This window comes from Trachypithecus francoisi, unplaced genomic scaffold (genome assembly GCF_009764315.1).
Source record: "Trachypithecus francoisi isolate TF-2019V2 unplaced genomic scaffold, Tfra_2.0 Lachesis_group20, whole genome shotgun sequence".
Classification (NCBI taxonomy): domain Eukaryota; kingdom Metazoa; phylum Chordata; class Mammalia; order Primates; family Cercopithecidae; genus Trachypithecus; species Trachypithecus francoisi.
This window is the reverse complement of record NW_022681466.1, coordinates 26,041,998-27,195,430: the sequence shown is the minus strand read 5'-3', so window position 1 is coordinate 27,195,430 and position 1,153,433 is coordinate 26,041,998. Positions and strand designations below refer to the sequence as shown.

Genomic DNA, 1,153,433 nt, shown 5'->3' with positions numbered 1-1,153,433 from the left:
CACCTGGAAGCTGATGTAAAAGAAGTGGTCCACCATGATAACTTCTGCTCTTAGGATACACAAGATGAGTACTAGAGCTAATCAGTAGTTAGAAAATAATGTCTTAGGAAAGTCGCTGCACACTGGTACTATAAATAAAAGCCCACTGGGAGTACCTTTAAAATAAAATAGGAGCTGAAGAATTAGAGATAGTAGGAACAACACTTTAAACATTTTTTTCTATACAGAGGAGCAAAGAAATGAGTGGTAGGTAGCTGGCAGGGAAATGAAATCAACAGAAAGTTTGTTTGAGTTTTATTTGGAGATTTGTTTTAAGGTGGGAGAGTTAGCAGCATATTTATAAGAGAAATGTCTTTTTCTAGCAGAAAGAGATAATGTGAGATAAATGAAGAGTTCCTAAAATCAAGTTTTTGAGATGTGGTGGGCTAGGTGCTGGTGCACAGGTGGTGAGACCGAAGTTATGTAAGGAAAGTATTACTCATTTTGGATAACAGTCAGGAAGATAGAGTTATGTGACCCCTGGAGAAAAGGTGAAATAGAATGGCAGAGAGTGACAGAGTCATGTGGAGACCTGGAAATAGTAAGGAACTTGGCTGAAGAGCCTGAGGCAGTTTTAAGAAAAATTTCCTAACTGTTACATGAACTGATATTAGGAGTTTAAATATCAGAGTTCTCTGGAGTCTTCAATCTAAAAAACTCTAAAGCCCTTTACTCTAACAGCTTCCAGAATGTTTCTGCTACCTTAAAATCTGAATGATCAGGCTCCATGCTCTACCTCCACTTGGGGTTTTAAAAACATCTACTCTGTACCTTCCAAGAATCCTGACACAGAATCTGAAAACTCTGGAGGATGAGATACTAGGCTCTCAGGTCTTTCCCTCAACATTAATTTGCAAGGTGGAAATGGGGATAGAACCTTCATCCCTGAAGAACCAGTTTTGATATACGTAACAAGATGCACCATGAACTGGAGCAAACCTAGAAGGCACAGCCCAGCTATCAACCAAGGGAGGGCAGCAGAACTCAGTTGCACTATTTAAGATAATGAATAATCCCAGAGTTCACAGCTCTCTCTGATAAAGTATTGGACAAAGATTCAATTACAAATCAGATTTCATAACAAATGGATAAATGATAGCATGGATTCAGAAAGAGTAAGGAGTAAGCAATTTCTATGGAGGCATGAGTTGGAATTCTGCCAGAAGGCTAGTTTTGACAAATAAGAAAGATGTTTCAGAGCTTCTGGGGGTATCATTTGAAGTTCTTTAAGTTTACCAAGCTCAGCAGCATTAATTAAACTTAAGTAAAATTAGCACATTAAAATTTAAATGCTTGCAGTTTGAAGGGCAATTTGGTTTTTTATAAAATTAAATCTCCCTGTACATAATGATCTTCTACTGTAACTTACTCTGAAGAACTCATTTTCTGCAGTTACTGCCATGGTAAATGCTACCGTGAAATAATGCCCATTCAGAATACCTGAATTTATATACATGGCATATTAAGAAATGCTTGACCAATTCAATTTTTAAACAAAAAGAAATGGGAAATAAATAATACATTTAGATCTAAAGACCAGAGTTGGAGTCATAGCTCTGAGATTTATTCAGGCTAAATTTGGAATGAGTAATTACATTTTTCTGTCCCTTAGCTTCTTTATCTGCTGTAAAGATAAAAAGGGATAATAATTCCTGCCTTTACATTGTTATTTTCCAGGATTTAATGATATAAAGTATATGAATCATCCAACCTTGTCTGGAAGGTTATAGATATTTAATAGATATTAGTTGAACCTGAATCTGAGAATGGCAGCATAGAAATACTTCAATGAAAAAGCTTAAAGTGTACTATTGTATAAGACATTGACAAAAAAGAAGGAAAAAATTTCCCTAATTTTATGCATTTAAGTGTTTGAGCTTCTGGATAGTTGTATCCATTCCAGAACCTGATGTTTTCTCAAGAGTGGGTTAAACCGAAACTTCTGAATCCTCTGTCAAAACTTCCCTTATCCAAAACCTCCAGTTATTAAAAAGTCACCATTAAGAGTTGTGTGTGCTTAAGCAGACATGGATTTGGAGTGCGGTTTGTTTAGGAATGCAAGTGAAGAAGGCGTGTGGAGGGAAGGAACAGCCGGTGTTTTATGGTTCCATGCTTGAACTTATCAGCAGGAAAACACTTTTCCTGGGTAGCTGAAATGCTTACTAAAAAATGGGATTGGCTATTGCAGTAGAAACAGCTCAGTTTATCTTTCATGCCACAATATACAAAAATCGTACCATATCTGATCAACTAACAACTCTGACTATATTACCTAAAATAAAACTTGAAGAGAGAGGGAAACATATTGAGAATATTGTTACTCCCAAACGATTACAGATCCACCCAACTGTTAAATCCAAGCCAGTAGTCCATTCTCTTGCTACTCTCATTCCTAGAAATATTGGCATGGGTTTTATAGACACAGCATTTTGCAGTGGACTTTGATGGATAACTCAGAAAGCATTTGGAAAAGTGACCCCAGGGCTTTGTCTGGCTTTTCGCAACTATGTGTTCAAACTCTTAATGGTCAGATTTATTGGTAGGGATTGAGAACTTCAAGCTGACATGGTAAAGTGTGAATACATTTCAGTTCATGCATAATGACCTTGCATATAGTTTACGAGAAGGGTGAAGGATCTACTCCCTCTTTGCCAGAGCAAAGAATAGAAAGATTTGAGGGAGATAGATTTTTACTTGGACTTTGTATTCGAGGCTTCTATACAAATTACCACAAACTGGGTGACTTAAAACAACACAAATGTGTTTTCTCACAGTTGTGGAGGTTAGAAGTCTGAAGTCAAGATGCTAGTGGGACTCCTCTGTGTGCACCAGGGGAGAATTCTCACTTGCCCCTTCCAGCTTCTGGTCACTGTAGCTGTTCCATGGCCTGTGGCAGTACAAGTCATTTCTGCCTCTGTCTTTACAAGCTTCTTCCTTTGCCTTTCTTCTCCTCTGTGTTTTCTGCTTCTGTCTTTTATAAGGACACATTTCATTGGATTTAGGGCCCATCCACTAATTCTAGGATGATCTCATCTCTAGATCTTTAACATAATTACATCTGCAAACCATATACTAGTCTGTTCTTACACTGCTATAACGAACTGCCTGAGACTGGGTAAATTAGAAAGGAAAGAAGTTTAATTGATTCACAGTTCTGCATAGCTGAGGAGGCCTCAGGAAACTTACAATCGTGGTGGAAGGCGAAGGTGAAGCAAGGCACCTTCTTCACAAGACAGTAGGGCGGGGGATAAATTAATGCAGGAGGAAGTACCAAACACTTACAAAACCATCAGATCTCATGAGAACTCACTATCACAAGAACAATATGGGGGAAACCGCCCTCATGATTCAGTTACCTCTACCTGGTCTCTCCCTTGACACGTGGGGATCATGAAGATTATGGGGATTACAAATCAAGATGAAATTTGGGGTGGGAACACAGCCAAACCATATCACCCCATTTCCAAATAAAGTCACATTCACAGTACTGAGGATAAGGATTTGGACAGAACTCTATTGAGCCACTACTCAATCCACTATAGATATTAACATTTTCTTTGGCTGAAATACAACAGAAGTGAATTCAGTCACTGGTAAGAAGAATGAGACAGATTTATGTGTAGGTGCCTTAGAACTAACCACTCCTGACTCCACCCACATGGACAGTTGTTCAGCCAAAAAGCTCTTCCTTCACTCCCTTCAAATACAGCAAAAATCTCATAGCAGCTTGGAAGCAGTTTTTGCCACCTGTTTGTCCCTTTTCTTTTTTCTCTGACATCCAATACAAAATAACACATCTTTCAAATCAATACACCCTTCCTGGCTTCCTTGTCTTCAAATTTGCATCGGTTGTATATTCTCATCATTATATGAGTGACGGTGACATGCCTGTGGCCTAATTCAGGTGAAATAATGTTTCCCCAGATCACCAGATAAATACCCATCTATTTTGAAGCAAAATGTTTTGTGTAATATATCATATAATGCCTGGCTGATAAAAGTTATCACCTAAGTTGAAATCAGAAGCAACTTACAAAAAGCATAGCTCTCTGAATGAAATAAAGAGAAGCAAAGTGTTTTGAAAAGACCATAGAACTGGTGTCAGGCATTTCCGGCTCCAAATCTATTTTTTTTCTACTTATTAGCTGAATAATTCTAGACAGAGTTCACCTTACTGGCCTACCTGATTTTTCATTTATAAAATGGATCCGTTAATACCTACTTCATAGTGTTCTGTGAGGGTTATAAAAATACAATGTCTGGCATATGGCAGGTATGTATAGCTGTAATTATCCTAAATAATTCTTTTGGCAAACTCTATATAACAACTGCTATGGAAATTAGCTTTCTTACCTGAAAATCTGAATTTAAGTTGCTCTCAAAAGTCAACAGAATTACTTTGTAAAACCTCCTTTCCTTCTTGCCATTCTTACAGTTTTGACAATTTTGAGACACATGTACCAGAGAGAATGGCCACCCATCATTTGTCCTTGCTGGCTTTGCATTCTCAGGCCACCATTAAGGATGCTCTAGATGTGAGGAGGTCTCATTACAATATGCTGAAGGTTGGCCGGGCGCGGTGGCTCAAGCCTGTAATCCCAGCACTTTGGGAGGCTGAGACGGGCGGATCACGAGGTCAGGAGATCGAGACCATCCTGGCTAAAACGATGAAACGCCGTCTCTACTAAAAAATACAAAAAACTAGCCGGGCGAGGTGGCGGGCGCCTGTAATCCCAGCTACTTGGGAGGCTGAGGCAGGAGAATGGTGTGAACCCGGTAGGTGGAGCTTGCAGTGAGCTGAGATCTGGCCACTGCACTCCAGCCTGGGCGACAGAGCGAGACTCTGTCTCAAAAAACAAAAAAAAAAAAAAAAAAAAAACCAACCATATGCTGAAGGTTTATTCCAACTCTCAGATTCTAAATTATTCTGATTGCCCAAGGCAAGCGATCTGACCTCCTCAGTGTCTCACACATATTGCCAGTGAAACAATCTTTCCACTAATAATATCTTCTTTTGGTTTTGGTATTGATCAGCATAAACCTCATAATTGTAATTTGTTTTATCCAGATAGATGTCATTTGATCTAATTAGTTTGGAAGGCTTTGATTAGTATCATTATTGATGCCTTAAAACAAATGAAAAAATATTTTGAATGATCAAGCACTTAGTGTCAATGAAGGAATTGGGCCAAAATTTAATAATATGGTTTACTTTGGAAATCATAAATTGTCAATTAGCTTATCTCTGTAGTTATAGGTTTTCCATAATATCCTAAGCAGTCACAGGAGCTAGGCCACAGTTTGCCCTGGGAAGAGCCAAGAACTGGAGATAGATTCAGTAGCAAGGCAGGCAGACCCTTGATTGAACATGAAGAGTCAAAACCAGTGAATCAGGATAAAAGAGAATTGCTTGCCTAGGCAATCCACAAGTGGCTTAGCTCATGATATGACTTGCCATGGAAGGCCTTCTACACTGGAAAGAATATTAGATTATTAATTTGACATGTCCATAGAATAGAACAGGTATCAAAAATTAAAAAGAGAAAAGCTTACTATTGGTAAAGGGAAGACATCTCACCTAAGAAAAATAATTTTCTATTTGCAGACCCTAGAGATGGGCAACAAGAGGCAGCTTAGCCCATGGATGCCTCTGGATACATTATTCGGAGATACTGAGGTCGTGGTAGGCAGGAACATAGATACGGGTATTTTGCACCAACCTAATACACCAAGAAAAATGGAGGATGGAGATGCGTGCCAGCATTTAATACAAGTAAGAATATAGTTTTCAGGAAGTAATTCAATAAGTTAGGAATTCAATGTAACTGTTCAAAATAATTCTGCCATTTATTGAGTTCTTACTATACATCTTAGATGGATGATGCAGAAGCCAGGTTAATCCCTTCAGGCCGGAGAGAGAGGCTGAAAGCTGCTTCCGTGTGCTCAAATATAAGCAAAATGTGAAGTAAGCCTATATCTATCTTCGTTACTTTTTTAGAGGGAGAGGGGAAGGGAGATATCAGGCATCTATAAAAGCACCTCATATATTACATGCCTTTAAGAATACCTGTTGAAAAATAGCATCCTCTGAAATGTACTCGGAAATTTTCCTTAGTGATTTTTAATGTTAAACAAAAATAGATCTCAGGATAAGGTGAGAAAAATAGTATCTAATCTCATAGAGTTAGAAACTGAACTTCAATCATTACAGACCAACAGCCTGTCTTCTAGATTTTGGTCATTTCCTACCTGTAATAACAAATAACCAATGTCAGGTAGCCATAGACATGTCTTCTTTACTCTCCTATAGCCACTTAAAACATCTTTTTCCCATCTTTTTTATTATAGCTAGTTCTATATTGCCTTGCCCCACTTCGTAGAACTAAATGACTAATGTCAGGTGAAAACTGGTTCAAGGATTAGTAGAACAATTTACCAGTAGAAATATGTACAATGATACTTTGTTTGTGTGTGGACCAAAGACAGGACCAAAAAAACTTCTAAGATCTTACAGGAAACATGTAAAGGAAAGTTACCATTCAGATTTGTTTGCCTTTCAGACTTTCTTAAAATAACTTTAGTTCTAAGATGAGAGAAAGTGAAATTTTCAATGGGATAGGCAACACCCAAGACACTATCCAAACAGAGAGGCTGGCAATGTCATCGCCACCTATAGGCATGCAGTGACTTGTCTCTGAATAAGCCTGGGAAACAGAAGATTCTTGCTCCTGCAATAGCTATTTTTGCTACGGGGCAAATTTTCCAAACTCTCTTGGCCTACGTTTCCTAATCTATAAAAGACAAGTCTGAACTAGGTAATCTTTATATTGTTTGCCACAGTGACCCTCTGACACTCAATGAGTGGTTCTTACATGTGTGGTCCTCTCTCTGTTGCACTCTTCATTTTTATTTATTCAACTCTAATCTGAATGTGTTCTACTCTCTTACTATGGGAAGTTTGTCTTTGGAAGGATGATTGTCTTATGTGAATCAACCTGAGGCTGATTTCTGCAGTGAGCATCTGTTGCCACAGGTGAGAGGCTGTGATGAATATCTACCTCTCAGACATGTGTAAGTCTGTGTGTGCCAGGCAGGGGAGAGAAGAGGAGAATCACCTGGAAAGACTGAAATGCCCTTAGGAACAATGGCTAAGGCACGCTGGGCTTAAAACCTAGGTGATGGGTTGGTAGGTGTAGCAAACCACCATGGCACACATTTACCTATGTAACAAACCTGCACATCCTGCACATGTACCCCAGAACTTAAAATAAAAATAAAAAATTTAAAAACGAGAAAAAAAGACTGAAATATTTGAAAAGTTATTAAATATCTGCCAGAATCACTCATACATAGAAAAGCGAAGACACAGACTCAAATACTTGTCAACTGACCAAAATGTGAAAAAGGAGAAAAAAGTCCTTATCTCCATGTTCTTTGTCTCCCCCAGAACCAGCTTGTCAGCTGGAGAAGAGAATCGAGGGGAAGTTTGCACAGGGTTCAGGCTGAGAGGGTGAAGAGAGGGTGCTAGATTCTGTAGTGGGGAAGACAAAGTGATTTTCAAGGGTCAATATAACATTTAGATGACTAATACAGCTTTGTGTAACTTAGAATAAAAAAGTACTTGAGAAAATCAAGAGTTAAGTTTCAAGTAAGCATTGTATGGGGCCTCAGAAAAACTATCAAGGCTGGAATAACATATGACTTCTACAAAATGGAAAAAGAATCAAATAGCAGAAAACCTTCATAAGTGCAGAAAACCTTCATAAGTACAGAAAGCCTTAAAAATCTTAACAATAGTCAGTATGAATGACACTTTTTCAACCACTAAAAATATATTTTTCGTGACTCCTTGTACCAGCCATTGCTTGGTGTTGGGAATATACAGTTTGATGAGGAAGACAGATATTGATGAAAATTTAATTTTACATTAAACTTGGATCAGTGCTAAAAATGGAAAAGACAGAGTACTGTGAGATCATATTATAGAGAAATGTAAACTAGTAAGCACAATTTGGAATTAATTTCTTAAGAAAATAATGATGAATCAAGACCTGAAGAGCAAATAGTAACTTGCGAGGAGAAGAGGAGCAATCAGTGCTCCCTTCAGAAAAAACAGCATAGGTTAAAGCTCTGTTGAGGAGGAATAAGGGGGATTGTTGAAATTGAAGACTAATATACCTGAAATATAACGCAGCTGAAGTGGAGGCATACGGTAGGGGACGAGGAGGAGAGAAGTATTATACAATCAGATTACAGAAGTAGGTGAGGGCAAAACATGAGAGACTCCTGGGCCACCGTGAGGAACTTGGTCCTTGTCCTAAGACTCATAAGAAGTGTTTTTAACTGAAAGTGGAAGGAATAGGGAAGTTTTGTTTGTTTTTGGTTTCTGTTGTGGTGACATGATGAGGTTTACTTTTAAGATAAAATATTTTATTCATAACATGAAATAAAATATATTAAAAAAATCTTCAGTGTGGAGAACAGAAAGAATATGTGAGAATTATTGTAGACGTTACAATTGGGAAGTGGAAGTGGTAAAAATAAAAAGAAATGCTGGAAAAATGATAAAGACAATTTCTGGGAGTGAGAATTGCATAACTAGATGGAATAAGGTACCACTCACTGTGATTTTTTTTTTTTTTAATAAAAGAGGAGGATACATGGGGAAAACAATTGGTTCAGCATGGGCATGCTAATCTTGATGAACTCCTGAAACATTAAAAAGTTTGTCCAAATAGGCTATTGGGAGCTCAGAAGAAATGTCTACCCCAAATATTGTGGTAAAAAATCTGAGGGTGGTAATACGGTTTGGATGTTTGTTCTCTCCAAATCTCATGTTGAAATATAATCCCCACTTTTGGAAGTGGGACCTGGTGGGAGGTGTTTGGATCATGGGAACAGATCCTTCATGAATGGCTTGGTGCTATTTTTGTGGTAATTAGTGAGTTTTCCTTCCATGAGTTCACAGGAAAGCTGGTTTTTAAACAGCCTAGCACCTCCTCCCTCTCTCTGTGACTCATGCTCTTTCCATGTGAGTCACCTGATCCTGCTTCCCCTTCTGCCATGATTGGAAGCTTCCTGAGGCCTCAGCAGAAGCAGATGTTAGCACCTTTCTTCCTGTACAGCCCCCAGAACTGTGCGTTAGCTAAATCTCTTTTCTTTATACATTACCCAGCCTCAGGTGTTTCTTTATACCATTCCAAGACTAGACTAATGCAGGTGGAGAATATCATCTACAGAGAGATCATTGAGTAAGGCAAAAGAGGGCATAAGAGTAAAGCTTGAGGAATTCCATTAATTACTACATAGATGAGGATGAGTCTGCGAAGAAGAATGATAATCATCCAGAGAAGCAGAATAAAAATCATAATCATGAAGCATCATGGAAATCAAAGGAGTGTTTTAATAACACTGTCAGAGCTTCTGAAAGATCACATAATGTAAGTCCTGAAAATTAATGGGGTTAAAGGAGATTAACAGTATGGAAGTCACAAGTGGCAGAATGAGAATGGTTTTTAATGGAATGATGAGGGTAGGTGTCAGGCTACACTGAATTAAGGATAAAATCATAGGTGAAGAATGGGTATAAAATATAATTATAATATACTGTAATAAGAATAAGGGAAATAATATACTGTATTAAGAATAAAGGGAAAATGAGAGAGATGGGGTGGCAATCGAAGGCAAATATGAATTTCAGAGAGAGATTTTTATTTTTTATTTGCTTAATTTTATAATTGTAGAGCTTCAAGGTTATTTATAAGCTGATGTAAAACTTCAGATTATAGAGAGTTATTAAACATATAGGGACATAATTGAAGGGATTTTGTGGCATTAAAAAAATAAGATGAAAGTTGATTATAAGCATAACATGAGATATAACCAGTAAATATCAAAAACAAACCAGGAACATCTTTTAATATAAGGGTGATAGTGGTAGGGACAGGAGGCAGGAAAATTCTGGGCAGAAGAGGGTGGGTCCCTGGCAAGGGCTCCATCCTTGAGCTGACAACCCTGAGACCATGGCCCAAAGTGAGAACTTACATCCTTGTTTTCCCACTTGAATGTTGCTTTTTCCAAAACCACTCATGGCCCCACCCCACCCCATCCTGTGCCTATAAAAACCCCAGACACATCTGGCAGAGAGGAGAAGCAGCTGCACATTGAAGACTGTGGTTGGATACTGGAGAGTAGCAGCTTTACATCAGAGGGACAGCTTGATGGCATAACTTCGGAGAAGAATCCAGCCAGAGATGGTTGGACTTTAGGGGAAGATTACCTTCCCACCCTATCCGCTCTTCAACTCCCCTTCCCACTGAGAGCCACCTCCATCAGCAATAAAATCCCACACATTTACCATCCTTCAATTTGTTCACGTGACCTCATTCCTCCTGGACGCCAGACAAAAACTCAAGAACCACGAGTGTGGATGTAAATGACCCTGTGCCCTTGCTGTCAGAAGGCAGTCACCTCACATGAAAAGGAAGGGTCCACTGAGCTGTTAATGCTTAAAACCATCTGCAGATGGCAGAACAACAAGAGCACTATAACACTGCTTCTGGGGCTTCAGGGGGTTGGAGGCACCTCCCACAAGATGCTGTCACAGGCCCAGCACAGAACTGGCTCTTCTGGTGCCCAAAAGCACTTGCCCCAGCTCCTGCACCTGCTCACCTGCACCCCCTCTCATGAGGGGTGGAACATGAGTCCAAGTGAGAAGAGTTCACTCCTGCCAGTGCTGGAACCACCAGCTCACTGCAGCACTTGTATGCTCCAGTACTCACCTCATTTGCGCACATGCTACCTTCTGCAAGGAGTTGAGAGCTGTGGGCTGAGTAAACAGGGCAACCCCTTTATGAGTCCCATGAAGAGATCAGGGAAATACCTGCTTCAATAGCCTCACTTGCTTTAGAACTGGACAGGTCATCAGTGGCCTGTGGGGTATGGAGAAAGTGTAGTGTAGTGTAGTGTAGTGTAGTGTAGCATAGTGTAGTGTAGTGTAGTGTAGTGTAGTGGTTAGGATACAATCTCCGGACACAAACTGCCTAGTTTAAATCCCAGTTCTGCCACTTACTCAGTATGTGATTCAAGCCAAACATAACCTCTTCATGCCAGAATTACCTTTCCAGAAAAAGGGAAGTTATAATAGCATGTACTATATATAGTCATTTTGAAGCTTAAATATATATATATTATATATATACATATATATGCACATATATACATACATATATATACTTTTTAAAAGTATCCAGTAATATGATAGTAAGCTCAATAAATAAACATTAGAAATTACAATATGAGTAACATTATCCTGAAATTTTCAGTAGGACAATTCTACATGACATAAACTAATGTTTATTTTGGTCTTTTTTTGTTTTTCAACTAGGTTTCTCTTGCCCATATTTGGGAAATGGAGGTAGCTACATATATCATCCACATTCCATACATTAATGCCTCACATAAGAATTTTAAGATCTTCTGAAATCCCACCAAGCACACTACAACAATCCATTTCATTTACTCTGTGCATCTGTACAGATTGCTAGTTTATGCCAGGCATTATACTGATAAAATAAAAATAGACATGACACAGCCTGTTCCTTGAGTTGCAAAATGAGGGAGACATAGACATATTCGGAAAAAAATTTGCAAATTTAAAAAAGAAAAAAGGAGGGCGGAGCAAGATGGCCGAATAGGAACAGCTCCAGTCTCCAACTCCCAGCGCGAGCGACACAAAAGACCGGTGATTTCTGCGTTTTCAACTGAGGTACTGGGGTCATCTCTCTAGGGAGTGCCGGACAATCAGTGCTGGTCAGCTGCTGCAGCCTGACCAGCGTGAGCTGAAGCAGGGCGAGGCATCGCCTCACCTGGAAGCGCAAGGGGGAAGGGAATCCCTTTTCCTAGCCAGGGGAACTGAGACACACAACACCTGGAAAATCGGGTAACTCCCACCCCAATACTGCGCTTTAAGGAAACAGGCACACCAGGAGAATATATCCCACACCTGGCCGGGAGGGTCCCACACCCACGGAACCTCCCTCACTGCTAACACAGCCGTCTGCGGGGATCTATCCGCAAGGCAGCAGCGAGGCTGGGGGAGGGGCGCCCGCCATTGCTGAGGCTTAAGTAGGTAAACAAAGCCGCTGGGAAGCTCGAACTGGGTGGAGCTCACAGCAGCTCAAGGAAGCCTGCCTGTCTCTGTAGACTCTACCTCTGCGGACAGCGCACAGCTGCAGTCCATTAGGGGAAAGAGCGGGGCTGTTGCAGACGCGAAGGACTGTCTGACAGCTTTGGGGAGAGCCGTGGATCTCCTAACGCGGAGGTTGAGATCTGAGAACGGACAGACTGCCTGCTCAGGTGGGTCCCTGACCCCTGAGTAGCCTAGCTGGGATACATCCCCCACTAGGGGCAGTCTGACACCCCACACCTCACAGGGTGGAGTCGCCCCTGAGAGGAAACTTCCAAAGAAAGAATCAGATAGGTACACTCGCTGTTCAGCAATATTCTATCTTCTGCAACCTCTGCTGCTGACACCCAGGAAAACAGGGTCTGGAGTGGACCTCCAGCAATCTCCAATAGACCAACAGACAGTCCTTCTGACTGTCAGACGGAAAACTATCAAACAGGAAGGACACCTATACCAAAACCCCATCAGTAGGTCACCATCATCAAAGACCAGAGACAGATAAAACCACAAAGATGGGGAAGAAGCAGGGCAGAAAAGCTGGAAATTCAAAAAATAAGAGCACATCTCCCCCTGCAAAGGAGCGCAGCCCATCGCCAGCAACGGATCAAAGCTGGTCAGAGAATGACTTTGATGAGATGAGAGAAGAAGGCTTCAGTCCATCAAACCTCTCAGAGCTAAAGGAGGAATTACATACCCAGCGCAAAGAAACTAAAAATCTTGAAAAAAAGTGGAAGAATTGACAGCTAGACTAATTAATGCAGAGAAGATCATAAACGAAATGACAGAGATGAAAACCATGACACGAGAAATACGTGACAAATGCACAAGCTTCAGTAACCGACTCGATCAACTGGAAAAAAGAGTATCAGCGATTGAGGATCAAATGAATGAAATGAAGCGAGAAGAGAAAACCAAAAGAAAAAAGAAGAAAAAGAAATGAACAAAGCCTGCAAGAAGTATGGGATTATGTAAAAAGACCAAATCTACGTCTGATTGGGGTGCCTGAAAGTGAGGGGGAAAATGGAACCAAGTTGGAAAACACTCTTCAGGATATCATCCAGGAGAACTTCCCCAACCTAGTAGGGCAGGCCAACATTCAAATTCAGGAAATACAGAGAACGCCACAAAGATACTCCTCCAGAAGAGCAACTCCAAGACACATAATTGCCAGATTCACCAAAGTTGAAATGAAGGAAAAAATCTTAAGGGCAGCCAGAGAGAAAGGTCGGGTTACCCACAAAGGGAAGCCCATCAGAATAACAGCAGATCTCTTGGCAGAAACTCTACAAGCCAGAAGAGAGTGGGGGCCAATATTCAACGTTCTTAAAGAAAAGAATTTTCAACCGAGAATTTCATATCCAGCCAAACTAAACTTCATCAGTGAAGGAGAAATAAAATCCTTTACAGATAAGCAAATGCTTAGAGATTTTGTCACCACCAGGCCTGCCTTACAAGAGACCCTGAAGGAAGCCCTAAACATGGAAAGGAGCAACCGGTACCAGCCATTGCAAAAACATGCCAAAATGTAAAGACCATCGAGGCTAGGAAGAAACTGCATCAACTAACGAGCAAAATAACCAGTTAATATCATAATGACAGGATCAAGTTCACACATAACAATATTAACCTTAAATGTAAATGGACTAAATGCTCCAATTAAAAGACACAGTCTGGCAAACTGGATAAAGAGTCAAGACCCATCAGTCTGCTGTATTCAGGAGACCCATCTCACATGCAGAGACATACATAGGCTCAAAATAAAGGGATGGAGGAAGATCTACCAAGCAAATGGAGAACAAAAAAAAGCAGGGGTTGCAATCCTAGTCTCTGATAAAACAGACTTTAAACCATCAAAGATCAAAAGAGACAAAGAAGGCCATTACATAATGGTAAAGGGATCAATTCAACAGGAAGAGCTAACTCTCCTAAATATCTATGCACCCAATACAGGAGCACCCAGATTCATAAAGCAAGTCCTTAGAGACCTACAAAGAGACTTAGACTCCCATACAATAATAATGGGAGACTTCAACACTCCACTGTCAACATTAGACAGATCAACGAGACAGAAAGTTAACAAGGATATCCAGGAATTGAACTCATCTCTGCACCAAGCGGACCTAATAGACATCTATAGAACTCTCCACCCCAAATCAACAGAATATACATTCTTCTCAGCACCACATCGCACTTATTCCAAAATTGACCACATAATTGGAAGTAAAGCACTCCTCAGCAAATGTACAAGAACAGAAATTATAACAAACTGTCTCTCAGACCACAGTGCAATCAAACTAGAACTCAGGACTAAGAAACTCAATCAAAACCGCTCAACTACATGGAAACTGAACAACCTGCTCCTGAATGACTACTGGCTACATAACGAAATGAAAGCAGAAATAAAGATGTTCTTTGAAACCAATGAGAACAAAGATACAACATACCAGAATCTCTGGGACACATTTAAAGCAGTGTGTAGAGGGAAATTTATAGCACTAAATGCCCACAAGAGAAAGCAGGAGAGATCTAAAATTGACACTCTAACATCACAATTAAAAGAACTAGAGAGGCAAGAGCAAACACATTCAAAAGCTAGCAGAAGGCAAGAAATAACTAAGATCAGAGCAGAACTGAAGGAGATAGAGACACAAAAAACCCTCCAAAAAATCAATGAATCCAGGAGTTGGTTTTTTGAAAAGATCAACAAAATTGACAGACCGCTAGCAAGACTAATAAAGAAGAAAAGAGAGAGGAATCAAATAGACGCAATAAAAATGATAAAGGGGATATCACCACCGACCCCACAGAAATACAAACAACCATCAGAGAATACTATAAATGCCTCTACGCAAATCAACTAGAAAATCTAGAAGAAATGGATAATTTCCTGGACACTTACACTCTCCCAAGACTAAACCAGGAAGAAGTTGAATCCCTGAATAGACCAATAGCAGGCTCTGAAATTGAGGCAACAATTAATAGCCTACCCACGAAAAAAAGTCCAGGACCAGATGGATTCACAGCTGAATTCTACCAGAGGTACAAGGAGGAGCTGGTACCATTCCTTCTGAAACTATTCCAATCAATAGAAAAAGAGGGAATCCTCCCTAACTCTTTTTATGAGACCAACATCATCCTGATACCAAAGCCTGGCAGAGACACAACAAAAAAAAGAGAATTTTAGACCAATATCCCTGATGAACATCGATGCAAAAATCCTCAATAAAATACTGGCAAACCGGATTCAGCAGCACATCAAAAAGCTTATCCACCATGATCAAGTGGGCTTCATCCCTGGGATGCAAGGCTGGTTCAACATTCGCAAATCAATAAACGTAATCCAGCATATAAACAGAACCAAGGACAAGAACCACATGATTATCTCAATAGATGCAGAAAAGGCTTTTGACAAAATTCAACAGCCCTTTATGCTAAAAACGCTCAATAAATTCGGTATTGATGGAATGTACCTCAAAATAATAAGAGCTATTTATGACAAACCCACAGCTAATATCATACTGAATGGGCAAAAACTGGAAAAATTCCCTTTGAAAACTGGCACAAGACAGGGATGCCCTCTCTCACCACTCCTATTCAACATAGTGTTGGAAGTTCTGGCTAGGGCAATCAGGCAAGAGAAAGAAATCAAGGGTATCCAGTTAGGAAAAGAAGAAGTCAAATTGTCCCTGTTTGCAGATGACATGGTTGTATATTTAGAAAACCCCATTGTCTCAGCCCAAAATCTCCTTAAGCTGATAAGCAACTTCAGCAAAGTCTCAGGATACAAAATTAATGTGCAAAAATCACAAGCATTCTTATACACCAGTAACAGACAAGCAGAGAGCCAAATCAGGAATGAACTTCCATTCACAATTGCTTCAAAGAGAATAAAATACCTAGGAATCCAGCTTACAAGGGATGTAAAGGACCTCTTCAAGGAGAACTACAAACCACTGCTCAGTGAAATCAAAGAGGACACTAACAAATGGAAGAACATACCATGCTCATGGATAGGAAGAATCAATATCGTGAAAATGGCCATACTGCCCAAGGTGATTTATAGATTCAATGCCATCCCCATCAAGCTACCAATGAGTTTCTTCACAGAATTGGAAAAAATGCTTTAAAGTTCATATGGAACCAAAAAAGAGCCCGCATTGCCAAGACAATCCTAAGTCAAAAGGACAAAGCTGGAGGCGTCACGCTACCTGACTTCAAACTATACTACAAGGCTACAGTAACCAAAACAGCATGGTACTGGTACCACAACAGAGATATAGACCAATGGAACAGAACAGAGTCCTCAGAAATAATACCACACATCTACAGCCATCTGATCTTTGACAAACCTGACAAAAACAAGAAATGGGGAAAGGATTCCCTATTTAATAAGTGGTGCTGGGAAAATTGGCTAGCCATAAGTAGAAAGCTGAAACTGGATCCTTTCCTTACCCCTTATACGAAAATTAATTCAAGATGGATTAGAGACTTAAATGTTAGACCTAATACCATAAAAACCCTAGAAGAAAATCTAGGTAGTACCATTCAGGACATAGGCATGGGCAAGGACTTCATGTCTAAAACACCAAAAGCAACGGCAGCAAAAGCAAAAATTGACACATGGGATCTAATTAAACTAAAGAGCTTTTGCACAGCTAAAGAAACTACCATCAGAGTGAACAGGCAACCTACAGAATGGGAGAACATTTTTGCAACCTACTCATCTGACAAAGGGTTAATATCCAGAATCTACAAAGAACTCAAACAAATATACAAGAAAAAAACAAACAACCCCATCAAAAAGTAGGGAAAGGATATGAACAGACATTTCTCAAAAGAAGACATCCATACCGCCAACAGACACATGAAAAAATGCTCATCATCACTGGCCATCAGAGAAATGCAAATCAAAACCACAATGAGATACCATCTCACACCAGTTAGAATGGCAATCATTAAAAAATCAGGAAACAACAGGTGTTGGAGAGGATGTGGAGAAATAGGAACACTTTTACACTGTTAGTGGGATTGTAAACTAGTTCAACCATTATGGAAAACAGTATGGCGATCCTCAAGGATCTAGAACTAGATGTACCATATGACCCAGCCATCCCACTACTGGGTATATACCCAAAGGATTATAAATTACTCTACTACAAAGACACATGCACACGTATGTTTATTGCGGCACTATTCACAATAGCAAAGACTTGGAATCAACCCAAATGTCCATCTGTGACAGACTGGATTAAGAAAATGTGGCACATATACACCATGGAATACTATGCAGCCATAAAAAGGATGAGTTTGCGTCCTTTGTAGGGACATGGATGCAGCTGGAAACCATCATTCTTAGCAAACTATCACAAGAAGAGAAAACCAAACACCGCATGTTCTCACTCATAGGTGGGAACTGAACAATGAGATCACTTGGACTCGGGAAGGGGAACATCACACACTGGGGCCTATCATGGGGAGGGGGGAGGAGGGAGGGATTGCATTGGGGAGTTATACATGATATAAACGTCATGCACATGTACCCTAGAACTTAAAGTATAATAAAAAAATAAAAAATAAAAAAAATAAAAAAAAGAAAAAAAGAAAAAAAGAAAAATAAAAAAATAAAAAATAAAAAAGATTCTGTGGCAACATGATGAGTTGAGGACCCCAAGTGGAGAGACAGTGGCCATCTGCTGTGGTTTCTTTGCTGGACAAGTCAGTTCTGCAGCATAGTACTGCTGATTCTGGCTTAGCTGGATGGGTAACAACTTGTCTGCATGCTGTGAAGCATGGATCCAACAGAGACCTGAAAGTGGTATCAAATGGTGAAGCCAGATAAACTAAAACCAGATCTCTCAGTCCTGACTATGCATTAGAACTATCTGGAGAGCTTTTAAAAAGTATTCATGTTTCAGTCTTCCACCAGAATAATTAAACCAGAATTCCGGGGATGTGAGGTCAGATATCAGTATTTTTCTTTGTCTTTCTTTCTTTCTTTCTTTCTTTTTTTTTTCCAGACAGATTCTCGCTCTGTCACCCAGGCTGGAGTGCAGTGGTGCAATTTCAGCTCACTGCAACCTCCGCTTCCCAGGTTCAAGTGATTCTCCTGCCTCAGTCTCCTGAGTAGCTGAGACTACAGGCATGTGCCACCACGCTTGGCTAATTTTTTGTATTTTTAGTAGAGACAAGGTTTCACCATGTTAGCCAGGATGGCCTCTATCTCCTGACCTCGTGATCTGCCCGCCTCAGCCTCCCAAAGTGCTGGAATTACGCCCGCCTCGGCCTCCCAAAGTGCTGGAATTACAGGCATGAACCACCATGCCCAGCCCAGTGTTTTTTAATACAGTTGGAATTAATGGGTAGCTTGAGTAAAAAACCACTGCTCTAAAGTGTCAAGTCAAAGGAGAAAGGCACAGAGGCAGAAAAAAAGCATGGGCACACCATAGATCCTAGCTACCCAAAGTGTGTTCCATGAACCAACAGTGTCAACGTCATCTTGGAGCTCATAGAATTGCATAATCTCAAGGCTCACCCCACTACGTTCTACAGTTTCACAAGTTTCTCTACAGTTCCTTTGCACATTAAAATTTGAGAAGCTCTGCCATAGATTTTTGATAATTTCAATTACCTCATATCTGTTCTTCCTGCTTCTACCCTTACTGTCTGGAGTTTATATTGGTGAGCTTATATTGCTGAGGACTAAGTATCTGTAATATCTGAGCTTACTTGAATTGCGATAAAAAGAATTGTCTAGATTCCCATTAAAGGAACAAAACTACATACTGCTGAGAACAGATAGCAGGAAGCAGACAATGTTGAACCAGAAATCATGGGTGGAGAAACTGCCCTGTAAATGCTGAACCTAAAAAGATTGCCACATTTCAACAGCCTAAGACCAGGACTTCTTTTTTAAATCACAGCAGCCATCTTGGCAATAAGCACAGTTGTAACTAAAGTTCTATTCTCCTCTTCTGTCTCCAGGCCTTCTTATCAAGATGACAAATTGTAAACCATACTAGGACAATCAGAAATACATCTAATATTCTTTTGACTCATTATTGGATTGGTACTAAAGTACAGTAATGTATGTTTGAAGGGTATGAAGGAAGATCTACTGCAGAAGCATCAGTTTATTTATTAGAGGACCTGATGCTGAAATGAAAGACCTCTTCAGGAACTGGGTTCCTGTCAACCAAATGGGAAAAGAGCTTGAAAATAACTGTCTTTGGAATTGGTGTTTTACACTGATAAAATTTTTCTAACTTTAAGACCATAGCAAATCCATACTTTATTGAGTAATAAACCTGAAGCCAAAAATAGCAGAAATTTCTATTTGCCCTAAATCACAGAATTCAAATACTCACCTATTTCTATCAAAAATTAGAGTAGAGAGTTCAGAAGATTCTAGAATATATCAACTAAAAGCAAGATTTTAAGACACAATGTTTTCTTGTTATTTAGCTCTTAATCATCTACAAAACTTTAAAATGTATTTTCCCATTTAATCCCTACAGTGACCCTATAGAAAATGAGTTACTTATATCAAGTTTTTGCTGGAAAAATAATTTGAGATTCAGAACACACCTGGGATTAAACAGAATCACAAAACAGTTTTCGTTAGATCCGTATCCGTGCTAAATCTATATCAGAACCAAACCATTTGACACCAAATTTTCAAACCCACTCCACATCATTAAATGATCTCTCTAATGCTTTGATTAATCACATTCTTGAGAACTGGGAAACTTTCTCTCATTTCTATTGCCCAAGCAGTTTGAAAAAAAGCACCAGAGGTTCTGATCAACTGGCTCCTATATTTTGCCACTGGCAAAGAGTTCCCAAGTTCATTCTCCCAATTCCCTTAAGAAGGGAAAAAGCAATGTCCTCAAAGCATAATCCCAATTCCATTCAAAGGAAATAGTATTTTGTTTGTTGCTTATTGACAGAGCCCCAGTGCCTTCTCAAATCAAATTGATTTCCAAACAAATCAGAGTAGCTTTTGTTTATAGCAATGAACGCTGTGCAAAGAGAGAGAGAGTCTCTCTTGGTCCTGCGTTAGATTTCAAGCAATTAGTCAGTCACAGTCAGGATTTATGGTACTATTTTAGTCACCAGCTATAAATATAGAAGAGGTCTGTTTTTCTTGTTGTTGTGATTGTTTGTTTGTTTGTTCTTATTTGAATTGAGCACTGATTAGCATAGAAAAATCAGCTCATAAAATGAATGCCAACATTTAAACAACAATTATGGAGATGCAATTAAAACTTAATGTTGGGAGATTTTTGTACCCTACAGGAGAACATCTGCCCAACAGCCAGGTGGGCACACGTGAATGATGTAAAAGCAAGACAGCCTGCTAACCTGATCTTCAGGAGAGAAATCTATACTGCGTGAAGGTCACACTAGAGGGTTGTTTTGTCCTGAAAGGAGAGAGTGAGGCAAAGGCCAAATAATGTGGACATATTTAAATTTTGAATCCATGAAAAGAATTAAAAGCCATCTCTGAGTATAAAAAGGGACAAATTAACGTAATTATTCCATTTCCATGCAGTTAGAGAGCATCTGCACTGTATTTATGTGTGGATTCTTTCCCCACTTCTGGCTAAATCTTGTCAACTCATAGGAGGTATTCAGTCCCTACTCTTGACCTGAGGTTATCTTATTTTTCTTTTCTTTAATTTCTGTCCTTAATGATGTTAACTCATATTCTGTATCTTTACAAACTTCCTCACATTCTTTTTGGGATAGACAGAAAATCAGACAATCATCTTTCTTTTCAAAAAAAAAAAAAAAAATGTTTTCTGACAGACTGACTGTCGTCTCCTTTCTCCCTGTTGCCTAAATCTAAGACTTTGCTATATATTTGTGCTGGTAATAAGTCATGTGGGGACCTAAAAGATCCCAACTCAATTCTGTTGAGAAAATTACCCTAGAGAAGACACTATCCACCCAGAATACGCTTTCTGCTTGAAACATCTGGGGGCAGAAACCTCATCTTCTGTATTTACATATGCCCACCAACTAGCTCAGTGTTTAGTTCAATATAGCTCATTAGAATTTTTTTATTAAATTGAGGAATTGCAGGCAAAATGGTAAAATGTCTACTGCATGGTGCGTGCTCAAATAACCTGTCCTCAGGAAAATTTAAGTGAAAGAGTAACTTTTAGGTTGAGTTTCTGGGCGTCTTGAAACTCTGAAATTAGTGTGAACCGAAACTGTGAGATATGAAACTATTACTAAGGCATTGGTCTTTTTAATAAAAATTTTGGGCAGCAGCAAGGAGTAGGAAATATAATTTCTGATTGCATAGAAGTATTCCACACTGAGCTGGACAGAAATTCTGGCTCCTGCACAGGAGAGTAATTAAATGCACAAGCTGACAGACTCAGGTTTGAAATTGAGTTATACCATTTATTATTGTTGTTACTTTGGGCAAGTCATCGGAACCCTCCAAGATACACTTCCCTCACCTATGAATTGGAAGAAATAATAATACCTATACTATAGAGCTGTGGCTTAAGTGTTATATAGAGAAGAGTTTAGTAGAATGGTTACGCATGATAGGTATGCAGTAAATATTAGTGGTGCTGGTTTTCTCCTTGCTGAGTTTGCTCACAGGCTTAAGTCGCTTCTTGGGTCAGCATGAGTTTATCTTGCAGGACGTTTCTTGCCCACACTCTTTGGCACATCATTTTATCTCTCTACTGCATCATCCTCATTATCACACAAGTAGTCTGTAAAGGCCGGGCGCGGTGGCTCACGCCGGTAATCCCAACACTTTGGGAAGCCGAGGTGGGCAGATCATGAGGTCAGGAGATCGAGACCATCCTGGCTAACACAGTGAAACCCCGTCTCTACTAAAAAATAATAATAACTCTCATTTCTATATCTCTCCTCTAGCACCCTATGACCCCCTCTAGCTACCGTTCTACTTCACAGATGACCTGTATAGTAAACTCCTGGACAGGCTATGTGCTATCATACTGTTCACTTCCATACTTCCCTTTTTCTATTAGCCCACTTCCATTTGGCCTTCATCCCCATCACTCTGCAAAAGCCACGTTTCAAGGTAACTAATGCAACCCTCATCTTCTCAAATCCATTGTTCGATGTTCAGTCCTCATCTTATTTGACCTCTTGGAAACATTTGACACAGCTGGTTATTTCTTCTTTCTTAAACCCTTTAGTCATTAGGTTTCTGGGAAATTCCTTTCTTCTGGTGCTTCTCCTTCCTCATTAGCTGCTTCTCAGTTTTACTTGCTAGGAATTCCTCCTCTTTCCTAAATATAAACTTCATCAGACCCCAGCCCTTTCCCTCTTGTCTCTACATATACTCATTCACAAAATAATTTTACCTGATTTCATAGCTTTAAATACATTTTGTTTGCTGATTCCTTCTGCATTTGTATGGCTATCATTGCCCTCTTCCCTGAGTTGCCACTAATATATTCAAGTGGCTCAGTATCTCTACTTAGGTTTCCAATAGGTATTTCAACCTTATCATGTCTTGGTTTTGCCCTGAAGCTTCACCCAAGTTTTTTCAGTAGAGAGCATCACTTTTCACTCATTTGCTTAGGGAAAGGGAAAAAATAACTTAAAGCACAAACTCTTTATTGTGTTCTCCTTTCTCAGGCATCATCTTATTGATTCAGCACCACCCACATTGACCATCTTGCTGATCCTTAACTTATATAAAATAGTTCATCTCAGGGTCATGATCTTTGATAATGCTTCATCTTTGATGGTCCTTTTGCCTTCCTGAGATGACCTTTTTCTATGTCTTCACAAGTTGTGCTCCTTCAATCATTCTAAATGTCACTTCTTCAGACAGGTCTTTCCTGAACACCTTATCAAATAGGTAATCCACCATCCTTTATTTCCCCTAACCGTCTTACAATTTGTTGCATAGCTTTATTTTATCTTTTTAAAAATTTTTGTTAATTATATGATTAATGTATTCATTTGCTTCTTGAGCATCTCACTCACTGAACTGGAAATGACAAAGCAAAAGTTGCTGCCTAGACACTCAAAGGAGGACACTACACCCAAAAGACTCAAGCCTGTGAACAAAGACATAAGAAGTTGGAGGCATCTCTCCAGTCTAGGACACTGAGCTCCCCCCAACTTTTTTTTTTTTTTTTTTTTTTGGCTGCTTCCTTTGAACAGACGACTCAGGTATTGACTGTGAACTTAAAGCAACCCACACACTAACACACTATTCCCTTATATATATATATATACTGCTAGTTGCCTTGTTCCCTTTCTCTCTGCCCTGCCCCACCTGCCAGCCTCCCTTCCGTCTCTCTCTGTCTGTTTCTCTCTGTCTTTATTTCTCTCTGCCTCTTTACTTCTGCTTCACATGACTCAGGGATGGAGGACTGCTCTTTCCACTTGACTCATTGCACCCTCCCTGCCCAAGATCCACAAGTAATAAACCCTTGAATGTCTTTTATATAGTGTTGGTATTAATTTTGCACCTTCCATCGGAAGAACCAGGGGCTACCTTAAACCAGGTGTCCTCTTGAATGCTGGAGAGAACACAAAGTCAGCCTCCCAGTGCCAGACTGATAGGCAAGTACAAACCGGACATGGGTCAGACAAGAGCCACAAGGATGTTTGCCAGTATAAACAGGTTTCTATGTGAGGGGCCCCTGATCACAGGTGAGACAAGTAGGCATTAATGCCAGGTAGAAGGAGTATTCCATGAAAGGCACACTGTAAACAGCCACCTCCGTCTTCCTATCATTTCCCATTGGAGCAGGTGTTCTAGCTGCTCTGGAACTGGAACCCCGATTTAGTTGGGGGCTCTAAAAACACTCACCTACCAGAATTTAAATTCAATTAGACTAAGACCTTTGTCCATTTCTTCACTGTGTCCCCAGCTCCCTGATTATAAGAATTCTCCAAAAGTAGTTGTTAAATGAGTGAACAGATGCGACTTAAGGAAGAATCTCATTCATACTCAGGCTTTTGAAAGTCATATACAGAAAATGTATATTCTATATATTTAAAACCTTGGTATTTTCATTTGTATCCTCAAAGTTCTCAGACACTGAAACACCCCTGAAAGCAGAAGTGCAAAATTGGTAGCTCTGGCCCTGCATTTACTATTTGAGTCCTGAAGAAAAAGTCACTTAAACGAGCAACTAAATTACTCAAGTTGTAAAATGGCAATGATGACACCTGCCATCACTAACCTAGAGAATTGTCAAATGAGGAAAAAAGCCATCATTGATCGTGCACCTACTATATATCAGGCATTGTATGTCTCTCACACTTGTCTTTTCTGAATTATTACAATGACTTTGTAACTTATTTCATTGACTTCACCCAAGTAATCCATTAAAAATGGCTTTGGAATAATTATAAAAATATAAACCTTATCTTATTACTCCTAACGACCAGGACACTTTCCTGTAGCTCTCCATTGAGTAGGTAATGTAGCCAAAATTCCTTTCAGTTCCAGAGACAACCTTTATGTTCTGGCTCCTGCCTGATTCTCCTTAATTTCCTCCAGCTCAACTTCTATCACCTGAAGTTCTCAAAATGTCACCCACTTGCTGGTCCCTAAATAAAACAAGCTGTTTCTGTCTATTTAATTCTGTATTTTCTGTATCTTCTCCTTGGATTTCCTCTCCATCCTTTGTCTACCTGTCAAACTCCCAGAAGCAGGTAATCACTTGCATGAAGTCTACACTAGAACATCCCCAAACCTCCATAACAGTTAATCACCTTATATTATTTCTAAATCTTTTTATGCAATCATCATCCTTAATACATTGTACTGTTTTTTTGATTGCCATCTCTTCTACTAGTTCCTTGAGGGCTATAAGCAATTCTAGTCATCTTTATATCTTCATATAGTAAGCACACAGTAAATGCTCTATAAACGTTTGTTGGAAGAATTAATTTCCTCATATAATCTTATAACTTTATTAGGTTGGTGTTACTACTCCCATGTTCATCAAAGAACGTTATACAAATGTGTCATTAATATTGTCTAATTTTATAAATATGTAAGATTAATTTAAACTTTATGCATATCTAAGTGTGAGCCTTTGTACTTTTTTATATACAGTAGTATTCAGTGATTTGCCCTTGGGTCAAAATAGTACTCAGTAGGTTTTTCAAACCATGCATATCAGCTTTATGCAATTATAAAAGTGCTAGAAGTGCTTCCCGTATACTAATGATACTAAAATATTAAAATATTCTAGTATAATATTAAAATATTCCAGTATAATATTAAAATATTCTCATTTTGCCTCCCCAGTTCTTCCATAGTCTTTTCTAAAGAATGTCTGGAGTCGGCCGGGCGCGGTGGCTCAAGCCTGTAATCCCAGCACTTTGGGAGGCCGAGACGGGCGGATCACGAGGTCAGGAGATCGAGACCATCCTGGCTAACACGGGGAAACCCCGTCTCTACTAAAAACTACAAAAAACTAGCCGGGCGAGGTGGTGGGCGCCTGTAGTCCCAGCTACTCGGGAGGCTGAGGCAGGAGAATGGCGTAAACCCGGGAGGCAGAGCTTGCAGTGAGCTGAGATCCGGCCACTGCACTTCAGCCTGGGCGACAGAGCGAGACTCCGTCTCAAAAAAAAAAAAAAAAAAAAAAAAAAGAATGTCTGGAGTCTTTTGAAATCACTAGGTCCCACATTCATTTATTGACATTACTTAAGACAAAGAATGAAGATAATTGATTGAAGGCAGTGTAGAAAGAGTGGACAGAGTTTGATGAGTGATAGGAGATATGAGGAGCAATGAGAGAGATGGAGAACAGGATTTGGAATTAGTGACTCTTGAGAATACAAGTGGGAACGGAAATGCTTGAAGAGTATTTGGGGGAAATTTCCCTGTGTTTTATGTCACAAAGTCTTTTATGCTGCTTCTCCAAAGAACACAAAATTGCATTTTATTTCAAGGCTTTAGGAATCAACACGGTAACTTTTAAAACAGTAGACCACAGAGAAACAGACCTGAAAAAGTAGGAACAGAAGACCCAGAATTACTTACTTTATATTGGAAACAGTGAGCCACATGATTTCTCTACTATCAGGCTGTGTGTGTGTGTGTGTGTGTGTGTGTGTGTGTACACATTTATATATAATGTAAAATGTACTTATACTTAATTATAAACAAATATAATATGCATATTATATTTATTTTATTTTAACAAGAAAAGTCCAGTATAGATACATTGAGGTCACAGGACTATATATACTGAAATTGACTATAAAATGCTCTGGTCCAAATATATCACAGCCTATCATTTCTTGCTAATAACTCTTATTTATTCATTTGACCTATATTTATTAAAAATTTAAATCTGCAACAACCCACATGTAGGATAGTGAAAAATCTCCTCCTTCACCCCTCACCCCAAAGCTCAAACCAGTATGCACACACACACACACACACACATGCATTCTCACACATTCCCACTCACACACACATCCAAACACAGGCTTAAGGAGAAAGAGGGTGATGAACAAGTTTTACAATGAAAATTAAATTCTGGAGAACTGAGTGTTGAGAATTCATATGAAAGAATATAATATAGAACCTAATATAGAGGAGAGAAAATTTTGGGGGCAAACCCAGATATCCAGAATGGGAATCAAGGTCTGATATGTGATCTGATAGAAGGCTTGACACAGGAATAACATGGGGAAGAAGAAGGAAGAAAGAAGATGAAAGAGGAAGATGAAAGAGGAAAAGGAAGAAGAAGAGGAGGAGGAGATGGGGAGGAGAAGGAGGAGATTGGGAAGGAGGAAAAAGAAAGAGGAAGAAGAAGAGCCGAGATGAGCGAATCATGAGGTCATGAGATCGAGACCATCCTGGTCAACATAGTGAAACCCCGTCTCTACTGAAATACAAAAAATTAGCCAGATGTGGTTGCACACACCTGTAGTCCCAGCTACTCAGGAGGTTGAGGCAGGGGAATCACTTGAACCCGGGAGGTGGAGGCTGCAGTGAACAGAGGTCACACTCACTGCACTCCAATCTGGGTGACAGAGCAAGACTGCATCTCAAAAAAAAAAAAAAGAAAGAAAGAAGAAGGAGGAGGAGGAGGAGAAAGGGAAAACATACTGGGAACAAGTAGTTGGTGGAAGAAAAGGGGGATACTGAACGACTGCCTCAATGCTCAATGATGCAACAGGAATACAACTATTGGGTGAATTTGGCTGGTTATGAGCAGAGAGTCAACCCAAGTACATGGCTGTTTAATACTAACAAAGAGTCCTCAGTATATTATATTCTAAACTGGAAGATAAAGCAGATTATAATAATCATCATCATTATGCTTTGTAGCTATTACATGCTTATTTATTGTTGCTTCTCAGGAATTTTATCAGATACTTCAGTATGAATTGTCCCACTCAAACTTTATAACAACACTGTGGGTAGTTAATATTATTTTGCCCATTTTCACATAGGGGAACTTCAGAGATGATAAATTAAGTTATTCAAGTCATTCATGTAGTAGATGAGAATCTAGAAAAAAAAAACTGTAATACACGAGCCCCCATTCAAAAACAGCATGAAGTAACCACTACCAAGTACTATAAAGAAAAAAACAAAATGTGGGCAGAGATACTATTATAATTTGAGGTGTCCTGAGATCATTTAGCAGACTGACACTGATCTGGGCTATGAAGAATGAACAATAACAGTCATTCTCATTTCAGTTAATATAAACATTATTATTCTCATTAGTAGCTCTGGACAATTAATTAGAAATTATTTTTGATAACACACTATCTTCCATACCCCACATGTCTTCTGTCAACCCATATTACCTCCTTTATTTTTGAAATATACCCAGATATATCAATTTGCTGCTATAATGGAGGATTATGTAGCAGACTAAGGCTCTCCTCAAGATAAACTAGAAAGTCAAGCTAAAAATTACAAGCAAATCAACACACACATACACACACACACACACAATTGAATGTGATAAGGACATGCCAAGGTAATAAAGACTTGAGAAGTTAAGATCTTTGAAGGAGGAAGGTCACACAGAGGTGGGCTAAGAGTCTGCATACTCATTTTCTTCTTGGGATATTTGCCTATTTGTGGCCATATCAATGTCCTTCATAAATAGAGAAGTCAGCAGAGTTTTTAGCCATATGTTAGGGATTTGAAGATGAGAATTGGAGTCTGGATTTTCAAAGACAGCCAGAACCTGATGGGCTAGTACCCTAGACAGAAAAAAAAAAAAAAAGGAATAAGGAACAAAGGCTAACACTCAGTTCTTTTCCACTTAAGCTCTTTGCCTATTTCTTAGCTATTTAGAGATAAAAGCTAAGAAGTTAAGCAGAAAGCAGCTTAAAAGTAAAGCAAAATTTTAAGCAACCTCCAAGAGCTTAGCAGAGACAAATGAGATACTAGACCTTCCAAGAAATAAGAGCCCTTAAAAATACCAGAGATCATCATTTTAGGGTCCTAGAGAGACACATCCTAGGCAGGAGCAAACTATAGATAGATAGGGGTTTTTTCTCAGTCAAAAATGAATAGCATACCAAAGAAGAGGAAAAAAAGAAAAAAAATACACATTAGAAACAGACCTATGGATGGAATTATCAGAGATTTTAAAATTGTGATTAATCTCAACAATAAAATAGATGACAAGAAGTAGTATTTCACAGAGAACTGGAATCTATAAACATAATCAAATTTACACTCTCAAAATAAAAAAGTAAAATAACTAGAATTAATTAAGAATTGAATTGATGGATTCTTACCACAGATTGAATATAATGAAAGAGACATTTATTGAAGTAAGAGATAGATCAGAGGGAAATATTCATGCTGAAAAACAGGGACCAAACAGAATAGAAAATACCAAAAAGAGAGTATAATAAATTTATGAAATAGCAGTTCCAGAATGGGATGAGGTAGCAAACGCAGGAGATATAATATTTAAATATAATGACCAAAAGTCTTCAAAAACTGATAAGAAGACATTAATATATTGAACACAAGGGCAGCTATAAGTAACAAGCAAAATAAATACAAATAAGTAATTCCTAGTTATAACAGAGTAAAAATACTAAGATATAAAGACCAAATGTAATAAAAGCAAACTACATAAAATAAAAGATATAATACTTTAAGGGATCAATAGTAAGATTTACCACTGATTTCTCACAGAAATATGTAAGCCAGGACACAACAAAATGACGGACTTTAAATATTTAAAATATGACTCTCAATTTATCCTATAATCAGTGAAAATGTCCTGCAAAAGTAATAGTGAAATAGACATTTCCAGAAAAAAAAGAAACTGAGATAATTTGTAGCCATGATACGCACTCTAAGAGAAATACTAAAGTGAGTATATTCAAGCATAAGAAGAAATACTAAAGCAGTAAGAAAATTAAGTCCAGATGGAAATATGAACATGAAGGGAGGACTACATAATGATAGAAAGGGTTAATATCTAAGTAAAGTCAAATAGATATTACTGTCTTAAAGAATAATACTACAAATATTTGTAGAATTAAAATGCATGATGACAGTAACAGAAAAGCAAAAGGAAGATAGAGTTAAAGTGCTCTAAGGTCCTAGAAAATGTTTTCACTTGTATTAAATTATAATGAGTCAAAAGTGATTGCCGTAACATCTCAGATAAGCACAAATTAATAGTAAATTATTTAGTATAAATAGCAATGGGATGTATAAATAACAAGGAGAAATAAAGTGATAAAATATGTAATCCAAGAAAAGGCAGGAGGTGAGATAAAATGAAACATTATACATGTAAGAACATTTTTAAAAAATAGTAAGATAGTAAATATAAAGTCACATATATTAGCACTTATTTTGAAAGTAAATGTCTCACCAAGCGACAATTGACCAAAAAAAGTGGAAAATAATAGTGGGGGGTGAGAATGTGAAAAAACAACTGGAACACTCATACACGGCTGGTGAGAATGTAAAACAGTGCAGCTGTTGTAGAAAAAACGTTTGGCAGTTCCTCAAAAAGTTAACAGAATTACCATCGTCCAGCAATTCACTCCTAGGTGTACTCACCAAATAATTGAAAACAGGTATTCAAACAAATACTTGTATGTCAACGTTCCTAGCAGCGCTACTCAAAATGGCCAAAAGGCAACCCAATTCACAACAGCCAAAACAATACAAATGTATATCAGCTAATGAGTGGATGAATGTGGTATATCTATGCAATGGAATATTATTAAGACATAAAAAAGGAATGGAGTACTGACACCTGCCACATTATAGATTAATCTTGATAATGTGACGCAAAGCAAAAATATATGACACAAAAGGGCATATATCATTTCATTTATATAAAATATCCAGAATTGATAAATTCATAAATATAGAAAGAAGATTTAGTGGTTGCCAGTGTTTCTGGGGACAGAAAAATGGGGAACAAGTGCTTAATGCCTAGGGGGTTTTCTTTGAGGGTGATAAAAATAGAGACTAAATTGTGGTGACAGCTGTACAACTTTGTGAATGTATTAAATGCATTTAACTGTATACTTTAAAATGGTAAATTGTATGTTGTGAATCTCACTCAATAAAATATTTAAGTAAACAGACTATTTCAATTAAGAGAAAAAGATGTTCAGACTAGATAGTAAGCCCCAACTATATGCAGCCTATAATAAACATAATTTAAAAGTCACAATATAGAATGGCTTTAAGTAAAACAATGGAAAAGTGATTCCATCACGTCACTGACAGAAATAAATGCTCAATGGCTTTACTAATACATATACTTAATATATACAGACAATATATATTTAAGGGAAAAAAGCATGTATATAATATAATACTGTATATAATACTTTACTTAAATATATACAGACAATATATATTTAAGGGAAAAAAAGCATAGTGAAGGCATTTCTTAATGATGAAATAATTATTTGGAAAATAGAACAATTCTAGATTTGCTTGTACTAATAACATGCATTCAAAAAATATAAACATTGAGTTCACTAAAAGAAGATACAGGCAAATCCATAACCAGAGAGGGCCCCTGGATTTATTGGGCTTTATTGATGATCCACCCAGACTCTCTTTACCAGGTTGTTAAATGCTTTCTCTAGCTACTATACATGCTGGCTGTTCTCTGTGCCCCTCCTATAGAGTGTCTTTAGCCCAAAGGATGGTTAGTTACCTGGGAAACTAGACTCCCAACCCCTGCAGCAGCCCACAACCAATGGGCTGGTGTTTTGCCTCAAGGTAGTGCTTACTTTATGTCGCAATTCATGCTATTGATCTCCTCATGGGATCAGGGAAAAGGCAGTCTCCTGCTGATATTACACCTTTGCTTGGCTTCTTGCACTTACCATACACTACTTCCCTCATTCTCAACAAATCACTTTCCCAAGAACCCCCATTGTAGACTTGGGATCTACGGAATCTAACTGAAGACAGAGTTTACAGGCTTTTGTCAGTAACTGATAATGATATTTGAAAGACATAGAAAATACAAATAACAAAATTGACTTAATTGATGTTTGTGGAAGAGTGTATCCCACAATAAGAGGATACATTATCTTCAAGCATACATGGAGTATTTATCAAAATTGCCATATAATACGTCAAAAAGTAAACTTCAAAGAAATTTAAAGTATTGAAATTATTAAAATTATATGTTCTGATCACATCAAAATTAAGCTAAAATTAAAAATAACTAGAAAGTATTCAAGTGTTGGTAACTTGAGCAGTGCATGTCTAAATAACTCCAAGCTCAAAGAAAATATCACAGTGCAATTTTGAAACTGCTTTAAACTGAATGATAATGAAAATACACCATACAACTTTTGCAGAATGAAATTTAGAGTGCATATAGAAGAAAATGTCAAAACTTAAATGCATATCTTAGAAAAAATGAAAATTGGTGACTTAACTATCCAGAAGTTAAGAAAAACTCTTACTGCAGAAAACAGAAAAAAAAAGAGAGAAAAACAAAAGAGAAAATATAACCCAAACAAAGTAGAGGAAAGTAAGAATAACAGAAATAACATAAGAAAAAAAATGTTGAATAAAGAAAATTCACGAAGCTAAAAGCTGTTGCTATGAATGGACGAATAAATGTGAAAATCTCCTGCCAAAACTAATGAAAAAAAATAAGAAGAAACAGAAATTATTAAATCAAGAATGAAAAAGAAGATATCATATGGATTTTATGGACACCACTTTACACCATGAAGTTAACAATTTAGATAAACTAGAAAAACAAAATTTTGTATTACTGAAAAATTGAGAAATAGAAAATATAAATAATTTTATATTTATTAAATCAATTGAGACTGTAAATAAAAACCCTCTCATCCTGTAATCATTGCACCTAGAGAAACTGTCTGGTGAATTGTCTGGTGGTCTCTAATAGGTTGACCAAATAATTTATGACACAAACCAGGATATATTGGGGCATGAAAAAGAGACTATTATTATTGTTATTATTATCTTATAAGGCAGAGTCTTATTCTGTCAACCAAGCTGGAATGCAGAGGTCTGATCATTGCTCACTGCAGTAATGACCTCCTGGGCTCAAGGGATCCTTTGACCTCAGCCTCCAGAGTAGCTGGGGCTACAGGCATGTACCACTACATCAGGATAAAAAGGTGCCATTAATAATTTGTTTGGAAAATAGACATAAACCAGGACTGTTGCAAATAACTGGGGCTTTGGCTACTATACCTGAAAGGCCCTACGTAACCTTGTTCTGCTTTTCCTTATAGGAAAAACAGGCACTTCCGCCTGTTTGGCCTCCCTAGTGACCCTGGAGCACACCAAGCATGCTTCTGCCTGGGAGCATTTGCACTGGTATTGCCTCTGCCCTTAACAGCATTTCTGTTAGATATCTTGGTGGCTTGCTCTTTGCTTCTGTCAGGTTTCCTGTTAAATGATACCTTATCAGAGTTGCCTTCCCTGACTACACACTCCAACCCATCTCATTCTCTATCACCTAAACTTTCTTCATTATTCTTATTGCATCTCGTAGATGAAGTAACTTTGAGATCGTAATCCACAGTTCGATTTACAAAGCGTGAACAGTTACCCAGAAAGAGGATGTTGGTACTGGCATAATGAGAACTTTGAAAGCTTCAAAATGGTTTGCATACAATTTGGTCAAAACTGTGGTGCCTCTGACAATTTTTACGAGCAACTGAAATGATGGAAGTGTGCTTTAGGAAGATTAACAAGGTAAACGTGTGTCAGTGGAGCCCTGGGCTCTGAGTACCTAGACCACTTCCTCAAAAATAGAGTTGTGGAATTGTACTCTCACTGTCACACACTTGATTTCAAATATAGTTTGTGCCCTTTCAGTTATCCTGCCTGCTGGTTAGAGAATCTGGATATTAACATTGGTCTCAATATGCCTGAGTCCACCACATCCAATAGCAGTAACTAATAAAGGGCCATAGGATCCATAAGACCCCTTCCAATGAAGCCAGCCCTCTACAGCTGGGCAGATCCTCCAATACAGTTTCTGCTGTTACACCTTCCTCCCCTCTTCCATATTCAACAATATGGTGGTCCCAGAGTGCCTTGCCACTGAACCAGCTTGAATTAAACCAGAAGTAACAGAGCTTGACAACATTTTGAAACGAAAGAACAGGGGAAAGGGGGAATCATGAAGAATATCAAATTTTCAATCCTGAGTAATGGGAAGGGTAATCATTCATTTGTATGAGTGGGAGAACAAGAGAAAAACTGATTATTTCAGTTTAAAGCATACTGATTTTGAGGACATGGCAGAACCTTCAGGAAAAATATCTAGAAGATACCCAGGAATGTGGGGTTCAAAATTAGGAAGTAAGTCTGTATGTGGGACTCAGATTTGGGACCATTTGTATCAATATGATATTTGAAGCTGCGAAAGCAATGGAGATCAGCGGAAAGGAAAAGTAGGAAGGAGTAAGCCATTTTTTGTGAAATGAGAGTGAATTTCATCAGGATGATGAGGAAAACAAGTAAGAGATGAAGTGTTCTAACTAAAAAAAAACTATATGTTTTTAAAGGAGAAGAAGACTTCATTTCTCATAAGGCATTGCTGCCTGCAAGGTGACTATCCTGCAGACTTGGAAGTGTGTCTCGAGACAGGTACTTTGAAGGAGGAGGGGATGGAGTAGGAACTTGATGTTAAATGGGTTGGCTAAACATACATATTCAACAGGTTACAGGAGGAGCTATAAATGTTCATTAAGGTGGTCCCAACACATGCATATAAAACAAACATGCATGTAACATATGGCCCATGTTCACTTTGGGTGGAGACTTAACATTTAAATTTATTACAGTTAGGCCTCATATGTCCAAAGGTCTTTTCAGGACATGGAAGCACACAAGTGCATGACCTCTGTAAACCCGCTACAACCAGACCTTGGTCTCTGGCCTTTTTTTCTTTTTTTGAGATGGAGTTTTGCTCTTGTTGCCCAGGCTAGAGTGCAACAAGAGCAATGTGATCTCACCTCACCGCAACCTCCGGCTCCTGGGTTCAAGCAATTCTCCTGCCTCAGCCTCCCGAGTAGCTGGGATTACAGGCATGCGCCACCATGCACAGCTAATTTTATATTTTTAGTAGAGATGGGGTTTCTCCATGTTGGTCAGGCTGGTCTTGAACTCCTGACCTCAGGTGATCTGCTTGCCTTGGCCTCCCAAAGTGCTGGGATTACAGGTGTGAGCCACGGCACCCAGCCTCTAGTCTTCTTATCTGGAAGGAAGTCACTGAAATCAGTCTCTTGTCCAATAACAGCTACAGTTATGGCTGGTAAAAATGGTTTGGTTAGCACCTGTGAGCTGGAGTTGTAATTGTTTTAAGATTGCTTATTTCAAGACCAGTGCTTGTTTAGCTGCCAGAGAAAAAGAAAAACCATATGGAAATTAGAACACATTATTTAACTATAGGGGTACATGACTTAACCCTTCCCTGGCATGGCCTTAGAACCTGTTCATAATTATTATTATTATTATTATTTTTTGAGATGGAGTGTTGCTCAGTCACCCAGGCTGCAGTATAATGGCACGATCTCCATTCACTGCAATCTCCCCTCACAGGTTCAAGCAATTCTCCTGCCTCAGCTTGCCAAGTAGCTGGGATTACAGGTGCCTTCCACTACACCCAGCTAACTTTTGTATTTTTAGTAGAGACAGGGTTTCTCCGTGTTGACCAGGCTGGTCTCGAACTCCTGACCTCGGCGATCCACCCACCTCGGCCTCCCAAAGTGCTGGGATTACGGGTGTGAGCCACCATGCCCAGCCCGTGTTCATAATTTTGTATTTTATTGCTGCAAAGATTCTGTTATTTCAGTCTTACGATCTCTATTTTAACATTAGTGCTGGTCAGTTGTTGTGTCTAAACCACAAAAGGAAGGGGGTATAATGAGGCATATCTGATCTCCCTTCCCATCATGGTCAGGAACTCAGTTTCAAGATTTTTCTGTGGTCACTTTGGCCAAGTCAGTGGGGGACTTAGAATTTTATTTTAGTGTACAAGAGAAAAGGGCAGGTCATTTTAATAGCATGTGAGTGGTGGATACGCGTACACATTGGAGTAGAATATCTGGAAGAGCTGCTGTAAGGAAAATGAGTAGAATCACAAGAGAATAGCATGATAATCAGCTAAGAGGACCCAGGTGAGATCAATCTATAAGGGAACGAGATGACATGGTTTTATGATTATACTTTGTGTAACTACCTCAGATAGGAGTAGAAAAAGCAAGCAGTGGGAGCTTCTCCAAATTGTCATTTACCCCACAGGCTTAGAATTGATCTGGTATCTGCGGATTGACATAGTCTACATGTGCTGTCAAGATGTAAGGCATTCTAGGGGATGAAGTAGCATTGAGCTGACAGCTCCATTGAGAAGTCCTGCCTTTTGTTCAAGTCCTGAAATAATCACCAAGGTCAATAAAAAATCTAACTATAAACTCAGAGTGAGGAAGTAACAGAATCACAGAGTATCAAAGCTGGCAGAAAGATAACTCTAATCCTTCTATAGATTTATTAAGCTGTTGATCGGATGATTGAATGATTCAACAGGTCTTGAGCACAGACAATGTAGCAGCCACTGTCCTCAGCCCTGGCAATGCAGATGAGAAATGTAAGGTTCAGAGAGGTGAAGCAGCTTAAAGGAAGTCTCACAGGAAATTTGTGACAAAATCATGAGTCTTGCACCTGTTCTTCCACCCTTTGTCCATTTTCTCACATTTCTAAGTGCTAGTTTATTTTTCTCCCAAATACAGACTGATTTCTTTGGAAATAATTGGATATTGTGGCATTTTCTAATTTGTGCTGATTTTATAGCTTGCTTCATTTACTCAAAACCCCTTTCCTCCAAAATAATAGCGTAAATGCAACTTTCTCTTGCTTATACATGATAAGCATGACAGAAATAAAGTCACCTGAGGGTTTTTTTTTTTTAAAGAAAAAAACAACACTATGAAGACAAAGGCAGATATTCCACATTAGAAATAAAATCATCTTCTCTTGCTATCAAATGTTCATTTAAATAGCAGAAAATAGAAAACTGATTTTTTGAAGTTCTATTTTAGAAAGACATTCATTTCTCTCTAGCTGTGTCCTAAAAGGGAGAGTGGAGAACATCATTCTTTACACCTGAAACAAACAGAGAATGGCTGGTTTCATTTCACTAAGAGTCAATTCTTGTGGGTTGGCTCTATGAACAGTAGAGGAAGGAAACCTCCTCATACAAAAACAATAGCAATATTTTCTTACATACAATAGATTCTTTGGGAAGTAGGTGTTCCTTCTCAGTACAATTTAATAAATTTTCTCCACCCTGACAATGCCGCGTTGTTCTATTGACAACTTGGTTACACTGCGAACTGCATTTCCCAGAACGCTTCCCTGTAAGGTTCTGGGTTAGGGACAGACAGAGTCGAATGATTTCTGGGAGGAGGAAGTAAAGCGACAGTCATTATTATGCTGTGAAGTGTATCGTTGTTTAAAGGTAGTGAGAGAAAGACACAGCATGCCGGCAGATTTCAGTTTGACTAGGTTCTTCTCTACTACACATCCAGCTCTTGTCTCAACTGCTATTCCTACAGTGGTAGGCATAATTCTAACACAGATTCAAGGTTTTTGCTCCATGGTATACTCTTCTTGAAAAATGGACTCCTCCTGAGTGTGGGTGGAAACTGTGAATATGATATTCTATATTCACTCTCACAATTAGGCTCCTAATCAGTTGACTCTGAATTAATCAAAAGGAAGCTTATCTGAAGTGCGTCTGACATAATCCTAGGAGCCTTTAAAAGGCCGTGTCAAGAAGTTCACTTCTTACTGGCCCCGAAGACACAGTCTCCATTAGTTCTACAGGGACAATGAAATCAATTCTGCCAAGAATCACCTGAACTTAGAAAAGACCACAAGCCTCAGAAGACACCCCTGGGCCTGGCTGACACCTTGATCATAGCCTTTTAATACCCTAAGGAGAGGAGTGGGCTAACATGTGCCCAGACCCCTGACCCATGGAAACTGTGAGATAACATGTGCTGTTTTAAACTGCTAAAGTTAAGGTAAATTGTAATGTCAAAACAGAAAACGAATATATCTGCTCACTAAAAGAAATCTCAGGCCCACTATCAGATGCCTTGTTGCAAATTCACAGAGGCAGTAGCCGGGAAGAACAAATAACATTTACAAACTTCTTTACCAGTCTCTCTTAAAGATCTTACTCTAACAATCAGATACGCCAGCTTCAATATTCCCTTGAAAGTTCCAGCTTTCCATCTCCTTCCACAATGGTTTAATGTCTAATTACTTGAATAACCTTCTCATTTTATAATAGTCATCATGCTCCTGCTTCCATGAACGAACCTTGACTGATACAGTTATTGGTACCAGAAGTGATACTAGGACAACAGAATCTTTTATTTTTATTTTTTTAAACTTTTATTTTAACTTCAAGCATACATGTTCAGGTTTTTTACATAGGTAAACTTGTTTCATGGGGTTTGTTGTACAGATTATTTCATCACCCAGGTATTGAGCCTAGCTCTCATGAGTTATTTTTCCTGCTCTTCTGCTCCCTCCTCCCACTCTCCACCAGCAATCCCATTACTGGGTATATAATCAAAGAAATATAAATCATTCTATTATAAAGATCCATGCATTCATGTGTTCACTGCAACACTACTCACAACAGCAAAGACATGGAATCAACTTAAATACTCATTAATAAGAGATTGGATAAAGAAAACATGGTACATATTCATCATGGGATATTATCTATCCATAAAAAAAGCATGAAGTCATGTCCTTTTCAGGAACATGGATGGAGCTGGAGGCCATCATCCTCAGCAAACTAACACTAGAACAAAAAACCATATACAACATGTTCCCACTTATAAGTGGGAGCTAAATAATGATAACATATGGACACGGAGAGGGAACAGAATCTTTCGAATGAGATCACTTGGACACAGGAAGGGGAGTATCACACACCGGGTCCTATTGTGGGGAGGGCGTAGGGGGAAGGGATAGCATTAGGAGATACACCTAATGTAAATGATGAGTTAATGGGTGCAGCACACCAACATGGCACATGTATACATTGTATACATATGTAACAAACCTGCACATTGTGCACATGTACCCTAGAACTTAAAGTATATATATATATATATAAAAAGAATGGGTATCTAGAATTGGTTTTATGTCCTTATTAGACTTAAGAACATTAGTGACCTGGTCACTCCTGTTAAAGAGCATATTGATGGTCCAAGGTATTCAGTGACAAAATTATTTATATGTCTATATACATCTGTATTCAAGCATCCATATAAAGCAATTTTGGGGGTGACCAAGTGGTTGCTGCCATAAAAATTTCTAGTTTAAAAAAGGCATTTTAAAGTTAGTTAGTCAATTATAAGTTTATAAGAGTACTCGGAAAAAGAGACTGATGATCTTTTGGCTTTAAATTCTCACTAGAAGGTCCAGTACAAAAAAAAAAAAAAATCATAAAAATCGTATGCTTATCCTAAAAAGAAATCTTATCTCATGTAACCACAGGGACAAGATTTTTGACAATCAAACCAAGTCTAATCCTGTGTATGGCTAAAGTACAATTCAGATTGAATCTATAACCTCATAGGGCTTCTTATGATACGGGATTGAGACATTGACTGGGAAAGAACAAGATCTTGAAACTTTGGATGAAGACCTTTAATGGTTCTAATGAAGCTGAAAACATCACACCATGAAAATTTTGCACAGCCTTCTTTTCTAGTAGAAGCAGACTTTGCCCCCTTGTCTGAGTAGATTAGTCTCTTGATAGCTAAAGAACATGCATTGGATTCCCCGAGATAGTTATCTACAAGGGACTGCCAATCCCCTGTAGGACCCACTCCCACCATTCATTGCTTCCAAATTTATAACTGGATTAAAGTCCTGGTAGGAAGCATGGGGTAAAATGCAAAACATGACCCATGAGAATGTCTCAGACACACCTAAATAAATGCAAGATTCTCCCAGTTTATATTGAATTAAAAACTATCAAATATTATGGAAATGAATCCTAAGGATGTTAGATCAGGATAGAATGAATAATAGTTTGAATCAAACTAAATGCACTGGTATAAGTGCATGTAGCAAAAACTCCAGATTTAGTGTGCTTGCTTGAATGGCCTAGAGTAGCAGTAATAGTATGCCTGACTGGTGAACTAAAACTTAGATCCAAACATAGCCTACAATGAATATAGTTGAAATGCTGGGACTGACTTTTTATATGTAAAGAAAGGTATCCAAGTCTTAGAAATATCAGAGTTATGCACATAAATTTATTATGTAAGTCTCACTGAACTATGCCCTAACTCTCCTAACTCTGCTGTCCAGGAGAGTCTTGGGACTCTCCCTTCAGCAGGGCTTTGAGAAACACACTAGAAAGGGAGCCCACACACATACACTTGAACAGCTCTTTGGTGGCTATTCTCTGCAGGGCAGGAATGATACTAGGGGCTGCTGATATTGATCTGGACTCTCCAAATTCAGAAGGAATGATGTGATTTTACAATGGCAGAAGTAAAGTAGAAGCACTTATATACTGCAAATAATGTGGATATATCAGTTAAAGTTCAATCACAAAAATAGAACCACTAGGTATGACATAGTATCTGAGATTTCTTATAGGAACTTGACCTTATGTGCTTAGAGAAGCTACTCAATTAGTTTAGGTTTAGTTGTTGCTTCTGTATCTCTTGTAGGACCTAGACCAAGAGTAGAGAAGCTAAAGGAAAAGATCAAGTAGAAGCAGAAGGAACATCACTTCTGGCTGCTGCCCCAGAAGACGTACATGCAAAGCCACAAATCAGAGATGAAAAGGAGGAGCTCAAGCCTGAGCCGGAGGAACTGTCATGAACATGAATTGAAAGGTCAGCAAGAGTGTGCATGAGCTGCTACAGCCCCAGGACTGGCCTTCTAAACATACACTACTATGGCTGCTCCCTCTGGTGTGCCTTCCAAATCTCATGCAAAATATTTCTAGAGAACACAAACACAAAACTATTTAAGAAATGGAATTCTGCAGAATAGTTCCTTCTATAACGATCAGAGACAAAGCAGTGTTTTTCACAATAATTGAAACCATTGAGATCTTTGGTCTCGGCTAATTGATTATGTTATCCTTGGGACTAAAGTAGAATGGCAGCAAATCAGAATCTAGCTTTTATCAGTGAGAAAAGCTCCAGGTCAAAGAGAAATCTGTCTTGTCAAAATAGATTTGCAGCCCCGACTGGTTCCCAAACTTGAGCCAGTTTGCTGATCCAGACTTAGTTGAATGAAGATGAAGCCAGTGCCCCATAAGAAAGAATCCTACTACACTGCCAAAATTTATACTTCAAATCTTTCTCCTTGTCTTCCTCAGTATAATGATTAACCATTTGTCAGGATGATTTGAATAGAAGAAGGAATATCCAGACCTTTCAGGAATTATTAGACATTAGCTCTGAAATGGCACTTATTTCTGAAGACCAAAAATATCACTGTGTGTGCTCTACCAGTCAGAGTAGGGGCTTATGGAGGTCATGTGAATATGAAGTTTTGACCTATGTCTATCTCACAATCAGTACTATGGATCTCCACCCCCAACCTATGTTTATCTTCTCTATTCCATAGTGCAAAGTCGGTAGCTCAGAAACTGGCAGTCTCCACACTCGTTCCCAGACACATAAGTCTATTATTACAGGAAAAGTCACACAGAAGCCATTAGAATGGACTCTATTTACCAAAATAGTAAACCAATGCAATCATATTCTTGGAGAAATTAGAAATATCATTGCCACCATAAAGGTGATATGAAACAGTTAAATTTTAGAATGAGTTTTTGAAGACTTAGTGTGCTAGTTAAGTTGCAACACCTTGCAGGGCTGAGTTGATCACCTTCAAGATGTTGTAAATACTCTTTATCTGTGACCATGATGCTATTTTCCTTTGCAACCATATGGTCCTATTTCTCCTTAGCTGGTATTTACAGATGAGGGATTCGGTAGGTGGAAATGAGAATAGCTACACACTAGTGCTCCTAATGATCACCTAGCAAAAATTTTCCCCAAATTCCTAACTTCATGGGTTCTGCAGGTTTTCAAGTCTTCATTCCTAATGGAAGTAGGAGACTTCTACCAGGAGGCATAGCAATTATGTCATTAAACTCGTTGAAATGGCCGCCTTGTCATTTTGGTCTCCCTGAGCTTCTACACAGTGGAAGTGGGGTAAAATCATGTCTAGAATGCAGGAGCTCCTCTGGTGCATCTCTTAATTGTCCCATGTCCTGTGGTCAAATTTAATGGAAAACTACAAGAACTCCATGTAAAAATCAAGGTTTTGGTCATCCTCATGGACAAGAAAACATGACTAGCTGAAGTGCTTGCTGATGGTAAAGGGAATATGGTACAAGTGTTGGAAGAAAGAAGTTATAACTGCCACCTATGATCATGTGAACAGCTGCTGAAAAATGAACTGTGCTATGAAGAGTACTTCTCTCGTTGTGGTGTGCGTATATTTGTATACGGATATTAACTGATTCTTTTTGTTTTCCATCATTTCTCATTTTTCCTTTCTTTTTACGTTCCATAAGTCAACTTTATAACTCACTCTTTAAATAACAGGATACCAAAGGAGCATGTAACTCAACTAAAAGAGAAATAAATATCACTCAAAATATGGTTAAATCGAGACTCTATGTATCTTCTTTGGGGGAGAATATAAGTGTGCTTGAAGGCTTACAAAAAAATAGCTATATCATGTTAGACTGCAGCCTCATTTTGTTATTGTCTTTACATGAAAGTTAAATATAGGTTAAAAAAAAGTGCATATGTATGCCTGTTTGATGAGGTATGTATGTTTGCCTATCCACTGTACTGGATTGCTCTGTTATCAACGTGGTTATGCTGAGAACTAAATTTCCCCAAATTTTCTTTTCTATGTAATTCTGGATAGGAGTTTGCTAAAAATTAAGTTTTATGAGAGAGAAGCAGCAGCCACCATTCTGTTAAGTCAGACATGGTGAGAGATACAAAGGTCCCAGAAGATTGTAGTTAGCCCAGGCTCTGTCTCACTCTGTATCCAGTTTTTCTTCCCAACTGCTGGTCCTGTTGACTAATAGCACCCCAGGCCCATTACCAGATGCCTTGCTGCAAACTCACAGAATTAATAGCCTTGAAGAACCACCAGTCTTCCATTGGCATTCCCTTTCCAGACATGCATAACATCCAGATTTCCCTGCAAGCTCCAACTCATTCATCCACCCCTGGGCTGGTTACCTATGTGTCTTTCTGATCTTAACTTTTTTTTCAGACTTTTAATTCTCCAGTTCCTCTCTCACGTATATAAGGTCTATCTCCAATAATAAGTGTCTTATACAATAATTCTCATAATGATTCTGCTTCCACTCAAACTCTGACTGATACACTGGCCTATAAATAAAGAGCAACCTTCCTTTATTTTGGAAATAAGCATTATTCTCATAATTAATGGAACATAGAATATCCCTAATATCAGAGTCAGTGCTAAAAGCAGAGCAAACCATAACATCCATACCCCACTTCTATAAATTTGCTTACCTGATTGCACAGAGAATTCTCTAAAATCCTCTGCAAAAGTTTCCATTTCTTCCTGGGAGTTTTCAGCAGCAGACTGATGAGATCCTTTTCTTGGGGTAGCAGCTGTCTGGCCAACTCAGCCACTTTGATCAATAGTATTGATTCTATCCAGGAGGCCAGAATGAAGAGTATTAAAATCTATCCCAGCTTATCTGAGTGAGCCTCATTATATGTGCACCTCCTCAGTTATTAAGCTGGGCCAAAGAGGTCCAGAAGACAGAGGCAAAAAACAAGGAATCCGAGCATTGATATCTAGGGAAAAGTTCAAGTGGAATCTGCATGTCTATAACATATAATAGAACTAATTTAACACATAAACTATTAAGATAGTTTACCCTGGCATAGAGCCTTGAAGTAGTTGCCACTGCACTGCAAGTATTCACCAGGCTCTGAGTGAAATGTAATCAGCACACTGAACAACGATGATTCATGGAACAAAATCAGAAAGTCATTTTATTTTATCTGTCACTATCCCTACCCATTTGTTTAGTGAGGCTTATCCTTTTTCTGTTCCTATAGAAAATTCAGGCACACTCTTTTACATGCATGATAATTCTTAATTTACTTTCAATTTAAGAATTGATATGTCCCATTCTACATATGTTCAGTACTCCAAACAGCCTCAAAATTAAGGCATCTGCTGCCTCTCCACTCCCCCACACCTCCCTGCCAGCTCTGAACTATCGTTAGAAGAAGCCTGTAATGAAGGAAGAAGGTACAGGTGGCTTCTTTTCTCCTTACTCACCAGTGTTCCACCTTTTAGCTGCATTTTGTTAATTAGCTTCTGGCCACTCTGGGTTGAAACATGAGAAATAAAGAGGAAAAAAGGATTAAGGAAAGTCTTTACATCAATAATGGCTTTTCTCTGGACCTGGTGAATGTTTAGAGTGATGCTTCCTTTGATGCTCCCACGGAATCTGGAGCCATGCTCAGGAGTGTTCACCTGCAGTTCCTCTGATCTCTGTTCACTGCATTCTCAGGTGCTGAAAAATCAGGCTTTTTGGTTTATCTCTGCAGATATGTCTTCGCCTCTTCAGGCAACCCTCTGGCTCATAGAGAGCTCTATCTTATACCTGGTCCATCACTGGTCCATGAGAAATGATCATGCTTCCTTCCCCATGACTGAATATTGGGTGCACAGTCCTCCTAGTGTAGCCATGTCTAGGCCTCTTTTGTCTGCAGCTACTCAGACGATGTCTTACTCTATTCTCAGGCAGAAATCAGACACTAGTGTGTACATCAACTCTGAGTGGCCCCAGTGAAGTCCTTCTCATAGGCTCAAGGTAAAAAGTAGCCATAGGCCGGGCGCGGTGGCTCAAGCCTGTAATCCCAGCACTTTGGGAGGCCAAGATGGGTGGATCACGAGGTCAGGAGATCGAGACCATCCTGGCTAACACGGTGAAACCCCGTCTCTACTAAAAAATACAAAAAACTAGCCGGGCGAGGTGGCAGGCGTCTGTAGTCCCAGCTACTCGGGAGGCTGAGGCAGGAGAATGGCGTAAACCCAGGAGGCAGAGCTTGCAGTGAGCTGAGATCCGGCCACTGCACTCCAGCCTGGGCGACAGAGCAAGACTCTGTCTCAAAAAAAAAAAAAAAAAAAAAGTAGCCATAAATTCCCTTTTCCCTCGCGATGAGTAGGGGAACTCAATGTACTTCAGTGGCCTTCCCCAAAATCCCCTTTACAACTTCTGCTTTCAGTCTCATCCTTAGCCCATTTATATCTGCTTAATGTGGATAAGAAGTGTAATTGCCTCAAACTGCCTAACCAGTTTTTAGCTACCTTTTTTTTTGAATCCTCCACTAAAAATCATCATGTTCCCTTTGGTTTTTGATACATATTTACTTACATACTAGGAGAAAATTCCACTGTAAAACACCATCTCATAAACCAATTCTTTTCTTGAATCACTAATCCTTATATAACCTGTGCCTCCACTTTTAATCTGTTCCCTCAGATTGCCCAATTACTAATTTTACTTTTTAAGGCATAATTATATTATTTCCTCAACCACTTCAAATAAATGTGTATTTTCCTTCAGATAGTTAATGACATCCTGAATATGATTTCCATGTCTTAGCTTCATTCATTCATTTGAATATTTTCTATCAGATCATACAATGTGCAAGGCACTATGCTAAATATCACAAAATCAAAATTATTCATTATGAAACTATAACTCCTGCCTACAAAGAGATCACAAAATTGTCAGATACGAATTATTAAATGCTTATGTGGAAGATATTCTGCTCACACAGAGAAGAGTCCCTAGAGAAGATGGTGAATGAGTAGAGTCTTCAAAAAGAATAGAAGTCAAAGGGGTAAAAGGCCATTTCAGAGACAACAGGTGGAACATGTGTCAATATAGGGAGGCACGAGAAGGGATAGAATATTGATTAGCCATATGTGTTAGTCTGTTTTCACACTGCTGATAAAGACATACCCAAGACTGGGAAGAAAAAGAGATGCAATTGGACTTGCAGTTCCGCATGGCTGGGGAAGGCCTCAGAATCACGAAAGGAGGTGAAAGGCCCTTCTTACATGGCAGTGGCAAGAGAAAATGAGGAAGAAGCAAAAGCAGAAACCCCTGATAAACCCATCAGATCTCATGAGACTTATTCGCCATGATGAGAATAGCATGGGAAACATTGGCCCCTATGATTCAATTACCCCCACTCCGGGTCCATCCCACAACTCATGGGAATTCTGGGAGAAACAAGTCAAGTTGAGATTTTGGTGGGGACACAGCCAAACCATATCATTCCAACCTTGGCCCCTCCAAATCTCATGTCCCCACATTTCAAAACCAATCATGCTTTGCCAACAGTCCTCCAAAGTCTTAACTCATTTCAGCATTAACTCAAAAGTCCACAGTCCAAAGGCTCATATGAGACAAGGCAAGTCCCTTCCACCTATGAGCCTGTAAAATCAAAAGCAAGCTAGTTGCTTCCTAGATACAATAGGGGTACAGGTAGTGGGTAAATATAGCAGTTCCAAATGGGAGAAATTGGCCAAAGCAAAGGGGTTACAGGGACCATGCAAGTCTGAAATCCAGTGGGACAATTAATTTTAAAGCTCCAAAATGATCTCCTTTGACTCCAGGTCTCACATCCAGGTCACACTGATGCAAGAAGTGGGTTCCCATGTTCTTGGACATCTCCACCTCTGTAGCTTTGCAGGGTACAGTGTCCCTCCTGGCTGCTTTTGTGGGCTGGCATTGAGTGTCCACAGCTTTTCAAGGTGCACAGTGCGGGCTGTCAGTGGATCTACCATTTGGGGTTCTGGAGGATGGTGGCCCTGTTCTCACAGCTCCAGGAGGCAGTGCCCCAGCAGGGACTCTGTGTGGGGGGCTCTGACCCCACATTTCCTTTCCTCACTGCCCTAGGAGAGGTTCTCCATGAGGGCACCGCCCCTACAGCAAACTTTTGCCTCGGCATCCATCCAGGCATTTCCATACATCTTCTGAAATCTTAGCAGAGGTTCCCAAATCTCAATTCTTGACATCTGTGCACCCACAGGCTCAACACCATGTGGAAGCTGCCAAGGCTTAGGGCTTCCACCTTCTGCAGGCACAGCCCAAACTGTACATCGGCCTTTTTTAGCCACGGCTGGAGGAGTTGGGACACAGGACACCTACTCACTAGGCTGCACACAGCACGGGGACCCTGGGCCTGGCTCACAAAACCACTTTTTCCTCCTAGGCAACCAGGCCTGTGATGGGAGGGGCTGCCATGAAGGTAGCTGACATGGTCTAGAGACATTTTCTGTATGGTCTTGGGGGTTAACATTAGGCTCCTTGCTACTTATGCAAATTCCTGCAGCCGGCTAGAGTTTCTCCACAGAAAATGTGTTTTTGCTTTTGTTTTTGTTTTCTATCACATGGTCAGCCTACAAATTTTCCAAACTTTTACCCTCTGTTTCCCTTTTAAAATTGAATGCTTTTAACAGCACCCAAGTTACCTCTTGAATGCTTTGCTGCTTAGAAGTTTTTTCTGCCAAATACCCTAAATCATCTCTCTGAAGTTCAAAGTTGCACATATCTCCAGAGCAGGCGCAAAATGGCACCAGTCTCTTTTCTAAAACATAACAAGAGTCACCTTTGTTCAAGTTCCCAACAAGTTCCTCATCTCCATCTGAGACCATCTCAGCCTGGACTTTGTTCATATCTCTATCAGTATTCTCATGAAAGCCATTCAACAAGTCTCTAGGAAGTTACAAACTTTTCCACATGTTCCTGTCTTCTGAGCCCTCCAAACTGTTCCAATCTCTATCTGTTACCCAGTTCCAAAGTCACTTCCACATTTTTGGGTATCTTTTCAGCAACATCCAACTCCCAGCACCAATTTACTGTATTAGTCCATTTTCATGCTGCTGATAAAGACATAGCTGAGACTGGGAAGAAAAAGAGATGCAATTGGACTTGCAGTTCCACATGGCTGGGGAAGGCCTCAGAATCATGGCGGGAGGTGAAAGGCACTTCTTACATGGTGGGAGCAAGAGAAAATGAGGAAGAAGCAGAAACAGAAATCCCCAATAAACCCATCAGATCTCAGGAGACTTATTCACTGTCACGAGAATAACATGGGAAAGACCGGCCCCCATGATTCAATTATGTCCCCCCAGGTTCCTCCCAGAACATGTGGGAATTCTGGGAGACAAAATTCAAGTTGAGATTTCAGCGGAGACACAGCCAAACCATATCACCATAGATAGTTCAGTATGCATGGAACACATAGGTGTAAGGCAGGCAATGATAACTGATGAACTGAACAAGTACACAGAAGATATATCCTAAAGGAGTTTGCATGCCTGTTAAAGAGTTTAAATTTTATCTTCAGGAAAATTGGAAACATCAAATTGTAAGCAGAGGTGTGTTGTATTAGATTTAAGTTTTAGAAAGATCATTCTAAAGAACTACTAATAATTGGTGGGGAAAATGGTAGTGAAATATGCTATGACAAAGCATTGACATTCTCTAAAAAGATCTCATACACATAAGTAAAAAGATAAACATTGCAAGAGGAGAAAAAAAAAAGAAGGAGCCAATGAAAAAGTACTCATTGTTACATAAAAATCAGGAAAAAGCAAATTAAAAATGAGATACTATTTTTCACATATAAGATAAAAAGCCTTTAATGTCAAATATGATGAGGTTTAGGGGAAGTCATTTTTTGCAGAGTTATGAGAGTGCAAATTGGTGGAGTCACTTTGGAAGGCAATTTGGCAGTATCTATTAATAATAAACAGAAAATGTGCACACCTTATGATTCAGCAGATCCTCTTCTAGATATCTTCATCACAAATACTTATATGTGTGTACAAGAAGGTTGGCATAGCATTTTCAGAACAGCATCGTGTGGAACAATAATAACTTAGAAACAACTGTAAAAAGATGATATAACGTACAAAATGGGAGTTTTTCCTTTTTTCTAGAACTACCTATATTATACAGCTAGGAACAAAGGCATTAAGGGCCTCACATTCTTTAAGTACAGAAAATTGTCCCATATAGGGGGAGAACCCTTTCCCCTGGAGCCTGCCCACAGGCGACATTTCAGTAGAACTAACACATGACCACCACCCTCCTCCGTTCCTACCCCACGGAGTAGAACTGGGAGGAAGATAAAAGTTTCTGGGAGAGATTCTTCCAATTCCCACAGCCAGGAAAGGAAGGGCCAGGAGAACCCCTGTGATATGGTTTGGCTAAGTCCCCACCCAAATCTCAACTTGAACTGTAGTTCCTATAATCTCCATGTGTCATGGAAGGGACAGCTCAAAACTGGAAACAACCTGCATACATAACAATAACAGAATGTTTAAACACATGTAAAAACAACCACATGATAGAATAGAAAAATAAAAAATGTCCTTTATAAAATGGTGTTTTCAAAACACATTGAATTTCACAGGGGAAATTCTTCTGATAGTGTTGTGAGAAAGAGGAATGAAAGACAATTAGAGATGAATTAACAGACTGTCAATTCATCTGTCAATACCAGTGGGAGGTAATTGAATCATAGGCGCTGTTACCTCCATGCTCTTCTTGTGATAGTGAGTGAGTGCTCATGAGATCTGATGGTTTCATAAGGGGAGTTTCACCCTCTTTCACTCTGCACTTCTCTCTTGCCTGCCATCATGTAAGACATCACTTTGCTCCTCATTCACCTTCCACCATGATTGTGAGGCCTCCCCAGCCATGTGGAACTGTATGAGTCAATTAAACCACTTCCCTTCATGAATTACTCAGTCTTGGGTATGTCTTTATTAGCAGCATGAGAACAGACTAATACACCCTAGGAATAGTTCAGAGATATCTAATCAAGAAAAAAAGACTGACATTTTATCTCTGCCTAGATTTTTGCTGAGTCACCAGAGATACCACACTACAGGTCCAAGGGAACAAACATAAAGGAGAGGTGGCTTAGAGGGGCAGCCACGGAGGTTCGGGACATTGACAGTGCCCTCCAGTTCCAAGTTCCCATAGGTATAAAAAATAGATCCTGCCTTGGCCCCCTGACCCAGAGTCAGGAGCCACAGAACATGTGGATACTGGGCTCTCCTGCTGGGTACTGCCACAGTGGGAGACCAGAAGGCTGCTGTTCTGGAGGAACACTGGGAGGTGTCAGTCTGTGGGATGCTGGCCACCACTCTTAGGCAGTGAAATCAGTGAGCTCGGAGAATGCTCATTACCAACCCAGGAGAGGATCTCCAGGTTGGGCTCTTAAAGAGATGATATGTTTTCAGCCCTTTCTCTCTTCTTGGCCAACCCCAGGAGGTAGAAGAAGGGAAAGGAAAAGTGGAAACAAAGTTGGGGATGAGGAGTTAGGAGCAGTCTATTCTGCTTCCCCCATCTAAATCCTTATAAGCCGAAGTGTATTTGGGTGCAGGGATTGGGAGAGAAAGGGAATATTGCTTTGAATCAAATATGAGAAAATAGTGATAAAATAAATGTACATTACTGAATCTTAAAGAACTAAAGTGGTACTGGTTTAATAACAGAAAGTGACTTTCCTGACTCAAATAAGCTATCATTAAGGGATCCCACTACTCAGCAGGAGGCCACCGGAGAGAGTTTGACAGAGCACTGTTGTTCATTATTGGGAAAAATAAAATTTTCTCATATACCCTTAGAGAACTGAAACTCCTTTTAAAATAAATATACAAACTCAATGTACTCGGTGTCCAACAATAAGAGAAAGGATAAACAAATCTGTATGTACAGACACTATGAATCCAGTTAGGAATGAAGGGGCTCAACATTATCAATATGGAATTTCAAAACATGTTGACTAAAGAAGTAAAGATTTGAAGAACCATGCAGACACAAGACTACATCATATACTTTTTGTAGATAAATTTGTATCCATATGTGGGTATGTATGCATAATTTTTAGAAGTTTCCTTCTCAAACTCATGTTAGTTTTTAATATTTGTAGAAGAGGTATAAATAAAAATGGAAGGATCAAATTTGGGACACTCTAGCTTGATGTACAATGTTCCTTTTTATTAAAAAGGGACAGTGTCTTCCTATATTACTTGTATAAAGAACCACCTTACAAACATTTAAAAGACTGAGAGCAATTTTGCCAAAATAAACACAGTGGGTAATTCTATGTGATAAGTATTTGAGTGACTGTCATTTTCTTCTTTTTTTTTTTTAATATTTTTAAACAACTGTACCCTCTAAGAAAGGAATAAAGGAAGATAAAGAAATAGTAAATTAATTCACCAAAAAACAAAAAAGTAAATGTGAAAAATGTTAACCTTATTAGACTTACATAAATTCTAATTAAATAACAATGAGATATTATTTCCCAATATGTTGATTTTTAAAATTCTAATAATCAAGGTGATCATATACGGCAAGTAGGACTATATATTAGCATGTTCCTCTGGGCAACAATTTGGCAAGAAGTATAATGAGCCTTTCAAAGACTTTATGACAATGTATGCATAAAACATTTCTAAAAGATTATATAGCAAAACATTAACTGCATTAATCTTTAAGTCTAAGAATTATGGATATTTGCTTGTCCATATTAATATGCTTTTCTATAACAAGCATTGTTATTCATGTTATATATATACATATGTACAGTCACATATTTAAATATTATACTCTTTTACTTAGTAATTCTACACATAGGAATCTATTGTAAGGAAATAATAGGAGATTTGTTGAAGATTTAGTACCAAAATATCCATGGAAACACTATTCATAACAGCTCAAAACTGGAAACAACCTGCATACATAACAATAATAGAATGTTTAAATACATGTAAAAGCAACCACATGATAGAATAGAAAAATTAAAATGTCCTTTATAAAATAGTGTTTTCAAAACACATTGAATTTCGTAGGGGAAATTCTTCTGATAGAGTGCTGTGAGAAAGAGGAATGGAAGACAATTAGAGATGAATTAACAGATTGTATCAAAGGGTCTAACCAAGTTTAAAATCCATGCATTTGTAAAGGCACCAATCAGGCTGGCACAAGGATTTTTCTCTGATAGTGTTTAATACCCCAGACACAGAAGAACAGAAAACGGGACATCCACTGGAAAGCTAAACCAGTGCCAAATGTAATGAACCCTGTCTTTTCCAGGGCTTTGAGTTGTTGTTTTTAACTACTCTGCCAAAAGCAGCCTAATTCTCAAAAGACCAGTCACCAGTAGGTTCTGAAATCCCACTGCCTTGAAAGCACCTCCACCCACCAAACTTGCCGTCCTGCTGTCACATGTAGAAATGACAAGGCTTTGGTGTCCGCAGCAGGCCAATACCTTTGTTTGTAGGTATCTGGAAGAACTTTGAGATCTCTCTCACTGAACTCCCCAGTGTCTGCGAGGCAGAGTATTTGCAGGATTATGATTATTATTGTCTTTTCTCAAGCAAGATCCAAAACTAAATCTTTCACCTTCTCTGCCATGCCATTGTTCAAGCAGAAACGTTGAAGTCCCTCGCATTTTATTATCTTTGTTGTTCTAGTTGTTGTTTTGATAGCCCTGTGTCTGGACTTACCTCCACACTAAATAGCTATGTGAGACAAATATTTTAGATTAAACTGAGGACTTTCTGGCAACATGACTGAATTCCATTCATCCAAGTGGGTATGCAAACTATAAACTTTAGACTCAAACTTCCTTCTTTCCTTTGAAGATACTGTGGGGTAGTCATAATCGCCAAACAGAATTCAAGCCAGACACAAATGAAGACCTTCAGGTGAATCTTATTTTTTTTAAATTGTACTTTAAGTTCTGGGGTACATGTGCACAACGTGCAGGTTTGTTACATATGTATACATGTACCATGTTGGTGTGCTACACCCATTAACTTGTCATTTACATTAGGCATTTCTCCTAATGCTATCCCTTCCCCATCCCCCCAACCCCATGCCAGGCCCCAGTGTGTGACGTTCCCCACCCTGTGTCCAAGTGTTCTCATTGTTCAATTCCCACCTAAGAGTGCGAACATGCGGTGTTTAGTTTTCTATCCTTGTGATAGTTTGTTCAGATTGATGGTTTCCAGCTGCATCCATGTCCCTGCAAAGGACATGAACTCATCGTTTTTTATGGCTTCATAGTATTCCATGGTGTATATGTGCCACATTTTCTTAATCCAGTCTATCACTGATGGACATTTGGGTTGGTTCCAAGTCTTTGCTGTTGTGAATAGTGCCACAGCAAACATACGTGTGCATGTGTCTTTATAGTAGCATGATATGTAATCCTTTGGGTATATACCCAGTAATGGAATCACTGGGTCAAATGGTATTTCTAGTTCTAGATCCTTAAGGAATTGCCACACTGTCTTCCATAATGGTTGAACTATTTACACCAACAGTGTAAAAGCATTCATGTTTCCCCACATCCTCTCCAGCATCTGCTGTTTCCTGACTTTTTAATGATCACCATTCTAACTGGTGTGAGATGTATCTCATTGTGGTTTTGATTTGCATTTCTCTGACCAGTGATGATGAGCATATTTTCATGTGTCTGTTGGCTGCATGAATGTCTTCTTTTGAGAAGTGTCTGTTCATATCCTTTGCCCACTTTTTGGTGGGGTTGTTTGATTTTTTCTTGTAAATTTGTTTACGTTCTTTGTACATTCTGGATATTAGCCCTTTGTCAGATGGGTAGATTGCAAAAATTTTCTCCCATTCTGCAGGTTGCCTGTTCACTCTGATGGTAGTTTTTTTTGCTGTGCAGAAGCTCTTTAGTTTAATTAGATCCCATTGGTCTGTTTTGGCTTTTGTTGCCATTGCTTTTGGTGTTTTAGTTATGAAGTCCTTGCCCATGCCTATGTCCTGAATGGTATCGCCTAGGTTTTCTTCTAGGGTTTTTATGGTATTAGGTCTAACATTTAAGTCTTTAATCCATCTTGAATTAATTTTTGTATAAAGTATAAGGAAGGGATCCAGTTTCAGCTTTCTACATATGGCTAGCCGGTTTTCCCAGCACAATTTATTAAATAAGGATTCCTTTCCCCATTTCTTGTTTTTGTCAGATTTGTCAAAGATCAGATGGCTGTAGATATGTGGTATTACTTCTGAGGGCTCTGTTCTGTTCCATTGGTCTGTATCTCTGTTTTGGTACCAGTACCATGCTGTTTTGGTTACTGTAGACTTACAGTATAGTTTGAAGTTAGGTAGCATGATGCCTCCAGCTTTTTTCTTTTTGCTTGGGATTGTCTTGGCAATGCAGGCTCTTTTTCGGCTCCATATAAACTTTAAAGTAATTTTTTCCAATTCTGTGAAGAAAGTCATCAGCAGCTTGATGGGGTTGGCATTGAATCTGTAAATTACCTTGGGCAGTATGGCCATTTTCACGATATTGATTCTTCCTATCCATGAGCATGGAATGGTCTTCCATTTGTTTGTGTCCTCTTTTATTTCGCTGAGCAGTGGTTTGTAGTTCTCCTCGAAGAGGTCATTCACATCCCTTGTAACTGGATTCCTAGGTATTTTATTCTCTTTGAAGCAATTGTGAATGGGAGTTTACTCATGGTTTGGCTCTCTGTTTGTCTGTTACTGGTGTATAAGAATGCTTGTGATTCCATCAACAGTGTGTAAGTGTTCCCATTTTCCCACAACCTCACCAGCATCGGTTATTTCTTGATTTTTCAGTAGCTACCCTGATTGATGTAAGATGGTATCTCATAGTGGTTTTGATTTCCATTTCTCTAATAATCAGTGATATTGAGCTTTTTTTCATGTTTCTTGGCCGCATGAATGCCTTCTCTGGAAAAGTGTCTGTTCACATCTTATGCCCAGCTTTTAATGGAGTTGTTTTTTTGTTTGTTTGTTTTTTGTTTTTGTTTTTTTGTAAGTTTAAGTTCTTTATAGATGTTGGATATTAGGCTTTTGTCAGGTGCATAGTTTGCAAATATTTTCTCCTACTCTATAGGTTGTCTGTTTACTCTGTTGATAGTTTCTTTTGCTGTACAGAAGTTCTTTAGTTTAATTAGATCCCACTTGTTAGTTTTTGTTTTTGTTGCGATTGCTTTCAGCTTCTTCATCACGAAGTTTTTTCCTGTTCTTATATCCAGAATGGTATTGCCTGGGTCGTCTTCCAGGGTTTTTATAGTTTGGGGTTTTACATTGAAATCTTAATCCATATTGACTTGATTTTTGTGCTGATGTAAGGAAGGGGTTCAGTTTCAATTTTTTTCATATGGCTAACCAGTTATCCCTGCACCATTTATTGAATAGGGAGTCCTTTTCCCATTGCTTGTTTTTGTCATCTTTGTCAAAGATCAGATGGTTGTAGGTATATGACCTTATTTTTGGGCTGTCTATTCTATTCCATTGGTCTATGTATCTGTTTTTGTACCAGTACCATGCTATTTTGGTTACTGTAGCCCCATAGTATAGTTTGAAGTCAGGTAATGTGATGCCTTCAGCTTTGTTCTTTTAGGATTGGCTTGCTTATTTGGGTTCTTTTTTGGTTCTATGTTAATTTTAAAATAGTTCTAGTTCTGTGAAGAATGTCATTGGTAGTTTGATAGGCATAGTATTGAATCTGCAAGTTGCTTTGGGCAACATGGCCATTTTAATGATATTGAATCTACCTATCCATAAGCATAGAATGTTTTTTCATGTTTCTGTAATCTATTTCTGTAATTTGTTTCTGTAGTCTCTTATTTCCTTGAACAGTGTTTTGTAATTCTCATTATAGTGATTTTTCACCTCCTTGATTGGCTGTATTTCTAGGTATTTTATTCTTTTTATGGCAATTGTGAATGGGATTGTGTTCCTGATTTGGCTCTCAGGTTGGCTGTTGTTGGCGTATAAAAGTGATAATAATTTTAGTACATCAATTTTTTGTCCTGAAACTTTACTGAAGTTGTTTATCAGCTGAAAGAGCTTTTGGTCCAAGACTATGAGGTTTTCTAAATATTGAAGCATGTTGTCTACAAACAGGGATAGTTTGACTTCCTCTCTTCTTATTGGGATGCCTTTTCTTTCTTTCTCTTGCTTGATGCTCTGGCCATGACTTCCAATATTATGTTGAATAGAAGCAGTGAGAGAGGGCATACTTGTCTTGTGCCAGTTTTTAAGGGGAATGCTTCCCGCTTTTGTCCATTCAGTATGGTGTTGGCTGTTTGTCATTGATGGCTCTTACTATTTTGAGGTGTGTTCTTTCAATACCTAGTTTATTGAGAGTTTTTAACATGAAGCGATGTTGAATTTTATCAAAAGCCTTTTCTGAATCTATTGAGGTAATCACTGTTTTTTTGTCTTTAGTTCTGTTTATGTGATGAATCACATTTCAAAGCACGTATTCTCATATTTTTTAATAGTTTCCAGTTTTATATTTAAGTCTTTAATCCATCATGAGTTAGTGATAGGGATCCAGTTTTATTCTTCTGCGTGTGACTATCCAATTTCCCTAGCACTATTTATAGGGTGTCCGTTCCCCCAGTATATGTTTTTGTCTTTGTCAACTTCATTGAAGGTCAGTTGACTTTAGGTATGTGGCTTTATTTCCAGGTTCTCTATTCTGTTCCATTCATTTGTGTGTGTATTTTTACACCAGTACTATGCTGTTTAGGTTACTATAGCCTTGTAAAATTTGAAGTCAAGTAATATAATTTAAAAAAAATTAAAACAATAAAAGCACATATTATGTTCAAGTCTTACCCTTTAGTATACTGATTCAAAATTCTGTGAGGCAAATATTTGTTTCAGTACAGTCGTGTTAATAAAGGCTAATCTAGTTACCTTGCCATATTTCTCCTTCAGAAGAAGATTTATAGCCATATTCTAGGAGATATCCTACTTTCCTTTCAGAGCTGGCCCTAACACTTCGATGTTGGACTGGGGCTCCTAGCTGGGTCCTAGTTTTAGGTGAGCCTATTTAAGGTCTTCTAAGCTTTGGTTTACCTCTCCTACTTCAGAGTTTACACCGCGAATTCGCAGAATCCTTCAAGTGCTGCCACCTCCTTGATGATCACTTCATATTCCATAAGCTCCTCAACATCTTCCCACTGCAGAATAACTGTGGTTTCTGCTCCTACCAAGCCCCCACATAACTAAACCTAATCATCAAGAGCACCCATAGCTCTCAGGAGTTCGGGCCTATCGTGACTCTGTACTTTCGGATACCAAAATTCCAAAACCACTATGAACAGCATGCACTTGGCTCTGCTTACAAAGAAGATTCAAACGCACGCTATTAATTTACACATTCAGTTTTCTGAATATCCATGACTTATTCCCCACTTCTTTCTGTTGATTTCCCAAATTGCCACGCAGCCTGAACTGTCATGTCCATATGAGTCACTTTAGCCGAATACATGTTCCAGTATTACTGAACTCACGTCTTTATCCTTATTGTTGCCATTTTAAGATAATGAGTAATTTGAACACATTTATAGGATAAAGGGAAGAAGTTAGTGGAGGACAAGAGAATGAAGAATCAGAAAATACAGGAAATACTGATGAAACTGAGTTCCTCTTTGTGTGATGGAATTAAACCTGGAGCAAAAGTAGAATTGATATCATGCAGTGTTGGGAATAAAATGTGCTTAGGGAAAGACTGTTGAGCATTGAATTCTGAATCTTCCAATTATGTTCTTGGCTGTTCACTCGACACCAACTCTCTTCATTACACCTCAAGGAAAATTAATGGACAAGAAAAATAAAGGGACCTGGCTTCATTATCATTCCCTCTATTTTCTGATTTTGTATCCTCTCTTCCTCTACTAGTTCCTTCACAATAGTCTAAAATCATGTTCAAGTTATTTATTATCTAACTTGACAACTAGAATCACAGCAAGGGCAAAGATGCGACTTGGGCAAAACACAGGTAAATGCTGTCATTTGATTACTATGAGGCTTTGAGTCAAAAGCTCAGCACAGTAGCCTGTTTGGCTGGACTTGTCCTTGTGTAATATTTTTTGCTTGGCTGAAGATGAGCCTGAAACCTTGAAGCCAAACAGATTGAACCCCCTTTGCTTCTGTCTCTATAAACTCATGCCTGAATTCTGAGCTGCTCTGTCATAAAATTCTGATGAAACGAAAAAGTGGTCCAAGCAGAACCTGTAGCCAGGGAGAAGAGACAAGCAAAAGAATATAAGAGAGTTTACAAATGCCTAGAGCAGCGATGATATAGACTTTATGCCACACAACTTTGTAATAAAAGGGGCGGCTTCCAAAGCTTCAGGGCTCCAGGCTTTGTGGGGAAAATCCGGAGGGAACAAAGAAGAGCACAAGAGAAAGAGAGAAGGATGTCAGAATCTTTATCCAAGGATTTCTGCCAGAGAAGGAAAGACACAAGAGAAACAAAAACCTAAAGCTGAGTCTTCTTTAGAAAGCTCTTGGGCAAAAAACGATACAGACTTATTTACATTCTTCCCAAGACTCTATCCTTTGAAAAAGTATAGTCCAATGAGGTTCGTGGAACTGACAATTTAAGGCATTTTTTTTCTCCTCCAGAGGAGTTGTTGTAAACTGCTACTTGTCTGAGAAGTAGATGTTAACCTTTTCCTCAGACATAATAGGAAAAGAAATAAGTTTAGGTGAGACGTCGGTAAAAGTTGAAGCCAACAGTATAGTTCTTAGAATGAGTTTGGAAACATGTCTTACTCTAAAGGCCATATTACAAGAAAAGTACAAGTGTCTCCAAATTACTTTTTTTGAGGGTTAAGGGATTTATTTTTTAAAATTACAAATAATTGCACTTGATGAAAGCCAAAGCCATCAACTACAGAGACTATGCTTTAACTCTGACTTAGGTTCCTGCTATACAGAGAAGAACCTATCAGGAAATGGAGTGTCAGGTGCAAGTGAAAAAGCAGCTATCATTAAAGTCCAAGGTCTAGGGCAGGATAGGAATTGGGCTCGGAGCAGCCTTAGTCAGAGCTACCCCTGCAGCCACACTGAAGACCCTTGATGACCATTCCCACATGCAGCTTCAAGCCCAGCAAATGAAGTGAGTTCCAGAGTTGGCATCCTGTAACTTTACTATTTGCTTATATATCATAGGCAGCACAGGTCTGCATACCCTTCTCTGTTCCATTTGGCAATCAGAATTTCATCTGCATAGCCTTCTTTTAATGTGGAATTTATCTAGCTATTGACCTGTGACTTTCTGTTTTCAAAAGATGTTGTATATGTTGCAAGTTTTCTGAAGATGAGTTTCTGAAGATGGGCCAGAGGTTTTCACGTTACTCTTTCCTTTATAAGGTTCAGTTTTAGCTTCTTTCATCTTCTAACACCTCCAGTGTCAGCTCAAGAAACTCTTAGCCATCTAGAAGAACTTCCCAGCTTCCTTTTACTTTGAGCATTTTTTTCTCACAAGATGATTTGCTAAGACACTGTGTCATTCAGAAGGTCATATTGTCTCTCTGGTCATTATTCTCCTCATTAGATGTCTATCACCTTCATCTACCATTTCATAATCAAAACTTTTTTTTTAAATTAATTAAAGCACATTCAAGGTTAGCCTTATAATAATCTCCATGTCACCAATTAATAGCTTTCTGGAGTGGAAAAGCAAATAGTAAAGTTACTGTTCTGTTCATAAAAGAGGTTTCCTTCTTATAAAATCAGGAAAGCTGGGACTTTCCCGAGTCTCAAGCCCAGCCCAAGGGAGTGGTTTCTGTATAACATGATCATTATTCGTGTAGCTTGTTATAAAAAAGAATTGATCTGACACAACTGTCAGAAATGTATAAATGAGAACTAGAGAAATAAAGTGATTTACCACATGTCAAGGAGTAAATTAAAGGTAGAAAGGGGATTAGATTCTCAGGAACTCCAGTTTAAGCCATTTCCACTATAAAGCTGTACTATGTAAAAAGTTAACCAAAACATGGGAATGATATAAAGTAGCAAAGTGAAGGGCAAGAGTTGGCTTGTCAAAGCTTGGTTAGAATGGAGAGTTAGAACTTCAAATTTCTCCAGGTCTCCTACCCAAACCCCATAATGACAACTTGTTCCTGTAAACTAAATTGTCTAATACATTTTGGATTCTCAGAATTAGAGAACACTTAATATGTATTCTGAGTAATGAGAAAGAGCTTGTAATTTTTGCTTTGACCTGTCATTCATTTTAATTTGGCTAAGCCACTCTTAACACATAATTCAGATAATGCTGAAATGTCAGTACATTTCCCTATTCAGACAGCTCCTTAATGTGCTGTTCATTCATTCTCTACATTACCATAAGAAAAGCCATTGAATTTACCAAAGGAACAACAACAGGTGGAAGCGCCAGTCTTCCTATAAGTGAGAAAATCATTAGCTTTTCCCACCAAGTAATTATTGCCAATATCTCTAGTGAGTAGCAAATTCCCCTTCACAAAGCTATTATTAGTGTCCTTCTGAGGTCAGAGGCATGAAGATTGAGGAGCAGGAATGACATATTTCAATGTAACCTTTAAAAGTCCCCTTTGAAAGATTTTGTGTAAAAGAAAAACCTCCAAAGACCTGAACTATTGCAACTCAGTAAACAGTCACTAGTCATTCCCTTTGAAGTCTCCCCTTAGGGGCAATTTAATGAGTGAGAAGAAGAGCATTTGTCAGGATTTCCTACTTGATCTTTTGATCTCCTCATAAGCAGATTCATAGCAGATTTGTCTCCAAAACACAGGGTGAAGGAAAAGCCCTGTTACTGGTTATTGCTGTCATAAAATTAAGCAACATTAATAACTGCAGCTTATACTATATGTTTATGAAAAAAAATTAGACAAAGTGTCTCATTTGTTATTGACAACAACCCTGAGAACAAAGCTGGTGCTCTTACTACCATTTATAAATGAAGACTCAGGCAGATAGACTAGGACTGAAAGTAGGTTACATACTGATTATGCATCAAATTCTGTTTGCAGCAATTTCTGGTACTGATGGGCATTCTCCAAACGTAGAATGATATTTCACTATGATAATTACAGCCTACAGCTGGAGGTCACTAATTTTTGCTCATTTATCTTACAAAATAATTTTGAAAACTATTTAATCTATCATACAGTTTTATATTATGACCAAAAATTTCTATCATATCAAATAACTATAAATTACATAATTCCTAGCATATTGTAAACATACATTTTAAAATAATAGTTTGTGTTTTTAATATAGCCAAAGAAATTTAAATAACTGATTCTCTGACACATGTCTTTATCCATTTATATATTAAGTGAAATAGGTCTTCTGTAACATTTAGAAAATTGCATCATTTCATTTCCTTTTGAATACATATACTTCTTTCACTTTCTAAATGAATTTTGCCCTTTTGTAGTATATTTTTCTATACAAAATATTGTTATATTGTCTTTTGATCATACATTTTGTAATGAAAACATATAGCTGCACACTATACTTTTTGAATTTTCTATAATCATAGGAATCATGTTAAATCCATGCCTTTGGATTAAAACATCAACATTTATTAGTAAAACATTGATTTCCTAAACAAAAATAGTATTAACATTAATAAAGAATTTCTAATATAAATAGTAAAATTTTATTTAAAATTCATTCCAGTGAGGTGGAAGTGGGTTATGGTAGACAGTATAAGAACCCATTCACAAATGTTCACGTTCTAATCCCCATAATCTGTAATTATGTTACTTTACATGGTAAAGGGACTTTTCAGATGCAATTAAATTAAAGATCTTGAGATGAAGGGATAATCCTGGATTATCTGGGAGGATCCAGCATAATCACAAGAGCCCTTATAAGAGGGGACAAAAGGGTCAGAGGCAGAAAAAGAAGCTGTGATGACACAGCAGGTATTGGAATGATGCACTTTGAAGAACTGAGATGAGCCAAGGAATGCGGTGACCTCTGGGAGCTGGAAAAGGCAAGGAAAGGGATTCACATCTAGGGTGTTCAGAAGGAACAAAGCCTTGCAGATAACTGGATTTTAGCCTTGTAAGACCCATTTAGATACCTAAGCTGCAGAACTGTAAGATGTTGAGTTTCTGCTGTTTTAAGCAAAGAAGCTTGCAGTAATTTGTTACAGCAGCTATAAGAAACTAATACAGACAATTACATAAAAGTATGTCTGTTTATCTTTGGATGATTATGATTTATTACTAGAATAAGACAGGATTGAGCATTCATTTTATGCCTACTTTTCAATTTATATACATAAATTATATATATTATATATACTCAATTTATATAAAGTATACATACACATACATATATGGAAAGTTGGCATAGAATGGATATACATATATGCCAGAATAAGTCTATTCCTAAAGGTAGACTTTCATTAGAGCAATGATAGTCATTCCTTTGAACCTCTTCTGAGTTACACAACAAAAATTACAAACTGATATAAGATCAAAAGATGTCTTTAATGATCTATCAGTTAACATTTTAATTGTATCATACTGTGGTCAGGGCTAGGGGGAGACAAGCAAAGAGGCAGTCTTTGTCGGGGTCGTACAAGAGCAGGGTGTGCACTTGCATGGCTCTGAAACCGAATGCCTTCTTAAGATTTTCTCTCAAAGTGTCTTGTTTACCTCACCTTGGTCATGAAGTTGGGTCCTACTTGAATTTTATAAGAAACAGAGAACCACAACACAACAACAATACACATCTGAGCTGTGTATCAAAAAAATGTACCAAGACTAATACTATTATGTTTTTTTCTGGTAACTTTTAATTTAAAGACATCTGGCTTAATTTGATAGACTTAGATTATCGGGAAAAAATAAAATAATGTTAATTTTAATGCCTTTTTAAAAATGACATTTTGGATTAAGAGCTTTTATCTTTTCTTGTGCTTGAAATATGCTTTTGAAAATGTTGGAGCTGAACATTTGGTTCATGGGAAATGCCTGCATATAAATTAATTAGCAAAAACAATTAGGCAAATAAGACATATTTTATGTCAGAAAGAATGTCATGTATCTACTTTTAACTTTTTAATTACTCAATTTTTAATTCAGATAAACATATCAATATATATTCCTATGATGACTATTTTACTTCTTGATCCTAAATTAGTCTGGGACAGCAGGCATTGGGGGATCAAGTAGCTGAGATATTTAGTCAGTATAAGGGCAACAACAATTATAAGAATTTAGGAGGAAGATATCTTATTTTTACAGCACTGGAGAACAGGAGAACAGAGCTGGAGAACTTAGATTCTAGTAGTCAATTGCAATTTAAGGCATGCTTTCAAAGCTGGAGTCTCTATGTCAGATTTAAAGAAGACTCATATCCTGTAACTGCAGAAAATATGTAATTTATAGTGCTTATAGAACTGAGATCTAGAGGCAGCTAAGGAGGGTACTAATCACTATGTATAGGGAGAGGGAGAGAGAGAGAGAGAGGGAGAGAGAGAGAAAGAGGGAGAGGGAGAGGGAGACGGTGAGGGAAAGGGAGAGGGAGAGGAAGCAAAAGACTTAAATCAACTGTGACAATCAAAAAAATGTACGGTTTCTTGTTTTTAGGTTGAAGTCAGTTCACGAAGCCAGAACCCACTGATCAAAGTGGAGGATAGTTGCTTTTGAAAAAGACCACAAGTATATGCAATAAATATTCCTGTTCTCATATTCTTCAGTTTCCCAGGTGATTGTGCATTAGAGATGTTTTAAACCATGAGATACTGTGAAATATAATCTCTTAGGTTTACAGTGGGACTTACAGGTCAGGTGATTAGGACTGAGATCAGGGTAAGGTGAATGAGATGCCTAGGAAACAAATGTTAAGAAAGCACTCACTCTCGTGTTATGCATGTGCGGGCTTTGTACTTGCACAGCCCTGAGAATAATTTTCTCCTCAGATTTTGTTCCCTAAGTGATTTGCTTGCCTTACCTAATTCTTGGCCCTGCATGTAGCATGGAATTTTGAACTCAATCTCTCATATTATGTCTAATTCATGTGAACCCACCTTGTGATTATCTTCATGTTTCTTACATGTAAAATTAGGATTGATATACGTAACATCTGGCAGGAACTTATATTGCTTTCTTGACTTGTGGAGTAAGGGCCATCATAAAAGAGTCAAGTGGAAAGCCCTCAACATGCCCTATTTCTCCTGTGCCAAGAAAATAAAGGAAACAGAGCAATTCAGGAAAAACTGAAGATTAGGATCACTAAAAATTAACAAATACAAAATACTTACTATACCCATATTCAATTCATCTCTCTAGTCTCTGGAAAAAAGCAGATGAATTGCAGCAAATGATAGTGAAATTCTATAAACATAACCAAGTGTTGGTTCCAATTTCAGATGCTGTTCAAAATGTGGTCTAGTCTTTACTGTAACAGATTAACACAATTTCTGTTGCATAATTTATAATGACTTTGTGAATGATGGTTTTTCTTGTTCTGCATCATCAGGAAGACTCAAAAATTGTTCACTATTATGCAATAAGGACAACAGTACACTTCTACTGCCTTTTACTATCTTGGCCCAAAGCAATGTAATTTTCTTCTCTTTGTCATAAAGTAGTTCTATGGAACCTTAATCATCCTGAGGTTCTTCACAGAATGAGAATTTGACCCAATGAGTAGAGAATGAATGTGGTAAACTTTTTAAGGCTCCTACATGGTCCAGAAGATACAGAGAGATTCCCTCTGAAGTCAACACAACTGTTACACTTCACATCTCTCGCAGCACGTTATGAGCTTTTTGAAGGAGGAGAGGGGATTTTGGAGACAGCATTCATCATACATAGAAAACTGCTCCAGTCCATGTATTGAATGACCTGGAATCCTTCAAGTGTCAAGTATGGTCAAGAACAAAGGAAATATTTGCAGCATGTCTAGGATACAGTACAATCTGTCCAACCTCAAGTCATAGAATGCATTAGATTCAATAGTGCTAGACCAGTTTCTCAACCTCAGTACTATTCACATTTTGAGCTTGATTATTTTTGTTGTGGTGGAGAAAGAAGTATCCAGTGTATGGTAGGACGTTTAGCAGCATCTCTGGTTTCTACCTACTGGATGCCGGTAGCAATCGCCATTCAAGTTGTGACAACCAAAAACATCTATAGATAGTGACAACTTCCTCCTGGGAGGTAAAATAGCCCCCAGTTGAGAAATACTGTGCTAGAGTGACAGATAAGGATCCTTATCTTGTCAAGCCCCAATAGAAGATATAAAGTACAGATCTCTTGGTTTCTGGAGTAAAATTATGCCCTCCACATCACAAGATTACTTTTGGTTTGAAAAAATATCCTTGGCATGCTACTTGAATCTTACTGAGACTGAGTATTTGAATATGGAATGCCAAATGAATACATGGCCTCAGAAGCCTCTTCTGATGTTAGTGTTATCAGATCCATTTTATCAGATAATATTTGTGGGCACAGCCAAAATTCATTAAGTAAGAGAAGTCATACATTTGGGATCAGGCTTAAGTATATATTGATGATATAATTAAATTACAGAAATAGGCGGTCTATGGCATCTACCTCGGATGCACTGGTACTTCTTGCTTAAAGCAAACCGATTGCACCATAGAATGGGGATTCCCTATGGCCAACTGATGGATACTGACTTGGGCATCATTCAAAAATGTATTGAAGTAATACTTATCAATTGCTGGGAATTGACACCTTCTACATTACAGCCCCATTTAGTGAGGATTGTAGCATTGGGAAATCCTTCTTGTAATCAGGGGTAAGAGTAACACAGTTGACCACCCACTTCATTTGGAGGGAGCTTGGTCTGAGGTTAGAGTGTGCAATGACTTTTGGGAAAAGGCAGCTAGCCTACTGGTGTTCCAGGAGTAATAATACTGAAAAATGAAGGATGAGAAAGCCTTTAGATGTATGTGAGTGAGAATTTTAGAGTAGGACAGCATGCAAAATTTTGTGTTTCATATTAATCACCTAAACGAACTTAGGACTTTCTCAACAGCCAGGCTGACATGATGACATGTCCCGTGGGGATCAGCCAATCTTTCATCTTAACCACCTTAGGGCTGACATAATGGCCTTATGAGCAGACTTAACATGAGGATGAATGGTATGCACAGGACCAAGAGCATCACCTCTTTTTCAACAATGTCACAGCTGCTGTTCAAGCCCCAACTGCTTACAGTAAAGAATGACATTGTGCACTTGATATGGCAGCATCCCTTGAAAACAATAGCTAGTTGCTTTTTTAAGTCTGTTCTCACATGGCAATAAAGAACTACCTGAGACTGGGTAATTTATGAAGAAAAGAGGTTTAATTGACTCGCAGTTCTGCAGGCTGTAGCACAGCTGCTTCTGTTTCTGGGGAGAACCTCGGGAAGCTTCCAATCATGGCAGAAGGCAGAGCGGGGAGCAAGCATCTCCCACGGCAGGAGCAGGAGCAAGAGAGTGTCAGATTTACCTATGGCACAAAAGATTGGCCTAACCAGGTATGCCATTTGCATAGCATCCAAAGAAGTTGGCCACCCCACCCTAACATTTGACTATGAATATGGGTTATCTACCTGGCCAGTGCCATGTTGCCTGGTTCTTTACTGTACACGTGGTGACCAATAAAAGGGAAGATGGAGCCTCCATGTTGAATATACCTGGCTTCCAGGTAGCCCTTCTCAGATTACAGATTAACTTCATTGTATACTCCCTGAGCAAATGCCATGACCCTTTAAAAAATATGCCTCTGATGCTCTTTAAAATGCCTCTGCTTTTATTAATATATTGTAATATTTTACTTGTTGAATGTGCCTTATGACTCAATGTATTTTTTTTTTTTTTTTTTTTTTTTTTTTTTTTGAGACGAAGTCTTGCTCTGTCGCCCAAGCTGGAGTGCAGTGGCCGGATCTCAGCTCACTGCAAGCTCCGCCTCCCAGGTTTTACGCCATTCTCCTGCCTCAGCCTCCCGAGTAGCTGGGACTACAGGCAGCCGCCACCTCACCCGGCTAGTTTTTTTGTATTTTTTGGTAGAGACGGGGTTTCACCGTGTTAGCCAGGATGGTCTCGATCTCCTGACCTTGTGATCCGCCCATCTCGGCCTCCCAAAGTGCTAGGATTACAGGCTTGAGCCACCGCGCCCGGCCGACTCAATGTATCTTAAAAAATACATTGATATTTTCACACACCAACTTTTCTTATGAAGTCAGCCTAATCCTGATAACAAAAGATAAGGAAGTTAAATGAAAAGTATAGATTTCTTCTCTAATGAAATTATGTGCCAAACTTTTGAAAGAAGGAAGAGAAAAGGAAAGAAGACAGAAAGGAGGAAGAACAGAAAAATCAAATACAGTGATATCATAACATGGGAGAGGTAATATACTATGACTAAGTTAACTTCATTGCTTTTAAAGATTCAAAATCAAGTAAGTCACCATATGAACAACCAAAGAAGAAAAACATCTAATCTCAATAGACACGAAAAAATCATTTAATAAAACCAACAATCATTCCTGATGCAATCTCTAAAACTGAGAACAGAAGCATGTTATTAACAAAATATAAAAATCTAGCAAACTTCATTCTGAATGGTGAAATAAAGATCACTTTCCTTCTGAAATTGTGAGGAGATAAAATGCTTGTTTACAGTCACTTCTAGTAAATATTATTTAAAAGGACTTGATGAAATAAAACTGCCCTATTCATAGATGATATTATTATATACATAGAAAATTCAAAAGAATGTACAGAGTAAAACTATTACAAAAAAATACATTTGATGAGGTGCTTGGACAAAAGGGCAATATTTTAAAAAATCAACTGTATTTTTAAATACTAGCAACAAAAAATAGAACATGAGTATTTTAAAGATACATATTATTATATGTATAATAGTATCAAAAATCTAGGAATAAATCTGTGAATTATGTGCAAGACTTATGTAGAACACTAAAACCGTGCATGATTAAGAAAAATTAAAGAAGACCTAAGTTAATTGTGATTTGCCAGGCTCTTCAGTTATAACTCTTATAAAGATTTTAATTTTTACTTCATAGATTTATATACTAAATGCAATCCCAGACTCAGTTTTTATGGTGGAAATAAATAAGTGGACAATAAGATATATGTAAACATACAAAGGGCTAAAACTGGAGGACTTACTCTATTGGATATTGCATTTTTATAATGCTACAGTATTTCAGATAGTACAAAGGCAAACAGACAAATGTAGTGTATTAGTCCATTTTTCACACTTCTGATAAAAACATACCCGAGACTGGGCAATTTACCAAAAAAAGAGATTTAATTAGACTTACAGTTCCATGTGACTTGGAAACCTCATAATCATGGCAGAAGGCAAGGAGGAGCAAGTCATGTTTTACATGGGTGGCATCAGGCAAATAAAAGAGAGCTTGTGCAGGGAGAGTTCCATTTTTGAAACCATCAGATCTCATGAGACTTATTCGCTATCATAAGAACAGCATGGGAAAGACCTGACCTCATGATTCAGTTGCTTCCCACCAGGTTCCTCCCACGACACACGGGAATTGCGGGAGTTTCAATACAAGATGAGATTTGGGTGGGAATACAGCCAAAACACGAGAGTCCAGAAATAGGCCTATAAAAGTGTACCAATATATGACAAAAATAACAATGCAGCACAGTGGCAATATGATAGTCTCTTCAACATAGAGATAGGTCAATTGGACATTCATCAAATAAATATTTACCCTCACTCCTCCAGATTGCCTGGAGAGAAAAATGAGACAGTTAAAATAATAGAGCTTCTAGATAAAATATGCTAGAACATCTTCATTTCTTACACAGAATACAAAAATAAAGCTTATTTGTAGTGTTTTAAAATTAAGAATTAAATAGTCTAACAGTAGTACATGTCAGCAAGGATGTGGTTTAACTGAAACTGCAGTAGGTATGTCAATATTTAGAATGACTCTAAAAAATTGGGTATGTCAGAATGCACTAAAAGCTCAACAAAATTCTAGGTATATATTCAACAGAAATGTATGAATAAACCAAAAGACATACATAAATATGTTTATCTCAGCACCATTAGTAAAAGCCAAATAATGGAAAGAAAGACAAATATATGTCATGAACAAAGCAAAGTAATTAATTGTATTATATTTATATAATAGAATTTATACTATACAAAATGAGAGTGAACTTTTGCAACAAAAAACAACATAGTTGAAACTCATAAACATAACGTTGAGTTAAATAAGCTATATTCTGTTTATATAAATGTCAAAAACAGGCAAAACTAATATATGGTGTTTGAAGTCACCACTGAGCTTGGCCGTCTTCCAGGTTGCCCTAAAGATTTTCAGGGATTTTAAAGTGAACTTTCAATGAATTCTCCTACTACATCATTCTCCAAACCCAAATTTTCTAAGATTGATAAATTTACTCATCTTTCCTTTATAACCTGAAAACTAAAATTTCACTAGAATACATGCAGTCTGGTAAAACATTTTGTGGTATTCTTGTCAGAAGTTCTAGGTTTAATCCTGACCTCACCACTTATTAGCTGAATAATTCTTGTCAATATCTTCGAAATTAAAAAGCCCCAGATCACTCACTTATATGATAGAAACATTAATCTCTGCCTTCTTGTCATTCCACAAATGTGTCAGAATCAGTTTTAGGGCCAGAATGGTCTTTAGAATCTTCTGGCTCACTAGCTTCATCCTACAAACTGGGAACAAGGGTACAAAGATCTGAGTTCAGTTATCCAAATTCACATTACCACAATAGCATAACAAAAATTAGAAGGTAATAGGTGTAACTGGGCTCACCTCCAAGCCACAGTTTGAGTATAGTTCTGCATTACTTGTCTTGCATGCCTTTGAGTCAGCTATCTATACAGGGCCTCTTTGCCTTGTGGTGATGCTGAACTGTAAAAGCCAAGCCCAACCATTTTCATAGCCCAAAGATATCTAGGTATAGGCCTGAGATAGTGACCCGACCATAGTGCCTAAGTCTGAACAGGACAATGATACCTGTGAATATCAGTGGAATGAAAATACATATAATTAGATTACATTTCCTACTCGAGCCTATTTCTATAAGCTTCAAATTTGACATAGGAGTATAGGATGTCCTCATGAAATGCAATCAACACTCACTTCCTCACTTCCTTTTCCTTGTTGAGAGCGAAGCTAAGTTTTGAAATGGGGAACCAGGTAGTTGTGTTTCATTTATATAAATGTAGTGCTAAAGCCAGGGAATGCTGGAAGTTCTGTAACAGGCAATTGACCAGCCAAAAGAGCTGAACACAAATGTATGTCATCAACTCAAGGGTTCAGGTCAGGGATCATGAATAGATTTTGATTCATACACCTACTCTAACTTACTTGAAATGGCTTCTTGGATTTCTGGGTTGAGAAGAATTCTGAGGCTATGCTCAGACTAAGTAAAAATGGAGCCATCATCAATTACAGATAGCAGTTGTGTAGAAGACTGATGTGGCCTAGACAGAGGGCAGGGACTAAAATGGAAATACTACATTTTAGAAAACCAGAATAAGAGACTTCGGTGAATCGGATCAGAATAGGTGAAACAGAAAATATCATCCAACATTGAAAGATGTGGAGCACTGACACATATTATAGCTCTACATGAAGATCTAGTAGTACTGAGGAGTCTTGGTTTAAAAGAATGTGATTTTGTACCAGAACCATGCTGTTCTGGTTACTGTACTCTTGTAGTATAGTTTAAAGTCAGGTAACATATGTCTCCAGTTTTGTTCTTTTTACTTGAAATTGCCTTGGCCATCTGGACTTCTTTTTAGTTCCATATGAATTTTATTTTATTTTTTCTAATTCTGTGAAGAATATCATAGTTTGATAGTCATAGAATTGAACTTGTAGGTTGCTTTGGGCAGTATGGCCATTTAACGACATTGATTCTTCCTATCTGTGAACACAGAATGCCTTTCAATTTGTTTGTGTCATCTCTGGTTTCTTTGAGCAGTATTTTTTAATTCTAGTTGTAGAGATCTTTCACATCCCTGATTAGCTATATTCTTAGGCATTTTTTTTTTCTTTTTGTGACCATTGTAAACGCAATTACATTCTTGATTTGGTCTTAGGCTTGGATGTCATTGGTATATAGAAATGCTACTGATTTTTATACATTGATTTTGTATCCTAAAACTTTGCTGAAGATGTTTATCAGATCTAAGAACTTTGGGGCAGAGACTACAGGGTTTTCTAAGTATAGAATCATGTTTTCTATAAACAAAAATAGGCCAGGCGCGGTGGCTCAAGCCTGTAATCCCAGCACTTTGGGAGGCCGAGACGGGCGGATCACGAGGTCAGGAGATCGAGACCATCTTGGCTAACGTGGTGAAACCCCGTCTCTACTAAAAAAATACACAAAACTAGCCAGGCGTGGTGGTGGGTGCCTGTAGTCCCAGCTACTCGGGAGGCTGAGGCAGGAGAATGGTGTAAAACCCGGGAAGTGGAGCTTGCAGTGAGCTGAGTTCCGGCCACTGCACTCCAGCCTGGGTGACAGAGCGAGACTCCGTCTCACAAAAAAAAAAATAGTTTGACTTCCTCTCTTCCTATTTAGACACATTTTATTTCTTTCTCTTACCTGATTACTCTGGCTAGGCCTTCCAGTACTATGTTGAATAGGAGTGGTGACAGAGGACATCCTTGTCCTGTTCTAGTTTTCAAAGATAATACTTCCAGCTTTTGCCTATTCAGTATGATGTTGCCTATAGGTTTGTCATAGATGTCTCTTATTTTCAAGAATGTTCCTTCAGTGCCTAGTTTTTGTTGAGGGTTTTTAGCATGAAGGGATGTTGAATTTTATCGAAAGCCTTTTCTGTATCTATCAAGATGATCATGTGGGTTTTCTTTTTAGTTCTGTTTATGTGATAAATCACATTTATTGATTTGCATATGTTGACCCAAACTTGCATCCCAGGGATAATGCCTACTTGATTGTGGTGAATTATTTTTTTTATGTGCTGCTGGATTTGGTTTGCTAGTATTTTGTTGAAGATTTTTGCATTGATGCTCATCAACAATTGGCCTGAAGATTTTTGTTGTTGCTGTTTTGTTTCTATCAGGTTTTGGTATCAGGATGATGCTGGCCTCATTGAATGAGTTAGGAATGAATCCCTCCTCCTTAGCATTTTGGAATACTTTCAGAAGGAATAATATCAGTTCTTCTTTATATATCTGCTAGAATTCAGTTGTGATTCTATCTGGTCCTGCAATTTTTCTGTTTGGTAGGTATTGTATGTATTGTATTGTATGTATTGTATTGTATTGTATCTTAGTTCTGGAGTACATGTGTAGGATGTGCAGGTAAGCTTTTTATTACTGATTCAATTTTGCAACTCGTAATGGTCTGCCCAGGGATTCAGTTTATTCCTGGTTCAATAATGTCACACACCTACAACCAAATGATCTTCAACAGAGTTGGAGAAAACAAGCAATGGTGTGAATGGAATTGTTATTCAATAAATGGTGCTGGAATGACTGACTAAGCATATACAGAAGACGGAAACTGGACCCCTTCCTTATACCATATACAAAAATCAACTTCAGATGGATTAAAGACTTAAATGTAAAGCCTAAAAATATAAGAACTCTGGAAGATAACCTAGGAAATACCATTCTGAACATAGGACCTAGAAAAGATTTTATGACAAAGACACCAAAAGCAATTGCAACAAAAACAAAAATTGACAAATAAGACCTAGTTAAACTGAAGAGCTTCTGCACAGCAAAATGAACTGACAACAGAGTAAACACACAACCTACAGAATGGGAGAAAATATTTGCAAACTATGCATCTGAAAAAGGTCTAATATGCAGAATGTATAAGGCGTGTAATCAAATTGACACCAAAAATAAAAAATAAAAAACATTAAAAAGTGAGCAAAGGACATAAACAGACACTTTTTAAAAGAAGACATACATGTGACCATGAAGCATATGAAAGAATGTTCAACATCAGTAATCACTAGAGAAATGAAATTCAAAACCACATTGAAATACCATTTCACCAATCAGAATGAGCATTATTAAAAAGTCTAAAAATAACAGATGCTGCTATGATTGCAGACAAAAGAGAATGCTTATACACTTCTGGTGGGAATGTAAATTGGTTCAGCCATTATGGAAAGCAGTGGGGCACTTTTTCAAAGAATCCAAAACAGAATTACCATTCAACCAAGCAATCCCATTATTGGGTATGAACCCAAAATAATATAAATCCTTCTACCATAAGGATCCATGCATGTGTGTGTCCATGGCCACACTAATCCCAGTAGCAAAGACATGGAATCAACCCACATGCCCATCAACAGTAGACTGGATCAAGAAAATGTGGTAGGTATATACCATGGAATACTACACAGTCATATAAAGAATGAGAGCATGTCCTTTGTAGCAACATGCATGGAGCTAGAGGCCATTATTCTAAGCAAACTAATGCAGGAACAGAAAACCAAACACTACATGTTCTCACTTATAAGAGGGAGCTAATCATCAAGTACAAATGAACACAAAGAGGGAACAACAGACATCAGGACCTACTTGAGCATGAAATATAGGAGGGAGAAGATAGAAAAACTATTGTATACTATGCTTATTACCTGGGGACACCAAACACCTGTGACACACAGTTTACTTATATGCCAGTCTGCACATGTACCCCTGAACCTATAATAAAAGTTAGAAAAAATAGAAAAGAGAAGAAATTTGAGGACTGAGCGTGGAACACTCTAACATTTAAGGGTCAGTAAGATAAAGAAGTTTCAGCCCACAAAGATGAGTGGTAGTTACCAGTGAGATAGGTGGAATACAAGGAGGGTGTTTTTCCTGAAGCCAAGTAAAGAAAGAGTTTCAAGGAGTTTGGAGTAATCAAATCTGCCAACTGCTTCCAAGAAGCTGGGTAAGATGAGGACAAAGAAGGAAACATTTGATGTGGCAATATGGAATCACTGAGGACACTGGCCAAAGCAGTATCAGTGGACTTGTGGGAACAACAACTTGACACAAGGGGTTCAAGAAAGAATGGAAGGTGAGGAAGTGAAGAAAGTTGATATAGATAACTCTGAATTTTTGCTGAAAGAGATACAGGTCAGTGGGTTAACAGAATGTATTTTGTTTAGATGCAAAACAATGCAGCATGTTTTCAAATGAATGATATAACAGAAGGGTAAGTAGATGATGCAAGAGAGGGGACAATTACAGAGTCAAGTCATTGAATAGATAACCTCATAGAGGGTGATCTTTAGGCAGGAACCAGGACAACCTACCTGCTATGACCCAAGAGAAGGCACAACGTATGGGCACCAATGAAGGTATGATGGCACATTTGGTGATAGAAGAGGAAATGATTCTCCTTTGATCACTTTGGCCAACATCCAGCTGATCCACTCATATGCAAGCAAGCCCAGCTAAAATGAGAACTGCACAGCCTAAATCATCAACCTACAGATGATTAAGATAAATACATATTTATTGTGTTAAGTCACTACATTTTGGATAATGTGTAACAAGCCATTCTGGTGGACACAGATAACAGAGGCAAGGAATGTTTCATGTCTATGGATACATGTAAAGCTGCCTCATTTTTTAATAAATGACTACAAATAGCATTGAAAAAAAAAAGAGAAGAATGTGAAACTCTAGCATCTTTTGGCATGTCCAAATAGCCCTGTTTCTGAGACAAAGAAAGAAGGACTAATAAATGAGTCTGACTCCATGCTAGGTTCTGGGAATACAAAATTGAATGACATACTCCATCCCCTTGAAGAGTTGAAGGATTAATGGGATAGTCAGAGATGTGAATAATGATACTCAACCCTCACAGGCACCAGAATCAAATAGGAAAGTTTTTATAAATATAGATGTCAGATACAACTGGCCTAGGCTAGAATCTAGGGACAGCGTTTCTTAAAACCACCTCCAGGGTACTATAATAATTGAGGATAAAGAAGAAGAATGGAAGCCTTGGAAACTTTGGATAAAGCAGAGGAGAGGCAGCCAAGGCAAAGGGAACAGCATGTGTGAGATTATTGAAGTATAAGACAGCTTAATACTTTCAAGAACATACTATAAGTTTTGGTTTGTGTAGCTAGGACAGAGTATGTCTGGAGAAGCAAGGGGTTTGATACCAGGGAAGTGGGGAAGAACCAGATAATGAATAGTGTCCTGCGACAGCAAAGATGTTTGAACTTTTGCCATTCACCTAAGAGAAAAACTGACATCTACAAAGCACTCTACAAAAAGGAAATGCTCGGTTTTTACTGTTAACAGCTAGCAGTAGTCTTCTGAGAGGTTCATGTTTGTATCTGTCTCTCTCTTTTTCTCTCTCCCTCTCTGAAATCTAAAACAACACAAAAAAAGAGATCTGCCTTAAGGAATTGAAGGATAAACCATTTGAAACATACAAAGGAAACTAAACCACAGAGGGACATCTCAGACGCTATCATTTTAAATTTAATTTTACCCATTCTTCACCTCCACAAGGCACTGTTTGCTATGTTTGACTATGTGAAAGGTGACACGGTATAAGAAAGAACAGTCATTACCAGATGTCAAATGCCTTTGGCTTTAGTTTGGCCCAATCACAAAGAAGCTGTATGTCAGACAGGGATGCCCTCTCTCACCACTCTTATTCAACATAGTGTTGGAAGTTCTGGCTAGGGCAATCAGGCAAGAGAAAGAAATCAAGGGTATTCAGTTAGGAAAAGAAGAAGTCAAACTGTCCCTGTTTGCAGATGACATGATTGTATATTTAGAAAACCCCATCATCTCAGCCCAAAATCTCCTTAAGCTGATAAGCAACTTCAGCAAAGTCTCAGGATAAAAAATCAATGTGCAAAAATCACAAGCATTCTTATACACCAGTAACAGACAAACAGCCAAATCATGAATGAACTTCCATTCACAATTGCTTCAAAGAGAATAAAATACCTAGGAATCCAACTTACAAGGGATGTAAAGAACCTCTTCAAGGAGAACTACAAACCACTGGATATGAACAGACGCTTCTCAAAAAAAGACATTTATGTAGCCAACAGACACATTGAAAAATGCTCAGCATCACTGGCCATCAGAGAAATCCAAATCAAAACCACAATGAGATACCATCTCACACGAGTTAGAATGGCAATCATTCAAAAGTCAGGAAACAACACGTGCTGGAGAGGATGTGGAGAAATAGGAACACTTTTACACTGTTGGTGGGACTGTAAACTAGTTCAACCATTATGGAAAACAGTATGGCGATTCCTCAAGGATCTAGAACTAGAAGTACCATATGACCCAGCCATCCCACTACTGGGTATATACCCAAAGGATTATAAATCATGCTGCTATAAAGACACATGCACACGTATGTTTATTGCGGCACTATTCACCATAGCAAAGACTTGGAATCAACCCAAATGTCCATCAGTGACAGATTGGATTAAGAAAATGTGGGACAGCGATTCGGGTGTGACCCGAGCGCCGCCGCTCCTGAAGCGCTCCTGCCGCCCCCGCCGTGCTCCTAGGCAGCCGTTGCTCGGCCGGTTTTGGTAGGCCCGGGCCGCCACCAGGCCTCCGCCGGAGCCCGCACCCGCCATGGACGACTACGCAGATCTTTCAAATACTGAGCTGACCACCTTGCTGCGCCGGTACAACATCCCGCACGGGCCTGTAGTAGGATCAACTCGTAGGCTTTACGAGCAGAAGATCTTCGAGTACGAGACCCAGAGGCGGCGGCTCTCGCCCCTCGGCTCGTCCGCTGCCTCCTCTTATCGCTTCTCTGACTTTAATTCGACGTCAGGGGATTCAGATATGTATGATCTTCCCAGGAAAGAGGACGCCTTACTCTACCAGAGCAAGGGCTACAATGACGACTACTATGAAGAGAGCTACTTCACTACCAGGACTTATGGGGAGCCCGAGTCTGCGGGCCCGTCCAGGGGCTTCCGCCAGTCTGTGACTTCACTCCCAGATGCAGACACTTTCCACCACCAGGTGCGTGATGATCTTTTGTCGTCTTCTGAAGAGGAGTGCAAGGATAGGGAATGCCCCATGTATGGCCGGGACAGTGCCTACCAGAGCATCGTGCACTACCGCCCTGTTTCAGCCTCCAGGAGCTCCCTGGACCTGTCCTATTATCCTACTTCCTCCTCCACCTCTTCTATGTCCTCCTCCTCATCTTCCTCTTCATGGCTCACCCGCCTTGCCATCCGGCCTGAAAACCATGCTCCTGGGGCTGGGCTGGACCAGGATCACCACGTCCCGCTCTGGGGCCAGCTGCTGCTTTTTCTGGTCTTTGTGATCGACCCTTCTTCATGTACTACTTCATGCAGGCTGAGGAAGGCAACCCTTTCCAGAGGGAGCCGTGAGGGTCTGGGCTTCAGAGCCAGGTCTTCTGGGGAAGTCCTGGCTAACTGCCTTAGCAGTGGGGGTGGGGGTAGCGGTAGGGGTGGGGGCAGGGGCAGGGGCTTTTATGTGTTCTTGCTTGGGGGGCGCTGGGCCTAGCCCAGAGTAGTGCTTGCTCCCCCTGCCTTGTCCCACCAGGGAGGCAGCAGACTGAGGCCCTCCATGAGGGCCTGAGTGTGCTTTCCTCCGCAGCGTCCTGGCCCTGCTTGCATGTAACCCTTAGGGTCCAGGAGGGCAAGGCCTCGCTCAGTCAGAGGAGAACATGGTTCATGCATGCCTCCTTTTTGTCATCTTGTTGGGGGGGATTAACCAAAGGCCACCCTTTGTTTTCGTGGACACACAATAAAAACCCCATTTATTAAAAAAAAAAAAAAAAAAAGAAAGAAAGAAAATGTGGCACATATACACCATGGAATACTATGCAGTCATAAAAAAAGGATGAGTTCGTGTCCTTTGTAGGGACATGGATGCAACTGGAAACCATCATTCTCAGCAAACTGTCGCAAGAACAGAAAACCAAACACCGCATGTTCTCACTCATAGGTGGGAATTGAACAATGAGATCACTTGGACTCAGGAAGGGGAGCATCACACACCGGGGCCTATTATGAGGAGGGGGGAGGGGGGAGGGGGGAGGGATTGCATTGGGAGTTATACCTGATGTAAAGGACGAGTTGATGGGTGCTGACGAGTTGATGGGTGCAGCACACCAACATGGCACAAGTATACATATGTAACAAACCTGCACGTTATGCACATGTACCCTAGAACTTAAAGTATAATAATAACAATAATAAAAGAAGCTGTATGTCTCACCTTCCTCATTCATAGAAGAAATTGGTGATATCTACCTAGCTTTTCTAACGTGGCTTTGAGTGATTTAAATTACGCTAACATTTACTGAGCTCATTAGACCTTCTCATGTGAGATAATAAGATAATCTATGGTAAAGTGCATTATAAACTTTAAAGTGCTATACAAATGTTAAGAGATAGTGCATCACTAAGAAATACAGAGATTTACACAAACTGCTCACAATTTAGGTCAAATTACAATACAGACAGACAATGACGAATCATACCATTAGCTATGTGTCAGACAATTTGTTGTTGCAAGTGTTATTCGATTACAAAACTAAACTGCTTATGTCTGTAAAGCATTTTTTGTGTGTTTTGCCCAGATAGCATTTTTGTCTTCTCACAGCTTTAAAAGTTAGGAATGTTATTTCTCTCAGTCCATCTCAGTGAGTGAACAACTTGGTTTTAGCAAATTATGCAGTGAGTCAGTAGTGAAGATGGGCTGTGAGAGGGAATCTCTGAATTTTGAGACTATTACTTAGCACAGTAGGTTCATGTGCCTCTGGGGATCATTGAAACTCTCTAAACTGGGGAGGTAAAGAGACCAACTGTATATTTGATGTCTTACTATTACTAAACTTGGGTAATGAGTAATTTTGAGACATGTCTCCCAACCTCTCTTTCTCCGTAAGCTGTCGCATTTTTTTTTTTTTTTGATTGTGAGATTGTTTCTGGAAAATGTAGGATACTGAATTGTTCATTCTTTCAGGGAATAATGCCTAATTTTGCCTCTGAGAAGTATGTGTTTTTGGAATTCTGTGAGGAAGAGGGAGAATAAACTACTTTTGTTATTTTATCATTTAGGGGGAAATAGGCATGTCCTTTAGCTAGTAGAGGTCAAATGATATATTGATACATGATAAATATGAAAATACTAAAAAGATCTAAAGAAAACACCATTTCTGCTATATAAGGGCAAGTAGTTTCTACCAAGCACATAGTCTATAGTTTCCTAGTTATAATCTTTGACTCTGTACTCAGTCAAACTAGATTTGAACCCTTGGATTTGCCACTTCTTGGGTGTGACATCTAATTCTCCTCTAAACCTTTTTGTTTTTCACCTAGAAAATGAAAATGTTAACAGTGTCCACTACCCAGAGTTGTTTAGAGAATTAAATAATATCATACATTGGAAGTGCATAGCACATAATAAGTTCTCAAGATAGTGTGCTCCTATTATTATCATTGCAGAAGTTATTTCACACTCTAAGCCCCCAAAAGTATTTTAGAGACATAAAGTAGAGTTAGGATTTTTGTTCAGACAATGGCAACCCCTCTTCAAAATAAAAGTGTAATAGAGCAGAAGAAGTATGAAACTTGGAAGTCTAGAGACTTTGGTCTTAGTCTCACTTCTATCATTAGCTGGTTATATGATTTTAAGCATACTGACTCAATTCCTAATCTTCCCACCTTTCCCCCCACATTTTCTTAGAAGTGGTGAATGCACTAAAGAAAGCAACAAAGTCACAATGAGTGAATAACTATAAATGGTATCTAGGCCCTCCTTCCAGTTAAAGTGATTAATGAAATACATCTGTGGGTGAAACCTATGAGGTCCATAGTCAATCCTAATCCCAGAAGTGCTGTTTCAGTAATCCCTGTCTCACCAGCATGGCGGTAGTTGTGTCTCATGAAATTCTCATGATCTTCTACTGACACTTGTTATTTTCTATTGGAAGAGTCGCAATAGAAATTAGACTCTTTATTTCTATTTGCGCAATAGAAATATAGTCGCAAAAGACCTATAGAGAATATATAGGTCATGATATTCTCTGTACATCTTAACAGTTTCCACATAGACCTCAGGACCAACTAGAATATAGTTAGAAGTGGATTTATTAATGACCTTAAATCACAGTGATAATATGTTATTTATGCTTATGACTGCTTTGGGTGGGGATTCTTACTCTGCCCTGTTGACTCGTATGATGGCCTAAATGTTTGTGTCCATATAAAATACATATGTTGTAGCCCTATCTTCCAGTGTGGCTGTATTTGGAGATGAAACTGCTAAGGAAGTAATGAAGGTTAATTGAGGTCATAAGGGTGGGACCGCAGCTCCATAGGATTAATATCCTTTTAAGAAAAGAAACCAGAGAAACCTAGCTCTCTCCCTCCCTTGCTTTCACTCTCTTTCCCTCTTCTCCCCTCCCCTCCCCTCCCCTCCTCTCCTCTCCTCTCTCTCTGTCTCCTTTCCTCCCTCGGTCTCTTTTCCTGCTGGCAACTTGATCTTGGGCTTTCAGTCCCTAGAACTAAGAGGAGATAAATTTATGTTGTTTAGACCACTTAGTCCATGGTATTTTGTTATGGCAGCCTATCTTAATCTGTTGGGGCTTCTATAACAAAATAGCTTAGGTTGGGCAACTTATAAACAACAGAAATTTCTTGTGTATAGCTCTGGAGGCTGGAAGTCCAAGATCAAGGTGACAGCAGCTTCAGTATCTTGTGAATGCCAGCTCTCCGCTTCAAAGATGGCACTTTGTTGTTACATCTTCATGTGGTGGAAGGGGAAGAAGGCTCCCTCAAGCCTCTTCTATGAGGGTACGAATCACATCCATGAGAGTTCCACCCTCATGGACTAAACACTTCCTAAAGACTCCACCTCGTAACACTACGACAATGGGGATTAGGTTTCAACATGAATTTGGAGGAACACAAATATTCGAACTCTGGTACAGCCTGTGGAGACTAAGACAGCTGTCTTGGACTCTGTTGGCACTGGGAATTATCTGAACTATGTGTGAGACTATGGTTCTGTTAGGATGGGGTAAATGTCTAAATTCCACATCCTCCTAAGGGCCAAGTTAAGGATAATCAAATTTAGTCCTCATAGTCCCAATTTTACTCCCTTGCAAGTTTCTTCCCGATCCCAGCTGCCCAGGTGATAACGTGCATTGTTCTTGACATTACCTGGAGCTGGTCAGATCCTGAAGACAATGACTTGCAAATGTGCTAGCTACAAAGATGTAGTCTCTAATTTATTATTAAGAGAATATGTAGAAAAATCAGCTAAATTATGGAATTTGAATAACAAAGTCCTGAATTTCTTCCTCCTAAGATGTAACATCTATCTGCAAATAAGCATTTTGAAGAAGAAAGAAAACAAAGAAATGGCCAAAATTTTGTCTTTTTGCCTACTGGGCATATAAAATTTAATTATTTGTTAAATTGTGGTAAACAAATTTGGGAAGTGTCTGAACTATGTCTGAGACTATGGTTCTGTTAGGATGGGGTAAATGTCTGAATTTCACATCCCCCTAAGGGCCAAGTTAAGGGTAATCAAAATTAGTACTCTTAGTCCCAGTTTTACCCCCTTGCAAGTTCCTTCCTGATCCCAGCTATGTAGGTGTTAAGGTGCATTTTGGTAAACAAATTTTATTTCCAAAAGGATTCCATGAAGAGTGGTAGACTGAAGGAGATCATAAAAAATAAATAAATGAATAAAATAAAAACAGTTTTGTGGAGGGTGGAAGCTGAAGGGTATAGTCTTACACACAGGATTTGTTCTCAAGATACATAACATCACATAACTTCTGTCCTGGTTGGGTCTTTAATTATGTCTGGAAACTCTTTTACAAAATCTCGGTTACCTCCTTTGGCTTTTCACTACATTTCTTCTAAACATTTTTCATTTTATTCAGTCATCAATTCTTCTCTCACCCCTTCCCCCATCCCTTCATCAGAAGACATTGCCTACAATTTCTTTGGGAGAATAACTATAGAACTTAGTTTCTGAATCATATTCCCTCTGGTCTGAAATGTGTGCATTCTCTTAACTTTTGTTTTCTTTTTCTTTTTTGCCTCTCCAAAAGAATATATTGACATTTGCTTTCTAAAATCTCAATGATACCCCCACCTATGTTTGCAACTTTTTCTCCTCTAAAGCATTGCTCCATCAATTATTCTGTCCGTTGGATATTTCAACCCTCCTCCATTGGCTTCTTCCGTTGATCCTACAAACATGCTGAAATATCTACTACCTTAAAAAATTCAAAACAAAATATTTCCTCAACCCTGTTCTCTCCAAAGTCACTGTCTCTCACTCTCCCTTCCTTCTTTTCCGGGTTTCTTGAAAAACTCAATACTTAATTCCTCCAAAGCTGAGATGTTTGGTTGAACTACAGGGGGACATGCTAATTGCTGTTGAAAGACACAGAACTTGTTGAAATAGTAAAGCAGTGATGGAGGGGATGAAAATGAAAGCAATATTTTCTTTTTAAAATGGCAAGAAAGGTTGGGTCATGTTACAAACTCATAAGAAGAATTCTCTCAGGGAAAGAGCAATGCCTAAGGCTTGAATACGGCTAAATGTGATCATTAGAGAAAATATATATTTTGTTATAGCCTGTATTAGGGAGGTGGCATAGAGCAACAATCTGTAAAAGACTGCTAAATCTAAAGGCTGGCTCTGCTAGAACTCCCAGTAGAGCATAAGCTCCATGGTAATACCATCTTGGACTTCACTGGTATTACTCACTGCTATATCTCTGGAGTCTAGAACAGTGCCTACCACATAGCAATTACTCAATGAATACACTTGGGAGTGAACAATATAACTTAGCTATTTAACTTAAATTTAAAGGTGAGTAGGTGACACACTAAGTGAATGAGTTTCTCTGCAGTTCACAGTCTGATCTTGGACAACCGTCTGATAATTTCTAAACCATCTCATACAAGCCACCTCAGCACTAATTTAAGTACCCATTGTGCACCAGGTACTTGAGAGTAGTAATGCAGTGAACAGGACAAAAGTCTGGTTTTCCAGAACCTCACAGTATACACAGGGGAAATAGAGAAGTCAACAAGGCTAGTGAGGTATTAGAAGAATCTACATAGCTAAATGGAAACCGAAAAATGGCCTAGACTTTCTTGCTTGTGGTGCAAGTAAACTTTTAAAAAGACTTACAGAGCAATTGAGAACTCAGATGATAAAAATTACTGCTTTACTTCTGGGTAGCATTTAGTGGTCATGGGATGACAGAAAGAGAAACACATACAACATATAATGACACGAGGTCATGTTGCAACTTTAAGAAAATTTACTTCCATTAACCCAATTTACTTTAGCTGTAAAATAGAAAAATATATATTACCGACCTCAAAGAGCTTGAGGAAGGATTAAGTAAAAACAAATTGTGTATACACACACACACACACACACACACGCACATAGCATGGCTTATCAATATGGAACAAATATTATTTCCTCCCATACTTGCTAAGCACCTACTATATGCAAGAAATTCTGCTTAAAACAGGAACACAATATTGAGGAAAATAGATATGTTCTCTTCCCTGCTTGAACTTATGTAATAGTGTGAAAATGATCATGTTCACCTATATCAAACATGATATAGACTATGCCAGAAGAATATAGTGAACAGAGGGGAAGCAAGCTAGAGACTGACTTCTTCTGGAGGATCAGAGAGGTCTTTCCTGAGAAAGTAGAATTGAAGCCCAGATCTGATGGAGAAGGAGGCATCACCTGGATGAAGAGTGATGCATGAAAGAACGTCCCAGGCAGTGCATAAAGGTCCAGAGGGAGAGGGAAACTTGAGATTTGGGAGGAATAATTGAAGGCCAGAGGGGCTGTAGCACAGAGAACAAAGAGGAAGTAATGAAATGAGGCTGAAGAGGCAGACCTGGCTGGTAAGTTTCTCTGCCATTCCTGATCTGACCTTGGCCAATCTGTTTAATAATTTCTGAACTGTCTTGTACAAGGGATCGCATGTTAACTCCATTGAAACATTCTTACTCTTTGGAATGCTTTATTCCGTTTTGGACGTAGATGCTATTCTTCACTTGCAATGGCTTTCACTACCCTTCTCATACTGAAACTGCTTTCCCTTCAAAACTCAGTTAAGTGCCTTCCCTGATATTTCAGCCTCATTTAAATGCTTGTCTTTGCCCCGTAAGAACCATCCCTATTTTACCTAAAGACTACATCACATTGCACTGAGATTAATAACTGCATTCCCTGTTAGACTCTAAGTTCCTTGAGGAAATATAGTGCTTCCTGTAACTTGTGTTCTCACAAGACCTGGAACAAGGTAGACATTCAGTAAAAGGAGGTTGGATAAATTTAAGAATAGATGAATGTTTTGCCATCTACTTAACTTTATCTTGTGTTAAATACAGAACAGTGTAAATAGGTTCATAAGTGCTTTACAATGAGGAAGGCAGTTTCCAATATCCACTACGACATCAGAATGGTGCCTGTGCTGATTTTGTTCCCTGATTCTAATGCAGAGGAAACAAAAATCATTTGGGAAAATTTCCAACATTTGAATATGGTATAAATAACTACAGAAAATCAAAGAAGTTATTAAAAGTTTGCCTTTTAATTTTCATATTGAAGCCAAGGAACCATAACATAAGCAGATTTTAAATGACCTGTTCAACTCCAGACCACTGACTTGGAATCCTTTATCTGAAGAATTCAAGGGTGGGGCCAGACAACTCCTTGTTTACCTTAGAACCCTTTTGTTCATCGGTCATTTAGAACCAGGTGCTTCACAGTTATGATAATGGCATATTGACAGCTCCAGGCCAGTTCTGTTGCATTACCTCCCACCTTCACACCTGCACAGAAAACTTCACACAAATATTATCTTACTTACAATTATAGTATGCTGATTTTTTTTCTCCACTCTCCTAAGAAGAGAGCCTTTGGAAATCATAATTCCTACTTCATTGAAGCTGGAAATAACATGCTGGGTTTTATAACCTGGGACCATAAAAATTAAAAAAAATAAGAACGTGTACCTATCCTTTGTTAGTTATGATGTGAAGAAATTCCTGTGAAAAATCAAGGCCTGTTTGGAAACAGTGTCAAATACAATGGGATTAATTGGGAACAATTTAAGTATATAACAATAGAGGAAGATACATAAACAAGATACACAGATTGATGAACCTATTCATTGACAGCGATAGCTATAAGGAATTCCTATGGCATATTAAATGAAAAGGATACACACAAAAATATGCACACACACGCAAACATTGGTTCATTCATTCAATAAATCTATATTATATCCTGAGTGCCTTCTCTGTGTTTACGATAGCTGATAGGAATCAGTAGTAAGACCCACAGACATGACCCCTGCAGCATGGTGCTCATGGACCAGAAGCATCAGCATCACCTGAGACCTTGTCAGATGTGCAAAATTTTGGACCCCATCCAAGATCTGTTATGACAGAAATTTTGGAGGTGGGGCAGAGTAATCTATGTTTTAGCCAGCCAGCCTTCCCATGATTTAAAAGCAAGCTCAATTTTGAGAATCACACTGCTCTACTAGAGAAGACAAATATTAAACAAAGTTGTTTATGATAATTACATCAAGTGGCATAACAGAAGGTTGAGAAACTTTAAGAGAGAGTATGAGGATAGGATGTGAAGTCTTTGCCTCTTTGGGGATTCAGAGAAAGTACCCCTGAAGAACTGTTGGAATAAAAGTGGGCCATTAAATAGAAGAATGGATAATAATATAGATGTAATAAAGCAAGCATAATAAAGTGTTAATGGTAGGATCTAGGTGGTAGGTATACATGTAAGAAGATTTTACTGATACAATCTTTCATCCTTTGGAAATTGTCATAATAATATGTCAAGGAAAATAGAGTGGGCTTTGAGGAAGATTAAAAGTGGTTGAAGGGTGAGTGAAGGAGAAAGAGTGAAGGCATTCTTTGTGTGTGTGTGTTTTTGTTTGTCTGTTTTGAGACAAGGTTTCACTTTGTTGTGAAGGCTAGAGTGCAGTGGCACAATCACAGCTCACTGTAGCCTTGACCTGCCGGGCTCCTTGATTAAAATCCTCCCACTTCAGCCTTCTAAGTAACTGGGATTACAGGTGTGTGCCACCATACCTGGCTGAATATTTATTTATTTATTTATTTTTATGGAGACAGGGTCAGGTCTTGCTTTGTTGCCCAGGCTGGTCTTGAACTCCTGGGCTTGAGCATACTCCCACCTCAGCCTCTCAAAGTTCTGGGATTACAGACTTGAGCCACTGCACACAGCCAGCATTCTTGATATAGGGAAGAACATATTTCATGCTACTCAAATTCTCATTCATCTTTCAATCAAGTTTTTTCTTTTAATTTAAATACAGACTTAGGGGATACTAGTGTACTTTTGTTCCACAAATATATTGAGCAGTGGTGAAGTCTGGGCATTTAGCGTAGCCATCACCTGAATAGTGTACATTTCTCATCACTCAACCCCCTCCCACCCTCCCACCCTTCTGAGGCTCCAGTGTCTATTATTCCCCTCTATGACCACCATGTGTACACATTATTTAGCTCCCACTTATAAGTGAAAACATGTAGTATTTGACTTTATTTTTCTAAATTATTTCACTTAAAATAATGGTCTCCAGTTCCATCCATGTTGCTGCAAAACACATGATTTCATTTTTTATGGCTGAGTAATATTTTATTTTGTGTTTATTTTATTGTGTGTGTATGTGTGTGTATATATACATCACATATTCTTTATCCATTCATTGGCTTGTGAACACTTAGATTGGTTCCATGAGTTTGCTATTGTGAATAGTGCTGCAATAAACATAGGAGTCCAGGTGTTTTTCTTGTTTTTTTTTTTTTTTTTTTTTGAGACGGAGTCTCTGTCGCCCAGGCTGGAATGCAATGGCGCAATCTCAGCTCACCGCAACCTCTGCCTTCTGGGTTCAAGCGATTCTCCTGCCTCAGCCTCTCGAGTAGCTGGGATTACAGGCATGCGCCACCACGCCCAGCTAATTTTGTATTTTTAGTAGAGATGGGGTTTCACACCTTGTTGGCCAGGCTGGCCTCAAACTCAAACCTCAGCTGATCCGCTCGCCTTGGCCTCCCAAAGTGCTGGGATTACAGGTGTGAGCCACTGCGCCCAGCCACAGGTGTCTTTTTAAAATAGTGATTTATTTTCCTTCAGATAGGTATCCAGTAGCAGGATTGTTGGATCAAATGGTAATTCTTTGAGAAATCTGGTTCTTTGAGAAATCTCAATACTGCATTACATAGATATTGTACTAATTTACATTCCTACTAACAGTATATAAACTTCCCCTTCTCTCTGCATCCTCAACAATATCTATTATTTTTTGGCATTTTAATAATAACCATTTTGACTGGTGTAAGATGATATTTCCTTGTGATTTTAATTCACATTTCTCTGAATATCATGAGTCTTATGAGTAACCAAAAAGATGTTGGTGCTGGGGCTTAGTGACTAAAGAGGAGACAGGCATAAGAAGGCTAAAACCAGAGGTAAAGTTAAGCAATGTAGAATTGGGTTTTAAAAGGCCATATAAAAACATTTGTTTGTATAATGTATTAGTAGTTACTTTATTTTTATTGCTAAGTAATGTGGAAATACATATATATACCAGCTTGCTTTTTTGTTTATCCTGAGTGGGGGCCACTCTATGCCTGTAATAGCTGATGGGAATCAGCAGTAGGTAAGACAGATGCGATCCCTGCAGCCCGGTACTTGCAATCTGTATCAGTGGTTCTCTACTGTGGTCCATATACCAACAGCATCAGTATCACCTGGAAACTTATCAGAAATGCCCAACTTTGGAGACCCATTTTGAAATTCTGAGTGAAGGCATTGTTGATGCAGGAAATGACATATTCCTGTTGATGTTTCTTACTGTTGGACATTTGCATTGCTTGCAGTCTTTGACAACTGTGAATAAAGATGCTGTGAATATGTGTGCACAAGTCTTTAGCGGACATATGATTTTATCTTCCTTGGAATGGAACTGCTGAGTCATAGAATAAATGTTTTAAAAACAGCTAAGCAGTATAGCAGTTTTCTGAGGCAATTGTGCCATTTTATAGCTACACCAACAATGTGGATATATACTGAGTATATAGTGGGATATTATTGGTTTCAGTTTACATTTTCCTGATGACTACTGGTGTTGAACACTTTTTCAGGTGCCCATTAAACACTGGAACATCTTTCTTTGGGAAGTGTTCTTGAAATCTTGCTATTTTTTTAATCAAGTTGTTTTTTATGAATGAGTTATAGTACTTCTTTATATATCGTGGCTTGAAGTCCTTAGTCAAATATATAAGTTGTGAATATTTTCATCCAGTTGTTTCCTTGCCTATTTGTTTTCTTGATGTGCGGAGGTTTTTAAATTTGAAGTTCAGTTCATCAATATTTTCATGTTGTCTTTTTAAAAAAAAATGAGCCTTTCAAGGTTGTGAAGATATTCTTTGATGTGTTATTTGAAAAGTTTGATAGATTACACTTTCATGAGTATGTATGCATTGCACCTAAAATAAATTTTATTATATGGCATAAAGTAGGTTTTGAGTTTCATTTTATCTTTGGAGACATCCATTTGTTCCTTTGTATCTGATTACTCTGTGTTCATCTCAACCATTTGTTAACACTTTGCATTACTCATTGAATTGCTATGGTACCTTTCTATTTTTACATATATGTGTGAGTTCATTTTTAGACCTTCTACTCTATTCTTTTGGTTTAAATATGTATGGTTTTGACAATCCAATGCCCTTTATTACATTACTGTTATAGAGAATCTTGAAATCAGATAGTATAAAAAATATATTTTTTTTCTTTTCAAGTTTTTTTGAAAAGAGGTCATTTCAGGGTCTTGCATTACCATATAAACTTTGAAAACAAATCTTTAACATTTTCTTTTTTATTATACTTTAAGTTATGGGTTATATGTGCAGAACTTGCAGGTTTGTTACATAGGTATACACGTGCCATGGTGGTTTGTGGCACCCATCAACCTGTCATCTACATCAGGTATTTCTCCTAATGCTATCCCACCCCTTGCCCCTAACCCCCTAACAGGCTCCAGTGTATGATATTCCCCTCCCTGTGCCCATATGTTCTCATTGTTCAACTCCCACTTGTGAGTGAGAACATGCGGTGCCTAGTTTTCTGTTCCTGTGTTAGTCTGCTGAGGATGATGGTTACCAGCTTCATCCATTTTCCTGCAAAGGACATGAACTCATCCTTTTTTATGGCTGCATAGTATTCAGTGGTGTATATGTGCCACATTTTCTTTATTCGATCTAACGTTGATGGGCATTTGGGTTGGTTCCAAGTCTTTGCTATTTTGAATAGTGCTGCAACAAACATACATGTGCAGGTGTCTTTATTATAGAATTATTTATAATCCTTTAATCATTCCAGTAATGGGATTGCTGGGTCAAATGACATTTCTGGTTCTAGATCCTTGAGGAATTGCCACACTCTCTTCCACAATGGTTGAACTAATTTACACTCTCACCAACAGTCTTAGAGCAGTCCTATGTCTCCACATCCTCTCCAGCATCTGTTGTTTCCTGACTTTAATGATCGCCATTCTAACTGGCATGAGATGGTATCTCATTGTGGTTTCGATTTGCATTTCTCTAATGACCAGTGATGAGCTTTTTTTCATATGTTTGTTGACCACATAAATGTCTTCTTTTGAAAAGTGTCTGTTCATATTATTTGCCCACTTTTTGATCGGGTTATTTTGTTTTTTCTTGTAAATTTGTTTAAGTTTCGTGTAGATTCTGGATGTTAGCCCTTTGTCAGATGGATAGATTGCAAAAATTTTCTCCTATTCTGTAGGTTGCCTGTTCATGGTGATGATAGTCTCTTTTACTGTACAGAAGCTCTTTAGTTTAATTAGATCCCAATTATCAATTTTGGCTTTTGTTGCCATTGCTTGTACTTTTTAGACATGAAGTCTTTGCCCATGCCTATGTCCTGAATGGTATTGCCAAGGTTTTCTTCTAGGGTTTTATAATTTTAGGTCTTACATTTAAATATTTAAGTTAAATTAAATTAAATCTTGAGTGAATTTTTGTATAAGGTATAACGAAGGGGCCCAGTTTCAGTTTTCTGCATATGGCTACACAGTTTTCCCAGCACCATTTATTAAATAGGGAATCCATTCCTCATTGCTTGTTTTTGTCAGGTTTGTCAAAGATCAGATGGTTGTAGATGTGTGTTGTTATTTCTGAGGCCTCTGTTCTGTACCATTGGTCTATATATCTGTTTTGGTAACAGTACCATGCTGTTTTGGTTACTGGAGCCTTGTAGTATAGTTTGAAGTCAGGTAGCATAAGATCAGAGCAGAACTGAAGGAGACAGAGACACGAAAAACCCTTCAAAAATCAATGAATCCAGGAGTTGTTTTTGTAAAAAAAAAAAAAAAAAAAAAAAAAAATTAACAATCTAGACAGACTACTAGCCAAACTAATAAAGAAGAAAAGAGAGAAGAATCAAATAGACACAATAAAAAATAAGTGATAAAAATGATTAAAAAATAAATAAATAAGTGAGAAATAAAAAATGATCCCATAGAAATACACACTACCATCAGAAAATACTATAAACACCTCTGTGCAAATAAACTACAAAATCTAGAAGAAACAGATAAATTCCTGGACACATACACCCTCCCAAAACTAGACCAGGAAGAAGTCGAATCCCTGAATAGACCAATAACAAATTCTGAAATTGAGGCAGTAGTTAATAGCCTACCAACCAGAAAAAACTCGGGACCCAATGGATTTACAGTCAAATTCCATCAGAAGTACAAAGAGGAGCTTTTACCATTCCTTCTGAAATGATTCCAAACAATAGAAAAAGAGAGACTCCTCCCTAACCCATTTTATGAGGCTAGCATCATCCTAATACCAAACCTGGCAGAGACACAACAAAAAAAAGAAAATTTCAAGCCAATATCCCTGATGAACATCGATGCAAAAATCCTCAATAAAATATTGGCAAACCAAATCCAGCAGCACATCAAAAAGCTTATCCACCATCATGGAATCAGCTTCATCCCTGGGATGCAAGGCCGGTTCAGTATGCAAATTGATAAACATAATCTGTAACATAAACAGAACCAATGACAAAAACCCCATGGTTATCTCAATAGATGCAGAAAAGGCCTTTAATAAAATTCAACACCCTTCATGTTAAAAACACTCAATAAACTAGGTATTGATTGAACATATCTCAAAATAATAAGACCTATTTATGACAAACCCATAGTCAATATCATACTGAATAAGCAAAAGCTGGAAGCATTCCTTTGAAAATCGGCACAATACAAGAATGCCCTCTCTCATCACTCCTATTCAACATAGTGTTGGAAGTTCTGGCCAGAGCAATCAGGCAAGAGAAGGAAATAAAGCGTATTCAAATAGGAAGACAGGAAGTCAAATTATCTCTGTTTGCAGATGACATGACTGTATATTTAGAAAACCCCATTGTCTCAGCCCCAAAACTGCTTAAACTGATAAGCAACTTCAGCAAAGTCTCAGGATACAAAATCAATGTGAAAAATCACAACCATTCCTACACACCATTAATAAACAACCAACCAAATCATGAGCAAACCTCCATTCACAATTGCTACAAAGATAATAAAATACCAACTTACAAGGGGTGTGAAGGACCTCTTCAAGGAGAGCTACAAACCACTGCTCAAGGAAGTAAGAGAGGACACAAACAAATGGAAAAACATTCCATGCTCACGGATAGGAAGTATCAATATCGTGAAAATGGCCATACTGCTCAAAGTAATTTGTAGATTCCATGCTATTCCCATCAAGCTACCACAGAGTTTCTTCACAGAATTAGAAAAAGCTACTTTAAATTTTATATGGAACCAAAAAAGAGCCCGTATAGCCAAGACAATCCTAAGCAAAAAGAACAAATCTTTGACATTTCTTTGTGAAAAATGTTAAAATTTTAATTCAGTTTCTTAAATAGATATGTTATTCAGGTTTTTAAATTTTTCTTCTAATATCAGTTTTAATAAAGTTGTACTACCCAGGAATTTTTATTCATTTCATCTAAGTTGCTAAACTTATTGACATAAAATTTTTCATATAATAACCCTTCCCCTTATTATTCTTGTAATGTTTGTGGAATCTGTGATGATGTCCTGTCTTTCATTCCTGATATTGGTAGTTTTTTTTTTTTTTCTTAATCAATCTTATTAGGTTTTATCAATCTATTAACATTTCAAAGAAAAATTTTGATTTTTTCAATTTTCTATATTTTTGCCCATTTTCTATTTTTTATTTCCACACATATTTTATTAAATACTTTTTTTCTACTTCTTTTGGGTGTAATTTAGCTTTTCTTCTACCTTTTTAAGGTGAAATCACACATCATTGATTTTTTTCTTCACTCCAGTGCAGTCATTTAACTTTCATATTTTTCTCAGCTGCTTCCTACAGATGTTCCCATATTGTTTTCATTTATATTTACTCAAAATATTTCATAATTTTTCCTGTTTCCTACTTAATCCATGGGTTATCCCCTGGTGAGTTGTCTAATTTTGAATTATTTGAGGATTGTTCAGATGTTGTCCAGTTATTGATTCAAATTTTAATGCCACTTTGGTAAAAGAAAAATCTCTATTTGATTTTGCTATTTTAAAACATATTAAGATTTGTTTCATAGCCCAGCATATAATATAATCTTACCAAACATTTGATGTGCACTTGAGCAAGAAAGTTAAGTTCTCACTCATTTTTTTCACTGGTCATTCAAGGCTCTGTCTCGCATCGCAATCATTCTGAGACCCACTTTGGTAAGGCAGCCCCTTTTTGATGCATTGTTTGTGTCATGTCAGAGGAAAAGTGAAGTAGAGCAAAACATCCACTGGCTATTACAAATTCTACCTAGACATGGCATATAATACATTCATCTACTTTTTATCAGCAAAAAAAGTAACGTGGCTATTTCTGATGTCAATCAGAAAGGGATGTATAATCCTCCAGTAAAAATGAGGAGCAAATAATTTGAACACATATATAGTCTATAACAAAGACATATTAAACTTATATGACATGTTGATATTACCTCCAAGTGTCTCTCTAATCAATCATTTATCTACATTCCCATTGCCCACACTGTTGACCAAATCACTCATAGTCCATCTGGATTGCTCCAGAAAAGCTCTTAATAGATCTGTCTGCATCTACTTTGGCTCCCTGAGAGCAGCTGTTCAACAAAAATCTGACCACACCACATACATTCTCTTCCCACCGTCTTCATTATTATCCACCAGCCCTTGCATTTAAAACCCCTAATGACTTTTCCCTGCACTTAGGTAAAATGCAACTTGTTTATGTGGTCTATAAGGTCTTACATAACTTGGCCTGTCAGACCACTTCAGGCTCACCTCTAACCATTCTGGTCTTCACTCACCAGCCTCATGGTTCTCTTGGTTTCTTGAATGCATCAATCTATTTGCAACATCATGAACTTTGCAAAGGCTATTCATGCTGTCTGGAATGTCCTTTCCTATACTCTTCCTCTGACTCACTTTAACATCTATTTTAGAGCTTCCCTTACCCCTGCCTATTCCTAATCATAGCATCTTTTTTATTTGATTCATACCAGCTATTATGGTTTCTAATTATAGATTTATTTGCATAATTATTTTTCCCCTTTGTGAACCACAGAATGGAGTTAATCATATGAGTCAGTTCAGGAGTACAATTATCTAAGGTCCATGTCAGATAATTTATATGTTTTACTTTTATCTTCCATTAATTTTAGCACTCATTTCTCCCTCTTCACATTAGTTTCTAATTCTAATCCATTTATAGGGTGTCTCTCCATTTTACATTACATATGTCAACTTTACACACACATACAGTGTTTTGTGTGTACTCTGATTCTTGCTTCCCTTATGTAGTATAAAATGTCTAACATCTATCTATGTTGCTGTTGAATATCAAGTTCATTATTTTTGGGTAATCTGCTGGGGTTATTATTACCACTTACATATGAAAAAAACAAAGCTCCGTGAGGCTGAATAGTGTCTTGAGTTTTGTATTAGTTCACTTTCATACTGCTATAAAGAAATGCCTGAGACTAGGTAATTTACAAAGGAAAGAGGTTTGACTCACAGTGGCTGGGGAGACCACAGGAAACTTACAATCTTGGCAGAAGGAGAAGCAGGCACCTTCTTCACAAGGCAGCAGAGACAGCGAATGTGACGGAGTGTGGAGGAACTGTCAAACACTTACAGATCTCCTGAGAACTCACTCTCTATCACAAGAACAGCATGGGGAAACTACCCCCATGATCCATTCCCCTCCCTCCCTCGACATACGGGGATTACAATTCGAGATGAGGTTTGAGTGGGAATGCAAAGCTAAACCATATCTTATGGTTATATATCCATAAGCAGAATCCAGGTTACTGGATTCTCATGGCAGTATTCATCACCACCCTTTCTATCAAGTCATCTTTGCTGTCACTATATTTTTCTTAGAAATACAGAAATTTGATACCAGAAAGGATAGACGATTTCCCCAAATGGTAGCCTTAGACTTAAAATCCATTTTTTTCTCACTATTGTACAGCACTGCCTCATTTCTTGCATGGGTCAGTTATCTCTAAACACACTAATTAAATTCAAGGCCTAATCTGCTGCCCTAATTTTATAATCCAGAGTTCTTTTTCTCTTCCTAAAACCAACTGCAGAAACTTACTGAAAATCCCAAGCCCCATGCCAGCTTTTAGCTTTGTGCAAAGCTTTCCTGTTTGCCCAGCCTCAAACCAGCTATTTGGAATCGGCAAAGCTGTTTACTTTCAAGCCTCCATTGTCAATAGATCAAGTGGAAACATTGATAACTCAATGAAGCTCTGGGCATCCTGCCCATCAGAAGCATCAACACGATACATTTCTATGTACAGGAAGATTTATCTCTGGAAACCAAGCAAACAGGAATTCTGATTCTGATCCAGAATGAATATTAGCATTGCCCACTTCTGCTCTTGCCAGAAAAGTGAGGAAGCTGTGCAAACATCTATCTTGGCTAAAATAGCCTTTTGGACCTTGTAGAATGCCAGTAGGCTTGGGGTTTAATAGGCATGAACAAACAGCTTACAGGGACTGGAGCTGAGATTCTCAAATGATAGGTGAAAGAGGCTACAACTTTCTCTCTCACGACAATTATTTATTGAGGATCTGCTATGTGGCCCAGGATGGAATAAAGTCCCTGTACTCAATGTCATCACAGCCCAGTGAGAAATAAGCAAAGCAAGTAAAGGAAGTAGAGCAATCCTACCAATGCTGTGCAATAATCCCCTCCAATGATTGAGAGATCTAAGTCCTGTCTGACAAGGTAAACCTCACAGTGGTGTAGAGAAGACAACTTCTGCTCCTGATGGCTATTTATGTTTTGAGCACCTTGACAAGCCTGGTGGAGACAGATCATAAAGCTGCAGCAGGCATAAGACTGAGATTTATTGGTGATGCTGTCTGTGTTAGGCATTCTGGAAATTAACTCCCAAGAGGTATCAGAAAACACATTAAAACTTTCATTTCCTATATTTTCTTATTTAAGAAGAGGAACTTGGGTTACTCTATTTGTAACTTGCAAGCCACATGAGATGACTCACCAAGGAGAATTATATAAAACAGATTATATTTATATATTTCATTGTTATTTTGACATCTGGTTTTCCATTAGATGTTCACTGAGTAGTCTTTTTTTTTTTTTTTTGCTTCTATACTCTTCCTGAACACTCAGTGTCACTCTCTGCTGCTCCGCTCTTCCTGCCCTCCTTCTTTATTACTTTTTTAATCACTTACTAAATATAGGAGGTAAAAATTTGAAACTATAAATATTATACAAGCTTTTTTTTACTGAGTGACTGCCACATGTTCACCCAATTTATTTATTTTATAATAGAACATTGTGTTTTAGAAGCATAATATACCTTTCAGATGTTGGGATTTATGCTTCTTTGATTATTGCACTTTAATCACTATTCTCAGGCATTTAAAAATACATAGCTATCTCTTCTAGGAGAAAACAAAACTGTATGTCTAAGCCAAGGTCACTACCTATGGTTACACAGATTACTTCAAGAGGTGAATTTCACATTATGGTCTAGTGAAAGGCACATTACAGTTGTGCAGTGTACAACTCAGGCAGCTATACACGCCAGTCATATCTAGACCTATATATTTAGTGAAACTCTGGTATAAAATTAAGGAATTGAACATGATGATATCTAATGAAGGGATTCAACATGATGATAACTAACATTTCCTCCTATTCTAATGTCTCTGATTCTAGGAATCCTACACATTTGAAAGAAATTGTGAGAAATCTCATGATTTTGTCTTGTATACAGCATTTAATCTGGAAGACAAAATTTGGACTAGGATCCCTAAAAAAGAACTGATTGCAAAACAAGGGCCAGATGTAAGACAGCTGTCCCCAGCGTGCCTAACAGTCTTTAATTATTTAACTAAATTCTGATGTCACCATGCAGACAAGAGGCAAATGCCAGTAAGATAATTGGTTTGGTTTTGGCATTCAGAACCATTAGAGAAGGGGTAAATGGTAAGTAGGATATTCCACTCAGCAGAAGTATTCACAAACTATTGCTATAGTTGGATTACTTTTCTGTCTCTCTCATTAGATTGGCCATATTGAGAACAAAACTTTATACTCCATGCTTTGCTGTCTTTCCTATTGCATAGATATTTATACCCCATGCTTTGCTGTCTTTCCTATTGCATAGATATTTATACCCCATGCTTTGCTGTCTTTCCTATTGCCTAGATCTTCCCTTCAGAAACCTAATCATAAACATTGGCATAGTAAGCATCTGAGAAGACCTACAAATAAATAAACTAGCTTAATTCTGTTTGAGTGACTATTTCCAAACTAATATGACTACAAAATCACTTTTTTTACACCCCAGGTGTTAATCTCACAAAAGTCCCAAGGAATAATCTAGACACCACTACTCCAAGTACTATCTTCCTCTTGGTCTCCCAAATGACATGATATAGCTGAGTTGTCAATCCCTACAATCAGGTTACATTAATGCCCAAGGCATTGTTAGGTATAGAAGTGTAGGTGCTAGAACTTATGTTTTTTCTTAGCGCCATACACTAATACACCAAGTAGCTGTAAAAACTCCAGCCACAGTTAAAGGACTCAGGTCAAAGTTGCAGAAAGTTGTTGGGAACCTCCATGGTTGCTCACTCTTTCTTGCTATTGCATTTTGCATCAGGCTTCATGCAAAAGTCATACCACCCAGGGCTGCACTTATCCCAAATGATAGAATTTGGAGCTGTCCTTCAGGGAGTAAAAGGTAGAATTAGGGGCACGAGATAGTTACACATTTCAATGCATTTTCCTCATTTGGTAACTATTGTTGGACATTTAACCATATTTCCATTTTCTTTACTTCCCTTTGCCTGTTCTTCTATGCCTGGTTAAACTTGAAATATAATACTAGCCTTTCTTACTCTGATTCCTAAGAGTCCTATTTCAGTCCTATTACCAAGCTACTGTTTTCTTCCTCCAGGACTAAGAGTTTTTGCAACCAGTGATATATGTCATTATCTAGTCCCAGGATTTGACCAGTACTTTTTCATACTCTGGACTCTTTTTGCTACTGGATTCTTCTTGAAATCACCAATGTTTTTCATGGAGTTGTGAGAATTTTTTATCCCAAATCAAGACAGTCTGAAAAAAATTTTTTAAGGTGGCATTCTGTGGACCTGGGCATGCCAACGTGCCCAGTAGCATCTTTTTTTTTTTTTTTTTTTTGAGACGGAGTCTCGCTCTGTCGCCCAGGCTGGAGTGCAGTGGCCAGATCTCAGCTCACTGCAAGCTCCGCCTCCCGGGTTTACGCCATTCTCCTGCCCCATCCTCCCCCCTGAGTAGCTGGGACTACAGGCGCCAGCCACCACATCCAGCTAGGTTTTTTTTGTATTTTTTTTTTTTAGTAGAGACGGGGTTTCACCGTGTTAGCCAGGATGGTCTCGATCTCCTGACCTCGTGATCCGCCCGTCTCGGCCTCCCAAAGTGCTGGGATTACAGGCTTGAGCCACTGCACCCGGCCCCAGTAGCATCTTAAAGAAATAAAATCTACTTTTGTCATTCTTTCCTTTAAAATTCTTCAAATGCTCTCTAGGGCATAAAGTATTAATAACAATAGTAATTAGCCTTTATCAGGGATTCACATTGAATGAATCTCTGTTCTAAACTCTTTAATCCTCACAGCAACCTACAAAATGTATGTAATTATTTCCCCCATTTTATGGGTGAATAAACTGAGATTTAGGCTTTCCTACAGATACAAAAATGGTAAGTGATGGAACCAGCATTCAACCTGGGCAGTGCAAATAGTGCTCAGGCTTAATCACTAAGAAATAATGCCTTATCAAGGACTTCATGTCTAAAACACCAAAAGCAATGGCAGCAAAAGCCAAAATAGACAAATAGGATCTAATTAAACTAAAGAGCTTCTGCACAGCAAAAGAAACTACCATCAGAGTGAACAGGCAACCTACAGAATGGGAGAAAATTTTTGCAATCTACTCATCTGACAAAGGGCTAATTTCCAGAATCTACAAAGAACTCAAACAAATTTACAAGAAAAAAAACAAACAACCCCATCAAAAAGTGGGCAAAGGATATGAACAGACACTTCTCAAAAAAAGACATTCATACAGCCAACAGACACATGAAAAAATGCTCATCATCACTCGCCATCAGAGAAATGCAAATCAAAACCACAGTGAGATACCACCTCACACCAGTTAGAATGGCAATCATAAAAAAGTCAGGAAACAACAGGTGCTGGAGAGGATGTGGAGAAATAGGAACACTTTTACACTGTTGGTGGGACTGTAAACTAGTTCACCCATTGTGGAAAACAGTGTGGCGATTCCTCAAGGATCTAGAACTAGAAATACCATTTGACCCAGCCATCCCATTACTGGGTATATATCCAAAGGATTATAAATCATGCTGCTATAAAGACACATGCACATGTATATTTATTGCAACACTATTCACAATAGCAAAGACTTGGAACCAACCCAAATGTCCATCAATGATAGACTGGATTAAGAAAATGTGGCACATATACACCATGGAATACTATGCAGCCATAAAAAAGGATGAGTTCGTGTCCTTTGTAGGGACATGGATGCAGCTGGAAACCATCATTCTCAGCAAACTATTGCAAGAACAGAAAACCAAACACTGCATGTTCTCACTCGTAGTTGGGAACTGAACAATGAGATCACTTGGACTCAGGAAGGGGAACATCACACACTGGGGCCTATTGTGGGGTGGGGGGAGTGGGGAGGGATAGCATTAGGAGATATACCTAATGTAAATGACGAGTTAATGGGTGCAGCACAGCAACATGGCACATGTATACATATGTAACAAACCTGCACGTTGTGCACATGTACCCTAGAACATAAAGTATAATATCACTGAAGTTTCTATGCACTTCCTTTATACCATGAATGTCTAACTGTCTATCTGCCTAGCTATTCCATCCATCTACTTCTCTCCTGGTCTTTTGCTCTTGAATGTAATCGCCTCAAGAACTCTTGAGCCATGTCTTCATAATTTTTCTACTTCCTCGCAGAACATCTGACATTTATAAATACTGTGAAACTAAATTTGCCTGCTATTCTAAAGCCATAAAGAAATACCAGTTGGATGATCTAAATGGTTGTATTTGTAAATAACCTTTAGGCTACATTTTTAAGTGATTTACTCAGTAATTACCCATCATCAAGAGTTTCCCAGTCTAATAAGAAACAATCATAAAAATAAATGAAGAAAACAAACTTTTGTTATGAACTGAATGTTAGTGCCTCCCCTCCCTGCCAAACTGATATGTTGCAATTTTAACCTCCAATGCAATCATATTAGTAGCTGGGAATTTTCGGAGGCAATTAAGTCAAGAGGGTGGAGCTATCATGAATGGGGTTGTAGCCCTTATAAAAGAGGCCCCAGAGAGCTCTCTAGCTCTTTTTCTGCCTCATGAGGACACACAGAGAAAATGGCTCTCCATGAACCAGGATGTGAGACTCCAACAGACACTGAATTTTCCAGCGTCTTAAAATTGGACTTTCCAGATTCCAGAACTATTTAAAAAATATTTGTTGTTAAAGCCACCCAGTCTATGGTATTTGTTATAGCAGCCAGAACTAAATAAAATAGTTATACTTGTGACAATAATGAGGCAGGAATAGTGGTAACACAGAATGGAGGAGAAAGTTATGCAGGCCACCTGAAGGAGTCTGGAAATGCTTCTTTTAGGAAACAATAATTGTGCTAGGACATAGTGAGTAGGTCTTAACTAGGTCGACAGCAAGGTAAGTATCTTTTAGGTACACAAATGTGCAGTCCATGTGAATGTGGTCTATTCAGGGGTCCAGTAAGTGCAAAAGGGTAAGTGCGTAGGTGTTTAGAGGAAAGTGAAAGGAAAGAGAAATAAAGTACTATAAAAAGCCGAATTACAAAGGGTCTGACATGCCATGAAATAGAGTTTTGATTTTTTTTTCTACCAAAGGGAGGTTATGAAAGCAGTTTACATCTAATGTGGAATGATCAGATGTTCAGTTATAAAGATAACTCTGGCGATAATGTAAAGGGTAGAATTTTTGGAGAAGATTGCATTTATCATACAGGAGACTATTATCACCTCTTTCAGCTTTTCACATGCAATTGATTTTAAAAGCCATAGAGCAGCCCCCTGGCTCAAGAAGCTCTAAGTCCCTGGCCCAGTCCCCTGGCTGATACTGTTCCTGGAGCCTCTTGGCCCGAGACACTCTCCTCTTTGCTGTGTGGTCCCCTGACTTGTTTTGCTTCCCAAGGAAATTTCTTTTTTTTCTTGTACATACCCTCTATTTAGGGAAAACCTAATCATCTATAGCTGGGTCCCCAAAGATTTCTAAACTTTCTATTTTCAGAATGCAAAAATATAAATACCCTATTCTAAGACATTCTTTATTCGTTAGGATGAAGATTATTTTGCTTGCAAGTGACAGAAACCCAACTTAAATTAGCGTATGTAAAAAAGTGAATTCATTTGCTTATGTAATCAGAAAGTCTCAGAGGGCTGATTCTGGTCAGGTAAAACTAGACACAGGTTTCAAATTGTCAACAGGACTCTCTTCACTTCCTGGCTGTACTATCCTCTCGGCTTATTTTTACATACACTCTCTTCCTAGGGTAGGAGAAGTGGTGATCAGCTGCTGTTCATTTACATTGTCTGTACAGCCTTAATTCCAGAAGAAAGCAAATGGCCCTTTGCCCACAAACGTCCATACAGATTCCTCAGAAAATTGTTAATCTGTCTTGTCTGGACTTAAGTACCTGATTCTGAACCAATCACTATGTCCAGAAGGATAAAAGGTATCATGATTGGTGTGTTGATGGTGGCTTGATGAAGCAGGCTTATATAAACTTGGCACAGCCAATTTCATGCCCCTCTCCCAAGTCTACATTTAGTGATGTCATGTTATTAGCTTGAAGTCAGTCATGGTGGGAGAGTGGGGGTGTATATACCACAGCGACACTACAGATGCTAGTGCTACAAATTAGGACCTCCTTGTTTGGAGAGGCAGGTTATTAGCATGTCTTTGCCTCTTAGTGTCATGTGTTCCTCATCCTCATCTTACAAACTAACGTGTTTCATGAATGACATCTCCACTAGGATCACCTGGAGTAAGGAAAGTTCCAAAATGGAAAGCATAAAGAACAGATCAAAAAGCAGCTAGCATCTATCACATTTAAAACGTATTTGGCTTTTGGCCACAACAAGCAAAACCTGCCTCTGTGGGAGGATGAAAATATAGTTTCCCATGTCATTTCAAATGCCCATGTCCCAGGGACCTGCCTGTAGTTACTATCTTTAGAAAACAGGGGAAGGATGGAGAGAAGAACAAGACTTACTCTTCTTGCCTTTAGGGCTCTCTCCACTGAGAAGTGATGTACTGGAGAATGTGAAGATCTGTAACAATAGTCTTACCCAATAGAAGCACCACCCAACACATTGTGGAAGTTCAATAAATATTTCTGAAAATACCATGACCAATGGCCATCTCAGTTTTATCAGATGCCTTAGATTAATATTTTTATACTTCATTAGCTGAACCGGAGCTAAATTAGCCACTATATAGACTACAGCGACACCTCCTAAGACACCTTAGAATATCTTAACTTTCAAGAAGTGAGGGAGATAGTGAAGTAGGTACCCAGAAATATCCATTGCTTTGACTGTAACCTAGGAACCAGATGAACAAAAAAGGCAAAACTTATCTGTAATTATAACTACCTCTGCTAAACGGTGTTTCTTTTTCCCTGCACAACTGGAGACACAGATGACTCAGAAAACAAACACTCGCCATTATGAACTGAAAAGACTATCAGTGTAGGGCAGATTCCCTTCCCTGACCTGTATGTTACTATAGAAACATGTTTACTCTCTCACCAGCCCTATTGTCCTAAGTGATTGTTTTCTCTCAGAAGAAAACAACTTTTGCATAAAAACATAATTGCTTCTAAGACCCCATGCAGCTTATCTGTTGACCCCTCAATTAAAAATGAAACAGAAATGGCAGAGTTTGGTGATATAGAGGAGACCTGCAGTAACACAGGCTTCCTAGGGATTGCTTGGGGAATCAGAAGTCCAGGGCAAGAGCAGTAATGAGGAAAGTGGCCTGAGACAGCAGACCAACACTGGGCATATAAGCAGAGGAATCACAGAACACCAGGTAGTAAGATACCCTATGCCCCACCAAACACCAGAAGACTCAATAGAAGAAAGCAGGCTTAACTAGTCACCAAACAGGCTAAGAATATCTAAAAAGCCTTTGGGGTTCTCTACAATATTAATACAGGAAACTTCCTAGAAAGCAAGGACCTTCCTGATAGTCAGTGCGTAAGGACTCAGAACACCTAAATGCTGTTCCTTACTGTAAAATGTGACTACAGTTTTAATTACCAGCTAGTGGAGCCTGTGATATTTAAGTTAAAACCAACTATTGACAAGGTATAAAGATGGTGAAAGTAACAGAGTGATTTCCCATATGATTCTGTTTTCCAGTCATGAAATCTGATGATACAAATTCTCCTGGTTATGCAATTACTTATTAAAAATCCTTCATTAGTTGCTTGTTTCCTGTTAGACAACAGCTCCGTCTAGCCTGTCTTGGCATGACTCTGTCTTGGTATGACACCCTTGTGGTATAACTCCCACAACTTTCTCTAGTCTTACCTCCTTCTTCTCTCTCCTATATATCCTGAAACGTGGTCATGTCAGCCTGAATTTATGTCAAAGAACACATGGTATATATGTTCTGATGCTTTTAAATATGCTGTTCCTTCTCCCTGGGATGCTTCACATGGCTGTATCCTCTCCATTTGGCAACATCTTTCTCATTCTTTAAGAAATAACTGTTTTCAGCTTGTTCCTGACTCCACACTTTCTCCTTGTTCACTCTCTTCTACCTCAGCCCACCCTCAAGTGATACTAGGTCCAACCCCTCTGCTCTCCTCCTAAGTAAACTTGTAAGAGTATTTATCATGGTATTTTGAGTTTATGCACATCTTATTGACTATGTCATGAGTTCCATCAAAGCAGGGATTTCTCTGTGGATCCTTTTCTGCATTTCTTAAGTCTGTCACTCTGTTGGGTACCTAATAAGCACTTACTACACACTAGGTAAATTTAAACAGTCAAAAATGTAATGTTTGAACTTGAAAAATATTAAAACCTCAACCAAAAAATGCTTTTAAACTTGTATTCTTTAAAATAATGATGTATATTCAGATTTTTAACGTTCATATTAAAATTGCTTACAACTCCGTATGTAAGTAGAAATTGTAGAAAAACATACAAGTTGTTTTATAATGTTTACACCACTATTCATCAAGCAGAAAGAATGCCCCGTAGTGGAGTAAAGCACATTACTAAATACAATAATTAATTGATTCTAGATGAAGAAGACATATTGAATTGCTAATTATTATGTTCATGTCAACAGAGCAAGGGCCATTCAGTAGATAAATGAATGGGAAAATATCTATTTAGTTACATGAGAAAAATATGAACAGAGAAATTCCAGCTATACCAGCAATAAATCACAATAATTTGCAAATCATTTTAAATACCAAAGGTGCAATGATTTTTTTTTCCAAGAGTAACAACATTTTTATGTGGAAACTTCCTGTAATGAAGGTAAACATTAAAGCAGAATTAGCTTATTTTCAAAAATGTATATATATATATTCATATATAAACACATATGTGTATATATGTGTTTACTCAAGAATTAAATTTATTTTATGAAAGGTAATTATGAGTCTTGAGTCTGTATTGATTTGACTGACATTTAAAAGCCAGAGTGCTAATTTTCAAAAGTAAGCCAACTGAAATTAGAGGCTTTAAATATTTGTTTGCTATTCTTATTATCCAATAAATTTTGTGGCTAAATATTGAATGTGGGAAGAGCATGAAATACAGTGGATAAATGGTTCACTGAGATGTTGCTTCTGGACATTTCATTAGCACTAATTCATCAGAACCAAAAGCAGATGGAGGCTCAGTAGTCACATCTCATCCCCAAGTGCTAACCCTCTTCAATTTGAATATAGACTTACTTGCTAAATTGAAATTAAATGTTTACCAAGTGCCTGATATGAACAAGGCATTGTGAGGAACTTAACCATAAGATATAGTCCCTTCCCTCAAGTGGCAAGTACTCCCCCCAAAATAAAGAGATGAATACATTTACAAATATATCCTAAGGATCATGCATTAAGCACCTACTGTTTCTAAGGCATTGGTCTAGTATTCACATCAAAGAGGTAAAAATGATCCAGTTACTGACTATATTGCTCTGATCAGAAGAATACCTAAGTTCTAAAATGTACTATATGTTCCCTGGGGTAACATTGACTCCTTAATCTATAATGGTCTTATTTAAGGTACCTAGGAGAAGAATTTTACTTAGAATTGGAAGGTAGAGTCACAGAAGCCAGAACTCATTAAAGACATGGAGGGACTCAGGTAAACAAAAAGAAGTAAATGTTGTAATCAATGCTCTGCATGAGACTTAGTAAGGTCTACTATAATTATCAATGACTACAAGCCTAAGTTACTGGAAACGCCTCGCAGATTGGATATGTCTCATATTAATCTGTTCAAAGTTAAACAGTCAGCAAAGATAGAAAAAGACTCATTTGCATAACAAACTTACTAGAACTGCAAAGCCTAATATGGCAAACCAAGAGGTTAATATGTTACATTAACTATGTTAGTGGGTATAGACTAAGCTGAGCTGTGATAACATTGGCCCTGTAATCTCTGTGGTGTAACACAGTAAAGATGTATTGCATGTTCATGCAAATTCTGATGTGAGTTGGAAGAAGAGATCTCTAGAGAAGCTGTGCTGCTCTAAGTGACTATAATTCAGGCTGTTTTGAACTTGTTAGGCGGTTCTTTATGGGGAAACGAGGTATGATGGGTTGAACACCAACTTTTAAATATTTTATTCAGAAAATGATACATTTTCCCCTTTATATTCCACTGGCCAAAGCAGTTTTATGACATGCCTCACTGCAAGGTTGCTGAGAAATATTCAGGAGTGCATGACTGATAAGCAATAAATGTTTATGCCACATTGACAATTAATGCAAGTCAAGTAAAGAGGACAGTAGCCAGGATGAAATGACAGAGATCTGTTGAAGGCATGCACTGTGTGGAACAAGCAAATACAAGAAGAAATTTGCCCTCAGATGGAGGGAATTTTGCTTCTGCAGGAAAAAAGGATAAAGTTACCAGGAATTAGTCCACGAGATCAGCACATAGAGTAATAGTTGGAATCTCAGATGAACCTCTAAGTCAAGTTAGGAAACACATTTAAAAAAAAAAAAAAAAAAAAAAAAAAGGCCAGACACCGTGGCTCATATCTGTAATCCCAATAATTTGGAAGGCTGTGGCACAAGGATTGTTTGAGGCCAGGAGTTCAAGACCAATGTGGGCAACATAGGGAGACCCTATTTCTAAAATTTTTTTAAAACTTAGCCAGGCCTGGAGGAGTTGGAGGCTGCAGCAAGCCATGATTGTGCTACTGCACTCTAGCCTTGGAGACAGAGTGGGACCTCCAACTCAGAAAAAAGAAAATTGGGCACAGGGATGAGATTAGTACTACTAATAAAACAACATTTCAGAAAATTATTCTCAAACTTTCTTAAAATTTGCTTATTTTAAACCAAGAAGTCTGCAATGAAACAAACCCAGGATAAATATTTTGTAAGCAACCCAGATGATTGCCGTTTGGTGGGTCCATGGATTCTATTTAGAGATACACTGGTTCAAGGGATAAGCGAAGCCAGGATTCATATACAAAAGAAAGCAAAATGATAAGATCACATAATACCAGTTTTATAAAGTGTTGTTTAATTGGTAAAGGAAGTACTCTTTTGGATGAGTGCTCAAGTTAAATAGAAACTAAAGTTACCAAGGATCTAAAGTGGTGATATCACATCAGTTTGTAGAATGAATATATTATACTTTTATAATTTATCTTTTCAAAATATTTTTATTTTAGATTTAGGGAGTATGTGTATTTGTTTGTTACATGGGTATATTGCATTGTAGTGGGACTTGGGCCTCTAGTGTACCTATTGTCCAAATATTGTACCCAATAAGTAATTTTTCAACCCTTATCTCCTTCTCATCCTCCCCACTTTTTGGAGTCTCCATTGTCTATTATCTCCATCTTTAGGTCCATGTGTTCCTATTGTTTAGCTCCCACTCATGAGTGACAACATGCACTATGTTTCTGCTTCTGAGTTAGTTCACTGAGGACAATGGCTTTCAGCTCTATTCATATTGCTGCAAAACACATGATTTCATTCTTTTTATGGCTGCATAGTATTCTGTGGTGTGTGTGTGTGTGTGTGTGTGTGTGTGTATATATATATATATATATATATAATCTCACATTTTCTTTATCCAGTCTACCATTGGTGGACACCTAAGTTGGTTCCTATGGCTCTGCTTTTGTCAGTAGTGCTGCAATAAACATATGAGTGCAGGTGTATTTTTTTGGTAATGATATCATTTCCTTTGGATAGATACCTAGTAGTGGGAATACTAAGTTGAATGGTAATTCTACTTTTAGTTATTTAAGATAGATCCACTCCACAGAGGTTAAACTAATTTGTATTCCTACTAATTGCATATAAGTGTTCCCTTTTCTGCATCCATGCCATTTGTTGTTTTTGACTTTTTAATAATAGCCATTATGATTGGTTCAACATAATATCTCAGTGTAGTTTTAATTCACATTTCTCTGATAAGTGATGTTGAGCATTTTTTCATGTGTTTTTTTGGCCACTTGTATTTCTTCTTTTGAGAAATGCCTGTTCATGTCCTTTGCCCAGTTTTTAATGAGATTGGTTGCTTTTTTTCTTTTTGAGTTGTTCAAGTTCCTTGTAGATTCTGGATATTAATCCTTCGTTGGAGGCATAATTTGCACATATTTTCTCCCATGCTATAGGTTACCTTTTCATTTTATTGATTATTTCTTTTGATGTGCAGAAACTTTTTCATTTAATTAATTTAAACTATTTTTGGCTGGTTAAATTTGCTTTTGGAGTCTTTGTCATAAATTATTGGCTTAGGCTCATGTCCAGAAGAGTTTTTTCTAGATTTTCTTCTAGGATTTTTATAGGATAAGTGCTAGTTTCTTTTCCTTTTTCTTTTTTTCCCCAAAATGCTTGATTTTTCTAATTATTTCTAACTATATTAATATTAGATCTCTGTCTTCTTTTGAGTAGTTATGTTCCATCTTATTTAAGGACTCCATGATTTCATCTTTGAGAAATTGAAGACCTGAGAAAGTCAAAAGGAGGTGTCTCAGTTGAGTGGTACATAGTAACCGTAAGGAAGTAGGGAAAGGTGGGAGCTTTCAGGATGTCAATCAAATAAGTCACCTACAAATATAAATCCAAATAAGAAGGAATCAGTAAAAAGTAAAACCCAAGTAGAAATACAATATTAAGGCTCAAAAAAAATAATAGGGTTAAGACTATGCTATAAGGTTAGAGGTACAGTGTTCTACAGCTTATCTAAATTCAGGCAGCTAGAGGAAACTAGAGGAAGAGTTCACTCCGTGGCTCTCCAAATAGATATAGCAGTTATCACAAATCCACCTAATATTAGAATTGTTTGTCAAAAATGTCAAATATGCATGCACAATATGAGATTGATATTAATTATTAGATTGATATTAGATATTAGATTATTAGTTCTGTTGCTAACTAAAAGTATGTATATATGCCTTGATATTAGGAAAACTGAATATACATATGCAAAGAAAAAAAGAAGTTAGACCCTTACCTTATATCATATACAAAAATTAACTCAAAATTGATTAAAGAACTAAATCTATGACCTTAAACTTTAAAACTTCTAAAGAAAACATAGGAAAAAAGCTTTATGATATTAGATATGGTAACGATTTCTTAGCTATAACATGAAGAACCCAGAAAAGAAGCAAACAAACAAATGGGACAACAAAAAACTTGCAAACTTCTGTGCACAAAAGGGCACAATCAACAGAGTAAAAAAGCAACCTATGGAATAGGAAAAATATTTGCAAATCATATATCTATAAGAAATTAACATCTGGGATAAATAAAGAACTACAACCACTCAACAACAAAAAAAGCAAACTGAGAAATTTAACCCAATTAAAAAATGGCCAAGTGGGATTTATCCCTGGGATGCAAGGATGGTTCAACATTCTAAAATCAATCAATGTAGTGCACCACATTAACAAAAAAAATAAAAAACACATGGTTATCTGAATAGATGCAGAAAACGCATTTGACAAAATTCAATACCCTTTGACGATAAAAACTCTCAACAAACTTCTTATCAAAATATTTACTTCAACAAAATAAAGGTCACACATGAAAAGCTCACAACTACCATCATAGTCAGTGTTCAAAGACTGAAAGCTTTTCCTCTGTGATAAGGAACAAAGCAAGGATGCCTATTCTCACCACTTCTATTCAACATAGTACTGTAATTCCTAGCAAGAGAAAGCAGGCAATAATAAGAAATAAAAGGTATTCAAATCAAAATGGAGGAAGTAAAATTAACTCTGTTAGCAGATTACATGATCTTATATGTAGAAAATAGTAAAAACTACACACACACCCACACACACACATACACACACACAAACTTAGAACTAATAAATTAAAGTTTCAGAATACAAAATTAATATGCAAAAATCAGGTGTGTTTTTATACACTAAAAACTAAACTTTAAAAAATAAATTAAGAAACCAATCCCATCATAACACCAAAAATAATAAAATACTTAGGAATAAACAGCCCAGGAGACCAAAGAGGCTTGTACACTGAAAACCATACAGCATTGTTGAAACACATTTTTTAAAAATATACAAATAGATGAAAAGACATCCCAGGTTTATAAATTGGAAGACAATAATGTTAAGATGTTCGTACTATCCAAAGTGATCTCTAGATCCAATGCAGATTCAAAAAAATTCTAAAAGTAGAATTATCATATGCCCCAGAAATTCCACTTCTGGGTATTTAGCCAAAATAATTAAAATTAGGATCTCAAAGAGATATTGGCACTCCCAGGATCACTGGACTATTATTCAAAGTAGCCAAGATGTGAAAACAACCTAAATGTTCATCAGTGGATACATGGACAAAGAAAATGTACCATACATACATATAGTGGGTTATTAGTAAGCATTGTAAACAGAAGGAAATCTTGTCATATACAGCAACATGAGGGGAACCTTGAGGACATTTACCCTTAGTTAAATAAGCCAGTAACCAAAAGCCAAGTACTATATGATTTCACTTATATGAGGTATCTAATATAGTCAAAATTCATAGAAACACAAAATAAAATGGTCGTTACTCATGGATGGAGAGAGAGAAGGAAGGGGGAGTTGTTTAATAGATACAGAGCTTCACTTCTGCAAGAAAAAAAGCTCTGGAGATCGGCTTCACAACAATGTAAATATACTCAACATAACTGTACACTTACAAATAATTAAGATGGTAAGTGTTATAATATGTGTTTCTTACCGAAGTTTTTTTAAAAAGTCCCATAATCCAAGCTTTGTGATCTTATTCTTATATCAAATAATAAAAGTAACAGTAATTAGAAATAAATTCTGTGCCTCAGTTCCACATCTCCATAGAGAAAAGTTCTTGCCTTGACTAACTCACTGATTGAGGTCAATCAGGTTATATTGTGAGTCTCAAATAAACTGATTTGTTTCAGTATAATTTGAAAATAAATAATACATAATATTCATTATTTTTTTACAAAGCACAGAAACTAGTAATTAGTAATTACAGAGATTTTGTAATTGTTTTAAGGACTCTACGAAATAGTTGTTGGAAGTTTTGAATAGGTACAATTTAAACTATGTAGGAGGTGGGTCTCAACAGGAAATGGTGGTACTGTGAAAAACAAAATCACACCCAAAATAATTTGTAATAAAGAAACCAGGCAATGAGTTATACACAGAGTCAAGAGAATTCACCAAGGGATTATGAGATATCTAGAAATAAGCAACAAGGAAAATTGTCACACACTCACACACACACACATGCACACACACACACAACACCTCCGACCCTGTCTTCACCCCAGCCTGGGGGTAAGAGGAGGGAACACAGTTATTGGAATTCAGTGAAAGCTTAGACCATAGACATGGACAGGGTGCTGTTCAACAGGAACTGTAGCTGTAAAGGAATGCAACCACTGTTTGAACTGCAGCAAGATAGGAAGAAAATGAAGAAGTTAAAGACCGATCTCTCTCTTCTCCTACCTTTTAATATCCATCATTGGCCAAACGCAAACATAAGCCAGAGTACAAGAGAATACAGGTAATACAGTTTACAGCTGTCCGTCCCCTAGGAATAAAAGCAGAGAAGACAAGACCAGGGAATGCTGGCGAGAGTGGGGGAGGCAACTAGATTATAAGCAACAAAAAAACACATGGAAAATAGTAACAGAAAAGCAACTCAAGTGTCAATGTTACTTTAAAAATGTGACAAATGTGTCTGTCTTTCACAGGTCAGGTAGGTCATAGGTTATAGGTAACATATATTTATGACAGCAATGCTGTGAAACAAATGACCACAAAAGCTCAGTAGTGTACAACAGTAACACGATAATAAGAATCTCTTTGGCTCACATGCCTGTGCACTGCCCGGGAGTCAGTGCCTGAGGCTGGGCTTAATCAGAACAGTTCTATTTCTTGTGTCTTTCATCCTTCTCTGGGATGTCAGACAAGCCCACTGATGCCCTTCTCACAACAATAACTGCCAAAAAGAAAAGACCAAGACCAACTATATAAATGTTTTTCAATGTGTTCGTCACATCACTCACATTAACATCCAACTGGCCACAGCAAGTCACAAAGCTATAGCCAAAGTCAAGGGGGCATCTACAGTCCATACTCTATCTCTTTGATGGGCAGAACTGAAAAGTCACATGGCAAAAGAAGCAGTTATGTGGAGAAGTGAAGAATTGGGGCTATGAATGTGTTCTTCTACATGTATGTATTAAAGCCTTTTGTTAAATACTATTATTATCATATCCAGGTGCAGACAGAAAGAATGGATACCTTTTATACATTCTGCATTATCCCCTGAAAAAGACGATTTAGACTTTTAAAGCTGGTTATCACAAAAAACCATGTTCAGAAAGAATTGGAAGCCAATGACCTGGGCCTTTATGACAGCAATGCTGTGAAACAAATGACCTGAGCATTTTTAAGTGTCAATGGGTAACAAAATTACAACTATTAGAGCAATGCTAATTCCTCAGGCCAGCACATTGTGGGATATTAAAAATAATAAAGAAAAAGAAAACAGCAAGCAAGAATGTATGTAGCAAGACTTCACGGTACTAAAGTCTACAATCCAAAGGTCTTGGTTGGTTGTTAAGTTATTGTGTCCCAGAATTCCTTCAGTACCAGAGACCATTTTTATTACCATATGCCCCTTCAGTCTCTTTTTTGAGCTTCCCTTCTGATCCTTTGATTTTTCTCCTTAATAGCCAACATTCTCTGCCTGGTTACCATTTTTGCTTCACACTATTGGCGTCAAAGGGCTTCTTGCATTTGTCATCTTATTCATCTGATAATTTTGTCATTGCATTTCTTAAGAGTTTGCCCTCAAGAAGAATATAGAGACAGGTATTATGATGCAGGACTCATGAACTTGACTGTCAGAGCAGTGTGTCTAATAAAAAACGGCGTGAAGGAGGAGAAAAATCTGACCCCATAGGATGAGATTCTCCTAAGGGAGTTCACCACAATAGCATCTGGCCATTCCACTGACAGATTCTGAAACTTAAATATTATTTTAGAGTTGGTCTTATTTTCTTTTCTTTTTTTTTTTTTTTTTTTTTGAGACGGAGTCTCACTCTGTTGCCCAGGCTGGAGTGCAGTGGCCAGATCTCAGCTCACTGCAAGCTCCGCCTCCCGGGTTTACGCCATTCTCCTGCCTCAGCCTCCCGAGTAGCTGGGACTACAGGCGCCCGCCACCTCGCCCGGCTAGTTTTTTGTATTTTTTAGTAGAGACGGGGTTTCACCGTGTTAGCCAGGATGGTCTCGATCTCCTGACCTCATGATACGCCCGTCTCGGCCTCCCAAAGTGCTGGGATTACAGACTTGAGCCACCGTGCCCGGCCGTTGGTCTTATTTTCATGATGGCACTATACATACTCACAAAAGAGGGAAATACATACACCAGAATTCTAAAATGGAAATTATAATTACATTGTTGTTGTTGGATGGAGACAGGGGTTTCTAAGAAAAACTATGATTTCTGCTGATTGTCTTCCTTGAATGTTCAACCGATAATCAGGAAATCTGGAGTTTCGTTTTCTTTTGCCACATGGGAGATGAACAGGAGGAAGAATTCCATAGAGGCGGCAGGGTTTGGGCTCTGGAGTGGTGGTTTGGTTTTGGAGGATGGGAGATGGCCTAGGACTGAATGTATTTTTTTTTCTTGGCTCTGTGAGACCACAGGTGAATTGTCTCTTCTCACAATCTATCTCAATGGGACATGTTCAGGGCATTTCCTTCCCACTCTCTAGAGACCTACCTAGTTGAAGAGCAAATAGGAAAAACAGGGAAACAGGTGTTTTTAGGTAGTCTCTTCTGTGTCACCACCTCAGTTATCTCTTCACTGTATCTAATCTCTCTCTCCACACACACACACACACACACGTATATATATATACTATATAGCTCATATATAGAAATGTGTATATATGATATATATGTATATATCCATGCATATGTGTGTAACTATATATCACAAAATACAATGCCTTTCCTAAGATCATACAGCTGGTAGGCAGTCAAACTGAAATTTGAACCGAGGTCAGCTGGAGGTTTCTGGCTCATTGTCTTTCCAGTGTGACAGATTGATTAAAAACATTTATGCTTTTTTCCCCAATGTCTTTGGCTAGATTAAGGAACTATAGCTTTTAAAACCACTAAGTCCTTTGAGAAACTCTGAAAGATAGCTTGTGAAGCCCTAAGTTTCATGGAGGACAGTGGGTAATCACTGGTCAAGAGGCTCTGCATATTGAGTTTATAATCCATCTGAGTGCCACTGAGAAAGAGCTCAGAATATCTAGAGAAGTAGACTCCCAACATGTGCTTTTAAAGAATTTTTCCTGAAATAAGATTTATTTTACCCCATGTACACACATGAGATGTAAAACAGATAATTTATGGAAGAAAAAAAAAATGAAGTCAATACCTTAGAGTATTTTCTCTGTGCCAAGCACTGTACAGGTTCCTTCGCACCCACTTCTTCATTCAAGTTTGGGCCATGCTTCCTGGTGAGAACTCGAAGCTCTGCTCTCTAGTGCAATTTACAACCACCTTTAAGAATTTTATTAAGTTTGGCTTTCTATTGTAAATGGTGAGCAGGCTGAGGTGGAAGGCTACCCAAGCATCAGATAAAGAGAGACAGAAAGAATACTTGGAGATATGAACAGCTGCCTTGGATCAGACTGCAGGCCGCACATGCCCCTGCGCATGCTGGTGTGCTGAATTAATGAATTAACTTCCAACAAACATATCTAGAAATATCTTTCAAGGTAAAAATAAAAAACTGAAGAGCATCAGAGAAAAAATTCATGGATTACAGTTGAGGAAGAAAATATTTTTTCCAAATAAACATGTGTAATATGTGTTAGGAAATGAACCTCCCCTTTCAAGTAGGTATGTATTACATGAGTACATGAATTTACTTCAATAGAGCCAGCTCAAGTTTTAAATATAAAATTTGATTCTGCTTTTATAAAATCACTTTTAGAATTCCTCATAACACATTCTCTGGCAACTTTTGGTCATTTAAAGATGGACTGAAACGTGGAGAACAATCACTTTAGCCTAATGGAAATTTTATTGACTTTGGAATTAAACAATTCTGAGTGTGAATTTACACTGAGACACTCACTGGAATGACAACTAAAATCTAGGGATTATCCCCAGGATGACTGTTCCTGCCTTGAATGTAGTTGAAAAATGCAGAGCTCAGGGACTTAACATACTTAACAAAAGCTATTACTGTTTTCATGAAAAATTTAAAAATAACTCACATCGTTGATAAAGTTGGACAATATAATTTGACAACCAAACGTTAGATGCCTTTTTAATTTGTAACTTGTAACTGCCTCTGAAACCATGTGAAGAGAAAAATTCCCAATATTTTGCATAGTGGGAATTAATACAGTAAGTGCATTTACAAGGAAATAGCCTCCAGTAGCATCTGTTTTAAAGGACACCATTATTTTGGATGCTAAGGTGCAGGAATACTTGTTTAAAGAGCCATCTCTGTGCTTCATAGTCACTCCAAGCCCCCAGATGCAGGCTCAATGACAGATAAATTCCATGCAGACCTGCCTCTGAGGATCTTTGTAGATAGTTACAACTTGGCTGGCAGAATGTTGCCTGAGCACAAGACTCTCTATTTACAAGCTTGGTTCTTCCTACAGGCTAAAAGGATCTCTTTGTTTTTATTCTCCTTCCCAGGGACTCAAACATATTTCTGTCTTTTTGAGGAGATTGCAGAAACCTGCCAAAGAGAACTGAGGCCACACCTCTGCGATCACAGCAGAACCTCCCCTGACCCTGGTTTTCTAATTGACTGAGACCCCTCCCATGTGACACGAGGCTGTTTCATAAGCAGTGAGACCATGTTTTCATGCCATTCAGATGCTAAAGGTAGAAGGATTTAAACGGGTAGGGGTGTTAGGAAGGGGAGTGACCCACAGCTGCTCTGGGAATTGTGTGATGTGACAATAAACTTGACAAAAAGCCTCCATGCAGATCACCATAGCTAACAAATAGAAAGTTATAGTCAACTTGCCCCTTTGGGATTGCCCTAGCAGCGCTCAGAGATTGGCTTCAGAGGTTAAAAAAGCAGGAGCTGGAGGTGCAAAGGAAAGGACTGTCCAGATTTGCAACAAACAACAAAAAATAGGTCACATGTATAACATTACAATTCAGTGTATAAAGTTTTCTCTCTGCTCCATCATCCCCCCGGGGCTTTTATTGTACTTTTTAACACTTCTGACAAAGAAACCAAAATCTAGAGAGGTTTGGAGATTTGTCTGAGTTAAACTGGAAACTATTAGGGCAAAGACAGAAACCCAAAGCTCTGGAGGCCAAGGTCTTGGTTTATTCCCCTCTGTCACCTACTTCTGCTTCCCAGGTTGTAGCCACACAACCACGTTGTTTCCCGGTGAGCACTACAGGAAGCTCCCTAGTAATAATAATAATAATTTCTATTAATAATGATCATCTTCATTATTTACTATGTGCTTCCTGTGTGCCAGGCCAAGTGCTCAGAACTTTTCATAAATTATCCCATTAAATCCTTAAAAACAGTGAATGAAGTAGATATGATTATTATCTTCATTTTAGAAACAAAAACTGAATTAGGAGGTTAAGAACTTGACCAAGTCACAGAGTTAAGAGTCCACCCTCATCTGTTTAATTCCAGGGCCCCGAAATGTAAATCTTACATTTCCATAGCTAAGAGACACCATACCCTTCCTGCTGATCCACAAGCCCGGGATTTTTCAACACACCAGAAAGGATCCCGTCTTCAGAGCTTCCCCTTTGAGCTTCTGATTGCCCACAATCCAAATATGTGGGAACTGAAAGGAAAATTGAGGAGCAGGCATTGATCTAGAGACCCAAGGATTTCAGAGTCTCCTCACAAAAGATAATCTTTTTCTTTACTCGCTCCATTCTGCAGCAAATATTTCTTCTCCTTTTATTTCACCCTATTGCTATATACCTGTCTGAGGGATCCATGGGCTTAATAAAATAGCCCCCAAACAATATAAAAAACAGAGCCAAGCCAAAATGAAGTTGTAGGAGAGAAAGTACTGCTGGCTTAGAGGGATACCTTGAGCTGTTTTTCTTACTACCTTTTTTTTTTTTTTTTTTTTTTTTTTTTTTTTTTTTTTGAGGCGGAGTCTCGCTCTGTCGCCCGGACTGGAGTGCAGTGGCCGGATCTCAGCTCACTGCAAGCTCCGCCTCCCGGGTTTACGCCATTCTCCTGCCTCAGCCTCCCGAGTAGCTGGGACTACAGGCGCCCGCCACTTCGCCCGGCTAGTTTTTGTATTTTTAGTAGAGATGGGGTTTCACCGTGTTAGCCAGTATGGTCTCGATCTCCTGACCTCGTGATCCGCCCGTCTCGGCCTCCCAAAGTGCTGGGATTACAGGCTTGAGCCACCGCGCCCGGCCTCTTACTACCTTTAGTACTGATTCCTCTCCGTAAACCTTTAGTCCCCTATGGCCAGCCCAACCAATTATTTTTTTTTTTCAGTGTATCACCAGTGGAGCCAGATATTTTTAGGGCTCTGATGACTTAATGAATCTAATCTGTTGGCTTCTCCAGATACTTTTCTCCTATCCCCTCCCCTTTACTAAAAGGCAGCGCTCAAGGTAAGTCTCAGTATGAACTCTAGTTTCCCTGTATGGTCTAAACATGTGGAGCCCGGACTTTTACTCAGGCAGCAGGCAGCATGGGTTTAAGAAGAGCCAGCTGAGAGTCAGGCAGCAGAGTCATGTGGTCTGGAAGTCAGAGGTTCTGGGTTTTAATCTTTTCCCTGTAAGTATCTCATTTGTTTCATTCAGAAAGCATCTGTGGGTTTGTTTGCCCCTTGCCAGTTACTGTGCTGCTGGCTATGTAAACTGTTCACTTTCACTTTCCTTCTTTTTATCGTGTTCCTTTCAGCTCTAACATTCCTGGCTTGGAGGCTCTTGAAAATGGTAAAAGTTGATGTGAAGTTGCAGGTTTAGATGGGGGGTCTTTATTTGGTGGTATAAGAAGCAAGGGAGGAAAAGTTTGAAAGAATTCCGTAGAGATAAAGAGGCAGACAAAACTCACACCCTATCCCTCCCTTCTCCTACTTTATTTTCTCAGGGTCCTCCATCACTGATGCATTTGTTTTGTCCAAGGGATAGGAGTCATGATCATCATCACATGACATCTGACAATGTAGCCAAGGAGGCATAAGGGTCCCCTTCCTTTACTTAACAGGGGGACTCCACAGCAGTATGCACAGTGGGAGAGCTTAGGCCATTGAATTATCCTTTGCAATGAATCCCTCCTTTTCTCTTCATCTTTCTACTATTAACTTAGCACAAGCTCTTGTCAATGCATACCTTAATTACTATGACAGAGAAGAAAGTTAACTAGTCTTCCAGTCTAAGTTCCTTCTATGGTTGCACTCCTTCTAACTCACGGTGTGTTTCTGCTTTTGTCTTCTAATTCTAAATAAAGCGCTTCACTGGCTCCCAGTTTCCTCTCTCCTTTAGCTGTTCTCCTTTAGCTCCTCACTAGACAGTCCCTTCACTATACACCTTCTGTTTAAAGCTCAAGGGTCATTCCCACCTCCTCCCCTTTTTCTGTCAACTGTCATCTTATCCAGTCCTCAGAGTCTAGCCTGTGTCTCTGCTTCATCATTGGGGATTACTCAGACTATTTTATTTATCTTACTTTTTCCTACGAATAATTGAAATAAGCAAATATTAATTTACTCATCATATGTATTAAAGAAACTCGCAATATGTGTGTGAAAAAGCAAGGTTCTTAGCCCTCCTTCAGTGTGATACAGTAAACTTTAAATTCCTTTAACTTAACCTCAATAAGCTTATAATCACAGCAGAAAGTGAAGCTGGAGCAAGGGGGAGCAAGATGCCGTGGTCTTTTAAAGGACCAGATGTCACACAAACTCAGAGCGAGAACTCACTCATCACTGACGGAATCATGCTAACCCATTAATGAGGGATCCACCCTCATGTTCCAATCACCTCCCACCAGGCCCCACTTCCAACACTGGGAATCATATTTCAACATGAGATTTTCAGGGGACAAACATCCAAACCATATCATTCCACCCCTGGCCCCCTCAAATCTCATGTCCTTCTCATATTGCAAAATGCAATCAACCCTACTCAATAGTTCTCCAAAGTCTTAATTCATTCCAGCATCAACTCAACCAAAAGTCCTAAGTCCCAAGTGCAAAGACTCATCTGCGGATGAGTTCTCTCCACCTATGAGCCTGTGAATTAAAATACATGTTATTTGCATCCAAGATACACTGGTTATACATATATTGGGTAAACGTTACTATTCCAAAAGGGAAAATTGGCCAAAAACGGGCTACAGGCACCATGCAAGTCTGAAACCCAGCAAGGAAGTCATTAAATCTGAATGCTTAAACATAATCTTATGTGCCTCCATGTCTCATGCTAAGGGTACACTCCCAAAGCCTTGAGCAGCTCCTTCCCTATGGCTTCCCTGGGTGCAGCTTACACAGCTGCTCTCACTGGTTGGGGTTGAGTGCCTGCAGTTTTTCCAGGTGCAGGGTACAAGCTGCTGGTGGAGCTATCATTCTGGGGTCTGGAGGGCTGTTGCTTCTTCCCAGAGCTCCATGAGGCAGTGTCCTGGTGGAGACTCTGTGTGGGGGCTCCAGCCCCACATTTCTTGTCAGCACTGCCCTAGTAGAGTATCTCTGTGGGGGCTCTGTCCCCGTGGCAGACTTCTGCCTGGGGACCCAGGCTTTTCCATACATCCTCTGAAATTTAGGTAGAAGCTGCCAAGCCTGCTTCACGTTTGCATTGTGAGCATCTGCCAACTTAACACCACATGGAAGTTACCAACGCTTATGACTTCTGCCCTCCAAAGCTGTGGCCTGAGCTGTACCTTGTCCACTTTGAGCCAAGACTGGAGCCAGAGCAGCCAGGATGCACGGAACAGTGTCCTGAGGGTTCACAGGGAAGTAGGGTCCTGGACCTGGCCCCCTAAACCATTCTTTCCCCCCACGTTTCTGGGTCTACTTCTGATCATAGGTTGTTAGAAGCAGCCACAGCATTTCTTGAATGTTTAGCTGCTTAGAAATTTCTTCTGCTACTCAGTATGTGCTCTGTGAACCAGAAGCACTAACTAATTTGGGAACTTGTTAGAAATGCGGAATCTCAGGTTCCACTCCAGACTTACCAAATCAGAGTTTGCAATTTAACGAGTTATTTTCATGTGCTCATTAAAGTGTGAAAAGGACTGGTGAAAAGAACCACATGCAAAACAAGGTAAGTATTAAAAGGACATATGTTTGGAGAAATGAAAGAACAAGAGGCAAAGCCAAAAGGCTAACTTTGACTGAGCCAGGCAGTATACTAGAATCTTTCACCTAACTCACACATCTATCTCTTAACCCCACGAGTGAGTATGTTATTAAAGAGATATCATTATATTCATTTTTGAGAGGAGAAGACTGAGGCTGAAAAAGATTCAGAGTTTTGGCCCAGGTTATACAATTAATAAAAAAGGAGAGCCACAGACTAGGGAAACATATTTGTAAAACACATGTCCAGTAAAGAATGTGTATCTAAAATATACAAAGAAACTTAAAACTCAACAACAAGAAAACAAACCACTTAATCAAAAAATGGGACCAGGTGCTGTGGCTCACGCCTGTAATCCCAGCACTTTAGGAGACCAAGGTAGGTGAATCACCCAAGGTCAGAAGTTTGAGATCAGTCTGACCAACCATGGCCAACATGGTGAAACCCTGTCTTTACTAAAAATACAAAAATTAGCAGGACATGGTAGTACATGCCTGTAGTACAGCTACTTGGTACATGGTAGTACAGCTACTTGGGAAGCTGAGGCGGGAGAATTGCTCGGGCCTGGGAGGCGAACATTGCAGTGAGCCCTGAGATATGGCACCACTGCACTAGAGCCTGGGTGACAGAGCGAGAGTCTTTCTGAAAAAAAAAAAAAACAAGGAAAAAGCAAAATGGGCCAAAGATCAACAAACAAGATAAACCCAACACACATAACACATAAAAGGATGCTCAGCCTTATGTCTCATTGAGGAATTGCAAATTAAAACAAAAATGAGCCAGCATTACACACCTAATTGAACGGCTAAAACCCAGAATACAACACCACCAAGTACTGAAGAGGATGTGTAGCAACAGATACTCTCATTTATTGCTGATGAGAATGAATAATGAATAATGGTATGCCATGTTAGAAAACACAGTCTCTACAAAAGTAAACATAGTCCTATCATATAATCTAGCAATCATGCTCCCAGGTATTTACCCCAGTGAGTTGAATACTTATGTGCACACACACAAAAACTTACGTTCATACAGATGTTTATAAAAGCTTTATTTATAATTCCCAAAACCTATAAGCAACCAAAATATTCTATAGTAGGTAAAGGAATGAACTTTATATTCCCAGGCAAGGGAATATTATTCAGCAACAAAAATAAACGAGCTATCAAGCCATGGAAAGACATGAAAGAAACTTAAACATCCATTACCATATGAAAGAAGTCAGCCTGAAAGAGCCACATACCGATTCCAACTCCACCACATTCTGTGAAAGGCAAAACTATAGAGACAGCAAAAAGATCAATGGTTGCCAGAGTTTGAGGGGAGAAAGGGTTGGATGAATAGATAGATCCCAGATAAGCTTAGGGCAGTACAACTCCTAATGATACTGTAATGGTCCAATACATGTCATTATACATTTGTTGAAACTCATTGAACTGTACAGCATGAAGAGGGAACCCTAATACCAACTATGGACAAATGGACCATATTAATGCAAAATGTTAATAATAGTAGAAACTGTAGGGGTGAAAAAAGAATGTATGGGAATTCTCTGTACTTTCTGCACAATTCGCACAATTTTATCTGTACATCTAATTTTTTTAAATAAAGTTGATTACAGAAAAATCAGAGGCAAAGTTAGAATTTGAACCCACATCTATCTCATATGAAAGAATATTCCAGGAAGGTGCCAAAAGGGCACTCAAACTTTCGCAAGATGGGAGTAAGCTTCCTTTAGGTGGGAGATGGAGAAAACAGTGAGTGGTTCCATCTTAATCTTTTTTTTTTTTTTATTCACTTAAATATTTATTTATTTATTTATTTATTTTATTATACTTTAAGTTCTAGGGTACATGTGCATAATGTGCAGGTTTGTTACATATGTATACTTGTGCCATGTTGGTGTGCTGCACCCATCAACTCGTCAGCACCCATCAATTCATCATTTATATCATGTATAACTCCCAATGCAATCTCTCCCCCCTCCCCCCTCCCCATGATAGGCCCCAGTGTGTGATGTTCCCCTTCCCGAGTCCAAGTGATCTCATTGTTCAGTTCCCACCTATGAGTGAGAACATGCAGTGTTTGGTTTTCTGTTCTTGTGATAGTTTGCTAAGAATGATGGTTTCCAGCTGCATCCATGTCCCTACAAAGGATGCAAACTCATCCTTTTTTTATGGCTGCATAGTATTCCATGGTGTATATGTGCCACATTTTCTTAATCCAGTCTGTCACAGATGGACATTTGGGTTGATTCCAAGTCTTTGCTATTGTGAATAGTGCCGCAATAAACATACGTGTGCATGTGTCTTTATAGCAGCATGATTTATAATCCTTTGGGTATATACCCAGTAGTGGGATGGCTGGGTCATATAGTACATCTAGTTCTAGATCCTTGAGGAATTGCCATACTGTTTTCCATAATGGTTGAACTACTTTACAATCCCACCAACAGTGTAAAAGTGTTCCTATTTCTCCACATCCTCTCCAACACCTGTTGTTTCCTGACTTTTGAATGATTGCCATTCAAACTGGTGTGAGATGGTATCTCATTGTGGTTTTGATTTGCATTTCTCTGATGGCCAGTGATGATGAGCATTTTTTCATGTGTCTGTTGGCTGTATGAATGTCTTCTTTTCAGAAATGTCTGTTCATATCCTTTGCCCACTTTTTGATGGGGTTGTTTTTTTCTTGTATATTTGTTTGAGTTCTTTGTAGATTCTGGATATTAGCCCTTTGTCAGATGAGTAGATTGCAAAAATTTTCTCCCATTCTGTAGGTTGCCTGTTCACTCTGATGGTAGTTTCTTTTGCTGTGCAGAAGCTCTTTAGTTTAATTAGATCCCATTTGTCAATTTTGGCTTTTGCTGCCGTTGCTTTTGGTGTTTTAGACATGAAGTCCTTGCCCATGCCTATGTCCTGAATGGTACTACCTAGGTTTTCTTCTAGGGTTTTTATGGTATTAGGTCTAACATTTAAGTCTCTAATCCATCTTGAATTAATCTTCGTATAAGGAGTAAGAAAAGGATCCAGTTTCAGCTTTCTACTTATGGCTAGCCAATTTTCCCAGCACCATTTATTAAATAGGGAATCCTTTCCCCATTTCTTGTTTCTCTCAGGTTGTTCAAAGATCAGATGGCTGTAGATGTGTGGTATTATTTCTGAGGACTCTGTTCTGTTCCATTGGTCTATATCTCTGTTTTGGTACCAGTACCATGCTGTTTTGGTTACTGTAGCCTTGTAGTATAGTTTGAAGTCAGGTAGCGTGATGCCTCCAGCCTTGTCCTTTTGACTTAGGATTGTCTTGGCAATGCGGGCTCTTTTTTGGTTCCATATGAACTTTAAAGCAGTTTTTTCCAATTCTGTGAAGAAAGTCATTGGTAGCTTGATGGGGATGGCATTGAATCTATAAATAACCTTGGGCAGTATGGCCGTTTTCACGATATTGATTCTTCCTATCCATGAGCATGGTATGTTCTTCCATTTGTTTGTGTCCTCTTTGATTTCACTGAGCAGTGGTTTGTAGTTCTCCTTGAAGAGGTCCTTTACATCCCTTGTAAGTTGGATTCCTAAGTATTTTATTCTCTTTGAAGCAATTGTGAATGGAAGTTCATTCCTGATTTGGCTCTCTGTTTGTCTGTTACTGATGTATAAGAATGCTTGTGATTTTTGCACATTAATTTTGTATCCTGAGACTTTGCTGAAGTTGCTTATCAGCTTAAGGAGATTTTGGGCTGAGACAATGGGGTTTTCTAAATATACCATCATGTCATCTGCAAACAGGGACAATTTGACTTCTTCTTTTCCTAACTGAATACCCTTGATTTCTTTCTGTTGCCTGATTGCCCTAGCCAGAACTTCCAAGACTATGTTGAATAGGAGTGGTGAAAGAGGGCATCCCTGTCTTGTGCCAGTTTTCAAAGGGAATGTTTCCAGTTTTTGCCCATTCAGTATGATATTAGCTGTGGGTTTGTCATAAATAGCTCTTATTATTTTGAGGTACGTTCCATCAATACCGAATTTATTGAGCGTTTTTAGCATGAAGGGCTGTTGAATTTTGTCAAAAGCCTTTTCTGCATCTATTGAGATAATCATGTGGTTCTTGTCTTTGGTTCTGTTTATATGCTGGATTACGTTTATTGATTTGCGAATGTTGAACCAGCCTTGCATCCCAGGGATGAAGCCCACTTGATCATGGTGGATAAGCTTTTTGATGTGCTGCTGAATCCGGTTTGCCAGTATTTTATTGAGGATTTTTGCGTGGATGTTCATCAGGGATATTGGTCTAAAATTCTCTTTTTTTTGTTGTGTCTTTGCCAGGTTTTGGTATCAGGATGATGTTGGCCTCATAAAATGAGTTAGGGAGGATTCCCTCTTTTTCTATTGATTGGAAAAGTTTCAGAAGGAATGGTACCAGCTCCTCCTTGTACCTCTGGTAGAATTCAGCTGTGAATCCATCTGGTCCTGGACTTTTTTTGGTTGGTAGGCTATTAATTATTGCCTCAATTTCAGAGCCTGCTATTGGTCTATTCAGGGATTCAACTTCTTCCTGGTTTAGTCTTGGAAGAGTATAAGTGTCCAGGAAATGATCCATTTCTTCTAGATTTTCTAGTTGATTTGCATAGAGGTGTTTACAGTATTCTCTGATGGTAGTTTGTATTTCTGTGGGGTCGGTGGTGATATCCCCTTTATCATTTTGTATTGCGTCTGTTTGATTCCTCTCTCTTTTCTTCTTTATTAGTTTTGCTAGCGGTCTGTCAATTTTGTTGATCTGTTCAAAAAACCAACTCCTGGATTCATTGATTTTTTGGAGGGATTTTTGTGTCTCTATCTCCTTCAGTTCTGCTCTGATCTTAGTTATTTCTTGCCTTCTGCTAGCTTTTGAATGTGTTTGCTCTTGCCTCTCTAGTTCTTTTAATTGTGATGCTAGAGTGTCAATTTTAGATCTCTCCAGCTTTCTCTTGTGGGCATTTAGTGCTATACATTTCCCTCTACACACTGCTTTAAATGTGTCCCAGAGATTCTGGTATGTTGTATCTTTGTTCTCATTGGTTTCAAAGAACATCTTTATTTCTGCTTTCATTTCGTTATGTACCCAGTAGTCATTCAGGAGCAGGTTGTTCAGTTTCTATGTAGTTGAGCAGTTTTGATTGAGTTTCTTAGTCCTGAGTTCTAGTTTGATTGCACTGTGGTCTGAGAGACAGTTTGTTATAATTTCTGTTCTTGTACATTTGCTGAGGAGTGCTTTACTTCCAATTATGTGGTCAATTTTGGAATAAGTGCGATGTGGTGCTGAGAAGAATGTATATTCTGTTGATTTGGGGTGGAGAGTTCTATAGATGTCTATTAGGTCCGCTTGGTGCAGAGATGAGTTCAATTCCTGGATATCCTTGTTAACTTTCTGTCTCGTTGATCTGTCTAATGTTGACAGTGGAGTGTTGAAGTCTCCCATTATTATTGTATGGGAGTCTAAGTCTCTTTGTAAGTCTCTAAGGACTTGCTTTATGAATCTGGGTGCTCCTGTATTGGGTGCATATATATTTAGGATAGTTAGCTCTTCCTGTTGAATTGATCCCTTTACCATTACGTAATGGCCTTCTTTGTCTCTTTTGATCTTTGATGGTTTAAAGTCTGTTTTCTCAGAGACTGGGATTGCAACCCCTGCTTTTTTTTGTTCTCCATTTGCTTGGTAGATCTTCTTCCATCCCTTTATTTTGAGCCTATGTATGTCTCTGCATGTGAGGGTCTCCTGAATACAGCAGACTGATGGGTCTTGACTCTTTATCCAGTTTGCCAGTCTGTGTCTTTTAATTGGAGCATTTAGTCCATTTACATTTAAGGTTAATATTGTTATGTGTGAACTTGATCCTGCCATTATGATATTAACTGGTTATTTTGCTCGTTAGTTGATGCAGTTTCTTCCTAGCCTCGATGGTCTTTACATTTTGGCATGTTTTTGCAATGGCTGGTAGCGGTTGTTCCTTTCCATGTTTAGGGCTTCCTTCAGGGTCTCTTGTAAGGCAGGCCTGGTGGTGACAAAATCTCTAAGCATTTGCTTATCTGTAAAGGATTTTATTTCTCCTTCACTTATGAAACTTAGTTTGGCTGGATATGAAATTCTGGGTTGAAAATTCTTTTCTTTAAGAACGTTGAATACTGGCCCCCACTCTCTTCTGGCTTGTAGAGTTTCTGCCGAGAGATGTGCTGTTAGTCTGATGGGCTTCCCTTTGTGAGTAACCCGACCTTTCTCTCTGGCTGCCCTTAAGATTTTTTCCTTCATTTCAACTTTGGTGAATCTGGCAACTATGTGCCTTGGAGTTGCTCTTCTCGAGGAGTATCTTTGTGGCATTCTCTGTATTTCCTGAATTTGAATGTTGGCCTGCTCTACTAGGTTGGGGAAGTTCTCCTGGATGATATCCTGAAGAGTGGTTTCCAACTTGGTTCCATTTTCCCCCTCACTTTCAGGAATCCCAATCAGACGTAGATTTGGTCTTTTTACATAATCCCATACTTCTTGAAGGCTTTGTTCATTTCTTTTTCTTCTTTTTTCTTTTGGTTTCTCTTCTCGCTTCATTTCATTCATTTGATCCTCATTTAATCGCTGATACTCTTTCTTCCAGTTGATCAAGTCGGTTACTGAAGCTTGTGCATTTATCACGTATTTCTTGTGTCGTGGTTTTCATCTCTGTCATTTCGTTTATGACCTTCTCTGCATTAATTAGTCTAGCTGTCAATTCTTCCACTCTTTTTTCAAGATTTTTAGTTTCTTTGTGCTGGGTACGTAATTCCTCCTTTAGCTCTGAGAAGTTTGATGGACTGAAGCCTTCTTCTCTCATCTCGTCAAAGTCATTCTCTGACCAGCTTTGATCCGTTGCTGGTGATGGGCTGCGCTCCTTTGCAGGGGGAGATGCGCTCTTATTTTTTGAATTTCCAGCCTTTCTGCCCTGCTTTTTCCCCATCTTTGTGGTTTTATCTGTCTCTGGTCTTTGATAATGGTGATGTACTGATGGGGTTTTGGTATTGGTGTCCTTCCTGTTTGATAGTTTTCCTTCTGACAGTCAGGACCCTCAGCTGTAGGTCTGTTGGAGATTGCTTGAGGTCCACTCCAGACCCTGTTTGCCTGGGTATCAGCAGCAGAGGTTGCAGAAGATAGAATATTGCTGAACAGCAAGTGTACCTGTCTGATTCTTACTTTGGAAGCTTCCTCTCTGGGGTGTACTCCACCCTGTGAGGTGTGGGGTGTCAGACTGCCCCTAGTGGGGGATGTCTCCCAGTTAGGCTACTCAGGGGTCAGGGACCCACTTGAGCAGGCAGTCTGGCCCTTCTCAGATCTCAACCTCCGTCTTGGGAGATCCACTGCTCTCTTCAAAGCTGTCAGACAGTCGTTTACGTCTGCAGAGGTTCTGCTGCTTTTTTGTTGTTGTTGTTTAGCTGTGCCCTGTCCCCAGTGGTGGAGTCTACAGAGACAGGCAGGTTTCCTTGAGCTGCTGTGAGCTCCATCGAGTTCGAGCTTCCCAGCGGCTTTGTTTACCTACTTAAGCCTCAGCAATGGCGGGCGCCCCTCCCCCAGCATCGCTGCTGCCTTTCGGTTAGATCGCAGACTGCTGTGTTAGCAATGAGGGAGGCTCCGTGGGCGTGGGACCCTCCTGGCCAGGTGTGGGATATATTCTCCTGGTGTGCCCGTTTGCTTAAAGTGCAGTATTGGGGTGGGAGTTACCCGATTTTCCAGGTGTTGTGTGTCTCAGTTCCCCTGGCTAGGAAAAGGGATTCCCTTCCTCCTTGCACGTCCCAGGTGAGGCGATGCCTCACCCTGCTTCAGCTCTCTCTGTTCGGGCTGCAGCAGCTGACCAGCACCGATTGTCCGGCACTCCCTAGTGAGATGACCCCAGTACCTCAGTTGAAAATGCAGAAATCACCGGTCTTCTGTGTCGCTCGCGCTGGGAGTTGCAGACTGGAGCTGTTCCTATTCGGCCATCTTGCCCCGCCCCCCCATCTTAATCTTAAAGTTGCTCCCTTTCATAAAACAAATTCCTTTTGCAGTAACAATGATGTAAACAGTGAGTTTGCATCCATGAATTAAATCCCAAAGAGCAATAGAGAAACTAATTTCATGCAGATCCTTCCAGAAAATAGAAAATACTTCTCAACTTGTGTTACAAGGACAGCATTGCTCTGATTCCCAAATCAAAACCATTATGAGACAAAAAACAGAAAAAATCTTATAATTCAAGTGCGTGTGGCCTCTCCTGCTTTTCTCTACAAATTCTCAGATGCAGCTCAGAAAGACTATCTGACTTAGAATATGTGTGAATTTCCAACAAAATGAATTCAATTATCAACAAAGAAGCGGGGAGAAACAGCAATGATGACAAAACTGATAATACCTGCTAGCCCTCAATTTATGAGAGCAATAGAATATGTGGATAACATAAACCTTTTGTACCCTCTCACCAAAAGTCAATGTCTTTAAAACGCACACCTCCCTGATAGCTTGCTGTAAGGATATTATGAAGACATCTCTGTGGTTAAGCTCTGTGAGTCTAATCAATGACGCCAACACCTGTTATATTTTGGAGCTGGTGCTGTTGTTTCTACATATTTTATTCTAATTCCACTTGCTTATGAAAAAAATGAAGGTAGAAGCTAATGGCAAGTATTTACTTTTCCATAAATTTGGAATCTTCAAAACACTCTCTAACCCATAAGATATAAATCTTTATGACATCATAAGATATTAGTTATTCAATCATAGTAAGAATTTCTTTTAATTTCTCTCCTGGGTTATCTGAAAGGAATCTTTTTTTTTTTTTTTCACTCTACTACATTCAAAGGGAATTTTACTCCCAGTTTAAAGCTTGATGGGAGCCTATACAGACTCCAAGCTGAAAGCTGTCCCAAGCCCTTGGCATAAACTCATATCCTTAGCAAACTCCTCCCCCTGATTTTTCTGACTTAATTAGGGTGATTTCTACTGCTGCTCCCCCAGTGAGTCTTCCAGTCTTTCTGAAAGTCTGTTGCTGATCTCTGTGACAGTATCTGCAGTCTTCTTCACTGAGCACATTAATTGTCAACCAAACACCAGGCAATGTTCTCAGCCCTGCCCATCTGCCATCATGATGTAATGTCTTTCCCATCTACCTTCACTCAGTTCAGTGACACCAGTTCCCTTTTGTCCCACGCTCTACAGCCGTAGAACTTGAACCTCTCCACTATGCAAAGTAGATCAGAGCCCCCTTTGCTCAGTGTCTGACACTGAGGACCCCTCTCACAATTGCCCGCATCCCTGAGGCCCACCAAGACCCATTCTAGGCCAGTAGTTAGTACTCAATGAATACTAACCTGAAGCCTGGAGATTCCTTGAGCTCCTACTTATTTCAGTTCAGTGCTCATTGGGACATCGCAGCTCTGAGTGTATATGCTGCTCTGTCGTAATCTAGAATGTATTTAGCCCTATGAGTGGGGATAAATGTCTGAGGCTTTTAGTGATCATTCTGCATTCTGCACAATCTAAAGGACCAGTAGCCAGCACAGGGAGGCCCAAGTCCAGGGTAAGTCATTTACATGGAAGTCCATGGGAGCGTTCTCCAAGTTTCTGCACACAGCAGCAGCAGTGAGTGGTGCCAAAGACTTGGTCTAGTGTTGCAGTCAAAGGCAATGGCATAATAGTGCCCTCTAGTGGCAACTGAACTGTGTCCTATAAGCTGTGACGTGAGCTCAGCATGGTGAATCCTTTTCTCCTCTGAAAGTGAGATGGTGTAAACAATCTGATGCCTGAGTCATAGGCACCTTGTCAAGAACATGTGCTCCCCTTAATGAGACTCATGCTGGAGTCTTTCAGAGTGTATGAGGTCTCTTCTTTCTCTGCAAAGGCCCCTACTGCCCTTTATTTTTAAACAGCTCTCTTGAGACCTAATTTATATACCATAAAAATTCACCCAATTTACATGAACAACTCGGTATATTTTTTCAGTATATTTACAGGGTTCTGCAACCATTATCACAATCTCATTTTAGAACAGTTCCATCACCCCAAAAAAGAAACCCTGTGCCCACGTGCAGTCCCTCTCCGTTCCTATCCCCAGCCCTCAGCAACTGCTAATCTACTTTCTGTCTCTGAATATTTGCCTGTTCTAGACATTTCATATAAATGGAATCACACAAGCTGTGGTCTTTCGTGTCTGGCTGCTTTCACTTAGCAGAATGTTTTTGAAGTTCACACATATTGTGGCCTGCATCAGTACTTCGTTCCTTTTTGTGGTTGAACAGTGTTTCATTGTATGGATATACTACATTTTATTTTTGAGATTGAGTCTCACTCTGTCACCCAGGCTGGAGTGAAGTGGTACAATCTTGGCTTACCGCAGCCTCCACCTCCTGGGTTCAAGCAATTCTCCTGCCTCAGCCCCCCAAGTAGCTGGGAGTACAGGTGTGCACCACCATGCTTGGCTAATTTTTGTATTTTTAATAGATATGGGGTTTCACCGTGTTGGCCAGGCTGGTCCCGAACTCCTGGCCTCAGGTGATCCACCCACCTTGGCCTCCCAAAGTGTTGAGATGACAGGCGTTGGCCACTGCACCCTGCTGGATATACTACATTTCATGTGTTCATTTGTCCTCTCATGCTCTTTGGGAATAAAAGTGTTTATGAGCTGAGGCTTTAATGCAGTCATCACCTTGACTTTCAGGTTGATTCTGAAAAGTTCCAAAACTAGACTTTCAGAAAATTGAAAAATCTTCATTTTATCCTTTTGTAGTAAGATGATAAGGGTATAAGAGCTTTCCAGACTCACTGCTGTGAAAAGTGGTGATGCCATTTAGCCTCTGCAATATCCCTGTTCCACTACAGTACTTGATAGACAGTACATCCCATGTCCTGTCTCAGGTTATGTGTTACCTTGAGAAATCCTGATGCAGTAATTCTAGATTTTCCCACATATTTTAATACATACCAGAATTTATATTATTCATTTTCATATTTTAACCCCCCTAACAGCCCTAAAACCTAACATAATTGACCATAAGTAATGGAGAATTTTGTATAATCCCTAAAAGCTTCCATAGAACTAAGATGGTTAAGAACTTAGTTCTGTTTTCAGCCCTATACCAGCACATTCTCATAAAGCCCTACCTTACATCAAGACAGGCCTCTTACCCAGCATTACAATTTTTTTTTGTATCCAAGCAAGATCCCAGTTTCCTTGAGAGAGAATACCTACCTTAATTCTTAATACTGTAGCTCCCTAACAATATTGACTACCTGGCCAGTGATGCTAAAATTTTCTGGTCATGGTGAGAATAGAAAATGCGGTGTATTCAAAAGACACAATAGAACCAACTTTCAGTCATAATTCCACCAGAACGTTTATTCTAAAACCATCGAAGCTTATATGAAACAAAAGACTATGCTTTGCAAGAAAATATTTATTGAAAGTTCAAAGACTGGATAATAGGTTTTTTGTTTGTTTTTTGCTTTTTGAGATGGAGTCAGGCTCTGTCGCCCCAGGCTGCAGTGCAGTGGCTCGATCTCAGCTCACTGCAAGCTCTGCCTCCCAGGTTCACGCCATTCTCCTGCCTCAGCCTCCCGAGTAACTGGGACTAAAGGCGCCTACCACCACACCCGGCTAATTTTCTTTTTGTATTTTTAGTAGAGACGGGGTTTCATCGTGTTAGCCAGGATGCTCTCGATTTCCTGACCTCGTGATCCGCCTGCCTTGGCCTCCCAAAGTGCTGGGATTACAGGCATGAGCCACTGCGCCCAGCCAAATAGTTCTTTTCTACTATTGCTATAGCTGTAGTTTGGATCTGAAGCCAAAATATCAAACAGCTATACTTGACTTTTTTCAGAATTCTGAGATTCTCTAGTGTCAAACGAGTAAAGTGGGCTCTAAGAAACAATATTTGAATTGTTGATGTTTCAGGGTGGTTTTTTGTTTTTTGTTTTTTGTTTTTTCATTTTCTAAGGACTGTGTTAAAACAGGAAACTGCCCTTCCAAAACAAGGTTAAGAGTGGCACCGCCATTCATCATGGAGCTAGCTAACGCTCTGTTGTAGCTGTGTAATGCAGTGTAGGTGACACGCTTAAAAGTAAGTTCGGTTGCCTTAACTGGAAAGCGAGGAGGAAAATGTCTGTTTCTGTCATTTTTCCTAGAACTGATGAGAAGAAAGATTGATGAGTACAGTTTTAGGATGGCAAGAGACAGAGATTTCAGACACTGGGTTTTACTCTCAAGTCAAATTAGGCTGGGATGGATGACATTGTTTAAACTCTCACTGTATCTCAGTGAACAGCTTGGGCACTATAATGGAAAACTGCAGGGCAGCCCAGGTGGTACGGATGTTTCTTATGAGGGCAATAGCTATGACTAAAAATCTAATAGCAATCAAAAGTGAGTCCCGAGGGGCAAATTCCCTTCCTTCAATGTTGCTGAACAATAGCAGCAGCACTTTTGATGCTTGAGAGCTGATGAATGACCAAGGTTGCTGCAGTATTGTATAACTTTTCAAAGCCATTTCTGACATCAGAAAAATCGAGACATGTGGTAAGCAAGCCTAAAAACGGCAAAGGCTCTAAAATAGACTCTAAAAAAATAATGAGAAACTTGAGCAGCTGAATCATAATCTAATACTTAAAGAATAGTGAGTCTGCTATCATCATCCAGCTTTGCAAGGCTCTGCAAAAATCTTAACCCTACTTCCCTACCTCTTAAAGGCATACCTCTTTCTCATCTTCCCATCACCTCTACCTCCAAAACCAAAAAGGGTTATAAGGGTCAATCTGCATTCATAGACGGCCAGCTTGTTGCATACTGAGTTCCCTAATGTGATCTAATTAAAAATCTGATTTAATTAAATCATGAATAAACAAAATCTAAAATAAAAATTATATTAACAGGTTTTGAAGGTGACATCTCATTTAATTCTTACTTTTAAAAACTATAAATGTATGTACTATTGGTAGTGATGCAGAATATTTTCTTGATCCCATCACAGGACTCACAGCAGTGGTGCTCTGTTTACTTAACCCACCATGCTCAAACCCTCTTGGGAGGGAGCACATGAGCAAACAAGTGTGAGAATACGCTGGCTGCTTTGGCACTGGCAGGAGCAAGCTCCATTTACTTGGGCACACTGCACTCAACCCCTTGCAAGAGGGAGCACACAGGCAAGTGAGTGTGGGAACTGGCTGGCCACTTTGGCACCAATAGGAGCAAACTCTGTGCAGGCCATGCATGTTACAATGCTCTCTTAGCTCCACCATCCACGGACAGTAGTGTTAATCAGCTCAGTGGGCTCCTTGCCTCATTGCATGGGGCAGCTGCCCTCCACCAGTGAGGGCAAAGGGCCAGTGTGACAGCCTTTTTGGGCACCCCCCCAAAACAGGGGTCCTGAATTCTTGTCTGGTGCCCAAGAAGAATGAGGTCATGCAGACGAATTAAATGATGGTGAATATGGAGAATTGTATTGAGTGATGAAAGCAACTCTCAGTGGAGAAGGGAGCTGGAAAGGGGACAGGAAAGGCAGGTCACTCTTCCCTAAAGTCAAGTCACCTCTCTGCCTCTCTCCACCAAAGTCAAGTTGCCTCTCTCTGACATCCAGCCATTGTCTTTGAAGTTGTTGCCTCTCCCTGATGTCTCCCGCAACATCCAGTTACTTCTCCAAAGTCAAGTTGCCTCTCCCTGATGTCCACCCACTTCTCCTCTCTGCCAGCTAAGTCTGAGGTCTTTATAGGCACAGGATGGGAGGTGGGCCAGGCCACAGGTAGTTTTGGAAAAGGCAACATTCTATTGGTCAAAAGACATTATTCAAAAAGAACCAATCTGGAGAGTGCGGACAAACAGGAATAGAAGTTCTCACTTTGGGCTGTGGGTTTCAGGCTACTTTTGGCTTAAAGGTAAGGTTTCCACCAGAGTCCCACCTCTGTCTGCCCAAAGTTTCTCTGCCTCCTGCCTCTCTCATTAGTACTGTTCTACAAAAGAAGAAATTTGGGGTTCAGAATGATTACATAACTTGCCCAGAGTTATTCAGTTAGTAAAGGACAGAATTATAATTTGAGCCCAAATTTTTGAATCCTTATTTGCTATAGTTGCTGGCAACTCATAGTTTTAAGTGAATTTTGTTAACAAAGCATCTCTGATACACCAACCTCACAGCAGGTGTTCAATAAATGTGTTTCCCGTTTTGCCCCTCTTTGGGGAACTACATTTTCCCCTCTCCGGTATATTCCTTTTGGAGTTCATAGTGCCTTGAAAGTCCCTCTGAAGGAGTTAAACCCAATGTTTGCAAAACAAACTATGGGCCACAGTCATTGGGAACAATTGTTTGCAAAACAAACTGTGGTTCACACCCATAGGGAGCAATTGCTCGCTAATTGTGCCAAAGGGTTTGTGTTGTTTTATCTTACAGAAACTCTGAGACTGAAGAATGGCACCCTTTCTCTTAAAGCCCATGGCACAGTGTTAGGTAGGATGTTGAAAATTTTTTTGAGGAATGTCTTTGTACATAAAATATCTGAACCCTAGAATCCAGCTAAGGAAGGTGGGGAAAAGCCTTTGGAATTTAAAAGATTTCAGTGTCCACTGGTCACCATACAGTCTATTGTTTCTCCAACCTTTAATGATGTTTATTCTTAAAATTGATATAAATTAAATGCTTTTAAAAATCAAATTATATGTCTTTGTTGCCTTATATTTGAATTTCAGAGATGAGACTCAGAAGCAAAAGTGACCATAAGTCACAGTCCAAACTGTATCTGAGGATTTAGCAAATGCCACATTTAAAGGCAAATGGTATGCATGTCCCTGAATAAATATTGATATGCTCGGTGTGCACCTTCAGCAGCACAGACCTGGGCTTAAAGGAGTGGAGCTACATGGAAGACTGACAGCTATCACAGGACAGGTCTCCTGTGTGCATGAGTCCATATACTGATCTCCCAGGTACACAGCCTGAACAGCTTACTTGTAGTCATTTAGCCCCAGGAAACCGGGCTCACACCAATCAAACTCACACAGGATTGATTGGTATTAGAAAGCTACTTTAATAAGTTACAAGAAGAATTCTTGACTGCCAGGATTCCAGCTATCCACAGAAGCCAATCAGTATACTTTCTTCCCAGCGGGGAAACCTGCTTGAGAGACCATCTGCACCACAGGGATTTGCTAGAGAATTTAATCATAAATTGATGGGAAGCCAGTGTCTGCTAAAGGATTATTTAAGACAGCTGATATTGGAAGAGAATGAATCCAATGGACTATGTAAATAATCTATTCTTCTAGAATTTCCAAGTTGCCAAATTATCAGAAAGCAAAGTGCTTGAACTATATTAGCTTTACATTCCCCATCATGGAAGATGTGGTCTGCTGTCTCTTAGATTCCAGTATTCACATTCAATGAATGAATGTTGTGATCAAATAGTCCTCACGTATTGGTGTGCCAAGGAGAAGATAACATTTTGACTCTGAGTTTGAAAACTGCTAATGACTTCTTATGTTTACTTTAGTTAAATTGTACAATAGATATCATTAATCTCCTACTAGGTGTTAGGTGCTCTGCAAGATTCTGAAATTATAAAGTTGAATAAGACACAGTCCCTGTCCTGGGGGAGTTAATAGTCTGTGAGGAAATCACATACTTAAGACAGCTAACATAATTGGGATTGGGCAGGGGCATGAACAAAGGATGGAGTCACTAATTTAGCCAGGAAGCAATAAAGGAAATGGTTCAGGAAGTTTCTACTGAGGAATTCAAAAATAAAATGGCACTTCCTAGATGCATAGAAACATATGGGCATTCCAGGCAAAAGAAAACATGACATGTTTACTGGACAGAGTGCTTCCGAATGAAAGTAGAGTAGATATCCAGTACAAACCAGCTTGGAAAAAATGCATATTGGCTTATAAAACTAGAATCTCTATGAGGGTATACAGTGTTCATGATTCACTTCAGGCATTACTGAAACCAGGCACTCACACTTCAGGCACCACTGGTTTCTGTCTTGTTTCCTGTACTTCCATTTATATTGTCTGCATTTTCACAGAGGCTGTCTCCATGTGATGGGAAAGATAATTAACAATTTCGGGCTTGCATGTCCCTTTGCAGCCTGTGAATCTACAGGATATTAAGGAACATCTTTCTCAACAAAAACCTGCAAAAGTACAGGAGAAATTCTAGGTCTGGCTTGTACAGCATACCTATACCTGAAATAATTGTGATATTCCTTGTGTTGAAATGCTCTTAACTGGTCAGTAAGGTGATGGAGACTGAAGAGGATAATTATGACTTTAGAGTGGGGTATTTCCTACAGAAAGGAAAGCTGGAAAGATATATCCTATGTGTCCACAATGCTACAAAAGCCTAAAAACACATTGTATTTTGGAACTTATAGGTGTGACAAGTGAATACAGTTCAGAAAATAATATAACGTCAGTCAATAAAGTCAGGTTGTTCTAATGAAGATTTCAGAATATTAATTTACCTGACAACATGATCTGTAAATAGTTCACATAAAGAGATTAGTGTTTATTCTAAATGTCACCAGGAATCAGTTGCAATTTGTAATGTAAAACGTGCCTAGTACCTTGTAAAAACTTTCTAGTACAATCATTACAGTGAATTCTTAAAAATTCCTATAAATTATCATTCTCTTCATTTAAAAGATGGAAAAAATAAGCTCAGATTAAGTAATATGCCCACGTCATAGGACCAGTAAGTAGCAGAATCAGTATTCAAGCTCTGACGCAAGTTTAAGGCCCATACTTCTAGTCCCTATGCACACACATATGTTGCAGATGTTTTTGCTCCTTAGTTCAGCTAAATCCAGGTTCTTGTGCCACGACCAGAAAAAGTTAAGCATGCAGACACATTGAAGGATGAGGGAAAAGGAATTCATTGGGCAAAAAGTGGGGCGGGGAGGGGCAAAACTCTCAGCAAAGCGAGAGGGGGTCCTGCTAGCCAGTTTCTGCCTCACAGATTGAATACCAGGTCACCACACAGGAACTGAAGAGGCCAGGCTCCTCCCCTCTGCAAATGTTGGGAACGCCCAGTGGCTCCACCCCGTCTATCCAGCCTGCAGGCCAGTCGGAGATTCTCCTGGGACTCTCCCCCTTATCATTTATCACATCTATGTAGTAATTTAGGTGAGCCTGCTATGATGAAGAAGGGTGGCTTTAAAATGTCAATTTTAAAAAAGGGGAACAGTCTTTACTGAGAAAAAGAAGAGTTGAAAACTCTTTAGCAATGATCCAGGGGTCTGTTCTATGACTATCCGGATGGCGTGACTGGATTCTATTTAGTGAGGAAGTATGATTTAACAATTACCACAGCGCAATTAAAAAAAAAAAAAAAGACATTCCGTAAGAGCAGCCTCTTGCTTCTGATCTACATTTAACGGGTCAGTAGTTCCCAGTACAGGCTGTGCCTGTGGCATCTGGGGTTTAACAAGCTCCACAGGTGACATTGATGCTCGGACACATGTGGGGCCCATAGTACCAACAGTATTCCCATTTCAATGTGCTCCTTTCCCCCGGCCGAGGTACAGTGATTTGTATCCCCAGGACAAAATGTTGAAATGCCTAATAAAAATGTCTGGTATTTTATACAACCTTATGCTTAGGACAGAGGGTAGCTGCCCTCTCATTCACTAGGATTGATAGTCTCTTGGTTCCAAATGAGCAAACCTAATTCCCCTCCTCAGGTATTTGCTGTTTCCAAGTTTATTTGAGAAGGTTTATTTACCCTAGCCATTGTGAATTTGGGAATTGGAGTGGATTCATCTGTTACCACTTTAAATTTCCTTTGACTTTTGAAAAGCCGTGATTACCTCAATATTTCCTCAAGTTTTTATTTTTTCTACTATCTACTCATCTTCAAAGATGTCTCTTCGCTGTTTATCTTTCTTTTAATAAATCAGAACTATTTCATTTTAAATGCTTTATGGTTATATTTGGAACAAACATTTATTTTCTTGTTCTTAGCACTTTCTCAGATAATCATTCTTAGTTTATTTTGTTGTGTGTTTTGAGCTTCACAGATCCAGCAAAAATGTCAGTGAAAAACAAACCATCAGGAATGAATTGGTTAGAAATTAATACTTGAGTCACAGGAGTCTGTCAGAAGCTTCCCTAAAACTGATTTAAAATAACACAAAAGACCGGGCACGGTGACTCACGCCTGTAATCCCAGCACTTTGGGAGGCCGAGGCGAGTGGATCACGAGGTCAGGAGATCGACACCATCTTGGCTAGTGAAACGCCATCTCTACTAAAAATTAAAAAAAAAAAAAAAAAGCCAGGCATGGTGGTACACGCCTGTAGTCCCAGCTAGCTACTCAGGAGGCTGAGGCAGGAGAATGGCTTGAACCCGGGAGGCGGAGCTTGCAGTGAGCCGAGATCGCGCCAAAAAAAAAAGAAATGCGGGAAGCACTATAAATACTACGCGCATCTTACCAGAATGAACACAAAGGGAAGATTTGAGAAAAGAAAGATAAACATTGTCTGTTTCATAGTTTCTTTTAATGTTTCCCTAATTGAGTTCCTTAATTATTCTCAGAAATCTGAACATTTTCTGGAGAGAAGAACATGGAGCTAATGTATTACATGTTTTTATGTGGAACTCTTTTCCAACAGAGGGCAAGTTCAAGAACATCTATTCAGTATTTCCAAAGACCTCTATATAAAAACAAAAGTAAATTAATAGTTTAGAGATCAAAGCACTTAGAAAATGTTGTTTATCATCCCTCTATGAGTAAGTGGAGACTCATCACATACAAGAATATTTAGTAATATGTATTTCATTAAATTCAAATATTAGTGGGAGTTATGTGAGTGTGGAGAAAAAAATAACTGACTTCAGTCTGTAGGAAAAGCAAGCAAATTTTTGGGATGGGAAGGAAAATTAAAGTTAAATTATCAGATTTTTCTTAAAGTTAATTTTCCTTGCCTTTGTCTCATGCAGAAGCTCTATCAGAGACATGATTTATGGGCATCTTATTTTAATTAGCAGTCTGGAGGTAAATGTTCTGTGAAAAGTTGAGTGTGTGTCCTCACTTTGCAAGGCTGCAAGGGGAACACATTGTGAAATATGTCACACAAGCTTACTAATGCCATATGTTATATATTCTGTTTCATTTTGCTTTGTTTTTTAATTGCATAAATGTGACCAGGCATCTGTGAACCATAAAGCTAATAAAATGCAAGTTTCATGGCCCCTACCTTGCACAGATTCTTCCCAAGGTCCCAAGAGGGGCCTTAGCAATGGCATCTGGTCATATGTTTCTGTAAAATTGGTTAAGTAAGATATATTTGCTGCAATCTTTAAGATCAGCTTTCCTCAACCCAAACTGGTATTCCCTAGTGCCATTTGATAGTAATATAGTCATGGCCATTTATGAAATCCACTTAAGGGGAAGAGGAGTTGGGAGATACATCTATTTTGCATTTAGTGAAATACAGTTATGAGCTTCAGAGTCACTTCTGTGTATAGTTAGATTATTGCCAAACACCTCAGTGTTGAAATGACTTCCAGAAATATCTTCCTGCCAACTGTGAAGATTTACTATGTGATATGGTTTGGCTCTGTGTCCCCGCCCAATTCTCATGTCAAATTGTAATCCCCTATGTTGGAGGTGGGACCTGTGGGAGGTGATTGGATCATGGGGATGGATTTCCCTGTTGGTGCTGTACTCATGATAGTGAGTTTTTGTGAGAGGTGGTTGTTTAAGTGTACAGCATCTCCCCCACCCTCTCCCACTCCTACTCCAGCTATGCGATGTGTGTGCTCCCTCTTCACCTTCTTCCATGATTGCACATTTCCTGAGGCCTCCCCAGAAGCCGAGCAGATGCCAGCATCATGTTTCCTGTATAACCTGTGGAACAGTGAGCCAATTGAACCTTTTTCATTTATAAATTACCCAGTCTCAGGTATTTCTTTATAGCAGTGTGAGAACAGACTAATACACTATGCCACGTTGAAAAACTACGAGGCTCAAAGTGGTATTGTAGTCTGCAGGTATGCCTCAAATCTCCATAAGGGTGATATGTGAAAAATTGAAGAGAAATAAGCTTTGAACTTTATGGAGCCATAAGCTAGTCTCTGGAAATTTCTTCCCAATATCACATGTGTAAAATTTTAAGTAGAGGATTTGTTTCTTAATGATGCCTCTTCAAAACAGAAGTTTTCTTGTCATGAATATATGAGATAATGCAGATTATATACTTATAAATGTACCATGCACTTTTTTTGGATATCATGCAAAATAAAATTTGTCAGAATCCTGGTATTTAGAGAGAGTAAAGCTGTAGCAGACATATGAAACAGAGATAATACATGTTTGAGAATTGTCAACTGTTATGAATGCCCAATATATGTAATTGTTACAAAACTACGTTTGTTTATTTATACTAAAGGACTGAATAATTTGTCCAGACTCTATATAGAAAATCTTTTAAAATTGTTGTCCCATAAAGAGATGATTTATTAAAGAGTATGTGGTCAAAAGTTATAAAAACTAAAAGTATTATGGTGACATATGATCAAGTTGTTCATGAATAAAAAAGTTATTTTTCTCGATTCTATGGTATTTATTGTATTTGTCAGCTATATAAAATTTTGTAATTTATTATGGTTTCTTTTCTATTTTAAATATATATTCAATTTTACATAGTTTGTATTCATAATTCTATGAGGTTATTTTTAGAGACAGACTCCAAACTGAATAATCTTTAGGTTCCTATAAACCTGAATTTTCCTGTATAGGCGACTTCTTCCAGGAATGAAGTCTGCAGAAATGGAGCAGATAGCTCCTTACTTGCAGAAGGGGGTCATTCTCCTTCCTAAGGAGTATGAACAAGTAGTGTTTATTCCAGCAATGTCAGAAAGTTTAACTTTAGAAAAATCTGTTAATGTAATTTACCCCCATTTATTGATTAAAGGAGAAAAATTCTGAGATCATTTCAATAAATTCAAAAATATATTAAATAAAATACCCAGGAGAGATAAAATTCATAGCAAACTAAATATGGAAGGAATCATCCTTAACCTGATAATGGTTGCCTACCAAAAGGCTATAGCAATTATTGGACTTAAGGTGAAATAATAGAATCAATCACTTTAAGATCAGGAACAGAATGAAAAATCTCTACTATTACTGCCAACTAAAGCAACAAGACAATAAAAAGCAATTAGAAGTGAAAGTATTGGGAAGGAAAAATAATTTATAATCTACCAATTACATATTTGTGTTCCTCAACTATTAAATACAATCTATAGGAAAAATGCTAGAAATAATAAGCAAGGCAGTTGCATTGAAGATACAAAAGTTAGTTATATCCCTATGCACTAGAAACAGCCATTAAGAAAATATAATTGTTTTCAAAAACATCATTCACATTAGCAATAGAACCTATCATGTAGCCAGAAATAAATCTATCAAAAAAGGTCCAAGACCTATATGGAAAAATGAATAATATCTTTATTGAAGGCATAAAAGTCCCCTAAGTAAATGAAGAGAGATACTTTTGGTCATGGATGGGAAGAATCAATTTCATAAAGGTGTCAATTCCCTCTAAATTAATCTATAAATTTAATGAATTTCTATCATAATCCCATCACAGTTTTTTATAGACTGTGACAAACTAGTCTGAAAATGCATATGGAAAAGTGCATAGCCAAGAATGGTTAATTTCAAAGAATGGGGAGAAGGAATTATCCCTATCAGACTTATACAGTTCTAGTAATTAGGAGAATATTTATTCAGAGATAGATAAATTGATCTTTGAAATGTAATAGAACAACTCTGACACAAGGATGAGGACTTTATGTTTGACAAAGGTAGCAATTTACAATTCAGCAAGATGTTGGACTGCATAATAGGTAGCGCTGAGACAGGATGCAAATGGAAAAAATACAGAATTTTTTATGTCATTTATACCAGTGTTTCTCAATTGGGATGATTTTGGCCCACTGTGGCAATGTTTGGGGTCATTTTTGGGAGTAACAACTGGAAGGGAAGAATATTATTGGTGTCAAGTGGATACAAGTCAAGGATGCTGCTGAATGTTCTACAAAGCCTAGCGCAGTTCCCCACCGTACCCCTCCCAAAAGAGCATTATTCAGCCCCAAATGTCATAGTGTCATCACTGAGAAACCCAGCACTAGCAACAACAGATTTCTTTCAGATAACCAGAAGACTGGGTTGTGGTTATCTGGGAGAAATCTGTCATCCCTTTTCAGATCTGTTCAAATGTCACCTTCTAAATACAACTTATCTGAACCCCATTTATTTACTTATTCTTTCATTCACTTAAATTTCTTCTTTATGGCATTTTTAAAATTTTTAAATTTCAGTTTTTTAGATACAGGGAGTACATGGGCAGATTTTTTTTACATGGGATTACTGCATGATGCTGAGTTTGGAGTACAGATCCCGTTACCTAGGTAGTGAGCATTGTACCTGATAGGTAGTTTTCTTAACCCACTCATCCCCCTGCCATTCTCTCGTAGCCCACAGGGTCTATTGTTCCCCTCTATCTAAAATTAGAACCTCCATTCTTGGCCGTGCGCGGTGGCTCAAGCCTGTAATCCCAGCACTTTGGGAGGCTGAGACGGGCGGATCACGAGGTCAGGAGATGGAGACCATCCTGGCTAACATGGTGAAACCCCGTCTCTACTAAAAATACAAAAACTAGCCGGGCGAGGTGGCGGGCGCCTGTAGTCCCGGCTACTCGGGAGGCTGAGGCAGGAGAATGGCGTAAACCCGGGAGGCGGAGCTCGCAGTGAGCTGAGATCCGGCCACTGCACTCCAGTCCGGGCGACAGAGCGAGACTCCGCCTCAAAAAAAAAAAAAAAAAAAAAAAAGAACCTCCATTCTTCCTTCTATAACATTTCTGATCCCTCTCGAATCTACTCTCCTTTTTCATTATTCTATAGCACTTACATTCTAACATTCAACAAAAAGTACTTGTTTATTATGTCTATTGTTTATTGTCAGTCTGCTAGAATGTCTTGTTTTGTTTATTGAAATATCACAAACACCCAGAATAGTGCTTAGCCTGCAGCATTTAATCAATAAATATTTAATAAATAAATAATCCCAAGTGCTAATTACTACATACAGTGGCAGGATCGTTCATAACCTTCTGGTGGATAGTGTCGTTTTGAAGAGGACTGTGGCATTGTCAATTGTATTTGAAGATGCACACACCAAGAAAGTCAATGTGAAGATGGAGGTCAAAGTTCATCACAGAACTTTTCCCCCCAGCACCTAACCAGATGAGCCAATAAAGTCGACTCCAAGGAAAAGAGTCACCAAGTTATTCTGAGTAAAAACTCAAATGCATAAAATTAATGACATGTAACTAATAAAAGAAGCAGAAGATTAAGAACAAAAGAGAACTGTAGCATGTCAGGGCTCCTAACCCTGACTACCTCCCAATCTGCATGCCATGATCTTTTAAAAACATTTTTATTTTTAGGCAATAAATAGGAACTCATATTTGCCCTTTTTTTCTCATAATTTAAAACAAATTGGCATTTGAAAGTGATTATCCAACAGCACAAATGTAGAATCACATGAGACACACACACATACATGCACATATGTGTGTGTCTGTGCATTTGTGTACGTGCATATAAATATGTACGGATATTTATATCCTGATGCTCAAACTCAGACCTTTTGAAGTGGAATCTCCTGGTATGGACCCAAAAAATGTGTGTGTGTGTTCTGGTTTGTTGTTGCTATTGCTCTTCGGTTGACACTGATGATCAATGAATTTCTACAACTTTCCATCCAGCAGGTTTTCAAATGTGTTCCAAGAAGCCCTAAGTATGTGAGTATCTGTGGAGATATCTGTGGACTCGTATATTTGGTACTCTGGTAAATAAGATGGTTGTATCTCTTTTATATTTTATGTATATTTATGGATTTTATGTAAGATATTTTTTGGAAAAAAATTTAGTTTTAAAGTTAATATTCTATTGATTCAGAGAAACCTGGTAAACTGAATGATGTTTAAAGTATGTGGTAGGTGCTGTGATGGACCACGCAGATCTGCAGGAATGAGGAAATTTTTCTTCCAGTTGTTGAGAGTGCTACCAGAAGATGAACCTCAGCTGCCATCCATCTTTGAAGATTGCTTCAGCTGAAGAAAACGGTCTGGTCCTAGGTCAGCTTCCTTCTAGGAAAGGCACATATCCCATATCCAAAGGTTAACTTTAGAAAAATCTGTTAATGTAATTTACCCCTTATGTGGGTGTAACAGAGTCCTGACTCTCTTGCTTCAACTCAGGACAACTTTGAACAGCGATCCGAGTCTCCAGAACACCCTCTGATGGGGAGCTGAGCCCTTCACTAGGACAGCATCACAGCTGCCTCTGCCCAATCCTGCTCCCTTTCCATCCTCACTGTTAAATTCCCAGAGCTCTCCCTAATAAGCATCCCGCTCATTAACGTGCATCTCAGAGTCTGCTCCTGAGACACCAACTTACAACACCGAGTGAACCTAGATCATGTGAATATATGATGCGCCGCACTGCATCGTTGCGCAAACAAGTGAGCAGACTAAAAGACTGACAGATAAAAGAAGGAAAAATGTACCATATGCCAAAATCACACCGTTCTGCATTCATAACACATGGAAACTAACGGTCTGCCAGTTGCGAGTTAGCAAAACAGGAAGTTTGTAAGGCACACTGGCATGAAATTACATGGATACATATATATAGCATTAACTTCTGCCTTCGCCTGCCTAATTAGAGACACTATTTGGAATATCTACTTGTGACAAAAGTTGGAGAAATATAAGAGCAGGTAATTATTAAAGTCTGAGAAATGAAACTATTGAAGAGAAGTCAAAGAATTTGTTTTAAACATAGCCAGTCCTACCTCTGAGACCAGCGGAAAGAATTAAACGAACTACACCCACCTTCCAATTTGTAAAATAATAATAATAATAATAATGTACGTGCAATAATTGTTTTTTAAAAGATGACATCTTAAATAAGTTAAAATACATATACACTGATGTCAGATAAAAATGTACACCAAAGTCATAGACCAGTTGCAGGGTTCCACTGGTGGTGAAGGAGACCCAGACAACACCATTCTGGGTAAGGACATGAAGCCACTGTGGGAAACATTGCCTCCCAGTTCTTCTGTATCACTTACATCTTCTGAGGCTATGTGCTCTCTGAGTTCTTGTTTTATTTTGCAGATTTATAGTTGCTGCTGTTTTACTCAAATAAATTCCCATCTAGAGAAACTTCAGTTAATGTCATAAGAAAGCATTCCGATGAAGAACCATTGAAAGAGGTGAAAAGATCACTGTTAACAGTGAAAAAGGCAGTCAAGGAGATATTTGACAGTGCTGCCAAGATGAAAGGATGTACTAAGGCTGGAACCACCGCATATGAAGAGGACTCCCTATGCAAGAATATCTGTGACAGATGATATAGGATAAAAGAACTAATACTGTGGCAAATGTATTCTGTGGCTTGCATCAATGTTTCTAACTTTTGTTCTCATAATACAGATTTGTATGCATTCATTGTTTCCAAACCAGTGTATTTGTTGTTCCAATAAGTAAATGAGGCAAAAACAAAATACAACTTCAATATGACATTTTTCAACCTTTTGTACCATTGATTCAGCTTATTTGTTCACTTCTCATTAGAATATGTAGTTTGATTCAAATTTCTTTAACTTATTTCCACTTTCTATAAATCCAACTAATATGTCAATAAAAAGACAAACATGATATTGTAAAAAACCTAGTCAGTATTCTGGAATTCAACATGTTATCTACCCAAACTTTCTCCAATGCCTAAAATGTGTCTCAATACTCCTAGATGAACAATATTGCTTTGAACTCTTAAATATAATCAAAAAGCTTAGATTTACTTCAAACTTGAATAACTGCTACAGATAAAATAAAAATGCTCATCTCTCTTCAATAATTCTGTATTATAATAGGCTATTTAATAAAATAGAGCATGAATTATTTAATTGCCCACCATAAGAAATGAAAAAGGCCTGTGAATTGGTGATGAGATTGAGAAATACAATTAAACTGTAAAATAAAATCTCCACTTTACCTAGATGGGTAATTGAGAAATAATACACATTGTCTAAGAATTTAATTAGACCAGAGTAAGGTTCAAGCTTAGGTTCACAAAAGGAGTCCCACACTAAGCCTATGGGAAAGGAATAGAAAAAGCTAACACTGTGTATAAAAATACCGAAATATTTGTTTTTATGTGTGCAAAGAAAGGGGCCTAGGAGGAAAGATGAGGAGAAACAGAGAGAAAAAGAGAGAGAGATAGGCTAAGCAGATGGCAAGAACTAGGATCAAGGTCTGTAGAAATGGCTACAACATTTTAAGGCTGTTTGTGTGGTTGTATAACTTTCCTTATTCCCAAACTTTCAGTCAAGTATCCTACATCCACACATGCCTTTTATAAGTGGTGTGTGAGTTGTATGTATGTGCATTCATATGTATAACAAACAAAAGGACAGAATTCTACATGTAGACCTCCATGAGAAAAAGGCATATGCATAAGATGGTGAACAGCGGCAGAAACTCGGATCAAGGTGAACTTAAGAAAAGAATCCCCCTGGGAATGTACAGACTTCATAGGGAGAGCCTTAGACTTTGCACAAATCATAGAATGGGTTTAGCTAGTCTTACTTAGGATATTATAAATTCACCCAAGCTGACATTTGCGGTTCAGATCTGAGCACGTCCTGGTACATTCTATAATTTAAAATTCAACAATGCCAGTTCCTGCTAAATATAACTGGTATTCCCTAAGGGCTTGGCTTAACTTCATCATGACGCTCTTCTTAAGGTCAGAAATCTTCTGAGTTATGCTGATGCAAACATCTATTGAAAGCAGTAAAGACAATTTCTCTCTCCACCCCAACCCTCTCCACTGCATCAAGAGGCTGATGTTAACTCTCCAGTTAGATCTTAATTAATGTAGGCTTTCTACACCAGTTTGGAGCCTCAAGACCTGCCGTTCCCATCATTCCATTAAGCAATTTTTGTTCCGATTTTCTACAAATCTCTCTTTCATGACAAACTCACACATTTAAAGAAAGGCACGTGTTATCACCAATACAGGGAGATTCTCTCAAGAGGCCCTCTAACCAAGAATCCCTGTTGAAGACTACTGTCTCTTGTACCGCTCCAGTCTCTTCCTTCTGCTTGGAACATTCATTACTTAATGAAATATTGAACTCCTCTTTGCAAATCTTCTTCAACTTTCAGAGATTTTTAGCATTTTACTTTCTATTGATGTGAACTGGTTCTTTTCCGCCTCCCATTGAACATATTTCCTGTTTAGAAACCTTTTTTAGAAATAAGTTTACAGTTGTTTCATCACAGGGTCAGATTGGTAAAACTGAGAAAAAGATGGTAATTCACCTTCCTCCTCCCTGCAACTCTTCTCAACAAGGAAATGACTATAAAATAGTGGAGAGAAAATACCAAAATTTGGATCATTTTCATTAGCATTGTAATTAACTGTATATCTTCTGTGTCTGTCTGCTGTAAAGCACATACTGTCTGGAACGTACTTTTTGGTTCTTCCACGTTGAAATAGCTGTATGATTGTTTCTTCTTTGCCCGAGTTATATAATATATGTGCATTTTAAGATATAATTGAATATTGATGTAAATAATGAAGAAAGTTAAAATGATCACACATAACTATCATGTCTATACAATTTGTCGTCCAAACTGGGACCTTTTCAGAATGAAAGTGGTGGTAATAATTACTTTGGGAAAAATAGACTGTTCCAGGAGAATCCCGATGCGGTCACTCTAACATCAATTGATGTGTAACTTTCCAGAATTTATTCTATGAATATTTATTCTATGAATATACACACTATAGATTGCTTACCTATTTAGAAAAAATGAAATATGATGCATAGTTGTGTAAGCTTTTTTTTATATAAAATAGACTTATTTATTTCTATATCAATAAGTACAGAGCTACACAATTATTTCAATGGCTAGAGTGACTTGCACTTGTTAAGTGCTACATAAATGTTATTCTTATTAGTTTTAGAAATCTTGTGTTGTTATAGTATGCTTTTGCTTAGTAAATGAAATTAGTTTTACATCCTATTATTTAAGATCCTATTCCATTTTTGCTATTTTAATCAATACTGTGATAAATATTTTTGCCCTTCCTTAAGGTAAATTTTTGCCCTACCTTAAGATAAATGTTTAGAAGATGAATTTTGGAATTTAAAGTATGTAATTTTACATTTGGTGACATGCTCGTATATTGTTTTCTTGAAACCAATTTGTTTTGTATATTTTTAAGAACAAGATAAATTTAAATGTATCAACATACATACCCATTGGAAATGTATGATTGCCAATTTCCCTATAACCCTGAGAACAATAAATGTTGTCAACAATTTTGACCTTTTTCAATTTAACAAATAGAAATGGTTGCATATTTTAATTGCACTCTTTGGATCCAGCTAATTAATATTCACCCTGGAGCTGGGGATACAGTAGATAACTCAATAGAACAGAGCTTATTGTAGAAAATAGGAACAGGGACAGAAAATAGAAGCCACAATGTACCTTACAAAAGCAACCAAATTTTAGAAAATTTTAAGTGGCTAAATAGAGAAAAATTATGTTTTTGTCAGAAATTTATTTTTGTGAAGTTTAACACAGAAATCTAATGTTATTCAAATAGTTTTAATTTTGATGATAAAAATTTGAGTATTTATGTTTATACTTTTTGTTTCCTACTTAAGATATCTTTGTCTAAACCTAATGTTTTAAAATTTTAGCTCGCATAATTTATTGAACTGTCATCCTTTCCACATTCAATTGCCTTAAGTGTTTTTCTGAAAATCAACTTGCTGTATTTGTTTGGGTCCATTAATGGATTTTCTATCCATGTCCATTCATCTTTGTATTTTTGTGCCAATACTGCACATTCTTACCTCGGGTATTTTTTTTAATTGCCTTATTGCACTGTATAGGGCCTAGATGCCCTTTATTAGGTTGAATAACTTTTTCCTACTTCTAGTTTACTGAGAATTTTTGTCATGAATGTATATCTTTTATCAAATGTTTTTCTGTAACTATTGAGATGACCATGTATTGTTTCTTCTTTAGTCTGTTAATATTGTGAATTATATTGATTGATTTTAAGACATTAATTAGTCTTGCATTCCCAAGATAAACTTCACATGGTCATGATGATTCTTTTTTAATGTAATATATATTGCTAAGTTTGAACTGCTAACATTCTGTGGAGGATTTTTGCACTTATCATCAAGAGGACTCTGTAGAGGTGATTTTTGTTGTAAATTATTTGCCTGATCTGGACTCACAAAATGAGTTAATTACAGTTTGTTCCTCTGTTATACTCTGGAAGATTTCATGCAAAACTGGGACTCCTTCTTCCTAAAATACTTGCTAATATTCACCAATAAAGCCACCTGTGTCTGAGATTATCTTGGTAGAAAAGTTTTTAACTACAAAATCAATTTCTCAAATAGATGACCTCCTTCCGGTTATCTAAATCTTCTTTAATGCATTTTGATAATTTTTGTCTTTTACAGAATTCCTAAAGTTGCTCAAAGTTGCTGATTTATTGGCATAAAGTTGTTTATAATAAATCTTTATTATTTTAATGTCTGTAGAGTCTGCAGTTATGGCCATTATTTTATCTTTTATATAGTTAAATTTTACCTGTCTTCTCTTCCTCATCAATCTGCCTGAAGTTCTATCAGTTATGTTGATATTTTTCAAAGAAGCAACATTTGATTCTATTGATTTTCTTTTTCTGGTTTCTATCTTGTTGAACTATGTTATTTATTATTATTACCATTTGTTTCATTTTGCTTAATTTGACTTTCTTTTTTCTAGTTTCTTAAATTGGAAGACTAGTTCAATCACTAATTCAAGACCATTTTTCTTGTCTAATATAAGCATTTGATGCAGTTCTCTAAACACTATTTTAGCTGGATCCCACAAGTTTTTATATATTGTTATCATTTTTAATCAGTTCAAAATATTATCTAAATTTTCGTGTGTGTGTGTGTGCGCGCGCGCGCGCGCATGTGTGTTTATGTGTGTGTTGTCCTATGGCCCATTTAAAACGAAGTTGTTTAAATTTTCAAACATCTGGGACTTTTTGCAGATAACTTTCTATTATTCATTTTTATTTTAATTATATTATGATCAAAGAACATAGTATGCATTATTTCTGTTTTTCGTAATTATTGAGATGTGCTTTATGGCCTTGAATGTGGCCTGTCTTGGTCAGGATTTGGTTAGTAATTGAAAATAATGTATATTATTATTTTCTCTGTTAAATAGAGCATTCTGTAGATATCAACGAGATCGAATTGGTCAATTAGTTATAACTTCTATTTTTAAAATACTTTATCTACTTATTTTATCAATTACTGAGAGAGAAAGATCTTGAAATCCTCAACAACAGTTGTAAATTTTTAAAATCTATGTATTTATTAGCAGAAAATTCTCAAATTCTTGCTCAGTGTCTAGAGTTTAAATAATATGAGCATTATGATATAGTACTTAGTAACAAAGGTTCCTATAAATTAGTACTTCAAGGGGAGAATACTTATACAAAATAGTATCAAAGACAATATTTAAGGCAAACAAGACATAGAGCTCCTCTGATTTCTCACTTCAAATTCAAGTATTATTAGTGTAAATAGTACTATAAGAAAAGGTTTTCTCTCAGCTGACTTCTAATTGTACTTCATTCTTCTAAGTACATGCTTACATGAAAGTCTGCCTAAGCATTTATTACATGAATAATGGGAAGATAGAAACATGATTTTAAAAGATGCTGGTGGAAATTCAGAGTCAGCTGTTTTAAATTTTATGAACGCAGTAGTAATTTAACTTGTGATGGAAAGAATTTTATTCCTATTTCCAAGAATGCTAATGTTCACATTTCAGTTATTAAAATTAATCTGACTCAATTTTGTTCTGTAGGCGTGGGTTCAGCCGTACTGATTGAGAATAGCAACAAACATTAAGTATGGTTTTGTGATCTGTGACACTCTATGGCTGTTAACACCAAATAGGAATGGGTTGATAGAGTGTCCTTTTGACCCAAAATGCAGAATTCATTAGGAATTAATGGTAAATGATATTCCAAAGATAATGTCATTCATTTATTTGACAAATATTTATTGAGTCTTTCCATAAAACCATGCCTAGGGAAGGGAAACTAACATTTACTGGAGACTCCAATATATGCCAATAACTGTTAGGCTTTTTCTAAACGTGACTTAATCCTCATGGCAACAGAATGAAAATAGGTGTTATTATTATGGTTTACAGGTGAAAAAAATATAAACATATCAAGGTTACCTTGCTCAAATTCAAACCAAAGATAAGCGGTGGCACTGTAATTCACATCCATATATTCTGTAATCCCAAATCTCAATTCTTTTTATTATGCCATGTTCCTAGTAACTGGGTGGATTTCAAGAAGCACAAGACATGAATTGTTTCTATTGTCGAAAACTTACAGCCTAATTGTAAAGACATGATATGCAAATGTCCATTCACTCAACAAACACATTTAAGCCACAGCAATACATAATGTTTTATACAGGTGGAGAAAAATTAGTTCCACAGTAGATGCAATTTATATCCCATGCATTGAGAAATTCCTGAATTATTTTTTCTTTTATGAGCAAATAAAATTGTTTATGTTTTTAAAAATCCACTTTATATATCCCATGGAGTGAAGTAAAAATAAATGAATGAAAAATTTAAAAATCTACTTTAATAAAAATGCTTTCTTCTTAACTATAAGGTGAAACATGAAGTTTTCCAAGGAGTAACCACTTTCTGATGCTTGCAAAGTTAATCAGAGCATCATACGTAACTTAAAGCACAAAATTGCTCATAGACATTTCAGTGGAAACTTTAATTCATGAATTTCCTGGCACTGGCTTGGACATGTTTGTACACATATGAGACAATGAAATTTTATTGTCCTTTACATTTGTTTAACTAGCTCAAGTTCTTTTTCATATGTCACTTGGGAATCAATAGTGTATTCATTGTATCCAAAATTAAAGTCCCAGTTTATATCCCCAAATTTGTTCCAATCCCAAGTTTTCCATCTCACTGAATTACAGAACAAAAATATAAAAGTTAATCTCTAACTCTTTCCTTTTGCTATCATTCCATCACCCCTATAATTCATTAATACATTTTTTCATTCTACATGTCCACAATGTATACCAAAAATATATATTTCTCTCCAGTTTTAGTCCTTCTACCATAATCCACCCCATTACCACTTGAAATTTGGTCTACAGCAATAACCACCTAACTCATCACTCTGCTTCTATTCTTGCCCCACCCTATATCTTCTCTACACTATAGCCAAATTGAGCCTTTTTTATTCTTTTAAATATAACTCAAATATTATTTATTCCATATTTCAACACTTAATAAACTTAAATTCATTGATTGATTAATTTCCAAGGCTCTGAAATTCCTTTGACTTTAGAATAAAATCTATGTTTCTCATTCTATAGAAACCACAAAGCTAATGCCTCTTTGCCCTTCATCTGCAAAACATAGGTTAGTACATGATAGCCACTTTCTCCAGTGTTGGAGTTGGTAAACCAAATGCTTAAACCAAGATAATTGCTACTTCGATCAGCATCTTGTTATAGAACCAACAAATTTATATGCCTGCTGCACAGTGAAATACCAATACACTGAGACAGTAGGGTTTGCAGCAGAGAAAAAATTTAATGATCTCAGGGTAGCAAGCAAAGAGACAGGAAGAGGCCCTCAAATCCTTGGCCCTGAAGAGTTCAGAGCTGACATTTTTAAGAGGATTGTGGATGAGGGGCTGGAAAATTGGGATCATTGATTGGTCAGGGTAAAAGGGATTAAATCATCAGGATGTGGAAACTTAATTCTTTAGTGAGTCAGCTCCTTATTGGATACTTCAGACCAGCTGACATCAGTAGTTTTGCTAGTATACAGGACCTGAAAGAATATCTCAGATGGAAGGCATAACATTTCATAATGTTGTTGTCTACAGAGGCGTTAAGGGGAACTATAATCTTGTGACAAGGTCTGCATAATTGGCAGCAAATAACTATGAGAAAGTGAATCAGAGCAAGCTGACCTAATGATTATTTCTGAATATGCTGAATCAGCAATTTATTTTCATTTCTTACCTCTCTTCTTCCCTGGTTAAGTTTATAAAGTTAATAGAAATATTTTCAATCTCATGTCTACATCATGTTCACCAGGTTGTTTTATAGTATTTTATTTTTGTAATTGCTACTCTGGGCAAGCCAATTATATAAGATTTATATATAATCTTTTTAGGGCTAAACTAGTGCTACTCATATGCTTATTATAGATGGAAGACGTTTGGCTTCAGAATGACACTTCCAATAGAATCTGGGTTCTACCACTCCCTTTCTGAACATACTTAGTTATTTCACTTCTCTTTGTCAGTCTCTTAAATTATAAAGTGGGAATAATCAACATATATTTTACAAAAGTGTTGTGTTTGAGTTAAAAGGAAATAAATTGCAAAAGAGAAACTTGGAGTAGAAATTTAGCCAAAGTCAGTTCCTTTTATTCCCCTTACCTTATAACACACAAGCCAAAACTAAACTTTTCTATAGCTTAGTCATAGCCATTTAATTTTATAGCCTAAATTATGCTCAATTGGTTAATTTACCAACCAGCATTGCTTTCTTAAAGTAACCAATTGCTTTAACAACAATCTCAGCTTAAATTTTTTCTTTCACATTTTCAGTTCTGAGGTTTTCTCCTTTTAATATGCTAGAGACAGCTGCATGATATTCCTAGCTGTGGTACAAACACCCTATGACATTGGGCATAGTTGCTTACATCTCCCATTTCATCTCCACTGGGAGCTGGTACAGCAGCAAGAACAGAAGAATTCTCTTTTGATTGTTTTGCAATAAATTGTAGCTGCAACTATATGTACAGCAGCTTTTGGTTTTCTTGGCTTGAATACAATCATTTTCATAGCCTTTGTCCACAGACTAAAATATTCATCAATCCTGGGGGATGGGGTGCGGGGAGAGAGAAGATACACCATACTTTAAGGCAAAATATGCTCCTTAAGAAGAATTTGTAAAACCTTTTATAATAAAATTATGTATTTTTAAAATTTTTGAGACAGAGTTTTACTGTGTCACCTGGGGTGGAATACAGTGGCATGATCGTGGCTCACTGCAGCCTCAACCTCTCAGGCTTAAGTGATCCTCCCACCTCAGCCTTCCACATAGCTGGCCTACAGACATATACCACCACTCCTGGATAACTTTTGTATTTTTTTGTAGAGATGGAGTCTCGCCATGTTGCCCAGGCTGGTCTTGAACTCCTGGGCTCAAGTGATCTGCCATCCTTGGCCTCCCAAATTGTTGGGATTACAGGTGTGATCAACTGCATTTGGCCACAGTTATTTCTTTCGAAATTGAATTACTTCATACCAGAGATAATCAGTTGATCACTGTCAGGTCCACATCTACCTCACTTTGAAGCTCCCAGGTACTCTTTCCTTGGCAGTTCTGCTCAGGGGTCTAGTGCTATGCAACCAAAGTCACATCATGATAATGCTTAGGGGGTAGAGCAGTGCATTAGGATGTTGAAGAATAAATGTATTCAAGAAGGATGAATGTTCCAAAATAATGGGATCAGAATGTGGTGTGGGTACTCTTATAATATTAAGAAGTATTAATCAACATGTAAGCCCCATGATTTTCTCTTCACACCTTTGGAAAGACAGAGACTGACTTGACAACATCAGTTTTACACCCATAATCCACCGGTTTTGCAAACTTCTCATTAGTGAAAAGCAAATGATGTATCAATTTTAATGGACCCTGAGTAAAGAGTTTCATGTTGCAGTTCCATTCCAACATGGCCGAATAGGAACAGCTCCGGTCTGCAGCAACCAGCGTGACAGACACAGAAGACGGTGATTTCTGCATTTCTAACTGAGGTACATGGTTCATCTCATTGGGACTGGTTGGACAATGGGTACAGCCCACAGAGGGAGAGCCGAGGCAGGACAAGGTGTCGCTTCACCCAGGAAGTGCAAGGGGTCTGGGGATTTCCCTTTCCTAGCCAAGGGAAGCCGTGACAGACTGTACCTGGAAAATTGGGACACGGCCTAAATACTGTGCTTTTCCAACTGTCTTAGCAAATGGCACACCAGGAGATTATATCCTACGCCTGGCTCAGTGGGTCCCACACCCATGGAGCCTTGCTCACTGCTAGTGCAGCAGTCTGAGATCAACCTATGAGGCAGCAGCATGGCAGGGGGATGGGCATCTGCCATTGCTGAGGCTTAAGTAGGTAAACAAAGTGGCCAGGGAAGCTTGAACTGGGTGGAGCCCACTGAAGCTCTGCAAGGCCTGCTGCCTCCGTAGACTCCACCTCTGGGGGCAGGGCATAGCTGAACAAAAGGCAACAGAAACTTCAGCAGACTTAAACATCCCTGTCCGACAGCTCTGAAGAGAGCAGTGGTTCTCCCAGTATGATTTTCTCTTCACACCTTTGGAAAGATGTCTTCACACCTTTGCTCTGAGAACAGACAGACTGCCTCCTCAAGTGGCTCCCTGACCCCCGTGTAGCCTAACTAGGAGACGCCTCCCAGTAGGGGCTGACTGACACCTCATACAGGCAGGTGCCCCTCTGGGATGAAGCTTCCAGAGGAAGGATCAGCCAGCAATATTTACTATTCTGCAATATTTGCTGTTCTGCAGCCTCCGCTGGTGATACCCAGGCAAACAGGTCTGGAGTGGAACTCCAGCAAACTCCAACAGACCTGCAGCTGAGGGACCTGACTCTTAGAAGGAAAACTAACAAACAAAAAGAAAGGAATAGCATCAACATCAACAAAAAGGACATCCACAACAAAACCCCATGCGTAGGTCACCAGCATTAAAGACCAAAGGTAGATAAAACCACAAAGATGGGGAGAAACCAAAGCAGAAAAGCTGAAAATTCTAAAAACCAGAGCACTTCTTCTCCTCCAAAGGATGGCAGCTCCTCGCCAGCAATGGAACAAAGCTGAATGGAGAATGACTTTGACGAGCTGACAGAAGTTGGCTTCAAAAGGTCGGTAATAACAAACTTCTCTGAGCTAAAGGAGGAAGTTTGAACCCATTTCAAGGAAGCTAAAAACCTTGAAAAAAGATTAGACAACTGGCTAACCAGAATAAACAGCATAGACAAGATCTTAAATGACACAACAGAGCTGAAAACCATGGCACAAGAACTACATGACGCATGTACGAGCTTCAATAGCTGATTCAGTCAAGTGGAAGAAAAGGTATCAGTGATTGAAGATCAAATTAATGAAATAAAGTGAGAAGAGAAGTTTAGAGAAAAAAGAGTAAAAGGAAATGAACAAAGCCTCCAAGAAATATGGGACTATGTGAAAAGACTAAATCTACGTTTGATTGGTGTACCTGAAAGTGACAGGGAGAATGGAACCAAGCTGGAAAACACTTCAGGATATTATCCAGGAGAACTTCCCCAACCTAGCAAGGCAGGCCAACATTCAAATTCAGGAAATACAGAGAACACCACAAAGATACTCCTTGAGAAGAGAAATCCCAAGACACATAATTGTCAGATTCACCAAGGTTGAAATGAAGGAAAAAAATGTTAAGGGCATCCAGAGAGAAAGGCTGGGTTACCCACAAAGGGAAGCCGATCAGACTAACAGCAGATCTCTCAGCAGAAACTCTACAAGCCAGAAGAGAGTGGGGGCCAATATTCAACATTCTTAAAGAAAAGAATTTTCAACCCAGAATTTCCTATCCAGACAAACTAAGCTTCATAAGTGAAGGAGAAATAAAATCCTTTCCATACAAGCAAATGTTGAGAGATTTTTGTCTCCACCAGGCCTGCCTTACAAGAGCTCCTGAAGGAAGCACTAAACATGGAAAGGAATGATCAGTGCCAGCCACCGCAAAAACATGCCAAATTGTAAAGACCATTGATGCTATAAAAAAACTGCATCAACTAATGGGCAAAATAACCAGCTAACATCACAGTGACAGGATCAAATTCACACATAACAATATTAACCTTAAACATAAATGGGCTAAATGCCCCAATTAAAAGACACAGACTGGCAAACTGGATAAAGAGTCAAGACCCATCAGTCTGCTGTATTCAGGAGACTCATCTCACATGCAGAGACACACATATGCTCAAAATAAAGGGATGGAGGAACATCTACCAAGCAAATGGAAAGCAAAAAAAAAGCAAGGGTTGCAATCCTAGTCTCTGATAAAACAGACTTTAAACCAACAAAGATCAAAAGAGACAAAAAGGCCATTATATAATGGTAAAGGGAATAATTCAACAAGAAGAGCTAACTCTCCTAAATATATATGCATCCAATACAGGAGCACACAGATTCATAAAGCAAGTCCTTAGAGACCTACAAAGAGACTTAGACTCCCACACAGTAATAATGGGCGATTTTAACACTCCACTGTCAATATTAGACAGATCAATGAGACAGAAGGATAACAAGGATATACAGAACTGGAACTCAGCTCTGCACCAAGCAGACCTAATAGACATTTACAGAACTCTCCACCCCAAATCAACAGAATATATAGTCTTCTCAGCACCACATTGCACTTATTCGAAAATTGACCACATAGTTGCAAGTAAAGCACTCCTCAGCAAATATAAAAGAACAGAAATCACAACAAACTGTCTCTCAGACCACAGTGCAATCAAATTAGAACTCAGGATTAAGTAACTCACTCAAAACCACACAACTACATGGAAACTAAACAACCTGCTCCTGAATGACTACTGGGTAAATAACAAAATGAAGGCAGAAATATTGCTTTGAAAGCAATAAGAGCAAAGACATAATGTACCAGAATCTCTGGGACACATTTAAAGCAGTGTGTAGAGGGAAACCGATAACACTAAATGCCCACAAGAGAAAGCAGGAAAGATCTAAAATCAACACCCTAACATCACAATTAAAAGAACTAGAGAAGCAAGAGCAAACACATTCAAAAGCTAGCAGAAGGCAAGAAATAACTAAGATCAGAGCAGAACTGAAGGAGATAGAGACACAAGAAACCCTTCAAAAAATCATTGAATCCAGGAGCTGATTTTTTGAAATGATCAACAAAATTGACAGACTGCGAGAATGACTAATAAAGAAGAAAAGAGAGAAGAATCAAATAGACGCAATAAAAAATGATAAAGGGGCTATCACCACTGATTTCACAGAAATACAAACTACTATCAGAGAATACTATCAACACTTCTATGCAAATAAACTAGAAAATCTAGAAGAAATGGATAAATTCCTGGACACATACCCCCTCCCAAGACTAAACCAGGAAGAAGTTGAATCTCTGAATAGACCAATAACAGGCTCTGAAATTGAGGCAATAATTAGTAGTCTACCAATCAAAAAAAGTCCAGGACCAGATGGATTCACAGCTGAATTCTACCAGAGGTACAAAAGGAAGTGGTACCATTCCTTCTGAAACTATTCCAATCAATAGAAAAACAGGGAATCCTCCATAACTCATTTTATGAGGCCAGAATCATCCTGATACTAAAGCCTGGCAGAGACACAACAAAAAAAGAGAATTTTAGACCAATATCGCTGATGAACATCGATGCAAAAATCCTCAATAAAATACTGGCGATCTGAATCCAGCAGCATATCAAAAGGCTTATCCACCCTGATCAAGTTGGCTTCATCCCTGGGATGCAAGGCTGGTTCAACATACACAAATCAATAAACATAATCCATCACATAAGTGGAACCAATGACAAAAACCACATGATTATCTCAATAGATGCAGAAAAGGCCTTTGACAAAATTCAACAGCACTTCATGCTAAAAACTCTCAATAAACTAGGTATTGATGGAATATATCTCAAAATAATAAGAGCTATTTATGACAAACCTACAGCCAATATAATACTGAATGTGCAAAAACTGGAAGAATTCCCTTTGAAAACTGGCACAAGACAGGGATGCCCTCTCTCACCACTCCTATTCAACATAGTGTTGGAAGTTTGGGCTAGGGCAATCAGGCAAAAGAAAGAAATAAAGGGTATTCAATTAGGAAAAGTGGAAGTCAAATTGTCCCTGTTTGCAGATGACATGATTGTACATTTAGACAACCCCATCATCTCAGCCCAAAATCTCCTTAAGCTGATAAGTAACCTCAGCAAAGTCTCAGGATATGAAATCAATGTACAAAAATCATAAGCATTCTTATACACCAATAACAGAGAAACAGAGAGTCAAATCATGAGTGAGCTCCGATTCTCAATTGCTACAAAGAGAATGAAATACCTAGGAATTCCACTTACAAGGGAAGTAAAGGATTTCTTCAAGGAGAACCACAAACCACTGTTCAACAAAAAAAAGGAGGACACAAACAAATGGAAGAACATTCCATGCTCATGGTTAGGAAGAATCAATATCGTGAAAATGGCCATATTGCCCAAGGTAATTTATAGATTCAATGCCATCCCCATCAAGCTACCGATGACTTTCTTCACAGAATTGGAAAAAACTACTTTAAAGTTCATATGGAACCAGAAAAGAACCCACATTGCCAAGACAATCCTAAGCAAAAAGAACAAAGCTGGAGGCATCACGCTACCTGACCTCAAACTATACTACAAGGCTACAGTAATCAAACAGCCTGGTACTGGTACCAAAACAGAAATATAGACCAATGGAACAGAACAGAGGCCTCAGAAATAACACCACACATCTACAAACATCTGATCTTTGACAAACCTGACAAAAACGAGCAGTGGGGAAAGGATTCCCTATTTAATAAGTGGTGTTATGAAAACTGGCTAGCCATATGTAGAAAGCTGAAACTGGATCCCTTCCTTACACCTTACACAAAAATTAATTCAAGATGGATTAAAGACTTAAATGTTAGATGTAAAACCATAAAAACCCTAGAAGAAAACCTAGGCAATACCATTCAGGACATTTTATTCCATTCTTTATGGTGGTTTTAAGCACAGTATTAAAAGTATGGCTCTGATATAAGGCTGGGCAAACTTTATGTTTTGGCTTTTTAACTTATTAACTATATGACCTCGAGCAACTTATTTAGTTTCCCTGAACCTCAATTTCCTCATAATTAACATTATCCCTCATGTTAATAGTAATAGTCATGTATTGTCCAAAAAGGGATATCAGAATTTTAAATGAGCAAATACATATACATTGTTTAGCAGAGTGCTTGAAAAAATAGGTGTTCAATAAATATTAGTTATTATCCTTTAACAGGTCTTTTGAAGTATAATTAACATAAAATAAACTGCATGTTTTAAAAAGTACAATTTGATTAGCTTTGACATAAGTGTTCATTCATGAAACCATTGTCACAATCAAGACAATGAACGTATACATTATCCTCAAAAGTTTCTTTGTGTCTTTTTGTAATCTTTTCCCCCCTCTCCTGATTAAAATCCCTTCACTGCCCCAACAGTTTCTAGGGAAGTATCAACATTCTTTCTGATACTATAGATCAGGTTTCATTTTCTTGAATATATACATAGAATATTCAGTATGCACACTTTTAAAATCCACCTTCTTTAAATCAGTGTAATCATTGTGAGATCCATCTTTGTGTCAATAGTCCTTCAGTTTTTTGCTGAGTAGTATTTCATTGTATGGATATGCCACTATTCATATATTCAATTGTTCAATTGTTAGATTTATTTTAAGAATATTTAATATTTAATAAAAAATTAAATCTCATGGGGTTTGCTTTAAGCAACAGGATGTATCATTTTCTTCCTTAATAAAGATGTAGGGAACCTGAGTTCCAAAGAGAGGGAAACACACAGTTGGTCAAAGGTGAGCTTGTCTCTGCAACTTGGCTATAGGACCAGGCTTTAGGAGATATTAGCTAGGAGACCACCTTTTACGGGAACGTTAATTTCCAGTTTTACATTTTCTTTTTCTGCATGCTAATAATTTATCCTAAAATCTTTAATAAATGTCATGTTAAATGTTACAGCCTACCAAACCTTTAATGAATGATACCAATTCGACACAGTACTCTTCCAAAAATTTGGCTTCATTTTCAAGGCTAGTTCTACCCTGAAGCTAAAACCAGGAAAAAGGCAAGACATGAAAACAAAGGTATGGACCAATGTCTATCATGAACATGGAGGTAAAAAATTTCAACAAAACATTAGCAAATTAAATCCAGCAATGTATACTATAAAAAGGATAATGCATCATGACTAGGCAGGGTTCATTCCAAGAAGGCAAGGTTATTATAACATTTATCTACCCATTAATGTCAATGTAATTTAATACATTAAAAAAGAGGATAAGGAGGAAAAACTATATGATCATCTCTATGGATTCAAAAAAGCAGTTGGATTTAATAATATACAACATTTATTCATGGTAAAAAAATCTTTCAGGAACGTAAGGGAACTTCTTCAACCTGATTAAGAGAATCTTTTAAAACCTATAGCCAATATCATACTTAATGAGTAAAGATTAAGCTCTTTTATCTAAGATCAGAAACAAGGCAAAAATGTCCACTCCTACTTTTTCTATTGTACTGGGCATCCTAGCCAGTGAAGTAGAGCAAGAAAAGTAAGTCAAAGACTTACTTTTGGAAAGAAAGAAGTGAGATAGTCTTCATTTGCAGATGACATGAAAGTTTACATAGAATAATCTAACAAATATACTTTTAAAATCTACTTATGAAAATCCTGGATGCTGAACATGACATGATATTAAACAATGAAATTAAAGAAGAGCCATATATATATATATATATACACCTTGTATGTGTGTGTGTATGTATATGTGTGTGTGTGTGTTCATGGATTGGATGAATAGATATTGTTAAAGTGTCAGTTCTTCCAAATTGACCTATACATTCAATGCAATCTCAATCAAAAACCTAGCAGGCTTTTTATTTTAGTAGCAATTGACAAGCAGATTCTAAAATTTTTACAGAAATGGAAAGGATCTAAAATAGCCAAAACAATTTTGAAAAAGAAGAACAAAGTTGGAAGACTTACACTATGTGATTTCAAAACTTCCTATGAAGCTACAGTAATTGAGACATATAGGAGTGGATTAAGGATAGCCATATAGCTAAAGACAGTATCATAGAGATAGAAATATAGATGAATGAAACAGAATAGAGAGCCTAGAAACAACCAGTACATATATGATCAATTCATTTCTGAAAAAGGTGTCAAGGTAATTCAATAGGAAAAAAGATAATCTTTTCAACAAATTGTACTGGAACAATGGTATGTCCATACTGAAAAATTTAAAAACCCTCAATCCCTATTTCATATCATATACAAAAATTAATCTAAAATAGATCATCCTAGACCTAAATGTAAAAGCTAGAACTATAAAATGTTTGGAAGAAAACAAAGGATTATAAACACATGCACACGTATCTTTACTGCTGCATTATTCACAATAGCAAAGACTTGCGACCAACCCAAATGTCCATCAATGATAGACTGGATTAAGAAAATGTGGCACATATACACCTTGGAATACTATGAAGCCATAAAAACGGATGAGGTCATCAAGGGACATGGATGAAGCTGGAAACCATCATTCTGAGCAAACTATAGCAAGGACAGAAAACCAAACACTGCATGTGCTCACTCATAGGTGGGAACTGAACAATGAGAACATTTGGACACAGGGCGGGGAACATCACACACGGGGGCCTGTCATGGGGTGGGGGGTAGAGGGAGGGATAGCATTAGGAGAAATACCTAATGTAAATGACGAGTTAATGGGTGCAGCAAACCAACATGGCACATGTATACCCATGTAACAAACCTGCACATTGTGCACATGTGCCCTAGAACTTAAAGTATAAGTTAATAAAAAAAGATTTTCACTTTGCATCCTCAACACCACATGAATTTTTATTAGTGAATGGCTTTATAGCTATTTTGAATATTGAGAACACTCAGGGAGCATTCTTACAGAAGTCATAACAATGCCAGAAATTATGATAGGTATAGAGTTTAAAATAAAATCATCAGAGTAGAAGCAAACAAGTGAGCAAAGGAATAATGTATTGCTACATTTGTCTGTTTACTTGTTTATTTACCTTGAATATTTTGAATACATGAACAGAGGTAAAGATAAAAGTAAGATCAGAAACCAAAACAAGAGAAAAATAATTACAGTCCGGGCGCGGTGGCTATGGCCTGTAATCCCAGCACTTTGGGAAGCTGAGGTGGGCGGATCACAAGGTCAGGAATTCAAGACCAGCTTGGCCAACATAGTGAAACCCTGTATCTACTAAAAATACAAAACTTAGCCAGGCATGGTGGTGCGTGCCTGTAGTCCCAGCTACTCAGGAGGCTGAGGCAGGAGAATTACTTGAACCTGGAAGGTAGAGGTTGCAGTGAGCCAAGATAGTACCACTGCACTCCAGCCTGGGTGACAGAGCTAGACTCCATCTCACGGGAAAAAAAATTATAATATTTGAGCAATATATTGAAGTCCAGGTTTCCAAAGCAAAACAGGAAAGGGGGCTTTACATAATAATGTACACAAGTTTTCCTGTCTGATAAAAGAAAGCTTATAAAACCTTTAGAAGAAAGTTTTGCTGGCACTAAAGACTAAAATTAAATTATCTCATGGAAACATTTTTCCTTTAGCAAGGAATTATCAAGATGTGACAGTGAAGAGCATGAACTTCAGAATACACTTCTTGAGTTCAAAGACTCCAATCTTGCTGTGAGACTCAGTTTTCACATCTGTTATATGGTGGTAACAACATCTATCACATAGAGCCTCTATAAAGATTAAATGGAAATTAGGCCGGGCATAGTGGCTCACACCTGTAATCTCAGCACTTTGGGAGGCCAAGGCAGGTGGATCTTCAGGTTAGGAACTTGAGACCAGTCTGACCAACATGGTGAAACCCCATCTGTACAAAAAATACAAAAAAAAGTTAGCTGGGTGTGGTGGCATGCGCCTATAGTCCCAGCTACTCAGGAGGCTGAGACAGGAGAATCACTTGAACCCGGGAGGCAGAGGTTGCAGTGATCCGAGATTGCACCACTGTATTCCAGCCTGGGCGACAGAGCGAGACTCCATCCGCCCCTCCAAAAAAAAAAAAAAAAAAAAAAAAAAGATTAAATGGAAATTAAATGAATGTAATGCAAAATTTAAGAAAAAATGTAATATAAATATGAAGAGCTTAGAATAGTGCTTGGCACATAATAAGCATTATGAGTGTTATGATGATGATGAAAATGATGATTACTACTATTATTAAAAGAAGACTTATAGTAAAAATCAAGTTTCCTGCCATAAACCTCTCCTGTCCTGTCTAGCTCCCAGGAAATTCCTATATGTTTTAACTACTTTTCATATTGATTGCTTCTGGTTGTTCATTTCAAAGTGCTAAATAACATTCTAATATGAATTTATCAACTTACATACTTTACCCCCACCTTCTTTTCCTCCACTTCTGTGTCACTGTTCTCACTCCTCCACTAGGCAACTTTCCAACTCTAAAAGTTATCTCTCCAAGCATCGGTTACTTATTCATTCAAGCCAGAGGGCATCTCTTGACTCTTAGGTTAACAGTAATAAGTCATGTTAAAGAAACTGTCTTTAATTGTTATACAAAAGCTGAAAAACACAGGTTACCCAGAAATTTTTTTCTATTGACCTCATATAAATAGTAATGGCATATCAAATCACTTTTTTTGTATAATTTCTATGATACCTAAGCAAGCAATATTAAAAATGCTTTACTTTCTGATGATGTGACCTGATAGGAGAATTTTGTGAGAAACCAGAGAAATCAGAGAAATAAGTGAGTTCACTCAAATGTTATTTAGTTTAACCATGCTTTTGACAGGAAACAAACCATGTGCACTTTAAGATTATAGTGTAGATATTACATGCTTGAATACTGAAAAGAAATGTATGTGCTTACATTGCCAAGCTTTCAGATTGAAGTCTTAACATTTTGTATTAAGAAAGGAAAGTCTTTTGTTGCCTACCATGTGATTTATTGCATAGAACTCTAAAAGCACAGGCAACAGAAGCAAAAATATACATATCGGATTGTATCAAACCAAAAAGTGTCTGCATAGTAAATGAAACAAATAACAGGGTGAAGAGACAGACCACCGGTTGGAAGAAAATATTTTCAAACCATGTATCTGATAGGGGATTAATATCACAAATATATAAGAAGCTCACACAACTCAAAGAAAACAACCAAGTTTAATACTGGGAAAATGGTCTGAAAAGACATTTCTCAACAGAAGAGATATGAATGACCAAGAGATATTCAACATCTCCAGTCATCAGAAAAACGCATATTAAGACCATAATATGGTTTGGCTGTGTCCCCACCCAGATCTCATCTTGAATTGTAGCTCCCACAATTCCCACGTTATGGGCGGGACCCAATGTGAGGTAACTGAATCATGGGGGCAGGTCGTTCCCATGCTGTTCTTGTGATAGTGAATAAGTCTCATGAGATTTGATGGCTTTATAAAGCGTAGTACCCCTGCACAAGCTCTTTCTGGCCTGTCGCCATGTAAGACATCCCTTGTTCTTCTACCATGATCGTTAGGCCTCTTCAGCCGTGTGGAACTGTGAGTCAATTAAATTTTTTCCTTTATAAATTACCCAGTGTACGGTAGGTCTTTATTAGCAGCATGAGAACAGACTAATATAGACCATAACAGAATATTATTTTACATCTGTTAGAACAGTTATCATCAAAAAGACAAATGATAAGAAGTGCTGGTGAGGACGTGAAGAAGTTGTTGAGGTGATGGATATATTAATTAGCTTGACTGAATATTTCTACAATGTATACATAGATCAAAACATCACATTGTGCTGCATAAATATACATAATTATTATTTGTTAATTAAAATACATTATTTTTAAAAGAAGGGAAAGGACCTAAAGTGTACTGATATTTGTAACTTGTTTTGAGATGCTTGAAAAGTACGATGGATCAATAGATGGGCAGATGGGAAGATAGAAGGATGAATATGAGACAAAGAAAATGTAACAAAATTTTAACATTTGTAACATTTACATGGTAAGTGTATGGGTGTCCACTATATAATTATTTCAACTTTTCAATATGCTCCACAATTTTTAAGATGATATGTTGAGGAAAAATAATAGAAATTCCTGATTTTCTTCTATCAGCACTGAAAATGCATTGAAATGGTTTGTATGAATGAAGAGCTACATTGTTTTTAGGGAAAAAAAAATTGAAGATTTACCTGTTTAAAATTTAAATGCACAATCTGAGGCTCTTAAAGTCTATATTATAAAGCAAAAATGAAAAAGCTCTGTCTTACATTTACTTAAAATAGATACTAAGCATGAGCAAATTTGATGGCTAAGAAATTCCAGTGCAACTCTCCTAGGCCATATAGTTTTCAATGACATTGTCCTCTAGTAATCTCCTGGCATAATGAGTGAGCATCAAAATTTACCCCCCAAAACTACATGTGTAGACCTATGAGATTTTTTCAAGTTTACCTCTTAAAATGTTAGCTAGTGTCAGTAAATAACAAAATTTAGCTTAGTACTGAAGTATAAATATTTCTTAATCCAGATTGAAAGAAGAGCATTCCAGGAAGAAAGCTCAAAGCAAAGCACAGAAATGTAGAAATATGAGTGTTGGTCAGCAACTGGCAAACAGACAAGTATGGCCAGAGAAGGAGATGAAGGGAGAAATTAATAAATGGGTCTGGAAACGCAGAGTAAGATGGTGGAATAGAAGCCTCCACAGATAGTTCCCCCTCCTCCTGCCCAAGGACACCAATTTAAAAACTATCAACACAAGACAAGGACCTTCATAAGAAATAAAAATCAGGTTAACACTCACAGTCCTGGTATTAACTTCATATCACTGAAACAGGCACTGTAAAGGGAGAAAGACACAATCTTGAATCACCTATGCCACCCCTCATGACCTCCCAGAGTGGCAGCATGGTACGGGGAGAATTTCTGTGGCTGGCAGAGGGAGCACACAGCAATAGTGAAGCATTAAACTCAGTGCTGTCCTGCGATAGCAGAAAGGAAAACCAGACCAAACTCAGCTGACACCCCCCATCCACCTTGCACACAGACAGAGCATTTAAACCAGCCCTAGCCAGAGAGGAAACTGAGATCCCAGTGCTTGGAGTTTGAGTCAGTGCAAACCTCACCACTGTAGGCTAAAGTGCCCTACGGTCCTAATAAATTTGAAAGGCCGTGTAGGACTGCAACCTTTATTTGAGTCCCAGTGCTGAACTGGAGCCAGAAACAGTAGACAGTGGGGAGAAGAGAACATGCAACCTACCCAGACACCAGCCAGGGCAGCTAAGGGGTTGTTGGCATCACCCTTTTCCTAACCCAAGACTATAGCTCACAGCTCCAAAAGAGACCCCTTCCTTCAGCTTGAGGAAGGACGAAGGAAGAGCAGGGAAGACTTTGTCCAGCTTAACCACAGGAGAATAGGGCACCGGGAAGAGTTGCAAGGCCCTCTTTCCAGGTCCTAGCTGCTGATGACACTTCTAGACATGCTCTGGGGCCAAAGGGAACCTGCTGCCTTGAAGGGAAAGACCCAGTCCTGGCAGGATTTGTCACCTGCTAACTGAAGAGCCCTTGGGCCTTGACTAACCAGCAGCAATACCCAGGTACTATGTCAAGGGTCTTAGGTAAGGCTGAGGTTTTCTGGCTTCAGGTACCAGCTTAGCCACAGTGGAGTAGAGCCCCTAGCGGCCTTTAGAGACCCTGATTCTAGAAGTTGACTCTTGGACAGCATTTCTGGATGTGTCCTGGGTCAGAGGGGAGCCCACTGCCCTGAATCATGAATCCCAGGTCAGGTAACATTCACCAAAAATTGACTCAGAACTCTTGGGCCTTAAGGTAAGGTCGGCAGTAGTCTGGCAGTACTCCTTGTGGACCTGTGGTGGCAGTGGCCATGGGGTGGGGCTCCTCTGCCTTTGAAAATGAGAAGCAAAAGTGGGAACCATTGCAGACTGTGGTTTGAGTGCCAGCTCAGCGGTAGTACGGTGGAACACCAGGTAAACTTTTAAAGGTTTTTACTCTAGTCCCTAGCTCTTGGAAGGCACCTCTGGACCCACCAGGGGACAGGGGTAACTTGTTGCCCTGAAGGGAAGAATACAGACCTGGTAGGCTTCTCTGCCAGGTGATTGTAGAGCCCCAGGGCCTTGAGCAAACATAAGCAACAGCCAGGGAGTGGTTACATCAGGCCTTGGGTCAGACCCAGTACTGTGCTGGCTTCAGGTATGACCAGGTACAGTCACAGTGGTGGTGGCCACTGAGGTTACTGTGTCACTCAGCTTCAGTTTCCAGTGGCTTAGAACAGAGAGACTCCATTTGTTTGGAAGAAAGTAAGGGAAGAGAACAAGAGTTTCTGTCTGGTAATCCAGAAAATTCTCCTTGATCTTGTCCAGGATTATCAAAATGGTACCTACACAAGTCTTTTTTTTTTCTTTTTTTTTTTTTTTTGTGACGGAGTCTTGCTCTGTTGCCAAGCTGGAGTGCAGTGTCGCAATCTCAGCTCACTACAACCTCTGCCTCCCGGGTTCAAGCGATTCTCCTTTCTCAGCCTCCTAAGTAGCTGAGACTACAGAAGCATGCCACCACATCAGCTAATTTTTCCATTTTTAGTAGAGGTGGGGTTCCACCATGTTGGCCAGGATGGTCTCGATCTCTTGACCTCGTTATCCACCTGCCTCAGCCTCCCAAAGTGCTGGGATTACAGGCATGAGCCACCGCACCCAGCCCTACACAAGTCTTTAAGAACCACAGTATTATCGGGCTTGGGGTGATCCCTAAAGCAGATACAACTTAGATCTGTAAGGAACATCTCCATCCAAGTCTTTTGGAATATCTGGGAAGCCTTCCCAAAAGGACAGGTACAAACAAGTCGACAGTGATGACTATTCAATGCCCAGACAGAAGCAAACATCTACAAGTGTCAAGACTTCCCTGAAGGGGGGGGGGGGGGGGGGGGGGAGGAAACAAAGACCTTGTAAATGAACTAAATAAGGCACCAAGAACCAATCCTGGAGAAACAGAAATATGTGACCTTTCAGACAGATAATCCAAAATAGTAATATTCAGGAAACTCAAAAGAATTCAAGATAACACAGAGGAATAATTCACAATTCTATCACATAAATTTACCAAAGAGATTGAAATAAGTTTAAAAAATTAGCAGAAATTCTGGAGCTAAAAAGTGCAATTGGCATACTGAATAGAGCATCAAAATATTTTAACAGCAGAATTGATCAAATGAGAAAGAATTAGTAAGCCTGAAGACAACTTGAAAATACACAGAGGAGACAAATGAAAACAGAGTTAAAAGGCCGGGCGCGGTGGCTCAAGCCTGTGATCCCAGCACTTTGGGAGGCCGAGACGGGCGGATCACAAGGTCAGGAGATCGAGACCATCCTGGCCAACACGGTGAAACCCCGTCTCTACTAAAAAAATACAAAAAACTAGCCGGGCGAGGTGGCGGCGCCTGTAGTCCCAGCTACTCGGGAGGCTGAGGCAGGAGAATGGCGTAAACCCGGGAGGCGGAGCTTGCAGTGAGCTGAGATCCGGCCACTGCACTCCAGCCTGGGCGACAGAGCGAGACTCCCTCTCAAAAAAAAAAAAAAGAGTTAAAAAAAAAAAAAAAAAAAAAAGCATGCCTACATCTAGAAAACAGCCTCAGAAGGGCAAATCTAAGAGTTATTGGCCTTAAAGAGGAGATAGAAAAAGAGATGGGGGTAGAAAGCTTATTGAAAGAGATAATAACAAAGAATTTTTCAAACCTAAAGAAAGATATTGATATCCAAATACAAGAAGGTTATAGAATGGCCAGTAGATTTAATCCAAAGACTACCTCAACTCATTTAACAATCAAACTACCAAAGGTCAAGAATAAAGAAAACATCCTAAAAGCAGCAAGAGAAAAGAAACAACATACAATGGAACTCCAGTACTTCTGGCAGAAGACTTTTCAGTGGAAACCTTACAGGCCGAGAGAGAGGCATGACATATTTAAGGTGCAGAAGGAAAAATCTTTTACCCTAGAACTGTATATCCTTCAAACATGAAGGAGAAATAAAGACATTCCTAGATAAAAGCTGAGGAACTTCATCATTACTTGACTTGTGCTACAAGAAATGCTAAAAGGAAAGACACTAAAGAGCAATAAGTAATCACCTGAAGGTAAAACACTCACTGGTAATAGGGAGTGGTTATATTAGGCCTTGGATGAGACCCAGTACTGTGCTGGGTACACAGAAAATCCCAGAATACTATAGCCCTGTAACTGTAGAATGTAAACTACTCTTCTTATAAATAGAAAATCTAAATGATGAATGGATCAAAAATGATATCTACAACAACTTTTTAAGACACACAGTACCATAAAAAATAGAAACAACAAAAAGTTAAAAAGCAAGGGAACAAAGTTAAGACAGAGTTTTTATTGTTTTTTTTGTGTGTATTTGTTTATACAGAAAGTGTTCATTTATTATCAACTTAAAATAATAGATTATAAGATGATACTTGCAAGATTCATAGTAACCTCAAATCAAAAACCATACAAACCAAACAATAAAAAGCAAACTAAATTGTTTCACGAGAGAAAATTGCATTCACTAAAGGAAGACAGAAAAGAAAGAAAGAAGAGGGGACCCCAAAACAACCAGAAAACAAATAACAAAATGGCAAGAGTAAGTCCTTACTTATCAACAATAACATTGAATATAAATGGACTAATCTCTCCAATCAAAAGAAATGGACAGTGAATGGATTAAAAAAACAAGGCCCATTAATCTGTTGTCTACAAGAAACACTTCACATACAAGTACACACATAGACTGAAAACAAAGAAATGGAAAAAATATATTCCGTGGCAACAGAAACCAAATAAGGAGCAGGAGTAGCTATATTTATATCAGACAAAATAGAATATAAGACAAAAACTATAGGAAGAGACAAAGAAAGTCACTATATAATGAAAAATGAGTCAATTAATGAAGATGACATAATAATTTTAAATATATATGCACCCAAAACAGTTGTGCCCAAATAAATAAAGCAACTATTATTAGAGCTAAAGGGAGAGATAGGCCCCAATACAATAATAGTTGGAGACTTCAACACCCCACTTTCAGTACTGGACAGATCTTCCCAACAAAAAATCAACAACAACAAAAAAATCAGATTTAATCTGCACTGTATACCAAATGGATCTACTAGACATTTACAAAGCATTTCATCTAACAACTGCAGAATACACATTCTTTTCCTCAGCACATGAATTATTCTTAAGGATAGGCCATGTGTTAGGTCACAAAACAAGTTTTCAAACAATGAAAAAAACTGAAGTAATATCAAGCACCTTCTCTAACCACAGTGGAATAAAACTCAAAATCAGTAATAAGAGGAATTTTGGAAACTATGTAAATACATGGAAATTAAACAATATGTTCCTGAATGACCAGTGAGTCAATGAAGAAATTAAGAAATTGACCAATTTCTTAAAACAAATGATAAAGGAAACATAACATACCAAAACCTTTGAGACAGAGCAAAAGCAGTAAAGAGCTTCTGTACAGCAAAAGAAACTATCATCAGAGTGAACAGGCAACCTACAGAATGGGAAAAAATTTTTGCAATCTATCCATCAGACAAAGAGCTAATATCCAGAACTTACAAAGAACTTAAACAAATGTACAAGAAAAAAACAAACAAACCCATCAAAAAGTAGGTGAAGGATATGAACACACACCTCTCAAAAGAAGACATTTATGTGGCTAACAAACATGAGAAAAAAAGCCCATCATCACTGGTCATTAGAGAAATGCAAATCAAAACCACAATGAGATACCATCTCACGCCAGTTAGAATGGCGATCATTAAAAAGTCAGGAAATAGCCAAGCATGGTGACTCACGCCTGTAATCCCAGCACTTTGGGAGGCCAAGGCAGGCAGATCACAAGGTCAGGAGATCGAGGCCATCCTGGTTAACACAGTGAAACCCCATCTCTACTAAAAATACAAAAAAATAATTAGCCAGACGTGGTGGCAGGCGCCTGTAGTCCCAGCTACTTGGGTGGCTGAGGCAGGAGAACGACATGAACTCCAGGAGGCGGAGTTTGTAGTGAGCCGAGATCGTGCCGCTGCACTCCAGCCTGGGCGACAAAGCAAGACTCCGTCTCAAAAACAAAAAACAAACAAAAGTCAGGAAAGAACAGATGCTGGAGAAGATGTGGAGAAATAGGAAGGCTTTTACACTGTAGGTGGGAGTGTAAATTAGTTCAACCATTGCAGAAGTGTGGCAATTCCTTAAGGATCTAGAACCACAAATGCCATTTGACCCAGCAATTCCATTACTAGGTATATACCCAAATGATTATAAATCATACTACTATAAAGACACATGCACATGTATGTTTATTGCAGCACTATTCACAATAACAAAGACTTGGAACCAGCACAAATGCCCATTAGTGATAGACTGGATAAAGAAAATGTGGCACATATACACCGTGGAATACTATGCAGCCATAAAAAAGCATAAGTTCATCCTTCTGCATGTCCTTTGCAGGGACATGGATGAAGCTGGAAACCATCATCCTCAGCAAACTAATACAAGAACAGACAATCAAACACTGCATGTTCTTACTCATAAGTGGGAGTTGAACAATGAGAACACATGGACACAGGGAGGGAAACATCACACACCTGGGTGTGTCACGGGGTGGGTGGCTAGGGCAGGGATAGCATTAGGAGAACTACCTAATGTAGATAATAGGTTAATGGGTGCAGCAAACCACCATGGCACAAGTATACATATGTAACAAACCTGCACGTTCTGCACATGCATCCCAGAACTTAAAGTATAAAATAAAATAAAATAATTAAGAAAAAAGAAAGGAATACCTGTAAGTGCCCACATCAAAAAAGAAAAAATCTCAAGTAAACCATCTAATGATGCATCTTGAACTGACCATTAACAAGTAATGAGATTGAAGCCATAATAAAAAGTTCTCCTGTAAAGAAAAGCTTGGGATCCAATGGCTTCATTCCTGAATTCTACCAAACATTTAAATAAGAACTAATGCAAATCTTACTCAAACTATTCCAAAAAATAGAGAAGGAGGGAATACTTCCAAACTAATTCTATGAGGCCATTATTACCCTGATACCAAAATCAAAGACACATCAAAATAAAAAATAAAAAAAGAAAACTACAGGCCAATATCTCTGAAGAATACTGATGCAAAAATCCTCAATACTGAATCCAGCAATACATTTGCTCATTTATCGTGACAAAGTGGGATTTATCCCTGAGATGCAAGGATACTTCAACATATGCAGATCAATCAATGTGATACATTACATCAACAGAATGAAGGACAGAAACCATGTGATCATTTCAATCAATGAAGAAAAAACATTTGGTAAAATTCAATATCCCTTCCTAATAAAAATAGTAAAAAAAAACTGGTTATAGGGGGAGCACACCTCAATATAATAAAAGTCATACATGACAGACCTACAGCTAGTATCATACTGTATAGGGAGGAAATGAAAGCCTTTCCTCTGATATCTGGAACATGCCCACTGTCACCACTCTTATTCAAAATAGTACTTAAAGTCTTAGCTAGAGCAATCAGACAAGAGAAAGAAATAAAGGGCATCCAAATTGGAATAAAAGAAGTCAAATTATCCTTGTGTGCAGATGATATGATCTTATATTTGAAAAATCCTAAAGATTATACAGACAAACTATTAGAACTCAAATTCAGTCAAGCTGCAGGATACAAAATCAACATAAAAAATCAGTAGCATTTCTGTATTAAAAACATAAACAATCCAGAAAAGTAATAAAAAAGTAATCCAATTTGTAATAGCCACAAATTAAATACCAAATAACTTTATCAAAAAAGTGAAAGATCTCTGTAATGAGAACTATAAAACACTCATGAAAGAAATTGAAGAGGACACCAAAAAATTTGAAAATATTCCATATTCATGGATTAGAAGAATCAATGTTGTTAAAATGTTCATATTACACAAAACAATCTATAGATTCTATGTAGTTTCTATCAAAATACCAATGAAATTCTTCACAGAAATACAAAAAGCAATCCTAAAATTTATATGGAACTACAAAAGACCCAGAATAGCCAAAGTTGTACTAAGAAAAAAGAACGAACCTAGAAGAATCATATTACTTGACTTCAAATTATACTACAGGGCTATGGTAACAAAAACAGTATGGTACTGGCAAAAAAACAGACACATACACCAGTGGAACAGAATAGAGAACCGAGAAGCAAATCCACACACCTACAGTGAACTCACTTTGGACAAAGGTAGCATGAACATACACTGGGGATAGGATGGTCTGTTCAATAAATGGTGCTGGGAAAACTGAATATCCATATGCAGATAGACTCCTTTATCTCACCACATACAAAAATCAAACAAAAATGGATTAAATAAGTCTAAGACAACAGACTCTGAAACCCCTACAAGAAAACATTGGACAAAATCTCCAGGATATTTTTCTGGCCAAAAATGTCCTGAGTAATACCCCACAAGCACAGATGACCAAAGTAAAAATGGACAAATTGGATCACATCCAAAACCTTCTGCATGGCAAAGGAAAAAATCAACAAAGTGAAGTGACAATCCATAGAATGAGAGAACATATTTGAAACTACCCATCTGACAAGGGATTAATAGCCAGTATATATAAGGAGCTCAAATAACTCTATAGGAAAAAAATATAATAATCTGATAAAAAATGAGCAAAAGATCTGAATAGACACTTCTCAAAAGAAGACATGCAAATGGCAAACAGACATATTAAGAGGTGCTCAACATCATTGATCATCAGAGTGAATCAAAATTACAGTGAGATATCATCTCATCTCATCTCAGTTAAAATGGTTTACATGCAAAAGATAGGCAATAAGAAAAGTTAGCAAGGATGTGGAGTAAAGGGAAGCCTTGTACATTGTTAGTGGGAATGTAAGCTGCTAGTACAACCACTATGGAGAACAGTTTAAAGGTTCCTCAAAAAAATAAAAATAGAGCTACCATACAATCCAGCAATCCCACTTCCGGGTATATACCCCCAAAAAGGAAATTAGTATATCAGAGACATATGTGCTCTCCTATGTTTGTCCTGCCTTTGAAGTGCTGTTTACAATAGCTAAGATTAGAGGCAACCTAAGTGTCCATCTCCAGATTAATGGATAAAGAAAATGTGGTACATGTACACAATGAAGTACTATTCAGCTATAAAAAAGAATGAGATCCTGTTATTTGCAACAACATGGATGAAACTGGAGATCGTTATGTTAAGTTAAATACACCATGACAAATATCACATGCTCTCATTTATTTGCGGAATCTAAAAATCAAAACAATTGCACATAGAGATCAGAAGGATGGTCACCAGAGGCTGAAAAGGGTAGTTGGGGGGTAGGGAGATGGTGGGGATGGGGATGGTTAATGGGTACTGAGAAAATAGAAAGAATAAGACCTACTATTTTATAGTACAATAGGGTGACTGTAGTCAATGATAATTGTACATTTTTAACTAAAAGAGTATAATTGGATTATTTGTAATATAAAGGATAAGTGCTTGAGTAGATGACTACCCCATTTTCCATTATATGATTATTGTTCATTGCATGCCTATATCAAACATTTCATGGACCCAATAAATATATATATATATCTACTATGTACCCTCAAAAATTAAAAATAAAAAAAATTTTAAAAATAGGTCTGAGAAGGTGGGAAGTGTCCCAGTAAATAAACATGATCAGTTATTTAGACTTCCTTCCACATGTATTAAGAAACTACCAAAGATTCTGTGCAAAAATGTGTGACTAGATTTGTAGTTTTAAAAAAATATTGATCCTGGCATAAAGGAAAATGGAATAGAGAGAGTATAAAATTAAAGTCAGAAGATCAGGTTAGTTAGATGTTATCCTTTTCTCCGTTAGCCTTTCACTATCCCACTTCACCTTCCCTTCGCCCCTTTCTATGTTTTCGGAAAATAAAACACTGGCATCTATTTATTTGTGCAACTATATATGTATCAGGTTGGTGCAAAAGTAATTGTGGTTTTTGCCATTGAAAGTAATGGCAAAACAGCAATTACTTTTGCACCAATTTAATATATATGTGGATGAGTATGTGTGTTCCAATACACTGTCTCAAACATTCATGTGCAACAGAATCGTCTAAGGAGCTTGTTAAGAATGCAGATTTCACAGTTCCACTCAAGATCTAGAAACAAGTGAAACAGCTCATTAATGAGACATTCTGAGCATTACTAAAAAGCATATTACACAAAATAATATACCTATAAATGAACTTTTAGCAAGTGTTCCACTGATCATTTCATAAGGGCAACATCTGTCCTGCCTTTGGCTCAGTGTTTCATTGAATTTTTATGAAAAGTGCAATTTGTTGTCTGTTTTGAGCTATCTCAGAAATTAGTGCTTTAAACAGATTTGCCTGAGGGATTACCACGTAAGAATTAACAATGACTTCATTATCACAGTGAGTTGGCATTTAAAGTCTTATTATAGGAAAGAAAACAAAGTCAGCTGCCATTTCTTGGGAGTCTGCATTGAGAACCTCACACAAGATTTTACATGTTTTACATTAGTAAACTATGAAAATATAAGCAGCTTGAGGACGAGGCGAGGTCTATGTTGACATAGACAAGAGACTTAGTACCTAACACTGTAAATGAATGCCATTCTTGTTAGAAGAGACAGATGTGCATCCCTTCAGCACTGCTTACTCTCATTGATTCATTTACTCATTCATTCAGTCAGTACTCATAATACTTACATCTAGCAAGAGGATTTGATTAAAACAAAAATTATCACATATAAAAACTCAGATGATTAAGACTGGCTGGGCTGAGGCATGTGAGCCTAATTTAGAAGAATCATTTTACTTATCACAACACATAGAACATTTCTTGCTGACAGCCCCAACATAAAGAAGTGAGAGGACCTTTTGCAGTTTTAGGAAATGACACCTGGCTATGTGATTATCAGATACTTCCTAATAAGAGGTTAAATCTCATTCACCATGAGACAAAGGATGAGGTGTGGAAATGAAGGCATCATTCTTCAAAGATAAATGTGCTTCAAAGATACCTCATTTATGGTGAGTAGACATCTAAGCAAAATGGAACGTAATTTCCTATAGGTGAGAGAATCTCAGAAACATGGTGTGGCAAATTAAAGACTGACGCAAATTTCTGGACACTCCTCCCACCTACTGATGTGATCTATGTCTTCTTCTCTTGAATCTGGGCAATTTAGGGGACTGCTCTGACCAATAGAAAGTGATGTTGCCTCAAATTTTAGATTCACACCTTAGGAACATGTTCTACCACCTGTTCTTGGAACCTATTTGGAACCCAGAGCCCTGATTACCTGGAAGCTGCTTCTGCTGTGTGAAAGCCCAATATAGCTATGTAAGGAAGAAGTCAGATAGAGATAGGGAAAAAGAGAAAGACAGAGAGAGAGTCCCAGCCGGGGCCTCCATTGTTCCAACTCCAGCCATTTGAGCCATCTCAGCAGAAGCAAGTTTTGAGGTGGTTCGTTCAACAGTAATAGATAAACCTACATGGAAGTCCGTGATAGTGGCCACTGAGGAAAGGCCTCGAGAGATCAGGCAAACAGTTCCCACGACTGAACTCATGCAGGAGGGAATGGTGCACCGAGGGAGCTTCCTGCCCTCAAGATCACCAGGCCTGGGCAACTGGCAATGGCATTGGTGACCACTATGGCAAAATGTCGTGATCCTATCTCAGGAGTCCTCGTTTTAGCCAAAGAAAGGGAAAGCAACCTTGAAAGATGACTGTTGCTGTACTGCCTGACAACCTTGGGGGAAGGAGAACTGAACTAGGTTTAATCTAAACTAAATTAAAATTTTCACACCTCGCATCTAAGTGTGAGCAAGTCTCACTGGTTAAAAATACATTGAGTTCCTTCTATCCCTTCCTTGAAGAATGAACTTGGGAAAGCCATTGAGACCCTCTGTTCTCCTTCTATAAAATAGAAATAACTCCTACATTACCTAATTTGAAGCGTTATTGTAAAATCAATGAAATACTAGCCATGAAATCATGTTGAGAACTATAAAAAACACCCAGTACAATAAATAAGTAAAACTGTAACCACCTAACCACCATCATTCTATTATGTGTTCAAATATGTTTTGAAACAAAAGAAAAGGTAATCCCTCTGCTTCCTGTATATATGTTTATGTACATACACACACACACACATACACGTGTACTCCTCCTCCTTAGATATCTCTATGCCTGAGCATAAACTTTCATAGATGAATGATGGGCCTAGTTGAAATAATCTCCGAGGACAAGGACAGTGGAGAGGAACAGGAGTCAGTTATTTATTAGCTATCTGCCATGTGCTTTTTATGCATTTATCTTATTAAACCCTCATTAAGTCTAATAATCTAGATGTTATTATTATCATCTTTGTAAAATGCAAAAACCGAGGCACAGGTAGGTTAGTTACTTTGCCAGAGTCACAGACTAGTGAGTAGCAGAAATGGATTTAAACTCCAGTCTGTGTGACTGCCTAATGTGTTTTTTTATGCCTCATTGAATAAAGTAATAATAATAGTAATAGAGAATAATAAAAAGTTTAGCTTTAAGCTTTGCAAGTAGTTTTTCCCTATAGTATGGTCAAGTGCAGGTATCTCAATGGCCCACAATATCACCATGACAACCAATCCAACCCAAGGCTAGCTTTCCTTTATGTGTTCCAAATTACCTCTGTGTCTGGGGCACTCCAGGGCTTGCTGGCCTTGTGAATTAAACAGCGAGTCAGTCAAAGCAATGAGTAAACTAATTTCCACTAAACGTCTGAATTCATCAGTGTATGATGTGCAGATCTGGATTTCCGGGTTCAGCCAAATGCAAGGAAAACCTGACAAGAATTCAGTTGAGGAGTGTGCAAGAAATGAGAGTTGAAAACAGAACAGAAGGCTCAGCATCCTGTTAGACAAGACATGGATTTGCTATGTTCCTGTCTTTTCCCCCCTCATTCTTCCTACCAACAAAGAACCCAAGCTTGGACTTTTGGCTAAGCTGCTCCATACTTGAATTTTGCAAGGTTTAACTCTTTACCTGCTGACTCACCCCTTCTGTGTACATGGGCATCATGGAGAATTAAGCCACGTGATTCAAAGAAAGTTCCCTGTATCAATCCTGCAGGGTGTGTAGAAGTATGAAAGAAAGAATTAAGTCTGTACCAAAAAATGAACTTTCAATTACCTTAGGATGGGGGATCAATGAAACAGCCTATGTTGTTTACTGAGCAACTAGAGTTGACATTGGTTGGGTGAGTTTAATTGGGTATGTTTCAAGGTGAGTGCTGAAGAGAGATGAAAAGCTATGCTTAAAAAGAATAAAATATTGTTGATAATCTTGTCAGGAGAGAGGAAATTAAAGAATTCCCATGGTGTGACTCCTTTCCCATAACCTCCATAATCTTCAGCAAATCTGCTAAACACAAAATGCTACATGTAAATGTACTTCTGATAGAAACTGATGGAATAATTGATTTTTCGTGTCTGGGATGATGTGGAGCAAAACAGAATGTACTTGTACCAACAACAGAGTGGGAAGCATTAGGGACCATGTCTCTAAAGAGATAGAGCCAATAGGATATGGATAGATATAGATGCAGCTATAGATACAGCTACAAATATAGAGATATATATGACATAGATGTAGATATATGAGCAGGGATTCATTAGTAGGCTCACATAATTACGGAGGCTGTGAAGTCCTGTGATAGTCTGCAAGCTGGAGAACCAGGCAAGCCAATAGCGTGGCTCAGTTTCAGTCTACAGGCCTCAGAACCAGGGAAGGCAGTTGTGTAGCTTTCAGTCTGAGGCTGAAGGCCTGAGAACCTGGAGTTCTGATGCCCAAGAGCAGGAGAACATCAGTGGCCTAAATCCAGGAGAGAGAGGGGAGAGAGGGGAGAGGGGAGAGGGGAGAGGGGAGAGGAGGGGAGAGGGAGAGAGGGGAGAGAGGGAAGAGAGGGGAGAGAGGGGAGAGGCAGAGAGGGAGGGAGGGAGGAAGAGAGAGAAAGAGAGAGAAAAGAAAGAAAGGAAAAGAAAAGAAAAGACAGACAGAAAGAAGGAAGGAAGGAAGGAAAGAAAGAGAAAGAAAAGAGAAAGCAAGCAAGAAAGCAAGAAAGAGAAAGAAAACAAACAAACAAACAAACACGAACTGGCCTTTCATTCTGTTGTTTTGTTTTATCTGGACCCTCAGCCGATTTTATTGTATCTGTCTACATTGGGAGAGGACAGATCTTCTTTACTCAGTCCACTGACTCTAGTGCCAATGTTTTCTGGAAACACACTCACAGCCATATCTAGAAATCATGCTTTACCAGCTAAAAGAGTTCCTTAATCTAGTCAAGTTGACATGTAAAATGAATCATTACAGACTGTAAGAGCAGAGGCCCTCAAGAATTATTGTTACTACAGGCAAGGTCTTTAGACTTCTACAGAGCAGGAAGTCTGTAGTTAGATCTGATTTTAACTAGGGAATTTTACAAAAGGGCAAGAAGTCCTCCACATCACATAGGGATTACAGATGAATATACTTGAGATGTCTTATCTATTCATCTTCTCTTTCATTTAACATTCATTCAAACAAGTATTGCAAGCACTGTGCTAGACAAACTGAGTAGAGAAATAAACAATACAGTTCAGTGTTGCTCAAACTTGTTTGCACTAAAATTATCTGATGATTGTTAAAATGCAGATTCTGAGATTTTCTTCAGCCTCTCCACATAATTTCATTTATAAGTTTGGGGTGGAGCTGAAGAAATTTGATTCATGTTGTCTGTGGACTCTACTATAAAAGGACATAGATTTAATCTTTCACTCAAGAAAGGTACAGCCTAGTAGGGAAGACAAATATATAAACAAAGACGATATGGTTAACAATTGTAGGGGTTGTGATTGCTCTATGCTTTGGGACCATAAGAGAACCAAAAGAGGGACTACTCATTTATTTCTTTGGAAAGGACTTACTGGGGAAGATCACACTAACGCTGAGAGTAAGAAATGACTAGAAGTTGATGAACATGGGTGGGAAAGAATTTCTAAAGAGAAACAGCACAAAACAGGTATGAAATCATGAGTTGACAGAACTGCAAGAAGCCGAGAGTGGTTGAGTTCAGGGTCAATAAAGAATCCTACCAAATATATAAGAGATGAGCAAGAGAAAGATGTGAAAGGCTTTGACAGCCATACAAGGAGCTGGACAACAGGGGAGCCACTGGAAGAATTTGCAAAGAGTGGACAGGAGGGTAAAATAGCCCAAATTTCATTTTTTGAGGCTTAATATAATTTCAAAACAAAAGGCTGGCACTGAATTATGGCTGACCTCTGGGAAACAGCCTTGGAAAGCTTCTTCTGTTAAAATCTCAAAGGTGTCAGATTCTCAGGAAGACTACAAGAACTTCTAAGTAGGCAGAAAAGAGCAATAAGAAGGCATCCTCTCCCTCTATGGCTCCAAGAATAGGAACATATTTCTGCTGTGCTGTTGATATCATCTGGAGTAAGGAATAGTGAGTTTCATGAGTGTCTTATGTGGACCACCAAGTAAAGTTATACTTATTAGTTATCCATCTCATCAATAGAAGACTCAGCCCTTCCAGGCTTCTCCAGCATTCCCTGTTCATCATCCAAAGCTTGAATTTCTACATCTGAAGGCTGAAATCCCCAAAGGAGATAGATGGTCTTTTGTTTTGTTTTGTTTTGATTTCTTCTATCCTTTGTACCTTCACCATTCTGTAAATTTGTAACCAGAACTTTATCACATCCTCGCTTTCAATCTGTAGATGTACAAATCTAGTTCAGTATCTGTACAATGTCTAGAAAGTCACAGGTCCTGTAGTCCAAATCCAGTGTTAAATAATGGCTAGACTTGTCTGTATGAGAGACATACAGCACTGGATAAAGTTGGGTATTGTAGTCATTTAGGTGAAAAGGGAGAATCTAAGATAAAGATGACCATTTTTCATTCATTCTTTAATTTGTACTAAATACCAATTGTTGAGTCTTTGTTCAGAATTGAATGGCAGTCCTAATAGCCTGACCAAGTCAACTAGATTTCCAAAACACCCCACTTGTGCTTTCATACCTGGAAATACCTACCCAGGTATGTGCATGCATTTATATCTAAGGGTGGATAATCTGACATCCTGTAGGTATAGATGTTGTAAAACTTTTGAGATTTCTGTCATTCTGAACAAAGTTATAAAATTATCAGTCCTTGTAAACAAATATTAATTCAGGAAATGATTGAACAAAATAATATTAAAGGCACTAAAATAAATATTAGCACCATTCTAAATAATGTAAACAAGGAGCACACTATCATTCATTAGAAAGCAAAGCTTTGGTTAAAACACACACATATGCACACACGCACAACGCCTGGAAACCACCTACTTAACTACAGTGACATCAAACAGTAAAGATTTAAGATTTAAACCAAAGTCAGAAAACCTCTCGTTCTGCCTTTGTTGAGTACAAATTATTTAATAATTATTATTATAGTAATAAGTGCTAACATTTATTTCTTACCCAGGGAGCTTAAGATCCTTGCCCAAGGTCCTACAACAACCCAAAGACAAAGCCAGTCTTCAAAACCAAACCTGTAATATTCTCATGTGCATACACATAGTCATTTGTCTGGTCCTTCTTTAACTTTCCATCTACAATTGATGCCCCTTTGATGTTCCTGCATATTAATTTAATGGAGTATAAATATTGAGACTAAACAGTGAGGTGCATAAGATTTTATCTATAATTTGTCTTCAGACTCTCTATGACTACACCCTCTTCTTTCCTGTACTCGTTGGTCAGACTCTTATTGCCTTAGGATTATTATAAGGAGGTGTTGCATGTTGCTACTCAGAACAGGCAAAAACCTTTAGGAGCAATATTGGATGAGACAATGCTCTCATGCCCTCATGCCAAAATAAGTCTTCCCAACACTTCAAAAAGAGGAATGAGCAGGGAAGGATACTAGCAACTTGCTGATATACCAGCATATTTCTCAGAAAGACTCCTCGGACCTGTACAAAATTGGGTTTGAACCAGAAAAACTGGACTCTTGCCCTTAGTCACCAGTCATCTCTGGCACTTGGTAAAACAAGTTATTTCCTTTGCCTAGAACCTCATTTGCTAATTTCTAAAATGGATTCATTGAGCTAAATGATCTCATGCTTTTTTCTAACTCTTAACTTTCTAGGATCCTAAATAGAAGGAATCTTTAGTGTAACCATTTGCACGAGAATTACTTCGTCCAAGAACCAAAGAATTTTCCCAAGGCACTACAGATTTTCTTGCTTCATTTATTTCTGTATAAACACTAGTAGGGTGCTGATTCAAGACAGTGCCAGTTAGATTCTTTTATCAAGAAATGAAGTGAAAAAAAGTTTTCTTTTTTAAAATGTGTAACTGATTCAAGTGATTGGGGCAGCAAGAAAGAGAGTCACAATTTCTTAGAAACACTATGAAACTTTTTCAAATTGCACTGGCCACCTATTCTTTGACTTCAAGGGTAAGGTGGAGGAGAGTTAACTCTATGTTGGGGAAACTGAAAAAGGATTATTTTAACCAACCGGCTGGGGAAACCAATGGCATAGAGTGGTAATCTCTAGGGAAGAATTGAGCTTCTTTAAGTGAAAAAAAAAAGTCACCTGGAGAAGTTGAGGAAGGCAAAAAGAAAAGGAGCAAGGGGAGAAGGCAACTTTTACCGACTGTCCTGTTAAAAGTACCCCAGATTTGTATAAGCAGCTGACTTAGGGTGTCTCCTTCTGTTTTCAGTAATTCCAGATTTAAATCAGTGGCTCTAATTCATCCTCAGAACTGTTTTTTTCGTGATTCTGCTCGCGTGTGTGTGTATATTATACGTACATATTTTTACATTTATGTTGGGGAATAGGAAGTGTCAGAGTGATGGAGGTAGTTATGAACATAATCTAGAGCTCAGCAAGAACAAATGCCTCTACTCCAGGTAGCTTTGCATACCTCTAGAATCATAGCTTGTGGCTAAATACACTTAGGACAGGCAGATAGTTCTGACAAAAATGGGAACGTGAGGAAGAAGGAGGGAGAGTATAAGGAGAATGACACAGAGTCAGAGAGATGGAGAGAAAGAGGAAGAACAAGGACGAGAAGGAGAAAAGGAGAAGGAAGACGAGGGGAAGAGGGGAAAAATACAAATTATTTACACACAGGATTCAGAAGAATTCTGGCCAAAAATTACTGAAAACTTGGAGGTAGGGAACATTCCTAGAACAATATTTTTATCCTGTTTCAGAATTATTAAAAAAGAATTTGTGATCTAAAGCCTAGGTTCTCTTGCATAAAATTATCTAATAATAACAGTAATAGCTAGATAACAAAATATAGAAAAAATAACAGGTTAAAACCACAGGCTGAAGCATCAGACTTTCTGAGTTCAAACCCTCAATTCACCAATTATATCATCAGGTATCAGTTATACAGTCTAGGGCAAAATATTAAATATCTGTGAGTCTTAGTTGCTTTATCTTTAAAAGGAGGATAATAAGTTTATAAATGAGGATAAGTTTATTTGCCTTGCTAAGTTGTTCTAATGATTAGGTAAAATGACACTTGTAAGCTGCACATTGCTTAACACAAATTGGCCATTAAATGCTAGCTCTGATTACTCATCTTGAATAGAACATCTATCATGTGCTTTGAGCTACATTACAGCTAATCCTTACAAAATTCATTCTCCCATTAGATTGAACACAGTCCTTTTCTCAGAATCATGCAGTAAAAATAGAGATCTCTGACTCCAAAGCCTTCACATCTTCTATATCACTGTCCTCAGAATATGACACTACTATATGATGAAACTGATCAAAAAGAATAAAAAGACACTGCTAATAAAACAACTAGTTAAAAAAAAAAACAAAAGCACAGTGAGGTAACAAAATCTATATGCCTTAGACAAAATAAAGTAGCACTAATTTAGAGTATTCAGATTTTCATAGGATGATTATTTTTCTACTACAATTAAACTTCAAAGGTAATGAAAGAGTAGTTGCTCTCCACTCAGTTTATTAAACATAGGTTATGAACGTAATATTTCTTTTTAAAAAGTTTTTATGAATCAGGAAATAAGAGAAACAGAGAGAATGTACAAAAATCAAATATAGAGATTTTATGTTGGCCGTGAATTTGTCATAGATGGCTTTTATTATATTGAGGTATATTCCTTGTATGCTGATTTTGCTGAGAGTTTTAATCAAAAAGGATCGCTGGATTTCATTGAATGCTTTTTCTGCATCTATTGAGATGATCAGGTGATTTATGTATTTAATTCTGTTTATGTGGTGCATCACATTTACTGACTTTCCTATGTTAAACCATTGCTGCATCCCTGGTATGAAACCCACTTGATCATGGTGGATTATCTTTTTGATATGTTGCTGGATTTGGTTAGCTAGTATTTTGTTAAAGATGTTAGCATCTATGTTCATCAGGCATAGTGGCCTGTAGTTTTTTTTGGTCCTGGTTTTGGTATTAGGGTGATACTGGCTTCACACAATGATTTACAGGGCGGGTTCCCTCTTTGTGTGTCTTGTGGAATAGTGTCATTAGGAATGGTACCAATTCTTCTTTGAATGCCTGGCAGAATTCTGCCATGAATCCATCTGGTACTTGACTTTGTTAGTAATTTTTAAATTACCAATTCAATCTTGCTGCTTATTATTGGTCTGTTCAGGGTATCTAATTCTTCATGATTTAAGCTGGGAGGGTTGTATCTTTCTAGGAATCTATCCATCTCTTCTAGGTTTTCTAGTTTATGCACATAAAGGTGTTCATACTAGCCTTGAATGATCCTTTGTATTTCTGTGATGTCAGTTGTAATATCTCCTGTTTTGTTTTTTATTAAACTTATTTGGATTTTCTCTCTTCTTTTCTTGGTTAATCTTGTTAATGGTCTATCAATTTTATTTATCTTTTCAAAGAACCAGTTTTTTGTTTCATTTATCTTTTGTATTTTTTTTTTTCTCCAATTTCATTTAGTTCTGCTCTTCATGTGGTTTGGCTGTGTCTCCACCCAAATCTCATCTTGAATTCCCATGTGTTGTGGGAGGGACCTGGTAGGAGGCACTTGAATCATGGGGGCAGGTCTTTCCTGTGCTGTTCTCATGTTAGTGAGTAAGTCTCACAAGATCTGATGGTTTTAAACACTGGAGGCTCCCTGCAAAAGGTCTCTTGTCTGCTGCCATATGATATGTGTCTTTCAATTTCCACTATGATTGTGAGGCCTCTCCAGCCACGTGAAACAGTGACTCTATTAAATCTTTTTCTTTTGTAAATTGCCCAGTCTTGGAGATGTCTTTATCGGCAGTGTGAAAATGGACTAATATAGTAAATTGGTAGCAGTAGAGTGAGGTGCTGCTGAAAACATACCAGAAAATGTGGAAGTGACTTTGGAACTGGGTAACAGGCAGAGGTTGGAACAATTTGTAGGGCTCAGAAGAAGACAGGAAAATGTGGGAAAGTTTGGAACTTGCTAGAGACTTGTTGAATGGCTTTGGCCAAAATTCTGATAATGACATGAACAATGAAATCTAGGTTGATGTGGTCTCAGATGGAGATGAGGAACTTGTTGGGAACTGGAACAAAGGTGACTCTTGTTATGTTTTAGCAAAGAGATGGCATTTTAGCAAATGGCAGCATTTTGCCCCTGCCCTAGAGATTTGTGGAACTTTGAACTTGAGAGAGATGATTTAGGGTATCTGGTGAAAGAAATTTCTTTTTTTTTTTTTTTTTTTTTTTTGAGACAGAGTCTTGCTCTGCCACCCAGGCTGGAGTGCAGTGGCCTGATCTCAGCTCACTGCAAGCTCCGCCTCCCGGGTTTACGCCATTCTCCTGCCTCAGCCTCCCGAGTAGCTGGGACTACAGGCGCCCGCCTCGTCGCCCGGCTAGTTTTTTGTATTTTTAAGTAGAGACAGGGTTTCACCGTATTAGCCAGGATGGTCTCGATCTCCTGACCTCGTGATCCGCCCGTCTCGGCCTCCCAAAGTGCTGGGATTACAGGCTTGAGCCACCGCGCCCGGCCTGGTGAAAGAAATTTCTAAGCAGCAAAGAAGACAAGAGGTAACATGGGTGCTTTTAAAGGCATTCTGTTTTAAAAAGGAAAAAGAGCATAAAGGTTTGGAAAATTTGCAGCCTGACAATGTGATAGAAAAGAAAGTCCCCTTTTCAGAGGAGAAATTCAGCTGGCTGAGGAAATTTACATAAGTAAGGAGGAGCCAAATGGTAATCACCAAGACAATGGGGAAAATGTCTCCAGAGCATGTCAGAGACCTTTGCAGCAGCCCCTCCCATCACAGGCCTGGAGGTTTAGCAAGAAGAAATGGTTTGGTGGGCTGGGCCCAAGGTCTCTGGGCTTTGTGCAGCCTAGAGATTTGGTGCCCTGTGTCCCAGCCACTCTAGCCAGGTCTGAAAGGGGCCAACATACAGCTTGGGCCATTGCTTCAGAGGGTGGAAGCCCCAAGCCTTGGCAGCTTCCATGTGGTGTTGAGCCTGCAGGTGCACAGAAGTCAAGAACTGGAGTTTAGGTACTTCCACCTAGATTTCAGAGGATGGAAACACGTGGATGCCCAGGCAGATGTTTGCTGCAGGGGTGGGGCCCTCATGGAGAATCTCTGATAGGGCAGTGCAGAAGGGAAATGTGTGGTTGGAGCCCTACTGGGGCACTGCCTAGTGGAGCTATGAGAAGAGGGCCACCATCCTCCAGAGCCCAGAATGGTAGATCCACTGACAGCCTGCACTGTGTGCCTGGAAAAGCTGCAGATACTCAATGCCAGCCCATAAAAGCAGTCATTATGGGGGCTATATCCTGTAAAGCCACAGGGGTGGAACTGCCCAAGGCTGTGAAAGCCCACCTCTTGCATCAGTGTGACCTGGGTGTGAGACCTGGAGTCAAAAGAGATCATTTTGGAGGTTTAAGATTTGACTGCTCTGCTGGATTTCAGACTTGCATGGCCAATTGTTTTGGCCAATTTTTCCCATTCGGAATGGCTGTATTTACTCAATGCCTGTATTCCCATTGTATATAGGAAGCAACTAACTAGCTTTTAATTTTACAGGCCGATAGGTGGAAGAGACTTGCCTTATCTCTGATGAGACTTTGGACTGTGGACTTTTGAGTTAATGATTAAATGAGTTAAGACTTTTGGGGACTGTTGGGAAGGCATGATTGGTTTTGAAATGTGAGGACAGGAGATTTGGGAGGGGTCAGGAGCAGAATGATACTGTTTGTCTGTATCCCCACCCAAATCTCATCTTGAATTCCCACATGCCATGAAAGGGACTCAGTGGGAGGTAATTTCATCATGGGGGCAGGTCTTTCCCATGCTGTTCTCATCATAATGAGTAAGTCCACAAGATCTGATGGTTTTAAAAATAGGAGTCTCTCTACACAATGTTTCTTCTATTGTCTGCCACTATGTGAGATATGCCTTTCACCTTTAGCCATGATTGTGAGCCCTCCCCAGCCACATGGAAGTGTGAGTCCATTAAATCTCTTTCTGTTATAAATTGACCAGTCTCAGGTGTGTCTTTATCAGCAGCATGAAAACAGACTAATACAGCTCTGATCTTGTTATTTCCTTTCTTCTGCTGGGTTTGGGTTTGGTTTGTTCTTGTTTCTCTAGTTCCTTGAGGTGTGACCTTAGATTGTCTGTTTGTGCTCTTTCAGACTTTTTGACGTAGGTGTTTAGGGCTCTGAACTTTCCTCTTAGCACTGCCTTTGCTGTGTCACAGAGGCTTTGATAAGTTGTGTCACTATTGTCATTCAGTTCAAATAATTTTTTCATTTCCATCTTGATTTTATCCTTGACCCAATGATCATTCAGGAACAGGTAATTTAATTTCCATGTATTTGCATGGTTTTGAAGGTTCCTTCTGGAGTTGATTTCCAGTTTTATTCCACTGTGGTCTGAGAGAGTGCTTGATATAATTTGGAGTTTCATAAATTTATTAAGGCTCATTTTGTGGCCTCTCATATGGTCTATCTTGGAAAAAGTTCCATGAGCTGTTGAAGAGAATGTATGTTCTGCAGCTGTTGGATGGAATGTTCTGTATATATCTAAGTCCATTTGTTCTAGGATATAGTTTAAATCCATTGCTTCTTTGTTGAGTTTTCGTCTTGATGACCTGTCTAGTGCTGTCAGTGGAGTACTGAAGTCCCCCACTATTATCGTGTTGCTGTCTATGTCATTTCTTCGGTGTATTAGTAATTGTTTTATAAATTTGAAAGTTCCAGTGTTAGGTGCATATTTGTTTAAAATTGTGATATTTTCCTTTTGGACAAGGCCTTTTATCATTATATAATGTCTCTCTTTGTCTTTTTTAATTGCTGTTGCTTTAAAGTTTGTTTGCTCTGATGTAAGAATAGCGACTCCTGCTCTCATTTGGTGTCCATTTACATGAGGATGAAAAGCCATACTAATGACACAATGGGCTTGGTGAACTCAGGGGGAAAGGGTAGCAAGGGGGTGAGGGAGAAAATACTATGAATAGGGTGAAGTGTATACTGCCCAGGTGATGGGTGCACCAAAATCTCACAAATAACCACTAAAGAACTTATTGATGTAACCAAACACCACCTGTTCCCCAATAACATATGGAAATAAAAACAAAAACAAAAATCAAATGCAGAGATTTAAGGTAAGAAAATCTAGCTATGGAAAATAGACAATTTCTTAAGGTCAAACAAAATGTCAAACTCTTGAAATCTAACATCATGAAACATTTCAAACACAGGATTTCAGGAATTTTTAAATCTACAGAAAAGTCAGGTATTTATTTTGATTAATAAATGCTGAAAACTAGATAATATAGCCACACTTCACAGTAACTATACAACAATGAATTTCAAATGGCAACGCATTTGCCATAGAGCTCTGGTATGCATTTAATGTTTACTGAAAGAGCTCGTTGTAATTAATGTCACTGCACTGAATGTCAAAGGAATTAATAATGATTAGCCTCTGATTATAAAAAGCTGCCTATCATGGTTATTATGTTAACATTCAAAAACAACTTGCTTTATTAAAGCATTTGTTTTTGAATTGTCAACAGCAATCTGTAAATTAATGAGTTGCGTTTGTCAGGATCAAGGATCTCATATAGGTCGTTGGTTTTCTCACTGGAGCTGTGTTCCGTAACTATGCTTTTAGGCAGATGATCAATCTGAAAAGGGAAGAAAACTGAAACTCCCTAAATTAGATCTTGATATTGCCCATTACCCTGTATGGGGTTGTGTCTATAGTTATCTAAATAAGTTGGAAACTATTTTTACTATTTGAAATGTATAGTGTCATAAGTTACGGTCTAATCTGGAACTAAGAACGTAAATTTTTTTTAAAAAAACTGGCAAATTGGCCTGCATTAAATGTTATAAGATTTGTCCAAATCTATAAAAGATATTTGTGAAAATTAAAGTTGCTGAAGTGCTGAGTGTCATCTTTCTCTTTATCAATGTATAACTTTTAAGACGGTTGAAATTCATAAGCAAAATGCCTTACAAAATAATTGAATTTTTGAAGGGTTAAAATTATTATTTATATATAAATCTGGACACCTGAATGACAAAATAAAAGCTGGTTTCCAGAGGGCAATGGCATATTTAAGTCAAAAGTACCATCGATAACAGTGAATGATGATCAAACCCCAGAGAACAAAAATGTGGGGGGTTTCAGAAAGATAACTGCACTTAGACAATGTGTGAAAAGGAGAAAAACATTGTTTTCCAATATTTATGCAGTCAGCTGCTCACCAAAGATAGTTTACTTCTTTCTTTCAATGCAAGATGATGTATTTAAAATGCACATCAGATTGTGCCTGTACAATAGACTGAACCCTTCAGTCTTCAAGAAGTTCTTAAGAGAGAAATAATGGAGAGGAGCTTTGAGCTTCAGTGCCATATGATTTGAGATCACGAAAGCAGGCAAAAGTTCTCATGGCTCATTTGAACTGGCCATGAGAACTTTTAATATAATAAATAATAATACTATGTACTTACCATGAAAACCAATACTCCTTATTATTTCTTCCTTTCTCCTCTTGCCTAAAAAAAAATTCTTCTTTCTATCCCAGGAGACTCTTGCTGCTTTGACTTCTACTCACATATCACCCAGGAAACTGCTGTTTTAACATCAGTAGGAATCTTTTAAAAATGATAGGAAAGCTAGCCACTGAGATCTATATTTGGTAGGAAAATAAATCATAACAAATTTCCAGCCATTATTAAGCATGCCTTGCTCTCCCAGGCTGCCATTCCTTTGCTATGATAATTTCTGATTCCTAGAATGTGTGAAATTCTGGAATAAAAACCTAATTTCTGGTTTCCCCATTCTTGTCTTCCTTAAGACTCAATTTCAAATGTTTCCTGCCCTGATAAATATTTCTAATCTCTACCTCAGGGATTCCTCGGCACACAAATGTATTCAAGACTTACTATATTATACTAGAACTGTTCATTTATGCTTCTGTATGCCTTCACTTGACACAGGGTTGGAGGCTCTGATCAATTTTCATCTCAATATCCCAGACACATATGGCTTTAGCCCCTTTTCACTGCATGAAATAATTTCTCAAATTTAGAATAGTTTAGTAATAATTCAGCTAATCTAAGGAAGAGCCTGCCCCTCAAATGCCTGATTACAGATTTTTAAATTTGCTTTAATTATCATTGTAGAGTATATAATAAACAAAGTAGTGGCTCTTAAACTTATTTGTGTCAAAAGCACTTTACATTCTTAAAACTATTTGAAGTCCCCAGAAGTTTTTGTTTATGTGGTTTGTGTCTATTGCCATGTAACATATTAGAAATTAAAACTGAGAAGTTGTTAAAACTCAATAAAAACAATACACGTTTCATGGTACATTAGAATGATGGTGCCATCACACACCATGTGGCCTCTGGAAAACTCTACTGTATACTCCTGAGACAATTAGAGTGAAGAGAACAAATATCATCTTTAAATTATTATGGAAATAATTTGGCTTAATTTACCTTTATAAAGAATTTGGGGGTCTCACAGGGTCCCCAGACCATGCCTTTGAAAACCACTACAGTAGGCTAATAAAGCTGATAAATAATAAATAAATTTTCTATCACTTTATAGTTTCAAAGTGCTTTTACAAGTATTATCTTGTGTGATGCTTTTAACAACTCAGAAAAGAAGGATAGCAAACTGGGAAATCAAGGCTTGGGTTAACTCACTTGCTAACATACAATAAGTATCAGAACCAAATTTTAAATAAAGGTTTCTAACTTAAAATCCTCTATCTTTTATATAACATTAAAAGTTGCCTTTCACTGGAGTCTTGGAGAGGTGCTTAGGGGATTAATAACTAGCTTTTGTTATTTTTTAAATTTATTTTCAGTTTCACTTATTTTTTCATTTGGGTTGTAACTCAATATTGCCATTATTCTGTTACTCAAACTGTTTCAGCTTTGGACATTAGGAGATTGTTCAGGATAGTTTTATGTTCTTTTATATGCATCTATATATCTATTTCACATATACACACACACACATATATATATAAAACCTAGTGAATTATATTTCACATCTATGTGTATATAGTTAGTATATCATTTTTAACTTTTGAGCAGTACATGATGCTCCAGGCTCATTCTGTATTTTCCATGCCTTAGCACTAGTGTCAGCCATTTCTTTAAGAAGCTCTAGCTTCTTTGATGGAAAAACTGTGTTTGGAAACTAAGATCCCGGTACTAGGTATGCATGTTTCTATTTAAGTGTCACTACTTCTAGGCCCTCACAGCAGACAGATCTACAAAATATGTGTATATATGCTAATCTATGTTTACACATATATCTATCTATAATTATTTATCTACAAACACAAGTTCATATGAACATATCTGACTATAATCCAGTAACGAAGGGATTATTCTAGCCTTCTCCTCTTTCTTATTTGTAAATCTTTTGACAGTGAAAGCCAAGGTGTTTTTAATCATTATATCCTTCCAATTTATAAATGTCTTCTAAAAATTAACTTTAGAATTTGGGATGCATTTTCTCATAGAAAGAAACAATTGTATGCATACTGCCCTATTTATACATGGGAATTAGGTTTCCAGTCTAGCCTACAGGAACCTGCTAAGCCCTGGTGCAGGATTTAGAATTCACTTCCAAATTCAACAGTCGAATTTACAGTACTCTCAAATCTCAGTGGGTTCTATTGCCCTTAATGCTAAAATTACTACCACATCTCACATTTTAATAAAACTGCTAAATTTACAAAGTGCTTGCACATAAATTATCTCACTCCATCCTCATAAAAACCACAAGAGATGGTGGTGATTATTTATAATTTCTGTCACTTTAGAAATTAGAAATTTGAGAATCATCTTCAAAAATTAATCATTGATTACAGAAAACATTTTATTTACGTTTAATGCATATCTAATTAAGTTAGCCAATATTTGCTGGGTATCATTTGTGTGCAAAATTAAGACAAATAATGCAGTAATACTTTGGAGTAGTACTACTCAAAATATACTCAGCAGCAGCATCACCTGAAAGCTTATGCAAAAATTATATGGCACTCCTGGCATATTGAATCAGAATGGTTGAGATTGGCAGCCAAAAGTTTGTGTTTTAACAAATCTTTCAGGAGATTTTTAAGTTCACTGAAGCTTGAGACATAGATAAACCCACTTAGAAACAGAAATCAGGCTTCATAATGATGGGACTTGAGCGGGACTTTATCAGGGTCAGGAAAAGGATTTTCCTATATTCTAGTAGATACTCAGGTCATTCTTACCATATTTTTTATTTTATTTTCAAGACAAGTCACAAGTAAGCTAATTGTTCTCTTTCTAGCCAGGGTCTGGTAGGAAGATTGTTGGAAACACTCTTGGTGGGCTGGTAAATGTGTGACTTGTATTTGCAAGACTGGTCAATAGTGTGCTTAACATTTCTCAGAAGAAAAGTATTTGGTTCTTATTGTTATGCATATTCACCCTGAGGAATGAACAGTAGGTGTGAAAAAGAATACTTTTGGATGTGGGGTTCAGGAGAAGGAAGGTTTTGGTGGCCATTGAAGCTCATCCTATGAAACATCTAAATCCCCTCATTAGTATTCACTGTACCTGGTAAGCAGTACTTCTGAGCACAGACTTTAAATCAAAAGCTTTGCTCAAAATTCTCATCTCTTTGCAAATCACAATGAATATCAGTGATGAAAAAAAATTACAGCATAGAAGATTGCAAATGGGCCTCAGAAATCATCTGGTCCAGCTCTGTCACTTTGCAAATGAGAAACCTGCGGTGTAGAGAGATTCATTGGCTTGCCCATGGTCACACAAGGAGTCAGTGGCAGAGCTGGGACTGGATTCTTCATTTCCTGCCTCTTTAGATATTTGTGGATATTTAAATCAGACCCCAAAAACAGGGTTTTCCTCAAGTGCCTTTTCCACTTAATCACTCACAGGATAGCAATATTCTTACAGGAAAGGGGCTCTTTTACATGTCCCCACATCATTCTGGGGCTTCATGGATACATGCAGGATAATGCCAGCAACAGAAAAGCGAGAGACCCTACTGAATTAACAGGTGTGGAACAAACTGAAAGAGCAAAGGCAATTGTAACACAATGGTAAGAAGTTGTGTACCTAAATATATCTAAATATAGAAAAGGCACAGTTAAAACACTATTATAATCTTGTGGGACCACCGTCGTATATGTGGTCTGTCATTGACTGAAATGTTACATGGCATATGGCTATACTTAAAATGTGTAAGTGATATTTTAAAAGAAGAATAGGTTGTAACTGTCAAATTTATATAATGATGTGTAAATGTTTGTCTAAAGTATTTCTTTTAAGCTTGAGATATTCAAGAAAAAATAATGAATGACTACTGGATATTGTTAAAGTTAGCTAACTACAGTTTGGGGAGGAAGACGATATAGATTTAAGACTTAATAAGCAGCTTGAGTGGGAATATGTAGAGAAAATAGTGTTTATCAAATTCTGTTTTATTTGTTCCCTCTAGTGTTCATGCAAAGGCTATGAAGGCTACATTTATGAGTCTCCCTCAAAGTTAAGTTGGGATCATGCAGCTAAGTTCTGGCCATCGGAATGTGGTTGGAAAGAATATATGCCATTTTCACGTTTAGGTCACATCTGGATCCCTGAGCCAGTTTGGAAGAGAACAAGTTGCCACACATTGGGTGCAGCATGAGTAGAAATACAACTTTTTTTTATCACTAATTTTTCAGGCTTATTTTTTGTGAAGTAGAACTTGTCCTGTCCTGACTCATATAGATGCACCATCTTGGCAGACATAGACAGTGTTGGCATGTAGATAACCAGATTTATACTTTGAAATTGAGAATTGGAATTTGTCTACCTGGTTGGAATAGTTTAAAAAGCAGCAGTGGGTGAGCTTTCAGAGGGAGTGAATTAACAGAAATAAAAGCATAAAACATGGGGCATGGATGGAAATTCACAGCTAATATGAAAAAGAAGCAGTCAAAGAAGATGACAAAACAAAAATTTCAGAGGAAGTGGTTTAAAGAAGCAATGGCTAATCAACAGCATCTAGTGCTTTAAAACTATTGAGGATAGTGAAGATTACGAAAGGACATTGGGTTTTTCAAGGAATGTGTTCTCAGTGATATTAAAGACCATAGTTTCAGTTGGGGAGGGGGGGTCTCAAGTCACACTCATGGGAATTGGTAAGGGAAAGAAAAAAGAAGTTTGTTTAAACAAGGTAGGGAAACCTGAAAGTTTTGTGTATAGAAAAGAGAAGGGGAAGGACATTTGTGTGATGGGCACAGCATGCACTGTGTTTATATCTGCATCTCACCCTCTAAGCAAGACTGACCTACTCATGTAGGATGCTCCTTTTGCCTCATATGTATGAGATGGTTTCTGAGGTAATCCCCCTATCATTGCTTCATTTTCTTTTGCTTGATTCCATCTCCCCTGGCATTTCAGATCTGGCTTATTAACCTTGATTTTGATTTCATCTGATTTTCAAAGATTTGTTCAACCCAGTATTTGAACTTCCACTTACTTAAATCAAACGATGTGAAACACTCAGGAAACAGCCTGAATCATAGTACACACAGATCAAATCTTAGCAGTAATAATAATTACTGTTATTATTCTTTTAAACTCAGCCTTGTCTTTTTAGTTCTTGTAAACCATCACTATCTTGGGAGGAATTTCTTTTCTGCCCTAGGAATAAGCATGATTACGCAACAGAAGTCTGAGAGACTGAGAAGCTATTATTCCAACATAAAGTAGAGGGTGTAACCTGAGAGCTAAGTGTGAACATGCATTGGGTCTCTGTTGTATCCACAATAACTAGCTTGTGAAATGTTGTTATTAAAAATGACTTGAAAAAAATGAATGCACGCATAAGCGAAAAAAATGAATGAATTAAGTCAAGTTGGCATTACGGTGTCATTGCTGAGAAGTTTGGAGAGTCAGGCACATCTAAGGTTAATCTCAGTTCCCATTTATTTTAAGTAAATGTTAATATTGCCTTAATGCATATCTCCTACAAAAGGTTTATATTATGAGGTTGATTACATTAATGTACATAAAATGTTTGATTTGATATGCAGTACAACATAAGCACTCAATAAATGTTAGCTATCATCATTACCATTAAATAGTAGGATGACATCCGATTCTGGAAGTTTATTAAATTCTAGCTCAGTGTTCACTGAACTACAAAAAATTAATATGTCCACCCTAATCCCTCAAAAAATATCTAACTGCCCAGTTGGAATGATATATATTTGTTACAATGGCTATATAGAAAGCAGCTTACTTTTTTTTTTTCCTTAATTTTTTTTTTTTATTATACTTTAAGTTCCAGGGTACATGTGCATAACGTGCAGGTTTGTTACATATGTATACTTGTGCCATGTTGGTGTGCTGCACCCAACTCGTCAGCACCCATCAATTCGTCATTTATATAAGGTATAACTCCCAATGTAATCCCTCCCCCCTCCCCCCTCCCCATGATAGGCCCCAGTGTGTGATGTTCCCCTTCCCGAGTCCAAGTGATGTCATTGTTCAGTTCCCACCTATGAGTGAGAACATGCAGTGTTTGGTTTTCTGTTCTTGTGATAGTTTGCTAAGAATGATGGTTTCCAGCTGCATCCATGTCCCTACAAAGGAAGCAAACTCATCCTTTTTTATGGCTGCATAATATTCCATGGTGTATATGTGCCACATTTTCTTAATCCAGTCTGTCACAGATGGACATTTGGGTTGATTCCAAGTCTTTGCTATTGTGAATAGTGCCACAATAAACATACGTGTGCATGTGTCTTTATAGCAGCATGATTTATAATCCTTTGGGTATATACCCAGTAGTGGGATGGCTGGGTCATATGGTACATCTAGTTCTAGATCCTTGAGGAATTGCCATACTGTTTTCCATAATGGTTGAACTACTTTACAATCCCACCAACAGTGTAAAAGTGTTCCTATTTCTCCACATCCTCTCCAGCACCTGTTGTTTCCTGACTTTTTAATGATTGCCATTCTAACTGGTGTGAGATGGTATCTCATTGTGGTTTTGATTTGCATTTCTCTGATGGCCAGTGATGATGAGCATTTTTTCATGTGTCTGTTGGCTGTATGAATGTCTTCTTAGAAAGCAGCTTACATTTTAAAGAATTCTGTGAGACAAAGATAAGCCAAGATGCTCTTTTAAAAATTTACTATATGCATTTAAGGTATAAGGTATGATATTTTGATATACATATACATAGTGAAATGATTACTTCAAGCAAGCAGATTAACATATTCATCAACTCACAAAGTTAACTATTATGAGTGTGTATGTGTGTGTTGCGGGGGTGGGGAGGTAAGGGCACCTAAAATCTACCCTCTTGGCAAATTTTCAATTTACAATAAAATATTATTAACTATAGTCTTCATGTTGTACCTTAGATCACTAGACATATTCATTCTACATAACTGCTAGTTTGTACCACTCGACCTGGCTATATCCATTTCCTCATCTTCTTTTGTAACTACCTTTCTACTCTCTGTTCTATATATTTTACTTTTTCAGACTCCATGCAGTATTTTTCTATGTCTGGCTCATTTCACTTGGCATAATGTCCTCTAGGTTCATCCATGTTGTCACAAATGACACAATTCACCTCCTTTTTAAGGCTGAATAATATTCTATCACGAACACACCCACACACATGCCCCACAATTTCCTTATCTTTTCATCTATTGATGATCATTTAAGTTGTTTTTATATCTTAGTTATTGTGAATATGCAGCAATGAACATGGGAGAACAGATACCTCTACAAGATTTTAATTTTATTTCCGTTGAGTATATACTCAGCAGACAGATCTCTGGGTCATATGGTACTTCCATTTTTAGTTTGTTTGGTTCTTTTTTTTTTTTTTTTTTTTTTTTTTTTTTTTGAGAAACCTCCACACTGTTTTCCATAGTGGTTCTACTGATGTACATTCTCACCAACAGAGTACAGAAGTTCCCTTTATTCCACTCCCTTACCAATACTTGCGATCTCTTGTTTCTTGATAATAGCCACCCTAAGAGGTGTGAGGTGATATCTGATTGCAATTTTAATTTGCATTTTCCTGACGATTAGTGATGTTGAACACCTCTTCATATAACTATTGGCAATTTACCTGCCTTCTTTGGGAAAATGTGCATTCAGGTCCTTTGCCTATATTTAGTCAGATTATTATTTTTCTTACTGAGTTGTGTGAGTTCCTTATGCATTATGGGTATTAACCCCCTATCAGATATATGGTTTGCAAATATTTTCTCCAAATCTGTTGGCTGCCTTTTCATGTTGTTGCTACTGCTTTACTCACCTTGATTCTTCCCAATTTAGATTGACCCACATGGTACCTTCTAACTTCCGCTGTCTTCCTGTTATATTTCTTTAGCACACACTACATGAAAATGACTTTGTTGCCTTTTAGTCATTATGTTCTCTCATCTACCCAGGAACAGGTTGGCAGCTTTGTTTTTCATCTTCCAATTTTATCAGTGTGGGAAGATATCTTATGCTTGATGCAGCTAAACAAATCCATTCATTTTAATCCCAGATTTTGCCGCATCTAAGATGTCTTTGAGGGACTTGCTATAATCGTGTCTTTGTTCTTATCATTCTTGTGAAAAGCACATTTCCAGGACTCTGGCCAGCTCTTCAACCTTGTCATAGTCCCTACACTGAATTCTGTCTCTCCTCTCTGCTTTGTTTTAGATAAGGTTCCTATTCCACATATCTGAGGAGAGACTGAAAGCCTAGCGTGTAGGTGGGGGTTTCCAACAGAACAGAAACCTGTTTTCACCTGGATACTCATTTGGTATTTTACTGAATTTTATTGTTCAAGTTCAAGTGAATGTTAATGACTCCCTTGCACATGTATTAAGGATTGCCTCTTATAAATCATTGACATTAAATTTGTTTGAATAATTTTAATGCCTTATAAAATTATATTCATCTTGGACTTAATACAATTCTCACTCTTACTCTATACATTTATTTCTAAATAGTCCTGATATGATTTAATAAACACTGATATATATATATATATATACACACATTAAAATATTTCCATATTTTAGGTAATTTAATTTTTATATTAATCTTTAAATGTTAATTTTATTTACATTTTACTTAAGAATACATCCCTCCAGTAAAATTTTTATACAATGCTTTTGTTTAGTTTGTTTTGAGAGGGTTTTGCTCTTGTCACCCATGCTGGAGTGCAGTGGCACCATCTTGGCTCACTGCAACCTCCACCTCCCACCTCAGCCTACAAAGTAGCTGGGATTACAGGTGTTCAAGCGATTCTCCCACCTCAGCCTGCAAAGTAGCTGGGATTACAGGCATCAGTCACCAAACGTGGCTAATTTTTGTATTTTTAGTAGAGATGGGGTTTTCACCATGTCGGCCAGGCTGGTCTCAAACTCTTGACCTCAGATGATCCACCCACCTCGGCCTCCCAAAGTGTTGGGATTACAGGCACGAGTCACCGTGCCCCATCTACAATGCTTTTAATAGAACACTAGAAGCAAAGTAGTTAAATTGTCAAATCTCAAACTGTTGCAGTCAAAACAAGATATTTACTGATGTTATGGGTAAATAATATGACTATCATGCTTATACTCAATGGAAAATGTTCAATTTCAGTTTAGATTCAAATTGGAAAGTAATTTTTCCCACCAAAATTACTCTGTACCACAGCAGTACAAATAGCACCAGTTTGGGATACCATACGCATTCCATTTGGAAAACAGAGATAGTAAACTGTCCATAGAGAGAGAGAAGCCTTTCCAGGTTAACACACAACTGGCAGTAGCATTCGGTTCCTTAGAAATAACTTTATAAGGGCTATTCTTAAAATTAACTTTGTGTAAATTCAGAAGTAAAAACTGAGGACAAAATCTCAATTATTTTATGAATAAACATTGATTGAACATTTATTAAGCACCAGGAACTTTGTTCAGAGCTTTGTATTTATTATTCCATTTAATATTCACAACAGCCCTAAGGGGTAGTAATCTGAAGATGCAGGTAAAATATGAAGAAATTGATGCATAATTATTTTAAAATTGGAAAAAGTCACACAACCAGTCATGTCAGAGCTGGGATTTCAGCCCAGGTCTGCCCGATTTAGAGCCACTGACTGACTCTTCACCAATATGGACTTCCTGTGTTACACAGAACAGTCTTAGATAGCATAAAAATAGAATGGGATACAGAAAAGAAAATATAGTAGAACAGGAAAGAAGACTTCACATAACATCAAAAAAGAAGCTACGTATGATGGATTAAGGTCAGCCCCAAATTCTTTGCTTCTCCTCCCTTAAGAGGTAGAGTCATTTTTTTCTTCTCTTCAGTCAAGGATGACATATAACTTGCTTTGACTGCAAGAATGTGGCAAAAGTAACAATCTGGGATTTCTGGGCCCCAGTTTTGAGAAGATTAGGGGCTTCCTCTACCACTCTCTGGAAAGCCAGACGCTATGCTTTAAAAGTTAAGGGTTATACCAGTGGTTCCCAGTTGGTGGTAAATTTCCCCCAGGGAACATTTGGAAATATCTGAAGATATTTTTGATTGTCACAATTTGGGGATGAGACAACCACATATCTAGTGGATACAGGCCAAGGATGCTGCTAAACATCCTACAATGCACAAGATAGCCCACTGTTGTCCTATCCTGTAAAGTATTAATCTAGCCTAAAACGTCAATAGTTCAGAAGTTGAGAAACCCTGAATGATGAGAGAATTAAACTATGGAGAGAAAAAGGTCATATAAAGGACCATTGAGAAACCAGACATGTACATTGAAGACTTATTAGACCTTCTGGCCTACATCAGTTGTCAGCTTAATGAAACTGAATGAGTGAACGACCTCAACTGGCACAACTTGGAGCAGGAAAATCACCCAACATAACCCTATCCAAATTCCTATGCTACAACATTGTGAAAAGTAACAAATTTAAGCAATTAGGTTAGGGCTAGTTTGTTGCACTGCAATATATACTTGAAACACTATACTTTTAGCCACATTTGGAAGTACTAATTCATTCATCAAAAAGGATTTACATTGAAATTCAATTGTACAATATCTCCAAATTGTGGCTTATTAATATGCCTAAATTACTAGCATCATTAGAGTACATAGTACTCCCCTGGATTTGGGTTCATTTCTTCCCATCAAAATGTTTGTTTTCTTATAAGGTCCCAAACAAACCATGATATGCTTTGGCTGTGTCCCCACCCAAATCTCAACCCAGATTCTCACAAGTTGTGGGATGGACCTGGGGGAGGCAATTGAATCATGGGGACCGGTCTTTCCTGTGCTATTCTCATGAGATCTGATAGGTTTATCAGGGGTTTCTGCTGTTGCTTCTTCATTTTCTCTTGCTGCCACCATGTAAGACATGCCTTTTGCCTCCTGCCATGATTCTGAGGCCTCTCCAGTCATGTGGAACTGTAAATCAAATTAAACCTCTTTTTCTTCCCAGTCTTAGGTATGTCTTTATCAGCAGCATGAAAAAATGGACTAATACAGTAAATTGGTACCAGTAGAGTGGTACATTGATGAAAAGATACCCAAAAATGTGGAGTGACTTTGGAACCAGGTAACAGGTCAGAGGTTGGAACAGTTTGGAGGGCTCAGAAGAAGACAGGAAAATGTGGGAAAGCTTGGAACTTCCTAGAGATTTGTTGAATGGCTTTGACAAAAATGCTGATAGTAATATGATCAATAAGGTCTCAGCTGAGGTGGTCTCAGATGGAGATGAGGAACTTGTTGAGAACTGGAACAAAGGTGACTGTTGTTATGTTTAAGCAAAAAGAATGGCGGCATTTTGCCCCTGCCCTAGAGATTTGTGGAACTTTGAACGTGAGAGAGAAGATTTAGGGTATCTGGCAGAAGAAATTTCTAAGAAACAAAGCATTCAAAAGGTGACTTGGGTGCTGTTAAAGGCATACAATTTTAAAAGGGAAACAGAGCATAAAAACTCAGAAAGTATGCAGCCTAATGGTGTAGGAGAAAAGAAAAACCCATTTTTTTTTTAGAAGAAACTCAAGCCGGCTGCAGAAATTTGCATAAACAGCAAGGAGCCTAATGTTAATACCCAAGACTATGAGGAAAATGTCTTCAGACCATGGCGGAGACCTTCATGGCAGCCCCCTCCCATCACAGGCCTGGAGGCCCAGGAGGAAAAAGTGGTTTTGTGGGCCTGGCCCAGGGTCCTCGTGCTGTGCGCAACCTAGGGACTTGGTGCCCTGTGTCCCAGCCACTCCAGTTGTGGATGAAAGGGGCCAATGCAGAGCTTGGACTGTGGCTTCAGAGGGTGGGAGCCCCCAGCCTTGGCAGCTTCCACATGGCATTGAGACTGCAGGTGCACAGAAGTCAAGAACTAAGGTTTGGGAACCTCCACCTGGATTTCAGAAGATGTTTGGAAAAGCCTGGATGCCCAGAAAAAAGTTTGCTGTAGAGAACCTCTGCTAGGGCAGTGCATGTCTGGTTTCTCAATGGTCCTTTATAACCTTTTTCTCTCCACATTTAATTACCTCATTCAAGCCAGGGTTTCTCAACTTCTGAACTATTGACATTTTAAGCCAGATTAATTATTTACAGGACAGGACAACCGAGGGCTATCTTGTGCATTGTAGGATGTTTAGCAGCATCCTTGGCCTGTATCCACTAGATATGTGGTTGTCTCATCCCCAAGTTGTGACAATCAAAAAAATATCTTCAGATATTGCCAGATGTTCCCTGAGGGAAATTTACCACCAACTGGGGACCACTCTTGAAGAGATCAGAGTTATAGACAACAGCCAATATCATGGTCTTAGAAATGCTTGTTCCTGTGTCGACATTTTGGGATATGCCACATGGCCAGCACAAATGTAGTGGAAAATTAAGATGAACTGTGAATTTTTCAGGCACAGGTACAGCAATTTGTAGAAATGAAACATGGTGGGGAAGCTTTCGGAAGTCGTCCTCTTGTAAATTGATCTAAAATAAACAAATTAGCACAAAAACCTTAATATGAGCATGTTAGGATGATGTTGCATTGGTAAAACAGCAGGTTTCTGGCATGCTTTAACTAATTATGATTATTTTGGTAATAATGAAACAATTCTATTTAAGGTTGAATCACATATTCTCAATCAACTTATGTAAATTCAATTGTGCTAGCTTGGTCTATAATAAAAAAGGAGGAATAAACAAAGACAACACATGATCTGACCTGATAATCCATTCACTAGTTTGCAGCCAAAAGCAACCTTGACGTGGGAGAGGCAGAGCCATTCTCTTAAGCCCAGGTTCCTTATGTTTCTGATAGCATAGCCTTCTCTTCTCCCAGCGTGTGCTTATGATAGTATATTTTTAGCACAACTTCACCCATAAATGCAAGAAACTATTTTTTATACTTTTATACTACTTTTTAACTGAAAAAAAAAATTATCCCAAGGCAGGTGGGAAGTGCTATATTAAACCTCTTTGAAACTAACTTCCCACAACATGAAGTTTTGCAACAGGATATTCAAGGGCAATTTTAGCTACCTTTCATTATTTTCACTTTAAAATCACTTTATATTTTGACTCTTAAAGTTGCAACCCCACCATGTAGTATATTTGCCACTACTATTGGGGTTCTTTTTTAACTTTTAAGTTCAGGGGCGCACGTGCAGGTTTGTTACGTAGGTAAACTTGTATCACGGGGGTTTGTTGTGTACAGATTATTTCATAACCCAGGTATTAAACCTAGTACCCATTAGTTATTTTTCCTGATACTCTCCCTCCTCCCACCCTCTACCCTCTGGAAGGCTCCAGTGTGTGTTGTTCCCCTCTATAGGTCCAGTGTTCTCATCATTTGGCTCCCACTTATAAGTGAGAACATGTGGTATTTGGTTTTTTTCCTGCTTTAGTTTGCTAATGATAATGGCCTTGATAGTAATTTATTGATTTAAGCAGTGAACCAGCATTTTTTAATATCTCCTATATGATCATTCAGGGGAATAAAGACTTGCAGAAATCATTTTTTATGTGAAATACCACATTGAATGTCAGTGTAATTGATTTGGAGTTTAAGAAGGAGGATTCAAACCCATGCCCTGGGAAGACTAATAAGTAGAGGCTGAAAAGCATTGTTGCTACACATTTTTATGCCATATTAGGCTAAAACTTCCCAAGACATGGACCACACTGCTGTTCTTGTTTGACCATCAGTCATCTCCATTTCTTTCTTCTCTTTGTCTTTCTTTCCTTAAATATCCATAAAGTTCTCAATTATAAATGGGAAATATTTCAAATACATATGTAAGAATGGGAGTAATGTAAAAGACACACATATATTCACCACATAATCTAACATTTTATCATTGTATTATACTTACTTCAATAATATATTTAAAAAGTAACACTTAATGGAAATAATTGGAAGCTCTCTCCTTTAATCTCACCCCCACCCCTTTTCCTGCAGAGTTAAATATCATCTCAAAATTGGTGAGGACTACTGACGCATATAATTTTAAATTAGCACTACATATGTATAAATCTCTAAACTGTATTTTGTGAGCTGTTTTTTACTGGAAAAAAATGCAAACATAGTATGACACTGTTCAATACTCTATTTCATTTTTTGACCATTCAACGTTGTTTTGATGTTTATCTCTTATACATGTTTTTTATCAATTCATTTTAACATTTACATGGAATTTCACTGAATACAAACAGTGTAATTTATATAGTATCCTTCTATTACAATTTATGGGTTTTTTAAAATATTACATATTATAGTCAACTCTGGTGAACATCTTTGTACATGCTTTGAGTATATGGGAAAAGATTTATCCGGAGTTCACACTTGTGTCATAGGTATCCACAGCTTTCACTTGATGTAATGTGTATCTTCCCATATGGTTGCAACCAATTTACCATTCCTCCAACAGTGACAGTTTATCTTTTATCACATCCTCCCCTTCAGTTGATCTTAATATATTTTTAATGTGGGCCTAACTGATGAGTGTGAAGCATTGCCTCATTGTTGTTTAATTTGCATTCTCCTGATTGCTAGTGCTATTGAGCATCTTTTCACAAACTAGTTAGAAATTCAGTTCAGGTTCTCTCCTCTGAATTGCCTGTTCATTTTTTAAGTTCTTTTATCGTATTGATTTGGTGAGGGTTCTTTATATAGCCTGAGTAAAAATTGTATTAGTCATTGTTCTTGTAAGCAGTGCAATATACTGTAGCCAGTTTAAGCAGAAATGTTGTATATTAAAAGCATACTGGACAGATAATATAATAGAATCTCCAGAAGGGGTAAAGAGTCAGAATCAAGGCCCTGTGGTTCTCCCAAATCACACTGCAGGATTGTCCCGGCAAAACCTCACTGCTGTACAGCTGGAGCCAAACACTTCACGTACCACTAACAAACCTGGAGCCTGAAGTGGACACACCTCTTGCAGTCCCCCAAAACCAAGGGCTTTGTTCCAGTTCAAAGTCTTTTCTGCATGCATCAATCACTGAAACCTAGGCCTCTGCCCATGCCCTACCTGGTTTCTGCCTTGAAGAAGCAGAAATCACACAATGGGGAATTCCCTAAATATCAGGAAAAGTGTGCAAAACATGACGGGCATGGTTAATGTCTACCTCACTGTATTAGTCAGAGTGCTCTAGAGGGACAGGACTAATAGAATATATGTATATATACAAAAGGAAGTTTACTAAGGAGAATTGACTCACACAATCACAAGGTGAAGTCCTACAATAGGCCGTCTTCGAGCCGAGGAATGAGGAAGCCAGTCTGAGTCCCAAAACCTAAAAGTAGGGAAGCCGACAGTGCAGCGTTCAGTCTGTGACTGAAGGCCCAGGAGGTCCTGGCAAACCACTGGCGCAAGTCTAAGAGTCCGAAAGCTGAAGAACCTGGAGTCTGATGTTCAAGGGCAGGAAGCATCCAGCACAGGAGAAAGAAGAAGGCCGGAAGACTCAGTAAGTCTGCTCCTTATTCTGCCTTCTTTATCCTATCCATGCTGGCGGCTAATTAGATGGTGCCCACTCAGATTGGGTGTGGGTCTGCCTCTCCCAGTCCACTGACTCAAATGTTCATTTCCTTTGGCAACACCCTCCCAGACACACCTGGAATCAATACTTCGCATCCTTCAATCTGATCAAGTTGACATTCAATATTAACCATCACATTCACTAATCACGTGTTGCCTATAAGTGATGTAAATATGTATTTCTTGGCAGTGATTCATCTTTTAACTCTGTTTCATGATGTCTTTTGGTATATAAAATTTCTGCATTCTGATTGTATTGGATTTTTAAATCTTTTCCTTTGTGTCTTATTTTTTGTGTGAGTTATGAAATCTTTCTCCATGCTCAAGACATAATAAAATCTTCCTATAATTTTTTCAAAAAGTTAGAAGTTTTGCTGTTTATATTTGTGTTTTTACTCTATCTGAAGTTGACTTTCATGTCTTATGAGAGAAAGACATTGAGCCGATTTTCCCACATATTTACCTAATTATCCAGCACCATTTATCACGCAGTCCCTGATATTCATTTATGCAGCTATATGTCTCATATACCAACATCTCCTATCTATGTAGGCCTCTGCTTAGAGTTTCTATTCTGTCCCATTAGTCTGCTTGCCTATTTTTGTACAAGTATCATGTGGTTTTAATTCCTAGAGCTTTATAATATCTCATAGAGTACCACTGTCTCGTTATTTTTCTTGTTTTGGCTCTTCTCATTTCATCCACATGAATGTTTTTAGTTTGACAACCCATAATGTAATTTTGATTGCAATTGTACTGAATGCATTAATTTATAACATTTTATTTCATAAATACTTTACTGTTATTAAATTTTCTAATTGATTTTTCCGTGTGCATCAGAACATCTTTGATTTTGGCATGTTAATTTTGTGTCAGGTAAATTTGCTGTATCCTTTTTATTAATTCTGTTTGTCATTAGATCCTTTTGGATATTTCTCTATATACAATTATATCTCTTCAAATAAAGTCCGTTTTATGTTTTATTTTCACTCTTATACTATTTGTTTATATTGTCTTACTGGGTTGGATATTATCTTACTGGGTTGACCATGACCTTAAGGGTGGCATAGAATAGAAGCTGCAAAAGTGGGTATCCTTTTCTTGTCCTTTCAAGCCAATACTTCTAACATTTCATAATGAAGCACAATGCTTAGTGGAGGTTATTCATAGTAATTCTTTATTAGATTATGTAAACTACTTTCCGTTGTCAAGAATGGGTATTGAAATTTATCCAAAGCTGTTTCTTCCTCCATTTTTAGTATGATCATATATTTCTATATCTTTTTTCTGTTATTGTGGCAAATTATATTAACAGATTCTTGCATTCCTTGTATAAATACTAATTGGTCATGGTATTTGTGTATGTGTATATTTGTGTGTATACTTCTGTGCCTATGTAAACGTAACGAGATAACCCACATTCTATAGAATCCGAAAGGTAAAATCTGGGATCCTTCTTTAAGAAAAGATTCCAAAATCCCAAATCCAAATATGGTAATATGACTTAGAAGGAATCCTGAGACTCTGTCCTTCTAACTGAAGGACCCTGAGGCTTAAATGCCACTATTTTCATGGTAAATTTGCCTCTGCAGGTATATGAACAACAAAATTCTGATTGCTAAATATTTAAGATATTATTTATTTTAGAACATGAAATTGCAAATTTGTTTTACTCACATTTTCCTCTGGTTTTAGTATCAAGGTTATACTACCATCGTAAAATAAGTCGGACAGTTTTTAATTATTTTTGCTTGTTTCTAGAGCTACTTGAGTAAAATAGAAGTTACCTATGCAGTGAAGTTTTCAGTTTGGAGCTGGTGCTTTCATTAATCCAATGTTCACAATAGGGCTAGACTTCAACAAGGTGCAGAGGAGGAACAGGAGAAGGAGGTGAGAGTATTAGGAAGCCCATCGTGTTCTCCACTCTGCTTTAAGAAGTAATAAAACCAAAGTATTTTCTTTTTCTTTGGTAATCTTTTATCTATTTTAAACTGATTCAGGCCTCAGAGAGAACAGGCATAGCATTTATCATCATCTTCACTCCTTAAAACCCTCACACTTAAGTTTCTATTAGCATGATCCACACTTCGCATTCTGAACTATAGGAGCCACTCAAACAACCCACACTGAATACAGGAGTTTCCAAACTTCCATGAGTGGCCAGCCACCCAAAAGTTTACTGAGCACCTACAGAGTGTACAGAAACACTCATGGCAGCTATTGATTCATAGACACTGCCCTGCCCTTGGGAAACAAAGTCAAACCTGAGACTTGCCTCTGCCCCTGGTTTTAGAATAGCATCATGATACTTATGACTCAACACCACCCTACAGTCATTGAGTAACAAATTATTCCCCATAGAAGAACAACCAGATAAACATATAATTCCAAAATCAACACCAAAATTATTCCATAAAATACTTTGATAGGATTATGTCTAGATTGTTTTCTTTACTGCTCTGTTTTCTTATTCAAAGCAATATCTGGAGCATGAATCTTTGTTTCTGGACTCTGTTTGCACATTGCAGTTCTTCGTACATTGCAATTCTTTACAAAGACTTTCTTTACCTAGGTCCTAATTAGCCAACCTTCTGAATAGACAGCAACGGATGACAGTATCTGCCTCTTAAGAGTTTGAAGTCAGCCAGGAAAACGGTGATTGAGTGGACAATGCAAGGCACTGGAGTTGCAAGGTCACACAGACGTAGGGACAGAGTCAGGCTCATGACAAGCCATTGCCTATGCAAGTCACAATTATGAGAGGAAGTAATTAAAATTTCATTGAAGGGCAGAGGTTGCAGTGAGCCGACATGGTGCCACTGCACTCCAGCCTGGGCAACAGAGTGAGACTCCATCTCAAAACAAAACAAAAAAAACAAAACAAAAAAAGCTCACTGAGGAAACAGTTCTGAAACAAAGTTATGACATGTTCAGGAAGAGGCAAATACATATTTTTAATTCCAAAAAAGAACAAGAAAGTAAGACTGCCGGAAGACTTTTCAGTCCTATGAAGTAAAAGTCTTTATTCTGCATTTGGTTCTATGGAATTTTCCTGTATTCTTAAAATATAATGTTTATATTTGGCATTGAGTGAATTTCTTATTTTTACTACCAAATCATCCCTAAATAAGGATTAGTAATATTCATCTGAAATATAAGTAGTGAGCATTATGCTGATGTAAATTAATTTGATCAGTTTATTATAAAATTAAAATTTTCATCTGTTGCCTTTCTTATAATAACTTTGGTACCCACCAGGCCCAAAGATGTACAGTAGTTTTAGCAGGCTGAGTCCAGAATTGAACAAACAAGGAATAGAATGAAAAATATTCGCTCATACCGTGACATTTATTGAGTGCTCATTGTGTTCTGGGCATGGGGAATATAGATAAAATATGCATGACCCCGACATCATGGTTTGTATCATATTGAAAGAGGTAAGATGTATTTTAAACAACTATATGAAAATTATAGAGCAAGTGCTATGAAGGTAAGCTACATGGTGATACGAGAGAGGAAAAGAGGGATAGTGGATCCATATTTGGGGAGGATAAGGATTCTTTCAGAAAGTAGCACATTAGCTGAGACTGAGGTTAGAGGTTAGATGTTGGCCAGATAAGATATCACAGGTGAGCAACACACTCCAGGGACAGGAAATATCCTGTGCAAAAACCTTCATTTGGAAGAGAGGAAGCCAGTCTGTGTGAGAGGAGAGAGACTACAGGCACAATGGCGAAAGAAGAAAAAGTCAGATAATTTAGAATCTTTCAGATCTCATTAAAGGAATCAAAGCGTACTCTGTTAAAGGAAATGGTAAGTCACAAATCCAGTGGCCCACATCTTTAGACTGGATTTTTTTATGAGGTTTGATCTCTCGCAGGTTTTTAATGAACAATTTTAAATATCCATAAGGAGGAAAATGTTGATCCTTTGTCTATGTTCTTCTCACTCCTCACAAACACTCAGAAAGTAAAATAAATGTCATCTGTAAATAAAAATTATCTAAGATACATTATCAGCCTCTAAAGCGTATCTACTCCATGCAAGCCTGCCCCTGTGTATAAAACATCTAATTCTTCCAAGCATTTATTTCTCCACTATATGCCAGATTCACTTACCACCATCGCAGCTAGAGCATGTGATACAAACAACATTGTCAAAAGTGTATGGCACTGAACAAAATGTCAAATTAAAAGTCATTAGATAATACATTAACATAACAAACATCAATCTTATAATCATCCAAATAAATATATAATGGAAACAGTAATGGTATCGAGCATTTCCAACTGGTGTGGGTGACTTTGTGTGGACCGCTTTGCTTGTAATGTTCCAAAGTGTTCAAGAATAAACTGTGCTGAGTTGCAGGCTACAGAGGCTGGTGGTAGGAATAAGAACATTTAAATCAGCCTGGGAAAGAAAGTTTGATGGATTTCAAAACAAAAGCTAAGGCTGCAGAAGGAAGAAATGAAGCTGACATTTAGTGACCAAGCACAGACCAAAGCAAATTTGGTGAAATATCTTTCTTCTCTGACTGACACACTTCAGTGCTGCCATTGCCACATGGGACAGGACCAGGGACAAAAGACAGTGTCCTCTAATGAACCAGTGTCCGAGCAACAGAGTCAAGTACTTGAACAGAACTGACTTGAGAAAGTGTAGGGCTGAATAAACCTAAGAGACCTCCTCTATAACAAAACTTCTTCTCAGCTGTTGGCGTGTGAGAAATGTAAGGTGGGAGAAGATTGATATAATTTTCAAATATAAAAAGTAGAAGAACTGGAATAGATGACCAAAATATCTGCTCAAGTATCTCATTTTATAGGTAGGGAAGTTTGCTCTCTAGTTTATTATCTCTCCACCTTCATCCCAAATGCCAATGCCTATTCCCACCTTTCTAATATCATTCATGACACATATCACTTTCCTTTATAAATGAATTCACAGAATAGAAATATTTATGTATCTCTTATGCAAATTTCATTGTAAATAGAGCTAGTTTGGGGTAAAATTATGAGGTCATTTTGGGTGGAGGGGAGGGGGCCTTTAGGAAAACACTCACAATAAGTAGGAGATGATATTCTCATGTGAGAGTTTCTACTAATCGATCTCGCATGACATCATAGATATTGGAACAATATGTCCCAACTCTATGTTAGGTATTGAATGTGCTTTTACCTGTCTCCCAGGCAGAATGATTTCTGGCAAGTCCTTACTCTTAACTGGCTCAAGTTTACTCAAATATGAAATAAGGGGTAGAGAACAGATCACTGGTTCGCAGGTATTTGTCATGTTGATATTGGATATGTTAGTACAGTCATCCATTTCTTTTAAACAAAGAAGAGGTTAGAGAACTCTGCCCTAGTTTACCCCCTTAATTCCTCATGCGGTATGGGGAACAATTCAGAAATCCTAGGGATCCATGTAATATAACCTTAAATCCTGGAGGAGATGATTCCCATGGGCCTGTTCAGCTATCACACTTTATGGTTTGTGATTAATAGTCAGTCTGTAAGGGAAAACCAATACTGAGATCCAAGTTGGAAAGAAAGCTAACATTGTGGGGCACCCACTGTGTGTTCAGATACTATGTTAGTGCTTATATGGATTATCAAATTTAATACTCAGAACCACCTTGTAGAGGAGGTACTGTACTCCCATTTTACCTACAAAATAATTGCAACTCAGAGGGGTCAGTCATCAGGAATTACATGACTCTTAGTGCCATAGGATTTAGAAGCTGCTAAACTAGGATTTGAACCTAGTTCTTGTTAGCTCCAAAAGCTTCTGCTCTTTCTACTATTACGAGTTTCAGTCATGAGTTAAGAGTTTAGGCTTCGTATTAGATATGTCTTATTTGTTTTAGCTACCCAGAGGTTTTAGCTGCTGTTCCAGTGGGGCAGTAAGATTGAGTTGGCCCTCTGATTTCTCTCAATTTGAAATAAGTCTGAAGTGCTGTACTAAGCTCCTGAGTGATCTTAGCTCCTTATGCATATTTGATTCCACTAAATCCCCATTTCCGAATCAGCGGTTTTTCCTATGCTCACAAAGGACACAGACATATAACACACGCGCTGCCACAATGTTCTTTTTTTGAAGAAGAAATTAAGGCATATTTCTTGAGCACCAACTTCATGTCAGATCTTGGGCTTACATATATGTTCCTGCATTTTACCTTTAACAATGTTTCAATGTAGAAATTAATATGTAGTTTATGGACAAAATAAACAGGAATTTAGCTAAGAGGACACAGCTAAGAACAGGTGAAGCTAGGATTTTAAATCCAGGCCTCCTGGCTCTAAGCCTAATCCTTTTTTCATTTTTCCATACTGCCTCCCTAATGGTTCCCTGTCTGAACTAAATCACAATTCAGCTGCTCTTTCATCCTGCCCTTTTAAAGGTTTGTATGCTTAACCGGATTTCAAAATAGTTGCAATAGTTGTCTGGGTTTTCAAAGAAATGTGTATTTCATTCTGACATCTTTACTCTCTCATTACTTTTAAATGCTGTTAAATTAACTGCCAGTTTACTTTGAAATTCTCATATCATGAGATAATGATCACTGGCACGGGGTTCAAACCCAGTGACAAAGCAGAAAGATTAATGCATGAATGTTAATTATCCAGCATGGAGGATTCCGAGTCCTCGGTCATGTCACTGGAAAAGATAGCTTTATTTTAATAGACAAACCTCTTTCAGGTGAGCTCCATATTACTCACTGGAAAATCATTACTGGGTGATATACAGATGACACAAACCTTGGGATGATTGCCCAGGCCGATTTCCCAAATTCCTGATAATTAGGACAGACTGTGGCTAAAATTGAGTCTATGGCTGAGAAAGGCTTTCTAAATAAGAACCAAGAGCATGAAGCTTTCTGATCTCACATGTGTTCCTCATTCACTCACCACTCATTTATAGTTTCCATCTTTAACCAAATATTTAATTGTGTGCTAAGATGCACAAGCTCTCTGCTCTCAGGAAGCACGCCCTCTAGATGAGAGAACAAACATGTATCTGACCATAATTCCGTGTGACATGAATATCCTTAGTAAATTCAAAGGCATTAAAGGTCTCCTGATGATGCAATAGTTCAGGCAACTTGAGAAATAGAAGGGGTGGATAAGACTCCAGTGGTGAAACTGAACTAAGTGTGAAAGAAGAGAATTATTTAGTCTTGCAGAAAAGAAGGGAAAGGATTGTAAAGCACCGGAAACAACCTATGCAGGAAGGAGCTCAGAAAAACATAACATGATCTGGAAATCATAATGATAATAACATCAGATAACTAGCACATTGGTTTTGAGACAAAAACAATAATAGAAAACAAATCTGAGGTAAGTTGATACTAGATCATGAGGATGCTTGAGTGCCCTGCTAAGGCTGTACATTTATTATATGGATGTTAGGAAGCTAGCTTTCTTACTGATCAGCTGTCCTTGTTATCACCAGTGGGAGGTAGGCAAAGGTCGTAAGGACTCTGGACAGCTGTTTTCAGCTCACACCACTCACACTGTGCGTGAGCCAGCATCATATATTAGAAAAAAAGACACGATGTTCTCTCCATTTCAATTTTCATTTGCACTATAATGGATGGCCTTTTTGCACACTATCAATAATGCCTGTGCTGGAAGAGCTTTTAATAGGACAAGTATTCATCATTTTAAGGTTACTCTTTTCCCAAAAGCATGAGAGCAATCTGTTGGTAAAATAGAAAAACCTTGTACACGAGGCTGCCCTGCTGCCTTATTTTTCCAGGTGGTGTCCACTGATAGGAAAACTGGCAGCAGCTGGGAACAAAAGTAGTAAGAATTTTGCTGAGGATCCCTCCCTTTGATCCGCAAAACAAAAAGAGCTGGGACAAAAGCAGATGACCTGGGCTCTAACTCTAGCTTTCTCACTAAATAATTGTGTCATTTCAGGCAAATGATTTTCACTCCCCAACCTTAAATCTCCTGATCTTTAAAGGAGGATTAGACTATGGATTATCAATTTTCTCCCATAATAGCAAAATCCTATGCTATCTTGATATTAGATTAGATAATGTAAGAACAAAAATAGGTTTTTAAAAAAGCATGAGTTGTTTAAAATTTGTAGTATGTTATCCATAACATCACACAGTTCTCATAATTGATTCCAACATACTAGCTGTATTAGTCTGTTTTCATACTGCTATAAAGAACTGCCTGAGACTGGGTAACGTATAAAGATAAGAGATTTAATTGACTCACAGTTCAGTATGGCTGGGGAGGTCTCAGGAAACTTACACTCACGGCGGAAAGGGAAGCAAGGCATCTTCTTTCAAGGTGGCAGGAAGGAGAAGAGCTCCTTATAAAACCATCAGATCTTGTGAGAACTCACTCACTATCACGAGAACAGCCTGGGGGAAACAACCCTCATGATTCAATTACCTCCACCTGGTCTCTCCCTTGACCTATGGCCATTATAATTCAAGATGAAATCTGGGTGAGGACACAACGCCTAACTATATCACCAGCTGTGTTCTGATAGTCTTATCACTCATATAGAAAACACCCTTTCAACTCTAACATACCCACCACTGGTACCATAATGAATTAGAAATCACTCATTTTAATTTAATAGAAGAATTGCAGATGAGCTGTCAGTCCAAACCAAAAGACCATATATATCTGATGCTCACATATTCTTTACTAATAAAGTTTTAAACTCCTATTGCCAGTTAGTACACTGGGTGGTGACTGTGGCATAGAAAGGTTGCTCTCAGCAGGATCACATAATAGTACACTCGTGCAATAATGGCATTTGGATTTAAATGCAATCAATTTTCACTGCATCTGCATTTAGAGACCTCCTTTTCTATGCTAGACCCTGAGGGAAGTCTTGACAGCCACTGGAAATTAACAGAAGACAAGATCTCTCACTCTAGAGGGGCTAGAGTCTAGTTCTAGAGGACAAACACACAAGAGAAAGAGAAAAAATCCAAAGCATTCTATAAGGGTGCCCAATAGTTCAAGATAATAAAAATCATCAAGTGACAAAGTTGTCCAGGAGCACTTCAACTTAAAGTTACCTCCTTTTTTGAAACATTCCATAGCAACAATTGCTCCTTTTCAATAGCATATCTCATTTCTACCACTGCATCACAGTGATTGGTATCTTATCCTTACTTATTTTAAGCACTCTGAAAACAGGAATTGGACATCCACAACCAAGGTGAATTGACTTGAGTATTGAAGGATATGGAAGTAAGAATCACAGAATACTGGCAGTGAATGGTGAGGGGCACAGAAACAAGGAACCCATTTGGGGGCATGTTGAGAGACAAGTGTATGTAGGAAAGGAAAGGCTTTCAGGTAATCGGTCAAGCTTGAGGAGTTTCCTTTCGATCCAGCAGAGCTAGTAAAAGTTATTGAGGAGAGGAGAGATATGTGATAAAAATCTGTGCTTTAGGAAGATTTATCTCACAGTCTTGTACATGACGACTGAACAAAGAGAGTAGAGGCAGGAAAATCAACCAGGAGGCTATTACCACAGCCCAGAGTTAGAAATATTGGCTTTGATATGTACCTTTTAATCTTTATTAAGACTGAGTATGGGCAGAGCCTTATTTTATCTTGTCCTGGGTACTTCTCTAGCCTCATCTTCTATTATTCTTTTTGCTTTCTCCACTCCAGCCTTGCTATATCTTTAACAGATCAAGCACAACTCTCAAAACAAGACCTTTGCTCATCACTTCTGCCTAGAAGTGGAAAGCTATAGAGGAAAGCTATTCTCCTCTAAGGAATTCTCTTCTCCCAAATCACTAACTGGCTACCCCCAATTCACACAGGCATCCTATCAAATACCACTTTTTGAGAGAGTCTCCCTGACCACTTTACCTCTCCACCCTGGCATTCTCTATCTCTCTAAATTGTTTTGTTGTGGTGGGTTTTTTATATATATAGTCTTTGTTGTCTACCCAGGTAGAATGAAAGCTGTATGATAAAAGACATCAGAGACCTTTTTTCTTCTTAGCTGCACTCCTGGGAACAGTGTCTGGCATATAGCTGGTGCTAAAAAATACTTGCTGAATGGATGAACAAATGAATGGGCAACTCTAAGAAGTGACATGAGCTAAAAAGCACAGTTTCTCTTTTTCCAGGTTAAAATAGACACTTCCACCTACTTACTTCTATTGAAATGAAACCACCTTTTTAAAATTTTATTCTTATGATCACATTAATGCTAAACTGTCATCTTGCCATGCAGTGTAGAAGTCAAACACTGGACTTCAAGTCACATGTCTTGGTTGTAGATGTGGCTCTCTGCATGTTACATGTTGTGGCTCTCAGCTATTACTTTCCCCATCATCTCCTTCCTTAACTACTGAGCTATCATCATAATTATTGTCTCTGCATTCCCCTTGCCTCCACCAAACCAGTCTCCAAAACAGCTGCCAAACTAGTGTTTTAAAAGTCAGTCCCTGGGTCGGGTGTGATAACTCATGCATATAATCCCAGCACTTTGGGAGGCTGAGGTGGCAGGATCTCTTGAGGCCAGGAGTTTGAGACCAGCCTGAGCAACATAGTGAGACCCTGTCTCTAAAAAATAATTAAATTAAAAATTAGCCAGGTGTGGTGGCACAGACCTGAGGGCCCAGCTACTTGGGAGACTGAGGCTGACAAATATCTTGAGCTCAGAGATCAAAGTTCATAGTAAGCTATAAGGCGCCACTGTACTTCAGAATGAGTGACAGAATGAGACCCTATCTCTAAAATACTAGATAAATAATAAGATTAAAAATAAATAAAAGTCAGTTTCCCCTCTACCTAAAACCTGTTGACCTAAGGATTGAGTTCACAATGCTTCATATGTCCGCAAGTCTCTATATGCTTTGGCTACTGATTGTTTCTTCAACTTAATTGCATGTCACTCATGTCTTAGCTGCTAAGCCACAAAGGTTTTCTTCAGTATCTTGATGATATAGGGCTTTTTTCCTATGAAGTTTCTTATATTTGTTGGTCCTACTGCCTGGAATGCTTCCCCCATTTCTATCGCCCTTCCCTGCTTTCTCAATTTGGATTTATAAATTTCTGCTCGCTGGCTTAGTCCCATCTTGAATATTTCCTTAGGAAAACTGCCCCAGGTCCTTTAGCTCGACTACACACCACATGTTTTTCTTAAGAACATCATACTTTTTTTCTTAACATCAATTATTTTAAATTAATTTTATCCTATAAAAATAATAAGAGCAGATGGTTATTTCTAATAATAGTCTTATGTTTCTCTATTATCTATCAGCTTTCTAGTATGAGAAATGAAGAATTCACTCTTTTCCATTGCCATTTCCTCTGCAACTCTTTCATCATCTTAATACAGTTATATTATACTTTTCTGTTACAGAATATGCAGTGTTTATATTCCTATGGCTAGAGTAAAATATTTCAAGCTGAGCATTGTTGGGTACCATGACTAGATTTTCCTTCTTTTTTATTTTTAAAATATGTACTTCTTGTTAATTTTTCCATCACTTTCAATAACCTTTCACTATAATTTTCCATGAACTCAATCCAGACAGAGGCTCTATCAGCTGAGTTTTATTTTTCTTGGAGACATCCCTCAGGTAGACGTTCATTCTTCCATCTGGGCTGGTTGCTCTCCAGGACTGCTGCAGAGCTGTTATCCTAGGTTTTCCTTCTGTTGCTATTCTTGAGTTTCTTTTGTCTGCCTCCTGGGTTTCATTCCCTGTCTCCTGGATTGATTTTTTTGTTGTTGTTCTTTTAGGATTTATTTTATTCATGGAGCACTTTTTCCAGTACATTCCTCAAGTTTAAAAGATAGTACAATGACAGAGAAGACAGTGATGAGAGCCCTCAGCTCTTGAGTCAAGTTCTCTAGACTGGAGTGATCACCCTCTATGCCTGGTTCACAGTTTTCATCTTGAATTCTCTCTGCACTGTCATCCTGAGATGCCTGTTGCAACTCTCCTATATCCAATATCTTTTTCATTATTGTTTATATCCTGTGTGGAAGTCACATTCCAGTAGTTTCCAGGGAAAAGAGTATTGGAAGATTATTTACTAAAATGTTGGAATATGTCATTATTCTACCAATAAATTTAACTGCTATTTTTATTATTATTTTGGCTAAGTAAAATTTTAAGTGTGAAATCATCATTTTGTTTTGTTATGTAACAATTCTTGTACCTTCACATTCTGAAAGCTTGTAGAACTTTCTCTCTGTGCTCACTATTCTAAAATTTTACAGTGCTTTCCCTTCGTGTCGGTACATTTTCCTACATAGTTCTGGGCACTCACTGATCCCTTTCATTCTGGAAATTCCATACTGGAGACTTACTAGAGTTATTATAGTGATCAACTCTATTCCATTTTCTCAGTTATTTCTTCTGAAATGCCTATTATTCAGATAACCTGGAATTTATTTTATATATATCTTTTTGTCCTTCAAATTTCCTCCCATTTTGTTTTTATTTTGCTCTACTTTCTGAGAGACATCTCCAACTTTATCTTCCAACTGTTTCAATTAGATTTTTAATATTTTAAAGCTTCTTTATTGCTCTTGAATCTTTCTATCCATCTATCTATACATGTATATATGTCATGTAATTCTTTTTTTACAGTTTATTTCTCTGAAGATATTATTAATATATATTATTTAAGTTTAATATATATTTTAAGTTTGTTATTCTCTGAATAGTTTCTAGTTTCTCTAATTTATGCCCACCCCCAACCCCCACCATCTCTCTTTTCTTTTTTTTTTTTTTTTTTTTTGAGACGGAGTCTCGCTCTGTCGCCCGGGCTGGAGTGCAGTGGCCGGATCTCAGCTCACTGCAAGCTCCGCCTCCCGGGTTCACGCCATTCTCCTGCCTCAGCCTCCCGAGTAGCTGGGACTACAGGCGCCCGCCACCTCGCCCGGCTAGTTTTTTTTTTGTATATTTTAGTAGAGACGGGGTTTCACCATGTTAGCCAGGATGGTCTCGATCTCCTGACCTTGTGATCCGCCCGTCTCGGCCTCCCAAAGTGCTGGGATTACAGGCTTGAGCCACCGCGCCCAGCCTCTCTTTTCTTAATTTGGTCTCTTCTGTGTTAGAGGCTTTCCTCAGTTGTTTCAGATATCAGTAGATTGTGATTTGTCTAAACATAATTCAGAGTGGGCAAATAAAAACTTGATTGGCATCTCTGAGGATGTGGCTGGGGCTTTTCCAGTTTGAGTTTCCTTAAGGATAATGTGATAGGCTTTTGGCGGTGAGCCCTAGAGGTCGGTGAGCAGGGTGCAGTGTTGCATTGGTGACCTCCAATGCCTTATGCCTCTCAGCATTCATGAATGTTTACACTGACTGTGGTTAATGCCTTATGCCTCTCAGCATTCATGAATGTTTACACTGACTGTGGTTTGGGCTTCTGCTTCATTTAATCAATGAAATAGGGTGGCAGTAATACTGTGCCAGTCCTGGTCCTCCTTTTTGAACTCCTGCCTCTTGAAACATCACTTGGAAGTTAGTCTCCATGATGTAAGGCAGCCCAGGCAGTCATGCAGAGAGAGCCAAAGGGAGAAGAACTGAGACCTTTAACTAACAGCCCCAGCTGAAGCTTCACATGATGCCATCCATCCAGTACCCGAGTCGATGCCAAGAGGGGCTAAATAACTTTTCTGTCCACATACAGAATTATGATAAATCATAAGTTGTTACATTAAGCCCCTGAGTTTTTCAGTGGTTTATTAGACAGCACTAGATCCTTGAGTCAATATCATTAGGTTGGGTTTTTTTTGTTTTTTTGTTTGTTTGTTTTTTCCTTTGGACTTGTCAGGTTTCTCAGAGAGAAGTATTTCAAACCCCTACCTGGAATTCATAGTATGGCAGTCTGCATTCTGAGAACTAGCTGGAAAAAAGTTTTGGAGGACCTAAGTTTTCAGTATGTGTATAGTCATGTAACTTCCCTGCTTTTCAGATGAGACCCATGGTCTCAAATGTGCCAGTCAATCCTGGTGAGAATAAATATTGCCAGAAAATAAATATCCATCATGAAATGAGGGAGAAGATCTAGATTTCTAACTAGTGCTCAAAAATATTTCACCCAATAAAACATAGTTTGGCTTTCTTCCTTACCCTTTCCCCCTACTTCTAGAAATCTCTGGTATTTCCAGAACCCAAGTCTTTTAGGGGCTTTGCAGTATTAATCAGGTTGTTTCCCAGCTGTATTGCTGGCTCAGAATTTGGCTTTCTTTGGTATATTTGGCCCATTTTAACTGGTTTGTCTGCTTTCCAGGTTCAAAAATACCATCAATGTGTTGTGTCTTCTCTCTTGTTTTTTGCTGTACTTTTTAAAAGTCTCAAGGGCAGATAAAAATCTTTCCAGTAGTGACTGCGTGCGGTGGTTCACACCTGTAATCCCAGCACTTTGGGAGGCCGAGGAGGGTAGATCACCTGAGGTCAGGGGTTCAAGACCAGCCTGGCCAATGTGGTGAAACCCCATCTCTATTAAAAATGCAAAAACTAGTGGGGTGTGGTGGCAGGCACCTGTAATCCCAGCTACCCGGGAGGCTGAGGTAGGAGAATTTTTTGAACCAGGAGACAGAGGTTGCAGTGAGCCAAGATTGCGCCACTGCACTCCTGCCAGGATGACAAGAGCAAGACTCTGTCTCAAAAATTAAAAGAAAAAAACTTTCCAGTAGTTTTAATGGTGGCTTTTGGAAGATTAGAAATGAGAAATGTGATGTTATTTGTTCAATTTGTTATTCTAACAAGAAATTCTTATCTTTAATGGTAACACCTTGCATAGCTAGTACAATATCCTGTGCTAAAGAATATTAGGAGTTTGACATGGTACAATCCACAGAATTTATATAGCCCCAGAATTGCACGTTATCATTTGTATGTAAGTATGTGTACATGCATATGTGTGTGTCTGTGTGTAGTTCTGTGTAATTTTATTATGTATGTAGATTCATGTAACTCTTACCACAATCAACACAAAAAATTGTTCCATCATCCCAAGAATTCTTCCCTGTGCTACTCCTTTATAGCTATGCCTACCAAACCCTTACCTGTAATCCTTGGCAATAACTAATCTGTTCCCCAATTCTATATTTCCTTACTTTAAAAATGATACATACTTTGGAGGTCAAGGTGGGAGGATTGCTTGAGCCCAGGAGTTCAAGATTAACTTGGGCAACATAGTGAGACCCTGTCTCTACAAAAAAAATAAATTTAAATTAGCCAGGAATAGTAGTGCATGCCTGTAGTCCCAGCTACTTGGGAGTCTCAGGTGGGCGGATCACTTGAACCTAGCAGATAGACTGAGACTGCAGTGAGCCATGGTTGTGCACTCCAGCCTGGGCAACAGAGCGAGATCCTGTCTCCAAAAAGAGAAAGAGAGAGAGATACAGAGAGAGACATTGGCTTTTCCTTTTATTTCTTATACTTACTCTTTAACTTATTTTTTTAATCTTTTATTATACTTTAAGTTCTGGAATACATGCGCAGAACGTGCAGGTTTGTTACAAAGGTATACACGTGCCATGGTGGTTTGCTGCACCCATCAACCTGTCATCTACATTAGGTATTTCTCCTAATGCTATCCCTCCCCTAGCCCTGCCCCCAACAGGTCCTGGTGTGTGATGTTCCCCTCCCTGTGTTCATGTGTTCTCATTGTTCAACTCCCACTTATGAGTGAGAACATGTGGTGTTTGGTTTTCTGTTCTTGTGTTAGTTGCTGAGAATGACGGTTTCCAGCTTCATCCATGTCCCTGCAAAGGATATGAACTCATCCTTTTTTATGTCTGCATAGTATTCCATGGTGTATGTGGGCCACATTTTCTTTATCCAGTCTATCATTGATGGGCAGTTGGGTTGGTTCCAAGTCTTTGCTATTGTGAATAGTGCTGCAATAAACATATATGTGCATGTGTTTTTATAATAGAATGATTTATAATCCTTTGGGTATATACCCAGTAATGAGATTGCTGGGTCAAATGGTATTTCTGGTTCTAGATCCTTAAGGAATCACCACACTGTCTTCCACAATGTTTGAACTAATTTACACTCCCAACAACAGTGTAAAAGTATTCCTATTTCTCCACATCTTCTCCAGCATCTGTTGTTTCCTGACTTTTTAATGATCGCCATCCCAACTGGCATGAGATGGTATCTCATTGTGGTTTTGATTTACATTTCTCTAATGACCACTTATATATATTCATGGGACACAAGTGCAATTTTGCTATACTGATATTATTGCATTGTGGTGAAGTCAGGTCCTTCATAGAATCTATCAACTGATTATTTTTTTAAAGTCTTGAATCCTCACTAAGCCATAAGCTTTGTGAGGGAGAGATCATATCCATCTTGTGTCCCTGGCACTATTATATTCCTAGCACCAAACATACCAGCTGACACATAGAAGGAAATCAAAATGGTTGGCTAAGTGACTACATAAAGCTCTGGTCCATGATTCTCTTCATTGATTAGGATAATTTTGGCTCCAAGTATCAGGAAAAAAAAAAAAAAAAAACTTAAAAACATTTAAACAACACAGGAATGTTTTATCTTTCACATCAGGGAGTCTGGAGGACAGCGATTCTAGCAGCATGCCAACATTATTATCAAGTACAGAGACTCTGGACTACTCTTCATGGTCCCAGGACAGGCACAAGAATTCTAAGCACTATGTGCAGAGGCTGCAATATCCAACAATAGATACTTCTTCCTATTTATTTCTAAGGAGTACGTCAACCTTTTCCATAAGCTCTTCAGCACACTTCATCTTGCAAATTGTTGACCAGAATTAAGTTTCCTGCTCATATCTAAACCAGTCACTAGCTGGGGGAACAGGACCATTGTTATCAGCTTACACAAATATAGTTCAGTTGTTTCTGAGACACTGGCTAACTTGCTCTGGAAAACAAGAAGGATAGTTACCTAAACAAATTGGGTTCCTATTAGTAAAGAAAAAGAAATAAATTACTATCAGGAGAGCATCAACTATAAAATGGAAGCAATCTTGCAATAGGATAGGAAAAAAATCATTTCCACTTCTGACTTTTGTGATTATTAACTAAAAGTTTCTGTAGAAGTTGGGCGCTGTGGCTCCACGTTCTGGGTTCAAGCAATTCTCCTGCCTCAGCTTCCCTGAGTAGCTGGGACTACAGGCGCCCGCCACCAGGCCAGGCTAATTTTTTTTTTTTTTTTTTTTTTTTGTATTTTCACAAAATACAAAAGAGACAAGGTTTCACCACATTGGCCAGGCTAGTCTCGAACTCTTGACCTCATGTCATCCCGCCTGCCTCGGCCTCCCAAAGTGCTGGGACTATAGGCCTGAGCCACCACGCCTGGCCAAAAGTGAATACTTTCAATTTCATTAAGGATATATTTTCCTTCCACTTTTCCCTTAACCTTTCAATACAAGTTCTCATTGCCCTTTCATTGATCATCGTTTACTCTTCTCCGAAAATGGTGTTGCTATAGCCAAAAGAACTAACGAGATATTCATGAAATGAGGGGAGAGTGAATGGATGAAATACTGCTAATAGAAGCTCAACAGAGACATACAAACCAGTGCCAGCAATCCCAGAGGCTTCTGAGACTGCAGATAGTTTTGCATTTCTACTTCTTAGAACTAATTTTCCCAGTTTTGAAAAGAACAATCATTAGAGGAGTCTGTTCTTCCCATAATGTTCTTTCAGGACCCTTCATTTCAGTCCAGTTGCATTAATATGGTGCTTAAATTTATTGCTCTGGAGTCTAATGTGCATTACTCCTGTCAGCATTAAATTTAATTTACTATGATGGGGCAAAGGGGTTGCTGAAACCAGATTTTAATTCCCAAGCCATTAACATGTGTTGTCCTTGACAAGCAAGATCTTTATTTTATACCGGTACAATGTGTGTGCCTATATAGAGCTATAGCTCTGCAGAATGTGCCTCTTTGGATGGGCTTTTTCTTTTTCTTTTTTAAAATAAGGCTTAGTCTCTTTATTCTGCATATATGAATGTTCCAGAAAGGCTGGGCTATTGAAGCATTTTGTTCTATGATTTTTTTTCAGATGATGAAATAGGAAATCTAACCCCAGCAAGACTACAGAAATCTGCTGTATTCCTGCTGAGGTCTTCTCACCAGTGGATTATAGCCAAAGACACAATGTTGACATTTTTTGTAAGGGCAGATACTGAAGACAGCAGGGATTTCTTTGTTGCCAAAATGAAAATAGATTTTTTTTAATCTTTAAAAATTTTTAAGATCATTTTGTTGTTAAAGTAATACATGCTTGTAAAGAATTCAATCGGTATGAAATGTTACATATTTTCAGCATTTTGTCATCTCTCCTTTGAAATCTTTCCTATCTTTCTTCTTGTCTCTTACTTCCCCTCTGTATGTTTATGTGTGTGTGTACATGTCAGTTACATGTTTGCATATGTACGTTGTACATATATACTAACATTTGCTGCATATTTACTAACCTAACCCATTTCCATGCATAGCACATAGTGAGTATTCAGTAAACGTCTGGAGAATGATGGAATTCCCTAATGTATATATGTTATTCTTTCTCGTTTACTAATTCTACCAATCAGATGGACAATGCTATGTGTAAAAACGAACAAATGAAAACAACCACTAATTGAAAAGAAGCTGTGTTAGCTCACCTGAGAGGCAGTTTGTAGGTAGGATGGACTTCAGGTTGATTTATTGGGAACTCCGTGATGTTTTCAAGGCCCTAGGTTTGTCACGTATCTCCTCCGTCTAGCAGAGGCTTTTTGTTTGTTTTTGTTTTGAGACGGAGTCTCGGAGTCTCGCTCTGCCCGACAGGCAGGAGTGCAGTGGCGCCATCTCGGCTCACTGCAAGCTCCGCCTCCCGGGTTCAGGCCATTCTCCTGCCTCAGCCTCCTGAGTTAGCTGGGGTTACAGGCGCCCGCTACCACGCCCAGCTAAGTTTGTATTTTTTCAGTAGAGATGGGGTTTCACCGTGTTAGCCAGGACAGTCTCGATTTCTTGACCCCGTCATCCGCCCGTCTCGGCCTCCCGAAGTGCTGGGATTACAGGCGTAAGCCACCGCGCCCGGCCTAGCAGAGGCGCTATTCTGAGGGGATTCCCCTATGTCAGTAGCAATTAGAGCTCCATGTTTCCTCATTCACCAGTATTCTTTGGCTCGCTCAAGACGGCAGAAGAACTTGCTCAGAAGTCTGTATTATGCCTCCTTCTGCCATATTGTTAGCCCAAATTAGTTTACATAACTATTCCTCAATCAGTCACTGGCAAGAAGGTGAGAGTTTCATTGGATCCAGCAGGTCAATCTTTAGCTTATTCTGAGAAACAGAACTGTGGGTCTGAGGGGTAAATACTTGAGAAAAAGTTAGTTTCTAATAAGAAGGGAGAATCCTGGGTCTATCACTGACAAAATACATTACGGTAGTATAAGTATTTAAGGTCTTGAATGTTTTAAAAAAATTTTTTGATTGACTCATTGACTTCAAGATGTATTGAGAAAAATACTTTTCCATTTAATTTTCAGTTACTTACTGTTTCTTTTTATGTGTCTTTGGTTTTAAATGTTTGCTTTATGATCTATGTTTCTTTTTTCTGTATTCTGCTTTTCCCCCTTTTTGGTAATTCCAACATTGTGAATTAAAATTAAAGGCTTTCCAATGGCCACCTTTTAATACCTTATAACTTCAAAATAACAAACCTAAATTTGATTTATGAATTTAACGACTTCAACATCTACTGATATTTTGCCCTAAAAATAAAAACATTATTATACTTCCAATGTCTTCTCCTTATAGTCTGTCTTTGATATTGATTAGTTGTAGTAATATGATATTGTCAAATTTTATATCATTTGCATTATATACTATAAACCATTTAATATAGATTTGAATTCTAATTTATGTATTTACATGCATTCAGCGATCTCTACTACTTCTTTTATAGTTTAGTTTCGAAATTTCTGTGTTTTCATTTTGTTTCTTCTTTGACTCTCCTGCTCCTCCTCTTCTATCTCTTCCACATCTTTCTCTTTCTCCTACTTCTGATTGGCTAGATATCAATAAAATATTTATCCAATCCATTTAAGTGCACTTTTTCTCTAAGTTCTGAAGTTACAGACATTACTTTTCTATACATTTTTTAAGAACAGTAACTTAGCTGGGTAGGAAACTTACGTATTCACTTTCTTCTCATAATTCTGAAAATATGGTTCTAATGTACTCTGCTGTTGCAGTATTATTGAGGAGAATTGGGAAATCAATGTTTTTTTTCTCTTTTCATGTATTTCTGTTCTGCCTAGATAACAATATTGTTAATTTTTATATGATGAAATTACAGTAATTTCATCAGGGTAATGTTACATGATACTTCTTTTTCTTAAAAAAAAATTATACTTTAAGTTCTGGGATACATGTGCAGAAAACGCAGGTTTGTTACATAGGTATACACGTGCCATGGTGGTTTCCTGCACCCATCAACCCGTCATCTACATTAGGTATTTCTCCTAATGCTCTCCCTCCCTTAGCCCCACCCCCCCCCGACAGGCCTTGGTGTCTAATGTTCCCCTCCCTGTGTCCATGTGTTCTCATTGTTCAGCTCCCACTTATGAGAGAGAACATGTGGTGGTTGGTTTTCTGTTCCTGTGTTAGTTTGCTGAGAATGATGGTTTCTAGCTTCATCCATGTCCCTGCAAAGGGCATGATACTTCTTCAGCAGTGGTAGATACATTCTTTAGCTGTTTTTCCCTTGTACTCATGCAGTGTTCTTTCAATCTATGTATTTATGGCTTTTTTCATTTTAGGCAAATTTTCTTGTATTATATTTCTATTTTTTCTGTTCCACATGAAATGTATGTGTTGCGTTGTTTCCTTTATTTAATAAGAGGATGCTAATTATGCATATGGTGGATGTATTCTTTGTAGCCTCCAAATACTTCTGCTTCTCTCTAATTGCTGTTATCCTTACCCTGTGATTTGAATAATTTTAACAATCCAGTTCACCATGCCCCTGTGTTCTATTCATATCTACTCAAGTTCCTTCTGCATTATTGTGTGGTTGTCATATATGTACATTTCTGTCTTTTCTGACATTTGTCATCTCACTTTTATTCTCTTTCCAAAGCTATATTAACTTTTCTGTGATTGCTTATAATTTTTGAAATGTTTATATTCCTTTAATTGTTTGGGAGCATAAGAGAGTGGTTATCTAAAATATTCTTTTGTAGCCAGGCATAGTGGCTCACCCCTACAATCCTAGCACTTTGCGAGGCCAAGGCAGGAGACTGGTTGAAGCCAAGAGTTCAAGCCCAGCCTGGTCAACATAGTAAGACATCTTCTCTACAAAATAAATAAATAAATAAGTACAATTAGCTGGGTGTGGTAGCATGCACCTCTAGTCTTAGCCTGGGAGACAGGCAGGAGGATTGCTTGAGCCTGTAAATTTGAAGTTGCAGTGAGCTATGATAATGCCATCACACTTAAGCCTGGGCTGAGTGAGGCCCCATGTCTTAAAAAAATTAAATAAAATATCATTTTATTAATTAAATAATTATTTAAAAAATAACTATTTTTAAATGTACTTTTTTCATTTCTCTTTTACGTTTTAGTATTCATCTTTATGATATTATTTAGCTTTTGTTTGTGTGTTTGTTTTCTCCCATCCAAGAACACTCCCAAGCTGGGATTTTTTGTTTTCTGAATGAGAGTAGTTTATTCATGACCTGCCAGTGTTTCTCCAGAGTAGGGGACACTAAGGTGTATCAGGACAGATAGCCCCTCATTTCTGATTTCTTGTCCTAAAATACTACCCTACCCAAACAAATGCTATCTGTGGTGTGAGCACACTCCCTCTCAGTGTTCAGAGTTCCTTCTTTTGGGGTTATTGTGTCAATCAGGAAAAGGATATTTTAATCATCATATCAGTCAGGGAGGAGATGAATCAGTGAATTTCTGTAGCTCATGAGAATTGGTTTTTTTTTTTCTCCTTGAGATGGAGTCTCACTTTGTCACCCTGGTTGATGTTCTGTGGCACCATCTCGGCTTACTGCAAGCTCCGCCTCCTGGGTTCACGCCATTCTCCTGCCTCAGCCTCCCCAGTAGCTGGGACTACAGGCATCCACCACCATACCTGGTTAATTTTTTTTTTTTGTATTTTTAATAGAGATGGGGTTTCACCGTGTTAGCCAGGATGGTCTCAATCTCCTGACCTCATGATCCGCCTGCCTCGGCCTCCCAAAGTGCTGGGATTACAGGAGTGAGCCACCACACCTAGCCGCTCATGAGAATTTTTAATGGTACAATGCCTATTTACTTCTGCTCAGTTACCACCATTCAGGAGCTACCAATAGTATGGCCATCTCTCACCTCTGATATAAAACAGAGTATAACAAATCCACCTCTGATAAAACAAAGGTGCCATCCTACAAAACCCCTCCTAAAACCCTGCCTCTCCAGCAGTCTGAAATGTGGTTTTAGCCTTCCAAAAGGTATTTCCCACTTCTGATGATGATCTGAGGTTCATATTATGACTATGAGGAACCAGGCTGCCTCAGTAGAACGTGGTTTCACATATGTCCCGTGGACAAGTTGTCTCACTCTGCTGTGCCTCACAGACGTTATTTCACCTATAAAATGTGTTCACTAGTAGTATAAGCCTTACTGGGCTGGACAAGGATTAAATACACTAATATGCAGAAAACACTTAGAACAGTGTCTGGCACACTCTTGAAAATTCATGGGCTGCTTGCACCATACATTATTTCAAGAAGATACTTACCCATTTGACCTCCCAGGAAAGTTTTACTTTCAGAGCTGTATGCATCTTGTTTGAAATCTGGAGAGGTCTGAATACACTTTTGCCATCTTCCTTATTGAAGAGAAAAGTCACTGTATTGCAGGTAGTGTTCATAGCTTAGGACCTCTGGTTTTAGCTGCTTCCTGTTATCACTGCTAATAAACTTTTATTCCTTCATATATTTTCTATCATGTATTTAGTATGCTTTCATGAAGACCAGTAGATAAATGTCTTTTCTATCCTTGAAAAAAATTCTATTTTATTCTTATTCTAGAAATATGTGTATTTCCTTTTAAAAAGGAAGTCAAAATATACTGCAGTAAATCAAAACAGATTACTAGAAATACCACCAATCAGAATTAGCTCCCATCAATAGTTTAGTGAACATCTGTTCAAGCATTTATGTGTACATACATGTGCGTGCACACACACACGCACACACACCTATTGATCTGAAGACTCTTCTGTGTCCCCTTTCTTCCTTCCACAATATGTTACAAAGTTTCTTCTATGTAAAGAAATGCACAATTTTAAGTTGATTCATATTATTCCATTAGATAAAAATAATATCTTGATAGACATTCATTTGCTTCCAGATTTTATGAGACATTTTTTCTATAACGAATAATGTTTTAATGAGCATACTTGTCCAGTGATCTTTTTCATGGTACAGTTCAAATTGTGGAATGAGACAGCAGGTCTGTGCCTCTCTCCATTTAGCCTGTTCTTTGAAATCACACCTTTTGTCCAAGACACTGATAATTCTCGCTCTCTCTCTCCCTAAGAGAGAAGTCATATGCTTTAAAAAAAAATGCTATCCAGTCAAGGCAAAGATGGACTGTGACTTAAACCTGGAAGGAAATATGTTTTCTCCTTTCCCCCCCCTTTTTTTTTCAGAGGAATTCTGAAATATTAAAGGGATAGATGTAGGGTGCTAAGAGAACAGTTATACTCTCTGTTCCCTAAACTGGTATCACCACCAGAGGAAGTTCTAAATATGAAATCGACTTGTTTGGCTAAAGCCTTACTTTGTTCTGTAACATCCAAGCTTGAGGACTGTCAAGAATAGTGAGTCTGATCACTTGTTAAAAGCCCAGAGAAAAGACAGGACTATTGAAATCAGCTAGAAGAGAGAGAAAGGAAACTCTCAGAGGTCTGGTACAGAAATCAAAACTAAAAAAAAAAGAAGTTTAAATGTCTATGCTTTCTTTTGTATTTATATAAAATTCTATTTCTAGACAGTTTGGAAAATTAATGTGCTAGCCTGCAGTGTCTGTATTAATGACTCTTAACTACATAGCAGTGAATCATCTTACATGCTCTATCACATAAATTCTTCACAAAACTCCATTTATACGTTGCATATTCTTTTAGGTACAAATTCAGTAATATTTTTCCTCTTTTCTTTCATTTTTCTCACGCAGAAATATTCACTTTTCCTGGTAGATATTTATCAAACAGACTGTACCATGTTGCAGAGAAAGATTACTCTGCTACCATTTCTCTGCATGTTCAACTGATAGCCCTGAAAGAGTAACTGTGGGTATAAAATGCTTAGAGACATCCTGTATCTACCAAAAAAAAAAAAAATTAATTACCCATATGTGATGGTCTGCACCCATAGTCCCAGCCACTCAGGTCAGGAAGGCTGAAGTGACAGGATTGCATGAGCCTAGGAGTTCAAGGCTGCAGAGAGCTGTGATTGCACCAGTGCACTCCAGCGTGAGCAACAGATCGAGACCCTGTGTCTAAAATATAATATTGATAACAATAATGTTCAGGAAAAGTGCTAAGACAAATATGGTAGTGGATTTATCAACTAATATCATGATTCTTCCCTGTTGATGGACATTATTGTACTCTTTGAAGTATTTTGGCTGATTCCAGTGACACTCAAAGATTCTCTTTTTTTCCAAATCTTTATCAAGAAAAATAGATGTTAAATTATCAAAATAAAGTAAGGCAGATTCATTCAGATTCAAATTGTAATCAGATTTGCCATAACACTTGTTGTGAAAACATGAATTTGTCCCAATGCAATTGATGTATTAGGAAATAATTTAAGCAAACTGAAAATGTTATATTTGCTTATGCATGATTTTATATGGGACAAATATTAAGTGAAGGCAGAAAACTCCACCCGGTTGAACCTAGCCAAGGAAAAATACACAAAACACATACACACAGATCTCAAATATCTACACCTGCTTCAGTTCATCTTGTGTTATGAGCCATATCCATCCACATCTGGTCTTACAACTTTCCGTCTTATTTCAGATAACACTTCTTCCACCACTTCACAATAACTCACGAGCTGCAGCTCTTCTAATGTCCATTTCTGTGGGCAAACTCAGATCTTCTTTAAGGAAAGTACCCTAATTATTATTATTATTATTATTATTTTTGAGATGGAGTCTTGCTGTGTCGCCCAGGCTGGAGTGCAGTGGCGCGATTTCGGCTCACTGCAAGCTCCGCCTCCCGGGTTCACGCCATTCTCCCGCCTCAGCCTCCGAGTAGCTGGGACTACAGGTGCCCGCCACCACGCCCGGCTAGTTTTTTGTATTTTTAGTAGAGACGGGGTTTCACCATGTTAGCCAGGATGGTCTTGATCTCCTGACCTCGTGATCCACCCGCCTCGGCCTCCCAAAGTGCTGGGATTACAGGCTTGAGCCACCGCGCCCAGCCAGTACCCTAATTATTGTAGTATTTATGCGTTTCTTAACAATTTAACATGTGAACAATGATGCTACAACTTGTATTAGTTTCCTAGCTTTTGTTTTCTTGTATCACCTATGAAGTTTTTGGGTGTTGTGCCTCGATTCCATTTTTTCCGCAAGGCCTATGGTTTTTACTATGTGATTTTGTGTATCGTGGTCATTTAAGAAATGCCTATGTCTTATGACAGCAGAACTAACTATACGTAGTCTCACTATGACTACCATTGGTGATATTGCTTATGGTGGTGTCTGCAAGATTTCTTCACTGTAAAATTACTCATTTTCCCTTTCCATACTCTAGTCATAAGAAGAGAGTTGCCATCCTGGCTAACATGGTGAAACCCCATCTCTACCAAAAATACAAAAAATTAGCCAGGCGTGCTGGCGGGTGCCTGTAGTCCCAGCTACTTGGGAGGCTGAGGCAGGAGAATGGCGTGAACCTGGGAGACAGAGCTTGCAGTGAGCCAAGATCACCCCACTGCACTCTAGCCTGGGCAACAGAGTGAGACTCCATCTCAAAAAAAAAAAAAAAGAAGAAGAAGAAGAGAGTCGCCAGTCTAGCCCACCTTTAAAGGTAGGAAAATTACCATTCCCTATAAAAAAAAAAAAGACTATAAATTATCTGTCAGAATATATTAAAACCATCACAGGAATTAATATTTTGGGGCATGTATTAGGCTGTTCCTTGCATTGCTATAAAGAAACATCTTAGACTGGGTAATTTATAAGAGGTTTAATTGGCTTATAGTTCCACAGTTTGTACAGGAGGCATAGCACCAGCATCTGCTTCTGGGGAGGCCTTAGGAAGTTTTTGCTTAAGAAGGCAAAGCAGGAGCTTGCATGTCACATGGCAAACGCAGGAGCAAGACAGAGAGTGGGAGGGAGTGCCACACTTTACAACAACCAGATCTTGTGAGAACTCACTATCTAAGTGAAAATTCACTATCTAAACTCAATAAGGACAGCATCAATCCATGAGGGATCCTCCCACATGACCCAAACTCCTCCCTCCAACATTAGGGATTACAGTGCAATGTCAGATTTTGTGGGGACATAAACTCAAACTATATCAGGGAGATATTTTGAGGCTATGCAAATATCTCTTTTTTCCTTAAAGCTTTGTACACTCATTTTAGCATGTATCAACAGATCTAACATGCAGCAATTATTACTGTAGTTCTAATGGTGATTTGTATTTCTCTCATTCCTTATACATTTATTAATTGGAATTATTCTGTACAGAAGATTTGTCACTTCTTTCCCAGTAGCTTATTCATTTAATCATTTATTTATAAAAGTAAGGACTCATGGATATATATTTACAATGTAACAGGAAAGGTACATCGCCTCCATGATTTTCTTCCCCCCAATCCAAAATCATCAGATAACATGAAAGAAACTCAAACTGAGGGACATTCAGTAAAATATCTGACCATTACTCCAAAAGTGCCAAGATCATGAAAGGCAAGGAAAGACCAAGAGACATTACAAATATAAGACTGAACAGACATGAAAACAAAATGCAATGTGGTATCCTCAGTTGAATCCTGAGACAGAAAAGAACATAAGCATAACAACTAGGAAGATCCAAATAAAGTTTGTACTTTAATTAATAGCATTGTATCAGTGTTAATTTCTTAGTTGTCGTAAATGCATCATTGTTATATAAGATAGTAACATGAGGGAAACTGGGTAAATGGTATGTGAGAATTCTATGTACTCTCTTTTCCACTTTTCTGTAAATGTAAAATTATTTTGAAGTAAAAGGCTTTGAAGAAACATAGGAATGGGCCGGGTACAGTGGCTCATGCCTGTAATCTCAACACTTTGAGAGGCCATCGTGGGCAGATCACGAGATCAGGAGATGGAGACCATCCTGGCAAACATGGTGAAACCTCGTTTCTACTAAAAATACAAAAATTAGCTGGGCGTGGTGGATCATGCCTGTAATACCACTTACTCAGGAGGCTGAGGCAGAAGAATCGCTTGAACCAGGGAGTTGGAGGTTGCAGTGAGCTGAGATCGTGCCACTGTACTCCAGCCTGGTGACAGAGTGAGACTCTGCCTCAAAAAAAAAAAAAGGAAAAAGAAAAAGAAATATAGGAATTTAAAATGGGAATGACAATTTTCCCTTCACAGAGTTTTTTGAAAGGCAAATAAGTTAACATGTAAAGCTCTTAGAAAATTGCCTTTGCCATGGTAAGCACTACGTAATAATTTATTATTATTATTTTGTTGCATACCTAATACAGGTAAAGAGCTTTATATACATCATTTTCTTTATTCTTTGAAGTAATCCTTGAGGTTTTTCTTTTCTCCTATTCTAGAACTAGAAGCTTAGAGAACTTAAGACATTGAAGGTTCCGAAGGCTGATGGCTAGTAAGAGGAGAAGCTAGGTTTTAAATGTGATCCTCTCTGAATCTAAAGAAAGCCTTCTTTTTCCACACACATGCTGTCTTCCTGGAGAATGTGTGAGGCTGTTATGTATTATGGATCAGTTTGTAAAACTTTTCACACTGCTCTAAATAGTTTTGGGAGTCTGATGGAGAAGGAATTTTTAAGCAGTGAGTAAAATTCATATAGTATTGCTTTATGCGTAGGGGATAACGGCAGATTGAGTGATTGCATATATTTGTACTTCTGTAACATTCTTAGATGTGAGCTCCTTAGTTGTCTTTGTATTTAATGGTAAAATAAATGCAAAAGCATTTTATATAAGACACTCAACTAAACAGAACTTGGGAACCAGTTTTTTTTGTGTTTGTTTTTGTTTGTGTTTTTGTTTGAGACAGGGTCTTGCTCTGTCACCCAGGACAGAGTGCAGTGGCATGCTCTTGGCTCACTGCAACCTCTGACTCCTGGGTTCAAGCAATTCTTGTGCCTCAGCCTCCCAAGTAGCTGGAATTACAGGCGTGCACCAACACACCTGGCTAATTTTTGTATTTTTAGTAGAGAAGGGGTTTTTCCATGTTGGTCAGGCTGGTCTCGAACTCCTGACCTCAAGTGTTCCATCTGCCTCAGCCTCCTAAAGTGCTGGGGTTACAGGTATGAGCCACTACACCTGACTGGGAACCAGTTCTTAACAAAAGCATAGCTAAATGACCTCTAGTAATATCTCAGATCTACAGTGAATTCATTTGATCTTCATTATCCTTATCCCCAATGACCTTGTAAAGTATTAAGGAAAAATCCGGAGATTTTTATTACAGTAACCACTGCATTCTAGAATTCACACTTTTATGTTTCTGAAATCATGATGCTTGTTACAGTCAATATGCATATTTCAGAGTTTCCTTTTTCCCTAAAATTATCTGTTATTTTTCAAAATAACAACAAGAATGAATATCAATGACCCCACCAAGTTTGAGGAAAAGATAGTTTGTATTATCATAATTCTTCTTTCTATCATCATCCTTTGTTTCTATCAAAGCTGAATATAAACGATAACTTCACCATCCTATCCTTCTCACATTTTGAAACTCCTAAAGTCCCCATAGCAATCTTCTTTTTCTCCTTCATCCACCAAGTGGTCAGGGTAAAAGCTTCGTCTGTAACTAAAATAGGTGATAGATTTTGATGTCACAATTTCAGTGTCAGGAGGATGGCTCTCCATCCCAAGACCTAACTCTCCCACCTACAGGCTGCTACCTGGAGTTGCATATTTAGAGATTTGAAGTAGCCTGCTGTGGTTCAAGAGCGCAAGCCTGAGTAGGGGGAACTGAGCTTTAAATGCCCGTTGCTCCTCTTACCAGCCATATGGCATCAAGCAAGTTACTTAACTACTTGGAATCTCAATATCCTCATCCACAGAATGAAGATATTTATAAACATCTCTTATAGTGGTTACTAGGACTAAATAAGATAACAAATATGGAATGATTGGTGCAGTGCCTGATATATTGTGAGCACTATGCAACTGTTAATGCCATTTAATTTAGTTGGATGCAATTGAAATGAGCATGTGTATACATATAAAAACATATTTTAAATATGTTAGAAGTTAGCTTTGGAAACAAATTTTGTAACAAAGCTCAAAATTATTTGAACTCTACAGCTAAAGTGGAACAAAACAAAAAAGTTCAAATTATGAATATTGATCCTTGGTGACTTTTAGTATACCTGAATCAATGTGTGTCTTTATTATTCAATTGCATGAATTATTCAGAATATATTGATAGAATAGACTTGAAATAAATACAGATGTCCAGTGAACAATTTCTTGAGGATTTCAAACAAACTGCTTTAATCGGAGGAAAATCCTTTCTCTTAGAATTAAAATCCCAACACAGAGAGGACTACTGACAAGGAGGGAATGTTATTATTTGAAATAAACAATAATGGTATTTACTGTTGCTGTTGGATTTAATAGTAAAAATAATACAGTTACATTTATTCAGAGCCAGGCAGTGTTCTAAGTTATTTGGAATAGTAATTCATTTAATTAATCATATTAACTCTAAGTGACAGATATTACCCCCATTTTAAAGTTGAAAAAAATGAGGAATAGACAGGTTAATAACTTGCCCAAGTTGGAAAGTAGGGTAGAAAAAGTCAAAACCTGGCAGTCCAATTCCAGGGTCCACACCTCAACTATTAGGCTATAAGGAGAAATTGTTAGGTCCTAAATATGTGCAGGAAATGTCCCTTGATAGTTCTGTCCATGATATAGTATATTATATTGTAATATTGAAACAGCAGAACTAAAAGATCATGTCTCAGCAACATGTGTTTTTGAGTGCAAAACTGAAAAAGATTAAGAGACTGAAAATTTCTCCTTGAGACCACAAGAAAGAAGAGAGATCAAGAAGGATTTAATGTCACTAACAGAGAATTAAATTGTATGATGGGGTGGGTAATGTGTAAAAGAGATCTATTGACTCAGTGGTCACTATAGTCATAAATGAATGTCTGAATCCCCATTGATTCACTTTTCCTGGTGGCTGATAGAAATGCACAAACACATACACACACATCCTGGTTAGAGATGGCTAGTCTCTTCTCTTGGTCAATTTTGCAAATTCCTGAATTGCCATTAATTGTGGCATAATCAGTTACTTCCTTGTCTACTGATAGCTGACAAGTGGTGAAACCAAATTTTGAACCCATTTGTGTCTGTCTTCAAAGATATTTTTAGGAACCACTATGTTTTATGAGTTAATTGATTCCCAATCCTAGATCCTCTGAGTAACCGACCCTTTCTAGAAGCTTTAAGTAGACAAAGAAGCAGCTTATGCATTTTATTAAATAGGATAATAAATGCAATAGATATCTTTAATAAGATGAATAATAAGGATGTTTTTAATAAGATAAATAAAATGCAATAGAAGTCATGTATTTTATCTCTTTCCTCCGACTTTTAGTTCCTTTTCTGTAAATTGGAATAATAATATCTATTTCTCAAGTTTATTATCAGGATTAAATATGAAAATCTTTATAAAGCACTTAGTATCTAACATGTTGTAGACAGTGTATTAAAATATGTAGTATTAGTACTGTTTTGTTCCCACTACCATTAGACAGTATTGACATGTATTTGTGTGAAACATGACTTCTTTTCAACTAGCTGGTCACTGCTTTATTTCATAAATAATAGTAACCTGGAACTACCAAATTAAACATTTCTTAAACTTAATCCCCAGGAATTACTCTTGACTTCTCAAAAGAAGCCTTATCTTGACTATTGTATTTACACTGATTTTTAAAAAAAAAAAAAAAAAAAAAAAAGCTCTAAACATCCACTGAGACTGTGGCAGAATGCATACTGTCTTGAACATCATTGGAATTTGTTTGATAGTATTTGGAAGTCATGGTGTATTTGTGGTACAAATATGAAAGGTGGGCAAACTATAACGCATCCTACGGGGGTGAATTAGAAATGGTGACATTAGGCCAGGTGCGGTGGTGGCTCATGCCTGTAATTTCAGCACTTTGGGAGGCCGAAGGGGGCAGATCACCTGAGGTCAGGAGTTCAAGACCAGCCTGGCCAACATGGTGAAACCCTGTCTCTACTAAAAATAAAATATATATATATATATTAGCCAGGTGTGGTGGCACACACCTATAAGCTACTCAAAAACTGAGGCACGAGAATTGCTTGAACCCAGGAGGCAGAGGTTGCAGTGAGACAACATTGCACTATTGCACTACATCCTGGGCAACAGAGTGAGACTCTGTCTTAAAAAAAAAAAAAAAAAAAAGAAATGGCAACATTGGTGTTTGCCCATGATTTTAAATACACAGAGATAGAGAAATACGTGTGTGTAAGTTGCTTATTTATGTATTCTTTACCTTATCCACTGACAGGGCCTAGGAAAAATGATAATTCAATAGCAATGAGTACTCTTAATTCAAGATTGTGGTGTCTTCTCTAAATGGAACAAGAACACCTTGAACAATAGATGATTCCAGCACTGGCATAGAGTAAGTACATGATAAACACAGAATATTGTGTTGTACCAGAAACTCAGGGAAGTGTTTAAGAAGTAATGGGAACATGTCAAAAGGACATGAAGGCCAGATAGAAGGTTCTCCAGCTGGCCTAAGAGAGGATGATGTGAGAATGAATAATGATAGTAATGGATTATATCCAGTTTAATAAAATATGAAATTATAAGTCCATAAATAGTTAATAAGTTGAAAGTCTGATGAAGAACAAGATATTTACATAATTTCATTAAGTGTTTCCCTTAAACTGCTTAGTAATTATAAATTGGAAAAGAGTAAGTTTGCATTGGAGCAGCCCAGAAGGTACTACCTTAATTAACTGATCTAATTTAACATTAACAGTAATAGGACAAACAAAAATTGAACACTACTTTAAAGGGTGCAATGAAAGGAACAAGCCTGCCAAAAATGTGTGAAGTAAATCTAACCATTTGAAACACTGGACAAACCCAAATTAAGGGATATTCTACAAAATAATCTACCTGTAATCTTCAAAACTGTCAGGGTTACAATAATTAAGGAAAGAGTAAGAAAAACTGTTCCAGACTGGAGACTAAAGAGACAATTGAATGCAGTGCCTCATTCTGAACAGGATTCCTCTACCATATGGAACACAGTGGAGATACTTGCCAAATGTGAATGAGGTCTGAGGGTTGGATATAATATAATAATACAATAATGCAATTTTCTGATTCTGATGGGTGGGTTGAGACCCTGTAAGAGAATGACCTTGTTTGCACAAAATGCCTCCCAAAGTATTTAAGAAAAATGGGACATCAAGTTGGCAGCCTATTCTATATTCATTCAGAGAGAATAAAATTCTTTGTACTGTACTTCCGGGTTTTCTGTATATTTATAATTATTACAATACTTAAAAAACCAAAAAGTGATTTCTTAAGTCAATAACATGCTTTTTAAAATAAATAAATTAAAAGAATGGCTGTCTGTGGTTGTTAATTTCATGTATCAACCTGATTAGGTCATGGTACTCATATATTCAGTCAAACATTATCCTAGATATGTCTGTGAAGGCATGTTTTAGATAAGATTAGCATTAAGTCAGTAAAGTTTAAGTTAAGCAGATGACCCTATACTGTAGTTGGGCTTTGTCCAATCTGTTAAGGGCTTTAATAGAGAAAAGACTGACCTACCCAGATGAGGCAGGGAGAATTCTGCCAGTAGACTGCCATCAAACTCAAACTGCAACTCTCTCTCTCTCCTTCCTCCATTCTCTCTTTCTCTCTCTCTCTCTATACTCTCTGTACATATATATATATAATATATATACACATATGTAATATATAGAGAATATATATGAAAATATATTATTCATATATGTATAAAAATTACATGTGTTATATATAAATTATGTGTATATGTGTGTGTATATCTGTATACACACTACCTTAACAAAGTGATCTAATTTATCATTAATAGTAATAGAACAAACAATCAATATATTTTGTTGAATCTGTTTCCCTAATGAACCTCACTAATACATCTGACTTATATACTGCAGTTCTTTTCTGAAATCATATTATTACACAAGAATTCACACTTCATATTGAATGAACTTTAAAATATGCAAGACAAGATAGAAAATTGAAATTTTAACATGAATTAGCTCATTGATTAAATATTGACTCCAATTTTTGTAAAATGTTCTAAGATCCAAACCACACACATTTATGTTTTTAACATCCAGTTTTTAGGATGCCAGTTTGTCTCCTCTGCTCTGTGGCTATCATTCTGAAAGCTTTCCAAGCCTTGGGTGCACCATAGCTGAAGAGTTGGGGAAAAAAGCCTTTGGCCAGGGTTCAGGCATGACACAACTGCTTCACTCTGAGCATTTCTGTTTTGTATGTTTTCTGTATTAGTTTTCTACATAAGATTTCCTTTGACAGAAGAGGTTCAATGCTGAATTTTTAAGAGGTTAGAAAATTACTGCTCTAAAGAACCAGAATTAAACTATTTTAAAATGGCAAAACATCATCACAGAGATGCTCTAAATCATTCTCTCGCTCAGCATCCACCCTCGCAAGTACCACTTTTCATTCTGTCACCATGAAATGTGAGAGTCCCACAGCAGGGCCATCTCCTATCACATAAAGAGAACTTTGTCAAAGCTTTCAGAACCTCTTCTCCTGGGAAGGCTAGAGTCTTGTTGTTTGTATGTGCTAAGATCAAATGAAAATCAAAAATCGTGTAGAGTGACTGGGAATCTCAATTGTGCAATGGTGTCTAGGTGATCTCTCTATCTTTTTCTCTTGATTCCTTCTCCATAATCCTAGTCATGTACCTCACCGGTTACTACTTAGATCCTTTCCATATTCTTAATTTGTTGGAGGGGCAATAAACATGATTTTAAACTATCAGGGTCTAAGAAGTCTTCTTGGTTATAGGGAGGCTTTGGGACATGGATCTGGGGAACATGAGCACGGCAGTATGGCGGTCTCAGGATCCTAAAGGAGGTCAGTACTGAGACATTACATCAAGAGGACAATCCAAAGATCAAGGCAGCCTCATAAATTTGGGAGTCAAGTATCCTGATTAGTGTGTCTTATGAGTGATTTGCCACTTGTGTCAGGATACCGGAAAACATGCTAAGAACATGGAATGCAGAATCTAGCAGTCAGGTGGTAGTTAAGGTGGGCATTAGAATGCCGATCAAGTATTTGGAGGTTATGTTGGGAACCCCGACTCTGGAAAACTGGAAATCGACTCTAGAAAATATGACAGTCTATGGACATAGAGAGATAAAGATCCAGTCGACAGGACTGACCTGACCCAGGAGGTGGGGAATGTGACTGGGTGGGAACCATGTGTGTATTCATGACTTATTCAACTATGCAGTCTGGTCAGGTTGTCAGTAATAGATTCTGGTAAATCATGAGGGAATGGAAAAGCATATGGAATTCAACAGGTAATGATTTTGCCATGAAATCTCTAGAAAGATCAAAGAATTGAAAATGTGACTCTATTCAAGTCCTTACCAAACAGCTCAGTCTGAGCCATCAAGGCTGACAATCTTAATTGACCTTCCAACTCAGTGGAGAAAAAGGGTAGAAAACAAAACAGGAGCTAAGTGAGTAGCCTCTGACAACTACTTTTTCCTATAGCATTAGATGTGCAACTAGTTATTAATACTTTTTAGAGCAAGTCTCATTTCTCCAGAGGGATGGGAAACTCTTCAGCAAGCAGAGACCATTGCCTTTTTCATTATTAGTGCCTATCACTGCAACCCACAACTAGGAGCCTTCCACTTAATCTTTACTCCCTCCCAAGCAGCAGCATGATCCTGTTATTGTTCTAGTTAAAGATATTTAATGGCTCTCAATCAGTGCACATCTCGGTTTCTCATCCTGGCCTCAGCTCTCCCCTCCCCTTGTATCCTACACTTGAGCCATGCAAACTACTTATAGTTTCCCACGTTCAACAGGCCAGCAATAATTATTTTACTTCACAAGCTCAGATACACAAGAAATATCCTTCTTCTTTGTACTCTTTACATTAAAATAAATCTAACTTTGCACCCATGTTGCCAGCTTGAAGGCAAATTCACTCAGTCATTGTGGGCTCTCGTTCCACCCAACTCCTCCTCCTACAGTTCTTTAAAATGTTATGTTAAGCAGAGCATTCAGAGAGACTCCTCTGATGTCCTCCATACTGGTCACTGCTAGTCTCTGTTGATGTGCCCATTGTCCAAGCCAAGGAGGTTTGCAGACCTCCAACTTCCCTGTAGGTTGATTGATGGCTTGATTTATTAGAATTAGAAAAAATTTGTTGTGGGGGGTGGGGTACAAAAAATAAATAAGACATAAATGAATTCCTCAATAAGTTATGCTTCTTTACTCTCAGTATTCTATTAGGGCAATACTCTCCTTTCTTTCTGGTAATTTTTTTCTCTCCTTCAGAGACCAGCTCAAATATCTCCTTTTCAGTGAAACCATCCTAGTTTTTTCTCCCTACTTGAATGCATAGCTCCCTCTTCTGGGCCCTCAGCACTTGATACCAGCCTTTACTATAGCACTTACCCAGCTGTCTTGTGTTTTTATTGTTCACATCTCTATTTTGCCCTACACATTGTTCATTTCCCAAAGGTAGAAATTATGTATTGTTTTTATATCCTAGGTCTCTACTAGAATCCATGGAAAGTGATGAATGTCCAGTAATGAATAAATGGAGTTAAAATAAATTTCTCTACGCTTATTGATTTTATTTATTTATTTATTTATTTATTTATTTTTGAGATGGAGCCTCGCTCTGTTGCCCAGGCTGGAGTGCAGTGGCGCGATCTCTGCTCCTGCAACCTCTGCCTCCTGGGTTCAAGCGATTCTCCTGCCTCAGACTCCTGAGTAGCTGAGACTACAGGCATGCACCACCACACCCAGCTAATTTTTGTATTTTTAGTAGAGATGGGATTTCACCATGTTAGTCAGGATGGTCTCGATCTCCTGACCTCGTGATCCACCTGCCTCGGCCTCCCACAGTGCTGGGATTACAGGTGTGAGCCACCGCGCCCGGCCTGATTTTATTTCATTTGATCATAAGTGTGTGTGTGTGTGTGTGTCTGTGTGTTTGGGGCAACCACATACAATATACAATCTAAATAAATAGTTTTGATTTGTTTTATTTCCAATCTAGGTTAGAGTAGAACCACTATCTAAGAGATAGTCATGAAATACCCGGAAGGACCAGCTCCAACCCAGAGGCAAGCAGCTTCTTCCAAAAGGGCAGAGCAATTTTCATATAGAAGACACAATTCCTTTCTCATGAAGAACATTTTAATTAATGCTTCCTACCAGGCAACCATCTTCAGTTGGATTGCTCAAAAGGAGACCCTGAGATAAGGATCTGTATGCAAGCAATTTATTAAATAAGTTTGAGGAAAAACTAGTAAGTGAGTAAGGAAAGCAAAAAAGCAAAAGGAAGCAAGAGTGCAATTTCAGGCAAAGCTTCCAGAGCTAAAACTCAACCTGATCCAACAGAGAGACCCTGGAAGTACCGAAGTATAAATTATACCTCAGCACTATCGCAACCTAAGCAAAGAGCTGGGCTTTTAAACCTCCTCACCCATAGGTATTTATTTGGCTAAGGATCACCCCTACAAATGAGTGGGGTGAGGTATAAATTCCCAGGCACTGCCCACTTTTTATACTTGAGGGGCAAAGTGGTTCCAGTAGCCTAAGGGTGGCCTCCAAGGTGGAGCCACTGTATAGGTCATTGACGGCAAAAGCCACTGAAGCCAAGAGAGGCACCTGAAACAGTAGGAAAGATCTGTTTGGGGAATAAACATTGAGTGTTCAATCAAGGAGTCTCACTGCCTTTGAGCCACAGTGCTGGACCTCTTTACACAGGCTCTAGAGAGTTTACAGAGACATTTATCCCATATCAGCAATCATCCTCTGCCCACAACAGATTGTGTCATACAAACATAATCATCAAATATCCTAAAGTGGTTATTATTCTTAGACATCAGGATTTGTACAAAGTCAGAACACATGGTACATTGCTTAAGACATATTTGATAGTGGACACACAGATAGAAATCCAAGAGAAAAAAAATCCTCAACATTGTGTTTCTATTTTGCTCATACTTTAAATGGGGAATAATAACATCATTTTGAACTATCATAAGGATTAAAGATATGTAATAATGACCCATGAAAAATACTTGGTAAAACATATGTACTTATTACATGATGGCCCACTGATGGTCTTGTTTTGTTTTGTTTGGTTTGGTTTGGTTTCTGCTTCATTCGCTACAGAAGCAGCATTTAGTGCAGTGATTGTCAGTCTTTTATTAAACAAATGAGTAAAGGAACAAATGAATTAAATGATTAACACCACAGACATTCGCCTATCTTCCAAATACTTAATAAGCACAGATCAATGTACTAGAGAGGATTCAGAATTATATTAAACAGCCCACACTTTGAGGGGCTTATGGTCTAATAAGATGAAATGTTTGGTATTTAGTACAATCACATGATCAAGGAAGAAGTGTCAAATGTGTTAAGAAATTATTATAGAACCAATGAAAGACATGAGAAGACCAGGATAGAGGCTGGAGATGAGAGATGGCTCAATGGAAAATAAAGGACATTTTAACTGGACATGAGGAAGAAGTTCCATAGCCTTCAATATTCAACAATATTTGAGCTGTTGTTCTGTGACAGCAGTACAAAAATAGACATAACTCCTGTTCTTATGGAGCTTTCATCTCAAACAGAGGGCTAGTGACAAAGACGGGATGAACAAATAAGCTACTGACAAATACATACTAATCAAGTGGCGATAACTGCTATGGAGAAAAATAAAATAGAGAAAGGAATGGAAGAGGAGACGGCATTTCTGATACACGAACAGGCCAAGGAGAGAGCAAGTCTTGCAGATATCTAGGAGAAAAGCATTTAAACAAGAGGGAGCAATAACACTGAAGACCTGGGAAGAGGAGCAGGTTGTTAGATTTGAGGATTAACAAAGAGGCTAGGGTGGCTGGAATTGAATGGTAGAAGATGTGGTCAGAAGGATGTTGAGGAGATCATGAGGTTGAAGAAATGGAGAAAATGCATTTTAGGTAAAAAAAAAAAAAAAAAAGTCACAAAGCACCAAAGCACGGCCGCCTGCATTAAATGTAGGACATGAGCAGGAATATCAAGCCAATCTGTCATGTTATACTGCCACCAGCAAGGGCAGTAGGCCCACTTCACGCCATTTAAAATCTCTTGTAGGAGTAAGGGGTTGTATAGGAGAGTCTGGCTTCTCTTCACTAACTTCACTCACTGACAGGCTGTTCTTTCCTAAATCTTTCCTGTCATCTGCATCTTCAGGAAGACTAGCATCCCTGGGCTTGTGACCCAAGTAGGTGGGTATCTTAGATAAGAAAACACATCTAATGGTGACATTACATTGGCAGTACTGCCCTTATCTTCACCACTTAATGCTGTGTCAGATCTGCATTTTCAGAGAAAAAGAGTTGGTAGGGAACATATTGGCCCATGTTATTTTTGGTGGTTCCATTATTCATCATCCCTTAGCTTGCCTCTGCTGACGTGTGTGGCAGCTAAATGGTAGTTTTGAGGGGGTCTTTGTGATGCTCAGGAATGACTTAAAAGCAATGAGGGGACCATGAACTTGGCTATTAGGCTAGACTTATTGCCAGCATATGGTATCCAAAGGTACCCAAGTCCCTTTATGATAGCTGGAAGAATTTTGTGTCAGGACACACTGGATTTTATTGGCACAAATGAATTATGCTAACTGTGCCAGGGGTTTCTGAGTTATGGAGATGGACTGGCTGGCCCCACAATTACTTCCTATATATCCCACTTTGGGAGATGTGAATACTTGTACCCAATAATCACTTTCAAGGGAATATGTTCTCTTGTTCATGAAAAGGACCATCTGATAGGATGATACAGACCTTATAATCTCCCCTGTCATGCCCAACTTGATTTCTCAGGTCTAACGTTGTTTTCAAATCAGAGAGCAAGACATCAAACAAGATAGTTAGGGTAAGAAAAAGGCTCTAGATACCTAGCCCTAGAAATCAGTAAAAGGAAAATAGCCATTAGCACTAACATGTTACATTGGTATAGGGCTTTGTCATTTACAATGTGTGTGTGTGTGTGTGTGTGTGTGTGTGTGTGTCTGTGTGTTAACATTAGCTTTATTCCTCTGATTATCACAGTCACTCATCGGGATACGTGTCGGCCAGAAAGCACTACCATTTTAAAGATAAAAAGCAAACAAATATATAAACCATCAAACGAAAAGAAAATCTGAGGTCTAGTGGTACCATGAGTATTTCACCAAAGGTGAAAACTGGCAAAACCAAGTTCTGTCACTTTAATACCGACCACGAAATGTGCTAGAGAGATTGTCTAGTAATGGCCTGCTCTGCTTATCGGTAAACATATTGAGACACAGAGATGCACCATCTAGTTCCCTTCAGGGAAAAATGTGTTTGCCTGCTGTGGGGAGTCCAGTCAACAGACAGCTTCCACCTGTGAGCACCTCAATGCTCTGCCTGACCTGCAGAAAGCCGTCCTGCCAAGATGCTATTCTTGCTGGGCCAACCCAGCATATCATGACTGAGTGAAGCAAAAGTATAAATGTCAACTCTAGAACTCCTCATTGGGTTTGTTTTTGTCAAGCCCACATTACAGTTTGACTTTTCCCTCTACCAAACCCCACCTTTTCTTTCACAGGTGTTAATCCATAATAATAAGCATTTGCACCCAAAATTCTAGTGGCTGTTTCCTTTGAACCCAACCTATAGTGGTCATTACGATGAGTAACCCCCTAAAATGGCGGTAAGATGGGATTTTGGAGGCAAATTGCTCACACCTGGCGGATAATGAGCCCCCACCCTCCCCATTGCTGGTAGCAGGTAAAGCACAGACAACCTCCAGCACAAAGTGATGGTCCAATTTTTAAGATTTTCACCAGCGCTAAATTGAAATGGTGCATTGGTGGAAGAGTATAATTAGCTGTCATTTAAAAGACATTAAGAAATTAGGAGCTCTAAAAATAACAGTATTGAATACTATTGTGAAACTATTGTGAAGCATGATTGATGTGCTCCAGAAATATAACGAACTGATTATGGCCAATAACAAGCAATTGAAAGTCAGGGGCAAATGCCAGTGGGTCTCTTGGTTTTCATGCAATTAAGCTCTAATCTTCAGTGGGAGTATGGATAAATCTAAGTTAAGACTTGATAAGGCCAGTGTCTGAATTTCAAAGAAAGTTGAACACAATTAAATCAGATCTGTTAAGCCAAGGTCAGGACCTAGATCAGAAAAACCTAAATGAAAATATCTGGGCGGAAGCCTCCAAAAATTGTAACTGCCCAGACTCTTCTGAGCCTTCTGTGTTTGCAGAAGTGCTTCAGCTTTCCCCAATAAGAGTGGGCACTACATCCCTCCAAGTGGGAAGAAAATGCCAGGCATCTCTCTCACAAGGGAATAGATGCATTCCTCTGGACTTTTCCTCTACCTGTAGGCCTGTACCTAAAGGTTGAATCATAGCATAACCAAACTGGAAACATGCTGGGTCTAATATGGCAGGAAAGAGACTATATGCCTAATGAGCTGCACAACCTGCCTTGCAAGTGCTTATGGAACGGGATCCTTAGGATACTTAAACAAAGGTGCTAAGAACATGCAATTTGGTAAGAGAGACTTCATTGATTTTGAAGCATTCTCCTGATATAAAGAATCTGACAGCTGGCAAGGATCCCAAGAAATAGTGCAACATGCATAAACATTTTAAAAATTCTTGGACACAGGATATGTGTTGACACTGAGACTCTGAGACCTAAAACAGCATCATGGCCACAAAATTAAAGTGAAGACAGATAGGACTTGGGTAATAAATGGAGTCCCAGACAGTATCAAGTTTATAGTGGTCATTTCACCAGTTCATGTATGTAAAATTGAAATTAGTATCATTGAAAATTAGCATACTCCCCACAGTGGAATCATGGTCTGTGGGAAAAATATCATGTGGAGGTCTAGTGGAAACCTTGAAACATGCCCATCCCAAGGCAAAATAGTGAACTCAAAGCAATATAGCATCCTGGCAAGCAGAGAATGGCAAAGATTGGTGCCACCATTAAAGATCTGAAGGAGGCAGAGGCAGAGGTAGTTGTCCCCATCATGTCTCCATTTGATTCTCTAGTGTGGACGCTGCAGAAACCAGATGCAATCTCAATGATGATTACAGACTACTGCAAGCTCAATCAATTAGTATCTCCAATCACCGTGACAATGCCAGCTGTGGTATCTTTGTTACAGAAAACACAGTTTTCTTGTTTGTTGGTTGCTGGACACAGGAGCTCAAATTGTCCAGGTAGTAGCTATCGGTTATAATTAAATGGGACTCTTTTTAACAAGCATGTTCACATACCCTATGAAAGAGGCAGAGAAGATTTTATTATTTCACCCATTTGTAAACTAAGACAAGATGCTAAAATTAAGTCTTCTAATTACACATTCATAGTTTTCCCCTCAGTTCCTGAAGCACACAAATTAAACACAATAGGTACTATACCTGCCTACAAAGTCACACAAACACAAAAAAGACCAACAAATATTCTTAATATCATGCTAAATACCCACATTTTTATGCAAATCATAGCAGTATTTTAGATGAAATTTTATTTTTTGACAATATTTAATAATTTTGCTTAAAATAATATGGTTAGACTAATATTTGGTAATGAGATGCATTTTGAAGTTTTTCATTTTGAAGATTTTAAAGTTTTTCATTTAATAAGTCCTTCAGGCTATAGTAATAAGTTATTTGCAAACTTGCAAGTAAATCATTTCTGCCAGCAATTAATGGAGAATAAATAAATACAATCCATTTTTCTGTATTTACACTTTATATTTTTTCATTAAACATGAAAGAATTAGTTGCTTAGATTTTTTAGTGCTAAAAAATGTTAACATTAGATTCTACAGTTTATACTACTTTGAATTTAAAATTTCTCCTATTAAAGAAGTAGAGAGAATATAGTCTAAAAATAGACCCAAGACAAAAGGGGCATTTAGTATACCCCATCTTTTATTAACAATGACATTTCAAATTACTAGAGGAAAAGATAGATTATTTGGCATATGGTGTCAAAGCAAATAGCCACTTAGAAAAACATAAAGCTGGATAATGCTTCTTAGAGAAGAACAAGATAAACCAAAAATTTAAATGTGAAATGAGTCTATTTTTATAATCGAAAGTTTTACTTTACGTGTTTAGAAAATATTAACTTCATTCTGTGACATTGTCCTAAGTGCTGATACTGACATAATGAACAAAAGAAATTTGAGTTTACTAATTTAACATCTAGTGGGAAAGGGAGCAATTAAAAATAACTATACAGGTATTTGTGCAATGATAGATAAACCAATGAGTGAGAATACCAGCTGCAGAAAAAAGACACAAGAAAATAAATAGCAAACATTGTATCAGAACTAAATGAAATAGAAACCAAAATAAAAATAAAAGTAATCAACAAAACAAGAAGTTGGCTGTTTGAAAAGATAAACAAAATTGAAAACCACTAGCTAAAATAACAAGACCCAAGTTAACAAAATCAAAAATAAAAATGGAGACATTGTAACTTACACCACAGAAATACAAAATATCATCAGAGACTCTCATGAATAACTACACACTAACAAAGGAGAAACCTAGAGGAAACAGATAAGTTCCTGGAGACATGCAGCTTCTCATGATTGAAGCAGAAAGAAATGGAAAACCTGAACAGAACAATAATGAGTAGCAAGACTGAATCAGTAATAAAAAATCTCACAACACACACACACCACACACACACACACAAGCCCAGGACCAGATGGATTCACAGCTAAATTCTACAAAACATACAAAAAAGAATTGGCACCAATCCTCCTTAAACACTTTCAAAAATGGAGGAGAGAATCCTTCCTAACTTTTCTTTAAAGCCAGTATCATCCTAACACCAAATTATCACCCTAATACCAGGCAAGGACAAAACAAGAAAAGAAAACTACAGACAAATATCCCTGATGAACATATATACAAAAATCCTCAAAAAAAATTAGCAAACCAAATCCAACACTACATAAAAAGATAATATAACAAAATTGAGTGGGTTTTATCCCAAGGATGCAAGGATGGTTCAAACTATATAAATCAATAAATGTGATTCACCATTTAAACAGAATTAAAAATAAAAACCATATGATCATCTCAACAGAGGGAGAAACCACATGATGATCTCAATAGATACAGAAAAGCATTTGATAAAATTCAGCATCCTTTCATGAAACCCTCAACAAAGTATGTATAGAAGCAACATACCTCAAAACAATAAAAGTCATATATAATAAACCCCCAGCCAACATCATACTGAACAGGGGAAAGCTGAAAGCATTCCCTCCAAGATCTGGAAAAACAGAAAGATATCTACTCACCCCACTCATTCAACATAGTCCTGGAAGTCCTAGTAAGAGCAATCAGGCAAGAGAAAAAAAAAATGGTATCCAAACTGAAAGAGAAGTCAAATCGTCCCTCATTGCTGATTATATGATCTAATACCTAGAACACCCTAAAGAATTATCCAAAAATCTCCTGGATTTGATAAATAAATTCAGTAAAGTTTCAGGATACAATATTAATGTACAAAAGTTAGTAGCATTGTTATACACCAATAACCATCAAGCTGAGAACTAAATCAAGAAGTCAATCCCATTTACGATAGCTACAGAAAATACCTAGGAATAAACTTAACCAAAGAGGTGAACAATCTCTACAAGAAAAAACAAACAAACAAACAAACAAAACCACTTGTGAAATAAATTATAGGAAACACAAACAAATGGGAAAACAACCTATGCTCGTGGATTGGAATAATTAATGTTATTAAAATGACCATACCTCCCAAAGGAATCTACAGATTCAATGCAATTTCCATCAAAATCCCAATGACCTTTTTTCACAGAATTAGCAATTACAATGCAAATATTCATATGGAACCAATAAAAGAGCCTAAATAGCTAAAGCAATCCTATGAAAAAGAGTAAATCTAAAGGCATCGCATTACCTGAATTCTAATTATACTTCAAAACTATAGTAACCAAAATATCATGGTACTGGTATAAAAATAGACACACAGATGCATGGAACAGAATAGAGAACCCAGAAATAAAGGCACATATTTATTGACTACATGGATCTGATCTTTGATAAAGTCGACAAAAACATACACTGAGGAAAGACCTATTCAATAAACGGTGCTGGGAAAATTGGATTGTCATATGCAGAAAAATGAAACTGAATTCCTATCTCTCACCTTATACAAAAGTAACTCAAGATAGATTAAAGATTTAAATGTAAAACCTGAAATTATAAAAATATTAGAAGAAAACCTATACAAACTGGTATGATTAGGCTTTGTAACCACACCCAAATCTCATCTTGGATTGAAATCCCCATAATCCCATAATCCCTACATGTGTCAAGGGAGAGACCAGGTAGAGGTAATTGAATCATGGGGGTGGTTTCCCCCATGATGTTCTCATGATAGTGAGTGAGTTCTCAGGATATGTGATGGTTTTATAAGGGATTTTTCCTCCTTTGCTCAGCACTTCTTCCTACCACCCTGTGAAGAAGGTGCCTTGCTTCCCTTTCACCTTCTGCCATAATTGTAAATTTCCTGAGGCCTCCTCACCCATGCTGAACTTTGAATCAATTAAACCTCTTCCCTTTATAAATTACCCAATGTTAGGCAGTTCTTTGTAGCAGTATGAAAACAGAGTAATACACAAAGTATTATAGATATTGACCTAGGCAAATGATTCATGACTAAGACTTCAAAAGCAAATGCAATAAAAAATAGACAAATGGGACTTAATTAAAGTAAAGATTGTGCACAGCAAAAGAAATAACAGAGTCAATAGACAAAGTACAGAATGAGAGAAAATATTTGCAAACTATGCATCCTTCAAAGGACTAATATCCAGAACCTGCAAGAAACTCAAGCAACTCAACAACAACAACAATAAAGAAACAACCCTATTTAAAAGTAGGCAAAGGGCAGAAACAGATATTTCTTAAAATAATACATACAAATGGCCAACAAGCATATAAAAAATGCTCAACGTCACTAATTCAGAGAAATGAAAATTAAAATGGCAATGTGCTATCACCATTTTAATTACACTAGTTAGAGTGTCTATTTTAAAAAGTCAAAAAATAAGAGTTGTTGGTGAAGATATGGAGAAAAGGGAATGCTCTTAGGCTGTGGATAGGAATTTAAATTGGTACAACATCTATGACAAACAGAATGGAGATTTCTCAAAGAACTAAACATGAAATTAACATTCAACCCAGCAATCTCACTACTGGGTATCTACACAAAGGAAAAGAAATAATTAAGAAATCATTATATCAGAAAGATAGTTGCATTTGTGTGTTTATCACAGCACTATTCACAATAGCAAAACTATGGAATCTTACTCCATTAAGGGATGACTCGACACATATCACAAAACGTGAATGAATAGATATACCAGGGTATGTATACCTAACCCATATTTAAAAAACACTTCTAGATATTGACCTAGGCAAAGAATTAGAAGAAAACCTAAAAAAGCTCTTTTAGATATTGAGTTTTTTTTTTTTTTACAACGGTGTGGATATACCTACAAAATGTCATTTTCTAGAAGAGTTCTTTTAGGTACGTATGTATACACATATATCGTATATTATTTATATTTATATATTATGAAAATATATGACATTATATGTATATATTATATATCATATGCATCATATATAATATGTATTATTATATATAATTATATATAAATATGTTATTTATATATACATCTATATCTTATATGGGTATATAATATATAACATACACATATATACATATTTATATATTACATATACATATTATATATACATTGTATAGTATCTGTTGTATATACATTATAATTATATATACACATATAAAACCTACACATGTAATATTTATTTATGTGCATATATAATGTATATTTAACATATACACATAAATATATCTTTATGTTTATATATTTTATATATATATATATTTTTTTTTTTTTTTGAGACAGAGTCTCACTCTGTCGCCCAGGCTGGAGTGCAGTGGCCGGATTCAGCTCACTGCAAGCTCCACCTCCTGGGTTTACGCCATTCTCCTGCCTCAGACTCCCGAGTAGCTGGGACTACAGGTGCCCGCCACGTCGCCCGGCTAGTTTTTTTTTTTTTTTTTTTTGTATTTTTTAGTAGAGACGGGGTTTCACCATGTTAGCCAGGATGGTCTTGATCTCTTGACCTCGTGATCCGCCCGTCTCGGCCTCCCAAAGTGCTGGGATTACAGGCTTGAGCCACCGCGCCCGGCCTATATATATTTTATATACTTGCTTAATATATAAAATACATATTATAGGTGTATATATATTTTATGTAGTATTCCATGGTATATATATATTTTAGACATATATATCACATGATATGATATGGAGCACGTCTTCTTACCACCCTGTGAAGAGGCTGCCCTGCTTCCCTTTCACCTTCTGCCATAATTGTAAGTTTCCTGAGGCCTCCCCACCCATGCTGAACTGTGAATCAATTGAACCTCGTATATCGGCCGGGCGCGGTGGCTCAAGCCTGTAATCCCAGCACTTTGGGAGGCTGAGTCGGGCGGATCACGAGGTCGGGAGATCGAGACCATCCTGGCTAACACGGTGAAACCTCGTCTCTACTAAAAAATACAAAAAGCTAGCCGGGCGAGGTGGCGGGCGTCTGTAGCCCCAGCTACTCGGGAGGCTGAGGCAGGAGAATGGCGTAAACCTGGGAGGCGGAGCTTGCAGTGAGCTGAGATCCGGCCACTGCACTCCAGCCCGGGCGACAGAGCGAGACTCTGTCTCAAAAAAAAAAAAATGAACCTCGTATATCATATGATATATATGTCTAAAATATATATACACCATGGAATACTAGTCATCCATAGAAAAAAATAAAATCATGTATTTTGCAGCAACATAGGTGGAACTGGAGGCCATTATCTTAAGTGAAACTATTCAGCAACAGTCAAATACCACTGGTTTTCACTTATAACTGAGAGTTAAATAATGTGTATACATGGAGATAGACAGTGGAATAATAGACACTGAAGACTTGGAAGGGTAAGAGAGTGTGGGGTGGTGAGGAATGAGAAATTACTTAATGGGTACAATGTACACTATTCAGGTGTTGGTTACATTAAAAGCTCAGACTTCACCACTACACAATATAGCCATGTAACAAAACTGCACTTATAGCCACTAAATTTTTACAAATAAAATAAATTAATTAATAAAACAATAATTAAAATTAGCAACTTTGGCTGGGCAAAAGACACAGTTCAGAGAATGAGAAGACAAGCCACAGACTAAAAGAAAATATTTGTAAATCCTATTTCTTACAAATAACTTGTATTCTGAATAAAGGACTCTCAAAACTGAAAAATAAAAAATAAAAAAGCCCAAGTTTAAAAATAGGCAAATTTTCTCAATAGAAACTTTACCCAAATATATACACAGGTAGCAAACAATATATGAAAAGATTCTCAAATAATATAGGACAAAATGCTCAATAGTATTAGTCATTAGAGAAAATTAAGTTAAAACATCAGTGACATACCACTGACACCACTTACAATGACTAAAAAAGAAAATGGCAATACCTAGGCAAGGGTACTGGAACTCTCATGCATTACTGGTAGAAATGTAAATTGGTACAGCCTTCTGAAAAAAACATTTGGCAGTTTCTTATAAAGTTAAATACACTCACCAGGTGATCCAGCTAATAAACATGTGAGTATTTGTCCAAAAGAAATGAAAACTTACATTCACACAAAATGTGCACACAAAGGTTTATATTATAGCAGCTCTATTACCAATAGCAAAGGTTGGAAACAATAACCCATGTCCTTCCACTGGTAAATGCATGACCAAATTATGATACAAAGGAGTAGTACTTATTCACTGAAAAATCAAATCTTGTTGATTTACAAAACAACACGAATGAATCTCAAATGCATTTTGATAAGTAAAAGAAGCTAAACCAAAAATGCCACATATTGGCCGGGCGCGGTGGCTCAAGCCTGTAATCCCAGCACTTTGGGAGGCCGAGACGGGCGGATCACGAGGTCAGGAGATCGAGACCATCCTGGCTAATACGGTGAAACCCTGTCTCTACTACAAAATACAAAAAACTAGCCGGGCGACGAGGCGGGCGCCTGTAGTCCCAGCTACTCGGGAGGCTGAGGCAGGAGAATGGCGTGAACCCGGGAGGCGGAGCTTGCAGTGAGCTGAGAGCCGGCCACTGCACTCCAGCCCGGGCGGCAGAGCAAGACTCCGTCTCAAAAAAAAAAAAAAAAAAAATGCTACATATTGTATGATTCCATTTATATGTCAAATCAGTAAGAAAAAGATAAACATAACATTTATTTTATTTTTTTTTCCTTAGAAAGAAACATTTACTGGGGACTTAGGAATAGAAGCCATATCTGTGTCTTGGGCAGCAGCAAGACAAGATGGTGGATCTTCACACCATCACCCCCTCAGACCAGAGACATAGACTGTATGGGAGGGACACAGGTGCTTCAGAGGGAATGGGTATGAATTTGCTCTAAGGGCAAGATTTATGGTAAGTATGTGCTCTTACACAAGGAATAACAGATAATCTGGAAATCTTAGAGGTATTCCCAGAGCTGGGGTTAATCCAAAGCCAATCTGTTGGATTAGCATCCAAGATGGAGTCCCTTTGGCTTCCACACTCCACCTCCACCCACACTCCAATTTGGTTCTTTCAATCGCACATGCCCTCCTCTTCTGTGATGGTCCCTGAGCCCTTAGGAGGGGTGCCTGATATGGTAGAGGTTAAACAACAGTGCACTGGGAATGGAAAACCTATCAGGCCAGTGAAATTCCAAATGCAGTAGATTTACAGGCTGTTGAATCATCTCTAGTCTTCAAAATATCATGACTTTGGTTTTCACAGAGGTAAGACAATGAGAGTCACATAACATGAACAATTTGAATAGCAGGAAAATAATATACACAACGATTACAACCAAAAGAAAATTTGTATGCCAGAACAACAACAACAAAGAACCTATTCCATTAAGGAACCAACTGAAATTATCATGAAGAAAATTAAAACCTGGTTCTTTTTTAAAGACTACCTGTAGCCAAGAAATAATTCAGGGTTAGCCCAAATTGTGGGCAAATAATCAAAACTCAAAACAATGGGCAGAGCTAGATTCTAAATTTTTCTCCCTCAGGTTCCCCATTTCTACCAAGAATAAATCACATAGGACTGATTTATTTGCAAAATAAATTTTAGTCTCATTATAATTTGCCTGATTTTTGTATCAAGTATAGCAAGAATAGTAGTCAGCCATATAGGCTCCTTTTAAGGGAGCTTTATTAGAACTTTTAGAAGGAATTCGAGATTTGACTTTTTAAATGTCTTGAGGCCAGAAGCCAAGCCAAGTATCCACCATTACACTGTGCTTATAACACCCGTACAAATTCCTCTCTTCTCAACGTCCCCAAATATCTTGAAGCTCCAGGGCCTGTTAGAAAGTGATAATCTTTACTTACCACATATGTCAGGAATCTTGAAGGGAACCATTGAGATGATGTACCAGGCCAGTCTTTCCAAGGGGCTTTTTATCAGCTCTATAAAGTCAACCTCAAGTTCTCCACACAATCTGGTCATATCTGAAAATACGTCATTTCAGTCAAAGCCTTGGTAAAATAACCAGTGTCTCCAATTGCACCCTGTAACAAAGGAAAACATATTCTGACTGAGCTTGTGCGAATAACTATATTGATATAAAATAAGAAGACTCACAAATAGTTTCCAAATTTTGGAACTTAGGTAAAGAGAAAGGTAAATTTTGCTCACAAAAATATACTTAACTTAATTTTTGTAAGATATAAATAGCTCAAAATAAAAAGTTTTGTCTTGACTCATCTTCAATCAGAATAGCAGTCTTCCAGACAGAATGTAGTTTGTTCACCTTGGAACTGCCATTTACAAGCCACTCAACTCTTTGTCAGTCAGGTGAGACCTATTTATTGGGCACTACAGGATCTGACAGCTCTTCACAGTTCCAGAATCAGTCCTAGGGAAAAAAGAGGCTTCCTGCCCATAAGTATCACCTCCTTGCATTCCCCAGGTAGCCAAATCCATTATAAACTATTTCCATTTTATCATGGGACTCTTTTGGGCACCCCATTCCATTAGGGTAGCTTCAGTTAACATCACATAGCAAGGCAGTAAATACTTCTGAAGTAGAAATTCTCTTGTCCAAAGTCTCAGTATTTGTCACTGTGAGGTGCTCACAGGCTTTTGCCATAAGCCCCTGTAAATGCTCCATAAAGGTCTACCAAGTGGAGAATTCGTCCTTACCAGCACTCCATCTTCCACTCTATACTATGTGGGCCAGGCAATCTTACCAGTTCCCATTTAGCATGTCCACTTAACATTGTAATATTGCTCAAAGGGTGGATTTACATGTGTTCTGTTTTATAGTACTGTTATAGGAGTTATTAATAAATTATTTTAGGCAGATAGGAAAAGGGGTTTTTGTAATATTTTTTTCCTTTAAAGCAGTTCTAGAAACATTTCTCATCTAGCAGAAAAGCCCCGACTCTTAGAGCCCCGCCAGCACGCTTTAATATGCAAATGCTAGCCATTAGAAACTGGGTCTACCCAAACATGGCCATTCCCCTCATCTTCTTCTTGTCCCCATATGTGCCTGGCAGCATAGCTGCCACCATGTATCCCCAGGTGTGTAGAACATCATGGCGTCCTGCACTTGAATATTCAAAGGCTAGGGTTGTAGCAGGACAAGCCCGCAGACAAAACCCCTTAGACACCGAGTTAAAGAAGGAAGGGCTTTATTTGGCCAGGAGCTTCGGCAAGACTCACATCTCCAACAACCGAGCTCCCCAAGTGAGCAATTCCCGTCCCTTTTAAGGGCTTACAACTCTAAGAGGGTCCACGTGAGAGGGTCATGATCGATTGAGCAAGGAGGGGGTACACGACTGGGAGCTGCATGCACCGGTAATCAGAACAGAACAGAACAGAACAGAACAGAACAGGACAGGGATTTTCACAATGCTTTTCCACACAGTGTCTGGAATCTATAGATAACATAACCGGTTAGGTCCGGGGTTGATCTTTAACCAGGCCCAGGGTGTAGCACTGGGCTGTCTGCCTGTGGATTTCATTTCCGCCTTTTAGTTTTTACTTCTTTCTTTGGAGGCAGAAATTGGGCATAAGATAATATGAGGGATGGTCTCCTCCCTTAGGGTGGGAGGGCCAGTTTTCCTGCGGGCTACTTGAATGACATACCTGGTCAAACCAATCCGTGGGCCCTATGCAAATCAGACACCACCTCCTCCAGTCTCCTCATATAACTGGCTATTTTCCACCACACTGGGGGTTCCCTCTTTCGGCTTGGAGCCCCCCTCCCTCTGTCTCTGTACAGGGGGAGTCTCTTCCTTCTTTCTTGCATATTAAATTCTCCACTCCTTAAAACCACTCCACATGTGTCTTGTGTCATTTTATTCACACCAGCAGGAGAACAAGGACTCTGGTGTTCCTCCAGTCATTAGAGCAAAATCAGTAGTAGGTAGGAGAAATGCTCCCAAATCAGATACAATATTCGTTTTCATAAAACATTTAGGTAAAGGCGTACAAACTATGTTACATAAAGGGTCATAACAATTGTTAAAAAGAAAACTAGGTAAAGGGCATACATGTATGAGGGAATGTCAGTGCCCATAAATATATGAAAAATTGGTCAACCATATTAACTATCAGAAAATACAAACCAAAAGAGAAAAAGGTTGTAATTTGTGTTTATCAGATTGGAAAGGTATTTTAAAAGACTTAAAATGTCCAATGTTGATTACAAAACAGTGTGGAGAAATGGACAGTCTGTGCTGCTAATAAGAGCATACCACTTTTCTGGTGGGCAGTGTGGCAATATGTAGCAACATCTTAAACTGCAAACCTATAGACCTAAAAATGACACTGCCCCAGGAAAAAAAAAAAAAAAGTATCTTAAGGAGATGATCACATGGGTTTGCCAAAATATAAACACATATGTAATCAATACAGTATTATCCATAATGGTGAAAATTCAACAGAAAACAAATATGCACCAACTGGAAACTGTTTAAAGATTTTATTGTATTAAATACATAGCAACAATGGACTATCAGTCATTTCCAGCACTAATACTTCCTAGTTCTGAATTCCAGTAACCTGATTTACATTTGACATTCAATTTTGAAAGCATTACAGGGCCGAGGAGGTACCCATCACTGCACTAAGTGCTCAGGTTACCAAGATGAATAAGGCACAAACCAAAACTTCCAAGATCTCATGATTTAATGGAGCCAGACTCATAAATTAACGACTTAAAAAGCCATAAGTGCATATGATAAAGCAATTTATAAGTTTCTAAGGGAATACAAAGGAGGAACACTTAATTCAGACTCTAATTAAAAGTCATACTTGCCAGAGAGTTGATACATTTCCTATTTTCCACTAATAATTTGCTCAACATAACACAGTAGCAAGTTTATGTGCCAGCATTTGAGCATGTGTCTGCCTGAGGGTAGATCCTTCAGAGTTTTCTGTTACTTCTCCTATGGTTGAGATCAGGGCTATCCACAGAGAAGCTTAAATTCTTGGGGCTATAATAAAGAGTGAGGTCTTTGACCAGCACAACATACTGGCACAGAGCCTTTGAAACGTACATTGAATATAGATTCTCAATGGATGCTTGTTGGTTTGGTGAATTTCTAAAATCTTTCAAAAGAGGTTTGCTGTAAGATATGCCAAAGCGAAGTGTCAAGCCTTTCTCCAGTATTGGCAAAAATAAACTTCCCTTGATGGGTATGTATCAGATTCAGCTATAGAACAATAAAAATTGAAGGTGAAAAGTTTTAAGCCTAATTACCTCTTTGTTAGTATAAATATTGGGCCACACAGGTAACTAGTTTGCTCTCTGGAAAATCTGAACCCCCAAAGACTGTCCGGAGAAAGTTTTGGTATGAATCATACTAATTTATCACTGGCTGCCATACCTAATAAGAACTTTAAATTTGTATCTCACTCTCTCTAGAAAAAAATAAAAAATAAAAAAATGAAAGTAAAAAATTAATAATGAAACTACTTATAGCAGTCAGTTTAAGGATAAATCACTAATTAGACTTTTAGGAAGGCGGGAAGGGAAGAAGCAATTAAAGTATTTTTTCTTCTGTAGAACAATGCATAGGTAATAGCCTATTGTGTGCATGAATTGCAGCCGAGCTGCAAAAATGCTGTATAATTTTAACATTCAACTGGCTTTTCTTAATCAATCTCATTGATGTTCTTTCCAAGGATAAAGAATGGAAGCTTGACTTCTTTAACTTAAAGAAAATATAAGGTCTCATTCTGAGTTTCTCTGTGTCTTTGTTATGATGCTTTAATGCCACCAGTATAATTGATTCTCTCTTTCTCCTCAAGTCGAAGGCTCATTTTTGATTCTAGCATGATAGCATCTGCTTCTCTGAAGCTGTGATGAATGAGGTATATGTACTTCTCTAACTCTTCACTTTTATGTCCAAAAGATGTGCTGCAAGAAGAGAATTGCTGGTTGTCAGAATTAGAGGTGCATCTTTCTACACTGGTGAAATATTTCCTGACCATTTCTGGCACAAATAGAGAACAAGCAAAACAGTCATCATAAAACCCTGAGGGAGAAGGCAAAAATCCCTTGCAGGCTTGCCTAGAAAAATCTATATCAGAATCTAAGAAATGCATCAATTGCAATGGTATAGAGATAAGCATTTTTAAGCAATTTTGTTCAAGTGCCTGTTAGCCACCCCAACTTTCAAAGAATCTTTGAAACTTTGAATTCTCACTATAGCTAAAAAATGTATTAGGCAGATTGCATATATTATTATTAATTGTTACAATATCCTAGAAAATCACTCCATTAATTTCCTTTCCAAATGAGAACAATGGACTCCCACAGTTTAATTAGCAGTTAGTTCCAAGGTCACCAAGGTTGTAGGTATTTAAACTGAGATTTGAACTGAGGTCCATCTGTCTTCAAAGTCCAAGCTCAACCAAACTATCTAATGGACAAAAATGTGGGTGAACCCAAAATATATTCTTTAACACTTAGCTGGGTCTTGAAAACAAAACTATTGTGAACCTCTCTATTCCACTGCCTCTCACACCAATGAAAAAATGCTGTTTTCCTCCTCTCCTCAAGAAAAAAGGCTGGGCACCCAGTTGCTCATGCCTGTAATCCCACCTCTTTGGGAGGCAAAGGCAGGTGGACTGCTTGAGCTCAGGAGTTCAAGACAAGCCTGGGCAACATGGTGAAACACTATCTCTACAAAAAAATAAAAAATTAGTGGCACTTGCCTATAGCCCCAGCTACTTGGGGGACTGAGGTGGGAGGATGGCTTGAGCTCAGGAGGCAGAGATTGCAGTGAGTCGAGATTGCGCCATTGCACTCCAGCCTGGGTGACCGAAGCAAAACCCTGCCTCAAAAAAAAAAAGAAAAGAAAAGAAAAAAGAAAGAAAGACCATAAATAATTATTTTTAGTATTTTTGCTGAACTCTAATGGGATATAAATCACGTAAACATTGTGACACTTAATTTGACCTGGTTTTAAAAGATTTTTTAATAGACTTGGCATGTTGTTAAGGTTATTTTTACCTATTTGCTAATATAATTTAGATTCATTGCTAGCAAGAAAATGATAAGATGACCAGTGGTAAAAATGCATGCTTCCTTATTATTCAAGATAGTGGCTTTCACATCTAACTCTCCACTAAGACAATACTTTATACTTCTAATACTTTGTGTTGATGTTGCATGTTATCAAAAATTAGTTTTCTTTATCTTTCTGTCTCTCCTTGAGTTTGTCAATTTTTTTTTTAACTTTATGTCATTATGGGCCTACCAAGTACCAAGAAATGTTCATATTTTCTCATTTCATCTCCAATAAGAAAGAACTGTTATGTCTAAAACAGTATGGCAATTCCTCAAGGATTTCTACTGCATGTTTAAGATCACATAGACAATATGAGAAGAGCCTAAGATTTAACTCCAAATGTTTCTGACTTAAAAGCCAATGAATTTTCAATAGTACAGTGATGAATCTCTATTATCCTTTCTTGGTCTCATTCCCTTTATTTCTCTGTATAACCCCGTTTAATTGAATATTATTATATTGTTCCTCTGGCCAAAGAAATAACTGTACCTGTATTTCTTACATTTCTATTTCTTTTCACCTCTGTATTCTATATTCTACCTGCACTAAACAACCCTCAGGACCAACTCTCCATGTCTAAAGGTATAGTATTCATTCATTCATTTATTCATCGATTCAATTGATCAACCATTATTCACTTCATTAACAATTCAACAAATATTTGTGAACCATCTATTACGCACCAGGCCCCTTGATGAAAATCACAAATATAAAGAATAAGGTAACATATCCCTTCTATAAAATACTTCGTGGTCAACCAAGCTAAACATGCTGTGATGAAAAATGTAACCAGCTCTAAATATACAAAGCTAAGGAAACATAAAGGCAGGGAATTCTGTCTTATAGATAAAGGGAAGTTTATCTATATTTTTTTTCTAAAAGTGAAAACCATAATTGTATATATTATTTGAATTCTGAAGTTTTAAAAATCTAACTTATGCACATTTTCTTATGAGAGTACATATTATTTATAATATTATTTTAATACCTATGTAATAATTAATGTGTAAGCTTATGGTTTATTTTTCAAATTCTATTATTGTTGATTGTATTGTTTCCCTTTTTATTAAACTAATAATGTTGCAATAATTTATCCACACTTTTTCTTCTACTTGTAAGATAGATACCTAGAAGTGGTATTGAAGAAGAAATTCAGGTACCTTCAATACATTCTGCCAAAGTGCTTTTCAGAAGCATTTCAAGCACACATGCCCAGTAGAAGTCTACAGAGTAGCCACCTCACAGCACTCACCCTAGTATTAATACAAAAATTTAAAAAATTCTATTTAATACATTAAAAACAATACTTTATTGTTACATGTACTTGCATTAATTTAATTACTAGCAAAGTTAAAAATATTCCCATATAGCTATTGGTTATTTAAATTTCTTTAGCTTACTTTTTGTTCAATGAATCATTAATGTTTCTTACACTGATCTATCAAAAATATCTTAATGAAATGTTAATTTTTGTTAGGATTATTTTATTATTTGGCATTGTATATTACATATTATAGAGTATTTTTCATTAAATCAAATATTCGCACAATACTGGTTAAAAGACTACTGGCTCCAGGTGATAGACAGAGCACACAATATTTTTCTCCCTCTCTTGTGAGTTCCCACTAAAATGATGATACAGAAGTAAAAGGGAAAATAAAATCAGAACAAAAAGAACACAAGGGGAGTATTAGCAGAGTAGAGACTTCAGCAGATTTTTAGATATCGAAAAGAGATGGAGGCATATTGATAATTGAAACAAAATGGAGGAAACCAAAGCTGAGAAAAGCAAGAGAGAAGTTAAGCAGAAGATGAATCTCATCTTTCTAGGAGACCTTCAGGAAGGATCCTGAGGAAGAGCTGAATGATGGAAGTGAAGGGGAAGGCTAAGTCTGTTCATGGAACACACCTGACAGCCACCCCAGTCCCTGCTCCATGCCTGTCTACAGTAAAAGACAGTCTGATGCTGACGTACAGGCAAACAAACAAAAACAGAAATAAACCTACTTAAAGAAATTCAGTGTGTTAATTGAGGGACCTGGAGATGCCTAGCTCTGGGTGGAGGAGTGAGCCTCGAGAAGGGGTCTTATAAGCCAGAGTAAAGTGCACATCACTGGTTGGGGATGTAGGGTCAACACCAAAACAGCCAGACCCCACCTACTTGCCCTAAAGTCAGCCCAATAGACTGAGCAAGCACAGGGTGGGGTTGTTTTTTTTTTTTTTTTTTGACATTCAAAAGTTTTTATTTTTATGTAGTGCAACCTATTAATAATCTTTGTGTTGGAGTTGCTTCCATTGGCTTTTATTGTTAAAAAATTCATCCTATCCATGTAATCAATTTAAATATTGCTTATCTTTTCAAAGATATTTTCAGTTTTAAACATTTTAAACCCTGTAATTCCTTGAAAACATATTTTCTAAAATGTCCTACAATCTAACCTAATATTTCAAACAACAACCTTCTGAACATTATTTTTGGTGTTTTAAATGCTTATATAAGTTTTTATATAAACTATTGATTTTTTCAGTTATTTATTATTTTCCATTGAGTTGTCTCTTGGTTAATGTGTCAATTTCACTCTGGTTGAACTTTAAAATAACTCAGTATTTGAAAAGGCAGATTCCCGCATATTTTAATTTTTTCAAAATTATCCTATATATTCCATAGATTAATATCATTTCACTAAAGTCTCCAAACTTCTAACATTTTAATTGATACAGTCTTAAAACTATAAGTAAATTTAAAAATAGATATTTAGTCTTTCTATTCAGGAAGATGATATACTTCTTCATTAATTTGTATATTTTTATTCTTCTCATAAAATGTTGCCATTTTCTTCACATGACAACAACATATTCTTCATGGTTATCTCTAGGTATTTTTGTTTCTGTTGTTACTATGAAGTGGTATTTCTCTTCAATAATTATTTGTCTGTTATTAAATTTGTAATTTTATCAAAATTTAATACACATACAGACAATAAATCATCAAATAGCTCTACAAGGCTTTTACAACTACCAAGAGAAGTCCGTTACCATCACCACCCCGTCTACACTCCCTGATTTCCAGGAGCAAAACCACTTTCAACACTTTGAGCTGATCCTTTCGGTATTTACTCCCACATTTCTAAATAATCTGCTTATATTACTATTCATTGACTTCCATTTTTAAGGATTATCTATTGATTTTTCTCCCGTAGAAAGAACAAACTAAGCTTTACTTTGCAGTCTCCCTATTCATCCTTCCAATATCTTATTTTTAATTTAATCAATATTTACATTATTTTTATGTAAATATTATTGACAGCAAAGGAGTAGTTTAACTTTCCTGATCAACTTTTTATTTTCCCTGACATTGTAATTATCTTGTTTTTATGTATTTGTTTGGGTGGAATTTTGGGAGGGGAAGGAAGCAGGGCGTAGCTTTCTATGTACTAGTCTCTAATTCATCTCCATATTCTTTCCCAGTGGTGCAAAATCCTCTCTAGACATTAAAAAATACTAAGTGTTCTATCACATTCATCTTGTAGGAGGAGTTTTCCATGGAGATGTGTACACTTTAGGTCTACTTTAAGTGGGGTCTCCCTCAATTCAGTTATTCCCTTGAGCTTTCTCTAATGTTGGCAATCTTTCTCTTGTGTTGGATCCATGGTTTACAAGATTCCATTTCTTCCTCTTTCATGCTTCCCTACTGTATTTTGGCAGAGCATGTCTTTCAGTAGCTCCCTTAAAAATAGTGCATCTCTCGGAGTATGTACATTTAAGCAGAAGGAGGCAATTTTTTGTGTGTGTATACCTTGCATGTCTACAAATGCCTTTATTCTGCCCTCACATTTCATTGATAATGTAACTGAGTATAGAATTTTAAGATGAAAATTATTTTCACTCAAAAGTGTAAAGGCACCTCCACAATAGCTTCCAGTTTCCAGTGTCTTTGTTGAGAAACACTTTGCCATTCAGACTCTTGGTCCTTTACATGTACCTGCTTTATTCCCTCTGGAAGGTTTTAGGATGTCCTTTTTCTCTAATGTGTTCTGAAATTTCTCAGCATGGGTGATATGGGTTGACTTTCATCCATTTTGCTGGGCACTCAGTGGGCCCTCCAAATCAGGAAACCTGAGTCCCTCATGAACCTTTTCATTCTGGAATTACTTCATATTATGTCCCTTTATACATTTTCTCTTTCATCTTTTTCTGAAACTCTTCTCTGCCATTGTACTTCTTAGACAATTCCTTCAACATTCTCTTTTTTCTCTTCTATTTTTCATCTCTCTGACATTTGTCAATACTTCTGTTAAATTCTGCTTTACTGAAATTGTAGTTTTCATTTCCTAAGCCTCTATTTTGTCCTTTAAATATCTTATTTTTTCTCCTGTTTTTGACTTTTTAAACAATATCTCTTGGAATTATCTGTTTTTTCAAGGTTTCATTAATGTCTGTTGTGTTGGCCTTGATCTTTCATGTTTTCTCATAATTCAGAAAGAACTAAAAAATTGATTAGAAACCCTGTGTAAAGTAGCGGAACCTGTTGTACAGTAGAATGATCTCACTGAACCATATACTTTGGATGCCTCCCACCCCAACCCCTCCCCACGCCCCACGCACCACCCCCCACCACCGCCCGCCACACACACACACAAATACAGTGTTATAGTATTTAGTCATTTTTCCTGGACTGGTCACATTCACCAGAAAAGGTGTTTAAGATCTCCTGGCTAAAGGGCACAAATGGATTCTAAGCCTTCCAAGAGCCACCAAAAAAGAAGGCTGAGGATCTCAATAGTCAGTGAATAAACATATATTTATTTCCTTCTTTTAGTACTAGCACTCTTAACTGAACCTGGAGGTTCCTACTGTTATCTTCCCCCTAGTATCCTCCAATTTTCTTCTACCACCATAGGAAAAGGCAGTCATTCATGTGGGTGAAGTTGGGGAGAGAATCTAGGAGTCTACATAGGCTTTTTTTTTTTTTTTTGAGATGGAGTCTCACTCTGTTGCTCAGGCTGGAGTGCAGTGGCACAATCTCAGCTTACCGTAACCTCCACCTCCTAGGTTCAAGTGATTCTCCTGCCTCAGCCTCCCGAGTAGCTAGGATTATAGGCATGTGCCACCACGTCCAGCTAATTTTTATATTTTTTAGTAGAGATGGGGCTTCACCATGTTGGCCAGGCTAGTCTCGAACTCCTGACCTCAAGTGAGGGTGGCTGCCTCGGCCTCCCAAAGTGCTGGGATTACAGGTGTGAGCCACTATGCCCTGCCAGGCTATCAATCACTCGCTCTCTTTTAAGCTCCGTAATCACCCACTACTTGACCATCCTCATGTACCTACTGCCACTCGTTCCTGAGCCTTTGATAAGCCTACAGTATATATTAGCTTGCTTATGTTTTTCCCACTGGCAGCTTAGGATCACATTTCTCAGGTTTGGTAATAAGTGAGGTACCAGTCTCTCATCTGCTTATCTATTTCCACAATATTTCACATGGTCTTTTACCTTGTGAGCATGTATTAGGCTATTCTTTCACTCCTATAAAGAAATACCTGAGAGTGTGTAATTGATAAAGAAAAAGGGTTTAATTGGCTCACAGTTCCATAGGCTGTACAGGAAACATGATGCTGGCATCAGCTCAGCTTCTGGGGAGGCCTTGGGAAACTGACAATCACGGCGAAGACAAAGCGGGAGCAGACACCTCACATGGCCGGAGAGAGAGAGAGTGCTGGGGGTGGTAACAGGCACTTTTAAAAAACAGACCTGATGAGAACTCCCTCACTATCATGAGACCAGCACTAAGAGGATTGTACTAAACCATTCGTGAGCAACACTTCCATGACTCAATCACCTCCCACCAGGTCTTACTGTTGACATTGGGGATTATAAGTCAACATGAGATTTGGGTGGGGACACAGATCCAAACCATATCAGGGCATATGCCATTAGCTGGTATTCTTATTACATTTTTTAAACTCCAGTTTCATGAGGGATCATTACTAAAATGTATAGTTATTTGTCCTCTGTAATAAAAAATGTCTATTGATTCTACACATTAATTTGTTAAATTAATGTGTAGAATCTACAGACTTATTCTCATTTTCTCTATATGTAGTACCTGAACTCTTTCACTAATGATGAGTTTATCAATTAGTTTTTTTCATATTTCTAGACTTAGAATTTGCAAAAAATTTTGACATATATTTACTTCATATGTTTATATTATATATACAATGTATATGTGTAAATATACAAGAAAATATATAGATATCATTTATAAAATACATATTTATGTATTATATATATAGAATACTTCATGTATTATTGCATTTACAAGAAATTCCAGCAAAAGGCTGTATAACAATGATTTTAGTTGTTATCATTTTTTTTTTTTTTTTTTTTTTTTTTGAGACGGAGTCTCGCTCTGTCGCCCAGGCTGGAGTGCTGTGGCCGGATCTCGGCTCACTGCAAGCTCCGCCTCCCGGGTTCACGCCATTCTCCTGCCTCAGCCTCCCGAGCAGCTGGGACTACAGGCGCCCACCACCTCGCCCGGCTAGTTTTTTGTATTTTTTAGTAGAGACGGGGTTTCACCGTGTTAGCCAGGATGGTCTCGATCTCCTGACCTCGTGATCCACCCGACTCGGCCTCCCAAAGTGCTGGGATTACAGGCTTGAGCCACCGCGCCCGGCCTGTTATCATTTTTTCATTGCAGTTTCTAATGTTTTACCATTAAGCATTTGCTTTTCCATTAGTTGTGGTAACCCTGTATTTTTTTATTACCTTAATATAATTCATTGCATCTTAGGAAAGTATCAATGCTATATATTTATAGAAGAGATAAGCAACTTTCATATGTTACATTAAATACATATGTATTTTTAAATGATTTACAACTTATATATATATATATTTGTTCAGGACATTATTTTCAGAGCTAACCCACTAAAATAAAAAATCTTCCATCCAAGATTTATAAGAAATATTTATTGAATTTCATTTTACTAAATGCACAACAATTCATTAACCATTCATTCCCCAACACTATTGCATTCCTACTATATGGCAGGCAGCTTGTTAAGCACTGGGCAAGATAAACAAAGTTCTTGTACCCATGACATCAATATCCTAATTACCTTGAAATAAAGGTGTCCAGATATCCAAATTTGGTAGTCAGGAAAGATCTCTCAGAGTATGTACATTTAAGCAGAGGTTTAGGGCTTAAGTACTATGGTGAATGGTGGTGTCATTTAATACAATGGGGAATACTGGAAAGGTAAAGTTTTGGGGGCTGTGAGGGAAGAATTCCAGTGTTTTATTTGGGTATATTAAGTATGAGATATCTATTAGGCAACCTGGTGGAAATGGCAAGTAGTCAGTCTGATATAGGAACCAGGAGCTCAGAGGAGATGCCAGAACTATGGATACAATTTTATAATTTTTCAGGATCAATTATATTTAAAAGTATGAGCCTGGATGATATCATCAAGAGAGTGAGTGTCATGAGACTGGAGGAGAGGAATTAGGACAGCACCCTGAGAAGCTTCAAGAAGCTAAAGGGTAGGAAAGCAACCTGCCAAAGAGTCGGAAAAGAAGCATCCCGTGAAACAGGAGGAAAAACAAGAGTGAAAAATAATGAACACAACACAAACAGCATTTTCAGAGGAAGGAGTGATCAGCTCGGTCAGAGGCTTCTGAGATAACTGGTAAGAAGGGCCAGAAAATTGAGCATCAATTTGGCAAGGATATTATTGACCTTGAAAAGTATGATTTCAAAAGGGCGGCGGGCACACAACCCCTGGTATCTATGTGTATGTGTTTGTCTAGCAAACATTAAGTTGCTGCTTAGGTTCTCACACAGACTAAGTGGAAAGTTGGATTTCACCAGGTTTGGAATTTTCCCAGGCAAGTGCAACAAAAGAGAAAAAGATATAGAGAGAAAGAGAGGTGACTGTAGGAATATGTAATGATGCACCATAAAATATATCATGAGTAAGGATAGAAGAAAATGGTTGATATTGAGAAAATAACAGAGTCCATGGAAGAAACAGCTCCATGATATTTAAGAATGATCCTATTAGTAGTAATGAAATATATAGCTGAAAGGATACAATTTGTGATGAGAGAATTAGATGCCTGAGGTCAAGAGCTCAGAGGCGGTTCAGAAATAGTGATGAGAATTCAAGTAAGTAGTCACTGATGAAGACAGATGAGATGGGGTGAAGGAAAATATTGAGAGACAGACTGTAAAAGACCTGAGAGGACAAGGTTGATGCATCATCCTGATGGTTGATGAAATACTAATATTTTACTGTTAATCATTTGTTTCCCCACTAGTTGTTGGTAACATACTTTTAAAAATTATCTTGTTCTATACTGTGATGAAGGATGGTCACAGAGGCAGGAATTTTAAAAAGCAAAAAGTAAAAACAGTGAGTCAGATGCCCATTAACAACACATGAAGGCAAGTAATTGGCAACCCCTTTACAGCAACCAGAAAAGATAGCAGACTGTAGAAACTGACATTAATACACACTTGGGTGAGTTACGAAGTCGACAAAATATACATTTTAGAAGCAGCAATGGACATCAAAGAAGACATCTACTCCCAAGTTACAGGGTACTCCTTGAGTTTGTGAAGTAAAGGTTAGAAGGAAGAGAGAAAGAAAATCAGTTTGGTATTGCTCACATGCGGAGTTTGTGGTGAAAAGTGATGAGAGGAAATGGGAAAGGTATCCGAGATAATAGACAACATTTTATACCAGGGTAATTAACTTAAAATATGTCCTATGAGTAATGAAGAGTCATGGAAGATATCCAAGTTTGTATAATTATTTTCCTTACAGCTATAAAGCCGTTTTAATGGAAGGGTCAAACACAAAAAGACCACTGCAAAGCAGCATCCTGAGTTGTCAAATGAGACAATTCAGACACTAACTTATGAGATGATTGCTTAACATTCATTCATTCTTCACAAACCTCTTGACGGCTTGCTTCATGAAAAAAATGGTGTTGGGTACTGACACATATGAACAAATCACAAATGGGCTTGTCACAGGATTTTAGCATCAAGTACAATAAAATTGAGGTGAAACATGTTTTAATTGGTTGGCATCTAACAAGAATAATTGAAAATGTGAATATATTTTATTGTATGTGAACTCAACATGATATATATGCTAGATATATACGACCCCTATATATTCAGTATGATTTAACAGTCATCTACTCCACCTATCTCAATTTAAGGACAAGGAACTGAGACCCAGAGAAGTTAACATGAATTCTCAGAAATCACCCAGGTGTTCTTACGCCCATAACTGTTAGGCCCATCACGTTTCCATTCAGGCTTGCACAGCTGTAAAGGAAATCACTTCACAGAAACTTTCCTCAAACTTGGGTGAATACCCTGGGCAACAGAAGCCTAGGGAATCAGGCAGATGGAGAACATATTAAGAATGTATTGACTTGTTACAGCGCAGAAGTTCACAGGTGAATTGTCAAGTAGTAATTGTCTGGAATCTGGAGCACTGCACGTAGGTCCATGGTCCCTTGGAGAGAACTCAGCAGCCTTTCCACTCATTAGACAATGACTCTACATTCTGTGGGGGTTTTTTCTTAGCTATTTGCAATGTAGAAAAATTATTCAACACAGAGATGCCTTCAAAGACAGACTGTTGGGAAGCACTTGCAGATGTGGAAAAGCTGAAAACCATTCTTAGTTTCTTGTTCGCTGAAGGTGTTCTGCATGCCATGTTAATCAGCAAAATCACTCATTTGCCTCCTTCTATCTAAATCACTATTTCTTCTACGTTTATTAGGATTTTGAAGGCATGCTTAAAGACAGAAAAAATGCAAAATCTCAAAATTCAAAAAGAATTTATTGTCAACAGTCCCTTTTTTTAATATTGCAAAACTAAAGAGGGTGCCTGGTATAACAGAAAGAAGGGACTTTGGCATCAACCATACCAATATTTAAATTTAGGTCTCTTACCAAAAGTTTGGAACAAGTAGCTGAACTTTTAAAGTAAATAGAAAGTTTTACTTTCCTCTTATGTAAAATAGGGAAGAATACCTCTGTCTTGGGCTTATTCTATCAACTAAAAATAATATTAATATATATTCAATGAGATGGTAGAAGCAATAATAATTAGAGAACATTGAACCTCCGTACTATACCTGAGTGAAAAAGAAACCACAGTGTATAAGTAGAAATACCACAGGAAGTGTGCAGTGACTTTTACATGGAAAATAATCAACATTAACAGTAACAGTCATATTGACATCTTGCGCCTCCTAAAAGGGCACACTGAGAAGGATACAATACCACTTTTGTGATATTCTTACCAAAAATCTACAACCTGAATATAATCATAACGAAATACTAGACAAACTTCAAACGAGGACAGTCTACCAAATAACTGACCAAATCCTCTTTACAAGTGTCAAGGATAAGAAAGATAAAGAAAGGCTACAGACAAAATATAAAGAAAGGCTAGCGACCCATCTCAGACTAACGGAGACATAAGGAGACATGACAACTAAATGCAGCATATGATCCTGTATTGATCCTGGCCAGAGAAAGGACGTTAGTTGCACAATTGCTAAAAGAGTAGTAAGATATGTAGATGAGAATAGTAGTACTGCATCAATGTTAATTTCCTGATTCTCATAATTGTACTGTGGTTATGTAAAATGTTAGCCTTTGGGAAGTCTTGGTGTGGTTATGTAAAATGTTAGCCTTTGGGATGTCTTGGTGAGGAGTACAAGGGAATGTCTTGCTTGGACTATTTTTGGGATGTATAATGGAAATCAAAAATTGTTTCAAAATAAAAAGTTAAAATGTAAAAGCACTTTAAAACTTGAGTGTTAAGAAAAAGCAAAACACTGGGAAAAAATAAAATCACATTTCTTAAGAGTATTCTAAAATTCAGACAAGCCTTTCAAATCAGTGCTGTTTTGCCCCTGGGCTCCAATTAAAAATCATTGTGGAGAATTTTAACAAGTTTTAAATTAAATAATTAGATGGTTAGAAAATAAGTAGTCCAGGGCTTTCCAACTCAAAATAATATTTACTGAGTATCTACTGCATGCAAATAATAAAGCTACATAATATGGGCGATACAAAATGAAGAAGATACAGTTTCTTTTCTCAGTCAGCTTTCAGTCCAGTGAACCAGGAGGACTTAGATAAAATAAGCAACTATAAATTAAATTGTGAGCAAATAACCACAGATAAACAAGAATAAAGAAATGTCATTATTCGGTGACACTGATAAATGTATCATTCTGATTTACTGGATTGGTTCAAAAGAAGGGGAAATTCCCTGTGGCAGATTGTAGCTCCATCTACCTGGCAACTCCAGCCCACAGCCTTGGGTCATGGGAGTGTTGTGAAAAGCAGCACAGTATAGCACCACCAGAGTTGGAAGAGTAGAAACAATTGACGTATAGATTCAGATGCCTAAGTTCAGATCATGACTCTGTCGTTTATCAGCTGTGTGCCTTTGGACATGTTACTTGACCTCTCCTTGCCCCAATTCTTCATTTCAAAAATGAAGATGGTTAACATATAGAATGGTTAAATCAACCCAATGAATTCCTATATGCAAAAGACTGGCATATAATAAATGCTGTGTAAATATTATTATTCTGCATTCCTTTCTTTCTCTTACCCAGCCCCACCGAACCCACACACATAATCTTTCCAGAAGTTCTTTTGCTATTCCTCAATAAACATTCCCTTAATCAGTCTCCTTTCTTCTATTTCCACTGCTAACTTTTTCAAGTCGGTGCCATCTCTTGCTTGCAGGGCTATAATTGTGTCTCTAACTGGTCTCTCTGCCTCCACTTTTGCCACCTTCCAATCCATCCTCCACACAACAAGAGCATCTTCCTAACATAAAACAGATGCCACACCTCCACTTAAACAACCAGAACCTTCCTATTGCACTTAGAATAAATTCTAATTTTCTTACCATGGCCTGAAGGTCCTCTGTGATCTGGAGAGTGCCTCCTCTCTGAACTGATAATGCCTTCTTCCTCGTTCACTATACTCCAGCACAGGAGCCCCTCCCTGTTATCTGCACACTCATTCCACATCACAGCCATCTGCCCTCAGCCTGTGCTCTGCTTCCATGTCTTCAGATACCTGTCTCCTTATTACCATTTGTTACACATACTATTGGTTATCTCGGCAGCAATATACTCCATTTCCTTCTTCTGTTAGAATTCAATTTTGTTCAGGTTTGTATCCCTCCTTCACATGATCCATAGGATGACTCTAGTACAATCTTCATTTATGCCTATTACTTAAGTATAAATAACAGCATTCCCTTTCACTTTCAAAAGTGTCCTGATTGGTACCAAAAATTATATGGTCCCTCTCTCCATGGGCAAGTCCTAATTAGCAAGCTGAAGATCAGCAAACTGTGGCCTGAGAGTCAAACTGAATGTCTGTTTTTTATAAGTAAAATTTTATTGGACACAGACACACTCATTCATGAGCATATCGTCTATGGCTACTTTTGCATTACAACAACAAAATTAAGTGATTACAACAGAAGCCTTATGGGCCACAACCCTGAAAACATTTACTCTCTTGCTCTTTACAGAAAAAGTGTGCTGCTCCCTGTTCTAAGCCAATCAAGGTTATTCATTCTCCTGTCCTGCCAGTGATTGGTGCAGGAAGGGGTAGAAAACCCAATCCTGGCCAAGAAAATGTGAAAGGACATCCCCCGGGGAAGAACCTGTGAAAAAATTCTTAGCTGGTGAAAGAGACACACGGGGAGAGCTGGTATTCTTTTTCATCCAGATGATCTGGATATATGGATTTACTGTCTGGAATGCTACAGTCTTCTTTAGCCAACCGGAGGATGAAACCAACAAGCAGATATCAGAGCCAAGAGATTTTCAGGAAAGTGGAACTGGATCCCTGAAGTATTAAGCCTGGAAGCTATCATATCTATGTTTATCTTCTCATAGGAGAAGAAAATCTGATTATTGTTTAAGCTACTTGAATGTTAGTGGTTAAAGCTAAAATCATTTCACCTGATGGAAGGTCAGCAACCCATGCTGGGATTTTAGTAGTGGGCTAGTCATCAAGGGAAGGAAAGTAGGAATGGGCTTAATTGGGGCAGGAAATTGATCAAACTGTACGATAGAGTCTTGAAGGCATTGACCAAAAATCTAATGAGAGAGTGCAGAGAGAGTTTTATGTATTTGGACAATATCAATATCCAAGACAGTCTTATGTAGTGTTTAAAGAAGGGTTAACGGGGACTTAGACAGCTATCTACTGATCCAGGTGGTTACAGTTTCTCATTATTTAATGCAGTCTATCTTTCTAGAGTGGGACAGACTATGACAGCAGTTGGGAGTCCAGAGGATAGAAACCTCTCCTGGCCCAGGAGGAGAGGATCTAAAAGAGCTCAGCAAGCAGCCAGTGCTCCAGTTAAACAGGCTGAGGTTTTGAGCAGGGGTCCAGAACAAATATATGGACTAAATATGAATTATAATGGCTGCTCGGGGTGATAAGCTCATGTATTCTTCATTGCCAAGAATGAAGGCAAGGGCCTTGCTAGATCTCAGCTGTAAATCTGCATATTTTTTTTCTGAGGACCCCAAGTTTTAAATGTTGGCAATTCATTTGGATGTTCAAACAGTATTATGCTAATTAACCATGTGAGAGGCAAGAAAAATCTTTTTGGGTCTGAACAAAATAAACATGGTAGTGGTTAGGCTACAGCTGAATGAAATGTGGAAGCCCAACTAACTCTGCAGTTAGTCAAACCCTGAACCTGAGGAAGCAAGATAACACCTGGACTCTACTCACCTATAAACAGAGATGAGGCTCCAGACACTCTCTTTATCCTGGTCAGGACTCATTCAGGAATGGGTCAGCCCTGAACCTGTAGCTCAAGTCTCAGTAAATCCACTTGCTGCAGGCAAAGGAAACTGGGTTTGGTTCAAAGAGAGGGTTTGTGTATTGGGAGAATAAGAGAGAAAGCTAAAGACTAAAGACAATATAGATCCACTTGGTTGCAGAGGACCATTATTCAAGGAATGAGGCTCATAAGGAGAAAGAGATCTCTTTGCCATATTTGGAAGTTCGATGAATGTGCCAGGACCTGGTTTACCTCATAGAAATGTTTGCACACAAATGAGTAAATACACCTATCTTATTAGCAGGCAGCCTGAGACCAAAATGAGCTGGAAAAAAAATTTACATTGCAAATGTTATAACAGTTCAAATTCTCATTTTTTAACATAGATGCGTTGAGCTAGCCCTAGAGCTATGAGGATCAACATTAGGAATGTTTAGAAACAATGCGTCTGCAAAAATGAGAGTTGCAAGTTGATACTCATCTTCCTAAATACCTACATTTATTCTCAAAGCTGTCAAGGAATTATTCAGGAACCACTGTCTCTCCCTACTTGCCCTCCATCTGCCTCATATCAACTTGTTTCTCTAAGAAGAAACAGTGACAATGTTTGAACAGAAAACTGTCTTTGAAACTTGGCCACGTATCTACTAAAGCACAAGAAGAGGAAATGTGTATTCAACCTGTCGTATGTACAGACAAGAGCCTGAAAATGCACAGCATCGGCACAATCGCTCAGCAGAGCCAGTCTCCACTCAGCCTTGGGAGGTAACATAATCTGCTAATGAGAGACCATGGAAAACACTCTGACTAACACTCTGACTACAAACCACTTAGGCCTTTGCTGATTGATTTCAAACCCACAGAAAAAGACCTAGAGCACTGATTCATTTGTAAGAATAATTATGCTATGAAAGCCGAACCTGCCGTACAAGAAATTAAAGGTCTAGCACCAGGTACATTCATATCTCAGGATTTTAAACTACAGCTGGATGCTTTAACTTAGTTGTACAAGTTCTCTCAATCTAATTTGTTTCCAGAAAACAGTAATTTTTCTTTATCAACATCATCATCACCTACCAAATCATAATAGCACTTAATAAATATGCAGCATTCACAACATGCTAGACATTTTGCTAAATATTTTATATAATGTATCTCAATGAATACAACAACCTTATAGGGAAGATACTATTTTTATTCCCCACTTAACAGATGGGAAGAAAAATAAGGCTCAGAATTACTAAGCACTTGAACAAGTTCCCATGGCTAATCATTGATAACACCGGGATTTAAACCTTTTTTTCTCTGAGGCCAGAAACTGCACTCTTAGCCAATATACTGTAAATAATGTGCCTCTTCCACTTGAAGACTACGATGCAATTTCCTAAGAGGCATATTTAGATAATAGGGTTACTTAGGCCTGCAATGATGGCTCACGCCTGTAATCCCAGCACTTTGGGAGGCTGAAACAGGTGGATCACTTGAGCCCAGGAGTTCACAACCAGCCTGGGCAACATGATGAGACCCCCATCTCTACAAAAAAATACCAAAAAATTAGCCAGGTGTAATGGAGAGTGCCTATAGTCCCAGCTACTTGGGAGGCTGAGCTGCAAGGATTGCTTGAGCCCAGGAAGTCAAGGCTGCAGTGAGCCGAGATCACAGCACTGCCCCCCACTCTTGGTGACAGAATGATACCCTGTCTAAAAAAAAAAAAAAAAAAGATAGTAGATAATAGGGTTATTCAAATGTTTAATTTATTATATGTAACATTCGATCTATTCTGTTATTTAAATTAATCGAAGTGTGCAAAAATATAGGCAGTTTATGAGAATTGCATGTCAGATATATAAACTGCCTTTGTCACCAGTTTATATATTGAGACAACCTCTACCTCATCTAGCCCATCAATTACTCTGTTCTCTTTCCTGTCTCTGCATCTCAATTTCTGTTTTTTTTTAATCACCTTTTGACACAGTTTTAGACTTCCCTCTCCAACTCAATGCTACAGTTGACATTTTGACATGCCTAAAGGTTTTGTCCCTTTTTGTCAAATGACACTTGTACCCTTTTTCTCCCAATTGTAGCCCCCAAATGACTCAAACTACCTGGACCTACCCTACCCAGCCTTCCCCCTAGGAAACAGGAAACTGACTATGACCGGTTATGGAATTTCAACTGATTTTACTATAATTTCATACCTTTTTTTTCTTGCTTCAGTGACTGGCAATAATATATGGAGATCCCACACAGCAAATGTCAAAACCTAAAAGACTCTGCCAGCATTTCAGGTCATTTTCAGTCTACAGCTAGGGCAGGCAAAACAGGGAGCCAATTACAATAAGCCAATTATAGGCCCCTGACCAAGGGCTGAGTCTGACTCAGGTTTATGACAGTGTGAAGTAAGAGGTTTAATGAGAAGTAAGAAAAACAGTTTGCTTTCTATTTTCTGGCTTTCCCTGACTGGAGACCTATTGCCTGATTCCATGTGCTCAGCCATTGTAAGGCAGGGCCTGTAATGGGCTGGTTGCCATTCCCCAGGGAAGCACAATTGAGCTGGGTCTGGCATCTGTTTGCAGCTAATAAGGTCAGATTGTGAATGCCCAATCCCACATAGAATAATAATATATCACTCAGAGTGACAGAATTAAATTCCCATAAGTCACACCAATAAATACTACTAATACAGTGTCAGCACCCTCTGGTCTAATAATATATCTGATTCCTTAAACACAGTGAAAAGTAATACACGGCAATGAATGTTTTGGTTCATATTCCTAGTTATTTACCATACCCAGGGCCCTTGGAGGCTCTGTCCAAAGCCGTATACAGAAATTGGAGCCCCTGCCTGATAAAGTTAGTATGTCTATTTGCTTCATTAAAGTAATCTAATTTGGCTTTTTAAAAAAATCCTGATTAACAACATTTCTAATTGATCTTCCCTGCTGTGTTAGTCCCTACTGGCATTTTTTCTTTATATAAATATATGCACAAAGCAGTCTGTGTTCACAATACTGTAGCTCTTGGTTCATTTAAGCTTTCTCTTGTATGTTTCTGCTCTTGGCATATGCTGATACCTCTTCCTGAGACTCCTCCTTCTTTTCTGGCCCTATCAGACTCTTATTTGTACTTCAGTAACCAGTGGGAATGTCACTCATTTGGGAATTCTTCCCCAGATCCTCATGTAAACCTCATCATTTCATGTAGTGAAGACTTCTAGGCATAACCACAGTCATACTGAAAATGACTATTCTGTTTTTTACTTTATGGACAAATCTATCCAAAGTCACATGAGACTATAGTTTTCTTTGACTTTCATCAGTCTTTGATTTCATACATAGAAACCAAAGAACTTAGTATGTGCTGTTTATTACCGACTAGTAATGTTTATTACTGTTTCTTCAAAATCTGTACTCTAATAACTGCCAAAACTAGAAGTGATCCATCGATAGAAGATGGCATTTTTAATACTCTACAAAGACATAGTTTAAACTCCCTTCCCTATTTCAAAGTTTATATTTGTGTTAAAGTGAATTGAGCCCTGTATCTTCTCACCATACTGAACTAAAAGGTTAAATATTCCTCTGTGTATTGAGCTAATATCCACAGGACAAATATTTCTGGTGTAATACCCATCGCTATTGATATACAGGCACACCATTACTTTAAAAAGTAAAGCATTGCCTTTGCAGAATCTCTCTAACATTTAATGAGTCTGTATTGATTAGTAGAATCCTATGCTTGGTATCACCAAGGAGAATGCTGATACTAGACAGGGAGGTCCTCTTAGGCAAGTTTCAGTGTGAAGGGAAACTTCACATTCGCATCACAGCCTGTCTGAGATGATCAGACAACTTCACATTAGGTTGAAAGATAGAAATTCAAAGTACAAATGTATGTTGACAATAAGATCTTAACTTCTTGGTACATGAAATGCTCACATTGCCAGTCTGGCCAGGAGTCAGAATTTGGGGGGTGCTTCACTTAAGCTCTGGGAAAGCCCAAGTAACTGGACTGTTTTGATATTCCAGATTTCATTTTTGGACAAGGTTATATTCATATAAATAATATTAATATCTCTTAACTAAATTTTTTAAGATTATGACCTCTGTCTCACTATCTATTGCTGCGTAACAAACTCTACTAAGACTTCAAGACACAGCGTTCCCTATGTAAATCAGCCAAAACCCAACTCAGTGTAAATAGAAAAACAAAACTTAAGCTTAACCCATCAGAAACTGCCAACCAGTCTCTAACTAGGGACTTTGCCCTGGAATGATCCAAATAAAGCTACTGCTCCACTTTAACCATGCAAGTATTTTCTTTGCCTTGTTTCTGAGTTCACCCTATAAAAGCTTCCCCTTATGCCCTTTGGCAGAGCCCCCAAACTCTCTTTAGTCTGCCTAATTCATAATATGTTACTTACTCAAATATACTCCTTAAAATTTTAATGTATCTCAGTTTATCTTTTAACAGCACCGTGACTTCTATTGCATTTTATCAGCCAAAGGAAATGAAAAGTTTAGTTTATATTCAAGGACTCCTACATTGAAGAGGAGTTGTAAAGTTATACTGCAAAAGTCATGGATGCATGGATGCTTCAACAACAGTATTTTTACAGTTGATCACAACCTCTACCTCTTTTTTGACACTTATTTTTCTTTTGATGTAATATCATTGTTTAAGCTATGGTTGAGTTTCTGCCAGCCTGTTGTCTTAAGAGGCATTCTGGCCCTTATTATTATTATAAACTTTGAGGATACCTTGTATGTACAGTCATTCATTGCTCAGGCATATATTTTTATGGCTGACTCATTGTCATGAATTCTTTGCTCCACTCAGGATTTTTGTGGTCACAGTTAATGAATGGTACAGAGTGCAGCAGAGCAAGGGAACTTTTTCCAAAAAGTTGGAAAGAGAATTGAATAAAAGTGAATTAATAGCTCATATTCAATACCTTAGCATTGTATATATGTAACTACTGAAATGACAGGTCATAAGGGTGACTGCCGTTTCCTGCTAAATTCCTTGCTAAAACTATTCTAGCCTTGGTCTATTATTTGTTTCTTTGGAATATTTTGTAGGGGATTTTGAATGACAACATGCAGTGACTTCAACCACAGTTTCAAGACAGATGAAAAACAGAATCCATGAAACTATAGTTCAGCCAAGTGCTGAAGCATATCTGAAAATTATTTCTCATGAAAATCCTGGTTTGATGGTAGGTCCCTCTGTGCACTGACTCATGGCTTCTCATTCAGGGAAGTACGTATTTTACTTTTCATGCCTTTTTCTATTTTTCTGTTTTTCAAGTTAGTGAGTCTTTCATTAGTCAGCAGTTTAGGATATGCTTCACCTAGAATCTCAATAAACCATTATAAATTTGAAAAATCTGTAATCTAGTGCTTGTCAACAATCTGGGACATTTAAAATTCAGGTTGCAAGAATCCACACTACAATACCACTGGTCTGTAGTTTGCGAATAAACACTTCTTGTTGCATTAGCCTACACGGCATATCAGTACAAAGTACTGAAGAGAGAAAACTCCATGGAAAACACTTCAGAATCAAAGTACAACAATGTAGGATTTTCGGCAACTGGGCAAGAGTAGGAATCAAGCTACATGTCCAAAGTTTTTGTTTGAATAGGTAATTGGGAGTCAGTATATATAAGCACAAAATCTTTGATTCAAATAGATCAAGGTTAAGCTGACCTTGTTGGGAGGATTATAAGAATAATACACAAGTGGAAGAAAGGAGGTACAGCTCATCAAATGTTTTATCTGATTAGCCGGTTCTAATAATAGTGCAACAGAGAGCACCAGGCTAGAGGAAGTGAAGCGAGGGAATCTAAAGGCATTTCTTTTGAAAACTACAGTTTTTCTTCAGGAAAGAAAAGCACTATATATTGTATCCCTATGGTGGAAATATATAAATATATTGAGCACTAGGCTGTAGTTTCAAGGGAGCTGCTGATGAATTTACCCTAGCCAGATGGTTTAAGTGAAAAGAGATGCTGTGCTAGCCTCAAAGATAGTGGAAAGCTCCAAGACCCAAGTCATGGACAGACTGTAGGGTCACTGAAGAAGTAGAGTCAGGCGTTTTGGCCATAAATGATTCAACTCAGAAGAAATGAAGGCAGTGCCCTCCATCTACATTCACACTCTGCATCACCGTATTTGCATAGCACTTTAAATGACATTTTCTGCAGCATTTTCACAACTTGCAGTTTATTTTATCCACACACCTTCCCTTGGAGACAGTTCAGAGCAAGTTTCATAAAATTCACAGTATTTTTAAAGAGAAGACATGAAAACAATAAGAGGTAAAATGATTTGCCCAATGACACCTAAATAATCAGGGACAAATTCAGAAATAGGACAACCATAGGTCTCTGCTTCTCAAAGTCACTATTCCTTTAGGACACCAGTACATATGACAAGCAGATTTAGTAACAGCCCCCAAGGTGAATTCCAAAGTCTTCTTACATGCAGCTGCTCCTACATTATCACTGTCCATCCTCTCCTTCTCTGCATTTGATCTGTGGTGAGCCTCCAACCACTTCCCTTCTCCCCATCCCTCCCTGAGAACAGTTAGTTAACTGACTTGGGGAGATGGGAGACGAACTTTCCTTTAGCATCTGCTTATTCTGTTTTATTAACTCAGTCTAATTCTAAAATTAGATTAGATGGATAATTGAAAAGCAAAGAGGAACAATCAATATTAGATGTGGTCATTTGCTACAATTCCTGGTTATGTGGAGCCTGCGTTCATCAGTGGGTGATGGTCACAGGCAAAGACAGCCCGGTGGGGTAAACACAAGCCTTGGAATCAGCTGGGCCCCATTTCAATCTGGAAAACACTCACTTGTTTATTCCCTGATCATAGACAATTTAACCTCTCTGATCCTCAATTTCTTCAACTACAAAATAGATATAATAAGTCTCATTTCACAAGACTCGGGGGAATATTAAATAATATATAATACCTCCAAAAAAATCTATTAATCTTTTCTTTCTTCATAAAAAAGTCATTTGCCAAACAATATACAGGATTATACACACAGCTAATTCAAACAGAATAAGGGTAAAAAAAATTGTCTGAAATACTTAACATAGTGTCTTAGTCATTTCAGGCTGTTAAAGTACCATAAACTTTGTGGCTTATAAGCAACATAAATTTATTTCTCACAGTTAGGGAGTCTGGAAGTCTGAGATCAGGGTGCCCTCATGGTCGGGTGCTGGTGAGGGCCCTTTCCAAGGTTGTATACTACCATTTTCTTATTGTCCCCTCACATGGCAGAAAAGATAGAGCGAGCTCTCTGGGATCCCTTTTATAAGAGCATTAATTCCATTTATGACAGTTCCACCTCATGACCTAAATACCTTTCAAAAGGCTCAGCTTTTAAATACTATCACATTAGAGGTTAGAAATTCAAAATACGGTTTTGAAAAGACACAAATATTTGGTCCATAAGACAGAGTTGTATCATTTTTAATTATTTAAATATATTCATAAATGTAATGGCTAAATGTTTCCCAACTAGAATCTAGAATATGGATAATTTGTTTTGTTAAACAAAATACTGTGTAATTTGAACATTGCATGTCAATATTAATGAAGTTATGATAGGATTAAGTGGAACAGACATTTCTTTTTAAGTTTATATACTAATTAAATTTCTATGATGGTTTGATGTGTCAACTTAGCTAGACTATAGTCCTTGGTTTTTTAATCAAATGCTAATCTCATGAAGGTATTTTGTAGATGTGATAAAAGTCCACAATCAGTTCACTTTAAGTAAAGGAAAGGATTATCCTAGTTAACCTAGGTGTACTTGATTCGATCAGTTGTAAGAACTTAAAAGCAGATCTGAGACTAACCAAAGAAAGAAGAAATTCTGCCTCTGGACTGCAGCTTTAGCTTGTGTCTGAGAATTCCCGTCTGTGCTTCTTGATGGCCTGTCATATGGAGTTTGGATTTTCTTAGGCAGATATACATATGTGTATGTATAGTAGAATATATATCTTACTAATCATATTTCTTTGGTTGAGCTTGATATACCTTCTTTTTTCCATAACAAAGTATATGCTTTTATTAATTTTGTGTAAAAACATTGTGTGTGTGTATATATATATATATATATGCATACACGCATATGTCTGTGTGTATATATATGTGACTCTGTGTGTGTCGTTCAACTACATGACTCTGCTCTTCTGTAGGTCTAAAAAGATCCTCATGAAAAATATACCAGATTTTCCTGTACCTCTATGTGCTAGAGGGTCTCAGCCTGCTTTATCTAACAAATACTGTGAAATGGAAACACTTAATGAGTCTAGTGATTAACCAGGTCCTGGCCTGCAATCCCCTCACAGCATAACAAACTGGGAATCTCTAAGAATTGTATGTCTTTCTAATAGTACTAGAAACTCCCACCAGCTTTGTGGAAGTGTGCAGCTTGTCTTTGTTCAATTCTCCCCACCCTGCAAATTGTCAGATCTGTTTCATCCCCATTCATATCAAGCCTTCGACAGGGCTTAGAGGCAGCATTTAGGAGAAATTAAGAATTGAAGAGTCCAAATAACCATTTCTTTGTCAACGCAAAGATTTAGAAAAACAAACTCCCAACTAATAGGTTGTGATTGAATTCATTCTCAGACAGACATAATCAATACCACCAGATTTGAGGATATCATCTTTCTTGCATCCCCCCAGTCTTACAGACTCCCCGCGCCCCCCCCCCGCCCCCGCCCTGGAATTATCTCCAGCCTAATACTGCAGTGAAGCTGCAAGTCTGCTTTGAATTGAACCAAAATATTCCTCCTGCTCAGACAGAGCTGGGAAACTTTGCTTTGTACACTTTTCAGCTGATGTGCAGCTTCCTATTGTGTGAGTAAGCCGGCCACCATCCATCTTCCTTTGGAAGGTTGTGACGCTGCTCCACAGCTCCTAATGAACTGGCAAGGTCAATTAAGCACTGCATAGACTATCCGTAGCCAACTAACCCACTGAAGAACAGATAGAACACATTAATACTGTGTCTTTTATATGGAGATTACCAGGAAAAGGGGCTTTTGTGTTATTTTCTAGCTCGGAGGGAAGTGGTTACCCAAATTCACCAGACCAACGTCTTTTTTTCCCTTAGGGACTTCTTGGCCAACTAGATCCAGCTAACATTTACAGAATGTCTAATATACGCCGGGTGCTAAACTAGCACTAGGCAGTTTCATATGTGTAATGTCATTCAGTTATCACAGTAATGACTGGACATAAGGATCACTGTGATGAAAATATTGGCACTCATAAACTTGACAAATCATGCAGCTAAAACAATGGCAAGGCTGGAAGCCACATACAGATTTCTTAACACCAAGTCTGATGTTCTTTTCACAGTTATAGCTTTCATAGAGAGAGCACTTGCATTTATGAGATGGCTAACTTCATGGGATAGATACTTTTTAAGGTAGCTTCCCTAAAATGTCTTCTGTGGAAGCCATTCCTCTTCTTTCTTCTGAGTGCTTACTTTCTCCCACCTCCACTTGAAATCTTTCCATGAATTCTAGAAACAGAGGAGGGGGAAAGTAAGCCTCACCATAGTTGGCTGAAATTGAGACAAAGTAACTTTGGAGGCTGTTAATGGCTAGGTCCTACCACAATTGTTCAATCTCCCAGAAGAAAGATGAGACAAAAGCGTGAAAAAGCATAGTAGCAGCAAGAGAAATGATCATGTTTGATTCTTCTAGGAGCTCTGACCCCTCTCTTCAGTCTGTTGCTGGTGTCAGCCAACTTTTGAATACTTCCCCCAAATACCACTGAATCATCATCTTTTATTTAAAGTAGACAGGCAGTTTTTGTTCCTTGGAATCAAAAGAGCTCTGATACAATAGAGAAGTCACACAACACAAGTTTGTCATTGGAAGCTAACAGGGAACTGTGCTTGGGTTTATAGCAACATCCTTCTTGAAGCACTACTTTGGGGTGACAAGGTGAACTGTACTTATAAGGCAAAGGGAGTATGGGTGGAATTGAGATCAATTTAGGTATTAGCTAAGGCCACTGGTGAAACTGTCAAGGGCTAGGCAGAGAAGAATTGAAGAATTTATACCTTCAGGGAATGCCACATTTATAACATAAGAGGAACAAGATGTGCAAAGAAAAAGAAAGAAGAGTCAGGGTTAAAGAATTAGAAAAAAAAAAAAAACAGGATAGTGCTGAGTCACAGAAATTAATGAGAACATTTCCAGAGGGAAATAAATGTTCAACAGCACCTAACGCAGACAACATGGTGAAGCGCCTCAGTTGACAGGAGGGGACTTAGTTATGACCTATGAGCAAACTTTTTCGTAAAAGACCTAGGAAGACAAGTCAGATTGCAGTGAGTTACAAAACAAGTACATGTGTGATAGGGAAGTCTGTGTACTAAGAGTACATTACTGCTTTTTAGAACTTTGGTCATAAATGAAATGAAAAGGAGGCAGTAGCGTGAGGGTGTAGCAAACTGAAATTATTTATTTAGCACATGGGAAATGTGAATGTCCTATTAGTCAAGGAGAAAGCACACTTATTTCCCTACAATATCAGTCTATTAACCCATGGCAGAAATTGATAACCATCCCACCATATCCATTCTCTCCTTCTTCCTTTAAATAGTAAGTTCCTTCCACAGCTGGATATTACACATCCCAGCCACCCTTACACAGCATCCCGTATACTAATTCTCAACAATGGAGTAGAAATCACGTGGGCTGCTTTCACACTCCTCTTACGTAAAAATCCCCTGCCCTTTCCCCATAACCTGGAAATCATATTTGCTGGTGAACCAACTCAACCAGAACTCTAAGGAGTGGTAGAGAAACAAGAGAGAAGGAATTTGGGCTTCTCACTTGTTTGTGAGAAGTTAAGCTTCTCACAAGTTAGCTTAACTAAGGAGTTAAGCTACCCACTGGTTCCCCTTCTAACAGCCCTTAGACCTCTGGGTTGTTATAAAAGAGAGAGAGAGAAACAAAATAGTAATAAAACCCCATTATGCTTGAGTAAACTATATGCCGGGGTCTATATTTCAGAAGTTTAGCCCATGACTCAACATATACCTGTAGCAATGATAAAAGGTAATTATCCTAGACAATTTTAATGAGATGCAATTATCCTAGGTTATTTTAATAAGAGTCTGTCTTAGTGACCACTGAAAATAACTGCCTACATGGAAACAGTTAGGAAGATGTGTTTAGCAGGTTTAGATCAAGCACTAAAAAAAAAAAAAGTGGCTACTTCTAGATATGAAATAAATCAGATTTGGGACATCCTCCTTCAGATAAAGACAGCTATTAACTTCAGACAAACAAATGGAAGATTAATAAAACTACAGAAGTGCTTTATAAATGAGCAATTGGAAGAATCTTTGCTAAGAATGGCAAAAGATTCCGTTTGGATGCTGTTTATGACAGTTTGGTCTTGCAAATGACAGAACTAAACTCCAGTAAGTTCAGGTAAAAGGAGATCTTTTGGTTCATACACACATAGAAAGGTCAAGGATAAGAAGGCAGCCAAGATAAAGGGAAGGAGAATCGCTTGAACCCAGGAGGCAGAGGTTACAGTGAGCCAAGATCTTGCCACTGCACTCCAGCCTGGTCAACAGAGGGAGAGAGAGGGAGAGTCTGTCTCAAAAAAAAAAAAAAAAAAAAAGGAGGGGAGCTTGAATCACCTCTCTTTCTCTCTCTCTCTCTCTCTCTCTCTCTCTGTCACTCACTCACTCGCTTTCATTGCAGGCCAGTTTCCGTATTTTACAGCAGACTTCTCCACAAGTTGGAGAACTTGAACATGGACAAATTCTTAACCTCTCATAGCTCAACTTCACCTCCCAAGAGTGGCTGGGACTTGCTCTATGCTCCCAAATTCAAAAGGAGCCCACAGACTGGCCTAGCTTGGCTGAGGTCCCCAACTTTGGGTCCACTAATTTATGGCAGAGAACAGGATATCTAAGAAAGTGGTAACTCACATTTAATTATTTATTCAACAAGTTACATTTGAAACAGAGAACATCACTTGTTCCAGAAGACTGACTAGAGCATTTTGGAAAGTTTGATGTTTATTCTGCTTCTTGGAACTCATATTATTAAGAAACATTCTTTTTATTTTCTTATAGATAAAGTTTAGGCTCCTTAAAGGAAGCGTGCTTGGCTGGGGATAACTAATAGGACAATTCTATGCCCTCCTCATCTTTTCTTTGTTTTCTTGAACAAGGACATAAAATAAATTTGTGAAAATCAGGCCTTATTTAATTCAAGTGCTTGATCATAGGATATGAGTGTGAACTTTCTATTAGGAAATAATCACATCCCAGCCTAATGAATACAGGACATAAATGAGTTGAAATCTCTGGAAACAATGGCCAAAGGAATCACGAGGTGGCAGAGAGAAAGGCAACTGTAGGTGATTCTGAGAGGTAAAAGCCTCACCCAACACTAGACTTTGCAGGGTCCTGAAAACAGAAGGATATTATCAACCACAAAGCTCACTACTAGAGCTTTGTGCAAGATTGTGCACCAGAGCCTGAATCAGGTTATTTTATGCCATGATAAGGAGAGGATTCCCCTTCATAACCCCAGGATGAGATCAGGGTCTGGGGCCATCTGTCTCCTTCTTATTTGGTACAGTAGAAGAATTCAAATGGATCTCCCATTGCCATAAAACAACCTAGGTCTGAAGCTAAATCAAGACTCCAGATGCCAGTTTCCCCCATCTCCTCTACCCCAGAGGGAGTGGATATTCTGCCAAACACTCGCCTGCAGAGTTAAATAAGATAAGAAGCTGGAATCTTTTTGAATGCAGACCATAAAACATAATTGGAGAATCTCCACAGACAGTATAAAATATTGTATCCTGTCTCACACAGATGGGATTATTTAGCCTTCACACAACCTTCAAATAATGCGTTGTGCTCCTTTTAATCCATCCATAATTCAAAGAGGACATCGTGTAGCCTCCAGAGGTTTTTCACTATGACAATAGATGTGGGCAGGCTATGGCGAGATATGTTTTATTATGAAAGTCAAAGTCGGCTTGGGCTATAATTTTATACATCTCATTAGTGATTATAGTTTCTTATTTCCAGGTATGATAAAATACCACTTTTACTTTGTAAATGTATCTCAGCCAGGAGGAGGTATCCCAGGGCCTCTCTACCAGGCACCAGGAACAAAGGGTGTGGGAGACTGTGCCAGTGCTGATAATGCTGTCCTTTGCTTACAAGCAGCACAGAATGAAAGGTCAGAGAGCAGAGGAGTCTCTCTCTGAGTCCCCCAGGAAGAGAAAGGCAAGGAGTTTTGTGAATGCCAAAATAAATGACCTTCCTCTGCTTCTCATGCTATGAGGCCTGTGTAAGGCCCAGTGACATATAAATTAGGAATACAAATTTCTTGCAATCACCAACTGCACATGTGCTTGCAGAGGCTGAACTGCAGACTCTTAGAGAGCTTAAGCTGCAGCTGGAGAAACCCCTAGTGGAAGATGGTAAATCTTCCACCATCAATCAGTCAACTAAGCATTTGTACCCATGTGGCCATGAATCTTAGCTGTGATGAGGTAAGAGGCAATTAATACTCATTTGGAAACAATTTTCAAGCATCTATTTCCGGCAAGGCAACAGGCTAGATGTTGAGGAGACAGCGGTGAAAAGATATCTTTCGCATGCTCAGATGAGAGGAAAAGTCAGCTGTGATGGGGTGGATAAGAAAAGTCTGCATAGAAGGTAAGATCTTTGATTTTGTTCTCAAGTATGAGATAAGATTCCCCAGATGGACAAGGACAGAAAAATCAGTGGGAATAGCCAATATGCCAGTGTAATAAAAGAACAGGAAATATGAAGTTGAATTGGTAGAAAGGGAGATTGAAGACTTACACAGGGATCAAATTCTAGAAAGCTATGCTAAGGACTTTAGAGTTTTCTGTTTTGTTTTGTTTTTCCTACAGGCAACGAAGAGACATGGAGGCATTTTAAGCAAGAAAATGGTAAGAACATGTCAGAGGCATTTAAACCAGAGCAACTCCATCTTGAAAAGGAGCTCGGTAAAATAAGGCTGAGACCTGCTGGGCTGCATTTCCAGGAGGTTTGGCATTCTTAGTCACAGGATGAGAGAGGCGATCAATACAAGATACAAGTCACAAAGACCTTGCTTATAAAAGAGGATGTAATAAATAAACCAACCAAAACCCACCAAAAGCAAGATGGTGCTGAAAGTGACCTCTGGTCGTCCTCGCTGCTCATTATACACTAATTATAATGCATGAGCATGCTAAAAGACACCCCCACCAGTGCCATGACAGTTTACAAATACCATGGCAACATCAGGAAGTTACCCTATATGGTCTAAAAAGGGGAGGAAACCTCAGTTCTGAGAACTGCCCACCCTTTTCCAGGAAAACTCATGAACAATCCACCCCTTGTTTAGCATATAATCAAGAAATAACTATACATATACTCAGTGGAGCAGTGAATGCCACTGCTCTTCCTATGGAGTAGCCATTCTCTTATTCCTTCACTTTCTTAAAAACTTGCCTTCACTTTATGGGTTTGCTTCAAGTTCTTTCTTATATGAGATCCAAGAACCCTCTCTTGGGGTCTAGATTGGGACCCCTTTCTTTTTTTTTTTTTTTTTTTTTTTTTTTTTTTTTTGTTGAGACGGAGTTTCGCTCTGTCGCCCAGGCTGGAGTGCAGTGGCCGGATCTCAGCTCACTGCAAGCTCCGCCTCCCGGGTTTACGCCATTCTCCTGCCTCAGCCTCCCGAGTAGCTGGGACTACAGGCGCCCGCCACCTCGCCCGGCTAGTTTTCTGTATTTTTTTTTTTTTAGTAGAGACGGGGTTTCACCGTGTTAGCCAGGGTGGTCTTGATCTCCTGACCTCGTGATCCGCCCGTCTCGGGACCCCTTTCTTGTAACAAAACATATTTGTGCTTTTGGAGTATCATCCAGTGACAGCACAGTAGAGGATAATAAGTCTGAATAAGTGGGAGAGTAATTCTGGCACACAGTAGGCTCAGTAAATATTTGCTAAATAAGTGAATGACACAGACCAGACACGATCAAACATGTACATTTTTTTAAAAGATGGCTCTCCTTTATCTTGCCTTTTCCATGTAAAAGGCATGTAACTGATTACTAACATCAGACTATGCATAAATGAGCCAGAATTCACAAAGTTTTAGCAAAGAACTTTTGCTACATCAGTCCATGGCAAGCAAGAAAACAATATTGAGAGTGTGAGTGAAGCAGTCGATCACGGTGGTAATGAGTTTCATCAATGAATGGAGATGGAATTTTATGAAGTTGCATGTCAATAGCAGGAACAATTTAACTTAGAATGTCAATGGTTTCACTACCTTTTTAAAATGATGTGCTGAAATAATTTAGGTACATTTCAGCAGTAATACTACAGGTTAAGAGTCAGGAGAAAGCAAAAGTACTGCATATTTATCCTCCTCCATATTTTATTGTGAAAACTATGGCATGAGAGATCTTGAAAGAAGATTTCATCTTCATCCCTTGTCATTCTAATTTTTGTGTTTGTTTAGAATTTTGGTTGTATTGTTTAATTGCTATAACCATAAGAGACATAGTCTTACAGAGTCTGGATTCAGTAAACATTCTCCTTACCAGGACAAATATTAAACCCTGAAATTAAACATGTCTCTCTGGGCCTCTGTTGCCTTGTTTACAGAGACCACTCAGATAATCTCCAAGGGTCTTTTTACTTGTAACGTTTTCAGGTTTATAAGAGAATATACAACTTCAAATGCAACAGAGATAATTAAGGGTCAAAACCTTAAATGGTTAATGGAAATAAAAAAGACTCAAAACCCAGTGCTATTAGCTTTTAAATACCAAGTATCTCACATTCTCTTAAATCACTGGTAAGATCACAAGACTTCAGCATAAAACTCTTTAAAATATCCTAGATCATAACCGATCCACCCCACACAAACACTTGAAATACACTGCCTTTTAAAATGTGAGTTGTTAAATCTTCTTCGGCATTTTGTTTATTTTTAGTACAGTAAATTTACCATGGCTACATGTTATCTATAAGACCTGCTAGGGCTTTCTCCTCTCAAGCACATTGTACAGTGTATCTTTTGTTCCAGACACTACCCAGTGTGCATGTCATAATATCTTTTCAATAAAATATGTGAACTTGTGCAGAGGGAGTCGTGGGGGGCAAGAAATTGGAAACTCAAGTCACACACTGTGTGAGCCACAGGGAATCAGGCCTTATGTGTTTTGAATGAAATCCTTTCATCTTTGGAGACGCCTCTGTGGCTCTCTACTTAACTGAATAGGTCTGTTTCCAGGACGTTTTACTCATCATCAGACCTCCTCATACTCCTGCAGGGTGACAATGTCGTAATCACAGAGCCAGAGACTTCTCATTGTTTCTAATATAATTGGTTGCTTTCACTCATTTCCTCATTCTTCTTTATTATTTTTTCTTAATTTCACAGACACCCAGCAGAACTAATGTAAGTGCCCTCACTGCAATCTCTTCTCCAAAAAGAGAAAGGGGGTAGGGGGTGTGGGTCATAAATTTGTTCTGCTTGAGTGTCCCTGTTTTTCTCAGCAGAACAATTGGACTTTTTTTTTTTTTTTTCTGGTGTCTCTCACCAGACCATTTTAGCTTTCCTAAAATAAAAGTGAGGATTTTAAACCCCACTCATCTCTCAGCTCCTGTCTCACTCTCACTCATATGCTAAGGTTTGTAAGGGTCACACGTCTGGATTCCTGAGCACTTTCTTTCCTTTCTTTCTTCTCTAGCTCCTTGTTTCTTATTTGATTCACCAACAGGACATTACCTCTAGTCTCAACTGTTTCTCTAGACCCCAACTAATGGAAACCTAATCGCATTGTCTTTCTTCTCTCCATACTTCCTCAGATTCCTGGTTTTGAGGGCTGGAGGATATGGAAGTGGGTTTCTGTGTACCTGTTCTGTTCTGGCGACATGGACAAAATATATCTTCTGTTTTGTACTCACCTTCCATGTAGTTTGTTCAGAAGAAAGTAGAGACAGCTGGGAAGTGATCCACATGCCAGATGATACCTAAAAAAAAACTAGTAGGATTTTGAGAAACAATTCCAAAAGAAGAGCTTTTAGCTCAGATCCTCAATACATGAAAACCTGAATACCTAGATATCTGAATACCTGAATACTTGATACTCTGTTATCTGAATATCCGGATTCTGAAGAGTGGCAAAATATGCCACCCCCAAATATGCCACTTTAGCATAAAGATTATTTTGAGCTGAAAGTAACTGAGAAGAAGTGGACACAAGAAAAGCTCTCTGCCCTCCCCTTATTTGCCCAAAAGCAGGATCTAAATTTACAAAGGAACCCCTCTCCTCTCTACTTGCGAAGGACAAATTTTTAGGGCCTTTTCAGCACCAGCATAGCAAGCTGTACTGACTAGCCTTTATCACTATTTATTTGCTTTCCCACAATTTGCTGTCCCTAGGAACTCCAAGACCTTTTTCTTTGTCTTGTCAGCTCTCTAAAAATTTGCTCTTGTTTGTGGAAGAAGCTATATTAGCTGAAGTTATAAGCTACCTCTTTGAGATTTACTCATTCCCTAGGTATCTCCCTTGTATATAGGAGATATAAATGTTAACAAACTCCTGTTTGTTTTCTCTCTTCTCAATTTGTCTTTTTTTTTTTTTTTTTTTGAAACAGAGTCTCACTTAGTGGACCAGGCAAGAGTGCAGTGGTGCAGTTTCGGAACCCTCCACCTCCTGGGTTCAAGCGATTCTCCTGCCTCAGCCTCCTGAGTAGTTGGAACTACAGGCACATGCCACCATGCCCAGCTAATTTTTATATTTTTAGTAGAGAAAGGGTTTCCTCATGTTGGCCAGGCTGGTCTCGAACTCCTGACCTCAGGCGATTTGCCTGCCTCGGCCTCCCAAAGTGCTGGGCTTACAGCCGTAAGCCTCCACGCCCGGCCTTCAATCCATCTTTTATTACAGGGGGTCCCAGGTAAAAACTCAGAAGGGTAGAGGGAAATTTTTTTCTCCCCTACAACTCTTCCAAGAATATCTGATAAAGTTCCCTGCCACTAGGTTTATGCCTTTCCAAACCTTCATCACGATCTGCCAGAGTCATCTCTCTGAATGTGAAATCTGATGCATCACAGGGCTATTCATATCTTCCATAAGCCCCTAAGCCTCCAGGATAAGGTCTTGGTCTTTAGCAGGGCACACAAAGCCCTCCAAGACCTCGCCCTTCTGACTCCTACAGCCCTATCACTTTCCTCTCAGCTCCTTCTCCCACCTCAACATGAATCCTATGCTCTATTCACATTCAGTAAACTGCAGATCACTGGACTGCATCCTGCTCAAACATCTCCCTCTGCTCAAACTGTCATTCTTGTCTTCATCCACACACAGAATACCTCTTGAGTTTTTAAAACTAAGCTCATACTATAAATCCTGTTCCTCACAATTATCTTCAGGGAAAATTGAAAACCGTATATATAGAGTCACAAATTTATTTTACACACACATTTCTCAGTACATGAGCAACACTTCTGAGATATTTTTTTTAAAGTTGTCTTTTCCCAGCAAGACTGTAAGTCCTTTAAGGGCAAGGGCATGCCTGTCTTCTTCATTACTGACTCCCCAAGGTCTAGCACAGTGCCTGGTACATAATAGATGCTCAGTAGCTCAGTAAATGTTAAATGGATGAATGGTTGTAGTACATTGTTGCTCAGGCTGGAGTGGTGCAGTGGTGCAATCTCGGCTCACTGCAACCTTCACCTCCTGGGTTCAAGCGACTCTCATGCCTCGGTCTCCCAAGTAGCTGGGATTATAGGCATGTGCCACCACATTCAGCTAAACACACACACACACACACACACACACACAGACAAACACACATATATGTACTTGTAGTAGTGATGGGGTTTCACCATGTTGGCCAGGCCGGTCTCGAACTCCTGGCCTCAAGTGACCAGCCCACCTCAGCCTCTCAAAGTGCTGGGATTACAGGCATGAGCCAATTCACATGACCATTTTCTTAAAATTAGTATGGGTTACAATGGTTATTCATTCTCTTTAAAAATCTACCTCTGAGCACCTGAACTAAAACTTAAACTGGAATCAGTTTATACTTTCTCCCCCACTGATTCTGACCTGCACTTTTCACCCAAATCAGGAAAGGAATCTTCCGCTAATTTTGATCATTTTATCCTAAGGACCACAGGACCCCAGGGGGAATACTAGGTCAACTGTGACATTTAGTATGGTATTTTTTTAATTATGCAAATATCCATCTGTTCAGATACCATTTGGGGGCTCGTTTAATGTGTATAATTTAGGATAAAGGGGATAAAAGTAGAAAAAGTGCATCTCGTTTTGGCTCCATAGAAATCTGAGTGCTACCTGATTCATTTGAAGCTATGAAGGGGCTCTGTTTTAATAGCGCATCTTTTCTCTTTGGTCAGAATTCTAAATCTTTTTAAGTGCAGTTTGAACACCTGTAGCCAAATTTTAAATGTCTTTCTCATTTAAATTCCAAACATTAACATTCCAAACATCTTGATTATGTAAATGGTAAAAGGAAAGGACAGAGTTTTTCTTTAAGATTTTTTTCCCCCACTCCCTCCCACTGCTCCCAATTGTGGTTCTTCTTTAAGCCCCCAGCAAGGTGGCTAGGTTTCCTGGATTACCCCGAAGTTCATTTTTGGAATAGAACAGGAAGGCTAAATCCCAGCAATGTGTTTTTAAGAGACAAAAACAGTAAAAAATAGCCACCATTTGTTCAGCACCTATTATTTGCCAGCCACCACAAGGGCCCTTGAAGCAAATCTGTCATATATATTCAATCTTCATAACAGCCTACAATTTAGTATTATCAAATCCATTTCTCAAGTTAGGAAACTGAGGCTAAGGTACAGAAGCGACCTGTCCCACGTTAGATATCAAGTGACAAGGCTAGGGTTTAGAATAGAAGAGCCTGAGTCTGCGTGATCTCTTTACCACACCACTTCCTTCCAAATGCCTGTTTCTGCCAGGACACATGGGTAGAAAATTTTTAAATAACTAAAATTGACAAAGGAGATTGATAAAATGGACAGAGACACAGAGGAGTATGCTTTAAAAAGAAGACAATATACAGAATGAATAACCATTGTAATCCATACTAATTTTAAGAAAATGGTCATGTGAATTGGCTCATGCCTGTAATCCCAGCACTTTGAGAGGCTGAGGTGGGCTGGTCACTTGAGGCCAGGAGTTCGAGACCAGCCTGGCCAACATGGTGAAACCCCATCACTACTACAAGTACGTGTGTGTGTGTGTGTGTGTGTGTGTGTAGCTGGATGTGGTGGCACATGCCTATAATCCCAGCTACTTGGGAGGCTGAGGCATGAGAGTCACTTGAACCCAGGAGGTGAAGGTTGCAGTGAGCCAAGATTGCACCACCGCACCACTCCAGCTTGAGCAACAAGAATGAGATGAGACAAAAAAAACAAAAGGCCTGGCATACATGCCAGGTTGAGGTGAAGAGGGGACACTATCACAAAGATTCATCTACTGAAGGTCTTAAGGAGCTTGCCTTTCGGTTTGAGACCCACTTCTGTGTTTCCACCTTACTCTGGCTTCCTGTGAGACCTACTTCAGCCCTGCTCCACCTGATTCCTACATGGAATGGTCTTCATCATAGTTTCATAACATGACCCTGCTCTTGGATATTTCTGATCTTTTTTCTAGTACCTCATTTATGTCCCCTAGATTCAAATGTTTGAATCTATTCCTCCATTCCTTGCCAATCTGCCTGCAAGAACTGGCAATGTCTATACCTGAGTATTCTTTATCCTGACCTGTATCCTTTATTTTTTTAACCTCGTTATTACATTTGTGCATCAATGGTCCAAATACTTTGCCTTGCCAGCTTGAAGTATCATGGTATGCTGGAAAGAATCTGCAACAGAGCAATTTTAGGAGTCCTGTCAGGATATGTAAGCTCTTTGGGTGTCATTTTTTCATCTATGAATTGTGAAGATTAAAAAGCTACGGTCCAGATGTACATAAGATTAATGAAAATAATACATGTGAGAATGCCGTGACACAAAGCAAGCACTCTGTGAATCTTATTTGCTCAGCACATATTGATGCTGCGTCTCTCTGAATGCTTGGAATATACTGATGAACATAACAAAGTTGAGTCAGATAGCAAACAACAGATAAATTAACAAAGTTTACTCTATGCGATAAGTGATTTGTGCCATGTTTTAAAAAAGCAGAAAAAAGTATAAACAGGAGAATCAAGAGTGCAAGAGGGGGTGATGGGAGAGGTATAGGTCAGAGTATTAAAGAGGAGGATGAGTGAGAGGGTTAGAAAGTTAGCCAACTGATATCTGGAAAAAGAGAGTTATGGGCAGAAGAAATAGCCACTGCCAGTGGGAAATTCAGGGAACAATAAAGAGGACTGTGCTCTTGGAGTGAGTGATGGAGGAAGAGACTGGTTGGAGATGAGATCAGGGAGGTTAGAGGGATGGGATATGTAGGCCTGAGGACATTGTAAGGGCTCGGATCTTTACTTTGAGTGAGATATTAGTTGACTTATCTTTCCTTTGGAGCCTGGTATGACAGTTGATTTTTCAGAACTTTTCTTTGTTTTTGTGCACACTCTGTGTCTTGATTTTAGCACTAACTACTCAAGGGAAGAAGCATGTCGTATTCATCTTTATAGTGCTAATGCCTAACACGGTGCCTAGAACATAGGCCATACTCAATGAACATCTCTTGAATTGGTAATATTGTTTTAGATGCTTATCCTGGGAATTTTTAAAATATAACATAATGCTTTTACCTGGTTAAAATGTACATGACACTTGAAGGCCACTAGAAAATAAAATCTTATAATAGGCCTTTTTTAGTTTCTCTCAAGTCCCAGCCAGAGATGGATGTGTGCCCTAGCAGCATATTACTTACCCTATATCAGACCATTTAATAAAAAGATACAAGCTTAGAACTCAGACGACCTAGGTTTGACAACCAGAAATACCACTTACTAGTTATATGATCTTAAATAAATTATGTAATTCTTCAAAACCTTTTATGTCAGACTAAATGCCATCCAAATCATGGGATCCAATGAGAAACTAAATATATAATGTGGAGGAAAACATTTTGGTAAACTGCTTTGCAATATATGAATGCTGAATGTTCTTATTATAATTTAAGCATTAGCTAATATTTGACATGAAAATATAAAATTGTCCCTAAAAATCACAAACATACTATTTGGCAGAACCAGAAATTATGTTGTGTTGCTCTGGATGCTCAGTGAGGAAGGACCTGTTTCACCAATGGAATAAATACTTCTGTTGCTCTAATAATTTGCCATACTGTTGAATTTTTTCTCACTCTCCTATGACAACTTTGCTTATGTTAGGATGTTCTTAAAATAGAATTTTCCCAATTAAGAGTCCATTAAAGATACAGAAGGTATTGTGCCTGATCATAACTTCAAACCATTCAATCTATACAAAAACTTGGCTATGAGGTGCTAGATAAACTCAGCTCTCCATCTGTATGCTCTTCATTGATTGCACACCTCTCTGGGCACCTACCAGATCCAGGGGTGGAGGCTCCATGATTCCAAAAGGGTTTGCTGAGTTCATCCCAGCTAGCCTGTTGGGAACAAGTTGGGAGCTTCCCAGTGCCATTAGCAAGGCAGTCACCCAACTGACCCAGAGGAGTCCCACCTCCCAACTTCAGCCAAATTCTTTTCAAAACTGACTCTGTTTGTAGATATACATGCTTTAAGCACTTCCCACAGAAGATTATATAAAACTACAAAGAAAATAGAGAACTGCATTCATTTCCCACGACTGGGTGGGATAACATATTCAGTTTTAATTGACTCTGGAGAATCCAAGTCAATTAGATGAAGGGTATAATAGGAACAAGAAGCTGTATTATTTCACTAGCTTGATTATTTTATAAAAATAGAAAGAAATAAATGTAAAATTTGAATAGTCCCACAGCATTGAGATGTGCCATCTATACCAGGCTGTTTTGAGCCACTTGGGGTACATCTCTTTATTTTAAAACTAGCTGAAAAGTGGATTTGAATATTCAATACTCTGAGTCGTGCACTCTTCTCTAAAACATTAGTTCCGCTCTGGCCAAATGAGCAAGCCACTTCTGGTGGGTGGGTTAAGTACATACGTAAGAGTAGAGCCAGATATCAACATATTTTTTTGAAACGGTGAATTTAAAACTAGGAATTCTGACAGAAAAAAATAATTAAGAATTATTTGACATTAATTACCTACTATGTTCTACACACTGAGCTATGTTCTTTGTATGGAGGGATACATGCATTTCCTGAAGCGATTCTCAATCAAACAGTAGAAATATACAGAAAATCAAGGCAAAACAATTTACTTGCTATGGATTTTTTTTTCTGAGGGGGAACTGAAGAGGAAGTGGTTGAATTTGCACACAAAGAAAGGTGAATTTATGGAAGTTTTCACTAAGTCAGTGAGGTAGGTCTTGCAAGATTAATAGGATCTCAACAGAGAGAGGTGAAAGAGACAGCTATTCTAGGCAAGAACATCACCATGTAGCTCTGAAAGTACATGGAACATATGGGCTTGAGAATAGCTCTGTGGCTAGATCATAAAGAACATATTGGGAGAGAAAGGTAAGAGAAAGTAAAGACTGAGGAAATGGAAAGAAATAAGGCTGGACATGTTGAGTAAGTTTAGATTGTAAAGAGAGTTGTTCTGCTATCGATTTTGAACTTTGTATTATAGGACTTGAAGAGCTACTAAAGATTTAAAAGAAAAGATATGACATATCTAGGTTGGGAAACACACACCAAAAAATATGTTTTAGGTTAAATATCATTAAAAAAAGAAATAGATCTCTGGAAGTACTAAGTTGTCTAAATTCTGTATCAAACTGGTAATATTTTGCCCAGACCTTGCATTAATCACTGATTTTTTTTATAATCATCCTTTTAGTCAACAAATATTAAGTAAAATTCCTGTAGATTTCTGGGACATAATGTTGACTAAGACATTCTAAACCATGCTAGATTTCTGGGACATAATGTTGACTAAGACAAATGTAGTTCTCGTCCTCATGGAGTTTACAATCTACTGGGGAGATAAACATTAAATATATAAAACAGATAAATGCAGGTAATTACTGATCTTTCTACAATAACATGCTGAATAGCCTCAGGAACTCACTGGTACTGAGTTACAAAGATTTCAGATTTAGTTCATCACTATCCTTCTCACCAAATATGTGTGGGAGTTATTTTTTGTTAAGTAACATAACTACATTTTTTTTAACTATGGTATTTGCCAGTGAATTTGAGGTTTAGCGGCCTCAACACAACCCACTGTAGTATCTGCATGATTTTTTGCTATTGCAAACATTTATAAATTACTGGGAATCATTATATTTTGCAAGAGAAAGAAATAGTCAAGCTTTTCTCAGCCTGAATCTTTGAAATGTATGGGTTCACTGGTAAAAAGGACAGATGGCTGAGCTAATGTTAGTAATTGCCAAGAAAAAAGTCCACTGTTGACCTAAAAATGCAATGAAATCTATTCCTTTATAACTTTCCACTGACTGTTTAGCTTAAGTCCTAATTATTACAAAATTGAGAAAGGGTTTCTTAACATCAGAAGATTTCCCTAAGAACATAAGAATATTAGGCCACATCTCTATATGTGCCTGTTAACCCATTTACTTCACAGCTTATTTAACCAATTGTCTTTGGTCTGTGATACATCCAAGAATTTAATTAATCACATGTCATACTACAGGAATGAAGGTGAAAGTTAGTGTTAGTGAAAAAGTAACCCAACAATTTAATATAAAAATATTTTTATGACAGTATCTTTTTATCTAAAAACTTAAATTCTCATTAAGTCATTTTAAAATGTATAACCAATACCCTTTTGCATTTTGATCATAACAGTGTACTAGTTTCCCAAGGCTGATATAACAAAGTATCACAAAATGGGTGTTTTAAAAAACAATTTGTAGCCTTACAGTTCTAGTTGCTAGAAATCTGAGATCAAGGTGTCTAGAAGTTGGTTCCTTCTAAGGACTGTGAAAAAGACTCTGTTCTATGCCTATCATTTACTATATAGTGGTTTGCTGACAATCTTAAGTGTTCCTGGCTTATAAATGCATCACTAGATCTCTGCCTTCATCTTCCTATAGCATTCCACTGTATGCTATGGCTGTTGTCTATCTCCAAATTTCCCCTTCTAATAAGGACACCAGTCATATTGTATCAGGGCCAATCCAAAGTACTTATTTTAAATTGGTTACCTCTGTACAGAACCTGTCTCCAAATAAGGTAATAAGGTCGCATCCTGAGGTACAGGAGGTTAAGACTTCAGCATATAAATTTTGGAGAGACCCAATCGAACCCGCAACCAGTATTTTTTGAGCTGAAAAATAAACTTTCTTTTCAGAAAAAAAAAAAAGAAAGCCTTCAGTATCTTTGCTATAAGCATCAAATTGCTTTATTTCCTTTTTCATACTCAAGGGGTGTGTGTGTGTGTGTGTGTGTGTGTGTGTGTGTAGCTCATTTTTATTTTTCATGCAGCCTGTACTTGGGAATTTTTTAATTTTGAGAATTAATGTTGGAATATGAGGTGTATAGCAGACAATTTTGGTGGTGGCTGCCTAGCTCAAAACAAATATTCCTTCTCTGAGATGGATTCACAGCTGACAGGTTTATGCTCTGGAAGCTTTGCCCTTTCTGTGTGATCCTACCCCACTGACCAGGACAGTTTAATCCAAGGATAGATGCCGGACCCGGAAAGACCCCATGGGATTTTGAAATTTGGAGTAACAACATTTGGAAACTGGGAACAATTAAAGCTGATACGTTGTTACTTGCCCCCCAAAAGGTCCAAAACTTCTCCTGAGGAGGTGTCTATGCTGTCCTTATTCCTTTCCCTAGTGAGGCTCAGTTACTCATTTCTTCCCTCATTTCTGTAAGACACCACATTGTGACTACAATAAAATAATTTTTAGTGTGCCTATGCTTCTCAGGGTTATTTTTGTTGCATATGACCAAGAGAATCTTAACAAATACAAGTGGCTCTGCAGTAATCTATGTCCCATTTGTGCACTTCTGGTTCTTTAACCCATATAATTTTTTCTGGTTCATGATTGCAGATGATACTCCTGGCTCCTGTCAATCCATGTCATTAGCCATAATGGGAACTCAGGGCAGTAGTAAGAGTTTTTGGGCAGAAATCCATCCCTACTCCTAGAAAAGCAATAAAAAGCATGCATTTTATCCATGTTGGGTCTACAATATAATCTTTGTATATACCTAATTGTAAAAACATGTTGAACTACCAAGTTTATTTTTTGATTTCAAAATAATAGAGAATAATCTGAAATAAGTCAAAGTCAGGAGCCCTTATTGAGGAAAAATTGCAATTATAGATCCGTGGAAGTTAATATTTACAGTCCATGATTGTCATTCAGCGACTTCCATCAGAGTTTCTGCTTTTACCTTCCACAGAGGCAAGAGCAATTGCTGTTGCCTCTAAAAGAGAATGTATTAAATATGGGCACTGGCACACAGCAACCTAAGCCCTTCTGTCCCACTCATTCTCACACAAGAGCCCCTTGATGACTAAACATTGCACCCAAGACCTCTTTAGGGTTTTGTTATCATTTGCATAAATAAAGGCCAAAATTATAACTGATTTTTTTTTTTTTTGAGACAGGGTCTTGCTCTGTTGCCCAGGCTGGAGTGTAGTGACACAATCACTGCAACCTCCATCTCCTGGGTTCAAGCAATCCTCCCACCTCAGCCTCCCTAGTAACTGGGACTACAGGTGCACGCCACCACGCCCAGCTAATTTTTGTGTTTTTAGTAGAGATGGGATTTCACCATGTTGGCCAGGATGGTCTCAAACTCCTGTCCTCAGATGATCCGCCTGCCTTGGCCTCCCAAAGTGCTGGGATTGCAGGTGTGAGCCACCACTCCCAGCCTTTTTTTTTTTTTTTCCTTAAAGGAGCTTCTAATTAGTTTATCTACTGCCACTTAAGACATTTGCAAGCCTATCTGTAAAACTCTTTGTATAGTGGAATGAGTAACAGAGGAGAAAGTTAAGGGTTCCTCAACTTTGTACAAGAAATATGCATCAACATCAGACAGAGTGGCAGATTTCCATCAATGACTTTGCATTATTTGATGACTCCCTGCTCCATCAAATCTCCTAGGAAGGAAAGAGTTGTGGCACTGACACTCCACAATAAGTCTCTGAGAACTTAGCTGTGGGTTTACACAGAGAGTTGCAAAGTGTTGTAGCTCAAACGAAATGCAAGTTATATGGCAATACTAATGCTCTGCACAGATTAGCTTCAACCATGATATCTAGATTAATCTTTTCTTTTACCTGCAGATCTCTAGAGAATTCTTAGCTCAAGACAATTTGGTATAAGCAACTATGGAAGCTCATCAGTGAGTGAAAGAAAACAGGTTGGGGTGGAATAAAATCTAGGTGGATGAATTAACTAAATAGAAGACAAGCACTTGATGGCACTAACCCACAGTACAATCACAATATTCAGAAGGATGCGGTGAGGTTGAGTTTATTCTAGTCCTGTGCTCTCCCGCTACAGGAAATAGCAAATCCAGGCAGTGGAAGCATTCTGGTTACAAATGAAACATCCACATGGAACAGGTGCGCAGTCAGCATCAAAGGCTGTAAGTAACAGTGTCTATCTCTAAAACAGATGGGTGTTAAGGTCTTAGTGAGATGTCAGTGTCTCAGCAAAGTGTCCTGGGCTTCACCAGAGGAACCAGCATCTGAATCAAGACACCAATGTAGTAGTTCAGAACCAAAGCTCCACAAACCAATGATTTTTTCTTTGTTTGTTTTGTTTTAGTTTTTGTTTCTTAAAGTGGTGATATGGTTTTGTTGTGTCCCCACTCAAATCTCACCTTGAATTATAATAATCCCCATATGTCGTGGGAGGGGCCCGGTGGGAGGTAATTGAATAATGAGAACCAGGTCTTTCCCATGATGTTCTCATGATAGTGAGTAAGTCTCATGAGATCTGATGGTCTTATAAAGAGGCATTCCCCTGCACACACTCTTTTGCCTGTCACCATGTAAGACATCTGTTTACTCTTCCTTTGTCTTCTGCCATGATTATGAGGCTTCCCTGTCCATGTGGAACTGTGATTCCATTAAACCTCTTTCCTTTATAATTTACCTGGTCTCAGGCATGCCTGTATTAGCAGCATGAGAACAAACTAATACAAGTGGCAAAACCATACAGGTGGAGTTCCCAAGCAAGTTGGCTAGTATACTGCACTACACAGAGAAGAGTTCCAGGCCCCATCAGCTGGAGTGACTGGTTCTGATACTCTGCCCCCTACCTTGCTCAGGTCTGACTAAGAACCTAGGCAAGGTATATATACCTTTAGTTGAAATGCCTTCAACATCTGAGCTGACTCATGTCAAGGGAGGCAGGAACTAACATTGTGGGCATCTAGTATTTACCTACCTAGACTCATTTTTATCAGCCGATTTTCTTTACAATGACACCAGCACAGTACACATTTTTCCAAGTATTTCTGAGTTTATGTAATCCTCACCATCACTTATATAAAAGTTGGGTTTTATGTTACCTGATAAAAGCTACTATTGTTTGAGTACCTACTGTATTCCAGGTACTGCACTAGGTATTTTAAATACAGTACTAATTTTCAAAACAGTGCAAAATAGGTATCCTTATCCTCAGAAGAGGTAGATAACTTTCTCAAGGTTATAACACAGGGCTGAGATATAAACCCCGATACATCTGACTCCCAAGTGTGTGTATCTTGCACTACATTTCCCTGAGAAATGTTCAAATTCATTTTGATGTAAGTTTTCTGTGTGAAGTTTTTAATATAACCAGTTAAACATAAGCTCTTTCCTTCAACTTGAGTTTGATTTCAATGTACGTTCCATCCTTTAAAAACACTTTTCATATTGAAAAGCAGTTTTACCAGAATAAACACTGATCAGAAATGAGATGTGAGATCTCATGCCAGTGAGTCATGTGACCTTGGGAAGTCTTTCACTTATCTAGGAAAATGTTCTTACTTAAAAAAAAAAAAAATGTGGGGGAGTAAAGACTAGTAGTGGAGGAAGGATTAAACTTGAAAAATTAAATTCTGAGAGTCTCTTCTAGCTCTCCCAACTTAAGGGTCTCTCCAATCCTTTAGAATCCATTCTCTTTATATATTTTAAACACTACCTTTTGCAAGGGAGTCATAAGCAAAAAGACAATTTTAAATTTACTTTAAAGAAAAAATTATCCAACTGTCTGCATATCTCAACAAGTTAGTCAACTTTCTTCACTTTTGTGCAACTTATGAGCATGGCAATTATGATATTTGAAGTTGACAACTCAAAGTTATTTGAAGCCTTCTTGACCAATGAAAATGTATAAATACAGATAGCAAATAAATCAAGTTCTTGTCTTCAACTAAAAATGCATTTTCAACATAATTCAGTTTAAGGAACCGGTATCTTAGTTTTAACCATGAAAATATCATTAGATGGTGTATGTGGAAAGAAAAAAAAAGGAGACTAGATATAATCATGTCCTTCACAAAAGAGCTGGCAATTGCAATGTTAGTACTGCAAATAAAAGTGTTTTCAGACCTTAAAATAAAAGTCTGTGGAATGCTTCAGGTACACAGCTATAACAAAATCACCTATCTGACTGCCTTTGTGGTCTAAGCTAAGGACTATATGAAAGAGAGGAAGGATGGAAGGAAGGAAGGAAGGGAGGAAGGAAGGAAGAAGGAAGGAAGGAAGGAAGGAAGGAAGGAAGGAAGGAAGGAAGGAAGGAGGGAAGGGAGGGAAAGGAAGGAAGGAAGGAAGGAAGGAAGGAAGGAAGGAAGGAAGAAGGAAGGAGGGAAGGGAGGGAAAGGAAGGAAGGAAGGAAAGGGAAGGAATGGGAAGACCTAGAAGGAAGCACATAATAGATTGCTTTGACTAGGTAATTTTTCACCTAATATTAAGTGCAGATGGTTAGAATAGTTCGTCGTGATTTTGCAGTCTGGTCTCAGGTTTATTGCTACAGTTAATTTCTACATTTCTGTGAAGGACATTATACATTCCATTCCTATCATTTTAAATAATAAATTAACTTTAGTGCATTTTTGCTCTCACTTGAATGGAAAAGATGAAGACCAATTGATAGGCTCTGAGTTTTTAGAATGCCTTTCAACAAGATTAAAAGCATAAGGCATCCCAAGTCGGCTCTTCTAAAAACAGAAAGTAGCCATCTGCTGGGGCTGCAGAGCTATTATACCCTAGAGTGCTGAGTAGTCCAGCAGAACAGACAAAGCACAAGGTATACTCCTTGACCAGACTGATCCTTAGACAGATTTGTGGCTTTGTGTGCTTTCAATCAACATATTGTTTGAGGTGCCCTCTATTTCTGTGTGACATAACTAATGAAAAGAAAAAAGCTACTTGTAATCATACCAGAACTAGAAAATGAAAATAACCCCAGTGAACTTGCTAGCAATCCTAAAGAATTCCTGGGTTTCCCTATGGTTATTCGAGCTAGCAGGGGGGACTAGGGAGGGAAACTGCATTGCTCTTTATAAATTAAATGCTATGTTGGGACTTGGGTAGAAAGTGGAATGAAATTATTTTACTTTTGTTTGTTCATTTCATTTTTTGCTTTCTTCCAGTACTTCTTTCCTGTTTGTAAATCTTCACTCATCTTTAATCCTTTCTTGCTTGCCTTTCTACAATGTATGATACTGAAAATTGTGCTGGAAAGCCAATTCTCAAGGAAGTCTCTTCTCTTAATTTACTCTCCAATTTCTAATGGGTGCATTTTTCTGAGGTCAAAGCGTAAAGCTTGGGTGAATTTTTTTTCCATTAAAGACAGAACTCCATCATCTTTATTTAAAAATGTGTTGATATCTGATGGAAAGAACAGACACCTGAAGAGACATGCTGACTCTTAATTAGTTTTAATGATTAACCCATGTCCACTGAAAACACCTTTGAGAACACAATACTACACTTTATTGTTCATCAATTGATTGAAAACTGAGATATTTCAAGAAGATATGTGTGGCAAACACTGTTAGCTGGCAAAGCCAACAGCCATCCTCCAGCCAGCCCCTTGTTTCTTGCCTACCTTCATCTATAGGCAGAGAAGGCTAAACACTTGTCCAGTCTCCCATACAGCTCACAATGGCCATGTGAGTTTCAGGCAATGAGAGGGGAGCAGAAGTCTGATGGGGGCTTCTGGAAACGCATGTACTTTCCTAATGAAAAGAACAAGTAAACTGGCATTTCTTCCTTTATCTCCTTTCTTTCTACTTTGGATGCAGATGTAATGTCTGTAACTGTTGCAGCCACCTTTGAGGCAACAAGTATAAAGACAAAAGCCAAGAAGCAAAAGATAATGGAGTAAAACTAGAAGCAGATCCTGAGACCCTGATAACACAATGAGCCAGCTGAACCAACAACTTACCTCCATATTTCTAGTCAATGAAAAAAAAAAAAGCCTCTATTTGTTTAAGCCACTGTTTTTCTGGTTTTGTTTCTTGCCATTGAAACCATTCCAAATGATAGGGCAGTTGTGTTTTCAACATCTAATAAACTACTTCTGTGTGGTGATCATAAAATCTGGCATTTGTTTAGCATTTCCCAATTTATAAAGTTGGGTTTTGCCATATATTATCTCATTTAATCTGTACAATAGGATGGTAAAGCAGGAATTACAAACATAGCTTTAAAGATGAGTCCATTTAAGCACAGAGGGTTTAAAGTAACTTGCTCAAACTCACAGAAAGAGAATATGGCACAATTGAAGACTTGAACTCTTAGCCTCTGACTCCAGTTCCCAGCTGATCATAATTTTCTCACATTGGAAACCAAACCAAACTCTCGTCTTTGCATATTTATTATGTTCTTCATAATCCCTGAAGTACTTCTGTGAATCAGTCTTTAAAAGATAACAGACAGGAATTGGATAGAAATTACTGAACTTATAGCCTGGAATGAACAAAAGCTCTTTGATAAAACCTGAAGTTTTAAAGAGGAATAGTAGGAAATATTCAATTCTAAGGATTTCACAGGCTACTAAAAAAGACAAACATATAAACAAGTTATTCTAAATATGATATAGAGTGGGGGTAACGGATGGATGTTTATTGCAGTACAGAAATCCTAATTCTTCCTTTAGGGGAGTGGAGATGAGGAATGCGTGAAGGTGGAAGCCATGGAAACAAAAACAGGTCATGCCATTAAGCAGTTCTGTATGGCTGTGATATATTTGGAGTGGGGTGATTTATAGGGCTTCAAAGCCAAACATGTCTAGATCATCAAAATTCTTATAGGTACTAGGGTTTTTCTATTTATATGGGTGATTAAGATCAATAAAAATATTTCAAACATGGTCATATTATATATAGAATTATATTTTTGAATACATCTTTGGCATCAGGCAATAAACTGGAAGTAGACAAGACTGGAGACGGGGCGAGTAGGATGCTGGGGCAAGCTTCCCAGCAAGATATAATGAGACCACAAACTCCAGTAATGTCTGTGGGTTGCACAGAAGGAAACAGATTGGAGACATATTCAGATATTATAATCTATGGGCTATAGTAGACAACTGGACACAGTTGGAGGGGTGGTTGGTATGTGAGAGGGAAAATATAGGATTTTACGCAGGTTTCTGGCTTGGGCTACTAAGGAGGTGGTGGTGCCATTTATAATAGAAAATACTGGCGAAGTATAGAGAGGTAGAGAGGCATAAAAAGGAAAATAAATTCCACATTGCATATGTTGAGTCCGGTAGCCTTTTAGAACCTCCAGATAGGGATGTTCACCAAATAATCGGAAATGAAAGATGTAATTCAACAAATATTTCTGGACTGGTGAAATCAATTTCTGAAGTTATGGAAGCAAATAAAATCTCACTGGGAGCATGTGTAGTCAGAGAAGAAGGAAATAGAGCTTTGTAGGAACACAGACATTTAGTGAGGAAAAACATGGGATCCAATAAAGGGAATGAAGTAAGAGAAACCAGAAGGGGAGGAGAAAAGCAAGCAAACAGAGAGAAGTTCTTTCCAGAAAGCTTCCAAATAGGTCTCAAGAAGTTAGTGAGTGGACAATAATAATCTTAGTAATAATAGATTACATTATTGAACACTCACATGCAATATTGCTTTTAATCTCTGTACTGTCAATTATCATGAAGAGGTTAAGTAATATAGGGGCTGAAAATGTACAATTGGATTGTGCCAAAGCGAATCTGAAGAGGTTACGTAATTATGACGATGTTAAGTAATATAGGGGCTGAAAATTTACAACTGGATTTTGCTACAAACCAATCTGACCCTCAAAAAAAAAAAGTGGCATTTCCTTCAAATGGGGAGTGTAGAAGTCACATTGCAATAGGCAGAGAAGTGAGTGGGAGGTGAGGAAGTAGAAGGCAGTAATCGGAGTCTATCCTTTTTAAAAAGCTTTAGTGAAAATAGAAAAAGAACAATAAAAATTTCAGCTATGGGTAAAGGGTGAAAAGAGGTAACTACAAGAGCAAAAGAGAGGGTAGAAGTGATGGAGCAGGGCCCCTGAGAAGATGAAACAGGATGAAATCATAGCCTGGGTGGAGGAAGAACTAGCCATAATGGAAAGAAGCACACTTCTTCCGCTGAGAACAGTAGGAAAGTAATATGTGCGACTGCAGTATTTGATGGCAAATACAAACATAAATATCAAACGGGAACTAGCATACATCCAGCAGTTACTTACAACTGCTCCAGTCATTTTTGACCAATGGCCTGTCTCGATTAGACGCTCATTTTCTGTGCCTAGTCTGTGGGAAGTCAGCTTGTGCGGATTAGTTGCTTTCATATTTGAAGCTGATTTGATAACTGAGGAGAACTCTAACATTTTCTATCGGTCCGTGAGCAAAGCTCAGACTTTAAGAAGAAACATCTTAAATTAGTTGCCCCTGGAAGCAAGACCAGAGATTCAAATTTTAGTGCAAGTAGTTTATTTGGGAGAGGAGCAAGTATGGCAGGGAAGTAAGGAACTGAGACAGAGAACAGAAGAAAGTTAATGCAGGGACCACCATAAGCAGATTCCTGTTGTGGGCAATTGAGGTCCCGTTTCCTTGAAGAACTCCAAGAGATCGTGCCAAACAGACCTCAGAATTGACCCTCTTCCAGTGGAGGGACAGGAATCTGGAATATTTATCTGCCAATAACTGTTAGTCATTAATGAGAGCTGCCCTGGGCTCGTAAACTCTCTGACACTTCCAGCCTGCCCTGCGAGTGCACTAAAGCATGTTCCCATAGCCAAAGAAAGCTCTAGGCGGAGAGGCAACGATGTTAACAGTGAGAAAGCTTAGGAAACAGGAACCAGACACCAACAGTGTCTACTCAAGCTCCTCCTCATGAATGGTACTTCTTAGGATAGCAGTGGAGTCTGAGGGAAGGACAGATACAGTCCCCTCCAGGGTTTAGCCATAAGGGAATACATTCTGAGGAGAGTACTACCAGAAAAAGTTCCTATTCTTTAGTTATGGAATTTTGATTAGAAATTAAAAATAAGCAGCTTTGAAATCATAATAGACACATAAAAATGTACCAGACTTGTAGTTACAAAAATGTAGGTTCAAGTTCCTGGTGCTGCCACTTACTGTGTAAACTTGGGCCAGTTGCTTGGTCTCTGGAACCTTCAGTTTCCTCATCTGTAAACAAGGATTATACTTCCTCTGCTATCTAGAAAATCAAGTTATTGTGAAAATCCAATGACATCATGCACATAAGACTTCTCCAGCCATGAGATTAAGGGGAAGAAGCATTCCAATTAGACTTATGGAAACTACAAAACAGCATGACTGTGTGTAGAAGTAGAGGACAACCACAAATTTAGAAGTAGTTTGGACTTGTTTCTATAGGCAACATGGAGCCATAGAAGTTTCAAGTGGGAGAGCAGGTCTGTGGGCATATATTTTTGAAAGATCACTTTGACAACTATGTGGAGAAGAGTATATATTGCTTTTCAGCAAGAGAGACAGAAACTGGAGAGAGGAAGACCAGTTAAGATGTTATATTAAAAATCCCATCTCTGAAATTTATCTAGTAGTCTCCTTTTGGGTGAGAAGGTGAGGGTTGAGGAACAGGCAGAAAAACTGAGGAAGGAAGTGATATCCAAGAAATAGCCCAAAGGTTGATTAAGTTATTATTTGAGCACTTCCCCAACTCAGTGACCAGAGCTCAATCTACACACAGTAATGAGGACTGAAAATTCAGTTTACAGCTTGAGAAGACATATGTGCAGGGGGACAAAATTACAAGCAGCCTTTGGGGTAAAATGAAGCCTGCACATACGCTTATAAATACACAAGACATCCAAATGCTCTTCCTGATTCAGCTCAAATTAAATACAGTTACTTTTGAAAGGTTAGTGAGTTTGGCTTTTGCTGAAGTGTTCCTTCTCCACACTTTGTTTTAATATTGCACTGACAAATTGCCTTCACTTTGAGGATTTATTTCCCTTCAGATACAGCTCACCAAATAGAAGCTGTACAGTCATAACACCCATTAGTGGTAACGGGTAAAGGGCGGGGGATGGGAGGGTGGGAAGAGGACTATGTGCAGTGCTATTTCGGGAAGAGGAAGCTCCCCCAGAGCCAGCTGAAAACATCTGCCACCCAGGTTTTCAAGGTGTCATTAGCCCTAGAGCTAATCAGCACTCTGGTATGCCACAGAGTGAAATTCTGCACTTGTGACGAAGACCAGGTAATCACACAGCCCAGCGGTCCTCTCTCAGAGCTTGCCCAAGAGCAATCCTCAGAGAGCAACAATTCAGTCAGAGCCTAGAAAGGGGAAGCTGCCTTCTAATTCAGATCTGGGCTTCCAAGGATCTTGTCTTGACAGCCGCCAGGCTCTTGTCACTGAGAAATGAACAAAGCAGTTTCAGTGCAGAGCAGGCAGCCCTCTGGGTAGCCAGACTCCTAGGAAAAAATAGTCTGCCCTATTTTGGTCCTTGCTCATGAACTCCCCTGGCAGCAATGCCTCCAAGGTATTTCTGTACTTGCAGCTGGCACTGGTTTTTCCAATTCATTGAGGAGGAAGCCTGTAAGAAATCAGATGTAAAAGCACAGAGAAAGGGCTGGTTTAGCAAGCCCTTAGCAAGGTGGTGGCATGTCCAAGCCTTTAATAAATCTAAGGTTTTCTTATTTTTCTTCTCCAAAGTTGTTTTTCTAATCTCATCAACTTGATGAAATGCTGACATTACAATTTAGCTTACTATTCTGCCAAACATCTAACCATGTTTAACGGCCTCACTGGGTTTTAATGGATATACAAATACTCTATTTATTGTATAAAGTTTCATGACTTTGGAAATATGCAAACACCTATGGTACCATTGCCACAATCAAAGCAAAAGACATACTCAACGCCTTCCAAAGTGTCCCATTGTTTTTATTTTGTTGTTCTTGTTTTATTTTTTATTTTTTTACTTTTTGTGCTAAGTACATTTAACCTGAGATCTACCCTGTTAACAAATCTTAATATATGTAATATCGTATTAACTGTAAGCACTAAATTGTATAATTAGATCTCTAGAACTTATTCATTTAGCATAATTGAAGCTGTATACCCATTAAACAACAACTTTCCATTTCCCCAACCCCCATCCCCTGGAAACACTCTTATATTCTCTGCTTCTATGAGTTGTGACTATTATATTCAATCCACAAGTTCCATACCCGTGGATTCAACCGACAATAAATCAAAAGTATTTGGAAAAAAATACACATAGATGTTTGGAAAAAAACAGAAAAATAATATTAATAATATAAATTTAAAAGTACACTATAACAACTACATTGTATTAGGTATTATAAATAATCTGGAGATGATTTAAAGTATACAGAGGATATATGCAAGTGATATGTAAATACTATGCTATTTCATATAAAGAAGTTGAGCATCCACAGATTTTGATATACTGTGGGGTCCTGGAACCAATCCCCTAAGCAACAACTGTATAGATAACTCAAATAAGTGGAATCATGCAGTGTCTCTCCTTCTGTAACTGGCCTATTTACTTAATATAATGTGCTCCAGGTTCACCCATGTTGTAGCAAATGGCAGGATTTCCTTCTTATTTAAGGTTGAATAATATTCCATCGTATGCACATACCACATTTTCTTTATCCATTCATCTGCCCGTGTTCATTTGCATTATTTCCATACATTAGCTATCGTGAATAATTGATGCTACAATGAGCATAGCAGTGCAGTTATCTCTTTGAGATCCTAATGTTAATTCTTTTGGATATATACCCAGAAATGGGATTGCTGGATCATATGGTAGTTTTATGTTTAATTATTTTAGAAACTTCTATACTGTTTACCATAGTGGCTACACCCTTTTGCATTTCCACTAATATTGTACAAGGGTTCCAATTTTTCTATATCTTTACCACCACTTGTTACCTTTTGTTTCTGTTTCCCTTGTCAACAACAGCTGTCCTAACACGTGTGGGTGATCTCTCCTTGTAGTTTAGATTTGCATTTCACTGATGATTAGTGATATTGAGTGCCTTTTCATACCTGTTGGCTATTTGCATGATCTCTTTGGAGAAATGTTTGTTCAAGTCCTCTGCCTATTTTTTAACTGGGTTATTATTATTATTATTTGCTATAGAGTTGTAGGAGTTCCTTATATATTTTGGACATTAACCCCTTATCAGATATATGCTTTTTAAATATTGTCTCCCATTCTGTAAGCTGCCTTTTCATTCTGTTGATTTGCAGAAGTCTTTTTTTTTTTTTTTTTTTGTCATATGTAGTACCACTTGTCTATTTTTGCTTTTGTTGCTTGTGCTTTGGAAGTCATCATATCATCAAAACATCATTTCTGAGACCAATATCAAAAAGTGTTTTCTCTATGTATTCTTCTAGCACATTTATAGTTTCAGGTCTTACATTTAAGTTTTTAAACCATTTTGAGTTGATTTTTTGTAAAGCATGTAGATATTTAGTTTTCCCAGTACCATTTATTAAAGACATTCTCCTTTCTCCATAGTGTATTTTTGACACCTTGTCGAAGATCAGTTGAACACATATGTATAGATTTATTTCTAGGTTCTCTATTCTGTTTCATTGGTTTGTATGTCTGTCTTTGTTTTAATGGTAGTATTGTAATATATTTTGAAATCAGGAAGCATGATGCCTCTAACTTTGTTATTCTTTCTCAAAATCATCTGACTATTTGGGGACTTTGTGATACCATATGAAGTTTTAGGATTTTTTTTTTTTCCTATTTCTGTAGAAAAATGCCATCGGATTTTGAAAAGGATGGCACTGAATCTGTATATATACAGATATATACAGATATATATATTCAGTGCCATTTTGGGTAGTGTGGACATTTTAACAATGTTAAGTCGTATTTCTCCTTTAATTTTTTAATTTTTTTTTTTTTTTTTTTTTTTTTTTTTTTTTTTTTGAGGCGGAGTCTCGCTCTGTCGCCCGGACTGGAGTGCAGTGGCTGGATCTCAGCTCACTGCAAGCTCCGTCTCCCAGGTTTACGCCATTCTCCTGCCTCAGCCTCCCGAGTAGCTGGACTACAGGCGCCCGCCACCTCGCCCGGCTAGTTTTTGTATTTTTAGTAGAGACGGGGTTTCACCGTGTTAGCCAGGATGGTCTCGATCTCCTGACCTCGTGATCCGCCCGTCTCGGCCTCCCAAAGTGCTGGGATTACAGGCTTGAGCCACCACGCCCGGCCAATTTTTTAATTTTTTATTTGTTTGTTTTCAGTGTACAAGTCTTTACCTCCTTGTCTAAATATATTTCAAAGTATTTTATTCTTTTTTATGCTATTGTAAATGGGATTGTTTTCTTAATTTCCTTTTTGGATGGTTCATTGTTGCTATATGGAAATGTACTATGTGTTGATGTTGTATCCTAATAGTTTACTGAGTTTATTTATTAGTTCTAGTTATTTTTCTGTAAAATATTTCGTTTTTTTTTTTTTTTTCCTATAGGATCACATCATCTGCAAACTAAGATCATTGTACTTCTTCCTTTCCATTCTGGATGCAAAAATTCTCAACAAAACACTAGCAAACTCATTTCAACAGGACACTGAAAGGATCATACACCATGATCAAGTGGAATTTATCCCTGGGGTACAAGAATAGTTTACCATATGCAAATCAATAAATGTGATACTTTAGGAATAATTTCTAATGCTGATATGGAAGTTAAGAAGAAATTATTTAGGCAGATAATGAGGGTAAGGAAGTCCTTGGTAAGGTTTTCCCTTTAATGAAAAGCAGCCCCCAAATCATTTTGTTTTCTATCAAAGTGCAGCCTGTAAAATCGAGCTGTAGACCTAGATAAGCAAGCAGGAAGCTTGCACAGGTGAATGCCAACAGCTGTGACAATGGAAAAGGGGTTCCCTGGGGGCTAGGCATGTTCAAAATGGCGGCACCATCTTCCCCTTTTCTTGTCAACCACATGCACAGTAAGGAGCAAGCAACATGGCTGTCAGCCAAGTAGAGACCCCACCTGCATAATAAGATTAGGGTGGGGCGGCCAGCTTCCTCACCAGCTATGTAAATATCACACCTGCTCCAAACAATCTTTGGGCCTTATGTAAATCAGACACTGCCTCCTCAAGCCTGTCTATAAAACCCTGTGCTCTCGGCATGGGCCAGAAGTCCCACTCAGGGACACCCCTCTCTCTCTCTCAAGAGAGAGATTCTCCTTTCTCTTTCTTTTGCCTATTAAACCTCTGTTCTTAAAGTCACTCCTTGTGTGTGCCTGTGTCCTTGATTTCCTTGGCATGAGGCAAGGAACCTCAGGTACTACCCCAGACAACTATTCTGCCTCAATATACTATATTAACATAATTAAGGATGAAAATCACATAATCAGTTCAATGGATGTCAATAAAGCTAGACAAAATTCAACACTTTCTTTTTTTTTTTTTTTTTTTTTGAGGCGGAGTCTCACTCTGTCGCCCAGGCTGGAGTGCAGTGGCCGGATCTCAGCTCACTGCAAGCTCCGCCTCCCGGGTTTACGCCATTCTCCTGCCTCAGCCTCCCCAGTAGCTGGGACTACAGGCGCCCGCCATCTCGCCCGGCTAGTTTTTGTATTTTTAGTAGAGACGGGGTTTCACCGTGTTAGCCAGGATGGTCTCGATCTCCTGACCTCGTGATCCGCCCGTCTCGGCCTCCCAAAGTGCTGGGATTACAGGCTTGAGCCACCGCGCCCGGCCAATTCAACACTTTCAAGATAAATATGCTTAATAAACTAGCTATAGAAGAAATGTACCTCAATATAATAAATAAGCCCACAGCTAATACCATACTTAGTTGAAAAATTAAAATATTTTCCTCTGAGATCAGGAACAAGAAGACAAGGGTGTCCATTCTCGTCATTTCTATTTGAACACAGTACTAGAAGCTCTAGACAGAATAATCAGCCAAGGAAAATGTTAGTTTTTGTGAGGGTGGTGGTGACTCCTTCTTAGTCAGTAGAAGGTAGGGTAAATTCAAACCATTACCATAAATACAAAAACCACTAATAGGCAATCATGAGCTCCCAGAGGCTAGAGGTGGAACAAAGATTTCTTCACCTTTCTCATCAAATAATCTATCGGTTCACAGAACAAGATTTCTTATCTCTTTCTTCCTCCTTTCTATCCCTTCCTCTTTTTCTACTCCTCTACTCTCTTGCAATGGTTAGAGCTCCATCTTGGAGAAAGAGAAACAGATCTTCTTTCAAACTTAACACTCCGGATGATGACGGTTAGTCCTTCTTTTAAAGAGGCAATCTTATTCAGCACAAACAAACTCTTCTCTACACTCTGTTGACTTATTCTCAAAGCATCACTTCAATGTATTGTTATACAAACCTTTTTTTTTTTCTTACTGAACACCTCTAGTCATAAAAGGAATAAGAGTAGGCAGAAGAGTATAAATGGAAAAAACAATGTACTACTACAATCTTGTTTCTGCTGCTGATAGTTGTTATTACTGATGTTAACACTTTATCATTATTATATATTAGATAGGAGCTCTCTGCACAGACCCAAACCTCCAGTAATTGAAAATTTTCAGTGTTCTTGTGTAATAAATGTTCAAGTATCCAAAGATTTTCTAGTGAGTAACTCAAAAACTCTTTTGTTATTGCAAAAGAAAGGGCAAGGTATAAAAAGTATACCTTAGTTCAAAAGCCACCATCAGAAAAAGAGTGGTAACAACAACAAGATGAGGAGAATTGGTTTACAATGCATTAAATCCAGGTATTAGAGGAGATGAAAAAGCAAATTAGGAGCCAGATCATTGGGAAGCTGATTCCAACGTTGGGTTAGAACTGGAAGCAATACACACTCAAAGCTGAGCCAAAAAGTAAACGATATGGAGCTCCTTCTAGCGCCTCTGCCTGGAGCCAGGATTGGTTTTGGAGTCCAGACATCCTGGGCTGCAGGCTGGGATTAAAGAGAGATAGCTGGCCCAGTCAGAGGCTACAGGAAGTGAGAGCTGATGTTCCTATCATCTGTTAGTTAGAATTTGTTATTCACATTTGATTTCAAGATGGGAGCATCTTTATCTTTCAAAAACAAGAATAAACTCTTAAATTCTGAATATTGCAACGGTAGTGGTGGTTTTTAAACATGTTTGGATGTACATTATTGTTACTTTACTCTCAATTAAACTTTTAAACCTGCTTGTCAAGCCCCAGCTGGATCCCAGAGAGACAGAAATATGAATTCTCAAACTAGAAAAGAAGTACTTGTGCAAATATATATTCTCTGTTTTCAAATAATAACATATCTGTATACAATTAGATCTAACATAACAGCAGAGAGTTTTCAATTATATTGTCTGGACCTGCTATATTTTTCTTGTTTATCAGAGAACAGTTAATCATTATTGAATTATTTATCTCTGCTCAGTTTACAGTAAAGTTTCAGCCATAAGGCTAGTGAACATTTCTTCTCTCTCCTTCCTGCCTCACGTATAGGTTTAGAGAAAACAGAGCTGGTGGGTGTATTAGTTCATTCTCACACTGCTATGAAGAAATAGCCAATACCCAAGACTGGGTAATTTATAAAGGAAAGAGGTTTAATTGCCTCACAGTTCCACATTGCTGAGGAGGCCTCAGGAAACTTACAATCATAGCAGAAGGCAAAGGAGAAGCAGGCACCTTCTTCACAAGGCAGCAGAATGGAGTGAGTGTAAGCAGGGGAATGCCAGACACTTATAAAACTATCAGATCTCACAAGAGCTCACTCACTATCACGAGAACAGCAGTGGGGAAACCACTCCCATGATCCACTTGCCTCCACCTGGTCCCACCCTTGACACATGGGGAATATGGGGATTATAATTCAAGGTGAGATTTGGGTAGGGACACAGAACTAAACCATATAAGTGGGCATGTTTACACTATTGCTTCTCTCCGTTGTTCCCTTATATACTCTTCTCCACATAGCCAGGGTTATCCTAAAAAACAATTGTTCTCAACTGTGGGTGATTTTGCCTTTAAAAAGACATTTGGCAATGCCAGGGAACATTTTGGATTGTTATAATGGGGGATTGTGGTGGTGCTGGCATCTGAGATGTAGAAGCCATGGATGCTGCTGAACATCCTACAATGCACAGAAATCCCTTCACAACAAAGAATTATATGATCCAAAATGTCAATAGTACTGAAGTTGAGAAATCCTGCTTTAAAACTTTAGTTAGATCGTGCCACTCTTCTGCTAAAATCACTTCAATGGCTTTCCATAAGACTCAGGATGAAATTCAATTCCTTTTTGAAAGTACATGATTATAAATACATAAGTAAAAACATACATAAACAACTTACAAGATATGTTTGCCATCTTCCATTATCTTGTTAAAAAAATTAAACTCAACCAAAAGGGTCTCTGGGATAAGTGTCATATGATTTAGACAGAGCATAAAGGTCACTGGGTGTAATAGACATGTTTGAGATGGAGGAAGGACATTTCATGTAGCAATTAATATAATCAAAGGAGCAAAAGTGAAAAAATTGAAGATTCATGAAAAAGTGCACAGGCTAGCCAAAATAGAGGTATCAGGTATAGGAAGGAGTCATAAGGGAAAGGAACCAAAATTCAAATGCTGCATTTATTGTAGAGAGTCTTGAATGTCAGAAATTGTGTTTTAGTGATATGAAGCCATTAAAGATTTTCAGGTTGGGTAACAACAAATTGAAATCTGTGTTTTAGGTAGACTTTTAGGGTATTACAGTACAATACGAATTATGGAAGAATGAATCAAAATAGGAGATAAAAAACTATAAGAACCATTTGAGTGTGATGTAATTTGTACCTAAACAAAGGTTGTGCAGGTAGTGAGAACAAACAGGACAGCAGCAAAATATTTATAATGTGTCAGGGTTTTAAAATGCATCCAGCAACAATTGCTAAATGCCATGGCCAGAAAAATATTTTGGCACTGAAAATATAAAGAATAATATTAAATTTTCCACCCCAAAAGCTACTCATATAGGACACATCATTCATGTATTTATTATTAAATACTCAGTGACTGTCTATATGTATCAGACAACGCTCTAGAGGCTTGTAATTTATCAAACAACAAAAAAGACAAATGTTTCCCTCATAAAATTTATGTTCTTGTGGAAAAGTTAGACAGTAAACACATATGTAATGAAATAATAAGAGAACACAAATGTTTAATTTTATCATTTTAGCAAGTACTTAGTGAGACCCTAGCCTAACTCAGTATTTTTGGAGGTGAAAACAAAAGCATATGTAAAACTTAAGCTCAAAGTCTCACAGTCTTGCTGGCAAGACAACACTAATGCACACATCACAGAAAACTACATTAGACAGCATAAGATACCACCATACAGTTTACAAAGCTTATGTCCCTTAACATATTTGACCATCACAACAATTATTTCAGGCAAAAATTATGATGTCTCTATTATAAAAGAGGAAACAGAACCTTAGTGATTTATTTACTAATCAAAGGTTCCAGAACTAAAAACTGTCATAAGCCATACTTGCACTCAAATTTTACCATCTAGCCATTGCCTTTTTCATATAACAAGAGGAGACTTATAGTTGTTGCCAGTTGTGAATTCCCAAGGCCAGGTGCATGCACTGATGAGTATTTATTTGCTAATACAGTTATTATTTTAACTAGTAATTCAAGTGTGGTCTAATGATGCAGGTACATACTACATGCAGTATATAATTATGGAGTCTGGTTCCCACAGTATCAGATTATAAAGAGATGATCAATTACCTAGGCTTCTTGGGTAACTTGAGTTGAGTGGGAGGCAGGAGAGTAACCAGCACATGGAGGAGTTGAGACTTACTCATTGCCTCATTCATCATCCCACCATCAGCATCCGTTGGAGGAGCTACCAATTAGGACAAGCTTCCAGAAAGTTATTTTAAAATCACAACTTCCGTTTCAGAAGTGTCATGAATTGGCAGCAAAGTTAAAGTTGTGTGGAATTGCATATGTTGTATAATAAACAGCCTAGAATTTGGAATCAGAGGATCTTTATTCAAGCCAGATTAAATACTTTAGAGAGTGTAACTTCAGGAATCAAGTAACATTTGGTTATCAGCCTCAGAATCTTTGTAAAGTGAGGATTATGACCATTAAATATCACTAATACCATGTAAACAGCACTCAATAAAGGTGTAAAAATGTACTGTTAATTTGGGTTACTTTTGAGAGGTTTTTTTTCCTCACACTCTCTGTTTTATATGGGAAAAATATAAATAGATTTTAAAGTGACTTTTCCAGGTTCTTTTGAGCATAAAATAAGACAAATTTTATCAATTTTAAAGATGTGTATGTGTGAATTGTCATCATCATTGTTATTCTTTGAGAACCATCTCCAAAACATTTCGCCCCATGAAACAATGACAAGACCTGTGAGAATCTGTCTTCCCAAATCTAATGCACTTGTCCAGCACCCAAGAAAGATATCACATGGTGCCTAAGAGCGCAGACTTTAAAGAGAACAGAAATTTTAATTCTGGTTCTGCCCCTTTCCAAGGATTTAAACTAGGGTCAGTTTCTTGAAATGTTATTAAAATTATTTTGAGGTGTTTTTATAATTACCTTTATAAGTATCAAATTCTCATCCTTTGTCTCTCTATCGTCTGATTTACTCATCAATCTTCCTCTTTCAATACACTAATTCTCTCTTCAACTGTGTTTAGTCTATTCTTTGGTCTGTTTACTGAGGTGTTTCTTTGTGTATATGTTTGTTTATAAGTTTTATTATTCATTATTTTTATTTAGTTCTTTTTAAAAATATGCCTGTTTTCATAGTTTTCTATTATTTCTCAAAAATTCTACACCTTATTTTATCTGTCTGAACATTTACATGTAGTTAATTTAACACCTATAACAGAGTGCTCTATTTTCTGAAACTCATTGTGCATGATTTCTGTAATTTGCTCAGTTGCCTATTTCTCATGTCATTGTATTTCCTTGTGTGCTTTGTAATTTTTGCCTGTAGAATGACTTTTATTGGTCCTAAGAAAATAATTCTGAGGAAGTTGCAACTGTTTCTATGTTGTGGAGGGTCTCCTAGGGGTAGTTTTATGATCAGCCTTGTAAGGTCCTAATAGGACTCAGTTTCAGACCAATTTTTACACTAGTGTCTGGCTAAGGGCTTTTGCATATAAAGATAGTGTATGAATTTAAGCTTCATAGGCATATGCGGCTCAATATTTTTTATTCCATTTCCCACATTGACTCTCTGAATTCATGCCTTTGGGGAGATGACTTACTTCTCTGAAGCACACTGGAGGTGATAAATTTATCTAAAAAGACCTCCCTTCCTATCTCCCAGAGTTAACAAGGGACCATAGTTCCTACTTCAACAATGAGAGGTCTAAGGCTTTGAAGCCAGGCTCTGTGAAGGTGTTTATTCCCTAATCCTAAGGCATATATCCCATGTAATTGCCCCATCAACCATGCCATTTCACAAACCTCAGGGATTACTTTTTCCATTCTAGTACAATAGTTGTAAAATACCTTTTAAAACATTTACTTTGGTGCTATATTTATATTATGGTAATGATTACTGTAATCTCACCACTTTCACCAAGCATTTATATGTGTTTGAAATACGAAGCAGGAGACCTATATAATTCATTTGTACATCTTGACTGGAAGATTCCTCCTTTACTGTTTTGGAGGTGGTGTTTTTATTTTCTTCATTATTATTCTAGATTCAATATAATCCTCATTCTTAAGACATCATAAAAATTTGTAAACATAGGATTATCTAAAATGCTACAATTTGAAAGGATAAAGTTCTAGTGCTATAATGAAAAGACAGAAATCAAACCATTGAAGCTGTGAGGGGCGGCAATCTCAACGGACTTCTCCTTGTGATGCTACAAACCAGAATTGCCACCCTTGTTGAAAAGGGAGAGAAATAATGTAAATGAGAACAGATGCTCTCCTGGGAGACACTGGATTCCTAAATACTGGTAGTGTTCAAAGAGAACAAGAACTTCAGCCTTCATAGTAACATAAATCACAGCTGTATTAACTTTTATTCGCTTTTCTTAAGGGACCAAACAAATCATTCAGCAATTATTTTCAAACAGTTTATCATATAGTTTTAAGATATATATTGGGAAAAGAACAAAAATCAGGGTTTATGTAAGAGATTGTCATTTTATAGCCTATATTCTATGGTAGGTTTTTCAGCTTGAGTTATTTGCCCTTAAGGATGGAAAACCAATAAACTTTCTTTTCATGTGAGAACAACTGGAATACATTTGGAGACAGCTAGCCAGATCCCACACTATTCCTGCAGCCAAAATTCAGCCCTCAACACACATGTTTCTGACTTCTACTTCTGCCAAAATAATAGACTGCATAATCAGGAAATGTCCCCACTAAAACACTTAGGAAGTCTACAATAATATGTTGAACAGACTTGAAACTCATAGCTAAAATTGTGAGAAGGGAAATTCTTGGGGACAAGACATAAAAAGAACACTGAAAACTACAAATGTAAATAGGTGAGCAGAAGTTGCAACTTCCCTAGGAGATACTGTCAGCCTCTATGATCTGTATTCGTATTGTTATATTCATTATCACAGGAGTTGAAACCTCAGGCCAGTGGGAAATAGGGATATGGAACTGAAACCTGCATCAAGCTGAGCAACCTTGACAGTGGGATTAGTCAAGTATTTCAAAGATACTTTGTCTGCTTTTGCTTGGTCTTTGCATAGGAAGACAAGCCTACCTTAAACATTCATAATTATCAATTATGTTATATATGGATTTAGTGTCAAATTTATATCATCTGCATAGAGAATGAACTTCTAAACAGAGAAGAGAATATTAAAATTGATCCCAATTTGTAATACCTGAAAGTTCTAGGCAGGAGAAAATTCCAAACCACCTTAGAGAAACACGCTTTTAAGCCAACCAGGATTTTCACAGGGAAAGCCAGTCTAAGGAAACTATCACATCCAAAATCATAAAAGAAGTGAAAAATAGCCAACCATGAGTAAGAGATCGCATGCAGGCATGCGCGTGTGCACACACACACAAACACACACACAAACACACACACGCACTGAATTAGGCTACCAAGAAAATCAGATTGTAGAATAATCTGAAATTATGAAAAATTGTATTTAAAATGAGTACGAATAAGAAGAAAGAATTAGAGTAAGCAAGCAATCTGTGAAAAAAGAACAGATATATTTGAGAAACACGTAACACTTCTGTAATTTTAAATTTTTTTATCGTTTAAATTGAAGGATAACTAATGGGTTAAAGGGCAGATTGCACACAATGTAAGAGAGCTGAAAAATACATAGAAGAAAATTATCCAGGCCAGGCGCGGTGGCTCAAGCCTGTAATCCCAGCACTTTGGGAGGCCGAGACGGGCGGATCACGAGGTCAGGAGATCGAGACCATCCTGGCTAACACGGTGAAACCCCGTCTCTACTAAAAAATACAAAAAACTAGCCGGGCGAAGTGGCGGGCGCCTGTAGTCGCAGCTACTCGGAGGCTCAGGCAGAAGAATGGCGTAAACCCGGGAGGCGGAGCTTGCAGTGAGCTGAGAACCGGCCACTGCACTCCAGCCCGGGCGACAGAGCGAGACTCCATCTCAAAAAAAAAAAAAAAAAAAAAAAAAAAAAGAAGAAGAAGAAGAAAATTATCCATTATGAAACAAAGGAATTAAAGTAAAAAAAAAAAAAACATGAAAAGGAAGTTAATAGGCGAAAGGGAAGGTTCACAATATACCTCAATATATCTGGTAGGATTTCTAGAAAAAGAAAACAGAGTATAGAGAAAATATAATGTTTGAAAAAATAATAGCTGAGAATTTAGTACAACTGATAAAAGACAACAATCCTCAGATTTTCTAAACTCGGAGTCTTACGAATAATTTGAAAAGTTAATGACCAGACATGCAGTAAAATTGCAGCACACCAAAGATGATTAGAAGGTCTAGAAGGCCACTAGTGGAAGGAAGATTACAACAAGAGCAGCCAGAAGACAGTGTTATTTCTACATGTTAGCAATGAAAAATCCAAAAAAGAAATTAATGAAGCAATTCCATTTACAATGGCATTAAAAAGAATAAAATACTCAAGAATAACTTTCTTTAAATGTAAAACTTGCACATTGAAAACTATAAAACATCCTTGAAATAAAAAGCAAAATAAATGGAAACACATCTGTGTTTATGGATTGTTAAGATTGCAACACTCTCCAAATTGATCTATAGATTCAGTGCAATCTCTACCAAAATCTCAGCTCACTCATCTGCTGAAATTGACAAGCTGATCCTAAAATTCATATATAATTGCGGCATTATTCATTGGGGAAATGCACATCAATACCACAGTGAGATACTACTTCTTATCTTCTAGGATAGTTATAATTTAAAAATGGAAAATAACCAGTATTCGTGAGGATTTGAAGAAATTATAACCCTCGCATATTACTGGAGGGAATGTAAAATGGGGTAGCCACTTTGGAAAACTGTTTAGAAGTTGTTCAAAGCTTTAGGCACAGATTTACCATATCATATAGCAATTCCTCCTCTAGGTACATACCCCAAATAATTGAAGACGTGTCCACACAAATATGTGTACACAAATGCTTATTCATTATTCATTCCAGCCAAAAAGTAGAAGTAATTAAAATATTCATCAACTATGAATGGATAAACAAAATGTGATATATCCATATAATGAAACATTATTTATCCATATGAACGAATGAAGTACTGGTTCATGCTGCAACATGGACAAAACCTGAAATCATCCTGCTAAGTAAAAGAAGCCAGAAAAAAAAGGTCACACATATTCTATGATATCATTTATATGAAATGTCCACAATAGAAAAATCCATAAAGATGGAAAATGAGTTCGTGTTTTCCAGGTGCTGGTGGAAGGGAGGACTGAGGAGTGGACTGCTAGTGAACATGGGGTTTATTTTACAGATGATGAAAATGTTCTGAAATTAGATAGCAATGAATTTAATGTTTAATGATTGCACAAGTTGGTGAATACACTAAAAACCACTGAGTTGCACACTTTGAAAGGGTAAATTTTATGGCAGATAAATTATATCTCAACATCTCAATTTAAAAAAAACTAAAAATAAAAATAAAAAAAAGGAAAAGAAAGGTAGGAGCCCATGAAGGCAAGCCACACTGTGCAAACACATCAAGTCTCTGCTCACACAACCTTTATGAATATCCCATTGTCCAAAGCAAGTCCACGTGGTCTAGACCAGAGTGAAGCGACAAGAAAGAACATTTCACCAATGAAAATGCTGAGGAGTGAACATGTACTGAGCAATCATCCAATGGAACATAACTCATAATAATTTATAACTTTGACTGTATAAAATCATGAAGGAATTAAAATACTGGACAAAATCAACATATAAAGTAAATGACTTAAAGCATTTTAATATTATTGTATTGATTAAATGGAGAATACAAATATTACAACCCAAATGTCCATCAGTGACAGACTGGATTAAGAAAATATACATATACACCATGGAATACTATGCAGCCATAAAAAAGGATGAGTTCATGTACTTTGTAGGGACATGGATGCAGCTGGAAACCATCATTCTCAGCAAACTATCGCAAGAACAGAAAACCAAACACCGCATGTTCTCACTCATAGGTGGGAACTGAACAATGAGATCACTTGGACACGGGAATGGGAACATCACACACCGGGGCCTATTGTGGGAAGTGGGGAACGGGGAGGGATAGCATTAGGAGATATACCCAATGTAAATGATGAGTTAATGGGTACAGCACACCAACATGGCACATGTATACATACGTAACAAACCTGCACGTTGTGAACATGTACCCTAAAACTTAAAGTATAATAAAAAAAAAAACTTTTAGACTTAAGAAGCATATTTTATATTTGAGTAACACAAAAATCAAACATTTTATACACATATGTATACACATATGTATTATATATACACATATCCATATTTTCTAAAACAATTGAAAAATAAAAAGGGAATAAAAACTACTTAATTAATTCAAGAAGGTAGAAAAGGAAGGAGAAAAAGAGGTAAAGAGAAGCCTGGTGAATAGAAAGCACAAACTAAGATGGCAGCAATAATCCCAAATACATAATTAGTCATAATGAATGTAAAGTGCTCCAAAACTGTCAGATAGAAGACAAATTTTGAGATTAGAATTTTATTTTATTTTATTTTTTTTTTTTGAGACGGAGTCTCGCTCTGTCGCCCAGGCTGGAGTGCAGTGGCCAGATCTCAGCTCACTGCAAGCTCCGCCTCCCGGGTTCCCGCCATTCTCCTGCCTCAGCCTCCGGAGTAGCTGGGACTACAGGCGCCCGCCACCGCGCCCGGCTAGTTTTTTGTATTTTTTTTTTTTAGTAGAGACGGGGTTTCACCGTATTAGCCAGGATGGTCTCGATCTCCTGACCTCGTGATCCGCCCATCTCGGCCTCCCAAAGTGCTGGGATTACAGGCTTGAGCCACCGCGCCCGGCCGAGATTAGAATTTTAAAACAATAAATGCATTTATATGTTATACACAAATGAGAAGACAGAAGTTTTTTTTTCATTTTTTTGCAAATACAAATACTCCCTTTCCCCTCTTAAAGTCTTAAAGGCTCTAATGAAAACATATTTAATTAGTATTTCAAAATCATATGAGCACTTCACTTCAAATTAAGGACATTTAAACTCTGTACAGGATTTTTCTACATTCACCATCATATCTGCCCCCTATTGTTGGTGGCAAAGAGTAAAAGTCAACTTCTCCAAGTGGAAAAACAGGCAGACCGACAGAAATTTGCAAGTGATCTCCTGAATGCACATTGGGGGAGGCTGGAACATGAAACATTAAATCTCCATGTGATGAAGGAACTGAGATATAGTCTGTGACAAGGAACATATTAAGGGACTCTTTCTCCCCGACCCACTATTTTGAATTGTACAGAAGCTTAGTCAAATACGGAAGCTATTAAGGTGAGGGCTAGAAAAGCGGCAAGAAAACTGTCTGAGGTCAGTTGCTGCAAACCACAATTCCTATATTAGGTTCTGGACTCAAAGACTACAGTTCAGCAACCTATTTGATTTGAAAGAAGCAAATAGACAAATAACCTACTAACCTTTAAGATAATTGTATTAAGAAATAAGGAAACAAAACATAAGCTTATCTAACTGCTATATGATTGATTAACCCAGGGGTCCACAAACCCCAGGCCACTGACCGGCACCATGGTACCATGGCCTGTTAGGAGCTGTGCCACACAGCAGGAGGTGAGTAGCCTCAGCGAGCATTATCACCTGGGCTCTGCCTTCTGTCAGATCACTACTGAAGTATTAGATTCTCATAGGAGTACAACTCTATTGTGAACACGCATGCGAGGGATCGAGATTGCATGCTCCTTATGAGAACCTAACTAATGCCTGAGGATCTGAGGTGGAACAGTTTCATCCTGAAATCATCCCTGTCCCCATCTATGGAAAAATTGTTTCATGAAACTGGTCCCTGGTGCCAAAAAGGTTGGGGGCCACTACCTTCACCCTTAAGAAAATTCCCATGTCCCTGAGCTCACACTGTGTTACATAGACTGCTAAAGAGGTACAACAACCTATACGCAGAAAATGGCCTTCTTCAATCTAGCCACAGAGGGCAATGTAAAAAGAACAATCCGTTAGAGAACACCTGGGCCATCAGATTGACTAACCAAGACTTTCTGCCTTTATCAGAGACGAAAATTCCTACTTTCTGACCTGCAGGATATGCCAACTGCCATGGATATATAACCACTGTATACTACTCACCAATATCTACCTCTTCATAGAGGAGTCTTATACCATCTGTACACCACAGTGTAATGGTTAAGTTAGATGTAGATAGATTTATAATTTAGGCATATATTAAAAAATGAGGAGGAGCAACATCCCAAAATGACCAAGAAAGCTATACATCAATTAAGGAGGAATCCTGGACTTGAACTTTTTCCCTTTGAGTGAGTTTTATCTATGAAAATGTAGGTATGTAGGTATATTTTGAATAGCAAGGAATATACTTTCTTGAACATCTGTTGTCTTCAGCTCATCATCCATTTACCCTCCTTCTGGGGACAAGACCATGAATTTCCTTTGAGAAACTAACTCACTTTCTTTCTCAGCCTGGTGGATTTGGTTGGATTAACCCCATACCTGCTCAGTGGGCCCTAACTAGCTAAAACCAGTAAATGAATCCTAACTCCCTTGGAACAATGAGATGAACTCCATCATGAGAAAGGGGGAGAATAAGGAACTCTTTTTTGTTTGTTTGTTTTTTAATTCTTTGTCGGCAACAGAGTATGTACCTATCTCTATGAAATTACTTGGTAGTGATCATTTTGTTTATTTGGTAGCTGTATGATTTAAATAGATTATTTTGATCAATTTCCTTCTTTCTTTTTTTTTTTTTTTTGACACAGAGTTTCACTCTTGTTGCCCAAGCTGGAGTGTAATGGTGCGATCTTGGCTGCAACCTCTGCCTCCTGGGTTCAAGCAATTCTCCTGCCTTAGCCTCCCCAGTAGCTGGGATTACAGGCACGTTAACACCACGCCCAGCTAAATTTTGTATTTTTTAGTAAAAACGGGGTTTTACCATGCTAGCCAGGCTGGTCTCGAACTCTTGCTCTCAGGTGATCTGCCTGTCTCGGCCTCCCAAAATGCTAGGATTAGAGTCATGAGCCACCGCACCCGGCCTGATCAATTTCTATACAAACACTGACATTAAGCTCAATGTATGGCACTATCTGCAACATTGAAATTACCAGTGGATAAGCAAAGGAAGCCTATTTGTAAAATATATGTTGGGTAGAGGAACAAAATCAGGACATTGGTTAAAAAGAAAACAAAATAAAACCTTGGTTAAGAGGGTAGACTGGTCTGAATAAGTTCTCTTCTGGTTCTGAAAACTACTGAGGGTGTTGAATCAATGTCTTTCAAATAAGGATTTGTATTAGCTTTCTATTCTGCCATAACAAATAACCATAAATTTAATGGCTTAAGACAACACAAATTTATCTTTCAGTTGTGTAGGTCAATCTGACTTTTGGTCTCAGCAGGTTAAAAGCAAGGTGTTGGAAGTGTTGTGTTTCTTCTGGAAGCTCTAGGAAAGATTCCAAGTCCTTATTCATTCAAGTGGTTGGCAAAGTTCATTTCCTTGTGATTATAAAACTGAAGTCTCCATTTCTTTACTGACTCTCAACTGAGAGGCATTCCCAGCTTTTAGAGACTGCCTGCATTCCTTGGTCATGGCTCCCTTCCTCCATTATTAAAGTTAACAATGACAAGTTGAGTCCCTCTCATACTTGGAGTGTCTCCTCTTTCTTCTTCATCTTATCTCTCTGACTAATCCTTCTGCTTTTCTCTCCCACTTTTTTTTTTTGGAAATGGAAGATTGGGCCCACCTTGATCATTAGGATAATCTCATCTCAAAATCTTTCCCCTTAATCACAACTGTAGAGTCCCTTTTACCATGTAAGGTAACTTATTCACAGATTCCAGAGACAAGGGTGTGGACATCTTTGGCAGGCCATTATTCTACCTCCCACCACATTGTTACTATAATTTTAGCAGGATTTCAAGGAAATGTGTTTCAGAAACGGAAAACACAGTGGTGAATGTTTATAAGAAGCAATTCAGTCCAGCTATCTTAAAATCAACTAAGCATGTTGTTTGTAACATTTGCACAAAGTGAAAATGGCCCTCACTACCCAGATTGACTGACAAGTAAAACACATTACTTATCTCTCAATGACAGCTATGGTCCACAGTGTGACATACACAGAAGAGACATCCCAGGTCCTTCCTTCCCTATAAAGCAAGGGTAATAGTTTGGGAATAATGAATTACTTTCACATTGGGCCACTGAGGTACATGATCATAGATTATTCTCCTCTGCCTAACATATCATCATTTCTCCATCTCCAAATTCTGTTTAGCTGGACATGGCAGGTCCAATGTAGCCTGTTAAGATAAATGTAGTAACTATCATCCTCACATTAAGGTGTGTCTTAATTTTATTGTGTCTGTATCAAAGCAAGATGCATTATTCCTTGATTTATTAAAATTCAAATCCATCTACAGAGAGAATAAGAAAAGAGAGAAGCAATAGGGATCAGAGGTGGAGGACTCTAGTCTCTACTCAGTTACAGTAGTGTCCTTGGCCATGCCGCTTCCCTCTATAGATTTTCTCAGTTGCAAAATGTAGAAATGTATTCTTAGGCCATTTGAGTTCTGGAAGTCTACATGATCAACCATGTCAGAAACTGAATCCAAAAAGTTCTTTGAAATCTCATTTTCACTGAGAATCCCAATTTATTTAGGACCCTATGGGATAATACTATTTTAATATTTAAAAACATATATTAATTTATGCTATTAGCTATTGGCAATTGCATTTTCCTTTTTTCAGCTCATCTTTGGAAAGGTTATTTTTCTAAGGTCTTGAAGAATAGAAAATGCATATTGGCAGTAAAGTGTGGTTGTCAAATATACAGGATCTATCTACCCCAGACTACTTGGGCTCAATACCCTGACTCCTACTTAGTAGCTGTATGATTGTCAAAAGATAACTTAATCTCCTTGTGCATCTGTTTCCTCATCTGTAACATAAGAATAAGAATAGTTATTATAAAAGTATATGAGATGGAGTTAATGAGTTAATACTAAGTTCTTATTGCTCAGCCTGACAGACAGCAAATATCTAATAAATATAAGCTATTATTACAAAACTCAAAGGTTCTTTTTTAAAAAATAATAATAATAATAACTGAAGGGCCTCCCTTAAAATAGTCACAAGGCCCATTCTCAAATTTGAATCAGTTCTCAAATGCCTGGAATCCTCCAGCGTATGGCAACATTCAGCTGAAATTAAAGCAGAAAAGAATCCAGGAATGCACATACAATGAGGCTCTCCTTGTAACAGTGGTGATAAAACTTAATTGAGCCAAAGTTATTTTTTTCTGTATGCTTTTAAAGCATGTATATAATTTTAAGCAATGCTTGGATCCATCAGAACAAAGTTATCTCATCCAAAATTAAGGCCTGTGACTCTACACTTAAAAAAAAAAAAAGAGGGGCTGGGGGAGATGGGAGATGGGTGTGAGAGTCACAGTTAAGCAGGCTCTGAAATGTGCCAGGAATCCTTTGACATTAGTGCTAGTGATATTCAGGCTAGAGCTAATGCTTGCAATGTAAACTCTGGAGCATAACTGCAGCTTCTGTGAAGGTATCGTTTTTCCTTGTCTCCAAACATTAGAACTTAATCCTCATTTGTAAGTCTCTAACACCAGCAAACTGACAGTGTGCCTCCTGTCACCCTTTTCTTCAAAGGTGAGTCTCAGCGGCTAGGTCTTCTCTGCAGAAACAGGATAGGAACAGATGTGACAATCAGTTCTATTTGTCGTTTCTTCTGGGTCTTTCCAAAGTAAAGAAAGGTCTCTAAGAAGAAAAACTTGGTAGTAATAGATGAACATAAAGATGATGATGATATTGGTAAGAAGAACACCTTTGAGTTAAGTGTCAGCACTTTATCTAACTAGCACCTCAACAAGTAACAAATTCATGAGATGGGAGTATTTGGGTCATATTCTGTGGAACAGAACCAAGGCACATCCAGGATTAGTAACTGGCCCAAGGTCACTACATTATTTAAACCTCTATTTGAATTCAGTGACCCTCACATTGACCACTGTACTTTATTGCCCCCATAAAAACTGCAGGGAGGGTCCCCCTCCACCCCTTCTCACCTCACCCTGGCACAGTGTCTTTCCCTTGTCTCATTTTTCCTTGGCATCCAGGCTCACAATCAGTATATTTGTTTACTTACGAAGGGCTTTGCTCCAGTGATTAAGGACCTAACGCGGATAATTACCCTGTGATTTGCAAGCAGTGCAGTGGCTGGTATTTCAGGAAGTAGCATTGCCGTAGAAATATTACCTGTGTGCTGTGTCAGCTTATTGCCCACCTTGAGAGCAATCTCCCTGTTAGTTTTATGGCACATTAAGTCCCCTTTTGGAATGAATTGGGTTTGTGTGAGCCGGATTGGTTACATCAGAATAAAAGAGTAAACAGCAGGGATGACTGGAAAGCTATAAAAGAGACGCATTAGAGGAAGGGAAAGATGGTGGGAGGGGAGAGGCATTTAAAGGAGACGTTTAAAATGATAAACTAATAGAAATGGAGTGAGAGTCCAAGATGGTTATACTTGCTGCGGAGAGTCTGACTGTTACAGCAAAGGTGTAGGTCAGAGGATGAAAAACAGGCCGGGCGCGGTGGCTCACGCCTGTAATCCCAGCACTCTGGGAGGCCTAGGTAGGTGGATCACGAGGTCAGGAGATCGAGACCATCCTGGCTAACACGGTGAAACCCCCGTCTCTACTAAAAACACAAAAAAATTAGCCGAGTGTGCTAGCGGGAGCCTGTAGTCCCAGCTACTCGGGAGGCTGAGGCCGGAGAATGGAGTGAACCCGGGAGGCGGAGCTTGCAGTGAGCCGAGATAGCGCGAGATTCAGTTTAAAAAAAAAAATAAATAAAAATAAAATAGGCCGGGCCGGGCGCGGTGGCTCAAGCCTGTAATCCCAGCACTTTGGGAGGCCGAGATGGGCGGATCACGAGGTCAGGAGATCGAGACCATCCTGGCTAACACGGTGAAACCCCATCTCTACTAAAAATACAAAAACGAGCCGGGCGAGGTGGCGGGCGCCTGTAGTCCCAGCTACTCAGGAGGCTGAGGCAGGAGAATGGCGTAAACCCGGGAGGCGGAGCTTGCAGTGAGCTGAGATCTGGCCAGTGCACTCCAGTCCCGGCGACAGAGCGAGACTCCGCCTCAAAAAAAAATAAAAAGAAAAAGAAAAAGAAAGAAAGAAAAAAAAGAAAAACAGCTCCACAGGAAGGAAATTACCTGGGAGGGAGTGGGGAGAAGACAAATACTAATAGGTATTATATGTCTACCTCTGTCTCTTCTTGGACATTTAAGTCAGCTGCAGACATGCACTTACTCACTTTTAGGGACCAAGGTGACACCACGTGCAGTCTTCCATCTTGCCTCCACCTTCACGCCCTTTGCCGTCATCAGGAGAAAGGGACAAAGAGAGACTTCAGCAGCATGTGCCAAGCACTTGTTACATGAACCAAGGTGCTGATGGGTGTTTCCTCTGCTAATATTATAACCATTGAAGCCAGAGAGCATTTTGCATATTGTGATATGCCTGATACTGGCAGGAAGCGCTCAATAAACGTTTGTTCAAAATAAATAAACGAATAAATAAGACGATGTACTGAGCAGCAAAGTCCATCTCTAGAAGTACCAATGAAACTGGATTTCTTGGTATGAGTTTCAGTACAAACCTGGAGCCTCTCAAATGCTGTTTTATTTACTAATTACAGAAGATTAGGGGCCTGGAATTTGGTCAAAGTCCCTAACTTTAAAAAATTTATTAATTTTGACATTGCTTTGTGTAGGAATTTATAATAGTACCAAAAATGCAATAGTTCCTCTATGTACTCCTATGGGGGGGAGCAGTCTCTGTGATGTATAATTAAACAAAACCAAATCAAGGTGAAGAAAAATATTTGGAAAAAGGGATGCAAGGAAGTGTGTGTTTGCTTTGCTTATTTCAAAGAGTCATAGAAAAATTTAAAAAATTAAAATGGTAATCTGTGGGAGGAAGAAAGAAAGAGGATACAGAGGACTGAGATTACAAGTTAGAAATGTCTAAATATATCTTGTTTTATACCTTTGATCTTGGGATAAAATATATTTAACATAATTAGAAAATAAAAATATAAAAGCAGTACCTAAAACTAGAAATCATAATGAAATCAAGGAACCTGTGTATTGAGTTGGTGGTATCGCTATACATAGGAGAATTATTTCACATGCTTTCAAAACATGTTTATTATACTGAATATCTCTAGTAAAATACATGCTAAGGACAGCAGACTATTACATATTTGGAAAACAAATATATCTTTACATTTGTGGCAGTCTTGATAGTTATTGTGAGATTGTGATGAATTTTAGAATTTCAAAAATTAATACTTATGTTGCTGACATTGGGAACAAAGATTTTTGATGAAAGAATGAAGTATAGCTCTAAGCTTAAATAAACTAATTTAGAACTTAGTAGCCCAAGCAAGCTTATTTTGAAGTACCATAAACTTATGTGTTTTATCTTCAAACATAAACATGCACTTATATGTGTTCACAGACACACATGTACATACGTACACACACATACATACATGTATGCATATATTTCCCCTTCTGGGTCTGTGTACTGTAAAGACCTAGAAATTATGGCCAACCTAGGAGCACTGAATACCCCATCATACAGAATATGGTCTCAAATATCAGGACTGTTTGAGAGTTGTTGACAGGAATTGTACCAGATGACCTTGCAGCATTTCATCAGACCAGAAAGCAAGGAAGTTATCAAAGACCATGTTGCTTTTTTACTTACTAACCTATTCTAGAGCAAGTAAAAATGATTTTTATTAGTCATTGTTTTTTTATTTATACTAGTTTCTTCTTCCATTTGGTGTAGTGCACACATAAACACATTTCATGAATTTGTGGTGGATAAATATAAACATGACTACATTGGGAGGAAGGGAAAAGGAAAACCACCAAAAGCCCATTTAGACAATTAGAACCTACTCTTTAACTCTGTCATATAAGCTACTGAGAACTACTCTCTTTAAATCATTGTTATATGCTATTAATTAACTTGAAGTCTTGACTATTCTTTGGCTTTTCCTTTCAGCTTTTGTTTCAAATAAATATTTCAATTTGCTATTGTTTTGCTCACATTCTATGCTTTGCTTTTCAATACAAGTTAAGCACAAGTATTTCTATGTTTTTACTAAAATCAATAAAAGGTTTATGTTATCTTTAATAGAATAAATACAGAAGAAAATGGATGAAATTGGCTGCTAGAGTATTTCAATTACGCAATTTGTAAGGTGTATTAAAATCTCCCACAATTTTAATTTTTTCTATTTTCAAAAGTTACATTTTAAAAATATATTTGACATTTTATTAATTGGTGCATAAATGTTTACAATTGTTATATTTTATTGCAGACTATGCTGTTAGTAGCATAAAATAAGCAGCTTCTGGCCGGGCGTGATGGCTCACGCCTATAATCCTAGCACTCTGGGAGGCCGAGGCGAGTGGATCACGAGGTAAGGAGATCCAGACATCCTGGCTAATACAGTGAAACGCTGTCTACTGAAAATACAAAAAAAAAAAAAATTAAATTACCAGGCATGGAGGCGGGCACCTGTAGTCCCAGGGAGGCTGAGGTAGGAGAATGGCGTGAACCTGGGAGGCAGAGCTTGCAGTGAGCCGAGATTGTGCCACTGCACTCCAGCCTGGGCAACAGAGCAAGACTCCGTCTCAAGAAAGAAAGAAAGAAAAAAAGCAGCTTTTTTTCCACTTAATGTTTCTTGCCTTGAATTATAATTTCACCTATGCCTTCATTGTCCTGGTACATTTGTCAGATTGTACATTGCGTTCAGTCCAGTCAGCAAATTTGATGATGTAATTTCAGAGATAGTTTTCCTCTGTCTATAGAATCTCTGTGGGGATAAATGTCTCTAAACTGTAAAAAGTATCCTTTTCAGCTTAGGTACAATAAAAGAGAAGACCCAGACTACATACTCTATTGCCTCTTAAAAAACGGATAATTAAGTGTGGTCTGTAGACTACCTGCATCAGAATCACCTGGGATGTTTGTTAAAAAGATAAGCTGCAAGACCCCACCTAAGACACATGGAATCCGAGTCTTTGGGGAATAAAGTCCTGGCCTCTGAATGTTCAGCAAACTCCTCAGGTGGTTCCTATGATCCTTACAGCTTGAGAACAACTGAAACTGAAAAAAATAACAACAAAGCATCACTAAAATAAATGCACTTTCTATGTATTTGGATGATTTTACATGGAAAGCTTCCAACTTAACTTTTTCTCTGTGCAGGAAGAGTTAAGTAGTTATTGAGATAAATTGACAATGTTTCTGGAAAGATTATTTCCTATTCCCCCTCTCTTACTAACTCATAATAGCAGAAGAAAAGGAGGTAGCATAGTATTCAATTTGCCCTCTTTCCTGCCCTAGATTTCTCTCTCATTTTGCCCGTTTTCTACCTTTACCCTGTCTTTAGCTATTACTGCTTTCCTATTTATATTTCATGATCCTCACCTATAGGATCTTTTGTATAAACAAACCAAGGCTTTCCTTTAATTTTTGATTTTTTGCAAAAGGAAGCAAAATAACCCCACACATTTGAAATGATAACAATGTGTTAACATGCTCTGATTACATAATCAAGGTTTCCTGTTTTCGTTTTATTCCTATGCAACAGAGTTTCTTTTTTTTTTTTTTTTTTTTTTTTTTTTTTGAGACGGAGTCTCGCTCTGTCACCCAGGCTGGAGTGCAGTGGCCGGATCTCAGCTCACTGCAAGCTCCGCCTCCCGGGTTTACGCCATTCTCCTGCCTCAGCCTCGCGAGTAGCTGGGACTATAAGCGCCCGCCACCGCTCCCGGCTAGATTTTTTTTGTATTTTTTAGTAGAGACGGGGTTTCACCGTGTTCGCCAGGATGGTCTCGATCTCCTGAACTCATGATCCGCCCGTCTCGGCCTCCCAAAGTGCTGGGATTACAGGCTTGAGCCACCGCGCCCGGCCTGCAACAGAGTTTCAATTTACCAGACCAAATATCTCAGTACTTTTGCTGTCAATCAATGAAGCTGTAATATGTAATTCAATCATCATGCATTTCTTTCCCCACTGAACAAACATTTACTGACTTTTTAGATTAATCTTTTGGCTGAAGTAACTGGAAACGTTGTCAAACACATAGCAGTGTATAATAACTAGATTGAGTCCCTTCCCTTTGCCCAGGCATTAGTGAGACAAATTTTTGTTTATTCACTTTGTTTTATTAGGTCAGGTCATCAAAATGGGACTCCTTGTAAACTTTAAATGACATTTCAATTTGTTGAGTACATTCCTAATTGAATTCTATACACTTTCCCCTTGGGAAATATTTGCCTTACAGTCCCCTGTGAAGCAAAGTCCACTGCAATGTCACTAATGAGTTCAAAATATCTATTAGCAAACAAAGGTTTTGTTTGATCCTTAGAGACACAGTACAAATGAAATAAATGAACCTTTAGAGAAAATCTAACTCTTTCATTTTTACATATAAGGAAACTGGAGTACCTAGAGATGGAAAATTTCTTACCCAAGGCAAAATTATAAGTGACAAAGCTCAGAAAACCACCTGAGTTCTAGTCCAGTGCCACAGTGGCTATGCCTGGCTATCAGTGGGATATGTCAGGATATTATTTTTCACATTACAATAAAACTTTTCCTTGGAACTGCTGATTCTCTGCCAGTTTGCAAAACCATTATGTCTTTGTTCCACAATAAAATTTTTAGCTCCTCTTTTTCTTCCATCCCCTATAACTCTCAACACATCCTGTAGACACTACCCTGGAAATAAATTCCAAATTCAACCACTTTCTCTCATCTATGACCCCAATATCTCTTCCCTAGTCTGCAGCTGTAACTTTTCTCAGATGATCTCTCTGCTTCCACTTTCCATGTCCTCCTCTTTGTTGTTACCTGTGTCAATCCTCTACACTGGAGATAAAGCCAGCAATTTTCTCAAAACAATAAAGCCTTTGAAACAAACACTTAGATGACTTCTACAGCCCTGTAGGAATAGAATCCAACATGTTACCATAGCCTACAAGGTTTGACAGCGTTTGATTCCAGCCTACCTCTCTGACCTCACCTCCAACTACCCTTCCTCTTGTTCACAAATCTCTTATGGTTTTTCATACCAAGTTGATTGTCTTCTGGGTCTTTGTGCTTGCTATTAGCTCTGTCAGAAATGCTCTTTGGACTCTGCTACTTTGTCCCTTGCTTTGATCAGGTCCCAACTTGAATGTTACCTCCTTAGCAAAATCTGTTCTTACCACTTGATCTCAAAGAGCTACTTGCTCTCCACCACCCCACCACTCTCTATTACCTTATTCTACTTTAATCTTCTCATTTAGCTATCTGATATATAATTATATAATGATACATTTACTATTCCTCAACTACAATATAAGTTTTATGAGAACAAAAAAGTGTCTATTGTGTTCATCTCCAGTGTTTTACTATCTGTAGTAGTGTCTGTCACATAGTAAAGACCTTAATTTTTACTGAATAAATAAACATCGCTTTCTAGAAAAAGCAAAAGCATATATATACACACTCACTCATACACCCATACACGCACATACCCCATCTGTTCTGGTTAGACCACATGAGAAATACTGCATTTAATTCCACATCGTCTTTAATAGGTTGAATTAATGAGGCTCTTTGTCTTTTAAAAAATGAATAAAAAATTATTTGAAAACCAAAAAAATCACCACCCGAAAAAGGAGTAAATGGAGCATGGGTAGAGCCTGAATAGATGAACATTTTTGGAGTAAAAGTTGCAGGCCGAGCACGGTGGCTCACGCATGCAATGCCAGCACTTTGGGAGACCCAGGCGGGCAGATCACCTGACATCAGGAGTTCGAGACCAGCCAGGCCAATATGGTGAAACCCCGTGTCTACTAAAAATACAAAAATTAGCCAGGCATGGTGCCAGGCGCCTGTAATCCCAGCTACTCAAGTGGCTGAGGCAGGAGAATCACCTGAACCTGGGAGGCGGAGGTTGCAGTTAGCTGAGATCACGCCGTTGAACTCTAGCCTGGGGGACAAGCGTGAGACTTCTTCTCAAAAAAAAAAAAAAAAAAGAAAGAAAAGAAACGGCTTTAATAGCCATAAATAACTAAAAATAGAATGGACATCAATGTGAAATCAAGGGTCTGCAATTATTGAAGATGTCCAGGCATAACCGGGACAACCATTAATGAGCACAGCTGTAGAAAGTAGTTTAACACAAAAATAGACAGCTGCAGGAGGTGGTCTGATTTGTCTGTTCCAATCCCAAGGTACTCTGATACAAAGACTTTACTCACATTAACATTATTCAGAGCATTTATGAAATAGTTTCTTAGAAACTGCTTTCAAAGTCTATGGCTCATTCTTTAGAATATTGTTATTACTGACAAATTCAAGATTGCTGAAGAAAGTGAGTGATAAGGCTTGTTGAAAATACTTTTTTATACTTAAAAAAATCGCTGTGACTCTTACATGGCTACTTCATTTTGACATGACTTTTAAAATTCATTTTTCAAATAGGAATTCCCATATTATTTTGAGAAATGATAAAATTGGAAACATCCTTTTTTGAGGTTCCTCCTTTGAAGAATGAAATTGTTTCAACTTGCAAATTTTGATTTGCATGAATAAAAGAGAAACGTGCTGAAATCATCAGATTAAATTACAATCTCATCTCCTGCATAACATTCATAAGTTTCCTAATATATGCAAAGCGATTAAATGAAATATCTCATTTTAACGCTTTCATAACAATAAACATCGTTAGTGTCTCTATTTTGCTGATATGTAATTGAAGATAAGACACATTAAATTACTTGGCTCATAGTTAATTGAGTGCAGACCAGGTCTCAAACCTTGATTCTAGGTTAGTGGTCATATTATTCACCTCACCCTGATCACTTTGGTCTAGAATGAAGACCTTAACCAATGCTGCAAAATTCCAGACCCCACCAAAGGTACATGGAAAAAATAATTCTGGGAGGTCTACTTTTTATTTTTTCTCAAACTATGCTGTATAGGAAGTTTTCTATTCAACCTCCTCATTGGAATGTTCCGGCTGTAAAGCACAATAAAAATGTCAAAAATTATTCTTTCCTGTAATGTGGGCCTTTTCTTGCCAGCATGTAGAAAGCAATGATGGGTTTTCAATACACTTGATAAATTGTCACACCCTTGTTATTTTGTTTTCCAAAATCTATTTACATTCCATGGCTTTATGTTAAGCTTGGGTTACTAACTCGCACATTTATTCTAAACTTAATTGAATTTTTATTACTCATGATAAAATTGGTGTTTTGCATTTTGCACAATATTTCTCTGCTGTGGACTTTCATAAGGTACAATTATGCAGGAATCAGAGCCTGGAGCAATTAATTATTAATGAATGGAATAAAGATATTAATGTTTATTTGTAACAAATGAGAGGCTACATTTGCTTCCCTCAATTGTCACAGCAGACTCTGGATTTTGATAGCCCTTTCCTTGCCTTAATTAGACAATTCCAGTCCCAGGATTATACTAGCTAGATTGTCTAATATTAAGATACTATCTGAAATAGGTCTTTTATATGTATATGTGTGTATATAGACATGCATATGAACATATATATACATATAAATATGAATTTACACACATATGTACAAACATACACATATACACTCATACACATAGGCACACACATATAAAGTGTTTCCCACTGATATTTTTCATCAGATCAACCACTGAGTAACTCTGTAAGGTAAGGAGACTCAGTATTACTCTTTGTTCCAAAGATGAGGAAACCAAGACTTGGAGATTTTAAGTGACTTACCCAGTATCACACAGCCAATAAGTGGTGAAGCCAAGACTCAAGTCCTTATCTCACTGATTCCAAAGTCCACAAACACTAAATGCTCAGGAGCTGACAATAATGACCCCCATTAGGGTTTGGGGGGTTTATTCTGTACTAGGCACTTTGCATGTAATATCTCATTCATTCTGCTAAACAGCCATGGGTTAGATACTAATTCACCTGTTACAAAGTCAAAAAACAACAACAACAACAAAGACTGAGGCTGGAAAAAGTTAAGTAACTTTCCCAAATAACTTCTAAATTGCAGAGCCGTGACATCAACCCATGTCTTTTGATCCCTTTTACAGTTCTTGGAAACTCATCTTCCTGGTGTTTTTCCTCTCTGATAAGAACAAGAAGAAAGACTTGTTAAGTGAATGCCAAATAAATATTTGCTTAACACAGGAATGTCTGCTTGAATAATAATCTATTAGATTATGTCTAATCTAATAATCTATGAATCTAATAATCTATTAGACATAATAATGTAATAATCTATTAGACATAATCTAAGATTATGGTGCCACACTGGTGAGTGGGGAAGGGATATAGAATAAGATGCATGAGAACCATAACTTGGTATACATTAAACAACTGGTAAATAATGTCTTTTTAAATTCCTGGTTGGTACGTTTCATAAACCACATATTACATTTTCCAATTACAATTTCATATAGAATTAGATGAATTAATTATTATCTATGATGTGTTACATGCTTTTTATTTATACTATTCCATTTCATTGTTTCAATCTATATAAAACATGTTTTTATTCTGCTTTTGCAAAAGAAATTCTGACTCAAGCATTTCAGTGTCTTTTAAAATCCCATAGGTGGAGAATGGCAGACTTCAGATTCAAACGTCAGCCTTCTGATTCAGGGTGCAGTGCCTCTTTATCCACTGTATTCTCCACAGTGCCTGCGGCTGGCACATCTTTAAGTTCAAGGCAACCCATTTCTTTCATCAAAATTTGCCCAAATATATGGTTAATATTGGGCATTCCTCTTCTGGGTTCCTATAATGGTTTCTGAAACTGCAGGTTGGCAGCATTGCTTCTCTAATTCAGGTGACCTCAGGGTCAAGTTTCTGAACCAGAAAACATCTTTTTTATTTTATTTTATCATTAACATTGTCTTCTGGTAGGTTCTAGGGACACGGAAATGAGGCAACAACCTTGGTGTGATCAGCTGTTTGGAGGCTAGTCCCCACTGTGACTGTAAGGAGGGCTCAGCCATTGACTGTGATGGCAGCAAGCCAAAGCTGTGGGATGACACATTTGAAGGTAGAAAAGAGACTGTGGGGTATAGGCTGCTTAGTGTCATAGGGGAGCAAGAGCTTAGCTCAAAAACAGATTTTTTGGAAAGCCAAATACATACGAAATTGTGGGTTAGATATCAGAACTGCTATTGAATGAGGGAGAAGTGCACTGGTTCAACATCAAGCACGGTGAAAAGCTTCTGAGGAGCAGCACTTCATCCTGAAAACCCTGCAGTATAACAACCCATGTAGCTCTACAACATTAGAGGCTAATTTTTCTTTCACTCAAGTCCTGTCATTGTTGGAATTAATGGGTGTGACCGTTATTAGCCTATAATCTTTTTTTTTTTTTTTTTTTTGAGATAGAGTTTCATTCTTGTTGACCAGGCTGGAGTGCAGTGGCACGATCTCAGGTCACTGCAACCCCCGCCTCCCAGGTTCAAGCGATTCTCCTGCCTCAGGCCCCAGAAGTAGCTGGGATTACAGTTACACACCACCATGTCCAGCTATCTTTTTTTTTTTTTTTGTATTTTTAGTAGAGATGGGGTTTCACCATGTTGGCCAGGGTGATCTCGATCCCCTGAACCCAGGTGATCTGCCCGCCTCGGCCTCCCATAGTGCTGGGATTACCGGTGTGAGCCACCACACCCAGCCTAACCTATAATCTTTTCACTCCCAATCCCTCCATATTCTGTGATGCTATTGCTGAGTCTCAACCAAGTACATTTCTCTCTTGTCAACTTGCTCTCTATTAGGTTTTTGCCAACAAGGAGTGCTAGAGGGAGCCTAGAAAACAAGAGGTGCAAAGAAAGGACTTGATTCATTCAGTTTTGCCTACCAGTTTTGCAATTGTCTCCCCAGCAACAGCTCTTCACTTCAGCAAGCAGCAGTTGCTGCCACTTTCCAGTTTCTTCCAGCAGTCTCTGAACCAGCCTCCACTGGGTTTCAGTGTCAGCTGAGATGGAGGCTGTACTCAGAGGTCTGTTACAGCTCCTCCTCTGAGCTCTAAGATGCCAGTCCAATGGAATGCACCCTCTCTTGCGAGGTACAGTTCCTGGATCGTCAGGGACCCTTCCTCTAGGCTTCTAGGTTCTGATCATCCTAACCTCTTTATGTTGTCTGCCTGGTCATAATGGTGATAACCATTTTCCTAGAGTTATTCTCTATGTGTTAACTTGGTGTTTCATGGTGGCTTTTTAGTCCTCCAATGCCTGTTCAACCAATTCTCTACTTTAAATTCTCTCTGAAAAATAACTTGCTGTTTCTGTTCCTGGAAGGACTCTGCTTGGTTTATTGGATCTGCATTATCTAGTTTGGATTTCCACCAGAGTAGACCAAAATGTCTTCCCCTCAGTGTGAATAGTTAGACTGAGGTTCTTAAGTTCCCTTACCCCTAGGTACCTTTATTTTAAATTTGGCCATTGCTTCTCTACATGGACAAAGCATCTCCAGCCTGACTCAAGGTTGCACCCTGCTGGTTGAAAATAGATAGCTGGTAGACAGGAGGTGAAAAGAGGCTATCCTGATAGAGCTCAGCTACCAAACTGTTTGGATAAAATCAGTCCCTGAACCAATAGAGACTCTACTCTTTATACCAATGACCCTTATTCAAACTTTTTATCATTTGATTTTATGACACTTTCATGCCTTATACCTCATTTGTAAATTTATTTTTTATTTGTATTTTATTTTTTTAGAGACAGAGTCTTGCTCTGTCACCCAGGCTGGAATGCAGACACAATTAGCTCGCTGCAATCTCAAACTCCTGGGCTCAAGCAGTCCTCCAACCTCAGCTTCCTGAGTAGCTGGGAATACAGGTACATGGCACTTGGCTAATGTTTTTATTTTTGTAGAAATCGGGTCACACTATGTTGCCCAGGCTGGTCTTGAACTCCTGGTCTCAAGTGATCCTCCTCCCTTAGCCTCTTGAAACTCTGGGATTACAGGCATCAACCACTATGCCCAGCCCCTCTACACTTCCTTAAGAGCCACTGTAATTAGAGTATATTAAAATCAATTTTTCTTTGAAAATTTTATGAAACTTCTAATGGTAAATGAGAAGAATTTTAGAGTAGCACCCACTTTCTACTTGATAGGAAGCCCTATTATTTATCTTTGGTTATTGAGAACTATCCAACAAGCTAACTCAAGTAGTTATTGATTGAGCTGAATCCAATAACTCAAACATTATTATGGCAACATCTCCAAAATTACTACCATCTTCATCTGAAATGTACTTATACAAGAGGAGAAAAATAGAGCTTATCCTGCTCATTTTATTTCCAACAAAAATTGACTGAAGTGAAAAGGGCAAGTTGCCAGTCTGTTTCCCATTTCATGGGAAGGAAAATGAGAAACAGCCACCAGAAATTGCTATTTTATCACAAGAAAAGTTGAGTGAACACAGATGAAAAGAATATAAGTTTTTACTTTAATAGTTGATCGTTTAAAATATATTTAAGATTTCATTCTCATTCATTTAAAAATCTATTTTCCTAAAGAAATAATAATTTATGAAACATGAAAATGGAATATAATCTTATATGTAATATTTATGTTCTTCCACATCCCAAGAGGAAATTCTCAGTATAAGGTATTATTAACTCATACAAGTCTTAAAAGATTCATTAAGAGAAAGCATTTGAATGAATGAGATAAGAACCATTACTTAGTCATATGTTTATGTGACATTTACAGCAACCTTGATATTTTTCAATACCTGACAATGGCATGTTTATATTTTTGTAGGAAAAACTCTACTCTTACAAGCTTCTTTGATCTCAATTGTTGTTAACTCCGTCATAAAATTATGGCTACTCACAATATCTCCTGTCCTGCTGGGCAGGAGGCTCTTTTTGTTTTCATTAGTTTTCTTCTCTATCTAGTAGCAATCAGAGAACAGATTCAGAAATTTGAAGGTTTTCTGCTACGGTAACTCAACTCTGACTTTATTACATTCACACAATAGAATCAATGAGAAAAAAAATCTGTTGTTGAAGCAGGATACAATTCAGGAAATCTCATTTGCAGGAGAAGAAAATTAACTAGATCTCTATAGCAGGGTCTCATCTTCTGTACTGATTTGGAAATGGAATTCCTTTCAGAGCCCTCTAGTTGCAGTATTCCTCCCTTGCTGAACTTCCTCAATGCTCTGATTAAGTGGCATGTTATTTCACACAAGGATTTGATGTTTAATACTGTTAAGGTGTGTGTTCACGGTGGTTGGGTGGGACCAGGAGGATCTCTTTCCCCAAAAGTAGACTGCAATGCTGGTGAGTGCATACCCAGGACTGAACCTGTGGTCAGAGAATGGCCCTTTAAGGAGATGTGTGTAGAAGTATGGTCTTAAGGCACTTGATCTTGAGACATCTCAAACAAACATGGAAGATCCTACATGTGTCCCCTGACCATGAAGACAGTGGCCAGGAGTGGAAAGAGAAGGGGAAAGGGCCATGGGCTTCAGGGAAGGAAGACTCTTGTCCGAGACCTCTGACTTTTCATAGTGGATCTGTCTGCCACACCCATTATTTGTTAATTTTCCTAATAAATAAATAAGACCCATAACTCTATAATCTAGCATGTAGACATTGCTGAGAACTACAAAGAATCTTTCAAGTGCAAAATGAAGCTTAATACTTGTAATTTTAATGCTAATCATTGGAAAGGCAATGTAAAAAATAATCTCAGCAAATAGTTTTGAAACCTAACGTGTTACTTGCTAACTCCAAAATTATGCAAGCTGCGGTGAAAGCAGACTGTTGTGTGAATTAAAGCCTTTCTTTACACCTAAGAATCATTATGAAACTAAAATATTCTATACCGATCTATAACTGCTACCTGATAGTAGGGCAGTTGACTCACAGAGAAGAGCGAAGGGTTCCCATTGGTACAAAACTTCACTGGAAAGTGCTTAATGTAAAATAAACACACACCACCCAATCACACCCACACACATACACACCCACAAATGGTCAGGTAGAGTTGAAAGTGCGTTGGACAGAAAGAGCCAATCCAAGAAAAACATCTCCCACTAAAATGCATGGTTTTGACTAATACATTTGCCATCTATGTTTCAGCTGTTGCACTGTGTTACTTGGTCACAAAAGAAATAATGATGGGCATGGAAGGTTTCTAAAAACTAGTAATTAACTGGGAAGGCTGAAATTCTGACTCTGCCCCTGCTTTTGACTCTGTTTGAACTCGGACACATCACTTGACCTAATCTTAAGCCTCCATCTTTCCACATAAAAAAATAAGGGAGTTGGACTACATTAGGACGGAAAGTGTATTAATGTGTACCTACAATGTATTAGGAAACATTTATCATCAAATTCATTACAAAAAAATGGAAGAAAAAGTAGATTTATTTGAATAAACAAATAAACAAACTTATTCAATTCTTCAGCAATCTTTTACAGAATGCCTGCTATGTACTCATTGCAAATTAATCTTCCATTTTTAAGATCTTGAGTTAAGGAGGCTGGATATTTGAGAGAAATTAACTTAAATAAAAGAAGAAAAGTGTAGCATGGGTTTCACTAACTTTCAAAATGATTCCCAAAGCTTTAGCCCAAGTGCCACAATCTCAATGTGAACTATTTCATCAAATTCATTACCCATTTGCCAAAATACAAATAGCAAATAAGGTATAGCATTTTAATTCTTTGATGTTGGACACAAATTATAGTATGGGTGAGAAGAAAGCCTATTTTTAAAATATAATGAGCACTGGTAGCAATTAAACTATTATCTATTCTGATGTCAAAGAGAGGTAAATAATCTATTTTCTTAATAATGTATGTCATTTCAGCATCCTCACATTCTTTGTACAGAGAAATGAACTGCATCCACTCAAATACCTTAACATCTCCTCTTGATAGACTCATTTATAGAGAACAAGGTCTCATACCAATTCCTCAAATAACTCACGTGAACTCACTATTGAAAAATGTAAGGTACATTACCGTATAGATTGAAAAGCGGCAGCTTTTTTTTTCAATTACTTTATGAGAAGCTCCACTGATCTACACTTGGCTTTCTTCATGTGACCCATATCAATCTGCTTGCGATAGGTAGAATAATGACCTCCTAAAGATGTTAACATCCTAATCCCTGGAGCATGGGAATGTGTTACTTTACATGGCAAAAAAGATTTGACAGATGTTATTAAATTAAAGATCTTGAGATGGGGAGACTATCTTGAAATATCCAGCTGGGTCCAATGTAGTCATAGAATCCTTATAAGGAAAAGAGAGACTCTGGGGAGAAGATGTGAGGATGAAAGCAGAAAGTATAGTAAAATCATTTCTGGAAGACAGCCATGAGCCAAGGAATATAAACAGTATCCAGAAGACAGCAAAGGCAGGGAAAAGGTTCTCCCCTAAAGCCACCACAAAGAATCTGCCCTGCAGATTTGTTTCAGATTTCTGACCTTCAGAAGTCAAAGATACATTTTTGTTGTATCTTCTGGTTGGCGAATGCAACCGTGTGCCGAGAGGGTGGTACTTCCTAACTCCATGGGAGAAGCTCCTGGGCCCAGGGCCCTTCCGGACCTTGTCCTATCTACCTTGGTATCTTTTATGATAAACCAGTAAATTTCAGTATAAATAAATAGCATAATAAATAAATATATTTTGTTATTTTAAGTTACTAAGTATGTACTAATTTATTATAGCAGAAATAAGAAGTTAATACACAGCTTGACACCCCCAGTCTTCACACTGGATAGCAGATTACTAGTCCCCCTTTTGAAGTTCTTTCCTCCCTATTAACTGTTTTTTTTAAATATAATGGCCATACACTTTCTTCAGTGTTTTTATTTCCACCTGACCTTAGTCTACAATGAATATCTTTTAATTTTTTTTTTATTTTTAGTGTTTGTGTATATCTAATGGGTCTATATATTGAAAGAGTATATGAGGTATTTTGACAAAGGCATGCAATGTGTAAAACTCACATCAGAGTAAATGGGGCATAGGGTATCCATTACCTCAAGCATTTAACATTTACAAACATTCCAAGTATACTTTTTAAGTTATTTTTAAAAGTACGATAAATTATTGTTGACTGTAATCGCTCTGCGATGCTATCAAATATTAGATCTTATTTATTCTAAATTTATTGTTGTGCCCGTTAACCATCCCCACTTCCCTCACACCCCCAGTACTCTTCCCAGCCTCTAGCAACTATCATTGTATTCTCTATCTTCATAAGTTCAATTGTCCCAGCACTTTGGGAGGCCGAGACGGGTGGATCACGAGGTCAGGAGATCGAGACCATCCTGGCCAACACGGTGAAACCCCGTCTCTACTAAAAATACAAAAACTAGCCGGGCGAGATGGCGGGCGCCTGTAGTCCCAGCTACTCGGGAGGCCGAGGCAGGAGAAAGGCGTAAACCCGGGAGGCGGAGCTTGCAGTGAGCTGAGATCCGGCCACTGCACTCCAGTCCGGGCAACAGAGCGAGACTCCGCCTCAAAAAAAAAAAAAAAAAAAGTTCAATTGTCTTCAATTTTAGCTCCCACAAATTAGTGAGAACATGTAATATTTGTCTTTCTGTGCCTGACTTATTTCATTTAAAAAAAAAAAACCTATGGTTTTATCTATGTTATGTCAAATGACAAGATATCATATGTTTTATGGCTGAATAGTACTTACTGTATATATGTACCACACCTTCTTTATCCATTCTTATGTTAGGTTGCTTCCAAATCTTCAGTATGGTAAATAGTGTTGCTATAAATATGGGAGTGCAGAAACCTCTTCTATATACTGATTTCCTTTCTTTTGGGTATATTACCTTAAGAGTGGGATTGCTGGATCATAGTTATGTCACTGCAAAAGTAATTGCAGTTTTGCCGTTACTCTCAATGGCAATTACTTGCATAACTAAAAAAATTGTTAATTTTTTGAGGAACCTCCAAACTGTTCTCCATAGTTATTACACCAATTTACATTCCAAACAACAGGATATGAAGTTCTCTCTTCTTCATATCCTCACCAGTACTCGTTATTGCCTGTCTTTTGGATAAAAGCCATTTAACTGGGATGAGATGACATCTCATTGTATTTTTGATTTGCATTTCTCTGATGAACAATAATATTGAACATCTTTTCATATAGCCATTTGCCATTGGTATGTCTTCTTTAAAGAAATATCTATTTAGATCTTATGCCCATTTTAAAATCAGATTATTAAATTTTTTTCCATTGAGTTGTTTGAACTCCTTATATATTTTGGTTATTAATTCCTTGTCAGATAGATAGTTTGGAACCCCTACTAACTCTTGGGGAGTCCCTTCGCGGTTGACTCATCTGGTCATAATCCCTGTTATCACCAGTGTCTTTACCATCCCCCACCTCCGTTCTGCCACAGGTCTACCCTTTGTGTCGCTGTCCCTTCTACTCCGTGATTTGACGTACCACCAAGGTTGGTTTCTGCTTCTCCTACCATCTCCACATTGGTTTCAGAACTGTGGCAATTCCCCTCATCATTTTAGTCCATGTGTTTGCAGGAAATTTTTCCAAAATAAGTTACAATGTTTGTAAATAGTTATCCGAAGAGCTGGTAGAAAGGAATAACATTGAGGCTAACTTGTCACTGGTCACCAGATGTGATTACTCTCAGATCAGAGTTACATTGCCAATTTTATTAGGTCACTTCAGTGTACCTTTCTGTCTTATAAAGCCTTCCTCCCTGCCTAGCTCACAGCCCACAACCCAATGACAGTAGTCAGCTTTCCCAGCACCATTTCACATGTCCGCAAGTGTACATAGACACTTCAACCTATCTTCCTTGCTCAATGAACAAAGCATTTGTTGCTCAGCCACAGTCTAAGGCTCATCTTTTGAGTCTTTATTTCTATCCCAAGATCTGCCTCTCTCCAAGTCTGGCAAACCTGGGTATTTTCCACTGCCTCCAAAGGAAATCTGCCCAGTTAATAACAGGGAATTTTACCCTGTGGTACCAACAGGACAATTACTTTATAATATAATAATCCAATACCTGTAAAGCAGATAAAGATATAGCTACAACATCAGAGCTATTTGTTTTACACCAGAGCTTACAAATCGCAGAGAAATACAACTCTTTTAATATTTCTCAAAGTTTAAGTAATTAATAGTAAGTAACATTTTGTACAGAAAAACAACAGTTTAGTAATGTTGAGTTTTTCTAAGCCTAGTCCAGCCACACTTTTAAAAATATCTATTAATCATTACAGTTTCTGCCTTACATTTTCAAAAAAACTAATTCATTCATTTGGCTGGATTATTATCAGGTATAACTGACCTAAAACAAACTGCATGTGTTTAAAATGTATATTTTGATAATTTCTGACATATGTGTATACCTATAAGCCATCAACATAATTAAGATAATTAATATAGCCATTAACCCAAAAAGTTTCTTATGCTGTTTGCAGTCTCTCCCTCCCATTCCTCCCCATTTTCTGGCCTGCCTCCCCAGGCAACCACTATTCTGCTTTCTGTCAGTAAAGATTAGCCTACATTTTCTAAAATCTCATATAAGTGGAATTATACTATATGCACTCTATTTTATCTAAATTGTTTTACTCAATGTAGTAATTGTGAGATTAACTCATATTGTTCCATGTTACAATAGTTCATTACTTTTGTATTGCTGCATAATTATTTCACAATTCAATTGTCTATTGATTTGTTGATGAGCATATGGGTTGTTTTTAGTTATATCTATTACAAATGAAGAACTACGAACATTTGAGTAAAAGTATTGTATAAACATTAGCTTTTCTTTCTCTAGGATAAATATCTATAAGCAAAATGGCGAGGTCATGTGCTTTATATATATTAATATTTAATTTTTAAGAAACTGCCAGGCCAGGTGCAGTGGCTCACACCTGTAATCCCAGCACTTTGGGAGGCCAAGGCAGGAGGCTCACGAGGTCAGGAGATCGAGACCATCCTGGCTAACACGGTGAAACCCCGTCTCTACTGAAAATACAAAAAAAAAAAAATTAGCCAGGCGCAGTGGCAGGCACCTGTTGTCCCAGCTACTTGGGAGGCTGAGGCAGGAGAATGGCATGAACCCGGGAGGTGGAGCTCGTAGTGAGCCAAGATGCGCCACTGCACTCCACCAGCCTGGGTGACAGAGTGAGACTCTGTCAAAAAAAAAAAAAGAGAGGCCGGGCGCGGTGGCTCAAGCCTGTAACCCCAGCACTTTGGGAGGCCGAGGCGGGCGGATCACAAGGTCAGGAGATCGAGACCATCCTGGCTAACACAGTGAAACCCCGTCTCTACTAAAAAAAAAAAAGTACAAAAAACTAGCCGGGCGAGGTGGTGGGCGCCTGTAGTCCCAGCTACTCGGGAGGCTGAGGCACGAGAATGGCGTGAACCCGGGAGGCGGAGCTTGCAGTGAGCTGAGATCCGGCCACTGCACTCCAGCTTGGGCGACAGAGCGAGACTCCGTCTCAAAAAAAAAAAAAAGAGAGAAACTCCCAAACATTTCTCTAAAGTCGTTGCATAATTTTACCTTTTCACCAGCAATGTACGAGAGTTCCAGTTTCTCCATGTTCTCACCAACACTTGGTATTGTTTTTTATTTTGCTTTGTTTTGTTTTTAGTTTTAGCCAAACTAATAAATGTATACTGCTATCTCATTGGAGTTTTAATTTTTATTTTCCTAATGACTAATAATGTTGAGCATTTTTCTATATTCTTAATTTCCATTACTATATCTTTATAGTAAAGTGTCTATTCAAATCATTTGCCCATTTTGAAATTTTTGTTTTAATAAATTGAGTTTTCAGAATTATTTACCTATTTTGCTTACAAGTCATTTGTGCCACATATAATTTTCCAATATTTTCTCTCAGACTGTGACTTTTAAAAATTATTTAAAATTGTCTTTTGAAGAAGATTAGTTCTTAATTCCAACAAAGTTTAACTAGTCATGATGTTGGTGTCATATATAGAAAATCTGTCTAACCCAAACTACAAAGATTTTCTTTTTTCTTAGTAGTTTTAAAGGCTTAGGTTTTACATTTAGGTTTATAATCCATTTTGAGTTAATCTTTTTTTTATATAGGGTAAGGTGTGGACTGTAGTTCATCTTTATTTTTTCTCAAAAATAGACACCCAAATATTGAAAATGCAATTTTTTAAAAAGACTATTCTTCCTCCAAGGAAATGAGTGTGCACCTTTGTTGAAAATCAACTTAATCAATATATGTCAGTCTATTTTTAGACTCTCTCTGTTGTATTGATTTGTTTATATTGATGCCAGTACTACATTGTCTTGATTACTATAGCTTTACAAGCCTTGAAGTCACATAATTTAAATATTCCAGCTTTGTTTTTCTTTTTCCAAAGTGTTTTGGCTATTTTAGTTCCTTAGTATTTTTATATGGATTTTAGAAACAGCTTGACAATGTCTATTTAAAAATTTGCTGGGATTTTTATTGGGATTATATTGACTCTATAGACCAGTTTGGGGAAAATTGGTATTTTAACAATATTGAGCTTTCTCATTCGTAAATATGGTGTATCTTTCCATTTATTTTGGTAATTTTATCTTTTTGGTAGAAGTTAGGGGTAGCTTCATCACTAACTTCTCTTTCCCTCTGATGTCTAAGCAATTAAAAATAGAAACATTTTCTAAATGAGAATGGGACTGTCCTTAGATAGAGCTTGATGTGTTTCAAAATGGCATTTTCCAACTATTCACCCCAAAATTCAAAACTAGAAAATCACTTGTAAGGATGGTTGGGTCTACAAAGAAGGCTCTAAATATGCTTTCCTAGCTGCATACATGGTTGTGACTGGCCCCGGAAAGCTAAGTACTGCAAGAAAGCAGAGATCTTACTAGCTCTGCTCTTTAAGAGTGGCATAGAAAATAAATATGCATAGGTACACACACTAAAATTGTGAGCTCAGTGTGCCTGAGGGCAGCTTTACCAAGAGAACAGAGAGGTGGGAAAAGTGATAGTTTTCCTTTGTCTTCTAGTACAGTGTGCTTGGCCTCTGATAAATGCACCCTAATGAAAGTCAAACTCTTACCAAGTTTACCGTCAGATGAGTCATCCCTTCTTCTATGGTGTTGGTACAGGAAGAACCCAAAGGAATTTAATATTATCCTCTCTTGGAAAATGGAAATATAATTTCTTGCTTTCTACAGGACAATTGGTATCTCTCACACTTGGGTGGGCTTGGCCAAGACTCTCTTAAATGTGTAAGATACTTGCACTTAATTTGTAGTGCAGAAATGTAGAGGAGTAAGAAAGGAACAAAAGATAAAGGCGGATATGATGTGGAGAGATTCTTTGTAGTTATTTAGATAAACAAATAAGCACATTAAAATACGAAAAGGGCTAAGAATATTTTCTAGCTTCATGGACTTTTTTCCCCACATTTCTTTGGTTTGTTTTGTGGACTAAAAAAACAACAAAAAGGGGAGGCAGAATTTACTTAAATGTAAAGGCTTCTACTTAATGCATTTTTTAATGAGTTATTTTCTGTATTAAGATGGTGAATTTCTCAGAAAAACATATAGCAACCTACTCTAGAAATGTGGTAGCCTAGAAATGACTCAAGAATGTATGGCTCTTTCTTCTAGCAATTGCTAGTACGGAATCAATATGCGGGGGACTCTTGTGTTCATTGCTGTATTCCAAGTGCCAAAACCAGAACTGACATCTAGCAGGGGCCAAAATTCTGTCATTAGAAACACTTTTGATTAATTCTGATTCCCAGTAACCTTTTCCTTCTCCCAACTAATGTAGTCGGGTTCTAAATTGCATTGTCTACCATTAAATTTTCATATCACCTTTGATTACCTTCTAGCTGTCATGTGTGTACTTCTGCTCTCTTTAAGTGCAAAATGACCTCCCCAAGATGATATTTTTCATTTTACAGAGCATATAAAAAAGTGGTGTGACATGATTTCTGAGTTTAGACTTTCCAGCTATGGTCTCTACACTACTGATTAGTAGTTGTGGAACCTTGGGCAAATAACTACCCCGGTATTGTTTTATTGTCAGTAAAATAGAAGTAATAATGACATTTATCTCATGGTCACATTATGATGATTAAATGAGATAATTTATGTAAGGGATTCATAATGCTTCACACATAATCTTCACACATAACAATCAATACATATAATGCTTCACACATAACAATCAATACATTCAAACTTGTTTTTTTAACTAACAAATATTCTCATATGAGTTGTCTTTTTAAAAACTGAAAGCACTTAGTGGCTTCAAAATGGAATTTTCTTTGGGAATGCTGGAGGTGAGTATGCAGACTGAAAGGGTGGAAATAAAGTATTGTTTTACTAGCATTGGCTCTTAAAGCAGAATATAGAAGGATATATGGTCTGCAGATTTTTTGAAAGCAAGGATAATGCATTTTCAATTACAAAGCCCAAGCATCTTGCCACAGTGTTTGACACATATAAGCCACTTAATAGTTGCAGAATTCATTAGTAAATGAGTGGGTAGTGACGTAAAAATTGAGGCACCTTGCTTCTGCTTCCAGAGAGAGCTCTTCTGCCAGCATTGTTTCCCCACCCAAGCACAGACGGTAGGTCGCTGTCCACGGTTCTGAACTCTCTCCAGGATGGAATCTGCTCACCTTTGTCAGACTACTTTTTTTCCTCCCGCTCTCCAAAAAAAAGGAAAGAAAGAAAAAACAATAATAATTAATAATAGTTCTTCATTCTTCATGCAGTCTACTTTCAAGGCACGGAGACAAACGCCCCCATATGTTTCCCAAATGGGCTAATTCTCACTGTCCGGAATTCTTTTAGTGTTCTGAAGTTTCATTCTTTTCCCCGCTGAGCCTGGAAGCTCTCTACGTACGAATGCTGGATTTATTTCATCTGGGCCTAGATTTTTAATGTGTTGATCACCTAGAGTCCTTGGCCTTTGTTTCACAGAACAGATCTCACGGCCACATATCCTTTAAGAGTAGGCAGGTCTGCCGGCGGTTCCTTTTTCGAATCCCTAGAGTCGGTGGGACTGCGTAGCTCTGGCTCCCGCAGCCGCCCGGCCCAGACAGCTCAGAAAGCTGCTGATGTGCTGTGCGCTCTCTCTTGTTCCTCCGTCTTCTCCCCGCCACTCAGCAAAAAGACCCACCAGACTCCTGGGCAGTTGGAGTCCCTTCAAGAATCCTGGGAGCACTGTAATGTAACTCCTTTAGCTCCCACTCCGCACCCTCGGATGCCGCACAGTCTGGGGGCTGGGATCAACACAGGAAGATTCACTAGATTGACTGTGCGGATGAACGGCACCCTTTCCTTCCCCTCCTCCATCTCCACTTATCTACCCTTTGTGCAGTTCTTCGACCGAGGTTTATACTGAAATAGCTTCTAAACATCAAAAATTAAAAGTGGATAAAAAATCCCCGCGGGGTATGTGTGTATTTATGTTTGTTATGTGTGTGTTCATCCGCGTTTGTGCAAAATCTCCTAACGTCACTAGTTCCCAATCGGGACAAGCGCGCCGAGAAATCCTGGATCTTCCCAGGGATTCCCTCTACGCTCCCTCCTCTTCGTCAGTAACCCCAAAGAGGTAGGTTTGAGCTTTCGCAAATCACCACTGCAGCGATGGAAGCGAACAAATCTGTTGAGATTTTGTCTTTCCCCTTTCGTTTCCAGCCCTCCTAGGCAAACAGTCCTGAGCACAGGGTTTTCTTCAATTCTCCCGCATCCACACTGCAACCAGGTGCAAGTCTTTCCTAGGCTATAGACAGCCCGCCTCCCCAAGAGACCTTCTGCGGACTGGCTGCCCCTGGCCTCGGCCTGGGTGGGCGGGTGGTGCTCGCGCCGCCCCTACCTTCCCCTGGGGCCCTGGAGCGCCGCGCGCTGGGTGTGCGTGTGTGCGCGCGCGCGGGTTTGGTGGGGAAATCTCCTTCAGTGGAAGCTGCTGAGTGTCGTTGGCGGAAAGTATCCTGGAGCCCAGCAAAAGCCTCCAAAGCACTAGAGCTTCCCTAAAGAAAAGCAGAATAAAAGAAAGACAAGAAGGGAACCCCGTTCCTCTAAAGCTCGGGTTTCCAATAGTCCCGAATCCTCCTGGAGTTGGGCGAAGGCACAGTTGGCAGCAGCTGCTGCTGGCACCCGGACTTGGAAAGGCGGTGTTCCCCCCTTTCGGGAGGAGGGAGGCAGGGACTTGCAGGCAAGAGTTGCACCTGGTCTAGGGACCTGCAGAGAAAAGAACTCCGGGGTAAGTAGTGTTCTGGCACTGGTGCGGAAAGGGGGAAAGGGTGGGGGGCATGAAAGGGACGAAATGGAGAGGGCAGGCAATGAATTATGCAAAAAAAAAAAAAAAAAAAATCTCCAATATTTCGCAGCGGAGGGAGAGCACAGCACAGCACTCCCAGGATGAGTCCTGCCTGGGTCTCCCGCGCCGAACCCGCAGCACGAAGTTCTTTTTAAGAAGAGAAACTCGAAAATCCTGGAGGGTAACAGGGGCAGCCAGGGCGGTGCGGAGTGCGGAGGCGGCTGCCAGGGACTGGGGCCGAGGCGGCGGCCAAGGTGGCCTGAAGCTGTAACACCCAGCCTCCTCCTCCTCCTCATGGCCGAGCTCAGCCGCACCTCCCCGCCCGGGCCTCCTGCCTCCGCCCCCGGGTGCCGGGCTGCGGAGCTAACGCTGGGACTCCCGGCGGCGGCGGGGACGCTCACCTGGCCGAGCCTCCTTCTCCTCCTCCCGCCCCTACCTGCCCTCCTCCTCTCTGAGTCGGGAAGCGTCGGGATCCGTAGGCGAGGAAATAACGACCCCTGCAGTTGCATTGCGGAAAATCTCGGCAGCGGCGCTAGTTGCGGGCGATGGAAGCCAGGCAACTGGGGGTTCTGGGGAGTCCAGGAAAATAGCAAAGAAGCAGGAAGCGCGCGCGCGACCTGGAGAGTCCGTGGGCCCCCACCGCGCCCCAGTCCCCGGGGCCCAGCCCTTCCCCTTGGCGCCCTGGACGCACGGCCGGAACCCGGCTGAGAGGCGAAAGGCTGCGCGCGGACTTGGGGAGCAGGGAGGGTCGGCGGAGGCTGCCGGCGGCTGGCGGTTTCGGGCAATAATCCCTGCCTCTCTTTCTCTGTGTGTCTGCTCCTTCCCCGCCCCCCCGGAAGCAGGAGAAGAACGGCCCCGGAGCGCAGCAGCCACCCTCCGACCATGCCCCGGTGAGGGGGGCGGACTTCGAGGGCAACTTGCCGCGGACTGCCTGGGCTTAGCCAGCGAGCTACGCGCTCCCGGGAGCCCGGAATTGCACTGCGCGGCCCGGCGGGGGGCTATCGTCTATGTCTTCTTGGGGCGCCAGGCGAATCGGGGTCTCGTTTTTGCTGGAAGAGCCCAGTGTTGGTGGCTTCAGGTGGCTGCCGCCGCCGCCGCCGCCGCCGCCGCGGCTAGTGCGGTTTCCGCTGCTGCTGCGAAGAGAAGAGACACGCAAGCGGGGAGACCTCCGAGGCAGCGAGGCATCGGACATGTGTCAGCACATCTGGGGCGCACATCCGTCGAGCCCGAGGGGAGATTTGCCGGAACAATTCAAACTGCGATATTGATCTTGGGGGTGACTGTCCCTGGCCGGCTGTCGGGTGGGAGTGCGAGTGTGCACTCGCTCGGAAGTGTGTGCGCGTGTGTATGTGTGTGTGCCGTGTCGGGCTCCCCCCTGCCCCCCCTGTTTTCCCGTCGAGTGATGCACTTGGAATGAGAATCAGAGGATGGAAATAGTCTGGGAGGTGCTTTTTCTTCTTCAAGCCAATTTCATCGTCTGCATATCAGGTACGGGACGCGCCGAAGTCACTGGCTGATTTGGGTTATGTTGTGATGTTTGGGGTGTATGGGGTTTTATTGTATGTAGCCACGGGGCGGAGAGGGGGGTGGCGAGACCCTTTCAGTTCTGCGGGTTTGCCGCCTTCAGAATCAAAATCCTTCTCAGCCCAAGGGTGTCTGAACGTGTGTAGGGGGGGTGTAGGGGGACGGGGAGGGTGGTTAGGATCTGTGTGCAGTCCTGGAAGGGTGAAGGAAAAAGTGGTGGGGGATGAGAAAGAAGAGGCAGATGGGTGTTGATTTTCAACTGCTTTCCTGGCTGAGAACTCTGGCGCTGAAATCCGAGCCTTGGCAACCACCACCCCCATCCCCTGGCTTTCAAAGTTCCCAAACTCGGTGGTTCCTGGCTGGCAAAATGGACGCGGGGCCCTGCCCGGGTATCTAAATACTTTCAAGAGACTGCGGGAGGATGCAGGACTGGAGAGTACCAGCAGGGATCAGATATGTCCTCCATGCCTTCCCCAAACACATCAGGACTGATTGCGATGCTTTGAAACCTGCTGGCACACCCTCCTCTACCCCTCAATTTTCTTTTTAAAGCACTACAGTGTCACAAATACATCATGGTGTTTTTTAATTCCCAATAGCAAGGATGTTCTGGCTCAGACCTCTCAGTCTACTTGGGCCTGTCTGTGCTTTTAAGAGCAAACAGGATTTCAGGGTGTTGAGGTGAAGGAGGTAGGGCTTATGGACACCTGTGCCTGAGTGTGTTAGGACGGGTTCTGGTTTTTGAGCAGTGTCTTTGTTGGTGCAGGGAATTGGGGATGGGAGGAAGCTGGGAGGGAAAGGGGAAAGCCCCTGGACCAGCAGTATTCCCCAGTTCAGTGGCTCCTCCCATTGAAGGCACCCACCCCATTTCCCTTCACACCTGCCACTTGATCACCCAAGGAAAAGCCCATTTGTAGTGCTCCCTTCTGCCTGCATTCCTTCTGCAGAACTGAGGACTCGGCCAACTTCCCATGAAGTCATCAGAAGAGGAGAGCAGGATATTGCCCCTTTGAGCAGCCACATTTAAGCAGCATTGGGGTGGAGAGACATGTTTCCTGCCTCTTCCTTCAACCCTGTCAATCCCCTCCCCTTAAGCCAGACCTGATTCTTGATAGGAGAAAACAACCCTAGTTCTGCCCTCGCCCTGGACTCTGTTCCAAATCCCAGTCTCGCTTCCAATTTTCTCCTCATAGGGAAGAAATGGGACTCTGTTATCCGAAACCATTCTGTGTGGGACTTGGCTATCCTATTAAGAAATTTGTCTCTGTGATACATCAGTGAGATGTGTTGTGTACCTGGCAGACAAGAAAATGTGCCCTGGGGTCACCCCAACTCCTCTAGTGGGACTTCTATTATTCCATTCTGCATCTAGGAGTAAAAATTCTCAAGTGACTTGTAAAGGTTTGTATCAGTCATATGTCCAGATATGAACTGGGTGGCATCTCACAAGGCCATATTTTACATCTTTCTCTTCTACATGTCTATTTCAAACTCTCTCTCTTGTTCCAGAATATTTGACTAGTTATAAAATAGCCTTTCCTTACTTCTCCCCAGTATCATTAATAATTTTCAAATCAGACAAGGCATCTGAGTACCTGTAAGATTTATAAAGGGTTAACATTGATTAAGGCTCTGGATTTCCTCCAGCATCCTCTTTGTCCCCAGCCCTTACCCTGAGTTTGGCCAGGCAATCACCGAGGGGAACAGGCTGAGAAAGGGTCTGATTTTAGCCTCCAAAAAAAGCATTAGTGGGATACCTGTCACAGCTATATTTGATTTGGTGTATCAGCAACTAAATTATTCAAATGGAAGCATTAGGAGGGGGGTTATTTCCAACCCAGGAGGAGTGCTATGGAGTACATGGCCTTTCACATGTATTTACTAAATAATCATTATTGCTATGTAATGAGAGGATAAAAGTGTAAGCAAAATTGCTAGTTATTAGCTAAACACAGAAAACTAGGTTAGCGTTCCAAATGCCTAGTTAGGATCTGCATTAATTTGCACTTTATGAAGACATTTAGGCAGGGATGTAACATCATATACTCTTTATTTTACACATCCATAAACAACTTTAAAAGGCCATTTATTCTCCATGGTCAGTGTGGCCTCATCCTCCTTTAAGCAGAGCCACTCATTTAATAATGCCCATGTATGTGAGAATTATTATTAGTAATATGATTGTGACTCACAATTGCTACAGTTTGGGAGACTCAGACTCCATTCTTTTTCCATCTGGCAGCCTTAGGATGTATAGGAAATGCAATGCACTAAGGTTGAATAATTGTGGCTTTGAGAGAGTTTAGTGGATCTTTCTTTTCTGTCTCCATGATTTGCAGTTTTAATTTACTCATGACTGAGCTCTACTGAAATGAACATAACCCTGTGATCATAGAATCTACTAAATCTTAAATTAAAAAAATTAAAAACAAAGCACCTCTTTAGCATCTTGGAATGAATTTTCCTGACCACTAAATGGGTGCCAATCCTTACAGAGTTACCAGACATTGATACTTGAAGCATTGATAGAGTTGGCTCCATTACTGAGAAACACCAGGCTGGAAAAGGCTAGTAGAAGTCTGCAGTCTAAACACTTTACAGAAGGAAAATGTTGGTAGTAGTAGTTTTGTCATATGGAATATATATTGACTGAATTTCATTTGGTGGCATTTGCTTTCAGGAACACACTGGTGCTTTGTAGCTTAGTGTTTTGTTAACCAAAGGTTCCAACACTTCCTCTAACCCACCCCCAAATTTCTCCATGGGCCTATTTGGATATGTTGCTTAAAGTACAGACACCCGGGCTTGGCATGTCTGATGGTTCTGCACTAATAATTTGGTTTTGATGAAACTATTGGAAAATGGGACTGTTTGGCCAGGCTTAGCGAGATGCTGGGTCAGTAGCATGTATGTCTTTTATTTGCGAGATCACATCAGCTTTGGCTACTTAATGCAACACAGCTAGGCTAAAGGGCATGATTTGGGAGTTCTTCTGGCTTTCCATTAAACTCAGATCTCACTTTGCTGAAAATGTAAGGCATCCAGGGTGTATGAAGAGATCAGAGAGTTAAAGAGAGAGAACCAGAATGATTTTTCTGTGTACTGCAAGAGCACCATTCCCTTCCTACCAAAGCAGCGCAGGTCAGCAAGAATGTATGCTTAGCAGCATGAGGAGAGAATTTCCTGGTCAGACAAGAGCTGCCTAATTTAGTTTATACAATGCATCCTACTTCCTCCTTATGTAACTTTACTTCTTTGTCAGTTTATTCATAATAATAACATCAATAACCATTTGAATTATGTGGCATTTTCACACATTTTACATATATTGCACGTATTTAATTCATCTATTCTTAGAATTTGTGGGACAATCTTATAGCTATAACAACCAAAGCCCACAGAGCTTCAGCCTAGAGGTTTCACATCCAGATCTACCTGAGTCAAAATTCAGTATATCATTTATGTTTTGGTTCAAGATTCCTTTCAAATATTTTTATTTAATTTTTTTATATTGATGTCTCTGAAAGAATAAATTGGGTTAAATGAATGTAAGTCTTAGAGAATTTGGTAGTAAAAGTTTAAGATGATTACAGTTTAGAGCTAGAATTAAGGTAGCATTTGAGTTGTACATTACTCTGTCAATCAAACAGATGAGGCTATTACCCAAATGCCTCTAGCATCTTAGGATCAGCAATCTCTATAAGCAAGGAATATTTCCTACATTGTTTTCCTAATCTTAACATTAAAATAGCATAACTTCAGTTTTCTTATGTGTAGAAAAGAGATAATAGTACACATACCACATGTTTGTTCTATCAACTAAATGAGATATTGTGCCCAAGATTTTCACACAGCACAGTTTCTATCACATAGTAAGCATGCAATAATGTCATTATTTCCTACAAATCTGACATTGTATAGGCTTGGTTCATGGTGGAGTAGAGCTTTTACCTTGTTCCATATCAACTTGTTTAAAAGCAAAAAGAAAACCATCATCAGCAAGCACATCTATAACATTGAGCACGAATCTTATTTTCCAGGAAGCCTTGGCTAAACAATTTTGAAAAGTCTCTTAATTTTCTTTCCCATACAAATTAGACTGGTAGCATTAAGCTTTGGTGCAGAGTCATGAGCGTAACTCACTTTATCCCTGTGAGTCCAATATGGAGTTGAGGCTTGGAAAGTTTAGTAAACTACCTGGAAACCGTGTAGTACTTATTACCCAGGGGATTCACAGAATTTTTCTTTCCATTGCATATTATAATGCAGTATATACCCAATTTTAAAGTGCCTCAAAAATGGCAAACTATATATGCTTTAGATATGGCTCGAAATAGAATGTCCCCCAATAAAAAGTCCCACCCTTACAATGACTACTTATCTGATGATCTCCTTAGCAATGTGGCTTCTTTAAATCCAGTTTCCCATGTGATGTCATATAGCCCAGTTACTGACAGACAACCACCATCATAGATAAAACTCTCCAGATAGTGAGTCAAGAAAGTCTTTTGGAGTTGTATAAAATCTCAAGGGCAAAAATAAATGTCAATGTGGACTGCCAGTCCCTTGGCTGGGGAGAGGGGTTTGATTACCATTCCAAGTCAGTAACTAACATCTCAATTTATCACCTTAATTAAGCATTATATACTTGGGCCTAAGGGTTAGGTCAAAAAGAGATCCAAGTATCATAAATGTGTATGATACCGAGTCATTATAGAAAGAGTATGGAAATCAGAAGACTTTTCCTTCAATACAACTCCACCTTCATTACCTTTATAACTTTGGGCAGTTTTCTTGACCTCTCAGAATCTCAGTCCTCAGCCATAAAATAAAAATTATATTTGCTTTGCCCATTTCAAAGCCTTGCTGAGGGAAATTTCAGAGAGTTATTCTTGAATAAACATGTTTTGCATTATGCAAGTGTAAAGCATCTGTTTTACGCTATATATGCTTTACACCATATATGATCCATACTTAAGATACAGTTATAGAAGCAAAGTTGAGATACATACACACAGTTTATAATGATATAATATAATATGAGTAATGTTTATTTGTTAAGATATTATTATAAATGCAAAGTTGTAATGCTAAAATGCATTGTGATATAAAGGAATAAGAAAAATGGCTAATTGTTTAATAATTGGCATAAATTGTATAGAAGGGAGAAGTCTAGACATGAAAGAAAAGGAGTATATTAGATTGATTTTGGAGATTTTGATGAAAGAGACAGAGGGGACCTCATCATCAAAAAGGAGGAATAGAAACAAGAGGATGTACACTAAAGAATGTCCCAGCTGAAACAAAAGATTCACTTTGGGAGATACTGGAAAGCTGGGATGAGCCCACTTAGGGAGCTATTGAATTGAGAGAATATGAAGTATCCTGATATGGTTATTCGCTTTGTGACTTTTGTTTTTTTATTATGGATCTTTGCATCAATTCAATGGATTCTTGGTTAAAATTCGTTTGAAATTCTAACATTTCTTTGGATTTTAAATTTCTGTTGCATGTCTACAACTAGCACTGTACTTTACAGAGTTTGTAGCCTGTTTGAGTTTGTAGACAGTTGAGTTGGAGTTCTTGTGTAGGGGGTGAACTGGAGGGGACTGGAGGTAGGGTCTCAGCTTGCTCATCTGTAAAACAGATACTTACCTCTCAAGGTTGTTGTTCCTATAAGGTAATTATAAGGATAACAAAACACCATTTGTGAAATGGCTAATGTGGTATCTGGAATACAGCAGCCATTAGCCAATGTATACACATCACATGAGAGCAAGCCTGGGTTTTAGAGCCCAGATAGGCAGACATGTGAATTCTAACTTTGGGATTCACTCTCTGAATCTGTGTGGTCTTGGATAAGTAATTTAAGTTCTGTGTGCCTTAAGTCCTCATCTGTAAAATGTGAGGTATAGAAAATGTACAAAAGAATCTGCCATACTGCCTGACATGTATTAATCATTCAGTAAATTGAAGTTGCTCCCATAAAATAATCAATATTATTATTTTTAAATATATTATTATCATTGACATCAATAATAATACTTGCTGACACTTTGGATCAGTTTTTCTAAATGCCAATTAATTATTTAATCATTTATTCTATGTTCAACAAAAATGTATCGACAGCAAACTGTATGCTAGGCACTGGAATCACAGAAATGAACAATACTTGGTCCTTAGTATTTAACAAGAGAGTACATGCTGTAGAATAGAAGTGTGTATAAAGTATAATAGAAGTATAAAGGAAGAGCAATTAACTCTGTTGTGGGTAGATACAAGTGGGGAAGGGAAAAGATTTATAGAAAACATATGAGCTAGACCTAGAAGAATACACGAGATTTCAACAGAACATGGAGAAAGAAGACATATCATGTGGCAAGAATAGTATGTTCATAGACAAGAAGGCATTTAAAAAACAAAATATCAAAGTATGGTGGATTGGGGATAAGGAGTAGATGGGTTGGAATAAATGACTGGATACGGGGGTTACAAAAATAACCTTAGGCCAGTGTGAAGGAGATTGTAAGCCACAATAAGAAGCTTAGACCTTACCTTTTACTTATGAGGAGCTAGCTAATGGGGAGCTAAGGAAAATGACATAATCGGGTTTGTGTGCAACTTAATATTTTTACTTTGATTGTAATAAGATATTACTTAGAAACTCAACTCCTTGTCTTCTTTTCCTGTCAACATTTATTCTTGATCACAAACCCATTTAAAAAATCCTGGCCTGATAGATCAATTAGGCCATTATGGGACATTCTAAGTGATAGACTTTTTTAAAAAATTCAATTTTTATAAATCTCCTGTGGCCCTCATTTATCCTGATCTTTGAGATTTGGTATTTTCAGGTTAAGCAAATACAAATGTCTTCAATTTTGTACTTGAAGAATAATAACAATGTCTTTAGCATTAGATGAAGGCTAAGAGAAATGAATCATCTGTACATGCATTGGTGTCATGAAGATTAATTGTGGGCTAAGCAATAGATACACTATTTGACATAAAACAGATGCTTGAAGCACTACAAAGCATTGTGTAGCAGTTTTATCTTATTACATTCTGTTCAACTCTTATTTCCAATAGAGTACATATTCACTTAACAGAATATACCCCTGGTTAACTAAATGATATATACATTTTACCCACTCTATGGTTCAGTTAGTATAGAATGAGTATAGAGACCTAAATTGAAATGGTTTTCTTTGTCCACTTAATCATTCAACATTTATTGAGGGCACACTATACATCAGGTACTCAGAATCCAACCAGAATAAGTAAGACAGTGACCTTTTCCTCCAAAAATTCTTCATCTAGTAAGAGACTGATTTTTTAAATATTGGTAGTCACAGCAGAATGTGATAGGCATGTAATAAAAAGAGGTATAGAAAGTGTTTGAGGAGAAGAGAGCAGGGACATCTGACTCATCCTGAAAGTAGGAGGGGTAGAGAAGGAGAGTAAGTAGTGTTAGTAGAGGATGCTTAGGGTGAGTCTCCAAGGATGTTAAAGAGTTGTCGTGGAAGATTTTGGCTAATTAACCAAGAGGGATGTGATGAGAGATGGATGAACATATGAAACAGCATTTGCAAAGGAAGGGAGATTAGATAGGACATAGGACATGATTAATTCAGGGGACGGTCAAAAAGTCATCATGGCCACAACTAAAGAGTGTAGTGTGATGGATGAGGTTGAGATGGAAGAGTATATAAGGTATATAATTTCAATAACAGTAATCCCTTGCATATAATATTGTGAGTAAGAATCACCTAGTGCCCCTCTGTGCAAGGAAGGCATCTTTTAAAGGCCCAAGGAAGTATGCAGTTTGCGTCTTTCATTAGGAAGAGACCAGTCAGTATTAAAGCTTTGGCTCTTGTCCAGTTATGCTCCACTTGGCCCAGAACACTGATCATTTTCCAGTGTTGTTCCTGGTTCCAGATGGCTTCCCAGAAGTTTTGGAGTAACCCAGATATAGATTACAGAGTTTGTATCATCTCTTTACTTAGTTTATTGCCATATATTTACACCCTAGGAAAAAAAAGCCAGGACCCTATTGACTGATCGTGAATTTTACAGTATGTCTATTATCATCTTACTCATTGATTAATGAAAGTTTTCTGTAACTTCTTTGCAGTTTTTATTTCATGTAACCTTAAACAGAACTTTAAAGGATTTCCAGCAGTGAGGGGTGGGGGTGGGAAGGTTTGGGTGGTGAGAAATGATCTAGGATCACTTTTATAACAAAGCCACAATTGCTGTTTATTAGCAAGATTGGGCTGGTAACGGGATAGCCAGTGTGGGGTTTGATTATATTTGCATTAGGGGGCCATCAGGATGGGAGTGGAGAGATTATCAATGGTTATGAAGGAGACAGCATACAAATGTCTTTGCCTGCTGATCTGGGAGAGGTGGTACTTTCATCACAGTAAATGAAGAATTAATCTTTAGCTTTGTCCAATACTTCCTGCCTGGTGGCTGAAGGGGCTGTCAGTAGGAAATGAGGCCTGTGACTTTCAGGTGAGTTTTCCAGAGCCAAGTCTTGCTGGCTTTGCAACACATTTGGCAGCAATGCCAGAGTTGGAATAAACACATTTACTGAAGGATGTGAGTCAACATATTCTCTTTCCGCTCCTCTCTCTCTCACTACACACAGAGCTAGCTACCTTTTACCCTCAAGGAAAACAATTCTGATAGCTGCAATTATTGAGGGAGCATAGGCCTGTCCTCCAACACAAGGTTAGAATAATAATAAATACCTCAGAGGATTCTTGAAATAAACAGTAAAGTAATATATATGGAAGATTTTTTTCCCCGTGTTTAATATATTTGTTAATTTATTCCACAACTGCTAATGAATGCCTCCTATGAGGTGGGCACTGGGCCAGGCATAAGATACAATGTAGCAAACAAAACAGCAATGGTCTTTGCCCTATAGAATGTGTATGTAGTGACACACAAATGTGTGTGTGTTTTTTTCCCATTACCCAACCCAGTGCCTGGCATTTAGAAAATGCTCAATAATGAATAACTGAATTAATACATAAATGAATAACAAGGAGCGATTGAGAGTGGCTTTTCCACATTCAGGGGAGACTGGGGGACAAGATCTGAGGCCATGAGGGAGGGGAGATGAAGAAGACACCTCTTTCAGCTGTTGTCTTGCTTCTACTGCATGTAGGTTTTTGAGTGTGCAGAGTCACAAAGAATGGGAACCTTCCCAATGAGCAATGTTTGATAGTTTTCTAGTCCCTGCTCTGACTCATATTTCCATTTGACAAATCATCCTTATATGGGGCACTTATAGTTGTTTAAAATGTATTTTGGCTCTTTTTGTATTTATGACACCATACCAAAGGTTTGAACTAGGACAATCAAAGATCGGTGAATACACTGTCATTCTTTTCTCCATGTCATCTCTGTTCCTTCTTAAGGAGTTTGCTTAGAACATGTATGGTATTTCTTACCAAGTTCCTACTTGGGAGGAAACAACACTTCAGAAAGCTCACTGTTCCCTAGTTAGTGTTGAACTAGAGTGCTTGAGGGAGAATAGCCTACCCCACTTTTTAGTCTTGATGCAGAGCAATACAGGAAATTACTGTGGTCTCTATGGTGTTTTCAGTCTTGTGAAAGAAAACATTACTTCCCCTCTGGCCTTTTGTAACAGAATTGTGGTGTAGTTGACTAGTTCTTACCAGACAAGAGCTGGCAGCCAAGGAATTGAAAGAACAGAGTGGATTTGCTGTCCTTGGCTGTGAATTCACTCTGTAATCACCTGGTTAATCTTTACAACTGTGAGGAAATGGTCAGTTGGATAATGTTGTTGTTTGCTTGTAATCTTAATTACAGAAAAAAATAAAAAGGGGTTATAGGAAAAAAAGGGGCCCTATTGTTAATTTCTCAGTGGATGTTTGGGGATTTTAAAGTGAGACATTGGTGAGTATCAGGTTTCTATTGTATGACCTGGGTGTGAATAGAAATATGTCACTTGATGTCCAAGTCTTATAATGCACCATAATGATACTGGCTCTAAGTTACAGTGACTCAAAGCCCTGTAAAGTGGAATACAAAGTAGTGAAGTCATTATGTTTTATTTCTGTAACAAGTTTCATTCCTGTTTTTCCACTGTGGTGTAGTTCTTTGTGGCTTTTTAGTTTTAGTTTTGTTTTAGCACTGAGTTTTATTGGCTGAATGAGAGCCACGTGCTATTTTAACTGTATAAGTTAGTGCAGGCTTTTTTTTTTTTTTTTAATCTGCTTTCAGAACTGCTGAAATTAGAGCTTGACTAAGCCAGGTAAAGGCATATAATGTGCCACATCCAAAGTAAGACAAGTTGAACAACTTAATGAATGAGAGTTGTGCTTATGCCTTGGTTGTTTAGGCCAATCATGTATTCAATTGAGATGTTCTTTCTTGACCAGTGCTCCTTGCAAGACAGGGACTGTATATGCAGAGTGTTTTAGTGTCACAGATGTGAGTGGAGCCAGGAATCAATGAGTGTATTTTATGCCAAATATGATACAATATTAGAAAAAAAATTTAGGAAAAAAATTATTCCCCATAGACCAAATTTTTGTTTACTAAATTTTCAAACAGTAACTTTTCCAATTTGTACTTTAAAAAGAAACTTTGTATCTTAAATATTTTCCCATGTTGCTTCCTAGTTGTGTCAGTTCAGGATATCCTGAACCCTGACACATACACTCTGCAATCTCAGTGACATAACACAGTGGAGGCTTACTTATTTGCATTAATTGTCCAATAGATGTCAATGTGTGTGTGTGGGCATGTAGGTGCTTGGAGAGAGGAAAGAGATATAAGAAAAAAAATTATGTCATTAGTAGTGACTTGGGAGTCTCAAGGCTGATAGGGGCTCAGCTACCTCCTATGGTTTCCAAAGTTTTCCTGGGCATCAATATCACCAGATGGGAAAAAAAGGTATAGAGAAAGACCACGGGAAGGTTTTTTGTGGGCCAAGAAGGAAAGCTGTGGGCATCCTTTCTGGTCAGTCACATTGCCACATCTTATTTTTATTTTTATTTTTTTACCATGGGGTTTTACCATGTTGGTCAGACTGGTCTCAAACTCCCAACCTCAAGTGATCCTCCTGCCTCTGCCTCCCAAAGTGCTGGGATTACAAGCATGAGCCAAAGTGCCCAACCAGCCACATCTTATTTATTTATTTTATTAGACTTTAAGTTCTAAGGTACGTGTGTACAACATGCAGGTTTTTTACATATGTATACATGTACCATGTTGATGTGCTACACCCATTAACATCTTATTTTAAAGCAGTTGGAGAGTTGTAGGCTAGCCTTGTAGCTAGGAGCAAAGGGAAAATGGTTTGTGAACAATTAGCTAGTATCTGCTACTTTAATATGCATTTTTTTCTTATATTTCCAGAGTAGTTTATTCATCTAAAATAGCATTATTTATATTTAACTTTCCCCTTGTTTTTAAGCATATATGTTGTTTCTAGTTTATGACATTTTTTGGCATTTGTTTTTATCCAAGTAGATATTTATTAAATTATTTTTTTAAAAATCTCAGTATTGTGATTATTGGGTCAAACAGTATGAAGTTCCTTATCGTTTTACTGTGTTATATCCGAAAGTAAAGTATAACCTGTTTATGAGGCTGTAGTAATGTGCTTGAATTCCTTGAGAGAGTAAGCAAGTATGTAGAATAGTGACTAATATTTCAAAGATCCTTTCAGCAATGGTTTACCTCAAAATCTATTAAACAAACCTAAATAGCTATGGGATTCAAGATGTTATTTTGCATAACAAGTTAGATCAGAGATAGGAAACCGTGGCTAAGAATAAAGAAATACCTTTTCTAGGTCTGGAATTGTAAACCTTCTTAAGTATTGTTCCTGGAGCACATTTTTATACATTATAGGAAAGCTAGAATTAGGTGACTTGCTAAAGAGATGACTAGGATGGAAGTTAGGACATGTTGTGTTTAGCGTTAGTTTTGTCACTACTACTTCTGTAGCATGGAGGAATTAATTTTACTATTCTGGGGCCAGTTTTCTCCTTTTAAACAGTTTAAGCATATTGGAGTAAGTAGTTTCTAGGTCCCTTTCCAACTTGGGAACTTTAGTACATTAACAGACTTTTACAGAAAGTTGTTCAAATTTGCTGTTCATGCTAAACTTACCCAGTTTTTGAAATGTTGAGGCAACAAGATGAAAATATGGGAAGATCTTTCACGACTTGAGTGAACAGAAAAGTGGCAAATGACTTTCTAGATGGGCAATCATAAGATAAGACATTATGAGAAAAATAACCCAAATAATATTTGTGGAATGATTACCTTGTCACCCTGTAGTGCAACACTGGGAAAGAGTCTAGGGGTCATCATTGACTGCTACAGATTTATTGAAGAGCATTCATTGAAAACATTATACATTGTCTTACTATTTAACCTCAACTCTGCTGTTTCTTATTGTGTGACTTTAGGAAGTTATTTAACATCTCTAACTGTCACTATCCTCGTTTGTAAATTGGAGGCAATAACACCTATCTTTGAAGTTAAGCGGGCTTGAAATAAAAAAAAAAGTGGAGCCTGGTGTTTGGCACGTAGAGTGCACTTGATAAATGGTGGCTTTTGCTTTTGTTATGGCTGAAGCTAAAAGAATAAAAGATACATTAAGCAAAATTAGGAAGGAATTTGGCAATATCATGTAAAACATGGGGATTAAATGAGCCAATGCATGTGAAAATGTTTAGCACAATGTCTGCACATAGCACATAATCAGTTAAGGTTGGTTGCATCTGATTCACTAGGGGAAACTAGAATGTTTGGGGAATATTTTAAAGGTAATAAAAAGGGAGATAATGATGTCTTTTCATACCATCATCTTCAGAGACAGTTTACTGGGTCTGGCCCATATGTTCCTTTAATAATTTTTTAAAAATTAAGAAATTAATGCCACCTATTTTTGGTTTACAACTGCACTTTAAATTTATCAAAACCTCTAATGTAGGCATGTGGTCTCATATAATCCAATAAATATTCGGCCTTGACAGTAGTGGCATAAATAGAATCCTGGCTCAGGAATTTGCTTATTATTTTTTCCCACTTAATACATTAGTAAATTCTAGGTCATTTGCCAGAGCAGTAAAGAAGTGAGGTATTATTATGGTCTAATCCATTTATGATAAAAGATATACTATTTACCCTGCAATTTTTGAAACTGTCACTCATTTTTACTGAAATTTGGCTACTCTATTTCCTTTTCATTGCTCAGTTTTACCTGTTTCCCCAAGCACTAATTTGTGTTTATGATAACCTTACCCATGTTTTTTTCAACCTATTTGCAACATGAAAACATAGCTTTGATTTATGTTTCATATTCACTTGACAGAAGGATTTTTTTAAACGATAATTTAATGCTGAGCTCTTCCTGGGATTGCGGTATGGTTCCTTTTCAAATATATCTGATCTGAGCATTTCAGCAAAAGGCATAAAAGGAAAACCAACAAGAAATAGGACAGATGATAAATACTGTATTGATGTTAACTAAAGACAAGCAAACTGTGACTTGAGTATGTCTGTCTCTAGGGAGCCTGCTTTAGAGCTTTTCCCAGTGTTTGTTTTTTGTGTGGGATTTTTTTCCTCCAATCTCGTTGGTAGAGGCTGGATTACAACTGAGAATGCAGAGATTAATGGCCTGCTGTGACTAATCCACTAAACCTCTACTCCTGTTTCTCTTAAATTGATTGTACTTAGAGAAGCTGAGTATAGACCCACCCCAGCTAGCCTGATTTTAGGTCCCAGGGATTTAATGAGATCCAGTTGCTTTAGGTACAGGGAACCTTCATGGAACATCATCATGTTTTGCATTTGGGCATTATTTCATTAGTGCTGATTAGTTTCCAATGTATTATTTTTATAACCTCTCTTTTTTTAAAAAGAACATTTTTCACATGATCATATTTTAAACTTTTAACACTAACATAATCCAATTTAAAATCATTTGGAAAAAAGAGAAAAAAAGATCACTTATAATCACATAACCATAATACAACTATTATTAATATTCTGGTTTGTTTCTTTCTAAGCTTTTATTTATATAAGCATTTTTTACTTATTTAAAATTATTATTATTATTTTTTAATTATTATACTTTAAGTTCTAGGGTACATGTGCACAACGTGAAGGTTTGTTACATATGTATACATGTGCCATGTTGGTGTACTGCACCCATTAACTCATCATTTACATTAGGTATATCTCCTAATGCTATCCCTCCCCGCTTCCCCCACCCCACAATAGACCCTGGTGTGTGATATTCCCCTTCCTGTGTCCAAATGATCTCATTGTTCAATTCCCACCTATGAGTGAGAACATGCGGTGTTTGGTTTTCTGTTCTTGCGATAGTTTGCTGAGAATGATGGTTTCCAGCTGCATCCATGTCCCTACAAAGGACATGAACTCATCCTAACTTATTTAAAATTTTGTCACACTATTGTGTTTGGCCAAAAATTCATGTTAGATAAATATATGGTTTGTGTTCATCAAAGCAATATCCTCCTAAAATGTAACCCAAATAATGTGAAAATAATTATATACATAGATGGATAGATATGCCATTGATGGAAATTAAGATTTAATGCTAAATCAGTGCACTGAGTTTGTATGAAACTTGAACAAAATTTAAATTTACAAATATTTTATTATTAATCTGGTGATCTTAAAAAATAATTCATAGGAAGATAAAAAGATGACAAATGTAATTATAGTATTGGGGATTTTTGAGGAGAGGGAACACTGGAGAAACAATTTAGAAATGATGTTAAAAGTGTTTTATTTAACTGTTAAAATGCAGAAATATGTTTAAATCCACTGAGATGCCATATAGCTTGAGTTGAGAATGATTAAGAGCTGCATTTAAACCCACACTCTGCCTCTTACAAGCTGGTTGGCTTTGGGTAAGTTAACTTCTTATGTATCTCAGTTTTCTAATCTGTAAAATGGAGATAAAAATAACCCCATCAGTGATTTCTTATAAGCATTATTAAATGACATATGAAAGTAAAGCATTTAGTACAGTATTATCAGGCAGATAATAATGGCTTAATAAATGTGATCTGGTATTAGCATCATATTCATAACATGTGAGATGCAGCCAATCATAGTCTCTTTGTAAAGGAGGAAGACTATTTGAGTTGGCTGCTTTGTAGGGTATATGGTACTACAAGCTCAGAAACCTTCAGTACCTGTCACTGACTCTTAAAAATAAAAAGTTCACACTGTTGCAAGTGATGTTTTAAAGTCTTCCATGATGTGCCATAGACTGACCTTTCCAACTTTGCTCCAACTTGCCAACTCAGGATTCTATGCAGCACCTTGCAGATACTTCCCTGTGCTTTTGCTCATGCTGTGGTTTTTACCTTGTTTTGACCCACCTGAATCCTACGTGGCTTACTCATAGGTTCTCACATGTTCAAGCAGAGGCTCCTTTGTGAACACTGTTATGAGCAGTCCAGCCAGCAGCGGTATCTCCCCACAATGCCCCATTGGCTCTTCCTGTCCCTGGTGCTGCCCATCCACTGGCTGCCTTTCTACTTTCATCAGGAAAATTCACCATGGCCAGGATTCAACTAGGGTATCCCCGCCCTACTCCTAATGCAACATCCTCATTGGTTGGGTTTTACTCTCCAATCCGTAATGATAGGTTTTTCCACATTCTCACCAGTAGTCTCTGCTGGTTTAGGTTTTTTTTTTCTCTTCCCTAACCGACCTAGTCCCTTCTAGATATAACACAACTCAGACCAGAGCTCAGCAAACAACAGCCTGTGGACTAAATCCAGCCCACAACCTGTTTGTTTACAACTTAGAAAACTAAGTTGTACTGGGACAGGGTCATGCTCATTCATCGATGTATTGTCTGGGACTTGTTTTATTTACATCACAGCAGCAGTGTTGAGTAATTGTAACAGAGACCATACTGCCTGCAAAGCCTAAAACATTTATTATCCGACTTTTTACAAAAAAAAATTTGTGAGAAACAATTGAATCAAATTCTTCCAACAGTTAGGAGGATAAACTGGGTGCCTGGATAATATTGTTTTCTTCATGCTTCCAACAGGTAGGAGAATAAACTGGGTGCGTGGATAATAATTTTTTCTTCAACAAGGGATTGATTGAATTTTACATGTAATAGTCAATTTTTAAAAGCTTTGAAGCTTCAGGAACCTCAGAACTATCTTGACTTTTGTGGATACCTTGGCCATTTTACTACCCCAAAAATGCTTCAAGCACCTTGTACTCTCAGAAACCAAAAACAAGAAACCTCAGTTTGTGCTGGTTTGCATTTATAAAGCTCCCTTTGCTCTCAGAGGAGCTTAGAGTAGCTCTGGACCCATCCAGACAAACATTATGGGGGAAAGCCACCCTCCCCTAAGGCATGGTTTGTGCTAGGATGCCAGTTTGGCAGGGAAGGAGCAAGCTTTCTGAGTACTTTGCTTCTGCCAGCTCTTTGAAAAAATAACCCTTCTCTTTGGGGAACGAAGGTCAGACCATATTCAGAAATAAGAACATCACCTGGAGAACAAGCAATTTTAGGAATGACAACCTGAGAAATCAAACCTTTCCCCCTGATGATTGAGACAGGCCAGACTCATAACCCAGGCCATGATCAGCTTTTGCACATGGATAGAGCATTTTCTCTCAAATAACAAGCTCAATGAGCTTTACCGGGCTCTGAAAGATGACTGTTGTCCTCTCTGCACAGATGGCAAAATTGAAGTCAAGAAGCAGCGGCTTAGGCTGGCCACAGAGGAAGTGGATTCTGGCAAAGACCCTGCAGGGCTCACAGGAGCTGGACTCCCAGCCCTCTTAGACATGGTATTTGTACTAAGTCCCTAAAGCAGATTTCATAACGCTGCCTAACAAAGCCTCTTTGGAACTCTAGAGCAGGGGCTGACAAACAGTGGCCCACCGATCAAATCCAGCCTACTGCCTGTCTTTGTAAGGCCCAGAGTCTAAGAATGGTTGTTAGATTTTCAGATAGTTGGGGGGAAAATCAAAAGAGGAAATAATATATTTCATAACACATGAAAATTATATGAAAACACATTTTGGTTCATGAATTGTGTTTGACTGAAACACAACCACACCCATTCATTTATGAACTGTCTAGTATCTATTTTCGATGGCTACCTTTACACCACAGTGGCAGAGTAGCTGCAACAGAGCCTAAGGTCAGCAAAGCTCAAATTACTTTCTATCTGGCCCTTCCCAGAAAAATGTTCGCTAACCCTTGCTCTAGAATACACATAATATATTAATTAACATAAACTTTTGGCCGGGCGCGGTGGCTCAAGCCTGTAATCCCAGCACTTTGGGAGGCCTAGACGGGCAGATCACAAGATCAGGAGATCGAGACCATCCTGGCTAACGCGGATCACGAGGTCAGGAGATCGAAACCATCCTGGCTAACACGGTGAAACCCCGTTTCTACTAAAAAATACAAAAAAAAAAAAAAACTAGCTGGGTGAGGTGGCGGGCGCCTGTAGTACCAGCTACTCCGGAGGCTGAGGCAGGAGAATGGCATAAACCCGGGAGGTGGAGCTTGCAGTGAGATGAGATCCGGCCACTGCACTCCAGCCCGGGTGACAGAGCGTGACTCCATCCCAAAAAAAAAACAAAAAAACAAAAAAAACATAAACTTGTATTGAAGTGCAATAAACATGAAATGCACTCACTTTAAGTATATGGTTTGATTAGTTTAGGGTAAAAAATATAGTCCTATAACCACCACTGCAACGAAGATGTGGAACATTTCCATCACTCCCTCAAATTTCTTATGTTTCTTTGTAGTCAGTCCCTCTCCAATTCTTGTGCAGGCGAACACAGATCTGATCTCTGTTAGTGGTAACAACCTTTAAACAATTATTTAGAAAGGATTTCAGGTCACTAGAGACCGTGTTGAAGGAAGGTGGTGGTGGGGGGGGATGTTTAAAAACATGAAGTTGATTTTATTATTTCATTTGATAATTCCTTAATTCACTCCAAACACCCACTCCAAACAGCCACTTAACTGTTCATAATATTAGAACCTAACAGGCACTGTGCAAAGTGCTCTCCATTTATTATCTCATTTTATCTCTAACCCTATGAGGGAGTTCTTATCCATCTCTGATTCTATTGAGAGGAGACAGGCACCCAGGTAACACTGGGGAGCACACAGCTGTTAAGATGTAAGCTAAGATTTGAATGTGGACCTGTCTGAATCCAGAGTCTGAGCTCAGCCACCATACCACATACTTATTCAATCTTCACTATGAGTCTGTTTGGGAGTATAATATCAACATTTTGTAGAAGAAGGAAGCTCAGAGAGGTTAAGTAACTAGTTCAAGTCATACTAACTGCTACCGTTAGGATTTGAACCGAGCTCTCCAAACTGCAAGCAGAAGACACTGAACAGAGAGGGATGGAAATGCATTATTTTGGGGAGGAAAAAAAATCACCTTCTCTTACAGATGGATAAAGTAAGAGCCATATGTGAGCAAGTTCTAGATAATGCAGAGGCGAGTGAGGCAGTAGGCAAAAAGCAGTTTTAAGCCAGATATAATTTTGCTTTCTAAACTAATGGATATCCAAGACTATTTAATTTAATATAAACAATTAATGACTGTAAAGTGCTTTGAAAATCACTGAGGGGTGCATCCATGCTGACCAGAATCAGTAATCAAAATCTCTCCTGCTATTCCTTCACAAATAGAATTCTATCTGAATTGGTCTGTTATATTGAGAAGAGATGAAAATCAAAGTCTCAGAACAGACCTCCATAGGAGATTCTCTTTCTCCCCTCCCCCTACACCAGGTGTTATAAAGAACAGCACAATTTACCAACTCCTAGTTTGAATGATTGCATTCCATTTCTTCAGGGTCTTTTTACAAAGTACTTGGCACCTAAATGATGCCCCAAATGATTGTCTGCTGTTCCAATTTTCTAGGAGCACTCTGTCAGCCGTCCTGAAGGCCCTTCTTACAATCTAGCACAGGAGGCGATGTCCATTGGGTTCCTTAGTTATAAATAATAAAACCTTCAGGACTACTATAGGCCGAAAACAATTTTATTAAAGCACTTGAGGTGCTCACAGGGTCTGAAGGTAGGCCAAAAAATAGGAAGTGGAAACTGTACTTACAAGGATATATTATGGCATTGCTCTGAAAAGGGTTCCTGCCACTGCTGTGTAGAAATAGCCAGATCTCATTGCTGGTGTGTACTGAGCTCTATACAACATTGGTATCCAGAAAGCTGGACACTGCTGCTACTAACCTCACCAGAAGATGGATTTGTTATAAAATCTGTTTCCTCATGCTGTTCACTTTAGAACCATAATCTCAGGCATCTGAATGACTAAATTCAGTCACATGCTTCCTGTCCAAAGTAAAGTACAGGATTCTGCCTGGGTGGGACTGGATACAAAAGGCAGGAAATAACTCCAAACATAGTGAGTTGGCTGAAGAATAGCCTCCCAGAGATGTTCGTGTCCTAATTCTAATGCCAGGAACCTGTGAATATGGTTATTTTACATGGTAAAAGGGATTTAGCATTCATGATTAAGGATCTTGAGATTGGGAGATTATCCTAGATTATCTGGGCGGGCCAAATGTGATCACAAAGGTCATTGTAAAAGAGGGGCAGAATGATCAGAATCAGAAAAAGAAGATGTGAGAACAGAAGCTGAGGTTGGATTGATGCACTTGGAAGATGAAGGAAGGGAGTTGCCAGAAATGCAAAAGGTCCCCAGTAGCTGGAAAAGACAAGGAAATTAATTCTTCCCTGGAGCCTCAAGAAAGAACACATGCCTGCTGTTACCTTGATTTTAGCCCCTTAAGATTCATTTCAGATTTCTGAGCTCCAGAACTGTAAGATAATACATTTGTGTTGTTCTAAGCTACTAAATATGTGGTAATTTGTTACAGCAGCAATAGGAAACTGATGCACATAGGATAGGCATTGAGAGTGTGATGACAGTCCAGGAAGCATGACAAATGTCCACCACAGCTGCTGTGAAGGAAAGCTAGAAAAATTATTGATATTTCCCGCATCCAGTGCTCTCCACCTTTTGAGAGCATTCTAATAGAGTCCTAAAGCTAAGTTGGGTGAACAAGCTAAGTAAAATTGCTTGTGACTGTTCAGATTGTTTGCCCACTTTATTCACCCCACGATTTATTCAATAAATGTTCCATTTATTAAATAAATATTTACTGGAGTTGAGTGCCAAGCACTGTGAAAGATATTATGGCTTCAAAGGAGAATAAGAGAGTAAGACTCAAAGCTAACAGTCAAGAAATTCATAGATACCAGACTTATATTGAGCTGATTTTCAGTTGTCTCTTCATATCAAATCCTACCCCAAATGTATGTTGTTCGTTTTGAACAATAGGAGTTAGGATGTCGAGATGATTCACAATTTATGCATAAAAGCATTATACTGAAATGAATATTTTCACTTGAATATCTAACAGTAGTCAATATTTATTGAGTGTTTCCTGTGTGTTACAGATAATAGTAATATTTTATATTATTTATTTCATTTAATTGTCACGTCAACCCTGGGAGAAATGGATAGTTGTTCTCCCCATTTTGCAGATGAGGAAGCTGAGGCTTAGGAAATGTGGCCAAATTCATATTGCTAGGTAAGAGAGCTGGGATTTGAACTTCCAGTTATTTGACTTTTGGGTCCATACACTTTTGCCACCCTTCCTCCCTGCGTGCCAAGCTCTGGCCCAGGGACTCACATGTGTGTGTGAAAAAAAAAATCCCCACATAAGTAAACTTCAAAATTTAATAGGTATTATAAAATGAGCTATACAAATGCAGAAGAAGAATTTATATAGATTTCCAAGTTGACTAATTTTTATAGGGAAAAATTCCTCATTTTAATATTAATTACCAGGTCATTTGGTAAAAGTTCACATTATTTTACAACTGAGGTATTTTCCAAAGCAGCTCTATGTTGCCTTCACTAATCTAGATGCAAAATTTATTCTGTTAGATTATTTCCATTTCAAAATCACATCTCACAAGAAATATACATGAAATATACTCTCCCCTGTCACCTTCTTCCCTCCATCCATAACAGTGTGAATACTTCGGCCAATGATATTGTTCACGTTAATACCTTTTGTAACCTCTTGTGGGAAATTATTAGGCTCAGAAAGGGACAGATGGAACTCTCCAGGACCCTATTTCTAGCTGGATGTCTCCCTTCCGCAAAGCTCACCAAGCATCCACACAAAAAAGCTGAAGCTGGCTGGACTGTGAGCAAGACACACAGATACCACCCTTCACTCCCAGTTTGAGTAGTTAGGGTGCATAGGATTCCTCGACCGTGAAGCTAAGGGCCATGTCTTACACAAATAGCACCCAAGTGTTTTGCTCCTTAAATTCTGGGAACTGCTGTTGGCTGAATTACCTCTCAGCAGTCCTGTTGACAGATGGTGTAACTTGCTCATTAAATCAGGATCCTCCCCATTCCGAGGTCCCCAGGCATATTAGGAGACAGACCTGGTGGTGTTTTCTAATGCTCATGGTCTGCAGCTCCAGAGCGAAGACAAATATTCTACTTTATTGTGCAACCACTAACTTAAGCCTTACTGGGTCTGCTCCCTTCATTTTGACAGAGCACATTTAGAAAAGTGAAATTAAGTGCTTTTAGGCATCCAGTTCCTCCATCAGTCACTTTCTCCTATATTCTGCCAGCCTCGTCTTTTTCTCTGAGACTTGCCTCCACACAGTGCTTTACATCAGTGACATACAATATCCTGAACTAAAAAGAGACCTTACTAGTCCAGAGTTCAGGACTTAACTTTGGTTTTAAGGCAGTATTGTACAAGGCTTATTTATTTGGAGAGCTTTTTGGAAGAAACAACAGCCTATGCAAAGAGGGGGCCTGATATAAAGTCAGTATGGCTCCAGCACAGATAATAAGCATGATTATTAAACAACCATGTTTAACAAGTTGCATGTGTATGCTAAGAGCAATGGGAAGCCAGGAGAGGGTCTTAGGGTGGGGGTTTCACATGATCATAGTTATGCTTTGAGAAGACCCCTCCAGCTACAGAGTGGAGAACTGAGCAGGAATGAGAAGCAGAGAGGGGAGACAAGTATCAGCTGAAGAATGACAAGATTCATACATTTGGGAAAACAGCTTTATTTCTCATAAAGCATTACAGCCTGCAGGGTGCCCATTTCCACAGGCTAGGAAGCATAGCCTCTTGCCAGAAGCTAGAAACAGACACTTCAAGGGAGAGGCAAAGGGAATAGGAGCATGTGCTGAACAGGGTGGCCGAATATACATATTTAATAAGCTATAAGAGGAGTCATGAATATTCATGAAAGGAGAAACATGGTCCTGTGCAATTGAGCTGCATGCTCATTCATGGGTCCCATGTACAAAAAAATGGTAGCATTAGCATGATCCAAGGGTGGAGTTTTAAGCTCTCTGATGTCAAAAGGTGAAGCAGAGGACACAAAAGCCTTTACTGCACATTCTCTGTAGGCTGGCCAGAACCACTGCATGGTCAGTGATCTTATCTCAGGCAAAAAAAGGAGAAGCAGCATCAGGTGGTTGGTTGGTATCAAAAGTGGAGTCTTTCCAAAGAGCTAGTTATGTTCATCCCTTAGGGAGGAAAGCCTAACACGGTTAGCAAGTGAGGGGTATACTGAGGCACGTCTGACCTCTCATTCTGTCATTGCTGAGAACTCAATTTTCAAGATTACTCTGGGGTTCCCTTGGCAAATAGAGGGTCCGTTCAGTTGGAGGGGATTAGGATCCCATTTTTATTTCTCACAGGCGACCTCACGAGGGCAGTCGGGAGGCTCTGGTGGCAGTCTGGGTTGGAGATACAGGTAACTCGTTGAAGGTGATGGCATCAGAAGCTGTTCAGGATGTGGATTAACAGAGCCTGATGAATTGTGTATGATGGGGGTGAGGAAGAATGGTGAGTCAGAAAGAAACCAGGGTTCTGGCTCATGCATGGGGTGGATGGCAGTGACATCCACAGTGCGAGGGCACAGTGGAAGAGGCAGCTGTCATGCGTAACCTGCACTCTGTTTCGAGTCACACAGAGAATTGCAAAATACTGTGAAGGGAAAAGGCAGATGTGCAGTTGTAGGAGGGGAAAGAAAAAGAAATAATAACCCAAGAAAGAGAAGACAATTCTTTCTCCCACAGAGTATACCAGGACATAAGAACAAACAAACTTACTACTATTATTATTGTTAACTAATATTGGCAGCGCCACTATCACTAGCTGCTGGTATTGATTGTTTAGTTCATGTTTGAACTTTACAATAGCCTTCAATTCTTACAAAAATCATGTGGATAGGCATTATTTATCATGCCTATAGAGGTGAACAGATTGAGACTCAGTGATATTAAATAATTTAGTTAAAGACAGAAAGCTTGTGGGTGGATGATCTAGGCTTTGAACCCAAGTTTGACACTAGAAAGTACACTCATAACTCCTAAAGAAAACCACCACCTCCCAAGGGACAAATAAATAGGTACAAGGTTACAATAGCTTAAGAATAAAGTACTGAGGAACAAAGATGGGAGGTTATTTTAGGATTATTTCTTGGAGAAGTTGAGGTTTAGGATTCTTTTCTGGAGAACTTGAAACATTTTGTTTTGAATGAGTCTATATATGTCAAACCTTTGGATGTGAGTACATTAGTTCGAAGTAGGGAAGAAATGAGATTAATAACGTATAGAGTGAAGATGGCACTGGGGGAACAGCTCTTTGAAACATTCTGCTTTACAACCTTTTATTATGCTACCTTGCCGATGGTTGAAAGCTGAAATGCTTAGCTTGGCGCACATCACCAGCATGATATGCTAAGACACCTTTATAAATCTCACTTCCTACCTCCCCTTGCATGCACCCTGTACAGTCATAAAGCATCTTCCCTCCTACGTTCTTTCCTCATTCTTTAATCTTCTATTCATTTAGTGATCATTAATTGAGCATTAGCTAATATGTGCCAGGAATTTTACTAAGGCCTGGGGATATAAGGGTAAATATCCTCAAGAAAATGATGAGTGGCTATAATATCCAGAGTCATAACTCATTGCATAATGTTTTAAAATATGCTGTTACAAACATTGTATCTATTAAAACAGAGGCCAGAAGAGGGTATGGCTTTGTCTAAAGGAGGTGAACTTTGAGCTAGAGTTAAGAACAAGTAAAAATTTGTCAAATGCATAGAGCAGTCGGAAAAATGGAAAATAGTGTTCTGTAAATGTCGATCTGAGACTTGAGCAGTTTCTGATATGCAACTGTTTGTTTGTTTTTTTCTTGTTACTACTTTTTGCTTCACTTTCCCCAAATCCTGAAGCCTCTTCTTCCAGTCTCCCTTTTTCTGTTTCCTTCCACCTCTTCGCTGACTTTCCGGATTAAACTCAGAATTGTGGATCTCTGACAGTTTCTCTCCTGCTTTGCTAAATGGCTATTTAAAAAACAGACATTTAAAAGCCTTCTGTATGTCTCCTGCTATGTTGTGGCTCTCCCGCTGTGTGAATTGAAGCTCCCTGCCCAGAGGATGGATGCCCCACCGCTGGGTGCACTGGAGGCTCCAAGGCTTACCTTAGAGGTTTGCACCATGGGCTGTGATGAATGACAGCTTGGCTTTTGTTCCCCAGGGTCAGTCACCTGTTCCATGCCTGCTTTCACCAAAGGGCATGGTACCAAATTGCTTGCTCACCAAGAAGGTGAGGCCCGGACAGGGCAGTGAAGCAGCTCCATGCAACATGGATTAGGTCCAGCCCGACTCCCAGCTTTTCCTTACCTTCAGAGTCATAAAATCCTTATCTGCATTCTCAGCCTGCCCATGGTCCTCTGGGCAGCTCCTGAGAAGAGGTAGCACTGATTTAAGCCCTATAATTCCACCCCATATATTAGGCTCTGCTCCAAGGTACAGCTGTCTCACTGTGGTCCTGTGCATCAGTTGAGCCACGAGGTGTCACCTGTATCTGGACCAAATCCCCAGTTTGTACCCCAGTCCTGATAAGGGCCCTCTCTTCCGTACCTGGTACATGCATTTCTGTTGTGTTAACCTATACAAGGACCTTGGAATCTCTAGGCTTAGGGCCCCAAATCCTCCCTAAATTTGATTCTAGAACTGCCTAGAGGCTAACTTCACTAAAACGAAGTGTGCTCAGACGACCAGAGCCTGAGGAAAGATGCTGAATTCTGCAAGTTCACTGTGCCTTCATTCCCTGTTGCTGTGCCCCACATATAAGCCAGAAACCCAGAAGTCAGATATTGGTCTTCATTCTAATTATTCAGAATAATATAGCAGTTAACAGGTACAACACACCTGCTTTCTCCTTTACTGTGCTTAGCACTTTAGAAGAATTGACTCACATAGCTCACAACAGTTCCAGGAGTGGCACTCTGTGGCACTGGGATTCCAGTTTAGGCAGTCTTCTTTCAAAGTCCATTTTCTTAGCCCCCCATGTGCTTTACTGTCTGCCTCATCTGGACCATATCCTGCTGTTGTCATGCTCAGTGCCTCTCCAGTCAAACCATCTCTCTTCCAGCATCTTCCTCTGAGTCTGCCTCTCCATTGCTTCCACAGCTCTTGGGTGCAAGTTGTTTTAATTTTTTTAATTTAAAAATAAAAATAGTATATATTTATCATATGTAATATTATGTTTTGATTTATGTATACATTGTGGGATAGGTAAATCAAGCTAATTATGCATATGTATTACCTCACATTCTTATTTTTACAAACACTTAGAATCTACTCTTTCAGCAATTTTCAAGTATACAATACATTGTTATTCACTATAGTCACCATGGTGTACAATAGATCTCTTGAACTTATTCCTGCTGTCTAATTGAAATTTATATCCTTTGGTGGTGTGTGCCTGTTGTCACAGCTACTCAGGAGGCTGAGGTGAAAGGATCACTTGAACCCAAGAGTCTGGCTTTAGTGAACTATGGTAGTACCACGGAACTCCAGACTGGGCAACAGAGCAAGACTCCATCTCAAAAAAAAAAAAAAAGAAAGAAAGAAAGAAAGAAGAAAAAAAGAAATGTATATCCTTTGACCACCATCTCCCCAATCCCCACCATCCAGTCTCTAGTAACCACCATTCTACTCTCTGCTTCTATGAGTTCAACTTGATTATGTTCCACAAATAAGTGAGATAATGTGATATTTGTCTTTTTCTGACTTATTTCAATTAATATAATGTCCTCTAGGTTTATACATGGTGTTGCAAATGACAGAATTTCCTTCTATTTTAAGGCTGGATAGTATTCTATTTGTGTGTATACTACATTTCTTTATTCATTCATCCATTGATGGACATTTAGATGGATTCCATATTTTAGCTACTGTGAACAGTGCTGCAGTAAACATGAGAATGCAGATGTCTCTGCAACCTCGGATTCCATATACTCTGGATATATACCCAGAAGTGGGATTTCTGAGTCATATGGTAGTACTATTTTTAATTTTTTGAGGAATCACCATACTTTTTTCTTAATGGCTTTTCTAATTTGCATTCTCGCCAACAGTGCACAAGGGATCCCCTTTCTCCATACCCTCACCAACACTTGTTATCTTTCATCTTTTTGATAAGAGCCATTCTAACAGGGATAAGGTGATATCTCATTGGGGTTTAAATTTTTATCTCATTTCACTGATGATTAGTGATGTTGAGCATTTTTTCGTATACCTGTTGGCTCTTTATATGCTTTCTTTTGAAAAATATCTATTCAGGTCCTTTGGCTATTTTTAAAGTTAGTTGTTTTATTACTATTGAGTTTCTTGTATATTTTGGATATTAACCCCTTATCAAATGTATGGTTTGCATATATTTTCTTCCATTCCATTGGTGTTCTCTTTATTCTGTTGATTGTTTCCTTTTCTGTGCAGAATTGTCAACAAATCTTGTTTCAGTCTGGCCCATTCCCTGTGTCCAGGCTGATGTTAAGTAATTGAAACATATGCAGTTGAGTCCTGAGATGATGATAGAGAGGACTCAAGGACACCAAAAAGACCATGGACAGAAAACTGTAAATTAGGCATCTAATGAGTACTTACTTTGTACTCATTTATTACTATTTAGTACTATTTATGTTCTCAGCTGTCTTTGGTACTATAAGAGGATCACATGAAAGAAAGTCTCACTGGTTAAACTCTTAGACTCTAGAACCAGGCTGCCAAGATTCAAATACCTGATTCACCACATAGTATATCCATGTGATCTTAAGCAAGTTATTTATCCTCTCTGTGCTCAGTTTTCTCATCTGCATTATGAGGATAGCAATGGCATCTACGTCATAACATTCTTGTGAAGATTAAATGAATTAATTCATGTAAAGCTTTCTGCACTCAATAAGTTAAAAAAAATTTGCAATGGTGAAGAAGACAATGATGAGAAAGGAGAGTATGGCAATATGTTCCCTGCTACAAGAAACTTTTTGCTTAATAAGGGAGATGATGGATCACATAAAACAATATAAGACCATATATAATTAAATGCTAGTTTGGTTGATGAATATCAGAAGTTAATAAGGTTCCTAATAACTGTTGGGGACAGTTGAGGAAGGCAACATAGACTATGGCTTTCAGAATGAGTAGGCTACAAAGAGGTAGAGGAGAAAGTGGTGGCTTAGTCTTCTTGACATGAGGGCCACTTCTTTCAATGGAACACTGTTAGTCCTTGTTACAGTGTTTGTTATACATTATTTCAGTTACCATTCAGATAAACAAGAACTCAAGAGACTGGGTCTAACTGAAATAGTGAGGATTTGCTGTAGTCATGGGTAGTGTATGATTCACCCTTGGGAAGTAGAGCATGAATTGGAAGGTGATTCAAGAGATAGTATCCAGATGTTTAGCTGTCATGGAAGCCAGGCAGTCAAATCAGGATTTCCTTCAGCAGCTGAGTTGGAAGGCAGAATGAAGGCATGCCCAAAAGACTAAAATCTAGAGTTAAATGCCAGAAGAAGAAGTCTGGGAAGGAAAGTTAGAAAACAGAGTTTAGAAGTGAAGGGCTGCAAGATATGACGGTCTCCAATTGATCAATTAAGGCAAATTAATTCTACTTAACATATCAGATAAATTAACTCACATGAAGGCATCAGATCCTGCATCAGTGGTGTCATATGAGAACGGGCCATAAAGCAAATGGTTCTCAGTGGTAGAGATAGGATTAGAAACCATTCCTATCTGGAGGTTCCCATGTGAGAATTACCTCCTGAAAAGATGCCACAGTGGGCAACCCATGAAGGCCATTGTCAGATTCAGCAGGGGGACAATCAGTGATCTTGGATTGTAAGGGAGAACTTTTGTGAAGCTGAGTGGTAAGTATATCTTTCTTTCAAGATATATTTATCAAGTTCCTACTGTGTTTGAGGTACTGTATTTTTTGAAATGGTCTTGGAGACAGAGGTGACTCATCCATGCATTTTTCAGTTGAGAAGCTAACAGCTAAAAAATAAGATACATCCTATTGATGAATAACTAATAAAAGGTAGAAAGCAATGCCTGATGCAAGGGAGGCAGAGATAAACAGCCTTAGGAGAGCAGAGAAGGGAATGATTGCCTGCAGTAGAGCCCAGTGGCTCACAGCCCCAGAACTGGTGTTGAAACCACCCAGCCCAGATCCAGATTTCTGCTCTATGTCTTAATAGCCATTATGTCCCTGGGTAGACTTACATACCTCTTTGACTGTGTACTCATTTGAAAAATGTAGATCAAAGCAATACCTATCTTGCAAAGTTATTTTGAGGATGTATTTTGAGGATGTATTGAGATAGTTTGTTCAAAGTATATGTCAGTTCATCAATGGTAGTTGTTATTAATTCTAAAGAACAATTTTAATGGTCAGCTGAAACACAGGTTCACAGGATATCTGCTGTCAAAGATCTAGCCTTTTAAGTACTGTCTGAATTATTGTAAGCATGTGTTCACATCTTATTTCAGCTGAAAACTGAAATAAGAAAGGACAAAGAAGCATTAAAAAGGAGTTCACTCCAGTGAAATGCAAAGGGGGGAACCATTGCCAGCTGAGCTCCTTTCACCTTGTGGGATTTACCTACTGAATGTATGTTCATAACCCTCAGAGAGCTAGAAGACACCAGCCTCTTCTGCCCAACTGATACCTCCCTAAAATAGCACAGAGATGCTTAACTGGAGTGGATTCTGTTGGTGAAAGTGTACATTGTTACTTTATTGGAGGGCAAGTCTGCAGTGTCTATTTAAATTTAAATGGAGGAAAGGAAGTGAATACTTCTGAAGCCACAATTATACCTCTTAGTGTATACCCTGGAGAAATATGCATGCATGTGTGCTAGGAAGCATATACAGCATAATACATCAGAAACAGCCCAGAAGCCCACCCATCAGAAATGGGGTAGGTAAAGTGTAGTAGTGGATCCATGTAATACGATACTCTGCCACAGTGAAAAAGAATATGCTAGAACTCGATGTCCCCACATGGTAAGGTCTCCAAGACATATGTCAAAAACAAACGTGCTGGACAATATGTATAGCATGCTATTTATGTAAAATCCATATATATGTTTGTGATTACATACTAAAAACTCTAGAAGGATACATACCAAATTGATAACAATAATCACTTCATGACTGGGGTAAGATTATGATAAGGGAGGAGAATAGGTAAGAGGAACCTGAGTCTTTTAAGTACTGTCTGAATTATTGTGAGCATGTGTTCACATCTTATTATATAATTGCAAATAAATATACAAATATATAAGAGGCCAGTGCCCTCCTCCATTTGCTACATTCTCTCCTCACTCCTAGTCAGCTTTCAAAAAGGTTGACATCAAAACATTCTTTAGCAACATGTAATATAGAAAATGCATTGCTTAGTTTATTTTTATGTATTAATCCTTTATAAAGCTACCTAAAGTATGTGCCATTTTTTGAAATTTTGCAAACAGTTGCAAAATTAAATTTGATTCCTAAGTTTCATGGGTAATGATTTAATGTTCTCCCACACATTGCTGGAATTCACATATGCCCCAAATAAAAATAAGCCACATAGAAATATAAATAACATTTATGTGAGATGGACAGTCCTGCTTAGCTTGTTTTTCAAAGTGGGCATGAAAATACCCATTTAAAATTTATGTTTAGACAGGAAAATTACCATTATCTCAATAGTATAAGAAAAAAATAATAATCCTGGAGATTGATGCTTTCAAGGGCACAACAGTAAATGCATGACTTTTCCAACTATGCAGATAGGTTAACCAAACATTCAGATGAAGACCGAAGCTGTCAGCTAGACATTTGCTTATTTTCAAACATCTAAATGACTGATGGATTTTTTTTTTAAATTCATGTGTTGGCTCTTGGAAAGGGCAAATAGACACTGCATTACATCAAAATTAAAATAATAGCAATAAAGGCATATGCTTGATCTGTTTTCAAAAATGCATTCCTATTCTTTCATATGTGAGCCTCACAGCCACCCTTGCTAGTTATTTAAAGCAGAAATTATTAGCACCATTTTATAATGTTATTTTATAACATTGAGTTTCAGAGAGCCTTTAGCAGGTTTGTCCAGGACAGGATGACCAATATCATAGCCATGTTTTCCACATAACACTTACCACTAGTATATATTACATTGCATATGTGATTATCTTTTTTTAATCTGGTCTAACTCCCTTACTGGAAAACCTCATGAGAGCAGAGGCTTTGCTTATTCCCTTTATCACCTAGAATAGTACCTAGCACTTAGGTAGAAAGTGTTCCATAAATAGCTGTTGAAAGAATGAATGAATGAGTGAATGGATAGGACTTGAGCCTGAGCTAGCACCCAATCCAGCATTCTTTCCACCACATCAGTCACTCTCAAACAATAACATTAGTCACCTTCAATCAGTCACTCCCAAACATCAGTCACCCCCAAACAATGGAAGCACTCTATGAAGAATGGAAACTGAAAAGATGGAAGCGAATCTACAATAAGGAAAATCAAGGAGAAACTGATCACAGACTCTTCTGGGAAAGGCAGGAAATACGTTAAAGAAGAAAAAAAAAATATTTAAGGATAACTGTTATGGGAAAAACACCTTCATCCCCAAACTGGGAAGGTGTCAAGAGACCGAAGAACGATTTGGACAAGTGTAGCTTGGCAAGGAGATGAGTTCAATTTACATATAGGGCATTCCTGGATGGTAGGCAACAAGGCACTTCCAGAGATCTGCCCCACTTCCCGTCTCTAAGCTGCTTTTAAGCTAATTCTCCGGCTCTTAGGCCTATTGCGCATGTGTGATGGGACTGTCTTTCTTAATAGGTTCGTGGATATTCTGGGATGTTTGGGTTCTCAGGGACACCTGCTCTTTGGGTGGTCACCGTGACCTCAGCTCACCCACCAGCTGGCTGTCAAGATGCAGGCAGTGGGTATACACCCTTAAGTAACCTGATGGGGGATCCTTCACACTACAGTAACATTGGAAGAGTCAGTCACTAAGTGCTTATCAATGAGACACTGGCAAGGAGGTACCACGATGGCGGAAGCACTCAGGCAGCAGGGGAGACTGACACCAACACTGACTTGGGGCTTCCAGAAGAATGTGACACCTCAGCTAAGACCTCACAAACACCGAGATGAAATTTTCCTAGCAAAAGCGATGAGGGAGGCAGAGGGAGCTGTGTATGCAAAAGCTGTGAGGAGAGACAGACAGTGATGTGTATGTGGAAACCATAAGTAATTCATTATGGACAGAGAATAGCATCAGAGGGCATAAGGGAGAAGATAAGACCAAAGATGTAAGCAGATCCAGATCATGAAGGGCCTTGACTGCCATGTAGAAAGATGCAGACCTTATCCTGAGAGCTGTGGAAACTGCTGAAGTAGCAGTGTTGTGGGCACAGAGGAGAACAAGCCTCACTCAGTGAGAAAGGTTCCTAAGTCACACTTAACAGGTTCTAGAAGGATGAGTTGGAATTTGCTAGGTGAACAGGGTGGGAGAAGCATTGCAGATGAAACAGCATAGGCGAAGGCTTAGAGGCATGAAGGTGGAGGACAAGGGGCCTGCAAGGTTGGCATGGTTTGGGTACTATGGGAATAATGAGGAGTCATGAAAAAAAAAGCAAGAAAGTCAGACAAGCCAAATTATGAATATCTTATATATCATGCTACAGAATTATATTTTTATTCCATAGGCACAGGAAGATATGGCTCTCTAGTATCATCCAAACCTTACATGACTTATGTCACTTCTTATGTCAGGCTTTAAGCAACTGCATGCTGTATACCATGTTGAGGTCCTTGGTAATATAACAAAATCCTGGGGAAAGGAGACCTGGTTCTAAATCCCAGATCTATCACTTACTGAAATCTGAGGTCATCACTCTTAAATTCTCTGACCTTCAGTTTCTCCGTCCATAGAATGGAACCAATAATAAGTTTTGCATTGCCTGCTTCATAGAATTGTGAGGAACCACTCAAAGAGTGTGCAAGAAATTATCCATGCTGGACCCAATTGTGTAGGTGGGAAATGGGATGAAGGAGAGAGGATAAATGCATGACTAGAGAGGGTAAACTGGTGTGTTGGAGTGGCAGGAAGTACAGGATGGAGCACCATAGTGAAAATGAAGAATAAATGAGTGTGGTTAAGGTTGTGTACTATCTTGAACAAGTTACTGGAGAGTTCACGTGGGAGAAATCCAAAAGGAAGCATCTGTGGAACATATCACTGATTTGTTAGCCAACAGGTGTGAATGAATGAGGTGCTTTATAATGTCTCTTCATGATTGTTCTTGACCAGATGCTTTTTAAAAACAGGGTCCCAAGGCTCTGCTCCTATTGGATGCCCATATCTATCTTAATATGGGTTTCTAATCCTCATGCCTTTGAAAGTTTATTCAGATGTTAAAACAATGGTAATAAAAGAAGGAACTCCTCATTCATTTATTCATTCAATAAATATGCATTGAGTCTGTCTGGGGGAAAACACTGCAGGATATTAGGCCACACAGGTGGTTCCTGCAACTCAGAGAGCTTACATTCTAGTAGATAATCTTGAAAAACTTCTGGAAATGTTATTTTCTTAATGAGTTATACCAAGCTTCGGTCAATGGCTTTGGGTCCCTTGGACTGCTTTCCTTCCATGTATTTATAAGCCTTGTATTCATTCATACTTACTTAGAAACTCATTCCTCTACCAGATCTCTTTCAGTCATTTGCCATAGCTGATTTGTTTCAACAAAACAATGGTTCCTACCTAGGAGGTCCTTAGGTCCCCAAAGAACTAGAAAGCTGGTAATGGAGATCTGGATTATTTTTCAACTTTTAAATGAAAACAACACACACACATATACACACACACACACACCCCATACATATATATACACATATATATATATACATGCACATATATATACACACATATATATGTAATCCTGTTATTACTAAACCAAACTTTTTTGCTTATTGCAGTTTTATAAAGCTAGATGAAACATGGTATAACTACCATTTCTTTCATGTCACTCTTTTAAGTTAATATTTCATTATAATTATTTTTGAGAACTCAGTATTTCAAAATACCTAATGAAATTGCAGCATTCTTGATGAAGCTGGGCAGGCTGAATTGTGGGTCAAGTATCTCCGCCTTTGATCACAACTGTGTTGGTTCCCTCTGGCAATCACAGGTGATCTCCCACTGATCAGAAGATATGACTGGCAAATTTAGATATCTTGGTGTATTCAATGGTGGACAGAATTTATGCATAAATTCATTCGTAAATGATGTATTTCAAAACACAAGCCCTGGTTGCAGATGGGGAGAAAAAGAGTCTTTGATGGTATAAAGCCTGGGAATTATTGATCTGAAAGGACCCTGTTTGCGAAACAAAACCCAACATACAGCAGAAATGGAAAAAGTTGATGTTAAATTTGGGACTTTCCAATTACAGTTTATCTTGAATAAAAGCCATAGCATTTGAACCCAAGAGGCATATTTAAGCTGTTTAAGAATGCTTAAGTAGGATCTGCCCTCCATTCCACTTGTACTAATTCCGGGGCCTCTGATTTTTTAAAATAAGATGGGTAGCAATATTATGGAAGGCTATATCAGAAGACAATACCCTTGTTCTTTCTAGTGATACAAGAATTATCAGTAATTTGGAGCAGGGCAGGGATAAGCATGAGATAAGCAAAGAGCTTGCCTTGGGTGCAAATTTAAGAGGGTGCCTCCAAGAAACTCCTAAATCAACATATGTAATATTTTAATAAAATATTTTTAAAAAATCAAACTTCATGCAAAAAAAATCCATGATGAATGAAATATCCACATTTTTAATGAAAACATAATCAGCATTACTGATTTTCTCTTTTGTCTTAGGCTTTAAAATGGCTCATGATGGTACTGCTGAATTTATTATTTAAAACTTTGATATTTTGTTCACAATGAATTTATCTGCATTAACTTCTATTTTAAAAAATGTATTGCATTAGAATATAATTTATCTATCTCAGTCATTGAGCTTTTTAATGCACCTTAAATTTTGCCTTACCTTCCTAACTTCCATTAACGAGCCCCCAGCATCTGTGGGTTCTTGATACAAATTTGACTTTGCAGTTCATTTGTCTGGCTTTAGAACTTTTTCTTACTCTTCTCCCTCTCCAAGCTGTGTTAATGGCTGTTTGGGTAATTCCGATTGAGGTGTGCATAAAAGGATATTTGCTACACAATGAAAGGCAGTAAGAAGTGTATTCATGGATGAGATGTTAGTTTGCTGCTGTTGGTGCTAGGATAATAAATACTACATTCTGAGAGATGCGCCAGAGGCTAGGGATGAGTGAGTAGGTCAAGGCTCCTAATGATCAGCTTCTTGCCTATAGGTTTCTGGAGGCCATTGGATGAGAAGGCAGCACAGGTGTGCAGCAGGGGCAGGATTGTTGTCTGGGAGACGAGCTTGCTTTTGTAACACAATTTTCACTGTGTTCTGAGCTGTGATTGACCTAGTGCCTTCTAGCAGTGATTAGAAGTTAATATTTTGCCCTGGTGTGTGTGTGTGTGTGTGTGTGTGTTTAGAGATAGCTAGAGATTCCCTCATTTTTTTCCAGTTTATGTGATTTCCAGAGGATGTCTACTGAGGGGCTGCAATTCTTTTTTTTGAAATGAAGATCTCTTTCTAATGAAAATTATGGAATGGGTTCACAGCTTCACATACCTCAGCGTTGTAGAATGATTTATGGAAGAACTATTCAGCAACTCTGTTCTGCAGTACATACTAAGTATTAGGCTTTAGTTTGCATGCTAAGCAGAAGTCTTTTTTTTTTCTTTTTGAAGTAATATCCCTTCCAACCTAGGTCTTCTCCCTATTTTAATGCTAATGAGACAGTTTTGCCAATAATAGAAGAATCAAGGAGTTCGGAATGTCACCCTTGTCTTCTCATTTTGTGAAATCAACTAACCAGAGATGAGGCAGAGAAGGTGAATCCTTTAAAAATGCTTGGAAGGAACTCTTAGTGTATTTGCCATAACATTGGCAAGAGAGGAGGTAGTTCAACCTTTTGAGGCTATCTGCTATATGGAAAACTCTGACAACATTTGAGTAGATTAGACACCAAACCACAAATGGCAGAGACATGGAAACCAGTCAGATCATTGGAAGCAGAGGAAGTGATGGGTGAAGATTTCAACAGAACAGTGGAAGGTATCCAGGTTAATATGTAGTCATCTTTTGAGCAGTCCTACCATAGACAAGTTCTCAGAAGGTAATGATACAGGATTTTTCCTCCTTAGTTCAGCTAAAATCCAGGTTATTGTCTCACAACAAGGAAAACTTAGACATGCAGATACATTGCAGGGTAAGGAAGGTGGATTTATCAGGTGAAAAGAAAGCTCTCAGCAAAGAAAGAGTGGGTCCTGCCAACAGGATCCCACCTCACAGATTGAATACCAGGTTACCACACACAAGCTCAAGAGGCCAGCCTCCTCCCCTTGCATGAGGCATGAGTTCCTGGTGGCTCCGCCCCATTGCCCCAGTGCACATGGGCCACCAGTCCCTTGCAGGCATGCCCAAGCAAGACCCTGTGCAGGTTCCCCTATCTGCACAAAGACATCTGGCATAAACACTTGTGGGGCAGGTCAGAGATTCTCCAGGGACCCTTCCTTATCTGCCTCCTGCATCTATCATTCCCCCCACTAAAGAAGTACGTCTAACTGCTCTAAGGCTAAGGCTAAGGATAAGGATAAAGACCAATATTAACTGCTTCCTGCTGACAGGGGGTGCTGTTTTGGGGAATCAGCAATCAGATCTCCCTCACAGACCTATCTAAGGGTCCCTGGTAAAAGGGTTGATCATTGAAGGCTCCAGTGGCAGGACTATTTGGAGTATTTGGAGTCTGATGGCCTGAAGGCCAGAAGAGACAAACTGGGTTATTGGAAAACATGTATCAAAATGAAACAAAAAGGGATGGGTAAGGGCTGCTGCTAGCACGCACAGGTAACTGGTGGCTATAGTTGTGCTTGCTAAGATTTGGGTGCATGGGGCTTGACTTTGGTTAGCTCCCTTGGTCTTATTTTCTCAAAAAGGATACCTCTGGGTGATGGGCACCCTGTTCACTCCTATCACCTGCTAGGATTTGCAAGGTAATTGGCCAGAACTAGAATATTGATCCAGATTTTTACGTTACCCATCTCTTTTGTTTCTTCTGAGCTGCAACTGGAGATCACTGGTTGGTTCACAGGAATAAGCAGAGTTAGTTTATAATGTAGGGAAAAAAACTTAAAACAACTAATGAGTCTAGAATTTAATGGCAAATGTCTAAGTTTTGGAACATAATTTCTGTCTCTCCAGTCCTCATTCTTGTTAAAAACAAATCATGATGGGACTGAGTTGTTTGAAAAATAGACTTTAGTCTTATACTTGGCCTGGTTATTTGCATAAAGTACAGCACAAATAACTATTTTTATATAGGCCTTTCAGATTGGCTTTGATGGAACTCTGTTCCACAAGGAATCTGAGATAGGACTTTTTTTTTTTTTTTTTGAAGATCAGCCCGGCCATGGGTTTGTACCTTCAAATACCTGAGTTGCATGAACTCCTCTCTTCTTGAGGTCCCAAGAACATGGGGTTCCTGGACCTGTTAGAAAGTGACATTTTTTACTTACCACAGGTCAGGAATCCTGTGCAGGCTCCTGACCATACAAGGTATAAGGCCATACTTCCCAAGGGACTTTTACTGGCTCTGCAAGTTGAGCTTGATTCCTTAATGGGACGCATATCCTTCCAGTCAAAGCTTTGATAAAACAACCAGTTTCTCCACGTGCATTCTGTTGCAAAAGAAAATGGATTCTTATTGCACTGACACAAATAACTATATTGCCATAAGTCACGAATACTCATGACTAGTTCCCAAATTCTGGAGAAGCCACTCAAAGAGAAACAAATATGATCCAAATTTTGTTCACAGAATTATACTTTACTCAATTATTAAAGGTCATAAATAGCTCAAAATAAGTTTCCTTGACTCTGAAAAACAAAACAAGGCTCAGCAATGTTCTAAGCAAAAATTTAAAAAGGCTACTTCAGTTTTCTATTAGTTCAGTTCATTCTGTTAACTCTTGTTCTGTTTGATATTCATTAACATTTCAGCTCTTCATGAACCCTGTGCGTTTTTGTTTATTCCAATGTCACAATCTCCAAAATTACCAGAAACCTGCATTTGAGAGCACCTGTCAAGTTCTATAGCTGATTATAAACCATCTTTTGAACAGGATCAAAACAAGACAACAATTGTCTGTGAATAAAAAAATATTCCAGGTAGTTACAGTCAAAAACACCATTAACAAAGAAATTTGGTTATCTCTGTGGTTTACAATAACTTAACATGATATCAACCTTAATCAGGATTGATAGCATATGCCTAGACATTAGAATTTTAGAAATCCCATGCAATTTTAGAACATATATTAATATTATTCCCAAAATTATAACCTGAAGAAGATTAAACATCATTTTAGCAATCCCATGTACCTTAACATGTCAAATAATCCTGTTTAACTCTCTTTTGGATGCTTCAGGGGCCATCTGTAGCATCCAAAATCTGGGGTCAGAAAAGACAACCTGAAGCTGAAATTTGATTCAGGGAAGCCTGTTAAATATGTTAAAAGTTTAAAACACTTGATGTTATGAAATAGAATTTCAGATTACCATAAGTTATTTATTTTGCCAAAATGATGACTTAGGAATTTTAAAACAAGGCAAAAAATCTTTACTCATTAAAAGGGAAGACTTAGTTTTCCAAAAAATGTTCCTCTTGTTTTTTCTTTCTTTTCCTTGGCAGTCTATCCACAAGGTAAATGAAAATGGCTCATTATCCTTTACTAGTACATGAAAATCTTGTACAAGGGAGAGAAAGCCAAATTTTACCCTTATGTTAATAGTAATTTTACTCTTACTATTTATGTCAATCCCAATTTTCTAATGAAATCTTACAGACAATTCTATCTAATCTTAACCAGTTTGACCACCAGGTGAGATCCTTATAATCCTTCTATAACCCTCTACAAATTTTGCTAAAGAGCAGATTAGTGCCTTAAGAAAACCTTGTTGTGCTTTTACTTCAAAGTTCCATTTAATATCCTTTTGAATAAAAACCATATAATATCCTTTTGAATTTAGTCAATGTTCAAACACAGAATTTCTTTTGCAAGATTAATTCTTAGAAACCTTCCACAATATGTTTAAACCTTTAGCTTTATCTTATCTAATTCAAAACAATTATTTAGCCCTAGGCAAAAATTTACATTTCCATGCCTTCTTAAAATCTTTTACTAAAAACACATTTTACTGTTCTTACACATCTTGCATGTAAATCCATTTTCAGTGGTCTCGATTACATGTTATAGTGGCAACTCTTAGCAATTTTTAGCTGTAATATAAAATCTGGTAAGTTGTTTTAATTATGTACTAGGTACCAACACACTTTGACTCATTCCAGCATAGTTAAGGGAGTGGCTAATTCCATATGTCCCCAGGCCTGACGTTTGTGAAGCAGAGAAGTTGAACAGTTCTCAACAGCTAAAGAAGCAGTTTATAACCTTGAAATATTTAGCAAACCTAGTATTTGACCCATATAATTTAGACCACCTATTTACATTTTAACAACATTTGCATTTTACCAATAATCTTTAGAACTCTTTTTATTTCTCAAAGACTAAAGTCATATTAACTAAAAGGCATTATGGCTTTTATCTTTCCTTCAAAAATATTTGATCTAAGTGCTTATTTTTCTTTAAGCCAATTAATTAGAGCTCTTTTTTATAGACATCACACACAACACATATATAACTACACAGACAGAAGAAGATCCAGTAGCTATAAAATTTTTCATTTGCCAATCTCAATTCTCAGGGTGGAGAAAAAAGAAAAAAAAATCCCAATCTCAACAATCCCAACTGGATTTTTCGCCTCAGAATGGAGCCCTTTAAGAGCATGCTGTTTCCAGGGCCCAATAAACAGGTATATCTGGAAGACAAAAACAGATTTTGAGAGGGATTTATCTGCTTCTAATTCCTGGGCTTCCATGAGGAAAACAGAGGTTTCTCCCAAAATGGAATCCATGGTGCCTTTTCTGTCTTTCCCAGGGAGTCCCAGGCCATCAGAAATTATCTTGCGGCCTCCCATGCCTGTGTTAAGAGTGGCAAGGCAAAATGGAGAAAAATAATTCAGTCAACTGAGGAAAAACCTTTTTTCAGCAAAACAAGATTCAAGAAGAGAAAAACATAAGGGCCTTTTAAATACACCTATAACTTGGTTATACACTTCTAATTAAGCTGAGCTCTCTTTAAGAAAATCCTTTTAAATCCCTTATTAGCTCACTTTAGCCATGCCAAGTAGCCGATATATCTAGCTTTTGAACTTTATCAAAAGTAACCTCACCAGTGAAACCAACAAGCCTCAATTAAGACACACAAAGCATGCCAGATTGGCCATAGCTTAAGACCAACCTCAAATCCTTTTTCATTAATCAGAACTTTACAGATAATAGAAACAGTTATTCTTTTCATTCCTTTTACTGGTTTGCACAGGGAGAGGGAGGCCAAAAGTCCGACTGGTAATAAAAAACTTTTACCCTTTTGCCAGCATGTCAGGCTTCTGGGTTCCTTTCCCCTGAGCTCAACCCTAAGCCAACTAGACTGAAGGTGAATGGCTACTCATTTAGAAAGGGTAACAGGCACCCCTAGTTCCTTTCTCTTTTTAGCGAATACCCAGGGCATATAAGTGACAGAAGGAAAAAGCATCCTTTTTCCTTCTTCCGTCTTTTGATTCCTGAATCCCAGTGGCCATGACAGGGTGCTCCCCATGGGTGTCACTGTGGCTTTCACCCATTGTTAACGGGGGGCCTGGGGGAGGGACTATCTGCTTTTACCCATGAACACCATGTCCTGGCTCCTGTCAGTAGCCTTCAAGTTCCAAAGCTTGGAATGGAGTTTGGGACAAAAATGTGTCTCATGGGGTTGCATGGACTCCTTATAAGCTGAATGTTAAGGCAAAGATATGGAACTGAGTCCCCCTCCGAAAAGGGAGAAAAAAGAGTGTCTTGTGAATTGGGGTCCTAGCCTAGTAAAAACACCTTCTAAAAGGAAAAATCTCTCACAAAAGTTAATTCCTGATGGGGTGAAAAAAGAAGAAAATAATAATAGCTTAAGTGCAGGGCTGGAAAGATGCCTGGCGGAATAACCTCTTATTCTTATGTAAATGGGTTTCTCCAACAGGGAGAGAAACTGTTTTGTTTGTTTGTTTGGTGTTGAGACAGAGTCTCGCTCTGTTGCCAGGCTGGGGTGCAGTGGAGCAATCTCAGCTCACTGCAACCTCCCCATCCCGGGTTCAAGTGATTCTCCTGCCTCAGCCTCCCAAGCAGCTGGGACTACAGGTGTGCACCACGACACCCAGCTAATTTTTGTATTTTTAGTAGAGACGGGGTTTCGCCATTTTGGCCAGGATGGTCTCGATCTCTTGACCTTGTGATCCACTTGCCTCAGCCTCCCAAAGTGCTGGGATTACAGGTGTGAGCCACCGTGCCCGGCTGAGAGAAACTTTTAATTGATGTTGGACTGAGCTGGATCCCTTGGCCAGGAGAGGGGAAGACTCCTGGCGCATGGCAGGGAATGCTGGCCAGCTGGCCATGCAGGGCCCTTGGGCCATGTGCCCAGCCCCAACCGAGAGGGGTGGGGTCAGGGAGCTGCTGCTCACCCATCTGTCCTGTGCATTCACCTGTGGCCATTGGGGTAGAGGTGGAACACCCCCAAAATTGTAAAAGAAAAGATAGCTGCCATTACAGTCCTGACAAAAAGAAGGAAATTGACATAGAAAAAACTGGGCTGGACTGAGGCCAACATTCCTGACCCCCAATAGTGATAAGGCGAGTCTCAGCTTTCTCTACCTTTAGAAGAAGTCAGAGGACAAGAAGGCTACAAAACAAAAGGGAAAGAGATGTTCAGGTCCTCATTTTACTCACCCTTCCTCAGGTCCCTGTATGGGTCACCAATATAATGCAGGATTTTTTGCTCCTTAGCTTGGTTAAAATCTAGGTTCTTGTCTCAAGACCAGGAAAAATTAGGCACACAGACACATTGAAGGATGAAGAAAGTGGATGTATTAGGCGAAAAGAAATCTCTCAGCAAAGAATGAAGGGGTCCTGCCAACAGGCTACCACCTCACAGACTAAATACCAGGCCACCACACAGGAGCTGAAGAGTTCAGGCTCCTCCCCTGCATAAGGTGTGAATTCCTGGTGGCTCCATCCCATTCCTTCAGTGCATGTGGGCAGGCCCAGGAAAGACCCTGTGCAGGTTCCCTTATCTGCACAAAAACATCTGGTGTAAAACACTTGTGGGGTGGGTCAGAAATTCTCTGGGGACCCTTGCTTATCTGCCTCCTGCATATATCAGTGGCAGAGCATAACATTAGGGGACCCCAGTCGATGAAGAATGGCTGGGATGCAATGACTTCGTTTTTGGAATCACTGACATCAGTCAACACTAGTAGCTCTTTCCAGAGAAACACAGGTAGTCTGAAGCCAGGACCTGATAGGTAGAAGGAGAATTTTAGAATTAATTATAATATTATAATTAGGTCCTATTAGTGGAAGGAGTGGGGTAAGATACCCACAAGGCCAGAGAGAAGACTACCAGATTGATAAACTCCAACTTGTTATACTCCATTTGTAGGACCAGTGTTGGTCCCAGAGAAGGAGGCAGGTTGCCTCTATAGCTGACATGTTAAGTAATTAAAAGAATTACTAATTCTACTCTCTTACTTAGCAGTGACAGGGTATGCCAGCTTATATTTATAAGGTATTTACTATGGATAGTTCAAAAAACTTCACATGTATTAGCACATTTGGCCCTAATGACAACTCTATGAGTTTAATACTAGTATCCTTCCCATTTACAACTGGGCAAACTGAGGCTCAGTGGATGGATAAGCAATTAGTTCCAGATCACAGCAGTGGGATTGGGATTGGAACCCACGTAGTTTAGTCTGGGAGTCACATTCTTTACCACTATGCTTATGGAGTTTATACAAGCAGATCATCAAGCTCCAAAATAAGAACTCTAGTGGTCCAAAAGGAACAGAAATCTGAGGGTGTAGTTAAATTTGAATTTGGTGCCATATCTGGAAATAAGCCTCTTCCCCAAATATCTAGGAAACAAGGGTGGCTGCAGTGAATTGGTGAATATGATAAAGAAGAATCATTCAGGAGACTCACTTATAAGTGTTTTAGCTTAATCTTTCTAGAACGTTTTAGAATTCAGCCATGCCTGTTCATTCGTACTGACTCTGGGGAAACTACTCTGAATTCAATTGAATTCCAGTTGAATGTTCTGTTAACTTGTGGGCCTTTTGATGCTGTTCAGGACCCCATCCCATCCTCCTGTTTTTGCTGCAGGAGCATGCCTTCTTCTCAAGACTTCACCATTCCAGGTGTCCTGATTTTCATCTGAGTCTTTGGGTCTAACCTACACATTATAACTGAAGTTGTTAGAAAACAAGGTTCGGTGACTGATTAACAAACATTGTTAGCCTGGGATGCTAGTTAATTAATGTTTATTTTAAATGAAAACACCTTAAATTCCTCACTTGAAATGTAAATACATATTTAACTTTAGCGTTCTTTATCTTCCTTCAGTAGGAGGAAGTAGTATGGCCATTTTCTTGTATTTTGGTTAACGAATTTACATCATGTGGATTTTATTTTCCCCTGAAATTTCTATAATATTAACTATCTGAATTTAGCAACTAATTACTTACTGCATGGCAGTATCTTTTCCATTGTTGTCTTGTACTGTCATTGAACTCATTAATTGCTATTTAACTTTTCATGGGCTTGTCTTGTTTTCCCAAGCAGATTATTAACTCCCTAGGATGGGAATTTTACCACATTGATTTTCTCCATGGTGCCCAGGGCAATGCCTTATGCATATGGGAATCAGTATACATGTTTTTAGAACTCAGAACGCTGACCTTTTTATTATTAACCTGGCTGTAAGGAAAAGGTGGAAAGGAAGTGAAAGAGAGAGAGAAAGAAGTGTAATCTGTTTATTGATCTGTATTTCTCAAAAAAGTGGGTTTTCCAAACTTCTACTCATTTTACCCGCACTTTACATTCCTACCTTACAGAGGCTGGGCCCTCTGTTTATCTTGAGCATCTAATCTGGACAAACTTGTAAACTCTCTTAGGAATTCAAGGTTTATATTCTAAGCCAGTCTCTGATCCTACAATCTCTTTGCAACCTCTAATTGATTCTAAAGATGAGAAAACACTGCGAGTTCTGAAAATAAACCAGTTGCTTTACCAGAGTTGTTAGTCTGGCCATTAAATATTTTAGGCAGAGGAAGGAGGTTTGAAATCTCTGCTTGAGCTTTTTACTGAAGCCATCTTCGAAGAACACAGTGAGGAAAAGAAATGGCTTCCCTTCTGCACAGCTGTTACAGAATAGCTAGAACACCTAGAAAGTGTCCGTGTGCATTCAGAATGTTGGCGAGACATTCCAAACTTATCCATGAGAAAGGTCAGAAGGGCCTCTGGGTGGTTCTGTTGCCATGAGAGCCAACCATATATATGGGGAGAAGTTTATTTGTTCTTACTGTTTATAATAATAATGGCTCATAGTTATTAGATCCTGAATACATGCTAGATGCTGGTCTAGGCACTTTGGATATTTAAACTCACTCAATCTTCACATCAACCCTAAGTGGTAGATAGTGTTCGTTTCCTCCTGATGATGATATTAAGAAACTTTCTGAAAGTACCACAGCTGAGAAGTGATAGAGCCAGTATTTAATATCATGGAGTTTGGCTATAGAGCAAGAGTCAGCAAACAGTTTCTATAAAGGGCCAAACAGTAACTATTTTTTGGCATTGTGGCCAGCATGGTCTTTTTCTCACCTATTCAACTCTACTGTTGTTATCCTAAAAGAGGCATAGGCAATATGTAAGTGAATGGGCATGGCTGTGTTGTAATGAAACTTTACTAACAGAAACAGGCAGAAGAGAGGTTTGGTCCTTAGTTTATGGGCTTCTAATCTAGGGCTCAGCTATGTTCCTTTCCAAAATTAAAGTCTGTTTTTGCCATTACAGTGGATGTATTAATACATGTGAGGGCTAACTTTTTGTATTGCCCATACCAAATGGTGAGTTTTGTTTTTTTACTTTTTCTTCTTTTCTCAAATACCTCATGATCCTAATAGAACTAAAATGAAAACTGGTGAATTAGGGTAGTAAATCCACTTGTTTCACACACATGAATCTTCTGAAATTCAACAACTAGTCTTTAGACATTCATTTCCTTGACTTCACGAGGGTGATGATGATGCAGAAAATCCCCATTTCCTTTTTATATGTTATCTATTGGCCACTCACAATTAAGACTCTGGAACCACTTGCCAGGTTTGTTTCTGAATTCAATTTAGTCTCTACCAGTAGAGAGAGTATTACATAAAAGTACAAGAAAAGAGCTGGTTCCGCAACCTATTTAGGCTCCTTTTTATTTGTCCCCAGTCACCTGAACAGATGTGAATCTCTGGAAGGGGCTGATTAATGCAGAAGGAGATGGAGATAGAGCCAGGAGCACTGAACATAAAGTTGATGCTAGAATAATTACTACTAATAATTGACCTTTATAAATCACCTTGTGATTTACAAAAAGCTTTCCTCCGTTCCTACTGGTGATCAACCCAGCTCTTTCTTTCTATCCCTGAGTGTCTGGGATTGTCCTAATGGTGTTTCAGAGTGTAAGGCTGCTGATACAATCTAATCTGAGCAGGTACTGGGACCTACGTACATTACTTATTCATGCATTTGCTGATGGAGATGGAAACCCAAGCATGACATCAGTAGATTCACAAGGCAATCCTTCGCATCTTCTATCTCTTTAAATCTGGGTTCTTGCTTGTCAAGGAGAAGAAAAAGTACATTATTTAAAAGTGCACCTGTCACTTACGTGCTTGGAAACATGTCACAGTGAATGGTGAAACATTATTAATTCCTTTTACCTTCAAAGAACAATTCATGCACTTACAAGTATAATCTGCATCACAATGAAATATTTGGACGTAAGCGTAGGTGTAATTAGCACCAGAAAATCTCTGAAACAAGAGAAGCAAGAAAATTTACAGTTAAGTGAGCTTCATACATAATCAGTGTGCCAAGGAATTTAGGGGCGTGCTACAACCTTGTGTAGTCTTAGCAATTCCGAGGGCCGGTGAAGGGGAGGAATGTGACAACTGTCTCCAAAGATTCTGGACATGTGGATGAGACAAAAGCTATTCATGCTGGCTGTGCGTAGTCTATGCAATTTAGATTCTTTAATTTAGTTCAACTATTTGTTGAGTCCCTGTCATGTCAAAAGCTTGTATTTGGACATAGAATGATACAAATATAATAATAGTGTAGTGGGTGCTTCTGGTGCCTTGCCCAGATCTCCCTTACATGGTTGCTGTGAGTATAGGTTGCTGTCAGCTCACAACTGCCCTATTCTTCATGGAATTGTCCTTGGCCATGGGAGCTGCTTGGACATGGGGGATATGTCCTTCTCTGCCCACACAGGAAGGCAGCCTCTATGCTGGAAAAAGATTACAGATTTCCCAGCCTCTGAGCTGGGAAAAGATTACAACTTTCTACGATGTTTCACACACAGTGTCTCAGTAACCAACGGACATGGAGGGTTTGAATCGGGGGAGGATAGAAATGGCTGGACCCATCCCAAGAGGGAACCAACCTTGTGGTGCAATTTATGCTTCAGACCTCCCTGTGGGATCAGGCTGAAGCTAGAGTTCAGTTTAACTCCTCCCCCGACTCTATCTTACTTCCCTAACTCCTTTCTTTCTGAGACCTCTCCTTCAGGTAAATCACAGACACCCAAATCTCCATCTCAAATATTACCTCTAGAGAGCCCAACCTAAGATACAGTGCTATTATTCATCCTATCAATTGCTAGGGGCAAGCATTGGGTAAGAAATTTACATAAATGTCATTGGATACTTACAATAACTGTTTTCCTATTGCAATTGAGGCTCACAGAGGTTAAGCGCCCAAAACCCTACAGTCAGTAAAGTTGGTCTTCCAGGATAGGTCTGTCAGACTCCAGAGGACTCATTTTATCCTGCTGTCTGAGTTAAGTGAGGCACATGATCATACCTGCTCCCTACCCACAGGAGCTTACAGTTTAACAGGCAGAGAAAGCAAATGAAAAGCTATTATCAGAGAATGCAAGAAAGGTTATGGGGATCCAGGGGAGGGAGAGCTAGCACTCAGTTGAAAAACATGACTGTAGAGATTTTATCACATGCTTATACAGAGACCATGCTGGTCTCTCAATTTTTTCAGTTGGACTCATGCTGGTGTCTAGTCTGGGGTATTTTATGCTTTGTGTTTGCAGAACAGTCATGTGGATGAGATTAGGAGGGTATGAGCATGCACAGTTATATTATATAAGCTCCTCATACACCTGTTGCAGATAAAACTTCTGTGATCATGATACCAGAGGAGGCATGGGATGTGATGCCTCTAGGTTCCAGAGACAATAGGAAGAGGGTTTCAAATTCTTTAATTTAAGTCAGAAAGGAAAATGATTCTTCTTTGATATTGCCTTCTCTGAGATTGACTGCCTGAAAGTCATGAAACATGCTGTTAATGCTCCTGTTCCTATCTTTTGCACCACTGATCTAGGATAGTAATAGTGAAGATGGAGAGAATAATGGAATGTGAGACATATTTTTGAACTAGACCTGATAGAGTTTAAAGACTTGCTCAAAGGATTGAATGTGACTTGCATTAAACTCCCTCTCTATTAATTTCCAGTCCCTAGAAACTAATAACCACTATTTTGTCTACAGTCCTCAGAGAGAACACAATGTAATCTGCCTTAAACTGCAATAGTTTATTCCCCAACCAAGAAAAGAGCTGGGAAAAGATTACAACTTTCTACAATGTTTCACACACAGTGTCTTGTTCTGGAAACTACACTGAATAGAACTCTTGCTTTGGAAAAGTTAGTGCAGAATCACACTCAAACATTTCTTCTCTCTGCTCTGTTGCTTTGGTTTTCCCCTGGAACTATGTGGTTTATTTTGTTTTTTCTCTCTTTGGAAAAGAAGATACACATATATGCACCAATATAGCCCTAGCATCCTTAGAAGGACTTGAATGTTTTCTCAGAAAATCTCTTAGAGCAAAATTTTAGATATCAGAAAATAGTACTTATTATCTGTGGGATTTGGTCTTTGTAGGGAAGGTACATAATCTTCTTAATTATCATTTACAACATGAGCGTAATGCCCCTATGAGTCCCTTCCTAGTATTGGTTTTGTTGTTGTTGTAATAAACTTACAGATTAATTTGGGGAGAATTGACAGCTTTATTATGTTGAGTCCTCCAATCCGTGAACATAGTAGGGATATCTCCATTTATTGAGGTCTCCTTTGATTTCTTTCATCAGCAATTTGTAATTGAATATATAGATCCTGTATTTTTCACATTTTTTTAAAAAAGGTTATACCTAAGTATTTTATTTTTCCATAACTTGTTGGGGTACAGGTGGTATTTGGTTACATGAGTAAGTTCTTTAGTGGTGATTTATGAGATGATTTTGGTGAACCCATCACTGAACAGTATACACTGCACCATATTTATTATCTTTTCTCCCTTCCGCCCCCCACTCTTTCCCCCAAGTCCCCAAAGCTCATCACATCATTTTTTTTTTTTTGAGACGGAGTCTCCCTCTGTCGCCCAGACAGGAAGGCAGTGGCTCCATCTTTGCTCACTGCAACCTCTGCCGCCCATGTTCAGGCGATTCTCCTGCCTCAGCATCCTGAGTAACTGGGATTACAGGCACATGCCAACATGCCCGGCTAATTTTTTTGGTATTTTTAGTAGAGACGGGGTTTCAGCATGTTGGTCAGGCTGGTCTGAAACTCCTGACCTCATGATTCACCTGCCCCGGCCTTCCAAATGCTGGGATTACAGGCATGAGCGACCACGCCTGGCCCATTGCATCATTCTTATTTCTTTGCATCCTCACAGCTTATCTCCCACATATCAGTGAGGACGTACAATGTTTGATTTTCGATTCCTGAGTTACTTTGCTTAGAGAAATAGTCTCCAGTCTCATCCAGGTCATTGCAAATGCTATTAATTCATTTCTTTTATGGCTGAATAGTATTCCACCACACACACACACATATATATTATATATATACACACACACACATATGTGTGTGTATATATATATACCTAATATTGATTTTTAAGAAGCAAATACAATTATTCATTTGAAAGTGCCTGATAGAATAAGTGCCTGGCTTATTCTTTTAATAGAATAAGTGTCTGGCTAATTAAATGCAAGGACGTTTTATTTTTAAAAACAAATTCTGGTCTTGAAACTTGGTAAATCTTCAGTAGGCCAGATTATTGCTAAGTTAATCAATTTTACGTTGTTGTATGTGGCATTTTCTGCTTTTTCTCATGGTAGAAAAGAAGTTCTTCCAGCATTGCCTTGCTCTGACTTTCTTAAATACTCTAAATGTTTGCTGCAAGGATGGAGGATTATACTGTGCTCACCTTGCCGGAGCAAATGTCTTCTTTGAACTGTGACTAGGGACTGGGTAATCCACCAAAACGATGGAAGCAAAAGTTTGCTGATCACATTACAGATCTGCTTTGAGAAGGGAAGTAGTACGGCTTTTAAAAAATGTTTCTGCTTAGGGACTCAGAGCCAACTGTTTCTGCTTAGGGACTTCAAAGCCAACTTGGATTTGAAGGGCCTCATCATTTCATTTTTCCCCCCAACTTATAAGAATCTGCAATAAGTCTCTAGAATCTGGTGTTGGACTTTTTTCTCTCCTATGTTCTAGATAATAAAAATGTTACAGGTTTTTCAAACTGTTCATGTTGAGACAATAGTTGCAGCTACAAGTATGAGGAGCTTTGTAAGGAATAGATTCTATGTTTTCTAGAAAATTTTCATAGGAAAAAAGAAAAAAATAACCTTTTAAAAGGGCTTTAAGAGGACTTATCTTTCTGAAAATTCCTCCCTGTCATTTATATGTGCTCGAGGTTAGTATGACTTGAGTCCTAACATATTGGAATTCAAAGGAACCCTGGAGATTGCATACCCTCCTCATTCACTTTATGGCAAGAGTAAAAGGGAATCAGAACTAAATCTCAAATTAGGACTCGATCGCAGGGCACCTGGCTTCTAACATGGGGTGCAGTCCCTACCACACCAGCTTGAGAGATTAAAAAGGAGCCTTGTGCCTGTCTCGCCTCAACCTTCTCCTTTCACAGATGAGAGGGTAGGCCCATGTGAACTCAGATCTTCTGGCTCCTGGTCATGGTTCTTCTTAAATTACCAAATGTATGGAATCGAAAGATTATTCAGGAAGCAGAATATTCAAAAACAGAGCAGATAATATGGGGTTTTATACACAGGAGTTTATCCACCGTACTCATAATTGACCTTGAAAAAGTGTGTTCGAGCTGAAAAGGCCAATAGTTTCTAAAAATAGCTGTACTTTTTGTAGGACATGGTCAAAAACAGGCATGTACTCCAGCACGTGGCCAGTAGAGGGCGATCAAGTTAATACAATCTGAGCTGTGGGCTTTCAATTAATGCATGGAAGTGAATAAATAAAACAAAGAACCAAGTTAGTCTAAATGTTTTAAAACAAACCCGTTAATCAATATCTGCTAAATGCAGGAAACCAATTTTTCTTTATCTACTGTAGTCATTCACCAAGGAGTATTACAGAGTTATAGCATAGCCTGTTACAGTTCCTTAATTAAGCCCTAGAAATCCAGGCAGCTTGCTCTTCCATCATTGTCAGGGCTCTTGATGGCCGTCAGGTGGAAGACAGGCATGGAACTTGGCATGTGTTTTTGTAGCACTTATAGCAGCATTTTCATATTAACAACAACGAAAAGCTATATTCTTCCAGAGTGAAAGGACCTCTTATCAAATGTGATGGGGAATAGCTCTTAACTCATTCCTCACACCTCCCTTTTCCTCCCTATTCAATTTTCAAGGACTCAGCAATAAACACATCAGTGGTGGAGGATTCTACCTCCCTGGCTCACTCCACCTGCAGCATAAATCAGTTCTGCTCTTGATTAGAGCCATGGGCGGGTTGCAGCATTTGGAAACAGAATGAATGGCCCCATGGTCAGGAAGACTCTCACAATCTTGAGACACAGGCAGAATTAGTGTGGCACATGAAGGCAAGGGGAAATTCCCTAGTAATCCATTGATTTGTGCATTTAGAAAACATTCCTTAAACCCCTGATGCGGGCCAGCCCCTATAGCAAAACCTAAGAAATAAATACAAGAAAGATCTTTGGCTTTACTTAGGAGTCAATCTGGGAGTTTTCTTGGACAGGAAATGTATTAAGAATACTCCAGAATTATCGACTTTTATTGAAAATCGACCATTATGTGCAGTTATAACAGCTGGCATTTACTGAACGTTTACTATGTACTAGGCCTCTGCTAAACACTTTTCATGCAATATTTCATTGAATCCTCATGACATACTTCTTTTATGCTGTTTATAATCTCCTGATACACAAAGGTGTTAGGTAGCCCAAGGTCACAGACCTGGAGATTAGTCACTATGTCTCATATACACACACACATAAAATGTTCATCCACAGTAAGGGAGGGCTTAATAAATGCTTTAACATGCTAATAATAATAAGGTATCATTTCGTGAGACTTGCTGTATGTCACACATTATGCTAAGTGATTTCCATCTTACTTAATCACCATGAACACTTCCGTGGCAGGTACTGTTATTATTGTCATTTTGTAGGTAAAGTAGGTAAAAACTTTGCTCAAAGTAATATGGTAGTGAGTGCAAGAATAAGGATTTGAGGCCAGGTGTGGTGGCTCACGCCTGTAATCCCAGCACTTTGGGAGGCCGAGGCAGGCGGATCACGAGGTCAGGAGATTGATTCCATCCTGGCTAACACGGTGAAACCCCGTCTCTACTAAAAATACAAAAAATTAGCCGGGCGTGGTGGAGAGCGCCTGTAGTCCCAGCTACTCGGGAGGCTGAGGCAGGAGAATGACGTGAACCCGGGAGGCGGAGCTTGCAGTGAGCCGAGATTGTGCCACTGCACTCCAGCCTGGGCGACAGAGCCAAGATTCCATTTCAACAACAACAACAACAAAAAAAAAGAATAAGGATTTGAACCTGGGTCTGATTTCAGAGCTGGAGCGTGTAATAGGAAGCCAGTGGGTTTTTAAGCTTTAATGAGTATAGAAATCATATGGGAGCTTGAATACAGGTTCCTTGAGCCCGGGCCAGTGATTTGACCCTAATCATCTTACAAATCACCTGAGAAGCTTTTTAAAATACCCATGTGGCCCCACCCCAGCCTAATTGAACCAGAATCCCTGGAAGTTGGGGGTCTAGACTTCAGGTGAGTCTAACGTGCAGCTAGGTTGGTGATCTTTCAACAGTCTGGGTGGCTCTCAGGAACCCCTTATTTTTTTTATAAGTACTCCAGCAAGAAAAGTTGCCTAAGCTCTACTGTTAATTAATCTAAGCTTTATCTTACCTACTGAGAGAAGAAAAATGATTGTCATCTGTGCAGAAAATGATGAATCAACGGAAAGCCCTAGCAGAGCCAAGACTAGCGAGAGGCACCCAGGGCCCACAATGCAAGGAGTCAACGCTTAGGACTTGGGAGAGAGTGAGTGCCTCCTTAAGTCAGTACCCTCAGTGCTTCACTTGCTGTGCCACAGAGTCCAGCACCTGGGAAACATGCCAGTAAGGCACAAAGAGAGGAGGAGAAAGAGGTAAGGTTGGAGATTTCAAAGAGGGTTGGATCTAGGGGTGGGAGAATGGATATTTTGACAAAGTTCTCCCAGTAGTTACTGTTGTTTGTGCCCTTGTTTGAGAAAGAAAGATAAGAACAAGGCAGGAGGGCCAGACACAGTGGCTCAAACCTATAATGCCAGCATTTTGGGAAGCTGAGGCAGGCGGGTTGCTTGAGCTCAGGAATTCAAGACCAGCCTGGGCAACATGACGAAACCCAGTCTCTTAAAAAAAAAAAAAAAATTGTGAGAATTAGCTGGGCATGGTGATGCACACCTGTAGTCCCAGCTAGCTACTTGGGAGGCTGAGGTAGGAGGGTTGACTTGAACCCGGGAGGCCAAGGTTGCAGTGAGCAGAGATTGTGCCACTGCACTCCAGCCTAGGTGACGGAGCCGGAACCAGACACTGTCTTAGAGAAGAAAAAAGAAAAGGCAGGAGGTGTGATGAGGGACCCTGCCCTCCTTTGTAAAGGGAGCCAAAGGAGGAATGAGCAGGTGCTGATTGCCTAACGGATGTTCTAATATCATCTTAAGTCCATTAGACTTGTGAGGCAGGTGTTATTTTATTATTATCTTCATTTTATGGATCGCAAATGGAATCTTAGTTAAGCATGGTTATTGGCCTAAGGCCACAGAACTTTAGGTTCTGCAGAGCTAGGGTTTGAACCTAGATCAGTCTGGATCCAAAACCCAAGCTTGCTTCACTACATCAGGCTGCCCATGTGGAAACATCGAAGGTGTGAGGCAGCACCCACGCAAGTGTGAAATGTCATCCAACTAACCACCCCAAGTGCTGGGGGGACTGCCTCATGCAGTAAGGAGAAACTTGGGCTATGAACTTGAAACAAATGAGAGCCTTGGAAGGAGAAATGCGATGAACTACATCCTTCATTTTGTGTATATGAATCACCAACAGTAGTTCCCAGCTTTGTGACTAAAGACAAACGTCAATGCCGAAATCACCCTAGTTTATCCTAGCTGCAGCATCAAACAGTCATGGCCACCTAATCCAGTAGGGAAGCTAGCAAAGGTTGAGTTTCCCTAATTTAAGGGTCAGCAATCTCGGGCACAGGCAGAGACTACTGAGTCGCTCTGATTAGGCAGGAGCTTACCCAGACTCACTCTTGAGCAAGATTGACCAGCTCCCTGTGGGGGAGCAAGAATGAGATTCAGGTGACAACCAATGGTATAAAAACTGAATGTGTGAACAAGCGCAAACCTGCCTCTCTGGCCTTAGAAGTCACTGTGGATTGCGCCGTGGATGACTGGGAGCGTGATTGGCAGGGAGTTGATGCTGGGGCAAATGATAGAGCTTGTGGTCATTGAAAAGCCTTAATTATCTAACCATCGGAGGTGGTGTGCTGGTGCCCAAAGAAGGAAAACAATAACGCTATCCTCCTGTGCTAAATAGTGGGGAAGTCTTACAGCTGTATACAGAAATTACCAGGGAAGATGGTTTTACAAAACACAGGTGCTGGGTATAACCCTCAGACTCTGATTCAAAAGATCTAGTGACGTTCTCAGTAGTTTCAAAATCTCTAGGTTATTCTGATGATTACCTTAGGCTGAGACAGTTCTAAAAGTGTAAACCCAAAAACAACAAAAAGGAGAAGTGCATGCACGTAGCAGGTTTAAAAAAAATCTAATAAATGAAAGCCCTTGAGGATGTCTATTCATGTCAAGAGTAAGTGACTTCCATAGAGGATGAATGATAAATAAGAATATACCTGGGATGACATGAATTTTGGACCTTGTGTAAGGTTTACTCATTAAGAATGATGTCTCTTTCTTAGATCTGTAATGAGGTTGAGGATAATTTTATTTACAGACATTCTTGAGAAGAATACTGGTAAAAGATAAACGGAGGCACAATAAAATTGTATAGAGTTTATCTGAGCAAACAGTGACTCATGAATCAGGCAGCAAGTGGTTCAGGTTTCCACTGAAGAAGCCCAAGGGGAAGGCTTTTATAGTGAACACAGAAGCAAGGCAAGGAAGATACCTGATTGGTTTTGATTATATAGTTGCCTCATTTTGTCTATACTACTGGAAAGTTTCCAGTTGCAAAACTCTGTTGGCAGCTTTTGATTGGTTCAGTTTAAGTTTCATTTTTCTTAATGTTGGCGTTTATAAGTAATAGCTCAAGCTAAGTTCCACTTATGATTGCACATCAAACGAGTTTAAGGTCACTTTCAAGACCTGTCTGCTCTAGAATTTTTCATACCTGGTCTCCATTTTATTTTGTTTTAACAACACTGCATTTGCTTGAGATAATCGCTCAGCAAAATTGTTTACTAAGGAGATGAGAAAAGATAGAGACCTCGGCCGGGCGCGGTGGCTCAAGCCTGTAATCCCAGCACTTTGGGAGGCCGAGACGGGCGGATCACGAGGTCAGGAGATCGAGACCATCCTGGCGAGCACTGGGAAACCCCGTCTCTACTAAAAAATACAAAAAACTAGCCGGGCGAGGTGGCGGGCGTCTGTAGTCCCAGCTACTCGGGAGGCTGAGGCAGGAGAATGGCGTGAACCCGGGAGGCGGAGCTTGCAGTGAGCTGAGATCCGGCCACTGCACTCCAGCCCCGGCGACAGAGCAAGACTCCGTCTCAAAAAAAAAAAAAAAAAAAAAAAAAAAAAAAAAAAAGATAGAGACCTCAAGGATATGTTTAAGTAAACAAAGATGTTCCACAAACAGCCTTCTAAGAGGCCGGCCGGAAATCTCTGGAGGAGTCTCTGTTTTCCTGAGAATTTTGGTGTTTAGGTTGGCAAGTTACGAGCTGAGAGAGTGTTATATTGGGAGTTAGAATACATGGGAAAGTAATTTGAAATTCCACAAGAGGAGGGGACAGGATTCAGGAAAGGAGACCTGCAGGTGTCAGGGTGGCTAAGGAGGGATTTTGGAGAGCAAAATTGTCTGTGGATTTTAAATTTTAGTGGAAACAATATGCCCTCCAAAATATCCTTTACCATGACTCAATCACTCTTCAGTATGGATGACCAAGGAAAAAGTGAACAGAAGAGAAAGAGAAATGGAAGAAAGGAAAGAAAAAAAGGGAGGGAGAAAGAAATTTATTAATTTAGGTATTCATTATTTACCTTTGAATATTTCTATTTAAACCCTATGCTATATATGTTTAAGTTGATTTCATCCATACCCTAGGAACAGCTAACATTTGAAGTGCCCTTGAGAAGAATATACACCCCAGAGGGTAGCATTGAAGAGACACTAATTAGTAGTCAACAGTTCAATGGCAGCCCGACAAGTGATCAACTCTCCATACCTAAATCTCTACCTAGATAATTTGTTGGTTAACATAAGAATATTATATTTTTTTATTGGTGAAATGGATGGTCTTCAAGACATGTGGATTAGTCAAAAGCATCATACAGGAACCACTGCCCTTGAATAAGCCCAATACAGCAAGCCCAAAAGCTGTATGCTCCTTTCTAGTGGTAGCCCTCACTTAGGGATCCGTTTGATAAGTCTTATGTCCTGCCACTTAATAGATAATTTGCTCGGCTGATTTTAACTGGAATACTGGCTGAATTCTGCTGCTGACATGATGTCACATTTGCCTCAAGTAATCTTTTTATATGAGGGTCCTTTTGAAGGTGTCTTAAAGAACAGAGATTGTGCTTCACCATCTCACATGAGGAAAAAAAATTGTGTACATGCTCATGAATAAAAGGATGTATGTGTTGCAGAAATCAGTCAGATACATGTTTTCATTGCAACATCTCACCTAGTGGCTGGGTTGGGAGGAGGGGACTTAGCTCTCACTTGTGTCTGTCTCAATACTGGAGGCCATCAACATGTACCCAAAAAATCCTGCCAGCTGGGAATGGTGGCATCAGTTTACATTATTCTCAGGGTCGTCGAGACTAGAATTCTTGGGGGAATATGTTAAAGTCTGAATTTTGCAACTACGTTGATTTAGAACCAGAAGAGAGTAAGCCTCATTTGGGCAAAGGATTAGCTAATATCTGGACTGTAAGTCAGAGTAGCAAAAAATATTTAGAAGGCATCATAGACAATGAAGATATCATTATTTCCTCCAAAGAGCCTACCAAAGCTGTAATACAGTACAAGAAAGACCTTGCTAAGCATGTTATAAAACTGAGAGAGATCAAAGTAGGGCAAGATCAATGGTGGGTGACATTGATGGATATCAGGAAAGGCTTGATGAGGGTGATATATCTGAGATGTTCCTTGGAGGAGGAGTGAGTCTCAGCATACCAGCATAAGAGACAGGGTATGGGGAGAAGGCTGCCAATGGCACCATTTTAAGTGACAGAAATGGTGTGGGAGAATTGAGACAGGATAAGACGTAGTTACTTACTTTTAAGGCGTTTTTATGCTGTTGAGGATATCGTATTTCCTCTCCCCATTTCTGTTCAGAACTTGCTTGCCTGTTTCTTGCACACTTTCATGTAGAGTTTTGCTTTTGTTTTTGTTTTCACTTGTAGTTTGTGGGGTCCCACTAAGTGTCGGTTTTTCTGTTTTTCTTGAGAGTCCTGTTGCCCTTGAGAATGGGTTGTTTTTTTTTCTCAAACATGGAAGAAAATTGAGGCAGACAGAAACCCCTATACCTTTTTACTGCCCAGCTAAATGATCTGTGTCTCTATCCTGTCTCTTTCAGTCCTGTTTCTATGAAGATGATACCTCTGTGCCTATCAGAAATCAATCCTAATGCTTCAGTCTGGATCCCGGTCATTTTCACTTTCTCAAGGTCTTTGCTTCTGCCATGATATCTTCCTTTATTCCTGAATCATCACGTTATCCCTCTCAACTAGTCCATTTCCATTATTATACAAATACGCTCTTGGATGTCCTGTTAAAAAATTGATCTCTTGCTTCCTTCCAACTACCACTCTCTTCACTCCCTTCACATAAAATCTTGAGCTTATTATCTACAGTCATTATTTTTATGTCCTTTCTGACATTCTCAACCCATCTGATCAGACTTCCCTCCCCACCACTCCACTAGGGCCACTATTATCAAAGTCACCAATAATCTATGTATTGCCAAATCTGGTGGGTTTTTCCTTGTTCTTATCTACCATGACCTTACAGTAGCATCACATATAGTCAGGCCCTGCCTCCTTGAAACAAATCTTTGAGCTCATAAGACTCCATATCTTCAGTCTTCCTCTTTTCATTCTTCCTCTGCCTGAACTGGCCACTTCTCAAATTCCTTTGCTGGTCTTTCCTCCTCTGATCAATCTGTTAGTATGACATTCCCTATGGATATGCCTTAAGAACCAACTGCTGAATATGCCAGGTCTTTTGCTCTTGCCCAACAGCTCATTGATTCTTCAGGACTCTTATTTCCAACAGTCAGCTTGGCACCAACACATGGATGACTGGCAGCCATCTGAAACTTACCATGATCAAATGAAACTCTTGTGTTCTCTCCTCAAACATCACCCATACAACAACTTTCCCCAACCAAGTAAGTGACTCCAACAGCCAACTGATTGCTGAAGCCAAAAACAAGCAGGAAAAGTAGCTACCCAGTAATTCTATCTGAAGCCTTATAGAGTCTACCTCTAAAATCCCAAAACCTCAATGATCACTAAGGCTGCATATCACACTTAGAATAAAATCTATACTTCTGACCCTGACTCACGTAGGTCAGCAGGATCTAACCCCTTTCTACCTTTTCAATGTCAGTGTGTTCTATCCCAACCCCCATTCATTATGCTCCAGGAAGTTTACTGGCCTTCCCAGTCTGTGAGCATATTAAGCTCTTCCCCGCTTCAAATTCTAGTACCATCTATTTTCCTGCCTGCGATGCTTTTTTTCTTATTATCTATACATGGCTTCTTCCTGCTAGTAATTCAGGTCTGAGCTTAAATGATATCATCCTGACCACCCAATCCATAGGAGCCACCCTGCCACCCTTACCTCTTGCTATTATTTTCAGCATAGCACCACCATATGAAATTCTTCTTGTTTATTCATGTATTTTTGGAGCATATCTGACTCCAGCAGAATACAAATTCCGTGAGAGGAAGCACTTTGTCTCAGTACCTAAAGCAATGACCACCAGGTGTGAATGCTCATGCACTATTTGTTGAAGGAATGAATGAAACCTTGTAAAGATGTGTCTTAGAGCCTTAGCTCCCTGGAGGATTTCTTTACTATAGCAGTCGGCCTTTGTACAGCTAAAGAAGCTCAGGTGCATTGTTGGATGCATGCTAGGTATACCTTCTCTATAGGCTGGCCCGGTAGAGGAACAGGTAGGTATGACAAGCCCCTCCCAACATCACTAGCCTCCAAACTAGTGTAGCTGCAAAGATATGTGTATACAAAAACATATCTCCATGAATGGACAATGAAGTAGTATTGACTTTAACTTTTGCCCTTCCTAAAAAGACTTAGAGGACTTGGGTCAGTACGTGTCTATAGTACGACACTGTTGTCAAAGAACTGATTTGACATTGGGCTGGGTCGCTAGTGTTGGGTCAGAATTATGGTGGTGTTGGTTCGTCTACATTTTAAGCTACAAAGACCCTTGCCAGTCAAAATATGGTCCTCAGACTAGCAGCATTGGCATCACCAGGCAAGTTGTCAGAAATACAGAATCTCGGGCCCCAGCCCAGGCCTTCTGCATCATATCTGCAATTTTTAAAAAATGTAGATGTTTCATGCGCACACTGAGGTTTGATAAACACTGTGCTTAGACTATTTTCCCATAAACCTACATATTGTTCTGAGCACTATAATGTATGAAAGATAAAGACAGATCTGAAAGAGAGTGATTGGGATGGTGAGAAGACCTGTAACCAGGACACAAGTGAAAGTAGCTCCTTCCAAATACGACAGTCAAATATGTAACAGCAGTTCTGGGCACCAGCCCATCAGAACAGGACAGCTTCAGCACAGGCATAAGGTACTGATGTACCTCCTACACCCTGCCACCCCCTTAGTTGATATAGAAATATTGGGGGGCCTTCCCTGGAAGAGTGGCCAGGTGATGGGGGAAAGATACACAAGAGGCCTATGGCAGTGGATACTTATTGCAGGCAAGTTTTATAGAAATGTCTATTTTAATAAATGGTGTGGTGAGAGGGTGAATATCTGTTAAACTCATCCTCATTCTGTCCTACCATTGTTTCTTGTGCATACCACTATTACTGGGCTTACCATGTTGTATCATTAGTTAATTTGATGTCTGTCTCCTCTATTAAACTGTATCTCCTTGATGACTTGATCCAGGTTTTATTCCTGACTTTGATGAGTGCTTAATTTGTGTTTGCTGAAATGAATAAATGAGTAAGTATGTGAATGAATGAATAAATGGACAAATGGATATGTAAGGCAGTGATATGAAAGAAAGGTCAGACTTATTCTGTGTCATCCCAGAGTGCAAAACCAGTGTATTGGATAGAAATATCAACAATGCAGATTTGGATTCGATTTTAAAAAAGAAACTTCTGAAAAATTAGAAGTGTGAGAGAAATTGGTTGAGCTTTGCTGGGAGAAGTAAAATTGAACCAGAATTATTCAAACAATCTAATAAACCATTTGATGTACAAAATATATAAACAAGACTGTTTATAGATAAATTCCAACAGCCATAAATGTATGAAAAATTTGTTCAGCCTCACTGGGATTCAGGGGAAATTAAAATTGCAGTAGCATGTCATTACAAACCCACCTATTGACACACATTTAAAAATGTGATTATACAAACTGTGGCCAAAAGATGTGGTGTTTTAAATTGTTATAACCACTTTAGAAAGATCTAATTTATTCCAAGATAGGCATACTCTACAATTGAGCAATTCTGCTTCTCAGCATCCATTCTAGATTTTTTAAATGGGATATCCTAGTTCATAAACAATGAGACCTACACAAGGATACCCATGGCAGCATAATTTAAAATAGCTAAAAATGGCAGAAGTGGGGTGGATCCAGCTATTTATTTGTAAGAGAATGGACAAATCCATGACAATTTATACATTGCAGTTAAAATGAATGAATTGTATCATTGCAGTTAAAATGAATGGATTGTATCTGCATTATGATAAATGAAAAAAGCAAGTTACAAAGGATAGACAGGGCTAGATGTATTTTCTATAACTTTAATGATACCCCATACTATATTATATGAAGACTGTGGATAGAAAACAAAAAGCATATATGCAAATGGCTTTCACTAACCTCAGAAATGAGGTGCCTCAAGGGAGAGGAGAGAAGGAGAAAGCATACAGAGTAGAACTTCATCCCTATCTGTATTTTTTTTTTTTTCAAGAAAGAAATCTTAGTACATGTAGCAAAATATCAATGGCTCTTCCAGAAGGATATTGGAGACATTGGTGTCTATTATGTTATTGCCTGAGCTTCTTGGAATCTGATATGTAGTAATTCTTAAAAACTGAGGGATACCAATTGTCATGGTTGTTGATGGGGGGGGGGGGGGATAAAGATCGTTCACTTTGTCCTCAGAGCCAGTTCTCATCTTCTCTCTCCTGTAATCAGATGTACCAGAGTGTCCAGGAACTTTTTCTCTAAAGATGGGGAAAAGAAGGTAGACCAGTGGTTCAAGTTCCTTGGTCATTATCCAGCCAAGCCTTTTAAGACACTCTTACAGGCTTCTTGTTGAGATTCCTTCTTCCTGACAGTAGACGGTGTGTGTTCATTAGTGAGAACACCCACTAAGTTCCAGAAAGGAAATGTGGGTCAGAGAAAAAGTGACAGATGGAGAGCAATGAGATGCTCAAGCTGTAGTGGACACTCAGGTCTGCTGCTTTTTTGATGTCAGCCCATTTACCCCTACGTTGGCAGCCGGGTGAACCCTGCTACCCATGCTTTCTAGCTCACAGTGCTTTCCCCACATGCATTATCCCAAGAGATATTCACAACACCTGGGAGGTAAATAGGGCTAGCCTGGTTTTTAGAGGTGAGGGGGCAAAGGTTCAACAAATTGAAACCAAGATTTCACTGGTAATACAAGGACATCTAGACTCAAGCTAAAGTTTTCTGACACTGAATATTGCTCTCCTTTTATATCACCTTTCAATTTCTGTTCTAAGCACCTTGTTCATTTAGTACATCATGTCATATCCTTATCTGCATCCAACATGGTTTTGAGGTACTGAACAGCATACATAAAACATTTTCATGAGAATGGAAGTGGGGCTGGAGTTTGGGGAGTGAGGAGCAGAGAGAATGAAAGTAAATATACCAAAACCTAGGCTAAAATGATTAATTTAGTATTGAATTCGTGTGTGCTTCCTGACACAGGTGAGACATGACAGCATATATAGTTTTATTATCTGATAAAGGGAATATTGCCAGAGTGTCAGGAGAGACAAATGTTTTCCTTGGACCTTAATTATGAATATAAAATGGATAGATCATATAAATTCTTATTCAGGAAACTGGTATAGTTACAAGTATATTTCCATTTTCCATGCTCTTCTCACTGACAGAGTGCTGTTTGGTTGATTATTTGCTTTTCAAATTGAGATTAACATAAAATGCACAAATCTTAATTGTACAGATTAATTTTACACATGTATATGCCACATAACTATCACACCAATCAAAATATGGAACATTTTTATCACTCCAGAGGTTCACCCCCACCCCTTCCCAGTCAATTACCAACACCCTTTACCCCCACCCAACAGAGGAAAAAAATATTCTGACCTTTATAACTATGAACTTGTTTTATATGCTTTTAAACTTCATATAAATAACCTCATGCAGAATGTACTCTTTGGGTCTGGCTTCTTTCACTCTACAATCTGAGACTCACCTATGTTGTTCAAGGTAGGAATTGTTCATTCTTTCAATGTGTAGTATGTATGCCATTGTATGAATGTACAAAAATGTATTTCTCCATTCTTGTGTCAGTAGACATGTGGGTTGTTCAGTCTTTGGCTACGATAAATAAAGCTGATGTAAACATTCTTGGACATGTGTTTTAAGTAAACGTGCATGAATTTTTTTGCATAGATACCTACGAGTGAAATTGTTGTCATAGAGTAGACAAAATTTGTAGTTTTTATTAACTTTAGAAGATAAGGACAAACATTTCCAAAGTGGCTGTGCTAATTTATATTACCACCAGCAGTATATGAGAATGCCAGTTTCACCACATTCCTGCCAACACTTGCTATTATCCATTGTGTTAATTTTAGCCATTCTGGTGGTGGTAGTGGTATTTTATTGGGGTTTAAATTTGAGTAATGTTGAGCAAGTTTTTATATGCTTACTGGCCATTTGGATATTCTCCTTTATCAAGGGTCTATCAAGTCTCTTGTCCATAAATGAACAAAAGACTTTGTCTTTTCCCTATTAATTTTTGAAGTATTTCTGGATACTGTATATTTTGGATACGATACAATATATTCTAAATTAAATAATTTTGCCTGGATGTATGTATCTTCTCCCAACTTAAGAACTACATTTTCACTCTTTTAATGATACCTTTAGGTGAACAGAAGTTCTTAATTTTAAAGAAGTCCAATTAATTATTTCCCCTAGTGTCCTGCTAGTGAAGCCTTTGCTTACCCCAGTTTCCTGATGATACATTCCTATGTATTCTTCTAGAAACTTTATTGTTCACTGTGACATAATTTTAAGGACTTTTTTTTTTTTTTGCTTCATACATTTAAGGTTTTTAAATTATACTTTAAGTTCTGGGTTACATGTGCAGAATGTGCAGTGTTGTTACATAAGTATACATGTGCCATGGTGGTTTGCTGCACCCATCAACTCGTCCCCTACATCAGGTATTTCTCCTAATGTTATCCCTCCTCTAGTTCCCCACCCCCTACAGGCTCCACTGTATGATGTTCCTCTCCCTGTGTCCATCTGTTGTCATTGTTCACCTCCCACTTATGAGTAAAAACATGCAGTGTTTGGTTTTCTGATCTTGTGATAGTTTGCTGAGAATGATGGTTTCCAGCTTCATCCATGTCCCTGCAAAGGACATGAACTTATCTTAAGGACATAATCTTTACAGTTGAATCTTACTTTCAGGCCCCAACTTTCCAACTTACCAGATGAATGACGCTGATCAAGTAACTTTGAACTTCCGTGTCCTCATGTGTAAATAAGGTAAAACCTACCTAATAAATTTCTAGTGAGAATGAAACAAGATATACGTGTAAAACATCTAGCACAGAGGAGACTCTCAGAAAATTTAATTATTATCCTCTTTTCCATTCTACCGCATGACAGCTAGCAATACTTAGGAGCACTGGTCTCTTGCACTCAAAATATTAATAAATTAAACATTTATTTGTACTAGCATCTTAGGGGCACAATGAAAACACAAAAGTAAGATTCTCTTAGTTGAAGAGACAATGACAAGAGAGGAGTGAAATGACAACACAAAAGTTAAGTAATGATTAAAAACCCCACAGGGAAGTAAAGGATAAATTGCTAAATAGGTGAACATTGTCATAAACATTTAGAGAGGAAGAGTTTTTTCAATTCACAGCAACACAGGAGATTTTCCATGGGTTGGTGATGGTTTTGGTCAGGATGTAAATAGCATTTGAACAGAGAGGGAACAGCCTCAGATGAGGTCTATGGATGTGAGCATTGCACTCATAGGGGACACTTTTCTAGTTGGCTGGAGTGAAAGATTTGCTTAGATGAAGATGGGGAGATAATTCTATTAGTTAATTCATTAAGTCAACAAATTAATATATTAAGCAGCTAGTATGTGCCCATCTCTATGTTGCTTGGTTTTCCCAACTGTGTGCCCTCATTTACTTCCTTGATACATGTATGTGTACGTATATATCTACATATACATATATGAACAGTAAGTCCTCACTTAACATTACCGGTAGATTCTTGGAAACTGACTTTAAGTGAAAAAACATATAAACAAAACCTTTTTTTTCCTCATCAACATTATAAAAACTACATTGAATGAAATGACATTATTGAAGGGCCTACTATACATTGTTTTGCTTAAAGCTCCAGTTTCCAATAACCTATTAACAGCATTAAGTGAGGACTTACATAGACAAATTATTTTACCTTTTATTTTTTACAGAGAATAAATAGAAATCAAAGGCCATATTATCTTACCAAAGCTAAGGAAAAAGCAGCTTAAGAAGATGAGCTCCATGGTGCTCAATCCTCAGTGAGCAAGTACAGTAAGGACTGGGTGAAGGACATTGGGTCTACAACATTAGAAAACCCTATCAAGGATACATTTATTTTGTCTCAGGAATGAAGATCAGGTCGCAGGAAGTTAAAAAGAGAGCTGGTAGAAAGGAATGGAGGTGGGAAGGATGGAGGGCTGGTTGCTCTGCTGCCTTTATACCTGTGGGTTAGGTCAGTTTACATCTTAGGCCATGGATTTCCCAGCCTATAGATTAGGAAGAATAGCCTTGTATCACAGAGAAGGTACACTCTGCAAGCATGTCCACATACCAAGAAGGGTGTTACTCCAGGGTCCAAGGGGACTCATTACCAAACAGCCATCTTCCATTTTCTGTGAATAGGTGGCCTTTGGACAAAATTCTTCCGTGAGCCTCAGTTTCCTGATTTATAAGAAAAGTTTTTGGTTTTATCTTAAAAAGTTTTTCCTCCTCTTAGGATTGCTGAATGGCTCGAATTAAATAGTGTATACAAAGTAACAAATACTAGTGCCAGAAAAAGTAAATGCTATATTAGTCTCCTTCCCTTCTAAGAAAAAATTCCGTGAGCAAGAAAGAAAGAATGTGGTACAGGGAATAAGACAGAGATAGACCCTGAGAAAAATACCAATAGAGACACTCATAGAAATGCACACAAGGAGCGAGAAACAGACAAAGGAGAGAGTCAGAAGGAGACAGGGACAGATACAGAGACAGACAGGCAGAGAAAGAGAGACAGAGAAAGACAGGGTGTTTTAACTTGTCCCTCCCACAGAAAGATGTATCAGCATGTAAAAGTTTACGTAGTGATTTAGAAGCCCAGGTGTGTGAAAAGCATAGTCAGCATATACCTTTCAAAGGTAACATTTATCCCATTTTACACATGACTTATAAAACCTCATTGGCTATGCAGAAAGCAGGTCTTTCCAGGACACATTTATTTCATGGTGCAGTCCTCTTGTGAAGTCCTCTTAGGAAAACCTGCATCATGGAGCCGGTTTCCTAAAGTGTTTGCAATTTCTTGCTAAATTGAATTCTGGCGTATACAGCGAGGTTCCCCCCACAGCAGAGTTCATTGTCTTGTACAACTGCAAATCAAAGTTGAGTCCAAAGTGTCACCAAGTTCCCTGAGCTTAGAGCTTGAAGTAACACTCCAGGCTGTCCTCATCATTAATCACCCTTAGGGTGGTTTCTCTGATTTAACATGTGTCTCTTATGCATGGGCAAAATGAGTAACTGAGAATGGGGGGACATTATTTAGCCAGCAGCACAGTAGCCAGTGTGCGGGAGTGAGAAATTATGCTCAGAAATGGTCAATGTCCTTTGGGTTTTCTTGCTCCCATCTATAGCACTGAAAATGAAATATTAATGTTGGAAAAACTAATTATTGTTACCGCTGAGAAGATTTTGTTAGGGTCCTCAGTGAAATCGAGGTCACTGGTTCTGGGAAGCTTGGCACACACTGGGAGGTTTTGCCTTTAAAAAAATTTTTATACCATTTTTATCTTAATCATAAAAAATATACATTACAACAAGAAGTTGAAAAATATTAGTTAGAAAATTAACTTCACTTCATCATCATAAGACTTGAAAATAACCTCACTTAACATTTGGTTGTATTTTCTTCCAGATTTCTTTCCCCTTCTCAAAATTATGATCATATTTTATATACTTTTTTATATCCTGATTTTCTGATAGTATTTTTTGGTGAGGATTTTTCTGTCTTTACATAATTTTCAAAAAGCATTATTTAGTATTTCTTAGTGTGAGTGTTCCATAATATATTTAGCTAATGCTGTATTGTTCAAAATCCTGTTATTTGTAAGTTTATTAATAAGAGTATGTAGTCAGCAGCTATTTACATAAATCTTTATCTTCCTTGGCCCATGGCAACTCCCCTGGGGGATCCACTTATCTTTCCTTTAAAGAAGCCCAGATCATCAGATAATCTACATAGATCTGTAACCCAGTTTTACACCATGTTCCAGTTCATCTCACACAGGGGTGTGGGCAGAATTTATTTTAATTTCTCTGAATGTTCTGTGAGAGTTAGGCTGCTGGTCTACCTAGAATGCATAAAAAACCTGTAGGTTTAGGACAAAGAGGAACCTGCATTAACTTAAAGATGCTTTATTTACAGAAAAAAATAGTTATATTCTATTCACCTATTTTAAAATGTTCATTTTACATTTAACTTTTAAATCTATCCAGGATGCATATTGTGACAAATATAACAATTTTTGTTACAGTTAGCCAATTTTCTTAGTAGTTGTTAAACAGCCCACTTCTTTGCCGTAGATTTTGATATTTACACTGTTATATCTTATATAAAAATATGCTAGGGAATATTTCAGCATCATCAATGATATTTCATTGACCTGTCAATTACTTAATACCTCATCATATTAGTTATTACAACTTTATAAAGTTTTGAAATCTCCACAAATGGGTCCCTAGAATTTTCTTTTTTAAAAATCTTGTTTGTTCTTCCATGTAATTTTGGAAACAGTTTAAGTTACTGAAGAATCCCTTAGTGTTACTGAATTAGGGTTTCATTAAAACTATATCTGTCTAAGAATTGATGCCTATTTGGCCTATCACTTTTGAACTATAAAGATTCTCACTGATCTCTACCTTACTGATTTATCTATCTTACTCTTCCCTTCTGAGGTTGTTTTTTTCTAGCTAATTTTTAAAAACACATGTTTAAGGTTATCTAATAACTTGTTTATTTACAACTATACCTGTTTTTCCTTGCCTATTTTAAAATCATGGCTTCTTTTAAGCATACTGGAGAAACTACTGAGAATATGTGAAATACTAATAACCCATCATTCTAAAATAACAAATATTAACATTTTGCCATATTTGCTTCTGATATTTTAAAATAAATAAAATTTGTAGTAATCTGTGTAACCTTTCCCAATTCTATTCCCCATTCTCTCCCTTCCTCTCAAGATAGAGAACCAGTTTCTCAAAGTTAATATGTATCTATGGTTTTATAACTTTACCACATATACATACATGCATAAAATTTATAGTTTTATTTTGAGAGTTTTAAAAGATGCATATTATAAATGTCATAAAATATATATCCAATTCATATTATCAGTGTTCAGGTAAATCTTATTTAATTGTTCTATTGCTTACTTTCTACTGCTGTTAATCTCTTACAGTGCCTAATTTGTAAATCAAACTTTATCATAAGTATGTATGTATAGAGGGGGAAAATCCAGTGTAAATAGTCACAAACTATCTGAGACTTCAGGCATCCAACTGAGGCTCTTGGAACATAATCCCCCGCAGAGAAGGCAAGAATACGGTAACACTAAAGAGAGTTGTGAATTTAATGAGTCAATACATATATAAAATGTTTAGAACAGTGCCTTCCCATAAAAGCTATTTAAATGTTAGCTATTATTCTTTCTTCTCTTGGCTAACTTTTGGCTGCTAAGAACACCTTGGAATCCAACTCAAGTCCAAGACCTAATGCCAGCCCACCCTTGGTCTCTGTGGTGACACTTTCACACATTGTACACTCACCAAGACCGGCATCTTTTCATTGAACACCATAGTACGTGTACACATAGTGACACAAAAACTCAGTTAAGGTCAATACTGGTGTATTTCTTGCACAGTTCTGTAATCTTCCTATCCTATCTTTTTGACCTTGAAAATCAGAGCACAACATTTGCATCGGCAGCATGCGGAACCTTTTCTGTGTCTGGTTTTGCCTACCTTTTGAAATTCATGATTACATGATCCTGCCTGTTCCAACGGAAGTGGAATTGTAGCACTGTAGAGCATTAGCCTAATGACGGAATTGCTTACTTTCTAAACAAAACATAATCTGAGAAACCTGGCTACCATGGTAAAAGTATTTTATTGACAGATTTATGTATCATTTATAGTGTATTTTTCACTTTTGTGCTTGGTGATTTTTTCTTTTCTGAAAGTTAAGGATGCTGTGGCTCTTACTAATGACATCTGCCTCACCCGTGATTTTAAAAAGTGTAAGGGTTTTCTTCTTTTCATTTCTTGCTTTTGTAATCATATGCTGGCATGCAACATTTATAACAAAAATACGGTGTTCTTGGCATTCCCAGAAATTTGAGAAAACCTATTGTTTGAGAGGAAAAAATGTCTATTTTGAAGTACATTTGCCTTTGTTCCTTGAAAGATTAACTTTTAGAGTGGGATCTCAGGGAAAGCAGGTTCCTATTGGTTCTCTCTTTTCATTCGTAATCATCTCTTTGATGTATAAAGTGAGTAGACCTTGAGGGTACGTAGTAGAGTGCTGGAGGTGGATAATGGAAGAACAAAAGGTGCTTACTGTAACTTGTGACCCAGGAACGTGCCAAACTGTTCTTCCACTCAATTTTCCTAGACAGGGTGCCCATCCTCCTCTAGGGTCACTTTTCTATATGCCAACAAGACAGAATCTCATTGTTACACGTTTCTTTGGTAGAATGACTGCATGTGATATTAAAAAACTTTGGAGTTTGCTGACTACTTAACTAATTATCCTAAGTAACTGAATTCAGATGTTCTGTTTAGCTGACAACTAATTCTTCCTTTTACAACTTTTTTAAATTCAAGGGTCCATGTGCAGGTTTGTTACGTAGGTAAACTTGTGTCCTGGGGGCTTGTAGTGCCGATTAGTTCATCACCCAGGTGTTAAGCCTAGAGCCCGTTTGTTGCTTTTCCTGATCCTTTCCCTTTCCCCCACCCTCCATCCTCCAATAGGCCCCAGTGTGTGTTGTTCCCCTCTATGTGTTCATATGCTCTCATCATTTAGCTCCCACTTGTGAAAACATGGTATTTGGTGTTCTGGTCCTGTGTTAGTTTACTAAGGATAATGGCCTTCAGCTCCTTTTAAAATCCTTTTGTATGTAGTTGATAGAGCAGCAATTTGGTCACCAGAAGCCCTCATAGTGTTGGCTCCTACCATGAACTCTTCTGAGTTTTTATTCCTCTAGGACTTTGTTTCCCCATCTGATAAATAAGGGGGGCATAAAACACTGTCTTAAATCTCCCTTTCACATGTATAATTCTATGTTGTATTTTCATTTTTCTACTCATACTGGCTCATATTTAGGAGAAAATAATTTCTGTATAAGATAATTATAACTTATTATATTCAATATTTTGTAATACAACTCATTCCGGCAGCTATTCTCACTGTATAGAACAGAATTGAAGACAGCATAGGGAGTCATGTTGAATATTTGCTGTTGAAGAAAAGTTACTCAGGAAAGAGGGAACCGTTCTCCATACCTTCTACCACTCAGCCTTTAATTCCTCTAATAAGCTTATTTTCTTGACATTTGCCTCTTTTTGTCTAGCATTTAAATACAAGGAAAGGGGCCAGGTGCGGTGGCTCACATCTGTTATCCCAGCACTTTGGGAGGCCAAGGCGGGAGGATCACCTGAGGTGAGGAGTTTGACACCAGTCTGGCCAACATGACAAAACTCTGTCTCTACTAAAAATATGAAAAATTAGCTGGGTGTGGTGGTATATGCCTGTAATCCCAGCTACTCAGGAGTCTGAGGCATGAGAATCACTTGAATCCAGGAGGCAGAGGTTGAAGTGAGATGAGATCACGCCACTGCCCTCAAGCCTGGGCAACAAAGCAAGACTTTGTCTCAAAAATAAATAAATAAATAATTAAATACAAGGAAAGCTATCTGGGTCATCAGGTTTCTAGTAATTGTGTCTTCTGTAGCCAGTTGAGTTGTTTGTATTGACTTATTGGCTGGCAAATGGTGAGTAAGAAAGCAGGTGAAGGAAATAGGTTGTAGGAAGATTGAGAGAAGGTACACATTCTTGATTTCATTAGACAACAAACATACAAGACAAAATATGTGTCAATATGTGGATGATCTGATAGAAACCTAAGTTCCCTATAGGCAGAGTCTTCAAAATGGCTAAAGCTGCATGTGGCAAAGACTGCTAAGTGTAGAGATGTTACATAATTTATCATCTAAACTGGGACATCTTTGAGACCCCATTTTATAATAATATTGGGACAACAAATGCAAATAGAATATTCTAGGCAAATTAGAAGTTATAACCACTCTGGCTGCATGTTCTCCAAAACATATTTACTCCTCTTCTTGGTCCATCTTAAGAGGGTGGAAAACTTTCAAATTCTCTTCAGTATCATTGTCGTGTGTGGGGGATTCTACAAGACTTCCCTCAGTTCTATCCAATCCAACACCACTGTGTAGTCCACAGCTGTACTACATTTCCCTAGCCTCCTTTTACATTTAGTTGTATTGAAGAGGCTAAGTTCTAGTCAATGAAATGTGGGCGTAAGTAGTGAATATTTTTTCTAGGTTTAAGCCAGGAAAACAACTTTTGAGAAATCCTCCCTGCTTTTTTCCATTTTGGCTTGACCTACACAGCATAGTGGCCTTTGAAGTCTCGTATTGCAGATAGCAGAGCCACAGGATAGAAGAAACCTGGGTCCTGACTTGGAGAGCTATATGCAAATCAGGAAAACCAGTCTGGAAATGTATATGTATGAGAAATAAACTTGTACTACGTCATTGAAATTCTAGAGTTTGCCTATTATTTCAGGTAAACTAGCATTGTCAACACTATCATTATCTTCATTTGTATATTGCATACACTTTAACCTAGAATATATTAAAGACATCCCTTTATTTCTCATTGCACTGTAAACCACTCAAAAATAAAGACCTAGAATGAGTATTCAAACATAATGAGTATGTTCTAAATACTAATATTTTCTGGATTTGATTGAATTAAATCGTATCGAATTGGACTGAAATGAAAAGAATTGTATACAATATGGTAAGAAACTTCAGAGATAACAAAGCTTTCTTTTATCTGGAGAAGCCATGGAAGATTTCTGGAAGGTAGTGTTTGAGCAGACACTTGAAATGTTGGTTTGCTTTGGATATACAGTAAAGAATATGATACTCCAGTAAAAGTAAATAGTGTGAGCACATGGCAAACATCACCAAGAGCAGATAGTTCAGTCTGACTAGGATGTAGGGTCAGTCAGTGAGAAACAAATGTCTAAATTTACTTCAGCCCAAATACATTTACAGGGCACCTATTCTGATAGGAGGACAATCTCATAAAGAGGTGATTTAAGAAAAATATATATGTGATAGATAAATAAATGCATATAATAAATGCCATGAAAGCACAGAGAAAAGATGCCCAAAGGAGATAGGATGAGTTTTGGAAAACAGGTAAGTTAACCACACTATACAGTTTGTTGAAAGTTTCATTGGAACACTTGCACATTATTGTGTAACCAATAGGGATTCATTGAAGGGCTTTGTGGAGAGCCTTGAAAGATGATTAATGAGTTTGGACACGACTTTGTAAATAGTTGGTAAATGAGCTTCGTAGGAAGACTCTGTGCATGTTCTTTCACTGCCCCTCAAAAGTGAAAGATGACGTGGACACGGTGTTGCTGTAAACAGGAAATGTAATCATGCAGGAGGTGTGAAGATCACAACAGGGAGTATGGATGGACACAGGACACCAGTTATTAGGCCACTGTAATTGACCATTTAAGTAATTACTGAGGGCCTTTGTCTAGGATCTGTGTCTAGGTGGTAGAAATGTGAAGGAAAGAATGAATTAGAGTTATAGCAGAAGTAGAGGCAATGTTTTCACTCCATGGGTATTGAAGGCAAGTGTGTATCAGCTAGGATTAGTTTCAGCTATGAGTGATGGATAAGTCTAAATAAGATGGAGATTTATTTACATCTTATAAATGTAGATCATGCAGGGATCCCAGCTCTTTCTATCTTGATGTTGAAAATAAGGCATTTGCATGATGGTTCATGATGGCTATTGGAAGTCTAGCTATCATGTCCACATCCCAGCTTGCTGAAAGAGGTGAGGAGAGGCATAGAATTTTCTTTTAGCCCTTTCTGGAACTCTTACACATTTCCTAACATCTCATTGACCAGAACTTAGTCACATGCCCACATCTAGCTACAAAGGAGATAGGGCTACATAGTCTTTATTCTGTGGTGTCTTACCAGACATCATGCAGGAAACATGTGGTCTTTGCTGGGACAAAGCCCAGGGAAAGCCAATGCCCGGTAGGAAAGTAGGCAAAATGACCTATTAAGTCAATTTACCACGGTGGGACATAAAGCCACATGCAAACCATAGAAAAAGGCCAGGGCAGATATATATATATCATAGCTCTATGTATTTTTGTCCTCCATTCCGATTCTGATCTGCACAGCATTTGCTGAGCATGCACTATATGACAGGTGCTGTCACATACTTATAAGTGGTAGAGCCAGTGAATTATGACCTTATCTGGGCTTTCCACACAAGAAAACTTTGGCTTTCCAAACCAGAGTTTTCCTTGTTAAGGAAGAAGGAGAAATAAATATTGGGGGATTTAGTAGCACTATCTTTGCCACAGGCGCAGAAGACAGTTGTGATCATGAGGTCCTGGAAAATAGCAATATTCTAATTAGTAGGCTGCTGAAAAGCTTGCATGGAACTGGAATAAAAAATCCAGGTGGGGAATATAAATTTGAGAATCATTCACATTGAAGTAGTAGCTGAGATAGGGATGGTCCTCAAATACCCTCAGATACAACTATCCAGACAATTCAAGTTCCAAATTTTACTTTGGTCTTGGTTATTTATATAATGTATATAGTTTGGCTTGTGTGGAAAGCCCAGATACGGTCATAATTCACTGGCTCTACCACTTATAAGTATGTGACAGCACCTGTCGTATAGTGCATGCTCAGCAAATGCTGTGTGGATCAGAATCGAAATGAAGGACAAAAATATGTTGAGTTATGAGATATATAAAAAATCTGCCCTTGCCTTTTTCTGTGGTTTGCATGTGGCTTTATGTCCCACCATGACAAATTGACTTAATAGGTCATTTCACCTACTTTTCTACTGGGCATTGGGCTGTCTCTGGGCTTTGTCCCAGCAAAGACCAATGTTTCCTGCATGAGTTCCCTGAATCGGTTGTTCTCCTGCTGCAAGGCTTATGTTCTGTTCCCCAAGTTTCTTCAGTGACTGTACTTTGACTCACAAATGGCATGAATGTCCTCAGAGGCTCCTGAAGTCTTTTTTCAGTCAGGCAGGGCTATCTTTTTTCTTCCACAAGTTGGCTCATACTTTAGAGGAGTTTTCTTGGTAACTAAAAATAGACTACCATTCAATCTAGCAATCACAGTATTGGGTATCTACTCTAAAAAAGAAATCATTACATCAAAAAGATAACTGCATTCATATGTTTATGGCAGTGCTGTTCACAATAGCAAAGATATGGAATCAACCTAAGTCTCTATCAATGGGTAAGTGGATAAAGAAAATGGGGTATATCCATACCATGGAATACTATTCAACCACAAAAAAGAATGCAATCATGTCTTTTGTGGCAACATGGATGGAACTGAAAACCATTAGCTTAAGTGAAATAAATCCGAAACAGAAAGTCAAATATCACGTATAAGTGAGAGCTATAAGCTATAATATGTGTACACATGGAGATAGTGGAATAATGGACCTTGGAGACTTAGAAGGGTGGGAGAGTGAGGGGGATGAGGGATGGGAAATTCCTTAAGGAGTACAGTGTACCCATTATGGTGAGGGTTATACTAAAAGCCTGGACTTCACCACTAAGCAATATATCTGTATTAAAAAAAAAAACTGCATTTGTACTTTTAAAATTTATACAAATATTTTTTTAAAAAGAGAAATAATTTGCCCAAAGTGACACAATTAGTAGTAAATTTGTGATTTAACCACAGGGTGCCACGTATTTTACATCATTTCACACTGCCTCCCAAAACAACAATTCTGCTTGATTCCTTTCTTTTCATTGCATTTAGCCTTGCTGAATTCAAGCTTAAGAGAGATACAAGAAGATTTTAGTCTCATTCAGAGATTTTAGCTGTGATAGAAAGTTTTATGTGACATGAGATTAATCCGACAATTGACTAACCCATTGATTTTAGGAATTACCAATAGTTTCTTTCCAATTGTAGTTTAAAAACGGATTTATTACATCAGTATGCTCCTAGCATTCTGAATACAGCACATACACGTTTTCCTTATGGCTGTGATTTATGGGAGGCTGCATGAACCTGGGCATGGACTTGAACTCTTTTGATCTGAAGTTTCATCCACCTGTTTAAAAATATAAATATACTCTACTACCAAAAGGAGCTACAATATTTACAGAGAATAAATCTGTACCTGATTCCAAACAGATAAATAATAGTAAAATTATAGAATAGATTTCTATGAAATGTCCATCTCATTAGCTCATGACAGAACAGATTCATCCATTAGATAGAGTAGTGATGCTTCTTAAGTTGCCTATTTGTCAGAAGTCAAAATTATATTTAAATGGTTAATGTTATTTTATTATGTATTTGTCCTGAAAGTACCCCCAGAATTTTCCTTTCAGAAATAATAATTTATACTTTTGTGGCAATGCAGATTGTTATAACATTTTTTACAAAGTAACTTGACATATATACTTCTGTCCCTTGACTCTGATTTTGGCTCACTGTGCTAAAGAAAGGTCTAAAAGAGGATGAGCAAGGGAAGCTTTGTACCTGAAAAGGTTAAGTGCAGTATTCAAACAAGTAGATAACCAATAGGGAAGGAATAATTGGTAAATTATGGCATATCTACTAAAAGAACTATTATCTGCACATTAAAAATAATGAAAAAACAAGATGTAATGTTTGGTGAAAGAAGCAAAAAAAAATGATAGCTATCCTCTTAAAGTTACAGAGATTAGAGGTAATCTTTTTGTACCTTTTCTTTTGTGTTCCACTATTATTGTTTGAGTTATACTCTTCTTTGAATTCTAAGGACCTTTTATCATTAAACTTATTCCAAGGAAATAATGGAGGGTAGTCATCAGAGTGAATATTTCTGTAAAACTTGTCAATAACATTTATAAATGGAGGTTCACATGTCATTCTCCCTTTCCTAGATTTATTAAGCAAATATTTGTTAAACACTGTGCCAGTGTACCCCTATGATATGTGTTGCATTATGGAAGACAAAGCACAACATTTTTACCCATGAGACAGTTTTAATTTAGTCAGGGAGAGAGGAGTAATAGCAAAATATACATTAAAAATACACAAAGAAAGTGTTGCAGCCATGAGGAGACTAAAGAGACATGGCAAGTAAATGTAACATGGGATACTGCACGAAGTCCTAGGGCAGAAAAAGGACATCAGGTGAAAAATGTAAGAAATCTGAATAAAGCGTGGACTTTAGTTAATAATAATGTATCAGTATTAGTTCACTAATTGTGACAGACATACCATATTCAGCATAGAATGTTAACAATCAGGGAGCCTGGGTATGAAGTGTATAATGAGAACTCTGTATTATCTTTGTAATTGTTCTATAGATATAAATTTCTATAAAATAAAGAGTGTATATATATAGAGAGAGAGAAAGAGAGAGAGAGGAGAGAGAAAGACAAAAAGATAGAGTGAGAGAGACAGAAACGGCGCTGGGCTGTTTTCTCTTCTTCTTAACTTTAGTGGCCTCTTCCTTTTAGTATCATTTTGCACTTTTATCCTCTATTCAACCTTAAAATATTGAATATCCTGGAGTCTATTCAGTGTCCCTTCTGGTTCCTTTCTTCACAGTTCTCACAGTCTTGGTGACCTCTCTTAGACTCATGGATTTAAATATTATGTATATGTTGAAGAGCTGTAAACATACATCTCATCTTGACTTCTTCTCAGAACTCATTTTATATGCAATGGCCTATTTGACATCTGTCTCCCCATAAATGCTTACTAGCTATCTCTAACAGAACTCTTTACTTTATGCTCCCAAACTACTCCTCCCTTAGTCTCCCTGGTCATCTCAGTAACTGTCAACATCAAGTCACTCAGACTAAAAAAGGGAGTTTTCCTTGGTGTGTGGTCTTCAACTTCCCTCATCCAGTTCATTACCAAGTCCTATCCATGCTTCACCTAAATCTTACGATGTTCTATTTTCACCAGCACTGCCCTAGTTGAAGCCCCCACCATCTTTCTCCTGGGCTGCTATCAACATTGTCCGTTCTCATTTTTAGCCTCTCTCTCTCCCGTATTTACTACTGTCACACCTATTGGCCACTTTTAGTTTTCTTAAAGAAGCCAAACTTATTTCTGCCAACTTTCAGTCTCTGAATCCACCTGAAATACTACCACTGTTGATTTTCATGAAGCCAGATTGTTTTCGTTATTTAAATCTCTGATTATGTGTCATAATTTCAGAGACCATCACTGTCACACAATCTAATATGTTCTTCCAGTCACTTTACTACCTCACCCTCTATGTTACAGAGTACTTTTCTCCAATTTTTCTTATATATTTGAATTCAGTTATTTTCTCTGTCTCCCTCCTGGAGAATGTATTAGATTTATGCAAATGTAATTGTGGTTTTACCATTACTTAACAGCAAAAACCACAATTACTTTTGCACCCACCTAATCACTTCATGGAAAACACGAACTTTGTACCTTCAATGCTTAGAACACTTACTGACAATCATAGGTACTCACTAAATGTTTCTTGAATTAATAAGAATGATAAATGAGAAATAGACACCGAAGTCCTGAAATTCAGGGAAGTAAGGGATTACAGTAGAGTTGGAATGATTAGTACACCTTTCTTGAAAGGAGTGGGAATTGGAGAGGCTTTGAGAATTAAGTAAGACCAGGTCAAGAAAAAGTAGACAAAGAGGGAATTTCAGGGGGGAAAAGTGCAGAGTGAAGGTGTGAAGAGAGTAATAAATGTGGTATACTTGGAGACAGCAGGAAGAATGACTCTTGTAAATATTATGAGAAATGATATTAAATGTGTGGTAAACCCATATTGCAGAAATTCTAGAATACTAGGCTGAGAATTAGCCATAATAGGGACTTTCCTCTTGTTGATTTTAAACTGTAGTTACCTTTGAGCTTCTCTCGCTCTCTTTTTTTTTGGGGGGGGGGGGGTGGTGGGGGTGGGGGAATGGAGTCTCGCTCTGTTGCCCAGGCTGGAGTGCAGTGGTGTGATCTCGGCTCACTGCAAGCTCTGCCTCCCGGGTTCAAGCCATTCTCCTGCCTCAGCCTCCCGAGTAGCTGGGACTACAGGCGCCCACCACCTCACCTGGCTAATGTTCTTGTATTTTTAGTAGAGACGGCGTTTCACCGTGTTAGCCAGGATGGTCTCAATCTCCTGACCTCATGATCCGCCCGCCTTGACCTCCCAAAGTGCTGAGATTAGCGGTGTGAGCCACCGCACCCAGCCTTGAGTTTCTTAACAGTAGTGTATCATGCTAAGCTTTTTAGGTGAAAGTAATACAGGCTACCCACCATCAATATTTTTTTCTTATCTCCCAACACAAGTGTAATTTTGTCAGCTTGCTTAGGTCTGGTCCAACCTGTAAGATGATTCTAGGTCATACCCATCTTCTCTGCTTGGAAATAGTCTCTTTGTCACCCATTAGCCAGTTCAATTCTCGATTCTGAGTGTCCTAAAGTTTTTATGGTAAGTGGGGGTGTCACATAGAGTGGAGAGATAGAAATGAGTTTCATCCTGTCTCAATAATTCAGGAAAAGCAAAGAATGACAGAGATGTAAATAGTTCCAGGTATGACACATTTTCCCCTTTGCTTTTAAATGAAACACATTGTGCTAAATAGAAGTGGGTTTGCTAAGAGGCTTTGATTTCCCTAGGCAGGGTGTCAGCTCCTGGTGCTCTTCCATCTGTCAAGCACGTGTGGGCCTGTCAACCAACTTGAAACCACTTTTGTCCACATTCCCACTGACCACAAATACAGGCGTCACACACACAAGTCTTTGGATATGACTAAAACCACCCAAGGATTGTGTGAGCTGGAGTGCAGGTTGGTATAATATACAACTTCACTACCACATTTATCAGGCATTCACCCAATATTTTTCTGGCACTTATTATGTACTAAACTTTTGCATAATAATGGAATTTTTTTTTTTTTTTTGAGACGGAGTCTCGCTCTGTCACCCAAGCTGGAGTGCAGTGGCGTGAACTCGGCTCACTGCAACCTCTGTCTCCCGGGTTGAAGCAATTCTCCTGACTCAACCTCCCACGTAACTGGGATTACAGGCATGGACTACCACACCCTGCTAATTTTTGTTTTTATTTTTGTTTTTGAGATGGAGTCTTGCTCTGTCACCCAGGCTGGAGTGCAGTGGCATAATCTCAGTTCACTGCAAGCCCCGCCTCCCGCGTTCACGCCATTCTCCTGCCTCAGCCTTCTGTGTAGCTGGAACTACAGGTGCCCGCCACCACGCCCAGCTAATTTTTTATATCTTTAATAGAGATGGGGTTTCACCGTGTTAGTCAGGATGGTCTTGATACCCTGACCTCGTGATCTGCCTACCTCAGCTTCCCAAAGTGCTGGGATTACAGGCGTGAGCCACCGTACCTGGCCAAATAATGGAATTTTAAAATAAAATATATTCTCTGACCTCAGGAAGGTTACGGTTAGGTGGAAAAGAATGATATGGAAACCGATAGTGTGGGGCACTATCTAAATGTTAGAATGTAGGACCACACATAATACAGAGAGTGCACAGAAGAAAAATACCTTCCGGGTGTTGTAAAAGTCAAGCAGTTGAGGAAGGGCATTATCCCCGTTAGTCCAGTGAGTGCCATGCAGCTCAATGGGGCTGTCATTTTTGGTTCTTCTGATGATCCACGCACTTCTCAATGTTCCTGCTTCCCACTTAGAACACAGAGTTGGCCATTCAGGGAAAGATAGTGATGTCATGGATATGCATCCAATGTTAGAAGTACTTTTTTACCTTCCAACTTGTGGTGTTTCCTGGTCAATAGAGTTGGTAACTTCCTCCTTGAATTACCTTCTCCAGTGGAGAAATGCAGTATCTGAGGGAAACAACTGTTCAGGGCTTCTACAATTACATTCAAATGAGGTAACCACAGCAGCGTATGTACCCTAACTGCCTCTCCTCTGTATCTGGCTCCATCTTTGCTAGTTGTAGACCACTTGGCACAGGTATAGCTTGGAAGCTCATTTTTTGCAATGTGTGTGCTTATGGTTTGGTACGTTTTGACTGATGGTGAAGTTTTATTAAGCAATGTCCCTTCCCTGACTGGATCCCTTTGTGAGGGCTCCTCTGTTCCCTGTTGCACCATTTCCTTCCCCACCTCAACTGTGCTGTCTCAGATGTTGCTTTTAAGTCTTGTTTCCCACCAGATCAAGAGACCACTGTAATTTCCAAATGGAGGTATTTTGCAGTTGTGTTTTCTCTGAAGCTAAGTTAGTTAAATTAGTTGACTTGGACCAGTAAGCTCTGTTAATGATAGGGATTTACTTACAGTCCAGATCGCATCATCTTTGGGAAGTTTTAGTCTGGATCCAAAGACTTGTTGGTGTGATGCCTGTATTTGTGGTCAGTGGGAATAGGAACATAATTTTTTTCAGTTGGTTGGCAGGCCCATACTTGCTTGAGAGAGTTTATGGACTTGTGGGGAGAATAAAAGGGGATTAAGATATTGTTCAGGTCTTTATTGACTGGTTTCAAAAATCCAACATGGGGTCAGGCACGGTGGCTCATGCCTGTAATCCCAGCACTTTGGGAGGCCGAGGTAGGAGGATCACGAGGTCAGGAGATCAAGACCATCCTGGCTAACATGGTGAAACTCCATCTCTACTAAAAATACAAAAAAATTAGCTGGGCGTGGTGGCAAGCGTCTGTGGTCCCAGCTACTTGGGAGGCTGAGGCAGGAGAATGGTGTGAACCAGGAGGCAGAGCTTGCAGTGAGCTGAGATCGCACCACTGCACTCCAGCCTGGGTGACAGAGCAAGACTCCGTCTCAAAAAAAAAAAAAAAACCAACATGGGTTGTGGGTCTTGTTATATAAGGCTCCACCAACTTTGGTGGTTTAGCCCAATGGAAATCAGGTGGAGAGAGGGAAATACTCAATTTTATGTAGATGCTGGTGACCAGTTTCAGATCTGGAAAAGATTTAGTATGACACATAGCTTCTACAGTACATATTGATTAGATACCAGGCACATGTACTTAGAAACTCATATATTTCAACATTCTGACTTTTTTGTAAAGTAGCTCACTTCTAAACATTTAAGTAAGAGAGAACTGGATAACAAAAATCTTTTAGATCCAAGACAGGACTGAGCAAACTGTGGCCTACAGATCAAATCCAGCTCTCTGTTTTTGTAAATAAAATTGTACTGGCACACAGCTACACCCCTGCATAGTGTATACGGCTGCTTTTGTGCTACAATGGCAAATTGAGTAGTTGGCACAGAAATAGTATTGGCTTCAAAGCATAAAATATGTATTATGTTGCCCTTTAGAGAAAAAATTTGCTGACCTCAGTTTTGAGATCACAGCCTCTTATAAGTGAGATCCCTTCTCTGTGCAAGAAGGGATCACCAGAAGCCTCTGTTCCATCCAGAAACTTGCAAAACACGTTGCTGTTTCTTCATCACCAAGGATGGCTTCTTCAGCTATCCCATTCATTCTGAAGTAGAATTATGTAAGATAATTCCGCTCATTTGTATAAGAAGCCATTGGAGCAATGAACGTTGTCTCTCAAAATCCTGAGATTCAGAGTTTCCTTTTGAAACTCATCAGTTCTCAAACTGCCACAGTGAAAAATAAACCGAGAATAAAATTGAAATAGATTTTTCCTTGCTATGTATATCTTTCCTCTGGCAGTGATGACAATTTTTATTTTCAACACAATTTTTTTAATTAGACACCTGGATTTTTCCCAGGGGCTGGTTGCACATTAAAAATTCTGATCCATACCTAGGCAAAGAGGAGCAGAGAATGCTGTAAAAGCTCAGGCGGCTCTCTTTCACCTGTTTGCTCTGAGGAATTCTCAATCAGCTCTTCACTCACTTCAAATCACATGTAAACAACAACAAGATGACTACCAAGGATCTGGTGGGAGGCGTTAAAATAGGAATCCTGTATTCCTCTAGGAGCTCCATCTATAATAAACTCCTTGTAGTACTGTGGCAGAACTTTAAATGAGGTACCTTTTTAAATGTGCCATCCTGTCTTTCTAAATTGCCAAACAGTATGAGGCTAGACTGAGCATCCAAGGGCATTTGAAAACATTACATAAAACACCTTTATTTTCTTCAACTCTAGTCTGCAGCCATATTTTGTAATTGACAGACATCAAATGGGCTCTTCTGGCTGACTGATTTTTGGAGGGTGAATTTGGTTCTTCACGAGGCACATCAAAGACAGCTAACAGGAGCTCTGCAGTTCTACTATTACAATAGGTGTTATTCAGATGGTCTGATTGTCTTATTACCTGCTAAAATATTACATAGTTCTACCTCTGAATGGATGGGTTAGCTGAAGAAGCAATGACTGGAGATGAAGAAAGAACAAAGTGTTTTGCAACTTTCTGGATGGAACAGAAGCTTTGGGTGATAATCTTGTCAGTTCCAATACTCCTAGTTACACAGGGGCTTCTTTCTTCTTCCTTCTAGATAGATGTTTCTTAAACTGATATTTCAGTTTGACTGATAGGTTGTTCTTATAGGGGAGTGTAGAAGATGTGCACATGTAAGAGAGATAAAAAGAGGGACTAGGAATGCATCTAAATATCTGAGAACCTAGTCATCGTACTCAGGTTTTATTAGAGTTAGCTTTCCCTTTTTTGCCATCTTGACAACACGCATCTATGCTTTCTCTTTTTTTCCTTACTGCTTTATCTCTTGTAGAAATGAAAGTTTCTTAATGATATGGTCAAATGGCAGGAAAGAGTAGAAAAAATATTTGAACATACAATGCGGTGGCAAATGTATTCGGTAAGACACTGCAATGCAGATATATGGGGAAAGATGTATCTTTTGTCTACTTAGACAAAGCGCTATCCTCTGATTAGTGTTCAACGTGTTTCATTTTATCTTCTTTTAGCACACATAAGTACTATAAATAGCACCTTTACGTCAGTGACTGTCAATAGGGATGTCACTGTTTCTGAGGGAATATTTTGGAAATAGGTGAGGGCACTTGAGATTGTTATAATGAAAGAGTGGCAATTAGCACCAACTAAAGGGGGACAGAGATGCTATGCTCTGCAACATATTAGATAGATAGAAACAATGATAAATTATCCCATGTCCCAACAGACATTCAAGTGAGTGGAAAAACTGTTTTATTTATTTGACCCTCCAGTGAAACTCCATTTTGCATATGCACACAAAGCATGTCTTACGAAGTTTTATTATACCTGGTTCTTTAGCAATGCAAAGACTTAAATCAAGAGAAGGTGGTACTTCATTGTGTTCTCATCTTTGCCAAGAGTTCACTATTTTGGAAAATCACGTACCATTGAGAGCAATGCCACTTGTGGATTCTGGAATCTCCAATAGAATACAAAGTTGTTATTTGTGTCTGTGTCAGTCAAGCATCCAACTTCTTCATTTTCTCTTCTAGTGCACCATGCTTGAGTATTTACGTATTGAAATATATAATATTTTGTTTTACATTATGTTCCTTGTATTCCCCCTTGTATTATAGTTAAAGCACTCTATTGATTATATTGATTGCTTTTCTTTTTGAAATTATGTATGTAAATTAGCACTCAACAAATTTTTTTAGTAAAGAGCCATGGAGGAAACATTTTAGGCTTTGTGGGCCGAATGGTCTCTGTCATAACTATTCCACTCTGCCATTGTAGTGAGAAAGCAACTCTAGAGAATATGTAAATAAATATGTGTGGCTATTTGGCAATAAAACATTATGGACACTGAAATTTGAATGTAATGTAATTTTAACATGTCAAAATATTTTTTTCAACTCATTTTTTTCCAACCATTTAAAAATGTAAATTCATTTTTGGCTCTTGGGCAGTACAGAAATCAGGCAGTGGGCCATATTTGGCTAGCAGGCACTAGTTTTCCAATCTCTGTTCTAGTGTACCATACTCAAGCATTTTCACGTTGAAATATATATTATTACAAATTTCTTGTATTTTTATTTATGTTATAGTTAAAGCACTACATTACATTTTTAAAGTGATGTGTAAATACTGTAAAAACTTTTGTAAAACAATTAGATAAAAAGCTTAACGTAAAACAAAAATTGAGTGCTAAGTGGATATTTATTTGGGGTAATGAAACACATGCAAGAGAATGCAGCTTCCCCAACGACTGTCTCGTAGAATAAAGAGAGAAGGCTGGATTTATGGTTTAAATTGTTTGATGACAGTCAGCAATCCTGATTGGATAAAACTTGGTGTGAGTTTTTATAGAACTCTGAAGTTTTTGCCTGTGATAAGGAAAACCAGTCCTGGCTTATCTCTGATGCAAAGCTGTTACGTGATGTTTACAGTTCAAACTTTCAAGATCTTAGAAATGTGCATTTTTCCCAGGCTTGAGACATTTTACATGTCTAGCAGAGCTAGGCTGAAGTTTAGTGAATTATCAGGGTTGGGGTTTGGTTTTGTTGTTCTTTTTTAGTAGGTTGTATTGTCTGTGAATTTTATTTAATTATACTCAAGGCGAGCATTACAAAGTGGTTGTTTCATTAGAGGGCCATTAGATATCTGATCTCACAGGTTTCCAAGCCTTTGGGATTCTCCCCTGGCTCCTGTGATGACTGTCTAATGAACTGGGGGAGAAGGAGCGTGAGTCAGGCAATACCAAGACTCAGAGGAAGAATCAGAGCCCTTTCTGAACTCTAGAGAAATGTTCTTTGTCTACCCACTTGGGGAATTTTGCAGCCATAGCCAAACCTTGATTTGGCTTCTTGACTTGGTCAGGTCTAAAGACCTCCTGGCTGACTTCAAATCTCCTTGTCTTTCCCTGGTGCTACAAATTCCCAGAGTCTCAATTGAATCTTCTGCCTGACTCCCTGGTTGGACAGAACATTTCCGGCTTCTGCTTTGAGGTCACTTCCTCCTTTGCCTGCTGTCCCAGAGCAGATGCACTGGCTTCCAACTCAGTTGACCTCGGGATCTTCCTCAAGGGTTATGGAAATGTCTGAACTCTATCCGCACCACAGAGGCAATAAGAATACCAGGAAATCCAGTGTAATTTGGTGTGTCCATGCCCGAGATTTGTGCTGGGCAAATTTAAAGGCGTTATTTTTTTTCCAGAATCTTAAATAAGCTCTTTGTCTCTCTTCTATTTGTTTTTAAAGTCCCCTAAGCCCACTGTCAGTTCCAGAAGGAGTGGGCTTCAGTTTCATTCATCCTATGTCAGAAAATCTCCTTCAACCACAAAGATACAAGCCTCAGGGCTCTTAATATCCTAGGAAGAAAAAGTATCTTTGCTATACTGTGAGAAGAGACTTGAAGCTAAACAATACAAGCTTATCTGGAAGCTAGAGACATCTAGTAAATCTTCTCTCTATACAAAGCCTTGCATTCAAACCCATTGTCTTAGACCCATTCTTTCTAACTCAGAATGATGAGTCTTTTCCCTAGAACTTTGAAGAGGAAGGCAGAGAAAAAAAAAAAAAAAAAAAAAAACCCACCAGAATTAAAAAAGGAAAGAAAAAAGTGAAGGTTTAACATTAACTCTATAGTAGCCAAATTACAAATATGATTGATTCACTTATTTTCTTCCAATGTGTCTAGGAATTGAAATATGAATGTGGTTTAATAAAGGGATAAGCAAATTTATGTAGCATGTATACTTTGGGGTTTGCATGCATGTGTAATGGCATTGCCCCAATTCACTTGTCAACTGTCATGATTTCAAGGGTTTCCCTGAGATCATGTCAGCATGACCGTACAGATCTCCACAATATTTTCCAATATCTTGAGCCCTCTGCCCTTGCGCCCTGTGATGTCAAAAACCTTCACCACAGTTATTTATATTCTTGTTTTCATTTTCCTGGGACTTAAGGAAAGCTGGCTGGATATACCTTTCAGCCTTCTACACTGGTTCCTTCAGCAAACTTCAATCTCTCCCAAAACAAGGGTTCCATGGACATACATGGATGGGATATGCCTCCTCTCCTCAATTTCAGCAGGGTGTGTGTGTGTGTGTGTGTGTGTGTGTATGGGGAAGATGATGAGGACAGGTAGCAGGGGACTTAAATACGTAATTACTATCTCTTTAACATCAGTTAAAATATCTGAGTACTTTAAATAAAAATTTTGTTTTATTTACCCGTCAATGATCTATTTGAAAAAAAGAAAAAAGGAAGGGAGAAAGAAGGTTCTGTTGTAGTATGACTTTGGGGTAGAAGAGGATTATTTTATGGTATCCACCCTTGTTGCTTGGACAGCTGGGACACAGTGCTTCTCTACTATCATCTTAGTCTCTCTTCTTTGCTTTTCCTTTAGCTCAACAGAATTCACCAAAAATCCATGAAGGCTGGTGGGCATACAAGGAGGTGGTCCAGGGAAGCTTTGTTCCAGGTAAGTACACATTAATTCTTACTTTTTAAATTGAATTAGAATGAAAGCTAGCATTATTTCCAGGATTTTACATTGCAAAAGGTGAGGCAATCTAATTTATGTGTGCAATGAATACTCCATCAAGACAAAGTTTGTTAAGTAATGGGCAATTAGAGTACTTTTTTTTTTTCCATCTGAGCCTGCAGTCTCAATGTCCTTCAATCTATAGGATGCCCTCAGGGGCAGGGGGATAGATGATTAAGGGCCGAAGCTCTGTCTGCTGACATTTGGTTAAGTGAGGAAGAGCCATTTCTTAACATTAATGAAACAGGAACTATGAAAAGACTAACCATGGCAATGGAGCTTGCTGGAACACATGCTGTCACTTTAGCAGCATCCATGGCCAGGACTTAGCACATCGGGCCAAGTATCAGCTAAAAATACCAGGCAAAGTGGATCCTGTCAGCATGGGGGCAGAGGACAGAAAGCTGAAGACAGATTAAAGCAAGGATTATATTATGACTTTAGTTCAGAAGCAAGGTGGAGGGTCCCTGTGTCTCCTCCCACTACTCTTACCCTCATTATGGTCCTCTTGCTTTTGCTGCTTTAGTAAAGAGAAAAAGCAAGCAAAAGGCAAGGATAGAAGGGAAGGCAGGTGACATATTTCAAAGTATTTTTAACTGCTCAGATGTGAGAATAAGAAATAAAGCTCTCAACAGGAGCCAGTGTGCAATCCCTACTCAGGCACTGAAAACAGAGGGCTGGAGATGTCAGTTGAGGTCTCTGTAGTTGGTGGCAAATAGAAAGACCAGTGTCCCAGGTCACCTCATTGATTCTTGGCTCCTATGTCTTCTTTTCCTGTCCTTCTGTAGAGTCTATTACACCAGCTGTGCAGAACTAAGAAAGTCACAAAACCCCTCTGGGCATCATTTTTCTCATTTGTATGATGGGGCAATTATTAGTACTTGTGAGGCTTTGCAGTAGAAGGAAAGCAGGCATGGTAAGGGAGAGTGGGTGACCCAGGAAAAAGCCAAATGGCTGCCAAATAGCTTCAGAAATGAACATTATTAACTTGATAAATTTACTATGGCACGTCTATTCTATGGCCCAGTGAACACAGAAACTGAACTTGATTAATTCATCTAGAAGTGACCAGGTTTCTTATGATAATGTTATAACAATTTCATTGGCACAAGCTATGTTCATGTGAAATAATATCGACAAATGGCATTCAAGTCTTACAACTGAGGACACCCCTTTTAAAGAAATAGAATGTTTATATACTTTCTCCTAGGAAATCTGTCATATTCAGAATATCTCAGAAGTTACATTTATAATTATATTCTTGTACCTTGTGAGTATGGAATTAGAGAAATAAAGGGTATTCTCTCCAGGTAATAAGAAGTCTTGCTAAATCAGTAGTCCCCTGAAGAGAACATCCTCTGTAGTGATTGACATGTCCATGAGTAGAACTGGGTGGTCACTGCAAAATGTTGTGTGTCTGCCTCATTTTTTTTTATGTTTTCCTCTCTGTTGTCACATTCTTTCTTTAATGTGTTCAGGGCCCTATTTTGAGTTGGTTGTTGCTTCTAAGACAACCACAGGAAATAATTTTTATTGTCCCCTTATGTGTTGATATAAAGGAACTTAACTTTTCCTTACTCTCAAATTTAATTGAGATACTATGTGTAAACCTTTCTACATGGGAAGCAGTGAGGTGTGCAAGTGTGATCATGGCCTCTGAAGTCAGACTGGACGGGACTTGAGTCTGCGTTCTGTGGTTTCTTGTTGGTAGAACTGTCAGCAAGTTACCTACCCATTCTCAGCCCCCTGGGTTCTTCATCTGTAAAGTGGAGATAAGAAATAAATCAGTTGTGTGAAGTTTGCTGAGGATTAAATTACAAAACGGAGGTAAAGTGCATATGGTAACGTCTGGTGCATGTTGAGTCAGTGTATGTCCATTGTTGTTGGTATCTGCTTGAGAAGAGGGAGACAATTACAAACTGGAAAGTGTAATAATGTGTGTAAGGGTTTCTCAAGATGCCTGAAACATGGGGGATGCTTGAATTTATAAGGTCAAGGGTTTCTACACAGTGGATAACTAAAAGATGACTTCCTCATCCTCCGAATGTAACAGTTCTAAAGCCTTTTGTCTTTCTGGTAGAGAAGATTGGTATCTGATGATTCCATGTTCTAAACTTTTGGGAACTCCAACTCTGTTGAAAAGGATAAGAGTCATGAGAATTTGTGAATTAAGTAACTGAACCTGGACTCTAACATCTGACTCCAGATGACCTACTTTATCTGAGTGGGTAGTTGTGGCAAACAATGGACCCCTTACCTCTTATTACTTGACTGTGAAGTTAAGGGTGTTCTTCAGTTTGTTACTGAGATTTTTTTCAGGTTATGGATGTGTGAAACAGGAGAGAACTTGATATGACTGAGCTAGTTTTATCATCCCATAAGTTCCTCACTAAAGTGTCTAGAAAGAATAGTCAGTTGGTATAACAGTTGTGAATCTGTGACTTCAACAAAGCTGTGGTAGATAAAAATATATGAGCTCTATAACAATGGTGAGTACAAGGTTAATTCAGCACACAAATGCCCTACTTTGGTCAGTTCAATAGCATTTATGGAGTACCTATCTTGTGCTGAGCACCAGGTTTGGGCGGTTAATAAACAGGTAACTGACACATGATTCTTACTCAAAGGTGAGCCTACAGTCTAAAGGGGAAGATAAGCCATAAATCCATGACTCAGGATAACAAGGGCTCCAATAGGGTTTATAAATGTAAAGGAGGCAACACAGTATTGGGATTCTGCCTGCCTAAGTGTTTAACAGATGTTGTTTACCTGCTCAAACCTATGCCTTCCTCTGGCCTCACCCACAACTAGAATCTGTCTTGCAGGCAGAGCCCTGACTATGCTTGCACATTCACCCTCTATACCGTTATACTTTCAGGGAAGGTGCCCCTTATCAGCCACAGAGGGTTACTCTTGGCTGAGATTTACACCAACCATGGTGATTCTGGTGTCTTCTTATTGGTTTAGACATTGTGATGGCTAATTTGATGTGTCCATTTGGCTGGGTATGGTACCCAGATATTTGACCAAACATGACTGGATGTTGTTGGGAAGGTACTTTTTAAGACCAGATTAACATTTGCATCAGTAGACTTTGAGTAAAGCAAATTATCTGTATAATATGTGTGGGCCTCATCCAATGAGTTGAAGGCCTTAAGAGAAAAAGACCAAGGTCCCTGAAGAAAAAGGGAAATCTACCTCCAGAAGCCTTAGGCCAGGAGTAGCAATATCAACATTTCCCTAGGCCTCCTGCCTATTGGCTTGCCCTGTATGCATCATCCTTGCCAGCCATCATGTGAGTCAATTCCTTAAAGTAAATAAATCTCTCACTGTCACCCCATTCTGTTGATTCTCTTTCTCAGGAGAACCCAGAGTAATACACTAATATAGACATGCACATGTGATACACAGTTCTATTCATGCCATGTAAGGAGAAGCCTTCTGAATAAACTTGGGTACAAAAGACACACTAAGATGGCAAAATGGAGAGTTGAGAAAAATCCATATCTTCTATGGCTCACTTAAGGGTTGAATTCACTATGGAACTGCCTCACCACTTATTGTGTTAAGTGATGTAACAAACTTCTTACTGCTTGAGCCACTTTGAGTCAGACTTTCTGTCACTTACAGCCTAAAGCAGTCTTCTAGGGCCAGGCATCTCACTACAAGGCTAAAGGAAGAAAAGAAGTTAGAACTGGGTCTTGGCAAGGTTCAGGAATACTCAAATTGGAGAAGGGTGGGAATGTGAGGAATATTTGACAGTATAGGCAAAGAGGGATTGTATTAGTTCATTTTCATACTGCTTTAAAGAACTGCCTGAGACGGGGTAACTTATAAAGGAAAGAAGTTTAATTGACTCACAGTTAAGCATGACTGGGAGGCCTCAGGAAACTTACAATTATGGCAGAAGGCAAAGGGGAAGCAAGATACCTTCTTTACAAGGTTGCAGGACGGAAAATTGTTGAACAAAGGCGGAAGAGCCCCTTACAAAACCATCAGACCTTGTGAGAACTCACTATCATAAGAACAGCATGGGGGAAACCACCCCAAGATCCAATTACCTTCACCTGGTCTCTCCTTTGAAATGTGGGGATTATGGGGATTATAATTCAAAATGAGATTTGGGTGGGGACACAAAGCCTAACCATACCATGCCACTTTGGGTCCCTCCCAATCCTCATGTTTCTGACATTTCAAAACGAATCTTGCCTTCCCAACTGTCCTGCAAAGTCTTAACTCATTTCAGCATTAACTCAAAAGTCCATAGTCCAAAGTCTCATCTGAGACAAGGCCAGCCCCTTCTGCCTATAAGCCTGTAAAATCAGAAGCAAATTAGTTACTTCCTGGATACAATTGGCATTGTATGGTACAGGCATTGGGTAAATATAGCCATTCCAAATGGGAGAAATTGGCCAAAACAAAGGGGCTATACAGACCTCATGCAAGTCCAAAATCCAGTGGGGCTGTCAAATCTTAAAGGTCCATAATGATCTCCTTTGACTCTGTGTATCACATCCAGGTCATGCTGATGCAAGAGGTGGGTAGTTCTGCCCCTGTGGCTTTGCCAGGTACAGTCTGCCTGCCAGCTGCTTTCACAGGCTGGCATTGAGTGTTCACAGCTTTTCCAGGTGCATGGTGCAAGCTGTTGGTGGATCTACCATTCTGGGGTCAGGAGGATCTTGGTCATCTTCTCACAGCTCCACTAGGCAGTGCCCCAGTGGGGACTCTGTGTTGGAGTTTGCACCCTGCATTTCCCTTCCACACTGCCCTAGCAGAGGTTCTCCATGAGGGCTCCCCACTGCAGCAAACTTCTGCCCAGATATTCAGGTATTTCCCTACATCATCCAAAATTTGGGCAGAGGTTCCCAAACTTCAGTTCTTGGCTTCTGTGCACCCACAGGCCCAACACAACATGTAAGCCACCAAGGCCTGGGGCTTGCACCCTTTGAAGCAACAGCATGAGCTATATGTTGGCCCCTTTTGGCCACAGCTGGAACACAGGGCACCAAGTCCAGAGACTGCACAAAGCAGCAAGGCCTTGGGCCCAGCCTAGGAAATTTTTTTTCTCCTAGGCCTCTGGGCATGTGATGGGAGGGCTGCTGTAAAGACCTTTAACATGCCCTGGAGACATTTTCCCCATTGTCTTGGCTATTAAAATTTGGCTCCTTATGCAAATTTCTGCAGCCAGCTTGAATTTCTCCTCAGAAAATTGGTTTTTCTTTTCTATCACATCATCAGGCTGCAAACTTTCCAAACTTTTATACTCTGCTTCCCTTTTAAACATAAGTTCAAATTCAAAACCATCTCTTTGTGAATGCATAAAATTGATTGCTTTTAAGAGTACCCAAGTTACATCCTGAATGGTTTGCTGCTTAGAAATTTCTTCTGCCAGATACCCTTAATCATCTCTCTTAAGTTCAAAGTTCCAAAGGTCTCTGGGGTGGAGCAAAATGCCACCAGTCTCTTTGCTAAAGCATAGCAAGAGTCACCTTTATACCAGTTTCCAACAAGTTTTTTATCTTCTTCTGTGTTAATCTGTTCTCATGCTGCTAATAAGGACATACCCAAGACTGGGTAATTTATACAGGAAAGAGGTTTAATTAACTCACAGTTCCACATGGCTGGGGAGGTCTCACAATCATGCTGGAAGGTGAAGGAGAAGCAAAGTCTTGTTTTACATGGCAGCAGGCAAAAGAGCTTGTGCAGGGGAACTCCCATTTATGAAACCATCAGATCTCATGAGACTCATTCACTACCACAAGAACAGCATGGGGGAAACCACACCCATGATTCAATTATCTCCACTGGCTCTGCCCTTGACGTGTGGAGATTATTACATTTCAAGGTGAGATTTGGGTGGGGACCCAGTCAAACTGTATCACCATCTGAGATCTGAGCCAAACCGTATCACCATCACTGAGATCTGAGCCTAACTGTATCACCACCTTAGCTGCTGTATGTCATCATCCATATTGCTATCAGCATTTTTTATCAAAGCCATTCAACAAGTCTCTAGGAAGTTCCCACATCTTCCTGTCTTCTTCGAAGCCCTCCAAACCATTCCAAGCTCTGCCTGTTACCCAGTTCCAAGTCACTTCCACATTTTTGGGTATCTTTATAGCAGCACCCCACTCTCTGTGATACCAATTTACTGTATTAGTCTGTTTTCATACTGCTATAAAGAACTGCCTGAGACTGGTTAATTTATAAAGATGAGAGGTTTAATTGACTCACAGTTCAGCATGGCTGGGGAGGCCTCATGAAACTTACAATCATGTTGGAAGAGGAAGCAAGGCACCTTCTTCACAGGGCTGCAGGAAGGAGAAGAGGCGAACAAAGGAACCACCACATATGGTGAAAACTCATTCAGTGTCAAGAGAACAGCATGGGAGTAACTGCCCACACGATTCAATTATGTCCCACCAGGTCCCTCCTACAACATATGGGGATTATGGGAACTACAGTTCAAGATGAGATTTGGGTGGGGGCACAGCCAAACCATATCAATGGGCAAAGGCCTGAAAGCTTGGAAGAGAATGTTCACTAGTGCAGGAAGAGCTCTGGTAATTAAGAGCAGCAGGGGCCTAATTATGGAGGGCCATACCAACTGGGAGTTTGGATTTTACCCGAAAGGAACTAGAAGTTTGGATTTTACCCTAAAGAATCAAAGGAGAGGTTGAACTCTTACAGAATCCAAAGTCAGAGAAGAGGGCCATATGAGCTAAGATAGGAGCAGTGAGGGGTCTGGGGAGGGTGCAGCTTCTAGGGTTAGGGACCTTGTCTCTTTCCACCCCCCCCATCCCTCCCGGATATACCTCAGGGCTTCCATGCACCAGGGGCTCAATGTTTGCCAAACAAACTTGGGTCAGAACAGACAGCAATCTTTGTTCCTTAAAGAAAAAGACAAAGGCTTGACTCTGGAGACAGTCAAGGGCTGTTCCTCAACCCTTAAATTGAGTTATAAAATAACAATAACAAATACATCAGTACAATCTTCAGTACATGCTATAAAGGGAAAGTACTCAAGGTTTTGAAAAATCTAGTAGAAATAGTCTGGAAATCAGGGAGAGCCTCCTTGTGTAATCTAGGAGAAGCTTAGCTAAGGAAGGACATTGCTAGTGCAGAGTGGTCTTAGACCAGCTGTTTAAGGCAGAAGCATGAGCCTCAAGCATGGGCATGACATGTATGAGAAATGGAATAAAGGTCACTGTGGCCAGAGTGCAAAGTGGTTGGAGATTGGGGTGGTCAGGAGCCAGCTCATAGAGGGCCTTGTAGGCCACATAAAGTATTTGAATGGAGATCCTGGAAATAAAGGACAATAAATAGTTATAAGCAATTTATTCTTCCTCTGAGATCTGGGAAGCAGGGATTTCTGAGGAATTAGATCACAACTTATTCGGCAGCTTAAAATCGTAATACAGAATTCCTCTGAATGATTAATAGAGGAACTCATTGCTGCCATTTCTGATCAGCATTGGACCCAGCAGGCTACTTTGGCTCAGGACAGCATCATCTGTTGCATTCTATAAATTGGGTACAAATGATTTACCCAGGTCAATAACCCTCCCAATATGCTATTTCCCATCCCTTTCTTTTTGGGTAGTTTTAAAATCTAAAGATTATTGGACAATGAAGGTAATTACACCCAACCATCTACAGGTTATCACTGATGTCTGTTTATCAAAATGTCCATTTTCTTTTTTTTGTTTAAAAAAGTCTCATGGTTAACAGAAGTAAGGAGTGTAAGCTCTTCTTTCTCCACAATACTCCCAGCAAAGAAATCTGGCTGGATGGTGAGGGTTACTTGCTGATCCAGGATGGCCAGCCTGGGGCTGTGTATGCTCTTCATTCCTTAATTCATGGAGTAAGTGGTACCTGCGCTGATTTTTTGGTTGCTACATAAGCATTAGCACTTATTCAGTAGCTTAAAATTACACACATTTATTGTCCCAGTTTCCTTGGGTCAGAAATCTGGACATGGCTCAAGTGGATCCTCTACTGAGTCCCATAATGCTGAAAAAGGTGTCATTCTGGCTGCATTCTCATCTGAAGTCAAGCTCATGGAGGTCCTTGGCAGAATTCAGTTCCAGGCAGTTGTAGGGCTAAGACCCTTGTCTCCTACAGCCTGCCACTGCTGAATAAGCAGTTCACAACACAGTTGTTTGCATCTTCAAGGTTGGCAGGAAAGTGATTCATTTACTTTGAATCTTCACATCCTGAGAAGGCTTGGACTCTCTTCTAAAGGTCAAGCCTACTCCGTATAACATGCCTTTTTATTAACTCAAAGTCAACTGATTAAGAACGTTATTCACATCTGCAAAATCCCTTCATCTTTGCCAGAAACGACAATCTAATCAAGGAAGTGAAATCCCATTATACTCACAAATCCCACTCATACTAGAGGGTGTGTACACTAGGAGGTAGGAATCTTGGGGGCTGTCTTATTCCATTTGTGTTGCCATAAACGAATACCTGAGGCTGGCTAATTCATAAATAATTTTGAGATAAAGAGATTCATTTGGTTCACAATTCTACAGGTTAGCATACAAGAAGCATGGCACCAGCATCTGCATCTGGTGAGGGCCTCAGGCTGTTTCTACTCATAGTGCAAGTGGAAGGGGGGCAGCATCCGCAAAGAGCACATAGTGAGAGAGGAAGCAAGAGATACAGAGAAATTGCCAGGTTCTTTTTAACAACAAGCTCTTACAGGAACCAATAGAGCAAGAACTTACTGATTACTGTAAAGATGGTACCAAGCCATTCATGAGGGATCTGCCTCTATGACCCAAACACCTCTCATTAGACCCCACCTGCAACATTGGGAATCAAATTTCAACATGAGGTTTGAAGGGTCAAATATTCAAACTGTAGCATTCCACCCTTGGCTCTCCATGCCTCACATCCTTCTCACATTGCAAAATACAATCATTCTACCCCAATAGTCCCCAAAGTCTTAACTTGTTCTAGCATCTACTCAGAAGTCCCAAATCCAAAATCTCATCTGAGACTCAAGGCAAGTTCCTTCCACCTATGAGCCTGTGAAATCAAAAGCAATGCATCTACTTCCAATATACAATGGTCGTACAGGCATTAAGTAAGCATTCCCATTCACAAAGACAAAAATTGGTCAAAGAGAGGGGTAGCAGTCTTCATGAAAGTCTAAAACCCAGCAGGGCAGACATTAAATCTTAAAGCTCCAAAATAATCTTCTTTGACTCCGTGTCCTGCATCCTGGGCACACTGATATGAGAAGTGGGCTCCCAAGCCCTTGGAAAGCCCTGTCCCCACAGTTTTATTGGGTGCAGCCCACATGGCTGCTCTTACAGTTTGGAATCTAATACCTGCAACATTTCCATGCTAGTGTGGCTCATTGCCAGTAGCTATATAATTCTGGGGTCTGAAGGGTGGTGCCCCTGTTCCCACAGCTCCCCTGGGTACTGCCCTAGTAGAGACTCTCTGTAGGAGTTCCTCCCCTGCAGAAGGCTTCTGCCTGGACACCCAGGCTTTCCAATACATCCTCTGAAATCTAGAGGCTTGGCAGCTTCCACCACTCTTGCATTCTAGGAGCCTACAGACTTAGCACCAAGTGGATGCTGCTGAGGTTTATGGCTTGCACCCTCTGGAGCAGCAGCTGGAATAGTATGTGGGGCTATTTGTGTCTCACCTGGAGCTGAAACAACTTGAATGCTGAGAAAGCATACCAAAGTGGCTTCGGGGTAACTTGGGCCTGTTCCCTGAAACCATTTTGTCTCCTAGGCCTGCAGGCCTATGATGAGAAGGGGCTACAAAGATTTCTGAAAAACCTTTATCCAATTTTCTTGATTCTTCACACCTGACTCCCTTTTATCCATGCTAATCTCTTTAACAAGTGGTTACCCCTCAGCACCATTGGATTTTTCTCCTGAAAACACTCTTTCCTTTCCTGTCACATTGCTAGACTGTAAATTTTTCATGTTTTTATATTCTGCTTTCCTTTTAATTATAAATTCCACCTTTACATAATTCCTTTGCTGCCACATCTTACTGTAAGCTGTTAAAAGTAGCCACATATTAGCCAGGGATGGTAGCGGGTGCCTGTAATCCTAGGTACTTGGGAGGCTGGGGCATAAGAATCACTTGAACCTGGGAGGCGAATGTTGCTGTGAGCCAAGATTGTGCCACTGCACTCCAGCCTGAGCAACAAAAAAGACTCTATCTCAAAAAAAGAAAAAAAGCTATACCATTTCTTGAAAGCTTTGCTTTGCAGCATATAGTGAATTTCTGAGGCTTTCTCTCCTCAGAGGGAGAGAAAGCCTCAGAAATTCACTATGTGACCACCCCTTCCAAGAGACCCACATTCAGTCTCCCTTTGGTAAGCCAGTAAGCTTATCCTTCAATACATCCGCATTAAGTGATAGTTAAAGTCATTGAATTAGTTTCCTATAGCTCCTTGTACTGGTCCTTTTTCACACTGCTATAACGATACTACTGCTGTAGTGATACAAGACTGGGTAATTTATAAACAAAGGCGGTTTAATGGACTCACAGTTCCACATGCCTGGGGGAGCCTCAAGAAACTCACAATCAATGCAGAAGGTGAAAGGGAAGCAAAGACCCAAGGCAGGAGAGAGAAGAAGCCAGCAAGTGAGGAACCATCGAACACTTATAAAACCATCAGATCTCATGAGAACTCACTATCATGAGAACAACATGTAGGGAAACTGCCCCCGTGATCCAATCACCTCCCTCTACGTCTCTCAACACCTGGGAATTACAATTTAAGATGAGATTTGGGTGGAGACACAAAGGCTAACCATATCACTCTTGTAACAATTGACCCTAAAGTTAGTAGCTAGAAACAACAGATTTATTATCTTACCATTTTAAAGTTGGACACACTAAAATCAAGGTGTCAGTAGGGCAGGCTGCCTTATGGAGGCTCTGAGGAGAAATCAATCCCTTGCCTTTTCCACCTTCTAGAAGCCACCTGCATTACTTAGTTCAGGGTCCCTTCCTTGCATGGCTCCCGCCCATGCTTCTGTTATCACACATCTTTCTCTAACTCTGACCCTTCTGTCTCCCACTTTTCAGAATGTTTGTGATTGCATTTGGCACATCTGGATAATCTAGGATGCTCTCCCCATCGCACAATCCTTGACATAATCATATCTGCAAAGTATATTTTGCCATATAAGGTAACACATTCACAGGTTTGGAGGATTAGAATATGGACATTTAGGGAAGACTGTTATTCTTTTTTTCATACTCACATTGTCTCCAAAGCTAATGGAAGCACAATAACCTATCACATGAGCATTCGATTTTGTAGTTGTCAATGCTTCCTCACTCATGTTACTTCATTCAGCCCTTAAAAAATTTGCACTCATACTCCTCTTTTTCCAGATGAGAAAACAAAGCAAGTTAAGTAAAATTATTGTCCAAATTTCCAGTGCAGATCAACATGGAAGCAGGTTTGTAAATAAGCACATTTCTAATCCAGTGCTCTTTCCACTACAAATATGTATAAATCTGATTAACAAATGATACTTCTTCTTGGATAGACAATAGTACTATTCTGCTTATCTTCTAGAAAAAAATGAACTAGAGGCAAAAATAAAATAAAAGGCTATATATCAGATTAATCCACTGAAAACTCAACAGAAATCTATCTTCTCTCTAGACAAGATTTAGCATTTGGATATCATTTATTACATTTTAGAAAGCCTCTCCAGGTGTCATCTTTCAAAATAAATTTTTTATTTTGGAATGACTTTAGATTTACAGAAAAGTTATACAGGGAGCTTCCATATACTCTTTATCCAAGGTCCCTAATTTAATATCTTACATTAGCATATACATTTGTCAAAACTAAGAAACGAACCTGGATACATTACTGTTAAACTAAACTACAGATTTTTTAAAATATCCAAGTTTTTCCACTAAGGTCCTCTTGCTGTTGCATAATCCAGTTGAGGATACCACATTACATTTAGCCTTCATGTCTCTTTAGTCTCCTCTGGGCTGTGAAAGTTTCTTAATCTTTTGATTTTTTATGACTGGCAGTTTTGAGAAATAGTGGTGAGCTATTTTGTATAAAGTTTCTGAATTTCTGTGTGTTTGATGCTTTGATTAATCTGGGATTGTGAGTTTTGGGGAAAAGTTTCCTGGAGATAGAGTTCCATTTGTATTACATCCTATCAGAGGATACGTGATATCAACATGTGTTTGTCTCATTTGTGACAACTTATAAAAAAAAAAAAAAGACACGTATTTCTATCACCAATCAGTAAATGTGGAATATTCAACAAGGCTAGAGATTGATCTTTAGTTGTAGAACAAATGAATGATGGAGTTGGACCTAGAACCAGATCACCTGTATTAACAGGTAGTACTTCTCAAATTGCACTGTACTCCAAAGCCCCTCCTGATGTCTTACTTTAGGACATCAATTGTTTTGCTACAAAAGTGTATGTAAACCTTTGTGTCTGAGAGTAGAATTTTGTTTCAAGTTATCTTAAGAATAAAACTTGCATTTTAACGAGCCCTGTGGCATACTGAATAACTCTCTCCATTGGAGGTAGTCATATTTCAGCCATTGAATTTTCTTGGGCAGGAAGTGTGTGGGTGAGCACACCATTATTTTGTCTCCCAGACTTTGTTTTTGTTATCAACTGTCTTCCTCCTTTGGATAATAGATGCAGCAACGGGTTTTGGAAAATGCTCAGTGGATTGTGTCTTCCACTGACCGAACATGAGATCTTAGACAAGTCACTTAGTATATCAGGACCTTGTTTTCCTCGTATAGAATTGGGGTATTGAGCTGTATGGTTTTAAAAGAACCGTTCCGGCTCTGATATTTTTTGTGAGCTTGCTAAGATTGGTTTGGAAGCTATAGTTAGCAGCCTAAAGGAATAGAATATTGATTTCATTCACAGGATAATTTTATTATGTTCTCAATATCAGTGTTTGTAAGTGGAAGCAGTGATGCAAGTCTCTCTCTAGATTTCTGATTTTTCATCTTCAGGAGGAAGCAAGCAGAATTTAATGGATATATTCTGTCAATATGAGAGGGTGATGTTACACTGACTCACCCTCAATTAGAAATACTTTGTTATGTTTTTTTTCCCAGAAATTGGGATGTATAGTGTGTAAAATTTACTCAGAGCCTGATGTGCCAGACACTCTACCAAACACTAGGGATACAAATAAGAATAAATGACAACTCCTGATCTTACGAGCTCGCAGTTGAGTTTAGAGACAGACATGCAAATTAAGAGTTACAGTTTAGCCTAATAAGGCATGTGAGACATGAGTGGTGGGATCCACACATGTGGATTGGCTGCAGAAAACAGAAAACAACTAACCCTACCTGTGGGGTCAGAAAAGTCTTTGCAGATGAAGGCTTCTCTTGACATAGGGCTTAAAAGATGAATAGTCATCTGCCAGGTATGCAAGATGGAAAAGATCATTGCTGGTGGATTAAACGTAGTGAAATCTGAACTACTACTAAATAACAGATTGAAAACTTTATGTAAGCAGTAAGCAGTCTTATTTATCATTTCATCTGTGAGAGTCCCTATTATTACCACACATCAGAGCTGCATGGTGGAAAGCCCACTGGACCCAGAAGGTCATGCTTTGGATCTCACTCCATTGTGTTCCAACCATTTGATGAACAGTAATGTTTGAAAATCACCTAATGTCTCAGAGCCTCAGTTTACCCATTTGTAAAATGCAATAAGACCTGTGTCTCAAACATTTTTGTAAAAATAAAATTTTGTATTAGAGCTAGTCCTGCATCATAGACTATGAAAGTATTCAAAGACATTACTATATATATATATATATAATATATATATATATATTTTTTTTTTTTTTTTTTGAGACGGAGTCTCGCTCTGTCGCCCAGGCTGGAGTGCAGTGGCCGGATCTCAGCTCACTGCAAGCTCCGCCTCCCGGGTTTACGCCATTCTCTCGCCTCAGCCTCCCGAGTAGCTGGGACTACAGGTGCCCGCCATCTCGCCCGGCTAATTTTTTGTATATTTTAGTAGAGACGGGGTTTCACCGTGTTAGCCAGGATGGTCTCGATCTCCTGACCTCGTGATCCGCCCGTCTCGGCCTCCCAAAGTGCTGGGATTACAGGCTTGAGCCACCGCGCCCGGCCAACATTACTATTTTTGTTATTATAATTTTGCTTTAGGCTATTTAAAGTTGTATAAAAGCAACCTGATCAGTTGTGCCACTACTGAGTTCCTAACACATCCTTCTGATCCAGGGAGGCACGTGTAAGGCTTTTCAGTATGTGCCAATGACAGTGTATTGTACTTACAGACACCACCACGTGTAAGTATATATAAACCTGCATATATATTTCAGCACTGAGAGGGTTTGGGTCATGTTGCAGCCATCCAGTATGAAGTACTCCTGTTGGGTAGGCTTTTGTACCAATCCTTCTCAGAGGTTCATGGCTTTCCTGGTCACACCAGGAAATTTCTGACCAATCAACACAAGTGGTTCTAGCTAATCAACTTCTTGAGAAGCACTTTGGAAATTCAGGACCTACACAGTCAGAAGTGCACAAAGGAAGGAATGTAGGGAGTCTTCCATGCTGGGTGCAGGCAGTAACAGTGTGCACTGTCTGGAGAGACATTTAATAATAATAATGAAACCCACCGAAAGTTTGACCTGCTTTTTATTATCCCCAGGTGCTGGAAATTGTAAAAATGCCAGTAATAAAATACTGTACTTTGAAAAACCTTTTGTTGGTCTAAGTTTTAAACAATTGCTGTAGTTACTGATTTTTTTTTTTTTTTTTTTTTTTTTTTTTTGAGACGGAGTCTCACTCTGTCACCCAGGCTGGAGCACAGTGGAATGATCTCGGCTCACCACAAGCTCTGTCTCCCGGGTTCACACCATTCTGCTGCCTCAGCCTCCCAAGTAGCTGGGACTACAGGCGCCCACCACTATGCCCGGCTAATTTTTTGTATTTTTAGTAGAGACGGGATTTCACCGTGTTAACCAGGATGGTCTCAATCTCCTGACCTCGTGATCTCCCGCCTCGGCCTCCCAAAGTGCTGGGATTATAGGCATGAGCCACCATGCCCGGCCAGTTACTGTTGAATTTTAACAATACAATTTACCCTTGAGCAATGTGGGGATTGGGGATGCTGACCCCCATGCCACCAAAAATCCTTGTATAATTTTGATTCCCCCAAAACTCAACTATTAAGAGCCTGTGTTTGACCAGAAGCCTTACTGATAACAAATAGTTCATCAACACATATTTTATATGTTATATGTATTATATACTGTAGTCTTACAATAAAGAAAGCTAGAGAAAATAAAATGTTATTAAGAAAGTCATAAGGAAAAGAAAATACATTTACTATTCATTATGTGGAAGTGGATCATCACAAAGATCTTCATCCTTGTCTTCATGTTGAGTAGGCTGAGGGGGAGGGAAAAGAGGAAGGGTTGGTTATGCTGTTTCAGTGGTGGCAGAGGTGGAAGAGGTAGATAGATTGGGGAAGCAGGAGAGGCAGGCACCCTCGGTGTAACTTATTGAAAATAATCTGTGTATAAGTCGACCTATGTATTTCACACCCCGTGTTGTTCAAGGGTCAATTGAACGTTTTTGTTACTAATTCTTTACTAAGCACTGTATTTTACATAAAATTTGATTGGGGAAACTCTCATTATTCAGTTAGCCTCCAACACAGAGGCATTCAGCTACATGACTTTTGTTCCAAGAGAACATTCCAAAGGGTTCCAGATTGGTGGAGCCACTGTAGGACAAGTCGTGTCCCCAATCCCTGTTGTACTACATACTCCTGAATTTCAGCAGTTCATATAAAATAAACAATAGCCGTGTGATTGTAAACACAAAGAACAGAACTGGAATTACATCAACTATGTCATTTTGTGTGACTATTTGGAGCTTTTATTTCTACTTAAAATCAGGTACAGCTTTATTGAAGAGCAGCTTGGTTATCTGTTGATACTTTGTCAGGGTAAGTAGTGCTCATTGTGTTGTTCTATGATAATGGGATTGTTTACAGAATACACAGCAGGATACTTTCACCTCAGGTTATTCCTTTTTGTCAGGTAGAAGAAAATCAAAGACAGCAAGACTATAACCCCCAACCAGGAATTCTACTTCTTATAACTGCAAAAGCATGACAGTGATATGCCTGTGGACACTTACAAAATGTAGTTTCTATAACAGTCTTAAAAAAGACAAACTATACAGCAAAAGCTTTTATGCAGCAAGTATCCAACATGGGATGCTCTTACTTTGAAAATTTCACAACACAAGCAAGCCAGCTCCTCTTTCCCAGCCCAGTCTCAGTTGAAGGACCCGTTTTGATGATCATGGCTGAGGTTAGGGGGCTTCTTTCTCCCCACCAACCCACTTCATGACTTCTTATGAATAGACTACATGGTGACTGATGATTTTTGCATTCCAACTCCAAATTGCCCTGCAAGCTGCCTTCTTCCCTCACTGAACAGAATTGGGTCATCAGTTCCTGTGCCCTTGCCTCCTTTCCAATCACCAACCACCAATGACTCTCATTTTAGACACCTCCTATTCCTTTCTGGAAGAGTGCACATTTCTAGGTTTGAGGGCTCCTTTGCAGCCGGCTGTGCCTCCTCTTCCTTGTGTCACCTCCTAAAAGGTAGATTTCCAGAGCCTCTTCGTCTGCCATCTCTTCTTCTCACACCTTCCATCAGTGGTCACCTGCTTTATGTGAACTACTACAAAATCTCCCACCCTAGTTCCAGTCACTTCCCAGTTACCTCCTCATATTCCAAGAATTTGGTCAGCTTTACCTCTCTATGTGAGCACCTGAACTTCACAGGGTGTAGCTAACATCAATTATGAATGCTATTATGCTTTATTTGAGGCTATCTGCCTTATTCTTGGAGATATGATGGCTTCCCCCAAAGGATCTTTCTAACACTATATCAGTTGCCCAGAATTATGTCTCATTTTAAAGAGTTTTATATTCAGACCATGCCATTCTTACATTTATTTTTACTAGGAAAATATTACCTTTTTATGGGTAATGAGGAGAAAACAACCCTTCATCTCATCAGTCTGAAACTGTATCAGTAATATATTATTATAAGACTTTTTATAATATATCACATAATAATATATCAGTTTCACAATACATTTACACTCTTGATTTTTAATCATGCATTTGGTGTTATGACAACTACTTTTTCTTGAAGACATTATTGGAGCCTCCAACATGTTGTTCTAATGATGGCTTTCTAACCTTGTTTCTCAGATATCACACTAAATTTGTTTTACTGCCTAGATTATTTCTGTTCTTTTTCATATATTGTGATATACATTTAAATTCACTTTATAGTTTTGGAAGCTCCATATTTCAGTTTTGCTTTGCTTTTTTTTTCACAGGAAGGGTATATGAGTGATGAATTTTCTGGGTCTTCAGGTGTCCAATAAAAGGTTTTTCTTCACCCTCACACTTTACTGACAGTTCGTCTGGTAATAAAATTCTAGTGTCAAAATTACCTTCCTTCCTTAAGATATTCCTAGGTGTTACTCTATTGCCAGCTTGAAGAGTCCCAGATAAGCCTGATGCTTTTGTAGATAAATGTTCCCTACCAGACCAGGCCTTACTGGCTTTTAGGATATCATCTTTATTCTTGGAGTTCAAAAATGTCACTGCGATATATCTAAGTGTATATGTTTGTTAATTATTTGTGCAAGGCAGAGATTGTTTTTCCTGTTTTGTTTCCTGATCTATAAATGCTAAGAACAGTGTCTGGCAAAAAGTAAGAGCTCACTAAATCTTACTGACTAAATGAATATTAAAGTAACTTCTTAGAAAAATTTTCTTCTATTATTTCTTTAATTATCTTCTCCCATCTGTTACCCCTACTCTCTCATTCTGGATAGGTTTTGTGACACATGGTTTTTTATGCCTTTCTTTTCTTTCCATTTATAATTTCCATATCGTTTCTTTGCACTCAATTTCTATCTGCCTTTTAATATTAATTTTTAGATTTCCTTTCTTTATCTTCCATATTTCTTCTTTGGCTTTCAACAATGTCCATTCTTTTGTACAGGACTTCTGTTACCTTCTTAAATTTTGACAATTACATCTTAATTTCCAAAAACTTTTAATTTTTCTATTTGTTTATGAGTATTTTCTTATTTTATGGACATATTAGTTTTCTAAATTCTTGCAAGTATATTGATTGAACTTTTTAAAAGTTTTCTTTCATTTTTTATGTTACCTCTCTTTGTTAATCTTGGTTCTTCTCTCTCATGCTGTTGATTTCCCTCAGATGTCTGGTTATGTTTATCTATTTGTTCCTGCTTTAAACAAAGAGCTCAGTTGGTATTGGAAGCTGGTATGATTTCCTCTGCAGTTATACCTGTGCCTATGATAGGCCCCTACATTTAATGAGAAAAAAGGAGACAATGCTGGTTGCACTATCTTCCTTCAAGATACAGGAGCAGAGGATAAAGAGACAAGTTGGTGAAATCTATTTCTAAAGTAAGGAAAACATTAGGAAGTGATATGTATGGTTGCATTTTAGTCCTCTAAAGAATTGTCCTTATTTTTTCATTTCTGTGTCAGCTGTATGATTCTGAAGTTACCTTGGTTTGGTCTACTTCTTTCTGGCCCCAGGCACATAGTAGGAAGCCACCACACACACAAATCACTCATACTCACTCTCTCTCTGTCTCTCACACACACACATACTCACACACACTGTATTGCTTTACTGGAAGGCCCTTTACATGGTTTCAATATGCAGGCAAATGCCATATCCAGTCTTAGCGTTAATATGCAAAGGAGGAGAAGGAAAAGCAGCCAAGGCTTTCTTAGGTTGTACTCTAGTTATTGCTCTATGTAAGCTGCTTCTGCTCCCAGTACTTTTGTCAGCAGGTTTAACCTTTATCTAAGGAGCCAGTGAGAAGTTAGGAAGAAAAGCTATTATACTGCAAGGAGTTTATTCTCAGTCCTAGTTATTTATTTATTATTTTATTAAATCTGATCCTATCCACTTGATATTTTCTGAAAACTCCTCAAAATTCCTGGTCCTACACATACCACTTGTTCATGTTTATTGAAGTTGTTATGTATTCATTTCTTTTCTAATATCTTTTCTGTAATTACATGTGGGGAGCATGCATGGAGGAGAGAGTAAATATGTGTGCCTTGAATGATAATGAGCCAAAACTTAGTGAGTCCTCCTTTCATACCAAACTGGTTTATCCTTCTTAACTCCATTGTTTCAATGCCTTGCCAGATCTGAGAAGCAAGTCAATGGCTACTAGTCAGGGTTGGTGAATGCCTATCTTTAAAAAAAAAAAAAAAGAAAAAGAAAAAGGCTTTAAGTTCAGGGGTACAAATACAGGTTTGTTTGTTACATAGGTAAACTTGTGTCATGGGGGGTTGCTGTTCAGATTATTTCATCATCCACGTATTAAGCCTAGTACCCATTAGTTATTTTTTCTGATCCTCTCCCTTCTCCCACCCTCCACCCTCTGAAAAGCCCTAGTATGTATCGTTACCCTCTATGAGTCCCTGTGTTTTCATCATTTAGCTCCCACTTATAAGTGATAATATGAAGTATGTGATTTTCTGATCCTGTGTTAGTTTGCTAAGGATAATGGCCAGTAGCTCCCTTTATGTCCTTGCAAAGTACATGATCTTATTCTTTTTTATGACTGCTTAATATTCCATGGTGTATATGTACCACGTTTTCTTCATCCAGTCTATCACTGATGGGCATTTAGGTTGATTCCATGTATTTGCTATCATGAATAGTTCTACAGTGAACATATGTATGCATGTGTCTTTATAATAGAATGATTTATATCCTTTTGGATATATACTCAGTAATGGGGCTGCTGAGTTGAATGGTATTTCTCTCTTTAGATCTTTGTGGAATTGCCACCCTGTCTTCCATAATGGTAGAACTAATTTACACTCCCACCAACAGTGTATAGGCGCTCCACAACCTCATCAACACCTGTTATATTTTGACTTTTTCATAGTAGCCATTTTGATTGGTGTGAGATGGTATCACTGTGGTTTTGATTTGCATTTCTTTAATGATCAATGATGTTGAGGTATTTTTTATAGGCTTGTTGGCCGTAGGTATGTCTTCTGTCGAAAATGTGTGTTCATGTCCTTTGCCCACTTCTTGATGGAGTTGTTTTTTCCTTGTGAATTTGTTTAAGTTATCTATAGATGCTGGATATTAGACCTTTGTCAGATGTATAGTTTGCAAAATTTTTCTCCCATTCTGTAGGTTGTCTGGTTACTCTGTTGATAGTTTATTTTGCTGTGCAGAAGTTCTTTAATTAGAACCCATTTGTCAATTTTTGCTTTTGATACAATTGCTTTTGGTGTCTTCATCATGAAATCTTTGCCCATGTCTGTCCTGAATAGTATTGCCTAGGTTGTCTTCCAGGGTTTGTGTGCCTTTGTTTCTTTCCTTCTTTTCTTCTCGCTCTTCATCCCTCCCTCATTTTTTCCTTTCCTTTCCGTCTCTGCCTCCCTCCCTCCCTCCTTTCCTCCCTTCCTTCCTTCCCTTTTTTTTTTTCTTTTCTTTCTTGTCAAAACATACATTTCAACCCAGGCACTAAAAAGGGTTTGGGTGTATAGCAGTGAACAAAACAAATATGGTCTTGTCCTCTCAGCTTATAATTTAGGAGATGAGGCAAATATCAACCAAACAAGCCTATAATAAATACATATTTTCAAAGTATGCACATTCTATGAAGGAAATAAGAGTTGGGGGGCCTTGCTGGGAAGATGCCATTTGAAGGGAGCCCTGAAGGTTAAGTAGAATTTGTTCGGTGAACCAGCAAGGTTAGAAAGTTGCAACAAGGTGGAGCACAAACCTCAGAAGTCCTTGAAGTGATAAAGAGCTTGGCATGTTGGTAGATGATAGAGAAAGCCAAGGAAGGAAATGAAAGACATGAAAAGATAATGAGAAGCTAGGAAGAAGAGGCCTTGTAGGCCATGTGAGAATATTGAAGCTTAAGTCTTTATTCAGTAGTGAGCGATTAAAGAGTGTTAACCAGTGTAGTGGCATGCATGATATACATTATTGACTAATCTGTTTAGCCGTTGTGGGGAGAATCGACTAGAAGAGGGCAAGCATGGAGCTGGAGAAACTGATTAGATGTCAATTACAGAAGTGCTCTGGAAATGTTTTGGAGATAATGTCTATAGAACACACTGATGTATTGAATGGGGGGAAAAAAGCAATGAAGGATGAATCTTAAGTTTGAATTTTCAACACCTCCATGAATGATGGTGCCATTGTCTGAATTGGTAAACTATAGGTGATTCAGGTTTAGGGTGGGGAGAGTCAAATAGTCATGTGTCACTTACCACTGGGGATATGTTCTGAGAAATATGCTAAACTATTTCATTGTCATGTGAACACACCATAGAGTGTACTTAAACAAACCTATGCAACATTGCCTACTGTACACCTAGGCTATGTGGTATAGCCTATTGCTCCTAAGCTACAAACCTACACATTATATCGCTGTCCTGAATACTGTATGCAATTGTGGCATAATAGTGAGTATTTGTGTATCTACACATGTAAACATAGAAAAGGTCCAGTAAAAAATATAGTATTCCAGTATAATCTTATAGGATTATGGTTGTATATGCAGTCCACCATCGACTGAAACGTTCATATGTAGTACATAACTGTATTCTGTTTTAGTCATGTTAATTTTGATGCACTTGTGAAACTTTCAAAAGAAGGCATCTTGTTGGCAAGAGAAGTCTGAGGGGACATACACATTTGTCTCCTGCCAACATACCAAAGATATTTATATCCACTGAGTGAATGAAATTGACTAAAGAGAAAATATAGCTTTCAAACAAAAGATTAAGAATGAAGAAAAGACAACACTTTAGGAGATGGGCAGAGATGCCAAAAGTTTCACCCACTATGGCAACTCACATTAATATAGGACTGTGTGAACATAGCGAGGTTTTGTTTGTTTTAACGAACACTTGTAAAACACTTACTTTGTGCCAGGCATGATTCCAAGCACTTTGCAAATTTTAACTTATTTCTCATAACTTTCACATAAACGAATTATTATGATTGTTGGCCGTGTTTTACGAGAGGAGGCATGTGCAGGTTTAGTAACTTACTCAAGGTCACATAGCTAGTAAGTAGCAGAATCAGGACTCAAACCCAGGCAGTCCAGCTGCAGAATTCACATTGAGTACTCTGCCACGATACTATTCTGAGCATCCCATGGTCACACCTGGATTCAGTGAGATTCTCACAGTCGTAGGTGGATATGTGAGATGGGAATGAAAGTACATCTGCTCCTGTTAGCTTCTTGATCTTGATTGTTCCTTACTCCCGCCACTTGAAGTCAGTATTGCTCAAACTCGTAGCTTTTAACTACAAAATAATTCGTATATATGTCATTTTATTGTATGCCTTCTGCTATCATTGTGGTTTCAGGCTTTCAGAATATTGTGATAAACCCCTACCTTGCTTTTATTTTCTCCAATCATTTTTTAGTCATTACAACAAAATTAATCAAAGCATAACAGCATCCTATTATATCCTTGATCAGAAACCTTCAGTGACCTCCCATTTCTTGTAGGGTAATGTCTACGCTTCTCTCCCGGTAGCCAAAGCCATCTGTAATTTGGCCTCAACTTCGAAGCTCATCAGTCACAATTCCCCCAGCATGTAGCTACTGCTGTCAACCTGGACTAATTAACTCTTCCCTGGGTATGTCCTCAGCATTCTCAGCTCAGCAGCTTTGTCATGCCTCTCAGCATATTCAGATTATTTTCCTACTCTACCCCACCCTGAGGGCTCCTATACCTGTCTGTTGGAATCTGACTCGTTCCACACAAACCAGCTTTAGAGTCCCCCCTTTCACGACTCCTTGATTTTTCAGCTGGAAGTGATCAAATTCTATTCTGAATTCTTAAACTTTCTTTGTACTCTTTACAATAGACATCACATTATAGGAATTTGTGTACAGATTGTCAAGTCCTAGAGGGTGAGTAATTTGTATCTTTCCACCCGCTATACTGCCTGCACGGTGCCTGGCTAACAGTAGGTGCTTAAAGTATTTATGTACTTGATAAACAGATGCAAGAAATCGCTCTCAGCTGCTTCTTTCTATCTGATTAGTACCTGCAGAGCACTGCCCCCTTTGTCTTGCTTTCCAGTGGAATGATTCTGCTTCCCAGAGGCATTTGTATCTTGGAGTGATTTATTACATCTTTTCCTGAAATATATACTAAAACCAGGAATGTTAAGTGACTGACTCCAAAGTTAAGCCTTTTGCAGACAGGGTGAACTCTAAACAAGACGTTTTTTCCCCTAGTTGGGCTCTCAGCAAACTGCCTTTCTGATGCTTCAGCAAAATAAATAAAACCAAAAACAAAGGTTTGTTTTATTTTTTTTATTTTTGTGGGTGTGGGAGATTGGAGGGAGCCATTGGTGTATAGATTAGAAGCAAGTCTTGAAAATTCATTTGTTTTCATCTAAATAAGACCAAATGAAACTTTTTCAGACTTTTATTTTACTAGTATTTTTTCACCATAAAATATATTTTCTAACTGGAATTTTTAAGTTGGAAAGAGTTATTTTGCAATACTTATGGCTTGATATTCTGGGTTTTCATATCAGGAAAATAAACTCCATATATTAAGTTTTAATTTTGTAGTTTTAGTAATAAAAGCAAGATATTAAATCACATATATAGTATGATTAAATTTTTTATATTCTCTCATAACTGTATAAGAAAAACCCTGGAAGGAAAGCTGTAAAAAATAAGTATTTATCTCTGGATGATAGTTACTGTCTTTTTTGTACATTTCTACATTTTCTATCTTTAAAAATAAATTGCATGAATTTTATGTGAAAATTTTGTTAAAATTGAACTTTCATTTTAAAAGACTTACGAAAAAGAGAAATGTTGAGAGTTTATAGTCTAAAATTTAGACTTGCAAAAACCTTATAGTCTTTTAAAAATCTATTTTATTGAGATATGATTTACTTACAGTAAAATTCTTTAATTTCAAATTTATAATTTTATGAGTTTTCACAAGTGTGTACAGTACTGTAAAAGCAGGATATGTAATATTTTTATAATCCCAAAATGTTCCCTTGTGCCCCACTGTAGTAGATGAACTCCTCTGACCCCTTCATCCCTGGAAACCAATATAATTTTACATTTCCTAGAGGTTCATATTAACAGAACCATATGCATATAATCTTTTGTAGCATTTCTTTCCCTTAGCATGGTGCTTTTAAGGTTCATCCATGTTATATTGTTGACTGTATTCACGGTTCATTCCTTTATATTGCTGAATAGTGATTTATTCTATACATACATCACAATCACATATTGATGAACAATTTGTGTTGTTTCTAGATTTTGTCTATCTGAAATAAAACTGGTATCAGCATTCATCTGAAAAGTCCATGTATGAACATATGTTTTCATTTCTCTTGATTAAATACCTAGGAGAGGAATTGCTGCATCTATGGAAATGGCTGTGTGGTCTTTCATTTTTAGTTTGTTAAAGTGGTGAATTAATGATTTGTTTGTGAATGTTGAACCAACCTCGTATTTCTGGGATAAACTGCACTTGACTATGATATATTATTCTTTAATATATTGTTGTATTCCATTTGCTAATACTTTGTTAAGGATTTTTGCACTTATGTTCAAGAGGCAAATTGGTCTAAAAGTTTTTTTTCTATATAATGTGTTTGTCTGGTTTTAGTATCAAGGTGATTCTGTGTCTGGTCTCATGAAATGAGCTGTGAAGTGTTCCATCATCTTCTGTTTTCCAGAAGATTAAATATTTGGTAGAAGGCATCAGTGAAAGCATCTAGGCCTAGACAATTTCTATAAAGATTTCTAACTACTACTTCAATTTCTTGAATTGTTACATGACTATCCAGATTAGTTCTTCTACAATAAGCTGTAGTAGAAAGTATTTTCAAGGAATTTGTCCTTTTCATATAAGTCGTTAAATTTATTAGCATAACATTACTCATTATATCCCTTTAGTATACTTCTAGTGTCTGTAGAATCTTAGTGATAAATTCCTTCCTTCCCTTTGTACTATTGATAATTTGTACCTTTTATATATTATTTTCTTATTAAAAAAATTTTTTTTTAAATAGAAGCTTACCAATTTTATTAATTTCTCAAAAGAACAATTCTTGGTTGGTGTCACTGATTTTCTTTTTTCTTTGTTTTCCATTTCATTGATTTCTCCTCCAAGCTTTATTATATCTTTTTCTTTATTTTGGGTTCAGTTTTCTCTATTCTAGTTTTTAAGCTGAAAGCTAAAAACCTTGCATGCATTATTTTTTCATATAAGAATTTAGTGCTACAAATTTCCCTGTAGGTACTACATTAGCAACATCCCACAAATCTTAGTATGTGTGATTTAATTTTTATTCAATTCAAACTATTTTCTTCTTTCTCTGTAATTTTTGATCCATGAGTTATTTAAAATACACTAGTTAAGGTCCAAATATCTTAAAATTTTCCTAGGTATATTCCTATTACTGACACCTAGTTCATTTCTGTTGTAATTGTCACACGTCTTAACTTTTTAAGACTTGTTTTATGTCTCAGAGTATGATCGAATTGGAAAACATGCCACGTGCACTTGAAATGAATACATATAGTGCTGTTATTTGGTGGAGTTTTAAAATAAATGTCATTTAGGTTCCATTGGTTGAAAGTGTTTTTCAAGTCTTCCATACATTAACTGATTTTTTCATTGTTAGGTAAATTATTTAATAAGGTGTGCTGAAATCTCCAACTATCCTTGTGGATTTCCATATTTCTTCTTTCAGTTCTAGCAATTTCTCTTTATGTATTTTGAAGCTCTCTTATTAATATATGGAAACCTTACAACAGTACACTTCCATTGCCCTCCCCTTGGCTTTGTGGTATGAATGTCATACATTTTATTCCTACTCGTGTTATAAACTGTATTACAATTGTTATTTTCACTTTAAATCAGAAGTTATCTTTTGAAGAAATTAAAAATGAGAAAAATCTTATTTATCCAAATATTTAACTTTTATTATGTTTATTCCCTTGTGTAGATCCAAATTTCCATTTATAGAACTATCATTTTCTATATGATTTTAGTACCTCCTTAAATAGTTCTTTGAAATATTGCAGAGCTCTCGGCAATGAATTTTTTTATATTTTTTTTCCTGAAATGGGCTTTATTTAACCTTTATTTATAACACGTGTTTTTACTAGATAACAAAATCTAAGTAGGTTGGTTGGTTGGTTGGTTTTCTGTATTTGATATTGCATCAATTAGTTTTGTCTCACATAGTTTTAAGTAAATTTGCTAGCATTCTTTGTATCTCTGTATGTAATATATTTTTTAGTTTGCCCACTTCTACGATTTTTTCTTTGTTCTGGTTTTCATTTATTTAGTTATGATGCATCTTATTATGGTTTTATTTATGTTCAATTGTTTACGGTTCATTGAGCTTGAATTTGTAGGTCTTCATAAAATTTGGAAAGATTTGGCCATGATTTCTTCACAGTTGTTACCATCACCCACTTTCCAACCTCGATTCCTTCTGGGATTCTAGTTATACATATCTTAGATTGCTTGATAATGTTTCACAGGTTGAGATTCTGTTCAATTTTCTTCTTTATTTCTCTTTGCACTTAAAGTTTAATAGTTTCTATTGTTGTTTCTTCTAGTTCAAAATCTTTTCTTCTGCAGCAATAATCTGCTACTAATCTCATGAAGTGTATTTTTTTCATTTCATATATTTAAATTTTTTATGTCTAGAAGCTCCCTTTGTGTATTTTGTAAAGCTTCCATTTCTCTAAAGAAATTCCCAGGCTGGGGGCAGTGACTCACACCTGTAATTGCAGCACTTTGGGAGGCTGAGGGAGGTGGAGGGCTTGAGCTCAGGAGTTCGAGACCAGCTTGGGCAACATGAAAAAACCCCATCTCTACAAAAAATGCAAAAATTAGTCAGGTGTGGTGACATGCACCCATAGTCCCAGCTATTTGAGAAGCTGAGGTGGGAAGATTGATTTAGCCTAGGAGGTTGAAGCTGCAGTGAGCAATGATCATGCAACTGTACCCCAGCATAGGCAACAGAGGGAGACCCTGTCTTAAATAAAAATAAAAAATAAATTCCCAGAAACATACAACCTATCAAGACTACCCATGAAGAAACAGAAAATCTGAACAGACCAATAGTGAGAAAAGAGATGAAACCAGTAATCAAAAACCTCTTATCAAAGACAAACCCAGGAGCAGATGGATCATGGGGGAATTCTACCAAACATTTAAAGACGAATTAATACTGGTCCTTGTCAAACACTTTGATAAAGTTGAAGAGGACAGAATTCTTCCAAACCAATTTTCAAGGAGAGCATGACTTTCATATCAAAGCCAGATAAGAACACTAGGAGAACAGAACATCACAGGCCAATATCCCTGCTGAACATAGATGCAAAAATCCTCAACAAAATACTAGCAAATTGAATTCAACAGCACATTAATAGAATCATACACCCTGATCAAGTAGGATTTATCACTGGAAAGCAAGGATGGTTGAACATACAGAAGTCAGCAAACATGATGTACCACATAACAAAATGGATTATGAAAAATATATGATTATCTCAATAGATGGGGGAAAAGCATTCGACAAAATCACCATCTTTTCATAGTAGAAATTCTTTACAAATTAGGTGTAAAAGAAATGTACCTCAACATAATAAAGGCCACATATGACAAGCCCACTGTTAACATTATACACAACAGTGAAAAGCTGAAAACTCTTTCTCTGAGGTCGGAAACAAGATAGGAGTGCCCACTGTCAAAACTTTTATTCAACACAGTACTGGAAGTTCTAGTCAGAGCAATTAGGAAAAAGAAATAAAAGAGTCAAATCAGAAAGGAAGAAGTAAAATGGTCTCTCTCTGCAGATGACATGATCTTATTTATAGACATGTTAAAACTCCACCAAAAAAAACTGTTAGAACCAATAAATTTAGTAAAGTGGCAGTATATAAAATCAACATGCAAAAAATTTTGTTTCTGTACATTAGCAACAAAATATGCAAAAAGGAGATTAAGAAAACAAATTTACAATAGCACCAAAAAGCATAAAATACTTAGGAATAAATTTAAGGAGATAAACGATCTATACAGTGCAAACTATGAGATGCTGATGAAAGAAGATACAAATAAATAGAATGATATTCTTTGTTAATGAATTGGAAGGATTAACATTGTTAAAATGCTTATGCTATGAAAAGTTATCTACAGATTCAACACAATTCCAAAAATTGGATTTTTTTCACAGAAGTAGAAAAAACATCCTAGATTTCACATGCAACCACAAACAGCTCTGAATATCCAATGCAATCTTGAGTTACAATAACAAAACTGGAAGCATCACACTTTCTGATTTCAAACTATATTGCAAAGCTCTGGTAATCAAAACAGTATAGTACTAGAATAAAAACAGACAAACAGACCAATAGAACAGACTAAGAGGTCAGAAATAAACCTGTTTACATCACTCAACTCATCTTTGATAAGGATGTCAAGAATACACAACAGGGAAAGGATAGTTTCTTTAATAAATGATGTTGGGAAAAATAGATATTCACATGCAAAATAATGAAATTAGACCCTTGTTTTACATCATACACATACAAAAACCTTGAAATGGATTAAGACTTAAAGGTAACATTTGAAACTAATACTCCTAGAAGTAAACATAGGGGGAAAGCTCCTTGATATTGGTCTTGCCAATGATTTTTTTGATATGACACCAAAAGCACAGGCAACACAAACAAAAATAAAGAAGTTGGACTACATAAAACTAAAAAGTGTCTGGGCACAGTGGCTCATGCCTATAATCCCAGCACTTTGGGAGGCCGAGGTGGGCAGATTATGAGGTCAGGAGACCATCCTGGCTAACGTAGTGAAAACCCGTCTCTACTAAAAATGCAAAAAATTAGCCAGGCATGATGGCGGGCGCCTGTAGTCCCAGCTACTTGGGAGGCTGAGGCAGGAGAACAGCGTGAACCCGGGAGGCGGAGCTTGCAATGAACCAAGATTGTGCCACTGCACTCCAGCCTGGGCGACAGAGTGAGACTCCATCTCAAAAAAAGAAAAAAAAAAAAAAAGCTTCTGAACAACAAAGAAAAACATCAAGATGAAAAGAAAAACTATAAAATGAGAGAAAATATTTGCAAATTATACATCTGATAAACGGTTAATATCTAAAATATATAAGAAACTTATACAATTCAATAGCAACCAAACCAAACAAAAAAAAACCCTAATTTAAAATTGTGCAAATTATCTAGATAAATTTTTTTTTTTAAAAAAGACATACAGTTGACTAACAGGTACATGAAAAGACCATTATGGAAAACAGTATGGCGATTCCTCAAGGATCTAGAACTAGATGTACCATATGACCCAGCCATCCCACTACTGGGTATATACCCAAAGGATTATAAATTACTCTACTACAAAGACACATGCACACGTATGTTTATTGCGGCACTATTCACAATAGCAAAGACTTGGAATCAACCCAAATGTCCATCTGTGACAGACTGGATTAAGAAAATGTGGCACATATACACCATGGAATACTATGCAGCCAGAAAAAAGGATGAGTTTGCGTCCTTTGTAGGGACATGGATGCAGCTGGAAACCATCATTCTTAGCAAACTATCACAAGAAGAGAAAACCAAACACCGCATGTTCTCACTCATAGGTGGGAACTGAACAATGAGATCACTTGGACTCGGGAAGGGGAACATCACACACTGGGGCCTATCATGGGGAGGGGGGAGGAGGGAGGGATTGCATTGGGGAGTTATACATGATATAAACGTCATGCACATGTACCCTAGAACTTAAAGTATAATAAAAAAAAAAAAAAAAAAAAAAGAAAAAATACCATCAGAAAATGTAAAAAAAAAAAAAAAAAAAAGAAAAGGCATTTAACATCATTAATCATAAAAGAAATGCAAATTAAAACCACAACAAAACATCACTTCATACCTTTTAGGATGGCTATTATGAAAAAGACAAGAGATAACAAATGTTGGTGAAGATGAAAGAAAAGTGAACCCTTATATGCTGTTGATGGAAATGTAAATTGGTACAGCCAGTATGGAAACAGTATGGAGATTCCTCAAAAAACTTTAACATTGAACTACTACATGATCCTGCTGTCTCACTTCTGGGTATATACCCAAAGGAAACGACATCAGTATCTCTAACATGCCTGCAGTGTCATGTTCATTGGAGCACTATTCATTATAGCCAAGAGATGGAAACAAGCTAAGTGTCCATCGATGGATGAATGGATAAAGAAAATGTGATTTTCTCATATATACACACACACAGGAATATTATTCAGATGTAAAAAAGAAAATCCTGTCACTTGCCATGACATGAATGAACCTGGAGGACATTACATAAGATGAAATGAGCCAGGCATAGAAAGACAAGTACTATATGATCTCACTTATATGTGAAATAAAAAAAAAAATTGGAACTCATAGAAGCAGAGGGTAATATGGTGATTGTCAGAGCCTGGAGAAGGGAAAAGAGCAGAGCACAGTGAAAATGGGGAGATGTTCTTCAAAGAGTACAGACTTTCATTATAAGATGAATAAGTACTGAGTATCTAATCTACAGCATGGTGACTATATTTAATATCATATTGTATACTTTAATTCACAAAAGGAGTAGATCTTAAGTGTTCTCACCACACAGTCACACAAAGGGTAATTATGTGAGATAATGCATGTGTTTATCAATTTGATTGTGGTAATCATTTCACAATGTACACATGTATCAAATCATCATGCTGTGTGCCTTAAATGTATACAATTTTTATTTGTCAATTATACCTTAATAAAGTTGAGGAGTAAAAAGCTTCCACTTATCTTCTCATCATACTCATACTTTTGTCTACTTCCTGTACATGTGGAAAATCATGATAATAGCCATCTCAATGTTTCTGTTTGCTAATTGCATCATTTGTGTTATTTCTGCTTTTGTTTCCATTGATTGATTTTTTCTCCTGGGCATAGGTTATCTTTTCTTGCTTCTTTGTATGACTTGATATTTTGAATTGATGGTAGATATTGTGAATTTTACTTTTTGGGTTGCTGGATTTTGTCATATTCCTTTTCTAGTGTTGGATTTTCTTCCAGTATGCAGTTAAGTTACTTGGAATCTCTTGTAGCCTCGGAAGCTTTGCTCCATTAGGGTAGTTCCAGAAATCATTCTAAGGCTAATTTAGCCCCTCTACCAAGACTATGCCCTTTCATGGGTTCTACCTGATGCTATGTGTATTATTTACCTGTGTATTTCCTCTTTACCTGTTGGGAATACAAACTCTTCCCAGCCCTTTGTGACCTTCAGAAATTGTTATGATTACATCTTTTCCGTTTTCTCCGCAGGCTTTGGGTAGTCTTCTCTCAAGCATGCTAACATTCATCTTCAGCCAAAGACTCAAAAAGACCCATCTGCACATTTCTGGCAGTCCATCTTGGTATAGTTCCTTCCTCTTCAGTAACTTGCACCATGATTTCTAGCTGCCTTAGTCTCTCCAAACTCTGAACTCTGTCCCCTCCACTTGGTGAGGCTACTGGATTTGGTGTGGGTTCTCCCTCTCTGTGCTTTGACCTGGAAACATTTTTTTCAGATGATGCTCTGGGCCATTTATAAGGATCATCTTGTTTGTTTCTCTTCTTTCAGGGATCATTGTCCTGCAGAGCCTGCTGTCCAATGTCTGAAAACCACTTTTTATGTATCTATACTAATTATCTAATTGTTTAAGGCATGAGGGTAATCTCATCCCTGTCATTCCATGGTGGTCTGAAATGAAAGTTTCTTTAATCATTCTCTATTTGAAGACCTACATTCAACATCTCTAGAATGCAGAGAAGCCTTTCAAGGAAAAACAGGAAGCAAATTACTATCATAGAAAAGGATATGAGGGCCCCCAGTACTTGTAATAAAAATGATACCACTAGTGGAAAACAAACATGAGCACTCATAAGTAGAACAGATACCTGATATCAGAGTTCCATGTTTACTGATGAAGATGAAAGCCCATGTCTTTCTTCCAGGGGAGATGGTGGTTTTTCTGTTATTGATTTTGAAGGCGACTTGAGAATGACTCCAAAAGAAAAAAAAAAAAAGAGGAAGAAAAAAAGCGGATCTTAATTCTATAAAGAATCTTTGTTACTTCCTAGCTATATCATCTCCAACTAATAGCCATTTGACCTCTCCTTACACACATTGTGTGTCTAGTCAGTGTCAACTTCTGAGAGGACCTGTTCTAACGCAAGATCGCTTGATCCTTTGGAATCTTCTCTGTACCATTTAATCAAATATCTCTTCCTCCCGTTTATCTGCCGTGTCCTCTTGAATAACATAGAATGTATTGTGTTAAACATGAATAATTGACGACCATTATGAGGTCTCTCTTAAATCGTCTTTTATCTGAATTACAATTCTCTGTCGTCTTATAGAGAATATGACTTTCAGACCCTCTTACTGTACTACCCATTATTCTTTGGACAAACTCTGATGTGTTACTTTTACACTTAGCAGATGATTACAAGAAATGAATACTCTAACTTAAATATAGAGTGAATGAGTCAATTACTTCCCATGACAAGGAAATTAGATTTCTATTAATGCAGCTTCAGGTGGTATTAACTTTTTTCAAATGTGTAGAGATTTAATTTCTAGGTCTATCTGGAACTAAATGTAATTTAAAACACAGTTATTTTCTACCCAATTGATACATGGGTAGCAGAGATGATCACAGGGAGCCCATTGGTTCATCCATCTGTCTGGGCTTTGGATAGAGATTCGTGCTGGTTTCAGATCACTTTAAAAAAATCAATGTAACTTTCATTCCCTGAATTAAAGCCAGGGCCTGCTGTTTAAGATGATCACTTCTCCCCTGAAATTTTCTGTCAGCTTCCAGCTGACAAAAGGGGCTGTGTGGAATGGAAGTATGTTTTTAATCCCTGTCAACAGTGAGAATAGGAACTTAATCTAATATTTAGAGGAAAAAGTTACTCATCCTGGATTTCAGTGCTATAATAATAGTACTCATAGACAGAGAAATTTGTCTAATATGTATTTACTTTCTTGGAATCATATCAAGAATAAGAAAATAAAGACACTCTCAGATTCCTAAGAACCAAATTGTCAAGATGGGGGAGAATTAATCTACATTTCCCTTATCACAGGAATTTCAGAAGAGTAAATAATTATAAAATGCATGAGTTGGGAAAATTTTAGAAATGATTTAATTCCATTCTCTCACTTTACAGGTAAAGAAAGAGAGGCCAAGAGAAATAAAATTATTTCCACGTGGTCACATAGTTGGTTTGTGACGGAACAGGCCTTCTGACCCCCAGTCAAAATTTCTATGACACTATTTGAAATATTTCTTGAAATATACCATGTTATTAAATTAATTCAAAACAGGACTCAGAGAAACACCAAGTCTTACTTGCAATCATATGTTGATGCTAAGGCAAAAAGGAAAGGATAAGCAAAAAATTGGCAAGAGAAATGTTTAAAGAGTGTAGAGCAGGGGCTGGGCGTGGTGGCTCAAGTCAGTAATCTCAGCACTTTGGGAAGCCGAGATGGGTGGATCACAAGGTCAGGAGATCGAGACCATCCTGGCTAACACGGTGAAACCTCGTCTCTACTAAAAAATACAAAAAAAAAAAAAAAAAAAAAACTAGCCGGGCGAGGTGGTGGGCGCCTGTAGTCCCAGCTACACGGGAGGCTGAGGCAGGAGAATGGCGTAAACCTGGGAGGCGGAGCTTGCAGTGAGCTGAGATCCGGCCACTGCAGTCCAGCCCGGGCAACAGAGCAAGACTCCGTCTTAAAAAAAAAAAAAAAGAGTGTAGAGCAGGGAGGAAGTCAGGAGTCCTATAATTTATTGTCTCTTAGATACATAGAGTTGTTCCAGTTTTGCAAAATGCCTGCAAAATATATTGTCTTACTTGCTTCTCATCACAGTTGTATGAGGCAAGTAGATGGGACAGATCTGATTTCTCTCCTTTATAAATCCATTTTTTATACATGTATCTCTTCTTGCCTCAGCAGTACAGATGCCATTTACTAGATCAGTTAATGGATGCCAAGTCTCTGTTTGCATCTTGTTTTAATGTTTAATTCAGTTCAATCTTGTGCATTCTAATTCCTAAAAGCAACATGGTATCAGAATACTGAAGTATTGTAAGAATCATATTCAATTGTGTACTGACACAAGCTGCTCAATGTGGGCAACAAATTGGTGCCCTCTCCAAGCTTCTGTGCACTCATTCTTGAAATGGGGATAATAACACTATTTTAAAATGTATGTGATGATGAAATTACTTGTGACAAGTGTGCCTAGTAGGTACCTGGTTACTTTCCTCTTCTTTGTAAGCCGTTCCCACTCCCACATCCTCTCTCTAAACTTCAGTTCTCTGTATCCCACTCAGTTGTTCAGTTTATGTGAATAACTTCTTAATTACTTTTCTTTTGCTTGTCCTGAATTATTTAGAAATGCATTTTAAGCATGACACCTATTTCCTCCATCCTTTCAATACTGCTTATTGAGTACTTTCTGTATGTCAGGCACTTGGATACAATAGAACAATTGGATAGAATACAGACCAACAGAGAGGGAGTAGTTTTTCACCTTGAGGAATTGAGGAGGTAAATAAAAGAAGCATGGGTTGTGAAAAAAAAAATGCTATAAAGAGTGTTGGGCCAGAGGATAGTAGTAGGTGGGCAAGATAACGAGGGTCTGGTATGGAACAAGAATCAAGCTTTAAGGTATGAGAGAATTATTTCCTCATTTTAGGAAAAGTTAAGGAAATTCTTCACTGAAGGAGCAGGATGACCAAAGGCACAGAGGCTGGAAAAGTCATGGTGTGTATTGGAAAAATACAGACTCTGCATGGTTAAGACAATCTTCATAAAAATGTCTGAGGAGGTGAGGCTGGGCTAGTGTTGTCTGGGGATCACAGAGAGCTTGGAATGTCCTTGGGGAGAGGGTGAGAGTAAAGATTTCAAATCTTTATGCTTCTTGAGGTTTTTAGGAGGAGCGTATTTTGTTCATTATGGGGAGAAAAATTGCTCTTTGACTTACTTTCTGCTTATCCCCTTTTACCTTCTTACATGCAAATGTTTATTTCTTTATGAAATGTACACAATGCATTCCACCTAGTATAAAGCAGAGGTCTAAACTGCCTCTGCTGGTTCTAAATCTAGGTGTTACTCACTGATCTTTATCTTGCTTGATCACTGGAGTATTCTATATTGTTGACTGCAACTCCTTCTTAAAATTATTCTCTCTTAGCTACTTGGATGATGTCTCGTGATTCTTCTTTTCTACTTCTCAATGCTGACTTTTTAATCATTGGTGTGAACTCTCTTCTCCCTACATAGTATTGCAGGGTGATATTTCACTTCCATCTATTCAACTGCCAACCCAGGGATTTCGAATTTGGGTAGCCAAGATCTTTCTTTTGAGTTCCAGACATTTCCATTTCGATATCCCATTGATTTCCAAAATTGACATCATCATCTTTTCTTCAAAATCTTATCCCAATTCTTGGGTTACCACATCACTTGTCTTAATCATTCTCTGCTCTTTCAATTATAATGTAGACTTTAGCATGCCACTCTTCTGCCACTCTCTGCTCATTGCCCTCCCTGAGTCAGGCAGGGACTAGAGTCCTTCATTTTCTGGCCTTGCCCGCCTCGGTAGCTCCACCTGCACCTCATATTCTAGTTCATTAATGACTGTGAATGTATCGTGCTCTGATACATCACTGGCTATGATAACAACACTAATAACAATTGCCCATATTTATTAAGGACTAATTGTGTTTCAGGCACTAGGCCAAAACACTATACATTCATTATCTTATGTAATTCACACATCAACCCTAGGTGGTCAGTTCTTTTATTATCCCTACATTTGGAAGAAGACACTGAGGTTTTCAGGTTAAATAACTGACCCAGGCTTGCAGCTAGTAAGTGGCAGAGCCAGAATTCCTACTGTGAAACATAATGCCATGTTGCTTCTCTTATGCCTTACACAATCTGTTCCCCCTACCTGGAATTTCCTCCCCTTACCTGCCTATTTTTCGTGTTCGATGACTATTTATTCTTCAAGATACTCGAGGTGGCCCCTCCTTCAAGAAACCAGGTAATTATCTGGGGTCCCAATGTTTCCTATGCTCCCAGGAATCTTACATACTGTATCATCTATTATCTCATTTCTTCCACTAGACAGCAAGCCTCTAGAAGGCAAGGGCCATGTCACATTTATCTTTATATACCCAGAGTCTAGCACAATACCCAGGATACCGTTGTTACTCTATATGTTATTTTAAAATAAACAAGATTTTGAGTGAAGCCCAAATTCTTTTACTTGCTGTCTGACCTCACTTACAAAATTGGATCAGTTCTATTCACTGATCCAATTAGGCCTCATTCTATTCATGTATAAAATGAGAAAGTTACATTATAACAGTGGACACCCCCACATGTGGTCCCTGGCCCAGCAGCATCGACATCCTCTGGGAACTTGTTGGAAATGCAAATTCTCAGGCTCTACCCCTACAGAATCAGAAAATCTGGGAGTGGGGCCCACCAACCTGTGTTTAGCTCTCCAGGTGATTCTGATGCATGGAATATTTGAGAACTACTAGACAAGGGATTGGCCAACTACAGCCTGAGAGTCCATGAGCCAAATCCTACCCAAGGCCTGTTTTTCTATGGAAAAGTTTTGCCAACTTCTGCATTAAATGCTAGTGAAGCAGGATATTTCCCTGACCCCTTCATGGGACTCACAACACGGGTGCCTCATTTACTTAGCCCGCTGCCCTCAACTCCTCGCAGGAGAGAGTTCATGAGCGAACAAGGCAGGAACTGGAGTGTATCAGTGTTGGAACTGACAGGCCGCCTCTGCACCAGCAGGAGTGAACTCCATGTGGGCCCCACGGTGGCATCCAGGTGGGGGTGCCTGCCACCCCTGAAGCCCCAGAGGATGTGTTACAGTGCTCTTTTAGCACTGCCCTCTGTGGATGGCTTAAATGTTAACAGCTCAGTGAGTCTTTTGTCTTTTTGTGTGAGGCAGCTGCCCTCCGCCAGCGAGGGCAAAGGGCCAGTGCGACAGCTTTTTGTATCTACACTCATGGCTCTCGAGCTCTTGTATAGCATCCAGGAAAAGTGAAGTCACACAACAAATTGAAGAATGGTAAATGCAGGAGATTTGATTGCCGATGAAAGTGGCTCTCATTGGGAAGGGGAGCTGAAAAGGGGACGGATGAGAGGGCAGGTAATCTTCCCTTGAAGTCTAGCCATCTCTGGCCAGATTATTCTCTGAAGTGACTCCATCAAGCCATCCCTCTGAAGTCAAGCTGCTTCTCTCTGATATGCAGCTGCTGCTCCTCTCTGCTGGCTGAATCTGGGGTCTTTATAGGCACAGGATGAGGCGTGGTGGGGCCATAGGTGCTTTATGAAAAGGAAACGTTCAAGTGGAAAAACAGGGATAGAATTTCTCACTTTGGGCTGCTGTTTCAGGCTTTTCAGCTTGAAGGTGGAGCTTCACCAGAGACCCGCCCTTTTTTGGCTAGAGTTTCTCTGCCTCCTGTCCCTATCAGTAGGATCACCAAGGAGCCTTCCAGGTATATAATTCTTTTGTTATGAGCCCAGTGTGATATCTCTGATTGTTTCTACCTTGTAATAAAAGTTAATTCTACCCCCCTAACCTTAGTTTTCTTGTCATGAAAAATGAGATTGAAGTAAGGTTATCATCACCCATCCCAGCTCTCCTGTCCTCTACCTAATTGAGCTGTGCACCACATTGTTTATTTTTATTTCACCATCACTTATATTTATTACTGTAGTCTCTCAGAGCTTTCAAATACTAACTCATTTAGTCATTGTAGCACTGTTATTAGCCATATTTTATAGGTAAGGAGTTGAGACTTGGAGAGGTAAAGTCATTCTCCCAAGGGGTCATGCACTGGTGAAATGGTTGAGCTGGACTGGATTGGACTCAGACAGCTTGGCTGCAGATCCCCACTAATCTCTCCATAAAATAGAGGGGACTCGTATGTAACCATCCCCCAGCTCTATCAGATCTAAAAAGCCTGCCAATTTGTGTCACATTTCCCTCTTCTAAGAAATAAAGATGCGACCGGGCGCAATGGCTCACGCTTGTAATCCCAGCACTTTGGGAGGCCGAGGCAGGCGGATCACGAGGTCAGGAGATCGAGACCATCCTGGCGAACACGGTGAAACTCCGTCTCTACTAAAAATACAAAAAAAAAAAAAAAATTAGCCGGGCATGGTGGCGGGTGTCTGTAGTCCCAGCTACTCGGGAGGCTGAGGCAGGAGAATGGTGTGAACCTGGGAGGCAGAGGTTGCAGTGAGCCGAGATCGCGCCGTTGCACTCCAGCCTGAGCAACAGAGCAAGACTCTGTCTCAAAAAATAATAATAATAATAAAATAAAGTAAAGATGCAACCACAGTTAAAGGCAACTATGTACATCTTAACTGATTCTCTTCTTTGCTTTTCTACCTAGATCAAACCACTGTCCAAGACTCTATATTTGCATTCTCATGCAAGCTTTAAAAAACTTTATTGAGATATGCTTGACATAGGCTTACATATTTAATATATACAACTTCATGAGTTTAGAGATAAACACACACTCATGAAACCATCACCACAATCTATGTCATAAACCTATCACCTCCAGAAGTTTCTTTTTGCTCTTTTTGTCGTTATTTCTAGTATTTTGTGTGAACATTTTACATAAGAGCTACCCTCTTGACAAATATTTAAGTATACAATACAATACTATTAACTATAGGTTATAGATCTATCCTGTACAGTAGATCTCTAGGACTTGTGTATTCCAAGTGTGGATAAAGTGAAATTTGTGCCCTTTGACTAATACCTCCTCACTTACCCCTTCCCGAATTATTAGGAACGACCATTTCACTCTGCTTCTATGAGTTTGACTAGTTTAGATTTCACATATACGTGATATCACACAGTATTTGCATTTTTGTATCTGGCTTATTTCACTTAGCATAATGTCCTCTAGGATCATTCATGTTGTGGCAAATGGCAGGATTTTCTTCTTTTTAAAAGCTGAATAATCTCATAGGAGTGCAAACCCTATTGTATATAATTGATCAAGAAGAGATAGTTTCACTCTCATGTTCATTGCAGCATTATTTACAATAGCCATGCAAGCCTTTTAATGTATATATTAAACAGTTTGTAGGACCATTTCCATGCTGTTAATCTTTATTGGTATGGTATCTTACAGTACATATCTTTCTGTAGCTTGTTGTTTTCTTTTTCCACTTAATATGTTTGTTAAGACTTATTTATTTTGATAGATCCATTGAGTTTTAGTTCATTTAACTGCTGCATAGTACTCTATTAAATGGATTTACTACAATTTATTTTTCCTTTCTGCACTTCATGAAAACTTGTCATTTCTAATTTTTCACTACGATAAACAATATGCAATGAACATTCTTTTGTATTCTTGGATACACATGTGGGTTTATATCAGGAATTTGATTTCTGGATTATAGGGTATGTGCATCTTCAATTTTGTTAGACACTTCTCCAAATTAGTTCTATCTATACATGGAGTATTAATCTATATCTTTATCAGTACTTGGCATTGTCAGTCTTTTGTATTTTTTCAGTGTGAAGGGGAAAAATGAAATCTTCTAATTGTTTTCTCTGGGTTCAAATTGGTATTAGCCACAGCATCCAATTGTACTACTCCATATCTTTGTCCTTGCTGTTTCATTTTGTATGAAACATTCTTCTGATTCTCCACTTAACAGCATCTATTTTTCCTTCATGATCCAATGCAAAAATTTTTCTGAAACCTCTGGTGGCCCACCTTTCTCCAAATCCATGGTTGGAGTTGGAGTCATTGCCAACCACTTAATAATCCAAATATCTTAGTTCTCTTCACTAATGCCTTGATGTATACCTCAATTAGGGTTCTCCTTTATGTTTCAAGACATTTAGATCCTAATTAGGATAATGTTTATGTCAGTTGTCCTTGCAGAATTATTGACACTGCCCCCTTTCATTCTCAAATGTCACCCTGTTTGGATAATGAATCAATGTTGACCCTTATGCTAACTCTATTATGGACTTTATTGGAGTACATTGACATCCCATGTTGGCCCATTTTTCTCTCTGGCAAATCTGAGATCTCTTAGACTACTGATATTTTCAAAGTGCCTGACTTCCAATATTTGCTCAATAAATGTTTGCTTCTAGCCAGCCACTCCTTTGTCATCCAGAAGGAAGGGTTCCAGTCACATTTTATTATCTTTTCATGGGACCTGATTTGGCCCAAACCCAACTTTTCCTTGCCAGAGAGAAGTGTAAAGAACCCTTTCTCTACAAAGTCCATTTTCTTATGAGCAACTGGCCAAAAGGAAGGTACCATGAAGACAGTAACTAAAGGAAAAGAAAAAGACTCCTTTCTAATTTTACTTCAAGCTTTATTTAAGAGTTGAGTTTCATGAGATAATTAGATTAAGTCAGCGTGTTTCCAGCATGCAAAAAGAGGTACAAAGCCTTATCGATTACAATTATTCAGAAAGCTATCAAGCAGACCAATGCATAAAAGGAATTGCTCTTCAAGGAAGGTTCTTTGCAGAATGAAAATAATAATAATAATAAAGTGATATTGATATCCTTTGATTGCCTTGGAAATACTAGTTTATCGGCTCCTATAAGGTATTGTGGTTCATCCCACTATATTAGGTTTAATAGAAAATCACATAACCAGCTATATTTTTAACCATGTCTAGGATTTAAACCATTCACTGGGTTGTAGCAGTAGGGGGTAAGCACAGAACATTTTAGTTTGTGCATTGATATGACCTCTCTGTTGGGTTGAGAGGGCAGAAAAGCCAGTGCTTTTAACTTACTCGATTTTTATTTGTGTGTATTAGAGATGTTTACTGTGTTTGTGGCAGCTCTTGTATTTTTTGAGTGCTTTCAATTTCAAATTTCTGTCCCTCTGTTAAAATTCTGTATTGCCCTAAATATGTGATCATGGTAACTGTATCTCAAAAATTTCAGGGAAGCCAGACATTCTCAATTTCTAATTTTTATCATCTGTATCTTTTTTCCATCATTTGATTTATAGATTGAGCAAGTTATTGCAAAAGGGAAATTCGGGGGAATGGGAGAAGATATTAGCATTAATTAAACACATGGTATCACCAAAGAACTGTGTAAAAAACTCTTTACTTATTATTGTCTTTAATCCTTGAAATGTTAGAAACCCTTGATATTAAAAAAAATGTTTTGGGAAACTCTACTAGAAAATGATAGAGCTTTATATGAATCCTTTACATGAACAGTCACAGAATCCCACATTATTCCTATTACACAGCGGTGAATCGGTGAACACTACCTATATTTTAAAAGTGTCAAGATTTACAAGATTGGGTACAGTTAAGTAAATGTGTTTGTGCTTTACCTGTTGGAGAGTTGGAGTCACAGCCAGGCATGGTGGCTCACACCTGTACTCCCAGCACTTTGGGAGGCTGAGGTGGGTGGATCCCTTGAGGTCAGGCGTTTAAGACCAGCCTGGCTAACAAGGCAAAATCCCGTCTCTACTAAAAATACAAAAATTCACCAGGCATGGTGGTGCGTGCCTGTAGTCCCAGCAACTTGGGAGGCTGAGGCATGAGAATCACTTGAACCCAGGAGGCGGAGGTTGCAGTGAGCTGAGATCATGCCAGTGCACTCCACCCTGGGCGAGAGTGAGACTCCATCTCAGGAAAAAAAAAAAAGTTGAAGTCATTGCCAACCAATTAATACGCCAAATATCTTATTTCTCTTGACTTATGCCTTGATATATACCTCTATTAGGGTTCTCCAGAGAGACAGAATCAATAAAATATGTATGGATAAATGAGAAGAAATTTATTAAAAGCATTGGCTCATGTGATTATCAAAGCTTAGAAGTCCCATGACATCCTCAAGCTGGAGACCCTGGGATGCCAGTAGTGTGGCTCAGTCCAAGTCCGAAGGCCTCAGAACTAAGGAAGCTTATGACAATTCCCATTCCGTGACCAAAGACCTGAGAGCCTCAGGTGGGGAAAGGGGTTGCTGGTATAAATTCTGGAGCTCAAAGGCTGGGAGCCTGAAGGTTTCGTCCAAGAACAAGAGAGGAAGAGTGTATCCCGGTTTGAGCAGATAGATTGACACATTCACCTTTTCTGGACTCGGAAGAATGAATGGTGCCTTCTCATATCGAAGGCAGATCTTCCCCACCTATTCTACTCAGACCCACATGCTAATCTCCTCGGAAAACCCCCTCACAGACACCTAAAAATAATGCTTTACCAAGTTTCTAGGTATTCCTTATTCCAGTCAAGTTGAAACCTAAAATTAACCATCCCAGTACCCAAAGCCTGCATATTTAGAGCAGAGATGGAAATGGAATCCCATTTGTACCTCCTGTGCTTCCATTTACGTGGGATTCTTCAATTCCCACAGGACTAAAGCAAGTTTCCTTTGCCAGCCTGAACATCCCTGTCCCACCTCCTCCTCTCCATGAGTGCTGCTTCTGGGTACACACTCTTTCTCCCTTTCGTCCATTGATGTTATCCCACTGTTTTGCAACTCATCGTGAAGCGAGAAAGGTCAACAGGCCCTACGGCATGATCTTTAAAAGGCTGATAATGTCAAGATAAATGCATCCTCTTAAATCTGTTTTTAAAGGCCAGAACCATTCATGCATTTCTAGGAGAGGATAATGACATCAAAATTATTACCAGGAGCCAGTCCCTGTGATCATCAGGGGCACCAGGATTTACTGCTCAGCTGGACAGAAGCCTTTGCTACTACAAGCCTGTGTTTCATCCCTGGTGGACTCAATTTTAGGGAATGAAGAGCAAAGTCATTCTCTCTGCACTCTGCAGCAAAGCAGTATGTGCTCAATACAAATGAGCAGATGCCCTCACTTGACAAAAAGTCTTATAAAAGTCTTTCTCTCTTAAAGTATAAATACATAGTGTGTGAGATGTATACATATGTATTATAATACAATAAATTATAGAGTAGATCCACTTTTTAGTTCAGTTACATAGCTTTTTTCATATTTAGATTTGAAATGAAACATGGCTAAGGAGTTATAAGTTTCTTAGAATATTTGTGATCAAGGTTCAGTGGCTCATATACTTCTTAATTTCTTTACTTTTCTTGAGACAGTCAAGCTCAAGGTGACTGTGAAAGTCACTGAATGACTGAATCAGGTACCACTATTGGCCAAACATCCTGGCCGGTGCTTTATGTCTTGCTGATCTCCCACAACAGTGATGGGGATGGCAATCTTTGGTATTTTACAGATGAGAAACAGCAGAAGCCTTGAGAGGTTGAGCAACCTTCCTAAGCCTGTTGTAGGGTGGTGAGGGGCCGGGGGTGGGTATGATTTAACTCCAAGAGCTGTGCTCTATTAATAACACCCCTGCTTCAATCTCAACAGGATTATTCAAGGTTCAGAAACATGGTGCTCTATCTAAATCAGTGTGTTTGCTCTAGAATCAGGAAGAGCACTCAAAAGTTGTGGGAATATGATTGGGCTTGTTGACCAAAGCATGTTTTGATACCATCTCTTGAAAACCTAAATGTGAGATGATAACTGTTCATCTCCTATGACGATCTACCTAAATTAGGCAAGAGGGGGTCCAGGAGATCTAGGTGGGTTCCTTCTTGGGTTATAGAGAAGTTATGAGAGAAGGCAAGATCTAAGAGGAACTTCAGCAATGAATAAACATAAATGGGCTCAAGTAAGTTATAGAATTAACTTATAATTTAAAACTGAAGATGTTCAATGTTTACTAGTGAAAAACCTTAGACCTTGACATATTTGGGCTATGATAGCACCCTCAAAGGAATTATCCAGTCATTTTAAATAAGATTATTGAACAGGGTTGAGGGACAGGAATAATGTTGGAAAGGGAATGTAATGCCAGAAAAATACATTCTCCAGGCCACAAGCTGGGAAGAGTTTTAGTGTAAGCTATGTGGGAAAAGGGAAAAATTGAAATGTAAGAGTTAGTGTTAGCTTCTTCATGGCCCTAAAAGTCCTATCACCACAGCAGAAGCTTTGTGGGCACTTTAAGAGTCCATAATTTTGTGGGTTTGCGTTAGAGAAGTGGACAGTATGTCTAAATCAAGATGATGGCCCCACTGCTCTTGACCAACACCGGCCCTTTGCAATACACTGGCTCATAGCTAAATGTGGCTCCCTACTTATTTTGTCCACACCCAGGTATTATTTTTAGTTGCTTTTCCAGAGCAGCAGCCTCCAATATTTGCATGTGATGCAACTGGCTGGTAGAATCTTCTCTTGGGAGGGCTCCACTGCCAAAATCTCAAATGGTTGTCTAGAAACTTCAGTCATATCTCACTTCATGCCAGATCTGTACCTTTAGAAGGTTTTCAGGAAATCATTATTTTACAATTCCAATTTCACTGAAATGCCACAAAGCATGAAATATTTTGAAGTTTTTTTAATAAGGAAAACTAGAATAGTTTTGTGAAAGATAGCTATACGTATGGATCCTTGATGCTTTTTCTATTGATTGTATTTGCATAGAATAGGTTTGTTTAAAAATGAGAACTCACTTGTAGTCAGTTTCACTATTGGAAAATACTGATTTCATATCTATATCTCCTTGCTAAAAAATTGAGAGGTATAAGAATTTGGCCAAATGTAACTCTGCAGCCTCTGCATTTTGTTGATAACATCATAGTACCTCATGGGGTTTTTAACACTGTCATTAAGAGGAGCTCATTTGGTTCTCACCTTTATTATCTCATTTATCTTACTATCCCTGGGAGGCATGGACTCAGATATTGCTGCTTGTATTTACAGAGAGGAAACTCTGAGAGGTCAGCCAATATAAAGTGATGGTCAGCAAGATGGCTTTAGAGAGAACTCACATCAGCCAAAAGCAGTCCAGCCTCCCAGTGTTGAAAGTAGGATCCCAGAAGCTCTTGACACAAGGGTTCAAGGGAAGGGAGATTCTGTCAAATGACTGTCTCTGTCTCCTACTTGTTTCTCTCTACCACTTATTAGATACACTGTGTCACTGTGGACAGATTACTCAACTCTGACTCACAGTTTTCTCATCTGAAAAATGCAAAGCATTGTATCTACCTCACTTCTGGAAAGAGATTCTTTCCTAAGAAAAATGAGCTCTGATTCTGAGTAGGGGTGAGGGGAAAAAAGTGAATGAGGGTCTGCGAAAGGGAATGAAGTCGCCTGAACATAGCTTCTGTAAGAAGAGTGGCATAGTCACTGCTTCAGCCTCAGGGCTCCCTTCCTTCCTACACTACATAGATTTTTAAAATATAACTTCTCCTATGTGCATGTCGTCTTTCCCCAATTTTAGATCCTAGACTCCCAGAGTACCCAGCTGGGGCAGACTTCAGATAATTATAGTTCAAACCCCTCTTATTATAGATGAGAAAACCGAGAACCATTGAGGGGATTCCAAGAAGAAAGCCAGTCTGTTGCATTTCCTTTCCTCTAGAAGAGGGGTCTCCAACACCCCCACCCTCTACCCCCATACCAGTCCGAGGCCTGTTAGGAACTGGGTCACACAGCAGGAGGTGAGCAGCAACAGGTGAGGGAAGCTTCATCTGCATTTACAACCACTCCCCATGACTCACATGACCACCTGAGCTCTGGCTCCAGTTGATCAGTAGCTGCATTAGATTCTCATAGGAGGGCAAACTCACATGTGAGGGATCTAGGTTGTGTGCTTCTTATGAGAATCTAACGCCTGACGATCTGTCACTGTCTCCCATCACCCCTGGATGGGACCACCTAGTTCCAGGAAAACAAACTCAGGACTCCCATTGATTCTACATTATGGTGAGGTTGTATAATTCTTTAAATATTTCCATGTAATAACAGAAATCAAACACACAATAAATGTGATGTGCTTGAATCATCCTGAAACCTTTGCCCCAACCTCCAACCCAGGTCCATGGAAAGAATGTCTTCCACAAAACTGGTTCCTCATTCCATAAAGGTTGATGATATGGTTTGGCTGTGTTCCCCACCCAAATCTCATATTGAATTATAGTTCCCATAATCCCCATATGTTGTGGGAAGCAGCCCATGAGAGGTAATTGAATCATGGAGGTGGTTACCCCCGTGCTGCTGTTCTCGTAATAGTGAGCTCTCTCAAGATCTGAGGGTTTTATAAAAGGCTTTTCCTCCTCTTGTTTGACACTTCTCCTTGTTGCCACCATGTGTAGAAGGATCTGTTTGCTTCCCCTTCCACCATGATTGTTAGTTTTCTGAGGCCTCCCCAGCCATGCTGAACTATGACTCAGTGAAACCTGTTTCCTTTATAAATTACCTAGTCCTGGGTATGTCTTTATTAGCAGCAGGTGAACAGACCAATACAGTCGGAGACTGCTGCTCTAGGAGGTTTTCTCTCATCACCTGCCTCTGTTTTTGAAAACTCTAGGTCTCTGGGAGGATTAAGCTAGAGAAAAAGGGACATCGTAGGTGCTGTTGAGTAGAGAACCGTGGGAGTAGTATGAGAGAGGAAAGTGAGATTCCTCAAATCTAGAAAGACAGTGGTGGTTCAGAGGAGACTTTGAGGCTTATGTAATTTTACTCTAGTGCACATTTATTCCACAAGTCACTTTGATGAAGAATCTTCAGCTGCATGGGGCCCTTAACTCATGTCACTGTGTTCCACCTCAGTGGAAGACCCTTTGGCTTTCTTAGACAATTTCCTCTTTCTTCACTGGGACAAGTTTACTTATGAATGGGAGCCCATATTTGCTAGAATCTTAACCTTAGCCAGATTAGAGGAAAACTGTTATTCTTCCCTCAATTTAAAAGGTATTTTCCTTCTGTGTGTACGTGCATGTGTACACACACACACACACACACGTATGTAATATACACATATATACTATGTGTGTGTATATATATATATATATTTCTATGTGTGTATATTTCTTTGTACATAAAAAAGCATAAAAGTACATCCTGGCCAAGTTTATTTCCTCAGCCTTTCCCGTATGGGTTCCATCTCTTCCCTGTCACCATCAATTCTGTCTTTATCTACAGCTTGAAAAGCAAACATCAAGTCCATTTGTATCAACAAAGTTGCCTATCACATGCTGAAAAGGCTGGTATTTTATGCATGTTTTACTTCTCTACAATCAAAAATATCTTAAGTTAAATGAAGACAGGAAAGGCATTCATGAATAGAAATGGCAGTGTCCTGATTTTATCATTTTCTATCTAGGTGCCTTACCCATTTGGTTTAAGTGGCAGTTAGATTTTTTAAAATTATCCTCTTCTAAAAATGCAGTGAATTTGAAGCAAAAAAATCCATCTAGTCCTATGTGAATGAGCCTTGGGAAAATTGCTTTCTATTATTGATATTTTCCAGCAAGAGCCACAGTGAGGACTGTGTCTCTTCTGAAGTATGTGCTGTTTCTCCTTGGAACCTTGCTTAGTAATCATCCCAAAACTCTGAGCTATATAAACGAGTATGAAGTCCTTCTTCAAACTCTACGACAATGAGGAAGCTTTATTCTCTCCTTGACATTACTGGCATGAGGGAAAATGGAGTAGAACCCAGGTGGAGGCATGTCCTATGTCACAGAGACCCTGTTTAGGACACTGGTGCCCTGATTAGAACTCAGCAAGTTCAATCAGATAGAGGCTCAGAAGCATGACCACTTTACAGTAGAAAACATGTTTTAAAAGCAGCAAATATTGGACTCCCCTTTTTACCTTGACCTTAATATACAGTATATGTGTATATTTAAGACATTTTTTTCCATGGACCAGGGGTTGGCAGGGAAGGTTTTGGGATGATTCAAGCATACATACTTACTGTATATTAAGATCAAGGTAAAAGCAGAAGTCTAGCATTCTGTCATAGCTGACTTTTTGGGAGACTGTATATATACATATACTGTATATATGATATCCTCTTTCTTCCTGGTAGTGATGATCATTTTTACTTTATGACTGTCATCACAATCGTCAATATCTTAAACACAATAATCATTCTCACTATCACCATTATCATAGCTCTGGCTTATTAAGCAATTACCATGAATGAGACACTATTCTAAGCACTTTGCATCTTTGTTATTTACAGTCACTACCAGCTTGTAATATAATTATTTATGATTATCATCTTAAGAAATCTGAAGCTTAGAGACAAAAAGTTATCTGCTTATAGAGGGAGGCCTGGGCATCATCTGTGGATGAGGAAGTAGCCTGTGAGGGCCCCAAAGTGCTTCTGGATATCTTCCAAGACACAGTATACCATGCTGCTACTTCCTTTACCTGGCTCCCTTCCTCTGCTTCCCTTTGGCTTGGGATTTCTGGCAGTAACTTTACCCCCTCCCACCCCCCACTGACTCCAGCTTGTGATTTGGCAGCCCCTCAAGCATGCATGGGTTTATAGTGAGGTCACATTGCCCTAGTACTCTCACTTAGGGCAACTGGTGACTAGGACTGCAGATCTTACTGTTACTTAATAGGCTCAACATTATTATCTTCTTACATAACTTAAATTTGGCTCACATTTCACATATGTGACTACGTCTAAGTAAAAATAAGTATATTATGTGTTCAGTCTGTGGCTAGAATTATGACAGTATAAGAAGTATCACCTCAAAAGGGGATGTTCTCCTTCTGGCTATGGAGGATTAGCTTAGATCAGATTGATCCTTTCGCAGAGAACTAGATAATGTGCATAAAATGATTTAAAAATATCCCAGAAGGGATTTTAGAGTAACTGAGGTTACCAAGCCCTAAGCAGCCAAGAGCCCAGATAGAAGGGAAGTGCCGAATAAGGTAGGAGCCATGTTTGCTGAGATAATGGTTGAGAATTTTCTAAAACTGATAAACACTAACCCACAGAGACAATAAACTTGACAAACCCCAACAAGAATAAAATAAAATAAAACTACACATAGGTAAAACATAGTAAAACTGTTAAAAAAAAAAGTGAAAATTTTAAATAGAGACAGAAGAAAAAGAGACATATAACTTTTAAAGAAAAAGAAATAAAATGCAGACTTCATTCAACACAAATTATATCTGTTGCCCACTTTTTCATGGGGTCGTTTTTTGCTTGTTGAATTGTTTAAGTTCCATTTACATTCTGGTTAGTATAGTAAGCCTTTGTTGCATGCATACTTTGCAATTTTTTTTTTTTTTTTTTTTTTGCCATTCTGTAAGCTGTGTGTTTACTTTGTTGATAGTTTCTTTTGCTGTGCAGAAACTCATTAGTTGAATCACGTCCCATCTGTAAATGTTGGAGGTTTTTATGTTGCAATTGTTCTTGAGGACTTAGTCAAAATTCTTTGCTAAGGCCATGTCCATTAGGGTATTTCCTAGGTTTTCTTCTAGGATTTTTATAGTTTTAGGTCTCACATTTAAGTCTTTAATCTATCTTGAGTTAATTTTTGTTTACAGTAAAGATAGAGGTTTAGTTTCATTCTGCACATGCACAGCCAGTTATCCCGGCACCAATTATTGAATAGGAAGTCCTTTCCCCATTGCTTATTTTTGTTGACTTTGTCAAAGATCAGTTGGTTGGTTGTAGGGAAATGGCTTTATTTCTGGGCTCTCTATTTTGTTCCATTGGTGTATGAGCCTGTTTTTGTGCTAGTGTCATTGCTGTTTTGGTTACTGTAGCCTTGTTATATAGTTTGAAGTTGGGTAATGTGATAAAGTCTGACTTTTATTTTTGCTTAGGATTGTTTAGCCATTTTCGCCATTTGGGCTCTTTTCAAGTTCCATATGAATTTTAGGATTGATATTTCCAATTCTGTGAAAAAAGACATTGGCAGTTTGCTAGGAATAATATCAAATCTGTAGATTGCTTTGGGCAGTATACTCATTTTAATGATATTGATTCTTCCAGTTTGTGAGCATGGAATGTTTCTCCATTTGTTTGTGTTATCTGTGATTTCTTTCAGCAGTGTTTGGTAGTTCTCCTTGCAGAAAATTTTCACCCCCTTTGCTAGATGTACTCCAAGGTATTTTATTTTTGTTGCTGTTGTAAATAGGATTATGTTCTTGATTTGGCTCTCAGCTTGAATATTATCGGTGTTTAGAAATGATACTGATTTTTGTACATTTATTTTGTATCTTGAAACTTTATTGAAGTTGTTTATCAGTTTCAGGAGCCTTTTAGTGGAGTCTTTAGGGTTGTCTAGATATAAAATCATGCCATCAGCAAAAAAAGATAATTTGACTTTTTTTCCTATTTGGATGCATTTTATTTCTTTCTCTTGCCTGACTTGTCTGGCTAGGAGTTCCAGTACTCAGTTGAATAGGAGTGGTTAGAATGGCATCCTTGTCTTGTTCTAGTTATTAAGGGGAATTGTTCTAGCTTTCACCCATTCAATATAATGTTGGCTGTGGGTTTGTCACAGATGGTGCCAATAATTTTGAGATATGTTCCTTCAATGCCTACTTTGTTGAGGGTTTTTATCATGAAGGGATTTTACTGAAATCTTTCTGTGTCTATCAAGATGATCATATGATTTATGTTTTTGATTCTGTTCATGTCCTGAATCACATTTACTGATTTGCGGATGTTGAACCAACCTTGCATCCCGGGAATAACACCTGCTTGATTGTGGTGAATTGACACTTTGATGTGATGCTGAATTCAGCTTGCTAGTATTTTGTTGAGGATTTTCATATCTGTGTTTGTCAGGGAGAGTAATTTGTAGTTTTCTTTTTTTCGTCGTCTTTGCTGGGCTTTAATGTTGAGCTGACGCTGACTTCATCGAATGAATTAGGGAGGAGTCTCTCCTCCTTGATTTTCACTTGATCTTAGCCAAAAGGCTGAGAAGCAGTCTTCCTCCTTGATTTTCTAGAATAGTTTCAGTAAGGATTGGTACCAGCTGTTCTTCGTATGTCTGGTAGAATTTGGCTGTGAATCCATCTGGTCCTGGGCCTTTTTTGGTTGGTAGTCTTTTAATGACTGATTCAATTCTGGCACATGTTATTGTTCTGTTCAGGGTTTCAATTTCTTCCTGATTCAATCTTTGAAGGTTGTGCATTCCTGGGAATTTATCCATTTTCTCTAGATTTTCTGTTTGTGTGCATAGAGGTGTTCATATTAATCTCTGAGTAACTTTTGTGTTTCTATGGGATTGGTTGTAATGTCACCTTTGTTGTTTCTGATAGTGCTTATTTGGATCTTCTCCCTTTTTTCCTTTGTTAATCTAGCTAGGGGTCTATTGATCTTTTTTATTCTAACAAAAAATAAACTTTGGTTTTCTTAATCTTTTGTATAGATTTTTATTTTATTCAGTTCTGAAAAGAAGACATACAACATTACTAATTATCAGAGAAATGCAAATCAAAGTTACAATGAGATATCATCTCAAGTCAGTCAGAATGGCTATTAAAAATAGAAAAATAACAGATATTGGTAAGGCTGCAGAGATAAGGGAATGCTTATACACTGTTGGTGGGAATATAAATTAGTTCACCTACTGTGGAAAGCAGTTTGAAGATTTCTCAAAGGACTAAAGATAGAACTACTATTCAACCCAGCAATTCCATTGCTTGGTATATCTCCAAATCATTCTCCAAAATAAATCATTCTGCCAAAAAGAAACATGTACTCATATGTTCATTGGAGTGGTATTCACAATGACAAAGACATGGAATCAACCTCAATCCCCATGACTGGTGTAGAATTTCAAAATTTCTGTGATTTGCTTTAATTCTTAAAAAATGTCATTCCATTTATTCTGCCTTCCATAACTTTTATTCAACTTTTATTTTAGATTCAGGGGGCACATGAATAGGTTTGTTACATGGAATCAACCTTGATACCCATCAATGGTAGACGGGATAAATAAAACGTGGTACATACAAACTATGTAAAACTACACGGCAATAAAAAAAGAACAAAATCATGTCTTTTGCAAGTAACAGTGAGTGATGCTGGTGGCCGTTATACTAAATAAACTAACACAAAAGCAGAAACCCAAATACTACATGTATGCATACATGGTGGCTAAACATTAGGTACACATGGACATAAAGGTGGCAACAATAGAACTAGGGACTACTAGAGGGGGTAAAGAAGAATGAGGCAAGCGTTGAGAAACTATTTATTGGGTACTATGTTTACTACCTGGATGATGGAATCAATCATGCCCCAAACTTCAGCATCATACGATGTACCCATGTAACAAACTTACTCATATGTCCCCTGAATCTAAAATAGAAGTTGAATAAAAGTTACGGAAGGGAATAAAATGGAATGACATTTTTTAAGAATTAAAGCAAATCACAAGAATTTTGAAATTCTATACCAAGTAAAATTATCCTTTCAGTGTAAAGAGAAAATAAAGACGTTTTTAGACAAAAACTGACAAATTTGTAGAAAACAAAATACAAGAGAATTCTTTAGGCAGAAGAAAAATGATCTTAGATTGAAGCAAGAAAATTCAGAAGATAATGAGGAAAAAGTAGACATGTAAATTAATACTGACCCTATAAAGTGATATTAAAATATAATGCTACTAATATTGTTTTGAGTTTAAAATTTATGCAGAATTAAAATACCGCCCCCCCAAAACAATGACATAAAATATGGAAAGGGCATCATTGGATTTGAAGCTTCTAAGAAACTTGTATTGTTCAGGAAGTGCCAAAAATATCTGAAAATACATCATCCAAATTGTTTAATATGAGGTAATGTAGATTTAAGGCAAAAAATGTTACTAGTGGTAAACAGGGCATTGTATAATGATAAAAGGGTCAATCCACTAAAAAGATATAACAGTTCAAAATTTGTACTCACCTTAAATCATAGACTTGATTTTAATAAAGCAAAAATTGACAAAACTAAATGAAGAATAGAGCAATCTATAATTACAATAGGAGACTGTAGCAATTCTCAACAACTGATATAACAAACTTTTTTTTTTAAATCCAGAAAACACACAGCAGATTTTATATGTATATATTCTCTTCACAGTGATATTACGTTGTAAGTAAATAACAGGAATATAACTAGAAAATTCCCAAATGTTATTCCCAAATGTTGGAAAATTAGGCAACATATTTCTAAATAACCCATGGATCAAAGAAGCAATTACATTGGAAATTACAAAATATTTCTTGCATATGCCTACTTTGATCTGGGGCTTCTGGGATGCTGGTAATGCTCTATATTTTAGTGTAGGACCTAGATTTTCAGTGGCAAACATATAGATGTATTCACTTTGTAGAAATGAATTGGATTATATGCTTATCTGTGCACTTTTCTGCATGTGTTGTATACATCAATTTAAACATAGTAAAAAAATTGTAAAGTGTATGCTTGGATTGTTTCATGTAAGAAAATATCCAAATACCTTCTATCTGCTGAAAACTGCTTGTGGGATTGACAAATTAAAACCAAACCAAAATAACCCTTCTCTCCCAGTATTCAGAGAGGGTGAATCAGTCAAACATAACCTTTGTGGTATAAGAGACAATGCAGAGAAACATTAACATATTTACAATGTACAAATTAACATAAGTGGCTACACTAAATTTCATTAAAATATATAATTTCACAACTAACATTTTGTTCATTAAAGAGAATAATGGCAATAAGAATCTTGACCCTAATTTTAAATCACTGAAATGTCTGAATCTTGGTGTTTGCGAAAAGAATCTAGAATTATGTGTGTCTGTTTTGTGCTGCTATAAAGGAACACCTGGAATTTTGTAATTTATAAAGAAAAGAGGTTTATTTGTCTCGTAGTTCTGCTGGGTGTACAGGAAACACGGCATCAGAATCTTCTTGTGGTGGCAGCCTCTGGAAGCTTCCAATCATGGTGGAAGGAAAGTGGGAGCAAACATGTCACATGGTAAGAGAGGGAGCAAGAGATAGAGGAAGGAGTGTCAGTCTCTTTTAAACAACCAGATATGTGAACTCACAGAGTGAGAACTCACTCATTATCATGGGGACAGCACCAAGCCATTCATGAGGGATCTACCTCCATGACCCAAACACCTTGCACTAGGTCCACCTCCAACACTGGAGGTCACATTTGAACATAAGATTTGGAGATGGCAAAACATCCATACCATATTATTTCTTCCCTGGTCCAAATTTCATGTTCATCTCACATTCCAAAATACAATCATCCCTTCCCAATAGTCCTCCAAAATCTTAACTCATTCCAGCATCACTCAAAAGTCTAAAGTATCATCTGAGACTAAAGGTAAGTTTCTTCTACCTATGAGATCTTCAAATCAAAAATAAGTTATTTATTTCCTATACAACAATGGTGGTACAGGCATTGAGTAAACATTTCTATTTTCAAAGGGAGAAATTGGCCAAAACAGAGGAGTAACAAGCCCCATGCAAGTCTGAAACACAACAGAGCAGACATTAAATCTTAAATCTCCACAATAATTTCCTTTGACTCTGTTTCTTGCATCCTGGGAACATGGGTACTAGGGATGGCCTCCTAAGGCATTGGACTGGCCTGTCCCTATGGCTTTGCAGGGTACAGCCCACATGGCTGCTCTCACAGGTTGGAGTCTGTTGCCTGTGGCTTTTTCAGACTGAGGATATAAGCTGTCAGCGACTCTACCATTATTTGATCTGGAGGGCAGCATGACCCTCCCTATAGCTCCACTAGTCAGTGTGCTGGTGGGGACTTTGTATGGGGGCTGCAATCCCACACTCCCCCTCTGTACTGCCCTAGCAGAGGCTCTCTCTGAGGGCTCATCCTCCGAAGCAGGCTTCTGTCTGCTTTCCCATACATCCTCTGAAATCTGGGTGGAAGCTGCCAAGCCTCCATTACTCTTGGGCTCTGGGGGCCTGAAGACTTTGCACTATGTGGAAGCTGAAAAGGCTTACAGCTTGTGCTATCTGAAGCGGGGGACTGGAGTTGTACCTGGGACTCTTTGAGCTGCAGCCAGGAAGTGGAGAGCAATGTCCTGAGTCTGTACAGGGAAGCCATGCCCCAGGTCTGACTCATGAAACCATTCTTCCTTTCCAGGCCTCTGGGCCTGTGGTGGGAGGCCTGCCTCAGAAACTTGTGAAATGCCTTTGAGGACTTTATCCCATTGTCTTGGCTGTGAGTGCTTGGCTACCATTTAGTCATGTGAATGTCTCTAGCAAGTGGTTTCTCCACAGCCCGCTTGGACTATTCCCCTGAAAATGGTCTTTCCTTCTCTACTATGTGGCCAGGCTGTAAATTTTCCAGATTTTTGCACCTTGCATTCCTTTTCATTATAAATTCAAACTTTAAGTCATTCCTTTGCATGTACATCTAATTAACTGTAGACTGTTAGAAGCAGCCATGCCACGTCTTGAATACTACTGTTAGGTATTTTCTTTCACCACATACCCTCTTAAGTTCATCTTAAGTTCATCCCTCTTAAGTTCAAACTTCCACAGATCCCTAGGACATGGACACAGTACACCTAAGTTCTTTGCTAGCTTGTAACATGGGTAAAGTTTACTCCAGATCCCAATAACTTCCTCATTTTCATATGAGATTTCATTAGCCTGGACTTCACTGCCAATGTTTCTATCAGCATTTTGGTCACAACTACTTAACAAGTCTCTAAGAATTTCCAAACTTTCCTTCATCTTCCTGCCTTCCTCTGAGACCTCCAAACTCTTCCAACATTTGTCAGTTACCAAGTCCCAAATCTGCTTTCACATTTTCAAGTATCTTTATAGCAGTGCTCCATGCCACAGTACCAATTTTCTGTGGTAGTCTGCGTGGCATGGCTGTAAAGGAATATTTGAAATTGGGTAATTTATAAAGAAAAGAGGTTTATTTTGCTCACAGTTCTGCAGAATGTACAGAAAGCATCTCACCAGCATCTGCTTCTAGTAAGAGCCTCAAGAATCTCCCAATCATGTTGGAAGACAAAAGGGAAGCAGGTCAAATGGTGAGAAAGGGAGCAAGAGAGCAAGAAAGAAAGTGCCAGCCTATTTTATTTTAATTAATTAATTAATTAATTAATTTTGAGATGGAGCTTCATTCTGTCACCTAGGCTGGAGGGCACTGGCACAGTGTTGGCTCACTGCAACCTCAACCTGCTGGTTTCAAGCAATTCTCCCACCTCAGCCTCTTGAGTAGCTGGGATTGCAGGCATGTGCCACCATGCCTGGATAATTTTTGAATTTTTAGTGGAGACAGGGTTTCACTATGTTGGCCAGGCTAGTCTTGAACCTCTGAACTAAAGTGATCTATCCACCTCAGTCTCCCAAAGTTCTGAGATTACAAGTTTGAGCCACCACATCTGGCCCCAGGCTCTTTTAAACAGTGAGGTCTCACATGAACTCAAGAGTGAAAACTCACTCTGTTACCTTGAGGACAGCTCCAAGACATTTATGAGGATCCACCCCCATGACCCAAACACCTTCCTCTAGACCCCAACATTGGAGGCCACGTTTCAACATGAGATTTGGAGTAGGTGAAACATCCAAAGCAAATCAAATTAGCTTTTTGCAATCAATGCAATGAATACATTTACTGAGTGGTCATTGAAATTCCCAGCAATCTGGAATGCACTGGAAATAGAGTTAATGAAATGGTGGAAGTGGTCCTTCCTTAAAAAGATAATCTCTGTCCTGTAGTTGTAAGGTTTTTCTTTGTTTCTTCTAATTTCTTAAGACAAATTGTGCAATTAAGAACAGAAAGATTGCCTGTATTATGGGAAAGGCTGGCTACAAAGCACTCTGGATGCTTTGCATGGAGATGCTCTGAGCTGCTTTGAATCCTGATGTCTGAAAGCCCCAGCCTGTTAAAGTTCTCAGTTCAAGCTATGAACTGAGATACTCCAATGCCTCTCCCAAAGGATTCTCTTTCTCCATCCATCCCAACCCTTCTCCAGTGTCTACTCCAAGGTGAGCGGAAGTAGACAAGGTGAGCGGAATGTCTACCTCTACTCACCTGGAACTCTGATGTCTACTTCCACTGAACTGGAAACTACCTTCTCTGAGGAGCTTCCATTCTAAAAATGATCCTCCCCACATCCAACGTGGTTGACCTGAAAGAATATCCGATTTGTTTAAATAAAAAGCAGCATTCACAATTAGATCCTATGCCAACAACATGTAGCCTAGGACTGGTCCACAGAAATTCTTAACAGTGGATGTTCTTAGGTAAGGTTTCAGATCTTAGGCTTCAGAAATTATATGCAAATTTTGCATATATGTGCTCATTTCTTGAAGAAATGGTGAAATGGAGACTTTATGCTTCCTTCAGACTCTCAAGGAAGTCTCTGACACAAAGAATTTTATGTACCACAGGCTTAGAAGAAATAACTGGAGACCTGTGGCTTATAAATCCTTACTTCTCATCAGTCACTTGAGCCTCTGGCAATTACCTTCCTCCTTAAGCCTTAGTTTTCAATTTGGATAACTTTCTCTCCAGTTCATTCAAGATCTAGCTATTAAGTTTATTAGGATTTGTTCATTTCTTCAGTGTTCTCCTCATCATGCTCCTTGTTGACAACTCACATTTTATGAACTGTATCAGTCATTGAAAATATACTGTTTGGGACAAATTCCCTGTTTGCTTTTAAGGAGCTAAAAGGCAATTGAAGAGGAAACTAACAACATCTGTGCAACTTACATCAAGTCATCAGCTTCATGACCCAACCCCAGCAGGATGTCAGTTCCAAAGACAAATGGCAGCAACAAAAAGTAATCAAGTATTGTCTCAGAGGTTTTGTTCTTAGAAAAAATGTCATTATACATTTATATACTTCTTCATTCCAGTTTGTTGTTTGTTTTTTGTGTTCTGTGTTTTCTTGGTTACTAGAAGGGATCACTACACTGAAGTTAGTACATCACCTTTTATTCTCGGTACATATATGTGTTGTGTTCATAATTATTGCACATACTATATGTGTCCTTTGCAACCTACCTTTTAAATTATATTTTGAAATATATTCATGTTCATATATGTAGGTATAGTTTATTTATTTGATCTTGAGGATTACATTGTATAAATGTACCACAATTATTTATCCATTTTCTTCTCTGACATGTTTGCCCAATTAATTGCAAGATTTTGCTGATGTGAATAAATATCTTTGTTTTTCAAATATGCATTTCTCTGAATTACAAGTGAAAATGAGCATCTAGTTACTTGCTTGGGTATCTTCTGTGAGTTTTTAGTTTATATTATTTGCCTATTTTTTTATCAATGTGTCAGAGTTCTGGATACTAACATTATATCACTTATGTGCCCAGCAAATATCTTCTGTCAGTCTCAGGCATTTAACTTTGTTTATACAATTTAAATGACAATTTAAAATGTTAATATGACACATTTATCTACTTAACTAACTTTTCCTTGATAGTTGATAGGTTTTGTACCTTATTTCATTAATCCTTCCCTATGCTAAGATTATAGAAATACTATATTTCTCTCTAAATTTTATAATTTTTCTTTTCACATTTTGGTATTTTATCTGTATGAAATTCTTGAATTGTATTAATATGAAGTAGGGATCCAATTATTTCCCACAGCCAGTTGAATCACTAAAATTTGTTAAATAGTCTATCCTTAAGTCCGTATTGATATTAATGCCACATTCTTTATATTCCACCTTCCCACATAATGCATGTGATTCTGGGTTTTCTCTTCTGCCACCAGTCTAGTTGTCTACAACTTTTACTTGTATAGGTCCTGATATCATCTGGCATAATTAGTCATCATTCCTTATATTTCTAGACTTGTGTTGGTGCTTTCCTTTTTCATATGAATTTATAATTTTTCATTCATAAATTAATTCATATGAATTTATAATGTTTCATTATAAGGTTGAGTTATTTTTAAACGGTACCTGATGTTATCTTTTAATATGGAACTTTAATTCCAATTTTCATCCTGATTACTGGTATATTTGGTCAAACTTCTGCCCCTTTCTATCATATTTTTGTTTGTCATGATTTATCTTTGCTTCCTCTAGTTTCCTAGAGTTCTATTTATATTCACTTAATAAATGGTTAAACTTGTACAATGCTTACATGAATGAACAGAATTGAAATTTGATCAGTGTAGCACAGTAAGTGAATGTGGAAACTATGGCTATGGAGGGTCAACTATACTATGTTATTTTATATAAAGGACTTGAGCAACTACAGCTTTTAGTATCAGAGTGGGGTTCTGAAACCAGTCCCCTGTGGATACTGTGGGATGACTGTAATATACTTCTGAATATGTAAGTAATTCAGACATCACAAAAACAAAACAGGAAGTCAGTTAAATACTGTCATCGAAGACATAAGGGAAGACTAACAAGGCACAAGTATATAATTAAACAAGTTGTTTCTTGGAAGTTAATCTATTTCTTTCCATGTTCCTTATCTCTTCATCTGTCTTTTAAATCTTTCTATACATTTCTCTCTATATGCTGAATTCTATGTGGCTTCTTCACTTCTGTTTTTCAATTCTCTAATGCCCTCTTTAGCTAATCATAGCTGTTGTTTAATACACCCAGTGCATTTTAATTTTATTCTTATAATTTTTATTTGTATCAGTCAGTCTATTCTGGTTTCTTTTTAAATCTAATTTTTCTTTTTCCCATGGGGGTCTCGTTCTTTCATTATGATTGTGATTTCTATCTCTTCTGTTACATTTTTTGTTATAGATATGTTGTCTTTTTCAAGGGTATATATTATTTTTGATTCTTACAGCATACATTATCAGTTTAATTTTAGCTTCTGACTATTCCTGTGTTGATTTATTTACTCCTGTTGTTTCTAATTTTGATTAGGAATCTTTTATTCAATGGATATGCCTTTTTCTGTGGAAGTTCCTAGTGAGGATGGTTGTAAAAGTGTTTCTATAGAATAATTTTGTTTTTGCTTTTCCAGGTTCCCAGAGAATGATTGTGTTGTCAATTTAGGAGTTTCTTATACTCATTGCAGGATTTAAGTTAAAATTTCTTAAGTTTCTTATTGATGTCTATATAGACACCTTGGCCAGCAAGTAAGCTACATTAGTATTTTCATTTTTAGATAAATAGGAATAGTTTTCCTAACTCCCTATCTACAGCAGAGGAAGCCCTCTCAGGGTCAAACCTGAGCCAGGAAAAAAAAAAAAAAACAACGCTAACAGCCACCTAACTTTAAAATAGGACTTTTTTTTATAATTAACACATTTCCATTTCCTTTTTTACGTTCAAACTTACCATTCTCCAGTTTTCTACTTTTATAAAGAGAATTATTTGATATTGAAAAATTGTAGACAATTAATTAGAAAATGTTAAATTTGGTATCACAAAATTACACATGTAGGTGGGGCACAATCATCTTCTGTGTGTATGATTCCATTCTTTATATTAAAAATTGTCGAACATAGTGAACATAGTTTAACTTCGAACCATTTACATTTCCTGGAGTATGTCCTCATGTATAAAGTAAGTGTATTGGAATAAAAGATATCTAAAGGCCCTTTCACCTCTAAAATTCTATAAACTTTGATCTTTGCATATAATAGATATTTCATAACCAGGTGACCTAGACTCGGCTTCTGTCATTTCAGATAGTAGGAGATAGTGTGTTATCCCAAGTCCTTATATATGCATGTATGTGATTCTGTGTTTTCTCACAGATCCATACTCAAATTTCGATTTTTCTACCTATCATCTGTGTGGCCATTGTTAAGTGACTCAGTGTCTCCAAGTTTTAGTTTCTTACCTGAAAATAAGGTTAATAATGCTGAACTAAGGTTGTTGTAAGAATTAGGGATTTCAAAAGAATCGGCAAAGGTTAACATCTTTTTACCCCTCAGTTTCTTCGTCTGTAATATCAAGATAATAACCATCACAAAATCATTATAAAGATTATGAGATATTGTAATAAATTGTTTAGTATTAATATTAAATCTAATAAATGGCAAGCTACCATAACCAACTCAGTTCATGGCATATTGGGGATCCCAGGTGGAAGGTCTCCTTGGATAATCCCTCCCTCATTCATCCCAGATCTGTGAACCCTGTTTGGCTTCACAGACTATTCTGCCACTTTTTCTGTGGATTGCATTAAAACGCAACTGTGTTCACCACCATACCCTTGAGACTGGTTACCTGGGAAAAACAATTCTCATTTCTGAGTTTTTACTTATTTCTTCTATGATGCTGAAGTCATTTCTCCATTAGCATGTATTCTGGTCTCTGCCTTCTTTATGACTCTCTCTTCCCCGCCAATTCAAAGACCCTTGTTTGTATCATGATCTCCTGTAGTTCCTCCTGGGTCACTTAACATACATGCAGTCCTTGTGTTGCATGTGTATTTCACACACATTTTTATTATAAAATGGGAAATAGCTCTCCCGTGTTACAGACCACTGATGTATAGTAAAGAAAAAAATCCCAATGTTCTTTTGGCAAAGTAGATTTTTTTTCTCATTTGCTTTAATAAAGCATCTCATGTTTTATGTATTGGCTAATAGAACAAAATTATTTGGCTATAACTTCTTCTTATGATGGACTATTCCACTTTATTATGATTATTTATATAAAAGGTTAATGCCCAAACCATTGAGAGTGTAATTTTTTAAATTGCCCTAATTATTTGCACCAGAGCATACTGTCATGATCATGACCCTGAGGACAAACTTCACTTACCTGATCGAAGCAGAAACTCAAGTTCTCATTTACAAGTCTGACCATAGGGCTGTGAAGCCCACGATTGCTGACTTTGTGGAAAATGTTCATCATCATCCTCATAATCATAAATGATTATGATAAAGGATCATTAATTGTAACATAAATGATAGGCTCCATATATGGTATTAGGAGCATATGTACATACATTTTAGTGTTCTTAACAAACATTCTCCAGAGCCACAATTACAATTCCCAGTTTTTAGGCATAGAAAGTAAGGCTCAGAAGGGCTAAGTAACTTCCCCATGTTGGTCATTAGCTGACTCAGGACAGGATCCCGTCTCTGTGCCCCCTCTCCCCCCGCCAACTGCTTGTGTGTTTGTAGCATTCCACTTTGCACACTTCTTCTCACCATTTTCTACAGTAAATTTGCTGAAACTTGACTTCATTCCCTGATCATTGAATTTAAACCTTAATGATACATCTACTGATAGAGTGGGTTTAAGTTTTTGATTTGATTACATCAGCTTTTCTGAGTCTAATTGAAATAGCACTGACACACATTTTTCTAAAATAAAATATATTAATAAGTCCACATTGAATAAAACATAAAAATATCCCAGGCATTCTTTAAGTTATTTAGTGGTGATTTCTGGGATTTTTGTGCACCCATCACACAAGTAGTGTAAACTATACCCGATGTGCAGTCTTTTATCCCTCGCCATCCCCCACCTTTTCCCCCAGCGCCCAAAGTCCAATGTATCTTCTATGCCTTTGTGTCCTCATAGCTAAGCTCCCACATATGAGTGAGAACATACGACGTTTGGTTTTCCTTTCCTAGGTTACTTCACTTAGATTGACAATCTCCACTTCCATCCAGGTTGCTGTGAATGCCATTATTTAATTCTTGTTTTATGGTTGAATAGTATTCCATGGTATATGTGTATATACATACACATATACACACACAGCACATTTTCTTTATCCACTCATTGATTGATGGGCATTTGGGTTAGTTCCATATTTTTGCAATTGCAAATTGTGCTGCTATAAATATGCATGTGCAAATATCTTTTTTGTGTAATAACTTTTTTTCCTCTAGGTAGATACCGAGAAGTGGGATTGATGAATTAAATGGTAGATTTACTTTTAGTTCTTTAAGGAATCGCTACACTGTTTTCCACAGTGGTTGTACAAGTTTACATTCCCACCAACAGTGTAAAAATATTCCCTTTTCATGGCATCCATGCCAACATCTATTATTTTTTTGTTATGGCCATTCTTGCAGGAGTGGGGAGGTATTGCATTGTGGTTTTGATTTGTATTTCCCTCATAATTAGTGATGTGGAGCATTTTTCTATATGCTTGTTGCCCGTTTGTGTATCTTATTTTGAGAATAGTCTATTCATGTCCTTAGCCCACTTTTTGTTAGGATTGCTTTTTTTTTTTTTCTTGTTGATTTGAGTTCTTCACGGATTTTGGATACTAGTCCTTTGTTGGATATATAGATTGTGAAGATTTTCTCCCACTCTGTGGGTTGTCTGTTAACTCAGCTGATTTATTTCTTTTGCTGTGATTCTGCCTTTTAGTTTAATTAAGTCCCATCTATTTATCTTTATTTTTGTTGAATTTGCTCATTCTGATTTAAAATGTGAATTTTGAATCATAATTTTTTATCACTCTAAAATTAAATATCTCAGAATTATAAATTTAAAAGAGAAATTATCCAACAAATTATAATTGACCTTTGCTTTAGAGGTACTCTGGAAGCCTGGTAATTTTATGTAGCCTTGCTACGAAGCCAGTGTTGAGGGGTTGATTCTTGTTAAAAGGAAGGAAGGCAACATTTCATGCCCTTAGGACATCTGCCCTCCAGGTGACATATCAGCACCATAGTTCAGCAATCTTCATACTGGCCTGGTGAACAAAATGATTAATTAAAAGGCAAACAGGTGAAAAATCCAAACAGGATCATTTCCTTTATGTTATAAACTATTCATCAAATATTTATAAATTGTTTTGCTTTGTATAGAACAAAAATTAGATGAATCCTGGTCTTAGAGAGTTTACAGTCCTATAGAAAAGAAAGTCTATGTCCATAAATCTCTGTCTTATGGTATAGAAAACAACAAGTGGCATAAAAGAGACATGTTTTTTTTTTTTTTTTTTTTTTTTTTTTTTTTTTTTTGAGGCAGAGTCTCGCTCTGTCGCCCGGGCTGGAGTGCAGTGGCGCAATCTCGGCTCACTGCAAGCTCCGCCTCCGGGTTCACGCCATTCTCCTGCCTCAGCCTCCCGAGTAGCTGGGACTACAGGCGCCCGCCACCTCGCCCGGCTAGTTTTTTGTATTTTTAGTAGAGACGGGGTTTCACCATGTTAGCCAGGATGGTCTCGATCTCCTGACCTCGTGATCCGCCCGTCTCGGCCTCCCAAAGTGCTGGGATTACAGGCTTGAGCCACCGTGCCCGGCCAAAAGAGACATGTTAAAAAAATTCAAAATTAAAAGAAATTATTTCCAGTTGTTTCTATAAAGAAAAGCTTTACAATAGAGGGAGAATGACTGTTGAAGGAGTGAGATTTAGACTTGTAGTGTCTTTAAGGGCTATGTTCATATTTGTAGAGATGAGATAGACTAAGATAAATGGCAAAAGGACTCACTTGTAACTATTAGAGAAATATCTGTTGAGTACTCTGTGCCAGGCACTGTAGTAGGCACCAAAGTCAAAACGATAAGAAGCACTTCCCATCCTCTAAGAGCTCATGGTCTAGTGTTTAGGTGAGGAACTGAGGGAAAGGTGAAACGTTAAACAAAGGAAAGCAGAAAAATGCCAAGCCTTCAAGAGCAGCATCTGCTCTTCTGTTTGCTAAGAGGGAAAGGTATTCAAAAGCAGGATCAAAAAATAAGCTCAGATAGGAAGCCCAATACATTCTTGTTTCAATTCCATTTTTTTTTTTTACTTGAGCAAGTTAAAGAACTTGACGTATTTAAGATCTACATGACACTTGAGACTGAGGTTATCTTTCAAAATTTCCTTAAGTGAAAGAAAGATACTGGAGGATCTGTAACTTACAATATGTAAGTTGTCAAGATGACGTTGCTTCTTCTGATTCAAACACATAGCAGTAATAGAAAAAAATAAAAAATTGAAATGAGAAAGCCTCTAGAGTACTCCATTAAATTATTAACATACTTAACCAATGTGTGAATTATTTAGTTTCTCTATGCTGGTCCCTCCAAAAGACAATCATACATTAAATACCTTATGCACCCTGTTCCCTAGTAATTGTTGTCTAACACCTTATCTTCTCAATAAAAATAGTTCTTATGTTTTTATCTAGTCATGTATTCTGAACCATCTCATTTAAAATTTACTTTGTTTCCTCTATGATTTTTATTCCATTTGGAATATAATCAAATCTTAATCACTGATTTTATCAACTTTCTTTGTAATAGTTTTCCTCAAATGGTTTAGAACTTTGTTTGCAAAAGAATCCCCTGGAAAGAAGCAATAATGAATAGAAAACAAACAAGAGATGATCAATACAAGTAAAACTGGCCCTTTGAAAAATAAAACTGATTGTATTAAAGAATAAATAAGCAAGACTGATTAAGAATAAAGAGACTGAATGAGTAATGAAAAAATAATGCAACTGTAGATGCAGTGGAATGATAAACCTATGGTACTATTTTGATCAGTTATTTTATTACAGCAAATATTTAAAATGTTGAGATGGATAATTTTCTTAACAAATTATTAAACTTGCTTGAAAAATTAGTTTGAAACCAAAATGAACCAGTAGCTATTATAAAATGTCTTCCTTAGAAAACTATAGATATAAATGGATTTATGAGTAAATGATAGTATGTATATAGTCCAAACTGTTTCAAAGAATAGAAAAATAAAGGATGCTACCCAATTCATTTTATAAGGCCAATATAGTCTTAACATCAAGAGGAGATAAAAACAGAAGAGGAAAAAAAAAGTATAAGCTCATGTGTGATCATATATACAAAATTGTAAATAAAACACCAGCAAATTAAATCCAACAGAGTATTAAAAATACATTGAACTATTTTTAAAAAGACTTTTTCTTCCAGGAATATGACAGTCGGCCACTATCATAAAAATTCATAAAAATCTCTCTGTATTTCTGTACATTGATTAAAGAAAATAATCACACAATGACTTCAATAGAAATAGGAAAAAATATTTCCAAATGTTAGCATTATGCATAATGAAAATTCTTATCGACCTAAGGTTCAAATACACTTAATCTATTGAAGAGTATCCACCAACATTCTCTAGCAAACACCTTACTTATGGATGAAATGTAATAAATCTTTCCATTAAAGACAGGTATTTAGTAAGATATAAGATATTCAGGGCTACTGCTAGCACTTAAATTTGTTACTGGAAAGAAAAGAGAAGAAAATAAATATAGGTTGATGGGAAAAAAGAAAAAAAATTGTCACTACTTGAATATGATATGATTATATAGATATTTGAAAATGAATTTCCAACCAAACTGTTAGAAGACTGTTTAAAAGGTTTATTGCACATCGGATTAATATAAAAACTTGAGAGTGTTTTTATACATCAGCCATAACAAAATAGAGAATATAATAGGAAAAAAATTGCCATTGATAATAATGACTACAAGGAACCTGTAACTGTGTACATAATATGTGTGAAAAGCCTTTAACAGCAATCGAAAAACTGTAACGTGCAATTGAAGGATCTAAAAGATTGGATGAAAGAGAAAGAATCACATGTGCATGACTGGCAAAAGTTAATATAATGAAGACATTAATCTCAGATTAATCAATTTAGTAATATTCTAATTAAAATTCCAAGAGGGTCCAAGAATCACAATGATACTTTTTAGAAAATGTATTTGTAAAGAAATATATTCTTGAACTTGAATGAGCTAGATTTTTCCATTTCAGCACTGAAAAATCTCAACCAATCTTGTGTGAAAAAGCAAATTGCAGCATAAATACTATATGATTACATTTATGTAAAACTTTTAAAAGCTCAAATGCTATGTGTTATGCAGAGATGCAGATAGGTGATAAAAATATATGAATAACAATCTGAAAGGATATAAAACAGCTTTGGGACCTTGATTACCTCTAGGGAAAGAGGGAAAAAAATGCTTAAAAGTGACAAAAATTTATCTTCCACTACATTTGCATTTTTCTCACAAAGAGAGATTTGTTGAAAGAATGGTAAGTGTTAACATTTGCTAAATCTGAGTAGAAGCGCATGGCATTAGCATTTTTATATTATATTCCAAATTTTATGAAATTTTTATTGTGATATTTTATAATTTTAGCCCCAAATTTAGCCCCAATTTTATTGTGATATTTTATAATTTTCTGCCCCATTTTCTTTTTCAGTATAGCTAGTTGGGAACAAAGGGACAGAATAGAGTAATTTGCCCATCATGAGTTCATCCTTTCTTCTGTAGGAACTGCTAGCGTAATGCTGGAGCAGTCAATAGAAATAATATCGGGTGCTACTTCCTTGTACAGACACAGAGACCAAAATCTCTGATCTCTGTCGATCAGCGATTTTATAGTATGTACCTTCAGCATCACCTTCTCTTTGGCCATCTCATTGCCTTACCGATTACATGGGATAAAAGTTGCAACATGACATTACCCCTAAAACCAAAGGAAGTTCTGTGTGGGATGGAAATTTTTATACATAAACACAGTCTTTTTTCATCTTCTTTTTGCTTTGAACCTTTAAATCAGCTCACCCTCACCTTTCTTACCTCTTCAAGTGTCACTCTTCTCCTTCCATGTCCAGATGTTGAAAGTAAATCTGATTTATGGCCCACCATTCTCCAGACCCTGGTTGTTTATCATATGACCAATTAGTATGAGTCAATAGAGCCAAGAGATGAATACATTTTAGAGAAAGTTCTCTGAAACGGAATTTGTGAGAATAAGAAAGGATCTTTTTGAAAAGTTTATCGTTACATCAACATAGCAGACAAAACCCCAGTAGCTCCCCACTACTGCTACCCTGGACCATGGAAGTCTGGTAAAGAATTGTCAATCCATGAAATGGTTTTGATAGCTATTCTCCAAACCAGTTAAAGGGAGCTCTTCCAGGCAGCATGGAACACTCATAGTGCTTCCTATTGACAAAGTACCCTAAAGAGTCATAATGTGTGATGAGTATAATACCACTGAGGCATAGACTGGAAACACACAGTGTGATCTGGCCAATCTCTTTGGCCAGGGAGTAGCCCAGGTGGACTCCCCACCTTCCTCATCTCAATAAGCTTTGGAAGTTATCTATTATTCATTGTTTAGAGATCAATAGTTAATGGAGATTAAATGTTTCTTTTAAGATTCCAGTAACTTCACAATAGTGTCACAACAGTAATGTGGAAGCATAATGAGGTGTTGTGTTTATTTGGGAAGCAGTATTTATTTTTATGGATTATTAAACGATTTTATTAATGTATTTGTAGAATTATTAAGGTCCTAAAGGGTTCACTGAATTATTATTTTGTACTTTACTACGTTTTATGGGATAAATGATGTGCTATGGAGATATTCACAACTTGAGATTTATGGAGATCCAGGATCTTGGTTATATGCTTCAGAATAACTTGCTAATATAACATTGAAGTTCAAAAGCACTTTAGTACTTGAGGGTCTTATTTCTTAAGTCTTCGTTTTACTTTATTTTAGACAAGTTTATGACTTGAGGGGGAAAAAGGGTCTCGTTCTTGACCTAGCTTTGGATGTCTGAGAACAATTAGCGAATTTCTTCAGAGGCTAAAAATAATTGGGGATTTTAATAATTTTATACTAAAAATAGAGAGTTTTGCATTAGAGGATGTGATTGGTCTGTCATCTTATAAAACAAGACTTGTTTTATCATTTAGCGTTTATCACTATCTCATTCGTATTTTTGAGGCATTCTCTGAACTTCTCCACACCTTACTTTCTCTAAAAGATTGAAAAAGTACATATTAATTATTAAAACACTTAGAGCATTTTGTAGAAATGATGTGAAAATAGGGTAAGATAGTGTCATGTGTACTAATAATGCAAAAGACGTAAATTCCAGATCTCCAATGTTACGTCATTTTATTAATTCTCTTGTTAATGTCTAAGGCATAGAATGGCCGTACTAAGAATCTCTACTGTGAACTTCTAAGAAAACACATACATGTGTCTTTTCCACAGTGTTGGTTATAAATTACAGTTTTGGTGGAATGAGCAAGATGTTATACTTATTTTAGAAATATGCAGCTGACTTTCTTATTGACTGGGTAATTTTGTTGTTCTGATTCCTAAATAGGTTGGGTACTTCTCTCTATGTCTTTTGGTTTGGGTTCCAGTTAAGAAATTATGAAGTGAGAAATTTGTTTCATTAACTTTTCATATGCATGTGTGTATATAAAATGCATTGATTGCAACTGACTGCTAAAGGGTAACATAGGGAAATCATTACTTATCATGGGGATTTATTCTGGTGCTGAAAAACAAGATATTAAATTATACTATAAGAAGAAGCATAATTCAATGAATTTTTATGATCTGTAAAGCTGGGCAAATTGCACTGCAAATGATAGATGGATTTTCAGCATCAACATCTACAAATAAATCATCATAAGTAGATATTTTGATGTATTAATGTAACTAGGAAGCAGCCCTTTGGGATGTGCATGTTATTTTTGGTGGTCATCCTCATAGAGACAGATACTTATTAGGTGTTGTGTTAAGTTTTTATTGTTGTTGTTGTTTTTAGATTTTTACTGTAAATATTCTGGATATTTTTAGGAAATGTTTTAACCCCTTAGAAATAAGCTTTTTTGCACATGGAAGTGGGAATAGATACTAATATGATTAGCTCAGTATCAAAACATAGTAAAAGCTGATAAAAGTCAACAGGACAGTTGGGAAGTCTCTTTCTCTGTCTTTTCCTTAAAGAAAGCCATTGCAGCTAAATGTATCCATTTCCCTTTTGTGTGAACTTTTGTTTTCTACCTGAGTTGCAAGTTCCTATCAAATCCCTCTATCTGAAGCTTCTTCTACTCCAATATCATTGGATAAATAACAAAATAATGAACATTCCTGTTTGTCTTTCCTTGATCTATTCAAAATTGTAGCCTAAAAATTATTAAAAAGGAAAACCAAGGTTTCATCTACTCATTCTTTTAACGAATACTAGCTGACCACTGGTAATCAGGGACCATGCTGGAGCCCGGGGAAACAGTGAGCACAGCCCTTGCCTTCAAAGAATTTATAGTAAAATAAAAGAAATACATATGCAATCTGGCTCTTACAATGTACTGTGGTATTTGCTTGATAGGGAGATGGTAAAGTATTATGGGAACCCATGGGACAGGCATCTTTATAAACTGGAGGGCATCCTTGGAGAGCCATGATGGTGTCACAGGAAAAAGGGGTGAGGGAAGACTTCCAGGAGGAGCTGATGGTCAAGTTTGACTTGAAAAATGTAAATAACAGGTCAGGTTATCTGTGGCAAGGGGAACAGCATGTACAGTGGTCCACAAGTTAATGGGACTATATTCAGGGATCAATAAGGAGATCGTTCTGTTGACAGGTCGGTCGTATAACCTGAGGAAAAAAGTGGAAGCAGCTTGATATCTATAAAGAACAAGAAACTTGGAGACAGCAAACCTCATTCCTGTACAAACCTTTCTTTCCTTATTTCTGAAGGTAGGATAATCCTACATAGAGAAGGAAGAGTTGTATAATGGAAAGAGGTCAAGGTTATAGCCAGTCATAGAGCTCAAATTCCAACTTTAGAACTTGCTGCTTGTGTGGGATCTTGACTAAACTTCTCAGTCACAAATTTTTCATATGTTAAAAGACAACAATAACATCTAAATACACGGTAATAAGCACACTGACTTCTTGCGATGCTTCCATAAGGTAATGTGGAAATGTCTATGGAGTGCCTGAATGTTCATCAGAGGGGTTTAATGGATATGTTTCCTTTACCTTTTTGAAACTTTTTTAATTTCTGAAATGGAGAACTTGATTCTTTCTCCCTACATGAATTTTAAGAATAAAATAAAATAAAATTATGCATTGAAAATAATCCATAAATAAGTGTAGATATAGTGCATGCTCGTTATTTATTTTTGTGTGGGCATACATTTAAAGAACCCCCTGAAGTCTCACCATTTGTTTAGATACTGGGCTCTCTTTGTTTGACTCCATAACTGTCCATCTTCCCTCCTCTACATTCTCTGTTCAAATGACCCCAATGTAGTCCCAGAGGCACCTGGGCTTTTTAATGGCCCTGTATGAATTTGTAGGCTTGGCTTACACGCCTCTGGCCTCCCCTCTCTCCTTGATAGAGATCACTGCTTATCTTTCTCACACACCTTACCTCTGCAGTGGGCCAACCAAGAAGCATTTCCAGGGGATTAATGTGTTTTTTTTTTTTTTTCATTTATAACTTTTCTTTTTTTATTATTATACTTTAAGTTCTAGGGTACATGTGCACAATGTGCAGGTTTGTTACATATGTTTATATGTGCCATTAATTGAAGTTTCATGGAAGTCTTGGAAGCACTTGTTTGCTTTAATATCTGTGGATTCTTTACTCTCTTCCTAACATATTTTCGGTAAAACCAGGATAAATCTCAGAGTGGCTATCAGGTTATCTGTCTTACATGCTTCTTGCCCCTCCTTATTTGTGACCTAGAAAGGAGGCTAGTAGCCTTGAACCTCAGGGTAACTGTTGCCTTCAGGGTCAGCCAAATGAAGGCTGCCCCGAGCTCTCCAGCACAGTGACTTGGCTGTAACACTTTTGTGTGTATTTTTCATGAAGATAAATACTGTCTCCCAAACACACATTTTTATCATAGAAAGATGTGAATGGTACAAACTTAAAATCTGCTTCAGGCAGGATAGTTTTGAGAAGATACATATATAACTCTAATAAAGTTGGGCTGCCTTATGGCCCATTTCTATACAGTGCACACCCTAAAGAAAACGCAAATCCACTTTCAAAAAGTTATAATAATGTTTACTAGAATGTCTTCTAAAAATGGTAAGAGATTACATGGCATGACAGGGAGCAATATCCCCTATAAAAAACAAACACACACTTCCCTATAGTTACTTATCCTTTAATTGCTTACAGAAAGGTGTGACAGCAAAGGCAGAGAATATCTAGTATCTCATTTATTCTTATTCACTTCACTGAAAAACACCAAACACAGTTTTCTTCTACTTCTTTCATTCACTCCTCTATCTTCCAAGATCTATTCGCTCTCTAGGTTGAACTTTGCCTTTTTAGACTAAATCAATATAGACTTTCTGGCTCTTTTAGTTCTGCATTACAAGGTTGAAAAAACAGCATGGGGCCGGGCGCGGTGGCTCAAGCCTGTAATCCCAGCACTTTGGGAGGCCGAGACGGGCGGATCACGAGGTCAGGAGATCGAGACCATCCTGGCTAACATGGTGAAACCCCGTCTCTACTAAAAATACAAAAAAAAACTAGCCGGGCGAGGTGGCGGGCGCCTGTAGTCCCAGCTACTCGGGAGGCTGAGACAGGAGAATGGCGTAAACCCGGGAGGCGGAGCTTGCAGTGAGCTGAGATCCGGCCACTGCACTCCAGTCCGGGCGACAGAGCGAGACTCCGCCTCAAAAAAAAAAAAAAAAAAAAAAAAAAAAAAAAAACAGCATGGATAGTCTATGGTTTGGCAAACTTTTTCCATAAAAGGCCAGATAGTGAAGATTTTTGGGTTTGCAAGCCACACAGGCCTCTGTTGCATATTCTTCTTTGCTTTTTACAATCCTTTGAAAATGTAAAAACATTCTTACCTCATAGGCCACACAGAAGCAGGCCTCAGGCTGGATTTGACCCATGGAACTTAGTGAACTAATCCCTGGTATATGCAGTAAAGGCACCAGGTCTTCTTAGACTAAGCCCTCAGGAGTGAGACAATTAACAACAAAAAGAGCGCTCAGTACATGTCAGGCATGGTATCAGCAGCTTACTTATCTTAGTTTGGTTACTCCTCAGAAAAACAGTTTGAGATAAGTACTGTACTGTTTCATTATTAATAAGCTGAGGCTTAGAACATCATACCCACCCCCAACCCCCAGCCAGTTGATCATCTGTAGTTGAGATTTTAATCCTCATTACCATTTAACTTGATACAACATAAAGAGATAACTTAACCTCTCTTAATATTTGAACCTCAGTTCCCTAATCTATAAAAAAGGGATACTATTACTATCTTCATAGGCTTATTTTTGAGGATTAAATAAACTGATATGCATAGGCAATGTCTGACACATGCTTATACGTTCCATACTTCTCAGCTCTGTCGTCATTATTTCAGTGAATTAGATTACTGGTCCTTGTTCTACCACTTGCCAGCCATATGACCTTCAAGCAAGTCATTTTTATACTCTGTGCTTATTTCCTCTTAAGGAAAGTGGGTGTTAACAGCATTTCAAGATTGCTCTGAAGATCCATTGAAGAGAGCTAGCAAAAGTCACAGAAACATACAAAAGTAAAACATGGTAATTACCATTAATTCACGACTGTGTGCCTAGCTTCATCTTGAGGTCTCCAGATCCATTATCAATGTGTTTCTCACAGCAACTTTATAAGGCAAGCGTTTTGACAGGTGTGGCCACTAGCTGTGAAAGCACTTGAAATAAACAAGGTGTTGAACTCATGTGTGGATTTATTGCTTTCACTACACCTGCATGAAACCAGGACATTCAGCAACCATAGGTCTTGCTCTCAACCTTCGTCTTCATCACAGGCTTCTTCACATCACTGGCCCAGGGCTTGAGGACTTCCTTGAAATGTTGCTCACATCATGAAGTCCAAAACATAATTCCCAATGGTGATTCTTACCTTCACAACAGCATCACCTATTAATTTAGCTTATGATTATTTAAAATGCAAATTGCCTATTTTGTGAACTATCTGTGAACAGAAAGAAAAAAACCTTTAGCACAATTCTATGTCATGCTTCATTTTCACCACAGAGCCAGAGGAATTAATTATTAAGAAACAGTTACATGAGGAATGATTTCCTAGGATTGCTCATTGTCAGAGTTTGATCAGAGAAGCAGACCTGATGGGGCCATAAATAGTAAAGAATTATAACAAGGATTGGATGTTATGCAATTGTGGGTGCTGGATAAACAGTCTACATGAAGCTACTGCTTCTGTGTCTTGGTGCTAGAGCCTGAAGCCCACATGTAAAGCAGTAGAGAAGAAAAACGGGTTGTGAAGTTGAGGAAACAGGGACAAAATGGACAGGCTGGGACCTATGAGGACAGATGAAACATACATTAGTCTCTCCCCATACCCAGCTTTCAACTTCGATGATGGAATGATCTGCAAGAAGAGCTGGCACCCTTCTTCAGAGATATGAACACACAGAGGATATCCAGCAGGAACTGAAGGTGCTGCAGACCCAGTCACTGCCTCACACTAACAACTCAGGCTGGCAGAAAAGTGACAAGGCTTGTGCACTGCAGCAGTGCCTCATACTCAGCACCAACCTTGCCCACATAAAAAGAACATGGCTGACACCTTACTTCTGCCTTCCAGTCCCACACAAAATATCTCTTGTGGCCCACACTAACTCAGAACTGCAGCAAAAGAACTTTTCAAAAACAAAATTCCAACTTAGCTACATTGCCACAACACATATCCTCCATTTTCAACACATGTGTGATGATCTAGAACTGTTTTCCCTAGCTCTTAGCCCAGAGATTTTCCCACAATCCTCTGCTTCTCTGAACTTCCTACTCCATAAACTAGATGAATTCCTTCCTCATGGAGTGGTTGCACAAGACAATGTTTACAAAGTACTCCAAACAGTGCTGGCTTGGCATTCTAAAATGTACTATCTTCTTTTTCTTGATGTCTACTTAGAGATCAAGAAAACATCATTAATAAGAAATATAAATCTTTTGGAGGGAAAAAGCATGTATTGTGTTACTGAAGACAAGTATCATTAATTCAGAGACACCCATGATTTTAGATTTTTCACTCCATTAATTCCCATTACAAGTCAGTAATAGAGAGTCAGTTCCAGTTTCACCAGACCAGTTTGGAACTTGCTTTAGCTCCAGTTTATGTGAAGTGGAAGAAATGTGCTATTCTATATGGAAGAGAGAGAGAAGAGGTGGAGAGACTCATTTGGTTACTCTTAGCTGATGGCCTACCTGACACCCCTGGATTATTACTGAGAGTTATTCTGTGATCAAAATAAGGTGATTAAAACCAGAGTCCTAGCATTGAAGTGAAATTAAACTACACAGTGTGATTTTGATACTAGACTCTTTCCCTGTGGTGTGTTGCATAATAGAAACCAATTGAAAATAATAGGTATTAGGACAAATAAATATAAATAAGTTGATATACTGCCAAAAGTGGGCCAGGGGAGCCCACAGTGAGAGGGGGTACTGCCAGAGTTTAGAGCATTATCTTTTAATTCATAAAAGGAAAATGAGAAGAGAAATCCACTCAAAGAAGAAAGGATGGTGCTCTAATTTTATAAGGTTGGTGTTTTATGGGATAAGAAATTCCCAGGGACAGGCATTAAAAGAAAGTAAAGTTAAATTTATTCTTGGCTGACTACACTCAATGAAGAACTGCAGAAGAGCAAATACTTCTATCCCATTTTTTCTGGATGGCCATTCTCTTGTCTCTAGTTATCTATAGCACCTGCAGTCTGAATGTGTAATTGAGCACAAAATTATTATACTACTTTCATTGTTCCTTCATTTTCTCCCATGAGGAGTCATTTTTATCCTTGTTGCCCAGTATGTAGCAGTCTAGGGTGGATGAACAAAGGACGTGGCTCTGTAAAGAACATAGGCTTTGACCTGGGTCCCCACCTAGTGGAACAACTTAGCATCCCAATACTTTCTCCGTCTGTCTGCACGGGGCTGGGTCCAGGGAGACCTATCTTTTACCTCGGCAGATACTACAGTTAATATGCTGCTCTCCAGTTTGCCACTTGATAGCCATAATACCCACCTGTTTCTGTCTCTGTGGTTCCCACTAGGAAAGTGACCTTAGGGTTGTCACAGGAGGCTGGCATTGTTACAACAGCTCATGTTGAGTTTCTTCCATTACTCTGAGTGCTTCTTTCACTGGGACTCTGGTGGGATGTTTACTCAGTGGTGGCAGTTTTCTTTGATGATCCCTGAAAGTATTGCCCTGTTTTTTTAAGTTTTAGACCAAGCTATTTTAAATATGATTTCTCCCAGTTTGAGTCAGATAATATTTTTCTCAACATTCTGTTACATCTAAAATTATTTTCCCCTCACACACACACACAAATCGACATGTTTCATGAAAGAATCGTGGACAGTTTAACTCTCTTCTACCACCAGATGAGTTTTTCCATCCCCTGGAGAGTGTGAGAGGAACTTTGCTGAGCATGATTGCAAATTTCAAAGTACTTTTTTCCCTCTTTGTCTCAAGGTATCCATAGGTTCCTCATACAGTCAAAACTGTTGGAAACCATTTAGCTACCCTGATAGAAGTAGATTTTCATCAATAATTGATTTATCCATGGACCAAACTAAGAACATGCCATCTACTATTTTTTTATACTTTTATGTCACCTGGCATGATGCAAAATGGAATTATGTTTATTCCACACATACTTATTGAGACTTACTCTGTGCCAGGCTAGGGCTAGGTGTGCATGGATAAACAAAACAGTGCTAGGTGTGGATGGATGAACAAATCATTACAAAGCTTATGAACAAGTGCAGAAAAATACAGCAAACAAATAATAAATCTACAATGGTAAATTAGGGTAAGTACTATTAAGGAAAAGAACCAGATTCTATGAGAAAGATGATAGCAGGGATCAATCTGGGCTGAACATCTAGAAAGATCTCTTGAGGAAGTTGAACATAAGCCAAAACTTAAAGGGTCAGCAGGGACCAACCAGACAGAGGGATTGAAAGTCACGAAGCTTAAGGTATAATCTAGTCTCTGTCACCTGGAATCTCTGAACCCCTAGCCTACACCTGTTGGCTGTGAGAAAGTTAGATATTTTCAGAAATTCATTAACATCTTTAGATCAAGGGGAAATAGTTGTGCATATTACAGAAGTTCTCTTGGTGACATTTTTACCACCTGTGATTGTTTTATGTTTGGCTGGCCTGGGGTCCTCAGCTGTTATTTACAAGATAAGTTTTTGTTCTCATTTGGAGTAACCTGCTGTGGTTGGGTGTAGCCATCTGTTAGCCCTTTACAAGGTGGGTGTCAAAAAGGCCAAGTGGGCGTGATTTTTGATCTACTGAATAAGCATTTTTATGAAGAAGATGGAGTCAGGAAGAAATTCTTACCAAGTAGAGAAAAGTACATGCTGTAAGCTACAGACAATTTGAAGAAGAGGGCATGTTTAGGGAATTAAGAAAAGTTTTGTGTATCCTGAAATATGAGATAGGAAATTAGGCTGGAGAAATATAAGAGGATCACACTGGGAAGAGTTAAACCATGGGTCATGTCGAGGAGATTGAACTGTTTTTGTGAATAAGTCAGACCTGATGTAAATTTTTGAACCAGTGCTGCTTAAAAATAATAATAATTTAAGGAAGGAAGATACTAGTGGCAAAGCGATTATTGTAATTGTCCAGGCAAGACATGTGGAGGACCTAGTTCATTGACGGTAAGAAGAGATACGAGCTATTTCTGAAGGAGAAAATACCATTTAATATGAAAAGGTGAAAGAGGAGAGGGATATGATTGTGAAGTGTGGAGGACGGGGTGGATGATGACACCATGAATAGGGAATGTGGGAGAGTCAGTATTTGAATGAGCTGCTTCCTCATTGATGCTCTTCCTCTGACACGAATAACTACTTACGTATTTGCTTCTCTTGGTTTACTGGGAGCCCCTCAAGGACAAAAATGTTTTATTTATTACTGAATCCACAGTACAGGTGACAAGGCACATCTGAGGAGTTCAGTAAGTAGTAACTACTATTATCATTAAGCTTTCAATAGTCGTGTTTGAGTGAATGCATGGATGGCATGCTTTTGACAGGATAATAGTGAGTTCTGAAGACTCCAGAGAGAATGATGGGAAGTTGATTGAGAGAAATTCTCTTTAGATGAATTTATTTCAAGGAGGAGAAAAGTGACAGCTCCTCAGGGAAGAAGAAATGTAATATGTGAGGGGACACAAAAGCTGACCCAGTTTGGTTCCACTGCTAAAAGTCAGCCACTGAGAAGGTTTGAAAGCAAGAATAACACAGGAAATTAGTTCTGAAAATCCAACCATCTCAGTTGAGTCATCCTTAGGCCTGGATAGTCAGAGAACCTTTGCACAAAGAACACATAACTTTCTCAGATATTACATAAAATTTTGGAATTAACCTTGGCTATACTTTTCTAAGTTTGCATCCTCTTTTTGTTAGACCCAATTCCCCTTATTTAGGGAATGTCACCAAATGTAAGGATTTAATATAACTTTCATGAAAATGTTAAAGTGGCCTGATGAGGTTTTTAAAATTTTCTCAATGGTTGAATGATATCTTCCCTTAATGACTGAATTTCAATTATTTAGTTAAATCATTATTTGCATATCTTTTTTTAAAAAAAACCATGCTAACACATATAAACAAAATTCTTAGTTGAAAATTCAGCATTTGTGTTTCAAGCATCTTATTCCTTATTTTTTAAACTTATTTGTAGTAAGTGAAGCACAACATAAAAGCAATTAACAATTTTAATTAAAGAATGACATTTTTCTAATAATCCAAATGCTGGGTGTTGGGTTTTATTTCTCTTGGTTGTTTTATTTGTACCAAACATTTTATAACTTGAGATTCTGAGCAATAAACCATATTACATGGTTTTACTCCTCTGTGATAACTTTGTTTATCAACCATAATCTTGATATTTCATCAGTTTTATTCTCTTTCTTCTTATATGGCTATGCCTATTTGTTGATTTCTGGGTGCCATCACATTCAATTCCATTCAAGCATCTTTTGTAGTAAACTATAGGAAAGAAAAAAAGACCTATAGAAAAGGAAAATTGGTGAGTGGTAAAAGTCTAGAAGAAAAGAAAGTCTGAGAGGTGATTCTTTAACACTGTTTTTAGAAAAGTGTTTCTGGTCTATTTTATTAAAACCATTCCCCTTGACAGACAAAACTCGACCATGGATATGGATATAATGAGGTAGGTGCTTTTAGGATCTAATATCATAAAATATTTAAATCATTCAATTCTTTTTGCTGGAAGTCCATACTTAAGTAGCTTTTGATTAAAATGTGTATTTCCCTATAATTTTTAATAAATTTTAGGGCAAGCTGACAAGAATATTTACTATAAATCAATAAATTGATCTATATTTATATAGCTTATTCTAAATTTAGTCTGTGTAGATCAGATACTCAAGTCTAGATCTCTGTAGCATTGATGAGAAGTTTCTGGACTTCCAAAATTAGAAACCAGATACTGAACTACAGTAAATTCACCTAGGTAGCCTTCCAACCTACCTCTCCTAAAGACAAACCAATCTCATTTCCTACTGTCTCTCAGGACTTCTGCAAACCTTCCGTCAGATGTGTCCTGCCCAAAGCTCCTTATATTAGAGTTGAAAAAAATTAAAGCCTAGACAAGAAATGGGACTTGACTAAGGTCACATGCAAATTTGGTCTCTTGCCAGATCTATGTTCCTTCCATTGTACCATATAGGGTCTTAGTACATCATTATCCTTGGAAGTCTAAGGAAACAATATTATCCAAGTCATAGGGGGAAACAAAACTCTTGGGTTATGGATCAACCTAATCCTTACTCTTGTACCTCATTGGGCAATGGGGCTACATGCAATTGAATACATCATGTGCTTTTTTTCTTTCTGATGGAGTTGAAACCTAGACAATGCCTATTCACTCTTTAAGATTCACCATTTGTTGCCTCCAGTTTCAAAGTTTTTCCCATTTCACCAAGTAGGGTTAGTCATTCTCTCTTCGCCCATGTGCATCTCTGTTACGTGCCATATAGTATATGCCACATGATATTAAATATGTACCTATTTTATTGCCTATTAAGATGTGAACTACTCTAAAAGAGTAACTACTGGTTCCTTATCTCTGCATGCCAGCCCCCGTTACAGCATCTGACACTTAGTAATTTCTCGATAAAAGAAGAGAGGGAACAAAGGAAGGAGGGAGGTATAAGAGAGAGAAGAAACTTGAGTGCATCTTCCCCTGGGAGAGACAAGAAGAGGAGGTGTATAAATTTAGGCAAAACCACGTATACGGCTCAAAATAATACTTATTTTTAAGGCTGATTTGGAAGACCTTGAGTTATTTTCTCTTCCTATCACGTTAAGGAGAATACAATGATAGATTATTAGAATTTTTCTTCACATTCCATGGTGAATTTAAATAATAATGCCCTTAGAACACCTGAGGCACTGGGGAGAATTTCTGTTCATGGTTACACAGATGCTAATAAATAACTGTGTCAGTTCTCCAAAGTGACCTCATGTCAGACCTGAAGGATAGTTGGTTCCAGTGGCAACTGAGATGCTGCATCAGTTGAACAGATGGGAAAGCATCAAAGTGTATGCTTGAGAAGAGATCCTTATAACATTCAGTGTCAGAGACAACAGTAGATGTTAATCCAGCAGAGCTAATTCTGTAGTGGGAAGTGAAATATTATTTAATCAGCAGCGCTTCATACATAATTCAATTAACTGCCTTCACTCATCAGTATTAACGAGAACAGGAGCTTGGATTAATGTGCAAGAGCCTCATAAAAAAGCTCCCAGCCTACATAAGTGCTGCCAAAACTTAATAAAGTCCTGCCAATCAAATCCTGGTATCTGGACCCAATGCATCAGTGCACCGATGTTACAAATTATCCCAAGCACTTCTTATTGTTTCCTAATTCTTTAATTATGCTGGTATCTGCACTAAAATGTTTAATTAGTGTATGGGGGAAAACGGGTAAGATTGCCTGCCACTTCCTTGACTATCAGTATTTAGCATCAAGTAAACAAAATCGAATTTTATTGCAAATAATGTTTAAAGGCAAGTTCAGCTTTTTTTATTCTGTAAATCTTGATGATTGAAAAGGAAACAGCAAGTTGGGTTATAACAATCTAAAAGGCTGAGAAGATATTGAGGATGCCAGAAGATTGAGTGCTCATCTATCCATTATCTTTCAGTGCAGGCTCTGGACTTTGGGAACTTTAGTCTTGTCCTAGTTGTTTTTGTTTTTCTGGTGTCAGGTATTGGAGATGCATATGTGATACTAACCATCAGGCGATCAGGGCCCCTTGAAAGAATAAAGAGATCTTCATTACTCTGGATTTTTGAGGATGAATGGATATTAGCCTGCATATTCTGGTCAAGTTACTATTTTGGAGAACTGGTAAATATGCCTAATGTGCTTTAAGACTATGCCTGAAATCAGAGAATGGAAGGCAATCAGTCTAGTCTTTACAGCCTTTATTTACTTTGCAAGTTTTGTGTACTTCCTGTGTATCAGGAACTGGGCTAAGCTATAGGCATATAGAGAAAATATATAGTTCCAGATCTCAGAAAAGCAAAGACTTACTGCAGGAGACATATGAATGTGCAGAGAAACATAATAAGGTCAAGGTGATGATAACAATGATGGTGATGATAAGGATGACAGAGACAACTATTGTTTTAACTATTTGTCAGTCACAGTACAAATTTTATTTTACTTAAGCCTCATAACCCTTTAAGAGGGGTATTGTAACTCCTTTTGTATAGTAAAGCAAAAATGAAACTTACAGACACAACAGGACAGTGGTTGCCTCCAAGGAGGGAGGAAGAGAATAGGATTGGAAGGTTCACAGTTATATCAGAAACATTTAAAGATCTTTAAAAACCAGAACCAAACTAATATAACAAATGTCAACGTTCATGAAAAAGTGAGTGGTAGAGTAAATCATGGATGTTTTACTTCTCTGTATGTTTGAAATGCTTTATAATAAAAAGCAAAGGAACAGTGCCCAATTTGCAGTTAAGTGAATAAGGTCCGTGATGGAGAGTCCCAGAGTAAGATGACAGCGCAGAGCTGCAGTGGGCAGAGGCGGGGGTGGTTATGGAAAGTTTTCCAAAGACTGTAGGCATGCCTAGCATCAACAAAAGGCATTTATTTATTTATTTTGAGATGGAGTTTCGCTCTTGTTGCCCAGGCTGGAATGCAATGGCATGATCTCGGCTCACTGCAACCTCAGTCTCCCAGGTTCAAGCGATTCTCCTGCCTCAGCCTCCCAAGTAGCTGGGATTACTGGCATGTGCCACCATACCTGGCTAATTTTGTATTTTTAGTAGAGACGGGGATTTTCCATGTTGGTCAGGCTGGTCTCAAACTCCCGACCTCAGGTGATCAGCCCACCCCAGCCTCCCAAAGTGCTGGGATTGCAGGTGTGAGCCACTACGCCCGGCTTAACAAAAGGCATTTACTAAGCACTCTTTTATTCCTGGCATTGTAGTAAATGCCCAAGAAGGGAAATAGAGCTAACCTAGACCCTGTCCTAGGATGTTGATGATGCAGTTGTAAGTAAATACAGGGGTCATTGCATACAAAGATTATTCAGCAACAAATACATCTGAAATACATCTAAAGGACAAATACGTTTTGGAGGGAGTTGACATGGACATGTTTGCAGTTGGCCATTAGAAAAGTTTTAATATAGGGATAATATCAAGTTGAGGCCTCAAAATTCCTGTGGTTCAGTAGGAAATGTATTGAAGGAAAATGCTAATGGATTATCATTTGTCAGGTGCTGGACTCTGCACTCTATTTTCCATCATTTTTCTCATTACTGTTGGAAACCCTAGGTGATAGGTTAAAATGCCAAATTACAGACGAAACCTGCGATTCATAGTGGTTATCTAGTTCATGTTGACACAGTTAAAAACATAAGGTTCAGAGAGCATGAGTAACTTGCCAGAGGGCATACAGCTCTTAAGTGGTGAAGGTATATGCACACTATGGTCGTCTTTATACCTCTCTAAAAAGGACAGATTCTTCTCCTTGTTTCTAGTATCTGCTTTATTTGAGGCAAAGACTGGGGCCATCTATGATACAAGTGTTTTTTCTGACCTGACAACACCTCCTGGGAAAAGCAACTAGATGTTGACAGCCAAAGTGTGCATCCACCTAAGGGCACAAAGAGCTTCCCTATCCATACCTCTCAAGAACATCCCAGCCACTTTATTGCAGTGAAGTGAGAAATAGAGAGCGAAAAGTTCCAAAGGAAGAAGAATTAGACCCTTTCCAAAAAGCAGGCATGTTAACTGAGAAAATGTAAATGAAATTAGATTGATTAGAATAAAAAGCAAGAGAATCTGGATCCCGGGGGGGCGGAGCAAGATGGCCGAATAGGAACAGCTCCAGTCTCCAACTCCCAGCGCGAGCGACACAGAAGACCGGTGATTTCTGCATTTTCAACTGAGGTACTGGGGTCATCTCTCTAGGGAGTGCCGGACAATCGGTGCGGGTCAGCTGCTGCAGCCTGACCAGCGTGAGCTGAAGCAGGGCGAGGCATCGCCTCACCTGGAAGCGCAAGGGGGAAGGAAATCCCTTTTCCTAGCCAGGGGAACTGAGACACACAACACCTGGAAAATCGGGTAACTCCCACCCCAATACTGCGCTTTAAGGAAACAGGCACACCAGGAGAATATATCCCACACCTGGCCGGGAGGGTCCCACGCCCACGGAGCCTCCCTCACTGCTAACACAGCCATCTGCAGCGATCTATCCGCAAGGCAGCAGCGAGGCTGGGGGAGGGGCGCCCGCCATTGCTGAGGCTTAAGTAGGTAAACAAAGCCGCTGGGAAGCTCGAACTGGGTGGAGCTCACAGCAGCTCAAGGAAGCCTGCCTGTCTCTGTAGACTCTACCTCTGCGGACAGCGCACAGCTGCAGTCCATTAGGGGAAAGAGCGGGGCTGCTGCAGACCCGAACGACTCTGTCTGACAGCTTTGGGGAGAGCCGTGGATCTCCTAACGCGGAGGTTGAGATCTGAGAACGGACAGACTGCCTGCTCAGGTGGGTCCCTGACCCCTGAGTAGCCTAGCTGGGAGACATCCCCCACTAGGGGCAGTCTGACACCCCACACCTCACAGGGTGGCATCACCCCTGAGAGGAAACTTCCAAAGAAAGAATCAGACAGGTACACTCGCTGTTCAGCAATATTCTATCTTCGGCAACCTCTGCTGCTGATACCCAGGCAAACAGGGTCTGGAGTGGACCTCAAGCAATCTCTAACAGACCAACAGACACTCCTTCTGACTGTCAGACGGAAAACTATCAAACAGGAAGGACACCTATACCAAAACCCCATCAGTACGTCACCATCATCAAAGTCCAGAGACAGATAAAACCACAAAGATGGGGAAGAAGCAGGGCAGAAAAGCTGGAAATTCAAAAAATAAGAGCGCATCTCCCCCTGCAAAGGAGCGCAGCCCATCGCCAGCAACGGATCAAAGCTGGTCAGAGAATGACTTTCACGAGATGAGAGAAGAAGGCTTCAGTCCATCAAACCTCTCAGAGCTAAAGGAGGAATTACGTACCCAGCGCAAAGAAACTAAAAATCTTGAAAAAAAAGTGGAAGAATTGACAGCTAGACTAATTAATGCAGAGAAGATCATAAACGAAATGAGAGATGAAAACCATGACACGAGAAATACGTGACAAATGCACAAGCTTCGGTAACCGACTCGATCAACTGGAAGAAAGAGTATCAGCGATTGAGGATCAAATGAATGAAATGAAGCGAGAAGAGAAAACCAAAAGAAAAAAGAAGAAAAAGAAATGAACAAAGCCTGCAAGAAGTATGGGATTATGTAAAAAGACCAAATCTACGTCTGATTGGGGTGCCTGAAAGTGAGGGGAAAAATGGAACCAAGTTGGAAAACACTCTTCAGGATATCATCCAGGAGAACTTCCCCAACCTAGTAGGGCAGGCCAACATTCAAATTCAGGAAATACAGAGAACACCACAAAGATACTCCTCCAGAAGAGCAACTCCAAGACACATAATTGCCAGATTCACCAAAGTTGAAATGAAAGAAAAAATCTTAAGGGCAGCCAGAGAGAAAGTTCGGGTTACCCACAAAGGGAAGCCCATCAGAATAACAGCAGACCTCTCGGCAGAAACTCTACAAGCCAGAAGAGAGTGGGGGCCAATATTCAACGTTCTTAAAGAAAAGAATTTTCAACCCAGAATTTCATATCCAGCCAAACTAAGCTTCATCAGTGAAGGAGAAATAAAATTCTTTACAGATAAGCAAATGCTTAGAGATTTTGTCACCACCAGGCCTGCCTTACAAGAGACCCTGAAGGAAGCCCTAAACATGGAAAGGAACAACCGGTACCAGCCATTGCAAAAACATGCCAAAATGTAAAGACCATCGAAGCTAGGAAGAAACTGCATCAACTAACGAGCAAAATAACCAGTTAATATCATAATGACAGGATCAAGTTCACACATAACAATATTAACCTTAAATGTCAATGGACTAAATGCTCCAATTAAAAGACACAGACTGGCAAACTGGATAAAGAGTCAAGACCCATCAGTCTGCTGTATTCAGGAGACCCATCTCACATGCAGAGACATACATAGGCTCAAAATAAAGGGATGGAGGAAGATCTACCAAGCAAATGGAGAACAAAAAAAAGCAGGGGTTGCAATCCTAGTCTCTGATAAAACAGACTTTAAACCATCAAAGATCAAAAGAGACAAAGAAGGCCATTACATAATGGTAAAGGGATCAATTCAACAGGAAGAGCTAACTCTCCTAAATATCTATGCACCCAATACAGGAGCACCCAGATTCATAAAGCAAGTCCTTAGAGACCTACAAAGAGACTTAGACTCCCATACAATAATAATGGGAGACTTCAACACTCCACTGTCAACATTAGACAGATCAACGAGACAGAAAGTTAACAAGGATATCCAGGAATTGAACTCATCTCTGCACCAAGCGGACCTAATAGACATCTATAGAACTCTCCACCCCAAATCAACAGAATATACATTCTTCTCAGCACCACATCGCACTTATTCCAAAATTGACCACATAATTGGAAGTAAAGCACTCCTCAGCAAATGTACAAGAACTGAAATTATAACAAACTGTCTCTCAGACCACAGTGCAATCAAACTAGAACTCAGGACTAAGAAACTCAATCAAAACCGCTCAACTACATGGAAACTGAACAACCTGCTCCTGAATGACTACTGGGTACATAACGAAATGAAAGCAGAAATAAAGATGTTCTTTGAAACCAATGAGAACAAAGATACAACATACCAGAATCTCTGGGACACATTTAAAGCAGTGTGTAGAGGGAAATTTATAGCACTAAATGCCCACAAGAGAAAGCAGGAGAGATCTAAAATTGACACTCTAACATCACAATTAAAAGAACTAGAGAGGCAAGAGCAAACACATTCAAAAGCTAGCAGAAGGCAAGAAATAACTAAGATCAGAGCAGAACTGAAGGAGATAGAGACACAAAAAACCCTCCAAAAAATCAATGAATCCAGGAGTTGGTTTTTTGAAAAGATCAACAAAATTGACAGACCGCTAGCTAGACTAATAAAGAAGAAAAGAGAGAAGAATCAAATAGACGCAATAAAAAATGATAAAGGGGATATCACCACCGACCCCACAGAAATACAAACAACCATCAGAGAATACTATAAATGCCTCTACGCAAATCAACTAGAAAATCTAGAAGAAATGGATAATTTCCTGGACACTTACACTCTCCCAAGACTAAACCAGGAAGAAATTGAATCCCTGAATAGACCAATAGCAGGCTCTGAAATTGAGGCAACAATTAATAGCCTACCCACCAAAAAAAGTCCAGGACCAGATGGATTCACAGCTGAATTCTACCAGAGGTACAAGGAGGAGCTGGTACCATTCCTTCTGAAACTATTTCAATCAATAGAAAAAGAGGGAATCCTCCCTAACTCATTTTATGAGGCCAACATCATCCTGATACCAAAGCCTGGCAGAGACACAACAAAAAAAGAGAATTTTAGACCAATATCCCTGATGAACATCGATGCAAAAATCCTCAATAAAATACTGGCAAACTGGATTCAGCAGCACATCAAAAAGCTTATCCACCATGATCAAGTGGGCTTCATCCCTGGGATGCAAGGCTGGTTCAACATTCGCAAATCAGTAAACGTACTCCAGCATATAAACAGAACCAAAGACAAGAACCACATAATTATCTCAATAGATGCAGAAAAGGCTTTTGACAAAATTCAACAGCCCTTTATGCTAAAAACGCTCAATAAATTTGGTATTGATGGAACGTACCTCAAAATAATAAGAGCTATTTATGACAAACCCACAGCTAATATCATACTGAATGGGCAAAAACTGGAAAAATTCCCTTTGAAAACTGGCACAAGACAGGGATGCCCTCTCTCACCACTCCTATTCAACATAGTGTTGGAAGTTCTGGCTAGGGCAATCAGGCAAGAGAAAGAAATCAAGGGTATCCAGTTAGGAAAAGAAGAGGTCAAATTGTCCCTGTTTGCAGATGACATGATTGTATATTTAGAAAACCCCATCATCTCAGCCCAAAATCTCCTTAAGCTGATAAGCAACTTCAGCAAAGTCTCAGGATACAAAATTAATGTGCAAAAATCACAAGCATTCTTATACACCAGTAACAGAGAAGCAGAGAGCCAAATCAGGAATGAACTTCCATTCACAATTGCTTCAAAGAGAATAAAATACCTAGGAATCCAGCTTACAAGGGATGTAAAGGACCTCTTCAAGGAGAACTACAAACCACTGCTCAGTGAAATCAAAGAGGACACAAACAAATGGAAGAACATACCATGCTCATGGATAGGAAGAATCAATATCGTGAAAATGGCCATACTGCCCAAGGTGATTTATAGATTCAATGCCATCCCCATCAAGCTACCAATGACTTTCTTCACAGAATTGGAAAAAACTGCTTTAAAGTTCATATGGAACCAAAAAAGAGCCCGCATTGCCAAGACAATCCTAAGTCAAAAGGACAAAGCTGGAGGCGTCACGCTACCTGACTTCAAACTATACTACAAGGCTACAGTAACCAAAACAGCATGGTACTGGTACCACAACAGAGATATAGACCAATGGAACAGAACAGAGTCCTCAGAAATAATACCACACATCTACAGCCATCTGATCTTTGACAAACCTGAGAGAAACAAGAAATGGGGAAAGGATTCCCTATTTAATAAATGGTGCTGGGAAAATTGGCTAGCCATAAGTAGAAAGCTGAAACTGGATCCTTTCCTTACCCCTTATACGAAAATTAATTCAAGATGGATTAGAGACTTAAATGTTAGACCTAATACCATAAAAACCCTAGAAGAAAATCTAGGTAGTACCATTCAGGACATAGGCATGGGCAAGGACTTCATGTCTAAAACACCAAAAGCAACGGCAGCAAAAGCAAAAATTGACACATGGGATCTAATTAAACTAAAGAGCTTTTGCACAGCTAAAGAAACTACCATCAGAGTGAACAGGCAACCTACAGAATGGGAGAAAATTTTTGCAACCTACTCATCTGACAAAGGGCTAATATCCAGAATCTACAAAGAACTCAAACAAATATACAAGAAAAAAACAAACAACCCCATCAAAAAGTGGGCAAAGGATATGAACAGACATTTCTCAAAAGAAGACATCCATACAGCCAACAGACACATGAAAAAATGCTCATCATCACTGGCCATCAGAGAAATGCAAATCAAAACCACAATGAGATACCATCTCACACCAGTTAGAATGGCAATCATTAACAAGTCAGGAAACAACAGGTGTTGGAGAGGATGTGGAGAAATAGGAACACTTTTACACTGTTGGTGGGATTGTAAACTAGTTCAACCATTATGGAAAACAGTATGGCGATTCCTCAAGGATCTAGAACTAGATGTACCATATGACCCAGCCATCCCACTACTGGGTATATACCCAAAGGATTATAAATTACTCTACTACAAAGACACATGCACATGTATGTTTATTGCGGCACTATTCACAATAGCAAAGACTTGGAATCAACCCAAATGTCCATCTGTGACAGACTGGATTAAGAAAATGTGGCACATATACACCATGGAATACTATGCAGCCATCAAAAAGGATGAGTTTGCATCCTTTGTAGGGACATGGATGCAGCTGGAAACCATCATTCTTAGCAAACTATCACAAGAAGAGAAAACCAAACACCGCATGTTCTCACTCATAGGTGGGAACTGAACAATGAGATCACTTGGACTCGGGAAGGGGAACATCACACACTGGGGCCTATCATGGGGAGGGGGGAGGAGGGAGGGATTGCATTGGGGAGTTATACATGATATAAACATCATGCACATGTACCCTAGAACTTAAAGTATAATAAAAAAAAAAAAAAAAAAAAAAAGCAAGAGAATCTGAAAAGAGGATCACTAATTGATGTGCAATAAAATTTATCACCTAGATACCAAGAAAGTGGTTGTTTGGATTTAGAATTATCTCAGCTTTGTACTTTCTCCCCTCCTACTTCCTTTATGGGCATTTCACTGGTTAGCACAACTTCTACTTGTAAAACTCAGATCTGTTAGGTTATCAATTAGATTACATTTTTTAAAATTAGGAAAACATTTTAGCAAAAATTCTGTTTGGATATTATACAATTTCATAAATATTTTCTTAATATTAATGTGAAATGATAGACACAGAGATAGCACCTGGCAGGTGTTTTGACCATGACTGCCACACAATAGTATGTCTACTAGCACCTATAAAACAGGGATCTTGAGTACTGGAAATTCTGGGGCAATTGGACCTGGAAGGGCAGTCATAGCAGGAAACCACAAATGAAGCCATCCCTCCCTCCTTTCTTTACAAACATATTTACTGTATTAAATAGTTGTTGTAGAGAAAAGATGTATAAGATATATATCTTTGAAGAGCTAGATGTATCTTAAGTAGAAGAGACAGATATATCAACAAACAATGGTAGGTTAAGACACTGGATTCTGGAAGCAGGCTACTTGGTTTCAAATCCCAACTCCACTAATGACTAGCTGGGTGATATTGAGCAAGTTACGTAATCAATTAATGCCTGTTTTCTCTTATGTAAAATGTGGATGATAGACCTTGTAAAGCATTAGCACGCAGTAACCAGCACGTAATAATTGCTTTTTGGAGGAATGGTAGATATGAAGAGAGAATTGCAGCAGAAAATAGGTTAAGGAACTGCTGAAGAGCTTCTAGAAAGTGTTTGAGCTGGATATAGGTAGTCTTGCTACTCAAAGTGTGGTCTGTGAACCCAATAGCAACAGTATCATTTGAGTGCCTGTTAGAAACAGACTCTGTTCCTGTGTTAGTTTGCTAAGGGTAATGGCCTCCAGCTCCATCCATGTCCCTGCAAAGGACATGATCTCATTCTTTTTTACAGCTGCATAGTATTCCATCGTGTATATGTACCACATTTTCTTTATCCAGTCTTTCATTGATGGACATTTAGGTTGATTTCATGTCTCTGCTATCGTGAATAGTGCTGCAATGAACATACTCATGCATGTGTCTTTATAATAGAATGATCTCTATTCCTTTGAGGCCATTATCTTTGGCAAACTAACACAAGAACAGAAAGCCAAATACCGCATATTCTCTCTTATAAGTGGAAGCTAAATGGTGAGAACACATGGACACTTAGAGAGGAACAACACATACTGGGGCCTTTCAGAGAGTGGACCATGGGAGAAGGGAGAGGATCAGGAAAAATAGCTAATGGGTTGTAGGCTTAATACCTGGGTGATGAAATAATCTGTACAACAAACCCCCATGATGCAAGTTTACCTATGTAACAAACCTGTACTTGTACCCCTGAACTTAAAAGTTAAAAAAACAAAACAAAACAAAAAAACAGAGATTCTGATATAGTAGCTCCAGGATAAGGACTAAGATTCTGCATTTATTACAATTTTCTGGGTGAAGCCAATGCAGCTGATCTGTGAACCATATTTTGAAGAGCGAGGATCTAGAACACACTGTCCAATATGATAGGTACTAGCCACATGTAATTGTCAAGCACTTGAAACAACTATGAATTGAGATGTGCTGTAAGTGTGAAGTACACACAGGATTTCAAAGAAAGATATCCAAAAAAAGGTGAAATAGCTCATTAGTATTTTTATATTGGTTATATTGTTGAAACTATAATACATTGAATATAGTAAGTTAATAAAATATTAATTTCACATTTTTTCAATGTACATACTAGAAAATTTAAAGTTATATATGCATCTCCTATTGTATATCTATTGAATAGTGCTGCCCTAGGACATTTTTACCAACAGATTTCCCTATAATATTGCATCTCTAAGTATTGTACTTAGAAGCTGACACTAGTAGAAAGGTAAAAATATAGAATGTTTATTCTTGGGTAGGAGTAAAGAACCCGATACTTTAAAAATGATTTTTATTTTATTTCTTACTACCACAGTGTTGCATATTTACTGCATGACAGTTTTAAAAGGTAGAAACAGAATGGAAAAAAATTAAATTACCCACAAAAACCACCACACTGAAACAACTACTGTTTAAATTCTGTTTTATAGGTACTCAACATCTAATAATATACTTTTAAATATACTTTTTAACCTCCTTTTATGAGAATCTTTCTTCATGGGCATTCTGGAAACCATCCTCTCTTGGTTTTTCTCCTGTCTTACTGCTATGTTTCATTTTCTTACCTTATTTCTCTTCATCTTCCCCACCAACTATACTTGCATATTTAATAAGTTTCTCAAAGTTTGTGTCTAAAACCCAACTCAATTTCTGTCTCTTAACCAGACTTTTTCTTTTTCTTTTTTAACTTAGTGGTTGCCCTGGGGTTTGCAAAATACATTTACAACGAATCCAAGTTCACTTTCAAATACAACTATGCAACTTCACAGGTAGTGCAAGTTTCTTAAAGTATTCCCAATTCTTCCCTCATTTCCTTATGACATTACTATTATTCATTTCACCCATCCATAAATTATAGTCACAAGATACATTATTATTTTGAACAAACTTATCTATTAGAATATTGAAGAATAAGAAGCAGAAAAGATTTTATTTTACTTTCATTTATTCTTTCTATAACATTCTTCTTTTCTTATATAGAACTGAGTTTCTGACCTATATTATTTACCTTCTTCTGATGAATTATTTTAACATTTCTTACATGGCAGGTCTGCTGATGACAAATTCCCTCAAATTTTGTTTTTCTTTTGAATTTCAATTTTCATGTATTTGTACTGTACCCCTCTCTTAATTGCCTTGGTGAATAGTTGCTCTATTTTGAGTTGTTATTTATTGTTGTTACTTTTTTCCATAGAACAAAATATCAGATTTAGTGGTCAGATCTGCAGTTTTTCTGTCTTTCGTTTATTTTCTGCTTTTATCTGGCACACAGAATATTATGAATAAATATTTGTTGAATGGATTATTAAGTAAATATTTCCTCATCCTTTTCTTATCTTTTCTACATTTATTATTTTTTAAATTTTATTTCCATAAGTTATTGGGGAACAACTGGTGTTTGCTTATATCAGTAAGTTCTCTGGTGGTGATTTGTGAGATTTTGGTGCACCCATCACCCGAGCAGTATACACTGCACCCTATTTGTAGTCTTTTATCCCTTGCCCTCTTCCCACCCTTTCCCCCAAGTCCTCAAAGTCCACTATGTCATTCTTATGCCTTTGCATCCTCATAGCTTAGCTCCCATTGATAAGTGAGAATATATGATGTTTGGTTTTCCATTCCTGAGTTGCTTCACTTAGAATAATAGTCTCCAATCTCATCCAGGTTGCTATGAATACCATTAACTCATTCCTTTTTCTGGCTAAGTAGTATTCCATCATATACATATGTGTATCACAGTTTCTTTATCCACTTGTTGATTGATGGGCATTTGGGTTGGTTCCACATTCCTCCAATTGCTAATTGTGCTGCTATAAACATGCATGTGCAAGTATCTTTTTCCGTATAATGACTTCTTTTCCTCTGGGTAGATATCCCGTAGTGAAATTGCTGGAGCAAATGGTAGTTGTATTTTTAGTTCTTTAAGGAATCTCCACAGTTTTCCATAGTGGTTGTAGTAGTTGACATTCCCACCAGCAGTGTAGAAGCATTCCCTGTTTAGCACATCCATGCCGACATCTACTGTTTTTTTATTTTTCGATTACGGCCGTTCTTGCAGGAGTAAGGTGGTATTGCATTGTGGTTCTGATTTGCATTTCCCTGATCATTGGTCATGTTAAGTATTTTTTTGTATGTTCATTGGCCATTTGTCTATCATCTTTGGAGAACTGTCTATTCATGTCCTTAGCCCACTTTGTGATGGGATTGTTTATTTCTTGCTAATTTATTGAAGTTCGTTGTAGATTCTGGATATTGTTCTTTTGTCAAATGTATACATTGTGAAAAATTTCTCCCACTCTGTAGGTTGTCTGTTTGCTCTGCTAACTGTTCCCTTTGCCATTCAAAAGCTCTTTAGTTTGCTTACGTCTCAGCTATTTATCATTGTTTTTTTCTTTTCTTGCATTTGCTTTTGGGTTCTTGGTCATGAAATCCCTGCCTAAGCCAACATCTACAAGAGTTTTTCTGATGTTATCTTCTAGAATTTTTACAGTTTCAGGTCTCAGATTTAAGTCCTTTATCCTTCTTGAGTTTATTTTTGTATAAGGTGAGAGATGAGGATCCAGTTTCATTCTCTTACGTGGGGCTTGCCAAATGTCTCAGCACCATTTGTTGAATAGGGTGTCCTTTCTCCACTTTGTTTTTGTTTGCTTTGCCAAAGATCAGTTGGCTTTAAGTATTTGGGTTTATTTTTGCGTTCTCTATTCTGTTCTATTGGTCTATGTGCCTATTTTTATATCAGTACCACATTGTTTTGGTGACTGTGGCCTTATAGTATAGTTTGAAATCAGGTGTGATGCCTGCCTCCATATTTGTTCTTTTTGCTTAGTCTTGCTTTGGCTATGTGGGCTCTTTTTTGCTTCCGTATGAGTTTGGGAATTGTTTTTTCTAGTTCTGTAAAGAATGATGGTGGTACTTTGATGGTAATTGCATTGAATTTATGGATTGCTTTTGGCAGTATGGTCATTTTCACAATATTCTACCCATCCATGAGCATGGGATATGTTTTCATTTGTTTGAGTCATCTGTGACTTCTTTCAGCAGTGTTTTGTAGTTTTCCTTGTAGAGGTCTTTCACCTCCTTGGTTAGGTATATTCCTAAGTATTTTTGTTTTTTTATGGCTATTGTAAAGGGATTGAGTTCTTGATTTGATTCTCAGCTTGATTGCTATTGGTGTATAGGACAGCTACTGATTTGTGTACATTAATTTTGTATCTGGAAATATGCTGAATTCATCAGGTCTAGGAGCTTTTTGGAGGAGTCTTTAGGGTTTTCTAGGTATACAATCATATCAGTAAACAGTGACAGTTTGACTTCCTCTTTACCAATTTGGATACCCTTTTTTTTTTATCTTGTCTGATTTTTCTGGCTAGGACTTTCAGTGCTATGTTGAAGAGGAGTGGTGAGAGTGGGCATCCTTGGCTTGTTCCAGTTCTCAGAGGGAATCCTTTCAACTTTTCGTCATTCAGTATTATGTTGGTTGTGGGTTTGTCGTAGATGACTTTTATTACATTAAGGTGTGTCCCCTGTATGCTGATTTTGCTGAGAGTTTTAATCATAATGCAATGCTGGATTGCATCAAATGCTTTTTCTGGATCTATTAAGATAATCATGTGATCTTTGTTTTTAATTATATATATGTGGTATATCACATTTATTGGCTTGCATTTATCAAACCATCCCTACATCCCTGGTATGAAACCCATTTGATCATGGTGGATTGTCTTTTTGATATGTTGTTGGATTCAGTTAGCTAGTATTTGGTTAAGGATTTTAGCATGTATGTTCATCAAGGATATCAGTCCACGGTTTTCTTTTTTGGTTGTGTCCTTTCCTGGTTTGGGTATTAGGTTGATGCTGGCTTCATAGAATGAATTAGGGGGAGTTCCTTCTTTCTCTTGTACAATAGTGTCAAAAGAATTGATACCAATTCTCCTTTGAATGTCTTAGAATTCTTAGAATTCTGTTGTGAATCCATGTGGTCCTGGACTTTTTGTTGGTAATTTTTAAATTACCACTTCAATCTTGCTGCTTGTTATTGGTCTGTTCAGGGTATCTAATTCTTCCTGATTTAAGCAGGAAGGGTTATATTTTTCCAGGAACTTATTCATCTCATCTAGGTTTTCTAGTTTATGTGCATAAAGGTGTTTGTAGTAGCCTTGAATGATCTTTTGTATTTCAGTGATGTCAGTTGTAATATCTGCTGTTTTGTTTCTTAGTGAGGTTATTTGGATTTTCTCTCTTCTTTTCTTGGTTAATCTTGCTAATGGTCTGTCAATTTTATTTATTTTTTCAAAGAACCAGCTTTTTGTTTCATTTATCTTTTGTATTTTTTGTCTGTCTGTTTGTGTGTTGTTTAGTTCTGCTGTGATCTTGGTTATTTCCTTTTTTCTGCTGGGTTTGGGTTTGATTTGTTCTTGTTTCTCTAGTTTTTTGAGATGTGACCTTAGAATGTCAGTTTGAACTCTCTCAGTCTTTTCAATGTAGGCATTTAGGGCTATGAACTTTCCTCTTAGCACCGCCTTTGCTGTATTACAGAAGTTTTGGTAGGTTGTGTCATTATTGTTGTTCAAAGAATGTTTTAATTTCCATCTTGCTTTCATTTTTGGCCCAAAAGGAGCAGGTTACTTAATTTCCATGTATTTGCATGGTTTCTTCTTATTTGCATTTGTTTTGTATCACTTTTCCTATCGTACTATTCTGTGAGATTGTATAGAAAATTATAGATGGGTAGATGTACATTTCTTGGTGAAAGGGTAGAGCGCTTTCATTACATTAGTAGTCTAATAGAATCAGAATTCATTAAAAGTTGAAAAATACCAGATTAAGAATAATTTGGGGAGACTAATCAAAATATAATAGCCATGATAGTTATACTATTCAAAATCAACTCTTGCATAGAGACTTCATGTTGGAAATATTTACCAAAAAGAACAGAAATCAAGGTGCTCTTACCAAAATAGTTGAAAAGGTCTTCCACCTTTTAATATGGCAAACTTCACCTGCCACCCAAGCAGTGACACTACTGTTCTTGATTTGCTGGTATAGGATTTTAAAAATTTTATCTGCAATCATGAAAGTGTGAGGGACTAACAAAGTCATTGACTTTCATTATTGTTGTCCAGGAACTAGACCACCTTGTTGCTGGTTGTTTGCTGAAGCTTTATTTAATTATAGTGTTCTTTTTATGCTTGATATACAGCCAGAGACAATGTCTTATTTTGTTTTGCTTTTATATCTGACTTTAAATCAATAAAAAGTATACAAATAAAAGGTGAAATGCACATGCAGTCATCTGGAAAAAAAAAACACCTTTTTTATTTTTTTGTAAACTGGGATTCACAAAAATAAGGCCTGCCATCCATTCTCAGAGTTATTTAAGTAGAGTATATTATTGCATTCAAGAGACAGAGAAGAGGTACTCTAGCTACAGATAATTTATTGAGATTTCCATGGTACTTTTGATATTGCATATCATACTGGAATAAATCAGCCAGACAAATCAGAAAGCCTTATGTGAGAGAGATTGTGTACAATAATCCCCAATTTATTTTCAGTAAAGAAAGAAAAGTTATTCATGATGACAGAAAGCACTCTCTGTTATGAATGCCCTAGATAGGAATATAGCTTGAAAAGTGTTCAGGTTTGCTGATGTGCACAAAGCTGACAGGGAACATTAAATGGTGAGTAATCTGGACAGAGTTAGTTTCATGGTGGATAAATGGCACACTCTATTAAGGGTGACCAAATGTAAAACACAAAAGAGTTTGAAATGAAGGAAACAGAAAAAAAATACATCATTTCCTATAACAAAATTGAAAGTAGACTCAAAGATGTGAAAATAGATTAGGCTTGAGATAAAAAGCAATATTACTGTAGAGGAAAACTCAAGAAAAATAATCTAAAACATAACTGAATATCTTAAGCTGAAATTATCTTTATAAAGTTGGCACCTAATCTAATTTTAGGAGTGATGGTATTTCAAAATTTCTCTTCCTATAGGTCATTGGTCCCTCATCAAACAGTTATTTGACACTTACTATGAACCAGACCCCAGAGACAAAGATTAATATTACAAAGTACCTGCCGTCAATGAGCTCCTAGTCTTGTAGAAAAGAGACATGAGCAAATATATTTAAAATATCTAAAGTTGATGGTATAGTTTATTGGGAAAAGGTTGTGGTATTTGTCAGTCTTGAGTGAACAGAAGGGCAGAGTAGGGCTTTAACCATCAGGGGAAAGGAGGGAGAACATTTCAAATAGAGAAAGAGACATAATGGAGTCTGGACCACCAGACGTAGTTTGGAATGGCCTCTGCAGTTGCAGATTAGTTCAACCAAAGTTTGAACATGTGAAACTGGGATGTTCTTGACTTAATGCTATGTTTTTGAAGGCTGGAATGAGTCAGGGCATTGCATTTCCGTCCCTGGACACCTTTAACTTGTGAACACGAAAGACTCCATCGTATATGACAGAATATAGCTGCATGTCTGGATAGACCCTGATTGCACAATTTAAGTCAACCAAGAAGCTGAACACAATGTGGTTGTTGACAGTAGTGATGAGAATCTTCCTAACTTCACTGCCTTTATTGCCACCAGAGCTAAATCCCCAGGGGGAAGTTTGCACACAGTAGACACACTAGCAAGTGTTAAATACCAGGAAAAACACTCTGTGAAAGCACAGTGCCTGTATTATTTATGCATAATTTCTCCTTGATGTTTACCTAGTTCCTATAGTTCTACATGTTTGAAGAGGGAGGAAAGGTTTCAAATAATTTGTACAGTCTGACAGTATAAGTTAAAATTTCATGATTAAGAATGTAGTTCCACATCTGGTATTTGTTTAATCTATAAGCCTGAATGGCAATTTTCCAAGTGTGCCTTAAGTTGTTGATACCCTCATATATTATGTTGGGCTTACCTGTAGAAAATATTAGGGGGAAAAAGATAATAAATAAATTCAGCTGGTTTTCTGAATTCAGCCCATTTCTTATCATTTAAGTGAGTTCTTTTGTCTTATGCAGTATCTTCCCAGTCTTCAGACCAATTTCAGTACTGTCAAAATCTGCTATTTTGATTATCATTTGTTGTACATCCCAGTAACGGGAGAGAAAAGAAATTAAATGGCTGTCCTAGAGCAGGCAGAAGCAAGTATCAAGTTTTATCACTAATCACATGGGTAGTCTTGTAGAAATGAAAATATAATGTATTTACAGTGAAATGCATATGCTGTAACTGTAAAATTCAGTGAATTTTGACAAGTGTAAACATTTGTTTAATACACCTCCACCAAGATGTAACACTTTCATGACCCCAAGGAATTTCCTTGGGTCCTTTCTCAATCAACCACCCTCTCAAGTGAAAATCAATGCTCTGATTTCTTTCACCATAGGTCAGTTTTGCCTATCTGAGAACTTAGTATAATATAATCCTTTAATATGTATTCTTTTTCTGTTTGACATTTCTGCTCAACATAATGTTTTTGAGATTCACCCATGTTGCATGTGTCAATCGATCTTTGCTTTTTACTTCCAGACAGCATTTCACTGTATAACTCTATTACAGTTTATCTATTTTCCTTTTGATTTTTGAGGACCACTTGGGGTGTTTCAGTTTGGGGTTATGATCAATAAAGATGCTATGAATATTTGTGTGCAAGTCTTTATGTCAACATAGATTTTAATATTTATTGGGTAAATATTTAATAGTGAAAAGGCTGAATCCTATGGTAGGTATATTTGTAACCTTTTAAAAAACTATTAGAACTTCCAAAATGGCTGTACCATTTTATTCTTGCAACAGCAGTGCATGAGTATTGGAGTTGTTTCACCTTCTCATGAGCATTTGGTGTCACCAGTGTTCTCATTTTATCTATTCCATTGGGTGTGTAATGATAATTGTGTTTTTAATGTGCATTTTCCCTGATGGCTAATGATGTTGAATAATTTTTCATGTGCATGTTGTCCAGTTGTAAATAACAGTTTGTGAAGTAACTGGTCAATGGAACAGAAAAGAAAGTCCAGAAATGAGGTTGCACACCTACAACCATCTGATCTTCAACAAAGCTGACAAAAACAAGCAATGGGGAAAGGACTCCCTATTCAATAAACGGTGCTGGGAAAACTGGCTAGCTGTGTGCAGAAGATTGAAGTTGGGCTCCTTCCTTATACCATAGACAAAAATGAACTCAAGGTAGATTAAAGACTTAAATTTAAAATCTAAAACTGTGAAAACCCTGGAAGACAACCTAGGCAATACCATCCTAGACATAGGAAAAGGCAAAGATTTTGTGACAAAGACACAGAAATCAATTGCAACAAAAGCAAAATTGACAAATGGGATCTAATTAAACTTAAGAGCTTCTGCACAGCAAAAGAAACTCTCAGTGAATAGACAACCTACAGCATAGAGGAAAATATTTGCAAACTATGCATCTGGCAAAGGTTTAATACCCAATATATATAAGGAACTTAAATGTATAAAAGAAAAGCAATCCCGTTAAAAAGTGGGCAAAAGACATGAAGGGACACTTTTCAAAAGAAGACACACATACAGTCAACAATTATATGAATAAAAGATCAACATTACTGATCACTAGATAAATTCAAATGAAAACCACAGTAAAATACTATCTCACACCAGTCAGAATGGCTATTATTAAAAAGTCAAAAAATAACAGATGCTGGCGAGGGTGGAGAAAAGGAAACACTTATACACTGTTGGTGGGGATGTAAATTAGTTCAACCATTGTGGAAAGCAGTATGACGATCCCTCAAAGAGCTAAAAGCAGAATTAGAATTCAACCCAGCAATCTCATTACTGGGTATATACCCAGAAGAATATAGATCATTCTAACATAAAGACATGTGCATGTGAACTTGCATTGCAGCACTATTCACAATAGCAAAGAAGCAAAGACTTGGAATCAATTTAAATGCCCATCAATGACAGATTGGATAAAGAAAATGTGGCACAAATATACCATGGGATACTATGCAGCCATAAAAAATAGGACCATGTCTTTTGCAGGATCACGGATGGAGCTGGGTACTCATCTCTGGGTACTAATCCCTAACAAACAATAGCAGTAACAGCAAATGTAGCTCCTGCATTTCATGGAATCCGTGAAAACAAATAAGGCCTGCCGTCCATTCTCAGTTATTTAAGTAGAATATATTATTGCATTCAGGAGACAGAGAAGGGGTATTCTACATATAGATGATTTATTGAGATGTCCATGAGATTTCTGTTTTCATTCCTATGAAATGCAGGAATAGAAAACCAAATACCACATGTTCTAACTTATAAATGGGAGCTAAATGATGAGAAGTCATGAACACAAACTAGAAAACAACAGGCACTGGGGTCTACTTGATGCGGGGAGAGAAGGGAGAGGAGCAGAAAAGATAACTATTGGGTACTGGGTTTAATACATGGGTGATGAAATAATCTGTACAACAAACCCCAGTGACACAAATTTACCTATGTAATAAACATTCACATGTACCCCCAAATCTAAAACAAAAGTTTAAAAAAAATTAAGATGTTTATTTTGTATTACTAAGATATTTGTTCTGGGTACAGGTTATTTGTCAGATATATGTTTTGCAAATTTTTTTTCAATCTGTTACAGGCCTGTTTCTCAATAAGGCTGTGTCATAAGTGGGGGAGCAAATACCCCTTGTGGGGTCTTTAAGGTTCATTCCAGTATGGTCATGGAAATTATACCTGGAGAGGCATAAGAAATTAAAAGATTTATTATACCCATAGTTCCTAGAGAAGGAGACACCACATGCTCAGAGAGCCATGCAAAGTTACCCAAAAGCCAAACGCTTATGGCAGGCAGAGAGGAAACAGAATAAGGACCTCTAGGCAAGTGGCTTTACTGAGGGTCGTGGGTAAAGTAGCTGTGGCATGCAGGAAGCCTTCTTGTGGGTAATCTGAATGTAACTGAGTTACTGTGGAGGGGAAAGAAGGAGTAAAATGATGAAGTCATCATGAGACTTACTGCTTGAAAATACACATATTAGGGATGAGTACCCAGAGATGGGCCATGACTAGGTAAAATTTCAAAATAAGTGGGGTGGGTGCTGGCATTCAGGCAGCTATGGAGACGACAAATAGCTTTACATTGCAAAGGCCTTTTAATGAGGAGAAGATTTTTCATTTTGATGAAATATAATTTATTCATTTTTCAATTAATGGTTAATGCCTATTGTGTTCTGCCTCAGATATTATTGCCTACCTTAAGACCAAAAGGCTCTTTTTGTACATTTTTGTATAATTTTTATAGTTTTAGTTATCCTGGTTCATTGAAAACGATATGATATGAAGTAGAGGCTAAAGTTTGCTAATTTTTTCCTATATGAATATCTAGTTGCAGCAGCACCATTTGTTGAAAAGAGTTTATTTGCTCCATTGTATTGCTTTGGTACTTTTGCGCATGCATGCACACACACACACACGCACACACACACACACACACACAGAGACACACACAAAAATCAATTGAGTATGTAAGCATGGATCTATTTCTGGGCTCTTAATTATGGTCCATTGATCTATTTGCTTATATTAATGTCAATACCTCACTATTTTGATTATTGAAGCTTTACAGTAAGTTTTTAAGTTATCCAACTTTGTTCTTTAGATTGTTCTGGCTATTTTAGATTATTTGAATTATTATATAAACTTTAGAGTCCATTTGTTTCTGTTAAAAATACAAGGCTGCTGAGACTTTGATAAGAATTGCATTGAATTTTTAGATCTATTTAAAGATAAAAGACTTTTATTAATACTGAGCCTTCCAAACCCTAAGCATGGTATATCATTCCATTTATTTAGACTTTCTTCAAGTTCTCTCAGCAATATTTTAATTGTGTCAGCAGAGCATTCTTACACAGCACCCATTAAATTTAACACTAAATGTTTTATGATTTGAATGATATTTTGAATGATTTTTTGTTTTTATATTTCAAATGTTTATTGCTGGTATATAGAATACCAATGTCTTTCTAGATTGGATTGTATTCTGCAATATTAGTGAATTCACTTTAGTTTCACAGGAACTTTTCTTCTGTGTATTTCTTAGAACTGTATATGTTCACAATCATGGTGTCTACAAACAATGATGGCTTTACCTCTTTACAATCTCTATGCCATTTATTTTTATTACTTTATTGATCTGTCTGGGACCTCTAGTAAAATATTAAATGAAATGCTGTCAATATACATCTGTGTCTTTTTCTAGATCTCAGAAGTGTTGAATATTTTATAATAATGTATGACATTAGCTATAAGCTTTTAGCAGATACATTTTATTAGTTTGAAGACTTCCCCCCATTTCTAGTTTGCTCAGAATTTTTCCATGATTGGCTGTTTAATTTTTTAAAAATAGATTTTTTGAGCCAATCTAAATGATTATGTGCTTTTTCTCTTTAATATTTCAATGGAGTAAATTCCATTAATTTTGTACATTTAGCCAACCATGAATTCCTGTACTAAATTCATTCAGTCATTATATAGAACCTTTTTAAAAATGTGTTACTGGGTTTTGTTTACTAATATTTTGTTAATAATTTTTGTGTCTGGGTTCATGAGAGGTATGGGTTAGGATTTTGAGGGTTTTTTCCCCTTTTATCTGGATTTGGTATAAAAGATATGCTATTTTCATAAAATAAAATGTAAAGTTTTCCATCTCCTCTATTCTCTGAAAAAGTATATGAGAAATGGATATTGTACAGTTCTTTTTTTTTTTTTTGAGACGGAGTCTTGCTCTGCCACCCAGGCTGGAGTGCAGTGGCCGGATCTCAGCTCACTGCAAGCTCCGTCTCCCGGGTTTATGCCATTCTCCTGCCTCAGCCTCCCGAGTAGCTGGGACTACAGGCGCCCGCCTCGTCGCCCGGCTAGTTTTTTGCATTTTTTAAGTAGAGACAGGGTTTCACCGTATCAGCCAGGATGGTCTCGATCTCCCGACCTCGTGATCCGCCCGTCTCGGGCTCCCAAAGTGCTGGGATCACAGGCTTGAGCCACCGTGCCCGGCCTGTACAGTTCTTAAATATTTGATAGTATCACCAGTGAAGGGTTGGAAAGTATGACCAACTCTGTACACACTTTCCATTTCTTTTTTTTTTTTTTCTAGGGTACATGTGCATAACGTGCACGTTTGTTACATATGTATACTTGTGCCATGTTGGTGTGCTGCACCCATCAACTCGTCAGCACCCATTAATTCATCATTTATATCAGGTATAACTCCCAATGCAATCCCTTCCCCCTCCCCTCTCCCCATGATAGGCCCCGGGGTGTGATGTTCCCCTTCCCGAGTCCAAGTGATCTCATTGTTCAGTTCCCACCTATGAGTGAGAACATGCGGTGTTTGGTTTTCTGTTCTTGTGATAGTTTGCTAAGAATGATGGTTTCCAGCTGCATCCATGTCCCTACAAAGGACGCAAACTCATCCTTTTTTATGGCTGCATAGTATTCCATGGTGTATATGTGCCACATTTTCTTAATCCAGTCTGTCACAGATGGACATTTGGGTTGATTCCAAGTCTTTGCTATTGTGAATAGTGCCGCAATAAACATACGTGTGCATATGTCTTTATAGCAGCATGATTTATAATCCTTTGGGTATATACCCAGTAGTGGGATGGCTGGGTAATATGGTACATCTAGTTCTAGATCCTTGAGGAATCGCCATACTGTTTTCCATAATGGTTGAACTACTTTACAATCCCACCAACAGTGTAAAAGTGTTCCTATTTCTCCACATCCTCTCCAGCACCTGTTGTTTCCTGACTTTTGAATGATTGCCAATCTAACTGGTGTGAGATGGTATCTCATTGTGGTTTTGATTTGCATTTCTCTGATGGCCAGTGATGATGAGCATTTTTTCATGTGTCTGTTGGCTATATGAATGTCTTCGTTTGAGAAATGTCTATTCATATCCTTTGCCCACTTTTTGATGGGGTTGTTTGTTTTTTTCTTGTAAATTTGTTTGAGTTCTTTGTAGTTCTGGATATCAGCCCTTTGTCAGATGAGTAGATTGCAAAAATGTTCTCCCATTCTGTAGGTTGCCTGTTCACTCTGATGGTAGTTTCTTTTGCTGTGCAGAAGCTCTTTAGTTTAATGAGATCCCATTTGTCAATTTTGGCTTTTGCTGCCGTTGCTTTTGGTGTTTTAGACATGAAGTCCTTGCCCATGCCTATGTCCTGAATGGTACTACCTAGATTTTCTTCTAGGGTTTTTATGGTATTAGTCTAACATTTAAGTCTCTAATCCATCTTGAATTAATTTTCGTATAAGGGTAAGGAAAGGATCCAGTTTCAGCTTTCTACTTGTGGCTAGCCAATTTTCCCAGCACCATTTATTAAATAGGGAATCCTTTCCCCATTTCTTGTTTTTGTCAGGTTTGTCAAAGATCAGATGGCTGTAGATGTGTGGTATTATTTCTGAGGACTCTGTTCTGTTCCACTGGTCTATTTCTCTGTTGTGGTACCAGTACCATGCTGTTTTGGTTACTGTAGCCTTGTAGTATAGTTTGAAGTCAGGTAGCGTGACGCCTCCAGCTTTGTCCTTTTGACCTAGGATTGTCTTGGCAATGCGGGCTCTTTTTTGGTTCCATATGAACTTTAAAGCAGTTTTTTCCAATTCTGTGAAGAAAGTCATTGGTAGCTTGATGGGGATGGCATTGAATCTATAAATAACCTTGGGCAGTATGGCCGTTTTCACGATATTGATTCTTCCTATCCATGAGCATGGTATGTTCTTCCATTTGTTTGTGTCCTCTTTTATTTCACTGAGCAGTGGTTTGTAGTTCTCCTTGAAGAGGTCCTTGACATCCCTTGTAAGTTGGATTCCTAGGTATTTTATTCTCTTTGAAGCAATTGTGAATGGAAGTTCATTCCTGATTTGGCTCTCTCTTTGTCTGTTACTGATGTATAAGAATGCTTGTGATTTTTGCACATTAATTTTGTATCCTGAGACTTTGCTGAAGTTGCTTATCAGCTTAAGGAGATTTTGGGCTGAGACAATGGGGTTTTCTAAATATACAATCATGTCATCTGCAAACAGGGGTAATTTGACTTCTTCTTTTCCTAACTGAATACCCTTTATTTCTTTCTCTTGCCTGATTGCCCTAGCCAGAACTTCCAACACTATGTTGAATAGGAGTGGTGAGAGAGGGCATCCCTGTCTTGTGCCAGTTTTCAAAGGGAATTTTTCCAGTTTTTGCCCATTCAGTATGATATTAGCTGTGGGTTTGTCATAAATAGCTCTTATTATTTTGAGGTACGTTCCATCAATACCGAATTTATTGAGCGTTTTTAGCATGAAGGGCTGTTGAATTTTGTCAAAAGCCTTTTCTGCATCTATTGAGATAATCATGTGCTTCTTGTCTTTGGTTCTGTTTATATGCTGGATTACATTTATTGATTTGCGAATGTCGAACCAGCCTTGCATCCCAGGGATGAAGCCCACTTGATCATGGTGGATAAGCTTTTTGATGTGCTGCTGAATCCGGTTTGCCAGTATTTTATTGAGGATTTTTGCATCGATGTTCATCAGGGATATTGGTCTAAAATTCTCTTTTTTTGTTGTGTCTCTGCCAGGCTTTGGTATCAGGATGATGTTGGCCTCATAAAATGAGTTAGGGAGGATTCCCTCTTTCTCTATTGATTGGAATAGTTTCATAAGGAATGGTACCAGCTCCTTCTTGTACCTCTGGTAGAATTCAGCTGTGAATCCATCTGGTCCTGGACTTTTTTTGGTTGGTAGGCTATTAACTATTGCCTCAATTTCAGAGCCTGCTATTGGTCTATTCAGGGATTCAACTTCTTCCTGGTTTAGTCTTGGAAGAGTGTAAGTGTCCAGGAAATTATCCGTTTCTTCTAGATTTTCTAGTTGATTTGCGTAGAGGTGTTTATAGTATTCTTTGATGGTAGTTTGTATTTCTGTGGGGTCGGTGGTGATATCCACTTTATCATTTTTTATTGCATCTATTTGATTCCTCTCTCTTTTCTTCTTTATTAGTCTTGCTAGCGGTCTGTCAATTTTGTTGATCTGTTCAAAAAACCAACTCCTGGATTCATTGATTTTTTGGAGGGATTTTTGTGTCTCTATCTCCTTCAGTTCTGCTCTGATCTTAGTTATTTCTTGCCTTCTGCTAGCTTTTGAATGTGTTTGCTCTTGCCTCTCTAGTTCTTTTAATTGTGATGTTAGAGTGTCAATTTTAGATCTTTCCTGCTTTCTCTTGTGGGCATTTAGTGCTATAAATTTCCCTCTACACACAGCTTTAAATGTGTCCCAGAGATTCTGGTATGTTGTATCTTTGTTCTCATTGGTTTCAAAGACCATCTTTATTTCTGCCTTCATTTCGTTATGTACCCAGTAGTCATTCAGGAGCAGTTGTTCAGTTTCCATGTAGTTGAGCGGTTTTGATTGAGTTTCTTAGTCCTGAGTTCTACTTTGATTGCACTGTGGTCTGAGAGACAGTTTGTTATAATTTCTGTTCTTGTACATTTGCTGAGGAGTGCTTTACTTCCAATTATGTGGTCAATTTTGGAATAAGTGCGATGTGGTGCTGAGAAGAATGTATATTCTGTTGATTTGGGGTGGAGAGTTCTATAGATGTCTATTAGGTCCGCTTGGTGCAGAGATGAGTTCAATTCCTGGATATCCTTGTTAACTTTCTGTCTCGTTGATCTGTCTAATGTTGACAGTGGAGTGTTGAAGTCTCCCATTATTATTGTATGGGAGTCTAAGTCTCTTTGTAAGTCTCTAAGGACTTGCTTTATGAATCTGGGTGCTCCTGTATTGGGTGCATATATATTTAGGAGAGTTAGCTCTTCCTGTTGAATTGATATCTTTACCATTATGTAATGGCCTTCTTTGTCTCTTTTGATCTTTGATGGTTTAAAGTCTGTTTTATCAGAGACTAGGATTGCAACCCCTGCTTTTTTTTGTTCTCCATTTGCTTGGTCGATCTTCCTCCATCCCTTTATTTTGAGCCTATGTATGTCTCTGCATGTGAGATGGGTCTCCTGAATACAGCAGACTGATGGGTCTTGACTCTTTATCCAGTTTGCCAGTCTGTGTCTTTTAATTGGGGCAGTTAGTCCATTTACATTTAAGGTTAATATTGTTATGTGTGAACTTGATCCTGCCATTATGATATTAACTGGTTATTTTGCTCGTTAGTTGATGCAGTTTCTTCCTAGCCTCGATGGTCTTTACATTTTGGCATGTTTTTGCAATGGCTGGTACCGGTTGTTCCTTTCCATGTTTAGGGCTTCCTTCAGGGTCTCTTGTAAGGCAGGCCTGGTGGTGACAAAATCTCTAAGCATTTGCTTATCTGTAAAGGATTTTATTTCTCCTTCACTGATGAAACTTAGTTTGGCTGGATATGAAATTCTGAGTTTAAAATTCTTTTCTTTAAGAATGTTGAATATTGGCCCCCACTCTCTTCTGGCTTGTAGAGTTTCTGCCGAGAGATCTGCTGTTAGTCTGATGGGCTCCCTTTGTGGGTAACCCGACCTTTCTCTCTGGCTGCCCTTAAGATTCTTTCCTTCATTTCAACTTTGGTGAATCTGGCAATTATGTGTCTTGGAGTTGCTCTTCTCGAGGAGTATCTTTGTGGTGTTCTCTGTATTTCCTGAATTTGAATGTTGGCCTGCCCTACTAGGTTGGGGAAGTTCTCCTGGATGATATCCTGAAGAGTGTTTTCCAACTTGGTTCCATTTTCCCCCTCACTTTCAGGCACCCCAATCAGACGTAGATTTGGTCTTTTTACATAATCCCATACTTCTTGCAGGCTTTGTTCATTTCTTTTTCTTTTGGTTTCTCTTCTCGCTTCATTTCATTCATTTGATCCTCCATCGCTGATACTCTTTCTTCCAGTTGATCGAGTCGGTTACTGAAGCTTGTGCATTTGTCACGTATTTCTCGTGTCATGGTTTTCATCTCTGTCATTTCGTTTATGACCTTCTCTGCATTAATTAGTCTAGCTGTCAATTCTTCCACTCTTTTTTCAAGATTTTTAGTTTCTTTGCGCTGGGTACGTAATTCCTCCTTTAGCTCTGAGAAGTTTGATGGACTGAAGCCTTCTCTCATCTCGTCAAAGTCATTCTCTGACCAGCTTTGATCCATTGCTGGCGATGGGCTGCGCTCCTTTGCAGGGGGAGATGCACTCTTATTTTTTGAATTTCCAGCTTTTCTGCCCTGCTTTTTCCCCATCTTTGTTGTTTTATCTGCCTCTGGTCTTTGATGATGGTGACATACTGATGGGGTTTTGGTATAGGTGTCCTTCCTGTTTGATAGTTTTCCTTCTAACAGTGAGGACCGTCAGCTGTAGGTCTGTTGGAGATTGCTTGAGGTCCACTCCAGACCCTGTTTGCCTGGGTATCAGCAGCAGAGGTTGCCGAAGATAGAATATTGCTGAACAGCGAGTGTACCTGTCTGATTCTTCCTTTGGAAGCTTCCTCTCAGGGGTGTACTCCACCCTGTGAGGTGTGGGGTGTCAGACTGCCCCTAGTGGGGGATGTCTCCCAGTTAGGCTACTCAGGGGTCAGGGACCCACTTGAGCAGGCAGTCTGTCCCTTCTCAGATCTCAACCTCCATATTGGGAGATCCACTGCTCTCTTCAAAGCTGTCAGACAGAGTCGTTTGCTTCTGCAGAAGTTCCTGCTGCTTTTGTTGTTGTTGTTAACTGTGCCCTGTCCCCAGTGGTGGAGTCTACAGAGACAGGCAGGTTTCCTTGAGCTGCTGGTGAGCTCCACCCAGTTCGAGCTTCCCAGCAGCTTTGTTTACCTACTTAAGCCTCAGTAATGGCGGGCGCCCCTCCTCCAGCCTTGCTGCTGCCTTGCGGTTAGATCACAGACTGCTGTGTTAGCAATGAGGGAGGCTCCGTGGGCGTGGGACCCTCCCGGCCAGGTGTGGGATATATTCTCCTGGTGTGCCCATTTGCTTAAAGCGCAGTATTGGGGTGGGAGTCACCCGGTTTTCCAGGTGTTGTGTGTCTCAGTTCCCCTGGCTAGGAAAAGGGATTCCCTTCCCCCTTGCGCTTCCCAGGTGAGGAATGCCTCACCCTGCTTCAGCTCTCGCTGGTCGGGCTGCAGCAGCTGACCAGCACTGATTGTCCGACACTCCCTAGTGAGATGACCCCAGTACCTCAGTTGAAAATGCAGAAATCACCGGTCTTCTGTGTCGCTCGTGCTGGGAGTTGGAGACTGGAGCTATTCCTATTCAGCCATCTTGCTCCGCCGCCCCCCATTTCTTGTTCTATTAGTTTTGCTAAGTTTTGTTTCATGGAAACTGCCCATTTAATCTATATTGTAAAACTAATTAGCGGAAATTATATATAATCTTTAGTGTCTTTAGAATGTTTATAGAAAAGTCCCTTCTTTTGCTTCTGATACTGCTGATTCTCGTTTTTCCTTTTTATCTTGATCAGTTTTATTAATTTTACTAAACCTTTTCTTCAAATTTTGATCTTGTTGATTTCCTTTATTCTTTTTTTCCACTCTCATTTTTAACATTCCCTTTCATTTACTTTCATTTTAATTTGTTCTTTATTTTATCTTCTTAAGATGAAATCTTAGACCATTGCTTTTATAGCTTTTATTTTCCTTTCTAATGTAGACATGTAGCACTGTAAATTTCCCCCAGAAGAACTGCTTTAACTGCATTCTACAAATTTTAATATATAGTGTTTGTATTTTCCTTATGTTCAATAATTTTTAAAAATTTCCATCGGGTTTCCTTGTCTGACACATAAGTATTTTAGAACTGTGTTGCTTAATTTCTAAATATGTGTTTATTTTCTTAAAATAATGATTAACTTTTAATGTGTGACAGTGGCCAGAGAACACAATCTATATGATTATTGATAGTCTGAAATAAACTGGTAGACTATCTATCTTGAAAAGAATATGTATCCTGCAGTTCTTATGTGTAATGTTTTAATTAGGTCAAGATGATTTATAGTGTTATTCAAAACTTCTGTATCTTACAGACTTTTGTTCATTTCTTCCAACAATTACTGAAAGATGTGTTATTGTTTTTAACTATGATTGTGAATGAATCTAATTCTCCCGTTCGTTCCAAAACTTTGAGAGTTTGAGAGATTTTCTATGAAATGAATGCATTTAAGATTTATATCTTCTTGATGAGTTGTCACTTTCAACATTATAAAATATGTGTCATTATCCATGATAATACATTACTTGGTGAAGTCTAATTTGTAAGATATTTATATAACTATATTGGCTTCTACATGATTAACATCTCCATGATGTTTTCTCCATCCCTTTTCTTTTGACCTGTGTCTTTGTGTTTAAAGAATATTCCTTATAAACTGCATATAGTTGACTCTAGCTCTTTTTTTTTTTGGAGACAGAGTCTTGCTCTGTCACCCAGGCTGGGGTGCAGTGGCACAATCTCAGCTCACTGCAAGTTCCACCTCCTGGGTTCTAACGATCTAGCGATTTTACTGCCTCAGCCTCCTCAGTAGCTGGGACTATGGGCATGCCCCACCAAACCCAGCTAATTTTTATATTTTTATATTTATTTATTCATTTGTCTTTGAGACAGTCTCGCAATGTCACCCAGGCTGGAGTGCAGTGAGGTGATCTCGCCTCATTGCAACCTCTGCCTCCGGGTTCAAACAATTCTCCTGCCTCAGTCTCTCGAGTAGCTGAAATTACAGGCATGTGCCACCATGCCTGGCTAAGATTTTGAGAGACGGGGTTTTGCCATGTTGGCCAGGCTGGTCTTGAACTCCTGGCCTCAGGTGATCCGCCTGCCTTGGTCTCCCAGAGTGCTGAGATTATAGGTGTGAGTCATTTCACCCAGCCAGACGCTTGCTTTTTAAGTATAATCTGACAGTCTTTGCCTTTTAAGTGGGCCATTTAGTCTGTTGACACTTAATATAATTATTTACAGTTAGATTAAACACACTATGATTATATTTTCTACTTTTCTATATTTTCTCTTTGTTATTTCATTTTTGCTTTCTATTTGTTCTGTTTGCTCTGTTACTTCAACTTCTCCTTTTCTACCTCCTTTTAGGTGAACTGAATAATCTTTAGTGTTCTATTTCCTCTCCTATATTGACATTTTTGCCATGCCTTTTTGGGTTACTACTTATTACTGTAGAGATTATAATGTGCATGTTTAACTTATTGCAGTCTATCTTCAAAATATTAACTCTTCAAGAAACACAAGTTCTATTTACCTACACATTTTACCATTTCTTGTGCAATTTATTCTTTCAACTAGATATGTGTTCCATTATCCTTTAACATAAAAATCTTATGACATTTCTGCCTTTCAAATTCTCCTCATTTTAGTTTTTTACTGAAATGTCTTTATTTTACCTTTATATTTGAAAGATATTTTGTCGGGTATAGAAGTCTGGACTGTGAACTTTTTTTTTTTCAGCCCTATAATGTGTCCCCTTTTCTTCTTACTTACCTTGTTTCTGATAAGAGGTCAGCAACAATTCTTATCATTTTTCTCTTGTATGTAATGTGCCTTTTCTGACAGCTTTTAAAATTTTATTTTCAGTAAAATAGTAAAATAAGTTTTCAGCAGCTGGACCATTAATTCTTCAAATAATATTTTTGCCAAATTTCTCTCTCTCTTCTCCTTCTAGCACTTCAATTACACATTAGACTATTTGGACTATTTGACATTGTCTCACAGGTCATTTAAGCTCTTTTCTTTCTTTTTTTCCTTTTATCCTTTTCTGCGAGTTTACTAGTACTACTTTGGCATTGTTCATCTACTGATAAAGCTATACAATTTCTTTTCTTTTTTTTTTCTTTTTTTAATGAGATGAAGTCAAACTCTGTTACCAGGCTGGAGTGCAGTGATATGATCTCCGCTCACTGCAACCTCCACCTCACGGGTTCAAGGGATTCTCCTGCCTCAGCCTCCCAAGTAGCTGGGATTACAGGCTCCCACTACCATGCCCAGTTAATTTTTGTATTTTTAGTAGAGACAGGGTTTCACTGTATTGGCTAGGATGGTTTCAATCTCCTGACCTCATGATCCACTTGCCTCCACCTCCCAAAGTGCTGGGGTTACAGGTGTGAACCACCACACCCAGCCTACAATTTCTTTAAAAATTTCTGTTGTAGTTTTCAGTTGTAGAATTTCTGCTCTTTTTTGTAGCTTTTCTTTGATGAGATTCTCTATATAATCTCATCAAGGTAATAAGTATATGCTTACTTTCTCTTTTTGAAGAAAGAAATTGAACATATTTATGATAGCTAATTTTGCAATCTTTTTCTGCTAATTACAACACGAGTCTTACCCACATCTATTGACGTTATACTTCCCAATTATGTGTCATATTTTCCTGCTTCACATTCTAGTAATTATTTTATTTTCTGATGTACATTATGGTCACTTCATATGTAGAGCCTAAATATTACTGTCTTTCTTTAAAAAGCAATGTCTCTTTTTAACAGAGGATAGTTAATTTTCTGGAGAATCAGATTTATGCTGTGGAGACTTGGATTTGGCTTTGTTAGAATGGGTCTAAAGACTACTTTAAGGCTCGTGTATTCTTATTCTTCATTTGCAATTTTTATGAAATTTCAGCTGAATGCTTGAGGCATTAGGAAAGTCTCTCCACTCTGAATGTCAGAAGTACGGTATTTCTCCATATTATGCAGGCTTCAGAAACTCTATTCAGCTCACAGTTCCCCGGAAGTTATTCTCTGCTAGACCTCACAAAGTCTAGCCTTGCTTATGTACACTGTAATAGTCACTACAGTCTAGGAGACTCGTAAGCAGATTTCTGGAGCTCCTTATCTGCAGAGCGTCCTCCTGTCCTCTTCCCTGCTGGAAGATTCCTGCCCCTCACAATCCCTGTAGTCCAATGCGTTTCCTTCATCCAGTTGAGAACGCTCCTCTTTGCATGGGCTCCACTCCATATGTCAAGATTTGAAATGTGCCTTCTGGCAACAATTCAGGATCAATGTGGATCTCACTCGGTATGTTTTTCTTTCACAGATCACAGCCTTGTCTTCTCTCTTATCCATGTCTGAAAATAGTAACTTCTAGTCATATAGTTGTTTACGGCAGGACGTTTGGTCTGGTATTCATTACTCTGTTATATCAGGAACTGAAAATGGTGATGCTAATTAGCATTTAATACTAAATTAGATTGAGACCCTATAGAATGCTGCCTCATCAATTGGCTAGTACTCTGCAGACCCATTTTCCAGTGTTTCGTAATCAATTTGACCACATCAGCCTGAAGTGATATGAGTAAAATTCTGTCCTTGTGATTCTCAATAGCCATGCTTGCCTTTTTCCTCATTTTTATTTAGGTAGCATTTGGATGGTCTCTTGATAAGCTGGCCTTCATGTTTTGACATGTTCTTTTAGTACTGCTTACTAAGGTTTTGGTTTTTTTCTTTATCATTTCTCGCCTTTACTTACTAATTTAATCTTTTCTATTGTCTTCAGAGGTGGAAAGATTAGCATGCTATGCTAGATATTTCACTTTTTGTTTTCAGACATGGTTTTCAGAAACGTGTGATATTTTCAAACAACCTCTTTTTGATCACCCAGTACATTGTGCTATTACAGTATATTAGATTTATATGTTCCTGAATCCCCTTCCTTTAATGGATGAACCTCCTCTAAGACCAGGAGTCTTACAAATCTCTATATCAATGGTTTTATCCACCTCTATATCAATTCTTATTAATCTCTGTATCTACAGCAGTAATGAAGATCACAACTGTTGTTTTCAGATAACTTAGATGTTCAGAAAAGTGCATTATACAAAACTTAGTTTAGAATACCATTGATAATCTTGAGTATTAACTTCAGATATGGAATCTAAAAATAAAGATTGAGGACTTTATTAGTCCTCAATATTAGTGAAGATACAAATATTAGAATTATTTCTAATATTTCTAATATTAGAAATATTCGAATTAGAATATTAGTGAAGACATGAAGTAAAATGGCAAATTATGACCATCGCGTGGTTTTTCAGCTGGTCTCCAAAAAATTTTCAGTGTTCAGTGTGAACCTTTCCATGACCAGAAAAAAGAAAGGAGAACTGAGTAATCTCACATTTCTTCTGTAATCTTGTTCTTTTTTTGATTCCCCAAATGGCATGCTTCCCTTATATAACTCACATATCACATTTTCTATAATTTCTGGTTCTATTTTGTTATGTAATTACATATGCCCATATCTTTTTCTTCCTCCAAGCCTGCAAGATATTTGAAATTAAAAAATTGTGCTTATTTTTTAATCCCCCTCTAGTGTGATCAAATGACTACTCTGACAAATCAATAGAAACTAAATAAATGTTGGTTGGTAGAATACAGGAATAATAATTCTAAATTGAAAGGAAATCTTAATGAAATTTTCAATTTTAATTTTTATAATTTCTAAGAAAAATATTTAAAATTATTTTAACTAGGTTATACTAGCTTAGGCTAATAAAATGATGTCTAGTATCTTTAGTCTATGTGTAAACAAGTAAAATAGCTTTTTATTAACATAGGACACTATGAAACAAGAGTTCTTTTTAAAATGGTAGAAATGTAAAGCTCAAAAATGCATTAGTATTTTTAAACATTTCCAATATCTTGTTAAAATTCTGGTTGGCCTACTAATAAAAATCAGTAAATAAGATTAACTTTCACTCCTACATTAATGTTATCTGAAATAGCACAAGTCCTGATTAAGCAAGTGATAATTTTCTATAGTGGTTGCTCTCTAGCTAGATCATCCCCAAAAAATGTTAACTAAGCTTTATCCTTCAACAAGAAAAGCCTAGACTTTCTGCAGATTTTCTTTATAATACAGGATCCATATCTCATACGCAGATGTATTTTTGATTTATCATGCCCAAGGACAGGCTTAAACAAAATCTCACTAAGTATTTTCTGCTTCTTAGGAGAGAAATTGTTGGGTAGAAGTTTCATATGATTTTTCCGCTCTTAATCCTATGAAAATAGTAAGCATAATGTTGCCTTTTACAGATAAGAAACTGTAAGCTCGGAGTTGCCTATAAAAATGAATGTGTTATATTCTAGATTCATTTCTAGGCAGTCCTCATGGAAATGTAGAGCGGTTTGAGACTTTCCAAAAATGTTGGTCTGAGATTAATGAACAATTCTAGGTCTTTAGTTTATGGAAATATTCCAATGAAGTCAAAAGTCTGATCTGGAATTTATTTTATAGTGTGTTTTGAAATCCGTATTTAGATCATACCCACTAATGAATGAACACCAGTTACATATAGTACCTACCCAAATATGCAATGATCAGGGCAATATTTCCCATGCAAGTCCATTGTGTAATCAAGTAAATTTTCATCACTGTTTGCCCACTTTCTCTACTGCTTTTCTTTCCAGTCTCAAAACCACTTATTATTGCTGATTCTTCTTGGTTCCTCTGTGTAGGTATTTTACCTTACAATATAAATGTTACTTTATTTTTAAAAGGAAATAGTAAGAAAGCAAATGAAACTTCTCTGTGATTTGTGATAAACAGAATAAACAAAACACTGAATATTTTCAGGATAAAAGAATAAAGAATCTTTGAAGAATATGCTTTAGTAACTTGGAAAGACTGATGGATTAGATCACAAAAGGATTAATGTATATCATGCTTATCTCATGCGAGCTAATGGTTCAAATAATTCTGAATGAGCCAGATAGTCATTTCAGCATTAGATTAGCAACACATCTATGCTCTGCTATAAAAAATTATGCGGGGTGATAACAGAATCGCTTTTCCTCTCTGAAAGCTGTACAGGGTAAAATTTAAAATAAGCGGCAGTAGTAGCTTTTAATTCCGATTTTTAGACTTTCTGTTCTCTTTTTATTCCTCATGTGTAAGAAGAACAAAAAATAATAAAACTAAAATATTCCTTTTACTTTGTGGAGGACATTTTTTTCTTTCCTGAAGGAAATGCCTTTTTGGATAATTCCTTCTGTTTTTCATATATATATTTAATCCACAGTCTCATAAAATTAAATGGAAGAATAAGACTTTCTAGATGTCATAAAAGGATATTTGAGAAGAGTGTGCTTTAATAGGATTTAAATGAAGTAAAGACTTAGCTTGGGTAGCTCAGAATTGGACAAGCTTTTGCCCAGCCTTGCATTGTATCTTTTTAATTAAAGAGCCTATGGAAATTCTATTTGGAGTAAAAGTTTACATTGGCCTGAGGTGTGTGTTCCATCTCTCCCCTTTCCACTCCTAGAGCTAGCTGCTCTGTGAGCTTATATTCCTCTACAAACAGCCCACTCAGTAGCTCCATATGCCTTGGTCGTTTCACTGCAGTTAGAGTATCCAATTCCCACTGTCAGACAGCTGTGAAAAGAAGCAAAGAGCATTTAAGGGGCAGAAAGGGTGCTTTCTCAGAGCATAATTTTTATTTTTATTTTTCCATTTCTTTGTTAATACTGTTTCCCTCTGCCTGGAGTGGACTTTTATGCTTATTTCCAACTCCTAAGATCCCCACAAAAATTTCTTCTGGTTTATTTCTTTTATACAATTTTTGATCTAAACTCCATTGCTTAACACAGTCCCTTGCACACAGGGGGTACTCAATAAATATCCATCTGCGTGGAAATATGACTATGTAGCTGAGTTGAGATAAGAACTGGGCTGTTTCTTATGGTTCCAATCTATTCTTTTATTCAACATAGCAGATTAGGGAAGACATTCTAGAGGGGACACTGTTCTCCTCTAAGACAGTCAGTTTGCTAGAAATAAAGTGAAAAAAGGCATCACATTTGAAGAACTATGAAGGGAAAATAACAAAGCTATGAGTGTAGTGTAGTAGTAATAGAAAGGACGTAGTCATCTGGACTCAGACGCACTGTGAAATTACAGCTCTGTCCACTTACCAGGTATGTGAACTTGGGCAAGTGTTTAACCTAGATGAGTGTGTTTTCTCATCTGTAAAATAGGGACCATTATTTTACCTGGACATATGGTGGCATATGTAAAGCATCTAGCAAAGTGTCTGTCACAGAGAAGATGGTAAAGAATTTGTAATAACCATATTATTGTTGTTAATTAGTTCATTGTGGTGGGAGTGTTGAGTGGAGAACTAGGCAGGAGGTGAAGCTCAAAAAGCATGCTTATTTAGGTTTTGAAGACATTTTACATGATATTTGGAACAGATTGCTGCCCTTTATCCAAATATATGTGGGCTTTTGTTTTCTTTCTTACCAAAGCTGGCCGGAGAGAAAAAAAAAAAATCCATGCTTCGATGATTCTTTAAGACCTGAACAATGTCTATTAGATGAAGGCAGCTTAGAAAAAAGATATTCAATGTAGTTCAAGTTAAAAACAAAAGAAAACTAATATTTAATAGGGTTAAAAATGAGATTGTATTCACCTTATAGGTTTGTTTTCAAGGTGAATATTTAAACTGAGTAAATCATTTTTTGCTAAAACTTGGTGAGTGTTATCATGCCCTTCATTGCCACACAAATACAAATTTGAATTTAAAATCTTAGATTACAATGTAGAAGCTAATCAAAGCAGTTCATCATTTTTATTTTTTATTTATGTACAATAAAATTCACTCTTTTGTGGTGTATAGTTCTGAGTCATGTAACCACTACCAGAATCAGGATACAGAACAGTTCACTCACCCCTCCCTCAAGATCCCCTAGTATTACCCCTCTGTGGTCAATATTAATCCCCATTTCCTAACCTTTGGCCACTACCTGTCTGTCTCTATAGTGTCTGTTTCTTTCGAAAGTCATATAAATGGAAAGGTACAATAGGCAACCTTTGAATCAGTTTTTTGTTTTGAATCTGTTTTGTTTTTGCTCAGTGCAATGTATTTGAGATTCATTCATGGTGTTACATGTATCAGCGGTTCATTCCTTTTTATTACTGAGTAGTATTTCATCTATAACACGGAATACTTCTCAGCAACCAAACCACAGTTTCTTTATCCACTCACTAGTTGAAGGACATTTAGGGTATTTCTAGTTTGGGGTGATAATGAAGAATGCTGCTATAAATATCTGCTGCTATAAATATCTGCATACAGGTTTTGATTGAATATAGTGTTCATTTCTCTAGGGTACTGGTGTGCTGTGGCCTAGGTGGGTTATAAAAGATGTATGTTTAAGTTTATAACAAATTATCAAACTGTTTACTAGAGTTGCTGTACTATCTTATGTTTCCTCCAGCAATGTTAGAGTTTCTCTTGCTCCATATCCTCACCACACTTGGAATATCTCTGACTTTCCTCTCTGTTCTCAGCTGGAGACAACGCTATGCTTTTAAATGGATCATGTGATTAGATTACTTATACCTCAATAATCTCCCTTTTCAATATAGGGTAACACACAGGAATGATAGCTCATCATACCCACAGTTCCAGGCATTAAGCTGGAAAATACTGGGAGGTCATTTTTCGTATTCTACCTCCCTATTTTTTTTTTTATATAATTTCAACTTTTATTTTAGATTCAGGGGTACGTGTACAGGTTCATTACATGGGTATACTTTGTGATGCTGAGGTTCAGAATGTAAATGATTCTGTCACCAAGGTAGGACCTGACAGTTTTTCAACTCTTTGTCCCCTTCTCTCACTTTCCCCTGTAGTAGTCCTCCATGTCTATTGTTCCCATCTTTATGTCCATAAATACCCAAGGTTTAGGCCCCACTTATAAGTGAGAATATGCAGTATTTCGATTGCTGTTTCTGAATTAATTTGCTTAGGATAATAGCCTCCAGCTGCATCTGTGTTACTGCAGAGGACATGATTTCACTCATGTTTGTAGCTGCATAGTAATAGTATTCCATACTATAGATGTACCGCATTTTCTTTATCCAGTCCACCATTGAGGAACACTTAGGTTGATTTCATGTCTTTGCTATTGTGAATAGTGCTACGATGAACATACAAGTATATGTGTCTTTTTGGTAGAATTATTTATATTCATATATATCTCCATATCCAGTAATGGAATTGTTGACCGAATTGTAGTTCTAAGATTCTTCAAGAAATTTCCAAACTGCTTTCCACAGCGGCTAAACTAATTTACATTTCTACCAACAGTATTCTCTTTTCTCTGCAGCCTCACCAGTATCTGTTGTTTTTTGACTTTTTCATAATAGCCATTCTGACATATCAGATGGTATCTCTGTGGTTTTGGTTTGAATTTCTCTAATGATTAGTGATGCTGAGAATTTTTTCATGTGTCTGTTGTCTTCTTTGAGAAGTGGCTGTTCATGTCTTTTGCCTGCTTTTTAATAGGGTTGGTTTTTGACTTGTTGAGTTGTTTAAGTTTCTTATAGGTTCTAGATATTAGACTTTGTCAGATGTGTAGTTTCTGAATATTTTCTCTCATTCTGTAGGTTTAGTCTGTTGATAGTTTATTTTGCTGTGTAGAAGCTCTTTAATTTAATTAGGTCCTGCTTGCCAATTTTTGTTTCTGTTGCAGTTGCTTTTGAGGACTTATTCATAAGTTCTGTCCCAAGGCCAATGTCCAGAATGGTATTTCCTAGGTTTTCTTCTGGGATTCTTACAGTTGGAGGTCTTACCTTTAAATCTTTAATTCATTCTGAATTAATGTTTGTATGTGGTGAAATGTAGGGGTCCGGCTTCATTCTTCTGCATACAGCTAACCAGCTATCCCAGCACTATTTATTGAATAGGGAGTCCTTTCCCATTGCTTGTTTTTCTTGACTCTGTTGAAGATGAGATAATCATAGGTATGTGGCTTATATCTGGGTTCTCTATTTTGTTCTGTTGATCAATATGTTGGTTTTTATACCAGTACCATGTATTTTGGTTACTGTAGATTTGTAGTATAGTTTGAAGTCAGGTAATGTGATACCTCTGGCTGCTTCTTTTTGCATAGAATTGCTTTGGCTAGTCAGGCTCTTTTTGAGTTTCATATAAATTTTAGAATTGTTTTTCCAGTTCTATGAAAAATGACATTAGTAGTATAATAGGAATAAAATTGAATCCATAGATTGCATTGGGCAGTATGGCCATTTTAATAATATTGATCCTTCCAATTCATGAGTGTGGAATGTTCTTTCATCTGTGTCATGTATGATTTCATTGAGCAGTGTTTTGAAGTTCTCCTTGTAAAGATCTCTCACCTTCTTGGTTAGATAAATTTTGGGGTATTTTTCCTATGGCTATTGCAAATTAGATTACATTTTTGATTTGGCTCTCAGCTTGAATGTTATTGGTCTATAGAAATGGTACTGATTTTTGTATGTTGACTTTATATCATGAAACTTTACTGAAGTTTTTTTGTCAGTTCCAGGAGGCTTTTGACAGACTCTTCAGGGTTTTGTAGGTATAGAATCATATCAGCAGTGAAGACAAAGAGTTTTACTTCCTCTCTTCCTATTTGGATGCTTTTTATTTTTTTCTCTTGCCTGAGTGTTCTGGCTAGGACTTGTAGTATGTTGAATAGGAGTGGTGAGAGTGGGCATCCTTGTTTTATCCAAGTTCTAAGGAACAGTTGCAAATGCTTTCAGCTTTTGCCTGTTTGTTATTATGTTGGCTGTGGGTTTGTGATAGATGGCTCTAATTATTTTGGAGTATGTTCCTTTGATGCTTAGTCTCTTGAGGGTTTTTATTATGAAGAGATGTTGGATTTTATAAAAGGCTTTTTCTGCATCTGTTGAGATAATTGTATGATTTTTTGTTTTAATTATGTTTATGTGGTGAATTACATGTATTGATTTGTGTATGTTGAACCAACCTTGCATCCCAGAAATGAAGCCTACTTGATCATGGTGAATTAACTTTTTGGTGTGCTGCTGGATTCGATTTGCTGGTATTTTGTGAAGGTTTTTTGTGTCTATGGCCTGCAGTTTTTTGGGGTTTTTTTTATTTTTTTTTAATTTTGAGACGGAGTCTCGCTCTGCCGCCCAGGCTGGAGTGCTGTGGCCGGATCTCAGCTCACTGCAAGCTCCGCCTCCCAGGTTCACGCCATTCTCCTGCCTCAGCCTCCCGAGTAGCTGGGACTACAGGCGCCTGCCACCTCGCCCGGCTAATTTTTTTTTTGTATTTTTTAGTAGAGACGGGGTTTCACCGTGTTAGCCAGGATGGTCTCGATCTCCTGACCTCGTGATCCGCCCGTCTCGGCCTCCCAAAGTGCTGGGATTACAGGCTTGAGCCACCGCGCCCGGCCATGGCCTGCAGTTTTTAAAAAATTGTCTTTACCAGGTTTTAGTATCAGGTTGATGCTGGTTTCATAGAATGAGTCAGGGAAGAGTCCTTCCGCCTTGATTTGTTGAAATAGTTTCAGTAAAATTGATAGTAGCTTTTCTTTGTCTGGTAGAATTTAGCTGTGAATCTATCTGGTTTAGGGCTTTTTTATGTGACCGATTCAATTTCAGAACTCATTGTTGGTTTGTTCAGGGTTTCAGTTTCTTCCTGATTCAATCTTGGGAGGTCGTACATTTCCAGGAATTTATCCATTTCCTCTAGGTTTTCTAGTTTGCATGCAAAGAGGTGTTCATTATACTGTCTGAGGATCTTTTTTATTTTATGGGATTGGTTATAATGCCATTTTTGTTGTTTCTGATTGTGCTTATTTGGACCTCTGTTTAATTTTTAATCTAAGCAGTGGTCTATTGATATTGTTTATCCTTTCAAACAATGAACCTTTTGTTAATCCTTTGTATGGATTTAGGAGTCTCGATATCTTTCAGTTCTGGTCTGATTTTAGTTATTTCTTTTCTATTGCTAGCTTTGGGGTCAGTTTGTTCTTGTTTTTCAGGTTCTTCTAGGTACAATGATGGATCACTAATTTGAGATCTAAGTTTTTGAGGTAGGGATTTAGTGCTTTAAACTTTCCTTTTAGCACTGTTTTTGCTGCATCCCAGAGACTTTCATATATGGAATCTCTATTTTCATTTATTTCAAAGATTTTTTTTTTTATTTCTGCATTAAAATTTTTTTTTTTTTACCCAAAAGACATTCAGGAGCAAGTTGTTACATTTCCATGTGATTGTGTTGTTGAGGGCAGGGGATTTTCTTGGTGTGGATTTCTATTTTTATTCCATTGTGATCTGAGAGTATGGTTGATGTAATTTCAAATCCTTTTTTGAAATTATTGAGACTTGCTTTGTGGCCAAGCATGTGGTCAATCTTGGTGTATGTTCCATGTGCAGTTGAGAAGAATGTATATTCTGTGGTTTCTGTGTGGAGTGTTATATACATGTCCATTAGGTCTAACTGGTCAAAAAGTCTAATTTAAGTTCAGAATTTGTTTTAGTTTTCTGCCTTGATCCATCTAATGCTGTCACTGGGGTACTGAAGTCCCCCATAATTACTATGTGGCTGTGTAAGTTTTTTCTATAGTTCTAGAAGTTGTTTTATTTATCTGTGTGCTCAATGTTAGATGCATATATATTTAGGATAGTCAAGGATTCTTGTTGAATTGAACCTTTTTTCATTATTTGATGCCCCTCTTTGTCCTTTTTTTAATGTTGGTGGTTTAAAGTCTATTTTACCCAATTTAAGAATACTGACCACTGCTCTTTTTTGTTTTCTATTTGTGTTAAAGAACCTTCTCCAGCCCTTTGCTTTGAACCTATGAACGTGATTATGTTTGAGATGGGTCTTTTGAAGACAGCAGATGGATGAGTCTTGTTTTTTATCCAACTAGCAACTCTATGCCTTTTAAGTGGGGTGTTTAGACCATTTACATTGAAGGTTAGTATTGATATGCAAGACTTTTATCCTATTTGAAGTTGTTAGCTGGTTGCTTTATCGTTTCTATTTTTTGGTTGCTTTGTAGGGCCTGTGGGATATGCACTTAGGTGTATTTTTATGGTAGCAGGTATCATTAATTTGTCTCCATGTTTATAATTCCCTTAAGGGTCTCTTGTAAGGCTGTTCTAATAGTAACAAATTCCTTCACACTTGATTATCTTTAAAATATTTTATCTCCTTCACTTAGAAAGCTTAATTTTGCAGGTTGTGAATTCTTGGTTGGAATTTCTTTTCTTTAAAAATGCTAAAAATAGGCCCCAGCCACTCCTGACTTGTCAGGTTTGTGCTGAGAAGTCCTCTGTTAGCCTTAGTGGTTCCCTTTGTACATGATCTGATCTTTTTCTCTAGCTACCTCTAAGATTTTTTCTTAGTGCTGATCTTGGACAGTCTGGTGGGTAATTGCTTTGGTGATGTTCATTCTGCATAGGATACTGCAGGTGTTCTCTGGATTTCTTATATCTAGATGTCTACTTCTCTAGCAAGATTAGGGAAGTTTTCCTGAATTAGCCCCTCAAATATGTTTCCCACATTGCTTATGTTTTCTTCTTCTCTCTCAGGAATGCCAATAATTTGTTGGTTTGTTCATTTTACATAGTTCATATTTCTCAAAGACTTTTTTCATTTTTATAATTTATTTTCTTAATTTTTGTCTGACTGGGTTAGTTCAAAAGACTAGTCTTCAAGCTTTGAAATTATTTCTTCTTTCTAGTCCAGTCTATTGTTGAAGCTTTCAATTATATTTTGAAATTCCTTAAGTGAATTTTTCAATTCTAGAAGCTCTGATTGATTTAAGGTGTTTGTCTCTTTCTTCATTCCATTGATTTATATAGAAGTTTATTTGTGTTAACTTTTAACCTTGTCTTAGATCTTATTGAGCTTCCTCTCAATACATGCTTTGGATTCTTTGTCATTTCTGAATTTCCGTTCTGGTTGGAGACCATTGTTGGAGAACTGCTGTGATCCTTTGGTGGCATCACTACATTCAGATTTTTCATGATGCCAGAATTTTTGCACCATTTTTTTCTCATCCAGAGATGATAGGACTTCTAATTTTTATAATTATTTAATTATGTGTAGGATTTTTCCCTGTTTTCTTTATTTCCCTATAATATCATTAGTGGATTTTTTCTTTCCCTTTCTCTTTCCCCTCCCTCCCTATGGGGTGTAACCATAGAGAATGTTGACTATGGCTTTTGTTTTGCTTCTATAGCCATATGCACTTCCTTTTGGTAAATTTTATATTGAGTTGTGTGGTTTGACTTACAAGCCAGTAGATGGTACTTATGAGTAAGAGCTGACTGTGGCCAACATGCCTGGGTATATATTTTATTCCTGTTTACCAATAGAAGCTCTCTGTTACCTTAGCAATGGGCTCATCTGTGGAGCCCACAGTGGTCTGAGCTGTCTGCTCAGTCCTGAGGAGTTTGGGGGCCAGATGGGTGAGGTCAGACTGGACAGGCCCATGTACAGGTCCTCCAGTGTCAGCCACATGCATCAGCACCAAGGGAGAAACCAGTGAAGGGCCACCAAGCCCCCAAAGGTGTGACTAGGCAAGGGCCTGGGAAACTTTTTTGCTCCAAGTTCTCTGCACAAGCGGCAAGGTCAGCCTAAACTTCTGATCCAGGAAAGTGTGTGCTCCAGATGCCTGGTCATCTGCCTGGTCATAGAGTGTAGAGGAACCCACTGCACCACAATTTCTGCACAGAAAGTGGGAGGGCAGTTTAGGCTTATAATCCAGGCAAATGTGTGTTCTGACTGCCTGGAGATTTGCCTTGGCATGGGGCAGAGAGGCCCTGCTTCACCACAGTCTCTGCACAGGAGGAGTTGGGTGGCTCAGTCTGCTGATCCAGGTGACTTGGTGCTTTGACTGCCTGGAGATCTGCTTGGGCATGAAGTGGAGAGGGCCTGGATGCACTATGATTTCTGTGCAGGAAGGGCGAGGCAGCTTAGGTTGTCAATCTGAGTGAGCTGGTACTTTGAATGCCTAGAGATCTGCTTGAGTGCGAAGCAGAGAGGGCATCCCTGCACCAGAATCTATGCACAGGAAGGGATGATTGCCTCAGACTGCTGATCCAGGTGACCACTACCTCCCCATTTCTTGTGAGTTTTGGTAGTTTTTATCTTTCAATAAATTGATTCATTTAATCTGAGTTGTCAAATGTGGGGGAATAGAGTTGTCTATAATTTTTTCTTAATATCATTTTAATGTCTGTGTGGTCTGTAGTGTTATATCTTCCTTCATTTCTAATAGCAATTTTCTACTTCTCTCTTTGGTCAGTCTTCTTAGAGGTTTATCAAATTTTATTGACCTTTTCAACAAACCACCTTTTGATTTCATTGACTCTATCTGTTATTTTCTATTTTAAATTTCATTTTTTTTCTTTTGTCTTTAACATTTCTCTTTCTCTGCCTGGTTTTGGCTTAATTTGGTTTTTATTTCCTAATATTTTAATATGGAAGCTTAGGTTATTGATTTGAATTTTTCACTTAAAATTTAGTATTTAGTGCTGTAACTTTTCAGTAATGTACGACTTTTTTCTCTAAAGCTTTAAATGCATTACAGAAATTTTAATAAGAAGTAGATCAGTCAGTTTCCACGAAAGAAGCTGTGTGTGTGTGTGTGTGTGTGTGTGTGTGTGTGTAGGTAGAGAGAGAGTAGGGGCAAGAAATTGGCTTATGCAATTGTGGGTTCTGGCTAGACAAGTTCAAAATTCATAGGGAAGCCATTAGAAGCTGGAACTCCTGGTAAGTTGGAGCTGAAGCTGCAATCTATAGTTAGAATGTCTACTTTTGCTCCAGGGACACCTCAGTTCTGCTCTTAAGGCCTTTCAACTAATAATCTTGCTTAAAGCAAAATAATTATACAGTAATCATGTCTACAAAATACCTCATAGCAATACCTAGACTCATGTTTCATTAAATAAGAAGGACTACCACTTAGCCAAGTTGAAAATACAGAACTTACCATCACTTGTGGTATTTTCATTTTCACTTAGTTCAGAATATATTCTAATGTTTCTTTTGACTTCCTCTTTCATATTTGGATTATTTGAAAGTGAGTTATTTTCCAACATTTAGAGGTTTTTAAATATCTGTTTTTGATTTCTAGTTTAACTTCACTATGATCAGAAGGTCTTTATTTCACTTTTTCTGAAGGATATTTTTGGTTAATATAGAATTTAGAATTAATGGTTCACTGTCAACACTTTAAATAGATTATAATGCTGCCTTCTAGCTTCTGTGATTTTCACTAAAATACATTGTCATATGAGTTATTTTTTTCTATATGTAAAGTGTTCATTTTACTTGTTGCTTTCAATATTTTTTCTTTATCTTTGGATTTTAGTGGTTTAGGTGTGAGAGTGCATGAAATTTTTTTGGGGAGGGTGGTTTCTCAGCCTCCTAAATCTGTAAATTTATGGCTATCCACAGATTTAAGAAGTTTCTAGCTATACTTTTTTCTGCACCAATCTCTTACCTGTCTCCCTCTGGGATTCTAGTAACACAAATGTAAGACATGTCCCACAGGTCCCTGAGACTCTGCTCATATTTTTTTTATTTGTGTTTTCTCTCTTATTTATTAAGGATTATTTCTATTGATCTACTTTTCAAATTCAGTGACTCTTTTTTTTTTCTGGCATCTCCGTTCTGCTATTGCATTCATCCAGTACATTTTTTAGTTATTTTTTATTTTTAAAATATTTACTTCTTCTTTCTATTTTCTATTTTTTTTTACAACATTTCTTTCCATCCATTTTAAAAGAATTTTTTTCTTTTCATGGAGGATGGTTACAATAACTACTTTAAAATCTTTGTCCAATAATTTCAACATATGGGTCACCTTGGGGATTAATGTCAGTTGATTGACTTTTGAGATGCTCTTTTCTATTTTCAGCAATTTGGGATTGTCTTATGGTCTTTTGAGTATTGTATATTAGACTCTGGTCCTGTTAAAATCCTCTAGAGAAGATTTTTCTTTTTTTTTTTTTTTTTTTGTCTTAGCAGGTAATCAATCTCCCATGGTTCTTGTCATAAGTCTAACCTCAACCCGCTTTATGTAGACTTTGATTTCTATGTTAGTTTAGTTTTCAGATCCTTTGTAGAGCTAGTTTGTCTGCTCCCCACACACATACCAACCACCCAGGGGTCAATCTGAGCTTCGTTCTATATCATAGTTTAATTATTAAAGTGGTTGTTATGCTGCCTTGGTTAATTTCAACACGTGTGCCAATTAGTGGTGAGCCTGAGACTTCACACACAAAATTAGGTGTACTTTTTCTCTACCACTTTCTCCTCCATGGTTTCTCTTCACTCGCTAGTCCCCAGGGGCTTACTTCTCTGGTCTTCTGTCATAAAAGGCAGGGTTTTAGGTTCCCTGTGCTATTTCACACTCCCCATGATGACTTGCTTTCCTTGAGGGCAAAACAACCAGAGACTAGAAAGAGAAAATTAATGAGGATTCATACACACACACACACACACAGAGAGAGAGAGAGAGAGAGGAGAGAGAGAGAGAGAGAGAGAGAGAGAGAATTACAAGAACCCAGTTTTCCAGTTCCTCTGCTCATAAAAAAAAAAGAATATCTTTCAGAGTTTGAGATGTATGCATAGCTGCTGCTTTCACTACGCTAAGGCTTTGTGACTGGGGCCTTTCTAGGATAGAGACAGGTGCATATGTTTCCCTTGAAGCATTTCCTGTCTGTGCTTGATGTGCAGTTCTGGGACTTGGGCTGTCCTGGGGTCCAAGCTGGAAGATTAAGAAGAAAACTGAAAATACCATTAAACTTACTACCATATTGATTCCATTTTCATTTTGTTCCACAATTCACCTGTTATTATTTACTTTTCTGAATTTTCAGATAGACTCCTTATATGTATTTATTTGTAATCAATGGAAATGGAGGGTGATATATGCTTATTCACAGCCAGAACTGGAACCAAACCAAATTATTATTTTTTCTTCTATCGGTATTCTCATGTTTTCTTCTTGTTTTGTTTTTGCTTATCTATCTGTTTGTTTTGTTTGCATTATGTTTACATCATGAATATATTAGCCTAATATGTTTGAGTTTTAAAATAATTTTTCTTAGCCTATCTTGCTAAGGTATATTTCTCTTTTCTTGTAAATTATCTAGAGAAAAGAGCCCAGATATTACTTGGGGAAAAGCCATTCACAACTGTTTCAAAAATATAATGAACTGTAATATTGAGGGAAAAATAATATAGTTTTATATTCCCTGTCTAGTGTTTTTCTTCTTGCCTTTAAGTTTTCCTCCCTGAGCACAATTTTGAGCTATTTATTTACTTTAATAAAAGCAAACATTTCACCATGTGCTATCTAGGAAAGGTAACGAATCCAGCAGCAAATGGCCTGCTTTGAACATAATTTCTAAATGAGATTCATGTGGAATACCCTCACTTACCCACTCAAATGTACACAATTTGGTTTCTTGCCCAGGGAATTGAACCTAAGATCTCTTGGTAGAGCCAAAGGAATGAATGCCAATAAAAAAAAAAAAAAAAAAAAAAAAAAAAACTCAGTTATTTTCAGTAGAATCATACTTACATGGAATTTGAGGCAATTATACTACCACTATCTGTTGACTACTCTAATTCCTAATACTACACATTTTTTTTCTTTTCAGCTACACACGTCATTTAATGAACTTCACATTGAACACTTACTATATGTTAGTACTGTGCCACAGATTGAAGGCACGACAAAGATGAATTAGATGAGTCCCTGCCTTCTGAGAGTAAAGGACACAGAGGCATGCACAATTTACGAGACTATTTGTCAGACTGTGCCGAGTGCTGTATTTTACAGAGGCAGAAACAGCCTTCTCTGGGAATACACACAAGGGAGGGATGATTCACCCCTCTCGGGGGGAGTGAGGAAGGTTTCCTAGAAAGACAATGCTTAAAATTAGCTTTAAGGTTGCATTACACAGTGGATAAGTACAGAATACAGGGAATGTCATTCAAAGCAAGGAGTATCAGCAAAGGCTTGGAGGCTTGCAAATGCATGGCACTCTAGGAGAGCAGAAAATAGTTCAATATAGCTGGTGTGTGGCACACTCCATTTTGTTTTTATTCTCTTGAACTAAGTTGTATTATTTTTCTTACGTCGTGGTTTGGGCAGTGATGGAATTGAGCAAACTATGAAAACCAGGTCTTGGACTCTAAGTACATGTGCTATTGCAAGTGCTCCTTGGAGGCAGTAATAGATTGTTATAACTTGGCCTTCACTTGCATCCACCCTCTATGTGGAATGTGCTTCCTATGTGACTCTCCAGAACTACTCAATCTCCTGCCTTCATCAGTGAACCATGTCATCACTCTCTCTTTACAAAAAAAGGTTTTCATATATTCAGGGAGTAGCAAGTAACTTATTAAGAGCAGACATCATCTTATTCACCCCAATGTTCTACCACCATGCCTATGAAATTAGATGCTCTCATAATAAACAGAAGGAAAGAAGTGATAAATGTAAATGTTTCAGTAGAACCAGTGGGAAGTGAGATGGTACAAGGTCTGCCTTGAACACCTTGGAATAACATTTCTTGCTTTTCTTTCCATTTGTATAAAATCGTTAAGAAATAAATCCAAGTTCTACTTTAATTAACTCGTAAAATACTTGAGCTCATCTATTACCCTCTATTCTGTAGAATATAGGCATATTGTAAAACTGAGGAAAAACAATCATATTTTTTGTAAAAGAGCTTACTATTTCAAGAGAAAATAAAAGCAATCTGGGCCAGTGCTGAATACAGAAAACTGGGATTTAAAGAGGTAAGACTGTAGGTGCCATTTGGACTTAATTCTACCATTCTGTATAATAGCATGAACAAAATCTCCTACCTCTGTTCTTGAGACTTAGAAGAGCTTGGCAGAGGCTAAAGGGTCCCCGTATCATGTGTAGCTCCTTTAAAAATGCTGACTGATTTCTGTCTGCTTTGGGTGTGGGTCAAAAAAAAAGCCTCTGCTTTTTTGTAGGTCTAAAGAATAAAAAGTTTTTTGCTGAACCAAAAGGAATAGGAAACCTCTCACCACTGCCAAATGTATCATTTTGATTTCCCCATAATTTCTTTTCTACCCTAAAGGCTTAAATGGTGTTTAAGGATGGGTAAGATTCATAGTTAATGGATCAATCCAGATCCACTTCCTGTTTTTGCTAATACAAGCAGTGCTGCAACGTGCACTGTTGTATGTTTCTCTTACTCTACATTAAAAAACAATTGAGAAGCTAAAATTTCTATCCGTTGAAGAGAATTATTTTTGTGTATTCACACAATAAAATACTATACAGAACATTCAATAAGTGAACTACATCTACAAAAATCACAAATGTATTGCTGAGTGAAAATCAACATATATACAGCTGACTTATACATAGAATGATGTCATATGTGTCCAATAACATATGAGACAATCAAATATGACTGCTGGGATACATACATGTGCAGTGAATATTTAAAATCATGCCAATTAACTATAAATGCTAAATCAGGAGAGTGATTAATTCTGAGTAGGAAGAATTAGAATCAAGTCTCCTTAGAATCAAGGAGATTTTTACGGAGAACCAAGTATTGTTTTATATCTTTAAAAAAAATCTGAATCAAATGGCAAAATATTAAGATTTGATAAAGATGGAAAATGAGTATACAGTGTTTTTAATATCATTATTATACTTTTCTATAAAATGTTTCTTCTAAAAATTATTAGGTGGGAACTATCTATACTATATCTGCAACATTTTTGAAAATCTAAAATTAGTCCAAATAAATTTGTTATTTTAAGTTCTGGGATACATGTGCAGAATTTGCAGGTTTGTTACATAGATATACATGTGCCATGGTGGTTTGCTGCACCTATCAACCCATCACCCAGGTTTTAAGCCCTGCATGCATTAGGTATTTGTCCTAATGCTCTCCATCCCCTTTTCCCCCACCCCCGATAGGCCCCAGTGTGTGATGTTCCCCTCCCTGTGTCCATGTATTCTCATTGTTCAACTCCCACTTATAAGTGAGAACAAAAGTTGTCAGAGCTGTCATCGGTTTACAAATGACTTTGTCTTTAGGTCTAATCAAAAGAACCAGAACTTAGAGTAGAAGACTTTGAGACCAGAGAAAAAGCTTAGGTGGAGGACTCATTTCATTTTGGCTGGAAGGTTTCTCACAAACAGGAGCCTCTGATCTGAGCTTTGATTCTTAGGGAGAATATTGATTGATGAAGGAAAGAGGGGAAAAAAAGCATGCCCAAGAGAGTGGACAGCCAGTGGCATGTTTGAGGAGTGGCAAGTTGTCACTGTGGCCAAAACATGAGTTACCTGGAGAAATGGAGCAGAAAATGAGGTTGGAGTGGAAGCTGAATTTCCAAAAAGCACCTGGTTTGCTATGCTGAGGATTGCGGACTTTGCAATGTGGACATAACAAAGGTTTCTATGAGTGGTGACAAAATGCAACCTGTTTAGCAGTGTGAAGGATGGTAGAGATGAGTTGAGGCCATCAGGAAAGCCACTCAGAGGTAATGAGGCTCTGAGATCAAAGAGGTGACCACTTTGAGATCCAGAAAGATGAAGGAGCAGTAGGAAACCAGTTTCTCTCTTCTTTTTTGCCTCTTGCTTTCCTCTTTCTCTTTTTCACTCTTTATTCTTTTCAGTACTTCTCCCAAAGTTTTCAGTTCCTTTATGAAGGCCATCAAATACTCCACCCAAGAGCTGGGCTATTTTTAAAAATGAGGTGCAGTGTATTCTGTGGGAAGGTCACCAGTAATAGAGCCTTAAACTTCCTATCTCTTTTGTGAATCTTGACAGCCTGAAAAGAAGCATACATTATCTGTTACACAGACTCCCTGGAAGGAGCTGATGTTCTTTCCTCTGGAGCTGTAATGGGGTCTCTATAGAAAGAAGCCTCATCCCTCGACATGCAACCTCTTTTCATTTCCTTACAGAGGAGCTGCTTTGTGCCTGCAAAGGGCACCAGGGCTTCCAATTTAATAATTCTGAATATCACTGTTGCACAGTATTGTACTCATTTGCAGTCTCTCCTGTGCATCTTTGATGACCTTTCTTGGCTTCAGAGAAAGCAGAATAAAAGCAATCTGATCAGGACTTTATTCCAGCTGGTCACTCTCTGATTAAATCAGTACCAGATTTTACAAGCATCAGATCACTGGGTTGGGAGTGAGGATATCTGGGTTTTTTACTTGCTCTAGGACCTAGTGCCTTAGCTTTTTTATTTATAAACCAGAGAGCATTATTTAGAAATCCTCTAAGCCCATTCAAATCCTAAGCTTACGTGACTCTGTGATTCCCCAGAGTCTACAGATGAACTGTCATCATTTGTTTATATTTTATGACCATCTGCTGAGTAAAGAAGTGGATGCCTCAAGTGCTTGGAAATGCTTAGAGAGAGCTGGTTGGCTTGTGCTAAATTTACATTTCAAGGGAGGCATAAAAATGGAAGTAAATGAAATTTTTTAATGTTTAGTTTAATTTTGCTCTAAACAATAAAAATTTAGGAAAGGGAGCATTGGAATTTGAGACTGAAATTATAATAGCATACAAGTTTTGTCAAACTGGCTTGTAACACTTTAGTTTAAAAAGTCACTTATCTTTGAACCTCAGTGTTCCTTTCTGTCAAATGAGAATAATGTTTGTTTCTCAGACTTTGCAGAAAACAATTGATAATGGATTTGAAAATATTTTATGGTGGAAGCTCTAATCACAACCGAGTAATACTTATCACTATTAAAGTTGGTTTTATTTATTGGTTTAACTTTGTTGGAGCACTGAGCAATTGCCAGGTACAGTGTCTGGCACTGAAGTTTTATTATTCAGTATTGAAACCTTGCTTTCCCTTTTTATTTTTGATATTTGTACTTTTATATGTCTAAGAGCAACAAGTTAAAAAGTTGTAATGGAAGAAAAGATGCCATCACAATAACCAAAATGATAAAATATTTGTAATAAAATTAATATGCAAGATATATATGAATTTAAATGCTATTGGTATATTATATCAAATATTTTATGCACTATAAATATATACAGTGTTCCTTTTGTGAATTAAAAAATGTTTGGCTGGGCACGGTGGCTCAAGCCTGTAATCCCAGCACTTTGGGAGGCCAAGACGGGCGGATCACAAGGTCAGGAGATCGAGACCATCCTGGCTAACATGGTGAAACCCCGTCTCTACTAAAAAAATACAAAAAATTAGCTGGGTGTAGTGGCGGGCGCCTGTAGTCCCAGCTACTCGGAAGGCTGAGGCAGGAGAATGGCATAAACTAGGGAGGCGGAGCTTGCAGTGAGCTGAGATCCGGCCACTGCTCTCCAGCCTGGGCGACAGAGCCAGACTCCGTCTCAAAAAAAAAAAAAAAAAAAAAAAAAAGTTCCATACTATTGAGAAACACCAAAAGAGACTTGAATAAAAAGTGGCTAGTTCTTGAGAAGACTCAGATGTCAATTATCCCTGATCTATAAACGTAATGCAATTCCCAATAAAACTTCCAACAGGAAAACTAGACATTCTGATAACAAAGTTCAAATAAAAAACAACAACAACAAAAATATCCAGGGACTATTCCTATCAGATATTAATATTAAACAGGTATTCAAACAATGTGATAGTGGAGATGGAAAAGACAGAGTGTAATGGAATACAATTTAAAGTCCAGAAATAAACCCAAATACATGTGGGAATTGAGTATATAATAAAGATGGTATTTAAAATGAGTTAGGACAAAAGTTTTTTAATAAATGTTTGGATCAACCAGATAGCCATCTGTGAAAAATAAAGTTAGATCCATACTCACAGCTTATACCAAGATAAATTCCTGATGGAGCAAATATTTAAATGTGAAAACAAACTGGTACTAGAACAGACTGTATCAGTCTGAGTCCAATCAGGAGGCAAACCACACAGTGATTTAAACAAGGAAAGTTTGTATAAGACTTTGAATCTAGGCTGCATGCAGTGACTTACACCTATAATTCTAATACTTTAGGAGACTGAGACAGGAGTATCTCTTGAGGCCAGGAGTTCAAGACCAGCCTAGTCCTTTTTTAATTCTCCTATTTTGAATGACCTCCACAAAGCAAGTTGCTGTAGATATGTCACATAAATCTTTGGATGGGTTTTTCACATAGGATGAGTCACTGCTGCTACTTCCCCTCCACAAATGCGTGTGAGTCTCAGCTTTGGGAAGAATGAAATAAAGGCAGTGTGTGCTTTGGAAAGCAGCAGAGCAGAGCCATGTGCCTTGTGCTCTGAGTCTCTCATATGTCGCTATTGCTGACAGGTAACCCTGGATAAGTCACTTTCCCTTTCTATTTATCACTAAAAAACAAAAGAGCTGGACAAGGTGTCTCTTAGTATCTTCTTAAGACCTAACTTTTTAAAAAATTTTTACCATTTGTTATGGTTAAATTATGTTCCCCCAAATTTATTGTTCTTCTTTTATTTTTTTTGGTTTTGTTTTGTTTTGTTTTTTTTTTTTTTTTTTTTTTTTTTTTGAGACGGAGTCTTGCTCTGTCTCCCAGGCTGGAGTACGGTAGCCGGATCTCAGCTCACTGCAAGCTCCGCCTCCCAGGTTTACGCCATTCTCCTGCCTCAGCCTCCCGAGTAGCTGGGACTACAGGCGCCCGCCACCTCGCCCGGCTAGTTTTTTTTTGTATTTTTTAGTAGAGACGGGGTTTCACCGTGTTAGCCAGGATGGTCTCGATCTCCTGACCTCGTGATCCGCCCGTCTCGGCCTCCCAAAGTGCTGGGATTACAGGCTTGAGCCACTGCGCCCGGCCTCTTCTTTTAGTTTTAATTTTTTTTTTTTTTTTTGAGACAGGGTCCCTCTCTGTCACCCAGGCTGGAATGCAGTGGCATGATCCTGGCTTATTGCACCCTTGAACTCTTGAACTCCTGGGCTCAAGTGATTTTCCCACCTCAGCCTCTCAAATAGCTGAGCATAAGCCAGTGTGCAGTTACATCCCCTTCCCCAAGTGTACAAGTTGAAGTCCTAACCCCCAGTACCTCACAATGTAACCTTACTTGGAAAAAGGGTTGTTGCAGATGTAATTATTCAAGTTAAATGAGAACTCTCTCCAGAACTGTGAGACAGTAAAGGTCTGTTGTTTCACCACCCAGTGTGTGATACTTGTTATAGCAGCTTTGGCAAACTAATACAACATTGGAGAGTCACACCACTGCTGGCAGAGGCAAATACAACTGCTGTTCAAGTGAAAGAAAATTACATCTTATTTTGCACTTACCTGTTCGAGCAAGCTGTTCTATTCTGGTTCTAATAGAAAGTAGAGTTCCATTTTAATAATTTTGGCAGTTAATTTTCTCTTCTTCCCAAAGACTGTTTGAACATCACAGTGTTTTGATTTATAGCTCAAGAAACTCAAAACCACATGAGAAAACTCTTACTCATGCCACTATATATAGCCAGAGATGAGCACAGCATTAAAAAATGTAGCCACATGCACATAGAAGTTATTGTGTGTACAGAATGTTTCCTCCTGGATGCAGGATTCAGCAGTTTCTCCCCACTTAGGTTCTCCCTCCCAAGGCAACCTCAGCAGGTTCCACGAGGTTGTCTTGAAGATCAGATTTTGTTCAGTATGGTAGCAACTCTTAGAGTATAGCTGCAGTTATTGATTAGTGCAAAGGAAGGAAACTCAGGCATGTGAAAAATAATCTGCTTTATCCAATAGTAAAGTAATGGGCATGTTTAATAGTCATAAAGCAATTCATAAAAAACCCATCACCCAAATTTTCACATGGAGGACAAAAAGGTATTTGTATATGTTTCTCATTAAAAAAAAAAAAAAAATCATTTTCTTTTGAGTTAGCTCTTTGCTGTAAGGCATGTTGTTACCAAAGACAATTGTTAAGTCTAATTTGGGCAACTAAGCCCTAGGAGTTATAAGTTAAGTAATGAAGCATCATATGCAAATTAAGTAACTAAGCCGGGGAGCAGGATTTTGACTGATTTTTCTCCTGTTGCAAGTAGGGACAAAGTGAATGAGCCAAGGCTTTGCTTCCTTGGGCAGTTTTTATGGTCCTTATTGAAAGAAAAGAAGAAATGTCCTTAAAACAGAAACCAGGAGGGAGAAAGAAAATCTGTTAAAGACAACTTGTAAAGGTGAACTAATAAGGTCCTTCTCATGATTGGCTCAATATCTGTTGGAGTTTTCATTATAAGAATCTTGGAGGAGGAAAGTGAGAACTTTCAGGAGAGTTTGCTGCTACATTACATTTCATGTGCTTTGAAAATAATCAGGGATATGTATCATGTAGGAATTAAGCTAAGTTAGTCTGACACTTAGAAAAGCCGGCAAAGAATGATACATATTTGTCCCTTAAGTTGGTGATCTCCAAAATGGAATGTACAAGACAATCCGTTGGGACCTAGGAGGAAAGTATTATTCATCTATGTATTTGGCAGGTACCTCGGTGCCTACTAAGTGCTGTGCACTATCCTAGGAGCTAAGCACATAGCAGAAAACAACAGGTGAAAACTCTCTGCGTTCAGCTATTTTCCATTCAAATGGGAGGAATCAGACTATCAATATAAATATATGCTATGTTTATTGGTGATAAGTGCTGTATCATTCAGGGTCTTGGGAAGAAAAAGGTGGCATGCTCAAAGTAAATGTCTGAGGAGAGTGCATGAAAAGCTATTATAGAAAGCTAGGCAGAGTTTAAGAGAAACTAACAAGGAATGGTGAAGTCATCTAGGGGCTTCTAATAATAGAGAACTATCTCCTCCAGGGGAAGGAGCAGTGGCCTAAATGAAGAGGGATCAGTGATTGGTGGTAGGAGAAGGACATCCAATAGGAGGTGTGACCTTGGAAGAGGAAAACAGCCACTTCCCATTCAGAGCCCTGCAAAGGTGGTTGCTGATGGAATAAATGTCCAGGCATCTCTCCTCTCACCCTCCAGTTCCCTGCAAGTGCCTCCTATTGGCCAAACCCAAAGAGAAGCCATAATTCAGGGGAGCCCAGTTGAATGTAATCCATGCAAATCAGCCTCCTAGGGCACAGAAAAGGACAAAGAAAGGGAAAGCAGTGTCTGCAAGGTAAACAGAGAAACCCAGCACAAGTGTTCTAGAGTAAGAGGAGAAGGAGGGTCAGAGGTAACATGGGAGGTCAGAGAAGGCCTTCTGAGATTGACCTTTGAGCAGTCCTGAAGTAGTTGAGAATATGAACCAAGTGACTAGTGGACAGAGAGGCATCCAGTGCAGGGATGGTGAGACAGGGCATGTTTGGCAAGGCTAATGATCAGTAAGAAAGTCATTGTGACTACAACTTAATGAGAGAGTGCTGGCTGATATTCAGTGTCTTGGAGGGTACCCAATACTAATTGTTCCTAATTGTACTAATAGTATAACAGCATCCGTATGTAATTTATGAATAAATCTTCGTATGGTGGCATTGCACACTACATTTTTTCCCCCAATAGGGATATAATATCCAACATTTTTTACAACTACTGCCTTGGACTGAGTTGCTTTAAAACATTGCTGTTAAGTGATCTTGTATAATGGTAGGCTGCACAGGGGCCACAAAGCTCTACAGTCCAACGTCCATCTTCACAGATGAAGATTAGCTCAGGGTTCCTCTATAGAACATCACCCTCAAGTCTAACCTTCTGTAGTTCCTGCTCAATGTTTGCTTCCATACATCATACTCTCTTCCTGCTTTATAAGACACTGAGGGCCAACTGTCTTAATAAGGGGTTCTACGTTGGCTTACACGCTAAATGAACATTCTTTGGCTGTGGAATCTTGGCCACAAGAAGAGACTAACCTCCTTGCCTGTGCCTTAGAGCCTCACCCACGCAGCTCTAAGTGGAAATTTTGACAAAGGAATCAAAGTGTAGAAATTTCCAACGTATGTGCAGATATTCAAACACTGTCATTCTCTGACAGGTACTTATGGCTTGATTGAAGGCAAAGGCACAGAGTTAAAATTAATTCATGAATGAGTTTGAAAATAGAAGTGTAAATGAGACCATAATTAAAGTTTTTACTAATTCTTCTTCCCAGCTGTAGACTTTTCTGTGAGTTGGTTTTAGTTATATTTAGTTAAAAAGTTAAATTTTAGATGCAGTAGCATGTGTGCCTTTGAATTACACATATTATATAAATGTTTTGGGTTTCAAACTGTGACAAAGACATAAATTGCATCTTAATTGTTTGATAGTTATTGCAATCCCAACTAAATATTGGGCAGAAGAAAAATCCTGCTGCCCCAATTACGTATGTTAAAGATATTCTAAGAGTTATTTAAATAGGGATAACAAAATATTCTCATAGAGATCATAGTATCCTGTTATTTTTTACTTCTTAACAATTTCATTTATTTTTCTTTAATTATGAAACAAATGCTTACTACTAAAAAATCACTGCTGTTATCACTCAGTATATTATGGACATCTTTCAGGACAGTAATATTGATCTATCATGTTCTTTTTAATAGACACAGATTAATCACACATTGTTAGCATGTAATTATACCTTCCAAAATATATGATATCAGCAATTTAGCACAAATCTGTGTAACTCTGTTACAAGTAATAAGTTATGTCAATTAGGGCCCAGTGAAGAAAATAGAAACCATGCAATTATCTCAACTGTGATAATTTAATATAAAATAATTGTTTAATTGGATATTAGAGGGCGGGAAAGGCACACAGAAAAAAGACCCTGGTGCACCACAAAGTCATAATAAAAGGAACCAACTACCACTTCAGGGAGGGCAGAACAAGGAAAAGGGGCTGGGATAAGAATTTAGAAGCGGAGCATTGGAGACCACAGAACTGGAGACTCAGAGCAGGGCTTTCCCCACCTCCTGTTGAGGACTCTGGAGCTTGGAGGAGGCCCTTGCAGAACTGGAACCCAGTCCTCTAGGAGTATTGCAGCTGATCGGTGCTGGTGTCTCCAAGGAGTTATGTTGAGTCTGGCTCTAGGAATATGGGAGGGTAAATCTGAAGAGTGGAGCCAAGTGCCAGGGCAATGACCCATCACTGCAATGATGCCAACAGGAACAGGAGGCAAACAGGAAGAGCTCCAGCCTTCCGGTGTCCCTCTAGATTTCCTGTGGGCAGAGCCTGCAGGAATGAGCTGACAAAGCAGAAATATGGCTTATCGAGCCCCAGCCCCAGCAACACAGGTGGAGTGTAGAAAAGTGGATTGAAAATGGAGAGAACCTGACAGGGCTGGTAATCTTGTTGCCAAGTCCCAGCAGTAAAATAAATGCCACTGTGTCTAAACTTGAGCTCAGTTTCCTTGGCCTCCCTTAATTGAAGTCCTAAAGGATAATTAACCTTGACAACAACTAGCAGGTTGAAGATAGACCTCTTTGTTGTATGCCAAAGTCCCCAAGAATGAATCTAGATATGTGGGTTTGGTCTACCCCAACTACTTTTTTCTTTTTCCTTGAATTTCTTGAGCCTTGCTAATATCTCTAGGATAGACATGTTTCATATTCTCCTAAGAGGGGAACCTCACAACTGGATATAAGTTGCTGCATGTTATTCTGTGGGGATTTGCAGGCAGAAGTGTTTGAAAATGCTCAGAGAGGCTGATAAATAACCTCACAGCCAGCTCCTGCATCATCTCAGGATTGTCAAGGTGTGCTAAGTGCACCGTGGCCCCTGCACATAACGCTACAAGAGGGGCTTGAAAGAAGGAGCAGAAAGTTTTAGTCAGAAAGAGGTAATGACTTAATCGATGCTACAAAGTGCTACATTGTTAAAACTTTGCATGTGTATAGTTTTACCCTAACTCCAACAGGACCCCTGTCTCACATTAAGAATTCAGATTATAGTGTTATATTAAAGTGAAGTTAAACATCTGTCTGTTTGCTGGGAGAATAATTTCGCTGAGTATAATGTGCCTTTACAATTGAGTAGAAATATTTGCACAGCACTAATATAGTCTGCAAAGAGACCGGCAAGGTCACGTCTACACTGACAAGAACATGTGCTCTGTTTACAAACCCCAGGTATGTGAACCTTTGTCAGATTTTATGAGGCTCTCCCATTCACTGTAGCCATTTGGGCTGCTCCTACCAGTCTTTTACAGCACACAAGTAAAGGTGACTCAGAAAGTCTAAACAAGGTCTTTGGCCTTTTTTTTTTTTTTTGCACATGAAGATGCATCCTAAAATCAAGATGTCGCATTGTAAAACAGGGCCTCAAAAGAACAAGGTGGATTCTACATATGGAAATAAATAATTACATTATAAAGACCAAGTGGAAAAATGTCTGTCATTTCCGACACAATAGAAGCATTCATCATATTTTTGTTTTTACTGTTTTTCTCTCTACTTATCAATATTTTATTTTTCAATTTAGATACTTAAATTGTGCTCACTGACAGAAATGTGCAAATATATGAGAGCCAGAGCAAGTAAACAAGCATAAGAGAAAGGTCCATCTGTGTGGTGTAGTAGCATTCACTCAGAATTTGTGCTCAGGGTACCTCAAAAATTCACTTCTCATTCATTCATCAAACAATGTTTATTTCATTATCATACTGTAAGCTACAAGGAATATTAAGATGCAAAAACATGGTTTCTGCTATTGTTATAAGACATATCACAAATGGTATAAGAGAGACATTGGATACAACAGAATTTTAGAGGAAGAAGAAAGTACCACTTAATGTAAGGAGCATTGAGGAAAATCCTCAAATGAAGCAATACTTGAGTCCAGCCTTGGAAAATGAGTAGGATTTGAATGAGAGTAGGCATGCCAGGTGAGGGACATGGTGTGATGGAGAAAGGAAAGCACTAAGACACACTGGAAATGTCAGACTCTCATCCAGTCAGAGGCCAAGATGAGGAGCCACAGAAGACAAGTCTCACGGGGTGGATTGCTGCCAGACCACAAAGGGCACCGAAAGCCAGACTAAAGGGGGCTCAATGCACTGGGGCAATGAGGAGCCATTGACTGTTCTTAATCCCCAGAGATACTGCAAGCATCTGAATAGTAGATTGAAGTAGTTAAACTAAATCAAGTTAATGAACATATGTCTTACCTCACACATTTAGTTTTTTGTGGTGAAAACACTTAAAATCTGTTCTTAGCAATTTCCAAGTAGACAATACATTGTTTTTAACTATAATTACCGTGTTAATACAATAGATTTCTGGAACTTATTCCACCTAACTGAAATTTTATATCCTTTGACCAACATCTCCCCAGTTGCTCCTCTTGTCCCAGCACCTGGTAACTACCATTCTGTTCTCTGATTCTGTGAGTTCAACTATTTTAGAATCCACATGTGAGTGAGATAATGCAGTATTTGTTTTCTGTGCCTGGCTTACTTTAGTTAATAGTTAATACGCCACCCCCTAGGTTCATCCATGTTGTGATAAATGACAAGATTTCCTGTGATCTTTTTAGGATGGTTTGGTCATAGCCCTCATCTGGCCTGAATTTCTTATCTAACACAAATTTCAATCATCATCCCCACCTTTCCTAAGTGTGTTTTTGCTTATATCTGATCGTAAGTACCAATCAGCAGTTCAGGCTGTGTGACTGTGAGAGGTGTAATCTTGTATGGGGAGAAGGAGAGATAGACTGAAAGGGAGTGAGAAATGGAAATAGACTACCTGATAAGGGAATCAAGCGGAAGGAGGCTTAAAAGGCAGGTGAAAAGGTATGGAAGACCAATTTAGCCCACTTCAACATTTTGCAGAAGGCTAGCTCTACTAAGTGGTTTTATTCTGATACTTTGATGACAGTCCCAAGAAATAAGGTTGCTAATCCCCCTGTTAAGTGGTAGAACTGACTGATGTGGGAAAAGAAAGAGCAAACTCAGCTGACATGGGCTTACCTGGCACCTTCAGAAGGCCCACATAATGCAAGAGCCTCAGCTCCACAGAGTCTTCTGTCCCTACCCCAGAATGAGTCTGTATTGATTTAATCTGAATTTAGCATTAGATGACAAAATTGAATGTATGCCATCGTTTTCAGTTTTTCTTCAACGAGACAGGAAAGCCTGTGGTGTCCCAGCAGGGATATTTACCCCACCTTTGATGGAGCCCCCAGTCTCCAGGAAGGCTAATACTCTGAGCTTCAGCACCTCAGACCTCCTGACACATGAAATGCAGTCTCTAAAACATCAATCAGCAGCTGAGCCCTCCTGTTACTTGTTTCCTCCTCTGCAGTTTTTCTTGAGATTGGAATGGATTCATCAGCCAATTAGGAAGAAAACTAGCCAATTAACTAAATCCCTATTAGCTTCTCCTGTCCAAGGGCAGGGATGAAAAGGAGGAATTCTTGCTCGGTATAGAGAGGTCTCCCGGGTCTACTTTTTGACAATTGCTAAGTGTGACTGCCCTTTCTCTCCTTTCCTAAAAGGGGAGGGCGTACCACCTGCATTTTATTCCCAGGTCTCCCCAGATCATCCCAGTTGACCCAGAAATTCAGAAAGAGGGTGCAGGGAAGTAGAGTCTATCGTTTCCTTGCTAATGAAAAGAGATGTGATAAGAAAGTTAATTGGTTTAACAGAACATAGTTCTCCGTAGTGTTAAAATTTGACCCAAATAAGCAGTCTTATTTTTCAAATGTTTTAATTGTGAAAGTACTACCTGCTCATTGTAAATAGCTTGGAATATACATATATGTTAATATTCACCTGTAATTTCACTATCCAGAGATAACGTCTATCCACATTTTGGTTATCTTTTTGTCCCTCCAGTGCACATTGTTTTATATATTTGAGACTATATATAAAAATTTGCTGTATTGTTAAAATTTATGTTAATGATGGCACCAATATTCTTTATGTAAGTATACCTAATTTACTAAACTGTTCCCCTATTATTGTTTCACGTTTAGATTGTTTGCAGTGTTTCATTGCTCTGAATTATGTTCTGGTTAATGTGTTTGTGCATACATCATTTTTGGTTTTTAAATGCAGCTTATTGTTTCTAATGTGATGATGAGTTGCAGACTCCCTTCCCGTAAGGTGGGGGTAGCCTGCAGAGGTAGACCATTGAGAGGCAGGGTCAGGTTGCTGGCAGTGCCTGTTGGGGGCCACGTACTGGTTAAAACTTTATGGCCGCATATCTGATAAACAGATTCTTAATTCCAGAAACAGGATAGTCCTGGTATATTCACTGATTAGGACCTTAGAGCTGACTGGTGATCATTAAAATAGCACAGGATGATGAATAAACCATTATGACAGTTCATTTTATAATGTGGGAATTGGGAAATCCCCTTTCTATAACAGAACTATTCATGTCTGCCATCTAAGACATTCTTTTTCTTTCTTGGGATTAGAACACTCGGTAACCTTTATCCAAAGGTTGTTTGGTGGACGAAGAATTAGAACAAAAGGAGGACAAAATTGAGAGCAATGGTGGGTCCCAGTGAAATTTTGCTAACCCCACCAAGAGATACTGTTCTGTACCTCTCTCAAGGGGCAGGGCAGGAGGCAAAATTTGAATGTTTGTTTCTCTGTTCCGTATTTCGTTATCGACCCTTTAGTCTTTATATTTTTCCTTTTAGGCCTGTCATTGTTAAGGTCATGTTGCTGACCTTGTAAAGCCAAGAAAAACCTGCTTTCTTCCGATAAATGTTAATTTCATCTGCTGGTTTCTCCTATTATCATGACCTATGGACAACTGCATGGGAAGCACCTGGGCTGCTTGTTAAATAGTGCAACTCTCCGGTTCCCACCATAGGCTTATTTAATCAGTCTCTGGTTTGAGTCCCAGATTGCGCTTGCAACAAGCACTCCATTCAATTGTTGTGTATCCTAAAAATCACAAATTAAAATAATATAGGATCACATAGTAGTTAAGGTGTATAGGCTCTGGAGTCGGACTGCCTTGCTTTAAATACTTTCTAGCTGTAATACTTTGGAAATTTGCTTCAAATCTCCTTGTGTCTCAGTTTTCTCAACTCTAAAATGGGGATGGTAACTATACCTACATTCTAGGAGTGTTGTTATGATTAAAAGAGTTAATACATATGTCAAACACTTAGAATGGGGCCTAGAATGGGTTTAGTATTTAATAAACATTAACCATTTAACCATAGCACTAGACTAACTCTCTGTTTATGGCATCCTGCAAAGACTTTTGATCCTTTAACCATTATTCCTTGTTTCCCTTTCTTTGTAAACATTAGTCTATTCCCTTATTTCCTCGCTGAACTAGTATTAGCCAATGCCTCTTATGCTCATAGTCTTGCTAAGCCCTGAAATTAGTGCTTTATCACTACACTAAGCCTTCATTAGTATATATTTACAGTTATCAGTAATGCATCACTTCTGATTGCTTCTAGATTTGGATTTTGCTTCCTGTTCTTTAGAACAAAAAGAAATTTTAAAAGTTGCCTCCTTCTGAGAAAAGAAGGTACACAATCTCGTTTGGTGACTTGGACTTTATACAAGGGGCTTTTGTTGAACTGCCAAATGAAATCATGCACTACTGTATAAGGTAGTAGTGAAACCTTTATGTTTTGAGAACCTGCTTTATAAACTATAAAGTAATACAAAAATTAGAGCTCTGCTGATTCAGCCAGATTTCTCAATGCAAAAATAAATAATAAATAAATAAACAAATAGAAAAGAGCAGTAAGGGTAGTCTTATGATGAATCTGGAGCTAACGCTTAGGCTGCTTACAGAGGAAACTTCTTAGAATGTGTTCACTGCTGATCTCATTTCTGAGCAGTCCTTGTGACTGTCTTAGGCATCATGGCCTTTAAAACTCAAATGTTCTTTTCATGTCTTGTCACCATGAACTGGTGTTTCCTCAGGGCAGTTTGAGTTCTCAGTGAAAACCAGAGCACCACTTCCAGCTGTACTGAGAAAACTTCATACTCTCACTGTTTCACACATAACACACAAAAATGTTGAACTTTAATATCTGGAGCCATTGATTTGAGAGAGTTTTCTATGCTTGATTAGTTTCTTTTAAAAAGTTTAGCTTAGATCAGCATGAATTTCTTTTGCTGGATTATTGGGGATCTCCTAGGGAGGCTTCAGGTTGGAGTAGGGTTTGTTAAGCACCTTGGGGAGCAACAGTAAAGGAAAAAGCCAATATTTAGGCCATATATTTAAGTAAGTATGACAACATAAATACGTTCCTTGTGTTTTAGCACATTAACTTGAGCTGTGGTCCTATCTAGGCAGCAAAATTGTACTGAAATACAGAGACCCAACTGACCAAGAGAGTGCTGCTCATTTGTATGCATATTGCAATGTAAATATGAATAATTAGAAACCAAAAATGTATAACAATTGACAAAGCACATCTACATTCATCATTGAATCTTTGTACAGTAGTCTATGGAAATGAGAAGCATCTTTAAAAATGAAACCTAAGGACAGGTGTGCATTCTTTTATGTTCTAAAGTCATATTGACCAGTGTCAAGGTCTCTTGAGGTGGTACCATTTTACTGCTTCTTCTTCCAACTTGATTATTGGACACAGTCTTAAACCTGTTTTTCATGATTGGTGCAAGGATGGATCAAATGCTTGCCATAGGGCTATACTTCTGAAAGCTCGGAGCATCCCATGCCCGTGAACTTAGAAATGAATAAAATGCTTCTCTGTTTATAGTCTAACTCATAAACTTCTTCTATTCCCTTTCCCACTGACCACTGCAAATCTCCTTACTAATCTACTTTCTTTCTTTAGTTTTGCATCTTGGATCACTCTTTTTTTACCTGTTCAATTTGGTATCCCAACTTTGGACTTCTGCCTTACCAAGAATGTGGTCACATCCCCACTGTATCTGGTATTCATACTTTACAACATGGATAAACAACACCATGCTTCTGGAATCAGGCCTTATCTACCACTTCATCTGGGGAGGGTTACAGGATCATAAATAGTCATCCTGAGTAAATGCCTGGCACTGGGCCTATCACAAGTACATGCCCAGTAAAATGACTGCCCTCCCCATTCCCATCATTTGCCTCATCTTCCACTAGTATATATCAGGTTTTTACTAACTTTTAGCTCTCTTTTTGTTTTTATTTAAACACCATTGCCTGTGGATCTACCAATACTGGACACTTGTCTTTGGAATGATGAGAGATGGAAGTCTCTGTTTTCAAGAAATGTTTATCCTAGTTGAGGAGGCAGGCATGTATAAACTTACAACATAGTGAGTATTAGAGAAATGCCCAAAGATCACAAGGGCATATGACTCCACTGGAAAGAGTCCGGAATAGAGGGAATGGAAGATGGGAAAACCTGCTTAGAGGAGTCATTGACCTGCACCTTGAAGAATGAAAATATACTCTATGCATAGGAAAGTAAGGAAGGATGCTCCAGGCAATGCAGCCACTGCAGGCAAAGGCTTGTTAGTGGAACTGCCAGGAGCCCTGAAAGGCTGGGCATATGTTTGGGTATAGGGTGGTGAGGAGTGCCAGAAAGTCACTAAATCTATTTTTCTGCTAGCGTTATTTTGAATACAAGAGATTTTCTTTAAAAACCCTTTAGAGATATTTACTTTTGGTCAGTCACCTTTTATAGGCCCAGGCCCTGTAATTAGGTCTTGTGCCATATCAGAGTTCCTGATCTTGAAGAACTTGCATCTACTTAGGAAATGCATTTTTAAAACAATGAACAACATAACCATGCATAATTAAGTAGGAATCCTCTAGCACCTAACCAGCTTCTCTAGAAATCCAGAGTGATGATTTCAATAGTAAAGGATGATGTAATGCAGGGATTGGGATTTAAATTAGGGATGCTAAGAGGTATAGAATTTGACTAGGGGCTGTAGAAAGTGGAAAAAATAATTAAAGCAAATGCACAAAAGTAAGCATGAGCATATTGTGTTGTTGGGGGTATTGAAGTAGAGTAATTCTCCACTCATTCTACAAATTGTATTGTAAGATCGTAGTATGACAAGGACGGGAGGGAAAATGGTGTGCAAAGCAGACACTTGGTCCTGCCCTCTCTCATGCATCCATCGATTCATCCATCCACCCATTCAATAAGTAGTTATTGCGTATCTACATTGTGTCAAGTATTGGAATGGAAACTGGCAACATCACGGTGGCATCAGATCAGAACTCCAGGGCTGCAAGGGGACACAGGTCTAGAGTAACCTCATCCTTATATTGCTGTGCACTAAATTCTGTTGTGGACCATGGACCTAGCCCAGTTGTTAGTCCTGGTTCTTCCTTGTCTGCCAAGCTCTCATGTCATTTGCGAAAGGGAACTTTAGTAAGATACTGTAGCAAAAACTAAGGTACCTGGCAGTGGGAACCTGCATTAGGCTACTAGTAGCTAGGTTCAACATTCAAAGCATTCAAACCTGTCACCCAGATTTGATCACTGATAAGATTTGGGAGATGACAGATATATATATATATATATGCCTGCAAGATTTCCTTCCTGGCTAATAGGAAGTGTGATTATACAAAAGTCTAACAGGAAAGTTAAGAGGACAAGTGAAATGTGTTGGTCAAGACACTATATCATAGAAGCAAAATCTAGCACCTCAATAAAAAATACATCGCACATTTATTGGACAATGAATCCCAGTGCAAAATCATTAAAACACCAACAGATCATATATGTGGTTTCGTGCCATCTTTGGTGACCAATTGTGTTGTGTTTGGGCTGCAAGACTCGGTGGCAGCATGAAGGTTATTTCTCCTGATGTCTCATGAAGAAAACTAAGCCCTGTTATTTGTGTAAATAATAAAGAAAATACCCTACATCCACATAAACCTCAAGACAGCCGAACAGTTGGAGGTTTCTGTAGAATTACACAAATGTGAAGACAATGAGAAATTGCAAAACCTGAGGTATCCACTGTTGCAATGGGCTCTAAGGCTAAGTTCAACTGACCTCCATATACAGTTATTAATAGGTGGTAGCGTTTGCGATTCTACTGTACCCTTCATTATTCACCTACTTTTGACATGTGTGTAAGGGTATAATTTTGCATTTGCATACAGAGTGAGTGAGTGTTAAAGGGATAGAGGGACAGTGAGATGTTTACATACTAAAATAGATAAAGGACAGTGTATTCCAAGATATCCAGATGTTTTGCAGGATTTTAGAAGTGCTTCACCAGATGTTTGAATTTGTAGGAAAACATCACCCGATCCTGTTTTGGTGAACTTTCAGAATGTACAAAGGCTGAAGAAGATCACCTATTTTCAGTGGTCATATTATTTTATCTGGCATTTAATTCTCATGTCCCTGCTGGTTTCGACATTACTGGTACTTGCTTCTGAAAGTCAAGAAGATTCAGCTTTTGTAGAAACATCAAGTAGGTCATGTGATTATCCAGAGGCATCAGCCTGGTCGTTTTCTTCAGAGTTGAGTAGGTAGAAATAATTAATGGACTGGTTTATTGTCATACATTGAGACTTTGTGGTTTTAATTCCCAGCTTCAATCAACTAATTTCAGATTTTATCTGAAGCACCCATCATTACAGGGGGCAAGAAAAATTGCCAGCCAATGTTACCTGATAATGCTTAATACAACTGTTAGACTAAATCTTAAACAGGCACACAAGAGCTTCATGCCTACATGAACCAGACTGTCTTTTATGCCTTCCCCTGGGTTCTCACAAGAACAAGTCACCTGATTCAGGAGCCTTAATTCTCAGAAAGCAAAATATTGAGGAGGAAACAATGATGGCAGCTTCATTCATCTTAATTCTGTGCTGGGTCTGAGGAATGAACGAGAGCAGAATGAGAACAGGAATTTTAGACCTGGATTCAAATCATCAGCTCAGCTGTGCACTGGCTGAATATCCTTGGATAAATTACTCAACTTGTTGAGCCTCAGTTTCCTATCTATAAAACGGGAAAACTAGTACCCATCTTTGGGGACTGCAATTATGTAGAATTTGATGTAAATCTACCTTCTTTCTGGTTTCCCACCAATGGCATACTCCATGACTTGGTGAGTAAATAGAATTGGCTATGATGGCCATTGCTAATTTTGTTGTTTTGATTTTTCACTATCACTTTGGTGGACAAAGATATTCAGCAAAGTGTGTCCTCTTATGACCCTGATTTTACAAAAGAGGAGACTGAGGCTCAAGAGAAAACATGTTTGGCTTAAGTCAGGGCACCAGGTTAGGAAGGAAGTATAGCACAGGAGTTATAAGAACACGGAATCTGGAGCCAGAATAACCTGAATTTTGAATTTTGACCTCACCACTTACCAGGGTGTTTTTTTGTTTATCTTGAACAAGTTAGTTTGACATCTCTATGTCTCAGATTCCTATAAGACTGGTAAGAATCAGGGCGATAGTAAGGTCTACCTCCAAGGTGATTAAAAGAGTAAATGTCCCTTTGAGGGCTTTTTGAGGAAAGGGGCAGGCACTCTCCTCTATCAAGTATGACTCAAGTACATAACTACCTGAAGACATGAGGAGAAGCCAGATAACCTCTGACAGTCTTGTGCCCCCAAGAATGCTCCAACAGCATAAGGGTTCCTAGGATCACTAGTCCTAACTCCAGATTTCCCTGGAGCTTGGGTGTTTATGGTCCCATAGTGGTAGCAGGGGAAGAGCAGCGTCTTTTTGATCAGGAAGCTTTGTCATATAAATTACCATAAATGTTACTACACTCAAAACAGCATGACACTTACACAAGAATACACAAATAGGTGAAACGATCTAGAAGGACCAGAAGCAAATCCAGTGCATATGGAAACTTAATCTGTGATCAAAGGGGCATTCAGTTTGATGGTGAAAGATGGTTTGTTTAATAAATAATGCTGGCACTATTTACTTTTTACCTGGGAAAAATGTTAGACCCCTATCTCATAGCATATACAGATATTAATCACTGATATATTTTTAAATCAAATTGTAAAAAATATAACAATAAAAATATTTTATAAAAATTTAGGGAAAACATATATATAACCTGTAGTTGGAAAGGCCATCTTAAATGAGAGAGAAAACTCAGAAACCTTATAAAGAAAATTATCAACAAATCCAAGCATACAAAATGGTAAAAATCCTTATATAGCAAAATACCAAAAAAACAAAGTTTAGAAGCTAGATAAGAAGCTAGGAGAAAATATTTATACCATATCACAAAAGGTTAATATCTCCATAATTCACATGACAGCTAAAGTTGAAATGAAAAACATAAATAACCCAGAGAAAAATATGTGAAGAATATGATCAGAAGATAAATGCAAATAATCAATGAGCATATAAGAATATGCTAGAAATATTTCTAGTAACTAGAAAATGCAAATTCAATCAGTGAGATACCATTTTTTCCTGTAGATTGCTAAAAATAAATAATAAATAACATCCAATACTATGGAGATTGAGAGGAAATGGACGCATCACACATTGCCGATAGGAGAGTAAATATTCGTCACCGTCACTACCGGTATCTCTGAAACTAATTTGACAGCATCTATTAAAATGAAGCATGTGCATACCTCGACTGAACAATACTACCTTTAGGAATCTTTCCTACTGAAATGAAAGCACCAGTATGAAAAAGAATATCTCTGAGGCCATTTATTGCGGCATTGATTTTCATGGTGAGGTAAGATGGAAATCACTTGAATGTCTTTCATCTAGGGAAAGATTGAGAAAACTGAAGTGCATTCACACTGTAGAAGTTCTGTAGCTTTACACAAGAAAGAGTAGCTTTATTAGTATGGACGTGGAGGGACATCCATGGCATAATGTTATTTTTTATAAAAATACTTCTTTTTTAGAAATGAATCTCTCAAAAATATATATATATATTTGTATGTGTGTTTGTAGGAGCATACTAAAAGATATTGAATGATGCCTAATACACTTTCATACTGCTTTCCTCAGGGCCTCACTGGAAGGAGGAAGAGATGATTACCTCTTGCTTTATATACCTGTGGATCGTTTGACATGTTACCATATGTGCATTACTTTGTGTGGTTTTTTTGTTTGTTTGTTTTAAAGAAATAAACGGATCTCAAATTCTAGTTCCCTAACCTACTTGGCCAGGTGACCTTAGAAAGTCATCTGACGTCTTTGGGTATTATTTTCCTCACCTGTAAAACAACAATATTGAGGAGGATTGAGCAAGATAAGATGTGTCAAGTTCCTAGCACAGATTGAGCAAGATAAGATGTGTCAAGTTCCTAGCACAGAGCTTGTTAAACGGGGTGATCAGCAAAAGAGAATTCCCTCCTCTTCCTTTCTCTTTACCTTCAGTGATGTGTTTTCTGGGATCAAGCCAGTCACCACTTGGAACCAAGCACAAACAGGAAGAAGGATGAAGCTGCTGCTGCACAAATAAATAATCTGACAACTTCCAAAAGCTACATTAAAATCATTTTCATTTGGAGTTAAAAACCCTCTTGGATGACCCATATCGCTGCTCACTGCCTCCATTTATCCAGACATTGAGAGCTATGGATTCAAGAAATAAATGCACATGGCTGATTGAAAGTACGGAATTAAGCAACTAATCCTCTGACCTAGACTCCCATCAGAGCGCCCTGTTCTGAAACCAGGCTGGGTTGGGTGGGCATCTGAAAGTTGCCTCCCTGTACCCTTCTGCCTGGATCCTTCACCCTCATCTGTCTCTGCCCTGAGAATGCCACAGTGTTGGAATCACAGTGTGGTTCATGCTGTTCCCCCTCCTCACTCAACCCCTTCTCTAATGTTTTAAATCCTTATTATAGAGCCAACATTATGCTAGACCATTTATAAATACATTCTCACAATCTTCCTAACAACTCTGTGAAGTAGCTGTCATCCCCGTTTTTACAGATAGAGAATGAAGCCACCTAGTAATTTAGCCACCTTCTTTTGATTCTGTGGTAAGGACAAGGTGCTAATGATCTTTCCCCCACAGAATAATAGCTGTATGGGAGAAATATTGGAGAAGTCAGAAGATGCAGTGGCTTAAATTTTCCCTGTATAATAGTTTGTATTCTGGTGATAATCCATCTTAGTTGTTAGGACTAGTATATCTCTGTTTGAGGAAATGCTTCAATGTTTTAACTAGTTACAAGATTAAAAATACATCCAAAGCAATGGGATTAAAACAACGCACTCTCTACTAGTAAAGCTTGCCTTAGCACTTGAGAAAAGGGCCGGGTCAGCTTGCTTCTTGGTCTGAATTAATTTAAGCCTTAATGTACACATACCTTTATTATAACACTTATCATATTTTGTTATAACTATTTGTTAGCTTGCCTATCTTCCCACCATACTGAGTGTCCTGAAGAGTGGGAACATTTTGATTTATCTCTGTATCCCTGGTTCATTAGATACAGTCCATTAATTTTTTAGATGAATGCACAAATTAATGATTATGGGTTAAATAGAATATATGCAATTCCTTAGAGGTCCCCAAGTGACAGCCCTAGTTCTCAATGGGAGAAATTACCTTTAACAATGGGCAGCCCTAGTTAAGGACCCTCCATGTGCTATGAGTCGGAGGCCCTGCAATGGAGGAAGAATTCATCAGCAAAGGGGTTAACTTTAAGGCCAATTCCATCTATGAAATAAATCTGAAATCAGAAAGGGACCAAAAACCTGCAGCACTGGATATTTTAAACTTGCTCATTAATAATGGCTCAAAGTGGAGATTTATTACTGTTGAGAAGAGAGGAAGAGACAGTAAATCAGGATTGGTGAGGAAAAGAGCAAGGGAAAGATATGAGTTCTTATTTAAAATGTATTCATATGCTTTATAACCCCAAAGTAGAGATTGCTATATCAAAGTGGAAGGCTTTATTTGTAGGACTGAATTCACTGTAGATATGTTTTATGCCAGTGTTCATTTTCCCAACTTTCATTTGCTTTTCCTTGACCGAAAAGTAGGGGACTTAGTTTATAGCTTGAAAACGAGAAAAGATTGCTTTAGCTGAGTGTCTTCATGAAAATATTCCTTGCTTCAAAGAATGGTTTGTAAAGCACTAGTTGGATCCTAGGAAAACACGATTTTATTGGCACATATTTTGAAGAGAATAATTTTTAAAACATTCAATTAGTTCTGCCTTTGAGATACAATTTAAACACACCCAAAGCAATAGGATTAAATTCATGTAAAAACCTATGTCCCCAGCTGTTGCTTGGGAACAAATTCTTTTCCCATTCAAACTACTCCAAGGATAGTCAAGCTTGCTGTTGGCTGTGTTCCACCTGAGGCAGATACCTGCCTTTAATTCAAAAATCAGACCATGGTACTTCCCTGCTAAACTCTCAGTGGCTTTCTATTAATTTGGAGTAAAACGCAAACTCCTTAGTGTGGCCTGCAGAGCCCTGAACCATCTGTTCCTGGTCTACCCAGCCAGCACCATCTCATTTCGCTCTTCTCCTCATCTGGTCCATCAGGCTTAAGTCAACTGACTTCCTTTCAGTTCCTGAACGATCCAGCTCTTCTCTGCCAAGACTGCTCTCTTGTGCTTTGCCTTGGACATCCTTTCTCCTGCCTCTGTATAAAAGCAACTTTTTCAGTCCTTCCAGAGTCTACCAGCTGACCTTTCTAGAGAGACCTCCCTTGACCGTGCTACCTAGGTTTTCTCTCCCATACATGCTTTAAGCTATGATCCATTACCATCTTGTCTCCCACAACATGCTTACTAAAAACTTTACACAGATAGACATATAGAAACTTGTTTGTCTCCCATATTTCCCACTAGCCTGCAAGATTCATGAGAATAGGAACCATATCTCTCATTCATAATTGACTTCCCAGAACTGATGGCAGTGCCTGACACATAGTAGGTCCTCAGTAAAGATTTGTTGCATCAACTTTCAGTGCCAATCCTAATGCCTGGCACATCAGAGGCTGTCAGTAAATGCTTTTGAATTGAATTTATCTTGTTGCCATAGGACTTAGCAAATTCACATAGCCTGTGTAAATTAATTCCAAGTGCCTAACATCCTGCCCACAACAGCAAATTCTGCTGACTCAGGACAAATGCATAAGGAAGATGCCTAAAAGCTCAATCTAACTTTGGAACGCCTTCTCTAGGACAAAGATGTCATCGAGGCCAGTTTTAACTCCCTTATCAGACTTGATTCCTCTGGTTCCTAGCTTTTCTGACCTATTTGTTTTTGGTGAAAACTTTGTTGTTTTTATCTGGACATTGCCAAGATGTGTTATTAAACAGCTGGAGCTTTTTTATTTCATGGGTCTGAACAAGCAGCTGAGAAGTTTTGCTTTGGGTTTGCCAAGGCTCATGATTTAAGCAGTTGAAATCACAGAGTCACTGAGCATCTTTCATAACTCACTGGACCCAGAGCCAAGAGAACGTTTGGGATTTGTAATTTATGATAAGAATGGCAGTAGTGCCATTGGGAAATATTTTGGCAAGATAACACATCGCTGTGATGCAGCAGTTAAGTTCCATGGTTTAGGCTGTATGAAAATTAATTTGCAAAAATATTCAGGTCTGTTTTGTGTTCTAGTTTATATGTAAATTAGAAGATTGTACAACAAGGATGCCAGGGATGATGGAATTCAAACATCATCAGACTGGTTGTCCATTAATTAGAGTGATTCTTTATTTTGCTTTATTTACATTTTCTGTCAACAATAAATTGTACTGATCAAGTAAACAAAAGACACGGCATTAGCTAATAAGCCGTAATAATGGACGCTTTAAAAATAAAAGTTTAAAAATCTGATTTGGGAGGATAGCCATGGAAACTAAGAGAAAGAATTCAACAATATTTCTCTTAGCTTGGAAATGAAGCAGTGCCTGCCACAGCATTATATAAGCCACTTTTACTCCTGAAGGATAACACTATGAAGGGTAGTGAAGTATCAGAACCTTGGATATAACCGAGAGTTCTGTGCAAACCCACAGGGTGAGTTTCTCACTCTAAATACTGAAGCCTTCATTCATACACCCATTCTTGCTCTGCATGTAAAGTGAGCCATCTGACTCCTATGCCCCAATAGACATGGGCACTTCATGCCCTCCTGTTTTCACAGCCTTCATTCTAAACCATTTCCTGAGGATCTAGATTACACCACATTTGCAGACCTAGTCTGGTCTATTTGGCACTTGAGTTCCCTGGACTAGCTTCAATACCTTAATTACTGTCCCAATACTTAACACTGCTTCTAACAGCAAAGACTTCTCATTTTTATCTGCACTAAAACCTTACCCGGTGCAGCTGACCCCAGAAACTATCCCTGGAGCAGCTCTTTGTGTGCAATCGTCCCCATCAGGTCTCCTCAGAGGCCTGCAGATGGGACCCAAACACATCGCCTGAATTGAAGTATTTTCACACCCAGGCCATTCTGTGTATATTACCCCATGGTTGTATGGCTACTTTAAAATCCTAAGTGTATTCAGAATAGTTGACTTTCAAAGCAGTTTGATTCCAACCTTTGCACTTGAAATTTATTTTAACTGGAAAATTGGCACTAATGTTACTCTTGACTTACCAAAAGAGAAATGATGGCAAAAGTCTTACAGGGGTCTTGGCAACAATTAACTGAAATTTCCTGCAATGATCTGCTCATGTATACAGCCTGCTGGAGAAGAAGGGGTTTAGAGCAGCAGAGGCTCAGTAGCACTGGAAATCTTGAGTTCTGTTCTTTACTCTGTCCTTCCTCGCCTCTACCTGGCTGTGTGACCTAGAGTGGAGGACTTTACTCCTTACCTGTATGGCCTTAAATCCATGTAATGAATTTAAGTCAGACAAACTCTAAGGTGGCTTCTATTTCTGGAAAGCTCTTAATTCACAGCTGATTTAAAATCGGCAATCCAGGGGTAAATAAACTTAGATACTTGTTCAGGACGAGAGCCAACGAGAGACACAGCTGGGCAGGGGAGCGTGTTTCTCAGTTGTTCCTCGATTGGCTGAGCAGGTGATTAGCATCAGAGACACAGGCTTTGATCGTGAAGTGGGGATATAAAACCCTGAAACTGTTTGTCATAAAGAATTCCATGCCCAATAAAAGAGAAGGCAGATGTTCGCATAAAGTTTTTGCTGTTTGTGTTTTTGTGGGGGTACTTTTTGGGCATGACGTTTATTAGTGAAGTACAGCAGCAGCTGCCCACCCATGTTGCCACATAATAGCCGTCTTACAATCCATTTATGGGCTTGGAATTATTTTTGTTAATGCTTTTCATGGGAGTAGATGAAATGCAATGTGCACCAGCTGTAACTACTTTAATCATGCAGCTGCCTTCTAGGGAGAGCCCTGCAAGCATCATAGATGTCTTCATTGTCAAAGAGGTTATTGTCTCACAGAGTTTTAAAGGTAAAGGGGTGCTGTATTACTTTTCTATTAGTGCTATAACAAATTATCACAACTGCACAGCATAAAACGGCAGACATTTATCTTCTGTTTCTAGAGGTCAAAAGTATATATATATGTATGTATGTATATATATGCATATATATATATTCTCAAGGGGTTAAACATCATGGTATCAGCAGGCCTGTATTCCTTACAGCAGGAGGCTCTAGGTGGAGAATCCATTGTCTTGCCTTTTCCAGCTTCTAGAGGCTACCTGCATTCCTTGGTTCATGTCCTCTTCCTGTATCTTCAAAGTCAGCAGAGTATTATCTTCTCTCCTGGCTGGTCTCTGTTTCCATCCATATATCTTTACTCTATATCTCTGACCCTCCTACCTTTCTCTTATAAGGACTTTTGTGATTACATTGGGCCCACCCAGATAATCCTAGATAATCTCTCCATCCCAAGACCCTTAACTTAATTACATCTGCAAAATACCCTTTACCATCTAAGAGAGCATATTCACAGGTCCTGAGTATTAGGATGTACACATCATTGGTGGGGAGCCATTATTCGGCCTACCACAGGAACCATGAAGAATGAGTCAGGTCCAAGGGACACATGACTTACCAAGGGCCACTCAGTTCACTTGTGGACGTGCCATGACTGTATCCCTGGCACGCTCACACTTGCCACTTGTGTGTGGGTTACTGAGAAAGACTGCTAGGAAGATGCCCTAATGAAGGTTTTATTTTCATAATTTGAGATGATTGAGGGCTAAATAAGTACAAGATCAAGTCAGTGTTCTTTTAAAAGAGTAGTTTAGAAAAGACAAGTTTATATTTATAATGTAAGTGCATTCATAATGCAAGAACTTTCTTAAATATTGTAGTCTTTCTAGGACATGGTACCTTCTAAAGGTGAAGTAGCTTGTAATGATAACATATTTTAAGCAATGATAAGAAACGACAGTGCCGAGGAAGCTCATGCACGTGTGTCAATATTTCTCCTCTTCCTCCTCCTTCTCTTTCTCCCTCTGTAACTCAGGCCATTGCTACCATTTTGAGAGTCATTAATGACTGAAAAGCCAATTCAAACTCCTTAAACTAAAGGAAATGGTCTGCCAGAGGCTTATGGGCATGGATGAAACCAAATTAGATATTTGTCATATTTTAAAATGAGACCCATCTTATTTTGATGTTGAAGTGTTTGTCTAGGCCAAGGAACTTATTTTTAGTTCTCCTCCCATGTCTGTTACAGTTGCCTATAACAAATAAGAGAGTCACAGAATTTGAGTATCTTTGGCAAGTGTCTGCCAAACTCCTCTTTTGCCTTGGTTTTCTCCATCTATGCTATAGGCAAGAATGATGGCTACTGTAAGTTAAAGGCTTTATTCAATTTGAGTTTAATTAAACTTGAGTTTCTGAGAGGACAGATTCATTTAAGAAAGCTAATGTGATTGTTAGTATCATCTTCTCCAGGAGTCACTCCCTGCCTCCCCTCTACCATGGCAGGGTTGGCTTCCCCTCATCCAGAGTCTCTTAACATACTCAACCTCACACTAGTGAACCTCCCTGGTGTGTTAGTTGTTCTTGCGCTTACCTGCCTTCCTTGAGATTCAGCCTAACCCAGGGCATGATGCAAAATAGGAGTTCACTGCACGTACTATGGGTGGATGAATGAATGGTCATATAATCTCAGGGGAATTTGAAGGACACATGGATCCAGAGACTCAGTGGAAGTACTGAGAGGGGCAGGGAAAGGCTGAAAGTATAGTTTTGATCTTCACTGATATAAAATTAGTAGACTGGCTTCCCACCCTTGCCCTGAAAACTTTCTTAAATAGAAATAGAACTGGAAACTGCTACAGAAATTTATTCTAATAGATGTTTTAATGTGACACTGAAAATGAGTGGATGGTTTCCTTTGGGTATTTGTGCTTAGCTCTCGATGTCATTTTTCTACCTATCAAATGAACACCAATTCTTTATCTACAGGTACATTAGGTTGATGACACAGTGTTGAATTAACAAAGATGAAGTCAAGTTGCTAAGCTCTTGTCTGACACTGATTAGAGAGCTCATAAAATAAGTCACTCCCTCAGTTTAGTCTTGACAATCCAAAGAAAAACTGTGTATACTGTATGACACTTTCCTTGAAAAACTTCTGAATAGGATAAGGTTGATTTTCACATCATTCTTGCCAGATAGGAAAAGCAGAGCATCAACTCAAGGGAATTGCTGAATATTTGTACTACCTCAGGCATATTGCAAAGATGATGTGACCTGAACAACGATGTTAGCATTAAAGTGGTAATGGTGACTTCACTCAATACAGAAACTGCAGGATGAGTGGGCCTCAAACAAGAAAATCTGATGACAAGAGATCATGAAGTTAGGACTTAGAGAAGTGGACCAAGATTCAGGCCAGGAAAATACCGTAGCAACCCCCAAGTATCTCCATGGGTAGGAAGATTTGGTAGTTCTCTTCCATTTTACCACTTTTGTACATAGCTCTGTTTGTTTATCTTGTTTCCCCAACCTGCTACTCAGCCTAATTCTACAATTTCTTTTTGTTTCTAGTTCCTTCTTTCTGGGGATTGGTGAACTCAGCTTGGAATCTTTGCTCTGTGGGGAAACGGCAGTCGCCAGTCAACATAGAGACCAGTCACATGATCTTCGACCCCTTTCTGACACCCCTTCGCATCAACACGGGGGGCAGGAAGGTAAGCCACCATATTGCTTCCATGGTTAACCTGAAGATGGGGCCATCTTGATTCTGAAGGCTGAGCCTCAGAATCAGAGCCTCAGTCTCTGTGATGAGTTTGTCCTCCCACCTAGGAATACCACAGACTTCAGACCTGCCGCCATTAGAAAAATGTCTACATTGTGCTTTTTCTCCCTAGTCAAACTTTTGTGCTTCTAATTACCCTGTACTTCTGGAGGTTGCCTTAAGTCTTATCAGACAACCTCAGTACCCCCATAAAGGACAGAAAGATAGTGACCACCCCTGCCTGTCATGCTGGGAAAATCTTTTCTCTAAGAAACTGCTTTACTAGGCCTTCTTTTAACCTCAGTGAAGTGGGAAAACCAATTAACAAAAATAAAATCAGACGTTTATCATCTTGGGAGGAAAAAAAACAAAAAACACCTTAGATGATTTATATAAAAATCAATAATTAATCTTCCTAGGGGCATCTTGCTTGCTAAGAATCCTAGCTCCTGCACAGAAATGCTGAGCTGGGCTTTGTGATTCTCACACCTAAATCCCTCCTTCACTCTCCTCCCCCATAATGAGCTCCTCCTTAATATGTGGAAGGGCACAGGTGCCCATTGGGTCTTCTCATCACTGGAATCTTAGCATTTCTCTTGCTGGTTCATGTCTACTTGGCTATCTTTTACTGTTGAGTACGTGTTAAAGGTAAAAAAGAAATGCACATGCAGAAAGATGTGTTCAAAGGTAATTTAGCTGTTAACTCAAGAGAAATGGAAAATAATTTGTGTGCAAAAAATTGAGGTTAAAATTATTGACAACCTTTGTTAATACCAGCAGCTGATACTTCAGGGTTTGGGCTCATTGGGCTCTGTTCTGTCTTCCTTTGCACAGTCTGTTCAGTATAAATACCATGAAGTTTGTACGTTAATTTTTCCCCTTCTAATATTGAAATATATTTTCTTGTACCATGTAACTGTCACAGACACACACATCCTTAATGACTCATCCAAAAGCTGTAAGTGACTTTGACTCAGGTCACAAGTCAGGTTTTAAAAGACACTGCATGTGGCCAACACCATTTAGTTATGCAGTGTTTGTGTACTGTTTTAAATATGACTTGAGAATCACTTTTGTGGAAAGGTCATATATAGGTCATTTGGTTTATTCCTCCTATTCCATATAAAACTATGTTATCCTAATTATTGTTCCATTTACAGTTTTATTTTTATAAATCCTGCAAGGAACTTGTCATAGCTTCTAAGTACATTTCTCTTTTAAAAGGTGAATGATTTATTTAAAGTCATGAACACGTGTGAGTTCGCTGGTCAGTATTTAAGAAGGAAACGTTGCAGTTATGAATAAATATTCAGTCATCCTTCCTTGCTTGGAGAGGGTGATGTAGGGGATAATTGCATTCTAGGCAAAAGGAAAAGCAGGGAGGAAAAAGCCCAAAATTCAGAATGGGGTTTGGTGCCTGAGTTCCAGAATTCACCTGAAAGGTAGCCAGCAAGGCTGAACACAGAGAGCGAAGAGGGGCTTGCAAGGTGGTAGACTGGAGAGGACAGCAGAAGGCAGGTCCTGAGGCAGTGTTCAGGAGCCGAATCCTTTGCCTAAGAGTTATGGCAAGCATTTGAAGGGTTTTTAGATAAAGTATAGATTGGGATTGAGATGGAAAATGTGTCAAACTAACACAAACGATGGATATATAATTTTTACTTTCCATCAGAATGTCTTAAAGGAAAAATGTTGATGTGAAAGAAACAAAAAAAAAAGTCAACACAGCTTTTCCCTAAAATGTATTGGGAAAGAAGAGATTGGGAGATAGTCTAGTGGTAAAAATCACTCACATGTTATGATTTGGGTTTTTTTTTTTAGAGTTTTTTTAAACAGATGATTTGGTATCTTTCCAATTCAGTAAAGTATACCTGATCCAAACCAATTTTCAGATGCATTGGAGTTTGGAATCTTGGCAACATTTACTTTTCACGATGTAAATATTTATATCTGGCACAATTTTTGTTGTCAGTGGTTTGAAGAGCTGAGAACTGTCTGATGGTTCCTTTTGCACTTGTGAAAGGTAGAAAATAAAATATAGTTGGTTGTGATCAACTAATTGGTAATGAAATGCGTTAATTTGATAGACAATAAGTAAATCATGTTTGCATCACGTTTTTGAAGGTGATGTTTAATGAGTTGGAAACTTGTTTTGAAAGTGAGAATTCAAATCACTGTTCTGAATTTTGTTTTCCCTTAAAGAAAAACCCAACTTAATCGATCTGAAAATCACCTGTAAGACTGGGAAGTTTTGTAGAATTTGGGCAAGATGTCACATTTCGAAGTCTGAGCCCAGCTGGGTGTCAGTAGGTGAAATGCAGCCCAGTAACTATGTGTTTTGTGTTGCATTTTTATCCACAAGCATTATTCTTTCTGGTGTTCCAGTGTATCTTATGCACAAAACTGTGATGCAGCTCTCTGGAAGCCCCTGACTTGTGTCAGTATGTTTATTTTAATGTATTTGACCTGACATTGGGCTCAAATGAAGGAAAAAGGGCTTTTCTTACCATAGTTTAAGGCTAAAATTCAACCTCAGTACAAGAATAACAAAGAATAATAGTTATTCCTTATTCTGCAGTAATCTTCTCATTCTATGCACTGTGCTTTGAATGTAATAGAAAGTATTCATTTTTACTTAAAAATGAGACTTATTTCACCTTTTAGCCTCATGTGACCAGGTTGCAGTCAAAATGTAGTTCAAACTGTGTTTCATGCAAAAAGTTATTTAAAATATTGTATATAATTACCTTCAGGCTATGTACATAAGACATAATGTATATAAAGCATACATGAACTTTTTTGTTTCGACTTGGGTTCCATCCCCAATAAATCTCATTATATATATATGAAAATATCCAAAATTAATAAAATTTGAAACACTTATGATCCCAAACACTTTGCATAATGGATATTAAATTTGTAATTGTATTTTTACAAATGACACGACCTTAAGGCTGGGTTGTATGTGAATATAAGACTCCTACCTTGGAACCAATCCCCAGCCTTTGACCCCATTAAATTTAATGTCCAATTGCTACATTGTTTGGAGCTAATTAATCCATTCTAGTTAAAGCTACTAAATTAACTCAAGAATCAAAAAGGAGGAGGATGGGGAGATAATTCTTTGTAGTTTCAGGTTGTTTAAAGTCTCCATATATGAAGAAGTTTGATTATGATATAAATGATGTTTTACACTGAGTTAAGCCTCACTGACTGTTTTAAAGATCGAGACGCTTGTTAGCCATTGAACTTGTAAAATTTCACAGAAGTTTCACCTTTCATGTCTTTTTGCTCAGACCAAAGTGAGTGTAAGCAGTGTGTTTGTGTTTTAATTTTAGTGTACTGGGCACATAAGTGAGAATCTTGGTAATTTGAAAATGAAATACAGGATGGGAAGGTTACCACAGAGTAAATATGGGTAACTTCAATCAATTATTTTGGAATATAGATATTTGCTTTGAGCATTTGATATAGGTGGGCATTGAAAGGTTGTGAGTTTAGCTTTCAGGAAGGAAATATGGCACATAGAAACCTATCTGCTGATCTAAAATACCTAAAAGGAGAAAAAACATATTAAAACTGAGACTAAAATCCATTCGCCGATTCTACCGTTTTAACCAAAAATTAGTCCCGCCAACTTTTCTCATCTTTTAACTCATTTAGTAGAATAGACACCTCAGTAGTTAATGACATGACAGTTCCTTATTGTATGTTAAGTATAAGAGGTAGGATCTATCATATGTTAAGTATAAAAGGTAAGATCTAAACATACTTATCATATGTTAAGTATAAAAGGTAGGATCATATGTTAAGTATAAAACGTAGGATCTGAGTATAAAAGGTAGTTAATGACATGACACTTCCTTATCATATGTAAAGTATAAAAGGTAGGATCTAAAAAAGAGACTGGGATGAAGGATAATATTGTTTTATTTTTTCTTTTCTAATGTTTCTAGATTTGCTAAAACAGACTTGCATTAATTTGGTAATCTGAAAAATACTTATGTTCTAACCTCTCTTTCCATTTCATTTCAAAGTATATTTGGAATTGTTAAATGTGGTAGATAGAATAATGTCCCCTCCCAAAAATGTCCACATCTTAATCCACAGGACTTCTAAGTGTGTCACTTTACATAACAGAAGATATCCTGAAGATATGATTAAATAGAGGATTTTAAAACTGGAAGGTTACCCTGGACTATCCAGGTAAACCCCTTGTAATCACAGAGTCCTTAAAAGGAAAAGACAGAGGCAGGAGAGTCCAAATCAGAGAACAGAGACGTGAGGATGGAAGCAAAGGTTGGAGTGATGCAGGGCCCGGAGCCACGGAGGCCTCTAGAAGCTGCAAAGCACAAAGAAACAGATTCTTCCTTGGAACTTCCAGAAGGAATACAGCCCTACTGACACCTTAATTTTAGCCCAGCAAAACTGATTTCAGATTTCTAACTCCCCAAATATAAGATAATAAATTTGAGTTAACTTGAGCCACTAATTATGGGGTAATTTGTTGCAGTACCAAAAAAAAAAAAAACTAAAATAATGGATGTGAACATAAACATTGTACTGGTTTACTAACCACAAATCAACAAATTATTTTTAAAACATTTTGGCATTTTTGTAAAATTATAATCAGAAAGAGCCTTTTTCCTGTACAACGGGGAAACAATGAAAATGAATCTAATCACAGATTCAGAGCAGCTTAGATTTGTGACAGCACCTTTGGAAGCCAACTCCTGACACTTCCAGTCCAGTGCTGGAGTCTAAGTTCCTCTCCATCCTCAGTATCATCTCATTGTTTCTAGGAGTTCTAAACTACCGGTAGTTCTTCATATGGGTCCTGTGTTTGGTCTCTGCTGCAGAATATTTGACAACCATTTTTTCTTTTACTATTTTAAAGTGGATGGTTCAGTGACATTGAGTACATTCAGGCTATTGTGCAGTCATCACAACTATGCATTTTTGTCACTTTTTTGTCATCCCAACTTGAAACTCTGTACCCAGTAAACAAGAATTCCCCATCTTCCATCCCCCTAGCCCCTGGTAACCTCTGTCCTATGTTCTGTTTCTATGAATTTGCTGCCTCTAAGTACCTCATAGATGTAGAATTACGTAATATTTATCTTTTTAATGTCTGGCTTATTTCACTGAGCATAATGTTTTCAAGGTCCATCCATGTTGGAGCATGTATCAGAGTTTAATTCAATTTTAAGGCTCAATAATACTCCATTGTATGTATACACCACATTTTGTTTGTCTCTTCTTCTGTCGATAGACATTTGGGTTGCATCCAGCTTTTGATTTTTGTGAATAATGCTGCAGTGAAAATTGGTATACAATGAACTGTTTGAGTCCCCTGCTTCCAGTTTTTCTGGGTGTATAGCAAGGAGTGGACTTACTGGGTCACATCTATGTTTAACTTTTTGAGGATTGTCACCCTTTTTTCCACAGTGGCTAAACAATTTTACATTCCCATCAGCAATACACAAGTATTCCAATCTTTCCATATCCTCACAGAAACTTGATGGGGTTTTTTTTTTTTTTTTTTGGTTATTTATTTTGAAATAGCCATCCTAATGGTTGTGAAGCGATCTCTCATTATGATTTTGATTTACATTTCCCTAATGAATTGACAGACTTTCACGGACATCCAGTACAAGTTTTTGGAATACAACCTGTTCCTGATACAGAGTGTAGAAGATCTTGAAACCTCTAGGGGGGAGACAGGTGATAGAAATAATTGACCTTAGCCTAATGGCACAGTCAGGAATATAAGAAGTCAAAAGAAGCAGGGTGCAGTGGCTTGCACCTGCAATCCCAGCTACTCAAGAGGCTAAAGCGAGAGGATCACTTGAAGCCAGGAGTTCAAGACCAGGCTGAGCAACATAATAAGACCCCGTCTTTAAAAAGAGAGACAGAGAAAGAGAGAGAAGCAGAAAAGAGAAGAAACTGACCATCAGCAGACTGTGGACCTACATAGGTTATCTCAAAGAAGCAACCTTTCCCCCATATGTTCAGGTTTCTTGTTTGAAATTTTGCCCAGTAGAGGCTAAAACTACTGTTGTCGCCAACTTCCTTTTGATTTCTGGATACCTAAGGCTTATATCAGGGAGAGTCTCAGCAGGAGACATGGAACATGGTGAGTCATGAGGATCCCTCCTAGAGGGATCATTTGTAACCACCCCAGATCTGGAAGGGGTGAGGAGAGGGAGTGAGGACCAGAACCTGGAGACCAAATGAACCAACCATGGAGAGGAACACCTGACCTTCAGTGAGGGAAGCAACCAGCTCGGGGCAACCCCTAAGGATGGAGCTGGGGAACAAGGCCCTGACTGTACTCCTTTCCTGCCCTCTTATGGAAAGAAGGCAGAAGCCAAAGGAGCTTATCGAATCAGTCCATGCAAGCCAGCCTCCAAGCCCCTAAGCAAGGTAAAGATGGATCCAAATGGACAATCAGAAGACATCCAACTCAAAGCTATGGGTGTATCTACATGGAAGTTTCCATATTTCCCATGAAATAAATATAAGCTAATAAAACTCATAATTGCTTATAAATCAGGTATAAATGCTTCAGCCTGGCATTCACAGCCCTTTACAGCACCACTTCTCCTTTCCAGAGACATTTACATTGTACTTTGTACACACCTTTTGTTCCCAGCGAGAGTGTAAACTTTAAAAAACAAACAAACAACCTGAATGCATCTCACCTTTTCCTGGGATCTGTGCTTTGGCCACAATATACCCTTCACCCCACTTGCCTAAGAAGTCCCAACCCCTGCTTTTAACCTCTGTGGCTCCAATACTATCTCTTTCATTAAATTCCTCTTGATCTCTTCAGCTAACTGTGAAATCTCTCTTTATTTGGCTTCTTAAGCACCTTACTTATATTTATTTTAGGATCTAAACCTTGCCTGTGTTATTAATATTGCTTTCCTTGTAGGGAATAGTAAGACAAATATACTATAGATATTAGCCCTTAGATTAAGAGCTCCTTATGATAAATATGCTTTTGTATTTTCATTTTATATCCTTGGGGTCATCCATGACAGTGCTGGCTGATTTGAATTGAACCAAGGGTACTCTTGCTTACCAAGAAATGTGTTTAGGTGGAATTCACCAAAAGTTGCTATGATACAAGTTAGGGGGAATGTAAGAAGGCCCATGATGAAAAATAACCTTGCTATCCAAAGAATCTGTTACTAAAACTAATTTTCAGTTATGTTTTTATGACCATTAAAATAAGTTGAAATAATAAGAAATGTGAATTGGCTCAGTTTTTAAAATCTTATCACTTCTCTATTTTAAAATTTTCCTGTGAACCTGATCGCAAAATTTAGTTGACTTTATTTAATCATTGCTATTCACAGCATGTCCACATTGCTATGTTCTGAAACCTTTTATGTTTGAGGCTTTAATGTTCCTTCAAAAAATTTACGATATATTTGGGAGAAAATATAGATACACAGAAGTTAAATGGCAGTAACTGATTTAAATAACTATTTGAGATAATAATGGAATCGATGTTAAGAAATGATTAATTAGCAAATCAATCATCTTGGCATTAATGTTTTAATGAGAGTAAGAAGTTGGGTTGGTCAAACAAGACTTTATGGAAGTGGTAGGATATGAGCTAGCATGAAAAGAGAGGTAGAAAGAAATGTAACTTACAGGAGGATCTTAAATGTCAGATGATCTTACTCCATATGTAGAAGGTGGAAAGAAAAGAAAAAGGTAGATTGATTTCGTCATCTAAATGTGTTGCCATGGTGCTGATTTTTATTGGATAACTGATGTTAAATTTTCCTGGACAAGTACCTTACTCATTTAGAATCACTAGCTGTCTTTAAGCACCAAAGGTCTTTTTACACTGAAACTCTGATATGAAAATGGTATATATAATTGTATGTATATTTGTGGGATAGAGCAGATCTTTAAGAGCTGCTGAAGAAGTGGATGCAATTCTTACTCATCTGTATTTTGTGGTTAGACAAATTCCTTTATTGGCATATCAATTATATCCCTTCCAGGAGAAAGTGATAGGGGTCTGTTTATTTAAATTTAATTCTAACCAACAAGGAAAGGCTTAGTAATGTGGAAAGGACAGTAACTCTAGGAAAAAAAGTAGGTGTATTATCTTAGAAACAATGGTAGCAGGGTTAAAAAAAAAAAAGAAAAAATCTAGGCTAGGCATTGTCCGACATGGATATGAAAACTTCAAAAGGCAGATTTTTAAATATCATGATTAAAATTGATGTGATCTCATTGCCTCATGGAAGATAGCTCTAGTGGATTGGGAAGCTCTTAAAAATAAGATTATGGTAATATAATTACAAATGATAGTACCAATAAAGGAACTGGTAGGGGCTAGAGATATCGATGTGGCTGCACGGGGAATTTTATGAGAAATAATATTGTTAAATGGCATGTAAGAGATGTAGGAGAAAGGGCTTACAGCCAAGGAGGACCAGAAGATAAGTCATTTGTAAATGGTTTCACAGAGAATAAAGCCCAGGACAAGTTGAAGTTTCCAGAAAATGAGGAGAACTTTAAAAAGTTGTGGTTAGAGGAAAGTAGGATAAACAAGACAATGTATACCTCCATTTGGGAGAGAATACATGGCCGTGGATGACCAGATGTGAGAACTGAGTTTGAATTTTAGATTGCCACTGTCTAGCCAGCACTATCGTAGATAAATGTGAGAAAGTACTGGCTGGTTCAGAATGAACCAAGCTTATCTCTGATTGCTAAACAAAGGGTTTATTTGGCTTACTTCTCTAAGTTTCAGTTTCCTCACTTGTAAAAGGAGCATTCACCATTCTACCTTCCTCGCAGGGTGGTGGTGGGGAGAATTATATGAAAAAATGCACTTATTAGGCAGGTTATAATGCAAGTTATCAAGCCAGTGACTGGCAGAGAAGAACATGTTGTTAGCTACCATCACGGGTGTTTTTGTTGTCAGCAAGAAAACATAACTCCCAGTTGAATTTGTCAAAGAAACTAATGTTTGCATTAGAATTCATAGCATACGTACCAAGAGGTGAAGTGATTTCAACTCTTTGAAAGACAGAAGAAGAATTCAGAGCCCCTTTGCTAGTACCCCAAACCCAAAAGGCATAAAGATAAAACTTTTCTCCCAAACATATATTTACGTAAAATGTCACAAATTCAGGCTGGGCAACATATTCTGTAAGAACACTACATGTGAAAAAGTAAAGGAAGTTAATGGATAATCTGCTCAGTTGAGTAAATAGCACAGGGACAATACCAAGAGATGAATTCAGCCTAATTACACAATACATGAGGTTCTACATCCATGAAAACTGAGACCATTGTCATGCAATACCCTTCACTGAGAAGACAGTATCTGGAATGCTGGCATCAGTTCCCCTAGTGCCGACAGTAAGATTAACTAATAGAAAAGACATTGACACAGTAAAGTACAGAAGAAGAGGAAGAAAGTAATTAAAAATGAAAGTGTTTTATATTCAGTTTTCTCTTTCTTTTTTTCTTTTCTTTTTTTTTTTTTTTTTTGAGAGAGAGTCTCACTCTGTCACCCAGGCTGGAGTGCAGTGGCCGGATCTCAGCTCACTGCAAGCTCCGCCTCCCGGGTTCATGCCATTCTCCTGCCTCAGCCTCCCGAGTAGCTGGGACTACAGGCGCCCACCACCTCGCCCGGCTAGTTTTTTGTATTTTTTAGTAGAGACGGGGTTTCACAGTGTTAGCCAGGATGGTCTCGATCTCCTGACCTCGTGATCTGCCCGTCTCGGCCTCCCAAAGTGCTGGGATTACAGGCTTGAGCCACCGCGCCCGGCCAGTTTTCTCTTTCTATGCAACTATTGGACAGGAAAATATTTTAAGAAGTCATTACAGCTGACTTTTAAATGTACCTTTTCTGTGCAGGCTCAGACATAGAACTAGCTCTGCTGTTTGAGAGTAGCTTTGGCCAGACTTCAATTCGAAATAGGAATTCAAGCTATGTGAAAATTGAACGACCTTCTGTTTCATTGAGACCTGTGGCACAAAAAGAGTTCTGATGGGCACTGAGGGGTACTTGAAATTGTAGAACACAATGAAGCATCAGATAAGAGCTTTTGACTTGACCTGTGAGTCCCCTTCCAACTTTGATGTACTTTGATTCTGTATGAGCAGTGGTTAGATAGGATGTGTAGAATATATTTGCTTGCAGCCACCCTGGAATGAGGATTTAACTAGGATGTAAATCCTCCTAAAGGAAAGTACCCTATAAAGCACTAGCATTGGAAGAAACTTGCATTGCTTTTCAACCACTATCAAAATTATTCCTGAAAGTTTTGGATACAGGCTCTCTCCTTTGGTATATTGTACTCTGAGTAGCTGGAATGAAGGATTCAGAGCAAAATGAATGTTATAAAAGAGGACTTTGATTACAGATTTTAAAAATGAGACCAAGGTAATTGTGTTTGTACTCAGAGCAGAGCTTTTTGCAGAGAGTGAAAGATTTCAGTGCGTAGCAGTGAAAAGTGATGAAAGATAAGCAAAATGTGAAAGACTATGATGCTGTATTTTAAGTTGGGAAATGGATTCAGCGCAGAGTCATTCTGTTTTGGGTATCAGGTTCTCATGCACCACTGCTGAGCTTAGATCTTGGCTGAGGATTGCCGCTCACTGTCTTGGCGGTTCCTTGTAATGTTTACCTCTTGACATCATCCAGAAAATCAATGCAGAGTCATTAAGCAAATCTCCCAAGGAAACACCTGCTTGTTGGCTTTAGTATTTCATAAGTCTCTGTAATTCTCTCTCATTCTTTACTCCTCCGGTGAGTATTAGAAAGGACTTTGCTCTTCTTTCTTGCATCATGTTCCTTTATTTCTCTATACTTCTTCTCAATTTTTTCTCCATTTTTCATCTCTTTTACTCTCTTAGCCTTTTCTTTTCTCTCCAGTCTTTATCTCCAACCTCCTCTCTCCCTTTCATCATTTCCCTGTGTCTCTTTCCCTGTCCTTTCATTTCCTCCCTCTTTTCTCCTGGTTCTGTGTGCATATGACCAAGGAAACTGTGCCTTCTCTTTTCTGTATGAGTGAAATTGGTTCTCCATTTTCATAGAACACTTTAAACACGGAGAGATTGACAGTTGTACAGTTTTAGTGACAGTACTTAAATGAGAGAAAATTCAAGTTATCCCAGAACTGAGTATAATTTTTATTAAAAAATTATGAAAGGACTAGAGATGTTTAATTAATTATAGGCAGATGAATTCCTAGAAGAGAGAATGTTCTCCAGGAATCTCGTGAGTTCAATATCCATCACTTCATACCACTTTAGTTTTCTGGTTACATAATCCTACAGGTAAAACTAACAGGCATTTGGCTAGGAGCGGAGGCTCACGCCTGTAATCCCAGCACTTTAGGAGGCCAAGGCAGGCAGATCATGAAGTCAGGAGTTCACGACCAGCCTGGCCAATATGGTGAAACCCCGTCTCTACTAAAAAAAAAAAAAATTAGCCAGGCATGGTGGTGCACACCTGTAGTCCCAGCTACTCAGGAGGCTGAGGCAGGAGAATTGCTTGAACCAGGGAGGCGGAGGTTGCAGTGAGCAGAGATCGTGCCACTGCATTCCAGCCTGGGTGACAAAGTGAGACTCCATCTCAAAACCAACCAACCAAACAAACAAACAAAACAACTAACAGGCATTTTACAAAACAACCAGCCTCTTAAACATAGGCAACAAAATGTGTTATTCACATAATACTGCTTGCAGCCCAGCTCTCTTACCATCCATCTAAACATGGAAGAGAAAAGAAAAAAACATGACCTAATTTTTAGACTTCTTTCCAGCTAACTTCACCTGTGAAGCAGCCTAAGACAAATGGTTTTACATTAGTTAAAAAGATAAGACTTGTAGATCTCCTGGACAGTGAAAGAAACAGCCACACACACCCAAGATAAGCTTTTGATGCCGATCTTAAAAAGCTGGTATCAGTTGTACATTCTCTCCAAGAAGGCTCTAAAATTGGTTGATCTACTCCTTGTAAGCCTGACCATTTGAATAAACTCACAAAGTTGTTCTATGTAAACCTCCGACACTTTGAATCCTATTAAAGGAATATTATTGCCTATAAACCAGGTATCTTTGGTTGGAAAATAAAAATAAAAATAAATAATAATGTATCCACTACCTCAGAAAAGAAATATAGTAGATTCTGTTTGAAAGGCTTAAGAAAATGCTCATTTTCTTCTAAGCCTGGTTTCTGAAACAACTAAATTAAAACTGAAAAACTGGAATAAATAATGCAATTTGAGTGGTCTATGCAGCGTAAACAGTTGAACATCTGAGCAGCTCTCAGACTTAATTTTTCTGATGAAGATTTAATATCATATAGATACAACTTTATTAATGTTGCATGAAAGATTAAGAATAGCTAAAATAATCAATCTCTTTCCAGTATCTCATATTTTTAATGTTTTAAAAAGTTAGATGTTTTAGTTCCTTACTCTGTAGTATGCTAGGGCCAAGATCCAAACTGCAAATAATGTTAAAATAAGCCATTCAGCCTAATACCTGTTTTTCTCATAGAGCAAACCCAGTGGCTATTCATTAAGGCAAGAGTTTTATTTTGTTAATGTTATCTTTGCCCAGCTCATGTTCTGAACAGATTAGTGTTCTGTTTCTAGTCAGATCTTCATCCGATGTGACACTTGATATGATATTAGTCCATCCTGGCCCTTAGCTCTGAAACATGCATGTGCTAACCCACATGAAACATTTACATACAATATAAGATGAAGGTACATGATTTCATTTTTACCAATGGGTGAAAATGTATATACCCACACAGTTTGGTATGTTATATCTAATAGAAACCTATCAAACTAGCAGCATCTCACCTGCCTAAAAATATTTTCTGCCACCTTCATATCAAGAATATTTTTCACGTCTCATCTAAGGAGCAGAGATTTTTCTCAATTTGCATTTTCCTCTGAAATATTCAGAAACTATTTTTTTTTTAAGTTAAGGAAAAGCCACTCTTGCATCCCTTTAAGCCAAGTAGCTATTTTCACTATTCTCAATATAAGCAAAATGCATTACTTGCACTATGATGAAGAAAATGAATACACATTATGCTTAGTATGTTGCTGTTTAATGCATTGTTGCTAGGTAGGTTTGAATACAGAAATCAATTCAGAGTTTGTTGACTCTCACGTCATTTATTCTGAGCTTGTCAAATTCAAATAGAATAAGATTTTCACAAAATTATCTGTTCAAAATAAGGGTTGTGTCACCCTTCCAGAGTCTGATGCTCTCTAAGCATAGGTTTAGAGCTTGAGATGAGGATTCTCAAGCAAATAATTTTCTGAAGAAGATTCTCAGGTGAAAGCTGCAAGGGAATGGGGGAAGTAGGCCTGGGGAGAAGTTCAGCAAAGATAATAGTTTAACTGGAGTCCCACCATAGCCTGATCCCATGGTAGTATAGTTTGGACATTGTACCCTCCAAATCTCATGATGAATTTTTATCCCCAATATTGAAAGTAGGGCCTGGCAGGAGGTAATTGGACCATGGGGGTGGATTTCTCGTGAATAGTTGAGCGCTATCCTCTTGGTGCTGTCCTTGTGAGTGAGTTCATATTAGATCCGGTTGTTTAAAAATGCGTGGCATCTTCCTTGCTGGCTCTTGTTTCTGCTTTTGCCATGTGACTTGCCTGCTGACACTTTTTCTGCCATGAGTAAAAACTCCCTGAGGCTTCCCCAGAAGCTAAGCAGATGCCAGTGCCATGCTTGTACAGCCTACAGAACTCTAAGCCACTTAAACCTCTTTTCATTATAAATTACCCAGCCTTGGCTATTTCTGTATAATAATGCAAGAACAGCTTAACATACACAGGGACCTCCTAAGCATGAATAACACCAAAGTGCTCTCATCCTGCCATGCACTCCTAGGGCTTAGGGAGGCAGCCTTCGGTACCTTCTAAAAGGCACATCTCTTCCCTGGTATTCCCAGGTAAGGTGTCTCCTGTACAGTGGTGTCCTTAAGGAGCTGGCTTATCCTGCCTTTCAGAGCCCATCGTGTGTATCTATCCCCACCTCCACATTGGGTGCTATCAAGGTGGTGACTTGAAATCTACCATGGTAGGGGTGTTAACACCACAGAAATCTGCAAATGCTACATAGAAGCTCCCCCCTTTTTTTTTCTGGAGAGCTGGATGATAGAGATTTATCAGCACATCACTGTTCTTCTAGGTCAAGGGCAATTCCCAGAAGAAAGGTGAGTTGATTGCAGCCAAAATTAATAGAAGCTGGGGGACATGTCCAGTGGCCTCAAAAAGTGAACCGAGGTAGATCACCAACTATTGCAGCTGGTGTTGGAAAGAAAGCCTCAGATTCGTTACAAATACTCATATTCGAAAGGACTCTAGTGGCCATGGTTTGGCCTCCTGAAGAATGATTCCAACAGAACTGCCTGTGCCCTGTATTTCAGGTCCCCCAGGCCCCGTTGCCACTATCTCCTTCACAAAGGTGAGGGGCAGGGGGAGAGCATAGGCCTGATTATGTGGAGCTATGACTTTTCTTAGTTTCATCTTAATTCCTCTTTTAATACATCTTTGTGTTAGTCTGTTTTCACACTGCTGATAAAGACGTACCCAAGGCTGGGTAATTTATAAGGGAAAAGAGGTTTAATGGACTCACAGTTCCACATGGCTGGGGAGGCCTCACAATCATGGTGGAAGGTCAAAGGCGTGTCTCACATGGCAGCAGACAAGAGAATTTGTGCAGGAAAATTCCCCTTTATAGCAGATCTTATGAAACTTACTGTCACAAGAATACCAAGGGAAGACCCACCCCTGTGATTCAATTACCTTCCACCAGGTCCATCCCACAACACGTAGGAATTGTGGGAGCTACAATTGCAGGTGAGATTTGGGTGGGGACACAGCCAAACCATATCAATATTCTTTCTTTGCTTGCCTCCTCCAAGACCACAGTTCTTCTAGTGGCACCTTTGCAATGATAAGGTTGGCATATAGGTATGGCTTTTGCCCAGTGCCTTGGCAGTCACAATGTTCTCACCTTCTTTACCAGTTTAAGCTTCTACCTATCCAGAGCCTGGGAAGTCCTGGGCTATTTCACAACCCAGGTGCCAATCAGCTTCTGGCCAATGACACTGTGTTTCCAGCACCATAGCATGCAACACTGTAAATGCATGCTGGAAATGTGTTCAAAATCTAAACAGAGGAAATGGGGGGAGCTTTTAGGCTTTTTCAAGCATGTGATCTTTATTCTACACATTGCCTTTTAATGATTCACAGTTTCTGAATATAAAAGTTAAGGTTGTTTTTTGGGGTTTTTTTTTTTAACCAAAGTCTTAATAGCAGTGAGGAAATAGGCCTATGCCAAGCAGTTTTGAGTTCATGCTGTTCAATCAATTCAACGTATTACTAGCATTTTCCTCAAGAGTGTAATATATGACAACTGCCAAGCTTTCCTTTTGCGATTACGAAAAGGACAGATACTGGAGTGAGCCATATTTCTGCACTGCAGGGATATAAAAAATGAACTGCTAAAAACGGCCCGGGAGGAATGAATAGCAATAAGACATCAATGTCATCTGTATACTGATTTGTGATGAATTTCCAAAAGGCTTAATGGTATGATGCTATGATATATCGGGGCCTCCTGAAAGTTAATAACTGTAAGTTATCCACTTGGAGGAATGTAATGGGGGAAAGCGAGTGGTCACAGATAATATATAAATAAGTAACTTTATTAATATAGTCAAACTGTTCTGTGTTGTTGGCCTCTGTGATTAGAAATATAAAATTAAAAGAATTGTGAAGACATGGGAAAGCTGGATGTTACACAGACTCCCAGGATGACACACTTGGTGAGGACTTTAATTTGACTTTTAATAGATTGGAATCAATCTGCTAAAGGGAAGAATGTAAGAGTTTGTCAATCACCTTTCAGAGGTGAAGTAGTAGCAGAGACTTTGAAGGGAGGCATTCAAGTGGGAGCGACAAAATCTGTTTCTATGAACAAATTGTCCTTGCCAATTACCATGAGATCTGGTATTTCCTACATGGATGGTGTAACGTGGTGTAATATCCATATAGGATGGTTGAAACGTCAACAGATATGAGGCATAAGATCTGCATAAAGATGACCCATTTCAATCTACAGTCTGGGTTCCTTTTGGCCCACTAATTTTTATAGCTGTGTCAGATAGCATCTGGTTAGCAGCAAGGTATGTAATATGTGGAAAGCAGTCAATAAATGTTTATTGAATGAAATAACACATAGATGAACTCTACAATGCCCCAGATCCTGGAATTACCAAATAGATGAAAAAGGGGAAAGGAACTAAGTATATTGAATACTTTCTACTGCCATTTATACATACATATTTTATCTCATTTAATTCCCCAAATGACCTGACATGGCCAGTTTTACAAACCAGGAAACCGGAATGTGCAGTTGTTAAATAATTTACCCAGAGTTACAGAGATGACAAGAAACAGAACTGAGTTTTAATCTTAGATTGTCTGACTCCAAAACTGGTTTCCTTTCCAGAACGTTGCACGGAAACTGAAGACAGGGGAGAAATAGAGTCCATCTGTATCAGGGGCTTAGGAAGAAGGCAGCATGGGTCAGAAGAGTCCTGACCTTCAGCCAATTTCCTTCTCTTTGCCATGTTTTGAGAGCATAAGGGAAGGTGGGTGCTCTGATATCACCATATTTCAGCCTATTAATTGCATCTCTGCAGCCTGTTTGTTTTGGCTCTAGCACTATACATATTTTATCGTTAGGAGTGGTGTTACATGTCTGCTTTGTTTTCTGACCATTGCTCTCTTCCCTGGCAAGGTGGCAAATCACATACTGAATGTCGTTTCTGAATGGGTAATTTTTTTACACCCTTCATCAAAAAAATGGCACATAAAATACCCAAGATAGTTATCATCACTGCAGCAGTTCTGGCAGCTATAGGGTCAGGGGAAAACACATAGTTTTAATTTCTAGGTCACGATATGTATGTTTTCTCTGTAAAAAAATGGCAGTGGTGCTCTCTCTGTCTCCTCTGCAGTCTGTCTTCTTGGCTCTGTCTCTTACTTTGAAATGAGGACAGACCTTAGTATTTTGCAGCTGGGATGTTCACCCCAAAAGCATGATTGTACTTTGGAAACCATAATAGGCACATTTCCAAGTTCTTCCGGGCTCAGAGTGGATCAGGAATAACTTGTAAAGTCATGAGCCTCAAAGGACTAGCCAGTGTAAATGGCCTGTCTCTGTTTCTCCTAGGCAGTCATCCTTTAAGTCATTTCATATGATGTGCATAATTTAACAGGGGCAAAGCTGACACATCCCTGCCATTCATTTCTCAGGCTGCCCTCAGTTCTCTGTGGATAATAATAATGATAATAGATGCAAATTTAAGATTTGTGCATCTCCTAGTTCAGGGTTAAGACTGAAAGGAATTCAAGGGTGACCCTCAGTTCCCAAGTCACACCAGGAAGAGGATAATCAAAGGCTTTGATTGCCATGGTATTTGGCTCAGCATCCCCACCAAACACTATTGCTGCCAGCCTACCCCAGCCTCCCACGGTCATCCCTTCTGCACAGTCCTGGGAGACATATGTTTCTTTGGAGGCTGGTGCTTGGGGAGGTGCGGTCATTTGGACTTCTCTAACCCAACAGCATTCTACTCCACTCTTGCAAGCACTGTTGAAACATGACACAGCTACTCTCATCATGACAGTGGTATTTCTCCAAAGAAATAAAGAAATTGTTCCCAAGCCTGAAAGGTCTGACCTTGAAGGGACTTGAGTCTTTCGAGTTTCCCAGAAGATGGCATGGCTTTCCCAAATTTCACAAAAATCTCAAAACAGTTTAAAACAGGATCCCTGGAGACTTGCTAGGATGCCATTTGAGTGAACTGCACCAGGTGAGACTCAGAGACTGAGTCACCAACACAAGGACGTCTCTGCTAGGCACATACGTCTTTAGACTCACCCTGCCTTCCATTCTTCAATTGCCAAAGATTGCTGCAGTTCCTCTCCCCTGCTTTTCTGGGGACTCTCACTGCCAGTTCCCAAGTTTCCTTTGCTATTTCCTGAGAGTGTCCTGAAAGCTTTATGTAAATGTGTCTTAGAGGCTAGAGTCAATACCCTTGTGATTCTAGAGAGATATGCAAATTCAGCTCCTACTTAACTCCCTGTGCACAGGAAAGAAATTCCTCCTACTATCCTGCCATTCAAGAGGAAGCCTTAGTTAATGGATGCCCTCCACTCTGCCCCTTAGCTTCCACCTCTTCCCCAGCTATAAAGAGTAGGTAAAGCCATTGGGTTGAGCTTTTCCTCCTGTAACTGAAGGATAGATTTTTAGCACAGACAAGTGAACTGCCTGAAGAAGGCTATGAGGTTTTTTGAATGCTACTAATGTGAATGCAGCATTATTAGAATGTACTTTGAGTTTTAGATGGATATTTTATCCTTTTGTTACCAAGGCTTTTCAAAAGATAAAATATACATTATACTGCATGGAGTATATGAAAGTTCAGTAAAATATGATAATGTTGCTTCACACGCTGTTCTCTTGGGTATGATATCAGGAAAATGTTTTCCTCTGACAGCCTCTTACAATGGATGAAAATATTCCCTTTCATTGCACACACAGTGCAAGGTTTGAGGCATATTATTGGAGTCAGGTAATCTGCCTCCGAAATACTGGTATTTGAAAAGCAAATGTAAGGCTTAGGACGTTTCAGCTTTATGATCATTGACACTGATGTTAGTAAACTCTTTCACTGGCTGTGAAGAAGAGAAAGAGCAGGCAAGTTGTTTCCTTTTTTTTCTATTTCATTGCCATTTGCTTTGTAGTGACTGCACCATATGGAGCACAGTAAATAAACTAGGAAGGTGGCAGGATGCCTGAAAACAAGGAATACACCTGGACACCAGAGGTCCCTAGCAAGTTACTTTACTTGTAGTAAAGTACAAGTACTTTACTGACTTGTAGACTGGAGCTAATATTTAAACACAGTGGTGAGGACTACAGTTGACTGGAATGCCTCCATTATTGTACCTAGCACACAGTGTTTCCACGATTTAATTTTAATTGTACAGCGAAATAGCTGACCCTGGAAATCATGTCAATAGAGGCTACTCACGTAATATCCTTGTGATTTGAAATCGGTGTTATTTATTCCATCAAGTTTACTATACTACTTAGTCCACAAAAGAAGTAATGGTGCTACATATAATGTGGTGAAATAGATGCTAGATTTGTGGGCTTTATAGAATGTGGTATCTGTACTTGTTAGTCTTCATGAAGTGTAGTAATTTACATATATTACTCATGTAATCGCTCATGTAATTATAATGTGTCATATATTTAACCATGTCGAATGGTCTGTTTGCTTATCTCTGAGGCTACAAATTATTTGGCACATAGTAGGTGCCCAATTAATATGCACCGAAATTGTTGGTCAGTGCTTGATAAATGCTTATTATATTTATTTGGACTAAGATGACCAAACTAGGTTAAGAATATCCAGAAATTTGAATGATTTCATTATCACTTCTATGATGTTCCCCAGAAAATGACAAGTAGATAATTCAGAATTCTACAGATTCTGAAGAGGTGTCTCCATCATGTCAGATAATTAGTGCCTAACTATAGACCAACCAGACTTCCATTTTGGTTTTCAAACTCCTTTTGTAGCTCATTACTATTCTATCTCATTCTTTTGCACTTCTCAATTGTCCTTTTCATATCATTCCAACCAGAAATCTCAACTCAGCCTTTCTTTCCTGCTTGGCAGATCAAATATACACAGGGCCTATTGCAATACAGAACCATCCATATAACATGTCAACTAATGGATCTGGTAATGCTATGTAGAATGAACGATTTTCTCTAACTCTTCATTTGCTCATTCTCTTTGGATATGCAAATAATATCCAAGATCATTCTCTCACTTAGTCTGCACAACTTCATGAAGTCGTCAAGGCAGAGTGTTAGTTATTGCTGCAATAATGCTCTCTAACCACCATAAAAATCTCAGTGGTATAAAACATCAGCATGTATTTCTTGCTCATGAGTCTTCAGGTCTGCTGGGGAAGGTCTGATTCAAGCTTCAAGTCAAGGTCAGATGTATACTATGGCCCAGGGTGAAGAGGCAGCAGCTACCTGGAGCTTGTCCTCTTGACTGAGATTAAAAGCTCCTGGAGGGGCAAGTGGAACCACACAATGCCACATAATGCCTTAGGTTCAGAATTGGTCCACAGCCATCTCCACTTTTATTCGACTGGCCAAGGTGCATGATCACCTGTGTATCCCACCCACATTCTTTTCACTGCAGAGACTGGCTTTTACTTGAAAATGTAACAGAACAGTTCAGAGTTGACAAAAGTGATAAATTGAAAGGTGGTAACTTACAGACCAAATGTGTCCCCTCCCTGCAATGACAACCATCTTTAAGATTCATTTTGCTTTACAAAGCTTAATTTTATGAGCAGTTTGGGGGAATTGCTATTGGCATTTTGTAAAGGACATTGTGTCATTGGGTCTTCCAGAAGGAAGCTCCAGATTAGAAATTTCTTTAACCCTAAGTGCTAGGAAAAACCTCGCTTCCTTTGAACAATCGATGTGTGTGTGTGTGTTTTGCTTTGTTTTCCTCTCTATAAGAACGGTGTAACGATGCTGTCCATTTCCCTTTGAGTGTCAAGGACTTCAGAGCCAAATTTTCACTTGTAATAAAGTTAGAGGAACTTTATAAACTCTTGAATTACTCTGGATCCTGCCATTCTGTCTGAATTTGTCTTTAATCTGCTTTGATTTTTGTTGTTGTTTTTGTTGTTACATGTAATGTTAGACACAGTATGTTTTTCTTATCCTGTAAGCCATAACAAGTCTTTTGTGGAATGAGGCAGGGTAGAAGGAAGAACGAAACAATTAAATGAAGCTGTGCACCGTCAGGAACAGCTGATTCAGAAGAGGGAAATCAGCTGGTGTGTTTCCCTGCTCTTTAGTTGTTATCAATTACCATTGGTAGAAGGATATTTTGTTTATAATCAAAATTAAACTAAATCTTTGGAGATTAAGTTTTCTGAAAGAGCTTAAGGGCAGGATCAAGGGGGATTGAGCACATTGTCTCTAATGCTGCCCTCTCACCATGCCCCTCTCTAAGCCTCTCCTCCCCCCACCTTCCAGGATGAACCCACAAAAGGACATGAGCCTCCCCTTCTGTTATTAATTCCTATCACCCTGCTTCTCATGGTGCTTCTGGTTTAAACAGCTTCAGTCACCAGGATATGAAAAGAAAAGATGACGATAAGAAGAGGAGCAGATAGATTAAGCAAGCAGTGCAGGGCAACATTTTATTACATGTCCATAATTTTTTAAATTGAAGTGAAAAATATTTCCAATTACACAGTAGAAGAACTTGCAGTAGTTTAAAAGAGCCAGTGCAGTGAAAATGGTGAAGGGGCTGTGGGATGGCGGGCAGGCTGTTGAATAAAGGGGTCTTTCTCGACATTCTTGTTACTTTCTGCAGTTAACATCGATGAGATGCGAACATTGAACAAGAGTGAATACTACAAATCTCAGAGGTACTAAATGATCTAAGAGAATAGCATGCTTTTTCTGGGAAAGTAAATTATACAAAGCTGAGCCTCCAGTTGACTATTAAATAAAAAGCTATCAAAAGAACATCTGCAGAAGATTCCCTGAAATGGGGTCTTTGTCCTCTGAATAGATGATTGGAAATTGACAGGTTCCGTTCCATCTCAACACTGTAATTTTGCTCTTATAAAGGGTTGCTTTTTATTTATAATACTTGCCATGTTCCTCTTTAGTGTCTTCCCATGTCTCAAAATAGCTCAATAAAAAGAGCAGAGGACGCTGAGCTTCCCCCTTTCAAATTTACAGCGTTTGCCTCTGAATTTCACCTGACTTGTGTGGCTTTCAATTCCTTGAAATCATGGTAACAAGCTGGATTCTTGGTCTTCAGATAAATAGTGACTAATTCTGCAAGCCTGACCTACAGTTCCAAAGAACTCTGAGCTCCCCCTCAGTGTTATTCTACAGAACCAGGGATGACATCCAGTCTTCTTTGGTATTGCTTTAGCTGGAAAAAAAAATCAGTTTTTATCTTTAACAGAGGCCAGGAAAGAGATATCTCAGTACACCTTTCACCTTCTGTCTCACCTGTGATGAGGAAGTGCCTGCGCATTTATAGTGACTATGGGAAAGACAGCACGGCTGCTTTGAAATATCATGTGCGCTGGAGCATGCGTTCACTGGAGGTACAGTCTTCCCTGAAATGTAAAAAGCTGTATCTCTGGGTTTTGCAGAAAACCAGATGAAGTCAAAAAATCAGTTATGAAAGCCAAGGACATTTTATTCAGTGAGAGTGGCCTATTTTACTAATGTCTTCGTGTCGATATAAGATTAGCATAATCAGAGTTTGATTCTCTCTGCGTTTGGACAGATGTTACAGTCCATGGCTTTCCTAGTGATTTGGTAAAGTAGGGTACTAAATACATCACTGGAATATAAGTGGTGACACTGTGGGTTTTAATCCAGTGAATGCGACAGGAGTCATTTGGAAGATATAGCATCATTCCTTATCTGAACTGGCTTTTTATTTAGTAACTGGATTTGTGTTTCCCCAGTAGTCAGGAATGAATGTGGTCAGTATACTTAGCTATTCCTATTGGCTGCCTCCCATTTTATTTTGGTATAGAGCTAGCTAATAGCAAAAGTGTCTCAAGTGGAAGTCCAGAACAAGAAGATATGGAGTTGAATGCTGTCAGAGGAAATGCAGCTTCTTAACAAAATCAAATCCAGCAGGCAGGAACTGCCAACATGATAAATATTCTAGTCTTTAATATCAGTGTACATACCGGGGCAGAAGAAAAGGAGAAATTATTCACACAAAATTTGTTAAAATTATGTCATTTGACTTTGAGGGAGAGAGGCCTAAGGAAATACAAAGTTCGGATGGAAACCTCGGGCTGAGCCTGACTCTGGGCTCTCCAGGGACCTTCTGATGTGTCAGTGTGACCAAAGTAATGACACTGCCATGCATGAGCTCTCCCAGGTTCACCATTTGTGGGAATGAGTTCTTTCAATTAATCTGTGTGCCTTAGCAACTGCAAGTTTCATCTGGTACCAGGTGCATGCAGAAGCAAGGGCAGAATTTCAAATGGAACTGAATTTCTAATTGTAAGTTGGAATTGCCTGGATGGTAGTGTTTGCGGGGCAGAGAACACAGTGCCTTTGAGATCATACAGTACTGGGTCTGATCCCAGCCCTTCTACTTTATTCATTAATTTACTCGCTATTTATTGAACACCTGCTATTTGCCAGGCGCTGTTTTAGGCTCTGGGAAGATAACTGAAAATCAGACAGATGAGGTTTAAGCACTGGTAAAACTTACGTTTTCATGAAGGTTTTACATGTCAGGTTCCCCAGGAAACAGCCTCTGACGTGGACATTCTGCACAGGAAGTTCATTGGAAAGGGCTCTCAGGTTTAATTCCTGCAGCAAAAAGGAATTAAGGAGGACTGGACCATGAGACAGGCTCAATAAAGGCTGCAGCTGACCCCATGGAAAGCTCTGAAGCTGGGATGACCCTTCAAAATGGTCCCCCATTGTGCCGAGGGAACCCTCATCTTTAGACAGGTGTATAGGTCAGTCATTGACTGTGGACTTACCGGGAATGAGGTGCAATCTTGGACAGGGGCTCTTATCAGCTAAAGACAATCCTGGGAAAGAGATGGCCATTGAGGACTCCCGGCAGTTGGGGGAATAAGTCCTTCAGCCCTGAAGAGGGATCTGGTCAGGAACAGATATTACCAATAAAGTACATAAATATATATACACACACGTATACGTATATGTTTAAAATATTTTTAATGTGGTAAGTTAATAAAATAAAACAGAATGAAAAAAGGCCAGGGTTGCTATTTTAGATGGGGCAGCCGGGAAGGCCCCACTGAAGGAAGAGGTGACATTTGAGCCACCCTAAGTGGAGTAAGCAAGTGAACACCAGGAAGTTGATTATTGAGCCAAAGAGAACAGCTGCTCAAAGACCATCAGGTGGTACGGATTTGGCACATTCAATAAACAGGAAGAAGGTTACTATGAACAGAGGACAGTGAGCAGAGGGTGAATTCAGGTTACAGAAAAACGGCCAAAAATCTGATTGTCAAGAGCCACATAGGCTATGGAAAGGAGTTTGGTTCTAATGCTGATGTTATAGGAAACCACTGGAAAGCTTTCGATAGAGATTGGAAAGACTTGGTGTGCTGTGTGTGAAGTTGACTGTACAAGGTAAGGTTGGAAACAAAACACTAGGAAGCCACTGTCATCTGGAAGAGACATAAGACATAGTGATGCAAGGTGCAGATAAGTGATGTAGTGCAATATCTGTCTCAAAGGTAGGGCAAGCAGGACATGCAGGTGGACTGACATTGGTTGTGAGACAAAGAGAGCAGTCATTGAGTGAATGGCCCTTTGATATATTGAGATAGAGAAGACGGAGGGAGGAGTGGGTTTTGGCAGGGATGGGAGATCAGGAATTCTAATCTAGAGTTACTGAGTTTGAGGTGCCTTTTAAACATGCAAATAGAAATGTCAAATAGGCAAAATACATGTCAGGAAACTATGAGAGAGAGTGGGGCTGAAGATATAAATTTGTTGGTCCATGGCATATAACAAATATTTAAAGCCAGGGGCCTAGGTTAGACTATCTAGGGAGTGAGTGTAGTTAGAAAACAAGGCTGAGGCGGGAGAATGGCGGGAACCCGGGAGGCGGAGCTTGCAGTGAGCCGAGATCGCGCCACTGCACTCCAGCCTGGGCGACACAGCGAAACTCCGTCACAAAAAAAAAAAAAGAAAAGAAAAGAAAACAAGGCTAAGAATTGAGTCCTATGGTATCCCGACGTTTAGAGATTGGCAGGCAAGGGAGGCACCAGCAATGGAGACTGAGACGGCACATCCAGTGAGAAAGGGAAATCCAGAGAGTGTGGTGCCATAAAAGCCAAATGAACAAAGTTTTTCCTGTAGAGAGCAATTAGCTGATCATTTGATTTAGCAAGACAGAAGTCATTGATGGGAGCAGTTTCAGTGGAATAGTGGGGGAAAAAAGCTGCTTGGAAAGTTGATAAATGAATATAGAATGAGATAGTGAAGACAGTATAAAAACCATTAAAAATTAGGCCGGGCGCGGTGGCTCAAGCCTGTAATCCCAGCACTTTGGGAGGCCGAGACGGGCGGATCATGAGGTCAGGAGATCGAGACCCTCCTGGCTAATACAGTGAAACCCCGTCTCTACTAAAAATACAAAAACTAGCCGGGCGAGGTGGCGGGCGCCTGTAGTCCCAGCTACTCGGGAGGCTGAGGCAGGAGAATGGCGTAAACCCGGGAGGCGGAGCTTGCAGTGAGCTGAGATCCGGCCACTGCACTCCAGCCTGGGCGACAGAGCGAGACTCCGCCTCAAAAAAAAAAAAAAAAAAAATTTTTTTGACATAAAAGGGAGCACAAAATGGGGTAGGCTAGCTAGAGAGAAATAGGGATCAAAATAAGGATAGATTTTCATCCAGGAAATATTAGGATATACTCATGCTGATGGGAATAATCCAATTCACTGGTGATGCTAAGGAAAGACAGATTCTCTGTAGGTGTCGAGTCCTCCTCCATGCAAGAGAATGTGGGATCCTATCCAAGAAAAGAGGTGCAGGCCATCAGTATGTGAAGGGACAGCTCACCCCCATAACTGGAGGGACAGAGGAGGGTTTCTGTGTGAGTGCAGCTGGGGAAGTAGGTTTGGTTGTGGGAAGATAAAGTAGCTCTGCTTTATGTTCTCAAATGAGAATCAAGGTCATCAACTGAGAGTGAGGAGTGGTAATTGGAAATTTGGGTAATGGGGAAGGCAGATAATAAAATAGCTAGCCCTGAATGTGGGAGCGTGAGTTGATTAGGGCAATGTGGGAGAATTGTGAAACACACTTGAGATTTATGGTTACAGATGAAATGATAACTGTATGTCTTTATCCAGATTCACTAAATAGCTTGGGGATAAGAACAGAGAAGACAGAGAGCTAGGTCCAACCAGCTATTAAGGAATGACATGTGAGTTTGATGAAAGAGAGCAGCAAAGGGTTGAGTTGTTAAAAAAAAAAAGAAAAGGACTGATAGGGATGATGGGCCATGAACTCTAAGCAGGTAAGGAGGAGAGCCAGAAAATGATAGAAATACCACTTACTAGCATGTGGCACTTCTGTGCCTTGTGCCAAGAGGAGAAAAGAAGTGTGCCCAACTTAACCAACAGTCAAGAGCTTACCCTGTGTCATACACTTTTAGATCACTTCTCAACTAATCTTTACAACAGGCCCAGAAGGCTGGGGAAATTAACTCCACCTGAGACTCAGTGCAAACCATTTACCCAAAGCCTCCTGTCTCCAAGCCTAAGCCCCATTTTCCACCTCAACGGCTGTCTTAGTACCACAGGGAAGCGTCAACTGCAATTTATGGAGCACTGATGGATAAACTTTTTGATTTGCAATCTTAGGGCAAATATTCAACCACTTATTTTGTCATCATGAAGAGAATATAGAGAATTTACTTACATCTTTGATGGTTGAAATTCTTGTATGCCTTACAGTTATCTATCATGCTGAACGTGAGAGCAAACCAAGCAGCCACCTTAGGAGGTTGGGAACATGTAAATAGTATTTTTTAATGTTTCTAGATCTCTGTGAAAATGTAACAAGTGAACTGAGATTTAGAGGATTAAATAATTCATCTAAGTATACTGAACTAAAAAGTGGCAGAGCAAGGACCTTAAACCAGCTCTGAACAAGCTGGAGAGGTCCTAATTCCATAGGGTTTGTATTACATGCACTGCCTCGGATGGGCATGAGAAGCAGAAACAGCCTAGGATAGAGGCTCCCTCACCGAGCCTGCAAATAATACAGGTAAAGGGGGCTTAGGGATAGATTAGAGGAGGCAATGACCCTCTTCGGTATGAACTTAATACATAAGCAAACTGAGCTAGAACTTGCTCCTTGGGCATATAAAATTTCCAAATGCATATTTTTATTGTGAGGTTTTTTTTTTTTTTGTCCTTTTTATGACTTAAAAGTTTATCATGTGACTTTTTTTCTGCACTCTGGTGAAAAATGCCTAGAAAATACAAAAGGAGCTCTGGGCCTTCTTCATGGATAAAGGGTGGATGAAGCTGGGGTACTTTCTCTCACTGCAGTGGCTAATTGAGTATTCAGCCCCAAAGCTGTGAGCATGGCCATTAAAAGGCAAGGAGCTGGGCCAGAGGAAAAGAAAAATGGTGGGAGAAGGGTAAGGGGTTCGGATGGATGAGCCAGTTTAGGAATTACAAAGATCTCTGATATTCCTATAAGCAGGTAGCCTCATTCCTCCACATTGGTCAAAGGAGACAACAAAGGCGACAGCACTATACTGGTCAACATGACCTTCTAAACATATAAAAAGAGGTTTTTGTTTTGTTTTGTTTTGTTTTTAAAGAGCCATACACTATATACATCAAGGGTTATCTCAGATTGTCTGGGGCTTTCCCAGTTTTAACACTGAAATTCTTGCATCCCAGAAAGCCCCTCCATCCTAAGCAAACAGGGTCGATTGGTCGCCCTGGGATGCATACCAGATAAACAGAGACTGTACTTATTTCAAATATGCTTGCTTCTAGTCCCACACACATACACACCAGACCACACATTTTCCACATACATGTCAGGTCATAGATTTTTCCAGTTTTGTATAGAAGATATGGCAACCCTGCTTCATCCAGGGAACCCAGAAAATTTTCTCCCATTTCTAATTATCCAAGAAAGAATTAAGACCTTGATAATGGAAAATAGCTTACTACCTTATTCTCTTTCCTTTGTGTTCTAAGAATTCTCTGCCTGCCAGAATATTTTGGAGCTCTCTTCTCTTGTTCTTGAAAGCGTAGTTTTTGACATAATGTAGATGGGGTACAAGTGTTGGCTAATTAAGTTTTGACACATCACCATATTCTGTGAGGTGGCTACAGCATCCTTCATGTAGGAGGGGAAAAAATTAGAAAGAGTATAATCAGGTTTGCATTACTTCTAACATAGGCACCCTGATGCCATCTGTTACCCTCAGCAGAGGATGCTTCAGGTTGGGAGTTAATGCTTTACTATGAACACTGTGGATATGATTGCAGTTTTCTCTCCATTAGTGTGTGCCTGGCTCATTGGGCAAAGAGGAACAGTCCAACATTACACTTCATATATAAACTGAGAACAGGAAGATTAGCATCTACTATATGCAGGGCTGTAAAGGAGGAAAAGGAAGCAGCAGCGTGGTAAGAAATAGCCTATCAGATTATTACAATAAAGGATATAAGCAGTATTAAGTAAGCCACTTCCAATCAGCACCTGCAAACTCTCCTTTGAACAGCCAAGCCTTGGAGGAAATACAAAACTTCTCATGTTCTAGTAGAGGGCTGCAAAGAAACTCACCCTTGATTCAAAAGGATAGATCACATGCTGCTTACACCACTAACTATCCTTTGCCATATTTATCACTTCTGATTTAATGTAGGTCTATATAATCATTTGGTCAATCTTACATTTCCCACTAGATGATAATCCTTGAGGATAAATATGTTGTGTCTATATTAACTGTGCATTCCCAGAATTCAACGCAAAGCATGGCAACAAGAAGGCAGTTTTTATTTGTTGAATGAATAAGTTAATGGATGATGAGCAACGTGTCCCTTTTCTGAGAGCCCACGACACTTCATGATGTCTCTTTCACGTTACTGATTCTGTTGTGTTATACTTCTAGATTTAATTAACTCCCTCCCCACTACAAGCTACCTGAAGACAAGCATCAGTGAATGCCCAGCACTTTCATAGTTCTCTGCATGCGATCAATGAGTGTTGCATGAATGGCAGAGTAAAAGGTGGGATACAACTGATACTCCTTTGATTTTGCTGAGAGTTGTAGTAAACTGAATTTACAGCAGACATTACACAGAACCTTCATCCATAAATATCTTAGATAGCTGATATATTGATAGGCTTGTCTTTCCTGCCAAGAGGAATCAGGGCTCACAGATAAGCTGTTGTTATGGAAGAAAGCACTGAGTTAAGAGTTAAGATTGTGTTCTGTGTTCAGGTTTTTACTAGCTCATTGTGTGGCCTTGGCAGGTAACTATGCTCACTGTCCCTCATTTTCTGTAACATGGGCATTGACAATGCCTGGTGTCCTAGTCTCCCAGGGCTCTTGTAAGGCACAAATGGGGGGAAAAAAAAGATAAAAATAAATTTACTGAGAAAAGTATACATCATCATGACACCTGAGGTGACATTTCTTTACGTTTCATCAGACACCTTTCCCTTTCTGAGCAATCTGTAACCATGTTTCTCTTTTAGTGAATTCTGTAGTGGTGCCTCCAAGAGACAATGGTAGGAAATACATTTTTACCTGATGAATAGCAAAATCTAACCTAGGTTTCCTCGAGGCCCCAAAAGATCCTTTGAGAAAAAACATTGCCTAGTCATCTCCAGAAAAGAAATTGCACATCGTCTGTTTATTTTAAATACATTTTCTTGTGTTTTCCCATTGTAACAAGGATTTATAAGAGAAAAATAAGGCGGAAAAGAAGAAAGGAAAAACTACACATAGTTTTACCTTTGAGAACCAACAACTATTAATATTATACTGTATTTCTGTCCAGGTTTTTCGGTAAGTTGTTTTTCCCTTATAAAAGATAACATTTTATGTCTTGCTTTTTCCATTTCTCCACTTTATTTTAAACTCTTGGTAACATTATCTTGTACTAACTTTATAACTTAGCTTTGTAAGATTGTTCTGAGGACAAAATGAGAGGGTGAATCTGTTCCTAATGATACCTAATGAGGAATCAATAAATGTTAGCTGCTGCTATCATCAACAACAACATTGTCATCATTATTAAAATTACCATGGTGTACCTAATGTTTTCTTTTGAGACGGAGTCTCACTCTGTCACCTAGACTAGAGTGCAGTGGCACAATCTCGGCTCACTGCAACCTCCGCCTCCTGGGTTCAAGCAACTCTCATGCCTCAGCCTCCTGAGTAGGTAGGACTACAGACATGCACCACCATGCCCAGCTAATTTTTGTATTTTTAGTAGAAACAGGGTTTCACCATGTTGGCCAGGCTGGTCTCGAACTCCTGATTTCAGATGATCTGTCCACCTCAGCCTCCCAAAGTGCTGGGACCTGATGTTTTCTTGTGTTAGACATGTAGTGTTTCTGAAGTTCAGATATTAGAAATAAAACCTGCTACACTGCTAACTCCTTTTTAAATGAAATGTTTAAGGAATTATTTCACTGTTGCCTTGTCATAATCAAACCCTCTCAAAATGCAAGGAACATAAAAAATTGTAAAATTACATAACATTAATAATGTTTCCCCCTTTAGCCTTCCTACACTGGACTCACAAGTAATGTACATGAGTGATATAGCTAGGATATTAGGAACGCCCGTGAGAACGTATCAAGTTCCTGGCACTCATATTCATAGCTCTGTTTGCCAGCATGTGTAGCTTAGAGCATTTAAGCTTTCAGTAGACTGTTGCCTTCTTGTCATCATCACTAAATAGAAGCAATACTCCATAGAAGCTGACACTAACCTGGACCCTTTTGCACATGCAGAACTATATCTAGATGATTTCTGCCTCCTGGGTCCTGTCCTGCAGGACTAGAATGGGCCCATAGGAGAGGATTTGAAGGCCTGGAGTAAAGAAGAAAGGGTATTCATAGAAGCAGCACACCAGTGATTAAGCACTGGGGCTCTGGGTTCAAATCCCATTCTGTTATTTTTTAGCTGTGTGATCTTGAGTAAGTCACTTACCCTTTCAGAGATTCATTTGTTGACATATGTGACGGGGATAATAATAATAGTACTTCCCTCACTGGGAAGGATTGTAGGGACTTGTAGCCGTACGTGAAGTGCTCAGCACAGTGCCTGCTGAAGAGACGCACCCAAGAAGTGTTAGCGCCTATTGTTGTCATTGTCAGTATCGTTTATTTTCCTCCTCCTTCCCCGCCTCTTCCACATCCTCCTTCTCAAAGTGACCTGAAGTGTGGAGTTTCTGAGACAGAACATCAATTATAATCAAGAGGAAGAGCTAAAATTATAGCCTGGAAAGTGGTACCAAGTGAAATGTTAAGGGTAAAATAAGATGAATAAATAAGAACAGGAGGCCGGGCGCGGTGGCTCAAGCCTGTAATCCCAGCACTTTGGGAGGCCGAGACGGGTGGATCGCGAGGTCAGGAGATCGAGACCATCCTGGCTAACACGGCGAAACCCCGTCTCTACTAAAAAATACAAAAAACTAGCCGGGCGAGGTGGCGGGCGCCTGTAGTCCCAGCTACTCGGGAGGCTGAGGCAGGAGAATGGCGTAAACCCGGGAGGCGGAGCTTGCAGTGAGCTGAGATCCGGCCACTGCACTCCAGCCTGGGCGACTGCGAGACTCCGTCTCAAAAAAAAAAAAAAAAAAGGAACAGGAGTAAAAAAATATCTGCCACAGAAGATAAAGAGGAGGTTAGATTAGGGAGAGAAGTTTAGACCAAGTTTATGAAAAGTGTGGGAGGTTTACATCAAAGATGGTTTCATCTGGCTCTTCTTTGGCCTCTGCCCAAATGATCCACTATTCACTGGGGACTGTTCATTTTTGACTTAAAAATAGATGAGAGAGAGAGATCAGTCTTAGAATTGGCAAAATGCAAAGTATTACACCTAACATAAGTAGACAGTGATATCATTGCATGATTCATGTATAAGTGAGGGCTAATTTTATCTTAGATTTATATTCTTTTTACTTTCATGCATGATCCAGCCAGGTGTATCATATGCAGAATATCACAGTATAATATAGAATATATATGAGCTATCAAGTGGAGACATCTGGTATGATGGACCGAGACAGCAATATGAAACACTAAAGGAAAACTCACCAATAGTGTCTCCATTTTTTTTAAAATTTTTAGATAATTTTAATTTTTAGATAAGGAACATAAAATTTTTAGATAAGGAACATAAACTGTAGTTTGGGCTTCTCTCTGTATATTAGACCCATAAAGCCCATATCTTTTCCAACCATATAGCAAGCCAATTTGATTTTAACTAGAGTTACTTAGAAAAAAACACATTAAAAAATCCCTTGCATTCCATTAAGTACAGACTTTTAAAATATTTATTAAGGCAGGGCACAATGACTCACACCTGTAGTCCCAGCACTTTGGGAGGCCGAGGTGGGCGGATCACTTGAGGTCAGGGATTCAAGACCAGTCCAGTAAACATGGCGAAGCCCTGTCTGTATTAAGCAAAAATTAGCTGGGCATGGTGGCCTGCACTTGTGGTCCCAGTTGCTCAGGAGGCTGAGGCAGGAGAATCACTTGAACCTGGGAGACAGAGGTTGCAGTGAGCCAAGAGTTCGCGCCACTGCACTCCAACTTGAGTGATAGAGTGAGACCCTGTTCAAACAAACAAACAAAGAAGCAGAAGAACCCTTATGAAGCAGGTTCAAAATCAATTAAGATTCAAATAGATGGATAAAGTCCCCATCATAGTCAGAAGAAGGGAATCACGTTTTGCTAAGAACACAGTCTAGGCTTGATTTCATGAGAATGATTTGCCATGTGAGAATGTCAATACTTCCTCCTATATACCTCCAGGAATCCATCCACTTCTCTGTGTACTCCCAACTCCATCCTAATCCAGATCATCCTCCCTTTCCAGGGCAACTTAATAATCTTCTCATTGATATGGTCTTCCTTTATGTTCCAATTCATATTCCATTCTCTTTATCCAGAGGTTTTGAAATTAGAATCTCATCACTTCCTACATTAGCACTGTTTAAAGCCTTTCAGAAGTTTTTCAAGTGTTCATCTGATCTCAGAAGCTAAGCAGGGTCAGCCCTGGTTAGTACTTGGATGGGAGAACTTTTCCAAGTGTTTACGATAAAGACAAAATTCCTCACCATAACCTCAGAATAAACTCTCATTGAACCTTTTACTATTCCTTTGTAGCAGTTATGACCATTATAATTTTACTTTCGCTTGTGTAATGATTTAAATTCTACCTGCCTTCTCCACTGTACCACAAGCTCCACTGGGGCAGAAACCACATAATTTTACCCAGCACACTACTTAGCAAATAGCAACTGTGAAAATGAAAATGTATTCAATAAATGAATGCCATTTTGCCCTCACTTGCCATTGAATCTGGGCAAGGGACACCAGAAGTAAATACTTATAATTAGGAAGCTGGGTTCCGAATTTTTGGACTCCGAATTTTTCCTCTATGCCAAACGACATGACCACACATTTCATGCTTTCTGTGACTATTTCTGCTAGTGTGGAAGAATGGAGAGGACACGGCTTTGATTTAAATCTCAACTTTGTACTTAATAACTCTGAGACTTAAAGAAATTTCTGAACCTCTCACTCTTAGTCCATCTGGGGTCCTGGACCCAGTGGCTTGTGAACAACAGCCACTGATTTCTCACAGTGCTAGAGGCTGGAAGTCTGAGATGAGGGTGCCAGCATGGTCAGGTTCAGGTGAGGGCCCCCTTTTGGGTTGCAGACTCCCAATTCCTTGTATCCTTATGTGGCAGAAAGAGGGCAAGAGAGCTCTCTGGGGTCTCTTTTATAGGGGCATTAATCCCATTTATAAAGGGATTTATCCTCATGGCCTAATTGCTCCCAAAGGCTCCACCACCTAATACTGCCACATTGAGGGTTAGAATTTCAACATGTGAATTCCGGGGGAACACAAACACTCGATCCATTGTACACACTAAGCCACAATTTTGTCACCTGTGTGAAGCAAGGAGGCTATGAAGATTGAATAAAATAATGCTAGTGAAGCACTCAACAAAATGCCTAGCAAATAATAAGCACCCACGAAAGGTGAAAGGGTAGCAATTATTTTTGTTATAGTATTACAATAATTACTATCACTAATACTTCTGTTATTTTTAATATTACTCTGTCCAGAACTTTGTGATCTGATTACAAAAGGTCTTATGATTACTAAAAGTATAAGCGCTTAGAGGATGACTTAAAGTGTTTTTCACCATAATAAAGGTGACAGTGCTATAAGTGGTTCCAATCGTTTCAAGGATGTAGTAAATGTCTGGCGGGTGGGGCGCGGGTTGGGATTCCAAATTTTTGAAATGTTTCTACTTACTTAGATTTGGAAATACTCATGACATCAGTTCTATCACCTCTTATGGTATAAACAAACAAGGCTATTCTTAGTAACTAAAGGTGATGGGGGCAGGGGCAGGGAGTGATAGTGTTTCCTTATTAGGGTGATAATTGCTCACAGTTTATTCAACATTATTAGTAAATTAGTATTGAAAAGCTAATTTCGTGCTTCATGAAGTGGCAAGTTCAATTCATATGCTAGGAAGGCATAAGAACAAATATGACATTGACCTGGATAATTATGTCCCGCCCTAAAACAAGGCAAGGTAAACCTTTCACGTGACTTTGGAATCAATGACCTTTTCCTTACCATATTCTTACTAAGTAAGGACAGGACATCATAATGGAAGTCCCTTTGTTCGAATTTATTACTGAATTGTCAACAATGAACTTCCCTAGATAGTGATCCTTGGGACTTAACTTGATACTATGGTATTTAATCTTGAACTTGTAACATTACTTTTACAATTAACAAAAATAGACAAATTGATGACGGTAAAAGCAAGATAAGGTTAGGATAGTAAGAGGACACTGGGGGTACATGAGTCCACAGAAATTCAGGCAATCTTTGATATGAAGCCCAAGGAGAAATTTTGGTTAGACCAGAGTACCTAGAAAAATGGTATCACTGGAGACTATGGCCACTGTTTTGCGAGGTTATGATGGTTTCTGGGATTATTATACTGGATATGTTTTCCTTCTTGCTTTGACCACTGGAATGCTCAGTACTGGATTTATCACTCAACTCTATTAAATCCCTGAATTTCTGTGAACTCATTGTTGACACTTCAGCATTGTATATCCTTTTAGACATTTCCCTAAACATAGTCAAATACCTAACATATGTACATATATACATACCTACATCTGTATGCGTAAACAGGTGCATGTGTGTGCACATGCTTTTCTTTACTTACCAATATATGGACATTCTTCCACGGCAGTACATAAAGTTCTACTACATTTTTTTTTAAATTGCTTAGTATTCCATGGTATGGCAGGTCTTTATTTTGTCTAGCCATTCTGTTGTCAAAATTGAAATCAACTTTTCTCTCTTCAAATAATCATGCACTGAGTATCTTGCAGTATACATTCCTAGAGGTAGTCTATATAGAAAAATCTATATTTTAAAATTTCTAAGGGGTACTCCTAAATTACCTTACATGAGACTGTACCAATGTAAACACTAACCAATAAGGTATAAAAATGCTTGTCACTTGAGGTCAGGAGTTTGAGAACAGTCTGGGCAACATGGCGAAACCCCATCCCCACTAAAAATACAAAAATTTGCTGGGTGTGGTGGTACTCACCTGTAATCCCAGCTACTTGGGAGACTGAGGCACAAGAATTGCCTGAACCCAGGAGGCAGAGGTTGCAGTGAGCCGAGATCATGCCACTGCACACCAGCCTGGGCGACAGAGCGATAATTTGTCTCAAAAAAAAAAAAAAAAAAAGAATGTTTCTTTCTATACACTCTACTAAAATTTTAAAAATGTTTTCCAATCTTTTTGACAAAAAATGCATCTTGTTTTAATTTCCATTTCTCTCATCACCAACGTGAACGTTTGTTGCTGTTTGTTAAACATTTCTATTTCTTCCTGGATCAGTTTCTAGTTTATATCATTTACCCATTTCTCTTCTGACCTGTTAAATTTTTCTCCTTAATTTGTAGATTCTCTTTGTATGTTATTGGTGCTAAGCATTTATTAAATAGACTGTAACAGTTTTTTCTCTTTCATATTTTATTCCGTTTGTAAGTATTGCCACATAAAATGTTCAATTTTTTTGCTTTCCAAACTGCTGTTCTTTATGACATGTATGTCTCAACTTTATATCCTAGTCTTAATTTTTCTCATCTCTAAGGAGTCTGGATGGTCACTTTTGACATTCTCTTTACCTAAAATGTTATGTACATGAGTGTTTAAAAATGTCCAAGAATTTTGATATTCCTATTTTTTTTTTTTTACTTTTCTATTATAACTTTGCTTTTACATCCAACTTTATTGCAGAGAATGTGAGTTGTAGGATTTGAATCTTTGCATATTTACTGAGATTATCTTTGTGGTCAACTGTAGGATCAATTTTTGTAAGTATTTTATAGGCATATAAAAGGAATGTACAATCTCAGTATGTCTGGAACAAAATTCAATGTTTCCTATTCCTTAACTCCTTTCTTCCTTCCTTCTTCCCTCCCTTCATTTCCCCTTTTTCTCTCTCATTCTTTCTGGATTGTTAATTATGTTATTGAAATTCTCCATATCCTTAATTTGGTATCTACAAAACTTTTCATTCTCCCCATATATATTTTATTAAAATTATTCTTTTATTCTTTTTTCTTTTATGTATTCTCAGTATTATTCACGACTATTATAACATTGTAAGAACATATACTTTTATCAATGTGAATTATGCTCTGTTTTGTGTATAACGTTTTCTGTCTTGAGTTCTACTCTGATTATAACTCTTAGGTCGTTGTTGTACTGTCACTGGCTTAATAAATCTTTGTCCTTTTTTTTTTAATTTGCAACTTCCTTGTGTGGTTTTGTCATAGGTATTCCTCCTTAAGCAAATATAGTGGTGGTGGTTTGTGTGTTCATTTGTTTGTTGTTTTTCTCACCCTAGACTGAGAGTTCTTTAAATTAAAAAATTCAGACTAGTGCCCCAACCCTGCCACACCACTGCCACTGCCAGTGCAAGCACATGCAGGAACACTGACACCCCACTCCCACTGGTACCTCTCTTTAGCCAACACGTGTGCCCCATGATGCTGCTGCAGTTGCGAGCACGTGTGAGTGAGCACAGGTCCCATGGCCACTGCCCCAACAAAACACTTTGGCTGGCACCCCCCCATTGGAGTATTGTGGCTAGGAAACACCTCAACCCCTCTTGTACAGCAGATTTCTAACCTCAAGGGACTAGAGAACAGAGCTGGGGGCTGGGTACCAGGCCCCCAGAGTTAGTGCATATAGCCCAGGAGTACTGAGCTGAGCCTTTGCCCCCTAAATATTCCAGAAATGAAGCCAGTTGACTGAATCCACTTTATACCACAATCAAACACTCACAGGCATCAAAGGGGTGGGGAAGCAATAAAACCCATCCAAAGGGCAGTACATCAAATATAAAAAGGAACATCATCCCATACAGATAAGAAAAAACCAACATAAGAACTCTGGCAACTCAAAAAGCCAAGATGTCTTCTTATCTCCAAACAACTGCACTGGTTCTCCAGCAACGGTTTTTAACCAGGCTGAAATGGCTGAAATGACAGACATAAAATTCAGAATATGGATAGGAATAAAGATCGTTGAGATACAGGAGAAAGCTGAGACCCAATCCAAGGAATCTAAGGAATATAATAAAATGATACAGGAGCTGAAAGACAAAATGAACATTTTAGGAAATAACCAAATTGATCTGATAGAGCTGAAAAACGACTTCAAGAATTTTATAATATAATTGCAAGTATTAACAGCAGAATTGACCAAGCTGAGGAAAGAATTGCAGAGCTTGAACACCGTTTTTCCAAAATAACTTAGACAAAAATAAAGAAAAAAATAAACAAAACCACCAAGAAATATAGGATTATGTAAAGAAATAAAATCTACTACTCACTGGCATCCCTGAAAGAGAGAGAAAGCAAGGAACTTGGAAAATATACTTGAAGATATGGTTCATGAAAATTTCTGCTACATTGTTAGGCCAACATTCAAATTTGAGAAATACAGAGAACCTCTGTGAGATACTATATAAGACGACCATCCCCAAGACAAATAGTCATCTGATTCTCCAAGGTTGAAATGAAAGAAACAAATGTTAAAGTCAGCTAGAGAGAAGGGGCAGGTCACCTACAAAGAGAACCCCATCAGGCTAACAGCAGACCTGTCAGCAAAAACCCTAGCCCTGAAAGAGATTGGGGGACTGTATTCAGCATTCTTAAAGATAAGAAATTCTAACCAAGAATTTAATATCCTGCCAAACTAAGCTTCATAAACAAAGGAAACATAATCTTTTTAGACAAGTAAATGCTAAGGGAATTTATTACTTCCAGACGTGCCTTATAAGAGGTCCTTAAGGGAGTGCTAAATATGGAAAGGAAAGACTATTATGGCCACCACAGAAACACAGAAATGTATAGACCATTGACACTATAAAACAACTGTACAGTCAAGTCTGCATAACAACTAGCTGCATAACAACTAGTGACACGAAGCCAGGATCAAATCTTCACGTATCAAAATTGAATGTAAATAGGCTAAATGTCCCAATTAAAAGGCACTGAGTGGCAAGTTGGATAAAGAAGTAAAACCCAACTGTATACTATCTTCAAGAGACCCATCTCACATGCAGTGACACCCATAGGCTCAAAGCAAAGGAATGTAGAAAAATCTACCAAGCAAATGGAAAACAAAGCAGGGGTTGCTATTAATTTCAGACAAAATAGACTTAAACCAACAACAATCAAAAAAAGAAAAACAAGGGCATTATATCATGGCTAAGGTTATTCAATTCAACAAGAAGACTTTACCTGAATATATATGCACCCAACACAGAAGGACCCAGATTCATAAAACAAGCTCTTAGAGACCCACAAAGAGACTTAGATAACCATACAATAATAGTAGGAGACTTCAACACTCCACTGACAGTATTAGACAGATCACTGAGGCAGAAAACTAACAAATATGTTTGGGAACTGAGCTAGACACTTCACCAAATGGGCATAATAGAGACCTACAGAACACTCCACCCAAACACAGCAGCATAGACAATCTTCTTATCTACACATGGCACTCTAAAATCAACCACATAATTGACCATAAAAAATTCTCATCAAATTAAAAAAATATGTATTACCAACCACATTCTCATACCCTGGTGCAGTCAAATAAGAATTAATGCTAAGAAGGTTACATAAAACCATATAATTACATGGAAATTAAACAACCTGTTTCTGAATGAATGACTTTTGTTAAACAACAAAATCAAGGTAAAAAAGATTCTTTGAAAATTTTCTTTGAACTAATGAGAGCAAAGATACACCATACCAAAATCTCTGGAACACAGCTAAAGCAGTTCCAACTTAAGAAAAAAGTTCATAGTGCTAAATGCCCACATCAAAACATTAGAAAGGTCTCAAATTAACAACCTAACATCGTAACTAGAGGAACAAGAAAAACAAGAGCCAGCCAACCCCAAACCTAGCAGAAGACAAGAAATAACCAAAATCAGAGCTAAACTAAATGAAATTAAGATGGGAAAACCATACAAAAGATAAATCCAGGAGGTTTTTTTTAAAGAACAAATAAGATTGACTGCTAGCTAGACTAATAAAGAAAAAAAAGAAGATCTAAATAAACACAACCAGAAATGGCAAAAGGGATGTTACTACCACTGACCCCACAGAAATATTAAAAAAAAAAAGAAACCTCAGAGACTACTATGAATACCTCTATGTGCACATACTAGAAAACCTAGAAGAAATTGGTATGTTTCTGGAAATGTACAACCTCCTAAGATTGAACCAGAAGGAAACTGAATACCTAAACAGGCCAAGAATGACTTCTGAAATTGAATCAATAATAAAAAGCCTACCAACCAGACAAAGCCCAGGACCAGATGAATTCACAGCCAAATTCTACCAGATGTGTTAAAGAGCTGGCACCATTCCTACTGAAACTTTTCCAAAAAGCTGAGGAGAAGGGACTCGTCTCTAACTCATTCTACGAGGCAAGCATCATTCTGACCAAAAAAACAGGCAGAGACACAACAAAAAAGGAAAACCTCAGGTCACTCTCCTTGAAGAAAATAGATGCAAAAATCCTCAACAAAATACTGGCAAACCAAACCCAGCAGCACGTCAAAAAGCTAATTCATCATGATAAAGTAGTATTTACCCCTGGGATGCAAGTTTGGTTCAACATAGGCAAATCAATAAATGTTATTTATCACATAGGCAGAACTAAAAACCTACATGATCATCTCAATAGATTCAGAAAAGGCTTTCAACAAAATTCAACATCATTTTTTAAAAAAAACCCAACAAACTAGGCATTGAGAAAACATATCTTAAAATAATAAGAGCCATCTATGACAAACCCACAGCCAACATCATACTGAAAATGCAAAAGCTGGAAGAATTACCCTTGAGAAGCAGAACAAGACGAAGATGTCCAGTCTCACCACTCCTATTCACCATAGTACTGGAAGTCCCAGCTAGAGCAATCAGGCATGAGAAAGAAATAAAAGACCCCCAAATAAGGAAGAGTGTAAGTCAAACTATCTCTGTTTGCAGACAATTTTATTCTATACCTAGAAAACCCCATAGACTTTGCCCAGAAGTTCCTAGATCTGATAAACAACTTCAGCAAAGTTTCATAATACAAAATCAATGTACAAAAATCAATAGTATTTCTATACATCAAAAACATCCAAGCTGAGAGTCAAATCTAGAACATGATCTTATTCACAATAGCCACAAAAAAGAACAAAATACCTAGGAATACAGCTAACCAGGGAGGTAAAAGATCTATACAATGAGAATTACAAAACACTTCTCAAGGAAATCAGAGATGACAAAAACAAATGGAAACACATTATATGCTCATGCATAGATGAATCCATCTTGTTAAAATGGCCACACTGCCCAGAGCAATTTATAGATTCAATGCTACTCCTATCAAATTACCAGTGACATTCTTCCCAGAATTAGAAAAACTATTTTAAAATTAATATGTAACCAATAAAGAGCCTGAATATCCAAAGAAATCATAACCAAAAAGAACAAAGCTGGAGACATTACATTACCTGACTTCAAATTATACTACAAGGCTACAGTAACCAAAACAGCATGGTGCTAGTTCAAAAGCAGGCACACAGAACAATGGAACAGAATAGACAACTAAAAATAAAGCTGCATACCTACAACCATCTGATCTCCTACAAAGTTGAGAAAAACAATGGAGAAAAGGACTCTCTAGTCAATAAATGGTATTGGGATAACTGGCTAGCCATATGCAGAAGATTGAAATTGGGCCCCTCACTTATACCATATACAAAAATCAAATCAACTCAAGATGGATTAAAGAATTAAATGTAAAACCTAAAACCACAAAATTCCTAGAAGATAACCTAGGAAATACCATTCTGACATAGGTTCTGGCAAAGATTTCATGATGAAAACACTAAAAGTAATGGCAACAGCAACAAAATTGACAAGTCAGACATAATTAAACTAAAGGGCTTCTAAAGAGCCAAAGAAACTATCAACAGGGTAAACAGAGAATCTACAGAATAGGAGAAAATATTTGCAAACTATGCATCTGACAAAGGTCTAATTCCCAGCATCTACAAGCAACTTAAACAAATTTACAAAAAAAAATTAAAAACTGGGCAAAGGACATGGACAGACACTTTTCAAATGAAGACATACACATGGCCAACAAGCATATGAAAAAATGTTCAACATCACTAATCATTAGAGAAATGCAAATCAAAACCACAATGAGATACCATATCATATCAGTCAGAATGGCTATTATTAAAAAGTCAAAAAGTAACATGCTGGGGAGGTTACAGAGAAAAGGGAATGCTTATACATTCCTGGTGGGAGTGTAAATTAGTTCAGCCACTATGGAAACAGTTTGACAGTTTCTCAAGGAACTTAAAACGGAACTACCATTTGACCCAGCAATCCCATTATTGGGTATATACTCAAAGATATATAAACCATGCTACCATAAAGACACATGCATACGTATTTTCATCACAGCACTGTTCACAATAGCAAAGACATGGAATCAACCTAAATGTCCCTCAACATTAGACTGGAGAAAGAAAATGTGGTACTTATACACCTTAGTTTGCAGCCATAAAAGGAATGAGGTCATGTCCTTTGCAGTAACATGGATAGAGCTGGAACTCATTATCCTCAGTAAACTAATGCAGGCATAGAAAACGAAATACCATATGTTTTCACTGATGAGTGACAGCTAAACATTGAGTACATGTGGACACAAAGAAGGGAACAACAGACACTGGGGCCTCCTTGAGGGTAGAGGGTAGAGGGAGGCAGGAAGGTGAGGACCGGAAAACTACCTACTGGGTACTGTGTTTATTATCTAGGTGATTACACAATTTGTACAGCAAACCCCTATGACATTTACCTATATACCAAACCTGCACATGTACCCCTGAACCCAATATAAAAGTTTAGAATAAATTAATAAAAATATGTGCATATTATTGTATGCAAATAATACCTTGATGAAGCTGAATTTTTTTGAAAAAAAGATAGCATGGAACATTGCATATTTCTAGAATAGTTTAGAAAAATTCAACTGATAGTCATTCACTATATTGTCTCATATATTCTTATTTTATGTTTTTTATTCTTCATTGTCTTGTTTTTTATTTACGGTTTACCTCATAGTAGTTTAAAATTTTCACCTTACATTTTTGTTCTGCTAGTGAACATCCTTAAACTTGTCACAATGAGAAACTGTTTTCATGTCCAAATAAAAATACAGCAGTGTCTACAACAACCTCACTTAAATGAAATACAGGTGGTATCATTGATATTTTAGAACTTCTCTTTATTTCTTCCTTACTACCTCTTTGATATTATTAAAAATTATCTTGAATTTTGGTTCCAGATTGTTAATTTTTTACTTTGTGCCTCTTCCGTTTTATGACTAACTACTTAACAATTCCATTAAATTTCACTGCCATATTTTCAACCATTACTTAGTATTAGCCAGAAGTTTTACTGATATCCTTGCACATTTTATTGGTATGTTATGTATTTCTGTTTTTCAGCTTTATCATGCTGAAGTACAACCTGAAGTTTTTTGTTGTTGCTTTGTTTTCAGAAAAGGTTATGTGGGTGGTAAGCTTTCTATGTTCTTATATGTCTAAAAATGCCATTCCCCTCTACCCCATACTTTAATGATAGGACTTGAGCTTGAAAACGTACTTCTTTAGCTTTTTACAGGCACTGGTCCGTTGTTTTCCTGTTTTCTGTATTGTAAATGAGAAGTTTGATGCTAGCAATTAATGTAGTGGTCTTCAGAAACCCATGTTTCTGGACTGGACTTTTAATTCCATTTCTACCACTTACTAACTGTAGAACTGCATAATCTCAGGGATCCTCTTTTTCCATATCCACATACAAATAGATAAGAGTGTGGTATAGGGTGCTAGTGTGGTGAAGATTAAAGTAAAATACTTAGCTCAAATAAATAATGGGCTCAGGGATGAGAATAATAATTCATTTATACGAACCTTACACTTTTTTATGGGAGCTTGTAAGATTTTTCTTTATCCTTAGGGATTCCAATTTTTTACAATTTTGCCATAAGGGACTCAGTTGGCCTTTTCTTCTCTGAAAACTCAAGTCCCTTTCCAGCTTCGAGTCAGTCTTTCTATTATTTATTTGATTGCATCATACCCTCCATCTATATCTCTTTCTTTCCTTGTGATTTCTCACTACAGAGTTATTGGGTCTATTGAGTCTGTTCTCCGTGTGTATTAGTTTCCTGTTGCTGCTGTAACAAAGTACCACAAACTTGGTGACTAAAAACAACACAAATTCATTATTTTAATTTTTTAAAGGTCAGAATCTGAAATGGATTTCATTGGTCTAAAATCAAGATATCAACAGGGTGGCATTCCTTTGGAGGAATAAAATTCCTTATTTACATTTATGAATCAGGATCTAAGAAAACAGAATTGGTTCCTGAAATGTAATCCTCCTTACATGAAAAAATTATTGTGTCTCCAACAATGGGTGTAAATTATTAAGACAGAAGCCCTGGCTCCTTTCAGGGGTTGGGGCACTGGGAAGTCTTTTCTTTAGTAGGTATGAGAATTTATCCTTTAGTAGCCCATTATGGTAATCAAAATTCCTTGGGAGTTCAGTGCTACAATTTTTTTTGATGCTAGTGCCCACTCTGGGACCCTCTCACAGATGATTCACCAGTTTATTCAGGGAGCTATTCTTTCAGCTTTGCTTGGGGGACAAACGTGGTGTCAGCCTTTTGAATGGGCTAGCTCTTTCAGGTCTCTTTATTCAGTCACCCCTCACCTTTCTCTGCCCCCTGATCTTGGAGTCCCCCAGAATTTTGCTGGGAAAGCCCCTTCTTTCTTCCATTTTGTGTTATGAAGTATTTAGCTTTTTGATATTCTCAGACAATATGTTACTATCTGCCTTACACCTTTCAGAAATTCCTCAATATTCTCATCTGCCAAATGCAGCCTCCCTATACTTTTCTAATGATGTTAAAATTTTGTCCTCTTTGTGAATATCTTGTGTCATCTAATGGGACATGAGGTTGGAAACATGCATAGTCAAATTTCTTGAATTCTAAATTCTTTTTTCTATTGCTTATTCTATTGCCATATATGTGTTTCTATAAATTATAACAAATATTTCTCAAAAATGTATACTTGAATATAAATTATATAGACAATAGATAAGTAGTTAAAAATTTTGATCTATTGACCTCGCAAACACAGGATCTCTGATTTTGTCTGAATAACCGTATTATTTACTGGGTCAATTGCTTGTTTGGCAAGCATATCTAGGCCTGGGCTATGTTGCTCACTGGAGTTACTTTTTAAAAATAAACCTTTTAATTCTTCATGGTGTCTGTTGTTTGTACGATTCAATTTTGTACTTTAGTTTCATTCTGAACATTTAGCATACATTATAGATTATCAATTTATCTCGTTCAGTAGTTAGAGAAGTCTGAAGGTCAGAGAATTCATTTCCATGGACCTTAGCTTTTCCTATTTCTAAATTCTTTACCAGAAACCAGACTCTCTTTGGTAGTTTGACTACTTTCTATTCCCATGGACACTGAACACTGTATTTAAGTCAAAGAGACAAAATCCCTCTTCTACAGTCTGAACACTAATTTTACAGTCATCACTCAAAATACCCCAGTAGAAATGCTTCCCTCCCCACATCCCCTGCCATGGTTGCTGTGTTTCTGCATCTGGACAGAGAGCCCTTTACTATAACCCTGGCTTCGGGCTTAGAGTGTGGATTTTCCCAACATCTGTACAGACAATTTCCACCCATGTAGAACCAACGTGGTTTTATGTTACTCTCAATCCTTCATGGTGACTTTATTTTCATTTTTTCATGAGGATATCACATATTTGTTTATGTATTTTGATTATAGTCTTTTTACCTATAAGTTAGTCTATAACTTGATGTTATACAACTTATAAAAACAATAACAATACTGATGATGACAAGAATAATAATAAACATCACTTACTGAGTATAAAGTAGGTACCAAGTACTTTTATAAACTATCAATTTTAAGTGTTTTTAACTGGAAGTAATGAAAAATAAAGCCATAGTGTCTAATACAAGTAGTTTATTTTTGTCACATAATGAGAAGTTTGAGGATTTGCAGCTGCTAGTGTTGGTCCAGTTGTTCAATGTTATTCATAATGAAGCCTCTAGTACTCATATGGTCTTTTCCCCATTGTGCTAAAATGACTGCATCAACTCCAGCCATCATGCCCACAAGCAGGAAGAAAGGAGTATAAAAGGGAGGAACCTGTATCAGAAAAGTAAAAGTATCATTGAGACTGTAGCTGATCCCATCTATGTCTGATTGGCCAGAATAGTAACACACCAACTGCCTTAGCTGGAACTGGCTAGGGAAAATAAATGTGGAATGGAGGTTGGGCCAACTAACCCATATTGGCTATATATTTGCCATAACAAGATTATCTCATTTTATAGATTTCTGCCATTGTTATTCCTCTAAGGATATCGAAAGCCAGAGAATTTATGTGACTCATGCAAAATCACACCATTGGCAAGAGAAATGGCTGGATTTGAACCTATCTCTACCTTTCTCTGAATTCTCATTATTTCCTTTTATTACACTGTCTCCCAGGATTGTTTACAACACAACAGTATATATAATTAAAGCAGAATTGAAGGAATAAATGAATTAATGGCTTTCTAGCATTGTTTATGCAGATGGCTCCATATAAGAGATCATTCTGTTAAAGGTCTTACTGAGTCAGCTTTGAGAGATAGGTGGGAAAAGGCCGGAAACAACTTGCCTGGATTCAAATCCCAGTTCCACCACTGACTCATATAGGACCATGAATCCAGCACTTCATGTCTCTGCATCTTGAGTTCTCATCTTTCTCTTTGTAACTGTTCTCTTCAAGTCCAGTTATGTATTACAACCAAATTAATCATCAAGCAGTGTTTTATTCCCCTGCTCGAAAACCATAATAGTTCTATGGTGAATGCCATGAACTAGCTACTCAAAAGGGACTCATAGTTAACCTTTTCCCTGAGCTTTCTTTGCCAAAGACTCAGAAAATAGAAAATACTCAATTTCTCAGCCTCCCATGTGGGTATGGATGGCATGATACATTCCTAGCCAGTGAGATGTAGGTGACAGTCTTGGGAGGGGATTGGCCAGTATGTCCCTTTACTCTTAAACCTTCTTCATGCTTATAGTGCAGACATGGGGCTGGAGGAGAGCAGTCATATTCCCATCATGAGAGTGAAAGCCACCTGCGCAGAATGACAGGGCGGGGCAAAAGGAAAGAGCCTGAATCTTCCATGGCCTCCTGAGCCACCATACCAACCCTCACCTGCTTGCCTCCTAACTTCTTGTTCCATAGAATAAACCAACTGCTTTTCATGTAAACCACTGTCTGTTATATTTTTCCATCAATTGTAACTGACTGTATTCTTACCTGACAACACTTTCCAGATAAAATGTAAGCCCTTTACACCAATCTTGAAGATGCTCTAGAGTCTGGCCTCAACCTTCTTCCCAGACTTTTCTTCCACTTCTTCCATTCACAAACTCTATTATTCATCCAAACCAAATCGCTAACTGTTACCACCTCTGTTTCAAGGCCAGGCTGAAGTCTGACCTCCACATTCAGCAGGTCTTCCTCATGTTGCCTGACTGGTGCTATTTCTCATTCCTTAGAACTTTAGTCTTCTTTAATACTTAGTACTTTGTCTCTTGAATTACATTTATTTGGATATCTATCTCATCCCTTCCTTTCTGCGTTACTAAAAGTCTTATTTTCACTACCAACAACCCCTCCCCAATCACACGTACCACTTCAACCCCCACATGGCACCTTGCCCAGTGAATCCATAGTGTCTCCATGGTAATGAATGGGTAGTAGTAGCTGTGATTGTTTTGGGCTATTTCCTTTTGTTTTAAATACCACTGATAATCATTGGAATCTCTTATTTGTCTCTACTGTCTTTTGCATCTTTTTCAATCAAAATTATTTTCTTAGATCTGGAATTCCATCTTTCCTGGGCTATTGTTGACCTACTTATAAAAACCTGTAAAGGAGGAGAAATGGCCTTGTTTGCAGTGTTTGGTTCATAAGACTCTTTCCGGGCTGTCTGCTGTGCACTGAGCAGAAACAAGTTTTTAATTCTCTCCTTGACAGGCAGGCAGACTGGTCTGTTCTCCTGGCATAACTGTCAACTAGCTCCAAATTCAGTAACCTCTGGATAAGTAGAATAAAAGCAGCTTTGCATACAGGGACCAAATTTGAATTCAGTCCTCTACAGAGCCTAGCACAGTACACTGTATGTACTAGTGACCCAATAAATGTTTTTATGGGTTTGAAACTATGGTTTGAGTCCAAATTTTCAAACAGGCTTACTTTGCTTTAATATTCTGTTCACTCATTTTTTTATTTATGTGTATTATTCATACCCTGACTACTTCTCAAAGAGATGTGTGGTAACTAAAAGCTACAGGTACACCATAACTAGTAAATCATTCAAGCGAAGTTAAAAAGGCAAAAATCAAACAACAAAATAGCCCAGTAGTAGGGAGACCTAGGGTAGGGTCTTAAAGTTCAGCTCCTTTGTTCCTTCCAACAAAATTACGGGTTTGGTATTTTTTACAAATGAGGAAGCCAAGGATCAGAAATACTGAGCAAATGGCAACAGGTCTTATACTCGTGAACTTAAGAACCCACAACTCAAGTCCAATATCTGCAGATGCCATGGTCTAAAGTCTTCACTCAGTTTCATGTTGTGACGGAATAAGATTCTAAATACCTAGCCTACTCTATCCCCATGAATGAACCAAAACACAGACAAGAGAGAGATTATTAAGTAAAAATGCATTACAACAACCAGAAGTTAACTGCAGTGTTCTATTCTGTGAAGTTCCCTGCAAAACACTAAGCCACTGGCACATTATTGGAATATCAGGAGAGAATTGCCCCTAAAATTCATCCAGTGTTGCTACCCCCTTTTCTTCAAATGAAGAAAACTAAGTGAATTGAGCTGCCTAAGATAATCAATGTAAAGGGTTCATAGGTGCCAACCTACTTCCCCAGGACTGCTTGGAAACTGGGAGATACCAACTCTCTTTCTGTCTAGAGATTGAGGTGAGAAAGTCTCAAAGCATGATGTCTCCAGTGGGTGTTCAGCTAATGAAAAAGCTTTCACAAAGCTTTCTTTGGCAAAGACATATTTGGTCATATGTTTTGTTACCTTTGATAGAAATCTTGTTTTCATACATGCAGGTGAAACTTCCATTTGAAATTTGTAGTTAAATGGTAAGTGATCCCACTATTGATCTGGCAAAGATAGAAAAGCTCCTATGGGTAGGGAAGTTCAATTATAATGTAGGCAAGCCCAGCAGCTAGTCTCCAAAGATGGCTCCCAATTACCCACACTTCCCAGTAGTCATGTCCTCGTGTACTCAAGTATTTGTGCACTGGATTCTTTTTTATTTTATTTTATTTTATTTTATTTTATTTTGAGACAGGGCCTCACTGTCATCTAGGCTGGAGCACAGTGGCGCAATCATGGTTCACTTCAGCTTCAACCTCCCAGGTTTAGGTGATCCTTCCACCTCAGCCTCCTGGGTAGCTGGGACTATGGGTGTGCACCACAACACCTAGCTAATTTTTTTGTATTTTTTGTAGAGACAGGATTTCACCACATTGCCCAGGCTAGTGTTGAGCTCCTAGCCTCAAGCAATCTGCCTTCTCCAGCCACCATACCTGCCCACCTGCTTGATTCTTGACTACCCCTGTATAATCAATAGAATGTGGTAGAGGTGACACTGCATGACTTCCACATCCAGGTCATAAAAAGCCTTGCAATCTCCTCCTGGGTCTCTTGAAATGCCCACTCATGGGACTCTCCCTCACAGAATTCAGCCACCATGCCCAAGAAGCCAAAGTCTAGAGAGGCCATGTGTTGTTATTCTGATTGGCAGTTCCAGCTGAGCTCCAGGCCAACTTCTAAGAGCAACTGTCAGCCTTGCAAGTGAGCCATCTTAGACAACCATGCCAGAGAACCTTCAAATAATGTATCTCCAGACTACAATCATATTAAAGACCCCCAAGTGAGAGTTACCCAAACGATCTCAGTAAATCCATGGAACCGTGAGTTATAATAATAAATAACCATTTTAAGGCACTGAATTTTGTAGATGATGTGTTATGTAGCAATAGGTAATGGGAACAGCAGAACACACTAAAAAGATTATTTTTATCTCCAGTTTCAACAAACTCAGTGGCAAAACATTATCAGTATCTACCAAGATCTAGAAGATGGTCAAACTGGAATTTATTTAAACTCCTCTCCCATCCTACCAGAGATTATGTCATTTCCAAATAAAGTATTTGTTTCATTCGTAAGCAAGAGACACAAGGGATAGAAGGATCTTGAAAGAGGAATGCAATTTAAAAATATCTATTGAGATAGGTATTATGACATTTGAAGGAAGAAAAGACAATTTAGGATGCTTTAAGAGCTTTCCAATGTTTACCTTCAGATTATTTCATGCTCAGCTATAGAAAGTAATCCTTATTCTACTATTTAATTACTATTTTTATTTAGTTTGGAGCAATCTACAATGGCATGGTGTACCATTTAAAGATTTTAATGTAAATGTTCAGTAAAAGATGGTATTTGCAGGTAGGTTATTTTATCTGCCAAACTCTGAAGCAAGCTAATTTTCTTCTATTTATGTATCTTTTCTTTTTTCTATTTCCTTTTCCTTCCTTCTTTTGTTACTTCCTCTCTCCCTTCCTTTCCTTTCTTCTCCCTTTTTTTTTTTTTTTCAAATCAATACCGCCTTCTGATTATCTCTTACTGAAGACAAAGAAAAGAAATCTAGAAGATGTCATATTTCAGGGACTTCCCAAGTTTCAACTATCATGTGAAGTGATCACACGCAGTTTTGTTTTTGTTTTTGTCTTTTCTTGAGATGGAGTCTCGCTCTGTTTCCCAGACTGGAGTGCAGTGGCATGATCTCGGCTCACTGCAGCCTCTGCCTACTGGGTTCAAACAATTCTTTGCCTCAGCCTTCTGAGTAGCTGGGATTACAGGTGCCTGCCACCATGCCCAGCTAATTTTTTTTCTTTCCTTTTTTTTTTTTTTTTTTTTTTTTTTTTTTTTTGCATTTTTAGTAGAGAAGGGGTTTCACCATCTCGGCCAGGCTGGTCTTGAACTGCTGACCTCGTGATCCACCTGCCTTAGCCTCCCAAAGTGCTGGGATTACAAGCATGAGCCACCACGCCCAGCCAACACACACTTTTATTGAATCTTCACAATAGGCCAGCCAAGTGGTGACGTTGTTCCCATTGTGTAGATGCGGAAACTGAGGCTGAGATGAATAACTTACCAAGATTCACTGAACCAAAAGTAATTGACAGAGCAAGGATCCCAAATATGTTATTTGTTAGTCCAAAGACTTTGCTGTTCCCATCATATAACTCTGTACCTGAAGTCTACATTTAGTTCTGGGTTGCTGAAAAGTATACAGAATGGCTGCCCAGAGTTTCTAGTCATTTCAGAGTCCCCGCCTGCCTTCAGGTTTGATTGCTCACAAGCTCTCAAGAACTGCTGCTCTCCTCCATTCTGTGTTTCAGCCTTGTAGGCCTGCCTGCCTCAGCCTACAAGCTGCTTTCTGGGTATCTAGTCTCTAAGGGCAGTTCTATTGGAGGAGGTGAGTATTTAAGAAGACCCTAACTTGAAGACAAATAAATCTATACAAAGACTTGTGTGTGGTTTTTTTTTTTTCATGTTTTTTTCTTTCCAGCTTTTCAAGAATAGGATTGTATTAGTCAGAGTTCTCTACTAAAACAGACTTATGGGATATACATATGAGGAGGTTTATTATAGGAATTGGTTTACATGGTTAGGGATGCCAGGAATTTTCATGATCTGCTATCTATAAGCTGGAGAACCTGAAAAGCCAGTGGTGTGATTTGATCCCAAGTCCAAAGGCATGAGAATGGAGCAAGGTGCACACAGGGAGTCAATGGCATAAGTCCAGGTTCTAGTTTGAAGGTCCAAGAACAAAAAGTACCAAAATCCCAGGGCAGGAACAGATGAATATCCAAGCTCAAGCAGACAGCAAATTCACTCTTCCTTTGCCTTTTTGTTCTATTTGAGCTTTCAACAGATTGGATAATTCTGGCCCATTCCGTGAGGACTATTTTCCTTACAGTTCTACTGATTCAAATGCTAATCTCTTCCAGAAACACCTACACAGACACACCCAAAAATAATGTTTTACCCGTTATCTGGGCATCTGTTAGTGCAGTCATGTTGACACATAAAATTAACCATCACAATGGCTGATCACAATAAAGCATATACACGGATTTAGGGATGGGTTTCCTTCATGTAGGAATCCTTAAATATTAGTATTCTCATATTTTCCTGGGAGCTTATTGCCAGTGCACATTCTAGTACACTACTGCAAAGATCTGATTCCAGGGCATCTTAGATGAAACCCAGGAATTAGGTTTTTTAAAAGCAGTCAAGTTATTCTAACAGAATGACTCTAAGATTTTGTAGAACACTGTTTAAAGATAAGATCAATTGCACTTTTCAGTTACATTGTGAGAGGGAATTGTTACTCCAGGAAGTTTTTTTTTTTTTTTTTGAGACGGAGTCTGGCTCTGTCGCCCAGGCTGGAGTGCGGTGGCCGGATCTCAGCTCACTGCAAGCTCCGCCTCCCAGGTTCACGCCATTCTCCTGCCTCCGCCTCCCAAGTAGCTGGGACTACAGGCGCCCGCCTCGTCGCCCGGCTAGTTTTTTGTATTCTTTAGTAGAGACGGGGTTTCACCGTATTAGCCAGGATGGTCTCGATCTCCTGACCTTGTGATCCGCCCGTCTCGGCCTCCCAAAGTGCTGGGATTACAGGCTTGAGCCACCGCGCCCGGCTACTCCAGGAAGTTTTTATAGTTGGAAGGTACAGTTTTTATAGCCACTCCGTCTCATCTATATCTAAGACCACACTGCCACATTCACCCACAATGCTCAAAATACCTCTAAAAATAGCTCTAAGGATGGTCTTTAGAAAACAGTGCAAGTGGCTATGGGCGGATTCTTCCCTTGACTTACTGGATGGGCATTAGCTGTTAGACAGCTTAAGTCCATTTTCTGTCCTCCTGAATAGTCTGTTTTATGTGCTCCTATGCTAATCTCTCTGCACTCTCTGACCATGACTAAGGCCTTTCCTCGAAGGCACTTGTTTATAGTAACTTCCAAATGCCTTAGTTAGAAACCTCATCTTTCCCACCTACTTATTGGCTAACTCTGTAGTACATACATCCTGGAGCCCAGTGACCTAAATTATATTTGCTATTACTTCAAATCTTAAGAAGGCAAATCTACCCTACTTCTTTCATTTGGTCAAAGGTGTTTAGCATGCAGCTGTTACAGTGCAAGCACTGGATAGATGCTGGGGGTTGGACCGAAGGAAAAATGAAGAGATAAGGCATTGGCCCCTCTCTGAAAGATCTTCCAGTTGAATGGAGAAGATCTGGGTTGTCATGATTCTCCACCAATGCATTCATGTGCTAAGATGATAAAATTTCTAATGAGAAAAGGGATAACTGAAAGGGACCCAGAAAAAGAGGTTGTTAACTGTTCATATGGAAGGTTTCAGAGTGAGAACTGAGCTGGTCTTAGGAGAATGGGTAAGATTTTAACAGAGAAATATGTGTCATAAAGGAAAAGAGGAGTAGATGGGGGTGAAGGGGAGAGAAAGAGCAAATAAGGGGAGTTATGAATGTGTTTGTTTGAGGAAGATCCAGGAGTTCCTCTTAGTAGAAAGGGGAGATACTGAGGGAAGTGATGAAAGCTAAGAGTGAAAACTTCAGTGAGGACCAGTTTGTCTAAGAGCATGAATGCTATATCCAGTGTTTGAACATTTGTCCTCTTAGTCATGAGGAGCTAGCAGGGGGATTTAGTCATTCAACAAGTCTTTATGGGTTGCATCCCACCCAGGTATAGCAGTGAAAAGAAAATCGACAAAACTCTGTGCTTTCTTAGAGCTTGCATTCTTGTATAAAGAGAAAGACAAAAAACTTAAGTAAAAATATTTGTATGTCATATGGTGCTAGGGGTTGAATTGTCTCCCCCAATAATATATGTTGAACCCCTAATCCCTGATACTTGTGAATGTGATTTCATTTGGAAATAGTCTGCAGATGTAGTGAAACTAAGAGGAGGTCTTACTGGATTAGGGTGGGCATTAAATTCAGTGATTGGTATCCTCATAGAGAAAGGTCATGGGAAGATACAGGAACACAGACAAATAAGGAAGAAAGCTGTGTGATAATGGAGAAAGTGATTGGAATGATGTGTCTACAAACAAAGGAACTCCTAGGATTGCTGGTGACTACCATAAGGTAGGACAGAAGCACAGCACAGATTCTCCCTCAGAACCTCCAGAAAGAAACAGCTGTGCCAGCACCTTGATTTCAGAGTTTGTGGAGCAATACTTTTCTGTTGTGCTAAGCCTCCTGGTTTGTGCTAATTTGTTACAGCAACACTAGGGCACTAATCATTTTGTACTAAGTGCTATGAAGAAGAAAATGCTGAAAAGGTTAGGAAATACAGAGAAGGTAGGAGAAGCTGTGTGCTATTTTAAATACCATAGTCATTGGAAAGCCTCAATGAGAATAGAACATAAAAACCTGGATGAGTTAAATTTGCAAGCCATTGGATGTTTGCAGGGGAGAGTGGCCCAAGAAGGGAGAACGACAGATGCAAAGATCCCAAGATACCTGTTCTAGAGAAAGCTTGGAGGCTGGAGAGGGAGAGTGGAGGAGTAGAGGGCAATGAGGTGAGAGGGAGCGCAAGGATTTTGCTTTCAATTTGAGCACACTGAGGAACTTATGTAGGGCTGCGAGCAAAGTGGCCATATGTTTTAGAGTTTTACAGCATCACTCTGTGTTGAAAATTACTGAAGTTTCTCAAAGACTGAGTCCAGGTGTCCAGTGAAAAGACCATTGCAACAATCCAGGGAAAGGGTGGCTGTGTCTTGACCCAAGGAGGCAACAGAAGAGCTAGTGAGAAGTATTCAGAATCTGGATATAATTTGAAGGTAGAGTCCACAAATTTTGCTGATAGGTTAAATGTGGAATGCGAAGAAAAAAGAAGGGTCAAGGATGACTACAAGGTTTTCTCTTGAGCAATTGAAGGGATTGAAGTTATCCTTTATCATTTTGCAGAAGAATATAAGAAAAGCAGATTTGGGAGAGAATCTCATGAGATGAGCCAGTTTTGAGTATGCCTAGTTTGACATATTTGTCAAACATCCAAGTGGAGACCTTAAATAGGAGGTAGAGTGTATAAACCTAGATTCTTGGACAGGGTTAGGCTAAAAGAAGAATTTTGAGGTGTATTTGACATAGACGATATTTAAAGCCATGGCTAATGAAATCATGCTAGACAAAAGGCTTAAGGACTGAGCCCTGGAGCACCTAACATTAAGATGGGGAGGAGTTGAGGTGGAATCAGGAAGGGAAATGAAGATGGAGCTGCCAGGGAGGGAGCCAGAAAACTAGAAAAGTGTGGTATCCTGGAAGACAAAAGAAGAAAGGGTTCTAAGGCAGAAGGAGCTGTTCATGGGTCAAGTATGATAAAGACTGAAAATGACCACGGAGTCAACAATATGGAGGCCATTCATTAGTGGCCTTAACAAGAGCAGTAGAAGTGAGTGGGAAGAGGGATCATTAGCATATATTCATGAGAAAATGGGAGGAAAGGATTTACAAATGAATATGGATAACTCTTGAGGACTTTTAATGTAAAAAGCTCAGAGAAATGGGGTAATAATAGCACAAGTGGGAAGAGTGATCAGGAGGGGATGTTTTTTTAAGTTGGGAAGAATAGCAGAGCATTGAGTATACACTGAGAAGAATGATCCAACAGAAAAGGAAAAATTAGAGGAGAGAAAGAATTATTATTGTATTATTTTTAAGTTGATGTGCATGTGTTTGTGTATGTGTGTGTATGTCCAAGTTTGTTAACCCTCTCAAAATGAAATCAAACCAAAGTTTACTCCAAAGTGCTAAGGAGTAAATGTGACTGACAGTAGTTATTTAGTTTCACTCCCATTACTGCCCCCCTTCCCAAAAGGAGATGACTCACCACTAATAGTTTAGTGTGAATTCTTCTAGACCTGCACTGTGCACATAAAATCGATCCTATGAACAAAATTTTCCACCAGTACCTTACCCAAGATGTACCCAGCCAGGATTATATCTGTTGGGAGCACAACTTTTTTCAAGAGAAGTGTCAAACTATTACTCTATTCTGAGAAAGGAGAACAAACAGCAACTTCTGAGATTTTAAAAAGAAAACCTTCCTTGACCTCTTTGTAGGCTCCCTGGAGAGGGAAGGAGGATGGCAAGATTAGGTCTCTAAGCTGACAAATTCCAGTCTTGACTCAGGCTCTGGCTGGCAGGGACCCTTGAAGTTGTTTTTGTAGGAACAAGAGAGCTGACCACAGAGAGCCACACTCGCAACTGAACTCAGCCCAAAAACCATAGGGAGCATCACCCTACGAGTACCAAGTACTTGACATCCCAAATCAGGAGGCATCATCACAGTCAAGTGTTACCATCATAGACTTGACTATGCCAGGTTGATGTAGTCAGGTGACACCTGGAGAAAGCCAGCCCCATTTAGTTCCATCTTTTGAGTCTGGAAGATGGATTGCCATCCTCCCCCAACACCCATACACACACACACAATTTACAATTGGCATTCATGAGGTGCTGAGGTGTTGGGGCAATTCTGGGGATAGGCAATCTCAAGTGGGAGATCCTGGATTTTCTTGTACTAAGGCTTATGGGAATTCAAATGACCACCTGGGAAAAATGAAAAAGAATATGATGATATAACACGATAATATAAAACAGTTTTTCATCAGTTACTTATATTTTGTATATATAAATAGATAGCTATCATATAAAATATTTTTATAAACATATATGTAGTGAATACTGTACATGTTATATCATTTTGCAAGTTTTCTTTCTTTTTAGCCAACAATGTAACATATGCATCTATTTTAGAGTCAGGCCGTGTAACTCTGTTCTTTTTTGTTGTTGTTGTTTTTGTTTGTTTGTTTTTTTTAGCCACTGCCAAGTTTTCTACAGTATTCAATCATGTCTATTGATGAACCATTAGCATTCTTTCACTTTTCTACTATTACAAATAGTATTGCATCTAACATTTTGCACGTGTCTTTATGCATGTGAGCCAGCATGCCAATAGGATATGTATCTAGAAGTGAAACTGCCAAGCCAAAAACTCACAAACTTGCAGTGTGGATGAGTTCTGCCCACTCGCCTTCTCCAAAACTGCCTTCCTTACATTAACAGTGAAAGATGCTCCCGTTCCTACCCACCTCCCACACAGCTTTGCCAAACCTGGATATTACCAGTCTTTGTAATTTTTGACAATTTAATATAGGAAAAATGCCATCTCATTATTGATTGAATTTGCATCTCCTTGCTAGCGAGGTTCATCACCTTTTCATATGTTTTCCCTTTGTATGTAAATTGCCTATTCATATCCCTGTTCTTTTTTTCTATCAGATAGGCTGTGTTTTTCGTATTGATCTTTGTTTTTTATACATTATGAATATTAACCATTCTTATGTTTTAGGTGTTGCGAAATTTTTTCTTTTTTATCATTTGTCTTTTTCAATGTGTTTATAGTGACTTTTGCTGGTGTACAAAAGCTTCCATTTTTAAAATTTACATCAATCGTTGTGAATTCTGGGTTTCATCCTTTTCTTGGTAAAGCCTTCTTTAGTGTAAGATTATAAAAATGTTATGCTATTAATTATGGTTTTTTATATTTATGTCTATAATCCATCTCAAAATTTTTAGTTCATTGTATGATAAAAAGATAAAGCTTTTTCTAATTACCCAACATATTAAATAAACTGTCTAATCACCACTAATTTGAAATACAACTAAATTTCTACATGTATATATAGAAATATGTTCTGTGCTGCCTCTTTTAGTTTCTTTCTTCATCTATCCATGCACTATGAACATTATCAGTTTTTCATGCTTCCACATAAGTCTTTCATTACTTATTTTTTATTACTGAAACTTACTGGATATGCCAGTAAACAAGGTTTCCTATAGGAGATTGGCAGGGAGTCAACAGTTAAGTTGGGAACACCAGATGCACCACAGTAAGGAAGACTTGCGTTCTAAAATATGGTGCATGTATTAAAAATGTGAGGTACGGTGAGCCAACAGATCAGGAAATAATTGCCACTGAAAAGACATTTTGTGGCAGGGCACAATGTGTCACACCTATACTCCCAGCACTTTGGAAGGCTGAGGCAGGAGGATCGCTTGAGCCCAGGAGTTCGAGACAAGCCTGGGCAACATGGCGAGACACCATCTCTACAAAAATCACAAAAATTAGCTGGGTGCATTGGCACACGCTGTCCCAAATGCTTGTTAGGCTGAGGAGAAAGGGTCGCTTGAGCCCTGGAAATGGAGGTTGCAGTGAGGCAAGATCATGCCACTGCACTCCACGTGGGTGACAGAGCAAGACCCTGCCTCAAAAAACAAACAAACAAACAACAACAACAACAACAAAAACATTTTGTTGCTGACAGTTCCCAAGAGGAAGGGTCATGCCGATCTACTCAGTACCACACAGGAACATACCAGGATTGGTCAGGAGGAATAAAGGGAGGAGGGAACTATGGGGAAGAGCCTTTCTTATGGCTTCTGCTGGAAGAGGCAAGGCAAGGAAAGCAGGGTTAGGATTGGCTAATTTGGTAATTTCAGTAGATTCTGGGGTGATTAGAGCAGGTGGTTAGTGGCCTGGAGTATGAGAGCCCTATAAAGAAGATAGTTGAGGTGTGGATTCTGGATTGGCCAGTTTGCATATGAAAGGCATGCTTAGAGGCAAATTGTTCATTATGTCTAGGAATTGGCTAACACCGGGAGGGGCACTTCCTCCTGAGTCACCAAGGCCCCAGATATCAAAGCATACAGAAAATAGAAGACATGATTAATACACCTTCACTCAAGGAGCGCCATTGGTCAGTGAAATTCACTCATGGACACATGTCACTTCCTTTTCTTTTTAAAAGAATTCTTCTCTCTAATATGGATAAGAATAATTTAATAGGGAACTTTTTTGCATTTCATTCCTGCTCCTCAGGCTCAGTTTCTCCAGGATTCTGTTGGGAGCAATGACCTCTCTGCAGTGAGCTTTTCATTGGTCAACTTTGGGACGCTCTGTTCTCTGGTCTTCACGTCCAGCCAAGCCTATCTTACTTGCTCTTTGTCATTCAGAAGTTTCTCAAAGTTTCTATCTATTCCTGTTTTCTAGAGTTTTCGTTGATTTAGTTCTTTATTTTAGACCTTTTTGTTCATCTTAATAATATTGAGAAGTTTGGAGTTGTTAGATAAGTGTGCTCAGCTCCACCATCTTGAATAGGGATCCCATAGTAGATTTAATGAAGTAGAATAGAGAGAGGGTAGAATCACTGGGTTAGATAGATTATCTTGGGAGTAGTAAGGAAGATGAGTAGAAGAAGAAAATAATTAAAATAGGACATTTTAAAGGCTTATGCAGCTATTTGTAGTATTTGTCTCCTCAGTAATTCCAATTCTGGTAGTTTATGTTAAAGAAATAGAACTACACATAAAAAAATTCACTGTAACACCATGTTCAGTGGAAAATAATTAGAAGCCACCTGAAATATCTGACAGTAGATAAATGGCTACATACGTGTGATAACCAACTGATAAGATACTAGTCAGTGGTTTAAGTTCCATTTTGAATAAACTGAATCATAGGGAAATTCTCATGTTATAATGGAAAATAAAAAGGGAAGTTACAAAGCTATATAGTCTATGTTTTTATTTAAAAATGAAAACAATAATCTAAAATACCAAAAGTGGTTATTTTGAGATTTGGGAATTATAGAATTTTATTGTTATATTCATTCTCTCTCTCTCTCTCTCTCTCTCTCTATATATATATATATATACACACACACACATATATATATATACACACACACACATATACACACACACACATACACACCCACACACACACACACATATATAAAAATGTGAAAAAGTTGAACTGATGAGTTCCTTGGAAGAGCACCCTGTTTGTCAGTGAATGAATAGTTATAAGTTTGAAAAACATTTCTTTGGCTCCTATTATGTATTAAAATCCTGGAAAATGTAGAAAATTCCTCAACACATGCAATCATCTAATTGAGTAATTAAAATGAATACCTGGATCACAGAAGATAATCGACCAAAGATTCTTATAGGTGGAAGTCCAACTCACACATTTTGCAGGTATGAACCCTGGTGCCTACAGAGTTGAGTTCTCTTCCTCAGGTCTATCTGCCAGTTAGATCACAGCCAGGGATACATTTCAATCTTGAACAATAATGTGAAAAATATCCTATGACAGATTGTGATTCTGCCAGGTAGGTAGTATAAACTGTTCACATCTCTAAATAGCTGGGGTAATTGCAGGAGTTTTTCTGAGTCTTGTCAAGTTTCTTAGGGTCATACTTCCTACCCTTCTACAACTAATGCAGGGGCTTCTGAACTTGTCTACTCATCAGAATTATATGGAGAACTTTTAAAAATATGTTAAGTCTTAGGCCTCAGTGTGGTTAAATCTTAGAAACAAATTTCCAACTTTCTGAAAGTAATTCAGATGTACTGTCAGCTTTGAGAATCATTGTGTTTTTCTTTCTTTTTTTTTTTTTTTTTGAGATGGAGTCATGCTCTGTCACCCAGGCTGGAGTGCAGTGGTGTAATCTTGGCTCACTGCGACCTCTGCTTCCTGGTTCAAGCAATTCTCCTGCCTCAGTCTCCCGAGTAGCTGGGACTACAGGCACATACCACCAAGCACGGCTAATTTTTTGTATTTTTAGTAGAATTGGGGTTTCACTGTGTTAGCCAGAATGGTCTCAATGCCCTGACCTTGTCATCCGCCCGCCTCAGCCTCCCAGAGTGCTGGGATTACAGGTGTGAGTCACCGCGCCTGTCCGAGAATCATTGTGTTTTTATACCTCTTTACCTCTCTTTACATTCTTAGGAAATGGACAAGCAGACAAAAAATGTGGAAAAGTTGCTGGTTAATGAAAGACCTTCTATATACTGACCTATAGAAGACAGATTTTAAAATGTCTTCGTAATACTGATTGTCATTTAGAAGAAGATGTTTGCACCAACACAGTGATGCTACCTCCTTGAACCTTAGATGGTGTACCAGCACACCTGATGGTCAGGTGGTCAATTAAATGGGTACTTACTTTACTTCATATCTTTGAATTTGATTTATTGTCAAGGTGCATTGAAGAAGCTAAAGTAGTTCTGCTAATCCTTTACAGAGAGTAAAAGTTGTGAGTTTATCAAAGGGAGAATCATCATGATGCGGGATGGTCAGAGAAGGATAAATAGTTATAATAGTAGCAATCATTCATTCCGAACTTCTTTTGAACCAAGAACTGTGTTAAATACATTACCCACATTTGTCACATAAATGCTCACAATAAGTCTATCACACAGGAATTTGATTTAGTCAAAATAAGCTAGCAAACAATCTGAAAATACCAGTGGATTTAAACACAAGTTCATTTCTCACGCATACCTAGTGTCCATTTGAGGTTTGGCAGGGGACTCTCTTCCATGTCATTTCTACTCAGCAACATTGGCTGATGACATCTCCACCATCTGGACTGTAGGTGGTTGCTAAAGCTTGGGGGAGGGAAAATGGAGCAGTGTGCAACAGCTCCTACGCATGTCCACCGTGAAGTGACCCACCCCACTTTCACTCTGGCCAAGCCAATTCACATAGTCACATGCAACCTAAAAGGAGCAAGAAATGAAACTTTCTCAAGTGAGGAGAATTGCAGAACAAGATATATTAGTGAGCTGCATGCACTAATATCTGCCATAGTGTCATTATCCCTGATTTTAAAATCAAGAAACTACCTAATTATAGAATGGCAAAAAAATTTAAGACACCTCCTGATATCAAGTACTGACAAAGATACAGAACAATTGGAGCTCTCAGGTGTAGCTGGGGGGAATACAAAATTGTACAGATGCCCTGAAAAATAGCTTGGCAGCTTCATGTAAAGTGAAACATATACTTACCATATGAACCAGGATCTTGTTTATGAGTTTTTACCTTAGAGCACTGAGTCCTCACTGAAGTCAATTTTGCCCCCCAACATTTGGTAATGTGAGGAGACATTTTGGCTTTCACAACTGGCTCAGACGTTCTTACGGGTACCTAATGGGTAGATCCAAGGATGCTGCCAAACATCCTGCAATGCACAGGACATTCCCCACAACAAAGGGTTATTCTACTTTAAATTCAAGGTGGAGACATTTTGCCCTGAAGAAATAAAAACTGCCAGGTACGCTGACTCATGCCTGTAATCCCAACACTCTGAGAGGCCAAGGCAGGAGGATCAGTTGACTTTAAGAGTTTGAGATCAGCCTGGGCAACACAGAGAGACCTCATCTCTACAAAAAAAAAAAAAAATTAAAAAAAAAGATGAAAAAAAGTAGCTGTGTGTGGTGGCATGCACCTGTAGTCCCAGCTACTCAAGAGGCTGAGGTGGGAGGATTGCTTGAGCCTGAGAGGTCCAGGCTGCAGTGAGCTGAGATCATGCCACTGTACTCCAGCCTGGGCGACAGGGTGAGACCTTGTTCCAAAAAAAAAAACAGAGAAGAAATAAAATTTTATCTTCACATAAAACCTATACATGAATGTTTATAGCTGCATTATCCATATCACCGAAAGCTGGAAACAACTCTCATGTCTTTCCATAGTTAAATAGATAAACCATGGTCCCCCATACAATAGAATGCTACTCAGCAATAAAAAGAAATGAACTATTGATAAATGCAATATGAATCTCAAAGGCATTGTGCTGAGTCAAGGAAACTGACTCCAAAAAGTTTTATGTTATTCCACTTATAGAACATTCTGGAAAAAAGAAATAGGAATAGATAGCAATCAGTGGTTTCTGGGAGTAAGAAGTGTCAGAGAGTGGTGAAGGGGAGTTGAGGTAAAAGGAACTGCTTGAGGGAAATGTTGGGGATGTTGGAATTGTTCTGTATTCTGATTTTGGCAGTGGCTACACGAATCCACATGTACTAAAATTCGTTGAACTATATACCCCACCCCCCCACCAAAAAAAATAAACTTTAGTAATATAAATAAATTTTTAAGTTGAAAAATTTAAAAATAAGTAAAAACACAAAAGAACAGGGATGAGAGACTTGTCTGTGTCCCAGAGATTGGGGTGCAGAATAAAGAATAGAACCCAGATTAGAATGACTGCAGAGACAGCCTTCTTCCCCATTGCATAAAGCTGCCTCCACATGAAGAAGGACTGTGAGCTGTAAACAGAGCTTAAGTGACTTTTTTTTTTTTTTAATTATTATACTTTAAGTTCTAGGGTACATGTGCATAACGTGCAGGTTTGTTACATATGTATACTTGTGCCATGTTGGTGTGCTGCACCCATCAACTCATCAGCACCCATCAATTCGTCATTTATATCAGGTATAACTCCCAATGCAATCCCTCCCCCCTCCCCCCTCCCCATGATAGCCCCGGTGTGTGATGTTTCCCTTCCCGGGTCCAAGTGATCTCATTGTTCCCCACAAAGGATGCAAACTCCTCCTTTTTTATGGCTGCATAGTATTCCATGGTGTATATGTGCCACATTTTCTTAATCCAGCCTGTCACAGATGAACATTTGGGTTGATTCCAAGTCTTTGCTATGGTGAATAGTGCCGCAATAAACGTACGTGTGCATGTGTCTTTATAGCAGCATGATTTATAATCCTTTGGGTATATACCCAGTAGTGGGATGGCTGGGTCATATGGTACATCTAGTTCTAGATCCTTGAGGAATTGCCATACTGTTTTCCATAATGGTTGAACTAGTTTACAGTCCCACCAACAGTGTAAAAGTGTTCCTATTTCTCCACATCCTCTCCAGCACCTGTTGTTTCCTTTTTCAATGATTGCCATTCTAACTGGTGTGAGATGGTATCTCATTGTGGTTTTGATTTGCATTTCTCTGATGGCCAGTGATGATGAGCATTTTTTCATGTGTCTGTTGGCTATATGAATGTCTTCGTTTGAGAAATGTCTATTCATATCCTTTGCCCACTTTTTGATGGGGTTGTTTGTTTTTTTCTTGTAAATTTGTTTGAGTTCTTTGTAGGTTCTGGATATCAGCCCTTTGTCAGATGAGTAGATTGCAAAAATGTTCTCCCATTCTGTAGGTTGCCTGTTCACTCTGATGGTAGTTTCTTTTGCTGTGCAGAAGCTCTTTAGTTTAATGAGATCCCATTTGTCAATTTTTGCTTTTGCTGCCATTGCTTTTGGTGTTTTAGACATGAAGTCCTTGCCCATGCCTATGTCCTGAATGGTACTACCTAGGTTTTCTTCTAGGGTTTTTATGGTATTAGGTCTAACATTTAAGTCTCTAATCCATCTTGAATTAATCTTCGTATAAGGAGTAAGGAAAGGATCCAGTTTCAGCTTTCTACTTATGGCTAGCCAATTTTCCCAGCACCATTTATTAAATAGGGAATCCTTTCCCCATTTCTTGTTTCTCTCAGGTTTGTCAAAGATCAGATGACTGTAGATGTGTGGTATTATTTCTGAGGACTCTGTTCTGTTCCATTGGTCTATATCTCTGTTTTGGTGCCAGTACCATGCAGTTTTGGTTACTGTAGCCTTGTAGTATAGCTTGAAGTCAGGTAGCGTGATGCCTCCAGCTTTGTTCTTTTGACTTAGGATTGTCTTGGCAATGCGGGCTCTTTTTTGGTTCCATATGAACTTCAAAATCTCCTTAAGCTGATAAGCAACTTCAGCAAAGTCTCAGGATACAAAATTAATGTGCAAAAATCACAAGCATTCTTATACACCAGTAACAGACAAACAGAGAGCCAAATCATGAATGAACTTCCATTCACAATTGCCTCAAAGAGAATAAAATACCTAGGAGTCCAACTTACAAGGGATGTAAAGGACCTCTTCAAGGAGAACTACAAACCACTGCTCAGTGAAATAAAAGAGGATACAAACAAATGGAAGAACATACCATGCTCATGGACAGGAAGAATCAATATCGTGAAAATGGCCATACTGCCCAAGGTTATTTATAGATTCAATGCCATCCCCATCAAGCTACCAATGAGTTTCTTCACAGAATTGGAAAAAACTGCTTTAAGTGACTTTTAAGTTCAAAAGTATTTGTTGTTCCATTGTGTTGACTCTTGAAAGTGTTAAGTGTATCATGGTGACTTGGTAACCTTGTAATAATACCATGGTTCTCCATCAGTCTAAGAACACAGATCTAGATCCAGGTCAAAACTATGTTTCTAGGCTGGGCACAGTGGCTCATACCCTTAATCCCAGCACTTTGGAAGGCCAGGATGGGAGGATTGCTGGAGTCCAGGAGTTCAAGACTAACTTGGGCAATATGAGGAGTAGAAGCAGCTCTCTTGGTTCCTGGCAAATATAGGGAGACCCTATCTCTAAAAAACATTTAGAAGTTAGCTGGAAGTGGTGGCTTACAACTGTAGTCCCAGCTACTTGGGAGGCTGAGGTGGGAGTATGGCTTGAGCACAGGAGGTCAAGCCTGCAGTGAACCATGATCACACCACTCCAACCTGGGCAACAAAGAAAGACCCTAAGAAAAAAAGAAAAAAAGAGAAAAGAAAAAAAAAAAAAAAAAAAACAGAAGAAAACAACTACCTTCCTTACTCACTACCCCTCACCCTACCCTATACAGGATGTCCAAGGGTAAGCATGGAGACATATCAACTGGAGGAAAGACCCAGTTTAAGATGCAATAGCCTTGGGTAAAACTGACACTCTATAGGAGCAATAGAAGCAGATTCTGAATTTGGTGTTAGAGTTATTTCAACTCAAATCTACACTTCATTTTTCCAGACCTTCATTTTGTAATAATCTTGCAATGGTTAATTCTAATAGTGAGCCATTGCTTGAGGTATCAGAAACAAAACCTGGAAGAGCTGAGTATCAATGTTTTCAGTACATGTTACATGTGGAACAAGGTTAATGTAATAGACCACGTTAATAATGAGGTCACCTGGTGCTCTCTCATATGGCTTTCCTGGTGCATGTGGTCAGAGGCTTTTCTAATCAGCTCTGGCCACCTTCTGACATTTTAATCACTCAAACAATTACTATTGCCTGGGAAACAAATTTGAAAATGAATAAAAGAGCAGATAAAGGGGAGCTGAGTTTTCAATTTTTGTTTTTGTTTTTTTTTTTTTTTTAATAATTACTCCAAGAGTAGATGCTCAGATGAGAAATTTTTTAAGGGAATTAATAAGATAATGTTAGGGGTTGGACACAACCTCCACTAAGAATGGACATAAATGAACCCAAACCTGATTCTTAAATCTCAAGGAAAATACACCACATAGTCCTGGCCATGAAAGCCACAGTCTTGTAATATTGTTTGGTATCCTTCAAGTATTTATATGTACAAAAATGGACTTAGAGCATTGGTCTAGATTCTTCAGGAAACAAATATATACATTTCCCCTACACTCTACACAGAAGGTTCATAAAACAAACCATGCTGATTACAAGCCGTAGTTAACTGGGTCTTTTTCTTTCATTGAGAAAGGAGGATTGGCAAGTCTGGGAAGAAAAGGAACTCAAATTTATTAAGAACACACAACAGTAGCCAGGCACAATCATAAGTGTTGCAGGTGCAGTGCACTATCCTATGTGCCTGTGTAATCCTCCCAGACACTGCTTATCAATCAGGGTTTAGTTGCAGAACACAAACACGTTTTTGGTCGTTTTAGGCAGTGAACTGTGTGTTTATATCATTGAGAGGGCGGAAGAAAAACACTAGGCTGGACACTCAGGAGTGACTCCCAGAACAGCACTGTGGAAACCAGGAGAGTTGCTTCTACTGTCACAGTCAAAAGGAGTGGAACCAAAGCCTGCCCCCTCCCCCCCCACCCCCAGCCAGCACAATTGCCTCTCGGCACCCCCACAGCCATCATGGACACTAGAATTGTGCTGCAGTGAAGCCCAACATCTCCACAGCCATGCTTGCCAATAAAGCCAAAAAGCAAAAAAATGGCCTCTCTTGCATCTGCATTTCAAACAAGTACATCACATTGGTGGAACCTAATTCTCTTATGAATGCTAACTCCAAGGGAGTGTGGGAAATGTAGTTTTTAGCCTCCCAGGTCCTGTAATACTGAGATCAGGATGGTAGAACGATTGCTGAGTGCCAACTACCTAATACACTGCACCCTGTGAAGGAGTTTATGTTTTTTCCAATTCTTTATAGGAAAAATACCGAGGCTCAGAGAAGTGAAATAAGTTTAACAAGATGGTATAAACTGAAAAGTAGCAGTGCCAGCATTTGAACCTAGTTGTCTATCCTCATTGTCATCATTTATTGGGTACTTACTCTGTTCTGTACATTGCTCTAAGTACCTTCAAATATTATTTTATTTAATCTTTGCTGTAACTCTGTTACATAAGTATTATGGTCCCCACTTTGCAGGTGAGAAAAAAAAATAAAAACAACGCAGAGACTTAAATAACTTTCTTCAAATCCCAGTTAGTAAAGATTAGAGCCAGCACACTTAGAAACTACACTCCAGCACTTCTCTTCTTTTCCTACAGCACATTGAACTCTTGACAGTGGGTGTTTGATCAGCACTATTGTTGATATATATCTCTCAACACTCCTTGAGACACCAACATTCCATGCACATGGAGTAAGATGGTAATCCTCTGAAAGTCACTTAGGTGCTTTTGGCTAACTGGTGTGGAAAGTTTGAGGGCTCTTTAGAGCTAAATACTTGGTGCAGTGCTGGCAAGAATCGAACAATAAGCTCCCTGAAAATAAGAGTCCTAATTTGTAGCCTTTACCAGTCTCTGCGATATAAATACTCCAACCATGGCCAATTTCAAGCTACCAGTATGGTATCAACCAGTTTGCAAAATTCCTGAAAATTTAACAATTGGCTCTTGCAAGCTAGTATGAGCCAGCTCCAGACGGCTCCGTAAATGGTTTCTATTTGCTCAGGGTCTAGGATACCCTTACAAGGAAACTTGAATCCTTTCTACATTTGGAATTCTGACATGTATTAAGATGTCTAAACACTGAAAATCTCTTGACAGAAGGCAGATAGCAGAGAGAGACAAAGAGGTCTCTGAAGGGGGAAGAACACCGTAGGTTTATCATAAATCTGGTGGGATGGGCTTGATAATTTCTGAAGAAACAATGGTTTGGGGTGCTACTCTTGAACTTGCTTGGTCTCTGACCCCTGTGTTAACTATGAGCCCTGGAAAGGAGAGACATAGTTTTAGTGATTCAAGACACTTTGCTGGGGGAGGCCCTTATCACAGGTAGGTGAGTAATAAAGCTGAAAAAACACCATGACTAAGGTTCCAAGTCATTCTGTGGAATAACTCCTATTCTTTGTGCTATCAAAAGAAAGGAAAGGTATTTCCATTCTAACCAGAGACTTACAGGAGCACCAGCACTGCAGAAATTCTCCATAGAAAAGACCAAGTGTAGCAACTGCCTTTCTGCTGTCTTTAACGTGCTGTTTCTTACCTGGGTATGCTTTTCCCATTTCTTTACCAATAAAAACTCCTATTCCTCAGTCAAAATTTAAATGCTATCTTGTATAGGACACTGGGACCCTTTTGCAAAATCTCTACAGTTGGGGTTAGTAATTCTTTCCTTTGTTTATATTATCTTTCAAGGTACATATTTCATTCTTGTTGGTATCAGCATTAATTGCCTACACATGAGTCTCTGAGGGTACATGATGAACTCTCAAGGTAGTGGTGGTAGCTCATTTGTGTCTGTGGTTCTGTTCTCTGGTACATAGATAAGGACTGTCCCATATGCATGCTCAGTAAGTAATGCTGACATTGCTTATATAGCAGGCAGAGAAGCAACTGGTATTAGAGTGCACTCAAAAAAAAAAAAAAAAAGAGGTTAAAGAAGAAGGAAGGGCTGGCATGGTGGCTCACGCCTGTAATCCCAGCACTTTGGGAGACTGAGGCAGGTGGATCACCTGAGGTCAGGAGTTCAAGTCCAGCCTGACAAACATAGCAAAACCCCATCTCAACTAAAAATACAAAAATTAGCCAGGTGTGGCTGGGCACGATGGCTCATGCCTGTAACCCCAACATTTTGGGAGGCTGAGGCAGGTGGATCACCTGAGGTCAGGAGATCATGATCAATCTGGCCAAGGTGGTGAAACCCCATCTCTACTAAAACAAAACAAAACAAAAATTAGCCAGATGTGGTGGCGGGCACCTGTAATCCCAGCTATTCGGGAGGCTGAGGCAGGAGAATCGCTTGAACCCGGGAGGCACAGGTTGCAGTGAGCTGAGATCATGCCATTCCACTCCAGCCTGGGCAACAAGAGCAAAACTCCAACTCAAATAAATAAATAAGCCGTGCATGGTTGGGCACACCTGTAGTCCCAGCTACTCAGGAGGCTAAGACAGGAGAATTGCTTGAAGCCAGGAGGCTGAGGTTGCAGTGAGCCAAGATTTTGCCACACCACTCCACCCTGGGTAACAAAGCAAGACTCTGTCTCAAAAAAAAAAAAAAAGAAAAAAAAAGGAAGTAAGAAAGAAAGTAAAGAGAGAAGGAGGGATGGAAAAAGAAAAGAAATCTCTACCATTCAATGTTTTGTCTAAAGGGTGAGGGTACATTTTTCCCCATTATCTGATATTAAAAACATGTTTTTAGAGAAAAGCAAAGAATCTCTTTAGAATATCTTAGAGCTAGCTGCCTGAGTCATGGCATAAGAATAATCCCCCCACCCCCTGTATTTCTTATTTGTGATTCATCCTTTCTAGGGATACACATGTTCCCCACAAGAAGTGTTCACCAGTGAAGTTATCCTTGGCAAAGCCATTGATCAGAGGGCAATTCAGTCCATGTGCCAATGCTTCCTTGATGGCGGTTGCTTCCACAAAGCAAACACCTTATTCACTTTGTTTTCTCTAGCATGTCAATAAGTGCTCATATATAATAAATGTGTGCTCACAGCATATATAATATATATGGATGTATGTGGTGTTTTGTATTCCATGCCTGAAAGAACAGCTGATTTATTTCATAGCTTTTATGGACTGTTTTATTATTCTCAACAACATCACATCCATTCTCTTTGCATGCATATTTTATAGTACCTTGATGGACTTACTTGATTTGACCCAGTGTTTTGATGACAGCACAGCCATAGGAGGTTCACATTAGCTTACACAAATCATTTGCTCAAGTCACTTTAGAGTGTGATCCTGCCCTCAGGTGATTTGTGGACTGCCAGCTCTTTCGTGATGGGCAAAATAGCATAGCATGCCCTATAAAGCTATGGCTCAAGAAAAGCTCTTGGTGATTCTTGGATCAGCAGGGCAATCTCCTAGGAGGGTCTGTTAACTGTATAATTACAGTCAGTCATCGACAGAATTCTATCACTGGCTTTGATTCAATGTGATTCTTCCGGCTGCCAACATCCTTATAGGGAGAGGCTAAGACGGAGCATCATAACTGTATGTCAGGTTCTTGAATCCTAAAAGTTCATGCAGCGATAGATTGGTCTTGGTAAATACTAATTAAAGAGTGGTTTAGGCAGGAAGGTCTGAGGATTGGCTGCGATGACTTGGACAAGCACTAAAACTTGAGAAGCCCTGCTTTAAGAAGCTCGTGATCTTGCCAGGGATGTTAACATGCTCTCTAATAGACATCTTTATACAGTGCTTTAGGAGCACAAAGAATGTAGTAAGAAACTCCATTTTGGGTAGTTGAGGCCAGTCTTCCCAAAAATTGACGTTCAGACGTTCTCTCATCCTTTGATTTTTTTTCCTACTCTGGCAGACAAACTGCTTTTTTATATCATTATTTTTTGTAGAGACAGGGGGTTTGCTCTATTGCCCAGGCTAGTCTCAAGCTCCTGACCTCAAGTGATCCTCTCCCCTCAGCCTCCCAAAGTTCTGGGATCGCAAGCATGAGCCACTATACCCAGCCTAAACAGCTTTCACTCCGAGTCTCATGGGTCAAAATGGCTCTGTCCAGGGTTCTGAAACTTGCCTTATGAATGTCCTTCATGTAAAATCAGTTCAAGGATCTGACAGGGAGTCTCCTGTTAAGTTTACTGCTGTGTTTTATATTGTTTCCTGGTGATCCCATATTAAACATACCTGGAAGGCCACAGGAGTAAACTTTCACATCAGAAAACTGAATCTAGAAGAGGCCTAGCAACTCAGCCCCCAACACAAAGCAAGTTGATGTCAGGACCAAGAAGACCAGCTCTTAGACTTTCTGACCTTTAAGCAGCTACTCTTTCCATGACATTGGGGTCTTTTCCCGGTCCATTTGAAATGGGTTGTGATTGGATCTGTGGCCATAAGTTAGTGTTCAAGGCTGAAATTTTCGTAACATCAACGGAGATGAACTTCTTATTTTCTTCTTGTATGTGTAGCCTTAGTTTGTGGCAGTAGTCCTTTTTCTATTGGAGTTTGACTTTTCCCCTTGATAATTTATATATAAAAATTATTATGAGCATCAAAATCTTTATATACCAATATATTTTGAATGGCATTAGAGGTGTATAAATCTTTTTTAAAGTAATATGTTTTCATCAAAAGTAATTAGCATAACTTAAATTAGACATTATCTTGACTTTCCATTTTTTAATACGTGTGTGTGCATGTAACCTTTTATAACATCCTTTGTAAAAATCAAAAAAAAACTTTTGGGTTCAGGGCTAACTTGGAATTTCTTTCTTAAAAGATTTGAGAATGGGCCGGGCGCGGTGGCTCAAGTCTGTAATCCCAGCACTTTGGGAGGCCGAGATGGGCGGATCACGAGGTCAGGAGATTGAGACCATCCTGGCGAACACGGTGAAACCCCGTCTCTACTAAAAAATACAAAAAAAAAACTAGCCGGGCGAGGTGGCGGACGCCTGTAGTCCCAGCTACTCCGGAGACTGAGGCAGGAGAATGGCGGGAACCTGGGAGGCGGAGCTTGCAGTGAGCTGAGATCCGGCCACTGCACTCCAGCCTGGGCGACAGAGCGAGACTCCGTCTCAAAAAAAAAAAAAAACCAAAACAAAACAAAAAAAGATTTGAGAATGATCGTGAGTGTTCTATATCAACACTCTTGGGCAAGAATCAAGGAGAGCTGGTGACCATAAACACTGAGTGGTGTCCAACAGAGCTGCCCAAAAGTGTTATTTGTAAAGGAAGGTCATAAGGCCAAGCAGGAGATGTCAGAATATCAAGTGGTTAGTCTGAGCAGTGCTGGACTAGGAAGAGAAAAAACAGGAATAAAATCTTTCAGCTAGAGATGCAGCTAAATCAAGGCCACAACTCGGTGAAATTTATTAAAAGGGAGGCCAGAAGATCAGGAGACGTATCAACAAAAGTCAGGCAGAGATTGGGCAGGGTTCATAGTGTAAAATAAGGTCAGTTCAGGAATAAATCTTGTAATTTTAACCACTGAGTGCCTTTTACTGGGAACTTGACACCCTCATACTGGGTGAGGCAGGAGACAGCATGCTTAAAGCAGTAAGCACCTTCTGAGCAATAGGTCAGTTTCTCTCAGAAGCCGTACCACAAACATGCATTTATAACCCATGGCAGTAAAAATAATTTGAGCATTATGAGAAGGAGTGGAATAGATTCTGGTGCTTTATGTAAAAACCTTTAAATTCCCATTTCATTAAAAATTCTTCTCTGCAGCTGGTAGCAGAGATTACCATGGTTCACCATCTGTGCGGATTAATGTTTGCTTAAAAAGAGAGAGGGAGAGTGAGCAGCAGATAAGATGAATGATTTCCAGATACAAGAGAAAGCCAAAGTAGAATATCTTTGTGTGTGTGTGTGTGTGTGTGTGTGTGTGTGTGTGTGTCTTACACCTGCTTTATTTGAATTCAGTGATAGAATTGTTTAAAGAAAACCCAGGTTTATTTATTTTTAAAGACTAAATAATGTAGAAACAGTCGATCATCATCAAACTGTTTAGATTTACATTTTATACAGAATTCATTTTGAGAGGATTTTAGAATCTGTTAGAAATAATTTGGCATGTTTGGAAATTTCTTTTTACATTTCCCATTCTGGGAAGATTTTTCCTGATACTTACAGATTGAGTTCATGAGGCAGAACCCCAGATTCTATCCTGAGGGGACCAGATTACCAATTCCCTCTAGGTCTGAATCTAATCAATTACAGACATGCATCTCATCCGTAGACTGAATTAGCTTCAGTAGATCACTGACTGGTTGCCTTCCAGGAACTGGAATTGCTGGTGAACTAGGAAAACAATAGAGGTAGTTTTTTGCTTGGGGTCGGTTGGTTGGTTTGTCTGTTTGTTTTAGCACTGGCTGTGTGACAAGTGCAGTCTGTGCAGCGTCTCTTTAATTCTCACAACCACCTAGAAAATAAACACGGTGAGCATCTCTTCTCATTATAGAGGAGACTGAGACTTAAAGAATTTAAAGAACTTGCTGCATTTCAAAGCTAATACAAGTTAAAACAGATATTTGAATTCAGATCTGTCTTCCTCGAAAGACCATGCTCTTAACCATTACACTCTACAGTCTCATTCAATAGTTAGGCTATTTCCAATTCTATTTAGGCAGTTTTAGACCCCATCTTAATATTGAGAATCTCATTTCCTTGAAAATAACGCTTTTTCCTTTCAATATGCCACAAGTCATCACTACCAGGAGCAGAAAGCATCTTACTTACTCCAATTACACTTGCTAATCAATTCTGCATCACTGCCCAGTGTTATAAATGTGTAGTTACCTATATTCTATTGACATGTGGCCTCATTTCTTACTGAAATGGGCAGTAGTCTTAATTTAGAGACTCTTTTTTTAAAATAGCACAGGAGAGCCAAGGAAATATGTCAATCTCATTGCCAATCCAACAGAAATAAACCATTGTGGTCATTCTTCATACCTGGGATCCGTCAGCTCAGTGTGATCCAGGTACTTCTGAGTCTTAACTTCTGAATTAAGGAGACTATTCCGAGAAACTGTTCTTCTTACCATTATTTTCAAATTTCCCTTTAAATTTTGTATTGATAATTATCTAACTTGCATTAAAATATTCAGTATTATTTTATAGGGTTTAAAAACCACTATATGGAGCTACATTTCTGCTAAGCTTTACAAAATAAAACATCATAAACCATGTGACTATGTTAGAAGAAATCAGGATTGATTCAGTGGTTGACTAGCCAACCACCCTAAAAGCGGTGTAATGGAGGGTGAGGAAGCCCTGTCACTTTCAAAGAAGGAGCCAGGAATTATAAAGTCGAGCAGGTATCTTGAGTGTTAGTTCAATGAAGGTCAGCAATGATGTCCAGGGTGCAGAAGGAGCAAGGGCAATTAAGAGGCAGAGGTCTTAGCATCAGCTAGTTGCTTATGCTCTAGATACAGAGCAAGCTGTCATGGCTGAGGAGTCACTGGAAGCATGGTCCGCTTTTGGGGAAACACTGATAAGAGTGAGATGAGAAGAACACAGGAAAGAAAGGAGTAAAACCTAGCTGCCAAGAAAAATAGCTATGAAGTGGCAATGAGGTTTAGGGGGAGTGCAGAGGGCATGGTTACTTAAAGAAGCTGTTATGTGAACTCCAGTCCACCTTTAAGCAAGGCATGGAGACAATATACTATTTTCAGAGTCTTCTTCCTACTCAAGGGATGGAATGGTTCCTAATCTAGTGCCTCCCTGGGGCATTGTTGGCTCAGACATGGGGAGCGGTAGTCCTTAACCAGAATAAGTCATATTAAGATTAGTGACAGTTGAAATGGTCTTAGTGACACAGTCAGGAACTAGCAGGACATGACAGAGGCTTTTAAAACATTGCCTTTGTTTATTTGGCAATAGCCATTTGTTTCCTCATTTGATATCTCTTCAGAGTAAGTCACCAGGGCACAGTTAACAGGGAGATGAGGGAAGCCAATGGCTCATTCACTGCATCATTTTTATATCTGCCCTGTTCAGCCTTCTTTGAATGGTGCAAAGGGGTGCATGGTCTCATCTAACAGAATCAACGTGGTTTCCTCTGTGAATATTTGTCTAGCTTAGTGCTTCTAGTGGAGCAAATGCATCTTGCTTATTTTTCACACTCACCAGGATATGATATAGATGCAGACTAACATCATAGATGAGGAAAGCATGAACCATGGCATCTCTCAGACATGGATTTAAAGCTTAGCTCTAGCACTGATGAGCTGTGGGGCTATAGGCAAGCTATTTCACCACCCATCTCCTCATTTCTGAAATTAGAAGAATAACTTGTATCTCACAGGGATACAGCAAGGGTTGAATGAGACAACACATATTATATTATCTGGTTTTGACTGCATATTGGTTCCCTTCTCTCCTCCCTGAGGCCTTGGACACTGCCCTGTGGCCTGGCAGCCTAAGGAACATGTCCAGCCCACTCTGGAGGATCATTGCACTATAAACATCTTTTCAAATTTTTCACTAGCCAAGAGGAGTCTTAGACATTTGGTCAGCAGGAGGAACCCCCTATTTAATAGATTCATTCATTAATTCAACAAATTTTTATTGAATACCTACCATGATCCAAACACAGAAGTAAAAACTAGACATACAGCTGTGAATGACTAGATAAAAACACTTGCCTTCATGGAGCTTACATGCTAGCTGGGGAAGAGACAAGCGAATAAACCAATAGGCGAATTATGTAGTGTGTCAGAGGTTGGTGAGTACCATAGAGAAAAATAAAGCAGGAAAGAGAGATGAGGAGTGTCAGGGTGCAGCAGAATCAATGCAATGTGATATGTACCAGCCACACTTCTGAGGGTAAAGAAGAGACCCTGAAGAATTATTTTTAATTAAAGGACCTCAGAGGGAAGGTCCATTCTGCCTGTTCCCATCCCCACTGTCCCTAAGACACTGGGTTCCTCAGGAAGATGCTTCCCCTTCTTAGTCCTGGTATTCTTGGCACCCAGCACAACATCTGACACATACAAGGCACTCAGTAATTGTTTGTTGAACCAAACTGCACTCCTCAAACTGTTCAGGAGCCAGTGTGCCCTTTGACACCTGAAATATCAGTTTGCATTAACAGCTCCACCTGCATGCCTCAGTTTGACAGGCAGCGAGCTGTGGACCTGCATGTTGTTTATTGATTTGACTAATAATAAGTAATGGAGTGGCCACTCAAGTGACATTAATGTGGAAGGAAATGAACACCATAATTGAAATGCTTTCCTGTGTCGAGGCACCTCTGTTACTGAGAGAAGAATTTGATTTTCTTACACAGTGTTTTCTGTTTCACTTCCTCAGCTCTCAGAACTGTAAAATCCCATTGAAAAGGTGTGAAAGGCAAAAGCAGGGTTTTAAGTAGAAATTCAAAGTCTGTTTCACAGTAGTAAGAAATGGTGATAGTGGGATGAACTCAATGAAAATAGGGCAAAGCAGAGAAGGAAATAGAACAAGAGATGGCTTTGAATGCCAGAAGTAAATCTATCCAGAAAAATAAAGATAATTGGCCAACTCTCCTTCCATAAAGTTAAAACAATGGCCTTGTCTTGACTTTTATTATTCACTCTGTTATTCATTTAGCAAATATTTACGGACCACTTACCTTATTTTGGGTTACTCTACTAAGCAACTTACGGTGCATAATCATTATCCCTATGTAATAAAAGAATTGGCTTTCCTTTTTCCCTGGTTCCTGGGAGGTAACCACTAAACTTTTGGAATTTCCCAAGTGATAGAAATGTCTCTGTTATCCATGGTGGACCTCTTGGAACATATACCTGATAGTTTTTGCTAATGAGGTGACTCATGGTGGGCTCCCACATAGATTATGCTAATAAAATGAGTCAAGGTGGGAGCTGGGTGCATTAGAAAGACTAACTGTATGATTAGAAGGCTGGGGTTTTGAGCTGCCTAATATTAACCCAACCCTGGAGAAAGGAAAGGGACTGGTTATTGATGGCCAATGAATCATGGCCAATGATTCAGTCAATCAGTGGACGTAATGAAGCCTCAATAAAAACTCTAGACACCAAAGCTTGAGTGAGCTTTCCTGGTTGGCAGTCCTGTAAGTATTGTCATATATTGATGTGCCAAGAGGGTAAGACATCCTTGAGGATGGTGGGAGATTCACATTTAGAATCCTCCCAGACTTCTTTCTATACATCTCTTCTTTTGGTTGGTCTCTGTTTGTATTCTCATCACAAATATAGCATGTTCCTGAGTTCTGGGAGGTGTTCTATTGAATTACCAAACCTGAGGGTGTCCATGGGGACCAGTGAATTTGTATCCAGTTCATCAAAAGTGACAGTGGCCCAAGAGACCTCCAAACTTGTGACTGGCATCTTAAGTGAGAGGAGTGTGTGGAAAACTATGCCCTTAAATGTGAAGCTTGGACTAACTCCAGCTAGTTCTTCAAGTATCTCAGAGTCTAGCTAGCAAAATCAAGGAAAAAAAATCACATTCACCGAGCAATGGGAAGGCTATTTGCACACAAATACATCCTAGTATGTCATGAAAGAGCAAGGTCCATGCCATCTAACTCATGGGGATAATCACAGGTGGCCTTCTAGACAGAGTAAAACTTGAGCTGGATTTAAGTATAACTAGTAATAAGCAAAGCAAGGCAGGGACTAGGTAATGGAGACAGAAAGAGCAGCATATGGAATAACTTCCAGATTCATCCTTGTGCCATCTGAATCGGTGATGATAACAACAACAGTAGTAGTGGCTACATTTCCTTGGACTATTTTTATGTGAAATGTGCTTACTGTTTGTTGACTTATACAATACCCCAGAACCTCATCAAGAAGTTATTGTTGTTCGTATCTTCCAGTGAAGTATATGAGATTTAGAGGGTGTATACAATTTACCCAAAGTCATCCAACTAGTGAGTTGCCACACCTTTGCTTCACACTTCAGTTTATGTTATGGACTGAATATTTGTGCCTCCCCTCCACATTCATATATTGGAACCTTAATATCTAGAGTATTGATATTTGGATATGGGGCTTTTGGTGGGTAATTAGGGTTAGATGAGGTTGTGAGAGTAGGACCCTCATGATGGGATTAGTGCCCTTTTAAGAAGACACATCAGATAGCTTGCTCTCTCCTCTCCCCAACTCCCCCCCATCCCCCCCCACACACAAACACACAGAAAAAAAGGCCATGTGAACAGATGAAAAGGGCCCTCACCAGAACCCAACCACAATGGCACCCTAATCTTGAACTTCCAGACTCCATAACTGTACAGAAATAAATTTCTGTTGTTTAAACCACTCAGTCTGTGGTATTTTGTTATGGCAATCCAAGCAAAGATAGTTGCTGAACCCAGAACTCTTATACATGATTATTGCACTGTATTTCATTTGGGAAAAGCAACTTAGCCTCTGGAAAATATGTTTACTGTAAGGTACCCTATCTCCTCTAGAGTATAATGCACACCTTGAGGTGGGAGAAGGTGCTAAGGTTGAAACCCCAAAAAAGACTCCAGTTAAAGGCTGGTTCTGTCTCAAATCCTCTCTTATCTAAATGAATAGAGCTGTAAATTTCTGTGGTAACATATTCTTGTTACTGGCTGCTAAAGAATCCTAAGAATCTCAGTGCAGAAGGGACTCCCCCATCTGATTCTAAATTCAAGCAGTCCTCCAACTTGAGCTTCACTAATACTAGTTGGAGCAAATTAACTACCTCCCTAGGTAGCTGATGCCTTCATCATACAGATGAGATCATTAGAAAGTTTCTTCAAGGGGTTGAAATTTACCACTGTGTGTTTTCCACTAATTGGTCCTGACATTATCTGTGAGAGAATTAAGGCAAAAATTAACGGCATTAGCAAGAGGGTGGGTGTTGTATCTGGTTCTATCTATAAGAGAATTAAGGCAGAAATTAATGGCAGTAGCAAGCAGGTGGCTGTTGTATATGGTGGACCATACGAGAAGTCTTACAGTTCTGTTTTGAACCTTTTCTAGCCTTACAGAATCCATTATAGTTCATTTTAAGAAAATCATGGGTCTGGAGTGCTTTTCAGATATAGCCTTTGGTGATTCATCTTTCACTATAAGCCTTTGAAGTGTCTAGTCAAATACTTAAGTAATCTTTTATTCAACTCTTATTTTCTGTGTATGCATTCATTGTTCACATTAGACTTATTTTATGTAAATCAAGTCCCTCCATATGAGGGAAACAAAGCAAAGCCAGATTAATTGGCTAATTTTCAAAGACTCATTGCAGCTTTTTTTTCCCATGAAATTTTTATTATGCTCTCTCTTTGCTATGTGGAGTCTCCTTTGAAACAACAAAATGTAAAGTTGGTATACAGAAAGTCGACCCAAATCATCTCATTTAAACACACACACACACACACCTGCAATTGTGACCTAGTTCTCATTTTATCAAACTCAGCAGGTTTAAAATATAATAGGGGGAAAAGAGTTTTTCACAGGTAAAGCTTTTCCTAATGCCTTTCTAATCCTATAATTTGTGTATGTACATCTGGTTTTTATCTCTCTCTCATTCTTATTTTTCCATTTTTGCCATTTTAACTCATGCATTTAGAAAATTTCCACAACGAGGCTGGTTCTGCAATGTTGGAGAAACTGCAAACTGAATTAGATTTCTGTTAGAGGGAGGAACTGCTGCTGCCAGAATAAAAAAGCAAGGCCAGCAACACTTTGCTAGGAGCAAATACTAAGCAGACACTACTAAGGGTGTCAGATCTCTCCCGTGTCCTCTGGCTTCGCAGTCTCCTTTAGCACCCCCTACTGGCAGAACCTAACAAGGATCAGCTGGCAAAGCAGAAATGCGATTTCCTAGTCCTTAGTCCCAGCACCTCAAAGCAAAGTACGGAAAGTTAGATGTGAAGCTGAGGGACAGTGGCTTCATAAATGGCATGGAAGGTATTTTATGTTAAGATTTCAGAGAGTACAGTTTCTGTCCTTGGCTTAATAGGAGGTCAGCATAATACAGCCCACAAGTTGTGGGGAGTAGGATTAAGTCAAATACTTAGTGTAATATCTTTGTCCCATTCTCACTCTATTTTTGTTTGCTTCCCCAAATCTTAGTCTATCAAGATGGCTGCTGGAGGGGCGTCTATTCTGAATACCCCTAAAGGTATTTTAGTGGGAGAGATAAACCAATAACTGCTATGTTGTGTTTATATATTCATATAGCAGAGCAACTATTGATACATGGCCGTATCATCTCTCTACATATAAAAATATGATATATATTACTGGCATATATAAATATATCATTAAAAGTCTATAGCCTGTTTCTGTGATATAGGTAAAAGCCTAGGAGGAGGAGAAAACCTAACTTAGGGAAAAAGCATCCATCCTCCAAGACTCTATAGGAAAAGTGAATGTGGACAGGGTCCAACCGTGCCCCACCAGTTGGTTCTTTCCTTCAGTTATTCTTGCATATCTGCAGCATGGAATGTCAGGCCTGCCTCCTCCATATTCAGAAACATCACATATTTGGCCACTATCCTAACCATTGTTTGCAGTCAGACTTCCAGCCATTCAGTTTCCTGGGTTTTTGGAGAAAGAAAACAAGAGAATGCTGAAAATAAAGCCTTAAGACTGCTGAGGCAAAGAGAATTGCAAATCTGGTTGTGCTTGAGTCTCTACATAATTGGGTGGTTCTAAATAGGAAGGGCTAATTTTGTGGGGTCAGCACTGGATCCTGTAAAAGCATATGCCATTTAAAAATTAATGCTTGATGAGTGCTAAGTCCAAAGTGTCTCAAGAGACTAGGGGAGAAAGGGTTTCCGGGAATGAAATTTGGAAAGAACATAAGGATGAAATGGGATATGTCTGTAAGGAAGGAAGAAACGTGAAGAAATTCAGTTCTAATAAATTAGGAGTAAGTAAATCTTGCTCTGTCTTTGCACGCTTCCTTTTCTGCATCTCTGTAGCCTGACACAGCCCTGTACAAACAGCCCCTCACCTCTCACCATTGTACCCTATCCTTATCCAATCTCACCACTCTGGCCTTTAAATAAGAAATATAACGTTTATTCTTATGTGTATCATGGCAATCTTCAGCCACACAAACCCTCAGAATTCTTAATATAAGCAACTGATCCAAGCATGATGATCCTGTTTACCAAAAGTTATATTAACATCTATGTGGCTCTTTATACTTTACAATGCCCTTTTGTATCACATCTTTTAGTCTTCACAAAAAACCTGTGAAACAAATAATATTATCCCCATTCTTCATTTTTCATATGAGAAAACAGAGGCTTGGAGTTCATGTAATGTGCCCAAAATCACATCATCAATAGCCGATAGATCCAGGACCTGGACTCAGCTCTCCTGATGTCAATATTGACAGCCCTTCAGTGGCCTGTGTGAAACGTGGCACAAAGAACCATGTACCACATAGCCTCACTGTGTGACTGGGTATCCCAAGGTGGTTTCAAAACCCAGTCACAAGTATATTCTTGGCAGCTCTCCTGAGCCAAGTAATTCCAGCATGAGGGAAGAGGGTAACAAACATGGCCACGGCAGAGACATTAACATACTAGTTTGGGACGCTGACAGTTGTTTACCTGCTGTCACTCACTCACAGACATGGCCAGGCAGGAGTGTCGATCTTGCTGTGGGCTGGAACCCCTTGGTGAAGGAGGCGGGATCTCGGCTCACTGCAAGCTCCGCCTCCCGGGTTCACGCCATTCTTCTGCCTCAGCCTCCCGAGTAACTGGGACTACAGGCTTTCAATACTCTTAAGAAAGTGATTACAACACTTTCTTGTATGAATTTGGTCATGAAATTTCACTCTGCCACAGATTGAAGAACTCTGCCCTGATATAGAAGAGAAAAAGATATCAATCCAATAATTAACTAGCATTTAATGTTAATTATTAACATTTATGTTAATTATTAATTAATAATTTATTGATATTAACTAACATTGGGCACTTACTAGATGCTTTGTATATCTCATTTAATTCCCACCACATCCTATATATGGAGGTACCCTTGTTGTTCCCATTTTGCAGGTAGGAACACCGAGACTTTGATAGGCTAAATGACCTGCTCCCACAGGGATTAAGAGGCAGCTCTAGGATTCAAGCTTAGTCCCTCTGACTCTAGCACCTTTCCTCTTAATCACTGCGTCATATGACCTAGACGTTAAGGTTGTCCTTAACTACTCTTCACTAGCCACTGAAATTATTTCCGTATGATGTTTCTCTCAGTAGGTTTGCACAAATGTGCTAGCCATAACAATTTACAATGTTCCAGAAGAGGCAAGGACCAGGACACATAGGAGCCAAGTGTTTTAATAACTTCCTGTGCTAGCAGTTATAAAAATGTAATTGTTTCTGCAGGTTCAAAGAATTAAAATATGGCAAGGTAGAAGGAGCTATTAAAGCCAGCTTTCAGAACTACGGCTTTGCCCTTGTAAACAACTTTTATATACCCCTTTTGGAGTGTGTATAATGAAATGACTAACATTTTCAGCTGTAACTGGAGCTATTACCCAGCAGCTGACTGTTTTGTTGCTTGAAATCTGTTCAGGAAAACACTGAAAATTGGTGGAAAGGGTAGACTATGGGGACTCCTTGTCTCTGCACGGGAACATTTTCCTCGTCGTCCCAGTGAAAATGGCCTGCAGGTGAATTGCACCCATGCCTTCTCAGTATAAAATGAGGCTCTCATCTGCCTGTTTTGCTTCTGCTTTTAATACCGATGTCCCTTTACTCTTGCTCACTAAAGTGGAACATATGGTTTTCTTTATTTTTAATCTTCTCCAAAGAAAACTACAAGTGGAAGATTCCAGGTGCCCACCTAGAATTCTGAAACTTACATGATTTACATTTTTGGTGGAAGTTCCAAGAGAGATATATAATGAGTCACTTCTCTCCTCTTCTGTTTCTCAATTTACATAATAATATAGTTATAGTTGCATGTCACAGTTATAAATATTAAGAAAAAGTTAATAGGAAGTTAACTGAGCCTGTTTCCCCCTGATTTTCAGACAGTGGGCCTCTGTAGACTGAACAACTGAGGCTAGGGAGAAACCCCTGAACTTCTCATCCAATTTCAACCCTGACTGTGCTAAAAATGAGTGTTTTCTAAGGACAGATGCTATCACAGAATCAGAGAGGTTGTTGTTTTACTTGCTCCTGCAGACTAGACAGGAATCATAAAATTATGAAAGCAGAATATTGTGCTTGTGTCATCCACTGTCTCTTATGTCATTCAGATCATAAAGATAGACTCTGTTCTATTTTCAATGCTTTCCTATGAGAATGGCTGTGGGAATAGAACATTAGGACTGTTGCTCTTCCCCCAAATCCAATAATAGTTTTTTGCTAACAGTTTGTTGCAATAGTAATTTGATGCATGAAGCCATGTGTGTCTCAGTCATATCGTGACAGATAAATTGGGCCAGCTTCATTATCTGAACCAGATTATTGTATAGTGCTGCATGGTGTGGTGATTAGGATTCCTAAGAGTGACCTTGAGGAGCTATGCTAATGACGGTTCTTTTCATCTCTGGCTTTTCCTGGTAAAATACAGAGTCATGCTCTTTGCTGCCAAAATCAGTAGCATGTGGTGGAAGGCGTACACTGCAGGTGGGAGTAAAGCAGCCTTTCGAATCTGATAGCCTTTTCTTTAGTCTTCGCTCTGCCATGATATGCAGAGTATGTCATTTCTCAGACCCTCGGTGTCCTCATCTGTAAAATGGGATAATAATACATACTGAGGAGGGTTTTGGCCAAGACATCACAGTTGTAAAACGCCTGGAGATGTTAGACACTTCGTAAATGACATGTAATATTATGGAGTACGTGGTTTGGTAAATAAAAACAATGGTTTCCATTTGTTTGGAGGATAATAATGTTTTGAATCCTTGATTTATGTAATTGTGGTATCACTTTCCTCCTCAAAACAAATGAATTGCTCTGCACGGCATGTAAGATCAACCTCCCTGTCTCTGTCTCCTGTAACATATGTACACACAAACACCTGTAAAATCCGTAATTCAGCCACCATTCACTCTGGACTATTATCCTGAGCCATGGACTTTATGTTCTTTCAGTCATTTAGAATGCCAGTTACTTCTTTCTCTGCATGTAGAACCATTTCATCAGCCTGTTGAGCCCCATCTGGCCTCCCCCTCTTTGGAGCCTTTCATAAGTCCCCTGATTCAACTTGGGGTTCCTCAGATCTCCAGGTAACCTTTCATCATACCTCCATCCTAGGACTCTGCACAAGCAGCTTGTAGTAAAGGCATCTTGAAGCTGTCTTTCTGCCTCATGAGAATGTGAGAATCGACTGGGAATGGGAATTGTGGCATATTCAGCTTTGTATTCCTCCTAGTTGTGGACCAAATAAATCAGTAAAGGCTGGTTTGTGCAGACGTTCGGTGTTTATGCTACTCCTATCACTGCTGTGAATTTTCTACTTGTTTATCTGTGATTTGCGTGCCTTGTCATTATTTTTATGCTCCTTGGCAGCCACTTACTTTACAACTATCTGCCCTTTTATATTAAGTGTTTCTAGACTCCTTGTGGTCTCATGTAAAGCATTTGGGGACCAGGAGAGCTGTTGTTGTTGATGTTGTTTTACTGAAATGTCTCCCTCACCAGTTTTCATGTGGTTGACCCCTTAAAAAACCAGAATTAACCTCGGGAAACAAACTATGAGTTTGCAATGCAGAGTTTCTGCCAGAGCTATTGCACAGAAGGAAAGAAAGATCTAATACGTTAGGTTTGGATATGCCTTAGACATTTTAATCAAGCATGTCAGTCCTTCTGCAAATAGAAAGCACTGGCAGCAAAGAGCCAGGATTGTCCAGGGGACAGGTCGGGGATGCTAAAAACATTAGAAAGTTCACTATCCTAGTATCCTCTTCAGCTTAACCCTTGCACATTTGCCCTGGGCACAGGTGCAGGCCTGCTCAGAGCTGAAAGAACCTTACTGTTTGCTCCTTCAGCCTCCCGTAGATAGATAAGGTAATTGAGTCCAAAGGTGAATCAGCCAGTCCACGTCCTGTTGGCAATTAGGGAGGAAAGCAAAGACCATGACAAAAGTCTTCAGGCTCCAAGTCCCCCGCTCTTTCCTCCTCTATACCTTGCGGCCACTTTCTGTACACTGATTACTCGTGTAGTTCAACGTTTGACATTTTAAGGATTCATTTAAGGAATTAATTGCTACTTTCATCATTATCACTTTTTACTTTGAGGCAGCACCAGATTTCAACATTATTAAACTCTGCAGCTCCATGAATGTTGAAGAAACCAGCCAGCACCTAATTGCCTTCATGCATTACCTACCAGCAGAAAGCTGGCCTGGATGAACATCTGTGTGTAGCTTTTCATTTTCTTTATGGTCCAGGCACTGTGCTCCTCAAGAAACTGGTTCTGTCTTTGTTTCTTTGCATTTCTTTCCTTTCTTGCTGGAGTTGGGGTGGAAGGGGATCTCAAATGCTTTTTGAGTTGTTTGCACCTAGGTCAACTATACTATATTTTGCATTTAGCATCATTAAAGTTGAGATGGGTCTTATAGTCAATGGTGTGTGATAGTTTAATTTTCAACTTTATTTCTTAAAAGGATGGTGCATATTACAATCTTGCTATTGTGAATTTTAAAGGTCTATTATAGTTCACATTTTACAAAGTGCTTTTCTGTGTAGTCATAAGAACTAACATATATCAAATGCTTATTGTGGACCAGGCACTGTGGGCTTGGTGGGAGACAGTAACTATTTTACCTCTTCCTCATAATTCTTCAAGCTGGCATTATCCTCCATTTTATAGGTAAGAAAACCAAAGTAAAGTAATTTTGCCAGTGTAACAAAGCAATAAGACACAGAGTTATAGCCACGCCCAGTGTGATTTTAATCCAAAACTGGTGCTCTTTCCACCTCTCTTCCTATCAGGTTTTGCACTCAGCCTCCCCCAGAACCAAATGGGTGGTAAGAGGGACAGCAGAACACGGACTCTGCAGTTATCTGGAGCCAGTTACTCAATCTCCCTGTGCCTCCATTTTCTCCTCTGTGAAATGGGGGTAAAAAGAGCATAAGGTACCTGTGAGGTTTAAGTGAGCTGAGCTGGATAAAGCACTGGGACCCTAACTCAACACACACCAAATGCTAAGGGAAGATGAGTGATCACATTATCCCCTGGTTTGCTTAATACCCTGTGGGCACCACAGTAAGCTTTGAATATGCTCCAGTTCCTTCTGTTAGGTCATAAGCTATGTGGCCAGAAGCCTTTAGAGTGCCTTGTACCATACACCCTCTTCTAGGAGAGAGAAAGGGGAACCACAGACTTGATGCCTCTGCCTTCCAGGGACCCTCCACAGTCCTGGAATGATGACTTGAGCAGAACTCACCTTCCTTAGATGCTGCTGTCATTAGGAAGTGACTCCTCAGCCATCTCATCTCTTCATGCATGTTTCCCAGGCTAAAGGGGAGCTGCCCACAAAACTAGTCCTTGAAAACTACTCCTGCCACTAGTAATAAAGCCAAGAGGTTGAGTGCATCCTGTTCATTTACAAATTGCGTGGACATGCATTTCACTCTCCTCTGGAGAAGCATTTCCCGGCCACAGCTCTGCCTTTCCTTCCCAATGCCTGGTCCTAATCCTAGGTCTCCTGCATGACCAAAGACTGACCTCACTGAACATTAACAATGTCCAGCAGGGCTGAAACTGCTGCTACCCCTGACCTGTGAACCCATTTACTTGGCCCCAGTTTCTCACCAGGGACCACTCGTTGGTCAGAGTAATCTCCTGAGGAGAGTGGAGAAAGAAAACTGTTGAGCAAGCCAACTGGCTGAACATTCCCTGAGAATCTTGGCAAGGAGAAGGTGCCTCTCATCCATGGCCAAGTGTAGGACCAGAAGGTAAACATCTGAAGTGTATCTGAGAGCAGGTGCAGAGACTGAGTCATAAAGCATGCCTGTATAACAGGTCACCAAGGCCAGATGTATTCGTTTGTTTTCACACTGCTATAAAGAACTTCCCTGAGACTGGATAATTTATAAAGGAAAGAGGTTTAATTGACTCACAGTTCCACATGGCTGGGGAGGCCTCAGGAAACTTACAATCATGTCAGAAGGGGAAGCAGATGCCTTCTTCACAAGGCAGCAGGAGAGCAAGCATGTGAAGGAGGAACTGTCAAACACTTATAAAACCATCAGATCTCATGAGAACTCACTCACTATCACAAAAACAGCATGGGGGAAACCGCCCCCATGATCCATTCATCTCCCTCCCTCGACACGTGGAGATTACGATTTGAGAGGAGATTTGGGTGGGCACACAGAGCCAAACCACATCACCAGGGCATCCTACAGTGGACAAAAAGAGTAAATGCACCAAGAGGTGACTTGGGCTAAATCCAACATCATGGGCAAGTGCCTCTGTTGGGGTTTGGGGCACTTCCTATATGGGCAGGCCATATCTGCTTAAAGGAATCACTGGGACAGACATTCTAAGTACCCAGAATTCCCTGCACACGGAGCAAGGCCCCTGATCAGCGCAGGGACAGCGAACAAGCTCCAGGCCGTGCCCCACAGACTAGCCTTTGTCCAGCCTTATGTAGAACAGCCTGAGGAGCAGGGACACCAGGTGGCAATGCCAAGACTTTCAGCATTAGATCGCTGCAGTATTTTGTCACCCCACTCCCAATTAGCAGTTTCCGTGGGGTTTATTATGCAGTTAAATATCATCATTGGGACTTTAAAAATATTCTGGCTTTTATTAAACAACAAATATATTAGCATTCAGTTTACTGTCTCTCGGTAGACTCAAGCTCTATTTAGCTATCCACTTGTCCCCTTTCAATTTTTCCAAGGACATAGGATAAAGCCCCCCTATTTCTAAATAGAGTGCATCTTCATTTAAATAAAACAGCTTAGACGAATTAGGGTTTCTAAATTAAACATTTGTAAAGCCATTGTTCTCTTAAGAATTAAGAGAATGGGAGAGATCTGAATTATGTAAGTAGCATGATGGAGGAGTAATACATTTAAAAAGTAGTAATAAATAATCTGAACTTGATTAATTGTTTACTTTGTGGCAAACATTGTGCTGAGACACTCAGGTGCCAAATCTCACTTAACCTTGACAACAACACTATAAGATGAGTGGAGTTCTTATTCTCTTTTTACCACGTGGTAGAAATGATATTGGTAAAGTTGAATAGGTTCCCCCAAACAATACAGCTCCTAAGAGGCAGATTTAGAATTTACATCAAGATCCTTCTGATTCCAGGGCCCAAGTGTTTAACTCAGCATAGGGCATTTAGATTCAGACCTGGATTTAAATTTCAGTGTGTGACTTTGGGAAAATTACTTTGCCTCTCTGAGTCTGTGATTTGAAGGTTCATCATCCCTACCTTAACTGCCATGATGACTGAATTTAGCATATAAGCAAGTGCCTACTAGTACTATAATAGTACTATATGTGATGCATATTTACTGCTTAAGAATTATTACCCAAATTCCTAAGTATTTCAGAAAATTAATGGAGGCTTTTTTTTGCCTGTGGTTTCTCTGGCAACTTACCATGGCAGGCTTTTTTGCCTGCAGTTTCTCACCTCCACTTACCGTTATAGTGTGGAGAACACAGACAAACCTGATCTCCTCGCCTCTGACTCGGCGCAGCTGAAATCTGTTTGAATGGAACTGGGCTGCGATCATGGTTGAGTGTCCATCCACCCTGATACTGTCTTGTAAACATGGACAAATGAATGTTGCAAGTGACAAACCCAGTGCTACTGCCCTGATTCTAACACTGGCCCTGAAAGGTTTAAAGGCTGCATGATGCTGGCTGGGTCCTGGGTAGAAAGTGTCGCCTTTAAATTTCTTCTACTTAATTGTATGACCCAAAGGAGAAGAGCAGCAGATTTTGTAAAGCCATTTCAAATAGAAGTCTTTATTATGTGTGGACTTCTGGCTAACAGCCAGATAGAGAGCTTTTCCTTAATTTCTTTCAAAATACGAGGATTTATGGAACTGAAAGTGGGGAAAGAAAGTTTAGCCAAATCTGAAGTTCAGGGAAATCTAAACCTTTTAACTAAAATAAGTTAAGTGTTTGGCTCAAATTTCCCAATGTTTGAAGCAGGAAAAAGTAATTCATGAGGAAACATGGCTAAAGAGACTAGGGATTTTATTTGACAAAAGCTGGTTCAGATTAGTTCAACAAATATTTACCAGGAACCCAGTATTTGCCAATCACTAGACAAAGGGTGATATGTGGATAAGTGGATACACCCCTTGACTTCCAGAAGCTTCCAGTCTGTTCAGGAAAAGACCCTAAAATAAGTTGCTTCAATATAGAATTTTTAAAAATAGTAAAATTATATCATAAATTTAAAATAACCATAAAATATTTGTCATTCACTTGCTACATGCCTTCCAAATGCTTTGCATGTATTAATTAATTTCATCCTCAAAACAACCCATGAGGTACACATTTCTTTTATTCCCACTTACAGGTGAGGAAACTGAGGCAAGATGGCACAGCTTGAGAATGGCAGAGCTGAGGTTTGAACACAGGTTTGGCTGGCTCTGTTTGTGCCTTCTTTCTGCTGTGTACCCGTGTCCTCATCCAGGGGCAGGACCACAGTGTTGAACAACTTCAGGGGCCACTGTTTGCATCATAGCTTACAGGCTGTGGAGTTGGGCACTATCTAGCCTATGAAGCTTGTCCAGCCTAGAAGATAGTAAGATGGGCATTAATGTACTCATTTCATAGGGTTAGGTGATACCTCCAAAGTCACACAGCTAATAAGTGATAGTGCTGAGGCTTGGAACTGGATCTGCTGCCCCCATGCATCTTGGTCTTTCTAGACTGCATGCTGCCTCCCCTTTGCTCCTCAGAAGCAACTATGTGAGCACAGGGAGAATTCAGTATGGCAGTGTGGTCTGCAGGAATGGTCAGGGCAGGCACTGGGAAGAAGGGGCAGCTTGCCCTTTAAACTGTGATTTCCCAAAGGGTCTCCATAACCTGCCCTGTCAGAGGCTGCAGCTCACCCTGCACTCACATGAATCTGCTCTCCTGCACAAATAAGCTGCTTCATTCCTGTCATCACTGCAAAGATTCTATGGGAAGAAACCAGACAAAAAGTCAGCTGAATTCAGGTTTGCCAACTTCACTCACTTGCTCAACACATGCACCGAGAACTTACTAAGTGCTGGGCGCTGTTCGAAGAGCTGAGGACACAGTGGTGTGCAAGGCCCTTGCTTTCATGAGGCTTCTATTTCAGTGCAGTATCTGCCGCCTATGTGTCCTTCCAAATGTAACTCAACCTCTTGCCTGTCGGTTCTCCCATCCATGAAATGGAGACAGTAGTACCTGCCTCATAAAGTTATGAGGAGGTTGAAGTGAGAGAATGAATGTAATGTGCTTATCAGAGACCTCACCTATTACAGAGACCTCACCCATTGCAAGTGGTCAAGAAATCTCAGTCTGTTCTCCACCCACTTGCCACCCTACAAAATGCATGCAGACAGACCTGCCTTTGCTGCTGGCATTCCTTTAGGTGGTGAGTGTACTTGTTTGATGCTGCATAAGTTCTGTGGATTATTCCAAGACCTTTTGACTAGCATGGGTTAAAGCAATAAACTGGATCTCTGTGTTCCTCTACTTTATATACATTATGATTCTGTATATGAAACCATAAAACTCAGGACAGATTTATACATGTGCCATGCTGCATATTTTCATAGAAATGCTTTTCCAGGCACCTGTAATACACTGATATATGTGAGCAGTTTCCTAAAGTTTATTTCTCATAGATCTCTCTTAAACTGCATGTAAAGTGACGTTTTATGGTTTAACTTTTGTTTTCATGACACAGCCCCAATTTGCATCTCTGCCATAGCATTCAGGACTTCCCTGCTTACAGCATGTGTATTTCCCTGTCCTTGAAGCATTTCTTCGGGAAGCTGTTTCTAAAGACCCCAGTTTGGCATCTTTCCTGAAGAAGTCAATCCTTCTGTGACTGTCTTGTGGAAATGGACTTGAATTATTCACATCCCATATCCAACTTGCTTATGGGGTATTCATGCAAAAAAACAGAGTGGTCTCATTCTTGGTGTGGTCAGAGCCTTTGGCATGACAGCAGCTATGAAATCTCGTTGCCTGTTTCCCAAGTGGTTTTCTTTGCCTGGGGTTGACTCAGCCTTTCTGACCTGTACTTTCTTCCATCAAGTTCTGAAACAAAATAGAAAAGAAAGAAATGCACATCCACCAAGTTCCTTCTATGAGGCAGACTCTTTATGAAGCACTTTGCAGATCTATAATCTCACTAAAGACCTGCACATTTGGTAGTATTGACCTTATTAAAAGAAATAGTTGCAGAAAGATTAAATACATTGACCAAGGTCGTATGGCTAATGAATGGTGAAGCCAGGTTTCAAGTTCAGATCTACTGACCACAGATCTTTCTGTTGCATCAAGCCGTCCAGCATCCAGGGCACTCAAAGGGATTCTAGGTGGGCAGAGTGTAACCTCGTCATCTCCATCTTACTTATAGGAAGCCATTTATTTGAACAGTCATTCAACAAACATTCTATGAAGTGTATCTTATGTGCTAGACACTGTGGTAGGTGATGCATGTGAGCTAGCCACAACTGCATATATTTAAAGGTATATTTAAAGGGACTCCAAAAAACTTAGTTTTATATGTGTGTGGATGGATGGATGGATGGATAGATAGATAGATAGATAGATAGATAGATAGATAGATATTGAGAGAGACAGTCAGTCAGTCAGTCAGTCTCATTCTGTCACCCAGGTTGGAATTCAGTGGTACAAACACAGCTCACTGCAGCCTCGGCCTCCTGGGCTCAAGAAATCCCCCTGCCTCAGTCTCCTGAGTAGCTGAGGCCACAGGCATGCACCACCATATCTAGCTATTTTTATTATTATTTTGGAAACAGGTTCTCACCATTTTGCCGCAGCTGGTCAAGAACTCCTGGACTCAAGTGATTCTCCTGCCTTGACCTCCCAAAGTACAGGGATTGCAGGCATGAGCCACCATGCCCTGCCCACAGCAATGTTTTTAGTTCCAAAAGGATTTCTCACGACTGCCTCCTGCCACTATAAATGTTTTGTAAGGAAATACTGACTCACATAGTGACTATTTTCTTCCTGTGACTCCAGTTGTCCCAGGCTCATATTGGGCACACTCAGAGGAGGTGCTTCCTGAACATTTTGGAATGAATCAATGAATACATGCATTCACGACAGCCCTAAAGAATATATGGCACATGTTTGTTTGCTTATGTGCATTCTCCACAGGCCAGTGCTGTGTCCACTGCCTGCCACAGCACCTGGGACAGATTGGAGGCTTGCTGAATGAGTGTGAGTCAACAGATAGTTAATATCAGACCAATTTAGGCACAATTAGAAACAATCATCAGATGCATCAGAAATGTCACCAGAGTCAAGATGAGTGTGAGGGGAGTGAGGCACAAGCCTCAGGTGCAAAATTTGAGGGGACACCAAAAAAACGTAGTAATCAAGATAAGTAGTATTTTAATGCAATATTTTAAATATTCAGGACAGGATCTGAAAGGACTGAGACCAGGACAAGTCAATGAGATGCATCAACAGAATGAAGAGCTGGATCCTGCCTCTGTTTAAAATTTTTATTTTTTCTTCCTTTCTTGCATTAATTTTGGTTTTTAAAAATATTGCATGAAAATATTATTTATGTCAATCACTGAGATTTTGGCACCTCTTAAATTTTGTGCCCAAGGTCAATGCCTCAATTGCCTTAACCTAGCCTTGGCTCTGTAAAGCCAATAGAAGTAACTGAAATTCCATGTCAGATTCTATGAAAAGTACTTTGTGTACATAAAGTTGTAGAAGGTCCCCAAAAGGTCTTGTCTGGAAAGTGCTGTTCTGATCTCTGTTTTACAGATAGGGTGGCTCAGACTCAGGGAGACAAGTCTCAGGACACACAACTGAGGCGTCACAGATGAATCACAGATGCACTTGAGAGATTGAGCTTCTCAGTCCCCAAGGAGTGCTGGCTAGAAACTTTGGTTACAGAGACCCCTGGATGGCTGCCTCCAACCAGATGAAGCCTAATGCATTTACCCCCACATGCTGCACACATACCATATCCCACTGATTCCAGCCATTGTAGGAAGCAGGATGATTTTATGTACCATGTTCCTGCTGCCAAGATGACAGCAATTGTAAGGTGCTCACAATTGTAAAATATATCCCAACTTAAGAGATTTTATCATGCAAAAAAGTGCATTTTGGAATTAGGTGAAATGCGTTATTATCATATCCCAAGTGACCATGATATTGAAAAAAGCTGGGGAGACTGTACTCAAGGGTACACTGCAATAACAGACGTAAAAGGACTTTGGCATTCTCTAAATATCCAGAAGTCCATTCACCACCCCCAGGCTGTCAAAAGCTGATGTGATTCCTGCAATGAGACAAACTTTAACAGAAAAGCAGAGGATGCTTAAAAAGGAGACTACTTCATTTGCCTCCTGGAGTGATTTCCCTGAGAGAGGAAAGATTGCAGTATTAGTTGTCTGATGATATTCTTCTTGGGTGGGTTCAGAATTTTAGCTACTTACAAAATTATTTGGAGCCACAGATTAAGGAGAGAGGGCTGATGCAGTACAGCTGATGTGAGACTCAGACTCTCTTTTAGTTACCAGCCTCTATTTAAAGTAAATCTATGTTGAGCTCCAGAGATTCCCTAGCTGTCATCCAGGGCGTCATAGGATGGTTTTGGGTTTATTATATAACACTAAACTATCCATATTATTCCACATTGTACTGATCTGCCTACACCACTAGGCAACTATCAGCACACCTAATTAATTTCATTCCAAAATATTACATTAAAATTTATTTAGACTTATTCACAGTGCTACTTTGATCCATGTCAGCCACTGGCTTCCTGACTATTTTAGGGCATGATCACAAAATAGCTGAGTCTGCCTCCCATCGTGTGCTTTTCTAAAACATATCTACCCAGCACAGACCCAAACCAGCCCACAGTGGTAGAGCAAGCTCAACAGCATTAGACTTGCATGATTTGCTTAAAAGGCTTGAAATTCTGCCTCGTGTCATTTTTATCAAAATTCCAAATCAGATGTAGCAAAGAGTAAAGTCTTTACTACATCTTTTTGCTGGTGTTCAAAAGACTATGGAGAGATTCATATGGAGGGGCATGGCCTGAGGCCAGACTGCCCAGCTGTAAACTCACCTGTGCCTCTTACTATGCCTCAGTGTCTTTATTTGTGAAATGAGGATAATAACAGTACCTACCTGTTAAGGTTGTTATGGGGATTTCCAGGGCTAATATCTGTAAAGCTCTTAGATCATTGTGCAACAATGGGCACATAAGATTGGCTGGCATTTCTGACCATAGGCGGCCCCAGCTCAGGGTTTCCACACTCAGTCATCAGAGCTTGTCTATTCATCCAAGGGGTGTGAGCCTACAGTTCTGAGGCTGCTGTATAGGTGGATTTGCTTCTCCTCTCCTGCTCTGACCTTTCCTTCTTCAACATTGGATGGATGCAGTTATCACCTGAAAAGTGGTTCCTGATTCATAATGATGGGTCTTTAATGTATTGTGCCCAGTGCATGACAGGCACTTGATAAATTTGGGTGAAATCGGGCAAAAGACCAATGCCCCCTCTGTAGACCTGTGGTATGTCCGTAAGTGGTTCCATTTTCTCTGCTCCATGGTGAGGTATCCTCTCCCTTCCTCACTGGAAAAACTGTTGAAGCAGCAAACTGCCCTCACTGAACTCTTGAGGGATCAGGGAGACCAGAGACCAGCTGTTTACATAGATACGTGAATTCCCTTGAATGTCCTCTAAAGCTTACTGGATAGAATGCCAATGTTGGCATTCATGCCCATGAGCATTTTTCAAGGGAATATGAGAAACTTCAGATCATTTTTGAAACATCTAAGGTAATAAAATGAATAAATCACATTCACAGAAGGCAGTCGCCCTTTATTTAGAATCTTCACATGTCAGAGATGATGAGCCTATATGACAGAGCGTTCTGTGCAAGAAAGAAGCCCACTTTTTATCCTGTCAAGAAAAGAGGTGGACAAGGAGTAGAAATAAAGTTATGAAAAGTTATCAGAGCCTTGGGAGATGAAGGATCTGTTCAATGCTGAGTGCATTTTGAGTATACTTTTGAGTTGGGGAAATTGGATCTGAGGGAACAAAAGGGACTATATTAGTTGTTTATTGCTGCATAAAAATTATGCCAGTGCTCTGTGGTTTAAAACAATATTTAGTTTAACACAGTCTCTGTGGATCAGGAATTTGGAAGTCGCTTCACTGGGGTTCTGGCTCAGGGTTCCTCAAAAGTAAGGTCTACTTTCAAGACAGCTCACTCACATGGCCATGGCAGGAGGCTCAGTTTCTCACCACAGGGCCTCTCTGCAGGCTGCTTGAGTAACTTCAAGATTTGACAGCCAACTTCCACTGGAGTGAAAGATCCAAGAGAGAGTGAGCACGGAGGAAGCCTCAGCGCCTTTGTATCACAGTCTTTGAAGTTATCTCCCGTGCTGATGTTCTAGGGCAGCCATAGCAAAGTGCCACAAACTGGTGGCTTAAAACAATAAAAAAATTATTCCCTCTCACATCTGGAGGTAAAACATTCAAAATCAAGATGTCAGCAGAGCTATGTTCCCCCTGAAGGTTCTAGGGGAGGAATCCTTCCTTGCATCCTCCTCATTCCTGGTGGCCACCATCAACCCTTGGCATTCCTTGACTTGTAGATGCATCATTCCAATATCTGCCTCTGTCTTCACATGGCTGTCTTCTGTCGGTGTATCTGTTTGTCTAAGAGCACCAGTCATTGGATTAGGGCCAGCCATAATGACCTCATCTTAACTAATTATATCTGCAAAGACCCTATTTCCTAATAAGGTCATATTCCGAGGTTCTGGATGGACATCAAATTTGTGGGGTGGATAGGGGTGTTTCTATGCAGTCCACTCCACCCACCATCATTTCTGTTTTGTTTCATTAATTACCACTGAGTCATAAGTCCAGGCTACACTCAAGAAGAGGGGAATTAAGCTCTGCCTCTTGAAGAGAGAAGTATCAAAAATTTTGTGGACACATTTTGGAACTACCTCAAGCACAGAAGCACAGTGTCACATTTCCATTCCAGATACCTGTTATGCTGGGACTTTCTGGTCTCATGAGGTTGTGTGGCTCTGTGAAAAGAGATAAGAATATTTACAGACATTCCATGTTATTTAATGACAATGGATACCTAGAAAAGGCTATTTTAAGTGAGTTATCTTAAAATGAAAACCAAAATTCATTTAAAGATGAGTGAAAATATTTTGACTTGCACTTTACATTGAGAATGTATTTAAAAATTAGTATATTTTACTTAAATTTGAAAAATATTTCAGGTAATAAACATAACTATTCACTAATTCTTGAAGGATAAATTGTCATGTTTTGTTTCAACTTTTGGTGCAACTTTTCTGATAAAAATTACATTATTTCACAACATATTCTTTACTTAAAGTTTGACTTTCTCAACATTATAAAAAGGGTTATTTTGCAAATTTCAGGTATTTTAGCAATATTCCCCAGTTCTATTGGGATTCATGGCATTCTTTTCTAAAAGGTTAAACTATCATTATCCTTAAAAATTCCTCTTCTTTAAATAAGCTCGAGTAATGTTTCTGTCACATCATCATATCAATAATTCTGCATGTGATTCCAGCAGCTCTTCAATATCACCTTTTTAAACTTCATGAATCTCCCATTTCTGGGGGAAATTTAAAAATTTGTCTCATGATCAATTTACAGAGCATTTTTATAAGACTATTTTATAAAAGTTGGTGAGAGATCAGTTATGATGTTGACTAAGATTCCAGTGTTAAGTCGAGACTGATTTTGAATGGGGACTGACTTTATAAGTGGTCAATTCAGTGGCGACTATTTTCATGCTATTGTGAATTTACTTTTCTGTAAAAGTTTGCAACAGTGGAGACTCCTGTCATGAAAACCAGGCAATAAGAACTCCCTGAATTTTTCTCTTCTTTCTACAGCTATGCTTCTATCCTCCTAAAGATATCATTAAAATCTTCTATCTTCTCTAATGCGATACCATAAAAAGTAATAATATTAGAATTACTTTGAAGGGAAGTATATTGCTGTAGGGAAAGGTTGGCATACATAATTAGACACTATTACTAGGATCTAATTGCATCATGAACTTCTTTACTAAAGATGAGCACACATCATTTCAGATAACCAAGAGAAGATCTGGTACCCTGATTCCAAGGGAGACTTCACATGGAGGAAAAAAATCGACCCCAACTGGATTATTCCATTTCATTTTAACCTGCCCTGTAGCAGAGGTCTAAAATTTGTTCTTCAAAAGTCCCATGAAGTCTTAAACCAGTGTGCAAGGCAAAAACCAGTGTAACAAAAATAAATGACAGGACGTCTTTTCTGACAAATGTCATGGTTTATTCAAAGGCTGTGTAGTTATGGAGTCGTCAATTTAGTAAGGTTTTTGAGCCAAACATTAGAGGCCCAGTCATGAGAAGCTGTCTGCCTTTCTTTAGAGAATGGCTCCTTCCCACAGCAACCGACTCCAGTCCCACTTTACCCACTTGGAATGTGCTAGATGCCTGGAGTTCCTTGCTGTCTTCAAGAACAGATTGCCTCCACTGATGGAGATGTCTCCATGGTTTGTTTCTTCTGCAGCTGTTTTTCTTTAACCTTCACTTTAGCTTGTTTCTGGGTGAATTTTGGCCATCACTTCAGTATCTCTATCAATGCCAGCTTCAACACATTCACAATGGATTTTTAGCAGTGGAGATGGTCAGTGTACTTACCATTTGCAAGTAACTTAATAAGCCTGCATATATGCATTCTGCTTGTTCAACTTTTGGAAATAACCCATTCGTAGCTCCCATTCTGCACATTTTTCTGCAACAGAAATGAATTTTTGGTTGTCTCTCAGAAGTTAATTTATAAAAACTTAAAGCCAGCTGAAGATATGGGGTCAGGTTGTGTGGTTCCATACCATATACTGTTAACTTTCTCAGACTAAGTGTTTCCATTTTCATTGGTATGACTCTTACTAAAAGCAAAAAAAAAAAAAAAGGTTTAATATGAATGAAAAACAAATGATCAGTTATACATATTTCTCTGTGTAAGTGTATATGTGAAAGAGTTTCATGCCAACGATAACGATGGCTTATCTTTTACAAGGATATGTTTCCAACAAGTAAACCTAGTGACCGTGACTTTTTAAAACTGCACATGATGTAACATATAGTGACTGCTCACTCTAAAACTGCACACATTGTGATAGTGAACACAGAGTTATCTGACATGGCGCAGTGCTCAATCTCAGTAGTGTTTAATGGATAAACAGGAGATATTTTTACATTTCTGCAGCTGTTGCTCACAGGCAGCCAGTTCTTTAGATCTTCAGATTTTCTCTGTAATTGTGTCACGTGGTCCATAAGCAGAGTTCCTTGTCCCAGAATCAGTGTATCTTCTTGAGCCTGGTCCTATTCTAATAGCATCCTTTGTGATTGTTTTTGTTTTTTCTCTTTAAAAAAAACAAAAAGTATTATATGTAGAGAGTAACTGTAGCAGATGCGGTTGGCTATACACTTAAAATCTGACCTTCTCTTCTTCATTGATGGAGTAGTCATTTTGTTCAGGTAGGCCCTCTCAGAAAACATGACTCTATCCCCCCTTGGGGGACAAATTCCCAATAGTCTAAGACTATCATAGGAATCCCATACTGCTTATAAGTGACTAGGTTTAGAGCTATGCACACAGACCTTGTTCAGACCAGTGAAATGAAAAAGTGTCAGTGCATTTATGAGAAATATTTATTTGGTCTTAAAAAGAGGCAGAAGGAAAAGACAGCCCCTTCTCTTCCTCTTGTCATTGGCATGCCTGGATATGATGCCTGGAACTGCTGATGAAGCAAAACTTGGAAAGGAAGACAGGGTCACAGTGAAGTGGGGTCAGTGTCCTAACGTACCCTCTCTGGAGCTTTCCTGACCTGTGGACACCTTGCTCTGGGAAATAATAAATCTTAAATTTAAGCTGGTGAAGTCCGGGTTTTCTGCTCCTTTTGCCAAAGCGATTTGAAAAAGTAGCCAAAATAATAAATGAACCCATACTGTAGGCTTTGCTTGGAGGGAGCTTCTGCCCATGTTTACTTGGTGATTTTGAAGACTAGCCAAGGTTTCTCTGAAGTGCAATGAACTCTAGTCCAATTTCTCATGAAACCTTGTGCTTACATCCTGCTATTTATCCTATTTATTGGAGTTCATTTGTAGGTTTGTCTTCCCACGCTCACACTGGGAAGTCCCCTTTGGAAGAGCCAGATGTGCACCAGAAACACTACCATAAGCACCAGTCAGTAAAATGTCACTAACAAAGAAGATGCACTCTTTTTGCACACTGGTTTACTGGGGAAGACTCTGCCAGAGTTAGAGACAATACTAGTGTCATAGCTGTGTGTGGAGGCCATGAAACCAGGAAAGGGAGCTATGAAAATTAACTATCAGTATGTATCTACACACAGTCACATAAGATGGCAACTATGAATGACATGCGGACTGAAGATGGCAACTATGAATAACATGCGGACTGAAGGCTTAAGGTTGGTGTGGGAGGGTGAAGTCTGGACATGCTGCTATAGGAAAGGGAATGGAAGGAACCAAAAGAACTAGTCTGTCTTATGGGCAAACAAAAGGGACTTGGCATATCAGAAACTGGTTCTCTCCAGGAAAGCAGGATCCTGACTACCTGGTTGAAAAAACTGAAGGTCATTACCATCTCTCTCTACTTCTGTCACTTAGCCTTCAAGAATATTACTTCAGCTCTGCTTCTGAGCAACCACATGGGTCTCATGAAAAGGACTCAGCTCTGGTTTGCTTTCTGTTTCTTAAATGATAAACTGTGAGTTTATTCTCCCTGAGGTCTGCCTCTGTTGCTGCTTTGGTTTCAGTGCTGGTCTGTAGTCATAGCCACAGCCACACTTCTTTTTGGCTGTGGTTTTGATATTGTATTTTCATACTCAAAGCTTCTTGGCCTCCTATCTCATAGTCAGTTTCCTATAGATGATAGCTTCTCTGTTTGTACTTTCCTCTGTACTTGTATGATCCATGGGAATCTCAGACCCAATATATTCAAAACTGCAATCATCATCCTTCCCATCCTCAATTTAAGACCTACTCTCCAAAGTCAAAAACACAGGAAAGAGTCTTAATTTCTCCCTCCCTTTATCTGTCACCTACCAACTCTGTGTTATTATAGATATAAGAAACTATATTATGTGTGTATGTGTGTGTGTGTGTGTGTCTGTGTATTAAAGGTTGGGATTGGGTTCAGAGTTCAAGTACGTTACAAAAAATCTATTGTCAGGACAGAAATGCCCTAATAATGCAATCAGAAGAACTGCATTCTGCCTTTTTGTCCACATCAGACATCTAATGAATGCATGTCAGTTATCCAGTTTGCCCAGAAAGGCAACAAACTCAGTAAAAACAGCAGGAGCTCTGTGATAAAGCCTGAGTGTGAAACCCTATCTTGATCCTTGCTAGTGGTGTGCTCTCAAACTGAAGAAATAGTCAGCACTTAGTGGGGTCTGTATTAAATACTCTACCTGCCTCACCAGTGAGGCCACTTTCCCAGGTGAAAATCCTGAGGCTTAACATGATTTGCCCAAGGTCACACAGTTCAGTTATGGACCCAATATTCAAATCTAGTTCTGCCTGACTCCAAAACGGGTATATTTAACCACTATACTCTATTTACTTTATGCACATGATCCTGTGGTTTTTTTTTTTTTTTTTTTTTTTGAGGCAGAGTCTCGCTCTGTCGCCCGGACTGGAGTGCAGTGGCCAGATCTCAGCTCACTGCAAGCTCCGCCTCCCGGGTTTACGCCATTCTCCTGCCTCAGCCTCCCGAGTAGCTGGGACTACAGGCGCCCGCCACCTCGCCTGGCTAGTTTTTTTGTATTTTTAGTAGAGACGGGGTTTCACCGTGTTAGCCAGGATGGTCTCGATCTCCTGACCTCGTGATCCGCCCGTCTCGGCCTCCCAAAGTGCTGGGATTACAGGCTTGAGCCACCGCGCCCGGCGCTCCTGTGTTTTATCTGTAAAGGGAGTCGGCTGTTTACTTTCCAGGGTAAGCATAAGGAATCAATGATACAATAGAAGGAAGAAACTTGCAACAGTGTCTGACCCCGAGTAACACTTTATCTAAATGTTAAGAGACCTATTGCTCGTTGACTAGCTGTGCATTGCTGATTCCTGGAATTGATTTTCCTGTGGATTCCTTTGCCAGAGCTATATTTGCCTCTCTTCCAAAGTTTTCTAATTTTATATTTCAGTCTTCTTCCCATTTAGGACTTTGGTTTATTTTAGTTAGTTGATTATAGGCCAATCTCTTTCTACCAAGCTACAAGCCCCTCCAGGGTCCCCTGTCATTATATGTCTAGTTATCAGCTCATACCTGGAGCAGAATGAGTACTTACCTAATATCTGAGGAATAAGTCAATGAATTTTTTACATCATTTCTGTTTTTAACTGCCTCTTTTACAAGGTAATGCCTTTTTCTTTTTTTTTTTTCTGAGACGGAGTCTTGCTCTGTCACCCAGACTGGAGTGCAGTGGCACGTTCGCGGCTCATTGCAAGCTCCGCCTCCCAGGTTCACGCCATTCTCCTGACTCAGCCTCCCCCAGCAGCTGGGACTACAGGCGCCCGCCACCACGCCCGGCTAATTTTTTTGTATTTTTAGTAGAAACGAGGTTTCACTGTGTTAGCCAGGATGGTCTCGATCTCCTGACCTTGTGATCCACCCGCCTGGGCCTCCGAAAGTGCTGGGATTACAGGCGTGAGCCACCGCGCCCGGCCAAGGTGGTGCCTTTTTAATCACAACATTCTGCACATGGTAGGGAAGCACTGGATGTGTTCAAAGCCTGTTGCTTCTTTTGCTTAACAATGAATATGTAATTAACTAAGGATGGAAACCATGATTGTAGGCATTTGTGTCTCTTCCAACAAACATTTTGTAGTGCCTGCCTTGTGCTAGGTACTGTGTTAGACATCAAGACTACAAATGAAAATAAAACAAATCAATCTCTGACTTTGGTGGTAAGCACACCATTTTGTAGGAAAGAAAATAAAAAATGAAAACAAAATAGCTTTATTATTCATGGAGGTCTATAAAGGGCACGATGATGGTAGATGAGTAGGAGTGATTCAATCTTTGATGGGAGAAGTGGAGATGAGAAGGGCAGGAGCAGGGTCATGGAAGGTGCTGGAGAACTAATCTGCAGCCTCCCTTGAGCATAACTGTGTGTTTTCCAACCATCTTCTTTGTGTTTGAGAAGTACAGAGTATGTATATAGAGATATTTGCTATGTAAAGGGGAAGGGCTCTTGCTTACTATGCAATGTCTCATTGAATTTCTATGGAAGTTTTGATAATGCATGAAGTAGTTCCACAAAATAATTGTCAGTCTTCAAAGAAACCAAGAAACAAGGCTCTTTTCCTCTGAGTGTTGACTGCATTCGGCGCCTCATGGCAATTAAGCAGTCCCATCCCCTGTAATTGAGTTAGTGCACAAGCCACTTCATACATTTATTTCTCAGGACTGCTGAAGCTACAGCAGTCCTAAGAGCCACATTTTCTTGGAGGTGGGGGGTTGGAGGCAAATAGGTGTTGATTTAGATGCTACTGGTTCCATCAGGATCTTGTCTACAATAGAAATATTAAATATGCCAGGACATTAAGATATCAAGGGTATATATACAAAAGGCATAGGTTATTACTGAGACTCAGGCAAGATGGTTTAGTAGAAATGCCCTAAGTTTGGAACGCAGAGCCAGGAATCTTGATTTCAGTCTGTCATTTGCTTCTTCTGTTGACTTAGAGGTAAATCAACCATCTCCCTGGGGCTTAGATTTTTTAAATCTGTTAATGTATATTTGTAAAATGAATGAATTAGTGGAAGAATGTAAGATGAGGATCATAATACCTGCACCACCTACTTCATAAGAGTTTTAAACAAGGTAATTAATTATGTGTTGGAAAGATAAAATGCTTCAAGACACTTGCCCTCCAATTTTTAAATCAGTGGTGATAAATATCACTGTCAGGATTTCAGAGTCTGAGAATGTACAAATGCTTTCATCATCCAAATTTGCCCTTGACCAGGAGAAAAGAAATGTTAACTTGAAGAGCAGATGTTATATTGCATTTTTATTAGATAATTAACTGATTTGAAGCTCTAAATATCTAGCCTCCCATGGACCTGACTCAAAAATAAAATTTAAAAGTTAAAAATAATGGAAAGTTTTCAATAGCACTGAAATAATGACAAATAACTATAATAATCCCTCATATAGGTGTACCTGACATATATAAAATATTTTACATTTTCACATTTGATCATACACAAACAAAAGGCACTCTGCTGAAGCAGTGGTTCCAGCTAATGCTTTCAGGGAAACATTGCATAGTGGGAAAGACAAATGCTTTGGAATAAAGGAGGCCTGGGTGCCAATCCTGACTTGTACCACCGATGTCACTTCAGATAATTATTTCATAACTCTAAGCCACAATTTCCAGACATCAGTGAAATGGATCTAGCCTTTCATACCCAACATTGTAATTTGGTCATGAGAGTCAAATGAAATTTTATATACTTATATCAATCTATCCATTTAATCTGTCAAAGGGTAGACCCTCAGAAACGTCAGTCCTCATGTCATCCCCACTGTAATTGGTAGAAGAAGGTCCTACTTTTATAACAGGTGCCAGGATAATGCTAAAAGAGGAGGTTCATATTTTCTGGACACTGGACTTGCAAAGGAAAGCTGTGCAAAGGCCTGCTAAACTCTGTTTTGCCTTCCGGACCTCTTCCTTGGAGAATCTTCCCGAAGACTTGGAGCTTACATAGCACTAACCTCGGTCTTTTTCACTGACCTTCCCAAGTTGTGTGTGTGTGTGTGTGTGTGTGTGTGGTCTGAACTCAAACAAATGTATACGTACTGCTTCTTATGGTATTATAAATGCTCATACAATATTTCATTCCCACGTCCTTCCTTCTCCCCAGCCTCACACCCACTTTCCCTCCTTCCTTACTCCTTTATGCCCAGCCAAGTAAAACCTTCCAGTGGAAGGAACTAAGTATATATACTAAGAATGAAGTTGCATAGCGAGCTCCTTTCTCTCTCATATACTCAAGTATGTTCATCTTTGGGGAGTATTTGCTGTACCCACACCCTCCCTGTCAAACCCCACTCCATCAATTGCCTCCCTCCTTTGTGCCATCACAGTTATCTAACATTCAGCGTGTTATACACAATTATTTTTTTACAAGTCTCTTTTCCTCATACACTGAGAGATCCATAACAAAGGTGTCCAAAGCACTTGGCCTGGGCACTTCACAAATGTTAAATATTGGCAAATGAATGAACCTATGTCTTTTTCTTCTCTCAGAGCCTTTACTACCTGGTGGGGAAGGGTGGGGGCTCCCGACAGGCGAGTAGGGGGAAGACCTGGGTTACCCAAGTGCCCCGTGCATGTGCTGTGGTACCTCTGCCCTTAGACAGCTTGGACATGGCTGCCTCCATCCTGTGAGCTCTGACTGCAAAGGAGGAACCTGACTTCTTTGCCAGACTGATTTTGCCTATATGTTGGGTCCTGCTACCTTTTTCAAAGTGCTTTTACATAGAGCATCTCACCAAATTTACAAAGGATTCATGGGGTCTTGGGAAGAAAGATCACAAGGGGAGTAATGACAGTTTTCCTTAGCAGTGTGTTTACCTAAAATGGCAGTGAGAAATGGAGCACCAACCTTTAGCTTATAGACAGGATGCCTTGCTTTTTGGCCAAGTCAACAAAGGCTGTTGTAGTCCTATTTGTGTTTGCTTCTCACAGTCCCTTCCCGGTGCATGAATGAAAAGTGTATGGAAGCATAAACCTGCGCTGAGACGTATATTGATGATGACTGAGAGTATAAATCTGTTACATGCTATTTCATTTTTTTTCTGCTCCTCCTCTTTTCTCTCCTTGTCCTTGGGTCTTAATCACCATCATCATCAACACCATCATCATGCCTTTATTCACGTTCCTCCTTCCATTCCTCTTCTATGTGGCTAAGTCTTACCATTCTAACTCAAATGTCACCTTCTCTGACCTTCCTTGCAACCCTTCTCTGCTGCAGTACCATTCTGTCTATTACACTCTTATGGCACTGAGCACTAGCCCTGCCTATTAGGTTGTTTAAGTAGCTGACTTCCCACTTAAATCAGAGGCAGGTGTTATATGTTATTTTTTTATAAAACACATAAAGTACTTCGAGCACTGCCTGGAGGCAGTAAAACTCAATAACTATTAGGAATTACTGTTGTTGGTATTAATGCCCCCCTCCCATTTCTCCATTTCTTGGCACCAAGGAAGTATAATGTGAATGTTTATTTTGTTGAATCCAAAGATAACAACACCTTTCTTAGAAACCTAATTTCATTTTGCCTTCTGCTAGTTTGCTTTCAGTGCCTATACTGAACTCACCATGTAGCAGAGGAGGGAAGCCTGATTGATGAATGGGAGTGGCAAGCCATAGAGAGCTGGGATATTTAAGAAGTACAGCTGTGTTGTCAGCAGGCCACAGTTCCACCTCTGAAGTGCCACAAAGTAAATCTTGACTCATAAAATATATGGGTCAAGGGAAAGTGGTCTCTCTTCTCAACTGTATACTCCAAGGCATAGCCTCCAGTAAAATGCCAACCTTGCTGCCTGCTGCTGAAAGCATCTGCCCCATCTTGTGTACCCAGCATGTATCACTCTCTGTGGTTAACTCTTAACTCTTCCAGTGGGAGGGGCTTAGACTACCTGCAAATGGGGGCTGACCTCAGTCTAGGAATAAATGCCTTCCTGAGAAGCTGAAGTCCAGCTGCAAGATGTTTACCTACAACAACCTTGAGCAGCCGGGGCACAAGGTCAGATTGCTTTTACTGCTTTTTTGAGAATTCTCTTATATTCTTCCTATATAAAGCGAGAGTAGCAGGGATGGGTTGGTCCCATTCCCAGAGCACAACCTCACACTATGTCTGGCCAACTCAGCTCCTGGGAACCGCTCTCTGTCAGAGGACCAAATAGAATTGTCGTACTGATCCTCTACCCATACATTTGCCCAATAAAGTCTGCTTTTGCATGACACTGGGATGGTTGCCATTACTTCTAGTCCCCACTAATGAGTATCTTTAATTCCCTTGACAACCATATGAAGTAAGTTTAATTGGCACCTTTTAGCAGTTGAGGAATCTGGAGCTCAACTAATTTCAGCAGTGTGCTCAAGGACTCACAGTAAGTGGAGAAGCATGGGTTCAAAGTCATGTTTGTGTGACACCAAAGCCTTATTACTTTGTCACCTGCCTCATGTGGAAGCTCCTGCTCCTCATGGAGAAGGGAGACCCTGTGCTACATGATCCTCAGAGCTCCTTGCCAGCCCAGATGCATGGAGTCTGCTGGCGTCTCTGAACCTGCAGTTAAAGAGAAAGTGGAATGTTAGTGGCTTGATTTTATTATGATCATTTGGACAGCAAGCAACTTCCCTTTCTTCTAAGTAATTGCCATTGTACAGATGATGTCTTTCAGGGGCATGAACAGAGAATCTGAGGAAGGAGGTAGGTCCATGAAGAGTATCCATTCTCTTCCTGTTTTCCCATGAAATCCCAGGAAGTGCTACATGCAGTTACTTTATAAACTGAAGTCTGGGAAAAATCTCTAAATTCTTCTCATGCATGCATCATGTGTTGCTTTTCAAAGGGAAAGAATATGCATTAAAAAGATATGTTCAGTCTTAAACCTGCCTTTGAGCATCCAAGATCAATTTGAAGGCTGATTAAGTTGTGCTCTATAGATTTCTATAGACAAGTTCATCAAGGCATCCATTCCTCTTCCCCTAATGATGCTGAACCCCAAGTTCTTCTCTGAAGTGCTTTAATTTTCACTTGGCCGTTGCAAAAAGACAGTGACTTAATGAACTGCAAATAGAAAAAGAAAGTTACATAAATCATCTTCGCATCCTTTTCCGTGGTCATACCATGACTATTCTTTCCTCATTACAGTGCCTCCAGTGGCTTCTCTGTACTTGGCAGTGGAAATTAAATTATAAACCACATTTTCAGCAATGTGATACACCAATAAAAACATAAAATCATCAGGATAAATAACAAAGATTAATTTATTCAACACAGTACAATATTATTTTACCCTGTGTTACCATAATTTTCTCCCAGTTGATTCTTTAGATCTTTTAGAAGATGGTTGCCTGCTATTATATATATATACATATTTCAGAACTACTGTCTATCAGTGAAAATTTTACAAAACTGACTTCCAGGAAAAGACTACTACACAGTACCCTTTTCTTATTCTCTGACAGACAGTCCTGCCTTTCAAAATGATAAGATAATGAGTTTGTGGTTTGAACACAGCTCTGTGTTTTAAACGTAGCATTGAAAATTAAAGTGAAGTATTAATTAAAGATTAATCAAAAGTGCTAGACCCCTAGTAAGTTCAGTGCTTTTTGCTTAATTCTGAATGGCCCACTTTGAAAGAGCATTTCAACTGAGCTAGAATTTTAATCAGCTGGCTAGAAGTTGGGAGAATAAGAGAAAGAAAGGGAAATAATCCTGAGGGTAAACGTTTAAAAATGCATCAAAGGCTGTTGGAAAATAAGTTCTTAATCTGTGTTGTGTTGGAGGGAAAGAATGTTGACAAGAGGACAGGATGCATTGGTTTCTTCTGGCCTCCAGGGTGGTGACATTCCTGAGATCCATCAGTGAGAATGGCCAGCCGGCTTCCCTTTCAGAACAAGCTACCCTTACTAATGCTCAAGGGAGAAGCCTGGATACCTGGAGGACTTCATAGTCATTCTCCCAGCAGAGGCACTAAGGGAAGAGCGGAGGAGTCTATGCCTGTGTTTGGCTCCAGAGGGTCTCTTTAAATTCAGCACCCCTCTCAGCTGGAAGGGCCTCTCCATCCATTCCAGAAACTCCTGTGTGGCTGGTGTTGCCCTGCCCCTAGCTCTCACGGAATTTTGGATCTCAGAACTGAAAAAGTCCTCAGAAGCATCCACCCTTTCTTCCTTGCCTCCATTTGAAGCATGAATCACCTCTATAGGTGATGTGCTGCTTGCTTACCCCTAGTGACAGGAAACCCGCTTCTCCCCAGGGTCACTCATTTCATTGTTGCCTAGCTTATACCCCCATGTCCTTTCTTCTGTTGTTCAAAATTTCTCTCCAGTAATATGATCCTTATCTTCAATCTCTGGAGACTAAACATATATGTGAAATTGCTGCTGCACAAACCAGTGCTGCTGATACTTAAAGAAAATCACCTTAAAGCTCCTGGTTTTTCTCCAGGAAAATCCTCAATGGTCATCAGGCAATCTGCTACTGACATTCCTGTTCAGTTTCCAGGTACTGAGTTTGAATGCAAAGAGCCCGGGTAGACTGGATGAGTGATTTTGCCCAACACTTACCAGATGCTTCCTTCAGATCCATCATGAGCATCTTTAAGCCTTTGAGTCATCACCTGTATAAAGGTGTTGTATGAGATTAAATAAGCTGATGCACATAACATTGTTCTGCAACACACCTGTAAGCGCATATCTGTGGAAACCCTCACCTTACATGTGGAATCAACTACCTCTTTTCTAAAATTACCGGGTTATATACATGTGTTGTCAGTCACCCTCCCTAGAAGGACTATGTGTCAGAACACTCCACACTACTCCTCCTCCTCCTAAAATAGTTATTGCTTATCATGTTCAGGAATTGAGTGTTACTATAGCATTCAGTCTTCACAACAACCCATGAGGCAGCACTATTGCTATCCCCACATTACAGATGAAGAAAGAGAAGTGAGGAAACCCTTGCCCAGGTTGCACTGGGGGTGTGGAAGAGCCAGATTCAAACCCAGGTCTCTGACCATGGGTCCAACTGAAGGCCCTGAAGCACCTAGAAGTTGGCCTGGGGAAAAAAGGAATGGGAATCTTCTAGGAAAGCTCTGTCTTCTAGGAGCATAGTCCCATTGCCAGATCTTGTCAAAGAGGGAGCAAGCTTGGAGTGGGACTTTGGTAGGAATCAGTTGCCTACCCAGCAACTCCTCCCCTCCCTTCTTTCTTAATAGTAGAATCTGAATGTCTTAGCCCCTGTCTAAGCTTACCATGGCTATCACATTCTTCCTTGTCAGATCCTTTTGCAACTAGTGGTGACCTTATAACCCTGTCCAGTCAGTGAAAAATAAGGTGGAAGGAAGGTCTTTTTCTGCTGCTGCTTTTTCTTTTCTCCTTGGAACAATATATTTTGATGATATCTTCCTCTTTTTTGTTTTCCTTTTCCTCTTGGAAAAACAAATTGAGAAGATGTGCTACTTGGAGCCATTGACAGTCTTCTTGGTCATTGACAGTGACCATTAGACAACCAACCTTAAGATAAAAAGTAAACTCACAAAACATGGGAAGATAGAGGCTGAATCCTTACTGATACTTTGAGCCACCACAGCAACCCTGAAATAACCTATTCCTGCCCCATACTTCTTGTCACTTGACAAGAATCTGAATTGCAAACAACAGCATCCACTGTGGTCAGGAATCTAAATTGCAAACAGCATCCACTGTGGCTAGTTCAAATTTTAAAAAACAATAATTTTAAAAAGTTGTTAGGGAACTTGCAGACTCTCCACGAGGGCCAGAGAGAGCCAGGCTTTAAAACTACAGAGACAAGAACAATGTCCAACCACGCCTTGGGAACTGTTTTAATGAAAGCATCACCATCATAGCTATTGCTCTCAGCTTCAGTTCTGCACATGCTGGAATGCTAGAAGTTCTGCTTGGCTCCTTGGAAGAAGTAGCAGCCTCTACCATGATGAATCTCGGCATAGTGAGTACCCACATGTGGCCACCCCCTCACATTGCTCACTCATGAATCCAAGTCTTACATGGGTATATTCGATTGGTATAGGTTGGTGAAAAGTAACTGCAGTTTTTGCCATTACTTTCAATGGCGAAAATAGGACGCAAGTTCAGGCCTGTAGTCTAGCTGCGAAGAGGTCTGGAAATACCAGTTTTCTAGTCTCCTATTTTTGAGCTGGGAGGACTTGTAATGTTAGATTTTAACTAAAATATGGGCAAGATGTGGAACAGCCACAAATGGCAAATATCTACTAGAGCGACACAAACACATCATCATTCCTTAAGCCAGTGTCAGTCAAGTATTCTGTTTCATGGCTCTCTCCCCTCTGTCAGGTGTGAAATAAGCAGAGAGGCTGCATGATGGCCTCTTTGCTGAAGCAGAAATGTCAGCTTTCTATCCCTGGAACACTTGGGCCCTGACCCTGCAAGTTCAGGGTTGTGACAGAGCCATTTAATGAGGTGAATTCCTAAAGTCATTCAAGAGTTGCAACTTTTTGGCATCAACTGATCATAAACCCTTCATGAATAAAAACAACAGAAACTACAAAACATGGAAACATAGAATTGTAAGGCTGGAATAGATCTCAGAATTTTTTTCTTTTAAGAACAATACTTTTTCTAAATCAGGTACATCTGAGAGAGAGAGAGAGAGAGAGAAGAAAAAGACATCCTTGGTCTACTGTGCAGGAATCTCATCCATTCCTACATTCACAGAGTTTTCTGGGATCCCAGCGCACTCTTCATGTTCAGTCACCTATGTCCTATGTGTAAATACTTTCAATACTTTCTTGACTTTTTTTTTTTTTTTTTTTTTTTTGGAGACAGAGTCTTTCTCTGTTGCCAGGCTGGAGTGCAGTGGCGCAACCTCCGCCTCCCGGGTTCAAGCGATTCTCCTGCATTAACCTCCTGAGTAGCTAGGATCACAGGCATGTGCCAACACAGCTGGCTAATTTTTGTATTTTTAGTAGAGATGGGGTTTCACCATATTGGCCAGAATGGTCTCGATCTCTTGACCTCATGATCTGCCTGCCTCAGCCTCCCAAAATGCTAGGATTACAGATGTGAGCCACCGCACCTCTTGAGCTCTTTATGTCTATATTGACTCCTTTCTTTCTGTGGGTTGGGCTACTTCTAAACGTCATAACAAAGTTTCAAGCACCTTATGTTCTAGGAAAGAACAAGGGCTTATAAATCAACCTAACCTGGACTCCAATCCTGTCTGAATGAGTCCTTGATTGAGCAGGCCACTTGCCTCTCTGAACTAGAGTTTCCTTGTTTGAAAAATTGGAATGATAATTATAAGCACCTCACTGGACTGGTATGAGAGTTAAAATGCTGCCATGCTAAAGAAGGCATCTAGCACAATGCCTGGCATATACTAGGTACCTAAATAAATGCTACTTTCCCTTCTTTTTCCCTTTGTGGTCTTTCTGCTTAGGGGGGTGCATTGATTGTCAATTGTATTCCTCCTTTACGACTCTTTTTCCTAAGTATTAGCATGAAGCTTTTCTTTTTTTGAGACGGAGTCTGGCTCTGTCACCCAGGCTGGAGTGCGGTGGCTGGATCTGAGCTCACTGCAAGCTCCGGCTCCCGGGTTTACGCCATTCTCCTGCCTCCGCCTCCCAAGTAGCTGGGACTACAGGCGCCCGCCTCCTCGCCCGGTTAGTTTTTTGTATTCTTTAGATCTGAGCTCACTGCAAGCTCCGGCTCCCGGGTTTACGCCATTCTCCTGCCTCCGCCTCCCAAGTAGCTGGGACTACAGGCACCCGCCTCGTCGCCCGGCTAGTTTTTTGTATTCTTTAGTAGAGACGGGATTTCACCGTATTAGCCAGGATGGTCTCGATCTCCTGACCTTGTGATCCGCCGTCTCGGCCTGCCAAAGTGCTGGGATTACAGGCTTGAGCCACCGCGCCCGGCCAGCATGAAGCTTTTCAATGTAGCTCCTCAAGGCTGCCTTCATTTGCATAGCACTGTCTTTGCAAGATGTCACGGGGTAATCTTTTGAACCCCCATGGAACACAGCCTCAGCGCCTCACTGCTCTGTTTCTGTAATAGCTTGGACAATCCAGACGTATAATGAGTCTTTATAGCCACCAAAGCTACGGACTTGGTAAAGATTTCAAACACTTTAAAAATTAAAGGAGGAAACTGCAGGGAAGCGGCAATGGGCTGCTTAGAGGATTCCAAACACATTCATGGAGGCAGTCTTTGAGCTGTTATCCTTAGGCAAGGATTGGCAAACCTTTTTCTCTAAACAACCAAGCAAGACTTATTTTAGGCATGCTCTTTTTTTGCTCTTCTTTGTTTTTTTGTTTTATCCCTTAAAAATATGACAACCATTCGCAGCATGCAGGGCCATGCAAACATAGGCTCTAAGCTGGAACTGACCTTGGGGGGTGGTTTACTGACTTAAGTAACAACCAGACATCTTAATAAAATCAAGGAATGAAACTCTTCACCTATGAAATAATGAAAATAGCTAACATTTAGTGGGCACTTGCTATGAGCCATGCACTATTTTAACATAACTCTTCATAGCAACTAGGGATTTTTATTATTCACATATTACAAATGAGAAAAGGGAGACAAAAAGATTAAGCAACTCAACATAAATGTTAACCAGTAAATCTTGGAAAGATTTATTCTGTGAACAAAACGCATTTAGCTATGACACCACCGTATTGGAAAGTTTGAGCATAAAAGTTGTTTTGTTTTCCATGTTTGTTGTTCTCGAAGCTTTGATTCCTCCTGGAGTGTCTTGAGTTACTTTTCATATTTGTTTCAATGGTGGAATTTACTGGGAGGTAGTCTAGATATGTGGGGAAGTAAAAGTTTGGGATGCCTTATTTTGGCTATAGTAAGTCCTAGGAATTCATTCATTCAGTAAATTTTTTTTTAGTATCTACCCAATGCCAAGCCCCACATAAAGCCTTAAGAGGAGGGACAATAATACATTAAGGTCTCTGACCCCATGAAACTCATGGTCAGAGGAGAAACATCAACATGGATGCAGAGAAATGAAATGCAATTTAACAAATGCTTGCAAAAGCATTTGTTACGTGCACAGGAGCAGGTACAATGGGCAAGGGAATAGCCAGATGAGCTGGGACATGTGGGAGACTTCAGAGAGAAGAAGGCTGGATGCAGAGGGATGTTCTGAGTTTGAAGAGGCCAAGGCTGTCTATATCTCCAGGAAAACCACTGTCTGCAGTGCCCAGCCATAGGCCACCCCCTTAGACCTCCTAACTCCCTAGTCACAAGAGGCTGCATTGGTTTGTACAACACCAGACACAGTCACAGATGAATTCTACAATCTCAGTGAGTTTGTACAGTAGAAATGTATTTATTGCTCACTCTAAGTCCAAACAGTGGCAATGGGAAGAGGGGTGTAGAGGAAGTTCATGTCTTCCGAGATGGAAGCTGAAGAAGTCGCTGCCATCTTCAATGCGAGGTTTCCAAGTTTGTGCCGGGTATTGAGATCCTGCCAGCATATGAAAGAAGGGAACAAAAAGGGGAGAGTTTTATGGGCCCGGCTTGAAGGTGGTCCACATTATTTCTGACTACATTCTGTTAGCCTCCGAACTCACATGGCCACACCTAAGTTTAAGGAAAGCTGGGAAATGCAGTTCATTTTGTGCACAGGAGGAAACAGAACCAGGCTCAGTAAAGAGCTAGCCAGCCTGTGCCACAGAGCCCACTCAACCACCAAGTACTCACAGAGCCCATAGTATGTGTTAACTCTATGTCTAAAGATGGGACTAGTAACGATTACCTGTCAGCAAGAGATGAATTATCTATAGCTATTTTATTTAATGCAATCATGAAAGAAATATATAGATACTATGAATGCTGTTAGCTGGTAAAAGGTATAAGAGTTTGCCAAAATATGTCCCTAAAGCTCTATTTCTCTGAGATTTTCTTTCTAAAAAGGGTTCAAGTAAGAAAACTTGTAATGTCTATGTATTATATTCCATCAATTCTAAGACCAACATTTTTCACATTTTAACATCTTTAGTGATACATTTTATAATAGACTTCTTACAGTTTAATGTGTGTGTGTGTGTGTGTGTGTGTGTGTGTGTGTGTGTCTTAGTGGTGCATAGTATGCACGAAAGCAAGTGAAATGCTCTGAGAAGTCCTACAGATTGAAAATAAACGGGGGTGGTAGTGATATAGTCTGTTTAACTTTGTGTCTTCCAAAGGTATTAGAAAGTAATTTTTATGTCACTAGTATCTATTAGATTGAATGTTCCATGGTATTCACTTTGCCAAAACTGCGAAAAACGGTGAGAGCTTTGAGTTCAGCAGCAGGTGGAGCAGCTGTCTGCTAGGTCCAGGCTTGCTAGGAAGGCCTCATAAAGAAAGTAAAACCTTGACCAGATGAATCATGAGGGTCCCAGCAGAAATAATAGCACTTATTAGGAGAACTTGAGGAGAGTTTGGTAGAGGGACTGTTTGCAAAGCTGTGTGCAGAGTGTAGAGAAACCACAGGGAGAATGCATTGCCCAGCACTGGCTGTCACTGCCTTTAGCTATTTGAATGAGAGGGCCAGGTAGAGAGGGCTGCCTTGAGGGCAGCAGTGACCTCAGTTGAGGGACATAGCCAGACCAATGAGACCCTGAGTAGGGAGAGGACAATAGAATAAATACCCTGGCTTCTTGTTCCTTCCTCACTCCAGTCTACTGCCAGGGCCCCTCACTGGCCAAACCCAACCAGAAGCCAGAGAATAAAGGAGCCGCTGCTGACCCTAAAGGCCAGCCTCCCAGAGCAGAAACAGGTGGGAAAGAGTGGAGGCAGGAGCTAGGGGTAACTCTGAATATCCACACAAGCAAGGCTCTGAAGGATGCATAGAAAATAGACTAAGCATGATTAAATTCACCCAGGGAAAAATGTGATCACTTTCCAACTGCCTCATTGCTTCATAGCTCATGAAGTCCTTTCATATCATCTTTCATTTGCTGTCACAACAGCCCGTGAGGTACACTGAGCAGGAGTAATTATCCATATTTTACACATGAAGAACTTGCCTTCCTCACGTTGGAGCTGGAAAGGTCACGTTGGAACCTGAAGGCAGAATTTCCCGGAACCAACCTGGTGCAATTTCCACCATGTCAATGATGCACTTTGCTGACGGTGTCCCAGAAGGGTCATCTCCATGAAAGGACATTATCATTAGTCACCTGCTGCTTTACTTTCCAGTAGATAGTACACTTCAGTTCTTCCACGTGTATATAGCACTTTATACTTTCCATCCACAGTATAAAAAGGTCATGGAAAATCCACAAAAACCTGAGGCCTCACAGGAGCTGAGAGGCCGTTCCTACTGGGCAGGCCCCATTCCCCTGTACCCCCTTCAGCAAGTACTTATTACCATGCTATTTTGCACAATGCAAAGATGAAATACACACAATGGATTAAGAGAGATTATAAGTGCCTAGAGTGAAAGAACAATAAAGTATGTCCAGAAATTGAGAAATTAAGTGCTATGGGCATTCTAGGAATGAGAGAGAAGTCCTATCTTGGAGTATCAGGGAAGACAACTGGTTCAGTCTGTCAGAGCCACCATCTATACTGCCTGTTGTGCAACGTTCGAATCATTTCGGTACATTTCCTTTATTATGGAAGAGGTAGATTTTATCTGAGCCTTAGAAAAGGCAAGAGTTAGGATGAGCAAAAATGGGAGAGGGGCATAGGCAAGACACTATGTTTGTATGTAATGAGTATGCAATTGAAAACAAAAATAAACGTGCAAAAGTGAAATATGTGAAGTCCAGTTGATGTACATGTTGTGTAACAGGTTTGGTGTCCTGGTTCAAAAGATGGAATTCTGAAGTCAGCCTAACTGGGTTAAGTCCATGCTCTGATGCTCACTAGCTGTGTGACCTTGGGCAAGTTACTTAACCTCTCTGTGCCTGCCTTTTCATCTATAATAGGCAGCACATATAAAACAGACAAGGTTCACACCCCATAGGGTTCTTAGAAGGATTACATAAGTTAATTCATGCGCAGTGCTGAGAAGCGGGCCTGGTACAGAGTATATTCTACATTAATAATTTTAATAATGTTACAAAGATGGTCCCAGAAGAGTTAAAAGAGGAGGAAAAAAGCATCAAAGCTTAATTTAACTTCAGCTTTTGACACAATCTTCGATAATATACCTTCAACAGTTTTATGCATTCTTTAATCCTGTTCTTTTCTTACACATGTGGACACAGTCAACAGGCAAATGCAGCGAGGCTCTGATTGAACTGAGAAAGCATTGCTTTTGACATGCCTAATGATTTCCATTTTTGTTCCTATTAGATTAGATTAGCAGACGTACGCTTCCTCTTGCTAGATTCAGCTCTTTCGTTTTTCTGTTTTCCACTCATGATCACAAAATAATAAAGAAAATGCAACAAAATGATCCGAAAGTTAAACAGCAGGCAGTACAGACAGTGGTACTGACACACCAAACGAGCGGCTAGCCAGCACCGCTGCCAAGACCACGCCTGCAAATGGCCATTGGTTAGTAAAGTGAGGAAGTCAGAATTTGTGAAGCAACAGTGAGAGATATCACACAGTGGTATATGATCAGTCCACCATAGTTTAAGAATATAGATAAAACACACAAACATGCACATATTTCAAGAGACCGATATCCCCAAAGTCTAGGAGCAGTTGCCCAAAGGCCTGGAAGGAAGAAATGCCCAAAGAATAAAAGATTCAACATATAACTATGATTAGAGTGCAGGGCAGGGGTCAGAGTGTTATTAAGGATGGGATCAGTGCTGGTCTGAGCCATATTGAAGTCTGAGGCAAAAGGAAAAATAATACCACTGATCTTGCCTTTATTTAAACTGTTAAAGTTTTGTTCATCCTAGGGTTTTTAGCATTAAAATTTCTGAGTTTTTAAGGTACATTACAAGTTATTTTAAGCACATTGCAAGTTATTTATTTTAAGTATATTACAATGTTATTTATTTTGATTATTGAACGTTGGTGCCTTCTTAAATTGTGCAGGGAGACGGGTGCCTCTCTTCCCCTCACCAACCAATCCCTGGCCCTGCTAGAGTGTAAACTACCTGAAGGGATGTATTAAATGAGATGTCTTTGAACTCATCTGGCATAAGCTTAAATCCTGGCTCAGATCTGATCCCAGCCACATCCTGAATATGCTACCATGGGTAATTTATCTCCTCTTTAAACGTTTGGTCTATTTCTCAGTGAAAGAGCCATAAAACCTAACTCATATGTTCATTCATCTACCAATATTTATTGAGCACCCATTATGTTATTGAGGCATAGGGACTATAAGTTAACAAAACAAAACATCTCTATTCTTAGGATGTTTTCATTTTAGTTTGAGAGAGCAATAATCAGTAAAAAATAATAAGAAATGTCATGTAGCCTAGTTATGGTAAATGCTTAGAAGAAAAATAAACCAGGGTGGAGTGACAGTGAAGGCAGCAGAGAGGGGTAAGAAAGAAGGACGAGCTTAGAGAAAGGTTATAAAGAGGAATCGTGGTGCAGTTATGTCTAACGTGTGTGTCACAATGCCTAACACAGCTTAATGACTTCATAAATGATTTATGTTGCCCTAGCTAGAAAAAAGGTAAGTTTGGGATGACAAGTTGGGACCCATAGACATGGCTATGCTGCCACCTATGAAGCTGAAACTCCAGAACTCTGGGCAGTTCTAACAATTCTACCACTAAGAGCATTAAGCGCACAGACACAGTGTTCAAGTCTTAAGAGCTGTCCTCATCCACTGGTTCAGCTCTGGGAGCACGGAAGTCTCTGGCTCTGAGACCTGGAAAATGGAGTAATCAGAAAAGTTCCACCCTGTTCTCCCTCCATAGTGAGCACACCTAGGCTTCATCCAATTACAGAGAAAACAGAGGAGAACCCAGATATGCAGAAGAGAGTAAAAATGCGGGCAGAACTGGAAAGCAGCCCCTTGGCAATTGGTATCCAAAGTGAACATGGTTCCTTTCCAAAGCAGCATCCAACCATGAGTAGAGAACACCGGCAAGGCCGTCGCCCTTGGCTGGAACCAGAGGGGCTGCTCTTTACTCTGAACTGCAGCGACTTGAGTGCATACACCCACCATGGCTTCCTGGAGTCAGCTGATCTGTCCTGGCCCAGTCATGTGGCCCTTTGCCAAGGTTCTGGTGTGACCGCCTGGGCATTTCACTAACTCCTTTCTTGGCTGTTGGCTTCCAGCACAGCTCTTCTTCATCTGGACTTTCAATGTCTGTTAAAAATCAAAGAAAACACAAGAAGGGAAAACAAAAGTAAAAAAAACAAATAAATAAAGTGCTGCCCAGGTTAGAAAAGGCAGGGCTTGTGGAAATGTTTAAACTCTCTCCGTTGATAAAACCTCTAGTGGATTATTAAGCAGCAAAAGTGGGTGGGGGGAGGGCAGTCGAATAAGGCTATGTCTCCTCCTTAGGCCATTGTAGAAGAATTCTGGCTGTCATTCCATCTAGAAGCACCAAAAATTTCACAAATGAGTCATGGTCTTTCATTCCTTTGAATCTTCTCACATGATAGTTGGACCCCCCATCAAATACCTTCTTCCCTCCTTTTCTGCCTGCCTAACACCTTCCAGTCCTTCAAAACTTAGAGCAGATTTCCAAGAAGGACTTATGACCAAGTCCAGTTAGATGCCCCCTTTTTTGTGTATCTAGTGCACCACGCTATGCATTATTTCTACTTACATTTATTGAGTACCTACTATGTGCCAGACACTGTTAACAGTTACTAGAAATACTTCACTGAACCAAACCAGCTTTCATTCTAATGGAGTGAAGAACAGTAAACACCTAAATAATTTATATATGTCCAGAAAAGTTAAGCAGGAGAGTAGTAATAATGGGAGAATGCAGGTAGTAATAATGAGCGAGTGTGGTCAAAGATGGATTTTTTTTGTTTTGTTTTTTGGTTTGTTTGTTTGTTTGAGACAAAGCCTTGCTGTGTCACCCAGGCTGGAATGCAGTGGTGGATTCCGGCTCATTACAACCTCTCCCTCTCAGTTCAAGCTATTCTCGCGTCTCAGCCTCCTGAGTAGCTGGGATTACAGGCGCATGCCACCATGCCCGGATAATTTTTGTATTCTTAGTAGAGACAGAGTTTTCCATGTTGGCCAGGCTGCTTGTGGTGACTTCAGGTGTTCCACCTGCCTTAGCCTCCCAAACTGCTGGGATTACAGGCGTAAGCCACCACACCTGGCCAAGGATGGCGTTTTTAATATGAGATATGAGCAGAGGCCTAAAGAAAATGAGGGATGATCTACGTGCGTATCTGCAGAAAGGATAGTCTAGGCCAGGATTGGTGTCAAAGTCTCTGTAAAAACTCTCAGGTGAGCATGTGCTGGAAGTCATCAGGGCCAAGCAAGGAGGCTGATGTGTGTGAGCTGGGCTGGAAAGGGGTGACCACAGGTGAGAGCAGAGAGTGTCCAGAACCAGATTATCCAGAATCTTGTGAGGAGTTCAGATTTTACACTGAGTGAAATGAGAAGCCACTGAGGAGCTCTGAGCAGAGGAGTGACATGTTCTGACTTAGGTTTTTACAAGTTCTTCCTGACCCCTGGATATAGATTAGACTGGATGGGAGTGAAGGTAAAAGCGGGCAAACCAATTAGGACGCCATTCAAATTAGTTCTGCGGAGAGATGGTAATCATTTGGACCAAGGGAGCAGCTGTGGGGAGACAGCAATGATCAGATTCATGATGTATTTGAGAGTAAAGCTGGCATGATTTGCAGATAGATGGACTGCAAGATACAAGAGAAACTGAGGAGTCAGTGACGATTCCAAGGTTTAGTGGATATTCATTCACTATTGACTTTCCCTCTTTCCACCTGTCCATGGCATTTGACCTACTTTAAGGTGGTTAGGGATTCACCTGTCTCTATTTCCTTTTTAACTGTGGGCTCCCATGAAGGGAAGGAGCCTTTTCATTTGGTTTCATCTACCCAGCATCTAGCACCTGAATATCCAGCACTTAGCACCTAGTACCTGGCATGCATTATGTGCACAACAAATATTGGGAAGAAGGGAGGGAGGGAGGGAAGGAAGGAAGGCAGGCAGGCAGGCAGGCAGGGAGGAAGGAAGGGAGGGAGGGAGGATGGATCTTTGAAGAAATCAATCAGCTACAGCTCTTCTACTAAGGAGTTCCACCTAGGGTAACAATCCTCAAGGTATCTACTGGATTTGCTATGCAAACTAAATCACTGCTCAGTTATTCTACCAAAAAGAAACACTTCTGCATCCAGTTTGTGGTCAGTAAGAATAATAACTGATGTACAGGTTAGATGCAATGTATTATCTTACATAACCCTCACACTAATTCCAGGAAGTGGTCTCAATGAGTAGGTGCTAGTATGCCCATTTTACAAATGAGAAACTTGAAGCTCAAGAATCTTGAGCCAATTGCCAAAGGTCACAGCCAATAGGTAACAGAACTGGGAGTCAAACTTAGGTCTTGTGACTCTAAGCTCCTTACTTTTCTGCCCTATTAAAGTAGCTTGGTGTTAAGTAGTCTTCAGGTATAGGTGGAAATTTTCAAATATGATTCAGACTACAGGAAATGAGTTTGTGTGTCAGAAATTTCATCTAGACATGAGAAAGAACTTTCTCAATAAAAAGACTATCTGATATTCAGAAGAATGTAACAGGTTCAAACTATAAGGTCAACTTTGCACAAGAAAATCAGAGCAGGGGGAGGGGAGTCCCCAGGTTTATAAAACAAAATCATTGCCTTCAAAAGATTATACCCCATGAGTCATCCAACAAACACTGACTGAATGCGCACCGTGTGTCAGTTGGGGAGGTTCACATACATGCACAAGATAAGAACACTTTGGAGTGGGACATTGTGTAGGTGCAAACAACATTCTAATAACTCACAGCTGAAGGGGGTATTACCGGGGGCGGGGAGAGTCTCAGGTTCATGTTCTGGAGTCAGACTTCTTGGGTTCAAATTCTGGCAACTTGCAAGCTGTGGAACTTGGGACAAGTCATTTAACCTCTCTGTGCCTCATCTACATTACAGGAACAATGGCAGTAACAGCCTCATCAGGTTCTTATAATGATCAAGTGAGAAAATGTATATGGGAACTCAGCACAGAGTAAATCCTCAAACACGGACAGACAGAGAGGGGGATAAACAAAGAGCAACAGGCAGACAGAGACAGAGAAACCAAGAAACAGAGGGAGAAAAAGACAGAGATGGGGAGCATACATTTCCCAGTAGGGAGCAGGATTTGAATAGAGCTCTGGAGGCTGAGTCTGGAGGCAACAGGAAGAGAGGGGAGAGTTATTCACTGGACCGGAAGCTGGGAAGAGAATCCCACCTGCACTACTTCCTCTTAGAAGAAATATGAGCACAGGCTTTGGGGCCTTGGGAAACTGCTGGAAAGTTACTTTATTTTTAGGCTGCAAATCTGCTAAGTGACTTCAGAAGGTGACCACATTTCAGTTCCATTAGCTCATCAGCAGTTTCTTAATGAGACTAATTAGCCCCAAACAGCTCCCATCCCTGCAGGGTTCTGCCGAGAGCTTGGTTGTGTGTGAGCCAGCAAGCCTGTGACCTCTGTCAGTGGCTAAGAGGCCTGTTTCCTGGGCATCAACTTCACCCAAACTTAATGCTTCAAGACATCTCAGAGTAAGGGTTTGTGGTGCCATGGATCTCCGGAGCCACCAAGGTGAGGATCAACCCTATGGCCATGAAGGAGGCTGCCCCAGGTGCAGATTAAATCAAGTGGCCAATACCAACTCTTGACCAGAAAGAAGGCATCCACAGGAGATCTAACTCAGGAAGTTTAAAGTATATATGGTAGTTTCCTCAGTACCCACACTTGCTGACACCAGAACACAAAATAAATACATATTTAAATTCACATTTAGTGATTCCAAGCAAGAGACCTAAACTAACAGTGATTTTCTAAGATGCTGTTTTTCTCAATTATAAAACTGGGCAGATAGCCATGGCTGCTTATGACTTGTTTTTTTAGCATCCTTTTTATGGACCTCAGGATGATACATCACAGCCTCTTTCCTGCCCCATGAGTAAATTGTACAAAGGAGGCTTTTGATGTAGGAGCCTTATGTTGGGCAGCTAAAACAGTAACTATGATAACAGCTGCATTTATAGTCTTACTACATGCCAGGGACTTTATTACATGCTTTATCCACATCATCTTATTTAACCTCTTGACACCCTGTGAGGTAAGGGCTATTATAATTCTTGTTTTACACATGGAGAAGCCAAGAATCCACAGGAGGGAAATAAAAGAGCCCAAGATCCCATGGTTTGTCAGTGGCAGAGACACCATTGAAACCCAGGTCTTTCTGAAGCCAAAGCCGGTGAATTTAATGTTACACATCTACCCTGAAAGAAAAGGGACACATTAGGTGCGACTTCTGCACTCAGAGAACCATCATCACAAAAGTGATCCCTCCTTCAGGAGTCAGTGACGTAGTGTGGAGAACACAGGGCCCTAGGAACCAAGGACCAGAGTTCTAGTTTCAGCTCATACTTCCCAGGAAACACAAAGCAAATCCTTTTGCCTCCCTGGATGCTTGTTTCTTCAACAACTAAAAGAAGGGTTGGTTTAGAAAGATGTGTACATGCCCTTCCAACACTGGCATTACATCATTCTACAATGTACTGCGGTAATAGAAGCAAATAAGATATAATAAAAGAAAAAGAGATGCTAATTTTGGCAGCTGTCAGTTTTGTATTTCTAAGAAAATTAACTCTTCTTTTAGTGCAGAGACTTCAAAAAGAAAGATTCACCCAGCTAACTTATTTCCTTTCTTATTTAAATGAGTTTACAATTACTCAGTGAGGTAGGATAAAGATTATGATTCTGTTCTGACAGTTGAATGAAGTGAGGCTCAGAGAGGTTAAGTGGCTTACTTAGGATCACACAGCAATTCAACATCAGAGACAAACAAGAGTTGACTTGTATCACTTGAAAGACCATTCTGGCAGTAGTCTTGTCACAGTTACACTTGGCAGACACATACATTGCACAAAGGCAGTCAGATGATACTAATGGCAGTAAAAATGATGGAGAAAGCAATGTTGGGCTGTATAGACCGCTGGGCATGGAATCAAGCTAGGTTACAATCCCCACTCTGCCACTTACTAATTACACCACGGTGGGCAAATTCATTGACTAAACTTGTCTTTATATGGTAGTTTCCTTCTCATATCTTCTTAACCCTTCTGTGACTCAGTTTCCTCATCTGTAGACTGGGCGTGAGCATATCTTCTGCACTGCTACATACCGGTATGAAGGGATGTACCACTAGAAAGATATGGGACAAACCAGCTTTGGTCTTCTGCCCCATGCATGCCTTCCAGATCTGAGGATGTCGGCCTACCTCATCAAAGGAAACCCATGTATACATCAATACAGTTAACTAATTCAAGCAAATGACAAAGGGGGCTACAGGTTCTGGCTTTAAATTCAGTTGGCCCAACATCCATAGGTGGCAGGCATGCTGTGTGTTCCCTTGTGCCCAGGTTCAGGCATCCCATTGAGCCTGAGGAGGGTAGCATCCTCCCAGGATGCTATGAGTGGGAAATACTATGTCCCCTACTTAGAAAAAAGGGCAAGGCAAATTAAAGACTCTGATAAGTCCTGCAGTAAGGAAACCTGCTGAATTTTGTTTAAATATGTTTGCTAAAACATATAATCACAAAAGAGAAACTGCCTTCTATCAATATTTTGTAAAACTGGGTTTCTTTGTGCTCCTGTTCTGTGGAACCTTTAGCATAATCAAGACTAATTTGATCAAGGTCAAATAAGTTAATAACTTAAATAAGTTTTCCTTTTTTTTTTTTTTTTTTTTTTTGAGACGGAGTCTCGCTCTGTCGCCCAGGCTGGAGTGCAGTGGCCGGATCTCAGCTCACTGCAAGCTCCACCTCCTGGGTTCATGCCATTCTCCTGCCTCAGCCTCCCGAGTAGCTGGTGCCCGCCACCTCGCCCGACTAGTTTTTTTGTATTTTTTTTTAAGTAGAGACGGGATTTCACCATGTTAGCCAGGATGGTCTCGATCTCCTGACCTCGTGATCCGCCCGTCTCGGCCTCCCAAAGTGCTGGGATTACAAGCTTGAGCCACCGCGCCCAGCCAATAAGTTTTTCAAGAGGCCATTTTCCCCCCTCTCAAATTCCAGCATCCACTGACCTCTTGGGGATCTAGGGACCTAAGTTTAAGAACTCCTGATTCGTTATCTCAGTCAGATTTCAGAATACTCCCCTGGATTCTCTGCTACTGGCAGATGGTAAAAAGGAGCACGGATGAAGGTCTCATGGATGGCTTAGGGGCCTGATCATTTCACTAGCAGCTCACTGCCAGGCACTAAGTGACAGGACTCTACCAATCCATGGTAAGAGGCAGGGAGGAGCTCACTGTGTGAATTTTATCTGTACCAGGAAGTAGAGGAGAACTATATGACAGTGAGCCCCAGAAGTCTTTCTCACACTGGTGCAAGCAGGACTTGAACACTGACTTTCAGGCAACCGAGCAATGCTGTCTTCAGTAATCCAAGCTGCCTCAGTAATTGGACACGCAACCCAAACCATCCCACTTCCTTTAGTCCAGGGTTTCTCCACATCAGCACTTTTGATATTTGTGCAGGATAATTCTTTGTTGTGGAAGGCTTTCCTTTGTATCATAGAGTATTCAGCATCATCCCTGGCCTCTGCTCACTAGATGCCAGTAGCGCCCACCTGGGGTGACAGCCAAAAATGTCCCCAGATACTTTCAAATGTCCCCAGGCAGGAGGCATGGGGCGGAGCTGCTTCTAGCTGAGCATTGCCGTTTTAGTCTCTTTACCTAATTGTTGGTGTTTAGTACTATCTCTGGAATGTTCAACACAACTCAGAAAGAAAAGCCAATAAGACACCAGAAGTTTCACTATACCTTTCCCTGAACTCCCACCCCTGAACCTTTGGCCGGATGTTTAAGAGAGACGAGAGAATCTGGGTCAGCTACACAGTGATGTGAAATTTGCTCAGTACAGGTAACTTAGCATTTCATTGGCAACAAGTGGAATTTAACGGGGGTTGGAGTGGTTGCCCAGCTCCATTGAGCCAAAAGAGCTAGGAAACCGAACAAAAAAGGTTATTACATTTGTTATGGACAGAGGGCTGTAAGATGTTTCTGCTATTACTGCGAGTCAGCTGCATATTGACTCAGAAACAGAAGAACTGGTTTTGCCAGATACAAGACCTTGATCAAATTAGTCTTGATTATGCTAAAGGTTCCACAGAACAGGAGCACAAAGAAACCCAGTTTTACAAAATATTGATAGAAGGCAGTTTCTCTTTCGTGATTATATGTTTTAGCAAACATATTTAAACAAAATTCAGCAGGTTTCCTTACTGCAGGACTTATCAGAGTCTTTAATTTGCCTTGCCCTTTTTTCTAAGTAGGGGACATAGTATTTCCCACTCATACATTTCTTCATAGAGTATTGAGGGACTTCATAGAGTATCTTGAGGGACTAATATTTTCCCAAAACACATTTTATATAAAATGCCTCTGGAGTCTCTAGGCCTCCATTTCTTCACACTCACACTGGCGTAGTAACACCTGCCTTAGCAACCTTCCAGAGCTATTGGGAGAAGAGATAAGAAGACACTCGAGAAAGTGCTTTGTAAACTCTGAAGAGTTATAAAAGTTTAAGAGGTCATTATTAATGCATATTTATTAATAATTTACTACTAATAAAATTTTGCCTGTCATTTCTTCAATGTTGAGTTAATGAATGTGACAATTGAAGTAACTGAGGCCCCAAGAGGTTAAGGTCTTGCCCAAGGTCATGTAGCTAGAAATGAAGTCACAGAACAGATTAATTAAAATGACAAATACCGAAGCACTCTGAGCTCTGGAAAAGCACTCTCTGCAATGTCAGTGGCTTCTGTCATTGGTGTGGTTATGATTTTGACTGTAGTAGGAAACGAGGCAGTAGAAAATCAAACAGTGGCATAAGCCACCCGAGAGCTTGGAAACACTGAGGAAAGAGTGCTAGATTTAGGGTCAGAGCTAGGCTTGAGCCCTCTGCATTTGACTTGACCTTTTGAGCCTTTATTCCCCTATCTAGAAAGTAGGAATTTTTGTATAATACCTGCTTCCCAAGAGTGGTTGGAAAAGCCGGCATATTCGATGGGACCTCAGGATTCTAGTTTGGGAGTGGAGCCATTCGGAGGCGAAAGCTTTTACTCTCACTGCGCAATTGCACACGGCTTTATGGAGAACCCACTAAAGCTGCAACTCTCTTTGATGGGCAGGTCCCTTCACAGAAAGCAAGAGAAGCAGGTGGAATGATCCTAGACCTTCAGGGGAAACATGCAAACAACCATGCAAAATAACATTGAACTTAGGGTCACCCGAGAGTGAGCTACTGGAGTTCTGAACGGGGCCTGATCATCTGAAAGCGCTCCATGGGGGAGGAGAGGCATAGGCTGACCACCTCTTATTTCACATGTAAGCACAGGCATGGCCCCTTACAGCAGCCTGGGAGAATGGGGCAGGCCAGTGCCTGATGGAAGCCAATGGATTTATGCCAAGACTGCAGCAATTTAAAAACCTGCACTGTAGGTGTGCAGTACTGAAGCTCCACGTTCTGATATAATGGCACAATTATGTCTCAGCATTGATGCAGTGCTTTATGCTTTTGAAGTGTTTTACAACCATTAATTACCTGGACTATTAATGTGCCAGATACCATCACTGGAGGAAGCTGCTTCCTGCAGAGCACAGTGCTCTTGTTCCTCTCCCGGTGGCATAATTTTTAATCTGTTATCTATGACCCTCTTTTCTATTCACCCTGTGCTTTTTCTATTCACTCTGTGCTTTTTCTATTATCCGATTTAGTTCAAGTGAAATTTTAATGCCAATTGAACTTTTTAAAGTAAATAAATAACCTGGGCATGTTTATTTCTAAACAGACCCTGACATAAAAGGAAGGCTGCCTATTGTGACTGTTCCCTTAGTTGAAAATGGGGAGCTCTTTGGGAGATGGTTAAGCAGGTCCCCCCATCCTGATGGCTCTCATCAGTACTCCAAGAGTGCTGTCAGCAATCCTCCCCTGAGCTATTCCTTGCTTTTTCTTGTACTCAAGCCATAGACAAGCAATCGGCCTGAGAGCAGGTGGGACTCAGGACAGCATTACAAAAGGATATCTTAGTGCCCAAAGATAGGACTCCTTAGACAAAGAAAATCTGATGCTTATACTTTTTATACCAGAGGTCAGGAAAAGAGTTTAGATAATTAATTTCCTTCTCTATTATTTATCTTATCACCTAAACAGTTCTTGAATCCATCCACAGAGCTCCAGCTTTGCTCTCAATGCCTCGTGCAAGGCCTCAGCATCCGTGGATTAGTGTAGCCAGTGGGGCGCTAGTAAATGTTTAGCAATCAATTGGAGAAAGCAGAGCAGACGCCTTGGTTTGCAGTGTTTTCCAGTTTCAATGGTGTAAATATTTTCACTATGGCAAATTTTGTAGCACTATGATGACACTAAGCATGGGATTGGAAAGAGATGCACAGTAGGACACCATTTTATGCTCTCTCTACCATATAGATACAACCAATGCTAATGTACTCCAGAAAAAACATGAAAGTATGAAAAGAATTAGGAAGTGATGAGTTTTGAGAATGTATTACCGTTGTTTTTAATATCTTTAAATGTATTCAATTATAAGTTTATATAACTTAATTTGTAGTAGTGCTATGTTTAATACTTGGCTTGCAAAATTCCTAAAAATTTGGCAATCAGCTGACATGAGCTGGTACAGGTGGGCTCCCACATGTTAGTGACTACAGCAACCTTTTAGCAGTGCCATTGCCTTCCAGACAAAGACAGGAACACATCTGCAGTTGAACAGATTGAGGGTATTGCTGTTTCTAATGAGGGACAATGCATAATGTGAGATATCATGAGGCATATCAGCAAGAGGTACTAGGAGGGACTTACAGGATTCAGATTTAGATACTTTGGAGGACAGTTCAAGGAAGCAGGGCTTCACTCTGGACTGTGTGCTGTCAGGAAATGGGGCTAGTTATAAGATTGTGTATCCTAGTAAATCTTATCTACGCAGCTGGAGGAATGCAGCAGGGCTAAAACTGTAATTAGTAAACCATTACTAATAAATCATAATAAATACTACTATAAAGACACATGCACAAATATGTTTATTGCGGCACTACGCACAATAGCAAAGACTTGGAACCAACCCAAATGTCCATCAATGATAGACTGGATTAAGAAAATGTGGCACATATACTACACCAGTAATACTATGCAGCCATAAAAAAGGATGAGTTCATGTCCTTTGCAGGGACATGGATGAAGCTGGAAACCATCATTCTCAGCAAACTATCGCAAGGAAAGAAAACTAAACACCACATGTTCTCACTCATAGGTGGGAACTGAACAATGAGATCACTTGGACACAGGGTGGGGAACATCACACACTGGGACCTGTCGGGGGGTGGGGGCTGGGAGAGGGATAGCATTAGGAGAAATACCTAATGTAGATGATGAGTTGATGGGTGCAGCAAACCAACATAGCACATGTATACCTATGTATCAAATCTGCACGTTGTGCAAATGTACCCTAGAACGTAAAGTGTAATAAAAATCAGCCACTCATATTAGCCAAGAAAGGGGAATATTTCGTCATTTTTATAGTTTGGACAATGTTCATGCTTTTTGTTTGCATTCAGAATTTTTTTTTTTTTTTTTTTTTTTTTTTTTCGAGAGATGGAGTCTCTCTCTGTCATGCAGGCCGGAGTGCAGTGGCACAACCTTGGCTCCACCTCCTGGGTTCAAGCAATTATCCCACCTCAGCCTCCCAAGTAGCTGGGATTACAGGCATCCGCCACCATGTCTAGATAATTTTTGTATTTTTAGTAGAGACAGGGTTTCGCCATGTTGGCCAGGCTGGTCTCAAACTCCTGACCTCAGGTAATCCGCCCCCCTCGGCCTGCCAAAGTGCCCAAAGTGCTGGGATTTACAGGCATAAGCCACTGTGACCAACCTGTGTTTTTTGACTTGACCCATTGGAATTACAGTGGCCTTGTCTGGTGTGGTTGGAGAAAATGTTTATGTTGATCAAGCAAGCATCAAGTCCTGGCTGATAGTCCCAGCCCAGCTCCTGGAGGGTCAGGCGCCACTTTTTCTCAACAGGGGTCCTCACCCCCAATCTTGTGTCACCCAAATGTGTCTTTCCATACTGCTGAATTTTTTAAAATGCTGATTTGATCACGTCATATCCTAATTACAAACTCTCCAATGGATCTCCTTTATCCTTCAAATAAAATGGAAGCTTCTGGGGCTTCTTCTTGAGCTTCATGTAGGCAAGTCCTGCCTGACACTTCCCAGCTCCTCTGCATACCACGTTTCACCACCATTGCCTGCGTGTGCTGTTCTCATGCCTTGCAATGCCCTTCCTCCCTTCCCTCAGCCCTCTCTCTCTTGCCCTGATTCCGTGGAGAACCAGTTCATCATTTAAGACCTATCTCACTGCCACCTTCTGCAGGAAGCCTTCCCTGACATCCACCCCCCATTCCTGTCCAGATTAGAAACCCTTCTTAGTGCTCCAAAAAAATAATTAACTCAATACCTATTGAGCGAATGTTTTCTTTTTCAAGCTTTGTTTGAGCATCTAAGAATTCAGCTAGAAATCAGACAGACATGGTTCCTGCTCTCTTGGATTTTAATTCTAATGAAAAGAGATAAGCAATCATATTTGTTTAAAAATGACAAACTGAGAAATGTAACCAATGTTGATCAATATTTTGTATAGATTTAAGATTGAGGTCTATGGGAAATGAATGGATGACTACTACAGACCACACCTTTCTGCAGAGGTGACAATTTGAGGCTGGAAGCTAAATGACAACATTCTGTCCCATGTTTTGTCCTCATGATCTGATTATGGACCCATTTCCTTTCCAAGACTCAGGGAGGCTGGACGATGGCTTATCTATCACTTCATTCCTAGCCCCCAAACAAATATAGATGTTTAATGAATATCTGAGGAATCAAAGGCCAGCTCTTTGTCATTCCTTATTGTGGTCACTGCATTATATTTGACATAATTCACTTGACTCAATTGTGATTCACTGAAGGAAAATCACCCCCAACCTCAACCCAGCACATCCTCCCCTTCTGCACCCCAACACCATGATCATGGGGTCATTCTCACCTGCCTGCCTTTCTGAGATGCTGTAAATATCTTCCCCAGTATGTCCACATATCCGAATCTTACCCACTATACAGCACCGTGAGGTCCTCCATTGTTCAGGAAAGCTTTGCCAGCTACTGAGGAGTTTGTCAGTCCTACAGCATCTGTCATCTGTATCACATGATGGTCCTTGATACCAGGATGTTGTAGAGAAGCCACTAGATGTGCTACAAAGAGCATGTTAGTAAAGCCCAAGAGATATTAATTTAAATCCTGGCTCTAGCACTGTCTTTCTGTGGGACAATAGACAAGTCATTTAACCTTTCTGAACTTGCTTTTTGCATCTCTTCAGGGGGTAAGCTTCCTTGAGATAAAGAGCTATACTTTTCTTAGGTATAATAATTTTGGTATAATTTACATACAGCCATAATGTTGGTATCTTACTTATCTTTGTAACCCCAGTATTGAACACACTGCCTGACACATAATAGGTGTTTAGAAATGTTTGTGGAATAAATGAATGGGAATGATCATACTTACCTTCATCAGAGAGTGTTTATGAGAAAACTGATTTCAAGGGTCTAACAAGCAATAGGTCAAAATAAACTGTTTTCATTCTTACATTAGCCTCTATTTTTTCCCTATCACTTTTGTTCCTTTTATTTGCATCGTTGTATTTTGTTTTTGTTTTTATTTTTGTTTTTTTAGCCCGCATAGTGCTATGAGAAGTTCTAGATGCCAACTCAGGGCTTAATAAACTTCAATTTACTGATTTAAAACTATAATGTTATTAGTAATATGAGAAACTCAATAGCTTTGAAAAATAGAATACATTTAGAAAGGAAGCCTTAAAGATATTGAAAGTGAATTTTGTTTGTCTTCAAAGATGTCATTTTTGAAATTATAAATATAGTGCATATTCTTTAAAGAAAATTTGGGAAATATAGAAAAGTAGGAAAAGAACAATATACTCTAGTTCTCCTACCTAAACATAATCACTGTTGACATTTAGTATATTTTATTTTTATACATGTGTAATTTTGCTTAGTCGAGACATGCTATATGGACAATTTTGCTCGCTTTTTCCACTTACCATATTATAAGCACTTTCCAAGCTATTGTTGGATTTTAATAGCTGCATTATATTCCATCTAGCAGATGCATTATGGTTCACTTAAGCCTTTCCTGTCATCGGTCATTTATTTGCTTTCTATTAGTTTCTATTGTAAATAATAGCAGTAAGCTGTTCTATGGAACAAGAGTCTTCCACTAAAACAAAACAACATCAAAAGTTCAAGAAACAGAGATGCAGATGTACATCTGAAATTGCCTGTAGAACTTTTGGATGGGTAAAAAAGAAAAAGGAAAAAAAGCTATACATACTGCTAAAAGAAAAATAAAATTCCTTAAATCCAATCTGCATTGGTATAGGTTGAAAAGTCAAAGAAAGAGGATTTCAGAAGTTAATTAGGAAATAACAAGCAAGTTGAGTAAATTGCCTAATCTAAACCCATTAGATAAACATTTATTGCAATACAAAATCTTGATGACTATAATTAACATATTTATAAACTCTCTAAGAAACTTAAAAACCTTCTTCAATTGACTGAAAACCAGCAGCTTTTTCAAGCAGAGCTTATGGCTGGGCTGACATGTTCCCTGGGCTGTGAGATTGGTCAGCAGATTCCCTAAGCCTAACATTCTTAAACCTGGTCTTACCTCTCAGAACTGTAGTGAGAACTACGGGATATGACAGTAGAAACTTTATTTTTCATTCATTACAGCTATTGACGTATAACTTGCATTCAGAAATGCACACAGATCTTAAGAGAACATCCTGGCAAATTTTTATCCACGTTGATACCCCTATGTTACCTCTACCAGATCCAGACACAGAACATTCCCAGCACCCTGCAAGGTTCCACTAGTGTTCCCCATCAGCCATAGCTGCTGGCACTATTAAGACTTCAATCACTATTTTGCCTGTTCTTGGATTTCATGTAAGTAAAATCATGCAGTCAGGATTCTTTTTTTGTCTGATTTCTTTTGCACATCGTTGTGTCTGTTAAGATTTACCCATGTTTGTTTTGTGAAGTGGTAGTTCATTCTTTTTCACTGCTATGTAATATTCCGTGTTGTCACCATACCACAGTGTATACACTCATTCTACCACTGAGGAATGTTTTTGTTATTTCTATTTTGGGCTATTATTTAAAAAGGTGGCATGAACATTTTTATGTCTTTTAGTGGACAACAGATATAAGCATTTAGGTATTCTACAAATTAGTGGTGAGAAAACAGATCCAAGAGCTAGAGGACCTGATTTCTTGTTGGAGTTCTGCCATTTCCTAGTTGTATGATTTTAGACAAATCATCTCATGTCACTGGTTCTAAATTTCCTTAACAATAAAATGAATAAGGGCTTTTCACTCTGAGAATGCATGGCCTTCTGACTGAATACCTATGTAACCTGAAAGAACGTCCTTTCATTTCTGTGGGCCTCAGTTTCATTATGTATAAAATAAAGCAACTGAAGTAAATGCTCTCCAGGGTCTCCTCCAGCTGCAAATTCCATGTTTCAAAAGAGTTCACCACGGTGTGCCTCCTAGAGACAATCATTGCTTTCTACAGGGAAACACCCAAGTGTCCCAGATGTGGCATTTCTTTCCAAGAGCCACTAGCCAGCAAAGGAGCTTGGAAGCAGAAGGCATAGGTTTGCATCTCAACTAATACCTTAGACATGTACTTTAATCTGCCTTGGTTTTCTCATCTGTAAAATGGAGATAATGAAATGTGACTTCCCCCGCCTCAAGCCTGTTACATGATCCCCTGCTCCTTAGCTTCCTTCAACAAGACCACAGTCCCTCTCAAGGGGGCTTTTACTATCTTGTTAAACCAGGTACTAGCCAGCACCACATAACACAATGCCTGTTATCTTATAGGTGCTCAGCAACAGTTTCCCCAGTGAAGGAAAGTGCTTTGAATACTATACATTATTATCACACATTATATTCCTTGTGCTGATGGAATTCAATCTCAAGGTAGATTCATGTATGCAACATGAAATTATGCATTGCCTATTTTGTACATTAAATTATGCTTCTTGTTGTGGAGATTCAAAACATGAAGCATGGTCTTGATCCTTGAAGAGATGCATCATTCAATTCAACATTTATTTCCTGAACACCTGTTACTGTACCAGGCTTAGTGCCAAGCGCTAGAAATAGAAGGAAAAACAACATATAATTCTTTTTTCTTTCTCATTTTTATTTGCTTATTGAATTTACCATTAATTTACTTGTTCAGTGAGATGTTTTTCCCCATGCAATCCACCAAATGAGTTGATAGCCTGATAGACATGTAAACAGATTATTAATGATTGCATATAATTGTTTGTTTAATGAAAGTGTAAATTGAACTCCATGGAAGCAAAAGCAGAAATACCGAGAAAGTCTCCCAAAATGGGTCACATTTAATTAGGCCTTAAAGAATGAGTTGAATTCAGTCATATAGAACTAGCCTTCTAACTGACCTTTCTGCTTCCCTCTTTTGCCTTCCTCTAAAATAGTCTCTACAAAACTGGTCAGAATTTTTTAAATGAGGATTGAAGTATGTCACACTGCTATGTAAAACCCCTTAGTGATCTCGCAATGCTCCCGGAAAAAACTCAAGCTCCTCACCATAACACAAAGCTCTGAAGGTTCTGGACCCTGACTCTCGCTCTGCTCTCACCCTTGCTCATTAAGTGCAGCGGCCTCCTTTCTGCTCCTAGGCTAATCCCTTTCCTTCCTCCCAGCCTTAGCCTTTGCTATGCCCTCTGCCAGAGGGCACTTCTACACACTGCTTGCACAGCTGGTTTGTTTTCATCCTTCAGATTTAACTTCACCACTCTCTTCCTCATTTGCTCAGTCATAAAGGTCCTCAATCCAGACTACACCAAAAACTCCCTGGGGAATGAATTGTCTAGAAAAGGCAAATCTATAGAAAGCAGATCAGTGGTTGCCTAGGGGTGGGTGTGGGGAATTACTGTAAATGGGCAGGAGGAAGCTTTTTGGGTGATGGAAATGTTCTAAAACTGAACTATGGAGATGGTTGCACAATTCTCTAATTTACTAAAAACTATCAAATTGAACACTTACTGTGGGTGAATTTTATGATACGTAAATTATTCTTCAATAAGGCTGTTTTTAAAATTTTCTTGGGGAGCTTTAAAGAATATTAGAACTTGGACCTCATTCCCAGAAATTCTGATTTAATTGATCTGAGAATGGGGCCCAGGTACCCATAGTTTGGAAGTTCTCCAAAGGATTCTGATGTATAGCCACAACTGAGAACCACTGCCTTATCTTATCACCCTGGTTATTGCCTTCACAGCACTGTAATTGTCTTAGTTACTCAATTGTTTACTCCGTATTTGTCCTTCTCAGGAATTATAATGAAATATCCCTTAAGGGAGAGACTTTTACTCAATCACCTTTGAATCCACAGTCGCTAGCACATAGTAGCTGCATAATATGTTTATTAAGTAAATGAATACAATAGTGGAAGATGGAGGGAAAGCACTCACTAAGGCACAGAAACATGAAAGAATGTGGCATGTTAACATGGCGTGCTTGCCAAACAACTGCCCAGAGTGGCAAATGTAGCTGGAACTAAGATTTTTCTGTGAAAATCATGCAGACAGTGCTGAAACGGACCACTGAGACCAGGAGTCCTAGCAAGACGGTCACATAACCCTGCAAAGCAATGTGGAAAGACTTCAGACACAGGAAATGCAGGTGCTCCACAGAGGAGCCCAGCAATATGGAATGGAAAGTTCAGGAAAATTACTGTCTCTCCCTTCCCTAGTTCTCCACCCTCAAAGGGGGAAAATTAGCAATTGAGAAACTTAAGACCTTCTGGCAAAAAGAGTGTTAAAGAAAGTGCTGTAAACCTATACAACCCCTTATGGTTGATTTTGCATTCACTAAGATAATAAAACAAAGACAAGTTACTAAACAGTAACATATAAATAGCATTACATGCATATTTAATTAGTAAAAATGAGCTAGAAAGTTTTCAGGCCCTCTCCCCCGTTTTCAGTGAGATGTGTGTAACTTTATTTCTCCTGGAAAAGTACATTCATTTGTTCTCTTTGGTGCTCTATTCAAGCTGCAAGAGTGAAAATGGAAACTAAGGCAGAGTCTTGGTGAAGACTGGGAGTCTATATTAATAGAGACATTTCAATAAGGGGAAACCAAAATGTCCGACCTGAAGTCAAGAGTTGACCATGAATGCGATACAGGGAGCAGTTTCAAAAGAGAAGACCCAATAAATAAAAAGAGAGTCTAGGCTGGGAGGATCTTGTGGGGAGAGCAAGGTAAGCAAGATGGGATGGCACTTGCTCAGAGCTCAGTAAGCGAGCAGCTTTCTGTGAAGAGGATGAATGAATGATTGGCTAATTTTGTGTGGCAGATGTTATCAATGACTTTCCGTTCTTGTTCTCTTTTTCTCCAGATTCATTTATAGAAATTCGTATTTTTTAATAGGCTTGACACTGGAGGAGATAAGTTTAGAAAGCACAAAGATTGTTTAAAAATCATCATAGATAGGACTAATTTGACATTTAAATATGTGCCAGGCACCATTTTAAAAATTGCATAATAACTAATTTATTATTCACAATGACTCTGTGAGCTGGACACTAATTAATATGAAGAAACTGGGGGATAGAAAGGTTTAGTAACTTGGTCAAGATCACACAGCCAGTGAGTATCCAAGTCATACCATGAACCAAACAGCTCAGCTCCTGAGCCTATGCACTTGACTACAACACAATTCATACAAAATACAATGTGGAAGAAAGTCTCTGATTATCATGGCTTTGTCTGCTTTTTCTTCTCTGACAAAAGGAAAGATGCTCGATTCCTTGCAGTTCAGTAACTTACAGGTTCACTGCAGTGAAAGTGAAAAACATTGAAAAGTAAATTTAATTAGTTCGCTGGTAATTATTGTCTGACTAAATTATACTTTAAAATTTAATATTCCAGTCACCACTTAATTAGCAAACTGAGTTGTTGAGGATAGCCTTATGCTCCTAAACTGACTAAAGCTGGAACTTAAAAATCAGCATTGTACACATTTCTCCTTTTCCTAAAATGTAGTATTTCTTTGCTTATTCCTTCACACCACCCAAAAAAGGTAGAAATAAACCAACAGTTTTCCATGATTTCAAAAGAGGCAGAAATTTTTTTGGTTACTATATTAGATTGTAAGGCCAGGGGAGAGACCGAGAAACCAGGATTTGGAGAGAAGAGGCAGTAAGGAGAAAGTGTAGTCTCCAGCTGAGGCCTGGAATGTAGGAATGCAGGAGTGGGAGATGCTGTGGGGGAGCTGTCCCGTTCCTGCTGCCATTTGGGACAGTGAAGACTCGGAAAAGGAGGCCCCATCCCATCACAGGAGGATGGAAGGCAGGGCCACTTCTGCTACAGTAATCACTAGGCAGAAACCCCCATCCTTATCAGCTTCTCAGGGCACAAACCCCAGACCTATCTTCCTGAACAGCCTTCCTGCAAGATTATCCTAGTTGCCCACAAATCAGAGAGTTAAAAACTATCTGTTTTCTGGGAGGTGTCAAGTGATGTCAGGGAAAATAAGGAAAAAACTGGTTTGCACTGTGTTAGCGTAATCCCCCCATTTAAACCAGGAGTAGCATGTTAATTCTGTAGCCAGAAGGCAGAGTCCTGAGATTTTGGAATATGAGTCTTGCTGTCTGCTACTCTGCACTTAATGTCAACGAGATGGCTGTTTTATCACTATTGGGAAAGGAATGGGGCACTTAAATACCGGCAGATTCAGCAGAGCCTGGAAGCAGATAGAGCTTGACTCTTTGGAAGTAGGTACAGGTTGCAGAGCTATTGGCTGTTAGATGTCATGGCTTAATGAGCATGGCATGGACATGGCAAGGTCCTTCCTCACCACAGCTGTCAGTGTCATCTGCACACGAACTGCAGGTGGGGACACTCTGGGGACACCCCTAGCTATCTGCCCCTCAGGCTGAATCCAGACTCAGCAATCTCCCTCTCACTTCAAGATGAATTCCCAGATGTCTTTTTTCTCAAATGTAGGGAGTGCTTCTGGGTTGATTTTTGTTTGTTTGTTTGTTTGTTTTGGGGTTTTTTTGTTTGTTTTTTTTCAGACTTCAGGCACAAATGATCCAAGCAGAGCCTGCAGATTACATTAGACTTGGTCTGAAGGCACTAGCCTGAGGGGAAAGAGTTTTCTCAAGTGAAAAGTATCTTACTTCTACAGATTCCAGGTACTGATTCTGCTAGGCATTTGTGAAGATCACATGAGTCAAATAGACAAAGCCCTTTTGGACAGTGCATGGCAAAGTGAGCTCTGTGTTAGAGATCACTTGTGATCATTCTTCTGAGTTGGCAAATGAGAAAATGGAAGTTCAAGGAGATTCAATAAGTTGCCCCACTATCATGTGATAAAAAACAGAACAGGATGGAAACCAGGTGTACCTGAATCCAAATCATTCCCTGCTGGGATACTGTCTCCCTAAGAGGAAATTAATGAGACGTAGTGTAACAGGCAGAACTCAACTCTTCCACGAGCCCTAGCTAAATCCATAGATAGGCATGATCAGTAATAGTTGGCTTTCCACCTGAAGTTCTAAAGCAGCCTCAGAATCCTTCACAAGGTATGCCAAGCAGTCACTTTCCACCATTTGGAATCCAGATGAAGAATGATGCTATTTGCCATCTCTGAGTCGTAATACCCAACTGTAAGCATCTAGACCACACCCTGCACCTCCTTCCCAGGAAGCTTCATCAGTTGTGGTCTATCGGTAATTGTTCTCTGAGCAGTGTCTTCAGTAAGGCTGAAATTGAAACTTCAAAAAGAAAATCTCACATGTGCTTAATACAAGAACCGCTATGGGAATTACACACCATGATCAAAGACTTCCTGGTGTCACTGGGTTAGATCCCTATCATAAAACGTGGGTTGTCTGGCACTAGAATTCCTTCTTACCGCACTATAATTTTCATGAAGTTCTGCTCTAAACCTGGAATCATTCAGAACAAAATGCCAGCCGAAGAGAACTGTAGTGATGTAGACGCAGCATCTACCACACTGCTTACTCTTCTCTTTCTAGATTTTGTTTCTGAGAAAGGTATCTGGTCACACTTTTTTTTCATTGTCTGTCCCCACAGAACAATTCTGCAGCTCATATAAAGTTCACATATATGGAAGACAGAACTGAAAAGCCTATTTTTTTAAATTTTTTCCTCTAGTGTGAAAATTAGAAAGCACACACTCATGCTGTTAAGAAAGTACATGACAGCCTGCCAACAAGGAAGCTATTATCTTATGTTTCCTAGATGAGACTTGAAAATTACAAGAGGGAGAAACTAATTCTCCCCAGTCCCCAAGGGAGACTGGAGATTTACTGATGACCACAAGGTAGATGAGTGAATCTTTCATGTACCCTATTGTCTATTAGTCAACAGCTCTGACTATGCCTCACCCAAACAACAGCGAACATGTGTGTGGTTTTACACTCTCTTCTCCATGGAAGCTGCTACGGGGACCAGATGTCTCTTGCCATGACAAAGCACTCTCCTTGTTTATCCTAGTCACATCCCATTATAGGAGAGAGAGAAGATACTTGAAGGGTGTGGGAGGCAGAAGTGACCTCCAGTCCCTGAGGGAAAGGCAGGTCCATTCCACACTCAGAGATCCACGCCTACAAAAACACAAGAGATTCTCAGGCAGACCGGACACTCCTACAATAGAGCTGTAAAGGGAATGACAGAGCAGCAAGTAGGACCAGAGAGGGCAAGTACTTCTGGGCATACCTGCTGAATTTGATGAAGGCTGGGAGTCAAAGATGGGTACTCCCAAAATCCATTAATCTAGGAAAGATATCTGAGCCTAAAAATGGAATCTGAAGACAGAAAGATCTACTTAGTTGAATAGATTTAACTTTAGATGCTGTTTCTTCAACATGTGCCATAATTCATTGATTCTAATATGCATTTTCCATATGTTAACATCTTCAAAATTAAGATACGTCTTATAATTGATGATCTGTCGTAGTTCACTTGGTAATGTTTTTTCTTGGTGTATATTAAATAATGATGTCTCTTACAATCTATAGCATCATAGATTTTATGAAGCATCGTTAACTTAGCCAAGGTCATAAGGTACTGTGCTGAGTAACTTTAAAGGAGTTGTCTCATTTGGTTCTTTTTTTGTAGAAGGTTTATTGAGATACCATAAAATTCTTCCATTTCAGGTGTATAATTTAATGGTTCTTTTGTACATCCACAGAGTTGTGCAACTACCACCATGATCAATTTTCAAACATCTTTATCACTCCATTAAGAAATGCAATGCAAGTCACCCCCATTTCCCTCTGACCCACCCAGACTTAGACAACCACTAATCTACTTTCTAGCTCTATAGATTGCCTATTCTAGACATTTTCTATAAATGGTATCATAGCATATGTAGCCCTTTGTGTCTGTTTTCCTTCATTTAACATAATGTTTTAAAGGTTCATTCATGTTGTAGCGTGTACCTGGTACTTCATTCCTTTTTGTGTCTGAATACTATTTCCTTATATGGGTCCACTACATTCTGTTTATCTACTAGTCAGTTGATGAACATCCAGGTTGTTTTCCCCTTTGGCTGTTATGACTAATGATGTTATGAACATTTCTGTGGACATACATTTTTATTTTTCTTGGGCATATACCTAGGAGTGGAAGTGTTGTATCAAAAGGTAACACTGTTTAACTTTTTGAGGAACTTCCAAACTGTTTTCTAAAGTGGCTGCACCAACATACATTCTACCAAGCAGTCTATGAGTTTCACCGCATCCTCATTGACACTTGTAATTATCTGACTTTTTTATTTTAACCACCCTAGTGGGAATGAAATGGCATCTCACTGTGGGTTTAACTTGCTTTACCCTGATCATTATTGATGTGACTATTCTTTTTATGTGCCTATGAGACATTTGTATATCTTCTTTGGATAATCTACTCAGTTTTTGCAATAAACTTTTACTGAGCCTTTACCCTATTCTAGTCATGTAAGAGACTTATTGCATTAATGGCCCTAATTATTTACTGTCTTCTATTTTCATACTCTTTGCCACATAATTTGGTAGCACTTTCTCCTTTTGACTCTGAACTTAGCCACATGACTTGCTGTGGCCAATGAAATGTTAGGATATTGTACCCAAGGGAGTCTGTTGGAGGAGATTCATGGTGGAGAGCCAAGTTGTCCCATCATCCCAACTAAGACCATGCTAGATCAGCCAATAGCCAGCAAATCCCCAGATAGATGAGCAAACAAAGCAAGTTTAGCAGAGCTGCCTAGATGACTTGCAGATAACCACAGAAACATGAGCAAATCCAGCTAAAATCATCAAAACCTCAAAGACTTATAAACTAAATAAATTGTTATCTGCCACTGAGGGTTTGTGGTTATTTATTTTGCAGCATTTTTAAGGAACTAAATAACTGATATAAGACAATGTCTTAAATACTGAGGCTAAAAAGATGAAAGAAGTGATTCATGCCTTCCAAGAACCATATTGAATTGGGGAAAGCAGAAAAGTACCAGCAAGTGGTACTTTACTGTGCTGCAAAAGACATTTGGACACTCCTTTGACCAAGTAGCTATGACTGCCCATTTTTCAGAAGGAAGCTTTCAGAGTTTGTGGAACAAAGCTTCCTAGCTACTCCCCACTATTTCCCCACCTTGTGCGTTTGACTGGCTCCCTTGATGTTCACTGCAATGTATCCTGTACCCACATCATGTTCTTCCTGGAGCCATTAAAAATGTTTGGTGATGCGCAGAGTTGGCATAAAATTTTAATTATGAACCTTGGTTGTACTAGCATAACTTTAATTAAAAGTTACTGCTTTATATTCCTCTCAAGTCCTGCCCTGATAAAATGTTTTATTATCCTTCCAAGTCTGTGTCTTAAGCCTTCTCTGGCTTCTCTTGCCTTTTCCTTGAGGCATTTTGGGTTGGCCATACTTGTGCTTCCCACTAGTGACAATGCAACTTTAAGCCAATAAAACAATTCTCAGACTGCATTAGCTTTTATGATCATGTTTTCTATGTTGACATTTTATCAATCATTTTCACTATGCCTGGCACAGCTAGATGTGCCAAAAAGTAGTAACTTAAGCTGCGCCTCTCAAGTAAAATTATTTTTGTATTTTTTTTAAGCTCTAAACCATCTCCTCCAAAACAATAGCCTCTCATTAGGGATATTGTAAACCAGAAGTTTTAGCCATTTTAAGGATATAGATAAATACCATTGGGCATGTATGAAAGCTACAACATTTCTTGCCTAAAACAGACACAGATGCACCTACACAACAGTATTCATACATTTTCAGAGACTGATCTCTAAAAGCTTTAGGGTCTTCCTAAAGCCTTGAGGTGCCCACCTAAACAACAGAGAAGGAACCTGAGCTTCCATAAGGGAGGAGGATTACATATTTTTGATCAATAAATGTGCTTACCCAGCCAAATGTCCATGTATTGTATTATGAATATAGAAAAATAGGAAGGAAGCTGTGGCCATGATTAAGGGACAGGGCATGTGCATTGTGAGAAGGAGCAAAACAAAAGAGGTGAGTACATTTATTTCTAGTCTTATAGTCCCATTTCTGTCAGGGCTTTGCTTAAGGCAAGTCACTTCCTCTCCCAGGGCCATTGTGTCCTCTTGTCCTCTTCAATAACAATTGCAGGGAGGGGTGGATATTTGAACTGTGATCAGTAGCCCCTACATGCTAGTCCATGGATGTGTGGCAGATTAGCTACATCCAAATGATTTGGAAATCTTGCCAAATATAGATTTCTTTCTCTCTCTCTCTCTTTTTTTTTTTTTTGACGTGGAGTCTTGCTCTGTCGCCCAGGCAGGAGTGCAGTGGAGCAATCTCCGCTCACTGCAACCTCCACCTCCTAGGTTCAAGCAATTCTCCTGCCTCAGCCTGAGTAGCTGGGATTACAGGCACATGCCACCATGCCCGGCTAACTTTTGTATTTTTAGTAGAGACGGGATTTCACCATGTTGGTCAGGCTGGTCTCAAACTCCTGACCTCATGATCCGCCCACCTCAGCTTCCCAAAGTGCTGGGATTACAGGCATGAGCCACTGTGCCTGGCCTCTTTCTTTCTTTTTAAGGGAGCGGAGGGGTTTACCTGTTAATAGCTCTGATTCAGTATGCCAGGGGTGGTGGGGCCTGGGAGTCTGTGATTTCTAAATGCCCCTCAGATGGTCAGCAGGCATAGTCAAGTTTAAGAACGACTAGATTAAATGATCTTCAGGTCAGGTCACTTCATGAGTCAGTGAGGTTGTGTGTGTGTCTGTGTGTGTGTGTGTGTGTGTGTGTGTGTGCACGCGCACGTGCGCACGCGCACGTGCATGCTATGATTTAGAACAGGATAGGGTTTGAAGCCTGACCGTGGGAAGTCCACAGAAACAGCAGCACACTGCACTGTGTGGACAACTGGATATCCTTTTTCGTGCTGCTTTAACGTCCTCAGCGCCTATTCCATATCCAAGTTGGCTGTGTCATCCACCAACAGCTGGGGCTGCCCATGACAAGGCTGCCTGCCTCTCTGATGCTGGAGATGCACTCTGGAGCTGTGCAGAAACTCTCTTGGTCCATCTTCCTTCTGATGGGCAGCTGTTCTGGCAGAAACAGCTGGCAGATGGTCTGTGGCTAGAAATCTAAATGTGTATGAGATGCTTCTGGGAGTAAAAAGGAGGCCTTTAAAGATGACAGTAATGACTGAATAATTGTTAGGGAGGTCACCATCCTCATCTTTAAAGATACCTATTGTATAGTTTATAGAAGAAAGTGCCAAGCTCTCTGATAGCTGTGGGAACTGGCTTTGCTGTGACCTCTCCAGGCCTTGTGGATGACTGGTGTGAAAGTAGAGGGCTCCCTGCGTGGATGCAAGCAGGCTTAGCAATGGACAAGACTTCAGGGAGTTGGAGAGGAAGAGGATGAAATGACAGATGTTACATTAAAGTTAGGAGAATGGCTGCCCTCATTTGAAGAGTTCCAGGCACTCTAACTGTAGATAGAGTAAAAGCCCAGAGCAATACAATTTTATGACTATTGTTGTGAACTTACATTTAACCCAAAGCTAGAGTGCTCCAGGATTCATGAATTTTATTCAAATTGCCTAAAAAATACTAAGACTAAGGAGTAATACGTCTACTAGTCTGTTTTGTTGATTCAATCTCCTCCCTATCTCCCCCACCCCACAGAATATAGATTTCTCTGCACAGTGCCCTAGAATGGCCTCAGGACAGTGCAGACGGGACACCTGAACTTGCAATCCCTGGGGGTGAGGGGAGCACACTGGCCCTCTTTGAAGCCTTTGCACACTGCAGTGGAAATGGCACTGGGTCTGTGATAGGGCAGGTGATCTTGATCAGGCTTTCTCATTAACTTCCATGAGATCGCAGACAAGGCACTTTCCCTTTTCTGGGCCTCAGTGGTCACCTCTAAAAAAAAACGGGATTGGAACACAGACTCTGTACGATGCTTTCCATCGATAACATCTAACTCCATGTTAGGGGTCCTTGGGTGGCCTTAGGAAAGAAGGTCAAGGGCCAGGTCATCACAGAGATGTCAGCAAAAACACTGGATGAAAAATCAGCACCCCCAGGTTCCAGTCTCACTGCTGCTATTTACTAGAAACCTCTGTCTCATTCCAGTCTGCAAGTCCCATTCTATAAAATAAAGCTCCTGATCAATAGCTCTGCTTTCTGTGACTTTTTTGTGCCATGATTTTCTTGTGCTTTGAATTCTCTCCCACTTCAATCTACCCACAAAATCTATTTTTGGAAAGCAGGGAGATCTGACACATTTGGAAGCATTCATATGTGGACACTCACACCTATTCCTTCCTACAACTGCCCAGGACACTTATGCCCTGTGAGGATGAGGGCCATGCAGAAGTCACCTTGTGCCTCCCTGGGGTCAGCCCTGAGCGCTGTCAGCACTGGACAGATCTGAGAGAGACTATTTTTAGTAAGGGCACTTGGGTCCTTTACCTCCTGGAGGAAGTGATGCCAAGAAACACAGACCTGCGCCAAAGGCACTTTTGTTATGTTAATACAAAACAAAACCTCAGTCACCCACAATTCTTGTAGCCACTGTATTCGGAGTCATTAAATCTGGTTGATCATGTGGCAAATACTTTTTCCTTTTCTCTGGCTAAAAAGCCCTTCCAAAATGTGTGACGCCATTGCTTTTCTTTGGTAATTGGAACACATTGGTGAGAACAGAATTGTGTTTAGATGGCTACTGCGTTCCTGGGGCCTCACTGCCATCATTTCAAATGTTCATCCTCACTGTTTTATCTTATGGTGTAGATGGCACCAGAGACAGGTGTGTATGGATCAAGCCCAGGAAAGTCCTCAGAAAGTGCATTTTTAGAAATGAGAAAGAAAATATGCATCTACTAAGCAGAGGCTGTATGTCAGACTCTGGGCCGGGTACTCTACGTGCATTGTATCCTCCCACCCACACAACGAAGCCTCACATTGGCCCTTTTCAGTAAATGAAACTGACCCATAGAGAAGTTAAGACTTATGGAAAATCTGGAACTGAACCTAGACTCTTTCCTCATGCCATCCTGCATTCCTTGTGGTCTCTCTCTCCCAAAGCAGAACTAGCAAAAACAGTTCTGATTAACTGAGAGTCCCAGATAATTCCCTCTAGTTAACTAAGATTTTACAATAAACCCTATTTAAAGCGAGGATTTCGCATTTTGAAAAGCCTCAAGTATCTTGCCTTATAGACGTGGGAATGCCTTTGGTTAAGCTGCAATTGCTACATTTCCTGGGTTGTACTCTCTACTTTTTAATTTCTCAACTTTTTCACTCCACTGTAGATTTATTGTATTTACCTTTGAAACTCTGACAATCTCTATTCCAGTGCTCTGCACAGAGGCCCTAAATAAATGTTTGTTGAAAGAATAAGGAAATTGATGATGTTACATGTTATATGTAGTGTATATAGAGATATATAACACATACTTATATGGTTTTATATCTTTGGTGTCATTTAGTAAATATCATATGATTAAATTTTAAATGAAAATAGAACCCTCGTTGACTAGGAGGGGAAGTCTTACAGCCCAATACAGAGAAATTAAAATTAATACAATATAGTGGGATGACACCTGCCATCCCAGGAGTAAAAGGACATAGTCTCCACATCCACCTCAACCACAGTTAGCTATATGACCTTGAACCAAGCATGTAGCCTCTCTGACCTCAGTTTTCTACTGGTAGAATGAAGAAGGGGCACTTCCAGCAGCTCTCTTTCCAGTTCTTACACCCCTGTCTATACATGGGGGAGTGCAGGCAGCATAATGCCCTGTTGACAGGCTTATTTTTGTTGTTAACAATGGAACCAGAAACAAACTGAAAACACACCTTTCCCTCTTGTGATATTCAAGAAATTCAAGGTGACTGGTGTAATTAACTTCTCTCCATGGGCCTTTCGAGACCCAACAAAAACCCTGGCAGGAAAGCAGTTGTTTTAATTTGCAAATATCTGTCCTGCCTAGTTCAATTCAGCTTTTTTCCAAACAACTACCTGGCATCTGTTGACTTTGCAAAGGTGGGTCCCACAGTCACCATTTGCTGTTTGACGTGTTGTGTACAAAGAGAAAAGGACTCTGAAAAGCAAATCCCCGTCAGACTGCATTGGATGTCCAGAATCTGAGCATGCTCAGGCATTGGAAGGCAGATGGAGGCACAGCAGGTAGATAAATGATAACCCCACACTGAATGCACAATTGACAAAGAAAGGTCAGAAATGAGATGGTAAGGAAAGAAAGCACAAGGAACACCAAACATCTGTCTGAAAGACACAAGGGAAAAGAAATTGTCTCTCCCCTACAGATACCATGTGGGTCTGTGTACTAATTTACCAATCAACAGCTGTTCAGCGATTCCACTGTCCATTGTGCTGGAGACAAGTTTATTACCAAGCTACAGCAAATGTCTCTACACTCAACCTCTAACCAAATAAACCTTTTGTTTTATCCTTCTGTCTGAGCCAACAGTTTCCACACAGGACAAAACCTGGTTTCTGTGGGGTATCCAGCCTCTCGGGTGATAATGTAATAAGTTTTTAGCAAATTAAAGATTGTCAGGGATTATCATTCCAGTCTTGATTCAGTTTGTTGCAGTCGGTGTTCTTTCCTCCTTTTCAACCATGTGGCTAACTGATAGGGGCAAGCAAATAACCCTAATCCCACTCCCATCACATGAAACCGCAACCACACGGTTTCCATAACATCTTACTTTTTGTTTCCTTGATTTTTTCCCCCAAATGGCCATTGATACAAAGGAAGTTGTCAGGACATTCAGGCAATGCAAGAAGTTCATAGCCCAGCATCCTCCCAATTCCCCTCCACCCCAAGTTTATGTTAAACCATAAAGCAAAATTTTCTATTTCTTGAGTTCACATGCAAGGCATGCTGGGTCCTCTGCATTGGCCATAGAGAGAGAAGAAAGATGGAACAGCATAGACAGGGATAATGTGACTGGAGTAATCAACTTTTCTCCATGGACTTCACCACAACCATCAAAATTATTGGAAGAAAAGCAGTTCCTTGAGGGTCTGCAATCTCTTCTTTCCTCTTCCATTAACTATGGCCATCCTTGGGCAAGTTGCTTACACCCTTGAACCTCTGCTTCCTCTCCAGTGAAATGGAGGCGATAATATATACCATATAGTCTTTTTGAGAATACAGATTTATGCAGATTTGAGATAATGTTAAGATGAAAAAGAGGTGTATAAACAAACAATATTGCTCTATTGCTACATAGTTGTCATAGAGTTAAACAAGACATTGATCATCTCTAAAGTTTACTCACACATGATTTATGACTCCTCACTGTATAATGCAGACCAGCCTCTCCACTGGTTGTGTTGATCTTGGTGCTTATTTTCCTTTCTTTTCTTTTTCAGATGTATGAAAGCATAATTAATAGCTACCAGTTCATTTATTTTTTAAAACAATTAACAGCATGCTAGGATGATTGTTTTGCACAAATCTAGCAACTAGGGCTAGGCTTCTACATGCAGCTTAACTCATTAATTCTGTCTTTGCCTTCTATCTAAGTGAATTGCCTTTTCATAATGTAGTTATTCAGACAAACATATGCTGCTACCAGTCTTCTATTGCTCAAGTACTTTGAAGCTGTTAAATGATTTGATTACGCTTAGCTATGATCACATACCTCCTATTTGCAAGTGAGTTTATCAGGTCTTGTTTCAACACTTGCTAAGCCTCTGTCTTGTGCAAAACATTGAGCTGGAGATGGAAAAGCAAAAGGGATTTTGAAACTAAACAGAGTTGGTCTTTATTTCTAGCTCCACCATTTGCTGTCTTCGTTGCTTGGAGGAAGTTGCTTCACCTCTGTATGTCTGTTTTCTCTTTGGTAAAACTGAGAAAGTAATATCCTTCTCTTCCATGAGAATTACCTGTGATAGCTCTAAAGCATCTGACATAATACCTGAACTCAGATTAGATACAATATAGCATCTCTTTGTTTATTTCTCTCTCACTCGTTCTCTCTTTCCTTCCCAGCCCCACCCATCATGCACGTTTCTCTGTGCAAAGATTATATAAGTGTCTATTGTCAAGAGCTTAACATCTAATAGAACAGAAATACACATAAAGAATTTTAATACAAATCAGAATTACATAGGTTCTAAAATAAAGGTTCAAGCAAAGTTCCATGGAATCACAGTGAAAGTGGATTAATCCCAAAAATTTGAATAGATTTACAGGGTCTTCAAAAGCTATTAAAAGAAAGAATTCTGTTAATAGTAAGTGGGAAAGATAGAACATTCACTTAGATAGTTAACTCAAAACAGCTGATTCTACCACAGCACCATGAGAAATTCATTTGGGTCTGGTCATCCGAGTTGGTGGCACCACAGTGAACATGATTCCTCAGACGTGGGGATTCATCTCCTTATGGACCACAGTGAGTTTCCTTAGGGTCTTCATCATTGACAGTTTCCCTAAAGTGGACCAGAAAGAATGGGATTGATTCAGGCAATCAAAAAAAAAATATGTTCATATTCTCCTGTTATAATCAGTTACCAACTCTAGCACTTGCAAGGGGAGGAGAATTCACAGGGCATTTTATTTAACAAACATTAGTTGAACACCCACTGTGCACCAGGCACTCTGCATTCCAATCAAAATGAATATACAGATGGAATATTAATTTTAACCTTGTAAATGAAGATAGAAATATGAGAATTCTTTGTTATGTTGTCATTTGATTATATGAATGGGTTTTGAATAGAAATTTAAAATGGGGAACTGTTCTATTAGGCAATAGTAAACTGGTACAATAGACAAGTCATGAAATTTGGAATGCCTAGACCTTAGTCTAGCTCTTCTATTTACTAGGAGGTATGTGACAAGAATACCATTACCATTACCATGCACAGAGAACAAACTGTATCGTGGGTGCTTACATAAATTCACTTATCTTTCCAAAAGTGTTTTGAGGTATGTATCTTGGTTCTCATTTTACAAATGCAGAAACTAAGGCTAAACAAAGTCAAGCAACTTGTCCAAAGTCACATGTCATGTAGTTGGTGAAGCCTGGAATTAAACCTCAGTCTGTCTCACTTCAAAGTGCATCCTCTTAAGCAGCATACTGTGCTGCTTCCATGCCAGTTGGCTCCTGAATAAGTTTCCACGCCCCCAAAACAGAGATAATATATATGAAAGTGGTGATGTACTGCAAAACACTATACAGATGTTGGTCATTACTTTAAAGTGGCATTTAGTGCATTGTTAACAAATGTTAATATGAATGAGATGCACAGATGGTAGAACCTTTAAAATTGATCCACCTACTCATCTTACCTTGTCATGGTAACAGAAGGAATTTGTGACTAAGTTTATCTGGACACACATTTAAGGCAACCAATATTTTTTTTATTCCATTGTTTTTCCCAGTGTAAAGATGAGTAGACAGAATCTCTGCCCTCAAGGTACTCACAGCTGCTTGCATTTGCAGTCAAATAAATTGCAGTTTGTTTTTGGTGAATTCGTGAAAAGAAATGTGTTCAAGGTAGACAAATAGCAGAGAGGAAAGAATGCTCCCTAGAACTGGGAAGGTGACAGGTCAAGAGGGTGAATCATTATGGATTTGCCAAATACAAGAGGTATAATCCCAACCACGTATCCATTAAGCCAGAGATTTATTAACTGCAACTCAGAGGACAGTTGCTACAACAGGCATGTCATCCTGTTTCACACAGGAGCCAGGTTCTAGCAGCAGGCACGTTAGATCTGCTGAATTCCCTTCTCTTCGCATCATTGAGGCAAGTTATCATGGGCCCAGCTGAACAAGGGAAATCAGAGGCTGGGGCTCCAGCAAAGCAGCACATTAAGCAAGGGCTCCTGGCTCTGGAAACTCTAGTTTTTGCAGATTTAGAAAGCTACTACTCAGAGTGAGTCCTGGCTCCCCACTTGGTTAGTCCAAGCATCTGATGCACGATGGCTCCCGTTTCCGGAAACCAAGGAGGCCACTAAGTTAGATGCTGACCCAGCTTCACCCAGTAGAGCAAGACTGGAACTGGCTGCTGCTAGGACAATGTGTGGACTCCCAGGAGGGCCCTTTGGGTAATGGGAATATAAGATAATATGACTCATACAGAGAAGAGGTCTGGGGCATCACTGATCTTCATCCCTTAGTCATCTCCACAATATCTCCTAAGGCTAAGAGCCAGAGTCATTTCCTGGGTTTCACAAGCCCCTTACGAGGGTAAAAGGTGAGGTGGACCTACTCTCCTAGGCATGGAAAATGGAAAATGGGTCTCTAAGTGTGAGTGTCCTGAGCACCTGTGTGTGAGCACTTGGCATGTGAAACAGGCTTAGGGAGCCATTACAAGATGAGGTCAGAGAAGGCTTCCCCAAGGAAGGAAAAATATGTTAGTCAGGTGGAGTGGAGGCAAGAGTGGGCAGAGAAACAGACTTCAAAACTGAGGGAGTACCATGAGCACACCCTCAGAGGTAGCAGGTGGTGAGCTCAGGAAGCTGTAAACCATGCAGCATGTGCTGGAGTATTGCATGCAAAGGAGGTGGCCTTGGAGAAGAAGCTACTTGCCAGGATTTGTTGATGGAACATAGAAGAAACTCATGATGAAATACTAAACTTGCTTCTGTAAGTTGCAGGCTGTAATCTGTTAATATACAATAAATTACAAATAAATATAGCATCAAAGCATTACCATCATGTAAATATCTCTTATTAGAAAACTGTAATTGGGCTGGGCACGGTGGCTGACACCTGTAATCCCAGCAGTTTGGGAGGCCAAGGTGGGTGGATCTCGTGAGGTCAGGAGTTCGAGACCAGCCTGACCAACATGGTGAAACCCCCCCCCTACTAAAAATACAAAAATTAGCCAGGTGTGGTGGTACATACCTGTAGTTTCAGCTACTCAGAAGGCTGAGGCAGGAGAATTGCTTGAACCCAGGAGGCAGAGGTTGCAGTGAGACAAGCCAAGATCGTGCCACTGCACTCCAGCCTGGGTGATTGAGCAAGACTCTATCTCAAAAAAAGAAAGAAAGAAAACTGTAATTGAAAATTAAATTGTATGACAAACACTATACATGCCATTGAATGTTAGAGGAAAGGAAGAAAGAGTGGATTTATTTAGTTATTCTGTAGTTGTACATTCTATCTAGAGGTATTGAGGTAGGTTTTTTAATCCCAGTCCTTCGGGGAGGAAACTGAGGCTCTTGGGGGGCAGAAGTGTACATTACTTTGCCTAGAATTACAGATAATTAGCAACAGAACCAGGACTTTAATCTGTGTCGATTCACTTCCAAAGTTGCTGCTCTTGCCTTCTAAGAACCATTGAAGCGTTCAAGGGAAATCATCCTAAAGAAGGAGATATGGGGTTCTGTTGAAATGCTCTATAGCAAGTTGCTTTGTTTGTTTTTTAAAAATTATTTTTACTGATACATAATAATTGTACATATTTATGGGGTATGTGTGATATTTTGATACATGCATCCAATGTGTAATGATCAAATCAGGGTAATTAGGATATCCATCCCCTCAAACATTTAGTTGGAGGTCATCATGTTAACCGAAATAAGCTAGGCACAGAAAGACAAATATGGTAGATATTTACAGAACATTTCACCCAATGGCTGCAGAATACACATTTGTTTCTTCAGTACTTGGACCATCGTCAATGATAGACCATATGTTAGGACACAAAACAAGTCTTAAAACATTCAAAAAACTTGAAATACTATTGAGCATTTTCTCTGATCATAAGAGAATAAAACTAGAGATCAATAACGAGGAATTTCAGAAACTAAACAAATACATGGAAATTCAACAATCTGCTTCTGAATGACCAGAGGATCAATAAAGAAATTCAGAAGGAAATTGAAAAAAAATATTGGAACAAATGATAATGGAAACACAACATACCAAAAAGCAACAAAAGCAGTACTAACAGGGAAGTTTATTGCTCCAAGTGCCTGCATCAAAAAAAAAGAAAAATTTCAAATAAGCAACCCAACCATGTATCTTAAAGAACTAGAAAAGCAAGAGCAAACCAACCCTAAAATTAGTAGAAAAATTCTTTTCTTCTCTCCTTTTCTTTTCTCTCTTTCTTTTCAGTTCTTTTTTTTTTTTTTTTTTCTTCTCCTTCATTCTTCTCCTTGCCTGCCTCAGTATAGGGAATAGAAAAAGGCTAGATTGGAGTTAGGTGGTCCTTACTGAGAATTCCAACTCCAACATTAATCAGCAAAAATGGGAAAGCAACTTGACCTTGCTAGGGTTTGGTTTCTTTATGTGTATAATGTAGACAGTGGTAGCTTGTTTGTGTATTTGTTGTGAAGACTAAATGTGAATATCTGAGTTTTTATCTAGCCATTAATAAGTACTATTTAATTAATCCATTAATCAGAGTACCCAGTGTGTGTGAAACACTGTTCTACATTTTGAGAATAGAGCAATGAGCAAAAGCAACATGAGCTTTCATACTTCTCTAATGGGCCATTCAATAAGTATTCATTTTCAATGTAGTTCCTGCTTTGAGGGCATTGTCCTGCTTATCATTGTCCCTGAAATATGGGAAGGAAAGAAAGAAAAAAAAAATCATTTCTCTTCAGCCAGTAAAACAACTCCAGGGAAAAGAGATGACTATTTAGACAATAGTTGGGTGATTGTTGATAAAAAGTCTACATTCCATATTATGTCACTCAGGATTCATGGTTGCAAGCAACAGAAATCAATCTGGCTGTCTTATGCAAAATGGAGATTTTTCCGGAAGGAGATTGGTGGGAAATTAGAAGAGCTGACTTGGAGCAAGAGAGGCCAAGCACCAGAGACAACCACATGCTGATCAGGGGCTGTCAGTAACACTGACACGTCACTGCTGCCGTCACTGCTCTACCACTGCTGGGTCAAGCTGATGTCTGCCAAGCCACCATTTGCTATCACATACTCAAGATGCGACATCCTGCCTCCCTGGTGAACCAGAAATATTGAAAGGATCTAAGCCCCAAGTTTCCAGAGTGGAGGACAGCATTGAGAATTGCTTTCCTGCCAAGACCATACACACTGGAGGAGAGACAGAGTCCCTCTTGGTCAAGGGGGTTGGATGCTGGACAATCAGAAGATGAACACACATCTATCATACTTTGCTTTCTGTTTTCCTGGCTCCATGGAGAATGAAGAGATGAAAGAAGCAAGCTCGGCCTTTTCTTATCAGAAAGGAATGAACCAGTGCTGGATATCATCTGCCATTGTTAAAAGGAAGATTCTAGTCCAGTGGGCCTTGATTTCATTTTGATGGAGAAAATGTTTTCTCCATGAAGATCCCTAATATCAAACCTGTTCTGCAAAGAGACTGCACTGATGAGCTGGTTTGTCATCTGTGATTACAGCATCCAGGTGCTTGTGTGATAGATGGGAAGCCTAGATTTTCAGGCAGCTGTTATAATGCTGCTTAGCATATAAACAGAGAAAAATATTTTCATTTTTCCCATATGTCAAAAGAGTGGTGATTCCCAAAGGTGAGAACAAGTTAGTAGTACATTCTTTGGAGTAATCAGATGACTATGAGGCAAAGGTCTTTTCAAATTAAGTCTCTGAGTATTTAATAAATGTCTGCTTTTCCACATTAGGTTGGGTACTGAGAGAAAGAAAATATTCAGCAAACAGTCTGGTTGGGGAAAGAGAGTAACGTACATGGAATGAATTAGAACATCGGAAGACAGTGCACAAACTCAGGCCTGAGAGTCAGATAAGTCAAATCCCAGTCCTGCCACTTACTGGCTGTTAAGATTTGGAGCAAATCTTCTGAGCCCTGTTTCCTCATCTACAAAATAGGAATAATAACAATACCTCTCTCATTGTTATCTAATACCTACCTCATTATATAAGATATAAAATGGTATACATACATTGTTAAGGATTATGCCTAGCACATAGTAAGAATTCAAAAACTGTTACATGTCATGATCTAAGAGCAAAGTCTATATGGCATAGGGATAAAGGTGTGACTTAAAGGGGAAAAGAAAAGGAAGGTGTCACATGCAGACAGAGAAACAGACACAAAGGCATCCTTGTTAGCCATTCATTGAGTCCTATTGTGTTTCTGGTTCTGTGGATGACAAATGAATTGGTCCACTTTCAAGGAATTCGAAGGTCCAGTGGATGAAATGAACAAGTGGATTTTCATTATTAATGCAAGTGAGTTCAGATAATAAGCGGCCATTTGATCTAGAGCCTTCATTGCAGACTTCCCCTCTGGACTCATGGCCAAATAGCATCTCTCCTTATTTAACCTGCTGGAAAAAACAAAGCACTTTGCTTCTAGGGCCTATGTCCAAACCTATGACAATCCCACATCTCCATTTTCAAATGCATCCCATTTATGGAGAAAGTGCCATGAATAGCAGCCAACATTTTACAATACCCACTAAATGTCAAGAACTGTGCTGGATTTATCTCAGATATTATAATAATATCCACAACAGTCTTTCTCAGGAATTACTTCTATTCCCATTTTACAGATGAGAAAGATAAGGCTCAGAGATGATAAATCACTTGTCACAGCATGTCTTTACCATTTGAGTCCCTTCTTCATCTCGTCTTTACCAAGCTGATCAGATTCATCTTTTGTCACACCTTCCCTCCCAGTTCTTCCTCCCCAAGCTCTACACTTCAACCATCCTGAACTACTTATGATAGACACATATTTAGAAGAGTATCAACAAACTGCAGCCCACTGGCCAAATCTGGCTCTCTGCCTGATTTTGTAAACAGTTTTATTAGCCCACTGCCATGCCCATTTACTTACATGTTGTCGTGCTACCACAACAGAGTTGAAGCCATATGATCCACAAATCTTAAGATCTTTGCTTCTTTGCTCTTCACAGAAAATGTTTGCTGACACTTGCTTTAGAATTCGAAACTGCCAGGCTCTTGCTCACACTGGTCTTTCTGCCAGGTGTGCCATTTCTTTCATCGGGACACAACAAGATTTGACTTTTGACTCGATACCCTCTGAGAAGACATCCCTAATTTTTTGAGGAGTTAGTCACTTTCTCTCTTGAGTTGCCGCTGCTCTGTGTGTGCTTCTGCTCTTGCATTTGTCACATTTTATTGCAGTTGTTCATTTAGGTGTCCATGTGACCTTGTATCCTTACGCCTCATCATGCCACTCAATTCCTTGAATATATTGGGCTCTCACTTAATATGTATGAAAAGAAAATGAAGTCCTTGCTGATTTCCCTGCTTCTTAGAATATTGTAGTCAAATAATGAGGGGATCTCAGAAACGATGTGGTGGCCAGAAAGAGCCACTGGGAGCTGGAAGCCAAGACTCAGAAAATGTAGCATCTCATCTTTAGTTCTCTCATCTTATCTCCCAAGTAGCACTGAGCAAGTCCCTCCACCTTGCTGAGTCTGCATGCCTTCATCTGCACCATGAAAGGATTGAACTAAATTATCTCAAATGTCCCTCCCTGCCCTAAAAATTCTATGAGACTCTGATATCTATGACTGAAGTTTAGCACAGTCAGGAAGACATCTAAGTCACAAACTCTCTTTTGTTGTCAAAGGAGGTTTTGCTAGAAAGAAGCCCAAGAATGTTCTAGAAGTCCAGGTTGAGCATCTATGATTACACTCTAGAATCTATTTAAAGGTTTTTTTTCTATAAAAAAGTATTAATTGCCAAATTGTGATGTTCCTTCCTGTTTTCATGTGTGTTGGATTAGAACACTTCTCACTCAGCATCCACAGGGAGAGATACAGCCTCTGGATACTACATATGCCAAAGCTAAGTCAGAAAGAGGTGGCTGATGTCACTGTGGTGCCCACCATCATCCAACCACAGGCAGCACTTCCCAGCCCCAGTCGGTTCCAGCCTTCTCCTGAGGTACATTCCCTAACTTGTCTATGACAAGAGGCACACAAATTACTTTCCAAGGTACAGAGTTTCAGCTTCCTCACCTAAATCCATGAATCTGAATTACCTAGAGTGGGGCCAAGGAAGCTGTGTGTTTCACGAACAGCCTCAGTGGTTCAACAGGCAAGCCTGGGAATCCTGACATAGAAGTCCGACTCCAAACGTGAAGTTCTACTGGATCCTAAGCCAAAGAGGTTCAGTGTCACTGTTTGGTTGAAATGGCAATCCATTTGTCACCCAAACAAAGGGTAATTCCAGAAAAGCATTTGCTGGAGGGGATGCATTTTTCAAGACCTGCTGCAGCACCTTCAGATTAGGCTCATTTGCACATCTGCATATTTTCCCCCAATTTTCCAGCATAACCCTCTGTGAATCATTGCAGTTTTGCTAATTGAATCTGAGAGCACCTGTTTCTTAATATTAATGCATCACATGGACACAGAATTCGTAATGAATCATTCTAGGGGGAAGAATGATGAAATTCAAAACAGAAAAGTAAAGTGTTCACTGTTCATCTGCAACCTGATAACTTGTGGCCAGAATTGCATCTGGAAAGATGTAGGGCAGAGCAGGGGTAGCAGACAGGGAGCCTCGAGACACCAAGCCCCTCCACAGGGCTCTCACTCAGGGCACTTACCTTTCTCCCATTTTTGGAAAGGGAAAACAGTGCCTATAACCTGCCAACTCCCAAACACCTGTTCTGTTGCACCCTGGAAGTCCCCCTCCCTGGCTCTGAGGTCTTCAGTATTATTATAGCTTTCTGTTCCTTCTCAGTCCCCAGGCTCTGCACTTCCTATCACAAACTCTCTCTTGATCTTGCTGTAGATAAAATGGTGCTAATCCAGCTGGCTGATGGAGGTCAGGGCCTTCCAGGAGGTAGAAGCCTGAGTTCCTGGGTCCAACTTTGACCCAAGAACATGAGGTTCCAGTGTTTCCATTTCCTCAGCAGTTTCCGCTAAGCAGTTTATTTCTCCAGGAAACACTTACGCCTCTCCTCCTCCTGAGCAGCCTGAGCTATAGGCCCCATTTCTGGGATGCCCTCCATCTAGGGCATGCTCTCCTCTGATTGTCTCGGGAACAGAAACTGCCCTCCTCACCTCTGAGTCCCATACCTCGCACAAGGCCTGGGAAAATGTAGGCACTTTACCACTTTGAGTTGAACAAATGATTGGCACTGAATTATTTCCACTGTGTAAAGGTGTTACATGTGATGTTACAGCCATCGGGACTATTACCATGTGGTCAAGGTGTGTTTTCTGCAATCCCATCTAAGTTGATGGAACAAAACCTACTAGCAAAGTGTGAAATCCCGTAAGACTTCATCATCTGGATCACCCGTTCCGTAGCCTTATACTTAGAAAGCTATCTGAAGAGTACTCATACAGCGATCCATGCCCCTGAACAAACTTACAGGCAAGGCCAGCTGGCCAAGCTTGACTTCCACAGAGCGCTGAGTCTGAAGGGCTGTGAGCCGTGCCTCTGTGCTCCTCCAGTCCATCAGTTGAGTCTGGGGAGAGCTTTTCATGTGCCCAATAGTGGCTTTGTCCCATGAAACAGGACCTTCAGAGTTGGTGGGTCCCAAAAAGACTAACCCAAGGTAAACAAACACCCAGAAGAGGCAGCATAAACTGAAGGCGCTATTATTTAGAATGAGCGTGCACTTTCTGAAGACTATGTCCTTTACCCAAGACAGCTCTCTTTACTAATCAATTGTCAACAAAAGGTGCTTGGACTCAGAGGGCAAAAGGGAATAAACATTCCTGAAGGATCTTTTCTATCTAAACTGAGGGGAGCACTGTGAGCCAATCCTGCCTCATAACAGATGAGGCTTCATCAATAACCACATTATATATATATAATATATATATATATATATATAATATATAAGTATATATAAGTATATATAAGTATATATGTTATATACAATACATATGTTATATAATAAATGTATTATATATAATATATTTTATATATATAAGTATATTATATATAGTATATATGATGTATTATATATTACATATAATACATTATATATAATTATATAATGTATTATAATGTATATTATATATTACATATAATGTATTATATACAATATATATATGGACAGTGACAGGGTCTTGCTCTGTTGCCCAGGCTAGAGTGCAGTGGCACAATTATGACTCACTACAGCTTCAACCTCCCAGTCTCAAGCAATCCTCCCACCTCCTCCTCCAGAGTAGCAGGGACCACAGTTGCATACCACCACGCCTGGCTACATATTTTTGTTTTTTCTAAAAACAAGATCTTGCCATGTTGCCCAAGCTGGTCTTGAGCTCCCAGGCTCAAGCAGTCCACCCAAAGTGCCGGGATTACAGGCATGAGCCCCCATGCCTGGCCTATAAATATTAATATCTGCAATTTGGCCATTGTTTCATCTTGTGCCCAGCCTGGGAGCTATTCTATAATATTTCAGATGACTTTGCACATATCTGATCATTCTCTTTGTAGTTGTCCCTCAGTATACACAGGGTATTGGTTCCAGGACTTCTAAGTCTACCCAAATCCGCTCATACTCAAGTCCTGTAGTGGGCTCAGCAGAACTCTTGTACAAAAAAATTGGCCCTGCATATACATGGGTTTTATATCCCTCAAAACTGTATTTTTGATCTGCATTTGGTAAAGAAAATCTGTATATAAGTGAAATATGTTATTTTTATTAGTCAAGCTCTAAACTGTCCTGAAATCTTTCCTGATCTCTCAGCTGGTCCATCTCAAAGCCAACTCAACATCGCCACTTGGATCTTTCACAGGAACTCCAAACTCAAATGTCCAGAATCAAACCAATGGTCTTATTTCCAAACCAAGGCCTCCTCCCATCTTTCCTATCCAGCAAATGCTACTACTGTTCACACAATTGTAAGCCAGAAACCTACAAATCATATTTGATTTCTCTCTCTTTTTGCCTCTCATGTTGTTCAGTCTATAAATTGTTTCTAACATTAATTCTCTGGCAGTGGATTCAGCCCTGCCCTATGCCCCTGGGGTTTTATTTTCATCAGGGTTCATGGCCACCTAACTACCAACTGCCTCTGGCTTCCTCTGGCTGTGAGAGTCTGCTCTGCCCAATCACAGGCAGGCCTAGAGTGCCAGGAACAGTTCTTGGCCACTGACTACAGTTGGTGTATGAAAAACCTGACTCCCATGCCCCATTACACAGATGAGATTCTCCAGGACTGAACTGTCCAATACATGTAGGTACTAGCCACATGTGACTACTGAGGTCTTGAAATGGAGCTAGTGCAAACAACTGACATTTTAACTTTACTTAATGTGGACTAATTTAAATTGAAAAATGGATACTCAGTTCAGTTACTGGAAAGCTTTCAAATTTGTTAGTATGATCTAAGTGTATGAATATTTTTTTCAACTACAAGTTTTATGAAATTTAAGCATAGATCAAGTACTTATAAGAAAATCTGGTACTCAAGTTGAGATGTGCTGGATTTTGAAGACTTCATATTAAAAATGCATGTAAAATATTTATAATTTTTATTTTGACTACCTGTTGAAATGATCATCTTTGGGATAGGTTGAGCTTAATGGTCTATATTCTTAAAACTGATTTTACCTGTTTTTTTTTTTTCTTTTGTTAATGTGGCGGCTATAAAATTTTATTTTTTATATTTATTATTTTTTTTTTAGATGGAGTCTCGCTTTGTTGCTGAGACTGGGGTGCAGTGGCGCATTCTCGACCCACTGCAACCTCCACCTCCCAGGTTCAAGTGATTCTCCTGCCTCAGCCTCCCGTACTATAAAATTTTAAACAATGTACATGATCCCACATTGTTTCTACTGGTCAGAGCTGCTCTAAGGCCTGTGTCCCAGTGAGATCAAACTCCAGTTGCCCTCACTACAGTAACTTGATTATTCATGATTTATTGACTTCCTCCTCTTCCCTTTCTCACTATCAACTTCTGCTATTGCTGTTTCCTGAAAACACTTCCCAGATAAATTACTGTATTTGGGTCTCAACCCAGACTAAGACACCTAAACCATCTCCATTGCAGCAAGGTGAGTTTCTGTCTCTATGTCACATTTGGATTATAGTAATGGCTTCCTAGGTAGGTTCCTAGCTTCTGCTCTTGCCCTATCTTTTTTTTTTTTTTTTTTAAGACCGAATCTTACCCTGTCACCCAGGCTGGAGTGCAATGGCACAATCTTGGCTCACTGCAACCTTCACCTCCCAGGTTCAAGCGATTCTCCTGCCTCAGCCTCCCGAGTAGCTGGGACTACAGGTGCACGCCACCATGCCCAGCTAATTTTTGTATTTTTAGTAGAGATGGGCTTTTGCCACGTTCTTCAGGCTGGTATCAAACTTCTGACCTCAGGTGATCTGCCTGCCTTGGCTCTAATCCGTTCTTTATACTACAGCTAGGGTGACCTTTGTGAAAGCCAAATCTCAGCATATCTCACCCTTGCTTTAAGGCCTTCAATGGCTTCCCATTTCTAAGATCTTCTCTAGATCTTAGAAAACACTTAGAGTATCCTAAATCTGACCCACAAGATCCTGCACAATTGGCCTACCTTGCCAGCTGCATCTTGCTGTATGTCCCATTCCCCTTCTGTTTCTGTTTCAGCCACACCCATTCCCCTTCTGTTTCTGTTTCAGCCTCCCTTCAGCTTCCCAAGTACCATGTGGGGAGATCATCCCTCATTCTTTCTCACATACATACTTTGCTTGCCCTCTTCCTGCTAATCCCTCAGAGTCCTGTTTAAATGTCACTTGCTCAGAGAAAACAACCTTCAACTTCCAGACAAGACTGTGTCGTGCTCCCTGTTAGACATTCTCCCAGCATCCTGCGCTTCTTTGCTTTGTCCTTATTGCCGTGTAATTGTGCATTTAATTGTTAAATGCCTTCCTCCACCACTAAAATACATACTTGATGAGGACTCTTTATTTAAAACCTGTGCCCTGACACATAGTAGATACCCAATAAATATGTGTGGAATAAATAAAAGAACAGCTTTGCTATTTACAATAGATTCTTATTTATGTTGGAGATGGCTAGTAAATAACATTCCCTACCCACCCCCTTGTACCCTGCATGGTTTAATTAAGTAAGAAAAAGACCCAGGAGTCAGGTGAAGGCCAAAATATTAGCTTTATGGATGATGAAAACTGTATTAGGGGATCCAGCTAACTTATACTGCAAAGTGAATTTGAGAGCATTGCCTACACCATCACCCCAAATTAAACTTACCCTAAACCATCAGGCTGACCTCAGAGAGGACAAGTCTTTACCACTGAAGTCCCAGCACAGCCAAGAGAGTAAACCAGACGGTGCCCGCTCTGTGAGCAGGCCTTTCAGAGCAGAGAGCGTGGCGCTGAGCTTCACAGGCCCCGTCCTTTCACTCAAGTCACCAGTCAGAGAAGCGAACCCCTCCCCCTTTAGTGGAGTGAGAGGTAGGCAGAGAGTCCAGAAGTGTTTCCCTGGGAAGAGTCCCTTCTCATGAGTCAGGAGGCATGGGGAACAAGGGTCCCCCAAGGCCTGGGAACCTGCTTACCCATCTGTAAGAGGATGGGAATAAACAGCACTGTTGGGAGGGTCAGGCGAGTTGGGGTACATGTAAGTGCCCCTAAATGGTATATAACTATAGGATGTATGTATTAAAAACCTCTGCATGCACCGTGGCTGGCTGGTGTCCTGCTTTCTGTCCTCATCTTTCTTTTAATAAAAATAAAAATTACTTATGGTCTGAAAAAACTGGTTTCTGGCCCATGGCCTTGAGCCTAGATGATGACCTTGAATGAGCCGGGCGCGGTAGCTCACGCCTGTAATCCCAGTACTTTGGGAGGCCAAGGCAGGCGGATTCCCTGATCTCAGGAGTTTGAGACCAGCCTAGGCAACACGGTGAAACCCTGTCTCTACTAAAAATAAAAACAAATTAAAAAATTAGCTGGTGGTGTGCGCCTATAGTCCCAGCTACTCGGGAGGCTGAGGCAGGAGAATTGCTTGAACCTGGGAGGCAGGGGTTGCAGTGAGCTGAGATTGCGCCATTGCATTCCAGCCTGAGCAACAGAGCGAGACTCTATCTCAAAAAAAAAAAAAAAAAAAAAAAAAAAAAAAAAAGATGACCTAAATGAAGCAAGGTTTCCACTCACCCCTCCCACCAATCTAGCATTATATTGCCACCCCACTCACAGAATATAATAGCCAAACAGATTGTTTTGCAGGCTTGCGGGCAGGGGGAGAAGCTAATTAAAAATGTGCTAAAGTCCTTTGAAAATTCATAAGTAAGAGCTAAGGTTCTAGTTTGGTGCTTACATTCTGACAGCCTGACAGCTTCATGGGTTGAACTCTTTTGAAAAAGTAACTTTAAAACTTGCATAAATTGCACCTTTTGTATTTTAAGTCACACAGGCATGACAACATGATTATTCATGACTTTGGAGAATGTTCTTGACAACAAGAGGACATTAATATCCCCAGCCCTATACCAAATTAATAAGAAGCCCTGAGAATCAAAGAGAACAAAGAAGCAGAGGCCCTTCTCCATAGGAGGAGAGAAGAGTCTGTGCTTTGAAATGTGCTGGGACCTGGGGTGCCACTTATAAAAAGACAGGTGTGTGTTTCTGGCTAGTAGCTGATAAATATGCTCAGGCAGATACCGCTGAAGAGACAGGTCTGTCTACCAGCAACCAAGCAAACTTTCATTTGCTTTGTGTTGTAAGTAGCAATTGGACTTCTGAGGGTTCTGAAAGCAGGAAGGAAAAAGTATCCAAGATGCCAGAAACATTCAGATGGAAAGCACAAAACAATCAAATGGAGGCACAACCTTAAAATGATAGCTTCGATGAAGATGACAGTTCACTGAAGTTGTATTATGCATCCAGCACTGTGCTGAAGCACATGACATGGGACCTGAGGAAGGCATTATCACCTTTATTTCACAGAGGGGCAAACTGAGGCCTGGGCTGGTTAAACAGTTTTCCCATGGTCACACTGACTATAAGGAGCAAAACCAAGATTTGGACCTGAGCAGTCTGGTTCCAAAGACCCAGTGAGATCCTTTCCATGATGATAATCCTGCAGAAATCTAGCAACTTCTCTACCAGGCTCTGAGAGTGTCTTCCTACTGAATGTCTACTTCATCCTTCTCTCCGCTTCTCAGACAGGAGATAACCAGCCCACAACACCTCAGTTTACATCCCCTGTCTCTAAGAGACCACCCCAGATGTCATCTCCCTAGTCCTAGTCCCAAATTAGAAAGACAATTATCTGAGCAGCTCAGCTTCAGTAAAGGATCCATACTTGAGTCAATCTTCTATGACCAGGGATGGGAATGTATCACTCCAACCTGGCTTCCAGAATGTTCTCCACACTGAGGAACCTTTGATTATGAAAGTTTTGCATTCTCCTCTGTCTTTTATATCATAGAATTTCTCCTCTCTACTAGGTTACTCAACAGATACTTACCATGTAGAGGACAATATGTTAGGTAGGAAACAGGAAAGTGACTAAGGTGCTGACTCTGTCTTCAAGCAGCTTATGGCCTGGTGGTAGGGATCACTTGCTGGTGTGCACATAAAGCAATGCATGCCGTGTGTGAGTGTTGTGTGCATGAATTACAGAGATGCTAAGTGCTCTAAGAGTTCAGAGAAGGGAGACGCCAAAAGGTGCTCTCCTGGGGTGCTCCCCAGAGGCTTCTGTTGGTGGTAGAGAGGTAGAGAAAGCATGGGTTTTAGAGTAAATGTCTGTTAAAATTCCGTTTCATTTTGTGACTTCAACAAGGTACTTGAACTTGAGTCTCAATTTCCACATTTGTAAATTAAGTCTAATACCATGTATCTCACATGACAGTTATGACAATTAAGTTACATAACTGTGTTAGCTGGCCTAGTTAAAAAAAAAAAAAAAAATACTTCTCTCTTTTCCCTCTCCTTGTCTTCTCTGTTCCCATGGCAATTGTAGGCCTTACCTCATTTTAACCTGGTGGCCTGTCTCTGTATCTGCCTTTCCATCTTTGCCATTTGGAAATTCCTCCAGGATTTAGTCAATATTTTAGTTCTCTTCGTGGCCTTAATTACTGAAACATGAAATGTTAGAGAGATATATATATCAAAAACAGCCAAGTTTAGGAAATCTTATTTTATACCACTTTTTTTGCTCCGTATCATTCAACAGTTTCATTCATTGTAAAATAATAAGCAAGTACTTATACTGATTTGCATTTATTTGCATATATCTTTATAATTGTTACTTGTGTGAGCATCATAGTATTAGCAGTAATAATAATACTAGTAATTATTAATAGTAACTAACTACGAGTACCTAATGTTTGTTAAGTAATTATTATGTGTTATGTACTTTTTAAACTATCTTTACATGTATTACCTTATTTAATCTTCACAACAAAATAGTAGCCACTGTTGTTCTCCCCGTGTACAAATGAGGAAAGTGAGGCACAAAGAGGTTCACTTGTGTATGAGAATGAAATAGAGGAAAGTAAGTAGGAGGAGACAAAGGACTCCAGCAGCAACGCAGAGCGCTCCACCAGGCATCACAGGGATGGTAACTGAACCCTGATTCTGCACAGCGTGTGGCCACAGATGAGGCATATACACTCTGTGAGAGGCTTCGTCCTCACTTGTGGGATACCTGCTCCTACTTCAGAGATTCCTGTCTGGGAACCATAGGAGAATGGATGTGTGAACACTCTCTGTAAATGGTAAGGAGCCATATTGATGTTAGCCAGCTTGGCATTGGTCAAGCCTCGCCTCGCTGGTCTCCTCCCCTGCTACCCTACTCCATCACTCAGAACCTAGGAAACCATTGGTCCAAGTACAAGTTCAATCAGTCTTGCTAAGTCAACAGGAAAGAGGGCTGGCTAACATTCACTTTCTCAAATTTAGGATGAAGTGGCCAGGCTGAGACACAGTGGGACTGCCACCCATGCCAAAAGGGGGAAAGGCAGAACTTGAGATTTCCAAGTGTATGACTACTGAGTTTCATGGAAAATTGGAGTCTCCAGATCCACCGCAGCCATTACAGAGAGTAGGCAATGCCGGGCGTGGCATGGGAAAACTCCGTTTTCTTACTTCTGGGAGGTGATATAATAGGGAGAAGTCTTTGCGATGGGCAAGCCTAGCTTGGTGACCTAATTTTGTCACCTCCTAGCTCTGTGATTTTGGACAGGTCAATCATGCTCTCTGAGCCTCACTTTTCACCTCTATAAGACAAGTGTAATATTAGTGATATAGTTTGGATATTTGTCCCAGTCCAAATCTCACGCTGAAATATATCCCCAGTATTGGAGATGGAGCCTAGTGGGAGGTGTTTGGCTCGTGCGGGTGGATCCCTCATGAATGGCCTGGTGATGAGTGAGCTCTTACTCTGCGTTCATAGGAGATCTGATCTTTTTTTTTTTTTTTTTTTTGAGACGGAGTCTCACTCTGTCACCAGGCTGGAGAGCAGTGGTATGATCTCGGCTCACTGCAACTTCCGCCTCCTGGATTCAAGCAATTCTCCTGCCTCAGCCTTCTGAGTAGCTGGGACTACAGGCATGTGCCACCACGCCCAGCTAATTTTTGTATTTTTAGTAGAGACAGGGTTTGGGAGGCTGAGACGGGTGGATCACGAGGTCAGGAGATCGAGACCATCCTAGCTAACACGGTGAAACCCCGTCTCTACTAAAAAAAAAAAATACAAAAAACTAGCCGGGCGAGGTGGCGGGTGCCTGTAGTCCCAGCTATTTGGGAGGCTGAGGCAGGAGAATGGCATAAACCCGGGAGGCTGAGCTTGCAGTGAGCTGAGATCCCGCCACTGCAGTCCAGCCTGGGCGACAGAGCAAGACTCCAGCTCAAAAAAAAACAAAAAACAAAAAAAGAAAAAAAAAAAAGAAACAGGGTTTCACCATGTTGGCCAGGATGGTCTCAATCTCTTGACCTTGTGATCTGCCCACCTCAGCCTCCCAAAGTGCTGTGAACACAGGTGTGAGCCACTGCGCCCGGCCGAGATCTGGTCTTTTTAAAAGTGCGTGGCACCTCCCCCACCAGCCTCTCTGTCGTGCTCCCACCTGGCCATATGAGATGCCTGCTCCCTCTTTGCCCTCTGCCAAAAATAAAGGATCCCTGAGGCCTCCCCAAAAGCCAAGTTGATGACGGTGCCATACTTCCCCTGCAGGCTGCAGAACCATGGGCCAACTACACCTCTTTTTTTTTTTTATTAGTTACCCAACCTCAGGTATTTGTGTATAGCAACGGAAGAACAGCCTAATACAATCAGTACCAGAGCTCATAGGGTTACTGTGATGATTCAGTGAGATACTGTGCTCAGCACAGTATCTTGCACATAGGAAACCGTTGAGCAAATTTGCACAATACAGTTTAGCAAATATTAGTACTAATGGTGGTATTTTGTGCCCCTCTAAGCCTAGGGTTTGCGGGGAGGGTTTGTGTCTCCTTAGTTTTCATTGTTTAGGGGTTCTTTGTTTCTCCATAGCATATGGAGAAAACACAGGATATTATAGCCATACTTGGTAACTTGCTGCTCACCACAGATAACTATGATTTACAGCATAACGTAGAAGTCATGCCTGGAAAACTTTTTACTTCTGGGGGAGCGGGGAGGGTGTCAGGAATGCGTTTTACAATGTGCAGCTACTGTGCATTCTTATGAGTTAAAAACAGACAGACACTCCCAAACAGCTCTAGGGGAAAAAAAAAAAAAAACAACTACAGAGACTATTTTTAAAAGGTTAAAAGGTTTAACCTTAGTCCTATAAAAGAGCAACAGAGATATAGAATCTTAGATTCAGGAGGAAGCCTCCTAGATCTCCTGTCTAGCCTTTCTACACCAGATCCTCCAGCAACTGGCCTAAAAAAGACTCATAGTAGCAACCTTATGGCCTCAGAGTAACAGAAGATACACCCATTTCTTAAGCACAAATGGACCGCCATATTTACACACTTCCCCACATTGCTATTTGATCATTGCCTGTGGCTGAATTGCGACTGTCCTCCCATCATCAACCACACTGGCTTCTCTTATATCCCCTCTTTACGTGGTCTGGGGCTGAACAATCAATTCATGTTGATCAACTGTTTTCGGATGCACTGGTGAGTGCCTAGGAAGTAGTGTTTAACTCACTAGCTATATTGAATATGCTTTTTCTCTGGTTCAGTTCAAACAGAAGGATGACTGAATATATACCTTTGATGTACTGTGCTGGTCTCCTAGGATTTATGTGAGCCTGAATCCACCCCCTTTTACGTATGGCTGATGTCTACCCATTCTGCTAGACTGATGTCAGGTTTTATTTCCTTCCCAGAAATGTTTCTGAGTACCCTTTAACCCACTCCCCATCACCCCCAAATACACACACACAGTGTGAGTCATTAAATTCCTCTACATGTTTCACTAGCACCCTTTGCAAACCTCTGTCTTAGCACTTGCCATTTTGTATAGAATTGTATATTTACTACTCAGTCCCCACCAGAGAGATGACTCTCTTTTTTATCTTTCTATTATATCTCTATATCTCTAGTTCTAGCACACTGCCTGGCACCTTGTGATTGCTTAAGAAATGCTGGGTGAGTGACCCAATGTGCCCAGTGGTAGCAAAAACTGCACCTTTAGCTCTCCCACCCCACTAGCTTGCCGTGGATCCTGGGGTGTCATCTCAAGGAAATCTGTCCATCCATTTTAAAAACTATGAGCAGGCTAAATATTAGTCATCCAAACGCTGTTTTCTCATTGAGTTGCCTTAACAAATGGCAAGAACAGATGGCATTCAAGACATGTTGTCATTATAAAAGTATAAAAATGTTATTTGTTTTTAAATTAAAAAAAAAAATACCTGCACATCACTGCACACAATTTCACGAGCAGCCCTGGAAAAACCGGTGTGGTGAAGAAATACTGTGCTTTTTTCTACTCAGTGTTGCCGTGTCATCAGTTTTCATCATTGGCCCTTTCCTTTCTGAAAATGAGATGAACTCTCAAAATTGAGTTCTGAGACAAGTTTGATTTTCCTTTGTCCTAGCTGGAAAGAGAGCTTTAACAGAGATCACATACCCACTATGTGCCAAGTACTAGCTTACATGACTTGCAGCATAGACTCACAGGGTTTGTGCCACATTGTTTAATAAGCATTAGCAAAATTTTACCATAAAGTTAAAGCAGCAACGATGGAGAGAAGGTAACTATCATCACTGTGGACTTGATGTAGTGCCAGGAACTGAAATTTAAAGTCAGGGACCCTGGCCTCATAAATGTCTCTCCCCATGTAAGCAGATGACATCCTCATTGCAGAAAAAGTACCAGCCAGCAACTCTTGCTGGCTTGCCTTATTGAAAGTTGAGCACTAAGATCAATAGAGCAATATTTTATGAAATTCAATTTATCAGAAGATTTGACGTCTTAAAGATGATGGAATGTCTTATTTATTGGCAATCGTGGAAACTTCAGGAATGTTTGGCACACTGAATGCTAAAGCCCAAAGTTGATTTGAAATTTCCTGTCCTTGAAAGAAGACAGTGATGGAGAGTCACTCTTGAAAGCTGAATCTCAATCCCAAACCTTCGCAGCTATTGTACAAGCAGGCCAAGATCCCAGGCCGAAATGAAAGTGGCGTGTGCCATGAGTTTTAAGAACTGCTGCTACCAGAAGTAAAATAAAAACTAAACAAGAAAAAAAAAAGAAAAAAAGAAACAGAACATCTTTACCTGGATCTAGGCTACAAAAAATGTTAGCTTTTATCCCTACCCCAACCTTTTCCCAAATGAAGTTGTGGCAAATAATCAGATGACAACTGAGAGTCACTAAATGCAATGTAGTATCCCAGCTTGGATTCTGGAATAGAAACCAGACACAAGTGAAAAAACTGGTAAAATCTAAATAAAGTCTGTAGCTTAATTCAGGGGTCCCCAACCCCCAGGCCATGGACCACTCCCCATTGCTCACATTACTGCCTGAGCTCCACCTCCTGCCAGATCAGTGGCAGCATTAGATTCTCTTAAGAGCATGAACCCTATTATGAACTGTGCATGTGAGGGATTTAAGTTGTGTCCACCTTACGACAATCTAATGACTGATGATCTGTCACTGTCTCCCATCACCCCCGGATGGGACCATCTAGTTTCAAAAACAAGCTCGGGGCTCCCACTGATTTTACATTATGGTGAGTTGTGTAATTATTTCATTATATGTTACAATGTAATAATAATAGAAATAAAGTGCACAATAAATGTAATGTGCTTGGATCAGCCCAAAGCCGTCCCCCCACCCCTAGGCCCCCGGAAAAATAGTCTTCCACGAAACCAGACCCTGATGCCAAAAATGTTTGGGACCACTGGTTTAGTTGATAGTGGTGAAACAATGTTTATTTATTAGTTGTAACAAATGTACAATGATTACATAAGATGTCAACATTAGGGGAAGCTGGGTGAGGGATATATGGAAATCTGTGTACTATCTTTGCAACTTTTCTGCAGACCTACTGAAATTATTCCAAAATAATACAAGTTTAAGGGGTTCAAATCCAGAGGAGGATGAAGGAGGATCCTTCACTGAGGATGAAGTACTAAAAAGAATGTGAGATATGGAATTCACCCAAGGATGAATGAAGTATGAGTATGAAATTCCCCTCTTCTTCTATTAGTAGCTAACTATATGATTAAGCTAAACTCCCTGAGTCTCAGTTTTCTCACCTCTAAATACAGGCATAATTAAACCCTCCTCATGCAATTATTATAAAGATCAAATGAGAGAACATTTAAAATGAACTTGCAGTTAGTAAATGTTCAGTGCACAGTCGTTGGATTTAGTCAAAGGCCAAGACAAGGTAGAAAAGTCAAAAGTTAGAGATTTTTTAAAATAACAACTAATCTCTGCCAAGGCACCTCCCAAAACTTCTGGACAATGAGTTTTATTTCAAGGATGGAGCAAGCTAATGGGCTTTGCCAGCCATTGCCTATCAAGGACCTCTGGCAGAATGTTGAACTTAGCACAATCCACTTCTCACCTTAAATAAACACTTCCTAATTAACACATTATAATTTTGAGCCCCCTGAATCATAGAAAATTTTTCTTTTCACAAGTTATTTTCACAAGTTACTTGAGTTAACAGCAACCTTACTTTCCTGGCTAAAGTCCATTTTAGATAAGAATTGCTTCAAGGGAAAGAATACTGATTCTGTTTATAACTTATTTTTTCTTATCTTTGGTGTTGGAGAAATAAAAATAAGCAAAAATAAGCAAACTGACATATTCATTTATCTCCCCCACTTCCCTGCAAATAGATAGATCGCCCAGCAAATTAAATGTCAGTTAAGGAAACCACAGCTCAGAGAAGTTAAGCAACCTGCCCAACACCATGAAGCTAAGAGCAAAGGAGCCAGAACTTGAACCTGACCCCAAGAGCTGTCCTTTCTCCTGCTATGTTGCCTGTCTACTCCACTGGAACCAAGATGAAAAATGCTAGTGAAACCAGTATTTCCCACCTGGTTCTCCCCGCCAGATCAGAGCCTCCCGGCGTGGTTAGATAGCATGCTGGAGATTCATCAGCTCCCACGTGGAGACTTATGGAATTCATTTTCATCCACTTCTAACTTTAAAACCAAATAAGTACCTTATTGTGGGGTGCAGATTATGGCGTCAAGCAGTTCCAGCAAGCCTGAACATGGAGTCCTTGCTCTTAGAGGGTCTATCTTGGGCTGGAGCCTTTTAAAGAGACACCATTGGCTAGGGCTGCCCTTGGCTTCACCATCATCAAGTGCCTGGTTTTTCCTCATACCTTGTAGGCAACCCTGAATTAGGATGAGTTTCCAGCACCATTGCTTACTTTCGAGCGTTCCTGAACCCTTTTGTTGCCCAGCATTCCTGTTTTTGAATTGCATCTGTTTGTTTCACCTTCAGGACCACCTGCTTTCTCAGGCTGAATTTCACACTTGGCACTGCTTACCTCGTAGTGATCTCAGCTTCTCTTTTCAGTTGTAATTTACTCTTGGCTCTCAGACTACTTACCCCTGACGTTTCCAGATATTCATCTGTCTGTCTGGCTGGAGCCATCTCAGCCTGATACTCTTCTAGTTCTGGACTCTCCCCTGGTACCCTTCTAGTTCTTGACATTTCTGCTGGATTGTCTACAACCAACACCCCCTACACACATGCACGCATGTGCACACGCACTCACACACACACACACACACACACACACACACACACACAGGGAGCTGCCTGCCTTGCAAGCTCTCATTAGCGTTAAATGCCAAGTTTCAGGAATAATCAGCCTTCTTGGTTACAAGTAAAATGGAGATCGCTGCATTAATGCAGTAATGGAAATATAATGGAGGAATTTATTGTCCCTGAAAGACAATGTCTGCCACACAAACCCCATGGGATATCTCCAGACAGTAAGTAAAGCTCTACGCTTCTAATTCCTCTGGCCCATAATTATCTTGGGAAGACCGTGACCCTGCAGTTCTCTCTATTAAGAGTATATTTCCTTACAAAATGAACTGTGCTGTATTGAGTAGCATCATTTTGATCACTAGAAATTGACATATTGGGCTCATTAGCCAGGAAGTTGGATAGTTAATTTATGAGGTTTCTCAGAGCCTGTCCCAGTCCACTCATTGAGGGAGCTAAACAGCCCACGATGAGATAGAAGAAAGTTACTCCAGCAGAGTGGATTTATTTTTCTATCATTACAGAGATAATGAACAGAAAACTTCCCTGGTACAGATATTGCTTTCCATCCCTTCTCCCCCAACCCCAAAATGACTTTGCCTTATTGCAGCCAGATACCATTTGATGGGCGAACAGTCTTATTCTGCTCATTAGCACCATTTCTCATCTAAAATCTTCAACTGCTGAGATAAAAAGATGATCTAAGTCTTTGCCTTTATCTTTAATATTTAAAACTGTTCACACAACCTTTTAAAAATCAAATATTGATGCTGCTACCTGTTGTTTTTCAAAGTGGAGCAATTATATTGCAGGCCCTTCACAGTAAGTCTGCTTTTATTAGAAATGAGAATGGGGATGTTAAGGAGACATTTATTTCCCTGTCTGTGGCCTTTGCCCCCATCCCCATAGGGTGGAGAGCTAGGAAGAGCATTTGGCTCTTAATCAAGAAATGTGCTGAGGCAGCCACTTGAAAGTGCCTAGTGGGCAGGCTGGCAAGAAATACAGAGATGCTAGGAGCATCCTCAGGGTCGATTCTGCAGAATGGTACTGGGCCCTTGGAGTCATGTACCCTCCTAGGCTCTCAGCCATTTTGCCCACAGGAGGCCAGCTTCCTACAACCTCTGCAGCCTGGATTCTTGGGGAACCGCAGTTCTGGGCAATGGGATGGTTCCACACTGCCCTCTAGTGACTAGGCTCAGAAGCTACATGTATCACACAGTCCTTTGCATTCAGCAAATCACGGAGGACCTGCCCTGTCCTCTGTCAGGGACTGGGGATGTGGAGGTAAAGGAGACACATAGCCTGTTCTCCAAGCACTTCTCATAGTGGAACATGGGGGCAGATAATTACAAAGCAACGTTTATGTGTTATTACACTTAAGTTAAGGGTGTCAATGGAACTCAGGGAAGCGTCATCACCAAGCCTGTGGAGTTTCAAAGGACTTTGAGGAGGTGGTCTTGACAAATGAGAAGGGGCTTTGCAAGCCTAGGAAAAGGAGATGCAGCTCAAGGCCTGACTGTGAAAGGCCTGTTATGCCACTACAAGATTGTGGGCATGAGCAGTCAGGAGACAAAGGAATTTCGTAGAGGTACTGTGTATTGTCCATTTAAGATGCACATTTTTTTTCATGTTTCAGCATCTCTTTAGGAGGCCTCCCACAAACAGTGGCATATTTTATTTTATTTGTAGGTTTTTCTTTTTACTTTCATGGTGGTTCATAAAATCAGGATATATTTCACAACCTATGGCATATTTCAGGAAATATGGTAAAATAAGGGCTAAAATTGGGCCGTGTCTAGGGGGCAGAGAGGAGGGGTCAGAATAAGATGAGGGAGTGAATAAGATACATTAGCAGAGACAGAGAGAATGGGCAGATTACAGAGGGTTTTTAGGACGTGGAATTTATTTAAATTGTTGAATGAGTATATGTCAGAGGTGAAAAAGGAGAAGAAGAAAAGGCTCGTCTGCTAAGTGTGTGTGTGTGTGTGTGTATAAACAACTGGAAGGAACTCGTGAAAATAGGTTTTGCCATGAGCATTCAAGTTCATTGACAGCAAAAGAGGTAGGGGGATTGCATAGCAGAAATGCACCAGGAAATCACCTCATTGAGTGGAAATCTGAGAGGCTTTTCAGTGGACTAGAATGGTGAAAGTGGGACAGAAAGGGTGTTAAAATGGATCAGATGATTTCATTTGGACCCTCTGGGTTTGTGATTGTCTTCTGTTTATAGAAAACAGGAGCACAGAATTGCATTTAATTATCTCTAATTCATCTGGTGAACATGCTTTCCTGATATTAGCTGGATCAATTGTACAAATAACTTCAGAGCCACTCAATGCTTTTGTCATGGATGAGACTGAAGGGTTCCGTTTGCTTTCCCGTGCTAGATAACCAGAGAGCTGATTTTAGGGTCATTAGATGGCAATAAAGACTCCCCACCCCCACAGCACATACTCCACTGACTTCCCTCAGTAGGCATTTCACTATATTAAAGACACAAATTGGCTGATATAAGCGTTGCTTTGAAGCCATGAAATGGAATGTCAGTTACATAAACTGAGCCACATATTTCTGAGATATTGATTATTGCAGTATAAATCTTCTCACCCCTAAGGTAAAATCCTAGCTGGTGCTGTCAGCTACTTGATAATCATGCCATTGGGCTTTTCTTGGTTGTTGATTTTTATATTTTATTCCTATTAGGCAAAGACCAGGCAAGAGGGAGAAGACCGTTGAAAGAGGTGCGGCGGGAGTGGAGGTGGGGGTGCACATCACAGAGGAGACACCGAGAGTGGGGGCTTGCCTCGATATAGAAATGTAGCAAATCTGGAGAATTGGTGTAGGAGGGCAGAGCATAAAAATGGGACATTATTTCCTAGGAAAAGTGTCTTTTTGAAACATGATTTATTTCAATTTGTAGTGGGAAAGGGTTGGACAGATGTGCATTCAAATTCTCCCTCCTTTTCTTGCTAGCATATGGCCTAGGCAAGTTATTTAACCCCTCAGAGCCTGGTGTTTCTTCTTTGTGACTCGGATATAGTAATAGTTCCTACCATACAGATTTTGGTGGAAAGTAAATAGAACTATGTGAAGCCCTAGCAAAGAATCTGTCACACAGTGGGTGTTTGGCACCTACTGTCACAGATCCTCTGTGCAGACCCTTCCCAGCAGCTGCTCCTGTTCCAATCACTCCGGGAACACTGGACTCGTCACTATTGCCATTCCCTTTGCATGCCTTATATTTGCCCATTCCCAAGCTTTCACTGATTTTATTCCCTATTCTAGGTATCTCCAGATGACTACATCCTACCCGTGCTCCAAGATCCATTTCAAATGCCCACTCCTCTGGGAAATGCCTGTTGTACCCATGGACACAAATCATCTCTCCTCCTTAGAGCCAACAACACATGCTCTAAGACCCATTTCAAATAGCCAGTCCTCTGGGAAATGCCCCGGTACCCATGGACAAAAATCATCTCTCCTCCTTACAGCCAATACAGCAGCTCAGCAGGCAGTCAGCATGGGCTCTTTCATAAGTATTATCCCTTACACTTATAGATCTGCGGCCTTTTTACCCTCACTGAGCCTCAGTTTCTTCATCAAATGGTGATAATAAAAATATTCACTTCATGGGGTAGTGACAAGTATCAAGTTGCTAATGCATGCATAGTTGCAGCCGTATAGAGCTCCATAGACGGTAGTGATATTGATGGATGATTATTAGTAGTATATCTAGATTTGACCTCTAGTTAGAAAATGTAATCTCCTTGGTTGTCTGCTTCTAGAAAGGATGCATTCAGTTTCTAGAAATTTCCGTGGTCACACCTCACTTGTTAAGGGCTTCAGTAGTAGATAGCATCAGTGGTGAATCCAATAATAAGTGCATGAAGGGTAGAGACCTGTTTGGATTTTGGTTGTGGGTGATGTTTATTTATCAGTTTAGGACCCAACGCCTTGATTCCATGGCACAGAAAATGTTCATTACACTTGCAGAGCCACTGAGAAATGCAAATACGTGAAAACTGGACAGCAATGTGAAATATCAAATGCACAGTCATTAACTGACAAGACCAGGAGCTTTGATGAATAGAATAAATGATTGACCTTCAAGATGGGAGCAGAGATTATGCAATCTTGGGAGGAGTAAGAAGCAGTGAAATGAAAGCCCCTGAAAATTCTTCTATCATCCCCCACCAAATATACCTGTGAACAAAAGGTTTCCCACTTTTATGTCATTTATCTTTTCAGGTTTTTTTTTAATGATGTTCAGATTCAACCAAATTCTTAGGAGAGATATTAAGAGGCTTATAATTTAGATAATGGGACACATTATGTATTCCTAGTAAATAGCACTAAGCTATGCATTACTGAGTTTCAACATCAATAGATTCTAACTGCCAACCCAGGCGACTGTCACTTGGCTGCTCCCAGGGTGGTTGGCCCATAAAACTTGCAATGTGAATCACACACACAAAAAGAAAGAAACCTCAACAGATAGAGGGCTATCTGTCTATTTTGGGGATAGGAAACAAATATCAGTTACTGGCATTAGATGCCTAATTTATTCATAGATTGTTTAAGCCTCCTCAGAGCCTGGTATCCTCAGCAGCTGCCCCGCTGGCCACTCCTTAATATAGCTGTGTTTGCATGAGGGAGGGCAGCCTGGGAAGGAAGACTGACCAGGCTGTACTTCCAGTATGGCAGCCACTAGCCACATGCTGCGATTGAGTCCCTGAAATGTGGTGAGTTCAAATCGTAATGTGTTTTGAGTACAAAATACATATTACATTTCCAAGATTTATGAAAAATGAATGTAAAACACCTCATTCATAATTATTATATCTATTATATGTTGAAATAATATTTTGAATATATTGGGTTACATGAAATATACTCCTAATGTTAATCTCACTGTTTTGTTTCATGAATGTGGCTACTAGAAAATTTAAAGATTGCAGATGTAGCTTGCCTTCTGTTTCAGTTGGATAGCTGCTGTATTGTACAGGACTCTTGTAACAGCCCAGGTTATACCAGCAGATGTGGTTGTCTACAGAGTATTTCATTTCATTTTAAAAATCATTCTGTTTATGTTCAAAATTCAAACAATATGAAAGAGCACAAAATGAAAAATGAGTCTTGCATCCTATCCCCTCCTTTTCCCGCATTTCTTTCTGTCCCTCCTCCAGAGGCCAGCTCCCAATGTCCTGAATACTGCCCCAAAGATATCCGACAGACAAGAGAGATGATGCTCCTCCATACTGCCACCTTCTCCACCACTCCCTGCTGTCACACACCTGGCCTGTCTCACTGATTTACACTGCCTGCTGACCACTGTGGCTATCTGAGTGCGTCCTAGAGCACAGCACTCACAGTGAGCGAGAGCCTATAGGGGCAAAGGCACCATGGGAAATAAATATTACATCTTTAACTTGCATACAATGAAATGAGGAATGAGCAAAGAGACTTACTATCTAATTATCCCCCAAGCATTTGCTATTTCTACTTTCTTTGAAAAACTGGCATCAAGGATGTTAACATCTGACCAGTGACGACCACACGGGGAATGTTAAGAAAATGATCTATGGACCCTGCCAGTGTCCTGTGCACCACTGTGTCCCACAGGCACCCCTTAAAAGGCATTTTCCTCTTTGGAGATAAAATAACTGGAGATCGGGAGTTATTTGCCTAAAGCCCTGTGAATCAGGGATTGAATTAAATGACATTAAACTAGAAATAAGCTTTCTACGGCAAGTTTTCATATGTTAATTAAAGCAGCCTAACCTTGAATGTTCGTAGTTTAGGGGAAAACGGTGGCCTGAAGATGAATCAATGTATAACCCACTACATATATTTAGAAAGAGCTTTAGTGCTATATCTTTATAATTATCAAAAGAATTCCTTAAGGCATGAAGGGAGGATGGAGAAAGGATATACTATGCCCCTTCCCCTGCACTGAAGAACTGTCAGACTCAGTTCAAATGAACATCAAAGGAAGCCCAGAAGAGGAAGACATCAGATTCCCGAGTCCTACCTCAGACCTACTGAGGCAGAATGGGGGGTGGAGCTTGGACCAGGTACCCAGATGATGCTCAAAGCAAAACCTTATCCATTTTCATTCAACAAATGGAAACTAAACATTTTTCAGGAATCAAGAAAGATAAATAGACATCCAGTCATGCCTATATTATCCTTACAAAAAATTAAATATATTAAATCTAGATTATTATATAATAAAATATATATTAAATATTTTATATATTACATGTTTACATATAATATATTAAATATATTTGATAAAGCATATTTTAAGCACACAGAGCAAAGAAGTGTACTCAACCCAATCTTGATTTGGGCTGGCATTGACAGCTAAGGTGGGTCCCCACCTCATGAAAAGAGCAGCAGCACAAGCAATTCCATTGGGGACATACTGCTAATCAATCAGCTGGTGCCATCTTGGTTCCAGTAACTTTATCCAGTTGGCATAAGACTCCAGCCACTCACTAAGTAAGAAGTTAAAAAAAAAAAAAAAATTGGATCCAGACAACCAACAATGAAGGGCTTGACAAGAACTCTCCAGGCTCTCCACATGCTAGTGGGCTAAGGTTTAAAGCAGAGTTTTAACCCAGGTAAAGGAATTGGAGAACTAAACCAAAAACCCAGACTGAACTGGGGTCATTGGGACTAGGCCTGCTTGTTGACGGTTAAGAGAAGCACGGTGAAGCATAAGGAGACTGGCTTTGAGATCGAACACTCTTGCATTCACAGTCTGGCTCTTGAACCCACAGGCCGTATGAGCTAGCACGTGGCACCACCCTCCTACTGGAAAATGGGAAGCTCATGCAGACCTCGCAGGTTTTGTGTCAGGATTTTAAATGTTCATAAGGCATCTGAGCAGACACAGAAGACAAATTATCAAATTTAAATTTTACTTATAATATGAAATTATTAAAATAACAATATTAAACTAATAAAACCAATGGTTGGCAGTGGTGGTTCAGTAAGAAAGAAATACATGGGACTCGCCCCCGGAAACCCACATACCAGGATTGTGAGGGAAAAACTCATTCCAGGCACCACTCTCTGAAGTGTGACTTCCTGGTCAGAGGCTGGGCAGCCTGAAATAGGTGAAGGGCTTCAGTGCCAATGACTACGTGTGGCAAGAACATGTTCGGCCTAATGCCAGTCATGAGCCCATGGCATCCTTGGATTGGATGGAGGAAAGGGAGCATTCTCTTGACTTAGCCCATGCCTTAGTGAACCAGGCAATATCATTCACACCTGTTCTCTGTGTCTTCTGTCGTTACCACCATCAAACAAGTTGAAGAGATGCTTCACTGCAATAGTGCCACCTAGCATCCCTGTAGAGTGTGCAAATAAATCATCTGTTATTTGAAGAGTCAATATTATCAAAAACAGATTCAATGTTTTTAATAGTAATAGCATTAATAAGCAGCACATGTGATCATTTCATCTAGTTTTTCAGTGTAGATGCCAAAATCCTATTATTTTTACAGAGGAAACACAGGCTGATTCAAATGGGTGGGTAAGAGAAAGATCAAAGTAAATTTAGCATTACTAAGGAAAAAAACCACTATTTTCCCTGCAGGGTTAAGAGTAGTGGTTGAAATCTTAGAAGTACGTCAATTCCTGTACCCAGTCCCACCAATGGTAACTCAAAGCAGATCACTCCATTCTGGTTCCATTTTCTTATGTACCTACATCTAAGCCACTCTCTTCCTAACAGCCCCAGCCTATGAGCTCCAAATATTTTCCTTCTTTCTTTCAAAGATGCATTGCAAAAAAAAAAAATGCATGCCTACTCCTAAAGCTCCACACCCTCTGCCACCAAGCTCTCATCTAGCCTCTAATGTTTTCCATTTGTAATCAATACTATGAAATCTACATAGCATAAAACATCTGGACAAACACTGAGAAGAGCCCAGTATCTAGATACATAGTGTCATGTAAATGGCAGGTCCAGATGTCAACTTGAATTGTTTCTATTTTTCTGTAGGCTGTAGTAGTTGTATATACACACACTTATTATAGTACTCTAGCATTTCTAACTTTGAGTCAGTATTCTTAGGTACCCTCAGCATAAGATAATTTAAAGGAAAAGCAAGAGAATAAGAGGAGGGGGAAGTGTGCTACACAAAGCAAGAAACAGTCAGTGGGTTGATTTCTAATCTTGGGTTTGCTGCTTGTTTGCATAATCCTGGACAGCTCACTCAACCACTCTGTGTCTCAGTTTCCTGGTTTATTGAATAAGAGGTTGGGCTTGATGATCTCTGAAGTCCTTTAGCTTTAGAATCCACACACCCCTAAGTTTGCTAATCTGTGTGTCTGTTATGCTGCACTGAAGCCAATGATTTGACTCCAGTTTTTGGCACTAATTTTTTTTCTTGCATTGATGCTTCCAGAGTTCCCATGTAAGCAAGCAGCACACTGGCTTTTTGTATTCACTCTGTACAAATCAACCCTTTGATCTCTTGAGCTACTTTGCAGAAAACTAGACTAAGTGGTGTTCTTAAATCTCAGACTCACTAATTACATTGCAAAGAAGGCCTATTACACACCTCAGCAGAGTGGCCAGAGACATATAACAGGACACTTCTGTTGCAAAGAAAGGTCACCTAATTCATGACATGGCTATTGGACCTTCTTCACTGAGTGGCCTTCCAACATTATGGGCTCAGCCATCCAGTTGCTCAGCACTAGGAGAGGCAGGTATGACCCATCTCTCAACTCCCAGCAAGCGGGGATTGGAACTGCCCTGCCACCCTGGGTCTAGACCAGGTCTGGACAAATTAAACCCAATCTGGCATAACCATGCAGGCATCGTATTTTAATTAAGAATTGATTCCTAACCCCAGAAGCTTTTTAAAACCTTACCTCATCTCCCCAACACTCTTCCTACCAACTCTGACTTCTCTTTCAAAGAGCTACAGAATGTGCAGTCAAATAGGCCTGGGCTAGAATTCTGGGACTGCCAATTTCTAACTGTGGTGCTTTAGGTAAAATTCTTTAACCCCTTTGAGCTTCTGTCTCCTCATACGTAGAATATGGATAATGCCTTCCTCACCTGGGCAGCATAAGGATGAAATGAGATGATGTATAGAAAGGGCCTGAATACACAGCCCAGAGTACACCACAGTCAAGCCACTGTTGTAGATGTTGTGATCCATCACCACCCGGTGTGTTTATAGTTACGTGTTTTATAGTTATAGTAAAAGAAAAATCTGTTGATTCAAGCTCATTCTTGTTGGTTAAAAAAAAAAAAAAAAAATCTGCTGAATAAGACTGTATCCCAAATCCCAAAGGCAGGAATGCCAACTCTCCTATGTTATCAGTGAACAGGGCCCAGGTGCCAATTCCATATAGAATAGTAAATAAATAAAAAGGACGTTATTACATTTCTGAAATGTACATGGTCACTGAGAAATGGGAGTGCACCCTCTCTACAGTGACTTAGAAGCTGCTCTTTGAAACCCTGGGAAGAGCATGAGCTTTGGGTCATGAGGATTTGAATTCTAGTCCCCTCACTTATTCCTTTTGTATTTTTGAGTAGAACTCTTAGCCTACCTGTACCTGGTTTTCTAATCTAAAAAGTGGTACAACACCTGACACATAGTACCATCCTCCAGATTAGTAGGTGGCCTCCACCCTTCCTTTCCTAACTAACTGGGTTAAGAATGCAAGTAGCTCCTGTACACGTCAGATGGGCCATCTCTTCCTTCTACACGACTGAAATTCTATTTCCTCTCAGCTACTCCATGTGTAGTGTTATATTTCCGTTTAAGCTGTAGAGAATTATTTTTTACTATATTAGAGGAGATCTGCGTCAGACTGCCTTGAGAGAGAACGTATCGGAAACCTCACATAATCTTTGTGTCACATCAAGCAAGTAGCTACTTATTGAATCTTTTGGAATTTCTGAAGGTAAGATTTCCCCTAGCTTAGCTTTCTGCAATAAACATCCACCCTGCAAGTGCTATCTCCGTTAAACCAAAAGACCTTTGACATGTGTATTTTGTGAATTGGTCTTTGTAAAAGATATACCTCCTCTTCCTTTTTATTTCAAAATATGAGTTTATACAACATCTAAGACCAAAAACAATAAGGGATTTACATCAAAATAATCTCCACGGTCCCATCTATACTCAAGGATAAACCTGCCTTGTTCTTTAACAAGAAAAGTTAAATTATTTCTTTAAAATTGTTCTATCATTCAGATGTGCATTTTTTCAAACTGGTTGTCCTTCCATGTGACTGGCATTTGGAAGACAGTCTTTGTATAGCTGACTTTTAAAATTATGTGATGTAGGAAATATATAGATAAAATGCATATGTGTTTGTATTATATATAATATACATATATGTATATATAATATATACAGATATAGATAAGGTAGCTATATAATATATGCATGTATATATATACACATGCATATTTGTATAATATATATAACTCTTTATGTGTGGTATCAGAACAACTGCTTGGTTAAGAGCTATTTGAACAGATGTAATAAAGAAGGCAAATAGAATTTGAAAATAAGTGTAGTGATTAATTGATGTGTTAACTTGGCTGGGACGTGGCACTCAATATTTGGTCAAACATTAATTGGGATATTTCTGTGAGAGTGTCTATGGATGAGATAAACATTTAAATCAGTGGAATTTGAGTAAAGCAGATGGCCCTGCATAAGGCTGATGGGCCTCATCCAATCAGTGGAAGGCCTCAAGAGATCAAAAACACTGCACTCCCTGAATAAGAAGGAATTCTGCAGCAGGGGACCTTCAGAGGTAAAACGCAGCATCAGCTCTTGTCTCCAGCCTGCAGGCCCACCCTGCCAATGTCCATTATTAGATGAGACAATTTCTTAAAATCTCTTTATTTTACGTGTGTGTGTGTGCGCGCACACGTGTTGTCTATTTTACCTATATATATGTATACACACACACCATTTTACCTATATATATTATACACACACACACACACTATTCTGTTTCTCTAGAGAACCCTGAGTAAACAGTAAGTAATCCTAAACATCCTGAACTCCAAAATACTGTGAGGCTCCTACACTCTCAACCCACCTCTTGAAGAAAATGCCGTAATATTACGTTGTTAAATAACCATCTTTGGCTGGGTGTGGTGGCTCACGCCTGTAATCCCAGCACTTTGGGAGGCCGAGGCAGGTGGATCACCTAAGGTCAGGAGTTCGAGACCAGCCTGGCCAACATGGTGAAACCCCATCTCTACTAAAAATACAAAATTTAGCCGGGCATGATGGCAGGTGCCTATAATCCCAGCTATTCGGGAGGCTGTGGTGGGAGAGTCGCTTGAACGCAGGAGGCGGAGGTTGCAGTGAGCCGAGATCACGCCACTACACTCCAGCCTGGGTGACAGAGTGAGACTCTGGCTCAAAAAAGAAAAAGCTGCACAACTTAACACTTTCCAGTGGTTAAAAGCATAGGCTTTAGAGCCAAAGATAGCTGAGGTCAAGTTCTGACCCCCGACTGATGGCAGTTTGCTTCTATGGAAAGTGCCATAGAAACCAGGTAAGACAGGTATGCCCTGTGGGAGGCCTTCCCTCCACATGTGGATTTAGCCTAATATCTTCCCACTGAGAATAAGCAAATGGTAGGGTGTCAAGTACCACACCATGTTTGGTGCTGGGTTTGGTGAGGGAGAAATTGTGATGATTAACAGAGAAAGTTCAGGTTCAGAATTTACCACCACCCGCTGTGACACCCTGTAAAGGTTCTAACCAAGATGCCATCTGTTATGAACAGGATCGTAGATGACTTTCAAAGAAGGAAAATTTTTCTTACCTTAAAAATGCATTGACTGGCTGGGCGCGGTGGCTCACGCCTGTAGTCCCAGCACTTTGGGAGGCTGAGGCGGGCGGATCACAAGGTCAGGAGATCGAGACCATCCTGGCTAACACAGTGAAACCCCATCTCTACTAAAAATATAAAAAATTAGCCAGGTGTGGTGGCGGGCGCCTGTAGTCCCAGCTACTCGGGAGGCTGAGGAAGGAGAATGGTGTGAACCCAGGAGGCGGAGCTTGCAGGGAGCCGAGATGGCGCCACTGCACTCCAGCTTGGGTGACAGAGTGAGACTCCATCTCAAAAAAAAAAAAAAAAAAAAAATACGTTGACCAAATTTATTTCCCTCTAACATGATGGTGTCACCAGAATGAAAACAGATGACCCCATTTATTAGAGGCCCTGAATCACAGACAGCTTCAAATCACTGTGTTTGCTGTGCAAGGATATCTAATTTTGCAAAATAAATACACCAGGCTAAAATTTTTGCTTTGCAAAAGAATATATTACTTCTAGATGGTTTCAAGTTATCAAGATAATATTGATTGACATAAAACCTGGACAGGCATATCTGTGGAGGACCTATTACCTGCTTCCCTCAATATATGTAGCTCCAGTCTCAAACCAGTATGAATTCTGCAGGTGAGGAAATTGAGGGACTTCCTTAACCTTCAGGTTTCTTGAAGCCTCCTCCTGGGATGAACTTCAGCAGCCTAGTGTCCAATTATAGTCCTCTCTTTTCCTGAAAAAGATCCCACTTTTTCTGGAACTACCTAAGATCTGCAAATACAGACTGGAGAAGAAATGAAAATCCCCAACATATTTTTTATTTACTTATTTTTAATTTTAATTTTAATTTTTTTTATTTATTTGTTTTTGAGATGGAGTCTCACTCTGTCACCCAGGCTGTAGTGGTGCGATCTCAGCTACTGCAACATCCACCTCCTGGGTTCAAGCAATTCTCCTGCCTCAGCCTTCCGAGTAGCTGGGATTACAGGCACACACCACCACACCCAGCTAATTGTATTTTTAGTAGAGACGGGGTTTCTCCATGTTGGCCAGGCTGGTCTCAAGCCCCTGACCTCAGGTGATCCGCCTGCTTCGACCTCCCAAAATGCTAGGATTACAGGCATGAGCCAATGTGCCTGGCCCCCCAACGTATTTTTTTTTTGTTTTTATCTGAAATGAGCAAGGACACTCGCGTTTGCTTACATCGAGATCATTAGTCTTGGAATCAGAAGACCTGGGTTTGCCACCTGCCACTGTGTGATTCTGGATAAGTCACTGAACCTTCACCAACCCCCACTTCCTTTGCTGTTAAAATGGATAGCACACACATCTCACACCTTATTTTGCAGTGAATTAAGATAAAACAAAAAGAACTGTGAGGCAGCCAGAGGCAACCTGGACATCCCTTGCAGCTTCAACTTCTCCATTCTGTTTTGTTTCCTGGTCTGTATAATACAACTTTTTTCAACATGCTGTGCACCAAAGTAGTTCATTGAAAACACGGTAATTAGCATTCGAGATAAAATGACACTACTGCAATGTTAATTACTACAGTGCAGATGTACCCTTAGATATCATACATAATGTTGTCAAGCCTTTATTTTTAAATTAAAGTGCAACAAACCATACCCTGGCTACACAGCTTTTCTTTTGATTAATACAAATTAATGTTATTTTGGTGTCTAGAGAAAGAGTGGGGATAAGGGGGTGTTGCATCTCATTGTAAGAACACGTAGGAATATGATAGCAGTTATGGATTGCCCATAACTTTGTGCCCCCATTCAGGTCTCTCCATAATGGAGTGTGAGCTCCGTGATGGCAGGGAGAGGGACTGGCTTTGCTCACAGTCATACTGTCCCCAGCTCCTAGCACACAGTTAGGTGCACTGAATGTTTTGTTCTGAGTAAATGGCCAAATGAATGAATGAATGAAGACAGAGCCATGTATACAGAAGGGGTCTGGAAGTGGGATCGAAGAACTAGAAGGCACTCTGGTGTATTCCTGCTTCTGGTTTGGGATTTGCTTCGTGGCCTTCAAGATGATCTTGCATTCTCCTCATGTCTAGTGCCTTAAAATCCAAAATGAGAGGCCAGTGAATCCTCCCAAGGCAGAAGTTAGCTCCAGTTCTTCAGGATGACATTTAACAAGCAACATTATATTCCACCAGGCTCTGGGAATTTGGGAAGACATGGGGAAGAAAGATCAACGAGAAACCTTCAATATCACCTAGGCACCCATGCCATAATAGCCAAGAGTAAGGGAAGGAAGAGAATGAACATTTGTGACTATTGCATATATTAACTAATTATCACAACCTCGTGAGGGCAATTTTTACAAACTTTTTATTGTTGTAAAATACATATAACATAAAATTTACCATCTTAACCATTTTTAGTGTACAATTCAGTGGTGTTAAGTACATTCATATTGTTGTACAACCATTACCACCATCTGTTTCCAGAACTCTTTTTATTTTGTGAAACTGAAACTTTATACTCATTAAATACTAACGCTCTCTTCCTCCTTCAGTCTCTGGCAATCACGATTCTACTTTCTGTTTCTATGATTTTGGCTACTTTAGATACAGCATACAAGTGGAATCCATTTACATTTAAAGTAATTACTGATGAGAAGGGACTTTGTCATTTTGCTATTTGTTTTCAATATGCCTTATAGCTTTTTTGTCTGTCATTTTCATGGAGGAAATTCTGTTATCTCTATGGTTAAGAAAACTGAAACTTCAAGAAATTTAGTAAACTACCCTAGGTCACATGGCTAATAAGAGGCAGACTGAGAATCTTTTGACTCCAGGGCCCCTGATTTTTCCACCCGCTGGTGCCAATGTGTTTCCCAAGTACTGAGAAAATTCAGGCAAGCAATAAAATGTAGTCAGTGCCTTGATTCAATGGGCAAGAATTTTCTTGGGAACATTAGACAGACATAGATGAAAGGATTTCTAGAAGTGTCAGGAAGCCCAAGATACTTGCCCAATTACACAAAGCAGGCATGTCATAGGAACTTGGAGCAATGTTTTTTGTTGCCTTTTATACCACAGAATGTCACTGGATTGAATCCCATGGTTCTGTGCTTAATGACATTTGAAGGGAATTACAGAGATCCAGCCCTGCTGTGTGGGATCTACTCCCCATAGCAGATGGATGCAGCAATACATAGTAAATGCTGTAATAATGTGCACACTGTTTGACCTGAAATTTGCATAATGAAATATCTCTGGATTAGTGAAAAGATTGATCTGTAAGGATGTTTATTTCAGATTTTTTTTTACAATAATGAAAAAGTGAAAGGACTGTAAAGATTCAACACTCAGCTATGTATTTTTACATGGAAATATGATGTAGACATTTCAAAGTGATATTGCTAAAGAATAGTTAATGACATGGAAATATCTATATGTTAGCGAGAATAACATATAAAGTCATATACATACAAGTGAAAAGCTATATATTTATAATGCACATATATAAAATGATCTCATTAAAATATGGGTGTATAGGTATGAGTGTGAAAATTATATGCCAAAATATTAGTGGTGATTACTATTTAATTGTGAAATTGTGGTCTATTTGCTGTCCCATATCTTTCAAACCATATAATAATGCCTATGTATTATCTTAATAATTAGGAAAAATAGGTTATATTTAGAGATGGAAGTCATGTCAAACACAAATCTGTCTTGAGCTATTGCACTGAAAGGAAGTTATGGGAAATAAAAAGAAGACAACTTCTGGTTATCTCACACTAACTAAACAGACATTTATTTGAGCCTGGAGAATGGGAGTGAAGTCATTGGCATGGATCATTTTGTTGCAAGGAATAGATAACTTGAGGTTAAAAAATGTGTTGGTAAGGCATAGAATATTACAAAGTACAGTTCAGGCCTCTAGAAGGAACTAGATCAAAGAGACACAAAGACATCTGAAGCTAAGTAGTTATTCTCCCCATTCCCTCCCCTCTTCCCCAGTGTGTGGTCTCCTCTGTCAATGTTGGGACATCTGCCTCAGTCCCCTCTCTCTGATCTGACTTTCTCTGCTTAACAGTATGGTTGGGACCAGGTGACCTTGCAGTTCAGGAACTCAATAGTTTCTGTTGATAGTTCCAGATTTCATAGGAGAAAGAAGACGACTGACTTAGTGTATATCGGCTCCCTTTTGCTGCATAACAAACCACCCCAAACTTTAGAGACTTAAATAATTTTTTAGCTCCAAGCCTATGGTCAGTGGGCATTTCTGATCTGGGCCAGGCTAAGCTGATCTCAGCTGGGCCAGTCAGCTAGTGGATCAGCCACAGAATAACCAGTCTAGACAGCCTCTCCTGGGATGGCTCTCCTCACTATGGTCCCATCCTCCAGCGGGCTAGCCCAGGCTCATTTGCATGGTAGAGGCCGAGGCTGACATGAGCTCCATGCAGTCACTGCACCACATTGCCATTTCCATATTTCCATATAATGTCGATGTACCAGGGGAAGGTGAGTCTAGGGAATCCACTATTTCAACCTGGAAGTGACACTTGTCATGACCCCTCCCAGCTCATGGCCCCCACCAGTCACATGGGCTCCATTCTACAGTAAGGTAGCAGGAAACAAAATGAGTCACTGGAGTATTTGGTGAGCATTATGGTCTCTGCCACGGTGAACAACCCAAGAGCTACTCATTCACAACACCAGTGTCAGAAAGGTGGAAAGGGGGCAGGCAAATGATAGTGCTATAGAGCATATATATGAAAACCACATCTAATGAAGGTATCAGAAGTTACAGGAAGCCCTTCAGGAATCACTAGGGCTGAAGGCTTGGCCCAAAGAAGTCAGAGTAAGTAGGAAGAAAATCCGAGTAGTTCAGCCTCCTGTAACCCAGAAACACGCCTTCCAGACTCATTCAACGTCTCCCCTAAGCTCTAGATCCTACTCTCAAAGCTAAGCCAACCCAAGAGAGTAGGAAAGTAGAGTTTCAGGTGGGAACGAGTGTTCTAGAATCAATTGTTGTTGAGAAGTGCTAAGGTCACAGTCAGGAAAATGAACCTGAACATCAAATCCCAACAAGAAAAGAAAGAAGGAAAAGGAATGCCCAGCAGTCATGTTAGCAGTTTGGAGGGGCTGGAGCAAGATGGAATCAGGAATAAGGAATAAGTCTAGGAATCTGTGAAACTGGAAGCTTGAGTGAATCCCTTCGGTTTAACACTTGAGGCCCACAAGCTATGAAGATTCTGTGCAATGTCTGGTTGCAGGGCAGGAAAAGGACCTAACCAAGACACACCATATAGGATGCTTGAGAATTCAGACCTAGGTTTTCCATCTCCCACGAGTGTCTGCTTCTGTTCACTCATTTTCTCTTCCCTGTCTCATTTGGCCTTCTTAGTATCTCACCCCTTGCTAACTGCTTTCTCCAATTTCTCAGCTGAGATTTAGAACTCTTGCAGTATCTTTCCATTCCAAACACAGTAAGAAGGACAAGTTCATTTTTTATAAGATGCAATGCACAAAATATTAGTCACAATTGGTGAAGTCTCCTGTGAGTTCTTACCTCAAATTCCTAAGCCATCATGTGGTTTATGCCTCACAGAAATTACCATAGATCCCACATATACCCTCTAGGGCAGCTGCCACTCCCTACTCCACATGTGGATTTAGCCCATCTTCCCATCAAGAGGAAGCAAAAGGCGTTGATCCAAGCACCATGCTGGGTTTGGGGAGGCATAGAAGAAGGAGGGCCTTGCTTGACCTGTTGCTAATTGCCTTGCAGGTCAGTGGGACCATGTACAACACTGGAAGACATGTATCCCTTCGCCTGGACAAGGAGCACTTGGTCAACATATCTGGAGGGCCCATGACATACAGCCACCGGCTGGAGGAGATCCGACTACACTTTGGGAGTGAGGACAGCCAAGGGTCGGAGCACCTCCTCAATGGACAGGCCTTCTCTGGGGAGGTATGTTAGTCTGTCAAAGTACTAAGGTTAAATGTCAACATACAAGATTGGGTGCCTGTTTATGTCCAAGATGGGATAACATAACAAAGAGATTTTCCCTAATCTATGAAATGAGAAGGCCCATGCCTTCTTTCTCCATCTGTCTTTTGCAGATTGGCATCAAAGTCAATAACAAGCTTCTAGTATTTTCCAGGGAAGGCTACAATGAAACTAGCTCTTTCCTTCTCAGACACTGGTGTGGCTCTCTTGAGACTCATGCCCAGTGATATTTCTAGAGCATTATTTCAACCCTAAACCCTCACCTTATATATATAATACGTCTTTACTTACACCTATCTGGGTGATCAGCCTCTCATGTGTCACATGTGATAGCACAGATTCCATAACTTTTCTTTTGAATATAATGAGTCATATTTGCATAAAACTATAATATACCGTAAAATAAGTGTCAGGCAACTCAATAGGTTTCCTGAGTTTCTGCAAAATGGAAATGTCACTGTGTGCCACCATCAACCCAGACAGAACTCAAGCCACAGCAGAGAGCCCAACCACAGTTTCATTTATAGGACAAAAGCTATGGTTTAAACAGTTGTCATCTGTGGTGTGACACTTCACAAGCAGAGTGTAGGTAATTTGATCTCTTTTACCCCCGTTATACTGGAGGGTGTTTATGAACTAGAGATCAGGGGTCCTTAGACCCTAAATGCCCTGTAACTAGGTTTCTGTTTAAGAGTCCTCAATAACTGATGTCAGGAAGGCTTTGAAATTACAAAAATATGTATCGCATGTGGTCTTTTCATTTTTTTAAAGATCATGTATAAATCTGGCCTTGTTTTTAGTGTATTAAGGCCAAGCACTAGGAAACAGACCCACAATCTTAATGAGTCCAGCAGCCAGATTTTAATGTGCATTCAAAATGCATCAATAAGAGCCTGCCTAGGCACTCATCTAGTTACCAGGGATACAGAGATTGAAAAAAAGAAAGGCTCCTACCACAGAGGAACTCAAAGAGTGCTATATTCAAGTCATTAAAGTATAATGTCATGCTGTAATGGGGATGTACAAAGGCCCTGGCAAACTCAAAGGAAGAAGTGACAAATTTTGCTCGACGGGATCAGGAGAAGCTTCACAGAGAAGGTGCCCTTTGAACTGGGCTGTAAAGAGAGGCAATGAAGAACAATTTTAAGACTATCAGCTTTGGAGTCCAGTGACCTGAGTTTTGTAGTCTTGCTTTGATACGCACTGTGTGATCTTGGGATGTTACTTGAGCCTTCTAAGGCACAGTTTAGATACCTCTAGAGGTTATTTTAAAAATTAAGTGGGATTCCAGATGTAAGAACACTGAGAGTACTCAATGATTGATAAACAACAATGATAAAGCAGGAAATGAGGGCTAGTGTGAGCAAAAGCCCCAAGGCATGTCAGGGCAGTGTGTGCTGGAGAAGCTGCATGAAGATTTCATCTAGCATTTTATCTGTGATCTATTAATAATGACTGTATAGACAATAGGGTTGAGCTGTAGTATGGATCTCCCTCCTGGATCTGTAGGGAAAAAAATGCTAGGATTGATTAGGGATGTCTGCCAAAGGCATTGTAATGCCAGGCTCCCAAGTTGCAGATTCTGAACTAGAGTACAACAAGAAATACAGTGAAAGCAGGACAGAAACTCAGAATTTGAGCATAACTGGGTACTTCCAGTCTGAATTAGAGAATATTCAAAATTAGATGAATTCTTGCTCTTAAGTTATTTTAAGGTTTGTAATTATTTTATCCGTTGGCTTACTTGCTCATTTTTTTCTTTTCTGTTATTTCTTTTTCTCCCCCATATCCTGTCATATTCCAGCACCTATCACAGCACTGCCTCAGAGTAGAAATAATTTTTAAACGAATAATTGATAAAATGTAGACGTTCACTAGGCTAAAATCTTTACATTGTATTATTCGTTAGTGACACTTGTTTCTTCAGTATATGGTAAGGGTGCTTTGTAACTTATACATGAACCACAATTTTAGAGTAAATGAGTGCTTCCAAAATCCCTAAGGGAAACATATAGTAATTTGATCTCTTAGTGTATGAATTTTCCTAGACCTACCCCAGACCACAGGTATCAGGTACACCAAAGAATCTGCATTTCAAAAGTTCCCAGGAGAGTCTGATGATTAGGTTTGTGAAGCATTTCCACAATGGTACATTATTATGTGTTCCCAGTGAAGAAAGCAATGAGTGAAGAAAACATGTAAGCAGGGTTGCAAATCACAATGAACTGGGAAGCCTTGTCAAAATAATTTCCTCTCAGTCCTTCCCAAAACCAACTGAATCAGAGTCTCAGGATATAGGGTCCAGGTTTGTACATTTGTAAAACTTTCCCCAAGAAATTTTGTTTAGCGACCGCTATGCCAATTTTAGGTGAAACTCCGCCTGAATTATCCCAGTTTTCTAAACAAAGGGGACTTAATCAACAAAATCACACTGCATAAAAGGGGGGGGAAGGAGCACACTCTGGTAATTGTCCCCTGGAAATGGCAAGGCTGGGTGCTGTCTAGACTGATGAGACTTGGAAAACAGCTTCCCAAGTAGGGTGGTCACACACACACATCCACTGCTTCAATGTAGGCTTGAGCACTGGCCTCATCATAGGTATAATTATACCTTGCCCCGGATAGATGCATTCATCGAATCACATTTCTTTCCAAACCTCTCAATGTCAGGGGTCTATGGACGAACTGGTATGGGTTTAGGTGCAAGAGACCAGAATTTCAGAGTCCCCAAAACAATGTTATATGCAAAGTAGTGCGATAAGCAGTTGACCTTTGAGATCCCATTTAAGGATTTCAGCGAGCAACAAGAGTTTGGCATCTTCTATGTAGCCTAAGGGAAGACACCTATGGCCAATGGGTGGAAGCTACATAAAGATGGAATTCAGCTACATATGTGTTCTAATGATGAAAACGATACACTGATGAAATGAGTTTGCCTCTGAAAATTGTGACTTCCTATTACTGGAATTATTTTATTTATGTATTTAGTTATTATTTATTTATTTTGAGAGAAAGAGTCTTACTCTATTACACAGGCTGAAGTACAGTGGTAGCACCATTACAGTTTACTGTAACTTCTAACTCCTGGGCTCAAGCAATTCTTTTGTCTTGGCCTCCCAAAGTGCTAGGATTATAGGTGTGATCCACTGCACCCAGCCCCATTACTGGAGTTATTAAACACTGAACAGAATTTGGTGACTCCATAAAAGTGACTCACATGCGAATGAGCAGGGGAAACTGTCAATTTTAATGTATCTTCTGATGCTGAAATTTTATACAATCCGTAATTTTTTTTTTTTGAGATGGAGTCTCGCTCTGTCACCAGGCTGAAGTGCAGTGCCATGATCTCGGTTTACTGTAACCTCTGCCTCCTGGGTTCAAGCGATTCTCCTGCCTCAGCCTCTCTAGTAGCTGGGATTACAGGTGTACACCACCATGCCTGGTTAATTTTTTTTTTTTTTTTTTTTTTTTAAGTAGAGGTGGGGTTTCACTATTGGCCAGGCTGGTCTTGAACTCCTGACCTCAAGTGATACACCCACCTCAGCCTCCCAAAGTGCTGAGATTACAGGTGTGAGCCACCACGCCGATCCACGATTTTCTTATAGAAATTTCCTTCAATTGTATTCTACTGAGGATTAGCCTCAGTAAAAGTCAATATATCTCACCCTGAAGGTTAACTTTTTAAAAAACGAATTTCAACTTTTATTATAGATTAGAGTGTACACGTGCAGGTTTGTTATGTGGGTAGATTGTGCGAATCTGGTTAACTTAATTTTTATTTTGTGCTACCTTCAAAGCCACCTTTGGCCTCTTTTTGGCTATCCTTTGAGAGGACCCAGGTAGACACTTCTAGCAAGAAAGCATGTGTTTATTTTGTTGACAGTGAATAATCACATTGCCATCTGCCCTATCTATCATTGCTGATCGTGATAAGTCAATTAATGCCAGGCATTTTCCTTGGCACAGTGCAACAGTCGTTATCTGAAGAGCTGTAGATTAATTGCAGTCTTGTCTAGTGAGGTTATTGTAATTGATGGTAATCATTTGCTTTGTTTTATAAAGCTGCATGGATGTATGACACAGTCAGCAACTGCATTTTTATGAAAATTACTCATGTCCTACACAGAGAACTCCTGGATTCCTTGTTGGGGGTTGGTGATAAATGAGCATATTCAGGGATTCAAATGTCTCAATTTCTTTAAGAAGGAGAAATTAACTTTTTAATAAGTAAGACCCTTAGCTTGCTAATCATGTCTAAATGGTTAATGTCCAGTATAAAGTAGGGTATTTATGAAAAGAAGAAAATACATTAGCCAGGCAAAAAACAATATTTGAAAAGAATCATGGCTTGGATTCCATTGCAGTAGTGGGGCTAGACAAGAAGAATCTTCCTAATTTGGGATACATTGGACAAGGTCCTTTAAAACTCCTTCCTTTAGTTCTTCTTTTCAAGGGGGCAGAGCGGTACACTGAGAATTGTACCAGCCACTTCATGCAAGATCTACAGCCAATTCCTCCTATTAATTTCATCCACTCTTCACACGCTCTTGTGCTTCCGCCATGTGGTAGGCTCCGAGCTAGGCATGGGCCAGAGTGTAGCTTCTGCCCACAGATGTGTAAAGTCTATTGAGGGATATGTATATTGATAATACCACATAATATGGATTATATCTGAAGCTTATTCCAGAAGGGGATTATGAAATAGCTCTCTCTGGATAGCATAAGGGAAGAAGGGGTGAACAGCTGTGCAACCTGACCCACTTGCTGCTCCCTCTGAAAGCAAGGTAGAAATACCTTGACCTTGCTAGATCTCAGCCTCTGGAATCTCTGATCCTGCTCAAAACACATCTGAGAGAGGGAAGAGTCCATAGCTGTTGCTATGGTGATATAGATAGGATGTGTTTAATTAAAAGGGGAGAATTGAAGTCATATGTAAAATATGGGGCTTTCTCTCGCTTTCTCTCTCTCTCTCTCTCTCTCTCCTCTCTCTCTCTCTCTTTCTCTCTCTCTCTCTCTCTCTCCCCCTCCTCCCCCTCTCTCTCTCAGTGGCTCTGAATCAGAAAAGAGAAAACAATTATCTCAGAACCAACAACTGAAACTAAACAACAGAAAATGCAGGCCTTGTCCTCTTCCAGGAATCAATTATTTGCATCCTTGAGAGGCTGGTTTCACTAAAGCAACACAAATTTGTAGGAATAAGCAACTAACATCAAATTGTCCTGAAGTGTGCTAGGGTATGAAAAGTGCTGAGGAGAACATCCTTGAGAGCCAGGGCCCCATTAGGTATTGAATGGCTTGTGAGGAGTGCTCAGGCAATGTGATTAGCACTTTCCTGCTCTGCCACGACCTCCTGGTAGAGATGCTCCATTGACACAATTGGAGATTGAGAGGGAATGAGGACTGGGATGTTTAAGAACAGGTACATGGACAATACATGTGGAAGCGCTACTTATATGCCACGGTAAAGCTGCTCTCTCTACTCTGAATGCCAGCCCCATCTCCCTTCCCCCATCCACCAGTCCCCCATCATAGCTTCCCAAGCCACTTACTCTCCTCCCAGACAGGAAGGTGCTGCCTCCTTTTGACTTCCAGAGGATCCTGTGTATTCATCTATTATAGGGGTTTACAAACCATACCCTGTGGGCCAAGTCCAGCCTAGGAGCTAAGAATGGTTTACATTTTTAAAGGATGCTATTAAAAAGAGAGAAACTGACTGACCATATGCAGCTTGCAGAAGCCAAAATATTTACTACCTGGCCTTTTTAGCTGACCCCAATCTATTACATTGCCCATCACTGTGGGTCTTGTAACTGTTTAATCTCACTTCTATTGGAACCATAGTCATTCACTGATGGGAATTTTATACTGATTATTGCTGTGTTCCCAGCATGTCACACATTGTCTGAACATGAGGATAGTCAATAAATATTTGCTGAATGAGGGAATAAATACCTTGGTAAACCTCTTAATGACAAGATCTATTCATCTTTGCATGCCATGCACCTAGCACAGGGCCTGACATACAGTCAGTCAGTGCTTAAGTGGTGTTTGTGCAGTCAACAATTCAGTCAACCATTTGTGTCCCAGGAACAAAAATCTTATAGGCCTTTTTTTTTTTCCCTGAAATTCTGATGTTGCATCCATTGACTATACAGGAAATATACAGCCCCATTTAACTTGAAGATGGAGCATTTAAATGAAGGCTACCCAAAGCATTAAATTCCATTAGAAACAGTAAAAGAGGAAGAGTGGTTCAGTTTGCAGTTACTACTAAGACGTGTTCTGGAATTTCTCTGGTAAAGAAATCTGCTTTGAGAAATTCAAAATGTATTTAGAAGGCACCCACCTAGCCCTATCCTAAATGTGGTAAAGGACACAAAATGATTGAACAATTAAGTGCTACCCTGGAGCTATTTAAGAGCCATTGGAAGTACAGGGCATAGACTTGAATGAATTACTGTGTAGCACAATCTAGAACTCACCCAGTTGTGCCCATAGGTGGCTGCAGAATCTCACTGCCAACACTTGGCCACTGTTCATGCTTTGTGGCTTACCTTCATTCATTCATCCAGTTAACAAATATTGATTGAGTGTCTATTATGTGCTACAGTGAATAAAGCAAATAAAAATGTCTACCTGTAAGGTGCTTATAGTCTAGCAGGGGAAGACAGATAATAAATAATAACATAATAAATGAGTAAATGTACATGTCAATTTAGAATATTATAAATGCTACAGAGACAGAACTAAAGCAAAACAAGAGAGATCAGAGAATGAGGAGTGGAAGGAGTGAGCTACAAGTTTAAACAGCATGGCCAGTATAGGCCTCAATGAGAAGATGACATTTGTGAGGTTTCCAGGGAGATGTCTGGGGAAGGAAATTCCAGGCAGAGGCAATCGCAAGTACCATGGTTTTGAAGTGGGAGGGAGCTGTGAGCATGCAAGGAAGAGCAGAAGCAGCGTGGGCACACGTGTGAGTGATGCGGAAGGAGGTCAGAGAGGTCAGAGCATGGCCAGAGGCTGCTGCAGACCACGCAGGCCCTCTCTACAGGCACTTTATATGGACTTTGGCTTTTACTCTGGATAAATTCCAAAGCACAGGGACAGAAATTCTCCCATTCGATCATAAACCTCAAGGAGGTTGCTCTTAATGTTACTACCTTCTTGGGGAAACAAAGGCCCAAGACCATGCAGGCAATAAATAACCAAGATTGGACTTAACTCAGGTCTTCTGATTTGTAACACTACCTAATGTAGCCCACAGTTTATCCATAAACCCAGTATGAGTGATTACTCATCTGTGCTGGGCCCTAGCTTGGTAGGGAAATTCAAAGACTGATAGGCCATAGTGCCTGCCTGTAAGGAGCCTACAGTATAGTAGAGGATCCTGTCTTTCCAATCAGACTGTTAACTCCCTACAGTCACAGAGTATGTTGTACTTTTTAAATATCTCCCCATACACATAATGGGCACCGGGTACACATTGCTGAGTAGAGATTAAATGTGTAAATGAAGATAATTTAAGAATGTAGCTTTCAACGTATCCAAATTATGCCCAATATATCATGAATTAAATTGTGTAGTCAGAATGTCAAACCTAATAAAGTTGTCAATACTAACAGAGGTTCTAGAATTTTTTATGTTAAATTATTCCCAAGTACAAGGAAAGTAAATTCGGAGTACCTGGGAGAAATAATGGAACAATTGAGAGTCTGTGTACCAGAAACATTCATTTAGATTCTTCATTTCAGCCCTGGAACTATGCCTAGGATCAGACTAAGGAGCTTTGCCAATGCTAGACATCAAATTTCTAGATTCCAAGAGCCAGTCCCATCAGAGTGAGCAAACTGGCCTTGGAGAAGCAAAGCAAACAGAGGCAGAAGCTCAGATGGTGGTAGGGCACATTACAGCGATATCAGCAAGCAGATGATGACTCTGATCTAAGGAGAGGAAGTTCTCCCTCTGGACATTTTTATAATTACTTCTGGGAAAGCACAGCCCAATCAAGTCAGCAGTTCCTGAATTGCCAGTTTTAGACCACTAGTGCAGCCTGAGAGAGAGGGCATTGCATTAGAAGACAGCCTCCTGCAGTCAACTCATTATCCCATTGACTCCAGCCTAATCTGCATCATAACTCTGGCCTGGACCCCCAGGATGGCATATGACAGCCACCATCCTCCTCCACTTGACTCTGATCTCCCTGCTGATGTTTCATCAGAAGCAAGGAGGGAGGTGTTACATTACAAAAGACAATATTAAAGACAGGCATTAACTGGAATTTGATCAGGGTTCTGCCTCAGACCTGTCACCATAGAGACCATGGCTATCATTTTACAAGTGTTGAATGAGGCCTTCGTTTATTTAGTAACCAATGACACTGCAGTTACAGGCATGAGTACTGTTCACCACGCTTCCATGAACTAACTGTGTTTTTTAACTCATTTCCAACGCCACAGGAATAAAATCAATTGGAAAAGGAGGTGTTAAATAAGAATGACCTATATTCATTGGGACTCTGATACTATCAATGGCCAATGAAAATTTGTAGAGGTTCTGTGAAAGGTCACATCTCTCATTTCCAGATAGACCTGGACTTGGAAAGGACAAGCCTACTCCAAGTGTCCACCTAAAGTGACAGTGTCAGAGGGAGGAACTTTTGAGGCCATCTCTTCCAGCGCACCCCCTGTAGGTACAAGGGAAAAATCAAATGGCAGAAAGGGCAAGAGACCTGCCCAAGGTCATGGAGATTGAGCGGTAGAATTAGGACCAGAACCCAAGTTTCCTGACTCTTAATTGGGGATTTTTAATTTTTTAAATAAAATTTAGAATTCTGTCAAATTCCAAGATTCAAAAAGCCTTTTTAGGTCACCTGGTTTAGTCACCTCACAGAGCAAATAGAGCCTGAGAATCAGATTTCCTGCATTTGTGAGCACAGCCCCATCACAAGGGCATTTTATAGAGTCAGCCTCAAAATGGCAAAGACATTGGCAGATTATTTTACAAAACATAAGCCATGATGAGCATCCATGCGGAAATGGATCTAGAAATCACCAAATCATCCCTGAGAAAAGACCACCAATGTGAGAGCAAGCCATAATAGTGCCTGATTGAGATAAATGTGAGAATTAAAGATTGGAAAATGAAAATACACTATCTTAAAGATTCTTCCTTGGTCTCAATATGAAAAGGCAATCATACTACGGCATTAAGAACCTAAGAACAGAAGCAATGCTTTTGTGCAGTTTAAATCTCCCCCGCCCGTGTTCCCCAATAACCCTCCAGAACAGTTCAGTGATATTAAATGTAAGTAATCTAGATAATAATATTGCTAAATTAAATCATTCGATGTCTAGCTGCTCCATGGATGTGCTGCTCTACAATTCAAAATAAAGCCATTTAAAACCCCCGGATTCATTTGCACTGACATATCGATAAACTTTTGCTGAAACAAAGCTAATCATTTCAATAGTGCCAACTTAATTGCTCGCCAGTTGACAGATAATAAACAGACCTGAGGATTAAAATATGAACTAATTACCGTACTCACTTCCATTTACTTGATTTCATGTTCCATTAATTTTTTCGCATCATTTCTGGTGGAAGCCTTAGATTTATGGTTGCCCCAAATGAATTATGCCAGTTTGTTGCCTGTGCCATGCTTGTGTTCAGAATTGGTTGGAAAGGGCAGAATTCTGGGCAGTAAATATTTAGCCGAAGCATCCTAGGATATAGTAAGTGAAGGTAATTATCGATTCCCAAATACCAGCCAGAGTCAGTTCTATAAATCTATCCCCATCTCTGCAGTAAAAAGGGCAACAGTAGGGTTACTCTCATGGTTATTCATTGGATCTGCTGGTGAGAGACAGACTCCAAGAGCAATGGTTGGCTTGGCCTGGAAGGGGGGCTGTAGGGAAGCAGGGACAAACACACTAAGGGGAAGAACACTGGCCTGAGAGTTGGACACTTGGGCCACCGGACAGGGGGCAACATTTTGACTTAGAAGATCTGACTTCAACACTGCTCTCTGCCACTTACTAGCAGTGTGATCTTGGAAAAGGCAGAATTCAGTAAACCACTTTGCCTTTTTGAGTCTTTTAAACCGGGAGATGGGGCTAATCATGCTGGTTCTATATATATATATTACCCTTATATATATATAAAATCAATTGGAAAAGGAGGTGTTAAATAAGAATGACCTATATTCATTGGGACTCTGATACTATCAATGGCCGATGAAAATTTGTAGAGGTTCTGTGAAAGGTCACATCTCTCATTTCCAGACATAGACCTGGACTTGGAAAGGACAAGTCTACTCCAAGTGTCCACCTAAAGTGACAGCGTCAGAGGGAGGAACTTTTGAGGCCATCTCTTCCAGCGCACCCCCTGTAGGTACAAAGGAAAAATCAAATGCCAGAAAGGACAAGAGACCTGCCCAAGGTTATGGAGATTGAGCGGTAGAATTAGGACCAGAACCCAAGTTTCCTGACTCTTAATTGGTGATTTTTAATTTTTTAAATAAAATTTAGAATTCTGTCAAATCCCAAGATTCAAAAAGTGAACCATATATATTATATATAGCCATATATATAATATATATAGCCATATGATACTATATATAATATATATAATAAATATATATATATATAAAATAGGGTAATTGTGCAATGCAAAGCAAACTCTTCTGTGATAGGGCTTTTTAAACCATAAAGTGCTGTACAAGTCAGTTATTGGCTAGCCAATGACTAAGTTCTAAGGTTCACCTTAGAACTCATCTAGTCCAAACCAAAGATAAGATATATTAGCATACTCACAGTGAACTAAAACGACTTCTTACCATCAGCTGTAACTTATTGAGCAAGTACTTTGTTTCAGGCATTGTGCTTAGCGCCTTATCACACCCGGTCCTCACAATAAGCTTGTGAGCTAGCACTCATTAGCACCATTTTATATTCAAGGAACAGAAACCTCGAGAGGTTAAAGAACCTGCTTTCAGTTGCATGGTTGGTCCAGGGAAGAGAACCGGGTCTCTGACTCCAGCTATGCACTGAGTGACCTTAGACAGTCACCTTACCTCTCTGGCTCTGCCACTAAGTAGCTGCTTGATCCTAGGTTAAGTCCATTCTTCTAATCATAAGTGCCTAATTCTGTTACCTGAGATGATCTTCCAGTTCCTCTCAGTTCTGCATCAGCCTTAAGAACAGTTTGCACTGTTTCTAGCTGTAAAGTGAGACAGGAGCCTATTTCTCCAAGTAGTACAGCAGCAGTGTGAAATATGACACAGCATCATTCTGTGTTCCTGCGGAGGACCGTGGCTTCATTCACCTTCCCCTCCCAGACAGACAGCTACTGGGAAGTTACACACTGATGTACAGTTATATTTTTTCTGTCTTCTTTATAACAAGCAAGGCATTGTATATCTGTAAATTTGTATATAAACACATCTATTTGCCTCTGCAGAGCACAAGAAACCGTATTCCTTAATCTCAGAGGTAGCTTGGGTGAATTCATTATCTCGCTTTGGATCTATTTGCTGAGCTAGAAATTTCTGGACTCAGCCTTGGAAATGAATCCTGCCGGAGCTATTTGGCAAAATGAGCTTAGCCAGGAGGTTTTAAATCACACTCTCAGCCAGGAAAACGGGGAAGGCCCAGGAGCCACTAGATATCTGCATCAGAACTTAGCATCCCGGCACTCGTTTTTCAAATCAAATAATTGTGTCTGCTTTGGGAAAGACTAATTGTGTGTGGACTCAAATGGCCACCCCAGAACAGCTGCTATTTCTGTAAGGTCCTCTGTGGGGGTCAAGCATTTCCTGCCTGTTGCAGCTGCCTCTTTAGGGCTAATGTGTTCCCATGACCCAGGTTAAGGGCCATGACCTACTTGCATGAGCAGCTGTTAATTGTGAAAGTGAAAATTGGTGGAGTTATTCATTCCTGTGTTTGAATCCTGGCTCTATCAGCTGTGACCCTAGGCAATTTATTCAACCTCCTTGTGCCTCAATTTCCTTATTAATGAGACAAATATGAGTGATGTCCATTCTACAGGGTGTTTTTTCCCCAGCTTTGTCGAGGTATAGTTTGCAAAAAGAAAAATTCAAGAATTTAAACTGTACAATATGATGCTTTTTCACAAATACATAATTGTGTAACCATGACCACAATGGTCTAGAACATTTCTATCCACTCAAAAAGTTTCTGTGTTCTTCTGCAGTCCTTCCCTCCTACCCTAGCCCCTGGCAATCACTGATCTGCAATCACTCGAGTTTTGCCTTTCCTGAATTTCAATCCGTGGACTTATACAGTATATAGTCTTTTTTTTTCTTTGTTTTTTTAAGTTATACAGTAGAATTAACTTTTTTATTTTGGCATAAAATTCTCTGAAGTTTAACAGGTATGTAGATTTGGATGACCATCAGCACAATCAGGAGACAGAACAGTTTCACTTCATAGAGTAGTTGTATGGATTAAGGGGATCAATGTATAAAAAGTGTTCACAATAGTTCCTTGCACAGAATGAGTGCTCAAAAATTGTTATTTTTATTAGCAATGACATGCTTCCTCAAGCTGCATCACCTGTGGTTCACTTTTTTTTTTTAATAATTTCAACTTTTATTTTAGACTTGGGGTGGGGGTACATGGTCAGGTTTGTTGCTTGGGTATATCTCGTGATGCTGAGGTTTGGGATACAAATGATCCCATCACCCGGGTACTGAGCATAGTACCCACCAGTCAGTTCTTCAACTCTTGCTTCCCTCTCTCCCTACCCCTCCAGTAGTCCTCAGTGTCTGTTGGTGCCATTGAGTATCCAAGGTTTAGCTCCTACTTATGAGTGAGAACATGAAGTATTTGATTCTCTGTTCCTACATTAATTCACTTAGGGTAATGGCCTCCAGCTGCATCCATGTTACTGCAAAAGACATGATTCTGTTCTTTTTTATGGCTGTGTAATATTCCATGCTGTATCTATATAGGGTCAGCATTTCTATCCTCCATCTGCATCTAACAAGAATCCAGAGTAGCACCCATGCAGAAAGTGAAATTCTGAAAAATTACATGAGCAGTTGTGAGTTGGTTCCTGACACCCTTATTCCAAAAAGATGAGTCAAGGGCCCTTCTGAGTACTGTTTTCTTATCAGTGTCAAGGCTCCCTGCTGTAGGGCTACCAGGAGAAAAAGGCTCCTCCTTCTTTCCCTTCTGCCTTCCGCCATGGGATGACACAGCATTCCTCCCCTCCGGAGAATGCAGCCTCCACCAGAGAACTGAGCCTGCTGGTGTGTTGATCTTGGACTCCCCAGCCTTCAGAACGGTGAAAAATAAATTTCTACTCTTTTTCACTTACCCCATCTCAGATATTCTGATAAATGAACTAAGACACTCACTCAGGCCTGCAGAAGACAGTCAAGCCCCTGCTAACCACACTGAATTGTGGAGAAAACCCATCAGCTAGAGGTCCTGCAAGGAAACGCCCTCCCATTCCTGGCCTCCAGGTGGTGTCCTTCCCCGCCCCCAGCTGGCAGTTTATTCTTGCAAAGACTCGCAAATAGAATATTCCTCATTCCTTGTGAGTTTGAAGCAAAGCCCTGAGCTGTCTAGACAGGATGATCACCTGCCCTGCCTTGCCTGAACAGTCCAGTTTGACACCAGTTAAGTCCTGGTATCACTGTAATACTACAGTACCTCCTTTCACCTTCAAAAGTGCTCCAGTTTGCACAATGAATCATATATGCTCACCCTAGGACTAGGTGACCTTTGGCAAGCCACTTAATCTCTCTAGATCTCTTTCCTTTCATCCAGAAATGAAAGGACTAGAGTAGCTCTTCCAGCACCAAGAGGCCTATGGAAGTAAAATATCCTTGCATAAGTTTGTCATCATATATAAACCATTCATTAAGGAGTCATGGTACTATCTTGAGAGTCAGAAACATTGCTGTGTAATAAATTATTTGTGTTACATTGGAGCCCTGCCCCCCACTGCCAAAGATTGAGTAGACACTTTGTAACCACCTTCATACCTCCTTTAAGGTAAAATCTTGGGAAATTAAGTCATTTGATGTAACATCAAAAATTAAAAATTAACATCAAAAATTCTGCTCACTTGGATGTGTGACCTTTTCTTGTTATGATGCTGGAAATATTAAAGCTCCTGCTCCTGCCACTACCATACTAGTAGCTTGCACACACTCACACACACAGAGAGACACGCCGTCACACCTCAGTCATTTTGCACCTCCCAGGTAAAATGCCCCTGTGGTTAATAAGGTATTTTACTAGAAACTCTAGGTTCCCCTTGAACCATTTTGCTTTGTATAATTAATTACAAGTTAAATGATTTCTCTGCATTGATCACCCCTAGGAAGCAACCCCAGGAATTATCAGCATCATCCACTTAGGCTTTGTTTCAATTCTGGTCTTTAGAGAGCCGAAACAGCAAGAAGATTCTGTCACCTCCAACTCCTCCACGAATCCTACTGGTGTCGGCATTTAGCCTCCTTTGCCATCAGACAAAAGGGAGAGTGTTTCTGCTCCAAAAAGCAGTTGCAGGCTTTGCTTTTAAAACCTCAGGGGCATCCAAACACTCAATCCTACAAAGCTCTAGTGCCGCTTCTGGAGTATTCATTTAGCTTGATTTACATTATTTTAATTTTGTTAGGGGTGCCTTTACTAGCTGGAGGGTGATATTTCCCCCTTAATTAAAGAACAAGTTGATTCCAAAGCACTCAAACCAAAACAAGCCCCATTCAAACCCTGTCTCGCTTGTCACTTTCTCCTGCTGTTCCCTGTCTTCTGAGTGCTTTTCAGCTTCCCAGCCTCCCTGCCTTCTCAAACTGGGAACGAGACAGAACAACAGCGAGAGGCAAAGCGCGGCTTTCAATGGAACCAGCCAGCCCTTCGTTTCAATTCATTTAATTTCCTGGAGCAGATGGCAATTTGGGGAGGACCAGGTAGTGTTATCTCTATCTCATAGATAGAAAAACTATATCAAGTTAGTAAAATTCAACAAAAATTCATATCACTAAGCCAGGAACTGTGCTAGCTCTGGACTGCCCCCAAGAACAAATCCTGCCACTGTCCTCTGGGGGCTCTAGTTCCTGACGGCATCTTAGGTAAAGTGCTTTGAGGTGCGAGTAACAGAAACGCACTCAAATGGGGTTAAGTTAAAAGGGAGATTTCCTAGAAGACCTTTGGATATGTCATAGAACTCAAGGGTAACTGGGCAAATGAAGGAATTGGAAGCCAAAACTGAAACAAGGTCATGAGCCGGGGACTCACTCCTCCTCCACTGCTCATCTCTGCATGATGGCCTTATTCTCAGTTCTCCCCAGGAGCTGTCTTTTATTATTATTATTATTCTCTGTGTATATAGAGGGTAGAAATGGTCCCACTTCAGCTCCCAAGTTTATGTTCCTTTGGCGCAAGACCTTCTTGTATTGACTAGCTGGCTTACTCTTTCTCCCAATTCCAAATTCTCCAAAGAATAAATTTGATTTTCCCAGACAGTATCTGATGTCCTCTCCGACCCAATCAGCTATCCATCTGGGATGAGGTCATGCAGATAAATAGGTCTTGGTTACCTGCCTATATGGTGGGGAGAACAGTTATCTGGAGAAGGCAGACACTGTCAGTTATGCAGACACCCTAAAAGATGTCTGCCACGGTGGGGAAGATAGACATTTCTATTCAGATCAGCCTGACAAAATTCACAAGCTCAAGTGCTGTTGACACATCCGACTCAAATCAGGGGGATGGAGAAGGCTTTCTGACATAAGCAGGATCTTGAAAGAGAAGCATGAACATAGCTGAAATGGTATAAAAGCATCCCAGATAAACAGGAGTATCACCCATTAATAGAAAGAATAACTATAAGCAATCCATAATGTACACTCAAAGAATTTAGCATCTTGTAATTGAGTGTCACAACAATCTCACTCATGACAGGGACATCAGTGGCACATCACAGCCATGTGACTCATCTTCCTGGCTGCTAACATTGTTCTCCCTCTCCTTCCTTTCTGCCAGTCAATGCAAAAATCACAGGGTGGGCTCAGATGAGTTGCTCAGGCGTTACCATTAGCTTCAAGCAAACACATTTGAATGACAGCTCTGCCACCTACTATGTGCCATCTAATAAATTATCTAGGCTCTTCCCAAGTGAGAAGAATGGTAACAATAATAATAATAAATAATAATAACAATAATGTCAACCTCAAAGGGCTGCTGTTGGGATAAAATGAGTTAGTATGAGATAAAGAACCTAAGCACTGGATCTGGCACAGAGTGCTAGCACTTTGGGAGGCTGAGGCAGGTAAATCACTTGAGGCCAGGAGTTCGAGACCAGCCTGGTCAACGTGGTGAAACCCTATCTCTACTGAAAACCCAGCCCGGTGTGGTGGTGGATGTCTGTAATCCCAGCTACTCGGGAGGCTGAGGCACAAGAATCGCTTGAACCCGAGAGGCGGAGGTTGTAATGAGCCAAGATCTTGCCACCACACTCCAGCCTGGGCGACAGTGTGAGACCCTGTCTCAAAAAAAAAAAAAAAAAAATTCCAGCCCCTTCCCTCTCTGTCTTTTCCAGTACTAGGCTGATGAGATGTCATAGACTTTAAAAATGCAGACTTTAGGTATGTGGTCTAACATAGGGACAGAATAGTTAAAACAAGGACTACCCCCACCACCAAAGAAGGAAGTTTTCTAACATAATGGTCCTTCAGATATGTCGTCATCTCTTGTCTCCCTGTCAGTTTCTAGAACTCAAAGCAAAAAGAATCATTTATATTGTTCCAGATTACTCATTGACCAGGATCCATTTCCCTTTTTTTCTTGAGACGGAGTCTTGCCCTGTCACCAGGCTGGAGTGCAGTGGCGCAATCTCTGCTCACTACAGTCTCTGCCTCTCGGGTTCAAGTGATGCCCCTGCCTCAGCCTCCAGAGTAGCTGAGACTAGGCACGTGCCACCATGCCCAGCTAATTTTTGTATTTTTAGTAGAGATGGGGTTTCACCATGTTGGCCACGATGGTCTCCATCTCTTGACCTCATCATCTACCCGCCTTGGACTCCCAAAGTGCTGGGATTACAGGCGTGAGCCACTGTGCCCAACCCCATTTCCCTTTGTTGATGTGGAGCCTGTTAGGTGTGCACCGTCCTGTGCAGCCAATCTTCCTAGCTCCCTGTTGTCCATGCCCAGTCATGGACCATCTTATCTGGGCAGAGGAGATTGGTCTATAACAGCTGTATTTAGTATTGGTCCCTTCCACGGTACTAAAACAACCCAAGCACTTTTTTTTTAATCCCTGTGTTGATTTATCTTTTTAAGAGTCCCAGATGTAGGACACTTTCCAAAAACCTTTTGAATATTTAAGTCCAAGATATCCCCACTGGGATAGTTTTCCCATTATTAATGTTTTGAAAAATGTCAACAGGTTAGAAACACACAGCTTTCTTGGGCAGAGGTTAAGCTTGATCAACATAGCAGGTTATATTATTTAATTTTTGTGCTTGTTGTAATTAAAAGTTTAGTTACAGTGGACCTTTAATATGGAAGATGCTTTTTTTTCATACTGGCATGCATTTGATTTCTTTTCTAAAGGAAAAAGAATGTTTGCTTGAGTTCGGAGCTGGATCAGGGTTAAATTTACAAAACCACTACTTTCTTAGCTGCATGCAGTATGACTCGCTTTATTGCAAATACACGTTAATTCCTTTAACTTCCCTTAAATCCCTGTTGATTTTCTGACCGGGATTTTTGGGTATTATTTCAGTGAGGAAATAATACCCAAAAAGTGCAGAAAAGGAACCCAACTCAGGAAAATAGATTCCTACATTACAGTCTGACCAGTGTCCCTGATGCCTTCCTCATCAAGGAAACAGAAGAATGACTAATCCAAAATAATGAATAATCCAAAACTCTGTATAATGAATAATATTTATTCCTCACAGATACTTGAGTTCCTACTGTGTGAATTATTTTGCCAATCTCTAGGTTCAGTTAGGAGTAATTCATAATTCTTGCCCTCGGGGAACTTCCATTCTAGTAAGGAGATATTTATAGTCTCTCTTTGCTCATGTTGTGCTAGGAGAAGGCACTGTCTGCAATAGGAGTCCTCCACACTAAGCCACTGCCAGGGGATTATGGCATATCCAGATTGCTTGGACTTGACTCTTGGCTCTGCTCCTGGTACTAGCCTTAGGAAAGTTATTTACCACTCCCTGCCTCAGTTTACTCATCTGTAAAATGAGAATTAGAGTGGTACTAACTTACACCTCACTGATTTATTTTCTGTGCTGATTCATTGGCCATTTAGGAGAGTTTCCTATTCAAGACTTATATCCCTTTATCTGACCATGTGGATTGACTTGCCTTTTATTTTCTCTGAAAAGAAATGCGACCTCAATATCCACATCCACATCATTAGAGAACACAGAGATTTATGAGGTTTAGTAGAAACTATATGATATCATACAACTCATGCCAGCTGGTATAAGGCATGATGCATGTGCCTCTTTAGTCACCAGCAAATGAAGAGGGAGCAGCAGAATTTGCTAATACCTGAAATTTAGGCAGTGTCTAAAGCATGGAGCAAAGCAATTGATTGTTTGTCAACTTGGCAGTGATAACTGTCAGAAAAAAAAAAAAAAACCTTAAGGAGATGGATGCTAAAGAGTCACAGTTGCCTGCTGGCTTTTCAAGCAGGGCCAGTAAGCTTAAGAAAGTTTCCAAGCCCGTATGAAAAGTCCATATACAATGGGCTTCCCTCTAACCCACGTGCCAGTACTTCTAGGGGCTGGGGCACCTACTCACTCACTGTGTGTTTGTGTGTGTGCATGCGTGTGTGTGTGTGTGTGGTGATACAGAAAAAAAAAAAAAAGATTAAGCATCTGAAAAGATGACTTTGAATAAAACCTTAGAGAAGTGAGGGAGATGACCATGAGGGTAAATAGGAGAACAGTTTCTCCATAAGGAGCTGCCAGCGCCAAGGCCTAAGTGTGGAGTGTGCTTGGTATGTTTGAGGAATAGCAAGGTGTTCAGTGGAGCCAGAGGTGGAATGGGGGACAGACTGTGCAGATTGTGTGGGCCAGTGTTGGGACTGTGGCTTTCCCTCTGGTGGAATGGGAGTCACTGGAGGGTTTTGAACAGGGGAGAGGCACAGCCTGATCATGCCAAGTTTGCTCCTGCACTGGAAGCTGTTCCTTCTCTCTAGCACGCTCCTCCCCCTGGTCTTTTCATGGCCAACTCCTTATTATTTGGGACAGCTGAAACTGTCCCTAACCACCCAGTCACTCACAATCACATCACTTCGTTTTGATTCTCTGCTCAAAACTGATCATTCATCGATAATTTTTTGTGCTTATTTACTTCATTATTCTCTATCTCCTTTCACTAAACAGCAAGCTCTGCTAATTCCCCTCCTCTTTAGTGTGGTAGGCAGGACTTCATAACTTGCTTCCAAAGAAAAGCAAATGGAAAGTGAAAATAATATCTTCACAGAGAAGGAATCTGGCAGACACTACCTGGGGCAAGTGATCAAAGCCAACTGCACCAGGGGCATCATGTGGATATTGGGTACCTCTGATGCGATGAGAAGGGCACTTTCCCTCTGTGATATGTATCCAAAAATCCATAAGCAGAATAATTGTAAGAGAGCATCAGACAAACATGAACTGAGGGACATTCTACAAAATATCTGGTAAGTACCCATCAAAAGTGTGAAGATCATGAAAAGCAAGGAAAGACTGAGGATCTATCACAGATTGGAGGAGACTGAATAGAGATGACAGCTAATTGTATGTGAGATCCTGGATTGGATCCTGCAACAGAAAAGGGACAGTAGCAGAAAAAGTAGTAGAATCTGAATATAGTCTCTAATTTAATTCAGAGTGTTGTGCCAATGTTAACGTCTTTGTTTCAATAATAAAAAAATTAAGGGAAGATGGATGAAAGTTATATGCAAACTTATTGTACTATCTTAACTCTTCTACATATCAAACTTATTTCAAAATAAAAAGTATTTAAAGACCCAGCACCGTGGCTCACACCTATTATCCCAGAAATTTTGAAGGCTAAGGCAGGGATCACTTGACCCCAGGAGTTCAAGGCCAGCCTGGGTAACATAGCAAGATCTTGTCTCTACCAAACAACAACAACAAAAAATTAGCTGGGTGTGGTGACATGCACCTGTAGTCTCAGCTACTCAAGGGACTGAGGTGGGAAGATTGCTTGAGCCCAAGTGTTCAAGGCTGCAGTGAACTATGATCATGCCACTGCACTCCAGCCTAGGAGAGAGTGAGACCCTGTCATTAAAAAAAAAAAAAAAATTAAGTCTTTTTTTTTTTTAAGTCTACGAAAGTCTTTTATTTTTAAAAAAGAAAGTTCTGCAATAACAGGGGCATTGTCTGTCTTTTTTCACTGCTGTGTTCCTAATGTTTAGAATGGTAATAGGCACTCAATAAATATTTGATAAATAAATAGGATGGACATGAAATAAAATCAGAGATGGCATCTTTGAAAAAATAAATGAAGCATTTAAAGTGCTTTATCAAGCTCAAAGTACTTTGCAAGTCACTATTTACAAATAAAAGGAAATATCATTATTATCCTATTTTGATTTTTAGAATAGGAGGACTGCCCACTTCCTGAGGCATAGTTGTAAAAAGTGACAGCTTAGCCAGGACCCATGTGAACCACTGTATGTGATCAAGGCATTTCTGGGCATCACTGACATGTAGCCGTCTCTGTTCATAAAGATCTTCTTAATCAAAGGCTCTGAAACAAAAGAAACTTCATCTTAAAGTAAAAAAAAAAAAAAATCATCTTGGTGACATCTCATTAATCTGGGTTCATTAAAAATGTGTGGGATGGGAGGCCGAGACGGGTGGATCACGAGGTCAGGAGATCGAGACCATCCTGGCCTACACGGTGAAACCCCATCTCTACTAAAAAATACAAAAAACTAGCCGGGCGAGATGGCGGGCGCCTGTAGTCCCAGCTACTCGGGAGGCTGAGGCAGGAGAATGGCGTAAACCCGGGAGGCAGAGCTTGCAGTGAGCCGAGATTGCTCCACTGCACTCCAGCCTGGGCAACAGAGCGAGACTCCGTCTCAAAAAAAAAAAAAAAAAAAAAAAAAATGTGTGGGATACCCCTCCTACTCCACAGGTGATTATTACTCTGAAAACACTCATCAGAGATGGGGGGAAGACCCTCCTGAAGAATTAAAAATGAAAGCAGGAATTACATCCTCTCCACTCCCTTCCTCCCCACCCCCCACAAATGCCAACTGCTCTGTGAAAGGTGTCCTCAGAAGGCTCTGGTAGGAGATAGTCCATTGTTGAGGTATCTCCACTTTTGGAAATACAAACTCGCCTCCCCCAAGATAGTGTGGAGGCAACAGGGAGAGAGATGAAAGAGGTTTAGCAAATAGCTGAAGAGTGGGTGGCATTGAGACAAGGCTGCAATTGACATGCATCACACACCCATGATATCCATCTATCCACCTGCCCACAACAAACAGGGAAGCAGCTGATGAAACCAGCAGGCCACTACCTGAGAATCAGAAGACCTAAGTTCTGATCCTACCTGTGCCACCAAATGAATTCATTAAAGTTCATTTCCCCTTTCTGAGCCTCTTATTTGTCAAATGAGGGCAGTTCTCTGAAAAATCTCTGAAGTCTTTTTCTGGCTCATTCTAGATACATGTTAAATATTTTTAAGTACTCCGTTCTATGCTTGTCATAGTAGGGAAACAGAATATATATAGAATATGCTCTGTGCTTTCCAAGGGCTACTGGTATAGTTAGGGGGAAAAAATAGATATCCATTGGAGAGTTAAGTAACAACACAAGGCCTAGTTGATTAAGTGTAGACAGATAATGCTACCGACTTTTTTTTTACATTAAAAAAATTTCAACTGGCAAATTTAAAATGTATTTATTTTTGGTGTATAACATGTTTTGAAATATGTGTATTTTGTGGATGGGTTAAATCAGGCTAATTAACACATACATCATCTTGCATACTTATCGTTTTCTTGTGGTGAGAATACTTAGAAATCTAATCTCTCAGCAATTTTGAAGTATACAATGCAGTATGTTGTTAACTACAGTCACTGTGTTGTACAATAGATCTCTTGAACTTATTCCTCCTGAATTTCAAAGGATTCAAAAATTGAATCCTTTGAAATTTTGAATCCTTTGACCAACATCAGGATTATTTTAAAAGGAGAGCAAGGTGTTACCTGAAGTAGTGTAGATCCGCCTCTCAGAGAAAGTGGGACTTGTGCTGGACTTAAAGGAGGCATCACATTTACATAAACAAAGAATGAGTATTTCCCAGTTTCTTCTCTGAAAACCACATGTTTCTCCAGGCCTTTGCATAGGCATTCGTCTGCCCTGAACACTCCATCCTGCTGCCCTGTTTGCCTATCAAATCCTACTTCTCTTTCAAGATTCAGTTTAAATGTGCACCTGAGCTATGAAGACTTCTACCCCACCAGTATCACCACTTTCACTCCCCGACAGGGTGAATGACTCTTTGGGGCTCTCGCAGAATGTGTAAATGTGTTCTCATTACACTTCACATTTTTTTGTACCTAGAGGGTCTTCCCACCCCCAAGATGGTTCAGGGTTCCTGTCCTGCTTAGAACACAATGTCCAGCATAGAGTTGGCACTCTATAAATAATGAATGCACAAGTGCACACATATATGAATAAAGAACAAGCCCAGAGCCCATTGCAGCTGGCTGTGAGTATCTGCCTTCACTCAAGCCTGAGAAACAGGCATGCAGGATAGGTGCAGAGAAACGGCAGAGAAATCTCAAGAGAAAAAAGGGTCTCTCTCAGTGAGCTGACGCACCGCCCTGGATGCTGGAGAAGAAGAGTGAAACCAAAAATCATTCTTTATCAATCAGCCAGCAAGTGGCCACTGCGTACCTCCCTTTGCCCACTCCCACTTCCTAGGGACGTGTGGAGACCTCCAGGAGGGCTGCACTGCTGGTCCTGCCACAGAGAGGGTTACTGGGAAAGCTTTCCTTGCCTTGTTGATATGCTGGGCAGTGGTGCACCCTTCCCTCCCTGAAAAGTGTGGCTCACGCTCATGAAACCTTGACATTTAGTGAAACTAAAAAAGAGGAAGATGTGCATTCTATTAAAGTTCAAGCCTACAGCAATGAGAAAACCAAGAAACCAAGCCAACTTACTGGTCCTTTCTCTTATAGGTTATTCAAAAGCTATTTTCAAAGGAGCGCCGGCCCACTCATCAATCTTTGGCTGTCCAGGTGCAAATAGGAGCACCCCAGCTGGTCACAGCAACGTGTGTCCTGTCCTATGCAGAAGCCACTGAAATCTCTGCATGGAGCAGGGTCTTTGGAATCAGATTCCAGTCCTGCCATTTACTGATTATGTGGCCTTAGACTTCGCCTTTTTGAATCTCAGGCTGACCATTTGTGAAATGGGATATAATTTCTTTTTTGCTGGCTCATTATGAGGAATGCATATGGTGACTATTGAGGACCATAAAACCCTCCCACCAGAGCTGGCTCCTAGTAGGCACTCAACAGTGAAAACTGTTATCGCTAGATTAGCTATTACTGTGCTCTTTATCTTCAAGTATTTACTGAGCGGCCAGTAGACTCACACCAATGTGCTGCGCCCTGGGTAAGCACAAGGATATTTAAGAGGGGAATTTCATGGAAGGAATGGAATTTTCCCTGGGTCTTCAGGGATAGGCATGGTTTAGTTTCATTCTCAAGTCAGGAAGGGAAATATTCTCTTTTACATTATATTTTCAATTGCAAACCTTCATCTCTTTAGAGAGCAGGTAATTGTTTTTCCACATTGTACAGATATCATAATGATATTCTGAGAAAACAAAATTTAAAAAAAGGAAAAAATTTACCCACAGTTCTCCACCCCAACAAATCAAAACTGCTTTTGATTTCCAAAGTTCAGAGTGAGGGCAGTTTTATTAGGTAAAGACAGAGTGAGGAATGACGTTTCATTCAGAAGTGGTTGGGCCTCTTTTACCTCATCCAAAGCATGGAAATTCTAGCCCATCTTATACTTTTGTTGGCAACTGCTGGTGTTTATAGTGAGCCCATTCTGAACATGCAGGTTATTTAAAAGTGCATATCCCAGCTAGACCCTCCAAATCACATATATGGAAAAGTTTCCTTAAGTAGAAAATAAGCAGGCAGAACCAAATAGCCTCAATACATCTGCCAACCAAGGAAAGTCACTTATTTTGGCAATATTCTTTCATATTCCATCTATTACAGAGTTCATGAGAATGGGTGTGTCTGCCACTCTGCAAGGACAGTAATATAAACTGCACTTGCTGGAAGTTCTTTCTTTCATTTAAAATAACTGTTTACAGAATCTCACACTTTCTAATTCTATCCAAAACCTCATTCCTCTCCAGCCCCCTCAAAATTCCAAACTCCCAGCCCCCCTCATCATCCTGATTACTATTTGTCAGGCCTGTTCATCTGCCCTGCAGCACTGTTGGGAGCCAGGACTCAGGGCAAGGCATGTCAGAGCCCTTGGTTTCTCTCGCAGGTACCCAGGGCAATGCCAGGCGCCCCATAGGCACCCAGTAAACATGGGCGGGCTGGCTGCAGTGGTGCCCCAGCTAATGAGTGCCAGGCTTTTAATCTGTACTCAGAAATGTGAGGACAGATGGAAAAGAGGGCAGAGGGGAAAATCAGTTTCACACTGAAGCCCAGATAGCATTGCACCAGCACATGCGTCAGACATGAAGGATTCTGATTTCAGCAAAGATAAAAGGGTCAGCAAGCACCCTCTCTGAATGACAAGTAGGCTAAAAAAGATTTCAGTCTAATTCTGCCTCTTCCACATCAAAGGAAAGATGAACTGAGTTTCAAAAAGCTTCCCCAGAGACCATATGTATGTAATTCCTTGATATTATAGGATGTTATTTCCCTAAAGCGTGCGTCTTTCCCATAGATGATATCTGCAGGAGCACTCAGTAGATGCCCTGTCTTGTCCTGCGTGGTACCCATCATCACATCCCAGGCACCAATCCTGGGCACCAGTAGCACTTACCGGGTGTTCACATCTTAGGTTCTGAACCACGTTCCTCATACTGAATCCATCCTTTTCTTGAACCTTTTGGCTTCAACTTCATGATTCATTCTCCAGTTTCATCCCTAGCCTCACCTTTTGAACTTGACATTCAGCACTAATTTTTAGCTGTAACCTTGATCCTCCCTGTCACAGTTCAAGTTCTCCCACCAACTACATGTGCTAGGCTAGCTTGAGTAAGTACATGCCCAGGTTTGACTCATCCCTCACATTCTCCTTCCCTTAGGGTCTTATTGGGCAACTGTCCCATTTGGTCCAGTCCCACATGTAGGAACCAGGCAGCATCTTGAAGGACTCATTAATAGGGCTGAGTGTTATTAGTCTAATTACACTTTTCCAATCTTTGTCTCAACAGGAGGGGAACTAACTTGAGGAGGAGTCTATGTTTTACAGGCAGTGGTATTGGCAGGGAGGGGGAAGGTAAACCCTAGATTTACTATAAAGAAAATCTGCACTGGGGGTCTAAATGATATAACCAAATGAGAAAGTACCAAACTAAGAAGACAAATGGGTTTTGAACCCAGCTCTACCAGTGACCTTGTGGCTTTGGGCAAATCACTTCCTGATCCAGGCTTCATTTTCCTTTCACAAAAAGAAGGGATTTTGCCACATGATTTCCAAGATGCCCTCTGGGTTTCATATACTTTGATTCTTTTATTGTAAGTCTGAGATTCCATGCTCTCATTTGGAAAATAGTGATAATATGTCTAGTTTAAACGTCCTCCCAAGGCTAGTATGAGTATCAAGTAAGAAACTGTATGAAAGTCCATGGCACACTGTTAATTTTGGTAAAGGAGCAGGGGATTGGGGACCCTGAGGCCATTGCACAACCTACTGTTTAGTGGAGTTACTTACATGAGCTATGACTGCAAAAATGCATCCCTCTTTCTCATTTCTTCAATTAAAGAAAACTTAGAAAACACACAAAATGGAACCAGATTACAGGATACCCAAATCAGTCCTGTTGAAAAGATGCTTCTTAGGGGTAAAATGTCACACACACCAACAAATTTGCAATGGACCTTAATGTTGGAGCAAGGAGTTGGGCCACTGGAATTAGGCCAGATCATTGAAGTGGCTAGGGAGGCATGAGGGAGGATAAGCATTCATACAGTGCTATTGCCTTCTAGTCACTCTGGGTGCATTAGACAATTCAGCTGTCTCTGAAATAATGCTGTAAAAGCATAATTCATTATTATTATATGTTTTTTAACACCAACAAATTCTCCAGTTCTCCAAACACCAGCTGACTGTTCTACAATTTAATTCAATTCTAAGACTTATCTACCTAAAGTTAACATCAGATCCCAAGAGTTAAAGTGTTTCGTTTCATCAGACTCCTCCTACTTCAGAGGCCAATCATAAATCTAGGCCTCAAACTGACTAAGCAACTGTAAATCCTACAACCCCTCTTCATGTTTGATAATTTGCTAGAATGACTCACAGAACTCAAGGAAACATAATAACTCTGGTTTACTATAAAGGATACAACTCAGGAACAGCCACACTGGATAGGTACACAGTGTAAGGTTGCCACAGGACTAGGGCAGGGACGAGGAATATGCAGACTATGCACGAAGCTTCTAGGCCTTTTTTGGGTGCACCACCGTCCCAGCACTTCAATACGTTCACCAGCTGGGAAGCTTATCAAATCTTTTGAGGACTTTTTTTTTTTAAGTATGACCCCTCACCTGATGGATAGGATTTTTTTTTTTTAATTCATACATCTTAAAGTTTATTTTTAACTGGCCAGACGCGGTGGCTCATGCCTGTAATCCTAATACTTTGGGAGGCCAAAGTGGGCAGATCACTTGAGCTCAGGAGTTTGAGACCAGCCTGGCCAGCAAGTGAAACCCATCTCTACTAAAAATAGAAAAATTAGCTGGGTGTGGTGGCAGGCGCCTGTGTAATCCCAGTTACTTGGGAGGCTGAGGCAGGAGAATCACCTGAACCTAGGAAGTAGAGGTTGCAGTGAGCTGAGATCACGTCACTGCACTCTAGCCTGAGTGACAGAACAAGACACTGTCTCAAAAATAAATAAAGTTTGTTTTTTTTTGAGATGAGGTCTCACTCTGACCCCTAGGCTGCAGTGCAATGGCATGATCTCAGTTCACCGCAACCTCCGCCTCCCAGGTTCCAGTGATTCTCTGGCCTCAGCCTCCCCAGGAGCTGGGATCACAGGCTCATGGCACCACGCCCAGCTAACTTTTTTTGTATTTTTAGTAGAGACAGGGTTTCGCCATGTTGACCAGGCTGGTCTCAAACTCCTGACCTCAGGTGATCTGTCCACCTTGGCCTCCCAAAGTGCTGGGATTACAGGCGTGAGCCACCACGCCTGGCCTAATAAAGTTTATTTTTAACTGACAAATAATAATTTTGTATATATATGAGATACAATGTGATGTTTTGATCTAGGTATACATTGTAGAAAGAGCAAATCAAGCTAATTAACCTCACATCATTTTTTTGTGGTGAGAATGTTAATCTATTAGCAATTTTGAAATATACATTATTGTTAACTTTGATCACCATAGAGCAGAGCGTAATAGATCACTAAAACTTATTCCTCCAGTCTACCTGAAATTTTCTACCCTTTCTCCTTCCCTCTCTCCACCAACCTCTGGTAACTACCTTTCTACTCTGTTTCTGTGACATTGACTTTTTTAGATTGTACATATAGGTGAGATCAGTTGGTAGTCGTCATTCTGTGCCTGGCTTATTTCAGTTAGCATAATGTCCTCCAGTTCCATCCATGTTGTTGCAAGTCATAAAATTTCCTTCCTTTTTAAGGCTGTATAGTATTTCATTGTGTATATATACCATATTTTCTTTATCCATTGATGGACACTTGTTGTTCAAGACTTTTTATAGAGCTTGTATCTCCAGCTTTCAGATTGGTGGATGGGACTGAACTTTCAACCCTCTAATGAGTTGGTTCTGGTGACTAGCCTCTTCCTGAGGCTATCTAGGGTCCCCACCTTAAGTCACCTCATTAGCATAAACTCAGATATGATTAAAAGGGCTCATTATGAATAACAAAATATACTCTTATAATTCAGGCATGTCCACTGCTTCCAGTGTACAATACTGTGCTATAAAAGGAAGTGCAGAAGACTTCCTCGCTGTACTAGGTTTCCAAAGATGGCAGGAACATATTGCATAGATTACTCAAGCAATAGAATAATTCATTGTAGATGTCCCGTCTTACTTAAGATTCCTCCTATCTACATATTCCAAGCCAGAAATTCCAAGTGTTTTGGAAATTCTGTGGCAGGAACCACAGACAAAAACCAAATAATATTTCTTATTATACCACAATTATTATTACTCTTATTATTATCATCCTTTCAGTGCTGGAAAACCAGGGTTCAGAGTTTTTATGCCTATTATGTTCTAGAGTTGAGAACCAAACTCCAGCCTATCTGGATCAAAGCCCACTTCACTGCCTTCTTAAAAGGCTGCAAAAGTTTTGTTTTTTTGTTTTTTTGCTTTTTTGGTTTTTTTTTCTTTTTTTTTTTTTTGGTGGCAGGGCCTGGCTCTGCCACCCAAACTGCAGTGGTGGGATTACAGCTCACTTCAGCCGCGAACTCCTGGCCTTGTGATACCCCCTGACCCCAACTTCCTGAGTAGCTGGGATTACAGGCTCATGCCACCATGCCTGGCTATTTTTTTTTTTTTTGTAAAGACAGGATCTCACTATGCTGTCCAGGCTTGTCTTGAACTCCTGGCCTCAAGTAATCCTCCCACCTCAGCCTCTGAAAGTGCTGGGATTTCAAGCATAAGCCACCACACCTGGCCAATACTTAACCTTTTAAATCACCCCAACATAGGACTGGGATATCATGAATGAAAGACATCTGATGGGTCTTAACTTCTCTTGAACAGAGGCAGCTCTTTTTCCTATTTGTAAACATGCCAAAAACATTTTCTGAGACCTGCTGTGTCCCAAACTCATATTAGATGCTGGGCAACAGGGGTAAAGACACCGTGGATCTTTCCTTCAATTCCCCAGTGACTCAACTTTCTAGTCTACTTTTCAACAACAGGCGAATTCCAGGTGTCACCTAGGTTCAGTGGTGAGAGGTGTAGCTATTGCACAAGTTTTGTGAGGACAAGTTGAAAAGAACAAGGAGGTGCCATCTGGGAGTTTAAAATTTCATGCCTTCATGCCTCAATTTGCAGGCAATGTCATGCATCATTTATGTGGGGGTTCTTGTGGCATTTATTTTATTCAAAGCCCATTTATCCTGGACTTTTTCCAGTGCTGTGTGAGATTTTATGATTCATCAAATCCTTCTTCTCCATAATGTAGTTTTGCACACATGCTGATGTGTGCTATGCTCAGATGAGCTCTCAGAAGGGAATAAAGAACTGGAGTGAGGTCAGAGGAAAGTGTGACCATTTTTGGACCTGGCCACGCTTCCCATGTGTGATGCTGTGCTATAAATAGAGGTATAGAAGACACCCTCAGGGCAGTAGTATGAGATATGGAGAAAAGAAAAAACAAAGTGTTTTTTTTTCTATCCTCTCATTCAACAATCAACACTTCTGTGACCTCTGGTGGCCAAAACACATAAGGATTTCTTCCCACGGTCAACCAAGCAATCAATTCTGCAGCAGACACCAGCTGGGTGTTCTCTTATTCAATTCAATGCTGATGCTATCTACTTAGAGATAGCAACAGATCCCACAGATGGAGGGCTTAGTCCCCCCTGCCCCCACTTCAGAGGCCAATAATAAGCACAGGTTGTGACGCGTGTTCCCATGACCACCTTCTTGGATTCAATTAATTTCCTAGAGTGGCTCACAGAGATCAGAGAAACACTTACCAGTTTACTACAAAGGGTATCACAAAAGATACAAATGAACAGCTGGGGGAATAACTGTATAGGACAAGCTATGGGGAAGGGTTGAGGAGCTTCTGTGCCCTCTCCAGGCCTACTGCCTTCCAGGAACCTCTAGAACTCGGTGCTTTTGAGTGTTTATGGAGGCTTCCTTACCTAGGAACAATTGATTAAGTCATTGGTCATTGGTGATTAGCTCAACCTTCGGCCTTTGTCTTCTTCCTGGAAGCTGAGGTGGAGCTGAAAGTTCCAATACTTTATTTTTATTTATCTATCTATTTTCACTGTAAGCTGCTTTGGCTTTTATTTTTAATCTTTTTTTAATACGTTATTGGGGTACAGGTGGTATCTGGTTACATGAGTAAGTTCCTTAGTGGTGATTTGTGAGATTTTGGTGCACCCATCACCCGAGCAGTATACACTGCACCATATTTGTATGTCTTTTGTCCCTCGCCCCCATCCTACTCTTCCCCTCAAGTCCCCAAAGTCTATTGTATCATTATTATGCCTTTACATCTTCAAAGCTTAGCTCCCACATATCCGTGAGAACACACAATGTTTGATTTTCCATTCCTGAGTTACCTCACTTAAAGTAATAGTCTCTAATCTCATCCAAGTGGGCAAATCCTGTTAATTCATTCCTTTTTATGGCTGAGAAGTATTCTATCCTATATATATATATACCAGTTTCTTTATCCACTCGTTGATTGATGGGCATTTGGGTTGATTCCACGATTTTGCAATTGTGAACGGTGCGGCTATAAACATGTGTGCACAAGTATCTTTTTTGAATAATGACTTCTTTTCCTCTGGATTGCTGGATCAAATAGTAGTACTACTTTTAATCACATGGTTCATTTTCCTGGCAACCAGGCCCATGTTGGGCTAGCCAGGTGCCCACCAAGAGTCATCTCATTAGAACAAAAGAGGCTCCTATCACCCAGGAAATTCCAAGGGATTTAGGAGCTCTGTGTCAGAAAATGCGGGTCAAGGACCAAATGTTAAAAAATTCTAGCAACCCTGTCTACAAGGGCATTAGGAGCTCTGTCTCAGAAACTTAAGCAGAAGCCAAGCATTAGAACAACAACAAAAAAAATTATCCTAGCACTCCTATCACTCAGGAAATTACAAGGGTTTTAGGAGCTCTGTGCCAGGGACTGGGGACAGAGACCAATATGTATATTTCTTATTATTTCTCAAGTGACAGTTCCAAAGATGGCAGCAACCTATTGCACAGATTACTCAAGTAGCACTGTCATTCATTTCTCTGTGTCTCATCCTAGTTAAGATCTCCCTGCCAACATATTCAAAGCTCAGAAGACTATAAACTTGATGAAGAAATGCTGGACCTACCATGACCTTGGCCAACCTGGGGCTTTCTGTTGAATGAAAAACCAATTTCATATCATTCTTCAGTAATAGGTCTTCAGATTGAAGGGTACATAAAGGAAAGGATTTTATACCTAATTCAACATTTATTGAGGCCAGTGATTCAGTAGGGTACACAGCACATGCTTAAACAATTCCTCTACAAAATGCTATGGAGGGAACTGTAGCTTAATGAACCCCAAGTGCATACATTGGTAAGTGGTGAGACAGTATTTGCACCATGTCACTGACATCACCTTAGAGGCAGCCCTGCTACCCACTCCAATGAGAGCCCAACCCTGGGGGGCTGGCAAGGACCAGGAGGGGACAGAGAAGTAGCCAATGGGTGGACTTATTGCCATTTTTTTCTCTCTCTTTTTTTTTTCTCTGATAAATATCACTTTTCAAAGCCAAAAAAAAAAGTGGGGGGAACCATGAACATTTTAGACATCCTTTTATTTGGGGGTGTGCTTCTCCCAAAAATACGGATCCAGTTCCCTCAGATTAGTCACGTCCAGGCCCAGGGCTCTTCCATCCCAACCCAATTCCCCTGAAAATGATTAAAGAGTCTATAATATATCACTCAATCTCATTTGCTGGATCAAATCTACAGAGAGAATTGCTGAGTAAGGTGACCCAGGGGACCGTCCCCAGGTGGGGAGCAAAAGAAAGAAAGTAGAAGCCATTTTCACGGTGTGTTGTGTAGTATTTATTGATTTAGGAAAACAAACACAAAATTCTGAATCAAATTACTTGGAGGATGATTACCAGAGTCTGGGAAAGGTAGTAGGGGCTGGAGGGGAGGTGGGAATTATTAATGGATTCAAAAAATAATAATTAGAAAGGATGAGGACCAGGCGCATGGCTCATGCCTGTAATCCCAATACTTTGGGAGGCCGAGGTGGGTGGATCACCTGAGGTCAGGAGTTCAAGACCAGCCTGGCCAACATGGTGAAACCCTGTCTCTACTAAAAATACAAAAGTTAGCCAGGCGTGGTGGTACGTGCCTGTAATCCCAGCTACTTGGAGGCTGTGGCAGGAGAATCGCTTGAGCCTAGGAGGCAGAGGTTGCAGTGAGCTGAGATTGAATCAGTGAACTCCAGCCTGAGTAATAGAGCGAGACTCTGTCTGAAAAAAAAAAAAAAAAAAAAAGAATGAGTGAACAAGACTACCATCTGATCACACAACAGGATGACAATAGTCAATAATAAATTGTACATTTTAAAATAACTTAATTGTACATTTTAAAATAACCAAAAGAGTGTAATTGTATTGTTTGTAACACAAAGGGTAAATACTTGAGGGGATGGATACCTCATTCCCCATTTTGTGATTTCACATTGCATGCCTGTATCAACACATCTCATGTACCCCAAAAATATATACAAGCATTAAGTACCCACAACAATTTTTAAAAAGGAAAATTTTTAAAATTACTTGGAAACTTTTCCCCAAAAATGTTTTAACCCTCCCATATTTTGTTCTTTTCACCACAGTAAACTTAGAACGTGAGAACATGAAGCTATAAGAACTATGATTATTGAAAAGCTAGAACTCTTATAAAGTACTGATTATTTGAGAAAAGGGCTCTTGTGTTACCAGGCTCTGCTATTTTTTTCATTCTCTGAATAATGAGCACCTATTTAGCCAGAATCACAAATGTGAAGGAAGAGCCGTGATTTTTAATTCCTCCCTGCCCACTATCTCCTTAGGAAACAAACTGAAATCATCACACATAGGTGTAGATTTAAAAATTGGAGTTCTGCAGATTTCTTGTATCTGTGATTCCTTCTTCTCTCTCCGTCTGAGCACATCCTTACTTACATCTCAACTAAGCTTCTCCCATCACCATTGAAGTCCATTGTCTTAGCAAGAGCAATCATCGCCTTCTCAGTCATATCTCCCATGTTTGAAACCACAGTGTGTCTCTACCTACCCACCTGAATGTGGCCGCATCAGGTATCTGGAGAAGGTCCAACCCTGTAAAATAACCACAGTGATGAGGACCCTAGCCCACCTCCCAAAGAGCTCCAGAGGGAGGAAGGATATTATTTTTCTAGTGCAAGTCACAATACTTGGCCCTTTTTATACATTGCCTTAAATCTCTCAAACCCCTGTGAGAAGATAGGTATTAGTGTACCCATTTTACAGGTGACAAAGGTGAAAGGATACAGAATTTGCCCAAGATTACACAAATTGAAAATGTTGGAACTGGCAGTCAAACTCAATTTTTTATGGATTGCAAAATCTATGCTTGTTCCCCTATGAGACTGTACCTCTTTAAGAAAGAGATGGATGGTCACATATAATATCACACCCTGCCTCTCAAATTGAAAAGGGGCCTAAAGTACCTTTTGTAGAGACCTCAGGAACTGGTGTCAGTGCTTATACCAGCACAAATGCACACATATACAGACAGAGCAAGAGAAAGAGAGACTGGCCTTTCTCTCCTTAGGGGCATCATGGCCCCTTACACTGGAGCACTCAGTGTTCTTTGACTATAAGAAGCAGAAAGCCACTCTAGTTAATTTAAGGATTAGTTTATTTGAGAGAATACTAGGTAACTCATAGAATCAAGGACCACAAAAGGCCAGGAACATCAGGTCAGTACCAGGGATCTCCGATTCATTCTTTCTGAGCACTGCCATCAAACTGACTTGTCTTCATTCACCTTCCATTCATATTTCACTCCACTTATAATTCAGATTCCTGGGAGACTGAGTCTGGCCAACCTGTAAGGTCATGGACACACCCAGGAGCAGGGTGCTGGGATTGATGTCCCCCAGGGCCATATGGAAATGCAGGAGGCACAGTTCTCCAAACGAAAGGAAGGATGCTGTTACCAAGGGAAGAGGGATAAATAGATGCTGGGCAAGATAACAACAGATGCCTGTACCCGCATTCTACTCTTTCTTTGCTCTAATAAGTAAGCCTAGTGATTAGGGAAGCTAGTGTTTGGTCCTAGGCTTAAGTGACAACTAGGGAGTGATATTTTTCAAAAGATATCGAGCCAAAATTTGTGTTTTTTTCAGGCCCTATTTTTCTCAAATGACTTACCATCACCATTGTCCTTAGGTCCTCCCGTTGTCCCCACTAGACATCATTGACGGGTTCAGAAATGCATATTTCTAATAGTAACCTCACACTGCCTGTTAAACATCTATGCCCTTGCTGTGGTCATGACCCAGCCAAGAAATGGCCAATCATAGGCTCCTTTCTCCTTCTGACCATGCCTGAAGTCCAGCCATTGATCCAGTCCCTTAATCAATGATAAGAATGACGCTCAAACCATTCAGTGTGTAAGATCATCTTGAGTAGCAGCTCCCAGTCCTTCCGGATCTCTAACGTAGGAAAACACTTTCTTGGGAAGTGACTCGATTGAACAAATGAAGTCTTCATGGTCCTGGTGAAAACCTCACCTCCAATTTACTATTTGGCTGAGTTTTTGTGATGATCTTCTGCTCTAGACCCACAGATAGCTGCCCAGCAGGGGCAAGCAAAGAGGAACTGTGGAGGACACAACAGATCATCAGACAGCGGGAACACCAAGTCACAGAGCTCCTGCAGCTCTGTGTCCTGTGCAGACAAAGCCACTCACCCTCCTCCTGCCTTTATGGAAGGAAGGCAATGTTACTTTGTTTTTGGCGAATCCCCACAAAGAGAAATCATTCCACATAGTCTGAGAGGGAGTGTAGTAAGTGTTGTGCATAGAGACCTCGTTAATGGCCAACACCTGTTTTATTTGCAACTCACAATCTTTCTAGTTAAGAAGAGTTCAGAGCCTGACCTGCAGACTATATTGGGAGATAAAACAATGAGATGCTCACTCTCAATGTGCCTGGCTTTATGGAGCAGCTTCATTCCTACAAGTGTATTCTGTAGATCAATATCAATCCCTGGTGCCTATTGACTTTACCGCACAGTTCCAGTATTGCTTTATCTTTACAGAGTAAATTTTTATTATTAGAGGCTTCTAATCCTTTAGCTTTAAATGTCTCTATTCCTGCACTTCAGCCTTCCTGCCAAAGAAAAACATTTCATGAGAAAAAGCTAAATTACTAAGTATATTCATGTGCCATTTCTCCTAATCCTAACAAAAGCCCTGTCATGTTGTGATTTTTCCCTATTTTAAAGATTGGACAACTGAGGTACAAGACCTCATTCCTAATGAAAAAATACACAGGGGCTCAACCCATGTCTTCTGATGGGACTGAACCTCAAGTCGCAGTTATTGCTTCATCTTCAGTGGGTATTTGTGAAATGTGTAGAAAGGGCATGGAAGCTGCATCATGTTCAGTGGACACTGCAAGCGATCTGTTTGCCATTCACTTAACACACATTTGTTGATGACTCATTATATTCAGAGGTGAACAAGATAGTGTCTGGAGCCTGGGGCAGCTCTCACCTTAGAATAGGCTTGTTTATCAAAGACAACTTTCATCTTGCCTAAGATCACTCAACAATCTCTATGAGGCAGAAGTTCTTTGGTCCAGTCATGTAGACTTCCTGCCCAGATCCCATCCGGTAGCCACTGTCCCTCTCCCCCAGCAGCTGTGACTTTGATCACACCTCAGAGCCACCACTTTTCCTGGGGGATTGCCCTCTGCTAATTGCTCAACAGGCTACACTCCCACATTCCCACCTCACCCCCAGCAGAAGCCCACAGCCCATGACTAATAGATATGTGTCAAGGGGCATCAGAGGCTGATCTTCTTGCCTCAGGTGGAACTAATTTTGTTGTGAGATTCATACTCCAGCGCCTTCCTATGGGCTCAGACTGAAGCAATCTGCAGGCAAGTCAAAAGCTTTGCTTAGATATTTGTTTCAACTCTGTCCCACTTTCCTCCTTCCCCTTTTCCGGGGACCATATCATCAGGAAAGTACTTGAACTAGTCTCTCCATCACAGGCTGTGTCTAAAGGAACCCAACACAAGACATCTAGATTGACTTCATTTTGCAGCAGAAGAGTTACAAATTTTTAGTGTCTGAAAAAAATCTGTATTTCATGTTTTCATTCATTCAGATTGGGCCTTCTCCTAAAATTAAATAAAACCAGCAAGATCTGTCTTTGCAGGATTTTGTTTGTACTGAGGGTAAGGAAACAGTCCTCTCTTAAAATATTCAGGACTACTAAAATACAACAGGTGCATTGCCAGTTTCCTAATAGTATATCTCGAAACCAGTTTTTTTGTGAGAACGTCACACCCGCTGATAGGAGTCATGAGTTTTTGCTTTTGAGTAGTGATATGAACCTAAGTGTGAGTTGCATTGAAAATTAATGTACTGCCTGCCTGATCATTTTCGCAGAGCCTTTGGTGAGGTTGATGTTGAGCTTGTTGGATAATTATCTGTTTGTTAAAAATCTAAGCATCCTTTTATACATCGTGTTTTCTGTTTGCAAGTTTCGCTTCAAGTTTACTGAACCGTTTAATTAACTTAAGTGTTTAAACTTCTAGAGGTGTTGATTGATTCTAATCAGTATTTTCTGCTATTCTAATTGAAGGCTTCCTCTCTTGGACTATTGTCAGTGAAGCAAAAAAAAAAAAAACAAAATGTTGTTCAGTGTTTGGCACAATCTAACACAAATTTAGTTGGCCCCATGATTGCGTGAACTTCAGGGGGCCAAAAGAGAGCCAATTTCTCTATGTTCTTGAAATCGCAGAGCCAGCCCCAGGAAGAGAGACTGTGCTGCAGGCACAGGGAGGAGGGAGGACTTGCAACCTCTGGCTGGGACTTAAGACTCCAAGCCAAACCACTTTCAGCTTTGGCAGTTTTCACTCTTCCTGGAAACTCAGTCGGGGGATGTTTTGCAGGGACCCTTACCACCCAGAGGAAATGATTTGCTCCTTTAACCACTCTTCTTTTCTCAGAAAAACAAAAAATTACCCCCAAACTCCCACCTTCTGTGGTAACACCCCAGGCAAAGGCAAATTTAGTCCCTAGAATAAGAGCTGCCCAATATCGAGTAGATCTTTCTGCTGGTGGTGAGAAGTCAGGCTTCTAAACTCTAGGTATTCAGACAACCTGGGTGTTGTGTTTATCTGGCCTTTAGAATTGCTCTGGAGAGAGCGAGAGGGGAGTCCCTGTCAAAACAGCTCAGGGAGCTCCTCCAGCCAGCAGGCGTGGCCCCTCGACCATTCCCCAACTTCAGCTTTTGAAGACCAAGTTTTCTGCTGCCTTCAAAAATATTTTCTGGCAAGCTGACTTTGGTCCCTCTTGAGACACTTCTGTTCTAGTTGACTTCTGTTCAGCACAAAATAATGTATTATGGATATTGCATTTTTCTGCTAAGAAAACGTCGGCTGCTAAACTAGATCAAACCACCCTCCAGTTCCTCAGTGCTGACTCATTTTAATTATTGAACTTTTCTCCCTGGAAAGTACACTCCGTGCTGTTTGTCGAGAAACTGGCAGTTTTAACACAATTTGGAAACTTTTCATAGATTGATCACCCCAGGAAAACGGGCGGCTGCTCACCAGAGAAATTCTGCATTTCAGATTAGTTTGCTGGGTGATGACACTGAAGAAGTGAAATGTGTGGGGTTTCTCCCTACCACCCATTCCAACTCCCTGGCTCCTCACAAGACAGTGCCACTGCATGCAGCAAGGAGCTCTTGTTTTCTGTGTACTTCTGTGGGGTCTAGCTCTAGATCTGTGACATGCTCACCAGCTCACCTAAGTGAATATAATCCCTGACTCTCTCCAAATTTGTTTCTTACCTCCATCTAATTCAGTCATTCCCATCCAGCCATACATACCTTCTCTCTCCCTTGGAAACACTCCAAGCCATTCCCTACCTTAGGACACTTGCATGTGCTATTCTGTCTAGTAAGTTCCGCTTCTAGTCTAGGTTGGTTTGCAACCCTGGCTGCACGTTAGAATAATTTTAAGCCTTATCTTGAGGTCAATTAAATTTCAACCTCTGGAGGTGGGGTCCACTATCTATTTTTAAAAACTCCCAGGTGATATGAATGCACTTCAAAGGTTATGAGTCATCACTTTTAATCTTCATGTGGCTGGGTCCTCCCATTGTTGAGGTCTCAGCACCAAGATCTCTTCCCAGAGAAGCCTTCCTAATCATCCTATCTGAAGGAGCCTGAACTCTAACTCCTGGAGCTCTACATCACTCACTGATTTTATTATCTCTATAGTACTCATCACTCTCTAAAGTTATCTTTTCTATTTTTTATTTATTGTTTGTCTTTCCTACTGTTATTCAAGCTTCAAGAGAGGGATTTGTTCATCTTGTTGACTTCTGTAGCAGGACATCTGCCCAATACATAGCAAGTGCTCAAAATATATTTGCTAGATGAGCAAGTAAATGAATAGATGGATATATGAATGAATAGATGAATGAATGAGTTTCTGCTCTTAGAGTCTGTAGTAGTCAGGGTTCTCTGAAGGGACAGAACTAATAGGATAGGTGTATATATGAAGGAGAGTTTATTAAGGAGTATTGACTCACACAATCACAAGGTGAAGTCCCACAATAGGCTGTCTGCAAGCTGAGGAGCAAGGAAGCCAGTCCCAGTCCCAAAACCTCAAAAGCTAGTAAGCTTACAGAGTGCAGCTTTCAGTCTGTGGCTGAAGGCTGAAGAGTCCTGGCAAACCACTGGTGTAAGTCAAAGAGTCCAAAAGCTGAAGAACTGAAGGTCCAATGTTCAAGGGCAGGAAGCATCTAGCCCGGGAGAAGGATGCGGGCCAGAAGATTCAGCAAGTCTAGTCCTTCCATGTTCTTCTGCCTGCTTTATTCTACCTGTGCTAGAAGCTGATTGGTTGGTGTCCACTCAGATTAAGGGTGAGTCTGCCTCTCCTAGTCCCCTGGCTCAAATGTTAATCTCCTTTGGCAACACCCTCACAGCCATGCCCAGGAGAAGTACTTTGCATCCTTCAGTGCAATCAAGTTGACACTCAACATTAACCATCACAGAGTCCAAGTTAGTATTTTTGATAGTATACTTCACTTGATAAGAGCTGCCACTCAGCACACCTGGGGAAAAGTATACTTGCTCTACAGACATTATTTTCTACTTTGAGTTCCTCAACATGAGGATTCAAAAAGTTTTAATAAACAACAACAAATTTATTTAACTACAGCCTATCACAAGTTGCATATTGATACTGAAAATTCTGTGAAAGTCTAAGTGTTCAATGCCTCCCCTTCCATGTGTCCCTTCAGCATGGCCATCAGAGCAGCAAGTCAATGCTTAGCCATCCAGCACTTGTGCCTTCCCCACCCATTGCCAAGGCATGGTGGAGGCATGAGAGCTCTTTTCTTTCCCTCTCTATTCACTCTCCCACCTTTCGAAGCTCCTGAGAGAAGTATTTAAATAATACGCTGGTCTTCAATAGAATCCGCTTGGAAGGACTGCTGGAGACCACTTGTAATCATTGAAGCAGCAAGGAGAGATCACGTCTTTCATGATTTTCTTCCACTTTTAGTGCCATCTTCCACTCACTCCTACTTCCAGATCCTTCCTGGGTTGGTGTCCTGCCTTAAATGTCTCCATGAGTGTCTTATCCGCTCAAGTGTCTTCATCATGAATCGCCGGCAGCTCATCCTTTGACCAACACATGTCCCAACTTAGAGAAGCCTGATGAGTTCTGGGAGTCACCACCACCGTGTTTCTCTTACTCAGAGCTGCCTCCAGTTTTTCTGTAAAAACCAAACCACTATTCTCTAAAACAGAAAAAAGGTACAACTTCAAATTTGGCCATGAAGTATTCCAGAAGGGATTCCATTTTCCTGATTCAGGATAGGAACATGAGAGAAACACATACACACACGCACACACATACTCATCCCCTTTCCTTCCCTGCACACCTGCTCAGTAGGCACAATGCCTGTGTTAATTCATACTTATATAATAAATGTATCCTCTTTCCTTCCCTGGAAAGTGAATGAATAATGGCAGACCCTGCCATTTCCTATCATTTTGGCTATTAATGCACGTCAGCAAGTGTGTTTTGACTTCAGAGGACACAGATATTTCTGGTAACCTATGAGAGCTAATTCACCTTCAGGAGGTGAGTAGCCAAATATTTATATCTTATCAGTCTGACTCATTCTCCACCATTGCAAATATGTGTCACAGTGCCTAAAGCTTAAGCTGGGTATCAGGGACATCTAAGGTCCCAGACTGACTCTGCAGTCCAGAGGATTCAGAAATTTGATTTTAGCAGAATCTCTATAAAGAGAATGCTCGCGGAGCCTGGCCCACGCTAACCTTGTAAGCCAGGACAGTTTCTGAGCACACAAATAAGGCTTCACCCCAAGAAGTGGACTGACCATTCATTCACATAATAAATATTTATTAAGCACCTAGCATGTTGCTTCTATGAGAATCTAAGCACCAAGGAACAACAGGGAACAAAAAAAGAACAAAACCTCTTTTGTAATGGAACTTAGTGGGAGAGACAGACAACAGACAAATACGTAAAATATACAAGGATCAAATAGTGACAAGTGCTGTGAGTAAAATAAAGTAGGAGATGAGTTATGGGAAAAGGCGTCCAGTGTAGGGTGGTGATTGCAGTGTTAAATGAGGCAGTCAGGGAAGGCCACAACTAGAATGTGACATGCGAACAAAGACCTAAAGGAGATGGAAAGGCCAGCTTGCAAGTTTCTAGGTAGAGAGGTTTCTGGTCCTCAGGCAGGAGAGTGCCTGGTGTATGGCAGGACCACTGTAGCTTGAACCTATGTGTTAGGAGAGTGCATAGGATCAAAAAAGTTGGCTGATGTGGAATCCTGAAGGTTTCGGGGGACTGGATCTGGATATGGGTTTTCTTCTAAGTGTGATAGGGGCCATCAGAGGTCTTCAAGCAGGGGAGTGGCATGATCTGATTTAGCTTTTAGCAGATTTTTTTCTGGCTGTTAGCCAAGAGGAGACCATAGAGGGTAAAGGCCCCAGCAGGCAGGCCTATTAAGAGGCCACTACAGTCATCTAGGAAAGAGATACTGACAGCTTGAACCAGGGCAGTAGCAGCAAAAGGAGAGAGAAGCAACTGGATTCGGCATGCATTTTGAAAGGAGAGCCAATGCAAGTTGCTGCTATATTTGGTATGCTATGGAGGAAAAGAGAGAAGTCAAGGTTTAGAGCCACAGAAAGGAACAGGTTCCATGAGAACCCATTTCTGGCAAATGGGTTTACTCAGGAATCAAATGCAGACCAGATGGACAGTTAGGTGAGCACAGAATTATGACAAAGTAATTCATCTCACTGGCAACAGCTTTTACTTAAGAGCCCTGAGTGTAGGCCAGGCCCTGTGTTAAGCATGAGCTTACATACTCCATTTCCTCTTCCAAGAGCCCAATGGTAAACATACCGTTATCCCCATAAATGAGGAAATTGAGGCTCAGAGCACAGTGACTTGCACAGCACTGCACAGCTACTCAGTGCTGGAACCATGACTTCAACCAGGCCTGTCTGACATGCCCTCAACCACTGTGCTACACAGATTCCTACTCAAAATGCTTTTTAACCACATTCAAGAACAATTATGGATTGTTCTTTTTCCTCTAGGGCTTTTTCAACTATTTAACCAATATTCTAGACTGAAAAACTACCCCTACCTTGCACAGTGGCAGAGACCCCTGGTCAAATTCTCTCTGGCCTTTGGTTTTCTCCATCTCTACCTGTCACCTATACCCTCCGTCAACAGCTCAGCAGTGGCTTCACAGCTATTGTTACATCCATTTTGGTTCAAAAGTGTCCTCCCCCTTAGGTTTGAGAGACACCCTGGGCTACCTAATGGGGTTGAGAAAGCACCTTGCTCTTATGTGCAGTGAATTTGCAACATATAGGTGACTTTCTTTTGAGGCATTTTTTTTTCAAGTGAATTACCCTAATAAGGATGCTAGTTCCCTGTCCTCATCTCCAGGTGTGAAGAATTCATATTTGTCAGCCTAGGGCACTCACCATATTCCCCATGTTTGTTCAGAAAAATGCTTGCTGAGGGCCCTCTATGTGCCAAGCGCTGTTTTAGGGAGTGCAGTAGTGAGCAAACTAGATCCAGTTCCTTCTCCCATGAGGCTGGTAGGCTGGTGGGGCAGCGAGATGTTAACTAAGGATCCCTCTGCTAGGGTTAAGGGTTGAGGTTTGTGCTCTAAAAGGAAGAAACATTGATCTATGTGTATATATAGGAGCCAGGCCTCACCTGGGAGGTGAGAGAAAGTGTCCCTGAAGAAATGGTGAGTAGGCTGCTATCTGAAGGATGAGCAGTTCTCCCAGGATAGAAGATGGGGAAAGGTACAAGTGGTCCACATGGAAGCCTTGTAATAAGAGGGAACATAGCAAGTTTAAGGAGCAAAGAAAGCAAGTCAAGGCTTAATACAAAATGAGCTGTTTTTGTATTGGGAAGACTTGGGTAAGGAAGGATGTCCTGTAGGGTCACATTGATGCTGTGGCCCAAGAGTGGTTGCCATGACTCAAGAAACGTTATGAAGTATGGGAAGAGCTGCAAAGACCTTCCTTAAGGATGTTGATCTTTAGCCAAAGAGGAATAGAATCCACCACTACAGGGATGAATGAAAAGAAAGATGTGACAGATTTTCGTTTTTTTTTTTTTTTTTTTTTTTTTGAGACGGAGTCACTCTGTCACCCAGGCTAGAGTGGAAGGATGTGATCCTGGCTCACTGCAACCTCCACCTCCACCTCCACCTCCCAGGTTCAAGCGATTCTCCTGCCTCAGCCTCCCTGATAGCTGGGATTACAGGTGCATGCCATCACACCAGGCTAATTTTTGTATTTTTAGCAGAGAATGGGGTTTTGCCATTTTGGCCAGGCTGGTCTTGAACTCCTGACCTCAGATGATCCACCACTGTAGCCTCCCAAAGTGCTGGGATTACAGGTATGAGCCACCACACCCAGCTGTGATAGATTTTCTTTTGAAAAGGTGATTCTGCCTACACTGTAGAAGATAGAAGATAGAGTGGATGGGCAAGGTGGACAGAGGAAGATAGAAGATAAAGTGGATGGGCAAGGTGGACAGAGGAGACCACTGACTAGACTATTGCACTGTCTGCACTCACATGATGATCTCATCTTGCACTGAATTTGCTTGCACAGAGAATCTTAGCATATCTGACCATGAAGAGATCATAGAGAACATTCCTTGAGTTCAGCTACATTATTTTATGGATGAAAAATATGGCCTAGAAACCCAAGACCACAGGGCTGCTTAAATTACAAAGTCAACTCTCAAACCAAGGTCTTTGGACTTCACGCCTTGTGTTTGTAACCATTGTTTCAGTTATGTGCATTTACATGAAGCCTGGGCTCTTTCAAAGTATTGATTGTGTCATATTTAGTATAGAATCCCTAGTGTTTGGTGGGAGTAGCAACTCAGTATGTGTTAGATGGATGAATACAGAGATGGGTGAATAAATGGCTGGAAGAATAGGTGAATAGATGGCTGGATGATGGCTGGATGATGGATGAATGAATGAATGATAGATGCATGCATGCATTGATGGATGGATGAATGGATGGATGGATCGATGGTTAGGTACATGGATGGGTGGATTTGAAAGCATACTTTTTTATAACCCACAAGCTTCCATAGAACAATCGAAATAGATCATTTTTCCTTTAATGAAAACCATACTTCATAACCTTTCTCGAGTCATGGCAACCACTCTTGGGCCACAGCATCAGTGTGACCCCACAGGACATCCTTCCTTATCCAAGTCTGTGCCTGGGAACCTCAGTCCCTGAAAGAAGGTGATAAACTTACTGCAGTTGTTTGGAATGGCAAGCAGCCCGGGACTGGTTAGGTCATGCACTGACTCCTTATTTTTCCTGGAAAGGAGCCTAGCTTGCTCACTGTCCAAATTGAATTTTAAAAACTTTAATTAGGTCACCACAAAGGTTTGTCTCCTTTAATGGCAGAAAGCCCAGTTTCCTAAGTGTTTCCTCAGGAGCCCATCCTTTGCCACCCCACGACTCTTGTACATCGCACACCTCATTAAGGGAGGACCCTGAATGGAATGCTGATGAAATATTATCTTGAGTGTCAACAGTATGGAGGTGCTTAGAAAATGGCTCAGAGACTATTGCCAAAATACACCCTTGACACACATCCTCTCATTTTATTCTCAAAACAATATGGGATGGGGTGGGGTGGGGTGGGGAGAGAATGAGGCCTTATCTCAATTTTGTAAACAAAGAGAATGAGACCATAGAGTCTAAGGGGCTTGCCCACCCCAGGGCCAATACACAGACTCAGATCTGCTAGGGACACTCCCAGTCTGGAATATCATTATCTTTCCATGGAAAGATATTATCATGGCAAGATAATGATATTCCAAATGTGCTGACTTCCTTGTTGGAGTTATTTAGAATGTAATCACTATACTAATGAACAAATAAAACATGTTTGTCATCAGCCAACATTTATTGATTACCTATTACATACAGTACATTTTACCAGAGGCTTATCTCAGGCCAATTGGACATTCCTCTTTTCCCTCAGAGCATGAAACTAGGGACCTCATTCAAGTCCCCAGTCAGCCACTTTCTCCACAATACAACCTAGAGAAAGACACTTAGCCTCCCTGAGCTTCAGTCTCCTTCTCTGCTAAATGGGCACAGTGATTTGTATACAACAACCTCCCAGCAGGATACATACAGAACACTCCAAATTGAATTATTTGAGGAGAATATATTACAAAAAGGCCATTCCCAAAGGCCTGGGTAAGGGAGCCACCAGAGATAATGTACTAACCCGGAGATAGAAAGAGCCTGGCTGTTACTACTCCAAGGTCTAAAGAGACAAAAGGAAGGAGAGGTTATAGGAACTGGAAGGGGAGAGATTCTTGTAGAGTTGGCATCCCTGAGAGAACCAGGAACCTTTGGGACACAGCCAGCCTGAGACAATTTCACAGAGCAGGAACCAGGGTAGAAGGGCCCTGATGTCCCTGTCTACCTCCCTCTGGTTTCCTTCCACGGTGGCCATGGCAGGAACCTTTGATAGCCAGAGGTATGGGAGCCAGTGAGTGCCATGCACATGGTAGGACTCCAGGCAGAGTAGAGAAAGGAGAAGAGGGAGTCTGGGGTGCAGGTGGAAGCCACCATCACACAGCACCTGCTCTGCCTTCATGAACGTGATCTTATAAAGGTAAAGATACTCTGTAAAAGAGAAAATGTCAACTAGTATGCAAAATTTTCTACAAGCCTGAGAGTAAGAATGACCTGTCATCAGCCATCTATTGGCTATCTAGTGTGCCACCAAGGATGATAGTGATTGAAAAGCAGAGGCCCAGTAGTTCAAGGCAAGGTCATGGAAAGGGCTCCAGATCCAGGCAATGCTGGATCTGAATCTGGATCTACTGCCTGCTAGCTGAATAGTCACAGCAAGTCTCTCAACTGCTCTTGGCCTCTGTGCTCTCATCTGGAATGCCGAGACCATAATATCTATCTTGCACAGTGCTGTGAGGTTCAAAGGGAACAGAATAGGAAACTCACAATGCCTGGCACATAATAGGTGCTCAAGAAATATATTGTAAAGTGAATAAAGGAATGATTTTTAGGACCCCTTCTGACTCTCACATGGTAGGGGTCAGATTCTCCAGTCTGGTTGGCTGATTCTGAGAAGCACTTGTGAAATCTGGGTAAGGTGCCAAGCTGAGGTCAAGACCCAGGGCAGGATGGGGTGGCCAGAGGTACACATGGTGACTACAAGGTCCACAGAAGGAGGTTCTGAGTGGAGACAATGTGTCTCAGAACTCTGTCTCTAGTCATAAAACCTTTTGTAGAACTGTGGCAGCCTCTAGGTAAATGGAATGTGAATGCAAGCTAGAAACTTTGGTAGAATGTCTGATTTGTCAAAATAGGATTTTTCTGGCAATACGGTACAAATGACTGTGAAATTGCTTTCTTGGCCAGTTACCAAACATGGGTGAGTAACTGAGAATTAACTATTATGAGACTTTCATTTGGGGATATAAATAATATTTAAAGGGGATTAAGAACTTGAGGGAAGGAAGCTGCCATTTCTGAGTATCACGGGATCCTACCAGCTCATATATTGAAGGACCTAATCTTTGCAGTTTACTGAGCAGAGGTAAACAAACGAGAAACATAATAAAAATAAATAAGAGTGTTACGGGTTGAATCGAGTCCTCCAAAAAGATATGTTGCAGTCCTAACCCCTAGAACCTCTGAACGTGACCTTATTTGGAATAAGGTCCAGGGTCTTTGCAGATGTACTCAATCAAGTTAAGATGAAGTCATACTGAATTAAGGTGGGCCCTGATCCAATAAATGGTGTCCTTATGGGAAGAGGGAAATTTGGAGACAGACAGAAGACAACCATGTGAGAACAGAGGCAGAGGCTGGAGTGATAGTGTCACCAGCCGAGGAATGCCAAGGACTGCCAGCAACCACCAGAAGCTAGGAGACAGCACAGAACAGGTCCCCCTCCCAGCCTCCAGAAGGAACCAACCCGGCCAGCACCTTGATGTCAGACTTTTGAAAAAAAAAAAAAAATTCTGTTTTTTTTAAAATGTTAAGTTCTGGGATACGTGTGCAGGGCATAGAGGGTTGTTTCATAGGTATACATGTTCCATGATGGTTTGCCGCACCTATCCATCCATCCATTACCTGGGTATTAAGCCCCGCATGTCTTAGCTTAATCCTGATGCTGTCCCACCCTACTCCCTCCACTCCTGCCCCCATAGGCTCCGGGGTGTGTGGTTTCCCTCCCTGTGTCCATGTGTTCTCATTGTTCAGCTCCCACTTATGACTGAGAACATGCAGTGTTTGCTTTTCTCTTCCTGTGTTAGTTTGCTAAGGATAATGGCTTCCAGCTCCATCCATGTCCCTCAGTTTGTGGTGTTCTGGTAGCCCCAGGAACACGACCACTTATGGGATGTTAGGCGATGGTAAGTGCTGTCAAGAAAAGCAATCCAGAGAACAGGTGACAAGGATTAGGAAGGAGAGGCTAGGCAGGCAAGGGAAGCATAGAGTAGTTAGGACAGGCTTCATGGAGAAGGTGAGCAGATGGAAGGCCGTGAGGGGGTGAGCCAAGCACAGGTGGAGAAGAATGTGGCAGCAGAGGAAGCAGGTGCCATTGAGGCTCATGGAACTGTGCCATGTTCAAGGAGCACCAAGGAGGCCAATGTGGCCAGAGTGTGAGCAAACGGAGGTGGGAGAAGCGGCCAGAGAAGACGTCAGACAAAACCCAGGGGTCTTGTCATCCATTGCCAGGATTCTGCTCTTACTCTGAGTGGGGTGGGGAGCTTTGGGAGGGTCTGTGAACAGTGCAGTGATATGATCTGAAGTATGACTTAAAACACTCCCTCTGGCTGCTGCATTGAGGACAGATGGAAGCAAGACAAGGCCAGCAGGGAGACCTGTTAGGCGGCCACTGCAGCAACCCGGCTAAGACCACTTCACTGACCGGGACATTCACCAGTTTTCCAAGGATGCTCTCCTGTTTCAAAGGCAGAGCTGGGATTCCAAGTCTGGTTCTCTCCGCAGCATCATGCGGCCTACCACCTGATGGCCAGGCCTCTAGCCACAACCATGATGCAAACTTATTCTAACATCTTGAAAAGAAGGAATGAAAGTACTTTGCATACCTTCCCCCATCCTTTACCCTCATTTCTGATGTCTACGCCTTGGGGATGTTGTAAGAATCAAATAAAGGAACAGCTGTGGAAACATTTTTGAAAAAGCATGAAGCACTAAATGCAAGAGATTATAATTAATACTAATAGCAGTCACCTCTCTCTCTTTATCCTACAACTGTCTGCTTATAAATACCACCAAAACAATGTCTCATAAAGAGACTGATACCCACATGGGGATGAAGCTGGTATACACATCTGCTGGGGAGAATTTTTCATTTAATAGATTTCATTGTAACAAGATCAGCAATGCCCCGTTACCATGGGCCATCTGTCGGGACATGCAAGTAGACTTGTCATGCAGAACTGGACCGTCAAAGGGAACAGCAGTCTACCAACATGCAATCAAGCAATAGATTTTTTTCTGTATTTTTAAAAATGATGACTGTTTTTCGTTATGCTCTGGAGAAATGTCTTCGCTGAAGCTAAGCAAAAAGTGGGCATGAGAGACCAGTGGACACCTGCTGGCAAACAAGCATTTGCAGGAATTAGTAGGCCTTGGGGCTGTGTGTGTCTCTGGTTGCAAGAAAAGGAGGAGGTTAGTTCAAAGAAAACTAGAAAGCACTATGGAGGCTCCTCAAAAAATTAAAAATAAAACTACCTTACTATCCAGCAACCCCACTTCTGGGTATGTACCCAAAGGAAATAATTTTTTTTTAATTTTTTTTTGAGACGGAATTTCACTCTTGTCACCCAGGCTGGAATGCAATGGCACGATCTCAGCTCACTGCAAGCTTCACCTCCTGGTTTCAAGCGATTCTCCTGCCTCAGACTCCCGAGTAGCTGGGGTTACAAGCGCCCACCACCACACCTAGCTAATTTTTTTGTATTTTTAGTAGAGACAGGGTTTTACCATGTTGCCCAGGCTGGTCTCGAACACCTGACCTCAGGTGATCCACCCACTTTGGCCTCCCAAAGTGCTGGGATTACAGGCGTGAGTCACCACGCTCAGCCCAGGAAATAAACTATTTGTATCCTGAACAGATATTTGCATTCCCGTGTTCACTGCAGCCTTATTCATAATAGCCAAGATATGGAAACAACATAATGTTCATGAACAGATGAATGTGTAGTGAAAATGGAATATTATCCAGCCTTAAAAATGAAGGAAATCCTGCCATTTGCAACATGGATGAACCTGGAAGACATTAGGTTAAGTGATATAAGCCAGGCACAGAAAAGCAAATACTATGTGATGTCTTATATATGGAATCTAAAATAGTCAAGCTCACAGAAACAGAGAGTAGGTGGTGGTTACCAGGGGTTGGAAGGAGGGGCAAATTAATTAGGAGATTAGGGCAAAGGGTACAGTATCAGTATGCAAAATTAATAAACTCTGGAGATTTAATGCACTGTAATGTGACAACAGTTAACGATACTGTATTGTGTATTTGAAATTTGTATGAGGGTAGATCTTAAGTGTTCCTACCAAAGAAAAAAGACAGAATGTAACTATGTGAGGTGATGGATATGTTAATTAACTTGACTGATTATTTCACAGTATCTACAAATATTAAAAAGTCATTCTGTAGACCTTAAATATACACAAATGCCTTTTATCAATTATACCTCAGTAAAACAGGAAGAAAAACAGAAGGGAGACAAGAAAATTAAGGGCACGATGGTGTCTCTTTGTCAGATACTGGTCCTAAGTGAAAACTGAAGAAGACTTGTTTTGACCAGTGACCTTGAAAGGCTTGGAGCACACACTGCTTCACTTCAGGGTCCAGATGAGCCAGCCAGATGGAGGGTGAGGGAGCGGAGCATTTTCTGAGTTTCTAGGGAGAGCCTAGCAACAGCAGTCAGAAAGGATGGGAAGCAGCAACAGTAGCAGCAGCAGCATCTGCTGTGTCTGGCAAGGTGATGAGGAAGCAGCAGGAGCCAGCAGGGAGGCAGGAAAGCAGTATCCCACAGAGGGCAGCAGCTGCTGGACAGAGAGGGGCCACCCCCACAGGACTCCAAGTACCTAATGCCACCACAAGTCCAGAGCTAAAGAACAAAATCAGATGGCCACCTGGCCCCAATTATAAATGACTGGAGGAGACATCACGGTGGTGGTCGAAAAGGAGGGTGACATCCTGCAGGTGTGCAGGTTTGGCAAGTAGTGAAATGGGGCATTAAAATTATTCACAGCTCCAGGATGAAGTAGCCTGGGGGAATCCAGGTAACAATAATAATAGCTACATTCCTTAGATGTGTACAATATGCCAGGCACCGTACCGAGTGATTTCATTCATGCAATCATTTGTTTATTCATTCATTCAGTGAATATTTATGGGGTGCCTTCTATGTGCCAGACTATGTTCTAATTGCTGGGGATACATCAGTGTAAAACACAAAGACCCTGACCCTCATATGGCTTACATTCTAGCAGTTGGAGATAGATAGATACTAATTAATAAATAAATACAATGTCTCATCTACAAGGAGATGTTAACTGCTATGGAAAGAAGAAAAAGCAAAGCAAAGGGTCTTGACAGTGGCAGGAGGAGGATACAGAACTAATCAGAGGAGTCAGGACAAGCCTCATGGAGGAGGTGACATGACAGCCAAGACTTGATGTGGTGAGCCATTTGGGGATCTGAGAAGAAAATGAGCAAAGGGAAGAGCTGATACAAAGGCCGTGAGGCAGGCACTTGTCCAGTGAATTTGAGGAATGACTAAGAAACTAAGGCAATTGGAGAGAAATGTGCTTTGGGGAGATAAGCTCAGAGATGAATGGGAAGCCCAAGTCAGGTAGAGCTTTATGTATGTTTAATCCTCACCATGAAGCTAAAATACATGTTACTCTTCCCATTTTACTGATAGGAAGGTAAAGGTACAGAGAGTTTAAGTAATTTGCCCACATGGAGATAATACATAGGTGATGGTACTGGTACAGTCCAGCTCTAAGACGATGCTTTTTTTTTCCCATTACATTGCATTATTCTCTCTTAAGAGGCCCCTGGGAGATACCTACCCATGTGCATAAATTAAAATCAAAGTCCTGTGGTTTACTAATTTCCCAAAGCCAAAACACGTAGGCACAGATATATACACATATCAATCTATAGGATGTCTCTTCCCTCTATTGTTTTCTTTGCTATGCAGAAGAATATAGTTGCATCAAACTTGTTTTAGTTTGATGCAAGTATATGTTTGTTTTTTGCTGCCTATGCTTTTGTGGTTCTATTCAAGAAGTCCAACAGTTCATTGAAATAAATAAAAACAGAGACACAACATGCCAAAATCTCTGGGATATAGCAAAAGCCATGTTAAGGGGAAAGTTTATAGTGCTCAACACCAGCCTGAAAAAGTTAGAAAGATCTCAGATTAACAATCTAACATCACACCTAGAGGAACTAGAAAAACAACAGCGAACTAACCTCAAAGCTAGCAAAAGAAAAGAAATAACTAAAATTGAGCAGAACTGAATAAATTGGCAATCCAAAAATCCATGCAAAGAATAAAAAAATCCAGAAGGTGGCTTTTTAAAAAGATAAACAAGATCAATAGACCACTAGCTATATTACCAAAGGAAAAGAGAGAAGATCCAAGTAAGCACAATCAGAAACTGTGAAGGTAACATTACAACAATCCCACAGAAATAAATAAATTTCTGAATATATGCAACCTCCCAAGATTAAATGGAAACCCAGACCAATATTAAGTTCCAAAATTGGATCAGTAATTTAAAAGCTACCAGCCAAAAAAAAAAAGGCCAAATCAGGTGGATTCACAGCCAAATTCTACCATATAAACAAAGGAGAGCTGGTACCTACTCTACTGAAACTATTCCAAAAAATCAAGGAGGCGGGATTCCTCCCTAACTCTTTCTATGAAGCCAGCATCACCCTGACACCAAAACCTGGCAAAGACACAACAACAAAAAAGAAAACTAAAGGTCAATATCCTTGATGAACATAGATGTAAAAATCTGCAATGAAAAACTAGCAAACCGAATCCAGCAGCACATTAAAAAGTTAATTCACCGTGATCAAATAGGCTTCCTTCCTGGGATGCACGGTTGGTTCAATATATACGAATCAATAGATGTGATTCACCACATAAACAGAATTACAAACAAAAACCGTGGTACATGTATACATATGTAACAAACCTGCACGTTGTGCACATGTACCCTAGAACATAAAACATAATAAAAAATAAATATAAAAAAAACAAAAACCATATAATTATCTCAATAGATACAGAAAAAGATTTTAATAAAATCCAACATCCCTAAGTAATAAAAACCCTCAAGGAACAAGGCATCAAAGAAACAAACTCAAAATAATAGGAGCCATCTATGACAAAACCACAGCCAACATTATACTGAATAGGCAAAAGCTGGAAGCATTCCCCTTGAGAACCGGAAAAAGCGAAGGATGCTCACTCTCACTACTTCCATTCAACACAGTACTGGAAGTCCTTGCCAGAGCAATCTGGCAAGAAAAAGAAATAAAAGGCATCCAAATAGGGAAAGAATAAGTCAAACTATCTCTCTTTGCTGATGATATGATACCTAGAAAACCCTAAGGACTCTGTCAAAAAGCTGCTGGCACTGATAAAATTACTTCAGTAAAGTTTCAGGATACAAAAATCTAGCATTTCTATACACCAATAACATTCAAGCTGAGAGTCAAATCAAGAACACAATCTCACTTACAATAGCCCCCCATACACACACACATACTGCAGTACATCTAAACGAGGAGGAGAAAGATCGCTACAAAGAGAATTACAAAAACAAACAAACAAAAAAACTGTGAAAGAAATCATAGAAGACACAAACAAATGGAAAAATATTCCATGCTCATGGACTGGAAGAATCAATATTGTTAAAATGGCCATACTGCCCAAAGCAATCTACAGATTCAATGCTATTCTTAGCAAGCTACCATCATTTTTCACAAAAATAGAAAAAACTATTCTAAAATTCATATGGAACCAAAAAAGAACATGATTAGCCAAAGCAATCCTAAGCAAAAAGAACAAAGCTGGAGGAATCATATTACCTAACTTCAAACTAACTATAAGGCCACAGTAACCAAAACAGTATGATACTGGTACAAAAACAGACACATAGAACAATGGGACAGAATACAGAACTTAGAAATAAGCCATACACCCACAGCTATCTGATATGCAACAAAGTGGGAATAAATAAGCAATGGGAAAAGGACTTCCTGTTCTGTAAATGGTGCTGTAATAGCCAGCTAGCCATATGCAGAAGAATGAAACTGGACCCCTACCTTTCACCTATACAAAAGGCAACTCAAGATATATTAATGATGTAATGTAAGAATCCTACAAGAATCCTAGAAACTACAAGAATCCTAGAAAAAAACCTAGGAAACACCATTCTGGATGTTGGCCTTGGGAGATAGTTTATGAATAAATCCTCAAAAGCAATTGCAACAAAAACAAAAATTGACAAGTGGGACCTAATTAAACTAAAGATCTTCTACACAGCAAAAGAAACTATCAACAGAGTAAACAGACAACCCACAGAATTAGAGAAAATATTCACAAACTATGCATCCAACAAAGCTCTGATATCCAGAACCTACAAGAAATTTAAACAACCGAAGAAGCAAAATAATAATAATAATCCCATTAAAAAGGGGGCAAAAGACAGGAACAGCCACTTCTCAAAAGAAAGCATACAAGTGAACAACAACAAAATGTTCCATGTCACTAATCATCAGAGAAATGCAAATCAAAACCACAAAGAGAAACCATCTCATACGAGTCAGAATGGCTATTATTAAAAAGTCAAAAAACAACAGATACTGGCAAGGCTGTGGAGAAAAAGGAAACACTTATGCATTATTGGTGGGAATATAAATTAGTTCTGCCACTTGGAAAGCAATTTGGAGCCTTTTTTATTTTTATTTCATTTTTTATTTTTTTGAGACAGAGTTTCGCACTTGTTGCCCTGGCTGGAGTGCAATCATGCAATCTCGGCTCACCGCAACCTCTGCCTCCCAGATTCAAGTGATTCTCCTGCCTCAGCCTCCCAAGTACCTGGGATTACAGGCATGCGCCACCATGCCCAGCTAATTTTGTATTTTCAATAGAGACAGGGTTTCTCCATGTTGGTCAGGCTGGTCTCAAACTCCCAACCTCAGGTTATCCACCCACCTCAGTCTCCCAAAGTGCTGGAATTACAGGTGTGAGCCACCATGCCCAGCCAGGGGTGGATTTCTTAAAGAACTTAGAAAAGAACTACCATTCAACCTCACAATCCCATTATGTGGTATAGATCCAAAAGAAAATAAATTGTTCTACCAAAAAGACACATGCACTCCTCTGTTCATCACAGTAATATTTACAATAGCAAAGACATGGATCAGCTTTGGTGCTCCCCATTAACAGTCAACTGAATAAAGAAAATGTGGTAAATATACACCATGACATGCTACACAGACATAAAAAAAGAATGAAATCATGATTTTTGCAGTAACATGGATGCAGCTGGAGGCCATTATCCTAAGCAAATTAATGTAGAAACAGAAAATCAAATACTGCATGTTCTCACTTATAAATAGGAGGTAAACATTGGGTACTCATGGACATAAAGATGTCAAACACAAACACTGGGGACTACTAGATGATTGGGGGGTGGATAGGGGGTCAAAAGCTGAAAAACCATTGGGTGCTATAGTATAGTACACCTTGGTGATGGGGGCAATCATATCCCAAACTCAGCATCATGCAATATACCCAGGTAACCTGCACATATAACCCAAGTCAAAAATGTTGAAATTATTTTTTTAAAAGAAAAATATATAATTGCCCAGAGGAGCCTAAACTGTTCTAAACCAGTCAAAACCAGCTAAAACTGGCTGCCACTGCTTTAAACTAGTTGAAGCCAGCTGAAACTAGTCAAAACAGTGGCTGAAGCCAGCTAAAACTGGTCAAAGCTGGATGAAACCAGCCAACATTGGCTGAAGCTGGCTAAAACCAGTCAAAACCAACAGAAACTGGTCAAAACCAGCTGGAACCAGTTGAGCCCTACTGAAACTAGTCAAAACTGGCTAAAACTAGTAAAAATCTGTTATAACCAGTGGAAATTAGCAGAAGCTAGTTGAAACAAGTCAAAAGCAAATGAAACCAGCTGAAGCTAGCTGAAACTGGCTGAAACCAATTAAGACCTGTTGAAACTGGCCAACACCAGCCAAGACCATTCAAAACTGGTGGAAACCAGTTGAAACTGGTCATGGACACCCAAAACCAGTGATGGCTGCTCTAAACCAGTCAAAGTCAGTCACAGCCAGTTGAAACTGGTCAATTCATAATAACACTCCTTGGTGTTCATTTAAATTAATAAAAAAACTTATTTCCACATGAAAACCTGCACACAAATACTTATAGGAGCTTTATTCGTAACTGTGAAAACTTAGAAACACCAACATGTCCTTCAATAGGCCAATAATTAATGGATTAACCATGGTGCATCTACACAATGAAATACTTTTCAGTGATAAACAGAAATGAGAGCTGAAACAAGACAAGGATGTTCATTTTCACTGCATTTATGCAACATAGTACTGGAGGGGTCATGAGCAATTAAGCAAGAGAAAGAAATAATGGGTATCCAAGTTGGAAAGGAAGAAATCAAATTATCCTTGTTTGCAAATGAGATAATCTTAGGTTAAAAAAAAAAACTATCATTCCCATGGTTAATGGTAAAAAATATAGCTAGCTAGCTATCTAGATAGATAGATAGGTAGGTAGGTAGGTAGGTAGGTAGATAGACAGAAAACAAACCGTAGCATTTATATATGTTGTTAACAGTGATCAATCTGAAAAAGGAATCAAGAAATCAATCCCATTTACAATAGCTAACAAAAAAAGCCCTAAGAATAAATTAACCAAAGAAGTAAAAATTGTCTTCAAGGAAGCCTATAAAACACTAAGAAAAGAAATTGAAGAGGACACCAAAAAAATGTAGTCGGATATCCCATGCTCATGACCTGGAAGAATTAATATTGTTAAAACATCTGTAGTACCCAGGATGGTCTAGAGATTCAAGCAATCCATATCAAAATACCAATGACATTGTTCATAGAAATAGAAAAAAATCCTAAAATTCATATGGAATCACAACACATGTCAATTAGCTAAAGCACTTTTAAATCAAGTGTTAGGAGCCATGTTTTATTTGTAAGTATCCTATGGGTTGGGATGTTTTTTCTCAGCAACATCTGAAATTGACTCAGGCCAATATGATAACAAGGGTAACAAAGGTATCAAGAACACACAGTGGGGAAAGGACAGTCTCTTCAATAAATGGTGTTGGGAAAACTGGATAGTCACATGTAGAAGAATGAAATTCGACCCTTAACTCACACCATGCACCACAAAAGCCAACTAAAAATGGATTAAAGACTTAAATGCAAGACCTGAAACTATGAAACTACTAGAAGAAAACATAAGGGAACATTGGTCTATCACATTAGTCTAGGCAATGATTTTTTTTATATGAACACAAAAGCACAGGCAACAAAAGCCAAAATAGACAAATGGGACTACATAAAACTGAAAACCTTTTATGCGGCCAAGGAAATAATAAAAAGAGCGTAGAGACAACCTACAGAAGGAGAGAACGTATTAATATTTGTAAACCATATACCTGATAAGAAGTTGACATCCAAGATATATAAGGCGTTCAAGCAACTCAATAGTAGTAAAAACAACTTGATTTTAAAATGGGCAAAGGATTGGAACAGACAGTTCTCAAAATGACATACCAATGACAAATAGGTATGTGAAAAAATGTTCAACATCACTAATCATCAGACAAATGCAAATGAAAATCACAGTGAGATATCACCTCACAACTTAGAATATCTATTACTAAAAAGATGAAACATAACAAGTGTTAGAGAATATGTGCCAAGGATGTGAAGAAAAGGGAACCCTGGAACACTGTTGATGGGAATGCAAATTAGTATAGCCATTACAGAAACAGTATGAAGATTCCTCAAAAAAGTAAAACTACCATATGATCCAGAAATCCCAGTCCTGCTATATGCCGAAAGGATATGGAATCAGTATATTGAAATGATATCTGCATACCATGTTTGTTGCAGCATTATTTGCAATAGCTAAGATATGAAATCAACCTAAGTGTAATGGTAAAGAAAATGTGGTGGATATACACAATGGAATACTACTCAGCCTTAAAAAGAAAAAAAAAAAAAAAGAAATTCTGTCATTTGAGACAACCTAGATGAATCTGGAAGATATTATGCTAAGTGAAATAAGCCAGGCACAAATACCACAAGATCTAACTTACATGTTGTATTAGTCCATTTTCATACTGCTATGAAGAAATACCCAAGACTGGGTAATTTATAAAGATAAAGAGGTTTAATGGTCTCACAGTTCCACATGACTGGGAAGGCCTCACAATCATGGTGGAAGGTGAAAGAGAAGCAAAGGCATGTCTTACATGGTAGCAGGCAAGAGAGCATGTGCAGGGGAACTGCGCTTTATAAAACCATCACCTCTCACGAGACTTACTATCACAAGAACAGCATGGGAATACCCATCCCATGATTCAGGTACCTCCCACCAGGTCTCTCCCACAACACATGGGGATTAGAGGAGCGATAATTCAGATGAGATTTGGGTGGGGACATAGCCAAACCATATCACACATGGAATCTTAAACTCATAGAAGTCAAGAGAAGAATGTTGGTTACTGAGGCTGGAGGAAAGTTGAGAGATTAGAGAGATGTCAGTCAAAGTATACAAAATTGTAGTTAGAATAAGTTCAATAGCCCTACTGCACAACATGATGACTATAGTTAATAGCAATCCCTATCAAAATATTGTGGTATTAAAAATTGCTAAGAGAGCGGCTGGGTGTGGTGGCTCACAGCTGTAATCTCGGCACTTTAGGAGGCCATTACCTGAGGTCGAATTACCTCAAATTAGGAGGCGAATTACCTGCGGTCATGAGTTCAAGATCAGCCTGGCCAACATGGTGAAACCCTGTGTCTACTAGAAATACAAGAATTAGTTGGGTGTGTTGGCATACGCCTGTAATCCCAGCTACTTGGGAGACTGAGGTAGGAGAATCGCTTGAACCTGGGAGGTGGAGCTTGCAGTGAGCCAAGATCACGCCACTGCACTCCAGCCTGCTTGAAAGAGTGAGACTCCATCTCAAAAAAAAAAAAAAATTGCTAAGAGTAGATTGTAAGTGTTCTCTCCACAAACAAACAAGTATATGAAGTAATGCATATGTTAATTAGCTATATTTAGTCAATCCACAATATATATTTATTTCAAAACAACACATTGCACACAATAAATATATTTAATTTTCATTTGTCAGTTAAAAATATAAATTTTAAAATGCTAAAGGAACGAAGAAAGGGAGGGAAAAAAGAGAAAAGGCATGTTGTCTGCACCACAGGGCACGCAGAGGCTGGGGACAGCTCAAATTGTAAAGGATGTCAGTCTCTATACTGGAAGTTGTCACTGGCAATCAGCAGGTCACATAAAATAGAATGTTATCCAGCACAAAGTCAATATTCTTCTTACTGTGGCATCATTTCCTTATATCTCAATAACCCCATTATTATTTCAAATTATATTTATCTCAAAGTAGAAATAAGTACACGTGGATCATTCAACTTTCTCCTTTGCCAATTTATGACAAATGATATTCCATTACATATTCATGTAATCATTCATTCATTCATTCAAAATGATTGGGAGTGTATGATGCCATGAAAAAAGAATGGCCCTTGGAATCAAATGGCCCTGGGCTGGAATCCTGACTGCTGTGCCACTCTTAGGAGCCTTACTTACCCCAAGTTATTTAGCCTTGCTAGGCCTTAGGGTTCTCATTTGTAAATGGCAATTTTTTAAAATCCCTGCTTTGTAAAGTGCTCAGCATAGTATTTTATATAGCAGATAATAATTGCTGTTATTTTTATTACAAGCTTCCCACATTCCAAAAACTCTAGTGGGTACTAAGGACGCCAACATAAGTGAGCCAGGGTCTCTGTCCATAGGGTGCTCCTTTTCTCTGAGGGATGATATGGTTGAGAGCACCACATTGGGAGCTGAAATGCCCAGGTTTTAATCCTGGCTCTACTGCATGCTTAAATCTCTCTGTGCCTCTGTTTCCCCTTATATAAAATAGAGATAAAAATAGGACTTGCCTCATAGGGTTATTGTAAAAATTACATGAGTCAATATATACAAGTGTTAGGACAGCACCTGGCCTGTTGTAACAGTCAAATAAGTGCTTGGTAGGATTGTATATGGTAGAAGAGATGGACATGTCAGTAGCTAATTGTAATACACAGTGATAAGTGCTATAATAGAGAAAAGAATACAGGGACAAAGGAGGAAAGGATCAGTTCTTTTGAGGTCAAGAAGGGCATCCTAGAAGATAGATACTTGTACTAGGTCTGGAATAAAGAGTAATTCTGTAGGCAGATGGGGAAAGGGATGCAATTCAGGCATAAAAGATGGTACTGCAAAGTAATTTAGGCATGAAATAGTCCGCAATAATATAAAACAAGAATAATGATAACATTTAATAATATTAGTTCCAAACACAGTCATCTCATTTAATCCTCACAGCAACGTAAGAAGTAGGGATGAATACTATTTCTATGTTATAGATAAGAAAGCTAAAGCTTAGGGATGTTTAGTGGTTAAACTAGCCGGTCATGCAAACCATGATTCAAAAAGATTACAGCAATGCCGAGGTCTCCAGATTCTTGGAATTTTATTAATCAGTGTATTAGTTATCCATTGCTGCATAATTCATTATCCCAAAATTTAATGACTTTAAAAACATTACTTCACACAGTTTCAGGAATCTGGGAATGGCTTAGCTGGGTAGTTCTGGCTAGGGGTCTTCGAGAAGTTGCAGTCTGATGTCACCCAAAGATGCAGTCATCTGAAGGCTTGACTGGGGTAGAAGATTCTCTTCCAAGGTGGCTTACTCATATGGGTGGTGAATCAGTGCTGGATGATGGCTGGAGGCCTCAGTTCCTCATCACACACATTTCCCATAGGGCTGCTTAAGTGTTCACATGACATTGCAGCCATCTCTCCCCAAAGCAGGTTATCCAAAGGAGCATAAGAAGGAAGCTGTGATGTTTTATGATGTGGCCTTGGAAGTCGCACACTGTCATTTACTCAATATCCTGTTGGTTTTACAAGTCAACTCTATGCAGCATGAGAGGGAACCACACAGGAGCATGACTATCAGGGGGCAAGAATCATTAAGGAGTATTCTTGGAGGCTGGATACCACAATCATAACTTTTTTAGAAAACTAGAAACTTTATTGGGTTATCACAGTTTTTATTTTGTTGAGGAAGTTAAAATAAACTCCCAAATAACTTGTCATATATTATCAATAGCATTTTATAAGAGCAAGGACATTTTAATACCAAAAAAGCAAGAAGTAAATAATCTCAAAATATAAGCAAGTTGTTTCCATTTGATAGAAACACAGTGATGTATTTGTTCTCATTTCACTTTGGATTAACAAAAAAATGACCTGGAAACCACTGGTATAAACCATAGAGCATGGCCACTACAAGCCATAAAATCAAGCTAGTTTCTCTGGGCCTTGCTTTCTTTCACTGATTGATAGAATTCATTCATTCATTCATTCAACATGTATTTATTGAGCACCTATTATGTGCCAGGCTCTATATTAGGCATTGAGAATTTAGCAGTGAACAAAATAGACTAGGTCCCTGCTTCATGGAATTTACATTCTAGTGAGGCCTTGTAGGTAACAAGAAAATACTACATGGTGATAAATGACTAATTGATATTGAATGACTAAGACTGATCTAAGAAGGAGACATTTTTATGGTGTCATCTAAAAGACAAGACCCAATGAGCCCTGTGAAGATCAAAGGAAGTACATTTTACACAAATGAAATGGTGCAAAATTTCAAACATGGGAATGAGCCTGATGGATAAAGGATGAATGATACAAAATGAGATCAGAAAAGTAAGATGCAGAAAGTCATTGAGGGCTTCAAAAGTCAGGACAATGAGCTTGGAGTTTATACTACATGGGGTAGAAGTCATTGGAGGTTTTTAAGCAGGGGTGTGACATGACCTGGTTTTAATTCTATGATTACTTTGGATACAAGAAGGATAAGTGAGTAGAGAAGAGCCAAATGTAAGCAAAGACTAATTAAAACTTGCAGTGGTACAGGTAGGACTTCACGGTAGAATGATATTGGATGTTTTCAAGTTGGAACTGAAGAATTTGCTGGTGGAGTAGCTGTAGGTAGGGAGAAAAAAAAAAACTAGAATCAAGCTTACGTTTGGGGCTTGAGAGATCAGTGGATGGGGAAGTGGGGGGAAGCTTCCCCATCCACTGACCAAGTGTGAGATGATCAAGTGTGAAATAAGGATAATAATGAAGTTTGTTTGGTCATATTATATTTGAGACACTATTTCTATATCCAAGTGGAGAGATTAAGTGGGCAACTGGATATAGAAGTCTAGAGCAGTGGTTCTCAAACTTGACTGCACATTGGAATTACCTGTAGAGTTAAAACTAATGCCTGGGTCCCACTCCTAAAAAAAATTTTAGATATTAAGATTTTTTTAAATATCCTCAAGGTGATTGTAATACATAGAAAACTTTGAGACCCCCTGACTCAGAGATCTAAGCTAGGGAGTGGTCAATTGAAGGTATAACTTTGAGTATCTTCAGGGTATAGATGATTCCTAAAAGACACAGGACTGATTGAGATTCTTTGGTGAGATAGTGAAGCTGAAGAAGAGAAAGCCAAGCCCCAAGTCCTAGGGCACCTGTATTAGTCTGTTCTTATGCTGCTAATAAAGATGTACCTATAACTGGGTAATTTATAAAGGAAAGATGTTTAATTGATTCACAGGTTCACATAGCTGGGAAGGCCTCACAATCATGGCAGAAGGTGAATGAGGAGCCAAGTCATGTCTTACATGGCAACAAGCAAGAGAGCCTATGCAGGGGTATTCCTATTTATAAAATCATCAGATCTCATGAGACTTACTACCACAAGAACAGTATGGGGGAAACAGGACCCCCCACCATCATTCAATTATCTCCACCTGGCCCTGCCCTTGACCCATGGGGATTATTACAATGCAAGGTGAGATTTGGGTAGGGACACAGCCAAACTGTGTTAGCAACCAAACCCCGGGGCACCCCAGGTTTGGAGGTTCAGCAGAGGAGCTGGCAAGGAGCTTAAGAAGCAACAGCTAGCATTGAACTCAGAATGGGTGTCAGGCCATTTGTATTCCTCTTTGTGGAGTATCAGGTGCCTGTAAGGCAGGAGTTAACTTGATCATTCTCCGACTTTTCTGGGGTTATTTTTCTACAACAGGGACCGGCCTCTTCAGCCTTCATCTCTGTCAATTGTTTGGCTGCCGCTCAGGTCCATTTCTATTCCCTGGTCAGTGTAATGCAAACCAATTCATTTAGCAGCTGGTCCTCCTTCTGATTGTTTGTTCCAAGACATATTATTTTACATTTGTCCGCATTAAACTGCATTTTATCATTCATTATCCCAAGTCCTTCAGTGATCTGGGGTCCTCTGCATTTGATTGCAAGGCTCAGTGATTTGTGGTGCCTGCAAAAGCCATCATTTGCAGATTTGAAATCCTTTGCAGGGCCATTACATGGGTCATTAGCATCAATAACTCAGAGCAGTTGTACCTGGCAGCTTTGCAGAGGTAGGAGGAGACACAAGGGGCTGGAGATGGGTTTGTTTTCTTTACCAGAAGACACAACAACACTCTAGCCCTCCCATCTCCCACTCCCAGCATCTGGGACTTCTCTTCTAGTTCTGATGACACTGAGAGAGAGTCTCAAGTAATTACAGACTCCAAATCTGAGTCTTCATGTCATCTTCCCCATCATCCATAGCCTCCAGAAATCTCAATAATAAACTGTTCACAGCAGCATGCCTCTGGCTATCTCTAAGCTGGGTGTATTTTTCAGCCATCCCTAGCCTAATTGTAAGGGATATTTCTGGAGATCAAACATATATTTGTATTTTTAGCATGAGAGCCTCAGATGGCTATATCGGGTAAACCATATGACCCTCCTAACATCCTATGATTTGCCTTTGACCCACATGTGAGACCTAAGAAGGTGTTCAAGTGGGTAATGCCTGTCTAATTTTTGCAGTCAGGAATTCAAGGCCAAAGGTGGAGCTAAGAAACCCCCACCAGGCATCTAGGTATCTCTTTCTCTGCTCCTTTTAATGACATTTGATTTCATTATTTTCAGCTTACACTTTTTAATATTTTAAAGCATCATAAATTCTTTTTGGATGAGTGAGAAATAAAGAATCCATTTATTTTCTTCACAATCACTTTCAGAGCACCAACTCTGGGCCAGGTGGTGGATCCAGATGTACAGAGGTCATGTAGGCATAAAGAAGTTTCCAATATCATAGTGAGCAAATTAATATTAAAGAGAACCATTAAGCTTTAAATGTATTTTTTAAATTCTGCTTTTCTGAAGCGCATTCCCACCGGTTTAGTCCCCAGATATGTCAGTGATGTAAGCTGTGCCTTTCAACTAGGGCATGGCACATTTTGGGTAGTTAAAATGATTTGGGAGGCTGGCATTTAGTACTTACCAGATGCTAAGTGCCCTGCTATGCTAGGAACCAGCCTCCACTACTCATATGACAACAGCACCCCACTGATAAACACTGGGAAAGGTGGGGGTGCACTGGTTTCCTATGGCTACCCTAACACTACCACAAACATAGTGGCTCAAAACCAAACACATTTATTATCTTATAGTTCTGGAGGTCAGAAGCACAAAGTGGGTTTCACTGAGCTAAGATCAAGGTGTTGGTAGGGCTTCATTCCTTCTGGAGGCTGTAGGGCAGAATCTCTCTTCAAAGCCAGCAATGGCCAGTTGAGACCTTCTCACGCTCATCACAGTCCAACCTCTGGTCCCACATCCCATCGCCTCTGCTCTCCTCCCTCCCCTGTTCACTTGGAAGGATCCTTGTGTTTATGTTGCGCTCACTTGGATAATTCAGCATAATCTCCCCCATTTTCTCAAGACCCTTAACTTAATCACATCTGCAAGGTTATTTTTTCCATGTAAGACAACATTTTCACAGGCTCCAGGGATTAGAACATGAACATCTTTAAGGACTTATTTATTCAGCCTGCCGCAGGATGGGACCAGGCTTAGGAGTCTGAAGGTTCCCTGACAGTCTCAGCCACTAGAGAGTGATCTAGGTAACCCCCAATTATCCGTCCTAAAGTGGCAGTCCTATTAATATTCATTTATTCACATTAATCCAGTGGCGCACTGGCTGTCACATATCAGGAGTTTCAGAGAACACATGTGCACGTGCCTTCAGAGGGTGGCTTGTCCTGGGGTTTCTTGCATCGAGTAGCAGCCTTTGCCAGAGAGCACTTTTCATACTTTACTTTATTTCATCTGTCAATAAATGCAAATTCCTTGTTTTCACATCATCCGCGCTATGTGAAGTCACCCAAAAGTGAGAGAAGTCCAAAGCTTTATATATTGCACAAAAAGGAAACTGGTTACACAGATAATCAACTCCATCAGGACTGGATAAAATTAAGACCTCACAGGCAGCTTTACCATTTGCAAAGCGTTTTCCTGTGCATTATCTCACTTGGTCCACACAATGGATCTGGAGGCAGTCGGAGCAAGTGTGAATTTTTTTTAATCACCATTTTACAGATGAAAAAACTGTGACCAGGAGAGCTTTACTAACTTGCCCAAGGTCACAGAGCTACTAAACTGCACAGCTGTAACTCAGTCCTTGGACTCCAGTTACAGCGGTCATGTCCTCTCCACCACACTGACTCTCAAAGCTCTAAGGAACTGATATGCAAAGCAGATACAAATTTTAAGCCCATCTTGTCTGAGTCTTAATTGGACCTGTCATTTCTAAGGAGGCAGCATGAAGCCATGAAAAGGGTTTAGAATTAAGGGTCAGGCAGAGCTACTTTCCACAGCTATATAACTTGGGGATGATTAATTACAGTCTAATGAAGTGTTTTCCAATCTAGTCTGATCATTAGAAACCCCTGACATGATGGTTAAAAATACAGATTTTCATGTTTCCCCAGAGAGTAGGATTCAGTAGGTCCAAGGGAGGGACAAAGACCTCTGGATTTATAGTGTGCCTGATGGTTCTTACAAGCAGGCAAATTTGGGAAAGAACCACCCACAGGATTTTTTGTGTGAATTAAATGGAATGATGTATGTATCAAGCACCCATCACTATGCCTGCCACAGAGGAGCCCTTCATCAGCGTCAGGTTTCCCTTCTTTGCCCCACCTTTATCAGGGCGTGTTGCATCTTTCCATTTCCTTACATTTGGTTATTAACGGTAAGGGAACAAGCTTCTGTTTCCAATTTATATACAAAATTCCAGAATGTTCTCATAGAATATATGGCCATGGGTAGGTAGGGTAAATGGGACGAAGCCTTTGGGTGGTGGCAGTAAATGGTTGCTTAAAGAATCCACTGGTTTTACTGAATTCTCTTCATTTTCTGTTACCGGTAATTCACCATCCCCTTTCACCTTTATCCAGGGAGCAGGAGTATCTAGCCCAACGCATTTATTTTACTTACCTGCCGATTTATAAAACCCAACTTCTGCCTTGAGCCCTGAGTATATTACACTCATATAAACAATAAACCCCATATAATCAGTCTTGTCAACCAAACCACATCCCCTGAGATAAATTCAACCTCCTCACAGTGGCAAGGGGAACTTTCATTTTGCCAGCGGGTTCAGCTTGTACCTTGGCCCAACTCTCAGAATAAACACCCACATAAATCCACCTGGCCTGCCATCTTATCAGTGTGACTGCCCAACCACGTTTTTTAGAAACCCGATGGCAGACTTGGCCCGGAAAACGAATGGCCTCTTGATGGCCAGAGTTTCAAGAGTCTTCTTCCCCAGGCGGGGCTCTGCAAAAAAAAAAAAAGTTTGTCCCTACCTAGAGAACAGGAGCCATGTCTTATTGCTATCTGTCCCCAGGATCGAATGCCGTGCCTGGCATTAGAGGAAAACATGGTATGTTGAATTTACAGACCATAGAGCTTGGAGATTTATGGTCAGATTTTTTGCTAAGACAAAAATCAAAGCAATCCTGCATTTCTCCCTTCATCCCAAACAGCCACAAATCAGAAAATCAAATACCCCATGTTCCCACATCTAAGTGAAGCTTAATGATACATACCAGTGGACCTAGACTATGGCCTTATAGACACTGGAGACACAGAAGGGTGGTGGTGGGTGGGGGGCAGGATGAGAAATTATCTGATGGCTGCAATGTATGCTATTTGGGTGATGGTTACACTAAAAGCCCACACATCACTACTACACAATATATCCATGTGACAAAACTGCAATTGTACCCCTCACATTTATACAAAAGACTATAGTCTTTTTCCCAAGCATTTAAAAATGTATAACCACACTTGATTCATGGGCCATACAAAAATAGGATGTGGCCTGCAGGCTGTTTGCTGAATCTGCTGTGTGGCATCCATGTGACCATCCCACTGCAAATCCTTTAGCCTTCTTGACTCCTGGGGAGTAAATTTCAGGAGACGTCCCCTAATTATTATGACAACCCAAAACAGATGTTTCCAAACACTCCCCGGGGAACAGGGTGTGGGAGTGTCACTCCCCAACTTTGAGAACAACTAGGTTCCAAATGCTCACCCAGAAATCCACTGTTGTACCTGGCCTTCAGTATTGCTCACAGATACACATGTAGTCCACCATACACTTGCCCAATTGGTTTATCTTCCAGAGCTGGGAACCAGAGTGTCTATGTCAGAGCATTTATCTTACCCATTCAGAGGGAAGCTGGCAGTCTGGACAGCAACCTAGCTTAAGGCTTTCGATACTGAGATCTGCAGTCATACCACCCGCTTTCCTTATTTCCAAGCATACACATTTACTAGATTTCCTTCCTCCTCAAAGGCTGCCACTCAGATCCTACCCACTGGCCAAGTCACTCATATGCTCTTCCTTCATGAAGTCTCCCCTGATGAAAATAGCTGGAAATGATCCTTCCCTCCCTCTTGAAATCCCCTATTACTTTATACCAGGGATAGACAATTTTATTTTCCTGTGAAGGACCCAATAGTAAACATGTTATGCTTTGTGGGCCATATGGTCTCAGTTGCAACTACTGAACTCTGCCTTTGTAGTGGGAAAGCAATCATAGACAATATGCAAATAGGGGTGACTGTTCCAATGAAACACTGTTTACAGATGCTGAAATTTGAATTTTATATCATTGTCAGTTGTCATGAAATAGCCTTCTTCAATGGTTTTGGTTTAAGTTTTTTCCCAACCATTTAAAAATGTACAACCATCCTTAGTTCATGGGCTATACAAAAATAGGAAGTGGCCTGCAGGCTGTTTGCTGAATCTGCTGTGTGGCATCACCTTTTATTGTGGTTTTCACACTCTAGCCCCTCAGACCAGGAACACAGGCTTCACCTCCGTGCTCTTAGAAATAGAGAGTCTCCATTCGGTAGGCTGACACAGGAGAATCGCTTCAACCCAGGAGGCGGAGGTTGCAGTGAGCCGCGATCACGCCACTGCACTCCAGCCTGGTGAAAAAGCAAGACTCTGTCTTTAAAAAGAAAAAGAAATAGAGTCTCAGACCCTGCCCCAGACATAATGAATCAGAATCTACATTTTAACAAGATTGCCAAAGGATTCATATGCACAGTACAGTCTGACATATGATGCTGTGATTTACTGTACACTTGTTTGTGTCCATGTCCCCCACCCCCACCAATAAATGGTAAACTCTTTGAGGGTGGAGAATGACTGTAACACACAAATAAGAAATGCAATTGCTTTGGAACATGAAGGAATGAATGAATGAATGGAGAAAGCTTAAGTCTACAGGCAATCCTTGTCCTTGTTTCCCTTCATTCTATTATTAGTCTCTCCCAAAAGCTTAGTTTCCTATTTGCTGGCTAATCCATTAGGGAAGGAGAGGGCTTACTGTACTTCCTTTGCTAATTAAGATAAAGAGAGAGACAGAAACTTGGAGACTTCAGATCATCCCAAATTGTTTAATGGAGAAAAACTGCCAATTTTATGCTCCTGGATCTGTCTCTCAGAACTTGCCTGCATCCTTTTTCTTCACATTTTTCCCTTGACTGCATTAAACCATTCCTATGGCCCTTGGCTTAGATGTTCACCTGTCTTAGAAGCAACTGAGTTATTAATAACTTTCATAGTTCGTGATTTTTACCTGAAATCCCTGGACCAGCAAGGCCAAGTTAATGACCACATACACATGCTGGTGGGCTGCGTATTGGCCACCTGAGTTCCCCACACGGACAGGGATTTTCAGTTATAGCCAGAAGCAACAGAAGTAAAGTATTTTTTAAATGGCTTTGCTTTTCAGGAGTAACTAAATCAGTTATTCAGGCTCAGCCTTTCATCCTTTATTGTTCCATAAACATATTTTTAATTAGTTTAGTAGTATAAAAGTAACCATTTTAAAGTGAACAATTTAATGGCACTTAGCACAGTCATAATGTTATGCAACCACATTTATCTAGTTCCAAAACACTTTCATCATTCCAAAAGGAAACCTCATTATCTATTAAAGTCACTCCTATTTCTCACTTCCCCCAGCTTCTAGCAACCTGTCGCTATGGATTTACCTGTTCTAGATTTTACATATTATTATACAGTATGGGAGCTTTTGTCTGCTTTCTTTCACATAGCATGTTTCCAAGGTTCATCCACATTGTAGTTTTAAGAACATTGTATTGTAATTGTAATTTCTTCCTTTTCATGGCAGGATAATATTCCATTTTGTGGGTATACCACAATTTGTGCATTCATTCATTGATGGACATTTGGGTTCTTTCTACCTTTTGGCTATTGTGAATAGTGCTGCTATGAACATGGGTGTACAGTTTTCAGTTTGGGTACCTATTTTCAATTGGCAGCGGGTAGGGGGGGTATATCCCTAGGAGTGGCATTGCTGGGTTATATGGTACTTGTATGTTTAACTTTTTGAGGCACCAAATTGTTTTGAGCACTTACTCTGTTCCAAGCACTGAGTTGAAGAGTTCACAAAATAGTTCACTTGGAATGACAAATATCTAGAGCCAAGAGGAGGCAGAGGGCCAAAGTAGTTCAAAAAGTCTTCAGGAATTTGTGGCAGTTATCTCTCTCTCTACTCCACCCTGTCTCCTTCTTTTAATGTACATACTTTCTTTATAATTATCAGCAATGATTAATAACAGCAATAACCACTTCTATTCGTTCATTCTCGCATTGCTATAAAGAAATGCCTGAGACTGGGTACATTATAAGAAAAGAGGTTTCATTGGCTCACGGTTCTGCAGGCTGTACAGGAAGCATGGCAGCATCTGCTGCTGGGGGGGAGCTCAGGCAACTTACAATCATGGCAGGAGCAGGTGTCTTCATATGGCTGGAGCAGGAGGAAGAGCACAAGAAGTACTATACACTTTTACACAACCACATCTCATGATAACTCACTCACTATCAACAAGAACAGACCCCAGCAGATGGTGCTAAACTATTCATGAGAACTCCGCCCACATGATTCATTGACCTCCCACCAGGCCTCACCTCCAGCGTTGAGTATTACAGTTGAACATGAGATTTGGGTGGGGACACAGACCCAAACCATATCACCACCATTTATTGAACAAATATTCCATGTAGTAGATATTATTAACCATTTTGCAGGCTCAAGTAGCAGAATCAGAATTTGAACCCCAGTCTGACCACAAAATGTATGCTCTTTGAACACACTACTACATTACCACTTCTTGACAGCAGAAACAGGAAAGACTTAAAACAAACACCAGATACCAAATCAAGACTGCTCTTGGCTGTCAGGAAGCCACCGAGGGCTACTCTGCGGCCAAGGATTCTGTGGTAGACCCATCATTACATTTGCAGGCTGGCCTGGGTGGTAAATAAGAGCACAGTCTCAGGATTACTAAGACAACCCTGGATTACTTCTGCCATGACAAGTTAAGAGCCCCTGCCATGACATGGAGCCGAGGTGACTCTGCCTGGAATGGTAGGGTTTTGCAGTTGTAAGTGAAGTGGGTGCAGATAACTTGCTAAAAGTGGGGGAGTATTGCATATGATTCACTGTATTTAAGTTAGAGAAGACTCAAAGCTATCTCTAAAGCAGTATCTGTCACTCATTTTGCAGCCAATAGGGTTTCTGATGTAAGAGCAACAAGGATAACGCTGCACCTACATCTATCTCGGAGTTTCTCAATCTTGAGTCATCATCAGCAACCCTTAGAGGGCTTCTTAAAAACAGATTCCTGGGCCTCACCCCTAGAAATGCTGGTGCAATAGGTCTGGGTGGGGTCTCAGATTCTGCATGTCTAATATGCTCTCAGGTGATGCCTGTACTGATGGTGCCACTCAACAGACAATCGGTAGAGGAGTAAGAGCAAGTGAGCAAGAGGAACAACTGTGACAGATTCCCAGAGATGACTTGAACTACTTTGGCCCTCTGGTCTCCTCCTGGCTCTAGATGTTCACCCTCCAAGTACACTATCTCGTGAACTCTTCAACTCAGGGCCTGGAACACATAAGTGCTCAACTTTAAAATATAGGAAAACAATTTGGTGGTTCCTCAAAAAGTTGAACATAAAATTATATAACCCAGCAATGTAGATCACGGGTATATACCCAAAAGAACTGAAAACAGGTACTCAAACTAAAACTTGTACACACATGTTCACAGACTCCACTTTAAGTAGCACTAGCCAATCTTATTTGTGCCAAGACCCCCAGTAACCAGCCATTGCTGACTTACCATTAATACTTATGACATTACAAGCATCATGGTGCTTCATGTCCCTACCAGATATGTGTAGATCCTTCTCAAAAGCAGAGTGTTCCCGTGGGAGTCTCTCTTACATGTGAATGTCTTGCAAGCGTACAAGTAAGAGAAAATATTATTAGTCTGGTACAAAAGTAATTACGGTTCTTGTTCTTAAAACTTAAAACTAATGGCAAAAACCACAAGTACTTTTGCACCAACCTAATAGAACCACTGATTCAGAGAATTGGGAGTTGTTGTTTTGTTTTGTTTTTTGAGACAAAGTTTCGCTCTTTCGCCCAGGCTGGAGTACAAGTGATACAATCTCAGCTCACTGCAACCTCCGCCCCCAGAGTTCAAGCAATTCTTCCGCCTCAGTCTCCTGAGTAGCTGGGATTATAGGTGACCACCACCACACCTGGCTAATTTTTGTTTTTGTTGTTGTTTTCATTTTTTGTTGTGTTTTTCTTTTGAGATGGAGTTTTACTCTGTCACCCAGGCTGGAGTGCAGTGACGCGGTCTCAGCTCACTGAAACCTCCCCCTTTTGGTGAGAGGTAACAATGTGCTAGCAGCCCTCACTCTCGGTGTCTCCTCTGTAACGTCTGTCCCTGCTTCCAGTGTAAGACGCTAGCCAAGCCCAGAGGAGTCCGGCCTCTAGGGAGCCCACCACAGCCTCCCCAGGCCAGCGGCCCCCACTCAGCCCACCTGGGCCTCCTTTCTCACTAGTAAGCCCTGCTGCTTCTTGCAGGCCTTTGACCTGATGGTGCACCTACCATGCTGTGCCAGTGTGAGGGCTTCAGCCCGCCACTGCACTGTGGGAGCCCCTCTCTGGGCTGGCCGAGGCCGGTGGGGCTCCCTCTGCTTGTGAGGAGGTGTGGAGGGAGAGGCACGGGCAGGCGAGAACCGGGGCTGCGCTTGGGGCTCACAGGCCAGCGTGACTTCAGGCGGGCACAGGCTCAGCAGGCCCTGCACTCGGAGCGGCCTGCCAGCACCACCGGCCCAGGACAGTGAGGAGCTTAGCACCTGGACCAGCAACTGCAGGAGGTTGCTCGCTGGGTACCCCAGCACTGCCGGCCTGCATGAACCACACTCGAATTCTCACCAGGCCTCAGCCGCCTCCCCGCGGGGCAGGGCTCGGGACCTGCAGCCCACCATGTCTGAGCACCCCCTCAGTGGTGGACTCCCATGTGGCCAGAGCCTACCCAATGGGCGCTGCCCCCTGCTCCGTGGCACCGAGTTCCATCCACCCCCGGAGGGCTGAGGAGTGCAGGTGCAGCGGGGACTGGTGGGCAGCTCCACTGCAGGATCCACTAGGTGAAGCCAGCTGGGCTCCTGAGTCTAGTGGGGACTTGGAGAACTTTTATGTCTAGCTAAGGGATCATAAACACACCAACTGATACTCTGTATCTAGCTAACTTAGTGGGGACTTGGAGAACTTTTATACCCAGCTAAGTTGTAAAGGCACCAATCAGCACCCTGTATCTAGCCAACCTAGTGGGGACTTGGAGAACTTTTCTGTCTAGCACTCTGTGTCTAGCTCAGGGATTGTAAACGAACCAATCAGCACCCTGTCAAAACGGTCCAATCAGCTGTCTGTAAAATGTACCAGTCAGCAGGGTGTGGGTGGGGCCAGATAAGGAAATAAAAGCAGGTTGCCCGAACCAGCAGTGGCAACCTGCTCGGGTCCCCTTCCACACTGTGGAAGCTTTATTCTTTTGCTCTTTACAATAAATCTTGCTACTGCTCACTCTTTGGGTCCACACTGCCTTTAAGAGCTGTAACACTCACCGCAAAGGTCTGCAGCTTCACTCCTGTCAGCGAGACCACGAACCCACCAGAAGGAAGAAACTGCAGACACATCTGAACGTCTGAAGGAACAAACTCTGGACACACCATCTTTGAGAACTGTAACACTGACCGCGAGGGTCTGCAGCTTCATTCTTGAAATCAGCAAGACCAAGAACCCACCAATTCCGGACACACTGGATTCAAAAGATTCTCCTGCCTCAGCCTCCTGAGTAGCTGGGACTATAGGTGCCCACCACCATGCCCGGCTAATTTTTTTATTTTTAGTAGAGACGGGATTTTGCCATATTGGCCACGCTGGTCTCAAACTCCTGATCTCAGGTGATCCACCTGCCTTGGCCTCCCAAAGTGCTAGGATTATAGGCATGAGCCACCACGCCTGGCTGAGAATTGGGAATTTTAAAGGGCACGGATCCCATTCACATTGCTCAGGCAACACAGAATAATGACGATTAGGCTAACTACTCCTCCAAACCTCATGGCAGTTTGGAGGACTATGCTTTTCCCTCCTCCAGCCGCCTCCATGGGCAGCGTCCTCTGCAAAACTACGCTTTCTTGCCTCTTCAGAACTTACCTCTTACAAAGGAGCACACAGCCTCCTGGAGATGGTTCTGTTTGTTTAAGGCAACTGGGGGCAACAGGCTATGTGTTGAAGATGAAACAGGAGCCGTGTTAATTTTGTGTTAATGACAGCAGAGCAATTTTCTTACAGGAAATAACTAGTTACCTTAATCATTTTAAGTAGTTATTAGCAGCAGCTAAAAAGGATGGCTATGCTTATCACAATACACGCACAAAGGAAATGAAGACATGAATAACAGGACCTTAAACAGACTTCTGGCATCTTCCTTCTGGGTGGTATTAAATGGTATTAATCTTTTTAACTGACTTCAATCCTGAGTCCACAGCCATGTGATAAAATGTTAAGTGAACTGCTGAAAATAGAGGTGGTCCCCCCAGATTTATTGTGCCAATTTACCAGCAGTGGAAGAGCACACCACTGCTGTGAGAAAAGCCATAGAAAAGAAAGAATGACAGGTAGATGTATGGATTAATTAGTATAATGCAGATAATAGCATCTTTTCCAATATTAATACTTCTTCAGAGGCTGTTCTATATATGTCTCTGGGAAAGAAAAAAGCTAGAATATATTGTTTGCTATTTCATCCCATCCCCCTCACAAGATAATGATCAGAGTTAAGAAATGAATAAAACTCAGACAACTTTATCCAGACCACAGCCACACAATAAAAAAGTAACCACACAAGAAGGATAAAGTGCTTGTTCAAGGGTTTTACGGTTAAGACGTGTCAAGTAATTTTTTTTCCTAAATAAGAGGACTATTTTTCTTCCCTGCAGTGGTTGTGCTTGTGAAAGGAATCGGCTGGATCAATTCAGAAAAATCACATATCTCAACAAAGTATATTCAGTGCGTATGATGTGTCAGGAGCTGTGCTAGGTCCTGGGGAAATAATTTCTATAAAACACTGTCTGACCCTCAAGCGGCTCTCATTTTACTTGGGAGATGTCCTATACACAAATCATTGCAATAGAGAGCAATAGAGGCCTCAATAGAGTTATGTTGTAGGCATGATGATGGCAGAGAGGCATGCATGAGCATCTCTACCTGGAGGATGAACCCTAGGCAGAGTTTTGAAGGATGACTAAGAGTTTTCCAGATGAACCTGGGGAGGAAAGGACATTCTAGGAGGAGGGGAAGGTGTGTTTACAGATACAGATGTGCAAACAGCCAGGTCCATGCATTATGTAGACTGGGCAGGGAGGTGGTGAGGCTGGAGGTCATGGAGAGCCTTTCGGGCCGGATAAAAGAGCCTGGACATTTCCCAGAGGAAACTAAGGTGCCACTGAAGGATTTCCTCTGCAGGGAAGTGAAACATTTAGACCTAGAGCCATCACAATGGCTATGGAGAGACTGGCTTCAAGAGATGTAAGGTTGGAAGCAGCAAGGCCAGTTAGGAACTGATGCAATAATAAGGTAAGATTACTTGAGGCCCTGATCTGAAGCAGTAGCACTGGGCATAAAGAGGACAGGAATAGTTGCAAGAACCATGAAGCATATTACAAAAATTCACAAAACTTCGTGACTAATGAGCTCTCATGAATAAAGAAGACAAAAGAGTCTCCGTAGGCGCCCACGTCTATAAATGTAGCACTGGGAGGATGATGGCCATGTTAGAGGGGACAAAGGAAGAGGAGATTTGGAGTGGAGTTCAGGGTGGCAGGATAATGAGCTTGACTTGGAATAGGCTATTTGAAGTACAGAATTCCCACTGAGTGCTCATAAGTCTTTCTTACATAGACACAATGATTCACTACAACCAGCTGAGGTAGCTGCATGGACTGCTTGGGGCCATCCCTTGTCTCTACCATCTGGGACATCAAGGTTCCTGCTTACCAAATGCCGAAGGAGAATGAGCACAAGAGAGGATCCAGGGCTGGCTGGGACTAGAGGGCTCATTTTCTCATCACTGCTCAACCCAGCTCTGAATTCATGGACCAAGAAAGCAAAGAGTGGCCCTTTCCTGAAACCATCCAGTGTGATAGGCATTAAGGCCACAAGACTGTTCAACTCAGAAAGACCAACAAGAGAGGTGTGTGTTTTGTCTCAGCCAAGACAGAGTCAAGAGTATCCATTTCTTGAGCGTGCCTTGGAATAAGCTAAGTTGGTGGAGTTCTTCCAAATCTCCCCTCCTGCAAAGCCGCTGGAACTCCCTCCCCACTAGAAAGCAGCCAGAGCTCAGGGAACTCATTTTAACTATTCCAGGAGAAGACTGGGACTGGCAGGGTGAGGGATCTGGACTGGTAGGATTCATTTATGTTCAATTCAGCTCCCCTGGGCAAATAGCCCTGGCTTGGGAATCAAGAAATGAGCTTTTCCTGAATTGCTGAAGTCCTTTCTGAGACACTGCAGAGGACTCTGAAAATAGTGCAGGCTATCTGGAGTTCACTTTCATTCTGGCTTCTGGTTAAGAGCCAGGATCTGGTATTAGGCTCCTGGGGTCCGAATTCTAGCTCTTCAACTTATTAGAAAAGTGAGATATTGGGTAAACTACTTAACCTCTAAGTTTTGATTCCCTGGCCCCCACCACTCTGCAAAATAGGGGTGATGAAAATGTTATTACCTAACCCCACAGGGGATTCACTGGGAGGCTCAAATAAGATAATGCTTATAAAACACCAAGTACAATGCCTCGGTGTTGTACCCAATAAATGTTAACTGCATTACTGTACTAACTTAGTGCAACTGATCCCAACCCAGGTGCTAGTTCCTCGACTGCAAAACAGTGACTCAAACCATGGACTGTTGGTGAACTTTATAGCGCTGGCATGCTGTGATCCTGTATGCACTGGGCATTGAGCCATCTTTGTGGTGGTGGTAGCAGCAGTAGTATTGTTTGTATGTGAGAGTCTGTGTGTATTTTGGGAAAGAGGTAATAAGAAATGTGGGAATATGGGTAACTTAAGATTCTTGAGTGCCTATTGCATGTCTGGTGGATACTAGGTGTTTTATATGCATTAACTTACGTAATTCTTACAACAACAGGGGAAATAAACAGTATTATCTCTACCCTAAAGATGAAGTTCAGACAGGTTAACTCAATGCCCTAAGTCAGTTATGAAGTGGTAAGGCTGGGGTTAGATTTCTAACTCTTGTTACTACTTACAGGCTATGGAGGAACCGTTACAAGCACAGAAGCTATCATTGAAAGCACAGTCAGTTCCACATTTTAATGTTACAAGATTTCAAAAGGAGGAAGAGAACAAATTCATACAGGAAAATCCAGAAGGCCAGCATGGAAGAGATAGCAATTTAGGAGGGGCATTCCACTAACAGAAATTATAGCCGAAACAATGGCCATTCCTGGTGGAGACAAACCACATGGATCAAGACCCAAATGTGGCTCACACCTGTAATCCCAGCACTTTGGGAGGCCAAGCGGGGCAATCATGAGGTCAGGAGATTGAGACCATCCTGGCTAACGGAGTGACACCCCATCTCTACTAAAAATACAAAAAATTAGCCGGGCGTGGTGGTGGGTGCCTATAGTCCCAGCTACTCGGGAGGCTGGGGCAGGAGAATGGCGTGAACCCAGGAGGCGGAGTTTGCAGTGAGCTGAGATCGCACCACTGCCCTCCAGCCTTGGTGATAGAGCGAGACTCCATCTCAAAAAAAAAAAAAAAAAAAGCGACCCAAATATGTGAAACTGTGGGGCATGTTCAGGGGGCATCAAAGAGCCCCTTCAACAGTAGGTGTATGTTGTAGAGGAGGTGAGAGGAGGCTGGAAAAGTCAGGATTGGGCTGTGGAGAACCCTGAGGGACAGCTCAGGCCAGGAGGCCTTGAATTCAGGTGGGAAAGAGATAGCATTAACAGCTGGGAAGAGCCAAAGGCCGGCCCCCAATCAGAACCTGCAGGAAAGGGTTAGTGCTGTGCCTGGGGTGGCTCCTACCTAGAAGACAGAACCTGAGACTTACAGCTGACAGATACACCAAGTCAGCTGTGCCCATTTCTCCACAGCTGACATGAAGTAAAACACTCACTACAGGAGTGCAAGGGGACTTCATTCCACAGGGGATCATTTAGCCACCCTCTACGTCCCAGAGCACTTCCATCTATTGGAGGCAAGATAACTTGGTACTTAACATTTTGTCTTTGGCATCAGACACAAGCTCTTGTTCTATTAAAAACTGTGTGACCTGGATACATTACTTAGCATCTCAAAGCCTCAGTTTCCTTAACTCTAAACTGGAGGTGATAACGTTCTCATACATGGAATTTCTGCGAGGATCAAATGAGGTAATGCATGAGAACAGGCTATCACAGCCCTGGCTGACATTATAGCCCAATAATGTTCACTAGAGTTCACTAGTGGTGGTGTTACTCATTGTGGATATAAGAGATAAGCACCTGGAAACTTGGGGAAGTATGGATGCTACAGATAAATCCAGAGAAAGAGCTGGAATGGAGCTCAGGGATCATTGAACCCCTCAGCCAGGGCCCAACAAGAGAAGATTAATTCCCCAGGTTCACGCATGAGTTGGTGTCCCAGAGATTCCAGGAAAAATAATTTAAAAAGGAATGCAGACCCAAACTATCAGGGAAGCTCTCCACAATCCTTGGCGAGAAGGGGCTGCTTCTGCAGCCCACAGACCAGGTCTAACATGTGGCTCTGCCTTTTACTGACTGAGTGACTTCAAGCAAGTTATTTCACCTCCCCCACTTCAGTTTCCCCATCTGCTAAATGGGGACAGTAATCCCTGCCTGTACACCTGTTGTGAGAACTGAATGAGATGACCTCTGTAGGGCATTGAGGACCCTGCTGGCACATGGGAAACAACTCTCCTTAAATGGTAGCTACTATAATTCTTTTAAATTGAAGGTCAGGCAAGATAGGATGGGCAGATAAGAGTAGGGAGGTGTATCAGTCCATTTTCATGCTGCTGAGACTGGGTAATTTATAAACGAAAGAGGTTTAATTGACTCAGTTCCACATGACTGGGGGGCCTCACAATCACGGCGGAAGATGAAAGAGCAAAGGGATGTCTTACACGGCAGCCGGCAAAGAGAATGAGAACCAAGTGAAAGGGGTTTCCCCTGATAAAACCATCAGAACTCATAAGACTTACTCACTATCATGAGAACAGTATGGGGGAAACCACCCCCATGATTCAATTATCTCCCACCGGGTTCCTCCCACATGTGGGAATTATAAGAGCTAAAATTCAAGATGAGATTTGGGTGAGGACACAGCCAAACCATATCAGGAGGGTACACCAGACAAAAGCAGCAGCTTGACCAAGTCTACAGATCGAAAATAGACTGTGTTTGTGTTTGGGAATCAGAAACCTGGATTTAAGTCTAGATCTGTTGATAAACAACTAAGTGACTTTGGGTCCTCAGCTCCTCCTGTCTGAAAGACAGTTTCGAAGCATCCTGGCCTAATTCACAGAAGGGCTATTGTTTGGGTTCAGAAAGGAAGTGGGCAGGAAGATACATTGCAAATTATAAAGCTCTGCCTGCAAGAGCTGGTACTCTCTCTCCCTGGACTGAAAAATGCTTGAGGCCAAGACAGTCTCTTCTTGAAATCGCCCCTCCCTGGTACAGTAGCTGGCATAGCATGCATGCCACCGCTCTGTGGATGGGAACCACACTGTCCCCACTCACCCTTGGGAATGCCTCAGACTCTGGCTACCCAAGGGATGAAGACCTTCCCCTCTAGCTGACCCAGTTCTACTGGAAACAACCTTTGCCCTAACAAAAGACAGAGGCCCCAGAGCGAGCCACGGTATTTGGGGGTGGACCCTTTGCAGAATGGTTGGGCCTGGGTTACAAGTATAGGGAGGAAAAAATGAAAAATGGAATCTGCCCCAGAGAGATCGGGACCAGTGGTTTCCAAGTAAAGCCACAGCGCTCTCACATACACACAGATACACTTGGAATGGATATTGAAGTCTTAATATAGACTGCCCACACGCCTGTTCCCAAGTGCTGTCAGCAAAATGCTGTCTCTGTTTCCCTCCCAGAGCGTATTTTGGAAGCTTAGGACAAGGGCACCATCTGGACTTCCCTGCAGCACAGTGAGAGTAATTTGGCTTTCCCTCCTTCTGTCTCCTTTCCCCACTGTCACCCCCAACTCACCTTTCAGTCACAGGATGAAAGATCCTTCTGTAAAACAAAATCCACTAGGAAAGAAGCAGCTGCATCCTGCACAGAAGTGACATGGAATGACCACATAGGGTGCAGCAGGAAGGATGTTCCAACCCAGTCAATTTTTTGCTTGCTCAGCAGAAATGTGTAGCACAAGAAACTATCGTTCTTCCAATTTACAGATAAGGAAACTGACTTTCCTAGCCACAGCCCTCCATCTGGGCAGTACACACACATATATACCACAAGGGCTGTTTTAAAATGGGTAGGAGGTATTTGGGATTGACATGATGGAAGTACTGCAAGCAATTAGTGGGAGCAGTGCAAAGTTTCTAAAGGCCCTGTAAGCATGGGACAGTCACACACAATGAAGACTTGTTCAGCCCCCACTGTCCACTGATCTCTAGTAACACTGTCTAGGGAGCAGCGGGAGAGCTGGATTCTGAGATTTAACTTGGCCCAAAAGCCCTTCCATCAGAATTCATAATTCCTTCTTCAATGTGATGCGTTCCTGTGACTCCTCCCTCCTATGTGGCATGTAAGAGCCCGTAAAACAGATCTCATTGTCCTCTGGCATTTGGCTTCATTTCAAATCACAGCAACAGGCTAGAATCAATATGACTATCCCTGGATTGTTCAAATTAGTTCCTGAATCATTGCTTTTGTACTTTTCCACATAAATGTGGGTACTTTCTTGGTATTCGGATTTTCTTGCCATTTATTTTCCAATAATTGGATGAAATGTGTCTTGTTTCTTGGAATAAGCTAATACTTTTCTGTGCTCGCCAAAAGTTGTTTTGTGCTCATTACTCATCTTTTATCATCTTCTTGGATGCTTTTCCCAATTTTTCAGAAGCCTGCATTGGGATCTCCTATTCCCTGCCATCTGAATTGATACATCGTTTTCTTATTTGCTTTTTTATTTAAAAAAATCACTAAATAATTTGTGGTGCCTTGTATAGTTAAAATATTAGTAATCAGACAGATATTCAAATTACTTTTAACATGTCAAGTACTGGCACATGAGAGGGGTTATTAAATTTGGGTGATTTGATTCCAGGGTTAGGAATACCTGGCTCACCAAGAACCTAGGCAGGCTCTGGAAGGGCAGGAATAGGGAAAGTTGGCAGGCAGTTGGCAATGTGATTTCTGGAAGAATCAGACACCACGTTGAGAAAATGTGCTGTAGTAAGGGTCACTTCCATCTGGAGTTTTCAACCGAGTGTCAGAAACAAACCTGCTGTCATCACCATTCCCTACCCCTGCACGTACAACCCCCTTCTCCATCGTCAAACTTTGGATGACTTTCCACTGTTCTTAGGATAAAGGCAATATTCTTACCAGGGTGTCCAAGACTGAATGTAGTCTGTACTTACCTTTTTCTCCTGGGTCAGCCTACCTCATTCCCCTTCCCTTCTGGGCTCCAGACTCTTCCTCTTACACATGATGCTACAGGACACTTGCACATGTGCCTCCTACTACCTCTAAGGTCTTCCCTCTTTTCATCTCCTCATGCCCAGCACAATGCCTGGCACATGGGAAACATATATGGGTTTGTTGGAAGAATCAATGAGTGAAGGTTTGAGATATTTTGTTTAGATTTGGTTTGATTAGACCTAAGCGCGATCAAATGGAGAAACCAGAAGTCACAAAGTGACTGCCAGGAGGCCCTTGGACTAAGCTGTATCATTCATGTATATTTTGTATACATCATGTATATCAAATCATGTATATTTTGGCCATGGTCCTTCCCTAGCCTTCTTCTCTGTTGAGACAACCAGCCTGGTCCCATAGTCGTCCATTTGCAACCCCAGGCGTAAACATGCTGCCTCCTGAAACTTTGGTTTAAATATTTGGTTTCAATTCTACATACAATCACATACCACATAACGACATTTCCTTCAATGACAGGCTGCCTGTGTGACAGTGGTCCCCTAATTTACAATACCGTACATTGCTTGAGCCTTTTCAATGTTTGGATACACAAATACTCACCACCATGTACAATACAATTGTGTATGGTAACATGCTGTGCAGGTTTGTAGCCTAGGAGTAATAGGCTATGCCATATACCATCTAGGTTTATATAAGTACGCTCTATGATGTTCACACAATGACAAAATCACCTAATAATGCATTTCTCAGAATGCATCTTGGTTGTTAAGCAACGTATGACTGTAAATTGACTTTGATGGAAACTCAGGAGGCAACATCCTATATTTCCTATCAGTGTTTTAGAAGAATGACAAAACCCTGTCCCTAAAATCTCCATGTTTTCCAGATAAAGACCCTGAGGTCTAAAAGGGGGCAGTGACCCACCGAGCACACCTACCTACTGAGTGGTAGAGCTGTCATTCAAACTCAGCCCCTTTGACACCCAGTCCTGTGCTCTTTCTAGTATCCATCCCCCACAGTCAATCCACTGTGGGTTTAATGGCTTTGGAATAAACCAGTGTGTGTTTCTGCTTATTAAGTATCATACTTTATGCAATTAATGTGTGCAAAACCAAGCCTAGCTTTGTTAACATTTTATCCAAATTGCTGTGCAGCTTCATTTACGAGAGGAGAGAAAACCCTCCTCTCTTATCTAATAGATGTTATGTGTCTATTTTCCATGAATATGTCAGTTAGGACAGTAGACACCTAAAGTGACTCTTCTGAATTAACCCTGAGTGAATGAGAGGACTTTGGCAAGCAGTGCGTGAGGATTCAGTCTTTCCTTCCCCTAGGATGGGGACTAAGTGTGAAGTGAGCTAGAAAAGTCTTCTCAGTCAACCCTTTGGTGTGCATCTATTGCAGGTACTGAGAGTCAGTGCCCCTGGATATTTGCCAAATCACATTCCTCTCTTCAATTTAGTTATATCTATACCAGGAAGCTACAAACCTTTATGAATAACTATAAGAGGATAAAACTTTGCATTGTGGTCTCCTGAAATGTCATTCAATCACATTGCCCTCTGGACACCACATTGCTGAAGTTTTCAGAGCCTTTCTTGGTATCACAGAGACATGCTTTGGCCTAAATTGTCTCATGATCATGTAGAAGCTGTCTTCCTTGTTCACTCCAGAGCTCAGACCTCAGGCAAAAGACATCCCAGGCATCCGGCTGAAGCATCGGATTCTTTTTTTCTTTCTTTTTTTTTTTTTTGTACAGTTCATCCATTTAAGTGAGAAGTAATTCCACTAAAACGGATGTTAATTTGGTTATCTATATCTAAACATAGGTAGTCCCTATTGAGATGTTCATAGCCGTTTTTTTCTACTTCATTCAATCAATGTGCTAGATCACATTGCAAGATTTCTCCAGCATTGATTTACCCTTAACTCCTGATATGAGCCCTACTTGATTGTCATAAATTATTTTTAATGCTTTTTCCACTAGGTAGTATTCATTTTGGCTTTTTGCATATGTGATTGTAAGAGGCATTGGCCTATTTTCCCCTCAAATATCTGCTGAAATATACTTGTAAACCCATGTAGACCAACACTTTTTGTGGGTAGGAGATGACCAAAAATAATTCTTGCCTTTATTCAAATGAACTACATAACATTAAATCTCTACAATTAAAACAAAGCAAGCCTTTACTAATACTATTTATGTGGGCTCTGGAATGACTTAATAAATATTTAACAAAAATGCCCTGTACATACCAGTACAGTGGTTCTCATGGGACAAACTCTTCCACAGAAATGGCAATGATCCTAAAAGAGAAAAGGTATATAGTTTGAGATGTGTTCAGTATATCTATTTTCATAATACAAGGATACGAGCTACAGAAAGACAAGACTGGCAAAATCTTCTTGGTTGTCATCAGACAATAAGACAAAGTAAGATACAAACGTGAATAATATATGGACTCTCAAGAAATACAGTCCCAAAAATGTGTGAATGGCCTGACTTTGTTGTTATCTATGGAACTTAACACGTCACTTCATTCTAGTGCCTCTCCCTTTATCGGAGCCCCAGCAGCCAGACATTTCTAGTAATAAGCATTGCAATTCCCATTTAATGAGGGTTTACTTTGTGCCAGGCACAGAATTTGAAGCCTCCTTTATCTCATGTACACCTGAGCTCCTTTACATGTTTTAGGCTTATTTAATCAGCATGATTCTTTGAGTGGTTATGTTGTCATCACAATTTTGCCTATGAAGAAATTGGAGTTCAGAGAGACCAAAAGACCCAGGAGTTGGAGCCAGAGCCAAACTCTCCTCATCCATGCCCTGTGTTGGGATGAGTTTGAAGTCATAGGAGCATGAGGAGGAAATAGGTTTAACTAAAATCAGCAAAGGTTTCAAAAGGTCCTGCAGACTTCACTTTTAATTCATGGATGGTGACAGCCACTGCCTAGAAGTCACTTCTGGGAGGATCTGGACGTCTTTGCAGGAGGCTCATCCCACTCTGGCGTTCAGCAGCTTCTTTAATAAGAAGTGGAAGAGATACAGATGCTCTGGGGAAAGGATCATAGAAGAAAAGTTGGCTTCTAGAAGCAGCTATTTCAGAATGTTTCAGGGAAAAAAAAAAAAAAAGCATCACAGGACTTGCCTGATTCTTTGTGTTATCTCATCTGTTTCTCTTATTTGCTTATACTCTGCCAAGTTCCTGAAAGACTGTGTCATTGATTATCTTGTTTCACTCTAATGACAATTCTTAGATGCTTCCCTATATTATGGATTAAAAAAGAATAATCAGAGGGGCTAAGTAGCCCCAACTTACGTGGACAGAAGAGGTATCTGACTAGGCTCAAGGTCTTGCATTTTCCAGCATGATCCTGCACCCAAACATATCACTCTACATTTGTGCAAACTCCTATACAACTTGATAAAAAATGTGCTTTAAAATCCAAGTTTTCTTATCTTTGGGGGGAAAATAATTGCATTTCACTCTGGTTTTCTAGGTTGGTATGATAGCCAGACCACATTTGGGGATCTTCAGTCAATGAAACTATGGAAAATTCTTTTTATTTTTAGCCATAATTGCATTCCATATCCTACAATGCAGAAAATCTCATCACCAGGCAGACCCATGATAATTGCCAAACCTTAGGGTGAGAATGTGGTGGTTGGTAAACATCAAACCGTGGTCTTCTCTGCAGACTGTGTGTGCTCTTATGCATAAAGACAAACTTCTTAATGACTTTCTATAAATAAGTTCTAGCTTATAATTGTTGCAGCAACAGCTGCTGAAATGTGATCTCCCCTCAAATACAGAACACCTTTCCTTTTCTCTTTACTTTCTTGTAGAAAGAAACTATTTGCATGCTCTCAAGTGAAATGAATAGTCACTGTCACTTTTTGTCTGTGTGACCTCAGAAGAGGTGTTTCACTTCTCTGCACCTTAATGTCTTCGCTTCACCTATTTTAGGAACAAATGTGGCAATATGGGCGAGCTCTTTTAGGCTACAGAATATATAGCATTCATCTCTGAACTTCTGGGATCTGGCATAGGGTGGGCATTTTGGACCTATACATTGACTAGAATTCAGCTTGAGTTGAATATGCCTTAAAAAGTTTAAAGGACTGTAGAAAGGTGACAATAGTAATCATCATCATTTAAAGGAAAGGGAGAGCTTAATGTTTAGGTTCTCTCAACATGTATTTTCCTTCTATCTGTGTAGAACACTTACTGGAAAATATATGTCCTGGAAGTTCTTTATTCATCTCCCAAATTAAAACTAGCAGGGGTCAGCAAACTACAGTCACAGACCAAATCTAGCCTACGCTGTGTTTCTGTACCTTTACTGGAACCCAGCCATGCCCATTCTTTTATATTTTGTCCATTACTGCTTTCATACTATAAAAGCAGAATTGAGTACTATATAGTCAGCATAGATAAAAATATTTACTATCTGAATTTTTACAGGAAAAAGTCTGCTAACCTTTGGATTACAGTATGAGCCATTCAGAATGCATTTCTCTTTAAAAGTTCTCACCTCATTCAGTGTCTGGAACACAGTGAGTGCTCCCCAATAGGTGACATCTTCCTCAAGTTCCCTTGGGAGAACAGACTCAATGTCGGATCCACAAAGGAGACCTGCACATACCTATTTCTGCAGAAGCTGAAGGCTGTATTATCTATTGCTTGTATAATAAATATTGCATAACAACAACAATAATAGCTAATTATGGAATGCTTACTGCATGCCAGGCCCTGGGCTAAGTGCTTTTTTATATTCAGTTTTATAGAATCATCACATTATTATTACTATCCCTGTTACAGATGAGAAACTTGCTCACCTAATGGTACCCAGGGGTGAAAACAGGCTATGCGACCCACACAGCCCAATGTGATACTCAGTGTCTTGTTTCCCATTAGAGACACCCTTTGGAATTCCAGACTGTTCTTCAACCAGTTCAGCCAAGCGCCTTGTTCTCTCTGTCCCTTGGGACATCGCACTTCATTGTACAATAGACAGCCCACATTGCTTCATTCATTCAACAATTATTTCTGCCTTGATACAGTTAATATGTACCAGGTATAGGGGATGTCACAGGGGCCAATAAGATAGAGCCCTTGCCTGGATGAAGTCTAAAGTCTAGTGAAAGAGGTGAGCACCATCAGTCACACAACAAATGTCAACATAAAACTGTGATATGTATTTTGAAAAGTACAGAGTGCCATGAGAGTGGGTCATGGGGATCTCCCTCAACAGGTGACCCTTGAGCTGAGATACAAAGGAGTTCATAAGTAGGAGTCAAACAGCGAAGGGAGGGAAGGGTATTCCCTCCCTTCTCTGTTTGAGGGAAGGGAAGCATAAGAAACAGAATAAGCACATGTTCTAGGAAAAGAGAAAGTCCAGTATATAAGGGAGGCTGAAAGAAAGACACCAAGCAGAGCACAGAAAACAAGGAGACATGGTTAGAAAAGTCAGGGGTCCCAGATGTGCATTTTTATGTTACAGGCAAGGGGAAGCCACTGGCGTGTTTAAGCAGGGGTAAGGTGATAGCATTGTCACTCTGAATGCCATGTGTGGTCTTCTGTTCCAAGGCTGCTCTTTTGCATTCACCAAAGGGCTTCTGCTAATGGAGCATCATGCTGAGAAAGGCGATCTAAGGTCTAAGAACATAGCCTGTTGCCCTCCTGAGGCATGAGGGGTGAGTGAGCAACCCCCGGCATGCACTGGTGCATCACCTTGCTACCGCAAAATGAAAACTCAGACCTGTGCAACTGAAGCTGCTCCAAGCTTAACCTATGACAAGTGTGGCTTGTGTCAACTTGGAAGCCTGCTTGCAGCAGGTCTGCTTATTTAACAGAGGAGTACTTGTCTGTTAGCTTGAAAGCTGAGTTACTGGTCACCAAAGGCTAATGGTTTTCAGGCTTCCACTTCAATTAGGTGCACAGGAGAAGCTTTGCCTCTGGTCCTAAGAAAATTCTAGTGAAATTCTTCATTACCCTTAGGATGGAATCAAGACCCCCTACCTTGGCCTGCCAGCTCTTCATGGTCTTCTCCTGCCTTCCAATACAATTTCTCCTCATACCACCCTCCCTTACTTAGGAGTTTCTCAATAAGCACATGTTGAATGATTGGATCTATGAATGACTGTATAATCATGGGCAAGACATAGCTCCTCTTTGATCCTCATTTTCTTCATTTTTAAAAGTAATGGGCTGAGAACTAAGGCCTTGGTTTTCTGTAAGATGCCTTCTAAGACTCTATGAGATGCAGAATTGGTATTCATTCAGCAAATGCTTGCCAACATCTCCTCTGAGCCAAATCCCATCACCAGGGATGTGATGATGGATATCCATGCCCTTGAGATGTTTACCCAAAAGTAGACACAGACACAAAGAGAATAGTTTCAAAATAGCATATGCTTGAGTATGAACTCAAATAGTCACAGAAACTGGGCACAATCCCAGCTCTGCCACTATCTCTCAGAGGCTTGGTGTCTCCATGACTCAAATGGAAATAATGGCACTAACTCATGGAAGTTTTCAAGAATTAAATGAGATGTTTCTGCTGCCATCATCTCTGGCACAAAGAGGTGCTCGACAAATGTTGGTGATGATCATCAACAAGTGGTGATGACGACTTTTTTTTTTTTTTTTTTTTTTTTTTTGAGATGGAGTCTCGCTCTGTCACCCAGGCTGGAGTTTTCAGTGGCGTGATCTCAGCTAACTGCAAAGCTCTGCCTCCCAGGCTCACACCATTCTCCTGCCTCAGCCTCCCAAGTAGCTGGGACTACAGGCACCTGCCACCACGCCTGACTAATTTTTTGTATTTTTAGTAGAGACGGGATTTCACTGTGTTAGCCAGGATGGTCTTGATCTCCACGCCCGACTAATTTTTTGTATTTTTAGTAGAGATGGGGTTTCACTGTGTTAGCCAGGGTGGTCTTCATCTCCTGACCTCGTGATCCACCCGACTCAGCCTCCCAAAGTGCTGGGATTACAGGCATGAGCCACCGCACCTAGCCGATGATGACTAACTTTGACAATGATGTTCAGCACCCATGTGACTGTACCAGGTGTCTATGGTTTACATCTGTTCTGATCACCCAGTACCCATGCCATTTTGGTTGCAAAATATTTTGAATTTTTTTTTTTTTTTTTTTTGAGACGGAGTCTCACTCTGTCGCCCAGGCTAGAGTGCTGTGGCCGGATCTCAGCTCACTGCAAGCTCCGCCTCCTGGGTTCACGCCATTCTCCTGCCTCAGCCTCCCGAGTAGCTGGGACTACAGGCGCCCGCCACCTCGCCCGGCTAATTTTTTATATTTTTTAGTAGAGACGGGGTTTCACCGTGTTAGCCAGGATGGTCTCGATCTCCTGACCTCGTGATCCGCCCGTCTCGGCCTCCCAAAGTGCTGGGATTACAGGCTTGAGCCACCGCGCCCGGCCAATATTTTGAATTTTGATTAGAGTTCTCCAAACAGAATCAATAGGCTATATACACAGATATATAAGAGATTTATTGTGGAAATTGGCTCACAATTATGGAAGCCAAGAAGTCCCACAATATGCAGTCTGCAAGCTGGAGAACCAGGGGGTGCTGACTGTGTAATTCCCAATCCCAAACCATAGGGAGAGAGGTGATTGCTAGTATAAGTCCCAGATCTAAAATCTGGAGACTCAAGAACCAGGAGCTCTGATGTCCAGGGGCAAAAAAAGAGGGATGTCCCAGCTCAAGGAAAGAGAGATAATCCTCCACCTTTTTATTCTATTCATACCTGCAATAGATTGGATGTTGCCCACCCCCACTGATAAGGCCAGATCTTCTTTACTCAGCCTACTGATTCAAATGCTAATATCTTCTAGAAGCACCTTCACAGGCACACCCAGAAATAATGTTTTTCCTGCTCTCCGGGCATCCCTTTGCCCCGTCAAGTTGCCCATATAAAATTAACCATCACAAACTTGCCTCCTGGATGAGAGCACCATGAGAGCAGAGAGGAGCTACACTTGGTGCTCAGAGACAGTATTTCGTGGAAGGTGTCCTGGAGAAGATGAGACACAAAGAGAATAGTTGCAAAATAGCATGTGCTTGGATGTGAACTCAAATAGTCATAGGAACTGGGCACAAACCCAGCTGAACTATGAGGTAAGGAAGGGTAAAAGGCTTCCTCAGACCCCACTTTGCCCTCCTCTACACCAGAGAGATCTTTCAAAAATGCACATCAGATCAATTGGTTTCTTCTTTAACACCTGTTACTTCCTATTGTGTTCGGAATAAAATCAAAGCTCCTCACCATGATCTACAAAGCCTTGCATGAACTGATCCCATCTTGAGCCACCTTCATCCCTTCCCAGCCATTCCTAGCTGCTTGTCCCTGTCTCAGGCTCTTTGCATTGGCCATGCTCTCTACAAGTGATATGCCTCCCTCTGATCTTCCCATACCTGGCTCATCGTCATCAGAATTTGGCTCAAATGTTAGCCTACCCAAAGGTTTTCACCAACCATACTACAGAATGTTGCTCCCACTTCTGCATCCCTGCCCCCATTCTTTCCACTATTGCCTTTCACTTTGTAAGTCAAAATCTTGTTTTGTTTCCTTCAAAGCTATCTTTGCCACCATCTGAAACTATCTCTAGGAGGACAAAGACCTTTTCAGTCTTATTCCAATTGACCTTAGCACATAGTTGGCCCTTAAAGATGTTTTGAACAAATGAATTCCAGGCCCATGTAAAGGATTGAGGTGAGGTGGCCTTTCTGAGATGAGAAGGCAAGGACAAGTCACATCAGATCATGGAGGACTTAGATATAGAGAATACACTGGATCATGGCACCTGCCGTGTGGGAGCATCATGACAAGACTGGTAATATTCTCCCTAGAGGACTGCCTGTCATTTATCAGTCTTGCATTTCCAGGAAACTTCTCTAGAAGGATACTTGCCTAAAACTAATTTTAAAAATCAAGATTATAAAATAATTTCCAGGAATCCAGGTTTAGCCCTTTCACATGGTAATTCCAACTAAACTAGCAGAAGCCCTCAAGGCATCTCTTTAATGAATGTCTTAGATTCTTGAATTTGGTGTTTAATTAGCATGTCATCATTAGCCCCCGAAGAATTTGCTCTCATTGTCCCTGCAATCTTAGTCAAATCATGCACTTGCTCAGACAGTTGAACAATCACTTATTGATCATCTGTTTCACATCAGACACTCTGACTCCTCTGCATAAGCCTTAAAATTGGGGCTCAGCTAAGGTATAGCTTAGGGCCCATCTAAGTTATTCAAAAATTCAGACTTTAAATGGTTGAGATTTAAAAGTGTTACCTATAAACGGCAAAAAGCAATCCACAGGCATCCCTTTCAGAACCCATCTGCCAATCTGATACTCTGTCCCTAGCAGGATGTGATTTGCACATTGCCCAAATTCATGGTAGGAAAAGCAGTGAATCCCGCTTTTCTCCAGACCCACCTGGACCGATGCATGCTGTGAGTGGTTAGTGGGTATTGGGTTGGCATTCTTGTGCCTGACTAGGGAAGAGCAAAGGCAACAGCTGCAGGAACTGTGATCACCACCAACACAGACCTGGAAGGCAGTAGAAAGGAAGCAGCACTTTTTCGTGGTTAAGCCCTGCTGTTGGTGCATGATCTGGTACAGGTCCCAGGTTATCTTTGATGCCCAAACCATGTTCTTACAGCTGAGAACAAAAAACCTGGTGACTGTCAAGCTGTCTCCTGAGCTCTTCTGTTGCTCCTAGATGTTCTGTTGCCTGGGGAATCTCCTGGTGCCTCTTCAGCACACAAACATACACATTCTATAAATTGCAAAGGCCTATGGAGCACATGTCTGCCTTAATAGCCATCACCTGAAGTTAAACACCCCCCAACTCCCACCTCTATTTTCTCCTGGTTCCAATCTGCCTTCTTAAAGTCCATGCTGATTATCTCATTCCCCTGCTCAAAGCCTATCTATTGCTGACATTCCAGGGGTCCTATGATCCGGACTCAGCCTGTGTTCCAACATAGGTGATGCATGTGCTCCTTAACCCACCCACACTGAAGTAGAGAAGGGTAAACAGCCAGACAAAACAGGACTCTGCTCACCAGCCAACAGTATCGGCTATAGCAGCACTTCTGAAACTTTAGCGTGCATCCAAATCACTAGGAATTTGAGAAAATGCAGATCTTGATTCAGAAGACCTGGGATGGGGCTCCCGATTGTGCATTTCTAACAAGCTCCTAGATGCTGCGGCTGCTGCTGATCCCTAGAGCACACACTGAATTGCCAAGCTCTATGTCATCTTATTAACGTCTGACTGGGGGTCAGAAAGAAAATGCTCAAAACTCATATTCAAAATAGCTTTATTTCTAGAATGTATTCACTATAAATTCACCAGTTTTGTAAAGCAAAAGATCAATTTCATATGGTTCAACCTAACACAATAGACAGTCCATCAACAACTGCTAATAGAAACCAAAGCTCCTGATATCAGAATCCTAGCCAACTCACCTTGGAACAGACAGGAGGCACGACTTCAGATCAAAGTTTTTAATGTGTTAACTTAAGCTTAAAGCACAGCACAGCCTCAGCCCTGTACTTGCCAGCTCCTTTCTTACAGTTCCTGGCTCCCGAAAGAATCCCACCCTATGGGGCAACCCATGGCCCAGGAGACTTCTTCCTGCCTTTTTCTGGCTTGCAAGCTGGACAGAAGGATCACTCCACTGGATTGCCTTTCACATCCCTGCTCTGGTGTTCAGAGCATGCTGTAACTTCAAGGCATGTCTGGAAGCACTGGCACATTCCCTGGCAGTTTTTCAGTCACCTGTATCAGTGGGAAGAACTTAGCAGATGGCAGTTCTCATTAGAAGCTTACTCAGCACTGGAAGGGAGGTGTGCTGAGTGTGTGAGAACCCCCCAGTCCCTGGTTCTTCCACCTGGCAACATTTCTCCACCTGCAGAAAGTCCTGGTTGTGTGGGGGTACAAGGGAGGGAGTATTACAAGTCCTGCAGAGGCAGAACAACCCCTGCCTGCGGTTGCTTTTCTGATGGCAGAGTAGCTACTGTAGAGTCATCCATCTTCATTGGCAAAACTACATAAGTGAAAAAGCAAAAAGCAAATAGGATATTTCAAGAGCAACAGTAATATGTGCTCTCTTCATGAGAAGTTCCACTACCGCTCAGGAAGCTCAGGATATTCTCAGATTCAAGGTACTGTCCATCTGATTAGGCATTGATGGGATATTAATGCTCATTGATTATGTTTCACTTGTTCTCAAGTCCAACCTCCCTCTAGCTGGTAAGCTTTTGATGAATACAAGTATCACCCCACATCAATTAAATCAGAATGTGAGAAGGCACAGACAGGCACAGGTGGGCTTTAAAAGCACCCAGCCAATCTGGATGCACAGTGAAGGTCACAAACCACTGGGTTAGATACGATTTATTTTTCTCAAAGTTCAAGGAAAAGCATCTTTTTTGATCATCACATTTGTCAACTTCTAAAACTTCACCTTTTTAAATGCAATACGAGATACTGGCAATAATGAGTACTCTCCTACACTTTCAGAGTCACAAATCACTTCTATGCACACCACCTTATTGGATTTTCAAATCAGCCTGTGGAAAATGCTAACACCATTACAGAAAGATATATGATGTGCTTGCTGTGGCATTGTTTATAAGAGACAAAAAAAATGGAAACAACCCGAAAGCCAGTGAGAAGATGTCTAAATATGTTATGGGTATTTGTGCAACTGAGAATTCTATAGTTATTAGGAAGACTTGGGGAGATCTATATGCAATGACTTAGAAAGATCACTACAAACTACTTTTAAATTTTAAAAAATCAAGTTCAGAATCATAATTATGAATCGTCCCTTTCTATTTTTTAACACTTACTGTGGACTAGGGAATTTATTGTTTTTTATACCCTATGTGTGTGTGTGTGATTTATAAGCACAAAACAAGTAACCATAAGGATGTACACTAGACTGTTAATAGTTGTGTGTATGGCGTGGACTAGAATTAGAAAGAGGTGGTGGGGGGCATCACATTTTTACTTCTATATTTTAATTTGTTAAAAAATTATGCTTCCAGCTGGGCGCAGTGGCTCACACTGTAATCCCAGCACTTTGGAAGGCCAAAGCAGATGGATCACAAGGTCAGGAGATCGAGACCACCCTGGCTAACACAGAGAAACCCCGTCTCTACTAAAAATACAAAAAATTAGCCTGACATGGTGACATGCACCTGTAGTCCCAGCTACAGCTACATGGGAGGCTGAGGCAGGAGAATCACTTGAACCTGAGAGGCGGAGGTTGAAGTGAGCCGAGATCACGCCACTGCAGTCCAGCCTGGGTGACAGAGCGAGACTCCAACTCAAAAAAAAAAAAAAAAAAATTATGCTTCCATACTGTTAAGAAAAAACTATTCTAAAATCACAGCCCTGAGATGAATTTTAAGGAGAGATCATCTTACGCATTTTTCAGAGGAAACAATTGATCCCAGTGATGTGGGGTAACATGATCATGTAGCTTAAAATTGCTGAAACATCTGTTTGAACATGTATGTATGCTTATGCACAATTTTTTTAAATGAACTTTAAAAAAATAAGTAACAGGGAAAAGGCTCAGCAGGTAGACTGATCCTTGTTGAATGAGGAGGAAATAAAGTCCTGCACAACCAGATGACCGGAGCAGGCTGATGCATCAGAAGCCTGATCCATCAGCTACTACTGCATCTTGCAGGCTAGCCAGTTTCATCCCAGGTCATGGCTGACTCAGGACCTAACAGTTCCCTGTTTGCCCCGAGGCTGCGAGGAAGATTTACTGGCTGCCAGTGGCAGCTGTTGGTGCAGCAGGGACACAACGTCCACCCCTACAGCGCAGTTCCGTTCCTAACAAGGAAAATTCACTTTACACGTGCTTTAGGGGAAATGTCCTGGGATGGAGCCAGAGCCAGATGGGCTCTGAGCTTATTAAAAGCATGCTTGTTACCAGAAAACATTTGCAAATATGTGTGGGTATTTGTGTGTGTGTGTGTGTGTGTGTGCATGCATTTTACACACACGCGCACACATATCCCTCTGAAATCCCTTCAATTAAGATTGTCTTCCAAATTGTTCCTCAATATACTTTGCAGTTTACCCTTATGTAGGGGCAAGTGCTATGCCTCCTACCTTTTAATGTTGGATTATTGCTCTGATTCTTGTTTTTCCCTCCTGCCAGGTGCAGCTCATCCACTATAACCATGAGCTATATACAAATGTCACAGAAGCTGCGAAGAGTCCAAATGGATTGGTGGTAGTTTCTATATTTATAAAAGTAAGTCTCTTGCATTCCTTCATTCTTCTCACCATCCCCACCTCAATCAGAATACCAATTTATGGCCTCTATTGGAGTTAGAAATATTAAAAGGGGTGCTATCCATGCCTAAGAAAACTACGGGGTGGTGCCTTTTATATACATGAGATTTATGAAAAATGAGGTCCCCTGCAGTGAGATGCAAAAATGATGAGCTCCATTTCAGAGCATCTGGGCCTGAGGATTCAAGCAGCTTCTGTCCTAGAAAGAAAAAGGGGGCTGAATCCAGGAACAGGCTTTGGGACCCACCTAATGTAGTCAAATCAGAAGGATGCAATACTAGAAGGGCAGGTGGCTCACTAATGCCCCACAGGATTAAAGTCCTGTTCACCATTCAGCTGCCCCTTATAAACACAGGAAGCAGCAAGATGTCTCTTCCCTCCAGGCACTGCACTAAATAGCTCCTTCCAGCTTCCTCACAATTGCTCTGAGCATCATCTTTCTGTCTCGCTCTCCCATTCCTTCATAAGCATCCCTGGTAATAAGATTACCCACATTGACTTTATGACATTCTAAGGAAACTCCACATCTCCCTAACAGTCAACAATGACAACATAAAATCTCCAACCAAGCACATTCTAATTTGTTTTAAAAAAAAAAAAAAAAAAACAAATACCTTTAACATTTTAGCAGATGTAGAGAGAAGCAGGTATGCAAATTTTTTAATAAAAAAAGAAATTGCTTTTCTAATTAGAAAATTTTTTAAAAAGCAATGTGTGGTAGTTTCAAAATTAGCAGTCACCCTGCTAGACCCTGGGGACGTTTTGGCCAGATCATTAGAGAAAGTGCCCCAATCACAACTGGGAATCTGATGAAGATCATCAATAGAAACCCAGCATTTGCCACCAGGGAATTTTAACAGGGCTGTCATGATGACATCATTATTACTCAAAAGAATGGGTACCTGGGGCACTACTCCCTCTCCCCACCCCCACAAAAGCATTACCCTGTGCAATAGGCACTTCACCCTCCCTGGTCATTCATGCTATGCCCCCTCCTAACTTCCTCACCCTTCCCTCGGTCAGATCATGGCAGACCTATGCACTGGGCAGGGGCTCGACGGAGCATCTATGGCATGTTGCTATCCATGGCCACTAAGCTCAACCTCCTCTGGTTTGTCATTAGCAAAGAGAGGAAGGGACATTTGGCCAGGGAAGCATATTTTTAGGCTTTTATGCCTTTATGATACTCGACATGACATCTCAAAGGAAACTGGTCCCAGCACAGATCCTAATAGTATCTCCTGGCATCATCACAAACCCTGGAATGATAAACAGTAGATTTCTGAATGCCAGACACTATGATATGTATTTTACATCTATTTTAAAGTTTAGTAATAAACTCAGAGTTGGGCATTTGTGTTGTATCTTACAGATGAGTAAAATCATTCAGAAAACCTTTGGCATTTCACCCAAGTTCATGTCGCTTATCACAGCCCAGCCAGGAGAGGATCCAAGTCTTCCCTGACTTTAATACTCATGAAAGAATGGCTTACTCATTCTATCCCTTTCCAACAGAGCTGGGAGAAAGCAAGTGAGGGCAAGAAGGGAAAAAATGACATTTTAAAACCTTTTTCCCATGCTCCTCACAACCCCATGCTACTCATAAGCACAGGGCAAATTCCTGTATCTCTTAATGAAGCCCTGATTATGGCATTGATAACCAATTTGTACATTCAACCTGGGCCGCACTCACTGTGAAGCCTGTAGATATGTCACAACATTGTCACGTGTGTCCAGGAGCTCACCTCCCCCTATGGCTTTCCCAGCACAAATCCTGCCTGCCCCTGCAATTCCTGCCCTTTGGAGAGTGTCTCGGCCTTGGTCCTGACTTTGCCTCACGTGACTGAAAGCTTGAATCAGTGACTGTCATTCCGGAAGCACAGGCACATGACAGCTGACAGAGTGATGGATACACTGGGAAGCCAACAGCAAACTACTAGTGTGTTTCACAAGCTCCTACAGAAACGTTCATTCCTACCGAGCTCATGACTAGCAGTTGGGGTTAGCAGGTCCTGGTTGCTTGCCCACAGGTTGTTGAAAGGAACTTAGCCTGTAGACCCTGAGGCCAGTGAAGGGATAATGACTAGCTCCTGCATCTTCTCAGGTCAGTTTCCACTCCTAGGAATGAAGCCATTCTTTCCCTGAGCAGACCTAAAGCTTTCTTGCTAGATCTCAAAATAAGCCACAACATTTCTGTCTTCCCTCCATATAATCAACTCCCAGACAATCACCTCCACCATGAGTTATTTACACTGTGGCTGACCATTCACTCATCTCAAAACTCTGACGGAGCGTGGGGTACTACAGGCCAGCCCTCTGCTAGGCACTGGTACCCAGAAGTAAGACGAACAAAGCTGTTGGTCCCTAAGGGTTCACAGCTTCTTGTAGTTATCCTCCCCTCCTTCTGAACTCTCTGCCCTTCCCTTCCCAGCAGGGTGGGCAGGAATGGGATATGACAAGCCCCACATCCTGGTAGTTTAGCCCTAGAGTTATCACCCTGGCTAAAAGCTGTGCCATAAAAAACGTTGGAGTTACTGTCTAAAAGGAGATACTTGCTTATCTGTTTTATTTATCTGTGTCCTCCACAAATCCCCCACCTTTGCTGTGACCATGGGGAACTGAGATTTGGCTGTAATTGCTGCTCAATCACACACCATTAACTTCCCACTTAAGCTCACTTATACCAAGTACATATTTTATCCTCTCACCCACACAGCCAACACACTAGAGCCCACAAATCATCTGTGTGCACTTTGGAAATGTTTCAATTATTTTTAATCAGCTCAAAACAGTCTGGTCCCAACATAAGGGCTGCCTAGACTCACCAGGTACCAGGAGCTCAAGGCACCCAGGGAGTAAGGTACATAACAGATCCCTTACCTGCCACAACAATATATTCCTAGCCATCTTTCTTTCATGGGGTGCATCAGCACCAGGAGCAGGCTTCAAGCTATCTTTTAAATGACTGAAGAGGATGTCAAAGTACATGTTGAATATAGCACTGAGGGGAGCAACAGTATTTAATTTGGGACTTTTTCTATTTAGGGGTGGACTTTTACCTCCATTGGGCATTGTCGCTCACTAAGCTCCCTTTGGTGTGTGTCTCACCACAACACAGCCAGGAAACTGCAAAAAGAGAGACAGATGGAGGGAAAATAAACAGTCTGTGCTTTCTCCAAGCTAAAATTACCTGTTGCTTATCTAATAATAATAATCATCTGCTGCAATTTTTCCAACCCTCAGATAAATCAGATTTAAAATGTTGATGTGTCACAACATCCGATTAGCCGCTGAGGCATAAATTACAGAGCAGAGCTAAGCAAGCTAGGAGAGAAATGACTAGGATGAACAATGGTACCCCAGAAAAGGCTGAGTAAACAAATGTTGTTAAGAAAACCCTTTTCTCATGTAGGGCCACATCACAGTCTCATCAATGATGGTTCCCTACTGAAGCCCCTGAAAACCTGGTTTCTTCTCCCAAAGGAGGAATTTGAAGCTATAAGGGCATAGGCATAAAATGGGAACGGATCCCTGAACCTCTGGTACAATGTTTGGCCCATGATAGACCCTCTGCAAATATTTGTTGAATGGATGGATGGATGGATTGAATTACATGGCTTATGACGTACTCAATTCATGCAATAATGAGAAGTGATATACCAAGATCCTATACTACTTTTCAGTTTTTTTTCCCATTTCCTCATACCTCTATTCTGGGTACTCTTTATGTCTCACTCTCTACCTAGATGAATTTCCCCTTCCTAACATGCCAGTCCCTACCTTGCTTAAAAGCCTGACATGATCTGGCCCCTGCCAATCTTTCTAGGATCACCTCCTCTCCTTCCCCACACTCTCAGCTCCAAGTACACTGAAGTCCTTGCATGAGCATGCCTAGTTCTCACTTCCCCGTGTCCATGTATGTACAGATTCTCTGTATGAAATGCTTTTCCTTGCCTTTCATCCCTTTTCACACTCTATCACCAGAACACTTTGTTAACTTCTACCCACCCTCCCAGACTCATGACTTAAATTCTCAGGTGGTGGCTGGTCTTCCTCCAACATCATTATACCAATGACTCAATCATGGCACTCTCCACACTATATGAGAGTGGTTTGTTCACTTACCTGTCTTCCTCTCTAGACTGGGCTGTCCTTGAGAGTAGGGACTCTGGCTTTGCTCTCTGAATTTCCAGCTGTCATTGTGTTTGGCTCATGGTAGGTACTCAGTAACTAGGAATGAATAAGTGAATGCCACGGGCAGATGTTTGTCCTGCAAGAGTGATGCCCAGTCATTAATATTTTCTTTTCTCCTCCAGGTTTCTGATTCATCAAATCCATTTCTTAATCGAATGCTCAACAGAGATACTATCACAAGAATAACATATAAAAGTAAGTTTGGTTCAATTTCCTCTACAGCAACTATTCTACAAAGGTTAGACCTATCTGAAGGCAGGAAGCCAGAACTGATGATCTCTATGGGCCCTTTTCAGTTTCATGATCCTGCAATTCTGTAGAAAGTCACTCTGGAGAGTAGGGTTTGGCTAAGTGGCTCATTTCAAGCAGAAGTCCCTAGGGTGCCTTTGTCATCCATGCCTAAGGCGATAATGATTGGTAATGAGCCAGGGGACTCTGCTGGCTGATACACTCCACCATGTCAGCTGGCCACAGTTGAGGCTTTGCCAATTATGGGATTGAGAAAGCACTCATCAGGTACTATGGATCCGATCACAACACTTACAGAAGTCCTCAGCTAGACCAGTTCTGTGTGTGGCTGGGTCTCCTTTCCAGGCAGAGACAGGATGACATCTCTCTTTATCCACATGTGTGGCCCATGGATGTAGAGGACTTTGTCCAGTTTCCTTGGGTTTCCAGAGTGTTTTATCCCCCAACGCCTTACACAGAAGAGAGAACAGTGCAAAGTTGAAGGAGGAAGGAAAAAGATACTGCTGTCATCCCCAGCAATCCCAGAAGGTGCAGGATTTGGGAAAAGTTGGGTGAGATAGCACACACCCATAGATGAAAGAAATAATATGAGGAAAAAAAGATTGTCTCTACCTAATTAGGAGTGAGCAGGATACTGGGATTCAAGTCAAGGAGTTTCCTCCCTTTGACTGTCATTCATCTTGTAAAGTAAAAAAGTTGAACTTCAAGTTTCTAAAGTCCTTCTAGGTCTGGGATTCTGAATCAAGCAATAGGTAAATAATGCTTCTCACAAAAGTGAAAAACAGTTGGCAAACATCCCAGCACCCCACATCCCCTTGGTGTGCCCTTCACCAAGCCAGGAGCTCAGCTGTGTCTGCTGCTTCTATCTCCAGTGGCAATGTGGAAAAAAAAAAAAAAAAGAGTGTGTATAGATCTCATCTTGGACTGCCAAGGGAGAGTGTGGAGAACCCTTCACTCAGCCGTTTACTCACTTATCCAACACACATTTCCTGCATGCCTTCCACATGACAGACACCAAGCAAGGCTCCAGGGATGGAAAGATGGCCCAGACAGCAGCCCTACAACTACCAGGTGCTCACCGCCAAGTCCCTGCCATCTGCAGAGGCTGGGAGGCTGGTAGGGCTGAGGAATGAACCTGGAGAATCCCACTCCACCTAGATATTTCCCAGAAGAATGAATTAAGTTGTCTCCAAGCATATTCTGCCTTTTCTCATTAGTATTCTTACGGAGTCCTCTCTAAGCACACACTTAGATTGCTCAGCTAAGGGAGATATTTCTGTCTTGTGTGTAAATAGCACATTTATAACTGCCCATAAAAGATTATTATTCTTTTAACTTTTTTGATTAAAAAAGCATGAAAATTAAATAAAATGTTTTCAAATAATCTTGGATTTGCAATTTAGAGACCGTGAAAATGCATGAAATCACACATTAAGCCCCAACACACAGTCTAACAGATTGCCAGTTGCAGAGTAAATCATTAGAGGGACTTTCCTCCCCACCCTACCATCCCGCCCCCAGCACTGGTCTGATTAATATTAAATGATGTGACTTGGGCAACCAAGGGAGGAGCAAGAGTGGGGAGGGAGTGGAAGGGGAGGCAGGGAAGAAGGGAAAGATGGATGGAAGGAAGGAAAGGAAGGAAAGCAAGAAAGGGAGGGAGGGAAGGAAAAGCATTCCAAGTGTGGAGAGCCACATGCACAAAACCTGGAGGGTACTGAAGGCCAGCAAAGAGTTCAGAGGGAGGAACTCTGTCTTCATCAGCTCTTCATCTCAGTGCCTAAGACGAGGCACACCCAATAAGCATTGGTGATGGCCTGGGTGAATAGAAGGGTGAATGGCCTCTTTCAGGAGCTGTGACGGGGCAGAGGGAGTGGCAAGAAAGATGTTCTGGAGCCAGATCTTGAGCCATGTTAAGGTGTTTATGCAGAAGGCAGGCAGACATTTAAACACCCTTACCACCTCTGAAGACACATTCCTAGAAATACAAATAGAAGACAGCAGGAGCACCCCCACTTCTGATCCCCATACTCTATACCTCTCAGGGCCCAGGGAAAAGAAAGGGAGCCAAAGCAAGATAAAGAGATCCTAGGCCGGGCGCGGTGGCTCAAGCCTGTAATCCCAGCACTTTGGGAGGCCGAGACGGGCGGATCACGAGGTCAGGAGATCGAGACCATCCTGGCGAACACGGTGAAACCCCGTCTCTACTAAAAAAAAATACAAAAAACTAGCCGGGCGAGGTGGCGGGCGCCTGTAGTCCCAGCTACTCGGGAGGCTGAGGCAGGAGAATGGCGTGAACCTGGGACGCGGAGTTTGCAGTGAGCCGAGATTGCGCCACTGTACTCCAGCCTGGGCGACAGAGCGAGACTCTGTCTCAAAAAAAAAAAAAAAAAAAAGAGATCCTGGCCTGCATGGGGAAAGGTAGTTGATTTAGGCCCCCTAATAACAGGAATTTTGAGCTCCTATAATCCAGCAGGGAGTAATGGAGGTGTCCTCTGTTGTGACCTTTGTCACATACCTGAAGGGAGCAGCAATGCAGGGATAATGATGGCCGATTCATGGGAATGACCTCAACACTGCTTTGCCCAGGACACTGTGGCAGAAAGGGATTGATTTGCACAGCAGAAAACCACAGCTCTCTTTTGTCCCTACGGCAGCCAGAAAGTTGGCCCAGTGGCAGGCAGGGGAGTCTGGAACAGGAGTCATTCACTAGAACACAGCCAGTGGGTGGGAAACACAAGACTGGAAGTCTCTTCCAAGGCTCTCCAAACAGGCAGCAGGTTAGGCCAGCACTGGCCCATAAATTCAGGTTATGATGAAGACAACTCAGGCGGCCCCATCAGGGTATCCTGCTTCTGTCCTTCTAAGTGTGCGAGAGACAGAAATCATCCCCCCACCCCACCATTTCTACTGTGCTACTGAGGGACACCTAACCTCCACCCCTGCCCTTTCTACTGCTGCTACCCAGAACTTCACACCAGCATAGCTGCAATTTGCTCCGCTCATTTAGATGTAGTATCCACTCTGCAAGGTGCTGAGCCACAGGATTATGGAGATGATGCTTACTGAGCACTTTCCACACACCAAGGTCTATGCTTTACATGCAGGCCCCTTACCTAGTGCTAATGAAGTCCTTCAGAGTGGTATGATTGCCATCCCCAGTTTACAGATGGGAAAAATCAAGGCTTCAAGAGGTGAAGTCATTTGACCAATGACACACAGTTAATGGCTGTATCAGTCAGCAACTTCTGTGTAATAAACAAGCATTCAAATGATAAGCATCGATTTCTTATTGCTGCCTCTGTGGGTTGGTAGGGGTGGCTCTGCTTCCAGCTACAGGTCTGCAAGTGAGCTGAAGCAGCTCAGCTCCACGTGGCTCTCATTTTTCTAGGATCGAGATGATATCCAGGGCAAGCAGTTCTCATGGTAGAGGGAAGAAATAAGTGATGTGACTTAAGGCCTAGTCATGAAACTCACACATTCACTCTGTCCACTTCCACAAGCCAAAGCAAGCCATATGGCCAAGCTCAACATGAAAATCCTCCCAAGGAGATGAAGATGAGGAAGAAGTGAACATTTCCTGAAAAATACTCTATTATTCCATGGTGGAAGAGCAAGAATCCAAATACGGGTCTTCCTGGGTACTGTTTCCTCTGCTTTTCCTTCCTATCATGCTTTCTCCCTAAGGAGGAAGGAAAGCTTAGGTCCAGGGTCTTAAAACTAATTGCAATGAAGATACTTTCATATTCCATGAAACTTATCAGCATGTTCTCTTAATTCCAACTTTGGTTCAGTTTGAAGAAGCATCTTTTTGCTGTTTGCATGTGCCTCCACTTGAAAGGGACATATACTAACCACAGAACTGATGGGAACTTTGGCAGTTCAAGTCCATCCTGACCTAAGCTCTCTCCAACTCCTGCCTGGCCCTGAACATGGTACCTTCAGTGGAAATCAGTCATTCAGAGGGACACAGTGACATTGCCATTATTGCTATAGTCACCAGAGAAGGCAGAGAGATTAATTCTAGAGGGGGTTGGTCTTTTGCAAATCTGCCCTTTGAAGGTCATTGTAACAAAAAGCCAATCTAGGAATTTAAGCAGAGTGACATCATCTGCTGACAAAAAGATCGCCTCAATGCTTGGTTGAGAATAGATTACAAGGGGTAGAGTCAACAATAGAAGAGGATTGCAGCAACCCAAATGATAAGACGATGGCACTCACCATGACCAGGCTGATGGGGATTGGCAGGGAGATGGTGAGAAATAATTGGGTATATTTTAAAGAAAAAGCCAAGAGACCAGGCGCAGTGGCTCACACCTGTAATCCGAGCACTTTGGGAGGCCGAGGCAGGTGGATCACGAGGTCAGGAGTTCGAGACCAGCCTGACCCCATCAGGTCAGGTCAGGTGAGATGGTGAGACCCCACCTCTACTAAAAATACAAAAAGTAGCTGGGCGTAGTGGCACGCGCCTATAATTCCAGCTACTTGGGAGGCTGAGGCAGGAGAATCACTTGAACCTGGGAGGCGGAAGTTGCAGTGAGCTGAGATCGCACCATTGCACTCCAGCCTGGGCAACAAAGCAAGACTCTGTCTCCAAAAAAAAAAAAAAAAAAGCCAAGAAGTGTACTGATATATCGATATATCTGATAATATGTCTGATGTTTTATGTGGGAGAAAGAGGGGAGTGAGGGATGACTGTAAGGCTTTTAGCCTGAGCAAGTGCAAGGAAGACATTTTCATCCACTGAGATGGGGAGACTGTGGATGAAGCATATTCGTGGGTGGAGAGGAAATCAGAAGTTTTGAACATGTTCAGCTTGAGATGTTTATAAGGTACCCAAGAAGAGGTGTGGAGTAGGCAGTTGGATATATGAGTCTAGATTTCAGGAGGGAGAACTGGAGATATAAATGTGGAAGACGTTGGCATCCAGATGGCGTTTAAACGTTGGTGAAATCCTGGGAGTAAGAATAAATAGAGAAGAGAGGCGGGACATGTCCTCACTTTTGAAAGAGCAACTCAAATCTCCATGACTTAGGATTGAAAATCACTTCTAAAGATATCTTTAAAATCCCACCCTGGAAGAGGCTCCCGTGTGGCTGCCTCATCGGCTTGCTGAGGTGGTGCAGGGAGCTGCTGCAGGCATGGAGGCAGTGGGGTGAAATCACAACATGGCAGCTGGAAGAGACACAGTCCATTTGCCCAGTTTGTAGGATTGGGCACAGAATGAATGACCAGGAAAAAAAGGGGAACTGTGCAAAATCATTCTTTTGAGCCAGTTAAAAAAAAAAAAAATCAATGCCAGGAAATTCATACAAGGAGTAAAGAAGGAGAATCTCGCCAAGAGGATTAGGAATTTTGGAAGCTAAATGTTATGCTGGTAAAGGCACCACACCCATGGGAGGCAGTGTGTTCTAGTGAAGAGAGATCTGGGCTCCTATCCTGGCTCTACCACTTCCTTTTGTTGCCTGACCTCAAGCAACCCTCTAAACACCTCCCCCATCTGTAAGAGGAGGATATTAATGCTGATGTTGAGATGCTTGGCGTGAGAATCAAACAAGGTAATGAGTCAAATGCCTGAACAATGAGCGGTATAAACTAGGTGTACAATGAACGTGTATTTCTAAGTTGTCCTAAGGTACGTGACTGTCAAATCCAGCTTCCTTCAGGGCAGGAGGCAGGTTGCTATGATGCCAAATAAAAAATATGTTGAAGGTAAATGCAATACAGGACACAGAGTCAACAGAATTTACTTACTTTAAATGAAACACCACTCCTGTGCTTGAATCCATGCAGTGGATGGTAATGATTTAATGAGATTCTACTACTTTCCTTGCAAGCTTAGATTTCATGTGTCTGAGTGAAACTTATAAAACACTCTAACTGGGACTGACAATGAAAAAAACCAGCCTGAACTAAATTTGGGCTGAATTTAGAAAGTCTTCTAAAGAAAATCCATTTTATTAAAGTCAAATTCCCCTTCAACAGATTGGAGGTTAAGACTGAAATCATGACATTGAAAAATAGATTTTCTGAATGGATTTTCTGGAGGAGATACTGATAATTTACTTGAGGTATTTTAATTTTTTAATGTAGTGTATTGGAATAATGCTAATATCCCTCATTTTTCTTGTGTTAATTAATTGGCATTAATTAACAGAATCCCAATTAAATAAAAGGTAGTATTCTTATTTTATTATCTACCCGATTTCATTAAGCCAGCATTATTTTTTAAAAAGAGATTTTATGCTATTTTCAAGTGGCTAAACTAGCGACCAATGGAGTGTAAAGAGGCTTCTTAAGTGGGTAAGAGGGAATAGTTATTAGAACACTGCATATAAAACACTTTCTTCCAACATCCTAGGACAGTATTATTTTGGTAGCTTCATTCTCCTTCAGTGTCACAAGCCCCATTCATTTCATGGGTAATAAATACAGTGGTGAGCTTTAGTCCAATAAGAATCCAAAGGATCACAAATTTCAAATTTAAAAAGGTATGGTGGCCGGGCGTGGTGACTCACGTTTATAATCCCAGCATTTTGGGAGGCAGAGATGGGCAGATCACCTGAAGTCAGGAGTTCGAGACCAGCGTGGCCACCATGGTGAAACCCTGTCTCTACCAAAAATACAAATATTAGCTGGGCATGGTGGCAGGCACCTATAATCCCAGCTACTTGGGAGGCTGAGGCAGGACAATCACTGGAACCCGGGAGGCGGAGGTTACAGTGAACCAAGATCACGCCACTGCACTCCAGCCTGGGCAACAGAGTGAGACTCCATCTCAAATAAAAAAAAAAAAAAAAAAGAGAGAGATACGGCTATTGTCTTAAAGTATTTCCTCTAAGGAAATAAAACCACACCACTGAAGGCATCTGGAGGAGAGCTTTCAAATACAGCGTTTTGACACGTGGCACAAGCTCCTTAAAGCATTTTTTTTCAGTCTTACCTGTTTATAACTGCTTTACCTCCCCCAACCCCCAGATATTCTATTCAGCTATAAGATGAATGTGTAGGCCAGGACAGACCAACTTGGAACTGCCTTATACTTCTCAGTTCTTTGGGAAGTGTTTTATGCGCCACTCCTCAGAGGGACGCAGTGTTAAATGTGATGAAATATCACAAAGGAGTTTAAGCATACTGCTCCTGGTGCCTTTCTCTATGCTTCATTGAACTTGTACTCTCATTTCAAAGGAACGGCTTTGGAAATGTTTTCACAGAATGCGAAACGCAGCACACCACTTTCCATGTTGCAATCTAAGTAGTTACTCACGTCAGCAAGGAACAGAACAGGAGCAGCTCACCTCCATGAATCCAATTCTCAGAGGCCCCTTTTTTCATTTATTGTTTGTGTAAAACAAAATATCATATTACTTCATTCTTTAGTAATTGCCTTTTTTCATTTCAGTTGAATTTGCCTCAGAATACAAGGGGAAATGTCATTCTATATGAGAAAATTGCCAAATAGTTCCATATTGATCAGGAGCAAGTCCAGTATTGATCTCTGAAACTGCCGTGCCTGGTTCTCATTGGAATAGTTCTCTTTGAATGGGAACTTCATAAGCAGGAAGCTGGGCAATATTAAATCTCATCAGTGGTCCACATGAGTAAGCACGATGCATTTAACAGAGGCTGCCTGTTAAATGCAGACTAAAAAAAAAAGCTCAGACTGAGGGAAAGTTTTCCCCTACCCACCCCATGTGGTCCTAGGCATTTTATCACAGTGTACGTCTCCTACAAAAAGAAAAAGTCAGCTTGGGAGTTGTAACCATGACTAAGAACTCAGTATAAGATAAATCACAGGTTCATCAAGAACATGTCAAAAAACCAAAGGTTTAACTGTGAACTTCTGCAGTCGTTTGAAATAATAAAATTGGGTGATAAACTACATACATATATTCTACACTTATTGATTATCCAAGATCCAAGGGGTCTTACGTTAAAGATATAGCCAACACATACAAAATTACAACACTGTCATACAAAAAATTTGACCTGCCTAAGATAAATTTGGCTAACAAGCTTATTTATGTTGAAAGATGTTTTTGGATCCTAATACTTGAAGATGGAATTTTCCAGGACTGTCTGGTACCCTCAAGTAAGAGGTTACATTCTTTTCCATGAAGGAAGAATGAGTTGCTGGCAAAGCTACCATTAGAACTCAGACTTGAATTAGGACTCTTGACTTGACATCTAGGATTTGCCCTTTATAAGCTATTCTCTCATATGACAGGTAAATAGCTGATAGAGATATGAGAGAGGGAGGAAAGAGAGACAGAAAGAGGGGATAGGTAGAGAAACCTCTCTGTAAAACTATTCATGAAACTTGATTTGAACATCTGTCCTCACTTCTACCAATAAACATCCTTAAAGCAAGCAGAGGCATGCATGATCATTCCCACCGGCCTCTGAGCTTCACCCCAGATTTGCATCTTTGTTCACAAACAACTCTGATCTCCTCTAGATCTTTTCCATCCTTACTCATGAATAGAGCCATGGAAGTTTAGAGAGAAGAATCATGCTTTTGGTATATTGGTTCTCAGTCTTCTTTCTGTCTGTAATGCCCAGAGGATAATGCTGACAAGAACCAAACAATGGTTTTCTGCTGGCTGCTGCATGGACAAGATAGTATGTGACCTAAAAACTAGTTCCTGGCCTAGTTAGCCCTGGAAAACACCCCAGCATGCCTTGACATTAGGGCTGAAAACTTCTGTTTTATTCATGTTCTTTTCTTGGGTCCTTCTGCTTCTGTCCTATCAAACATACCAAGCAAGCTTCAATAGAAAAGAAGATGCAAAAACTTTAGCCAGTGTCTTTCAAATCCCAATACTTAAAAGACAGACACTGATTCAATGGCAGCCTCTGAGACAGCATGATGAGTCATGAAAACAAACATGACATGTTAAATGCACACCGACTCAGCAATGTAAATATGAAGGTACAGGAGTCTTTGGTATGGAAACATGGTAATACCACAGGGAGATGGAAACAGGGCAGGCAATCTCACCCTAATGTCTTAGGGTGTGACACATGGGGGCGGGGATGGTACGCAGCATGTATTAAGCTGAGGACGCTGACTGGAACCTCAGAGATGCTTCCCTTCATCCGACAGATGATGTCATCTCTTCCTCCCTTGCTTTTGCCCAGCACTGCCGGCAAGCAGAGCCGCTGAGCAGAAACCATTTCATTTGTTCATTCAAGCAGTGTTTACTATACACCCAGTATGTGGTGGACTCATGCTGGCATTTGGGGGCTCAGAGATAAAAGATGCAAACCCTTCCCCTGAAGGCGCACAGCTTAGTAGGGACAGTCAAACAGGTAAATAATGATTGGCAAGCTAATTCAGTAAATACAGTGAAAGAGGTGGGCACTGGCCCAGCTGGGGAAGCCAGGGAGTCCTTGAGGAGAGGAACAGTAGTTATCCCAGGGAAGCAGGGCAAGGACACTCCAGGGCAGGGCAGGAGGACATGACAAACCTGGACCGCACCTTGTGCTAGGTGCTTGAGAAGCATGATCCCGTTTATTCCTCAAACAACCCCATGAGCCAAGTACTCCAAACATCTGCATATTACCAATGTGGAAACTGAGGCTCAGATGATTACCTGTGGGTCCAAGGACACACGGACAGTGAGCAGCAAAGTCAGCGCTCCAACTGAGATGTGAGTCTAAAACTCACTCTCTCCACTCTGGGTCTTTCCAAGTTCTGCTGTGTGAGGATATACAAAGGGCAAAAGGTAGAGTATACGTATTAACAAGATTTGCAGAAAGAACACAGTGTGGAATGAAAATGTCAGGAGGGCAGAAGCTGCCTATGTCCTCTGATGACTGTTGCATCTTGGAGAGGGAGTGGACAAAGAGGGATCTCCTGGCAGGACCTCAGTGGATGGAGTCTGGGGTATCAGCACTATGGTGTTTTGGAAACTTGCTATGTGAGAGAAATCCCTGAGCATAACCTTTGCCTCTTGCTCCTAGCCTACACCACACCTCGGCCCCCAATATTTTCCACAAATATAGGTGCAGCACAAAGGCTGGTTCTAGTTTCAAAGAAACAAAACATGTTCCTTTTCTTTACTCCAGTCATGCCTGGAATGCCTCTCTTTCTACTTCCTCCTTCACTCCTCCCCACCCCGAATAAAATAAAATGCAATAATAACAGCATGCTAGAGTACCCAATGTGTTCCTCGTGCAAGCTTGGTTAAACAAATCGCATTGACCTTTAACAAAAATGTGCCGAATGCTTCCTTCTCTTATTCAATATGTTAATCTTCAGGCCAAACCACCATTAGAGCAAGCCTCATTAAGTGCAGATCTGATCATGCTACTCCCTGGCTTCAAACCCTTCAGTGGTTCCACATTGCCTCCGGATGAAGCCCAAACTCCCAGTAGCGCTGGAAAGACCTTCTGCTGTGGCCTGTGCTGACCCCACCAGCCACATTTCTCACAGCAGCCCTCCCTCCCCTTGCATCTCCACATCCCCCTGCAGCTCACACTCCATCTGTCCCCAAGTACACACCACTCTTTCCATGGGTCTTTTTCTAGCATTGCTCTGTCTACAGTGGCCTTGACACCCTACCCCACTGCCAGCTACACATTGATGACCTTCTGCTGTTAAAGATGCAGTTCAAGTCAACTCCTCGATTCATTCCTTCCTCAGTCCCCCGCACCCCGGCCCCAGACAAAACTCACAGCCTCTCTCTGGGCCCAGTGCAGATTGAGGTCAGTGTCTCTATGATGCCTGCTGCAATCACTTAATTATTTCCTACTCACTTATACCTGGCTTAGTGCCTGACACATATTAGGGATCTAAGAGCCAGTCAGAGACAAATGCTGATATCCAATATTAACTTATTATGTTGGCCCTTGATATATATATGTGTGTGTGTGTGTGTGTGTATATGTGTATATATATGTGTATGTGTATATATGTGTGTATATGTATCTATGTATATGTGTGTATATATGTATACATGTGTATGTGTGTATATATGTATATGTATGTATGTCTATATGTCAGCAATACCATCCCTTTCTCAAGAAATCTAATTTTTAAGTCTTCTTTCCTTCTCTAGATGATGCATATTTACTACAGGGGCTTAATATAGAGGAACTATATCCAGAGACCTCTAGTTTCATCACTTACGATGGGTCAATGACTATCCCACCCTGCTATGAGACAGCAAGTTGGATCATAATGAACAAACCTGTCTATATAACCAGGATGCAGGTGAGTTTCTCTCTGGTCCTTTAGCTAAAGGAAAAGAATGATGTAAAAAAAAAAAAAAAAAAAATCACTGAATTGTGGAATGTCTATTCTAATAGTTTACTAGGACCACTATAACAAAGTCCCACAAACTGTGTAGTTTAAACCAACACAAACTTATCGCCTCACAGTTCTGGAGACTAGAGGTTCAAGATCAAGGTGTCAACAGCATTGCTTCCTTCAGTGGGATGTGAGGAAGAATCTGTTCCATGCCTCTCCCCTAGCTTCTAGTGGTTTGCTGACAATCTTTGGTGTGCTTTGGCATTTAAAAGCAGCACCCCAAGTTCTACCTACATCTTTCTTTCTTTCTTTCTTTTTTGAGATGGAGTCTCACTCTTGTCACCCAGGCTGGAGTGCAGTGGCACGATCTTGGCTCACTGCAACATCCGCCTCCTGGGTTGAAGCTATTCTCATGCCTCAGCCTCCTGAGTAGCTGGGATTACAGGCACATGTCACCACGCCCTGCTAATTTTTGTACTTTTAGTAGAGATGGGTTTTCACCATGTTGACCAGGCTGGTCTTGAACTCCTGACCTCAGGTAATCCATCTGCCTCGGCCTCCCAAAGTGCTGGCATTACAGGTGTGAGCCACCATACCCAGCCTCTACCTCCATCTTTATAAGGTGTTTTCCCTGTGTCTGAGGCTCTGTGTCCAAATTTCCCATTTTTATAAAACCACCTTCTGTATTGCATTAAAGCCTACCCCCAATAAGCTTGTCTTAGCTAATTCCATCTGCAATGACTATTTCCAAATAAGATCACATTCTGAGCTACTGGGGTTACCAGTACCTTCAGCTTATGAATTTCAGGGGTACACGATTCAACCCATATGCCTGGGTTTAAAGAGCCAGCATCCAAAAGGCTTAACCTGAGCTAATTATAGAAGCATCTCACCTGTCGCAGTGGGAAAAGACAACCATTAGTTCCCAGAGAGTATTCTACAACTACAGTGTTCAGAAAGCAAGCCAGCAATAATGGAAGACGTCATCATGCATTTGAAAAAGTCGGGTTTTAAAAAGTTAAATAGATTCCATTGTTGAAGGACTTCTGGGGTCCTTCTTAAATGCTAATATATGTGTCAGTCTTCAAGAGGAAGTGGTAGGATATGTAGCGTTTCGCACCCATATTTGAATGTGGGGTTTTTTTGGATCATCTCGCAGAGTTAGTACTCCTCAGAACTCGACGGAAGGCAGATGGGTCCTCCTGTGTGAGCTTGGCTACACGGCTTATTGTGCTCTTCGGCCTGTCACCCCACCTCTATGAAATGAACACTCCTCTTCTTTATTGAGAGGGGGATAAATTACATGAGTTTGCTCCAGCTCTGACATTCTACGACTGTGGGAGTCTATAACAAATTAAAGGAGAGATGAGCAAAGAAAGCAGAAGCCAATCTCCTTGATGGGATATGCATTCCCACCCGACAACCATTTGAACAATTTGAAGTTCCTTATCCTATCTGTATTGATGGGGACTCACTAGGGGACAGGCAACAGCAACTCCCGGCTTAAGCTTAGAAAAAGCATTTATTTGAGAGCTACAGGGGCATCTTAGAGAATTCAAAATCAGAAATTGACATCAGAAATTCACTGAAATGGGAACCCCAGAAGTGCTTTCTCTCTGCTGTCCTCTTCTCACCACACATTCACTTCATTCTTCTCTCCTGCTAGAGACCGTCTTCTTTGGCCTCACAGTCCTGTGGCAGAACACGACTGCAAACAGTCCAGCCACCTGGCCCTCATAGTCTCACAGAAAAGAAACCAAACTGGTCCAGCTTAGTTTAGCTCTGACCCATGGACCAATCACTATGATCCAGGTAATACCATGTGGGAGTCATGGAGTTATTGAACCAAAGAGTATCAAAGAATACCCTGGAGAAACCTACCAGATTTCCTCCTTTTATGGATGCTGCATTTGAGGGTGACAGAGCGCAAGTGACTTGTTCAGAGGCATACATAGGCTAGTAAGCTAGAAGCAAGGCTGGCTTCATGCACGGAGGCATAGTGGGCCTTCAACTCAACTGAACCCATGGAAAAAAGGGACTGTGTGGGGCTTATACAGCCCTTTCCTCATACAGCTGACACCACCTAGCTTGGTCAGTCTCTGTGGTCTTATTTCTTCCCTAGTGCATTTAAGAGGATGGTTGGATCTCACAGCTACTTCTCTCTCCTCAGATGCATTCCTTGCGCCTGCTCAGCCAGAACCAGCCATCTCAGATCTTTCTGAGCATGAGTGACAACTTCAGGCCTGTCCAGCCACTCAACAACCGCTGCATCCGCACCAATATCAACTTCAGTTTACAGGGGAAGGACTGTCCAAACAACCGAGCCCAGAAGCTTCAGTATAGAGGTGGGTGTGGTGGCTCAGAGAGTGGAGGATCTAGGCCAGAGCTCAGTCTCTCTGCTTAGACCTGTTCTTAAAGGCCTGGCATTATCTTCCATCATAGGAATGATGATTATAAATGACAATAACCCATCACGCTCCATGTGCATGGTGGTGAAGGTCTTAAGTTTTGATATATGTGATATAGATATCTGTATGAATGCATCTAGGTAGGTGGGTAGGTAGGTAAGTGGGTGGGTGGATGGATAGATGGTAGGTAGATGGCAAGGTGTAGAGGTTTGATCTATGTGAGATATATATATATTATAACCTTTAAATACATACATCAAACCTTTAAAACCCCTGTAGATCAGGCAAGACAGCTTCTTTTTATTGCCATTTTATAGAAGAGCCCAGAAAGGCTGATGCTCCCAAGGTTATCTGTTAGAACAGGACAGCAAAAAGCATTAGAGCTTTTAAGTATATGCAAGAAAGACCCCCTTTTCCCTAGAAGGTTAACAAATACTCTAAAGGGCAGGCCATTAGGATCCAATGGGATAATTTGCGAGTGTATCTTTGCCCAGTGCTATGTACCTAGAAATGGTTATTATTCCTACTAAAGGGGACATCTGCCTCCTGTAACTCTGTGATCCACACCCAGCCCTCTCTGTCTTCCCTTCTGCACACTACTAAACATCTGTTCATCATTGTGGTAAACATTCAGTGTAGAAAGAGGCAAGATGGGGTCTTGGAGGGCGCTGGACTGGAAATCAGGACATCTAAGTCCTGGGCCTGGTTCTAACAAGCTGTACAAACCCAGCCACATTGTTTGCCCCCTAGACCTGGCTTCTTCATGACAGTTCCTATGCCATCTACTTCACAGCTTGTTAAAGGAAGCAAACAAGAGCCTGGATGGGGAAGCCTTTTGTAGCAATAACATGCTCCCCAAATAGGAGGGCTGTGGTTATTACCAGACAGCTTTTAGAAGTAGCCTCCACCACTACTCCTTGATCCTCCACTTCATTCTTCCTACTTCCCCCATATTCCCTTCTTCTTTCTCTCTCAGATACATTTGCATGCCCAAACTACATATTTTCCACTCCCTTCCAGCCATAACTACCAGAAAAGTAAATACCTAACTCATTCATTGCTGCTTCTCCTTAGTCAACACCCCTGTATTGTGTTCCTAGTATGTGTCAGTTAGTTGGGTGATGGGTGACAGATAGGACCCCTAGCCACACAGAGCATATGGTCTACAACAGGAGTCTACACACTTTTTCTATAAAGGACAGAGTAAATATGTTAAGTTTTGAAGCCATAAAATCTCTGTGGTACTCTGACATTGTAGTATGAAATCAGCCATTGATAATATGTAAAAAATGGGTATGGCTGTGTTCCAATAAAACTTTATTTATAAAAACAGGTATTGTGCTGGATTAGATGTGTGGACTGTTTTTCCATCCCTGGTCTAGAGCAGTGTCATCCACTAGAACTTTCTGTGGTAATGGGAATGTTTTCATGATAGGTTGATTACTATCCTACATTGTCCAATACAGCAGCTACTAGCCATATGTGGCTATTGAACATTGGATGGGTAACTAGTACAATGATGCAACTAATTTTTTAATTTTAATTAATTTAAATTTATAGTATATTGGTCAGTATAGGCCTAGAAGGTCATGGAGAATTGGAAGGGGGTAGTTGGAATGCATATAAGTAAGCAGGTATTTACAAAACAGTCCCGTCCCCTCTGGAGGAATTCCCTAAAACTGTGCAAATTAATTGAGTATGCCTCATTTTATGTTGTATGTGTGATTTTTTTTTCTTTCTCTCTCTCTGCAGTAAATGAATGGCTCCTCAAGTAGGGAACAAAGCCAAGAAGAATCCCACCTCAGTGAAATGCTACAACTGTGAATTGACATAACCTAGAATGTCCCCCTTCTTGCTTCTCTCTCCTTCTTTCCCCTAAGCCTCATTCATTCTTGGGATTGGCCCTTTCTTCATGAAAAGTGTCTGCAAAACCATGGCAGAGGAATACATCTCTCACACACTCACAAACACACACACACAAGCACTTGCACATACATACACACACATGCAAACATACCTCCACACACTCTCTTACAACCTCCATCATGGGAAGTCAAGTTTCAGAAACAAAAGTCTCATTCATAAGGTCTTAGAAGAAAATAACCAGTTAACCTGATTTCAATTTTGATACCGTTTTCCTGAACTAATAAATCTACCCAATGAGACTTTTCAGCCTTTGTACATACAAAATTCTTCCAAAAGAGAGAGAAAATACAGCTCTGATGGCATCAAACGGACTTTGCATCAAGTAATTTCAGATAGTGTCCTAGGATCCTTTGAGGGTGCTGGTAGCAGGTGAGCAGGACAAAGTTGACCAAGGACACTTATTTCTAGATTATGATTCTTCTGTTTACTCAACAATTTAAAAAGAAAAAAAAAGGACAGACATTGAAGAGCTACACATTGTATATATATCACCACAGACTATAAAGAAATGGAATTATTTCCCTCTTTGTCACATATCTGTAGTAGGATTTGCCAAGATCAGAAATGACCCATTTGCTGTTTCTTGTTTTCCAAAGGTCATACATTGTGTTTGGTTATTGTTACCAGCTCAATAAATGTGTTTAACAAGTTAATTTCATTTTTCTGGCTTTGGTCTATTCTCCTTCCTTACAGGCTAAGCCCTGGCTCCATGCAACTGCATTCTTTGATTTCACTTGTTCCTTCATCTACATGTTTTGTTCATTTGCAGCCAGTTTTACTGAGTTTGTGGCAATCAGGAATGCATTTGCTAAGCAAGTATAACTTTAATTCCACTCCATGGCTCGATCATTCACATGAGGTGAGCTTCAGCCTGAGATAGCAGGCGACAGATTTCTTGCGTTTCAAAACTGCCATGCCCCCCTGTGATGCTCCCGTGAAGGAATGCACTTTGCCTTGTAAGTTCCTGGGAAAGGGGTATCTTTTCTCTCCAGGTGCAGCCAGATCTCACAAAGTACAAACGAATGCCTTTCTTTTCTTGTTTATAATGGTCACTCACTGTGTTTGGTTACTGTCAAGAAATCAATAAATGTGTTTAACAAGTTACCCAGTACCTATGTCTGACTTTATTGAGAAAGAGGATGCTCCCTGCTGAAGTCTCTGAGTCCTGCTGGGTGCAGGAGCAATTGCATACGGGACTGACAGGGCAGCCAGAACAGCCTATCTGGCCATTCCCAGAGCCAGGTAATTAATACCCTGTTGAGAAAACATATAGGCTTAGCTGCTGGAAGAGAATACTTGGATGTTTGTTCGGTGGCCAAATTAAAAATAACTTTCATCTCTCCTTTCTGTCACACTCTCCTGCAAGGGGGAAAGCTCAGGCAAGGAGAGTCTGTGCAAATGAGAACATTCCCAAGCATATGAAAAACTTTAGCCTAGTGACTAGATGGATTGACAAGGAAAATTTCAAAACACTCAGTTATTTCATATTCAAAATAATATACGTAACTGGATTTTATCTTTTACTTTTTGCGTCAATGTCAGACACACAGCAGCCTTAGCTATGATGACATCTAGGCCTATTTCTGAGCAATCTTATTTTTCCAGAGAGCCAAATATTCACAAAGGTTTACGGTGAGCAGGTGGCAATCTTTATTTATGTGGCTTGCTGCTGCTTCTGAGGTAGAATCTTCCTTATCCTGCAATGGCAGGCAGCGATATAGTATAACAGCTGAAGAATATGGATGGCAAATCAACTTTACTCTGCCTTTTGCCTGCTGTGTGACCCTAGGCAAGTTGCTTTACTTCTCTATCGGTACACTGGGGAGGTTAATAATTGCCTGTATGAGTTATGAGGCTTAAACACGATGTAGCTACTTAAAGCAGCTTGCACAATACCTGCAAGGACTGTTCTATATAATGGTACCAATAGTAGAGTATTTGTATGACCTGCCTATTAAAAGTTTATCTGAATCATATCATGCCTTCCTTTACAGGGTGGTAGTAGCATCAATCACAACAAGGACACCAGAGTGACAGCAAAAAAAAAGCAATAGATACCCAGAAGACTGCACATAGATAAATGCCTGCCATGTGTTGAGGAAGACAAGGAAAAGCACAAGTGAGGAAGGAAAGCAGGCAACTGGGTTTCTAGGCCCCACCCCATCACAGCATCCTTTCTGACACTGGGCAAGTCAACTCCCCTTCCTAGGACTGAGTCCTTATCGACAAATGGTTTGCACAAGACGACCTCCCCTGAACTTTGCACTCTTCCTTCCCCCAACTGTGCCTCTCATTCAGTTCTTTAGTCCAGTGAGAACAAACAAAAACTCAGTCTCTCATGCCTAGGGTCCCTGGGCATAGGCAGACTTTCACCTTGGCCAAACAGGACTCAAAATGGGGCAAACTGGCTCCTGCCTCTGACTTTCCGGGCCAGTCCTAAATGCCCCTTTCTCCATACTCACTAGATTTTCCAAACTATAAAAAGAAAATATAGTCACTTTGCCCTCACAATATGTGGGAGTAATAAAAAGACTAGCTAGATTAGTACCTCGCAAAAAAAAAAAAAAAAAAAGGCCGTGGCAGTTTTTAAAGTCCCAAAGAGCCCCTGGACTTCCTGAGCACCCATGGGCTGCAAAATCTATTGATGTATTTTTGTTTTTTGATGTCTTCATCTAGGACTTGGTCTGATCTGGGTCTTGATCTCTTCAACATCACTAATCATCAGGGAAATGCAAATCAAAACTACAATGAGATACCACCTCATACCTGTTGAAGACATCAAGGAACAAAAATACATTAATAGATTTTGCAGTCCATGGGTGCTCAGGAAGTCCCAGGGGAGCCCGAGCAGTGCCTCTGTGCTCCACAGTGTGTGCCAATAGGCCAGCTTTGCCTGTTGGAGCCCTGGCTGACATGAGCACCCCTTCCTTTTTGGAGAAGTCTACAATCTGCAAGGAAACACATGCTAAGCCTCAGTTCTCTCCTCTGCAAAATTTGGGAGGGAGGTAAATATACACCCAAGAATGCTCTGGACAAAATGAATGAAAAAAAGAACACACTGAGGTGGGCGGATCACCTGAGATCAGGAGTTTGAGAATAGCCTGGCCAATATGGTGAAACTGTGTCTCCACTAAAAATACAAAAATTAGCCAGGCATGGTGGCATGTGCCTGTAATCCCAACTACCCGGGAGGCTGAGGCAGGAGAATCACTTGAACCCAGAAGGTGGAGGATGCTGTGAGCCAAGATCCATCACTCCACTGCACTCCAGCCTGAGTGACAGAGTGAGACTCTGTCTCAAAAAAAAAAATAATAATCATGTGGAAATCCACAGCCCTAGCCCCTTCTTGGGGACACATTTTGTGGTTTCCAAGACCATTAGGGCCTTGTTCCAGTCTCCCTCTGTAGCAGTTAAGTTTCCATGGTGACATCAGGACAACCACAACTCGCTGCACTAAATGTGTCTGGAACGTGGTACAAGACAGTGAGATAATCACATGGAATCTGGACAGGAAAGCAGTCCTTGACCACAGCCCATAACACACACATCAGGTCAAAGAAGATGACTGACAATGGTCAATTAGCATATGCCCACACCCCCAGGGTGGACCCTTCCTGCTGGAACCCAGAACACCTGCAGTTCATAAGAGTATCTCAGTTTTCCTGTTCCAGAAATCCTAAAAGTAGGACCTCTAGGAGCAGAAACTCACTGTAACGTTATTCACCAACTGGCACAACTGAACATAAGGAAAGATCTGCCAAGACTCCAGTTGAAAAAAACATACTATTATTGATAAGGTCTGCCATAGGTTGCACATTTTCTGTGGTCCAGGCCCTGTGCCAAGCAGCTTACAAATATCATCTCATTTTACCCACACAGTGACCCATAAAGTAATCACTACTGCTGTCCCTGGGTTATAAATACAGAAATGGACTTCTTATAGACCAGGTGATAGCCTCAGGGTCACATAGCTCATAGGTGACAATGCCAGACTCAACTCTTCTAAGCCAGTGGTTCTCAAAGCATGGCCCCAGTCATCAGCATCACTTAGGAGCTGGTTAGAAATGCACATTTTTAGATCCCACTGCAGAACTATTGACACTCAAGAGGGTGAGGCCAAGCCATCTGTGTTTTAACAAGCCCCCTAGATGATTCTGATGCACACTCAAGTGTGAGAACCACCATAAATCAAATATTCATCCATACTACTTCCTACTCTAGAGTTTCCCAAACTTTACTACATATTAGAACCTCCTTAGCATAATGTCCTGCAAGTTCATCCATGTTGTGGCAAATGGCAAGATTTCCTTCTTTTTAAGGCTAATACTCCATTGTATGTCTATGCCACATTTTCTTTACCTGTTCATCTGTCAGTGAGCATTTTAGCTTTTATCCATGTCTTTGCTATTGTTAAGTAATGTTGCAATGAACGTGGGAGTACAGATATCTCTTTGCAATCCTGATTTCAATTCTTTTGGTTATATACCCAGAAGTGGGATTGTTGGATCATACACTAGGTCTATTTAATTTTTTGTGGAATCTCCATACTGTTTTCCATAGTCTGTACCAATTTACATTCCCATCAACAGTCTACAAAGGTTTCCTTTGTCAATATTTGTTACCTTTGGTTTGCTTGATAATAGCCATTCTAATAAGTATGAGGTGGTATCTCACTGTAGTTTTGATTTGCATTTCCCTGATGATTAGTGATGTTGAACACCTTTTTGTATACCTGTTGGCCACTTGTATGTCTTCTTTGGAGAAGTGACTATTCAGGTCTTTTACCCATTTTTTAATCAGATTATTTGGGCTTTTTGCTATTGAGTTGTGGGAGTACTAAATGAAATAAGCCAGACACAGAGGAACAAATACTACATGACCCCATTTATATTAGGAATCTAAAATAGTCAAACTCATAGAAGCAGAGAGTAGAATGGTGGATACCAGGACCTTGGGGGAGGGGAAATCAGGGAGGTGTTGGCCAAAAGTCAAATCGTTTTAGTTATCCAGGATGAGTAAGTCCTAAAGATCTACTGTAGAGCATAATACCTATAGTTAACAATGCTATCCTTTACATTTAAAAAATGTATACATAAAAATAATAGGGTAGATCTTATGCTAAGTGTTCTTATGACAAGACGAGGAAACTTTTAAAGATAATGGTTGCATTTACGCATTGTTTATGGTGATGGCTTCAAGGGTGTATACTTCAAACTCATCAAGATGTATACAGGTTAAATATATACAACATTTTTATGTCAGTCATAAAAACATAATAATAATTTTAAAAAGGAATCTCCTAGAAAGTTTTAAAAATCCCAGTGCCCAGGTTGTACCACATATCACTTAAATCAGGATGTCTGGGAGCAGTAGCCAGGCTTCAGTGTACTGTAAAGATCTGCAGATGATTCCAACACGCAGCAAACTTTGGGGATCACACCTCTACCTAAAGGACCTTCTCAGTGGAGGGTTCACCTCTGAGGGGCATCCATGGAAGCCCAGAAGTCAGAGTTATCTAATGGCCATTCCCTTTTCAGAATCAGATCCAGATTCCTATGCATGTTAACTATTTTGGATGGTCTCAGTATGTTCCCCATCCCAATTTTCTCCTTCAATTAACAGGTCCAGAGTTTGAATAACAAATCTCTCTCAGAAACATTACTATGTGAAATACTGGCTGGGTACCAGCCTTCTAAAATCCACTCCAAGTCATCACTTCTAATAACTCAGATTGCAAAGCTTCCAAGTCCTCAGACTATTACAAACAAATGAAAACAGGCTGTGAGTCAGGATACCAGAAGTTCAGAAACATACGCTGTGTCCATCGCTAAAAGTTATAAGCCAGCTACGGCCCATCAGTTTTAACTCCATCGTGTCTCTTCCATGCCACATTCCCTCCCCACAACTCTTCAGTCCTGTGACAAGGCCTAGTCTGAGCCCTCATCTTCTTTGGCCTGGACTACAACAATATCTACCCAGAAGGTCCTTCTGCCTCCAGTCTCCAGATAATTGAGAGACCCTGGGTCGAGAGTGTAAAAATACTCAAACACAGTTCTCATATAAAAGGAACCTGAGTTTACCCTGAATAAATGTTGAAGGAAATTTAGGCTGGGCTGAGGAGTAGGTAGAAAACAATCTCAGGCATTTTCCAGAGAGGAGACCAAAACACAAAGCTACACAGAAAATCCAGCAGGGCAGCATTCCAAATTGATTTGGTAGAGAAACAGATTTCAGGCGCAATGCCAGAGGGCAGTACCCGGATGCCAGACCTGGAATGGACATAGGAATCAGGACCCAGGAGAATTGCCTGAGCAGCTCTTCACAGGGCATCTGAGGTCTTAGCCATGGCCCAGGTGGGGAGGAAGGGTTAGAGAGTCACATTCTGACCCAGACATTGCCAGCCCACTCCCATCTCATCACTAGGACTAACGAACGAAAACCACCAACCAGAACATATCTCCCAATACCCAGACTTTCAATGGTCCCCAGTTGTTTCAAGGTTAAAGGATCAAATTCTTTCGCAAAGCCTTTCTTAATGGATTCTCAGCAGAGGTCCAAAGACTCGTGTCTCAGCCCTCCTGATGAATGTTGTGGGGCCAGCTACCCTAGAACCTTCGCTCACATGCAGACGCCCACTCATATTTTCCAGCCTCCTAACCATAGTCCATGCCATTGCTCAGCTTAAAATGCTCTTTTTGATTCTTCCTCACCTATGGAAACATGATGTACCTTTAAAGAGACCTAGCTCAAATGCCACTTCACAGGATTCCTTCATCTCCTCAGGGGAAATGATTTCTTCCATCCTGAGCTCACACAGCATATTGATTATATCTCTAATTAATATTTACTTCACTCGGTTCTATGTTAGAAATATGTGTATATAATATATGAAGAACTTCATGTGGTTCTGTATTTTCCTGTCTGCACGTGCCAATTTGAAGTTCCCTAAAGACAGAGATGATCTCTTCAGTCATCTTTGTCTCTCTCCCTTCTATGCATAGAAAGAAATAGAAATCATATCATAATACTTTGCAAAATAGGAGATACTCAAAAATATTGCTACATAGAATTTTCCTATGGGATGGAGGGTAGCATTGGATTCTTTTCAATTCAGAGTTGTTGACCTGTGTAGGAAGTATGTATCAGGCAGAATGCTGGGTTATTTTACAAATAGTTTACATACATTATTTTATTTGGCACTCCTAGCAGTTCTGCCAATTAGTTCTTGACCTTATTTTATAGATAAGGAAATTATCAAAGAGTTAACCATACACACACAGGATCATATAGCTGTTGTCATACTGGAAACAGAAAGTTACAGCAAAGGTTGATGCTAGAGAAGTCTCAGGTGAACATGTCTTAGCTGATGCCAGAATGGAACAGTGCTTCCCTTTGGGACTGGAGTCATCTGGTCTTATTCTTTATACTGGATCTGTTATGGTCTGAATTTTTTTGGTTTTGTTTCCAAGACAGGTTTCTCAGTCTGTCTCCCAGGCTGGAGTACAGTAGCACAATCATAGCTCACTGCAGCCTCAATCTCCTGGGCTCAAGCCATCCTCCCACCCCAGCCTCCCACATAGCTGGACCACAGGTGTGCGTCACCACACCTGGCTAATTTTTATTATTTTTAGTAGAAAAAAGGTCTCGTTATATTACACAGGCTGGTCTCGAACTCCTGGGCTCAAGTGATCCTCCTGCCTCAGCATCCCAAAGTGCTGAAAATTACAGGTGTAAGCCACCATGCCTGGCCTAATCTGAATGTCTGTCTCCCTAAAATTCGTGTGTTGAAATTTTAACCCCCAAGGCAAACGTATTAGGAGGTAGGACTTTTGGGAGGTGATTAGGTCATGAGGGTGGAGCCCTCATGAATAGGATTAGTGTATTTATAAAAGAGGCAAGAGAGCGATGCCTCACCCCTTCTACTATGTGAGGACACAGCAGGAAGGCACCATCTAGAAGACAAAGTGGGTCCGCACCAGACACTAAATAAATCTGCCTTAATCTTGGACTTCCCAGCCTTCAGAACTGTGAGAAATACATTTCTGTTTTTATAATACAGTCAGTTTATGGTATTTTCTTTAAATAGCCAAAATGGACTAAGATAGGACCCAAGGTATAGGAACTCTGCCAACGGCTCCCAACCCCAGACCAATTAAATCAGTCTCTGACTCTTGAGTCCATGCCATCAATCGATTTTTTTAATTTTTTTTAAGTCACAGGTGATTCTATTCTTCTATCTGCAAATATATCAAGACATTTGCTTTCCTCTAGAAAATAGCTTCTAAGGGAAAAAAAGATATTTGCCTAACAGTTCCAAATACATATAGGTTACCTGGCCCTGGAACAGATGCTCAGATAGAGTGGTAGGATGGAGACTGGATGAAAGAAAATAACAATTCCTTTAGGGGCCCAGGATGCTAGGTTCTGACACATGAATTCAGCGAGATACGTTACGGGTTGATTATCCCTTATCTGAAATGCCGAAGTGTTTCCGATTTTTTCAGGTTTTGAAATATTTGCAGAATAGATACCATTTTTGAGCATCCCAAATCTGAAAATCCAAAATTCAAAATGCTCCAATGAGTCTTTCCTTTGAGCACCATGTCAACACTCAAAAAAGTTTTGGATTTTAGAGCACCTTGGATTTCAGATTTTTGGATCTGGGATGCTCAACCTGTAGTAGGATTTCTAGAGTTGATGAGGATACTCACCCCTCCCACCCAAGTTGGCCTCTTTACCTCTGGGGTCAGATTCTGAGAATTCTAAGGATATTGAATGATTAACTTCAGACAAGAGTTAAGAGGAGGAAGCAAGAGCCAAACTGTCACTGTGCCCAAGTGAGTGGCAGCCTCACCCCGTCACCAGACAATGAGATAAGATGCTTCTGCTTCCTGGAGTTAAGGTGCCTCATGGGAGAAATGGATATAATTTCTTTTCTCATAACCTAATAGGCTGTGAAAACAAAACCAGAGAAGAGATGAGAAAAAGCTTGGGGAAAGTGTTAAACACATGTCAAATAATGCTAACAGAAGGGATGCAAATACTTTTGCTGCAGTGAATGAAGACGCATTGCTGGAAAATGTACATAGCTAGGGAACCTAGTGGACATACATTCAATAGCCATTGAGTGAAGGCCTACTATGTGCCAGGCACATGCCTTGTCCACAAAAGAACTTAGTGTAGAAGGGGAGATGTGGCCCCAGTGGATTTTGGGGATTTACCTCCCTGATAGAGATTTTAAAGGTAAAAATTTGAGCTGCATCTTAAGAAATACTTTTGGGAGTTGAGAATTGTGGGTTAGAAGAGAAAGACCACCTTGGAAATTATAGGAGGAAGAAATTGATTCTAACAGAGGCTTCTGAGAAAGAAGCCTTCCCTGATGAATGCCATTTCAGCTGATAAAGCTCAAAATGAAGGAACACTAGTTGGTGGGTGTGCCCCCAAAATAGTGAAGCAGCCAGTGTGGCTAAGATCATCTGTGGGTGTCAGTCAGCTCTTTCCTGCAAGAGTTTTGCTGGGTCCCTTCAGAGCCGAGGCTGACACACCTTCTCTAAGTCACTTCATTTGCTGGACACTAGAGACTTAGCATCTGGCTTTGGACCAGGCACAATGGAGAAAACTGAAGGATAAGTAGTGGTCATTGCCCTCAAGAAGTTTAAAATCTAATTGGGAAGACACAATAAATGAGCATGGAACTTTTGCAATCTATGTGACAGGAATATTTAACACTCAGCAGTTATTTTGAAACTGTCAGATAGGCAAGTCGGCTAAGTATGGTTGTATAGTCAGCACACTGCCCAAATGTGCCCAGCTGAGAAGATGACTAAGGACTTCCTTTTACAATTCATCAGCCTAGGGTAAATGAATGGTTCTTGTAATTCACACAAAGACACTGCTTGTGCTAGCTGAGGGCCAAAGAGCAGCAACTTGAAAAATGATAGGAAATTCAGAAATGAAGAACAAGGTCTTGATTGAAAAGCTCAGTAGGAAGCTTTAGTGAAGAAAGAGGGATTTGAATTATGCCTGCCAGGTGGCAGGATTGGAATTGGTGGGAGGCAGGATGGTATTCCAGACAAACAGAACAGCTGGGGCTAAGATCTGAAGCTAGAATGAGCCTGGCAGGTGCTCTGGGCATGATGAGAATTCACTGGCTTAGTATAGATCAGTTGAAAGTAGACTAAGGAAAAATCAACTGGGTTTGATACAATGGGTCAGAGAGGGAAGGCAGTATGCAAACTAGAAGTAGCAGGTACTCCTGGGTCTGCTTGTGTCTTCTAGTCTGGGCTCTGCAATTCACATGCTGATGACACTTGACAATTATGTTATGCCTCTGAGTCGAAGATTCCTCATCCATAGAAAGCAGAGGAATCTCCCTTACCCCCTTTGCAAGCAAATACACAAAAATGAAATGGGGGGAGAGCTAACTACTTCATGGGGTTTCAGAGAGGTTTTCTTAATATAACAAACAATAGGAAGCCATTGTAAGTCGTGAGCAAGAATATGGCATAGCCATATGGAATCTGGGCATGTATCTGAGACACAGATCCAGAGAACCCATGGAGGGGAGGAAGAAGGCAGCTTTAGATCCCTACTGGTCAGGTGGGAATAAGCGCAAAGCCCCAATCCTCTCAACTTGGTGGGTGTCTTCTTCCTGTTCCCGAGAAACTGACTTACCAGGTTCCTAGGACCCCCTGTGTTAAAGGGAAAGCCCAGTGGCTCAACCACCTTGCCCAGGAAGAAATTTCAGTCACCAGCTGATGAAAGAGCTGCTCTGGATATTTGAAAGATGAAAGATCCTAATACAAATGGGGGTCCAAAGGGAGACTGCAGGAAGTAAGTACTGGAAAGAGAGGATAGCAGTGATTGCTAATGTTCATTACACACAGACTATGTGCTTTACAGGTATCAATTCATCTGATTATCACAATCCTCCTACAGGGGCTGTCATTATGAACTCCATTTTACAGAGGCGAACACAGAGGTATAGAGAGGCCAAGCCCCTTGACCAATATGGTTCAACCAGTAGGTAGCGAAGAAGAGAGCCAGGTATTAGAGCTCTCATGCCTCATCCCTCTGTCATAGTGCCTCTCAGAAAATGTGGTGGCAAAAAACACAGCGGAGATTAATTAAAATAAGTAGCCAGAATATACCCCAAGGAACTGAAAACAGGTATACAAACAAATACACATCAAGCATGTTTACAGCAGCACAAGTGACAATAGCCAAGAGGTGGAATCAGCCCAAAAACCCATGGATGGATGAATGAATGGATAAGCAAAATATGCTACAATGACTATGATTCATCCATAAAAAAGAATGAAGTACTGATACACACTACAATACGGATGAGCCTGAGCACATTATGCTACGTGAAAGAAGCTAGACCCAAAAGGCCACATGCTACATGCTTTCATTTCTGTGAAATATCCAGAACAGGTAGATCCATAGAGACAGACTGGTGATCACAAGGGATTGGAAACAGAGGGGAACAGGGAGAACTGCTTAACTAGTATGTGGTTTCCTATCGGGGTAATAAAAATGTTTTGGAACTAGATAGAGATAGCGGTGGTACAACATTGTCAAGGTACTGAATACCACTGAATTGTTCACTTCTAAATTGTTGACTTTATGCTATGTAAATGTCACCTCAATTTTTATTTTTATTTTTTTTAGATGAATCTTGCTCTGTTGCCCAGGATGGAGTGCAGTAGCACGATCTTGGCTCACTGCAACCTCTGTCTCCCAGGTTCAAGCAATTCTCCTGCCTCAGCCTCCTGAGTAGCTGGGATTACAGGTGTGTGCCACCACGCCTGGCTAATTTTTGTATTTTTAGTAGAGACAGAGTTTCACCATGATGGCCAGGCTGGTCTCAAACTCCTGACCTCAGGTCATCCACCACCTCAGCCTCTCAAAGCGCTGGGATTACAGGCATGAGGCACTGCACCTGGCCTCGCCTCAATTTTTTAAAAAATAATAAGTAACCAAAGCCCAGGATAGGCAATGCTAGGGAGGAAAGCACCTGCTCAACAGGGGAGGAAATTACAGGGAGGCATAGAATCTACAAACAGCCTCTGGCTCATGCCCCCCACACAACCTTGCTTAAACTGAACTCTGTTGTATCACTTGGTTGGTGGGAAAATACAGTGAAGAGCAATGCCTGCTAGTCACTGAATATCTTCCATGTGCCAGACATTATGTTAAGCACGTTACCAGCATTATTTTATCCAATTCTTTAACAGTATTCTGTAATTTAAAAAAATACTTGTTGTCCCTAAGCACAGTAAGCCCAACAAAGGTTCAGAGTGTTGAAGGAACTTGCTCTATAGCCTAATCTTAGTTAAGTGGCAGAGCCAGGATTCAAGCCCTGGTCTCTCAGATGGTTCAACACTACACCCTACTATACTATTCCTCTGTCCCTGAAACTTCAGAATCCCTCCTCATATCTGGGTTACTCTGAGACTGGGGAGATCGCTACTGTAGACATCCAGCAACACTTTCACCTCGGCTATTTACAATCCTTTGGGCAAAGAGAAGTGAGCTCACCCTTCCACTAGCAGCTTGCAGTGGAGTTACCTGCCTGCCTGAATTTAAACTAATAGCATGCAGCTTGGCCATGCGGCTTCCAATTTTTTTCCCTCATTCAGAGGTAGACAAGTAGTCATTGCGGCTTAGAGCAATTGTTTTGTTTTCAGTGAATTAAAACAACTGTCAAACCATTGAGGCCATCTTCCAGACTCTTGTTACAGAATTATTCAGAAGGGAAGTTTGCATGATAAAGATGCAAACCAATTATAGAGAGAAGCCCAGCATCAGAGAGAACCCAGACTCCTCCCTGCAGTCTGCAAAGTCTGCAAATAACTACGGATCTGTCAAACACCCAAGGGAAGCAGAGAATGAAAAATGGATAATAAATATTTTCAAGAGGAGACTGGACAGTGACAAGAGGAAGTGATACAAGTGGCCCAATTCCAGGAATTCAGACAGCTTAACCTTCACTCAAGTGGCATACAACCTGGGCTTCCCAGAAAAGCCAGAGTTGGGAAGAATTGATGACACCAAGGCAAGCTTAGTAGGAAAGCATAATTTAATAAAGAGAGAGGAGAAATTTGGTTACCCCAGGTGCCAGAAACCTCAGGAAATAACTACTCTACCAACCTCAAGAAACACTGACACTTCAGCCCGCATTTGAGATCAAAGACAGAGCTAGTTGGGCTCTCCTTGAGCACATTCTATAAAATTGCTGACTTTTGAAAATAATACAATTAAAGTCAGAGGTTGACACTGATAGTTTTTAGACTTATAACAAAAAGTGCATCTATATTAGCAGAAGCAAAGCAAAGGTAAGACTTTGATTTGGGTTAAGAAATTTGCCAAAGCTGGGATCTTTTTATGTGCCAGCTGCTCCCGCCCACCAGGGGTACCGGCCCATCACCCAACCTTGGTTCCCCTGGTGTTGAAATGTGGCGACATGGTGAGTTACTTTTTAAATTGAGCAGAAACAGTTCTAGAAGCTCTGAATAGAGACTGGCCACTTTCTAGGGGAAGTCTGATTATCAACAGAAGAAAAAAAAGGTGGGCTTTGAACATGGGTTCCAGTTCCAAGGTTTCATCTTACTAGCCAGGCGACATGGATGAGGCACTTTCCCTCTATGGCCCTCGGTTTTCTCACATAAATGGGTAGGGTGTTACTTTCTCTTCTCTTTTTCTTTTTTCACTGAAAACACATGTACACGTTTTACACGATACTTGGTGAAGCTTTCTGAATTCTGACAGCTCATTTACTCTGGTCCTTTCTGCATTACAGATGTCTTGTTCTTCACATGCCTTTTTGAAAGTCTTTCTTGTATTGTTTCATCTGAAGGTCCCTTCTTCCTTCCAGATTATTAGTAACTTGATGGCTCCCCAGCTGTGCAATGATTGAAAGTTATTTAATTTTTTTTTGAGCCACAGTTTCTTCTTATGCAAAGCAGAGATAATGAATAATAAATAATCTCTCATGATTGTTGAGAGGATTTTAACGTGTGTGAACATGCCTAGCATATTTTTTAAAAGCCTAGCATAGCATTGACCACAGAGTCATGATCAGATAAGTGTTATTTTTATCTAAGAATAAAATGACAAAATAGAGGTGGTATCTCCTCCACATACTAGAAATGTTTCCCCTGAATATTTCCATTTAAAGGTTCAGCACATCAAGCACACATTTGAGGTAGCCTCAATTAGGCAGTGTCCAGCTAAAGACTAGGAAGAGTATATTAATGAGTGAAGTTAATTCAAGCTAGCTGCTATAAAAACCCCAAAAGTTTAAGGGGGGGGAGGGAGGGGAGGGGAGGGGAGGGAGAGAGAGAGAGGGCAGGGGAGAGAGAGGGGGCAGAAAGAGGGGGCAGGGGAAGGGGGAGAGGGGGGCGAGAGGAGGGCGAGGGGAGGCGAAGGGGGCAAGAGGGGGGTAAGAGAGGGCAAGAGGGCGAGGGGGAGGGGGAGTGGGAGGGGGCGAGGAGGGAGAAGAGCAGGGGGAGGGGAGGAGAAGAGGGGGAAGGGAGAGTGGACAGAGGGAGAGTGGACAGAGGGAGAGTGGACAGAGGGAGAGTGGACAGAGGAAGAGGGAGGGGGAAGGGGGGAGAGGGAAGGGGGGGAGGGGAGGGGAGAGGGAGGGGGAGAGGGAAGGGGGGAGAGGGAGGGGAGAGGGAGGGGAGAAGGGGGAGGGAGGGAGAGGGAAGGGGGAGAGGGAGGGGGAGAGGGAGGGGAGAAGGGGGAGGGGAGAAGGGGGAGGGGAGAAGGGGGAGGGGAGGGAGAGGTGATAAGGGAAAGAGAGAGGGCGATAAGGGAGAGGGGGGCGGAGAGGGGGAGGGAGGCGGAGAGGGAGAGGGAGAGGGAGAGGGGGGCGGAGAGGGAGAGGGGGAGGGAGAGGGAGAGGGGAGGGAGAGGGAGAGGGGGGGAGAGGGAGAGGGAGAGGGGGGCGGAGAGGGAGGAGGGGGGCGGAGAGGGAGAGGGGGGCGGAGAGGGGGGGGGACGGAGAGGGAGGGGGGACGGAGAGGGAGGGGGGACGGAGAGGGAGGGGGGTCAGAGAGGGAGGGGGGAGAGTGGGGAGAAGGGGAGATAGGGGGAAGAGAGACAGAGAGAGATGGACTGAGTGGGGAAGATTATCCCTCAATGTGAGCAAGTACCACCCAATTGGCTGTGGGCCTATCCACATTGAGGGCTGATCTTCCCCACTCAGTCCATCAATTCACACAACATTCTTCTCTAAAAATACCCACGCAGACACACCCAGAAGTAATGCTTTACCAGTTCTCTATGCATATCTTAATTCAGTCAAGTGGACCCTAAAATTAACCATCACAGACACCAGCATCAATTTTGAAGAAGAGGGTCCTTTGCTTCTAGCGGCACAAAAGGAAAAACCAGTGAGTTTGTGGACAATGACTCATGAGGTCTAATGGCCAGACTGGGAAGTATCATCTGTTATTTATGGCCACATCTTATTGGCCAGGATCCAATCACATGGCCCACTCTAAATCCAAAAGAAACTGGAAATGTAGTCTTCCTGTGTGATTAGAATGGAGACAAAATCGTTTTATGAGAATGCGGCACTGCCCCCAACACGGTCTGGCCTCAGCCCTGGATTTTACATGACTGTGGCATTGAATGAATGCATGATTTGATTTCTCAGCAGCTCTTCCCATTCATGTAGTTGTTTCATTCATTCTTTAATTTATTCATTTACATATGTATTCATTCCACATTAATTGGGCATCTACTGTGTGCCAGGCATTATGGTTCCTGCTCAGATTACAAATAAGACATGGTGCTTGCCTGCAGGGAGTTGCTCATCTAACAGGTAATAGATAAGCAAACAATTACAGTACAGGGCAAAAGTGTCTGCAATACAGACAATTCTTTTTTTCAATACAGACCTGTACAGGCAATATAGGAGACTTGACTCACCTCACAAGGGGAGGGCCACCTGTGAAAGTAAATGTCACTGCAGGAACACAAATGCTTAGACACCTGAGTCCTGGGCCCTCTCCATCCACAAGTCCCAGGACAGAGCTTCCTCACTTCCCCAGGGTGCTATAGCATTTCCGTTCCCCTTCCAGACCCATTTTCTTTATCCTGCTCTGCACTCCAGGAGACTGACCTTGGCACCCATTAGCAAGTTCCCTGGCTCTCATTCCCATTTGGGACCAGTAATAGTTCTGTGACAAGCAAGAGACTAGAGGATTGGGAGAGAGTGAGGTGGAGGTATTTATTCCCACAGTTCTCTCTCCCAGGCAGCAGGCTGACAGTGTCTGGATTCTCTGTGAAAGGCCAGAGCTCCAGGGACCAGCCCTTCCTGCAGCTACAGGCCTCAAAGAGCAGCTGCTTCCTCCCTCTGCCCCGTGGGTTTCATTTACCCATGATGCAAGTCTCCGCCATGTTGCCTTGGCTAAAGCATTTATGCTGTATGTGTCTGGGTACCTGGTAACCTTCCCAAAAGAACAGCTATGTCCCATGTCAAAGCTTCAGAGGATCTAGATCTCAAGGGTCATAGATCCAGGGCAATGTGGGCCCTCACTGCAGCCTCCAGGCCCAGGAAGATGTGGGATGTGCTAGAAAGAGACTTGAGTCTAGGCCCAGATGGAGCAATAATTTGTTTCACAAATATGGGCAGGTTCTTTGGTCTCTCTGAGCCTCATTTTTCTTATCTGTGAAAATAGGGTGAAACTATCCCTTTCCTGAAGACTAAATGAACAATATAGGTACAGGGCCAGAGGGGAGCCTTCAATAAAAGAAAAAATACCAGAAAAAAGGAACTTTTTTCTTTCTTTCCTTCCTTTCTTCATTCTTTTCTTCTATCTTTCCACTTCCTTCTTTGTTCCCTTCCTCCCTCCCTCCCTCCCTCTTAAATTCCTCACCCATACAGTAAAGGAGGGAATTTTAAAATCAGATTTAAAACAACACATCTTAATTAAGCATCCTACCATGGGCAAGCAACTCTACAGCATGCTGTGGAGGACACAAGACGATGTAAGCCCCATGCCTTCTTCCAGAGAGGTCAGGGGAAACCGACTTGACAAGGGAAACCAATTATCAGTCCGTGCATCAGAAACAGGTGGAGGTCGGCCAAAACTTGAACAAAACACAAGGGGCGCACAGTGCAGGGAGCAATTACCCGGGACTGGGAGATGGGAAACGCATCCTGAAGGAGTTCAGGTCTGAAGTTCTGAGTTTTCTGTAGAACAGTTGGGACAATTACCTATTCACACTAAGCACCTCAATTCCTACAGCAACCTGTCACCATTCAGCAGGTTGGGCCTGACATCCAATTCTGCCCTGGGCAAAACCCTCTTCAGAGTGTAAATGACATTTTCTTATGGTTTTGTCCAAAAAATAATAATAATAATGCAAAAAGGAAAAACCAACATTGCTGTACACTGTCGGCTCCTGACTGCAGTGGTAACAGCCGATTTGTTGAGAAAGTCTCCAGAACGCTCCCCTGCAGCCCCCGGGCTCATCTGACCTCTCACTTCCTGCTTATATCTGTCAAGTTCCCCCACTGCCCTTGGAATAAAGATGGAATTCAGTTCACTTAGTAGTGTCCATAAGGCCTTTTATTATCTGACCCCCACCTTTCCCCACTGCTCTCAGACCCCAGACTCTCTGTCCTATACCCTGTGTTCTCATCACACAAATTACCGGCAAGGCCTTGAACAAATCACAGTACTTCAAGTCTTGGTATACACTTTTTCTCTCTGCTTGAAACATCCTTCCCCAAACCCCTCTCATCACCTGCGTAGTAAAAGCATTCTAAGTACCACTTCCTGCCAGAACCTCCCCTGAATTCGCCATCTGCGCTTCCTCTATGTACGTGTCTGTATTGCAGACACTTTTGTCCTGTACTGTAATTGTTTGCTTATCTATTACCTGTTAGATGAGCAACTCCTTGAAGGCAAGCACCATGCCTTATTTGTAATCTGAGCAGGAACCATAATGCCTGGCACATAGTAGATGCCCAATTAATGTGGAATGAATAGATATGTAAATGAATAACTTAAAGAATGAATGAAAGAAATAACTAAATGAAGGCTAAGAAGAGCTACCGAGAAATCAAACCACGCATTCACACAACGCCGCAGTCATGTAAACTCCAGAGCTGAAGTCAGCACTCCGGGTCCTGTGCAAGCTGATACGTATGCACTCTGGAGAGAGGGAACAGAGCAGCCCCTCGGCAGCTGGACAGCAAACTGCTACTTGGATGGAAGAAAGAGCCATAGTTAACCCTTCCCGCACTCTTATGTCATAGGTACAATTACAGTCTTCATTTTACACATTAGGTAACCAACACATACCCAGGATCCCACAGGTAATGGGTGGTGAGCCAGGATTCACACCTGGAAAATTTCACATCACAGCCACCTGCTCAACCCCTACACAATAGCCTCCCAACTTGGGGATACTGTCATCAGTTCCTCATCACTCCCCAGGTCTCAGAAGACCTGGCTCCATTTCTTATACTTGCCTTGAATTACACAATGCTACCTGAACCCTGACAGTCAATGCCCTGCACCCGACCTGCAGGTCTGTGTTTCCTAGGACCCAGGAGGCCAGATTCAAGGTCCTCTGATGAAGGCTTTGGGAAGGAATGGGAGCAAAGGCCAGGATAACACATGAAGGAGACCTAAGTGGGCCTCCCTGAAGTTCAGGGCAGAAGGGCACAGGCTGCCTGGATAAAATAGGCCAGAGGGTGGGTCCCAGGCTGGCATTTTTTTTTTTTTTTGTGGTAGAGACAGGGTCTTGCCATGTTGCCCAGGCTGGTCTTAAACTTCTGGCCTCAAGTGGTCCTCCCGCTCTGACCTCCCCAAGTGCTAGGATTACAGGTGTGAGCCACTGTGCCCAACCCAGGCTGGCATTTTAAAAAGTAAAGTTCTAACAGCCCACCTAGAATGCTATTCCTAAAGCTTCTCCTTATCAATCCCCAAGGCACAAGCCTGGATAAGGAATCTGCTCCAATTGTTTATTGTTTCTCAAAGGAAATGTCACCTAGGAGCTGTCAGCCTACATCTCAGAGAAGCCTAAACTAAAAATACCAGCAGGATTCTGAGACTCAGAGACTCCTTGAGTAGTAGAGCTGGAATAATGAACATCATAATGAAAGCAGCAATGACTACACGTGCCAGGCCTCGGAATACATACTCGATATATGTTCATCCAATTCTCAAAACCCTCCCTGCAAAGTTAGTATTATCATCATGGTTTTTATGCCCAAACAATCTCAGGATCAGAAAGATTAATTAACTTGCCTAAAGTCAAATCGTTAGTGTCCCAGATAGGAGTCAAGCCCCCATGGGTCTAATCTCATTTCTCAAACCCTTCCCACTATAGCAGCATCAGCCCACTGCCTGGTTGTGTAAATAAAGTTTTATTGGAACACAGCCGTGCTCACTGTTCTGTGCCTGCTCTTGTGGTACAACAGTAGGGTTGAATAGTCCCACAGAGGCCATATGGCTTGAAAAGCCTAAAATATTTGCTCTCTGAACCTTTATAGGAACAGTTTGCTGATCCCTTTTTTTATACCTTGCTACTTTGGAGAGTTTTTATTCCTACCTTTAAGATTATCCAAGTGATGCACAGATAAGTAAAGTGACTTGCCCAAGGCCACACTAGCTCTCCTCACTGGTTTTCACTCGATACTTACCTCTTCACTGTGCTATTTACTCTGAGGAACAGGAATTGGCTCCTGTCCACAAGGAATGTAACCTACTGTTGCAAAGACAGACGTACCAAAAACAGTTTCTGAACGCAAGTCAGTACACACTGCATATTGCCACACGTCTCACTTCAGGCTCACCTCCCGCAACCCTACCCTCCTTTGTTACACTCTGGCCTTCCTTCTGTTTCCCAGCAGGTTATTAAAGACCGACCACAAGGCAGAAAATAAGTCTTGCAGGGAGAAGCCAGGAAATCAAAACAACTGGATGTAGGCAAAAAAGCAAAGTGTGTGCAGGTCCGGCTGAGTGGATGGGAATGGAGGCTGTGAACACTTTGTGGGTAGACTGGGAACTCAGAAGCACCAGACAGAAACAGACATCCCCTGTCAGGGAGCTGACAGATGCGCAGCCCTCTTTATAAAGCTGATGCTTCAGCTCCACTTTTTATGGGAAACTTGGGCTGCTTTTTCAGCTGTACAGAAAGCGAGAACTCAGTCAACAACATCTTCTTACTTAGCTGCAAATTCCCAAGTGCCTTATCTGATGTAAAAGGTCTATCTGAATTTTTCCCTTAGAGAGTTAAGAAATTTGTATGAGAATCAGTTGAATGACTGCATTAGCTAACCCTGTTACCTAGACTAGGCCAAAAACTACCTCCTGGAAATCAAAACTCATTTTGGCTGGTGAACAACAAAGACATCAGAGACAAAGGACAATCTTGGCCCTCACAGGGTCATAATCCAGTAGAGAATAAAGGGCATGTACAAAGAAGCAACATGACAGAACATGCTGGGCTTTTGAAGATATAGGTTGTAGATCTGGCCCTTCGGATTGACCCGTTACAGGCTATCAGGCCCCAAGTAATTGAATTAACCTCTCAGACCCTCAGTATCTTCACTTCCAGCCTGGCGATGATCTTGCCTATGACATAGGGCCACTGTGAGGATTAACGAGATTATTGTCGATATTAACAAGTAGTTATTAACTAGCATTTCTCTCATCCTTTACAATTAACAAATCACTTTCCACTTAGTGTTTTCATAAACGGTAAGTGTTGTGAGAATTAAATCTTTGTGGAAACACTTAGGTCATGCTCTTTTCCTTGTGACTACGGAGGACTATGCCTGAGCTGCCTTATTTGATCCTAAGGGTCTCTTGCCCAGGAGTTGTCACACTGGACCTTGGGGGAGGCCCATTCTTCTTGAGGGAATTTACAACCAGATATATTGACATATAGAGTCTTGAGCAAGTTATTTCTTTCTGAACTTCAGCTTTCTCCTCCATCAAATGGGTTATTACCACTTAGGTTATTGTGCTCTCAAGAAAGAGTTCCCCACACAGTAGGGGAGAGAGATAGGAGAGAAGTAGGTAAATAACACCTCTTCACCAAAGGCAAGCCATTCCCTAAGAACAGAACACAAGATTTTGTTTTGTTTTCAACTGCAATGAAGTTTCAGGTCAAGAAGCAATGGTATACTGTGGCAACTCATGCCAGCTCACAGAAAGCTGACTGTAAAACATTCAAGAATTTTGCAAGCTAGTTGTTAAACCGTTGGTGGTTTGAAATCAGCCACGGTGGGAGCATTTACACCATGGAAATTGGCAAACACTACAAACTAGGCTTTTTTCGTCTTCCTGGAGAGCTGGTTCACCAGCACACCAATGGCAAAGTTAACAACTTGGTAGCGATCAGTGTGTCAGGGTCAGTGATTAGAAATTCACCTGGGAATAAAATGAATGGAAAGCTGTTTTAAACAACATACTCAATTCTATAGTACTTCAGATATAAGGGGGGCCACAATCCTTTTCTCAAAACAGGTGCTCTTAAAATTTTCTCCCAGTCGAATACACGTCACAGGAAAGACACATAAGTCTGATTTCCTCCAGCACCCTGCCTGGTGCCCCCCATCCCTTCCCGTCCACTGAAGAAAACATATCAGAATGCCACACGTGGGGGATAATACTTCTATAAACATAATCTCGAGGCTGCTCCCACTTTTCCTAAGTACACTGTTTGCAAATGCTGTTACTTCATTACTACCAACAAATTGGTTATGACAAACTTCACCAAAGAGTCAAGACCCAGCCATTGAGAATAATCATACTAAGCAGATGATGATGGCTCACAACTCGTACTCAATCCAATGCCCTCATTTTTCAAGCTGACTTTAGAGCTGCTAATGCATTTTCTGAACTGATTTGGAAAAAGAAAGAAAAATCATCTCAGAGGTGACACTTGTGATTTTACACTTAGGTTTCCCCATAAGCAATCAGTCATTCACCCATCTATCTGTTCAATAAACACGTGGTGACCCTGTTGCATCCCCCATTCTCTAGCTGCTGCCAGGGGTGGCCAACAGAAATGTAGGCTTGATCCCTTTCTTCTCTTTTTAGACCCTTCACTAGCTCCCCACTGTCTGCAGGGTGGGTTCAACCTTGACCCTGAGATACAGGGCTCACATCATCTGACCCCAGCATATGTCCCCAACTGCACTTTTCTGGAATGACACATGCTCCCACATCTTGACTTGTTCTTATAAAATAATTGGGAACACATTCTCAGGATTAAAATTTTAAACAACAAAAAAAATACATGAAGTAAAAAAAAACAGTTCCTCTTTGTCTTCCACCTCTCACCCCCAATGTCATCGTCCTCCCCAGAGGTAACCATGTAACATTTTAGGTTCTATCTATGTAGACTTTTTAAAAATGCATTTTCACATTTACAGTGTATGTATGAATGTATTGTTTGGATTTTTAAAATAAATAAGATTATATATTTATATGTATTTTATGCTATATATAATATGCAAAATAATTTTTTTACTTTATATCTCAGAGATCTTCCTATGTCTCGGCATGTGTGTATCTGTCATTATTCTAAACTGTCATCAATTTCCATAGTGTGTGTGTGTGTGTATATATGTATATAATTATTTAATCAACTTCCACTTGATAGACATTTAGGTTAACTTTTTCACAATTGCAAACAATTCTGTAATGAGTATCCTTGTACATATTAGTACACATGAATAAATATTTCTGTAAAACAAAAATCTGTAACTGGAATTTCTGGGTGAAAGCATGTTCATTTAGAATTTCAACAGGTACAGCCAAAACGCCCACCATGAAGACTCTACTGATTGGTACATCTATCTACAGTGTATGGCTGTTCCTATTTTCTCACAATCCCATCCAATCCTGGACGTTCTCACTTTTTCATTTGTTGCTGATCTGATGGGTTTAAAAAATAATATCTCATTCACTGTCACTTAAATGTTTATTTTCTTGGTTACTGGAGTACGCAATTTTTCAAATACTTATTGGCACTCTTTTCTACTGTAAATTATCTGTAACTCTGACCATTTTTCTGTTGGGTTGGTAAGGTTGTCTTATCTTACTGATTTGTATGAGTTCTTTATATATTAATAGGAATAATCCTTTGTCTATTAAATATGTTAATTCATCACTCCCTTTGCTTTTTAAGAGGGCTTGAATGAGAAAAAATCTGATATAAGATTTTTTATAATATATAATCCCTACAAACACTTCTCTACTTATATTACTCATCCTTAAATAGGTGCAACTGTATCTGTAATTGGTGGGTTCTTGGTCTCACTGACTTCAAGAATGAAGCCGCGGACCCTTCGCGGTGAGTGTTACAGTTCTTAAAGATGGTGTGTCTGGAGTTTCTTCCTTCTGGTGGGTTCGTGGTCTGGCTGGCTTCAGGAGTGAAGCTGCAGACCTTCGCGGTGACTGTTACAGTTCTTAACGCGGCGCGTCCGGAGTTGTTCATTCCTTCCAGTAGGTTCGTGGTCTCACTGGCCTCAGGAATGAAGCTGCAGACTTTCACGTGGTGAGTGTTAAGGCTCAAAGACTACATGGACCCAAATAGTGAGCAGCAGCAAGATTTATTGCAAAGAGCTAAAGAACAAACTTCCACAGCACGGATGGGGACCCCACCGGATTGCCACTGGCTGGCTCAGGCGGCTTGCCTTTATTCCCTTATCTGGCCCCACCCACATCCTGCTGATTGGTCCACTTTACAGAGAGCTGATTGGTCCATTTTGACAGAATACTAATTGGTGTATTTACAAATCCTGAGCTAGACACAGAGTGCTAGACAGAAAAGTTCTCCAAGTCCCACTAGGTTAGCTAGATACAGAGTACTGATTGATGTATTTACAAACCTTGAGCTAGACAGAGTACTGATTGGTGCTTCCACAATCCCTTAGCCAGACACAAAGATTCTCCAAGTTCCCACTAGACTCAGGAGCCCAGCTGGCTTCACACAGTGGATCCTGCACGAGCTGCCTGCCAGTCTCGTGCTTAGCGCCGGCACTCCTCAGCCAGTCAATGGGACCGGGCGCCATGGTGTGGGGTCGGGGCTCCTTGGGGAGGCTCGAGCCCCGCAGGAGCCCACAGTGGTCGGGGGAAGGCTCGGGCATGGTGGGCTGCAGATCCTGAGCCCTGCCCCACCAGGAGGCAGCTGAGGCCCAGCGAGAATTCGAGCACAGCGCTGGCGGGCCGGCACTGCTGGGGGACCCGGCGCACCCTCTGCAGTTGCTGGCCCGGGTGCTAAGCCCCTCACTGCCAGGGGCTGGTGGTGCTGGGCTGGCCAGCCACTGGCAGCTCCAAGTGCAGGGACCCACCCGCTTGCTGAGCCCACGCCCACCCAGAACTCGTGCTGGCCCACAAGCGAGCTGGCAGCCCTGGTCCCCGCCCACGTTTCTCCCGCCACACCTCCCTGCAAGCAGAGGGAGCCGGCTGCGGCCTTGGCCAGCCCAGAGAGGGGCTCCCACAGTGCAGCAGTGAGCTGAAGGGCTCCTCAAGCGCTGCCTGAGTGGGCACTGAGGCTGAGGAAGTGCCGAGAGCAAGCGAGGGCTGCCAGCACGCTGTCACCTCTCACAACCATTGCCCCTTTCTGTGCCTGTGATAGACTCACTGAGCAATCAAGACATTTTATCCCACTAAGCCTGAACATAGCCCTTGAATCTGTGTCAATGCAGTGCTCCAGCTAGTTAACTTGAATAAACCAAAATTGGCCCAGTAGAGTAAATCTTTCTGCCACAGCAGCTATAAAACATATATGGTGTATGTTTAAGAATGGTCCTGTCCAAAGCAGCATCATCCCTCAATCCTTAATTTCTAGATTAATATTCCAGGGGTTTGCAAAACTTCTCTGTCCTTGGCCAGGTCGCAGTGCTCTTATAAATGTTTAAAATAACATTGTTACTTGTGTGCACATCCTCCTTATCTCCTTGGGAGTTATTTTGGGGAAGGGTGTGTTATCATCCTTATTTTTAAAATTAAACTGTAAACTAAGTTCCTCCCACAGCTGGCTTGGCTTACATGCAGGAATGAGCAAAGGCAGTTAGCCTGTGAGGTCAGAAGCAAGATGGAGTCAGTTATGTTCGATTTCTCACTGTTACACTCACTACTGGGAAGCCAGACTGGATGATGACTGCAAGATTTTGTTCTTTCTTGTCAACTGTTACGTTCATCCTCCAGCTGAAAGTCCCATCAAAAATAATGTTTATGCTATGTATTTTCCTCCAAATGTGAATTCATTAATTCAGCCATATGATCAGGTTATCCTTAAATCAATGAAGAGTAAATATTAAAACACTTTGTTGAACAGCACACTAGCAGCAGTGAAGAGAGGCATGGGTGTGACAGGTTTTCAAAAGGAGTTTAGCATGAAGGATGCCATACATGCTCTTGCCAACACTTGGAACACAGTGACTAAAGACACAGTTGGGCACGTCTGGCACAAACTCTGGCCTGCGACTACATTCAGTAATGATGAACAAGATGGTGACTTTGAAGGATTCTGTATGTCAAGTGAGGACAAAATGATGTCTAACCTCCTTACATATGCAAAAAATATACCTTCAGAGTCCATCAGTAACCAGAAGAAATGGATATCAAAGAAATTTTTAACGTTAATAATAAGGTTACAGTTGTTCATTCATTGACTGATGGTGAAATAGCAAAAGTGATTGTAAATCAAGGTGATTGAGATAACGGTGACAAAGATGACATTGTTAACACCGCAGAAAAAGTGCCCATAGACAACATGGAGAAAATGTATACTGGGCTTAGTTAAGGTCTAGAGCAGCATGTGTTCATAACAGGACAAGAAATCATGTCAGTTTAAGCCAAAGAGAGTCTTCTAAGATAAAAACCATTGTTCATGAAGCAAGTGATTCTGGAGGAAACAGCTTTTAAATCCCATCCAGCAGAATGCCTGCCTCCTCATCCCAAGTGACCCATGTCCTGGTCCCTCAACTGCTTCTGATGTTTCTTCTCAGCAAACAAAACTGAAATACAATGCAGAGTAAGTCAAAACACAACATCAAAGATGGAGACTGAAAGCCTGCTCTTGTCAACCACTGCTGATGTCTAATAACAAATGCAGATATTATGGCAATGCTATTGTGCTGCTTAGTTATCCTGAACACATTATTTTTTCACTCTATTAATAGCATGTCATGTTTTCTAATGTTAAGTAGCTATGGGTGAATAAATGTAAGAAAATGATTGCTTATGGTAGCATATAAATTCAGTCAGGAATGACGGTGATGTCAAACAACCACAGATTGTCCACACAGGTGATGCGATAGAGTCCTTTGCTTCCTTATGGTTCAATGTACACAAACTTTGCTTCACGCACAAAATTATTTAAAATATTATATAGAATTATCTTCATATATAAATATATGTATGAAACATAACTGAATTATATATTTAGACTTAGGTCCCATCCCCATGATATCTCAGTATGTATATGCAAATATTCCAAAATCTGAAATCTGAAACACTTCTGGTTTCACGCATTTTGGATAAGGGATACTCAACCTGAGGTTTCTATCTGATGAGTACTGTTGTGTCCGGTCATTCATGGCTCATTGTCCAACCTGGGCTGGCCCCAGTTTCATAAGGCTGAATCTGTCTCTTGGCCTTGAACAATATGTCTCCAGCAGATAAAAATTAGGGATAGAGGAGGTATACTCCAAGTCACAGAGCATGCACACAGGAGACATGCTTGTGAAGCTGACACAGGCATCCTTACCAGTGGTGCTAGAAGGAATTGATTTCCTCTTCTGTAAAATGTTTTTCTTCCATTCACACAACACTTCAGACACCAAATGCATACCAAGAAGTTCTCCAAGTCTCTGGACACCTACTGGGCGTCCAATAATTTAATTAATTTTGACACTACCTTAAGTTAGCATCAGATCCTGCAAGCTGAAGGCTCCCTCCACAAGACTGCCCCAACTTCAGACACCAGTTGTAAGTCCTGACCTCTTATACTTCTGATCCACTGACTATAAACTGGGGCTTCCTACCATCCCCTCCTTGGGTTCAATTATTTGTTAGAATGGTTCATAAAACCCAAGGAAACATTTTATACTCATTTTTACAGGTTTGTTATAAAGGATACAGCTCAGGAACCACCAGATGGGAGATGCATGGGGCAAAGTATGGAGGTGGAGGGGTGCATGGTGCTTCCTTCAATGCCTTCTTTGGGCACATCACCCACCCTCCCATCACCACCCGAAATCACTCATTAGCATAAACTGAAGTATCATCAAAAAGTGCTGGTTATGAATAACAAAAGACACTCTTATCATTCAGAAAATTGCAGATTTAGAAGCTCTGTTCCCAGAACCAGGAACAAAGACCAAATGTGTTTTTTGTTACACTACACTTCTGCTGCATGAGGAAAAGAGGAAATAAAGACAAGCCTAAGAGTGCATGATACTTGTGTCCCTGATATGACACGCCACCTAGGAAACCTATGCACCATCTCCTTCCCCACTCCCTGTGCATTCCTCAACATTGCTGCTCTTATCTCCTTGTTCTATAACTGTGTTTTTACTTATCTGGAGCTGCTTCGAAGTAGGGATGAGGCCATATTCTAATTTTTCAGCCAAAGAATTTGTCATAGTGACTGAAACTCTATAGCTATTCAGTAAATGTTATCGCACTAATAAATGAATGGTCACTGTACTTAACAGTGAAGGCAGAACTATTCTGTGTTGAGCCCTATGCTAAGAACATTACATACTTTATGATTTAATTCTCACAACACTATGAAGTTGGAGTTATTATATATATTATATTGCTGGTGAAACTGGGGGTAAGTTAAGTAAATTCTCTAAAATCATATGGCTTATATGAAAGTTGTCAGAATAAAAATAGATTCATTTGTGTCAAATAGCCCTGACAAATAGAAATGTGGAAGGCCATGAAGAGAATTCTCATGCATAAATGGCTGATAACAAAAACTGTCAAAGATTGCAAAAAAATACAACCTTGCACAAAGACCATCATAACTTTATACAAAAAAATATTTCTGCAAGGACATCTGCCCAGTAACAGATGGTCCAACCTCAGACTGGTGTCACTCTTGTTATTAATCCTTATAGCCAAGGATAATTATGTCAAAACAGTTATGCAATTCTCCTCATTTTTTCTTTAAAACCCCTTGTCTTCTTTTACTTCCCTGAATACTAGGGCATGTATATTCCCATTGCAATGCCCTACTCCCAGATAAATATCATTTACTTTTAGAGAACCTCTCTCTTTTTATTTAGGTTGATGTATAGACCATTCTTAACATCACTATAAAGAAATACCTGCGACTGGGTAATTTGTAAGGAAAGGAGGTTTAATTGGCTCATGGTTCTGCAAACTTTCCAGGAAGCATGGTGCTGGGCATCTGCTTAGCTTCCGGGGAGGCCCAGGAAGCTTTTGATTATAGCAGAAGGCAAAGGATGAAAGCAGGAGCAAGAGACAAGGGGACAGGGTGGATGCCACACACTTTTAAATGACCAGATTTCCAAGAACTCACTATCATGAGGACAGCACCAAGCCATGATGTATCTGCCCCCATGATCAAAACACCTCTCACCAGGCCCCATCACCAGCATGGGGGATTACAATACAACATGAGATTTGGGTGGGGACAAATATCCAAACTATATCATTCTGTCCCTAGCCCCTCCCAAATCTCATGTCCTCTCACTGTTGATGAAGAGTCAAACTCTGTAAAATATTTGAAGAGACTGATTCTGAGCAAAACATGAGTGACTAATGGCCCATGACACAGCCCTCAGGGGATCCTCAAAACACGTGCACAAGGTGGTTGGGCCACAATTTGGTTTTATACATTTTAGGGAAACATAAAGCATTAATCAATACATGTATGATGTACATTGGTTTGGTCTGGAAAGGCAGGACAAAAGGAAGTGGGGGCTTCCAAGTCATAGACATATTCAAAGATTTTTTTGATTGGCAATTGGTTAAAAGAGTTATTATCAATAGAAAGTAATCCCTCAGTTACAATAAGAGTCGTGGAGACCATGGTTTTATCATTCAGATGAAGCCTCCAGGTAGCAAGTTTCAGAGAGAATAGATTATAAATGTTTCTTATCAGGCTTAAAGAGTCTGTTCTATCAGTAATTCCAAAAGGAAAGTGGGTACAATGATGCATATCTGTCTCCCCCTTCTCATCATGACCTGAAATAGATTTTTCAGTTTAACTTTGGATGCCCTTGACCAAGAGCAGGGATCCACTCAGATGGTTGGTGGGGCTTAGAATTTTACATCACATTGCAAAATACAATTATGCCAGGAGTTCCTCCCAAATCTTGTATCTTTCTCACATTGCTAAATACAATCATGCCTTCCCAACAGTCCTCCATAGTCTTAACAAACTTCAGCATTAATTCAAAAGTCCAAAGTCTTCTCTGAGACAAGGCAAATCCCTTCCACCTATGAGCCTGTAAAATCAAAAACAAGCTGGTTACTTCTTCCAAGAAACAATGGAGGTATAGGCATTGGGTAAACTTCTCCATTCCAAAAAGGAGAAGTTGGCCAAAAGAAAAGGACTACAGGCCCCATGCAAGTTCAAAACCCAGCAGGACAATCATTAAATCTTAAAGCTCCAAAATAATCCCTTTCAGTTCTATGTCCTACATCCAGAGCACACTGGTGAAAGGGGGCAACTCCCATAGCCTTGAGCAGCTCTACTTTTGTGACTTTGCAGGGTTCAGCCTCCAAGGCTGCTCTCACAGGTTGTTCAGTGCCTGTGACTTTTCCAAGAACAGGGCAAACTACCAGTGGATCTACCATTCTGGAGTCTGGAGAATGGTGGCCCCCTTCTTATAACCCCACTAGGCAATGCCCCATTGGGGACTCTTTGTGGGGCCCCCAACTCCATATTTCCCTTTGACTCTGCCCCTGCAGCAGGTTTCTACCTGAGCACTTAGGTTTTCTCATACATTCTGTGAGATCTAGGCAGAGGCTGCCAAGCATTCTTCACTCTTGCATTCTGCACACCTGTAGGCTTACTATCACATGGAAGCTACCAAGACTTACAGCTTACATTCTCCAAAGTAGCAACCTGAGCTGTACCTGGGCCCTTTTGAGCCATGACTTAAGCCAGAGCAGCTGATTGTGAGAAGCAATGTCCCAAGGCTGTGCATGGCAGTGAGGCCTTGGGCCTTGCCCACAAAACCATTCTTCCCTCCTAGGCCTCTAGCCCTGTAATGGCAGGGGCTGTCACAAAAGTCTCTGAAATGTCTTTGAGGTCTTTTTCCAATTATCTTGGTTATTAACATTTGGCTCCTTTTTAATTATGCAAATTTCTCCAGCAAGTGGTTTCTTTCAGCCTGCTTGAATTCCTCTCCCTAAAAAGTGTTTTCTTTTTCTGCCATGTGGTCAAGCTGCAAATTTTCCAAACTCAATTTGCTTCCCTTTTAACTGTAAGTTCCAACTTTAGGTCATTTCCTTGCTCCCACATTTTAGCACAGGTTGTTGGAAGCAGCCAGGCCATATCTTGAACACTTTGCTGCTTAGAAATTTCTTCCACCAGATACCCTACATTATCACTCTTTAGTTCAAACTTCCACAGATCCTGAGGGCATGAACTGAATGCAGACGAGTTCTTTGCTAAGGTATAATATGTATGACCTTTGTTCCAGTTTCCAGTAAGTTCCTCACTGCTATCTGAGATCTCATCAGCCTGGACTTTACCATCCATATCACTATTAACATTTTGTTCACAACTATTTACCCCATCTCTAAGAATTTGCAAACTTTTCCTCATCTTCCTGTCTTCTTCTGAGCCCTCTAAACTCTTTTAACCTCTGTCTGTTACCCAGTTCCAAAGTTGCTTCCACATTTTCAGATATTTTTATAGGAATGCCTCACTCTTGAATACCAATTTTCTGTGTTCAGCAATGCTTGCATTGCTATAAAGAAATAGCTGAGACTGGGTAATTTATAAGGAAAAGAGGTTTAATTGGCCCATGGTTCTGTGGGCTTTACAGGTGCTGATATCTGCTCAGCTTCTGGGAAAGCATTAGGAAGCTTACAATTATGGCAGAAAGTAAAAGAGTAGTAGGCACATCACATGGCAAAAGCAGGAGCAAGTGAGGGAGGGAGAGAGTGGGGGTGGAGGTGCCACACACTTTTAAATGTCCAGATCTCACAAGAACTCACTATCACAAAGACAGAACCAAGCCATGAGGGATTCACCCCATGATCCAAACACCTCCCACAAGGCCCTACCTCTAGCACTGGAGATTACAATTCAACATGATATTTGGGTGGGGACAAATATCCAAACTGTATAAATCGAGAAATAAAAAGAAAGGCAATCCCTGAGAAGCCTTCAAAGCTGAATCCCCAGCCACAATAGGATGAGAGATCAGACATGCCTTGTTATCCCTCCTCCCTCACTAACCACCATTAGGCTTTCTTCCCTAAGGGTTAAACCAAAACCAGTTCTTTTAAAAGATTCCACGACTGATATCAACCAACCACCTAATGCTACCCAACCATTTTGGGGTTTCCACACAACCAACCAGCATTCCTTCCTAATAACGGACCACTGACCATGGAGTGATTCTTGCCAGTCTACAGAGGATATGCAGCAAGGGTTTTTGTGTCCTCTGCTTCACCCTTTGATGTCAGAGGGATGAAAACTCCACCCTCAGATCATGCTAACACTGCCCTTTTTTGCACATAGGATCCAGAGTGACATGAAACTCAGTGTGCGTGCACGTGTTTCTCATTCCATAAACATCCGTAACTCCTCCTGGAGCTTATTAAATATGTATATTTGGCCACTTCATTCAGCATAAATTCATTCCCTTTACCCCTCCCTCAAAGTGCCTGGTTACTGGCTCCTAGCCCAAGGCTGTACTTCCCAGCCTGTTAGAATGGCCACCCTGCAAGCTACAACCCTTTATGAGAAGTACAGCTCTCCTTTCCAAATTAATGAACTTCATCATTCTCCATTTGATGAGGTTAACACTTATAAGTGGTAAATCCAGAAATAATGCCAAGATCTATCTGAATTCAAAGCCTACTACTCTGAATTATTATTCTATACAGCCTCTAACTGAAGTCAGGTTCACAGGTAGGCAGGATGTCATTGTCTTTATGGAGCAAAAAGAATGAATACGCATGCAAGATATAAAATATTCTGTATATAAAAATAGGATATTTTAGCTATTAGAAATAAGATGAATATCATTGATAATAAATTTATAATATATTAAGTGAAAAACAGCCATTTTCAAAACAATATGCCCCATTATATACAATATACAATTACAGAAAAATATATTAGAAAATATACACTGTGATATTACAGTAATTATCATGGGTCTTGTGCATTTTTTATCTTCAAATTTATCTGTATTTTCTAATGTCTAATATTTTGATTAAATTCATACACATTATCCTTGAGATATTAGAAGACAACAACGCTCTCAAGATGAGTCCTTGTGCCAGCTAGCAACTGATAATCAGAGATGTGAAATAAAACAGTATAGAATATTACATTTAACAATTAATAATAATGACCCCATTTTACAGATCAGTAAAATCCAAAAACATGAAGTGATTTACTCAAGTTTACTAAGCTCCTGAGCAAGATATTCAGGATCACAGCCAAATAAAAATACCGCATGTTCTCACTCATAAGTGGGAGTTGAACAATGAGAACACATGGACACAGGGAGGGGAACATCACACACTGGGGCCTATCACGGGGTGGAGGACTAGGGGAGGGAGAGCATTAGGAGAAATACCTAATGTAGGTGACGGGTTGATGGGTGCAGCAAACCACCATGGCATGTGTATACCTATGTAACAAAACTGCAAGTTCTGCACATGTACCCCAGAACTTAAATATAATAAATTTTTTTTAAAAAGTCCTCTCCCAACTCAGGTTATCTCCAGCTTACAACACATCTGACTTCTTCCAGCGGGTCTGAATGAGGGACTTCCTGTCAGTGCCAAAAATAGCACCTGGTATCTCCTTGCACTAAACTCCCTTTTCCCTGCTGCTCTCTCCCTCTCACGGTGACCTCTGAAAGTATCCCAGGATGGAATGCTAACTCATTGCTGAGGAAGCACTTTTAAATACAGCAAAGGCAAAGGCACAAATAGATAAGAAAAAGTAAAAGCTATAAAATAAAAATGACAACAGAGGTCAACCAAAGTCCCTCAACCAAATCTGGCCTTCTGCCTGTTTGTGTGAATAGTGGTATTGAAACACAGTCATGCCCATTCCTTTACATGTTGTTTTAGACTGCTTTTGTGCTACAGCAACAGAAACTGTATAGCCTGAGAAGCTGAAAATCTTCCCCATCAGGCCCTTTATGGAAAGGGTTTGCTAATCCCTAATGTAAACAAGTAAACGTTGTTAAATGAAGTTTAGCTTAAAGCTGCCCCATTTTTTTTTTTTTAAGACAGGGTCCCAGCCTGACCAACATGATGAAACCCCATCTCTACTAAAAAAAAAAAAAAAAAAAAAAAATACAAAGATCAGACAGGCATGGTGGCACGTGCCTGTAATCCCAGCTACTCAGGAGGCTGAGGCAGGAGAATCTCTTGAACCCGGGAGGCAGAGGTTGCAGTGAGCTGAGATTGCACCACTGCACTCCAGCCTGGGTGACAGAGTGAGACTCCATCTCAAAAAAAAAAAAAAAAAAAGACAGGATCTCAGTCTAGTGAGATCTCACTCTAGTGACAGAGTGACTCCACTGTGCTGGAGTATAGTGGTACAATCACAGATCACTGCAGCCTCAACCTCCTGGGCTCAAGCGATCCTCCCACTTCAGCCTCCCAAGTAGCTGGGACTACAGGTATGCAACACCATGCCCAGCTAATTTGTATATTTTTTGTAATGGGGGGTTTTGCCGTATTTCCCAGGCAGGTCTCAAACTCCTGGGCTCAAGCAATCCACCTGCCTCAGCCTTCCTTACATATTTTAAGTTCAGCCTAAAGATTTCTCTGTACATAGTGAACTATAACCTAAATGGAGGCGTAAACAGACTGTAACACACTCTGGTGCCAATCACCAGGTTTTGGCCATTCAAAGGGGGCCAACTGTTCAAACTGTGTTCAAATAAGGCAAAAGCTGAGCTGTAACCCATTAAAGCTGTTTCCATACCTTCCTTCCATTTTCTATACACCACTTTCCTTTTCCTTCTGTAAATCTTCCACCACAAGGCTGTGCTGCAGTCTGTCTGAGCCTACTCTGGCTTACGAGGCTGCCTGATTCATGAATCGCCCTTTGCTCAATTAAACTATTAAATTTCATTTGGCTAAGGATTTTTTTAACCATCTACTTCCCCTTTTGGTGACACTCATCAACAAGGACCATCAAACAATCCCCCACAAGCTTCAGAGGTGGCCACTGAAGGGCGTAAGTCCACACAGTCCCTCCTATTAACTTCAGCAGGCACACAGCCCAGCAGCAGATAACACAGACACCCAGATGGGCCCTCAAATGGGAACACTCAGATCACGGCTGCACATTTAATGTTTGCCATTTTCCTTTTTTAAAATTTTTAATAAGAGAAAAACACAAACCCCTACTAAAGGTCAATAAGACAGTTAACAAAGAGTGACGACAGGGCAAGATATGAGAGAAACACTGTCAACGCAATCTGCAAGATTCCACCAGTCAAACAGCATCGATACGGAATAAATGGGCCATCCAAAGAGCTGGAAAAGGTCAGGGAAGACTACACAGATGATATTAAAAAGGAAGTAAGGATAATTGGAAAAGGCAGAGTATTCATAAGTGGGGGCAGGAGAGACAGATGGACTGTCACAGAGGGTAAATTGCTCCGAGAGAGAATGAGAAATATGCCAAGAGCTGAGAGAAAATCAGATCCTGGGCCCACGACGCAAGGTGGGGAAAGGAATAATAAAGACAAGTCTGCAAGCACAGTGATGTACAAATAGTGTTTTTTCCGGAAATAGACTAATAAAATGCAGATGAAAACCATCAAATTGAAAAATGCTTTTCATCTTCTGAAATGCAGCAGCCCTATGTACTGAAAAGTGTATGGCCGTGGAAGCCGGTTAGAAAGGGGTTGGAATTCAGGCTCCATCGCTTAATAGTTCACCCACATCAAAATAAATTTTACTGAGAAGGAATTCTCTAAGTGACCCTGCTTACCTAGCTTGGCTCGCTATAGGTACCAGAATCTTGACTGATCCCGGTATTTACATCATAGGTAACATTCAGAATCTCTAAGAGTAGTTATGCCATCAGCCCTGGCCAGAGTAGATGCCTACTGGTAAGGCATAGAGGTGTCTGCTAAGCAAGCATGAGCCCTGATATGAGACACAGCAATGCCTAGGGTGGATTTGTGAAGAATGATTAGAGCCTTAGTCTGGAATAAGAACTATGTGCAATGTGAATGTGTATGAAGTGGACTAGAAAAAGATGTGAATCTTGACCCTAGTCTATGCTTACTCTTCAGGAAGGGGCAATGATAACTCTCAGCGCTGGCCTAGGATGGATCCTTCTTCCTTCCAATGTTGAGGATCACCTGTTTTTCCCACGTTGGCTTCTTGCTATAGGCCTTCATAACTAATTCCACATGCTCAAAGAGAAATTCTTAAGGATTTGGTCATTTTTCATTGATTTCTGCAAAAGGCAACATTTTCCTCTAATGTAATCCAATAAGCACAAAATATTGGCTGTGTGTATTCCTATCAGGAAGAAATACTCATATTTTTCTTTTTTTTTTTTTTAACCAGAGTGCTCAGGAAGGTGGCACAGCCTTCCACTGTGACGGAGGAGGATTTTCATCACCTCTAATGAGCAGAGACACTTTCTGATTGAGATCTGAGCTGGAAATGGATGGAAGCTATGTCACTTCAGCTTTCTGAACTTCAGTTTCCGTAAATTATTTTAGTAGCTGATACATGATGAGGCCTGAACTTCCAGGATGAAAAATACCCTGCCACGCACCCACCAGAAAACACCTGTGTCTCTCACCTTATCAGTGAGGAAAACAAAATCAAAGCAAGAATTTGGTTTTAGGCTAATGTATTTTAGTGGAAAGAACACAGTCTGAGAGCCAGGCCTAGAGGCCCAGGTTCAAAATTCCATCCTGGCATTACCTGGTCGTGAGCTCTTGCACTGTCTGTATTCCCAGCTGTCGAATAAAAGTTCAGATCTAGAACAACAGTTTCTCTGGAGCTCCAATAAGATGCTTCAGGGACCACAGAGAATGAGGCTGAACACTGGGGACCTTCTCCCCTCCCCATTATCAATCCATTTCTACCTGAACCATTTCCCATCATCTGTTATATATATTATGTAGTCACATCACATTTCGGTTGATAAAGTGGACCATTACTTAAGAAGATAAGTTTAAAAACCTCCCTTAGCATTCCATGCTTCTATAACGTGATCCTTCTTTTCAATCATTTAGAAATATTTTTGTAAGATAAAAATGTAGTGCTTATGTTAAAATGCTAAAGCAGAAAGAGAAAGAGAAAGAAAAAAGAGAAAGAGAAAGAAAAAAGAGAAAGAGAAAGAAAAAAGAGAAAGAGAAAGAAAAAAGAGAAAGAGAAAGAAAAAAGAGAAAGAGAAAGAAAAAAGAGAAAGAGAAAGAAAAAAGAGAAAGAGGGAAAGAAAAAAGGAGAGAGAAAGAGGGAAAGAAAGGAGAGAGAGAGAGAGAGAAAAGTAGCAGGCAAAATATGGAGGATTAAGCCAAGTATTTAGCAGAGAATAATAAAAAGTAATAAAGGGATTTTTCTCTCCACTTCAAAATGGGACTGGGGTGAGCATTGGATTGGTACTGTTTGTCCTAAATTGCTTATGTATCAGGTCTCTTTGGAAATATTCTGAAATCCATATTATCTTGTCTTCTTGTCTTTATGTCTAAACTGATCCACCAGAAGGCACACGGTCTGCCCAAAAGAGCAGAGTGTTGGTTTCCTATCACCACTCTAACACAAATGTAGTGGTTTGAAACAACAGAAATGTATTACCTTACAGTGCTAGAGGTCTAAACAGGGTCTCACTCTGCAAAAATCCAAGTGTTGGCAGAATAATTTTTTCCGGGACACTCAAGAAGACTCTGTCCTCTTGCCCTTCCCAGCTTCTAGAGGTTGGTTCCCCACATTCCTGGGCCACAGCCCCTTTTATCTTCAATACCAGCAATGGCCATTCAAGTCTCTCACATACGTTACTCTGACCCTGACTCCTCTGCTCCACCCCTTTCCCTAGTACGGACACTTGTGATTACACTGGACTCAGCCAGATAATCCAGGATAAACTCCCCATTCAAGGTCAGCTGATTGGCAGCCTAAATTCCATTTGCAACCTTAATTCCCCTTTATCATATAACATAAGATACTCAGCTTCTGAAAATGAGAGCATAAACATCTTTGTGGGGAGGAAGGGAGGACGTTATTCTGTCACTCACAGGCAGTTTCCAAGGAAGGAGGTTTCAGGACCTGCCAGAGCAGGAGGTAGTTGGGAAATGATGGAAGGAGAAAGGGTTATTACCAGTCGTCTACAAGCACTCATGTCAAGGTAGAAAGATAAACTGAAAATGGAAGTATCAGGAGTCCAAGATAAATGTTGAGAGCTCTGGTCGAGCAAGTCAGTGTCAGAACTGGATGTATGTATCAGAAGTGGGGATGGACTAGATGGGAAACTAAAACTTACAGAGATGAAACGATTGACCCAAGGACACTCAAGTTTTTTTTGTTTGTTTGTTTTAGGAGTTTTGGTTCTTTCTGGGTTTTTGTTGTTGTTGTTGTTTTCCAGACTTGGTCTCACTTTGTTGCCCAGGCTGGAGTGAAGTGACACTATCATAGTTCACTGCAGCCTCGAACTCCTAGGCTCAAGTGATCCACACACCTAAGCCTCCCAAGTAGCTAAGACTACAGGCAGGTACCACCAAGACCTGCTAAATCTTTTTTAATTTTTTGTAGAGATGAGGTCTCGCTATGTTACCCAGGCTGGTCTCAAACTCCTGGGCTCAAGCAGTCCTCCTGCCTCAGCCTCCCAAGTCACTGAGATTACAGGCATAAGCCACCCCACCCAGCTGACACTCAAGTTTCAGGTGAATTCTAAATTATGTTTGTCTGATTCCAAAGCCCACAAACCACTGGGCTATCGTCCTCCCCATCACATATAGCTTTTACAACAGAATTGGCATGTTTTGTCAGACTGGGGAAAGAGTCTTAAAAAAATTTATCATTCAGTAACTTCACATTGTTAATCTAAAATGAGTTTGTAAAATGAAAAATACATTTAAAATAAGTTTTTTAAATTCTCAACTTGTAACTTTTTATTTTAAGAATTTTTTAACTGTACTTTCTAGTATCCGATAATCAACAAGCACTGTGCAAGGCACCTTAAGCTATGTATTTGGAAAATGTTTTCACAATTGACAAGCAGTTAACAAATGTTGGTTACACTTCCATTTTAAAAGCATTGCCTGGGGAGTGTTGAGCTTGGTGTTAGAATCCTGTCTGGGTATTGAGGAACTACAGACAAAACCTCTGCCTCAAGGTCTCCATCCCTTTTCTCTCTTCCCTTCTCTTTCACTCCAGAAACTGTCCACTGTTTCCTCCAGGTGTCTGAACATGAGACAAGGTATTCAGATCCTTTTAGCTACAAAGGGAAAGAGAACCATAATTGAATTGTTTTCCAGAGTTTATTGTATGAATTCAAATGGGCATTGATTCACTTCTAGCAGAAAATTCACTCACCGAATACCTTGACATTTGAGACAAAGACAGCCTCCATTGTAATCTTAAGAGCAATAGAAAAATTCCTTTCAAGACGGAGTTTCAGGGCCTTCCATCTGCAGATTCCCATTCAGGCTCTGATATTGCTCTCCTTGATGTATCACCTTCCATAGACAGGCTCTGGGTAACACAGTGAGAATCCTGGCCCACAAGAAAACGAGGTATTCTTCAAAGGGAGTACTCATAACTGGCCAACAATAGCTAGTCAGGTCCCAAGAGATAGAGGCAATACTCGAGGAAAGCCAGCTTTCTAAAGCGAAGCCAGATCACATCACTCCTCTTCAATTATTCAACGATCCTCCACCACTTACAGGACCCATGCCAAGATACTTAGTGAAGTACAAAAGGCTCTTCATAACCTGGCCTCTGCTGATCTTTCCAGGCTCACTTCCAAGCCTTTTTCAAACATGCAGCCAGTCAGAGCCTGCACTCTGGTTCTACCAAACTTGTCATCGTTTCCAAGTGCACCTCATCTTAAGGGATTGACACATGCTATTTGTTCTGCCTGGAAAGCAAATTCTTTACCTCAGCCTCCACTCTGTTGACTGAGCTAGCCCTCTGGAAGCCTTTAATACCTACGGTCAAATGTGATCCCATCTAACCATCTATCTGCCTATTGTTGCCATAACAGTTGTATCATATACACAAATATGTGTATATATATATGTATATCTTCACAAATATGTATAACCCAGAAGCAGAAAAGGCAAAGAAAAAGCATTGTTTCTATCCACAGCTGTTTTGCTTCCCTTAGTCATCCCAAACCCAATGCTAAGATTGAATTTCTCTCCTTCTATGATTTACACCCATAGGAGTATATACATCTGCAGAGGCCAGCCTCAGATTATCTGATTTATGGACCAGATAGAGCCAAGTTCAAATCATGGTCCTGCCCCTTATTATTATTTTATCTTACACAAGTTACTTAACGCTTCTGATCCTTAGTTGTTCTATTCTGCAGAACAGGGGCTACTAATATCTACATAATAGGAATTTTGTATAAATTAAATGATATAACTTAAATAAGAAAACTAGTAGTGCCTTGCAAATAGTAGGTGCTCAACAAATGGTGTTATAAAAACTTCACATATAACAACTTAAAAGTTCACATTTTAATTTAAAATAAAAAGAAAATATATATACACATTAAGTGGTGAAGACATAACCAAAAAGGAGAAAAACTGGGTGAGTTATGCAGCCTCCCTAGGTGACTGGTCATTAACTCCCTTTCTTTTGTGAAGAGAGGTTCAAAATGTCACAACTCTAAAAGATCCCAGAGATTATCCAAATCCACCCACCCAACATTGTACTTTTCAAGAAGAAATCAAAGACCCAGTGGCACTGCTAAGAAACATTACAGGGCGTAGAAGCTTCAAAGGACAAGGTCAAAAGTAATTAAGAATTTAGCTGCCTCAGATTCGTTTTTGAAGTGGGACATAAATAATACATAAAATAAATAAATAAGAGTAATCGTTTTCTTCCTAACAGCAGCAGAGACTGTCTGCCTCTGATAAACCAGAAGCCAAGTGCAAAGACCCTGTAGATGAGAGGCAAATACTAGCCTACATGCAATCACAAAAGGGGAAGACTCAGATAAGCAGCAGATCATAGTAAAAATAGTCTTCAGAGGAAGAATATGAGTGACAAAACATACCTTATTTATAATCAGCAACTAGGAATTAATGTCTTCTTTCTTAACCAAGAAAGGCTTTTGTAGGAAAGTATGAGCAAGTGTGAAGTCAATTTATTATCAGTTATTGCAAACAGGAAGCTCCCCAAAGCACTCACATTATTTCTAAGAGCATCTAATCACCTAAGGCTAGCATTTCATCCCTTAAGTGATACTGATGAAGCATTTACAGACGGTCCCCAGATTGCAATGGTTCTACTTTGATTCTTTGACATTACAGTGAGGTGAATGCAATATGCATTCAGTAGAAATCGTACTTAGAGTACTCATACAACCACTCTACTTTTCACTTTCAGTATTCAACAGATTACATAAGATATTCAACACTTTATTATAAAATAAGCTTGTATTTGATTATTTTGTTCTACTATAGGCTAATGTAAGTATTCTGGGTACATTTAAGGTAGGCTAGGTTAAGCTATGATGATCAGTAGGTTAGGTGTATTAATCGCATTTTTTACTTAAGATGTTTTAACTTTCAATAGGCTTATTAGGTTGTAACCCCATTGGAAGTCAAGGGGTATCTATTTTTTCAGCTAATATTTATTGCACACCTATTAAGTATCACACACTGCTTAGGCACTAGGAATATGCTAGCAAATAAAACAAAATAAGGTTCTGCCTGAGACGGGAGACAGAATCAACAATTTTAAAAGCCAGATAATTCTTATGGAGTGGCAAGTGCTTCTTGGAAAAATAAAGCAAGATGGTACAAGGGAGAGACCTACTTTTGTGATACAGATCTCTCTGGCAAGGTGACATTTGCACTGAATGACAAAGGATTAAGCAAATGAAAATCTGGGAATAGTGTTCCAAACAGAAGGAAACATAAGTTTAAAGGCAATACAGAATGAGCCTGGTTGGTGTTCAAAGAGCAGAAGGAAACCAAGTGTGGTTAAAGGAGAAGGAGCAAAAGGAAGACTATAAGGAAAAGAGCTCAGAAAAGTGATCGGAAGAGGACAGATAGGGTCAAGTCTATTAGGCCAGAGAAAGGAGTTTGAATTTTATTCCATAATTGGAAATTATTTGAGACTTTAAGCATGAAAGTGAAATAATCTGACTTAAATTTTCATTATCAAGCTTTAAAATCTTCAATACAGTGGAAGTCAGCATCTAAAATAGGTACGTATGTCCTTAGAGGAAGAGCCCAACGCCAGTAAGCAGCAGAGCTTCCCCTAGAGTTAGTCTAAAACAGTAGCTTAGATAATATGTGAATATGTGCATGTAACCCAGATAAGTCCTAGGTACCACACGACTCAGTGTCAGTAACATTCATGCATTCATTCATTTATTCATTCAGCAAATATTTATTGAAAATTAAGTGCTGGACATAGAGCATTAAATAAAATAAATCTCCTGATGGATTTTATATTTTAAGAGGGAAATAACCAATAACATACACACAAATATTTAAAGATTAGTACTATGAAGAAATATAAAATAATGCAAGGTGCTAAAGAACACCTGGAAATAATATTTTTGATTTTCCTCTTTTTAGAGGGAAAGTCCCTTTAATAAATGGAGATTTAAGCATAGAGCTAAATAAGCCATGCAGCCATCCAGGGGCAGAACATTCCAAGCAAGGAATAAACAATCACAGAAGCTCTGAGGCAGGGGCATGTTTGCTGTGTCCAACAAACAGCAGAGGCCAGGGAGGCTCTGCCATTGCAACAAAAGCAAAAAATGACAAATGGCATCTAATTAAACTAAAGAGCTTCTGCACAGTGAAACTACACACAGCGTAAACAAAATACAGAATGGGAAAAAAATGTTACAAACTATGAATCTGACAAAGGTCTAATATCTAGCATCTATAAGAAACTTACATTTACAAGAAAAAACTAACCACCCTGTCAAAAATTGGGCAAAGGACATGAACAGACACTTCTCAAAAGACGACATACATGTGGCCAACAAACGTATGAATAAAAGCTCAACATCACTCCTTATTAGAGAAATGCAAATCAAAACCACAATGAGATACCATCTCACACCAGTTAGAATGGCTACTATTAAAAAGTCAAAAAATAACAGATGCTGGTTGTAGAGAAAAAGGAATACTTAGACACTATTGGTGGGAGTGTAAATTAGTTCAACCATTGTGAAAAACAGTGTGGCAATTCCTCAAAGACCTAAAGACAGAAATATCATTCAATCCAGCAATCCTACTACTGGGTATATGCCCAAAGGAATAAGTCATTCTATTATAAAGACACATGCATGTGTATGTTCATTGCAGCACTATTCACACTGGCAAAGTCATGGAATCAACCTAAATGCCCATCAATGAGACTGGTAAAGAAAATGTGGTACATATACACCACGGAATACTATGCAGCCATAAAAAAGAATGAGATCATGCCCTTTGCAGGGACGTGGATGAAGCTAGAGACCATTATCCTTGGCAAACTTACACTGGAACAGAAAACCAAATATCACATGTTCTTACTTATAAGTAGGAACTAAACGAGAGCACATGGACACAGAGGGGAATGACACACACTGGGGCTTGTCGGATGATGGAGGGTGAAGGGGTGAGAGGATCAGGAAAAATAACTAATGCCTAGGTGATGAAACAGTCTTCACAACAAACCCCTGTGATATATATTTACATGTGTAACAAACCTGCACATCCTGCTCAAGTAGCCCTGAACTTAAAAGTTTTTTAAAAGAATTATTAACTAGTAAAAGGTAGTTCGGTGCTAAAAGAATTTAAAGAACACTCTAAGGAAGACAGAAATAGCAAAAGTAGGGAGTAGCTACTAGCCATGGTGCTACAGTCCAAGGCTGGCAAGCTGGAAGGTACCCAGTGAGCTGCTGGCAGAACAAGCTGGAAGGTGGGCACTACAGAGTTTTCTACAAGCTGCTGACAGCCACATGATCTGAGGAAGAAAAGCATCCTAGAACCTAAAGAAACACCCTCTTCCTCCTTCTGCTACGCCTTGCAGTGTCCCTCCAGTGCCCATTCCTGACAAAGCCTAATATTCCACCACCTGGCATTGAAATGTTTCCAGGGTCCAGCTCTACTATCACAAAGCAGAGCAAAGAAGGGTGCATTTGGAGCTAAAAGTCAATAAATTGGTAACTAGTATAATAACACTGTAAATTATTTGACTCTAGAATGAGTTTTGAAATCCTTTAAAATAAGTCTTGATTGGGAGGCCGAGACGGGCGGATCACGAGGTCAGGAGATCGAGACCATCCTGGCTAACACGGTGAAACCCCGTCTCTACTAAAAAATACAAAAATCTAGCCGGGCGAGGTGGCGGGCGCCTGTAGTCCCAGCTACTCCGGAGGCTGAGGCAGGAGAATGGTGTAAACCCGGAAGGCGGAGCTTGCAGTGAGCTGAGATCCGGCCACTGCACTCCAGCCTGGGTGACAGTGAGACTCCGTCTCAAAAAAAAAAAAAAAAGTCTTGAACAAATCCTCCACCTTCTTCTTATTCAAAAGCACCTTGGTTATTTCTGGTCTTTTGTATTTCCAAATGATCATTGGAACCAGCTTGTCAATTTAAAAAGAACAAAGTTTTAACTTGTATTGAGATTGCATTGCATATATAATCAATTTGGGGAATGTTGACTTTTCAAATCTTGAGTTTTTCCTTGCACGAACATATTAAATCTATTTGTTTTTACATTGTTCTTAATTTTTTTCATCTTCTAGGTACAAGTTTTGTCAAAGTCTTTTAGATTTATTTTTAGGTGTTTGCTATTTTTGTTTTGTGGTCATGAATTTCAGGTCAAACAGTCATTACAGTTATAATTTTTCTTCAGTTACATTCAGCTTCCATGGGTGGAGATACAGTGTAGGAGGAGAGAGTTAACCTGAGATAGTGTTTGTCTTACTGAGTGAGATGGGGGAAATAGGAGCAAGAGAGTTGCTCCATAACAAAAGATTTATGCAAAGGGCTATAAATATGGGCCTTGAAATTTAAGTTGGGTAACAGGAAAGTGGGGTCATGAGAAAGATAATGGACAATGGAAAGTGTTGAGATTAGTGGATTGAAGATCTGGGTGGAGTCAAAGAGTTACTAGAGTGAAGCATGTGAGGTAGTCAACTGCAATAATGTGAGATGGTAGTCTGTAAGTACAATGCTTGAAACTGTAATGACAAGGTCTTAGTGCAGCACTGTTCTATGGAGCTTTCTGCAGTGATGGAAATATTCTACATCTATGCTCTTCAATACGGTAGCCACTAATCACACAGGGCAATTGGGCACTTATAATATGGCTGGTGCTACTGAAGGACTAATCTTTATTATATTTTATTAATTTCAAATTTAGACAGCTGTATGTGGGTAGTTACTGTTGTATTGAACAGCACAGGTCTAGTGTACGACCATGACAACGTCTGGCTGAGTGTGGTGAAGGACACAATCATTGGAGGTGAGGTAGCCAAGGAACCGAAAAGCCAGGACACTGGATGGGTCATCCATGTGGATTCTGAAAATACCAAGAATGATGGCAGGACTGGGGATGGACAGAAAGAAGCAAAAACAGTTGCTTTTTTTTTTTTTTTTGAGATGGAGTCTTGCTCTGTCGCCCAGGCTGGAGTGCAGTGGCGCAATCTCGGCTCACTGCAACCTGCGCCTCCCGGGTTCATGACATTCTCCTGCTTCAGCCTCCTGAGTAACTCGGACTACAAGTGCCCTCCGCGACGCCCCGCTAATTTTTTGTATTTTTAGTAGAGGCGGGGTTTCACCATGTTAGCCAAGATGGTCTCGATCTCCTACCTTGTGATCCACCCGCCTCGGCCTCCCAAAGTGCTGGGATTACAGGCGTGAGCCAGCGGGCCCGGCCAGTTGCTCTAATTTTCAATGGATGAGTTTAACCATCAGAACTGAAGAAGACTGCAACAATGAAGGGCAATGGATGCTATGTTCTGAAGGAGCTGGGTTGTTTTTTTTTTTTTTTTTTTTTTTTGAGACGGAGTTTCGCTCTGCCACCCAGGCTGGAGTGCAGTGGCTGGATCTCAGCTCACTGCAAGCTCCGCCTCCCGGGTTCACGCCGTTCTCCTGCCTCAGCCTCCCGAGTAGCTGGGACTACAGGTGCCCGCCACGTCACCCGGCTAGTTTTTTGTATTTTTAGTAGAGACAGTGTTTCACCACGTTAGCCAGGATGGTCTCGATCTCCTGACCTCGTGATCCGCCCGTCTCGGCCTCCCAAAGTGCTGGGATTACAGGCTTGAGCCACCGCGCCCGGCCGGAGCTGGGTTCTTTAAGGATGCAGAAAAAACAATGGTCTGGAAGTGAGCATGAGGAACAAACAGTACCTTCAGGACCAGTAGTTGGCAGGAAGTGGGGGAAGGAAAAGCTATAACATGAGAGGATATAGGGGAATCAGTGGCTTCAGGGGAGAGTCAGTTTTCATACAGAGCAAGGAAAAGAAGTAATGTTATAAATAGAGTGAGAGTGCTGGGAATTTTGCTATTAACAGACCAATGAGTTCCAAACGGCAGAGTGGAAAGGTCTGAAGAGTTAAAGCGGTGATACATTGGGTCATGTACATCCGGGGGATGTACAGACCCATAAGCAGATGAGAGTCTGGGTGAAAATGGGTCAAAGAAGAAGCTTGAAAGTCTTGGTAAGTGGGGTAAACACACATAAGGGTATGATGCAACTGGTCCTTGTGGTCACTTAGGGCAATGGCTATCAATCACTACTGACTGAAATTCACCAAAAGAAATACCTCATAGCAACACTAATATAAATACAGACATCATGTAAAACAACCTGGAGGTTCCTCAAAAAGATTAAAACAGGCCAGGCGTGGTGGCTCACACCTGTAATCCCAGCACTTTGGGAGGCCAAGGCAGGCGGATCACATGGTCAGGAGTTTGAGACCAGCCTGGCCAATATGGCGAAACCCCATCTCTACTAAAAATACAAAAATTAGCCAGGCGTGGTGGCGGGTGCCTGTAGTCCCAGCTACTCAGGAGGCTGAGGCAGGAGAATCGCTTGAACCCAGGAGACAGAGGTTGCAGTGAGCCGAGATCGCACCACTGCATTCCAGCCTGGGCAACAGAATGAGTCTCTGTTTCAAAAAGAAAAAAAAAAAAAATCAAAGTAGAACTGCCGTATGATCCAGCAATTCCTCTTCTGGGTATGTATGCAAAAGAAATAAAATCTGTTTGCCAAAGAAATAACTGAACTCCCATGTTCAATGTAGTGTTATTCACAATAACCAACCATGAAATCAACCTAAATGCCCATCAATGGATTTTTTTAAAATGTGGCACATATACACAATGGAATACTCTTCAGCCTTAAAAAAAAAATAAAAATAAAAATAAAATAAGGAAATCCTCTTAGTTTCAACAACATGGATAAACTTGGAGGACATTATGCTAAGTAAAATAAGTCAAGCACAGAAAGACAGTTACTGCATGATATCACTTATATGTGGACTCTGAAAAGTCCAATTCAAAATCAGAAAGTAAAATGGTGGTTACCAGAGACTGAGAGTGAGGGGTTTGGGGAGATGTTGGTCAAAATATACCAAATTTCAGTTACACGGAAGGAATAAGTTCAAGAGATCTATTGTACAACCTACTTACTATAGTTAACAATATAGTGTATACTTGAAAATTGCTTGGGGAGTAGATTCTAAATGTTCTCACTACAAAGGAAATGTTAAGTATGTAAGGTAATAGATATATTAATTAGCTTGATTTAGCTATTTCATAGCTAAATTATACATTATACATGATATGTATACACCCACCCACCCACATACACACACACACACACACACACACACACACATATATAGGTTTGGGGTTTCAGGGAGTACCTTTGCCCGTCTGCCAAGTGAAGACTCAGCAACACGGCACTATCTGTGAGGCAGACACTGAATCTTCTGGTCCCCTGATCTTGAACTTACACACACACACACACACACACTTATAATGTATAATTTAGCTATGAAATAGCTATATCAAGATAATTAATATATCCATTACCTTACATACTTAACATTTCTTTTGTAGTGAGAACATTTAGATTCTACTCTCCTAGCAATTTTCAAGTATACAATATATTGTTATATTGTGTATACACACACCATGTTGTACACCATGTACATACAATCATTGTACACCATGTTGTATACTGTCTTAGTCTATCTGGGCTGCCAGAACAAAGTATCTTAGATCATGTCATTTACAAACAACAGTTCTGGAGACTGGGAAGCTCAAGATCAGGGCAACAGCAGATTCAATGACTGGTGAAAGCTCTCTGCTTCATAGATGGTGCCCTGTTGCTGAGTCCTTACATGGCAGATGGGCAAAAGAATTCCCTCAAACCTCTTTTATAAGGGCACTAATCCCATTCATGTGGGCTCTGCCATTGTGACCTGGTTACTTCCCAAAAGCACCACCTTACCAACGCATTGAGAATTAGATTTCAACATATGAATGTTGGAGAAACAAAAATATTCAAACCATAGCAAATATATATATTTTTGTCCATTTAAATTTTAAAAATACTAATATAAAAATATAAGAAATGCTGCATTAATGTACATATGGTGAAACAAAGGTTTTAACAACTGATTCCTGCCTTTACTATCTGTCACACAGCTTGTTTTTTAAATCTATTTCCTTGTCTAGTTTGTTTTCATTAGAAAGACAACATACAGGTCACAAGACATGGAACTGATTCCACTACTCTATAAGTTGGAAAACACTGGCTTACAAGGAGGTGGATAATCAGATCTGGTTATGTCCTTCTTGGAAATGGTCTCTTGGACAGTTTTGTCAGGGGAGACAGGGAGTTTGTATATAGAGTGTTGAAAGGTGAGAACCACAGGGTCTTCACAGGTTCATGGAGAGCTCTACAGATCCCCTCATTTTAAATCCTATAAAGAGGACTGGTGAATCCAGACAAGGAAAAGTCTTGCCATAACATGATGTTGTCATCAAAGACTACAGATTAGATAGCAACCAAAGCAACTTTAATTCTATATGCATCTGTCAGGAAAAACATATTAAAGATCCAATTTATAATCTACAGCACTACTTTTTTTTTTAAGAACAGGAGTGAAAGTATATTAAAAAGCTTTAGAACAGTTAGAAAAAAAAAAAAGGAAAATACAACTTGGAAGAGGGCCAAGCGAGCAACCTGAAAAACCAAGTGCGCCCACAGCACTACTACTTAACACTTCCTCAAATCCTCTTCCTAATCATCGTGGTTTCCAATTTTCCCACAAGCCAAAGCTACACTGGAACCTCCTCCTTTCCAAGCCCTCATCAATCAAATCTCAACTTCAATGGCCCTAAATACTGGATGCTCAGTTGAATCACCTAGGCAGTTTTATTAAAATGCCAATCCCTAGACCAGTTAAATCAGAGGCCCATGTATTGGTATTTACTTTTGTTATTATAATTTAAGTTCTAGGATACATGTGCAGAACGTGCAGGTTTCTTACATAGCTATACATGTGCCGTGGTGGCTTACTGCACCCATCAACCCATCATCTACATTATGTATTCCTTCTAATGCCATCCCTCCCCTTGCTTCCCATCCCACCGACAGGCCTGGTGTGTGATGTTCCCCTCCCTGTGCCCATGTTCTCTTGTTCGACTCCCATTTATGAGTGAGAATATGCAATGTTTGGTTTTTTGTTCCTGTGTTACTTTGCTGAGAATGATGGTTTCCAGCTTCATCCATGTCCCTGCAAAAGATATGAACTCATTTTTTATGGCTGCATAGTATTCCACGGTGTATATGTGCCACATTTTCTTAATCCAGTCTATCATTCACGGGCATTTGGGTTGGTTCCAAGTCTTTGCCATTGTGAATAGTGCTGCAATAAACATACATGTGCATGTGTCTTTATAGGATAATGATTTATAATTCTTTGGGTATATACGTAGTAATGGGATTGCTGAGTCAAATGGTATTTCTAGTTCTAGATCCTTGAGGAATGGCCACACTCTCTTCCACAATGGTTGAACTAGTTTACACTCTCACCAACAGTGTAAAAGCATTCTTATTTCTCCACATCCTTTCCACCATCTGTTGTTTCCTGACTTTTGAATGACCACCATTCTAATGGTATGAGATAATATCTCATTGTGGTTTTGATTTGCATTTCTCTAATGAGCAGTGATGATGAGCTTTTTTCCATGTTTGTTGGCTGCATAAATGTCTTCTTTTGAAAAATGTCTTTTCATATCCTTCACCCACTTTTTGATGGGGTCTTTTTCTTGAAAATTTGTTAAAGTTCCTTGTAGATTCTGGATATTAACCCTTTGTTAAATGGGTAGATTGCAAAAATTTTCTCCAATTTTGTAGGTTGCCTATTCACTCTGATGATAGTTTCTTTTGCTTGCAGAAGCTCTTTCATTGAAATTAGATCCTGTTTGTCAATTTTTGCTTTTGTTGCCATTGCTTTTGGTGTTTTAGTAATGAAGTCTTTGTCCATGCCTATGTCCTGAATGGTATTGCCTAGGTTTTCTTCTAGGGTTTTTATGGTTTTAGGTCTTACATTTAAATGTTTAATCCATCTTGAGTTAATTTTCATATAAGGTGTAAGGAAGGGGTCCAGTTTCAGTTTTATGCATATGGCTAGCCAGTTTTCCCAACACCAGTTATTTGATAGGGACCTTTTCCCCATTGCTTACGTGTGTCAGGTTTGTCAAAGATCAGGTGGTTGCAGATGTGTGATGTTATTTCTGAGGTCTCTGTTCTGTTCCATTGATCTCTCTGTTTTGGTACCAGTACCATGCTGTTTTGGTTACCATAGCCTTGTAGTATAGTTTGAAGTCAGGTAGTTTGATGCCTCCAGCTTTGCTCTTTTTCCTTAGGATTGTCTTGGCTATACAGGCTCTTTTTCGGTTGCATATGAAATTTATAGTTTTTTCTAATTCTGTGAAGAAATTCAATGGTAGCTTGATGGAAATAGCATTGAATCTATAAATTACTTTGAGCAGTATGGCCATTTTCATAATATTGATTCTTCCTATCCATGAGCATGGAATATTTTTCCATTTGTTTGTGTCCTCTTATTTCCTTAAGCAGCAGTTTGCAGTTCTCCTTGAAGGGCTCCTTCACATCCCTTGTAAGTTGTATTCCTAGGCATTTTATTCTTTGTAGCAATTGTGAATGGAAATTCACTCACGATTTGGCTATTATTGGTGTATAGGAATGCTTATGATTTTTGCACATTGATTTTGTATCCTGAGACTTTGCTGAAGTTGCTTATCAGCTTAAAGAGTTTCTGGGTTGAGACAATGGGGTTTTCTAAATATACAATCATGTCATCTGCAAACAGAGATAGTTTCACTTCCTCTCTTCCTATTTGAATATGCTTTACTTCTCTTGCCTAATTGCCCTGGCCAAAACTTCCAATACTATGTTGAATAGGAGTGGAGAGAGAGGGCATTCTTGTCTTGTGCCAATTTTCAAAGGGAATACTTCCAGCTTTTGCCCATTCAGTATGATATTGGCTGAGGGTTTGTCATAAATAGCTATTATTTTGAGATAAGTTCCGTCAATACCTAGCTTACTGAGAGTTTTTAACATGAAGGGGTGAATTTTATAGAAGGCCTTTTCTGCATCTATTGAGATAATCATGTGGTTTTTGTCATTGGTTCTGTTTATGTGATGGATTATGTTTATTGATTTGCATATGTTGAACCAGCCTTGCATCCCAGGGATGAAGCTGACTTGATCGTGATGGATGAGCTTTTTGATGTGCTGCTGGATTCGATTTGCCAGTATTTTATTGAGAATTTTCACACTGATGTTCATCAGGGATATTGGCCTGAAATTTTCTTTTGTGTCTTTGCCAGGTTTTGGTATCAGGAGGATGCTAGCCTCATAAAATGAGTTAGGGAGGAGTCCCCCTTTTTCTATTGTTTGGAATAGTCTCAGAAGAAATGGTACCAGCTCCTCTTTGTTCCACTGGTAGAATTCGGCTGTGATTCCATTTGGTCCTGGACTTTTTTGGTTGGTAGGCTATTAATTACTGCCTCATTTTCAGAACCTGTTATTGGTCAATTCAGGGATTTGGCTTCCTGGTTTTGACTTGAGAGGGTGTATGTGTCCAGGCATTTATCCATTTCTTCTACATTTTCTAGTTTATTTGCATAGACATGTTTATAGTATTCTCTAATGGTAGTGTATGTTTCTGTGGGATCAGTGGTAATATCCCCTTTATCATTTTTTATTGTGTTTCTTTTTCTTTTCTTCTTTATTAGTCTGGCTAGTAGTCTATTTTGTTAGTCTTTTCAAAAAACCAGCTCCTGGATTCATTGACTTCTTGAAGGGCTTTTCGTGTTTCTATCTCCTTCAGTTCTGCTATGATCTTAGTTATTTCTTGTCTTCTCCTAACTTTTGAATTTGTTTGCTCTTGCTTCTCTAGTTCTTTTCATCATGTTAGGGTGTCAATTTTAGATCTTCCCCGCTTTTGCATGCGGGCATTTAGTGCTATAAATTTCCCTCTAAGCACTGCTTTAGTTGTGTCCTAGAGATTCTGGTACGCTGTATCTTTGTTCTCATTGGTTTCAATGAACTTATTTCTGCCTTAATTTTGTTATTTACCCCGTAGTCATTCAGGAGCAGGTTGTTCAGTTTCCATGTAGTTTTGTGGTTTTGAGTGAGTTTCTTAATCCTGAGTTCTAATTTGATTGCACTGTGGTCTGAGAGAATGTTATGATTTCCATTCTTTTGCATTTACTGAGGAGTGTTTTCCAATTATGTGGTCAGTTTTAGAATAAGTGCTATGTGGTGCTGAGAAGAATGTATATTCTGTTGATTTGGGGTGGAGAGTATATAGATGTCTATTAGGTCCACTTGATGCAGAGCCGAGTTCAAGTCCTGAATATCCTTGTTAATTTTCTGTCTCATTGATCTAATGTTGGCAGTGGGATGTTAAAGTCTCCTACTGTTATTGTTGGGAGTCTAAGCCTCTTTGTAGGTCTCTAAGAACTTGCTTTATGAATCTGGGTGCTTCTGTATTGGGTGTACACATATTTAGGATAGTTCACTCTTCTTGTTGCATTGATCCTTTCACAATTATGTAATGCCCTTCTTTGTCTTTTTTGATCTTTGTTGGTTTAAAGTCTGCTTTATTGGAGACTAGGATTACAACCTTTTTTTGTTTCTTTTCACTTGCTTGGTAAATCTTCCTCTATCCCTTTATTTTGAGCCTGTGTGTGTCTTTCCACATGAGATGGGTCTCCTGAATACAGAACACTGATGGATCTTGACTCTATCCAATTTGCCAGTCTGTGTCTTTTAATTGGGGCATTTAGCCCATTTACATTTAAGGTTAATATTGTTATACATGAATTTAATCCTGTCATTATGATGCTAGCTGGTCATTTTGCCCATTAGTTGATGCAGTTTCTTCATAGTGTTGATGGTCTTTACATTTTGGTATATTTTTCCAACAGCTGGTACCAGTTTTTCCTTTCCATATTTAGTGCTTTCTTCAGGAGCTCTTGTAAGGTAGGCCTGGTGGTGACAAAAATCCCTCAGCATTTGCTTGTCTGTAAAGGATTTTATTTATCCTTCACTTATGAAGCTTAGTTTGGCTGGATGTGAAACTCTAGATTGAAAATTCTTTTAAGAATATTGAATATTGGCCCCCACTGTCTTCTGGCTTGTAGGGTTTCTGCTGAGAGATCTGCTGTTAGTCCGATGGGCTTCCCTATGTGGGTAATCCGACCTTTCTCTCTGGCTGCCCTTAACATTTTTCTTTCATTTACAACCTTGGTGAATCTGATGATTATGTGTCTTGGGGTTGCTCTTCTCGAGTAGTATCTTTGTGGTGTTCTCTGTATTTCCTGAATTTGAATGTTGGCCTGTCTTGCGAGGTTTGGGAAGTTCTCCTGGATAATATTCTGAAGTGTGTTTTCCAACTTGGTTCCATTCTCCCCATCACTTTCAGGTACACCAATCAAACATAGGTTTGGTCTTTTCACACAGTCCCATATTTCTTGGAGGTTTGTTCATTCCTTTTCATTCTTTTTTCTCTAATCTTGTCTTCTGGCTTTATTTCATTAAGTTGATCTTCAATCTCTGAAATCCTTTCTTCTACTTGATCGATTCGGCTATTGATACTTGGGTGTATGCTTCACAAAGTACTCATGCTGTGTTTTTCAGCACCATCAGGGTCATTTATGTTCTTCTCTAAACTGGTTAATCTAGTTAGCAGTTCCTGTAACATTTTATCAAGGTTCTTAGCTTCCTTGCATTGGTTATAACAGGCTCCTTTAGCTCAGAGGAGTTTATTATTACCCACCTTCTGAAGCCTACTACTGTCAATTCATCAAACTCATTCTCCATCCAGTTTTGTTCCCTTGCTGGCAAGGAGTTGTGATCCTTTGGAGAAGAGGCATTCTGGTTTTTGGAATTCTCAGCATTTTTGCACTGGTTTCTCATTTTTGTGAATTTATCTACCTTTGGTCTTTGATGTTGGTTACCTTTGGATAGGGTTTTTGCACAGTTGTCCTTTTTGTTGATGCTATTGCTGTTTGTTAGTTTTCCTTCTAGCAGGTGCCTCTTCTGCAGGTCTGTTGGAGTTTTCCTAGGTATCACCAATGAAGGCTGCAGAACAGCAAAGATTGCTGCCTGCTTCTTCCTCTGGAAGCTTTGTCCCACAGGGGCACCCGCCAGATGCCAGCTGGAACCCTCCTATATGAGGTGTCTCCATATCAGGAAGCACAGTGATCAGGGACCTACTTGACTTTTCCAGTGGCTAGTACCAGACAGAGGCAGTCTGTCCCTTAGCAGAGCTCCCGCGCTGTGCTGGGAGATTCACTGCTCTCTTCTGAGCCAGCAGGCAGGAATGTTTAAGTCTGCTGAGGCTGTGCTCACAGCTGCCACTTCCCTCAGGTCCTCTGTCCCAGCAAGATGGGAGTTTTATCTATAAGCCCTTGACTAGGGCTGCTGCCTTTCCTTCAGAGATGCCCTGCCCAGAGAGGAGGAATTTAGAGAGGCAGTCTAGCTACAGCAGGTTTGCGGTGCTGTGGTGAGCTCCACCCAGGCTGAACTTCCCTGTGGCTTTGTTTACACTGTGAAGGGAAAACTGTCTACTCAAGCCTCAATGATGACAGAGCCCCTCTCCCCACCAAGCTTGAGCATCCCAGGTCAACGCCAGACTGCTGTGCTGGCAGCAAAAATTTAAAGCCAATGGATCTTAGCTTGTTGAACTCCACTGGAGTGGGATCTGCTGATTTAGACCACTTGGCTCCCTAGCTTCAGCCCCCTTTCCAGTGGAGTGAACAGTTCTCTCTCACTGGTATTCCAGGCACCACTGTGGTATGAAAAAACACTCCTTCAGCTAGCTTGGTGTCTGCCCAAATGGCTGCCCAGTTTTGCGCTTGAAACCCAGGGCCCTGGTGGTATAGGCACCCAAGGGAATCTGCTGGTTGCAAAGACTATGGGAAAAGCATAGTATCTGGGCCAGATAGCACCGTCCTTCACGGCACAGTCCCTCACTGCTTCCTTTGGCTAAATGAGGGAGTTTCCAGACCCTTTGCACTTTCCAGGTGAGGCAATGCCCCACCCTGCTTCTGCTGGTCCTCCGTGGGCTGCACTCACTGTCTAACCAGTCCCAATGAGATGAACTGGGTACCCTCAGTTGGAAATGCAGAAATCACCCACCTTCTGCATTGATCTTGCTAGGAGCTGCAGACTAGAGCTGTTCCTATTCAGCCGTCTTGCCCGGGAGTCCTCACATTGGCATTTTAAAAACACTCCCAAGGAGGTTCTAATAAGCAGCCTTGCCTGTCTCAACACCCCTTGCAGTCTTCCTTTCCCTTCCTCCTTCTCACCATCTGTCATTGTTATTTTTTCTCTCAAGTAATCTTAGCTGGATAGAGGGAAGAATGCAGATGAAAGGATGGTGAAAAGTCAAAGAGAAAACCCAGAAGTTTACCTAGCAGAGGTTTAGAGTGGAAAAGATTCTACAATGATACTAATAGAGTCATAATTTTTCTTGGCTGCCCCATGTATAACTACAGAAAGAAGAAACAGATTTTGGGTGCATGAATAAGCAAAAACTGCCTAGTTAACTATTATGTCGGTTCATTATCAAGTATGGGAAGGCTAAAGTGTGATTTTCTATCTGAACTATATTTCCCGTGATCTTATGTGTACATTATAGTCCCTGGGTATAGTCCCTGCCCTTTTAACCATAGGGCTGCCTGGGATCAATGGGCCAGAAGGACTATACCAAACAGAAGAGTATTCAAGTGTATATACACTTTGCAGAAGAACTTTTAGCAATGCAGAGTTTCCTCTAATTTAAATGTAGTAATAGGAGATGACCTTGTACTTTTTTGATAAGTAATATTTGTACATGTTTTGGGGGTAGCGTATTTTGCTACATGCATAGAATGTGTAATCATTGAATCAGGGCATTTAGGGTATCCATCACCTTGAGTATTTATCATTTCTATGTGTTGGGAATATTTCAAGTACTCTTGAATATTTTGAAATGTGTAATACACTGTGGTTAACTAAAATTGCTCTACTCTGCTGCTGAATATTAGAACTTATCCTTTTTATGTAACTGTATATTTATACCCATTAACCCATCTGTCTTCATCCCCCACTCCCACTGCACACCCTCCCCAACCTCTAGTACATATAATTCTATTCTCTACCTCCGTGAGATCAACTTTTTAGCTCCTACCTATGAGAGAACATGCAACATTTGTCTTTCTGTGCCTGGCTGATTTAACATAATAATCTCCATGAACTTGTATTTTTGAGGTCTGGAAAACTATTTTTAGAGGAACTATGTAATATGCATAAATTGATCAGTAGTTTAATCGTTTCAAAGATAGCTTGGAAAATCAATAATTGCATTATTTTCATCAGAAATCAACATTTTCCTCTAGTATTTTCTACCCTCAAAGGGGACAAGTGGAATGAAAAGTGAGAAGAACAGGAAACCTGAAATTACACATGTACAAAGTATTTTAATCCTTCTCCACAAAAAGGATAAATGTTCAGAAAGTAAAGACAGTTGTCCCAAAACGTGCTTTTCTACCTGAAGCTCCAATATAAACAAACATCTCATGATGGACAGAGGAGGATGGAGGAAAATATGTCAAAACCACCATTCTTTAAGTGTCCTCAAAACAAAACTATTTCAAGTTAAATTATCACTGCTACTTGGAGACTGGTGCATTTTTTGCCTGTTTCTGATGAACACCTCCTTCTGTTTCACTCGTTTGTATTTTTTTCTCAGTTAAGAAAGTATTTTCCATGACTTTTAATATGAAAAGCAAAGGACAAAAGTACAACAGGGTCATGACTCACTTACATACTCTGAGTTTTACAAGGAGATGCCAAGATTCACAGATCCATGAAAAATCCTGAGTCCTGCTCAGGGTTTTTCTTTATCAATGTCAGTTTGCTTTACATAACCTCTTTTAGCTCAGTGGTTGGTTCAACCCCAGGGAAAAATGAACAGGCCCAATGGTCCTTCATTGTAACTAGTCCAAAGGACCATCAGCTCCTGTGTCATGGGTATATGAAACAAGAAAAGACTGTTTGAACCTGAGAAAGTAATCTTGGCAGTGGCCAAGGCAGAGTCTTCAGCCTTCATGTTGGAGCCATCTTTGTTTCCCTGGCTTGGTGTCAAGAGGCCATGGAGATTAAAACTCAGCAAACCTAAGAACTAGGTATAGACATTATCTTTTTATCCCCTAGCAAGTCTTTCGGTTGTCAATTTGATAGGGCTCAGCTGGGATGGCTCATCTCTGTTCCACATGGTAACAGCTGGGCTGACTCATCCATTTATGGTCGGTTTTCAGGTCAGCTGGTGGCTGGCTGACCCAAATGGACTCAGTCACATGTTTGTCAGTCACCTGAGGCTTTCAACCAGTATGTCATGCCTCTCCTTTGAAAGACTCCTCTTCCCCAGTAATTAGACCAGGCTTATTTCCATGATGACAGGGGCATTCCATGAAGATGACAGTAGCAGTTGCAAAGCCTTTTTATTTTGGAGATGGAGTCTTGCTCTGTTGCCCAGGCTGGAGTGCAGCAGTGCAATCTCGGCTCACTGTAAGCTCTGCCTCCTGGGTTCATGTCACTCTCTTGCCTCAGCTTCCTGAGTAAATGGGACTACAGGTGCCCACCACCACACCCAGCTAATTTTTTGTATTTTTTTTTTTTTTAGTGGAGACAGGGTTTCACCATGCTAGCCAGAATGGTCTCGATCTCCTGACCTCGTGATCCACCCGCCTTGGCCTCCCAAAGTGCTGGGATTACAGGCCTTTTAAGGCTGAGCCTCAGAAGTCTCAGATGTCACCTCTGTAGCATTCTATTAGTGAAAGTCACAAGGGCAGCACAGATTCAGGAAGTAGGGAAACAGACTCCATGTGTGGATGAAGGGAAAAACCAAAGTCACATTGCAAAGGGAGAAGACAAGGAGGCATCATTTATTGGGGGCCAGTATTCCAACAAACTACCACGGTCCTCCCTCTGGTCCCAATGATTCATGTGAAATACATGAAATATATTCACCTTCTCCCAAGATTCCCAAGTTCTCTTTTAATCACAGTATCAGGCTCAGTCATGATTTCATGATCTGTAGCAGGTTCTAATCCAGTCAAGGTTGTTTGGGTACAGCTCCTCTTGATTCAAAGACATTCTGTGGGCTGGTAATTTGGGCAGGGCTCAGCTGGGATGGCTCCTCTTTACCCCACGTCATGTCAGCTGAGTTCATTTGTGTTTTTGTGATCAAGTGGTAGTTTGCTGGGCCAGATAGTTTCCAATGGCCACTGTCTGACATTTGGCAGTTGATTGCAACTACTGACTGGGAGGGCAACATTCTTTTCCATTTGACTTCTCATCCTCCAATAGGTTAGACCAGGCTTTACCACAGTGACAAAAGCATTCAAAGCTAGACTTTGTCATTTGATGGGTGTCTTAAATTAACATTGTGTTGTATAGGGTGTCCTTTAAAAATTGTCACGATACACAGTCTTACCTGAAGCCACATTCCCCCAGAAACAGACCCCGAGACAAGGATTTGAGTACAGGTAGTTTGTTTGGAATGTGATCCCAAGAAACATGGTTAGGGAAGTGAAACAGTGAGATGGAGATGGGAAGAATGTCAAAGAGTATGTTGTCAACGAGGTTTCGACTTGTGGAATCCTAAGCTCAATCCACCTGGGAAACATTGAGAGGCAAGGCAGAACCCACCAGAGTTGTTCCTCTCAAGGGGTGAGGAAGCCAGGTTCTTTATCCTCCAGTTCCCATATTTCACTGACCAATCGCTATTCCTAGGGTCATTAAACTCCCAATACTTCTGGTCGCCCCAACTGCAGGTTTAGAAAATCCTCAAGTGTAGGATTTTAAGAGCTTGCAGTAGGGTTAATCAGAACATGCTCTAACAACAAGTACCAAAAAAAACGCAGGTGAGACATGTGTAGTATTTGCTTCAAAACTTCACACCAGCAAACCTCAAATCAGAAATGTGTTGTATTCTAAAAGTTTATATGAACATTATATGAATTTTAAACTCAATATTTTGAAAAAAATTTATATATGTGTATATATATATATTATATACACACATCTTTTTCTTTAAAACATTTGTAGATGTATATACACATGCATATACATATATATTCAGAAGTTCTTAACTTTAGGTCAATCAAAGGAATCCCAAATGGTCTTGATCCCCCTGAAGCTTTAGATAAAATGCTGACAGTACAATTTTCTGGAAAGAGCATCCACAGCTTACATAATATACTGTAAGGATTCCTGACCTCAGATGGATAAGAAGCACTGCAGAAGAACACAGGACTAAGAGCCCTATGTTTAAGCCTCACCTTGGCCATTTGAGCAAATTTCTTAACTTCTTTGTGTCTCTTATGTTCTCATGTTTAAAGAGGAAAACAATAGTATTTCATAGGATTGTGAGAACTAAGCTCAGGAATATAGCACAAGCTGGTGCCAAAATAATGTAACTATAGCTGATCGTAACCTGAGCTGCTAAAAGTATCTGGAACAATCAAAATTCCCAGCTCTGACTGAGAAAATCCTGTATATTTTTATTTATAAGTTGTTACCCCAATATCTCCAACTGTCTCCTCCCCAACTATGTGTGGAGAAAACCTAGACAACGTTTCTCCCTAGCATTTGCTTTCTCAATTTTTCCGACTTTCCAAGATTCTAAGTGAGAATTTTTTTTTTAAAGACAGAGTCTTGCTCTGTCACCCAGGCTGGAGTACAGTGACACAATCATAGCTCACTACAACCTTGAACTTCTGGGCTCAAGCGATCCTCCCACCCTCAGCCTCCTGATTAACTGGGACTATAGGCATGCACCACCATACCCATCTAATTTTTTTTCGTTTTAGTAGAAATAAGGTCTCCCTATGTTGCCCAGGCTGGTCTTGAACTCCCGGCCTCAAGTGATCTTCCCATCACTGCCTCCCAAAGTTCTGGGATTATAGGCATGAGCCACCATACCTGGCCTGAAGTGAGAAATCTTAAAATTAGCAAGACATTTAAAATAGTCACCTTGCTTGAAAAGCTCACCACTGAGTTTGATTTTTCATTGTTCCTTTGATGTAGAGCTTCTCTGCTCAAATTTGCTAAACAACTGCCAAAACATCAGTGTAGCACCACATAGGTTGTCTATTACATGCTGATCCCTTTAAATGAACCCAGCCTGATCTTCCCAACATGTCTGACTTTCTAAAACTGAAATTTAACCTAAGATCCCCACCTCCAGAATTAGCCCAAACAACAATCCTGCTCACTAATTCTACCCTGCTTCTACCTGTTTTTAATCTTCCTTCATGTTCTGACCCCCATTTGATTCCAAATCTTGGTCCTAAGATTGGTGTCCCCTCATTAACTACCCCACTTAAGATCTATTGGACCTCCACACTTTGGGGGCACAAATTTGCTTCTCTGCTACCCGATTCCATGCAGGGACTAAGTAGTGGGTCTCCTTCCTGCCTTCTTCCACGCTGGGAGAGAAGAACTGCACATGGTCAACTGTGTCAGGAGTTAGGGTCTAATGTAGTTTCTCCCAGCATTGTCAGCTCATGCCCTTCTTCATTTGGTGCCCATGGGTCCAGACTGAGCTGCCCATAGGCTTAGGTTATTTTATACACAAGTAAATACACAAGTATCAAATAACCTAAGCCTATGCCAAACAAGGGGCTTATTCCCAGTGATCAATTCACATGAAAACTGCATACTATGAGGAAGCAATCTCAAAAAGAACCAGGAATAAAAGCCAAGGGTGGCCACAGGGCACTGTAGGTGAAGGTATTAGGTAGAAGAGAAATTTGACAATAGAAAAGGCAGATAGCAAGAAGGCCACAAGTTGTAGAAAAGTGGAGCAGTTCTACATCTCAGTCTATGATGCTGAACACCTGCAAGAATGTTCTAGGTCCATACCAGCGCTCAAAGTAACATAAGGTGAACATTGTTTTTCTTGAAATCAAAGTTGTCTTTACTAACAATAGACTCTGCCTTCCTCTTATTGGAAGCTACGCTGCTTATCAGTGTCAATATGATACAAGTGATATGAACTCATAACTAGGATAAATTTAATTTTTCCTATGTTGTTTTACCACTAAAATGCTAGCCCAGTTTCTTCTTATTTTTCCAGGGGTCTTCCAGTCAAATTCTCATCAAGAGGCAGCAAATGGAAATCTGCTCTTAGAATGGTTAGCTCCGTGAAACCCAATCATTTCCTCTAGTGGAGGAGACAGAACTACTAGGGTAGGGTTGCTTTATTCTGGGCTATTTGTTACTTTTTTTTTTTTTGGTTTTATTTTTCACTTCTCTGCTCAAGTACAAAGCAATCTTCAGAGGCTGGTTTAGTTCCAGAAATAAAGCATAAAATTTAAATACAACTTTCTCTTGTAGTGCAAATAGAAACGAAAACATGTCACTTTTTACCTGCCCATGGTTGCAAAGAAAGTACAGGTCAAACCAGGTGAGATGCTAATATCTGTATTTAGAATTTGTTAAGAATGTATGAAAAAAATACTTAAAACATAACACAGAAAAAAAGAATGCATATGAGGAAAAACAGTAACTCAACAGTGTATAATCAGACAAACTCTTTGACTGGATGGTCAAAATTAACATCAGTGAGGGACAGATGGAGATGGGCACCTTCAGATGTGATACCTTGAGAAGGATATAGAATTGCTTATACAGTATTCAAGCAAGGATGCATAACCTGAATCTAACCACAAGGAAACATCAGATAAATCCCAAAACAAGGAAGTTTCTGTTAAACATAAAAACAGGATTGGAGCTTCAAAAATATCAATGTCAAATGATAAAGGCTGCAAAAAGTTCCAAATTAAAGGAGACTAAAGAGATGTGACAACTAAATGACATACTTGCGCCTATGTTTATTTCTGTACTGGTAGGGAAAAAAAAGAAATGCTATAAAGGACATTATTGAGTTAAATGACAAAATTGGAAAATGCATGGTAGATTAAAGCATCATATTAGTGTTAAATTACTGAAGTTGACATATAAGAATATTCCTCTTCTTAGGATATACATATTTAAAGTATTTAGGGATAAAGGGGCATGATGTATACAAATTTATATCAAAAGGTTCAGAAAATGTGTTTGTGTGTCTGTGTGTAAACAAACATCAAAGCAAATGGGCTAAAAATGTTAACAATAGCTCATCTGGATAAAGAGTATTGGTGGTCTTTGAACTATATACTTTTTTTTTTTTTTTTTTTGAGACGGAGTCTCGCTCTGTCGCCCAAGCTGGAGTGCAGTGGCCGGATCTCAGCTCACTGCAAGCTCCGCCTCCCGGGTTCACGCCATTCTCCTGCCTCAGCCTCCCGAGTAGCTGGGACTACAGGCGCCCGCCACCTCGCCCGGCTAGTTTTTTGTACTTTTTTTTAGTAGAGACGGGGTTTCACCATGTTAGTCAGGATGGTCTCGATCTCCTGACCTTGTGATCCGCCCACCTCGGCCTCCCAAAGTGCTGGTATATACTATTTCTTGTAGCATTTCTGAAAGTCTATTTCCTAATAAAATGGGGATATTTTGGCTTTTGTTTTTTTAGTTGTATTCATCAGTACTTTTAGAGTTATGTTGCTTCATTTACCCTGAATATCACATACAAGAACCTTGAATACATTCTTCTTTTAGGATGAATTCAAGAAACAATAGCCCAGCATTAGGGAAAACTAATGTAAACCAATGAAAACAGCAAGCCTTGTGCTCTCTTCTACCTCTATGTCAACCAAATGTCTTTATTAACCTAAATATTCTAGTACACATATCAAACAAGATGTCATCTTGTTCTCAGGTATTTTTAATTGTCTCATTTCTCTATTCGTGCCTGGTGAGGGTCCAGTGGCTTTCCAAAGATACCTGGAAATTCTGACTTTTCCCATCCTAGCATCACACTTAGAGGGGGTGACCAACTCTTCCCATTTGCCTAGGACTAAGGAGTTTCCTGGGATATACAGTTTCAGTGCCAAAACTAGGAGAGTCATTAAGAGTTACCCTGCCTTATAGTTCTGAGTCCTGGCTACTCTAGTTTCACTCCCAACACCTACAGCATCTTTTTTTTTCTCTGCCCCTCACCAATCTGGAACTCAGCCCCTTTTCTGTGGTGACACTTGCCATCTGCCCCAAAGTGGACACTACTCTCTCTCAAGTCATCTGAGGAAGTAGGTGTCTGAAGATCTGAGCAGTGAGGAGTTTTACAGCACCGCAGTGCTCAGTCACCTCTGTCCCTTGGTTTCTAGGCTCTCTTCACTCTGGATCCTTCTGAAACTCAACTCTTCTCAAGTTTACCTCTGGAACCTGCACTCCTGAGTCTTCCTTTGGATAATCTGAAACTTATTATTATTATTGTTATACTTTAAGTTCTAGGGTACATGCGTACAACGTGCAGGTTGTACGTGTCTTTATTAGCAGCATGTCTTTATGGCAGCATGATTTCTAATCCTTTGGGTATATACCCAGTAATGGGATGGCTGGGTCAAATGGTTTTTCTAGTTCTAGATCCTTGAGGAATCGCCATACTGTTTTCCACAATGGTTGAACTAGTTTACAATCCCACCAACAGTGTAAAAGTATTCCTATTTCTCCACATCCTCTCCAGCACTTGTTGTTTCCTGACTTTTTAATGATCACCATTCTAACTGGTGTGAGATGGTATCTCATTGTGGTTTTGATTTGCATTTCTCTGATGGCAAGTGATGATGAGCATTTTTTCATGTGTCTGTTGGCTGTATAAATGTCTTCTTCTGAGAAGTGTCTGTTTATATCCTTTGCCCACTTTTTGATGGGGTTTTTTCTTGTAAATTTGTTTGAGTTCTTTGTAGATTCTGGATATGAGTCCTTTGTCAGATGAGTAGATTGCAAAAATTTTCTCCCATTCTGTACACCAAAAGCAACGGCAACAAAAGCCAAAATTGACAAATGGGATCTAATTAAACTCAAGAGCTTCTGCACAGCAAAAGAAACTACCATTAGAGTGAATCTGAAACATCTTAATATGTTTCACTAAATAAGAATCAACTTTATGTTTTTCACTTTAGAGGCCAGAACCCTGGACAGTGACTTTGAAATTTCTGCATTTTTTTCTCTGCCATCTCCTCTCTGATACTGAAAAATATTTGGTGTCATGTAAGAGAATAAAATATATTCTGCATAATTTGAACTTTCATGTACCTTTATTCTAATTCTTTAAAAATAGCAATTCATGGTTAGTATGTAATAACATCTTCAATATGTATATTTCAATATAGAATGTTCAAAACACTCCTACATACATCACTTCATTTGATTCCTGCATTATCACTGACAGACAGGACAGATATATGATACCCAGTTAGAAGATTCAAAGCCTGAAGCTTGGATAATTGATGTAATTCACTAGAAAGCAACAGAGCTATGCCTTTGATCTAAGCCCAGGACTCTTGCCACCATTCCACAACCTCATGTTAATTCTGCATTAACTAAAGTGTCCAATTAACCAAAAAAATTGATTTCTGAGCCGTGCAGTATATCAGAAAATTTCCCTAAGATGATGATAGAGCAGACCTGGGTGGGTGAGAAGAAATTCCTTTCATCCTATTAAGAACTACTGGTCTTGCAGGTGTAGCCAGGTGCTACCTGACAGGAGCCTTTACAGCTAAATCAGACTAATTAGGCCCTGAACTGCCAGTGATTATTCTCTTACCCTAGCAGAGTGTGAGAGGCTCTCTGGGGCAGACATTGTGTCCATTTCAAAGCCCTCTTGCTTTAGGGTACAGGTAGCTCCATCCATTACCTTGACTCTCCTAGTCTCCTTGGCTCTCCCTTCTGCCCTGCCTTCCACTTTCTGTGCAATGTTGTATCTTAAGCAATGTCAGTTTAATTTAGCCTCCTATAAATCCACCCTACATGATTTCTTTGCATGCTACTTTCCATCAATTGCCCTTTCTTGTTCAGCTTTAGCAGCCATTCACCTACTTCCAATTCCTTCATGTCATGGGCCTCTTAGTTTTACCTGACACAGACAAGATCCCATTTCACCTCTACCACTCACAAAAAGCTGTCCTACACTTTATCCTAAGAGCTTCTGTCTTACCTTCTTTCTCCCAGAGCTTGCTAGGAAAACAAGACAGTGTTGCTGTGGTTTCCTATCTGAGTCTCTTTTTTAAGACTTGAGGTCAGGCCTAGTGGAGGCAATGACCAAACAGAATATTGGGGACAGATTCAATAGGATTCCTTAAAGCCAACAGTTATTATGAACAGAGGTGGAGCAGAAGCTAAGAGATAGCCAAGGATTTAAACCCAAATGATGCAATTGATTTATGGGTCTAAAACAGAGCTTCTAAGTCCAGCACTAGTAAATATCCTGGGTTACGTAATTATTGTTGTAGGGTAGGGGTCCAGTTGTTGTAGATACCAGTCCATGGCCTGTTAGGAACTTGGCCACACAGGAGGTGAGCAGCCGGCAAGCCAGGGAAGCTTCATTTGTGTTTACAACCACTGTCCATCACTCACATTATTGCCTGAGCTCTGCCACCTGTCAGATCAGCAGGCGCATTAGACTCTCAAAGGAGCACAAACCCTATTGTGAACTATGCATGCAAGGGATCTAGGTCATGTGCTCTATGAGAATCTAATGCCTGATTATCTGTCACTGTCTCCCATTACCCCAGATGGGAGCATCTAGTCGTAGGAAAACAAGCTCAGGGCTCCCACTGATTCTACGCTATAGTGAATTGTATAATTTTTTCATTATATATTACAATGTAATAAAAAGAAAGTACACAATAAATGTAATGTGCTTGAGTCATCCCAAAACCATCTCCCCCACCCCCACCCCCAAACCGGTCCATGGAAAAATTGTCTTTTACAAAACTGGTCCCTGGTACCTAAAAGGTTGCGTACTACTGTTGCAGGGGACTGTCCTGTGGACTGGAAGATGTTTAATTCCAACTCTGTCCTCTACTCACTAGAAACCAGGAGCATCCCCCCCAAGTTGTGTCAAACAAAAATGTCTCCAGACATTGTCAAATGTTCCCTGGGTAGAGAGAAGAAATGTCACCTTCCCCCACCGAGAACTACTGACCCACGATAATAAACACAGGGTCTTTTTCAGAGAGACAGTTACACTTTTCGGGCCAGGTAAATGAGAAAGAGAGAAGACAGCAAATTGCTAAATTGGGTCAAAAAGCTGATAGCTGATAGCTTTTACCACCATTAAGAGTGATATGGCCCAAACTCATGCTGACAGCTGCACAAGTCTACATGGTTTGAGAATAGAAGCTAATGTGACCTCATACTTGTCTCAGATTGTCTTCCCTATTAGTCTACGATAATCTGCAGCATGTTAGGCAGCTGCTCAGCTCTGCAGCCCACATCTTTACAATGATCATGAATTCTCCCCTAAAGTTCTAGGCAAAGAAGCCTAATTTCCCCCCTCATAGTTTATGTCAGGGCAGCAGCACAGATCTGTGTCTACTCTAGGTCAGTTCATTATGTTGCCTTTGTTATTAGCCAGGTCTCTATCAATTGGGAATGATTTTGGCTGAAAAATAATTTTTAAAGAAGAATACTCACTTCTGTTTAAACTAATTTGAGCAAATTAAGGATTTTTATTTAGTTTAAACAAATAAGATTTTCCCCCATAAGAAGTCTGAGAGTAAACAACTGATAGTAGCTCAATGATTGCATGGCCAATTTCTTAGTAATCTTCTTAGCCTTTCCCATGCAGTTCTAAGTTGGATGCTTCAGCTCCAGGTATTTGATCCATGTGTTCTCAGGAGGAAAAAAAAGTAGAGATGATGTCAGCTGTGTTCATCTCTTTATGGGGAGAACCATTCCAGGAGAAAGGAAGGCTGAGAAATGAGCATTTAGCTTTTCTAGCCTCTACAGAGCAGGTGAGCAAAATAGGAGTGGGTACTGGATTAGCCAAACAGTAAAGTCTTACATAGCCTCCACATTCAAAATTTCCCAAATTATCACCCTATTACTCCCTTATCTAAAAGGGGGAAAGGCTACCAAAATGAAGTGTCTTAGCAGAATGATAAAACTACTTATCTACTAAGCCTGAGGCTATTACGAAGTTCTCCCAGAAAATTCAGGGAAAGTAGGAAATATCTCTAACAGTCAGTCCCCAAAGTGTATCTGTGAATAAAATTACTTACCCTAACAAGGAAAGGAAGGAACAAGGAAGCCAAAAGATCAAGAAAAACATATTGCTGGAAGGTAAGTCCCATTAGTAAGAAAGTAGGGCACACAGTCAGAATGCCTCTTACCCTCAGCCCTATGGGGCAGGATGACCAACATCAAGATCATTTCCTAGAAAGGTGTCAAGGACAAAGCCAAGAGAGTGGCTCAAACCAGGAGCCAAGCAAGGTGTGGAAAGGGAACCGGGAATTAGAATCAAGTAAGTGAAGACTGAGCCACGAGAAAGCCATGAGCAAGAAGTAGTGGAATGGGAGATTGGGAGGGGGTCTACAGGAGGTTTGGAACTAGAATCTACAAATGCCAGAGCAGGTTTTCCAAGCATTGATAAGGGAACCATGCTTATTAAATGGGACAGAAAGGAGAAGACACCTGCATTCCAGAAGTCACCACATGGTTTACCTACTCAGCACACACTCTTGCCTTTAAGCTGCTTGGAAAGAACATGACTGGAATCAAGGTCAAAGTGTGCTAGCAGCCAGCAACATCAGCTGTTGTTGAGATGACATCAGTGAAGTAAGGTGCTTACCAGGCTATAGAAGCTGGTTCTTCTTCAGAGAGGATCCCATCAATTCAAGATATCATGTCCAAAGGGTATAGTAAGCTCAAGCCTGGTCTGTGTCAGTATAAATGCTGACAAGTCCAATCTGACAGAAGAGCACAATAGCAAAACTCAAGAGTGGAGATTTCATGAAGTCAAGGGAAGGGTTCACATTATTCAAGAGATCAACTTATTCATTATAGGACCCTTACTAGTGGCTGGGGGAATGAGGAGCATGATTCAATCCCCCCATCAAGGTCGTAGCTACTGGAATACCACTCCTAACCACCTCACTGGGGAACCCAACGAGGGAGGATATCAGCCAAGAAGAAACTGTCAGAGATTGGTTTCCAAAGGGCCATGCATAGTGAGGACAGTTCAGATTGAGACAGGTTACAAGCCAAAGCCCATTACAGAGAACCATGAATCCAATGCCAAAGAGACCAACACAAATATAAAAGCCAAAGGCCCAGAGGAATAACCTTGTGGGGGCAGTGCCAAGGGTTCAGAGTTGGGCAGGGACAGCACCAAAGCAGAAACAAGCAGGGAGAGTGCAAGCCAACTGCAATAAACAGCCCTGAAGAAACCATGGCTCACCTTCATCAACTGGTAGATAATTGGTGCATACATGTGAGACTATCCTAAAGGTCAGAATAGGCCAACACCAGACAAGTTTAAGTGTTCCCCTGGAGAGCCAGGCAGAGTCAATAAGCCAGAGTCTAGTCTGGGGCTAACAAAGAGTAGGCAATGCTGTGACTCAGAAGCATCCCTGATGCATCTCTGAACTTCAACATAGAAAACTTAAAATCCTGGGAACTACCAAGTGATGGCGCTGTGGTCATTAATACATTCCCAGCCTTTGCCCTAACTGACGGGAAAGAGGGTGAACTTGGGCTCCAGGATTGGTCTATCACCCCAGCGATGAACTGAGTTCACAGATTTAAAAAATAACTCGAAGCAGGTTTTGCCTCAATTTTAAAGGCTTCAAAGCATATCCTGGCGACTGTGGCTGATACAACATTTTTTAAGTAAACTTGGTTTTGAAGTACAACACATATACAGAAAAGTGCACTAATCAAAAGTGTACAGCCAGATGAAATTTTGCAACATGAACATACTGTGTAACCAGCACACAGATCAAGAAACAGAATACCTGCTCCCCAGAAGCTCCCATCATATGCCATTCCAGTTTGACATTTTTAAACTTTTTATTTTGAAATAATTTTAGATTTCATGGAGGAGTTGCAAATACAGTACAGAGAGATCACATATCACCCCATTTCCCCTAACGTTAAGCTCAACTTGATTCTATATTCACTTTTCTTGTCCCTCTGCTAAGCCCCCAGTCCCTGTCCTGCCCTTCAGCCCAGCATTTTCCATAGACCTGTGCCGACAGTTGGAGATAAGAAATGGGCGGGCTTGCATTCAGAGCTTCAGATCCCAAGAAACTCACTGAGAAATGACGGCTCCTGAGCAAGAATTCAGCAAAGAATCTGATTTGCCACTTTGAAAAAGTCTGTTTCCTAACACATCAGAGCCAACATTTTATAGCACACACACAGGGCCAGAGGGATAGGGAGAGGCCATCTTGATGTCCCCCACTATTCAAAAGAACAATTAGTCACTGCAAAAAAAAAAAAAGAAAAAAAAAGTCATCATCTTTTTAAATACGCCTGAGATTTTACAAGATCTTCTAAACATTAATTTAAAATTTTTTTCCACCTAAATCTCCCAGTCATTTTTTTCTCATTCTGTTCTCATGATTCACAGTAACGTAATGAGGTTGGATTCTAAATTTTATCATTAATTAAACATACAAGAATAACCAAGGCTTAGTAGATTTGTCAGGTCTCCTCTAATTACCAGAGTCCTGCTAACATACTGAACTGCACACTCACGACTCTTCATCAATGTACAAGGCTACAGTGGGGCTAGTTCCAAACTCTCTTGGGTATCCTGCTAGCACAGGATATAGATTATCACTGACAATTTGACAACAGAAATATGGTAACAAAGACAAAAAAAACAAATTTGAACATACTAAAGTTGTGACCTCAATAAAATGCCAGCAATCACTCCCTCCAATTCCAGGTAGTTCAAAGTCTATCACCTGATCACCCCAAAGCCAATATGAAACCAGTCATCCAATTGGACTCCCAAACCAATGCAAGAAAAAGAGGAACATACACAATTAGTTTAATTAACATACCCGATAAAACTACATATTGTTAGTATTGCCGTCAGCTGCATTTAACAGAAACCTGACATTAACGTTTCAGTCCAAGAGTGTATTGTTTTTGTGTAACGAGGAGTCCACAGGGAATTGACTAGGGTTGGTACAGCTTCTAGAGAAAGCTAGTAAGGACGCAAGCCCATTCCAGCTTATGCTTCCCTGAACTTGTTTCTTTCCTTATGCTCACAACTTAGCTGCACTTATTGCATATTTTTTTAATTAAAAACTTATAATTTATTCTTACAGTGTAAACAATACGAAGAAATTAAAAAAAAAAAAAAAAAACAAGGCTTAAAAATGATTCCAAGCCCAATCAACTAATGTTATTTGTTGACTATCATTTATGATAATTCCCATTTCCCATACAGGTAAAAGTACGGATGGATAGGCAGAGAGAAAGATAGCTAAGCAGATAAAAGGTAAATAAATAAGAACAAGGCTATGCTATATATACTATCTTTAGTTAAAATAAACTTTTTTAAAAGGTATATAGAGAGTGCTATATCATCTGAGTTTTCACAGGCTTTGAAATACGTGTCTATGGCCTTTATATGTGTCTATGGCCTTTATATCTGAAAAACATCACGGCTGAGTATAAATTCCTGGATCAACTATCTTTTCGAGAGACTCCATAGATACTTCACTGTCTTCTAGCATTACATGTAGCTGTAGAGAAGTCTAAACCTCGGGGCTCTAATCAAATGATGATTCCACCAAATGATGATTAGAGACTCATTGTTCCTCATCCACCAAACTTTTCTCGTACCATGTCTAATCCATCATGGACACTTCTTAGTCTCTTCCAAAACATACCCCAAGACCTCACATTCCCCTCCATCTCTACTACTTCATCCCTCTATTCAAGTACTATCATACTTGTTTAGGCAACTGCAATAGTTGAACTGCTCTTCCTGCTTCCACCACTGCATCTCTTCATTCCACCCTCCACACCCTCAAGATTAGCCACCATCATCCTCCTGACAGTCAGATCATGTCAGTTTATTTTTCGCTACTTAAAACCTTCCAGGGCTGTTACTTATAATAACCAAAATCTAGAAACAACCCTTGTGGCCATCAATGGGTGGGTGAATAAGCAAAAGGGGCTATCTATACCATGAATTGCTACTCAGCATTAAAAACGGAAGAAACAAACAAAGTATGGGCCACAACATGGATGAGTCTCAAAACCTTAAAGAGATCAGTGAAATCAGTGAAAGGAGTCAAATGCAAAACATTACATATTATGATTCTTTTATAGGAAATAATTGAAGGCAGAGTAGACGAACAGTTGCCAAAAGTTGGGCGTGGGAATAAGGAATGACTGCGAAGGAGCAGGAGAAATTTGGCGGGGCGGGCGGGGGATGATGAAAATAATCTAAAACTGAACTGTAGTGATGTTTACAAACCTCTGCAAATTTACTAAAAATCATGTAATTGTATACTTGAAAAGGTGAGTTTTATGATCTCTAAACTGTAAACTATACCTCTTTTTGAGATGGAGTCTCACTGTGTCACCCAATCTGGAGTGCAGTGGTGCAATCTAGCTCACTGCAACCTCTAGCCTCCTGGGTTCAAGGGATTCTCCTGCCTCAGCCTCCCACATAGCTGGGATTATAGGTGCGCACCACCACACCTGGCTAATTTTTCCTATTTTTAGTAAAGACGGGGTTTTGCCATGTTGGCCAGGTTGTTCTCAAACTCCTGACCTTAGATGATCTACCTGCCTCAGCCTCCCAAAGTGCTGGGATTATACCTCACTTTTTAAACAGGGGGCCTCCAAGAGTATCCATAATACTTCAAATAGTCTTCTTCCCCTGACTTACAAAGCCCTACATGACATGCCCCTTACTCACATTTCTGTCATTAGTATCTTCCACTTCTCCATCCATCATAAGCATCCTCTGTGCACACTATGGTTGATCCCATCTTAGGGCCTTTGTACTTCCCGACTTCCAAATAGCTGACTCCTCCTTGACATTCAGATATTGGCTTAAATGCCAGCTTTCTAGAGTAGCCTTCCCTGAAAGACATAATCTAAAATAGCCACCTATTAGCTGCATCATTCTGTTTTGATTCTCTGTATTGCCTTATTTCCACCTTATGTTTTTCTTGTGGTTTATTACATGTCATCATTCACCAGAATGTCCAAGTGAATTGGCACCTTTTGACGGGGTATCACTAGTCCCATCATATCTTCCTACTCATAATATCAGAAGATATTCACTGAATGACTGAATGAACAATTGAAGTTATCAGAAAGTCATACAGGAAAAAAAAATGCTTTTCCAAGGAAGAAAATGAGTTTTCTGTGCTTGCTTTGAGTTAAAAAGATATCAAAAACATTAGATGGCTTCTTTGACCTGGACAATAGTAGCAACAAGACCATTTGCTCCTCATACCAAAAGAAATGGACTCCCACGAAACCTCCTAAAAACACAGAGGAATCTCCGAAATTAGTTATTTGAAAGAATGTTGGTTGTTCTGCTCAAGGCACGTTGAGTGTCAAGGAACAAACCCATTTCAAATAGCTCCAGTGAAGGGGAGTTTGTTCTAAATATATGAACAACAGTCAAATAAAAATCGAAGAATTCATTGAGACAGGAGCCATGACTATTTTCTACCTATCAGAAGCTACTTGGGTCCATTGTAACTTTTCTTGGCTATCAGCAATTTAGTTATTGATAGTTTAGTTTCCTTCACCAAGACCTTGACCCTGAACAAATGTGACATGGGAGAGGTAAGTTTATTTGCATAAGAGTTAAAGGAACTGTTCTGAGTACCAGTGGAGTGCTTAAGTGGAGTGCCCTGAAGGAAGGAGAACATAAGGCTATGAACAATTAGAGTGGAAAGAATGTAGAAAGGGAGAAAGGAGGAATCTAGGGAAGGTACAGCAAAGCTGATGTGGGCAATTCTAGGCTATTGGTTGGGGAAAAGCAGGTCTGGGGGGGAAGACTTATTTACTTCAGTACAACCAACATAGAGTACTATTATTTCAATGTGTAGTCTACATATTAAGTAGCTATTTCATATTTTTCATACTGAATCTTTGAAATCATTGTATATTTTACATCTATATCTCGTATTTCAAGTGCTCAGTAACTTCATATATCTAGTGGCTACCACATAGATCTGTATGGGTGCTTCGATACAGACAGACACTGCATTAGGCAACAGGGTACTAAGTTGAAAACTGCAGTTTCTGACCTCAAATTGCACACAGCCAAGATTGTCCGAATCTTGAACCTAAATTGTGCCTACCACTGTGATTCGGATAAGACCAGGCAAGTTAAGTGAACTGGCCGGAAAAACCCACCTGAAGGCCTTTTAAATTAGAATCCAAAAAACCTGAGGAACAATTCTTCCTACAGAAATAGAGCCAGAAAGAAAAGCCAGTACTGGTAATGGATCCTTACATTATTGCAAAAGAGAGACAATTTGAGAATCAGTATGATCTGTTTGCAAATCCAACTCAAGTTCCAAGACACTCCCTGCCCAAATCACGTCATTTTTTTTTTAACAGTGAATATGTCTTTCTTTTATGGTATAAATAATAATCACAAATTTTTATCAAAGAGGGATTAGCTAGGTGTGGGGGCGCATGCCTGTAGTCCCAGCAACTTGGGAGGATGAGGCAGGAGAATTGCTTGAACCTGGGAGGCGAAGGTTGCAGTGAGCCGAGATTATGCCACTGCACTCCTGGTGACACAGCAAGACTGTCTTTAAAAAAAAAAAAAGGGGGGGGGGTTTGTGGTGGTGGTGGGCTGTAAGAGCGAGAGAGGGACTTCTTGTCAAGTTTGTCTTGGCACCCAGAGCCTCTCCTCTCGTCAGCTGTCACTGTCCTGTGCTCTTTGGAGACATCATATCCAGGTTTGGAAACAGATGTTTTCATTCCACTCCATGAGTTCCACTCCCCGAGTGATATCCTGCACGCTGATAATAGCAGATGGCCATTCCCATCGTGGTGGCGGCATTGCCGTCTGTCTGTCTCCTGTAGCAATTTGTGATCCTCAGAAGCTGTTGTTTTCAGTGCATTTGTGCTTGGTTTATGGCAAATCCCAACCCACACAAAGCAAAACACCAAGATGCAACATCAAGGACACAAGCCCAGGCAGAACGGTTCACTCAATAATCATATACGTCACCTCCATGGGAGCCTCGTGTGGCAGCTACAAGTGATGGAGAGGAAATGGCACCCTTTCCATAGGGAGTTATATGAGGAGGCAGGTTATGGGTTCAGAACAAGGAAGCAGTGTGATAGGCTAGTGTTATAGGCTGGATAAGTCTAGAAATCCAGAATAAGGTATACAAGAGAGACACTAATTTGGAAAAGGAGATAGTAATCCAGGGGTGAGTGGTCAGGACAGAGGAAAGGGTCCAAAATCAGGAGAATGTTTACAGCAGAAGTCAACAAACCTTCTGTAAAAGGCCAAATAGTCACTATTTTAGGCTTTGTGGGCTGTAAGGTCTTTGTTGTGACCGCACAATTCTGCTGCTGTGATATGGAAGCAGTCACACGCAAGTCATAAGGGAATGAGCATGCTGTGCCCCAGTAAAGCTCTATTTAGAGACACTGAAATTCAAATTTCATGCAACTCTCATGAAAGATTCCTCTGATATTTTCTTCAACTATTTAAAAATGTAGGCCAGGCATGGTGCCTCACTCCCCTAATTTCAGCACTTCGGGAGGCCAAGGCAAGAGGATCTCTTGAGGCCAGGAGTTTGAGACCAGCCTGGGCCACATAGCGAGACTTCATATCTACCAAAAAAAAAAAACAACTAGCCAGGCATGATGGTGCATGCCTGTAGGCTGAAGTGGGAGGCTGAGGTGGGAGGATCGCTTAAGCCTAGGGGTTTGAGGCTGGAGTGAGCTGAGATTGCACCACTGTACTCCAGCCTGGGCAACACAATGAGACTCTGTTCTGAAAATTGAAAAAAAAAAAAAATGTAAAAACCTATTTTTTTTCCTTTTTTTATTATTATACTTTAAGTTCTAGGGTACCCATTCTTAGCTTGTGGCTATGAAAAACAGGCAGAGGGCCAGATTTGGAACGGGAGTAAATTTGCCTGCTTCTGGCATAGAACAGTACCATCCAATAGCAATATGGTGTGAGCAACATATGTAACTTAAAATGTTCTAATAGCCACTTTAAAAAGTATAAAAAACAGGTCATTGAGGAATTATCCTAAACTCTCTAAGATTAGGCTAATAACTCTAAAAAGAAGGCTAATAGAAGTAACTCATAGCATTGCTGTGATGACTAAATGACCCACATCACGTGAAGTATCTAGAACAGCACTGAGCACACAGTAAGTCCTTGATAAACAGCTTCATTGTTACCCTCTCAAAAAAGCATTAAAGTAAAATTTTATTTTATTTAATTCCATATAACCAGAATAGAATACTATGTTAATATATGTAGTCAGTATATTCATTAGTTTTACATTTTTCATACTGAATCTTTGAAATCCATCGTATCTAGTGGCTGCCACGTAGACCTAGAGCACAGGTCTCAGGCAAAGATGAATCCCCTATCAAAGGTCAGAGTCAAGCAAATAGAGCAGATCCTGGAAGAAGTAGACAATATCACACAGAAAAGGTAAAGTCCAAGGTCAAAGAGGTGGGTAAGTTACCGGCACCTGGGCAAGCACCAAAGCAGACCACGGCCCAGGATTCAGATGAACATCTGGGAAGCAGAGACCTTCTGGGCCAAGCACAACAGGAAGCACTTCACATTGATTCTCTCAGTTAATCTTCACACGACCTTGTGATTTTTTTTTTTTTGAGATGGTGTCTCACTCAGTCGCTCAGAGCTGGAGTGCAGTGGCATGATCTTGGCTCACTGCAAGCTCCGCTTCCCGGGTTCACGCCATTCTCCTGCCTCAGCCTCCCAAGTAGCTGGGACTACAGGTGCCCACCACCATGCCCAGCTAATTTTCTTGTATTTTTTTTTAATAGAGACAGTTTCACCGTGTTAGCCAGGATGGTCTCCATCTCCTGACCTCGTGATCCGCCCACCTCGGCCTCCTAAAGTGCTGGGATTACAGGCGTGAGCCACCACGCCCAGCTGACCTTGTGATATTCTTACCCTCATGTTAGGAGTAAGATGCTAAAGAAAATAAAATGATTTGTTCAAAATCATATAGGTGGTAGGTAAGTGGTGGAGGAGGATTTGAACCCATGTCTGTCTGGTTCCAACTCCCACTCAGCTTCTTAATTACACTGCTTCATGCATAGCCAAGGCAATGAGGGTGCATAAAAGCTCAGAACCCGGGGAAGACACTGAGCAATGATGTCTCATGCCTCCATCTACTCCTCGCCATCCTGACTGCCCAGGCTCCAGTTCATTCTGTCTTCACCTCTTACCTGAGCTAGTACAGCAGCATCAACCCTGGTCTCAAGTATCTCCAGCTTCAATTTTTCCACCATTCATCTGACAAAATAATTTTCATCAAGCCCAATTCTGGGCATATCCCTTTCTGGCTCAACACCCTCCACTGCCTTCTCTTGGTTGCGGGATACAAACCCAAGTTCAGAAAAAAATAGATCCTAGGCTCCCCTGTCTTACTCTAATTAGTTCTGACTTCTAGGCATGGCATTCTAGACTCTCTGGGCCTCAACCTATCACTGCCTTCATACTCCTTGACTTCTATATTTCAAGAAGGTGTCCTAGAATCTAGTCAACCAGCCATTGACCCCCTGACACCAACTTTTTCCCAAACACAGCCTATGATGTTTACCTCTGTGCCTGGGGGTCACATTGTTCCTTCAACTTTAAAAGACCTTTCCCTCTTGTCCTCCCTGTTCTGCCTGCATAGACCCTACTTGTTTCAATCACATTGCTTCAAGAACCTTTGGATCCCTGATCCCTCTTCCGGACTCTCTCAACACCATGTCTGTGCCACTTGTATAGCTCTTACTACTTCCTACCTTATTTCTCAGATATATGGTGTGTCTCTGCCTTTCTACAATGTGAGCTACTCATGGAAAGGTTTGGTATCTGTCTCCCACAGCATATGCAATAGTGTTTCACATTAATGGATCAGGTACTTGGTATACTTGTTTAATTTAAAAAAAAAAAAAAGTGTTGGTTGAGTTGAATTGATCATGATGCTTAAAGTATTTTTTTATCCAATTTCTTCCTTAATCACACTCAAGAAATTTTAGGCTGGATATGGTGGCTCATGCCTGTAGTCTTAGCACTTTGGGAGACCAACACGGGCAGATCACTTGTGGTCAGGAGTTCAAGACCAGCCTGACCAACATGGGGAAACCCCATTTCTACTAAAATACAAAAATTAGCCAGGCGTGGTGGTGGGCGCCTGCAGTCCCAGCTACTCAGGAGGCTGAGGCAGAACTGCTTAAACCTGGGAAGCGGAGGTTGCAGTGAGCCAAGATCAGGCCACTGCACTCCGGCCTGGGCAACAGAGTGAGACTCCATCTCAAAAGAAAAAAAAAAAAATTTTTAACTGAAACAATGTACTACATTAACCTAAAGATATAAAATTCAGTAACATTCAGCAGGATTTTAGTATGCCACCATTCACTAGAAAAGGGAGCCACGCGGCTAATGTTTGTTTGCTTTGGCTGTTACGAAACTCAGTTGAAAATCTAGTGCTCAAGGAGAAGAACATCCTTAACCTGGGCTTTTATTGTCCCTCTAACCCCCTTCTCCCTTTAGTGATTCAGTGTTTGTTTAAGCCAACTTTAAGTATTGTTTATTAAAAGCTGCCTGGAATACTTTTGAAAGGATGTGTGAGAGGGAGTGGATATAAGTCCTAAACCAATACTATTGGTAGGATGAAGCTCCTGAGCTTAATCATGAGGCATAAGCAGGAGAAATTCTGGGCACTTAGTCCCCTGGGTGCAGAATTAAGGGGAAGAGCCAGGATCAAAGGGACGGAAACTAAGAGAAACAACTCCGCATCAGAGCTAGTCCCTAAATGGGAAACCATCAGTCCAAACCCCATCATCCAGCAGGATGTGGTGGTCTCAGGTTTGACTGGGATGGAGTTGCAATGCAAAGGACCCCAACTTAGAGTATGGGACACGGTTGCAGGAGGAACCAGGCAGCAGCCATATGCAGAGCCAAGAAATGAGTCTCATCTGATGGCTAGAAATGATTGAAAATCCAACTTCCAGAAGGAAGGTTGGCAAGACCCGGACGGGAATCAGGGTCTCTTAAAGAACAGGGATTCACAACCAGACTCCAGTTCCAGTGTGTGACAACAGAAATGGACAGGGAACCCGAGCAGAAACAGCTATGAAGAATGAGCAGTAACGCTGAGACTAGGGGAATTGAGATTCAGTGCCATGAATCCCTAGTCCCTCGGGAAATCCTAATAGTGGGCTCAGAGCCATACACAAGGCAATAGTCTTAAATGGATGTCACTTATCTGTTAGCCTGAAGATTGAAAGCCTTGTCCCCTACAGGAAAATTTAATAGGAAGACACATAAGATGACAGTTTTCTGTTTTGAGCAAGGGCCTGAGAGAATGCCCAGTATGGTAGTTTAGCTTCGATAGGGTTTAATGGACAGGAAAACTCCAGACAAGAGGACAAGGGCCAGAGAAGGTATCTATACAGGCAGAAAACGACAGAGTCGAGAACACCTGTCAACAAGGAAGCAGAAGCCTCCCAAGAGAGCGGCCTCACCATTTGGTCGAGTCAATTCTGTTAACAATATGGAAACCGCATAAGACGGAAAAAGGAACAGCACTTCCTCCCTGCCATGATGGATACACTTTCTAACTTCACAGCAGACATTGTTGTCCCATTTTACAAGGGAGAAAATGGAATCTGAGTGCTTATGTGCCCAAGTCATCTAGTTACGACAAGTCAAAATTCAAATCCAAGCCACTGACTCTCGAGCTGGTGCTCTTACCACACACTGGGCTGTCATCCAATAAGAGTCAACCCAGCAATCCCATTACTGGGTATGTACCCAGAGAAATATAAATAATTCTACTATAAAGACACATAAACACAAATGTCCATTGCAGCACTAGTCACAATAGCAAAGACATGGACTCAACCTAAATGACCATCAATGCCAGATTGGATCAAGAAAATGTGGTACAGCTACATCACGGAATACTACACAGCCATAAAAAAGAATGAAATCAAGTATTTTGCAGGAACATGAATGGAACTGGAGGCTATTATCCTTAGCAAACTAACACAGGATCAGAAAACCAAACAGTGCATGCTCTCACTTATAAGTGGGAGCTAAATAAGAACTTATGAACACAAAGAAAAAAACAGACACTGGGGTCTACTTGAGGGTTAATGGTAGAAGGAGGGAGAGGAAAAGAAGATAACTATTGGACACTGGGCTTAATATCTGGGTGATGAAATAATCTTGTGATACATGTTTACCTATGTAACAAACCTTCACATATACCCCGAACCTAAATTTTTTTTTTTTTTTTTTTTTTTTGGCTGGGCATGATGGCTCATGCCTGCAATCCCAGCACTTTTGGAGGCCCAGGCGGGTGGATCACTAGGTCAGGAGTTCGAGACCAGCCTAACCAATATGGTGAAACTCCATCTCTACTAAAAATACAAAAATTAGTCGCACGTGGTGGTGTGCGCCTGTAATCACAGCTACTTGGGAGGCTAAGGCAGGAGAATCGCTTGAACCTGGGAGGTGGAGGTTGCAGTGAGCCAAGATCGTGCCACTGCCCTCCAGCCTGGGTGACAGAGCAAGACTGTCAAAAAAAAAAAAAAAATGTAAAATAGAACAAAAAAGGATACAAAGTAAATGAAACTTCTGGAGCTTACCAAATACTCCCTTGGCACTAGGCTGGGGTACAAAGTCTCCCCAGTGAGGTCAGTGCTCTCCTGCCCTGGGGCTGCAGGTACAGGTGGCTTCAGGAGGAAAAACACACATCTAAGGTGAGCTGTACTCACCATGGAGGGAGAAATTCCAGTCCCCAAAGGTGCCTCCTGCTGCTTCAGTTCATGGAACAGATGTCTGCCAGCTCCTTGGGCAAAGGGCTCTGCTGCAAAGCTGAAAGGTCAAGAGCACTGTTCCTCACCACCTGACGGTTGGGCCAGGCTGGCAGCGAGGGCTCCAATCTGGACAGTTACACCTGCTAAGAGCACAGAATGCCTCAGGCCTGCCCTGCCCGCCTTGACATTTCCTCTTTAATTGCCAATCCTTGCTTTTTACCTCTTTGAGAAGCTGACTCATCTTTTCAAGCCATAGAGCTGGTGTGCAGGGGTCGTCTGAATTCTAATATGCCAAGAGTTTTCTCAAGCCGTATTTAATGGGAGAAAGCTCATGTCTAAATCCATCGTGTTTAACAAGCATTTTTGATGCTTTCTGTGCACAAGCAACTTTGCAGGCATTGTGGTAGACCCATGGTTTCCCAACCAAGGGGAAGGCAGAAACATATCACTAACTTAAGTTAGTGATGCCAAACCTATATAAGAAATCTACAGAAGCCATGATTAAGGGTGGGGGAGGAGGGGGGAAGAGCCATTCAGTGGGACCTTAAGTCCTCACCTTGTACAGTCTCTAGGATGCTTTCATCTAGTAGGTTCCAGGAAAATAGCATCCCCTCCTGGCCACTGACATTTTCTGCCTTGTGCCGTGGGTATCCCCTCTCTGGTCTGCTGAACGGTATTTTAATCAACTGCTGTTGATACTTACACCAGGAAATCCCACGACTCCCCAGGTTGTTGACCCCGGATGCCTGTGTTCCCTTGGACATGGGGGAGGGAGGATTAAGAATTAAAACTACGTTACTATATTCCCAAGAAGGACGGCTTTGTAGTGAAAGAGTGCCTGTTCTTCATTAAGAATTGCAAGACAAGTCCCCCACTCTGAAACTGGTTAGAGAACATTTGAGCATCACCATCTATGACAAAACCCAAGTCTCTTTCCTTGTTAATAATCAATTTGTGTCTGAAAACAGAAGGAAACTCAACATCAGGGGAAAATTCTAACCTATGCCAAGAACTTCACCGCAGAGGTGGGTAATAGGGTTTATCCTCTTTTCTTCGCTGGAGAGACTTTTTTTTTTTTTAGAGAGAGAGTCTCGCTCTGTCACCCAGGCTAGAGTGCAGTGGTGCCATCTCGGCTCACTGCAACTTCTGCCTCCCAGACTGAGGCGATTCTCCTGCCTCAGCCTTCTGAGTAGTTGGGATTACAGGTGCCTGCCACCACACCTGGCTAATTTTTATATTTTTAGTAGAGACAGGGTTTTGCCATGTTGGCCAGGATAGTCTTGAACTCCTGACCTCAAGCGATCTGCTCGCCTTGGCCACTCAAAGTGCTGGGATTACAGGCATGAGCCACTGCACCCAGCTGAGAGACTTAATTTTGGTTTCCCAAAATACTCTCCTCTAATATCCCAAGAGTTCCATGAAATTCCCAGGTAAATAGTACTCCTGGCAACACGTACCACTGAACCAAATTTCCCACTCCAGCAAATGGATTCAGCTTGTCTCTCAAAACCACACAGCACTCATACAGTATACGCACATATGTATTTGTAGTTAATTATGTAAAGAAAAACCTAGAAGCATTAAGTCACAAAAGTAGCAAGAAGCAATTTCTGAGCCCAACCTAGGAATGTGACAATATTCAAGTCAGAAGCCAGGACTGACGGCAAGTTATATGATGTGTTGTCACAAGTGGTTCAGAACTAAGGCTGTGAATGGTGAGACAGTACTAGAAGTTCACTTTTATATGCTCTATGTAACCTGGGACAAACCCAACCACCTAAAGGGCCAGTCAAGGGTCAGATAGGGTGGCCAGGGTCTGCTGGTCCACAAGTGGGCTTGAACATGATGGTTAAGGGTTCCTAGTTCCACACTGAACTCAGTCGAGAGCAATTCCTTCTCTTGCCTGTGCCTATGCAGAAGTTTGTTTCAGAACTGCCCTAAAAGAGGGAAAACTTGGGAGGGAGTTGGGATTAGGGGCACTTGGGATGAATTGGCTGCCCCTGGAGTTCGCCTTGACTGATGCTAATTGAATTCTAATTGAAACCATCCATCCAGGCCCCAAGTGCCCCTGAAGGAAACGTCAATATCTGGAAGCCACACCCCAGGGAGTTTGCAAGCGTCTCTCTCCTCTTGTGCAATTCCACCAAGTACATCATTTGTCCATTAAACCTTAATACACCTTTGGAGATGCTGCAGATTGCCCTGCTGAAGACAAAAAGAGCACAGCCTCTATTTTGGGCTGCACTACAAAGCTGGGTTTTGACCTGGTAAGACTATTACAGTTCATTTAGCATCATTGCTGTGCACCATACTAATTAGAACTTGGGGACTCTTAAAATCACTGGATTATGCAGTGTTTCCTCCCAAGTCTTTCTGTGTTGTGGTCCAAATCCTTATGAAATTTGTATTCAATGAATAGAAAGCGGGGAGGAAAGACATGGGGAGTGAGAGGAGTAGCTAGAGGTGAATCAGAATTTTATATTGCTTCACTGGGTAAACAAGCTCTTCAAATAGCCTTTTGTTCATTCATTCCACAAACAATTACCGATCCCCTACTATGTGCAAAGTATTAATTATTCCAGAACCTAGAGATAGTGTCTCGAAAGTATGTATTTTAGTGAACAAGGCCAAACAGGTGGAAGTGAATACATGAAATACTTCCAGGTGCAAAGTGCAATCCAGAAAACAAAATGGGGCAATCAGATTAAGAGTAGATGGAGAAACAGGGGTTAAGTATTAGTCCCTTCCTACATCGCTATGAAGAACTACCTGAGACTGGGTAATTTATAAAGAAGACATTTAATTGACTCACAGTTCTGTAAGTTGTACAGGAAGCATGGTTGAAGAGGCCTCAGGAAACTTACCAATCATGGCAGAAGGCAAAGGGGAGCAGGCACGTCTTACATAGCCAGAGATAAAGGAGGAGAGATCAAGCAGGGAGGTGCTACACACTTTTAAACAACCAGATCTCATGAGAACTCACTATCACAAGAACAACAAGGGGGAAGTCAGCCCCCATGATCCAATCACCCAGGCCCCTCCTCCAACACTGGGGATGACAATTCGACTTGAGATTTGATCAAGGACACAAATCCAAACCATATCAAGGTGGTTAGCCAGGGTTGATGGGAAAGCCGTCTCTATGGAGATGATATTTGAATTAAGAGCTGAACAATGAGAAACAGGTTTGTGAGAAGCTCTGAGGAAAGTATTCCAGAGGAGGCATAACCAGTATAAACAAAGGCAGGGAAGAACTTGGCATGTGTGAAGGTCAAAGAAAGCCAGAGACAGTTAAGACTAGAGAGGTAACCAGGGACTCATAGGGCCTTGTAGGTCATGGAACAAGATTTGCGGGGGCTGGGGGGCATTTTCTTAAATGAAATGGAAACCACTCCTTAAGCAGTAAAGTGTCCTGATCCAATTTCTACTTTAGGAAGATCATTCTGGCTACTCTATGGAAGATGGACTAGGAGAGGGGGGAGTGGATGCAGAAACAGAGCCAGAAAGATCAGTTAGGAAGCTATTGCAAGAGTCAAGCAAGAAATAATGCCTTGTACTGGATAGGAGCAGTGATGGAAAAATTTGGAAACAAAGTCCATAGAATATATTAACAGATTGCATTTGAGAGTGTGTAGAAAGAGGAAATAAAGCTCAGGCTTTGGGCCTGAGGGATGAGGTGGATGGGGGTACTCTTTGCAAAGATGGAGAGACTGGAGTGAGGGATGGAGCTGGAAGAAAATCAAACGCTGCATTTCGCCACATTTTGTTTGACATGACAATGGAACATCCAGGTGGAGATGGGAGGAGGTGGTTTTTGGATACTGAAGGCTGGTGCCTGGGGAGAGGGGTGTGATGAGGCCTCAGCATGTGGAGGATGAGGTGGGGTCAGGTCACCAGAGACCAAGTGTAAATGAAGAGGAAAGCCACTGAGGTCAGAGTCCCAGGCCTGGAGAGCCTGGCTGGGGCAGGGGAGCCAGCTGAGGGATCTGGAAGGGAAAAAGAAGAGAGAGGGAAACCAGGAGAGGGGTCTCCCGGAGGCCTAGAGAGAGGTTAGCCCTGTCAAATGCTGCTGAGAGCGTCGGTCAAGCAGTTTCTGGGAATGACCACTGGTTTTAGCCGAATGTGGTCACAGATGACCCTTATTAAGGGGAGTTTCCTTGAACAGGTGGTAGTGATCACCCAATTGAGGAGTCATTAGAAGAAAATGGGAGGTGAGGAACTGGGGAGAGAGTGTAGACAATCTTGTTTTCTTACTAAGAGAAGCAGAGGAATTAGGTAATAGCTGGAGGGAGATGCAGGGGTCAAGAGGACATGGATCTTGTTTTGTTTTAAAGATGAATGTCAGTGGTCTGTCTGTGTGCAGTGGATGTAAGCCCACACAGAAAAATCGGTCATTCGAGAAAAGGAGAAAATAACTGGAGCAGAGTCCCTGAGGAAGCAAGAGGGGGCTAGGATACAGGAACCAAGAAGATGTATCAGTCTAAGTCAAGAACACTGCCCCAGCCAAATGACAAGGTCATTCCTAAGGCTTAATATGCAGAGAAGGGTTACGGACAATAAACAGAGGCAAATATAGAACTAGGAAAATTTCTAGTAGTAGTGTTATGAAGAAATAAAAGTGACATGACAAGGAGTGACAGAACAGGAAACAGGCTACTTGCAGCTATAAAGGCCTCAGTCACCACAGCCCAGCGGCCCTGGCCCTGTTCACAGTGCTCGGTGACAAGCTGGAGCCAAGGTGGAACATAGTTTGCAAAACCAATATTCCTCAAGCCTGTTTCATTGGCTAGATGCTTTATAAGTATTCTCTTATTAAATTCTAGTTTAATCCTCACAAGAATCCCATGCAGTAAATATTAACCTCATTCGCCTGATAACAATACCGAGACTTAAAAAGCCTAAATGGGCTGGGTGTGGTGGCTCATGCCTGTAATCCCAGCACTTTGGGAGGCTGAGGCAGGTGGATCACCTGAGATCAGGAGTTCAAGACCAGTCTGGCCAACGTGGTGAAACCCCGTCTCTACCAAAAATTAACTGGGCATGGTGGTGGGTGCCTGTAATCCCAGCTACTTGGGAGGCTGGGCAGAAGAACTGCTTGAACCCAGGAGGTAGAGCTTGCAGTAAGCCAAGATCATGCCATTGCACTCAGCCTAGGCGATGGAGTGGGACTGTCTCCAAAACAAAACAAAAAAAGCCTAAATGCTTCCTCCAGGGTCAAGCAGCCAGTGAGCATCAGCACTAGTGTCTAACCTCACATCTGCCTGATTCCAGGTATCAGCTATCAGGTATTTTTTTTTCCAATATCTCACGTTGCATTTCTTTTATAAACGCTACTGACTTTTATTTATTATGCTTGGCATAATGGACATGCTCAATAAAAAATATAAAACATTCAAATTTTTTTTTCAGCAAACCACCATGGCACATGTCTACCTATGTAACAAACCTTCACGTTCCGCACACATATCCCAGAACTTAAAGTATTTAAAAAAAAAAAAAAGATAAGGGCAGAGCAAGATGGCCGAATAGGAACAGCTCCAGTCTCCAACTCCCAGTGCGAGTGACACAGAAGACTGGTGATTCCTGCATTTTCAACTGAGGTACTGGGGTCATCTCTCTAGGGAGTGCCAGACAATCGGTGCTGGTCAGCTGCTGCAGCCTGACCAGCGAGAGCTGAAGCAGGGCGAGGCATCGCCTCACCTGGAAGCGCAAGGGGGAAGGAAATCCATTTTCCTAGCCAGGGGAACTGAGACACACAACACCTGGAAAATCGGGTAACTCCCACCCCAATACTGCGCTTTAAGGAAACAGGCACACCAGGAGAATATATCCCACACCTGGCCGGGAGGGTCCCACGCCCACGGAGCCTCCCTCACTGCTAACACAGCAGTCTGCCGCAATTGATCCGCAAGGCAGCAGCGAGGCTGGGGGAGGGGCGCCCGCCATTGCTGAGGCTTAAGTAGGTAAACAAAGCTGCTGGGAAACTCCAACTGGGTGGAGCTCACAGCAGCTCAAAGAAGCCTGCCTGTCTCTGTAGACTCGACCTCTGCGGACAGCGCACAGCTGCAGTCCAATAGGGGAAAGAGCGGGGGCGGTGCAGACGCGAACGACTCTGTCTGACAGCTTTGGGGAGAGCTGTGGATCTCCTAACGCGGAGGTTGAGATCTGAGAACGGACAGACTGCCTGCTCAGGTGGGTCCCTGACCCCTGAGTAGCCTAGCTGGGAGACATCCCCCACTAGGGGCAGTCTGACACCCCACACCTCACAGGGTGGAGTCACCCCTGAGAGGAAACTTCCAAAGGAAGAATCAGACAGGTACACTCACTGTTCAGCAATATTCTATCTTCGGCAACCTCTGCTGCTGATACCCAGGCAAACAGGGTCTGGAGTGGACCTCAAGGAATCTCCAACAGACCAACAGACAGTCCTTCTGACTGTCAGACGGAAAACTAGCAAACAGGAAGGACACCTATACCAAAACCCCATCAGTACGTCACCATCATCAAAGACCAGAGACAGATAAAACCACAAAGATGGGGAAGAAGCAGGGCAGAAAAGCTGGAAATTCAAAAAATAAGAGCGCATCTCCCCCTGCAAAGGAGCGCAGCCCATCGCCAGCAACGGATCAAAGCTGGTCAGAGATGACTTTGACGAGATGAGAGAAGAAGGCTTCAGTCCATCAAACCTCTCAGAGCTAAAGGAGGAATTACGTACCCAGCGCAAAGAAACTAAAATCTTGAAAAAAAAGTGGAAGAATTGACAGCTAGACTAATTAATGCAGAGAAGATCATAAACAAAATGACAGAGATGAAAACCATGACACGAGAAATACGTGACAAATGCACAAGCTTCAGTAACCGACTCGATCAACTGGAAGAAAGAGTATCAGCGATTGAGGATCAATGAATGAAATGAAGCGAGAAGAGAAACCAAAAGAAAAAAGAAGAAAAAGAAATGAACAAAGCCTGCAAGAAGTATGGGATTATGTAAAAAGACCAAATCTACATCTGATTGGGGTGCCTGAAGATGAGGGGGAAAATGGAACCAAGTTGGAAAACACTCTTCAGGATATCATCCAGGAGAACTTCCCCAACCTAGTAGGGCAGGCCAACATTCAAATTCAGGAAATACAGAGAACGCCACAAAGATACTCCTCCAGAAGAGCAACTCCAAGACACATAATTGCCAGATTCACCAAAGTTGAAATGAAGGAAAAAATCTTAAGGGCAGCCAGAGAGAAAGGTCGGGTTACCCACAAAGGGAAGCCCATCAGACTAACAGCAGACTCTCGGCAGAAAAACTACAACTCCAAGAGAGAGAGTGGGGGCCAATATTCAACGTTCTTAAAGGAATTTTCAACCCAGAATTTCATATCCAGCCAAACTAAGCTTCATCAGTGAAGGAGAAATAAAATCCTTTACAGATAAGCAAATGCTTAGAGATTTTGTCACCACCAGGCCTGCCTTACAAGAGACCCTGAAGGAAGCCCTAAACATGGAAAGGAACAACCGGTACCAGCCATTGCAAAAACATGCCAAAATGTAAGACCATCGAGGCTAGGAAGAAACTGCATCAACTAATGAGCAAAATAACCAGTTAATATCATAATGACAGGATCAAGTTCACACATAACAATATTACCTTAAATGAATGGACTAAATGCCCCAATTAAAAGACACAGACTAGCAAACTGGATAAAGAGTCAAGACCCATCAGTCTGCTGTATTCAGGAGACCCATCTCACATGCAGAGACATACATAGGCTCAAAATAAAGGGATGGAGGAAGATCGACCAAGCAAATGGAGAACAAAAAAAAGCAGGGGTTGCAATCCTAGTCTCTGATAAAACAGACTTTAAACCATCAAAGATCAAAAGAGACAAAGAAGGCCATTACATCATGGTAAGGGATCAATTCAACAGGAAGAGCTAACTCTCCTAAATATATATGCACCCAATACAGGAGCACCCAGATTCATAAAGCAAGTCCTTAGAGACCTACAAAGAGACTTAGACTCCCATACAATAATAATGGGAGACTTCAACACTCCACTGTCAACATTAGACAGATCAACGAGACAGAAAGTTAACAAGGATATCCAGGAATTGAACTCATCTCTGCACCAAGCGGACCTACTAGACATCTATAGAACTCTCCACCCCAAATCAACAGAATATACATTCTTCTCAGCACCACATCGCACTTATTCCAAAATTGACCACATAATTGGAAGTAAAGCACTCCTCAGCAAATGTACAAGAACAGAAATTATAACAAACTGTCTCTCAGACCACAGTGCAATCAAACTAGAACTCAGGACTAAGAAACTCAATCAAAACCGCTCAACTACATGGAAACTGAACAACCTACTCCTGACTACTGGGTACATAACGAAATGAAAGCAGAAATAAAGATGTTCTTTGAAACCAATGAGAACAAAGATACAACATACCAGAATCTCTGGGACACATTTAAAGCAGTGTTTAGGGAAATTTATAGCACTAAATGCCCACAAGAGAAAGCAGGAAAGATCTAAAATTGACACTAACATCACAATTAAAAGAACTAGAGAGGCAAGAGCAAACACATTCAAAAGCTAGCAGAAGGCAAGAAATAACTAAGATCAGAGCAGAACTGAAGGAGATAGAGACACAAAAAACCCTCCAAAAAATCAATGAATCTAGGAGTTGGTTTTTTGAAAAGATCAACAAAATTGACAAACCGCTAGCTAGACTAATAAAGAAGAAAAGAGAGAGAATCAAATAGACGCAATAAAAAATGATAAAGGGGATATCACCACTGACCCCACAGAAATACAAAACACCATCAGAGAATACTATAAATGCCTCTACGCAAATCAACTAGATAATCTAGAAGAAATGGATAATTTCCTGGACACTTACACTCTCCCAAGACTAAACCAGGAAGAAGTTGAATCCCTGAATAGACCAATAGCAGGCTCTGAAATTGAGGCAACAATTAATAGCCTACCCACCAAAAAAAGTCCAGGACCAGATGGATTCACAGCTGAATTCTACCAGAGGTACAAGGAGGAGCTGGTACCATTCCTTCTGAAACTATTCCAATCAATAGAAAAAGAGGGAATCCTCCCTAACTCATTTTATGAGGCCAACATCATCCTGATACCAAAGCCTGGCAGAGACACAACAAAAAAAGAGAATTTTAGACCAATATCCCTGATGAACATCGATGCAAAAATCCTCAATAAAATACTGGCAAACCGGATTCAGCAGCACATCAAAAAGCTTATCCACCATGATCAAGTGGGCTTCATCCCTGGGATGCAAGGCTGGTTCAACATTCGCAAATCAATAAACGTAATCCAGCATATAAACAGAACCAAAGACAAGAACCACATGATTATCTCAATAGATGCAGAAAAGGCTTTTGACAAAATTCAACAGCCCTTTATGCTAAAAATGCTCGGCCGGGCGCGGTGGCTCAAGCCTGTAATCCCAGCACTTTGGGAGGCCGAGACGGGTGGATCACGAGGTCAGGAGATCGAGACCATCCTGGCTAACATGGTGAAACCCCGTCTCTACTAAAAAAAAAAAAATACAAAAAACTAGCCGGGCGACATGGCGGGCGCCTGTAGTCCCAGCTGCTTGGGAGGCTGAGGCAGGAGAATGGCGTAAACCCAGGAGGCGGAGCTTGCAGTGAGCTGAGACCCGGCCACTGCACTCCAGCCTGGGCAGCAGAGCGAGACTCCGTCTCAAAAAAAAAAAAAAAAAAAAAAAAAAAAAAAGCTCAATAAATTCGGTATTGATGGAACGTACCTCAAAATAATAAGAGCTATTTTATGACAAACCCACAGCTAATATCATACTGAATGGCAAAAACTGGAAAAATCCCTTTGAAAACTGGCACAAGACAGGGATGCCCTCTCTCACCACTCCTATTCAACATAGTGTTGGAAGTTCTGGCTAGGGCAATCAGGCAAGAGAAAGAAATCAAGGGTATCCAGTTAGGAAAAGAAGAAGTCAAATGTCCCTGTTTGCAGATGACATGATTGTATATTTAGAAAACCCCATTGTCTCAGCCCAAAATCTCCTTAAGCTGATAAGCAACTTCAGCAAAGTCTCAGGATACAAAATAATGTGCAAAAATCACAAGCATTCTTATACACCAGTAACAGACAAGCAGAGAGCCAAATCATGAATGAACTTCCATTCACAATTGCTTCAAAGAGAAAAAATACCTAGGAATCCAGCTTACAAGGGATGTAAGGACCTCTTCAAGGAGAACTACAAACCACTGCTCAGTGAAATCAAAGAGGACACAAACAAATGGAAGAACATACCATGCTCATGGATAGGAAGAATCAATATCGTGAAAATGGCCATACTGCCAAGGTGATTTATAGATTCAATGCCATCCCCACCAAACTACCAATGACTTTCTTCACAGAATTGGAAAAACTGCTTTAAAGTTCATATGGAAGCAAAAAAGAGCCCGCATTGCCAAGACAATCCTAGGTCAAAAGGACAAAGCTGGAGGCGTCACGCTACCTGACTTCAAACTATACTACAAGGCTACAGTAACCAAAACAGCATGGTACTGGTACCAAAACAGAGATATAGACCAATGGAACAGAACAGAGTCCTCAGAAATAATACCACACATCTACAGCCATCTGATCTTTGACAAACCTGAGAGAAACAAGAAATGGGGAAAGGATTCCCTATTTAATAAATGGTGCTGGGAAAATTGGCTAGCCATAAGTAGAAAGCTGAAACTGGATCCTTTCCTTACCCCTTATACGAAAATTAATTCAAGATGGATTAGAGACTTAAATGTTAGACCTAATACCATAAAAACCCTAGAAGAAAATCTAGGTAGTACCATTCAGGACATAGGCATGGGCAAGGACTTCATGTCTAAACACCAAAAGCAACGGCAGCAAAAGCAAAAATTGACACATGGGACCTAATTAAACTAAAGAGCTTTGCACAGCTAAAGAAACTACCATCAGAGTGAACAGACAACTACAGAATGGGAGAAATTTTTGCAACCTACTCATCTGACAAAGGGCTAATATCCAGAATCTACAAAGAACTCAAACAAATATACAAGAAAAAAACAAACAACCCATCAAAAAGTGGGGAAAGGATATGAACAGACATTTCTCAAAAGAAGACATCCATATAGCCAACAGACACATGAAAAAATGCTCATCATCACTGGCCATCAGAGAAATGCAAATCAAAACCACAATGAGATACCATCTCACACCAGTTAGAATGGCAATCATTAAGAAGTCAGGAAACAACAGGTGTTGGAGAGGATGTGGAGAAATAGGAACACTTTTACACTGTTGGTGGGATTGTAAACTAGTTCAACCATTATGGAAAACAGTATGGCAATTCCTCAAGGATCTAGAACTAGATGTACCATATGACCCAGCCATCCCACTACTGGGTATATACCCAAAGGATTATAAATTACTCTACTACAAAGACACATGCACACGTATGTTTATTGCGGCACTATTCACAATAGCAAAGACTTGGAATCAACCCAATGTCCATCTGTGACAGACTGGATTAAGAAAATGTGGCATATATACACCATGGAATACTATGCAGCCATCAAAAAGGATGAGTTTGCGTCCTTTGTAGGGACATGGATGCAGCTGGAAACCATCATTCTTAGCAAACTATCACAAGAACAGAAAACCAAACACCACATGTTCTCACTCATAGGTGGGAACTGAACAATGAGATCACTTGGACTCGGGAAGGGGAACATCACACACTGGGGCCTATCATGGGGAGGGGGGAGGAGGGAGGGATTGCTTTGGGGAGTTATACATGATATAAACGTCATGCACATGTACCCTAGAACTTAAAGTATAATAAAAAAATAAAAAAATAAAAAGATGCCAAGACCATCATATTGATGACAAAAACCTATTATGTGGTTGTAGGTGCATTTCTAAGGGGAGGTAGTGTAGGTGTGACATGGGAGAAGGTGAATGGAACCTTCCTGAAATTCTTCCCTCTACTGGAGCAAGCCTCTCACTCCCTTTCTAATCCTACCTTTAAAATTTATCCTCTGGGAAATCTTCCCTGAATTCCCTTTCCGATCCTGTTTCTCAGTATACATCTTCTGCATCATCTAATGAAAAGAGATACTATTTACCTGGAAGGTAATGAAATATGCAAGTGGTAGGCACTTAGTATGTGTTACTATATTATTTCTATTATTACTACTTTGCCCTTTGTTACTGTTAATATGGCATCAATTGCTATAAACTTTCTCAGACATGGTTTCATTTGTCCTGCCTCTCTTCATCCTAAGATACACAGACCACAACACAAAACAATGTAGATGATGCTCATTTGTACACAAGTAACCAAATCCTGGCCGTAGCCTGCAATCTTGTAAAGCTCATTCATAATGCAAAGGTACAACGAATTCCATCCACATCACAGCTTTCCATTTTCCCTAGCTCATTGCTCGAAGTCACACATTATAAATTGCCTTTTATGTTATCTCTCTATTCCAGCAAACCCTTCCCCTAATCCTTCTGCCCTGCCCAGAGCCCAGGCTCTGGGGCTGCCTGCAGCAAGCCACCAGCAACTGCTCTTTGTAAAGCTATCAATTTCTATAAACTACTTTATTAGTGGTCATTATTATTCTGTTTCTAATCACTTTAAAGTTTTATCATCCCCATTAAACAGGGTATATGACTTTTCATAGGCTGGATGGTTCTCTCCCAGCCATGAAGCATTCCTGTGAAATCAGCCCAATGGACTCTTGGTTTCAAGGACTTTCTGAAGCCTGACTCTGTCTGGGACACAGGTGTGTGTGTTTATGAGTGAGAATGGGGTGTAATGTGTGGGGTTCCCTCCTCAACAGCCCCTTTGTCTCCCTGGCTCAGGACCCACCCCCCCACCCCCGATGGCAAGTGCTCAGTGGTCACATAAGAATTATCTAGTCTCAAAACTGAAAGTACTCACCTAACTTGAAGAGTCTGTAAATTCAAAAGGGGATATTGATCAAGACTTCAAAATCTCCATCAAGTCCACATTTCTTATCATACCCACTTTCGCAAAATCTTCCCTCTTGCACTAAGATCTAAATAATAAAAAGAAGCAATTGCTTCTCTGACCAAACCCACATCCAGATAGAATAATTTGCTGATATATCTGCCCCCACAGGCTCCCTGAACCCTCTCTTCCCATGCTAAACTGAGCTATTTGAGAGGAAGGGCACATCGGAGTTGATTTTGGATCTGCAATATCAAATCCAGTGCCACGAAAACAATGGGTCTTCAGAGGGTCTAGAGTGACATCAGTGACTCTATCCAGGAGGCCGAGCCCACAGTGGAGGGTAAAATAGAATCGAAATGGGTACTGCCCTTCAGGGCCCTCTCCTTTGTATTTTTCCTAGAGTAAGAAGCAGGAGAATGTGTTCTTTGCAGCATTACTCACAATAGCCAAAGGATGGACACAACCCAGTGTTCGTTGATGGACAAATGGATAAACAAAATGTAGTTATGTATGTACAATAGAACATTCAAAAGGAAGGAAACCCTGGCCAGGCATGGTGGCTCATGCCTGCACGCCCAACACTTTGGGAGGCCGAGGCAGGAGGATCACTTGAGGTCAGGAGTTTGAGACCAGCCTGGCCAGCATAGTGAAACCCCATCTCTACCAAAAATACAAAAATTAGCCAGGTGTGGTAGCGTATGCCTATAATCCCAGCTACTCAGGAGCCTGAGGCAAAATAATTGCTTGAACCCTGGAGGTAGAAGCTGTGGTGCACCGAGATGGTGCCGCTGTACTCCAGCCTGGGCAACAGAGTGAGACTACAGCTCAAAAAAAAAAAAAAAAGGAAATTGTCATATGCTACAACATGGATGAACCTAAAAGATATTATGCTAAGTAATGTGAGCTCATTACAAAAAACTTTATATTATTTCACTTATATGAGGTATCTAGAGTAATCAGATTGATAGACAGGAAATCGAATAGTGCTTTACCAAGGGCTGGGAGGAGAGGAAATAAGTCATTGTTTAAGGAGCTTCTGTTCATGGAGATGAAAGATTTCTGGAGATGAATAGTGGTGATAGTTACACAACAATGTGAATGTACTTAATGCCACTGAATGTTTAAAAATGGTTAAAATGGTTAATGTTATGTGTATTTTAATCACAATTTTCCAAGTGGGGAAGTATTCTTTGTTATCTAGGGGCCAGGAAATACAATGTTTTTGCAGTTAGATCTTTTTGTCTCCTCCTCCTGGGGTTCCAGGAAGTCTAACCACAACGCAGCACAAGTCACCAATTGCATTCATGCTTTCATCAGTGGACACTGAGTGCTACTGAGTGTTAAGAACTAGAACTACAAAAACAGTGTGCACACCGTGCAAGGGACATGCTTGCAGTCAGCGGCACCCCACAGCCATCAAACCCTCTGGGGCCCGCGTGATGTTGTGTTGCCTTCCAATCCTACTGCGTGGAGTCACCCTGGGTTCTTTCAGAGACATGGAGAATGCCCCTTACCCAAGGCTCCGTCTTAGGTTGTCAATGGGCCTGATGCCACTCTGCTTCCCAAATCCCATGAGATCCTAGTGCAAACAGTCCTTTTCCCTCAAACTGACAGCTCTCATTCCAGGCTCAGAGCGGGTCCACGGGGCCACCCTAGAGACAACACCATCTCTCTTCCTCACAGGGCTGGGACTTGCCTTGGGCACAACTTGAAAGGGGTGCCAAAAAACCTCACAATCAAGATAAAGAATATGTTAATGCAACATTTTTTAAAAATCAAAATGAATGCAAAGAATCCCAAGATGAGCAAAACATCAAAACTTGAAATAAAAACAGGATCAGTATTACCGATTTGTCCTTTTGCCTCAGGCTTCAACATGGTTTGGCGTGACACTGTTCTTGACCCTTTGTTCATTTGAAACGTTGATGTTTTGTTCATTGTGATATGTTGTATTCATATTTTGTGTTTCAACTGTTTTTCCATTGCATTACAATATAATTACTGAGTTCTTGGGTACCCCTTTAAGTTTGGGCCTGAGACAAGTGCCTTACTTCACCTCACCCCAGTCCAGGCTCTACTTCTCCATTTCATTCCCTCTCCCACCAGCAGCCAGGACCCTCAGCAGCCTGCAGCAACTCGGACCTGCAGCGATGCCTCCCAACAGATAATTAAGAACCCACCTGGTCATCAAAGAGAAAGCAGTATCAATCATCCCAGGCTCATACCTTTAGGACCAGGGGAGTGGGGGCATCTGTGGGGGAACTGAACGTGTGTGTCCCTAACCACAAGTTCATAGGTGGGAATTCTAACACTCAATGTAAAAGTACTAGGAGGTGGCGACTTGGAAGGTGTATTAGTCTGTTCTCACACTGCTAATAAAGACATACCTGAGACTGGGTAATTTATAAAGGAAAGAGGTTTAATGGACTCACAGTTCCACACGGCTGGGGAGACCTCACAACCATGGCAGAAGGCAAAGGAGGCACAAAGTGACACGTACACGGTGGCAGGCCAGAGAACATGTGCAGGGCAACTCCCCTTTATAAAACCAGCAGATCTCATGAAACTTTAACTGCCACAAGAACAGCATGGGAAAGACCCACCCCCACCATTATCTCCCACCAGGTCCCTCCCATCGCACGTGGGGATTATGGGAGCAACAATTCAAGATGAGATTTGGGTGGGCACACAGCCAAACTATATCAGGAGGTGATTAGGTTATGAGAGTGGAGCCCTCATGAATAGGATTAGTGCCCTTATAAGAGCTTTCTTTCTCTCTGCCCGACCCTCTTGCCCTCTCATGCCCACCCCACCCCATGTGAAAACACAAGAAGGCAGTCAGGTGCAACCCAGAAGAGGAAGCTCGTCAGAATTACACCATGCTGGCACCCTGATCTTGGACTTCCAGCCTCCAGAGCTGTAAGAAGTAAATTTATGTTTTTTTATAAGCCACTCAGTCTATGGTGCTTTGCTGCAGCAGCCTGAACTGGCAAAAACAGTCTCTCTCCATACGCTCCTGTCCATCTCTCCCACCAGCCTGCAAGCACTTACAGAAAGGCTCTGTGCTGCTTCCTTGGTGTCTGTATCCTGGGCCCCTAGCATAGCACCTACAATAGGACAGGGTCTCAAGCAGTGTTGCCAAACTCACTTTAATCCCTCTAAGGGTCCCTGTGAGAAATATAAGCAAGTATATTTACTTCCACACCTTCTCATTTGCCTCACGTGAGGTTTCATAGCACATAAAGTTTCATAGTTTTATAGTTTTCTTCTTTTCTTCAATCCAGGCTTCTTGGAGAGGTTAAGCTGCTTTTTAATCAAATACATTTCCCTTGCAACCTGTTCCTCACATCTCTATCGAGCAGGTCACAGACTCTTGCCTGTAATTACCCCCTATTTTCAGCTTTGCCGCCTAAGCCTTCACTGTGGAGTTCATCCCCTGCGGGTAATTTTCAGCTGTTTTGTGAGCTCAAACCAATCCCCACCCCAGCCCCCGACAACTCTCATAGACACTTCACCGTTCACTATTTTATTTCCTTAATTGGATTTTAATTTGTCTCACTAAACCCAGATTTACTTGAAAATTCCTCATCCCATGTTGAAATTGCAAATTGAAATGACACATACCTTGCAGAAGGAAGAAGGAACAGGATGTAGGTCAGGAAAATTAAAAAGGGCAGAAAGAGCCAAAAGAAAGGTCAGGCCGGGCGCGGTGGCTCACTCCTGTAATCCCAACACTTTGGGCGGTCGGGGGTGGCAGGGATGGATCACGAAGTCAGAAGTTCGAGACCAGCCTGGCCAACATGGTGAAACCCTATCTCTACTAAAAATACAAAAATTAGCCAAGCATGGTGGCACACACCTGTAATCCCAGCTACTCAGGAGACTGAGACAGGAGAATTGCTTGAACCTGGGAGGCAGAGGTTGCAATGAGCCGAGATCACGTCACTGCACTCCAGCCTGAGCAACAGAGTGAGACTCCGTCTCAAAAAAAAGAAGGCCAAATGGACCAGTTTTGGTTCACAAAACCATCTAACTTGTGAGAATAACAGGACCACCTCATGACCATTTTACAATGTTACATTCCCAGAAACTTCCAACTGAGATTCAAAAGATGCACACACTGAAAAATAACTTAAGTCTTTATTTTGCTCATCACTGTCTCTCACTACTACCCTCTCTTGGTAAATCAGTAAGTACTCTTTAGCTTCCTTTTGATCCTCCCCATTCTTTATCCTAAGCAACACAGCAAGGCCCAGGAGCTATGCAGGTGATCTGGTGATCCCTCCAGAAAACAATGGAGAGGTCAACGCTCTGAGCACTTAGACACTGTATTACTTGTGCCTCTGTCACTCACCCATTGCCTCTGAATCTGCTTCAAGGCGAATCTGCGGCAGGTACCTTAGTTCAAGTGGACAGAATAACAGCATCTCCCTTTCGGCCTGAAGGACACAGAGAGCGGAGGTTGGGATGGAACTGGTATGCAGGATAAGGGCAGCTGTTCAGTAGGACTGACCCATTGTGTGCTGGGGCTCCCCAACTTTGGCTTTTGAGAAAGTGCCGCTAGGTGCCAACTCATACCTGCATCCCGACTCAACTTCAGCACATCTTTAGGAATAGGTTTCCTAAGCTGATAACCTGGTACATTAGTCTATTCTCACATTGCTATAAAGAACTACCTGAGACCAGATAACTTGTAAAGAAAAAGGGTTTAATTGGCTCACGGTTCTGCAGGCTATACGGGAAGCCTGGCCAGGAAGTCCTCAGGAAACGCACAATCATGGCGGAAGGCAAAAGGAAATCAGACACATCCCACACGGCTGGAGCAGGAGGAAGACAGCAAAGGGGTAGATGCTACACACTTTTAAACAACCAGATCTCGTTAGAACTCACTATCACGAGAACAGCAAGGGGGAAGTCCGCCCCCATGATCCAATCACCTCCCACTAGGCCCCTCCTCCAACACTGGGGATGACAATTAGACATGAGATTTAGGTGGGAGCACAAATGCAAATCATATCACCTGGCTTCTATGCCTTCCCTGCCCCCGGGTTAGTGTTTCCAAACTCCCCTGATGATAAGCATCACCTGGGTACTTGTTATAACTGAATTCCAGCCCCATTCCAGACCCCACTAATTGAGAATCACCTGTGGAAGGACCCGGGGAGCTGTATAATCGGCTCCAGGGGATTCTTTTTTGTTTGGTTGGTTTGGGGGAATTTGTTGTTGTTGTTATTTTGTTTGTTTGTTGTTTGTTTTGACAGACAGGGTCTCACTCTGTTGTCCATGTGCTATGTAGTGGCTCAGTCATCACTCGCTACAGTCTTGAACTCCTGGTCTCAAGTGATCCTCCTGCCTCAGCCTCCTGAGTAGCTGGGACTACAAGCACATGCCACCATACTTAGCCAATTTTTAAAAATTATTTTTTGTAGAGACAACTTCTCACTATGTCACCCAGGCTGGTCTCAAGCCATCCTCCAGCCTTGGCCTCCCAAAGTGCTGGGATTACAGGTGTGAGCCACCACACTCGGCCCCTTGGGGATTCTTAACAGCAATGAAAACTGGGAAATTGATGATGCCTGGTCCCTGCCCTCAGAAATTCTGGCCAGGGTTTCTCAACCTTGATATTATTGACATTTTGAGCTGAACAATGTTTTGAGGGGCTGTCCTGTACACTGAAGGAAGCTTAGCATCCCTGACCTCTACCCACTAGATGCCAGTAGTACCTACAACCCGGTTATAACAACCAAAACTATCTCCAAACATTGGCAAATACTAGGAAGTGTGGGGCAAAATCCACATGGTTGAAACCCACTAGTCTAGGGTGTGGCCTGAGCACTGTAGTTTTTGTAAAGCCCTCTGAATGATTCAATGTGCAGCCAAAGTGCTTTAGCACTTCTAAAACCATAATGTGCATGAAAATCACCTGTGGATTTTGTTAAACTGCAGTTTCTGATTCTGTAGGTCTGCGTGGGGCCTGAGAGTCTGCATTCCTTACAGGCCCCCAGGGAACACTGGTGTTGCTCATTGGCACTTTGAGAAGCAAAGCTAAAGATCATCCTTTAATGGGGCCAGTCACGAGGGTTATTTTATGCAACTGTTATAGCAAACTAGTTTTCCCCTGAGTCAACAAAGATGAAATCACCATAATGCAAGAGTGGAACTTACAAGCAAGGTCCATGGAGTGGGGAGGATACTGACAGGTTGCCCACCATTCAATCTCCCAGAGAAATGATTTGCAGAAAGCTACCTCCACAGGTTCTCCTGCATACTGCACCACTAACTCTGAGGACCACAAATTAGCCATTGGTCTGGAGGCTCTCCATGGATGACAAGAATCACCTGACTCCCTCCAGGGGCGATAGAAGGGCAGAGGTGGGTGGAGCCCAGCCACAGATGACTCTGATCTTCCTGTGTCAGTTGATGTAAGAGCAGTCCTTTGCCCAGATAATTTTTATTTGTTTGTTTGAGATGGAGTCTCGCTCTGATGCCCAGGCTGGAGTGCAGTGGCAGGATTTTGGCTCACTGCAACCTCCACCTCCTGGGTTCAAGCGATTCTCCTGCCTCAGCCTTCTGAGTAGCTGGGATTACAGGCACCTGCCACCACACCCGGCTAACTTTTGTATTTTTTTTTAGTAGAGACGAGGTTTCACTATGTTGGCCAGGCTGGTCTTGAATTCCTGACCTCAACTGATTCGCCCACCTCAGCCTCCCAAAATGCTGGGATTACAGGCGTGAGCCACCATGCCCAGCCTTGCCCAGATTATTCTCTTTCTCCCTTAGCCGTAAGCTTTCTGGGGACAGAAAATGGACTGTAACAAATAGTTCTTTGGGGGAGACTGCAAAGGAGGGACAGAAAAGAACTTGGGAGTAGTAAGTTCAAGGCTAAATGTCAGAATCTTCCTGTCTAACCCTTTGGCCAGGGGCACTGGCCTGGCCATGTGCTAGGATTCTGAAAGCCTAGAATTCTTCATTTGAAGCTTTAGGAAATCCAAGAATGTGCAATTCCTAAAACCTTACAATAAAACCAACTTCCAAAAAACCAGAACAAGTTGAAAATTTTTAGTAAATTAGCACAAGAAAAGGTGCTTCCTTACCATAATAAACCAAGAGCAGCCAGCATCATTTTTATCAATGAAATACTAAAAACATTCTGAGAAATGAAACAGGGATGTCCACCATCACCACCATTACTTATCTTTATTATTTATTGTTACTATTCAGGTAATTCTAGCCAGTGATTGAGGAAATGAGAGAGAAAAAACAGTATAGATATTGGAGGAAAGGAAAAATGTGATTATCTACCTGGAAACCCCAAAAGGATTCACTGAAGACTTTTGATCTAATAACAGTTTGGTAAGCTGGCTAATTACAAAATGTAAACACAGAAATCAATAGCATTTTTATGCATGCCAAGCCTAAATAAAAGTCTAATAATTTACACTCTTTCCCCACACACTATAAAAAATAATCCATGAGGATTTTAAAGATATGTTCACAATTCTTTAATATGTCTCTCAAGAAGTGAGGCTTCATTTCACTCCCCCAGTCTTCTGACTTGCTTTCTCTCTCTCTCTCTCTCTCTCTGTCTCTCTCTCTCATCACTTTCTCTCTGTGTATGTTCTGGGGAAAGCTAGCTAACGTATCATGAAGACACTCAGCCTATGTAGATCCCCACATGGCAAGTGTTTTAGTTCATTTTGTGCTGCTGTAACAGAATACCACAGATTGGGTCATGCATAGAGAACAGACATTTATTTCTCACAGTTCTGGAGGCTGGAAAGTGCAAGATCAAGGTGCTGGCAAATTAGGGCCCAGTCTCTCTGCTTCCAAGATGGTGCCTTAAATGCTATATCGTCTGGAGGAGAGAAACATGCATCCTTATATAACAGAAGAGAAGGAGAGCAAACTCACTCCTGCAAACTTTTTTTGTTTTGTTTTGTTTTGTTTTTCCAAGATGGAGTTTTGCTCTTGTTGCCCAGGCTGGAGTACAATGGCACGATCTTGGCCCACCGCAACCTCCACCTCCCAGGTTCAAGTGATTCTCCTGCCTCAGGCTCCTGAGTAGCTAGGATTACAGGCATGTGCCGCCACGCCCAGCTAATTTTGTATTTTTAGTAGAAACAGGGTTTCTCCATATTGGTCAGGCTGGTCTCGAACTCCTGACCTCAGGTGATCCGCCCACATCAGCCTCTACTGTGCTGAGATTACAGGCATGTGCCAACTCGCCCAGCCCCTTACAAGCCTTCTTTACAGTGGCATTAATGCATTCCTGAGGGCAGAGCCCTGATAATCCAAACAACTCCCACTATGCCCCACCTCCCAGTGCTGTTGCATTGAGGATTAAGCCTCCAATATGTGAATGTGGAGGGGAAAAAATGTTCAAACCACAGCCGCAGGAAACTAAGGCTTACCAGCAACTTGGAAGCAGCCTCTCCCACTAATTGAATCTTGAAATGACCGCAGCCTCATGAGAGAGCTTGCACCAGAACCATGCAGCTAAGCTGCTCCCAGATTTCTGACTCAGAAACTGTGAGATCATAAATGTTGTTTTAAGATGCTAAGATTGCAGTAATTTGTCAAGTAGCGATAGATAACTAATATAAGAGATTTTGTTGCTCAAGTGACCAAGGATCTCAGCTTGGGTGGTGCTTGATCAGAGTAATGGATAGACAGGCAGGGTTGGAATAATCCTAGAAATACTAGTTTAGGTGACATTTAAAAGGGCTTGGTGCTACCCAAGGAAGAGCAGGATAGATCTGGAAGAGGTGAACGGAGAGAGAGAGAGAGATACCCAGTTGGCAGGATGGGTGACCAATGATGAGGTATCTAGCCTGCTTTGCTGCGCACCATGCAAGGTAATGCTCCCCTTGCACCCTTTAGTGAGCCTTCGGAAAGGATTTTAATTGTTTTTAAATTCTTTTAAATATCAGCCTTGTGTTCTGCTAAATGTGACACTGCTGAAATCTGTGTCAGTTGTGAAACCACAGCTGAAATGTGGCAGTTCAGCTTTATTTGCATATCAACCATATCAATAATAACCAGTTGGAAATGTAATGGGATAATGGAGGGAAATATTCCTTTGTAATAATGACCAAAAATTGCATAATGTCTAGCAATACAGCCATCATGCAGGCTTTATATGATATAAGCAATAAATTGTTACTATGGGACATACAAGCAGATTCAAATAAGAGACAATCAGTCATTCATTTAGTCAAAAAGCCCTTGGTTGAAAGATCAAGACCTTAGAGAAAATAAAAGGGAAGCAATTTAAAGTGTATATATGGTTTAAATATTAATACGTATTGTAAAACAGGATGACCAAACCCTGTAGGAGCTATCGCCTTCCAAAACAAGCCACAGACGTTGGCATTAGAAATCTTCTTCAGGAGAAAACGCTTTTCTTGAAAACCTTTTTTGAGCAAGCAATTCTAAAGCATCAGGGTGTTCTGGGGAAGATTATCCTCAGAATCTTACATTTTGAACGCAATAGTTAACAGTTATGTCTTTTATAAATTTAAATGTAATGCCTTTTCTTACAATCTCTCATTTCACAAAATCATCAAAAAATGACCTTCTAGAAATTGTGACAATACCAAAGGTAAATTTTCAAGGCCTCTTATTATATCTTGTATGTTGAGAATTAGAGTATAAACTGACTTCCTCTCTCTGAACTACCCCATTGACCAGTTCATGTGACCTACCAAGGCAACGATTGTTAGCCTGTCACATACATTTTTTTAAAACTGTTAATTTTAAATTTTATGTTATACAAATGTGAAATTAAGTAACTCATACTGAGGTAGACAAAACTGTTGTAATCATTGCATGTATGCCCACATAGCTCTGCTATGGCAGTGAGTGATATTACTATTCCCGGTTTATAAACAAGGAAACCAAGGCCAAGGGCACCATTGAATACATTGCTGATAAGTGGCAGAGCTGAGATTCAAACCCCAGCAGGCTGGCTCCTACCTTCTTAGCCACTATGTAATCTCAGTGTTCAGTATAGAGAATTAGTTGCAGCCATTAAAAATATTATATAAGAGAGGCTTAAAAACTGGCTCTTAGAAGCCACAAAAAGGCTTAGTGATCTAGCATGACCCACTCTACTCAACCTCTATTTAGAGAAGCTCTGCTTTCCATTTTGTTTATTGGGATTCCACAAAAGATTTCATTTGTAAGACTGATTAGAATGAGTATATTGAGGAAGGAGAGGTTATAATCGAAGTGATAGAAGAATCTCTAATGACATGAGGAAATGTGAAAGGAAAGAACAATTTTCCAAGCAGTATATATAGTAGGACCCCATTTGTAAACAAGACACACACGCACACACACACACACAGATATGACTGAAAAAAAAAAAATTTCAAATAGTAACAATGGTGGAAGTACAAGGGATTTTTATATTTTTCTTTGACTTTTCTGAATATTTTTAATTTTGTACAATGGATATTTTTAATTTAAAAAAATTAAGGCACATAAAAATGCCCAACATCATTAGTCATTAGGGAAATGCAAATTAAAGCCACAATGAGATACCATTTCATACCCACTAATGGCTATAATAAAAAAGACATGCAATAGATGTTGGTGAGGATGTGGAAAACCAGAAACTCTCATTTATTGCTGGTAAGAATGTGAAAGGCACAGCTACTTTGGAAAACAGTTTGGCAATTTCTTAAAAATGAAACATGAATTTTCCTTATGATCCAGCAATTTCAGTCTTAGGTACCTACTCAAGAAAAATGAAAACATATGTGCGACGTTCTCAGCAGTGTTCTTCATAATATCAAAAAATTGGAAACAACTCAAATGTCCATCAACTGGTAAGTGAATGACTAGACAAAATATGGCACACACATATAATGTAAACTAGTCAGCACGACCAATACATGCTATGACATGGATGGACCTCAAAAACATGATGGGCCAAGAGACCACATATTGTATGATTCCATGTACATGAAGTATCCAGAAATGACAAAGCTATAGAGACAGAAGGTAGATTACTGGTTACTTGGAGAAAGAACAGAGAAGAGGGAAAGATATATATTAGCAATAAATATGCTTGAGAGATCTTATTAAGATTATAAGAATTTTTTTATTTCAATATTTTTGGGGGAACAGGTGGTGTTTAGTTGCATGCAAAAGTTCTTTAGTGGTGATTTCTGAGATTCTGGTGCACCTGTCACCCGAGCAGTGTACACTGTACCCAATGTGTGGTCTTTCATCCCTCACCTCCTTCTCATTCTTCCCCCTGAGTCTCCAAAGTCCATTATATCACTCTTATGCCTTTGTGTCTTCATAGCTTAACTCCTGCTCATAAATAAGAACATACGATGTTTCGTTCTCCATTCCTGAGTTACTTCACTTAGAATAATGGTCTCCAGCTCCATCCAGGTTGCTGCAAATACCATTATTTCATTCCTTTTGATGGGTGAGTAGTATTCCATGGTGTATATATACCACATTATCTTTATCCACTCATTGGTTAATGAGAATTTAGGCTGGTTCCATATTTTTGCACCTGCAAATTTCACTGCTATAAACATGCATGTGCAAGTGTCTTTTTCATATAATGACTCCTTTTCCTCTGGGTAAATACCCAGGAGTGGGATTGCTGGATCGAGTGGTAGTTCTACTTTTAGTTCTTTAAGGAATCTCCATACTGTTAGTGGTTGTACTCATTTACATTCCCACCAGCAGGGTAAAAGTGCTCCCTTTTCACCACATCCATACCAATGTCTATTATTTATTGAATTTTTGATAATGGTCATTCTTACAGGAGTAAGGCTGTATCTCATTGTGGTTTTGATTTGCATTTTGCTGATCATTAGTGATGTTGAGCATTTTTTCATATGTTTGTTGGCCATTTGTATATCTTCTTTTCAGAATTGTCTATTCATGTCCTCAGCCCACTTTTTGATGAGATTATTTGCTTTTTCCTTGCTGATTTGTTTGAGTTTCTTGTAGATTATGGATATTAGTCCTTTGGTGGATGCATAGTTTGTGAATATTTTTCCCACTCTATGGATTGTCTGTTTACTCTGCTGATTTTTTTGCTGTGCAGAAGGTGAAATAATAAGAATACTCTAATCTGATTTGTGGTGATAGATGCGCCACTTGGTAAATTTAATAAAAAATCATTGAATTGTGTATTTCAAAAGGGTAAATTATATGATATGCCAAATTTACATCAATAAAATAATTTTTAAACAATGAAAACAACATGAGGAGAACATCTGGAGAGCCTCCAAACCATAGGCGCCAAAAACAGGAAGTAAATCCAAAAATTAAGAGGGACAGACATCAAAGTGACTGACAGGGAAAAAAAAGGAGAGAGATTATTCTAAATAGTACTTCTCAAACTTATCTCAGAAAGAATCCTACTGGTGGTAATGTGAATCCATATATCCCCTCTGGAAGGTCATCTGTCAATATGTGCCATGTTTCAAATGTTTACAGCTACCCTAACTCTTCAATTCCACTTCTAGCAATGTATGCTATGGAGTCCGTTGGACAACTGTTCAAAGATGCATGAACAAGTATGTTTACCACAGCATTGTTTATAAGAGCAAAATCCTGGCAATACCCAAGAAATAGAGATTGGTTTTAAAAATTATGGTGCATTCATATAACTAAACAGTATGCAGTCATTTATTTAAAAATTCATTCTTTGGAATGATATTTATTGCTATGGAAAGATGTCCATAGGACATTATTGAAAAAAACTTGCAAAAAAATGTAAAATAGCCTAGAAAATATCTAGAAGGTTATATGCCAAAATGTTAACAACAGTTTTTTTTGGTGGATGGGATTATTAATGCTTTTATTGCTTTCTTCTTTATAGCAGCTGTATTTCTACCTATGGAAAGGCATTAAGATATTTCGATGAGGACAGGGCCTTTAAAACAAAGCCTCCGTTCCATCCCCTATGCTACTAGCTTATGTCTTGAGCAAATCATGTAACTTTTCTCGGCCACACTTTGCTCATTCGTAAAATGGGCATAGCAATAGTTCCTTCCTTCACGTGTTGCTCGTGGATGTAAAGTGCTTAGCCCAGTTCCTGGCACAGATTATGAGCTCAATCGATATCAATTCTGATAATTTTTCAATAGCAATACTTAGAATCCATAATTTTTAGAACACATAATAAAGTTATTTTGTCTAATTTTTTAAGAAAATAACAATGACTGGACAAAGAAGAGCAAAGGGGCGGGAAGCGTTGGCAGGGAACAAACACCAGACACACACGTCTTTCCCTTTTCTCTTCTCCAAAGCATGTCATGGCCTGCTCTTCTGCTCACACTGCCAAGGCTCCCTCCTTTCCCTCTGGGAGGCCACGGGGGGGCAGAGATGCTGGACACTGCACCTGCTCGCCCGGGGAGGAAGGTGCCAATTGTATATAGCTTGATTTGTTTCACGAGCCTTAACAGTTTCTGTAACAGACGCCTCATCTGCACAGAGCTTGTGTTTGCAGGATAGACCAGAGGAAAAACGTGTTCCTATCTGCTCCCTCACTGACTCCCTTCAGCCAGGCTGCAAGGAGAGGTGGGGGGATGGCCAGGATTTTAGATTGGGAAACAAAGCAGAGAGATGCCAGGACCCATAAGAGGTCCTACTCCGACGAGTACCCAAGCCAGGACCTATGGCCCTCAGTGCTATACGACCTTTTCATCTACAAAGTGCCTGAATGTCCATCGTGTCCACTGATCCTCACAGCAACTGCCCTTTCCTGAGTCTTCCGTCCAGCAGGCCCATCACCACACTGTGCAGCCAGCAGCCAATAAAACCAGACCTTGGTGTTTTCACAAGGTTCAAGACCCCCATGGTCAACTGCACCTGAACCACCCCATTTGCCACTGTTCCTAACACCCCCGGTTTCTGAATTAGTGACTCATTTCCCATCAGTGACCCTATCGTATTCCTCAGAAACGGCTCTTGCTATAGGGGTATCAGACCACAGGCCTTTTGTGTGTGCTGTGGGGAGGGGAGAGGAGAGGAAATAGGAATCGGGGAATAATCATTCCATGAGATTCTTTGGGAAACTTTCTTTGCCATTCTCAGTGGGGTTTTATACCTCCTTGGCCCTCCTGGGAATGCTGCAGACACTGTCTGTATGTCTACTTAACCACAAGGTTCAAGAACAAGAAAAAAAAAATCTCAGCCTATTCCTGAGAGCTCACTGTCAACTTCCAAGGTGTGGCTATCTTCTAACAGGTCCAGGCTCTAGAACTACCTGAAGTCTGTTGTAGGACCAGTTTACATTCCAGCTATTATAGGAATACTTTAATCCTCAGCCTGCAAGAGTTACACACATTTAGTAAAAACACGTGATTCCTGCTCATGAGCTGGAATGTATTAGAAGGAGCTCCTCCCATAAATAAGACGCTGAACTAGGAGGAGGATTCCAGCGCCAGGTTGCAGTAGGAGGGGTTTGCCCAAAGTAATGTATGCAGTCAGAGGGGTCACAGTCATAGCTAAAGAAGCAATGCCAAGTATCAAATATGAGAGATCAGGGGATGACAAAAACGAATGGATGAACAAAAATAAGACCCTTTGAATTCGCTGACATAGGCTCTGCATAGAACAAAGTCCTCCTGACACTCCCATACTGTATCAGTTCAGGTCCTCTGAGCAGCAGCCCTCAAGACAGAATCAAATGTGCTAAATATTTATTAGGGAAATGGCCATGAAGGACGAATGGTGAAGGAGTAGGATAGGCAGGAGGAGTGTGTGCAAGTCTGACACCTGGGAAAGGAGAGAAGGAAGGAAGAATTGGGTAGGAAGAGCCTTAGACTGCAATGCAGTTCTGAAAAACATTTGACCTGGCCAATACAGAGTGTCCAAGCAAAAGTTGCCCATTAGGGAAATCCAGCACTGTGCAGAAATAGGGCTGTGCTAGTAAGCCAGCTGTACCTGGAGAGTATGGCGTTGGCCTCCACGGAACAACAGCTGGAAACTGTCACTCAACTATTCTCCCTGCTGCAGGTCCTCTCAAAAGAGGTCTGAATGGCATACTTCTGCTACTGCCATACCTTCCAAGGGCCATTCTGTAGACATGCAGTTCTGTCTTTATGGGAGCCTTTTCCCAATCTGGGCATTTGCCAACACACCTCAAACCATGAGATGATGTCCACCCAGACAGGATTCTTTCCATCTCCGCCTACAAGCCACACAGCAGCTCTCACCACTTTTTCAAGACCAAGCAATATACATTTTGTGAACCCTCAGCCATTTCTGGGATCAAATATCCTACTATTTTTTGCCAAAATTAAGTATTTTGAGGCAAGTCACTTGCTACCAGAGTTCTTATACTTAATCACCCAAAGAAAGGCAAAGACTTTTCCCCATCTCATCATTTTGTATTCTAGCTGACTGCTGCTTTGCACTTCTTCAGTCTTGAGTCCAGAATAGAGCCTTCCTACTAAAAAAAAAAAAAAAAAAATCAAAGAAACAGAAACAAATCATGTAGCTCCATCCACTGAAAAACTCATTCCATTGTTAATGTTAAAAATTCTGTATCTTTGGCCTCTTTGTCAAACTTTATGTCACTCCCAGGTTTAATGGGAATCTGATCTCACCTGAGGATAACTTTTACCCCACTTTATACCAAATTTGATTTGGACCTTTACTGGATCCCCATTGCCACTTTCTAGACCTTATCCTTTTCATCTTCCCCTGGGGCTCACACCACCGGGCTTGATCACCCTTAACTTCTACACATCTGACCATCCAGCAACCTCTTAGCACTTCCTCTGATTCCTTGAAGATGTTGGAACCTACTCATGGTTTTCTGCTTTACCCCAGTGGGAGATTTCAGTCTCCATATAAATGATGAATTCAATAACCTAGTCTTGGGCTTGGGCTTGGGCTTGGAGAAGGAGTGGGTTACAAGAGTCAGGAACAGCAGAGTGTTGGAGAAAGAATCCATGAAGTGGAGCCTGGGAAGACCAGACAACTGGAAGAAAGTAGCATATGTGGAGAAGAAGGCTGACAGAGGGATGTCCACAGGCTTGGGAAGCTGGTGACTGAGGGGGTATGTCTATTTAAAAGAATAACTACTGCACACCTATTAAAATAGCTAAAACCTAAAAAATAGATGATGCCAGTTGCTGAATGTGGAGGAACAGGAGCTCTCATTATTGCTGGTGGGAACTAAAAATAGTGCATTACTTTGGAAGATAGTTTGGCAGTTTCTCACAAAGTTAAACATAGCCTTACCATATCATCCAGCAATCATGCTCTTTGGTATTTGTTCAAATGATTTGAAAACTTAAGTCCATACAAAAATGGACCAAGAATGGCCCTAACATTCTCCTCACCTTGTCTACCCTTTAGACAGGTTTCTCCCTGACCCCAGGTCCCTAAATCTCCCTTTTCTTAGATCATTTACTTGAGAAAAATTGCAATAGTAGATTCTTTCTCTGCCCCTTTATGATGGAAATCTTCTTCCAGACCCTTGCCAGTTTTGTCACCCAGGAGGGTCTCAAGGACCTGGGAGCTGTCCCTTTGAAATGTAAACATCAATAAACATAGTGCCCCTATCTCCCAGACTCTGTGGAAGGAGTCTGACTTCAAAAGTGCTGATTAGTAATCACAAATGCCCTGATCACATTAGCCCACCTTCACCTTAATATCCTCCAGTACTTTTTCACTAGCTCACCCCAGCACTTAAAAACTTTCTTTCTTTTTTTTTTTGTCAGCCAAGTTAATTTCAATCTCTCTCCCCTGTTTTAATAGTCTAAAGTCCCCCTTGCCTATTTAACTTGCCCAGTGCAATTTCCTTTGACAAAACTTACACACAAATGTTTATAGCAGCTTTGTTTATAATCATCAATAACTAGAAGCAACCAAGATTGTTGTCCTGCAACAGGTAATAAATAAACAAACTGCAGTATATCCATCCAGTGGAATACTATTCAGTAATAAAAAGGAATGGCCTATCAAGCCATTCAAAGTCATGGATGAATCTTTCATGAATGTTGCTAAGTGAAAGAAGCCAGTCTGAAAAAACTTGACTCATATGACAATCTGGAAAAAGCAGAACTAGAAAGTCAGTAAACAGATCAGGGGTTGGAAGAGAGGAGGGTCTTTTTAGGGTGGTAAAACTATTCTATATGATAATATAATGATGGATACACAGCATTTTGCACTTGTCAAAATCTATAGAGCTTTACAACACAAAGTAAACCTTAATATCTGCACATTTTAAAAATTCATTTGAGTGGTCAGGAGATTTCACAGTAGAATGCAGACTGTGATGAAATAATCTGCCTATATTATAAATGTATGAAATAACCTTTCTGAAGGAGGTGGAGAGAACTATTCTGACCTATATTACTTTGTTGCTATGGTTTGGACATCCCCTCCACTCATGTTGGCCTAACAATATTTATAGATATATATATATAACCCTCCACTCCTTGAGTGTGGGTAGCACGGGGTGACTTCCTTCCAAAAAATACAACATGGAAATGGGGAGGGGAGGGGAGTAACTTTGCAGCGGGGAAAACTGATACACACTACTTCAAGCCAGTTGATCAAGGTCAACATCAACAGTAATAAGTCATGTTGACAGTAGGTCTCCATGATATGATGTGATGAGAATGGCACTTGACCTTTGGGGTTTCCTCTCAACATCTCACAACCCCAGTTTAATAAGAGAAAAATGTCAGACAAATCCCCAGAGGGACATTCTACAAAATGCATGACCAGGACTCCTCAAAACTGTTAAGGTCATCCAAACTTAGGAAAGCCTGAGAAATTGTCACAGCCAAGAGAAGCCTAAGGAGGTGTGACAGTTAAATGTAATGTGGGATCCTGGATGGGAACCTGGAAGAGAAAAAGGGAACTAGATTAAAAACTAAGAAAATCTGAATCAAGTATGGACTTCAGTTAATTATAAAAGTGCATACCTGCTATATGCTTTTTGCTCTACACACTTTCCTCCCATGGCCCTCTTTGACTTGAAGTTGCCTCCTCATTTCCCTGCTCTCCTTCCCTGGCCATTACTTGTTTTTGTCACTCATTAGATTACAAGTTCCCTGGAAGCAAGAACTGTGTCTGCCATGTTCATTATTGCATCAGTACTTAGCACAAGGATGCCTGGGACATAGCAGGCAGTCAATAAATTTTTAATGAATAAAAATGAATTCTAAAAATCCTTCATTTATCCTGTGCCCCTCCAGCTGATATCCAGTTTCTCCTCACTTGCTCATCCGAATTTCTCAAAATGGTAATTTACAGTTGCTTTGCACACTTTTTCTCTTTCCATTTTTTTTTCAACCCACTAACATCTGGCTTTTGCCTCCTGCAACCACTCTATTGAATTTGCTCCTCCTGGGTCACCAATGACCTCCAGACTGCCAAAAGCAATGGGCTTTTGAAAGATGCCCTTTCTCTATGTTCCTGGGCCCTGTGCTAGATCTCTCAATAATACAATTAACCTTTTATATGTCTGTCTCTTCCACTACACTGAGATCACCTTAAGGAGAGGAATTGTGTCAAGATTATTCACCTTTGTATCCTCAGCACGTGGCACATTTCTCAGAACTTAGTAGGTGCTCCACAAATTCTTGTTTTTGGTTAAAGTTGTAAGGGTTGACAGCAAAATGGAATTATGCATGAGGAGCAGCTATAAGAATGTGTTTCTAAAACAAGACTGCAAAAGGCACTTTGCGTTGAAGCTTCTCTTCTACAGACTGCTTTCTTCATATGTGACAGTTTAAAGAAACTTTGCCCAGTCAAGAAGAAAAGGGAGAGGAAGAGAATTCCCTTGGACTCCTCACTCATGATGCTTCAGCAGTTCTGAAACACCACCACAAACTCATGAGCCCCCTATGGGCAGATAAACCTTGTATTAAACAAGAGTTCTCTGACTCGAAGCAGTGCTGATGGACAGGTGCACACTTACAGGTACATATACACCTGCCTCCCTACATCCTTAAGAGGGGGCTACGCAACCATCCGCAGTGTAGACAGCAGCCTCAGGGACAGTGGTAGTGTCTTCCTGCCTGAATAACACTTCCTTTACCTACTGGCTAATGGCGAATGCCTGGCCTTCACTTACCCAGCTTAAGGGGTTTAGTCTTTCTTTTTTTTTTCTTTTTGGTCTTTTAAAAAAAACATATTCAGCAGAAAGCAGCAAGGCTATCAGCTGTTACCCAGCCATTGTCCCAGTGAAGATGAGATCCAGCTCCCTCCCTGAAGGAAGGTGTTGATGGAGGGGGACAGCAGAGTGTCTGCATGAAGGAGTGGAAGGAGCCCACCTGATGTGACGAGGCTGGAGAAAACTGAAGTGCCACCAGAAACGTCCACTTAACAGGCTTGCCTGGAGTCAGCCTTGCAAGGAACTCTGCTTGTGATGGCTCATTTACTTCTCAAATTGCTGCAGAAAAAAATAGGGAAGAAAGAGGCTAAGAGATGAAAGAGAATTTTCAATTAGACCTCCTGCATGAAAAACACTGGTTCCAGTTCCACCTGGGGTTCACACAGCAAACAGGTTTAAAACCCACACCGAACATTGGCCACTGAACTATAGATATGACCATGCATAGGTTTTTCTCATGGCTATCAAGTTTCTTCAGGACAGAATTCAGACTCATTAGCATGGCACTCCAGACTCCAATATACATTTCAGGTCCCATGTGACATTCCACAAACATTCTGTGTGACTTTCAATCACAAGACTTCCTGCTGAATTCAGGACACTAGGATTTTTATATCTCCACACTTTCTCTCTGTGACATTATAACTTAAAATCAGAGATATGTATTTGGTCTTCATCCCTGTTTCCTGGCACAGAGCTCCCAAAACCCCTGTAGACAGGGGTGCTACGAGAATCTTCTGTTTGCTAATATTTGGTCTTTGAGCCCAGTTCCTGACACAGAGATCTTACAACCCTTATAATTTCCTGAGTGATAGGAGTATATGACACAGAGCTCCTAAATCTCTTGGGATTTCCTAGGTGCTAGGAGCCTCTTTTGTCCTAATGAGGCAACTCTTAGGGGGCTCCTGGGTAGCCCAAGATGGGAGCTGGGAACCAACCACGTGATTAGAGGTTTGGAACATTCAGCCGACACCCAGCCTCCAAGGAGGACAGAGGGATTGAAGGTTGAGTTGATCACCAATGGCCAATGATCTGATCAGTTTTGCCTATGTAACGAATCCTCCATAAAAACCTAAAAAGGTTGAACAATGAGAACACATGGACACAGGGCGGGGAACATCACACACCAGGGCCTGTTAGGGGCTGGGGGACTGGGGTAGAGATAGCATTAGGAGAAATACCTAATGTAAATGTTGAGTTGGTGGGTGCAGTAAACCAACGTGGCACATGTATACCTATGTAACAAACCTGCACGTTGTGCACATGCACCCTAGGACTTAAAGTATTAAAAAAAAAAAAAATTAAAAGGACTAGGTTAGGTCAAGGAAGCTTCTGGATGGCTGAACATATTGAGGTTGTAGGAGGGTGGAGAGGCCATGGACGTTCCTTAGCCCTTCCCACATGACTTGCCCCATCTGGCTCTTCATCTGTAACCTTTGTCATATCCTTTACAATAAATGACTAAGCATAAGTAAAGTGTTTCCCTGAGTTCTGTGATCTGCCCTGGCAACTTAATCAAGCCTAAGGCGGGGGTCATAGAAACCACAATTTATAGCTCATGGGTCAGAAGCACAGGTCACAACCTGAGCTTGCAATTAGCATCTGACGTTGGGGTGGGAGGCAGGAGTCTTGCAGGACTGAACCCTCAACTTGTGGGATCTGACACTGTCTCCAGGTAGTGTCAGAACTGAATTGAAATAGAGGATACCCAGCTGGTGTCCACTGAAAAATTGCTTGCTTGGTGTGTGAGGAAACCTCCCCTATGAATCTGGTGTCAGAAATGTGCTGAGTAGTACATGAGAGGGAATAGAAAAATAAACACTTTGGTCTTCGGTTTTTCTTATGTCTATTACTCTTTATCTGAAATATCCTCCCTCCTTTACCTTCTGGACCTAGTAGACTTTTATGCTCCATCTGAAGCCCAGCTTGCCAATCCTTCACTTGCTTCCCCTTGCAAAGCTTTGTACTACTTTGTCTATTTTCTCGGTGATACAGTAGTCACACTTTATTATGGTGTTGGAGATAGAAACTGTCAATTAACTCCTCCTCCTGTCCTCTGGGCTCTAACTGGTAGAGAATGGAATCAAAAAAGGCTCAGAGTAAAATCAGCCTCATTAATGATAAAACTAGATTGGAGAACATGATTTGAATGAAGTCCTAAATGTGCTTTCTGCTCTCTGCCTTACTAACTGAAGAGAATTAGCCCCTAAGAAACAGCTGACCTGCTCCCACTCCCGCATTCACAGGCCAAGAAGCTGGAACAGAAGGAGCCAAAACCTGGGCTGGGTGCAGTGGCTCACACCTGTAATCCCAGCACTTTGGGAGGCCGAGGTGGGCGGATCACCTGAGGTTGGGAGTTCGAGACCAGCCTGACCAACATGGAAAAACCCCCACCTCTACTAAAAATACAAAATTAGTCAGGCGTGGTGGCGCATGCCTGTAATCGCAGCTACTTGGGAGGCTGAGGCAGGAGAATTGCTTGAACCCAGGAGGCAGAAGTTGCAGTGAGCCGAGATTGTACCATTGCACTCCAGCATGGGCAAAGAGTGAAACTCCATCTCGAAAAATAAAAATAAATAAATAAATAGGAAGAGTCAAGACCTGGCTGGTTAAGCAGGAGGCAGGTCCTACCTGGTATGTGCACCCTTCAAAGACTGGCCATGCAACGGGCCTGCTTCCATCAATCCAGGGTTTCTCAGCCATGACTACACACTAAAATCACCTGGAAGCTTTAAAAAACACAGCTGCCCAGGGCTTACCTAAGACCAATGAAGTTTGGAGGTAGGGACTAGGTGTCAATATTTTTTTAAAGTTCTCCAGTTGATTCTAATGTGAAGCCAGGGCTAGAAATCTCCAATTGAGTCTAAGCGGCCAGAAGGAAATACGAACCCACCAGTAGACAAACTAGGCTAATAATGTCAATGGCTTCCCTGCTTCACCAGTCAGGCTAGCTCTGCCCCTCCACTAGAAAGAGGCGAAGAATGGAAGGAGAACTAGAGGGTCTCTTTTCACTTCTTCCCTGCTGGCTGGGCAAAAGCATCATTTGTTCTCTTATGGGCTGAGGAGGAATATGAGAACGAATGTTTTCATATAATACTTCACTTGAACTTCACACTTCCTGTGTGATATTCAGGTAGGCAGAATTATCTCTGTCACAGGGGAGGAAAGTATTTATACACTGTCATCCTTTTCTTTCTTTCTTTCTTTCTTTTTTTTGAGACAGAGTCTCGCTCTCTCGCCCAGGCTGGAGTGCAGTGGCGCCATCTCGGCTCACTGTAACCTCTGCTTCCAGGTTCAAGCAATTCTCCTGCTTCAGCCTCCCAAGTAGCCAGGACTACAGGTGCACACAACCATGCCTGGCTAATTTTTGTATTTTTAGTAGAGATGGGGTTTCATTGTGTTAGCCAGGCTGGTCTTAAACTCCTGACCTCAAGTGATCCACCCGCCTTGGCCTCCCAAAGTGCTGGGATTATGGGCATGAGTCACCGTGCCTGGCTCTTGTCTATTTGACCTTCACTTCATATTTTATATTTTTCTGATTATAAAACTAATGCAGGTTCACTATGGAAATGTATCAACAGAAGTATAAAGCATTAAATAAAAATAAATAATTCTACTACCAACCACACAGCTATTGTTTTGTTATATTTCCTTCCTATTTTGTCTTCTTCCATTCTCATTTTAAAATATACACCTTTATGTATTTTTTAATGATTACATTATATTCCATTATGTGGTTGTATGACTTATTTAGCCATTCTCCTAACTTTAAATGTTTAGGATATTTCCAAATTTATATCATAGTAAATAAAGTTATAGGAAATCTCTTAACCATATGGCTTTCTCCATTTTAAATTATTTCTTTAAGGTAAATTATTATAAATGGAGCTACTGTGTCAAAGAGTATGAATATATTTTTAAGAATCTTGATACATTTTTCAAAACTTCTTTTTGGAAAAGTTTTTGCCAATAGAAGCCATAGTTATTTATGAAAGCAGAAAAAACACTGAGTTTTCTCTATTAGTGGCAACTCAGTGTGTTTTCTGACACGGTTTGAAGTAAAAGGGATTTCTGCTTTTCATTCTTCAGGAGACGTCTTTTATTTTTTCTTCTGTAAGAGATGACAGAGGTACTTCTAAAGTTCGTCATCTTTATAACAATCGTCATTTGCTTTTCACTATTCCTGGTTCAACAACCAAATGATTCCAGTAGATCCTGGGTAAAAGATAAATGAGGCAAGAAAAGCCAGTCAGTTTACCCATCATGCTTTCCAAGTAATAAAGACCTTTTGTGTACTCTCTCTGTGTCTACAAAGCCAGTAAAGCGATTGTGACAAGTTTCACAAGTATCCTGTTGCTGCTGGAAGAAAGTGGGGCTCACAGAGACCGTTGCCCAATGTCACAGGTTGGCGAGGATCCAAACACAGCGTTTTTTTATTTGGTTGGTTTTTGGTCCTGGGGTTTTTTTGGTTTTTGTGGGTTTTTGGTTGCTTTTGGTTTGTTTTTGTTTTCGTTTATTGTCTTGTTTGTTTGTTTGCTGTCACCTATCTGTCCCAGAAGTAGCCAGGTCTTCTGTCTCTAAATCTTGGTGCTTTGCCCCTATGCCTCAGCTGCCTCTGTCTCATGCTGTGTATAAGGTGGGATACAGACATCTTTTTTCTTTTTTTATTTAGATGGTAGTGTGTCGTTGTGAGGGTTTTTGTATTTTTTTTTCTCCTTCAACTTTTACTTTAAGTTCAGGGATACATGTGCATGATATGCAGCTTTGTTACATGGGTAAACGTGTGCCATGGTGGTTTGCTGCACAGATCATCCCATCACCTAGGTATTAAGCCCAGCATTCATTAGCTATTCCTCCTGATGCTCTCCCTCCCTCCCCTCCAGAGGAGAGGAAGTCCCTCTCCTCTCCACCATGCCAACCCCAACAGGCCCAGAGTGTGTTGTTCCCTCCCATGCGTCCATATGTTCTCATCATTCAGCTCCCACTTAGAGTGAGAACATGTGGTGTTCAGTTTTCTGTTCCTTTGTGTTAGTTTGCTGAGGATAACAGCTTCCAGATCCATCCATGTCGCTCCAAAGGACATGATCTCATTCTTTTTATGGTTGCATAGTATTCCATGGTGTGTATGTACTACATTTTCTTTATCCAGTCTATCACTGATAGGCATTTAAGTTGGTTCCACAGACATCGTTTCTTACCAAAGATATCCCACATGTCAGCTGAGACCTCCCTGCCTCTTGAGATGTAGATGAGATCACCTAATACCTTGCACTAATTTTCTAGGGCTGCCTAGAAACAAAACAAAATACTACAGACTTGTTGGCTTAACCAACAGAAATTTATTTCTCACAGTTCTGGAGACTGGAAGTCCAAAACCAAGGTACCAACAGGGTTGGTTTCTCCTGAGGCCTCTCCCCTAGACTTGCAGACATCTGTCTTCTCGCTGTGTCCTCACGTGGACTTTTCTCTGTGCACATGCATCCAGGTGTCTCTTTTTCTTCTTACAAGGACACCAGGGTTACTGGGGTATAGCCCCACCACCATGACCCTGTTTAACCTTAAATACCTTTCTAGTGGCTTTGTCTAAGGTAGTGGGAGTTAGAGCTTCAACATATAAATTTTGAAAAGACAGAATTCATCCCATAATACCCTTTATCCCACGTCCCACAGAGCATAAAGCTCTCCCAACTTGAGGTGGGTTCTTGGTGGAGACATGGTGGGAGCAAGGAGAGAAGTGCCCCTCTCTGGCTCCAAACTCCACCTTTCGTAAAATTAAGTCATTGTATTCATCTTGTCTCCATCCAACATGGATTCTCTCTCCCCCACTTCCTGTTGACATAGAAGTGAGAAAGGGATCTTGTGTTTTCCAGGGTGAAATCATTCTCAGGGGCCATTTGGGTGTGTATTTGATATTATTAAGAAGTCCAGGGACCAGAAGGGATAGAAAAGGTCTGTACAGACAGTTTCAAATTAAACACCAGACAGCCTTCTTCTTAGGAGAACAAGCTTATCACATTTGGATCCAAGTATCTAGTCTCAATCAGTTAGAGCCCAAGGGAAGGAAAGGTGGTTAACTTATAGTTCACATCATTAACCTCATAATAATGTGTGAATACCGTATCACAGGGAAGTAGAGAAAATCCACCTATGGGAATGTTTCACTGGCTACCTCGTCATGTGGTTCTAAGCCTAGTGCCATCCTGTAGGCTCTTCTCTCATGCTTTGCCTTCCTTTATTCCTCCTGACTCTTGCCCTCTTGAATTGCTCCCTAGAAATTCTAAATTCATCTCCCTCAGTTAGGTAGAGTCTTTCTGCTCTCCCCAGCTCCCAATGACAAGCTCTGCTCCAGACTGCCTTTGAATAGCCAGACCGAACCCCTGGAAGGCTCAACAGAATGGAAGGCCTTCAATTTAACCAGCTCTACTTTCCTCAGACTCCAGTTGCAATTCAAATAGCATTGTGTCTTCATTACTCAAACAAATCCTAATAATGTTGATATTAGTGAAGATGAATGTTTAACAGCTTGGGACTGAAATAATGAAGTTGCTAAATAAAGAATGAGGTCAGAGTTGCTAAACTGCTTGAAAAATGTCAGCTGGGATGGATAAAAGGGCATGCTGTCCATGAGTGGCTTAAGAATATAAAGTAGCAGAGTCTGGGAGAGGAAGTTAAGTGAATCAAGCTATAGTCCTAGGTGTGCATTTAGTCACAATCAATGATACACTTCAGTGCTGAAGCCATTGCTTATCACCTGGGGTGGGTGGGGCAGGGGTGGAATCTGACCTTGGGGAGAGACAGAGAGCAAGAAACTGACAAAGAAAAGATGTTAGCAGGTAGCTGCCTCCCTGCCTTAGCCACTGAGGCCCAAAGGAAATGAATTTTGACTCATTCCATTCAGCGACTTATAAGCAGGAAAATAATTGCAGTAGAAAACCAAACCGTGGGGTTTAAAAAGAAAGAAGACATAGAAGAACCCCATAGAGTGCGCTGTAATGTGGGCTTTCATTCCTAGCCTCCATAATAGAAGCTCCCATTTACTGATCACCCCCAACTATGTGCCAGATATTATTTAAACTGGAAACAACCCGAAGTTTGTTTAGCAGGAAAATGGATAAGCACACTGTGGTACATCTGTACATTGGACTATTACTCAGCAATAAAGCGAACCAACTATTGATACACACAACTTAGATGGAACTTAAAGGCATTGTGCTGAACGAAAGAAACAAGTCCCAAAAGGCTGAATGATTCCTTCTAGTGGATATTCTCAGAAAGACAAATTATAGTGATGGAGAAAAGAGAAGTAGTTGCCAGAGGTTAAGAGTCAGGGAGGGTGTAATGACAAAGGGGTAACTGAGGAATCTGTTCTGTATTTCCATGGTTGTGGTGGCAACACGAATCTATGCATATGTTAAAACTCATAGAACTGTGCACTCTCAAAAAGCCAATTTTACTCTATATTATTTTTTAATAATTTTAATAAAAATTAAAAAGCAATAATGGAGAGAATGTGGAGAAATGGGAACACTTTTACACTGTTGATGACAGTGTTAATTAGTTCAACCATTGTGGAAGGCAGCGGTGCCTCCTCAAGGGTCTAGAACCAGAGATACCATTTGACCCAGCAATCCCGTTGCTGGGTATATACCCAAAGGGTTATAAATCATGCTGCTATAAAGACACATGCACAAGTATGTTTATTGCAGCACTATTCACAATAGCAAAGACTTGGAACCAACCCAAATGCCCATGAATGATAGACTGGATAAAGAAAATGTGGCACATTTACACCATGGAATACTATGCAGCCATAAAAAAGGATGAGTTCATATCCTTTGCAGGGACATGGATGAAGCTGGAAACCATCATTCTCGGCAAACTAACACAACAACAGAAAACCAACCACCACATGTTCTTATTCATAAGTGGGAGCTGAACAATGAGAACCCATGGACACAGGGCAGGGAACATTACACACCAGGGCCTGTCAAGGGGCGGGGGGCTTGGGGAGGGATAACATTAGGAGAAATACCTAATGTACATAATGGGTTGATAGGTGCACCAAACCACCATGGCATGTGTCTACCTATGTAACAAACCTGCACGTTCTGCACAGGTATCCCAGAGCTTAAGGTATACTTTTTTTAAATCATTATTATAAAATAAAATTATTCATTTAAAATAATCCATCAACCTAAAAATTCAAAAATACACCTGCACTAAATGTGTATATGATGTGATTCTTCCTTATGTTTCTCCAATTCCCAGGTTTCCTCAGAGATGCCCCAAGGGCTAGGGTAGCAGCCTAGAGGAGGCCCAGCAGACAGGGCTTTCCACTGCCCTTCAACCAGAAAGCTCCACTCTAACCTGTTTTCTATATTTAGGTCTAAGAAACATTTCATTTGAACAAATTAAAGCTTGAACCATCAATATAACAAAACCTAGTAATAATTAGCATACATCGAGAGCTTACTATTGCCAAGCACTGAACAACGTTTTCTCAGATGCATTATCTCATTCATTCCTTCACTGAATTTCATGATTAAGAGATGAATTATCTTAAAGATGAGGAAAATGAGACTAAGAGAAATTACTTAACTTGCTGCAATCACCTGGACAGTGAATGACAATGTTACTGTAGAGGGTCTCGACTGCAAGGTTCTTCGCATTTTGAACACAGAACTGGACAAAACACACCACAGAGCAAGGAAAGACTGAAACAAGGAAAGCAGAGATTTATTGGAAATGAAAGTGCATTCCGCAGGGTGGAAGCGGGCCGAGTGGCAGCTCAAGGGACCCAGCTACAGAATCTTCTGCGGTCCAAATACCCACTAGAGGTTTCCCACTGGCAACTTGGTGTACACCCCATGCAAATGAAGTGGTGGCCTGCAATCAGAGGCTGAAGTGAAGCTACAAAAGTTACGCTCCTATGCAAATGTCTAATTGGTCCCCTTCCACCCTGTGGAATGCACTTTCATTTCCAAAAAGCAACCAATCAGAGGCTAAAGTGAAGTTACAAAGTTGCACTCCTCTGCAAAGGAAGACTTGGCCTCCAAGCAGTCTGGCTGTGGAAAGCAACCAATCAGAGGTACTTTCAATTTTCCATCTGCCGCGCAGAAAAGGGGGTGGTTTGCAAAGGGAGTAGCCTCATCCTTTTGTTACTGAGGCATGGAAGGTTGGGGTTTTCCCTTCAATTTAGTTCTAGGAAATCAGCATGAATCGGTCTTCTGTTTCTGCCTCCAAACCCTATTCTCCTGCCTCAGCAAAACAGAGATTGGCATCGTGGCAGGGCCTCTCAGGTCCTCCATGCTGGAAGGGTAACAGGCCCACAGCCCTGATGCACACTGAAATTCACTGCTGCTTTCACATAAAGCCACATGTCCCGGGGGCTGCCCTAGGCCGATGACTGAGCACAGCAGGGGTGCTATTCTGGGGAGATGCGAGACTTTTCTCACAGATGAATTTGGCTCTAGATTCTCCATCAGCGTGGCCCCTTAAAGCTATTCTGCAGTTCTTCCCTTCCTTCCTTCCTTCCTTCCTTCCTTCCTTCCTTCCTTCCTTCCTTCCTTCCTTCCTTCCATCCTGTCTACATGGCTTCCTTCCATCTCTCTCTCTCACGGGCCAAACCTGCAGCACAGTCTGATGCCTCTCCCGGCCTTCTCTGTCTCCCTTCCCATTTTCCCTCATCAGGAAATTCGTCTTTCCCGATGAATCCTTGCATGCCTAATTCATCTTGATGTTTGCCTCTTGAAAGACTCAGACTAGCACATTTTTTTTTTTTTTTTTTTTTTTTTTGAGACAGAGTCTCGCTCTGTCGCCCAGGCTGGAGTGCAGTGACACGATCTCGGCTCACTGCAAGCTCTGCCCCTCGGGTTTACACCATTCTCCTGCCTCAGCCTCCCGTGTAGCTGGGACCACAGGCACCCACCACCACGCCTGGCTAATTTTTTTTTTTTGTATTTTTTAGTACAGACGGGTTTTCACCGTGTTAGTCAGGATGGTCTCCATCTCCTGACCTCGTGATTCGCCCATCTTGGCCTCCCAAAGTGCTGGGATTACAGGCGTGAGCCACCGCACTGGGCCCAAACTAGCACATCTTACTCCAGAAGTCAAGTTCTCAAAAGCTTTGCAACAAGGAAACAATCCAAGTCTTAGAGATAATAATATTTAACATGGGGTTGTTGTAAAAATTAAGCTTCCTAAAGGCATAAGAATGATCAATGGACTTTGGAGACTTTGGGGGGAAGAGCGGGAAGGGGGTGAGGGACGAAAGACAACAAATATGGTGCAGTTTATACTGCTCAGGTGACAGGTGCACCAGGTTCTCACAAATCTCCACTAAAGAACTTATTCATGTAACCAAATACCACCTGTACCCCAATAACTTATGGAAAAATAAAATTAAAAAAAAATTAAGCTTCCCGACACAGATGAATCCCCACTGTATGCCCTTCACCTGGCTTGTAGTATATACTCAACAGTTATTGGATGAATGAAATGAAATGAAGTTTGTATAACCATTAGCTAGGAGGGATTTCATGAAAGCTTGTTGTCTTCTGGCATTTGAAGAGAACAGAGGAGGGAACAGCAAGTGGATTCCCTCCAGGCATCTGGCAGTCCCTACCTGAGTGTCCATAGGACCACAGCACTACCAGCCTCTTCCTCCCTCCAAACCCAGCCAGACGCAGACAGACCTGGCTGCCTCTTCTCACCCGCATCAGCTTTTTATACAAAGAAGAGTTTTCATGCTGTCATCCCAGCTGGCCCCAGAGCTCGTGAAAGTCACTTCATGGGCTGGAAAAAAAAAAAAAAAAAGTCTCTGTCTGAAAGAAATCACTCCTATAAAGTGCTGTGAATTGGATGCTGACCTGGAGTTGACCAGAGGAATTTTTCAATACCCACTTTTATATATAAAATTTGTAACCTTTCTCTTTTCATTGAAACTAGGTAGTATTGACAGAGTAGAAATTTCAGGAAAGTATGTTTGGGACTTAATAGGAGTCAGCCCGTGGTAATCGCGGCTACCTGCAGTTCCATCAAGATTCCTAACCAAAAGGAGAAAATAAAATCAGAATCAATACTTCCACGGGCATGCAGTTTAAGAACTTTGCAGTGATTTGAGCAGAGCCTCCTTCTGGCACAGCCAGCTCTCGTTCCTGCCACAGGCCTGTTTCTCCATCATTTGTCAGTTGGGAGACAAAGAAGGAAGAATTGAAGAAGGAATAAATGGAAGGGGATTCCAGCAGAGAGACAAGAAATCCATCAGCAGGGAAAGGAGACCAGAACTAAGAACCAACCAGAGAGGAAAACAGATGCCTTTATGTAACAACAGAGCACCAACTCTTGCCTGTCAATAGTAGGCAAGGGTCCTTGTCTTCAGAACTTGCAGAAAAATCAGAAAATGTCAGATCTTGAAGGGTACAGGAGATTCTTGTTTTGAAAATAAAACTAAGGCTTAGACAGGCCCAGCAACTTGCTCAAGATCTTGAAGAAACAGGTGAAGAAGGGGCTAAAATGTAGCCCCTGTCATTCAGAATCATTACACATAGGCCTATTCCTTCTTACGATAAAGGATCTCACTACTTGTAAGTTTCCCTCTTTCCTCCTTCTTTAGTTGTCTAGAGGACTCGACTTTCAACTTTCTCTAAGTCTTCCAGGACCCAAGCACCTAAGAGTTTATCAAGTTTCACTTCCACTGGGAGGTGGGGTTCATGGGTTGGTGTATAAACATCACAGGACTCAGAGACTTTCATCAGCAATGCCTGACAGGAAGACCTGGACTCATGGTGCACAGCAGGAGATGGAGGCAGGACAAGGTGTTAAGGGACCCTCCCCTATAGGACCAAGAAGTTGGGCCCAGGTCCAATCAGAGCTTTCACATCATACCCTGAGTCACCCTCTCCACTGCTCTTGTTCTTTCTTTCTCTCTTTCTTTCTTTCTCTTTCTTTCTTTCTTTCTTTCTTTCTTTCTTTCTTTCTTTCTTTCTTTCCACAGGGTCTTGCTATGTTGCCCAGGTTGCAGTGCAATGGCACAATCATAACTTCTTTTAACCTCAAACTCCTGGGCTCGAGCAATCCTCCCACCTCAGCTTTCCGAGTAGCTGGGTCCACCATGCCCAGCTAATTATTTTTATTTTTTGTAGAGACAGGATCTCATTGTGATGCCCTGGTCTCAAACTCCTGGGCTCAGGTGATCCTCCTGCCTCAGCCTCCCAAAGTGCTGGAATTACAGAAATGAGACACCGACCCGGCCCCGCATTGTACCCTCTTCCAATTAAGCATGACTGAAAATCCTAAAGAACTGAGATCTGATTATTCACAGTCTTTGTGTAGAGGCAGGGGGCTTGATGAGTTGATCTTTTGCCAATCAAAAGAACCCAGCTTTTCAGAGTGGCATAATTTTCTCCTACTCATGAGATCTTACTCCACAATTCTATCTCTGGAGTGTTTGGGGTATCTTGCAACCAGCACACCACTGGCAATTTGAAATAAATGGAAAACGGGGGAATAAGTGAACAGTGAACACAAAGGAAAACACTGTTCCATTTGGCTGCACATGTCCAGCAAATGAAAGCATGCCATAGATTACCCATGAATTTCTAGTAATACAACGTTTTAAAAGGCTTCTTTGAAACCCAGATGTCTCTCAAATAGTTGAGCTGAAGCCTTGTATCTATACCACAGACTTTCATATTTCCTCCCCAGTTAATGGGCTATTCATACTTTCCACTTCTTCCTGAATCAATTATGATCAGTTGTATTCTCTCAGAAAATCATCCATTCTTTTGATATTTTCAAATTTGTCATCATGTAGTAGAATTTTATCCTTCTCTTAAATATCTATTGTTATATCTTCTTTCTAATTCCTCATGTTGTGTGATATTTTCTCTCAATTCTTGATTTGAATTGCCAGCACCTGGTCTATTATATTACTTTCTTTTATTTTTTAAAGTTGTCATAATCTTTATTTGCTTTACATTAAGCATATTTGTTTTTCTAATTACTGAATTAAATTTTTGTATGCAGTTTATATGCCGTGCTTAAAAATAAAGGTATTTAAGGTCATGCATTTTCCCTGAGTCCAATTTTGGTCATATCCTATAACGCTGGATATCTAGCATCCTCAATGCCATTATTGTCTAACTAGACTCCAAGTATACTTTTTTTTTTTTCTAAGACGGAGTCTTGCTCTGTCATCCAGGCTGAAGTGCAGTGGCACAATCTCGGCTCACTACAACTTCCACCTCCCGAGTTCAAGCAATTCTCATGCCTCAGCCTTCCAAGTAGCTGGGATTACAGGTGTGCACCACCACACCCCACTGATTTTTGTATTTTTAGTAGAGACAGGGTTTCACCATGTTGGCCAGGCTGGTCTTGAACTCCTGGCCTCAAGCAATCCACCTGCCTCGGCCTCCCAAAGTCCAAGTGTACTTCTTAATTATTCCTTGACCTAAGAATTGTTTAGGTGAATGTTCTGCATTTGTTTTGTTTTTCGTTTTCAAGCGGTAGCAGTTTTATTTCTACTTTTATTTATTAATAGCATTATAGTTAAAGAATGTGACCTGTGTAATTTTGATGAAGGGAAAAGAGAACAGTTTAAATTAACTGTAGAATTGCAGAGATCCAACAGCCCAAGGGAGGAAGCTGAAGCTATATGACACTACTGCAGAGGTTTCATCTCTGTGTTTACAAATTTATTTGCCATGCTAGAGTGGCAGCCAAGAGTCAGCCAGGGAGTGCCCCCATGCGTTGTCTGGCAGAAATATCTGTGCCAAGTACAGTCTGTAAGTAGGCACCACACTGGCATAGAACACTTAATGGGCTTCTTGCAAGATCCAGACATTTCTCTCTGACTGGCTGCTGCCCACTCTTGCCTCCAGTTGGCATCCCTCAGAATGCAAAGATGTCTGAATTCTGGCAAAATATCTCCTGCTCACCTCCCAGACACACTGGTTTTAAGTATAAAAGAAGTCATGAATCCAATCAGTCCTTCATTAGATCCATATTTAGCAGACAGGCTACAGTTTCTGGCGTATGTGTCTATAAACATTTCTCACGTCCTATGCAGATTTCTCCTTCCTTTATACCCATGGCCATTTCCATGAGATTCTCCAATGATAGGAACTAGATCCCAGTGCTGAAGTCACTAACTTCCTTAGACATTCGCACTGCCCTTTTTTCTTTTCTTTTCTTTTCTTTTTTCCCTGCCACTCAGAACAATAATCTATTGGCAAAGTACTCATTAGTGGGTAGGTTAATATTTCCTCTTCAGATGTGGACCTAAGGATAGAAAACTAAATGCATTGAAAGCAGCACCATTACAGAATGTGCTCTGCCTAAGACTGGTTTTAGCTGAGCTTCAGGGCCACACTGTACTCCTACCAGAACAGCAGATGTCCCTGAGTCACCAGAGCTCACCGTCAATCATATCTTATGTCTGAAAATAAATCCAGCATTAGGCAGCTGACCACATATGTGCCTCTGAAACTATGGCAACAGAAAGTCCTTTTACCTCTGTGTCCCAATTAAAAGTGTTCTGTTGGCTGTAATTGGGGTGTTTGGTCTCCAAAACTAATAGATCAAAGCAATCACATAAGCCTCAAATGTCACCACCATACAAATTGATATTTCCCATGCAAGCAGCTAATGAGTGGTCACACCAAAGAGCATATGAAATTGAGGTTACAGAGAATAACTGGATAAATCCATTTTTGGATCCTTTTCTCCATGTTCCCAACCCACCCAAGATTTGAAAACTGATTGAATGTTGCAGAGTGGGGAGAAAGGACAATGGCAATTTCAAGTTGGATGTCCAGGAGGATACAGGAGCTTTTAACAGAAATGGGGAGAAAATTCTTGGAGTAGGTTTCATAGAAAGAATGACACATGTTGAGAAATAAATGTATTCAAGTCTACTGTACTAGGGTAGCCAAGTGTCTGGCATTGAACCAGAGCACATAACATTTGAGTTTTCTGCCTGGTTTCTAAAAAAAAAATTAACTAGTAATATGAATGTCTTCTTTTGATCATTATACTTTCAGATTTGTTTTATTGTTGTTTCTGATTGATTCTTAATGAGCAATAGCATGGAACAACTCTGCTTTTAGTTTTTTCTCTGATAGTTTGAAATGATCAATAAGCAAACACTTAAAAAAATGCAACTGAAAGATCTTTTGTGTGATCCCTGTAATCTTTTAGCAATAGGAAAAATCCTCTGGTAACGTAAACAAGCTCACTCTCTAATAATCAGTTTACTAACACAAGTAATACTACTTAATAATGTAAAAGGCTATGGGGGGGAACAAAGGTATATGTACACATTTTTTTTGCTCTATCAGAGGAATATGTTGGACAAACAATAGGAAGCTCAATTTATAGTAGCTTCATCAACTCAGAAAGTAGGTGGTTGCTGATATTAGTTCAGCAGCTCTGAGTACAATTTTGTCTTCCAGTCACCATTAGACCAAGAGAATTGCATGAGCTTTGGCTCAAGCTCAAGTCAAACCCTTGCGATTCTCTTGACCTAATGGTGACTGGAAGATTATTCTGCCTCTAATATGTCATCCAAATTCTAGGCAAAAAGAAGAGAGTTAAAGAGAAATGGCATATTCGCTGGGTCTTCCCTCCTGTAAGGGAACCTTCTCAGCAATTCCACCCAGTGATGTCACCTACATCTCATTACCCAGAATTGTGTCACATGGTCATCCATCCGGGAAAAAAAAAAAAAAAACCTGGTAAATGTAGTTTCTTAGTGGATGCATCATCATCTTTTAGCTGGAATTTTGTTAATAATAAAGAAAGGAAAATATATATTGGATAAGTGGTTAGTTACCATCTCCCCCTCTATTGAACTCACCCAGAAGGACTGGCATTTTTCTGGCAGCCATCATGCAGCATTGAATCTAGGGTTTTAAGAGGTAGGCCATACATGATCTACCATTAAAACGAAGGCGTTCCCATCAAAAGACCTAGGATCAGGTTCTGGCTCTGCCACTAGCTCCGTGACCTTGAACAACTAAGTCATTTACTTTCATTTCTAATCTGTAAAATGAGAGAACTTAAAGCAGTCATTGTAAAAATCCTGAAATCCTATGCTTCCATTGTAGAGCCTTACCTGGTAGATATCAAAGTTTTCTTATGCTCCTCTCCTGGACCCTGTGCCCTACCTTTTGCTCCTGGTAGACAAGGAAACAATGCTATAGCAGTCTATCCAGAACCTAAGAGCAGTATCGCTTCAGCAACCGTGTTGCCTTGAATAAATAAAAATAGTTTCTTCTATCCCCTATAAAGAGAATGTTGAAGGGCAATGGTGGTTCTAAGGTAATGCACATGATCCACTTTAGCAAGGCTCCTGGGCTGTGTGTGACTGGCACACCTGTGTCCAAGACAAGAGGTCATCTGTGGAAGTCAAAGATAAGAAATCCATCTTCTTATGGATCTTCCAGCAGACGTCTCCAGACAGTAGCAACACTGGCTACCACCATGGCACACAGACTGCCAGGAACACAGCTGGAAGTGGGATGGAAAAAGGGGAGGAAGTAGGGAGGACAGGGAGGTAAGAAAAGCTTAGGGTAACACAGGTAACCTTGCTCAGACCTACAACACTGTGAGGTCTATAGTGTTTTCTTTGGCAAATTTACACCACACCACCAAAATGGAAAAATTCACTTTCTTCCTACTCCCTCCATCCAGGAAACCTCATCCTTTCTTAGCTAAACCCACTTTCCCAGCTAGAAAAGGAGGGGTGCTCTATTGGTTACATGCAAGAGGTGCCAATTATGCTTTGCATTAGGGAACCTGTCTTACTAGTTACACCACTGTAGGCGAGCCCTGTTCAAGCCAAAGAAATTTTACAGTCTTCCTCTCTCTTTCAGCTCCACCTACCACCTTCTCACTGCATCAAACTTACTGGTGGATGGAGACTTCCATTAGCTGCCTCTGGTTAGCTGATAAATTGGGCTTTGGAACGCTTCTATGACTTTATATCACCCATTAAGCTCTTTAGATATTTAATAATAGAAAACCCTGACCTCTGTTGGAAATAATCCACAAAGGAGTACAGCAAATAGAAGAATAGAAAGTGCCTCTTTCCCATGTAAATTGCACAGGCTAGAACAAGATTACCGAAGAGTCTGAGGGACCTTCGACGGGTAGATAGTGCAGTAAACCACCATGGCACATATATACTTACGTAACAAACCTGCAACTTCTGCACACATATCCTGGAACTTAGAGTAAAGTTTAAAAAAAAAAAAAAAAAGAAATGAGCTATCAAGTTATGGCAGACATGGAGGAAGCTTAAATATTTCTAAGTGAAAGAAGCCAATCAGAAAATTTGTGATTCCAAAAATATGACATTTGAAAATGGCAAAACTATGAAGACAGTAAAAAGATCAATGGTTGCCAGGAGTTAAGGGAGGAGAAGGATGAATAAACAGAACCCAGAAGATTTTTAGGGCAATAAGACTATTCCGTAGGATACCCTAATGGGTACATGTCATTATGTATTTGTCAAAACCCACATAATGTACAACATTAAGAGTGAATCCTAATGTAAACTGTAGATTTTAAGTGATAATGATGTGTCAGTGTAGGTTCATCAATTGTAACAAATGTACCAATCTGGGGCCACAGATCCATAGTGGCAGAGGTTGTGCATGTGTAGGGATGGAGGTATATGGGAACTCTCTGTATATTTCCCTCAATTTTCCTGCGAACTTAAAACTGCTCTAAAAAATAAAGTCTTTTAATTTTTCAAAAATTTATTTGCTGACCTAAAAATGAACATAGATGCTTCTAAACCCTCTTCACCTCCCAAGAAACTAACACCTCAATGCTTCCCAAAGAGAGATTGCTAGAAATTTAGGAGCATCTACTGATTGCAAGCATTTCTGTTCAGTCCTGTTCTCACCACTGTGGCCAATTGACTCTTTACTCTGCCCACTGAGCTTTAATCTCAATGACCGCATTTTTCATTTCAAGATCCCTTTGGTTCTCCTGCTTCATTTTTCCCGATATTCTCACTTTCTTCTATTATAACCTTGATGATTTTCTTGGTATACTCATTTCATAGTCTCCACTAATAGCTCTGTTACTGGAAGCTCTTGGGGCTCCAATCCTGCTATCTCTTTTGCCTAGTGGCTCTTAGATATGGCAGATGGTTTCCTTGTGCGTTTTGTAACTTTGGTTTTTGAGTTCAATTCTAGTAGAGCTCTATCTGTGCAAATACCAAGCAGCCTGAGTTAAGGGTCTATTCAGCTCTCTAGGGTAGTTTTGTATTTGCTTCTGTGGTCATTCCAAGGATATGACTTGCCTAGAACCAGTGCCGTGTTCATTTTTCAGCTTAATGGCTCCCAAGATCATGCAAGTAGAATACATTAGAATCTCAAACTTGTGCAAAAAAAGTGTGTTGTCAATGAATATTGTTATGCATTCTCAAGGGGAAATTTATCCCCCACTCGGAACTCAAGAGAAGACAAATAAATCTCACTATAGTATATCTGCCAGTGAGTGAGTTTTTTCTATCTATCAATTTCTCCAAAGGTGTAGCTTTTCAATGCCCCAGATTTTTTCAGTGATCTCCGTTCCAATTTCCTGCCACACAAGGGCTCAAGATCTCATCTCCCATATCCATTTGAGCTTTAAAATCCAGAAGCCTTATACATTGTCAGTGGGAAAGCAAATTAGTACAACCTCTATGAAAAACTGTATGGAGATTTCTCGAAGAACTGAAAGTAAAATTATCTTTTGACCCAGCAATCTCAATACTGGGCATCTACCCAAAGGAAAAGAAATTGTTATATTAAAAAGATACCACTCTTTTTCAGGCTAGAACCATGGAGGATGTAGAAGAGAAGAAGAAGAACATTCCTGCTGTGCCAGAAGCCCTTAAGAAAAGGAGAAGGAATTTCACAGAGCTGAAGATCAAGCACCTGAGAAAGAAGTTTGCCCAAAAGATGCTTCGAAAGGCAAGGAGGAAGCTTATCTATAAAAAAGCAAAGCACTGTCACAAGGAATATAGGCAGCTGCACAGAACTGAAATTCAAATGGCAAGGATGGCAAGAAAAGCTGGCAACTTCTGTGTACCTGCAGAACCCAAATTGATGTTTGTCATCAGGATCAGAGGTACCAATGGTGTGAGCCCAAAGGTCTGAAAGGTGTTACAGCTTCTTCGCCTTCGCCAAATCTTCAATGGAACCTTTGTGAAGCTCAACAAGGCTTCAGTTAATGTGCTGAGGATTGTAGAGCCACATATTGCATGGGCGTACCCAAATCTGAAGTAGGTAAATGAACTAATTTACAAGCATAGTTATGGCAAAATCAATAAGAAGTGAGTTGCTTTGACAGATAACACTTTGATTGCTCAATCTCTTGGTAAATATAGTATCATCTGCACGGAGGAGCTGATTCATGAGATCTATACTGTTGGAAAACGCTTCAAAGAAGCAAATAACTTCCTGTGGCCCTTCAAATTATCTTGTCCGTGAGGCGGAATGAAGAAAAAGACCACCCATTTTGTAGAAGTGGAGATGCTGGCAACAGGGAGGACCAGATCAACAGTCTTACTAGAAGACTGAACTAAGGTGTCTACCATGATTGTTTTTCTAAGCTTGTTGGTTAATAAACAGTACCTGCTCCCACACTGGAAAAAAAAAAAAAAAGATACCTGCACTCGTGTTTGTCACAGCACTGTTCACAATAGCAATGTCATGGAATCAACCTAAGTGTCCATCAGCAGATGATCAGATAAAGAAAATATGGGATATACACACCATAGAATACTATGCAGTCATAAAAAAACTGAAATCATGTTCTTTGCAGCATCATAGATAGAGTTGGAGGCCACTATCCTAAATGAAATAACTCAGAAACAGAAAATCAAATACTGCATGTTTTGACTTATAAGTAACAGCTAAACTCACAGACATAAAAATGGAAACAATAGACACTGAGGACTCCAAAAGGCGGAGGGATGGGAGGAGGGTAAGGATTTTAAAAATTACCTGTTGGGCTGGGTGCAGAGGCTCACATCTATAATCCTAGCACTTTGGGAGGCCAAGGCAGGAAGATTGAGCCTTCTCGAGCTCAACTCCTACTTGAGCCCAAGAGTTTGAGACCAGCCTGGGAAACATGGTAAAACCACAACTCTATTTAAAAAAACACAAAAATTAGCTGGGAATGGTGGTGCATGCCTGTAGTCCCAGCTACACAGGAGGCTGAGGTAGGAGGATCACTTGAGCCCGGGAGGTCGAGGTTGCAGTGAGCCATGATCACACCACTGCACTCCAGCCTGGGCAACAGAGTGAGACCCTGTCTCATAAAAATACAGACAAAAATTTTAAAATGGCCTATTGGGTACAATGTTCACTATTTGGGTAATGTTACACCAGAGCCCAAACCTCACAATTATGCAAAATATCCGTGTAACAAACATGCACATATACCCCTTGAATCTAAAATTATTTTTAAAATAAAATAAAACAATGCCTAGCAAAAAAAAAAAAAAAAAAATCCAAGCCCATTATTTACCAGCAACAATAAACTCTGGACCTCCTGAGACTGCATGACTATCGGCCCTAGTTTTCAGCTCCCTCTGGTTCTAGGCATTTGAAAAGATGTTTGTTCAGGTTAAATTTTGTTATCACTTATGACAGTTTCTAATGTTTATGAATAAACACTGGGTAGCTAATCCTTTCTGAAAACTACCAGTAAGCCTATATTGGTATAAAACAACTAATTATCTTATGCCATAGTTGCTCAATGTGTTATAATGTACATTTGAATTTACGTATAATGTGTGACTATGGGACAGTCTTTTTTCCATATCAATATGAATGAGAATAGATGTAAAAATCAAGAATAAAATCTAATGGTGAAAAAATAAAAGGATGTCCATTACATTCTATTGAACATTTCTAGGTATTTTCTAGTAGGAAGGTTTTCAGACTACTTAGACTCCTATCTTACTGGAAATGGAACCAGCAGTTACATTAGATGCATTACTCCATTTAATCCTCATCCCAACCCTGCAAGATAGATAATCATACTCCCATTTCACAAATGAGGAAATTGAGACTCATAGAAGTTACATAATTTTATCAAGGTCACACAACTAATGCTGTCTGATCTCAAAGACCACATAATTCTCTTTATCTCATATTACTTCTTTGGAGAGCCAGCCTATTTCCTCTACTGTGCCTGAAAGAAAGGAGTCCAGAGTTTGTGAACAGTTTAAGCCAAAGAGTCCTTTGAATGTTCTCCTTGAAAAACAGTCTTGAGAAAAAAAGTTTCTGGCAAGGTTCCATTATTAATTATAAGGGTGAGTGGTAAGCCAACAAATTATGAAGCCTGGATGTGACTTGACATCACCTTTGGGGAAATCATCAAGAATCCCTGAATAGGCTCGTGTCTGAGCACACAGAGAGAGAGAGGCAGACCTTCCCTCCCCAGGTAGCCAGCCCCATTTTATTCAAGGGTGGGTCAGCGGAAGGTTTGGAGGACTGGCTCTGCCTGAAATCTGTAGGAGAAAGTGGATACAGGAGAGGTTAATGTCCATGCTGAGGAATCATGAAGCCGATAAAAACCTGGATCATTGGGTTAGAAGCTGGCCCAAGGCCAGACACAAAATATAGCCATAATGGGAGCCTTCCCAAGTAGAAAAAGGTTATTAGTGGAATCACATTAATCACAATGATTAATGCTGAAACTCAAGCCTTTTATTATGTAAAAGGCTCAAAAGAGTATATTGGCAGAGAGGGAAAGGGTTCCAATTTTGCAGAAAATAGTGAACCAAAGAGGTACAGTAAATATTCAGGATGTGATTTGAAAATCAGAAACCTGGACGGGTCACACAAATCACGTTTAAAAGCTGCTTATGCAAAGAAATTTGCCAGAAAGCAAATATGCCTACAGATGGCCCATCAGGAGGCAGTTGGGTACTCCCAGCTTGCTGCAAGGGCAGCCAGGCCAAGGGAGAGGACAAGGCCAGGAGGGGCCCAGGGTGTGGGGTGGAATGAGAACACAAGCCAAGAACAAAGATCTCACTGTCCATAATCCTCCCAGAGTCCTCAACCTGCCAAGGGCAATGCCCAGGAGAGGTCATCTTGGAGCTCCAGGGCCTTTAAAACCTCCTACCCTGGACCAGTTGGGGCAGAGGAACAGTGCTAACCAGGTATGACTTGTGAGTCGAAAGAGAAATTACAAAAAGAAAAAATCCCAAAATGTAAAACCAGTGCTGACTCAAAATAAAAGTACACAAACAAAAGCCTCACCCATGAATCCAAACCAAGCTAGATGAAAGGTTGGTCATAAGGGAGACTCAGAAGAATGAGGCCATTTAAAAATGAAGAAGAAAGTTTACACTGGAGAAAGTCTCTAAACCGGAATTAGGTACTCAGGAGGCTTCTGTGGTCTGACCATTACCAATGGCAGGGACCCAGCTCACAGGCAGGAAAGGAACACAAGTGTCCTTCCATATTCCTGGGCTTCTCAAACTGAGAGCAGACCATTAAATAATTATTCCCTGCCTTACATCTTGTAGAAAAAAAAATTCTGGAAGAAGAGAGGCAAAGTATGTGTCTTTTAAAATTAATTTTTAACATGCCTGTTTCCAAAAGGATCTAGGGTATGTCCCACTATTAAAGCATATGCACATGGCAGTTAAATAAAGATGCTTGGCAAAGACTGGCTCACTCTTCACCAAACCCATTTTCTCTTCTAGCCAATAACATATGAACAGAAATATTAGTGCCACTGTCAGGGCTGGCCCATAGACACCTACTAGGCATGACCACCCACAGTCTTTCTTCATTTCCTGGCTAAATGCAGCAGGCTCTGAGTGGAACGACTCTCTGGGTCCCTGAATCTTTGCCTGTGGGACAACTGCCTGATGATCAGGAAAACACATTTGCACTTCACATGGGAAAACAATTCCGACTGCAAGAAACCACTATGACTTGGAGGATTATTGTTACAACAGCTGACATTCTATTTAATACAGAAATTGGTAACTTGAACAGGAATACTGACATGATAAAAACTAAACACAGTATTGGCTTAGCACTCAGGTGGCAGGCAGAGAGGAAACTAATTCTGAGTGGAAAGATGGAGACCTACAATATTCCATGGCAAAACATTACACTTGTCACCTGGCATAACTTGGAAGCCAGAGCATGTGCCAACTGAGTCTATAGCTCTGGAAAAGAAGTTGAAGAAAAGCTCAAATTTTTTTTCTGCTTTTAATAAGAAGGAAGAGGGAGGGAGAGAGAGAAACAGAGAGTGAGTCAGGGGCCTCTAAGGATTGTAAAATCCTACTATTTTAAGGCTGCAAACAGTAATAGATTAGACTGAAGGAAGCATTAAAGAAAAAGGACTCCCAGAGAAGAGTGTATTCCCAGCCAAAGCCTCTCATTATGATGCCCTACCTTCTATGGCCTTTGTGTTCCAACATGAGGCTCCCTCAGCTGCTTGCCTCTCTAGCACGTGCACAGCCCTCACTGAGGCTCTAGGGAGCCTCTCATTCCCTGGACATTGTCCATGGACCCTGAGGAACTGGAGAACTCTCCCGGGCCCAGCTACATGGAAACTTCCCTCAGCCATGTCTAATCTACATCCGGCCTCAGCCACTGTGATAACAGACACCACAGTGCAACTGGAGCATCTCCAAAGGCCTTGCAATTTTCTTAGTCTATGGCTTAAGAAATGTGAAGTTCCCTGCCACCGGGTTTTCCCCTACCAAGCTCTCCAGGTGCTTCCACCACCCCTTGATTCTCCTCTCTACTCCCAGTTCTTTCTCCCCATACCAGAAGAGATTCCTTCCTCCTATTCCTATATGAAAGAAAATCACCTCTAAGGAAGATCTTTCAAAAATATTGACCCTCTTATGCCTAGGCACATCTAGGCTATAAGATCCTTAATAGCAAGGATGCCTTGCCTTCAGGACTCATCCAGCGTCTGACGTGCAGTAGGCACCAATGTATTTTTGGTGAAATAAACTGAACTGTAGTAAATTAAGGGACAGAGGAAAAGGGCTTGCAAGCAAAAAGTGGAAGAGAAGCTCCAAGGTCTCAAGATAAAGACCTGGGGAAGCAGGGAGCAGCGGGAAGGGTGGTGGAGTTGCAGCGTGTATCTCTTACCTGTTATAAACTTCCCAAGAGGACTTCTGAATTCAACTTGTTGCAATCCCTGTTTTCCTGCAAACCCCAAGAAAGGAGTACAGGCGTGACTGCATTCACTCACAGAGGTCCAGACTTAAAGCCCAAGCTGTATTCATTATAATTCAAACACATCTGGGCATGAGTAGAAGGCTGGTGGGGCAGGCTTTCCAAGGATCGGTTTGCATGAGGCACTAAGGAGTCCCCTGGGAAATAATCCATCCCAGGGGAAGAAAGAGTTGAAGGGGAAAGTTTGAACCGAACAGAATAGTGGGTCAAGAAGGGAGGCACAACTCTGAGTACAGCATAATGTCTATCTTTCAGCTTACTGTCTAGTCTACTCCCTGTGGATCTGTGCCAGAATCCAAGATAAAGGACACTGCATTAAAAATAATTTTTAAAAGAGAGAGTTTTATCTTTTTTGAAAAAAAATTATATATTATTCAGTTGGTACTACAGAAATTGAAAGAAAGTTTGAGATCTATGCAGAGCGATCATATGTCCCAGTTCTCCCAAGACAGTCCCAGTTTGCACCTGTTGTCTCAGCAGGTAACCCTGTTCCCTGTTTCAGCTTACTTCTGAAGTGTCCTAGAAGTTGTATGGTCACCCTGGTTCTGAGGGACATTTTGGGGATAAATCTAGGTAAGTCACACACTCTTTTTCTAACATATAATGTTCTTGTGTTCATAAAAGGAGCCTACAAAACAAAGAGAATAAGAAAAAGGAACACAAATTCCATTTTCATATGAGACTAGGTGACATCTGTAACCCAGAAGAACATGAGATGAATCCAGAAAGCAAATAGAAGAATCGTGAATGGCTCAGCAGGGCAGACTGAACTAACACAGAAGTGTCTTTAGAGGGACTTAACAGTGAGAAGAGGGCTAACATACCCTGAAGAATCGAAGAAAAACTAAGGAACTGGAGACACCAGCTACCTAGAAGGCAAGAGTAGAACCATCACTGTGTGCTATAAAGAAATTATCCCCTCAACATCCCATCAGGAGATGGGATATAGATTCTCTACATGAGTTGAACCAGACTTGCGTCATCTCAGGGACACCAGGCCCAGAGGAGGGCATGCGAATCAAACTCAAACCAGGGAGAGTTAACTGAACACTGTATCCTGAATCTGAGACTCCAATTATTTTCCCAGTTCCAACTTCAGAACATTATCATTTAGCCTTCCATTCTCCAAGAAGATTTTAAAACATAAAACACCCTGGGGGTGGAGGATTGAAGGGAAAACCTATAAATAATGACATTTGGGGCAATCTGGCTGGCCAACAAATTTTCCTACTTGAAATTCTATAAGGCAACAAGACCAGCCCAAGTCTAATCAGGTTTTTAGCGCCTCATTCTTAAATATGAATGGGCACCAGGCTTTGGGGCAGCTGTCAACGTGAAAGACAGAGGCTAAAACAAACAGGATAAAAAGAACAGTGGGGATAAACAGAGACAAGATAAGAAGCAAGAGAAAATATTAAGAAAATTATAATTAATGATAACCAATGACTTTAGAGGATGAAGAAAGATAGGCTACTATCTTCCTAAAGAAAACAGTCAGAGAATATGAGTAAGCTCTTAGAAATTTAAATATTATCTCCAGATTTTTTAAATTATTGAACAAAAAGATAGAGGTGGACATTAGGAGAGAAAAACTGAGGGAAACGGAGGATCAATCCAAGTGGACAATACCTGCCTTGTAGGAATTCCAAAAACAGAGAAAAAAATGGGGCTCAACAGAGTGGGTGGCACATGGTTGCAATCCCAGCACTTTGGGAGTGTCATGTGGGAGGATAGCATGAACCCAGAAGTTTGAGACCAGCTTGGGCAACACAGTAAGATCCCATTCTACAATAAATAAATAAATAAATAAAAATTTAAATTAGCTGGGTGTGGTGGCATATCCCTGTAGTCCTAGCTATTCAGGAAGCTGAGGCAGGAGGCTTATTTGAGCCCAAGAGTGCAAAGTTACAGTGAGCTATAATTGTACCACCACACTCCAGCCTGGGCAACGGAGTGAGATCCTGTCTCTTAAAAGAAGAAAAGAAAAGAAAATTATCAAAGAAATACTACAAGAAATTTTTCCATTTGAACAATCATTCAAATTGAAAGAACACACTAAGAATGTAACATACTGAATGAATAAAAGCACATCATTTGTGAAATTTCAGAACATTATGGATAAAAAGAAGATTTCAAAAGATCTTAAAAGTTTCCAGAGAAAAAACAAGTCACGAAAGAAATGAAGAAAGAGAATAGCATCAGATTTTTAAAAAGCAATATTGGAAGCTAGAAGAAGGTAGAGTAACACATTGTACATTCTGAGAAAAAGTTTCCAACATAAAATTACATACCCACTTAAACTATCAATCAGTTTTTAAAGTAGAACAAAAAGGATAGAATCTTATAAAATATATCTGCCATACTTCCCTTTCTCAGAAAACTACAGGAAATGGGCTCCACAAAAATGATGGAGTTAAACAAGAAAAAAAAAAAAAAGAGTACATTGCATCCAGGAAATAGGAGATTCAAGATAGGAGAAAGGCAGAAGGAATACCCAGGATGACATTCAGGGAACAACTCTTTGTGACTAAAGCAAGGGAAGAAAGGATCTAGGAGAAGTTAGCCTCTAAGAAAGGTTAAAATGTTAAATGATTTTAACATTGTCTGGCAGGTACATAATAAATTATCCCTATAAATTTTATAAAATTCATCAGGGAAGGGTGGGAAGAGACACTAAAATAAACCAGGCTTGCAGCACATTCAGCATTAATCATTAGGTCAGCTTGCTCTTTGATCTGCTTTCTCGCAGTCTTTTTGGTGCCTATTGCTTCAGAATCGCTGTTACAGCTCTAGAACCTGTTACAGGATTATAGTTCCAATGACAGAAAACCAAACACCACATGTTCTCGCTCATAAGTGGGAGTTGAACAATGAGAACACATGGACACAGGAAGGGGAACATCACACACCAAGGCCTGTCAGGGCCCTGGGAGGGGGTAAGGGAGGGATAGCATTAGGAGAAATACCTAATGTAGATGGCGGGTTGATGGGTGCAGCAAACCACCGTGGCATGTGTACACCTATGTAATAAACCTGTATGTTCTGCACATGTATCCCAGAACTTAAAGTATAATAATTTTAAAAAAGATTATAGTTCCCATGAACTACTCTACAGATAACAACTTAAACATTATAAAATGTTAACTTTTCCACTTGAGATATTCTTTCATGTCCTGTGTACCAGTGAAATTACTGACATCAGCTGGTCCAAAGGACCCCATGAGAAGCTGACTCACCCAAAAAAGTGTAGTTTCCTCATCCTGATGATTTCATTCCCTCTACCTCAACCAATCAATGACACTGATTTTCCAACCCCTCACCTTCCATAATCCCCTTAAAAACCCCAGCCCAGTACTCCTTGGACAAATGGATTTGAGGGTCTCCTCCCATCTCCTCACTTGATACCCTGAAATCACCAAACTCTTTCTCTGCCTCAAACCCTGCTGTCTCAGTGTATTGGTCTGTTACTGCATAGCATGCATATAAAGGTGTTGGTCCTGTAACACATGTAGAAAAATTGAATTGAGTGGAATTTTATAGAACTATGGCAAGATATGGAAAGATTTAGCCCAAGATTCCTGAAAATAAAATAAGTAAAAATAAATGAGATACTTACCAATTTTTGGAAAAATAAGTTGTTCAAGAAGGAAGTAAAATAATAATCTTAACTCATCCAGAATGAGTAAGATCAAACAATATGCTAAGAACAGTAAATATGGACTTTACTATGATTATGTAGTCTTTTTTTTTTTTTTTTTTTTTTTGAGGCGGAGTCTCGCTCTGTCGCCCGGGCTGGAGTGCAGTGGCCAGATCTCAGCTCACTGCAAGCTCCGCCTCCCGGGTTTACGCCATTCTCCTGCCTCAGCCTCCCGAGTAGCTGGGACTACAGGCGCCCGCCACCTCGCCCGGCTAGTTTTTGTATTTTTAGTAGAGACGGGGTTTCACTGTGTTAGCCAGGATGGTCTCGATCTCTTGACCTCGTGATCCGCCCGTCTCGGCCTCCCAAAGTGCTGGGATTACAGGCTTGAGCCACCGCACCCGGCCGATTATGTAGTCTTATAATTATACTGGGAGGGTGGGAGATAGCAGGTGGTAATAGAGATTAAAAAGTCTCACCTCCCATAATAAACACTGTCTAGGAGTGATTAATCAAGAGAGAGCAGCATGTCTATATTATTTAGAAATATCAAAGTAAATGTCAGAAGAAAATAGATTAAAAGCTAAAAGTGACTACTTCTGGAAAGATGGAGGAAGGCTATTAAAAAGGGAAAACTGGGTATTTTTTAAATAAGTATTTTAGCATTACTTGACTTTTTAAAAGTATGGGTATGTACTTCTTCAACAAAAATAAAAAATACTCTTCTAAAGAGTAGGACTTCTTTGTAGGCTCTTTTTCCTCCATCTAGTAATTTTTTAAATTACAATAATAAATCTATGTAAGAAGATGGGAGCCTAAGGCTTTAATGAGGAGTGAAAGGCATTATCTCCATTTCAAAGCCATTGCTGAAGCACAGAACAGACCCAATAGCCTGAACAGTGAGTACCAAGGAGGTTTTTCATAATTTCTGGTATTCAGAACTGTGTGAATTGCCTTCCTGAGTTTAGGAAAGTTTCCACTAGAGTACTACTGCCTCCCTCAAGTCAGATTCTTGTTTCCCCAGTCTTCTTTGCAGCCAGGGCATGGAGCACAGGCTTCAGTATGAAGAAAAGTGACGTGAAGAAGGAGGCACGATCTGGGAGCCCTTCTGGCAGAATGGGAAAGCATGGCAGGGTTACAGCTGGCCCTCAAAGGCAGCAATGGCAAAGGTCTTAGCAGTCAGCATGCCAGGCCCAGCATTGGCACCATGGGCCACACTGCCCCTACACAGCAGGAAAAGGGAGCAGCCAGCCCATGGAGTTGGGCTTTGTTTCTAGCTGTGTTGATCAGCACCTGATTCTCTGATCTCTTCTATGATTCTTTAAACAACCTGGTATCATTTAACAAATTCGTTTTCTGCTTAAATTAATTAGGGTAGGTTTCGTTACTTTCAACTATGAACCATAACTGGTACAGTGAGCCAGACCAGCATAACCTGGAATGGACATTTATGAGAGGACAAGAGAACACTGAAAGGTCACGATCCAGAGGAAACTCCCTTGTGGCAACCAGAGCAGGATGAAAGGAAAACAGCAGAAGAACATGGTAGCTCAGAGGGCTGGGTTAGTAAATACTTGAAGATGTCATAGTCTCCCTGAACTCATTGCAATAAATTTTAGGATGGGCTGGAATTCTGACAAAGCCCATCAGGACAGAACCAGAGAAGTATAGTTTCATTATTGTTAAATGATGAGCTTAGTTCTATCCCCCGAACTGATGTGTCTAGGAAGCAAAGTCCAGAGTAGTCAAAGACTTGAACAGAAACCTATGTGTCACATTGAGCTTCTCCTGGGTATTACAGTCCTCTGCTCAAACCCTCCAATGGCTTCCCCATCTTAGTCAATGAGTCCCTCCCCAACATTAAGTTTCTGCCCTTACTTCCCACCCCCTTCACTCCTTATGCCCCAGCCACTGTTTTTGCTATTCCCCAAATCCAGACATGCTCCAACCTCAGGGCCTTTGCACTGGCAGGGCCCTCTCTCCAGAACACTTTTCGCCAGATTAAGCCATATGGCTCACCATTCCCTTTTTCCAAAGACTTAAATGTGGCCTGCTCTGACCACCCTATTTTATATCACCCTTTCCAAGCACTCCCCAAACCTCTACTTATTTTTTGTCATAACACTCAGTGCCATCTAGCTCACTATACAATTTACTCAGTTATTCAGTTATTAACTGTCTCCCTTGACTAGACTGAGGGTGTTGGATCTCAAGTGAAGCTAGAGAAGCTATTTGTTCATTTTTAATTTCTGTCTCAACTAATCTTCAAAGGAAGCAAAGTACTTTTAGCAGCTCCATGTTTCCAAACATGGCTGAAATAAAAGCAGTTGAATTCTACTGGCCTGAGGACAGCATGGCTTGCCTTTCACCTGAAATGAAGTCTAAAGGGTAATCAGCATGGCGGGCCGACTCAGTCTCTAATTGACAATCTTCCACAGCCCGTTAGCAAACAACTCAGAAAACACCAATCTCTGCTCTCAGGAGCCTTCCAAAGCCCCCTAACAGCCAAGAAGATCAGATTCCATTATTGTCTTCAAATCTGAAATCACTGATGTGAAAATGAAAACTCCAGAATACATACATGGGCAAGCACACACACATACACACACACACAAACATACACACACTCTATACAATAGGCAGTAGATTCTCTTACTCCCAATTTGAGGAGTTGACATTGTACCAAGACTTACTTACTACTAATATCAAGTATGTGAATGAAATGAGAATGGTTGCCCCTCCCTGGTGCAGAATTCCACTCATGCTAATGTCTCTAGCAGTGTCCACATTTGGAAATAAGGGTGAGGTGTGTGCTGCCAGGGGTCTGGCCAGCACTCCTGAGAATTCAAGCGAGCAGCCGCTGCATTGCCTCCGTCAACCGTGTGCTCCTGCATGGTCCTGGCCCCACCCAAGGAAGTGTCAATGTAACTGAAAACCACAAGCATCTGGAGGGCCACTTAGGGTCTCTAAACCCCCTCCCAGATGAGTGGGGGCTCCACCCAGGTTGGATTTCAGGAGCATGCCAAGTGGGCGTGATGGTAAGGCACATCTGCAGAGTGAAATGGAGAGCAAAAGGAAATGGAAAATTGCCATCTTAGTCCATTCGGGCGGCTATAACAAAATACCACAGACCACGTGGCTTATAAACAACAGAAATGTATTCCTCACAGTTCTGGAGGCTGAGAGGTCCAAGGTCAAGGTAAATTCAGTGTCTGGTGAGAGCCTGCTTACTAGTTTATGGACAGCTGTCTTCCTGCTGTATCCTCACATGGAAGAAGGGGCAAGGGACTTCTTTGAGCCCTCTTTTTTTTCTTTTTTTTGTTTTTTGTTTTTGTTTGTTTGTTTTTATTTTTTTGAGACAGAGTCTCACTCTGCTGCCCAGGCTGGAGTGCAATGGTACAATCTCAGCTCACTGCAACCACCACCTCTTCCTCTTGGATTCAAGCGATTCTCCTTCCTCAGCGTCCCAAGTAGCTGGGATTACAGGTGTGCACCACCACGCCCAGCTACTTTTTGTATTTTTGGTAGAGACGGGGTTTCACTTGTTGGCCAGGCTGGTTTCAAACTCCTGACCTCAGGTGATCCACCCTGCCTCGGTCTCCCAAAGTCCTGGGATTACAGGCGGGAGCCACCACACTCAGCCATCTGGGCCCTCTTTTAGAAGGGCACTAACCCTATTCATGAGGACTCCCCCCTCATGACCTAATTCCATCCTCATGTCCTAATTCACCTCCTAATTCCATCACACTGGGGGCTAGTAACTTATGAATTTGGTAGGAGACACAAACATTCAGAACCTAGCATGTGCAAAGACAAAGAGCATTCAGAAGCAAGGAACCTTCTGAATCATCAGGTCTAAGGAAGCAGGCAGAGAAGACAGAACAAAATCGAGACTAGAGGCTCTACCCAAATGCAGGACAGATGCAGCAGACAGGTGTAAAGCAGTGCCCAGAGTGGTTCCCTGGGTACCAGGGCACGGAGGAGGAAAATGTTTACAGAGCATGTGAGGTCTCTTTCTTGAAGAGCGAGGGGGCAATTGAGGATCCTGAGCCAGATCCTCAATTGAGCCAGATCCTCAAACCAGATCCTCAATCCTGAGCCAGATCCTCAAACCAGACTGTGGGGGAAACAGTCACTGAGGAGGTGGCTGGCATCACTGCCATCAGGGTTGATGGAGGGCCTAAGTCCATGTGGAACACAACAAGGAGGAGAGACAGCAGCAGCCTAGGATTCCAGGCAAGAGAAGGGCATTGAGTAAACATGTGCTAGACCCTAAAAGCAACACTGGCCACTGCAAAGATGTTCAAAAATTGATTTTTTATAAGCCAAAACTTTTTTTTTTTAGAGACAGAGTCTCACTCTGTCATCTAGGCTGAAGTGCAGTGACGTCATCATAGCTTACTCTAACCTCAGCCTCCTGGGCTCAAGTGATCCTCTGACTACAATCTCCCCAGTAGCAGGGACCACAGGCACAAGCCACCATGCCCAGCTAATTTTTTAAAAAATGTTTGTAGAGATGGAGGTCTCACCATGTTTCCCAGGCTGGTTTCAAACTCCTCAGCTCAAGCAATCCTCCTACTTTTGTCTCTCAAAGCGCTGGGGATACAGGCGTGAGCCACCGCACCTGGCCCCAAACTTATTTAAGTACATTGAGTGATGATTTTTAAAAGAACCTGTTGTGATATAAATAATCTCTGAGCCGCAGTGTAACTTTAGATCCCCAGATATTTTAATTTCTTGAAGCAAGTCAAACAAGTACGCAAATAGAACTTATTCTCAGCGTTTCTACCCTCCCTGCCGCTGGGAGGGTGTCTGTAATAGGTAGTCCTCCCAGGCAGGAAAGGAGAAACAAAACCTCCCTGAAGCCAAATTCTGCAAAAAAGAGGAGGACCCTCTTACTTGCTCCTGATAGGGATCAGAATATTGGCCATAAAAAATTATTTCAGATTCATCCAGTTTGGTTATCTGCATAAAATACCTAAAGAGAATCTTTTTTAAATGTTATTTTTAATTGACAAATAATAATTGTATATCTCTATGGGGAACAATGCAGTGTTTATACACACACACACACACACACACACACATACACACACATACACATACATACACATTGTAGAAAGATTAAATCAAGCTAATTAACATATCTACCACTTCACATTTTTTTGGTCTAGTGCAAACATTTAAAATCTACTTTTTAAGCAATTTTAAAATACAATTTTTTTATTTCACTTTAAGTTCTGAAGATACATTATTACTAACTATAGTCCCCATTCTGTGCGATAGAACTTATTCCTCCTAACCGAAACTTTGTATCTTTGACCAACATTCCGTAACTTGAAACTTTATGAAGGCAACAAAATAATTCCTTAAGAATGTCGGCCGGGCGCGGTGGCTCAAGCCTGTAATCCCAGCACTTTGGGAGGCCGAGACGGGCGGATCACGAGGTCAGGAGATCGAGACCATCCTGGCTAACACGGTGAAACCCCGTCTCTACTAAAAAAAATACAAAAACTAGCCGGGCGAGATGGCGGGCGCCTGTAGTCCCAGCTACTCGGGAGGCTGAGGCAGGAGAATGGCGTAAACCCGGGAGGCGGAGCTTGCAGTGAGCTGAGATCCGGCCACTGCACTCCAGTCCGGGCAACAGAGCGAGACTCCGCCTCAAAAAAAAAAAAAAAAAAAAAAGAATGTCAATGACTTTCCTTCTCCTTGGTAAGGACACCATCTGGATTGCTCTGCTTGTCAATACACAACAAACAACAGAGAATGTGTGGGGGATTCTCGTCCTGGGTCCCCCATTTCCTACACAGTACAAACCACCAGCAGACTCACGAGTGTTCTTATCTGTCCTAAATCCTTTTGTTTATAGTTAGGTTGCTCTTGGCAAATGCTACTTTTGACTTATCCTCTGCCTTTGCAGCCGTTCAATACACAATTTTTAAGTTCCAGAAGACTTGTCAAACCGCAAGCCCTTTTGGATTTAACACTCACAGTTTTGACCATGCTTGAATGGCACTGAAGGCCTAGGGCATCTACTATTTTGCAGTTTTATTGAGGCACAAATTTCAATCCTATATTCTACAGGATCAGTGGTCTGAGCCAAGTTATCAACTTAGCTAGTGAGTAAACCTACTTGGATCCCCAAATCTGCATTTCAACATGAATCAGTCATTCTCTCCTTGTTGTCATTTACACCATAAGTTTTATGAAGTAACTGAAGTTTTGTTTCTGTGTGCAAAGTGGCTCCCAAAAGAAAATCAGCTGCTGGTGCTGATGATAAAAATGAAGAAAAAGTGAAGATGTCTCAGAAAGTAATGGTTCTTATCAGAGAATTGAGCATTCAGGGTGGAATGTCACATTTGGCATCTATAATCTAATAGACTCCACTATGCATTCTATATAATAACAATGAAGGCAATTTGTAAAATGGCTTCAGGACATTTCATAGCCAGCGTAAAATAAAAATTGCTCATTGGGTGAGCAGTAAGTCATTTTTGTAAGAGTCACTTACATTTTTCAGCTATACTCACAAGGAAAAAGTACATGCTAAAATGGTGGGGATTCCTGTTGCTCCTGAGACATACATTGACTAGCAAAGACACATCTCAACCATCAATTTTACTAGGTTTTTATTCACCGGCAGTAGCAAAAGGTTTTGCTCTCCGCAGCCCCCTGTGCCACACGGCGGCTGTGTCTGTGATGTTGTCACCCTCTGTCTCTCTAACGTGAGGACTCCGCGATGACAATGACTCTTACCTATGATTGCCTTTCATGTACTCAGGTGACAGATAGGGTGAGGCCTTTGTGGGTGGACTCTCTTCCTGCCTGGACTTAACTCTGAAAATAGCTCCCTCTTGAGACAGAGAGATTCATACGGTGACACTCCCTGGCTTACAACACTGAAGAGCCCCCAGAAATCACAGTGACTGTTCAATCATTTTATTTATTCACTTACTCATTTTTCCTTTTTATGTTATGCCCTTAAAAAATAAACAGCACAACTCTTCATCCTCTTGAAGACCACACCTCTTTGTGATATCGGCCATCAACCATTTGAGTACACATACACACATTATTACCTGGGGAAGATAAAATTTTCTAATGTGATGGACCTAACCTTAACTCCCAGAGACACGCCAAACTGCAAAGGTTCTCATCTCTCTTTGGAGAAATAGCCCTCCTTTTCACCATTTTCTCACAAGTTGGGCAGAAATTCCATGGCCTCTGATAGGGGGCATGCTTAGCATATTTGACACCTGGGACAAATTATTTTATGATACCCCCCTCCTCTATAACACAGAATTATTTTAAGTAATAATCATAAAATAAAATAAACAACAATCATTTCTTGGGAAATTCAGAGAGTAATAAGTTTCTTCTATTGAATCTTGTATGTATAAAATGATGTCAGTAAAGTTAAAATATTATGGGTACCCTAGATGACCAGTCCCCAACATTATGCAATATACCCACATAACAAACATGCCCATGTACCCCTGGAATCTAAATAAAATAAAATAATAATAAGGCCGGGCGCGGTGGCTCAAGCCACCGCGAGGTGGCGGGCACCTGTAATCCCAGCTACTCGGGAGACTGAGGCAGGAGAATGGCGTAAACCCAGGAGGTGGAGCTTACAGTGAGCTGAGATCCGGTCACTGCACTCCAGCCTGGGCGACAGAGCAAGACTCTGTCTCAAAATAAATAAATAAATAAATAAATAAATAAATAAATAAATAAATAAAATATTACAGCACAAACAGGGAAAAAATGAATAGCTTAAAGCTTTGTAATCACCTATACTCCCCTCCCCAGTCAGTGTGCGCTCAGGGCTGAGAATATCTGCAAAGAGGCAATAAAATCAGCAGCTGCGTTGTTAGGATCATAACACACTCTACTCTGGCTGTATCATTCTCGATTCCATTTTAAGGAGGAATTTAGACCTTCACATATTTATCCCACTTAGCCTTTTGGTTTCATCCAGAGCATCTAATGCATTCAAAACTATTTTAGTAAACAGACGCTCAAGATTTCTCCCAGGATAACACGGTGTCCTCGATATTGCCTGCTTTTTGGCCAAATTAGTGCAGATTCATGTCTGGTTCTCTAGTTACTATAGATAACTTCCTAGAAACATATAATGGCTTAGATAATGTCCCCATAATGTACCAGTCATTATCTTGGCAGTTTTATCTTTTTTGAAATATGTCTGTGCATAGAATGAGGTCCTCAAGTCAGAAAATCCATGCACAATAATCTCCACGCACAGTAATTCTTGTGGGATGCATAGGCCTCTTGGTCCATTCCTTTAGCTGCTCTCTCAGTCTGGGCCTTTCCCTTTATGTGTTTTACAAAACTGTTGGTACCTGTATTTCATATGCATTGCTATTCCTAGAAAGTAAAATTAGCCTCTTCCCAATTTACTTAATAAATATTTACTGAGTCCCTGTTCTGTGCCAAGCACACGGAATATAAGAGGGAACTAAACACAGTCCCTGCCTTCAAGGAATTTAAGTCTAGTTAGAATCCAGACAACACTCAGCTAATGACAATATAGGAGTTTTTGATGAAGCCTTGGCTCTCTGACAGATGACAGTACTTCTTCCCTTTGTGGACTTGGTAAAGATACTCTATAAGACCAAAAGACCTGTTAATTTACACCAATTACAAAAGGGAAGTCAATGGATGCCTGTGAGTTCTATAGTCTTTCTATTGTGAACTTGCTTATTTGTAAAGTCTCTGTTAGAGACTTTAGAAATACCAACTCTCAGTACCCAAAAGGAGAACAGAAAGACTGTAATTGGATGACATCGTTGCTAATCACCCAGGTCTAAAACAAGCAGGTTACATAAAGAAGCAGCAGCAATGGCAGAGCCTGATTCTGGACTTGCCTTCTTCTGTGTGTACCTCATAAAAGGAACTGGAGCTAGGCTGCTCTCCAGGTATGTGTGGGTCTTGGAAACAGTTCAAGGAGAGAGATCTCGCCCCTAGAGTGCTGAGAAGGCACTGCTGTCAAATTCTGATTCTTAATGTTACCGTAAATAGAAAATGAAGAAAGTCTTTCAAACCACTTATAAGGAATATCTGCTTATTAGAGTTCTGTGATATTCACTTTATTGCTGCGGTCTGGAACCAAACTTGCAATATCTATGAGGTATGTCAGTATTTATATTCCAAAGATTTGCTACAGGGAGGGACTTGATTACTATCAAGATATTTAAAACCGGGGGTGCTTTAGCAAATTAAGCAACAAATAAGCCCCAAAACAGCTCAACTTCTAGGTAGATAAAAGAAACCAATCCTTGCCCTAGCTGCCTGACAGTGGAAAGAACAATCTCTTTTAGGGGAAAATATTATCTATTTCAGACTCTACTATTCTATTATATATAATGTGACTTGTAACCAGAAGAAAAAGTAGTTAACACAAGTAAGTAGTCTCACAGATGATCAAAATGTTGGAATACACAGAAAATATCTTTAAAGTAATTATTATTCATATAATAAATAAACTAGAGCACACTATCAATAAATCGGGTGAAAAGATGACGAATTTCCATAGATAAACAGAAACCAAGAAAAAACAAACTGAAAAATAAAATATCCAAATTGAAGAAATCACTGGATAACCTTAACAACAGACTAGACATATCAGAAGAAATGATTGTCCACGTGTGGTAGCTCACGCCTATAATCCCAGCACTTTGGGAGGCCAAGGTGGGAGGATCACTTGAGGTCAGGAGTACAAAAGCAGTCTGGAAAACATGGTGAAACCCGTCTCTACTAAAAATACAAAAATTAATTGGGCGTGGTGGCACGTGCCTGTATTCCTGGCTACTCTACTTGGAAGCCTGAGGCATGAGAATCACTTAAACCTGGGAGGTGGAGGTTGCAGTGAGCCAAGATCGCACCACTGCACTCTAGCCTGGATGACAGAGCAAGACCCTGTCTCAAAAAAGAGAAAAGAAAAAGAAGAAATGATTAATAAACTTGAAGACAGGTTAGTAGAAATTATCCAAACTGAAGCATAGAGAGAAAAAATATATAAAGGGGAAACAAAGAAAAAAGCATCAGAGACCTCTGGGACAATATCCAATGTATAATTGGAGTCCCAATTTCATGTTTGAAATGTTTGAATAACAGCTAAACATTTTCCAAAATTGATTAAAATTATCAACCTCCAGATCCAGGAGGCTCTACAAACTCTATGCAGAATAAGGGAAAAGAAACCTACACCTAGTATATCATAGTCAAAATGTTGAAAAGCAAAGATAAAGAGAAAATCTTGAAAGCAGCCAGAAGAAAAAAAGACATATTGCATTCAGGGGAATAATAAGAACAGTGAATGACTTCTCTTTAGAAACAGTGGAAGCCAGAGAACAATAGAATTACATGTTTTAAAAGTTTGAAAGAAAAAAAACCTGTCAACATTAAATTCTATACACAGCAAAAGTATGCTTCAAAAATAAAGGAAAAATAAAACTCCCACCTCCAGCATTTTTCTATTTTTTCTGCTAAGTACAACTAAAAGCACTGAACATTATATGTAAGTGAAATATAAAAAGATTCAGAAACATGAATAAAAGGCAGACTGGCTAAGTATCCCAGAATCCAAGGAGTGACTTAGTGGTAAGTTCCATGGGTTTTCTTTTTGCCTCCTATATCTGACTTGGAGCCAAAAAAAAAGCTAGCAACCCAGAAATGCCAACAGGCACAAAAAACAAAAGCGCTGGCAAAAGCCTGACTGCTCCAGCCAAAAAAGCAGGAAAGGGGCATCCTAGCAGACAGAAAACTTAAAGACAAAAATGACTTTGCTTCAACCAAACACTACAAAAAAAAAAAAAAAAAAAAAACTGTGAGCACACTCCACCCACATCAGTAAAGTCCAAATGAAAAGCCTGAGCTTCCACTCTCACTACAACAAAACACTCCAATGGCCCTGCCAGGGTAGGTAGTGTCAGAGAAGGACAAGCAAGAAGCCAGGACTTTCATCCCTGACAACTTGCAATGGGCCTCCTCTGACCACAGGATCAGTGGAGACCACACAGGGAGCCTGCACTCGCACTCCTGCTCAGAGGTAACAAGAAACCACCCACACACTGGCAGTCCACAGACATTAAGTAGGGAAACTGGAATTATACCTTCAGCTGTCAGGATGAGGTGGTGTTTCCCCTTCTCCAGCCAGAGCAATGTCAGAGAAAGCCAACTAAAACAGAAGGTTTTAAAAGGATCTAAAATTTTAAGATATAATATGAAAATCAGGTCTCAACAGAAAATCACTCTCCATGCTAAGAACCAAGAATATCTCAAACTAAATGTGAAAAAAAGACAGCAGATTCCAATGCCAAAATGACAGAGATGTTACAATAATCTAACAAAGATCTTAATGCAACCATGATTTTTTTAAAAGTACTTCAACAGGCCAGGTATGATGGCTCATAACTGTAATCCCAATATTTGGGAGGTAGGAGGAGTTTGAGACCAGCCTTAACAAAGAAATAGAAAGTCTCAGCAAAGAAATAGAAGATATAAAAAAGACCCAAAGGGACATTTTAAAACTGAAGAATACAATAACAGAAATTAAAAGCTCAGTCGATGGGCTCAATGGCAGAGTGGAGAGAACAGAGAAAAGAATCAGTGAACAGGAAGGTTCACTGGTTACATACTGTTGAGGTTACATAACCTCAACCAAGTAAAACTAGGCTGAAAAAAGAAATGAACAGAACCTCGGGACTGCAAAGAAAACAAAATAGGACTCAGGACTGTAACAAAAGACCTCATTTTCATGTCATGGGAGTCCTGAAGAGAGCGGAAAAAGAAGGCAGGGCTGGAAAAGCACTTGAAAATGTAATGGCTGAAAACTTCCCAGATTTTGCAAGAAACATAAACTACAGATTCAGAAACCCTAGCATATCTCAAATAGGGTAAACCCAAAGAAATCTGCTCTGAGAGGCATCATAATTAAACTTGTGAAAACTAAAGAGAAAGAAAAACCTTGAAACAACCAGAGAAAACAACATCATGTCTATGAAAACCAATACAAATGACAGTGAATTTCTTATCAGAGGAGTGGTTAATGCTGGCCAGGTTATCAACAAGGCAACTATTTCTATAACTAAATCTTCATATGGGTGGTGGCAACATGATAAAAATTCATCCTAGCTGTACACTCAAGATGTGTGCATTTTGGTATGTAAATTTTTCCTCAATAAAGTACTATAAAAATACAGTACTAGCATTAAATGTTGGTTTGGAATAAGAAAGAAAGACCTGAGAATGAATTAGCTGTGTCATAGTGGACTCCTCTATAGAGTGGCCTAAGATGGCTTTGCCACACATAAACTCTTCTCCCACCACTCAGTCTACTGGTGGGAGAACAAATAAAACTGTCTTTTCTAATGAGTTTGGCTGTTTCAAATGACTCCCTTAGCACATCAGGGTGGTCGGACTGTAGGGTCAGACTGTAGGGGGTCAGACTGTAGGCCCCCCCTTTTTATAATGTGTATATATATATACAGGGTCTCACTACGGTGCCCAGGCTGGCCTCAAGCGATCCTCCTGCTCTGCCTCCCAAAGTGTTAGGATTACAGGTGTCAGCCAATGTCCCCTTTTAAAACCTTCTTTTTGTTGTCTAATTAACTCCAGCCATTTTCTGAACTAACCACTGTTTTCAGAGGCTAGTTACTATCCCAGAGATTCTCACTAAGGCTTTCAACACTTATACGAATTACACTAATTTGGGACACTTAAAAAAAAAAAAACGAACAAACAAAAGAAAAAAAAAAAAAACACCCAGGCCCACAGACCAATTCAATCAAAATCGTTGTGGTGGGTCCAGGCATAGGACTGCCATTTGAAGCTCCTTGGTGATTTTAACATGCAGCCAGGACTGAGACTGCCTGCACTAAGCAAATGAGCACAGCGGAACCGCAACCTGATCCGATCCAGATCTGACTATAAACAGACCCAAAGCAGGCAGCACATAATTTGGTGCAAAAAAAAAAAAAAGGAAAAAGAGTTCTATTCCCAATCCAGGCCAAGGGGCGGGGGTGGGAGGTGGGGGCAGATTTTCCTTTGTGTTAAGTGGCAATGATTATGAAAGAGCATGTCAGGCTACTTAGGTTTTCTGGACAGCTCCATCTCCAGCATGAGGCCTTTAATTAAGCTCGGTCCCCACAGCACATCAAGAGACAACTGGGAAAAGAAACCCGCCGTCAGAACTTCTCACTGGACTCAATCTCCAGATCCAATTCAATCAAAAACATTTCCCCACAAGCTTTATAAGAGTTATGCGTCCTCAGCCTTCAGCAGCTCTGAAATAGCCTGTGAAAGACACCTGCGCCCTGAACTCCAGACACTTTTTTATTAAGTCTGACACTGAGAAGAGTTGGCGTCAGTGCAGGACCTCTTTGCAAGTCAGGCAGATCCTTGGCTATTTGTGCACCAAGTCCCAGCACATGAGTGCTGTGAAATCTAAACACTTGCCAATATTGGTAATGACCCCAGCTTTCCCCAGACTCTCCTTTTGAGGTCTAATGGCAGGTGTAAATAACATTTCTGCCCTGGAACTGGTATTGAGTGTGCTGGGGGTAAACCCTGAATAAAGCAGCTTTTCCTTGCAAGCTCCCCATCTCAAATCTAGCCCTCACTAAAGCATACCCTCTTGGCTGGGACTTGGACACCTGCCTTGTATCTGCAAGCCCCCATCTGTCTCTGGAAGCTGAACACTGCCGTTTGTACCCCTGTAAACAAGTTATGAACTTGCTACGTGTAGATATGAAAATGGACACCTCACCCTCTTGAAGCTCTATCATCTTCTGCTTACATGCCCACTTCCCTGCCCAAAACTGGGCTCCCTGAATTCCCATACCTGCTAACACAAGCTTAAATAAGCATTTCAACATTGAATATTGGATCTCTAAGACACCCTTATCAACTCTATTTGATTTCAACATTGGCTATCGGATCTCTAAGCCATTCTTATCAAATCTATTTGATTTCCACATTGGCTATTAGATCTCCAAGCCACTCTTATCAGATCTATTCACTGCAGCTGGGTGAGTGTCCTCAGCCTCTGTCTGAGCCCGGACTTCCTGCACCTCCCAAGGAGCCAAGTTCCTGAGCTTCCAGCACATCTCATGAAGACCCCATCAAAGTTCTGACCTTTGAAAATCCAGAGTTCTTCAGGTAGAAATAAATAAGTATTCTTCTATTAATTTACCTTTTTCCCCAAGAAAGAACATTGATTATACATATACATGACAATAGAATTTTGGACAAAAGAGAATTGCTTTGCCCTAGAGTGGCAAGTAGTTTTCATCTCTAGTAACCCTAATCAATCAGCAGGAGCCGCTAGAGAGCCACTTAGAGAAGAATTCTGAGGCTGTCTCTGGACTCCACTTGAAATCTTATCTTGATTGATTAGCAATGTCTGCCATAGACAAAGATGGGAATATCAGGATTATGTCAAATATCGTCAGACACTGATTCTACTCCATATTCGCAGCAGAGTCAGGTCTAAAACCCAGGTTTCCTGACACCCAGTTGTTCCCATATGCATTACCCAACATCTAATAGACATGCATCCAACATTATAAAATAGAAACTGGGTATGATCCATTGCATTCCAGAACTCTTTTTGCCTTGAAATGTCTTTACATGAAAAATATCAAGTCTTCAGTAAGTTAAAGGGTTGGTGTGTGGATCATTAGCAACTTGACTGTAAAACCTGAAAGCAGATCATTGGGAGCTCTCACTAAATGACCGTCAGAGAGAAATTAACCTGAAATTAAGCTCAGAGATGATCATGTAAACTAGTGGTGAAATAAGACATAGTTTATAAGAACTCCATTTACCTTGAGTTTTTCAGAATCATGACTCCTAAGGAGATAAATACATTCTCAAATTGCAAAGAAAAATAAAAGGAGACATAATATTTTCTCTTTGGTGATCTTCATAAGGTGTGAAAATAATTCTCTTTGGGATACATGATTTATGAAGTTAAACACATATTTGAAAAGAAAAAGAGAAGTTTTACAGTTTTACAGCAATTTTCTTGAGTTAATGGATTAGCCAGAAATCCCATGAAGAGACGTAATACGTTTCTCCCAGGAGAAGAAACCCCTAAGCAACTCTTCTCATTGTAACGGAGGTGTAGTGAGACATGATGGAATAACCAGTAAATTGAAGGAGGATATCCAAGGACTTGGACCTGATAGACATGAGTTTCCCAGGAAAGAGTTAGCAGAAAGAGGGAAGGAGGGAACTCTGGCTCTGAGAGCTCAATAGTGCAGACTGCCCAGTGGTCACTGAGCTCTGCATGGCTGGCACTGACTGTGGACCTCTGGCTAATGTGGTGAGGGTCCACATTAGATGGGAATAAAGTGAAAGGAGCTTCTCCACGGATGAAGAAAGATGGCCAGCTGCCTGTGGACTTGCTGAATTACTGTTTTTCTGGTTGATTTGATGTCATGCTAGCAATTCGCAGCATTATGCTACTTGACTCAAGTTTACAGACCATTGTTTAGGTAACAGGGCCCCTGTACTTGCCCCTAGTAAGGACTCAGAACCAGCTGTCTGCCCTTGGTCAAATCTGTGTCTCGCTGTCACCTTTTGAATCTGCAACACAGTCTATAATAGCAGCATCCTGGAAGAATAATGATCCTCGACAATAAATGGACAGAGGGTTCACCTTCCATTACAGCAAGAGTGACTTGCTGCCTGCCAAAGCTAAATAAGTTTTTTGTTTTTCTTTTTTGTTTTTTTGTTTTTTGCTTTTAAGAGACTGAGTCTCACTCTGTTGCCCAGGCTGGAGTGCAGCGGCACAATCTCGGTTCACTGCAACCTCCACCTCTTGGGTTCAAGCAATTCTGCTGCGGCCTCCAGGGTAGCTGGGATTACAAGTGCGCATCACCATACCCGGCTAATTTTTGTATTTTCAGTAGAGAAGGGGTTTCACTTGTTGGCCAGGCTGGTCTCGAACTCCTGACCTCAGGTGATCCGCCTGCCTCAGCCTCACAAAGTGCTGGGATTACAGGCGTGAGTCACTGTGCCCATCCCCAAATTAAGTTTTTTAAAAGATCCAAGATAAAACCTGTGTCATACCCATAAACTTCACATACTGAAGCTACGTTGGAATTTCTGTGCACACAGATAAAGATGCTTACTGATTTTTTTAATCTACTTTTTTAATAAAAGAAGGCAAAACAAAATTATATCAATAATTCTTGTAGACTGGATCTATATATCTATGTCAAGCAACTGCCTTTGGCAATTTTTTTCATTTTTTAACTGCATAATTATAAACCTGCAAGAGGTGTGGTGTATAATGAAATCACTGATGTAACCTTAACTGGCTCCCTGCTAATAGGTGTCTCTCTCATTTTGCAAATTATAAGCTGCAAATGATGACTTGCCTGGAAAGCAGTGATGGGAACTCATGAAGCTTAGCACCAACGGTTAGAAAACGCCCATGAGAAGCCATTGCAGGCAGATTTATTATGACATTACACAATACATGTATGGCATTAATTATACCCTCCAAGTTTTTGCCAGATCGCAGCCCCAGAGAGTGTGTCAGGCAGTGGACACACCATCCACAGTGTCTCTTAGCCACTTATCACTGACATCTTTGTCACGAACAGCCTGCTGCACTAGAAGCCCCCAGGCCCAGGCTCAGAGGACAGGCTCCAAATGTTCCATCCTGTCTCAGTCTGGAAGGCAGCCTGGTGAAGTCGAGCTAATGATGAGAAAGCAGTACCCTCCTCCAAAAAAAGAAAAAGACATCTCAAGATAGAAGAGAAAATGAGAGATTGGCTGAGAGGCTACAGGACTATAGAATCGGGGAGAAAGAACTTGGAATTGTTGAGCAAAAGCAAGATAGTGCTAGAGGTGGAAGTAGGAGAAGAGACAGAGAAAATGTCTTTATATCTTCAGATTATTGATTCTCATGCCCAGAAGGGATCTAAAACTTCCAGCCAACACTTTGGTCTTTAAACCTTGATAAAACAGCCCACCAAAAGGGCAGACAAACCCCCCTGCACAGCCCAAACACAAAAACTTTTCACTTCCAAGATAGTTCATTTTGTCTTAGCCAGCTCTGACGATCAGCAAGTTTATCTTTCTGTTGAACCAAATTCTGTCTCCCTATAACTGACAGCTGCTAGAAGAAACCCAGAATGACTGCTTCCTCCTTCAAGTGATAATAGCAGCTTCAAGTATGATGAGAGCTATTGTGTCCCACAGATGACCCTTCCTCAATATAGCATAGATGCATCTGTTTCTGACCCATGAGAACACTATTATCAAAAACAGAAAAAGAGAATTTTTTAAAATAAATAAGTGTATAAAATAAACACATGGAAGAACTTTGTGATAATAAGGAACTGTTAAAAGATAATTTTCCCCAAAAAAAGTAAAATCATGACATTCATATAGATATAAACTAAACTTGTGTTCAAGATTTTATTTCATTCACGACTGAATGAGGGAACCACTAAGATGTTAACAACCAAGTCAAAGGACAAACCAAAGAGCAGACACACTTATAGATGAAGAATATCGAAATGAACATGCAAATAAAAGCAAAACTGGCTTCTTTCACAGTAGGAGAAAGAAGCCAGTTAAGCCTCTATGTGGACAGGACAAAATTTGCATGTCTATAGATAATAATTATTTTGCATTACTAATAGTTGCCTACAATTTTGAGGTTAAAATAGCTCAAAGGCAATGTATTCCTTTCCTAGGGCTGCCTTAACAACGTACCACAAACGGGGTGGCTTGAAAAGCAGAAATTTATTGTCTCACAGTTCTGAAGTTTGAGCATCCACTATCAAGGTGTCAATAGGTCTGTGAGAAAGAATCCATTCCATACCTCCCATCTAAGTTCTGTTGGTTTGCTGGCAATCTGCTATATTCCCTGGGCTATAGAGGAATTGCCCAGATCTGTGCCTTCATCTTCACATGACAGCACTCCTCTTGTGTGTGTTCATGTCCAAATTTCCCCTTTTCATAGCAACACCAGTTATTGAATTAGGGGAACACCCTATTCCAGTATAATCTCATCTTACATCTGCAATGACCCTAATTCCAAACAAGGTCATAATATGAGATACTGGGAGTTAAGACTTCAACATATTACTTCTGAGGGGACAGAATTCCATTTATAACAGGTGCAAAACTTCCATATAATCAGAATAAAATAATCTGAAAGAGTATGCTCTAAACAATGCACAAATTTCCACTGAAGCACAAACTTCTTCCCTACCTAACCATGTAGAGAACTTCCATTAAAAATTTCAGGAAATATTGAAAGAGTGATACCTGGAGACCTGGATATTTAGAACTAATTCTCAGGGATTTTTTGTGTGTGTAATTTGTCAAAACATTATAAATTCTGTTCTGCAGATCATTCTCCAATGACCTGATGGAAAAAACATCCACAATTCAAAAGGCTAAGGAAATTGCCTACTGCTGCAAATGTGTCCACTTGCTTAAAAATTTTGTCTACGCAAATTTTAGCAGATGCTGATTGAGCTGGGTTTTAAAAAAATCTCTGTTATGATAGCAATAATTTATTTCTATAGTTCTTTCTAATGTAATTCTCATGACCCTTGGAGGTAAAGAGTTTGGTTCTGTTAAAAATAATTAAATGGGAAACTACTGGACTGGGTACTCTGACATCCTGGCTTCCTACATAAGCAAACCAAAATCAAACTCAGAATTTAAAAGAAAGCAAAACAGGCTAGCAAACTTACAAACAACCAACTGGGATTAGTTATATCATCTTGAACTTCCTACCAGGATAATCCAAATAGAGAAATTGCTCAAACTTTAACCAAGCAAATAATTTCTTCGCCCTGTTTCTGCAGTTACCCTACAAAAGCCTTCCCCTCATGCCCCTTATGGAGAGCCCTTACCCACCTCTAGTTTGCCTGTTTCATGAATCACTGTCTGCTCAAAAAACTCTTTAAAATTCCAATGTGCCAAAGTTTATCATCATTTTTTTATGTACAGAAAAATTGGAACGTAAAAGTTTATATTTTAACAGTCCCCATCTAGCCCAATATGATGGCATATGCCTGTTGTCCCAGCTACTTGGGAGGCTGAGGCAGGAGAATCACTTGAGCCCAGGAGGTCAAGGCTGCAGCAAGCCCTGATTATACCACTGCACTCTAGCCTGGGCGACAGAGCAAGACCCCGTGTCTAAAAAGAAATAAAATAAAAATTAACAGCTCTCATGTTACAAATGGAGAAGTGAAGCTCAGAGTTTTTAAATCTCACATAGTAGGTGCTCCTCTGAGAAGAAACTAGACTTAAATCTCCAGAATCAGAAAGCTGGATAGAGACTGTGTGGCAAACACAGCTTCACTTCATTATTGTTCTACCTTCTCTTCGCCTTTGCCCAAATGTCCTTATCAATTCTTTAAATGGTTGAGTAGTGCTTGTTTCTCAACCCATGTCCACATGCTTTGTTGAAATAGAGCAAGGAATAAAGGAGCTAAAAAGCCACACAACCAGGATCCGAATATGGTAGCAATGCTCCTGCCTGTGTCCGCATAGCTACTAGGTAACGAGTCCTGCCCCACCACCTCCTCTGTGGGTCTGGTGAGCAGGACTGGTGAGCAAAACTGATGCTCAGAGTCCTGGAAAAACTTGTCAAGTGCCCAAGATTCTATGTCTCATATACATAGTCAGGGTTTAGAAAAAAAAAAACATTTCGGGAGAATTACACCCTCCTGTAGCATCTTCATGTGAACAAGATCAACAAAAACAAGACATGTGGGATCTCAGAACTGCAGAGGAGCAGCGTATGTTATGTGACAGGGACTGGCACCTAGCTAGCAAGTGTTCAATAAATATTAATTTAGTTAATGTTCTCCTTTCCATCCCTTGAGTAAAGCCAGATCCACACAGCATGCAGACATAACTCATCCCTTTCAGACATGTTTATCTTGCTTTTTTCCAGCATTCAAAAGTTAAAGAGAAGTATAGAGTTTGGTTTACAAGATGAAAACGTTCTGGAGATCTATTGCACGAAAACATGAATACTGAATGCTACTGAACTGTGCACTTCATCGTGGTTGGAATGGCAAACTTTTTGTTACTTTTTTTTTTTTTTTAAGAGATGGGGTCTCACTCTGTTGCCCAGGCTGGAGTGCAGTGGCACCACGATGGCTCACTGCAGCTTTGACCTCCGGGGTTCAAGCAATCCTCCCACCTCAGCTTCCCGAGTAGCTGGGCCTACAGGCAAGTGCCACTATGGCAGGCTAATTTTGTTTATTTTTTTTGTAGAGATGGGGTCCCCCTTTGTTGTCCAGGATGACCTCAAACTCCTAGGCTCAAGCAATCCTCCCCTCTCAGCCACAAAGTACTGGAATTACAGGCATGAGCCACCACACCCTGCCTATGTTACATGATTTTTTACCACAATTATTTTTAAGGAGACCCAGAAGCTTTCTAATCGGTTATGGTTATTCCTCAGTCATTATTGATTCAGTCAACTTTTTTCCTACAGGAGACTGAGGTTTCTCTCCATACAATTGGCAGTAGTTAGGTGAGGAGATACTCCTTTTCTCTTGTTTTGGATTAATATTTGCTGACCTTTGTTTTGTCAAATGCCAAGTGTTGGTTATACCCATACATTCACACTTTATTAGTATGTACATGTTAACTACAAAAGCGAAGGGAGAGAGGACCAGAAAAATCAAGAAAGCCATTTTAAATGAAACTGCTTGCTCCAGATATCTTTGGGGAAGAGGCTGCTTTTCAAAAAGGATTCTTATAATGTCCACCCCCTTTCTCAGATTGAGGGTAATTTGGATCCAAGAAAATCTGTGTATGAATTCTGCCCCCGACTCTCTACACCCACCCCAAACATAACTATTTCCTCAAACGCTCCCTCTGTGGGTGTAAAGCAGCAGCAAGCAGTGAAGTCCATTACTCAAATATAAATTGCGTGGTGACAGCAGGGGGAACAGCTACTTTCTCTCCCCAAACTGAAGAAGGAGAGTCCTCAAAGTACCTCCAAATAGATTGTTTAGTTATCAGGTATTTACTGAGCGCCAGCTATGTGCCTGACACCACGCTAGTTTCTGCAGACTGTAATTCTAGATGTGGCACACATTTCTGTGCAGTTACTTGCTGTGGATGGGCAATTCTGATTCCTGCAGGCAAGTCATTAGCTGTTCCCTTGCACATACAGAGGCATGAACCAATGTTGCAGTAGAGTGCAAATCCCTCTCACAGACTTAGCAGTGTTTTTATATTTCTCACAGTTCCAAACTGCATGTTTTTTCTTGCAAAGGATCCATGTGAATCAAACGATTTACTTTGCTTCATAGGCCTGTCACAAATAAAATTAATCTAGCAGAAAAGAGGCAACCCTCCCCTGGGTGTTATCCACAGTAAGGATGAGTGCTGGGCCAAATTCCTTCATGCAGGCCTCCTCTTGTATCTGAGAAGCACTGAGAAAAGGGGCTGGAGAGAATCTCAGGAACTTTCTAGCCCCAACTCTTCTTATCCTAACGGGAGAATCTGAGGCCCAGAGATATTAAGCAACTTGCCCAAAGTCACACTGCTGGAGCCAGAACCCAGATCTCCCAGAGCCAGGCCAGGGACTTTTCCAACACATCCTAAAAGAGCTTGGTTTGATTTTAAAACATCCCCTCCTCCTCCTAGTGATCCGTAATACCTGACACTTTATTACATGTTTGCTTAGGTTTTGCATTGTTGGGGCTTTTTTTTTTTTTTTTTTTTTTTTAAGAGACAGGGTCTCACTCTGTCACCCAAGCTGGAGTGCAGTGGCTCTCATAGCTCACTGCCCGCTAAAACTCTGGGCTCAAGAGCTCCTCCTACCTCACCCTCCCCAGTAGATGAAATTCTTTGAGTACTTCTTTTGAAATTTCGCGAGAGCTATTTTTTTTGTTTGTTTTTTTTTTTTTTTTGAGACGGAGTCTCGCTCTGTCGCCCAGGCTGGAGTGCAGTGGCTGGATCTCAGCTCACTGCAAGCTCCACCTCCCGGGTTTACGCCATTCTCCTGCCTCAGCCTCCCGCGTAGCTGGGACTACAGGCGCCCGCCACCTCGCCCGGCTAGTTTTTTGTATTTTTTAGTAAAGACGGGGTTTCACCGTGTTAGCCAGGATGGTCTCGATCTCCTGACCTTGTGATCCGCCCGTCTTGGCCTCCCAAAGTGCTGGGATTACAGGCTTGAGCCACCGCGGCTGGCCGAGAGCTATTAATACTATTGGAGAATTTCAGACAGTAATTTTTAACCACGTGTAACTTGAAAAAAAAAATGCCTGAACTCCATACCAAACCTGCTGACTCTGAATCTTAAGGATGACTTTTAAGCGTCATGGGAATTTCTGAAGGCCAGAAACCACGGCTCCAGGTTATTCCAGAATCAGTCTGCAAATGGTCCCTTCACAGGGCATAATTTTTTTCAGGGTCTTAGTATTTTATTGATTTTAAATGTACATATCATTTCCAACTATAGCTACTATGCTAGTTCAGAGGCTTGGGCATGCTTAGTCAAGGATTACACAGAATCTGCCTGGAACATGAGACTACATTGCACAGGCTAATGGTTTATTGCCATTTCAAGTAGTTGTTGGGTTTTTTTTGGGGGGGGGGGTGTTGTTTTGTTTTGTTTTTTGAGACAAGATCTGACTTTGACATCTAGGCTGAAGTACAATGGCATGATCACAGCTCACTGCAGCCTTGACTTCCCAGGCTCAGGTGATTCTCCCACCTCAGCCTCCCGAGTAGTAGGTATGTGCCACCATACCAGGCTAATTTCATATATTTTTTGTAGAGTTTCACCATGTTGCCCAGGCTGGTCTCGAACTCCTGGGCTCAAGCGATGCAAGCATCTCAGCCTCCCAAAGTGCCAGAATGAAAAGCATGAGCCACCACAACTGACCTCAAGTAGATATTCATTAAATGTTTATTTAATATCTATTTAGTGGGGACAGGATCAGGCCTAACTTTAATTTTTTAATACATAATTGGAACTTTTATTTTAGATGAAGGGGGTACCTGTGCAGGTTTGTTAAAGGGGTATACAGCATGATGCTGAGGTTTCGGTGTGATTGGTCCCATCACCCAGATAGTGCACATGGTACACAATAGGTGTCTTTCAGCCCTTGACCCCCCTCCCTCTTTAGCTGTCCTCAGTGTTTATTGTTCCCAACTTTATGTCCATATGTACCCAATGTTTAGCTTCCATTTATAAGTGAGAATATGGGGTATTTGGTTTTCTGTTCCTGTATTAATTTGCTTAGGATAACAAATTCCAACTGAATCCATGTTGCTGCATAGGACATTATTCTATTCTTTTTTATGGCTTCATAGTATTCCATAGTGTATATTTACCATATTTTCTTTTTTTTTTTTTTTTTTTTTTTGTTGAGACGGAGTCTCGCTCTGTCGCCCAGGCTGGAGTGCAGTGGCCGGATCTCAGCTCACTGCAAGCTCCGCCTCCCGGGTTTACGCCATTCTCCTGCCTCAGCCTCCCGAGTAGCTGGGACTACAGGCGCCCGCCACCTCGCCCGGCTATACCATATTTTCTTTATCCAATCCTCCATTGATGGGCACCTAAGTTGATTCCATGTCTTTACTATTGTGAACAGTGCTGCAATGAACATACAAGCACATGTGTCTTTTTGGTAGAAGAATTTGTTTTATTTTGGGTATATAACCGGTAATGGGATTACTGAGTTAAATGGTAGTTCTGTTTTAAGTTCTGTGAGAAATCTCCAAACTGTTTCCCACAGCGGCAGAACTAATTTACATTCCCAGTGACAGTGTATCAGTGTTCCCTTTTCTCCACCGCTTCACCAGCATCCATTGTCTTTTTGACTTTTTAATAGTTGCCATTCTGACTGGTGTAAGATGGTATCTCATTGTGGTTTCAATTTTCATCTCTCTAATGATTAGTGATGTTGAGCATGTTTCCATATGTGTGTTGGCTGCTGTGTGTTTTCCTTTGAGAAATGTCTCATAGGGCACATTTTTCAGCAAAATCATTTCACAGAGAAAGAAACAAATGCTTCTGAGAGTTAAGAAAGTCAGTAAGGGCCGGGCTCACGCCTATAATCCCAGCACTTTGGGAGGCTGAAGCGAGTGGATCACGAGGTGAGGAAATCGAGACCATCCTGGCCAACATGGTGAAGCCCCATCTCTACTAAATATACAAAAATTAGCTGGGCTTGGTGGAGCACACCTGTAGTCCCAGCTCCTCGGGAGGCTGAGGCAGGAGAATCGCTTGAACTCAGGAGGTGGAGGCTGCAGTGAGCCGAGATCGCACCACTGCATTCCAGCCTGGGGAGAGAGCGAGACTCCATCTCAAAGAGAAAAAAAAAAGAAAAAGAAAAGAAAATCAGGAATGTGCACATACAAAATCTCCACTTTCATTATAAAAACAGACATGCTGGACATGCTTACGAGGCAGGTTCAACCTCCTGCATCTGGGGCTGCACTTTTGCTACTTGTGTGAGTCCAGTTAGAAAACAGAACACTCACACATGCAACTGACATGAAGCTTATTATTTACAGACAGACAGCAGGCGACAACGGAAGACTAGGATTCATGACAAGCTGGCTCCCTCGAGGCTCAGGAAATCTGCTCAGGTAGATGGAGGCTCATCTCATCTCCTCATGCCCCACTTTCACCGCAGCTGGGGCACCCTAGAAGGCAGCTCACCCTGGGTTCTCTACCCCAGAAGTCACAGGATCGCTGCGCTGAAGTGCTAAAAGACATCCTGTTTCTAGCAGGGACTGGAGGAGCCCAGGCTGTTCTGGCCAGTCTCTCCTTATCTCAGGATGTTGAATTCCCAGTACCTTCTACAGTTATTCTTGAGAACTACAAGTGAAAAATTGAAACTGGGTTGGAAAGTGGGTCGGTCCTAGACTACCCAGAAAACTGTCTGACAATGATATTTTTTAATATATAAAAATACATTGTATGGGATAAACAAATTGTCCTATATTCATACAGTGAAACAATATCCATCAATAAAAGGGTATAAATTAGTAAGACAAGCATCAATATGGATGAATCTCAAAATCATGATGTTGAACCAAAGAAGCCATACAAAAGAGTGCATATTGTGAGATTGCATTTACACAATGTTCAAGAACAGGCATAACTATCTATTGTAATAAAAATTAGGCTAACTCGTAGGAGAGATCGTACTACCAATAAAGGGACCAAGGAAAAATTCTGGAGTGAGAGAAATAGTTTTTGGTTTTTTTTATTTTTTTGAGACAGGTTCTCACTCTGTTGCCCAGGATGGAATCCAGTGGAGCAATCACAGCTCACTGCAGCCTTGACTTCCCAGGCTCAAGCGATCCTCTCACCTCAGTCTCCAGAGTAGCTGGGACTACAGGTGCACATCACTACACCAGGTTAATTTTTGTAATTTTTTGTAGAGACAGGGTTTGTTCATGTTGCCCAGGCTGGTCTCGAACTCCTGGGCTCAATGATTTGCCTACCTCAGCCTCCCAAAGTACTGGGATTACAGGCGTGAGCCACCACACCCAGCTGAGATAGGTTCTGTCTTGATGTCACATGTATGTTAAGTACACTTAAGATTTTATCTTTTACTGTACATAAATTGTACCTTAATAAAACATCATTAATATGAAAATTCAAAAAGACAAAATACAAAGCTGTATTCAAAAACAGGAGGAAAAAAGGAGCAGAAGGATATAAAATTGAGGGTAGTAACTACCTATAGGGAGAGAAGGCCTGGGTCAATGCACGACGCTGAAAATGAGGCTTACCTTTACTTCTAAGAGTTTCTATCTCCTATGAAAAGCAAATAGGACAAAACCATTTTTAATTCTGGACTGTTAGATTATGAGTGTTTGTTAAATCACCCACTGTACTTTCCAGGTTTTGTTTTTGTTTTTAAGAAAGAAGAGAAATCAATGTGAGAGAAGGCTCAAGAGTCATAAGCAGAGGCCACATCTTTCACCGGCTCCAGCAATCTTTCCACTCTCCAGAGAGGGCTATTAAAGGAGTTCTTCCTCAAATGTGTGCATTCTTCAAGAAGCTTTTCAATGAAAGGACATGTGTGCTAATTGGTGTTTTGCCTTATAATGTTTGCACTTCATATTCAGTTTGGGGTGTTAATGGGCTCCGTTTATTCACTCAGATGAAAAGATGAGCTATAAATTCCCCTCCGAGAATGTTTTACATCTTAGTTTTCTCATCTATAAAATGAATTGATTGGACCAACTGATCTGTAACTTCCCCTCATTCATTCAGCTGCTCAGATTTTTTTTGGCTTTCACTATTTGCCAAGCCCTGATGCTATGTCTCGTTCAGCTCTGATGCACGTACAAATTCATTCAATCATGTATTCATTACATATTTATTAAGCATCCCTTGAATGCCAAGCTCAGTGGCAGGCAGTGGCCAACAAGCTGAGAGAGGAGCTGTGGATACTACTGACCCACAGGCCAGGGGATGCTTGAACCAGACAGGAACTCATCCAGCCCAGCTTTGTAACAGGTGAAGGAAAAGAGATCCTGAGAGAGACTGTGACTGACCCAAAGTCAGCTACCTGGTTAGGGGAAAAGCCAAGGCAAAAGCTTGGTCTACCTGCTTCCAGATCTCACTGAAGCTGGTGGTCTTCCTAGAGGACAATAGAATAAACATCAGGGGTGTGCATATATAGATGCCAAGTTGCTTTCACAATGAAGAATGGCCATAGGAACCCAGAAGAGGAAAAGCATAGCTTCTGACTAGGGTCGTAGGAGAAGCTTGAAGGACAGCTACCATTAGAAGCAGGTGAGAATCCAAGAGAACGTAACAATCAGCAAAAGAGAAGATGCCAGAGGCACGACAACTTGCTCAGTGTTCAGGAACGGTGAGAAAACAAGTTTGGCTTCAGCAGAGAATTCAGGAAGACAGTAGGTATTATACTGGGAAATCATTACTATTTATAGATTCTTCCAGTAGATTTGGATGTTTGTGGACTTGGTATTGTGGCATGAACACCGGAAAGAATTAGAAAACTCAATCCTTTATTCAAAAAACCTGATTCTGCAGCGCCTGCTAAGTTCCAGGCTCTGTTCTAGCCCACTGGCAGTCAGCCTTTTCTACATATAGAATTACATGGGAAGTACATATATGTCAGATACACATGATGGCAATAGCTTAACTTCAGAAGAAGAACACGTGTTCAGAGTTCTGCACTAAAGAATCCAGCACTGGCCAACCTGGAGATTCATTCCTTATCTGTGAGGAACATCTGAAGGCCTGGCCCAGCCCATGGAACACAGGTCATACAGGGGATTGAGGCCCTTTATTTGGGTTTAAATGAAGGTTGCCAGGTGGAGGTTGTTAAGGGGAGGGTGCTAAGTGAAAATGCTATATAAACTGCATACTTTTGTAAGCAGTTGTGGTTCTCCTGTCCAGCCGACCAATGCTGGACCACCCTGTATGTAAGTCCCCTCAATAAACCCGATGTTTCATTCACTGGCTCTGGGTCTCTTCTTCATCCTCTTGAACATGGTGCCACTCCTGTTGAAGTTAATAGGAGTCTGGCATGACAGTGTATTACTCAGCTCAGGTACATAACAAAGTACCACAGACTACGTGGCTTAAACAACAGAAATGTATTTTCTCACAGTTTTGGAGACTAGAAGTCTGAGATCAAGTGTTGGCAGGGTTGGTGTCTTCTGAGGCCTTTCTCCTTGACATGAAGATGTGCATCTTCTTCCAGCGTATTCACATGGTCTTCCTCTGTATCCATCCATGTCTTCATCATCTTTTTTTTTTTTTTTTGAGATAGAGTCTCACTCTGTTGTCCGGAATGGAGCACAGTGGCGCGATCTCAGCTCACTGCAGCCTCCATCTCCCAGACTCAAGCAATTCTCATGCCTCAGAGTCCTGAGTAGCTGGGATTACAGGCATGCGCCACCACAACTGGCTAAGTTCTGTATTTTTAGTAGAGACAGGGTTTCACCATGTTGGCTAGTCTGGTCTCAAACTCCTGGCCTCAAATGATCCACCTGCCTCGGCCTCCCAAAGTGCTGGGATTACAGGTGTGAGCCACTGTACATGGCCATCATCACCTCTTCTTATAAGGACACCAGTTATATTGGATTAGGGACCACCCTAATAATCTCAGTTTACCTTAGTTACATCTTTAAAAGCACTGTCTCCAAAACAGTCACATTCTAAAGTACTGGGGATTCTAACTTCAACATACAGATGGAGGCGCGGGGACACAATGCAGCCCAATACAGCTTTGAAAACGTAGCAGTTCTGGAGTCCCAGAATTGGTCTGGATGGGGCCTGGTACTGGTATTGTTTTCTAAGTTCCCAAGAGATTCTAATGTGCATCTAGCGTTAAGAACTACTAGCTGCAGATTCTAGTGCCAATGCAAGCCAAAAAAAAAAAAAAAAGTAGGGGGGCAACATACTTTTCCCAGTTATAAAATGAGCCAGCTGGACAAAACAATTTTAAAGTCCATCTTAGTAGTGAAATTTCATGGTACAGAGGGAAGCAAATAGTCTCGAACCTAATTCTTCTTTTCATCCTAGACACTGTTACCTTTCATGGCATCCTGAGAAGAAGTGGCACATGTGGGGTTCACGAGTAAATGTAAAGAACTCAGAAAAGTCACAGGAGGATCAACTTCTAGCCAATCAGGTGTTCCCCAGTAATACAGTTGGGCAGGACGCTCATGGCATTCTGCCTAAGTGCTATTGCAGCTGAAAGCCATCGGGAAAGCATCAAGGGGCCCTGCCATTAGTGTCTCTGAGCAGCTGCAATGGAACTCCTCTGAAAGCAAATTTGCACAAAGACTATGGTATACTAATTAAAATGGAATTCTGTGTGGATATTTCACTTGTGGATTAGTTAAATGCAATTAGCATCTGGGGCAGAAAGGGGACTTTGGGAAAAAGGCTGAGCTGGGGACATTTTTGGGTGGAACGGAATAGTTAGGCTTTAGTTACAGTGCTTCAGGGAGCTGACTCTGCAGTCTCCTTGGGAGCTCTGTTATAGTGAGACAAAATCCACAAAGCAGGCTGGGGAAACCCAGGCCATATGATAGATTTCGTGGGTTCTTGGGCTTACACCATCTTTCTTTCTAATTCTTGTCTTGCTTGCCACCATTAGGAACATGATATAATAAAAGCAGATTGATAAACGGCATGTTCACTTTTAGCCAGCTAGTAATACGAGACATCAAATTGCATGTTTCTGGAAATTTCCTACAATGAAGCTTTTAAAAGATGGGGGGGGGGGGTGGGGAAAGAAGGTGAATTCCAAACTGCCAGGTGCAGTGGACTATAGGCCAGGAGAGACAAATCACTGGAGGGCATGTGTGAATTCAGAGAACTTATTTTATTTCCCTCTGCCCTAAGGCAAGACAAAAAAAGGCCTGGAAATAGGAGACAAGAGATGGTGGAAGGTAAAGCAATGTAGGGGGCGCATAGTAGCTCAAGGTCCTTCAATTAACGAGGAAAAAACAGGGAATGTGAAAGAAAAATATGAGAGAATCCTCTGGAAGTTTAGGTGTATCTGTAAATGTGTGAACTAACATGCTATTTATTTTTTTTAGAGTCAGGCCAGCCCAGACTGGAATCCAGTGATGCGATGACAGCTCACTGCAGCCTTGAACTCCCGGGCTCAATCAGTCCTCCCCATCAGTTTCCCAAGTAGCCGGAACTACATGCATGAGCCACTGCACCAAGCTCCCTACTGTGCTCTTTCTTGACTAATATTAGAAATTGAGAGTCCCACCAATGCCATGCATAGTACAAGACATGGGCAGGACAATAAAGAGACGGTAGCAAGCATTTCCAGACAGGAGAGGGCAGAAGCGCCCCCGAGCAGCTTGCACCTAACATGGGTAAGACCCAGAAGGTATCCGTGCCCAGTGGAGAGGAGATACACGGAAGGCGACAGTCTTGGTGGGCATGCTTGACCAGCCATTTCTATGGCAAGCAGCACAGTGACCCTGGAGTGGAAGACTTGAAGGCCAGCCTGCCCTAGCCCGAGGGGATCCCAACTGCAGCCAGAATCAAGTCCGAAGTTCCCGTAAAGAGATGGCTAGTGTATCCAGTGGGATCCAGTCAGGAGACAGAAAGCACGCCAGTTATTTGAGCAAGAAAGAATGTAAAGAACTGCCAACTAGGTAACTGGAAATGCCAAAAGAGAATTTTAGGGTTATCATGGAAGTAGTGACTGAGGGAAGAGCCCCTAATCCCCTAAGGCTGGGGGAATAAAGGAGAGAGATTGTAATTATTAACAGTTGAAGCTTGAATCAGGAGATGTTCCATGGAGGTGAAACTCAGATCCATGAGGGCAGGGTGCCAGCCAGTTGGTGCCGATGTCTCTAGGGATACAGGAGATAGCTGGTTCTGTGGTGTTGAAAAAACCGCAGAGTAGATTCAGCGGCTGCTACACGGAGGCACTGCTGCCGCCAGGGTACATCGCTAGAGTGATGCTCAGAGACAGACAGGAAGCCCAGGGGAAGGCGGCCATCCCGTCTCCCTGCTCCAGCCTGGCCGTCTCTCTCTCTCTCTCTCTAGCACCACCTACTGGCAGAGCCTAACAAGGTCTGCCGGTAAACAAATTGTTCACAGTCCCAGCCCCAAGATCCCAAGTATAGAGTATGGATGTGGGGGTTTCAATCCAAGAAACAACAGCTTGGCAGTAGCAATAACTGGCACAAATGGTCAGTCCCTATGAGGGACCAGACTGTATATGCAAACAACAGTGAACAACCACCAATCTTCCTTTGGTATTTTAGGATTAAAGGGGATTCTCTTCTTTCTGTGCCCTGCCCCTCCCTGATAACATGGTTTCTAACCATGAGATCCAAGGATTCCTCAACTTACTTTGCTATTGGTCACCATCTAGAACTCTGGAACTCTTTAGGTGCAATGTTGCTGCCACTACTACAAGACTGACCTCAAGAAGAAAGTGGTGTAAACAAGACCTAACGTCACTTTAAGTCTGCCCACACCTTCATGTCAAAACTTTATGGCACCACCAATACAACTTTATTGAAGGTTTAGGCATTACCAAGGAAAATTATCATGCAGAACAGGAAACAGCTCAAAATTGAATATTAGATATTACTGTTGCTAAAGTTTATCAGATATTCTGTCTTCAAAGACTCTCTGTCCTTAAGGCTTGATCTGCTATCATATTCCTATGCTCTATTTTCCTATTCTCTCACTTCTTTGAGTTCCAGGCCCCAAATCCACAAGGGCTAGCTGAAAGGTCCTGCTGATTTGTTGTCTACAGCAAATTCAAGTCCATTGTCTCAACTTCGCAAATCCAGAATTAGCCTTGAGTCTCTCTTTTCATAAGCAAATGCCCATTATCAGGCTTTCCTAAATAAAACAATATTTTTCCCCTAAGGAAAATTATACTACTTCCCTAAAATACATGAACAACTGATGTTAATATTTTTATGATTCTTCTTTCTTTCTTCTCAATAGTTGCCCTGGAGTAGACCCTCCTGACACATTATGTCTCAGAGTCACTTGAATCTTCTGAACTAAACATACTGGACAGATCATAAGCTAGTCATATCTGCCTGTGGAGCTTCCATTTCCTCCTCAGCAAAATAAGAGGGTTGGATCAGATCTAATCCAAGATCTCTTCCAACAATGTGATTATATGAATATTCATATGAATTATGAAATTGATTGGTTCTTCTTTAGCTTTGGCTTTCTAACAGCTACCACAATACTTGATCCATAGTAGATGCTCAATAAACATGCATCAAATGAATAAATGAATCAAAGAATCATAGTCATAATTTTGTAGTTTTTTAAACATCTACAAGGGAAGGAGAAATCCAGTTGTGAGTCCCATGTGTGGCGAGCTGCAATTGGTCAATGAGCAAAAAGACACATTAATGATTCAAAAAAGGGAAAGTATATAATTATATCAACAGATATGTCAAAAAGTAAAATATTTTATAAGCTCCAATTAATCTATTCATTTGCTCTTTCAGTAAATTATTTACTCATGGCCTACAGACACTAATCTAGCCACTGGGGACAAAAGAGATAAAAACCCATGTCCTCACAGAATTCATTACATTCAAAATTAAAACTTTTTTCCAATCTAGGAACAGAAGAAAATTTTCTTAACCTGATAAAGGATTTTTTTTTAACCAAAAACCTACAACAAACATTATAGTTACTACAAAAACCTTAGAAGTACGCATATTGAAGTCAAGAATTAGTTGCGCACTGTCACCTTTTTTATTCAACATTGTAAAGCAGGCCCTAATCAATGAATTTACATAAGAAAAATAAATAAAATGCATAAGAATTAGAAATAAAGACTTGTAGATTGCTGACATAGAAAATTCAAGATATCTAAAAATTATAAGAATAAGAGAATTCATCAGGATTGCCAATTGCAAAAACAAAATTTTAAAATCAGTGGAGTTCCTTTATACCAATAATAATTAGTAAGAAATTATAACAGAAAAAAAGCACCCCTTGTTGCAGCATTCTATATACCTCTGAATAAATAAGATGTGTAAGAACTTTATAGTGAAATTACAGAACATTATTGGAAATTCTAAAGAACACCTAAAGAAGGAGCTATGCCATGTTCATAAATAGGAACAATTCCATATAGATTTTTTCCAAAGCAATCCGTAAGTTTATGACAGTGACTGTCTCCCTGAAAAAGAATTGAAAGGACAGAGAGAGAAAAGGAAATAAAAGTGAGTTTAGGAACAAAGGTGACTCAAGTTTATCTGTAAGCATCTATTTACTTTATAGTTTTTAAAATGAAGGAAAAATGGGAGAGGAAGATTTGCTGGACCTAACTCCCCATTCTACTAAGCCTCCCTGACCCATAGCCTTCTCCCCTCCATGGAAGCAATCATCTATCTGTTCTTTGGAAGGGAAAGGAAAGGTAGCCACTGGCTAGATCAAAAGTGAACCTCTTGACTTAAGCACAACCAGTTCAAGGACTGGCCAGTAGTCTATGACGTGGCCTGAAAGAAAACAATGAGCTAAGCCAATCAGATTTTTTCCCCCAAGACATGAACTGGAGGCACTGAAAAAAAAAGATACCAGCTGCTATGGTCAGAGCTGGCAAAAGAATTACTGAATCTTTTTTTTTTTTTTTTTCTGAGATGGAGTCTCACTCTGTCACCCAGGCTGGACTGCAGTGGCGCGATCTCAGCTCACTGCAACCTCCACCTCCCAGGTTCAAGCAATTCTCTGCCTCAGCCTCCCAAGTAGCTGGGATTACAGGCGCCTGCCACTATGCCCAGCTATTTTTTTTTTTTTTTTTTTTGGTATTTTTAGTAGAGACAGGGTTTCACCATCCTGGCAAGGCTGGTCTTGAACTCCTGACCTTATGATCCACCCGCCTCAGCCTCCCAAAGTGCTGGGATTACAGGCATGAGCCACCACGCCCAGCCAAGAGTTACTGAATCTTGTAAATGGGTACTCTGGAGTGAAAATCTGCAGCCCAGCACTGCTAGGGCCATGGTCTTCCCAAGTCTGGCCATTCAACTTTTCCTGGGTTTCCATGCATGCGGCAAACTGTCAATAAACTCCAGTACTTGAAGCAACTTGGGTGGGTTGCAACCAACAACATCCTGCTAACAAACCTCTTCACCTATGAACTGAATGGCATCCCCTTCCAACTGCTGATTATTCTCATCCTCCTCTGGACCTAAAATCAATCCATCAATATCTTTCTCTCATTCTCATTCTCTCTCTCCCGCCTCCCACCCACGCCTTGCCTCCTTCATGTCTACACATTTAAATACATTCAAGTCTTCAAGTCTCTTTAATCTTTCCCTCTGTCTTAATCAGTTTGAGTTGCTGTAACAAAATACCACAGACTGGGTGATGTAAACAACAGAAATTTATTTCTCACAGTTTTGGAAGCTGAGAAATCCAAGATCAAGGTGCTGGTAGATCCAGTGTCTGGTGATGGCTGATTCCTGGTTTGCAGATGGCCATCTTCTCATTGTACTCTTATATGGCAAAGAGCAGAGGGGGAAAGGAAGCATGCCCTCACATGCCTGTTTTTGTTGTTGTTTTGTTTTGAGACTAAGCCTCGCTCTGTCGCCCAGGCTGATGTGCAGTGGCAGTGGCGTTATCTTGGCTCACTGCAACCTCTGCCTCCCCGGGTTCAAGTGATACTCCTGCCTCAGCCTCCGGAGAAACTGGGATTACAGGCGCCTACCACCATGCCTGGCTAATTTGTGTATTTTTAGTACAGACGGGATTTCGCCATGTTGGCCAGGCTGGTCTTGAACTTCTGACCTCAGGTGATCTGCCCACCTCGGCCTCCCAAAGTGCTGGTACTACAGGCATGAGCCACTGTACCCGACCTTCATGTCTTTTTATAAGGGAGGTCTTTGGCGCCTTCCATCTTGTGAGGACACTGGAAGAAGGCACTGTCTATAAGGAATGGGCCCTCACCAGACACCAAATCTGCTGGCAATTGATCTTGGACTTCCTAGCCTCCAGGACTGTGAGAACTAAGTGTTGTTTATAAACCACCAAAGTCTAAAGTATTTCGTTAAAGCAGCCTGAACCAACAAAGACACAAATATTAACATTCCTTACCATTTTTAACCATCCTAATGTTGAATGTCTTAGCCCTGAATAATTTCACTAATAGTAAACTTAATTTTTAAAAGTCTGCAAATTGGTGCGGGCCACTTGTATAGAACTATATATTTGGTCATTGATTGCATCTTAAATTGATACAGCTATTGCATTCAAATAAAAGAGTTCTCAACTCCCTGACTTTTACGGAACCTCAATTAAACCTGTTTATAAGCTGGTTCCCTTGCGCAGCCTCAGGGATGGAACAAAGAGTGAAGTTGTGTGGTTAATGCAAAGGTGTCTCTCTCAATCAAAAACAGACACTAAGGACCCTATTTTAAAAGGTACAAAGCAAACCTGGTTCCCTCTGAGACCACAGAGACTTGTTGACCATGTCAGAGAAAGAGTTAAGCTTCTTGTTTCCCCTTTGAACTTCATGCAGATATAAATGGTAAGTGCAGAAAATGTAGCAGCTTTGGATTTGCGTCATAAATCACAAGCATGAGCAGCAGCCTTTCTTCTGGCAATTTTAGAGTTTATTACGTTCTGACTCATGTAGTCAAGAATGACATCAGCACAAACTCAGTTATGATATATAAGGTGATGACAACGCTGACTGATGCTCACTTTTAGCTTCCCATTTCTGAAAGTTGAAATGTGCCCTTTCTCCCTCCAAATGCAGCAAATTCACATTGACTTAGAAGACACCTTTCCAAATAAGATATCAAACTTTACGTAAGGGCATTTCTCTTGAAGGCAGTGGGTACTGTTGCTGGCCCAGTTGGCTGCTCCGCTTCTGAAGAATTCTTGAGTGTGACTAAGGCTAGGAGCCCCATCCCAGTAGTTGTGGATCTTGCTATAGGGTAGTTTAAAACTAGACAGATGACGGGCACAGTGGCTGACACCTGTAATCCCAGCACTTTAGGAGGCTGAAAGAATCACTGGAGGCCAGGAGTTTAAGAATGGCCTGGGCAACATGGCAAAACCCTGTCTCTACAAAAAACTTTAAAACTTAGCCAGGTGTGGTGGTGTGCACCTGTAGTCCCAGCTGCTTGGGAGGCTGAAGTGGAGGATCACCCGAGCCCAGGAGGTTCTGGCAGCAGTGAGCTATGATTGTGTCACTGCACTCCAGCCTTGGCAACAGAGCGAGACTCTGTCTCTAAAATTAAAATAAAGGTAAATAAATAAATGAAAGTAGACAGAAACCAATCTGGCTGCCATTCACTTGAGAGATTTTGTCATCTTCATAAACCCAAAGGGCCTGATGGGAAAGTTGACAGCTACCAGGGCTCTCTGAGGGGTGCCCCGGATCAAGACTGTAGTCGCTTACCTTCAAGATGGCCACTATCAATTCTTTTCTCCCTACAGACATGTGTTCTCCTCCTATCAAGAGGTGGAGCCTGTTTCTGAGTGCAGGAATAAATAGAAAATATTTCCCAAGGCATTAGCTCATAGGCAAAGCTTTCCTTGAGTCCTCCAGGCTATTATGAGCTTTCTCCTCCAGGATATTGTACCTTCCTCCAACGCAGCACTTACCTCATTATGTGTAACTCTTCTATACCCACAAGACTGCAGGCCCCTTGGCAGTTCCAAGCAGAAAGTCTGGCAGGTGATGGGCAGCGTAGCACAGTGATTAACTCCAAGGGTTTGGAAGATACCCTATATCCCATTCGAATCCTGACTCTCCCACTGAGTTTTAGAAGTATGACGTTAGACAAGTTATTTGACTTCTCTGATTCTTAGTTTCTCCATCTGCAAAAGGGGGTAAGAATATCTCATAGTGTTGTGTGGTGCAAGCATTAGATGAGATAATGTGTGCAAATGACTCAGCACAGGGCCTGGCACAGCAAAGCCTTCACTAGGTGGTGGCTATTATTATTAGGTACTCAACGCATGTTATAGAGCAAATGAAAACACTTCTAACCTCTCTCTGGCCCTATGAGATGGCTTCTTGTATTTCTCATCTATCATCCCCTTTAATTGATTGCTCTTCACTTCAGCTACACAGTATTATTACCTGGGAAGCCTTAAAAAGTCAGATACCAAAAATAAATAATATTTTTTAAAGCATACACACACACACACACCCCCCATTCTGATACCCCGGTTGCCTTTCAGGCCAATGAAATCAGAATATCTGGAGGTGACACCCAGGCATCAGGAGCTTTTATAGCCTCTAAGTGATCCCAACATGCAGCCAAGGTTGAGCACCACTCCCTTAAATGGAGGCATTTCTCAAGGACCAGTCTTTGGACCTCTGCTCTTCCTCATCTGCGTGGCCTCCCTGTGAGATCACATCCCTCTCACGGCCTCACTGTCTTCCCCTAGGCTGGTGACTCTCAGGACTCTCCTCTGGACCTATCTCCTCTCCCAAGCACCAAATATGGATTTTCCTCTGCTATCTGGCCCTTTCATCTGGATAACTCACAACACTTTGAATCAACAAATCCAAAACAGAAATCTCTGTCTTTCAACCCCACCCTCAACCTACCTCCCTTGTGGGTTTCCCATTTCAGATAAGGGAAAGGGCAGATTCCTAAGTGCTCAAGCTGAAAATCACAAAATATGTCTTTCTCTCCTAGCCCTGAAAGGATGGGCTGGGCCATTTGAAAGCCTATCTCCCTATTCACTTTCATCATTGAAAGGAGGTTTCCAAGTCAATGAATCTACTATGTCAGTGCTGAGAGCGACATTACCTGTTACGCCAAGAGGAGCCACAGCACAGATTGAAGAACAAATTCCGGAGCCAGGATATTTCTTAGATTTTACTCCTAGCTCTGCCACTTGTCATGTGTGTGAACTTGAGCAAGTTGCTTAACTCCTTTGCTTAGCTCCTCCATTTGTAAAGTGGAAATAATAGTAGTACCAACTTATAAGGTTGTCATGAGGATTCAATGACTTAATATTTTAAGCTCCTTAGAATAGTATCTGGCACATGGGACTAAGCATTGTGTAAGAGCTTGTTAAATAAATAGGGAATCTGAGTATGTGTTAACAAGCCACCTAACAAGCATGTAAACCCCCTCAGGGCAAAAATAATGTCTTATTGGTCTAGAACACATTAAGTGTTCAAAAAATATGCGAGTGTTGATAGCTGGTGGTAGAAGTGGAAACTGGTACGTTTCCGGAGGACTGTTAGATAATATGTATCAAAATTTTTAGGCCAGGCGCGGTGGCTCAAGCCTGTAATCCCAGCACTTTGGGAGGCCGAGACAGGCGGATCACGAGGTCAGGAGATCAAGACCATCCTGGCTAACATGGTGAAACCCCGTCTCTACTAAAAAATACAAAAAAAAAAAAAAAAACGGGCGAGGTGGCGGGCGCCTGCAGTCCCAGCTACTCGGGAGGCTGAGGCAGGAGAATGGCATAAACCCAGGAGGTGGAGCTTGCAGTGAGCTGAGATCCAGCCACTGCACTCCAGCCTGGGCGACAGAGCGAGACTCTGTCTCAAAAAAAAAAAAAATTTTAACACGACTATTATTTGATCCAGTAATTCCAACTCTTAGAATGTTTTCTATGGACACAACTAAAAAAATGTGAAACGATGTATCTATAAGAATACCCATTACAATGCTGTTTATAGTAGCAAAAAAGAAAAAAAATAGAAACAGCCTAATGTCCGTTAATAGAGAATCGGTTACATAAACCGTGAGGCACATATACAATGGAATATCATGCAGCTATTAAAAGATGATGGGGCCAGGTATGGTGGCTCACATCTGTAATCCCAGCACTTTGGGAGGCCAAGGTGGGAGGATCACTTGAGGCCAGAAGTTCAAAACCAGCCTGGGTAACATAGTGAGATCCCCCCACCATCTCTTAAAAAAAAAAAAAAGTTTTAAAAATTAGCCAGGCATGGTGGCGTGCACCTGTAGTCACAGTTACTTGGGAGGCTGAGGTGGGAGGATCATTTGAGTCCAAGAGTTCAAGGCTTGCAGTCGCCCTCCAGCCTGGGTGACAGAGCAAGACTTGTCTCAAAAAAAAAAAAAAAATGCTACATATCTGTATTTTGAGAATATGAAAAGATGTCTAAGATATATCATTAAGCTTTAAAAGCAGGCTACACCACAGTATACTTTGAATTTTTTTTTGCACATACATGTATATGTATTTACATATGGATGAAAAGCATCAAAAAGATGTCAATTTAAAAATAAATTTAAAATTAGAGAAAAAATCAGAAAGAATGCATATTAAATGTTAAAAGTTATTACATCTGGACAGTGATATTATGGGCATTTGCATCTTTTTTGTCTTTAAATTATAAAATGATATATTTATTAACGTGCTTTTGATTGAAATAATACTGAAGTATATGTACTGAAAAAAGAAAACAGTCCCCTCAACCTCCTGATCACTAACACCAAGTAGTATTCTCCACATGCAGCTAAACAGTTTGAGATGTGAACTTCCTAAACTTGTGTGTGTGTGTGCGCATGTGTGCATTCAAACATACTTGAATGTTGTATACGGTTTTTTGTTTTTTGTTTTTTTTTTTGAAATGCCCAAAAGTAAGTACAAGAAAGAGAGAGAGGAGATAGAGAGACTGACTGAAAAAAAAAAGAAAGAAAAAAAGGCCTCAAACGTTTAGACTCTGCCTGGCCTTTAGCTGCTTATGGTAATTTCAGTGAAAATTTAGACTTTAGATTTGTCCTCTTCATGAGTCTAGCTTTGCAGAGGTTGAACTCCTACTGCATGCCAGGCCCTGACAGTTGGCAGTGTCTGGTCTGGTATGCAGTAGGTGATCAATATGTATTTGTTTGTTGGTAATTGCTAATACAACTTTTGAGGTTTTCTTTGGTCTTGAGGAACTGGTACCCTGCAGCATGTGGTTTGCTTTTTCTTTTTTTTTTTAAATTATACTTAAGTTCTGGAATACATGTGCAGAATGTGCAGACTTGTTATATAGGTATACATGTGTCATGGTGGTTTGCTGCACCCATCAACCCATCATCCACATTAGGTATTTCTCCTAATGCTATGCCTCCCCTTTACCCCCACTCCCTGACAGGCCCCAGTGTGTGATGTTCCCCTCCCTGTGTCCATATGTTCTCATTGTTCAATGCCCACTTATGAGTGAGAACATGCGGTGTTTGGTTTTCTGTATCTGGAATAGTTGTTGTGTTAGGTTGCTGAGAATGATGGTTTCCAGCTTCATCTATGTCCCTGCAAAGGACATGAACTCATTCTTTTTTATGGCTGCATAGTATTCCATGGTGTATATGTACCACATTTTCTTTATCCAGTCTATCACTGATGGGCATTTGGGTTGGTTCCAAGTCTTTGCTATTGTGAACAGTGCTGCAGTAAACATACATGTGCATGTATCTTTATAGTAGAATGATTTATAATACTTTAGGTATATACAAAGTAATGGGATCACTGGGTCAAAAGGTATTTCTAGTTCTAGATCCTTGAGGAATTGCCACACTGTCTTCCACAATGGTTGAACTAATTTACACTCCCACCAAGAGTGTAAAAGCATTGCTGTCTCTCCACATCCTCTCCAGCGTCTGTTGTTTCCTGATTTTGAATGATTGCCATTCTAACTGGTGTGAGATGGTATCTCATTGTGGTTTTGATTTGCATTTCTCTAATGATCAGTGATGATGAGCTTTTTTTCATATGTTTTTGGCCACATTTCTTTTGAAAAGTGTCTGTTCATATCCTTCACCCACTTTTTGATGGGGTTGTTTTTTCTTGTAAATTTGTTAAAGTTCCTTGTAGATTCTGGATATTAGCCCTTTGTTAGATGGGTAGATTGCAAAAATTTTCTCCAATTCTGTAGGTTGCCTGTTCACTCTGATGATAGTTTCTTTTGCTGTGCAGAAGCTCTTTAGTTTAACTAGATCCCATTTGTCAATTTTGGCATTTGTTGCAATTGCTTTTGGTGGTTTAGTCATGAAGTCTTTGCCCATGCCTAAGTCCTGAATGGTACTGCCTAGGTTTTCTTCTAGGGTTTTTATGGGTTTAGATCTTACCTTTAAATCTTTAATCTATCTTAATTTTTGTATAAGATGTAAGGAAAGGGGTCCAGTTTCAGTTTTCTGCATATGGCTAGCCAGTTTTCCCAATACCATTTATTAGATAGGGACTCTTTTCCTTGTTGCTTGTTTTTGTCAGGTTTGTCAAAGATCAGATGGTTGTAGATGTGTGGTGTTATTTTTGAAGACTCTATTCTGTTCCATTGGTCTATATATCTGTTTTGGTACCAGTACCATGCTGTTTTGGTTACTGTAGCCTTGTAGTATAGTTTGAAGTCAGGTAGCATGATGCCTCCAGCTTTATTCTTTTTGCTTAGGATTGTCTTGGCTATACCAACTCTTTTTTGGTTCCATATGAAATTTAAAGGAGTTTTTCTAATTCTGTGAAGAAATTCAATGGTAGCTTGATGGGGATGGCATTGAATCTATAAATTACTTTGGGCAGTATGGCCATTTTCATGATATTGATTCTTCCTATCCATGAGCATGGAATGTTTTTCAGTTGGTTTGTGTCCTCTCTTATTTCATTGAGCAGTGGTTGGTAGTTCTCATTGAAGAAGTCATTCACATCCTTTGTAAGTTGTATTCCTAGGTATTTTATTCTCTTTGTAGCAGTTGTGAATGGGAGTTCACTCATGATTTGACTCTCTCCGTTTGTCTGTTCTTGGTTTATAAGATGCTTGTGATTTTGCATATCAATTTTGTATCCTGAGACTTTATTGAAGTTGCTTATCAGCTTAAGGAGATTTTGGGCTGAGACGATGGGGTTTTCTAAACATACAATCATGTCATCTGCAAACAGAGATAATTTGACTTCCTCTCTTCCTATTTGAATATGCTTTATTTCTTTCTCTTGCCTGATTGCCCTGGCCAGAATTTCCAATACTATGTTGAATAGGAATGCTGAGAGAGGGCATCCCTGCCTTGTGCCAGTTTTCAAAGGGAATGCTTCCAGCTTTTGCCCATTCAGTAGCATATTGGCTGTGGGTTTATCATAAATAGCTCTTATTATTTTGAGAAACATTTCCTCAATACCAGGTTTACTGAGAGTTTTTAGCATAAAGGGCTGTTGAATTTTATTGAAGGCCTTTTCTGCATCTATTGAGATAATCTTGTGGTTTTTGTCATTAGTTCTGTTTATGTGATGGATTATGTTCATTGATTTGCGTATGTTGAACCAGCCTTGCATCCCAGGAATGAAGCCAACTTGATCATGGTGGATAAGCTTTTTGATGTGCTGCTGGATTCAGTTTGCCAGTATTTTATTGAGGATTTTCACATCGATGTTCATCAGGGATATTGACCTGAAAATTTCTTTTTTTTTTTTTTTGGTATGTCTCTGCCAGGCTTTGGTATCAGGATGATGGTGGCCTCATAAAATTAGTTAAGGAGGAGTACTTCTTTTTCTATTGATTGAAATAGTTTCAGAAGGAATGGTACCAGTTTCTCTCTGTACCTCTCATAGAGTTCAGCTGTGAATCCTTCTGGTCCTGGGATTTTTTTGGTTGATAGGCTATTAATTACTGCCTCAACTTCAGAATTTGTTATTGGTCTATTAAGGGATTCGCCTTCTTCCTGGTTTAGTCTTGGGAGGGTGTATGTGTCCAGGAATTTATCCATTTCTTCTAGATTTTCTAGTTTATTTGCTTAGAGGTGTTTATAGTATTCTCTGATGGTAGTTTGTATTTCTGTGGGATCAGTGGTGATATCCCCTTTGTCATCTTTTATTGTGTCTATTTGATTCTTCTCTTTTTTCTTCTTTTTTCTTCTGGCTAGTGGTCTATTTAGTTAATCTTGTCAAAAACCCAGAACCTGGATTCATTGATTTTTTGAAGGGATTTTGTGTCTCTATTTCCTTCAGGTCTACTCTGATCTTAGTTACTTCTTGTCTTCTGCTAGCATTTGAATTTGTTTGCTCTTGCTTCTCTAGTTCTTTGAATTGTGATGTTAGGGTGTTGATTTAAGATCTTTCCCACTTTCCCCTGTGGGCATTTAGTACTATAAATTTCCCTAAACACTGCTTTAGCTGTGTCCCAGAGATTCCAGTACATTGTGTCTTTGTTCTCACTGGTTTCAAAGAACTTATTTCTGCCTTCATTTCATTATTTACCCAGCAGTCATTCAGTAGCAGGTTGTTCAGTTTCCATGTAATTGTGCAGTCTTGGGTGAGTTTCTTAATCCTGAGTTCTAATTTGATTGCACTGTGGTCTGAGAGACTGTTATGATTTCTGTTCTTTTGCATTTGCTGAGGAGTGTTTTACTTCCAATTATGTGGTCAATTTTAGAATAAGTGCTATGTGGTACAGAGAAGAATGTATATCCTGTTGATTTGGGGTGGAGAGTTCTGTAGACGTCTATTAGGTCTGCTTGGTCCAAAGCTGAGTTCAAGTCCTGAATATCCTTGTTAACTTTGTCTCGTTGATCTAATATTGACAGTGGGGTGTTAAAGTCTTCCACTATTATTTTGTGGGAGTCTAAGTCTCTTTGTAGGTCTCTAAGAACTTGCTTTATGAATCTGGGTGCTCCTGTATTGGGTGCATAGATATTTAGGGTAGTTAGCTCTTCTTGTTGCGTTGATCCCTTTACCATATGTAATGCCCCTCTTTGTCTTCTTTTATCTTTGTTGGTTTAAAGTCTGTTTTATCAGAGACTAAGATTGCAAACCCTGCTTTTCTTTTGCTTTTCACTTGCTTGGTAAATCTTCCTCCATCCCTTTATTTTGAGCCTATGTGTGTCTTTCCACATGAGATGGATCTCCTGAATATGGCACACCAATGGGTCTTGACTGTTCACCCAATTTACCAGTCTGTGTCTTTTAATTGGGGCATTTTGCCCATTTACATTTAAGGTTAGTATTGTTATGTTTGAATTTGATCCTGTCATTATGATGCTAGCTGGTTATTTTGCCCGTTCGTTGATACAGTTTCTTCATAGTGTTGATGGTCTTTACATTTTGGTATGTTTTTGCAGTGGCTGCTACTGGTTTTTCCTTTCCATATTTAGTGTTTCCTTCAGGCGTTCTTGTAAAGCAGGCCTGGTGGTGACAAATTCCACAGCATTTGCTTGTCTGTAAAGGATTTTATTTCTATTTCACTTATGAAGCTTAGTTTGGCTGTATGTGAAACTCTGGGTTGAAAATTCTTTTCTTTAAGTATGTTGAGTATTGGCCCCTACTTTCTTCTGGCTTGTAGGTTTTCTGCAGAGAGATCCGCTGTTAGTCTGATGGGCTTCCCTATGTGGGTAACCCGACCTTTCTCTCTGGTTGCCCTTAACATTTTTTCATTCATTTCAGCCTTGGTGAATTTGATGATTATGTGTCTTGGGGTTGTTCTTCTCAAGGAGTATCTTTGTGGTGGTGTCTGTATTTCCTGAATTTGAATGTTGGCCTGTCTTGCTAGGTTGGGGAAGTGCTCCTGGATAATATCCTGAAGTGTGTTTTCCAATTTGTTTCCATTCTCCCCATCACTTTCAGGTACACCAATCAAAAGTTGGTTTGGTCTCTTCACATAGTTCCTATTTCTTGGCAGCTTTGTTTGTTCCTTTTCACTCTTTTTTCTCTTGTCTTCACACTTTATTTCATTAAGCTGATCTTCAATGTCTGATATCCTTTCCTCTGCCTGATTGATTCGGCTATTGATACTTGTCTATGCTTTATGAAGTTCTCGTGATGTGTTTTTCAGCTCCATCAGGTCATTTATATTCTTCTCTAAACTGGTTATTCTAGTTAGCAGTTCCTGTAACCTTGCATTGGGTTAGAGCATGCTCCTTTAGATTGGAGGAGTTTGTTATTACCCACCTTCTGAAGCCTGCTTCTGTCAATTCATCAAACTTATTCTCCATCCAGTTTTGTTCCCTAGCTGGTGAGGAGTTGTGATCCTATGGAGGAGAAGAGGCATTCTGGTTTTTGGAATTCTCAGCATTTTTGCTCTCGTTTTTCCTCATCTTCATGGATTTGTCTACCTTTGATCTTTGATGTTGGTGACCTTCGGATGGAGTTTTTGAGTGGTCATCTTTTTTGTTGATGTTGATGCTATTGCTTCCTGTTTGTTAGTTTTCCTTCTAACAGTCAGGTTCCCCTGCTGCAGGTCTGCTGGCATTTGCTGGAGGTCCACTCCAGACCCTGTTTGCCTGGGTATCAACAGCGGAGGCTGCAGAAGAGCAAAGATTGTTGCCTGCTCCTTCCTCTGGAAGCTTCATCCCAAAGAGGCACCTGCCAGATGCCAGCTGGAGCTCTCCTATATGAGGTGTCTGTCAACCCCTGCTGGGAGGTGTCTCCCCATCAGGAGGCACGGGGGTCAGGGACCCACTTGAGGAGTCAGTCTGTCCCTTAGCAGAGCTTGAGCACTGTGCTAGGAGGTCTGCTGCTCTCTTCAGAGCTGGCAGGCAGGAACATTTAAGTCTGCTGAAGCTGTGCTCACAGCCACCCCTTCCCCCCGGTGCTCCCTGACCCAGGGAGATGGGAGTTTTATCTATAAGCCCCTGACTGGGGCTGCTGCCTTTCTTTCAGAGATGCCCTGCCCAGAAAGGAGGCATCTAGAGAGTAGGCATCTAGAGAGGCAGTCTGGCTACAGCGGCTTTGTGGTGCTGCAGTGGGTTCTGCCCAGTTCGAACTTTCCAGTGGCTTTGTTTACACTGTGAGGGGAAAACTGCCTATTCAAGCTTCAGTAATGATGGACACCCCTCCCCCCACCAAGCTCGAGCATCCCAGGTTGACTCCAGACTGCTGTGCTGGCAGAGAGAATTTAAACCAGTGGATCTTAGCTTGTTGGGTTCCATCAGGGTGGGATCTGCTGAGCAAAAGCACTTGGCTTCCTGGCTTCAGCTCCCTTTCCAGGGGAGTGAATGGTTCTGTCTCACGGGCATTCCAGGTGCCACTGGGGTACTAAAAAAAAACTCCTGTGGCTAGCTTGGTATCTGCCCAACCAGCCGCCCAGCTTTGCACTTGAAACCCAGGGCCCTGGTGGCACAGGCACTGGAGGTAATCTCCTGGTCTGCAGGTTGCGAAGACCATGGGAAAAGCATAGTATCTGGGCTAGAAAGCACTGTCCCTCACAGCATAATCCCTCATGGCTTCCCTTGACTAGGGGAGGGAGTTCCCTGATTCCTTGCACTTCCCAGGTAAGGCAACGTCCCACCCTGCTTTGGCTCCCCCTCCCTGGGCTGCACCCACTGTCTAACCAGTCCCAGTGAGATGAACTGGGTACCTCAGTTGGAAATGCAGAAATCACCCACCTTCTGTGTGGTCTCACTGGGAGCTGGACTGGAGCTGTTGCTATTCGGCCATCTTGCCCAGGAATCTCCCTGTATAAGGTTTTTCTAAGCTTTCTGATTAAAATAAAACTGGCAACGTTGCTTCCACAACCTCCTAGAAGACAAAGGCTCTTCCTAAGATTTCCATGAATCCCCAAAGACATACATTTTTGTGACCTCCACCGGCTTTGAATCCCCAGTCTTACCAAATTCTGTCTTGTTTCTGAATTCCCTTCCCCACCTCTTCTTTCTTCTGCATTCACTGATCCTAATGTGTGTAGGGGAAGCACACCCTTAGAACAACCCTATATGGCAGATGCACGTGAATGTGTATTCTGAGCTAGAGAATCCAGGAGTGGCCAACCTGGAGATTCATTCCTTATCTACAATAAACATCTGAGTCCCTGGCCCATCTGGTGAAACACAGGCTGTACAGGGGATTGAGGCCCTGAGTTTTGGGTTAAATGAAGGTTGCCAGGTGAAGGCTGTTGGAGGGAGGAGAGTAAGAGGAAACGCTACATAAACTGTATGACGACCTTTGCAGGCAGTTGCGGTTTTCCTTTCCAGCCCGCAGCTACGGGGCCCTGTGGTTGTCTTGTCCAGCCTGCTGTCGCTGCACTATCTCCCTTGTATGGAAGCCCCTAATAAGACCCCATGTCTCGTTTATTGGCTCTGAGTGTCTTCACTATTGAAGTTAATGGAGGCTCAGCACAATGATGTGCGACAGAGTTTTTGTGGGTTTCTTCTGATTTTGCCCAAATCACTCCCATATTGCTAGAAGGGTTTACTGAGTATTTGATGCAATGGCTAGGGACTTATTTTACAGAAAAAGAACTTGTAACCTAAAAATTCCTATTCTTTTATTTTTATTTCAGGTTCAGGAGTACATGTGCAGATTTGTTACCTAGGTTAACTGGTATCACGGGGGTCTGTTATGCAGATTATTTTGTCACCCAGGTACTAAACCTGGTACCCAACAGTAAGGTACCAAATTTTGACAGGTTCAAAATTGCAGTGAAGGAAGTAACTGTGGATGTGGTAGAAACAGCAAGAGAACTTGAATTAGAAGTGAACCTGAAGATGTGACTAGATTGCTGCAATCTTGTTATCAAATTTGAATAAATGAGGAGTTGCTTCTTATGAATGAGCAAAGAAAGTGGTTTCTTGAGATGAGATTTACTCCTGGTGAAGATGCCATGAACATTGTTGGAATGACATCAAATGATTTGAACTATTACAGAAACTTAGTTGATAAAGCAGTGGTAGGGTACCCAACAGTACCAGGTTTAGTACCTGGGTGAAAAAATAATCTGTACAACAAGATTAATATGTTTTTCTGCTCCTCTCTCTCCTCCTACCCTCCACCCTCAAAGACGTCCCAGTGTCTGTTGTTCCCCTTTGTATCCATGAGGTCTCCTCATTTAACTCCCTCTTATAAGTAAGAACATGCACTAGTTTTCTGTTTCTGCATTAGTTTGCTAAGAATAATGGCCTCTAGCTCCATCATGTTCCTGCAAAAGACAGGAACATGGCTGTTCTTTTTTATGGCTGTATAATATTTCATGGTGCCTATGTACCACATTTTTTTTTATCCAATCTGTCATTGATGGGCATTTAGGTTGATTCCATGTCTTTGTTATTTTGAATAGTGCTGCAATGAACATTTGTGTGCCTATGTTTTTATGGTAGAATGATTTCTACTCCTCTGGGTATATAATGGGTATAGTAATGGGTTTGCTGCGGCAAGTGGTAGTCCTGTTTTTAACTCTTTGAGGAATCGCCACACTGCTTTCCACAATGGTTGAACCAATTTAAACTCCTACTAATAATGTATAAGTATTCCCTTTTCTCTGCAACTTTACCAGCATCTGTTATTTTTTGACTCTTTAATAATAGCCATTCTGACTGGTGTGAGATGATATATGTCATTGTGGTTTTGATTTGCATTTCTCTAATGATCATGATATTGAGCTTTTTTTCATTTGCTTGTTGGCCACATGTATGTCTTCTTCAGCAAAGTGTCTGTTCATGTCCTTTGCCCACTTTTTGATGGAATTGTTAGTTATTTCTTGTAAATTTGTTTAAGTTCCTTATAGATGCTGGATATGAGATCTTTGTTGGATACTTAGTTTGCAAATATTTTCTCCTATTCTGTAGGTTGTTTACTCTGTTGACAATTTCTTTTGCCATGCAGAAGCTCTTAGGTTTAATCAGATCACATTTGTCAATTTTTGCTTTTGCTGCAATTGCTTTTAGTGTCTTCATCATGAAATCTTTTCCCATTCCTGTATCCAGGGTGGTATTGCCTAGGTTATCTTCCAGAGTTTTTATAGTTCTGGGTTTTACATGTAAGTCTTTAATCCATCTTGAGTTGATTTCTGTATATGATGTAAGGAAGGAGTCCAGTTTCAATCTTCTGCAACCCAGCACCATTTATTAAACAGAGTCCTTTACTCATTGCTTGCTTTGTTGAAGATCAGATGGCCATTGGTGTGTGGCCTTATTTCTAGGCTCTCTATCCCCATTCTCAAAAATACTCCTGCACCACCACTCCCATCCCCTGCAATGGGAATTTCTCCTCACCACTTTTCTCAATGGTCTAGAGACTCCAGCTAGGTTTCTTGAGCTTTCTATATTTCCCAAGACCCTCCTCACATTTGTGAGCTTACAAACTGTTCAACGAAAGGCCATGTTCTCTAGACCTCATCCTTAAGGTGACATATTAAAGACCCCAAAACACATTGCTCAGCCAAAGCATCCAGATATTTCCCCAGAGGGTGCCCCAAGGCGGAAGTGGTGGCTCAGATGATTCCACAGAACACGGCATGGGTAACATCTTCCTCTCTCACTCCAGAGGAACTATAAATAATTCTTGATAAAGGGTGAATTTCTTTCAACCTAAGAAAACTGACTTTTAAAAAATAAAAAGAAGAAAATAACAAATAAAGCATGAATTTCTAACTCTTCCTGTTGAGACATCCCTCCTGTTTCACTGCCTTTAGAGGGGGGTTCTTCCTAACACTGTCATTAAATAACGTTATTTCAGTGCCCAGAAGCCTCAGCTCAGTCAACCAGTTCCAGGAGCCCCATATTTAGCTTATATCATGGGGGAATTGGGAGGGATGTCCCTATGGGATGCCCCTATCTTCAACGGTGTCATGTGTCCCTCTCCCATGCTGAGACTTGCTATTTACCCACCTCCCTTTTCTCCTAACAGTTTGAAAAATCCCCTTAGGAAAATCTCCCGAGAGTCAGAAGGAAGTTCTAAAACTCCTTTGAGATGAACCTCAGCACGAGGGTGGTGGGTGCAGGTACACTGTCAGAGAGCCAAGTACACATGGTCTGAGGGCCAGAAAGTTCCCTCAGGTGAAAGCAGGCAAAGGAGGCCTCTGAAAATTGCTGGGAAGAATCAGCACCTACAGACATAGGATTTCTTTAAAGTTGAAGTCTTTGTTGAAAGACACGCTTGGACTGATGGAAAATCCCTACCCAGCCCACCTGCCAAGGCAGAAGCCCAAGGAGACTGGCTGCCACAGCACAGAAAGAAATTAGGGGTACAATGGACTCCCTGGTAGAAGCTGCGTGCTATCAAGCTCGAGGGAGATTCTAAGGAAATGCAATGCAGGGCCTGGAGAGGATAATTGTAACGTGTGGTTAGACACATTCTGGAGATGTTATTACAATACTGGCAGGGCCCTGAAGCAGAGGAGCGGGAACTGACAGTCAGTCTCCCAGTTTCTGCTTCAGAAGCCAGCAACTGCCTCGGAGCTTCAAATGCCTCGGTCCCTGTGGCTGGCTGCTTAACAACATTCAAACGGGTAGCTAGAAATGCAGAGGGAAGGCCGGGCGCAGTGGCTCAAGCCTGTAATCCCAGCACTTTGGGAGGCCGAGACGGGCGGATCACGAGGTCAGGAGATTGAGACCATCCTGGCTAACACGGTGAAACCCCGTCTCTACTAAAAATACGAAAAACTAGCCGGGCGAGGTGGCGGGCGCCTGTGGTCCCAGCTACTCGGGAGGCTGAGGCAGGAGAATGGCGTAAACCCGGGAGGTGGAGCTTGCAGTGAGCTGAGATCCGGCCACTGCACTCCAGACCGGGCGACAGAGCAAGACTCCGTCTCAAAAAAAAAAAAAAAAAAAAAAAGAAATGCAGAGGGAAGCGGAGACTCAGACACTAAATGTTGACTGTGTTCCAACAGATAGGAAAAATGTTGTCCTCATATGTGTGTCAAAGAACAGTTGCTGGAGACAGCGTGGGAACTGTGAGCTGGCTCCCAGAGAGAGGTCCACCCCTGGTCATGCCAGACTGTCCCAAGGTGGCATGACCAGGCCTTTGGGATTCTGCCCCTGACACTCAAGATTCAGGGGAGTGGGACAGCCCCCACCTCTGTCAGAGGGTTTCCAGCAGAGACCTACTTGGAGTCAGCTATCCTACTGATAGAGACAGCTATAAATTGCCTCTTGGTGCTTAGCAAAGAGAATGTGACAGATCCACGAAAGAGCCAAGAATGTGCCAAGAACCTTCTAAGGGCGGGAGAGACGAAAGCGAAAAGAAATGCCCTCTGCTCTGAAGAAGCCTGAGGTCTCCTGGAGACAGAGTTACACAATGCAAATCACAAAGCAGTAAAGTGAGGTCAGTGGTTTACGCAGGTTCAGAAGCTCTCCCAGGCCTGAATGGGGTGTGTCTATGGCACCCTGTGTTTACTCTTCAATCACTGTTTTTTCTGTCTCCTTCTCCTACTATACTGAACATGCAGAGAGGAGGTACTCTGCCTCAGTCAACACCATATCCCTGCCATGGCGTCATGCCTCACAGTGGCAGATTCATTTATCTAAGTGAAAATTAAACACAGAATACATATGTTAGTTGGAAAGTAAAAACTGAGACATTCATGCTCTTGAGAAACAGGGTACATGGCAGGAATACAGGGAAATGATCCGAAAGAGGCAACACCTAGCACAGTCCTCAAACCAAAAGAGCTCTCCCTCTCATTTGGAAGAGTAGATGAAAGAATCCCAGACGTGGGTCGGAAGGCAGGGCTGCTGGTTCACCTGGGCCTCTGGCACGATGTGTGGTCAGGTGGTTAACCGCCTGAGCCTCACTTCCATGGTCTCTAAAATGGGAATAGCCACACCCCCACTGCCCACCTAACTAACCTCATCAAGTTATGGAGAAGCTCACACAGTCAACGAAGAGACAAAATATAAAACAGTGCTATCAAGTGCTATTCAGGAGTCAGGAGCTATTGTTCCTGTGCTTCCCATTGGATGGGCATGAAGGCCATGGCAGTCCCAGCAGCAGAAGTAGAAGCTCAGGGTTAGGAGAGAAGAGTTGGCCGAGACCTCCTGCCTGCCTCTCTCATTAGCTCCAAGGAGTCCCACAGTGCCCCTTCCTGATGCTCTGTCTCCTCCACAGTGGGCTCTGGATGTGTGGTCACTCCTGCCCTGCTCTGTAGTTGTGTTGATGGCAAGGAACTCAGTGATGGGGAGTCCCTCCCCTCCAGCTCTTTGAACTGACACCTTTCTCAAACCTAAGTTGACACTGCATGGCTTTGCTCCATCTCTCTTGGCTGTGGCAGCATGTGGCCAGAGGCCCTGGCCCATTTTCATCTGGTCTCAGCAATAGATGCCTGGTCCACGGGCCAGCTCTCCAGTAGGAAAGTCAGTCCTCATCTTCAGAGCTCTGCCACCAACACGAAGCAATTAAGCCCATCTTCACATCGTATGGATATATCTGGACTAAGTGAGAAAAGCTTCTGGGGAATTCATTACTTGCTGAAAACAGAATCCTCTTAACCTTGCTTCATCTCCCTTCCTGCCCATCCTCCCCAATCCTCACAGTTCAGTAATTTAATAGGAAGGAACCAGAACCAACAGGAAACAGAGCTGCCTGTCTCTTTGCAATAAACACAATAGAATCTCACTTCAGAACAAATCCAGGAGCACAGGCTCGCCTATGAGTCATGCCTACTGATGAAGCATCTCTTGTCCCCACTGCAGCAACGAGGCCCTCCCCAAGACCAGGAAAGGCATGCAGAGAAAGCACATGAATTCTGCAGTGTGTGTGTGATGTTGGCCTGTCTGCTCAGCCTTCCCTCTGTCAGATAGAAAACATCAGAGCAGACCAAGAACTTCTGAGGGCCTTGAGCAAGTTAACCGCTCTATGCCTCATTTGTTAAGTAGAGGTAGTAAGAGTACATTACCATATAAGGAGGTTGTGAGGATTGAGTGGGTTAATATATAAAGCACTTAGGACAGTACCCGGGATATACTTATTACTAAATAAGCGTGCCATGTTTTTGTTGTCATAATCATTATTATCATCCTCAGTCTCTGTTCCTAGTTATTTGGGGACCCCAGAGACAGATGAGCTCCAACACAGCACTATTATCCAAGCTTACACGATTGTAATCACATTCGAAGTCAATGCTGATTAAGAACTGACTGTACGTATGTTTCTTCATTCTTTATGGCCATTCTATGTGGCTGGCATCATTATTATCTCCATTTTATAGAAAAGAAAATAGGCTTAGGGAGTTTGGGAGACCTATCCAAGGACACCAATAAGCAAAGGAGCCACTAGACATCACATCCAATTTGGCTTAGGTCTGTTCACTCCAGAGCCTGAATGTCACTAGGTGGCATGGCCTGCACTTCCCAGCACTTCCAGAAATTTCTGAAACACAGAGCACATTTCTTGCCACAATGCGGTCACAAACAACAGAAAGTGATTTTGCCTAACTTAAGCAAAAAGGGATACCAGGGAAGGAGATCAGAGGCTCTGGGAATCCACTGGAAGGCTGGGACCCAGGCTGGACGCTGCTAGGGGGCACAGACAGTTCCTGGAGGCAGGAAGAACAGAAATGGTCCCAACGCAGGAGCAACCAGGTCCAGGCATCACCAATGGATGACGTATGCAACCTTTTCCCATTTGCTCCAGATTCACATGCTAGGGAAAAAACCATCTCTTCGGCAGGGTTTGGGTCACATGTCCCCCTCATGTCTATTGGAAGTCAGGGCCCTGCCAGACTAAAGCCACTGGACAAAAGGCAATTGTCCCAAAAGATACCGAGGCACTGTTAGGAATGAGACACGGATGCCAGAGGGCCCCAGCAGCATGCCAGCACCACGAGGCTTCCAAGAGTTTTCACATCACGGCACATGAGGAAAAGAGTGAGTACTCTGATGGGGGATGAGTCAAGTTATCTTGGGTGTGACAGAGCTAAATAAGAATCCTAATGTGCTAGAGTTTGAAGGAATCTTGGAATTATCTCACCCAGCCTCCCCTTTCCCCCTTTTTTTTTTTTTACAGACAAGGAAAGAAAATATGGTGGGTTACCAGAACCACACCACATGTTGCTGGTAGAGCCAGGACAAAGGACTCTGCAGCCCATCGGTGCCTCTTCCACTAAAATACTAACGATCTCCCACTATTCAGAAGCATTGCCATCCATTCCAAACACCAAGTCAGGCCCCTGTGCAGTCCCAGAGATCTTTCTGGGGTCTGGAAAATCAGGTCAGTCATCTACTCTAGGGCCTCCCTTTCCTGAGCAGCCAGCCAGAGATGCCTTTAGGGAGGCAGAAAACCGTAGAGAAAGGGGTAGCTCAGCCAGCCATGAGACACCTGTCCACACACATTGAATCTGAATGGGAAGATTTGTTGCTCGTGCCTTTCCCCTTCTCCATCCCCCTCCCAGTGTGGTCCTTTGCTGTATCCTCACATCCCTGAAGGGATCCTCAATATTCACCGTAACCAGGCTTCCCAGTGTTCTGACATGGGGGAGTCTGGGGGTTCCCTCGGCTGAGACACACCCAGGTGTCACACTCAGATCAAGATGGCTCTGTCTGTTCTTGGTCTTTTGAGTTGTGACATTTGGACTGCCATTGCTAGTGCTCTAATTTAGACTTTGCATCCCTGCAGAGGCAGAAATAAGAAACAGGGGGCGAGCAGGGGTACAGGGGTGGGGTGGAATATGTGCTCCCAGGTGCTAGAGGGATGGCCCCTGTCAAAAAAAATTAACAAATGCTAGTTTTTGTAAATTCTAGCTCGGCTATGTGCCGATAAGGAATGTGGGCACAACCATATATGACATTACCCAGGGGCATCATTAACCTGTCGACTCCATCCACTCCTTGTTTATATACTACGTCAGGGTCATGCAGATAAAAGTCTACAAATAGGGTGCAGTGTATACTGCCCAGGTGATGGGTGCACCAGAATCTCACAAATCACCCCTAAAGAACTTACTCATGTAACCAAACACCACCTGTTCCCCAATAACCTATGGAAATTTAAAAAAAAAAAAAAAAAAAAAAAGGTACATATCACCTAGTCAAACTTCTGGATGGGGAAGAAAATTTATTGCCCCAACTGCTTTATAAAAAGCTTCTGAGGCCAGGCACGGTGGCTCATACCTGTAATCCCAGTACTTTGGGAGGCCAAGGCAGGTGGATCAATTGAGGTCAGGAATTCAAGACCAGCCAGGCCAACATGGCAAAACCCCACCTCTGCTAAAAATACACACACAAAAAAAAATTAACCAGGAGTGGTGGTGGATGCCTGTAGTCCCAGGTACTCAGGAGGCTGAGGCAAGAGAATCGTTTGAACCCGGGAGGTGGAGGTTGCAGTGAGCTAAAATCATGCCACTGCACACCAGCCTGGGTAACAAGCAAAACTCTGTCCTCCCACCAAAAAAAACGACTTCTGAGAGTATTGATGCTGCTACCAGAAAAATGGCTTCGACAAGAGCAGACTTCCACTGAGAAGGCAGCAAGTCGTTAATATATTGCTCTTCCTCCTTTACAAATGCAGTAAAGCTTGTGTTCCCATATACTAGAATGGGGCACTCTTTGAAACTTTCAAGATTATAACAAGCAATAAAACACTGAGACACTGTCACGGATGGGAGGAAGCTAAGGACCTCTGACAACTACACACAATGTGGGATCCCAGGTTGGATACTGGAACAGAAAAAAAGACATTCGTGGAAAAGCTGGTGAATTCTAAAGTCTGTAATTAATAGTATTGTACCAAAAAAGGTTAAGAGCAAGGCAAGCTGGATGAAGGGTATTTGGGAATTCTGTACTATCTTTGCAACTTTCCTGAAAATTCAAACTAAAAAGTTAGTTACAGTGGGGAAGGGATCTCAGATAGGGCAAAGGATAGACCGCCCCTTGGTACTAAGCCCAGCATGGGTGTGAAGGGAAGCCTTGGATGAGGCACATTTAAGAGCAAATCTAGCTCAACCTCACTCAGGCCTTGAACATTCAGAAACACTTTGGCAGAAATGCCAGAGAAAGAAGCAAAGAAAATGCTGAGAGTTCCTCGAGTTAACAAGCAACACCAGCAAAAAAGCCAGGAGAGATCATGGGGACTTATCTCATCCTTGTGAAAATACAAAGCAAAAAAAACATCAAGCTGGGCCAGCTTGGGTGGTAAGCTCCCAGATTTAAAAAAAAAAAAAAAGAAGAAGAAAAAATGAAAAAAAAATTCTGTGATATTTAATAAGGGAAAACCTTAAAATTTTAAAGTAGCATTAAAAAGGGAGCCAAGGGGTCAGGCAAACAAAGGGTGGAGAAGGGACAAAGATAAACACTGGTGTCCTCTGGTCACAGGGGAGCAGAAATCAATCTGACTGCGCAAGCAAACTCCCCAGAAGCCAAGCATGCCCTTGCCAAGTCCAACTCACCCTTCTGAGGCTCCCTACCGGGTTGACTGCTGGTAAATATCATGACTGCACAGCACCCCACGTGGTGAGCAGGCTGAGTCTTGCATAGGGGCTCCCCTGGCTGTACATCTAGAGCTTGGAAAATAGCAAAACCCCACACACTCCCCAGCATCTCCACCTACTATCTGCAGCCACTTCTCGGCTGAGCTCAACTAAAATACTTCCAGCTGAAAAGCAAAGGTAGCAAAAACTCCAGGAAGTGGTCTTCGCATCCAGGATGCAACTCAGAGTCTGTAAACTTTGACTCTCTGTTTTTCTTTTTTCCACCAATTTATTTGTTCATCCAGCAGCTGCGTAACTGCCCAATGTGTTCACCTTGCCCGCTGCCTAGACACAGCTGATACGTCAAGACAGGGGAATTGCAATAGAGAAAGAGTAATTCACTGCAGAGCCTGCTGTGCGGGAGACCGGAGTTTTATTATTACTGGAAGGATCACAGTTTTTCAGGACAGCTTGGTGGGTGGGGAAAAGCCAGTGAGCCAGGAGTGCTGATTGGTTAGGTAGGAGATGAAATCATAGGAAGCTGAAGCTGTCCTCTTGTGCTGAGTCAGTTCCTAGGTGGGCCACAAGATCAGATGAGCCAGTTTATCAATCTGGGTGGCGTCAGCTGATCCATCAAGTGCAGGGTCTGCAAAATATCTCAAGCAGTGATCTTAGGAGCAGTTTAGGGAGGCTCAGAATCTTGTAGCCTCCAACCACATGATTCCTAAACCATAATTTATAATCTTGTGGCTAATTTATTAGTCCTACAAAGACAGTCTAGTGCCCAGGCAGGAAGGAGCTTTGTTTTGAGAAAGGGCTGCCATCGTCTTTGTTTTAAACTAGAAACTAGAAACTAAGTTCCTCTCTAAGTTAGTTCAGCCTACACCCAAGAAGGAATAGCGCAGCTTAAGGGTTAGAAGCAAGATAGAGTCGGTTAAGTTAGATCTCTTTTACTGTCTCAGTCATTATTTTGCAAAGGCGGTTTCAGCTGCACAAGCTGATTCTCGGAATTCTTGCAGATTTGATCCTCTTAACTTCATTAACTAGCCTGCCAAGTTATGCTGTTAGTTATGAGTTCTAAATTTCTTTTCAAAGAATCAACATTGTCAGTATGTTCGATTCTTGCCTTCTACTTTTAAACTTCCTCCTAAAGCAACCTTTTTCGATTACTGCTCCATCCTGACTCATTTCAATCACCTGCTCCACCCTGACATTCCAATTACCTGCTACCTGCTGGGCCCTGACTCATTCTCCACCCTGCATAACCATTTTTTCCCGCTAAACCACTCAGCCCCGTCACTCTCTTTAAATTAGCCAATTGGAATTAGTTCAGCCTGTGCGGTCTCTCCCTAGCCAATAGGGGAATGGCACAGCAGCAGGGGCCACATGCCTCAGGGATAAGAAGTCTTTCCCCTCCCTTGTCCAGGTGTGCGCTCACCATTGCTCCATCTGTAAGGGTGCACCCATCTATAGAAGTGCATTGTCTGGCTGAGAATTAAAAAGAAAATTTTATATTCGAGTGCTAATTCTTTTGCGGCACCAAAACTTTATAACACCCATCTCAGAGTTAAGGAAGCCAATGGTCAGTAATGTTAGTTAAGCTCAGGTGACTAAGAAGGTGCAAAGCTGGGGCAAAAATAGGTCAAACTTGAGGGCCAATGTTGTGTCCCCAAGATCATAGTAGTGAATTGCTTACCATGTGTAAGGCTGTGGGAAAATATAGAAAACTTTTTTTTAAAAATGGTCCTTGTCCTGAAACAGATGAAAAAAGAAACCAAAAATGCCCACATATAATTCAATTGAATAAACATTTCTTAATAATTAAATCTAAATGATAGAAGTGGGACTTGAAATTGCAATGGAAGTTTAAATGGATTCTTAAACTATAAGAGGCACACTCTAAGAAAAAAGTTAACATAAAATTAAAATTCCAAATTATTTTGGCAAAACTGGAGGGACGTGATCACTATTTCATTTGTGTAATTGTTGGAGAGATATGTTTAACTACGTATACTAAATGTAAACACAAGTAGAACATAAATTCATATTAGAACTTCTAATTCACTGGAGATGAAGAAAAAGGAATCAACTGTATCAACTTAACAAAAATAAGTAAAGCAGAAATGAGGGAACCAATAGAAAGTGTAATAAACAGAAAGCATAAAATTAAATGGCAGGAGTGAGACCAAACCTCCTGGATGCCAAATTCATGTGAGAGGGTTAAATTCCACTTTGAAATGATAAAGGTCCTTGGGGATAGGTTAGAAAAACAAAAATCCAATTATATGCAATTTATAATAGATGGACCTAAAACAAAATGACACAGGAAAGGTGAAAACAATTGGATGAGCAAACATATATCAGACAAAAGCAAACAAAAAGAAACATGGGTAGAGATATTAAGGGCTAAGGATAGAATGTTAGGCCAAAAATGTAAACAGTTTAAAGGCAGGATATTCTTAATGATAAAAGGGCACTCCATGAAGAAGTAGCTATAGTCATGAAAATGTATGCAGTGAACAATCTACAAGGTAAAGTCTCTTAGAAATGCAAGGCAAATTCAATTAAAAAAAAAAAAAAAGCACAGTGAGAATCCAAAACACCACTCTTCAAATTTTGTAGATTAAACAGACAAAAGAAGGAACAAGTATAGACATCATTTTGGCAGCATAATTATCAATCCTGATTTAATAGATATGTAGAAAGAGAACCATGTACACAAGGGAAAATATATTCTTTATTCCCATAGAAGATTTAAAAATAGGGATCATGTACTTGGCCACATATTTTTTTTCTAAAAAGTTAGTATTTTACAGGTCATGCTAATTGACTATAATTAAACAAATTCAGAAGCTAATAATTAACAGATAAGTGAACAAAAAATTGTAATCATTGGGAAAACCTGAAAATTATCCTTTGAATAACTTGGGAATTTTTTTTAATTATTAGAAATAAAATGACAAAATTGCCAGGCTCAAGCCTGTAATCCCAGCTACTTGGGAGGATAAGGTGGGAGGATCGCATGGGCTCAGGAGTTTTAGATCAGCCTGGGCAACAAAGTAAGATCCCATCTCTAAAAAAATAAAAATAAAAAAATTAGTCAGATGTGGTGGTGCACGCCTGTAGTCCCAGGTGCTCAGTAGATTGAGGTGTAAACATAGCTTGAGCCCAGAAGTTCAAGGCTGCAGTGAGCTATAATCACATTACTGCACTCCAGCCTAGGTGAAAGAGCAAGACCTTGGTCTCTAAAAAGAAAAAAGCAAAAAAGATAAATTATTTAGGCTAACAAAATTAGATCACTTCTTTTCAAACTCTTTGGGATATGGCTAAACCCATACTTAGAGGAAAATTCATAGTCTTAAATTATTTATTAATAACTATTAGAAAGATTTAAAAACGAATTACACAAGTAATGAGCACATGAGAAAATATTCAACATCATCAATCTTCCGAGAAATTTAAACCATGATAAAATACCACTACATACCTGCTTAAATTGATAAAATGAAAAAGATAGACATCATGTAATAGAAAAGATAGATACCATTAAAGAGGATGTTGAGTAACCAGAACTCTCGTACTCATTGGTAAGAATGTAAAACGGTGTAACCAACCTTGGAGAACTGTTTGGCCGTTTCTTAATAAGTTAAATGTACAGCTACCCTATAAGGCTGAAGTTTTACTTCTAAGTTTTTGTGACTTAATTAATTATTTAAAAGTGTTTAAAATGGGGCCTGGTACACAGTATAGGGTCAATAACTAATAGCCATTATTATTTCAAAAGAAAGCAGTGTGTGGCTTATACTCTAGGTGATTTGGTAAAGTCGAGCTCTTGTTCCCTATTAGAAGGTCTTGTAGTTTAACGACAAGATCACTTACCAGTAGTGTGAGCACCCCACCCTCATTAGGAGAATTTACTTCTGTCTTTTTCCATGAACAGTAACAGAAAACATCTTAACAGGGATAATACCCACTAGGCCATCTGAGCCAGAAAACAGGTGTAAAACCTAAATGTCCTATTGCCATTTCCTCCAATCTCCTTTCCCAAAATGCAGGAACCAGCTGAGGGCAGAAGATCAATGCTGAGGGGCACTGGCAAGTCTCTTGTTCATCTGCAAGCTGAAAACATTTCGCCTACGCCCTTATCTGTGAATATCCATCCATGGAGGGCATCACGATGTAGAGAGAGCAGCCAGTACTTGGGTGGAGTCCACCCGGGTCTGAATTCCAGCATGGTAGCCTGGGCCAGTCCCTGCACACCAGACCACCACCTTCCCCATTGGGAAAACCAAGAGGATGACAGGCACCTGAGATATTTCACCTAAAGCAGCCTCCAGGACATGGCGTGTGATACATTTTAATTCCCTTGTTTAGTCAAATCTTTCCACGTTGCAAGTATCTCCTTTGAAATTTTAATTGCCTGTGTTGTTTGAATTTTGCTTACAATGAGCATGTATCACTATATAATCAGAAGAAACAACAAAAAAACCCCACTACATGGGGGAAAAAAACCGCAATTACTCTAGCCAAATAACCTTCTAAGCATTGATCAGCTAATCCCTTAATGAGGCAGACTGGATAAGGGTGTATGGGATGGGCAGTCAATGAAAACTGTCAACAATAATAACAACAACACCTTATAGCTACCTAACACTTGTCCATTTACAAGGCACTTTCAAGCATGTAATTTTGATTTATTCTAACAACAAAGCAGCACAAGCTCTTCTTCCTTCCAGGTATCTGCCCTCCCCTCCCTTACTGCAGGGTTCTGTGGCCCCATTGGAGAAGCTGTCAGAGGCTGTTTCAATAGACACAACTTTCTCTCCATTACGCCATCCTCCATCCTGCTCTGTATTCCCCCAGAGCACTGATCACTGCCTGAACCTAAATACATAGAGATCTATATTTATATATTTATTTATCTAGATAAATCTAGCACCCGGTATGTGTTAAGAATTAAAGAAAGAGGAAAGAAACATGAAAGGTGGCTCAACAGCCAAGGACAGGTTTATTTTAGAGAAACCAAACCTGAAAGTGGCTTCTGGCCAAGTTAGGTCAGAGCCCACTCTCTTACAAACTAAGGGTTTTTAAGGATTCAGGGTAGGAGAGTTTCTCAGAGGCTTGGACTGCTTCTGTGTCTCTTTGTTGTGCTTCTCTGGGAAGGAGAGTTTTGTGTCTGTTCTCATATATCTTTCTGCAGCTGCAGACATACCCCTGAGTCTACTTTTAGCTTCCCTATCTTAGTGCACCTGAAGGGAAAGGAATGTGCTTATTAAGGCCCACTGTTTTACTGGGGCCCACCGTATGAGGGTGAAGTTTGGCAGTTACCCAAGAGACTCTCCCCCGACCTCCCTCTGTGCCCAAGCTGTCTTATCTGTGTTTTACTGTCTGCTCTTTCTTGTTGCTTGTTGTTAGAAGTTATTTCCTTGAAATGCGTGAGGCTAGAAAGGGAGCTGGAACGTAAAGTGGCAGTGTTTATCTGAGATGACAGTGCTCCTGCTCTGTCAGTAGGTCTGTAGCCTATCTCCCCTACCAAAATGCAAGCTCTGGGAGATACAGAACTGTGTCTGTCTTACTTGCTGTTGTATCACCAGGGGTACACAGCAGGCACTCAGTAAATTTGCACTGTGTGAATGCATGGCTGTGATAGGCGACCTCTAGGATGGCCCCCAATGATCTCTCCTCATGGAACCCATCCCCTTATGGTATTTCCTCTCCTTAAGTCCAAGCTGGACTGAGCAACTCTGTTCTTACAAATAGAATACAGCAGAAGTGATGGAAGTCAACATGATAAAGGTCCTTTTCAAGATTGGGTTGTACAAGGACATTTGGGAGTGCTTTCAGGTTCTCCCATGCATCACCAGCGTCTCTGTCATGAGAACACTCAGCAGTTCATGGAGAGGCTTGTGTGGTGAAAAACTACTGTGGCCTAAGTTGTGTTCCCCCAAAATTCATACGTGGGAGCCCTAGGCCCTAATGTGACTACATTTGGAGATAGGGCCTTCAAAGAGGTAATTAAGGTTAAATGAGGACATGAGGGTGGGGTCTAATCCAGTAGAACTGGTGTCCTTATAAGAACGGGAAGAGATCCCAGGGATGCAAAAGCACAGAGAAAAGGCCACGTGAGGACACAGCAAGAAGACAGCCATCTGCAAGCCAAGGATAGCGGCCTCAGGATTCACCAACCCTGCCAGCCCTTTAATCTTGGACTTCCAGGCTCCAGAACTGTGAGAAAATAAATTCCTGTGGTGTAAGCCACCCCAGTCTGTGGTATTTTGTTATGGCAGCCCCAGCAGACAGGAACCAAGGGTATGCGAGTGAACTTGAAGTTGAGCCTTAAGATGACTGCAATCTTGGCCCATGGCTTGATTACAATCTCATGAGAGACCCAAAGCCAGAGGTAGCCAGGTAGGCTGTGCCCAGATTCCTGACCAACAGAAACCGAGAGATAACAAAATGTTTGTTGTTTTAAGTCACTACATTTTGGTGTAATGATGCAGGCATAGGCCACTAATATAGTGAATGAACACTTCCTTGAGTTAGATAAAGACTGGTATTATCATTGGCCCCTGTTCATGGGCAAGAAAGCTAAACCTCCAAAAGGCAGAGTGACTTGCCTAAGGTCAAATAGCCTGGCAGAACCTGTCAAGGGACAGCAGAGGAAACCAAAGATGAAGTTCGGCCTCCGTGCAAGTTTTGCTATGGGCAACCCTGCCAGGCCTATTCAGCTGGGGACACCAAGATACAGAGAACATTCCTGAAATACCCCAGAGTGTCACCTTAATGGTCTCCTTGGAGTCTTTGCTGCCAGACAGAGTTGAACAAGAATTGGAGTTTTAACAAGGTTCACCCTGGTGACCTGGCCACACGCAGTAACAAGTTCCCTTGGACATAGTCTAAGAGAACCACCTCCGCCACACCAAACAGTGTGCTACTGAGGCTCGTATCAGAAAAAAATCCTAATGTTTGTGGTCTTATCAGAAATTATAACAACAAAGACTTACAGAACATTTACTGTGTTCTAGGCAGTGTTCTAAGCACTTTATTATATTCATTTAATTCTCTGAGGTAATTCCACAACCATCCCCATTTTATAGGTGAGGAAACTGAGGCACCTGAAGGGGCTGAGCAGTTTGCCCAAAGTCGTACAGCTAGCAAGTGATAGAAACAAGATTTAAGACCAGGTAGTTTAACTCCAGAGTTAATACTCTGACAAATTTTTCTCTAAGTCTTTGCATTATTTAATATCCCCAATATAATAGTAAGTAATTTGCTGGCAAGGCTCTATAACCCAAAGCCTCTCTAGCTTTAAAATATCAAAGTGAAAAATAATCACAGCACATGAAGGCATCTTGCCATGCCCCAAGGAGAACCTTTTAGGGGCTCCCCGCTGCCCTCAGAATGGCTGATGAGTCCCCCCCAGGTTCTGACTCCCAGCCTGCATTCACTACTCCCTCCCCTACTCAAACAGCCTGATTTCCTCTTCGCTGTAACCCAGACACCCCACATCCTGTGCCTTCCTGCCTTTGCAGAGGCTCTGCCTGGGAAATCACCTTCACTCATCTCCCTTCCTGCTAAGCACTGTTTATTCTTTACTTCTGGGGAGTTTCACCTTCACACTAGTCAGGAGCCTTAGTCCTGCCCCCACTACCCTGGAAACCGTGGCCCGGCGCTAGTGTGTTATCCCTTCTCACTCCCTCTCCCACTGGACTCTGATTTCTGCAAGGGCAAAAGCAGGTTATTTGTCTTTATATTCCCAGCAATTAGCACAGCACCTGGTTCCGATTAAGTACCAGTTTGTTGAATGAACACAAGCCCTCCAAAGAACCTAGCAACATTGTTTCATTTCTCACTCCAACTGTCTCCACTGGAGGGTCCTGGAGCATAGACCATACAAGGGCTATACTGGAAGGGGCCCAACAGAGATGCCAGTTTAATCCAATCCCTTCAGTGAACAGGTGGAAAAACATTGCCTCAACTAGTCAAGGACATCATAGGAGCACAGTGGGGTCAGGTTTCCAGACGTCTAAGCCCCCACCAAACACTCAAAGTCATCTGTATTCGTTTCCTGTTGCTGCTGTGAGAGATTGTCACTATTTTTGAAGGGTTTTTTGTTTTGGTTTTGGGTTTTTTTCTTTTTTCTTTTTTTCTTTTCTGAGCCTTGCTCTGTTACTCAGGCTGGAGTGCAGTGACACTATCTCAGCTCACTGCAACCTCTGCCTCCCAGGTTCAAGTGATTCTCCTGCCTCAGCCTCCTGAGCAGCTGGGATGACAGGCACGTGCCACCTCAACCGGCTGATTTTTGTAGTTTTAGTAGAGACAGGTTTCACCACGTTGGGCAAGCCGGTCTCAAACTCCTGGACTGTCACAAATTTAGTAGCTTAAAAACAACACGCACTTATTATCTTACAGTTCTAGAGATCAGAAGTCCAAAATGAATCTCACTGGGCTAACACATCAAGGCATTGGCCGGGCTGTGTTCACTCTGGAGGCTCTAAGAGTGATTGGCTCCCTGCCATCCCAGCTTCCAGAGGCCACCTGTGTTCCTTAACTTGTGACCCTTTCTTCTTCAGAACCCACAGCATAACATCTTCAAATCTCCCTTTTCTTGGATCTCTGCTTCTGTCATCTCCTCCTGCCTCTCCTGTCCCCTTCTTTTCCCTGTAAAGACCCTATAATAAGGACCCAGGATAATCTCATCTCATGAGCCTTAATTTAATCGAGGCTGCAAAATCTCTCTGCCATGTAAAGCAACATGTTCACAGGTTCTGGAGATGGGGACGTGAACATCTTTGAGGAGCCACTGTTCAGTCTACCGCAGCATCCTTATGTTTCTGATGTAAAAACACTCATGATCTGACAGCATCTTCCACAAGCAGGATGAAAACAAAACAAAACTTCACCAATGTCCAAACATATTTCATTCTCTTTTTCCATTGTCTAAATGTCTAGTTTTGAAGAACTGGTAAAAGTGGTTTATATATACTTATATAAAAATGATATTATATACTAATAACTACAGTCTATTCCTCTGTAACATTTATGTTTTAGGCATGCATTTCTAATATATTAATTCTTCTGATTGATTCCATACAGAGTCTGTAATACCTAATGTGCAAAGAGAGTGGACAGAAGGAAGTAATGTTTACTGAGTGTTGCTATATGTCAGGCACACTGGGTCTTACCTAATGTAAGCCTCACAGTAGCCTTCTGACCTTGGCTCTATGATCTCCCATTTCATAGATGAACAAACTAACTCTTAGATGAGGTAACTGATCTAACTGATAGAGCCAATAAGTGACAGAATGGGTTTGAAATCCAGATTTATTTGACTCCAGAACTCATGGTCTTTCCACTAGACCTAGTGGTGTCCCCAAAAAGTTCAACTTTCTTTTAGCTGCCTGGTTTATTGATTGATCCAGAGGACAAGGGAAAAGAGGGGAAGAGGAGGAAAAGGGAAAAGAGGGGAAGAGGAGAAAAAGAGAGAGAGAAAGAAAGAGAGAGCAGGATGGATAAATTTGGGTGGAAATTTCCATGTGCAAAGCAACTTTGGGGAAGCCCTTCTCAAGGGAGTATGGATGCTGTCCACCAAAATCTGCAATGAGGGCCAAGAGACTGCTGGTTGCTAGGCAACTCCTCTCCGACCACACTCCACATCAATCTAATTAGCAGATTTCACCTGAGTTCCAACAGTTGCTAGGTAACTCTCTGACTGGGGCCTTTTCCTCTCCCCTTCAAGCCACTTCTGATCCCAAAAGAAGGGTGTGTTCGTAAAAAAAAAATCCACTGATGGTCTATCTATCTACAAAATTCCCCTGTGCTTTCACTATATCCACCAAGAGTAAGCAAACCCAGGAAATGGAATACAGTGGTTCTGATGTTGCAAAAAAAAGGGGATCCATGAGCCAGAGAACTGATACTTTAGGGACAAAAGACTTATGGGACAGGGAAAGGCCAGAGACCAGGCTGAACTATGTTTGTGAACCACTTCAGACAAGAATTCCTATTGGAGACTCTAAAAGGACTGAGCTTGGAGCACCCTGAGAGGGAGGAAGGGAGGCTAATATTTATGGGCACCTGTTACGTACCTGGCAACGGGTTTGATGGTTTCACAAACACCTCATTTAATCTCCACAAAATTTCGGTCACTTGGGTAGCTGTTACCATCTACATTTTACCGATGAGAAATTGCAGTTCAGAAATAGTAAGTAATTTGATCACAATCACTTGCCCACAGGAACTTTAAGTTAAAGGCAGGACTGTCTGACTAAATTTCATGCATGATCTTTCCACTACTCGCTGCACATTCTCCTGTCTCCATGAGGCTATCTCCACAGGATGACAAGTACTATCATTCATTCAATGTAACTTCAGTATTAAAACAGACTACTGCAAACGAAGATACAAGCAGAAAAAAGGTAAATCCCCTTCCCCCGTTCATTGCCAGGGACTTAACATTACCCTAAGGCAGTGAGTGATTCTCAAACTGTTTAATCCCGGGATGCCTTCACAGTCTTAAAAATGAGTAAGGACCCCAAAGAGCTCTTGATTATGTAGGTAACATCTATCAATACTTGCCATATCAGAAATTAAAACAGAAATCTCTACAAATGTACACATTAATTCATCATTAAAGTAACTAATAAACTCATTGCATGTTAACATAAATATCTATTTTTACGTAAAGTAACTATTTTCTTTTTTTTTTTTTTGAGACAGAGTCTCACTCTGTCACTTAGGCTGGAGGGCAGTGGCACAATCTCGGCTCACTGCAAGCTCCACCTCCCGGGTTCATGCCATTCTCCTGCCTCAGCCTCCCGAGTAGCTGGGACTACAGGTGCCCACCACCACACCCGGGTAATTTTTTTGTATTTTTATCAGAGACAGGGTTTCACCGTGTTAGCCAGGATAGTCTCGATCTCCTGACCTCGTGATCTGCCCGCCTCGGCCTCCCAAAGTGTTAGGATTACAGGCGTGAGCCACTGCGGCTGGCCTAAGTAAGTATTTTCAAACAAAATAGAAGAGTGGCACTGTTTACCATCCTTGTGGACTTCTTTGATGGCTGGTTTCCCGGAAGAGTTGGGTTCCTGTGCCTGCTTCCGCATTCAGTCTGTAGCATCGTCACGTGCCAAGCATCCCCTGGAACATTTCATTCTCCTCCACTGAACACCGGTGAGTCAATGACAGTAACATAAACAAATAATGTCTTATATTATTATGAAAATAATTTTGACCTTGAGGACCCTCTGAAAGAAATCTCAGAATCTCCCAGGGCTCCCCAGAACATGCATTGAGAACCACTGCCTTAAGGCATAATAGCTCGAAAGCCCAGAATGCATTCAAAGTTTGACTGTCTTCCTTCTGTTTTTTCAGCCAATTGTTTAAGAAAGCCCACATCTTTCTTGCCTGTAGCATTTTATGGCCCCTGAGAACCCCCAGCTATCCCTCTGGTATGCTGTCTTTGCATGCCATCTGTGAAAAACAAGATTCAGATACTGGCTCCAGCCTGACAGGAATGGTTAGAAATATCAAAACACATAGTTTCTGTGTTCCCAGCAACCTTTCCCCCACCTCTTCTAGTCACTGGTACAGAAAGAAGCAAGAGACCCTCTGGCCTGTGATTGGTAGAAGGGATAGGCGTTGGACTCAGCCAGGCCAATTAGAACCCTTCCTTGAATTTTTTCACCCTGTCTTGCAATTTATCTTTCCCCCGAGGTATTAGCATGTTATACTGGATCACCAGCTTTGTGTTGGTGCTTTACAGTCATCCGTCCTGCCCTCCCACCTCAACCCCACACTATGATGTCACATGTTGGGAATTCTATCAGATGACTTCTAACAGAGCTTTTAACATTGAGATTCTGCCCCAGGTTTGTTTGCTGAACAAATGTCTCATTGCCCCTGAAAAATCTCATCTTGGCTGCCCATCAAAGTCCACAGCCTGGAACACTGACAGGCATCTCTCTGCTTCCTCCCATCCTCCCATGCACTTACTCAGATTCCTTTTCCAGAGACTCAAGCCTTCTCTGCTTTCACAGCAGTGGCGAAGCAGCTCAGGAGGTATATATGCAGCTTCCCATCTTGCAGCTAAGTGCCGTGGTATAACATGCCTTTTGTCTTTGTGTGAGCCATTCCTTCTGCCTGGAAGTCAGCTCAACACACTTTAGCAAACATTTATTGAGCACTTACTATGTGCCGGACCCTGTACTGAAAATACAGAAACATAAAAGACAGTCCTGATCCTCAAAGAGCTCGCATATAGGAGGGAAGCTGAGACATAACCAATAACTACAATAAGAGCTAGTTGATAAGATTTATGTGTCACCTAGGACTCTTACAGTACAAATGATAGAAAAGGCACCCAAAACTGGCTTAGGCAAAAAGAAGGATTATTGGTTTTCCCAATGGACAAATCTAACAGATGTTAGCTTTGTGCTGTTTTGTTTTGTTTTTTTTTTCACTTACCTCTTCCACCCCAGATCCATTCTCTGTCCTTCTCTGCTGTGTTCTGTGTCCGGAAGGCTGACCTTAATCTCTGGCTTTGATTGTTGTGTCCAGTCGATGCAGGTGCCAGCAGAAGATGAGAAGGCTCCAGGAGGGTACGGTCAGAGCATTTGCCTTCCCCAGCCCATTCCCACTTCCTGCCTGCATCATCACAGTCTGCCAACAGCTGCATTCCTCTACCACCACCACCTCCCCCCTTCCATGGCTCAGCTCCTGTCAGGCTCTGGTGCCACTGTTCCCTTCCCTCACCCCTTCAGGACTATGGGTACTAATAGCTTCCCATTGTTGCTAGTCCCTGAGTGATTCACTGTGCTTTTTCATTCCCCTAATCCTCCTTCCACACCTCTGCAAATACTCCTGGCATTAGCCTTTCTTCAATTATGTCCTTTTGTGTATTCCATCTGTTTCCTGCTGAGAATCTGACATAAGTTTGATGCAGAGGCCCAAATGATGACATCGAGAACTGGTTTCTTCTTTAGGTTCTGCTATACCCGTCGGTTCAATTCTCAGGCAAGTTCTCCCCTCCTGGCAACAGGGTGGCTATTGCTGAATAGAGCCTCCTATCCTCGAGCTGTCAAGATCCCAGGCAGTGGAAAGAGGGTATCTCTCTTTCCTGTAGCATCCACTAAATTCTAGTCACCTGCCCACCCCTCAACCAGTCACTGTGGCTAGAGGAATTCAGTGGTCCGACATGCCAGGCGTGGCCATGGGATCCACCCACAAAGCCAGCAATGGAGCCATCTTCATCTAACACCTGTGGCCTTAAGCATGAGGAAGGAGTAGACCACAGGAAATTCTAGGTGCTGTCACCAAAAGAAGGAGGAATGAGCCTGGGTGGCCCCAAAACAAGGAATTTCACTTCAGTGTGTCACAAAAGAAAGAACCAGGTGGAGATAGAGAGATGAGAGGAGCCACCAGTAATAGAGATTGTCCCTCTGTTGATTATGCCAGAATGTTCATGTCCCCCTTTTACTTCAAAGGTTATTCTCAGCCTAACATGCTCACTATTACTCACCAAGAGGGTGAGACACCTTTGCATATTCCTCCATGATTCTCTGGACCATAGACTTCACAGAAATATGTCTGCTGCCACTTCATTTCAAATTCATAAACATAAACTAATCCAAAAGCTGAAGTTGAGGCATATGCCAAACCTCATCAGACTTGGTGACTTCTTTCAAAATTTTCATAATATGCATGGATATGTGTGAACTTCCAAGCAATAAGTTGTAACAGATATGCCCTTTTATTCCACTTAATGCAGCAAATAGATTGCATGCTGAAGTGGGAGCATTTTGTAAATTGAAAAGCACCATACAAATAGCAGACATAATTAATGCCATGTTTAAGCAATATGCTGGGCCCTGTCCCACCTGCTCAGCCCTGTAAGACTGCAATCCCAGCCTCCATGCCCAGCAGCCGGTACTACCAAAGGTAGGTGCTTCACATCCACTATCCAACTTCCAAACAGCCTGTTCCACTACCCTACATCCCAGCCTGCTGCAAATCACAAAGCCTTGTGACCTCATTACTCTGGGTGTCCTCCCTCTTCAGACTTGAGCCTTCCCAGGTAGGACCTTGTCTCCACTCCTGCCCAGTTAAGTCTCACCCTGGCTGCACTGTCTCAGACCACACGATAGAGGGCCTCCCTCTGATCCAGGATGGGCAAATACTCCCTTTCAAGATGCAGTTGGTTCTGGTGTCCTCCTGACCCTTCAGAAAGAGAGTGCACAACTCTGAAGAATCCTGAGCCACGGTCCCTGAGAACAACACGTCGATTATCTTCCAGGGTGCTCCCGATATCAAATGCGGGGAGAGAGTGAGATACGGCAAGACCCTAGAAAGAACTCTTTGATGGTGAGACGCTGGCACACGTATCCATCAGTGCCTTAGAGTCTAAAACAGTGACTGATAATCTTGTGATCAATTAAATCTGATTCCTCTCTCGCCAATTTGTTGCCCTTCCGCACTTTCTCCTCCCTCAATTTGGATATCGATATCTGTGGCCATACAACTGAGATGTGAAAAGCAAAAATTGTAGGATGACATGACCTATTTTCAAATGTAGGCACTGTCCCTTATCAGCCATGGAACCTCAGGCAATTCACTTAACCTCCCTGAACCTCACTGGTAAAATAAGGATAACCATTCTGCTCTACCCACCTCATCAATGCCTGCAGATTAAGTGAGACTGTGAGTAGAACACAGTAGGTGCTCAAAAAAGAGATGTGTGAACTATTACTATTTTATCATTATCATTACTGTATTGGTCTGTTCTCACGCTGCTAATAAAGACATACCAAGACTGGGTAATTTATAAAGGAAAGAGTTTTAATTGACTCACAGTTCCACATGGTTGGGAGGCCTCACAATCATGGTGGAAGGCAAATGAGGAGCAAAGTCACATCTTACATCGTGGCAGGCAAGAGCATGGCCAGGGGAACTCCCCTTTATAAAATCATTGGATCTCATGAGACTTATTCACTCTCATGAGAACAGTACAGGAAAGACCCTCCCCTATGATTCAATTACTTCCAACCGGGCCCCTCCCACAACACATGGGAATTATGGGAGCTATAATTCAGGATGAGATTTGGGAGGGGACACAGCCAAGCCATATCAATGACTATTAATAAAACTTGAGAGGACATAAGTCCCATTTTCCCCCTTCCAATAATCATACAGCACCCCCCAAATCACCCCTCAAATATAGTCACCTACTTCAACCAAGCTCACGTTCCTCCCTGACCACCAGGGCACTGTTTGCCTCATATATTTCTCTTTAAAAGTATCATTACTTGGAACTCAACTCTCCATAGAAACCCAGAGAATAAATAGAAGCAGCAGGTTTTCAGTAGTTTCCACTCTGACTGCTTCAATTAAATAAACTCCACACAACTCTTCCATTAGCATGTGGGTGGAGAAGCCGGCAATGTCTCAGCGACCCTCTCTCCGTGGTTCACTTAGACCATCCAATTATTTTCAGCCAATAACATCTCCTTGGCTGGTCTTGTTACGAGTAACCCGTGCCAATGTCTGCATGAAGAGATGTGGTTGGGACAAGTCTGCTGTAACCTTCACATCTCTTACAAGTGCTGAAATTATAAATGTGTTTCGAATCATGAAATTCTTTATCAAGTACTTTTTTTTTTTCCAGTGTTTCTCCAGCATCTTCTATTAGCAGACTCTTGAACTTATAAAAAGATGAACGATAAATAAATGGAAATAAGAATCCTCAGCTTGGTTGAGAACGTACGAAACATAATCTATATAAGGAAAGTCGTGTGCCTGGTGGGGCACTCCACGAGTCAGTGTGCACCAGGCAGAGGCCCTACATCTTTTGCCATGAAGACTTTCTTCAGGGCCACAGGTAGCCTGCTCTCTTGTCCCCACCAGATACAGCCAGGTAGCCTCTCAAAGACGTGGCTTGGCTGGCTGCCAGAGGAAGAGATTTCACCGCAGTGAGATGAAGTTGCTGAGGAACAAGAAGAGAAACCCTGGGTTTGGTGTCAGTGAGAGATGTGGGGAGTGAAGGATGAGGGTGCCCAGAGTCCACACCTGCTGCAAGGGGAGCAGTTCTGCATTTGGATTTAGAAAGCTTGAGGGTGATATAGAAAAGTGCCACCTCTCTACCAAGGAAAACAATGAAGTGGTCTGAAAGAATGATTCCAGTTTGCAAAAACTAACGTGTAAGACTCTCCAAAGCAGATTGTTAAAAGAAAAAAAGCCAGTTGCAATTTATCTACAGTATTCCACGCATGGAAAAGAACACATAAGCACATGCAAAACAAAACTATGTATTTCTATTGATATATATAGAGAGAGAGAGAGTGAGAGAGTACATGTGTAGAAAAACATCTGGCATGTTAAACACCTAACTATTAATAGCAGAGTCCTGAGAGAAGACTGGGTTTGGGGCCGGGGGGAGAAAACTCAGATCCCATTTCCAATTTTTGTATTAAGCTCATTCTGATTTTCCCCATTCTGCATGTGGACAATTTGAGATCTTAAAAATTTGCTCAGAGACCCAGAGAAGTCTCTGGCCTTTTGCATGAACATTGAACATCTTTGTTTTTATACCTGAAGATAATGGTCTTTGCTCCCTTGGTGCACCTGTGCATATAGTAGGTATCGTGTGCACACGCTTCCCCTAGCTAGTGACTCTCAGACGCTGCCATCTCAGTGCTTTCTCGGGTACTCTTGCTTCTGTGGCCACATCAGCATCTCTGCATCCTGACTATCCCTACTGTGGTCAGATAGCACTAAACTCTCACCAGAATTATTTCAAGAGACTCCTAAGTGGACTCCCTGCCTTTCTCTAATCTGCCCTACACTTAACTCCAGGGAGAGTTATCTAAACCACAGATTCAGCAACATCACCACTTAAAACTCTTCAATGACTCTTGTCTATTTCCACAACAGTTCTCAACTTCAGGGTACACCAGAATCATCTGGGAGCTTCTTTAAATGCAGATTTCTGGGTCCTTCCTTCAAAGGCTCTGATTCTGCAAACCCTGATTTTTTTTAACAAGCATTTCAGATGATGCTAATGCAAAGACTATGGGGATCAAACTTTGCAAAAAAACTAATCTTAGGCTAAAGAAGCCCTAGTTCCTTAGCATGGCCTTCAGATTCTTTATAACCTGGTGATTACTTACTTCTCCAGGCTTACCTTGCACCTCTCCACACTTCATACATTTCCTTCCAGCAACACAGAACAGCTTCTTGACCCCCACTTGCTGTTTTGCTCCCAATGCTGTTGTCCTCAGCTGTCCCAAAAGGCTCTCTTTGCTCATCCACCACCACTCTTCATCTGGTGGATGCCTACACAACCTTTAAAACTCAGCTCAGGCATCACCTCCCCCAAGAAACCTTCCCCAACACTCCCAGGTTATGTTACATGCCCCACCTCATCTGTCTAATAGGTAAGGTACATATCAGGCAAAGCTCTTACTCTGTTCCTTGGATTTCGTAGAATTCCTGAATTCTGAGGTCCTTGTAGCAAGTCTGTGTCTTACTTGTCACTTGACTTCCACAAGAGCTAGCACAGAGCTTGGCACACCATGGGCAGTTATCGGGGCATGCTGTGGGCAGTTACCGTGGTACACTGTTGGCAATGTGCTGATGGTTGGATGAGGCCACAGCAGGGAAAGACTTTTCAGATGACATTTCCTTGAATCCACAAGACCAAGTTGGCCAAGAGATGATAAACTTGCCCCCAACCCCTCCTCAATCAATGTTTCTACTCAACCTAAACTTTAGTATTTTTCCAGCCTCACACACACACACAAAACGCATCTAGCAGAAGTTTGGCTCCAAAAAATTCAATAACCACTGCTACTGAGAAACAGGATTTTGCTCAATCCCCTTAGTAAACCAGATAGCCTTATGCTGGGTGAGGTTCTTACTCATCTCACAGTTTGCCACCATTCTATCTTCTGACCCTACCCTCACTACCAAATGATTTTTATTTTCTGGAAAATACTCACAAGGGCCTTACCTCTAGAGAGTAATGGCTATGCTTAGGGGCAAAAGTAAAGAAAGAACTTTCCCTCTCTCCTTGCCCACAACGTGGGTTTGGAGGTCCCTCATGAGTGACTCCATGAATGTTCACTCATTCCTGAAGGATTTGTACTAATCAATCATAACCCTGTTTGATCCAGGTTACCAGTTTCTGATTTGCTGCTGTACACTGGACATCACTAAAAGGAGATAGGGAATGCATTCCCAAACTTACTTGACAGACTGTCTCAAAGGACTAGTGTCCCCTGAAATACATTTTGGTAAATGCTGCTTAAGAAACGACTCAATCTTGAGATTTGCTCAACAAATGCCCCAGATATTCCAACACATTGTCTTAGGATGTGATGCTTCATTCCATTTCCAGGGCAAACTATGGAGTTGGGGTAGAGGAAAGAATGAACCTCATTTAATCGGGATGACTTCATTTCCCTGAAACTTCTGAGGGAACCCAGTCCGTCAGAAAAGGCGAACAGTAGGCGGTACTGTAGCGATTATATCCAATGCTCTTGTTTCCCAGCAAAGAAATGTAAATGCCAGATAGCTGGGAAAAAAAAAAAAGGTACCTAACTTCACAGCCACACAGTCATGGAGCTAGGATCCAGAACAAAGTTCTAACTCAAATTCAGAAGTCTTTCCACTACACCATGCTGCCTTCAAATCATTTATTATATCTGTAAGATATATAATACTTTCACCTCCACTGCAGAAAAACAATATGTAGTAATGCCATTGGGTGGTTAATGCATCCTAAGTAGGTAATGTACTTCTATAAGATCTCCCTAGATCTGTCCTCTCTGTTTCAAAGACCCTTTCACAGCCAGGCACAATGGCTCACGCCTGTAATCCCAGCACTTTGGGAGGCCAAGGTGGGCAGATCACTTGAGGTTAGAAGTTCAAGACAAGCCTGGCCAACATGGTGAAACCCCCTCTCTACTAAAAATACAAAAATTAGCTGAGTGTGGTGGTGTGCACCTGTAATCCCAGCTACTCGAGAGGCTGAGGCACAAGAATCGCTTGAGCCCAGGAGGCAGAGGTTGCAGTGAGCTGAAATCATGCCACTGCACTCCAGCCTGGGTGACAGAGTGAGACTCTTATCTCAGAAAAAAAAAAAAAAAAAAGCAAAGACCCTTTTACAACCATCCCTTTTTTCCATCTCAATCTCACTACTATCAAGTGATTTTTAAATTCTAGAAATTATACACTAAGCACTGGAAGGCAGTGCTTACCATTTGGGGCAGTCAAATAAAGCCTTCCCCTCACTCTTTATGCATCACATGACTTTGGAAGTACTTGATATTCAAATATTGCTAATTCTAATAATGTCTCCCTCAAAGCTCTTTCTGACCCATGGAACTATTCTGTCTTGATTGTCCCATCCACAACCAAATTTCCTAAAAAATGATGTACTATCTGTCACATATTCACATACCATTCACTCTTTTTCATCCAATCTGGCAAAGTATCAGTAGTTGATGAGTTTAATTCATTCACATTTATTGTTGTTGATATATGTGGACTGGGTTTCTGCCATCTTACTTTGTGCTTTCTATTTATTTTAATTTACTTTTTCTTTGCTTCCTCCTTTTCTTGTACTACACTGTCAGGAGCTGAGAGAGACTGTGTTTTTGTTATTAGAAAAAGGGAATAAATACTGAGTAGGAAAAGAGAATTTTACCACATGCTGTTCAAATAATTTAAAACTAACTTTTTCAGGAGCACTAATTACTCATGAACATGACATTAATTGCAAATCTTTCTTGTCTATTCATTATAGTAAAGCTATCAGACCTCTAATTTTCTAACATTTCACAATATGTTTTATTTCTCCTCTATTCGTTTAAAATTTAGGCCAGGTGCAGTGGTCCACATCTATAACCCCAGAACTTTGGGAGGCCAAGACAGGCTCTTGAGGTCAAGAGTTCGAGACCAGCAGGATCAAATGATGAAACCCTGTCTCTACTAAAAATACAAAAAATTTGCCAGGCATGGTGGCGCACACCTGTAATCCTAGCTACTTGGGAGGCTGAGGTGGGAGGATCACTTGAGCCAAGAGTTAGAGGTTGCAGTGAGCCGAGATTGCACCACTGCACTCCAGCCTGGGTGACAGATGAGATTCTATCTCAAAAAAAAAAAAAAAAAATTATTATTTTAGTGGCTACCCTTAAAATTTTACTAGAAATACTTAGCATAACAAAGTCTAAATTATTCAGTATCTTAAATCCATCCATGCTTCAATAAGACAAGGGCCTTAGACTACTTCATTTTCTGTCACTGCCTCCCAATATATGTGTTCTTATCATCTAGCATTTTAGCTCTGTTCTTTTTGTTTTCTCACAAATTTTACCTTATCATCATCATCTTCATCACCGTTCATCATTATAAACAGACAATGCTTATTTACATTTACCGACATGTTTTCTGATTTATTCACTCACCATTCCTTCTTACATCTCAGGTATTTTTCCTGGATCATTTTCCTTCTGAAGTCCAAGCCTTCAGAAGTTTCCTTAGTGAACGTCTGCTGGTGATAAATTCTGGGCTTTTGTCAATCTGAAATTTTATTTTGTAGTCTCATTATTACTGTATAGATAATTCTAAATTGTTGGTAATTTTCCTTTGGCACTTTGAAGATATTATTCCATTGTCTTCTATCTTTTGTTGTTGTTAGAAAGTCCACCATCAGTCTAATAGCTGCTTCTTTGTTCCTGATCTGTCGTTTTTCTCTAGTTGCTTTCAAGATTTATCTTCATTTAGGGGCTCTGCAATTTCACTATACTAGGTCTAGAATAGATTTATTTTTATTTATCCTGAATGAGATTTGTTTTGCTTCCTGATTAAGAATAACTTTTATCAGTTACAGAAATTATTTCTTCAAATATTTCCTCTCCCCCATTTTCTCTGTTATCTCCTTCTGTGATCCTGATAAGACATATGTGACACATTCTCATGTGATTCTCAATGTCTCTTGTCTCTCTTTACTATTTCTCAATTATTTATCTCTTCATGCTTCATTATGTATAATTTTTTAGACCTATATTCCAGTTCACTAATTCTCTCTTCATCTTCCTCTTGTCTATTGTTTAACACATTCACTGAGGTTTTAATTTCAACAATTACATTTTTATTTCTAAAATGTCTATTCTCCACCTTTTAAAATCTGCCTGACATTTTTATGACTTCTTGTTTCTTGCTCACAGTTCATTTCATCTTTTGTATCTTTAGACATTTCATATTTAGTTGCCTTATATTTTATATCCAATATTTACAATATTTGAAGTCCTTGGAGATCTAAATATCTTATTTCTAGTCTACTAATTCCCATTTGTAGTGGTTTGTTTCCTGTATGCTTGGTAATATTTTTACTGTAGGCTTATATTTTATAGAATATAAATTCTGAGGAATTCTGAATTAGGAATTCTGAGGGCCTAAACTGCCTATTCCTCTAGGCAGGACATGTTTACTCCTGTCCGATTCAAGGGACCGTACTGACTGGGTCTTGACCCTTTCAGCTCCTCTCCTTTGCCAAGGTTTCAAGATCTAATCTCCCATTTGCAGAGTTGATATTATATCTGCCTGTCAAGAAGTCCCCCTGTTTGAGTTTGCTTATTGCTCACAGTTCCCTCCTTCCTGATCTGTGTTTAATTTCCTGATTTATGAAAAATTTTTATTTGGCTTTGTTCTTCCTCTTGATGATTTCTCTTCTTTTCAAAAGTAAGATATTAATTAATTATTAAAAATTAAGGCCAGGCATGGTGGCTCACTCCTCTAATCCCAGCACTTTGGGAGGCTGAAGTGGGTAGATCACTTGAGCTCAGGAGTTTGAGACAAGCCTGGGCAACATGGCAAACCCAGTCTGTACCAAAAGCACAAAAAATTAGCCAGGCATGATGGCATGCATCTGTGGTCCCAGCTACTCAGGAAGCTAAGGTGGGAGGATTGCTTGAGCCTAGGAGGCTGAGGTTGCAATGAGGCGTGATCCTGCCACTCTGTCATCCAGCCTGGGTGACAGAGTAAGACCCTGTCTCAAAAAAAATTATTAAAAATTATAGTTGATTGTATTTAGCATGAAGGCCTTTCATAGCATTTTGATGCTTCAGCCCAGTGTAGTCTGGGTCTGACCGCCTCACTCCATTATAACTATTCTCACAAGTCACTGGCAACCACATATCACGTCCAGTGGCTTCCTCATTCCAGCATTCATTCAAATTGACATCTTTGTAGCATTTGTTAATATTAGCCACTAATGCCTTGTTAAAATTCTGTGCTCCCTTGGTTTTTGCCACAGCTCTCTCTACATCCTCCACCTCTGGTTATTCTATTTCTCTGATTATTTCTCCTCTATCTTTTCACTGACTCCAATTCCTCTATCAAAGCCTTAAATAAATGCATTCCCCCAGAGTCCACTTCTTTACTTTTGGTCATGTTCTCTTCCTGGCCTCTCAAAATCACTTCTTGGTATCAATTAATGCCCATTCAAACTTATCCGTCCAAATATTCATGATGCCTAAACCCATATCAGCAGCCCAGGCTCTCACACAAATGCCATTCACAGACCTGCCTGAGTCCCACTAGCATCCCAAGCTGACTACATCTAAAATGAAACTTATTCCACCTACCCACAATTGTTAAAAACTTGCTCTTTGTCGTTTGTCCTCTATCTGTGGTGATAGCATGTCCATTCCTAACGTCGTTCAAGCTAGAAGTCACACTACCCTTGACTTCGACTTTCCCTCCCCCCATGAGGTGTCTTTGTCAATTCTTCCTATCTGTCACAACTGCTATTCCCTTGATTCAGATCTTCATTTTATCTTGTCTGGATTCTATCAATAGCTCCCTAACTCATCTTCCCCACCCTCCTCACTCCATCTTCATGGTGATATTACCACAATCTGATCACATTATCTTCCTTCCTTGACTAAAAAATTACATTTATGATGACTATAAATACTACTTAAAGTTTCCAAAATTCTATGATATAAAAAGTAAAAGGCATAGAAGATATATAGATACACTAAAAATATGCAAAAGAATAGATATGTGTAAAAGATAGACATAAAAATACACCAACTAGTAGTTGGATTGAGGTGATAAAATTCACCATAGATTTTTCTCTTTTGTCTGTTTTTCAGAATGAGGTTATACTACCTTTTCAACTGAAAAAATTAACTTATTTTTTTAAATTAAAACTCTGATGCGTTCCCATCACCTACAGCAGAATTTCCTAAAGTGCTTTGAGCTGTTAACCTGTCTTAGGTGAAGAAAAACAAAAAGGAAGCTTGATGATCAAATAACTTTGGGAAATACTTGATAGACAAAGTTAAACAGGTCTCTTTGCTGCATGATTTCGTGGGGTTTTTGAATTATTAATGTTCATTATGAATCTTCAAATGGGGACAAGAGTATTCAGTGATACCCAAAGTGATTTCATCTTTAAACCCTATTTCTGCAGAATATATCAAAGGACAGAACACTTTTTTGGAATCTCTGCCCTGTAGGAAAAAAGAATGTAACCTACGAAGCTTTTCATAGCCTGGCTCTGCCCACTTCAGACTCCTCCCCCACATCCTCTCTTCCCAGTCTGTATTAGGTTTCTATTGCTGCTGCAAAAATGACCACAATCGTGGTCTTATACTTCTGGAGGTTGGAAGTCCAACACAAGTCTCACTGAACTAAAATCCAAGGCAGGATTGTGCTCCTTTCTGAAGACTCTGTGGGAGAATCCCTTGCCTTACCTCTAGTGTTTCTGGAGGTCACCCACACTCCTTGGCTTATGGCTCCTTTCTCCATCTTCAAAGCCAGTTAAATTCAGAGTGAGTTGAGCCTTTCTCACCTTGCATTACTCTGACTCCTTCCTCTGCATCCTTCTTCTATTTTCAAGGACATTTGTGACTACATTGAGGCCCGCTGGATAATCCAGGATAATCTCCCTATTTTAAGATCAGCTTATTGGCAGCCTTAATCCCATCTACAACGTTAATTCCTCTTTGCATGTAAGGTAACATCTTCACAGGTACCAGGGATTAGGATGTGGACATTTGGAGGGCGGGAAGCATATTCTGCCTACCACACCACCTTTTACATTTCCTTACCTTTCTTCCATAGTACCCTCTACACTTTTCACCAAAGCCACCTATTATTCTCAGAGATAAAATTTTTCATACCTCTACTTTCCTCTACCTCTGATACCCATTCCCAGCCTCACCATTGTCTTATCTATCCAGAGCATTCCTACTTATCCATTGAAGTCTTGTTCAAATCTCACTTCCTCTATGAATACCTCCCTGAATCCTCCAAGTACAATGGGACACTCTGGGCTCCTATATTATTTTGTTCATGTCACCCAGATAACACTCATCATACTGTATTGCGTTCATAATAATATAACAGATTATACTAATTAAGCACTTACTAATGTGTCCATCACTGTGCTATGTGCTTCACCCACATTATCTCATTTTCTCTTCACAGCAACCTTATCAGGTAGGCATTATTGACCCTTCATCTCCTCCTCCAGCCCTAGATGATGAGCATTTACAATGCGTGAACCCTCCATGCCTCCTTCAATTCCACACCATCAACACCTCATTCAAGCTCAGTTCATTTGGATCTGTTTAACTGCACTGCTAGTTCCCTGAGCCAAAAATGGCCACCCTACTAAATGCTGGAATCAAAGCTTTCCTGTAGGTCACACTAAAGGCCTATGACATCTGATCTATCTCAAGTCTTGGGGTCAGGAGCAAATATGTCTGAACTTGGTACATGACAGATCACAATGCAGCCCAGCTGTTCGAAGAGCATCACACAAAGCCCTCGGTGAGCAAGAAAGAACAGCTTGTAAGGCAAGTGCTGCATCAGAAGCAGATTTCTACTATAGCACCTGCAGACACCACTGTGGTGTCCAGTTGGTCATGCACCCCTTCTAAAAGAATGAGCCATCCAGGCCTGACACAGTGGCTTACACCTGTAATCCCAGTACTTTAGGAGGTCAAGGCAGGGGAATCACTTGAGCTCAGGAGCTTGAGACCATCCTGGGCAACATAACAAAACCCCGTCTCCACAAAAAATACAAAAATTAGCCAGGCATGATGGTTCGTGGCTGGGGGTCCCAGCTACCTGGGGGCTGAGATGGGAGGACTGCTGGGACCCAAAAGGCAGAGGTTGCAGTGAGTTGAGATCACGCCACTGCAATTCAGCCTGGGTAATAGAGCAAGACCCTGCCTCAAAAAAAAAAAAAAAAAAAAAAACAACTGAGCCATCCATCACTGGCTGATGATTCAGCCCTTAAATCAACCATGGAATAAATATTTGTTGAGTATAGCCCGTTACATATTAGTATGAAATAAACTCACGGATTAATAAGCACATCAACATATTGAATGGCAACATTTCTTCATATAATAATAGTTCCTGAAGACATGTCACACTGGGGGCGTAGACAATGAATAAAACCAGGCTCCTGCCTGTGAGGATGTCATGGTCCCATAGGAATAACAGACCAGAAAACAAATTTGTACAATTGGGCTGTGATGTAATAATAAAACCCCTGGACAGTTGCTTTATTGCATAAGCCTCAGGTTCCTCATCTTTGCATTGGGGATAATTATAGTATCTACCTCTATAGGGTTTGTGTGAGGATCATAAGAGTTATGCATTTAGGGAGCTCAGATGGACAGGAAGACAAAGGGGGTGTTTTGTTTTGTTTTGGTTTGTTTGTTTGTTTGAGACGGAGTCTTGCTCTGTTGCCCAGGCTGGAGTGCAGTGGTGCAACCTCTGCCTCCCGGGTTCAAGCAATTCTCCTGCCTCAGCCTCCCAAGTAGCTGGGATTACAGGCGCCTGCCACCACGCCCGGCTAATGTTTTGTATCTTTGGTAGAGACGGGGTTTCACCGTGTTAGCCAGGATGGTCTTGATCTCCTGACCTCGTGATCCACCCACCTCTGCTTCCCAAAGTGCTGGGATTACAGGCGTGAGCCACTGCACCTCTCCACAGGGGGAGTTTTCTATACAAATAGTCTCATCCCAGGGGTGCCCAGAAGGGAAAGGATGGTCCTTGCTGCTCTACCCTAGAGTTTCTCTTTGATGCCAAGTTATGCCGCACATGATGTTAGCCTAAAGAACTTGGGCTGAGCTGTTTACAGCCAGTAATTTTACAATCCTTAACAAAGAAAGTGTAATCAATGGTTACACTTGTGCAGGGTATTTGTGGGGGCTTTGGAGGATGGAGGAGCTTACTGCTTGTATTTATTGTGACTCTAAATCTTTAATAATAAAACAAATGTAAAAAAAAGTTTGCCATCAGACTAGAAGTTCCAATAAATGAAGTGGCAGAAATCAGTGGCTATACATTTTATCATGAGGAAGGTTTAGACTCTGAAGGGTAATAAATAAATGGACAATGAAAAAAATTAAAATAAAGAGCTCAGAACAGGGTCTGGCACCTAGAAAACCCTAATTAATGATGACAATGCACAAAGATCTGTGGAAGCAAAGAGGGGGATAGGTGCTCATGCAGAGCTAGGAGACACTGCCTGGTGATGTTTAGGCTGGGCCTGGAAAGATAAGGAAATGTTTACCCACCCAGAGAAACAGGGGAAGAAGAATTTAGGCTTAAATTTTTAGTTTTGTTTAGGGAAGAAGAGTTTAGAGAAAATAGCAAGGACAAACGCATTAAGATTTGAGCTAGGCCAGGTGTGGTGGCTCACCCCTGTAATCCCAGCACTTTGGGAGGCTGAGGCAGGCAGATCACCTGAGGTCGGGAGTTCGAGACCAGCCTGATCAACATGGTGAAATCCCATCTCTACTAAAAATACAAAATTAGCCGGGTGTGGTGGTGCATGCCTGTGGTACCAGCTACTCAGGAGGCTGAGGCATGAGAATCGCTTGAGCCCCAGGGGTGGAGCTTGCAATGAGCCGAGATCATGCCACTGGACTTCAGTTTGGGCTACAGAGTGAGACTCTGTCTCAAAAAAGAAAAAAAAAAAAGATTTGAGCTACAAAAATAATGCTATTTGTCCATCAAACCCATTTCTTTGTCCTCTTGGCACTATCAAGGTCACACAATTGAGTTCTAGCCAATAAAATCAGAACAGAGTGATATAAGATCTGGCTCCTAAAACTTTCTAAGAATCCAACCATACCCTTTTTTTTTTTTTTTTTTGAGACTGTCTCCCTCTACCATCCAGGATGGAGTGCAGTGGTGTAAGCTCAGCTCACTGCAACCTCTGCCTCCCAGGTTCAAGCGATTCTTGTGCTTCAGCTACCTGAGTATCCAGGATTTCAGGTGTGTGCCAGCATGCCCAGCTAATTTTTATAGTTTTAGTAAAGACAGGGTTTTGCCATGTTGCCCAGGCTGATCTCAAACTCCTGACCTCAAATGATCTGCCCACCTCAGCCTCCCAAACTGCTGGGATTACAGGCATGAGTCACTGTGCCTGGCCTCACCCATACACTTTATCCTCTCATCTCCTGGCTGGATGACTCCAGGGTGAACTTAAAATCACTTGTAGAGATGGAAGGAGCCTGGATCCCTGAGTTATTGCTTGGAGGAGAGCTGCCCAGGAAAGCTGCCAAACCAGGAACGTCACATTAGACTGAGGAAAAGCAGTATATAAAGTTTTATTGTGTTAAGGCACTGATATTTCACAGTGTATTTGTTACCTCAGCAGAGCCTAGCATTACTTACCTTAATACAGTATAAAACCTCATCTTGAGCTTAAACAATAACTAGGAGTTGTTCACTAAAATTTAGATTTGTGTGAGAAAAGGCTGGAAAGGTATTCAGGAATCAATTTGCAAAGGAGCATAAATGCCTCACTAAGGACTTTGGGCCTTGTCCTATAATCAATGTGAAGTTATTAAAGGTTTTGACTAGGGCAACAGCAAAATCAAAGGTGTGCTTTTGAAAGATCACCCTGCAAGGAGGAAGGAGAACCTGGGTGGAAGTGGGGCTGAAAGTGGAAATTCAGTTATTAAAGACCATTAGTTAGTGAGGCCTTGAAGGCAAAGAGTGTATCATGCCCAGCATTGCCCCAGGGCTTAGCCCAGTGCAGGTCCTCAGTGCAGCTGGGTGGATGGAGAGATGGGTGGGTGGACAGGCAGATGTTATTACAGAAATCCTAGTGAGAGATGATGAGGCATGAACTAGAATGGTGGCAGTGGGGATAGAGAGTAAGGGACAGACTGGAGATGTATTTAAGGAGTCTGAGTGAACAAGGCTTGGGGACCCATTGGCTGTAGAGATGATGAATTTCCAAGAAACATCAAGTTCTGGGTCTTGAAGTCAGAGCCTAGAGGCAGGGAAGATAAACAGTAGAGGAGATCCCTGTCATGAGCCAGGCTTTCAGAAGGACCATCTCGAGACCTGGTCTTTTTCCAGACTTTCAACACATAGTTTCCTACAATCTCTGCAAAAGGTTTTGCATCCCCCACAGAGACAGAGTAATTAAAAGAAGAAGATGTATCCATTTCCTAATATTTCCTGGCTGCTATTGCCAGGGCTCTGGAAGGTCTGTATTCTCCCTTCATTCCCCCTCATTCCTTTCTATGGAAAGTAGTGTTTTCTCACAAATTCTCTGCCTTAATCTCTCGGGGGTTCCTCACTTTTCTGATTCTGTGATTCCTCATTTTGAAATTCCTCCCACCTTAGAAGTCAATGATGTTCTATGACAGGAAGCAATAAACTTTTTCTGTAAAGATCCAGACATAAGATATTTTAGGCTTTGTGGGCCGTGCAGACTGCCACAACTCTTCAACTCTGTTGTTAAGCCGTAGATAATATGTAAAGGAATGAGCATGGCTGTTTCCCAATAAAACTTTACTTCCAAAAACAGGCAGTGGGCCAGATTCAGCCTGTGGGCCACCGTTGGCCAACCCTGCCATAGACAGACCCAAAGCCATATTGGAGTGGAAACCACAGCCAGAAAGGAGAAGACCCGATCCCTGGTCTTCTTTTACTGTGTCACCATGAGCAAAGACCAGAGAATCTCCCTGGACCCGAGTTCAGGAATAATAGGGATATTGTTATCAGTTATTCCTGCCATCCCTATATTGCAAACAAAACAACTGACTGCTGTCACATGCCAACCATGTGCCAGGGACTTTCTACTCCATATTTCATCTAATCCCCAGAGGAACCCCATGATGTATTATCACATCCACTTCTTAGATGAGAAAGGCAGGTTTCAGAGAGGTAAAGTCAACAAGGTCTGTATTAGTCTGTTCCCATGCTGCTAATAAAGACATACCCAAGACTGGGTAATTTATAAAGGAAAAAGGTTTAACCCTCCACATGGCTGGGGAGGTGTCACAATCACGACGGAAGACAAAGGAAGAACAGAGGCATGTCTTAGATAGCGGCAGGCAAGAGCGTGTCCAGAGGATCCCCTCTTATTAAAACCATCAGACCTCATGAGACCTGTTCGCTATCACCAGAACAGCAGAAGAGAAACCTGCCCCCATGATTCAATTACCACCCACCAGGTCCCTCCCACAACACATGGGGATTGTTACAATTCAAGGTGAGATTTGGGTGGGTGGGAACACAGAGCCAAACCATATCAATGTCACATTGCTAACAAAAAAAAAAGGTAGAGCTAGGATTTGACGTGGATCCACCTGGTTTCAAGTTCAACCCCCTTCCAGCATATCACACTGTTCCCCAAGGAGAGCTACTGCCAGGGAAAAGCTAGCTGGCCAGAGAGGCCCTCACCCTCACCACCACTTCCCCAGGTCTGGTCCTCAGCTTGCAAGGTGAAGAGTTAATTGACCTGTCTCTCTTGGACAAACCCCCATTAACCAAGCTCATAAAAGACTTATTATAATTCAGAATGCCAAAGTGTCTGTTTCTCATGGGGGATCCCATTCTTCATTTTTTGTAACTAGAATGTTCCAGTCCCTAAATCAGTGCGCACCCCTTCCCAATATCAGGGCACACAAAGATCAAATTAAAATCCCAGTGGTTGTGGAATCAGCCAGGAGAAATAGGAAGCCAAGGTGAGACCCAGCTCATGATCCATCTCTGGACGTAACAGGGCCTGGAATCCTCATGGCCCCAAATTCAGGTCTCAGTGACCAGGACATTGCTGTCCACTGCACCTTTCTGTTCTCTCTCTGGCTCCCCATTTTCCCAGGAAGGAAAATTAGTCATTGGTGGTGGAGGTATCTGAAGATGGACAGACATACAGTCTCTGCTTTTCAGACCTGTTGCTGTTCCTCTCCACGGAGATCTGAACTAATAGAGACAGGCCCAGAGTGCAGCACGAGAGATGCAAGTCAGATCTAGGGCATAACTTGATGGCTCAATACCTCCCTTTTAATGGCTCATTCTTTCTTTCTTTCTTTAATAAGGGTTTATCTTACTCCAAATACAAGTTCATTTTAGGAAACTTCAAAACTACACTAAAGAAAATAATTATAAATCAGCCATAATCCACCACCTTAACATAATTGACTGAAGACTTGGTCAATATTTTGGAATACAGACATTCAACGTTTTTTCTATACATGATAGTATATATACACATAAGTATATACATATATGCATATATATATACACACATACACATATATGCTTTTATAAGACTGGCATTGTCTTGTATATGCTTCCTGGTCACTTTCTTTTTTCACTAAATAATATATGGTAAACAATTTCTTTCCTTTTTTCCTTTTTTTTTTTTATTTATTTATTTTTTGAGACAGAGTCTTACTCTGTTGCCCAGGCTGGACTGCAGTGGCATGATCTCGGCTCACTGCAACCTGCACCTCCCAGGTTCAAACAATTCTCCTGCCTCAGCCTCCTGAGTAGCTGGGATTACAGACGTGTGCCTCCATACCCAGCTAATTTTTGTATTTATAGTAAAGACAGGGTTTCACCGTGTTGGCCAGGCTGGTCTCGAACTCCTGACCTCAAGTGATCCACCCGCCTCAGCCTACCAAAGTGCTGGGATTACAGGCATGAACCACCGCACCCAGCTGGCAAACAACTTCTCATGCTGCCATCTTATCTTCTTAATCATTAATTTAATGGTTGCATGATAGCCCATTACAAGTATGTGCCATAATTCATTTTCCCAGTTCCCCTTCTGTTGAACTCCTTCTTCCTTTAGCTGCATTAACATCCACCAATTTGACAATACCTTGTCCTGGGAACCTTCAAGTCTCTTAATCCCTTGCCTTATTTTTATTAGTCATGCTCTCTGCCTCTCCTATCTGAGCCATTCTTCCTCACAGCACGCTCTGGGGTCTAAATAAGGTGTGCGCATTAAAGCCCTCTGTGTGCTGTAGAGCATGGTCCCCAGGGAAGTGCTGATTGAGCCTGCATATGAGAAAATGACAGGAGGCTGGGATTAGCACCAGGGAAGAATGTACCATGGAGAGGGGTTGGGGAATGACCTTGGGTTTTCTATCCCTGGACTCTCCCTCCAAGGAACTGCAGAAACCCACACTAGAGAACAAGGGAGTGGGACTGGGCAGGCAAAGGCCAAGGTGCATCAGTGCCCAGCATCGTCAACTGGGACAGCTCACGGTGCTCCTGTACTGACTGCAATCACTCATGCAAACACATACGCACATGCACACACACACACACACACACACACACACATCAGAGTCTGTCAAGAATATGAAGCTCCTCAATGTCAATGTCAGAATGAAAGAGTCCCCTTCTTCCCGTGGCTGCTGAGAGAGCAATGAGCATCTGGGCTCTGGATTCAGACTCTCTGGGTTTCAATTCCCAGCTCGAATCCTACCAACTACATGGCCTTGGGAACACTGCTTAACTTCAACACAGTTGTACACTGCACCTTTGTAAACTGGTGATAAAATAATGTCTACCTTACAAGACTATTTAAGAAGCATGAAATAATGTACATTAAGTGTTAACATATGTGCCCAGCACCTAGTAAAGGCTTAGCAGGCATGAGCTATTTTTATTATTATTATTATTATTGTTGTTATTACTGCTGTTGTTAACAAAGGTTAAGTGACATCTCAGAGCCTGCTACACAGAGAAGAACCTGAGCCTTGATAAATTCCAGCTCACTAGGGCCCATAACAACTCCATTATCACAGCCATAAACCACTGGGGGCACCTTCAGCACGCTGGCTGATATAATGCTGTACTCTGGATGACAGAGGCCAACCCATAAATAAATCAGACCAAGCTTCAAAGCCAGAGCATGCAGCCTCCTAAAACTTAGCAGTGTGCTTGTCATTTCAGCTTCCACCCTTTTTCCATCAGCAGGGTCCCAGGGTCTAAGTTTCCACAACCTGTCACCACCTGCAGGTCTAATTAAGAAGGGAGGCTGGGTGTGGGAGTGTGCACTTCTAACCCTAGCTACTCAGGAGGCTGAGGCAGGAGGATCAGTGGAGCCCAGGAGTTCCAGGCTGCTGTGAGCTGTGATTGCACCATTGTACTCCAGCCTGGGCAACAGAGCAAGACCCCATCTCTTTAAAAAAAAAAAAAAGGTAAGAAAGAAGAAGAAGGGAAGTGGGAAGTATTGTGGTGGAAGCAAACAAAGGCACAAGTAGGAGGCGTGTGGTGATGATGTAATTGTCAGGGGAGCTGTCTGAGGATGCACAGACCATATAGTCTTTACTTTTCAGAGCCTGTTGCTGTTTCTCTCCACAATGATCTGAACTAACAGAAACAGGCCCAGAGTATAGCATGAGGGATGCAAGTCAGACCTACGACATAACCTTATGGCTACAACAACAGTTAAAACAGTGGCTGAGAAGTCAAAGTTGTTTTAGCGTATCTTTCCTCCAGGGTGTCATTAAAAACAGATTGGATCTCCCTGGTTCAGGCCAGACTTCCCCCGCAGAGGGGAAGAAGAGGACGGTGAAACGGGGAAGAGGAGGCAATGAACAAAATAGGAGGGAGACACACGCTGTACCTGTTGGTCACATGCTCACTTTACTCAGAGATCAACTGCATAACAAGTTCATATACTCTAAAGTCAATCATGACATTAATTCCAAAAGGAGATTTATTTCCTCGCCTGAGTTGAAAGTCCTGTATTGACACATGTCTGCTACTTGGCACCCTTCTTGTAAATTAGTGCCTCTTTCCATCAGGGTCTGCATGCTGATGAGAGCAGGTGCTTTTTAGTAGCAGAATCAGGCTTCGGCTGCCTGGCTTGAAATTATACTCCAGGGTGCAGCTAGATCCCAAGCAATTCACTCCTTCTAGGCTGACAACATCACCACCACCCCACCCCACCCATCATGGGAGAAGGTGATCTTCCTGAGCTCTATGAGATGGGATGAGGTTCTTTCCCTGCTCCCCCATTCTCTTCTTCCCACACTCACTTCTTCCTGAGTCAAGGTCTCTGGTAAGGCTGAAAAAGAGGCACTTTGTTAGGATAATGACACCCCCGGGTTCTCCTTTAAGAGGCTGTAGATAATGACAAACCAAGGGTTTTCGGTCATACGGAGGTTTTACTTGGAAGACTTGGCAAGACATGCAGTGCCCAAGGTTGGGCCTATGATGAAGCCCTTCAGGGTGGAGCTGGGACTCTGTGGGGAGAAGCAAGAGCCTGAAAAGACCAAGAGAGTCCCAGGGTGGGAAGGGGACAAGAAGGAAGGGGATCAGAGAGAAAAGAGCCTCCCAGGCATCTAGTTATAGGAGTTCGATACGGACAGAAAGGTGGTCAAATGAAGCAGAAGTAAATGGCTTATACCCTCTGGACTTTGTGTGTTTTTCTTGGTCAAGTGAGGGTAAGACTTTCATTCTGGCAATAGTCCACATAATCACACCCCACCAGATGTCATGGGCATTACCAAGGGCTTTGTCCTACACCGAGACTCTGTCTGTCTTTTTCTGGTGGCACACTGAGAGCCCAAGAAGGACCACATGAAAAGAGTAACAGCAAATAAGGATTTGTAGTTTACTGCCTTTCAGGTGCTGGTCCAAGCACTGTATGCATATTAATTCATCTAGTTTTCTCCACAACCCTCTTACAAGCATAGTTCATATCCCCATTTTATAGACAAGGAAACTGAGGAGCAGAGAGGTTAAGGAATTGCACAAGGCAACACAGCTAGGCAGTGGATGAAGCTGGGATTCAAATCCAGGCAGTCTGGTTTCAAGGAAAGGCCATGGGCCAGGATCAGAGCTGAGAAATAGAACTTGAAGCCATGCCAAGAAGTCTGGAACAAGGAGATAAACAAGATAAATGGGAGAGGAGGTCAGGGGCAAACATGAGTCATAAGGGAAGAATCCATGAGTGCCTAGAACATCTTCTAGCATTCAGGACTTATTTGGGGGTGCAAAGAAGTATGGGGCATGGTGTGTGTATGGTCCCACCTGGCTTGGTGGGCCAGTAGTAGATGTACCAGATAAGCAGCACGTTAGAGAGTGAGATACTGACAGGTTCTGCATCTCCATCGACTACTCCTGCATGACACCTTTTGGCCCTCTCTGATCCTTTCACTATATCACATAGGAAGAGCCCACTAATGAATCAACACATATTAACTGAGAAGTTCCCATGAGCTAGGAACTGTCCTAGGTGCCAGGGGCATAGAAGAGTGAAGAAGACACAGTCCTGCCCTTAGGTGCTTGCATTCAAATGGGCCCAGAGGAATAAATTTTGAGCAGGAAAAGGAGAGAGAGGGTGGACCCATCCGAAGGAATGCTTTGAAAATAAAATTCCAAATACAATCTGGAAACAAAGCAATGTTTTCAGAGCCCTTCTGTGTCAATCTGCAGGGAATGTCAGCACTAAGCAAACCAATTTGATCACTTTAGGGAATTCTTTTGCACGTGGTACAGTAAGTTCTTTAAGATTTAGCTAAACACCAATAAATTGTTCCAATAATCTCATAATAATCAGTCATTCGGATCATTTTCATGAATTCCATATTTTTTAAAGTGATATTTGAATGCACTTTGCAAATTATGGTGCCTCCCCCAAATGGTATCTAAAGTTCATGATAATTTTCAGTGACAGTATTTGTGTGAATATGGACACCATTCATTCTTTCATATATTCCACAAGCGATTATTCGGTGCCTGCTCTGTGCTGGACACAGCATGCTGTGTTTGCCCTCAAGGATCTATGGCATAGCAGAGACACACAGAAAGAGCAGCCAATTACAATATGGCCACGAGGCACTGAGTGGAGTGAGTACCCAGTACTAAGGAAGGCCTAGACTTGTGGAATAAGAGGCCACATGAAGCTAGGAATTCACATCCTAGCTAAGACCTGCAGGATGTATAGAATGGCCAATAAAATACCCAAATAAGAATCCTCTGTCAGCTGGGTGCGGTGGCTCATGCCTTTAATCCCAACACTTTGGGAGGCCAAGGCAGGCGGATCTCTTGGGGTCAGGAGTTCAAGTCCAGCCTGGCCAACATGGTGAAATCCCGTCTCTATTAAAAATACATAGCTGGGCGTAGTGGCGTATGCCTGTATTCGCAGCCACTCAGGAGGCTGAGGCAAAAGAATCACTTGAACTGGGAGACAGAGGTTGCAGTGAGCCGAGATCACAACACTGCACTCCAGCCTGGACTGCAGAGCGAGACTCCGTCTCAAAAAAAAAAAAAGGAATCCTGCTATCACTTCTGGAGAGAATAAAAGCTCCAGATTCAGAAAAGCCTAGGTGTAAATCATAGCTTACCATTTGGGTGTTACTGGGCAAATTCCTTCATTTCTGTGAGCCTCTGTTTCCTGATTTCGAAGATAAGCACACCAACATTCACTTTCCAGACTCAGTTTAAGGATCACTTGTAAATTGCCCAGCGCAGCACCTGGCACACAGTACATACTTAATAAAGGGGAGCCATTGTTTGTGTGATAGTGGGAAGTCAATAAACAGTTGTTCCTTTCAACAGACCAGGAGTAACCCTGAGCTGACAGACACAGGCAGCCAGGGAAAATAAAGTAAAAACGTTACCATATTTCCTCATTAAAACCTGACTTCGCTTTGGAAATAAGAAGATTTTTCCTCCCTCTTCTCTCATACATTGTGATTAACTAACCTACTCCAAAGTGGTAGAAATGCCACTTCCCCCTCCAATAAGTAATAAGGTGAAATTTTTCTACATGCTCTGGGCCACCTCTGGTCTCATCTTTGTGAGCCAGCAGGAAGACTCTCCTGAGTGCTGAGGGTGACTGTAATTGAATCATTTGGCATGAAATTGGGGAATGCACCATAATAAATCAGACCCACTCCTGCATCCTGAAAGAAGCAGGCACCTAAGAGACTCAGATGCCAGATCTAGCTGGGAGGGCCCAGCTGCTGGGGCCATAGAAGGTTGCATGCATTTCTGCACAGTTGTTGAAAGCAAGGCTATTGACAGGTCGTGCCACCTATCCTTCTGACTCCAGAACACCGTGCGCTCACCCAGTGGACATAGACAGAGCCTTTGATGTGTGCAGACGTGCTCAGAAAAGCAGATTGCTCAGGCAGCAAAAACAGATAGTGGGAAAAGCAGAGGCTCTGAGTCTGACAGTCTAGTTCAGGACCAAACCTTTATTCCATCTCTTGCTAGCTGTGTGTCTTTGGGCAAGTTGCTCAACCTGACTGAGCTTCCTCATTTGTAAAAATGAGGATTATAAAAATACAACCACATTAGTTTCCTATTGCTGCTATAATAAACACCGCAAATTTAGTGACTTAACACAAATTTATTCTCTTACAGTTCTAGAGCTCAGAAGTCTGAATTCAGATTCACTGGGCTAAAGTCAAGATGTCAGCAGGGCTGGTTTCTTCCAGAGCATCTGAGAGGAGAATTCATTTCCCTGCTTTTTCAGCTTCTAACAGCCACTTGTACTTCTTGGTTCGTGGCCCTTTCCTCTGTCTTTAAAGTATATCACTCCAACTGCTGCTTCATCACATTGCCTTCTCCTCTGACTCTGACCCTTCCGGCTCCCTCTTATAAGGAAGGGCCCTTGTGATTACACCAGACCCATGTGGATAATCCAGGATAAGCCCAATCTTAAGATCATTAACTTCTGTCTGCAAAGTCCCTTTTGCCGTGTAAGGTATCATTCACAGATTCTGGAGATTAGGATGTGGACGTATTTGTAGGGGTCATTATTCAACCCAGCGACACTACAAAAGAACAAAAAAGACATGTATGTAAAGCACCTAACACAATGCTTGGGATTCAACAGACCCTTGGTAACCTTCCTTCCTTTCCCCTTCCCCCGGACCGCCACGGGACACTTGTGCCTGGAGGGATCATTGCATAGGCGCGCCTTGCCTTTCATGCCATATATACCATACCCTGTCTTCAGAGCTGACTCATCCAGCTCCACTTGGAAGCTGCATATCTTACCACTGAGACTCTGACTGTTCCTGATTCTGTGGTGAGGCACCTCTCGTCATCTGTGACATTCTTCTGGTCAGGGGTTGTTTGCTTTCAAGGAAAAGAAACCTTTTTGGGCTAGATTGAGTCATTGTAGGGCTACAACAAGCAATCAAGCATCCAGAGACAGGAAACTGGGTCGCAAGGGACTTGGAAACTCCACAACTCTCTGTCTGGACCCTGGCACATCTCTGCTTCTCTCTGCTTAATCCTCTCAAAAGACCAGCTTTGGGGCAAGGCTTTAGAGTCTCCCCTAATACCTTCAGCTTGCCCATGGGGCTGGCTGGCCCTGGCTCCACCTCTGGCCCCAACATTGCATGAATGTCCCTTGCCCAACACCATCCCATCCAGCCAGTCTCTATATCCTTTCATTCTGTTGATCAACAGAGATTGGTTGGCTCAATGCATTGGTGATACCCCTGAGTTAGGTGTCTACCCCAGCTCAATCAGCTCCATGGTTAAGGGGCTGAGATGGCAGAGGACAGACCTAGACTCTTAGATCTCTCTCCACACCTGGGAGAGAGAGAGCATTCTCCAAAAAAGACAATTTGGGCCGACACTCACTCCAAAACAGAGATGTTTGACAACCATCTTTTTTTTTTCTTTTTTTGAGACAGAGTCTCACTCTGTCACCGAGGCTGAAGTGCAGTGGCACAATCTCAGCTCGATGTAACCTCTGCCTCCTAGGTCCAAGTGATTCTCCTGCCTCAGCCTCCTGAGTAGCTGGGACTACAGGAGCACACCACTATGCCTGGCTAATTTTTTTTTTTTTAGTAGAAATGGGGTTTCGCCATGTTGGACAGGCTAGTCTTGAACTGCTGACCTCAGGTGATCCACCCACCTTGGCCTCCCAAAGTGCTGGGATTATAGGCGTGAGCCACCATGCACGGCTGACAAACCACCCAATCTCTAAAAGGGATTCAGAGCTCTGCTCATATTCAAAAGTGACTATTAGTTTTATTAGTGCTTGGAATACCCAAGAATCATTAATAACAAATTGCCTAATGATTAAGAATGAGAACTCCATGAATTGCTAATCACAAATTCCCACTTCCTTGCCCTGGAAGCTGGCAGCCTAGTGAAGTAAAAGGCACCAAATGGGCCCAGAGTCTAATGCTGCCAGCTGCTCTGCCCCTAGAAGCAAAGATGTCCATTTCCTCCAAGGCTTCAGAAAGCCCAAAACATACATAACAGTGCCTAATTTGGGAACTTTAGAATTGTCTTTCTCTATTGTTAGACCCAAGACAATTTTTCAGCAAGACAAGACAGCCCTGCTATCTGAGCTTTCAATGACTAATGCAAAAATCGCCCATTTAAGGAAATACAGAGTTGAGTCTTGATTTCAAAAAGCCAAGAATTAGAAGGCAGGCAGAGAAAGAGGTAGAATCTGATCCATTGATCAGACCATAACTTGCCCACACCCCAGAATAATGGGAGATGGAGTCACTATGCCCTGGAGGTATCATTGGTGTCGTTTGTAACTAAGATCTTGTGGGCCTCATTGGCTGTTCTCCCAAAAAGGATGTGAGGACATCCCTGTGTAGGTGAGCCTCCTCTCATCCCCCTAGTCCACAGAAAGGTAGCCAAATCAACATGAGCTTGCACCCATCTGGAGCCCTCTAGACCTCGTCTGTTTCAAACACACTGGAGAAATGGAGGTAGTTTAGAAGACCCTTCATCGAAACAGTGGTACTCCTGCCCATGGGGGGAGGCGGGAATCCTTCTAGGCCTGAGTTGGCAGGGTTCTGCCTTGCTGCCGAGCCCGGCGTAATGGAACACAGAGGGAATGGGAGTGAGATTCGTGCTGCGTATGTTTATCAGCCCGTTTCCAATTTTGTGTCTGAAATCAAACAGCCAAGGATCTGCATGCCTTGAATTTTAATCTGTCCCTTTAGGGCAGTCACAGGTTATGAATACAGAGTTCCCGGCATGGTGAGTCAGATATGTACATATATTTATCCTGTGTGTGCCTTTACCAAGGCCTCAGCATAGAGGTCCTGCTGGTCTTATTTTAGCCGAAATTCTTGTGCCAAAAAAAAAAAAAAGAGGCATTTTTATTTCCATCCAATAAACACCATCTGACCATGCTCTGGAGGCAGCCAGGTAGCTGATGAAATCTCATTTCCTCTCTTGAACAGTGATCTACTCTGACACCTCAGTCCCCAGGTGACCATGTTCGGAAAGAACTTCGTTTATCAGGGATGCTTGGCCTCCACGAAAACAGATTCTTCATTTTCAAAACATCTTCTCCATAGTGGCAAAAAGAAACCAAATACTCATTCTATGGGGCCTCAGAATTGAAATTGAAGTTAAAATGAATATCAAAAAATAAAACATTAGAATTTTATGAGTAGCCATTGATTTTTAGATATTTTGAATGTATGGATTTCTTTTATGTGGTCTTAATGTTATGCATTCCAATATCTTTGGCCCTGCTCAGGATTTTTAAAAGTTATATGTTGTCTATAGATGTGAAGGTTGAGTTCTAATTTATGAAAAAAACAAAGCAATGCTTTTTTTTTTTTTTTTTTTTTTGAGACAGGGTCTGGCTCTGTCACCCAGGCTGGAGTGCAGTAGCATGATCTCAGCAAACTGCAGCCTCCACTTCCCAGGCTCAAGGGACCCTCCCACCTCAGCCCTACAGGCATGCACCAAGATGCTTAGCTAATTTTTGTATTTTTTGTAGAGACAAGGTTGCACCATGTTGCCCAGGCTGGTTCTGAATTCCTGAGCTCAAGCGTTCTGCCTGCCTCAGCCTCCCAAAGTGCTGGGATTACAGGTGTGAGCCACCGCGCCTGGCCAATATACATTTTTTGAGTAGGAAAAATAACACCACAAGCAACTCCAGAAGTTTCCTGTAAATGAAAGTACCTGACATTCAACTTGGACTCTTAACCAAGTCTAAGTCTACATATTTAGCAAGTGTATAATGAACGGCTGATTGGGATTTAATCCTATTTAACTTGCAAATATGAAGAAAGAAAAAAATTGAGACAAGTTTTTTTTAAGGCAAATTGGTTTTATTTTTGCAGAATCAAAGGGCAGTGCAGCTTTCTTTCCCCATTTCAGGCTCTATTCAAGATGTCTGTTTAAACCTAATCAAAGGCTTCTTCCCTTGCATACCATATCAGTGTTTCTAAAATTATGGGTGATCAACCACCATAAAGCTGGAAAAGTATGAAACCATGTTTTGTTTTATTTTTAATTTAAGGTCTAGTTTGGCAAATGGATTGAATTATGTAGTGAGCCTACAAACTACATGTCAATTAAACTTCTTCTGGGCTTGGTAAAGAAAAAAAAATTCAACCTTCTACGAGGGGAAAACTTTGGCCATGAGCCACTTATGCAAACATAATTGTAGAAAAGAACCCCAATTTGCACAAAGACATTTATCTTTGTACCTTTCGTACTTTAAATCAGTCTCAATGCTAAATGGGCTCCTTGCAGTTCATTGATTTCTTTCTCCGTTGCCTTCAAGGACAAGATTTCCTAGAAACAGAGTTACTAGGAGAATTAACTCTAGAAGGTAGATTGAAAACGCTGAGAATAGTAGATTCTCCCATGGGATGGGCAACAAGGCACTGTTCTGGAGCCAGGAGGGTAATCTCACTGGAAACTGAGGGAGACTGAAAGCTGTGCCCAGAAGCCTAAAATGAGAGGGCAGATCACAAGGTCAGGAGTTCGAAACCAGCCTGGTCAACATAGTGAAACCCCGTCTCTACTAAAAATACAAAAATTAGCCAGGCATGGTGGCACATGCCTGTAGTCCCAGCTACTCAGGAGGCTGAGGCAGGATAATTGCTTGAACCTAGGAGGCCGAGGCTGTGGTGAGCCGAGATCGCACCACTGCACTCCAGCCTGGGCAACAAAGCGAGACTCCATGTCAAAAAAAAAACAATGAGAAAGACATATTGGATCTACCCTTTGCTCTGCCTCTGATACCCTTCTTAACCTCTCCCCTCATCTTTTTCAGCTGGAAGAACTTCCCATCCTTTGAGCCCAGACAAATTGACACCTTTTCTCTAAAGCCCATTGGTTTTATTGGCCAAATGAGGATAATCTCAGAGGAGAAAGCGTTTTTCATAAGGCTGGATGAGTAATGGTCTGAAAAGGACCACGGAAGCAGGAGGGAAGCTAATACTTAATCTACACCCCATTGATCAAAACCTAGGCTTTTCCACACCTGACCCTGTGTACCTTTTATCATGCTGTAACTTAATATATTGTCTTCCCAGCTGATTCTACCTCCTCCCCACACTCAAAACCTGTGACCATGAGCCCCAGAAGGTTCAGGACTGTATCCCAGGATCTCACACAGAATACAGCCTGGGACATAATCATCTCATAAGGTTCATAATCATCATAAGGTTTCAGCTTATATTTACTCTCCCTGACTTGAAATCCATCGTCCCTTCCTGATTGCCTGCCCATAGAACTTCAAGCTTCAGCATAAGACAAAAGCCTAATAGAGACTGTTTAACCAACTTGCACAATTGAGAACAGTGTAAACTTGTAACTATGTGTATATCTCCCAGGGTTCCGTTTCTCTGATTAAACCTAGTATTGTCTTTTTTTTCTTTTTCTGCGTGCTATGATGAGTGGTGGAGGCCCTCTACCCTAAGACACAAAGAAAGACAACCATCGTTGTTCTCTAAATCCGAAACTATTGAGTATAACAGGGTCCAGGAAAGTTCTGAAGGCAGGAATTCCTTCAGAATTCCTAAAGAAGAAAGTACTGATGCACTCCCCAGCTCAGCCACAAAGATTCAATCACGAGCCATCCTTTGGCACCTAAAATGTTTTCACCTCATACCCAGAAATCTGTAGTCTTCTTTATTTCCCCTCTTAGTGGCTCACTCTCCCCCTTAAACTCAAGACTATGTGCCCAAACTGACTATGGCCAAATACACCAACCACAAAACAACCATTGCTGTTGACTGAAATGTGTTTGAAAATGTTGACTCTTGACTGGCCTTACCCTGAAAAATGGCTGTACACTGGTGAGTGTCCACGTGTCATCTTCCTTTCCCCAAACAGTGTACCTCAACATCTTTGAGTGTCTCCAGCCTTGGCCCAGTGTTCTGGACCTCCAGCCCACAGTCCCTTGGGAGAATTTGAACTTCTAAAATTTAAAAAAAAAAATAAAAAATAAAAAAACCTGGAAAGTAAAGAATGCTGCTTTCCACTGGGTCTCTTCACTCCACAGAACCAATGGCAAGGGCAGCTCACAGTGGCCGGCAGGGAGGGTGAACAGAGGGAACAAGAGTCTCCCACAGATCAGCCTCAGAACAAACTCCCTCCACCCTGTGATGGTGGTTGCCAGCTCTACTGCCTGCACTGTTTACCCATTCTCTCCACAGCCACTGCCCTGCTCCCGATAGACACACACACACACACACACACACACGGTTCATTCTTAGCACCTCCTACCATCCAGTGCTCCAGCTGAACAAGTGAGGTGGCTCTGTGATCTGTCAGTTTATCTAGGCCGAACATGATTTCCCAAAATGTCCTTCCCTGTGGCTTCCCATTAGGTTTGACCACAGGTTGGGGCAGAATCATTGCTGTTTTTGTAGCTCAGAGGTTGTCACTTACCTGATGACTCACCTCATTGGCACTGGGGCAGCGTCAGGTCTGCAACTGTCCCACCTTCCCCTGGAGCCTCCATAACCCTCTCCAACGCGGAGCCAGGTGTGCATTTAGCTCTGTGATGAAGGGTTCCTGCCTCCCCCACAGTATGATCACATCATCCAGGCTGGAGGCAGTGAGGATGCTGCAGGTTCTAGTCTGTCCTCTGTCCTCGTGGGTTCTCACTCATGCTCATGGGTTCCAGCCTGTCTTTACTCTCCCCTACTTGAAATCCATCCTCCCTTCCTGACTGCCTGCGGGAGAACTTCAAGCTTCAGCATAAGATAAAAGCCTAATACTGTTTAACCAACTTGCACAACTGAGAACACAGTAAACTTGTAACTATGTGTATATCTCCCAGGGTTCCGTTTCTCTGATTGAACCTTGTATTCTCTTTTTTTTTTTCCATATGTTATGATGTTTTGATGTGTGTGTGTGTATGTGTGTGTGTGTGTCAGAGCCTTGCTCTTTCACGCAGGCTGGAGTACAGTGGCATGATCTAGCTCACTGCAACCTCTACCTCCTGGGTTCAAGAGATTCTGTAGCCTCAGCCTTCCAAGTAGCTGGGATTACAGGCACCTGTCACCACGACTGGCTAATTTTTATGTTTTTAGTAGAGAAAGGGGTTTCGTCATGTTGGCCAGACTGGTCTCAACTCCTGACCTCAAGTGATCTGTCCACCTTGGCCACCCAAAGTGCTGGGATTACAGGCGTGAGCCACCGTGTCCGGCCATGTTTAGATACCTTAATAACATTAACATTTCTAGGTGGGGAGAGACTGCCCCTCCCTGAGCTAGCCAATTCTTACAGAGAGCAAAGGGATCAGCCAGGATATGCCTTAGATACACAAACCAATCAATATAGAGCCGCACCTCTTCTCTGGCTTGTGATCCCCAGGAGGCAATACTCCTCTACCTTCATCATCCCAGGGCTTTTACCAGGCAACTGAGGACCGTTGGTGCACATACACAAAGTTCATTCTTAGCAACTCCACCCTTAAGCTTCGAATCCGCTAAAATTATTTAAACTAACCCACAGGCTGTGCCTCCCCTTTCTAGGACCTGAGAATACAATCAACTTTATTTTCCTGAGCCTCCCCTGTGTCTCCTCTTGTGGCCATACCTAACTGACCATTACATTAAAAACACAGGACAAATCTTGGCTGATACAACATAAATGCTAGAAGAGCCTTCTCTTCTCCATCAGCTCTGCATCCCCTGGGATTGGACCACTGTGTCCCTCCTTTGATCTCATGGCAATGAAAAGGCATTTTCTATCATCTCTGCAGAGGGTGTTATCTTTATTTGCCCCATGCTCTTTCATTCCCATTCCTGGATTATACCCAACTGGGGGCCAATAAAAGAACCAAATATCCCTCAACAAACGTGACCCAAGCTGAGGCCATTATAGTCTTTTTACACTGGAGCTGACAGGGAATACTTCCTTGCTTTGGGGGTCATGGAGAAAGCTCCCCTGAAGGAAAAGGGAATGAAACTTAATGAAATCCAGCAGAAAGAAGTAGAGATGAGCGAGAAACCAACAGACAAACAGAGACTCAGTTCTATCACACGCTCCTGATTTCCGTCATGACATCACTCACACCAGTCCATGGACATCACTGCAGGTCCATGGCCCTTCACAGCTGTGGCCTATTTATTTTGCTTCCCTGGAGGACCTTTCCACAAAGACTGTTTCCTAAAATACAAATTCCTCAACACAGCAAAGGATTCCACCATCCACTAAGATGAGGAAACCCTGTTACGGGCTCAATTGTGCCTCTCCTAAATTCATTCGTTGATGTCCTAACTCCCAGTATCTCAGAGTGTGACTGTATTTGTAAATAAGGCCTTTAAGAGGTGATTAAGTTAACAACGAGTCCTTTAGGAGTCTGAGCAGGAGATACCAGGAAGTTGTACATGCAGAGAAAAAATCATGTGAGGACGCAGCGAGAAGGGGGCCATCTGCAAGCTAAGGAGCAATTACCTTGGGAGAAACCAAACCCGTCAACGCCTTGATCTCAGACTTTCAGCCTCCAGGACTGTGAGAAAATAAAATCCTGTTTCTCAAGCCACTCAATGTGTAGTACCACGTTATGCAGCTGATCCAACCAGGACACTGACCATAACGTCTCCATGAGGAGTCACAGTGTGTACTAACCAGGAAAAGGCTCTGTGAAGTCCCGCAGTGAAGATGACTTCTTGCCTTCAAACTGTGTTTCCTGAAGTTCTTTATCTATTCTCTGCACAGAGCTGCCATGATCAAGAAGAATGGCAGAGAGAAGGTCATCTGGATATCAGTAAAAATTATGTTCTTGCTCTTCAGAAATAGAGAGGTGAAGAAATAATTGTCAAAACATTTATCAAATTATGAAAAAGGAGGGATGTTATAAAAATGTAGACAGCTTCATGGTGTAAAGATAAAAACACCAAAGTTAAAACCAAAGTTCAGATTCCATCTCTGCAATCAACTGACTGGGTGACTTTGGTCAAGTCCCTTCTCCTCTCTGACTTCAGTTTCCCCATTTGTAAAGTGAGTGGTCTGGCTGGTGATCTCCTTAACTAGGTTTTCCCAGAGTCAGAAATTTGCTGGCATGCCAAGATTTCTTAGAGATTCCCTACTTAATCTACCAAGGTCTCTTCCTTGTTTCCAACATTCAGGTTGAAGTTTCTTATTGTTGCTGTTTTAAATTTGAAAGCATATCTCATAACTTGGTTCCCAACTCCTCTCTTGATGTTTTCCGTTTTCCTGATCTTTAATTTTTTTTCTCACTCTGTCACCCAGGCTGGAGTGCAGTGGTGTGATCACAGCTCACTACAGCCTCAACCTCCCAGGCTCAGACAATCCTCCTACCTCCGCCTCCAAGTAGCTGGGTCTACAGACATGTACTACTACACCCAGCTAATTTTTTTTATTTTTTGTAGAGATGGGGTCTCCCTGTGTTGCCCAGGCTGGTCTCAAACTCCCAGGCCCAAGCAATCCGACCGCCTCAGTCTGCCAAAGTGCTGGGATTACAGGCATGAGCAGTCGGTACTCAGCTTTAATTTTTTTAATCTTTAACTGTCGTCATAAAATAACATTTTGATAAATTACCAGGATTTCCCACCTCCACGCATTTCCTTTATCCTTTGCTCTTCTTTATCCATGAATATGAGCATTCATTCTATAGTTACCATTTCAAGGAAAAAATCACATAGCAAAATACAGAGAGAACAAGTGAGTCATTCTTGGCTTTTTGACTGAAAATCCTAAAATCTGAGTGGGTTTGGGGCATAGAAGAAACATGAAGAAGAGCAAAGCTGGTCTAGCTGGAGATTTCCTGGAAAGACTTCTGGTTCCAAAATGGTAACATAAAACTCTCCACCCCCTTTCCTTCGGAAAAATTATCTCAAAATAACAAGAGGAAAAAGATACCAGAAATCCACATTAATGAGGCTACAAGATATCTGTAAAATCAAACCGTGACATACAGAAATAGAGAACGATGGAAGAATGGAAAAGGGCATGGCAGAGAAAGGTCAAAACTGAGCGTCCAGAGGAAGAGATCATCAGTGAGAAGAAAACCAGTTCACCCCTGAGGCCCTCAGAGAGGCAGAAAGGACTGGAGGCAACAGATACCTTGAAAGGCAGGGCACTAAAAACAGGGGGCTTCTTGAGAGTCTGCATAAAGAAACAATAGATGCTGTGATGGCCAATCTTTAAGATTACCCACAAAGATCCCCATCTTCTGGTATTCACACATTTGCATTATTTCCTGCACATTGCATCAGGATCAGTTTGTGTGACCAGGAGAAGACAGCAGAAACGACAGTAAGTCATTTCCAAGATTCGGTTATAAAAGACACTGCAGTTTCCACCTGGGTCTCTCTCTCTCTCTCTCCTCTTATGGTTACTGTGTCATCTTGATTGGACTGAAGGATGTAAAGTATGGTTTCTGGGTGTGTCTGGGAGGGTGCTGCCAAAGGAGATTAACATTTGAGTCAGTGGACTGGGAGAGGCAGACCCACCCTCAATCTGGGTGGGCACAATCTAATCAGCTGCCAGCACCCCTAGAATAAAGCAGGCAGAAGAAGGTGGAATGAGCAGATTTGCTGAGTCTTCATCTTTCTCTTGCGCTGCTTGCTTCCTGACCTCATACAGCAGATTCCAAGTTCTTCATCTTTGGAGTCCTGAACTTAGACCAGTGGCTTGCCAGGGGCTATCAGGCCTTTGGCCACAGAGTGAAGGCTGCACTGTCGGCTTCCCTGCTTTTGAGGTTCTGGGACTTGGACTGATCCACCACTGGCTTCCTTGTTCTTCAACTTGCAGACGGTCTATCGTGGGACTTTACCTTGTGATCGTGTGAGTCAATTCTCCTTAATAAACTCCCTTTCATGTATACATTTATCCTATTAGTTCTGTCCCTCTAGAGAACCCTGACTCATACACTCCACTCCACCTTACTCCTTCTCTCTCTTTCTCTCTCTGCCTCTCTCTCCCTATCTCTTCACTAGCTCTATGGACTAGTACAGGACTTCTCAACTGCAACACTGAAAGCTAGAAGATAATGAAGCAACACCTTAAAATTCTGACTGAAAGTTATTTTCAGCCTAAAATTCTTGCCCTTGCCAAACTATCAGTCAAGTGTGATGTAAGAAAAGATACTTTCAGATGCTCATGGACTCAAAACAAAACACCTCCGTTCACCCTTGTCTCGGGAAACTGCCAGCAGCTGTGCTCCACCCACGTGAAGGACTAAATCATAATAAATAGAGCCATGGGATTGAGGAAGCAGAATTTCCAACACAGGAGAGAAGTAAGGGGCACCCCAGGGTGACGGTTATGCAGCAGGTGGAGGCACCCAGGACAGGCTGGGGCAGCAGGACAGAGGGCTCCAAGAGAGATGACTCCAGGGTAGGGAAAAAGGTTTGACTATGTGGACATTTGTATCAAAGACTATTTCATAGACTTATTGGAAGATGTGAGGAGGCTTAGCCAGAAATGCAAAGAAAACAAGAAAGCAAATAAAATGTCACAATTATTGATGTTTTAAAAGAGTTGTGCAAGAAAGGACATAGGATCAAAGCACATTCCATAGTGAGCAGTAATAGTATAGCTATAATAATGAAACACTTGATATGCACAAAAACCTGCAATACAACTAGATTAGAGGGATGAGAGCATTGAAGAGGGTGAACAAAGGCAAAATACTCTCATCTACCATAATAGGAATTAAGTAGAGAATGTCTAAAGTGGACAAATCAAGAGAAAGCCATACACACGTATTATTTACAAAGCTGGAGAAATAGGTTTTTTTAAATGGAAAGGGTTGCCTCTGGGAATGAGAAGGAGTGGAAGTGGAAGATAGGCAGGTCAGGGTTGCTCGTTTTTATTAAAAGACTTTTAGCACAATTTGTCCTTCATGGACTGATGCTAGGATGAGGGGAGGACACCTTGCGAACGACAGCAGAGACACCACCAAGACCTTGGCATTCATTATGTAAGACTCCCAGAATCCACCCCGCCACAGGAAATGGGAGAAGGACCCCAAAAAGACCATTCATTAAGTGTCCTTCACCCAGCCTGAAAAGGACTTGAAATAAATATTAAATTCAGTCATAGAACTTGAAGCTACATTTCTTAACCACGTAAGTAAACAGACTGATATTCGCACCTGTTAGCAACACAGCCCAGAAGAACTTTCTGGAATGGTGGAAATGTTCTCCACTGTCCAGTGTAGTAGCCACCAGACACATGTGGCTATTGAGCCCTTAAAATGTGGATAGTGTGACTGAGGTCCTGAATTTTTAACTTTATTTAATTTTAGTGAATTTAAATGGCAATAGCCACGTGAGGCTAGCGGCTGCCATAACGGACAGCTGCAAAAGAGTGTCTCCCATTACATCAGTCTGTCCTTCAACAAATGTGGGGGCCTACTGGGGGGAGGCCCTGTTCAAGGAGATTGAACAAGTCATGTCTAGTCCCTTTCCTTACAGAGTATCATAAGGAAAGTGGGTGAGGCAGACACTCATGGTTCCCATGCATGGTGCCATGAAGGACAGACAGGCTGGTAAGGGAGAGTATCACTGTGGCTCCTCATTCAGATGGAGAAGTCCTTTCAGGAAAAGGGGGAAGGAACAGAGCCAGAAAACAACGGTCGGACCGGAGGCTAGGGTATCCGCAGGCCCAGGCTTGAGGGAAGACAAGGACCAGGAGATGAGGCTGCGCAGGTAGGCAAAACCACATTGTCAGGGCCTCTTGGCTAGCCTGGGAGTTTATATTCTACTCTCAGTAGCACGAGCAGATTTCCATTTTAAAACGGGAATTAGGCTGGGCGCGGGGGCTCACACCTGTATCCCCAGCACTTTGGGAGACCAAGGAGGGCAGATCACCTGAGGTCAGGAGTTAGAGACCAGCCTGACCAATGTGGGGAAACCCCATCTCTACTAAGAATACAAAAGTTAGCCGGGCGCGGTGGTGGGCGCCTGTAGTCCCAGCTACTCGGGAGGCTGAGGCAGGAGAATCGCTTGAACCCGGAAGGTGGAGGTTGCAGTGAGCTGAGATCGCACCACTGCACTCCAGCCTGGGCGACAAGAGTGAAACTCAGTCTCAAGAAAAAAAAAAAAAAAAACGTGAATTAAACTCCAGTTGTGTGGAGAATGACATGAAGAAGGCAGAGTGAAAGGGTGAAGACTTGCAAGGGACTGCCCTAGGTCTAGGGGCGAGTGACGGTGACTCGGGCCAAGCTGGAGGCGGCTGAGGCGTGACCAGGTCGCCGCTGTTTATGGGAAGAGTCGCTGTGGTTTTGGGAGGGGACGAAAGGCATGTGGGAGCCAGCCTAGAGGAGCCCACGTGAGGGGAAGGATAGCAGATGAATCCTGCCAGTGGTCTGGGTCGGCGCTGCAACTTCTTGGATCTGGGGCTCTGTTCTCCACCCAGTCTTGGAAGGCACGAGGGATGCAGGAGTGGACCCTTCAGCTCCCGGTGGATGCTCCATAGCCTGTCCAGCTCACTACACAGCAGCAGCAGCACCCTCTGGTGGCCCAGCCCTCTTTCCCCACCCCACATACCCATCTCACTCCAATCTGGGTTTTCACTGCAGGTCCTTACTTTCACCTGGAGTTCTTGTCATCAATGAATCTCTCTCTAGGCCCCATCTCCTCGACACCCCACTCCCCAGAAGCCTGTCCTGTGTTTTCCAGAGCAAAGACCCCCATGCTTAGGACAGGGCTGGGGCCTCAGGGTTAAGGGGCTGGGCGTGGGAGTGGGCTGAATTCAGAGCGGGGGCTGCGTTTCCAGGATGAGAATGTAACTAGAAGTCCAGGGAAGATCCAACATCCCAGAGTCTGCAATGGAGGGAGGGGAGCAAGCACAGACCCCAAGCAGGATGGAAGGCTGAGGAGGCCACAGGCAGAGCGCCTCTTCAAGACGGTCCTCGGGAAGACTCCCCGGCCAGTGTCACACGGGCAGGGGCCTTTTATGGCCTGTCTATGAAGGAGCTCTGGGCTGAAACAGAGCCCCTAAAACCACCTCAAGGAAAACATTTAACTCTGGTGAAATGTAAACTCTAAAAGGCTGGGCTGTTTTCCTTTGCACAGAAAAGGCGCCACACCCCAAACTCCGCAAAAGCCTCCCTACCTGGGACCACGTGGTGGGCGTCCACACTCTGAAGGAGCTGGTGTTCTGGGGTAGCACCATCATGGCCATGTGTCTCAGATCCAGCCCGTCCATGGGCTCAGCCAGACCCCTAATACTGCCCGAGGCTCCACTCGGCGCCTCCCTAGACCCCAGTGAGCTTGTATTGGTCTTTTCTCCTTCCCATAACCTGACCGGTCTGAGTTCTCAGGTGTGCACCCTTTTCTCCATCTGGGGTAGGGGGTCCCCATCCATCTGAGTGGCTCAACTAAGAGGATGCCAGTTTAGGCATATCTGGGAAATCTGAGGAATCAATAAGATGCCGTCCACCAGTAATCTGTGTGCAAAAAGGAAACAGGGCCCTCCTGGGATGTAGGGACCTCAGCTTAAGAGAAGAGGAAATGTGATATATAAATTTTTGGAAAGAGAACTTTTTTGGAAAGGTTGGTGAAGGTAGGATGATTCTGACCACAGTCCCGGAAAGAGGAGTTGGCTGCAATAAGAGCCCCATGACAACCTCTGCAAGGTGGTGTGAGAGGAAGCAAGACCTGCTTTGTAGCCTATGTTCCATGCTCCAGTGTGACACACACAGCATAAATGCCACCTCCTCCAGAAGACCTCCCAGTAACCCACACTAGATAAATTCTCCTTGCCATATGTTCCCACAGGATCCTGTGCTTCCCTCTCAGCATTTATCAACTTTCTCTAGCACTTGCCTGTCAGCTTCCCCACCTCTCTGCTGGACGGAACCATTATGAGCCCACAGGCCACATCTGTCTTGTTTGCTGTTGTATGCCCAGCACCTGCAGCAGTGCCTGGCACAGGACTTGGAAAGTCATGATGCAAGTGTAGACACTTTCCCATTTCAGTGAGGAACCAGGCTCCTTCCGAGGGAAGACGCCTGCACTACTCACTGACATCAGGTGCCAAAGACCTCCTCAAGGAGCTGGCAGGAACTCAGGAGAAGTTTCAGCAGCCACAGTTCTGCAGGCAGGAATAAAAGCATAGGAAAGCTGCATGCATGTGCCTGCAACCCCGAAACTGGCCTAGTTAGGAAACAACTATGACACACACTAGGACGTCCTAAGCAAAGGCTACCAAGGTCAGGGCCACATGTCTCCCATCATAGGTTAAAAGTGCAAGGACTAAGTTGTTGCAGATGGATGTATAGAAAAGTAAAGCTTCTAGGCCCAGCATGGTGGCTCATGCCTGTAATCACTTTGGGAGGCCAAGGCAAGTGGATCACCTGAGGTCAGGAGTTCGACAGCAGCCTGACTGACATGGCAAAACCCCATCTCTACTAAAAATACAAAAATGAGCTGGGCGTGGTGGTGGGCGCCTGTAAATCCAGCTACTAGGGAGGCTGAGGCATGAGAATCACTTGAACCCAGGAGGTGGAGGTTGCAGTGAGGTGAGATCGTGCCACTGTACTCCAGCCTGGGTGACAGAGCAAGACTCCATCTCAAAAAAAAAAAAAAAAGTAAAGGTTCTAATAGAAGCAACAACATTTCTTCAGCTTTACAGACACTGTCAGATACCACGACAATATTCATTGTCTTTTCTCCTGACTTAAATCATTTTTCCTCAACCACGGGACCATCAGTTTAGAATCTGATGTACAGCTATCAGAGAGAAAAATAGATACTTGCTGCTCCAAACTTGACTCCTAAAATAAGATAATAATTCTTTTAACACCTCAGAGAATATTCCATCAGTTGGTCAAAAACGGATGAAGCCATCTAAATATATTTCCAGAACTCAGGAAGGGTTGATTTAAGCACATTTTTTTTAAAGAATTGGAAAAGCGGGTAGAGAAGAGACTGCTGATTCTTAAGACCAGAAAAGTCATGAATTTACTACTTGACCGCAGGCTAAAACCATATTAATTTTATTTCAAATGTATGTATCCAAGCTAAGAGAGGTTGTCGTGAAAGGTTTAAATCTTAAATCAAATGTTCTTTCCAATAAGGTCATTAGTGACAGGCTGAAATGTTGCAAGGGATGTATTACATGATGGATGTTTGTCATTTATTCACAGAAAAATGCTACAGTGGGCCTAAAGGGTCATTTCTCCAGCCACAAAGTATTCTCAAGGGGCAAAGCTGCCAAGCAATGAAATCCAAATTGCTCTCCTCCTCTTCTCACCATGTTAATTACTCCTGAACTTTGCAAGGACAAGCATTCTGCTCTCCATCAGCGGTCTCCCACATTGCAGAAGGAAGTTATAGCCAGTATGTTTGAACATGTGCTCTTCAGGAGATCACCAAACCCCAGAAAAGGGAAAAAGAAGAAGAACTTTACATCATCAGAAAGGTCTGGTGGCTTTCCCTGAGCATGAGATTTATGGACATTTTTACATGTTCGTATTTGGGAAGAACCAAAGTAACCAAGGATATCACTGGACCAGAGGTGGATGTGGGTTCAAATTCTACCAGTTGGTACATGACCTGTCATGGGGCCATTAAGTATCAATACCACTGCTGTGTCCCCCCTGCATCTACAATAGTGATAATCAGATAGTTGCAGAATCTCCCTGAAGTCCCTATGAACAATCTAGGGTTGCACAGAACAGAGTTAAAAAATAAGTAGGAAATTTGAGATTGCGTGGGCGTAGGCAAGGTTAAGACCTGACCCCACCACTTCCTAGCTGGGTGACCATGGATAAAATGTGCAGCTAAGTAAACAGCCTTTCCCTAGTGTCCCACAATTCCTCCCAGAATCCCCTTCTTTGCCCCAAAGCCTGCTGGTATCCTCACTGTCAAGTAACTATAATCAGCTAGCA

The 1,153,433-nt window shown here is 40.0% G+C and overlaps 2 protein-coding genes and 1 pseudogene across 3 annotated transcripts; all 3 read left to right on the top strand.

Moving 5' to 3' along the window:
• Window positions 1–76,123: 76,123 nt before the first annotated feature.
• LOC117066490 (emerin-like) lies at window positions 76,124–77,431 on the top strand. Its single transcript, XM_033181910.1, is given in 2 exon segments — window positions 76,124–76,967; window positions 76,970–77,431. Coding segments are annotated over 2 exon segments (771 nt in total). The 5' UTR covers window positions 76,124–76,261; the 3' UTR covers window positions 77,035–77,431.
• A 278,018-nt stretch (window positions 77,432–355,449) lies between these two features.
• Window positions 355,450–905,816, top strand: CA10 (carbonic anhydrase 10). 2 transcript variants are annotated; one of them, XM_033183553.1, is made up of 10 exons: window positions 355,450–356,122; window positions 357,022–357,667; window positions 443,514–443,588; window positions 602,161–602,303; window positions 790,440–790,625; window positions 884,538–884,633; window positions 888,991–889,063; window positions 900,181–900,335; window positions 902,542–902,716; window positions 904,532–905,816. In XM_033183553.1, the coding sequence occupies exons 2-10, from the start codon at window positions 357,607–357,609 to the stop codon at window positions 904,552–904,554; spliced, it is 987 nt and encodes a 328-aa protein (XP_033039444.1). In that variant the 5' UTR covers window positions 355,450–356,122; window positions 357,022–357,606; the 3' UTR covers window positions 904,555–905,816. The 2 variants fall into 2 exon arrangements, with proteins under 2 accessions (XP_033039444.1, XP_033039445.1); XM_033183554.1 differs by lacking the exon at window positions 355,450–356,122 and having other exon boundaries at window positions 356,672–357,667.
• Window positions 905,817–1,035,499: 129,683 nt separating this feature from the next.
• LOC117066489 lies at window positions 1,035,500–1,036,337 on the top strand (annotated as a pseudogene).
• The last annotated feature ends 117,096 nt before the right edge of the window (window positions 1,036,338–1,153,433 follow it).

Excerpts from the sequence above, each read along its gene's own strand:
- CA10 (XM_033183553.1), top strand. The coding sequence starts at position 357,607 with ATGGAAATAGTCTGGGAGGTGCTTTTTCTTCTTCAAGCCAATTTCATC. Across the intron at positions 357,668-443,513 it reads TTTCATCGTCTGCATATCAG|CTCAACAGAATTCACCAAAA; the intron begins GTACGGGACGCG and ends CTTTTCCTTTAG. Across the intron at positions 889,064-900,180 it reads CACAAGAATAACATATAAAA|ATGATGCATATTTACTACAG; the intron begins GTAAGTTTGGTT and ends TTCCTTCTCTAG.